Source organism: Salvelinus alpinus, chromosome 6, assembly GCF_045679555.1.
Source record: "Salvelinus alpinus chromosome 6, SLU_Salpinus.1, whole genome shotgun sequence".
Lineage (NCBI taxonomy): Eukaryota > Metazoa > Chordata > Actinopteri > Salmoniformes > Salmonidae > Salvelinus > Salvelinus alpinus.
In genome coordinates, this window is record NC_092091.1 from 36,961,185 (window position 1) to 38,037,499 (window position 1,076,315).

Here is a 1,076,315-nt window from a genome sequence, read left to right on the forward strand (position 1 = left end):
TAATATATTAGAATGTTATGAACCGATACTGAATTGTAGGAGCTAACTACTACAGTAGCTATGTAAAAGTTGGACGGAAGAACGCCCAGTGCTGCTTACCTGAGATGCCATCATCACACAGTCCTTCCTCTGGAAACCCAGAGGGTTTTTCATTTTTCATGGAATAGAACCATAATGTTAATCAAATTAATTAAGCAAGTACCAGTCAAAAGTTTGGACACACCTACTCATTCCAGGATTTTCCTTTATTTTTACTATTTTCAACATTGTACAATAATAGTGAAGACATCCCAACTATGAAATAACACCGGTCTCTCGCGTACCCAGCATTCTGTAGTACAGACATGGACTGCTCTCCCTTATGTAAGGAATTAGGCACTTTCCCATATTTACAACAGTATGTATTCTAGACTGCACAGTAGCCTAATAAACAAATAAACACATTTCGTTAATAAAAGAATGATCAAAAAATACTCTTTCAAAATGCAGATATTGATTTAGTTATGGATCCATAACCAATTACTATGGGAATAAATGTCACTGATACAGAAATATTGGAACAAAGTTGTCTAATGAAGGCAACCAATTTAGAATCTTCCAATCCTGTAGCCTACTCCCGACCGTCGCGTTGTACAGCGGAAACCCTGAGGGTTTCGTTGTTCTCTGAATAGAAACACCATAATATGAATCAAATTACTTCAGCCAAATTTCTTGAAATCAATCCCATATACTATGTTATTACAAAAAAGCTTTTAATTTCTCTGGTAATGCCAATACGGAATACAAATGCTTCTATCAAATGCTTCTCAAAGATGCCCTCTGGTGGTCAAACTAGCAGTAACAGAAAAAAATTCTGAAAATTAAATGACGTGCCACAGAATGCTGCAGCAGCACGCACGGTGTGCCACAGTGTGACACAACTTTTAAAGGAGGAACCAATATGTTTCAGGATTCATCAATAAGTGCAGCGACGACATCGTTCCCACAGTGACCGTACGTACATTTCCCAACCAGATGCCATGGATTAAACAGACCACCATAGTCCCTGTGCCCAAGAAAGTGAAGGTAACCTGCCTAAATGATGATTACCGCCCCGTAACAGTTGGTAGTGATGAAGTGCTTTGAAAGGCTGGCCATTGCTCACATCAGCACCATAATACCAGAAACCCTAGACCCACTCCAATTCGCTTACCGCTGCAACAGATCCACAGATGACGCAATCTCAATCACACTCCATACTTCCCTTACCCACCTGGACAAAAGGAACACCTATGTGAGAATGCTGTTCATTGACTACAGCTCAGAGTTCAACACCATAGTGCCCACAAAGCGCATCACTAAGCTAAGGACCCTGGGACTAAACCCCTCCCTTTGCAACTGGATCCTGGACTTCCTGAAGGGCCACCCCCAGGTGGTAAGGGTAGGCAACAACACATCTGCCACACTGATCCTCAATACTGGGGCCCCTCAGGGGTGTATGCTTAGTCTCCTCCTGTACTCCCTGTTCACCCACGACTGCGTGGCTTAGCATGACTCCAACACCATCATTAAGTTTGCTGACGACACAACGGTGGTAGGCCTGATCACCGACAATGATGAGACAGCCTATAGGTCAGATACCTGGCAGTGTGGTGCCAGGACAACAACCTCTCTATCAATGTGAAAACAAGACAAAGGATCTGATCGCAGACTATAGGAGAAGGAGGGCCGAACAGGCCCTCAGTAACTGAAGTGTAGCGGGTCGAGAGTTTCAAGTTTATTGGTGTCCACATCACCAACAAACTATCACGGTCCAAACACACCAAGATAGCTATGAAGAGGGCACGAAAACACCTTTTCCCCCTCAGAAGACTGAAAAGATTTGGTGAGGGTCCCCAGATCCTCAAAAACTTCTACAGCTACACCATCGAGAGCATCCTGACCGGTTCCATCACTCCTTGGCATGGCAACTGCTCGGCATCTGACCGTAAGGCACTACAGAGTGTAGTGTGTATGGCACTGTACATTACTGAGGCCAAGCTTCCGGACATCCAGGACCTATATAATAGGCGGTGTCAGAGACAGGCCCAAACAATTCTCGAAGACTCCAGTCACCCAAGTCATAGGCTGTTCTCTCTGCTACCGCACGGCAAGTGGTGCCGGAGCGCCAAGTCTAGGACCAAAAGGCTCCTTAACAGCTTCTACCCCCAAGCCTGCTGATAAAATAAATAATAAAATAAAATGGCCACCTGGACTATTTACATTGAACCCTCCTATTGTTTTACTCTGCTGCTACTCGCTGTTGATTATCTATGCATAGTCACTTTACAAATTACCTCAACTAAACTGTACGCCTGTGCATTGATTCGGTACCGGTACCTCCTGTATATAGCCTCATTGTTGTTGTAAATCTCCTGTTACTTTTGTTTGATATTTTTTTACATTAGTTTATTTAGTAAATATTTTATTAACTCTATATCTTGAACTGCATTGTTGGTTAAGGGCTTGTAAGTAAGCATTTCATGATAAGGTTGTATTTGGTGCATGTTGTATTCGGTGCATGTGACAAATAACATTTGATTTGAGGAGGAGGGATTTGCTTATTTTGCCAATGAGCATAATGACATGTTTGTCATGCAGATCCCGGACTGAGATTGGTGAGTGGTGAGAGAGATCTGTGCTCAACCACTCAACTGCTAAAAGCATAAAACTTTAATCATCAAACTAGTTCTTTTTGACAAACTTTACCAGAACTTTTCGTATAAAAAATATTTAGTTTTGCACAGTTCTTCCTCACGTTGATGTTCTGTAAAGAAAAATGGCTATAGATTTTTCATGACCTTGTAAACTGCTTGAAACAAAACTATGCTTTTGTGGAACTAGAGGTGCTTTGTCTAAACTCTAAATTCCTTATTCATTTACTGTATATTTACAATTAACGAAAGACATAAAAACAGAATGTTTTTTTTGTCAGCATTAGGTGTAGTAGAACATCATAACCATAACCATCATAATCTTTTTCTGATTAAGAAACACACTAATCCAATCAAGGTTTTGCCTATAGGATAGGATATGAACCATTGCATGTGGGTAAAACACAGAAGTTCAGAGGAAGAAATTCAAAGCCTTGGAATGGACAGCTACTGTATGTGGATCGATCACTTACACTAACATCCGTGTTAAGTGTTTAAGGTGTGGAGTGAGGAGATAAGCGAGAGCGTCTGAAGGACAAGGCCACTTACACACACACACACACACACACACACACACACACACACACACACACACACACACACACACACACACACACACACACACACACACACACACACACACACACACACACACACACACACACACACACACACTTTAAGTCCCTCAACATATCCCCTAGCACAGAAAACATTAAGACGACTGACAGAGATAATTTCAAAGTCACACAAAACAAGCTGTCGGCGTCTTTAGCAATTACTGCTTTTATCCTGAAAGTAGGGATAATGACGGTATGAGAAGTCTTTAAATGATTATGATACACAATTCCTTCCGGGGAGTCTACATTTCAGTGGCAACTTATTCTCTATATAGTGCCCCTGGTCAAACGTAGTGCACTATACAGGGAATAGGGTTCCATTTGGGATGTGGTGTTTTGAAGTGTTGTGAACAGTATGGCTTACTTTCCTTGGCGGAGAGAGAAAACAATATGAAGAGGTACATTTTTATCGGAGACATCCGAGGGAAATCAGAATGTCATGGAAGCTGGCAAAAAAAAACTTGCGGTCAAAGAAGAGGAGTTGAAATGTTCCACAAAGAAACCAATTGTCAGAGTGTACATTTAATGTGTTACCCTGCTGTTAAAAGTGTTTCTGCTGTTGGCAGTGGACAGGATGCTGGAGAGAGAGACAGTAAAACAGTACAAAAAAAAGAAACAAAAAAAGAAGGAACAACATTTCAGAAAACAGCTCAATGTGATTGGAGAATCACCTGGTCAGTCTATGTCATGGAAAGAGTAGGTGTTCTTGATGCTTTGTATACTCACACAGTGTTTATAAATGAATTGGCGAGGGCACTAGAACAATCTGCAGCACGCGGCCTCACCCTACTGAACTCAAAAATCAAATGTATACTGTTTGCAGATCATGTGGTGCTTCTATTCCCAACCACGGAGGGCCTACAGCAGCACCTTAATCTTCTGCACAGATTATGTCAGACTTGGGCGCTGACAGTGAAGCTCAGTAAGGCAAAAGTAATGGTGTTCCAAAAAAGGTCCAGTTGCCAGGACAACAAATGATATCAAGACACCGTTGCCCTAGAGCACACAATGAATTATACCTTGGCCTAAACATCAAGAATGAAATGTACGATCAAGGTGCCTAAAAATCTGAAAGCCATGCCCCTAAAATGTAAAGCCTTCAGTCTTCTGATCTGACCCACATATCTCAATAACCAAGCACCAATAACCCAGCACCCAGCATCAATAACCCAGCAGTTTGAAAGAAAACAACCCAACTAAGTGACCAAAATCCTCCAACATAGCAGTTGGGTCATCCAAACAACCCATTATTTTTCAGAGTGCACTAAGAATTGATACATTGATCAAATCAAATCTAATGTATTTGTCACAGGCGCCGAATACAACCTTACAGTGAAATGTACAAGCCCTTAACCAAAGATGCAGTTTTAAGAAAATACCAAAAACATGTAATAATAATTATATAATAATTAAAGAGCAGCAGTAAATAACAATAGCGGGGCTATATACAGGGGGTACCGGTACAGAGTCAATGAGTAAATGTGCTGGGGCACTGGTGTCGAGGTAATTAGATAATAACAGAGAATAGCAGCAGCGTAGGGGGGGCAATGCAAGTAGTCTGGGTAGCCATTTGATTAGCTGTTCAGGAGTATTATGGCTTGGGGGTAGAAGCTGTTAAGGAGCCTTTTGGTCCTAGACTTGGTGCTCCGGCACCACTTACCGTGCGGTAACAGAGAGAACAGTCTATGACTAGGGTGGCTGGTTAACAATTTTTAGGGCCTTCCTCTGACACCGCCTGGTATAGAGGTCCTGGATGGCAGGAAGCTTGGCACTGGTGATGTACTGGGCCGTATGCACGACCCTCTGTAGTGCCTTGCGGTCGGAGGCCAAGCAGTTGGAGGCTCTCACAAACACAATGGCATTCTATGTTTTGCACACAGGAATCGTCTGAAGTTGGTCCCACCGATGTGCCAACTTATGTCTGCAGCATCCAAACCGTTTGGGATACAAACTAAAATGACCCTACTAAGTGTCACTGGACTCATCTGAAGGTAACCTGGTACTGTTTTTAATAAATTATGGAATTATGGAGGTAGTTTTGTGCCAACAAGAAAAAGGGGTTAAATATGTGTCCAAAAAACAAAAATATTTCCTGAGTTTTCTTATATTCCTAGATCCCAGACCTTCAAAACCTTATTCCTTCAGATTTACTTTTGGACTGTCTGTTTTGCCATTTATGAATGTGTTATTAAATTTCTATGGGCTTTAGCAGTATTGGCCAAATTCAATATTATATCAAATATATTACTTTGGGGTGATACCTCCAGGGGTCTTAAAATTCCCCCCAAAGGCTTAGACTTTTAGAGGTTAGAAACAGATTGACATCCCATGGATGATGGGGGAGTCGATTCTATCCATTGTGAAATGATTGCCAACCTAATGACACCAGTAAGGATCCTTTAGTTGTAATCTTAGACTGCTAGCTAAACACTAAACAGCACTCAGTGTTGCCTGCCTGCCTGCAAGCCTCCAAATGGAAAGATTTCTTGATGACCTCAATTATCTATTGTTCCGGGAATCTTGGCAGGGGACTAATACATCTCTAGATTGGAGTGTCTGATTGGATTTCTCATACTGTGCCCTGGCCTCTTATTGTGTTCAAGTAGAGCTGTGTTCTGCACTGCATTTTGATGCTGTTGATTTTCTTCTTGAACTACTTTAGTTTTCTCAATATTCGTTGACGTCTTAACTTTGTGATTTTGTATTTCTGGTCATAAAAATCAACTGTTTACCACAGTATATCAATACAATGGCTGAATGAATCAGAATGTACTGTCCTGTTTTGGATAAAAATGTCTCTAACGTCCTGTTGAAAGTAAAGCAAACTGTAGTTATTTTGCTCTAGCCAGAATACCTTGAAACTAGAGAACTGCTGTATCCATGTTGCTGTAATAATTAAAAACTGTTTGGATCCAACTGAGGGACACAGGGAGATTACCTTATCAGTCAGAGGTTCAAGAGATGTGTGGATTATTGCAGAAAAGAGATAACAAGGTCTTTTTGACATTTTATGTGGGGAGCGTGGTGTGTGTGTGTGTGTGTGTGTGTGTGTGTGTGTGTGTGTGTGTGTGTGTGTGTGTGTGTGTGTGTGTGGCGTAACACACCTTGCACTGGAAGTCGCCCCCCCAACCCTTCCCCAGATAGAATATGAACACATAATAAGCTACGTCACAAAATGTGCTGTAAAACTGCAAAACTGAAACATTCTCTCATGGCAAAATGTATTGAATAGCAGGAAATTTGATTTAAAATGCACAATTATCTTAGCCCCATTGCAAAATGTTTAGAATAGCATACAATTAGTTATAAAAGTGCACATTTTTCTCTCTACCCCTTGGCAATATGTGTAGTATTGCAGTAAATTCATTTTTAAAAGAGGAAAATTGTCTCTCAGCTTCATGGCAAAATGTGTAAAATAGCACGAGATTAGCTCTAAATCTGAAAATATTTATCTTTGCTCCATGACAACGTGAAGAATTGTAGGATTGTTAGCTCTTTTCCCCATAAAAATTCACCTGCCAAAATTCGACCTTGTGGTATGCTGCAGTATGTTACTGGTGTGTGTGGATGAGTGTGTAAGTGGGTGGGTGGGGACCCTTAAATGCTTCAGAAGAGGGATCGGTGTCCCGTCCATGGGACAGTTGAGATAACGTAGGCTGATGTGATTAGCATGAGGTTGAAAGTAACAAGAAAATTTCCCAGGACATAAATATATCTGATATTGGCAGAAAGCTTAAATTCTTGTTAATCTAACTGCAAGTCCAATTTACAGTAGCTTTTACAGTGAAATAATACCATGCTATTGTTTGAGGAGATTGCACAATTTTGACCATGAAAAGTTATTAATAAACAAATTAGGCACATTTGGGCAGTCTTGATACCCAATTTTGAACAAATACAATGGTTCATTGGATCAGTCTAAAACTTTGCACATACACTGCTGCCATCTAGTGGCCAAAATCTAAATTGCACATGGGCTGGAATAATACATTTTGGCCTTTCTCTTGCATTTCAAAGATGATGGTACAAAAAAATACAAAAGAACCATTGTTTTTTTTCTTTGTATTATTTTTTACCACATCTGTGTTATATTCTCCTCCATTCCTTTCACATTTCCACAAACTTCAAAGTGTTTTCTTTCAAATGGTACTAAGAATATGCAAATCCTTGCTTCAGGGCCTAAGCTACAGGCATCTAGATTTGGGTATGTAATTTCAGGAAAAAATGTAAAAAAAGAGCGGATCCTTAAGAAGTTGTCACGATTACAAAGTTATACTTTTTTCTGTGGTCAAGACTGTTCTTCAAATTGACCTTCTCACCAATTTCTCATGCATAACACTGAGTATGAGAAGGAATAAGTGTTGGGATTAGTTACTTGAAAAAGTAACATGTTACTTTACAATATTTCTATGTGTGATAAGTAACATGTTATATTACTAGTTATATTACTTTGCATTACTTTAAAGACATTTTGTTTTTATCTCATAGTTTGTTTGACTGTCAGAGGGAGCAAGGCGAGCCGTACGTCTTCTACCAATGATAGGCTACTTACTAACTTAGGTGCTTTCTTGTGCTAGTCTACAAGCTGCTAAATTAGCCATATATACTGTCAGCCAAACATCTGTACAGATTTCCTATCTTTTCATTCAAAATCTTTCTCTCAAAGCCGCCAGTTCTGCTTATAGACCACACATACACGGACCCGTAGAGATGTATAAAGGGCACACTTGCCACTAGATGGGAAGGCCCTCTATGAGCTTTGCTATCACAGAAGCGATCAATGGCACGGATGAGAGGTGAGCCCTCATTTCTAGGGACAGAAGCTGTCATGACATTTCTCCAAACAGCCTTTCTCTGATTCGCTCGAGAACGAAACGAGGAAACAAATTAAGATTGCATCATGTAAACACTCGCCTGGAAGAGATATTATTCTGAAAGTAACGCATGCGTGGTTTGACAAAGTACCTGTAATAATATTACCAATTTGAAAAAGCATTACTTTACTCTGTTACTCATGAAAATAATGTGATTACGTAATACGTTACTTTTGTAACACAATACCCCCAGCACTGGAAGGAATATGAACAGGTGTGAACAAGTGCATTTTAGTCGGTGACGTTTCTCGTCTGTGAAGCTCTCTATTTATCTCAGTGGTGAATGAGGACAAAGAAAATGACATGGGCAGACTACACTGTACCAGTCGTGTACATCTGCGTCTGATCTACAATGTTTCCCACCACATGGTAGTAGAAATGAACACCTTCAGAATATAATAAAATACTACTGAAAACAAAGGATGTGTCACGCCCTGGCCTTAGTTCTCTTTGTTTTCTGTATTTTGGTTAGGTCAGGGTGTGACAGGGGGGATGTTTGTGTGTATTTGTCTCGTCTTGGGTGGTTGTAGTTTCTAGGGGGTTTTGGTAGAGTGTGTGGGGTTGTGTTGAGTGTAGGTGTCTAGGTGTGTCTATGGTTGCCTGAATGGTTCTCAATCAGAGACAGCTGTCATTCATTGTCTCTGATTGGGAGCCATATTTTAGGCAGCCATAGGCATTAGACTGGTGTGGGTAATTGTCTATGTTTAACGTTTGTAGCTTGTGTATGCACTAACGTTTGTAGCTTCACGGTCGTTTGTTGTTTTGTTTTGTAAAAGTGTTCGTTTTTCGTGTTTCGTCTTCTGAAAATAAAAGAAGATGTATTTCTCTCATGCTGCGCCTTGGTCCACTCTTCCTCAAAGTTACGACAATCGTGACAGGATGTGGCAAAGGAGAAAACCATTCATAAATTCTCATAAGCTTAGATTCAATCCTTTGATTTTGAGCCAGAGATAAACAACACACTGCATAGCATATAGTTGTTTTTGTTTAGGCAAGGTTAGAGGTGTAATGCTTTGGACCTGTCAAATCGGAATGCAGCTGCTCTTGTTATCATTGTCACAAAGCCACAGCTGGCCGACCAGCGTTAAAAGTTCAGAAAGAGAGTATAGGCTATATAAAAAGAATGATGCTCAACTTGAAAATCATGAAACAAAATAAAAAGGATTGATATCAAATCAAATCAAAGTTTATTTGTCATGTACACAGTTTACAGCAGGTATATGGTGCATTCAGGAAAGTATTCAGACCCCTTCCCTTTTTCCACATTTTGTTATGTTACAGCCTCATTCTAAAATAGGTTTTTAGAAATGTTTGCAAATTTATGACAAATAAAAAACATAAATAATGTATTTACATAAGTATTCAGACCCTTTACTATAAGACTCAAAATTGAACTTGGGTGCATCCCCTTTGCATTGATCATCCTTGAGCTGCTTCTACAACTTGATTGGAGTCCACCTGTGGAAAATTTAATTGATTGATTTGGAAAGGCAAACACCTGTCTATATAAGGTCCCACAGTTGACAGTGCATGTCAGAGCAAAAGCCAAGCCATGAGGTTGAAGGAACTGTCCGTAGAGCTCCGAGACAGGATTGTGTCGCGGCAGAGATCTCGGGAAGGGTACCAAAACATTTCTGCAGCAATGAAGATCCCCAAGAACACAGTGGCCTCCATCATTCTTAAATGGAAGAAGTTTGTAACTACCAAGACTCTTCCTAGAGCTGGCCGCCCGGCCAAACTGAGCAATCGGGGGAGAAGGGCCTTGGTCAGGGAGGTGACCAAAAACCCGATGGTCAGTCTGACAGAGCTCTAGAGTTCGTCTGTGGAGATGGGAGAATCTTCCAGAAGGACAACCGTCTCTTCAGCACTCCACCAATCAGGCTTTTATGGTAGAGTGGCCACGCAGAAGCCACTCCTCAGTAAAAGGCACGACAGCCCACTTTGAGTTTGCCAAAAGGCACCTAAAGACTCTCAGACCATTTTATTTCACCTTTATTTAACCAGGTAGACTTGTTGAGAACAAGTTCTCATTTGCAACTGCGACCTGGCCAAGATAAAGCAAAGCAGTTCGACACATACAACAACACAGAGTTACACATGGAATAAACAAACATTCAATCAATAATACAGTAGAAAAATCTATATACAGCATGTGCAAATGAGTTAGGATAAGAGAGGTAAGGCAATAAATTGGCCATGGTGGCGAAGGAATTACAATATAGCAATTAAACAGTGGAATGGTAGGATGTGCAGAAGATGAATGTGCAAGTAGAGATACTGGGGTGCAAAGGAGCAAGATAAATAAATAAATACAGTGTGGGGATGAGGTAGATTGTATGGGCTATGTACAGGTGCAGTGATCTGTGAGCTGCTCTGACAGCTGGTGCTTAAAGCTAGTGAGGGAGGTAAGAGTCTCCAGTTTCAAAGATTTTTGCAGTTCGTTCCAGTCATTGGCAGCAGAGAACTGGAAGGAGAGGCTTTTATTCTTCCAAAGGAAGAATTGGCTTTGGGGGTGACCAGTGAGATATACCTGCTGGAGCGCATGCTACGGGTGGGTGCTGCTATGGTGACCAGTGAGCTGAGAACGCGGAGGTTTACCTAGCAGAGACTTGTAGATGACCTGGAGCCAGTGGGTTTGGCGACGAGTATGAAGCGAGGGCCAGCCAACGAGAGCATACAGGTCGCAGTGGTGGGTAGCATATGGGGCTTTGGTGACAAAACGGATGGCACTGTGAAAGACTGCATCCAATTTGCTGAGTAGAGTGTTGGAGGCTATTTTGTAAATGACATCGCCGAAGTCGAGGATTGGTAAGATGGTCAGTTTTACGAGGGTATGTTTGGTAGCATGAGTGAAGGATGCTTTGTTGCAAAATAGGAAGCCAATTCTAGATTTAATTTTGGATTAGACATGTTTAATGTGAGTCTGGAAGGAGAGTTTACAGTCTAACCAGACACCTAGGTATTTGTAGTTGTCCACATATTCTAAGTCAGAACCGTCCAGAGTAGTGATGCTGTACGGGCGGACAGGTGTGGGCAGCGATCGGTTGAAGAGCATGCATTTAGTTTTACTTGCATTTAAGAGCAGTTGGAGGCCATGGAAGGAGAGTTGTATGGCATTGAAGCTCATCTGGAGGTTAGTTAACACAGTGTCCAAAGAAGGGCCAGAGGTATACAGAATGGTGTCGTCTGCGTAGAGGTGGATCAAAGAGTCACCAGCAGCGAGAGCGACATCCTTGATGTATACAGAGAAGAGAGTCGGCCCGAGAATTGAACCCTGTGGCACCCCCATAGAGACTGACAGAGGTCCGGACAACAGGCCCTCCTATTTGACATACTGAACTCTATCGGAGAAGTAGTTGGTGAACCAGGCGAGGCAAACCATGAGAAACAAGATTCTCCTGTCTGATGAAACAAAGATTGAAATCTTTGGCCTGAATGCCAAGCGTCATGTCTGGAGGAAACATGCTACCATCCCTACGGTGAAGCATGGTGGTGGCAGCATCATGCTGTGAGGATGTGTTTCAGCAGCAGGGACTGGGAGAGTAGTCAGGATCGAAGGAAAGATGAATGGAGCAAAGTACAGAGAGATCTTGATGAAAACGTGTTCCAGAGTGCTCAGGACTGTCACGATCGTCGTATTGTGGAAGAGAGGAGGACCAAGGCGCAGCGTGATAACAATACATCTTCTTTTATTAACTTTTACTGCCTCAGAAACCCGGATCCGGGAGCACCCCCCACCCCCCACACACTGATTAGCATAGATAGCATAGCTTCAGAAGTAGATAGTAGCATCTAAATATCATTAAATCACAAGTCCAAGACACCAGATGAAAGATACAGATCTTGTGAATAAAGCCACCATTTCAGATTTTTAAAATGTTTTACAGGGAAGACAAAATATGTAAATCTATTAGCTAAACACGTTAGCAAAATACACCACTATTCTAACTCCATCAGTTTCTTACTCCTTCAGGTGCTATCACCAATTCGGCTCAACTAAGATATTGATAGCCAATAACCTATAAAAAAAACCATCAGATGACAGTCTGATAACATATTCATGGTATAGGATAGTTTTTGTTAGAAAAAAGTGCATATTTCAGGTAGAAATCACAGTTTACAATTGCACCGACCATCACAAATCCACTAGAATTACTAGATAGAGCAACGTGTATGACCAATTTACTCATCATAAAACATTTCATAAAAATAGACAAAGCATAGCAATGGAAAGACCCAGTTCTTGTGATTTCAGACCATATTTCAGATTTTCTAAGCGTTTTTCAGCGAAAACACAATAAATCGATAAGTTAGCATACTACATGTTCCAACGTTACCAGAGCATCGATTCCAGCCAAAGAGCGCTATAACGTAACCACCGCCAAAAGATATTAATTTTTTCACTAACCTTCTCAGAATTCTTCCGATGACACTCCTGTAACATCATTTTACAACATACATATACAGTTTGTTCGAAAAGGTGCATATTTAGCCATACAAAACCGTGGTTACACAATGAAAATACTAGGAAATCAAGCCTCAATATGTCTGACGTCATCTATCAGAGTGATCTAGTTTAATTAAAAGCTAATCATATACTTGACTAAAAAATACAGGGTTGACAGGAATCGAAAGACAAATTAGTTCTTAATGCAACCGCTGATTTACATTTTTAAAATTATCCTTACTTTTCAATACAGGGTTGGCCAAGTGAAGCTATACCAAACAAAATGGCGATGTATGCGTTTAAAATATTTCGACAGAAACACGGTTTATCATATTAAATATTGCTTACTTTGAGCTGATCTTCCATCATATTCTTGGGCAATGTATCCTTTCTATGTTATAAACGTCTTTTGGTCGATAGATGTCCTCTGTCCTTCGAAATGTCCACTAACAACGACCGAGACCGCGAAACGTTCCCAAAGCTAGAAAGTGCACGACAAATAAATTCCTCAGAATCGCACTAAACGGATATAAATTGCTATAAAACGGTTAAAATTCACTACCTTATGATGTTTTTAACAACTATAACGACTGAAAACATGACCGGAGAAATACTGCTGGTTAGAAAACGATTTGGAACGAGGCAGGTCCGATGGCCTTCACGCTTGAGGCGCACGTTGAGAAAGAGGGGTCTCTGTACATTTTTGTCATTTATAATGGCTGTGAACGTCCCATAGAGTTCATTGAAAACGTGATGACGTACAGACACCCAGAGGAAGACGTAGGTAGTGTCGGTTTCTTCATAGCATTCACTGTGGCCTTATAAACAGACCCCAGATCAGAGGTAAAAATTTCTGAAATCTGAACCCTGTCATGAAAAGTGCTGTAGAAATTGTTCTGTACCACTCAGAGACAAAATTTCAACTCCTATAGAAACTATAGACTGTTTTCTATCCAATAATAACAATAATATGCATATTGTACGATCAAGAATTGAGTACGAGGCAGTTTAATTTGGAAATGTAAAAAAAAAAATAATGCTAACAGCTCCCCCTATTGACAAAAGGTTAACAAAGACGAACACAAAACGAACACTGACAAACTATACAAAAACAACAAACGACCGTGAAGCTATAAAACGAAAGTGCAGACACAAGCAACTAACGTAAAGACATAGACAATCACCCACAAACTACCTAATGACTATGGCTGCCTAAATATGGCTCCCAATCAGAGACAACGATAGACAGTTGTCTCTAATTGAGAACCAATCTAGGCAACCATAGACATACAAACACCTAGACCGAACACTGCCCCATAAACATCCAAAAACCCTAGACAATACAAAACACATACATCCCCCATGTCACACCCTGACCTAACTAAAATAAGAAAGAAAACAAAGATAACTAAGGCCAGGGAGTGACAGTACCCCCCCCCCCAAAAGGTGCGGACTCCGGCCGCAAAACCTGACACAGAAGGGGAGGGTCCGGGTGGGCCTTCTCACGGCGGCGGCTCGGGTGCGGGACGTGGACCCCACTCCACCATAGTCAATTGGTGGCGCCTCTGGAGCGAGGACCCTTACAGCGAGTCCCGGACTGAAGACTATCCTAGGGGGCAGCTCCGGACTGAGGGGTAGCTCCGGACTGAAGGGCAGCTCCGGACTGAGGGGACTGAGGGGCAGCTCCGGACTGAGGGGTAGCTCCGGACTGAGTGGCAGCTCCGGACTGAGGGGCAGTTCATGACTGGAGGGCAGCTCATGACTGGAGGGCAGCTCATGACTGGAAGGCAGCTCATGACTGGAAGGCAGCTCATGACTGGAAGGCAGCTCATGACTGGCGGGCAGCTCATGACTGGCAGGCAGCTCATGACTGGCGGGCAGCTCTGGCAGCTCCTGACTGGATGGCGGCACTGGCGGCTCTGGCAGCTCCTGGCTGACTGGCGACTCTGGCAGGTCCTGGCTGACTGACGACTCTGGCAGGTCCTGGCTGACTGACGACTCTGGCAGGTCCTGGCTGACTGATGACTCTGGCAGGTCCTGGCTGACTGGCGGCTCTGGCAGGTCCTGGCTGACTGGCGGCTCTGGCAGGTCCTGGCTGACTGGCGGCTCTGGCAGGTCCTGGCTGACTGGCGGCTCTGGCAGGTCCTGGCTGACTGGCGGCTCTGGCAGCTCCTGGCTGACTGGCGGCTCTGGCAGCTCCTGGCTGACTGGCGGCTCTGGCAGCTCCTGGCTGACTGGCGGCTCTGGCATGTCCTGACTGGCGGGCGGCACTGGCGGCTCCTGACTGGCGGGCGGCTCTGGCGGCTCCTGACTGACGGACGGCTCTAGCGGCTCCTGACTGACATACGGCTCTAGTGGCTCAGGACAGACGGGTGGCTTTGACGGCTCTGGACAGACGGTCGGTTCAGACGGCGCTGGGCAGACGGACAGCTCAGATGGCGCTTGGCAGACGGGCAGCGCAGGCGCTGGGCAGATGGGTAGCTCAGACGGCGCTGGGCAGGCGGACAGCGCAGACGGCGCTGGGCAGACGGGTAGCTCAGACGGCGCTGGGCAGACGGCAGACTCTGGCCGGCTGAGGCGCACAGTAGGCCCGGTGCGTGGTGCCGGAACTGGTGGTACCGGGCTGGGGACACGCATCTCAGGGCTAGTGCGGGGAGGCGGAACAGGGCGTACTGGACTGCCGAGGCGCATTATAGGCCTGGTACGTGGTTCCGGAACTGGTGGTACCGGGCTGGGGACGCGCACCTCAAGGCTAGTGCGGGGAGCAGGAACAGGGCGCACAGGACTCTGGAGACGCACAGGAGGATTGGTGCGTGGTGCCGGAACTGGTGGTACCGGGCTGGGGATACGCACCTCAAGGCTAGTGCGGGGAAGAGGAACAGGGCGTATTGGACTGCCGAGGTGCACTATAGGCCTGGTGCGTGGTACCGGAACCGGAGGACTGGTACGAGGGGGTGCCACAGGAGAGCTAGTACGTGGGGCTGTTACAGGAGGTGCAGGACTAGGGAGGCGCACAGGAGGCCTGGTTCGTGGGACTGGCACTGTCATTCCCAGCCGGTTAGCACGCACCTCAGGACGAGTATGGAGAGCTGACTCAGGTAACATCACATCCCGCACACGCTCTGTCGGGTGGATGTTGTGCCTCAAGCACCAACACAGCAGCTCCCTCATTTCACTCTCCTCCAAACTCCCCATTAAATCCTTTACAGTCTCTGTATCATTCCCATTGCTCACCTCCAATATCAGCCCGACTGGCTCTGGTTCCTTCTTCGGCTCCTCACGGTAAGCACGGGAAGTTGACGCAGGTCTCCTATCTGAACTCGCCACACTCCCCATGTGCCCCTCACCAATAAACTTTTGGCGTTTCCTCGAGGGCTTCCTACCGCACCGTCGTGCTCCTTTCTCCAACTCCATTATCCAGTAACCCTCCTCGCACTGCTCCAGCGAATCCCAGGTGGGCTCCGGCACTTTCTCTGGATCGATCGCCCACCTGTCTATCTCTTCCCACGTTGTTCTCCACTGATCCTTTTCCCGGGTCCATTCCTCCACAAAGCGCTGTTCCCTCCTTTCACGCTGCTGGTCCAATTTTGGTGGGTGATTCACTAGACCTGTCAAATATACATTTAATTGTTATGGAAATGCTACCACATACACTACATTACCAGAAGTATGTGGACACCTGCTTTTCCAACACTGAAACTAAGGGGCCTAGCCCAAACCATGAAAAACAGCCCCAGACCATTATTCCTCCGCCACCAAACTTTAGAGTTGGCACTATGCATTGGGGCAGGTAGTGTTCGCCTGGCATCCACCAAACCCAGATTCTTCCGTCGGACTGCCAGATGGGAAACGTGATTCATCACTCCAAAGACCACGTTTCCACTGCTCCAGAGTCCAATGGCGGCGACATTACACCACTCCAGACGTATTTTGGCATTGCGCATGGTGATCTTAGGCTTGCGTGCGGCTGCTCGGCCATGGAAACCTATTTCCTGAAACTCCTGACGAACAGTTATTATGCTGATGTTGCTTCCAGAGGCAGTTTGGAATTCAGTAGGGAGTGTTGCAACTGAGGACAGATGGTTTTTATACGCTGCAGCACTCTGCAGTACAGTTCTGTGAGTTTGTGTGACCTACCACTTCACGGCTGAGGCCTCGTTGCTCCTAGACGTTTCCACTTCACAATAAGAGCACTTACTGTTGAACGGGGCAGCTCTAGCAGGGCAGAAATGTGATGAACTGACTTGTTGGAAAGGGGGCATCCTATAACGGTGCCATGGTGAAAGTCACTGAGCTCTTCTTCTGCCAATGTTTGTATATGGAGATTGCATGCCTGTCAGCAACGGGTGGGGCTGAAATACAGTAGCTGAATCCACTAATTTGAAGGGGTGTCCACATACTTATATAGTGTATCACATAAATTGGTCCAGCACACTCACTAACAGCTGAAACAAATATAGCCTCTTAGAAGACACACCTCAAAATATGTTAATGAGTGAGAAACAACAATACACTGTTCAGAAGTTTTTGGGCACTCCAACAATGCGCTATTGGTACTTTGTTCTTTATTACAGTAAATTACTGGCAGTAATTGGCCAGTAAGTTACTGCAGAGTTTCAGGACAAGGTTTGTCAAATTCCTAAAATACAGTATATTACCGTATTCTGTGGGGGTACAGCATTCTCACGCACAGCCTCTTGAAAGGCACACCTTGAAGTGCAGGGGTATTCAACTCTTATCCTATGAGGTCCAGAGCTTTCTGGGTTTCTGTTCTACATGATAATTAATTGCACCCACCTGGTGTCCCAGATCTTAATCAGTTCCTGATTAGAGGGCAACTATGAAAAAATGCAGTGGAAGTGGCTTTGCGGTCCATAGTTGAGTTTGACAGGTCTAGTGTATCAACAGCTTACTGCTGGGAGCCGCTTGCTTGCCGATTTGACAGCTACAACAAAGTTACACTTCCGACATTGTGTCACGACTTCCACCGAAGTTGGCTCCTTTCCTTGTTCGGGCGGCGTTCGGCGGTCGACGTCACCGGCCTTCTAGCCATCGCCGCTCCATTTTTCATTGTTCCATTTGTTTTGTCTTGTTTCCCGCACACCTGGTTTACATTCCCTAATCACATTGTATGTTTATTTGGTAACTATAGCTCTGTTCCCCCCATGTCCTTGTGTTGAATTGTTTTGTGTTACGTGTTTTATGTGACGTGCCAGGCTGGTTTTCCATGTTCCGTGTTTTTTTCACGAAGTATGTTTATTTGGTAACTATAGCTTTTGTGACTGTTTTTCGCGCTTTGCACTTTTGCCATTTTTGCTGGAGGTTGACGCAGTTGCGTCCGTCTGCTGTTTGCTCCTGCCTAAATAAAGTGTGCGCCTGTTCACAACTCTCTTCTCTCCTGCACCTGACTTTGCTACCAGTACGCACACCCGTGACACATTGCCTGAACAAAAACAATTATATGCTATGCAGTTGAAGGTTACCGCGGTTTAAAACTTCTTAGGGCTGCAATCCCGTTAACGGGATCGATATGACAACAGCCAGTGAAAGTGCAGGGCGCCAAATTCAAACAACAGAAATCTCATAATTAAAATTCCTCAAGCATACAAGTATTTCAAACCATTTTAAAGATACACTTCTTGTTAATCCCACCACAGTGTCCGATTTCAAAAAGGCTTTACAGAGAAAGCACCACAAAGATTATGTTAGGTCACCGCCAAATCACAGAAAAACACAGCCATTTTCCCAGCCAAAGACAGGAGTCACAAAAAGCAGAAATAGAGATAAAATGAATCACTAACCTTTGATAATCTTCATCAGATGACACTCATAGGACTTCATGTTACACAATACATATATGTTTTGTTCGATAAAGTTCATATTTATATCCAAAAACATCAGTTTACATTGGCGTCATGTTCAGAAATGCCTCCAAAATATCGAGAGAAATTGCAGAGAGCCACATCAAATAACAGAAATACTCATCATAAACTTTGATGAAAGATACATGTTTTACATAGAATTAAAGATGCACTTGTTCTTAATGCAACCGCTGTGTCAGATTTAAAAAAAGCTTTACGGAAAAAGCAAACCATGCAATAATCTGAGGTCGGCACTCAGAGCCCAATCAAGACAAAAATGTATCCGCCATATTGTGCAGTCAACAGAAGTCAGAAATAACATTATAAATATTCACTTACCTTTGATGATCTTCATCAGAATGCACTCCCAGGAATCCCAGTTCCACAATAAATGTTTGATTTGTTTGGTAATGTCCATCATTTATGTCCAAATAGCTACTTTTGTTAGTGCGTTTGGTAAACAAATCCAAAGTCACGAAGCGCGTTCACTAAAAGCAGACGAATCGTCAAAAAGTTCCGTAACAGTCAGTAGAAACATGTCAAACGATGTATTGAATCAATGTTTAGGATGTTTTTAACATAAATTTTCAATAATGTTCCAACCGGAGAATTCCTTTGTCTTCAGAAGTGCGATGGAACAGAGCTTGCTCTCACATGAACGTGCATGTTCAGGTTATGGTAGACCTTACTCAATCCCCTCTCATTCGCCCCCCCTTCACAATAGAAGCATCAGACAAGGTCCTAAAGACTGTTGACATCTAGTGGAAGCCGTAGGGAGTGCAAAATGACCCATATCCCACTGTGTATTAGATAGGCGATGAGTTGAAAACCTACAAACCTCAGATTTCCCACTTCCTGGTTGGATTTTTTTCTCCGTTTTTTGCCTGCCATATGAGTGCTGTTATACTCACAGACATCATTCAAACAGTTTTAGAAACTTCAGAGTGTTTTCTATCCAATACTAATAATGATATGCATATATTAGCAACTGGGACTGAGGAGCAGGCAGTTTACTCTGGGCACCTCTGGGCACCTTTTCATCCAAGCTACTCAATACTGCCCATGCAGCCATAAGAAGTTAAAGAAAAAATAAGCAAACATGGTTGGTGTTCACCAACATGTATGTGGGAGACTCCTCAAACATATGGAAGAAGGTTCTCTGGTCAGATGAGAATTTTTTTTAGCTTTTTGGTCATCAAGGAAAACGCTATATCTGACGCAACCCCAACACCTCCAATCACCCCGAGAACATCATCCCCACAGTGAAGCATGGTGGTGGCAGTATCATGCTGTGGGGATGTTTATCATTGGAAGAGACTGGGAAACTGGTCAGAATTGAAGGAATGTTGGATGGCGCTAAGTACAGGGAAATTCTTGAGGGAAACCTGTTTGTCTTCCAGAGATATGAGACTAGCACGGAGGTTCACCTTCCAGCAGGACAATGACCCTAAGCATACTGCTAAAGCAACACCCGAGTGGTGTTGGGGGGGGGGGGGGGGGGGGAACATTTAAATGTTTTGGAATGGCCTAGTCAAAACCCAAATCTCAATCAAATTGTGAATCTGTGGTATGACTTAAAGATTGCTGTACACCAGCGGAACCCATCCAAATTGATGGAGCTGGAGCAGTTTTGCCTTGAAGAATGGGCAAGAATCTCAGTGGCTAGATGTGCCAAGATTATAGAGACATACCCCAAGAGACTTGAAGCTGTAGTTGCTGCAAAGGTGTCTCTACAAAGTGTTGACTTTGGGGGGGTGAATAGTTATGCACGCTCAAGTTTTCTGTTTTGTTTTGTCTTATTTCTTGTTTTTCTTCAAAGTGGTAGGCATGTTGTGTAAATCAAATGATACAAACCCCCCAAAAAATCAATTTTAATTCCAGGTTGTAAGGTAACAAAATAGGAAAAATGCCAAGGGGGTTGAATACTTTCGCAAGCCACTACGATAACTGTTTTACTATGCACAAGCTGGGACAGGAGCTCCTCAAGAAGAGGCTGAGGATGGTAGGAACAGTACGAAAAAACAAGACAGAGCTCCCGCCTCAGCTTTTGAATACACGGAACAGGCCTATCAATTCCTCTAAGAATTCCTCTAACAAAAATGTGGTACTGAGTACGCTGCATAGGGATGGGAGAATCTGTGGCCAGGAACATCAAAAAACAGAAATCATAATGGATTACAATGCCACAAAAGGAGGGTTGGACAATTTAGACAAGCTGGTGACTGGCTACAGCTGCAAAAGAAGAACCCTATGCTTGCCACTTGTGATTTTCTTCATCATCTTGGACAACTCGGCGTACAACGTGTTTGACATCTGGATGGTGTTAAACCCAGATTGGAACAGAGGGAAGCTCCAGAGGAGACGGCTCTTTCTCGAGGAGCTGGGCAAGGCATTAGTAAGACCTCAAATCCAGAGGAGGCAACATATCCCAAGGACCCCAGCTTCTGCAGTCATTGTGAGGAGAATACAGGAGGAGGATGCTGGTGCCCCATCATTCTGACCCACAGAACCAACAATTCCAATACCGAAGGTAAGTGTGAGTGATGTTGTTGCATATGTGTGTCTGACTATCCTACCTTGGCCTGCTGTAACTATATATGTGAGTAAGTGATTGAGATCTTAGTAAAATTCCTGAACTAAGTGTTTCTAGATCATTCTAGATTGCAGCCGGTAGCAACAAGAACAAGCGCTGCAATGTATGTGGACCCAAAAAAGGCAGGAAGACACAGTACACATGCATCAAGTGGAAGAAATACATTTGAAACACACACACAGTAAAACTCTCTCCCTCATGTGGTGTGTAGACCGGCCTTAATGTTCAGAGCTGTCCAGACAGAAGACAGACCAGTGACAGCTTTTGGATACTCACAGAAAAAAGACAATCTGAGATATTGATGGGCTTATTATAGAGAGGATGACATTCAATTAATATCTGGAAATGTCATGGAATTACCTGTGTCAGTCATTTTTATATGAGGCTCTTTCTTCAGTTGGTCACGCAGGTTGGTCACCCCCATGGCAATGAGCCACAACCTTGTCTGGGATTGCATCCCAAATGGCAACCTATTCCCGATATAGTGCACTACTTTTGACCAGAACCTTATGGGTCCTGGTCAAAAGTAATGTGTGCACCAGGGAATAGGGTGCAACTTGGGACACAACCTGAGTGACTTGATGGTTTCTGCCATCTTTCTCTCTGATTTAAAGACATCCTCCCACCTTCTATTGGATAAAAGTTCAGGGTTATTAAGGAGATAAAGAAAGCCAGAATTTTCACACACGTTAGTTATATCTTAAAATCATTGTTTTACGTCAGATAGCCTAACATCTGTCTGCACATTTGGAGTGAAGCTGTCTGACAAAAGACAATGACCCCAAAATGTCTTATGCTATTTATTGTGGAACTGGCACCATTTTAACTACTATGCAGAAATGAAATAAACAGATAATCATAATATCGTTGGAAAATATAACATTTGCATTGTATGCTTCAAAACCAAATATATAAAAGTTTCTAAAAATAGGTTACACTTGACTAAATTCCATTACTAAAGTACGGCATTGTTGGCTGAATGAAATCGATTCAGTCAATGCATGATTAATTAATACAATTCACCAATACATCTGTATATAGTTTAATAAATATTGCTATCAGGTTGTAGTTGTTTCAGATTCACTCACCTAATATTTTGGACAAAAACTGATGAAAAAGTCCTCTCAACACAATCAATCTAGCTATGCAATACGTAGCTAAGGCTATACCTTTTTATTTAGGCCTACTTATTTAGCAAGCTAGCTATATGGCTTGATAGCTAAGTAATTTAGCTATCTCTAACCTAAAATGACAGCGCTTATACTGTAGCTAGCTAGCTAGCTATCAGCGGTAAGGATGTCATGTCATCACCTGGACAAGTGGGTGAGTGGTAGACATTTTTCCCCCTATTGTATTCACAGTGCAATTTTGACTGTCAACTAAACGCTGAAAAAATGTGTGGGTTTATCTATGGTCCCTTGTGCTAGATTTTAGCTAATCTGGCTCAGGTTAACATTGTTGTTGTTGTTGTTCTGTGTAAACTGAAGGAGATATGGACCACCTGTTGATTGTTTGATCAATAGGACTGTAAAGTCCCCAAAAGTCAAACTCCTGTGGTATTTATTCTGTGACTTTTGCTACTGCTTTCTAAGCAAATAAGTAAAATATTGCCCTGCTGCTTGTAAAAACACAGTCCAGTGCAGTGCAACATCAAAGTGAGTGGCACATACCTGTATGGCATGGCCGATTCGTGCCACTTTTCAGGAAGCTAGGCATATGTCGCATGTCACTACTTCACAGAAGAGACATTTGAACTGAATTTTCCGTTTTTACCCGAATGTGTTTGTTTTTTCTCGCAGAAATGCCTTCTGGAACATGTGAACTTTCATGTGCCTCAATAACAAACTTCTATGCCATCTTTAACTACAAATAAAACATTTAAATTATGGCCCTAGTTGATTTAGCCACAGGAACCTTCCTGCTAGCTATGATTGCCTAGATAATGGATGGGTTGGACATGCTGAGAGATAGGTCTGCCATGTACTGTAGCATGCTTCTGTGTATAACATGAGCTGCTCAGTATGTGTAGATAATCCTTGCTACCATGGGTTTTTTGAAAGATATCATGGAGAACTGCAAAAGGGTTGCCACTGCTCTCAACATTGCTGCCCTGAATTTAACAGGCGCATTCGACAAAGATCAGTGGGAAAAAGTTGTGATGAACTACTTTCTGGATGACGATCGTTCCATGCTGACTCTGAAAATGAAAATGAATCAGACGATTGTAGAGTCTTCTGATGACAGTGAAGGGGAAGAAACAGAGATAAACAGTGTGGTTGTCACAGAAGAAGCTGACCCAGTTTTGAAATCAGTGGAATGCTTGGTTGAGGCAGTGTATGATTGCAAATTCAGAAGGAGTCAAAAAGAGTACTAAGGGCAACCATGGCATCCATGACAGAGAGGGAGAAGTGTTCATCCATGTATACGGGTAAGAAAGTCTAGCTACAATTTCAGCTACGTTTCTAATTTGTCAGAAAGTCATTTTCATTGCAAGTTAAAGGTCTAGCTCGCTAGCTAATGGTACATGTATGATCTGTGTAGTAATATTATTTGTATCTCAGATATCCATTTGCACTGCTAGTTATAGCCTAAAGATAGCTTGAACCAAATTGATTAGCTTTAGCCACCTGCAGATTCATGCATGGTGGCTAGCTATGACAATCAGTTTGTATTGCTAGTGGTATGGGTTGGGATTATGGTTCATTGGTTAGCTAGCTAGCTAGCTACATGTCTCAACAAAAGACTCCACTATGCAAGTAACCATTTCACTCTACTGTTTACACCTTCTGTATCCTGTGCATGTGACATAAATATAGATTTTATTTGATAGAGTTTGTGTTTACCAGAGAAGGTAATGTGAAGAACAACATGACTTGCACCAAAGTCAGATTCGGACATTTTCGTCCAAGGTGGCTTAGCAGTTCAGACGTCTTTTTCTGTTCCGTATTGTTCGTGTCCTGTATATATATATATTTACACCTTTCTTCGCATATCTTTTATCTATTTTATTATCCAAGAACTCAACTACAAAAGCTTTCCTGCAAAAGCTTTCCTGCAACCCGCTTCACCAATTACAAAAAGTATTACTTACCTCAATCTGAAAATCCATCGTGGAAGCTAGCCAGGGGCTAATTCAGAAGCTAGCCTGAAAGCTAACCAGAAGCTACTCCGATAGCTAGCCAGAAGCTAATCTGTAGCTGCCCCGAAATTAGCCGGTTTGCTGGCTAGCGTTGGTGTTTCAGCTGCCCACGTTTAGTGGTCATCAGCTATTCCTTTAGCTCGATAATCTACCGGCACTTTTGTGCAACGCGACTCGGACCGGAGCATTCCGGGACTCTTTTTCTCTCAGTTTCCCCGGATTCCAGCCGCAGGCTCTGGACACTTGTACCTTGATTTCGCAGCTAGCTAGCTGCAAACCGTGTGACTATTGGCTTACGTCGACCCCGGAGCAAACTCTAATCATTCTGGAGCTAGCCAGCTGAGGAGTTCCATCACCATCCGGACCCGTTTCTTTTGTTGCTGCTGCAGATACGGAACCCCACCGGGCCTTCACGACTGACTGCCGCGACTGACTGCCGACGTTATCTGCCCGAGGGATTTATCCAACTGGCACCTCCGTCCCGAAGTTACCTGAACGCTCATCTGAGGCCCGCTAATCGTTAGCTGTCTTATCGGCTGCTATTTGAACAAGTATATTGGACAACTATTATTATTATTATTATTTATTTATTTTATTTTTTCCTTGGGTCACTATATCTATTTTGCCAATTTGGATTTATCCCCTCTACCACACGGAACCCCACTACACGGAACCCCACTAACCTACCGACGGAAACGCACGAGGTATCTACAAACAGACCTCCATCCTATGCTGCTACCGATAGCCATATACCCGGCCAGCTGTCTGGATCGCCACGACCCCAACCAACCTCTACTCACTGGACCCTTATTGATCACTCGATTAGCATGCCTCTCCTTAATGTAAATATGCCTTGTCCATTGCTGTTCTGGTTAGTGTTTATTGGCTTATTTCACTGTAGAGATTCTAGCCCTGCTCTCTATACCATATCCAACCTCTCAGTTCCACCACCCACATATGCGATGACATCACCTGGTTTCAATGATGTTTCTAGAGACAATATCTCTCTCATCATCACTCAATACCTAGGTTTACCTCCACTGTATTCACATCCTACCATACCTTTGTCTGTACATTATTCCTTTAAACTATTTTATCGCCCCCAGAAACCTCCTTTTACTCTCTGCTCTAGTAGCTCTAGGCGACCAATTCTCATAGCTTTTAGCCGTACCCTTATCCTACTCCTCCTCTGTTCCTCTGGTGATGTAGAGGTGAATCCAGGCCCTGCAGTACCTGGCTCCACTCCTATTCCCCAGGCGCTCTCTTTTGATGACTTCTGTAACCGTAATAGCCTTGGCTTCATGCATGTTAACATTAGAAGCCTCCTCCCTAAGTTTGTTTTGTTCACTGCTTTAGCACACTCTGCCAACCCGGATGTTTTAGCCGTGTCTGAATCCTGGCTTAGAAAGACCACCAAAAATTCAGACATTTTCATCCCCAATTACAAGATTTTCAGACAAGATAGAACGGCCAAAGGGGGCGGTGTTGCAATCTACTGCAAAGACTGCCTGCAGAGTTCTGTTATACTATCCAGGTCTGTTCCCAAACAATTTGAACTTCTACTTTTAAAAATCCACCTCTCTAAAAACAAGTCTCTCACCGTTGCCGCCTGCTATAGACCACCCTCTGCCCCCAGCTGTGCTCTGGACACTATATGTGAACTGATTGCCCCCCATCTATCTTCAGAGCTCGTGCTGCTAGGCGACCTAAATTTGAACATGCTCAACACCCCAGCCACCCTACAATCTAAGCTTGATGCCCTCAATCTCACACAAATTATAAATGAACCTACCAGGTACCACCCCAATTCCGTAAACACGGGTACCCTCATAGATATCATCCTAACAAACTTGCCCTCCAAATACACCTCTGCTGTTTTCAACCAAGATCTCAGCGATCACTGCCTCATTGCCTGCATCCGTAATGGGTCAGCGGTCAAACGACCTCCACTCATCACTGTCAAACGCTCCCTGAAACACTTCAGCGAGCAGGCCTTTCTAATCGACCTGGCCGGGGTATCCTGGAAGGATATTGATCTCATCCCGTCAGTAGAGGATGCCTGGTCATTTTTTAAAAATGCCTTCCTCACCATCTTGAATAAGCATGCCCCATTCAAGAAATTTAGAACCAGGAACAGATATAGCCCTTGGTTCTCTCCTGACCTGACTGCCCTTAACCAACAGAAAAACATCCTATGGCGTTCTGCATTAGCATCGAACAGCCCCCGTGATATGCAACTTTTCAGGGAAGCCAGAAACCAATATACACAGGCAGTTAGAACAGCCAAGGCTAGCTTTTTCAAGCAGAAATTTGCTTCCTGCAACACAAATTCAAAAAAGTTCTGGGACACCGTAAAGTCCATGGAGAATAAGAACACCTCCTCCCAGCTTCCAACCGCTCTGAAGATAGGAAACACTGTCACCACCGACAAATCCACTATAATTGAGAATTTCAATAAGCATTTTTCTACGGCTGGCCATGCCTTCCACCTGGCTACCCCTACCCCGGACAACAGCACTGCCCTCCCCTCTGCTACTCGCCCAAGCCTTCCCCATTTCTCTTTCTCCCAAATACAGTCAGCTGATGTTCTAAATGAGCTGCAAAATCTGGACCCTTACAAATCAGCCGGGCTAGATAATCTGGACCCTTTCTTTCTAAAACTATCTGCTGAAATTGTTGCCACCCCTATTACTAGCCTCTTCAACCTCTCTTTCGTGTCGTCTGAGATCCCCAAAGATTGGAAAGCAGCTGCGGTTATCCCCCTCTTCAAAGGGGGGGACACCCTTGACCCTAACTGCTACAGACCTATATCTATCCTACCCTGCCTTTCTAAGGTCTTCGAAAGCCAAGTCAACAAACAGATTACCGACCATTTCGAATCCCACCACACCTTCTCCGCAATGCAATCTGGTTTCAGAGCTGGTCATGGGTGCACCTCAGCCACGCTCAAGGTCATAAACGATATCGTAACCGCCATCGATAGGAAACAATACTGTGCAGCCGTATTCATTGACCTGGCCAAGGCCTTTGACTCTGTCAATCACCACATCCTCATTGGCAGACTCGACAGCCTTGGTTTCTCTAATGATTGCCTCGCCTGGTTCACCAACTACTTCTCTGATCGAGTTCAGTGTGTCAAATCGGAGGGTCTGTTGTCCGGGCCTCTGGCAGTCTCTATGGGGGTGCCACAGGGTTCAATTCTTGGACCGACTCTCTTCTCTGTTTACATCAATGATGTCGCTCTTGCTGCTGGTGATTCTCTGATCCACCTCTACGCAGACGACACTATTCTGTATACTTCTGGCCCTTCTTTTGACACTGTGTTAACAACCCTCCAGGCGAGCTTCAATGCCATACAACTCTCCTTCCGTGGCCTCCAACTGCTCTTAAATACAAGTAAAACCAAATGCATGCTCTTCAACCGATCACTGCCTGCTCCTGCCCGCTTGTCCAACATCACTACTTTGGACGGCTCTGACTTAGAATATGTGAACACCTACAAATACCTAGGTGTCTGGTTAGACTGTAAACTCTCCTTCCAGACTCACATCAAACATCTCCAATCCAAAGTCAAATCTAGAATTGGCTTCCTATTCCGCAACAAAGCATCCTTTACTCATGCTGCCAAACATACCCTTGTAAAACTGACCATCCTACCAATCCTCGACTTCGGTGATGTCATTTACAAAATAGCCTCCAAAACCCTACTCAATAAATTGGATGCAGTCTATCACAGTGCCATCCGTTTTGTCACCAAAGCCCCATATACTACCCACCACTGCGACCTGTACACTCTCGTTGGCTGGCCCTCGCTTCATACTCGTCGCCAAACCCACTGGTTCCAGGTCATCTACAAGACCCTGCTAGGTAAAGTCCCCCCTTATCTCAGCTCGCTGGTCACCATAGCAGCACCTACCTGTAGCACGCGCTCCAGCAGGTATATCTCTCTAGTCACCCCCAAAACCAATTCTTCCTTTGGACGCCTCTCCTTCCAGTTCTCTGCTGCCAATGACTGGAACGAACTACAAAAATCTCTGAAACTGGAAACACCTATCTCCCTCACTAGCTTTAAGCACCAGCTGTCAGAGCAGCTCATAGATTACTGCACCTGTACATAACCCATCTACAATTTAGCCCAAACAACTACCTCTTTACCTACTGTATTTATTTATTAATTTATTTTGCTCCTTTGCACCCCATTATTTCTGTCTCTACTTTGCACTTTCTTCCACTGCAAACCAACCATTCCATTGTTTTATTTTTATTTATTTTTTATTTATTTTTTTTATTTTTTTTTTAGTTTTTATTTTACTTGCTGTGTTGTACTCACTTCGCCTCCATGGCCTTTTATATTTTTATTTATTTATACATATATTTGTTTGCCTTCACCTCCCTTATCTCACCTCACTTGCTCACATTGTATATAGACTTATTTATTTTTTTCACTGTATTATTGACTATATGTTTGTTTTACTCCATGTGTAACTATGTGTTGTTGTATGTGTCGAACTGCTTTGCTTTATCTTGGCCAGGTCGCAATTGTAAATGAGAACGTGTTCTCAATTTGCCTACCTGGTTAAATAAAGGTTAAATAAAAAAAATAAAAAATAAATATAGGCAGAGGAATACAGTGCCTTGCAGAAGTATTTACCCCCTTGGCATTTTTCCTATTTTGTTGCATTGCAACCTGTAATTTAAATAGATTTTTATTTGGACTTCATGTAATGGACATACACAAAATAGTCCAAATTGGTGAAGTGAAATTTAAAAAATATATATATATTTTATTAAATGTAAGAACGGAAAAGTGGTGGCTGCATATGTATTCACCCCCTTTGCTATGAAGTCCCTAAATAAGATCTGGTGCAACCAATTACCTTCAGACGTCACATAATTAGTTAAAGAAAGTCTACTTGTGTGCAATCTAAGTGTCACATGATCTCAGTATATATACACCTATTCTGAAAGTCCCCAGAGTCTGCAACACCACTAAGCATGTGGCACTATGAAGACCAAGGAGCTCTCCAAACAGGTCAGGACAAAGTTGTGGAGAAGTACAGATCAGGGTTGGGTTTTAAAAAACTATCAGAAACTTTGAACATCCCACGGAGCACCATTAAATCCATTATCAAAAAATGGAAAGAATATGGCACCACAACAAACCTGGAAAGAGAGGGCCGCCCACCAAAACTCACGGACCAGGCCAGGAGGGAATCAATATGAGGCAAAAAAGAGACCAAAGACAAACCTGAAGGAGCTGCAAAGCTCCACGGCGGAGATTGGAGTATCTGTCCATAGGACCACTTTAAGCCGTACACTCCAAAGAGCTGGGCTTTACAGAAGAGTGGCCAGAAAAAAGCCATTGCTTAACTAAAGAAAAAAATAAGCAAACACGTTTGGTGTTCACCAAAATGTATGTGGGAGACTCCCCAAACATATGGAAGAAGGTACTCTGGTCAGATGAGACTAAAATTGAGCTTTTTGGCCATCAAGGAAAACGCTATGTCTGGCGCAAACCGAACACCTCTCATCACCCCGAGAACACCATGTTTTTCATTGGCAGGGACTGGGAAACTGGTCAGAATTTAAGGAATGATGGATGGCACTAAATGCAGGGAAATTCTTGAGGGAAACCTGTTTCAGTCTTCCAGCGATATGAGACTGGGACAGAGGTTCACCTTCCAGCAGGACAATAACCCTAAGCATACTGCTAAAGCAACACTCGAGTGGTTTAAGGGGAAATGTCTTGGAATGGCCTAGTCAAAACCCAGATCTCAATCAAATTGAGAATCTGTGGTATTACTTAAAGATTGCTGTACACCAGCGGAACCCATCCAAGTTGAAGGAGCTGGAGCAGTTTTGCCTTGAAGAATGGGCAAAAATCCCAGTGGCTAGATGTGCCAAGATTATAGAGACATACCCCAAGAGACTTGAAGCTGTAATTGCTGCAAATGGTGGCTCTACAAAGTGTTGACTTTGGAGGGGTGAATAGTTATGCACGCTCAGGTTTTCAGTTTTTTGGTGTTATTTGGTGTTATTTGGTGTTTCACAATAAAAAATATTTTGCATCTTCAAAGTGGTAGGCATGTTGTGTAAATCAAATGATACAAACCCCCAAAAAATATATTTTCATTCCAGGTTGTAAGGCAAAAAAATTGAAAAAATGCCAAGGGGGATGAATACTTTCGCAAGCCACTGTAGAGGAAGAGGAAGGTGGGAGAGAACGCTGGTAAGACCTGACAAGACAAGACGAACTGGCAACATACAAAACGAGAATGCAGGTATAAATACACAGGGGATAATGGGACCATGGGCGACACCTGGAGAAGGGTGGAGACAAGCCCAAAGACAGATGAAACAGATCAGAGTGTGACACAATTATGTAGTACAATAGAGAAATCAGGCACAAAGTAGCCTACACAATCGCAAGCACGTGAAATATATTAACATGCGTGCCGTACACAGCCTAGTTTCAGCAGAATATCATCTTCAGACAGCAAGAGTGTGCAGCCTTCAAATGGTTTTTGCATGAAGCAGCTCACAGAAGAATGACATCGGTATCCGTTTGGGTAGGAAAGTCATTCAACTTATGATATCTATCAGTAAATGCTAACTAAGTCAACAATGGGTATGCAAACCAGGTATTGAAAAAGTTTAGTCCGAAGTGTTGGTTAGTAGGCTATTTGTGATGTGAAATTGTCATCATGATGCTGTTTACATCAGGTGTGTAGACATGGATGGGTCTGAGGGAGCCAGGCCCTGACAGGCCCACCCAATCAGATTGATGTGATTTAAGCATTGTTGTGGACAACAAAAGCTAGCTAGCTAGACTGTGGGAAAAATATTGCTTGCTGTTACACAGTGACCTGTTGACCTTCAAGAAGGCAGAAGTTTCTGATTGGATAATTTTTTCTCATCAGTGTTAACCCTTGCCTTTCCAACAAAAAACCGAAGAGATTAATTCAGAACATCATTGATAATAATAATATAATTCTTATTATTTTTATTATATTATAATCATTATTTTATAAATACTTCACTTCTCTGAAGGCGTAGAAGGCCCATTGTTCCCCAATCTGTTTGAGTTAGTAATAATTTGTATAATGGCTCTATTTTCCCTCAGCATGTATTTTTTCACCATTATGAATGTCTAAAGAATCCATATGATGTTCTGACATGAACACAGAAATACTGGACATTTTGAACTCTTAATATGGTGGTGATTTGCCAAAATTACAAGTGTGGTCTTGAATTGGACTCGCATTTTTCTACTCACATTTTTTTCTGGTCTCAGTCTCGAACCCCTTGTCCCCCTCCCTGTCTCGGTCGTGACTCAGTCCAGATTTGTTTTCCGGTCTTGGTCCTGAATCGGTCTTGCTATAGGTGGTCTCGAACAGAACACAGATTTTTACAACTACTTTTTACTACTTCTTTCACCACTTTTTGTCTTGAAATCTTTGGTTGTTTACTACACTACCTTACTCTCTCTGTTTGTCCCAGTGGTAATTTTAGCATGTAAATCTTGGTGGGAAACCCCCCCAAAAATGTTTTAGATGCATGCCAGCAAAGCCACTACACAACACATTAGTTGCACTATAACGGTAACAAACGGTGCCCACAAACTGTTAGGGCCTACATAAAGCTGTCCAATGAGCAATCCCAACACCTTACCACTGTTACACCTGGCTATCAGCGGAGCCTTGTCTGGCAGTAATACAGTTAATTCAGCCTCATTTACTGCCTTTGAAAAAAAGCATTGCTAATTTGGCTGACTTGCTAAAATAAATGTGGATTCTACTGATAAACAATGGCATAAGAGGATGACGAGTGGATAAGAGTCAATCCGTAATTTTGATTAAGACATTAATGAGCGAGCTAGGACGGATGTAGTCAATATAAATATTTGTTCAGCACTTTTGAAATGTACAGCGACAGAATTCAGAACATGAGCAGTTCTTACAGTATTCTCCCTGACACCAAGTCATAACCGTAGGATAAATAAAGGGTACATATAAGCAGACAATGAAAGCTCTTACAGTATTCAATGATTACATTTCTCTAAAACAGGCTATAATATAAGAACTCCAGATAAGACCCAGACGCAGACAGCTAGAGTCACAGACAGTTATTGACCTGTCTTTTGCCTGCCCCCTGTTTATGTCAAAGGCAGGCAGAGGTCCGTAATCCAGGGCAGAGTCAGGCAGGTACAGAACGGCAGACAGTCTCGGGTTCAGGGCAGGCAGAGGTTCGTTAACGGCTCAGAGTCAGGCAGGTACAGAAAGGCAGGCAGGCTCGGGGTCAGGGCAGGCAGAATGGTCAAAACTGGGGAAACTAGGAAACAGAACTTGAGAACGCAGGGAAAAGGGAAAACACGCTGGTAAGACCTGACAAGACAAGATGAACTGGCAACAGATAAACAGAGATCACAGGTATAAATACACTGGGGATAATGAGGAAGATGGGAAACACTTGGAGGGGGGTGGAGACAAGCACAAAGACATGTGAAACAGATCAGGGTGTGACATATAGGCTATGTGCACAACCAAGTCAGAACAGGTGAAATTAAGAGGGGAAAATGGAGCAAATTATTAGGGTGAGGCACATGGGCTACTAACAGCTTACTACACAACATACACTTCGTATTACTTTCTTAGCTACAGTCTACATATATCCTTGGCATTTTACACAATTTATGCAGCATCATACAATACATTTTGGGATTCACCTTGTTGTGCTCACTTGAACAGGAAGGGGGCGCCGCATTCCTTCGTGAGAAAATGTTGTCATCAAAGTCTGGCATTCTCTGGATTTATGGTGCTTTCAAGAGAATTGGGAACTCAAAAAAAACAAGGTCGACTCATGATGATGTCAGTGGTCTTCAGGTCGGAGGTCTAGAAAGATGGCCGAGTTCCCGACTTGCAATTCCGAGATGGATGACCGTTCAAAACGTATTCTCCCAGTCCGGGCTAATTTTTTCCCGAGTTCCCAGTTGTCTTGAGCTCACTGAAGTCAGATTTCCCAGTTCAGAGTTTTCAGTTGTTTTGAACTAAGAAAAAATAAGTGTTATGAAATTATTTACTACAATAAACTGAAGTAAAAAAGAAATGAATAAAGAAGAAAAATTTAAACAAGAAATAATTAAGGCGCAACTATAAAATATCAGTAGCAAGGCTATATACAGGGCGTACCGGTCAATGAGGTAATATGTACATGTAGGTAGAGGTAAAGTGACTATGCATGGATAATAAACAGAGTAGCAGCAGCATAAAAATGGGGGTGGGTAATGCAAATAGCGCAGGTAGCCATTTGATTAGCTGTTCAGGAGACTTATGGGTTGGGGGTAGAAGCTGTTCAGAAGCCTTTTGTGTAACTTGTTGTGTAATAAAATGCAAAACAGGCAAAAAATAAAATAATATATATATATTACCTAAAAAAGGCCATTTTGTGGGGTGTTACAAGTTTATCAACTTTCAAAGCAGAATTACTTTCCCATTGTTCCTCGACTGCAGTGTATGATATACTGTACCGTTTTCTAGCTCTAAGTCTCGACTTTTATCCAATGTAAAAAACACAATTTCATGAAACTCCCAACGAACAGTTCTTGTTCTGACGTTGCTTCCAGAGGCAGTTTGGAACTCAGTAGTGAGTGTTTCAACCGAGGACAGACAAGTTTTACTCGCTACGGGCTTCAACACTCGATGGGCGCATTCTATGCACTTGTGTGGTCTACTACTTCACGGCTGAGCCATTGTTGCTCCTAGACGTTTCCACATCACAATAACAGCACTTACAGTTGACCGGTTCAGCTCTAGCAGGGTGTAACGGTGTTCCTCCTCCCCTTCATACGAAGAGGAGGAGTAGTGATTCGACCAAAATGCAGCGGGTTTTGAATACATAATGATTTATTAAATCAATCGACGAGACACGAAAACAAACACTGGGAAGGATTACAAAATAACAAAAAACGAATGTAGACTGACCTACACCATGAGTACTTACATAAAACACGAAGCACGTAGGAACAGGTACAGACTAATAACAAACGAACAAACGCTACAGTCCCGTGTGGTACGCAGACACAGACACGGAAGACAATCACCCACAAACAAACAGTGAGAACAACCTACCTTAATATGACTCTCAATTAGAGGAAAACGCAAAACACCTGCCTCTAATTAAGAGCCATACCAGGCAACCCAAAACCAACATAGAAACAGCAAACATAGACTGCCCACCCAAAACTCACGCCCTGACCAACACACACATACAAAACAACAGAAAACAGGTCAGGAACGTGACACAGGGCAGAAATTTGACGAACTGACTTGTTAGAAAGTTGGAAACCCTATGACGGTGTCGTGTCTTTGGCATTATTAGAGTGAAGACTGTTATTTTATCAAATCAATTCTCTGTAATTTATATTACGTGATTAAACTAATCATGTAAATGTAATTAACCTGTTTGAGCTAGGGGGCAGAATTTTCACGTTCGGATGAAAAGCGTGCCCAGAGTAAACTTCCTGCTTCTCAGGCCCAGATGCTAATATATGCGTATTATTGGACAGAAAACACTCTGACGTTTCTAAAACTGTTTGAATGATGTCTGTGAGTATAACAGAACTTATTTGTCAGGCGAAACCCTGAGGACAAACCATCCAGGATTTTTTTTTGGAGGTCACTCTGTTTTCAATGGTATTTCAATGGGAATCTAGAATTCTAAGGCAGTTGCTTGCAGTTCCTATCGCTTCCACTAGTTGTCAACAGTCTTTAGAAATTGATTGATGTTTTTCCTTTGAGAAATGAAGAAGTAGCCCTGTTCAGAACGAGTGTACTGTTGTGGTTGGGGCGAGTGACCTGAAAGCTCGCTCCACTTTGTTTTCCTCCGGTATTGAACATAGTTTATTCCGTCTTAAATTTTATTGATTATTTACGTTTAAAAATACTTAAAGTTGGATTAGGAAAGTTGTTTGAAATATTTGGATCAAGTTTACAGGTAACTAATTAGATAATGTGTAGTCATGTTGCGCGAGTTGGAACCGGTGTATTTTCCTAATCATACGTGCCAAATCAATGAACATTTTGGATATATAACGACAGAATTTTTTGAACAAAAGGACCATTTGTGATGTTTAAATATTTTACACTTTCAAAATAGTTATTTTTACACCAGTTCAGTGGGACTCATATGTTCACAGAAAATAGTGTACATGTAACACTTTCAGAGTAAATGTGCACCATTGATTTAGCTGTTTAGGGTGAGTCAGAAGGGTTCAGTTGTGATAGTTTTTAAAACGTATAATGATAGAGTTCTATACATTTTTATCTTACCAACGGAATGGAAGCCTGGAATCTGTGTATACTGTGTATCTATTTTTTATTTTCAGTCTTATTTCTTATTCGCAGAGCTTCCTAATTTGTTGAGCCAGTGCACTCAATTATTCCATTTTGTCTGTCTTACCAGAGAGAATATTCATGCTTCTTATGTAATGGGTCTCATTTGTGAGTGATCAGTTAGTCATGGTTGCTGTGTGGATGAACAGGCAGGGCCTCCCCAGAGTCTTACTATTAATGACAGAGCAAGAATGAAACCTCTTGGGAAACAGCATATATTCATATTTAACATCGCTTATATAATTTATATGGTTAGGATGCTCTTAGTAAGAGATTTGTGACTTACACTATCTAAGAGAGGTTTAATACTAGCTCAATCCCTGGCTGGGTGATATACAGTACTTCTTGACACTTCTTGACATTGACTACACTTCTTGACACTGACTGCCACAAATGTTGGGATTTCAAGATAATCTCTCTGTCTATATCTGCTTTTCTGCTCTTTTGTTTTCCAGTTAGCTCTCCCCATAGGGCTGTCAGACTAAATATAAGTCTACAGACTATACAGCAGAGGACCCCAATGCTTCACCTCTTCTTGACTCCTCTAAAGCAGTAAGCCTCAGCCATGCTGTCACCAGACTCTCTTTGTGGGCTGACAGCCACACTCAAATTCTCTTTACAATAGCTGGAAGCAGGCCAGGTGAGCAGTGCCTCTGCTATGCTGCAGCCTCAGTCATACTGAGGATAGGTTACATGGCTTCAGCAATTTATCCCAGGTAGGTAGCATCAGTAACACACACACACACACACACACACACACACACACACACACACACACACACACACACACACACACACACACACACACACACACACAGGGAGGTGAATTTCCATCAGGCCATATTTGTATATCAGAACTCCATTTTTGCTGCACTTCTGAGAAGGGTCATTAAGCAAGCACACAACAAGCTTCTTGGCAATCAGTGTGTGACCATGGTAACATTTGTATTGGTCCACATCACAATCTATTAAACTTATTGATGCCATTTGATGATCGCATTTAACCCATGAAAAGTTGATGTGTAACACTTGTATGTTTTGTAGTGAGAAAAGTATTCAAATATACAGAAATGAACTAGGAGGGAGGTGGTCTCCCTTCCAAAATGTAATAGGCCTGAGACTGATAGGTTTAAAATCATATTTGAATGTAGGCTACTGTGGCATAATATATTCAGATATTATTACACTGATAAGGTATTACCATGTTCCTGTATTCAATTTTTTTTTACCCAATTGGTAGTTATATACAGTGGGGCAAAAAAGTATTTAGTCAGCCACCAATTGTGCAAGTTCTCCCACTTAAAAAGATGAGAGAGCCCTGTAATTTTCGTACACATAGGTACACTTCAACTATGACAGACAAAATGAGAAAAAAAAATCCAGAAAATCACATTGTAGGATTTTTTATGACTTTATTTGCAAATTATGGTGGAAAATAAGTATTTGGTCACCTACAAACAAGCAAGATTTCTGGCTCTCACAGACCTGTAACTTCTTCTTTAAGAGGCTCCTCTGTCCTCCACTCATTACCTGTATTAATGGCACCTGTTTGAACTTGTTATCAGTATAAAAGACACCTGTCCACAACCTCAAACAGTCACACTCCAAACTCCAATATGGCCAAAACCAAATAGCTGTCAAAGGACACCAGAAACAAAATTGTAGACCTGCACCAGGCTGGGAAGACTGAATCTGTAATAGGTAAGCAGCTTGGTTTGAAGAAATCAACTGTGGGAGCAATTATTAGGAAATGGAAAACATACAAGACCACTGATAATCTCCCTCGATCTGGGGCTCCACGCAAGATCTCACCCCGTGGGGTCAAAATGATCACACGAACGGTGAGCAAAAATCCCAGAACCACACGGGGGGACCTAGTGAATGACCTGCAGAGAGCTGGGACCAAAGTAACAAAGCCTACCATCAGTAACACACTACGCTGCCAGGGACTCAAATCCTGCAGTGCCAGACGTGTCCCCCTGCTTAAGCCAGTACATGTCCAGGCCCGTCTGAAGTTTGCTAGAGAGCATTTGGATGATCCAGAAGAAGATTGGGAGAATGTCATATGGTCAGATGAAACCAAAATAGACATTTTTGGTAAAAACTCAACTCGTCATGTTTGGAGGACAAAGAATGCTGAGTTGCATCCAAAGAACACCATACCTACTGTGAAGCATGGGGGTGGAAACATCATGCTTTGGGGCTGTTTTTCTGCAAAGGGACCAGGACGACTGATCCGTGTAAAGGAAAGAATGAATGGGGCCATGTATCATGAGATTTTGAGTGAAAACCTCCTTCCATCAGCAAGGGCATTGAAGATGAAACGTGGCTGGGTCTTTCAGCATGACAATGATCCCAAACACACCGCCCGGGCAACGAAGGAGTGGCTTCGTAAGAAGCATTTCAAGGTCCTGGAGTGGCCTAGCCAGTCTCCAGATCTCAACCCCATAGAAAATCTTTGGAGGGAGTTGAAAGTCCGTGATGCCCAGCAACAGCCCCAAAACATCACTGCTCTAGAGGAGATCTGCATGGAGGAATGGGCCAAAATACCAGCAACAGTGTGTGAAAACCTTGTGAAGACTTACAGAAAACGTTTGACCTCTGTCATTGCCAACAAAGGGTATATAACAAAGTATTGAGATAAACTTTTGTTATTGACCAAATACTTATTTTCCACCTTAATTTGCAAATAAATTCATAATTTTTTTTCTGGATTTCTTTTCTCATTTTGTCTGTCATAGTTGAAGTGTACCTATGATGAAAATTACAGGGCTCTCTCATCTTTTTAAGTGGGAGAACTTGCACAATTGGTGGCTGACTAAATACTTTTTTGCCCACTGTATATCCACTAGTTCCAATATATCCATGGAATTAGTGATTTCCTGTCACGTTTGTCATAATGATTGGACCAAGGCGCAGCGTGGTATGTTTCCATCCTTTTATTTGGAATAGAAAACTCAAAGGGAAAAAACAATAAAGCGAACAAACGAAACGTGACGCTCAAAATAGTGCTCACAGGCAACTATACCTAGACAAGATCCCACAAAGCGGAAATGGCTGCCTAAATATGATCCCCAATCAGAGACAACGATAAACAGCTGCCTCTGATTGGGAATCATACCAGGCCAACATAGATATATATTTGATGAAATCCGAGCACGGGTAGCATTCCAGAGAGACATCAGGGATTGCAACGTGCTCTGCTTCACGGAAACATGGCTAACTCAAGAGACGCTAACGGAGTCGGTGCAGCCAGCTGGTTTCTTCATGCATCGCGCCGACAGAAACAAACATCTTTCTGGTAAGAAGAGGGGCGGGGGGGTATGCCTTATGATTAACGAGACGTGGTGTGATCATCATAACAACACACAGGAACTCAAGTCATTCTGTTCACCTGATCTAGAACTCCTCACAATCAAATGTCGACCGCATTATCTACCAAGGGAATTCTCTTCGATCATAATCACAGCCGTATATATTCCCCCCCAAGCAGACACATCGATGGCCCTGAACGAACTTTATCTGACTCTTTGTAAACTGGAAACCACACACCCTGAGGCTGCATTCATCGTAGCTGGGGATTTTAACAAGGCTAATCTAAAAACAAAACTCCCTAAATTCTATCAGCATATCGATTGTGCTACCAGGGCTGGAAAAACCCTAGATCATTGTTATACTAATTTCCGCGACGCATATAAGGCCCTCCCCCGCCCCCCTTTCGGAAAAGCTGACCACGACTCCATTTTGTTGATTCCAGCCTACAAACAGAAACTAAAACAACAAGCTCCCGCGCTCAGGTCTGTTCAACGCTGGTCCGACCAATCTGATTCCACGCTTCAAGACTGCTTCGATCACGCGGATTGGAATATGTTCCGCATTGCGTCCAACAACAATATTGACGAATATGCTGATTCGGTGAGCGAGTTCATTAGGAAGTGCATTGACGATGTCGTACCCACAGCAACGATTAAAACATTCCCAAACCAGAAACCGTGGATTGACGGCAGCATTCGCGTGAAACTGAAAGCGCGAACCACTGCTTTTAACCAGGGCAAGGTGACCGGAAGCATGACCGAATACAAACAGTGTAGCTATTCTCTCCGCAAGGCAATCAAACAGGCTAAGTCCCAGTACAGAGACAAAATCGAGTCGCAATTCAACAGCTCAGACACAAGAGGTATGTGGCAGGGTCTACAGTCAATCACGGATTACAAAAAGAAAACCAGCCCCGTCGCGGACCAGGATGTCTTGCTCCCAGACAGGCTAAACAACTTTTTTGCCCGCTTTGAGGACAATACAGTGCCACTGACACGGCCCCCTACCAAAACCTGCGGGCTCTCCTTCACTGCAGCCGAGGTGAGTAAAACATTTAAACGTGTTAACCCTCGCAAGGCTGCAGGCCCAGACGGCATTCCCAGCCGCGTCCTCAGAGCATGCGCAGACCAGCTGGCTGGTGTGTTTACGGACATATTCAATCAATCCTTATCCCAGTCTGCTGTTCCCACATGCTTCAAGAGGGCCACCATTGTTCCTGTTCCCAAGAAAGCTAAGGTAACTGAGCTAAACGACTACCGCCCCGTAGCACTCACTTCCGTCATCATGAAGTGCTTTGAGAGACTAGTCAAGGACCATATCACCTCCACCCTACCAGACACCCTAGACCCACTCCAATTTGCTTACCGACCCAATAGGTCCACAGACGACGCAATCGCAACCACACTGCACACTGCCCTAACCCATCTGGACAAGAGGAATACCCATGTGAGAATGCTGTTCATCGATTACAGCTCAGCATTTAACACCATAGTACCCTCCAAACTCGTCATCAAGCTCGAGACCCTGGGTCTCGACCCCGCCCTGTGCAACTGGGTCCTGGACTTCCTGACGGGCCGCCCCCAGGTGGTGAGGGTAGGTAACAACATCTCCACCCCGCTGATCCTCAACACTGGGGCCCCACAAGGGTGCGTTCTGAGCCCTCTCCTGTACTCCCTGTTCACCCACGACTGCGTGGCCATGCACGCCTCCAACTCAATCATCAAGTTTGCGGATGACACTACAGTGGTAGGCTTGATTACCAACAACGACGAGACGGCCTACAGGGAGGAGGTGAGGGCCCTCGGAGTGTGGTGTCAGGAAAATAACCTCACACTCAACGTCAACAAAACAAAGGAAATGATTGTGGACTTCAGGAAACAGCAGAGGGAGCACCCCCCTATCCACATCGACGGGTCAGTAGTGGAGAAGGTGGAAAGTTTTAAGTTCCTCGGTGTACACATCACGGACAAACTGAATTGGTCCACCCACACAGACAGCGTCGTGAAGAAGGCGCAGCAGCGCCTCTTCAACCTCAGGAGGCTGAAGAAATTCGGCTTGTCACCAAAAGCACTCACAAACTTCTACAGATGCACAATCGAGAGCATCCTGTCGGGCTGTATCACCGCCTGGTACGGCAACTGCTCCGCCCACAACCGTAAGGCTCTCCAGAGGGTAGTGAGGTCTGCAGAACGCATCACCGGGGGAAAACTACCTGCCCTCCAGGACACCTACACCACCCGATGTCACAGGAAGGCCATAAAGATCATCAAGGACAACAACCACCCAAGCCACTGCCTGTTCACCCCGCTATCATCCAGAAGGCGAGGTCAGTACAGGTGCATCAAAGCAGGGACCGAGAGACTGAAAAACAGCTTCTATCTCAAGGCCATCAGACTGTTAAACAGCCACCACTAACATTTAGCGGCCGCTGCCAACATACTGACTCAACTCCAGCCACTTTAAAAATGGGAATTGATGGAAATTATGTAAAAATGTACCACTAGCCACTTTAAACAATGCCACTTAATATAATGTTTACATACCCTACATTACCCATCTCATATGTATATACTGTACTCTATATCATCTACTGCATCTTGCCATCTTTATGTAATACATGTACCACTAGCCACTTTAAACTATGCCACTTTATGTTTACATACCCTACAGTACTCATGTCATATGTATATACCGTACTCTATACCATCTACTGCATCTTGCCTATGCCGTTCTGTACCACCACTCATTCATATATCTTTATGTACATATTCTTTATCCCTTTACACTTGTGTGTGTATAAGGTAGTAGTTGTGGAATTGTTAGGTTAGATTACTTGTTGGTTATTACTGCATTGTCGGAACTAGAAGCACAAGCATTTCGCTACACTCGCATTAACATCTGCTAACCATGTGTATGTGACTAATAAAATTTGATTTGATTTGATTTGATATAATTACCTAGATGACCCACCCTAGTCACACCCCGAACTAACCAACATAGAGAATAACAGGCTCTCTATGGTCAGGGCATGACATTTCCGTGCATGAGGTTGATAGTTTGTATTGTGATTTCCTTTACGGTCCATTGAGGTATTTAAAACCATATTATAATCCCCCACCATATTAATAGAGTCTTTGATAAATTATTATATACTGTATATTTTCAAAGAAGCATGGGTCATCATTATTTGGACTGCATAGAATAATGATCCATATCTGTAAATGGTCCAGTACTTAAAATCATCCCTCTAACCTTGCGGATCTGTTTGGACAATTTGCACATTCCGATCAAAATTATTGTGAGTTAATATCATTACCCCTTTTGAGTTTCTTTGCCCATGGGAGAAGTATATTTCGCCCCCTCATTCCTTTTTTCCCACACAACTTCATCTAGAATTGTTGATTGAGTTTGCTCTAAACAATAGATATTATATTCCTTGTCTTTTCGCAGGTAAATACTGATCGTCTTTTCATATTGTCTACTAAGCCATTACAATTATAGCTGGCTATAATATACAAAATATATGTTTGTAAACTTACCATTACAAAGTGCAAATAGTAATTGAGTGTCCATATACTGTAGGTGTACCATGACATTTGCATTGCTACTAAGTAAACCTCCAACTGTTCTCCATTATTAGCAACCAAAAATGTGTTAAAAAAATCTAAATATACTATATATTTGTGATTCTTCAAAGTAGCCACCCTTTTCCTTGATGACAGCTTTGCACAGTCTTGGCATGCTCTCAACCAGCTTCATGAGTTAGTGGCCTGAAATGCAGTTCTCAACATCAACTGTTCAGAGGAGACTGCGTGAATCAGGCCTTCATGGTTGAATTTCTGCAAAGAAACCACTACTAAAGGACTCCAATAATAAGAAGAGACTTGCTTGGGCCAAGAAACACGAGCAATGGACATTAGACTGGTGGAAATCTGTCCTTTGGTCTGATGAATCCAAATTTGATATTTTTGGTTGTAGCCTCCGTGTCTTTGTGAGCTACAGAGTAGGTGAACGGGTGATCGCTGCATGTGTGGTTCCCATCATGAATCATGGAGAATGAGGTGTGATGGTGCTTTGCTGCTGACATTGTCAGTGATTTAATTAGAATTCAAGGCACACTTAACCAGCATGGCTACCACAGCATTCTGCAGCAATACGCCATCCCATCTGGTTTGCGCTTAGTGGGGCTGTAATTTGTTTTTCAACAGGCCAATGACCCAAAACACACCTCCAGGCTGTGGAAGGGCTATTTGACCAAGGAGAGTGATGGAGTGCTGCATCAGATGACCTGGCCTCCACAATCACCCGACCTCAACCCAATGAAGACGGATAGGGATGAGTTGGACTGCAGAGTGAAGGAATAGCAGCCAGCAAGTGCCCAGCATATGTGGGAACTCATTTAAGACTGTTGGAAAAGCATTCCTAATGAAGCTGTTTGAGAGAATGCCAAGAGTGTGCAAAGCTGAATCTCAAATATATTTTGAGATTTTTGTTTTGATTTTTGATTTGTTTAATTAACACTTTTTTGGTTACTACATGATTCCATATGTGTTATTTCATAGTTTTGATGTCTTCACTATTATTAAAAAATGTAGAAAATAGTAAAAAATTAAGAAAAAGCCTTGAATGAGTAGGTGGGTCCAAACTTTTGACTGGTACTATATACAGTATATATAAAGAATCTTGTGTATCTTAATTTTCACATTTGAAGAATTATATGCCTAATAATGTAGGCAATTAATGCAAAGGATTGTTACCTATAAACAGTATTGCCATTACAAAGATTACAGTTTTGGCAAGCAATAATTATTTTAGCAATCAATTATTTTGATTCGTCCTATATTGTCCCTAACATCATAACACCATAGCAATAGATGTGGGATACACACACACACACACACACACACACACACACACACACACACACACACACACACACACACACACACACACACACACACACACACACACACACACACACACACACACACACACACACACACGACCCCTTTCCCCCACGAGCTCAGACGTTGAACAGTTGTTCCATCACCGAGCCCAACTCAAGAAAGGACTTGATGTGCGAATGCATATACAGTTGCAGCTGTTTGAGAAGGCATGCAAAATGTAGCAAAAATGTAGACATTTGATTAACCAATGTCAAGTCCTAGCTGACAGAGATCAGGTACACCCCCATCCTCTGAAACACACACACGCTGGTTCCCCGTTGTGACAATTTCCCAAGCATGTCTGTGCAGTCAGACCTTTGATCATTCCGTGCCACCAGGGCCACAATAATTTGGCTCCTCTCTGATTGTCTTAGTGTGACCCCCTCCCCATGGGTTACTGCAGCTAGTGTTGCCATCACTGCCACTACCTGGGTGGGGACACCCCACCGGAATCCCCACCTGCTAGGTACAAGGTCGTCAAGGTTCTCATTAGCAGCTTTGAGAAATTACTTGTATATAATGCTCAGCCATCAGGGGGCTTTGGCTTTGTAGGACCAACCCTGCCAGGCAGGCTCACAATCTTGAGGGGGCGGTGCTGCTTAAGTGGGTCTCTGACCACATTTATCTTTCTGTTTTGGCTGCGTGTAGGCTACTTACAGTAGGCCCATGAAACATATAAGGACTTCTCCTTAGTGTATGGGTCACTCAGGTGGGTGTCTAGGGTATAGGGCTGGGGACTGTTCCATCATGATAGGACAATAAACTATAATTATGATTAATTATAAAATCTATATCCCATATCTGCACAAAATTGAAAGCTCTCTCTCATAACCCCTTCTCACAGACACACATTTCACTCACTTAACTCCACACTTATCCAAACACAAAAACACACACCCCATCTTCTATCACAATACACCCGCACATTTTTTATTTTTTTTATTTATTTTACCGTTATTTTACCAGGTAAGTTGACTGAGAACACGTTCTCATTTGCAGCAACGACCTGGGGAATAGTTACAGGGGAGAGGAGGGGGATGAATGAGCCAATTGTAAACCCACATACTGTGCCTTCTATATCCTCTGTTTGCTGTGTTTTTATCTCTACCATGTTGATTCTGAGTACTTTTGTGTTCTAGTTCCTTATATTTGAAGATGTATTATTTTGCTAATTATCCTTTCTTCTAATGCTGTCTTATCTATTTACGAGCGCTACATGTTTCTATTTTAATCTATTCTTCTTGAAGAGTGAGTACAGAACTTTGTGCCGTTCTGCAATTTCCTTCGGGAACTGATCATTCATGCCTATTTACGTGCCAGCGAGTCTTTTACCCAGGCTTTTAACCATTATTTTATCTTTGAAGAATGCAAATTTGGCAACGATTGGGTGCCCATATCTCTGTCATCTCTGTCTGATTTTTGTTGACAACATCGCCTGGGATCTGTAGCGCTGTAAGAAAGAATTCAGGGTTTTCGCATTCTTTTATTTTATACCAGTAAGTACCAGCTTTTCTCACATAGAGCTAGTCTGTATGTCAAGTAAGGCTTCTCTCAGAAACATGTCCTCCTTTTTAAGTTCATCAACGTGTGTTTCCATCTTATTGACTGTACCTTTTAGCTTTTTTGTTACTTACTCCGTCACTCATCTCGATGGCTCGCCTTCAACTCCTTTATATCTTTACTGACTAATTCAAGTATGCCCAGTTGATCATTTATCGACTTTAACAGATCGGTTTACACCCTTCCCATTCAAGGTGGTGAAAAGCATAAATCGTCTGTTGTGTCCGTCGAGGAGTTGCATTTTCTTTTGGTAATTGGTTCTCTGTGTTTGCTCTCCGTCATGTTTGGGTGTTCATTTTTTTGTAATATTTGTCGATACACTTCTCTAGCCTTGGGCCTCCCGAGTGGCAAAGTGGTCTAAGGGACTGCATCGTAGTGCTAGAGGGGTCACTTCAGACCCGGGTCGGATCCCGGGGGGTGTCACAACCGGCCATGATTGGGAATCACATTGGCTCATCGCACTCAAGCGTCTCATTGTGGCAGGCTGGGCACCTGCAGGCTGACCTCGGTTGTCAGTTGAACAATATTTCCTCCGACTCATTGGTGCAGATGGCTTTTGGGTTAAGCGGGCGGGTGTTAAGAGGCGCGGTTTGGTGGGTCATGTTTCGGAGGATGCATGACTTGACCATCACCTCCCAAGCGTGCTGGGGAGTTGTAGTGATGAGATCGAAATTGGGGAGAAAAAGAGGGGTAAAACACAAACAATGTAAAAATATTTTCTCTAGCCTTATTTGTTTTGTGTTGTTATCCAGATTGAAGGGTATTACCCACGAGTATGTGGAGTGAAATGCTAATATTAGGTCAAACTTACAGATATTGAATATTACATTTTTATCTTGAGGCGATCTGCACTGCTGTGTTCAGTCCTCCATCTTTACTTGTTCCTCTCACCACAAAGCATTACTCTTTCCATGACATTGACTCTGGAATTATTTTGGACTATTCCAAAACTTTAACCCTATCTGATCGTACCCCAGGCCAACTACCTGAGAGGACGGGAAACGACCACTCAACACACCCTGTAACTCTTCTGAATTCGTATCTCGTACCCCTAAGTACTTCTCTGCAGCTGCCACCACAACATTTATTTTCTGTGACTTACTTACTTACTTATTTATTTTCTGTGACTTTTCTGTGACTATGAATGCTAAGAAGCCAAACTTACTGAAACATACTGTATATTACTCATTGGCCTATCCCTTAGTTCTGTCACATTTATACAATTCACAGGGATCCTCTCAGGATCCCTCACCCTTGAACCACCCTCCTCTACTTCACTGCCTTAGCATATGACATCTTCTGCACTACTTTGACCCTGGCCATCTCAACCTGCCTCTCTCGCACCGGACACCTCCGATCCCCAGCAATATAAGCACCTTTACAGTTGACACACACAACCTTTTCCACAAATACGACACATCACTCTGCCCCATGTCCTCCTGCACACTTCCCACATCTTGGATTCTCCCTCCTACACACTGCTCCGACATGCCCATAAACGTGACACCTACAGTGGCTTGCGAAAGTATTCACCCCACTTGGCATTTTTTCTATTTTGTTGCCTTACAACCTGGAATTAAAATAGATTTTTGGGAGGTTTGCATAATTTCATTTACACAAGATGCTGAATATTTTTTATTGTGATACAAACAAGAAATAACACAAAAAACAGAACTTGAGCGTGCATAACTATTCACCCCCATGAAATCAATACTTTGTAGAGACACCTTTTGCAGCAATTACAGCTGCAAGTCTCTTGGGGTATGTCTCTATAAGCTTGGCACATCTAGCCACTGAGATTTTTGCCCATTCTTTAAGGCAAGCTCCTTCAAGTTGGATAGGTTCCGTTGGTGTACAGCAATCTTTAAGTCATACCACAGATTCTCAATTGGATTGAGGTCTGGGCTTTGACTAGGCCATTCCAAGACATTTAAATGTTTCCCCTTAAACCACTCGAGTGTTGCTTTAGCAGTATGCTTAGGGTCATTGTCCTGCTGGAAGGTGAACCTCCGTCCTATTCTCAAATCTCTGGAAGACTGAAACAGGTTTCCCTCAAGAATTTCCCTGTGTTTAGCGCCATCCATCATTCCTTCCATTCTGACCAGTTTCCCAGTCCCTGCCGATGAAAAACATCCCCACAGCATGATGCTGCCACCACCATGTTCTCGGGGTGATGGGAGGTGTTGGGTTTGCGGCAGACATAGCGTTTTCCTTGATGGCCAAAAAGCTACATTTTAGTCTCATATGACCAGAGTACCTTCTTCCATATGTTTGGGGAGTCTCCCACATGCCTTTTGGCGAACACCAAATATGTTTGCTTGTTTTCTTCTTAAAGCAATGGCTTTTTTTCTGTCGACTCTTCCGTAAAGCCCAGCTCTGTGGAGTATTCAGCTTAAAGTGGTCCTATAGACAGATACTCCAATCTCCGCTGTGGAGCTTTGCAGCTCCTTCAGGTTTATCTTTGGTCTCTTTGTTGCCTCGCTGATTAATTCCCTCCTTGCCTGGTCTATCAGTTTTGGTGGACGGCCCTCTCTTGGCAAGTTTGTTGTGGTGCCATATTCTTGCCATTTTTTAATAATGGATTTAATGGTGCTCAAAGGGTTTTTCAAAGTTTCAGATTTTTTTTTATAACCCAACCCTGATCTGTACTTCTCCACAACTTTGTCCCTGACCTGTTTGGAGAGCTCCTTGGTCTTCATAGTGCTACTTGCTTGGTGGTGCCCCTTGCTTAGTGATGTTGCAGACTCTGGGGACTTTCAGAACAGGTGTATATATACTGAGATCATGTGACAGATTATGTGACACTTAGATTGCACACAGGTGGACTAATTATGTGACTTCTGATGGTAATTGGTTGCACTAGATGTTATTTAGGGGCTTCATAGCGAAGGGGGTGAATACATATGCACACACCACTTTTCCGTTTGACATCTTTTTGAATTTTGTGAAATAAGTATTTTTTTTCCTTTCACTTCACCATCATGAAGTCCAAAAAAATATATATTTAAAGTACCGATTGTAACGCTACAAAATAGGAAAAAGGGGATGAATTATTTTGCAAGGCACTGTATAACACCACAGTGTATTCGGCAAAAAAGCTGTAACAGCATAACTCATATGTCCTTACACTACTTTGTAAAGTAAAGACTGAATCAAAGCTCCAAAGAACAGACTGTGTCACAGAATTTCTTAAAACACCTGATACTTTTACATAATCATTTGTACAATTTTAAAATGGCATAATTTAGATTAAAAACAGTATTGAACATTTACAAAATGTTAAAAGTATAAGTTGTTATTAATACAATAAAATAACCTAAGCTTGAAGTACCATAAAAAAAGCCATTTAAAATGTGCACATATGATTAAAACAAGAGTATACGTTAAAGTCACTTTGATAAAAAAGCTGTATTCTGTCCTTTGTGCAGGAGCAGGGTGAGTGAGTCCTTATCAAACTCTCCTCCTCCTGCTCTTCTGAATCAACTCTGTCCACATCCTTCGGGGCCCAGAGGAGATCACTCCCCTAGACGCCGCAGCACTGTAAGGCCATGGCCGCCGGGTGCGTAGACGTTGTGGGGGACACTTCGTCTGGGGTTGAGGCTCCCTTTTGTTTATATCACCCCAGGGCTTCCGTGGTTATCATGGCCACTGGCTGGGGGGTGGTCCCCACACGTTTCCCAACCATCAGGTTGCGGAAGGACCACAGTGCGTCCTTCAGACACATGAGGGTGAGCCAGAGCTTCGGCCCACCCCGTACAGCACAAACTGATGTGCCAATGGCGCAAAGCAAGATACAGGTCTTTCACAATTTGTTTATTTTCCTTGGAGTCTTCCTTACTTGCTTGGTCTGGTGGGGTTGTTGACAGAGTGTTTGTCTTTTTCTTGTGGGAGGGGAATGGGTGGGGTCTGGGCTGGTAGATACTGGATGGAGGTGGCAGTTGTGGTTGGTCGGTGCTGTTTCCAGGGTTGGTGCTGGTGTTGGGACCTGGGAAAATCTAGGGTTGGTGCTGGGTCTGGGGTTCTGGGAGAAATCACGAACCGGGGCTGGGTCAGGGTCTGTAGAAGGGTGGAAGGACAACCTGAGGAGCAAGAAAACACACTGGAACTGGTGTTGGATATGCAGAGGAAAGGAAGGACAACCTGAGGAGAGCACAGACATGCAACGCAGCCCAAGACCCGGAGGTCAATCATGGGACTGCCCCTGTGGACCTGTTATTACATTGATCTGTTTCCTATACTCATGTAATATGACTAACTACTACCACATATCATTTACATTGGTACAGAACTCTCACTAACGGGTGCAACAAATCTAACCACTTACAAAGCACGCCTTAAAATATGTTAATGAATCTGCAATTCTCTCTTTTCCCACAATATTTCTCCACAATGTGCCATAATTTACAGTGTGCTGCATTTAGAGATGCAGTAACTAGCTCACACCAGACACAGTTGAAATGGGAAATATATGTATTTTTATAGGGTAAACTTTTATATTTGCAGACAGCCAACATTCAAGTTTTGGCACCAGTAGAGTACCTAGCTAGCTATATATACCACACCCTTCTGCAAACACGCCTTATCCGATGTTGGTTACAAGGTGGTAGGTACTTATTTAAATTTGGTAAGAGTATATCATGTAACCATTGGTGCATTAAAATTAGAGTTAAGGTGATGTCACCTTGTCCACTTAATAATGGATCCAAGTGTTTGAAATGGGGGAGGGGACCAGTAACTTTATGATAAATTGCATCCCTGTAGAAGCAACAGTTAATTTTCATACTTTGGTCATCATACTTTGATCTGGTTTCCTTCAAGTATCATTTAATTGCATGATAACCATGATTTTCACTGTTTATGACCTTTATTAAAGGCTAATAAGGCTCGCAGAACTGTCATAGAGGGTTCCAGGAAGAACCCTTAATAGAGTGTTCTAGATAGAACCATATACAGGGGGTTCTTTGAAGATCCATACATAGAACCCTTCTAGATAGAACCCTCTGCAAAGGGTTCTACCCAGCACCTATCAGGGAAAACTGAAAAACCCTGTATGGTTCTACTTAGCACCTTTTTTTCTAAAAGTGTAATTACGGTGAGATAGCGAGCAGATGATTTCTGCCACTCTTTGATATTTCCGTCACTTGTAATAGTATTTCTGGGGCCTTATTAGGGAAGACAATGGTTCCATGAATAGATTGGAGGCTGCAGGTTGGAGAATGAGGAGAGAGGAGAGTGTCAGCGTAGTGTTAGCTGGCTGGTGGTAAAGGAAGCCTCCCAAATGGCACCTTATTCCCTATATAGTGCACTAATTTGATCAGAGCCCTTGGGCCCTGGTCAGAAGTAGTGCACTACTGTATAGTGAATAGGGTGAAATTTGAGATGAGTGATAAATCATGACAGTTAGCCAAACGCAGTTTTTCATTGTTTAATTTTCCTATCAGAGCATGCAGAGGACGATCTTGACGCACAGCAAGGCCCCTTACCTATACCCTGTGAATCACAAACAGAACATATCATGAACACTCTAGTCTAAAGGTCCTTTAGGCAGATGCTGGGAGGTATATGCTAATGCTAATAACAGATACACTCACATAATTGCAAGTGCATGATTTTTAAAGGAGGTACAACTGTTTGACTGTATTGACATTGATTGGATCTTTTGGTTGAGAGGGTATATGCATAAGAAATAGCAATAATGTCAAGATCCCCCAGGCGCTTACCACTATTGTGTAAGGCTGATGAGATGGTTGGATAATGGTTGGAAGATAATAATAATCATTAAATATATATATATTTAGCAAAAGCTTTTATCCAAATTGATTTACAGTCATGCATGCATAAATATGACGGTTTCCTCCAGTCAAATGGAACAGCCCTGAGTGAAAGAGAGCGACCGAGTATTTCTCTGTGATTGGAAAATTTGTAAAGAATATTGAAATTAATTTCGGAGGCTAGCTGATATAGGGTGACATTTACAGGGGAAAAAGGCGCATTGTATTCTAATTGTCTCTTTCCGATAAAGGAGAAAATGTCTCCTCTTCTCTCTCTCTCTCACCCTCCCTCCTCACCTGGCCCTCTCCATCTTTCTAACACACAGCAAATTCTCCAGTGTTAAAAAACAACACAGAAAGGGTTTTCTGTAGATCCATATAGACACCGGAACAGTGTTAAATTAACTACACACTGTTCAGTGTAAAGCCTTATTCAAATATTTCCCAGATTGCCTTGCCTTTCATGTAAATTGTTACCACCCATGATTGTATTTGTTAGTGACAGTTACATTGTTTGTTCCCTTTCATCTGTTTAGGTCCCAAGTACTTCACCAAGTATGATCCTAACAAATAAGTAATCTTAAAATGTTTTTATAATATAACACAATACCACATGTACAGTAATTCTTAAGGCCATATTTTGAGGGCCTAGTTTAACCTCTAAGTGAATAGGGGGCGCTGTTTTCACTTTGGGAAAAAATCGTGCCCAAATTAAACGGCCTCGTACTCTGTTCTAGATCATACGATATGCATATTATTATTACTATTGGATAGAAAACACTCTGAAGTTCCTAAAACTGTTTGAATTATATCTGTGAGTAAAACAGAACTCATTTGGCAGCAAACTTCCAAACAGGAAGTGAAAATTCTGAAAATGGGGCTCTGTGTAAGGCCTTGCCTATTCAATTACCTTTTATTTATGGATCTGTGTGCACTTCATACGCCTTCCACTAGATGTCAAAAGGCAGTAGAATGTTGAATGGGGTGTCTAGCTTGATGTGAGACCCGAATGAGAGCTTTTGGAGTGACAGGTCCGCCCTATTGGCAGTATTTAGCCGCGCACCAGGGAACCCCACATTGTCTTCTGAAATGCGTTAGGTATACACGACGAAATGCTCCGTCTTGGAATTTATTGGATACATATGAGAAAAACATCATAAAGATGGATTTTCAACTGTTTGACCAGTTTATTCGACGTTTATTGTGACTTTTGGAATTTTTCGTTCCATGCGCCAAGAGTTGATGGACATGTGCCCTCCACAATGCTAGACAAAGTTGCTAATTCGACAGAAGAAATGGACATTCTAAAACAAAACAACGATTTATTGTGGAACTAGGACTCCTTGCACTACATTCTGATGGAAGATCATCAAAGGTAAGAGAATATTTATGATGTTATTTTGTATTTCTGTGGAATATGTTGGCTCCAACATGGCGGAGAATTGCTGGGTGCTGTCTCAGAATATTGCATGCTGTACTTTGTACTAAAGTTATTTTTAAAAATCTAACACAGCGGTTGCATTAAGAACCAGTGTATCTTTCATTTGCTGTACAACATGTATTTTTTAGTAAAGTTTATGATGAGTTTTTTGGTTAGATTACGTGACTGTCCAAAATTTCTCCGGACAATTTGGTGCATTATGGCGCTGTATTCACAATGTAAAACCAGGATTTGTAGCTATAAATATGCACATTTTTAAACAAAACATAAATGTATTGTATAACATGATGTTATAAGACTGTCATCTGATGAAGTTGTTCAAAGGTTAGTGATTAATTGTATCTCTATTTGTGGGTTTTGTGAAAGCTATGTTAGCGGTGAATAAATGGCGTTGTGTGTTTGGCTATTGTGGTGAGCTAACATAAATATATATTGTCTTTTCGCTGTAAAACACTTAAAAAATCGGAAATATTGGCTGGATTCACAAGATGTTTATCTTTCATTTGGTGTACAACATGTATTTTTCATAAATGTTTTATGATGAGTATTTATGTATTTCACGTTGCTCTCAGTAATTATTCTGGCTGTTTTGGTGCTATTTGTGACGGTGGCTGCAATGTAAAACTACGATTTATACCTATAAATATGCACATTTTCGAACAAAACATGAGCTAACATAAATATATATTGTGTTTTCGCTGTAAAACATTTTAAAAATCGGACGTTGGCTGGATTCACAAGATGTTTATCTTTCATTTGCTGTATTGGACTTGTTAATGTGTGGATGTTAAATATAAAAAAAATATATATAATGAATTTCGCGGAATGTTTTGTGTGTTCAGCTAGCGGAACCCCGGGGCGAGAAAGGTTAACCCTAATGCAGGGGCCTGGTACTCATACACATGACTTGAACCAAAACCACACCCATCATTATCATATTTCCCAGCATGTACTACTGCAGGTTGTGTTTTAGAATTGTTTGTTTCAATATCTATGTGTTTGTATATACATTGGTTGATTGACTAATCTTATGCTACACAAAGACAAATAAAATATATTTTTTATAAACTAATCCAATCAGTTTTTGCGCCTATTACTAAAATGTTTACATTTCTTAGGCAGTCTACCCACCAGGTTGCTAACTTTGGCAGTAATTCTGAATGCAGGTGATTAAAAATGTCAATTTTTGTATAGCTTAACCAGAAGCAACTGGTTTCCAGACAGATAACAAATCGTCTTGCGACACCTCTCCAATAACCTGGTAAACCTCTACCTCCTCCAGGACTGTGGCATTCCATATAAGGAGATGGACCCTGGGGGATTTCTCTGCTATATTTGAGCCCAACCCCTACCTCCAACTGAAGTCTAGCAGGGTGGTCGAGAGTGGGCGTATCCTGGTCTTAGACCTTGAGAGTCAGGGTTTGCCACTGAGGGTCAACAATGTGTATGGCCCAACTAATGTGCCCGAGAGAACATCCCTCTTCAAACAGCTTCCTTCACTCCTGCTCACCACCACACTAGTCCTGGTGGGGGGAGATTTCAACTGTGCCCTCCAAGACAGAGACCGCAGCACACAGGAACTACAATCAATCATCGACAACTTCTCCCTAACAGACGCCTTGTCAACTCCCCTCCAACACCAAAGTGGGTGAGTTCCTCCGGAGCATCCTAGTCCAGGATTGACAGGTTCTTGCTCTCGCCAGGTCTGAAAATGTGCTCCCTGACAAGCCAGGCGGTGCACTTCTTAGATCACGGGAAGCTGACCGTGTCCGTAGATTGGGAAGGCCTAGTGAGAGTAGGTAGGGGGTCTTGGAGGATGAATACATCTATCCTTCAGGATTAAGCAGTCAAGTGCTCCTTCTCCAGACGCTACCTGGAGTGGAGAACATTGAAAGAGCTATTTGACTCCCCGATAGAGTGGTGGAAAATGGTCAAGGCCAGGACCAAGGGCTATTTCAGGGAAATTGGGTAGAGGATAGCTAAGGAAAAGAGAGACATTTTTGAACACCACAATAAGGCCCTCCAATGACTTAGCCTCCTCCAGCTAGAGGTGTGGGAGATGGCCAGAGAGCTCGCTGAAACCAAAGAACACCTTTCCACACTCTATCCGGAAGAACAGAAGAAGACCCAGCACAAGTAAAAGCTCCAGGGTCTGGAGGAGGAGGAGGAGAAATGCACCTGCTTGTTCTTTTGCAGGGCACAGTCAAAGCAGAAACTCAACCTGTCCCTTTCCAACAACCAAGGGGACTCTGTGACCAACAGTGAGGACATCCTGGCGCCTAAGCCTCAAGGAGCTCACTCGGGCCGTGTGCTCCCTGAACAAACATATAGCACCTGGACCGGACGGGATCCCAGGAGAGTTCTATCAGACTTTCTGGTAACTTCTCATGACAATGTGGTGGAGGTCTTCAGAGATGTAAACAGGGAAAAGAGGCTGGGTGGGTCCATGCGACAGAGTAAGGTCTCTCTTATCCCCAAGAATAGGGACCTCAAGGATCTCCGGAACTGGCGCCCAATAGGTTAGATTTGGGTTTGTCATTTTAGGTGAAAATTTTATAACAAGGGTTGGATCCTTTAACATCCACTCCGTCCACTACAAAATCATGACCAAGGCCCTCACCAAACAGTTCCAAAATACCTCCTCTCAGTAATAGCCCCCAGACCAGACCTGCAGCATCCCCGGTAGGTCCATCAATGACAATCTGCTCCTGGTGAGATATCTCATCTTGCACTCCCAGGAGCAGAGGTCACCTTTGGGACTTCTCAGCCTAGACCAGGAGAAGGCTTTTGACAGGGTTATCCATGGCTTTTTGCAGAGGGTGCTAACCAAGATGAACTTCCCCCAACATCTCATCCACTGGATGGAACCATGCAACCAGAACATCAAAAGCAGAGTTCTGGTAAACAAAACCCTCACAGACCCATTCCCTATCCGAGCCGACGTACGCCAAGGCTGTCCCTTAGCTCCTCTGCTGTACGTCATCTACCTAGAGCCTTTCCACCAGAAAAGCAGGTCAACACCAGGAATCCCTGGCTACCAGATGCCAGGGGCCCATGGGGAAAGGCGGCGTACATGGCGGCGTACATGGACAACGTCAGCATTGTCGGCACAGAGAGTCACTCCATCGCCACAGCAACAGAAGTGGTGGAAGATTACTGTGCAGCCACTGGCGCCCTCTTTCCCTGTCTAAACAGAGACCATCAAGCTGCTTGGGGTCACCTTCCAGAGGGATGGAGATGGCTCTGACAGCTGGGAGGAGACCATTCACCATCTTCAACAGAAGATCGGCGAATGGATGGCACGGTCTGGCACGGTCTGTCACAATGACGGGTAAGATCCTGGTCCTGAAGGCAAGTGTTCTCCCCATTGATGTCTCCCCCAGACAGAGCCACCAGATAGAACGCATGATGTAAGATTTTGTCTGGGGGAGCCAGATGGAGTGACTCAAGCGCAGCACTCTGTACAAAGCAGCTGAGAATGGGGGGAAGGAGCTCCGAGACATCCTTAACATCATAAGGGCATAGGGACTATCCAACTTGGTCACCAACATCCACAAGACAGACAGGAAAGCCAGTTACTTCGAACAGTACTTTGCCACCCCCATCCTCAGAACCCTCAGCCTCAGCTGAAAACAACCTAAGACAAAAGTACTTTAAAAAAAGATAATCTTTAAAGTCATTTTACATATGATTGAAAACAAGAGTAGACATTTTTAAGACATGAAAAACATGTTATGAATAGGGGTCAGCATTTTCACGTTTGGATGAAAAGCATGCCCAGAGTAAACTGCCTGCTACTCAGTCCCAGTTGCTAATATATACATATTATTAGTAGATTTGGATGGAAAACACTCTGAAGTTTCTAAAACTGTTTGAATGATGTCTGTGAGTATAACATAACTCATATGGCAGGCGAAAACCTGAGAAAAATCCAACCAAGAAGTGGGAAATCTGAGGTTTGTAGTGTCTATGGGGTCATTTTGCACCTCCTAAGACTTCCACTAGATGTCAACAGTCTGTAGAACCTTGTTTGATGCGTCTACTGTGAAGTGGGCCTGAATGAGAGGGGAATGAGTCAGAGGTCTCCCAGAATGCCTTGAGCTTGTGATGCTCGTTCACGTGAGCGAGCTCTGTTCCATTGCTTTTCTGAAGACAAAAGGAATTCTCCGGTTGGAACATTATTGAAGATTTATGTTAAAAACATCCTAAAGATTGATTCTATACTTAGTTTGACATGTTTCTACGGACTGTAATATGACTTTTCGTCTGAACTTTTGCCTGGACCTGCCCGCGCGTCGTGAGTTTAGAATGCGCGAACCAAAAGGAGGAATTTGGACATAAATGATGGACTTTATGGAACAAATCAAACATTTATTGTGGAACTAGGATTCCTGGCACTGCATTCTGATGAAAGATCATCAAAGGTAAGGGAATATTTATGATGTAATTTCGTATTTCTGTTGACTCCAACATGGCGGAGAATGGCTGAGCGCTGTCTCAGATTATTGCATGCTGTGCTTTTTACTAAAGTTATTTTTTAAATCTAACACAGCGGTTGCATTAAGAACCAGTGTATCTTTAATTATATGTTAAACATGTATCTTTCATCAAAGTTTATGATGAGTATTTCTGTATTTCACGTTGCTATCTGTAATTACTTTCGCTATTTTGGAGCCATTTCTGAACATGGCGCCAATGTAAAACCACGATTTGTGGCTATAAATATGCACATAATCGAACAAAACATAAATGTATTGTATAACATGATGTCATATGACTGTCATCTGATGAATTTGTTCAAAGGTTAGTGATAAATTTTATCTCTATTTGTGGGTTTTGTGAAAGCTATCTTTTCTGTGAAAAAATGGCAGTGTGTTTTTGGATATTGTGGTGAGCTAACATAAATATATGTTGTGTTTTCGCTGGAAAACATTTTAAAAATCGGACATGTTGGCTGGATTCAAAAGATGTTTATCTTTCATTTGCTGTATTGGACTTGTGATTTCATGAAATTATATTATATTATATCCCTGTGGCGCTAGGCTATGCTATGCTATGCTAGTCAGCGTTTCTGATGAGAATGATCCCGGATCCGGGATGGGTAGTCCAGAAAGGTTAATGATTAAAACCTTACCCTCAAAAGTCAGCTGTCATAGCCCCCAAAAGCCCAGTCTCTGTCTCACTGTCCCTAAAATCCCAGTCCAATTGCTTTTCCCTCCTCCCTCCCGGTCAAACATTACACCCAGTACCCTTATGTACATAATTTTAACTGTCAGTGGTAGTCTGGTCAAGTCTGTGTCTGCCCATGGTCCAAAACATTGGGTCTCTGTCTTGTCACTATTCAGTCTCGCCCCAGAGGTTCGTCCGTACCAGTCAGTCCTGTCCAGGGTCCTATCAATGGATACAAGGTTGGTGCATAGAATGTTGACGTCATCCATATAAAACATGCACTTGGCGGTCATCCCCCTACTCCTGGGATACCCACCCCACTGACCCGTTGGTCCTTTCTCAAGGCCTGTGCCAGTGCTTCAATACAGGCCACAAACAGAAGAGGAGATAATATACACCCCTGACAAACGCCGCAGTGTACTCCCACTGCTTTTGACAATTTCCCATTTAGAATGATTTTGCTGGTAATGTCTCCATACACCAATCCCACCCAAGCTGGAAACTATTCAGGGAACCCCATTTGTTGCCGCCTCTCCTTGAAGAGGTACTGATGCGAGACCCAATCAAAAGCTTTCTCAAAATCTACATTTAATACAACAAGCCGCATATTTCTGTATCTCGCATAACAGAAGGCATCTCTCATCCATCAGTACCAGGCTGTCTGTGATCTTCCTTCCAGGGATGGAAGGAATGGTCTATATACAATGTGAGCAAATGAGGTGAGATAAGGGAGGTTAAGGCAAAAAAAAGGCCATGGTGGCGAAGTAAATACAATATAGCAAGTAAAATACTGGAATGGTAGATTTGCAGTGGAAGAATGTGCAAAGTAGAAATATAAATAATGGGGTGCAAAGGAGCTAAATAAATAAATCAATCAATACAGTAGGGGAAGAGGTACTTGTTTGGGCTAAATTATAGATGGGTTATGTACAGGTGCAGTAATCTGTGAGCTGCTCTGACAGCTGGTGCTTAAAGCTAGTGAGGGAGATAAGTGTTTCCAGGTTCAGAGATTTTTGTAGTTCGTTCCAGTCATTGGCAGCAGAGAACTGGAAGGAGAGGCGGCCAAAGGAGGAATTGGTTTTGGGGGTGACCAGAGAGATATACCTGCTGGAGCACGTGCTACAGGTGGGCGCTGCTATGTTATGTAAACGATGTATGTTATGCTATGTATGTTAAAACCTCCCCCGTGGTTTCCTCACACACTTCTTTATCCCCAAACAGTTCCCCATAAAAATCTTCTACTACTTATTTTTTTAACTCCGTAATTGTCCTACCCTTAATCACAATTGTCTTTAAAAAGTACCTTGTACACTTCTTCTAGTACCCTCTCTTTGCATCTTAAAATAATCCACTTGCTCTTTTGTTCTGCTAGTAATGCCATCTCTTTCTTTACCTCTTTAATTTCATCATTAAAATCCAGGCCTTGTTGTACTAGATTAAAATACCTTTCCAGTCACCTCTGCAGTCCCACCATGCGTCTGTCCTTTTCTTTACTTTTTAAATTCCTATCTCTCTAAAGAAGGTCCTCGTCTTACCCTTCAACACTTCCCACCACTGTGCTTGTGTGTCACAGAAGTCCTGTAACGTCTGCCACTGGCTGAACTGCTCCCTGTACTGACTAACTACTCTATCATCTTCTAGAAGGGAGCAGTTCAGTTTCCAGGGACCTCTTCCCAGTCACACGACAGAGTTAGTGACAGGGTGCACGTCAGCATTACGTGATCTGAGAAGAAAGCAGGGGTTATTCTAGCATCAGTTGGGGGCCAGTGACGGGTAAAGAGATAGTCAATGCAAGAGGCTCTGGTGCCATCTGTTCTACTTAAAACACAGTTAAAATCCCCACCACAACTAGAGGATCCCTCCCTAGCATGTGGGACTGCAGGTCTTCTAAAAGTGCGCCCCAGTCATTTTTGTAATTAAAACCATAAACATTTAGCACATTAAAATCCCTCCCCATAAAGGTACAGTTGGCTAAAAGAGCACTCCCACCAAATACCACTGTGCGCCCCTTCACCACCAGCTGTGGGGTCTTGATTAAAATGTCAACGCCAGCGTTTTTGTTCAAATTGGATCCACTCCAAATGGAGGGCCCATGCTGTCATTTCTCCTCTCATTTCCTGTAAGAGGTTAAAAAGGGTAGACCACACTCCTGTAATAAAAATACATCTGAATTAAACCTTTCTAAAAGGTAGCACGTACAGAGAGCTGCCCCCACGCATGCACTGACACTGAAAACATCTACCAGCTGTTTGTTGAGTGCACCGTGGCCAGGCGGGTCTTGGCCCACTTTGTTCCCTCTGTCTCCCCCAAAAGGTTGCTGACACTAGCTCGCTTGATGACAGAGAACATCCTGGATGGTATGTCCTATGGAAGACAAGGACCATCAGGTTATACCAACAACAAACTGGGGAACAAACGACCCTGAGGAAGAGGATTACCACCCTTCTTAAGGATCACGCCATCAGAGATTTCCATAAAGACCCAGAAGATATGAAAGCGGTATGGGGGTGGCAAGATGGAAGGACATCAACATCTAAACCGCCACCCGAGCCTTCCAGACTAAGACAAACGCCAGACCTGTCCTCTGGTCTTCAGCAGCCAGCCTCGCCGCCGCATTGCTGCCATCCAGGACCTCTATACCAGGCGGTTTTTCAGTGGAATGCCCAGAAATGGTCAAAGTCTCCAGCCACCCAAGTCATAAAATGTTCTTTCTGCTACTGCACGGAAAGAGGTACCATTGTGTAAAGTCTGGGACCGAAAGGTTCCTGAGCACCTTCTACCCCCAAGCCATAACGGCTGAACAGTTAATAAAATGTCTACCCGGACTATATACATTGACCCCCTTTTCTTTGCACTGACTTTCATGCTCTGGGTCTATGCACACTCACTGGACTCTACACACACAAACTACACACACACACAAACTACACTCACACACAAACTACACACACACAGAGGCCACAGAAACACACTCATACATAAACACACTCTTCACATACGCTGCTGCTATTCTGTTTATTATTTATCCTGATTGTCTAGTCCCTTTTACCCCTACCTCATGTACATATTACCTCAATTACCTCGTACCCCATCAAATTGACTCAGTACCGGTACTCCTTGTATATAGCCTCATTATTGTTGTTTTATTGTGTTACTATTTCCTTTAGTTATTTAGCAAATCTTTCTTAATTTTAACTTTGGATTGTTGGGAAAGGGCTCGTAAGTATGCATTTCACGGTAGTCTACACCTGTTGTAGTCTGCATACAGTATGTGACAAATACACATTTATTTGATTTTAATTGCGGTACAATTATGCACTTATAACTTAAGGTACAAAGGATGACCTTACAGGGTATGACTAAAGTGACAAGTTATAGTACTCCTTTAAGAATAAATAAAAATAAAAACATCTGATAGTTTAATACAGTGGCCTGAAACTCATGGTTTACAGGCCACATCTAGTGATGGGAAACCAAGGCTTTCCGAATGCTTTGGAGCTTTCAGCAAATTGTGCCGAAAAAGTATTAATTACTCTGAGATGAAATATTGGTTCACGATGCACATTAGTAACATCTGCTGGTCAACAATAAATAGAAGCATGTGATTATGAGATGGAACATTTTTCTCCACTGTTTTCATCAAACCTCCATGGCGCAGCGCAAATTTGTTGGCTTTAGTAGCCTATAATCAGTTGGAATACCAGATTCAAATCATGCTTCCCTTTTTTTGCCTTCAAGTTTACTCTTTTTTTTAACGGAACCGATGACAATATTTAGGATGCAGTGCAGAAAGTATGGTTTTACGTAAAAATATTTTCAAAAGTGTGCCATCAACAGGATTCAACCTTGTACCCTCACCTCACCTCCCTGAATGTTCTATAGTTCCCTACTCTATCTGCAAGCTACCAGTCAGGTGAAACTACATGTAAAAAATCCTAATTATATTTATAAGTATGGTGTCCAGTAGAGGTCGGTATTTGAAAGCAGTTTAGAATCAAAGAAAGCACTGGAACCACGGCAAATTCAGTGGGATCTCGCTTTTTGCAACACACGGTTTGAAAAAGCACGTTATCAAACAAAGCTTTGGACGTCATTGATGACATTACTTCTGATACACGCATTGGCACATTACTTAGAATTTTTTTTCATGATATCCAATTGGTAGTTACAGTCTTGTCCCATCGCTGCAACTCCCCTACGGACTCAGGAGAGGCGAAGGTCGAGAGCCATGCATCCTCCGAAACACGACCTTACCAAGCCACACTTTCTTGACACACTGCTCGCTTAACCAGGAAGCCAGACGCACCAATGTGTTGGAGGAAGTCAGCTTACAGGCACCCGTCCGCCACAAGGAGTTGCTAGAGAGTGATTGTATGAGGAGAGAAGAAGTTGTGTTGAGTAGACTACAGTTTGGGAACTTAAGTTTGAATGCCATGTTGTAGATGATAGGGAAACATGAAACAGGTCTGGTGATGAGTGTTTAGTGGAGGAAACGGTGGAGCATGTGTTGATATTTTGTGAACTGTATGATGTAGATAGGGAGAGATTGTATGAAAAGGTTAGAGAGGCTGGGCAGGGTTGAGGTTTGCGTGGTGTAGTAGGGTGAGGAAAGCGAATGAAAGTGATGTCCAGGGCTCCATTTCACTTTCTTAGAGGAACAGGACTAAGGAAGAGAATTAGGTAGGTAGGCCGTGACTGGCCTCACACTCAAGTACAGTAGGTGGCGGTATTTCCACCTTAGAAGTTGGATGCGATCTGCCAACCCAATCCAAAAAAGAAGAAGAAGAAGATGCTTTAGGTAGGCTCATAACTTAGTCTTCCCAACTCTGGCAGTCATTCTGAATACAGGTTGAGTGTGATTAAAAATTACAAACGTTTTATATCCCCACACTGCCTCGATTCCAATAGGAATCCCGCCCGTCTAAAAACTCCCCTAGCCCGGACGACGCTGGGCCAATTGTGTGCCGCCTCATGGGTCTCCCGGTCCTGGGATCGAACCCAGGTCTGTAGTGACGCCTTAGACCGCTACGCCACTCGGGAGGCCCTCACATTGCTTAGAATTTAGCTGCTTAGCAATTTCTACGCACGCCTCGGAGCTCCGGAATCATCACTAGACACAGCAGGCCTGCAAGTCACATTGTGCTAGCTTGCAAGGTGATCTGTAATTCCTATTGGAATCAAGGCAGTGTGGGGATATACAACTGTAGTCTACTCCATACAGCTTCTTCTCTCCTACATACCATACTTCCCACCTCTTCCTTTACTGACTGATGTACACGATAAAATTGCCTCCCTTTGCCAAAGATCAATCCTTTTTGCCCAGATCAAAGACTTCCCTGCGGCCCAGCGGGATCTGAATATCTACCCCCTCTCTCACACCATTGTTAGCCACCACATCGTCCTTCTTATTACCCTCCACACCCACATAGGCAGGAACCCAGCAAAATCTTACCACCACTCCCATCCTCTACAATCCCATTAACAGCACCATTATCTCCACAAACAGGTCTCCCCTATCTGACCTGCCCATCTTCACACTACTCAACACTGCATCCGAATCAGATTAGATCGCCACTGAGTGGTTTCACCTCCTCCACCCATCTCAAATCTATAATCATGGCCATCAACTCGGCCACATACACTGACACATAATCAGTTAATCGCTTACATACTCCAACATTGAAATCTGGGATATACAGCCCTGCCCCCACCTTACCACCTTTACCCTGACCGTATGTTGCAGCCTAACATCTTTAAAATTCCTCCTAGAATACACCACGAAGCAGGACTTGGCCACAGATATCTTAAACCCACATGTTAGACACCAATCTTCCACAGCTTCTTGGCTCTTCCTCATCACATATTTCAAATTCCCATCTCTCTTCCATACAGCCCCATCATCGGCATACAAGACCACACCCACTCACTGTCCCACATCCTTAAATATGTAATCTATCATCAAGGTGAACGATACCACACTAAACACACTTCCCTGAGGAGTACTTTGCCCTTGGCGTTTTTCCTATTTTGTTGCATTACAACCTGTAATTTAAATGGATTTTTATTTGAATTTCATGTAATGGACATACACAAAATAGTCCAAATTGGTGAAGTGAAATTAAAAAAATGACTTGTTTATAACCTCTTAGGGATCCCTTCACCCCTATTCCCGCTCGAATCCCGGTAACGGGATTGATTTGACAACATCCAGTGAAATTGCAGCGTGCCAAATTCTAAAACAGAAATACTCATAATAAAAATTCACAAAACATACATGTGTAATGCATAAAAAAAAGCTTAACTTGTTGTTAATCCAGACGCCATGTCAGATTTCAAAAAGACTTTACGGCGAAAGCACACCATGCGATTATCTGAGGACAGCACCCCGCATACAAACACATACAAATCATATTGCAACCAGCCAGGTACGACACAAAAGTCAGAAATAACGATATAATTCATGCCTTACATTTGAAGATCTTCTTCTGTTTGCACTCAAAAATGTCCCAGAAACATCACAAATGTTCCTTTTGTTCGATAAATTCCTTCTTTATATCCCCAAAATGTCAATTTATTTGGCGCGTTTGATTCAGAAATACACCGGTTCCAACTCGCCCAACATGACTACAAAGTATCTAATAAGTTACCTGTAAACTTGGTCCAAACATTTCAAACAATGTTCCTAATCCAAACTTATGTATCCCAAAACGTAAATAATCGATACAATTTAAGACGGGATAAACCGCGTTCAATACCGACGAAAACAAAGTGAAGAGCGTTCCAGGTCGTGCGCTCCAAAAGACTTGAGTCCCTTTGTGTGACACATGGAAAGGAAAGGAATACTTCTTCATTTCTCAAAGGAAAAAGATAAACCAATTTCTAAAGACTGTTGACATCTAGTGGAAGCAATAGGAACTGCAAGCATATTTCTATTACAAAGGGATTACCATAGAAACCTAATGGAAAACATTGAGCTCAAAAAATGTTTTCCCTGGATGGATTGTGCTCGGGGATTTGCCTGACAAATAAGTTCTGTTATACTCACAGACATTATTCAAACAGTCTTAGAAACGTCAGAGTGTTTTCTATCCAAATCTACTAATAATATGCATATCCTAGCTTCTGGGCCTGAGTAGCAGGCAGTTTACTTTGGGCACACTTTTCATCTGGACGTGAAAATAATGCCCCCAAGCCCAAAGAGGTTTTAAGAAGTCACATAATTAGTTAAATAAAGTCCACCTGTGTGCATTTTAAGTGTCAAATAATCTGTCACACGATCTCAGTATATATATACACCTGTTCTGAAAGGCCCCAGAGTGTGCAACACCACTAAGCAAGGGGCACCACCAAGCAAGCGGCACCATGAAGACCAAGGAGCTCCCCAAACAGGTCAGGGACAAAGTTGTGGAGAAGTACAGATCAGGGTTGGGTTATAATTTTTTAAATTTTTTTTTTACTTTGAACATCCCACGGAGCACCATTAAATCCATTATTACAAATTTTTAAGAATATGGCACCACAACAAAACTGCCAAGAGAGGGCCTCCCACCAAAACTTATGGACCAGGCAAGGAGGGAATTAATGAGAGAGGCAACAAAGAGACCAAAGATAACAATGAAAGAGCTGCAAAGCTCCACAGAGATTGGAGTATATGTCCATAGGACCAATTTAAGCTGAATACTCCACAGAGCTGGGCTTTATGGTAGAGTGGCCAGAAAAAAGCCAATGCTTAAAGAAAAAAAGAAGCAAACACGTTTGGTGTTCGCTAAAAGGCAGGTGGGAGACTCCCCCAAACATATGGTAGAAGGTACTCTGGTCAGATGAGACTAAAATTGAGCTTTTTGGCCAGCAAGGAAACGCTATGTCTGCCCAAACCCAACACCTCTCATTACCCCGAGAACACCATCCCCACAGTGAAACATGGTGGTGGCAGCATCATGCTGTGGGGATGTTTTTCATCGGCAGGGACTGGGAAACTAGTCAGAATTGAAGGAATGATGGATGGTTCTAAATACAGGGAAAGTCTTGAGGGAAACCTGTTTCAGTCTTCCAGAGATTTGAGAATGGGACGGAGGTTCACCTTCCAGCAGGACAATGACCCTAAGTATACTGCTAAAGCAACCCTTGAGTGGTTTAAGGGGAAACATTTAAATGTCTTGGAATGGCCTAGTCAAAGCCCAGACCTCAATCCAATTGAGAATCTGTGGTATGACTTAAAGATTGCTGTACACCAGCGGAACCCATCCAACTTGAAGGAGCTGGAGCAGTTCTGCCTTGAAGAATGGGCAAAAATCCCAGTGGCTAGATGTGCCAAGCTTATAGAGACATACCCCAAGAAACTTGCAGCTGTAATTGCTGCAAATGGTGGCTCTACAAAGTATTGACTATTGTGTTTGTTTCACAATAAAATATATTTTGCCTCTTCAAAGTGGTAGGCATGTTGTGTAAATAAAATGAAACAAACCCCCCAAAAATCTATTTTAATTCCAGTCTGTAAGGCATCAAAATGGAAAAAATGCCACAGGGGTGAATACTTTCACAAGCCACTGTACCATTATCCACTTCGAACCACACTGAGAAATCGGACCCCACCCTCACCTGTATGACTCGATCAAAGAGGAATGGCCAACGCACTCAACTTGCGCAACAACTCTTCCCTCCAGTTGGTATTGGTATTGTATTGTATTGTAAGCTTTCTCAATATCAAAATACACAACACTCATCACCTCTTTTTAAAGGATCTGAATGGCAAGAACCATTTCAGTAATGGTTGCAATAAATACAAGTAACATATTGGATTATTTTAAATATATTTTTACATTTATATTTGATTATCATAAGATTAATTAAATACTCAATCAATCAACGTACATGCACAAACATAGATAGACAAAAATAATTATAAAAATCAACATGCAATAGAGAATGCTGGGAAATATGATAATATTGGGCATGGTTTTGGTTCAAAAATGTGTATGAGTTTCAGGCTCCTGTATTTAGTGATGTTATATTTGATACCGGAGCTCCATGGCATGCGTTGAAATCGCTAAGCAGTTTTCTTCAAAGCAGTGTGCCAATGCTTGTATCAATTTATCAGAAGCATGTGATCAATGATGTCCGAAGGTTTATTTTGTCAAACAACCACCTTGCCTTTGCGACGTCATATATAATAATTTGGCTGTTCTAAATGATTTTGACCAACAGGCGGCACTAGTTCATGTGTTGATCAAAGACTCAAATAATTACCTATTTTTGGCTGGAAATGTGTAATGCTTCCAGAAGCTTCATTTCACCAATACTACCTGTAAAACTAGGCCCTCAAAATAAGGCCTTATGAAATACATATGTTATTGTGTTAAAGTGGCACTCCAGTCTCCTTTTCACCTAATTTAACACCTGATTTACTTAAAAGGCACATCTCAAGTAGGTGTTCCACTGGAGGACACCTTTAAAGAATATATATATATATATTTATATATATATATACAAAAATTATGATTACATATTCGCTTCGCATCTCACTTGGTGAAGTCCATAGGACTAAAAATGGAGGAAAGCAACAACCATGTCTTTGTCATTAAGGTAATTGGCTGCACCATCTTATTTATGGCCTTCATAGCAAAGGGGGTGAATACATATGCATGCACCACTCTTTTTTTTTTTTTTTTTAAACAAATACAGTCATTGGTCATTGACTTGAAATATTTTAATATGGCATTACAGTAAGGAGTGTGTTAATTTAACACTGTTCTGGTGTCTATATGGGTCCACAGACTCAACACTCTGAGTTCATTTTGTTTTTTAACACTGGAGAATTTGCTGTGCACATTAATATTCAGAGTGCAGCTTCTTCCCTCCAAGTGAAAAAAAATGTTGGGAAGCAATTGGCTGTAATGACCAGCCAGGTCACCAGCGAATTCAGTTGTTAATGAAAGCTGATGTCTTCTATTCTGCCCATGGAACACAGGAATGGGCAATGCCTGGAAATGATATGGCCATAGACTATACACCTCCTAGCACTGATTGCATTGTTTACCACTGAAGCAGGTCCTAAGATGCATAATGATGTTACATCATACTGAGCAGTGAACACAGTATTTCTCCTCAGATGATGACTGATTAGACATATTTCTTGTGACACCTCCCAAACAGAGAGCAGAATACGGACCTGCATTGTCTCAAACTAACCTGGTCCCATAGCTGTTTGTTCCGTCTTGGCAAATCATATGGGTCATACTGTGATGTGTTTTATCCTGTTATGATTCGCAGTTCTAGGTGGTTCAACACTAGTACACATAATGCACTACTTTGACCAGAGCCGTATTAGTCCTGGTCAAAAACTAGTGCACTATTTAGGGAATATGGTGTCATTTGGGATGCACTTATCTGACTGGTGCCAGTGTTGCCAACTATTTTTCAGTGAGAATCACTATTGGCTCCTTGATTTGTTGCTAGAAATCACTAGATTACCCCTGAAAACTCGCTAAATTGACAACACTGGTGGCAGCAGGCAGAGTACACAGTTGCTATATCCAGCCAGATCGCTCAAAATTTGCTTAACAATTTGACATCTGTCCATGTCCTGAGGACGTCTGGAAATGCCTTCAAAACCGACTCTGGATCCGAAGGTTGCGTCTTCAATCCCAGTGCTAGACACTTGTTTTTTTTCTTAACCATTCAGAATGAATTCCAAAACTTTATGTTTTTACCCTATCCAAAACTTTAACTCTTCAGAACCATTCAGAACGATGCAAAACAGGACGAGCAACCCAGGGTGTCAAAGAACTTCTAAATTTGACATTTGGAGCAACTTTGAAATTTGATGTTTGGAAAAACGTGGATAAACGTCAGAATCTGAAGTCAAATTGGTAAAACTGAGATCTTGATGCTATACCTGCCCCTTTCCCTCCAATCAGATTGGTGTCAATTTTGTATTAATATATATTTCTTTTACTTTTAGTCTCTTTTTTATCCTGTTATTTTAATAGTAAAGAACTCCCCATAAAACGAGCTAGTTTCTTATTTTTGAATCTTGGAAAATGTCCCTTCCCCCACTCCTCCACATGTAAGCACACACTGCACTCATCCTGCAGCTGCACAAGCAGAGGATGCCAGTGCCGAGTGGTATTATGAGTAGAATGAGAGAATAGTCAGATTAATTGATAACTAAAATGGCAGTGCAGATGGCACTCTTGCTAAATGCAGAGAGGTATTATATGTAATGAATGTATATAGACCCCTTTCCAGTACACAGCACACTGATGTCACGTACGGATGCCCACGACTCTTGGCTGCAATAAGAAAGCTATTGACATTGACATCTGTGCCCGTTTAACATAGCCTAGATTTACGTTTTTATTACTTTAAACAAAATAACTTTTTGGGGTTCTCATGCTTACAATTATGTTTAGATTCTTACTTGAACAGTCAGTAAGATTATACAGTTGTAAGCACAACCCCCACCTGTGGACGTCGTGCCCTCATACCACCCTCATGGAATCTGTTTCTGAACGTTTGAGCAGACACATGCACATTTGTGGCCTGCTGGAGGTCATTTGCAGGGCTCTGGCAGGGCTCCTCCTGCTCCTCCTTGCACAAAGGCGGAGGTAGCGGTCCTGCTGCTGGGTTGTTGCCCTCCTACGGCCTCCTCCACGTCTCCTGATGTACTGGCCTGTCTCCTGGTAGCGCCTCCATGCTCTGGACACTACGCTGACAGACACAGCAAACCTTGCCACAGCTCGCATTGATGTGCCATCCTGGATGAGCTGCACTACCTGAGCCACTTGTGTGGGTTGTAGACTCCGTCTCATGCTACCACTAGAGTGAAAGCACCGCCAGCATTCAAAAGTGACCAAAACATCAGCCAGGAAGCATAGGAACTGAGAAGTGGTCTGTGGTCACCACCTGCAGAACCACTCCTTTATTGGGGGTGTCTTGCTAATTGCCTATAATTTCCACCTTTTGTCTATTCCATTTGCACAACAGCATGTGAAATTTATTGTCAATCAGTGTTGCTTCCTAAGTGGACAGTTTGATTTCACAGAAGTGTGATTGACTTGGAGTTACATTGTGTTGTTTATGTGTTCCCTTTATTTTTTTGAGCAGTGTATATTGAGACATTATCCGGTACAATGTGTTCCCTGGTTTACAAAAAGGTCATAGGTAGACAAAAAGTAACTTCAGAGGTACACATAGGAATTCACATGGTTCACATACCTTTTAGGGTACATGTGCGGATAATCTAGTATAATGGTACATTTTTCAACACAATATATTCAACAAAAGGTACAATCATTAATGGACTGGTGAAGGTGGTGTCAATGTGCTAGCTTGTGCTCATTAGCATATTTGGTGGCATGGTGTAATATATGTTGTATTTGTGCCAACCATCAGTGGAAATGTATGAGTTTGTGATTTATCATTATGTTCATGAAGGTTAAGCACCTCTTTTGATGCAGTCAGCACTGCAATTGTTTTACGACTCTGGTTTCACTTCACTGTGCACAACCCTGCATGGTTGGGAATTTGCTGGTGTTGTGTCCCTTGCTCTACCCTCTCTCTTTTATACTTTTCTTTGGAAGGCCATGGAGGCAGCAGTGGATTGACTAGGTCTGGCGCTGCTTTTCTGGTCCAGCGAGCCAGGCCGGAATAGCCTGAAGGACTGGGGAAGCCAGCAGGGTAACAGTGGCTTTACCGACGGACCACCCTGAACCTCCCCCCCAGCATCCAGAACCAGCACTGGACCAGCTGTCTGAGGAGGAGACAACGGACTGCAGGCCTTGAGGTAAGTAAAGTGCTGCCAAGGTGATCCTTACTCCCTCTAACCTTGGTCTGCATCCCTACTCCTTTGCCTTTTTTTTCTTCATCTGCCCTAAGGCTAGCACCGACCAGACCAGGACCAGGACCAGCGGACCGCAACCACCTGGATTAGACCAACAAAAGGATAGACAAGACCAGACAGCATCACCACCAGAACCAGAGGCATGGAGGAAGGTGCAAAGACACCAACCTACGCCTGGAGCGAGCAGACCACAGGGGAGTGCCTCCATTGGCCAGGACTGGAGCAGACAAACGATCAGACCAGACAACACCAAGCCGAAACCAGAACCAACACCCTCATCCAAATGTCTCCATCCATTCCCATCCCACCACCCTTCCACCCCCACAAGATGGCCGAGATGAATCCAAGAATTGTGCACCGCTACGAAGTGACGAGAAATCAGGACCCGCCTGGAATTCAGGAAGGCAGTTCTCCAGAGAGGTATAGGCTTTGTGCCTGGTGAAACTCCCAAGGCCACAGCAATCATTTGAAGCCAGTTTTAAGACCCCCAAGTTACTAGAACAGTTTTGGTTAAAATGCAGAAATTGTAAAGATAAGGTCCCAGTATTCAACTCAGACACAGAATCAAAAGTAGTTACAGTCCAATTCCACAACAAAAGCATCCAAGATACGACACAGAAGATGTCACCGCCCTCAAGTCAAAGGCTAGGAGGGTCCTGGAACAAGACAATGTTGGGACTGGGGCACGAAAATGCGTGGTTCAGTTAAGACCAGACTCAATAGGAGTGGGTGGAGTCCAACTCCTGCCCTGTACATTTTTACATGTTTTATTTTAATTTTAGTCATTTAGCAGACGTTCTTATCCAAAGCGACTTGAGTGCATACATTTTCGTACGTTTTTCACACTGGTCCCCTGTGGGAATCTAACCCACAACCCTGGGGTTGCAAGCGCTCTACCATTATGCTGGGGAACAATGGGGGCCCTGTCTACTTCCACACGAACCTGCAACCTGCGTGGGAAAGGGGGCCACTTCTTTAATACCTGCCACAATTCCGACGCAAGCAGGGCAAAGGCCAAGGCAAACAACACCAACCCCCCCACCCCCAGGCAACCACAATGACCAGACCCAGACCATTCCACAGGCACTGTCCAACCAACGATCCAAGATGTCCCAGAAATGGCCTCTGCCCCACCCACAATTTCCCAGAAACGGCCCGCACCCTTGCCACTCTCCAAGACGTCCCAGGAACGACCCCCTCCCCTGCCCTCACCCCAAAAATGTCCTGCACCACCACCCAAGATGCCCCAGAAATGAACCCCAACCCTGCCAGTCACATATGCTTTACTCCTTTGACACTCAAGAAGAAGAACCACAATAGCCAGAACACACAAAATCCAGACGATAGCCCCCCCCACCCCCCCAAAAAAACAGAAAAGCAAAGGAAGAATTAACAACTCCCCAGCAAGAGACCAGACAACAACAAAAAACATTATCAAAACCCCAAACCCAAACCCAGCATACAGGCCCACCGAAGTCCCCCACCTCCTCAGTAAAATCGTCTCCCCCTCAAAACCTTTCCCCATAATACTCTTTACTTCCCCTCCAATCTTTACCAGCCGTTGTCCCTACTGACCCAGATCTGTCCTCCATGGCCCTTACCGCCGCTGACTTCCTGGAGCCGCCCCTCCCCGGCCCCTGATCCCGCACAACAGCGAACCTGCCAGGCTCAGTCCAGACCCATTGGACCCTCTGAACCACATTCATCCCTTTCATCCCATCACCCAGTCAGTACAGGGGGCCACCAGGCAGTCAGTGGGGAAGCAGGTCAAGACCCATGGACAGCCAAGAACCCAACAACACTAATGACCCGATAGAGGCTCTCATCCACATCTGCAATGAAATAATTAACCCCAAACCTGGACGCCCCCTCAAAAACCCATTATCTTGACCCTGGAAATATCCCCAGAAGACAGACCACAGGAAGACGACACTTGGAGAATGGTCCGTGGCTGCCTCCCCTTCCCTCCTCTCTATAGATGGCACAAGGTACGTGCAAAGATCTGCCCCCACAGATGCACTCGCATGGAACACAGCTACCAACTGTTTCGTGAGTGCTCCATGGCCAGGCGTGTCTAGGCAGTGTTTGTTCCCTCTGTCTTTCAGCCTTGAGCGTCCAGCCTTGCAGCTGCATCGCTCCTCCAACACCAACACACTGTGAACTAAACTAAGGGAAAAAGACACTGAAAAGGCTATTTAAATTTTTACCTCAAGGATATTTTTTTAATTGTATTTTTCTGTTGATGTTGACAACATTTAATTTGCCTTCTGATTTGATCTGACCTAGGTTTTGCTCTGATTTATTGATTTAATTGTTTATTATTTATTCAACATTTTAAATGATTAATTTTTGTATTGAAATTTGAATTTGAAACTAATAAAATTACCCTTTTTAAGAATTTCTGATAATCAAGAGCTGCACTTGTTAAGATGTTACTCTGCATTTCCCAGTAACTTAACGGCAGCTTTTTCACAGAAAGTGAATGTTTTAATATTCAGTAACTTACTGTCAACTAGCTGCAAGTCTGCATTTAGGTGCATTTATTGTAGCTGGGGATTTTAACAAGGCTAATCTGAAAACAAGGCTCCCTAAAAAAAAATTGAATATCGAATGCGCGACCCAGCTGGTAAAATCTTGGATCATTGTTACTCTAACAGCCACAACGCATACAAAGCCCTCCCTCGCCCTCCTTTCGGCAAATCTGACCACGACTCCATTTTGTTGCTCCCAGCCTATAGACAGAAACTAAAACAGGAAACGCCCATGCTCAGGTCTGTTCAACGCTGGTCCGACCAATCTGATTCCACGCTTCAAGATTGCGTCGATCACGTGGACTGGGATATGTTCCGGATAGTGTCGAACAACAACATTGATGTATAAGCGGATTCGGTGAGCGAGTTTATTAGCAAGGAATATCTATGAAAGAATGCTGTACATCGACTATAGCTCAGCATTTAACACCATAGTACCCTCCAAACTCGTCATTAAGCTCGAGACCCTGGGTCTCGACCCCGCCCTGTGCAACTGGCTCCTGGACTTTCTGACGGGATGCGGGTAGGAAACAGGTGGTGAGGGTAGGGAACAACATCTCCACCCCGCTGATCCTCAACACTGGGGCCCCACAAGGGTGTGTTCTCAGCCCTCTCCTGTACTCCCTGTTAACCCATGACTGCGTGGCCAAGGCACACCTCCAACTCAATCATCAAGTTTGCAGACGACACTACAGTGGTAGGCTTGATTCCCAACAACAACGAGACGGCCTACAGGGAGGAGGTGAGGGCCCTCGGAGTGTGGTGTCAGGAAAATAACCTCACACTCAACGCCAACAAAACAAAGGAGATGATCGTGGACTTCAGGAAATAGCAAAGAGAGCACCCCCCTATCCACATTGACGGGACAGTAGTGGAGAAGGTGGAAAGTTAAGTTCCTTGGCGTACACATAACGGACAAACTGAAATGGTCCACCCACACAGACAGCGTGGTGACGAAGGTGCAGCAGAGCCTCTTCAACCTCAGGAGGCTGAAGGAATTTGGCTTGTCACCAAAAACACTCACAAACTTTTACAGATGCATAATCGAGAGCATCCTGTCGGGCTGTATCACCGCCTGGTACGGCATCAGCTCCGCCCTCAACCGCAGGGCTCTCCAGAGGGTAGTGAGGTCTGCACAACGCATCACCGGGGGCAAACTACCTGCCCTCCAGGACACCTACACAACCTGATGTCACAGGAAGGCCAAAAAGATCATCAAGGACAACAACCACCCGATCCACTGCCTGTTCACCCCGCTATCATCCAGAAGGTGAGGTCAGTACAGGTGCATCAAAGCTGGGACCGAGAGACTGAAAAACAGCTTCTATCTCAAGGCCATCAGACTGTTAAACAGCCATCACTAACATTGAGTGGCTGCTGCCAACATACTGACTCAAACCTCTAGCCACTTAATAATACAAAATTGGATGTAATAAATGTATCACTTGTCACTTTAAACAATGCCACTTTATATAATGTTTACATACCCTACATTACTCATCTCATATGTGTATACTGTACTCTATACCATCTACTGCATCTTGCCTATGGCATTCGGCCATCGCTCATCCATATATTTATATGTACATATTCTTATTCATTCCTTAACACTTGTGTGTATAAGGTTGTTGTTGTGAAATTGTTAGATTACTTGTTAGATATTACTGCATGGTCGGAACTAGAAGCACAAGCATTTCGCTACACTCTAAATAACATCTGCTAACCATGTGTATGTGATTTGAAGTCAGTTATTGCACATTTTCACAGTAGCTTACAGTAGCTCATACAGTATGTTACAGTCACTGACCTAACGGTGTTGCAGAGATGCGAGTATTACAATGACTTGTTAAACAGCTATGATTCTTGGTATCACACACACTTATGCCAGTTTTATCAAGGCTGGAGAAGTAATAGCATACAAGCTTCGTGTTTACAACCAGAATACAACAGACCATACTAACGTTCCCGCTCACGACAGACCAAAAATAGCTAACTGAAAGCCACACCTCCAATAAGCCACACCTGCAATATTCTGATAGGCTGTCACTGCTACAGTATGCTGCCAATTATTTGGCGACATATCGAATTCATTTGATTAATTCAAATGTGTGTTTTAGCTCAATGTTCCAAATGCCTGTATCGCAAGAATCAAGTTTTTTATTTTTTGTTTGTCTTTATGAACGTTCTATTCTGAACAAAAATATGAAACGCAACATGCAACAATTTCAATGATTTTACTGAGTTACAGTTCATAGGGAAATCAGTCAATTTAAATAAATAAATTAGACCCTAATCTATGGATTTCACATGACTGGGCAGGGGTGCAGCCATGGATGTGCCTGAGAGGGCATAGGCCCACCTATTTAGAAGATTAGCCCACCCACTGGAAGCAAGGCCCAGACAATCAGAATACGGTTTTCCCCACAAAAGCGCTTCATTACAGACAGAAATACTCCTCAGCTGTCCGGGTAGCTTGTTTCAGACGATCTCTCAGGTGAAGAAGTCGTATGTGGAGGTAATGGGCTGTCGTGGTAACACGGGGTCTGTGGTTGTGAGGCTGATTGGATGTACTACCAAATTCTCTAAAATGACAGTGGGGTGGCTTATCGTAGAGAAATGAACATGACATTTTATGGCAACAGCTGTTTTGGACGTTTTTGTGGTAGCATGCCAATTGCACCCTCCCTCAACATTTGAGTCATCTGGGGCATTGTGTTGTGTGACAAAACTACATAGAGTGGTTTTTTATTGTCCACAGCACAAAGTGCACCTGTGTAATGATCATGAATGATGATGGTAAATGTGTTCATGTTAATTAACAGTCAATTACCTTGAGACGGACAGTTATTTGCTTGACAATCACCGGCTGACAAAATTGTGTGACCGTCACAGCCCTACACCTAACCAATAAAACTATAAACGCTTATGGGATTTCCTCCAACCCGATACTACATTGTAAATCAAAATTCATGCCCTGTTCAATAGGACCAATGAATGTGGAACATGATTTTCTGTATTTATCTTGTTAGGTAGAGACTTGTTACCAAAACTTAATGCTACAATTTATTGTACCCCAGATGGAGTTTACATTGAAATCCCAAACAATGAGATATTAAACCAATGAGTAAGCAGGCAAATTGAACCACTACCCCAGGAAGAGTGGGGGTCTGACACTGCTTCCCAGTCTATCCTGTCTCAGGTGCCAGACTCATTATGGATGGAGCCCTCAAATGACAGTGGACTGAGAGGCAGTGCTAGCCCAGTTATAATAACTGTTGATCCCAGAAAGAAACTCTAGTCTCGAGAGCTACCTTAAACTTTGAAGGGAGCTTCCTTTTTATCTCTCCACTTCTGAATTGGCCAATGTATTTTCAAATTTTGGTGCATTACATATGAAAAACAAAATAATAGACATTTAATGAAGCGAAGCAGATTATTATTTTTTTAATGTTATTTCACCTTTATTTAACCAGGTAGGCTAGTTGAGAACAAGTTCTCATTTACAACTGCGACCTGACCAAGATAAAGCAAAGCAGTGCGACACAAACAACACAGAGTTACACATGGAATAAACAAGCATACAGTCAATAACACAATAGAAAAAAAGAAAGTCTATATACAGTGTGTGCAAATGGCGTGAGGAGGTAGGCAATAAATAGGCCATAGTAGCGAAGTAATTACAATTTAGCAGATTAACACTTTAGTGATAAATGAGCAGATGATGATGTGCAAGTAGAGATACTGGTGTGCAAAAGAGCAGAAAAGTAAATAAAAACAATATGGGGATGAGGTAGGTAGATTGGGTGGGTTATTTACAGATGGACTATGCACATGACTATGTACTATGTACAGCTGCAGCGATCGGTTAGCAGAATTAACAGAAATTTTTAATACATATTAAGAGTAACATTGTTAGGGTAGACTAAAAGGCAAACAATGCATCCAATAAGGAGAAAGTTATCATGATTGTTTTTATTTGTTTTTAAATCTTACAATGGGGTAAAAGCAGAACATAGTTTGCGAGTGATAATGTGCATTAGCAGTAGTGATTGAGAAGAGTTTTCTTATTGGGAAGAAAGGGAGTGTCCTAGTTGAAGGAAACAGATAGGGAGACTAGTGAAAGTAACAAAGTGAATGATAATATTAGTGGCTTTCAGATAGCACTCCAATAATGCAATATTTTAGTAATTTGAATTAAATGTTTCAATACATGGCCACATTACAAACAAGAGATTGAGCCTTGGGACTGATATAACATTAAAAGCTTCCATCTTGTGTTTGGTTTAAAGATAAGCTTCCTGTGGACCAATAGATAAGCCAACAGTGAAAGTGAGTGGTACTCAATTCAGACTGTAAGGGACACAGTGGGAAAATTTGTGACAGAGGTATGAATAATTGAATAACATACTTTTTTGACAATTTCCGATTCTTATTTCCAATAATTTCTTATTCAATAATTTGAACATACCAGTGATTTAAATAAGAAGGTAATGTCATCAAAAACAATAATCTGTTTCCATGACGTGGAACACTCTCCAGAATTGAAGTAGATCAAAGTAAATATTTTTAGTACAGAATATTGAGCTGATAAGTCAGCACCAACTTTTTGAAGGCCCTAGCGGATTTGTTAAACAACAGGTTGTATATTTTGACTAGTTGATGTCCCAGGGACAGTTAGTACAGAACAGGCCAATGCAACCCGATTGTGGTAAGAACTATGGAAACAATGGTTAAACATTGAGAGATTTATTTACCTCTGAGTCTATAGATCCCTTGTGTACATGTGTGTATTTTAGATTGCACAACCCTGAGTGAAGTGTTTGAATGGATAAAGTGTCTGGTTTTATGTGTTGATTTTTCTTACTCTAATATAAGTATTTTGATAGAACCTCCTTTGATAGAAATTATAATCTATTGCTTACCTTAAAATTTAAGGAAAACTATCACAGAGTGATAAAAGGAGGGAATGTGAGGGAAAATATTTGTGTGGATCAGATCATACACAGATTGTATGTTTAGCACACATACTACTTTTCTAATAACCAACTCTGTTGGGTTCATGCTTGTGACTGATTGATTGTACACATGGATTGATTGTACATGGGAAGAATCCTCATTATCACTGTTTAAGCAATTTGGAGGAAAGTACCCAGAACATTGCTTTGGGAAACAAGAGGAGTATCTCAGTTTCAATGGCTCAGCTTTGAGAGAAAAAGCCTCTTGAGGAATCGGTCAGTCACATGCAGGAGCCAACGTTAATAATGAAAATCATGCTTATATGTCTTGTTTGTGTAGCAGTATATAAGAACTGAGAGGGAACGCCCTTTTCATCAAGCTTGGATTGAGTTTGTGAAACTCTCCGGCCATGGTAAAAAAGATTGATTCATTTACATTGAGTTTGAGTCCTTAGTGGTGAATTTCCACAACACAGTCTTCCTGGAGGGGCAGATGAGTGAGGAGGATATTGTGCAGACTGACTCTTTCTCTGCATGCGTCACCAGACCAGAGATACTCTGAGAACCAGACACTGCTGTGGTCTGTCTGGTGTTTTTTTTTCTCACACAAGTCAACGAAGTCTGTTTTTTTAAACATCCATTTATTAATACCCCCTTGCATGGTCCATGAGTTTTGGTGGGCGGCCTTCTCTTGGCAGGTTTGTTGTGGTGCCATATTCTTTCCATTTTTTTAATAATGGATTTAATGGTGATCTGTGGGATGTTCAAAGTTTCTGATATTTTTTATAACCCAACCATGCTCTGTACCTCTCCACAACTTTGTCCCTGACCTGTTTGGAGAGCTCCTTGGTCTTCATAGTGCCGCTTGCTTGGTGGTGCCCCTTGCTTAGTGTTGTTGCAGACTCTGGGGCCTTTCAGAACAGGTGTATATATACTGAGATCATGTGACACTTAGTTAAATAAAGTCCACCTGTGTGCAATCTAATTATGTGACTTCTGAAGGTAATTGGTTGCACCAGATCTTATTTAGGTGCTTCATAGCAAAGGGGGGAATACATATGAACGCACCACCTTTCCATTTTTTACTATTTAGAATTTTTTGAAACAAGCAATTTTTTTCATTTCACTTCACCAATTTGGACTATTTTGTGTATGTCCATTACATGAAATCCAAATAAAAATCTATTTCAATTACAGGTTGTAATGAAACAAAATAGGAAAAGCGCTAAGGGGGTGAATACTTTTGCAAGGCACTGTAAGTACACACAGCAGTTGGATCCAAAAATCTCAAATTTGGACTCATCAAACCAAAGGAGAGATTTCCACCGGTCTAATGTCCATTGCTTGTGTTTCTTGGCCCAAGCAAGTCTCTTCTTATTATTTGTGTTCTTTAGTAATGGTTTCATTGCAGCAATTTGACCGTGAAGGCCTGATTCACACAGTCTCCTCTGAACAGTTGATGTTGAGATGTGTGTGTTACCTGAACTCTGTGAGGTGCAATTTGAGGTGCAGTTAATTACCGATTTCTGAGGCTGGTAACTCTAATAAACTTATCCTCTGCAACAGACTATAACTTTGGCATCTACCTTTCCTGTGGCGGTCCTCATGAGAGCCAGTCTCATCCTAGCGTTTGATGGTATTTATGAGTGCACTTGAAGAAACTTTCAAAGTTCTAAATTTTTTTTGTATTGACTGACCTTAATGTCTTCAAGTAATGTTGGACTGTTGTTTCTCTTTGCTTATTTGAGCTATTCTTGCCATAATATGGACTTGGTCTTTTACCAAATAGGGCTATCTTCTGTAAACCACCCCTATCTTGTTGCAACACAACTGATTGGCACAAACGCAATTAGAAGGAAAGAAATGTAACAAATTAACTTTTAACAAGGCACACCCATTAATTAAAATGCATTCCAGGTGACTACTTCATGTAGCTGGTTGAGAGAATGCCAAGAGTGTGCAAAGATGCCATCAAGGCAAAGGGTGGCTACTTTGATGAATCTCAAATATAAAAAATATTTAGATTTGTCTAACATGTTTTTGGTTACTATGTGATTCCATATGTGTTTTTTCATAGTTTTCATGTCATCACTATTATTCTACAATGTATAAAATAAAGAAAAACCCTTGTATGAGTAGGTGACTGGTACTGTCGGAGGTCCCCTGAAAAAAACGTGTCCGCCTATGGAAATCAAAGGCCTGTCCAAATGATTCGTTCTGGCGCCGGCCCTGATTATAGGGAATAGACTGCCATTTGGGATGTAGCCTTTGTCTGAGCTGTGCCAAAATCTGGTGGAGCTGATTAACTGAGTCCTGTAACTCTCCTAACAGAATGCTGTGCTGGTTGGGAGCAGGCAGATGACAAATAACATCCTGGGGAGTCTTGGCAGCGGTACGGCTTATATTTAGAGAGAGGTCACCTTTTTTGCGCCCCAAATGGAACCCTATTCCATTTACAGTGCTAGTTTTTACCAAAACCCTATGGGAAATAGGCTGCTATTTGGGACAAAGGCATAGTTACACTTCCTGTCTGGGTCTGGTCACAACAGAATGTTGTACAGTAGACTGCACAGTGTTGTGCAATTATTTCCAGGGTGGGTGCATTATATAACTATAAACAATTCTCTCCCGGGGTACGATTATAATACAATGTCAAGAAAGGTTTCTGAGCAGTGAGCACAAGCCTCTTTGGGACTCAAGTCCCTCTTCAAAGAAGCTAAGATGTATTCATTACTTTTTTCTGGGTCATACTTTTAAGAGACCGCTTGTATTACAAGCCAATCATCAAGCCAACATGTTCAACTATTTCCCCTCTTTTCAGGACCAAATGTATTATTGTTTTAAATCCAGTGCTGACACCAGGCTGGCCAAACCACAGTAAACACAGGCAGCCCAATAGAATGGTTCTCTGGAACTAGGATCAACCACCATGCCACCACAGGCAGTGTCTGTTCTGCTTGTCTGTCCATCTGAAAACAGACAGGACCGTCTGCTCTCCTGGTCCACCCTGACAGCCCTGTATATTGACCCCTACCCTGAGATGACATCTCCGGCGAGCTTCCAGGAGCTGACTGTGATGGACCCCCTCCCCACACCACCACAGGACAGCCTCCAGCATCATCATAATTACAGGGAAGGACTGAAGGATGGAAGCGCTCTGAATGGTAATAGGTTCAGGAGCATTTATAGAAGTCATGAGAACCTCTAGGCACACTTTGTTCAATTCTGTTAAATAACTATTGTTCAGTTCTAACATTGTTAAAATGTCAATTGCATGTTATCAGGATTATGAATATATACCCTAAAAAAGATTATGTGTAATATACAGGCATATAAAAGACACTTGAAAAACAATTGTTGCCCTTAAATTGTCTATATGACTTTAGGATGTAAAGCAGCATGTATTGTTCAGATGAAAGCATTACAAAGAATGCAAGGATAAAGACATCTCTGTAATGGTCCCGTGTGGCTCAGTTGGTAGAGCATGGCGCTTGCAACGCCAGGGTTGTGGGTTCATTCCCCACGGGGGGACCAGGATGAATATGTATGAACTTTCCAATTTGTAAGTCGCTCTGGATAAGAGCGTCTGCTAAATGACTTAAATGTAATGACAAAACTCTGCAAATACCTATAATTTTAAACGCCCGCAGTTCCAGTTTCTCATTCATTGCAAAATGACAACAACAGCCTGGGACTCTCTCCTCCCGTGGCTCCAGAAATATGCATTACCATTCCTAGCAGGGTCCATTGCATAGCAGACTCAACGGGGACATGAGATAGTTGTCTCTGCTAGTGGCGATCCCATGGAGATGAGTGTAGCAGTGTAGTAGTGAGATATGGCTGGCATGTTGCTAACAGCTGCCTCTCCCAGAGAGAAGGGTAGCGTCCCAAATGTTACACTATTTCCTATATAGTCTACTACTTTTGAGCAGAGACTTACGGTAGCAGTGTGTGGGTTAAAATCACTGGCTAAGACAGAAGAAAATCCATATTACAACCTATCTGTTGTGATAATTGCGCTGTTTGCTCTATAACCTGTTAGTTCATATGCCTTTCTAAATTCAACTGCAAGTTTGTTTCATCCAGTTTCGATTTAGACATGTAAATCTTGGTGGGGCAAGCAAAGCCACTACACAACACAACACAGCACTAAACAATACATTCACTGCACTGTAACTGTGCCCACAAACTGTTAGGGGCTACATAAAACTGTCCCAACAGCAGAGCTTTCTTTTCAGCACAATGGAGTGAATCCTTACCACCGCTACACCTGGCAATCAGCAGAGCCTTGTCTATCAGTGAAACAGTTCCATCGGCCTCCTTTACTGCCTTTTTAAAAGCCATAGCTGACTTGCTTAAACAAATGTGGTGTCTACTGACAATTGAGATGCACAAACTATGGCATAAGGGAACGACAGGCGAATAAGAGGCAATCCGTAATTTCGATTAAGACATTAATGAGCGAGCTAGGACGGACGTAGTCAATATATAACTATTCAGCATTTTTGAAAAGTACATCGACAGAATTCAGAACATGGGCCGTTCTTACAGTATTCTCCCTGTACACCATTTCAGAACCGTAGGATAAATAAAGGGGGCATATAAGCAGACAATGAAAGCTCTTACAATATTCAATAATTACATTTCTCTAAAACAGGATATAGGCTACATGTGCACCATCAAGTCAGAACAGTAGACTAAGTTATGAGGGAGGAAAGGGACCAAATCACTAGGGTGAGGCATATGGGATAATAACAGCTTACTACACAACATACACTTAGTATTACTTTATTGGCTACAGTATACATATCTCCCTGGCATATTTCGTCATTTATGCAATACATTTTTGGACTCACTGTTGTGCTGTGCTCACTTTAACAGTTAAATGGCGCGGTGATCCTTCTTGTGGGCACTAGAAAAGGCCTGAAATCCTGACTTGGAAATCTGAGTTTGATGACCGTTCTAAATTATTTCCGTATTTTCCAAGTCGGGGCTATTTTTTTCCTGAGTTCCCAGTTGTCTTGAACTCACTGAAGACAGAGATTTCCCAGTTCCGAGTTTCCAGCTGTTTTGAATGCTGCAGAAGTCATGCTGGATTGACAGCATTGCCAATGTATTCAAACTTTTCTGGCCCATTGCATTACCCCCTTTTTCGTGATATCCAATTGGTAGTTACGATCTTGTCTCATCACTGCAACTACCCTACGGAGACACGGCGAATGTCAAGAGCCACACTGCTTCTTGACACACTGCTCACTTAACCTGGAAGCCAGCCGCACCAACGTGTCAGAGGAAACACTGTCAAACTGACGACCGGGTCAGTTTGCAGTCACTCGGCCCGCCACAAGGAGTTGCTAGAGCACGATGAGACAAGGACATTCTGGCCGGTCAAACTCTCCCCTAACCCGGATGATATCTTCTGTATACCACCCCAACACAACTGATTGGCTCAAACTCATTAAGAAGGAAAGACAAATAAATTAACAATGCACACCTGTTAATTGAAATGCATTATAGGTGACTACCTCATGAAGCTGAATGCCAATAATTTTGCCAATAATTTGTTAAGCTGTCATCAAGGCAAAGGGTGGCTACTTTGAAGAATCTGTTTAACACTTTTTGGGATACTTCCATGTGTTATTTAATAGCTTTGATGTCTTCAGTATTATTCTACAGTGTACAGTAGAAAATAATAAAACTAAAGAAAAACCCTTGAATGAGTGGCTGTGTCCACATTTTTGACTGGTACTATATATATATACATAATAAGGGCACAAGGCGAGACCCAGATGCAGACATGGGAGGCAGATGGTTTGAGTCTTTGATATTTTTTACTTTTCCCAAAGGGGTAGGCAAGAGAATGGTCATGGACAGGTAGGCAGGCAGGCAGGTAGGCAGGCTCGAGGTCAGGGCAGGCAGGTACAGAGTCCAGAAACAGGCAAGGGTCAAAACCGGGAGGACTAGCAAAAGAGAATAGAAAAGGCAGGAGCACGGGAAAGCATGCTGGTTGACTTGGAACATATAAGACAAACTGGCACAGACAGACAACACAGGTTTAAATACCCAGGGTATAATGGGGAAGATGGGTGACACCTGGAGAGGGTGGAGAGAAGCACAAGGACAGGTGAAACAGATCAGGGTGTGACATAAATATATTCGTTTTTTTGCTAAACAGGTGGGGCTTGGTCCCACCTGCCCTGAATGATGCGTCACAACTGGTTTCATCGCAAAACTGGAGAGCAATCTCTGTCCGGTGAAGTCCACGAAGAATACTGTACGTAACAGTTTCATGACTTACAGCATGGTCAAGCAAGATAAAGTTTCTGACATTTTCGGAACACTAAACAAATATTGATTTAGAACCACGGAGCATGCGCAAATCGCAAAGAAAACAGGAGCTGTATCCACTATTCAAGCACCATTTCAATTTCAATATTATATATAAAAAATGATCAAGGGAGTACAAATGCTTGCTGGCTTCCCTTGCATTCAATGCTATGGAGTGCTTTCTCCAGTGAGATACATTCCTCCTTTTGCGAATTGAAGGAAAATTATTAAATAGAGAGAGACGGAAGATAAACTGTTTCATTTCTTTAAAATTTTTGGGGAAGGCTGGCAGGCTGGAAGGATTGACATCCATGCAAACACACCACTGGAGCATTATGGGCCCTGATGTCATTTGGGATGCATCTGTGGGCTCACCATGGTTCAGCCTTAGCAGATGAATACTAATCACTGCAGGTGTCCCGCTGCTCAAGACAATATCAAACACACTTTGATGTTTCAATACAACATGGTGAGCTATTTGTTTCTCCCTCCTCATTCCCGAAATAACAGAGGAGACCCAGGGATAATGTGATGGTAGTGTTACAGGAATGATAGAGGATTGTCATGCAAAGCGGTCCCACTGTGTGTATCAAATCACTGCTCTTTTGCTCTGTCAAACTTACATGTATAGAGAGCCTAAATGTATTCTGCCCACACAGCAAGGTGGTTTGAAAAATATTCCCAAACCATATAGAAACAGTAGACTCCTCTCTTGGCACTACCTTTTAATTAACTTCCTCTTTGTTCAGAAGCTGAACTACTGTTCAGAGATATTGTACAGTGGCTTGCGAAGGTATTCACCTCCCTTGGCATTTTTCCTATTTTGTTGACTTACAACCTGGAATTAAAATAGCTTTTTTGGGGGGCTTCATGATTTGATTGATACAACATGCCTACCACTTTGAAGATGCATCATCTTTTTTATTGTGAAACAAACAAGAATTAAGACAAAAAAACTGAAAAAACTATTCACCCCCCCAAAAAAACTATTCACCCCCAAAGTCCTTTGTAGAGGCACCTTTTGCAGCAATTACAGCTACAAGTCTCTTGGGGTATGTCTCTATAAGCTTGGCACATCTAGCTACTCGGATTTTGGACCATTATTCAATGCAAAACTGCTCCAGCTCGATCAACCTCTCTTATTGTCACTCAATGCCTCGGTTTACCTCCACTGTACCCGCACCCTACCATACTGTCTGTACATTACTCACTGCATCTATCCTACCACGCCCAGAAATCTGCTCCTTTTATTCTCTGTCCCCAATGCACTAGATGACCAGTTTTGATAGCCTTTAGCTGTACCCTCATCCTTTTCCTCCTCTGTTCCTCGGGTGATGTAGAGATTAACCCAGGCCCTGTGTGTCCCCAGGCGCTCCCATTTGTTGACTTCTGTAACCATAAAAGCCTTGGTTTCATGCATGTTAACATCATAAGCCTCCCTAAGTTTGTTTTACTCACTGCTTTAGCACACTCCGCCAACCCTGATCTGAATCCTGGCTTAGGAAGGCCACCAAAAATACTGAGATTTCCATCCCCAACTACAACATTTTCCGTCAAGATAGAACTGCCAAAGGGGGAGGAGTTGCAATCTACTGCAGAGATAGCATGCAAAGTTCTGTCAAACATTCCAGGTCTATGCACAAACAGTTCGAGCTTCTAATTTAAAAAATGTATCTCTCCAGAAATAAGTCTCTCACTGTTGCCGCCTGTTATAGACCCCCCTCAGCTCCCAGCTGTGCCCTGGACACCATATGTGAATTGATTGCCCCCCATCTATCTTCAGAGTTCGTTCTGTTAGGTGACGTAAACTGGGATATGCTTAACACCCCGGCAGTCCTACAATCTAAGCTAGATGCCCTCAATCTCACACAAATTATCAATGAACCCACCAGGTACAACCCTAAATCAGTAAACATGGGCACCCTCATAGATATTATCCTGACCGACTTGCCCTCCAAATACACCTCTGCTGTTTTCAATCAGGATCTCAGCGATCACTGCCTCATTGCCTGCATCCGCTATGGCATCCGCTATGACCACCCCTCATCACTGTCAAACGCTCCCTAAAACACTTCTGCGAGCAGGCCTTTCTAATCGACCTGGCCCGGGTATCCTGGAAGGATATTGACCTCATCCCGTCAGTAGAAGATGCCTAGTCGTTCTGTAAAAGTAATTTCCTCACCATCTTAAATTAGCATGCCCCTTTCAAAAAATGTAGAACTAAGAACAGATATAGCCTTGGTTCACTCCAGACCTGACTGCCCTCGACCAGCACAAAAACATCCTGTGGCGTTCTGCATTAGCATCGAATAGTCCCAGCGATATGCAACTTTTCAGGGATGTCAGGAACCAATAGACGCAGTCAGCTAGGAAAGCAAATGCTAGCTTTTTCAAACAGAAATTTGCATCTTGTAGCTCTAACTCCAAAAGGTTTTGGGGCACTGTAAAGTCCATGGAGAATAAGAGCACCTCCTCCCAGCTGCCCACTGCACTGAGGCTAGGAAACACTGTCACCACCGATAAATCCACAATAATTGAGAATTTCAATAAGCATTTCTCTACGGCTGGCCATGCTTTCCTCCTGGCTACTCCAACCTCGGCCTACAGCTCTGCACCCCCCACAGCTACTTGCCCAAGCCTCCCCAGCTTCTCCTTCACCCAAATCCAGATAGCAGATGTTCTGAAAGAGCTGCAAAACCTGGACCCGTACAAATCAGCTGGGTGATTACAAAGACAATCTGGAACCTCTCTTTCTAAATTTATCCGCCGCAATTGTTGCAACCCCTATTACCAGTCTGTTCAACCTCTCTTTCTTTTCATCTGAGATTCCTAAAGATTGGAAAGCTGCCGCGGTCATTCCCCTCTTCAAAGGCGGTGACACTCAAGACCCAAACTGTTAAGGACATATTTCCATCCTTTCCATCTTTTAATAATGTTCCGTGGGGTGTTCAAAGTTTCTGATATTTTTTTATAACCCAACCCTGATCTGTACTTCTCCACAACTTTGTCGCTGTCCTGTTTCGAGAGCTAATTCATCTTCAAAAATGTAAAGAATATGGCACCACAACAAACCTGCCAAGAGAGGGCTGTCCACCAAAACTCACGGACCAGTCAAGGAGGGCATTAAACAGAGAGTCAACAAAGAGACCAAAGAGAGTCAGTTTCTTTTAGTTGGTATTCATTTCTGCGTCAGTGTCTTTTTCTAACTGCCACCTCTATTCTCTTCAGCAAAGGCATCTTCATTACATCAGAAAATGTGGCTCGGCGAAGCTTCCCTTTTGAGTGGTAGCTTGTTATACTCTGTGCTGTCATAAAGAGCTATGTTTGTTCAAAAAAAACATTTTACTGAAAAGGGAAGGCATTGTGCTGAAATATTATATATATATTTGACATTACATTTTGTGAAATGTCACAATCAACATTACTGTTGTATTTAAATGGACTCGTAATAGAAGGTGGAAGACCATTTGGCGCCATGTTACTATCACATTATTATGGACTAATTACGTTTTCATATTACCTGGAAAAGGTCAGCCTATTTTGGTGTATGTTCCCCTGCTCGCTTAGCTTGACAAATGAATGTTATCACTGGCAGCAGGACAATATCGTTGTCGCCGTCATCTATTTCCTTCAGTGTTTTTTATGACTGATCACAAACCGACCTAACCATGGCAGATGGCACACTGCTTTTAGATTCTTCTCCAGTGACTTGGGTGACTGAGTGTGTGTCCAAAATGGAATCATACTCCCTATATAGTGCACTACTTTAGATCAGGGCCCACAGGGCTCTGGTCAAACATAGTGCACTACATAGGGAGAAGGGTGCTATTTGGGATACAGACTTGGTTACTGTTCCTCTTCATTCAATATGTCCTCCATAATACTACCCATCAGCAAGTGATAATTCACACACCGATGGTGCAAATCCATATTTTTTTTTACAGCCATGAGTACTGAGGCACATCAGAAGTCAACCCCCACGTCATAAGCTGTGACTTCGAAGTGACATTAACCCATTTGGCAAGCTGACTGTGAAGAAATTGAAGGACATACAATTCAGAGGGTGTTTCTGACTCTCTCCTACACTCTTAGAATGAGTGGTGACACAAGGAACCCTGGAGATCCTCAAGGAACCTCTGGAGTTTCTCAGGGAACCATTTCTAGTTATATTGTTCATATATACACCTTTGGTTAATTGACGGATTCTCAGAGGAACCTTTAAAGAGCGACTGTCTTTAAAAATCAATGAATCCCTTTTAAAACAGCCTATGTGTCATCGATATGAGTCAGAAACAGTTTTTCTAGTGTCAAAATTGTGTCGTCTAAAACGGAGTTTGGAATGTCCATGCGTCACAACGGGTAAATTAATGTTGGGTTTTGATTTGACAATGTCCATTTGCCCGCTAACATGGGTTGAACAGCTGTAGTGACTTCTCTCTATTCAATAGCATAGACAGTGTGACCGACCTGTTCAGCAGCTCTGACTGTTTACAGAAGACAACACGCCGCATATTTTTTTACTTGAGAAATACTGCACAAAACACCTGAGTAAGATGTAAAATTGTGCAACTAAAACATCCTCGGCAAAAACGTCTAAACTCAATAAATCTGTAATGAATTATCTTAGATTTCTTCTGGGGATCAGCTAGCGAGGATGACAATATGATATTTTGATGACTATATTCACTCTAGCCAAAGTGCTTTATCAATTTGGAAATGGGATGGTTGATTAACATGGTAAATATCGAAGGACTAATGATAAAATAATATTGCCATCTCTGACTCAGCCTGTTGACTCAACCAACAATTATTTTGCACTGTCAATATTTTGTTGAATTAAAAGGCTGAATTTACTATAATTGTGTTTGTCCATTAAAACAATATGGACCAAAAATATTCTTATTTTACATGTGCCATTGACATTCCTCTCATCTTGGACCTCATCTCCCTCCAAGGTTTTATGGACTGTTCCATTATGCTGTGACTGCATCAGAATCAGTTGCCAGGCTTTGTACCATCACGTGTGTGTGTGTGTGTGTGTGTGTGTGTGTGTGTGTGTGTGTGTGTGTGTGTGTGTGTGCGTGCGCACCATTGCTCCCCTCTCGTGTAGTGAGTCAGAGATGCCTTGGCCATCTGCCAGTGGAAGTACCTTGAGAGATGCTCTAATATGTCTAATATTAGCAATTTTTCCCAATGCACATCCCCTCTGAGGCTGTGTCCTGGGGGAAGACCATCTGTCTATGTAATTTCAGTATTGGATGAAGGTAGAGTCAATGCTACTTGACCGTATCATATAGGATAGTGTACTGGATGGACATTAGCATTTTCATTTTTCTTGACATGCACGTGCTCCACATTTATTAGGATGATGGGATGGGGTCATATAATACTGTACTGTGTGTACTTTAGATTTTCATGTCTTTATTGACTTGTACTCAGGCTACTGGCTCCACAATTTCAGATTTGTGTGGTGGGATGGTAGCTGCTCCTTGACCATATCATACTACGGTACTGAATGTACTATTTTTCCTTTTCTGTTATCATGTTTTTATTGATTTTCACTTTGGCTACTGGCTCCATATTTTCAATTTTGGATGATGAGACGTTGGTGCTCCTTGACCACATCATACTGTATTATATAAACATGTTTTATTGATAAAGGATATACAGTACCAGTCAAAAGTTTGGACACACACCTACTCATTAAATGTTTTTTTTTTTTGTTTGTTTCTACAATGTAGAATAATAGTGAAGATATCAAAACTTTGAAATAACACATGGAATCATGTAGTAACCAAAAAAGTGTTAAAAAATTGAATAATATTTTAGATTCTTCAAAGTAGCCACCCTTTGCCTTGATGACAGCTTTGCACACTCTTGGATTTATCTCAACCAGCTTCATGAGGTACTCCTGTGATCCTCCAGAGCCGGCCACATGATATCCTATCCTATCCGGGGGCCATTAGGACACTGCCCTGCCCACCAGAACTAAATAGCTTTGCATTAAAAGAAATACAACATTTGTCAGCTTGATATCTCTTTTCTGTCTACTCCAGAAGGAGGAAAGAGAAGATGGGAAGAGAAGATTCCCTCTGTGCAATGAGACAGAGAAGAGAGGGATGACATCAGGAACTCAATATTCAGGTTAAAAACAGTGACAGGAAGAAGGGAAGGGGTAAATAATGAAACATGCAACTAGTTATGATTATTAACAGAACTAGTGAGAAGGAAGACCAATCAAATCAAATCAAATTGTATTTGTCACGTGCGCCGGATACAACAGATACAACGGATACAACCTTACAGTGTAATGCTTACTTACAAGCCCTAACCAACACTGCAATTTTTAAGTAAAACATAGGTATTAGGTAAACAATAGATAGATAAGAGGACCACAATGGAAATAAGTCCCAGACTTTATTGTGTGTTATCCTCAATGATTTTATTCATGTACATGTATGGCTTTTAAGTTTTATGTGTGCTTGTTTTTTTTAAATGGTCGAATTAATAAACTAAACTAAACTAAAAGTAAAGAAATTAAAAAACAGTCAAATGACAGTGAAAATAACAGTAGCGAGGCTATATACAGGGGGTACCGGTACAGAGTCAATGTGTGGGAGCACCGGTTAGTCGGACTAATTGAGGTAATATGTACATGAATGTATAGTTAAAGTGACTATGCATAGATGATAAACAGAGAGTAGCAGTAGCATAAAATAGGGACTGTTGAGACACAATGAAAATAGTACAGGTAGCCATTTAATTATCTGTTCAGGAGTCTTATGGCGAGGGGGTAAAAGCTGTTGAGAAGCTTTTTGGTCCTAGACTTGGCGCTCCGGTACAGTTTGCCATGCGGTAGCAGAGAGAACAGTCTATGACTGGGGTGGCTGGGGTCTTTGACAATTTTTAGGGCCTTCCTCTGACACCTCCTGGTATAGAGGTCTTGGATGGCAGGAAGCTTGGCCTCAGTGATGTACTGGGCCGTACGCACTACCCTCTGTAGTGCTTTGCGGTCAGAGGCTGAGCAGTTGCCATACCAGGCAGTGATGCAACCAGTCAGGATGCTCTCGATGGTGCAGCTGAAGAAAGGTTTGAGGATCATGCCAAATCTCCTGAGGGGAAATAGGTTTGGTCGTGCCCTTTTCAAGACTGTCTTGGTGTTTTTGGACCGTCATAGTTTGTTGGTGATGTGGACACCAAGGAACCTGAAGCTCTCAACATGCTCCACTACAGCCCCGTCGATGAGAATGGGGGCGTGCTCTGTCCTCCTTTTCTTGTAGTCCACAACCATCTCCTTTGTTTTGATCACGTTGAGGGAGAGGTTGTTATCCTGGCAGCACACGGCCAGGTCTCTGACCTCCTCCCTATAGGCTGTCTCATCATTGTCGGTGATCAGGATTATCACCGTTGTGTCGTCGGCAAACTAAATTATGGTGTTGGAGTCATGCCTGGCCACGCAGTCATGGGTGAACAGGGAGGGAGTACAGGAAGGGACAGAGCATGCACCCCTGAGGGGCCCCAGTATTGAGGATCGGCGTGGCCGATGTGTTGTTACCTACCCTTACAAACTGGGGGTGGCCCGTCAGGAAGTCCAGGATCCAGTTGCAGAGGGAGGTGTTTAGACCCAGGGTCCTTAGCTTAGTGAATAGCTTTGAGGGCACTATGGTGTTGAACACTGAGCTGTAGTCAATGAATAGCATTCTCACGTAGGTGTTCCTTTTGTCCAGGTGGGAAAGGGCAGTGTGGAGTGCGTTTGAGATTGCACCATCTGTGGATCTGTTTGGGGGGGTATGCAAAATGGATTGCGTCTAGGGTTTCTGGGATAATGGTGTTGAGGTGAGCCATGACCAGCCCTTCAAAGCACTTCATGGCTACAGATGTGAGTGCTACGGGTCGGTAGTCATTTAGGCAGGTTACCTTAGTGTTCTTGGGCACAGGGACTATGGTGGTCTGCTTGAAACATGTAGGTATTGCAGATTCAGGGACAGGTTGAAAATGTCAGTGAAGACATTTGGCAGTTGGTCAGCGCATGCTCGGAGTACACGTCCTTGTAATCTGTCTACGTGATCACACAGTTGTCCAGAGCATTTGATGTTCTCATGCATGATTCAGTGTTTGTTTCCTCGACGCGAACATAAAAGTAATTTAGCTCCTCTGGTAGGCTCGTGTCACTGGGCAGCTCGCGACTGTGCTTCCTTTTGTAATCTGTAATAGTTTGCAAGCCCTGCCACATCCGATGAGCGTCGGAGCCAGTGTAGTACGATTCAATCTTAGTCCTGTTTTGAGGCTTTGCCTGTTTGATGGTTTGTCTGAGGGCATAGCGGGATTTTGTATTAGCGTCCAGGTTAGAGTCCCTGTCCTTGAAAGCGGCAACTCTACCTTTTATCTCAGTGCTGATGTTGCCTGTAATCAATGGCTTCTGGTTGGGGTATGTATGTCCGGTCACTGTGGGGACTATGACATCGATGCACTTTTTGATGAAGCCAGTGACTGATGTGGTGTACTCCTCAATGCCATTGGAAGAATACCGAAACATATTACAGTCTGTGCTAGCAAAACAGTCCTGTAGCTTAGCATCTGCGTCATCTGACTGAGTCACTGGTGCTTCCTGCTTTAGTTTTTGCTTGTAAGCAGGAATCAGGAGGATATAATTATGGTCAGATTTGCCAAATGCAGTTAGAGGGAGAGCTTTGTACGTGTCTCTGTGTGTGGAGTAAAGGTGGTCTAGAGTGTTTTTCCTCTGGTTGCACATTTAACATGCTGGTAGGAATTAGGTCAAGTGGATTTAAATTTTCCTGCATTAAAGTCCCCGTTTCCTGTTTCCTGTTTGCTTATGGTCTTTGTGGTGGTAAATAGACAGCAACGAAAAATATACAGTTGAAGTCGGAGGTTTACATACACCTTAGCCAACTACATTTAAACTCAGTTTCTCACAATTCCTGACATTTAATTCCAGTAAAAAATCCCTGTTTTAGGTCAGTTAGGATCACCACTTATTTTAAGAACGTGAAATGTCAAAATAATTGTAGAGAGCATGATTTATTTCAGTTTGTATTTCTTTCATCCCATTCCCAATGGGCCAGAAGTTTACGTACACTCAATTAGTATTTGGTAGCATTGCCTTTAAATTGTTTAACTTGGGTCAAACGTTTTGGGGAGCCTTCCACAAGATCCCCACAATAAGTTGGGTGAATTTTGGCCCATTCCTCTTGACAGAATAGGTGTAACTGAGTCAGGTTTGTAGGCCTCCTTGCTCGCACACGCTTTTTCAGTTCTACCCACAGATTTTCTATAGGATTGAGGTGAGGGCTTTGTGATGGCCACTCCAATACCTTGACTTTGTTGTACTTAATCCATTTTGCCACAACTTTGGAAGTATTCTTGGGGTCATTGTTCATTTGGAAGACCCATTTGTAACCAAGCTTTAACTCCCTGACTGATGTCTTGAGATGTTGCTTCCATATATCCACATAATTTTCCCGTCCTCATGATGCCATCTATTTTGTGAAGTGCACCAGTCCCTCCGGCAGCAAAGCACCCCCACAGCATGATGCTGCCACCCCCGTGCTTCACGGTTGGGATGGTGTTCTTCGGCTTGCAAGCTTCCCCCTTTTTCCTCCAAACATAACAATGGTCATTATGGCCAAACATTTATATTTTTGTTTCATCAGACCAGAGGACAAACCGTAGTCTGGCTTTTCATGGCGGTTTTTGAGCAGTGGCTTCTTCCTTGCTGAGCGACCTTTCAGGTTATGTCGATATAGGACTTATTTTACTGTGAATATAGCTACTTTTGTACCTGTTTCCTACAGTATCTTCACAAGGTCCTTTGCTGTTGTTCTGGGATTGATTTGCACTTTTCGCACCAAAGTACGTTCATCTCTAGGAGACAGAACACGACTCCTTCCTGAGCGGTATGACGGCTGTGTGGTCCCATGGTGTTTATACTTGCATACTATTGTTTGTACAGATGAACGTGGTACCTTCAGGCATTTGGAAATTGCTCCCAAGGATGAACCAGACTTGTGGAGGTCTACAATTTTTTTTCTGAGGTCTTGGCTGATTTCTTTTGATTGTCTCATGATGTCAAGCAAAGACGCACTGAGTTTGAAGGTAGGCCTTGAAATACATCCACAGGTACACCTCCAATTCACTCAAATTATGTCAATTAGCCTATCAGAAGCTTCTAAAGCCATGACATCATTTTCTGGAATTTTCCAAGCTGTTTAAAGGCACAGTCAACTTAGTGTATGTAAACTTCTGACCCACTGGAATTGTGATACAGATAATTATAGGTGAAATAATCTGTCTGTACACAATTATTGGAAAAATTACTTGTCTCATGCACAAAGTAGATGTCCTAACCAACTTGCCAAAACTATAGTTTGTTAACAAGAAATTTGTGGCGTGGTTGAAAAAAGAGTTTTAATGACTCCAACCGAAGTGTATGTAAACTTCCGAATTCAACTGTAGATGAAAACTCTCTTGGTAAATAGTGTGATCTACAGCTTATCATGGGATACTCCACCTCAGGCGAGCAAAACCTTGAGATTTCCTAAATATTAGATTTCGTGCACCAGCTGATGTTTACAAATATATACAGACCGCCACACCTTGTTTACCGGAGGCAGCTGTTCTATCTTGCTGATGTAGTGTAAACTCTGCCAGCTGTATTTTATCCATTTCATTGTTCAGCCACGACTCAGTGAAACATAAGATATTACAGTTTTTAATATCCCGTTGGTAGGATATTTGTGATCGTAGCTTGTCTGTTTTCTTATCCAATAATTGTACATTGGCTAACAGGACTGATGGTAGAGGCAGATTACCCACTCGCCGTCGGATCCTTACAAGGCACCCCGACCTGCGTCCCCGATATTTCCATCTCTTTCTCCTTGTCGCCTTGTCGGGTGTCTGAAGTAAATCCTTCATGTCCGACTCGTTAAACAAAAATCTACGAGGTTAGTAATCGCTGCCCTGATATCCAGAAGCTCTTTTCGATTATGAGACAGTGGCAGAATCATTATGTACAAAATAAATAATAAACGGCAGCCATCTCCTCCGGTGCCATTCAATTGTTCCAGAGTTGTTGAGGGCACACAGAAAAGTATTGGGGAAATAATATTGTGTTATATAAAATTAAGGGTTGCCACTAGAACTGTAGTTCTCTTTAACAGGAAAACACTGGTTTCAAGACCAAACCACACTGTAAGCTTCATGTGAACTGAGCCACTCTAAAATAAGTGTATTTTACTTTAACAACTGTATAAACAGGCAATTCACTGTAATTTTGTAACACAATGCAGGTCTCTTAAGGTCATCACAATCCAAGTCCTGAAACATACCCGTAGCTTTTTTGATTTTATTTGGCAATTTAAAATACATTAGAAAAATTACACCAGGCTACAGATACATTCACTCCCCAATAGGCTATCTCTGTATTCAATTACAGTAAGACTTGCTGATACCGACACCTGCTTGGCTACAGTGAGGGGGGTCTGTGTTTTGCAAACTGTGCTGAATCTGAAGAGATGACATCAGCATTGGTACCTCACTCAATAGCTTACTCATCGATTACTGCAAGGTTGAGTCACAATTGACTCACTTGTCTTCTCTGAAGTTACCACTACTGTATCAGCTCAAGGAAACATGGGTGTTATCCACAATGCATTGCAGCATGAGAGGACAGCTATTAGAGGGTTATTGGAGGTTACAGACAACGTCTCCCATGTGGGACTCATTTAATATTGAGATTTTCTTCCATCACGACTTCCACCGAAGGTGGCTCCTCTCCCTGTTCGGGCGGCACTCGGCGGTCGTCGTCGCCGGTCTACTAGCTGCCACCGATCCTTTTTCTTTTGGTTATGTCTGTTTTGTGTTTCACCTGGTTTCATTTTGGTTAATTAGGGGGGGTATTTATCTCGACATTTCCTTTGGGTTTCTGTGCGGGATTGTTTTCGTTTGACTGTCAGTTAGTTTGGGTTGCGTTTTCTTTAGTTCATGTTTAACAGGTGGTTTTTCCCTGGACTGTGTCTGAGTGGGGTTTTGTGGCTACTGCTGTAGTCCGGTTTCCTGTTATTTTTGAGCTGGTTTAATAAAACGCCCTTTTCCATCGGAACTTGTTTCTCCTGCGCCTGACTCCACACCCACATCTCCTTGGGGAGATCTGACAAGTGCCTTCAGAAAGTATTTATACCCCTTGACTTATTCCACATTGTGTTGTGTTACAGCCTGTATTCAAAATTGATTAAATAGAAGAAAAAAATCACCCATCAACACACCACCCCATAATGACAAAGTGAACATTTTTCAAATTCTTCTTCTTGATGAATGCTACAGCCATTTTCAAGTCTTGCCATAGATTTCCATTTAAGTCAAAACTCTAAGTAGGCCACTTAGGAACATTCAATGTCATCTTAGTAAGCAACTAATATGTGTTTTAGGTTATTGTCCTGCTGAAAGGTGAATTAATCCTGTGCTTAGCTCCATTCCGTTTATTTTTTGTCCTGAAAAACTCTACAGTCCCTAACGATTACAAGCATACCCATAACATGATGCAGCCACTCCTATACTTAAAAATATGCAGAATGATACTCAGTAATGTGTTGTATTGGATTTGCCCCAAGTATAACACTTTGTATTCAGGACAAAAAGTTAATTGCTTTGCCACATTTTTTGCAGTATTACTTTATTGACTAGTTCCAAACAGGATGCATGTTTTGCAATACTTTATTCTGTACAGGTTTCTTTCTTTTCACTCTGTCAATTAGGCTAGTGGAATGACTACATTGTTGTTGATCCATCCTCAGTTTTCTCTTATCACAGCCATTAAACTCTGTAACTGTTTTAAATTCACCATTGGCCTCATGGTGAAATCCCTGAGCGGTTTCCTCTCCAGCACTATCCAAAGTGTAATTAATAACTTCACCATGCTCAAAGGGATATTCAATGTCTTAATTTATTTTTATTTCATCTACCAATAGGTGCCCTTCTTTGCGAGGCATTGGAAAGCTTCCCTGGCCTTTGAGGTTGAATCTGTGTTTGAAATTCTAAACTCGACTGATGGACCTTACAGATAACTGTATGCATGGGGTACAGAGATGAGGTAGTCATCCAAAAATCATGTTAAACACTATTATAGCACACAGAGTGAGTCCGTGGAACTTATTATGTGAATTGTTAAGCACATTTTTTGCCCTGAACTTATTTAGGCTGGCCATAACAAAGGGTTGAATACTTATTGACTCAAGACATTTCAGCTTTTCATATTTTGTTAATTTGTTAAAATTTCTGAAAAAAAATATTTCACTTTGACATTATGGGGTATTGTCTGTAGGCTAGTGACACAAAGTCAAAAAATGTCAAATTCAGGATGTAACACAACAAAATGTTAGCAAAGTCAAGGGGTGTGAATACGTTCTGAAGGCACTGTATTACAAGGTCAAACTTTGATTAAAAACTGGGACATGCTGGCATAAGATTAACCTATCTTACTATGCGGAGGGCGGCACATAGTCCATCTGTTCCAGGACATAAGAGAGAGAAGTGTGAGTTACTCATCTTACCAGTCCAAGCCTTCGACACTGTGGATCACTCATTACTTATTCAGAGGCCTTCATCAATTGGCCTGGGCCAATGTAGCCGGTTTGAAAATGATTTAAAGGACAGAAAACAGTGTGTATTTACTGATGGTGCATGTTAAATTCTTGACAAAGTGTGTCCCACATGGATTGATTTTTGGTCCGGTTCTTGACACTATTTGCAATATTGGTTAATCTGTAAAAAAAAAAAAATTATGGTCACACTTTATTTAGATAGCCTAGATTTTTCATTTGTAGATGCTCTACAGATGGTCATATTATCAACAAACTATGGTTAGGGTTAGATTGAGAATAAGGGTTAGAGCTAGGGTTAAGGTTAGTATATAGTTAGTTGAAATGTTACTGATACTCTGTTGAACATTTACAGATGGACTATCCAAATAAAGTGTTAACAAAATGTTTTACTTTCTCCTGTATTTAGAGTACACTGTGGTGTATGCTATTGCCCCCACAGCTAACCAGTCTCTGTCAGAGCTTCAATCTGCCTTTATTGCCCTGCAGAAAGCCATTGATGGACTGAAATTGGCCTCTTAGCTGTAAAGTCCCCTGTTTTGGGGAACTGCGTGGTTCTGATACCGGTTCTGACCGACGTTTTTGATTATGAATCGATCGGTTTTCACCATAGATCGAAAAGGCTTGGCTTGAGCAGTAGCCCTGATTCTCACGGACACAGGAGATTGTGTGAAGCAGAATGTGAAATCTGACACCAATTGACGCTGGGATGTCCCTCCTACCATTTAATTCACTCTTCCAACTGTCCATTAACTCCTGGCTGAACCTTATGTCACAGCCACTAACAATCCTTACATCGTAGCTCAGCAGGAGAGAGTGGTTTCATTGCTATAGCACATTCAGAGATTGATTTATAGCCAGTTATCTAAAATAATTCATAGATAACAATTTTAAACATGTTCTGTTTTTTAAAGACAGACAAGATTAATATGAGATAAAAGGCACGTTCCTAACTGTAACGCTCGTCTTTATGTGGAAGAGAGGAGGACCAAGGCGCAGCGTGGTGAATGTTCATGATGTTGACTTTTAATGATTATTCAACTAAACAGTACAAAACAAAATAACAAAACGACGTGAACAGACCTGAACTTGAGAACATAAAACATGAACGCACGAACAGGAACGAACGAACGAACGAACCAGTACCGTGTGGCGAACAAACACAGACACAGCAACAATCACCCACAAACAAACAGTGAGAAACAGTCTACCTTAATATGGTTCCCAATCAGAGGAAACGTAAAACACCTGCCCCTGATTGAGAACCATATCAGGCTAGTTGACAACCCTAAACCAAACATAGAAACACATAACATAGAATGCCCACCCAGCTCACGTCCTGACCAACTAAACAAGACTAAACAAAGGAAATAAGGTCAGGAACGTGACACTAACCAGCTCAGAAAGCCAAGCTAGAGCGCTGTGAGACGTTCACAGCGATGTGGGCAGACATTTTGATCAAGAGATAATGCACATTTTCTTTAACACTAAAACAACACTAAGACAAAATGTCCACGCAGTGTGCAATTTTTTAGGTCGTAAACTATTGTCGGACGTCTTGGCTCGTTCAGTGTGCCAGGGTCTAGGTCTGCCGATTTAAATACCACTACGTGCATTCGTAGTCTCAGTCAAAGTTCTAGCAGTGTCAGATTTTTTTTTGCCTTTATAGTGTAGTGTGGCTTGTGTTACGAGCAGATCCTGGTGACTGACCAATAGTTCGATTTAAACATTTAACCTACATGCCGTGGAAGAATCTTGATTACATGGCAAATCTGATATCAGGCTACCTGATAAGATTTTGATAAATGCACAAAATCGCCAACCATTTTGGGGAAGCCTATTTAATTCTGAGTTCGAATATACAAAGTTTGTATGTGAAAACTATTTCTAAGATGTATACTTTCGGTTTTGACGAATTCACTTCACATAAGCATAGAATGAAGCTTGCGCTGCTTGGTGCTGGCACATGAACAGATCAAATACAACGCTGCAGTTGACGTTGCCTACGTTGGCTGATGTAGCCTCGCAAGCCAATCGCAGAATGTGACAACAGAACTGATGCAAACCGTACAATCTGGCCAGGTTGATATCAATATTTTAATTTGGTAACATCACACAGTGTGACGTGATAATCGTAAAAGACTGAATTCGACATACTGTCTGCAAAGGTCAAAATTGAGTTCAATTGTGGCCTGGGGTGGTTTAGTGGTTAGTGCCTCTGCTTTCAGTGTGCACATACTCTATATGTCTACCATTTTGGCGTGGGTTCAATTCTGTCCCACACTGGCACAAAGAACTCACTCCCCCCCGATTTACTTGATTTATTTATACATTTCAAATATGGACATTCCAAGGGAAATGAGCATACCAGACACTTTTGGATAACATAAATAGGAAACAAATAGAATAATAACAATAGGCTACACCAACATGTGTTTCCATTGATACAACGTGTTGGGTAAATTGCCACTGTAGATTTGCCTGACGAAATACTTTATTTCTATTGTACGGAAGGCTTATTTTATTTTTGATTTAACCTTTTGTTTAACTAGGCAAGTTAGTTAATTAAGAACAAATTCTTCTTTACAATGACGGCCTACCCCAGCCAAACCCTAACCCAGACGACACTGGGCCAATTGTGCCCCACCCTATGGGACTCCCAATCACGGCTGGTTATGATAACGCATTGAATCAAACCAGGGTCTGCAGTGATAACCTAGCACAGAGATGCAGTGCCTTAGACCACTGCGCCACTCGGGAGCCAAATAGATAAATCACTGTTAGTCTGTTCAAAAAGGACTAAGTTGTTTCGATTACAATACCAACAAGAGGGCGAACATATCTAAAAAGACTTTGGTTGCAAGCAGGACTAAGGTAACATTGACATAATCTTTTAGGGACCGGTAATGAGGTGACCAATAATGGTTGCAATTGAAATCAGCTGTGCAGGTGAATTTAGCAGGTATTGATGGTTTAACAAGACATCAGCTGGTGATAATCTAATGCCATTGATGTTTGCAATAGGCCCCTTGTTGTTTGATTATATTCCAATAAACGACATTCTGTAGGCTACCCGTTAGCCTATCCATAGGCCTACATGAAAACCAATAGGCTACTGTGTTTCCCTGGCTGAGTTGATGAGCTGATTTTGACCATCAATTGATTGACAGATGTACTGTAGGTCTACCATAGAACGTTAAACGTTGCTCCAGTGTGGATGCTCGTCCTTGTTTTATAGTTAGGCTATGTATCATTTGCCAATATAGTGCTGGTCTTTGGTGTGGATTGAAAGCCTGCAATGTGTGATTTTAATATTTCATTTCTAAAGCGGTCAAGATGTTTATGCATTTGAGCCTACCCAAAGACTATTTCTTTGAGCTGAGAAACTTTTCTTTAATGTGTAAATGATCAGCCTAACGTTTATAAAAATGCAGTTAACTTAGGGCTTAGGATGGTCACTGTATCACCCAGCACTGGGCAAGAAGATTGAGGCAGGAGCACACAGCTTAGACCACTGCGCTACGGCAGTTCACAATGCTCTAGCAAGCACTAACAATACAATGAATACTGATACATAGGCGCATCATTTTGTTTTAAAGTGGAACTGCCTCCTTGAACCCAACTTCTCTGGTAAAAAAAAGGTTGATGTAGCTGGCTAGCTAGCTATGATACTGTGATGTAACTGACTAAATACATAGCCTCTCCCTAATGTCTAATGTGATGTAATGTCATAGAGAGGAAGATTTGCAAAGCTAGCATTGCATCTGATGATAAGGTTTGATATGATGTTGTGTTAGCTAGCTTGCTATCGATAATGTCTCAACTCGAACTTGATAGCTAAGAAGATCGTTAACGTTAGCGAGGTAATTAATTAATTTCTACTCAGAAGATGATATTGATAACTAACCTGGATTTGCATGTTATTTAGCTAGCTACGTTTATAAGAACAGGCATGTTTTTTTGGGTTAGCACTTGCTCTAGATAACTCAGTCCCTGCCTTTACTGCAATGGAATTGGAGTCATGATCAAGGGCATGGATAATTAGCATTAGCTAGCTAGCATTAATGTATTTTCTAAGGCAAAAATAAATGAAGGATGGTACTTGTCTAGCCTGAGTACCAATCTTTTTAGCTAACATGCTACAAATACGTGTCAGCAAGAATTCAGCAACGTAACGTTATACAGATGGTTGCATATGGTGCAATCAAGACAACTGGAAACTCGGGAAAAAAACAAGTTCAAATCATGACGTCAGTGATCTTCAGGTCGGAAAGTCTGACGTGGAATTCTGAGTTGGATGACTGTTTAAAAAATAAATCCCTGCCGGAGTTCCCAGTTGTTTTGAATGCGGCAATGGTAATGGCGTCAGCCTGAATCTATTCTGTACTTACAGTTACTCTATTAGTATAATTACTTACAAACTAGAGAAAAGTAATGTTAATTGCTATATGTTTATTGAGTGATAATATTTTATTTTATTCTCAGGATACTTAAAATACCTGGTGGATTTGTTGTTCAGCAGTGTCGTGGGAATCCTCTACCATATCAGGAGCACCAGACAAAATGCTGATAGTATGTGGCCAGGCACCAGTCCCACTTCAGGTTGGTCACATTTGATATGGTCATAGCTCAAAATACTATCACTTGTCTGTCCTGAAATTCACCTAACAGCCATTAATAATGCAATCAGTGCTGTGTGTATGAACTCTACCTTGTTTTTCTACAGATGGAGGACAGGAGAGATGGTTTGTCATTGGTTGAGGCAAACTCTGTCATATCCAGGATGGAGTGTCATGCATTCCACCCCTCCTGCCGCCTGACTGTACCTGTCCATAATCTCCAATACATTACATAGATGGAAGGAACTTAATCACCCAATGGAGACTTGATGACAGAACCTCACGCAGAGAGTTGTGCATGTCAGTGTGTGGTTAGACAGCCAAATAGAATAGGTCGTTATCAATAAAACTACACAGTAGTGTTAGATGGGGGTGCAAGGAGACCCCCAACTCCGCTAAAACCATTGACAACTATGTGCCGCTTTCAAGGCATTATTAAATAAACGTTATACACCTTTGGTTTTATTATCACTGATTTGAAGTGCATAGTCAGAACTACACATTTCCGATTATTCCACATTTAGCTTTATCATCATATCTATACAGCAAGTCACTGCATGCTTTTCGAGATCAGTAAAAATCAATTGATCATGTATTTTCAGAAATGTGTGGGTAGCCAGATCCATTTGGCAAAAAGATAGTTAGCTAAGCAAACAACGTGTCATTTATCTTGCTTCATCAGAGATTACGCTTTTGGAAAAAGCTTGACATCGGCAAGTCCTTGCCCTGGTAAATTTGTAAGTCAGACTACTCCCAGTGGGCAAAACCTGTTTGAAAAGACCTCAGTATGACCTATTTTATAAAGTCTCATTCTGGTCGCAAACTGGTTAAAAAAATGAACTTCTTTACTGACCAGAATAGTGGGTCCTATCTGATCAGCTGGTCATAATTCTGACCACTCTATTATGTACTTTATTATGTAGTCTGCTGGTCATAGTTAAGACCTCATCATAACCTGGTAATGACCACCTGACCACAGCGCATTACCTACTGTAAAATGTATTGCAGACGATAAAGTTATATATTGAAAACATCGTTCATTGCATTTCTATTTGCTTCCATAGTAGCCAATTAAAGGTGCAATATGCAGAAATCACTCCGCGATTTCCTGGTTGCTAAAATTCTAACAGTTTGCCTAATTTCAGGTTATGTGACAAAACAAGCTTTTATAGTGTAGATCATCATTGTACCATCTAAACCATATTGAAATATATTTTCAATAACCAAAAATATTGTATTTGAGCTGTTTGAAGCTGGTGTACAAAACCGAAAGTAAAAGATGCAAAAACAAAACTTAAAAACGGGAAGCATAGAAATGACACACACAGAACATGTTTACTGTTTCTTAGACTTGCTTTCAATGAGAATGACATATCTATAACTATATTTCTATGTGAATTTGGTTGGGTCTCCCAAAACTATTGCAGCTCTAAAGTTTAAATCTGCAGCATATTCTTACATTCAAAATACGCAATGGCAAAAACAAATCTAAATCAAAATGTTTTACATTTCTGCATACAGTAATTATTTCATAATTCACCCGCAGACATGACATGCATTAGAAAGAATGGGACAAATAATAAAAAAATAAAGGTAAATGTAAAAATGTATGTGTACAGATGCAATAATGATAGTTTTCAAAAGTTATGTGTCTGTCATATCATTCCTGAAACAAACATTGTTAGAAGTTTGTGTAACTGTCTAATCTCTTGCTGTTCTCTGCAACTGTGCATGTTTGAGAGTGACAAAGGGAATGAGCAAGAGAGAAATGGGAGAAATGTTATATGACTCACCAAGGGAGGTGTCTGTTGCATGGATTTTGCACCTGGGAAAAAAGGTGAGTTAAAATATAATTTATTTGCTTTACAAACTTACATCATTAGAAGCGGTGCTATTTCAATTAGATCTACTTACACTACACTCTTAGAAAAAGCGTTCTGAAAGGGTTCTGCGGCTGTCCCCACAGTAGAACCGTTTTTTTGGTTTCAGGTATAATGTTTTTTGATTCCAGGTAGAACCCTCTGTGGAAAGGGTTCTACATGGAACCCAAAATAGTTTTACATGGAACCAAAAAGGGTTCTTCAAGGGGTTCTCCTATAGGGACAGCAGATGAACCTGTGATGGAAATGTTCTCTGTGTGTATCAGATCATATGTTTAGCACAATGCTTCTTTTCTAATAACCAACTTGGTTGGGTTCATGTGAGTGACTGATAGATTGTACATGGGGAGGATTCCACCATATCACTGATAAGCAATTTGGCAGAACGCACAGAATATTGTTCTGGGACTAAATAAGCGATACAAGGTCTCAGCTTTGAGAGAAGAGGCCTTGTGAGGTATCAGTAAGTCACATGCAGGAACCAACGTTAATAATAATAATATAAATCATGCTTATATGACTTGTTTGTGTAGTGGTATATAAGGACTGGAAGGGAACGCCCTTTTCAGAGTTTTCATCAAGCTTGTATTGAGTTTGTGAACCTCTCTAATAATAAAGATTGCTTATTTACCTTGAATTTGAGTCCTTAGTGGTACATTTCCAAGACAAACCCTTTTAGATTCTACATCGCATCTTTTTTTCTAATTGTAAGATCAGGCAATCATGGGCAGCTCAATAGCATGTCTCTTGGGGAATCCAGTCTCACTGAGACCTGATGCAGAGAAAAAACATTATTGATCATCAGCATAGCTAGTACAAACCTAGCTCATAAAAAGCTGGTTAGAAGGAATAAATACACATTGAAAATCAGAGTATCAAACAGAAAAAAAAACATTTTGCACACAAAACACACTGTCAATGACTATGGATTTAAGGAGAGGTGGTACTGCTCTCTCCTTTCCCTGGGATGGGGCATAATAGGACACTGGTAATTGAGTGGGTGGCCAGGTCATTGACATGTTTCAGGAACTGTAAAGACAGAGATGAATCAGTAAGTACATTGACTATGTTGCCCCTCAGCAATCTGCCAGTCAGGCTGACATACGGAGAGAGAGATAGAAAAAGAGAGAGCCTACCTGTGTTTTGCTGTCTATTTACATTTCTTAGTCAGCAGGCTGGATAACTTCTCTACTCCTTCCTTTCATTCTCTCCTCCGTCCTTCCATCCAAGGTGGAAAAAAAAGTGTCGTCGAGTGTCATACCTTGATCTGTTTCACTTGTTTTTGTGCCTGTCTCCACCCCCCTCCAGGTGTCGCCCATCTTCCCATTATCCTCTGTGTATTTATACCTGTGTTCTCTGTTTCTCCATTGCCAGTTCATCTTGTCAGGTTTTACCAGCGTTCTTTTCCGCCTTCCTGTTTCTCTAGTTCTGTTTCCTAGATCTTCCCGGTTCTGACCATTCTGCCTGCCCTGACCCTGAGACTGCCTGCCATCCTGTACTTGCCTGACTCTGACCTGATCACAAACCTCTGCCTGCCCTCGACCTGCCCTTGGCCTGCACCGTGTTTCTAAGAAATCATCTGAGAACTGTACTATCTGCTCCCGTGTCTGCATCTGAGTCGTATCCTGAGTCATGATATTATGAACTGGCCATGACTGACCCAGCAGATTCGGACCAGCTCCGCAACGCCGTCTCCTCCCAGGGAGCCACCATTGGAAGACACAAGGAGTTACTTCAAGGTCTTCTGGAAGGATTCCAGACCTTGGGGGGATTACCAGGACTGTGCCTTAAACACATTGTTGAAGCAATTCTGCGGATTGTCTGTGAGGCAGCCCGCCACTACAGTAACCCCTCAGACTGTCAGTTACCCCAATACCAGCGGCGTTTCTCCCCAATCTACCCCAGCTTCCCAAGAACCCCGGTTACCTCCTCCAGACTGCTACGCTGGAGATCCCGGATCCTGCCGGGGGTTTCTCTCCCAGTGTTCTCTCCTCTTTGATATTCAGCCCTCTTCATTTCCCTCGGATCACTCGAGGATAGCATACGTGATAACACTGATGTCCGGAAGGGCTCTTGCCTGAGCTACAGCTGTGTGGGAGCAACAATCCACCGCTTGCCTCAGATTGGAGGAGTTTGTGGCGGAGGTACGGAAAGTGTTCGATTATCCGTTGTCCAGGAGAGAGGCGGCTCGTAAGCTGCTCCAACTACGTCAGGATTCCCGTAGTGTGGCAGACTACGGGGTGGATTTTTGCATGTTGTCGGCTGTCCTCGATTTCCTCGCCTCTGAGGAATCCCGGAACTCCCCGAAGCCCACATTTCCAGAGTGTATCAGATGTCGGCCAAAGTCTCTTTGGGACATCTTTTGTCTACCTGCCCATTATAGAACCAGGCTCATCGAGGAGGTACTAGTACGAGTATGCTGGTGTGCCGTACGGGGAGTTTCCCATCTTCAATTGCTTGTACCCCTCTCCATGCTACCCTGTTATGGAGTGACTGGTCCAAATCTCTCCGGGGCTCATAGACTCTGGGGCCGACAAGAGCTTTATGGACACTACCCTGGGGTCGAAGCTGGGAATCCCCACACATCCCACACCACGTGTCCCATTAACTTGAGTGTTGGGTGATCACAGTGAGTTTATGCAGTTCCTGCCCATCAAATCCCCTCATGCACCTGTGGTTTTGGGGTTTTCTTGGCTCCAGAGGCACAATCCCCTGATCAACTGGGCTACTGGTAATATCCTAGGTAGGACCCTGTTTTGCCATGGGCATTGCCTGAAGGTTGCGCTGCCTGGCCCGGGACATCTTCCTGCGGGCTTGGGAAAAATCCATGCCACCATGCTTCCTCTGCATCGGCTCTATGACTGCGCCATCAACCATCAACCTTCTTTGTGGAGAAGAAGGACTAAACCCTGTGTCTGTGTATCGACTACCTGGGCCTAAATGACATCACGGTTAAAAAACGCTACCTGCTTCCTCTCATCGCGTTGGCTTTTGAGCCTCTCCAGGGAGCTACCATCTTCTCCAAGTTGGACCTCCGGAATGCCTACCATCTGGTACGGATCCGGGAAGGGGATGAGTGGAAAAACGCCTTTAACATGGCTAGCGGGCACAACGAATACCTGGTGATGCCGTTCGCACTGACCAACACTCCTGCTGTGTTGCAGGACCTAGTAAACAACGTTCTCCAGGACATGTTGAACCGGTTCGTATTTGTCTACCTTGATTACATCCTTGTGTTTTCCCACTTGGCTCAAGAACATGTACTCCATGTCAGACAACTCCTGCAGCATATTCTGGAGAACGATCTGTATGTCAAAGCAGAAAAATGCGAATTCCAACCCCTCCACCATCTCCTTCCACTCAGGAGACCACCATTCCTGCTGAAGTGGACTCGGCCCGAGTACCATTATGATTCTGCTGGACTCGGGAGGAGCTAAGCCCGCATGAAGTCCCACGAGTCTGAGTCCATGACCAGTCCCCCGAGTCTCAAATGGAATAGGTCCAAACCCAGCGTGTTGACTGGGTACAGTATGCTACGAGACCCTAACCCACTTTGGTGCGCTCTGCCAGCTGTTGTTTGCCAAGTGTGATAAGCTGATGGTTCTAGTGTCTTATATGCAATGGGTGCATGGCCCTCCAACACTATGCACATGTTTATATAGATAAGTGTCTATTAATTAAGTATCATTTAGAAAACTGGTCAGTAGTTCAGATATCCACCAAAATATGATGTATTTTTCATGAAGTCAAATATACTTCATTAAAAATATGTCTTCTTCTGGTTTTAATCTGGTTATTAAACGTCCCGACCAGAATTTGCAAGTTGTAATGGTAGTCTTCGTCCTCCTCATCTGAGGAGTAAGAAATGTCGGACCAAGATGCAGCGTGGTGAGTATTCATATTTATTACGAATACTTTTAAGAAAGAACAAAACAATAAACAAACGAAATAAACGAAGACGCTACAGTCCCAAAATAGTGAACACGAACATGAACGACATAACAGGAACAATCACCCACAAAACACACTACAAAACAGGCTACCTAAATATGGCTCCCAATTAGAGACAATGACAAACACCTGCCTCTGATGGAGAACCATATCAGGCCAAACGAAAACCCCACATAGAAACACAACACATAGAACCCACCCAACTCACGCCCTGACCAACTAAAACAAAGAAAATACAAAAGAACTAGGGTCAGAACGTGACACAAGTAAAATATGTATTTTTCACATCGAATGCCCACTGGGGTGTCATCACCACTATGGACGGCAAGCAAATCAAAAGTTTATCCCCTGAAAGTTAGCTTGTTAACTAGCCATATTGGCGTGATCTGTTATAAGCTAGTTAGTCAATTTGACATGGTCCATCAATCAATGTAGCCTATTAGGTCTGTCAGCAGCAATTGTAATTAAACACTATTTAAAAACAATGTTGATAAGGGGATAATGTTAGCTAACCAACAGGGAAACGGTTTGTCCCAACAGGGAAACCCTTTTTGGTGCTGGTAGAACCCTCTATGAAGGGTTCTACCAATAACCCCTTTTTCATCTATAGGTTCTTCCTAGTAGTGTCCATGGAGGGTTCAATCTATAACCCTTTTATCTTTGGAGGGTTATTCCTAGAACCCTCGATGAACTGTTTCACCAGCCATATTAGCCTTTAAAATGGTATTATGACAATACATTTATCATTTGAGGGTCTAGTTACACCCTGACTCCTGGTTTACAGGCCACATCAGGCCTGCAAGTCACATTATGCTGGCTTGCAAAGTGATGTGTAGTTCCTATTGGAATCCAGCCAGAGTTAGGATATCCAACAAGTGGCATTGTTATTCACCTGCAATCTGCATTCAGAATGCCTGGATAGGGAAGATTGAATATCTAAACTGTGCAATTGGATCCTGGACATCCTGACGGGCCATCCCCAGGTGGTGAAGGTAGGAAACAGCATCTCCACTTCGCTGATCCTCAACACTGGGGCCCCACAAGGGTGCGTGCTCAGCCCCCTCCTGTACTCCCTGTTCACCCATGACTGCGTGGCCATGCCAGCCTCCAACTCAATCATCAAGTTTGCAGATGACACCACAGCAGTGGAGAAGGTGGAAAGTTATAAGTTCCTCGGCGTACACATCACTGACAAACTGAAATAGTTTACCCAGACAGACAGTGTGGTGAAGAAGGCACAACAGTGCCTCTTCAACCTCAGGAGGCTGAAAAAAATTGGCTTGTCACCTAAAAACCTAAAACTTTTACCGATGCACTTGCATTACCGGGGTCAACTACCTGCCCTCCAGGACACCTACACCACCCGATGTCACAGGAAGGCCAAAACGATCATCAAGGACAACAACCACCTGAGACTCTGTCTGTTCACCCCGCTACCATCCCGAAGGCGAGGTCAGTACAGAGAGACTGAAAAACAGCTTCTGTCTCAAGGCCATCAGACTGGTAAACAGCAATCACTAGCACAGACAGGCTGCTGCCTACATATAAACTTGGAATCATTGGCCACTTTAATAAATGGAGCACTACTCACTTTAATAATGCCACATTAATAATGTTTACGTATCTTGTATTACTCATCTCATATGTACAGTCATGGCCAAACATTTTGAGAATGACACAAATATATATTTTCACAAAGTCTGCTGCCTCGGTTTGTATGTTGGCAAATTGCATATACTCCAGAATGTTATGAAGAGTGATCAGATGAATTGCAATTAATTGCAAAGTCCCTCTTTGCCATGCAAATTAACTGAATCCCCCCCAAAAAATGTCCACTGCATTTCAGCCCTGCCACAAAAGGACCAGCTGACATCACGTCAGTGATTCTCTCGTTAACACAGGTGTGAGTGTTGACGAGGACAAGGCTGGAGATCACTCTGTCATGTTGATTGAGTTCAAATAACAGACTGGAAGCTTCAAAAGGAGGGTGGGGCTTGGAATCATTGTTCTTCCTCTGTCAACAATGGTTACCTGCAAGAAAACACGTGCCGTCATCATTGCTTTGCACAAAAAGGGCTTCACAGGCAAGGATATTGCTGCCAGTAAGATTGCACCTAAATCAATCATTGATCGGATCATCAAGAACTTCAAGGAGAGTGGTTCAATTGTGGTGAAGTAGGCTTCAGGGCGCCCAAGAAAGTCCAGCAAGTGCCAGGACCATTTCCTAAAGTTGATTCAGCTGCGGGATCGGGGCACCACCAGTACAGAGCTTGCTCAGGAATGGCAGCAGGTATGTGTGAGTGCATCTGCACGCACAGTGAGGCGAAGACTTTTGGAGGATGGCCTGGAAGGGCAGCAACGAAGCCACTTCTCTCCAGGAAAAACATCAGGGACAGACTGATATTCTGCAAAAGGTACAGGGATTGGACTGCTGATGACTGAGGTAAAGTCATTTTCTCTGATGAATCCCCTTTCCGATTGCTTGTGGCATCCGGAAAAAAGCTTGTCCGGAGAAGACAAGGTGAGCGCTACCATCAGTTCTGTGTCATGCCAACAGTAAAGCATCCTGAGACCATTCATGTGTGGTGTTGCTTCTCAGCCAAGGGAGTGGGCTCACTCACAATTTTGCTTAAGAACACAGCCATGAATAAAGAATGGTACCAACACATCCTCCGAGAGCAACTTCTCCCAACCATCCAGGAACAGTTGGGTGACGAACAATGCCTTTTCCAGCATGGTGGAGCACCTTGCCATAAGGCAAAAGTGGTAACTAAGTGGCTTGGGGAACAAAACATTGATATTTTGGGTCCATGGCCAGGAAACTCCCCAGACCTTAATCCCATTGAGAACTTGTGGTCAATCCTCAAGAGGTGGGTGGACAAACAAAACCCCACAAATTCTGACAAACTCCAAGCATTGATTATGCAAGAATGGGCTGCCATCAGGATGTGGCCCAGAAGTTAACTGACAGCATGCCAGGGCGGATTGCAGAGGTCTTGAAAAAGAAGGGTCAACGCTGCAAATATTGACTCTTTGCATCAACTTCATGTAATTGTCAATAAAATCCAGTTTTCCATAGTACCATCTGACAAAAATATCTAAAAACACAGCAAACTTTGTGGAAATTAATATTTGTGTCATTCTCAAACCTTTTGGCCCCGACTGTATATACTGTATTCTATACTATCTATTTCATCTTAGGCCAAGCCGCTCTGTCATTGCTCATCCATATATTTATATTTATATGCTCTTATTTTATTCCATTCCTTATTCCATTAGGTATTTGTTGTGGAATTGTTAGATATTACTTGTTAGATATTGCTGCACTGTGAGAACTAGAAGCACAAGCATTTCGCTACACTTGCAATAACATCTGGTAACCATGTGTATGTGACCAATAACATTTGATTTGGAACAACCATCTCAGTAACGGGTGCAATAAATCCAACAGATTGGATTAGTTTAGAAAACTGTATGTTATTTATCCTTGTGTAGCATAAAATGCATTAACCAATCAATGTACATGCAAAAACACAGATATTACAATAAAACAGACAATTCTGAAAATCTCCCTGCAAAAGAATGTTCTGTGAAATATTATACTGTATATAGCTCTATGTAGAACCCTCCTTTCTTTACAAAGAATCCTTCTTGTCTTCCAAAGAATCTTTCAAAATTTTCAAAAATGGGTTCTCAGGATGTTAAAGGTTCTAGGTAGAACCGTTTGCCTTACAAAGAACGCTTGTCTTCCAAAAAGGCTTCTTCTGATCAAAACAGTTATTGGTAGAACTCTATCCCTCTGCAAAGAACCCTTTTCAAACCCTTTTTCTAAGAGTGTAGGTAGGCTTACGTTGGTTGGAGAAAAAAGTACATTAGGTCCAATACCACTATATTTAGCCAACTGCATAAAGTTTCTACCGGTAGCTTGCAAGGTGAACGTTATTAGCTAACAGTAACGTTACAATGCGCCCTACTGCTGCTTGATAGGCAGAGCTCACAAATGGGAAATTAACCTAAACCACTCATACTTGTCAGGCATAGTTCACTGTTATTTTATATCACTCAAATGAAATATCCAATTAATGGTGGCCAATATTGAGAGATATAGGCTACTCTCACGTATCTGTAATTACATGATCAATTGATATTTACTGACCATGAAAAGCAAGCAGTTACTTGCTGTAAGCCTATAACTCTGATGATAGAGGTACATGTGTGCAATTGTTTTGCATGGAATAATCATATATATATATATATAGCTCTGAATATGCTCTTCAAGAGGTGATGATATTAAAACCAAATAGCCTGTTTAACATCTATTTAACAATCCTTTGAAAACAGCACGCAGCTGTCAATGGTTTTAGCAGAGCTGGAGCGACAGGTCAACTTGCCCTCAGCAGGCAAAATGAACACTCTGCACCTTATTGTGACGTTTAACTGGCGACCTATAGTATGGCATGCTAGTTCTGGGACAGGAGAGACGAGACAATTGAATTGAAAAAAACAGAATGAGCCCCGGAAAAAAATACATTCAGAGTCAGTGAGTGCAGTTCAACTTTAAGCCTTTCCTAAACCATTGCCCTAACCTTAACCACTCAGAATGCCTAAACTGTTAAAGATGCACTAAGCAGAAATCCCTCTGCTATTTCCTGGTTGATAAAAGTCCAATAGTTCGCCTAATTTCAGTTAATATGACAAAACAAGCAAGTATAGTGCAGAGAATACTTGTACCATCTAAACCACTGTGAAATATATTTTCTATAACCAAAAATATAGAATTTTCAGCTGTTTAAAGCTGGTATACTAAACCCAAAGTAAAAGACTCATAAACTAAATTTAAGAATGGGAAGCATAGAATAGCGCACATAGAACAAATCTACCTCCTCTTAGACGGACTAATTTACACATTTCTATGTGAATTTGGTCGGGTTGCCCAAAAAGATACACATTGCAGCTTTATCCTGTTTCTGTTTTAACCCTGTAATCACACAGAATTAGTAGATGTTCTTCCATTAGTCAAAGGGCAGCATGCCAGATTTGAACCCATGCCAATGCTGGCATACTGTATGTGTGCCAGAGTCAAAGGCTGTAACCACCACACAGGTACTCATAAAACCAATAATGAATTCTGCCTATTGCTTGCCTTCAACATATGATAAAACAATTGATCTAAAATCAACAGATTTTTCCCTAACAAAAAAAACATATCTAGCCCCTACAAATATGTCCATTTATTATAATCCACATGAGAATTAACGAGACACACCGTAGCCTGCACACAGCCTACATAAGGTACAATGTAGGTATGGTGTACATTGTACACAAACAAACAAGAGGGCCACCATTGTTCCTGTTCCCAAGAAAGCTAAGGTAACTGAGCTAAACGACTACCGCCCCGTAGCACTCACTTCCGTCATCATGAAGTGCTTTGAGAGACTAGTCAAGGACCATATCACCTCCACCCTACCAGACACCCTAGACCCACTCCAATTTGCTTACCGACCCAATAGGTCCACAGACGACGCAATCGCAACCACACTGCACACTGCCCTAACCCATCTGGACAAGAGGAATACCCATGTGAGAATGCTGTTCATCGATTACAGCTCAGCATTTAACACCATAGTACCCTCCAAACTCGTCATCAAGCTCGAGACCCTGGGTCTCGACCCCGCCCTGTGCAACTGGGTCCTGGACTTCCTGACGGGCCGCCCCCAGGTGGTGAGGGTAGGTAACAACATCTCCACCCCGCTGATCCTCAACACTGGGGCCCCACAAGGGTGCGTTCTGAGCCCTCTCCTGTACTCCCTGTTCACCCACGACTGCGTGGCCATGCACGCCTCCAACTCAATCATCAAGTTTGCGGATCACCCTACAGTGGTAGGCTTGATTACCAACAACGACGAGACGGCCTACAGGGAGGAGGTGAGGGCCCTCGGAGTGTGGTGTCAGGAAAATAACCTCACACTCAACGTCAACAAAACAAAGGAGATGATTGTGGACTTCAGGAAACAGCAGAGGGAGCACCCCCCTATCCACATCGACGGGTCAGTAGTGGAGAAGGTGGAAAGTTTTAAGTTCCTCGGTGTACACATCACGGACAAACTGAACTGGTCCACCCACACAGACAGCGTTGTGAAGAAGGCGCAGCAGCGCCTCTTCAACCTCAGGAGGCTGAAGAAATTCGGCTTGTCACCAAAAGCACTCACAAACTTCTACAGATGCACAATCGAGAGCATCCTGTCGGGCTGTATCACCGCCTGGTACGGCAACTGCTCCGCCCACAACCGTAAGGCTCTCCAGAGGGTAGTGAGGTCTGCAGAACGCATCACCGGGGGCAAACTACCTGCCCTCCAGGACACCTACACCACCCGATGTCACAGGAAGGCCATAAAGATCATCAAGGACGACAACCACCCAAGCCACTGCCTGTTCACCCCGCTATCATCCAGAAGGCGAGGTCAGTACAGGTGCATCAAAGCAGGGACCGAGAGACTGAAAAACAGCTTCTATCTCAAGGCCATCAGACTGTTAAACAGCCACCACTAACATTTAGCGGCCGCTACCAACATACTGACTCAACTCCAGCCACTTTAAAAATGGGAATTGATGGAAATTATGTAAAAATGTACCACTAGCCACTTTAAACAATGCCACTTAATATAATGTTTACATACCCTACATTACCCATCTCATATGTATATACTGTACTCTATATCATCTACTGCATCTTGCCATCTTTATGTAATACATGTACCACTAGCCACTTTAAACTATGCCACTTTATGTTTACATACCCTACAGTACTCATCTCATATGTATATACCGTACTCTATACCATCTACTGCATCTTGCCATGCCGTTCTGTACCACCACTCATTCATATATCTTTATGTACATATTCTTTATCCCTTTACACGTGTGTGTGTGTATAAGGTAGTAGTTGTGGAATTGTTAGGTTAGATTACTTGTTGGTTATTACTGCATTGTCGGAACTAGAAGCACAAGCATTTCGCTACACTCGCATCAACATCTGCTAACCATGTGTATGTGACTAATAAAATTTGATTTGATTTGATTTGAACACAAACCATCGCTTCCAGCTTCCCCCTGGCAGCAATTCTAAATATTTCTTCAGATATTCAAATCCTCCTGCTGCAGGATGACTTTCCTCCTGCGATAACAAATTAAGATCCAATATCTGTATCATAGCACATTGCGCTTTATTAGAGGCGATAGGTTCAGTACACATCATTGCATTTTGTATCAGAATGTGGTTTGGCCCTGCTTGAAGTCTCGTAGATCGTTCCATTGCGCTCTTTTTGTCTATAAAGCCCTCTTGCATAAAAGTCTGCCATACCTTTCCTCATTGTTAACCTATAGATTTACGGGATACTGGACCCGGGCTCAGGGATGGCTAACTCTGGAGATCCCTTCAATTTCCACTGAATTGGGTAGATCTGCTTTTAGTTTTTTTTGCACCCTATGTGTGGAATGAGTTGCAATACACAACAAATTTGAGGAATTGGTGCCTCTAATAAAAAAGAGACACATTCTTCAGTAAAAAGGTCACCTAACAACTGTCTGAAATGCCCCATTGTGTTTTGCTTTTGGTGTAATGTGTATATGAATGTGTAGTTTAATGCGTTTATTGTATTTTGATGTGTATTGTGGTGCTATACAGGGCTCATCTGGAGAATAGAACCCGGTCTCAGCATTGACTCCCTGTCAAAATAAAGGTAAAATAAAAGAGGCAGGATTCTCCCCCTAGCAGCAACATTGTGTATGTCCCAATGGCACCCTATTAGTAGAGTACACTACTTTTATACCAGAGCCTTATGGGCCCTGGTCAAAAGTAGTGCACTATATAGAGAATATGGTGCCATTTGGGATGGAACCATTTAGAGACAACTTGATCTCTCTGACAAACAGAACAGTCTCATTTCTTGTTCTAGTTTTCTAGACCGCTGTCTCTCTCTCTCTACCCCCTATCTTTCTCTTCTAATGGGAAAACCATCTGATACAGGTGTTCTCTCTCGTTTCCTACCGCTTTCTTTCTCCTCCTCTCTCTGATCAAGATAAGAAAACACATCAGATGCAGGTGACTGACAGGCAGAATGATCCAAGCTCCTTTTTACCCAACAGATTAGCCTTTTTCGAGTCAATCTGCATTATTGACGGTGCTCTTTCTTGAGCTATCTCTCTTTGCTCATTTCAATCTTAACACAATCAAGAGGCTTTGATTGCCTTTGATTGTCATTTGGAACCATCTCACAGGATCGTCCAGCGACAACAAGGATCAGTGACAACAAGGACTATTTGAATGAATCTAATTAAAGCTGTAACGTAGCTTTTTGGGTGACCTGACCAAATTCACATAGAAAAGTCAGTTATAGATCTGTCATTATCAATGAACACAAGTATAAGAAGCAGTAGATCTGTTCTATGTGTGCTATTTCCATCTTAAGTTTAGTTTTTGCATCTTTTACTTTCAGTTTTGTACACCAGCTTCAAACAGCTGAAAACGCAATATTGTTGGTTATTTAAAAGATATTTCACAGCAGTTTAGATGGTACATTGATTCTCTACACTCTGAGGTCTTGTTTGTCACATAAACGGAAATTAGGCGAATTATTAGAATTTTAGCAACCAGGAAATGGGGAGTGATTTCTGCATATTGCACCTTTAAAGGCTATGGTTGTCATCCCATTGACATCGCCATGGAGAAAAGAAAGAGGCTGCGTCCCAAATTGCCCACTATTCCCTACTTTTGACCAGAGCCATATGGGCCAGATAGTGGTTTGTGTAGGTTAAGACATGGTGTGGACATCAATTTATTTAAAAATTCTTTATTGACATTTTCAAAAATATAACATACACATAAAACATGAATAGAGCCTTCCATTTTTAACATTACAATCTGTTGTGATATGAACTTCTACCTGGGTAAATAAACCAACAAATAATATAAATAATGCAATAATCTATTATCCATTCATCCAGTATATTGTGTCATCAACCCAATATATATATGTATTTTTTATTCTCACAATAGTATTTCACATTTGACTGGGCAGCCCTGATAAACAGAGAGATGGATACCCAACCTATACATTAATTGATTGATACATGATTGCCACATCATTATCATTCTCTCCCTTTGTCTTAAACTTTCCTTTGACGGACAATATTTGGCATTTCTCCCATAATCTTCCCTGTCAATCTCATTGCATTGTGATGGTTAGCTCAGTTGCATGGGCCATGTGTTATCATTCAGCATCTGACCATCGCTGTGCTTTTTATCTCTCTGAACCATCCAGGGTCTCCCATGCCCAGGAGCATTCATCTGACTGGCCTTTGTCTGTCTACCTGATATGCTGTATGTATCTCTCTTCATTCTATTGCCACATTGTGGTATGGATAGGCTGTTGGGGTGACTACAGTATCTTAACTTATTACGAGGACCTTCAAGGAGTATGTTCCCTTTGAACTATCACTTGTTAGAAAGAACTTTCATTTGGTCCACCATCATTTAAAAAATATCGAATCCAATTTAACTATCAAATCCAAAACTGTTATTGTACATTAGATCTACTTAATATTTCTGACTAGTTACTTGCATTGATCGTGTCTTAATGTTAAACATGGTATTGAGAATATCATCGCTTTACATCGCTCCACTTTAGCAGGAATTGTTAAGCACAGGGCTAATTCCACCAGAACCAACTGGAAGTAAAGCAGAAAGCATTGTAGATTGATGTATTTGCATTCGTCAAACGTGTATGCTCATATGCTCTTACTAATGGTGAGAATGGATGGTCTCATCATTGATATCCGTTCATCATGATCCATTACACCTCATAGCATAACAAACGGTTTGATACTAATACAGTTTCAAACATGCATATAACATTGTGTAAAAGTATTGTAAAGTAAAAAATATATATATTACCCACAATCCTCTGAATTGTTGTTGGAAGAACTTAAAATTCTTAAGTTGGAAGGAAATATTATAAACATTTATAAACACAGTTTTCCTTGTAGTTGTTTTTACACACAAATAGTTGTTTAGATTATGTTGTTTAGATTAGCTAAATGTGCACAATTGTTTTGCATGGAATAATCAGAAATGTGTAGCTCTGAATTTTCTCTTCAGGAGGTGATGATATTAAAACCAAATAGCCTGTTTAACATTTATTGAACAATCCCTTGAAAACGGCACGCAGCTGTCAATGGTTGAATTCATTTTTTGTTTTATTTCAAGTTGGTTGCACAAGTGAAGTAGTGTAAAGTACTAATTATATTCAAGTAAAGATGAATATAAAGAGCTGCTAACCTTGCTAACCTAACAAAGTTAGTCCCAGATTAGTTTTCCAATGGAGCCCACTGTCTGGAGAGGTAAATTAATGGTTCCAGCACTGTAGGAGTTGTATCTACTATGCTTTGTTTCGGAACAAACTGGATCATTCAGAGTTCCAATGCGGCAATTGTTCTTTGCCAAGGTTTATAGGTTTGAGGTGGCTTCCATGATCACGCAGGTAGCAAGTAGGAAACTGGGGAAACGCAGAATGGAATGTTTACCTTTTCTACGCTGGTGGCTGGACGGCGTTAGCGCATGTTGGATAAATCTCCGTCTTGTCGTTTGTTGTTAACCGACTGGGCGGTGTTGACCAAAGTTCATTCGCCAGAGTAGCCATATCCTGCCTCTCCTCCCCATCTGATAGCGGAGCCGAAAGAGCACAGCAAGAGCACAGCAAGAGGAACATGGAAATCACATGATGATCACATGTCACGAGCCGTGGAATCCGAAGTCAGCGGCCTTCCGCAAAGCAGCTTACACTCCCAATGGGAGGCCCGGAGTGGATACAAACAACGAATAGATTCGCCGCCCTGGAGCCTGATCTTCCTGCACCTTCATCGCTGGGGGCACTTGTGTCGGCAGCCATTGTTCCTACTCCTTCCCCTACGATTTCGGAGTCGATGTCGGCAACCTTCCATCCCTGCTCTGGATCGAGCGGGCCTTCTCCATCTGTCGGAGGCCTGTACCATCTTGTGAAGCGTGGGAGTGGGCGGATTTCCTCGTCCTTCTCACCAGCAGTGATTTTGTGCAGCTCCATGGTAAGAAATGTGACTGTTCCTGGTGCAAAAACAATGTCCTATCCCAGAGCTCGATTAAATTACATTACTAAGCTGCTCCCGAATGTACTACGCCAGGACATGGACATGTCCTGGCGTAGTCCATGTGGGTTTTAATGACATTATGAAGGGCAGCTCTGAACAGTTGAAACTGAATTTCAAAGAGCTGGTTGACTCTCTGCTAGATACTAATAAAAGACCCATCATATCTGGCCCTGTGCCCTCTCTGAATCATGGCATTGAACGTTTTAGCAGGATTCTTTCTCCTCACAACTAAACTCAGCAAAAAAAGAAACGTCCTCTCACTGTCAACTGCGTTTATTTTCAGCAAACTTAAAATGTGTAAATATTCGTATGAACATAACAAGATTCAACAACTGAGACATAAACTGAACAAGTTCCAAAGACATGTGACTAACAGAAATGGAATAATGTGTCCCTGAACAAAGGGGAGATCAAAATCAAATGTAACAGTCACTATCTGGTGTGGCCACCAGCTGCATTAAGTACTCCTCCTCATGGATTACACCAGATTTGCCAGTTCTTACTGTGAGATGTTACTCCACTCTTCCACCAAGGCACCTGCAAGTTCTTGGACATTTCTGGGGGGAATGGCCCTAGTCCTCACCATCCAATCCAACAGGTCCCATACGTGCTCAATGGGATTTAGATCCGGGCTCTTCGCTGGCCATGGCAGAACACTGACATTCCTGTCTTGCAGGAAATCACGCGCAGAACAATCAGTATGGCTGGTGGCATTGTCATGCTGGAGGGTCATGTCAGGATGAGCCTGCAGGAAGGGTACCACATGAGGGAGGAGGATGTCTTCCCTGTAACGCACAGCGTTGAGATTGCCTGGAATGACAACAAGCTCAGTGCGATGATGCTGTGACACACCGCCCCAGACCATGACCGACCCTCCAACTCCAAATCGATCTCGCTCCAAAGTACATGCCTCGGTGTAATGCTCATTCCTTCGACGATAAATGCGAATCTGACCATCACTCCTGGTGAGACAAAACCACAACTCATCAGTAAAGAGCACTTTTTATCAGTCATGTCTGGTCCAGCGGCGGTGGGTTTGTACCCATAGGCGACGTTGTTGCCGTTGATGTCTGGTGAGGACCTGCCTTACAACAGGCCTACAAGCCCTCAGTCCAGCCTCTCTCAGCCTACTGCGGACAGTCTGAGCACTGATGGAAGGAGTTTGCGTTCCTGGTGTAACTCGGGCAGTTGTTGTTGTCATCCTGTACCTGTCCCGCAGGTGTGATGTTCGGATGTACCGATCCTGTGCAGGTGTTGTTACATGTGGTCTGCCACTGTGAGGATGATCAGCTGTCTGTCCTGTCTCCCTGTTGCACTGTCTTAGGCATCTCACAATACGGACATTGCAATTTATTGCCCTGGCCACATCTGCAGTCCTCATGCCGCCTTGCAGCATGCCTAAGGCACGTTCTTTCTTTTGGTGTTTTTCAGAGTCAGTAGAAAGGCCTCTTTAGTGTCGTAAGTTTTCATAACTGTGACCTTAATTGCCAGTCTATAAGCTGTTAGTGTCTTATCGACCGTTCCACAGGTGCATGTTTATTCATTGTTTATGGTTCATTGAACAATAATGGGATACAGTGTTTAAACCCTCTACAATGAAGATATGTTAAGTTATTTGGATTTTTACGAATTATCTTTGAAAGACAGGGTCCTGAAAACGAGACGTTTCTTTTTTTGCTGAGTTTAGTTACGTGATTATTGCAGCTCAATGGGTGTAACTTTTGTTAACAATTTCGATACCTTTTGGAAACAAAACACGTTTTGTAATGAGGATGGGATCCACCCAAATCATTTGTGTTCCTGGATCCTATCACAGCATTATAAGGCTGCGTTGAGACAATGATTTATCAATGACCCAAGCCCAGCTCAGTTAATCCCTACCATTGTGTTACTGAGTCATCATAATGCTTTAGCAAATGTCCATTATACCAAGGGCATTGGTAGACACAATGTAAGAAACATAATTTATGTCTCTCTAACTGCCCTGAAAAACCTCTGCTGATGCTACAGCTATTGTATGCAGCAATCATGTGCCTTTGAACCAGATTTATGCTGTTAGCACTGAGACGGTGTGCCCTACTGTAGTATGAAGTCCACTGTGTGCAGCTCACCCTGCAGTAACATAAATAACATGATAATGATCTAATAAATAACATGATCTACTTCTGCTAAACTCCCAAGTAAAACGATGAAAACAAGCAAGCATCCCAGAAAAGTGTTCAAAATAGCACACGTTAACATATGCAGCTTAAGAAACAAGGTTCATGAAATTAATAACTTGCTAGAAACAGATGACAATCATATTCTGACTTTATCTGAAATTCACTTAGACAATAGATTTATTGATACAGTGGTAGCAATACAAGGTTATAACATTTACAGAAAATAGAGAAATGCCAGTGGTGGAGGTATTGCTGTTTATATTCAGAACCACATTTCTGTAAAGATTAGAGAGGATCTCATGTTAAATACTGTTGAAGTGATATGGCTACAGATTCATCTGCCTCACCTAAAGCCCATTCTGCTATAGACCACCAAGTGCTAACAGTCAGTATCTTGATAACATGTGTGAAATGCTTGATAATGTATGTGATATTCACAGATAGGTATCTTTTCTGGGTGATTTAAATATTGACTGGCCTTCATCAAGCTGCCTACTCAAGAAAAAGCTTCAAACTATAACCAGTGTCTGCAACCTGGTTATCAGTCAACCTACCAGGGTAGTTACAAACAGCACAGGAATGAAATCATCAACATGAATTGATCACATCTTTACTAATGCTGCAAAAATGTGCTTGAAAGCAGTATCCAGATCCATCGGATGTAGTGATCACAATATAGTACCCATATCTAGGAAAACCAAATTTCCAAAAGCTGTTGTAGTGATTCCGATGTTGTTGATGTAAAGAATATTTGTTGGTCCGTGGTGTGTAATGACGAGCAAACAGATGTTGCACTTGACACATTTATGAAAATGCTTATCCCAGTTACTAATAGGCATAAACCCATTAAGAAAATGACTGTAAAAAAAAAGGTAAATCCTCGTGGATTGATGAGGAATTGTATGGTTGAGAGGGATGAGGCAAAGGAATGGCAAATAAGTCTGGCTGCACAAGCGATTGGCAAACGTACTGAAAATTGAGAAATCATGTGACTAAACGGAATAAAATGAAGAAACTACACTATGAAACAAAGATAAATTACATAAAGAATGAGAATAAAAAGCTTTGGAGCACCTTATGTGAAATTTTCTGAAAAAACGACAAACTGAGCTCCGTCATTCATCGAATCAGATAGCTCATTCATTACAAAACCAACTGATATTTGTATTTGTGAGAGGTATTGACATGTTGAAAGCAACAAGCTGTCTGTTTAAACGACTAGCACACAGCACAGACACTCATGCATACCCCACAAGCCATGCCACCAGAGGTCTCTTCACAGTCCCCAATTCCAGAACAGACTATGGGAGGCGCACAGTACTACATAGAGCCATGACTACATGGAACTCTATTCCACATCAGGTAACAGATGCAAACAGTAGAATCAGATTAAAAAACAGATAAAAATACACTTTATGGAGCAGTGAGGACTGTGAAGCAACACAAACACAGGCACAGACATATGCACACACACACATGATAACATACGTACTATACACACACGTAAACATGGATTTTGTGTTGTAGATATGTGGCGGTGGAGTATGGGCCTGAGGGCACACACTTAGTGTGTCGTGAATTCTGTATTTAATGTATTGTAATTTTTTAAAATTGTATAACTGCCTTCATTTTGCTGGCACCAAGGAAGAGTAGCTGCTGCATTGGCTAATGGTGATCCATAATAAATACAAATACAATACAAGAAAACATTTTTGTCAAAATAATGATATTATCAAGTATAATTTAATAACCAGCTGAATAATTTTTTACAGTGTATATTCACTAGAACACACCCTACCCTACACTGTGAAAAAGGACTCTTTGGATCAATCTAAAAAAAACTGCTTCAAAAAAGGACATATGTTGAAACCAAATATATGATTCAATGCCAAATGTTATATTTAATTATTAACAAACCTATATCATAAGTTGCAGCCTATGTCTTTCAACGCTCAACTTACTTTTCCCCTTTGGTTAAACCAAATAAATAACATACAGTTGAAGTCTGAAGTTTACATACACCTTAGCCAAATACATTTAAACTCAGTTCCTCACAATTCCCTGTCTTAGGTCATTTAGGATCACCACTTTATTATAAGAATATGAAATGTCAGAATAAGAGTAGAGAGAATGATTTATTTCAGGTTTTATTTCTTTCATCACATTCCCAGTAGGTCAGAAGTTTACATACTCTCAATTAGTATTTGGTAGCATTGCCTTTAAATTGTTTAACTTGGGTCAAACGTTTTGGGGAGCCTTCCACAAGATTCCTACAATAAGTTTGGCCCATTCCTCCTGACAGAATAGGTGTAACTGAGTCAGGTTTGTACACCTCCTTGCTCGCACATGCTTTTTCAGTTCTGCCCACACATTTTCTATAGGATTGAGGTCAGGGATTTGTGATGGCCACTTAAATTCCTTGACTTTGTCCTTAAGCCATTTTGCCACAACTTTGGAAGTATTTTTTTTCACCTTTATTTAACCAGGTAGGCTAGTTGAGAACAAGTTCTCATTTACAACTGCGACCTGGCCAAGATAAAGCAAAGCAGTGCGACATAAACAAGAACACAGAGTTACACATGGAATAAACAAACATACTGTCAATAACACAATAGAAAAATGTATATGTAGTGTGTGTGCAAATGAGGTAAGATAAGGGAGGTAAGGCAATAAGTAGGCCATAGTGGCAAAATAATTACAATCTAGCAATTTAAACACTTGAGTGATAGATGTGCAGAAGATGAATGAGCAAGTAGAGATACTTGGGTGCAAAGGAGCAAAACAAATAAATAACAGTATGGGGATGAGGTAGTTGGATAGGCTATTTACAGATGAGCTATGTACAGGTGCAGTGATCTGTGAGCTGCACTGACAGCTGGTACTTAAAATTAGTGAGGTGGATATGAGTCTCCAGCTTCAGTGATTTTGCAATTCGTTCCAGTCATTGACAGCAGAGAACTGGAAGGAAAGGTGGCCAAAGGAGGAATTGGCTTTGAGTGTGACCAGTGAAATATACCTGCTGCAACGCGTGCTACAGGTGGGTGCTGCTATGGTGACCAGTGAGCTGAGATAAGGCGAGGCTTTACCTAGCAGAGACTTATAGATGACCTGGAGCCAGTGGGTTTGGCGACGAACATGAAGCGAGGGCCAGCCAACGAGAGCATACAGGTCGCAGTGGTGGGTAGTATATGGTGCTTTGGTGACAAAACGGATGGCACTGTGATAGACTGCATCCAGTTTGATGAGTAGAGTGTTGGAGGCTATTTTGTAAATTACATCGCCGAAGTCAAGGATCTGCAGGATGTTCAGTTTTACGAGGGTATGTTTGGCAGCATGAGTGAAGGATGCTTTGTTGCGAAATAGGAAGCCGATTCTAGATTTAATTTTGGATTGGAGATGCTTAATGTGAGTCTGGAAGGAGAGTTTACAGTCTAACCAGACACCTAGATATTTGTAGTTGTCCACATATTCTAAGTCAGAACCGTCCATAGTAGTGATGCTGAACGAGCGGGCAGGTGTGGGCAGCGATCGGTTGAAGAGTGTGCATTTAGTTTTACTTGCATTTAAGAGCAGTTGGAGGCCACGGAAGGAGAGTTGTAGGTCATTGAAGCTCGTCTAGAGGTTAGTTAACATAGTGTCCAAAGAAGGACCAGAAGTATACAGAATGGTGTTGTCTGCATAGAGGTGGATCAGAGAATCATCAGCAACAAGAGTGACATCATTGATGTATACAGAGAAAAGAGTCAGCCCGAGAATTGAAGCCTGTGGCACCCCCATAGAGACTGCCAGAGGTCCGGACAAAAGGCCCTCCGATTTGACACACTGAACTCTGTCTGAGAAGTAGTTGGAGAACCAGGCGAGGCAGTAATTTCAGAAACCAAGGCTGTTGAGTCTGCCGATAAGAATGTGGTGATTGACAGAGTCGAAGCCGTGGCCAGGTCGACGAATAGAGCTGCACAGTATTGTCTCTTATCGATGGCGGTTATTGTCTCTTATCGATGCTTGGTGTCATTGTCCATTTGGAAGACCCATTTGTGACCAAGCTTTAACTTCCCGACCAATGTCTTGAGATGTTGCTTCAATATATCCACATAATTTTCCTGCAGCAAAGCACCCCCACAACATGATGCTGCCACCCCTGTTCTTCACGGTTGGGATGGTGTACTACAGCTTGCACTTTTTCCTCCAAACATAACGATGGTCATTATGGCCAAACAGTTCTATTTTTGTTTCATCAGACCAGAGGTAATTTCTCCAAAAAGTCCAATCTTTGTCCCCATGTGCATTTGCAAACCGTAGTCTAGCTTTTTTTTGGTGGTTTTGGAGCAGTGGCTTCTTCCTTGCTGAGCGACCGTTCAGGTTACGTTGATATAGGACTCGTTTTACTGTGGATACTTTTGTAATCTTCACAAGGTCCTTTGCTGTTGTTCTGGGATTGATTTGCATTTTTCGCAACAAAGTACGTTCATCTCTAGGAGACAGTACGCGTCTCCCTCCTGAGCAGTATGAACCAAGGATGAACCAGACTTGGAGGTCTACATTTTTTTCTGAGGTCTTGGCTGATTTATTTTGATTTTCCCATAATGTCAAGCAAAGAGGCACTGAGTTTAAAGGTAGGCCTTGAAATACATCCACAGGTACACCTCCAATTGACTCAATTTATGTCAATTAGCCTATCAGAAGCTTCTGGAGCCAGGACATCATTTTCTGGAATTTTCCAAGCTTCTGATAGGCTGCCAATGCTAAATTGTACCCACCGCTTGGCAATGTGAATGTGCTGTGATGTGTTGAAAGAAATTCAGAAGCTTTCTTTCAATATATAAAATCACATTGAGAGGTCAAATTTTTTATTTGATTTTAGACAAACTAACCAAAGCCTAATTTTACAGTGTAGGTATGCTCATTGTGTTGTCAAGCACTCCATAAAGCAGTACAGATGCAGGTGAGATTTTTTGGGTGCATTATTTCATTGCAAAGGGTACTTGGTGGTGGGATATTTCCACATCCTGTAACAATTCTAAATGAGCATGCTCTGCCCACAAGGGTAATCCTTATTTCTTATTTGGTCACACAGGTTTTATGATGACAATGACCATTGTGTGACTTGCTATCACCAAGTACCTGGCAGCAAAACTACAGCACTTCGAAGTGAGCTTACTCTTTCCTAGAGCAGATTAATCCTTTATTCTGTATTCTTGATTCGGATCCCCGTTATCTGACACCTTAGCCACCGCTAATCTTAATCATATTTGGTCACACAGGTTTTGCCATGACAATAACAATTATGTAATAAAACAAATACAGGCTGCTGCCTCTGGCCATTACCAAGATCCGGGTAGCAAAACTACACTAAATGGTAGAGGAGAACAACAGAGACATCTTGCAGAAGAGAGAAATTATATCCGCCTGTTATAGTCCTATTACAAACATAATTATCCCATAATGTCCTCTCAGTGCTTCGCTGATGGCTGCTACACCCACTTATCCTGAGCCCTATCGATTCAACCTAAATAGCTCCCTATTTTCTATGTAGTGCACTACTTTTGAATTGGGCCATTTGGGCTCTGGTCAAAAGTAATGCACTGTGTAGGGATAGAGTGCCATTTCGGACGCAGCCTATGATTGCTGTTCTCCACATTCCTCAATGAATGCGTCCCAAGTCACACCCTATTCCCTATATTGTGCAAGGGCTCTGGTCAAAAGCTCTATGTAGGGAATATGGCTATTTGGGACGCAGCCTGTGTATCACTCTACCACTAGACCTGACTAGACCGCAGTGAATTACATGCTATAGATTTACTTCACAAACACAGAACCTGTCATTAGAAGTTAAATGCTATGTTGACACCAGTATATGAAACAGGCTTTTCATATAGATTCTCTTACTTGCATTCTGAAGGTGACTTTACACTCCACCGTTGGAAAATGAGATGAAGGGTTTTCTCCCTTTTCCGCATCCCAAATGGCACCCTAAACAAAAAATAGTCCACTATATGGCGATAGGGTGCCATTTGAGAAGCAGGCTCTATGTGTTGATGGGTTTTCCATCACGCTGCTGCAGTATGACATTTCAGAAGCAGTAACTATGACAGCGCCCACTGGAAAGGTCAGTAGCAGGTAAGCAGGTCTGTGTTTTTCTGTGACAACCTAGCAGGAAAGGGGTGTTCAGTGGACTTGCTGTTGAGGGAGAGCTCTCATTGTGTCAAGAATATAAGGAATATATGACCATATTATACTCTGCATATACTTGTCATACAGCACTTAGCACTTTAAAACTTCTTAGGGCTGAAATCCCGTTAACGAGATCGATATGACAACAGCCAGTGAAAGTGCAGGGCGCCAAATTCAAACAACAGAAATCTCATAATTAAAATTCCTCAAGCAAACAAGTATTTCACACCATTTAAAGATACATTTCTTGTTAATCCCACCACAGTGTCCGATTTCAAAAAGGCTTTACAGCGAAAGCACCACAAACGATTATGTTAGGTCACCGCCAAATCACAGAAAAACACAGCCATTTTTCCAGCCAAAGACAGGAGTCACAAAAAGCAGAAATAGAGATAAAATTAATCACTAACCTTTGATGATCTTCATCAGATGACACTCATAGGACTTCATGTTACTCAATGCATATATGTTTTGTTCGATAAAGTTCATATTTATATAAAAAAATCGGAGTTTACATTGGCACGTTACATTCACTAGTTCCAAAAACATCAAGTGATTTTGCACAGCCACATCGTTTCAACAGAAATACTCATCATAAATGTAGACGATAATACAAGTTATACACATGGAATTATAGTTATACCCCTCCTTAATGCAACCGCTGTGTCAGATTTCAAAAAAAGTTTATGGAAAAAGCAAACCATGCAATAATCTGAGACGGCGCTCAGAACAATAGCCAAATTAGCCGCCATGTTGGAGTCAACAGAAACCAGAAAATACATGATAAATGTTTCCTTACCTTTGATGAACTTCATCAGAATGCAGTCCTAGGAATCCCAGGTCCACAATAAATGCTTGATTTGTTCGATAATGTCCGTTATTTATGTCCAATTAGCTACTTTGGTTAGCGTGTTTGGTAAACAATTGTGTTGTTTGGTAAACAACACAAAGCGCGTCCACTATAACGTGACGAAATGTCCAAAAGTTCCGTAACAGTCAGTAGAAACATGTCAAACGATGTATTGAATCAATCTTAAGAATGTTGTTAACATACATCTTGAATAACGTTCCAACCGGAGAATTACATTGACTTCTGTTGAGCGATGGAACAGAGCTCCCTCTCACGTGAACGCACGTGTTCAATGCGTGGTCACCTCATGGCAGTGATTACTCATTCCTGTCTCCTTCGGCCGCCCTTCACATTAGAGTCATCAGACAAAGTTCTATTGACTGTTGACATCTAGTGGAAGCCGTAGGAAGTGAAAACTCATCCATATCTCGCTGTAATTTCATTGGGAGCTTGGTTGAAAATCTAGCAGCCTCAGAAAAAATCCAAACAGGAAGTGGAACTTCTCAGGTTTTTGCCTGCCATATGAGTTCTGTTATACTCACAGACATAATTGAAACAGTTTCAGTGTGTTGTCTATCCAATACTAATAATAATATGCATATATTAGCAACTATGACTGAGGAGCAGGCCGTTTACTCTGGGCACCTCTGTGCACCTTTCATCCAAGCTACTCAATACTGCCCCTGGAGCCATAAGAAGTGAATGGAATCAGCAGTCTGACATGTGGCAACAGAGAGAACATCTCTCATTAGCAGTGCCTTGTAGTTTCATGTTCCAATCTCACTGCTTTCTCTATTGAATTTTATTCAATTTCACACACTATGTATGAAGTGTAATATCTGATGGGAAAATTATTCTTATACCATCTAACAATCACTCGGTCTGTTTGTTGATGGTCTTTGACTGGAAAGTCACAGTATGTTTTTAATTCACAATAAACTATATTTTTTTAATTGGAGAGAGTGGTGTGCCTTACCTTCTAATGCATAATTTGATTATTTAATATAGAACCACTACTCCAGTTGTTTGAGCACTAAAGCTATGGGATTATAATAATGACGGAACAACTTGAGTTTATATTTAGAATTTTGTGGTCACACATTCAGATTCGTGGTGGCAAGTACGATTCGCAAATGTGTAATTTAATTTTGCAAGCTTGTATCATGATGTGTGAAAGATCGGTCGCAAACTTGAAATATCACATTTGAATACATTCAATAAGATTTACAAGTATACTTTATTTTCAGAATTCCATTTACTAGTATTAATATTCTGCCTAAAAAATACACTTGAAGATTTTGAATCTGCGTGCGCTCGGAGTTCTGTCACTGTTGTCACGTTATTAACAAGAGATTCGTAAGCTTGTAAAACATTTTGTACGTTTGGAAAGAGAGATTTGCAAGTGAAAACTTGATTTGCTCTCTGGGGGCAGGACCTTTATTCAGTTCACTCTGCCAAAACCACAACCGCCCCACCATTGGCTGGAATGTTTCATCGATCAAATCTCAGGAAGTAGCTCCCCACATGAGCAAGAGAGTATGAGCTCAATTAAACAAAAATGATCTACTTGAAAGTAATCATCTCTTTTATCTGTGTTAAAAAAAAATTGTGAAAAGGTATTACAGTAGTTTGCTTATCATGTGAAATATAATCGTATATTTCAGATGAACTCCAAACCAGCCATTGCATTGACAGCCGCTATTGCATTAGCTAGCTGGCCTCTGACATTCATCTTATCTTTACTATCACCATCATCACTGCAGTGTATCTAATGTTAGCTAAGTTTCTAGAAAAGGTCATATATACAGTACCAGTAAAAAGTTTGTACACAGCTACTCATGACAGGGTTTTTCTTTATTTTAACTATTTTCTTCATTGTATAATAATAGTGAAAACATCAAAACTATGAAATAACACACATGGAATCATGTAGTAACCAAAAAAGTGTTAAACAAATCCAAATATATTTAATGTTTGAGATTCTTCAAAGTAGCCACCCTTTGCCTTGATGACACCATTGCCCACTCTTGGCATTATCTCAACCAGCTTCATGAGGTAGTCACCTGGAATGCATTCAATTAACACGTGTGCCTTGTTAAAAGTACATTTGTGGAATTTGAGTTGTGTTGTGACAAGGTATATAGAAGATAGCTCTATTTGGTAAAAGACAAAGTCCATATTATGACAAGAACAGCTCAAATAAGCAAAGAGAAATGACAGTCCGTCATTACTTTAAGACATGAAGGTCAGTCAATCTGGAAAATTTCAAGAACTTTGAAAGTTTCTTCAAGCGCAGTCTCTAAAACCATTAAGCGCTATGATGAAACTGGATCTCATGAGAATCGCCACAGGAAAGGAAGACCATGAGTTACCTCTGCTACAGAGTATAAGTTCATTAGATTTAACTGCACTTCAGATTGCAGCCCAAATAAATGTTTCACAGAGTTCAAGTAACAGACACAAATCAAATCAAATGATATTTGTCACGAATACATGCTTACTTAGAAGCCAACAATGCAGTTCAATGAATAGAGTTAATAAAATATTTACTCAATAAACTAAAGTTTAAAAAATCCAATAAATCACAAGGTAACACAATAAACGTACATAACAATAACAAGGCTATATACAGGGGGTACCGGTACTGAGTCAATGTGCGGGGGTACAGGTTAATCAAGGTAATTTGTAAAGTGACTATGCATAGATAATAAACAGCGAGTAGCAGCAGTGTAAAAACAAAAAGGGGAGGTTAATGTAAATGGTCCGGGTGGCCATTTGATTAGTTTAGTTGTTCAGCAGTCTAATGGCTTGGAGGTAGAAGCTGTTAAGAAGCCGTTTGGTCCTAGACTTGGCGTTCCGGTACCTCTTGCCGTGCGGTAGGAACGAGAATATGACTTGTGTGAATGGAGTCTTGGAAATTTTGGGGCCCTCCTCTGACACCGTCTAGTATATACTGTAGGTCCTGGATGTCAGGATGCTTGGCCCCAGTGATGTACTGGGTCATAATCACTACCCTCTGTAGCGCCTTCTGGTCAAATGCTAAGCAGTTGCCGTACCGGGCAGTAATGCAAACGGTCAGGATGGTGCAGCTGTAGAACTTTTTGAGGATCTGTGGACCGATGCCAAATATTTTTTGTCTTCTGAGGGGGAAAAGGTGTTGTCGTGCCCTCTTCACAACTGTCTTGGTGTGTTCGGACAAAGATAGATTGTTGGTGATGTGAACACCAATGAACTTGAAACTCTTGACCCGCACCACTTCAGTGCCGTCTGCGTTAATGAGGGCCTGTTCGGCCCTCCTTTTCCTGTAGTCCACGATCAGCTCATTTTGTCTTGCTCACATTGAGAGATAGGTAGTTGTCCTGGCACCACACTGTCAGGTCTCTGACCTCCTCCCTACAGGCTCTCTCATCATTATCGGTGATCAGTCCTGCCACTGTTGTGTCGTCAGCAAACTTAATGTTGGTGTTGGAGTCGTGCTTGGCCGTGCAGTCATGGGTGAACAGGGAGTACAGGAGGGGAGAAGGCACGCACCCCTGAGGGGCCCCAGTGTTGAGGATCAGAGTGGCAGATGTGTTGTTGCCTACCCTTACCACCTGGGGGTGGCCTGTCAGGAACACCAGGATCCATTTGCAGAGGGAGGTGTTTAGTCCAAGGGTCCTTTGCTTAGTGATGAGCTTTGTGGGCACTATGGTGTTGAACGCTGAGCTGTAGTCAGTGAACCGCATTATCACATAGGTGTGCCTTTTGTCAAGGTGGGAAAGGGCAGTGTAGAGTAAAATTGAGAATGCGTCATCTGCGGCTCTGTTGGGGCCGTATGCAAATCGGAGTTGGTCTATCGTTTCTGGCATGATGGTGTTGACGTGAGCCGTGACCAGCCTTTCAAAGCACTTCATGGCTACCGACGTGAGTGCTACGGGGCAGTAATCATTTAGGCAGGTTTCCTTCGCTATCTTGGGTACAGAGACTATGGTCTGTTTGAAACATGTAGGTATTTCTGACTTGGCCAGGGAGAGGTTGCAATTTTCAGTGAAGACAATTGACATTTGGTCCGCGCATGTATTTGAGCGCACGTCCTGGTAATCCATCTGGCTATGTGGCTTTGTGGATGTTGACCTGTTTAACTTCTCTAGGATACGGGGCAGCATTTTCACGTTTGGATGAAAAGCATACCCACATTCAACTGCCAGCTACTCATCCCCAGAAGATAAGATATGCATATTATTAGTAGATTTGGATAGAAAACACTCTGAAGTTTCTAAAACTGTTTGAATCATGTCTGTGAGTATAACAGAACTTATTTAGCAGGCGAAACCCCGAGGACAAACCATTCAGATTTTCTTTTTTTGAGGTCACTTTCTTTTCAATGGACTTTCATTGGGAATACAGATTTCTAATTGACCTTCTTGCAGTTCCTACCGCTTCCACTGGATATCAACAGTCTTCAGAAATTAGTTGAGGGTTTTTCCTTTGTGTAAAGAAAAAGTACGGCCATTTTGAATCAGTCACTTGAAGTGTCCTGTTAGATAGAGGTGCATGACCAGAAAGCATGCTACAGATTGTTTTATTCCTGTATTGAACACAGATCATCCCGTCTTCAATTGTATCGATTATTTACGTAAAAAAATACCTAAAGTTGTATTACAAAAGAAGTTTGAAATGTTTTGGCAAAGTTTACAGGTAACTTTTGAGATATTTTGTAGTCATGTTTAACGATTTGGAACCGGTGTTTTTCTGGATCAAATGCGCCAAATAAATTGACATTTTGGATATATATCGACGGAATTAATCGAACAAAAGGACCATTTGTGATGTTTATGGGACATATTGGAGTGCCAACAACCGAAACTCGTCAAAGGTAAGGCATGAATTATATTTTTATTTCTACGTTTTGTGTCGCGCCTGCAGTGTTGAAATATGGTTATCTCTCTTTGTTTACAATGGTGCTAACTCAGATAATAGCATCGTTTGCTTTCGCCAAAAAGCTTATTTGAATTCTGACATGTTGGCTGGATTCACAACCAGTGTAGATCTGTGTCCACTGAGGTGGTATACTCCTCAATGCCATTGGATGAATCCCGGAACGTATTTCAGTCTGTGCTAGCAAAACAGTCCTGTAGCGTAGCATCCGTGTCATCTGACCACTTCTGTATCGAGCGAGTCACTGGTACTTCCTGCTTCAGTTTTTGCTTGTAAGCAGGAATCATGAGGATAAAATTATGGTCAGATTTGCCAAATGGAGGGCGAGGGAGAGCTTTGAATGCGTCTCTGTTTGTGGAGTAAAGGTGGTCTAGAGTTTTTTTCCTCCTGGATACACATGTGACATGCTGGTAGAAATTAGGTAAAAACTGATTTAAGTTTCCCTGCATTAAAGTCTCCGGCCACTAGGAGCGCCTCTTCTGGATGAGCATTTTCTTGTTTGCTTATGGCCTTATACAGCTCGTTGAGTGCAGTCTTATTGCCAGCATCGGTTTGTGGTGGTAAATAGATGGCTACAAATAATACAGATGTGAACTCTCTTGGTAGATAGTGTGGTCTACAGCTTATCATGAGCCATTCTATCTCAGGCGAGTAATACCTCTAAACTTCTTTAATGTTAGACATCGCCGACTAGCAGTTATTGACAAATAGACACACACCCCCTCCCCTCGTCTTACCAGACATAGCCGCTCTGTCCTGTCGAAAAACGGAGAAACCAGCTAGCTCTATATAATCTGTGTCATCGTTCAGCCAAGTCTCGGAGAAACATAAGATATTACAGTGTCCATTGGTCTGATGTGTCCAAATTTGATATTTTGGGTTCCAACCGCCGGGTCTTTGTGAGACGCAGAGTAGGTGAACGGATGATCTCCGCATGTGTGGTTCCCACCGTGAAGCATGGAGGAGGAGACATGATGGTGTGGGGGTGCTTTGCTGGTGACACTGTCTGTGATCTATTTAGAATTCAAGGCAAACTTAACCAGCATGGCTACAACAGCATTCTGCAGCGATACGCCGTCCCATCTGGTTTGCGCTTAGTGGGACTATTATTTGTTTTTCAACAGGACACTGACACAACCCACCTCCAGGCTGTGTAAGCACTATTTGACCAAGAAGGAGAGTGATGGACTGCTGCATCAGATGACTTGGCCTCCACAATCACCGACCTTAACCCAATTGAGATGGTTTGGGATGAGTTGGACCACAGAGTGAAAAGCAGCCAACAAGTGCTTAGCATATGTGGGAACTCCTTCAAGACTGTTGGAAAAGCATTCCAGGTGAAGCAGGATGAGAGAATGCCAAGAGTGTGCAAAGGTGTCATCAAGGCAAAGGGTGGCTAATTTGAAGATTTGTTTAACACTTTTCTGGTTACTACATGGTTCCATGTTTTATTTCATAGTTTTGATGTCTTCACTATTATTCTACAATGTAGAAAATAGTACAAATATATACCCTTGTGTCCAAACTTTTGACTGGTACTGTATATTTTAAAATATATTTTGAAGACTTGTTACTGACTTTTGAACAAACTACTTAAATTCCACTGCCTGTTAATTGATTAATTGGTGACTGAAAAAGTTGTCAAGAAAAATGCCACTCCCAATTTCACTGCAAATAGACTATTAGGGTGGTTGGGTATCTTTTGGCTGATGTGCACATTTACATGATTATTTAGTTAGCCTAGTTACTGACTGACTAGGATTATTGTTATTCATGTTTTAGTTGTTATTGCATTTCAGGTGGAGAGGGAGTAAGATCACTAGAAACAGCATGCTGCCAGGCCACCGAAGGACCCTGGAGGTATTATAGTCAATGCTAATGAACTGGATATTGTATTTGAATTGCCTATTTATATCAATGAAACTAACCTAACACAATGGTTGGAATGTCCAGCAACGTGCAGTAAATGCACTCTAAATGCACTCTAAAAAACACTCTAAAGTTTCCACACAACTTTAAATGTATTTGCATGCTGTGAAAGACATCTTGTTACTGGCTTTTGAACACTACATTCCACTGCCTGTTTACTGACTAATTAGTGACTGAAATAGTTGGCAAGAAAAATTACCCTTTCAATTTCACTGCAAATAGATTAGCTAGCTAAAAGTAAACTGATGACAACTTAATCAAGCTTATGAATATATAAAACTGTTTACAAAGTGATGGCACATTAAAGGTAGTTATGGTTTTCCTCAGGTTGAAGCACATCCTTAACACCCAGACAGATATAAAGAACTTGGCAACCTCCCAGCAACCAGGAAAATCATCTTGTTCTTCTTGGAGTTTATTCACAAGGTTAGATTGAAACAGATCCACACATGTTATTCTCTATCATGCAGAATTGTCGCTAAACTTGTAACTTGGGAGGCTCTTTCAATACAGACGTGGGTGATTTCTGTCATCGGGGACTGAACTTTGTGCAGGTTTTTGTTGAATTTAGACCACAGTTAGTTGAATGAGGTGTTTTTAAAGTGTTGGAACAAAAACCTGTACACTCCTGTGTAAAGAAACTATGGCTGTCATGAATTCAATTGACTAAATATAGTTACTATTTTCTTTTGTTAATCTATGCAGGTTTGTCATATGATTTCCAGGAGCCTAGTGGAGATGGACACAACCATAATCCAAGCAGTAATGGAAAAAGTACCCATTGTCAAACTTGAGTAAAAGTAAAGATAACTTAATAGAAAATGACTCAAGTAAAAGTGAGTCACCCAATAAAATACTACTTGAGTAAAAGTCTAAAAGTATTTTTTTTTTTTAAATATACTTAAGAATCAAAAGTAAATGTAATTGCTAAAATATACTTAACTAGGGTAGGGGGCAGCATTTGGAATTTTGGATGAAAAGCATGCCCAAATTAAACTGCCTGCTTCTCGGGCCCAGAAGATATGATATGCATATAACTAGTAGATTTGGATAGAAAACACTCTAAAGTTTCCAAAACTGTTAAAATAAAATATCTGTGAGTATAACAGAACTGATTTGGCAGGCGAAAACCTGAGAAGAATCCATTCGGGAAGTCGTTTTTTTGGGGTTTTGTAGTTTTCTATTCAATGCCATTACAGTATCCATTGACTTAGGACTCAAATTGCAGTTCCTATGCCTTCCACTAGATGTCAACAGTCTTTAGAAATAGTTTCAGGCTTGTTTTCTGAAAAATTTGGAAGTAAGAGCAGTCTGAATGAGTGGACCCTAAAGTATCACAGAGCTTTTTCATGCGCTAGACCGAGAGAGTGCCTTTCTTGTTTAAATTTTATATTGACAACGTTATTGTCCGGTTGAAATATTATCGATTATTTAGGCTAAAAACAACCTGATGATTGAATATAAACATCGTTTGACATGTTTCTATGAACTTTACGGATACAATTTGGATTTTTTGTCTGCCTGTTTTGACTGCGTTTGAACCTGTGGATTACTGAAGAAAACGCGCAAACAAAACGGAGGTTTTTGGATATAAAGAGACTTTATTGAACAAAATGAACATTTATTGAGTAAATTAATGTCTGCTGAGTGCAACCATATGAAGATCATCAAAGGTAAGGGATTAATTTTATCTCTATTTCTGAGTTGTGTAACTCTTCCTCTTGGCTGGTTACTGTTTGTAATGATTTGTCTGCTGGGCTATGTTCTCAAATAATCGTATGGTATGCTTTCGCCGTAAAGCATTTTAAAAATCTGACACCGTGGTTGGATTCACAAGAAGTTAATCTTTAAACCACATTGAGAGATAGGTAGTTGTCCTGGCACCACACTGTCAGGTCTCTGACCTCCTCCCTACAGGCTCTCTCATCATTATCGGTGATCAGTCCTGCCACTGTTGTGTCGTCAGCAAACTTAATGTTGGTGTTGGAGTCGTGCTTGGCCGTGCAGTCATGGGTGAACAGGGAGTACAGGAGGGGAGAAGGCACGCACCCCTGAGGGGCCCCAGTGTTGAGGATCAGAGTGGCAGATGTGTTGTTGCCTACCCTTACCACCTGGGGGTGGCCTGTCAGGAACACCAGGATCCATTTGCAGAGGGAGGTGTTTAGTCCAAGGGTCCTTTGCTTAGTGATGAGCTTTGTGGGCACTATGGTGTTGAACGCTGAGCTGTAGTCAGTGAACCACATTATCACATAGGTGTGCCTTTTGTCAAGGTGGGAAAGGGCAGTGTAGAGTAAAATTGAGAATGCGTCATCTGCGGCTCTGTTGGGGCCGTATGCAAATCGGAGTTGGTCTATTGTTTCTGGCATGATGGTGTTGACGTGAGCCGTGACCAGTCTTTCAAAGCACTTCATGGCTACCGACGTGAGTGCTACGGGGCAGTAATCATTTAGGCAGGTTTCCTTCGCTATCTTGGGTACAGAGACTATGGTCTGTTTGAAACATGTAGGTATTTCTGACTTGGCCAGGGAGAGGTTGCAATTTTCAGTGAAGACAATTGACATTTGGTCCGCGCATGTATTTGAGCGCACGTCCTGGTAATCCATCTGGCTATGTGGCTTTGTGGATGTTGACCTGTTTAACTTCTCTAGGATACGGGGCAGCATTTTCACGTTTGGATGAAAAGCATACCCACATTCAACTGCCAGCTACTCATCCCCAGAAGATAAGATATGCATATTATTAGTAGATTTGGATAGAAAACACTCTGAAGTTTCTAAAACTGTTTGAATCATGTCTGTGAGTATAACAGAACTTATTTAGCAGGCGAAACCCCGAGGACAAACCATTCAGATTTTCTTTTTTTGAGGTCACTTTCTTTTCAATGGACTTTCATTGGGAATACAGATTTCTAATTGACCTTCTTGCAGTTCCTACCGCTTCCACTGGATATCAACAGTCTTCAGAAATTAGTTGAGGGTTTTTCCTTTGTGTAAAGAAAAAGTACGGCCATTTTGAATCAGTCACTTGAAGTGTCCTGTTAGATAGAGGTGCATGACCAGAAAGCATGCTACAGATTGTTTTATTCCTGTATTGAACACAGATCATCCCGTCTTCAATTGTATCGATTATTTACGTTAAAAAATACCTAAAGTTGTATTACAAAAGAAGTTTGAAATGTTTTGGCAAAGTTTACAGGTAACTTTTGAGATATTTTGTAGTCATGTTTAACGATTTGGAACCGGTGTTTTTCTGGATCAAATGCGCCAAATAAATTGACATTTTGGATATATATCGACGGAATTAATCGAACAAAAGGACCATTTGTGATGTTTATGGGACATATTGGAGTGCCAACAACCGAAACTCGTCAAAGGTAAGGCATGAATTATATTTTTATTTCTGCGTTTTGTGTCGCGCCTGCAGTGTTGAAATATGGTTATCTCTCTTTGTTTACAATGGTGCTAACTCAGATAATAGCATCGTTTGCTTTCGCCAAAAAGCTTATTTGAATTCTGACATGTTGGCTGGATTCACAACCAGTGTAGATCTGTGTCCACTGAGGTGGTATACTCCTCAATGCCATTGGATGAATCCCGGAACGTATTTCAGTCTGTGCTAGCAAAACAGTCCTGTAGCGTAGCATCCGTGTCATCTGACCACTTCTGTATCGAGCGAGTCACTGGTACTTCCTGCTTCAGTTTTTGCTTGTAAGCAGGAATCATGAGGATAAAATTATGGTCAGATTTGCCAAATGGAGGGCGAGGGAGAGCTTTGAATGCGTCTCTGTTTGTGGAGTAAAGGTGGTCTAGAGTTTTTTTCCTCCTGGATACACATGTGACATGCTGGTAGAAATTAGGTAAAAACTGATTTAAGTTTCCCTGCATTAAAGTCTCCGGCCACTAGGAGCGCCTCTTCTGGATGAGCATTTTCTTGTTTGCTTATGGCCTTATACAGCTCGTTGAGTGCAGTCTTATTGCCAGCATCGGTTTGTGGTGGTAAATAGATGGCTACAAATAATACAGATGTGAACTCTCTTGGTAGATAGTGTGGTCTACAGCTTATCATGAGCCATTCTATCTCAGGCGAGCAATACCTCTAAACTTCTTTAATGTTAGACATCGCCGACTAGCAGTTATTGACAAATAGACACACACCCCCTCCCCTCGTCTTACCAGACATAGCCGCTCTGTCCTGTCGAAAAACTGAGAAACCAGCTAGCTCTATATAATCTGTGTCATCGTTCAGCCAAGTCTCGGAGAAACATAAGATATTACAGTGTCCATTGGTCTGATGTGGTGTGGGGTGTGGGGGTGCTTTGCTGGTGACACTGTCTGTGATCTATTTAGAATTCAAGGCAAACTTAACCAGCATGGCTACAACAGCATTCTGCAGCGATACGCCGTCCCATCTGGTTTGCGCTTAGTGGGACTATTATTTGTTTTTCAACAGGACACTGACACAACCCACCTCCAGGCTGTGTAAGCACTATTTGACCAAGAAAGAGAGTGATGGACTGCTGCATCAGATGACTTGGCCTCCACAATCACCGACCTTAACCCAATTGAGATGGTTTGGGATGAGTTGGACCACAGAGTGAAAAGCAGCCAACAAGTGCTTAGCATATGTGGGAACTCCTTCAAGACTGTTGGAAAAGCATTCCAGGTGAAGCAGGATGAGAGAATGCCAAGAGTGTGCAAAGGTGTCATCAAGGCAAAGGGTGGCTAATTTGAAGATTTGTTTAACACTTTTCTGGTTACTACATGGTTCCATGTTTTATTTCATAGTTTTGATGTCTTCACTATTATTCTACAATGTAGAAAATAGTACAAATATATACCCTTGTGTCCAAACTTTTGACTGGTACTGTATATTTTAAAATATATTTTGAAGACTTGTTACTGACTTTTGAACAAACTACTTAAATTCCACTGCCTGTTAATTGATTAATTGGTGACTGAAAAAGTTGTCAAGAAAAATGCCACTCCCAATTTCACTGCAAATAGACTATTAGGGTGGTTGGGTATCTTTTGGCTGATGTGCACATTTACATGATTATTTAGTTAGCCTAGTTACTGACTGACTAGGATTATTGTTATTCATGTTTTAGTTGTTATTGCATTTCAGGTGGAGAGGGAGTAAGATCACTAGAAACAGCATGCTGCCAGGCCACCGAAGGACCCTGGAGGTATTATAGTCAATGCTAATGAACTGGATATTGTATTTGAATTGCCTATTTATATCAATGAAACTAACCTAACACAATGGTTGGAATGTCCAGCAACGTGCAGTAAATGCACTCTAAATGCACTCTAAAAAACACTCTAAAGTTTCCACACAACTTTAAATGTATTTGCATGCTGTGAAAGACATCTTGTTACTGGCTTTTGAACACTACATTCCACTGCCTGTTTACTGACTAATTAGTGACTGAAATAGTTGGCAAGAAAAATTACCCTTTCAATTTCACTGCAAATAGATTAGCTAGCTAAAAGTAAACTGATGACAACTTAATCAAGCTTATGAATATATAAAACTGTTTACAAAGTGATGGCACATTAAAGGTAGTTATGGTTTTCCTCAGGTTGAAGCACATCCTTAACACCCAGACAGATATAAAGAACTTGGCAACCTCCCAGCAACCAGGAAAATCATCTTGTTCTTCTTGGAGTTTATTCACAAGGTTAGATTGAAACAGATCCACACATGTTATTCTCTATCATGCAGAATTGTCGCTAAACTTGTAACTTGGGAGGCTCTTTCAATACAGACGTGGGTGATTTCTGTCATCGGGGACTGAACTTTGTGCAGGTTTTTGTTGAATTTAGACCACAGTTAGTTGAATGAGGTGTTTTTAAAGTGTTGGAACAAAAACCTGTACACTCCTGTGTAAAGAAACTATGGCTGTCATGAATTCAATTGACTAAATATAGTTACTATTTTCTTTTGTTAATCTATGCAGGTTTGTCATATGATTTCCAGGAGCCTAGTGGAGATGGACACAACCATAATCCAAGCAGTAATGGAAAAAGTACCCATTGTCAAACTTGAGTAAAAGTAAAGATAACTTAATAGAAAATGACTCAAGTAAAAGTGAGTCACCCAATAAAATACTACTTGAGTAAAAGTCTAAAAGTATTTTTTTTTTTAAATATACTTAAGAATCAAAAGTAAATGTAATTGCTAAAATATACTTAACTAGGGTAGGGGGCAGCATTTGGAATTTTGGATGAAAAGCATGCCCAAATTAAACTGCCTGCTTCTCGGGCCCAGAAGATATGATATGCATATAACTAGTAGATTTGGATAGAAAACACTCTAAAGTTTCCAAAACTGTTAAAATAAAATATCTGTGAGTATAACAGAACTGATTTGGCAGGCGAAAACCTGAGAAGAATCCATTCGGGAAGTCGTTTTTTTGGGGTTTTGTAGTTTTCTATTCAATGCCATTACAGTATCCATTGACTTAGGACTCAAATTGCAGTTCCTATGCCTTCCACTAGATGTCAACAGTCTTTAGAAATAGTTTCAGGCTTGTTTTCTGAAAAATTTGGAAGTAAGAGCAGTCTGAATGAGTGGACCCTAAAGTATCACAGAGCTTTTTCATGCGCTAGACCGAGAGAGTGCCTTTCTTGTTTAAATTTTATATTGACAACGTTATTGTCCGGTTGAAATATTATCGATTATTTAGGCTAAAAACAACCTGATGATTGAATATAAACATCGTTTGACATGTTTCTATGAACTTTACGGATACAATTTGGATTTTTTGTCTGCCTGTTTTGACTGCGTTTGAACCTGTGGATTACTGAAGAAAACGCGCAAACAAAACGGAGGTTTTTGGATATAAAGAGACTTTATTGAACAAAATGAACATTTATTGAGTAAATTAATGTCTGCTGAGTGCAACCATATGAAGATCATCAAAGGTAAGGGATTAATTTTATCTCTATTTCTGAGTTGTGTAACTCTTCCTCTTGGCTGGTTACTGTTTGTAATGATTTGTCTGCTGGGCTATGTTCTCAAATAATCGTATGGTATGCTTTCGCCGTAAAGCATTTTAAAAATCTGACACCGTGGTTGGATTCACAAGAAGTTAATCTTTAAACCACATTGAGAGATAGGTAGTTGTCCTGGCACCACACTGTCAGGTCTCTGACCTCCTCCCTACAGGCTCTCTCATCATTATCGGTGATCAGTCCTGCCACTGTTGTGTCGTCAGCAAACTTAATGTTGGTGTTGGAGTCGTGCTTGGCCGTGCAGTCATGGGTGAACAGGGAGTACAGGAGGGGAGAAGGCACGCACCCCTGAGGGGCCCCAGTGTTGAGGATCAGAGTGGCAGATGTGTTGTTGCCTACCCTTACCACCTGGGGGTGGCCTGTCAGGAACACCAGGATCCATTTGCAGAGGGAGGTGTTTAGTCCAAGGGTCCTTTGCTTAGTGATGAGCTTTGTGGGCACTATGGTGTTGAACGCTGAGCTGTAGTCAGTGAACCACATTATCACATAGGTGTGCCTTTTGTCAAGGTGGGAAAGGGCAGTGTAGAGTAAAATTGAGAATGCGTCATCTGCGGCTCTGTTGGGGCCGTATGCAAATCGGAGTTGGTCTATTGTTTCTGGCATGATGGTGTTGACGTGAGCCGTGACCAGTCTTTCAAAGCACTTCATGGCTACCGACGTGAGTGCTACGGGGCAGTAATCATTTAGGCAGGTTTCCTTCGCTATCTTGGGTACAGAGACTATGGTCTGTTTGAAACATGTAGGTATTTCTGACTTGGCCAGGGAGAGGTTGCAATTTTCAGTGAAGACAATTGACATTTGGTCCGCGCATGTATTTGAGCGCACGTCCTGGTAATCCATCTGGCTATGTGGCTTTGTGGATGTTGACCTGTTTAACTTCTCTAGGATACGGGGCAGCATTTTCACGTTTGGATGAAAAGCATACCCACATTCAACTGCCAGCTACTCATCCCCAGAAGATAAGATATGCATATTATTAGTAGATTTGGATAGAAAACACTCTGAAGTTTCTAAAACTGTTTGAATCATGTCTGTGAGTATAACAGAACTTATTTAGCAGGCGAAACCCCGAGGACAAACCATTCAGATTTTCTTTTTTTGAGGTCACTTTCTTTTCAATGGACTTTCATTGGGAATACAGATTTCTAATTGACCTTCTTGCAGTTCCTACCGCTTCCACTGGATATCAACAGTCTTCAGAAATTAGTTGAGGGTTTTTCCTTTGTGTAAAGAAAAAGTACGGCCATTTTGAATCAGTCACTTGAAGTGTCCTGTTAGATAGAGGTGCATGACCAGAAAGCATGCTACAGATTGTTTTATTCCTGTATTGAACACAGATCATCCCGTCTTCAATTGTATCGATTATTTACGTTAAAAAATACCTAAAGTTGTATTACAAAAGAAGTTTGAAATGTTTTGGCAAAGTTTACAGGTAACTTTTGAGATATTTTGTAGTCATGTTTAACGATTTGGAACCGGTGTTTTTCTGGATCAAATGCGCCAAATAAATTGACATTTTGGATATATATCGACGGAATTAATCGAACAAAAGGACCATTTGTGATGTTTATGGGACATATTGGAGTGCCAACAACCGAAACTCGTCAAAGGTAAGGCATGAATTATATTTTTATTTCTGCGTTTTGTGTCGCGCCTGCAGTGTTGAAATATGGTTATCTCTCTTTGTTTACAATGGTGCTAACTCAGATAATAGCATCGTTTGCTTTCGCCAAAAAGCTTATTTGAATTCTGACATGTTGGCTGGATTCACAACCAGTGTAGATCTGTGTCCACTGAGGTGGTATACTCCTCAATGCCATTGGATGAATCCCGGAACGTATTTCAGTCTGTGCTAGCAAAACAGTCCTGTAGCGTAGCATCCGTGTCATCTGACCACTTCTGTATCGAGCGAGTCACTGGTACTTCCTGCTTCAGTTTTTGCTTGTAAGCAGGAATCATGAGGATAAAATTATGGTCAGATTTGCCAAATGGAGGGCGAGGGAGAGCTTTGAATGCGTCTCTGTTTGTGGAGTAAAGGTGGTCTAGAGTTTTTTTCCTCCTGGATACACATGTGACATGCTGGTAGAAATTAGGTAAAAACTGATTTAAGTTTCCCTGCATTAAAGTCTCCGGCCACTAGGAGCGCCTCTTCTGGATGAGCATTTTCTTGTTTGCTTATGGCCTTATACAGCTCGTTGAGTGCAGTCTTATTGCCAGCATCGGTTTGTGGTGGTAAATAGATGGCTACAAATAATACAGATGTGAACTCTCTTGGTAGATAGTGTGGTCTACAGCTTATCATGAGCCATTCTATCTCAGGCGAGCAATACCTCTAAACTTCTTTAATGTTAGACATCGCCGACTAGCAGTTATTGACAAATAGACACACACCCCCTCCCCTCGTCTTACCAGACATAGCCGCTCTGTCCTGTCGAAAAACTGAGAAACCAGCTAGCTCTATATAATCTGTGTCATCGTTCAGCCAAGTCTCGGAGAAACATAAGATATTACAGTGTCCATTGGTCTGATGTGGTGTGGGGTGTGGGGGTGCTTTGCTGGTGACACTGTCTGTGATCTATTTAGAATTCAAGGCAAACTTAACCAGCATGGCTACAACAGCATTCTGCAGCGATACGCCGTCCCATCTGGTTTGCGCTTAGTGGGACTATTATTTGTTTTTCAACAGGACACTGACACAACCCACCTCCAGGCTGTGTAAGCACTATTTGACCAAGAAAGAGAGTGATGGACTGCTGCATCAGATGACTTGGCCTCCACAATCACCGACCTTAACCCAATTGAGATGGTTTGGGATGAGTTGGACCACAGAGTGAAAAGCAGCCAACAAGTGCTTAGCATATGTGGGAACTCCTTCAAGACTGTTGGAAAAGCATTCCAGGTGAAGCAGGATGAGAGAATGCCAAGAGTGTGCAAAGGTGTCATCAAGGCAAAGGGTGGCTAATTTGAAGATTTGTTTAACACTTTTCTGGTTACTACATGGTTCCATGTTTTATTTCATAGTTTTGATGTCTTCACTATTATTCTACAATGTAGAAAATAGTACAAATATATACCCTTGTGTCCAAACTTTTGACTGGTACTGTATATTTTAAAATATATTTTGAAGACTTGTTACTGACTTTTGAACAAACTACTTAAATTCCACTGCCTGTTAATTGATTAATTGGTGACTGAAAAAGTTGTCAAGAAAAATGCCACTCCCAATTTCACTGCAAATAGACTATTAGGGTGGTTGGGTATCTTTTGGCTGATGTGCACATTTACATGAGTATTTAGTTAGCCTAGTTACTGACTGACTAAGATTATTGTTATTCATGTTTTAGTTGTTATTGCATTTCAGGTGGAGAGGGAGTAAGATCACTAGAAACAGCATGCTGCCAGGCCACCGAAGGACCCTGGAGGTATTATAGTCAATGCTAATGAACTGGATATTGTATTTGAATTGCCTATTTATATCAATGAAACTAACCTAACACAATGGTTGGAATGTCCAGCAACGTGCAGTAAATGCACTCTAAATGCACTCTAAAAAACACTCTAAAGTTTCCACACAACTTTAAATGTATTTGCATGCTGTGAAAGACATCTTGTTACTGGCTTTTGAACACTACATTCCACTGCCTGTTTACTGACTAATTAGTGACTGAAATAGTTGGCAAGAAAAATTACCCTTTCAATTTCACTGCAAATAGATTAGCTAGCTAAAAGTAAACTGATGACAACTTAATCAAGCTTATGAATATATAAAACTGTTTACAAAGTGATGGCACATTAAAGGTAGTTATGGTTTTCCTCAGGTTGAAGCACATCCTTAACACCCAGACAGATATAAAGAACTTGGCAACCTCCCAGCAACCAGGAAAATCATCTTGTTCTTCTTGGAGTTTATTCACAAGGTTAGATTGAAACAGATCCACACATGTTATTCTCTATCATGCAGAATTGTCGCTAAACTTGTAACTTGGGAGGCTCTTTCAATACAGACGTGGGTGATTTCTGTCATCGGGGACTGAACTTTGTGCAGGTTTTTGTTGAATTTAGACCACAGTTAGTTGAATGAGGTGTTTTTAAAGTGTTGGAACAAAAACCTGTACACTCCTGTGTAAAGAAGCTATGGCTGTCATGAATTCAAATGACTTCATGAATTGACTTCATGAATTCAAATGTATCAAATGTATTTATATAGCCCTACTTACATTAGCTGATATCTCAAAGTGCTGTACAGAAACCCAGCCTAAAACCCCAAACAGCAAGCAATGCAGGTGTAGAAGCACGGTGGCTAGGAAAAAGTCCCTAGAAAAGCCAAAACCTAGGAAGAAACCTAGAGAGGAACCAGGCTATGAGGGGTGGCCAGTCCTCTTCTGGCTGTGCTGGGTGGAGATTATAACAGAACATGGCCAAGATCTTCAAATGTTCATAAATGACCAGCATGGTCAAATAATAATAATCACAGTAGTTGTCGAGGGTGCAGCAAGTCAGCACCTCAGGAGTAAATGTCAGTTGGCTTTTCATAGCCGATCATTAAGAGTATCTCTACCGCTCCTGCTGTCTCTAGAGAGTTGAAAACAGCAGGTCTGGGACAGGTAGCACGTCCGGTGAACAGGTCAGGGTTCCATAGCCGCAGGCAGAACAGTTGAAACTGGAGCAGCAGCACGGCCAGGTGGACTGGGGACAGCAAGGAGTCATCATGCCAGGTAGTCCTGAGGCATGGTCCTAGGGCTCGGGTCCTCCGAGAGAGAAAGAAAGAAAGAGAGAAAGAGAGAGAATTAGAGAGCATACTTAAATTCACACAGGACACCGGATAAGACAGGAGAAGTACTCCAGATATAACAAACTGACCCTAGCCCTCCAACACATAAACTACTGCAGCATAAATACTGGAGGCTGAGACAGGAGGGGTCAGGAGACACTGTTGCCCCATCCGATGATACCCCCGGACAGGGCCAAACAGGAAGGATATAACCCCACCCACTTTGCCAAAGCACAGCCCCAACACCACTAGAGGGATACCTTCAACCACCAACTTACCATCCTGAGAAGAGGCCAAGTATAGCTCACAAAGATCTCCGCCACGGCACAACCCAAGGGGGTGCGCCAACCCACATCTCTGATTCAGAAGGGTTGGGTCAAATGCGGAAGACACATTTCAGTTGAATGCATTTAGTTGTACAACTGACTTTGTATCCCCCCTTTCCCTAATCCTATTGAAAACCATTGAGCTGCTGTGTCTTTTACACATCCATTTGAGTGAATGGAAGTCACCCTTATAGTCCTCTATAATCAACAATAAATGTTAACTCTCTTGCTCTCTCTCTTTCAAGAGCATTCAGTACCTCTATCCATCTCTCTACAGGTGCTAGAGACAGACTAATCCAAGGACCTCCAGACCCTTCGGACCAACTACCTGTGATCTCTCCAGAGCACAGAGAAGTAAGCTCTGCCTGTGGTAGTATACTTTATGCACTATGTAAACTTCCTTCACTGTGGCTGTTTGTCTGTGTAATGGCATATAGCATATTATCCAGGTGTAACGGTCGCCGTATGAAGAAGGTGTGGACCAAAGCGCAGCGTGGGAAGTGTTCATGATTATTTATTTAAAAAACTGAACACTGAGACAAAATAACAAAATGTAACAACACAAAACAGTTCTGTCTGGTGAAGACACAAAAACAGAAAACAACTACCCACAAAACACAGGTGGGAAAAGGCTACCTATGTATGGTTCTCAATCAGAGACAACGATAGACAGCTGACTCTGATTGAGAACCACACCTGGCCAAACACAAAAAAATTGAAAACATAGAAAAATTAACATAGAATGCCTACCCAAATCACACCCTGACCAAACCAAATTAGAGACATAAAAAGATCTCTACGGTCAGGGCGTGACACCAGGACCACTTGTTGGACTGGATTTACTGTACTCACTCTGAAACTCATGTGCTCTTCTCCCACTAAAAGTCTCCCAGACTTTTATAAAAACTAACGTGCCCATCCCTCCCACTCTGTCTGCCGTATTCTTTCTCTTTGCGCTTGTTTTCCTTATTAGGATGTCGGCGGGCGGAGCCGGGAGGGTCGTCAGCGAGATGGGACACACCTGGGCCCGGGATAAATACACCTCTTCCCCATTCATTGAGGAGACTCTCTCCATGCAGACACGCTGTTGGAGTTTGGTTGTGGCCGTTTGCTGGCTTTTGGATCTTTCAACACTCCTCATTATCACATCTATACATGCAACCACTCACTTACGCAACTGATTACACACACCATTGTTAATTGTATATAGGTTACCTCAGTTAACTTCTCTAGGATATGTGGGATGCTAACTTCCCACTTGGCCAAGATCCAGAAAAAATTGATACTATAAAAATCAATCTTTCATGAAATCACACATTATAGCTACACATGTTGTGAATCCAGCCAACATGTCTGATTTCAAAAAGGATTTACGGGGAAAGCACACCAAACAATTATGTTAGCTCAGTACATAGCCACATAGCCAAAACACAGCCATTTTCCCAGCAAAATATAGTAGTAACAAAAAGCAGAAATAGAGATAAAATTAATCACTAACCTTTGAACATCTTCATCAGATGACACTCATATGACATCATGTTACACAATACATTTATGTTTTGTTCAATAATGTGCATATTTATATCCACAAATCTCGGTTTACATTGGCGCCATGTTCAGAAATGCCTCCAAAATATCCGGAGTAATTACAGAGAGCCACGTCAAATAACAGAAATACTCATCATAAACTTTGATATAATTACATATAATTAAAGAAACACTTGTTCTTAATGCAACCGCTGTGTCAGATTTAAAAAAAACTTTACGTAAAAAGCACACCATGCAATAATCTGAGATGGCTCACAGATTTACCAACATTTCTCCGCCATGTTGGAATCAACAGAAATACGAAATTACATCATAAATGTTCCCTTACCTTTGATTATCTTCATCAGAATGCAGTGCCAGGAATCCTAGTTCCACAATAAATGATTGTTTTGTTCGATAATGTCCATTACTTATGTCCAATTAGCTAATTTTGCTAGCATGTGTAGTACACATGTCCAAACGCTTGCGCAGATGCAGGCAAACGTCGGACGAAAACTTCAAAAAGTTATATTACAAGTCGAATAAACTGGTCAAACTTAGTAGAGAATCAGTCTTCAGGATGTTGTTATCATATATATCCAATAACGTTCCAGCCGGAGCACTCTTTTCAGTCTCTATAAGTAATGGAACGCATGACGATATCATGAGGAAAGTGCGTGACCAAGAACTGGCACTCTGCCAGACCACTGACTCAAACACCTCCCATCCGGTCCCACAACACAGCATAAGCTTCATTCCACGTTCTACTGACTGTTGACATCTAGTGGAAGGCGTAGGAAGTGCAAACAGATCCATATATTACAGGGAATTGAATAGGCGATGACTTTAACATCGACCACTCTCAGAATTCTCACTTCCTGTTTGGATTTTTTCTCAGGTTTTTGCCTGCCATATGAGTTCTGTTATACTCACAGACATAATTCAAACAGTTTTAGAAATCTCAGAGTGTTCTATCCAATACTAATAATAATATGCATATATTAGCAACTATGACATAGGAGCAGGCCATTTACTCTGGGCACCTCTGTGCACCTTTCATCCAAGCTACTCAATACTGCCCCTTCAGCCATAAGAAGTTAATGCAACCGATGTGTCAGATTTCAAAAAAACTTTACGGAAAAAGCAAACCATGCAATAATCTGAGTACGGCTCTTAGACGACAAATCAACCCAAAGCGATATCCACCATGTTGGAGTCAACAGAAGTCAGAAATAGCATTATAAATATTCACTTACCTTCGATGATCTTCATCAGAATGCACTCCCAGGAATCCCAGTTCCACAATAAATGTTTGTTTTGTTCGATAATGTCCATAATTTATGTCCAAATTCCTCCTTGTTGTTCGCGCGTTCAGTACACAATCTAAACTCGTACACAATCTAAAACGCGCGGGCAGGTCAAGGCAAAAGTTCCGACGAAAGTCATATTACAGTCCGTAGAAAGATGTCAAACGAAGTATATAAACAATCTTTATGATGTTTTTAACATAAATCTTCAATAATATTCCAACCGAAGAATTCCTTTGTCTTCAGAAATGCAATGGAACTCAAGCTAACTCTCACATGAACGCGCATGGTCAGCTCATGGCAGACCTTACTCAATCCCCTTTCATTCACCCCCACTTTACAGTAGAAGCATCAAACAAGGTTCTAAAGACTGTTGACATCTAGTGGAAGCCTTAGGAAGTGCAACATGACCCCATTTCCACTGTATCTTTGATAGGCAAAGAGTTGAAAAACTAAAAACCTCAGATTTCCCACTTCCTGGTTGGATTTTTTCTCAGGTTTTTGCATGCCATATGAGTTCTGTTATACTCACAGATATCATTCAAACAGTTTTAGAAACTTCAAAGTGTTTTCTATCTAAATCTACAAATATTATGCAAATCCTAGCATCTGGGCCTGACTAGCAGGCAGTTTACTCTGGACACGCTTTTCATTCGGACGTGAAAATACTGCCCCCTACCCCAAAGAAGTTGAAACTGATTTCCTTATATGAACTGTAACTCAGTAAAATCTTTGAAATTGTTACATGTTGCGTTTACAGTTTTGTTCAGTATAAGTCAGTTCTTGTGTTCGTAGTAGTTTCTATGAATTTGAGTGGTTACATACAGTACATGTTAAATGTCTACGAGACAGAAGTAAGTAGACTCTTGCTGTAATCAAAGGGAAGGTACCACTGAAGGCCTCAGTATTCAGGCAGGCAGCTTGAAGCAGGTGTGTGTCACCATCCAGGCCCTTGTCACAGCATGCAGTGGCCTGATAGGGAGATGACAATAAATACAACATGTACGTTTCACCAGCAAAGCCGTGTTGGCAATCAATAAACAGGCAGTGGAATGAAGTAGTTTCACAAGTCAGTAACAAGTCTTCAAAATATTGCTTGCAATATCTAGAAACCTAGCTAACATAGTTACACTGCAATGATGATGTTGTGAGTTAGCTAGTTAGCAATCTTTCCGCCATCAGTTTCAATTTAGCTATCTAGCTAGATAATGGCATTTATAATCAACTTCATCAATCACATGTTTAACTAATTGACAAATATATACATTTCCCGCTGTCATTTAAACCTGCCTGTTAAAGCTAAACAGTTGATAGTAAAGCTAGTATGAATGTCAAAGGCCAGTTAGCTAACGCAATAGCGGCTGTCAATGTAATGGCTGTTCTGGAGTTAGTCTGTGTCACCCCTGCTCTCGCTCCCCCTCCCTGGTGATCGAAGGCGACAGGCTCCCCAGCATTATGTACTCCTGCCAACATCAGTACCCACACCTGCCTTCCCCCCGTCACTCGCATCAGCAATTATTGGACTCACCTGGACTCAATCAGCTGTTTATTACCTCCCCAATATTTGTCAGTTCCTCAGCTCTGTTCCCCGCTGTTGCATTAATGTTTGTATGTAATTGTTACCCGTGTGCTGACGCTGTTCTTGTCTTGTTACCTGTCTGTTCCGCATTAAATGTTCAACTTCCCGTACCTGTTTCTCATCTCCATCGTCACTTTTATCAGTCTGAAATAATTATATTTCACATGATAAGCGAACTACTGTAATGCCTTTTCACAACAAAATAATTTAACACAGACAAAAGAGACGATTACTTAAGTAGATCGTTTTAGTTTTAATTTACCTCATCCTGTCTTGCTCGTGGGGAGCTACTTCCTGAGATTTGATCGATGGAACAATCCAGCCAATGGTTAGGTGGTTGTGGTTTTGGCAGAGGGAACTGATTGGTCATGATTAAAAGGTCCTGCCCCCAGTGCGCAAATCACATTTTGACTTATAAATATCTTTCTACAAACGTACAAAACTTTTTACAAGCTTTCAAATTTCTTGTTAATGTGACAACAGTGACAGAACCCCCGAGTGAGCGCATATTTAAAATCTACAAGTGTATTTTTGTTTAATTGTTACCCAGTGAAATTAATAATGTAACAACTAACTCATTAGGAATTTGGGGCACCACAAAAGAGGTTGTTTAAAGAGTTACCATCTCCCGAATTAAACTCTATAAGATATATAGCAATTACGTCAATATATGTTATATCTCTGTCGGAACGAGCCCTCTTTAGGAAGGTTGTTGGCCTTTCAGCGACAAGCTGTATGGCTCTGATTGTCCGTAAGGGGTCTCCCCTTTCCCGTCTTCTACTGTTGTTCACTCTGGAAGATAGATAGCCAGCCATGTCGATGGTTCCCATTGGTGATGAGGGTAGAAGGATAATGTCACTTAGATGAGCTTTTTTAGATATTTGACTCAAGAAGGCTAATCAGCTGTCTCAGACATGGTCTGATAGGGGAGTTTGTTTTCCCCCTCGTGTTGTTATTCGGACATGAGCTGCAGCTCGCCGTCTCTCTGGTCCATAGGAAAGTGAGTTTATTTCTTCACCTCGTGTTGAGGTTCAAAGTTCCAAGCATGTAGCTCCTGCCTCATATTTCCTGGTCTAATGTTAATCTCTGTTGGCAATCCTTTTATACACTCTGGCCAAAGGGGACGGTTCCATCATTATGACATGCTCCCTGACCGCACTCGGGGCGTGACTACTTGCTTCTACAAAGTTATGTAAAACTATTATCTCTCATGGCACCTAAAATCACATTCCTATCTTAACAAAAAATACTTTAATAATTTTTCAGATTTCACACACAACATTAAGGATGGAGACCTCATACCTGTAGTGGAAATAATTTTGAAGTTGCAGTATTTTGTCAATACCATTTTAATGACAACACTAGAATAAAAACCAAGATGACATTAGTTTTCTATAGCTCTCAACTGATGTTCTTATGTTAGAAATATTGTTCCAGTATTCACTTATTGTAGCGTGTTACAGGCTGACTACACCGCTCGCATCGCGTGCGCGAGTGTTGCAAGATCAATTTTGAAATCTATATTATTCAATTATTGTACCCACACTGCTCACGCGTGCCAACGAGCGTCTGCTCGTAGAAGTCAGTTATATTTGTGATGCTGAACGCAGTGCAAGTCCTGTCTCTCCCATCTCCTCATTGGTTTATAGAAGCAGGTACCCACGTGCCATCTCCTCATTGGTTATACCCACGTGGGTGACTGAAAGACGAATGAAGTCAGTGGAGGTAATGCACGTAATTTATGAGAGTTGCCAATCGCAATATAAAGTCAAGAGAAGAAAAAGCCTAGAAGGAGGAGAGATGACTAGAAAAGATTCGGTAGACTGTTTTATGTGTGGATTAATTGTCGGAGTAGAGGACCTTGTGCATTTCAGGTAAAATAACAGCTCAATGTTTATATCCCAGGACAAATTAGCTAGCAACAGCAAGCTAGCTAAATAGGACAAATTAGCTAGCAATTGCAAGTGCAAAACTGTTAACATCGGACATTCCTTTCGCCAATACTGATTGGGAAAAGAGAATCCTCTTCTACTTAAATTTACAATACGGCGTGAGGTGTCAAATCCCCCACACCAGTTCCCTCCTCCCCTCTCCTGTGGGTGAGGGAAGGTCTGGTTACTGTCAGGAATTGCCAAGCTGATCTGACCCAACAGCAGCATATTCATACTCGTAAATGAACTTGTAATTATTCAGAAAATAAAATATTCTTGCAAATCTTATTGAATGTATTCAAATGGCAAGTTACAAGTTTGAGACCTGTAGTTAAGTATTTTACACATGCTGAATGGGAAAATGACTCATAGACCTAAAGAACTCCTAGACCATGAGAAAAGATTCTCTGGTCTGATGAAACCAAGATTGAACTCTTTGGCCTGGATACCAAGCGTCACATCTGGAGGAAATCAGGCACAGCTCATCACCTGACCAATACCATCCCTACGGTGATGCGTAGTTGTGGCAGCATCATGCTGTGGGGATGTTTTTCAGTGGCAGGGACTGGGAGACTAATCAGGATTGAGGGAGAGATGAACAGAGCAAAGTACAGAGAGATCCTTAATGAAAATCTGCTCCAGAGCGCTCAGGACTTCTGCCTAGGGTGAAGGTACACCTTCCAACAAGACAACAACCTTAAGCACACAGATAAAACAACGCAGAAGTGGCTTTGGGACAAGTCTCTGAATGTCCTTGAGTGGGCCAGACATAGCCCGGACTTGAACCTGATTGAACATCTCTGGAGAGACCTGAAAATAGCTGTGCAGCGACACTCCCCATCCAACCTGACAGAGCTTGAGAGGATCTGCAGAGAACAATGGGAGAAACTCCCCAAATAAAGGACGTGTCCAGTTTGTAGCATCATGCCCAAGAAGAATATAGGTTGTAAGCACTGCCAAAGGTGCTTCAACAAAGTACTGAGTAAAGGATCTGAATACTTAAGTAAATGTAATTTTTCAATTTTTTCTTTTTAAAACGTTATCAAAAATGTTTAAAAAACCAACAGTTTTTGCTTTGTCGTTATGGGCAATTGTGTATAGATTGACGAGGGAAAAAAACAATGTAATCAATTTTAGAACAAGGCTGTAATGTAACAAATTGTGGAAATGCATTATATTTATAGAAAAGTTTTGTAAAGCAGTAGGTATATAGGATGAGTCTTGACAATAATACAGTATACAAATATGAAGTGGGTAAAACAGATTTGTAAACATTATTAAAGTGACCAGTGTTCAATGACTATGTACATAGGGAAACAGTCTCTAAGGTGCAGGGTAGAGTACCGGGTGGTATCCGGCTAGTAACAGTGACCAAAGTTAAGGGCAGGGTTCTGGGCAGGGGCAGGCTGATGGCCTGGATAAAGATGCTATTTATCAGTCTCCCGGTCCCAGCTTTGATGCACCTGCATTCTTAGAAAAAAGGGTTTGAAAATAGTTATTTGCAGAGGGATAGGGTTCTACCAAGAACAGTTTTGATCAGAAGAACCCTTTTTTGAAGACAAGGGTTCTTTGTAAGGCAAAGGGTTCTACCTAGAACCTTTAACATTCTAAGAACCATTTTGAGAAGAAAGGGTTCTTTGATGATTCTTTGGAAGGCAAGAATGATTCTTTGGAAGGCAAGAAGGGTTCTTCATAGAACAATACATGTATAATATTTCCAAAATGCTCTATTGCAGGGAGATTTTCAGAATTGTTTGTTTTACTGTATTATCTACATTGATTGGTTAATATATTTGATGCTACACAAAGATAAATACAGATTTCTAAACAAAACCAATCTGATGGATTTATTGCACCCATTACGGTTGTTCCAGATTAGATGATTGAGGTAGTCTCAATATTCAATCTTTCCTAGCCTGGCAGTCATTTTGAATGCAAGTTGCGGGCGATTAACAATCCCACTTGTTGTATATACTCAAGCTGGATTCCAATAGGAATTACACATGACTTTGCAAGCCAGCATAATGTGACTTGCAGGCCTGTAAAAAAATTGATCCTAAAACCTTTAAAGAAAGGCTTTATTATATACACTACATGACCAAAAGTATATGGACACCTGCTCGTCAAACATCACATTCCAAAATCATGTGCATTAATATGGAGTTGGTCCAGCCTTTCTTAATATACAGAATCCACTCTTCTGGGAAGGCTTTCCAACTAGATTTTGGAACATTGCTGCGGGGATGTGCTTCCATTCAGCCACAAGAACATTAGTGAGGTCAGACACTGATGTTGGGAGATTAGGCCTGGCTCGCAGTCGGCGTTCCAATTCATACCAAAGGTGTTCAATGGAGTTGAGGTCAGGGCTCTGTGCAGGCCAGTCAAGTTCTTCCACACCGATCTAAAACTTCTATTAAAACGTATATAAATCCAAATTAAACAACAGTTGGACAGATCTTATAGCCTTCTTAGACTCAACAACCCAAGAATATATATTTGATACTGTTAAAACATTCACACGGAGAAAAGCACAAGGAATGGATTGCTTTCCCATAGAATTCTATTCAACATTTTGGGACAAAGTATTCCCCCTATTTACACAAATGACAACACACAGTCAATTGAGTACTTCCATGTATCAAACAGTTATTTCAGATATATTAAAACAAGGAAAATCTGATAAGTCCCCTGCTGATTATAGACCCATTATTTTAATAAATTGTGACAATAAAATAATAACCAAGTTTATAAGCAATAGAATGGCAAAAGTGTTACCAAGGGCTCCCAAGGGCCCCCGAGTGGTGCAGCGGTCTCAGGAACTGCCTCTCAGTGCTTGAGGCGTCACTACAGACTCCCTGGTTCGATTCCAGGCTGTATCACAACCGGCCGTGATTGTTAGTCTCATAGGGCGGCGCACAATTGGCCCAGCGTTGTCTGGGTTTGGCCGGTGTAGGCCGTCATTGTAAATAAGAATTTGTTCTAAACTGACTTGCCTAGCTAGCTTAATAAATAAAAATCAATCAAATAGGTTTTATTAAAAATAGACACTTACAAACAAATACAAGAACATGTTTCAGTTTTATACAATACGCATTAAACAAGATATGGATTTATCAATAACGGCTGTTGATGCCGAAAAGGCTTTTGATCGTCTTAAATGGCCTTTTCTCTTCAAAACTTTGGAATCATTCAACTTTCCAGTTGAAATAATATGTTTAATAAAAATGTTGTAAAGCAAAAATATACACAAATAATACATTATCTGATGAAATTGCTTTAGTAAAGGGCAAAAGAAAGGGATGTCCCCTTCCCCATCCTGTTTGCACTGGCCATTGACCCGCTTTCAGAAACAATTAGACAGGTATCAGTATTGCTAAACATGAATATAAACTAAACTCATTTGCAGATGATCTCCTGATACACCTGACCAATACTGAAAACTCAATGCCCCCTTTGCAAAAAATATTTTAAGAATACTCTAAAAACTCAGGATATAAAATTATTGTTGAAAAAAAAGAAATAATGTCAATAGGAAAAATAATAACTCACAATCTTCAGCAATCCTTTAAGTGGACCACAGATGGGCGATATTAAAGGCTAACAACAACGATAAAAACATCCTATGAAGAGAGACACACAAACTGACGATACCACTGGTTTCTCTTGTCTGATGTGATTTGTGGGCGTGTCAACAAGTGTAATTGCATTTCAGCTTGACCAAGCCTTTGTTCCTCTTCCATTAAGTGATTGGGGAGATAGCACTTAGGATCATCTGCCATGCAGTGAGCTGTAGGGCAGGCATTGTCCCTGTGGGACTGTGAAGGTAGGGATGGTACTGTCCCTCCATTGTTGTGCTGCCATATGCATACTTCTCTCAGTCCATTACAGGACCAGCCAGCTTAATCGACTGAATTAGAGTATGTGTGTGTGGAGGGGTCTGCGCGCGGGTGTTTGTGTGTCTGTGTGTATGTGCGTGTGATTAGAGTAGGGGGAGGATGGAGGATGGTGATGCTCTTGTACTACTTCTAAATTAGTCACATTCTTGCCGGTCTCTAAGGGATATACAAAGGAGAAACAAGCAACACTTTTAATAATTGGTTTAAATACTTAATTACAATGTTACACTAGGCACAGGCAATCATGCTATATGTTTTTCAAAGAAGGTTTTGGCATAGTTCCCTATCGAGTGCCCATTGATGTGTAGGTGTCTGATGTAAGCACCCACCGATGAGTCATACATAACTAAACATTCATAATCAAAAATGTTACGATATTAAATAGGATAGTAACAAAACATACAAGGACAATACCAGAAATAGAAGTATCAGTGTATTGGTTTCCACCTATAGTGCTATGAACAGTACTAGTCAAAAGTTTGGACACACCTACTCATTCCAGGAGTGTGCAAAGCTATAATCAAGGCGTGGCTTGATTGAAGAATCTCAAATATAAAATATATTTTGATTTGATTAACACTTTTTTGGTTACTACATGATTCCATATGTGTTATTTCAAAGTTTTGATGTCTTCATTATTATTCTACAATGTGCAATGAAAAACGTTTGAATGAGTAGGTGTGTCAAACATTTGACTGGTACTGTATATCGTGAGTTTTTTTATGCCTTTTGTGTTTTCATGTACAGTATCTCCTCAATTACTTTAACCAACAGCGTTTTGCTCTAAGAGGGGAAGCTTGGTGATGTAACAATCCTTGAGAGGCACCATACAATTTAAGCCATGGGGGAGGGGTTATTGTGCTTATTTACCAGCTAAACCCCATCAAAGCAATATGCTCTCTTCCTTGTCTCCTCTTATTTATCCTGAGCTTTTCTCCTTCAAAAACTGCAGGATCAGAAATAGCCCAGCTTGACAAAAACATTTTTACCAAGCAGCGCTGAATAATTTTGCACCGCCAGAGTAGGACAAGGTTATTAAAACTCCACACAGTGTGTAACAGATATTATATTCCCCAGCCAGCCCATTATCAGCATCAAAACCTAATCCTGTCAAGTTGTTTCGAAGAGTTAGGCTAACCCATTGATGCTTATGTCAATTGGTCATACTTCCAGCGAAATTAGCAGTGCCAATGGGAAAATATATGTGTCAACAGATTGACGTCTATATCAACATATGGAAGTCATTACAATCAATTGGAAAAGATAAGTGTCACAGGAATTATGTGTATGTCATTACATTGCATTCAATGGGAAAATATGAGTTTCAAAGGGTTGATTCCTATGTCAATGCATTGCAGTCAATGGAAAAAAATATGTGTCACAGTATTGATGCTTATTTCAATGCATTGTATTCAATGGTAAAAATGAGTGTCAACCAATTTACGCTTATGTCAATACATTGCATTCAATGGAAAAAGATGTGTTACAAGGTTGGTGCTTTATGTCAATACATTTGCAGTCAATGGGAAAGGAGGTCAACCAATTGACACTTATGTCAATACATTGCAGTCAATGGGAAAGATTAGCTTCCAACACTTGATGCTTCTGTCAATACATTGCATTCAATGGGAAAAGGAAAGTGTCACAGGATTCATTGCTAAATATACTAGGTGATACATTTGTTCCAGTCTATGAAAGACTACAGCTCATGTGGAGCGGTGCTTCGTGCTTTTGCTCCGTCTCTCCTCCAAGGTGGGCTTTTATTAAAGGGACCTGGACACTAACAACACAAAATCTTTTGGGAAAAACGGAAAGAACTGACCAGACTGTAATGGCTTCAAATGATTTCTTTCACCAACACGAATTTGATGATGGAGCATTTTTTGATGTTCTATTAGCTACATGGTGACATTCAACCATACATGTTTCAACTGGAATATAGTGAAGAGGATTCGAAACAAAGAGTTGGATTTTCCTAGAAGCTCAGCTACAGCCAATGCCAGCACCAAGTTGGCAGATCACAAATACATTGGATAGCTAAGTATAAGTTATTTTCATGCAAGCCACCTAGCTAGCTAGCTAACTTTAGTTTATCTACTGAAACCCATATTGTGTATCGCTGGCTAACATTCTACTGTGTTACATTTTTCTGTTTGCTAACTTCGATAGCTAACTAGTTAATTTAGCGAAACAACTAACGTAAACTCACTCACTTTTGTACATCGCCTTGGTCCGTACAATTTACCTTATTTTAGCGCCCCAAAAACGTAATACTTCTTGATCAAATGTAATGTCAATACCATTGTAAAGCACAATTTCTCCCCTTTCCAACAGAATCAATTACATGACCCCCACGCTGCCCGTTTCTGCATGATTCAAGAAGGCAATGAGCCCTGTCGGGTCTTTAAAAAAAATGGCGAGTGGGGAAGCGAAACTAATGCTAAACTAGTGAGAAGGAGAGATGTTTTGTGGGAAAATTGCTTTTTTTCACTCGATCTGTCCAACTTATCACCTTATCGCCTCTAAAATGTAAATAAAAAACTATAAAGAGTTTATATAATGTGTCATTACATACCTATTTGAAGGTTTGTGTCGAATTTGAATCGGGGTTTTAGAGCGGTGCTAAAGTGATCTTCAGAAGTAAACAGCGGCTTTGAGAATGATGATCGCTTGCAGTGAAGACGCAAAAAATTACTAGGTATCCCCCCTTACCCCCGTCACTGTTCATTTCTTGTTTTTAAACGATGATAGTTATGGCTACGTTACCGGTAGCCATAACTATGACTAAAAAGAGAAGAGGTTTTAAAATCAAAGATCTATTGTATCTCTTTTGTAAAACCTCTTCTCTTTTTAGTCGTAGATATGGCTACTAAACAGCATGCTACAAAGTTACAACCAGCCACCTAAAGCTAGGTTAACCAGCAAACATTAGCAAATGACTGGAGTTGGCTAGCTAGTTAGCCTTGCGCCTCCTAACTTGCTATGTGCCAGGTCTCACGTTTGTAACTTGCTGGCAAACATGTATAACATCAGCAACTGTAAATAATTTACTAGCTAGCTATGTAACATAATTGACAAGGGTTGACATTGGTTATGATTATGACAGTGAAATTGTTAGGTTAGATTACTTGTTAGATATTACTGCATGGTTGGAACTAGAAGCACAAGCATTTAGCTACACTCACATTAACCTCTCTGGGATAGCGGGACGCTAGCATCCCAACAGCCTGTTAAAATGTAGAGCGCCAGATTCAAAAAAAAATCTATAAAATCAAACTTTATTAAATTACACATATAAGATACCAAATTAAAGCTACACTCGTTGTGAATCCAGCCAACATGTCAGATTTCAAAAAGGCTTTTCGGCGAAAGCATAAGATGCTATTATCTGATGATAGTACAGAAGCTACACTCTCTTTTTTGACAATTTCAACCATGCCGGCGCTACTCAAAACGCAGAATTAAAATATAAAACATGCATTACCTTTGACGAGATTCTTTTGTTGGCACTCCAATATGTCCCATAAACATCACAAATGGTCCTTTAGTTCGATTAATTCCGTCCATATATATCCAAATTGTCCATTTATTTGGCGCCGTTGTACCAGGAAAAACAACGTTCAATTTGCGCAAAATCACGACAAAATATCTAAAAAATTACCTCTAAACTTTGCCAAAACATTTCAAAGTACTTTTGTAATACAACTTAAGTAATTTGTAAACGTTAATAATCGATCAAATTGAAGACTGGTCAATCTGTTTTCATTACAGGATATCAACAAACTCACGGTACTTTTCAAGTCTTGCTCAAATCTCAAACATAAACAAACGACGTCACTCCACTTCCGGGTCAATATCTTTCTCTGTTAACTAAGGAAAAACCTTAACCTTTTTCCATACAATGGCGACATCCAGTGGAAGCAGTAGGAACTACGTATATACTGATTAGAATTCTGGTTTGCCCATAACAAACCATTGAACATACAGGAACTTAAAAAGAAAAAAGTTAGTCCTCAGGGTTTTGACTGCTATATAAGTTCTGTTATACTTACAGATATGATTCAAACAGTTTTAGAAACTTCAGAGTGTTTCCTATCCAAATCTACTAATAATATGCATATCTTATATTCTGGGGATGAGTAGCACGAAGTTGAAATTGCGCACGCTATTTTTCCCTAAGTGAAAACTCTGCACCCTATCCTCAAGAAGTTTAACATCTGCTAAACATGTGTATGTGACAAATAACATTTGATTTGATTTGATTTGATTTCAATCTCATCAAGTTATAGGCATGACGCAACATACGATTCCAAACAGGTGTAAATAACAATACTTGGCTATCCAGCAAGCTAGCTAGCTAATTTTACACTGTAGAAAAACAATCCAACGATTTACTGTTGTAAATCTCTAAAACTGACAAACTGGTTTTATTAGAAAAATATTGGCCTAAGCATGCCTGATAGACATGGCTGTAGCTAGATACTGTCTTTGGGACAGAAACAAGCAAACCAGAAATCAGCAAGGGACACGGTCTGCTCACAATACAAAAGTTGAGGGTTATGCCATTTTTCTTTCTATTAGGCTAGATATTGTTCTAAATGAAATATCTGTGCCTGTGCACGTTCAGTTAGCCTACCCTAATGTTGATGTTATGATGGCACAGTTCAACTGTAGTTCAAACTGTATAATGGAGTATAATTTACTATCTGTTTTGTCGTGTAGACAGTACCGTGTGGTGCCTGGGCTTCTTCCTGGAGTGGATTCTAGATGGAGAGAAACATAATAATTTTACCTGCGTGTGTCATTGTAGCAGAACTGTATCCAGTGAACTGTATCCCTCTCGATGGATTGGACATCATGCTGGATTTCAAGCAGTAGATCTCTCAAGAGGAGCTGAATGACAGTTTGATCATGATAAAAACCCTCCCATAGTTTTCTGATCAACAGATGTTTTACACTTTACACTTCAGACACTCTCTAAATCACTCAGCTGTACAAGTATTCCCTGAACTTTACTACACTGACCACACTGTATTTATTACTGTGTCTCTAAGGTTAGTCGGAAATTCTCTGTGCTACACCAAACAGTACTTATCCTGTAACTCCCAGTAATGGATACCAAAATATTTGGTTTAATCACATTATGTGGTGTAAAAATAATTTGCTACTGTTCTCTGCACTTTACTACACCAGAGACACACAGACACACCGAACTGTACTACACTGTTCATACTGTATTTTGTTTGTATGCTATGTTTACCATATAAAGTTCCGGAGTTCCAAATTAAGCAGCAGCAGCTGAAAAGATGAGCTCCTACAAATATTGAAATTTAAATGTTTTTTTAGAGTAAAGTACATCGAAAAAAATCAAAAGAAAACTGCAAACTGAATAGGAGACCAAACAAGCAGCAAACAAAGAAGAAAGGCTTTTGAAAAAGTAACAATTTTTCATAAAATTATACCGTTTTCTTAGCTAGCTAAGTTGTTTACCTGTTGCTAGGCAGTTGCTAGGGACATTCCTGAAAGAAGCTAGCTAGCTAACAAGGAGTGTCTAGTTGGCAGAAGAGAAGAAGGGACAAAGAAGGGACAAAGTGGGACAAAATAAGGACAGAAGAAAAGGGAAAGGGGACATTAAGGTGAAGCAGTCCTCTAAAGACACAAAAGACAATAATACAAGAAACCTCACTTCTATTGCCTCTCCCTCTACGATACGCACTTCCGGTTTGGTTTGGAGCGAGTAGTTGCATTCCGCTTTGCTCCACAGGTAGTATTACAGGTAGTATTACATTTCATTTCATTACAGTACAACAGTTTGATTTGTTTGATCTTAGCTGGCTACATAGCCGTCTTTGTATCCAAGATAATTGTGTAGTCTAGAGTAATTGTCGAGGTTACCTAGCCAGTTAGAGGTTACCTAGCCAGCTACACTTTCAAACAAAGTCAACAACGCAGCCACTGCTAGCTAGCCTATTTCACCAGCCAGCAGTACTATATCATTTTAGTCAATAAGATTTTTTGCAACGTAAGCTTAACTTTCTGAACATTCGAGACGTGTAGTCCACTTGTCATTCCAATCTCCTTTGCATTAGCGTAGCCTCTTATGTAGCCTGTCAACTATGTGTCTGTCTATCCCTGTTCTCTCCTCTCTGCACAGACCATACAAACGCTTCACACCGCGTGGCCGCTGCTACTCTAACCTGGTGGTCCCAGCGCGCACGACCCACGTGGAGTTCCAGGACTCAGGCAGCCTCTGGAACTGCCGATCTGCGGCCAACAAGGCAGAGTTCATCTCAGCCTATGCTTCCCTCCAGTCCCTCGACTTCTTGGCACTGACGGAAACATGGATTACCACTGATAACACTGCTACTCCTACTGCTCTCTCCTCGTCTGCCCACGTGTTCTCGCACACCCCGAGAGCTTCTGGCCAGCGGGGTGGTGGCACTGGGATCCTCATCTCTCCCAAGTGGACATTCTCTCTTTCTCCCCTGACCCATCTGTCTATCGCCTCCTTTGAATTCCATGCTGTCACAGTTACCAGCCCTTTCAAGCTTAACATCCTTATCATTTATCGCCCTCCAGGTTCCCTTGGAGAGTTCATCAATGAGCTTGACGCCCTGATAAGTTCCTTTCCTGAGGATGGCTCACCTCTCACAGTTCTGGGTGACTTTAACCTCCCCACGTCTACCTTTGACTCATTCCTCTCTGCCTCCTTCTTTCCACTCCTCTCCTCTTTTGACCTCACCCTCTCACCTTTCCCCCCTACTCACAAGGCAGGCAATACGCTTGACCTCATCTTTACTAGATGCTGTTCTTCCACTAATCTCATTGCAACTCCCCTCCAAGTCTCCGACCACTACCTTGTATCCTTTTCCCTCTCGCTCTCATCCAACACTTCCCACACTGCCCCTACTCGGATGGTATCGCGCCGTCCCAACCTTCGCTCTCTCTCCCCCGCTACTCTCTCCTCTTCCATCCTATCATCTCTTCCCTCTGCTCAAACCTTCTCCAACCTATCTCCTGATTCTGCCTCCTCAACCCTCCTCTCCTCCCTTTCTGCATCCTTTGACTCTCTATGTCCCCTATCCTCCAGGCCGGCTCTGTCCTCCCCTCCTGCTCCGTGGCTCGACGACTCATTGCGAGCTCACAGAACAGGGCTCCGGGCAGCCGAGCGGAAATGGAGGAAAACTCGCCTCCCTGCGGACCTGGCATCCTTTCACTCCCTCCTCTCTACATTCTCCTCTTCTGTCTCTGCTGCTAAAGCCAATTTCTACCACTCTAAATTCCAAGCATCTGCCTCTAACCCTAGGAAGCTCTTTGCCACCTTCTCCTCCCTCCTGAATCCTCCTCCCCCTCCTCCCCCCTCCTCCCTCTCTGCTGATGACTTCGTCAACCATTTTGAAAAGAAGGTCGACGACATCCGATCCTCGTTTGCTAAGTCAAACGACACCGCTGGTTCTGCTCACACTGCCCTACCCTGTGCTTTGACCTCTTTCTCCCCTCTCTCTCCAGATGAAATCTCGCGTCTTGTGACGGCCGGCCGCCCAACAACCTGCCCGGCCGCCCAACAACCTGCCCTATCCCCTCCTCTCTTCTCCAGACCATTTCCGGAGACCTTCTCCCTTACCTCACCTCGCTCATCAACTCATCCTTGACCGCTGGCTACGTCCCTTCCGTCTTCAAGAGAGCGAGAGTTGCACCCCTTCTGAAAAAACCTACACTCGATCCCTCCGATGTCAACAACTACAGACCAGTATCCCTTCTTTCTTTTCTCTCCAAAACTCTTGAACGTGCCGTCCTTGGCCAGCTCTCCTGCTATCTCTCTCAGAATGACCTTCTTGATCCAAATCAGTCAGGTTTCAAGACTAGTCATTCAACTGAGACTGCTCTTCTCTGTGTCACGGAGGCGCTCCGCACTGCTAAAGCTAACTCTCTCTCCTCTGCTCTCATCCTTCTAGACCTATCGGCTGCCTTTGATACTGTGAACCATCAGATCCTCCTCTCCACCCTCTCCGAGCTGGGCATCTCCGGCGCGGCCCACGCTTGGATTGCGTCCTACCTGACAGGTCGCTCCTACCAGGTGGCGTGGCGAGAATCTGTCTCCGCACCACGTGCTCTCACCACTGGTGTCCCCCAGGGCTCTGTTCTAGGCCCTCTCCTATTCTCGCTATACACCAAGTCACTTGGCTCTGTCATATCCTCACATGGTCTCTCCTATCATTGCTATGCAGACGACACACAATTAATCTTCCCCTTTCCCCCCTCTGATAACCAGGTGGTGAATCGCATCTCTGCATGTCTGGCAGACATATCAGTGTGGATGACGGATCACCACCTCAAGCTGAACCTCGGCAAGACGGAGCTGCTCTTCCTCCCGGGGAAGGACTGCCCGTTCCATGATCTCGCCATCACGGTTGACAACTCCATTGTGTCCTCCTCCCAGAGTGCTAAGAACCTTGGCGTGATCCTGGACAACACCCTGTCGTTCTCAACTAACATCAAGGCGGTGACCCGTTCCTGTAGGTTCATGCTCTACAACATTCGCAGAGTACGACCCTGCCTCACGCAGGAAGCGGCGCAGGTCCTAATCCAGGCACTTGTCATCTCCCGTCTGGATTACTGCAACTCGCTGTTGGCTGGGCTCCCTGCCTGTGCCATTAAACCCCTACAACTCATCCAGAACGCCGCAGCCCGTCTGGTGTTCAACTTTCCCAAGTTCTCTCACGTCACCCCGCTCCTCCGCTCTCTCCACTGGCTTCCAGTTGAAGCTCGCATCCGCTACAAGACCATGGTGCTTGCCTACGGAGCTGTGAGGGGAACGGCACCTCCGTACCTTCAGGCTCTGATCAGGCCCTACACCCAAACAAGGGCACTGCGTTCATCCACCTCTGGCCTGCTCGCCTCCCTACCTCTGAGGAAGTACAGTTCCCGCTCAGCCCAGTCAAAACTGTTCGCTGCTCTGGCACCCCAATGGTGGAACAAACTCCCTCACGACGCCAGGTCAGCGGAGTCAATCACCACCTTCCGGAGACACCTGAAACCCCACCTCTTTAAGGAATACCTAGGATAGGATAAAGTAATCCTTCTAACCCCCCCCCCCCTTAAAAGAGTTAGATGCACTATTGTAAAGTGGTTGTTCCACTGGATATCATAAGGTGAATGCACCAATTTGTAAGTCGCTCTGGATAAGAGCGTCTGCTAAATGACTTAAATGTAAATGTAAATGTAATATAATATTCTTGTTGAATACTCTGCTTTTTTTTCAGTTAGCATGAAATAATGTACACTGCCTTGTATTTTCGATTTTGACAAATAAATATTCTTTGGATACAGTGGCAAGAAAAAGTATGTGAACCCTTTGGAAATACCTGTATGCATGCATACATTGGTCATCAAATTTGATCTGATCTCATCTAGGTCACAACAATAGACAAACACAGTCTGCTTAAATTAATGGAACATGCTAACATCTCTGTCAAATAATGAACAAAAAAAACATGTTTACTCTGCTGAAGGTAGCTATCAGATTAGCAGTGACTACCATGGTATAGGCAAAATTGATTGACAGTTTGTTTCCAAAAGATACAAAGACACTACATCCCCTGGTTCGATCCCGGGCTGTATCACAACCGACTATGATCGGGAGTCCCATAGGGCGGTGCACAATTGACAGCATTATTCGGGGTAAGGGAGGGTTTGGCTGGGGTAGGTCGTCATTGTAAAATAAGAATTTGTTCTTAACTCACTTGCCTAGTTAAATGAAGGTAAAATAAAATGTTGATTTAGCTGATGACTTTCAGAGTTCAATACAGGACTGTAATGTTAGCTAGCTAGATAACATACCTAGTCCAGCTAGGCTAGCAAGCTAGCTAATGTTATGTTAGGTTGTGAGTGACCCAGAGTTGATGCTTATGTCAATACCTTCCAGTTAATGGGAAAAGATGAGCTTCAATCTAGAAGAAAAATAAACGCACACCTATTAGGCGAGGTGCTGGCTAGCAGAGTGGAAAACTTGAAAATAAAGGAGAGCCGCACACTAGGAGCTCAGATGCAAAAATGTAATGTCCAATGTTTCGACAGCCAAGCTGTCTTCATCAGGGTATGATCAAACACTGCGGTATGACTCGTTTATATAGCGTCAAAAGACACAGGTGTCTGTAATCATGGCCAAGTGTGGCCTAATATCATTGGTTAATTGTAAAATATTAAAATGGCATACAAAGAACAGCATACAAAAAACATGGATAGCATACGATCATAGATTCCTTTTAGACTACACAAGCTTACAAACAATTACAATGGCAAAGTCACAATGATCACAAGAATGGCTTCAGATCAAAGTCTACATTGAGACCGAAGGGTGCAAGGGTTTTTAAATTAAAGATCCAGGCAGCCTCTCATTTTAACAATAAATTATCAAGGTCACCCCCTCTCCTAGGCAGGGTGACATGTTCGAAGCCAATATAACGCAGAGACAAAATCGAGTGGTTTGCTTCCAAAAAGTGGGCAGCAACTGGGTAAGTCAAGTTTTTGCACCTAATGGTGCTACGATGCTCTGAGATACGTACTTTTAATTCGCGCTTTGTTTTACCCACATCATTTTTACCACAAGGACAAGTTATAAGATAAATAACTGTCTTAGTGGAGCACGTGATAACACCTTTGATTTGGATCTGTTTCCCTGTTTGTGGGTGTTTGAAGGATCTACATTTATAAGTGCCATTGCATTGAGCACAGCCATTAAACTTGTAGTTTCCATCCAGTAGGGGCGCAAATAGAGGTTGATCAGGAATATCTTGGGGTGGTAAATCAGAGTGTACCAATTGGTCTCTGAGATTTCTGCCCCGCGAGAATACAACCAAGGGAAAGTGTCACGAATCCCGCTTCCTGAGTCTGTTTTTGCCTGTGTTCTGTCCTGGAGTGTTTTTCCGGTGTCCTGGAATGCACCCTGTCTGGTTGCCGGGCGACGTAGCTAGTTGGGAGATCTCTGATTACCCCCACCTGTATCCCATCAGCTATCTGCACACCTGGTCCTGATCATCACCCCTCCACTTCATAAGCTCTGACCTGACATCCAATCCCTGCCGGATCGTTAGCCATGAACAGTATGTTGTGCCAGCGTATCAGCCTCCAGTTTGATAGAGTTTGTTTTGTTGTTTTGTACGTCTTGCTTGCCTTGAACTTACCTCCGTTTGTTCTGTCTACAGTCATTCACCCGGAACACTCACCCCATCCCTGCCTGGTCGTCGGTGGCTTCTGTTACTCCCTTGGATCTGCCTATTCACTCCCATCAACTCACCTCCGCTGCCCGCTCCGCCACCTGGATCTTTCTACCTCTACGTTTAATCTTGTAAATAAATACTCACCTTCGTCCTACTCTCCTTGTCCTGGTCTGCTTCTGGGTTCTATTTTAGAAAACCGTGACAGAAGGTCAGAAAACACATTACCGAGACTATTATTGGATTTTAGAATGTGCCAATCTTTGAACAATTCCCTTAATTTGTTCAGAGCGCTTTGAATAGCGGGTAGTTAGAATACAAGAATGCGTCTTTTTGCGAGACTGACCTTGAAAAAGGTTATTTCTCTTTTTGTTTTGAATTTTCTCAATGGCAATATTAATCTGATCATTTTTGTACCCCTCTCCTTGAATTTACTTTGTGTCTCAGCCATATTTCTGTATAAATCTGAATGTTTTTTGCAAATTCTTTTGATTCGACAAAATTGGCTGTAGGGCAAACAATTTTTCAAGGGAAGGGGGGTACAACTGTCAGCCCTCAACAAACTGTTACGATCAGTAGGTTTCCTGTAAAGATCCGTGTATAGAACATTATTTTCACACAAGATCAGAAGATCAAGAAAACTGATTTGACGTGTATCAGATTGCATAGTAAATCTCAAAATGTTCAGAACAGGAGTTAAGAAAAGCATGGAACGCCTGGAGCTGTTTTGCATCACCCCTCCATAGAACAAAAATATCAATATCCCGTTTCTAAATAATGATGTTAGGCAAGAAAACATTTTTGAGAGGATTGAAAATAGACCGTTTTTCCATGTAACCCACTTACAAATTAGCATAGTTAGAAGCCATGGGGGATCCCATAGCAGTACCCTTCGTCTGAATAAAGAAATCATTTAGAAACATGAAATAGTTATGTGTGAGTACTATTTCAGCCAATGTTATAATGCATGCACTGGAAGGTAGTTCGTTAGGGGTCACGTTGCAGAAGAAAATGTTCCATAGCTTCAATACCGCCCTCGTGTGGAATATTTGTGTATAACGACTCAACATCAAAAGTAACTAACAAGATATTCTCAGGGAGAGGATCAAGAGATTCAATGATAGAGATCATATTGCTGGTGTCCTTTACAAGGGAGGGGAGCTGTTCTGCGAGTGGTCTAATAAAAAAGTCAACAAAAGTAGAGGGGCCGTTACTGCATCAATGCCCGCTACAATAGGGCGCTCTGTAGGTTTTGTAACATTCTTATGTAATTTCGGCAAAGTATAGAAAGAGGCAGCATCATTCGGGTTAGGGGAGGGTTTGGCTGGGGTAGGTCGTCATTGTAAAATAAGAATTTGTTCTTAACTCACTTGCCTAGTTAAATGAAGGTAAAATTAAAATGTTGATTTAGCTGATGACTTTCAGAGTTCAATACAGGACTGTAATGTTAGCTAGCTAGATAACATACCTAGTCCAGCTAGGCTAGCAAGCTAGCTAATGTTATGTTAGGTTGTGAGTGACCCAGAGCTGATGCTTATGTCAATACCTTCCAGTTAATGGGAAAAGATGAGCATCGTCAATACATTGCATTCAACTGGAGTGTGTTAAAGCAGATGGTTATACACCATAGAGTTGTGCTCGGGTGTGACTAAAGGATACATTTTAGGGCCCCTGTTGTTTATTGTTTATCAAATCAAATCACATTTTCTTGATCACATACACATGGTTAGCAGTTGTTATTGCGACTGTAGCGAAATGTTTATGCTTCTAGATCCGACAGTGCAGCAGTATCTAATAGGTCATATATAACATTTCCACAACAAAACCTAACACACAATCTAGTGAAGGAATGGGATGAGAATATACGTATAAGTATAGAATATATGGATGTGCGGTGACAGAGTGGCTAAGATGCAATAGATAGTAAAGAATAGATAGTGAAAGATATAGTATACAGTATATACATATCAGATGAGTAATGCGAGATATTCCAACATTCTTAAAGTGGCATTATTAAAGTGACTAGTGTTCCATTTATTACAGTGGCCAATGATATCAAGTCTGTAGTTAGGCAGCCGCCTCTCTGTGCTAGTGGTAGCTATTTAACAATCTGATGGCCTTGAGATAAAAGCTGTTTTTCAATCTCTCTGTCCCAGCTTTGATGCACCTGTACTGACCTCGCCTTCTCGATGGAAGCGGGGTGAACAGGTAGTGGCTCAGGTGGTTATTGTTCTTGACGATCTTTTTTGCCTTCCTGTGACATCGGGTGTTGTAGATGTCCTGGAGGGCAGGTAGTTTGCCCCTGGTGATGCGTTGTGCAGACCGCACCATCCTCTGGAGAGCTATGCGGTTGTGGGCAATGCAGTTACCGTACCAGGCGGTGATACAGCCTGACAGGATGCTCTCAATTGTGCACCTGTAAAAGTTAGTGAGGATTAGTGAGGGTTTTCCGTGACAAACCAAGTTTTCCTGGCACCACACTCCGAGGGCCCTCACCACTAATCAAACCTACCACTGCAGTGTCATCTGCAAACTTGATGATTGAGTTGGAGGTGTGCATGGCCATGCAGTCGTGGGTGAACAGGGAGTACACGAGAGGGCTGAGAACGCACCCTTGTGGGGCCCCAGTGTTGAGGATCAGCGAAGTGGAGATGTTGTTTCCTACCTTCACCACCTGGGGGCGGCGCGTCAGGAAGTCCAGGACCCAGTTGCACAGGGCGGGGTCGAGACCCAGGGTCTCAAGCTTGATGATGAGTTTGGTGTTGAATGCTGAGCTGTAGTCAATGAACAGTATTCTTATATAGGTATTCCTCTTGTCCAGATGGGATAGGGCAGTGTGTGCAGTGTGATGGCTATTGCATCGTCTGTGTACCTATTGGGGTGGTAAGCAAATTTAAGTGGGTCTAGGGTAACAGGTAGGGAGGAGGTGATATGATCCTTAACTAGTCTCTCAAAGCACTTCATGATTATTTCAACAACATTGGGAGACAGATTGAGACAGTGTAACGAAACGTCATCGGGAGAAGGAGATGAGGACCAAGGTGCAGCGTGGTAAGTATTCATAATACGTTATATTAATAAATATGACCACTCTTAACAAAACAACAAAACGACAAACGAACAGTTCTGTAAGGTGACGAAAAACACTAAACAGAAAATAATCACCCACAACTCAAAGTGGGAAAACAGGCTACCTAAATATGGTTCTCAATCAGAGACAACGGTAGATAGCTGCCTCTGATTGAGAACCACACACGGCCAAACACAAATAAATAGACAACATAGAACACCAGACATAGAATGCCCACCCAAACTCACGCCCTGACCAACCAAAATAGAGACATAAAAAGGATCTCTACGGTCAGGGCGTGATAGACAGCTGATGTACATATTTTATACGGATGACACTGTTCTCTATTCAAGTGGCAGCAGTCTGACTTTGGCTTTTGAAAAATCTCAAACAGCTTTCAACATCATTCAACAGAATCTGTACGATTTGAAGCTTGTTCTGAATTCCTGTAAAACAAATTGCATGGTATTTTCCAGTACTGAACACTAAAAAAACATGAAATTACTACCTTGGAAGGACATTATGAGCTTCACCCATGTAGAACATTTTGTCAGGAAACTCAAGCTGTGTATTGTTTGTTTTTTTACAAAGCTTCTTTTATTGGCTAGAAAATAGTTGATTTGTTGCACTTTTCTCTCAGTGTTATGTGTAAGCCTCAAGCTCTACACTGAAGGCTATTGACTCTGTGTATCATATAGCCCTTCAATTTGTCACTAATCAGAGACGTCTAAGTCACCATTGTAATCTCGACAGTGATGTCGAGGCTCAAACACGGGTACATTCTTATTTATAAAAACAGAAATGCTCAGATCTCAAACTTGTTTCATGCTAACAGTCCCAAAATTAGAACCGAACATGGAAAACGTTCCTTTAATTACTCAGCCCCCCTGGTGTTGAAGTTCACTCCAACCCAACCTAAAACTGGTGTCCCTGGAGGTGTCCCTGGTGTCCCTGGAACTGGTGTCCCTGGAGGATTTCAAAGGACAAATAGATGAACAGGTTGTTAAGAGATGTAGTTGTTTCTAGTTGTCACCCGATGTCACCTCCCACTGGGCACAGACATCAGTTCAACATCTAGTTTTTGATTTACATTTGGTTCACATGAATCCAAACATTTCACCCGGACATTGGATTTAGGTTAAAAGTCGGGTGAAATTCCCTTAATTTGATTATGTTTTGCAAATCAAATCAGTTTTGCACGTTGATTCAACATCATCACATTTCATTTTTTGTTTGAAATGACGTGGAAACAACGTTGATTCAACCAGTTTTGGTCCAGTGGGATGTTTCCGATGCCTTATGTAAGGAAGCATGTTGTTTTAGTTCACACACACCACACACATGCCTGCATGCACACATACACATCCACTGTTTGTTTGCTGTTGTATTTGTGCTGTTGCCGGTGTGTTCTGTCTGTGTTGTCCAATTTGTCTTACATTGTAGTTTTTGTTTTGTTTTATCCCAGCCCCCATGCACACAGTAGGCATTTTGCCTCTTTCCAGGCTGTCATTGCAAGTAAGAATTTGTTCTCACGTTTTATTTAGAATTTTACAGTTACGGCTAATAACTTCAAAAGTAGCTAGTATCAGAAATCCTTTAATATTTGAATTGTCATCAATCTTTATTAAGTAGGATATAGAGTTGAAGTCGGAAGTTTACATACACTTAGGTTGGAGTCACTAAAACTTGTTTTTCAACCACTCCACAATTTCTTGTTTACAAACTATAGTTTTGGCAAGACGGTTAGGACATCTACTTTGTGCATGACACAAGTCATTTTTCCAACAATTGTTTACAGACAGATTGTTTCACTTATAATTCACTGTATCACAATTCCAGTGGGTCAGAAGTTTACATACACTAAGTTGACTGTGCCTTTAAACAGCTTGGAAAATTCCAGAAAATTATGTCATGGCTTTAGAAGCTTCTGATAGGATAAATGACATAATTTGAGTCATTTGGAGGTGTACCTGTGGATGTATTTCAAAGTCTACCTTCAAACTCAGTGCCTCTTTGCTTGACATCATGGGAAAATCAAAATAAATCAGCCAAGACCTCAGAAAATAATTGAAGACCTCCACAAGTCTGGTTCTTCCTTGGGAGCAATTTCCAAACAACTGAAGGTACCACGTTCATCTGTACAAACAATAGTATGCAAGTATAAACACCATAGGACCACGCAGCCGTCATATCGCTCAGGAAGGAGACGCGTTCTGTCTCCTAGAGATGAACGTACTTTGGTGCGAAAAGTGCAAATCAATCCCAGAACAACAGCAAAGGACCTTGTAAAGATGCTGCAAGGAAACAGGTACAAAAGTATCTATATCCACAGTAAAACGAGTCCTATATTGACATAACCTGAAAAGCCGCTTAGCAAGGAAGAAGCCACTTCTCCAAAACCACCATAAAAAAGCCAGACTACGGTTTGCAACTGTATATGGGGATAAAGATCGTACTTTTTGGAGAAATGTCCTCTAGTCTGATGAAACAAAAATAGAACTGTTTGGCCATAATGACCATTGTTATGTTTGGAGGAAAAAGGGGGAGGTTTGCAAGCTGAAGTACACCATCCCAACCGTGAAGCGTGGGGGTGACAGCATCATTTTGTGGGGGTGCTTTGCTGCAGGAGGGACTGGTGCACTTCACAAAATAGATGGCTTCATGAGGCAGGAAAATTATGTGGATATATTGAAGCAACATCTCAAGACGTCAGTCAGGAAGTTAAAGCTTGGTCGCAAATGGGTCTTCCAAATGAACAATGACCCCAAGCATACTTCCAAAGTGGTGGCAAAATGGCTTAAGGACAACAAAGTCAAGGTATTGGAGTGGCCATCATAATGCCCTGACCTCAATTCTATTGAAAATTTGTGGGCAGAACTGAAAAAGTGTGTGTGAGGAAGGAGGCCTACAAACCTGACTCAGTTACACCAGCTCTGTAAGGAGGAATGGGCCAAAATTCACCCAACTTTTTGTGGGAAGCTTGTGGAAGGCTACCCAAAACGTTTGACCCAAGTTAAACAATTTAAAGGCAATGCTACCAAATACTAATTGAGTGTATGTTAACTTCTGACCCACTGGGAATGTTATGAAAGAAATAAAAGCTGAAATAAATAATTCTCTCTACTATTATTCGGACATTTCACATTCTTGAGATAAAGTGGTGATCCTAACTGACCTAAGACAGGGACTTTTTACTAGGATTAACTGTCAGGAATTGTAAAAAACAGATTTTAAATGTATTTGGCTAAGGTGTAACAGATTGACAAGGCAATGTGCAACTAGCAGACTATGGAGAAATAGTCAGTACTATGTAGAAATAATTAGGCTCAGGCTACACCTTGTTCTTTACAATAGTTGGACAGTAAACAAAAAAACATCAATCATTCAAGATCAGGTAGACAGCCTGATTGTGTACACAATAAGCAGCAAACACATCCACATCAATTCAATATTGCTTTCTGTAGTCGAGCACATCAAGGAACTGAATCCTATGTGCCTGTTTGGTTATAGTTCATCCTTTAATCTAATATAGACTATGTTTGCCATTTAAAAACACATTACAGGGGAGTAAAAGGTAATTAATCATGCGCTATCATGCAATGGACAAATCCATTTTGAAATGTCCAAAGAACAGAGAGAATCTAATCTGAATGAACATCTACATATACGTATATTGTCGAAAATAATGTTATATGGTTTATAACCCAGAAAGAAATGTCTTTCAGCTGTCTAAATTGTCTTTTAAACCTTTTACCCCTCAGGAGACCGAAAATATTTGGCATGGTTCCCCAGATCCTCAAAATGTTCTACAGCTGCACCATCGAGGGTATTCTGACCGGTGGCATCACCGCCTGGTATAGCAACTGCTCAGCATCTGACCATAAGGCGCTACAGAGGGTGGTGCGTATGGCCCAGTACATCACTGGGGCCAAGCTTCCTCCCATCCAGGACCTAAATAATAGGCGTTGTCAGAGGAAAGCCCATAAAATTGTCAAAGACTCCAGTCACCCAAGTTATAGACTGTTTTCTCTGCTACGGCAAGGCAAGCGCTACCAGAGCGCCAAGTCTAGGACCAAAAGGCTCCTCAACAGCTTCTACCCCCAAGCCATAAGACTGCTGAACAATAATTAAAATCCTGTACCCTCGCACACTGACTCGGTACCGGTACCCTCTGTATATAGCCTCATTATTGTTATTCTTATTGTGTTACTTTTTATTATAATTTTTTACTTTAGTCTCTTTGGTAAATATGTTCTTAACTTTTCTTGAACTACACTGTTGCTTAAGGGCTTGTAAGTAAGCATTTCACGATAAGGTCTAAACTTGTTGTATTCGGTGCATGAGACAAATAAAGTTTGATTTGATTTAAAATTCAGCGCAAATTTTTACCTGTCTGCCTGCCTCCATAGCTGCCTGTCTGTCTGTCTGCCTTTGTGTCTGCCTGCCTGCAGTCTGCCTGTCTGACGGCATCTGTCTGTCTGTATGTCTGTGAGTGGATATGTCTGGATGTCTGTCTGGCTGTCTGGCCCTCTGTCTGAGTTTTGGTTTGTCTGTCTGTCTGTGTCTGAGTATTTCACCAATTTACCCATTGCACCAACTTTTTTTTACCTTGAATGCAATGTATTGACATACGCATCAATGCCCTTGATGCATATCAATATGTCAATATCCTGTCTGTGGAGGTGGGAGAGAGATGAGAGGAGGGGTTGGGAAGGAAAGAAGGAGGGAGAGAGAATGGAGGGGATGGAGGGAGGGAAGGTTGTAGGGGGAGAGCGAGGAGGGATGGGAGAGAGAGAGTCAACAGACAGAGGTGGGACAGAGGAAGGAGAGGGAGAGATTATTAAAGAGGAAGAAGGAAGAAGGGGAATTATAGAATAGAGAGAGAGCAAGAGAGAGATATGTATTTATGTCTGTCTGTGAGTTTATAGGTATGTCTGTCTGTAAGTCTTTCATCAATTTACCCATTGCAGCCTTATCACCATATTTTCCCATTGACTGCAATGTATTGACATACAAATCGATTTGTTGATACTCATCTTTTCCCATTGACTTGAAATGTATTGAGATAAGCGTTAATTAGTTAACTTTTATCTTTTCCCATTGAATGCAATGTATTGACAAAAGCATCAATTGGTTGATACACCTCTTTTCTGATTGACTGCAAATGTACTGACATAAGCATCAAACCCTGTGACACTCATCTTTCCCCATTGACTACAATGTATTGGAATGTGTCAGTTGGTTGAAGCTCATCTATTCCCATTGACTGGAATGTATTGACATAACCATCAATTGGTTGACACTCATCTTTTCCAATCAACGCAATGTATTGACATACGCATCAACACTGTGACACATATGTTTTCCAATTGTCTGCAATGTATTGGCATACGTGTCAACACTGTGCCACTCATCTTTTCCCATTGAGTATAATGTAGTGACATTAGCTTCATTTCCAATTGACTGCCATGTGTTGACAGAAGCGTCAACGCTGTGATGTTCCTTTTTTCCCAATGAATGGAAGGTATTGATGTAAAAATAAACCAGTTGACGGTCATCTTTTCCCAATGAATGCAATGTATTGACATAAATGTCAATTGGTTGAATCTCATATTTTCCCATTGGCAGCTCAAAGCCTGCTTGGAGCAAGACCCATTGACATAAGCATCAATTGGTTGAAGCCATAGAGATAGATGGAGGATACATCTTTATATCTGTGCCATTGTAGCACCTGTGATAGCATAGGCAGTGCCATTGAGACAATCTCCAGTTTGAAGTAATAGATTGTATTCTTAACGACTGGCTGATCCCTCCTGATGACCTGGTTGGACATGACTCCAACAGGGTCACCAGGAAGGATCAGCCAATGAAGTTGGAAGTCCCACCCAGTAGACTACATTCAAATCGTGGAAGCCCTCAATGGCGCTGCCTGTGTTAACACAGCCTTTTGGCCACTAGATGCCTCTATCATTCTATATTAAACAAATCAACAAATTAAACAAATCAAAATATATATTATATTTGAGATTCTTCAAAGTAGCCAACCTTTGCCTTGATGACAGCTTTGCACACGCTTGGCAATCGCTCAACCAGGTTTTCCAACATCTTGAAGGAGTTCTCACATGCGCTGAGCACTTGTTGGCTGCTTTTCCTTCACTCTGCGGTCCAACTCATCCCAAACCATCTCAATTGAGTTGAGGTCAGGTGAATGTGGAGGACAGGTCATCTGATACAGCAATCCATCCCACTCTGTTTTGGCCAAATAGCCCTTACGCAGCCTGAAGGTGTGTTTTGGGTCATTGTCCTGTTGAAAAACAAATGATAGTCCTACTAAGCGCAAACCAGATGCGATGGCGTGTCGCTGAAGAATGCTGTGGTAGCCATGCTGGTTAAGTGTGCCTTGAATTCTAAATAAATCACAGACAGTGTCAACAGCAAAGCAACCCCACACCATCACAACTCCTCATGCTTCATGGTGGGAACCACACATGCAGAGATAATCCATTCACCTACTCTGTCTCTCACAAAGACACGGTGGTTGGAACCAAAAATCTGATATTTGGACTCATCAGACCAAAGGACAGATTTCCACCGGTCTAATGTACATTGCTCGTGTTTCTTGGCCCAAGCAAGTCTCTTCTTATTGGTGTCCTTTAGTAGTGGTTTCTTTGCAGCAATTCGACCATGAAGGCCTGATTCATGTAGTCTCCTCTGAACAATTGTTGTTGAGATGTGTCTGTTACTTGAACTCTGTGAAAAATTTATTTGGGCTGCATTCTGAGGTGCAGTTAACTCTAATGAACGTATCCTCTGCAGCAGAGGTAACTGTGGCTTTTCCTTTCTTGTGGCGGTCCTCATGACCAATTCCATCATAGCGTTTGATGGTTTTTGCGACTGCACTTGAAGAAACTTTCAAAGTTCTTGACATTTTCCGTATTGACTGACCTTCATGACTTAAATTAATGACGGATTGGCATTTCTCTTTGCTTATTTGAGCTGTTCTTGCCATAATATGGACTTGGCCTTTTACCAAATAGGGCTATCTTCTGTATACCAGCCCTACCTTGTCACAACACGACTGATTGGCTCAAACGCATTAGAAGGAAAGAAATTACACAAATAAACTTTTAACAAGACACACCTGTTAATTGAAATGCTTTCCAGGTGGCTACCTCTTGAAGATGGTTAAGATAATGCAAGAGTGTGCAAAGCTGTCATCAAGGCCAAGGTGGCTACTTTGAAGAATCTCAAATATAATATATATTTTGATTTGTTTAACACTTTTTTGGTTACTACACGATTCCATATGTATTGTTTCATAGTTTTGATGTCTTCACTATTATTCTACAATGTAGAAAATAGTAAAAATTAAGAAAAATCCTGGAATGAGTAGGTGTGTCCTACTCATTACTACACGATTCCTTATGTATTGTTTCATAGTTTTGATGTCTTCACTATTATTCTATAATGTAGAAAATAGTTTTTTTTTAAAGTTGTCCAAACTTTTGACTGGTACTGTATGTGTTGTATACAATACAACAAATATAAATGTGTCTTCTTTGACTTCTGTGACAATCTATCATTGATCATCAGAAACAGATTCCACATGTTCCCTCTAAACTGCACACACTCACATCCTCCAGGACTGCCACACAGATGAAATGCCAGGCCAGAGAACACACAGAGAACAAGAGACACAGAGAACAAGAGATTGAACTTCACTGAGTTCACCCCATTATCTTGTACTATACTGCATAGATCAAAGATTTTTCTGTGATTGAATCAACATTATACCAGCCCCTTTTCAATGCAACAAACCAAAAACAAATCTAACTTTGGAAGATTGAGTCTGTGATTTTGTTATAGGCAGAGCCAGAGCTCAATGGAGTAGAATATACTGGGTAGCCCATGGGCAGTCTTTCAATCACTTGCAAGTGAATGCGCTTTGCGCTTTTCAGATCAGTTCAGATCAGAGCACAAAGCCATGCATGTGCACATTGTTGATATTCTTTCCTAGTTAGCGAGTTATTAGCCCAGTTTTAGATAAGTATAGCTCAGCAATGGGGAGTTACTTCTTCCTACAAGAGCACAAAATGTTTAGGCCACATTTCAAGCTGTTTTTGAAAAGCCAGTCAGGTAAAAAGCTATGTCTTAATTAAAGGGGCAGTGTTGTATTTTGAGACAGGCTTGAAAATGCAGTGGGGTAGCCTACATTGTTGAATTCTCTATATGGTAATAATAATACATTTTATCTTGCAAAGTGGTTTCTTGCATCATACAACACAATGCAATTGACAGTCACCTATTTGGCCCATGGTGTTACAGACCAAGTAAAAAAATCATGAATTAATGTCAAACCCTTTGTGATGTAAAAACTTTTTTTAAAGTCTCATGCAATGTAGGCCTTCATTGAACACCACATATAGGCTACTGTAGGCTATATAATAGAAATCAAAGCTATGTCTGTGTGAAAATGTTATGGGATTTGCTCCATTGGTTTTGCTGGTAGGCCTAGATTATGCTCAAATAGCCACAATAACCTATTGGCTACTGTCTAAAACTGTAAGGGTACAGCCTGTGTTCACTGTAAATGTGAGCTGGAAGTTTCTGCTCACAAGACCTAAAATCTGCTCAGTGCCACCAAAAATTTGAGGGAATATTGCATGTAACTACTACATATTATTTTTTAGGTTTACCGTTGCATTGTGTAACCTAATGCTGAACATTCTAGAGATGTTTGCCCAGACTGAGTGCATGACTAATCTCTGGCATTTGATTCCTCACAAAATACAGGGGTTGCATCTCAAATGGCACCCTGGCCTGTTCCCTATATGATAAACTACTTTTGACCAGCGCCCTATATGCCTGTCTGTCTGTCTGCCTGTGTAAATCTTACACCAATTTACCCATTGCAGCTTTCTCACCATATTTTACCATAGACTGCAATGTATTGACATAAGCATTGATTGGTCTAAGCTCATCTTTTCCCATTAACTGGAATGTATTGACATAAGCGTCAATTGGTTGACACCCATCTTTTCCCCTTGAATACAATGTATTGACATAAGCGTCAACACTGACACATACTGTATTTTTTCCCTGTTGACTGCAATGTTGCCCCAGCATGGGTCAGTGATATATCCCACATGTTGTGAGCAATTGCCCTTAACTGTGGGGTTACATGCTTATCAAACCAGACGTGCGCGTGCGTCCGTGTGCGCCACCGCGCACGTTGATTTTGTTCACCCACACCAGAACCGATCAGGACACGCAGGTTGAAGTATCAAAACAATCTCTGAACCAATTATATTAATTTGGGGACAGGTCAAAAACCATTAAACATTTATGGCAATTTAGCTAGCTAGCTTTCTGTTGCTAGCTAATTTGTCCTGGGATATAAACATTGGGTTGTTATTTTACCTGAACTGCACAAGGTCCACTACTAATCCACAGATAAAACGGTAAATCTTCCTTCAGGCTTCTTTTTCTTCTTTGGACTTTATATGACGGTTGGCAACCAACTTTATGGTGCATTACTACAACTGACTGGAGTGAGGACCTCAGTTAATCTTTCAATCACCCATGGGGATATATGATCCTAAAAACAAATGAGGAGATGGGAGAGGCTGGACTTGCAGCTCTTTGAGCGTCACAAATAGAACCAATTTCTATTTTAGCGACCGGCCACGCAGACGCTTGCTGATGCGTGCGAGCAGTGTGGGTGCAACGATTGAATAACATGTATGTGTACATTCATTTTGCAACGCTCGCGCATGTGACGCTAGTGGTGTGGTCAGCATGTTTTTCTTATCATATTGCTACTAGGGGCGGTTTCCAAAGGGTTAAAAAGGTTGAATCTTCCCAAATTGTACATATTTTGGACCGGGGGACCGTATTGACCTCGCACATGTCATTTGAAGTCCATCAACTCCCCCAAAAAATGGACCTCCTTTGGATACAATGGTCTCGCAGTTTTATAAACTAAGAGCCTTGTTAGAATGAATTCTGAACAGGATATTGATTGCATTTTTTTAAATTATTGACTTGAAACAGTCTGTATCTGTCTGCCTGTGTGCCTGCCTGCCTGCCTGTCTGTCTGCTTGCCAGCCTGAGTCTGTCCGTCTGTCTGTCTGTGAGTGGATATGTCTATCTGCCAGACTGAATGCATGGCTAATCTCTGGCATTTGATTCCTCACAAAGACAGTCTCAAATGGCATCCCATGTACCATATAGGGAACAAGGAGCCATTTGGGCCCAGCAAGGTTCTTAGAGGGCTAAGGTGAGGTGTCTATTATACACATCAATCTGGTCCCTGTGCTCTGAGAATTTGAGTGGATTAAAGATTGATGTTCAATGAGAGCTGCACTCAGTGAACAAAATCCTTCATATTGTTTTTCCCCCTCTTCAACCATCAGTCATATTGGATGAGGTCTGCATTAAAAAGCTATCTCTGAGGTCCGCATTAAAAAGCTATCTCTGTCCACAACACTTTGTGGTTTCAAAATGCCCCCGGCCGCAATACTAGAGCATGTGAGGTGCAGCCAAGCTCACATGGAAAATCAAATAATGTTTTTGATAAATCAAATACATAAATAGATTCATCAAATGTATCTGCATCATCTTTTGTTTTTATCTCTACGGTCTAGTCAGCCAGCTCAAGTCAGAAAGCGGTCTCAGCTTGACCTCAGGCCATAGAGATAAAATAATTTCCGATTTTATTTTGTTCTGTACTATTTCTATTGTCCCTATTGTCTATTAAAGCGAGAGTTCACCCTAAAGTCTGTTGACTCAACTTGACCTTCGACCACCTCTTAGGTATTATGAAAACGTCTGATATTGTGGTAAACTGTCCCTTTAACTCCTCCTAGGGTCTCACACATTAGCTCTTAGCAGGGCCATCAATATACATGTACTGTAGTCCAAATGGCACATTAATTATTCACTGTGTTGTACACTACTTTTGACCAGGACTCCGGTCAAAAGTACTGCACTATACAGAGAATAGTGTGCCATGGGATGCAGACTACTGGTTCATAGATCTCATAGGACCTTCATCAGAGTATCAAAGCAGGGAGGGAAGACTTGGGGCTTGACTGTGGCAGAAGCACTAGTCCAGTCTACTTCTCACAAAAATGCATATGTGATCTGTCAAGGTATTTTTAGGCTGAGGAAAGAAAACAGACTAGCTGTAGGCTAAATTACCATAAACACATTGACTTTCATAAACTTATTCCAAATATCATTAGCAGATATAGTTATTCTAACACTTTATTGAATAAGCTAATTAGGTTTGGAAGACATGCTAAACTTGTTATCACATAAGTGTTTATAGAAAAAGGTCTGTTTTATCTAGTTTTTTTTAACATAGTTGGTCAGTGATTTAACACTATCTGACCCTTGCCTACCAATCTGTATTTGCCTGTAAAGCTGTAGCCTAACCACAAACTAATGCCACAGAAATCCATCAAAACGTAATGTATCAAAACTCTTTGTTGAGAAAATGCTTTGTAAATGCAGCAACGGTTCTCTGCTGGCATGTGGTCGAGCATGCCGATTCATTTCGTACCTATTTTGCGCCATACATTTTGCACGCCACACTAAAAGGCTCTGCATGGTCAATCTGACATCTGCGGTGTCCGTACAGCATTTACTGCAATGCGGCCTCTGCAGAAGTTAGAGCATTCATACTTATTGCGCTTCGCGGAACAGAGCTGTTGTGAAGGATGTTGTCAAGGAAGTGAGTTTGTGTTTATATAGGACCTCCCACCCACCCCCACCTACCGTCAACCAATCATGTCAATGCGGAGCTGTAAGGTCCCATCCATGTTGTTACAATATTTGTGAGGAGCACGGCGATGCGGTACATAGCTCAATTTGGCCTCTGCATGCCTCCGGAGGCCCCGCAATTGCGTCACACCCTCCATACCAAGCTTCTGACCACATTTTCAGATCAAGCATACATTGGCTTTAGTACTAATACTCTTTCCATTCATGCAATAGTTGATAAAAAATGACAACTACAAAGTAGACCTAAATATGCAGAAAGCTTAAATTCTCGTTAATCTAACTGCACTGTCCAATTTACAGAAGCTATTACAGTGAAAGCATACCATGCTATTGTTTGAGGAGAGTGCACAGTTTGGAACTTTAAAAGTGATTAATAAACAAATTAGGCACATTTAGGTAGTCTTGATACAACATTTTAAACATAAATGCAATGGTTCATTGGATCAGTCTAAAATTTTGCACATACACTGCTGCCATCTAGTGGCCAAAATCTAAATTGCACCTCGGCTGGAATAAGACATGATGGCCTTTCTCTTGCATTTCAAAGATGTTGGTACAAAAAAAATACCATTAACTTTTTTTCTTTGTATTATCTTTTACCCGATCTAATGTGTTATATTCTCCTGTATTCCTTTCACATTTCCACAAACTTCAAAGTGTTTTCTTTCAAATGGTATCAAGAATATGCATATCCTTGCTTCAGGGCCTGAGCTACAGGCAGTTAGATTTGGGTATGTCATTTTATGCGAAAATTGAAAAAAAGTGGCGGATGCTTTAAGGCCTTTAAAAGAGCAAGGGATATAAAACATGCTGTAATGTTTCTTAACACTCTACCTAGCAGCTAACCTGTTTGCACCATTTCTTTGTAATTACAGTAAAATACTGTGAAATACAAACCCCTCCCCTTCATTCATCCTTTCATTCATTAATTACGATTAAGATAGCGTTTACTTTTTTTACAGTATATATGTTTTTACAGTATAATACAATACATTTCAAGGTATCATACTGTGTGTCATTACACAGTACTTGCTTTGATACCATATTTATATTACAGTAGGTGTACTGTAATATGAAATACAGATTTTTACTTGCCACCAAGCTGCCTGTAAGCTGCTGTACAGTCAAATTCATGGTAGCCCCTTTACAGTGTAGCCTTCTATCCTTGTCTGCATCCTTACTGCTAGCCTACATTCGTCACATTGCCTACATTAGTTACACGCAACAACTCCACCCTGATTTTCAACCCTGGATAATAACTCCAAAGCCTAATGAAAGTGATATTAGGCGTACTCTGAAAACATATAATAAAAATAATAAAATGATACGCTACATGTTCATCTCTATTGCCTAATGCCGGAACCCTCAATATTTAAAATGAATTCATCATCACAGTTATCAGGCTATTTACTTTTAATATGGAGAAGAACTAAAAAGGAAAAATAAAACCATAACTAAAAAAAAAATAGGCATAGTTTTAAATCCTCATCATTCCGTAAATGATCGACCATATCCGACAAAGCCCGAGAATGCTGCGAACAATGTGTGAGAGCCGAGAAGGGATTATTGTGCATTCTTGAGCGCTACAGAGGAGAGAGAGAAAGAGCGCATTTCACTGTGCGATAAACAGCGGTTGAGCTACTGAGAGGAGAGGAGACGTTCGGACACATTGCTTCTGTACTTGGAAAATATATGGTCTAATTCAGCAGAACTGTCCATCAGGTCCTATACATCTCAAGGATTATACTTTAAATTCCTCCTTGTGTAGCCTATTACGGAGAGGACGCACGCCCGGAGGAGAGTAGAGGTGGACATCGGGACTGAGAAGGAAAGGAATTGTATTCTTTCTGAAGTGGATCGAGAGAACCAAGTGGTTGCTATTTTCGAAGACAGAAATGCCAATGACCAGGGGACCTAGAGAGAGTGAGTTTTTGCATTTCATATACTATTGACAATTCATGGTTGTGGTGTTTGTTTGACTGACATTTGAATCACATGTATTGTTCAGGAGTGGCCGCATCTTAGCCCACTGATAATGATGACCACTGATTTGGAATATAGCCTGGCTATTGGTAAGAATAATTTCGTCATGTTGAAAAGTTGTGTGCTGAGTATGAGAGGGATATTGTTTTTCTGGCTACTTCATGACAGAATACATCCAAATGTCAATCGATTTAGAGCTTGTTCGAGATCAATACGGCTGTGTACACGCCTCACGGGCAAATAACAGGCAGGAGCACCTGTCAAGCAGCTCTCTGCTCTGCCCTGTTCACCCGTGGAACCTGTTACATAGAGACAAACAGGTTGGGTGAATTACATGATGGAGAGGGTCAATTAACCAACCACTACCACTGGAAACATTGTATCCTTTGTCACAACACATTGGCATGTAAATTATTTGAACTATTCCGTTTTATAACAGCCTAGTTGTTTGCACAATACTTGACATGTATCGAATTTGCTATTGGATAGGCTACCAATAAGATACTAATTAACATTATTGTAATATCTTAGTGGACTATTTGTTAAGATGCTGGTGTAGGATCTTATTTTGATCACCCTGATGCAAGCGAACTTTCCTGCAATGCAGGGAAAAAATGTGTAGTGTATTTGAGTTTTAATAAGGCTTCTGAAGTTTGTAATTTCCGTTACAAAAATGTATCGACCCCTACAAATATGTCCATTATAATCCACATAATAATTCACATTTGCTGTTGCTGCAGGATTATTCTCCTGCTGTAGCAAACTAGCTCAAATTAAGATCCTACACCTGTCTAATACATAGGCTACTTGAAGGCCATTATTCAAGCCCACATATCTGCCGTCCACAAGAAGCAAATCAGGCTTTTGACCAAATGCATCAGATCTTTTCACCCCTAATCTTTTTCAGAGCTGATCTGTGAAAAAAAGATCAGAATTGGGCTTGCCTGTCTAAACGCAGCCTTAGTGGTCTGTGCAAACTGGTGTTTGTGATGGAACTCACCGTTACGCACGGATCTATTTCCGATTGTTTGCAAATAGGGAAACAGGCTATCATGGCTTTATTTGTCACATTATATGGAACATGTGAATATGACGATGTATGGGTCTATTGAGCTAAATAATTTATTTTCAGTTATTTCAGTTATTTCTCATCAATCCACATTATGCATTATTTCCAGAGCCCCTAAGTTATGTCATCAAGGTTGGAATCTATTTGCCGGACTAGGCATTTCTTTCCCACTGTCATTTGTGTAGAATAAAACCCTCTGGGCACACTACGTCATTTCAATGTGGATAATTGGCTAGTATTTGTCAAAAAGACAGCAAACATTTTGTTGAATTTCCAATGCGTTATCACCTATGCTTTCAACCATCTCAAAGCACAACCAAATTCCAATGGAAAACAATGTCTGACATTTGGTTCAGTTGTCACCCAAATGTCTATCACTGCGCGTTCAACTATTTTAAAGCACAGCAAAGTTTAAATGGGAATACAATGTCAGATATTTGTATTATTTCTACAACAGAATAATGTTTTATCACTCTTCTTCATCTAATAGCAGAACCAAATGACCTGGACTGCAGTTGAAATTACAATAAAAGTATATGGTGCAAGTGATCAATGCTGTTTGAGATTCTGCGCAGATTATTAAAGCAATTGTGAAGATCTCCACAGAACAGCGACACTCTATGCACGCCATCTTGAACATGAACACTCTATAAACTCAGCAAAAAAAGAAACGGCCCTTTTTCAGGACTCTGTCTTTCAAAGATAATTCGTAAAAATACAAATAACTTCACAGATCTTCATTGTAAAGGTTTAAACACTGTTTCCCATGCTTGTTCAATGAACAATAAACAATTAATGAACATGCACCTGTGGAATGGTCGTTAAGACACTAACAGCTTACAGACGGTTGACAATTAAGGTCACAGTTATGAAAACTTAGGACAGTAAAGAGGCCTTTCTACTGACTCTGAAAAACACCTAAAGAAAGATGCCCAGGGTCCCTGCTCACTTGCGTGAACGTGCCTTAGGCATGCTGCAAGGAGGCATGAGGACTGCAGATGTGGCCAGGGCAATAAATTGCAATGTCCGTACTGTGAGACGCCTAAGACAGTGCTACATGGAGACAGGACGGACAGCTGATCGTCCTCGCAGTGGCAGACCACGTGTAACAACACCTGCACAGGATCGGTACATCCGAACATCACACCTGCGGGACAGGTACAGGATGGCAACAACAACTGCCCGAGTTACACCAGGAACCCACAATCATACCATCAGTGCTCAGAGTGTCCACAATAGGCTGAGAGGCTGGACTGAGGGCTTGTAGGCCTGTTGTAAGGCAGGTCCTCACCAGACATCACCAGCAACAACGTCGCCTATGGGCACAAACCCACCGCCGCTGGACCAGACAGGACTGGCAAAAAGTGCTCTTCACTGACGAGTCGCGGTTTTGTCTCACCAGGGGTGATGGTCGGATTCGCGTTTATCGTCAAAAGAATGAGCGTTACACCGAGGCCTGTACTCTGGAGCGGGATCGATTTGGAGTTGGAGGGTCTGTCATGGTCTGGGGCGGTGTGTCACAGCATCATCGGACTGAGCTTTTTGTCATTGCAGGCAATCTCAACGCTGTGTCACACACGCTTGTCACATATCTGTGGAACTTGTTCAGTTTATGTCTCAGTTGTTGAATCTTGTTATGTTCATACAAATATTAACACAAGTTAAGTTTGCTGAAAATAAACGCAGTTGACAGTGAGAGGACAATTCTGTTTTTGCTGAGTTTACATAAGAAGAAATATATAGTTACAGTAACCTCAAAACATTTAAAGGAGATGTATCTACTGCTTGGAAAGTTCCTTCTGAGCCACCAGCTTAATTAATCACGTTCTTTAACATTTATTTTTGGTTGAGTTTCAGACCATATCATCATGAATACAACATATTATTTGTTAATTTGTTGACAAGATAATAGTCTATTTATTGTATTTCAAAAGTGATATTGAATTCTGTTTGGTTGTCAATGCAACCAAATATCAAAATTTGAAGGAGATGTATCTTCTGCTTGGATAGTTCCATCTGTGCCACTAGTTAGTCTGACTTTAATTAAAGTTTGTCCACAAATTAATAATTGATATGTTTGATTCACATCTCCATCTAAACCAAAAAATCTAAGTTAAAGAATAGCAATAAATCAAATCAAACTTTGAATGCACTTTATATGAAGTTTGATTTGATTTAGTCCTATTCGTTAACTTTGATATTTAGTTGAGATAAAGACGTGAATCCAACATATTAATTAGTCATTTGTAGCTAGTATTCCTGAAAGCTAAGACTCTCTGGAATATGGCTGTGCCTTCTGTTCCCCTCTATGATGATCTCAGGCCACATTAGAAAGGAGTGTCACAAAAAACACAATTTGAACCCCATAAAAACACCGTCCAACAAGCACTGTCAAAGCCCTTCTAAGGGTAGCCTTTCCACCCCCTATTTAATCTAGCTCTTGTGACTGACTGGGTTCAAACCAGGTCTCCTGTCACATGACTGTCAAGACTTTGTTAGCCCACTTAGATAAAGCCCATACGGATGAGTTCAGGAAGGTAACACAAGTCTTTTAGTCTCCAGCAAAGTTACTAATGAAAAAAAGTATGGTTCATCAAACCACCTCAGTTACATTTCACCTCCTTTGACCTCATACTCAGAGATCACGGCACCAATAAAACCGACTGGGTTTGAAATCAGGCCTACTGTACCACAACAACCCTTTCTGTGGCAAACAGATGCAAAATGACTTTATGCACCTCATTTAATAAGAGTGCAACAGAGGTGGTTTGGCGACTACATTTTAGTCATTCAGTAGACGTTCTTATTCAGAGCGTCTTACAGTAGTGAGTGCATACATTTCATACTTTTCTTTCTCTGTACTGATCAATGCATGTGATGAGCAACTTCGCCTGAGAACTGAAGATGTGTTAGTTTGACTGATGGGATTCTAACCCAGGTCTCCTGTATGCCTGACAATGCAACTTTTCAGGTCTCAGACAAGTTACTCATCACACGAGCGTGGTCCCTGAACCACCTGTGTTACATATTAGCCCCCTTTGACGTCCTCACCACTGTTTTGAACCCCACATTTTTTGCAACAAAGTATACAGGTGAAGTCGGAAGTTTACGTACACCTTATCCAACTAAATTTAAACTCAGTTTTTCACAATTCCTGACATTTAATCCTAGTAAAAAGCCCCTGTCTTAGGTCAGATAGGATCACCACTTTATTTTAAGAATGTGAAATGACAGAATAATAGTAGAGAATTATTTATTTCAGCTTGTATTTCCTTCATCACATTCTCAGTGGTTCAGAAGTTTACATACACTCAATTAGTATTTGGTAGCATTGCCTTTAAATTGTTTAACTTGGGTCAAACGTTTCAGGTAGCCTTCCACAAGCTTCCCACATTAAGTTGGGTGAATTTTGGCCCATTCCTGCTTACAGAGCTGGTGTAAATGAGTCAGGTTTGTAGGCCTCCCTGCTCGCACACACTTTTTCAGTTCTACCCACAAATGTTCTATAAGTTTGAGGTCAGGGCTTTGTGATGGCCACTCCAATTCCTTGACTTTGTTTTCCTTAATCCATTTTGCCACAACTTTGGAAGTATGCTTGGGGTCATTGTCCATTTGGAAGACCCATTTGCGACCAATCTTTAACTCCCTGACTGATGTCTTGAGATGTTGCTTCAATATATCCACATAATTTCCCGTCCTCATGATGCCATCTATTTTGTGAAGTGCACCAGTCCCTCCTGCAGCAAAGCACCCCCACAACATGATGCTGCCACCCCCATGCTTCACGGTTGGGATGGTGTACTTCAGCTTGCAAGCCTCCCCCTTTTTCCTCCAAACAAAACAATGGTCATTATGGCCAAACAGTTCTATTTTTGTTTCATCAGACCAGAGGACATTTCTCCAAAAAGTACAATCTTTGTCCCCATGTGCAGTTGCAAACCGTAGTCTGGCTTTCTTATGGCGGTTTTGGAACAGCGGCTTCTTCCTTGCTGAGCGACCTTTCAGGTTATGTCAAAATAGGACTCGTTTTACTGTGGATATAGATACTTTTGTACCTGTTACCTCCAGCATCTTCACAAGGGCCTTTGCTGTTGTCCTGGGATTGATTTGCACTTTTCGCACCAAAGTATGTTCATCTCTAGGAGACAGAACTCATCTCCTTCCTGAGCGGTATGATGGCCGCGTGGTCCCATGGTGTTTATACTTGCATACTATTGTTTGTACAGATGAACGTGATACCTTCAGGCGTTTGGAAATTGCTCCCAAGGAAGAACCAGACTTGTGGGGGTCTACACTTTATTTTCTGAGGTCTTGGCTGATTTCTTTTGATTTTCCCATGATGTCAAGTAAAGAGGCACTGAGTTTGAAGGTAGGCCTTGAAATACATCCACAGGTCCACCTCCAATTGACTCAAATGATGTCAATTAGCCTATCAGAAGCTTCTAAAGCCATGACATCATTTTCTGGATTTTTCCAAGCTGTTTAAAGGCACATTCAACTTAGTGTACGTAAACTTCTGACCCACTGGAATTGATATACAGTGAACTATAAGTTAAATAATCTGTCTGTAAACAATTGTTGGAAAAATTGCTTGTGTCATGCACGAAGTAGATGTCCTAACCGACTTGCCAAAATTATAGTTTGTTCACAAGAAATTTGTGGAGTGGTTGAAAAGCGAATTTTTATATCTCCAACCTAAGTGTATGTAAACTTCCGACTTCAACTGTATATACATATAAAAAAAAAAATTTTAGGCTTGCCTGTTATGCATGTTATTTTGGCGTTAATACATGTCACATATCAGTTTGCAAACAATGTAAAAAATTATATATATCATCGAGTTAATAAAGCCGCATACAAACACAGTCTCTTTTATGTTTTCTTGAGTAAGGCATCTCCATAATGCAGGTGTTTCAGCCTAGCTCAGTGCTTTCAGTTGTGGTGGGGGAAACCAGCAGAAAATATGTTGCATTGCGTTCTGTCACTCATGAGGACTTTACGTCACTGCCAAGTGTAAGAGGAGACATTGAAAATTCTAGGCCTTTGTTTGCTGCCGTAGAAGTGCCCATCCAAGAAGGCTCAAGGTCATTGGCCACAGATAAAATTATGTCATATCACGTTATACACTAACGGTTAGAAGTTTTAGAACACCTACTCATTCAAGGGGTTTTCTTTATTATTACATTGTAGAATAATAGTGAAGACATCAAAACGATGAAATAACACAGAAGGAATCATGTAGTAACCAAAAAATTGTTAAACAAATCAAAATATATTTTATATTTGAGATTTTTCAAACAGCCACCCTTTTCCTTGATGACAACTTGCACACTCTTGGCATTCTCTCAACCAGTTTCACCTGGAATGCTTTTCCAACACTCTTGAAGGAGTTCCCACATGTGCTGAGCACTTGTTGGCTGCTTTTCCTTCACTCTGCGGTCCGACTCATCTCAAAGCAACTCAATTTGGTTGAGGTCGGGGGATTGTGGAGGCCAGGTCATCTGATGCAGCACTCCATCACTCTCCTTCTTGGTCAAATAGACCTTACACAGCCTGGAGGTATGTTTTGGGTCATTGTCCTGTTGAAAAACAAATGATAGTCCCACTAAGCCCAAACCAGATGGGATGGCGTATCGATGCTGTCACGTTCCTGACCTGTTTTCTGTTGTTTTGTATGTGTGTGATGGTCAGGGCGTGAGTTTTGGGTGGGCATTCTATGTTGTGTGTTTCTATGTTGGTTTAGGGTTGCCTGGTATGGCTCTTAATTAGAGGCAGGTGTTTTGCGTTCCTCTAATTAAGAGTCATATTTAGGTAGGTTGTTTCACTGTGTTCGTTGTGGGTGGTTGTTACCTGTCTCTGTGTTTGTGGTCTGCACCAGATAGGTCTGTATCGGTTTTGCACGTTTGTTATTTTGTAAGTTGTTTGTAGTGTTCACTTGTTCTTATAATTAAACATGTTGAGCACTGGCTACGCTGCATTTTGGTCCTCTCCTTCACCCCAGGAAGAAAACCTTTACAGATGCAGAATGCTGTGGTAGCCATGCTGGTCAACTCTGCCTTGAATTCCCAAAAAATCACAAATAAAAATTTGATTTGACCAGCAAAGCACCCCCACACCATAACACCTCCCCCTCCATGCTTTATGGTGGGAAATTCACATCCGTTCACCCACACATCGTATCACAAAGACACGATGATTGGACCCAAAAATCTCAAATTTGGACTCATCAGACCAAAGGACAGATTTCCACCGCTCTAATGTACATTGCTCGTGTTTCTTGGCCCAAGCAAGTCTCTTCTTATTGGTGTCCTTTAGTAGTGGTTTCTTTGCAGCAATTCGACCATGAAGTCCTGATTCACACAGTATCCTCTGAGCAGTTGATGTTGAGATGTGTCTGTTACTTGAACTCTGTGATGCATTTATTTGGGCTGCAATTTCTGAGGCTGGTAACTCCAATGAACTTGTCCTCTGCAGCAGAGGTAACTCTGAATGTTTTCCATTCCTGTGGCAGTCCTCATGAGCGGCAGTTTCTTCATAGCTCTTGATGGTTTCTGCTACTGCACTTGAGGAAACTTTCAAAGTTCTTGAACATTTCTGTATTGACTGACCTTCATGTCTTAAAGTAATGATGGACTTTCGTTTCTCTTTGCTTATTTGAGCTGTTCTTGCCATAATATGGACTTGGTCTTTTACCAAATAGGGCTATCTTCTGTATATCCCGCCTACCTTGTCACAACACAACTGATTGGCTCAAACGCATTACGAAGGAAAGACATTTCACAAATGAACTTTTAAGAAGGCAGACCTGTTAATTGAAACGCATTGCTGGTGACTACCTCATGAAGCTGGTTGAGAGAATGCCAAGAGTGTGCAAAGCTGTCATCAAGGCAAAGGGTGGCTATTTGAAGATTCTCAAATATAAAATATATTTTGATTTGTTTAACACTTTTTTGGTTACTACACAATTCAATATGTGTTATTTATTGGTTTGGATGTCTTCACTGTTATTCTACAATGTAGAAAATTGTAAAAATAAAGAAAACCCTTGAATGAGTAGGTGTTCTAAAACTGTTGACCGGTAGTGTATGTACAGTAGCTTTGATTGGACTGATCATGTAGACATCATACTTTCACAATCTTAGCTAGCAATCATCATCATAAATCAAGTTGACCATCTACTGGCCGCGATCTCAAGATAATTGGTTCCGTGATCTCAAGATTTACATGCTAAAATCGCCACTGTTCCTTGAAGAGACCCATCCAAGTCACAGGACCATTGCCTAGGCTGTAGCTCAACAGGCTAACACAGTCTTTACCCAGTCAGTCACATGTTAACATTATAATAACTACCCTTGCCAGAAACTTTACATTTACACACTAAGAGTATTGTATTTGGTACAAATCATTCCCTAAATTCTAGACCTCAGCTGAATCTGATAATGATTGATAATGATCTGATAAATATTGATTCTACATCTGCATTGCTTGCTGTTTGTGGTTTTAGGCTTTAGAGTTTCTGCATAGCACTTTGTGACATCGGCTGATGTAAAAAGGACTTCATAATACATTTGAATAAATTTGATTGATAATGAATGGTGTGCCTGTTGACTAAGTTGAGGAGACGAAATGACTTGGTGTTTTGGATTGTAAACTGTCATGGTCAAAACATATTGATTCAATGGTTCTGAAGATGGGGAGAGGTCTGTCCATGATAAAGAGATGTTCTTCTTTTTTGACACCACACTCCACAAAGCAAGTTCTTTAAGCTCTAGTTTTATCTTATCTTGATTATTGCCCAGTCATATGGTCAGGCGCTGCAAAGAAGGACCTAGAAAAACTGCAGCTGGCCTAGAACAGAGGCATGTTTTGCTCTTCACTTTAATCAGAGGGCTAATATCAATACTATGCATGCCAGTCTCAGAGATTGACTGTATCACTTCTTGTTTTTATTGGATACATTCATGTGTTAAAAATTCCAAATTGTTTGCATAATCAACTTACACACAGCACTGACACACACACTCACCCCACCAGGAATAGGATCATAATAGACTATAGCCAAAACAGTTTGAACGCTAGAGCCAAATTCATACAAAGATTGGCTTCAGAAACTGCCAGAAGCTTCTGTTTACCACAGTAAGCATTTCATTCTATCTGTTCTCCTCTATTTTTGCTGGCTGGCAAAGTACCAGGATGTTGTGTCTGGTTTTGAATCTGAATTTATAGAACTGAATTTGAAAACTGAATCTGAATGCATCTGAGAAGTTAAATATATGAAACGTTGATGACCTTGAAATTATAGTTTGTAAACTTAATAAACAGATAATGAACACTATCTACCATATTGCAACGGAATATATAAACATTGCATTTGACTCTTCAATTAAATTGAAATGAAATGTTAAAATTGAATGCAATATTCACTATATTCAGATTGAAATCATGAATTATATGGTCCATTTATGAGTTCAATGATTACATTTGTGCATAAAAAATGTGATAAAAATATATGATTTGGTATTGACATACAAACGGCTGCATTGGACTTTTAAAATTATATTATTGTCGCATTATTATGACACCTATGATCATGATACACTATACTGTTTATACAAAAGTATGTCCAACTTGTAATTCGCTCTGGATAAGAGCGTCTGCTAAATGACTTAAATGTATATGTAATGTGAACACCCCTTCAAATTAGTGGATTCGGGTATATTTTAGCCACACCCGTTGCTGATGTGTATAAAATTGAGCACACAGCCATGCAATCTCCATAGACAAACATTGGCAGTAGAATGGCCTTACTGAAGAGCTCAGTCCCTTTCAACGTGGCACCGTCATAGGATGCCTCCTTTCCAACAAGTCAGTTTGTCACATTTCTGCCCTGCTAGAGAAACCCCGGTCAACTGTAAATGCTGTTATTGTGAAGTGGAAACGTCTAGGAGCAACAATGGCTCAGCCGCGAAGTGGTAGGCCTAAAAGCTCACAGAATGGGACTGCCGAGTACTGAAGCACATAGCGCGTAAAAATTGTTGTTCTCGGTTGCAACACTCACTACCGAGTTCCAAACTACCTCTGGAAACAACGTCAGCACAATAACTGTTCATCGGGAGCTTCATGAAAGGGGTTTCCATGGCCGAGTAGCCGCACACAAGCCTAAGATCACCATGTGCAATGCAAAGCATCGGCTGGAGGTGTGTAAAGCTCGCTGCCATTGGACTCTGGAGCAGTGGAAACACGTTCTTTGGAGTGATGAATCACGCTTCACCATCTGGCAGTCCAACAGACTAATCTGGGTTTGGTGGATGCCAGGAAAATGCTATCTGCCCCAATGCTGTATGTATATTGTTTTAAAAAGTATTATCTGTGTGGCATATTTGGGAGCACTTCAGTAAATTGTTAGCTCTTAGTGAATTACCCTTCATTTTCAATTGCTCATGATCATTAGTCACCAACTATACTTTAAGCATACTTTTTGACTACTAGTTTAGTATACATCCCATGGCAAAACTAGTTGTTTGTTTGCCTGATGCCTCAATGGTTCACAGTCTGCATGAGTTTTTTAGTCATGTTGATATTCACTGTGTGTGAATGTTTTTGCTTTGAAGCTCAACAGAAAGCAACTGATCTGCTTTGACATTTAAAAACGATAGTCAGCATATGTTTCATATATGCAGTACATACATACCACGCTTTACAAGTCAAATGATATTTCAGTCGAGGGCATGTTATATCTTTAAAATATGTTATACTGTCCATTCTTACACCTGATAATGTAAAACATATTTCACTGCACCTATCAGCCATAGTAGTACGGCACCTCTGGAGCAAATTAGGGTTAAGTGCCTTGCTCAAGGGCACATCAGATATTTCACCTTGTTGGCTCGGGTATTTCGAATTAGCAACCTTTCGGTTCCTGGCCCGTCTAACCGCTAGGCTACTTGTGTAACGATGTGCGCTGCGAGTCGGGAAGCAGGATCAGGGAGTGAGTGTTCTAATAGAATAAAACGGAACATAATACAAAACAAGAAACACAAACAGCACCCAGACATGAAACTGAAACAGAAACAATGACGCCTGGGGAAGGAACTACAGGGAGTGGCATATATAGGGAAGGTAATCAAGGAAGTGATGGAGTCCAGGTGAGTCTGATGATGCGCAAGTACGCGTAATGATGGTGACAGGTGTGCGCCATAACGAGCAGCCTGGTTGGAGAGGTCGGAGAGGGAGCAAACGTGTCAGTACCCCCTCCCCGCAGGACACCAACCAAAATGACGATCCCGGGGATCAGGAGCAGACCGGTCACCTCTGCTGAGGCGCGGAAAACCTGTCAGTCCGGCTGAGACGCAGGAGCATGGCAACCTAGAGCACCGGAGAGAGCATACGTGACGGTACCCCCTCCCTGGTGCGTTTGGCTCCTGCCGCAGGATGCCAACCAAAGAGACGATCCCGGGGATCAGGAGCGGACCAGTCACCCCGGCTGATGCGCTGGAACTTGTCGCCAGCTGGGGCGCGGGAACATGGCGACCTAGAGCGCTGGAGAGAGAGCATACGTGACAGTACCCCCTCCCCGGCGCGTTCGGCTCCTGCAGCAGGACGCCAACCACATGGACGATCCCAGGGATCAGGAGCGGACCGGTCGCCTCCGCTGAGGCGCAGAAACCTGTTCACCGGTGAACATGGCTGAACTGGAAAGAGACATTTACACTGTGTGCATTCCAAATGGCAACCTATTCCCTAGAAAGTGCACTACTTTTGACCTGAGCCCTATAGGCCCTAGTCAAAAGTAGTGCACTATAATGAGAATAGAGTGCCGTTTGGGAAGCAGACACTGTGTGGGGTGGACTGGGATGGATGGATGGATGGATGGATGAATGAAACGATCTGAATTAAACCACAATAACAACAGAGCCCAAGCTGTAGGGTTCTCTGTGTCTGTCCCCAAGAAGGGACAGGAACATGCAGTGTGTCACTTGGTTGTCAATGTATTGTCCGTCTGCTGATTGACCTATCTGCAGAAAAGTCCAGGTTCTCTCCTTCCTTTCATTTCCCAACAATTGAACAGCAACATAGTGGCTCTGGGATTTCAATTACACCGGCCCATTGTTCGACCAGCATACAGGGTCTGGTTGGCAATGTTTTTGGGTAAGATCCTATCAGCCACAGACCTGAGTACCAAATAGTACCCTACCTAACTATATAACACACTACTTTTCCCTGATCAAAAGTAGTGCACTACATAGGGAATAGGGTGCCCTCCGGGACTCATACCTAAATGCTATGATTTCCTCACTGTGTTATCAAGGCAATTGGCACTGTATCTAGTAATTCTACAACTGTGTCGTTGTGTATGTGGTGGTCTGCCACTGTGTTTTCTGTCTGTGATGGCTGCGATGTCAGAATAGATATTAGTGGATTGATTTGAATAATGGCAACTTCATTAATTAGACTAAACTTCATTATAAGCGCTCTCTTTGTCACAGAAGGCCGGGGGGTAATAGGTGGAAATATTTAGAACTACATTGTAATCACTGTAACGCAACAACATACAATAGTGTTTTCTATTCAATTCAACAGAAATTGATGAACAAATACAACATTTTTGGTAGCCTGTCCCAGATCTGTTTGTGCTTTTAACTTCAATACTGTCATTGGCATGACAATGAGTACCAAGAATTTGGCACTCAGGTTGGCAGACTGGCATTCAGGCAGTGATGTAAATTCTACCTAAGTCGTTTTTGGGGGTATCTGTACACTACTTCACTATTTATATTTGCAACAACTTTTATTTTTACTTCCCTACATTCCTAAATAAAATCATGTACTTTCTACTCCACATATTTTCTCTGACACCTAAAAGTACTATTTTTGAATGCTTAGCAGGACAGGAAAATGGTCCAATTCACGTAATTATCAAGAGAACTTCCCTGGTCATCCCTACTGCCTTTTTTTCTGGCGGACTCACACATCTTTCTGGTGGACACATGCTTCATTTGTAAATGATGTCTGAGTGTTGGAGTGTGTCCCTGGCTATCCGTACATTAAAATGACAACAAAACGGTGCCGTGTGGTTTGCTTATTATAAGGAACTTGACATTATTTGTACTTTTACTTTCGATACTTAAGTATATTTTAGCAATTACATTTACATTTGATACTTAAGTATATTTAAAACCAAATACTTTTAGACTTTTACTCAAGTAGTATTTTACTGGGTGACTTTCACTTTTGCTTGAGTCATTTTCTATTAAGGGGTATTTACTTTTACTCAAGTATGACAATTGGATACTTATTCCACCACTGCACTCAGGGTACAATTTTGGCTGTGTATAGCAGGATTTTGCTGCATCGTTCTCTGGCTCCGTTTCACCTGTTGAGAAGACAATTTCTGCACTTTGAAGTGAAACACTGTCAGTACAAGGAGGAGGAGGAGGAGGAGGAGGAGGAGGGGGACACTTACACTTTGTAGTTGTAGCTATGCATTTTAAATGTTATAACAGCAACGACTTTTGCATTGTCGAAATGTTGGGATTTCTTTTGATCATGGAGCCAAAAGGTGTTGCTATACTTTCATTGCTCAACCTGCAGGATTGTCTTAGTTAGAGGGATGTAGACCATAGAGAAGGATGATTGGCATGTTGTTGATTCAGATTGTCCTGCCATTCTCCCATATTACTTTGTAAAAGTTGCCACAGCGGAGTCTCTTAACTAGGCAGCTCTGTCATTCTATTATCTTATTCCCCAACCCTCCTGTCTGTCTTTCATCAAATAGGCAGTAATTACCTAATTGAGAGAGAGAAAGAGTGAATGGGTGAGAGAGAAACACACACACACACACACACACACACACACACACACACACACACACACCATTAATTAATACAAAGTCAGAGGATGACTGGTTTTCTGAAAACCTGTCAGGCCCCAAAAGAAGCATTTACCAAATGCCTTAGCTTACAGGGTGGTATACTTATTCTTCTTGTTTGCTTGAAGATAGAACACATTTTCTTCTTTGCATACTTTAGGTGTAAATTGTGCAGTGGGAAAGTGAATGAGAGCATTCTCTTTTTGCTGAATAGCTTACAACATACTGTACATAACAAGTAACGCATCAGATTAGCAAATGATAAACTGATCAAATTATCAACAGCTGTAGAAGCTGATCAGATAACTTGGGTTGGCCTATAATCTTTCATGTACAATGAAACACATCAACTTTGAATATGACATTTAGAATACATCTGTCATAAAGTGGGTTGAATTGCAACATAACCCTTTACCATCTGTGAATACAGAACTGTGAGTTTCGTTGTTGTTGTCAACACTGAAGATGGTGAGCATTTCTTTACAGGGTGAGATCAAATGAGTAACTAAGCGTTGTCCTTCCTGGGAGACCACCGTGTGTAATTAACATCTGAGAGGAAACAGATAAAAGCATACTGCTGTCTAACGCTTCATTTCACATTGATGTTTATTCAAAAGGGCACTTATCTAGAGTCCTATCCATCTCCCATTAGAATAATCTAGTCTAGGAGCATCAACACCTAACACTTTACCTCCACTTTATAAGAAGAAAACACTGAAAACACTACCTTTGCTTTATAAGAAGGACAAAATAAAGGCAGGTGTCTTGTGTTCATAGGTTTTGGGTAAAAGCATTCGCTAAATGACATATATATAGTGTGGTTTGGCTTGTGTCAACGTCACTTGGGTTGAATGTTTTTACACTTTTTTTTACATCTGACAGTGGATCTTATTATTTTCCATTTTTGAACACTGTCAAATATCAAGTGCCCTTTATCTGTTACATACTGCATGGCTCTAATGTAGAAACAATGTGAACGTGTCATGGGCTTTAGACTAAAAGCTAGCTGCACTTAGCCCTGTACTGTATTGTATGTGAGTATGGGCCTGTTGTGTAAGCCACTTCACAACTACCTTGGACATCATCCCATTTAGCTTACTAAATACTACCCTATTCCTTATATAATGCACTACTCCTAAATAGTTGTGCGCTAAATAGGAAAATAGGGTATTATTTTTAGAAGTACTGCACTATTTTGGGAATAAGGTGCCATTTGTGTCGCAATCATCATCCAATTTACTCCCGAGCCATTAGATTCCACTGGGATGGTTTAACAGTTTATCAAAAATAGATGTTTTCTTCTTCTTCGCGAAGATCTTTATATTTTCCTTGCCAGAGATCTGTGCTACTTACTATACCATGTGGTACTTTACACTACCAATATGGGATGGACTCCAGAAACAGAGCGAGCCAAATGAGCTGGCTGTACAGAATGCTACATTCTAAGAAAACCCTTTGGAGAACCTTTTTTGGTTCCAGGTAGAACCCTTTTGGTTCCAGGTAGAACCCTTTTGGTTCTAGGTAGAACTCTTTCAGGTTCCATGTAGAACCTTTTCCACAGATGGTTCTGCATAGAACCCAAAATGGTTCTATCTGGAACCGAAAAATGGTTCTACCTGGAACCTAAAAGGGTTCTGCTATGGGGACAGCCAAAGGACCCTTTTGGAACCCTTTTTTTCTAGGGTGTAGGAGTCACACAGGAGGGGATTGGTAGAACAGAATCTCCTATTTTTGACAGTTGAACATGGCAGCTGTGGCTACTTAATGGATGTAGCAGAGCAACGTATTGTAGCTGCTTCAGCGCAGTTACATCTAGTGAAAAAACACCCAAAAGGTTTTCTTCACCACAACAGAGATGGAGAAATGTCAATATTTGATTCGTGAAAATGTGCATTCTGCTATTATGCTGGATTAGTATTGTTAATAATGAATTATGTCAATTGTAAAGCAAATGTTTGTAAATTTGACATTCACTTCAACTATTCACCTCTTACAATATATACATTTTATAATTCCAGTATGTTGCCACTGACAAGAGTCAGTATATTTCATTTTAGAAGACATTACTTAAATTCCATGTGTATGTTGTTTCCATTTAGAAAGGTACGGTCCAGAAAGCCATGATCCTGATTAGATTGTCTGACATACAAATGAGAGTCTGACTCTCCCATTTGTTTAGAATCTGAAAGGTCCTCTCTCTCTGTAATCTAGCCACAATGACAGACTCAGCTTGCTTCCCAAATGACACCTAATTTCCTTCTATCGTGCACTACAAAAGTTGTGTGCTATATAGGGAATAGGGTGCCATCTCTCAATCCATCTTCTACAGCTAAATGTGATGGTGGGTTTGATATTTGTCATTTATCAGTGTCCTGCTGGATAGATACACCGCCTGTGGCCATCAGTTTAAAGGGCAATTGTGGATATATACAGACAGGCGAACCCAACGATGGCGATGGTTTGTCTGGTTATACGAGGGGTTTTATGGTAGGTACTCTCCTCTGACAAGACGTAGATAGGGGTTGGAGTGTGACCAATATGTTTAGTTCCAAATGGCAACCTATTCCCTATATAGTTCTCTACTTTGGACTAGAGCCATGTGAGCTTCCCTATGGGCCCTGGACCAAAGTAGTGCACCATACAGGGAATAGGGGGCCATTTTTGATGTGGCCTTTGGTTCGGACTGCGTTCTCACCTGCAGCAAACTGCACCAAAGGACAAATTGAATCAGACCAAGACCACTCTTTTTGCGAGAACCACGGTGTGTTGTTTAGTGTGCTCCCGAGTGCAGATAGAGAGTTCACACCAGTCCAAACAAACCGACCTAAGGGGGTAAACGCGCCAGAGTTTGGAAAAAATTATTTGATTGGAAAGCTCCCCATTCCTCCATACAGAATCCTTCCAGATCCTTGATATCCATCGTGTGCACCTCGTCAATTCAAACCACAGGTTTGCAATGGGTTTCAAGTCTGGAGACGGAGATGGCCATTGCAAAATGTTGATTTTGTGGCCAATTAACAATTTCTTTGTGGATTTTGGATATTGTTTGGTTATTGTCTTGCTGGAAGATCCACTCCCGCACAAGTTCCAGCCTCCTGACAGAGTCAACACGTTTTTGGCCAAAATATCCTGGTAGTGTGTATAGTTCATAATGCTGTTGACCTTAATAACAAGGCCCCCAGGACCAGTGGAAGCAAAATAGCCCTGTAACATCAAAGATCCACCACCATATTTTACAGTAGGTATGGGGTTCTTTTCTGCTTATGCATTCTCATTTCAACGCCAAACCCACCACTGGTGTGTGGCCAACAAGCTCTATTTTAATGTCATCCAACAAATGTAAACGCCTTGAGTTTTCTAAACAATAATCTGACCAGTGCTTTGGTCAAATGACATGAAAATAGAGCTCTTTGCTATGCAATGGCCATCTCAAACTTAGAACCCATTGAAAACCTGTTGTTTGAATTGAAGAGGCCAGGCCATAAGAGCAGACTAAGGATATCGAGGATCAGGTAGGATTGTGTGTGGAGGAATGGTCTAAGGTCCCTTTCAATGTGTTCTCCAACACATAAAACATTTTAGAAAAAGGCTCAGTGCCATTATCCTCGCAAGGTGAGGTATGGAAAACCCCTATTTTTTTTGGGGGGGGGATTACTTGTTAAACAAAATCTCTTTCTCTGAGTAATTGTATTATTATTCGAAAAGCATGCAATATAGCTTATTTTATACAGTCATTTTTGCTCATCTTTATCAAGGGGGTCAATAATGACCACACTGTACATCAAAGAACCACAGCTACTTCATCAAATATTCCATCATATCTTAATGTGGCACAATAGGAAACTCTTTACAACTGACACTATGTGTGTGTGTGTTTCATGTTTCAAGTTTTATTAGTCGTATGTATGGGATACACATGGCACACACCGTCCAACGAAATGCTTACTTGCAGGTTCCATTTCGAGAACGCAACAACAACAAGAAATAATAAAATATGAAAGAAACTTCCCCTCTCTTGAGCACCTTTATGAACTCAGCAAAGAAAAAGAAACGTCCCTTTTTAAGGACCCTGGCTTCAACACTGTTTCCCATGCTTGTTCAATGAACCATAAACAATTAATGAACATGCACCTGTGGAACGGTAGTTACGACACTAACAGCTTACAGAAGGTAGGCAATTAAGGTCACAGTTATGAAAACTTAGGACACTAAAGAGGCCTTTCTACTGACTCTGAAAAACACCAAAAGAAAGATGCCCAGGGTCCCTGCTCATCTGCGTGAACGTGCCTTAGGCATGCTGCAAGGAGGCATGAGGACTGCAGATGTGGCAAGGGCAATAAACTGCAATGTCCGTACTGTCAGACGCCTAAGACAGCGCTACAGGGAGACAGGACAGACAGCTGATCATCCTCGCAGTGGCAGACCACGTGTAACAACACCTGCACAGGATCGGTACATCCGAACATCACACCTGCGGGACAGGTACAGGATGGCAACAACAACTGCCCGAGTTACACCAGGAATGCACAATCCCTCCATCAGTGCTCAGACTGTCCGCAATATGCTGAGAGAGGATGGACTGAGGGCTTGTAGGCCTGTTGTAAGGCAGGTCCTATGGGCACAAACCCATCATCGCAAAAAGAGCTCTTCACTGACAAGTCACGGTTTTGTCTCACTATGGGTGATGGTCGGATTTGCGTTTATCGTCGAAGGAATGAGCGTTACACCGAGGCCTGTACTCTGGAGCGGGATCGATTTGGAGGTGGAGGGTCCATCATGGTCTGGGGCGGTGTGTCACAGCGTCATCGGACTGAGCTTTAGATCATTGCAGGCAATCTCAATGCTGTGCGTTACAGGGGCGACATCCTCCTCCCTCAGTTGATACCCTTCCTGCAGGCTCATCCTGACATGACCCTCCAGCATGACAATGTCACCAGCCATACTGCTCGTTCTGTGCGTGATTTCTTGCAAGACAGGAATGTCAGTGTTCTGCCATGGCCAGTGAACCAGTGGTTCAATCCCATTGAACACGTCTGGGACCTGTTGGATCGGAGGGTGAAGACAAGGGCCATTCCCCCCAGAAATGTCCGGGAACTTGCAGGTGCCTTGGTGGAAGAGTGTGGTAACATCTCACAGCAAGAACTGACACATCTGGTGCAGTCCATGAGGAAGAGATGCACTGCAGTACTTAATGCAGCTGGTGGCCACACTAGATACCGACTGTTACTTTTGATCCCCCCCCCCTTTGTTCAGGGACACATTATTCAAATTCTGTTAGTTACATGTCTGTGGAACTTGTTCAGTTTATTTCTCAGTTGTTGAATCTTGTTATGTTCATACAAATATTTACACATGTTGAGTTTGCTGAAAATAAACGCAGTTGACGATGAGAGGACGTTTCTTTTTTTGCTGAGTTTATAAAGCTGCTTATGAAGATACATTTACATTTAAGTCATTTAGCAGACGCTCTTATCCAGAGCGACTTACAAATTGGAAAGTTCATACATATTCATCCTGGTCCCCCCGTGGGGAATGAACCCACAACCCTGGCGTTGCAAGCGCCATGCTCTACCAACTGAGCCACACGGGACCACAAGATAATTACATGACATGGCCTAAAGTATGTGGACAACCCTTCAAATGAGTGGATTTGGCTATTTCAGCAACACCCGTTGCTGACCGGTGTAGAGAATTGAGTACATAGCCATGCAATCTCCATAGACAAATATTGGCATTAGAATGGCCAGTACTGAAGAGCTCAGTGACTTTCAACGGGGCACCGTCATAGGAAGCCACCTTTTCAACTAGTCAGTTGGTCATATTTATGCCCTCTTCTAGCTGCCCCAGTCAACTATAAGTGCTGTATTGTGAAGTGGAAACGTCTAGGAGAAACAACGGCTCAGCCGCAAGTGGTAGGCCACACAAGCTCACAGAACGTACCACTGAGTGTCCTTGGTTGCAACACTCACTACCGAGTTCCAAACTGCCTCTGGAAGCATCATCAGCACAATAACTGTGTTTCAGGAGCTTCATGATCTGGGTTTCCATGGCTGAGCAGCCGCACCAAGCCTAAGATCACCATGCGAAATGCCAAGCGTTGGCTGTAGGGGTGTAAAACTTTGTGGAGGAGGAATAATGGTCTGGGACTGTTTTTCATGGTTCGGGCTAGGCCCATTAGTTCCAGTGAAGTGAAATCTTAAAGCTACAGCATACAATGACATTCTAGACCATTCTGTGCTTCCAACTTTGTGGCAACAGTTTGGGGAAGGCCCATTCCTGTTTTAGCATAACCATGTCCCTGTGCACAAAGCGAGGTCCGTACAGAAATGGTTTATCGAGATCGGTGTGGAAGAACTTGACTGGCCTGAACAGAGCTCTAACCTCAACCCCATCGAACACCTTTGGGATGAATTGGAACACCGACAGCGAGCCAGACATAATCGCCCAACATCAGTGCCCGACCTCACTAATGCTCTTGTGGCTGAATGGAAGAAATTCCCTGTAGCAATGTTCCAACATCTAGTGGAAAGCCTTCCCAGAAGAGTGGAGGCTGTTATAGAAGCAAAGGGGGGACCAACTGCATATTAATGCCCATGATTTTTTTATGAGGTGTTCGAGAGCCAATGTCCACATACTTTTGGTCATGTAGTGAATATTACGTAAAAGTCCCTTCAGATATATCTGATGTGTCTAGTTTTGTTTAGGTAAATGATGCTGTCTCATTCTCTTTGATTGGTTCCCAGTATTTGGCCTGATAGTGACAACCAATTTGATTGGACCAGATAAGTAAGGTGTGACCCTGCAGTCCAACAACACCTCTGTTTAAAGTCAGATTTAAATCCTGACCAAAGTGAAGCTGGAGAGGAAAACCCAATCAGGAGGTACATTTATGCAGACATTAAATATTTTCTGAGAAATACTCAGAATAGTTTTTTTTCTCACAAAATTAAGCTTTTGAAAAGTTTCGAAATAATAAAGTTGTCAGTACAAATGTAGCTATACACCTCCGTTAGGAGGATCCTTCTTCAAGATTGCCAAAGCTGTAGCAAGGTCACAGTGTTGCCATTATGGTTAGACTCCACTCTGTTCTTATGTCACTCTGGCCATCTGGGTCGGTCTGTCTACAGCACAGTCTCAAGCCAAGCTACCTGTGAATACCTGGCCCTGCTGCAGTGACCCTGTGGAGAGAAAGACCTGAGTCACCTGGGACAGAGATAAAGGTCAAATGAGTCTATGTTGTAGGAAGGAACTTGAATTACTAGGCTTCTTCGGCAACCTTTGCTCTATTTATTGGCCTTGCGTGATGGACTTTATTGGCTTAGGTACAGTACATCCTGATTGTATGGTGTTAGCTACATGACCAATTGAGTGGTTGAATGCAATGCACTCAGAGTACCTAATAAACACACACACACACACACACACACACACACACACACACACACACACACACACACACACACACACACACACACACACACACACACACACACACACACACACACACCACACACACACACACACACACAGTGAGACTGGAATGTGAGGGATGATAGAAGAGGATGCGGATGTAATGGATGTGTTGAGGCCTAAATTAGTCAACAGGATTATTAAAGGATCTTACCTCACCAGCAGAGAGCACAGAATCATTTATTATAGATTTATAACATATAGGAGCTCAGGGAGGGACAGAAATAAATACCCTCCATAACTTTTAACCCCCTCCTCAACCACTCTGTCATCATCCCTCATCATCCCTCTTCTTAACCTCTTAACCCTTGTTCACCCTCTCTGCCCCCCACTCCCACCTCTTCACCCCTCCCCAGGGCTCTGTGTGGTTGTGACCTTCTGCCTGAGCAATGTCAGCAGCAGGGGAGTAGAGGGAGAGGGATGCGTGCGTGTGCGTATGTGTGTGTGTGTGTGTGCGTAGAGAGAGACGCTGGCTAGGAGGTAGAGGGCCTGGAAGGTGGTGATTCATGACTGGCCCTAGCTGCGGCCCACAGGGGCCTGTGGGAAACGGCAGGCATTATCAGTGTTAAATGGGTCTGAAAACATACTTCTCTCTCCTCTGGCCACCGGGCTCCGGTACAGACTTTCCGGTGGTGTGATTTATGGGCCGCGAAGCAGCGAATAGTTAGCAACGACAGTGTTACTGGCTGTGCCGCACCGAGCTGGCAGGTGATATAAGCATTTCCATGGCCACATTTCAAGTTTATTTCAGTTATACATTTTTAAAGGCGTGAAACAAAAAGAGCGAGTGGATTTATGACGGTGTGGATGTTGTTTGCAAGCTGCCAGAAGGAAGGGAGCCTGTGTTTTAATGTGTTCAGGACAAGGATGAACTGTTGTTTTGTTCTCTTATCTCTTGCTTTTCCATCAACCCATGAGTATATTATTAAAGATATTTTTCCTTAAGACAGAAAGCTACTGTACATACACAGTTGCCAAAAAGAAAAGTATGGGAGTTATTTCATACACTTATTACCATACATTATTACCATACATTTTGTATTTGGTTGTTTTCGTTGATCAAAGTTTGCCTTCACAGCTGAGTTACTCAGAACTGAATCCTCCTCAACTGTTTAGTTCAATTGTATAATTGGATTTCATTGAATAAACATAAACAAGAATGCAGGAAACTGTTGAAAAGTTGATGTATTTCTAGAACATCATATTTTGCCTTCCCATCTGGTGCAGTATGAACAATGACTGGTTACCCAGATCCAGATTAAGCATACTCCTGGACAAAAAAAGAGATTCTTAATTGAAAGTGTTTTTAAGTATAGGCTTAGTCTAGGTCCAGAAAACTGATCCCAATAGATCAATGAGATGGATTAACCTGAGGATGAACCAGTAACACATATTGGGGGTATAGCAGGAAGATAACGGGCCGTCTCTTCAGTGTGATTGTCAGACTGCGTCCCAAATGGCACCTTATTCCCTATTTATTGCACTACTTTTGACCATGGCCCATAGAGTACCTAGTTCATACGGCTCTATAGGCCTCTGTCCAAAAGTGATGCATTATGTACAGACTAGGGTGCCATTTGGGATGCAGACTGTCAGACCGGAGCGCCCGGCTGCTGTCAGTCTGTCTCTCACTCTCTCTCCCCCCAGAGAGAATAAACTGTGTAGTGCTAGAGCAAAAACCTAAACCAACAGGGGAGCCAGGACCGAGTTTGGGAAACAAACCTTGCATTAAGGGACAGAAACAATAATCAATGGTTTGGATCAGGGACAGGCAACTCCAGTCCTCGGGGGCCTTGCCCCATCTAACACACCTGACTCCAATAATCAACTAATCATGATCTTCAGTTTAGAATGCAATAGTTTAATCAGCTGTGTTTGCTAGGAATGGGAATAAATTGTGGCCACCACTCTGACCCCCGGAGTTGCACATCCCTGGTCTGGAACGACCGGTTACCGCACAGTCGGCTGGACAAAATCACATTTCTGTCTCACTTCCCAACATCCACGAGGGAGAGATGGAGGCAGGAAAGGGAGAAAGAGGGAGGAGGATGCTTTTACTCCGCATTAGTGGCTCTGGCAGCTCATGACTGGAGGGCGGCTCTGGCAGCTCCTGACTGGCTGGCGGCTCTGGCGGCTCCTGACTGGCTGGCGGCTCTGGCGGCTCCTGACTGGCTGGCGGCTCTGGCGGCTCCTGACTGGCTGGCGGCTCTGGCGGCTCCTGACTGGCTGGCGGCTCTGGCGGCTCCTGACTGGCTGGCGGCTCTGGCGGCTCCTGACTGGCTGGAGGCTCTGGCGGCTCCTGACTGGCTGGCGGCTCTGGCGGCTCCTGAATGGCTGGCGGCTCTGGCGGCTCCTGACTGGCTGGCGGCTCTGGCGGCTCCTGACTGGCTGGCGGTTCTGGCGGCTCCTGACTGGCTGGCGGCTCTGGCGGCTCCTGACTGGCTGGCGGCTCTGGCGGCTCCTGACTGGCTGGCGGTTCTGGCGGCTCCTGACTGGCTGGCGGCTCTGGCGGCTCCTGACTGACGGACGGCTCAGATGGCGCTGGGCAGACGGACGGCTCAGACGGCGCTGGGCAGACGGACGGCTCAGACGGCGCTGGGCAGGCGGACGGCTCAGACGGCGCTGGGCAGGCGGATGGCTCAGACGGCGCTGGGCAGGCAAGCAGTGCAGGCGGCGTTGAGCAGACGAGTAGTGCAGGTGGCGTTGGGCAGGCAGCCGACTCTGACCTGCTGAGGCGCATAGTAGGCCTGGTGCGTGGTGCCAGAACTGGTGGTACTGGGCTGGAGACATGCACCTCAAAGCTAGTGCGGGGAGCAGGAACAGGGCACACTGGACTCTCGAGGCGCACAGTAGGCTTGGTGCGTGGTACCGGCACTGGTGGTACCGGGCTGAGGGCACGCACCTCAGGGCGAGTGCGGGGAGAAAGAACAGTGCTTACAGGGCTCTGGAGACGCACAGGAGGCTTGGTGCGTGGTGCCGGAACTGGTGGTACCTGGCTGGAGACACGCACCATAGGGCTAGTGCGTGGAGGAGGAACAGGGCTCTGGAGACGCACAGGAAGCCTGGTGCGTGGTGTTGGCACTGGTGGTACTGGGCTGGGGAGGTGGCGCCGGATATACCGGACCGTGCAGGCGTACTGGCTCCCTTGAGCACCGAGCCTGCCCAACCTTACCTGGTTGTATGCTCCCCGTAGCCCGACCAGTGCGGGGAGGTGGAATAACCCGCACTGGGCTGTGTTGGCGAACCAGGGACACCATGCGTAAGGCTGGTGCCATGTATGCCGGCCCGAGGAGACGCACTGGAGACCAGACGCGTTGAGCCGGCTTCTTGGCACCTGGCTCAATGCCCAATCTAGCCCTACCAGTGCGGGGAGGTGGAATAACCCGCACCGGGCTATGCACACGTACAGGAGACACCGTGCGATCTTCCGCATAACACGGTGTCTGCCCGTACTCCCGCTCTCCACGGTAATCACACACCTCAGGGCGAGTACCGTGTATACTACGCCAAACCAACATCTCTCTCTCTTCGCTCTCCTCCAATATCACCAACAACTCATCAAATATCTCATAATCTCCCATCCTTTCACTTTCCTCCAATCTGTCCAATAACTCCTCCACATTCTCTGACTCGTACCTCAATTTAGCCAACTGCTCCTTATGGTAAGCACGTGGAACGGGAGCCACACTCCCCGTGTGCCCCCCCCAAGACATTTTTGGGGGAGCCTCTCGGGCTTCCAGCCACTCTGCCTTGCTAGCTCCTGCTGCTGCTGCCGCTGCTTCCCGTAGCCACGCTGCTTGGTCCGAGTTTGGTGGGTGGTTCTGTAACGTTTTTCTTCCTGGGATGAAGGAGAGGACCAAAACGCAGCGCGGCTAGTGTTCAACATAATTTAATAAAGAATATGTGAACACTACAAACAACAAAACAATAAATGTGAAAACCGATAACAGTCCTATCTGGTGCAGAACACAAAGACAGAAGACAACCACCCACAATCCCCAACACAAAACAAGCCACCTATATATGATTCTCAATCAGGGACAACGATTGACAGCTGCCTCTGATTGAGAACCATATTAGGCTGAACACAGAAACAGACAAACTAGACACACAACATAGAATGCCCACCCAGCTCATGTCCTGACCAACACTCAAACAAGCAACACACATAAGAACTATGGTCAGGACGTGACAATTAGACAGGGAAATTATTTGTTTACCGATTGAATGAAGCTTCAATTACTTGTCACACCTTATGCATTGATTGGGAATCAGTGTGTCAATAAAAAAAATTGTCTTGTGAAACAATTGTACATTATATTAAAAACTTTGACCTTGAGGCACCTTTACTCCCTCAACACATTGCAAACATCAACAGATGTTCCTGTGTAAACTGTTTTCATATCCATATCCATATAGCTCTTATTATATAGAAAATATATGGTATTGGAATCTGCAGGATGGGACTGGTTATATTACAAATAATGGCAGATAAAAGTTTGCTTCGTGTGACTATTTTCCCTTTGTGAAAAAACCCTCTCTTAGTGAACTGTGACAAGCAGGAGACTGTGACAAGCAGGAGGCTGAGCGTTAACAAAGGCGTCTACTCTAGAGGATTGTCTTTAAGAGGAAGACGACAGTTGCCGCGAGTCTGTGCACGACCGAGATGGCACAAGCACTAGTGGCAGGCAGGCAGGCTCCACTGCTGCTGCTCTGCTGTGAAATATGTCCCCCTTCTCTGTGCTCCTGCCAAACATGTTCCTGCAAAGTGACAGCTCCCCCTGAATACACCTTCCTTCCTCCTCGAAGAAAGATACAGCTTGGCTTGGCTTCCGCCTCAAAAGAACAATCTCTTCTCACAGATACTGATGGGAGAGTTTTATTTTAGCATATCATTATCCAGGACTAATACTGTACCTCCAGCAGTCAGTGAAAGATATAGAGAGGAGGAATAGAGGAGAATTATAAATTGCTTTAATATTGTCATTATTACCACGCATTTGTGTCTCACAATCATCAAGCCAGAATATTCTATTTTCAATTGAGTTACAATTGGTATGTGCATCATTAAATCACACTTAGATTAGTAGGGTCATTACGTCTGTTCTCGATGCATCATTACGTTTGAATCAGTCGTGCCATTAGAGTGAAATTACTCTCCTTACACTGTTTTAATTGTGTGTCTTGTCAACCCTGCCGCATGATCAATCAAGTCAAAGTGGATGGAGTCATGATTATTAAGGTAAAATGTCTTCCTCCTGAAAGAGGTACTGCCTCAGCGACCCCCACTGATTACCACTACAGGGTCCTGTAATGCGTCTCAGAGTAGGAGTGCTGTTCAGGTTGGCCTTTTCTGAGCATAATGGAATGAGATTACATGGACGGGGTGGGGGGCTGATCCTAGATCAGCCCACCTGCTCTGATATGCTTTATGAATACAAACCCAGATTCCTTCCAGTGAAAGAAGAACCACTGCGGCTTCTAAGCAGGAATTCATCTCACATACGATATATGACCGACTCTGGAAAAGACAGAATGGCCTGCACACAGTGGCTGTGCCCCACATTTGTATTTTATTTAACTAGGCAAGTCAGTGAAGAACAAATTCTTATTTTACAATGACGGCCTACTCCAGCCAAATCCTCCCTTAACCGGGACGACGCTGGGCAAATTGTGAGGGAAGGATATAGGGAAGGAGCGAACTATATAGGGAATAGGGTGCCATTTGGGATGCAGCCTAGGCTATATTCTCCTTAAATCAGTTTTAATAGTGAATGTTTCAATTTGCATCAGATATTTTCCTGTTGTTGTATTTGCTTAAGGTAGGATGCTTTTTCAAAGGCTGCTTGCTTGTAAGACAGATCTGAATCGTGAAACGTGGGATAAATCACTTGGAAGTGTTTTGGTGGCAATTGTTGAATACTGATGATCTTCCTCCCTTGTTACAGATTTGTTGTCAATTAAAGTTTAGTGCCGCTGCAGTGATTTTTGTGAAGAGGCTTTAACAGCTCACTTTTAAATATGCCGATCTGTGTCACAATGAAAGCAATTACAATAATTCACAATTACGGAATTGGTAATTTGTGAATACTTTTCTTATTTATGAATTTCCTTTCTTCGAAAGCTAGTGCTGTGGGTAAAACATCACTGTGCTGCACAAATACATACTTGGTAATACAATTCATATCGGAACAAATAGTACAACAAATATTGTGGTTAAATTCAAATATAGTAATTGATAAAAAAACTGTATTTATCGAAGAAATGTTTAAAAAAGGTATAATTTTTGTGAACAATATCATAAATAGGACTGGTGGAGTTATGTCACACATGCAGCTAACACAGACATATGGAAATGTCTGCTCTACCCAAAATTACAACCAATTAATTGCAGCATTACCACAAAAATGGAAGAGGCAAGTAGAAGGGGAAAAAAGTAAGGAACTTGTATGTCGGCCCTGTATTAAAGAACATAAATGGTTAAAGAAAAGTGTGATAAATAAAAACATATACCAATTTCATTTAAGGACCAAAAAACTGACAGCTGTGCCATATAAATTGCAAAATAGTTGGGAAGAGATTTTCGATATACCCATTCCATGGCACATGGTTTATGAATTGATACGCAAAACAACGCCGGATTCAAAACTTCGAATTTTTCAATTTAAATTACTGTACAAAATTCTTGCAACTAATAGAATGTTATATATATGGGGTATACAATCTTCCCAGCTCTGCAGATTCTGTTGTGAGGAGGCAGAGTCATTAGATCATTTATTTTGGTATTGTCCATATGTAGCTCGTTTTTGGTCACAGGTCCAGGAATGGCTGAAGAATTGCAACATTTGCCTAGAACTAACGCTACAGATAGCAATACTGGGGGATTTGAAAAGCCATAGTCAATCAATCAATAATATAATAATTATTTTAGCAAAAATGTTTATTTTTAATTTACAATCTGTAGAAGCTATGAGAATAGGAAGGTTCAAATCTTTTGTGAAGCATCACAGCACAGTTGAAAAATATATGGCAAATAAAAATCCGAAATGGATGATGTTGGAAGATAGATGGGAAGGGTTGAGTGGAACTGAAGGGTGGGACTAATAACAAGATAAACAATGTAGGGCATACGGGATCTGTGAAATGTGTATAGGTGCGGAGCTTTTGTGAAATAGCACAGTTACAAGTGGAAATAAAATTGGATGGACAACAGAAATAGAGGAAGGACTAAGAACAAACAAGAGAGAACTATTATAAAGTAGACTGTGTCTGTAAAATAGGTATAAGATGTATAAATTGAAGGTAAAAGCAGAAGTGTTTATTAGTTTACTCCAATTGGGGGAGCGGTGGTAGGGTTGCGGGGAATAATAATAAAGGTATATTCTTTAAAAAAGTATGTATGTCTATATAGGTATGTGTATGTATATATGTATATATGTATGCATGCGTGTATGGATATATATATTTACCCAAAAAATATGGGGGATTGGAAATGATGCAGACAATTACATTGGAAGTAACATTCTTTCCGCAATATTAAGCTGATCCACCCCAAAAAAAAAAAAAAAAAAAAAAAAAAAAATTAATTAAAATTTAAAAAAAAAAAACTAAAAAAAGTACAATTCATATCACTGTATTTATGAATACGCTATGAGGCCCGAAAATCAAACTGTACACTATTAATACATGAATACATACTGTATGCATTTTAGACAATACCATGTTGTCTCTATGGCTATGATGGCTGGATCACCATGATGGCATGATCATTGTTTCAAAGGATACCTACACCGTTAGAAAAAAGGGTTTCAAAAGGCTTCTCTGCAGAAGGATAGGGTTCTTCCAAGAACGGTTTTGATCAAAAGAACCCTTTTTGGAAGACAAGGGTTCTTTGTAAGGCAAAGTGTTCTATCTTGAACCTTTAACATCCTAAAAAATGTTTTTTGGAAGACAGGGTTCTTTGATGATTCTTTGGAAGGCAAGGAGGGTTCTACATGGAACCATATATAATATTTCCCAGCATGCTCTATTGCAGGGAGATTTAAAAAAATTGTTTGTTTTACTGTAATACCTGTGTTTTTAAATCTACGTTGATTGGTTGATTGCTTTTATACTACACAAAAAAATATAAATAACATTCAGTTTTCTAAACGAATTAAATCTGTTAGTAATGGGATTTATTGCACCTGTTACTGAGATGGTTGTTCCTGTTAAGATGATTGAGGTAGTCTCTGTATACATTTTTTCCTGCCCTGGCAGTCATTCTGAATACAGGTTGCGGGTATTTAACAATTCCACTTGTTGGATATCCAAACTCTGTCTGGATTCCAATATGAATTACACATCACTTTGCAAGCCAGCATAAGATGACTTGCAGGCCTGATGTGGCCTGTAAACCAGTTTATTCTTAACACCACTGTGTTAGGGTATAACTAGGCCCTCAAAGAAAGGCCTAATGATATACAGTATGTATTGTCATAAATAATTATGTTTTAAAGGCTAATAAGGCTGGTGGAACTGTTTATAAAGGGTTCTAAGAACCCTCCAAAGATAAAAGGGATATCTGTAGAACCCTTCAGAGGGTTCTAGGCAGAACCCTTCATAGAGGGTTCTAGGTAGAACCATATACAGGGGGTTCTTTGAAGAACCCTACATAGAGTTTGGATAGAACCCTCTTACGAAGGGTTCTACCCAGCATCAAAAAGGGTTCCCCTATGGGGGGACAAACTGAAGAACCCTGTATGGTTCTACTTAGCACCTTTTTCTCTTAGAGTGTACATGTATGGTTGGCCAAGACCCCTTTGTAGTCCTTTACACAGCTTGCAGAGGGCCAGATAAAGGCATGTTTGTAGACAGAGTGCTTCTTGAACAGATATATTGGGTGGGTTGTACCTTGGAGGGTCCATCTGAAGAAGTCAAAATAGTCTGGTTGAGGGACACAAGAAGGCATGTATAGACAGATCTCTTCTTCACCAGAGAAGGTGGGTGGGTTGCACCCTTTGAAGTGAAGCCCCTCTGTAGTAAATCTAGATGGCACGTTGACGACAAGATGGCATGTCTGGCTACAGACAGAGCTTTTCTATGCCGATGTTGGGTGGTTTGTACCATGGATGGTAGTGATGGAAGTAGGAGCCTATTCACTGTAGTACCATAATATATGTCACAACAGGTGTAAAAATATGGGTCATGACAGTGTTATGACCATATTATGACAAGTTATGACAAGTTATGTCAGCTGCTATGACATATGACATGGTTATGCCCATGTCATAACATGTTATGATGCTGGGTGTCAAGTGATGTGCTACCGTATTTGTTTCTTGGGCTGCAAGAATGTGACTGATCAAAGTGCCTCAGGACTTGGATTTTTATTTTTTTACTGATTAAAAGTAAAAGGATATTGGTGAACAAATGTCATGGTCAAGGCTACGAAGGCACCACTGCAATGAGTTGAGCTTACTCAGGTGTTTAAAATTGCATATTAGACCAAGCGCCTAATGCTTCTTAGGCAGTTCTTTATGCGTTTTAGTTAGAAAACAATCTCTCCGCAGAAGCAACAGATAAAGGGCTGGTTAAAAACAGCTTGATTGCCGTAGCAACATCAGGGAAACTGGGCAGAAGGGAGTCATGCTTCAAATACAGCAGTTCTGCAACATCTTTCATTCAGCCTCTCATTCTCCTTAATTGCCGGCCTCAACACGTTACGGAAAGAGATGAACTGTATAGGAAGCTCTGGGACAGGTCGTCTGGATACTGGACAGCCAATGAATTGGCAGATGCAAACAGAATATCGTCTTTAGCGGACAACAGTTCTTGAGGTCTCAAACAAAAACAACAGTTTGTGATTTTGTTCATACTGGTGAACCGCCGTTTGAGTTGTGTGGTTGCAATAGCAACAGAACCATATCTCTAGTCTATCTTGGCATGCAGCGCAATGGACATATGATGCATAATGTCTCAGGAAAGACTGTCTGGGTTGTCAATACTCAGTATATAGAAATTAGTTGGGCCTGCAATATGGACCTACAGTACAGGCCATGGTGAAAACATTTGCACACAAAAATTCAAGTGGACGCAGTCGCATACTGTACCTACTATAGGCCTCTACTGTACATAGAAAAAAAGAACGAGACAAGCAGAGAGACTTTTTTCTAAGAGAAAGAAAGAGAAAAAGAGAAACAGAGATATACAGCAAGGAGGACTTCAGAAGAAGCTGGATTTAATTACATTTCTGTAGGTTATTAGCCAGATAAAATCTGCTGAGTTCATTAATACATAGTGGCAAAATGTATCCTCAAGCCGAATACATTTTTCCTCATTGTTAGGATATTTGATGTCATTTCTATAAAAAGTTATAAATAGCAGTTAAATATTAGCTAAATAATATACAGTTGAAGTCGGAAGTTTACGTACACTTAGGTTGGAGTCACTAAAACTCGTTTTTCAACCACTCCACAAATTTCTTGTTAACAAACTATAGTTTTGGCAAGTCAGTTAGGATATCTACTCTGTGCATGACACAAACATTTTTCCAACAATTGTTTACAGACAGATTATTTCACTTATAATTCACTGTATCACAATTCCAGTGGGTCTGAAGTTTACATACATTAAGTTGACTGTGCCTTTAAACAGCTTGGAAAATTCCAGAAAGTTATGTCATGGCTTTAGAAGCTTCTGATAGGCCAATTGACATCATTTGAGCCAATTGGAGGTGTACCTGTGGAGGTGTTTCAAGGCTTACCTTCAAACTCAGTCTCTTTGCTTGACATCATGAGAAAATCGAAAGAAATCAGCCAAGACCTCAGAAAAACAATTGTAGACCTCCACAAGTCTGGTTCATCCTTGGGAGCAATTTCCAAATGCCTGAAGATACCACGTTCATCTGTACAAACAATAGTACGCAAGAATAAACACCTTGGGACCACGCAGCCATCATACGGCTCAGGAAGGAGACGCGTTCTGTCTCCTAGAGATGAACATACTTTGGTGTGAAAAGTGCAAATCAATCCCAGATCAACAGCAAAGGACCTTGTGAAGATGCTGTAGGAAACAGGTACAAAAGTATCTAAATCCACAGTAAAACGAGTCCTATATCGACATAACCTGAAAGGCCGCTCAACAAGGAAGAAGCCACTGCTCCAAAACTGCCATAAAAAAAGCCAGACTACGGTTTGCAACTGCACATGAGGATAAAGATTGTACTTTTTGGAGAAATGTCCTCTAGTCTGATGAAACAAAAATAGAAATGTTTGGCCATAATGACCATTGTTATGTTTGGAGGAAAAAGGGGGAGTCTTGCAAGCCGAAGAACAACATCCCAACCGTGAAGCATGGGGGTGGCAGCATCATGTTGCGGGGGTGCTTTGCTGCAGGAGGGACTGGTGCACTTCACAAAATAGATGGTATCATGAGGACGGGAAAATTATGTGGATATATTGAAGCAACATCTCAAGATATCAGTCAGGAAGTTAAAGCTTGGTTGCAAAGTTCCGAATGGACAATGACCCCAAGCATACTTCCAAAGTTGTGGCAAAATGGCTTAACTGACCTAAGACGGAATTTTTACTTGGATTAAATGTCAGGAATTGTGAGAAACTGAGTTTAAATGTATTTGGCTAAGATGTATGTAAACCTCAGACTTCAACTGTATATAGCTTTAGAATGTAGGCTACACTTCATAATGAAACACTCCCTAGTAAGCTAGTGTTTTGAAGGTGGACGGACTGTATTATATGCCATTCATAGACAACTTTCTATGCAAGCTGGGAGAGAGCGCGAGGACGGCTCATGTCATGCAGGTTCAGGTAGGCTTTACAGGACAAAGAAAAACCTGGAATGAGTAGTTGTGTCCAAACTTTTGAATGTGTCACGCCCTGACCTGAGAAATCTCTGTTTTCTTTATATTTTGGTTAGGTCAGGGTGTGACTAGGGTGGGTACATTAATTTTTGTATTGTCTAGGGTTTTTTGTATGTCTAGGGGTTTGTAGATCTAGGTGATTTGTATGTCTATGGTGGCCTGATATGGTTCCCAATCAGAGGCAGCTGTTTATCGTTGTCTCTGATTGGGGATCATATTTAGGTAGCCATTTTCCCTTTGGTGTTGGTGGGTCCTTGTCTATGTGTAGTTGCCTGTCAGCACTCATTTGTATAGCTTCACTTGTCATTTTGTTATTTTGGTTAGTTTGTTCAGTGTTCATTCTTTAAATAATAAAGAACGTACGGATACCACGCTGCGCCTTGGTCCGATTCATACGACGAACGTGACAGAATGGTACAGTACCAGTCAAAAGTTTAGACACACCTACTCATTCCAGGGTTTTTCTATATTTTTACTATTTTCTTCATTGTAGAATAATAGTGAAGACATCAAAACTATGAAATAACACATATGGAATCATGTAGTAAAGTATATTTTATATTTGAGATTCTTCAAAGTAGCCACCCGTTGCCTTGGCATTCTCTCAACCAGCTTCATGACGTAGTCACCTGGAATGCATTTCAATTAACAGGTGTGCCTTGTTAAAAGTTAATTCATGGAATGTATTTCCTTCTTAATGCGTTTGAACCAATCAGTTGTGTTGTAACAAGGTAGGGGGGTATACAGAATATAGCCCTATTTGGTAAAAGACCACGTCCATATTATGGCAAGAACAGCTCAAATAGCAAAGAGAAATGACAGTCCATGATTACTTTAACACCTTTCAAGAACTTTGAAATTTTCAACTTTAATTACTGAGCAATTAATTACATTATTGCCGCCAGCCAGCAGTCTAAATGGCAGCCTCGCGACACTGTGCATTGCTTTGTGAAATGTTAGGCTTAACATGAGAAAATGATGACCAAATAGGCCTACTAATAAACATGTATCCATTAGCTAAAGCAAAGCTATGGACTACATGCCCTGGCACCACAGAAAGCCTATCATCGATTTGATAGGCAGCCTTATCGACATTTTCAGCATCATGGACAGCGATTGGTGGTCTGTACTTTGTGAGTGGCTGTCTGGCTGACGCATTCCTTTCTTTTAAGTGTGGGAGGGACAGTGAGCCTATTCTCTGTACGTCTCCAGTCTGGGGCCGGGGCCTGAATCTGCCCTGTGATGAATTTTAACACTCTCCTCTGGTGACTGTTGCCTCCGGGGGCTGCTCGCTCTCTCGCTTTCTCGTTTGCTCGGCAGCGTCTTTAGCTCAAATTAATCTGCAGTGTGGCACGGATGATTGTGTGTGTCATCCCCCCGGCTCCCTGCATCCCAGTCCCGCCACACGCCAAGGCCTAATTTGGACGAGCCGTTGCCATTTTGTGCCCTGTCATGCTGAACCCACTAAACTGTTTCCCCCCTCTGTCTTTGCTCGGCGCATCGAGATGGAGATCAAACAACGAGCATGGAGAAAGAGTGACTGTGTGCACGTGGACAGAGGACCGAAGGAGATGCAAAATGCAATTTGTCTGCCACCCAGTTAATGAAAACAACCAATTATGTTAACATTGTGTGTTTATTGTGCGCTAACAAAATGACCAGAAATGGAACTAAAATACTGTGGATGTGCTGCAGAAGAAGCCAATTGAGTGATGCGGATTGTGGTGGTTTTGACATGTTGTGCTGTATGAGTTTAAGGGTGCATCGACCAGTACACTGTTTGTAATTTGGATGATGGCCAATGGGGATCGACTGCTATGTTTTGATCATAATATTCAAGGTCAATGATATCGCACCAAATGAAAAGTCAGTTTAGTGTTTTCGTATTTTAAAGAACTAAATTCCATACAAAACACAGCATTTTCCAGTTTCACATACTGAAGGCCTAAGTGGAATTATACTTGAATAATTTGAGTCAGACTTTGATCATCACTCACTCTGTCTTTTAAAATAGAAGCATGTTCGTTGTATTAAATTGGAAATGAATGGGGTCGATTTGTTCACTGTCAAACATAGTTTATTGTTGTCATCAGTGTATTTCTCTCTGCTAAAGTGAAGTCTACTGAGTAAATGTACACTGAGTGTACAAAACATTAAGAACACCTGCTCTTTCCATAACATAGACTGGTTAAAGTTATGATCCCTTATCAATGTCACTGGTTAAATCCTAGTCAATGTAGATGAAGGGGAAGAGACAGGCTACAGAAGGATTTTTAAGAACATGGATTGTGTATGTGTGCCATTGAGGGTGAACGGGCAAGACAAAATATTTAAGTGCCGTTTATACGGGGTATGGTAGTAGGTGCCAGGCATACCGATTTGAGTGTGTCAAGAACTGCAATGCTTCTGGGTTTGTCACGTTCAACAATTTCCCATGTGTATCAAGAATGGTCCACCACCCAAAGGACATCCAACCAACTTGACACAACTGTCAAGGATTGGGTCATTGGAGTCAACATGGGCCAGCATTCCTGTGGAGCACGCTTTCGACACCTTGCAAAGCATGTCCCGACGAATTGAGGCAGTTCTGAGGGCAAAAGTGGGTGCAGCTCAATATTAGGAAGGTGCTCCTAATGTTTTGTACACTCAGTTTACTTTATATACTGTATTATATATGCAATGTGCATTATATGTGTGCCTTTGCAATTCTACATTGACACAATAAAGGTTCCTCTGCCGTAAGGTTCGGAAGGTTCCTTTGAGAACTCTTGCCCAATAAAGAACCTTGGAGTTACGTGTGTGGTTCATGACGATTCTTCAGAATTCGGAAAGGTTCTTGAAATGTATGGAAGCCTGCAGATGTGTCCCTTTCATAGCACACAGCAAATTGGCCAGTGTTAACTAGTGTTGATTTTTCAGTGTAACATTTCTAGAGTTGATTCAAGATTTACAAAACACTGTAAAGAGTTACATTAACACTCAGTGGTGTAAAAGAACCCCAGTGTTAGCGTTAATAGCCACATTTGAACCTTAACCACACCCATCATTAACATTTTCCCCAGCGTGCTCTATTGCAGGTTTTAGAATAGTTTTGTCAATATCCATGTTTTTGCATGAACATTGATTGATTGATTAATTAATCTTATGCTACGCAAATATAAACATACATTTTTCTAAACTATTCCCATCTGTTACTTGGACTTATTGAACCCATTACTGATATGGTTGTTCCAGTTTAGATGTTTAAGGTAGTCTCCTAATCCTTGCAATCATTCTGAATGCAGGTTGTGTGTGAATAAACCTTTCAAATATTGAATATCCCCACTCTGGATTCCAATAGGATCACTTTGCAAAACAGCATATTGTGACTTGCAGGCCTAAACTAGTGATGGGAAGTTCGGCTCTTTTTACTGACTCTGATCTTTTCTACTCGTTCAGTCAAAAGAACAAGTCTTTTGCCTAATTTTGTTCATTTGAGTCAGTAATACCTAACACGGAAGACCCCCTACTTGCGACCGAATGAAATGAAAACTCAGAGTCATAGTCATAAGTCGTTCACCATAGGGGGCTTATTGGAGACATCATTTGTTACTGAGACTTGTAAAGGTGTGCTTTAAACAATGTAATTTTATTGATTGCTAGGCATACAAATATGATTATTTCTTGATACATTTGAAACAAGGTCTAGTTGTGGCCGCAACTGGACTAGATTATGAACAACTCTTGGCGGAATGCATTGCTTGACTGCTTTGAAGGTGATTAGCACAAGCAGCTATCGTTCGCGAACTGCAGCCCCACAAACAATTAGTTCTCAATTTCGAGTTTGTTGGTTCTACATAGCTGTGTCTATCATCACTGTGTCTATCATAACATTCAATAATCAATTAATTGCATTCAATCTTGCACCATGCTATCAATTGTCAGTTCTAAACATGTCTTTTCCTTCTTTATTTTAGTGTGTGCTTAAAACAGACAGTTGGTGGTTGGAGCACGTCTCTGGAGCCACTGTCTGAGCCAGAGGAGCGTGTATTAATCTTGCTGTATGACTCATTGCTGCCAGCCCAACTGTTCAAACAAAAGACGAAAATGAACGAGTCACTCTGAAAAATGAATCATGACTTTTGAGTCAGTAAATAGATTGGTTAAAAAATAACAACTCGTTCACGAACTGCACATCACTGCTGTAAACTATGAGTTTCAGGCCACTGTATTACGGTAACACTAGGGCCTCAAAAGAAGGCATTAAAGGGAAATCTGCACATTTTGCATCATCGTGATGATGTGGCTGGTAACATTTTGCTTCTTGAAGTTCAATGTCTAAAAAAGTTCACCACTGACATGCAAAACATTTTGGGACTGTATAAAGTGAACTGCTGAAAACAATACCAGAATATATATTTTTTAGGGGATTTTCCCTTTAAGAAAAATGCATTGTATTACAGTTTTTTACAATCGCTAGGACCCATTTCTCAATACTTAGGTCACTTTTTCAAAACTCTTCACACAGTTCTCCTAACCAACTTTAACTTGACACAGCAGTTCATTTCACATCCAAAATGCACTAAAATGACCAAAACACTTCATACATTTCTCAAATCAACTCATTCTTCCATTACACAAGCAAAGGTTGACACCCAACAAGCACACATTGTCACTCATAAAACAATGACCTAAAAAACACACAACGTTTTATTTTGTAAAATGTCTTTACTAAACAAGAATGACACCTCTCTACTGTTCAGAATTCACTGCAGTATATGTTACAGGAATGAATCAGACATGATGCAATATGCCTCAATATGTTTTATGTAATTTTTTGGCATTGCGTGATTCCAAAATACAAGAATTTGTATATACACCATCTACCGATACAGATACAGTAGCAATGCTAGTCAACCCTGTCTTCTGCATTTGGCCACAGGTTCTCATCGACATCACATCTTATGTCATCTTGGACAATACACCTAGGAAAGAATCTTTTGGCATGCCTGGTCCATCCCTGGCGATCTTCTGCAGATACGTACTGTATGTCTAGGCATCCAGCATTCATTGTGTCCAGGAGGGACATTTGATCATGTGGATGATGGTCATAAACCTTCCACCTCCATGAGGAAAATAATTCCTCTATAGGGTTGAGGAATGGAGAGTAAGGTGGGAGGAAAAGTGACACCATCCTGGGATGGGCTGCAAACCACTCTGTGACTGCACGGGAGTGGTGAAATGACACATTGTCCCATAAAATTACAAACGTTGGCCAATTTCGCCTCACTGCAACCCTTTCCTCACCTGGGACACCCCCTCCATAGAGGTCATCCAGGATAAAATGAGACCCTCGGTGTTGTATGGCCCAATTAGCAGTTTGTGTAACAGAAATCCATCAGAGGATATTGCTGCACACATTGTGATGTTGGCACCCCTCTAGCCCGGGACATCCACTGTGGCTCTTTTCCCGATCACATTCCTTCCTCGCCGCTGTGTTTTGGCCAAGGTGAAAACAGCCTCATCCACAACGATGAATATGTGGGGTGTTTGCCTGGCTTCAATCTCCATTACTCTCTAAAATAAATCCACATTGCATCATAAGAGTTAGGCTATTACGGTAGTTTACATTATACCTAAAAACATGCCATTGTGTGCCTCTGCCTCGTTTGGTTTTGTTCAAAACCAGTTTTGTATTTTATCGTCATCTTACCTGGACATATTGGTTCCTGAGTTGCTTGACTCGTTCAGGGTTCCTCTCAAAGGGGACAGTGTACCTAGCAAAGACTTGTAGATGACCTGGAGCCAGTGGGTTTGGCGACGAGTATGAAGCGAGGGCCAGTCAACGAGAGCATACAGGTCGCAGTGGTGGGTAGTAAATGGCGACCAAACGGATGGCACTGTGATAGACTGCATCAAATTTGTTGAGTAGAGTGTTGGATGCTATTTTGTAAATGACATCACCGAAGTCGAGGATCGGTAAGATGGTCAGTTTTACGAGGGTATGTTTGCAGCATGATTGAAGGATGCTTTGTTGCGAAATAGGAAGCCAATTCTAGATTTACTTTTGGATTGGAGATGCTTAATGTGAGTCTGGAAGGAGAGTTTACAGTCTAACCAGACACCTAGGTATTTGTAGTTGTCCACATATTCTAAGTCAGAACCGTCCAGAGAAGTGATGCTGGACGGGCAGGCAGGTGCAGGCAGCGATCGGTTGAAGAGCATGCATTTAGTTTTACTTGCATTTAAGAGCAGTTGGAGGCCACGGAAGGAGAGTTGTATGGCATTGAAGCTCGTCTGGAGGTCAGTTAACACAGTGTCCAAAGAAGGGCCAGAAGTATACAGAATGGTGTCGTCTGCATAGAGAGGTGGATCAGAGAATCACCAGCAGCAAGAGCAACATCATTGATGTATACAGAGAAGAGAGTCGGCCCGAGAATTGAACCCTGTAGCACCCCCATAGAGAATGCCAGAGGTCCGGACAATCGGCCCTCCGATTTGACACACTGAACTCTATCAGAGAAGTAGTTGGTGAAACAGGCGAGGCAATCATTTGAGAAACCAAGGCTGTTGAGTCTGCCGATAAGAATGTGGTGATTGACAGAGTCGAAAGCCTTGGCCAGGTCGATGAATATGGCTGCACAGTAATGTCGCTTATCGATGGCCGAGGTGCACCCCTGACCAGCTCTGAAACCAGATTGCATAGCGGAGAAGGTACGGTTGGATTCGAAATGGTCGGTAATCTGTTTGTTAACTTGGCTTCGAAGACCTTAGAGAGGCAGGGTAGGATAGATATAGGTCTGTAGCAGTTTGGGCCTAGAGTGTTTCCCCCTTTGAAGAGGGGGATGACCGTGGCAGCTTTCCAATCTTTGGGAATCTCAGACGATACGAAAGAGAGGTTGAAGAGGCTAGTAATAGGGGTTGCAACAATTTCGGCAGATAATTTTAGAAAGAGAGGGTCCAGATTGTCTAGCCCGGCTGATTTGTAGGGGTCCAGATTTTGCAGCTCTTTCAGAACATCAGCTATCTGGATTTGAGTGAAGGAGAAGTGGGGGAGGCTTGGGCGAGTTGATGTGGGGGGTGCAGGGCTGTTGACCGGGGTAGGGGTAGCCAGGTGGAAAGCATGGCCAGCCGTAGAAAAATGCTTATTGAAATTCTCAATTATAGTGGATTTATCAGTGGTGACAGTGTTTCCTAGCCTCAGTGCAGTGGGCAGCTGAGAGGAGGTGCTCTTATTCTCCATGGACTTAACAGTGTCCCAGAACTTTTTTGCGTTTGTGCTACAGGATGCACATTTCTGCTTGAAAAAGCTAGCCTTAGCTTTCCTTACTGCCTGTTGATATTGGTTCCTATCTTTCCTGAAAAGTTGCGTATCACGGGGGCAATTCGATGCTAATGCAGAATGCCACAGGATGTTTTTGAGCTGGTCAAGGGCAGTCAGGTCTGGAGAGAACCAAGGGCTATATCTGTTCCTGTTAGAATGCACATCTTACCTGTTGTTTTGCCGGAAATTTCTCACAGTAGAAGCCACTGTTGAGCATTGCAGATTTGGGTGCACTCTCAGACCAGCCTCTCTCATTGATAGATCATGATTTATTAATTGATCAATTATAGTAGCCCTAATCTCATCTGAGACTACAGCTCTTGATCTTCATCTCAGTCTTCTTCCACCACGCATCCGTACTCCTATAATTCTCCCTATCTCTCTCTCTCTCTCTCAGCCACTCTTCTTCCTCTGTCAGCCACTTCTCTATCTCTGGCTGGGTCCATGTTTACATTACAGTACGGCATTATTCCTAAGATGTCCCCTTTTGTATAGATGGTAATGAAATTGAAAGAATAACAACTGTGTAGGTGTTCAGCTACAATGGGAATCAGCTGTGGTTGGTCTAATTGTTTTGATAGTATTTCATTTTTTAGATTTGGAATATGGTATTACTGTAGAAATGTAGCTGTCTTATTCAATTTTGTGTTCTGTTAGGTTTTAAACTTAAGTTTAACAGTTTTGAAAAGAGTATGTAAAAATTTGCAAATTGGCCTGTAAGTACATAGAGTTTTGGTGGTGGTTGTGTCTGAGTGAGAAAATAATAAATGACATTTGAAAGATATAGTCATTGAACGCATTTTGTGCCAAAGCAATGGAAAACGATCCACAGTTTAGTCCACATAGACTGCTGTTGTGCTCACTGTGTGATGAGTTTTGAAAAAGTGATGTATGTATTGAGAAATGGGTCCTAGCGAATGTAAGAAAAACTGTAAATGTTAATGACAATATATTACCTTCAAATCTCACTTGATAAAGGCCACTGGTCAAGAAAATAATGAATGCAACAACTATGTCTCTGTCACTAGCAAAAATAATGCAAATAAGGCTTAAAACCCTACAGCAGGGATATTCAATACCGGTCCTGGACAGCCAAAACATTTCTGGTTTGGGATTTTTGTATGGTTCTTCAGAGACCCTAAAATAGTTCCTCTATGACATCGCTCTCAAGGACCTTATTTAGTTCCAACTTGCACATTTATTTTTAAGAGTGTTTATTAAAATCAATTCAACAGCAGATAAAGCTGAACAAATTATTGTAATTAACAACATTAGACTCCCTGTCTCTCCTTGGTGTCTCTGGCTGTTTCTGAAATGGCATCCTATTCTCTACATAGTGCACTACTTTTTACCAGAGCCCTTTGATCTACAGTGCCTTTGGAAAATATTCAGACCCCTTGAATTTTTCCACATTTTGTTATGTAACAGCCTTATTCTAAAGTTGATTAAATAACTTAAGGACATTGAGACTTGTCCCGAAGCCTCTCCTGCATTGGCTGTGTGCTTAGGGTCGTTGTCCTTTCGGAAGGTAAACCTTCGCCCCAGTTTGAGGTCCAGAGCACTCCGGAGCAGGTTCTCATCAAGGATCTCTCTGTACTTTGCTCCGTTCATTTTTGCGTCAATCCTGACTAGTCTCCCAGTCCCTGCCGCTGAAAAACATCCCCACAGCATGATGCCACCACCATGCTTCACTGTAGGGATGGTGCCAGGTTTCATCCAGACGTAAAGCTTGGCAGTCAGGCCAAGATTATCTTATTTCTCATGGTCTGAGAGTCCTTTAGGTGACTTTTGACAAACTCCAAGTGGGCTGTCATGTGCCTTTTACTGAGGAGTGGCTTCCGTCTGGCCACTCTACCATAAAGGCCTGATTGGTGGAGTGCTGCAGAGATGGTTGTCCTTATGGAAGGTTCTCCCATCTACTGATAGGAACCCTAGAGCTCTGTCAGAGTGACCATCAGGTTCTTGGTCACCTCCCTGACCTAGGCCCTTCTCCCCCGATTGCTCAGTTTGGCCGGATGGCCAGCTCTAGGAAAAGTCTTGGGGGTTCCAAACATCTCCATTTAAGAATGATGGAGACCACTGTGTTCTTGGGGACCTTCAATGCTACATCATTTTTTGGGTAAACTTCCCCAGATCTGTGCCTTAACATAATCCTGTCTCTGATCTCTACGGACAATTCCTTCAACCTCATGGCTTGGTTTTTGCTCTGACATGCTCTGCCAACTGTAGGACCTTATATAGACAGGTGTGTGACTTTCCAAATCATGTCCAATCAATTGAATTTACCACAGGTGGACTCAAGTTGTAGAAACAGCTCGAGGATGATCAATGGAAACAGGATGCACCTGAGCTCAAATTCGAGTCTCATAGCAAAGGGGCTGAATTATTATCTAAATAAGGTATTTCAGTTGTTTTGCTTGTTATAAATTTGCAAATAATTTTAAAAACCTGTTTTCACTTCGTTATTATGGGGTATTGTGTGTAGATTGCTGAGGGAAAGCATTTATTTAATCAATTTTAGAATAAGGCTGTTACGTAACAAAATGTGAAAAAGTCAGGTGGTCTGAATACTTTCCAAAGGCACTGTAGGGGATACAAAAAAAATGTGTTAAAAACAACCCAATTTCTGTAAATATTGGACAGAACACACATTTGGTTATTACTTCCTGGGTCACCAACAACCCATTGTTTTCTTTAAGTTGGGTTGTTGATGCTGGGTTACGTAGCTATGATTCACCATGTCAGATAAAATATGGGAGGAGTGGCTTAGTAGGGGCATGGATTTTCAACACTGATTTTTGGCAACCCGTGACAGTAGGTGTCATTCCGGTTAATCTGTTCTGTTGTATTGTCAACACATATCAAGAATGAGCACTGACACTTTTTTTTTTAATTGATAAGGACTACTCAAGTTTATGAGTTCCAATGTTGGGGTAGATAGTGTAACCGATGTGAAATGGCTAGCTAGTTAGCGGTGGTGCGCGCTAATAGTGTTTCAATCGGTGACATCACTCGCTTTGAGACCTTGAAGTAGTGGTTCCCCTTGCTCTGCAAGGGCTGCGGCTTTTGTGGAGCGATGGGTAACGATGCTTCGTGAGTGACTGTTGTTGATGTGTGCAGAGGGTCCCTGGTTCGCGCGAGGGGACGGACAAAATTTATACTGTTACATTTCCAATGTTGTGGTAGATAGCATTTTGTTATATTAGTCATTTAACAATGTTAAACATTTTATATTAATATACTGTATCTAATGTGTAAAAATATTGTCAGGATGTTTCATTGACGGTGTACAAATTTAACATGAGTGACATTTACTCTCACGTGTGGACAAAATAACTAGCTGAGAGCCACGTCCTCAATAGGCCACACCTCCTGAAAATAACCTATGCGTTTCATTAGAGAAGACATCTTTTTGCACATTACGTTACTTAATATACAATTAATAATATTATCATAACAAAGTGCTAACTATCCCAACATTGAGATAGACTCTTGAGGAAATACATTTGTGGAAGCATCAAAAGTGTTAGCACACAACCATAACATGTGTAGGCAATACAACAAATCAAATGAACAGGAATGACATTTACTCTCACGGGTAGCCAAAAACAATAATCTGAAAGCCACACCACTACTAAGCCACACCTCTAGTCTTCAAAGCTCACCCGGTGAATCATAGCGCAATAACACAACTAAGTGACCCAACTGGCTGGGTCAAAAATAACCCAAAGTGTGCTCTTTCCACTATTTACCCAGCGCTGGGTTGTTTTCAAACCAGCATTTTTAGAGTGTAGGGTGCCATTTCAGATGCAGCCATTGCATGTTTGTCCTGTTTATCCTGCTTTGCTGTATTAGCTCTTATCACCCCAGATAGATTCCCTATGTGGGGGTAATGTATGTGGAGAAGGTAAGTGTAGTGTTCTGGCTATTCTCTGGAAATTCGTAAACCATGGATATGGGACTCACTATTCGGATAGCAGGAAATTACACTGTAGGCACATTTCATCCTTTTTAAACAGTGTGAAACCGGTTGACAGTGGTTGATGATGGCATATCATCCAAAAGCCTTGACAATGTCTTGACATGACCTTATTGCATGACCGGCATGCAATAAGAGATGCGCGTGTGTGTTGGAAGCAGTCGGGACTAAAGAGGCTTGTAAATCCCCGGCAAATTCTAGGGGTTTCTGAATATTGGTGTCTCATGCCTTTAATTGAGAGATCAAGCAAAGACACTCACACCCACCACTCATTGCTTTATTAAATCAATACATTGACAACTAAGCTGATAACCCAGAGCCTCCTTTCCTATGTAGCTATATTGCCAGCTGAAATCTCTTGTCTCGTTCTACAAATAACGTGGAAGGCATCCTGCTTGTATCGACCAGTGCTAGGCTACAGCTAAATTCTACTGTCACATTGTTAAACTAAGGTTGAAGGCATTTGTGATGTTTCAATCTGTGATAGCTGAATGCCAGAGAAGATGGGTGTTGTCTTAATGACAAGCACAACCATGCCCTGTATATGAACACACAATGAAAGCCAGATAGGCCCTGATAACAGCAATATCACTTTAGCCCTCTAGTTCAGGAGGACTGCATACTAAATGGCACCCTATTCCCTTTTTAGTGCACTACTTTTGACCAGGGCCCATTTGGGAAGCAAACTAGCTCTTCACGCCCTTGCTCTTATAGTGTTCCTGTCACATGCAGTTGTGCTACCAATCTTAAGTGGCCACCCCCACCAACCCCTGTCTACATTCACAATTGCTTCTCTCATACCCCCATCAAATAGACGGTATTGCTCATTTCCTAAGCTTTTTTATACTTTGGAATACAGATCAGCTGGTAGTAAACTCAGGACCCTTTTTCAGGACCCTGTCTTTCAAAGACAATTTGTAAAACTCCAAATAACTTCAAAGATCTTCATTGTAAAGGGTTTAAACACTGTTTCCCATGCTTGTTCAATGAACCATAAACAATTAATGAACATGCACCTGTGGAACGGTCGCTGTTACTAACAGCTTACAGACAGCAGGTAATTAAGGTCACAGTTATGACAACTTAGTACACTAAAGAGGCCTTTCTAGGGCCTTCCTTTCGGAAAACACCAAAAGATAGATGCCCAGGGTCCCTGCTCATCTGCGTGAACGTGCCTTAGGCATGCTGCAAGGAGGCATGAGGAATGCAGATGTGGCCAGGGCAATAAATTGCAATCTCCGTACTGTGAGAAGCCTAAGACAGCGCTACAGGGAGACAGGACAGACAGCTGATCGTCCTTGCAGTGGCAGACCACGTGTAACAACACCTGCACAGAATCGGTACATCCGAACATCACACCTGCGGGACAGGTACAGGATGGCAATAACAACTGCCCGAGTTACACCAGGAACGCACAATCCCTCCATCAGTGCTCAGACTGTCCACAATATGCTGAGAGAGGCAGGACTGAGGGCTTGTAGGCCTGTTGTAAGGCAGGTCCTCACCAGACATCACCGGCAACAACGTCGCCTATGGGCGCAAACCCACCGTCGCTGCACCAGACAGGACTGGCAAAAAGTGTTCTTCACTGACGAGTCGTGGTTTTGTCTCACCAGGGGTGATGGTCGGATTCGCGTTTATCGTCGAAGGAATGAGCGTTACACCGAGGCCTGTACTCTGGAGCTGGATCGATTTGGAGGTGGAGGGTCCGTCATGGTCTGGGTCGGTGTGTCACAGCGTCATCGGACTGAGCTTGTTGTCCGTGCAGGCAATGCTGTGCATTACAGGGAAGACATCCTCCTCCCTCATGTGGTACCCTTCCTGAAGGGACAATGTCACCAGCCATACTGCTTGTTCTGTGTGTGATTTCCTGCAAGACAGGAATGTCACTATTCTGCCATGGCCAGCGAAGAGCCCGGATCTCAATCCCATTGAGCACGTCTGGGAACAGTTGGATCGGAGGGCGAGGCCAAGGGCCATTCCCCTCAGAAATGTCCAGGAACTTGCAGGTGCCTTGGTGGAAAAGTGTGGTAACATCTTACAACAAGAACTGGCAAATCTGGTGCAGTCCATGAGGAGGAGATGCACTGCAGTACTTTAAAAAAAGAATCATGTATTTTCTATTTATTTATTGCACTGCAGTACTTAATGCAGCTGTTGGCCACACCAGATACTGAGTGTTACTTTTGATTTTGATCCCCCCCTTCATTCAGGGACACATTATTCCATGTCTGTTAGTTACATGTCTGTGGAACTTGTTCAGTTTATGTCTCAGTTGTTGAGTCTTATGCTCATACAAATATTAACACATTAAGTTTGCTGAAAATAAATGCAGTTGACAGTGAGAGAACGTTTCTTTTTTTTGCTGAGTTTATTTAAAATAACAATCATTACTCTATGCAGCAGCCAACCCCCACATGACCATTATTGAGAAATATGAATTACACATAATTGAGGATATAAGGCCAAAAGGCCATATTTCTTTAAGACATTCTGATGAAGGCCATTGACGGATGAAGCGTCACATTTATCATTTGAAAATAGCTAATAAAACATTGTTGTGAGTGAGAGTACTGCGTTTTCCCTTCAAATGCTGTTTTGATTGCTAGTTACACTTTGACTCGTGTTGTTTGAAAGCCTTCTACTCCGCTTCATATTTCTCTGACAATCAGTAGCCGTGCCCGACTGTGACGTCCTTTTATGCCAGCTGTTTGGCCCCTGCTTAGATGGCAGACTGGAATAAGTTCTGGCCGGCCTCCATTCTGCAGGCTGGTATAAGTTCAGGGCCTGAATCCAGAAAGCATCTGAGAGTAGGAGTGCCGATCTAGGATCAGTTTAGCCTCATATATCATAAGGAATAAGGGGAAAGGGGGCCTGTACCTAGATCAGCGCTCCTCCTTTTAGACACTTTGTGTATACAGGCCCTGGACAGGCTGGGGGTAGGTTCTGGCCGGTCTCTATTGTGCAGGCTGTGGGTCTGTGGCTCTGAGGGGATGTGACCCACTGTTTTGGGCAGGGCCGAGTGGACCAGCAATCTGCTCCTCTTGTGTGTAGTGTGTGTGTTTACGACAACCCATGGACACAGGCACATATAGCTGCGCAGAGGGAGAAGATTTGGAGAGAGAGCAAGAGATAGAGAGAAAGAATTCTACTGCACTAATGACAATTACTCACACACCCTGTTTCTGATCATGCACACGCACGATACAGTATGTCCCCCTAGCCAATTGCCACACTGATCCTCACCTCACCACACACACACACAATGTGGTGAGAAAGCCGTCCACTGGCTGTCCAAACTACTCTTCCATAATACTATGCATGACTGCCCCATTGACAGGATGCATGACTGCCACATTGACAGGATGCATGGCTGCCCCATTGACAGGATGCATGACTGCCACATTGACAGGATGCATGACTGCCACATTGACAGAATGCATGACTGCCCCATTGACAGGATGCATGACTGCCCCATTGCCAGGATGCATGACTGCCCTATTGACAGGATGCATGACTGCCCCATTGACAGGATGCATGACTGCCCCATTGACAGGATGCATGACTGCCCTATTGACAGGATGCATGACTGCCCCATTGCTACAGGTTCATGCTTATGTTTGAGGCGTTCTGAGGGACTAGTATGTTTCACTTTCATACTTTTTTTCTGCATGAAAACAGTAACTGGTTTTGTGTGCAATACTGCAAACAAGAAATGCCTGTACTTAATCATTGATGTCCACTGCCAAGTGCATATTTGTGTGTGTGTGTGTGCGTGTGCGTGTGCGTGTGCTTGTGGGCGTGCATTCGAGAGAGAGAGAGAAAGTATGAGAGCGAAAGTGACAGAAAGCAACAGAAAGTGAGAGATAACGTGAGGTGTGGTTTGAGGGAAGTCTGGTAGGGCAGTGTTACATTATGCAGTGCATTGCTACAGTATAACGGAATACTCCACACATATAAAGAACCAGAACCGAATCTCAATGTGAATCCACAAGCATAGAAAATGAATGGCAACCACACAATGTGTTTATTGAATAGGGACTTAACATTTTTTTTGCTTAGTTTAGCCTTTAGTCCGAAGCCTGAACTTTCCTGATGTTAGATTTCTATGTTCTATGCCTCATGTGAATTGGTTAACTTAATGTGCTCTACTGGTGAGACTTGACCTTCACTTATTATACAAGCTTTCATGGCAGGAATATGCCTTAAGAAGTCAAGTACCTCTGTCCAAGTAGTTGACAAACTAACAACCTTGGCTTGGCTGAAATAACTTTATTTAATCTGTGAGCACTGACCTCCTCATTCCACAACCATAGAGCAGAGCAAGGCCTTGAACTTCTGTCTACTCGTTTAGCCACTGACCTGGTTCAGGTTGGAGCTACCATTATGATACGGCACCCTGCACTCATTAGAGTTAATTAAGTGGGTACAAATCACGGTGGTATGCTGCCTGACTAGCGAGCTTGGCAAGGCATCAGTGGGGCACCCATTTCAGAGGCTGGCTGGCGCTGGAGTTGGTTAACATGTATCCCGTGAACCTCTGAGCATGAACTCTGGCGCGGCTAATTCAGTGCAATTAGAAAATAGTTTTCTTATTAAAGCCCAGATCCACAAATAACACAGTGTTTGTTTCCCTCCTGGAGCCTTTGAAGTCCTGATGACAGGTTTTGTGGACCCCATGACGAGTGGCTGTTGCTTTAGCAGAGGCTAATGGGGATCCCAATAAAATACTAAAATAATAATGAGTTCTGGTACCTTGTAGTCGTCCCCCCCCTCTCTCTCTCGTAAGTTTCATATTGTATTTGACACAGGTCCCTTCTCAGTGCTTAAGACATGCATTGTAGTTTCATGGTCTAATATCAAGCTGGCCAGACAGCTAGTAGATGACTGCCGTTTCTCCTGTTGGTTGGGCTTTATTAAAGCTTCATGTTGTTGGTCTTAAATCATCATATACTTTTGTTACCCAACAGGGTGAGTGGAGTGAACACGAAAACAAAAGAAATCTCTAGAATGGACTACCTATTCAAGTCAACCTTCATTTTATTTCTATGGTAAACACCTCTTGGTATTCCTTGTTGACAGACAGGGTTGGGAAGGTTACTTTCTGAATGTAATCTGTTACAGTTACTCGGTACAGTACCTGTCCAAAATCGTAATCAGTAACATAACTTTTGGATTACCCAAACTCAGTAATGTAATCAAATGACTTTTAGATTACTTTTCCATTAGAAGAATACAAAAAGATCCATCAAACGCATTTGGTGTGTCATCATAGTGGTCCCTGACTTGTGCTCAGACTCATTCAGGTGGAGCAAGCTTAACCCTTGTGTGGTGTTTGGGTCTGTGGGACCCATTATCAATGTTTACTAAAAGAAAAATGATACTATTAATTATTTTCTCAACCTGAGACTCATTGGCCTTAGCTCTTTTTCTGTGAACAACATGTAAAATAACACATTTTCATTGAGTGCACACTGTGCACCACCCTACACATTTATTTGACATATGTGGTGTTCGGGTCCAATGGATCAGAAGGTAATACAAGTGTGGTAAAGGGTGTGTGTAGGTGAAACAAGTAAAAAATTAATTAAAAAGGTTTGCTGTGTGCCCTCACTCTGTCTTCCTCCTCCCTGGGCCTGCTGTTTCAACATAGCACCAAGAACCTGTCTGTCCCTCTGCCTGTCTCCCACTTTCCTTGCACTCTTTACCCTTTGTAGTGTGTGAAACTAAACCATGTCTTGCGGAGACCTGCACAATGTTATTAAAATACATTATTTCTATACATTTTTCGATTCATTGTACAAAAGTCAATATTTTCCCACACTCTACCCCAGCCAGGTGCAAATTGGGGGAGGGACACAACAAATAAATAGCTTTGCATGTGTGGATTCTTACCCCTTACCACAATCAATCAGTATGGCAAAATTATCTCTGCTCAGAGGTCCTTTAAAATCATTTTTGCAGAGAGAGAAGCTAGTGTGGAAGGTGTGTCTTCCACTTTGGAGGATCATGTCTCTGTCAATTCGCAGCCAGCACCAGCACCAGCACCAGCCCGTCAGCAACCAGCTCATCAGCAGCCTGCAGGAGGAGAAATATGGATGTCAAGAAATTGAATGGTCTTCTTGCCCAAGGAATGAGCCACCCCGCATGGCTGCCAATGTGATAAGGATGCAACCAGGGCCAATGCGGATGGCGGTTACTCATGTGCCGGACATAAAGTCTTCTTTTGGACTGTTCATCCCAGACACCATCCAGAAAATCATTCTGGACTGCACTAATTTGAAGGGAAGGCTTGTTTTTGGAGAGAGATGGAAGGAGATGGACCAAAGTAATTTACATGCATTCTTTAGGGTTCTTAACCTTGCTGGTGTTTTCAGATCCAATGGGGAATCCACAGAATCCCCGTGGGATGCAGAAACTGGCAGAGAACTTTTCCGTGCAACAATGTCTCTGGAAAACATTTACATTATTTCCAGGATTCTCCGCTTCGTAACTGAGACACCAAACCAAGCTACCCGCAATCAGGTCAGTGTGAGACAAGTGGGTGGACCGCCTTCCCCTGTTTTACAACCCTGGGCCAATGTTACTGTTGATGAGCAGCTTATGCCATTTAGGGGCCGCCGCCCCTTCAGGCAGTAAATACCGGTCTAATATGGAATCAAGTTCTGGGCTGCCTGTGATGCCGCTTCATCATATGCGTGGAACTTGCAAGTGTAGACGGGGGAAGCCAGATGGAGGAGCCCCTGAAAAGAACCAAGGGATGCGGGTTGTCCTGGATGTGACAAAGGGACTCCATGGCCCAACATCACATGCGATAAGTATGAAAAAATAAGCCAGAGCTCCCATCTGAGCTGTTGAATACACGGAACAGACCTATCAATTCCTCTAAGTTTGTGTTCATGGCCAACACGTCCCTAGTGTCCTACGTGCCAAAGAAAGGCAAAAATGTGGTACTCATGAGTACGCTGCACAGGGATGGGAGAAATCCAGAAATCATAATGGATTACAATGCCACAAAAGGAGGGTTGGACAATTTAGACAAGCTGGTGACTGGCTACAGCTGCAAAAGAAGAACCCTACGCTGGCCACTTGTGATATTCTTCAACATCTTGGACATCTCGGCATACAACGCGTTTGTCATCTGGATGGCGTTGAACCTAGATTGGAACAGAGGGAAGCTCCAGAGGAGACGGCTCTTTCTCGGGGAGCTAGGCAAGTTATTGGTAAGACCTCAAATCCAGAGGAGGCAACATATCCCAAGTACCCCAGCTTCTGCAGCCATTGTGAGGAGGATTCAGGAGGAGGATGCTGGTGCCCCATCCGCCCAACCCACAGAACGGATAACTCCAATACCAGAAGTAAGTGTGAGTGATGTTGTTGCAAAACTCTGTCCCTCATCTGGTGTGTAGACCGGCCTTAATTTGTGTTCAATGGGGCTCATTTATCATTTCCATAAAATACTGTATGTAAAATGTGTCCTTCCAATTTGTTCAGGTCAAAGCAATAAACGTCAATAGTAATGAAAACCTTGTTTCATTTATATTTGTTCTAGATAAACATAATTCATTCCACCCATGTCTTGATTATAATTGAAAAACATTTAATGAAAAAATAATAAATAGCGCTTTTATTGATAAATGGTAAATGGCAAATATTAACCATGTGTGCTGTCTATATTGCTTGTAATTGATATAAGTCAGAATCTAAGTAGTAAGTATTGAGTATTTTTACTTACATTTTTATGGCTGTATTGTTTAAAAATCCAATAATGTTGTGGGTCCAACGGGACTGTGAACATTGGGTGAATAACAAAGACATGAACACCACACAAGGGTTAAACTTGCACCTTTTTTCAATGGTGAATTGAATTGCATTGAGAAAACAGATAGGGGTCATTGTGTATTCTTTCTGAATTTAAAATGAATCCAAGAAGTAATCAGCTAGTTTTTCAAAAGTATCTGTAATCTGATTACATTATTTTTTGCTTACTTTGTTTACTGTGCTTTGTCTATCCACACTCTCTCTCCTTTTCATGATATCTGTAGGAAGGAATGCAAAGGACCAGAATCCTCCCTTTCTCTCTCCCACACTATTGGGGAATGTGTGAGCTAATTGATTTGTTTTGCATGCCATTCTCGACCAGCGACACTAGCGAGCCTCTTCCCATGCCAAACAGGCAATTATACATTATCCTGCTTGACTTTTTCTCCATACAGTCTTGTGTGTGTGTCTCAGCAGAATACATTGCAGGCACCAGTGCCATCCTGTAACCCAAACCAATGTGTTACACATTGACGTAATACATCACGTTACACATCGCATAATAAATCACATACTGTATGTATAGACACAGATAGGGGTGTTCAGAGTTCCAGTTAGTCAACCTTCCTGTATCTCAAACCCTCACGGGCATTGATCAACCCACTCATGCATACCAAAAAAGCATGATCACACTGAAATGTAAGGGATGTGCATTAGACTTTCTCAATGCTCTCATCTCTCTCGGAGCTCTCAGAGAGTACTTTCATTGATCTCCTCATCCGTGCACCTCAGCCTGAGGTATTGTTGACAGAGAAGAAGAAAGCATCGAGCCTACAGCATCCTAGTTTTGCAATTTATGAATTATGTTTATTTTGGGCTGATATGCATTCATCAGATTCAGGGAGAGATTCAGCAAGAGAGAGCGGGATTCAGAGAGAGAGATTCAGAGAGAGAGAGAGAGAGGAAAATTCAGAGAGAGAGAGAGAGATTCAGAGAGAGAGAGAGAGATTCAGAGAGAGAAGGAAAGAGAGCCTATGTTGGTTGTTGTGGAGAAAATCATAACCTCAGCCACATGGAGGGTCCCTGACTCACCATACCTCCCTACACCAGGGTTTCTTATTGGTCAGGACACAACATCAGCCCTGGGCATGTGAGGTGAGTTGTGAGTTATCTATAATCACACACTATTTCTTCATTTGAGTCGTTGGAGGACGATTTGGGTCATGGGACGGTACATTTCTAATTTGGGTCAAGTGCAGAAAAAGTGAATAGAAAAATGCCCTACACTATTACATCCATGCAGGGTCCCATATAGGCAGAATAGTCAAGAGAGAATAGTACTGAAATTGTGTACTTTACATAAACAAATAGATCATATGTAGACATATCATCTTACTGTGGTTGTCTTACCTTAGTTGAATAACAAAAAAGTAAATGTACACCTACTGTACGCCGTTACAAAGACTTGCTTGCTTCTATGTTAACCGTCCAGTCCTGCTGTATATTGCCAGTTGTATAAGTTATGACCTGCTGCCTTGTGGAGTGTTGTAATGACCTGTACAATATTGAAATCATAGTGGTTGCGGCCGTTCGGCTACGGCCGGCTAAGGTTAACCTGCCAGCTCCCTACCATGCCAACTGCCTGTCAATCAACTGCCTGTCAATCTGAGTGGCATGATGCCGGGGTCCGTCAAGCCCTAATCACCACATACGGGACTGCCTGTGAGCCTGGTGCAATTCACAGCACAGAGAAACACACAGGCAGGCAGGCAGGCAGCCAGTCCAAAACCCCATGTATATTTTTGCCTAAGCCGAGGGCTGAGACTTGAGGCTACCCACAGCGCCTGTGTGCTCGGCAGCCATCTGTTTCAATGGGCATCACGTGGCACTGAACACACCAGCTACCGACCTGGTACAGGGTACAGCTAAGCCCCAATATGGACACCAAGGACAGTGTTTAAAGGGGTAGAGGGAAACGAAGAGCAGGAATTTTGGCTTTGTTCGCTTTGCAGGTGGAGGGACAGAGGGATCCAGGCCACCTCCTGTTCCGTGAAGGATTTGAGCTCCTCTGCTCCGAAATGTATTCAACAAAACCAAAATTGATTTTATTCTTCTCTCTAACTGGCTGCGAAGGTTTAGCTGGAATCATTCCCCTGTGGGAATCCTGTGCACTGACTGAAATGCCTGTAACTGTGCTCTCTCTCTCTCTCTCTCTCTCATAAAAGCTTTGCTTATATCCCTCCTCCTCTCAGAAGCCATCATGTGCTGCTGACAAAAGGAATATTTTGGGATTATTTTCACAACCTATTCCTGAAAACAGATTAGACAAGAGTTTGGGCTTTGCTCCTTAATCTGCAATGACCATCGCAGGCAATACATTCCGTCCTGTTAATTAATACTATTGACAGAATCCAACCAAAAGAAGGTGAATAGTGTTGCATCTAGCTTTAAAATCCCGCCAAACATAATGTCTTAGATTTTTCTGGATTACCCAGAAGTCCTTTTGAAACCAATACTTTCTCCCAATGAAATAGGCTTCTAATGAAGCTATAGGACTACACCACCAATCCCATCACTGAATTATTCAATTTCCATGTTCCATGTTCTAGGTAGCTGCCCTTGACATTACCCTTTTGATGTCAGACGAGACGAGACCACTGTAAACATAAATTACTTCGACTTCAGACTATGTCCGAAATTGCACCCTATTCCCTTACAGTGCACTACTTTGGACCAGGGCCCATAGCATAGGTCACTACATAGGTGACATTTGGGACTTTAGAGTAGATTTGTATTAATGTGCAGGGACGGATATAGGACAGGCTATAGGAGGAAAGCGACTCATTTGTTGTGTGGGGGGGTATAGGTCCCTTTAGGCCTAGAGCAGGAACCTTTCACCCACTGCAGAAACACCCTCTTATTAAGAACTGAAAAATCACTGTGTTTTGGTCTCTGGGTTAGACAATGGACACATGGTCTTGTTTTGAGTGGTGTTGAAGGTTGTAATGACTTTTATCTTTGTCTGGTTTCAGTTCTACAGCCAGTATTTTCTAATGGACGTTTCGATCATGCAACTGAATATATAGGACCTTCTCTTAAAAACAACATACATGATACCAAGCACTCCTTTTGTGCCGTCTTGTGAATCAAGAGAAGCTTAAACATTGTTATTGGGATCGAAGCACTTATATGGCTGGTCGTTTTTATCATAGGGCCTGTAGTGGGTAAAATGCAAGATTAAGTGGTCTGTTGACCTAAGCAACTTAGTATTTTTTGTGCTGAGGGGAATGGAATGGTGTAGTGACCTTGACTCCTTTAAAAAGATGATAGAGCAAGAATGCACCTCAAATAGAGTAGGTAAACATCTAACTAACCTCTGCATATGGGCTTTTTCAGGTGAAGGAAAAGTATTTTGTTATTCTCTATGGACCCTGGTCAAAATTAGTGCACTATATAGGGAATAGGGTACCGTTTGGGACACAACCACAGTGAGAGCCGTGGCCCCAGGGCCACTGTATGGTGAAACAGGTGTAGTTAGTCAGATGATTCAGGGGACAGGTTTGCTTGGGCAGTTATGGAACTAAAGGTGAGTGGATTTAGTGATAAGCATGGACCTGTGCTGTTATTATAGCTAATTACTTTCTTCAGGGATCAGTGGAGTTACAATGCAGATAGATCTCTTCTACCTAGCCTTGGAGAGGACTCAGGCTCATTCTCAATTTGTCTTTCCTCAATATCTTGCGTCCTCTCTCCACCTTTTTCTCAAAATGCGTTGGAGGTGGAGATCAAAGGGGAGGAACCTAAAATATTTTCAAGGTGAGGAGAGAGGACGTAAAGAATTGCGAAAGATCCACAGAACACAACCTCCCAAGCTGTGTCATTTTCTTCAAAATCTCATTCTGACGTTGTTTCTCTTTGTGCTTAATGATGGACCATTGTTATTGTTGGAGAGAGAGGCCTGTTATTAACATGGAGGCTGCTGATTGCATGGCCATTAGTCAGATGTGATGCATGATGGCTGTGCGGAGTTCACATCACTTTCCGTCACCACCCTACAAAGCAGGGTGGGCCTGATGATGTATATCTATGGTTGGACCACCCTCACATCACTGTAAATCTCTACCAGGCACCGAAAGACACTTGAGAAAACAGTCCATTTACCTGTATCCAGATTCAGGTATCTTTTAGATACTCTTCCTTGTATACTCCACCATTGGTTCACGTGAAGACCTCAGGTGGTTTATAGTTTGTGACCCTGCTCTATCCTAACAGGTGGCCAACTATTCACCTCTCTAATGGTAGCTTAGTCTACACGTCCACACACCTGGAAAGTAGTATCTACCACTTTAGAGGTCGACCGATTAATCGGAATGGCCGATTAATTAGGGCCGATTTCAAGTTTTCATAACAATCGGAAATTGGTATTTTTGGACACCAATTTCTTTTTTTACACCTTTATTTAACTAGGCAAGTCAGTTAAGAACACATTTTCATTTTCAATGACGGCCTAGGAACAGTGGGTTAACTGCCTTGTTCAGGGGCAGAACGACAGATTTTTACCTTGTCAGCTCGGGGATTCAATCTTGCAACCTTACGGTTAACTAGTCCAACGCTCTAACCACATGCCTTACATTGCACTCCACGAGGAGCCTGCCTGTTACGCGAATGCAGTAAGAAGCCAAGGTAAGTTGCTAGCAAGCATTAAACTTATCTTATAAAAAACAATCAATCAATCATAATCACTAGTTAACTACACATGGTTGATGATATTACTAGTTTATCTAGCGTGTCCTGGTTGCATATAATCGATGCAGTGCACATTCGCGAAAAAGGACTGTCGTTGCTCCAACGTGTACCTAACCATAAACATCAATGCCTTTCTTAAAATCAATACACAAGTATATATTTTTAAACCTGCATATTTAGTTAATATTGCCTGCTAACATGAATTTCTTTTAAATAGGGAAATTGTGTCACTCCTCTTGCAACAGAGTCAGGGTATATGCAGCAGTTTGGGCGGCCTGGCTCGTTGTGAACTGTGTGAAGACTATTTCTTCCTAACAAAGACAGCCAACTTCGCCAAACGGGGGATGATTTAACAAAAGCGCATTGGCGAGAAAAGCACAATCTTTGCACAATCGTTGGACATCTATAAGTACCTAGGTGTCTGGCTAGACTGCAAACTCTCCTTCCAGACTCATATCAAACATCTCCAATCCAAAATCAAAGCAAGAATCGGCTTTCTATTCCGCAACAAAGCCTCCTTCACTCACGCCGCCAAACTTACCCTAGTAAAACTGAAAACTCGCTACATGTTCGTCGTCAGACCCACTGGCTCCAGGTCATCTACAAGGCTATGCTAGGTAAAGTGCCGCTTTATCTCAGTTCACTGGTCACGATGGCTACACCCACCCGCAACACGCGCTCCAGCAGGTGTATCTCACTGATCATCCCTAAAGCCAAAACCTCATTTGGACGCCTTTCCTTCCAGTTCTCTGCTGCCTGCGACTGGAACGAATTGCAAAAATCTCTGAAGTTGGAGACTTTTATCTCCCTCAACAACTTTAAAAATCTGCTATCCGAGCAGCTAACCGATCGCTGCAGCTGTACATAGTCCATCTGTAAACTACCCACCCAATTTACCTACCTCACCCCCCATACTGCTTTTATTTATTTACTTTTCTGCTCTTTTGCACACCAGTATCTCTTCTTGCACATGATCATCTGATGATTTATCACTCCAGTGTTAATCTGCTAAATTGTAATTATTCGATTTATTGCCTACCTCATGCCTTTTGCACACATTGTATATAGATTCTCTTTTTTTTCTACCATGTTATTGACTTGTTTATTGTTTACTCCATGTGTAACTCTGTGTTGTCTGTTCACACTGCTATGCTTTATCTTGGCCAGGTCGCAGTTGCAAATGAGAACTTGTTCTCAACTAGCCTACCTGGTTAAATAAAGGTGAAATAAAATAAATAAATAAATAAAAAACAACTGTACCTAACCATAAACATCGATGCCTTTCTTAAAATCAATACACAGAAGTATATATTTTTAAACCTGCATATTTAGTTAAAAGAAATCCAGGTTAGCAGGCAATATTAACCAGGTGAAATTGTGTCACTTCTCTTGCGTTCATTGCACGCAGAGTCAGGGTATATGCAACAGTTTGGGCCGCCTGGCTCGTTGCGAACTAATTTGCCAGAATTTTACGTAGTTATGACATAACATTGAAGGTTGTGCAATGTAACAGGAATATTTAGACTTATAGATGCCACCCGCTAGATAAAATACGGAACGGTTCCGTATTTCACTGAAAGAATAAACGTTTTGTTTTTTCGAAATGATGTTTCCGGATTCGACCATATTAATGACCAAAGGCTCATATTTCTGTGTGTTATTATGTTATAATTAAGTCTATGATTTGATATTTGATAGAGCAGTCTGACTGAGCGATGGTAGGCAGCAGCAGGCTCGTACGCATTCATTCAAACAGTACTTTCGTGCGTTTTGCCAGCAGCTCTTCGCAATGCTTCAAGCATTGAGCTGTTTATGACTTCAAGCCTATCAACTCCCGAGATTAGGCTGGTGTAACCGATGTGAAATGGCTAGCTAGTTAACGGGGTGCGCGCTAATAGCGTTTCAATCGGTGACGTCACTCGCTCTGAGTCTTGGAGTAGTTGGTCCCCTTGCTCTGCAAGGGCCGCGGCTTTTGTGGAGCGATGGGTAACGATGCTTCGAGGGTGGCTGTTGTCGATGTGTTCCTGGTTCGAGCCCAGTTAGGTGCGAGGAGAGGGACGGAAGCTATACTGTTACACTGGCAATACTAAAGTGCCTATAAGAACATCCACTAGCAAAGGTATATGAAATACAAATGGTATAGAGAGAAATAGTCCTATAATTCCTATAATAACTACAACCTAAAACTTCTTACCTGGGAATATTGAAGACTCATGTTAAAAGGAACCACCAGCTTTCATATGTTCTCATGTTCTGAGCAAGGAACTTAAACGTTAGCTTTTTTACATGGCACATATTGCACTTTTACTTTCTTCTCCAACACTTTGTTTTTGCATTATTTAAACCAAATTGAACATGTTTCATTATTTATTTGAGGCTAAATTGATTTGATTGATGTATTATATTAAGTTAAAATAAAAGTGTTCATTCAGTATTGTTGTAATTGTCATTATTACAAATAAATAAATAATAAATTAAAATCGGCCGATTAATCGGTATTGGCTTTTTTTGGTCCTCCAATAATCGGTATTGGCATTGAAAAATCATAATCGGTCGACCTCTAATAGCCAGCTGTCAATACTTTGACAGACCGTCTGGAAGTTATGGTGGGGCCATTAACACAGCTGTATCTGTGTGAGGATCACATCCTCTCCTTCACAATATGTACTGACCAGTCTTCAGTCTTCTTTATTACAGAATAAGGAAATGGAGTAGCATGTAGGGAAATAGACTTCAATTAATATTTTAATGAAGGTGCATTAATTGCTGCACAATCTATCTTAGAATGTGATAGATGTTGTAATCCAAGGACATAAGAGAATGAATGACCATTTCTAATTGCCTGTGAAAGATATGCTATATTCCACCCGTATCTTCTAAATGTGAAAACGTACCATGCTCAAAGACAGAAGAGGCTGCATCCAAAATGGCACCCTATCCCCTATTTAGTGAACTATTTTTGGCCCTGGTCAAACGGGTGCCAAAAATCTAACTAACTGATTGGATTAGTTTAGAAAATATGTACAGTGCCTACAGAAAGTAGCCACACCACTTGACTTTTTCAAAATGTTGTGTTAAAAAGTGAGATGAAAATAGATTTATTTGTATTTTTTGCTCAACAATCTACATAAAACACTCTGTAATGTCAAAGTGCAACAAAAATCCCAACATGTTTTTAAATTATGGAAAATAAAACACTAACATATCTTGATTAGATAAGTATTCAACCTCTTGAGTCAATACGTGTTAGAATCACATTTGGCATTGATTAGTTCTTCTGTGTAAGTCTCTAAAAGCTTTGCACACATTATTCTTAAAAAAATTATTCAAACTCTGTCAAGTTGGTTGTTGGTCATTGCTAGACAGCCATTTTCAAGTTTTGCCATAGATTTTCAAGCCGATTTAAGTCCAAACTGTAACTAGGCCACTCAGGAACATTCAATGTCATTTTGGTAAGCTACTCCTGTGTATATTTGGCCTTGTGTTTTAGGTAATTGTCCTGCTGAAAGGTGAATTTGTCTCCCAGTGTCTGTTGGAAAGCAGACTGAACCAAGTTCTCCTCTAGGATTTTGCCTGTATTTAGCTCTATTCTATTTATTTGTATGCACATTTTTTTGCAGTATTTCTTTAGTGCTGCAAACAGGATGCATGTTTTGGAGTATTTTTTATTCTGTACAGGCTTCCTTCTTTTCACTCTGTCATTTATGTTAGTATTGTGGAGTAACTACAACAATGTTGATCCATCCTCAGTTGTCTCCTATCGCAGCAATTAAACTGTAACTGTTTTAAAATCACCATTGGCCTCCTGATGAAATCCCTGAGCGATTTCTGTTCTCTCCGGCAACTGAGTTAGGAAGGGTGCCTGTGTCTTTGTAGCGACTGGGTGTATTTATACACCATCCAAAGTGTAATTAATAACTGCACCATGCTCAAAGGGATATTCAATGTCTGTTTTTATATATATTTTCCAATCAATCCTTCTTTGCGAACCACTGGAAAACCTCCCTGGTCTTTGTGGTTGAATCTGTGCTTGAAATGTACTGCTCGACTGAGGGACCTTACAGATAATTGTATGTGTGGGGTACAGAGATGTGGTAGTCATTTACAAATCATCTTAACCCATAAGAGTCTAAGCCCTGTCTAAGCCAGGGTCCGGGAAGACCTCTATTCCACAGATTCCGCACTTGGTGTTGATTTAACACTCTCAGTGTAATTTCTTTTTAACACAAGATCATTTCCTGTGTAAACATAGCGTTAGAAAACTCACGGGGCCTCATTTTTCAAAGTTACATACACACACAAAATACTTTATTCCTTGTGTGCTCCACTTTTCCTGCAAACGTTGGTATCAATCAAATTTGCACTTGACAGGAAAGTGTGTGTATCTCCACGCGAATCTCAGCCCATGCATATGCACAACTTGTAGTGGTTGAAGAATTGTATTACAAGAAAATATTGTCATTTTGGGGGAAATGGAGGTGTTTGACGCACAGGAATTATAATAAAGGTAGGCTAATAAAACTTGAAAACGTAGGCTAATGATAAAACAGATGCATTTGCTAAGGAGATTGCGTAGCAGCATGTAGCATAATATGTTCCTTTGAGTTGTATTATATGGGCCTAAATCATAATCATATTTGTTGACATGACTGGTTTATTCCTACTACACAACACATATTAGGCTACCATTTTCCCATCGCTCATTCAATAGCATGCTCAAAAGTAAATACACAAGTAGCCTAGACAGTATGGGTATGCTGAAGTATTGATGTGACATAGGAACGCAACATCATAGCCTATTTAGTCTCAGAGCCTATACCAAGACAGGAGATGGAAACACAATCATCTATTGACAAACAAAATATTCAACAACAATTCATCTTTTGCATAGTGTGAGGGGTAGTATTTACTTTAACAGTCATACTGATGTTTTAGTCACCCTTTGAGTGTCTAAAACATCACCCATAACTTTTTTTTCCCAGATAAAAATGCTCCACTTTTTTTTTTTTTTGCTTATTCTCTCATGTCAAACTACCAGAAAGTCTGAAAAGACAGGCTGAGGGGGCGGTTAGCTCACCTTGACTGACAGTTCTTTGAAAATGTCTATGTGAAGCAACATGGATGCATGAGCAGTGTTGCAGTGAGATTATGTCAAGCATATTTGCTGATACACAAAGCAACTCAAACAACATTGAATTTACATGCAACATCAAATCCTGTCATTCACCACATCATGGTTACACAAAAAACATTTTTACCATACTGTTTGGTTATTGTAACGGCACCAATATAGGCAAAATGTTGGTTGTATAACTTCACGAGCTCAAATGGAATTGTCAGTACTTTATCAAGCTAGCTAGCTAGTTCATACTTGACAATTTCAGTTAAAACTTCACAAGGTGAAGTCTGGGTGTGTTTCATTAAATATATATACACTACCGTTACAAAGTGCTAACATAATTGCAAAAAGGTTTTCTAATGATCAATTAGCCTTTTAAAATTATAAACTTGGATTAGCTAACACAACGTGCCATTGGAACACAGGAGTGATGGTTGGTGATAATGGGCCTCCGTACACCTACAGCATGCAGATATTCCATTAAAGCATCTGCCGTTTCCAGCTACAATAGTAATTTACAACATTAACAATGTCTACACTGTATTTCTGATGAATTTGATGTTATTTTAATAGACCAATTTTTTTTCTCATCTTTCAAAAACAAGGACATTTCTAAGTGACCCCAAACTTTTGAACGGTGGTGTATATATGTAGAGAAGGGGTAGAGAGAAGGAGTGAGATGGAAAGAGAGAGAGAGGCAGAGATGGGGAGAGAAAGAGAGATAGAGTGAAAGGGGCAGGGGGGATGAGAGAGAATGAAGGAGAATAAGGGAGCAAGTAAAATAGAGATAGAAAGAGAAAAGGGGAGAGATAGTGTGGCAGCTTTCCTCCCAGAGGGGGGTGTAGCCAGCAGTATCTGTGAGGTAGCGATACAACAGCGCTATAGAGCTGACACTGCACTCTTGTCACAGCACCCAGGGACAACATCCTCCTCTATACAGTCTGCATCCCAATTGGCACCCTATTCCCTAGATAGTGCACTACTTTTGACCAGGGCCCATAAGGGTCAAATGTAGTGCACTATGTAGGGAATAGGGTGCCAAGTGGGAGGCAAAAACACTCAGTCACTCCAGCATGGTGCTGACTGCCTCCAGCAACAAACTGACAAGGTGTGAGCACATACAGTGGCTTGCGAAAGTATTCACACCCCTTGGCATTTTTCCTGTTGTGTTGCCTTACAACCTGGAATTAAAATAGATTTTTGGGAGGTTTGTATCATTTTATTTACACAACATGCCTACACCTTTAAAGACGCAAAATATGTTTTTTTTGTGAAACAAACAAGAAATAGGACCAAATAAATGGTGACTTGAGAGTGCATAACTATTCACCTCCCCAAAGTCAATACTTTGTAGAGCCACCTTTTGTAGCAATTACAGCTGCAAGTCTCTTGGGGTATGTCTCTATAAGCTTGGCACATCTAGCCACTGGGATTTTTGCCCATTCTTCAAGGAAAAACTGCTCCAGCTCCTTCAAGTTGGATGGGTTCCGCTGATGTACAGCAATCTTTAAGTCATACCACAGATTCTCAATTGGATAGAGGTCTGGGCTTTGACTAGACCATTCCAAGACATGTAAATGTTTCCCCTTAAACCACTTGAGTGTTGCTTTAGCAGTATGCTTAGGGTTATTGTCCTGCTGGAAGGTGAACCTCCGTCCTAGTCTCAAATCTCTGGAAGACTGAAACTAAGAATTTCTCTGTATTTAGTGCCATCCATCATTCCTTCAATTCTGACCAGCTTCCCAGTCCCTGCCGATGAAAATCATGCCCATAGCATGATGCTGCCACCACCGTGCTTCACTGTGGGGATGATGTTCTCGGGTGATGAGAGGTGTTGGGTTTGCGCCAGACATAGCGTTTTCCTTGATGGCCAATAAGCTCAATTTTAGTCTCATCTGACCAGAGTACCTTCTTCCATATGTTTGGGGAGTCTCCCACATGCCTTCTGGTGAACACCAAACGTGTTTGCTTATTTTTTTCTTCAAGCAATGTTTTCTTTCCTGGCCACTCTTCCCTAAAGCCCAGCTCTGTGGAGTGTACGACTTAAAGTGGTCCTATGGACAGATACGCCAATCTCCGCTGTGGAGCTTTGCAGCTCCATCAGGGTTATCTTTGGTCTCTTTGTTGCCTCTCTGATTAATTGCATGGTCCGTGAGTTTTGGTGGGCAGCCCTCTCTTGGCAGGTTTGTTGTGGTGCCATATTCTTTCAATTTTTTATAATGGATTTAACGGTGCTGTGTGGGATGTTCAAAGTTTCTGATATTTTTTATAATCTGTACTTCTCCACAACTTTGTCCCTGACCTGTTTGGAGAGCTGATTGGTCTTGATGGTGCCACTTGCTTAGTGGTTTTGCAGACTCTGGTGCCTTTCAGAACAGGTGTATATATACTGAGATCTTATGACAGATCATGTGACACTTAGATTGTGCACAGATTGACTTTATTTAACTAATTATGTGACTTCTGAAGGCAATTGGTTGCACCAGATCTTATTTAGGGGGTTCATAGCAAGGGAGGTGAATACAAATGCACACACTACTTTTGTCACGTTCTGACCTTAGTTCCTTTTTTATGTCTTATTTTAGTTTGGTAAGGGGGTGAGTTGGGGTGGGCATTCTATGTTGTTTTTCTATGTTTTGTTCTGTATTTATATTTCTATGTGTTTGGCCTAGTATGGTTCTCAATCAGAGGCAGGTGTCAGTCGTTGTCTCTAATTGGGAGCCATATTTAGGTAGCCTGTTTTCTATTGTGTTTTGTGGGTGATTGTTTCCTGTGTTAGTGTTTGCACCATACAGGACTGTTTCGGTTGTTTGTTTGTACTTTTGTTATTTTGTTCAGTGTTCTGTTGATTTATTAAATATCTCATCATGGACACTTACCACGCTGCACATTGGTCTGATCCTTGCTACTCCTCAGACGAAGAGGAAATCCGTTACAACTTTTCCGTTATTTATTTTTTTGAATTTTTTGAAACAAGTAATTTAAAAAATGTCACTTCACCAAATTGGACTATTTTGTGTATGTCCATTACATGAAATCAAAATAAAAATCAAGTTCAATTACAGGTTATAATGAAACAAAATAGGAAAAACGCCAAAGGGGGGTGAATACATTTGCAAGGCACTGTAGACATATACACACACAAGCACATACAGTATGTATGTATACTTATACACACAACATATTGCATGGCTCTGTACATACAGTGAAATATGAAAAGGCATGCGTGACAAAAAGAGTACACACAGTCTCTCTCCCACACATGAACAAACAGACACGACAAACACACACACAAGCACATACAAGCATACACAGACAAGCAGTCGTTGATGCTTGTGCACACACACACACATCTTTAAAGACTTTACTTGGCCTGCTCAGGCTAATCCTGTCAACAAAGCAGGGGTCAATCGCAGACACACACACACATACCTCCAAAACAAATGTATATATTGGAGCGAAAACTCCCTTGATGTAAAACTCGATTTATGATTCATTCAGTTCCACGGGGGCCCAACAAACAGTGACACATTACAGTAATAAAATCAATTTTGCATGCATGCTGGAGATCAATACACTGAGCATGAATACATCTTTCATCAGACGCTGCTGCAAGGGTTTATTGACCATGACTGCGTCCTAAATGGCACCCTATTCCTTATATAGTGCACTACTGACCAGAGCCCTATGGGCCCTGGCAAAAAAAAGTGCACTACATTGGAAATAGGGTGGCATTTAGGGACGCAAACCAGCTGTGATAAGATACATTCATTTGACAGGCCCACCCTACTGGCCGGGTGGTTTATCCTCATACCTGTCTGCTTTCACACAGGCACCTTGTTAGACACATCCAGCCAATGACAGCCCTGGGATCTATCTCACACCAGTGTGAGGACAATGCTCCTTGATCTGGGCTGTTCAGGCTCAGACACAGGGCTATGCTAATGTTATAAAAGGTGTGCATAGAGGTAGATATAACCAGAGTCATAGATAGCTAGTCTTGAGATGTTGTTCTTGCACCTCTGGTTATGGTTTAATGTCGTGTTGTTCTTTGTTGAAGCTATACTGGGCCGGGTTAAGCCTCTTTGGGCCCATGTTATTCACAAGTTTTATCATTAATAATCAGGTGTTTCTATGTAAAACGGTTTTGTTATAGTTTAGTCTTCTGTAATGTGTATAAAGTGTAATATTGGGATGCAAACTCAAAATTGAATACATTTCAACTCTATATCTGACATGGTACATGTGTCTTCTTTTTTTAAGCCCACAACCATATGTGTGAGGCGTATACTTTTGTCTCAAAGTAGATTTTCTTAAGACTACCAAGAATCACTCTGTGTTACCCTGATTTAGCCCACTACAGTAAAAGGTTAAGGGCTTTCTAGATGGATACATTTGTTGATCGCCAGCTTAGTTGCGATTCTACGACCGACACTTGACTAATTTCAAACAGAAGATTTGAATTAAGGGCTTTTCTATAGCCACAGTGCTCTGTGGTCCTTAGACGTATTACAAAGACGTACAAACTGTCTCCCTGTAGTGTAACATTGTATTCCTAATGGACCGTCAGAAGTTGAGTGAATAAAAGCTAATTGAGTAGAAGTTTTTAAAACAAAGTCAATGTTAACATCATTACATCATAATTGTGAGCTGCAGCCCGGGAAGTTCCAATAACTGAACTGGCCACAACAATACTCTGTCCTTCAAGCACACTTTTAGATTAGATTAAACTGGAAATGTAACTGGAACTAGGAGTCTAAAACGTACATGGCTTGGTGAAAATGTTTCCGTAGGCTTGATGAACAGTGATCATTACATTTTTTGGGGAGGTCTTAATAGAAAATTCCATGCCCTACAATGTCCGAACTACTGCTGGTTTACCAGATAATGAATTGCACCCACCTGGTGTCTAAATCAGTCCCTGATTTGAAAGGGAATAATGAAAAAAAACAACAGTGGTACTGGTTTCGAGGTCCAAATTTGAATTGGAGTGCTGTAGAGAGAAAAGCTCAGTCCCATGGTCATTTCTCCAACCACACATTTTTTTATTTTACCTTTATTTAACTAGGCAAGTCAAAGCACAAGGAACAGTAGGTTAACTGCCTTGTTCATAGCTTCCTACTGTAGGTCTCTTGTCTTTCTTCACACACTTCATTGGTGTGGAATAAAACAGAAAACCCCTATCCTCTCTTCCCCTCTATTCTGCCTTGGGGAGTGTTTCTCTCGCTCTCTTCCCCCACACTTCCACACACTCATAAAGAGAAAAATGTCAAGGTCCCGTCTTGTGTGCCGTGGCCACACAGAAACTGTTATTCATCTCTCTTCCTCTGAAGAATCCCTGTGACATTCTGTGTGATCCGTAGGGCTGGAAGTCAGAGATTCAGCGACCCTCTTCCTCAATTCCTTACATGTTTAATGTCATCAGCCTGCAGCGCCAGGTCAAAGGTGACTTCCTGTAGGAATCACACGGCTTTGTTATGCCTGTAATGCTTCTTACTACTAGGAGCCCTTTTAAGAGAGAGAACACACAGGACGAGGACGTGACTACTCGAGTGTGTTCCAATTGGCACCCTATCCCTTTCTAGTGCCCATAGGGCTCTGGTCAAAAGTCGTGCACTGTATAGGGAATAGGGTGACATTTGGAACACATAACTTGTCCTCCCTTCCAGCCCTGATGTAGGGTTGTGCTGATGCTGTGAGCTTTTCTGCTAACGCTTTCCACCCTGGTTGACAATGTACCCTCGTCTCTCCCTACTAGCTTTAAAAAAAGGTGCTAAGTAGAACCATACAGGGTTCTTTGGTTTTTCCCCATAGGGGAACCCTGTTTGGTGCTGGGTAGAACCCTTTGTAGCGGTTTCTATCTATACCTCTCTACATAGGGTTCTTCAAAGAACCCCCTGCATATGATTCTACCATTTTATAATCTAAAGGTTCTTCCCAGAACAGTCTATGAATGGTTCTACAGAGAACCCTTTTATATTTGGAGGGTTCATCCTAGATCCATCTATGAACAGTTCCACCAGCCTTAAAAATGTTATGATTTATGACAATACATTACATCTATAAGGCATTTCTTTGAGGGCCTAGTTATACCCTAACACGGGGGTGTTAGGAATCTCCTGGTTTACAGGCCTGCAAGTTACATTATACTGGCTTGCAAAGTGATGTGTAATTCCTATTGGAATCCAGCCAGAGTTAGGATATCCAACAAGTATAATTGTTATTCACTCATAACCTCCATTCAGAATGACTACCAGGGTAGGGAAGATTAACCACTGAGACTACGTCACCTCAATCATTTCAACTGGAACTGTCACATTGGTATTAATTAAGGATCGGGAGACAGGCGCAGGGATGCGTAATAGGGTTTTTTATTGACGTAAAGGCACAGGGACGAAGATCAAACAAACACGTATACAATACACAGGGGGGAAACCCAAACAAAAGAGCAAGGGTAAATACAAATAAATAACCTCGAATAAATACACAATTGCACAAAGATACCACACGGGACAAGACCCGTAATCATCTGCGCAATACACGCGGCACGAAAGCCAAAACAACACAGCACAGGTACTCACGCAACCAATGGCCATTGGAACAATAATCGACAGGACAATGGTGAACAAAGGGCACACTTATACAATTACTAATCAAATGGGAATAAGGACCAGGTGTGAGTATTGACAGTTCCGGAGGGATCCGTGACAGGAACAACCATCTCAGTAACAGGTGCAAAACCTACTAACAGATTGGATTAGTTTATAAAATGGTATGTTATTTATTTTTGTGTAGCATGAAATTGATCAACCAATCAATGCAAAAACATCAGATATAACAGTCAAACAATTCTAAAAATATCCCTGAAATAGAGCATTCTGGGAAATATTATATATGATTTTTTTAATAATCCTTCTTGCCTTCCTGTAACGCTCGTCGTTGGAATGAGGTGAGGACCAAAGCGCAGCGTGGTAAGTGTTCATCATTATATTTATTAAACATAGAACACTGAACAAAATAACAAAGGAGAACGAAACGCAACAGTCCTGTAAGGTGGCATCCACTACACAGAAAATATAATCACCCACAAAACACAATGAAAAACAGGCTACCTAAATATGGCTCCCAATCAGAGACAACGATAGACAGCTGCCTCTGATTGGGAACCACACCAGGCCAAACACAGAAATAGTTAACCTAGACATACAACATAGAATGCCCACCCACATCACACCCTGACCAAACAAAACATAGACACATACAAAGCAATCTATGGTCAGGGCGTGACACTTCCAAATAATCATCAAATAACATTTTCTTCCAAGTACAGTTCTTAGGATGTTAAAGGTTCTAGATAGAACCCTTTGCCTTACAAAGAACCCTTGTCTACCAAAAGGGGTTCTTCTGATCAAAACATTTATTGGTAGAACCCTATCCCTATCCCAAGCTCCCCTTCAGTGCATCTTATAGGGGTGACTGACAGGCCCAGGCCAGAACTTGACTGTTATACTGTAAAAACCAATGAAAACATGTGGCAGTGTTGAGATTGTAAACACCAGAACATGTTTATTCACTAGAATAAACATTTTAAACATATTTGTATTTGTATTTATTATGCGTTTTTCCCTCCACTTTTCTGAACAAATCGCAAAACGCTTACCAACGCTGTTGCGGTCGTTTTCTGTGGCAATATGTAGAGAGGATGCAGTAATGAGAAAAAAAATATATATATATTGGAAAAATAATATGTTAATGAAAATATTAGGATGAAGGCTATGCATCCTATAGGATGACTCGTTGCTATGTTTCAATCAACTGCATCCTCTCTAGTCACTTTGAACAACATATTGCCACAGAAAACGACCGCAGCAGCGTTGGTAAGCGTTTTGCGAATTGTTCAGAAAAGTGGAGGGAAAAACGCATTGGACTTGGTGTGAATTACTTAGTGCGTCAAAATTTCTCACAAATCTCACATTTCTTAAACGATATACCAGACTAATATTTACGTAATAATTAGATAATAACTTCCAAAATTATAATGAAATGCTACTGATAATAACGAAATGTAATGATACTTGTGAAGTTGCAGAGAAAAGCCACGTGATACTGCACAACAGGCACCTGTCGTCATTCCTCACACATTATGCTGACCCTGCAACAAGACACGGTTCTTATTTTCGATCTGATCAAAGAGACGAAATCCAGGCGGGCTATAACTATTTTAGGATACTTTATTTAATGGGCATAGAGAATTAGTTAACTCATACACGCACACCCATCCACCTAAACGGAACCATCAATCAAAACCGCCTGCAGCGCATCACACTCAGGCACATAAGCAAATCACATTTGTCCTTTCCAAAAAACGTATTAAAAACCGTGCCTTAACTTCAAATCCTTTGTGTAGGCTCTAACAAAATTGTCTACATTATAGGATAACGCTAAATCAATGTAGCCAATCATATATATTGATGAGGAACGTTTTAAGGGGGATATATAGAGACAGATGAGATAAGCATGAAGATGAAATTGACAACAATTAGAACATAGAAACACATGCACGCAACCTGTCCAAGCCTAATGATCAGCTGTTGTTTCATTCAAATTGATCAATGGTTGGTTATGTTTCACTGCATTGTAATTTGAGTGCTTTATCTAATTATGTGCAACCACTTGTTGATATGGGTATAAACTCCGGCGGATATTTTTTCCTCTATCGTTTAGGGATGCCAATAGCACAGCTGGTCGCCTAGATTCACTTTAGCAGGCCTGTATATAGCTATACGAATGATGTATTACTATATTAATTAACTTCTAATTTACACATCCCTCTGTCTGCTCAATTCACGCATCTCCGCTGACAGCTCCACTGCCATATCTCGTTCCCGTCTCTCTAGCTCTTGAACGAGTAGCCCGTCAATCGACAATGAACAGCAATATCGTTTGAATCTTATTTCAAGCCTTTTTTAAACTAATTGGCCTAGGTCTATTAGAGTAGAGAAGCATCGATCGATCATTTTGCTTGTTGAATGGCTATGAAAGAGGCTACAGCTTTGTCAATGAACTGGCAGAGGAGTTTGAATGGCGAGAGCGACGTGTAGACTAGCTCTGATGTGACGTGATCACATTGGGTAAATTGACACCTTGTTGCACTGATGCATTGCAAACATAAAAAACAGGCAGAGAGAAATTAATTAATTAATTCACACAACGAACCCATAGACCTGGCAGTGGCAGTGCACGGTCTGTCAGCGGCGGTGTCCCAGATAACAATTTATATTGGGCAACAGCTTATTTTTCCAAGCAGGCTACTTTAGGAAACGTTCTGATTGGACACATAGGCCTATAGATAGAAGCAGCGAACTCACACACGCACACACCCCCGTAAACATATCTGTCATTCAAAGCCACCAGCGTATGTCAGGTACAAGAGCAAATATTTATTATTTATTTAAAACGTATAAAGAAACATAGGCCTACCTTAGGTTTTCCGAAAGTAGGATATAAGATAATCAATTGGCAAGGAAGGTATGAAGGGGAAAGAGCTACGTGATAGTGTGAAGAGTAAATTGACAGTCATTAAAATAGAAACAAATACATGCAACATATCCATAGCCTATTTATCAGTGTTGTTTAGTCGATAAATTAAAGAAAGATTCCTTATCAAATTATACCATGCCAGGTTGGATATAATTGATGCATTGTCCATTTGACACGACATTCGCGTATTATAGCCTCAGAGCCAGAACAACCTTGTCGACTGCTGTTCAATTATTAATTAATAGTCAGACACATCCAACCTGTTTTTAAAAAAGACAGATTTATTTACTTACTAGCAAGCAATGAAAACGTGCATTGTATAAGTATACACATCAAACTATTTTTTTTACTGAAGTGCCATAGCCTAGGCTTCTACACCCCGCAAATTACGAAGATTAGCTGGTGATCATCAAATGACAGTTGAAAAGAGGAGGAGATGTGGACAGATGAAGTTTCAAAACAATTGCTTAAAATCATTAGTAAACACTTCCGCTATTAGGACAAGTTTATCTGCATGAAGGTAAAGTTAATAGAATGAATGTAGGCGTATTTAAATGATTTGAACAGTTATTTCATTTCATCGCGTTCTTCATCCATAATGGTAAATTACACGGTTATTCGATTAGCTTCACTGCCTTAACTAATCCTAAAACATCTGGTTTTCAATAAAGTTACTCTTTAAATTTAACACTCTTCCAATGTCTAAATGGGTCCACACTTTTCTGTAATAAATTAACACACTGCTCAGTGGGAAGTCTTATTTGCATATTTCCCAGACTGCCTTGCCTTTCAAGAGCATTGTAGATTTACCACCCATGACACAATTTGTTAGGGACAGAGACATCATTGTTGTATTAATTATTTGTCCAAAATGTGGTTTTCATCAAACACTGAATTTTGGTTTTCATGAAGTTTTTCCTGAATATGACCTCATTCTAAATTATTTGATGAATACAATATGTATTTAATTAGGTGATATTAAGGCCCTAGTTTTATCATCTTACAGCATCCTGAATCGAGTAGATTTTAGGACTGCAACTTAAATTATGATGTCTTGCAAAGTGATGTGTAATTCATATTGGAATCAAATCAAAGTGTATTGGTCACCTACACACATTTGCAGATGTTATCACAGGTGCAGTGGAATGCTTGTGTTTCTAGCTCCAAACAGTCCAGTAATACCTAGAAATACAAAACAACATACACATAATCCAGAAAGTAAAAAGAAAGAAATATCAGAACGAGCAATGTCAGAGCCCGGAATATAAATATAGTACAATGACTCTATGTACATAAGACAGCAGTCTATAAAGTGCAGGGTAGAGTACCCGGTGGTAGCCGGTTAGTAACAGTGACTAAGGTTCAAGGCAGGGTACTGTGCAGAGGCTGGCTAGTGGTGACTGTTTAATAACAGTTAGATGGCCTGGAGATATAAGCTGTTTATCAGTCTCTCGGCCCCTGTACTGTTTTCACCATCTAGATGGTAGTGGGGAGAACAGGTCGTAGCTCAGGTGGCTGAGGGTCTTCCTGTGACACCGAGTGCTGTAGATGTCCTGGAGGGCAGGCAGTGTGCCCCTGGTGATGCACTGGGAGGACCGCACCACTCTCTGGAGAGCCTTGCGGTTACAGACGGAATTGCCATTCCAGGCGGTGATGCAGCCCGACAGGATGCTACCAATGGTGCATCTGTAGAAGTTTGTGAGGATCTGACGGGCCAAACTCAATTTCGTAAGCCTCTCTTCATCACACTGTCTCATCATTGTTGGTAATCAGGCCTACCACTGTTGTGTCGTCAACAAACTTGATGAATGAGTTGGAGACCTACGTGGCCATGCAGTCATGGGTGAACGGGGAGTACAGGAGGGGGCTAAGCACACACCCCAGTGGGACCCCCATGTTGACGGTCAGCATGGCGGGGATGTTGTTGCCTACCTTCACCAATTGGGCTCGGCCCCTCAGGAAGTCCAGATAGGGCATTGTGCAGTACAATGACGATTGCGTCGTCCGTGGATCTGTTTGGGCGGTATGTGAATTGTAGTGGGTCTAGGGCCCTCAATCTCAACTCTGGGCATCAAAGCCAGTTCTACTGCGTTTTTTTCATTCTTCCCCTCTAATCAGGGACTGATTTAGACCTGGGAAACCAGGTGTGTGCAATTAATTGTCAGGTAGAACAGAAAACCAGCAGGCTCCAGACTTCATAGGGTAAGAGTTGAATACCCTTGGTCTAGGGTGTTGGTGGAGGTGATATGGTCCTTAACTAGCCTCACAAAGCACTTCATGATAACGGAAGTGAGTGCTATGGGACGATAGTAATTTATTTCAGTTACCTTCGCTTTCTTGGGTACAGGAACAATTGTAGAAATCTTGAAGCAAGTGGGGATAACAGACTGGGATATGAAGAGATTGGATATGTCCGTGAGCACTCCATCCAGCTGGTCTGCACATGCTCTGAGGACGGATCTTGGGATGCCGTCTGGGCCTGCAGCCTTGCAAGGTTTAACACACTTAAATTACTTACTCCTCAATCAGACCGTCCGTGTCATTACATCAATGCTGCATAATAAATTATGCAGTCAAACTTAAAATGTTTTGTATTCCAACATTTTTACTGGATATGTGTGCAACAAAAGAGAATGAGAGCACACAGTCCTCGTAAACGGCTGGGGCTCGTGTCGGTGGCTCGATGTTGTTTTCCTCAAATAGAGCAAAGAAGGTGTTTAGCTTGCCTGGGAGCAAGGTGGCATTCCCTTTGTAATACTTGATTGTCTGTGGTCCCTGCCACATACGTCACGTGTCTGAGCCGTTGAGTTACGACTCCACTTCAGTTTTGTGGGAATGCTGCTATATATCCACGATTTTTGGTTTGGATAAATTCTAATCTTTACAGTGGGAACAACATCCTCTATGCACTTCCTGATGAACCCAGTCACTGAGTCAGTGTATATGTCGATAATATTCTCAGAGGCGACCCGGAACATTTCCCAGTCCACGTGATCAAAACAATCTTGAAGCATAGATTTCGATTGGTCAGACCAACATTGAATATTCCTTACCATGGGTGCTTCCTGCTTAAGTTTCTGCCCATAGGTGGGGAGGAGCAGAATGGAGGCGTGATCTAGTTTGCCAAAGTGAGCGAGAAGGAGGGCTTTTTAGCCATCCCAGAAGGGAGAGTAGCAATGATCCAGGTAGACTGGGGACATCAAACATTTGGAATTTATTTTTATCCGGAACCTGCATTCAGAATGACTGCCGGAATTAGTTTAGGTAAATGTACATTGTTTTTATTTGAGTAGCATGAGATGAATTAATCAGTACATGTACATGTAAAAACATAGATATTGTATCAAACAATCTACCTGCAATAGAGTATGCTGGGAAATATGATAAAGATGCCCGTGGATTTTGTTTAACACTAGTTATTAACACCAACACTGGGGTTCTTTTACACCAATGAGTGTTAATTTAACACTTGAATCAATACTAGAAATGGTACACTGAAAACACCAGCTAACATTGGCCATTGTGTTGGGCACTAACTCTACACTCTAGCGGGCTGGCTGATGGTTTTGAAGGTTATAGATAGCAATGTTGATACTTGCGCAACACAGGTTTCAAGGCTATTTTCCTCTTCAAACTACTGAAGAATATCAATATTCTTTACAAGCTTTACATTTAAGAAGCATCTTCTGTTGAAAAATAGTAAAACAACAACAGAACCCAAGTGAAGTGGTGATATGAGACAAAGGTCAGCAACAGGCTTGGGTGAGAAGCCTGTGGTGGTGTGCGCTGTGCTGTGCTGGGACTGGGTTGTGAGGGAATTGGGTTTAGGTTTGGGGTTGGGTTTGGGTCCGGGGGTGGTGCAGGGGCTAGGGGTGGGGCTACAATTGGGCTGCGTTGAGCTGGACTAGGCTAGTCTGGTCTAGGTAATTGTGACGGATGTGTGAGTCTGTGCAACCATTGTGCATCTAATTTGTGACAGAGAGCCAACAGGAAGCCTTGAGACAGCTCTCTAATGATTCCCCAGTGTAGTGGAAGAGGCCGCATCTGTAATTAGAACAACAAAAAGAGAATCCATTCTGTGTATGATAATGACACCTCCGTGCGTCATACAGTATCACAGTAGCATCACACAGCGTCACACTACAGGATCACACAGCCCGGGCATAAATCTCCCAAATCCCCTGTTTCCTCTCTAACCTTATAAAGCGACAAGAGCCAAAGCTGCTCCCTACTTACCTTCCTTCCCTCCTCCTCTCCAGAGAGGAGAGAGAGAACGAAAACCAAAAGGTTCCCTGGTTGTTAGACTGGGTGAATGTCATCTTCTGACAGCCAGGCGCCCAGGGAAGTGTGTGTGCGTGCGAGCGTGCGTGCGTCCATCCGCGTGCATGCAATGTGTGTCACGTGCATGCGTGATGAGTAGGCCATGGGGCACATGTGTGTTACTCTGCACCACCCCTGCCCTTTGAAGTCAGTCAGTGTGCTGAGAAGTGCTGGAGGAGAGAGAGAGGAGAGCGGATGTTATGGCTTTGCCCTTCACATTGACTAATTTCCTCTTTTAATTCAGCTTATTTAAATGCATCTCCAGTTTGTCAATACCTCTTGGGATAACTGATGAAAAAGTATTTGTTGTCTGTATTCTGCTCTATGCACAATGGTACCTGGGAGTGGGTGGAGAACAAATGTTATTAACTCTCTCTCTTCCTCTTTCTCTCTCACTCCCTATCCATGTCTCTATCTCACTCCTTCTCCCATCCCTTTCGCTCTTTCTAGCTCTCCCGCTCTTTCTCCCCATCTAACTGTAAGTCGCTCTCGATAAGACCTTCAGCTAAATGACTAAAATGTTAAATGTAAATATTTCCCATTCTCTCTCTCTCTGTCTCTCCGCAGCATTCTCATCAGAAAAGAAGGCGTTTACTATTTCTCTAGTATCCTACAGCATTTGCACAGCCCTTTGTGTGGTACGGTCCCATTGTGCTGTAGTATTTATTTACCAGTTCTCACCACCCTGATGCTGCATTTCCATGGAGACTTACCCACACACCAGTGTGTCGCCAGAGTTTTATGTTCATGAAAACTAGTGTAATTGTGTTTCCAGTAAGATTGTCACACTGAGGACTTGTGAAGAGCAGAATCAAAAACCTCTGCATAATCAAAACAGATGCTTTGTGAGAGATGTTAACGTTCGCAGTTAGCAATCTGAAAAAGTACCAGTGGCCTGGCTTTGGCCCCAGGTGAGAGCAGGTCCACCAGAGCCATGGGCCAGTGAGAAATGTAGATGGAAACAGAAGTATCTGAACCTTTTTGGGATGAAACACGGGTAAATCTTGTGTAGAAATGCGCCATGACAGTGTTCTCTCTAAGCTGAGGTGGTTTGACATGGGCCCTTCAGCACAGGCTTAATGGCAGGGGTAATACTGGATCTTTAAATAGCACAATTTCCTGCCATTCAAGGGCTGTCTTTAAACATAGCCCCCCAGTAATAAAACGTATCTGTGAAAAGTCGTCTTTTAGTGGCTCATAGAGAGTGAATATGCACTCAACATAATGTAGAGAATTAATAACTCTACAGTAGTCTACCTTGTATGTGTGCCTATTTACATTTCTCCAAATATTGTATTGTGTGTGTGTGTGTGTGTGTGTTATCTTTTAATTCGATTCAATTGTTTTATTTCTGCATCCTGGCTTTAGTTGCTTAAAACCTCTTAAATGTAACTAAATGTAATCTATATAATCCCCAAAAGCAATTATTTATCATAAGAGGGCTATAAACAGTAACTAGTAATGTTAAAATCTCACCTTTCTGTTAAAAAATAGTTATACATTGTTGTGGTGTATTCACCTTTAAGGACACAAGCTCAAGTACACAGTACAAATATGATACAAATATAAAATATTTGATATGATGTGTTTCCTATTCAACAAAACTGCATGAATAAAGCTTTAAATTACTTATATTTTTTCTAAACAGAAAAGATTTGGCATGGGTCCCCAGATCCTCAAAAAGTTCCACAGCTGCACCATCGAGAGCATCCTGACCGGTTGCATCACCGCCTGGTATGGCAACTACTTGGCATCTGACCGCAAGGCGCTACAGAGGGTACTACGTACGGCCCAGTACATCACTGGGGTCAAGCTTCCTGCAATCCAGGACCTATATAATAGGCGGTGTCAGAGGAAAGCCCATAAAATTGTCAGAGACTCCAGTCACCCAAGTCATAGACTGTTTTCTCTGCTACCTCACGGTAAGCGGTACCGGAGCACCAAGTCTAGGACCAAAAGGCTCCTTAACAGCATCTACCCCCAAGCCATAAGACTGCTGAACAATTAATCAAATGGCCACCGGACTATTACATTGACACCCCCCTCCCTCCATTTGTTTTGTACAATGCTGCTACTCACTGTTTATTATCTATGCATTGTCACTTCACCCAGTATGTGTACAAACTATCTCAACTAATCTGTACCCCCGCACACTGACTCGGTACCGGTACCCCCTGTATATAGCCTTGTTATTGTTCTTTCATTGTGTTACTCTATTTTTTACTTTAGTTTTCTTGGTAAATATTTTCTTAACTCTTCTTGAACTGCACTGTTGGTTATGGGCTTGTAATTAAGCATTTCATTGTAAGGTCTACACTTGTTGTATTCGGCGCATGTGACAAAAACAGTTTGATTTGAATTCAAGTCAATTTATAAAACAACTAACTATAAGATGTCACTATTCCTTATAACTGTAAAATATATATTTTTATGTTTAGTGCTAGAGAAAATGTGTACATTTTCTGAAGGTCTCTTGATCAATACGTCTGCCCCCATCGCTGTGAATGTGTCACAGCGCTGTAGCTTGGCTTCCTGAACTTGTTAGGAACTCGCCTTTCATCTCATGTTACTACTGTCCATCTATGACAATCAGAACGTTTTTTTTTGTTAAAATCTATAAATAATTTGACTATACAGTTGAAGTCGGAAGTTTACATACATCTTAGCCAAATACATTTAAACTCAGTTTTTTTTACAATTCCTGACATTTAATCCTAGTAAAGATTCCCTGTCTTAGGTCAGTTAGGATCACCACTTTATTTTAAGAATGTGAAATGTCAGAATAATAGTAGAAAGAATGATTTATTTCAGCTTTAATTTATTTCATCACATTCCCAGTGGGTCAGAAGTTTACATACACTCAATTAGTATTTGGTAGCATTGCCTTTAAATTGTTTCAAACGTTTTGGGTAGCCTTCCACAAGCTTCCCACAATAAGTTGGGTGAATTTTGGCCCATTCCTTCTGACAGAGCTGATGTAACTGTGTCAGGTTTGTAGGCCTCCTTGCTCGCACACGCTTTTTCAGTTCTGCCCACACATTTTCAATAGGATGGAGGTCAGGGCTTTGTGATGGCCACTCCAATACCTTGACTTTGTTGTCCTTAGGCCATTTTGACACAACTTTGGAAGTATGCTTGGGGTCATTGTCCATTTGGAAGACCCATTTGCGACCAAGCAATTAACTTCCTGACTGATGTCTTGAGATGTTGCTTCAATATATCCACATAATTTTCCTCCCTCATGATGCCATCTATTTTGTGAAGTGCACCAGTCCCTCCTGCAGCAAAGCACCCCCACAAAATGATGCTGTCACCCCTGTGCTTCATGGTTGGGATGGTGTTCTTCGGCTTGCAAGCCTCCCCCTTTTTCCTCCAAACATAATGATGGTCATTATGGCCAAACAGTTCTATTTTTGTTTTATCAGATTAGATGACATTTCTCCAAAAAGTACAATCTTTGTACTGTAATGTGAAATTGCAAACCGTAGTCAGCTTTTTATGGCGGTTTTGGAGCATTGGCCTCTTCCTTGCTGAGCGGCCTTTCAGATTATGTCGCTATAGAACTCGTTTTACTGTGGATATACTGTAGATACTTTTATACCTGTGTCCTCCAGCATCTTCACAAGGTCCTTTGCTGTTGTTCTGTGATTGATTTGCACTTTTCTCACCAAAGTACGTTCATCTCTAGGAGACAGAACGCCTCTCCTTCCTGAGCGGTATGAAGGCTGCGTGGTCCCATGGTGTTTATACTTGCATGCTATTGTTTCTACAGATGAACGTGGTACCTTCAGGCATTTGGAAATTGCTCCTAAGGATGAACCAGACTTGTGGAAGTCTACAATTTTTTTCTGAGGTCTTGGCTGATTTCTTTTAATTTACGATGATGTCAAAGAGGCACTGAGTTTGAAGGTAGGGCTTGAAATACATCCACAGGTCCACCTCCAATTGACTCAAATTATGTCAATTAGCCTATCAGAAGCTTCTATAGCCATGATATAATTTTCTGGTTTTCCAAGCTGTTTAAAAGCACAGTCAACTTAGTGTATGTGAACTTCTGACCCACTGGGATTGTGAAACAGTGAATTATAAGTGAAATAAACTGTCTGTAAACAATTGTTGGAAAAATGACTTGTGTCATGCACAAAGTAGATGTCCTAACCGACTTGCCAATGCTATAGTTTGTTTACAAGAAATTTGTGGAGTGGTTGAAAAATGAGTTTTAATGACTCCAACCTAAGTGTATATAAACTTCTGACTTCAACTGTAAATCAATCTCTGAATATGCTGGGTTCAGCCAGGAATTGATGGTTAGTCGGAAGAGCGAATTAAATGGTAGGAGTGACATCCCAGCTTCAAGTGGTATCGGAGACATACTCCTGTGTCCGTGAGAATCAGGGTTCCCGCTCAATTACAAGCCATTTCGATCTATGGTGTCCACATATCGATTTATAAGCGAAAACGTCGTTTGGAACTTGTACCAGAACCACGCAGGTCCTCAAAACAGGGGACTTCACATCTAAGAGGTTTTTTAAGATCTGGGATGAGAATTCTCTCTCCTTTAGTAACAAGGCTACAGTACACCCTAGTATGGGTGCATAAGAGTTATAATTTTTACTCGCCAAATGTGTTCAAAACACAGATTGTGTTACCATTCAATTTATTAGTTGTATCTCGTACCCTGACTAGTTCCAGAAGCAGCATAACTGTAGGCATGGGAAATAATGTTCCTGTTCACAGATGATTGGATTTCCTTCTGACATTGTTTATGAAGAATGATTATGAGACGGTCATTAACCAACACTTCATGCTACTAATCATGCAGACCTGTGTGCGTGTTTGTTTGTGTGCATGCGTGCGTGTGTTTGTGTCCATGTAATTGGAATGGGGGAAGAAATCCAATCAGCCTCATCTGCCAGGTGGTCATTCTCTCTCACACACACACACACACACACACACACACACACACACACACACACACACACACACACACACACACACACACACACACACACACACACACACACACACATACACATTCACATACACGTGAGCGCACAAACACACACACGCGCGCCCACAAACACACACACACTTTCATGTTTCTTTCGACCCCATGAAATTGTATGGGGCTCATTTGTCTGGCATCGTAAATCTGTCTGTGAGTAACATGAGAATGTTTCTTTTGAAAAGGTGTGCTGTGATATTCATTTGAAATGGGTCCTTCTCTCAAAGCAGCCGCGGCAGTATGAGTATGACGGTCTCAGGGGTATTACAGTTGTGCTTTGTTTTAGTTCAGCATGAGCGTGAGCTGGGTTGTAGATTCACTGTACATGCTGCTGTTACCAGACATAGGTTCAAATAATATTTGATTTCTTTCAAGAGCTGCACACTAAGACTTTTCTGTAATTTCAACACTAAAACACTGTAGAATGCACAGTAAAATACCTTGAATTTGTTGTACAGAATTAATTATGGTGCATTGTGTGGGCAGGGATAGTCTCTGTGTCATTAACATACAGTATTTTAAGGCATGCCTTGTAAAATGTGATATTTGTTGCACCTGTAGGTGAGAATGCTGTACCCCCACAGAATACAGTAATATACTGTATTTTAGGAATTATACAAACCTTGACCTGAAAATCTACAGTAATTCACTGGCCAATTACTGCCACTAATTTACTGTATTTCAGAACACAGTACCATGCCACATGTTTGGAGCGGTGTCTTGTAAAAGGCTATATTCGTTCCCCCCGTTAGTGAGAATGCTGTACGCATTTAAGTGATATGTGGTAGTAGTTCCCTAATAATTAAATGTCTATTGGGGATAGATTAGAGGGTCAGTGGTTCTTAAACCTTGAATGGTTGAATATGAAACCATTTGTGTTTGATCTGTTTTGCCCTGTAATCACAACCAGTTTGGAATACTTTTTTTTAGGCCTCCAGCAATGCAAGCAAAATTAAAGACCTAGTATTCATTAATATGCTGTAATATACAAATGCCTAGCATCCAACCTGCTTGCTCTAGTCCCTTGTAATTAGTGTTACATTTTGTACAAATAAGTTTCTTACAGTTTATTAGTCACTTTTACGGTATTGTACTGTGTTTCCTTGCTTTGATATTTTAATAATTTACAGGAAGCTGTTATCAAGTTACCGTGAACATCTCAGTAAAGTATTGGCACTATCCAGAGATGGTCAGAGATCATAAGATATCTTGTTGTAATCACAATTATTTTGAAGACCAGTGTATCCTTAAATACAACATTTTCAGGAACTTAACTTGCGATCACTGTGAAATGCTTTTTTTTCAACCTTGGTTGAATTCATCGACTGTATTTATATTTATTATGGATCCTCCATTAGCTGCTGCCAAGGCACAGTCTGTGCTGTTCCATAAGGCGCAGATTTTATCTGTTATTTTAATCAGATTTTACTGCTTGCATGAGTTACTTGATGTGTAATAGAGTTCCATGTAGTCATGGCTCTATGTAGTACTGTGTGTTTCCCATAGTCTGTTCTGGCTTTCGTGACTGTGAAGAGACCTCTGGTGGCATGTCTTGTGGGGTATGCATGGGTTTCTGAGCTGTGGCTTGTCGTTTAAACAGGCAACTCGGTGCAAAAATTGTCAAAGACTCCAGTCACCAAAGTCATAGACTGTTCTCTCTGCTACCTCATGGTAATTGTTATTTTATTGTGTTACTTTAGTTTATTTAGTAAATATTGTCTTTCTTGAACTGCACTGTTGGTTAAGGGCTTGTAAATAAGTATTTCATGGTAAGGTCTAAACCTGTTGTATTCGGCACATGTGTAACGGCAGCCTTCCTCCTCTTCACGTGAAGAGAAGGTGTAGCAAGGATCGGACCAACACGCAGCGTAGCCAGTGCTCAACATGTTTAATACGAAACCGTGAACACTTACAAATAACAAAATAATAAATGTGGCAAACCGATACAGTCCTAGCTGGTGCAGAAAAAACACAGAGACAGGAAACAACCACCCACAAACCCCAACACAAAACAAGCCACCTATATATGATTCCCAATCAGAGACAACACAAAACACCTGCCTCTGATTGAGAACCATATTAGGCCAAACATAGTAACAGACAAACTAGACACACAACATAGAATGCCCACCCAGCTCACGTCCTGACCAACACTAAAACAAGCAAAACACACAAGAACTATGGTCAGAACGTGACAACATGAGACAAATAAAATGTGATTTTATTCAACATGTCAATACTTCTCACAAATACATGTAGTGATGAAGCTAATCTGTCATCTACTTTAAACCAGGAGAGATTGACATGCATAGTATTAATGTTAGCTCTCCATGTACATTTAAGGGCCAGCCGTGCTGCTCTGTTCTGGGACAATTGTAATTTGCCTATGTCCCTCTTTGTGGCACTTGACCATATGACTGGAATATAGTCCAGGTTTGGCACAACTAGGGCCTGTAGGACTTGTTTTCTTGATAGCATTGTCAAGAAAGCAGAGCAGCACTTTATTACGGACAGACCTCTCCCCATTTTAGCTACCGTTGCATCAATATGCTTTGCCCATGACAGTTTACAATCCAGGGTTACAACAAGCAGTATAGTCTCCTCAACTTGCTCAATTTCCACATTATTCAAAAAAATATTTAGTTGAGGTTTAGAGTTTGTCCCAAATACAATGCTTTAAGTTTTTTTTTTATATTAGGAGCTGCCCTGGGGAATGCCTGACTCTACCTGGATTATGTTGTAGAGTCTTCTATTAAATAACAGTCTTTGTGTTCTGTTAGACAGGTAACTCTCTATCCACAATATAGCAGAGGATGTAAAGCCATAACACATATGTTTTTCCAGCAGCAGGGTTATGACCGATAATGTCAAAAGCTGCACTGAAGTCTAACAGCTCCCATAATCTTCTTATTGTCAATATCGCTCAGCCAATTATCATTTGTGTAAGTGTTTTAAATGTTGAATGCCCTTCCCTATAAACTTGCTGAAATTCGGTTGTTAATTTATTTACTGTTGAAATAGCATTGTATCTGATCAAACTATTTTCCCCAAACGTTTACTAAGAGTTGGTAGCAGGCTGATTGGTGAGCTGTTTGATTGCTTTGCAATCATTGCTTTGGGTAGTGGAATTACTTTCGCTTCCCTCCAGGCCTGAGGGCTCACACTTTCCTGTAAGCTTAGATTGAAGAGATGGCAGATAGTAGTGGCAATATAGTCCGCTATCATCCTCAGTCATTTTTCATCCAAGTTGTCAGATCCAGGTGGTTTGTCATTAATGATAGAAAACAATAATGTTTTTCACCTTTTTCACGCTAGGTCTGGATGATATTTATTGAATAAATTTGATTCATTTGAATGTATGTTTGTGCGCAATATTCCAAATGCGTTTATTGCAAGAACCAAGGTTTTTTGTATCTTTTTTTTTCAGCGTTTATGTCTACTTGTTCTCATGTTGTTTTTTTGGTCTCGTCTCATTCGTTCCTTCTGTGCTGTGTGCACCTCTCCATTTACAACATAGATCTGAATATAATGACGAGATGTTCATGTCTCTGCCCTAACAATCAAAGTTGTTGTCCCAAAGGCACGAAGGCAGGTAACAAGCTTCCCAGCTAGGACAGTGGATCTGGGCCGATTCCCACTGAGAGTCTGGGTACACGGCTGAGATTCAGACTCGGCCGACGTCATGTGGACCGAGTCTTGGCCGCCTTCAGCAGTATTACTTATGGCTAGCATGCAGAGGTTGAGCTTGAGCCGATTCCGGTGTGAAGTATCTGGCCCAAATGTATTACTTGGGGCTTGGGCCGATTCCTGTGTGAGTTATCTGGCCCAAATGTACAGTGGCTTGCAAAAGTATTCACCCCCCTTGGCATTTTTCCTATTTTGTTGCCTTACAACCTGGAATAAAAATTGATTTTTAAGGGGGTTGTATCATTTGATTTACACAACATGCCTACCACTTTGAAGATGCAAGAACATTTTTGGGGTGAAACAAACAAGAAATTAAACAAAAAAACAGAACTTGAGCGTGCATAGCTATTCACCCCCCCAAAGTCAATACTTTGTAGAGCCACATTTGCAGCATTTACAGCTGCAAGTTTCTTGAGGTATGTCTCTATAAGCTTGGCACATCTAGCCACTCGGATTTTTGCCCATTCTTCAAGGCAAAACTGCTCCAGCTCATTCAAAATGGATGAGTTCCGCTGGTGTACAGCAATCTTTAAGCGTCATATCACATATTCTCAATTCTCAATTGGGTCATTGTCCTGCTGGAAGGTGAACCCCCATCCCAGTCTCATATCTCTGGAAGACTGAAACAGGTTTCCCTCAAGAATTTCCCTGTATTTAGTGCCATCCATCATTCTTTCAATTCTGACCATTTTCCCAGTCCCTGCCGATGAAAAACATCCCCGACAGCATGATGCTGCCACCACCATGCTTCACTGTGGGGATGTTGTTCTCGGGGTGATGAGAAGTGTTGGGTTTGCGCCAGACATAGGATTTTCCTTGATGGCCAAATAGATACACTTTTGTCTCATCGGACCGGAATATCTTCTTCCATATGTTTGGGTAGTCTCCCACATGCCTTTGGCGAACACCAAACGTGTTTGCTTATTTTTTTCTTTAAGCAATGTTTTTTTTCTGGCCACTCTTCCCTAAAGCCCAGCTCTGTGGAGTGTACGACTTAAAGTGGTCCTATGGACAGATACTCCAATCTCCGCTGTGGAGCTTTGCAGCTCCTTCAGTGTTATCTTTGGTCTCTTTGATGCCTCTCTGATTAATGCCCCTCTTGCGTGGTCCGTGAGTTTTGGTGGGCAGCCCTCTCCTGGCAGGTTTGTTGTGGTGCAATGTTCTTTCCATTTTTTAATAATGGATTTCATGGTGCTCCGTGGGATGTTCAAAGTTTCAGATATTTTTTATAACCCAACCTTGATCTGTACTTCTCCATAACTTTGTCCTTGACCTGTTTGGAGAGCTCCTTGGTCTTCATAGTGCCGCTTGTTTGGTGGTGCCCCTTGCTTAGTGGTGTTGCAGACTCAGGGGCCTTTCAGAACAGGTGTATATATACTGAAATCTTATGACAGATCATGTGACACTTAGATTGCACACAGATGGACTTTATTTAACTTATTATGTGACTTCTGAAGGTAATTGGTTGCACAATATCTTATTTAGGGGCTTCATAGAAAATGGGGTGAATACATATGCACGCACCACTCTTCCGTTATTAATTTTTTAGAAATTTTTTAAACAATTACTTTTTTAATTTCCCTTCACCAATTTGGACTATTTTGTGTATGTCTTTTACAATAAATTCAAATAAAAATCAATTTAAATTACAGGTTGTAATGCAACAAAACAGGAAAAACACCAAGGGCGGTGAATACTTTTGCAAGGCACTCTATTACATGGGGCTCGGTGCGATTCCTTGGGGCTCGGGCCCATTGGGGCTACTCTCTAGCAGATGATTACATGGGCTGCTTTATATAATTAACATTTCATTATTTATTTTTCGATATTTTCTCATTGTTTCTTTGATAAAAAATACAATTAACATTTACATGAAATTCTTTAAGAATCCTGTGTAGTATTTTAGTATTTTGATACTTTGTGCAAGGCAATTGATAAGCTGCGCCTCCCGAGTGTGTCAGCGGTCTAAGACACTGCATCGCAGTGCAAATTGCCTTGCTACAGATGCTGGTTTGAGACCCGTGCCGGCCGTGACGCACAATTGTCCCAGCATAGTTCGAGATAGTGGAGGGTTTGGCTGGCCGGGATGTCATCGCGCTGTAGCGAGTCCTGTGGCGGGCCATGCACATGTTTGAGGATGGGTATAATTTGTATGTATAAAATGTATAATAGTAATATAAAAAATTACTAAATTGGGTAGTTTGGTATACATTTATTTAAATTTGCATCGGACCGCATCTGGGGGGATTCTGGTAAAAAAGTTGGCTGAATTCCGGGAGACAGAAACGGCCAGATGTACTTGGGCCGATTCTGGGCAGTCATTCATTTTGAGTCCGACATCCGATTGTGGGCCGATTCAATCAGTTCCGGTCCCCCAGAAGATGGCCGCGTCTTGGCCGATTCCGCATTGCGAGCTGGGTTAGGTCTAAAATATGCCCATAGATACGCGTTGGGCTTATTTTGAACACATTTTGGCGAGAGTGAAACCTATCGCTTCACCTCTTCCTCTCTGTTTACACACAAGCAGACCAAGTACCTCTCCCTGTCACGCACACTAGCTAAGTTGAGAGATCACTTCTTCCTCTCTGACAAGCGGTTTCAACTCACTATTTGCATTTGAGGATTCGTCCAACAGCATCGGTCATGTGGACACCGTAACACATTGAGACATTATTTTGCTGTAAGAGGAGAAGTTAACCTCTCGAACTGTACTTTTTTATTTCTCAACTATTCAAATTTCGCGCAGAGCAGACACTACTGACTATCAATGAACATTGATTCTGGAAAATGAATGCTCAGTTTTGCGGTACCACCTACTGCTAGCAGCATTTTAGCCAAAGACTGTTACACTAGCTGTATAGTCTGTGTTTTATAAATGTGCAATAGGCATAAAACACAATTATATAAGGAAACTGCCAACTGGTTCTCATTCTGAGAAATAAGGTAGGCCACTTGATTTCCACATCTGAACAAAGTGGACAGGCTATCATGCTGTTCAAACAGTTGGAGACAGAAAGAAGTGTGTGTTCATAACAATACATCTGTTCTGCCTTATTAGCTAGCAAGTAGATCCAATTGAAATAAAGATCAGCTGGCTACTTATTAGCATGTGGGCTTTTGCTTGAGAGATTGTTTATGAGACCTTTGGTAATTTTCTATAATGCCTGCTACAATAAGTTATTATTAGTGAATGTGCTTTATGCATGGCTCTGGTCAAATTTGTAACAAAAAGGCTCTTTTCACATTCAGATGTGAAAGCCAGATCAGTTATTATTGCGAAAAAGCAGGTTAAACTATTTTGACAAAATATTGAAATTATTATTGTGGCTTATATTTAGCCTAATTTCACACACCCAGAATTCATTATATTATTGCTGACTGTTTGAAATGCATTGTAACTTAAATTGTTCAACATCTTATTTTGAGATATATATATTGTGAATAGCCCATAAATGCGAAAGAAATCGAGATATGATTTTAGGCCATATCGCCCAGCCCTATTCCACACTTACTTTACGGTAATCAAAATTACAATAACATTTCATAATTTTGTCTGATACTCATGGAGGTGTAGGGTCAGAATATAATGTTGGCATGTCATGTCAACGTTTGCTACTCTTCTCAATGAAAAAATAGTTAAAGTAGTTGGCAATATCAGTAGGTTTTGTGATGAATGAGCCATCTGATTTAATGAACGATGGAGCTGAGTTTGCCTTTTTGCCCAAAATGTAATTTAAAGTGCTCCAAAGCTTTTGTCTTTTTGTTCAGTTTAGTCACCCGATTTCTCAATATACAGTACTTTGCCAATCGGCTGTGCAGCCAGACTTATTTGCCATTCCTTTTGACTCATCCCTCTCAACCATAAAATGTTTAAATTCCTAATCAATCCAAGGGGATTTAACAGTTTTATATTTTCTTAATGTGTGCATGCTTATTAATAACTGGAATAAGCAATTTCATAAATGTGTCAAGTGCAGCGTCTGGTTGTTCCTCATTGCTCACCCCAGACCAGCAAATATTCTTTACCATAGGAATTACTACAAAACCTCTTGTATGACCTGATATACACTATATTAGGCCCATACTTTGGAACTTTGGTTTTCCTAGATATGGCTACTTTATTATGATCACTACATCCTCTCACAGGTAGACATGACAGTGATATTTATGTTCGAGCTGATAGTGCAGGGTGAACTGCACACAGTGGGCTTCCTACTAGGGCAAATCTTCTCAGTGCTAACAGCACAACTCAGGTTCATAAGCGTATGATTACTGCTGACAATCGCTGTAGGATTGACAGAGGTATTTAGGGGAGTTAGAGGGACATACATTAGGTTACTTACATTATGACTGCCAACACCCCTGGGACAATGTACATTAGCAGCAGCAATACGACAATTCAGCGACACAATGGCAGGGATTATCTGAGCATGGCTTGGGTCACTGATAAGTCATTGTCTCAATGCAGCCTTGAAATGCACGGACAGGGTCCAGGAACCAAGATGATTTGGATGGAATCCTTCCAGGACAAGAGCATTGGACAAGAGCCGCTGCTAAATGACCAAAATGTTCATGTAAAAATTAAAACTTGCAAAGAACACGGGGTAATATGTCACTGGGTAATTACAGTAATATGATGTAATTAGATTTGGTACTGTAATTAGATTACAGTATCTGGCTTGGTAAAATGTTGGTACCATAAATGGATTACAGTAGCTGTACTGTAACAGAAATTACAGTAACTTACTGACCAATTGCTGCCAGTAAGTTACTGTAACATTTTAAGGAAATGTTTTACAGTGCAGTATAAGGTTTTTTCTGTGCTCAGTTGAGGCACTATTTATAAGTAATCACTACCAATCTCAAGTAAACAAATGAATGCATTCTGTTTTAGTTTGGCTTGACTGAGACACATACGTGGACTCTACAGGCTGCTGTAAACAGGTTGTAAGTGGACGGCCAGAGAGGTTGATTCTGTGTTAAGTTGAAGCACCGCTCAGTCATAAGTAATCAGTACCATGCTCAAGAAAACACTCTCACTAGCTCCTTCAACTCAAGACAATACGCTTTGGATAAAAGTTTGCAGCATTAACTCACTTTTTCATTATTTTTCATATACATTTTGTTTCATGCTTTGTTCTTGGTGACTTGCCATTTAAGGGGCATTAGATTGCTCCCCCTGAAGAACCGGTTAAGGGTCAGACTTACCAATAAATCTGACTGCCGATAGGTACTTAGCACCTCTGCCAGAGTGTCGGTAGTTAACTTTTTGTTGTTCACGTAAAACTGTTCTACCGCCGATTTAGTTAATTTAAATCCTACAGGCACCAGGTGGGAGTAGCTTGTTCGGCTTGTGCCTGCTGTAGCTAATGTAAGCTAACTAGCAAGATGACGGTAATGTTGTTGCTAGTTAGCTAGAATTTGAAGTAATCCCTTGTTGATACTAACCAGATGGCCACAACTACATAACTAGCTTAATTAAATCACAATGGATTCATTTTTTTAACGAAGCAGCTGCCGGTTAGCTGTCAAGTAGCTAGCAAGCTCTGTCATGCTAATTGACGATGCTAACCATTTTGCTAACATTAGCTTGCAAGCGAACTGGCACTGGCGACATGGGATAATGGAGAGTGAATTGCATTATTGCTTCATCATCTTGCTAGATAGCTAGCTTGGTAAAGCATTTAGTGTTCTGTGCATTGTGCTGCATTTACCACCCCATTCTTTTCATATGAAGTGTACACTACATGACCAAAGGTATGTGGACACCTGCTCGTCAAACATCTCGTTCCAAAGTCATGGGCATTAGTATGGAGTTCGTCTCTCCTTTGCTGCTATAATAGCCTCCTGTCACACCCTTAGTTATCTTTGTTTTCTTTATTATTTTGGTTAGGTCAGGGTGTGACGAGGGTGGCATGGGTGTTTTTTGTCTTGTCTATGGGTTTTATATATCTATGGGGTTTTGGTATTGTATAGGGTTTATGTATGTCTAGGTGTGTGTAGTTAGTCTAGGCATATGTAGGTCTATGGTGGCCTGGATTGGTTCCCAATCAGAGGCAGCTGTTGATCGTTGTCTCTGATTGGGGATCCTATTTAGGTTGCCATTTTCCAGTTTAGTTTGTGGGTTATTGTCTATGGTTAGTTACCTGTGTCTGCACTTTATATATATATATATATATATATATATATATATATATATATATATATATATATATATATATATATATATACAGTGGGGAGAACAAGTATTTGATACACTGCCGATTTTGCAGGTTTTCCTACTTACAAAGCATGTAGAGGTCTGTAATTTTTATCATAGGTACACTTCAACTGTGAGAGACGGAATCTAAAACAAAAATCCAGAAAATCACATTGTATGATTTTTAAGTAATTAATTTGCATTTTATTGCAAGACATAAGTATTTGATCACCTTCCAACCAGTAAGAATTCCGGCTCTCACAAACCTGTTAGTTTTTCTTTAAGAAGCCCTCCTGTTCTCCACTCATTACCTGTATTAACTGCACCTGTTTGAACTCGTTACCTGTATAAAAGACACCTGTCCACACGCTCAATCAAACAGACTCCAACCTCTCCACAATGGCCAAGACCAGAGAGCTGTGTAAGGACATCAGGGATAAAATTGTAGACCTGCACAAGGCTGGGATGGGCTACAGGACAATAGGCAAGCAGCTTGGTGAGAAGGCAACAACTGTTGGCGCAATTATTAGAAAATGGAAGAAGTTCAAGATGACGGTCAATCATCCTCGGTCTGGGGCTCCATGCAAGATCTCACCTCGTGGGGCATCAATGATCATGAGGAAGGTGAGGGATCAGCCCAGAACTACACGGCAGGACCTGGTCAATGACCTGAAGAGAGCTGGGACCACAGTCTCAAAGAAAACCATTAGTAACACACTATGCCGTCATGGATTAAAATACTGCAGCGCACGCAAGGTCCCCCTGCTCAAGCCAGGGCATGTCCAGGCCCGTCTGAAGTTTGCCAATGACCATCTGGATGATCCAGAGGAAGAATGGGAGAAGGTCATGTGGTCTGATGAGACAAAAATTGAGCTTTTTGGTCTAAACTCCACTCGACGTGTTTGGAGGAAGAAGAAGGATGAGTACAACCCCAAGAACACCATCCCAACCGTGAAGCGTGGAGGTGGAAACATCATTCTTTGGGGATGCTTTTCTGCAAAGGGGACAGGACGACTGCACCGTATTGAGGGGAGGATGGATGGGGCCATGTATCGCGAGATCTTGGCCAACGACCTCCTTCCCTCAGTAAGAGCATTGAAGATGGGTCGTGGCTGGGTCTTCCAGCATGACAACGACCCGAAACACACAGCCAGGGAAACTAAGGAGTGGCTCCGTAAGAAGCATCTGAAGTTCCTGGAGTGGCCTAGCCAGTCTCCAGACCTGAACCCAATAGAAAATCTTTGGAGGGCGCTGAAAGTCCGTATTGCCCAGCGACAGCCCCGAAACCTGAAGGATCTGGAGAAGGTCTGTATGGAGGAGTGGGACAAAATCCCTGCTGCAGTGTGTGCAAACCTGGTCAAGAACTCCAGGAAACGTATGATCTCTGTAATTGCAAACAAAGGTTTCTGTACCAAATATTAAGTTCTGCTTTTCTGATGTATCAAATACTTATGTCATGCAATAAAATGCAAATTAATTACTTAAAAATCATACAATGTGATTTTCTGGATTTTTGTTTTAGATTCCGTGTCTCACAGTTGAAGTGTACCTATGATAAAAATTACAGACCTCTACATGCTTTGTAAGTAGGAAAACCTGCAAAATCGGCAGTGTATCAAATACTTGTTCTCCCCACTGTATATATATATAGCGTGTTTGTTCGTTAATAAATAGAAGAATGTATTCACATCACGCTGCGCCTTGGTCTCCTCCATTCAACGAACGTGACACCTCCACTCTTCTGGAAAGGATTTCCACAAGAGCATTAGTGAGGTTGGGCACTGATGTTGGGCAGTTAGGCCTGGCTCGCAGTCGGCGTTCCAATTCATCCCAAAGGTGTTCGATGGGTTTGAGGTCAGGGCTCTATGTAGGCCAGTCAAGTTCTTCCACACCGATCTCGACAAACCATTTCTGTATGGACCTCGCTTTGTGCACAGGGGCATTTTCATGCAGGAAAGGGCCTTCCCCAAACTGTTTGCTCAAAGTTGGATGCACAGAATCGTCTAGAATGCCACTGTATGCTGCAGCGTTAAGATTTCATTTCACTGGAACTAAGGAGCTTAGCCCGAACCATGAAAAACAGCCACAGACCATTATTCCTCCTCCACCAAACTTTACAGTTGGCACTATGCATATGGGCAGGTAGCATCCGTCGAGCTGCCAGATGATTAAGCGTGATTTATCACTCCAGAGCATGTGTTTCCACTGCTACAGAGTCAAATGGAGGTGAGTTTACACCACTCCAGCCGACTTTTGGCATTGCACATTGGTAATTTTAAGCTTGTGTATGGCTGCTCGGTCATGGAAACCCATTTCATGAAGCTCCTGACAAACAGCCTGCGTTGCCTTGCTTCCAGAGGCAGTTTTGAACTCAGTATTGAGTGTTGCGGTCACATTCATTGAGCTTGTGTGGCCTACTACTTCATCACTGAGCCGTTGTTGCTGCTAGATGTTTCCACTTCACAAAAACAGCACTTACAGTTGACCGGGGCAGTTCTAGCAGGGCAGAAATTTGACGAACTTACTTGTTGGAAAGGTGGCATCCTATGACAGTGCCACGTTGAAAGTCACTGAGCTTTCAGTAAGGCCATTCTATTGCCAATGTTTGTCTATGGAGATTGCATGGCTGTGTGCTCGATTTTATACACCTGTCAGCAACGGGTGTGGCAGAAATAGCCACATCCACTAATTTGAATGGGTTTCCACATACTTGTGTATATAGTGTATGTGACTGCCTACAGTAGCTAGCTAACTTATGACCAGGTGTAGATTATCAAACAGAAACCTAATAAAACAAAAACGTATTCAAGCACAAAACGCCTTAGCTAGATGTAAAAGATGTAAAGACTTGTTCTAGAAAATAAAGCTCTATTCTGCACATAGTTGGCAGGTCTAGCTACATTTTCCAGTTAAATTAACACTCAAAACTCACCCACAAGTCCTTAAAACTAACCCAACATTTGTTGGTTGCAACAATTACATGTATCCAATAGGAGTCTCCATAATGGCAATCTAAATACACTGGTACAATTGCTTTACCTTGTTCTCTGCATTCTTTGTTATTGGTTTATGACACCAAATGATTTAATCTGAACTATAGAACGATTAATTGTTAATGGCTAAGATTATTATTTTTTGTTCAGAAAACATTATTGTGAAATGGTGTTAACACAATGTTAAACATTGAAATAGTGTTAATACAAGTCACATTGCTATTTCTTTTTTGTACTTTCAACTGGAGTATAAAAATCAAAATGCCCCAACAGTTTGCTTTATTGGGTTCTTTAATTTAATAAAATATGTAAATTCATGTATTGCTCCAGCTGGATATCCCAGTCTTCCATCCCTTGGAGCAAGATGGAAAGGAAAGAGAGAGAGGAGATCCATCATGAGTCCAGTACATCAATAGTTTTATTCTAATAGTAGGGGGTGGATTACACCAGGAAAAGGAACCTCTTTTTCCATTTTTCTTGTCACTTCTGTAGGCTCCCCCACGTGGAGGTTCGTGCTCTCTGATTGGCTCAAAGTCAAGACCTCAACCACTGAAGAGCATTGCGATTCTACAAGTAGACACGGAAGATTTGTCTGTACCAGGTTGGTACACTGTAGGGAAGTATTTTGTTCTAGCAAGAGGGAATGGCCTCCTGCTGTGCCAAGTACCTACGATAGTCAGATTTCTCGGTGTGTCTGTACCATTATTTGAATGGTCTTTACTGTAGCTCTATTCTATTTTTTCAGACAGGTTGAGTTTAAACTGACAATCAATGAGTGTTCTTTTTAAACTCCTTCACCTCACAAACAGGATTAGCGTTCCAGCTGGTTAGAGAGAGTCAGTCTGCATGTTTTCAGGCAAATAACGACTTCTACATACTCAAGACATGCTTTGCTAAACCCCCACCCAACCCAACCCCACCCCACCCAACCCCTCTGTCTCTCTGTCTTCTCGGCCGCTCAGTGCCAGGTTAGGTGGGAGAGAGGTGGAGGAGTCTCGTTCTACCTGTGTAAAATCAAACCTGCAACAAACTCTCCCATTGGCTCAGACCCCTGAAAACGCCTCCCTCAAACCCTGGCTTGAAACTCAACACCTGTGACGTCACAGTATAGCATTGGCGGTGGCTTTGCTGGCCTGTTCAGAACTCTGTGGGTATTCATTGGAGAGTGTCCCAGGAGAGATCGAGCTCCAGTGACCCCGGCAAGGCTCCCACACTGTTGGTAGGATTCAGTGGAATCTTTACAGACGGTGGCCATTTCACACAGCACAGTAAGGAGAGGGCCAGGCAGCTCGAGGCAAAGGAGTAAAGACACAACCAGAGACTACTTAGCAGCCAACCTGAAATGCTGCAACCTTCCTTCTTTCCCAGTTTCTTTCCCTCCACCTGTAGTGGCTAGTCCCCACCACCCTGGGCTCTCTCTCTCTCTCTCTCTCTCTGACTTCAAACTGTCTGAGGTTTTGTGCTAAAGGACTAAAGGATATTGAGTAGAATCTTGTATGTATTTTTGAGGAATGACAGCAGTTTCAAAGACAAGTTTTATTTCCTGAGGAGTTTCCTTTATTGTGTATTTTTCATTTGGACCTTGACATGGGTAAGTGTGGCTCTTTACTGCATTTCGTTTTGTTGTTCTGAAAATGTGTTATATAGCAGAAGTGGTCAAGTGCAAAGAATTTGAAGGAAAGTTGGTATTGGATGAATTTATATTTTGGTGATTAAAGCGATTCTCAGTTTTCTAGGTGTCATTTTATCTAGAGCCAGATTTGTCTGTCTGGTCTTGTTAGAATTGCAAATTCTGACTTCAACTGTTTCTGTCTGTTAACAAAGTAACCCCACCTGGTCAAAGTAAACGCACGTACAAACACACAAAGCAGTCACAGAGCGTTAACTAAAGACTAGCACCTCTAATAGTTGTCCTCTGGCCAATCTTTGCCCTGAGATACCTTGTACTAAGGTGAGACTAAGTTGCCAAGTTGAGAGTTTGTGTGTGAGCATGTAGATTCAAGGGGCCTGTGTGTGTTCTCCACAAGTCCCCATCTTCCATGGTAATATTAGGATACTTCACCCAAACCAGTATCTATACTATCCCTGTAGTTTTTAAAATAACAACCTCAGTTTTAGAGAGAAAGCTCTATTTGTTTCGCAACTTGGCGTTAATGCAGTAGATACAGATTCAAGAGGTTAAATAAAGCAATTGTAATTCAACTTTTTATTGTGCCTGCCTGCTTGGGGAAATCAAAATATATTATTCTGAAGATAAGGAATAAAAGCATAATTTTTTGGTGAATGTTCCGCATGAAAGATAGTATACAGTGTGTGGCTTAATGAGAACATTCATTTTTTTTTTCAAAAGGGATATACACTACCGTTCAGAAGTTTGGGGTCACTTAGAAATAGGAGCTAGCAAGAGGACAAGTACATTAGAGTGTCTAGTTCGAGAAACAGATGCCTCACAAGTCCTCAACTGACAGCTTCATTAAATAGTACCCGCAAAACACCAGTCTCAACGTCAACAGTAAAGAGGCGACTCCGGGATGCTGGCCTTCTAGGCAGAGTTCCTCTGTCCAGTGTCTGTGTTGTTTTGCCCATCTTAATCTTTTATTTTTATTGGCCAGTCTGAGATGTGTCTTTTTCTTTGCAACTCTGCCTAGAAGGCCAGCATCCCAGAGTCGCCTCTTCACTGTTGACGTTGAAGACACTCTAATGTACTTGTCCTCTTGCTCAGTTGTGCACCGAGGCCTCCCACACCTCTTTCTATTCTGGTTAGAGCCAGTTTGCGCTCTTCTGTGAAGGGTGTAGTACACAGCGTTGTATGAGATCTTTAGTTTCTTGGCAATTTTACGCATGGAATAGCCTTCATTTCTCGGAACAAGAATAGACTGACGAGTTTCAGAAGAAAGTTCTTTGTTTCTGGCCATTTTGAGCCTGTAATGGAACCCACAAATGCTGATGCTCCAGATACTCAACTAGTCCAAAGAAGGCCAGTTTTATTGCTTCTTTAAATCAGCACAAATGTTTTAAGCTGTGCTAACATAATTGTAAAAGGGTTTTCTAATGATCAATTTGCCTTTTTAAATGATGAACTTAGATTAGCTAACACAACGTGCCATTTCTTTCAAAACAAGAACATTTCTAAGTGACCCCAAACTTTTTAAAGGTAGTGTAAGTAGTCAAATGAAACAAAGAAAATAGGCTAGTTTCTATAAACTGGTCAACCCGTTCTTCTTTCATTGATAATACACTCCATCAGATAGACATGTATTTGGGTGAAAAGGTCGTTTCCTTGAACAAGCTGTATCTTACTTTGTTCACCAGAGAACTGGTAGCTTCTCAAGGGAGAGATTACATTTCAGCAGCTAGGCATACGGCTGTGTCCCAAATGGCACCCTATTTCCTATGTAGTGCACATATTTTGACAAGGGCCCATATGCCATTTGGGGCACAGCCTACGTCCTTCAACCAGCCTATTGTAAGCAGGCTAATTCAACAGTCCCTCTCTACAGTCTGTTAGTCTTTTATTTAGAGATGTCACCATTTACCTCTCGGTGGCCTATATGTTGCTATACCTCACTTTGGGGCCGCGTCACAGCCAGCTAGCTCCTATTCATAATGACACAGTCTGTGTGTTTGTGCAGGTGACCCCTAGCTAACAGAGGAAAGATCTCTACGGGTCCATACAGGCAGTGAACAAATTCCAGTAGTGAGCAGTTCTGGACACAAATTGGTGCGCCTGGCCCCTACTACTATACTCTGTTCAGCCCCTGAGCCCCCCGTCTGCCTGTGTCATCCACCCTGGCCCCCAGCCCGGTGCCATACAGCAGGAATCTGAGAGCAGGCTTTGCTGTGCTCAGGGCAGGTTAATTGCGTTGCAGATTCCTCCACTAATGGAGCTAATCCCTGTAAAACAACACATTTCACATTTGAGGAGGCTATGTTTGTGTTCTAGTATGCAGGTTAGGATTTTTCATCATGAATCTTGGTTCTGAATGCAGCTCTGCACAGTGGTCATTAAATCTGATTTTAACCCTAACACTAACCTTAACAATAATTTTAACCTCATGCTAACCCTAGTGCCTAACCCTTTCCTTTCTTTAGGATTGGGGGGTCCCCTGCGGGACGGTTGAGCTAACATAGGCTAAAGCGATTAGCATGAGGATGTAAGTAACAAGAACATTTCCCAGGACATAGACATATCTGATATTGTCAGAAAGCTTACATTCGTGTTAATCTAACTGCACTGTCCAATTTTCAGTAGCTATTACAGTGAAATAATGCCATACTATTGTTTGAGGAGTGCACAATTTTGAACATGAAAAGTTATAAATAAACAAATTAGGCACATTTGGGCTGTCTTGATACAACATTTTTAACATAAATATAATGGTTCATTGGATCAGATTAAAACTTTGCCCATACACTGCTGCCATCTAGTGGCCAATATCTACATTTCACCTGGGCTGGAATAATACATTATGACCTTTCTCTTGCATTTCAAAGATGATGGTACAAAAAAAATACAAAGAAATTCTCTTTTACCAGATCTAATATGTTATATTCTCCTACATGTCACGTAGAGAGCGACACATTTATGGAAAGACACTCGTGACTTACACACAAAGAATATACATGCACACAAAGACATACAAGCAAGAACGTACATGCACGCACAGACACAGGTTGTAGCCTGGGGTTTAAGTGTAACGGTTTACCATAGTTTGATGTGGATCAACCAAAGTTTCTCTGTGACACTAGTAATTTGGTTTTCTTATGAAGGCAGTCTTTCTGTTTATGTCTCTGCTCTTTGAAGTGGGGATTCAAAGGCCTCTCCCTCCAACCATAAGCTTTTGAAGAAGATTTCAAAATAGATTGAATTTAATCACCATTTGATTATCAAGCCTTCGCTATTTATGATAGTGACTGTCTGTGGATGAGTCCCAAATAACATCCAACACAAAAATTGTGTAGTATTTCAAAAATAGTGCACTATGCAGGGAATGCCATTTTCAAAAAGTGAATCTATTGCTCGTCTTGTCTGAAATGGGAGCCGCCCATCTGGCAGTTGGACACACCAATTAGGCTTGATCCGGCTCATGCTTGTCAAAGTGTTTCATAAACCAGTGTTCATCCCCATTCTGAACCACAAAGTAACCTACAAGGCAATGAACACGTGAGGCTATAGAGTGCCTGTATGAGCAGGGGCTCTTTTGTGGTCGAGGCTCTCTAAACTTTCTCAACTCATTTACCTAAAACAATATTTTTTCTCTCCCATGTCTTGACACTGTTATTGATATGGAGGTTTGTGTCAGTGTACCGGGAAGCCTCTCCATCAAGTCTCCCTTCTTCTTCATTTTCTATTGGCCAGCTCAGGTAGCTCAGCAACGGGAGAAACCATGAAGTGTCTTTGAAATGGTATAAGGAGATGTGAAGGCCCAACCTGGGGGTGGCCCATCCTGGGGGTGTCCCCCCCAAATGGCACCCCATTCCCTTTATAGTACACTACTTTTGACCAGAGCCCTATGGGCCCTGGTCAAAAGTAGTGCACTAAAAAGAGAGTAGGGGGCCATTTGGGACAAATTATAGGCTCCATCCAGAGAGCAACAGACAGGCTGAGGATTCCTGTCCAGACACGCCATGTGAATGCAGAGAGAGAGAGCTGGCTGTGATGACTGTGTCCTAAGAGAAAACAGCCATACTCCATGTTATATGTTCACTTCACAAGCCTAGCAGTTTGCACAATGTAACAATAAAATTGAGGTATTGTAAGGGGGATGGGTTCTTTAAGTATGTTTCATCATTCATGTACAGTACAGTGGTTCTTCCTTTAAAAGTTTTCAGCTTATGCTGCAACCATTTGTGGTAGATGGTGGCAGATTGTGGTAAATTGTGTCATTCTGGCAACAATGGCTTACACTTAAATAATGTACCATAGAATTCTGCGGCACCCCGCAAGCTGTGCTGCAGTACCCCGCAACTTTTAAAGGAAGAACCACTGTATTTGTGTGATTCATCTATGATTCTTGTATGAGACATGCATGACACATGTGTCGTGAAAACCTTCTCTGCCTTTTCTCACAGTTTATCAAATTATACATTTAGGCAATGCATGAAGGCTAATTAGGCTACATTTTACTATTATTGATAGCTAGCTAGCTACATTGAAGCAGAGCAGAATCACAGTGATATGCAGTGCCTTCAGGAAATATTCATACCCCTTGACTTATTCCACATTTAGTTGTGTTACAGCCTGAATTCAAAAATGGATGACATTTTTGTCTCACCCATCTACACAAAATACCCCATAATGACAAAGTGAGAACATATTTTTTGACATTTTTGCAAACTTATTGAAAATGAAATACAGAAATATATACAGTGGGGAGAACAAGTATTTGATACACTGACAATTTTGCAGGTTTTCCTACTTACAAAGCATGTAGAGGTCTGTAATTTTTATCATAGGTACACTTCAACTGTGAGAGACGGAATCTAAAACAAAAATCCAGAAAATCACATTGTATGATTTTTAAGTAATTAATTTGCATTTTATTGCATGACATAAGTATTTGATACATCAGAAAAGCAGAACTGAATATTTGGTACAGAAACCTTAGTTTGCAATTACAGAGATCATACGTTTCCTGTAGTTCTTGACCAGGTTTGCACACACTGCAGCAGGGATTTTGGCCCACTCCTCCATACAGACCTTCTCCAGATCCTTCAGGTTTCGGGGCTGTCGCTGGGCAATACGGACTTTCGGCTCCCTCCAAAGATTTTCTATTGGGTTCAGGTCTGGAGACTGGCTAGGCCACTCCAGGACCTTGAGATGCTTCTTACGGAGCCACTCCTTAGTTGCCCTGGCTGTGTGTTTCGGGTCGTTGTCATGCTGGAAGACCCAGCCACGACCCATCTTCAATGCTCTTACTGAGGGAAGGAGGTTGTTGGTCAAGATCTCGCGATACATGGCCCCATCCATCCTCCCTTCAATACGGTGCAGTCGTCCTGTCCCCTTTGCAGAAAAGCATCCCCAAAGAATGATGTTTCCACCTCCATGCTTCACGGTTGGGATGGTGTTCTTGGGGTTGTACTCATCCTTCTATTCCTCCAAACACGGCGAGTGGAGTTTAGAGCAAAAAGCTCTATTTTTGTCTCATCAGACCACATGACCTTCTCCCATTCCTCCTCTGGATCATCCAGATGGTCATTGGCAAACTTCAGACGGGCCTGGACATGCGCTGGCTTGAGCAGGGGGACCTTGCGTGCGCTGCAGGATTTTAATCCATGACGGCGTAGTGTGTTACTAATGGTTTTCTTTGAGACTGTGGTCCCAGCTCTCTTCAGGTCATTGACCAGGTCCTGCCGTGTAGTTCTGGGCTGATCCCTCACATTCCTCATGATCATTGATGCCCCACGAGGTGAGATCTTGCATGGAGCCCCAGACCGAGGGTGATTGACCGTCATCTTGAACTTCTTCCATTTTCTAATAATTGTGCCAACAGTTGTTGCCTTCTCACCAAGCTGCTTGGCTATTGTCCTGTAGCCCATCCCAGCCTTGTACAGGTCTACAATTTATCCCTGATGTCCTTACACAGCTCTCTGGTCTTGGCCATTGTGGAGAGGTTGGAGTCTGTTTGATTGAGTGTGTGGACAGGTGCCTTTTATACAGGTAACGAGTTCAAACAGGTGCAGTTAATACAGGTAATGAGTGGAGAACAGGAGGGCTTCTTAAAGAAAAACTAACAGGTCTGTGAGAGCCGGAATTCTTACTGGTTGGTAGGTGATCAAATACTTATGTCATGCAATAAAATGCAAATTAATTACTTAAAAATCATACAATGTGATTTTCTGGATTTTTGTTTTAGATTCCGTCTCTCACAGTTGAAGTGTACCTATGATAAAAATGACAGACCTCTACATGCTTTGTAAGTAGGAAAACCTGCAAAATCGGCAGTGTATCAAATACTTGTTCTCCCCATTGTAATTTACGTCAGTGGAGGCCCCTGAGGGCAGGACGGCTCATAATAATGGCCGGAATGTAGTGAATGAAATGGTATCAAACCATTTTTTTTGGTGCGGGGGTGGTTATGTGTTTGATACCATTTAATTTATTCCATTCCAGCAATCTAAGAGCTTTGAACACCTGGAATGTACAATATTTGTGACTCACCACCTGGATTTGGTCGTATGTAGCAACATTTGAAATTGTGTTTTTTACATTGGATAAAAGTAGACACTACAAAATAGTATATCATACACTAAATATGAGGAACAATGGAAAAGTAATTCTGCTTTGAAAGTTGATAAACTTGTAAACTAACTTTTGAGAAAATGGCCTTTGAATGTTTTGGTATCTAATGAAGAGCTCTTCTACACCCATTCAGCATCGCTCACCCCCTCTTAAGCTTTTGCCCCACCCATCTCGTTTCACTGTCGGAGCGTTCAGAGCGCACAGTTGACGCTCTGGCCGATGATTTGTTTACCTCTCGATAACAATAAAACAGCCTAACCAGCTCTGCTGGCAACAATTTCATTACGCTTTTTTGCCAATGTTTACTGACACCGACATATTCAATGAGTGTTGTACACTTTAGCTTAAGACATGTAGCTAGCTAGCTACATAAACAATGAACCTAGCTAGGTAAACAACGTGTAAGATTACACACTATGTAACATTAGCTAGCGAGCCAGCCAGCTAACATTAGCTAGTTAAACAACAATGAACATAGTGCCAAATCATGTCGTTTCTACCCTGCATGAATCTGCTGGGAGCTAACCAACCAGGTTCAATGTTAGCTAGCTAATATTAGGCTCTAACTAGCAAAGCAAAGCAAATGGCTCTGGGATATAAATAATATCTTCATACACGTAACATTAGCAAGGGAGCCAGCCAGCTAACGTTAGCTAGCTACCTAACAGTACACTTTAGCTTGAAATGAGACCACTTTCCGTCAAAATTAGACATGTGTAATATCTGAAAATATTTCTAGCTAGAACAGCTTGACGGACGTGTTTCTCTGACATGGATGCCATGCCACTGTTGCCCTTAGTTTGAAAATGTAATCCGGAGACAGGTGTTTTCTCCATCTCTTTAGCTAGCTTACTCTAATTCCACTGATTCCAAAACTCAATCCTCCAGAAAGTGGAGAACAACACACAGAAAGTGGAGAATAACACTTATGCAGCTCCACTACATGATACATAAAAAAAAAAGCTGAGTTCGACAGGATTACCAACACAGACTGACCAGCTCAAATAGACAGAAACCTGCTATATTGCAAACCAATCCAAACTCCTCTCTCTGCATGTCCAGCCCACTCATTATCTTTGCCAAGCATTGCTAGTGGGAAGGTTACTGACTTTTTCTGTGGCTTAACAAGGCTTGTTATTTAACAATTGTATTCGTATTTAGAGATGGCATACACATAGGTTATAAAGGCACATGAAAGTTCAAATGTTACAGAAAACATTTCTGACCAAAAAACACATTTTGATTTAAAAAAATACATTCAAATAGCTCATCTGTGAAGTCGTTAATTGTGACATATGCCTAGTTTCCTGAAATGGGGATCAGTGTCGTCGTTGTCCACCCCCCCCCCCCCCCCCCGCGGGACAGTTGAGCTAACGTAGGCTAATGTGATTAGCATGAGGTTGTAAGTAACAAGAACATTTCCCAGGATATAGACATACCTGATACAGTGGCTTGCGAAAGTATTCACCCCCCTTGGCATTTTTCCTATTTTGTTGCCTTACAACCTGGAATTAAAATAGGTTTTTTGGGGTTTGTTTCATTTGATTTACACAACATGCCAACCAATTTGAAGATGCAAAATATATTTTATTGTGAAACAAACAAGAAATACAAGAAAAAACAGAACACTTGAGTGTGCATAACTATTCACCCACCCCAAAGTCAATACTTTTTAGAGCACCCTTTTGCAGCAATTACAGCTGCAAGTCTCTTGGGGTATGTCTCCAAAAACTGGGTACATCTAGCCACTGGGATTTTTCCCCATTTTTCAAGGCAAAACTGCTCCAGCTCCTTCAAGTTGGAATGGGTTCCGCTGGTGTACAGCAATCTTTAAGTCTTACCACAGATTCTTAATTGGATTGAGGTCTGAGCTTTGACTAGGCCATTCCAATACATTTAAATGTTTCCCCTTAAACCACTCAAGTGTTGCTTTAGCAGTATGCTTAGGGTCATTGTCCTGTTGGAAGGTCAACCTCCATCCCAGTCTCAAATCTCTTGAAGACTGAAACAGAATTTCCCTGTATTTAGCACCATCCATCATTCCTTCAATTCTGACCAGCTTCCCAGTCCCTGCAGATGAAAAATGATGGTGTTCTCGGGGTGATGGGAGGTGTTGGGTTTGCGCCAGACATAGCATTTTCCTTGATGGCCAAAAAGCGCAAATTTAGTCTCATCTGACCAGTCTACCTTCTTCTATATGTTTGGGGAGTTTCCCACATGCCTTTTGGTGAACACCAAATGCATTTGCTTATTTTTTTCTTCAAGCAATGTTTTTTTTGTTCAAACAATGTTTTTTTTCTGACCACTCTTCCGTAAAGCCCAGCTCTGTGGAGTCTATGGCTTAAAGTGGTCCTATTGACAGATACTCCAATCTCCGCTGTGGAGCTTTGCAGCTCCTTCAGGGTTATATTTTGTCTCTTTGTTGCCTCTCTGATTAATGCCCTCCTTGCCTGGTCCGTGAGTTTTGGTGGGTTGCCCTCTCTTGGTAGGTTTGTTGTGGTGCCATATTCTTTCCCTTTTTTAATAATGGATTTAATGGTGCTCCGTGGGATGTTCAAAGTTTCGGATATTTTTTTGTAACCCAACCCTGATCTGTACTTCTCCACAACTTTGTTTCTGACCTGTTTGGAGAACACCTTGGTCTTCATGGTGCCACTTGTTTGGTGGTGCCCCTTGCTTAGTGGTGTTGCAGACTCTGGGGCCTTTTAGAACAGGTGTATATATACTGAGATCATGTGGCAGGTCATGTGACACTTAGATTGCACACAGGTGGACTTTATTTAACTAATTATGTGACTTCTGAAGATGATTGGTTCCACGAGATCTTATTTCGGGGCTTCATAGCAAAGGTGGTGAATTCATATGCACGCGTCACTTTTCTGTTTAGATTCTTTTGAACCAAGTTATTTTTTTTATTTCACTTCACCAATCTGGACTATTTTCTTTGTGTCAATTACATGATATCCAAATAAAAATCTATTTAAATTACAGGTTGTAATATAACAAAATAGGAAAAATGCAAAGGGGGTGAATTATTTTCCAAGCCACAGTGTGCTTGACAATCTCTGCCTCAGTATAGCATGATCAACTGTATCAAAAGCCTTCGAGAGATCAATAAAAAGTGAGACACAGTGCTGTTTTTTGTCAAGGGCTTCAGTGATGTCATTTAAAAGCTTCATGGCTGCTGCAATTGTGCTATGCTTCTTCCTGAAATACGATTGGAACATGGATAAAGTACAGTTAGTACATAGAAACTATTTTAGCTGTTCACTAGGGTTTCAAGTTTTTCCCCCAGGGGTGACAGCTTTGAGATTGGCCTAGAATTATTTAAAAGAGTTGGATCTCCCCCTTTTAAATGTGGTAGGACAAATGCTGATTTCCAGATCCTTGGAATTTCATTACATTCCAGGGTTAGATTGAATAGATATGTAAGTGGTTCAGCTATGAAATCAGCTGCCAGTTTTACAAATCAGGGATCATGAAGTTCAGGACCTGCAGGTTTTCTCTGATCTAAGGATTTCAGGGCTTTATGTACCTCCTGCAGAATGGCAAAAAGCTAAAAGTTTGACCAGCTCTCACCGGTTTATCCACACAGGGTTGTACAGAGACAGTGACTACTCAAACAGCCTACCAGATGATACAAAGTGCTCATTGAAACAATTCAGCATTTCAGTTTTGTCATATACAGCAATAGTCCTTCAATACACATGACGGTAATTCATTAACATTACTGTTACCAGACATAGACTTAATAGCCTTCCAAAACTTTCTAGGGTCATTCAGGTTATCAGCAGGTATATCTCTCTGGTCACCCCCAAAACCAATTCTTCCTTTGGCCGCCTCTCCTTCAAGTTCTCTGCTGCCAATGACTGGAACGAACTACAAAAATCTCTGAAACTGGAAACACTTATCTCCCTCACTAGCTTTAAGCACCAGCTGTCAGAGCAGCTCACAGATTACTACACCTGTACATAGCCTATCTATAATTTAGCCCAAACAACTACCTCTCCTCCTACTGTATTTATTTAGTTATTTATTTTGCTCCTTTGCACCCCATTATTTCTATCTCTACTTTGCACATTCTTCCACTGCAAATCTACCATTCCAGTGTTTTACTTGCTATAATGTATTTACTTCACCACCATGGCCTTTTTTTTGCCTTTACCTCCCTTCTCTCACCTCACTTGCTCACATTGTATATAGACTTATTTTTCTACTGTATTATTGACTGTATGTTTGTTTTACTCCATGTGTAACGCTGTGTTGTTGTACGTGTCGAACTGCTTTGCTTTATCTTGGCCAGGTCGCAATTGTAAATGAGAACTTGCTCTCAACTTGCCTACCTGGTTAAATAAAGGTGAAATAAATCAATCAGTGGTAACATACATCAAATATTCCTGATAAGAATACTTGTTTCGTAGCTGCCTAAAAAGAAGCAAATCAGCATTAGAACAGGATTTCCTTGCCTTAGCTCAGGCTAGATTATGTTTGTGAATAATACAAGACAGCTTGTAACTCTGAACCTGCGGAATGGGGCGTGTTTGTTTACTATTTGGAATTTCCAGGCAGTTTCCAAATAGGAATAAACTCAATCTTTCTCCAGTCAAAATAAAACTAATCTTGAAAGAAAGCCTGCTCATTAACACTATTACAATTTCTCTTATGAATAAAGTGTGGGATTGTCTTAGGGACCTTTGTGTTTCTAACAGCAACAACAGCACAATGGTCACTTAAATCATAACAGAAAACACCAACCGCAGAATATTTATGTGGAACATTTGTCAATATCAAATCAATCAGGGTAGATTTCTCTGGACATTTGAGATTTGGACCGGTGGTTGAGTTAACAACTGGGTAAGATTCATAAATGACAATACATTTTAAAATCATCAGACACCGACTTTAACCAACACCTACTGAGATCACCAATCAAGATAATTTCACTATAAAGAAGTTTAGACATAAGGTGCATCAGAGAAGAAAATGCATTATGAGAGCAGAGGGGGGTCTATAACAGCCAATCACAGTTATAGAGAGACCCTTTGAAACCTCAAGATTCAAAGCAAGAAATTCCAACTGTTTACAAATAGTTTCAGACTTGCCACACTTACAAAGAATTTAGTCTTTACATATATAGCCACACCCCCACCTTTCTATATACACCCCCACCCCCACTCGGTCAGTGCGATACACATTGTAACCATTTATACAAATATCCTTATCAAGAACAGACTGGCTGAGGTTTCAGAAAACACAATTGCATCAGTTGATTTAGGCTGCGTACATTTAAATGAAAAATACCAAGACCAGGTTTTAAATCAAAGGGGGTTTGGAGACACTGCATATCAGGGCCAGAGTTACAGTAGGTTTCACGTTACCTGATATCAACAAAAGAAGAATAACTTGGCGCCTCTGTTTAATAACCTTGAGCAGCTTCTCTTTTTTAATAAGAGACCTACTGCAAGCAAATTCTACAAGTGAGTTATCCAGACAATACAAGACAGTCATTTAAAACCATAAAACTTTGGTAGTGACACAAATTCTTACTGTTCACATCATGACACAAATGCAGTGAGTTACTGATAAAATTACAAAGTACCTAACAGTGTAGCATAGGAAGACAGATTGTGTCTTTGATCGGGAGAAGATGAGTGGTATATCAAGATCGGGGTCTCTCTGGTCTGTCGGTAAAATGGAGAGTGGAGTGACGACTTGCACCCCACTCGACCCCCCTTGATTCCAGAGCCAGAGGTGACAGGGGCCAGTCACCAGGCCGACACGACCCAGAAGCCACCTCTTCACAGCCTGACATTGGGCCGAGGATGTTGTGTCAAAGCTGGCAACAAACAAATAGTCACAGCCAATACTGTCATCTGGTACCAACATATTCATGTGTGTGTGAAGAAGTGGAGGCTCGTGGGAGGAGCTATAGGAGGACAGGCTCATTGTAATGGCTGGAATGGAATTAATGGCACCGAGTCAAGCATGTGGTTTCCATATGATTGATGCGTTTGATACCTTTCTATTTATTCCATTCCAGCCGTTACAATGACTGTCCTCCTATAGCTCCTCCCATCAGCCTCCTCTGGTGTGAAGGCAGAAAAGACAGGATGATAATCCATGATAATAGGGTAGGGAAGAGCCTGACAAAAGCAGCACTTTGAGTCTTAAAAAGCTCCCGGTCATGTGGGGTTCTTGACACGGCATTTACAAATATTCCTAATCCTTCAAAGACTATAAATGAATGAATGCAAAAATCATGTCTCTGTCAATAGCAAACACAGTCATCGTGGGTGGTACTGGTAACTCTAAAATTCACTGGAAAGACACCCTGGGAATTATGCAAATAAGGCTTAAAATCCTACAGTAGGGCTATTCAATTATGGTCCTGTAGGGCCGAAACAATTCTCATTTGGGATTTTGTTAATGGTTCTTCAAAGAACAATCCCATTTATGGATCTTCAGAGACCCTAAAATGGTTCCCTATGGCAGGGGTGTCAAACTCATTCCATGGAGAGCCTAGTGTCTGCAGGTTTTTTCCCCTTTTCAATTAAGACCTAGACAGCCAGGTGAAGAGAGTTCTTTACTAATTAGTGACCTTAATTTATCAATCAAGTACAAGTGTGGAGCAAAAACCTGCAGACACTCAGCCCTCTGTGGCATGAGTATGACACTTGCCCTATAGCATCGCTCTCAAGAACCTGATTTGGTTCCAACTTGCACCTTTATGTTTAAGACTGTGGGAAAGTCCTAAATGTAGTGAGAGGTTGGCAGTTAAGGGAAGGCTTCCTCTTTCTTCTCCTTTGACTCCTCTTTCAACCGTGTCTCTTTCTCTCTCCCTCTTTCCTTGCCTAGTTAAATAAAGGTTAAATAAAAAATAAATCCCTGCAGTGTGAGAGGAACAGCAGCAGTGATATCGTGACAGACATCTTAACCTGGCCAGCCTGACTGCCTGGCAGGGAGGCAGGGATGATACCGACCTATCTCCCCCACCACTCTCCAGCAGATACATTATACTTTTAACACAGCCAGTCAGGCAGGCAGGAAGGGAAGCAGGCAGAATACAGACCCCCACACTGTACCGCAGAAACAATATCCTTACAGTCAGAGATGTCTGTTGTCTGGATCTCTCTGGCCCTGAATGTGGCATGAAGGATAATTATGCTATAGCTTGTGGTTACAGTAGAGGCTCTTCAAAGACATAGAGCAGCTAATTGCTGACTGTTGTCACCAGACATTTTAATAGAAACCATCTTGAGGGTCCTCCTCTTTCTGTAATTAAGTCATATCTGTGTCCCAAATCACACCCTGTTTTTCTATATAGTGCAATACTTTTCACCAGAGGCCTTTGGGCCCTGGTCAAAAGTAGTGAACTAAATAGGGAATAGGTTGCAGATATGACTTAATTACAGAGCGGAGAGGACCCTCAAGATGGTTTCTATTAAAATGTCTGTTGACAACAATCAGCAATTAGCAGCTCAATGTCTTTGAAGAGCCTGCATTATAATCTCAAGCTATAACATAATTCTCCTTCATGCCATGGTGGAAAGGCTTCCCAATAACAATATAGAGGTCCTCATCATGAGCAAATCAAACAAACTGCATAATTACAATCCAAGCAGAGGAATTGGTCTTGATGCACATAGTTTGAAGATATTGGTTTTTGAGATTTACCTCGTTTAGGAAAATCATTAAAGCAAATTCGATGCGGATGTGATTTTACCCAGGAAAGCCATGCAAACTGTTGGAGATCTACGCCAGCCTCACTACTACTCCCTGCACATACTATAGGGCAGCCACCCAGTGTCAGGATGGATTAACCAAGAGAGAGAGGAGAGAGAAAGAGAGCAGGGAGGGGTATGGGTCTCAAATCCACTCCTGTAGAGCTTAATAGTAGTGCTCTCTCTCTGTGCTACAGTATGCTGATGAGCTCCTCAATACTAGCCCCTGCCATCACTATGAGCAGGGTTGGGGAGTAACGGATTACATGTAATCTGTTATATGTAAGGGATTACAAAAAAACTAACTAATCCGTTTCGTTACCAGCAAAAATATTGTAATCATAATAGAGATACTTTCGAAAAACTAGATGATTACTTCCAGGATTACTTTGAAATTCAGAAAGGATGTTAGCGAAAACAGATCTTTGAAGCTTCTTTGTTTAATCAATGACATTCAAATCAGCATTGGAAAAGGCGCAAGTTTAAATTTGTTCAACGAAGCGAGTCTGACCAAAATTCAGAGACCACTATGATGACACTCCAAATGTGTTTGATGGTTCGCGGGAAAAAAGCAGGAATAGGCTTTTGTAGGCTACAGTCCAAGCTATGTCTTCCAATGGTGCGACTGCATCCAAAGATAATGTAGTGAGGTGCGTACTGGCGGCAGAGAAGTCAGGCGCAGGAGAGCAGAAACTGATTTACAACGGTGTCGTTCAATATCCATAAACCACCGTCAACAGAACAATACAATAAATGGGTCAAACAAAACCCGGTAAATACCAGCATACCGTGCATAAGCACTACAAGAAACAATTACCGACAAGGACATGGGGGGAGAACAGAGTGTTAAATACACAACATGTAATTGATGGAATTGGAACCGGGTGTGATGGAAGACAAGACAAAACCAATGGAAAATGAAAAGTGGATCAGCGATGGCTAAAAGGTCAGTGACTTCAACCGCCGAGCGCCACCCGAACAAGGAGAGGGACCAACTTCGGCGGAAGTCGTGACAGATAATCCAATTTAGAAATGCTTGGAGGTAAGTATGACAGCAGTGGTGTAGTCTACGGCGATACAGATATCACTTATTATTGATATCTACAGTGCCTTGCAAAATAATTCATCCCCCTTTGCGTTTTTCCTATTTTGCCGCATTACAACCTATAATTTTAATATATTTTATTTGGATTTCATGTAATGGACATACACAAAGTAGTCCAAATTGGTGAAGTGAAATAAAAAAAATAACTTGTTTCAAAAAAATATAAAAAATGGAAAGGTGGTGCATGCATATGTATTCACCTCCTTTGCTATGAAGCCCCTAAGTAAGATCTGGTGCAACCAATTACCTTCAGAAGTCACATAATTAGTGAAATAAAGTATACATGTGTTGCAATCTAAGTGTCACATGATCTGTCACATGATCTCAGTATTTATACACCTGTTCTGAAAGACCCCAGAGTCTGCAACACCACTAAGCAAGGGGTACCACCAAGAAAGCGGCACCATGAAGACCAATGCGCTCTCCAAACAGGTCAGAAACAAAGTTGTGGAGAAGTACAGAACAGGGTTGGGTTATTAAAAAAATATCTGAAACTTTGAACATCCCACGGAGCACCAATAAATCCATTACTAAAAAATTGAAAGAATATGGCACCACAACAAATCTGCCAAGAGAGGGTCTCCCACCAAAACTCACAGAACAGGCAAGGAGGGCATTAATCAGAGAGGCAACAAAGAGACCAAATATAACCCTGAAGGAGCTGCAAAGCTCCACAGTGGAGATTGGAGTATCTGTCCATTGGGCCACTTTTTAAGCCATACACTCCACAGAGCTGGGCTTTACGAAAGAGTGGCCAGAAAAAAAGCCATTGCTTTAAGAAAAAAAACAAGCAAACACGTTTGGTGTTTGCCAAAAGGTATGTGGAAGACTCCCCAAACATATGGAAGAAGGTACTCTGGTCAGATGAGACTAGAATTGCGCTTTTGGCCATCAAGGAAAACGCTATGTCTGGCGCAAACCCACACCCTCCCATCACCCCCAAGAACACCATCCCCACACAGAAGCATGGTGGTGGCAGCATCATGTTGTGGGGATGTTTTTCATCTGCAGGGACTAGGAAACTGGTCAGAATTGAAGGAATGATGGATGGTGCTAAATACAGGGAAATTCTGTTTCAGTCTTCCAGAGATTTGAAACTGGGACGGAGGTTGACCTTCCAGCAGGACAATGACCCTTAGCATACTGCTAAAGCAACACTCGAGTGGTTTAAGGGGAAACATTTAAATGTCTTGGAATGGCTTAATCAAAGCTCAGACCTCAATCCAATTGAGAATCTGTGGTATGACTTAAAGATTGCTGTACACCAGCGGAACCCATCCAACTTGAAGGAGCTGGAGCAGTTTTGCCTTGAAGAATGGGCAAAAATCCCAGTGGCTAGATGTGCCAAGCTTATAGTGACATACCCCAAGAGCTTTGCAGCTGTAATTGCTGCAAAAGGTGTCTCTACAAAGTATTGACTTTGGGGTGTGAATAGTAATGCACGCTCAAGTGTTCTGTTTTTTGGTCTTATTTCTTGTTTGTTTCACAATAAAATATATTTTGCGTCTTCAAAGTGGTAGGCATGTTGTGTACATCAAATGATACAACCCCCCAAAAATATATTTTAATTCCAGGTTGTAAGGCAATAAAATAGGAAAAATACCAAGGGGGTTGAATACTTTCGCAAGCCACTGTACATAACCAACCCATGAAGTAAAATGTAAAATCCATAAACAGTTGAAGTCAGAAGTTTACATACACTTAGGTTGGAGTCATTAAAACTCGTTTTTCAACCACTCCACAAATTTCTTGTTCTTGGCAAGTCGGTTAGGACATCTACTTTGTGCATGACACAAGTCGTTTTTCCAACAATTGCTTACAGACAGATTATTTCACTTATAGTTCACTGTATCACAATTCCAGTGGGTCAGAAGTTTACATACACTAAGTTGACTGTGCCTTTAAACATGTTGGAAAGTTCCAGAAAATGATGTAATGGCTTTAGAAGCTTCTGATAGGCTAATTGACATAATTTGAGTCAATTGGAGGCGTACCTGTATTTCAAACCCTACCATCAAATTCACTGCCTCTTTGATTGACATCATGGCAAAATCAAAAGAAATTATATAAAACCTATACAAAAGTTGTAGAACTCCACCAGTCGGGTTCATCCTTGTGAGCAATTTCCAAACGCATGAAGGTACCACATTCATCTGTACAAACAATAGTACGCAAGTATAAACACCATGGGACCACGCAGCCGTCATACTGCTCAGGAAGGAGATGCGTTCTATCTCCTAGAGATGAACATACACTGGTGCGAAAAGTGCAAAGCAATCCCAGAACAACAGCAAAGGACCTTGTGAAGATGCTGGAGGAAACAGGTACAGTATCTAAAGGATCTATATCCACAGTAAAACGAGTCCTATATCGACATAACCTGAAAGGCCGCTCAAGATGGAAGAAGCCACAAAGATCATACTTTTTGTAGGAAGGTTCTCTGGTCTGACAAACAAAAATAGAACTGTTTGGCCATAATGACCATCATTATGTTTGGAGGAAAAAGGGGGAAGCTTGCAAGCTGAGGAACATCATCCCAACCGTGAAGCACGGGGGTGGCAGCATCATGTTGTGGGGGTGCTTTGCTGCAGGAGGGACTGGTGCACTTCACAAAATAGATGGCTTCATGAGGGAGAAAAATTATGTGGATATATTGAAGCAACATCTCTAGACATCAGTCAGAGAGTTAAAGCTTGGTTGCAAATGGGTCTGCCAAATGGACAATGACCCCAAGCATACTTCCAAAGTTGTGGCAAATGGCTTAAGGACAACAAAGTCAAGGTATTGGAGTGGCCATTACAAAGCCCTGACCTCAATCCTATGGAAGATTTGTGGGCAGAACTGAAAAAGCATGTGCGAGCAAGGAGGCCTACAAACCTGACTCATTTACACCAGCTCTGTCAGGAGGAATGGCCCAAAATTCACCCAACACACTGGCCATGTGGTGCCAGTGTGTGGAAGTGTGTGGAAGGCTACCCAAAATGTTTGACCCAAGTTAAACAATTTAAAGGCAATGCTACCAAATACTAATTGAGTGTATGTAAACTTCTGACCCACTGGGAATGTGATGAAATAAATAAAACCTGAAGTAAGTCATTCTCTCTACTATTATTCTGATATTTCACATTCTTAAAATAAAGTGGTGATCCTCACTGACCTAAGACAGGGAACTTTTACTAGGATTAAATGTCAGGAATATTGTGAAAAACTGAGTTTAAATGTATTTGGCTAAGGTGTATGTAAACTTCCGACTTCAACTGTATGGCCAACTATGTAAACTTTAACATTGATTTTATCCTGCAATAGATGTTGTTCAATTGGTAACATACATTTTTGTCTTCTTCTAATTCCTCTTAAAGGGAAAGTAATCTAAAAGTAACTGAACGTATTCAGATTACGTTACTAAATTAGGGTAATCCAAAAGTTACCTTACTGATTACAATTTTGCAGAGGTAACTATTAACTGTAACGGATTACATTTAGAAAGTAACATACCCAACCCTGCATATAAAAGTCCATTTAGTGGCTTCCTGTGCCCGTGTCAGAGCCAAAATCCCACAACCTTAGTGTCCTGTTAAGAGCTCTGATTTATTAGATCTTAGCCTGCATTTTCACCACTCTGCTTCAAAGTCCAGAGAGATAAAAGTAGAACAGAGGGTGAAGCCATTAAAAATGCATCAAAGATGATGTGGGCCAGTACTGTCTGAGGCTTTGAGTAGTACACCATGCTAGTAGCTGGATAATGAAACATATGTTACTATGTTACTGCACTGCAGTGTAGAGCTGCTGCTGCATTGGGCAGATCTTAAATTTGCCATTCACTCTAACTGAGCCTGAGAGGTTGGCTAACGTTTTACATGCTCCGAACCAACTGTGTTCTTTTTTTATTTATTTTTTACATTGTTTGTAACTTATTTTGTACATAATGTTGCTGCTACCGTCTCTTATGACCGAAAATAACTTCTGGACCTCAGAACAGCGATTACTCACCACGAGCTGGAAGAAGATTTTTCCTTTAACGAGTCCGACGAGAAGGATATACTGCTTTCCCGGGAACAGGCTTAGGACCCTGGGACTTCCCTCTACAAATGAATCCTGGACTTCCTGACGAGCCACACCCAGCTGGTAAAGTTAGGTAACAACACATCCACCACGCTGATCCTCAACACGGGGGCACTTCAGGGGTGCTTGCTTGGTCCCCTCCTGTACTCCCTGTTCACTCATGACTGCACAGCCAGTCACGACTCCAACACCATCATTAAGTTTGCCGATGACACAACAGTGGTAGGCCTGATCACTGACAAGGATGAGACAGCCTATAGGGAGGAGGTCAGATACCTGGCCATGTGGTGCCAGGACAACAACCTTTCCCTCAACATGATCAAGACAAAGGAGATGTTTGTGGACTACAGGAAAATGAGGACCGAGCACGCCCCCATTCTCATCGACAGGGCTGTAGTGGAGCAGGTTGAAAGCTTCAAGTTCCTTGGTGTCCACATCAACAATAAACTAACATGGTCCAAGCACACCAAGACCGTCGTGAAGAGGGCACGACAAAACCTATTCCCCCTCAGGAGACTGAAAAGATTTGGCATGGGTCTTCAGATCCTTAACAGGTTCTACAGCTGGACCATCGGGAGACTCCTGGCTGGTTGCGTCACTGCCTGGTATGGCAACTGCTCAGCCTCTGATCGCAAGGCACTACAGAGAGTAGTGCGTACGGCCCAGTACATCACTGTGGCCAAGCTTCCTGCCATCCAGGAACTCTATACCAGGCGATGTCAGAGGAAGGCCCTAAAAATTGTCAAAGACTCCAGCCACCCCAGTCATAGACTGTTCTCTCTGCTACCACATGGCAAGCGGTACCGGAGCGCCAGGTCTAGGTCCAAGAGGCTTCTAAACAGCTTTAACCCCCAAGCCATAAGACTGCTGAACATCTAATCAAATGGCTACCCAGACTATTTGCACCCCCCCCCCCCCTTTTACGTTGATGCTACTCTCTGTTATTATCTATGCATAGTCACTAAATAACTATACCTACATGTACATATTACCTCGACCAACCGGTTTCCCCACACATTGACTCTGTACCAGTACCCCCTGTGAATACTCTCGCCATTGTTATTTTACTGCTGCTCTTTAATTATTTGTTACTTCTATTTCTTATTCTTATTATTCTAATTCAAAAACATTTATGCATTGTTGGTCAGGGCTTGTAAGTAAGCATTTCACTGTAAGGTCTACATCTGTTGTATTCGGCGCATGTGACAAATAACATTTAATTTGATGTGTACTCCTGGAGGCCTGTCCTGCCTCTCGCTCGCTCTCTAACATTGAAAATGTCTGACTCTTAAACAGCCTTATCAGACGGGATGGTTAAAGGCTGTTGAACACATGTACGTTGACGGCTGATTGGCACCAGAACAGCTCAGGGAGACCGACAGACACACGCTGTTGGACAGGTTTATAGTAGTTGGGTTCCAATTGCTGGAGGGGCTGCTGAGTAGAAAAGAACACTAGTCTGTTTGACTTTGTCCCAAATGGCACCCTATTTCCTGCATAGTGCACTACTTTTGATGAGAGGGAATGATGTACCATTTGGGACAAACACTAGAACACAAGTCATCAGCTAATCAGCTGCCTGCTGGAGCACAGAAACAGGAAGTGCCCTTCAGAAAGCATTGATACATTAACGGAATGCTATTAAAGTCTGTAGTGATCAATCACAAATCATATCAATCATTAGATTAATTCCACAGGTCTGAGATCATGACGTCCTAATCAATTACAGCGAATAATGAGCCATTTCTGCCTAATTTATTCCAAGCACTTGCATTGCTCTCTAGCTCTGAAATTAAGGCAAATTTAGATCAACACGAAAACCTCCAAAACATGGATTTTGCAGCTATGAGATAAGGTACAAATGAAACGCTAGCAAATGAAACGCTAACACATGAAGTACAATTTGGAAGCATTCAAGTTCTTGACCAAGACAGAGTAGACATTCTTCACTTGTTAAATACAATTCTGGATATCTGAACAAGGAAGAAGTTAATTTGAAGACTAGTTTGGAAATAAGTAATGTATAAAACATTCATGTGTTATCCTCTGAGCTTTGTTATACTTTGAAACAAAATCAAATCAAAGTCAGAATCCAATAATCAAGTCTGCAGATTGTGAAGAATTGACTGAAACTGTGTTATTACAATGACATCAGAAAAGCAGAAAGCCTAGTAGTCTGTGTTTTGTCTTTGTCCTGTTTACACATAATACAGAACAATAACCCATTTAACCTCAGGCCATGGATGGGTTTGAACTGGCACTCTATTCCCGACATAGTCCAAAGGGTTCTGGTCAAAAGTAGTGCACTACATAGATTATGGAGTGCCTTTTGGGATGCACCCTGAGTCAACAATGCTTTGTGGAGCTACAGAGCAGCACAGCAAGGCCTGGGACCAAATCAAGGAACATCAATGTCGTGTTGGGGCCAACTAAATTAGTGTGGTAAATTTATATTTCCAAAGGGAAGCAATTATAATGTACCAGGATTCAACAGTGCTAGTGTCGCAGTTGCGAGCCACTCCAAAGAGAGAGATGGGTTTTAATCTGCAGTGTACCGCTGAGCAGGGAGACTGGGATAGAGATGCAGGACCTAGCAGTGGCTAGGAGGACCACATCTCAGACAGGGCAGAGAGAGACTATAAAGGCTTCTGTTACATATGGCAACGGTCTGGCAGCATGAGATGGTTGAGTCAGAAAACACAGATTGTTTAGACAGAGTTGTTGGTGTGTGTTGTGAAATAAGCCTACAATATGTGAAAACAGGTTCGTACTGGGAAACAAGTTAGGAGTAGTATGTTTCTGGTGTGTATTGCAACACATGTACATATAAAGACATGTCCCTACTGTACTGCAGTGCATGTGAAAATGAGATCGCCACAAAGATAACATGGAATGTATTCAAATTTAGTTTCACGCCAAGTGTCAAAATGTAAACCTATTCTGTCTCCTATGGTGATGTTGTAATTGGCAACAAAGGCTTTCAAAAACACATGGAATCTTCATTTCCCCCCCCAAAAAATCATTTTCATGCTGAATGTGTCACATCTTAATCTGTCCCCTATAAAGTGATACGCCTTATATTTGGACCTAGTAAGGTGCATTGGCAACAAACAAAGTGCCAAACCCACATTTTTGACTGGCCAGCTGTTAGTTCCATGGGCCAGGTAACGTGGCCTTTTAGGTGACATATCCTTCAACGACAGCTGGGCACTTGACTGGGTTAATAAACACTGTTAAATACAAACTCTGCTAATTCCCCTTGTCACTCAGGCTGTGGTTGGGTTTAGCAGGGACATATCGGGGAGACGTGAAGGGTCACAGCACACAGCACACACACATACATGGACATACACACAGACAGATGCACACACACACACAGGATCAATATAGTGTAATTGCAAAAACCGCAATTCGGAGCATTTCTTGAGCTTTGCGTTCCTTGATATCAGGAAACGCCCATTGGTGCCTCCTATTGGTCAGTCCATTGATACTTGCCATTGTCAGTTCCGGTGTTATGAGACTGATGGGTTCTCGACACATATTACTTCTTTACATAGCAGGTTAGGATAACTAAAGTGGCAGGTTAGAATAATTAACATGGCAGGTTAGGTGAATTAGCGTGGCAGGTTAGGAGAATGAGATTAAGGTAACGAAAGGTGTTAGGGTTAGCCACAATGCTACAGTTGTCAAAACTAGAAAGAAACAGATAAGGACCAATGGCGAGCATCAATGGGCTTAACTTGACATCAAGAAACACTGATATTAGAAAACACCTTCATTTAATCCTTCTTGCCTGTCGAACACTTAGGGCTTGTTCGACATTGCAGCTGACAGTGCATGCCACTACCAACTGACTGATCTATAAATCACCTTGCATCATAAATAACTGCTCGTTATTATTTGTAGATCAGTCAGTCAATCACCGTTTTCCCACAATGCATTTTGGATTTGATGCTCTCGAATACGGCCATTCTCTCACTGTTTAGCTCTCTAGGAGTCAAGTGACACATCCCAGAGACAGGTCCCTCTCAGCCGGGCTCAGCCATGGCACTCTGTCCCTCAACATGTCCAATGGTGCCAGGATCACATTATATCTGCATTCTATACACAGCAAATTGGCCAGTGTTTTTCAGTGTAAAATTTCTAGCGTTGATTCAGGAGTTAAATTCACTCTGTAAAGTCCTTAAGAGTCAATTGATGCACCAGTGCGTCAATATAATGAACATAATAGAAATATATCTGTTTTTTTGCATGGGCTGCGTGTCAATCCACCGATCCCTTCCCTTCCGCATCTGCGGTGGAAAGTGGCAGAACTACAGTGTTGTTTGTCAGACCAGAAGACATCCTGAAAATCTGTCTTCTCACGGAAACGTCTGTAGCTTCCGAACGGTTTGGCCTTCCACTCTATGGAAGGATGAGACTCTCACGAACAGGATGGTGTTCTCCATTTTGCTCTACGACCCCCACATGTCATGGGACTCAAATAAGGGGTGATATGTGTAAAAAAAATTATGTTTTTCATCATTAATCTACACACAATACTCCATAACGACAAAGCAAAAACAGGTTTTTAGACATGTTTGCAAATGTATTAAAAATAAAAAATAAAAATATGTTATTTACATAAGTATTCAGACCATTTGCTATGAGACTCGATAATTGAGCTCAGGTGTATCCTGTTTCTACAACTTGATTGGAGTCCACCTGTGGTAAATTCAATTGATTTGACATTGTTTGGAAAGGCACACAACCGTCTATATAAGGTGCCAGAGTTGACAGTGCATGTCAGAGCAAAAACCAAGCCATGAGGTTGAAGGAATTGTCTGTAGAGCTCCAAGACAGGACTGTGTTGAGGCACAGATCTGAGGAAGGGTACAAAGAATGTCTGCAACATTAAAGGTCCTCAAGAACACAGTGGCCTCCATCATTATGAAATGGAATGAGTTTGTAACCCCCAATACTCTTGCTAGAACTGGCTGCCTGGCCAAACTGAGCAATTGGGGGAGAAGGGCCTTGGTCAGGGAGGTGACCAAGAATGCGATGGTCACTCTGACAGAGTTCCAAAGTACCTCTGTGGAGATGGGAGAACCTTCCAGAAGGACAACCGTCTCTGCAGCACTCCACCAATCAGGCCTTTATGGTAGAGTGGCCAGACGGAAGCCACTCCTCAGTAAAAGGCACATCACAGCCCTCTTGGAGTTTTCCAAAAGGCACCTAAAGGACTCTCAGACCATGAGAAACAACATTCTCTGGTCTGATGAAACCAAGATTGAACTCTTTGGCCTGAATACCAAGCATCACGTCTGGACGAATCCTGGCACCATCCCTACGGTGAAGCTTGGTGGTGGCATAATCATGCTGTGGGGATGTTTTTCAGCGGCAGGGACTGGGAGACTAGTCAGGATCGAGGGAAACATGAACAGAGAAAAGTACAGAGAGATCCTTGATGAAAACCTGCTCCAGAGTGCTCAGGACTTCAGACTGGGGTGAAGGTTCACCTTTTAACAGGACAATAAACCTAAGCACACAGCCAGGACAACACAGGAGTGGCTTCGGGACAAGTCTCTGAAAGTCCTTGAGTGGCCCAAGGACGTTCAGAAAAATAGCTGTGCAGCAACGCTCCCCATCCAACATGACAGAGCTTGAGAGGATCTGCAGGGAAGAATGGGAGAAACTCCCCAAATACAGGTGTGCCAAGCTTGTAGCGTCATACCCAAGAAGACTAAAGGATTTAATCACTGCCAAAGGTGCTTCAAAGTACTAAGTAAAGGGTCTGAATATTTTTGTAAATGCGATATTTCTGTTTTTCTTAACCTACTTTTGCTTTGCCATTATGGGGTATTGTGTGTAGATTGATGACAAGAAAACATAATTTTTATCAATTTTAGAATTAGGCTGTAACGTAACAAAATGTAGAAAAAGACAAGGGGTCAGAACACTTTCCGAATGCACTGTATCTATATAGAAATGTCTTGAGTCAATAAATATATATATATATATACACTGCACAAAAAAATAAAGGGAACACTTAAACAACACAATGTAACTCCAAGTCAATCACACTTCTGTGAAATCAAACTGTCCACTTAGGAAGCAACACTGATTGACAATAAATGTCACATGCTGTTGTGGAAATGGAATAGACAACAGGTGGAAATTATAGGCAATTAGCAAGACACCCCCAATAAAGGAGTGGTTCTGCAGGTGGTGACCACAGACCACTTCTCAGTTCCTATGCTTCCTGGCTGATGTTTTGGTCACTTTTGAATGCTGGCGGTGCTTTCACTCTAGTGGTAGCATGAGACGGAGTCTACAACCCACACAAGTGGCTCAGGTAGTGCAGCTCATCCAGGATGGCACATCAATGCGAGCTGTGGCAAGGTTTGCTGTGTCTGTCAGCGTAGTGTCCAGAGCATGGAGGCGCTACCAGGAGACAGGCCAGTACATCAGGAGACGTGGAGGAGGCCGTAGGAGGGCAACAACCCAGCAGCAGGACCGCTACCTCCACCTTTGTGCAAGGAGGAGCAGGAGGATCCCTGCCAGAGCCCTGCAAAATGACCTCCAGCAGGCCACAAATGTGCATGTGTCTGCTCAAACGGTCAGAAACAGACTCCATGATGGTGGTATGAGGGCCCGACGTCCACAGGTGGGGGTTGTGCTTACAGCCCAACACCGTGCAGGATGTTTGGCATTTGCCAGAGAACACCAAGATTGGCAAATTCGCCACTGGCGCCCTGTGCTCTTCAAAGATGAAAGCAGGTTCACATTGAGCACATGTGACAGACGTGACAGTCTGGAGACGCCGTGGAGAACGTTCTGCTGCCTGCAACATCCTCCAGCATGACCGGTTTGGCGATGGGTCAGTCATGGTGTGGGGTGGGGTGGGGTGGCATTTCTTTGGGGGGGCGTACAGCCCTCCATGGGCTCGCCAGAGGTAGCCTGACTGCCATTAGGTACCGAGATGAGATCCTCAGACCCCTTGTGAGACCATATGCTGGTGCGGTTGGCCCTGGGTTCCTCCTAATGCAAGACAATGCTAGACCTCATGTGGCTGGAGTGTGTCAGAAGTTCCTGCAAGAGGAAGGCATTGATGCTATGGACTGGCCCGCCTGTTCCCCAGACCTGAATCCAATTGAGCACATCTGGGACATCATGTCTCGCTCCATCCACCAACGCCACGTTGCACCACAGACTGTCCAGGAGTTGGCGGATGCTTTAGTCCAGGTCTGGGAGGAGATCCCTCAGGAGACCATCCGCCACCTCATCAGGAGCATGCCCAGGCGTTGTAGGGAGGTCATACAGGCACATGGAGGCCACACACACTACTGAGCCGCATTTTGACTTGTTTTAAGGACATTACATCAACGTTGGATCAGCCTGTTGTGTGGTTTTCCACTTTAATTTTGAGTGTGACTCCAAATCCAGACCTCCATGGGTTGATAAATTTGATTTCCATTGATAATTTTTGTGTGATTTTGTTGTCAGCACATTCAACTATGTAAAGAAAAAAGTATTTAATAAGAATATTTCATTCATTCAGATCTAGGATGTGTTATTTTAGTGTTCCCTTTATTTTTTTGAGCAGTGTATATATCTAGATATATATATTAGTATTTCCTGAGCTTTCTATGATCTCCTATGAATAGGACAAACACTTCAAAACCGTAGTCCTCATGATTCATTTTTTGACTGTCTTTTTTGCCATTTATGAATGTGTTATTCTATAAGCTATACAGGCCAAATTCAATATTTTAACAAATAATTTTTAAGAATACCTAAAGCAGTCCTTAAGCTCAAAATCAAAGCGCTAAATGATCAATGGTATGACCATCTTAAAACAATTCCATATGTTTTTAATATCTGTGTTTTTGCATGTACATAGATTGATTGATTAATCTTATGCTACGCAAAGATAAATAACAAACTTTTCGAAACTAATCCAATTGGTTGTTTAGATTTATTGCACCCATTACTGAAATGGTTGTTCCAGTTTAAATGGTTTAGGTAGTCTCCCTTATCAATTTCCCCCACCCAGGCAGTCATTCTGAATGCAGGTTGTAGATTAATAAAAATTCTGACACTTGGCTGGATTCCAATAGGAATTACACATCACTTTACATTATAATGTGACTTGCAGGCCTGATGTGGCCTGTAAACAATGAGTTTCTTAACACAGCTGTGTTGGGGTAAAATTAGAACATCAGTAACACGGAACCCAAACCGGCTGTGCGCGTGCGCCATTGTGCATAAATGTATTTTGTCCCCCCACACCATTTTGTACCCCCACATGCTGGTTAAAATATCAAAACAAACTCTGAACTAATTACATTAATTTGTGGACAGGTCGAAAAGCATTACAGATGTATGGCAATTTAGCTAGCTAGCTTGCACCTGCTAGCTAATTTATCCTATTTAGCTAGCTTTCTGTTGCGAGCTAATTTGTCCTGTGATATAAACATTGAGTTGTTATTTTACCTGAAATGCACAAGGACCTCTACTCCGACAATTAATCCACACATAAAACGGTCAACCGAATCGTTTCTAGTCATCTCTCCTTCTTCCAGGTTTTTTCTTCTTTGAACTTATATGGTGAATGGCATCTAAACTTTCATAGTATTACCACGACGACCGACAACACAGTTCGTCTTTCAGTCACCCACGTGGGTATAACCAATGAGGAGATGGCACGTGGGTATCTGCTTCTATAAACCAATAAGGAGATGGGAGAGGCAGGACTTGCGGCGCGATCTGCATCACAAATAGAACTGACTTCTATTTTAGCCCTTGGCATCGCAAACGCTCATTGATGCAGTGTGAGTGCAACAATTGAATAATATAGATTTCAAAACTTATTTTGCAACATTCACGCTCACATTGTGTGCGGTGCAGTCAGGGTGTAAGGCCTTATGATATATGCAATGTATAGTGTTTCATTTTAATAATGACATTTACCTAGGAACTCCCTTGGTGAAACCCAAGTCCTAGAAAGGAAAGAATTCATCAACCATGTCTCTGTCACTAACAAATACAGTCACGGGCCGTAACTCTACAATTCACAACAACAACAAAAAATGCACCTAAGGGAAATATGCAAATTATGCTATATATTGTACACAATTTCAATATATTTAATTCCACTGTAGAGTTAAATTGTGATTGATCACCAAACAGTAGAGTGAATGTATTTTATATTTCATTCCAGAATAGATTGAAATATTAATTCATTAATTCCAGTGTAGAGTGAAATGCCTATTAGTAACCTTCAGTGTAGAGTGAATGCTTATTAGTTCACTCCAGAGTATTGTGAATTAATATAATATATGCCATTTAGCAGTCGCTTTTATCTAACGTGAGTCACAGTCACGCATGCAAACATTTTACGTACAGTACGGGGGTTCCCCGGAATCAAACCCACTGCCCTGGCATTACAAGCACCATGCTCTACCAACTGAGTGACAATGGGCCACAGCAACTTCACACAGTCAGTGTTAATTTTCTACTCTGTATTGGTTTACAGAAACAATGTCTAAATGTTAACATTTGAACACTTTGCAGACTGTGAAATTCACTCTGTTGAGAGTGGTTTGCATATACGCACCGCAAAAGTATTCAAATTAACTCTACAGCGAATTAGTTTAACACTTTCAATTTTGCTGTGCATTCATTATGTTCTTCTGGTTATAGCTATCATCAATAAGTAAATACAGTGCCTTCAGAAAGTATTCACACCAATTGATTTTTTCCACATTGTGTTATGTTACAGCCTGAGACATTGTGCTACTGGCCTACACACAATACCCCATGATGTCAAAGTGGAAATATGTTTTTAGAAATGAGAAAAGCTGAAATGTCTTGAGTCAATAAGTATTCATTCCCTTTCTTATGGCAAGCCTAAATAAGTTCAGGAGTAAAAATGTGCTTAACAAGTCACATAATAAGTTTCATGTACTCTGTGTGCAATAATAGTGTTTAACATGACTACCACATCTCTGTACCCCACACACAATTATCTGTAAGGTACCCTCAGTCAAGCAGTGAATTTAAAACAAACTTTCAACCACAAAGACCAGGGAGGTTTTCTATTGCCTCGCAAAGAAGGGCACCTATTGGTAGATTGGTAAAAAAAATACGAAATAAAAGACATTGAATATCCCTTTTGAGCATGGTTAAGTTATTAATTACACGTTGGATGGTGTATCAATACACCCAGTCACAACAAAGGCATCCTTGCTAACTCAGTTGCCGGAGAGGGAGGAAAACACTTTAAACTTTAAAACAGTTAGAGTTTCATAGCCGTGATAGGAGAAAACTGAGGATGGATCAACAACATTGTAGTTATTCCACAATACTAACCTAAATGAGAGAGTGAAAAGAAGGAAGCCTATAGGGAATAAAAATATGACAAAACATGCATCCTGTTTGCAATAAGGCACTAAAGTAGAAATGCAAAAGAATTGTCATATCCTGAATATGAAGCATTATGTTTGGGGAAAATCCAACACAACATATCACTGAGTACCGCTCTTCCTATTTTCAAGCATGGTGGTGGCTGCATCATGTTATGGGTATGTTTGTCATCGGCAAGGAAGAGGGAGTTTTTTTAGGATAAAAATAAATGGAATAGAGCTAAGCACAGGCAAAATCCCAGAGGAAAACCTGGTTCAGTCTACTTTCCAACAGACACTGGGAGACAAATTCCCCTTTCAGCAGGACAACATAAAACACAAGGCTAAATATACAAAGGAGTTGCTTACCAAGATGAAATCAAATCAAAGTTTATTTGTCACGTGCGCCGAATACAACAGGTGTAGACCTTACAGTGAAACACTTACTTACAAGCCCTAACCAACAGTGCAATTTTTAAGTAAAACATTTGTATTATGTAAACAAAAGATAAGTAAAGAAATACAAAATAAAAAGAAAACAGTAAAATTACAGTGAAAATTACAGGCTATATACATGTGGTACCGGTACAGAGTCAATGTGAGGAGGCACCGGTTCGTCGGGCTGATTGAGGAAATATGTACATGTAGGTATAGTTAAAGTGACACAATGCAAATAGTCCAGGGAGCCATTTGATTACCTGTTCAGGAGTATGTCTTGGGGGTAAAAGTTGTTTAGAAGCCTCTTGGACCTAGACTTGGAGCTCCAGTACTGCTTGCCATGTGGTAAGCAGAGAAAACAGTCCATGACTGGGGTGGCTGGGTTCTTTGAGAATTTTTAGGGCCTTCCTCTGACACCGCCTGGTATAGAGGTCCTGGATGTCAAGCAGCTTAGCCCCAGTGATGTACTGGGCCGTACGCACTATCCTCTGTAGTGCCTTGCGGTCGGAGGCCGAGCAGTTGCCATACCAGGCAGTGATTCATTTGATACCATTGAATGTTCCGTAGTGGCCTAGTTATAGTTTTGACATAAATCAGTTAGAAAATCTATGCCAAGACTTGGAAATGACTGCCTAGCCATGATGAACAACCAACTTGACAGAGGTTGAATACTTTGAAAAATAAGGATCGGACCCTTTTTTTTAAATTTTCGCCTAAAATGACATACCCAAATCTAACTGCCTGTAGCTCAGGAGCTGAGGCAAGGATATGCATAATTTTGATGCCATTTGAAAGGAAACACTTTGATGTTTGTGTAAATGTGAAATGAATGTAGGAGAATATAACACATTAGATCTGGTTAAAGATAATACAAATAAATAATCATGCATTTTTTTGGTCCCATCTTTGAAATGCAAGAGAAAGGCCATAACGTACTATTACAGGTTTGGCGCAATTTAGATGTTGGCCAATAGATGGCAGCGGTGTATGTGCAAAGTTTTAGACTGATTCAATGAACCATTGTATTTCTGTTCAAGATGTTGTATCAAGACGATCCAAATGTGCCTAATTGGTTTAATAATAAATTTTCAAGTTCATAACTATGCATTCTCCTCAAACAATAGCATGGTATTATTTCACTGTAATAGCTACTGTAAATTAGACAGTGCAGTCAGATTAACAAGAATTTAAGCTTACTGCCCATACAGTGCCTTGCAAAATAATTTTGTTGCAATACAACCTGTAATTTAAATAGATTTTTATTTATATTTCATAATCGACATACACAAAATAGTCCAAATTGTTGAAGAGAAATGAAAAAAAAACTTGTTTCAAAAAATTCTAAAAAGTTAAATATCGAAAAGTGGTACATGCATGTGTATTCACCCCCTTTGCTATGAAGCCCCTAAATAAGATCTGGTGCAACCAATTACCTTCAGATGTCACATAATTAGTTAAATAAAATCCACCTGTGTGCAATCTAAGTGTCATATGATCTGTCACATGATCTCAGTATATATACACCTGTTCTGAAAGGCCCTAGAGTCTATAACACCACTAAGCAAGTGGCACCACGAAGACCAATGTGCTCTCCAAACAGGGCAGGAACAAAATTGTGGAGAAGTACAGATCAGGGTTGGGTTATAAAAAAATATCTGAAACTTTGAACATCCCATTGAGCACCATTAAATCCCAAAAAGGGAAAGAATATGGCACCACAACAAACCTGCCAAGAGAGGGCCACCCACCAAAACTCACGGACCAGGCAAGGAGGGCATTAATCAGAGAGGCAACAAAGAGACCAAAGATAACCCTGAAGGAGCTGCAAAGCTCCACAGCGAAGATTGGAGTATCTGTCCATAGGACCACTTTAAGCCATACACTCCACAGAGCTGGGCTTTACGGAAGAGCGTCCAGAAAAAAACCATTGCTTAAAGAAAGAAATAAGCAAACATGTTTGGTGTTCACCAAAAGGCATGTGGGAGACTCCCCAAACATATGGAAGAAGGTACTCTATTCAGATGAGACTAAAATTTAGCTTTTTGGCCATCAAGGAAAACGCTATGTCTGGCACAAACCCAACACCTCTCATCACCCCGAGAACACCATCCTCACAGTGAAGCATGGTGGTGGCAGCATCATGCTGTGGAATGTTTTTCATCAGCAGGGACTGGGAAACTGGTCAGAATTGAAAGAATGATGGATGGTGCTTAATACAGGGAAATTCTGTTTCAGTCTTCCAGAGATTTGAGACTGGGAGGAGGTTCACCTTCCAGCAGAACAATGACCCTTAGCATACTGCTAAAGCAACACTCGAGTGGTTTAAGGGGAAACATTTAAATGTCTTGGAGCCCAGACCTCAAACCAACTGAGAATCCGTGTTATGACTTAATGATTGCTGTACACCAGCGGAACCCATCCAACTTGAAAGAGCTGGAGCAGTTTTGCCTTGAAGAATGGGCAAAAATCGCAGTGGCTAGATGTGCCAAGCTTATTGAGACATACCCCAAGAGACTTGCAGCTGTAATTGCTGCAAATGGTGGCTCTACAAAGTATTGACTTTGGGGGGTGAATAGTTATGCACGCTCAAGTGTTCTGTTTTTTGGTCTTATTTCTTGTTTGTTTCACAATAAAACATATTTTGCATCTTCAAAGTGGGATGCATGCTGTTTAAATCAAATGATACAAACAAACCCCCCAAAAAACAATTTTAATTCCAGGTTGTAAGGCAACAAAATAGGAAAAATGCCAAGGGGGTGAATACTTTCACAAGCCACTGTATAATCTCTGGCTCATTAACATATTTTAAGGCGTGCCTTATAAGAAGCTATATTTGTTGCACCCGTGAGTGAGAACGCTGTACTCCCACAGTATGCAGTACCATACTGTAATTCATTAATATTACAAACTTTGTCCTGAAACTCTAAAATATTTTACTTGCATACTGCTGCCAGTAATGTTCTGAAATTCAGAGTACAGTAGCAATACTGCATTTTTCTACCACCAAAAACTTTTGAACACTAGTGGCTGTTGAGGAGAGAATGGCTCATAATACTGGCTGAAAAAGAGCAAATGGAATTGCATCAAACACAGATGGAAACCATGTGTTTGAGACAATTGCCCATCCACTCCAGCCATTACTACGAGCCCGTTCTCCCCAATTAAGGTGCCACCAACGCGTGGTGTGGTCTTGAAGTTTTTCACTGTGGTGTGTATCTATTTTTTGTTGCACCCTTCGCTGAGAGTCCTGTAACAATTAAAGTGATATGTGGTAATGGCTCCCCAACAATTACATTTATATTGAGGGCAGATCAGAGTGGCTGCAATTTGCAAACCTTTAACAGTTGAGTGGCTAACCATGTCCTTTAGATCTGTTTTGCCCTATTCTCTAGGCAGGTTACCATTAACCCAGGTTTATTTGACAAAAGCAATGTCACAAAAATTATTCATTGTGACATGTAGAATGAAAATGGCAGATATAGGAGACATTTTCTAAAGATCAAAATTTTTATCCATTCGACAGGGCTGGATTTTTTTGTCTTTATTTCAAAAGATGATGGAAACTGTGTTTTTTGAATAAATGATGATTGCCGAATCGTTTTGATGGTATGCGGGGCACATGATGTCACCGAGTTACTATAAAGCTCCACTTCACGTTTGATTTTAAACGCCTACTGCTTGCAAAATCAACTATAAAAATCATGTTTCTTTGCAGGACAAGGATTGTCCTGACTTTCAAAGATGCCTGAATTGCTTCGCCTTGCTTTTCTGGTCGGCTGGCAAGTTTCACCATCCAGTTATTTCAGATCTCCAGGAGAGCAAGTTTCACCGTGGCACGGACCGTGATGGGGAAATGAAGCTTCTTGAAGCATTGAGGCTTTCCAGCTAATGGTGTCAAAAATAAGTGAATTACTCTGCACTTCATTATCTGTTCACAATACACATTAGTGACATCTGTTGGTCAGCAATAAATATCAATGTGTGATTATCAACATTCTTTTTTCCACTACTGATTTCATCAAAACTCTGTGGTACAGCGGTAATTCATTGGCTTTACAGTTTTTTACAATCGCTAGGACCCATTTCTCAATACTTAGGTCACTTTTTCAAAACTCTTCACACAGTGAACACAACAGCAGTCTATGTGGGCTAAACTGTGGATCATTTTCCATTGCTTTGGCATATAATATGTTTATTGACTACATCTTTCAAATGTCATTCATTATTTTCTCACTCAGACACGACCATCACCAAAACTCTATGTACCTCCAGGCCAATTAGCACATCTTTACATACTCTTTTCAAAACTGTTCAACTTAAGTTCAAAACCTAAGATAACACAAAATTGAATAAGACAGCAATTTGCTACATTTCTACAGCAATACATCATTTAAAATAAAAAAAATGAAATACTATAAAAACAATTAGACCAGCCACAGCGGATTCCCATTGTAGCTGAACACCTACCCAGGTGTTAGTCTTTCAATTTCATTACCATCTATACAAAAGGGGACATTTTAGGACTAATGCTATACTGTAATGTAAACATGGACCCAGCCAGAGGAACTCTGAACGAGTCATGCAACTCAGGAACCAATATGTCCAGGTAAGATGACTATAAAATGCAGAACTGGTTTTGAACCTAACCAAACAGGGCAGGGGCACACAATGGCATGTTTTTAGGAATAATGTAAGCTACCATAATAGCTCTTATGTTGCCTTATTTTAGAGAATCATAGAGATTGAAGCCAGGCAAACACCCCACATATTCATCTTTGTGGATGAGGCTGGTTTCAACTTGGCCAAAACACGGCGGCGAGGAAGGAATGTGATTGGGAAAAGAGCCATAGTGGATGTCCTGGGCTAGAGGGGTGCCAACATCACAAGGTGTGCAGCAATATCCTCTGATGGATTGCTGTTCCACAAACCGCTAATTGGGCCATACAACACCGAGCGTCTCATTTCATTCCTGGATGACCTCTATGGAAGGGTTGTGCCAGGTGAGGAAAGGGTTGCAATGAGGCGAAATCAGCCAACGTTTGTAATTGTATGGGACAATGTGGCATTTCACCATTCCCGTCCAGTCACAGAGTGGTTTGCAGCCGATACCAGGATGATGTCACTTTTCCTCCTTCCTTACTCTCTATTCCTCAACCCCATAGAGGAATTATTTTGCTCATGGAGGTGGAAGGTTTATGACCACCATCCACTTGATCAAATGTCCCTCCTGGACGCAATGAATGCTGGATGCCTGGACATACAGTACGTATCTGCAGAAGATCGCCGGGGATGGACCAGGCATGCCAAAAGATTCTTTCCTAGGTGTATTGTCCAAGATGACATAAGATGTGATGTCGATGAGAACCTGTGGCCAAATGCAGAAGACAGGGTTGACTAGCATTGCTACTATAACTGTATTGGTAGGTGGTGTATATCCAAATTCTTGATATTGGAATCACGCAATGCCAAAAAATGACATAAAACATATTGAAGCATATTGCATCATGTCTGATTAATTCCTGTAACATATACTGCAGTGAATTCTAAACAGTAGAGAGGTGTCATTCTTGTTTAGTAAATACATTTTACAAAAGAGAAACATTATGTAATGCTACCTGTTAGTGTTTTTGAGTTGATTTGAGACATGTATGGAGTGTTTTGGTAGTTTTAGTGCATTTTGGATGTGAAATTAACTGCTGTGCCAAGCTGAAATTTGTTTAAGGGGGACTGTGTGAAGAGTTTTGAAAAAGTGGCCTAAGTATTGAGAAATGGGTCCTAGGGACAAAAACACTGTAATAACTGGATTGCCAGGTTTGCATCTTACATCATACAAGTTTACTATTTTTGTCAAATTAAATCTATGGCATTATTTAGGAAGCTTAAGACAGAAGCTTATACTATACTAAATAAAAATGACATTTTTGAGTAACATTGCAGAAATTATGGTTTCAATATTTTCAAAATAGTGTGCCTTCAACAGGATTTGACGTCACACCCTCACAATCCTGATTGTTCCAAAGTTGCCTAATCTACTTGCTAAACTACTGGTCAGGTGTAAATACATGTACATAATCCTAACTAGATGTGTAAGTACGGTATCCAGTAGAGGTTAGCGTTTGAAAGTAGATTAATCCAAGAAAGCACCAGAACCGCAGCGAAATCAGTGGGATAAAAAAAAAAGTTTGAAAAAGCACGTGATCAAACGAAGCTTCGTACGTCATTGACGACATCCTTCTGATAAAGTGATACATGCATCGGAACACTGCTTCGAAGTTAGCTGCTTAGAGATTTCAACTCATGCCTCGGCGCTCCAGTATCAAACATAACATCACTACTAGTGATATGATGACAGGAGAATTATTAGAATATGGCAAATATTTGTAAATTATTGCATTCTATACATGCTGGGGTTCGTTGGCTACCTGAGACATGAAACAAATAGGTGGGAGGGTATACAGGCTGTCGCCAGTTTATTAATGCTCAATTTGCACTTCAAGCACTAGCTTTTTGCAACAACAAAAGAAGTTGTACGTGTGACGTCATTTAAGTGCAGCTGTTTTTATCGACTCAATTTAGTTAAATGGAAACGCACCCTAGCAGGCAACTGTCACATCTATTTTCTATGCAAACTTTCTAAATGTCAGCAGAAAATCACTGGACAAGCTTTTGGAACCAGCTAATGTCAGTTTAGAAGCCTTTGTTATGGCCGAACGTGCAAGTGATATAAAACACCAAAAATAGGTTGGGATGCTGTAATATATAATACTTTTGACCAATTAGCAATTTTTGATTTGTATTTTGAATACAATTCAACAATAATGTATCTGTATTGCGGTTTTGCTATACATTTACTACAGGGCACTGTAAAATATGGTGCATTGTGGAGAAATATTGTGGGAGGAGAAAGAATCGCTGGCTCGTATTTTAAGGCATGCCTTGTAAATGGCTATATTTGTTGCACCCATTAGTGAGAGTCCTGTACCAATTAAATATGTGTTAGTAGTTCCCAAACAAATTAAATCTATATAAGAATCTGACCATTTCATGACAAATTTGATCTGTTTTTTCCCCCAGTAATCATGGACAGGTTTGAAACCTTTGATCAGGTCTCTAGAAATGTATGTGATATAGAACAACTATAATTAATTAATATGCAAATGCCTACACATAACCTGCTTGCTCTAATCCCTTGTAATTACAGTAAAATACGGTCAAAATGTTCTTTCTATTTAATAGTTACTGTATTGTACTGTAGTTCTTTGCTCTGGCATCAAGTTACCGTGGATATCTCAGTATTATATTGGCACTATCCAGAGATGGTCAGAGATATATCATATGATATCTTGTTTTAATGACAATTATTTTGAAGACCAGTGTATCCTTAACTACAGCAACACTTTCAGTAACAGTTACAGAAACATTTTGCTTGCAATGACTGTAATATGTGTTTGTTTTATCAACCGTGGTTGAATGCACTGACTGTAAGTTGCTAAGGACAAGAGCGCCCGCTAAATGACCAAAATGTCAATGTAAAAATGAAAACTTGCAAACAACACTTGGTGTTATGTCACTTCATGGGTAATTCCAGTAATAAACTGTATATTAGATTACAGAAATATTTTTGGTAATGTAAAATGGATTACAGTAACTGTACTGTAGAATAAATTACTGGGGAATTGGTGCCAGTTACTGTCAATTTTACAGGAAATGTTTTACAGTGTATATGTGGCAGACAGACAGGTTGCATTCCAAATGACACCCTATTTCCTATAATGCACTAGGCTCTGGTCAAAAGTAGTGCACTATGGTTCCATTTGGGACTCGGCACAGACAGGGCCACCGCTAGCGGCTAACCTTTAGTCTAGAGTGTGATTGAGGGGAGACCTGCCGAGCCGAAGCCGAGCCCCTCCCCGGGGCGCCCATTGAGACAGCATGGCTCTCTAAACAAATGAGTGACAGGTTGGCGCGAAGCACACACACTAACATGCACATAGCAAACACACGCACACACACACATGCACATAATCATACGCAACTCTCTTTCTTTATACTGTCTCTTTAGTAAGTGGAAGGCTGGTATTACTGTCACTTTGTTTTTCTCTTGCTGTTAGAATGAAATGGAATGGCAATTCCATTTGTGGGGATTCGTGGACACTAGAATCTGATGGTGATGCGGTACCGCTGTTAATTGTCCTTTTTTAACGACCATTCAGCACAGCATAGCAATGTGACATGTGTGCCTGTGTGTGTACATACTGTACATGTGCCTGGGAAAGATTATGCCCATCTGTGCCCATATCTATATACAGTGCCTTCAGGAGGTATTCACACCCTTTGACTTTTTCCACATTTTGTTGTGTTACAGCCTGAATTAAAATGTATTACAATTAGATTTGTTTTGTCACTGGCCTACATTCAATACCCTATAATGTCAAAGTGGAATTATGTTTTTAGAAATTATTACACATTAAAAAGGAAAAGCTGAAATGACTTGAGTCAATAAGTATGCAACCCCTCTATTGGTAGATGGGTAAAAAAATATATGAATATCCCTTTGAGCATGGTGAAGTTTTTAATTACACTTTGGATGGTGTATCAATACACCCAGTCACTACAAAGATACAGGTGTCTTTCTTAACTCAGTTGCCAGAGAGAAGGGAAATCGCCCCGGGATTTCACCAGGAGAGCAATGATGACTTTAAAACAGTTACAGAGTTTAATGGCTGTGATAGGAGAAAACTGAGGATGGATCAACAACAGTGTAGTTACTCCACAACACTAACATAATTGGCAGAGGGAAAGGAAGGAAGCTTGTACAGAATCAAATTAATCTGAAACATGCATCCTGTTTGAAACGAGGCACTAAAGCAATACTGCAAGAAATGTACCAAAGCAATTCACTTTTCGTCCTGAATACAAAGTATTATGTTTGGGGCAAATCCAATACAACACATTACTGAGCACCACTCTCCATATTTTCAAGCACAGTGGTGGCTACATCATGTTATGGGCATGCTTGTAATCGTTACGGACTGGGGAGTTTTTCAGGATATAAAAAAAATTGAATGGTGCTAAGCACAGGCAAAATCCTAGAGGAAAACCTGGTTTAGTCTGCTTTCCATCCGTCACTGGGAGTTGAATTCACATTTCAGCAGGACAATAACCTAAAACACAAGGCCACATCTACACTGGAGTTGCTTACCGAGAATACAGTGAATGTTCCTAAGTGGCCGAGTTACAGTTTTTACTTAAATCTACATGAAAATCTATTGCAATACCTTTTTATTGGTTGTCTTGCATTGATCCACAAACAATATGACAAAGCTTGAAGAATTTTGAAAAGAATAATAGGAAAATGTTGCACAATCCAGGTGTGGAAAGCCCTTATAGACTTACCCAGAAAGACTCACAGCTGTAATCGCTGCCAAAGCTGCTTCCTCAAAATATTGACTCAGGGGTGTGAATAGTTATGTAAATGAGATGTTTCTGTATTTAATTATCAATACATTTGCTAAAATGTCTAAACATATTTTCCCTTTCTCATTATGGGGTATTGTGTGCAGATGTGTGAGATACATTTTTTTGAATTCAGGCTGTAACAGAAAAATATGGAATAAGTCAAGGGGTATGAATACTTTCTGAAGGCACTGTATTGGCCATGGCACCCTAGTAGCAGCCTAAAGCAGAGAGACCCTGTAAATATGTACATATTTAGTTATTTTAAGTGTTATTTTTTGTTTTTTAAATCTTATTATTATTTTGCTAACATTTGCGTATTTCTGGTGGTTTTGAGCCACAGATTTGCAGGTAGACTGACAGGTCAACACTTTTTGGCTTAGCTGTAAAATATTTTTGGTTTCACCTGGATACTGGTTCCTGATCTTTTGAAAGCATCAATTGATGAGTCACCTTAAGCTTGAGAGGAATGGGAGATTGCAGACCAAAATTGCAGACCAAAAAAATGTTGTCTCGATTTTCAATGTCAAAGCTTCAAAACCTTGAAATTAAATATTCAAAAGCATATTAGCTGACCGTGCAGCCTTTTGTTTTGGCGTTAGAGGTTTTAATCTAAGAATGGCATGTCGGTCGTCTTGATTGCATCGACACTGTCCATGCAGAAAATTGATCTGTGCCTGTCCTTAATGAATGGGATTTTCAGATGCACCTGATGAAGCTGTAGCTTTATGTGATTTTTAAGCTTCAAGTGCAGCCAGTAAATGGAAGTAAATATCGCAGTCAGTCGTTCAATAATCAATGCAGTGACCTTTACCTTTGTAAAGCAAACGTGTGTGAAAGTATTTATTGCTTCATCAATCAATCACATTTATTTATAAAGCCCTTTTTACATCAGCAGATGTCACGAAGTGCTTGTACAGAAACCCAGCCTGAAACCCCAAACAGCAAGCAGTGCAGATGTAGAAGCAGGAGTAAGGAGTATTGTAAAGAAATTACAATGTACAGATAACACAGCCATTTTTGATATCCTTCACATACACCATATTTGTGTTTGGGGCTCCTGAACTGATAAAGTGACTAGGACAGAGACATAATAAGCAGCCAAACGAAACAATAGCGTTTAATTTAGAGCTGATTGTTTTCACAATTTGCTCTTAATACCCTCCATTGTGTTTTAACATCATTCATTCACCCAACAGTAGAAATTGTTTGAGTTGCATAATGCATTCATTTGGAGCAGAAGTAGTACTCCATATGTGGATGATTTCCCGTTATCTTAGAGCCTTATACCATTTTATTGCATACGGTCAGTAGAAACTGATGTAATGTGAGGATAGAGAGTGTGTGTGTGTGTGTGTGTGCGTACGTCACAAATGAGTACGACTTGTCCCAGTATCCCTAACTCAGCACAACTGCCAAGTATTTACAATGAATACATAATGAAATGAAAGATGTGTTGCACTCTAGGCACTCTTTGCCAAACATTTCTGCTAATATTGTGTCACTGTCGATTTTTAGTCATCACTTGATTTGCAGCAACTAATAGCGTGAATGTCCAGAGTAAAGCTTCAGCTCTAGCAGATGACTTTACATTTTGGTCTGTGTCTCAAATGGCACCTTATTCCCTTTATAGTGCACTACTTTTGACCAGGGCCCATGGGGCTCTAGTTAAATCTCGTGCACTATACAGATGTAGGATCTTAATTTGAGCCAGTTTGCTACAGCAGGAAAATTACCCTGCATCAACAGGAAATGTGGATTATAATTAATTTACATTTTTGTAGGGGTTGATACATTTTTTGTAAGGGAAAATCTATCTGAAATTTGTAAGTCACAAACTTAATCCTAAAAATAAACTACTAAAATAACTAGGAACGTTCTCCTGCAACAGGATGATTCAATTAAGATACTACATCTGTATAGGGACTAGGGTGCCATTTGGAATGCAGAAATATTGGCAGGTAATTTATGCTATTTCTGGTAGTTTAGATCATTCAAAGAGTGTGGAAGAAGTATATAACTACTCAGCAATGCTGCCTGCAACTATCAAAATGAAAATTATGTAGCGTTTTGAGGCTGCTGGAAGCGATGGGTCACTCATTTGTTCATTTACTTAGTCTGTGGTTGCTTCCCAAATGGCACTCTATTCCCTATATACTGTAGTGGACTACTTTTGACCAGGACCAATATGTCTCTGGTCAAAAGTAGTGCACTATAAAGGGAATAGGGTCCCATTTGGGATGTAGCCTATGTCACACTATAAATCATGCTTCACTTGTGGAGTGCTCAGACAACTTCACAAGCTTTTTGTACATGTTCAAGGGAAAGAAACCCGCTTGCTTCAGCATCTGTGGTTAAGAGGTGTGGAAATGTGTGTGAATTGTTACCAGCCATCACGTCTTAATGTCGTTTTTCTGTAGTCTTGGCTTAAAGTATTCAACATACTGTACATATATTTCTCACCATTGTGTAGTGATTTGAAAGAATTCAAGCTTTGCAAGCTTGCTCTATGTGCATTTCTCAGTGTATAATTTGTCTGAGATGACTCACCCAAGACCTACTTTACTCAGTCTTTAACCCCATTGTCTCCAATCTTTTTTATATATATATCTGACTTTAAGGAATTATTCTCCACCCACCGAATGTTTAGGGGTTATTAAGGCATACAAAAAGAACATCTGAAATGTCTATTAAAATGTAGACTATCCTCCCTTACAGCAGCTCACAGAGAAGCTGCATCAACATTAGCATGTAAAAAAATACATGGAGGCAACTTCATCTTTCATACCCATACTGTCCTGCTTAATTTGCATAGAAGTGTATACAATTTACATTTTCAGTAGATTTGTAGACCTACATAATGCTCTGAGATTGCAACACAACAGAAGTGACCCGATTAATTACTTTCACCTGACCACACACATTGAGCTCCATTGAAACACATTAGATTCACAGTCAGGCCTACATTAGTGTGACCGCTGCTGAATCTATTACCTCAAAATACCACGAGACCACAAAGCCTGGCCCTAGTATATGCAGACTTGGCCTGGCTCTCTCCCCCTCTCCCTGTTGATACACCAACCAGGGCTGGGATCTCAAAAGAGATACTGACTCTATCCCCCACCCCTCTGTCTGTCCAGACTCTTAGTCCTGTTTTTTTTAAGACCGGGGCAGTGTGAAAGCGATCAGAAGACACTGTTAAGGCAGATAGTGATCCACTTTTGCACTGCTCAGTTGGACAGTATGAGAGGAAGAGATCAAAACGGCCATGCAACTGGCCGTGACAGTCGTCGTAATGAGACCAGCCAGAGGATCTCAGACATGGACCCAGGCTACAGCCCAAATGCCACCCTATACCTTATATAGTGATAGGCAATAGGGTGGCATTTGGGGCATAGACTAAGACTGCTTTCCTGAAGCTATGGCATGTAGCCTGGATCACGTTAATGAATCCCCACTGAGCCTCCCTCTTTCCCTCCCTTCATCCCTCTCTCCCTCCAGCCCTCCTTCCTATGACTAGTTCACACTCTCTTATGTCCCTCTCTCCTTCCCTCCCTCCCTTCCTCCCTTCTTCCTTACCTCTCTCTTGCCACTCTCTCATTCCCACTTCTCTCTCTGCCACTCCATCCTGCAACATTCCAGATCCCCTCCATCCCTCCTTCCCTTTCTCCCTCCCATGACTCTCTCATTACCACTCTCCCTGTCACTGTCCCTCTCTCCCCTCCCTCCATCCTCCTCCCTGCTTCAGCCTTATTAGTGTAATCACACCATTAACTTGTGTGTCAATACTTTGTACTGGGGGCAAAGTTATTTCATAAATATTTTATGACAGCTGAGGCTCAGTCTCAGGCTGGGCTTGGCAGTGCAATGTGTTGTGATAGCATGTCCTCCAAGACTCGTCTGCTCGCTCCCATAATATTTCAAGGGAACTCAGGGGCATGCTCTTTCAGTGTGAGTCCCAAATGGATCCATATTCCCTACATAGTGCACTACTTTTGACAAGGGCCAATGGAGCTCTGATCAAAAGCATTGCACTACATATGGAAATAGGGTGCCATTTGGGATACATTCCCACTGTCTCTCTGCTCTCCGTGTCTCTATGCTCTAGTAATTAGCCACTGTGGTGTAGAGAAGAAGTGCTTAACTGGGCCTGATTCCTACTGGTCCCTCTGCAAAGCAAGGCAGCAACAGTCACACCACAGTGGCCCCAGCTCCCTGCTCCATACTTTACTGAAAGTAAACTTCTTTATCCTCACACTTTATCTGTGGTGTGAAAAGCGATGTAGATTATTGCACTATTCTATTTCCAGAGATCTCTCTGTATCTTTGAGAATGAGGGCTTAGGGCTGTAATTAGTGTAAGAAATATTATTGCTACCTTCACAAACCAAAATGATGGGCACAGTAGCAGGCGGTGGCACCTTAAGGCTGGGTTTTGATGAATATACAAGTTGTGGGTGTGTCGAGGCCTGGCACCTTACTGGTCAATCAGAACGTGCTCCATTGCTAAATATTTGTGGTTGCTTTATTTTGTGTACTTACGGTCTTTTACAGTGGCTTGCAAAAGTATTCATCCCCTTTGTGTTTTTCCTATTGTGTTGCATTACAATCTGTAAATAAAAATATTTTTATTTGGATTTCATGTAATGGACATACACAAAATATTCCAAATTGGTGAAGTGAAATGAAAAAAATAACATGATTCAAAAAATTCTAAAAAGGTGGTGCATGCATATGTATTCAGCCCCTTTGCTATGAAGCCCCTAAATAATATCTGGTGCAGCCAATTACCTTCAGAAGTCACATAATTAGTTGAATAAAGCCCACCTGTGTGCAATCTAAGTGTCACATGATCTGACACATGATCTCGGTATATTTACACCTGTTTTGAAAGGTCCCAGAGTCTGCAACATCACTAAGCAAGGGGCACCACCAAGCAAGTGGCGCCATGAAGACCAAGGAGCTGTCCAAACAGGTCAGGAATAAAGTTGTGGAGAAGTACAGATCAGGGTTGGGTTATAAAAAAATATCAGAAACTTTGAACATCCCACGGAGCACAATTAAATCCATTATTAAAAAATAGAAAGAATATGGCACCACAACAAACCTGCCAAGAGAGGGCCGCCCTGAAGGAGCTGCAAAGCTCCACAGCGGAGATTGGAGTATCTGTCGATAGGACCACTTAAAGCCGTACACTCCACAGAGCTGGGAAGAGTGGCCAGAAAAAAAACATTGCTTAAAAACTTCTTACGGCTGAAATCCCGTTAACGGGATCGATTTGACAACAGCCAGTGAAAGTGCAGGGCGCCAAATTCAAACAACAGAAATCTCATAATTAAAATTCCTCAAACATACAAGTATTATACACCATTTTAACGATAAACTTGTTGTTAATCCCACCACAGTGTCCAATTTCAAAAAGGCTTTACGACGAAAGCATACCATGGCATGATTATGTTAGGTCAGCACCTAGTTACAGAAAAACACAGCCATTTTTCCAGCCAAAGAGAGGAGTCACAAAAAGCAGAAATACAGAGTTAGAGATCAAATGAATCACTAACCTTTGATGATCTTCATCAGATGACACTCATAGGACTTCATGTTACACAATACATGTATGTTTTGTTCGATAAAGTTCAAATTTGTAGCCCAAAATCTCAGTTTACATTGACGCGTTACGTTCAGTAATGTTTTGCTTCCAAAACATCTGGTGATTTTGCAGAGAGCCACATCAATTTACAGAAATACTCATAATAAACATTAATAAAAGATACAAGTGTTATGCATGGAATTATAGATAAACTTCTCATTAATGCAACCCCTGTGTCAGATTTCAAAAAAGCTTTACGGAAAAAGCACACCATGCAATAATCTGAGTACAGCGCTCAGAGACCAAAACAAGCCATACAGATACCTGCCATGTTGTGGAGTCAACAGAAGTCAGAAATAGCATTATAAATATTCACTTACCTTTGATGATCTTCATCAGAATGCACTCCCAGGAATCCCAGTTCCACAATAAATGTTTGTTTTGCTCGATAAAGTCCATAATTTATGTCCTAATACCTCCTTTTTGTTCGCGCATTTAGTTCACAAATCCAAATTCACGAGGCCCAGGCCAGACGAAATGTCAAAAAGTTCCATTACAGTTCGTAGAAACATGTCAAACGATGTATAGAATCAATCTTTAGGATGTTTTTATCATTTACATTTGACATTTTAGTAATTTAGCAGACGCTCTTATCCAGAGCGACTTACAGTAGAGTGCATACATTTTATTACATTTTTATTTTTTATTTTTTTTACATACTGAGACAAGGATATCCCTACCGGCCAAGAGCAGACGCTCTTATCCAGAGCGACTTACAGTAGAGTGCATACATTTTATTACATACTGAGACAAGGATATCCCTACCGGCCAAACCCTCCCTACCGGCCAAACCCTCCCTAACCCGGACGACGCTATGCCAATTGTGCGTCGCCCCACGGATCTCCCGGTTGCGGCCGGCTGCGACAGAGCCTGGGCGCGAACCCAGCCCAGCCTGGGCGCGAACCCAGAGACTCTGGTGGCGCAGCTAGCACTGCGATGCAGTGCCCTAGACCACTGCGCCACCCGGGAGACATAAATCTTCAATAATGTTTCAACCGGAGAATTACTTTGTCTTTAGAAATTAAAAGGAACGCAGCTATCTTTCAGGGGCGCGTGCCTGACTGAGCTCATGGCCTTCTGCCAGACCCCTTTGTCGATCAGCTCTTATTCTCACCCCCTTCACAGTAGAAGCCTGAAACAAGGTTCTAAAGACTGTTGACATCTAGTGGAAGCCTTAGGAAGTGCGATATGACCGCATAGACACTGTATATTGGATAGGCAAAGACTTGAAAACCTACAAACCTCAGATTTCCCACTTCCTGGTTGGATTTTTTCTCAGGTTTTTGCCTGCCATATGAGTTCTGTTATACTCACAGACATCATTCAAACAGTTTTGGAAACTTGTGTTTTCTATCCAAATCTACTAATAATAGCTTCTGGGACTGAGTAGCAGGCAGTTTACTCTAGGCACCTTATTCATCACCTTATTCATATCGCACTCCGTAATCTCCGGCAGTTGAATAGTCTAAGTGAAGAGCTCAGTGACTTTCAACCTGGAACCATCATAGGATAACACCTTTGAAACAAGTCAATTCGTCACATTTCTGCCCTGCTAGAGCTGCCCCGGTCAACTGTAAGTGCTGTTATTATGAAGTGGCAACGCCTAGGAGCAACAACGGCTCAGCCACGAAGTAGTAGGCCACACAAGCACACAGAACGGACCGCCGAGTGCTGAAGTGCGTAGAACTTAAACATTGTGTGTCCTCGGTTGCAACGCTCACCACCGAGTTCCAAACTGTCTCTGGAAGCAATGTCAGCAAAACAACTGTTTGTCAGGATCTTTATGAAATGGGTTTCCATGGGTGAGCAGCCGCACACAAGCCTCACCATCTGGCAGTCTAAAGGACAAATCTGTGTTTGGGGGATGCCAGGGGAACGCTACCTGCCCGACTGCATAGTGCCAACTGTAAAGTTTGGTGGAGGAGGAATAATGGTCTGGGGCTGTTTTTCAGGGTTCTGGCAGGGCCCATTAGTTCCATTGAAGGGAAATCTTAACGCTGCAGCATACAATGACATTCTAGACCATTCTGTGCTTCTGACATTGAGGTATCAGTTTGGGGAAAGCCCTTTCCTGTTTCAGCATAACAATGTCTCTGTGCACAAAGCAAGATCCATACAGAAATGGTTTGTCGAGATCGATGTGGAAGAACATGACTGGCCTGCACAGAGCCCTGACCTCAACCCCATTGAATACCTTTGGGATGAATTGGAATACTGGCTGCAAGCCAGGCCTAATCGCCCAACAGCAGTGCCTGGCCTCACTAATGCTCTTGCGGCTGAATGGAAACAAGTCCCTGCAGCAATGTCCGACGTGTATGACAGCTTGTTCCAGTTCCCGCCAAAATCCAGCAACTTTGCACTTCCATTAAAGAGGAGTTGGACAACATTCCACTGGGCACAATCAACAAACTGATCAACTCTATGCGACGGTATCTGTGACCAACAGATGTATATCTGTATTTCCAGTCATGTGAAATCCATAGCTTAGGGCCTAATTAATTGAATTCAATTGACTGATTTCCTTATATGAACTGTAACTCAGTAAAAGCTTTGAAATTGTTGCATGTTGCCTTTATATTTTGGTTTCAGTGTAGTTGCTGACACCCTACAGTCAAATTTTGGCACCAGTAGAGTAGCTTTTTCGCAATATAAACGACACCGCTCTGCAAACGCGCCTTCTCCGATGTTGGTTACAAGGCGGTACTTATTTTAAATAAGGGTTGCTGGAAGGACCCCTACTTTTTCATGACACCCCACATCATATCCCTCCATATTTCTCTTAAGTATGGGAGCACTCTTATGCTGTCTGGTCCTCCCGCCTGTCTTTTCAGCAACGGTCTCCTTCCAAGAGACTGTTGGATGTATGAAGAGAGTACATCCCTCCCTCTTATAAAACTCCAACAACCCTTTCACAACTCATTAGCACACCTGTACGAGAGCAGAAGGGTTTGTTTTGTGAAGGGAATGTGTTCATATTCTGCATTAATTCTGTGTTTAGGTTCCCATGTGTGTCTGTAGGACTTTCAGATGCTCACCAACCTTTTCTCAGAGGGTTGGTTACACACTCATGATCTAGTAGTAGAAGGTCATACTTGTTATGCATTACAGACTGGACTGGACATTAGGGAGACTTAGGCGTCCAACTCATACTTGTGTATCAGAGAAAGTGTGTCTTATCGGCGTGTGAAACTCAGTGGGCACAGCAAACTCAATGGTGTACATCTAACTCGGGAAAGTGTTAAATGTACACTATTTTCAGTGAACATATAATTCCCACTGAACTGGTGGAAAAACACTTGACAATGTGGAAGATTTAACTCTGTTGCAGTGTTTCCCATTCAACTCTTCAAGTGTTCAAATTAACTTGATTGTGGTGTTTGCATAGCTCTACTGTAGAGTAATACACTGAGTGTACAAAACATTAAGAATACCTTCCTAATATTGAGTTGCACCCTTAGAACAGCATCAATTCGTCAGGGCATGGACTCTACAAGGTGTCGAAAACATTCCACAGGGATGCTGGCTAATGTTGACTGCAATGCTTCCCACAGTTGTGTCAAGTTGGCTGGATGTCCTTTGGGTGATATCATAGCAGTCGCCTGGTCAGTCTGTCATGGAAAGAGCAGGTGTTCATAATATTTTGTACACTCAGTGTATCCAACACCTACAGTGTAAAACATAACACTTGGTTAAGAGTAAAACAGACTCAATCTGCTCAGTGCTGATGCTGTTACACCCTCTCAGTGTACAAAATTACACCTGTAGTGTTACAGTAAATCATTTGTGGGTGTTGTTTTAGAACTATATGGTGTAAAGTCTTATTTGCATATTTTCCAGGTGAACGCTATCGTTAAAATTAAACTAAGACAATTCAATACTTGAATAATTAAGCCTTACTTGGATGGCCTAGGTTTAAACTCCTTGTTTACAGGCCACATCAGGACCGCAGGTCGCATTATGCTGGCTTGCAAAGTGTGGTGTAATTCCTATTGGAATCCAGCCAGAGTTAAGATATCCAACAGTTGAAATTTTATTCACCCGCAACCTGCATTCAAAATTACTATCAGGCTTAGGAATATTGATGAGAAGACTACCGAAACCATTTAAACTGGAACAACCATTTCAGTAACAGGTGGAATAAATCTAACTAACTAAAATGTATGTTATTTATCTTTGTGTAGCATAATGTACATGCAAAAACACATATTAAAACAATCCTAAAAAACAGTAACTCTTGTTATTAACACCAACACTGGGGGTTATTTTACACCACAGAGTGTTAATTTCACTCTTACAGAGTGAATATCACTCTTTAATAAACACTAGAAATGTTACACAGAAATCAACACTGGCCAATTTGCTGTGTGTTTTTGCCACACTGTCATTCATTAAAGTTAAGCCTACATATGTCTCTCTATAATCTCTATAAAACAAAACATTCCAATTAGCACAATGTAAATGACACCAGACTGAGATGTGGGTGACTAATCACAATAAAAAGAACCCTCCCACACCTGCTTAGAACTCTCCACTGCTAAATGGGGTTTCACTGGAGTAGACAGCCAGTAGACCATGTAGGAGCACCCCGCTAAATGTATTAGTACCCCCTGTAACTATTCCCCAGGTCGTTGCTGTAAATGAGAATGTTTTCTGTCAACTTACCTGGTAAAGTAAGGCTTAAAATAAATAAATGAAATCTGAGATACTGCCCAGTAAGCAAAATTACCCTTATAGGGATGTTGAAAATACATATTTTCCAGACATAAAAAATACATAATTTCCAGACTTTAAAAATATGTGTTTTTTTGGTCATTGAATCTATGGACACATTTCAACTGCACATACATTCTCAATGAAGTTTGCAATAGATAACAACAATAAAAGGGAAGAAGAGCCAATTGAAGAATACAACAGAATATTTATTAGTCCTCCCATCTGTCTTTTTAAAAAGCTTTAAAACTGAGAGAAATTATGTTAAAATTAATCAAATCTACAGAATAAACAAACTGACCACTTCAACTACAACAACATTCTCAGTAACGGTTACACATTTTTTAATTTTCTTGCTATGACTGTGATATGTTGTTGTTTATCTACCTTAGTTGAATGCACCGACTGTCAGTCAATCTGGATAACAGCGTCTGCTGAATGATCAAAATGTAAACACAAACACTTTCAAAGCATGCTGGGTATTATTCTAATGAGCTCTGGCCCCAAACAAGCATACGTTTTTATTTAACTTTTATTTAACTAGGCAAGCCAGTTAAGAACAAATTCTTATTTACTATGACGGTCTACCAAAAGGCAAAAGGCCTCCTGCGGGGACGGGGGCTGGAATTTAAAATAAATAAAACATTTAATTAAAATATAGAACAAAACACATCACGACAAGAGAGACAACGCAACACTACATAAAGTGATACCTAAGACAACAACATAGCATGGCAGCAACACATGACAACACAGCATGGTAGCAACACGGTACAAACATTATTGGGCACAGACAACGGCACAAAGGACAAGAAGGTAGAGACAACAATACATCACGCAAAGCAGCTACAACTGTCAGTAAGACTGTCCAGTCTTTGAATGAAGAGGTTGAGATAAGAGTGTTTGTTGTAGCTCATTCCAGTCGCTAGTTGCAGCGAACTGAAAAGACGAGAGACCCAGGGATGTGTGTGCATTGGGGACCTTTAACAGAATGTGACTGGCAGAACTGATATTGTATGTGGAGGATGAGGGTTGCAGTAGGTATCTCAGATGGGGGGAGTGAGGCCTAAAAGGGTTTTATAAATAAGCATCAACCAGTGGGTCTTGCGACGGGTATACAGAGTTGACCAGTTTACAGAAGAGTATAGAGTGCAGTGATGTGTCCTATAAGGAGCATTGGTGGCAAATCTGATGGCCGAATGGTAAAGGACATCTAGCCGCTCGAGAGCACCCTTACTTGCCGATCTATAAACATCCCTGGGACTAAATCTGAACCAAACATAGACATGTATGTTTGGGCCAAATAGACATTATGATTGGTTCAGATTGGGTCCGGACCGGACCAAGAATCAACATCCTTGGACTACACACAAAAAGACAGCTGGTCCGGTGAGGACCAAAAAAAGACGTCCAAAAGACGTCGCAGGACTGTAACTGCTTAGTGGGTGAAGTTCTTCACTGAATCATCCTCCTTTCTCTGTGCTGTGGGGAATTAGACTCCCTACCCCCCCTGATTTGTCTTTCACCTCCCACAGTGTCTCTGACGTTATTACTGTTGATATGTTCACTGCTAAATGGGGTTCAATGACGTAAGTAAGTGGAGTATCAGTAGACTGTACAGGAATGTAAGATGTACCATGTTAATCGAGCTACTGTGGGATCTCAGATAGCCTAGCATTTCACTAAATCATCCTCCTTTCTCTGTGCTGTGGAGGATGAGACTTTAACCTCTTTAGAGATGGTTTGTCCTCCAGAGAGAAAGAGCGAGAGAGAGAGAGAGATTCTCCCTAGGGGAGTCACATCCTCCCAACCCTGTACCATCTGCTGGGAAAAGATATCAGTCCCCCCCCAAAGAGCATTCAGCTGTAAACACGCTTGACTTTGGGCTCTCTCGAACCACCAGTCGTCACAGGGTGTCATTGAGACAAAACAACAAAGCAGGCAGAAAACTCACAAGAGTTAGTTTAGCTTCAGTCTCTAGTAGTGTTTGACTGATACTGTGTGTGATCCTCTAAGTAGTAGTTATGGGGTGTTTTAAGGAATAGGGAAACTCAGTGATCTGACATAGAAGCAGGGTATTTGTAGTCTTCAGTTGTGTTTACTATTTTTGGGCACTGTGTGTGATGCTCTAAGTAGTTGCAGGGTGTTGCAAATTTGAAGCTCATTATTTTGACTTCATTTGACCTCTTATTTGACCTAATTGAATATGATAGATACACAGATCAGCGATCTGAAATAGACACAGGGCATTTGTGTAGAGTACCTTTCTGTGGGGGGGTTGTTTTATAATGGTCAAACCAAGGATAATTTTGCTATTTGGGGTTCTACTAAGCTAACATATAGAATCGGTTTAACCCTTATGTAGTCTTAACATTCTGTATACTCCCTTTGTCCTAAGGGTAAAAAAGACCCGCCTTCACTAAACCCCTAAAATAAAGCAGCTTAATTGAATTTTAAACCCACAATCTATTTTGCATCAAGAAACAACCTGTCATTCATCACAAACTTTTAATATCTGGGTTTTCCCTCTTCACAATGCAGAAAGACTGCATTTAATCAGTGGACACCACTCATTTTTATTATAACACACCTGTCATAATTGATTATTATTATTCATATTATTGCTACAGGTACTGCATAGGTGTAAACATATTTTTTTTTAGGAAGAGATCACACTTGTATAGCGTAAGAAAGTAGCAGAAATGTGCAGAAAGTAGTTTTGAATGCATTTTATGAAGGGAATCAATAACAGTCTTGAACTTTTTTGGCAACATAGTGATATATTCTTATATACTGTACAATGAGGAATTCAACTACCAAATACGAGTCTTCTCCCATTTTTTTAAACCATTGCCCACACCCACAAGGTGTATAAACAACAACAATAAATGATAATAAAATAAGATAATAGATACAAAACAAAAACGTGAAGAACATAAAACAATCAACTCTAATTAGCACATATAGGACAGTAAGCAAGTGTGTGTGCATGGACTTTGCAGATGTATTTCTCACATGTGCAGCACATAGTATTTGTTTTACAGTCCTTCTTTGGGGGGGCAGAATTGGCATGTCCTTCTCTTGCCTGCCCCAGCTGCAGCCTCAGGTGGATCAAGATTAGATTCAGCCCCCTGAACAGCTTTCACAAGCGCTATAGAGGCTGCTGTGCAGGGGAGGCGCTCCCTTCTTTGAATGTGTGGGGTTACAAGTGCCTTTCCCAGCTGCTCCAGGAATACCTTCCTTTTGTTCCGCTTATCAGGCATCCAGGTAGGGTTGATCTTGTTCCATATCACGAAGGCATTGTATGAGGACACATCAATGACGTTATGGAAGATGACCAGGGGCCAGCGGGCAGTCATCCTCCTGCAGCTGTAAGTTCCAATCACCTTGTTCAGGTTGTCTACGCCTCCTTTGTTGTGTTTGTAGTCCAGGATGATGGCTGGCTTCCTGTCCTCCCGACCACTGGTCTCAGCTGTTTTGTGCAGTGTGCTCAGGAGGTCCAGATTCTTGTTCCTCTTTGGGAGGTAAGAAACTAGAGTGGTGGTGGGGTGAAGGCAAACTTTGATGAGAAGGTCTCTCTCCCCCTTGTTGCGAAGAGTGCAGGGGGGAGCTCAGGCTTGTTCTTTCTAACTGTGCCAACCACGGTGACCTTCCTCTTCAGGAGCTGCTGGCTGAGTTCAATCAGTAGCACACATCATCTCAATTTCTCTGTGTGTCTTTGTGTGTGTGTGTGTGTGTGTCTTTTTGTGTGTGTGTCTGTGTGTTTGTGGTTTACAAATGATTTTATAACATTTTATAAGACAATCTTTGTACCCTGCTGGTGTACAGCTTTCATGGAAATATGAACATAAAGGACCACTTCTCCAGATATCACCCAACCTGTGTTATCTCTGAGGTATTTCATTTACATAAATGAATGGCCCAGATATATACTGTATTTAAGTTAAGGCTATGAAATGGCAACGCTGTCATAATCAGATATAGTGTGTATCAAAGTGCTGGCTTAAGTATGATGTATTGAAATATAAAGCACTGATACATTTATAGAGTACTAGGCTACTTTTCCTTTCAGCATTTGAGCAGTAGACAGATCCACTCTATGGGCCTACAGTAGAGATTTCTAATTAACAAACGGTTTGAAATGGTAACACTATCAGATATGAAGCAGTCAATTTGCAATATGGGGATTAAACAAGATTACAGATCAAACTAGCAACAATAAAACAAGTTGCTGGTGAATGGATGAGTGGGTTTTAGAGCAGTCCAGTCTGGTTGAGGCTCTCTCTCTGTCTGTGTGTGTGTGTGTGTGTACGCGCGTTTCTGTGTGTGTGTGTGTGTGTGTGTGTGTGTGTGTGTGTGCGTGTGGCTATCATTTCCCTGAAATCCTTTAATGCACTCAAACAACATGTTGTCTGGAATTAGCGTACACGCACCATATGATCTAAGAATACATAATGTAGATGCATCACTTCATAGTTCACAGGTCAGCCTGCCTGTCACATTAGTGATTTTTTAAAAGTAGCCTCCTACACACGATGCTATACCATGGCCTTACTGATGGTACTGTATAGAACAGAGAAGGACTTATTTTTCACAGTTTTATACACTTTACACAAACACCAAACCAACAACTCATCACCCAGTCATTTACAATTAGAGTTTATGGCTTGTATGTGTGGGTGAGTGTGCTTGTTTCTCTCTAATTGTCACTGACGAACATCACTACTTTGTTTCAACACCATAAAGATGGTTCTCTAAACCTGGGATGTGTTCATTAGGGCGCAACAATCCTGATCTTCATGTCATATGTTTTTAAATGTGTTTGTTGAAGCCTCAAGGGAGGCTGATAATCTCCCAATAAGGCACAGTCAGGCAAATGTATGTTTCATGAGTTTGTTTGTTATTGAATCAATGAAGTTAGAAGTCTCAGATGTGAAAGCTCTGATGAAAGTGATGACTCTCTAGCTAGCTGTCTCAGCGAGGAGGTCTCATGCAGTGGCACCATCTTGTTTCGAGAGAGAGAGAGATGATTTTGGACAGCGAGTGCTGCAGATGCCGTTGATGCCGTGAGATGCTTTCAACCAATCTCTTTGAGATGAAGGCACAGGAAGACAGAGCAACTGAGCAAACGGCACGTCACAATTCTTGAAAACCGTCTCGTTTTTAAGTTTGAAAGATTTGTTTGTTCTGTAATTGAAGTTTTTGCCTGCATGCTAAGAGGAGAGCGAGAGACGCTCACATGCAAGTCAACATCTAGTTTTTTTGCCTTTTCGTCTTTTCATTAACATGTTCATTGTGAAGTTAAGAGGTCAAATGATGTGCAGTTAGTCAGGTTGCAAGTGGATGATGTAGGTCTACGCAATGTCAACCTCCTCAATTAAATTATACGTCTTCCGCAAAGATGCGGAAGACGTATTTTCTTCAAAATAATGGCTTGGGAGTGACATCACTTTCACCTCCCACTGGCTGTATCTCCATGAATGGCAGCATTCATCCAAAGCACACACCCACTTTTGAGGACAACATGTTTTCATTCTGTATTCACACTAAACATAAATATAAATGTAACATGCAACAATTTCAAATATTTGACTGAGTAATGAAATCAGTCAATTGAAGGACCGAATCTATGGATTTCACATTTCTGGGAATACAGATATGCATCTGTTGGTCACAGATGCCTTAAAAAAAAAAGAGTAGGGGCGTGGATCAGAAAACCAGTCAGTATCTGGTGTGACCACCATTTGCCTCACGCAGCGCGACACATCTCATTCGCATGGAGTTGATCAGGCTGTTGATTGTGGCCTGTGGAATGTTGTCCCACTCTTCAGTGGCTGTGCGATGTTGCTAGATATTGGCATAAACTGGAACACGCTGTCGTACAAAATCGATTAAGAGCATCCCAAACATGCTCAATGGGTGACATGTCTGGTGAGCATGCAGGCCATGGAAGAAATGGGAAATAGTACACAGTTCTAGCTTCCAGGAATTGTGTACAGATCCTTGCGACATGGTGCCGTGCATTATCATGCTGAAACATGAGGTGATGATGGCAGATGAATTGCACGACAATGGGCCTCAGGATCTCGTCACCGTATATTGATAAAATGTAATTGTGTTCGTTGTCCGTAGCTTATGCCTGCCTATACCATAACCCCATCGCCACCATGTGGCACTCTGTTCACAAAGTTGACATCAGCATACTGCCAAATTCTCTGAAACAACATTGGCGGCAGGCTTATGGTAGATATATTAACATTCAATTATCTGGCAACAGCTCTGCTGGACATTCCTACAGTCAGCATGCCAATTGCATGCTCCCTAAAAACTTGAGGCATCTGTGGCATTGTGTTGTGTGACAAACTGCACATTTTAGAGTGGTTTTTTTATTGTCCCCAGCTCCTGTGTAATGATCATGCTGTTCAATCAGCTTCTTGATATGCCACACCTGTCAGGAGGATGGATTATCTTGGCAAAGGAGAAATGCTCACTAACAGGGATGTAAACAAATTTGTGCACTACTTTTGAGAGAAATACAGGCTTGTAATGAGCCTGGAATAACCCTTGATACTACCGAGGCGGTAGTCCTTTCCGTTCACCACTGTTTTAATGTGGAGACATTAAGAACTGCTGTATGGGACTGGCATAGCAGTGGCACCAAAACGATTAAGTGAAGATCTCAATTGCATACTCCTCGCACCTTCTCTCCTCCCTTCAGCTCCTCCTCAAAACCCATTGGAGGAGGTCAGAGGGCCCTCTCCTCTGATCTTCTCCTCCAATGGGTTTTGAGAAGGAGACAAGGAGAGAGGACACCAGAAGTTTGCAATTGAGATCTTCCCATAGATTACGTTCCAAATGGCATCGTATTCCCTATTAAGTGCACTACTAGTAGTGCCCTATATAGGGAATAGGGTGCCATTGCCATGGTGTTTGACACCAAGGAGACTTAGATTGGAGGAACGGGGTGTGGGGGGGAAAAAGTCCACTAAACCAACGTTTATAAGTTTGAGCAAAGCTAGCTCATTGAAATGACACAGTGGATTTGCTATTCAATATTCAGCTAATTCAGTTATTCAAGTTGAATGTAAAGGATTACGTTCTGTCAAATCCCTTTTTGTCACTCTCCTCTATTTCTATTATTGTATTATTAATCCAATCATTCAGACTATTGTGTGAATGAAAGAACAACATTACCAAGTCATTGTTAAGGGTTAAACCTTCCCGACCGCCTCTGCCTTGGACAGGTTTCAAACAGAGATTGACTGTACCTATGGCAGTCTTGGCAGTGCAGCAGCCTTGTACTTAATGTTTGGCTCTGTCTATCTGAGAGAAATGTGAAGAAAATGACATAAATGGCTTGCATAAGCGTGGTTCCTTTTTGTGATTTGCAGTCCATTTGTGAGAGGCAGGTGCTCAACAGTAATTATGCTGAAGATGACTAGCGAATGTGTGTGTGTTTGTGTGTGGGTGGGTGTGTGACGATTTCTGGCGGACCCAACAACCATGTGTTCCTCCAATGTGTTAATGTTTTGGAAAACACACACACACACAAAGTCTCTCCCTTACGGGCCTGTCACCGGTGGTCCCCAGAGTGTATCTGCTGTGTGGGTGTTTGTATCTAGGTTCCCCGGGGCCCCATTCTACATATTGTAGGAACCATTTTATGTCTGTGTTGTCTACATTGTGTTTACCTATCTACGTATGTAGTCCTATTTTAGTCTGCTCTATTGGATAATTTTGAACCAACGGTAAGACTGAGATCTGTGTAGCACAAGTAGTGGCCATTTTGACTATTTTACAGTGATATATTTTACTTGCAATGACTGTGATTGATTTGACTTGCAATGGCTGTGCTATGTGGTTGGTTGTGCTACGTATTTAGTTGAATGCACAGATTGTAACTCTCTATGGATAAGACTTTCTGCTAAATAACAAAATGAACATGCAATACTAACCCCATCTCTCTTCTGTCTCCTTTCCCAGCTGTCACTATGATTGTGTGAGCTCCTAGCCATCGAGCGGAGTGGGAGTGTCGGTAGGAGAACAGAGGTGAGAGGAGTGCCAAAACCTGGACTATGGCGCCGCACCACCGGCGGGCAGAATATCCCCTCGCCAGGGGGGCCGTGCTTATCCTGCTCCTGGGCTGTCTGGCCCTGCCATCACCATCCCATGCAGACAGTGAGTAACACAATCATATCTATGATACCTCCATAGATATATGCTGTATATGCATAGTATTCTTATACTATTTCTGTGTACACCCAGGGGCAGACTGGGACCAGAAATCAGTTCTGGCATTTCTAACACACTGGCCCATTTTTTTTCCTTGAGGCCCCCATAATTAGCCAGATAGTGATAATTTTACACAAAAAACCCAAGTTAGACAGACCCACTAGGCTAAAAATGGACCAGCCCTTCTAGCATTTGCCCGAAATGCAGATGGTCAGTCTGACCTTGGGTACACCAGAGACAAGTGTGCAGAGAGAAGTGTGCAGTGCTGTTTCACTAAAGATGTACCAGCTATGAGTACAATGTAACTAGCCAATGGAAATCATCCCAGTGGGGAAAGATGGTTGAAATTACATCATCCCACGCAGACAGTCAGAAGCACCATGATATTACCTCCACAGAGAACATTCTGCCTGTTTTTGTATAGCTTGGGGAGGTATTTTTCATAGACTATAGGGACTGGTTTCCTAGACTATAGGGGCTGGTTTCCTAGGTCCAGATTAAGCCTGGTCCTGGACTAAAAAGCTTGCTCAATGAAGATTCGCCATAGAGATACAGTATATTGTAGATGATTCTCTAAGTCTCTTTCTGTGGATACCTTCACCTGAGATGCACCAGAGAGAAAAGTGCTGTTTTGTATGACCAGAGATTAACCAGTTATCCTTACCATTTCCTCCAACTAGCCGCAGCTCAAAAGGTCATCGGGCAAAGTTGAAATGACACTAGAACTGGCTGTAAACTGTTTGTAATCACATCATTTCAACCAGTTTTGCTTTCTGGTATTGCTCCTAAATCGTCCTGTAGTAGTATAGCTTTGCAGAGGTATTTTCCAGAGACAAGTCCTGTAGGCAATAGGCCTACATTATCAATTTGTAAACTGAGGATGTTAAGGAAACAATGCTGTGACACATTCAATTAATTAAATCCCTGCTTGAACTAAGTGTTCCGTTTGTTCACTCTTATATCTATCGCCTCCTAACCTAAACAGATTTTAGCTAGGTAATGATCCATCCTGTTGTGATCCATCAGCAGTGCCAGACTCTGTGACATATCTGATCTCTCTCTGCTGTTTACTCACATTGTTATCATGAGATGTTGTCTTGTTGAATCTTTTCAACCTCTCACTGCTTGTGATATCTTGACTTTAGACCGTGTGGAAACAGTGAGTCTTGAGAGCATCCCAGAACCCTTTCAGGTTTTCTTTTGTGTTCTGAGTAACGTTGTTTGTGCTCTGAAGGAAGACTCGCTAACTCTTTGTTCGTTCTGAGCCTTCTTCATTAATGAATGAATGAATTCCAGTGATTCTATGAGAGTTTCTCTCAGACAGCCTTCGTAGCATTCTTGTTTTTCTAACCCCTCCTCAACCATCCAATGTTATTCTAATAGCACACAAGGCAGACAATGGTAGGGACTTTGCAAATAGAGACGATGCTTGAGACTGCGTTTAGAACTCTCAAGTGCCAGACATAAAGAGGAATATGACTGTAATGTAACCCTGTCCTCTCTAGCCTAGTAACCTATCTAGCAGTTGAAACATTACAGCTCAACCTGTCCTCTCTAGCCTGTCAGCTTCTACATTACAGTATTCAGTAGGCTGAAGTGTAATGATGCAACAATGCATGAAACCCAGGCACTTATACTACCACACATTACAGTGACTAAAGATCAGGCTACTGTTCCCCCAACCCCCCTGCCCATGGCATTGTTAGCCTTGGGATATCAACTGTTTCTCTCTCCAACAAACATTGTTGGTGTCCCCAGGGTGACTAAAGCATGGGTTGTCTTATTTTACTGACTCCTGAGCAGCATATTGCTCTACCGTGCATGTCTTACACTTACAAATTGAAATAGAAGATTGCATTATCGTAACCAACAATTGCATTAAGCAATAACTTGTCACATTTGTTAGGATTCTTGATTGATATATGTGAAGGTCATGTCTGGGGTAAGGTAAAGTAGCTAGACGGCAAAGAGGGTGAACCCATGAACCAGACGAGCTAATGCAATCATGTTGTTTGGGTGTTTCCCATGAGAGTCCCATTTTAGTATTGCACACAAGCACACACACACCCACCCACACCTTCACCCGCAGATGCACACACACACGCACACACAGGCACGCACACACAGGCACGCACATACAGGCACGCACATCCAGGCACACACACACACACACACACACACACACACACACACACACACACACACACACACACACACACACACACACACACACACACACACACACACACACACACACACACACACACACACACACACACACACACACACACACACACACCACAGTAATCTCATTACTGCACAGCATCCTAGGGGGGAGCAGTACTCTCTTTAATCGACGTGACATGCTTCACGTCAAATTTATGATGATTTTTAATAGAAGGAATTAATGAGACAGAAAATGTAATATTCCTGGCCACTGTGTGTGTGTCTGTGTGTGTGTGTCAGGGAGGATGAGTGTCTGGGGGTAAATCCACTCACTGACAGTTCAGTTAGATACTCTGTTTGGTTGCACATCGAGGAGTAGAAAAAATGTTTTGCCGGCACAAAAATTGTTTATAGTTTTAAGGGAGGACAGCTAGCAATGCGAGAAGGAGCTGAAGCTTAAAAATAGCTGGGGCTGCCAGAAAGAATGCATGGTTCTGTAGAGTGAAACCCTCTTATTGTACCTGAGATTAGGTTAGATTTACTGACACACACAGTAGCCTACCCCATGATCTTGCCAGTTACTGGACCAGCTAAACCTTGCCATAGCTGCAATATTGTTTGCACATTTCTTAGCTTGATAAAAGTACTAGTGATTGAGATTATCTTAAATTGATGATTAATTATGTGATTAGATACACTTCTAATGTCAACTTGAACTAAAATCCCACTAGACAACTGCTATCTTCCCAATTCCATAAAATGGATTCCATGACTTTACGCCAACACAAGCAAAGACACAACAGGATAGTTTGTTAAATAGCCTGCCCCATATTTGCTACATATGTTGAGCATGTTTGCAGTCAACATTGTTCTAGTGCCGAGGTGTCAACGCAATCAGCCCACTCTAGTGTAGCCCTGAGAACGATTTCTACGTAAAACATCCTCCTATCAGGCTGAAAACGCCTTAACTCGATTCAATGGGTGGCCGCCGAACAAAAACGGGAAGATACGCTTACTGTCGTTAATAAAATGCTGTGCGAAACCAACTGTATATTGCAGTCTGGACATGGACATGCCAAACGTAGTCAATATGCAAGATTAAATTCACCAGGTTATTAATAAGCCCTAAAAAGACTATCATTCTAATAAAAACAAAACAACAACTTGTTTTAAATAGGCAATGTTTAAATACAGTTACAGACACCGTAATTGGTTCCCATTGGTGTGTAATACAAACAAAGCAACTTAGACTATGGAGGGTTTTAAGCAAATCCAAACTTTTCACAGGGGCTGGATAAATATCTAATATGAAGAGGAAGAGAGGAAGGGGGAATGTCCATTCACTGTGATACTGCTCGCAAATGTTTTGTTTTACAATGATCAAGGAACCATCTCACAGATCATATTTGCACTTCTCCAGAAATAGCAGACAAAAATGTATTGCATTCGAGCCATGTACGTTCTCACCGTGAACGGTGAATCTATCTAATTCATTTTTTGTTGTTGTTGTTCAAGTTGATTAAAAAGCAATCAATCTATTTTTTAAACCAATATTTCTAAGTACGATCAGGTCAGAACCATGATATCATAAATCTCTTCTCTCATTGCATGGCACTGTGTGCACACATAGGCCTAATTATCTTTACATATAACAGTTGCATGTTTATACAAAATAATAGGCTCCTGTTAATTGTATTGTTGCCTATGTGCGAGGCAGATAAAAAAAATAGCTGCTGTTGATATGGCATTATAGGAGGACTGAATAGTTTGGAGGAGCTTGTCTTTGGTAATTGGACAAGGGGCGCTCTTTGAATATGGGGATGGATAGCCTACTTGTGAATAATGAAAAAGCATGAGTGCTAAACCCTTTAAAAGCATTCTCAGTAGACCATTTAAACCCCCTTTATTCATAGGCTACTTTTGGTCTTAATTAATGGGAGGGTAGGCTATGCTTGGTTTTTAATCAAATTAAACTTAATGGGGGGGAAACCAATAAATGTTATGTTTCTAAATATGAGATTCCCCGGCACAGAAGGCACATCTCTCCTTCCATAGGCACTGTGCTTCATGGCTGGATAGGCTGCACTTTCGCTCTCACAATCCATGCCATTATCAACTGCTAAATATGTGTATATGATCAATAAAATGTGATTTGATTTTGATTTGATGTTACGAATTCTAGATTTTTGTCTTGGTGGTTAACGTTTCTTACCTGACTAACGTTAGCCAGCTAGCCACGTAGGTAGAATTCATAACATATCATTGGTTTTGTAAATTCGTAACATACTGTACGTATTGTACATTTTGCAAATTTGTAGCATATAATATGAATTGTAATTCATAACATAAGTTTAGACAAATTGGTGATGGACATCCACAAATGAATACACACCATACGAAAGGTAACATATCCTACTAAATGGAGTATCTCAGATTTACTTACAGAATAATATGAAATGGTCTGAGAGCAGGTTGCGGTTTGATGTAATCCACTTTCCTATCAGGTGAAATTACACAACAATGTGTTTATTGGTGCCATATATCTAGGTGATATTCGACTTGTAGATCAGGTACATTGCCCTGTGCGTCCCAAATGGCACCATATCCCATATATAGTGTCCTACTTTTGACCAGTGCCATGAGGGTATAAAAGAAATCGGGTGCCATTTGGAATGCAGGCATTTGGCTCAGATCAGTGAGATAGAAAATGTTGTGGTTCGCATTCGAAAACACTTCTGAAATGGAACCATTCAAATTTAAATTAATGTGATGACACCTATTCATTGAAATCTTTGTAATGCAATCTCTCGATCTGTCTCTTTGTATTGGCATATTGCACAACATTAACATGGTCAACAAGAACAGGAAAAAAGTAAAAGATATTGGGGTCATGTAAAAAATGCCGCACTGACATTTTCCAGCACCATGGCCAGGTTTGGAAATTGAATTGTCTAACATCAGCTCAATTGTGTTGAGGTGGGAGGGGTGGCAAAATGTGAGGTTTGTCCTTAAAAACAAGCGCAAAAGTGTCAGTTTCATGCAGCGCTAATGGGACGTCTTAAAACCCACAAAAAGCAGTTTCTAATGGTAACGTAGTTGATAATGGCATGGATTTTGAGAGAATAAGTGTAGCCTATCCAGCCATGAAGCACAGTGCCTATGGACGGAGAGATGTGCCTTCTGTGCCGGGGAATCTCATATTTAGAAACATGAAAAAATGATTGGTTTCCCCCCCATTTTATTTCATTTAATTAAAAACCAAGCATAGCCTACCTTCCCCTTAATCAAGCCACAAGTAGCCTATGAATAAAGGGGTTTACATGGTCTACTGAGAATGCTTTTAAAGGGTTTAGCACTCATGCTTTTTCATTATTCACAAGTAGGCTATCCATCCCCATTTTGAAAGAGCGCCCCTTGTCCAATTACCAAAGACAAGCTCCTCCAAACTATTCAGTCCTCCTATAATGCCATATCAACAGCAGATGTTATTTTTTATCTGCCTCGCACATAGGCAACAATACAATTAACAGGAGCCTATTATTTTGTATAGACGTGCGAATGTTATGCATAAAGATAATTAGGCCTAAGTGTGCACTCAATGCCATGTAATGAGAGAAATTTCTGATATCATGGTTTTGACTCGATCCTATTTAGAAATATTGTTGTTTAAAAAAAATAATAAGATCGTTTTTTGGTTTAATTTGATTAAAAACCAAATGTATTGCCTCCCGAGTGGTGCAGTTGGTCTAAGGCACTGCATCGCAGTGCTAGAGGCGTCACTACAGATCCGGGTTCGATCCCAAGCTCTGTCTCAGCCGGCCGCAACCAGGATACCCATATGGCCCAGCATCGTCCGGGTTAGGGGAGATTTTGGCCGGCTGGAAAGTCCTTGTCCCATCGCGCTCTAGTGACTATTTGTGGTGGCCGGGCGCATGCACGTTGACTTCGGTCACCAGCTGTACGGTGTTTCCTCCAACACATTGGGGTGCAGCTGGCTACCGGGTTAAGCGAGCAGTGTGTCAAGAAGCGGTGTGGCTTGGCGGGGTTGTGTTTTGGAGGACGGATGGCTCTCGACCTTTGACTCTCCCGAGTCCATACGGGAGTTGCAGCAATGGGACAAGACTGTAACTACCAATTGGATATCATGAAAATGGGGTAAAAAAATATATATTTCTGGATAAGTGCAAATATTATCTGTAAGATGGTTCCATGATGTTAATAAAACATTTGCGAGCAGTATAACAGAAAATGGACAATCCCCCTTTCTCTTTATATTGGATATTTATCCAGCTCCTTTGAAAAGTTTGGACTTGCGTAAAACCCTCCATAGTGTAAGTTGCTTTGTTTGTATTATACGTCCATGGGGACCAATTATCGTGTCTGTAACTGCAGTTAGACATAGGCTATTTAAAACATGTTGATGTTTTGTTTTGATTAGAACTTGATTAGAATTATACACAGTCTATTAGGGCTTGTTAATAGCCTAGTGAATTTAAGCTTGCTTATTGACTACATTTGTTATGTCCATGTCCACCGCAATATACATTAGGTCTAGGGTAGCATTTTATTAAGCCAGTAAGCATATCTTCCAATTTTTTTCTTGCAGCCCCCATTAAATCGAGTAAAGGAGGAATTCTATGCCTTTGCAGCCTGATAGGAGGATGTTTTATGTAGAAACAGGTCTCTGTGGGACACTCAAGCATATTACCGGCTGGGCTGATTGCATCAACGCCTTGGCACTAGAACAATGTGGACTGCAAACATGTTCAACATATGTAGCAAATATGGGACAGCCTATTTAACGAACTACCCGTTGTGTCTTTGCTTGTGTTGGCGTAAAGTCATGGAATCTATTTAATGGCATTGGGAAGATAACAGTTGTCTAGTGGGATTGGAGTTCAAGTTGACATTAGAAGGTGATAGAACTGTATCTAATCACATAATTAATCACAAACTTAAGATAATCTCAATCACTAGTACTTTTATCAAGCCAAGAAATGTACAAACAATATTGCAGCTATGGCAAGGTTTAGCTGGTCCAGTAACTGGCAACATCATGGTGTAGGCTACTGTGTGTCAGTAAATCTAACCAAATCAAATTTGATTGGTCACATACACATGGTTAGCAGATGTTAATTCGAGTGTCGCGAAATACTTGTGCTTCTAGTACCGACTATGCAGTAAAATCTAACAAGTAACCTACAAATTCACAACAACTACCTTATTCACACAAATACACACTAATGTAAAGGGATGAATAAGAATATATACATATAAATATATGGATGAGTGATGGCGTGCGGCATAGGCAAGATGCTGTAGATGGTGTAGAATACAGTATATACATATGAGATGAGTAATGTAGGATATGTAAACATTATTAAAGTGGCCTTATTTAAAGTGACTAGTGATACTTTTATTAAGTCTGTTTATTTAAGTGGCCAGTGATTTGAGTCTGTATGTTGGCAGCAGCCTTTCTATGTTAGTGATGGCTGTTTAACATTCTGATGGCCTAGAGATAGAACCCAATCTCAGGTACAGTAAGAGGGTTTCTCTCAACGGAACCATGCATTCTTTCTGGCAGCCCCAGCTATTTTCAAGCTTCAGCCTCTTCAATCTATGTGCCGAAATGTTTTTTTGACTCTTCGATGTGCATTCACACAGAGTACCGAACTGTGAACTGTATGTGAGTGGATTTACTTCCAGACACTCATCCTCCCTAACAACGCACACATGCACACTCACAATGCACACTCACAACATACACACGCCGCAGCCAGGAATATTACATTTTCTGTTTAACTTATTCCTTCCATTAAAAATCATCCTACATTTCACATGAAGCATGACGTGGATTGTTACTACATTAAGATATGTGACTGACCGCCTCGATTCGGTCTTATGCAGCAACATTTGAAATGTTTTTTTGTTTTTTTTACATTGGATAAAAATAGAGACTCAGAGCTGGAAAATGGTATATCATACACTGCAGTTGAGGAACAACGGGAAAGTAATTGTTACCCCACTTTTGAGAAAATGGCCCTTGAATGTTTTGGTATACCTACTGGAGAGCTCTTCCTTGTCTACACCCATTCAGCATCATTCACATCATCCTAAACCTTAGCCCCAGCCATCTCTTTAAAGATTTAAATGTGAGGCCATGTGGTAAACACGTGCTATATCAAATAAAATGTATGTTTATTTGTCAGATGCACTTGATACAGAAGGTGTAAATGGTACAGTGAAGTAGTTACTTGCATAGTAGTAATATCAAAAACAGAACTTGTCCAGATAAAAATTGTATTATTATTAGATGATGCTAGGAAACACTGTCACCACCGAAAATACCACTATAATTGAGAATTTCAATAAGCAACTCTCCTTCCGTGGCCTCCAATTGCTCTTAAATACAAGTAAAACTAAATGCATGCTCTTCAACCGATCGCTGCCTGCACGTGCCCGCCCGTCCAACATCACTACTCTGGACGGTTCTGACTTAGAATGTGTGGACAACTACAAATACCTAGGTGTCTGGTTAGACTGTAAACTCTCCTTCCAGACTCACATCAAACATCCCCAATCCAAAGTTAAATCTAGAATTGGCTTCCTATTTCGCAACAAAACATATTTCACTCATGCTGCCAAACATACCCTTGTAAAACTGACCATCCTACCGATCCTCGACTTCGGTGATGTCATTTACAATACCCTACTCAATATATTGGATGCTGTCTATCACAGTGCCATCCATTTTGTCACCAAAGCACCATATACTACCCACCACTGCGACCTGTACGCTCTCGTTGGCTGGCCCTCGCTTCATACTCGTCGCCAAACCCACTGGCTCCAGGTCATCTACAAGACCCTGCTAGGTAAAGTCCCCCCTTATCTCACCTCGCTGGTCACCATAGCAGCACCCACCTGTAGCACGCGCTCCAGCAGGTATATCTCTCTGGTCACCCCCAAAACCAATTCCTCCTTTGGCCGCCTCTCCTTCCAGTTCTCTGCTGCCAATGACTGGAACGAACTACAAAACTCTCTGAAACTGGAAACACATCTCCCTCACTAGCTTTATGCACCAGCTGTCAGAGCAGCTCACAGATTACTGCACCTGTACATAGCCCATCTATAATTTAGCCCAAACACCTACCTCTCCCCCTACTGTATTTATTTATTCATTTATTTTGCTCCTTTGCACCCCATTATTTCTATCTCTACTTTGCACATTCTTCCACTGCAAATCAACCATTCCAGTGTTTTACTTTCTATATTGTATTTACTTCGCCACCATGGCTTTTTTTTTGCCTTCACCTCCCTTATCTCACCTCACATGCTCACATTGTATATAGACTTATTTTTCTACTGTATTATTGACTGTATGTTTGTTTTACTCCATGTGTAACTCTGTGTTGTTGTATGTGTCGAACTGCTTTGCTTTATCTTGGCCAGGTCGCAATTGTAAATGAGAACGTGTTCTCAACTTGCCTACCTGGTTAAATAAAGGTGAAATAAAATAAAATAAATAAAATGCTTATCAGACACACTTGTCTAAATTGATGGTTCATATTAAGGAAATAACCACCCCCCAGCCATATCTAGCTAAGTGGATGGGTCACTATTGTCTAGACATGTACACGTGTTCATGAAATACAATAGATGGCCTTAATCACCCCCAGACTAATTTGATGGGTCATGTAGTAATCTGGCGGAAGTGGAGTCTTTTGTTTAGACATGAAGCTAGCTAGATAGCTAAACAATGAACAGGCATAATTCCAACTCATACTACTACCAATACAGACATTGTCATCGCTGAAGTATGAATTTGCAGGTAGCTAAAGCTAACAAACTAGGTTCAAAGTTAGCTAGCTAACATTAGGCTATAACTAGCAATGTAAATGTTTTTCTTATTTTAATAATATTAATACACAGATCATACAGTTGAAGTCAGAAGTTTACATACACCTAGGTTGGAGTCATTAAAACTAATTTTTCAACCACTCCACACATTTCTTGTTAACAAACTATAGTTTTGGCAAGTCGGTTAGGACATCTACTTTGTGCGTGACACAAGTCATTTTTCAAGCAATTGTTTACAGGCAGATTATTTCATGTATAATTCCCTATATCACAATACCAGTGGGTCAGAAGTTTACAAACGCTAAGTTGACTGTGCCTTTAAACAGCTTGGAAAATTCCAGAAAATTATATCATGGCTTTAGAAGCTTCTGATAGGATAATTGACATCATTTGAGTCAATTGGAGGTGCACCTGTGGATGCATTTCAAGGCCTACCTTCAAACTCAGTACCACTTTGCTTGACATCATGGGAAAATCTAAAGAAATCAGCAAAGACCTCAGAAAATAAATGTAGACCTTCACAAGTCTGGTTCATCCTTGGGAGCATATTCCAATTTTTGGAGAAATGTTCTCTGGTCTGATGAAACAAAAATATAACTGTTTGACCATAATGACCATCGTTATGTTTGGAGTAAAATGGGGGCGGCTTGCAAGCCGAAGAACACCATCCCAACCGTGAAGCATAGAGGTGGCAGCATCATGTTGTGGGGGTGCTTTGCTGCAGGAGGAACTGGTGCACTTCACAAAATAGATGGCATCATGAGGGAGGAAAATTATGTGGATATATTGAAGCAACATCTCAAGACATCAGTCACAAAGTTAAAGCTTGGTCGCAAATGGGTCTTCCAAATGGACAATGACCCCAAACATACTTCCAAAGTTGTGGCAAAATGGCTTAAGGACAACAAAGTCAATGTATTGGAGTGGCCATCACAAAGCCTTGACCTCAATCCTATAGAAAATGTGTGGGCAGAACTGAAAAAGCGTGTGCGAGCAAGGAGGCCTACCAACCTGACTCAGTTACACCAGCTCTGTCAGGAGGAATGGGCCAAAATTCACCCAATTAACGTGGGAAGCTTGTGGAAGGCTACCCAAAATGTTTGACCCAAGTTAATCAATGTAAAGGCAATGCTACCAAATACTAATTTATGTGTATGTAAACTTCTGACACACTGCGAATGTGATGAAAGAAATAAAAGCTGAAATAATGAAACGGGGGTAAATTATGGTTGAACTTGCTCTGGAACACAGACACCCAGACACTGTTAAGAACTAGCTAGCGAAGTAGATCTGATAACATAATTAATTAGTTATCTAACTAGCTAGCGAGCATAGACTAACAACACTACCTGCACCCATAAGAGGAGATCTGCAATTGATACTAACAATCTATTAGCCCTATAATGAATTACATTCCATGGGTTATTTGAATCAGTAATGTTACACCAGACATGATCTCTAGCCAGCTGAGAGTCAGTTAGACCTGCACCCCTTACTGAATTGTCAAAAGCCCCACACCCTCGTTTTCCAGCTGAGCACACACTCAGCATTGCTACCTAATTAATAATAGATCTACTCACATGTCCAGGGCTTCTGGTTATCTTTTATATTCCAGTATTGGAAAGGTCTTTGTTGGTGGCATATGTAATTAGCACAACAAGCTTTGGCATGCCAAATGTGTGCTCAATGTGTCTGCTTCGGTGCCATCATTACATGAATGCGGGACTCAACTGTTTTGCCAAAATGACTTCCACCAATCCCTGTGGCCTAGATGATTATAGTATCTATCAGGCTGCACACAGGGGCCTGAGAGCGATGCTGTTTTGTTATGTCAACAAGGTTAATATCTTTCACATGCGGATATTGTAATGATGTGATGGAGACTGGAGAAGGCCTGGATTCAAAAAGTATTTGATTTCTTTCAAATAATTTGAGCAATTTATTGAGACTGCTTAGATGGTCTGGTTTCCTCATGTGAACTTTTGTAAACTATTCTATTAGTTTCATTACACCAGACAAGGTCAATCAAACATAGCTGAATTATTTGAAAGAATAAAAACACTAATATAGCTGTGAAAAGCAATGAACGGGGTTCACAGGATGAAAGAAAAGAAACATCGGTTGGATAACAAAGCTTTATGTGCAATCAGTGAAAGCATTACCATGTTCATCTCTCAGTACCACAAGGATGACGCAAGTGAAGTTTAGTCTAATGCTGTAGGTTGGTTATCTTTGAATGCAGCAGGTACTCATTCTTAAAGTCATTACTTAATGTATCAAGTTTATGTATAAATATTTGTAAATGTACAGTATATGCTAACTGCACAAGTGACAGGACTTCCGGTTTCACATTTTCCTGAATAAAATATCCACTTTTCACTACATTCAGACCACAATAGGGCAACAATATGTAATTATACAGATATACTAATCACGACATTTCAACATTGCTCATCTGCATAATTTAAATCTAACATAAATGTTTCATGAGATGAAGTCCACTTGATCAATAGTTATTGCTCTAGTATCCTATGGTGTAACTGGTACCAACGACATCTATCAATGACATCTTAGCATTAACAAACAAATTAACACTGAGAGACATGGTTGTTGCATTCATCAATTTTCAGTCCAATGGACTTCCCCAAGTGAGAGCCTAAGCGAAAATGTTAACATCATTTTTTAAATATATTTAACACAATACCATATGTATTTCATAACTCATTATTTTGAGGGAACATTTGCAGAAGCAGCAGCTACTCTTCCTAGGGTCCACAAAAAACACAAAACAAAGCAACAAAACACTGATAGACTGATAGACAAGGACAGTCACATACATTTAAAATACAAAGATATGCAGTGCATTCCGGAACTTTTCAGACTCCTTGACTTTTTCCACTTTTTGTTACGTTATAGCGTTACTATAAAATATATTAATTGTTAATTTTCCCTCCTCAGTCTACACACAATACCCCATAATGACAAAGCAAAAAAGGTTTTTACATTTACATGAGTAGTCACACCCTTTACTCAGTACTTTGTTGAAGCACCGTTGGGATCGATTTCAGCCTTGAGTTTTCTTGGGTATGACGCTACAAGCTTGGCACACCTGTATTTGGGAAGTATCTCCCATTCTACTCTGCAGATCCTCTCAAGCTCTGTTAGGTTGGATGGGGAGTGTCGCCGCACAGCTATTTTCACGTTTTTCCAGAGATTTTAAATTGGGTTCAAGTCCAGGCTTTGGCTGGGCCACTCAAGGACATTTAGAGACTTTTCCCAAAGCCACTCCTGCGTTGTCTTGGCTGTGTGCTTAGGGTCATTGTCCAGTTGGAAGGTAAACCTTCGCCCCAGACTGAGGTCCTGAGCGCCCTGGAGCAGGTTTTCATCAAGGATCTCTCTGTACTTTGCTCCGTTCATCGTTCCCTCAATCCTGACTAGTCTTCCAGTCCCTGAAAAACACCCCCACAGCATGATGCTGCCACCACCATGTTTCACCGTATGAACAGTGCCAGGTTTCCTCCAGATGTGATGCTTCCTCCTGTCGTGACGCTTGGTATTCAGGCGAAAGAGTTCAATCTTGGACCAGAGAATCTTGCTTCACATGGTCTGAGAGTCCTTTAGGTGCCTTTTTAAAAACTCCAAGTGGGCTGTCATGTGCCTTTTTACTGAGGAGTGTCTTCCATCTGGCCACTCTACCACAAAGGCCTGATTGGTGGAGTGCTGCAGAGATGGTTGTCCTTCTGGAATGTTCTCCCATCTCCACAGAGGAACTTTGGAGCTCTGTCAGAGTGACCATCGGGTTCTTGGTCCCCTCCCTGACCATGGACCTTCTCCACTGATTGCTCAGTTTGGCCAGGTGGCCAGCTCTAGGAAGAGTCTTGGTGGTTCCAAACTTCTTCCATTTAAGAACGATGGAGGCCACTGTTCTTGGGGACCTTCAATGCTGCAGAAATCTTTTGGTACGACACAATCCTGTCTCGGCGCTCCACGGACAATTCCTTTTTTTTATTTATTTTTATTTGATCCCCTTTTCTCCCCAATTTTCGTGGTATCCAATCGCTAGTAATTACTATCTTGTCTCATCGCTACAACTCCCGTACGGGCTCGGGAGAGACGAAGGTCGAAAGCCACGCGTCCTCCGAAGCACAACCCAGCCAAGCCGCACTGCTTCTTAACACAGCGCGCCTCCAACCCGGAAGCCCGCCGCACCAATGTGTCGGAGGAAACACCGTGCACCTGGCTCCCTTGGTTAGAGCGCACTGCGCCCGGCCCACCACAGGAGTCGCTGGAGCGCGATGAGACAAGGATATCCCTACCGGCCAAACCCTCCCTAACCCGGACAACGCTAGCCCAATTATGCGTCGCCCCACGGACCTCCCGGTCGCGGCCGGCTGCGACAGAGCCTGGGTGCAAACCCAGAGACTCTGGTGGCGCAGCTAGCACTGCGATGCAGTGCCCTAGACCACTGCGCCACCCGGGAGGTCCCCGGACAATTCCTTTTATATCATGGCTTGATGGCTTTACCTTATACTGTATAGACAAATCATATCCAATCAATTGAAATTACCACAGGTGGACTCCAATCAAGTTGTAGAAATATCTCAAGGATAATCAATGGAAACCGGAATACACCTGAGCTCAATTTTGAATCTCATAGCAAAGGGTCTGAATACTTATATAAATAAGGTATTTCTGATATTTATTTTTAATATGTTTGCTAAAAAATGTAAATGCCTGTATTCTCTTTGTCATTATGGGGTATTGTGTGCAGATGGATGAGGGGAAAAAATTATTTAATCTATTTTAGAATTGTAACCTAACAAAATGTGGAAAAGGTCAAGGGGTCTAAATACTTTCAGAATGCACTGTACAAACAATACAACAACAAAAATTATACAAATAATATAAACCAAAAATAATGTGTGTTTAAAATAAATTACAAACATTTTCTAAATTAGTCCAATATGTTACTTGGACTTATTCTACCCGTTACTGAAATGGTTGCTCCAGTTTAGATGCTTTAGGTAGTCTGATAGGTCAGTTATCCTAACCTTGGCAGTTATTTTGGATACAGGTTTCAGGTGATTAGAAATTCTACAAATTGGCTGTATTCCAAAAGGAATTGCACATCACCTTGCAAGCATACTGTGATTTGAAGGCCTGTTTCAGGCCATTGTACTACAGTGTCTGAAAAGAATGTTTAGATTCACTCCTGAAGGTTGTACACCAGCATTCAGAATGAGTGCCAGAGTTATGAACATTGTGAGGAAACTACCTAAAGCAGGGCTCTCCAACCCTGTTCCTGAAGAGCAACAGTCGTGTAGTTTTTCCGCTCCAACCCTAATCTAGCGCACCTGATTCTAATAACTAGCTGGTCGATAGGATGAATCAGGTAAATTACAAATGGGGTTGGAGTAAAAACCTACAGGATGGTAGCTCTCCAGGAACAGAGTTTGAGAATCCTTACCTAAAGCATTTAAACAGGAACAAATATTTCAGTAACTGGTGCAATAAATATAAATAAATGATTGGATTAGTTTAGAAACATGTATGTTATTTATCAAATCAAAGCATGTTTATGTTTGTGTAGCATAAGATCAATCAATCAATGAACATGCACAAACATAGATATTGAAACAAACAATTTTTTAAAATCAGCCTGCAGTAGAGCATGCTGGGAAATATGATAATGATGGGCATGGTTTGGGTCAAATGTATGTGTAACAGTTTCAGGTCCCTTTATTACGGTAAAACAAGGCCCTCAAAATAAGGCCTAATGAAATGTGACTTGTTTCAGGAAAATGGGCGTATGTCGCGTGTCACTACTTCACAGGAGAGCCATTTGAACGTAAACTTTTTTTGAAAATCAAAATGCGTTTCTTGGCAGAAATGCCATCTTGAACATGTGAACTTTCATGTGCCTTAATAACAAACATGTGTGTCATCTGTAAATACGAATACAACTGTTAAATTACGAGCCTAGTTGGTTTAGCCACAGAAAAGGCCAGCAACCTTCCCGCTAGCCATGATTGGTTGAGCTAATGAGTGGGCTGGACATGCCGAAAGATAAGTTCGGATTGGTCTGCCGCGTAGCCCGGCTCTGTCTATTTGAGCTGGTCAGTATATGTAGGTAAACCTGTTAAACGCAGCTTTTTTTTGATATTGCGTATTAGAATTGCATATGTGTTGCTCTCCACTTTCTGGAGGACCGTGACAGAGAGGAGTCTAACTAGCTACATTTTTTGTATAGCAACCTGGTTGGTTAGCTACCTGCAGATTCATGCAGGGTAGTAAGGTTATGAGTTGGGATTATGGTTAATTGTTTATTTAGCTAGCTACATGTCTTAACAAAATATTCCACTGTGCAAGTATCCATTTCAATAGAATGTTCACGTAGCTGGTAAATTCACTCTGGCTATCTACTCTGATTTCAGAGCACTCTCGTCTGAGTGTGCTAGATCGTAGAATAACAGACACATTTACAAACGCTCAACACACATTTAATATGACCTGTGTCAGTAAACTTTGGCAAAAAATAGTAAATTGTTGCCAGCAGCAGATTTGCAGTCACCAATGCTCTGGATAACATAAAACAGCCTAACCAGCTCTGCTATGGTGAGTAAAATGATCAGAATGAGCTGGAAGTAGATCGCAAGCTAGCCAACGTTAGCCAGTTAGTTTGGGTGCTTGACTGTTGTTGATAGGACAGAACGCTCGCATCAACCCTTAAAGAGATGGGTGGGGCTAAAGCTTAAAGCTGAACGATGCTGAATTGGGTGAAGACAATGAAGAGCTCTCCGGTAGGTGTACCAAAAAATTCAAAGGCCATTTTCTCAAAAGTGAGGTTACAAGTTTATCAACTTTCAAAGCAGAATTACTTTCCCATTGTTCCTCAACTGTAGTGTATGATCATGGTTGGGTAGATTACAAGACACAAATGTATGTTACCAATTGAATGACATCTATTGCAGGATAAGTCAATGTTAAAGTTTACATATATGGATGTTAAATTTCACTTTATGGGTTGGTTAAGTAGGCTTCTTCTAACCCATCACTTTCTACTACATATAATAATACTATGAAATTATATCTTTACATTAAAATCCAAAGTCTATCAGAATTCCAGTCATTCCAATTTTTTTATTTTACCTTTATTTAACCAGGTAGGCAAGTTGAGAACAAGTTCTCATTTACAATTGCGACCTGGCCAAGATAAAGCAAAGCAGTTCGACACATACAACAACACAGAGTTACACATGGAGTAAAACAAACATAAAGTCAATAATACAGTAGAAAAATAAGTCTATATAAAATGTGAGCAAATGAGGTGAGATAAGGGAGGTGAAGGCAAAAAAAGGCCATGGTGACGAAGTAAATACAATATAGCAAGTATAACACTGGAATGGTAGATTTGCAGTGGAAGAATGTGCAAAGTAGAAATATAATTAATGGGGTGCAAAGGAGCAAAATAAATAAATAAATACAGTAGGGGAAGAGGTAGTTGTTTGGGCTAAATTATAGATGGGCTATGTACAGGTGCAGTAATCTGTGAGCTGCTCTGACCGCTGGTGCTTAAAGCTAGTGAGGGAGATAAGTGTTTCCAGTTTCAGAGATTTTGGTAGTTTGTTCCAGTCATTGGCAGCAGAGAACTGGAAGGAGAGGCGGCCAAAGGAGGAATTGGCTGTAACGCTTGTTGGGAGAAAGAGAGGAGGACCAAGATGCAGCGTGGTGAGTATTCATAATGCCTTTTAATGAAAACGAATACTCGAACAAAACAACAAAACTAACGATAAACGAGAATGACACGAAACGAAACAGTCATGTCTGGTGAATTACACAAAGACAGAAAATAAACACCCATGAAACACAGGTGGAAAAAGGCTACCTAAGTATGATTCTCATAACGACACCTGCCTCTAATTGAGAATCATACCAGGCCAAACGCAAAAACCAACATAGAAAAATGAACATAGATAACCCACCCAACTCACGCCCTGACCATACTAAAACAAAGAAATAACAAAAAAACTAAGGTCAGAACGTGACATTGGCTTTGGGGGTGACCAGAGAGATATACCTGCTGGAGGGTTCTGCTATTGTGACCAGCGAGCTGAGATAAGGGGGGACTTTACCTAGCAGGGTCTTGTAGATGACCTGGAGCCAGTGGGTTTGGCGACGAGTATGAAGCGAGGGCCAGCCAACGAGAGCGTACTGGTTGCAGTGGTGGGTAGTATATGGGGCTTTGTTGACAAAACGGATGGCACTGTGATAGACTGCATCCAATTTATTGAGTAGGGTATTGGAGGCTATTTTGTAAATGACATCGCCGAAGTCAAGAATTGGTAGGATGGTCAGTTTTACGAGGGTATGTTTGGCAGCATGAGTGAAGGATGCTTTGTTGCGAAATAGGAAACCAATTCTAGATGTAATTTACGATTGGAAATGTTGGTTGTCAGTTTGGAAGGAAAGTTTACAGTCTAACCAGACACCTAGGTATTTGTAGTTGTCCACATATTCTAAGTCAGAACCGTCCAGAGTAGTGATGCTGGACGGGCGGGCAGGTGCAGGCAGCGATCGGTTGAAGAGCATGCATTTAGTTTTACTTGTACTTACGAGCAGTTGGAGGCCACGGAAGGAGAGTTGTATGGCATTGAAGCTCGTCTGGAGGGTTGTTAACACAGTGTCCAAAGAAGGGCCAGAAGTATACAGAATGGTGTCGTCTGCGTAGAGGTGGATCAGAGACTCACCAGCAGCAAGAGCGACATCATTGATGTATACAGAGAAGAGAGTCGGTCCAAGAATTGAACCCTGTGGCACCCCCATAGAGACTGCCAGAGGCCCGGACAACAGACCCTCTGATTTGACACACTGAACTCTATCAGAGAAGTAGTTGGTGAACCAGGCGAGGCAATCATTTGAGAAACCAAGGCTATTGAGTCTGCCGATGAGGATGTGGTGATTGACAGAGTCGAAAGCCTTGGCCAGGTCAATGAATATGGCTGCACAGTATTGTTTCTTATCGATGGCGGTTAAGATATCGTTTAGGACCTTGAGTGTGGCTGAGGTGCACCCATGACCAGCTCTGAAACCAGATTGCATAGCGGAGAAGGTGCGGTGGGATTCGAAATGGTCGGTGATCTGTTTGTTGACTTGGCTTTCGAAGACCTTAGAATGGCAGGGTAGGATAGATATAGGTCTGTAGCAGTTTGGGTCAAGAGTGTTCCCCCCTTTGAAGAGGGGGATTACCGCAGCTGCTTTCCAATCTTTGGGAATCTCAGACGACACGAAAGAGAGGTTGAACAGGCTAGTAATAAGGGTTGCAACAATTCCGGCAAATAATTTTAGAAAGAAAGGGTCCAGATTGTCTAGCCCTGCTGATTTGTAGGGGTCCAGATTTTGCAGCTCTTTCAGAACATCAGCTGACTGGATTTGGGAGAAGGAGAAATGGGTAAGGCTTGGGCGAAGTTGCTGTGGGGTGTGCAGTGCTGTTGACCGGGGTAGGGGTAGCCAGGTGGAAAGCATGGCCAGCCGTGGAAAAATGCTTATTGAAATTCTCAATTATAGTGGATTTATCGGTGGTGACAGTGTTTCCTATCCTCAGTGCAGTGGGCAGCTGGGAGGAGGTCTTCTTATTCTCCATGGACTTTACAGTGTCCCAGAACTTTTTTGAGTTTGTGTTGCAGGAAGCAAATTTCTGCTTGAAAAAGCTAGCCTTGGCTTTTCTAACTGCCTGTGTATATTGGTTTCTAACTACCCTGAAAAGTTACATATGGGGGCTGTTCGATGCTAATGCAGAACGCCACAGGCTGTTTTTGTGGTTAAGGGCAGACAGGTCTGGAGAGAATTCGGCTATATCTGTTCCCGGTTCTAAATTTCTTGAATGGGGCATGCTTATTTAAGATGGTGAGGAAGGCATTTTTTTTTTTAAATAACCAGTCGTCCTCTACTGACGGGATGAGGTCAATATCCTTCCAAGAAATGTTACACCCCTTGATCTTTAAAAATAGGACTTGGAAATATGGAAGTATAGATTTAAACAAATTGTTATACATGAGCATAACCCCAAAACAAAATACTTATTGGCCAGCCCTACTCTGTTGTTTATGATTTTGTTGTCATGGGAACTGATTCGGCTCATTGTTTTGAGTTGAGAAAGTGCTATATACATGTGAAAAATTAATGATATTTACTATAGACCTATTGTTTACCTTTGATAAAGACAATTTGGTATCTTGATAATATGCAGCTGTTTAAAGGGCAAATACACAGATTAAACGATAACAAAACGGTCGCCCTCCTCTGTTTTGGTAAAAAGCTGAGGGATCAGCCTGTGGAAATGTAACCACTTTCAGATTAATAGACAGAGCTATAGATGCAAGGACTGACCATCCATGATATCCAAATTATTGTTTTAATCATGTTATGAGGCTATAGAGTGTTTGTTTACATTTACAATGTTGACAGACATTGGAGAAAAACAAGCTAATATTTTGAGTTCTCATGGAGTGTGACAGTTGAACTATGCTCATGAGGCATTTATAAGTAACATTCTTCAAGAATCAATGGTCAATGGTTATATATATATATATATATATATATATATATATAGATGTATGGTTATAATTTATATACTCTACTGTTCAAAAGTTTGGGGTCACTTAGGAAAGTCCTTGTTTTTTAAAGAAAAGCACATTTTTTGTCTGTTAAAATAACATCAAATTGATCAGAAATACAGTGTAGACAATGTTAATGTGGTAAATGACTATCATAGCTGGAAACGGCAGATTTTTTATGATATATCTACATAGGCGTACAGAGGCACATTATCAGCAACCTGTCACGCCCTGACCATAGTTTGCTTTGTATGTTTCTATGTTTTGTTTGGTCAGGGTGTGATCTGAGTGGGCATTCTATGTTGTCTAGTTTGTCTATTTCTATGTGTTTGGCCTGATATGGTTCTCAATCAGAGGCAGGTGTTAGTCGTTGTCTCTGATTGGGGACCATATTTAGGTAGCCTGTTTTGTCATTGTGGGTTGTGGGTGATTGTCTATGTGTAGTGTTTTGTGTCAGCACTATTATTCGGTAGCTTCACGTTGGTTATTTTTGTATAGTTCATTCAGCGTTCTCTTTTCTAAATAAATTCAAGATGAACACTTACCATGCTGCATATTGGTCCTCCGATCCTTCCAACTACTCCTCCTCAGAAGAGGAGGAAGACGAACGTGACACAACCATTTCTCCTGTGTTCCAATGGCATGTTGTGTTAGCTAATCCAAGTTGATCATTTTAAAGGGCTAATTGATAATTAGAAAACCCTTTTGCAATTATGTTATCAAAGCTGAAAACTGTTGTGACGTTTAAAGAAGCAATATAACTGTCCATCTTTAGACTAGTTGAGTATCTGGAGCATCAGCATTTGTGGGTTCGATTAAACTCGTCAGTCTATTTTCGTTCTGAGAAATTAAGGCTATTCCATATGAGAAATTGCCAAGAAACTGAAGCTCTCATACAACGCTGTGTACTACTCCCTTCACAGAACAACGCAAACTGGCTCTAATCAGAATAGAAAGAGGAGTGGGAAGACACGGTGCACAACTGAGCAAGAGGACAAGTACATTAGGGTGTCTAGTTTGAAAAAGACTCCTCACAAGTCCTCAACTGGCAGCTTCATTAAATAGTACCCACAAACACCAGTCTCAACATCAACAGTTAAGAGGCGACTCCGGGATGCTGGCCTTCTAGGCAGAGTTGCAAAAAAAAGCCATATCTCAAAAAGCTATATCTGCAAACTGACTCAAAATAAGATCCTACATCTGTACTTTTGGCCAAAGACTTTCAAACATTTGAAGGGCTTATTGCTCACTAACACTGTCCCTGTACCAGTGAATTTTAGCAGTGCAAACATTAAAACTGGTCCTTGCCTGGTCCTCAGTTCGGAAGCCAGCGGTTGGAAGCCAGCGGTTGGAGAAACGATTGGATTTTCTCTTCTACAGTACAGTGCTGCTGCAACCCCTAGACACAGTGTCATAGAGACACAGTCTCTTCTCGACCTCTTCTGCGCCATCGCGCAACAGACAAATTGTATGAAGTCTTTGTGCTTGCTGCTCCCACGGGTCATGTTTGCTTGATTATCTGCAAAATATCATCTCTTTTTTTCTCTTTCTCTTGTCTCCTTTTCCCTTCACCTTTCAAGTCATTGTGTGGTACTTATCCCCGACTTGTGTGGATGGGAGGTAGTTTTGAGGGCCGCAAACAGAGAACAGAGCAGAGAAGAATAATGTATTATTTATCAGGACAAACATGAATGCCTGTGTTGCTGTTGCATTCAGGCTCTTTCCAAATGTAGGTTTATGAAATTATTGAATTTCTCACACACAGACTGATACTGTTCTGCATTCAGACAGTCTTTTATCAAGGACTGGAGGAGAAGGTTCTACTATTGAAGCTACAATTGAGCCGATTGATAGCTAGCTGTTAGCTGTGTCATTGCTCAACAAGTGAGAGGCATTACACAGACACTACGACAGCTCTCTTGTCATTCCTAGCTCTGCTAGCCCAACACAGACATAGAAAACCTGTTCAATAAATCAAAATATATCTAATGAATGATAGGATCTCCTCTCCCTTCCCTTCCTCCCCTCCTTCCTCTCCCTCCCCTAATTCTCCTCCCACCTCTCCATTCTCTGCCCATGCCTGACTGAGCATGTTTGGTTGAGAAAAGGTCCCCCTGTAGCCATGGGGAGGAGGTGATGGAACAGAATCGACTGTGGTTGCAGGGATCAAACTGCAGAGAGAAAATCTGCTGGCCTTTCTGACACTCTGGAGGAGACAAGACTAAAGGCTTAGAGTAGCAGACGTGCGGAGCGAGGAGAGGAAGAGGGAGGAGGAGAGGTGGGGAGGGAGGAGGAGAGGGGGCGGAGAAAAGGAGGAGAAGGAGGTGGTGGACGAGGTATAGAGCGAGATCCCAGAAGATTACTATTACATTTGGTGTCTACTGTTGATACAGAGGCTAATTGACGAAGAATGTGAATTGATTAGCTCTGTATTGAAATATAACTGTATCTATATCAGTCTTAGCACTTCCAGTCTAAAGCTGCTGTGGCTATGTCCCACATGGCACCCTATTCCCTATGCCCTACTACTTTTGACCAGGGAAAATGGTACCATTTGGGATGCACTCTGTGGCTCTGATGCTATTAAAAGGCTACATGGAACAGTGTGACACAGGAAGGAAAAGACCGGTACTGCATCCTAAATGACACTCTATTAACTAGTGCCCTACATTTGTCCAGGGCCTATAGTGCTCTGGTTAAAATAGTGTACTATATATGGAATATGGTGCCATTTGGGACTCAACCGGAGAGGGAATGAGCGATGAGTAAAACTATTTAATGTGTCTGACTCTTGCTTGTTTCCTCTTTTGGTCCTTCGGTTGTTTGGATTGCATATCAAAGATCCATTAAAGATGGGATTGATTTCAGATCAAAAGCATCATTTGAACATGTTGAAGGCATTATCGGATGGATACATAATGCATATTTGCGTATTTGTTTGTTTTTGCGTGTGTGAGAGTGTGTTTGAGCCTTGGTGTGAGTGTGTTTGTTTGTTTATTTGTGTGTGTGTGGTGTGTGTGTGTGTCTTCAAGTATATAATCCAGTTTAAATTATGCTAGTGTTTATCAGTTGTTCATCTCCCAAACCAACAAAGCATGGCAGCTAATATGCCAGGGATAAACAAACACACAGTGCTGCCAGAGCAGTCAAGAGATAGCCAAGCAGTAATACACCACTAATTGGAGAGTGTACACAGCAAACATGACCCGATTGGCCCCATGTGGGTATTCTGTGAGCAAGGTGGGGACAGGCTAGCAAGCCAACACGGGCAAGCCTACACCAGCCCATCACGGGCTAGCCCACACCAGCCCAACGCGGGCTAGCCCACACCAGACCAACGCGGGCTAGCCCACACCAGACCAACGCGGGCTAGCCCACACCAGACCAACGCGGGCTAGCCCACACCAGCCCAACGCGGGCTAGCCCACACCAGCCAAATGCGGACTAGCCCACACCAACCCCAACCTGAGCTAGCCTACACCAAGCCCACACCAGCCCAACATGGGTGAGACTACAACAGCTCATCTGCATGCTTGTTCATCCTCACCAGGGTCTTGACCTGACTGCAGATTGGCATCATAACCAACTTCAGTGGGCAAATGCTCACCTTCGATGGCTACGGGAACGCTGGAGAAGTGTGCTGTTCACGGATGAATCACGGTTCTAACTATACCGGGAAGATGGCAGACAGCGTGTATGGCGTCGTGTGGGTGAGTGGTTTGCTGATGTCAACATTGTGAAAAGAGTGCCCCATGGTAGTGGTTGGGTTATGGTATGGGCAGGCATAAGCTACAGACAAAAAACACAATTGCATTTATCGATGGCAATTTAAATGCACAGAGATACCATGACGAGATCCTGAGGCCTGTTGTCATGCCGTTCATCCGCCGCAATCACCTCATGTTTCAGAATGATAATGCACTGCCCCATCTCGCAAGGATCTGTACACAATTCCTGGAAGCTGAAAACATCCCAGTTCTTCCATGGCCTGCATACTCACCAGACATGTCACCCATTGCTCTGGATCGATGTGTACGACAGCGTGTTCCAGTTCCCGCCAATATCCAGCAACTTCGCACAGCCATTGAAGAGGAGTGGAACAACATTCCACAGGCCACAATCAACAACCTGATCAACTCTATGCGAAGGAGATGTGTCGCACTGCATGAGCCAAATGGTGGTCATACCAGATACAGACTGGTTTACTGATCCACGCCCCTACCTTTTAAAAAAAAGTTATCTGTGACCAGTCTGTGACCAGTAATGTGAAATCCATAGATTAGGGCCTTATTAATTGATCTCAATTGACTGATTTCTAAATATGAACTGTAACTCAGTAAAATCTTTGAAATTAATGAATGTTGCATTTTATATATTTGTTCAGTGTATATTTGTAAGTACAGTGTCCATTAGAGTTTGGTGATTGAAAGCTGCTTCGAATCGGAGAAAGCACTGGAACTACGGCGAAATCAGTGGGATCTCGCATTTTGCAACGTATGGTTTGAAAAAGCACGTGATCAAACAAAGCTTTGGACGTCATTGATGACGCACTTCTGATAAAGTGATACACGCATCGGCACACTGCTTCACAGTTAGCTGCTTAGCGATGTTGATGTAAGCCTCAGAGTTCCGTTATGAAACGTAACATGACTACCTTTAAGTATTTTTAAAGACTTCATCATTGGCAGTGTAAAAAAATCAGGCATCACACAACAGAACCCTTAAAGGTCCCGAACAGTCATTCTGATTCCCATGTAAAATAGCCTTTTAAGGGACTAAAATATCACCCTTAATATTTGTTTCAGATAGAAATGACAATGAATTGAGAACATACTTTTCTCTTTTACCTTTATTTAACTAGGCAAGTCAGTTAAGAACAAATTCTTATTTTCAATGACAGCCTAGGAACATTGGGTTAATTGCCTTGTTCAGGGGCAGAACGACAGATTATTATCTTGTCAGCTCAGGGATTCGATTTTGCAACCTTTTGATTACTTGTCCAACACTCTAACCACTAGGCTACTTGCCTCTCTCATGGCTAACTACCAGGAAGTTTAAAAAGACAGGCTAAGTGGGCAGGGATCTTATATTCATGAGCTCGCCTTGACTGCCATCTCTCTGAAGTGCCTATGTCAAGAAACTTGGATGCGTTGAGTAGTGCAAATCATGTCAAGCTAATTTGGTGATACACAAAGCAACTTAAACAACATTGAAATTGCATCAATTGTATAATTTCTTATTTGTTTTATCTCGTGTTTGGCATGTTTCACAGCAGCATTGACGGATGTGTTGACTTGACAGTTTTGTGAAAAAAATATATACAGTACCAGTCAAACGTTTGGACAAACCTACTCATTCAAGTGTTTTTCTTTATTTGACTATTTTCTACATTGTAGAATAATAGTGAAGACATCAAAACTATGAAATAACACATATGGAGTCATGTAGTAACCAAACAAGTGTTAATGATATTTGAGATAATTCAAAGTAGCCAGCCTTTGCCTTGATGACAGCTTTGCACATTATTGGCATTCTCTCATCCAGGTTCATGAGGTAGTCACCTGGAATGCATTTCAATTAACAGGTGTGCCTTGTTAAAAGTTAGTTTGGATGTGTTTAATGCGTTTGAGCCAATCCGTTGTGTTGTGACAAGGTAGGGGTGGTATACAGAAGATGGCCCTATTTGGTAAAAGACCAAATCCATATTATGGCAAGAACAGCTCAAATAAGCAAAGAGAAACAACAGTCCATCATTACTTTAAGACATGAAGGTCAGTCAATCTGGAAAGTTTCAAGTACTTTGAAAGTTTTTTCAAGTGCAGTGGCAAAAACCATCAAGCGTTATGATGAAACTGGCTCTCATGAGGACAGCCACAGGAACGGAAGACCCAGAGTTACCTCTGCTGCATAGGATAAGTTCATTAGAGTTACCAGCCTCAGAAATCGGCAGTTAACTGCACCTCAGATTGCAGCACAAATAAATGCTTCACAGAGTTCAAGTACTATATATGGTACTCCTCTCAACATCAACTGTTCAGAGGAGACTGCGTGAATCAGGCCTTCATGGTCAATTGCTGCAAAGAAACCACTACTAAAGGACACCAATAAGAAGAAAATACTTGCTTGGGCCAAGAAACACAAGCAATGGACATTGAAGCGTTGGAAATCTGTCCTTTCGTCTGATGAGTCCAAATTTGAGATTTTTTGGTTCCAACCGCCATATCTTTTGTGAGACGCAGAGTAGGTTAATGGATGATCTCCGTATGTGTGGTTCTCACTGTGAAGCATGGAGGAGGAGGTGTGATGGTGTGGGGGTGCTTTTCTGGTGACACTGTCTGTGATTGATTTAGAATTCAAGGCACACATAACCAGCATGGCTACCACATTATTCTGCAGTGAATTGCCATCACATCTGGTTTGTGCTTAGTGGGACTATCATTTGTTTTACAACAGGACAATGACCCAACACACCTCCAGACTGTGTAAGGGCAATTTGACCAAGAAGGAGAGTGACGGAGAGCTGCATCAGATGACCTGGCCTCCACAATCACCGGACATCAACCCAGTTGAGATGGTTTGGGATGAGGTGGACCACAGAGTGAAGGAAAAGCAGCCAACATGTGCTCATCATATGTGGGAACTCATTCAAGACTGTTGGAAAAGCATTCCTTGTGACTCCCTCATGTGGCTGATTGAGAGAATGCCGAGACTGCAAAGCTGTCATCAAGGCAAAGGGTGGCTACTTTGAAGAATATAAAATATAAAATACATTTGGATTTGTTTAGCACTTTTTTGGTTGCTACATGATTCCATATGTGTTATTTCATAGTTTTGATGTCTTCGCCATTATTTTTACAATGTAGAAAATAGTAAAAATAAAGAAAAATCCATGAATGAGTAGGTGTGTCCAAAATGTTGACTGGTACTGTATATCTATTTACTATATATATGATAGTACCATAGTAACAACTTGGTTGTCTTTCTGATAAAATGCATCATATTCACTAAATACATTTAAGTCTTTAAAATTAATCAATTTGTGCATTTAAATGAATGTCATAAATAAATTATACATTTAAAAAAAATCTGATTAAATAGCAAAGATGCAACGGCTCAATGTGGGCAGCGTACATGGGGCCAATATATTTGCCCGCATTGGGCGGACGTTTTCTGGGAATGTTTGGGTTTATTTCAGGCAAAGTGAGGGCTGCCTTCACCAGATATGGGCTGCCCACACTGGTCCACTCTGGGCAAATGCCAGTGACATTTAATCCTAGTAAAAATTCCCTGTCTTTGGTCAGTTAGGATCACCACTTTATTTTAAGAATGTGAAATGTCCGAATAATAGTAGAGAGAATGATTTATTTCAGCTTTTATTTATTTCATCACATTCCCAGTGGGTCAGAAGTTCACATACACTCAATTAGTATTTGGTAGCATTGCCTTTACATTGCTTTGGGTAACCTTCGACAAGCTTCCCACAGTAAGTTGGGTGCATTTTGGTCCATTCCTCCTGACGTAACTGGTGTAACTGAGGCAGGTTTCTTGGCCTCCTTGCTCGCACACACTTTTTTAGTTCTGCCCACAAATGTTCAATAGGATTGAGGTCAGGGCTTTGTGAGGGCTTTTCCCACAACTTTGGAATCATGCTTGAGGTCATTGTCCATTTGGAAGACCCATTTGCAACCAAGCTTTAACTTCGTGACTGATGTCTTGAGATGTTGCTTCAATAAATCCACATAATTTCCCTCCCTCATGACGTCATCCATTTTGTGAGGTGCACCAGTCCCTCCTGCAGCAAAGCAGCCCACAACATGATGCTGCCATCCCCGTGCTTTACGGTTGGGATGGTGTTCTTCGGCTTGCAAGCCTCCCCCTTTTTCCTCCAAACATAACAATGGCCATTATGGCCAAACAGTTCTATTTTTGTTTCATCAGACCAGAGGACATTTCTCCGATCTTTGTTCCCATGTGCTGTTGCAAACCGTAGTCTGGCTTATTTTTATGGCAGTTTTGGAGTGGTGGCAACTTCCTTGCTGAGCGGCTTTCAGGTTATGTCGATATAGGACTAGGACTGTGGATATAGATACTTTTGTACCTGTTTTCTCCAGCATCTTCACAAGGTCCTTTGCTGTTGTTATGGGATTGATTTGCACTTTTCGCACCACAGTACGTTCATCTCTAGGAGACAGAACACGTCTCCTTCCTGAGCAGTATGACGGCTGCGTGGTCCCATTGTGTTTATACTTGCATACTATTGTTTGTACAGATGAACGTGGTACTTTCAGGCGTTTGGAAATTGCTTCCAAGGATGAACCAGACTTGTGAAGGTCTACAAAAACAATTCTGAAGTCTTAGATGATTTCTTTAGATTTTCCCATGATGTCAAGCAAAGAGGCACTGAGTTTGAATGTAGGCCTTGAAATACATCCACAGGTACACCTCCAATTGACTCAAATGATGTCAATTAGCCTATCAGAAGCTTCTAAAGCCATGACATAATTTTCTGGAATTTTCCAAGCTGTTTAAAGGCACAGTCAACTTAGTGTTTGTAAACTTCTGACCCACTGGAATTGTGATACAGTGAATTATACGTGAAATAATCTGTCTGTAAACAATTGTTGGAAAAATTATCTGTGTCTTGCACAAAGTAGATGTCCTAACCGATTTGCCAATGCTATCGTTTGTTATCAAGAAATGTGTGGAGTGGTTGAATAACGAGTTTTAATGACTCCAAACTAAGTGTATGTAAACTTCCGAATTCAACTGTAGGTACCTGCTCCCTCCTACGTTGTATTACTTCCTGCTGAGCTAGGCTAGTAACCAATATGAAAACACATCATGACCCTGGCCCTATTCTCTACTGCACCCTCGAGCCGAAGGGAGTTACTGAGGTACACGCCTGACAATTCATGCTGTCAGCCACTTCAGTGAGTAACACTGGAGAACTGGCAGGTTTTAAAGGATTAAAAAAGAAGGCAGGGAGGAGTGGGTTGTGCTGTGAAACTAAATGAGCCAGGTTGGCTTTTACTCCCCATATCCCTGTTAAATTTCTCTTGTTCACATACATATGTCAAACGCACACAGGCATGCATGCAGGCATGCACACACACACACACACACACACACACATGCTCGTTTTACTATCCTTGTGGTGACCAAACAATTGATTTTTATTTTAAAAAACGACTTTTACTTACCCCTAAACCTAACCCTTAACACTAACCCTTAACTCTAAACCTAATTCCTATCCCTAAACCTAACCCCAACACTAATTATAATTCTAACCCTAATATAAACCTAATCCCTAACCCTAAAATAGCCTTTTTCCTTTTGGGGAACTGCAAAATGTCCCCCACTTGGCCGACTTTTACTTGTTTTACTATGCTAATGAAGACTTCTTGTCCCCACAAGGATAGTAAAATCAAACACACACACACACACACACACACACAGATGCACATCAAAATAATGATATACAGTGGCAAGAAAAAGTATGTAAACCCTTTGGAATTATCTGGACTTCTGTATAAATTGGTCATAACATTTGATCTGATCATCTGAGTCACAACAATAGACAAACACAGTCTGCTTAAGCTAATAACACACAAACAATTATATGTTTTCATGTCTTTATTGAACACACCATGTAAACATTGACAGTGCAGGGTGGAAAAAGTATGTGAACCCTTGGTTTTAATAACTGGTTGACCCTACTTTGGCAGCAATAACCTCAACCAAACGTTTTGCAGATCAGACCTGCACAATGGTCAGGAGGAATTTTGAACCATTGTCTTTACAAAACTGTTTCAGTTCAGCAATATTCTTGTGATGTCTGGTGTGAACCACTCTCAAGGTCATGCCTCAGCATCTCAATCGGGTTGATGTCAGGACTCTGACTGGGCCGCCCCAGAAGGTTTCTTCTGTTGAAGCCATTCTATTGTTGATTTACTTCTGTGGTTTGGGTTGTTGTTGCATCACCCAACTTCTGTTAAGCTTCAATTGGCGGACAGATAGCTTTAGATTCTCGTGCAAAATGCATTTTTATGTTGATGATAGCAAGCTGTCAGGATAAAAAAAAATAATGGAATGGAGCTAAGCATAGGCAAAATGCTAGACCAAAACCTTATTCACACTAGGAGACAAATTCACCCTTCAGCAGGACAATAACCCAAATCACAAGGCCAAATGGAGTTGCTTACCAAGGCGACATTGAATGTTCCTGAGTGACCTAGTTACAGTTTTGACTTAAATCGGCTTGAAAATCTATGGCAAGACTTGAAAATGGCTGTCTAGCAATGATCAACAACCATCTTGATTGATTAATTGATTAATATCCTGCTTCACAAAGACAAATAACATACATTTTTGTATGTACAGTATGTCATTTACCTTACCTCTCTTTCTCTTGATAAGGATCTCAATATCTCTCGCTATCTTTCTCTCTCTCTTGATCTGGATCTCTTTCTCTCTCTTTGCTTCTCACACACACACACGCACACCAGCGAAGGCTTGTGACTTGAAAAATTTAGGAGGATGGGAGACCCACGGTATAGGCGTGGACCGCATGGAGATGAAAAAGCGTATTTCAAAAATCGCCAAAGATGAATTATTTGAACCTAAAGCATTTTATAAAGACATTTATAGTACAATATTATGGGGAATGGGAATGAGAGGGAAACTTACAGAATTGGGAAGGGATTACAGCAGTGATTAAATGAGGGTATAAGGTAGAGGTCGATAGATTATGATTTTTCAACGCCGATACTGATACCGATTATTGGAGGACCAAAAAAGCCGATACCGATTAATCGGACGTTTTTTTATTTGTAATAATGACAATTACAACAATACTGAATGAACACTTATTTTAACTTAATATAATACATCAATAAAATCTATTTAGCCTCAAATAAATAATGAAACATGTTCAATTTGGTTTAAATAATGCAAAAACAAAGTGTTGGAGAAGAAAGTAAAAGTGCAATATGTGCCATGTAAAAAAGCTAACGTTTAAGTTCCTTGCTCAGAACATGAGAACATATGAAAGCTGGTGGTTCCTTTTAACATGAGTCTTCAATATTCCCAGGTAAGAAGTTTTAGGTTGTAGTTATTATAGGAATTATAGGACTATTTCTCTCTATACGATTTGTATTTCATATACCTTTGACTATTGGATGTTCTTATAAGCACTTTAGTATTGCCAGTGTAATAGTATAGCTTCCGTCCCTCTTCTCGCTCCTACCTGGGCTCGAACCAGGAACACATCGACAATAGCCACCCTCGTAGCAGCGTTACCCATGCAGAGCAAGGGGAACAACTACTCCAAGTCTCAGAGCGAGTGACGTTTGAAACGCTATTAGCGCGCACCCTGCTAACTAGCTACCCATTTCACATCGGTTACACCAGCTTAATCTCGGGAGTTGATAGGCTTGAAGTCATAAACAGCGCAATAGCTGCTGGCAAACGCACGAAAGTGCTGTTTGAATGAATGCTTACGAGCCTGCTGCTGCCTACCATCGCTCAGTCAGACTGCTCTATCAAATCATAGACTTAATTATAACATAATAACACACAGAAATATGAGCCTTTGGTCATTAATATGGTCGAATCCGGAAACTATCATTTCGAAAACAAAACGTTTATTCTTTCAGTGAAATACGGAACCGTTACGTATTTTATCTAACGGATGGCATCCCAAAGTCTAAATATTGCTGTTACATTGTACAACCTTCAATGTTATGTCATAATTATGTACAATTCTGGCAAATTAATTACGGCCTTTGTTAGGAATAAATGGACTTCACACAGTTCGCAATGAGCCAGGCGGCCCAAACTGCTGCATATACCCTGACTGCTTGCACGGAACGCAAGAGAAGTGACACAATTTCCCTAACTATAAGAAATTCATGTTGGCAGGCAATATTAACTAAATATGCAGGTTTAAAAATATATACTTGTGTATTGATTTTAAAGAAAGGCATTGATGTTTATGGTTAGGTACATTGGTGCAACGACAGTGCTTTTTTCGCAAATGCACTTGTTAAATCATCACCGTTTGTCGAAGTAGGCGCATCGATAATATGCAACGCAGGACATGCTAGATAAACTAGTAATATCATCAACCATGTGTAGTTAACTAGTGATTATGTTAAGATTGATTGTTTTTTATAAGATAAGTTTAATGCTAGCTAGCAACTTACCTTGGCTTCTTGCTGCCCTCGCGTAACAGGTAGTCAGCCTGCCACGCAGGCTCCTCGTGGAGTGCAATGTAAGGCAGGTGGTTAGAGCGTTGGACTAGTAACCGGAAGATTTCAAAAATGAATCCCTGAGCTGACAAGGTAAAAATCTGTCATTCTGCCCCTGAACAAGGCAGTTAACCCACCGTTCCTAGGCCGCCATTCAAAATAAGAATGTGTTCTTAACTGACTTGCCTAGTTAAATAAAGGTGTAAAAAAAACAAAATGTTTTAAATCGGCAAATCGGTGTCCAAAAATACCGATTACCGATTGTTATGAAAACTTGAAATCGGCCCTAATTAATCGGCCATTCCGATTAATCGGTCGACCTCTAGTATATGGCATGAGTTGAGATGTTCAGAGACTTGACTTCAGTGCAGGACTGGGGTTGAGGTGTCCATAGGCTTCAGTGCAGGACAGGCTCATCATGGATGAACGGTGTTGAAGAAGAGCTCAACTCTTCCACTGAGGGCAGGACAGGATTTGATCTGAGAAGACAAACAACAATAACACAACACCATACACAGTTATACAAAATAGCTGAGAATCAGTTAGTCCAACAAGGAGTAAAATCATTGATGTGTGGCAATGTGATTGTGTTTGTGTATTTGATTGACTCTACATACAGTCATCAGAGAAAATTGGCAGAAACACTCACAGTGCTTGGAGAAGAAACATTCAATGTGCCAGTGGATGAGCGGGCACATGAGACGTGGCTTCAGTTCATGTCAGGAGAGGGTTGACAATGGTAGTGGAGTGGTCATCACCTCTTAATCAGGGGACAGGAGGGGACTAAGCTATAAATACAAATATCAAGTACATTTCATTACAGCAGCGCTATTACAAGTTTCTCCATGAAGTTAAACTCAGCAGACTGGTTGCACAGTCGGTCCTAGAGGTGTGGGGCCATGTTTTACCCCTGGGGGCCTGAGGTTTTTTCTAATATGATGACCTAACCAGGAAAACTCTGGACCCTATAGGGTATGACAGTTATAAAAAGGTTTAAATATGGTCTATGATGGGACCAGTTTTTTCTAATCAGGTCACATGGTTTTTAAACAAACTTGTGGGGAGTATGAAAACCTGTCAAAATGCAGCAACCTTATACTTGTTCATATGAGGGGGGGGGTGTCCCTCTACCCAGACACAGAAACAACAACTGATAAATGGAACTCACAGGGCTGAGCTGGCTTTATGCATGTTTCCATCATGCAGGCCTATGCAACCGTAGGCCTAATAAGAAAAAAATACTCAGTCTATGTCAACGCTGTAATGTAGATTGATTAATTCCAGTGAATCATTTTGGATTGAAGAGGTAGGCAGCCCAGCCAGCCCAAATTTGAATATAAACCAAATTTGATCACTTTCACATTTTCTCCTGACAAACAAATGGACTATAAAAACATAACCTTACCAATTTGTTTACCCTGACCAGTTGGACAGGGCACATAGGCTGCATGCAGCTGCTATTATTAGTAGCCTACAGTTGATCAGGCTGAAAAATCATCTCGTTTTCATCCCATAGAGCATGTCAGATCTCTAATGTTTAGGTGTAGCTATGTAATGAGTTTCTGCTTGTGTCTCTGGAGTGGTTATGTGTTAACACTTTTGCAAAATAAATACCGGAGGAAAGTGGAAAGCTTACTTCAGTGCACGGGGGGAAATGCGCTGCGGGAAAAATTGCGCTGCGTCAACCTCTCTTTTTAATCTCACTTGTAATGGATGAAGCGATGGAAGAGATCAAATCATTCAGAATTGATTTTCGACATTCCAGAGAAGACAGTATAAACTTCCATATGCTCAGCAAGTAAAGTATCGTAATGTGCAATTACCTCTACAAGCTCCTTATAGTTGCCCTTCTTAGCTGAACTTTCCATTTCATAAATAAAAGCAAACTCTTGCCGATAAGCTGCTTGTGACTCTGTTTCTTCTTACCTTCTCGTGTTGCGCAGTTTGAATACGCAGACGTTCGTCCATTACATGATCGATGCAGCTTTTTCCAATAAGCTTGAATCTAATGTGAGCAATGAAAGGGGTTCTTCAACAAAAAATCCACTACATTGTTGTTAGCATTAGCTAGCCATTCTGGCAGACAACACTGTTTTCTGGTAGCTAGTTAACATTAGTACTTGCTACCAAAGTTAGCAAGGCAAATTTAAATATATTGCACTAAAGTTATAAAACCAAGAAAACAATATATAATCTACCTCCCTCTCCTGTAGTTTGAAGAATATACACTGAACAAAAATATAAATGCAACATGTAAAGTGTTGGTTTCATGAGCTGGAATAAAAGACCCCAGAAGTTTTCCATATGCAATGAAAACTTATTTTGCTCAAATTCTGCTCACAAATGTATTTACATTCATGTTAGTGAGCATTTCTCCTTTGCTAAAATAATCTATCCACCTGACAAGTGTGTCATATCAAGAAACTGATTAAACGGCATGATCATTACACAGGTGCACCTTGTGCTGGGGGCTATAAAAGGCTATTCTAAAACGTGCAGTTTTGTCCAACAACATCCAGGGCTAGTTGCAAGTCATTAGTAAAGCATCCAATCCAAAAAAACGGATATCTGATTTTTGTGTTGAGATTTTTGCTATTTTTGTATTATGCTAATTACATTTCCTGGAATTCACTGAATAGGATGGTCCTTCCCTTCCTCCTCTGAAGAGCCTCCATTGACACACACTATCATTAGGGCTAACATACTGAACAGCAACAGGCAACCTACTCTTAAACCAGTAAGCCATCTCCTTGTGTTCCAGGCCAATGTAAATACAACAGTCAATGGATAAATATGTGTGTGCCTTAAACAAGCCTCTAATGGCACTTTCCTGTCAGGCTAAGAGCACTCTCATGCCGGTCTTCCACTTAAAGCTGCACTTAATTGTGATTCTGTCCATGCAGCATTTCTTAAAAGCTGAAGACCGAGGGAGAGAGGATATATTTCTGTTGTTGATGACTTGGACCACAGCTGAGTGCAGAGACAAAAGGTGTCCCAGATGGCATCTTATTCCCTATATAGTGCAGTAATTTTGAAGTGCCCTGGTTAAATGTAGTGCACTATAAAGGGAATAGGGTGCCATTTGCGACGCTTAGACAGCTTAACACATAATAGCAGTTATTTATATTTGTATTTATTATGGATCCATCCTCTTCATGGGTTTCAGAAAAAAGGCAGTAATATACATTTATAATAAAAAATGTAAACATTAAAATACATTTTACAACCGATTTCGCAATACATTATCTGTGTTCCCTCTGGCCACAACACACAATCCAGGTGTACATGTGTGTATGGTGTGTATGTTATGTGTGTTTGTACCTGTGTGTAGTTTAAACAGACTCCTCACAGTCCTGAATTACTTGATGTGGAATAGAGTTCCACGTAGCCATGGATCCATGCAGTACTGTGCACCTCGCATTGTCTGTTCTGGACTTGGGGACCGTGAAGAGACCTATGGTGGCAAGTCTTTTGGGTGGTATGCATGGGTGTCCGAGTTTTTTGCTAATAGTTTAAACAGACAGTTCAGTGCATTTAACATGTTAATACTTCTTACAAAAACAAGTAGTGATGAAGTCAATCTCTCTTCTACTTTGAGCCATGAGAGACAGACATGCATATTAGTAATGTTAGCTCTACGTGTACATTTAAGGGGCAGCTGTGCTGCCCTGTTCTGGGCCAGTTGTAATTTTCCCTAGTCCCTCTTTGTGGCACCTGACTGGGCAATAGTCCAGGTGCGACAAAACGAGGGCCTATAGGCCATTGTTGATATTGTTGTTAAAAAGGCAGAGCAGCGCTTTATTATGGACATACCTCTCCCCATCTTAGCTACTGCTGCATCAATATGTTTTGACCATAACAGTTTACAATCCAGGGTTACTCCAATCAGTTTAATCTCCTCAACCAGTTCAATTTCCACATTATTCATGGCAATATTTAGTTGAGGTTTATGATTTAGTGAATGATTTGTCCCAAATACAATGCTTTTTGTTTTTGAAATATGTAGGACTAACTTATTTCTTGCCACCTGTTCTGAAACTGACTGCAGCTCTTTGTTAAGTGATTTCACTAGCTATAGTACAGTAGCTGGCGTGTATAGTGTTGCGTCATCCGCATACATAGACACACACAGGCTTTACTCAGAGCTACTGGCAAGTCATTCGTAAAGATTTGAAAAAGTAAGGGGCCAAGACAGCTGCCCTGGAAATGCCTGATTCTACCTGGATTATGTTGGAGAGGCTACCAGTAAAGAACACCCTCTGTGTTCTGTTATACAGCTAACTCTCAATCCTCGGTATAGCAGGGGATGTTAAACCATAACTTATTATTTTATTCCAGCAGCATTCTATGATTGATTTTGTCAAAAGTCACAAAATAGCTCACACAATATATTTATTATCAATTTCTCTCAGCCAATCATCAGTCATTTGTATAATTGCCTTTCGTGTTGAATGCCCTTCCCTATAAGCGTGCTGAAAGTCTGTTGTTCATTTATTTACTGTAAAATAGCATTGTATCTGGTCAAACATTTTTTTTTTCAAAAGTTTACCAAGGGTTGGTAACAGGCTGATTGGTCAGCTATCTGAGCCAATAAAGGGTGCTTTACTATTCTTGGGTAGCGGAATGACTTTTGCTTCCTTCCAGGCCTGAGGGCGCACACTTTTTTGTAAAATTGAAGAGATGGCATATATGAGTGGCAATGTTGTCCGCTATCATCCTCAGTAATTTTCTATCCCAGTCAGACACAGGTGGCTTGTCATTGTTGATAGACAACAATATTTTTTTTCACCTCTTCCTCAATTTATGGAAGTCAAAATTACAATGTTTGTTTTTCATAATTTGGTCAGTTATACTTGGATGTGCAGGTTTAGCATTTTTTCCTGGCATGTCATGCCTAAGTTTGCTAATCTTGCCAATTAATTTTTTTTGAAAGTAGTTGGCAATACCAAATAAGCCTTTTAGTAGATAGGGGTCATCTTGTGAGTCCTGCCCTTAATAATACAATAATACTAGGTGGTAGTTTCCTGACTTCTCAAGTGCCAGTAGAAATTACGCCTTGAGGCAATATACACTGTGTGAGTTACCCTTTTAGTACTGAAATAAGAGCCCTTGTAATTTTTCATTGTTTAACTGTCTATTGTTCTGAGTCTTAGATATAATCCTGATAGGCTGCTGCTTTTATAAGAGCAATTACACTGAAAGCGTAAACCATACATTATGATTCATATCTCTGAGAACAATGATACAATAGCAATAGGATATCATCAGAATTATGATACAAGTTAATTTTCACAATATTTTTTAGTCATAGTATTTCATGTAATAAGGTTTGTGTCTGTTCGCTGGCTGGCTAAGTGTTTTTTCTACTTGCCCAAACATTATCGACGCGCTTTCACCTGACAATCATCACTGCAGTCATCCACACGAGAGAACATTTCACAATTAATATAATGTTGCCAGCCAGCAATATCGATAACATTTCTATAATGTCTATTCATGTCGATGTGGAAAGTAGCCAGCATGAATAGCTGGGGAATTGGAAACCCTGGTGAAGTGTGTCACAAATGGCACTCTATTCCAATTTTAGTGCACTCCTTTTGACCACTGCCCCATAGGGCTCTGGTAAAAAGTAGTGCACTGTAAAGGGAATAGGGTGCCATTTGGGATGAGAGTCAGTTGGGAGAGGACCATTACTTTAATGCACTTCACAACGGGGAATAAAGGAAAGGTAATTTCACATGGGGTTTATCTCAGGAAGGACTCTCTCCTTGTGTTGAATTATTTATTTTCTCTGAAAGAAAGAGAAAGAGATGAGCACTGTTTTGTTCTGGGCAATGGGAAGTGGACAAATTGTAGTGTGTTGTTGTAACGTGCTGAAGGATCCAAACCCATCTAGTTATCCTCTATATGTCCTTGAAAACATGTAGCAGAACTTTGAGTCATGCTTGGGATTAGGAAAATATTTTTAAAAAGAAAAACATAAAGTAGATGATGTCATCTTACTCTAGGCCCAGGTTTAGTCCCACCCACCTAAAATTGCGGTGCTCACTTGATGTGATCGTGAAGTTTCCTGTCCGGTTTTAATTGGGTCCTGACTGTGCATTGGATAGCATTTTTCACTAGGTCTCAGAGCATTGCACTGCAAAGGAATTAACTGATGCCTGCACAACCACCAATTTGTAGCACACACGGGGTAATTCAGAGCAGCCAATTTGTACTCGGGCATTCCTCATCAAACATACTGTCATATATACAGTATGTTTGGTGGAGAGATAGAGTCACGTTGGACCAGGGGATTTCTCTTCATGCCTTCTGTCAATCAATGGCTCAACAACAACGGCTGTGGTTTGGCATAGCTGGTTTTCTATAGGAGTTATTTGCTTTATAGAACCTAACCTTTACGTACCCATGTTTCCTCTTATGTCTCTGAGTCATGTCAGAGCATCACCATTGTGTACATAGAAGAGCAGACCAGAGTAGAACAGAGCTGCAGAGATGGCCTGCTGAAGGCCACTGTCCCCAAAACAGAAGAGCACTTTCCTGTCCACAGCTTTTCTATTTTCCTCTTATATGCCTGGGTCAATTGAGAACGCCACCATTTCTGTTAAGAGCAGGACAGACTCCGAGCTGCAGCCATCCCCTGAAGGCCAATGTCCTGTTCTGTCCCTACTGTTCATTATGCCATCTTCTACAACAGGTTGGTCAAAACAACAATTGTGATTGGTTGAGCCGTGTTTTAAGCCGTACAAAAAAACCTGTTTAGCATGGGTAAGCCTGTAACATAAAAATGGGCATTGTTTAGCATGCCCTCTCGTGTACAATTGCTTCAATTTACGGAAGTAATTTTATGAAGAAAACACTCTGCTCATTCTAGCTAAACCACCCATGAAGCAATGAACTCATAACCAATACGCTTTATTCTAGCAATTATTCACTATAGCCAGGGGAGGTTTAGATGGAAGGCGACAGAGATATGTAGTTGGTGTTTTGGTGAGATGCCAAATTTGAAATTGTTTCTTGGTTATTGTAAGGGTCAATACTTTTAATGGGCACATTTTAAATGTTGCAGAATTCGATGGGTTTTCCCATTAAAAGTATTGCCCCTTACAATAACCAAGAAACTATTTCAAATTTGTCTAAATAAATCAACTGGAAGTAAAGAACGATATTAACAGTACTGTACTGCAAGGTTATTGTAGTTTTGAGTTTTTTATAACTTTTTATTTCTATTCGATTTTAATTTGTAATCCAGTTTAGTTTCAGTTACTTTTAAAACCTGATCGGCTAGCTTTTTAAAGTTTTATTTGTATAAAAGTATTTCCATTTCATTTGTACATTATTTTGTTTCAGTTTTAGTTTTAGTGTTAAAGCAAGTTTTTTGGGGATGTCACTTCTTGCAACTGGGGGGCAGTAATACATACGATGATGGGTCAGGTCATAGGTTAGGTCAAATTTAAATTATGACCTATGTTGAAAGGAAACTCTCGCCCATGTTTAAACCAATCCAATGTGTTTTACTTTAGTGGAACATGTAAGAAGAATCAAGTTAGCTACATAGCAATTTTTTCCCTGTTAGCTAGTGATCCACAAGTTAGGAATATTTGAAACATTGCCATCTCCTGGGCACATTTACCCACCAGATTCAGTAGCTAAGAAAAAGCTTGAGTGTGTATGTAAAAAATATTTTTTACTAAATATATGTTTCATAATTTGTTTTCGCTGTACAGTATAATAATATGTGTTGCTAATAGTGGAACAAACCACATTAACACAATGTATTGCCCCACTCCAATCACCTACAATCCTACTCGACAAATACATATTACAGTAAGGGTCTAAATGAGAGTCTACATGTAAGTGAAGAATTGGTAGCTGGGTCTGACTTCTTGATTGCTGTCCGGTCTGCTGCAGTTTTGCCTCCACTCGCTTATTCAGCAAATGGCTCCCTAATGCTGGGTTAAAGGCGCTGGGTAAATATTGGACAGAACACACACTGAGTTATTTTGAAACAGCCAGTTGGGAAGAATGAATAACCCAACATGTTGGGATTTCCCAAACATGGGTTAGTTTAACCATCAGTTGGGTGTTTTATTATTTTCATGCTGGGTTGACCTAGCAGCTGGGTCTTTTTTTATGTAATCCTTAGTGTTATTTTCAGGAGGCGTGGCTTATTAGGCATGTGGCTTTCAGATGGAACGTATTGGCTGCCCGTTAGATTAAATGCCATTCCTTTTCATCATGTTAATTTCACATACTGACAATGTAATGGTTCCTTAATTTTTGCATTGTACACATTCTTCTGGAATGTTAGGATTATTTATTACATATTATAATGAGATGATATCTATCCCAAAAATTGGATTTGCATTGAGTTTCAGGAAACTCATACAATCCTATAAGCCTCACTGAAACTACATGTGTTCAACCTTGACATGTCATAACTATACAACAGAACAGATGTACAGGAATGACATTTACTCTCACGGGTGGTTAAAAAGAACTACCTGAAAGCCACGCCCCAACTGATGCCACGCCTCCAGTATTCTAATCTGGCCTGGTGATAGCTAAATAACCCAGCAACCCAACTAAGTGATCCAACTGGCTGGGTAAAATAACCCAACATTGTGATCTTTCCAATAATTACCCAAATTGGGTTGTTTTTAACCCAGCATTTTTTAGAGTGTAGGGTACCATTTGGATGCAGGTCATGTTAACTTAGCTCTCTGTAAATGCAGAGTAATGGCTGTTCGGGTGTATTCAGTATTCACTCTGTTCTGGAAAGCTCTCTGTGGGTGTTGTGTTATTTTTGATGCAGAGGTATTTTCTGGTGATGCGCTGCAGGGAAGCAGGCAGCCCTCATCCTTTCTCTACCCCCCCCCTCTCTCTCTCTTGTTCCAAGGCTGTAGGGACAGAGAGCTAATGGCTCCAGATGTAAGGAAAGCCTCCCAGCTGCACTCAAACTCCCAGCTGTCCTTCTCTTTCTCTCCCTTCTGCTTCCACTCCACCACTGCTACGTGTAATCAAAGGTAGTGCTTTATAGGGAGCCATTTGGGACACAACCTGTGTGTGTTGACTGTGGTGTGAAGAGATCTGTCTGCTATCACACCCAATCCCTAAGGTACCTCTACAAGGTGTGTGTGTGTGTGTGTGTGTGTGTGTGTGTGTGTGTGTGTGTGTGTGTGTGTGTGTGTGTGTGTGTGTGTGTGTGTGTGTGTGTGTGTGTGTGTGTGTGTGTGTGTGTGTGTGTGTGTGTGTGTGTGTGTGTGTGTGTGTGTGTGTGTGTGTGTGTGTGTGTGTGTGTGTGTGACTCCAACACAGTGAGTACAGTAGCTACACCTCTTTCCCACTGCATAATGATACTACACTAGACTGAGCAGAGCTACCATTGTCCTAGATAATGTCCTAAGATGCGTCCTCTCCGCAGGGAGCACAAAACACAATGTTTCCTTGCCTCATTTGGTTTTATTGCCTGGCTCTTGCTATAACAACTTCTCTAGATGCACTGCATGCCAATGGAACAGTCTGTCTGCCTCCTGGCTCCTGTAGAAGATACAGTAAGCCATTTAACAGATGGTTCTATCCAAAGTGACTTACAGTATAGTTAGTGCATACTGTACATTGTTAGAACCATAAAGCTTTCTAAACATTAATAATTTTTAGTACATGTGACTGTGATCCCTGCGGGAATTGAACCCATACCATTGGCGTTGTTTGTGCTACAGGCTTACCAACTGAGCAATACAGGATTGTGAACGCATGCAGCTTGGGCTATTGTACTGTCTGTTTATACTACACCCCCATGAGTTCAGGTTCAAAGGTCATTGGCTGTGTGTACTCTGGAACAAGAAGTGTACAACTCTGCCCAGGCCAACCCTGAGGGGTCCTCAGACAGCAGTGTGTGTTTTAGGCTGGCAGTCATATTGGGGAGCTTTTATGTTGATCCATTCCGTTTGGTCGTTGTGGATGTGCTAGAGATCCGCCTGATCTTTACAAAATCCAGATTATCTCTCGACTTTTCCATCTGTCTGATTTATATATTCTAAAGAAGGGATTATTATGTTGGGTGCCACTGTACTTTGGAATAGTTTGTGTGTAGCTAGCAATTAAAATGTGGAGAGGGAGTTGAATTGTATTCTATTCCTAATATGTGGAATTGACACCAAATCCTCCAAATCTGGCTGCCATTTTAACAAACATATGCCTTGCACCAAGCATCTGCCACTAATGCAATCAGTTAGACAGCTTAACTCTGACTTCTGATAAAGGCTACACTACTGACTGAATCCAGACAGATACTCCCCAGAAATACAGGATCGATAAATGGCGTTTTACTGAGAAGGTGAATCGTGTTTAAGCTCAAATTGAATCTATTTATGATTAAATGGTGATCATATGATTAGGTATTTATTACTTTGGAGACAGCGGCCCGTGTGCACTCAATATGCATGGCGAGCTCACAAACCCCTTACACAGATCTGAACACATAATGTGTTATGAAACATTGTAGGCATGGTCAATTGTTTACCTTCAATATGTACACAGTATTCTTCTCCCCTTTAACTGGACGTGGCACATCCTTGAAGAATGTATATAGGAGGCAAAACGTTCCTATCCCACCTCTCTCTCTCTCTATCTCCTCTCTCAGCTCTCTCTATCTCATCTCTCTCTCTATCTCTCTCAATTTCAATTAAATTTGCTTTATTGGCATGACGTAACAATGTACATATTGCCAAAGCTTACTTTGGATATTTACAATATGAAAATAATCAGAATCAAAATTGTCAACGGGACAACAGTAACAACAATAACCAAGGGTCAAAATAACCATACATTGAACAATAACATTAAGCATACTGTAGAGGACATGTGCAGGTTGATTGGTCTGTCAGACACTTATGGCAGGCAGCAATGTAGTGCGCTGCCAACCCACAGCTCTCTGAGTCCTCCCTCAACAGGACGGGTAGCCTACTCTCATCAGAGAAGTCTTTGAAACCTTGAATAAGGGTCTCTAATTGTTTTATATTTTTGACATTTTTTCAGGAAATGCAGCTCTGTCTCAGGTTCTGCTGTTGTGCGGTGGTTGCACAGCCTTTCCTCTACTGGGAGCCAGGTTTTCCTGTGTCTACCCTTCTCAATGGCAAGGCTGTGCTCACTGAGCCTGTACTTTGTCAAGGTTTTTCTAAGGTTTTCAGTAACTATGGTCAAATAGTTTGCCATGGTGTACTGTCGATTGAGGGCCAGATACCATTGCATTTTGCTTTGTGCTTGTGCTTGTGTTTCCCAATAAGCAATGTAGTTTTGTTTTGATTGTGTTGTAATTTGTTTTATTATGATTGATTGGATGTTCTGGTCCTGAGGCTTCAGTGTGTCAGTAGAACAGGTTAGTGAACTCAGCCCCAGGACCAGCTGGATGAGGTGACTCTTTTCTTTGCTCAGCTCTTGGCATTGCAGAGCTTGGTAATGATATGAGGGGGTCACTGTATTTAGATGTTTCCAAAGCTTAATTGCTCTTTTTTAAGTTTTTATTATTAGTGGATATTGGACTAATTCTGCCCTGCATGCATTGTTTGTGGACATGTAGGAGAATCTTACAGAACTCTGCATGCAGGGTTTCAATGTGGTGTTTGTCCCATTTGGTGAAATCTTGTTTTGCAAGTGGACCCCACACCTCGTTGTCATGAATTGCAATTGGTTCAATGATACATTTAATTAGTTTTAGCCAAATTGTAATAGGTATTTCAATTTGAATTTGTTTTTTAATGGCGTAGAATGCCCTGTGTGCGTTCTCTCTCAGTTCATTCGCTGCCTCATTAAGGTGTCCAGTTGATCTTTTTTTTAAACCTAAGTAATTGTAGTGTGTGCAGTACTCTATATATTTTGTACCAATTGATAACTTTGGTCTAATTCCCTGAGATCTGGATCTTCTCTGGAAAGTAATTATTTTAGTATTTTTGGGGTTTACTGCCAGGGCCCAGGTCTGGCAGTACTGCTCTAGCAGGTCCAGGCTCTGCTGTAGGCCATGTGCTGTGGGTGACAGCAGGCATAGGTCATCTGCGAAGAGTAAGGATTTAACCTCTGAATTGTGGAGACTAACACTAGGGCCTGAGGACGTTTCTAGAATAGTGGCCAATTCGTTGATGTAAATATTGAAGAGTGCAGGGCTCAGATTGCAACCCTGGCGAAGGCCCCGCCCCTTCTTAAAGAATTCTGTTATTATCTTGCCAATTTTAATGCTGCACGCATTGCCAGTATACATTGATTTAATTATATCATATGTTTTACCACCTACACCACTTTCAATAACGTTGTAAAACAGTCCTGTATGCTTTTTGGAAGTCGATAAAGCACACGTATATTTTGGTATTATTTTGTTGGACATGTTTATCTATCAGGGTGTAAATATGATCTGTCGTGTGATGTTTTGGTATAAATACAATTTGGCTTTTACTCAAGACATTGTGTTTATTAAGGAAGTTTAGAACTCTTACATTTATAATACTACAGAAAACCTTCCCCAGGTTACTGTTCACACAAATTCCTCTGTAATTGTTAGGGTCAAATTTGTCTTCGTTCTTAAAAATTGGGGTTATGAGTCCTTGAGTCCAGATGTCAGGGAAATAACTTCTACTGCCTCAGAAACCCGGATCCGGGAGCACCCCCCACCCCCCCACCAGTAAAAAAAATGAATAGCATAGCTAGCATAGCGTCACAAGTAAATAGTAGCATCTAAATATCATTCAATCACAAGTCCAAGATACCAGATGAAAGATCCACTTCTTGTGAATCCAGCAATAATTTCTGATTTGTAAAATGTTTTACAGGGAAGACACAATATGTAAATCTATTAGCTAACCACGTTAGCAAAAGACACCATTTTTCTTTGTCCACCATTTTTTCTCTCCACCAGTAGCTATCACCAATTCGGCCAAATAAAGATATTGATAGCCACTAACCAAGAAAAAACCTCATCAGATGACAGTCTGATAACATATTTATTGTATAGGATAGGTTTTGTTAGAAAAATGTGCATATTTCAGGTAGAACTCATAGTTTACAATTGCACCCACCATCACAACTCGACTAGAATAAATACAGAGAGCAACGTGTATTACCAATTTACTCATCATAAAACATTTCATAAAAATAGACAAAGCATAGCAATGGAAAGACACAGATCTTGTGAATTCAGACAATATTTCAGATTTTCTAAGCGTTTTACAGCGAAAACACAATAAATCGTTATATTAGCATACCAAATGTGCAAACGTTACCCCAGCATGAATTCAAGGCAACGGGAGCGATAACGTTATCATCACCAAAATATATTAATTTTTTCACTAACCTTCTCAGAATTCTTCCGATGACACTCCTGTAACATCATATTACAACATACATATAGAGTTTGTTCGAAAATGTGCATATTTAGCCACAAAAAAACGTGGTTATACAATGAGAATAGTAGCAAAACTGGCCTGAAAATGTCGGGCGCCATCTTTGAGAGTGATCTAGTCTAATCGATAACTAATCATAAACTTGACTCAAAAATACAGGGTTGACAGGAATCGAAAGACAAATTAGTTCTTAATGCAATCGCTGAATTACATTTCTAAAATTATCCTTACTGTGCAATACCGGGTCCGCCAAAGCGAAGCTACACAAAACAAAATGGCGATATATGCGTTTAACATTTTTCAACAGAACAGCGATTTATCATCATAAATAGTTCTTACTATAAGCTGTTCTTCCATCAGAATCTTGGGCAATGTATCCTTTCTCCGGTCTAATCGTCTTTTGGTCGAAAGATGTCCTCTTGTCCCGTCGAAATGGCCACTAACGTTCGGTATGTACAGGAAACGTGCCCAGCTCATGGAAGGGCGTCACAAATAAATGCCTCAAAATCGCACTAAACGGATATAAATTGCTATAAAACGGTTTAAATTAACTACCTTATGATGTTTTTAACACCTATAACGAGTAAAAACATGACCGGCAATATATTACTGGCTAAACCAAGGCTTGGAAAGAGGCCAGTCCAACGTCCATCGCGCGTCGAGCGCAGGGTCCAAAAGAAAGCTACTTCCGGTCTTTGGTGTTTTATACAGGCCCTGATTGCGCAATCGACTCCATTCAAATTGTCACCACTTACTGACATCTAGAGGAAGGCGTAGGCAGTGTTTGTATCCTCATAGCATTCACAGGGACATTAAAACTGACCTGGGACCAGAGGCCAAGATTTCTGAAATCTCACTCCCTGTCAGGAAAAGTGCTGTAGATAGAGTTCTGTTCCACTCAGAGACATAATTCCAATGTTTATAGAAACTAGAGAGTGTTTTCTATCCAATAATAACAATAATATGCATATTGTACGAGCAAGAATTGAGTACTAGGCAGTTTAATTTGGCAATGTCAACAAACAAAAAAAGTGCTAACAGCTCCCCCTATTGACAAAAGGATAACCTACACTCAGGATCAAATTAAACCGTTTTAATATAGCCAATTGAAATGTTGCACTAGTGAGTTTGAGCATCTCATTTAGGATGCCATCAGGTCTGCATGCTTTTTTAAATTTGAGGGCCTGAAGTTTCTTATAGAGCTCCTGGTCAGTACTTGGGGAGTCCAATGGATTTTGATTGTCCTTTATAGCTTTTTCTAATCCATTCAACTTCTCATGAATTTGGCATTGCTCTGCGTTTGTGTCAATTTGAAAGGTGTTGTAGAGTGTTTTAAAATGGGTTGTCCATATGTCACCACTTTGTATCGCTAATTCCTATTGTTTAATTTATTTATTTTTGTCCAATTTTGCCAGACGTTGTTTGTGTTTATGGACTCCTCAAATAGTGTCAGCTTTCTTGCTGTTGTACTGTGCTTTTTTGGTTCTGAGTGTATGTTTATAGAGTTTTAAAGTCTCACAGTAATGAAGGGGTAATTCATCATTATTTGTGCCTCCGTGCTTTTGGTTGGATAGTGTTCTAACTTTTTTCCTTACAATTTTACAATCTGCATCAAACCAGTTGTCATCTGTGGTCTTTTTTTTGTTTTGTTTTTTTATCAATTTCAGTTGTGCTTCTTTTGCCGTTTGCCTGAATATATAGTTGATGTTTTTACTGCTAGATGGATGCCTTCTTTACTATAAGTGAATGTGGTATCGAAAGTTATCTAAGTTGTTTGGATATTTTGGTTCCAGGTTGCTTTTTGGTATTCTTCTGTGCTGTTTTGGCCCATCTGTATGAATTGCTGATGTTGTACAGCTTACTGGGCTGTGAATGTGTGGTTGTTTCCATGTCTGTTCTTTTGAGGAACAACGTAATTTGGCTCTTTCTCTCTCTTTCTATCTCCTCTCTCAGCTCTCTCTATCTCCTCTTTCTCCTCTCTCTTGCTCTCTCTCTCAGCTTTCTCTCTCTCTCTCTCCTCCCTCTCTCGATCTCCTCTCTCTGTCACTCTCTCTCTCTTTCTCTCAAATCTTTCTCACCTACCTTTCTCTCTCTCTCTCTCAGCTCTCTGTATCTCCTCTCTCTCTCTCTCTCATCTACTCTCTCTCTATCTCTCTCTCACACCTCTTTCCCTCTCTCTCTCTCTCTCTCTCTCTCTAGAATTGTTAATCACCCCCCACCTGCATTCAGAATGACTGCCGGTTAGGGAAGATTGAATACCGACACTACCTCAATCATCAAAACAGGAACAACCAACTACTAACAGATTGGATTAGTTTAGAAAACGGTATGTTATTTATCTTTGCGTAGCATAAAATGTATCAACCAAACAATGCAAAAACAACAGATATAACAGTAAAACAAACAATTCAGAAAATATCCCTGCAATAAAAACGTTATTGGTAGAACCCTATCCCTACACGAAGAACCTCTTTGGAACCCTTTTTTGTAAGAGTGTATCTCTTCTCTCACCTCTCTCTCTCGTTCTCCCTCTTTCTAAAAAAAGAAGACATTCAGCATAGTCACAGGGTCACATGTGAATGTGGTGGAGAGAGAATGCACAGCTGTCAGTCATATAAGCGTGGGGCTGAAGGAGAGGGAAAGCAGAGCACGTTTTACAAGCTAAGCACGTTTTACATTTAGAATGTCATGACCTAGGGTCAGGCTGTTGTGACCATACGAAATAAATAGCTAAATAATGGTGTGAACTCAACCTCTGTCCCCCACCGCATCCCTCAGATTGAGAACCTACGTCACCACCGCTGTGACTCTCTCTTCTCTCCCTCTGTCCCTCTCTCTCTCTTGCTTGCTCACACTCTTTCTCTCTCTCGCTCTTCATGTCTTTCTCTGCTCCTCTTTTCCTCTTACATTGTATTTTAAAGGGAAACCTTGTCCTCCTGAATACTGCCCCCTCCCATCCCCGGTCACATCACCTTCCTTCTCTTTCTATACAACCTAAACGGACCACTCCTAGACAGCCATTTTGAAGTTGTTGTTGTTGTTGTGACACTGTGCCAGTCGAAAAATATTGATTCAACCCTGCAGATGTTTTTATTTGAGGACAGATATAAGAGTGGAGGTAGCTGGCAGACCGACAGACAGTGGTATATCTATCCTGTCCCTTAGTCTGCAACTCTCCCCCAGAGACTGGGCTGTGTTCTTGTTTCTTTTAGCCATGGAGGCGGACGTGTAAAACTCGGTTCCCCAGCGGAATTACACACTTTTGCCCATGGTGGTGGACAAGCAAATGAGCAAATCAAATTTTATTGGTCACATACACATGGTTAGCAGATGTTAATGCGAGTGTAGCGAAATGCTTGTGCTTCTAGTTCCGACCGTGCAGTAATATATAAATATATGGATGAGCGATGGCCGAACAGCATAGGCAAGATGCAGTAGATGATAAAGAGCACAGTATATACATATGAGATGAGTAATGTAGGGTATGTAAACATTATATAAAGTGGCATTGTTTAAAGTGACTAGTGATACATTTATTACATCCCATTTTTAATTACCACCATAGAGCATGCTTAAGTCATGGTATTACTGTAGTTCTCTCAGTTTATCCAAAGAGATTGTCACTTTCTCAATTAGATTAAGATGAAACAATTCACAGTCGAACAGAAGGCATATATCTCTCATTATATGAGCCTCGAGAAGGCAAGAGAGAGAGCGCTGTGGCTGCGTTATCAGCATGGCTGTGTCTAAGGAGGGTGTAATTCTTTCTTCCACTGTATTGTCTGTGTGTGTGTTGTGCAATAGCATATCCCTCCTTATGGATACCACTCACTGTGCTGTATACACACAGCACCCTATTAGAGACAACGGTTAGATATGGAGTGTTGTCTATGATGATGATGATGGCGGGGATATGAATTATATTTAACTTCATGGGATTTGTCATAGCTCTAGCATGGTGGGTTTAGGGCTTAGCATAGTTCCAATGGACAGTATGACATAAAGTATATGTGTGCCTCTTGGTTAAACAATGTGAGTTAAACTAGTATTGACAGCCATTGTTAATGGAGCCAATTTACCCACAATAAATAGTTTACAAACTTGCCGTGTCTGAATACCCATACTTGCGCGCTAAATAATAGGCTGTTTGAGTGTGCGAAAAAATAATGGTTAATAGTATGCACCATTTCAAAAATATTGTATACCTTAAATTCATGGATGTCATAATCTTTTTTGGCTTTGACAACGGCTGTTCAATTAGATATGGGGATGCGCTATCGAAAATAAAAAATAAAAATACGGGAAAGAACACATGCATGACGCATTGTCAGTATGCGAAAATGTAGTATTTTAATTTTTGAAAATCGAGTATGGTTTAAATGCCTGGATGTTATACTAATTTCAGCTCTTCAGATGAAGTAGAATTCAATGCACACTTTTCCACAATGCTTTGGAAGAGGTGGGCTGTGAGTGATAAGGCCTAGTTCTCCCCAAGCAGCCAAACAACAAAGCCAGGCTATATAATTGGGAAGATGCCGAATAGCGAATCTTCTATATGCAACCGATGTGAAATAGCTAGCTCGTTAGCGGGGTGCGCGCTAATAGCGTTTCAATCGGTGACGTCACTCGCTCTGAGACTTTGAAGTAGTTGTTCCCCTTGCTCTGGAAGGGCCGCGGCTTTTGTGGAGTGATAGGTAACGATGCTTCAGGGGTGGCTATTGTCGATGTGTGCAGAGGGTCCCTGGCTCGAGCCCAGGTAGGGGCGAGAAGCTATACTGTTACATATGGTGGTGTACAAATGTAGGCTAAGTTAGTTTTGTTCTCCTTAAAATGATCCCAAGTATTGCATCGTAGGCTACATCTTTGAAAAAACAAGTATTTTTCTATCCAAAGTGGATTTCTGTTTTCTCATGGCAGAGTGTTTCTAGTTCTCTTAGCCTTCGTCAGAGCTTTTCAAGAAAATACTAAACCATATTTTATTTCTGAATGTATCGGCACTGGGGATTCGGGATGTGGCTGCGTTATTGATGTCATGTTAATCAGGCCTTTTGATTTGAACATATGGAATGTTTTAGTTTTGCAGTCTAGGCTACCTATTTAGTTATCTAATTTATGGATCAAGCAGCAGTCATTTTGATGTCATTATGGTCCAGCGGTTCTGAATTTGCGATGCACCCGACTGTCCACGTTTTTCTGTGCAATAGCCTTTTGATTTGAACATTTGAAAAGTTTTGGTGTATGTCCTAGGCTATTTGATTGAATTTATATATGTTACAGCTCTTTGGTTTCACTAATAAGTACAGTGGCTTCGGAAAGTATTCAGACCCCTTGACTTTTTACACATTTTGTTACGTTACAGCCTTATTCTCAAATTGATTTTTTTTTTAATCCGCTGCAATCTACACACAGTACCCCATAATGACAAAGCAAATGTATTAAATATAAAAACAGAAATACCTTAAGTATTCAGACCCTTTGCTATGAGACTCGAAATTGAGCTCAGGTGCATCCTGTTTCCATTGATCATCCTTGAGATGTTTCTACAACTTGATTGTAGTCCACCTGTGGTAAAGTCAATTGATTGGACAAGAAAAACAATGACTTTTCTAAGTGACCCCAAACTTTTTAACTGTAGTGTATATATAATTTATAAATCCAAAAATTGATGTAGCATCTACAGATAGCCCCTTTAAGTCTATCAAAACTGTGTGAGTTTAAGCATGTGTCCATTAGGCCTATGGATTTTTTTTATCATTATGATTTAGATTGAGCAATAAAAAATCCACTTTCATTCCCTAGGCTTGGATCTGCACTATGCAGCTGTTGCAAGAGTGCATTTTTCACTGGCTGTCCACTGGTTTCAAAAACAATGATTGATAGGCAGCTTAAACTTGTTGAATTGAACCATCATTGGGTTCAAATACACATGTAGATTTGTAAACAGCCACCAACAACAACCTCAATCCGTGAGGCGCAAATAGCTTAATGAGAGAGCAGCAGTGTGATTCACATCAATGCGCTAAGTAGATATCAATAATAAGTGATATCTGTATTGCCGCCGTAGGCTACACCACTGCTGTCATCCTTACCTCCAAGCGTTTATTCAAGTTGGATAATATTTGGATGCCAACAGCAGTCGCACAATTGGAAGAAATAGCTTGGACTGTAGCCTACAAAAGCCTACTCCTGCTCTTTTCCCGTGATCCATCAAACACATTCGGTGTGTCATCATAGTGGTCTCTGACTTGGAACAAACTTAAACTTGCACCTTTTTTCAATGCTGATTTGAATGTCCTTGAGTAAACAGAGAAGTATCAAAGATTTTGTTGCTCGCAAACATCCTTTCTGAATGTAAAAGTAATACTCAAAGTAATCATCTAGTTTTTCAAAAGTATCTGTAATCTAATTACAATATTTTAGCTGGTAATATAGCGGATTACAGTTACTGTTTTTTTGGAATCCGTTACTCCCCAACCGTGCTCCATTCCTATTCTATTCAGAGTTTAGAAAAATGTATCAAATTGGACATGTATGAATTTGGAAGAATCCACCCACACTCGGCCCCGTCCAACCTACTCAGCCTGTCAGGAGCCGCTACTGTGTTGCGGTTGTGGTACACTGCATACTTTTTACTAAACGGTACGTGCTAAATAGAATGCGACGATGAGTACATAATATGTAGTTTAAGTATGTAGTATGCTATTATGGGTTTCGGATATTGCCACTGTTTTCAGCTGTATCCACTTAAAGTGAGAACATGTGCTATGTGCTTTGAATGACTCAACTCACAATATTGTTTCACGTGTGTGTGTGTGTGTGTGTGTGTGTGTGTGTGTGTGTGTGTGTGTGTGTGTGTGTGTGTGTGTGTGTGTGTGTGTGTGTGTGTGTGTGTGTGTGTGTGTGTGTGTGTGTGTGTGTGTGTGTGTGTGTGTGTGTGTGTGTGTGTGTGTGTGTGTGTGTGTGTGTGTGTGTGTGTGCTCCTAGCAGTAGATGCATTATGCAGAGCTATGCCTGCCCTTGGCCTGTTTTCAGAGAGCAGGAGGGCTGTGTACTGTATGTCAGTGTCTCTGTGTTAGGGTGCATTTACAGAAAGCGTCCCAAATGGCACCATATTCCCTTAATAGTGCACTACTTTGATCAGAGCCCATTGGGGTCTCGTCAAAAGTACTGAATTATTAAGGGAATAGGGTTACACTTATGACACAGCCACAGTATTTGTAGGATGAGGAAGGGGCACAGAGGGTAAATAAAATGTGATGTGTGGGCGCTAGATGTAGGGAGTAGTGAGACATAGCCGACAGCAGTGTAATTACCACCCTTCTTTCTCTCTTTTTCCCCTCCCGCCATCCCTCCCTTTTATCCTGCCCCAAAAGATCCTCCTGGCGTCAGCGTTTCTCCTAAACTGAGCGCTTATGTCACCGCTGTAACTCTGACAGAGACCCTAAGTGAGCGTTGAGCTCTCCTCACCGCTCTGTGCTGTCCTGTGATGATGTAATGGCGACCATGTTCCGCTCTGTAGACTTTACGTTCCAAATGCCACCCCTTTCCCTACTTAGTGCAAAACCTTTGACCAGGGCCTATAGGGCACCCTATCTCCTATGTGTGGCGCAAAGGTAATGCACTATAAAGGGAATAGGCTGCCATTTGGGACACACCCTGAGATGATACCATAGCAGGCTCCTGTCCCTGCCATTATTGTTCCTCTCCTGTGGTTTGTGGTCTGTGGCTGCTCTTCATACAACACATCCCACAAGGTATTATGTGAGAGACCCAGCTGGGCCACCCAGAGGCATTCACACACACACACACACACACACACACACACACACACACACACACACACACACACACACACACACACACACACACACACACACACACACACACACACACACACACACACACACACACACACACACACACACACACACACACACACACACACACACGCTAGAGAACAACAAGCAGAATACTACACACTCATTCAAAAAAAAAATAACTAAATAAGGTTCTTGAGAGTGATGTCATTTGGGAACCATTTTAGGGTCTCTAAAGAACCATGAATGGGATGGTTCTTTGAATAACCATACAAAAATCCCAAACCAGAAATGTTTTAAGACAATACAAGACATACATTATTTCAAAAGGCCTTCTTTTGAGGGTCTAGATTTACCCTAATATAGTGGCCTGAAACTCATAGTTTACAGGCCCCATCCGGCCTGCAAGTCACATTAGGAACACCTTTCTAGTATTGAGTCGCATCCTCTTTTGCCCTCAGATCAGCCTCAATTTGTCGGAGCATGGAATCTACAAGATGTCGAGCATGAAAAACCCAGTAGCGTTGCAGTTCTTGACACACTCCAACTTGTGTGCTTGCACCTACTGCCATACCCTGTTCAAAGGCCCTTAAATATTTTGTCTTGCCCATTCACCCTCTGAATGGCACATACACAATCCATGTCTCAATTGTCTCAAGGCTTTAAAAATATTTTATTTACCTGTATCCTCCCCTTCATCTACACTGATTGAAGTGGATTTAACTGGTGACATTAATAAGGGATCATTGCATTCATCTGGTCAATTTTTGTCATGGAAAGAGCAGATGTTCCAAATAATTTGTACATTCAGTGTAGCTGGCAAGCAAATCAAACAATATTTGGATGTAGCCATTTAGCTTATCCCCTGAAAGTTAGCTTGTTAACTAGCCATATTGACGTGATCTGTTATTAGCTAGCTAGCTAATTTGACGAGGTCCATCAATCAATGTAGCGTAGCTATCATGTCTGTCAGCTGCAATTGTGATTGTTTAACACTCTTAAAAACAATGTTGAAAAGGGGACAATGTAAGCTAACTTCTCTAGGTAGGCCTACGAAAAAAGCACATTTGGTCTACTTGCTACTATGTTTAGTCAACTGTACAACATTTCTACAAGTAGCTTGCGAAGTTAACATTATCAGTTAACAGTACATCGGCAAATGTGCCCTTCTGCTGCTTGACAGGCAGAGCCCACAAAGGATGGGAAATTAACTTTAACCAATCATACTTTTCAGGTATAGTTCACTTTTATTTTACATCACTCAAATATCCAATTAATGGTGGCCAATATTGAGATATTGTCAGGCTACCCTTATCTATCTGAAATTACATGATCAATTGATGTTTACTGATCATGAAAAGCATGCAGTTACGTGCTGTATAACTCTGATGATAGCACTAAATATGTGATATTTCTTGTCCATGGAATAATCAGAAATGTGTAGTTCTGATTACGCTCTTTAAAATGTGATTATATTACAATCAAATTACGCAGTTGTCAATGGTTTTAGCAGAGCTGGGGGTATCCCTGCCCCCCAGCAGGCAAATTGAACGCTCAACCTCCGCTTTGAATGACTCCCAGGGTTGGGAACAGTACTATATGAGACTACCTTAAACATCTAAACTTGAACAACCATTTCAGTAACGGGTGAAAAAAGTCCAATTAACAGATGGCATTGTTTTGAAAAATGTATGTAATTTATATCTGAGTAGCATGAGAGTAATCAATCAATCAATGGATGTATATGCAAAAACATAGATATTGAAACAACAATACTAAAAATCAACCTGCAATAGATCATGCTGGGAAATATGATAATGACAGGCATGGTTTTGGTTCAACTCTGGTTATTAACACCAGCACTGGGATTATTTTACACCAATAGGGTTCATTTAATGCTTTACAGTGTTAATTTAACTCTTGACACTAGAATTTGTTGCCATAACACTGCACAGCTGATTCAAATAACCAACTCCATTATCAAGCATTGATTATTTGAATCAGCTGTGTAGTGCTAAGGCAAAAACCAAAACGTGAAACCAGAGGGAGGCCAAGAACAGCGTTTGAGAAATCCTGTCCTAAATGACAATCTATTCCATATTTAGTGCAATACTTTTGACCAGGGCACATAGGGCTGGTTTGTTCAGGCATGAAAAGGGAGAGAAGTATCTGCTAGTTTTGTATGACTATTAATGAGACTGAGACTTACAGGCACTGGAATTACGGCAACACACAATACAAGACAGGAAGGACAGTACAGCACTGGACTGTTTTATGCTCAGACTTTTTTTGACTTGATTTGGCTGCAGGCAGTTTGGTATCAGATTTTGAAAACACATTGTTACTGCCTGAACATCAACTGGTAGGGGAATCTGAATGCCCTGTAACCTGCCCAGAGCTGTATGCTCCTGTGTTGTTGTTGTCTTTCTCTTGGTTTTGGTCTGGTCTTCATGGTCCTACTGTATGTGAAGACCTACTGTACGTATTCCTAACTTCTACCTGGTTCAGTCAGCAGAGTATCGGCCTCCTCCCTGAGGTTTCATCCTCCTAGGGAGTTTTTTGATTGATTGACATTGGATGTCCTCTTTCTCTCTCCCAGGCATGCCCAGTTTCATCAAGTCTCCAGATGACCAGACAGGTATTTCGGGAGGCGTGGCATCCTTCGTATGCCAGGCGGTGGGCGATCCCAAGCCACGCATCACTTGGATGAAGAAGGGCAAGAAAGTCAGCTCTCAGCGCTTTGAGGTACATGGTCTACTAATGTATTTTATTTCTTTAATTTGACAAATACGATGTACAACAGATTTTTCACCAGATTTTAGCTACATAGCTAATCCTCACCCATAAATGAGAATGCATTAGCTTGCCCGTACAGAGAAGGTTGAGAAAAACTGTAGGAACCCCAAGCAGACATAGTATACCTTTCCTAATTACATTACCAGATTCATTTTTATTCTATGGGCATACCCACATCCTTGTTTCAAAGCAGCACTCAACCACATGGAGTATGTCTGTCTGTTTCAGTTGTCAGTTGAGTGACCACCTCCCTCTCTCGCTCTGTCTGCCTTTTATTCCACCAAAGAAGCACCGGAAGCAATGCGGAGGTACGCCACCCTGCTCAGACAAGATAGGTACACAGACAGGCAGGTACACAGCCAGGCAGGCAGACTGGCAGTGAGACAGACAGACCAGCAGGAATGTGCACAGATCGGGCTCAACCAGTGCTCGAGTACCTGCCCGTTTGCCTTCTTATGAGAAAGGAGGGCAAAAAGGGGACTATCAGCTAGTTGGAATACTTTATTTTATTTATTGTTTCTTAAAAAATATATATATAAAAAAGAATGAATTAGACCTCAAACAAGCTCATTTAATTTCTCTTGAATCTTAAATTCCCCCTCCCTCCCGTCTCAAGCACGCACTCACCTGACTTCTGCATGCAGTGCTCTGTGCTGTCTACGGTTTTGAACACTAGTAAACTACTTTTAAGTTGGACCTGTGATGTGTGTCTCTCGCTGTTATGGACAGGGAATGGGGCAAGTGTTTGCTAGTAAGAGGCAGATGTCCGCAACAACAAATTCAAATCAAGCGAAAATAGAAAATAGTTTTTGACAGCATAGCTAACATAATTTCCTATGATCAGCTGATAGCCACACGTTTCCCGATTTCACTCATCTCGTCTCTAGTTAGTAGCCTACTAGGAGTCACTGGCACTAGCTTGCTTACAATAAGTGATGAGTGTGCTGTGGCAGAAATTAAATAGGCCAATTCAACAAAATACAAATCTAAATGTTCTGATACAGAGACAGTTTACACTACCGTTCAACATTTTGGGGTCATTTAGAAATGTACTTGTTTTTGAAAGAAAAGCATTTTTTTGCGAAAAAAATTTGCGACATATGCACATCTTCCTGAAACAAGATGCCAGTCGAGGGCTTGTGAGGCGTCTGTTTCATAAACTAGACACTCTAATGTACTTGTCCTCTTGCTCAGTTGTGCCCCGGGGCCTCCCACTCCTCTTTCTAGCCTGTAATCAAACCCACAAATGCTGATGCCCCAGATTCTCAACTAGTCTAAAGATGGCCAGTTTTATTGCTTCTTTAATCAGCACAACAGTTTTCAGCTGTGCTAACATAATTGCAAAAGGGTTTTCTAATGATCAATTAGCCTTTTAAAATGATAAACTTAGATTAGCTAACACAACGTACAGAAGAGTTATGGTTGCTGATAATGGGCCTTTGTACGCCTATGTAGATATTCCATAAAAAATCAGCCGTTTCTAGCTACAATAGTCATTTACAACACTACCAATGCCTACACTGTATTTCTGGTAAATTTGATGTTATTTTAATGATATATATTTAATTTTTTTCAAAAACAAGGACATTTCTAAGTGACCCCAAACTTTTGAGTGGTAGTGTATATATTATGAATTTGGAGTTATGAATATGAATAATGGGACAGTGAAAACCCAGCCTATCTGGCACTCTAGGCAGGCTCAAGTGAACGCTCAAAGTGATTGAAAAATGTCAGATATTATTTGAACCAAGGTGTGCTCGACTGATACAAATCCAGTCATTGGAGTAAAGAATGTTCTGGAATGTTCTTTTCCTCTCATGTGGATGTTTGGGTCAGACACTTCCCACTGCAGTGGAAGGAAGTTTAGGAGATCCCCTCCCTTGACCTGTCCTCTAAGTCTTTACCACCCTAAAGGCTGGCTTCCTGAAAGGCCTTCCTGAAATACCTGCTGTCCACTCAGGGTCATCATTTCATAAAACATATTTCTCTCTAATCGGGTGATTGTATCAGATCATACTTACCTACTCCTCTTAGCTCCCTGCCTGTGGAGCATAGGGCAGCAACAAAGTCATGCAATATCGGAGGGTCCTTTGCAATTGAGATCAGAATAGAGTAGTCTCTATTTGAGATGGCTTAATAGAGTTTGAGTTTGGTCAGGTATGCCTTTTCTGTATGCTTGTGCAGACTGGGTAGAATTGGAGCATAGTCTGTACTCTTGCTATAAACCCAGTTCCTCAGTCCCGCCTAGCTAGTAAGTAGAAGTTCTTACCCCTATATTAGTCCCCCTGCCAGTGATCCAACAAGGAGTGTTCCCTTGGCTCAGTGGGCTCTACAGTGCTCTGGTGGTCCTGTACGTATTGATGAAATAGCGATCAAAGCGAAGCCCGTGCTAAGATGACTGTTTAAATCAGTTTAGAATTTAATCTTAGTCACAGAACGACCATAGGTCTGATTGTAATGGATTTTATCTCCTCTCCCCATCCGTGTGTTCAGGTGATAGAGTTTGATGACGGCTCAGGGTCCGTCCTGCGTATCCAGCCCCTGAGGACCCACAGGGACGAGGCCATCTATGAGTGCACTGCCATCAACAGTGTGGGAGAGATCAACACCAGCGCCAAACTCACCGTCCTGGAAGGTACGATACACCTCTCTCACTCCTTTTCTCTGTCTCTCTCTCGATCATTCTTTCTTTAGCTTTTCTTTTCTCTCCTCTCTCTCTCTCTCTCGCTCTCGCTCTCGCTCTCGCTCTCACTCTCACTCTCACTCTCACTCTCACTCTCACTCTCACTCTCACTCTCACTCATATGCACAGGGACAAACACACTCACTCTTTCCCTCTCTCTCTCTGTCTGTCTCTCTCATCTCTCTTATTCTCCTCATCTATTCCCGCCACAATGGGTTTCTCTGTCTTGATCAGCGTGGCTCAATATGTCCACACAGATTCCAACCATGTCGGGATGTCTGCACCACTGATCAGAGTGGAGAGGGCATTTTATGTCCTGCTAGTTTTGGTAGCCTGCTTGGTTGATGAAATAGAAACAATACATCAGTTTGTGATTTGCCCGTAGCTGTTAGATGTACTGATTGGAGATGTGTCTTGACATCTCTATTTTATTACACTCTCCGACCATGAATCTACAATCTGACTGCAGGAATTGTTTTTGTTCTGAAGCTTATAGCTACTGTAGATGGGTCTGTGTGAAATTCGTTTTTTCTCTCCTGCCAGTGGAAACAACAATTATTTTATCCACACTCAAATTGATAGAGAAAGATTTGCAAACATATGACCGGCTGGCAGGGTTTTTCCAAATCACCTAGGAACACATTATCTGGACTAGGAGACGATATTGCAGATACCGTCAGGCTGACCGGCTTCCTTCCTGGCTTGCTCAGCAAACATAGCCGGAAAACCCCCAAGACTTCAGTCTATGTCCCAAATGGCACCCTATTTCCTGTGTAGTGCTCTGCTTTTGGCCAGTACCCATAGGGCTCTTGTCAAAAGTAGTGCACTATGGAATAGGGTGTCATTTGGGACGCATTCTCAAAACTACCAAAGGTCTTGTTAGGCGTGTGGCTGGGTGCTGAGGTAATTGGTGTTAACCGAGATCGGTATAAGCTGATCTAGGATCAGGTTAATGGCAGAATTACCATCAGTCGGATGTAAATGTATACAGATAGATAGAGAGAGGAGCCAGATAGGGGGGCTTTGTAGCATGTACTAGACTGGTGTCTGATCAGTCTTAATCTGTGTTTCAATTGGCACCATATCCCCTATATAGTGCACTACTTTTGACTGGGGCTCAGGACTCTGATCAAAAGTAGTGCACCCTACCCTACATAGGGTAGGGCACCATTTGGGACAGATACATTGGGCAGCCATAGGGCTCTGGACAAAAGTAAGGCACTATGTACAGAGTAGGGTGTCATTTGGGAAGCAACCCTAGTCTGTCTGTGTTGAACAATAGTGCTGCTCCGGCCACTATGATTGGCAGACATGCTGTCTGAGTAGTGTGAAGACATCCTCCTGGTGTATCGAGTGTGATGTGTTCGGGAGAAGGACATAGCTGATGGTTGACTGTAAGCTGACTCATGGAAAAAAGGATTGTGTTTGGGTCACGTTGCTCCCACTCACACGTTACTGTACATCAACATGTGAAGGATTGGGATCAGGAGGATGCCGGAAAGAAAGCAGTGATGTTTTAGACAGAACTCCTGTTTGTTCCCTGAGGTTGAGCCGAGACAGGGAGTGGAGATGGTGGAGGAGAGAAGGAGAGCGGTGAGAGTAAAGGATGGTGAGAGGAGGAGAGGACAGGAGGAGAGAAGATAGGTGAGCGTAATGGATGAGTGGAGGAGATGAGACAGATGGCATGGCCTATTGGGGGCGTGGCTTTCAGATAGATATTTTTGGCCACCCATGAGTTCTTATTCATTCTTATTCATCATGTTAAGTTTGTACACTGCAAATTTCATTGTTCCTTCAATATTTGTGCACATTAGATTTGTCTTTACAGATATTATTTAAATATTACGACAAATTGGTAACTCTCCCAATATTGGGACATGCATAGGGGTAAAGGTCAATTTATTTGGTTTTTCCAAAATTCATGAAGTTTTAAATGTTCAACAAGTTCAAATTAAAGCCATCATTAAGTTAAAATTTCAAATAATAAACAATTCAAACAATAAGTACTCAATTCAAATCAGGGAAACCAAATGGTAGTACTCTCCTGTGGCCTGTTCGCTCCGTGTGAAGGTCTGATCTGGTCCCTCCTCCGTGCCTCTTCTGGTGGTCTGGTGCTAGGGGTGGTGCTGGAATCTGGTATCTGAATTGGTGCTGGATCTGCAGAAGGGATGAAAGACAACCTGAGGAGCAAGCAGACCCACAAGGGAGCGCCAGACCCGAAGGTCAGTGATGGCACTCCCATGTGGTCCGCTCGCTCCAGGTTAATATCTGTTGGTCCATCCTCTGCACCTCTTCTGGTGCTGTGACTGGGTCTGGTGCTGGAACTGGGACTGATGTTGGATCTGTAGAGCGAAGGAAGGATAACCTGAGGAGTGAACAGACACACCTGGAAACACAAGACCTGGAGATCAGTGATGGTACTCCCCTGTGACCTGCTTGCAGTGGGAGGGCTGCAGGCCAGTGGTAGAGGGGAGTAAGGCTCGCCTCTGCAGAACGACTCGCCTCAAGGTCTGCAGTGCGTCCCCTCCTCCTCAAGCAGCTGGTCCGGTTCTGGATGCTGAGGGGTTCTGGGTGGTCCGTGGAATAGGGAGTCAGGTCGGCCGCGGTCTAGCCCCTGTTACCCTTCCATCTTCCCCAGTCCTTCAGCCATTCCTGACCTTTTCCACTGGACCAGAAAGGCAGCACCAGCTGCGGTCAAGCCACTGTTACTGCATCCTGGTCCGTGTGTATGTGTGTGTGTGTATTTGTGTGTACCACAGAGCCGCAGACTTAGAAAAAGTCTTCACAGCCTCCTCAGTCTCCCTCCACAGAATGGAGAGGCAATGTTTTCATCTGGAGAGAAGAGGATTCAGAGAGGGGGAGAGAGTAAGAGAAGAAGACAGAGTAAGCAGAGAGCCTGAGAGGGAAAGAGAGGTAGAGAGAGAGAGAGAGAGAGAGAGAGAGAGAGAGAGAGAGAGAGAGAGAGAGAGAGAGAGAGAGAGAGAGAGAGAGAGAGAGAGAGAGAGAGAGAGAGAGAGAGAGAGAGAGAGAGAGAGAGAGAGAGAGAGAGAGAGAGAGAGAGAGAGAGAGAGAGAGAGAGAGAGAGAGAGAGAGAGAGAGAGAGAGAGAGAGAGAGAGAGAGAGAGAGAGAGAGAGAGAGAGAGAGAGAGAGAGAGAGAGAGACTGCATATAGCCAGACACTGTGGGTAATGAGAGCCAGGCATTCGTCATGAAGTGCACACTGGGAGAAAGGCTGAAGCCTGAAGGAGAGACAGAAACCGAGAGATAGTCAACACTAAGATATGGTGAGAGGGTTAAACAGAGAGGAGGAAGAGTTTCCTCATTTGTGGCGTATTTATGGCATTCCTCAGTCCTCATCCGCATTCCCCAGCACACCACTATTGCTAATGTTCTGAAATAGATCATTATTGTTAATTGACATTGATGCCTAAGGGATATTGTATAATGATGATGATGCCCTAGGGATATTGTATATTGCATATTGATGGGGATGCCTGAGGGATATTGGATATCGTATATTGATGGTGATGCCTAAGTAATTACATTCCAGTCCATAGCACAAAAAAATGCTGCACTATACTGTCGCTGTCTGTGTGTTATGTGGTTGGTGTTGCTGCTACTGATTCTGGTGTTGCGTTCTTTGTCACTGTCTCATCTTGTCCCATGTTGGTGTTAATTTGGTATCTGGCACTCCAGGCTGACTCAAGCAAACTCGCAAAGTATTTGAGAGATTCAAATATCCAGTTTTCCTGAGCAGGTGTGGGTTGTTGCTGTGTTCAGTGGTGTGAACATCAGATTATTAGCTGACTCAACAGGCCAGAGTGATCTCCGTCCCTCTAGTAACACAGCCTCGGCCTCTCTAACACATGTCAGATTAAGCCAAAGAGTGGAGGAATGATATTACTGTGGCAGGCCAGCGCGTGTCACCGCTGCCCTCACACTATCATGGAGATGAGACTGGGACCCCACACAGTCGAATTCCCGTGGTCAGGCCTGGCTTTATCACTCTGTGCAGGAACATCATAGTACAGAGCAGCTGGAATAAGGACGTCACTGACTGCTGATGGCTAGCTGTGATCATAGCTATGCTGGTCTGAGTCCCAAATCAAGTTTTCAAGTATAAAATGGCACCCGATTCACTATATAGTGTACTACTTTTGACCAGGGCACACTGTGCTCATAGAGCTCATAAGCCCAAAAGGGTTCTGGTCAAATGTAATGCGCTGAATAGGGGAAGGGGTGCCATTTGGGATGATGCGCTGGTCTCTGCTGTTAACTGGTGTTCCTCGACCATCAACAAACAGTCCCCACATCAGGGACAGCAGGGCTGTGTTGTGCCAAGAGGCTTCCTTTACTCTGGTTAGTAAAGAGTGAATCTGGAAGGTCCCAATCACAATGATACTGTTTGTCTGCTGGTTGAAGTAAGCTGCATTAGAGATACAGTGGTACCTCCATTTTGGGAAGTAGTGACGCTGCTGGGAACTCTATCGTGCTGTTATTTTTCATCATTGACTGTATGAAAAAGTTCACACGAGAGAGTTTTCTACTGTACGTTGTAACTCCAGCATCCTCCCAATCATTTTTCATACAGTCCTACAAACAAGCTGACCGTGATTCTGTTTTAAACCATGTACTGTATGGTTATACTGTTATAACTAACACTCTGATGCTACAATATCTTACACACACACAAGGGTTCGTTTATTTCAAGATCAGGATCAAACTTGATCTTGGACTCATAATTCCAGCATGTAATTGTCTGGGCCAGACTGGGGTGTCATGGACAGCCCAGACCAGGCCTGATTGGTTCCTATTAAATGGTTCCTGGTTCCTGCAGTGAAAACTGGTCCAGATGAGGAATTAAAACAGTTTTTAAAAGGGCCTGATTACACAGAGTTAGAACTCAGACTCCTCTTCTCCCTCTCCACTCATACTGCTGTTAGAGAGACTGGCTAGGGTGCCCATACGGAAAAGTAGTATATGGCCTTATATATCAAAGAACATTACCTACTTGTATATTTTAAAACATACGATCATATATTTAAAACCCATACTGTATATAAACGTGAAATACATTTTTAAATATATGATCATATATTTCAATAACATACAGTACCAGTCAAAAGTTGGGACACAACTACTCATTCAAGGGTTTTTCTTTGTTTTGTATTATTTTCTACATTGTAGAATAATAGTGAAGACATCACAACTATGAAATAACACATGGAATCATGTATTAACCAAAAGAAGTGTTAAACAAATCAAAATATATTATATTTGAGATTCTTCAAAGTATCCACCCTTTTCCTTGATGATAGCTTTGCACACTCTTGGCATTCTCTCAACCAGCATCACCTGGAATGCTTTTCCAACAGTCCTGAAGGAGTTCCCACATATGCAGAGCACTTGTAGACTGCTTTTCCCTCACTCTGCGGTCCCACTCATCCCAAACCATCTCAATTGGGTTGAGGTTGGGTGATTGTGGAGGCCAGGTCATCTGATGCAGCACTCCATCACTCTCCTTCTTGGTCAAATAGCCCTTACACAGCCTGGAGGTGTGTTGATGTCATTGTCCTGTTGAAAAACAAATGATAATCCCACTAAGCGCAAACCAGATGGGATGGCGTATCGCTGCAGAATCCATGCTGATTAAATGTGCCTTGAATTCTACATAAATCACTGACAGTGGCACCAGAAAAGTACCCCCACACCATCTCACCTCCTCCATCATGCTTCACGGTGGGAACCACACATGCAGAGATCATCCATTCACCTACTCTGCGTCTCACAAAGACACAGCGGTTAGAACCGAAAATGTGGACTCATCAGGCAGATTTCCACCTGTTTAATGTCCACCTGTTTAATGTTTCTTGGCCCAAGCAAGTCTCTTCTTCTTATTGCTGTCCTTTAGTAGTGGTTTCTTTGCAGCAATTCGACCATGAAGGCCTGATTCAAGCAGTCTCCTCTGAACAGTTGATGTTGAGATGTTTCTGTTACTTGAACTTTGTGAAGCATTCATTTGTGCTGCAATTTCTGAGGCTGGGGACTCTAATGAACTTATCCTCTGCAGCAGAGATAACGCTGGGTCTTCCTTGTCCTGTGGCGGTCCCCATGAGAGCCAGTTTCATCATAGCGCTTGATGGTTTTTGCGACTGCACTTGAAGAAACTTTCAAACTTCTTGATATTTTCCAGATTGATTGACCTTCATGTCTTAAAGTAATGATGGACTGTCATTTCTCTTATCTTATTTGAGCTGTTCTTGCCATAATATGGACTATCTTCTGTATACACCTCTACCTTGTCACAACACAGCTGATTGGCTCAAAATTCCACAAATTAACGTTTGACAAACTTTTAAAATGCATTCCAGGAAGCTGGTTGAGAAAATGCCAAGAGTGTGCAAAGCTGTGATTAAGGCCAAGGGTGGCTAGTTTGAACAATCTCAAATATGAAATATATTTTGATTTGTTTGAGACTTAATACATGATTCCACATGTGTCATTTCATAATTTGATGTCTTCACTATTTTTCTAAAATGTAGAAAATAGTAAAAATAAAGAAAAACCCTTAAATGAGTAGGTGTTATAAAACTTTTGACTGGTACTGTACTTTAAATGAAGATTCTACATTACTATTGAAATTATTGCATGACAATACAAGTCAGCCATTGCGAGTGTACCCATGAGTTTACAAGTCAAATTACCAGGGTTAGAGGTTCCTAGCCCATTATGTTAATTATTTGATACAACACCTTGCTTGTTTCAGCAATGGGCAACAAAGTTTAGTCATGTTGTTAAGAGTCCATGTTATCACAAAAACGGACTCAACCGCACGAATGCCTGGCCGTCCCGTCTTCAGTCAGCTTTTTGTTCTCCCCTTCCCAGAAAATATGACGGTTCTTTTATTTTCTTGACATTCTTCATCCATAACCGTCAGTTACACAGTTATACGGTAATTGTGCCAGTCCTACAATCACAGTAAGGTAATTCATTGTTACCCAGAAATGATTTGATATTGAGGTAAGAACGGCTACATTGTACCTTTAAAGACGGTTGATGCAGTTTTGGTGCCATTACTAGGAATTATTATTTCAACACTGAATACTGCTTCCTCAAATAACTTACCCCATGGGACTGAATCTATTTATCAAATGTTTTTCATAAAAATTGGCTCTTTGATAAAGGAGAGAATATTGAATATAAATTGAATCCGAAATAGAATTTGAAATTCTTTTTGCGGGGGTTATGTATAATGTCAGTTAATGAATGACACATCTGAGTCACTGAATTAGAACCAAGCTCACCAGTTTCCAGGTCCTTCTTGTGGAAGACAGTCTTTGTAAAACAGAGAAGCTTGGGTGGGTGGATTGGTCCATCAACTATAGGGGTGGGCATGGTACATAGACATCCAAGTAGGGCTGCTCCCCTATATGATATAATTGGAATCGCCCATATTTTAGGAGAGGCCAGAGGTTATACAAATGAAAAAGTGAGTCGAACACTCATCTCTCTTTGTTGTGGGTCTATTTGACAAACATTTAATCTAAAGAGACATCTTCCATCATGCAGGCTTTATTTCTTTACTTGGTACATAGATCATAGGTTACCCAGACCAAATGTTGAACCAATCAAAACTCAGTGTTTGACTGATCTCTGTAGTTATTATCATGGGCTTTGTCCTAAATGGCAGCCTATTCCCTATGTAGTACACTACCGTATAAAGCACACTAATGAGGGAATAGGGTGCCATTTGAGACGCAGGATATGATCTGTATTATTAATATTGTTATTTTTTAACACTATTTATGATTTGTAGTACACTGAACTAAAATATAAACACAACGTGCAGCAGTTTTAAAGATTTTACTGCATTACAGTTCATATAAGGAAATCAGTCAATTTAAATAAATGCAATAGGCCCTAATTTATGGATTTCATATGACTGGGAATACAGATATGCATCTGTTGGTCACAGATACCTTAAAAAAGGTAGGCGTGTGGATCAGCAAACCAGTCAGTATCTGGTGTGTCCACCATTTGCCTCATGCAGCGTGACACATCTCCTTCACATAGAGTTGATCAGGCTGTTGATTGTGGCCTGTGGAATATTCTCCCACTCCTCTTCAATGGCTGGCCAAAGTTGCTGCATATTGTCGGGAACTGGAATACGCTGTCGGACATATCAATCCAGAGCATACCAAACAGGCTCAATGGGTGACATGTCTGGTGCATATGCAGGACGTGGAAGAACAGGGACATTTTCAGCTTCCAGGAATTGTGTACAGATCTTTGCAACATGGGGCTCGTGCGTTATCATGCTGAAACATGAGGTGATGAATGACAAGACAATGGGCCTTAGGATCTTGTCACGGTATCTCTGTGCATTCATATTGCCATCATTGTCTGTAGCTTACGCCTGCCCATACCATAACCATGGGGCACTCTGTTCACAACGTTGACATCAGCAAACCGCTCGCCCACACAACGCTATGCACACTGTCTGCAATCTGCCCGGTACAGTTAAAACCGGGATTCATTCGTAAAGAGCACACTTCTCCAGCGTGCCAGATGCCATCGAAGGTGAGCATTTACCCACTGAAGTTGGTTACAGTCAGATCAAGACCCTGGTGAGGACGAAAAACACGCAGATGAGCTTCCCTGAGACGATTTCTAACAGTTTGTGCAGAAATTAGAGGAAAAATTACAACTTCACTATTTCATAAAATAAATCATCCCTGTTGTGTGATTGTAATTAAATTAGATTTCGCACACCAGCTGTTATTGACAAATAGACACAGACCACTACCCCTTGTCTTACCAGAGGTAGCAGTTCTGTCTTGCCGGTGCACGGAAACGCAGACAACTCTATATTATCCATGTCGTCGTTAAGCCACGACTCGGTGAAACATAAGATATTACAGTTTTTATTGTGCCGTTGGTAGGATAGTCTCGAACGTAGCTCATGCAGTTTATTCTCCAATGATTGCACGTTGGCCAGTAGGATGGATGGTAGAGGCGTGTTAACCTCTAACGAGCCTCTACCCCGGGTCCGGGATCACCCCCCACCCCCCCACACACTGATTAGCATAGCTAGCATAGCTTCACAAGTAGATAGTAGCATCTAAATATCATTAAATCACAAGTCCAAGACACCAGATGAAAGATACAGATCTTGTGAATAAAGCCACCATTTCAGATTTTTAAAATGTTTTACAGGGAAGACAAAATATGTAAATCTATTAGCTAAACACGTTAGCAAAATACACCACTTTTCTAACTCCATCAGTTTCTTACTACTTCAGGTGCTATCACCAATTCGGCTAAACTAAGATATTGATAGCCACTAACCAGGAAAAAACCTCTTCAGATGACAGTCTGATAACATATTCATGGTATAGGATAGTTTTTGTTAGAAAAAAGTGCATATTTCAGGTAGAAATCACAGTTCTACATTGCAGCTGCAATCTGAAATAGCGTTGGAAGCAGCCGGAATAATTAAAGAGACCGACGTCAATTACCAAAAGAATCATCCTAAAACACTTCAGAAACATAGACAGCCTACAGCAATCGAAAGACACAGATCTTGTGAATCCAGAGAATATTTCAGATTTTCTAAGTGTTTTACAGCGAAAACACAATATAGCATTATATGAGCGTACCACAATAGCCAGAATCACAACCGCATTTACCAGCTGTAAATGTTAGCGATCGTAACAACCCAACAAAAGATATATAATTTGACTAACCTTGATATACTTCATCAGATGACAGACCTGTAACATCATATTACACAATGCATATAGCTTTTGTTCGAAAATGTGCATATTTAGCAGCACAAATCGTGGTTATACTATGTAATCACTACAAACATTGCATGTATTCTGGCCGGCGCCATTTTGGATTAGCGCCTATTCTTATAAAAATACTATTCATAAACTTGACTAAAAAATATAAGTTGGACAACAATCGAAAGATAAATTAGTTCTTAATGCAATCGCTATGTTAGATTTTTAAAATTAACGTTACTAGACATATAGTGTGCGTTGCAGCCAGACCAGTGCCTGCAAAAGTGGCGCGCAAACACTATGACGTTTTTCCACATAAATACGTAATAACATCATAAATAGTTCCTACTTTTGGACGAGCTTCCATCAGTATCTTGGGCAATGTGTCTTTTCTTCAAAAGAATAGTTGCTTTGTTGTAAAACGTCCTCTTCACCTTTGGAACTAGCTGCTACCATTAGCTATGTCGCACACACATGTCCAAATCCTCAAACTAGATACAAAGGAAATTCAGAAAAATAGCACTATACTCGCATAAACTGATATAAATCGGTTTCAAATAACATCGTTATGATGTTTCTAACACCTATATTTAATTAAATTACAGACGGATACATCTCTGGTCGATAACTGAGCGTTCCAAAATTTCATCCTGACTTCTTGCCAGGCGCCATGACGAACGAGACAAAGAAAGGTACTCTCGTTCCATCCGGCTTTATAACCTCGGACAGCTACGTAGACAGATCATTCCACTTCTCATTGGTTACTGACATCCAGGGGAAGGCGGGTGCAGTTCAATTCCAGCCATAGGATATACACAGGCTTTAAAACTGAACCCAGATCAGAGGATAATTCTCAGACCTTCGCAAGTCATGTCAGGATTTTTGCTGTAGAGGGAGTTCTGGGTCACCCACAGACATAATTCAAACGGTTTTAGAAACTAGACAGTGTTTTCTATCCAATATTAGTAAGGATATGCATATTGTACGATCAAGAATTGAGCAATAGGCCGTTTAATTTGGAGACCAAAATATGCTAATGCGGAACAGCACCCCCTATAGTTGCAAGAAGTTAACCACTCGTCAACAAATTCTCACAAGGCACCGGGAACTGCGTCCCCTGTATTGGCGTCTCTTCTTCACGCGAATGACGGGGATTTGGGCCTGATGCTGTATTTTTTTGTAACATTGTTCCCTGGGGTTATTCCGAATATGGAGGTGCATGGATTGGGGTCAATTGTTTGAACGCAGACACTGGATAAAGTATTGAAAATGTCAGACCAAAAACTGGTATCCTGCTTCTTGAAAGATGCAGATGGTGTGATCTGTATTATTTATGAAGCAAAGCCCAGTGGTTTGTCCTCGGCCCATATGGCTAAGCACTGATCCAAAATTACTTCTGTCGTCTTCACTTTGTTTTCTCTCTGTCTTCGCTATTACCTGGAGACGTGCCCAGTGAGAGGATAGGAGGAGGAGTGGGAAGGGAGGGAGGTGAGAGGAAGGGGGGGTTATCGACAGAGGTTGTCGGGAGAAAAAAAAGATGGGGAACGATGGAGGAGGGGATGGGGGAAAGAGTCTGAGGAAAGAAGCAAGGGCAGAGAGGGAGCGAGAGAGATCCAGGTAGGAGGGAGGGAGGAGAGGGAGATAGAGAGACCGAGGGAGTGGCAGTGGAGGGTCCCTCAGGACTGTCAAGCGCTGGAGGTAATAAATTACTACAGCATACACACACAAAAATGAGGGTTCCTCAAGAGTTCTTTGTAGTGGAACTACAATGAGTTAAATAACCATTTGGGGTCTTCAATGGTTATTTACAGTTCACAAAAGGGTTCTTTGCTCTTTTGGTCATAACTAAAATGTAGGGGAGGCGGCTCATTAAAATATTTTGGGGCGTCGTTTACGCACAGCTCTTTTTGTGCAAACATGAATGGGAGTGTCATTCCAGTTTTATTTTATATCTAATGTTTTATGCTACAATGAATGAAATATGAATGGCAAATACTGGTGTCTTGCAGTGATGGGATATTTGGCTCTTTTTACTGACTCTGCTCTTTTCTACTTGCCCAGTCAAAATAATAAATCATTCTACTCATTTACAATAGAGTTGGAAGTTTACATAAACCTTAGCCAAATACATTTAAACTGATTTAATCCGAGTAAAAATTGCCTGTTTTATATCAGATAGGATCACCACTTTATTTTAAGAATGTGAAAGGTCAAAATAATAATAGAGAGAATAATTTATTTCAGCTTTTATTTCTTTCATCACATTCCCAGTGGGTCAGAAGTTTACATACACTCAATTTGTATTTGGTAGTGTAACGGATGTGAAATGGCTAGCTAGTTAGCGGTGGTGCGCGCTAATAGCGTTTCAATCGGTTACGTCACTCGCTTTGAGACTTTGAAGTAGTGGTTCCCCTTGCTCTGCAAGGGCCGTGGCTTTTGTGGAGCGATGGGTAACGACGCTTCGTGGGTGACTGATGTTGATGTGTGCAGAGGGTCCCTGGTTCGCACCCGTGTCGGGGCGAGGGGACGGACTAAAGTTATACTGTTACATTGATGCTGTTGACCCGGATCACTGGTTGCTGCGGAAAAGGAGGAGGTCGAAAGGGTGTGAGTGTAACGGATGTGAAATGGCTAGCTAGTTAGCAGTGGTGCGCGCTAATAGCATTTCAATCGGTTACGTCACTCGCTTTGAGACCTTGAAGTAGTGGTACCGCGACCTTTGTGGAGCGATGGGTAATGATGCTTCGTGGGTGACCGTTGTTGATGTGTGCAGAGGGTCCCTGGTTCGCGCCCGGGTCGGGGCAAGGGGACGCCATAAAGTTAAACTGTTACAGTAGCATTGCCTTTAAATTGTTTAACTTCGGTCAAACGTTTCGGGTAGCCTTCCACAACCTTCCCACAATAGGTTGGGTGAATTTTGGCCCATTCCTCCTGACAGAGCTGGTGTAACTGAGACAGGTTTGTAGGCCTCATTGCTCGCACACGCTTTTTCAGTTCTGCCCGCACATTTTCTATAGGATTGAGGTCAGGGCGTTGTGATGGCCACTCCAATACCTTAACTTTTTTGTCCTTAAGCCATTTTGCCACAACTTTGGAAGTATGCTTGGGGTCATTGTCAAGTTGGAAGACCCATTTGCGACCAAGCTTTAACTTCCTGACTGATGTCTTGAGAATTTGCTTCAATATTTCCACATAATTTTCCTCCCTCATGATGCCATCTATTTTGTGATGTGCACCAGTCCCTCCTGCAGCAAAGCACCGCTACACATGATGCTGCCACCCCCGATGGGGGTGGGATGGTGTTCTTCAGCTTGCAAGCTTCCCCCTTTTTCCTCCAAACATAACAATGGTCATTATGACCAAACAGTTCTATTTTTGTTTCATCAGACCAGAGGACATTTCTCCAAAAAGTACAATCTTTGTCCCCATGTGCAGTTGCAAACCGTAGTCTGGATTTTTTATGAAAGATGCCAATCGCTATATAAATTCAAGAGAAGAAAAAGCCTGGAAGGAGGAGAGATGACTAGAAACGATTCGGTTGACCGTTTAATGTGTGGATTAATTGGCGGAGTAGAGGACCTTGTGCATTTCAGGTAAAATAACAACTCAATTTTATCCCATGACAAATTAGCTAGCAAGTGCAAGCTAGCTAGCTAAATTGCCATAAATGTTTAATGCTTTTCAACCTGTCCCCAAATTAATATAATTGGTTCAGCGTTTGTTTTGATATTTTACCTGCGTGTCGTGATCGTGTTTGGTGTGGAGGGACAAAATATATTTGAAAGATGTCATGGCTTTAGAAGCTTTAGAAGCTTCTGATAGGCTAATTGACATAATTTGAGTCAATTTGAGGTGTACCTGTGGATGTATTTCAAGGCCTACCTTAAAACTCAGTGCCTCTTTGCTTGACATCATGGAAAAATCAAAAGAAATCAACCAAAAAATGTCGACCTCCACAAGTCTGGTTCATCCTCGGGAGCAATTTCTAAATGCCTGAAGGTACCACGTTCATTTGTACAAACAATAGTACGAGAGTACAAACACCATGGGACCACGCAGCTGTCATACCGCTCAGGAAGGAGACGCGTTCTGTCTCCTAGAGATAAACGTACTTTGGTGTGAAAAGTGCAAATTAATCCCAGAACAACAGCAAAGGACCTTGTGAAGATGCTGGAAGAAACAGGTACAAAAGTATCTATATCCACAGTAAAACGAGTCCTGTATCGACATAACCTGAAAAGCCGCTCAGCAAGGAAGAAGCCACTGCTCCAAAACCGCCATAAATTAGGTGCATTACTGCCACCGACCTCGTTTGTCTTTCAGTCACCCATGTGGGTATAACCAATGAGGAGATGGCACGTGGGTACCTGCTTCTATAATCCAATGAGGAGATGGGAGAGACGTCACTAATAGAACTGACTTCTATTTTAGCCCTTGGCAACGCAGACGCTCGTTGGCGTGGGCGAGCAGTGTGGGTGCATTAATTGAAAAACATGTATGTCTAAATGTATTTTGCAATGCTCGCACACGTGACGCGAGCGGTGTAGTCAGCCTGTAAGGGTGTTAACCCCGGGGTCCTTGCTAAATTCCCAATCTGGCTCTCATACCATCAAGGTCACCTAATCATCCCCAGTTTACAATTGGCTCATTGGCCCTCCTCTCCCCTGTAACTTTTCCCCAGGTCATTGCTATATTTGAGAATGTTTCTCAGTCAACTTACCTGGTAAAATAAGGGTTAAAAATATATATATATTAAGGGCTTATTGGAGCTGTCATTTGTGACTGAGACTTGTTAGCGTGTGCTTTAAACAATGTACATTTGTTGATTGCTAGGCATACAAATAAGAGTATTTATTGCTACATTTTAAATGAGGACCAGTTGTGGCCACAACCAGGCTAGATTGTGAACGACTCTTGGCAGAATGCATTTCTTGACTGCTGTGATGGTGATAATTAACCTGATGACACTAAATTATTCCGCTGCTCTGCCGTTTGCTACATACTTCTCATTGCTGAGGAGAAACTAACGTCCGTGGCATGGCTTAGCGTTTGGCCAGAGCAAGGTGTCTGGGCAAGGTGATAAGCACAGTTGTTCGAGAACTGCAGTGCCCAAACGATTTGTTCTCAAGTTCGAGTTTGTTAAGCAGCTGTTGTGTATGTTTTGGTTCTAAAGCTGTGTCCATAACATTCAATGATCAAGTATTTGCTGTCATTCTTGCAACATGCGATCAATTATCAATTCTAAACATGTATGTTTCTTCTCTATTCTCATGATCTATTTTCCTGCGTGCATATGACAGAGCAGGTCTATTGGGCCGCTGTCTGAGCCGGATGGGCATTTATTAATTACTGCTGTATGACTTATTGCAACCAGCACTACGAGGTCAAACGAATGACAAAAATAAACGAGTCACTCAGAAAAATCAATCATGCCTCCCGAGCCAGGAAAAATACTTGTTCAAAAGTAACGAATCGTTCGCAAACTGCACATCACTATTGTCTTGTGAAAGACTCACATATGGCCTTGTGTCAATTGAGAATGGTTGACTAAATCAGTCAGTGGTTCTCAATTCTCTCTTCAAAACCCCCATCTCTTCTAGGTAGCTCACTTGACTCAACTTGGCAATTAACACAATTAGACCTATGGAATTTTAACTATATAATATGGCTGACCAGAATAAAAAAAAAAACAGTGTGATTCTTCAAAAGGATCTACAAAGTACCTTTCAGATTGAGAAAGTATATTTATAGAACCATTCTCCATAAAGGTTCTATAAAGAACCATAAAAAAGGGTTCTATAGTATATAACTCTTTTTTGGTGCTATATAGAACCTTTTTTTAATGGTACTTTATAAACCTTAGGAAAGTAAAATTTTATAGAACCATACAGGTTCCATTTAGAACCTTATGAGCATGGTTCTTATTGAACCTTTAAAAATCAACCCAAGCTATCTCAGCTTTTCCCAAACTCAGTCCCTGAGACGCAAAGGGGTGCACGTGTAGTTTTTTCTCTCTAGCACTACACAGCTGATTCAAATGTTCAAAGCTTTGTGATTAGTTGATTATTTGAATCAGCTCTGTAGTGCTAGGGCAAAAACCAAAACATGCAATAAACTTTCCTCGTAATATTTAGAAAAAACATGTGTGTGTCTAATTAAATATGAATGATGAGCAGCGTTTAACAGTCACGTCACTCCCTACCACTCTACTCCAGGAAGTTTATGATCCCACAGCAAATCACCTGGATAGTCTCCACTGCAGTGACCGGCACACTGAGACAGGTGACGGCCACACTGAGACAGGTGACGGGCACACTGAGACAGGTGACGGGCACACTGAGACAGGATTCCCTTTATAGTGCACTACATTTTACCAAGGACCATAGGGTGCTATTGGTCCTGGTCAAAAGTAGTGCACTATATAGGGAATAGTGTGCCATTTGAGCTGCAAGCTGAGATGGGGTTCTGGTAAGGTGCTCGCTACTCACTCCTCCAACAGACACATCAATTACACCCATCATATTTCAATATGAAGATTAGAATTGTATTGCTCTTATCGTGAATTATTTGAATGGCTGAAAAATAATTGGCCTGCTGTAGATGTAGTGCCATTTAAATGGCTTTTGGTTAATGGATTGAACATTCCAAACCTGTCCTGTACTCACATTACAATGCCTCAGGGACAATATGGCAACGATTTTGTTAACCGTTGCTTTGGACAAAATCAAGATGTCAATATTTGTGTAATGCTTTTTTGTATAAAAGATAATAAATTACAGCTCAATTTGAATCAATTCTGAATTTGCGATTAATCACAGCAAATCCTGTGATTAACTATATATATTTTTTTACATTTTGTTTGACAGACCTAATCAAAATGTCTCACAAATGGGCCTGTCCTCAGATTTTTAGCTGGTGGAGTTTATTTTTGTTTTTGTGTAGGGTCTTATATAAGCACAGAGGCAGACAATGAGGAAAGAGGGTGGGAGAGAGGGATGTGAGCAGGACATAAGGAGTGGGGGATAAAGAGGACATACAGAGAGGGGGAGAGAGCGAAAGAGGTAGTGAGGGAGAGAGAGAAGGGATAATAGAGGTAGAGCGACCCGGGGAAGGTGTGTGTTTGTGTATTAACCCAATGTTAGCGGGTCTGATGGGCTTTTTATTTCCTATTTTAAAACAACAACACAGCCATAACAATTCACGGCAAAAAAAATTTATACCTAGATGTTGACTTATATCAATTACAAGCAATATAGGCAGCATACATGGTTAATATTTGCCATTTACCTCTGCTAGATCACATTTATCAATAAAAGCGCTATTTGTTTTTGAAAATTAGAATCAAGACATGGGTGGAATAAATCATGTTTATCTTGAACAAATATAAATGAAACAAGGTTTTCATTACTATTGACGTTTATTGCTTTGACCTGAACAAATTGGAAGGACACATTTTACATACAGTATTTTATGGAAATGATAAATGAGCCCCATTGAACACAAATTAATACCGGTCTACACACCAGATGAGGGACAGAGTTTTACTGCGTGTGTGTTACAAATGTATTTCTTGCACTTGATGCATCTGTACTGTATCTTCCTGTCCTTGGGTCGACACACATTGCAGCTCTTCTCCTTGTTGCCTCCGGCTGCAATCTAGAATGATGAAAACACTTAGTTCAGCAATTTTACTAACATATCACTCATTCATATATATATAGTCACAGCAGGCCAAGGTAGGAGAGTCAGACACACACATGCAACAACATCACTCACACTTACTTATGATATTGGAGTTGTTGGTTCTGTGGTTCGGGCAGATGGGGCACTAGCATCTTCCTCCTGAATCCTCCTCACGATGGCTGCAGAAGCTGGAGTCCTTGACATATGTTGAAGCCCAGATCTTCATTCCATATTTATATTTTTAGACGGGATGTACTGCCTGAAGGGGCAGAGGCCCCTAAATGGCATGAGCTGCTCATCAACAGTAATGTTGGGGCCAGGGTTATAAAACAGGTGAAGGTGGTCCACCCACTTGTCCCACACTGACCTGATTGCAGCTAGCTTGTCTCTCTGCCGCCGAGCTGGTCGAAATCTTCCAGAAACATTGTTGCACGGAAAAGTTCTCTGCCAGTTTCTGCATCCCACAGGGATTCTGTGGATTCCCCATTGGATCTGAAAACACCAGCAAGGTTAAGAACTCCAAATAATGCATGTAACTGAGTTTGGTCCATCTCCTTCCATCTCTCTCCAAAAACACGCCTTCCCTCCAAATTAGCGCAGTCCAGAATGATTTTCTGGATGGTGTCTGGGATGTTGAAAAGAAGACATGTCCTGCACATGAGTAACCGTCGTCCGCGTCGGCCCTGGTTGCATCCTTATCACATTGGCAGCCATGCAGGGTGGCTCATTCCTTTGGCAAGAAGACCATTCCATTTTCTTTTTTTATACATCCATATCTCTTTTCCTGCAGGCTGCTGTTGAGCTGGTTGCTGACGGCTGGTCCTGGGGCTGGCTGCTGACGGGCTGGTCCTGGGTCTGGCTGAGGGTCAATCTCATCCTCTTCTTCCAACTCACTGTCAGACTCCGCATTGACAGAGACATGATCCTCATTTTTCTTTTAGTAAACATTGAAAATGGGTCCCACAGTCCCGAACACCACACAAGGGGAAAACAGGTTTCTCCAGCATAGCTACCCATAACATCAACACGCTAATGATGGAGGAGAGTGAGGCCGGCACTATGCCGTTATACGCTAGCTAGCATCCAGGACCTCATCTGCATGCTCAAACAAACACCAGATAGCTAACCAGTCCAAACCGGCTGATTTGAGATTTGTCCTCTCTTTCACACGCACGCGCACACACACGCGCACACACACACACACACACACACACACACACACACACACACACACACACACACACACACACACACACACACACACACACACACACACACACACACACACACACACACACACACACACACACACACACACACACACACACACACACACACACACACACACACACCAGGCTGAACTTGGCAGAGTTAGTCTCTATCCATCAGCAGCACGTCAAGAGTCGACACAAGTGATTGTCCCGTCCATGTCTCTAAGGGTTCAGGAGAGCTCTGTACATGCAAACACTGCAAACTCTCTTTTTAAAGGTGAAGTGTTGCTCTGGGAGACACTTTAAACTCAATATGCATATGCTCTTGTACTTGAGACCAGACACTTATGTTATTTACACTACATAAACTTCCATCATTGGTGTGTGTCCCATATGGCACCGTATCTGGTCAAAAGTAGTGCTCTATAAAGGGAATTGGCTGCTATTTGAGACGCAGATTGTTTTTGCTGTTGATGTCCTTCTGAAAAATCTCTTCTCTGTGTATTCTGAAATGCCACTTTGCAGGACTGCACTTGAATGTATTGGATATATAGTTTGTCAATTTGGCTCTAAGAGAATATCTAAAATAACACCAGCAAAATGTCTGTTTGCCTTGGCCATGATATTGTGTGCGGATGGCTTTTGATGTCACTGTGACCTTGATCAGTGTGTATGATGGTTACTATCGGGGTGGCAGGGAAGGGGAACAGCTATGAGAGTAGGAAACATTACTCCAGCTGTGCGTGGGGGGGGTTTTCTCGAAGAGTTCAAAACACACTATTGCGCAAGCAGTCAAATTGTAAACATATTTGTTATTCCAATGCCTCTGGCAGAATATGACATTGGATCACATAATGATTTGCAGGGAAATGAGTGTGTAAGAAAACATCAGAAATGATGAACTAACAGTGTTAGGGCTCTATTCAATCAGAACTGCTTCAGTCAGCATCTGCATAGCCGTTGTTTTGGTGGTGTCAGGAGTGGAACCGCGATAGAGCGGTCAAATCTACAAGCGACTCCTGGCATTATACCTAAAGCGGACTTTGCTGCACAGAGTCACATTAAGAGAAATCCCATGCAGCCTTGTTTACAAGTTTGAACACTGGAACGTGAGATGCAATCTACAGTCCGGTTAGGCTGATAGAAATCCTCATTATTTTGTTTAATGATTTTCAATTCGAGCGTCATTATTTTTTATTTAGCCTACACGTTCTCATTCTGAACTTCTATCGAGTGTGGGACCGGTGTGGCTTTGTGAAAATGATCAAGAACAGCTGCTCACAGATTTGACAGCTCCAATGTAGTTATACCTCTGACACCGCCAAAACATCATGCGGGTGTCAGCTATTGCCGGTTAGCGCTTGATCTGATTGAATCCAGGCCTTTGTATCATACTTCAGTGTATGGCTCACCTATGATGTAATATTTATGCTGTGGGATCGGAAATAATATGTGAGAATTTGATCTTCAGGAGAATGTCCAGGTCTGTATCATAGACTTATAACCAGACTCAGTAGACATATTAAATGCATCGTTGTATGCTGTCAGTCACCCCCTCTGTGTGTTTTAAATTCAGTATAATACATACATATCACTGATTATTCTTGCCATTAAGAATCATGTCTTACTGACAACGTTCAGGAATGACTGTTGTGTCCTTATGATTGATAGGAAAAGAAAAAACAAACTACAATGATTTACTCTAATCAGTCTGGCTAATATTATACTGTAATGGAGAAAAATAGATGTGGGAGATTCCCCAAACATATGGAAGAAGATACTCTGGTCAGATGAGACTAGAATTTAGCTTTTTGGCCATCAAGGAAAACGCTATGTCTGGCGCAAACCCAACACCTCTCATCACCCCGAGAATACCATCTCCACAGTGAAGCATGGTGGTGGCAACATCATGCTGTGGGGATGTTTTTCATCGGCAGGGACTGGGAAACTGGTCAGAATTTAAGGAATGATGGATGGCGCTAAATACAGGGAAATTCTTGAGGGAAACCTGTTTCAGTGTTCCAGAGATTTGAGATTGGGACGGAGGTTCACCCTGCAGCAGGACAATTACCCTGAGCGTACTGGTAAAGCAACACTCGACTGGTTTAAGGGGAAACATTTACATGTCTTGGAATGGCCTAGTCAAAGCCCAGACCTCAATCCAATTGAGAATCTATGGTATGACTTAAAGATTGCTGTACACCAGCATAACCCATCCAACTTGAAGGAGCTGGAGCAGTTCTGCATTGAAGAATGGGCAAAAGTCCCAGTGGCTGGATGTTGCCAAGCTTTTGAGACATACCCCAGGAAACGTGCAGCTGTAATTGCTGCAAAAGGTGGCTCTACAAAGTATTGACTCTGTGGGAGCGGGGGTGATTAATTATGCACGCTCAAGTTTTCTGTTTTTTTTGTCTTATTTCTTTGTTTCACAATAAAAAATATTTTGCATCTTCAAAGTGGTAGGCATGTTGTGTACATCAAATGATACAATCCCCCCCCAAAATCAATTTTAATTCCAGGTTGTAAGGCAGCAAAATAGGAAAAATGCCAAGGGGGTGAATACTTTCACAAGCCACTGTAAACTTTTGCTTGATAAATAATATTTCAGTTAAGTGTGATGTTTTTGGTGTGGCATCTACGGTTCGTCAGAATTCTAAAAGGTTCTTGAAATATATGGAAGTCTGCAGATGTGTCCCTTCATAGAACACATCAAATTGGCCAGTGTTAACTAGTATTCATTTTTCAGGGTAACATTTCAAGTGTTGATTCAAGCGTTAAATTAATACTTAGCGATGTAAAAGAACCCCAGTGTTGGCGTTAACAACCAGAGTTGAACCAAAACCACGCCCATCATTATCATATTTCCCAGCATGCTCTCTTGCAGGTTAAATAAAAAAATTGTTTGTTTCAATATCTATGTTTTTGCATGTACATTGATTGATTAATTATGCTACTCAAATATATATATATAATATACATTTTCCTAAACTATTACAATCTGCTACTTGGACTTAATTGCACCCGGTACAGAAATTGTTGTTCCAGTTTAGATGTTTGAGCTAGTCTCATCTCTTCATCTCCATAACCCGGTAGCTATTCTGAATGCTTGTTGTGTGTTAAAAAAAAAAAACATATTTATTTATTTATCTGTACTCTTGCTGGATCGCAGTAGATATTACACATCACTTTGCAAGCCAGCATAATGTGATTTACAGACTGGATGTGGCCTCTAAACTATGAGTTTCATGCCACTGTATTAGGATAAAACAAGGCCCTCAAAAGAAGGCTCTATCAAGTGTGTATTGTGTTAAAGGGATACTTCAGGATTTTGACAATGATGTCCTTTATCTGCTTCCTCAGAGTCCGATGAACTCGTGGATACTATTTTTATGTTTCTGCGTGCAGTTTGAAGGAAGTTGCTAACTACCGCTAGTGATGAGAAACCAAGGCTTTCTGAAGGCTTTGCTCGCTTTCACCAAATTGTGCCGAAAACATTTTCATTACTTGGAGCTGTTCACAATGCACATTTAGTGATATCTGCTGGTCAGCAATAAATAGCAATTTTTGACAGTGTTCCTCCAACGGGATTCAACCGCATACCCTCACATCACTGAATGTTCCATAGTTCCCTACTCTACCTGCTGAGCTGAAACTTTTTGAACAAAATCCTAACTATACAGTGCCTTCGGAAAGTATTCAGACCACTTTACTTTTTCCACATTTTGTTAGGTTACAGCCTTATTCTAAAACTGATTAAATTGTTTTCCCCTCTCATCAATTTACACACAATACCCCATAATGAAAAAAGCTGATTAAATTTGTCCCGAAGCCACTCCTGCATTGTCTTGGCAGTGTGCTTAGGGTCGTTGTTCTGTTGGAAGATGAACCTTCACCCCAGTCTGAGGTCCTGAGCATTCTGGAGCAGGTTTTCATCAAGGATCTCTCAGTTCTTTGCTCCGTTCATCTTTGCCTCAATCCCGACTTATCTCCCAGTCCCTGCCGCTGAAAAACATCCCCACAGCATGATGCTGCCACCACCATGCTTAACCGTAGGGATGGTGCCATGTTTCCCCCAGATTTGACACTTGGCATTGAGGCCAAAGAGTTCAATCTTAGTTTCATCAGACCAGATAATCTTATTTCTCATGGTCTGAGAGTCCTTTTGGCCAATTACAAGTAACTGTTAGGAGTCTTTTACTGAGGATTGACGTCTGTCTGGCCATTCTACCATAAAGGCCTGATTGGTGGAGTGCTGCAGAGATTGTTGTCCTTCTGGAAGGTTTTCCCATCTCCACAGAGGAATTCTGGAGCTCTGTCAGAGTGACCATTGGGTTCTTGGTCACCTCTCTGACCAAGGCCCTTCCACCCCGACTGCTCAGTTTGGCCGGACGGCTAGCTGTAGGAAGAGTCTTGGTGGTTCCAAACTTCTTCCATTTAAGAATGATGGAGGCCACTGTGTTCTTGGGGATCTTCAATGCTGCAGAAATGTTTTGGTGCCCTTCCCCAGATCTGTGCCTCGACACAAACCTGTCTCGGCGCTCTGCGGACAATTCCTTTGACCTCATGGCTTGGTTTTTGCTCTGACATGCAATGTGAACTGTGGGACTTTGTATAGAACTGTTTGTGCCTTTCCAAATCATGTCCAATCAATTGAATTTAGCACAGATGGACTCTAATCTGTTGTAGAAACATCTTAAGGATGATAAATGGAAACAGGATGCACCTGAGCTCAATTTCATGTCTCATAGAAAAGGGTCTGAATACTTATATAAAAAAGGTATTTCTGTTTAATAAGCAAACATTTCTAAGAACCTGATTTTGCTTTGTCATTATGGGGTATTGTGAGTAGATTGCTGAGGAAATGTTTTTATTTATTCCATTTTAGAATAAGGGGTCTGAATACTTTCTGAATATTTTCCAAATGCACTGTATTTGTAAGTACAGTGTCCATTAGAGTGAAGTGTTTAAAAGCAGCTTGGATTCGGAAAAAACACTGGAACCAGAGCGAAATCAGTGGGATATCTTATTTTGCATCACACAGTTTAAAAAAGCACGTGATCAAACAAAGCTTCGAACATCACTGATGATGTACTTCTAATAAAGTGAAACACACATCGGCACACTGCTTCGAAGTTAGCTGCTTAGTGATTTCAACGCATGCCTGGAAGCTCCAGTATTGAACGTAACAGCACTAACTTGCACAATTGCAAAATAGCGTTAGCACTATGACTATAAGTCTATGGGTAACAGATACCCATATTCATCCAGTTATTGTGCTAATGATAGTTTGCATCGGCCCTTTAAACTATTGTCCGTCTACTACTTAACACAGAGAGGCAAAAAAAAAAATCACAAGTTCATTTGACTCTGGAGTAGTAGATGAAGGGCTTCATTAACAAAAACACCAAAGTATTCCTTTAATTTGAATTGTAAAACTTTATTTTATCTCATTTGGTGAAGGCCACAGGACAGAAAATTAATGCATGCCACAACCATGTCTATGTAACTAGCAAACACAGTAATTGGTAGTACTGGTAAGTCTACAATTCACTCCAAAGGCACCCTGGAAAATGTGCAAATAGGGCTTAAAACCTTACAGCAGGGCTATTCAATTCCGATCCTGTCGGACCGAAATATTTCTGGTTTTAAATTTTTGTATGGTTCTTCAAAGAACCATCCCATGTATGGGCCATCCCATAGGGCTCTGGTCAAAGGTAGTGCACTATATAGGGAATAGGGTGCCATTTGGTATCAAGCCTGTACATCTCTAGCCTGTACGTCTCTAGCCTGTACGTCTCTAGCATGTACGTCTCTAGCCTGTACGTCTCTAGCCTGTACGTTTCTAGCCTGTACGTCTCTAGCCTGTAAGTCTCTAAACTACAGCTAACCTTGAATGTATCCCAAAAGGCTTCCTATTCCCTACATTTGACCAGAGATTGTTAAAGTAGTGCACTATGTAAAGAATATGGTGCCATTTGGGACACTGGCAAGGTTAGCTGTAGCTGTTTTCACCCGACGACTGAATACAGCATGAGTAAGCGTGTACTACACCATGACTAAACATTATCCCAGGTGATGCATGGGTGCCATTTTGTGTCAGAAAACTAACAACATCACAGTTCTCCCACACCTCAAAATGATGTGCTAGTCTCTTCTCCCCAGTCAAATATTTTCTTTCTCGCTCTCTCTCCACCTCTCTCTCTGGGCTTGTTCGACATTGCAGCCGACATTGCAGGAGACCGCCGACTGACTGATCTACAAATCACCTTGCATCATAAATAATTACTTGTTATTATTTGTAGATCAGTCACTCAGTCACAATTGACCCATGATACATTACGGTTTTGATGCGCTCGAACACAGCCATTGTCTCCTTCTCTCTCTCTGTTAAGGCTACATCACGGTGCCTGACCTGTGTCTGTTTGCCTGTCAGTCTCTTGGGTAGATAGATCTCTGTCTCACCTGACCGTAAGACAGAGGTTACGTCCCAAATGGCACCATATTTCGTATATAGTGCACTACTTTTGACCAGGGCCCATACTGGTCAAAAGTAGTGCACTATACAGGGAATAGGGTGCCATTTAGGATGTAGCCACTGACTTAGACTTAGACGCCTATACACCCTTTCAGCCCTTCAGCCTTTGTTTCCTTCAAAAGCTCTGTGAGGGGGAAAAAGAATAGAAAATAAAAATCTAAAATGAGGGATAGAGGAGGAGGAAGAGGAGACAGGAGGAAAGGAGAGGGAAGGCTAAGGACACATTTACATGTCCACCATACCTCTCCTGTGCTGTGTTGTCATTCATGCCTTCCTTAGCTACATGACCTGTTGTGAGGTAGATGCAACAACATTAGGGTCATTCATCTGCTGTAATGTTGTTTTTTCAGTTACTAACATCAACATTAACTATCTAACCGCGCTGAATATATCACCCAGCCAGGGCTATAGGATGTGTCAGATTGGGATCCAGACAGATTAAAGTCAGGCTTCAGAACAGATTAACAGCAAGCGTATGAATTACAGACTAAAACCCAGGGAGTTAAATCAGTCTTCAGTGAAGCATAGCCCTCTATAAAACTAGCCCTATATCCCAGGCTGACCCTGTGTAGCTGATGTTGGGTAGTCAGCAGTGGTGTAAAGAGCTCAAGTAAAAATACTTAAAGTACTACTTAAGTACTTTTTTGGGGTATCTTTACTTTACTTTACTATTTATATTTTTACTACTTTTACTTTATCACTACGTTCCTAAAGACAATATTGTACTTTTTACTCCATACATTTTCCCTGACAACCAAAAGTACTCATTACATTTTAAATGCTTAGCAGGACAGGAAAACTGTACAAATTCACACACTTATCAAGGTAACACATGATCATCCCTACTGCCTCTGTCCTGGCGGACTCACTAAACATAAACACATCTTTTGTAAATAATGTTGGAGTGTTGGAGGGTGCCCCTGGCTCTCCGTAAATGTTTAAAACAAGAAAATAGTTTTGCTTAATTTTGCTTAATATACAGAATTTTTATTATTTATACCTTTGCTTTTGATGGCCTAGTGGTTAGAGCATTGGGCCAGTAACCGAAAGGTTGCTGACGGTGGGGAGTCAAATACTGCAACATATTTGTTGAAACCGAGGACTGTAACAGCATTGTAATGACAGTAGCAGCAGGTGGGGATTGGGGGATCTAGAGGTGGCCTTCTGACCTGGTAGTTGGCTAATTGTCGGAGAGAGACCACGGAAGGACCAGGCTGGGTAGAGGCTATGGGAGGTCAGGAATACCAGAGGAGAGGTAGGGGGTCAAGGGAGGCTGTTGTTGGGGGTTTAATGGGGTTGGAGGCCTCCTGAGCTTCCCCAGCGTGAGGGGTCAGAGTGTGGGTCATGTGGTGTTCCTCACTCACCTGTTTCCTGCCAGAGCATGACCTCAACTGCCATAGCTGCCAGCTCCACTGCTAGGAGGGAGAGGGAGAAGGAGAAGGAGAGAGAGACTTTTTAAAAATTATATGAGCAAAGAAATATACAATTTAAAGCGTAAGACCTCTCACTAAAGGCATCAGTCATACAAAAGTTATACTTCAATCAGAACTGGTTCTCTAGCAGATTAGTAAGAATGTATCACCACATGTTCAATAATGGCCTTCTTCCCTTTATTCAGATTACAACCGCTCACTTTCGGCTATATGAAAAGGATATGATCTCAAAAATATTGTCATTTTTTAAACAAGCCATAGAAAGTTGGTTGGATTTTCAGTTTAATCGACCAGAAAAGACATGACAAATATTATAACAAATATTATGGTTAAACTCAAATATACAAATGTATTTTTTTAAAGTATATATTTTTTTACAGCTTTATTCTGAAATGGATTAAATACTTTTTTTCCCTCATCAATCTACACACAATATGTCAATGACAAAGCGAAAACATGCTTGTAGAAATGTTTTCAATTGTACATTAAAAAAAATGTAATACCTTTATGTGGACTTCAATCAAGTTGTAGAAATATCTCAATGATGATTAATGGAAACAGGATGCACCTGAGCTCAATTTCGAGTCTCATGGCAAAGGGTCTGAATACTTGTACATAAAGGTATTACATTTTTTGTATATACAAGTATTCAGACCCTTTGCCATGAGACTCGAAATTGAGCTCAGGTGCATCCTGTTTCCATTAATCATCATTGAGATATTTCTACAACTTGATTGAAGTCCACCCGTGGTAAATTCAATTGATTGAACATTATTTGGAAAGGCGCACACCTTTCTATATAAGGTCCCACAGTTGACAATGCATGTCAGAGCAAAAACCAAGCCATGAGTTCAAAGGAACTGTCTTGTAGAGCTCCGAGACAGTATTTATTCTAAAATGTATTACATTGTTTTTTCCCCTCTCATCAGTCTACACAGAAAACCCCATAATGACAAAGCAAAAACAGGTTTTAAGACATTTTTGTAAATTTGTAAAAATAAATAAATTAAATATGACATTTACATAAGTATTCAGACCCTTTACTCAGTACTTTGTTGAAGCACCTTTGTCAGTGATTACAGCCTTGAGTCCTCTTGGGTATGACGCTATAAGCTTGGCACACTTGTATTTGGGGAGTTTTAACAATTTTTCTATTGTTAAAATGAGCTTGGCACACTTGTATTTGGGGAGTTTTAACAATTTTTCTATTGTTATTGGTCACCTCCCTGACCAAGGCCCTTCTCCCCCGTTTGCTCAGTTTGGCTGAGTGGACAGCTTTAAGAATGATGGAGGCCACTGTGCTCTTGGGGACCTTCAGTGCTGCAGACATTTTTTGGTACCATTCCCCAGATCTGTGCCTCGACACAATCCTGTCTCGCAGTTCTGCGGACAACATTTATTTTAATCCATTTTAGAATAAGTCTGTGACGTAACAAAATGTGGAAAAAGTCAAGGGGTCTGAATACTTTCCGAATGCACCGTATATATGTATATATATGGGGAATTGGAAATGATGCAGATAATTACATTGATGGAAGCCACAATCTATCTGCAATATATAAGCTGATCTACCCCCCTAAATTTAAAGGACCAGTTTGTCTGAGTTTGTCTTTAGATGTTTTCACTGCAGTACACTCTAATATCTATCGGTATTGGAAGCAAGAGACCGTTAACATTCCCAACTGAGAGCATTTGAACATCACAGATGATGGATTCAGAAACACAGTTTTTCATGTGTTTAAATTACTTTTCATTGTGTGTTGTTGCTGTTTATGTTTTCTAGAAATACTGTAAGCTATTTCATTACAGATGGGATTACAGAAATGGACCAACATAATACACCTGGGCCTCATGTTCACTAACACAATATATATGAAACTCTCTACCACTCTATACAAGTCCCACAGAGACTCTTCCTTTCTCACAGTGTCGCCTGAAAGTTTAAGGCACTTAGAGGGGTGCTTAGTGAGGAGTGGTGAAAGGGAAAAAGAGAGAGAGAGAGAATAGAACCCGAAATACACAGAAGGAGCTCCTGGGCATGTTGTGTTGAGTATGTCTTGGCACACATAGAAACGAATTCATTAACAACTATTATATGTGTTATAGAAAGCAGGCACGGAGGAGCCCTCACATCACTAGCATGGGGAGACCTGTCTCCACACCCCACATTCCTCACCTCACCCATTGGCCTTTTCTCAATTGGATTTGCTCAACTCCAGCATCCTCTCTCCTCTGTCCTCGCTGGCCTCCTTTTGAAAAAGGTCAAAGGTAATCGAGGAGAGGGAAAGGGGACGGAAATGCACTTGAAATGAGACTCTTCGTCAATCGCGTGTCATCAGGCAAATTACGTTTACAGGGTGGAATCCCAAAATAAATGTATAAAGTGATAAAAAAAATCGAATTTAGCTAGTTGTGCAAGACATTTTATAGATAAATGCATAAGTAACACATTATTTCTAAAAATCTGTACGCTTTTCTCCTTCTAGAAAACAATAGCTGATTCAAAAGGGGTGTGGCAGATATCAAAACTCTTCTGGGAAGGACTCGGGTAGGATACACTTGTGCTTCCTCGCCAGAAGGAGGTTATCGAGGAGGAGAGGACTGTCTTCCATTTGCCTACTAAGGAACTGGCACTCTCCTTGACCACTTATCTGTTTCTGGGTCATGGAGGAGAGAGTATGGAGGAGTTGAGGAGAGGACTGTCTTTTGTCCAAATTAGAATCTCCCGATGGGTTGCATGGGGAGGGGAGGGGAGAGAAGTGGTGGGAAGGAGGCCTGAAAGGGTAAGAACGCTGTTACATGACAGATTTAAGGTTGACAGAGTTCATGACTTTGTCTCTTTCCTAAAGAAGGGTATTGAATGAAGTACAGTATATTCATCTCATGGGATTTGTAATTTATAATTTTGTATTGCACAAATCAAAACAATTAATAATTGATTTCTCATTAAAGTGTCTATCTTGTTCTATACCCCATAGTTGTGTTTTGCCTAAAAAACATCCCAAGTCCCATTTCCCTTTGTCTGCTAGTAACCGTCCCAGAGTGTCATCTCCTAAAATGGTGCCAATAGAGAGTGCAGCCAAGCTTCTAGACCCTAGGCAACTTTGCAGTATTTTTTTTTTTATGTGTTATTTCTTACATTATTAGAACATAATTATTTTTGTGTTATTACATACAGCCGGGAATAACTTTTTGATAGCAGAGTGGCGGTATCTCACCAGCATTACCAGCATTACGACCAAGAATACGGCTTTCCCAAATAAGTTCCTTTGTTCGAACCCCCCAGGGCAATTGAACTGATTCCAGAGGCTGACCCAAAACATCGCTGGAGGAGAAGAGGTACTCGGAGTGGACTTCTAGTCCGACTCAGGAGGCGTGCACACCACCCACCGCTTCGGAGTATATTACTCGCTAATGTTCAGTCTCTGGATAATAAAGTTGACGAGCAGAGGGCGAGTACTTCCTTACAGAGAGACATCAGGGATTGTAACATACTCTGTTTCTTGCAAACATGGCTCTCTTGGGATATACTGTCTGAGTCTATACAGCCAGTTGTGTTCACAGTTCATCGTGCAGACAGGAATAATTATCTCTCCGGGAAGAAGGGCGGGGTGTATTTTTCATTATTAAATAGTCATGATGTGATTGTGATAACATACAGGAACTCAAGTCCTTTTGTTCACCGGACGTAGAATACCTTACAATCAAATGCCGACCGTATTACCTCCCAAGACAATTCTCTGTGGTTATAGTCACAGCTGTGTATATTCCCCCTCAAGCCGATACCACGACGGCCCTCAAAGAACTTCACTGGACTCTATGCAAACTGGAAACCACATATTCTGAGGCTGCATTTATTGTAGATGGGGATTTTAACAAAGCATATTTGAGGAAAATGCTACCAAAGCTCAAATTGACTGCAGTACTCGCGCTGCTAAAACACTCGACCACTGCTACTCCAACTTCCGGGATGCCTACAAGGCCCTCCCCCGTCCTCCCTTCAGCAAACCTGATCACGAGTGATCAGATTTGCTCCTCTCCTTTCTATAGGCAAACACTCAAACAGGAAGTACCCGTGCCAAGGTCTATTCATCGCTGGTCTGACCAATTGGAATCCACGCTTCAAGATTGTTTTGATCACTCGGACTGGGATACAGTGTGGCAAAAAGTATTTAGTCAGCCACCAATTGTGCAAGTTCTCCCACTTAAAAAGATGAGAGAGGCCTGTAATTTTCATCATAGGTACACTTCAACTATGACAGACAAAATGAGAAAAAAAAATCCAGAAAATCACATTGTAGGATTTTTAATGAATTTATTTGCAAATTATGGTGGAAAATAAGTATTTGGTCAATAACAAAAGTTTAACTCAATACTTTGTTATATACCCTTTGTTGGCAATGACAGAGGTCAAACGTTTTCTGTAAGTCTTCACAAGGTTTTCACACACTGTTGCTGGTATTTTGGCCCATTCCTCCATGCAGATCTCCTCTAGAGCAGTGATGTTTTGGGGCTGTTGCTGGGCAACACGGACTTTCAACTCGCTCCAAAGATTTTCTATGGGGTTGAGATCTGGAGACTGGCTAGGCCACTCCAGGACCTTGGAATGCTTCTTACGAAGCCACTCCTTCGTTGCCCGGGCGGTGTGTTTGGGATCATTGTCATGCTGAAAGACCCAGCCACGTTTCATCTTCAATGCCCTTGCTGATGGAAGGAGGTTTTCACTCAAAATCTCACAATACATGGCCCCATTCATTCTTTCCTTTACACGGATCGTCCTGGTCCCTTTGCAGAAAAACAGACCCAAAGCATGATGTTTCCACCCCCATGCTTCACAGTAGGTATGGTGTTCTTTGGATGCAACTCAGCATTCTTTGTCCTCCAAACACGACGAGTTGAGTTTTTACCAAAAAGTTATATTTTGGTTTCATCTGACCATATGACATTCTCCCAATCTTCTTCTGGATCATCCAAATGCTCTCTAGCAAACTTCAGACGGGCCTGGACATGTACTGGCTTAAGCAGGGGGACAAGTCTGGCACTGCAGGATTTGAGTCCCTGGCGGCGTAGTGTGTTACTGATGGTAGGCTTTGTTACTTTGGTCCTAGCTCTCTGCAGGTCATTCACTAGGTCTCCCCGTGTGGTTCTGGGATTTTTGCTCACCGTTCTTGTGATCATTTTGACCCCACGGGGTGAGACCTTGTGTGGAGCCCCAGATTGAGGGAGATTATCAGTGGTCTTGTATGTCTTCCATTTCCTAATAATTGCTCCCACAGTTGATTTCTTCAAACCAAGCTGCTTACCTATTGCAGATTCAGTCTTCCCAGCCTGGTGCAGGTCTACAATTTTGTTTCTGGTGTCCTTTGACAGCTCTTTGGTCTTGGCCATAGTGGAGTTTGGAGTGTGACTGTTTGAGGTTGTGGACAGGTGTCTTTTATACTGATAACAAGTTCAAACAGGTGCCATTAATACAGGTAATGAGTGGAGGACAGAGGAGCCTCTTAAAGAAGAAGTTACAGGTTTGTGAGAGACAGAAATCTTGCTTGTTTGTTGGTGACCAAATACTTATTTTCCACCATCATTTGCAAATAAATTCATAAAAAATCCTACAATGTGATTTTCGGGATTTTATTCCCTCATTTTGTCTGTCATAGTTGAAGTGTACCTATGATGAAAATTACAGGCCTCTCTCATCTTTTTAAGTGGGAGAACTTGCACAATTGGTGGCTGACTAAATACTTTTTTGCCCCACTGTATGTTCCGGGTAGCCTCCGAGAATAACATTAACGAATATACTGATACGGTTACTGAGTTAATCAGGAAGTGTATAGGAGATGTAGTACCCGCTGTGACTATTAAAACCTACCCTAACCAGAAACCGTGGATAGATGCCAGCATTCGCGCAAAACTGAAAGTGCGAACCACCACATTTAACCATGGCAATGTGACCGGTAATATGGCAGAATACAAACAGTGTAGTTATTCTCTTCGTAAGGCAATCAAACAGGCAAAACATCAGTATAGAGACAAAGTGGAGTCACAATTTAATGGCTCAGACACGAGACGTATATGGCAGGGTCTACAGACAATCACGGACTACAAAAAGTCGCGAACACCTACATTTTGCTTCCGGACAAGCTAAACACCTTCGCCTGCTTTGAGGAAACAGTGCCACCGACGTGGCCCGCTACCAAGGACTGTGGTCTCTCTTTCTCCGTAGCCGACATGAGTGAGACGTTTAAGCGCGTTAACCCTCGCAAGGCTTCAGGCCCAGACTGCGTCCCTAGCCGCGTCCTCAGAGCATTCGCAGACCAGCTGGCTGGTGTGTTTACGGACATATTCAATCTCTCCCTATCCCAGTCTGCTGTCCCCACATGCTTCAAGATGGCCACCATTAATCCTGTACTCAAGAAGGCAAAAGTAACTGAACTGAATGACTATCGCCCCGTAGCACTCACTTCTGTCATCATGAAGTGCTTTGAGAGACTAGCTAAGGATCATATCACCTTTACCTTATCTGACACCCTAGACCCACTTCAACTGACACCCTAGACTGCACTGCACACTGCCCTATCCCAATCCAACCTAAGGTATCCTAAAACGTAAATAATCGATACAATTTTAAACAGAATACCGGTTCAATAAAAACACACAGATAAAAACAACATGAAGCGCGTTCCAGTTCACGCGCACCAAACAGTAGAATCCATCTGGAGTGACACTTCCAAAGAACAGCCGTACTTCTTCATTTCTCAAAAGAAAAACATCAACTAATTTCTAAAGACTGTTGACATCTAGTGGAAGCCATGGGAACTGCAACCAGGTTCCTATTAAATAGTGCTTTCAATAGAAACCAATGGGAAAATAGTATGACCTTTTTTTCCCCTGGATGGTTTGTTCTCAGGGTTTCGCCTGCCAAATCAGTTATGTTATACGCACAGACATTATTTTAACAGATTTAGAAACTTTAGAGTGTTTCCATCCAAATCTACCAATTATATGCATATCCTAGCTTCTGGGCCTGAGTAACAGGCAGTTTACTTTGGGCACGCTTTTCAACCGGACATGAAAATACTGACCCCTATCCCTAAGAAGTTTTAAGACAATTATAAATACTATCAGACATCCCCAAATGGGCACATTTATAGGCCTACATTTGTGCACAGGCCAGGTAGACTAGTCTTACTTCTATATGAGTAATCAGGCGCATCCTTACTCAACATTGACAGGAGAGTTTCAAACAAAAGATGATGAATAAATTGACAACTTGTTTATCACAAGTGTAGCATAGGTTGTGCGTTTTCCAAAACACATGTCCACTCTGACAATGACAACGGTAAAGAACAGCAATAATGATATATTGAATGCATTAACAGGAAATAATGTAAAAAAATAAACATTGCAGATTATAAATTATGGAAATTAACGGTAAATGTACGCTTCCACTATGTAATGTTTTCAATACAGACCGCTTTTGTCATACAGTATTCCATATAAGGCTCCCAGACCTTTTGAAAGATGCACAGTATACCCTTAATCTTGTAATAAATCAAATCTAGTCACACAACATTTCTGCCATCCGTTGTGACATTGTCAGAGGATAACCAACCTCCAAATGAATGGTAATGCATTTCTTAGCTGCTATAAATGCTATGCTTACACAGTTTCTTCTGATAACAGTCTCCAGTATCAACATTTCCAAACAAAAACAGGGAGAAGGGAGAATCTGTAGACATGCTGAGATAAAAGAACATACTCTTTGCCAGAATTTAGCCAGCCTTCACATGATCATAACAAATTCAAACATGTCCCCTTTTGTGTTGTACAACTCCACCAGAGGAATTACATTTCTGAGTGTTTGATATTCAGTTTAACTGGCATATAGTATGTTCTATGGATGGTCTTAATAAACTGCAGTAATTTATGTCTGAGTTTATATGAGCATGACTGGGCATTCAAACCTATCTGTATATATTCATCATAGAGTCTCCCAGGTCTTCCTTACATTTTTGTTTGACATGTTTTGTGTCATCAGGAAAATATTACAACTTTAGAGGTTTGTCAGACTGCCATAAAATAGCTGAAATCTTTGAAGTTTCTGGGTTGTCCAGTGTTTGCAGCACAGAGAATAAAGTGTTGCATCTGAAAAAGTTCACCTCAGCGGTCACAGACTGTTCTTCGCTGGCTTCCTGACCGTGCTGAGACCCCTGTCACCATCTGATCCTGCTCAGATGAGGCATGACAAAGAATTACCTTGGTTTGCATTTATAAATTATATAATCCATGAATAGAATCAATGGTACAATAATTGAAATGGCCATTATTCCCAGATCCCAGACTGTAGCCTCCCATCAACTCAAGATGGAACTTTGTATCCATTCACTGATTGTTATAATATACTGCAAAATTCTACTGAGCTCCGTAGACTGGTCTTCCCTGGCTGTCTGCCCCTGCTAAGACATGATGAGCATAATGTTGTGTACTGACTGTGCACCATGACAGTGAAGCCTGTAGAGCTGTTTATACCGTGTCAGTGTAAAACGTAGGGAATTACATACAGAAACTGACAATCAATAATGTTACATCGCTATACTGACTCTAATAAAAACTGTCAGAATATCAGGCTTCAATGGTTTGGCCGCTAGATTCATCGTTTGATTCAGGTCTAGTGTTATTGAGACAAAAATACTAGCTAAAGTTTGCCAACTTTTGGCTAGGTCTAATGGTAGCTACATCAACAGGTGAACATTAGCCAAGATAATTTACTTCTGTTGAAACGGGACAAACAAAACACTACAAAACATTTCCATACACACAACAGCTTTTAGATACTGCTACCTTACAGAATGTGGGAGGGTCATGTCCCCCTCCCCATCCCCAGTGAAAGTTGCGTGTCTGGATGTGTACTTTTGTCGAAATCTGAAGGTCTGTGCAGATTAGTTCATACCTCCATTGCCTAAAATGGTTCGACACTAAACGATTTAACTTCATATGGAGGAATGGACCTCATTATTTAAGAAAAGCAGTAATTTGTAGCATCCAAAGTGAAGTAGGGTTGAATGCTCTGGATTATAAAACCTATAATATAATCTTTAAGATCAAATGGATACAAAATTATTTAATTGCATTTGGAATATAATCCCTAATTTAATATTCCAACACGGTGATGGTCTCGTGTTCTTACTGGGAGAAGGGAATTATAATTATTATATTCAGCCCAAGGGCGCAAAGGCCACTTTGGCCGCAAAAGGCATGTGTTTTTTAGGGGGCATTACGGCCACACAAGGGGTATGCCGCCGGGAAATTCGAGGCCTAGTGAGAATATTATTAAGTGCTTGTCAAATTGTGAATGAGAGAATGATGAAGTGTGTGCAGCTTGCAACTTTTTTCAAATCATCATTAGAGTCCCACCATGCAGCCATAGAATGTATTAAAAATCAAAACATATAGCCCAAAGTTTGTATCACAACTAAAGTTGCTTAAATAACTTGTGTTTTACAGCGAAAACACAATTTAGCATTATATTAGCTTACCACAATAGCCGGAAACACAAGCCGTTTACCAGTAGCAAAGGTTAGCGATCGTAACAATCCAGCGAAAGATATATAATTTTTGACTAACCTTGATATACTTCATCAGATGACAGTCCTATAACATAATATTACACAATGCATATAGGTTTTGTTCGAAAATGTGCATATTTAGCAGCACAAATCGTGGTTATACAATGTGATTAGTAGCAACATTTCAGGCAATCTGGCCGGCGCCATCTTGGAGAGGCACCTAATCTAATCGATAACTAATCGTAAACTTTACTTTAAATTAACGTTACTCGACATTCAGCGTGCGTTACAGCGAGACCATGCCTAAATCAATGGCGGACTAATAATTTTACATCTTTCCACAGATATACGAATTAACATCATAAATAGCTCTTACTTTTGGATGATCTTCCATCAGAATCTTGGGCAAGTGGTCCTTTGTCCAGAACAATCGTCTTTTGGTTGAAAGATGTCCTCTACTCCTGTAGAAATTAGCTGCTAACGCCGATGTACCGGAGAGGTGCCCAACTCGTGATAACGCCTGACAAAGAAACTCCAGAAAATCGCAATAAACTGCTATAAACTGCTATAAGTCGGTTTAAGTTAACTACCTTATGAAGTTTTTAAGACAAAAAACAAATTAAATCAGAGCCGGAGATATAGAACTGCTAAACCGAAAGCTTTCCAGGACGCCATGCTTGGTGTCCCTCCTTCGTCAGGCACCTCGTCGAAAAGGTCGGTACTTCCGTTCCAAGAGGTTTTATACTCCCCCAGATGGTGCTATCCGCTCCATTCAAAGTCTCACCGCTTACTGACATCTAGGGGAAGGCGTATGCAGTGCATGTAGCCCCATAGCTTATAAGGGAATTTATAAACCGACCCTGGAACAGAGACCTCAATTTCAGAATCTCACTTCTTGACAGGAAGTGTGCTGTAGAATGAGTTCTGTCACTCAGAGAAATAATTCAAACGGTTTTAGAAACTAGAGAGTGTTTTCTATCCAATAGTAATAATAATATGCATATTGTACGAGCAAGAATTGAGTACGAGGCAGTTTAATCTGGGAACGAAAAATCTTCAAAGTGTAAACAGCACCCCCTATTGAGAAAAGGTTTTAATATCATGTTTCTTTAGACCTGTCTAAAATAAATACTGTATTTATTGTGATGGTGTAGGCCAGTGGATGCTCTTCAGAGGAGGAAGGGGAGGACCATCCTCCTCAGTGAATTTCATATATTTTTTTTAAACATTGAAAAAGTTATCCTCTTTAAATAAAACTATACTAAATATATTCACGTCACCAAATAATTTACTAAAACACTGTTTTGCAATGGAGGTCTACAGTAGCCTCAACAGCACTCTGTAGGGTAGCACCATGGTGTAGGTGAAGGACAGCTAGCTTCTGTCCTCTTCTGGGTACATTGACTTCAATACAACACCTAGGAGGCTCATGGTTCTCAACCCCTTCCATAGACATAATTATGGAGCTCTTGCAGCATGAACTGCAGCATGAACTGCAGCATGAACTGACATGTTGTCCACCCAATAAAAGGATCAGAGAATGAATCTAGTACTGAAAGCATAAGCTACATCTAGCTAGCAATGCAGTGCATACAATGTTGTGAGTAGGTAACTCAAAGAGAGAGAGATACGATAGCTGAACAGTTTTGAACAAATTAATTTATTCAAAAATGAAGAGAGAGGGAGAGAGGGAGAGAGAGAGATTTCGTAATGTCTTTCCCCTGTCAGTTTCACTTACTTAGCAAGTGCAGCTAGCTAATCTTGACCTGTGTGCACCTACGTTGTACATTTTCATTCATAAGCTAGGTTGTAGCAACCTCATGATGGGTATAGCAAACCTTTTTGTATCATGTAGTAGCCTAAACCTATCACTGTTACATTGAACTGGGTGAATGGAATATGAATGACTGTCATCCACTGTCATCCAGTAATAGAAATATGGCCATGCTCATGAAAAAAATGTGTCCTCCCTCATCATAAAGGGCACTGACCGCCACTGCTGTAGAATCTATTAAATTGATTTATTTGACTTTTTAAATGTAGATGTTCCAAAGGTCTACATCAGTGGCTTGTAGGCTATGCGTGGAAGCCAAGAGATTAGTTAGTTAACAGTCAATTACCCTGAGACTGGCAGTTATTTGCTTGACCGCCACAGCCCTAGTTAGGACCAGTAGAGACATACCTCTCTCTCTTGTATATATATATATATATATATATATATATATATATATATATACACATATATCTCTATATCTCTATATCTAGAAAGTATTCACACCCCTTTACTTTTTCCACATTTTATTGTGTTACAGCCTGAATTTAAAATTGATTAAATTGAGATTGTTTGTCACTATCCTACACACAATACCCCATAATGTTAAAGTGGAAATGTGTTTTTTGACATTTTTACAAATTAATAAAAAAGAAAAAGCTGAAATGTCTTGAGTCAATTTGTGTTCAACCCATTTGTTATGGTAAGCCTAAAGTTTATGAGTAAAAATGTGTGTGCAATAATAGTGTTTAATATGATTTTGGAATGACTACCTCATCTCTGTACCCCACACGAACAATTATCTGTAAGGTCCCTCAGTCGAGCAGTGAATTTCACAACACAGGTTCAACCACAAAGACCAGGGAGGTTTTCCAATGCCTAGCGAAGAAGTGCACCTATTGGTAGATGGGTAAAAAAAAAAGCAGACATTGAATATCCCTTTGAGGGAAGTTATTAATTACACTTTAGATGGTGTATTAAAACACCCAGTAACTAGAAAGATACAGGCGTCCTTCCTAACTCAGTTGCCAGAGAGGAAGGAAACCACTCAGGGATTTCACCATTGGTGACTTTAAAATAGTTACAGAGTTTAATGGCTGTGATAGGAGATACCTGAGGAAGGATCAACAACATTGTAGTTACTCCACAATACTAACCTAAATGGCAGAGTGAAAATATTCCAAAACATGCATCCTGTTTGCAACAAGGCACTAAAGTAATGCTGCTTTTTGTCCTGATTACAAAGTGTTATGTTTGGGACAAATCCAATACAACACATTACTGAGTACCACTCCACATTTTCAAGCATAGTGGTGACAGCATCATGTTATGGACATGCTTTTAATCGTCCAGGACTGGGGAGTTTTTCAGGATAAAAAATAAATGGAATGAAGCTAAGCACAGGCAAAATCCGAGAGGACAACCTGGTTCAGTCTGCTTTCCGCCAGACACTGGGAGATGAATTCACATTTCATCAGGACACTAACCTAAACAACAGTTCAAATCTACACTGGAGTTGCTGACCAAGAAGACAGTGAATGTTACAGTTTTAACTTAAATCTACTTGAAAATCTATGGCAAGACCTGGGCAAATGAATAATGGGCAAATGTTTCACAATCCAAAAGTGGAAAGCTCTTAGAGACTTACTCAGAAAGGCTCACAGCTGTAATAACTGCCAAAGGTGCTTCTACAAAGTATTGACTCAGGGGAGTGAATACTTATGTAAATTAGATATTTCTGTATTCCATTTTCAAAAAATATGCTAAAATATCAGAAAACATGTTTTCACATTGTCATTATGGGGTATTGTGTGTAGTTGTGTGAGAAAAACAATCAATTAAAATAAATTGAATTCATCTCTCTCTCTCTCTCTCTCTCTCTCTCTCTCTCTCTCTCTCTCTCTCTCTCTCTCTCTCTCTCTCTCTCTCTCTCTCTCTCTCTCTCTCTCTCTGCTATTAACATTGTTGCATAAGTTAAAACAACAACATTCCAGGCTAATGCTTTAAAAAGCTTGATTTTCTCTCATGTACTTTGTCAACACCTTTCAAACAAATCTGTTTTGACAGGCTGACTAGTACAAGGAGATTTTTCAGTGGAGTGGGTCAGTAATATCTGAGTAGTAAACAAAACTGTCAGAAAATGTAGCCCTTCAAATCCAAAATGAGTGGGATCAGTTCAACAACTGCAGCTATTGAAAATAACAAAAACATCCCATGATATTATATAATTGACAAATCACTGTTATTATCATGAACCCTCTTGTCATTCATTCGGCACATTGCAACCACTTGTAGGCAAACAGTTGTTGTTCTCACTGTCAATTTCACACCAGTAAGTTAAGCACCTCAATTTCCTTTGAAACATGGACAAATTGATAACTATTCTATTATATCCAGTACGATTCTAAGTACTATTCTCTCGCTGCTAATCTTGGACCAGTGAGTAACACTTTTCTCTCGCTGTCTCTCGGCTATTATGCTCACTTGAGAAAGTTAGTCCCTGCTAGATAGGTTGTTGTTATTGTGGCCTCCTGCAACTTTCCCCTCCTGTGTTGTTCCCTAGAGCTAGCCAGTTTGTTTGTGTATGTTTACGTCCCAAATGGTACCCTATTCCTTATATAGTGCACTATTTTTACCAGGACCCGATGGGCCAATAAGTAGTGCGCTATATAGGGAAAAGGTTACCATTTAGGATCCAGTCTCTGTGTCTAAAGCCAGTCCTTGGTTCAGGGCAGCCATCTCTCTGAGAGACGGATGGTGTGATGGAGTGCCCAGGGGCCTGGCAGTGAATAAGCATGCTTTACTGTTATAATATCATATGAGCAGGAGTCCACCCCTGGTGCTGGCCTCTCCCTGGCGCACGCTGTGCAAGCGGACATTCCGCGTAATTATTCTCATCCATCACCCGATACAACACAGACGCACATACACACCGCGCCTGGCCGAGGCTGACCAACCAGACAGACAGACGTAGCTGGCGCTCAGACTCGTCTCACAGCGCTCTAGGAATTGTTCTTTATTCATTCATGTGCTACTCAGAAGTCTGTCTCTCTTTTGTTCTCTCTGTCTTTTGCTCTCTCTGTCTTTCTCTTATCTGTGTGGTAACACAATCCCATGTTGTAGCAGGAACACTTGGTTCCATGTATAGTGTTCCTCAAAGCCTATCCCTTTCAGATGTGATTCATACATGTTAGGGGTTCAGATTTAGCCAACATAATGTAGTAATAATAATAAATAAATATATATATATATTAATATATATATATATATATATATATATATATATATATATATATATATATATATATATATATATATATATATATTCACACTGAGTGTACAAAACATTAGGATCACCTGCTCTTTTCATGACATAGACTGACCAGGTGAATCCAGGTGAAAGCTATGATCCCTTATTGATGTCACTTGTTAAATCCACTTCAATCAGTGTAGATGAAGGGGAGGAGACAGGTTAAAGAAGTAATTTTTTAGACAATTGAGACATGGGTTGTGTATGGTATTAGATGCCAGGCGCACCGGTTTGTGTCAAGAACTGCAACGCTGCGGAGATTTTCAAGCGCAACAGTTTCCTGTGTGTATCAAGAATGGTCCACCACTCAAAGGACATCCAGGCAACTTGACACAACTGTGGGAAGCGTTGGAGTCAACATGGGCCAGCATTCCTGTGGAACGGTTTCGACACCTTGTAGAGTCCATGGAAGATGTTCTTAATGTTTTCTACACTCACCAGCTAGAGGCAGTGGAATGGTTGTTTTACAGTGTCAGCCATACTAGCACAGCACTCCTGGAGCATATTAGGGTTAAGTGCCATGCTCAGGGACACATCAGTAGATTTCTCATCTTGTCAGCTCGGGTATACGAACCAGTGACCTTTCAGTTACTAGCCCAACACACTACCCGCAAGGCTACCTGCCACATGCAGTGGCAATGTACTAATTGTATACGTCTTGGCATGGACATGCTTCTTATTTAAGCTTGGTAAATTACAGTACGATGCCAGCACATTTTTTGCACACCATATCATACCATAACACATACGTTTATAAATGAGAATGTGTCAATAAGATGTTATTATAAAATATGTAAATCTGACGACTTGCTCCTTTATCGGGCCTAAACGTGTGTGTGTGTGTGTGTGTGTGTGTGTGTGTGTGTGTGTGTGTGTGTGTGTGTGTGTGTGTGTGTGTGTGTGTGTGTGTGTGTGTGTGTGTGTGTGTGTGTGTGTGTGTGTGTGTGTGTGTGTGTGTGTGTGTGTGTGTGTGTGCAGGTGTGTGTGTGTGTGCAGGTGTGTGTGAGTGTATTGGAAGCCTGGTGTGTTTGTAGACAGCTGGGTTGTGATATGACCTTCTCTCCCTGGTCATTAGAGGAGCCAAGACGCTGGCACACACACACATACACTGACTCTATCTGCCCTTATGCCAAGGCCACAAACAAGCAGTGATGTGGGCTTAGCTGTGGACATATAAACGGGTGGTTAAAGTGGGATTTTATGGAGCTGATTTTCGATGAGAATTCTAAACGGGAATCTATTCAATGCTTTCACAAGGAGGTTGAACCTCTGTTCCACACACACATATCTCCCCCTTTACAAATCGATAAACAGATATCCTAATCCATGTTAGAGTGCACTTAAGAATGCTCTTTCCACCTTACCGTCTCTGTCTTTCTTTATGCCTCTGTCTGTCCTGAAGTCAACTGACCATCATCAATAGAGGTAGAGAAAACAACAAGGCCTGAGTGGCGGCTGAGTGGGAAGTTCAGGCCTTGCTGCAAGCCACCCTCTGTGGTCCTCTCCACTCCCATGCTGTGTTGAACTGGTGGTGTCAGACCCCACAGTACTGAGCCCTGTATACCTGGGCTGGATTAAAGGAGATATCCCGTTAAAAGTGTCAGCAACACCTCGCTGCCTGGGATGATGGATGGCGGCTTCGCCGGGTGCATAATGCGCTCTAAAGAGGAAAAATCCGCCCCACCCTTTAAAGCAGCGTTGACGCCAATTACAGCTAGGTCTGCCTCTCTGCACACGGACCAGGGTTCTGGAACATTGAGCAGTGAGCCTGCAATGAGGAATGGAATAAGGTTGTGTGTAACATTCCAAACACATATCATAATGTGACAGTATATTTTAACCAGAACCGGCGCCTCCACTTGACAATGCTTCGCTCCAAAAGATTGTCCACTTTGTGGGTGTAGGTGTGGAACCTATTCAGGTAAGTAAATACATTTTGAAAATGTCAAAAAAAAACGGTGTATTATAAGCTAGCTACAGCAGGCCGCTATGTGTAGGCTAATCACCTGGTAGCCAGCTAGCCAACTTGATATACTATTGCTAAGTGAAATATCATCAGCAAGCTAACTTAATATTAGCTTTTTATCTTGATGTAGGCCTATTTATCATTGTAAATTAAAAACACATGCTCCAAATGCATTTGAAAGAGATGAAATTATTTGCTGCTCCAGCTGTCAGAAAAGGGAGACATTATTATAGTACATTATCAAAGTATTCTCCAGTTCTAGTCCCTAGAGTGGAAAACTATGAAGACAAACAGAGAGATGATAATAGTCAGGACTATCTATATGTAATATAATGACGCCTGTTTCTTTGTCATGTTGTCTGTCCTCAGATATGGAGAGCTGTGAAAGCCTGTCTGCAGTTGAAGAGGTCCCAGTGAATGTCCCAAGAGACATCCCTGTATGCCATGGGTTGTATGTGTACTTATGATAGAAAATGTTGTATACAATAATACATTTAAAAGTCACAGACAATGTAGGCTACAAACGTATTGCAACTGGAGCAGGCCAATCCTGCTCTTGGAGGTATGATGGGTGTGCACGCTTCTGTTCCAGCCCAGCACTAACATGCCCGAATCAACTTGTCAAACCTAATGAGTTGATAATAATGTGTATTATTGCTGGGCTGGAATAGAAGTCTGCTTACCCAGTAGATCAGGGAATAGAGCAAGGTTGGCCACTTCTGGTATGGAGTATTTTTTGTTCACCCGAAATTATTGCTTTAGTAATAGTAACCTACATGCTAAGATGTCGAACATTTACAAACAAGTTAGCTTATTTATACAGTTTGAAATTATGTGTCGATTCATTCAATGTTGATTCATTGAAGTGAAGTGTTTAAAGATGTTTCAAGATGGACTAGTGTCAACGTTCATTAATCACAGATCACAATTCTGCAATATAAGGGGTAAAGAGGATTTTTTGGGGGGTCCAGTTAGCTCTCCAATCTGTTCCATTTGATTGTCGTTCTGTCTCAGGATATCAGTCATGTGAACCCATTCTGCAGCTTATCATAATGACATGCATCACCAATATGCAGTGGCAATTTTAGCATGTAAATCTTGGTGGGACAAACTCAAACTATTTCTTTTTTAGACGCATGCGAAGCCACTGCACTTCACAACACAACACTAAACAGTACATTAAATGCACTATAACAGTGACAAACGGTGCCCACAAACTGTTAGGGCCTACACAAAGCTGTCCTGACAGAGGAGCCTTCCTTTCAGCACCATGTAGTGAAACCTTACCACCAATATATTTGGCTACCAGTAGAGCCTCATCTGGCAGTGAAACAGTTCATTCAGCCACCTTTACATGGCTGACTTGCTTAATGCATGCTGTAATTCTGGCAAGCACGTACCTATTCTCCTCTGTCTGTTGGTTGTGAAGGTCATGGCTCGTCTATATGCAGTGTCTAGCTGAGCCACAATGTTAGATTTTTTAAATCCTTAAACCCAGACTTGGACTACAGAAAATAAGGATTGCTTTGCAATGCTCGCAGTTAGCCACTGCTTAATTCCAAACCACTCATTCTTGACTTTGCAATTTCCGACTTATGTAATGTTTATGTAATGGCCGTTGAGCACTGAGACATTTTAACCTCAAATTTCTATTCATATGTCAAGGATTTAAAAGTATTTGCCAATAGATCGTCAATGTGATTCATGATGATGAACGCTTCTCTAGCTAGCTAGCTTACTAGCTATGATTTTGAAAGTATGTTCACGTGATCAGTCCAATCAAAGCTACGGGAGATATAATGTGATTCGATGCAATTTTATCTGTGGCTAATGATCTTGAGCCTTCTTGGACAGGCACTTCTACTGAACTGCCTAGCTCTCCCGTCGATTCTGCGGTGACATAAGACCCTTATGAGTAACAGAACCCTGAGCCAATCACGGTGCAACCAGAGAAGATTAACAACGCTTACGCTCTGTGCTTTCACTGGCTGCCCCACAGAAAGCACTGAGCTAGGCTGAAACAGCTGCATTGGAGCTAGAAAGAGACCAAGTTGGTATGCTGCTTTATTAATTCAAGGAAGAAAATGTCTTACATTGTTTGCTAAACTGATATGTGACAAGAATTAATAACAAAATGACATGCAAAACAGGGCAATTGTTATTTTTGTATCATACTTTTTTTTAAACAGGTGGGGGTCTAAACAGGCGGGGGTCAAAACAGGCGGGGGTCAAAACAGGTGGGGGTCAAAACAGGCGGGGGTCAAAACAGGCGGGGGTCAAAACAGGTGGGGGTCAAAACAGGCGGGGGTCAAAACAGGTGGGGGTCAAAACAGGTGGGGCTCAAAACAGGCGGGGCTCAAAACAGGCGGGGCTCTGCCATGAATGTCTGAGGTCACCACTGACAGTATGATGTCATTACTGGTCTTATGGACATGTGCAAAGCGTCGCTTGTCATTGTACATCTGAAGCAGAGAATTGTTAAACTCACACATAATGTGCATATTGTTGAGCTAGCTATACGTTCTCAATATAAAATGATACCAGTGGATAATGTATAGGAGGTTAAGCATAAACCATATTTTCCACATGATTTTTCTGACACGAAATAGTTTAGTGCAAATCCAACCTTTGTATTCTAGGTAATGTACTGTACATGAAAACAAGGAGCTGACAATTTGTAGGGTAATTAAGTAAAAAAGGATAATAATGGGGCATGTGGAGCGTTGTAATTCTACCTTGTTTATTTTCGGAGAAATCAGAAGGTCAATGTCGGAGGAGGATTGCAAAGATTGTTGGTGTTGATAATGGGTGAAGAGAGATTTGCATAGCCAAAAGTCAAATCCATAATGTCCTTTACCCAAAGTACCCATTCATGTGCATTTTACATGTAGGCCTATGTATTTGACAGGAAGTAAGCTATAATCATTAATGTTATGAAACAGGTATAATGAAAAGCCATAAACTATAATGTTAATCATAATGTTAAATTACCATAATCCAATTGGTAGCATATTACATGGGAAATTCATGCTTAGTGTTTCATTTCCAATGTTATGTGTGTTACTGGTGATTTCTATCATTTGGTGGGCTAATTTCACAATTTAATTTAATCAACACGTTCAGAAATAGTGGCTTTGATCACAGTTTTGAGGTTAAGATTGATTGAAATTCATAGCTAGCTAGCTAGCAGCACAAGAAAACATTGTTTTGAAAATCTCTCTTCACCCACCATCAACACCAACAATCTCTGCAATCCTTCTCACCTGATTGGTTAACGGCAGCGGTGGCCACATGCTATTTGCATAAAGTAGAGCAGAGATTAACTTTTTCTATCGCTCCACTAGTAGGGTTCTCCACCAACAGGGTTTGTGATGGCAGTCTAAATGTCTTAGACTTCACTCTCTTCAATCAGATATCAAAGGTCAACTGGATTAAAATGTATATAAAAAATCCTCATAGTTTCTGGAATATTACACCTCATTTTGTTTTTCAGAAGTTCGGAGGGCTTCATTTTTTACTACAATGTCCATGTATTGTGGGTAAACTTCCTGTGAAACTGGCGGCTTTTCACAAGCAGGTTTTAATGTGCTGGGCTTTGCTGTATAAACACAAATGTTCACCTCATAAATGTTTTATAGGGAACAATGGGTCGATATTACATAGAAACAAGATGTTATTTTACCATAAATGGTTCTCGAAAAACATTGTCCTTGTCAGCCAATTAGTTAATATTAGTGGATATCTATTTACACGGAGAGAATTTATGGAAAGATACAACTTTGAGGTTTCAAGCAAGGAATATGACACTGTTATTCAGCTATACCTAGTGGGATAAAAACTTTACTTCAGAATAATGCATATTTTGGAATATCTCCGATTGTAAGCGAAACAAAGTGTCAAAAAAATGTATTCGCTACATTTTTTCTGTATTTGAATTGATATAATGTGGATTCTTTATTTTTTTCTTATTTTTTTTTCCTTCCTCATTTCTTTGTGGAATCCCTCTGGCTGTTATGTTTATGTTTTGCATGTTACTGTTAATGAAAAAAACATTGACATGTAGTAGGGTTCTCGTCGCTCACCTTCCCACAATCCTCATTTTCTAATTTCTTTGTGGAATCCCTCTAGCTGTTATGTTTATGTTTTGCATGTTACTGTTAATGAAAAAAACATTGACATGTAGTAGGGTTCTCGTCGCTCACCTTCCCACAATCCTCTGCGCATTGCTTCACGTGCCGCCGTTGAACATTTATGGGGGCGGAATTTCGTCTGAGGAATTCGGAATTGGTGAAAACGATACGTAAGGTATATAAGGGATTGAGTGTTTTGTCACAAACGAACAAAGCGAAAATGCACAAAAGCTCATGTGCACGCAGGCAGGTACACAAATTGCAGGCACACACACACACAGTTGTCGTGTGTCTAGTAGGATGAGATTGTGTTGTAAACCTTAAAACAAACTGTGCATAATAACACTTGTGCCTTCGAGAGCTTTTATATCCATTCAAGATTCACCTATTAAGAAAAAATCTTATGCTACACGAAGATAAATATCATACATTTTTCTAAACAAATCCAATCAGTTACTTAGATTTATTGCACCCATTACTGAAATAGCTGTTCCAGTTTCAATGGTTTAGGTAGTCTCCTTTACCAGAGTTCCTAACCCTGATAGTCATTTTGAATGCAGGTTGCGGTTGAACCATTGTGTTAGGGTAAAACTAGGCCATCAAAGTAAGGCCTTATGATACATGTGCTGTAACATTAAAGGAACATTTGTAATGTTTTACGTTTGCCTTGGTATCCATTAAGTGAATGTCATAGTCTTCTAAATTAAAATAATTCAACAACCATCTCTCTGTCACTAACAAATAGAGTCATGGGTGGCAACTCTCCAATTCACTCGAAAAGACACCTTGGGAAATATGCAAATTAGGGTTTACAACATATAGTGTTGATACACCCAAAATCACTTTCTGTAAGTGTTTTTGCATAACACTAATAGGAGTTAACTCAAAATGAACACTAGTGTTGAATAGAAATAACACTGTGAGTGTTAATTACCCCATAGTGTTCAATTTGAGTAAGACTGGCAAGTGTAATACAGTGTTAATGTTTTACACTATGAAGTGTTACATTAACACTGCAATCAGAGTTGTTTTTACACTCTCTAGAGTGGCACCATATGTTATCTGAGGTAGTGTTCTCTAAGTGTTAATTTAACACTGCAAAATGTACTGTGTACAGTGTGTCCTTTCTGGGGGCTTCTGCAGCGGTGAGATTTCATGCTTAGCTATCTGCCATCTTAGTTTGCTGTTTATCTCTCACCAGACAGGCCCTATACACATAGGCCTTCCAGGCTCCAGACACACACACACACACACACATGGATGCCTTCTGGATGTTGCGACCAGATAAAGAAGTAATTAAACCGTCAGATTTATGTCATTAATAATAACATCTTATTTACACTTTTCCTTTTCCCTCCTCTCTCCTCTTTTCCCTCTCCTCCGAACAGCCTTGGTGTGACATTAACAACTATTTATTATTTATCAAATTCAGTTATTTATAAGTCTGCATCCCAATGGCACCATATTCCTATAGTGTACTACTCAAATGTAGTGCTCAATATATAGGGAATAGGTTGCCAGTGGGAAGCAGCCCTAAATTAATCTCAGTGCTTTCCCCACAAATAAAGTTAGATTTTTCTTCTGTTGGTAATTTAAATCATGTTATTTGGAGAGTTTATTGTGATATCCCTGCCATCTATTGCTCTCTGATCGTGTCCCCTGTTGGGATGTGAAGCGGGTAGCTGTCTGGTGGGCTGCTGTCAGGGAGCAGTGGAATGGCTTTGGAATGTTAAATGGACATGGTCATTACTGCCACATTGTTGGATGAATGGATGAATGGATGGATGGACAGAGGTATGGACCTCTCTTTGTGCACGGGGGCATTGTCATGCTGAAACAGGAAAGAGCATTTCCCAAACTGTTGCCACAAAGTTGGAAGCACAGAATCGTCTAAAATGTCATTGTATGCTGTAGCATTAAGATTTCCCTTCACTGGAACTAAGGGGCCTAGCCCAAACCATGAAAAACAGCCCCAGACCATTGTTCCTCTTCCACCAAACTTTACATTTGGCACTATGCATTCGGGAACATAGCGTTCTCCTGGCATTCGCCAAACCCAGATTCATCAGTTGGACTGCCAAAAGGTGAAGTGTGATTTATCACTCCAGAGAAAGCGTTTCCACTGCTCCAGAGTCTAATGGCGGTGAGCTTTACACCACTCCAGTCAACGTCAGGCATTGCACATGGTGAATCGTAGGCTTGTGTGTGGCTGCTTGGTCATGGAAACCCATTTCATGAAGCTCCCGATGAACAGTTTGTAAAGCTGACGTTGCTTCCGGAGGCAGTTTGGAACTCGGTACTGAGTATTGTAACCGAGGACAGATGATGTTTACGCAGTACGCGCTTCAAGACTATGCAGTTCCGTTCTGTGAGCTTGTGTGGCCTACCACTTTACGGCTGAGCCATTGTTGCTCCTAGACGTTTCCACTCCACAATAAAAGCACTTATAGTTGACAGAGGCAGCTTTAGCAGGGCATAAATTTTACAAACTGACTTTGAAAAGGTGGCATCATATGATGGTGCCACATTGAAAGTCACTGAGCTCTTCAGTAAGGCCATTCTACTGCCAATGTTTATATGGAGATTGCATACACCTGTCAGCAACGGGTGTGGCTGAAATAGCCGAATCCACTAATTTGAAGGTGTGTCCACATACTTTTGTATATATAGTGTAGATGGATGGATGGACGATTGAACAAATCCTATTTCTGAATTGCTATCACGATTTGTTTAGGTCCAAGGTGACACACAATACACTATAACATAATTAGTATACAATACACACATTATTAAACACACACCCAGGTGATGAGTGATTATGCAGATTTGTCCAGGGTGTAAAGTGTTAAGTGCTAGCCTATTTGTAAACTCAGCTGACTTATGTAAACCTGAGGGGAGGCCTCTTCAAAGGCTTCAGTTCCAACAGCAGCTATTAAAGGCTTGTTAGGAGCCATGTTGCTATTAAGTGTGTGTGTGTGTGTTTGTGTGTGTGTGTGTGTGTGTGTAGACACAATCTCCTTCTCTCCTCTTCTCTACCTCTCCCTAATGTTCCCTCCATCTCTAATCCTTGGAGAGATTACCAATGCAAATAAATTCATCCAACTAATTATGCTTGATGAAAACAAGTGAAGGTCGGAAGCCTGGTTGTGGCTTTGGAAGACAGCGGCAAATTATTTTCCTCTCAGTAGCTATACCTATGTGAGGCCCTAATCTTCACAGTGCCTGACAAAAATACTGTTTGTGTTCCAAATGGCACCCTATGGGCCCTGGTTGAAAGAAGTGCACTAAATAGGTAATTGTGTGCCTTTTGAGACGTATTCAGTGTCGCCATGGTACCTATTGCTGTGTCAACAGTCATGGTGTTACCATGGTATTACAGTCACCGTGTCATGCCCCCTGTCACAAGTCCCAATTATGCCCTGACGGTGTAGAGATATGAGGGACAGGGCCGGCCCGGTTTCCCAAAAGCATTTTAAGGCTAAGTTTTTTGTTAGATCCTTCGCAGAAGCATCGTTAGATCTCAGAGTTGTTTCCCAAAACCATCGTTATTAATGTTGCACTTTAAAAAAAAGCTCGTAATCTAATGCCTGCCTGCCTCCAACCGTAGAACTGCTAAGTGCGTTGTAAGATGCTTTTTTTGCCCTCCCGCGTCACTTTATACACAGAAGATCTCCGCTAAACATAGAATCACATTGTTTATCCGTCTCTCTGTGACCGCTGATAACATCAGAACAAAGTTGACTAGAAAAACAAAGTTGACAATGTCTTTGCAATTGATACAGACAAGTGACATAAAAAGATGCTTGAAATGAAAATCGAGATGACTACATTAAAATATAAAGAGTAGGCTATAGGCTTATTTCAATCGTATTGAAATACATTTAACGTTCAACCAATTTTTTGTTATGTTTTGTTACTTGTATGCCACTGTCTGTAATTTGTCTTAATATTTTGCACGATGTGTAGCCTAAAGTGCACAATGATGTGCCAAATCAGTGATTTTGTGAATTTTTATTGGGTAAGCATTAGAATAAGCCGCCTCAATATTTGCAGCCGTAGGTGGTAATATTTCTCTATGAGCTGATCTGTCATCAGTATTGTGAAATAATGGTTATATAAGGTTAACGTAAGATTTGAATGGTTAAGCTGATCCGAGAGCAGTGCTCCCTTTCTTTCGATCCTATCAGTATGCTCCAACGATGAACTTAGCGACCATTGTCTCTGCGGGGTGTTTTGGGAAACGCATGTTACATCTTCGTCCATTGTAGGAACGATGCATTGTTAAAACACTCTTAGGCCTAAATTCTATCCCCCAGGTTAAGTGACGGTGTGTCAGTGTGTGTCAGAGTTGGACTGATCTCAGGGAGTGGTTACATAACTCCTGTCTGCATCCCAAATTGCATCCTTTTCCCCCACTTCCGGCGCCGAAAAGAGATGGCCGCCTCGCTTCGCGTTCCTTGGAAAATATGCAGTTTTTTGTTTTTTTATGTGTTATTTCTTACATCGGTACCCCAGGTAATCTTAGGTTTCATTACATACAGTCGGGAGGAACTACTGAATATACGATTAACGTCAACTCATCATCGTTCCTACCAGGAATATGACTTTCCCGAAACGGATCCAGTGTTTTGCCTTCCACCCAATACAATGGATCTGATCCCAGCCGGCGACCCTGTGCGACGCCGAAAAAGGGGCAAACGAGGCGGTCTCGTGGTCAGGCTTCGGAGACGGGCACATCGCGCTCCACTCCCTAGCATACTACTCGCCAATGTCCAGTCTCTTGACAATAAGGTTGATGAAATCCGAGCACGGGTAGCATTCCAGAGAGACATCAGGGATTGCAACGTGCTCTGCTTCACGGAAACATGGCTAACTCAAGGGACGCTAACGAGTCGGTGCAGCCAGCTGGTTTCTTCATGCATCGCGCCGACAGAAACAAACATCTTTCCGGTAAGAAGAGGGGCGGGGGGGTATGCCTTATGATTAACGAGAAGTGGTGTGATCATCATAACAACACACAGGAACTCAAGTCATTCTGTTCACCTGATCTAGAACTCCTCACAATCAAATGTCGACCGCATTATCTACCAAGGGAATTCTCTTCAATCATAATCACAGCCGTATATATTCCCCCCCAAGCAGACACATCGATGGCCCTGAACGAACTTTATCTGACTCTTTGTAAACTGGAAACCACACACCCTGAGGCTGCATTCATCGTAGCTGGGGATTTTAACAAGGCTAATCTAAAAACAAAACTCCCTAAATTCTATCAGCATATCGATTGTGCTACCAGGGCTGGAAAAACCCTAGATCATTGTTATACTAATTTCCGCGACGCATATAAGGCCCTCCCCCGCCCCCCTTTCGGAAAAGCTGACCACGACTCCATTTTGTTGATTCCAGCCTACAAACAGAAACTCAAACAACAAGCTCCCGCGCTCAGGTCTGTTCAACGCTGGTCCGACCAATCTGAATCCACGCTTCAAGACTGCTTCGATCACGCGGATTGGAATATGTTCCGCATCGCGTCCAACAACAATATTGACGAATATGCTGATTCGGTGAGCGAGTTCATTAGGAAGTGCATTGACGATGTCGTACCCACAGCAACGATAAAAACATTCCCAAACCAGAAACCGTGGATTGACGGCAGCATTCGCGTGAAACTGAAAGCGCGAACCACTGCTTTTAACCAGGGCAAGGTGACCGGAAGCATGACCGAATACAAACAGTGTAGCTATTCTCTCCGCAAGGCAATCAAACAGGCTAAGTCCCAGTACAGAGACAAAATCGAGTCGCAATTCAACAGCTCAGACACAAGAGGTATGTGGCAGGGTCTACAGTCAATCACGGATTACAAAAAGAAAACCAGCCCCGTCGCGGACCAGGATGTCTTGCTCCCAGACAGGCTAAACAACTTTTTTGCCCGCTTTGAGGACAATACAGTGCCACTGACACGGCCCCCTACCAAAACCTGCGGGCTCTCCTTCACTGCAGCCGAGGTGAGTAAAACATTTAAACGTGTTAACCCTCGCAAGGCTGCAGGCCCAGACGACATTCCCAGCCGCGTCCTCAGAGCATGCGCAGACCAGCTGGCTGGTGTGTTTACGGACATATTCAATCAATCCTTATCCCAGTCTGCTGTTCCCACATGCTTCAAGAGGGCCACCATTGTTCCTGTTCCCAAGAAAGCTAAGGTAACTGAGCTAAACGACTACCGCCCCGTAGCACTCACTTCCGTCATCATGAAGTGCTTTGAGAGACTAGTCAAGGACCATATCACCTCCACCCTACCGGACACCCTAGACCCACTCCAATTTGCTTACCGACCCAATAGGTCCACAGACGACGCAATCGCAACCACACTGCACACTGCCCTAACCCATCTGGACAAGAGGAATACCCATGTGAGAATGCTGTTCATCGATTACAGCTCAGCATTTAACACCATAGTACCCTCCAAACTCGTCATCAAGCTCGAGACCCTGGGTCTCGACCCCGCCCTGTGCAACTGGGTCCTGGACTTCCTGACGGGCCGCCCCCAGGTGGTGAGGGTAGGTAACAACATCTCCACCCCGCTGATCCTCAGCAGCAACGCCTCTTCAACCTCAGGAGGCTGAAGAAATTCGGCTTGTCACCAAAAGCACTCACAAACTTCTACAGATGCACAATCGAGAGCATCCTGTCGGGCTGTATCACCGCCTGGTACGGCAACTGCTCCGCCCACAACCGTAAGGCTCTCCAGAGGGTAGTGAGGTCTGCAGAACGCATCACCAGGGGCAAACTACCTGCCCTCCAGGACACCTACACCACCCGATGTCACAGGAAGGCCATAAAGATCATCAAGGACAACAACCACCCAAGCCACTGCCTGTTCACCCCGCTATCATCCAGAAGGCGAGGTCAGTACAGGTGCATCAAAGCAGGGACCGAGAGACTGAAAAACAGCTTCTATCTCAAGGCCATCAGACTGTTAAACAGCCACCACTAACATTTAGCGGCCGCTGCCAACATACTGACTCAACTCCAGCCACTTTAAAAATGGGAATTGATGGAAATTATGTAAAAATGTACCACTAGCCACTTTAAACAATGCCACTTAATATAATGTTTACATACCCTACATTACCCATCTCATATGTATATACTGTACTCTATATCATCTACTGCATCTTGCCATCTTTATGTAATACATGTACCACTAGCCACTTTAAACTATGCCACTTTATGTTTACATACCCTACAGTACTCATCTCATATGTATATACCGTACTCTATACCATCTACTGCATCTTGCCATGCCGTTCTGTACCACCACTCATTCATATATCTTTATGTACATATTCTTCATCCCTTTACACTTGTGTGTGTGTATAAGGTAGTAGTTGTGGAATTGTTAGGTTAGATTACTTGTTGGTTATTACTGCATTGTCGGAACTAGAAGCACAAGCATTTCGCTACACTCGCATTAACATCTGCTAACCATGTGTATGTGACTAATAAAATTTGATTTGATTTGATTTGATTATATAGGGAATAGGCCCTGGTTAAAGAGGTGCTCTATATAGGAAATAGGGTGCCATTAGAGATAGAACCGGTGAGAGGAGGACCAGGAGGTCCTATTGGTCATGTATGCTGATGTGATAGAGATTGGAGGCCTCTCTATAACGCGTTCTTCTGTTGTGTTGACCTGTTTTCTATCAGCACCATCAATTACAGCTCAGAGAAGCTTGTACCGCTGTGTTTCCTAGAGTGGCTTTCGAAAGAAAATACCCCAGTCACTCAGTCGTGGTGAGGACACGCACATACACACATGCACACACACACGCATGCACGCACACACACTCACGCATGCGCCACCCAGTCGGTGAGGACATAACACAATGACAGAAAGTTCAAGGGCATTCAGGGACATTCGTCCATTACCTCCTCTAACCCTCCTGGAGAATTGGTCACTTTCCATTGAGAGTGAAGGAAACACAACAAAGGTAATTTCGGTGTTAGGGAAAAAGATATCCACTCCATGTGCCGCGGTAGTCATTCAGGTACTATTGTAGTATAAAAAAGGCAGAGGATGCATCCCAAATGGCTCCCTATTCCCTAGATAGTGCGTTACTATTGAGCCTGTGAGTCCTTGGTCGCTGGTCAAAAGTGGTGCACTATAAAAAAAAAAATAGGGTGTTATTTGGGACTCAAACAGAGAGAGCACACTGTAACAGCCGTGGTTCTCTCTCTCTCAGCGCAGCTATTAGACCTGTAGCAGTGGGTGGCCTGATCTCTCACAAGCCTTTTCCTTACTGCTGGAATCAATCTCTTCCCATTAGAGAAAGGTACACAGCCCATGTGGGAACTGCTTGTTGCTTTTAATTTGTGAACCGCTGAGTGAATGTTTTCCCTTCCCCGCCAAGGTCTTTGTCAACCTCCTTTCTCATCTGAGTTCTGTGGCTGTAAGCCTGTTACCTCTTGGCTGTCTGCGATGACACACGCACACGCACACGCGCACACGCACACGCGCACGCACGCACGCACGCACGCACGCACGCACGCACGCACACACACACACACACACACACACACACACACACACACACACACACACACACACCCTCTTGTCCCCTTCTCTCTGCCCCTGACAATATGACTTGGTGCTCTTTTCATTTGCCAGGGAGGGAGATCTTATTAAGAGCATATAATTCCCCCTGGGGTTCTCTGGCATCTCCTTGATTAAGGGGTAGGAAGCATTCGTTTTTTCTCACCAAAATAACAACACAGTGTGGTCAAAGACTTAGTTGTAGTCACGATCTGGTTACCTATAACTACATACATAGTTATGTTTTAGCGTTTTTAGATATCAACTTATTTCCGGGTATCTTCGGAACTACCCACAATGCACTATTTCTCAACGTCATATGAAGAACAGGTTCTACCTAGCTGGTTCCAGCTGGCTAAAGTTAGCTCCCAGCCATCCTAGCATGTAACTACATTCCAAATGAATTGTTGGCGCTGGTGAGCTATTATGTACACCCACAAAGAAAAAAAAACATATAAATCCATGCAAAACACTCTATCTCCTCTTCTCCTGTGCGTTTGGTAGTAGTGGTAGTCGAGCGAGTAACTGAGTGTTGCAGTAGTAGTTTTCCGTCATTTGTAACTAGTGTAGTAATACCCACATAGTGTAGTAATACCCACATAGTGTAGTAATACCCTCATAGTGTAGTAATACCCACATAGTGTAGTAATACCCTCATAGTGTAGTAATACCCTCATAGTGTAGTAATACCCTCATAGTGTAGTAATACCCGCATAGTGTAGTAATACCCACATAGTGTAGTAATACCCACATAGTGTAGTAATACCCGCATAGTGTAGTAATACCCACATAGTGTAGTAATACCCTCATAGTGTAGTAATACCCACATAGTGTAGTAATACCCACATAGTGTAGTAATACTCTCATAGTGTAGTAATACCCATATAGTGTAGTAATACCCGCATAGTGTAGTAATACCCACATAGTGTAGTAATACCCACATAGTGTCGTAATACCCACATAGTGTAGTAATACCCACATCGTGTAGTAATACCCTCATAGTGTAGTAATACCCATATAGTGTAGTAATACCCGCATAGTGTAGTAATACCCACATAGTGTAGTAATACCCTCATAGTGTAGTAATACCCACATAGTGTAGTAATACCAGCATAGTGTAGTAATACCCATATAGTGTAGTAATACCCGCATAGTGTAGTAATACCCACATAGTGTAGTAATACCCACATAGTGTAGTAATACCAACATAGTGTAGTAATACCCACATAGTGTAGTAAAACCCTCATAGTGTAGTAATACCCTCATAGTGTAGTAATACCCATAAGGCGGCACCCAATTGGCCCAGCGTTGTCCGGGTTTGACCGGTGTAGGCCTTCATTGTAAATAAGAATTTGTTCTTAACTGGCTTGCCTGGTTATATAAAGGTTAAATGAAATAGTAGTAATACCCACATTTATTTTTGTATTTATTTTATTTCACCTTTATTTAACCAGGTAGGCTAGTTGAGAACAAGTTCTCATTTACAATTGCGACCTGGCCAAGATAAAGCAAAGCAGTTCGACACATACAACAACACAGAGTTACACATGGAATAAATAAACATAGTCAATAATACAGTAGGAAATGCAAATGAGGAAAGATAAGGGAGGTAAGGCAATAAATAGGCCATGGTGGCGAAGTAATTACAATATAGCAATTAAACACTGGAATGGTAGATGAGCAGAAGATGAATGTGCAAGTAGAGACACTGGGGTGCAAAGAGCAAGATAAATAAATAAATACAGTATGGGGATGAGGTAGTTGGATGGGCTATTTACAGATGGGCTATGTACAGGTGCAGTGATATGTGAGCTGCTCTTACAGCCGGTGCCTAAAGCTAGTGAGGGAGATATGTGTCTCCAGGTTCAGTGATTTTTGCAGTTTGCCAACGAGAGCGTACAGTTCACAGTGGTGGGTAGTATATGGAGCTTTGGTGACAAAACGGATGGCACTGTGATAGACTGCATCCAATTTGTTGAGTAGAGTGTTGGAGGCTATTTTCTAAATGACATCACCGAAGTCGAGGATCGGTAGGATGGTCAGTTTTACGAGGGTGGTCAGTTTTACGAGGGTATGTTTGGCATCATGAGTGAAGGATGCTTTGTTGCGAAATAGGAAGCCGATTCTATATTTAATTTTGGATTGGAGATGTTTAATGTGAGTCTGGAAGGAGAGTTTACAGTCTAACCAGAAACGTAGGTATTTGTAGTTTCCCACATATTCTGAGTCAGAACCGTCCATAGTAGTGATGCTGGACGGGCGAGCAGTTGCAGGCAGCGATCAGTTGAAGAGCATGCATTTAGTTTTACTTGCATTTAAGAGCAGTTGGAGGCCACGGCAGGAGAGTTGTATGGCATTGAAGCTCGTCTGTAGGTTAGTTAACAGTGTCCAAAGAAGGGCCAGAAGTATACAGAATGGTGTCGTCTGCGTAGAGGTGGATCAGAGAATCACCAGCAGCAAGAGGGACATCATTAATGTATACAGAGAAAAGAGTCGGCCAGAGAATTGAACCCTGTGGCACACCCATAGAGACTGCCAGAGGCCCTCTGATTTGACACACTGAACTCTATCAGAGAAGTAGTTGGTGAACCAGGCGTGGCAATCATATTGAGAAACCAAGGCTGTTGAGTCTGCCGATAAGAATGTGGTGATTGACAGAGTCGAAAGCCTTGGCCAGGTCGATGAATACGTCTGCACAGTATTGTTTCTTATCGATGGCGGTTAGGATATCGTTTAGGACCTTGAGCGTGGCTAAGGAGCACCCATGACCAGCTCTGAAACCTGACTGCATAGCGGAGACGGTACGGTGGGATTCGAAATGGTCGGTAATCTGTTTGTTAATAACTTGGCTTTCGAAGACCTTAGAATGGCAGGGTAGCATAGATATAGGTTTGTAGCAGTTTGGGTCTAGAGTGTCTCCCCCTTTGAAGAGGGGGATGACCGCAGCTGCTTTCCAATCTTTGGGAATCTCAGACGACACGAAAGAGAGGTTGAACAGGCTAGTAATAGGGGTTGCAACAATTTCGGCAGATAATTTTAGAAAGAGAGGGTCCAGATTGTCTAGCCTGGCTGATTTGTAGGGGTCCAGATTTTGCAGCTCTTTCAGAACATCAGCTATCTGGATTTGGGTGAAGGAGAAATGGGGGAGGCTTGGGCGAGTTCCTGCACCCCGCAGCGCTGTTGACTGGGGTAGGGGTAGCCAGGTGGAAAGCATTGCCAGCCGTAGAAAAATGTTTATTGAAATTCTCAATTATAGTGGATTTATCGGTGGTGACAGTGTTTCTCAGCCTCAGTGCAGTGGGCAACTTCGAGGAGGTGCTCTTATTCTCCATGGACTTTACAGTGTCCCAGAACTTTTTTGAGTTTGTGCTACAAGATGCACATTTCTGCTTGAAAAAGCTAGCCTTGGCTTTCTTAACTGCCTGTGTATTGATTCCAAACGTCTCCGAAAAGTTGCATATCACGGGGGCTATTCGATGCTAATGAAGAACGCCACAGGATATTTTTGTCCTGGTCAAGGGCAGTCAGGTCTGGAGAGAACCAAGGGCTATGTGTGTTCCTTGTTCTACATTTTTTGAATGGGGCATGCTTATTTAAGATGGTGAGGAAGGCACTCTTAAAGAATAACAGTCATCCTCTACTGACGGGATGAGGTCAATATCCTTCCAGGATACCCAGGCCAGGTCAATTAGAAAGGCCTGCTTGCTGAAGTGTTTTAGGGAGCGTTTGACAGTGATGAGGGGTGGTCGTTTGACCACAGACCCATTACGGATGCAGGCAATGAGGTAGTTATCGCTGAGATCTTGGTTGAAAACAGCAGAGGTGTATTTGGGGGGCAAGTTGGTTAGGATGATATCTATGAGGGTGCCCGTGTTTACAGTTTTGAGGTTGTACCTGGTAGGTTCATTGATAATTTGTGTGAGATTGAGGGCATCAACCTTAGATTGTAGGATGGCCGGGGTGTTAAGCATGTCCCAGTTTAGGTCACCTAGCAGCATGAGCTCTGAAGATAGATGGGGGGCAATCAACTAACTTTAGCTGGCTGGCTTGCTGGCTAAGATAACTGGTTAGATGGTGTTATATATTTCCAAACGTTTGGTTTACTTTAATGTAGGCTTAAGCTAGGTGTTGATAGCAACTGGCTGACTCACACAGTGCTAACATAACGTTAGCAGGATGGTAAGGCTAGTGTTAGCAGACTAGTAGGGCTAATGTTAGTAGCAACCTGGCAAAGCTGATTTGTAACAATCCATTCATAACACAGGAGGTTGGTGGCACCTTAATTGGAGAGGACGGGCTCGTGGTAATGCCTGGAGTGGAATCAGTGGAATGGTATCAAGTACATCAAACACATGGTTTCCATTCCATTGCTCCGTTCCGTCCATTATTATGAGCCGTCCTCCCCTCAGCAGCCTCCACTGATTCATCAGTATTTGCTTGTAAGTTGGCAGAACATTTAATTGAAACCACCAGTCATGAGTGCAAACGATTTGGTTTAATTTGACGTTTATTTCTGTTGGAATTAACACTATAGGGAAAAGGCTGGTCCTCCATATTATGCCACAACCACAAATATTTTTTTACGACATGACTTCGGCATTCTTCGTTTTATGTAATAACTCAAAAAATAGAAAAGTGAGGTGTAACTTTGCATTGGGACTTTTGATACGTGTTTGGGAACCCTGGTCTGAGGGACCTGTCAGCCCTAAGAGAAATTCAGGAGAGAGGTCACATCTGCTTGCAGTAACACAGAGAGCAGTAGACATAGAAATATAATTATAGAATGTCAATTCGCATTCAGTCAATGTTCTCTGATTCCATAAATCTATATTCATTATCAGGGGAATTCTGTCTGTCAGGATGGAGCATTGCTGGGCTGGCTCATGGTGCACTTTACATGTAAACAGCACCATGAGAGCTGCTGCTTAAAGATGGGGCAATGTGGTGGCAGGTGCATTTCCCTGCCAGACTTCTCTCTCTCTCTCTCTCTCTCTCTCTCTCTCTCTCTCTCTCTCACTCACTCACTCACTCACTCACTCACTCACTCACTCACTCACTCACTCACTCACTCACTCACTCACTCACTCACTCACTCTCTCACTCTCTCACACACACACACACACACACACACACACACACACACACACACACACACACACACACACACACACACACACACACACACATATATATATATATATATATATATATATATATATATCTCACCGGTGCAGGGGCCCGCCCTTTCAGGGCACTCCAGCAATTCAGGGGAGATGTTGCCGACTGTGCTGACTTGTAGTCCTGCATGTTCCTTTGTCAGACAGTCAGAGTGAGCTAGAGAGGGTAGCAGAATAGGTCATTAAGTGGTAGACATCAGGGAGGGTGAGAGATACACACAGTCATCACTATGTCTGCCCCCGAGGTCTAACAAAGAACATAAAATCTTCTTTATACATGTTCCACACCTGTACAAATACCTACTTACTGCCTATGTCCCTCAATGCCTAGTTACACTGTAAAAAACGTGTTTTTACGGTAACTTACTGGCAGCCAGTTACCTGTAAATTACTGTAAAAAAGGTACAGTACAGTATGTACTGTTAAACTTTGGTTTATCAGTACATTAGTGGAAATAAAGCATTAGAGCCGTAGACGTTCATTTTCCAACGGTGAAAAGTTTAATTGGTATATGGGTTAACACTGTAAGAATGTACATTTTTAACACTAGGAGTGTTAAGGGCACAACACTGCTTAGTGTTTTTTTCAAATCTGAACAATGCTAAAATGTTATCTGTCTAAACTGTGCAGTGTAAAATAAATCTACACTTTAAAAACTGTTGATTTAACACTTTTTAAGTGGGACCTATATATACAGGGCCTTCGGAAAGAATTCAGACCCCTTGACCTTTTCCACATTTTGTTACCTTACAGCCTTATTCTAAAATGGATTAAATATATACAAATGCTCAGCAATCTACACACAACACCCCATATTTACAAAGTGAATACAGGTTTTTGGAAGCTTAGAAAAAAAAAAGAAATGTATTCAGATCATTTGCTATGAGACTCGAAATTGAGCTCAGGTGCATCTTGTTTCCATTGATCATCCTTTAGATGATTCTACAACCTGAGTCCACCTGTGATAAATTCAGTTGATTTGACATGATTTGGAAATGCACACCTGTCTACATGAGGTCAAAGGAATTGACCGTAAAGCTCTGAGACAGGATTGTGTAGTGGCAGAGATCTGGGGAAGGGTACCAAAAAGAACACAAAGAACACAGTGGCCTCCATTCTTAAATGGAAGAAGTTTGGAACCACCAAGACTCTTCCTACAGCTGGCCGTACGGCCAAACTGAGCAATCGGTGGGGAGAAGGGCCTTGGTCAGAGCTCTAGAGTTCCTCTGTGGAGACGGGAGAACCTTCCAGAAGGACAACAATCTCTGCAGCACTCCACCAATCAGGCCCGATGGAAGCCACTCCTCAGTAAAAGGAACATGACAGCCCGCTTGGAGTTTGACAAAAGGCACCTAAAGACTCTCAGACAATGAAAAACAAGATTCTCAGGTCTGATGAAACCAAGATTGAACTCTTTGGCATGAATGCCAAGCGTCATGTCTGGAGAAAACCTGGCACCATCCCTACGGTGAAGCATGGTGGTGACAGCATCATGCTGTGGGGATGTTTTTCAGAGGCAGGGACTGGGAGACTAGTCAGGATCCAGGCAAAGATGAACGGTGCAAAGTACAGAGAGATCCTTGAAGAAAACCTGCTCCAGAGCGCTTAGGACCTCAGACAGAGGCAACGGTTCACCTTCCAACAGGACAACGACCCTAAGCACACACAACGCAGGAGTGGCTTCAGGACAAGTCTCTGAATGTCTTTGAGTTGCCCAGTCAGTGCCTGGACTTGAACCTGATCAAACATCTCTGGAGAGACCTGAAAATAGCTGTGCTGCAACTCTCCCCATCCAACCTGACAGAGCTTGAGAGGATCTGCAGAGAAGAATTGGAGAAACTCCCCAAATACAGGTGTGCCAAGCTTGTAGCGTCATACCCAAGAAGAATTGATGCTGTAATTGCTGCCAAAGATGTTTCAACAAAGTACTGAGTAAAGTGTCTGAATACTTATGTAAATGTGACATTTCAGCAAACATTTCTAAAAACCTGTTTTTGCTTTGTCATTATGGGGTATTGTGTGTAGATTGACGAGGGGGAAAAAACTATTTAATCAATTTTAGAATAAGGATTTTAACTCGCCGTGTGCTGAATCCCAATAATTATTTTGTACTGTGTACCTTTAGCTCTGTGTGTCTCTACCACTCTCCACCTCAAACATCCATCCACATCCCTTCTACCTCCCCATCCTCTTGTCCCCCCCGGGCCTGTCTTCATCTGGGCTGATCGTGTTTCTGTGTGCTCTTGACGAAACAGGCTGGTGCATTACAAGAGGAATCTGTGGCTGTAACCTGTGCCAAACACCTTGTCACAGAAGCATTGTAGAGAACAATAGTCTCAGTGTGGAGAGGCCCTCTCTGCTCCTCTCTCGCAGCATGCCCTGAGCATCACACGTCTCAACCACCAGCCATTACACTGAGGTCAGACTCTGGCTGTGTCTGAAATGGCATCCTTTTCCCTTATAGTGCATTAGGTTTGGTCAGAAAAAGTAGTACACAATCTAGTGAATAGGGTACCATTTCAAACGAAGCTTCTCTCTCTCTCAGAGAGACCAATCAACCAGGCCTCACCTGACTATGGGTCAAGGTGCAGTGACAAGGGTGGAATTGTCTGGTAGTTTGGGAAGTGTCGCCGACGTGTCATGTTCGGGATTGCAAAGTAATATCTGGATGACAATGATCGATCACTGTAGCTAAGTTATGTGTAGTCACAGACAGTAGAAGTGGACTGGGTGTTCTATTGCAGTCCATGACTGTTCTACACTATACATTTATGCTGCTCTTATACTAACGTTAACCCCTTCCATGAAATATTGTTTACCACATTAGCGAGGAAGTAGCAAACCTTCACAAGCTACTGGGGACACGCCTACTTCACATACGCCTACTTTTTATTTTTCTTCCACCCCAATAGCCGGACGCCGCTCTGGTCTGGTGGAAGTGTCGCGGCCGTGTCGGCTCTCCACAGCCGACTGGCCGGTGCTCGGCAGGGTACCATCCCCGACGGGGTCTCCCCCTTCCCTGGAGAACGAAGCTGTTCTCGACCCAACCAACCAACCATGGAGATGCGTCACTCGCCGTGGAAGTTGAAGTAAGCGTCCTCTGGCAACGGGGGTCTCCTTGGAGATGTTGAGCCCGACCTGACACAGACCAGAAACGGCTTCGCCGCTCTGGATCCAGAGGTTCCAGAGCCTTCTTCCTTTGGGGCTTCCCATTCAAGATCGGATCCGGAAGTACCTGCGTCTTCGTCCTCTGTCCTGTCTCCCTCTCCAGTGGCTTCTACCTCGGGTTCAGATCCCCGGAGCTCCCACCCTCATCAGACCGTGAGGCTGCCATTTAACATCGCCAGCTGTCATCATAGGCAGCTCTATGGTGAGAAACATCTCGGTTCACAAGGCAGAAACCCTGTGCTACCCACGAGCACGAGTACAGGATATCACAAGGCTGCTCCTGACTGTTCTATGACAGATGCCGGGACCTGACACTGTTGTCGTCCATGTGGGGTCAAACGACATCAGGAGGGCTAGCTCAGAACATCTGAAAGTGGATTTTAAAGAACTAATTTTAGCATTAAAATACTCCAAAAAACAGCCAATCATTTCAGGTCCAGTACCATCGTTGGGACGCGGGTGTGAAAGATTCAGCAGGCTACTGGCAATACACATCTGGCTAAAATATTATTGTAGCTCTGCTGGAGTCACTTGTATAGATAACTTTGACACCTTCTGGAAACAGAAGATACTCTACAGGAATGACAGAGTCCATCCAAATCATCTTGTCCCCTAGACTCTTCCAAGGCTGCGTTGAAACAATGACTTATCAATGACCCAAGACCAGCTCAGTTAATCCCTACCATTGTGACAATGAGTCGGCATAATGCTGCATTCAATATACATTATTCTAGGGGTGTTGGCAGACACAATGTAAGTATCTTAATTTATGTCCCCCTAATTTCCCTGAATACCTCTGTTGTATGCAGTAATCATGAGCCCATGAACCAGAGTTACACTGTTAGCACTGAGGCGGTGTGCCATAGTAGGTAGACCTCTCAGCTCCAATACAAATAACATGAGCAAGTCTACTTCTGATAAGCTTCCCAGTAAAGCATTAAAAACAATCAAGCATCCCAGAAAAGTGCTACAAATAGCCATATTAACATATGCAGCATATGCAGTCCATGATGTCAATAACTTGCTTGTAGCAGATGACATTCATAATCTGAGTATCTCTGAAACTCACTAAGATAATACCTTTGATGATACAGTGGTAGCAATACATGGTTAGAACATTTACAGAAAAGACAGAAATGCCAACGGGGGTGGTGTTGCGGTCTGTAGAAAGAACCACGTTCATATAAAGCTTAGCGACGATCTAATGTTAAATACTGTTGAAGTAATATGACTACAGGTTCATCTGCCTCACCTAAAGCCCGTTCTGGTGGGAAGCTCCTATAGACCACCAACTGCTAACAGTCAGTATCTGGATAATATGTGTGAAATGCTTGATCATGTATGTGACATCAACAGAGAAGTATATTTTCTGGGTGATTTAAATATTGACTGGCTGTCCACTCAAGAAAAATCTTCAAACTGTAACCAGTGCCTGCAGCCTGGTTCAGGTTGTCAGTCAATCTACCAGGGTATTTACAAACAGCACAGGAATGAAATCATCAACACGTATTGATCACATCTTTACTAATCCTGCAGACATTTGATTTAAAGCAGTATCCAAATCCATAGGATGTAATGATCACAATATAATAGTCATATCTAGGAAAACTAAAGTTCCAAAGGCCGGGCCTAATATTGTGTATAAGAGGTCATACAATACGTTTTGTAGTGATTCATATGTTGACTATGTAAACAATATTTGCTGGTCTGTGGTGTGTAATGAGGAGCAACCAGACGCTGCACTTGACACATTTCTGAAATTGCTTATTCCAGTTAATAATAAGCATGCACTCATTAAGAAAATGACTGTTAAAAACTGTTAACTCCCCTTGGATTGATGAGGAATTGAAGAATTTTATGGTTGAGAGGGATGAGGCAAAAGGTATAGCAAATAAATCTGGCAGCTCAACTGATTGGCAAGCGTACTGCAAATTAAGAAATCATGTGACTAAGCTAAATAAAATGTAAATAAACTATACTATGAAACAAAGATAAACTAGATAAAGAATGATAGTAAAAAGCTTTGGAGCACCTTAAATGACATTTTGGGGAGAAAAGCCAACTCGGCTCCATCATTCATTGAATCAGATGGCTCATTTATCACAAAACTCACTGATATTGCCAACTACTTTAATGACTTTTTCATTGGCAAGATAAGCAAACTTAGAGATGGCATGCCAGCAACAAATGCTGACACTACACATCCAAGTATATCAGACCAAATTATAAAAGACAAGAATTGTACTTTTGAATTCCGTAAAGTCAGTGTGGAAGAGGTGAAAAAATTATTGTTGTCCATCAACAATGACAAGCCACCGGGGTCTGACAATCTGGATGGAAAATAACTGAGGATAATAGCGGACGATATTGCCACTCCTATTTCCCACTTCTTCAAGTTAAGCCTACTAGAAAGTGTGTGCCCTCAGGCCTGGAGGGAAGCTAAAGTAATTCCGCTACCCAAGAATAGTAAAGCCCCCTTTGCTGGCTCAAATAGCCGACCAATCAGCCTGTTACCAACCCTTAGTAAACTTCTGGAAAAAATTGTGTTTGACCAGATACAATGCAATTTCACAGGAAACAAATTGACAACAGACTTTCAGCACGCTTATAGGCAAGGACACTCAACAAGCACAGCACTTGCACAAATGACTGATGATTGACAGAGAAATTGATGATACAATTATTGTGGGGGCTGTCTTGTTAGACTTCAGTACAACTTTTGACATTAACGATCATAGTCTGCTGCTGGAATAACGTACACTACCGTTCAAAAGTTTGGGGTCACTTAGAAATGTCCTTGTTTTTGAAAGAAAAGCACATTTTTTGTCCATTAAAATCACATTAAATTGATCAGAAATACAGTGTAGACATTGTTAGTGTTGTAAATTACTATTGTAGCTGGAAATGGCAGATTTCTTGCTCCCTCTGCTGTTGCCTGAAGTCCACGATCATCTCCTTTGTTTTGTTGACGTTGAGTGAGAGGTTGTTTTCCTGACACCACACTCCGAGAGCCCTCCGAGAGCCCTCACCCTGTAGTCTGTCTCGTCGTTGTTGGTAATCAAGCCCACTACTGTTGTGTCGTCTGCAAACTTTATGATTGAGTTGGAGGCATGCATGGCCACGCAGTGATGGGTGAACAGGGAGTACGGGAGGGGGCTGAGCACGCACCCTTGTGGGTCCTCAGTGTTGAGGATCAGCGAAGTGTAGATGTTGTTTCCTACAGACCGCAAAGCCGACAGTCAGTATTCCCTTAAGACCGCGACAGTAAAGGAACCTATGGGATTAGTTGCTGAAGCATGCGGGGCATGTGAATTACTTTTTTCTCTCCCAGGTATGGTATGGGAGCAGAGACAGAGATGGTCAGACAGCAAGAATGGGACTTGACACAGTTTAAATAATTTGCAATGGCATTCTAAGAAGGCTGCGTTACCCTCTTTCCTCCCTCTCCTCCATATTGATAATGACCAGGGCACATCCCCAGCTCCCCTTGGGGTACTATTACAGTATGTCATCTCTTAGTGAGACACTGAAAAGACAAAGGCTTCCTCGGGGCAAATGGTTCCTCACAGAACTTCAAGGCATCCTTGCCAGTCGACAATTAACTTCTTTCAAAGTGGGTATAGAGACGACAACTCATGGAGCTCCAGCTCTTATTGTGTGAGGGGGGAGAGAACAGGCAGTTCTTACCTAAGTCAGAGCCTAAGAGCCCAGGAAGGAGCAACACTGATAGGCTACAGTAGATGTTTCCCAGTGACAATCAGCAAGACAGTCTGCCAACCTGCCAGCCAGCCAGCTAACCCCTTTCTTCAGTCCCCTGATTCATATGACAGTTGTTTCCCATAGCCAGCCAGCCCCTCCTCAGAGTCCTCAGGGTTCATGTGTCTCTTTCTCTCCATGGGATCCCACCTCCCTTTCACAGCCAGTCTCTTTATTAGAGGGTTTCCCAGTGTCTCTCTGAACTGTCCTTTACTCTTCTGAGCCAGACGTTTGTATCATTGTGTGCATCCCAAATTAACCAAAAATGACCCATAGGTTTCTGGCCAAAGGTAGGGCACTATAAAGGAAATAGGGTGCCATTGGGGAAACAATTATTGTCCTTTCACTCTTGAGGTTTTCTTCTCTGATTCAGAGGGGTTGGGTTAAATGCAGAAGACACATTAAATGCATCCAGTTGTCCAACTGACTAGGTATCCCCTTTCCCTTCCCTTTCCCATTCTGTTTCTTTACAGGACTAATAGACACCCTCATCCTAATAAATTACCCCCTCTTTACACTACCTGCTATTGACTTTCCCCTCTGTAGTACCTGGTATTGACAGAATCACAGCGTCACCATTGTTCACACTGCCTCAGGTTACTGTCATACAAGGGTAACGACAGGTAGTGGTATGCGTCCCCAAATGGTACCCCATTCCCTTTATAGTGCACTACTTTTGACCAGGTACCACACAGTTCTGGCCAAAAGTACTGCACTACATAGGAGATAGGGTGTGATTTGGGACGCATATACTGTTGTCACATCACCTTGCTCATCAATACGGGCTTGGCTGCTGTCTGTCACGGTTGCCGATGTCTTTTGCATTTTCACTTATCCATCAAGCGTTCAAGTTACTGTACTCTAGCTTGTCCCATTGAAGCCTGTTAATTACTGTAACTGCAACAAACTTGGCAAAGGGGCAGGATTCGATTAAAGTTGAGTTTTTATTTAAACAGAAAAACACGGCGAATTAAACAGGTTTCAATAAAAACATGAAGCTTGAGCTTCCCGAGTGGCACAGCAGTCTAAGGCACTGCATCACAGTGCTAGAGCCATCACTCAGATCCGGGTTTGATCCCGGGCTGTGTCGCAGCTAGCCGCGACCAGGAGACCCGTGAGGTGGCGCACAATTGGCCCAGGGTCATCTGGGTTAGGGGAGGGTTTGGCCGGATAGGATGTCCTTATCCCATCGCGCTCTAGTGACTCCTTGTGGTGGGCCGGGCACATGCACGCTGATTTCGGTTGCCAGTTGTACGGTGTTTCCTCCGACACGTTGGTGCGGCTGACTTCCGGGTTAAGCGAGCAGTGTGTCAAGAAGCACTGTGGCTTGGCGGGGTCGTGTTTCGGAGGACGCATTGCTCTCAACCTTCGTCTCTCCCAAGTCCGTACGGGAGTTGCAGCGATGGGACAAGACTGTAACTACCAATTGGATATCATGAAAAAGGGGTAAAAAGTACAACAACAAAGTTTATGCCTGGTACCGATCCTTGTCCTGGTCCAGTCTACACCAGTTTACTTACAGTATATACTGTAGATATCCTAAGCTTCTGCATCAGTTATTTCAAGGTCCTTCCAATTTATTTCCTTCAGCACTTTCCTTTTCTAGAGTACCTGGAGATGGGGTGTATTTCCTCCTTTCACACACAAGGGAGAAGAAGGGAAGCATGGAAAGGGATTTCAGGCATTGATTGTATTACGTTTTTATGCAGAATTTGACAGAGGCTGGCATTTGACCACACTTATCCTTCCAGATGATCATACCTGGGAAAGCAGGGGACCCTCTCTATCTGAATGCAATTTATCCAGAGTGAAATTGCGTCTCGCACTCCGGCCTCACTCTCCACAGATCCATGACGAGAAATTCCATAGGTGGATTAGTCACGCCTTGGCCTAGCGATATTTACATTGGGGATGTATTTCACAGTGTTTTAAAGGCAACCACCTCACTGCAGCTCAAGGCTGTGGGATGAACAGGCCAATCACAGAGGAGAGCACAGACCATGACTGATGGGGTGGTCTCACATATCAAGATGTGAAGGAAAGAAGTCACAGGCTTGTGTGTGTGCGTGTGTGTGTGTGTGTGAGAGAGAGAATGCATTTAATGGATGACTGGTGCCTTCGTTCAGTGTTTCTCAACTTTTTTATACCAGGGACTACCAGCAAGCTATGTTCACTCGTGTCAGGGTCCACTTACATTAAAACTATCATTGTACTATATACAGTATATCATATACACTAACCACCACTCTCTCTCTCTCTGTGTCTCCAGAGGACCAGATTCCCCATGGGTTCCCCACCATAGATATGGGACCCCAGCTGAAGGTAGTAGAGCGGACCCGTACAGCCACCATGCTGTGTGCTGCCAGTGGCAACCCCGACCCAGAGATCTCCTGGTTCAAGGACTTCCTCCCTGTAGATATCAACAGCAGCAACGGAAGAATCAAACAGCTCCGCTCAGGTACAGAGTCTCCGCACGGTCCCCACATACTGTACATGGTTATTTCTGAGAAACACAGTATTTTGCACCATGCCATGTCAAACACACCCAATAAAATCACTGAAATTCAATATATATTCCAATGCTGTGTTGAACAATGATGAGAATATGCATCTATTTGGGTAGAATGTATTTTTTTAAATTAAAATGTAATTGCCAAATCACTCCTTAAAGTTGTGAATAAATGTTTCTCTACTTTAATTTAACTGCATACAGCTCTGTAATTCCCTCAGTGGCTCCTGAAAGGGATTGCTGCTGCTGTTCTGTGCCTGTGGTGCCTTCAGTACCAGATGCAGGCAGCCATTCGTCTTAACATTATAACTAACCACAAGGCTCAGTACAACTCAGAAAGGTGGCCTGTTTCCAAGCACTTATTTAGTTAGTAAGGCAGGCGCAGCAAAGCTGTCCGGCTGTGGACTTCATACCTTTGTACTACAGGCCTATACCCTCCCTACAGTCAGTTTTGAGGGGGAAACAGTTCATGAAAATGTTGGAGTCTGGCTCCCTACTCCCTAAACCCTTAGCATCAATGCAACCTCCAAAAGCATTCCAGATAGGCATCAACTATTGAACCCCAGCCCTGGCAGCATAGAATATAATATAGAAACAGAGGTATAATTGCAGTGTTTCACCTCTGGCTCCTATCCACAGACACAGAGAGAGGAAAGGCTGAGAGAAGCTGTAGGATGTCTCTGGTCTGCATTGTAAATGGCACCATATCCCCTGTATAGAGCTCTATAGGGCTCTGGTCAAAAGCAGTGCACTATAAAGGGATATAAAGAGAATAGGATGCCATTTGGGACACAGGCTATGTGTAGCTTTGAAGCCTGTGGAAGCTGGAGGATTTCCCCAGGCAGGCTTCAGCTGCAGAGGCCTCAGGTGAAGACAGATCCTCCCGCCATGATGTATTATTAACATGACAGCACTGCAATTTTCTTCAATTTGGTTCATAGCGCTGGCTTGCCTTCCTCGTCACACATCGGCTGCATCCTAACTGTAACCTTATTCCCATCATAGTGCACTACTTTTGATCAGAGCCCTGGGTTCTGGTCGAAAGTAGGGCACTATGTAGGGGAAAGTGTACCATTTGGGATGCATTATAATCCGACTGCAGTCAAGCACAAATGGGCATGTCTCTTTTTTTCTCTTCTTTTTTAAGTGCTGCCCGTTCGCTAAATGTCTGTCAGAGGTCAACTTGACATTCAAGCAATTTATTTGTTCCAATACAATTCATTACGCGCTCGTGAGATTACATTTGCTCATAAATTAGTATCCCTATTATAGGACCTTTTATCCATCAAGGAATGCTAATAGCCAAAATTTTCCATTTGAGACCTTTGCACTCTGGTAGCAAATGAAAGACAAGTCAGTATGTGTCCTTTGCGTCAAATGAAGCTCAGAGCTCTGTCCCACCTCTACTAAGGTTGCATCCCAAATGGCATGCTATTCCCTACATAGGGTGACATTTGGGATGCAGTCTTAAACATGTCATTGTCTCCCGGTAATTACCGATAGGCTTGTCCAAACCAGGAAGTCTGGCCCCTGACATCGATCAACACTGTTTACAATGCAGGCCACACAAAAAGCAAACAGACACTCATCCTGACACTCCTCCTCTGCTGTCCTGGGGATCTGATAGGGAGGAAGAGAGGTGTGGGGGAGGAGTAGGAGTGGAAGAGGAGGAGGATTAGTGTCTCTAGAAGTGGCTAAACCTCTATCCTTTCCGGTAAATACTCCTGGAGTAGCAGGTGTACCAGGCCACGGCTCTGTGTGTGGAGTAGTCACTCAAACTCTTCTGGGTCCTCCTGACTCACCAGGGTTGGATCCCAAATGTCACCTTTTCCTCTTTATAGTGCACCTCATTCCCTTTATAGTGCAATATTTTTGAAAGGGGCTTTATTCAAATGTAGTACACTATATAGGAAATAGAGGGTCATTTGGGACACAGCCTAGGTGATTGGTGATTCTCTCCACTGCAGCCTGCTAGTAACATAATTAGCTGAGTTTTATTATGCCATCCTTGAATTATTATGAATATGTATATGGTTAATGATGACATGATAAAATGTGTTAAATATATACGGTCATAATGTTATGTCCTTGTGAAGGCAGAGCATGGACTAATTAATTCCAAGGTAATAGGTTATTGTTGTGCATTAACCCCAATGTATTTCTTCACCATATAGGAAAATGAATACCTGCCTACTGTATCCAGGATATTGCGAAAACATAATAAAGTACCATTATTTTTCACAATTTACCTAGTACCTGCTACACTGAAATCTGTCATGGACAAAGCATGTGATATTCATACTGAACTAAAACCAACCTCAGCTCAGTACATGGAGGCTGTATGTCTGTCCTGGCAGGTCTCAGCGTAGACCCAGTCCTCTTTAAGCTGCTGATGACCTCATCAACATGGGACACACAGCTTTTAGGGGGCTCTCCGTCCTCTTCTCTCAACCCCTCACCTCCACCTCTATGCTCCTGTTTAATGAGTGGATACTGGTTTGGATTTATTATCCAGATCGTGTGTATCTGTATAGTAACCAAACCGACTCCTCCAACGTTTGTCGCATATGACTAAATATGCCCAAATGACCCCGTACTAACAACTACAGGAATAATCAATGAAATCAAACAATATATTATTTGTGAAGACAAAATATGCAGCTAATTAGTTAGAGGGTGGTCCACAAAAAAAGGATAATTAATAAAAATGTATTTTATATGGCCTGTTCAATACACATGTTTAAACATGTGATTTTAACGGCTATAACTTAGTCATATTGAGATGTTTCAGTATGCGAATAACACTGCACCCACCTAAGACTTTCTCTCACAATGCAGCAGCAATATCACAACTTAGGCTACTGTATTCCAGGGCACAGGTTTCTTAGTATTACATCAGATACTGTTGTAGCCTGTGTTTGTGTTAACCTCATTACGACAGGAAGCTGAACAGCCCAGATTAGTTAACCTGTCTAGAGTTAGTCTGTAGACATTATCAGAATGTCTTAGGTAACAGCCAGAAACAGGCCTGTTTTGGGTGGACGGCGGATCACTATTCAAGGTTGATGTTGATGGCCAGGTGTTAACACAAACAAGCAGGTGGGGAGAATAAGTAGCTTTGAAATCATAGCAGACTGACAGCTCAGTAGCACAAATAGCCAGGTGTATAGCATAAACAATTATGGGGAGAAAACAAATATCCAGGTGTACACAACAGAAAGAGTCAGGATTATAGCACACAGCAGGCAAGTGCAGAGCAGAAGTAGTCGGGTATTCAGAAAATAGGCAGTCAGTACTAGGATATTACGAAATAAGTACTGGTTACAGATAACCGGCTTAGTCAGAGTTACCACTCTGTTACCACTCTGGTACGCTCACCCAACACAACAAAACACAAACTTGTGTTATATCCAGAAATGTAAAAAGCAAGTTTTTTATAAACATGTTGAGGGAGAAATAGCTTCTGGAATTCAATACTCAAGTTCTTCTTCACTCTGCCGTTTCTTCTCTTTTTTCTTTCTTTCTTTCTGTCTTTCTTTCTTTCTTTCTTTCTCTCATCTTTGTACTAATGCTTCTCTCTAATCTTATTTGCATTCAAATTACCTCTCCAGGTGGTACACCAATCAGAGGTAAGAATGCTGGGTACACAGAAAACTGTCCACTCACGTCATCCTTCCTGTCCTCCTCCTCATTCTCCTCCTCCATTCCCTCCTCCTTTCACCTCACAATGTCCTCATCACCAGTTGTCTCACTCTCTCTCTGGGCCCTGACTCCTTCTCCACATCAGTACATGACCCTTTGTAAGTCTGTCTGGTCAATGGCACCTCTAAAAACACAAACGTCAAAGAACGAATCTACAAAATCCTTACTAGACATCCCACTCAAATTAAACCGTCTTAACGTTCACCTAAGAAAACTGTAACTTCATAGAAAGATGGACCTGCTTAAACTGTAGATTAACAAAACATATGATTCATATTTTGAATGGCAGCTCTATCCTGAGCGTAGATCGTGATCTCTTGACCACTCTTTCAGTTTTTATATTCCTAGACTCCTCGCGATGAGCCTGACATTACTGTATTTCCATTCCCAACGTATGGCGGGATTGACACCTGCTATGATTAGTAGTCTGTGATGTGTTTTAGAGGTGGTCAACGCTGACCCCTGTCTGAGCACTGTCCTGAGAGGCTGTAGTCAGAGGCAGGAAGGAGGAAGAGGTACTAGATTGCATTATTAAAGGTTCAACTTCGTTGGGCAGAGTGAGAGTGGAGCATCTGGCAGCTAGCTACACTCTTTATTGAGGGTCCTAGAATCTCCATGGCTGCGCCTCAAATGGCACCCTATTCCCTACATAGTGCCCTAGTCAAAAGTAGTGCACTATGAATAGGGTGCCATTGGGGAAGCAGGCCATCTCTCTGTCTCTCTAAGTTGTCTTGTACCTCTGGCTTATTTTATACAAGAGAGAAAAGCGAGAGCAGGCTTCGGTGATTGGGTCAGAATGAACTTCCCCATTTGCCTGCTGCTCATCTCGTCGTCTCTCTCCAGAGATAAAGAACATCTCATCTCATCAAGGGGTCTCACTGCCATGAAGACGTGCGGAAAGGAAACATGTTCCAAATGGCACCATTATTCGCTATATTGCGTTACTTTTGACCGGAGCCCAATGGGCCCTTGACAAAAGTAGTGCACGGTATAGGTAATAGGTTGTCGTTTGGGATACATTTAAAATGGGTTCCACAAGATCCAATCAAAGAGGAATGGAAAGGGTAATACATATTATCCATTTCCAGATTTAACTATGTGGCAATAACCAGCCACTGCTGCGTTCCTCTGCTCTCCGCACATCGGAGACAGGATTTCCCTAGCCTACACCAAGCGTTGATCACTAGAAGTTAAGGCTAGAGGGAGAAAGCTAAGACCTTGGAAAGAGAACTGTACATCAAACACGTCTCTCATTGTCATTCTGACACAATTGCATTGTGATATGGAAAGGAAATGTCTTGGAGGGAAGAAAGTCTTGCCTGAGTTGGGCTCTGTGTGTGTGTGTGTGTGGGGGGGGGGGGGGTATGAATGAGCCAATCGGAAGCTTGTCTGCGTATATGTGACGTTTGTAGCAGCAGGATAAACATCTCAGGCAGAATCCTCTAGATGATTGACGTAACATGGTGGCTGCTGGATGAAGATATCTCTGGGCGCCCATCCATCTCACCTAACTCCAGATTCACATGGATGTCACCACACACTTTTATTTCTATGTCCAAATTTTATCAGCAGTTGTGTGACAAACTCATCCCATATGATGCATTTCAGATTCATTTCTGAAATATATTCTCACATTTATTTTCGATTAATATTCCGTCACTGATCTCAAACTGCATGACGTGTGTAACATCACGATCAAGAGCATCCCTGTACATGAACACCTGACACACAATCATGTTGTCTGTCAAAACCGATCCAGAGTCTACTGTATATGAATAATTGTTCATTGTATAAAGGAAAATGCACTGGGATGTATGCTTTGGTAAATGGTAAAAGAAAATGATAAACCACGTGATCACTCAGAGTGAGCCGGAACAGGTAAGTGTTACGTTCCTGATCCAGTCTTCATGTGTCATCCGTTTTAGACAGGGACGGCCAAAGAGGACTGTCGACAAGAGTAGGAATAAAAGAGTCTTTCACTCCCCTAGTCTGTTTTTTCTCATTTGTTTCCTCACTGTTTGAAAAATGGTTCCCGTCCTCACTGTCACTAACAGTAGAGCAGGTGATAAGAACTAATCAGTGGTGAACAAAGCAGAATTGATTAGTGATTTGTGGCTAGTTCATCTGTGAGGCTGAAGGCTGAAGCTTTGGCGGAGTGATGGGGAGATCGTTAAAGTACAGCAGAACTCTTAGGGATTCCCATCTCTCTGTACTAACATTGTCATTACTCACATAATGGCTTAGGCCTGTATTGGACTTTAGTATTGAAAAGTGAGAAGATAAAGATATGTTTTCTTGTTTATGAGACAGCAGGTTTAGAATTCCTCACTTTTAAATTACTGTATGTATTTTTCTTACTTGATTTGCTTTTCTCCTCTGTCCAGTCTTACTGTAACATCAGGATGAGCTATAGTTCCTGTTAAATACCACATATGAGTACTTCATGGAAATTGCTATTGCGTCGTTTCTGCAGTATTTAGGTCCCTAATAAGAAGCGTAATGTCCTCTTACCTGTCCGAAAAGTCGGCTTGGTTATTTGCATTTTTGTTTAGGCAAATGTGTGTGTGTGTGTGTGTGTGTGTGTGTGTGTGTGTGTGTGTGTGTGTGTGTGTGTGTGTGTGTGTGTGTGTGTGTGTGTGTGTGTGTGTGTGTGTGTGTGTGTGTGTGTGTGTGTGTGTGTGTGTGTGTGTGTGTGTGTGTGTGTGTGTGTGTGTGTGTGTGTGTGAGTTTGAAGTAGTGTAAGTCTGAACACGCATTTCAGTGTGCATTAACTGCATTTTGTCCTAAATGTCACCCTGCACCCTATATAGTGCACTACATTTGACCAGGGTGAATACGGCTCAAACAGTCAAAAATAGTACACTATGTAGGGAATAGGGTGCCATTTGATATGCAAACCATGTATCCATCTGAGTGGACTCTGAGGCTTGACAATGTGCCCTCTCCCTTCAGGAGCTCTCCAAATAGAAAACAGCGAGGAGTCGGACCAGGGCAAGTACGAGTGTGTGGCGGTCAACAGCGCCGGGACCCGCTACTCGGCTCCGGCCAACCTATACGTGAGAGGTAAGAGCCCTCCCTGCCTGGCGAGCGAGTCAGTGCTAACAGTGGGGGCCATCCACCTCTCCATAAAGTATCTATTCTATTCTATCACTTCCCTCACTGCTCTCTGGTCAAGCGCGAAAGACTAGTGTAAGCTAACCCACTCCACAGCTACACAACCAGGTCTGCTCTCTGGTCAAGTTAACCCACTCCTCTCCACAGCGAGCCTGGTCTGGCTATACAAATACTCCACATGGATCTATTCACTGGCTGGAAACTGACAAATGCCAACCAACTACTTCCTCACTGGAATAATAGAGCACCTACCCAGCCAAGCAGTCAGTGAAAGGCTCAGACTAACCTGTTGATGCCTGTTCTTGTCATGTCAATGTTTTGTCTATTCTCTGTGGGGGGTGTTTATTTTTCTTGATCTTTTATTTTCTCCTGGGTGATTCTATACTCCCTATAGGCCCCTGGTAAAAAGCAATGCACTATATAGGGATTAGGGTGCTATTTGGGATGCTGGCTTGGTGAAGTGGAGAGAGTTGTTATATGCTGGTGGTACATATGCAGTCTTGTAGACATACTGTGCATACAGGAAATAGACACCTCGTTGGTTACTGTCATCCTGAGTGTAGGAAATTCCCCTATCAACAGGATGCTATGCATTCTATGGCTGCGTCTCAAATGGCACTCTATCTCCTATTTAGTGCACTGCCTATTTGTTCTACTACTACAAAGCAAACAGGGCTGATGTCATATCAAACTCACCCCCCATGGTCTTTTAGAGAATAATGTTCGGCAGCAAACAATTCAATTAGCCTCTATTCCGCCAGCCAATATCAGGTTCTCAAAGGCAATTTCCATGCTTCAACTCAAGTTGGTTCCTTATGTCCCTGTTTTATGCACACCCACAGGTTTTTACCGTGCTCATTGCAAACACATTGGAAAAGTTCACCAAGGGCAAAGAATTAAGTTATTCACACCTTTTTATGTTACTGATGTCACTTCTCCCCCACTCCCCCTCTCTGGCGCTCAAGGGCACCAGGCAACCCATCATTACGCACACCCTTCGCCATCATTACGCGCATGAGCACTTCATAGGACTCACCTGGATTCTATGACTTTATTGATTGTCTCTCCTATATCTGTCACTTCCTCAGTTTCTTCCCCATGTCTGCATTAATGTCATTTTGTTACCCCTGTCCAGATGCTGTTCTATGTTTTGTTATACAGTTGGAAGTTTACATACACCTTCGCCAAATACATTTCAACTCAGTTTTTCACAATTCCTGACATTTGATCCTAGTAAAAATTCCCTGTCTTAGGTCAGTTAGGATCACCACTTTATTTTAAGAATGTGAAATGTCAGAATGATAGTAGAGAGAATGATTTATTTCAGCTTTTATTTCTTTCATCACATTCCCAGTGGGTCAGAAGCTTACATACACTCAATTAGTATTTGGTAGCATTGCCTTTAAATTGTTTAACTTGGGTCAAACGTTTCGGGTAGCCTTCCAGAAGCTTCCCACAATAAGTGTATGTAAACGTCTGACTTCAACTGTATGTCCGTTTATCCATTAATCTTCACTCCCTGTACTTGCTTCTCGTCTCCCAGCGTCTGTCCTTACAGAATGGAGACACCAATATTGGAAGCATCAGGGAGTTTTTTTGTTTTTTGTTGGGGTTGGTGACGTCAGGCCCGGGTACCGGGGGTTCCTCAGCTGGCTTGTCGGGCTCCCACGCCTCAGCCGGCTCATCAGGCTCCCATCCCACATCATGTCTCAGCCGGCTCGTCAGACTCCCACGCCTCAGCCGGCTCGTCAGACTCCCACGCCTCAGCCGGCTCATCAGGCTCCCATCCCACGTCATGTCTCAGCCGGCCTGTCAGACTCCCACGTCTCGGGCCGGCACGTCGAGCTAACACATCTCGGGCCGGCACGTCGGGCTCCCACACCTCGGGCCGTCACGTCAGGCTCCCATGCCTCGGGCCGGCACCCCACACCTCAGGCCGGCACGCCGGGGTCCCACGCCTCAGCTGGCTGGTCGGGCTCCCATCCCACGTTATGTCTCAGGTGGCTTGTCAGACTCCCATGCCTCAGCCGGCTCATCAGGCTCCCATCCCACGTCATGTCTCAGTCGGCTCGTCAGACTCCCACGTCTCGGGCCGGCACATCGAGCTAACACATCTCGAGCCGGCACGTCGGGCTCCCACGCCTCGGGCCGGCACGTCGGGCTCTCACGCCTCGGGCCGGCACACCACACCTCGGGCTGGCACGTCGGGCTCCCACGCCTCGGGCCGGCTGGTCGGGCTCCCACGCCTCGGGCCTGCTAGTCGGGCTCGCACGCCTCGGCCGGCTCGTCCGGCTCCCACGCCTCCCTCGACCAGCCCGTCAGGCTTGCCCAGGTGGGTCGCTAAGTGGTGCCCCTTGAGGGGTGGTCCTGTCGCGCCTGATCCCCTCCCCCTCTCTGGCCCTCGAAGGCGCCAGGCAGCCCATAATTTCGCACACATGTCACCATCGTTACGTGCATCAGCACTTCATGGGACTCACCTGGACTCTTATACTTTATTGATTGCCTCCCCTATATCTGTCACTTCCTCAGTTTCTTCCCCGTGTCTGCATTAATGTCGTTTTGATCCCCCTGTCCAGACGCTGTTCTTGTTTTGTTATGTCAGTTTATCCATTAAATCTTCACTCCTTGTACTTGCTTCTCGTCTCCTAGCGTCTGTCCTTACAACTGAGACCATTCTAATATATCTACATTGATCGTAGATTCCCATTTATCAATTTCCATAGAAACAATATTTATTAATTAGTGTCTTTTTTTTTACATACATACATACAGTGCCTTGCAAAAGTCTTCACCCCCTTGGCGTTTTTCCTATTTTCTTTCATTACAATCTGTAATTTAAATAGATTTTTATTTGGATTTCATGTAATGGACATAAACGAAATAGTCCGAATTGGTGAAGTGAAATGAAAAAAATTACTTGTTTCAGAAAATTCAAAAAAATGTATTACCAGAAAGTGGTGCGCGCATGTGTATTCATCCCCTCTGCTATTAAGCCCCTAAATAAGATCTGGTGCAACCAATTACCTACAGAAGTCACATAATTAGTTAAATAAAGTCCACCTGTGCGCAATCTAAGTGTCACGTGATCTGTCACATGATCTCAATATATATACACCTGTTCTGAAAGGCCCCAGAGTCTGCAACACCACTAAGCAAGGGGCACCACCAAGCAAACGACACTATGAAGACCAAAGAGCTCCCCAAACTGGTCAGGGACAAAGTTGTGGAGAAGTTTGACCGCTGGCTACGTCCCTTCCGTCTTCAAGAGAGCGAGAGTTGCACCCCTTCTGAAAAAACCTACACTCGATCCCTCCGATGTCAACAACTACAGACCAGTATCCCTTCTTTCTTTTCTCTCCAAAACTCTTGAACGTGCCGTCCTTGGCCAGCTCTCCTGCTATCTCTCTCAGAATGACCTTCTTGATCCAAATCAGTCAGGTTTCAAGACTAGTCATTCAACTGAGACTGCTCTTCTCTGTGTCACGGAGGCGCTCCGCACTGCTAAAGCTAACTCTCTCTCCTCTGCTCTCATCCTTCTAGACCTATCGGCTGCCTTTGATACTGTGAACCATCAGATCCTCCTCTCCACCCTCTCCGAGCTGGGCATCTCCGGCGCGGCCCACGCTTGGATTGCGTCCTACCTGACAGGTCGCTCCTACCAGGTGGCGTGGCGAGAATCTGTCTCCGCACCACGTGCTCTCACCACTGGTGTCCCCCAGGGCTCTGTTCTAGGCCCTCTCCTATTCTCGCTATACACCAAGTCACTTGGCTCTGTCATATCCTCACATGGTCTCTCCTATCATTGCTATGCAGACGACACACAATTAATCTTCTCCTTTCCCCCCTCTGATAACCAGGTGGTGAATCGCATCTCTGCATGTCTGGCAGACATATCAGTGTGGATGACGGATCACCACCTCAAGCTGAACCTCGGCAAGACGGAGCTGCTCTTCCTCCCGGGGAAGGACTGCCCGTTCCATGATCTCGCCATCACGGTTGACAACTCCATTGTGTCCTCCTCCCAGAGTGCTAAGAACCTTGGCGTGATCCTGGACAACACCCTGTCGTTCTCAACTAACATCAAGGCGGTGACCCGTTCCTGTAGGTTCATGCTCTACAACATTCGCAGAGTACGACCCTGCCTCACGCAGGAAGCGGCGCAGGTCCTAATCCAGGCACTTGTCATCTCCCGTCTGGATTACTGCAACTCGCTGTTGGCTGGGCTCCCTGCCTGTGCCATTAAACCCCTACAACTCATCCAGAACGCCGCAGCCCGTCTGGTGTTCAACTTTCCCAAGTTCTCTCACGTCACCCCGCTCCTCCGCTCTCTCCACTGGCTTCCAGTTGAAGCTCGCATCCGCTACAAGACCATGGTGCTTGCCTACGGAGCTGTGAGGGGAACGGCACCTCCGTACCTTCAGGCTCTGATCAGGCCCTACACCCAAACAAGGGCACTGCGTTCATCCACCTCTGGCCTGCTCGCCTCCCTACCTCTGAGGAAGTACAGTTCCCGCTCAGCCCAGTCAAAACTGTTCGCTGCTCTGGCACCCCAATGGTGGAACAAACTCCCTCACGACGCCAGGTCAGCGGAGTCAATCACCACCTTCCGGAGACACCTGAAACCCCACCTCTTTAAGGAATACCTAGGATAGGATAAAGTAATCCTTCTAACCCCCCCCCCCTTAAAAGAGTTAGATGCACTATTGTAAAGTGGTTGTTCCACTGGATATCATAAGGTGAATGCACCAATTTGTAAGTCGCTCTGGATAAGAGCGTCTGCTAAATGACTTAAATGTAAATGTAAATGTAAGTACAGATCAGGGTTGGGTTATAAACATATCCGAAACTTTGAACATCCCGCGGAACACCATTAAATCCATTATTACAAATTTTTAAGAATATGGCACTACAACGAACCTGCCAAGAGAGGGCCGTCCACCAAAACTCACGGACCAGACAAGGAGGGCATTAATCAGACAGGCAACAAAGAGACCAAAGATAACCCTGAAGGAGCAGCAAAGTTCCGCAGCGGAGATTGGAGTATCTGTCCATAGGGCCACTTTAAGACGTACACTCCACAGAGTGCCATCTCTGGCGCAAATCCAACACCTCTCATCACCCCGAGGACACCATCATGCTGTGGCGATGTTTTTCATCGGCAGGGACTGGGAAACTGGTCAGAATTGAAGGAATGATGGATGGCGCTAAATACAGGGAAATTCTTGAGGGAAACCTGTTTCAGTCGTCCAGAGATTTGAGACTGGGACCGAGGTTCACCTTCTAGCAGGACAATGATCCTAAGCATACTGCTAAAGCAACACTCCAGTTGTTTTAAGGGGAAACATTTAAATGTCTTGGAATGGCCGAGTCAAAGCCCAGACCTCAATCCAATTGAAAATCTGTGGTATGACTTAAAGATTGCTGTACACCAGCATAACCCATCCAACTTGAAGGAGCTGGAGCAGTTCCGCCTTGAAGAATGGGCAAAAATCCCAGTGGCTAGATGTGCCAAGCTTATAGAGACATACCCCAAAAGACTTGCAGCTGTAATTTCTGCAAAAGGCGGCTCTACAAAGTATTGACTTTGGGGGGGTGAATAGTTATGCGCGCTCAAGTTGTAATTTTTTTTGTCTTATTTCTTGTTTGTTTCACAATAAAAAAATATGTTATATCTTCAATGGTAAGCATGTTGTGTAAATCAAATTATACCAACCCCCCCAAAAAAAAATATTTTCATTCCAGATTGTAAGGCAACAAAATAGGAAAAATGCCAAGTGGGGTGAATACTTTCGCAAGCCACTGTACATATAAATACATGTACATACTGTACATATATACAGTACCAGTCAAAAGTTTGGACACAACTACTCATTCAAGGGTTTTTCTTTATTTTCACTATTTTCTAAATTGTAGAGTAATAGTGAAGTCATCAAAACTATGAAATAACACATATGGAATCATGTAGTAACCAACAAAATGTTTAACAAATCAAAATATATTTTAGATTCTTCAAAGTAGCCACCCTTTGCCTTGATGATAGCTTGGCACACTCTTGGCATTCTCTCAACCAGCTTCACCTGGAATGCTTTTTCAACAGTCTTGATGGAGTTCCCACGTATGCTGAGCAGTTGTTGGCTGCTTTTCCTTCACTCTGCGGTCCAACTCATACCAAACCATCTCAAATGGGTTGAGGTCGGGTGATTGTGGAGGCCAGGTCATCTGATGCAGCACTCCATCACTCTCCTTCTTGGTCAGATAGCCCTTACACAGCCTGGAGGTTTGTTGGATCATGTCCTGTTGAAAAACAGCTATTGGTCCAACTCAGCGCAAACCAGATGGGATGGCATAATGCTGCAGAATGCTGTGGTAGCCATGCTGGTTAAGTGTGCCTTGAATTCTAAATAAATCACAGAGAGTGTCAGCAGCAAAGCACCCCCACACAATCACACCTCCTCCTCCATGCTTCACGGTGGGAACCACACATGCAGGGATCATCCGTTCACCTACTCTGCGTCTCACAAAGACACGGCGGTTGGAAACAAAAATCTCAAATTTGGACTCAAGATTTCCACCGGTCTAATGCTCATTGCTCGTGTTTCTTGGCCCAATCAAGTCTCTTCTTACTATTGGTGTCCTTTAGTAGTGGTTTCTTTGCAGCAATTCGACCATGAAGGTGGCTACTTTGAGGAATATCAAATATATTTTGATTTGTTTAACACTTTTTTACTTCATGATAATAAAATAAAATTGCTTCATGATATGTGTTATTTCATAGTTTTGATGTCTTTACTATTCTTCTACAATGTAGAAAATGAATGACCTTGAATGAGTAGGTGTGTCCAAGCTTTTGACTGGTACTGTATATACACATCTTTTTAAAAATAGATTTTCCTTTATTACTTTCTAACCTTACCACCCCTCCCCTAATTGGAGTAAACTAGTGAACAACAACACTTATGCTTCTACTTCCAACTTATATATACTGTATACATTTCATAGGCACAGTCTATTTTACAATAGTTACATTTTGTTTGTTTTTACTCCTGTCGTTCCTCTAACCTCAACCTCTTCAATCTATTTCTTTCACAAAAGTTCTGAACCTATATGCGTTTTACAGGCACAGTATGTTTTACATTAGTTATCTTGTTATTAGTTTGTATTCTTCCCAACCTTCAGCTCCGTTCAACCCCTCCCATCTATCTCTGAACACCATCCATATTGGATATCTATTTGCCATATATTTTTCAACTGTGCTGTGGTGTTTCACAAAAGTTCTAAACCTTTCTATTCTCATGATTTCTACATATGGTAAATTTAAAATATTCCATTATTGATCGATTGACTATGACTTTTCAGATCACCCAGTAGTGCTATTTGTAGAGTTTGCTTCAGCCATTCCTGGACTTGTGACCAAAAACCAGCTACATATGGACAGTACCAAAACAAATTATCTAATGATTCTGTCTCTTCGCAGCTAAATCTGCAGAGCTGGGAATGTTCTATCCCCCATATATATAACATTCTATTGGTTGTAAGAATTTTGTATACTGTATACATTTTGAATCCGGCGTCATTTTGCAGATTAGTTCATAAACCATGTGCCATGGAATCGGTACGTTGAAAATCCCAACTATTTTGCAATATGTATGGCACAGCTGTCAATTTTTGTCAAACAGCTGTCAAACTGGTATACTTTTTAATAGATCACAATTTTCTTTAACCAATGTTGGTCTTTAATGCATGGCCGACAGACAAGTTCCCTACTTTTTCCCCCTTCCCCTTTCCTCTTAGTGTCATAATCAAGTCTTAATTTCTGTCATCACATCAATTACTTTGATCTTCAAATTATATGTTAACTTGCTTCCGGTAGGATAATATGTCTTTCTTGCAGATCTATAATTCTAAAGTTCATTTTATATTCCCTCCAGCTAACTTCTTTAGATAACTTCAGCATCAAAGGCTTTTAATTAATTATTCAGGTATCTGACAGACCTATACCACAGTATAAAAGCAATGTCCTAACCTGCACGGTTGTTACTATTTACCACAGCCACATAGTCAGAATTGTCAGAATTGTAAAAATTCATTAAATAAAAAATGTGCCTTTTGGTCTTAATTTCATGTTAGGGTTAGGCATTAATTCAGAAGTATGGTTAAGGTTAGGGTTGAGGTTAGGGTTAGGTTTTCAATCAGATTTTAAGAAAATAAATTGTATAAATAAGAGGGATTTAGCCATAATTATTACTTTGTTGTAACTAGTGATGACCAACCTGCACTATAGTGCAGGCCTTCTGGGTAAATTGTCCCATGGTTGAACTCTGACTTACAGAGAGGAAACATCCTCTGGAGGTGTAAACCTGTTAACTGCCTCTGTCAGCCCAGGTCGTAAATTCTCCCAGATTAATACATACATGACCCATTCAGTGATAAAAATGAATGTGAGGAAAAACTCTTAGAAAAGATACATAGAAGAGATATCTGTCATTCTCCTTGGTGCTGGGCTCCCCTTTGATCTTAGTTGCATCCCAAATGGCACCATGTTATCTACACCCTATTCTCTATGTAGTGCACTACTTTTGACCAGAGCCCTGGTTAAAATGTGTGCACTGTATAGGGAATGGGGTGTCATTTGGGACGCACACCTTGACTCGGACCAAGTGGCAGAGGGAATTCAGTTTTATAATTGGTCCGGTTGATGAATGGCATTTAATATATATATGTATAAGTGTTCTGTAATCAGCCTGCACCTGCCCAGTGACAGAGTAAGATATTGTGTACTTGTTTGCTTCAGTGTGGACTATTTTTATTTTTTATTTTTTATTTTACCTTTATTTAACCAGGTAGGCAAGTTGAGAACAAGTTCTCATTTACAATTGCGACCTGGCCAAGATAAAGCAAAGCAGTTCGACACGTACAACAACACAGAGTTACACATGGAGTAAAACAAACATACAGTCAATAATACAGTAGAAAAATAAGTCTATATACAATGTGAGCAAATGAGGTGAGATAAGGGAGGTAAAGGCAAAAAAAGGCCATGGTGGCGAAGTAAATACAATATAGCAAGTAAAAACACTGGAATGGTAGATTTGCAGTGGAAGAATGTGCAAAGTAAAGAGAGAAATAATGTGGTGCAAAGGAGCAAAATAAATAAATACAGTAGGGGGAGAGGTAGTTGTTTGAGCTAAATTATAGATGGGCTATGTACAGGTGCAGTAATCTGTGAGCTGCTCTGACAGCTGGTGCTTAAAGCTAGTGAGGGAGATAAGTGTTTCTAGTTTCAGAGATTTTTGTAGTCCGTTCCAGTCATTGGCAGCAGAGAACTGGAAGGAGAGGCGGCCAAAGGAGGAATTGGTTTTGGGGGTGACCAGAGAGATATACCTGCTGGAGCACGTGCTACAGGTGGGTGCTGCTATGATGCCCAGCGAGGTGAGATAAGGGGGGACTTTACCTAGCAGGGTCTTGTAGATGACCTGGAGCCAGTGGGTTTGGCGACGAGTATGAAGCGAGGGCCAGCCAACGAGAGCGTACAGGTCGCAGTGGTGGGTAGCATATGGGGCTTTGGTGACAAAATGGATGGCACTGTGATAGACAGCATCCAATTTATTGAGTAGGGTATTGTAAATGACATCGCCGAAGTTGAGGATCAGTGGTCAGTTTTGGTCAGTTTTGGTCAGTTTTACAAGGGTATGTTTGGCAGCATGAGTGAAGGATGCTTTGTTGCGAAATAGGAAGCCAATTCTAGATTTAACTTTGGATTGGGGATGTTTGATGTGAGTCTGGAAGGAGAGTTTACAGTCTAACTAGACACCTAGGTATTTGTAGTTGTCCACATATTCTAAGTCAGAACCGTCCAGAGTAGTGATGTTGGACGGGCGGGCAGGTGCAGGCAGGAATCGGTTGAAGAGCATGCATTTAGTTTTACTTGTATTTAAGAGCAATTGGAGGCCACGGAAGGAGAGTTGTATGGCATTGAAGCTCGTCTGGAGGGTTGTTAACACAGTGTCCAAAGAAGGGCCAGAAGTATACAGAATGGTGTCTTCTGCGTAGAGGTGGATCCGAGACTCACCAGCAGCAAGAGTGACATCATTGATGTATACAGAGAAGAGAGTCGGTCCAAGAATTGAACCCTGTGACACCCCCATAGAGACTGCCAGAGGCTCGGACAACAGGCCCTCCGATTTGACACACTGAACTCTATCAGAGAAGTAGTTGGTGAACCAGGCGTGGCAATCATATTGAGAAACCAAGGCTATCGAGTCTGCCGATTAGGATGTGGTGATTGACAGAGTCAAAAGCCTTGGCCAGGTCAATGAATACGGCTGCACAGTATTGTTTCTTATCGATGGCGGTTATGATATCGTTTAGGACCTTGAGTGTGGCTGAAGTGCACCCATGACCAGCTCTGAAACCAGATTGCATAGCGTCGAAGGTACGGTGGGATTCGAAATGGTCGGTAATCTGTTTGTTGACTTGGCTTTCGAAGACCTTAGAAAGGCAGGGTAGGATAGATATAGGGCTGTAGCAGTTTGGGTCTAGAGTGTCTCCCCCTTTGAAGAGGGGGATGACCGCAGCTGCTTTCCAATCTTTGGGAATCTCAGACGACACGAAAGAGAGGTTGAACAGGCTAGTAATAGGGGTTGCAACAATTTCGGCAGATATTTTTTAGAAAGAAAGGGTCCAGATTGTCTAGCCCGGCTGATTTGTAGGGGTCCAGATTTTGCAGCTCTTTCAGAACATCAGCTGACTGGATTTGGGAGAAGGAGAAATGGGGAAGGCTTGGGCGAGTTGCTGTGGGGTGTGCAGTGCTGTTGACCGGGGTAGGGGTAGCCAGGTGGAAAACACTGCCAGCCGTAGAAAAATGCTTATTGAAATTCTCAATTATAGTGGATTTATCGGTGGTGACAGTGTTTCCTATCCTCAGTGCAGTGGGCAGCTGGGAGGAGGTGTTCTTATTCTCCATGGACTTTACAGTGTCCCAGAACTTTTTTGAGTTTGTGTTGCAGGAAGCAAATTTCTGCTTGAAAAAGCTAGCCTTGGCTTTTCTATCTGCCTGTGTATATTCGTTTCTAGCTTCCCTGAAAAGTTGCATATCACGGGGGCTGTTCGATGCTAATGCAGAACGCCATAGGATGTTTTTGTGTTGCTCAAGGGCAGTCAGGTCTGGAGAGAATCAAGGGCTATATATGTTCCTGGTTCTACATTTCTTGAATGGGTCATGCTTATTTAAGATGGTGAGCAAGGCATTTAAAAAAAAAAATAACCAGGCATTCTCTACTGATGGGATGAGGTCAATTTTCTTCCAGGATACCCGGGCCAGGTCGATTAGAAAGGCTTGCTCGCTGAAGTGTTTTAGGGAGCGTTTGACAGTGATGAGTGGAGGTCGTTTGACCGCTGACCCATTACGGATGCAGGCAATGAAGCAGTGATCGCTGAGATCTTGGTTGAAAACAGCAGAGGTGTATTTAGAGGGCAAGTTGGTTAGGATGATATCTATGAGGGTGCCCGTGTTTACGGCTTTGGGGTGGTACCTGGTAGGTTCATTGATAATTTGTGTGAGATTGAGGGCATCAAGCTTAGATTGTAGGATGGCTGGGTGTTAAGCATGTTCCAGTTTAGGTCGCCTAGCAGCACGAGCTTTGAAGATAGATGGGGGGCAATCAGTTCACATATGGTGTCCAGAGCACAACTGGGGGCAGAGGGTGGTCTATAGCAGGCAGCAACGGTGAGAGACTTGTTTTTAGAGCGGTGGATTTTTAAAAGTAGAAGTTCAATCTGTTTGGGTACAGACCTGGATAGTAGGACAGAACTCTGCAGGCTATCTCTGCAGTAGATTGCAACACCTCCCCCTTTGGCCGTTCTATCTTGTCTGAAAATGTTGTAGTTAGGGATGGAGATTTCAGAATTTTTGGTGGTCTATAAGTGTGTGTGAGTGTTTGTGTGTGTGTGCACATGTGCATGTTACCATCCTGCAGTATGTGTGTAGGTGTATACATATGTGTTAAAATCCTGCAGTATTTCTCACCACGCATGCCTGCATCAATTTCTCACAAATAGAGTACATTACATCTCACTCCGGAGAGGAATTGCCTTTGAGAACTGAAAGAGTATTTTCAAGTGTTTTCTACACTGTGAAATATTCTTTATGATTATTTTTCACTGAAAACTCTCAGTCCATAATGCGTTGCCATGGAGTTTTACTATACTGGTGAACATCATTTGAAAAAGAAAAACCCTTTTATGCACTGTGCTGAAATATCACTCTACTAAACCTACAACTGAAGTCATCAAGGTCAAGACTACCAGCTTCTTTCCTATGTGTTTTCTTACAAATGTCTGTTTCTGTATAATGTAACACTGGGTTGTTCTGTTTCTGTATAATGTAACACTGGGTTGTTCTGTTTCTGTACAATGTGTTCTTGTCTGAATGGGTCTAACCTCTATCTCTCCAGGTATTACACCACTCTACCAGTGGTGTAATTTCCTTAGCAAATTATGGTGCCTGAAAGCGCTCTCTCTGTTGCTAGAGAGAGAGAGTGAGAGAGATTTCTTCTCTCTCTTCTTTTCCTATATTTGTACTTCTTCCTTTTCTCATGTCTGTCTATCTCAGCTTTTGCTTTCTGATCCTCACTCTGTGTGTGGCGTGTCCTTGGCACTGGCTCCATGTCCCTTGCTGTGTTATATCATATACACAGACTGTATATGGGAGTGTCCATTACACAAATGCTTATCCTGCTATAAAAAAAATAATTCTACCATTGTCTGTGTGCTTTCCCATGTCTTTCCCAAGTGTCACCCAAGGTTTCATGTGTCTTGGGGTTTTCTGAGTTTCTCTGAAACTTGTGTACGTATGTGTGTCTGCTTTTATTTGTCTTTGTGTAGTGTGTGTGAGTGTGTGTGCGTGCGTGTGTGCGCATGCAGAGATCAAGATTAGAAACAAGCTTTAATACAAAGGAACCACATCTAGAATGCATAGACTCTTTAGATGCACTATACTCTGCTCATGTAGGTATAGGACTGTGCCCATGGGACATAATGTGTAGGACATCATGAATGCCACAATCACTCATACTGGTTAAAGACTTCACCACCATGACCCATTTGATTAATTCTGTCAGCACACAACAGTGGTATAAGGCCATTGCCTCAACATTGAGTGAGTGATGCATAGAGCTCTCTCTGTTGTCGGTGTACAACTCCGTGGTCAGGCCATTTTGTGTGCGAGTCAATAACTCTGAGTGTATGACTAGTCCAGAGCCAGTGACGGCCATGTTTGATGTTTGTATTCACATCCAGCCTCTCTGTCTCTGCTATCCTCAGTGGCTCTGCTAAGAAGGTGTCAATGGACAGAATAAATGTGGCTGCCTTAGCTAACAGCAGAACAGTATCTGCTTTGTGTGCATAATGAAGTCCGCTTGTCAGCCAGGGAGACTGGTTGCGACCCAAATGGCACCCTATTCCTTTTATAGTGCACTACTTTTGACCAGGGCCCATAGGGGTGCGATATACAGTGGGGAGAACAAGTATTTGATACACTGCCGATTTTGCAAGTTTTCCTACTTACAAAGCATGTAGAGGTCTGTAATTTTTATCATAGGTACACTTCAACTGTGGGAGACGGAATCTAAAACAAAAATCCAGAAAATCACATTGTATGATTTTTAAGTAATTAATTTGCATTTTATTGCATGACATAAGTATTTGATCACCTACCAACCAGTAAGAATTCCGGCTCTCACAGACCTGTTAGTTTTTCTTTAAGAAGCCCTCCTGTTCTTCACTCATTACCTGTATTAACTGCACCTGTTTGAACTCGTTACCTGTATAAAAGACACCTGTCCACACACTCAATCAAACAGACTCCAACCTCTCCACAATGGCCAAGACCAGAGAGCTGTGTAAGGACATCAGGGATACAATTGTAGACCTGCACAAGGCTGGGATGGGCTACAGGACAATAGGCAAGCAGCTTGGTGAGAAGGCAACAACTGTTGGCGCAATTATTAGAAAATGGAAGAAGTTCAAGATGACGGTCAATCATCCATGCAAGATCTCTCCATGCAAGATCTCACCTCGTGGGGCATCAATGATCATGAGGAAGGTGAGGGATCAGCCCAGAACTACACGGCAGGACCTGGTCAATGACCTGAAGAGAGCTGGGACCACAGTCTCAAAGAAAACCATTAGTAACACACCATGCCGTCATGGATTAAAATCCTGCAGCGCACGCAAGATCCCCCTGCTCAAGCCAGCGCATGTCCAGGCCCGTCTGAAGTTTGCCAATGACCATCTGGATGATCCAGAGGAGGAATGGGAGAAGGTCATGTGGTCTGATGAGACAAAAATAGAGCTTTTTGGTCTAAACTCCACTCGCCGTGTTTGGAGGAAGAAGAAGGATGAGTACAACCCCAAGAACACCATCCCAACCGTGAAGCATGGAGGTGGAAACATCATTCTTTGGGGATGCTTTTCTGCAAAGGGGACAGGACGACTGCACCGTATTGAGGGGAGGATGGATGGGGCCATGTATCGCGAGATCTTGGCCAACAACCTCCTTCCCTCAGTAAGAGCATTGAAGATGGGTCGTGGCTGGTTCTTCCAGCATGACAACGACCCGAAACACACAGCCAGGGCAACTAAGGAGTGGCTCCGTAAGAAGCATCTCAAGGTCCTGGAGTGGCCTAGCCAGTCTCCAGACCTGAACCCAATAGAAAATCTTTGGAGGGAGCTGAAAGTCCGTATTGCCCAGCGACAGCCCCGAAACCTGAAGGATCTGGAGAAGGTCTGTATGGAGGAGTGGGCCAAAATCCCTGCTGCAGTGTGTGCAAACCTGGTCAAGAACTACAGGAAACGTATGATCTCTGTAATTGCACACAAAGGTTTCTGTACCAAATATTAAGTTCTGCTTTTCTGATGTATCAAATACTTATGTCATGCAATAAAATGCAAATTATTTACTTAAAAATCATACAATGTGATTTTCTGGATTTTTGTTTTAGATTCCGTCTCTCACAGTTGAAGTGTACCTATGATAAAAATTACAGACCTCTACATGCTTTGTAAGTAGGAAAACCTGCAAAATCGGCAGTGTATCAAATACTTGTTCTCCCCACTGTATAGGAAATAGGGTGCCATTTGGGACGTAGATTCTCTGACTGTCTAATGGCATCTTAATACACAGGCAGCAGCCGATGGGTCTGAAGGGAAGGGCTTAGAGAACATGAGAGTAGTCAGGAACAGAGAGGAGTAGGTGTGTGTGTGGGGGGGGGGGGGGGGGGGTGTATGTTTATATTTATGTCTGTACTGTATGATTGGTTGCTATGTGTGTGTTTATATTTATGTCTGTACTGTATGAGATGTTGCTATGTGTGTGTTTTTGGCGTGTGGCCATCAGTGCACTGGCCTTTGTCTCCATAGTGTTTTCCTCACTCTCTCTATTATGGATAAGTGGAAAATGTTCCTGTTTTACTCTCTCTGTTTTTCCTTGTCTTCTTCCTCCTCTACCTTTTTCTCTCTTGTTGGTTTTTCTCTTTTCTCTTTACTCCCCCATCATCATCGCACTTCGCCATCCATAAAACAATCCAAACCTCACCAAATCCTCTCAGATCAACGAGAAGGTTGGTTTTTTTCACTCTTTACCTTCCTGCTCCTCCTTTGATACCCCACGGTATGCCAAGGCCCGGTGAGCTGGAGCCTGGCAGCGCCCCCAGCATCACGCTGGGTGCCACGGGCCCGTCCCGGCCTGATGGGCCTCCCAGGAACCTTCCTGCCTCTACCAAACTGAACCTCCACTGTGCATCTCCTACCCTATCTCTACTGCTACCCTCTCTACCACTGCTATGCTGCTTGCCTCCACCCTAAACCCTCCACCATCTACATCGTTATAGGTCTTTGAATATGTCTGGCATGGATGGGTCTTCCCTGTCAGCTTCAGTCTGTTATGTATCATCCTTGCCCACTTCCTTAGGTGATCCTCACATCACCTAGGGCGTGTCTATTCCATCCCATCATCCTCTATGTTCACACTGTGTCCGTCCAACCATGGCTGTGTCCAATTGGCACCCTATTCCTTATAAAATGCAATACTTTTGGTCAGCGCCTCAAGGGCTCTGGTCAAAAGTGTGGCACTATATAGGGACTAGGGTGTCATTTCATTGTGAGCCTGAGCCCTCGCATCTGTGTTGCCACATGGACTCGCCATGGTCCCAGTCTAGCTGACTGCACAACTCTCATCTTACCTTACCTTGACTCGACTCTCACACAGTATATCAACATCAGCTGGTAGCATAGCTCTCCACCATACAATCTTAGAGAAAACAGAGGTATTGTGATCAATTAATCATGAATAGTAGTTGGATCTAGATGTCTTTGTCATCTTGGGAGTAACAATAAGCTACCATTAGAATGAATTGCAGCCTTGGTTATTCCCATGGTTTATGAAAATGAGAAGCGTATTTTCTTCACTGAGATTTCTCTGATGCAATGCATTATCATTGTTCTTCAGCAACAGTGGTTTCTCATTGTCTTTTAGGTATTTTACGTCTGGGTTCAGGGAACAGATATAGGAATGTTGCATGAAGCTTAAGAGATCAGTACTATTTACATACAAGTTCAAATTTCAGTGCCTTTTTCCCACCACCCTGGAACGATTATCCTATTTAGTAGAAGATGTTGTGTTATCCTGGTTAACAGTGAAAAGCCTTTTGAGTTTTCAATATTTAATCAGGCTAAAGCAGCTTTGATTGTTTATTTTCGATTCAACATTCAGTGCAGGATTCCAGATTTAGTTCATAGAACAATGAGAGCAGTGAACAGAGAGGGAGAGACTGCGGAGAAGAGGATGAGAATAAAACAAACAAATCTGTTTAAAGACCCAGTGTGTTTTTCAGTAGTTTTTTCCATTCCATCTTTTCAAGCGTAACCCCAAACAACAGGGGTCGATTCTGAGACAAAGGAGTCAAAAATGTAATAATTTCTAAACTTTTTTTTTCATCCTTCACAAATGTAGGACTTTGTCAAGCAAACAATTTACCATGTTTTCTCTGTTTTTAATGGAGGAATGAAATACAATCTTTCTTTTACTAGTGGTGCGAAGCTGAACGTTTTGATTCAATAGTGCACACAATTTGGCACAGAGGTACAGTACTAGTCAAAGGTTTGGACAAACTTACTCATTCAAGGGTTTTTCTTTATTTTTACTATTTTCTACATTGTAGAATAATAGTGAAGACATGAAAACTATGAAATAATACATATGGAATCATGTAGTAACCAAAAAAGTGTTAAACAAATCCAAATATATTTAGATTTTAGATTGTTCAAGGTAGTGTCACGAACCGGCTCAAAGTTCGTAACAAAAAGGGAGACAACGTGGAGATAAGGAATAACAAATTATATTTATTAACTAAAGTAAACTAAATATAATTAACAACGGTGTGTGTAGTCAGTAGTGTAAGTAATCAGTAGTGTAAGTGAGTGTTTGCGTGCATGAATGTGATAATGAGGGGTGTTGAAAGGTGCCAACGCAAACAACCCAAAACAGCCACAAAAATGCCACAACCAAAATTTGTGTCTGCATGGAGAGAGTCTCCCCAATGAATGGGGAAGAGGTATATTCATCCTGGGACACACCCGAGCCCAGGTGTGTCCCATTTCACTAACGACGCTCCCGGCTCCGCCCACTGGCATCCTATTAAGCAAAACAAGAGCAAAGAGACAGAATACGGCAGACAGAGTGGGAGGGTCATCACAGTAGTCACCCTTTGCCTTGAGGACAGCTTTGCAACCTCTTTGCATTCTCTCAACCAGCTTCACCTGGAATGCTTTTCCAACAGTCTTGAAGGAGTTCCAACATATGCTGAGCACTTGTTGGCTGCTTTTCTCATCCCAAACCATCTCAATTGGGTTGAGGTTGGGTGATTGGGGAGGCCATGTCATCTGTTGCAGCACTCCATCACTCTCCTTCTTCGTCAAATAGCCGTTACACAGCCTGGAGATGTGTTGGGTCATTGTCCTATTGAAAAACAACTGATAGTCCCACTAAGCGCAAACCAGATGGGATGGCGTGGCGTATCGCTGCAGAATGCTGTGTTAGCCATGCCGATCTAGTGTGCCTTGATAAAAATAAAAAATAAACTGAGACAGTGTAACCAGCAAAGCACCCTCACACCATCACACCTTCTCTTCCATACTTCACGGTGGGAACCACACATGCAGTTCACCTACTCTGCATCTCACAAAGTCCTGGCGGTTGGAACCATAAATCTCAAATTTGGACTCTTCAGACCAAAAGAGAGATTTCCACTGCTTGTGTTTCTTGGCCCAAGCAACTCTCTTCTTATTGTTGGTGTCCTTTAGTAATGGTTTCTTTGCAGCAATTCGACCACGAAGGCCTGATTCACGCAGTCTCCTCTGAACAGTTGATTTTGAGATGTCTGATACTTGAACTCTGTAAAGCATTTATTTGGGCTGCAATTTGAGGTGCAGTTAACTCTAATGAACTTATCTTCTGTGGCAGAGGTAACTCTGGGTCTTCCTTTCCTGTGGCGGTCCTCATGAGAGCCAGTTTCATCATAGCGCTTGATGATTTTTTCGACTACACTTGAAAAAACGTTCAAAGTTCTTGAACTTTTCCGTATTGACTGACCTTCATGTCTTAACCCTCCTGTTGTGTTTTAATTGTGGAAGTTATTTCCTTCTTAATGTGTTTAAGCCAATCAGTTGTGTTGTGACAAGGTAGGGGTGGTATACAGAAATAGCCTTATTTGGTAAAAGACCAAGTCCATATTATGGCAAGGACAGCTCAAATAAGCAAAGAGAAATGACAGTCCATCATTACTTTAAGACATGAAGGTCAGTCAATAAACCATCCAGCGCTATGATGAAACTGGCTCTCATGAGGACCGCCACAGGAAAGGAAGACCCAGAGTTACCTCTGCTGCAGAGGATAAATTCATTAAAAGAATCAAATTTTTTGAAGAATCTCAAATGTAAAGTATATTTAGATTTTTTAAAACATTTTTTTGGTTACTACATGATTCCATATTAGTTATTTTATTGTTTTGATGTCTCCAGTATTATTCTACAATGTAGAAAATAGTAAAAATAAAGAAAATCCCTTGAACTAGTAGGTGTGTCCAAACTTTTGAATGGTATTGTAGATATGGAGCCACCCCAGATTTGGCCCCTGGGGTGTGTGGCAGTGGCAGTGTTCTACCTGTTTAATAAATATATGCTTATTTTGGGGAATTTCAACCATTTACTTGTGTAACAAAAGGTTTATTAAAGTGGTACTTTGCAATCATTACCAATTTGTCACTTTTAAGCAAAAATATGTTGGCGCCTCTAGGGTTAAATTGCTGAGCTGAGAAGGTGTCTCTCTGTGGGAGAGACGGATAAAAACCGTCTCAGCTACCCAAACTTCCAGCCAACTCACACATCAGCAAGGCACTTTCTAAAATGGAGGTCTGTGCCCTCTGACAATTAACCTCCCATTAATCCCAGACAGTCTCATGTCTTTTCTCTAAAAAAACGGACTACGTTTAAGATAGTTAACTGATTCCTTTCCTCTCTGTGAGAAATGTGAGAAATATTAACTTACATTGCCTTCAGAAAGTATTCACACCCCTTTACTGTTTCCACATTCTGTTGTGTGACAGCCTGAATATAACATGGATTATATTGAGATTTTGTGTCACTGACCTACAAATAATACCCAATAATGTCAAAGTGGAATTTTGTATTTAGAAATGTCTTGAGTCAAAAAGTATTCAGCCCATTTGTCATGGCAAGCCTTAATAAGTTCAGGAGGGAAAATGTTGCAGTCATTTTGTATCAATATCAAATAATTTATTGATAACAATTAAGTACCTTAATATAATAGATTTCCATTAAAATGGGCAAAAATAGCTTTTTAGCAAAAAAAATGTATTTTGCTAGGACTGTCTGGGAGTCATCTGAGTGGTGAGGGGAAAACTGAAAACTAGCTGTTATTGGCAGAGAGGTTTTGAACTCTCTTTGTTATTGGTCTATTAACCAATATACCTCACGGAGATGTCCCCATGGGAAAGTCGAAACTCCCGCCCATGCAAACCTGCTGATTAGAAGGTCCTGCTTGTATTTTCAACCAGCAACTATCAGGAAATGTTTTCACACTTTTACAGTGTTAGTTTCATCAGCCGTGTTACAATATGGTAGAAAACACAGGCAAAACAGAATTCTGACAGCACTGGGCCTTTAGCAAATCACATGATAATATGCATGGACTCAGTCTGAGTGCAATAATAGTGGTTAACTTGATTTTTGAATGACTACCCAATCTCTGTACCCCACACATACAATTATCTGTAAGGTCCCTTAGTCGAATACTGAATTTCAAGCACAGATTCTATCACAAAGACCAGGGAGATTTTCCACAGCCTCATCATGACCAGAGCTGCACTGTAGCTAGCTAGTAATTTGCTTGATGCTTTGCTTACCTTGTGCCTGGGCTGCTGCATGCCTTGCTAGACAATATTTGTGTGCCTAAAATCTGTGTGCAACCACGATTGTGCTTCCACCCCCTCCCCTCCACCCCTACCCCCCTCAGCTCCAAATCCCTACCTTTTCTTTTTCCAATCCCAAATCCTTTCTCTTCCCCCTCTTTCTCTGTGGCATGCCAATGAAGATAAGTGTGTGTCTGCATTATAACTGCCAGCTTCTCATGTTGCTACTGCTGATACTACTTCCTCTGATACTAAAACTGTTCACTTGAAACCAGTGACTATACCCCACAGTATCACTCGCTTCTACGACGATGACGAGTTCTCCCTCCTCCACCACTTCCTGGTGATCTTTAACCTTTAACATTTGTCCTCCATAGCCAATAATAACTCAGATAACCCCTTGTTATAACCTCACTCAGTCAGCCAATCAACAACAACCATCATGTCACGCTGTGACCATTTTCCATATCCATGGGTAACATCCAACCTCCTCATCCTTCTAATAATGTACACGGTGACTAACGTTGGTTTGTTATGATTCCTCCTGCCCTGCATTGCGCTGTCCAGCATGTCACGTTGACAGCTCACAGACTCCAATCTAACACATTGGTTAATTCCCTCTGAAAAGCTCAGAGTTAGTAGACCATTGGCCTCAATTTGATTACAGAGGAACAGATATATACATCTCAAAATCTCAGCATTTACTTGACTTGAATGAATCACACGCAGACTTTTGTAAGGGTTAGTGCATACAGAGATGGTACACATGGAACACATACAGTATGCATACAATACACAAAACATGCAAAAGAAATGCAAAATATAAGTCTCTGCTTAGGTAAGGTAAGGTGAACACTGCAGTAGAGAAAGATTGCAAATGCCCATGTTCAGGACACAGGCTAAATGAAAATGTGATTTTGTTAGATAACCCCCAACTGTGGTTCATTATGGGTATCTTGAAGTCCCTCAGTTCTTGTTGCCCTCCTGTAGACTACAGTACTGCAGGGGGGGGGGGGGGGGGGGGGGGGGTGAAAGGATGGAGGAAGAGAGAGAAGGGAGGAGAGGGTAGCAACCTCACCTCACACCCCATACACCATTCAAGTCACATAAAAACGGAGATGTTTGTATTAGAAGCAGAAGAAAAAACTATTTTGGTGCCATGCTTGCTTCAAAACCAGTTTGGAGATATTTACAGTATTTCGATGTAACTGCTGGTCAGCCAGGCAGGGCCGGTGGGCCCTAGAATACTGTAAGTACTACATTACTACTCTGCCTGCATCGTTTTGCTGTGGTAAAGAAATAAGCAGGTGATTTCTTAGTCATGATGATAAACACAGTATTTTAAGAGTTGTGATGTGAATAATGTTGCCTCTATTTTATCTTCAAGCACAAAACAGAGGTCTGCTACAGAGTTCTCCCCTTGCATCCCAAATGAAATCCTGCTCCATCCCAAATGGCACCCTATTCCCTACATGGTGTATTACTTTTGACCAGAACCCATAGGGTGCCATTTGGGACGCAACCTCTTTCTCAGCGAGCATTTTTCCTGGGCAAAGAGAGAAAAATGGGAACGTTAGTTATCTTACTGATGACTAAGAGTCTCAGCGTTGTCGGAAAGGGGATCATTTTGCGGGTGGCTTAATGTGAGATCCTGCAGACCATCTGTGTGTGTTGGGAGATCAACTGGGAATTGAAACGTCAAGGCCTGGTTTTTGCTGCTTGCTATGCCTCACCTGCACAACGATTTGCAACCTCCGCTCTGTGAGGTTATAGTCACAGAAATACAGTCATATAGTATCAGATTGGCAGTAGTGGTACCCTGATATATCTAAAAGTTTGGCAACTACGACTTTTAAAAACTTTCCTCTTTCTTAGTTTTTGACCTGAGATCACCCTAAACTGGAATCACGGAATGGCACATAACTGTGGCCTATACCCAGCCTCGAACAGCCAGCCCCCTCCCCTCGTCTCACCACTCTCGCTCTCTCTCTCGCCCTCCCTCTCTCTCTCTGTCTCTTACCCTCCTCTCCTCCTTCCCTCCCTCTGTTTTTCCCTCTGTTGGCCATGTCACGTGCTCAGGCGATGTCCGTCTCCGTGGCAACCGATGTTAATGCCAGCCATCTGTATCACAGAGCGTGCAGGTAGCCTAGCGGTTAAGAGCGTTGGGCCAGTAACCCAAAGGTTGCTGGTTTGATTCCCCGAGCTGGCTAGGTGAACACTCTCTGTGCCCTTGAGCAAGGCAGGTAACCCTAAATGCTCTGGATAAGAGTGTCTGCTAAAATGTAAATGATGGTTCTCTCTTTCCCTCCGGTCCCAGCAGACAGACAATGCAGCCCTTGTCTTTGCAGAAACAACAGCCAACATGACTATCTATCACCTCTCCTCACTGACTGACTGAGCCCATGCAAATACACATTCATTTATCACAGTGATTCCTCACTTGGTTGGAGCTAATTAACTTACTGCTGTGCTTGAGTGAGCCAAATGAAGACATTATGTGCGCATACATCCTCTTTCAGTTTATTTTTTCAAAGTAGTACCGCTCTCAAATTATACAACATTAGCTATACCCTGCTGTGTTTCCGACCTGTTTGTCAGGAAGTCTACAACAGCTCAATACATCTATCTCACTTGGTACACTGGTTGAGTCTACGTTGTTTCCACATAATTTCAATGAAATGACATTGAACTAACGTGGAGTAGACGTTGAACTGACTGACGTCTCTGCCAGGCAAAAATTATACATTGGAGGTGTCGAATAGCAATTTATTTTGGTTGCTTGTACATTTCTATTGATACCTTTTTTGGAAGTACATACCGTCCGTAACGGGAGTAAATGAAGATAGTTGCTCAGCGAAACGTAGCGAACGTACTTTGACATTATAACGCTTGCATAGCGGTCTAATGGGAGTTTGAATCTGAGCTTCCTGGGCGTTAGAGGGGAGACATGTCATAGTCATCGGCAACATCTCTAGCGCACAGATACTGCGGCAGGTCTCCACTAGCTTCCACAGCCACAAAGTCAAGTTAATTTAAGGTTAGCGTAAGGCATACGGTTAGCAGTGTGATTAAGGTTAGGGTGAATGTTAGAATTAGGTTTAAAATCAGATTATAAGAAGATGAATTGCCAAAATTGGCAGGGTTTATGACTTTATGGCTGTGTTAACTAGTGACAACCCTCTCCCGCCTCAATTTAGAGCCACGCCTCAAAGTTGTGTTTCGCTCAGAATTTGAATTGATTAGCATGTCACTCAGTAAATCCACACAACCTAAATTCCAAACAGTGCCACTGTTACCAGGCTTTATGTGAAATTTGAGCCTGGGGACAAGGTCAGATCTGTCATAAACCTCTGCGTCTCTCCCTGTTTGACTCACACGGCACGTAGATCTCCCCTCCCCTTCTATTTAGTTAGACCAAGAAGAAACATGGTCAAAACCCTGTAAGACACAATCTACGCCCCTCACGGCCAGAATATTCAGACTCTAAACTTAAATTATACTACAGTGGAACACGTTTTGTGACCATTCTCAGCCTTCCTAGTCAAGGGGTGTGTGTGAGCACTTTTGCTGCCATGCCATTGAGCTATGTATATTTAATGCATGCAAAGTGAGTAGCATTGCAGCATTAATTCAGACGTAATGAGCAGTACTTCCCAGCACTTAAGGGGATTTCTAATGGTGTATGGTAGATAACAAGGGAGAAGAAACCTCTTCTATTCACTCACACTTAGACACAAAACGAGTGTTAGATAGCTAGCTTACTCTGAATATGGTAGGGAGGCTATAGACTAACAGCAGTAATACGCTCCAGGTGTGTCTTAATCCACATACCAAAGAAGGAAATCCAAAGGCACTCGTGAGAAATCCAGCCTTATAGGCCACCTTAGGCATTTTTTTGAAAATGTAACATGAAAGGGGAGGAAAGTCCTTTTTCACTGTTGAGTAATAGATACATAACATGTGGTCCCACCCTAACTAACTATAGCAGAGTTGCCATAGGCCTCTATTGTCCCAGAGAACAGCGGTATACCCTGCAGCAACAGCCAGGCCTGACCATTGAGGTATTGAGCTAACCCAGCCACCCATGCAGTGTCTCCCATCATACCTCCACTTCTTCTGCCTCTCACACCCCTATGCTCTCCCCCTGCAGTGAGGCGTGTGCCACCCCGGTTCTCCATCCCTCCCAACAACCACGAGGTGATGCCGGGTGGCAGCGTGAACCTGACGTGCGTGGCGGTGGGAGCACCCATGCCCTACGTCAAGTGGATGATGGGGGTGGTAGAGCTGACTAAGGAAGAAGAGATGCCCATTGGGAGGAATGTTTTGGAGGTCACCAACATTCGCCAGTCTGCCAACTACACCTGCGTGGCGATATCGTCGCTTGGTATGATCGAGACCACTGCACAGATCACCGTCAAAGGTGAGAGGGCTGGGAGAAGTGTGAGAGAGGGGGTGTGGGAGTTTGAGTGTTTGTTTTGCCTGGTATTTGGTATTTTATTAGGATCCCCAGTAGCTGTTGCGAAGGTGGGAGCTGCTCTTCCTGGGGTCCACACAAAACATGAAACATGACATAATACAGAATATTAATAGACAAGAACAGCTCAAGGACAGAACTACATCAATTTTAAAATGGCACACGTAGCCTGGGATGCAGTGAATTAGCTATGTGTGGTATCTAGCAAAGTAGCCCTCATTCAAGATCAACATGTCAACATCCAAAATCAATAGATGGATCTGGATCAAGATCAACATCCAAGGGAGATATTTTAGATAAATATTAGATAGACATGTTAAAAATTTCTCACTATGTCTTGGACTGCACTATAAGAGCATGGTATTCATTAACATTAATCATGATCCATTACACCTAATGGCACAACAAGCTTAATACTAATATAGAAATATACTTTTCTTTCTTTAAACATGTATACAGCATTGTGTGAAAGAATCAAAAAGTCTTAAAATTAATTACACACAATCCTCTAAAAGCAGAGTCATATGGGAAGATATGAAATGCAAGGTGATAAAAATGAAAGACTTCCAATGAATCATTTAATCACTCGATTTTCTCTCTCTTTGGTTATCCTTATAAAATATATTTTGAGCAACATATTACATTGGATTTATTAGTAGATTATTTTGGTAAAATGAAATTAACAAATCACTGAAACGACTTGCATACGTTTTTTACAATACTGTATATTTTGGGGGTTATTTTAACAGAGGGGATACAGATAGGTGGGAGAAACAGATAGAAGGGTTGGAGAGGGGAATTTAACCCATGTCTTTGGTGGGGAGAGGGGTGATGGGTCTAAGCCGGGTGCGTTACCACCAGACCATGGGCTCTGCATGACTTACATTCATTTTTTTTAACACTAGAACCGCTGGGCCTTGATGGACCCCTCTTCAAGCTAATCAGCATTCCTGCTGACTGCAACATTCTAACAGTGTAATTGATATATTTCAAATGCTATCGCAAAAAATATATAATTTGGTTGTGTTTATGAAGGCCTTGGGCAACATTAGAATACGATTTTTATTTAATTTAAAATAACACATTAGTTTATGTTACTGTAGACTATATGTAAAAACAAAACAAATGTGCCAAAATTCAAGTGTTCAATCAATTTTATTCGTGGAGTGCCTTTGTTACAACTATAAAACAGAAAACATATGTGTTGGAACACGGTAACAGCATATTTTTATAATGACAAAAAATTATAGTAATACCCCAATCACCAAGACCAACGATCAAATGAGGCGCGGTCAAATGATGAAAACATCAGTAGCCTAAACATCATTACCAGCGCCAAGTGCCTTGATAAATAGTCAAACTCGGCACAAAAGTAATAATGGCATTACAATGAATATAAGTGTCGATATAACAGCAGTCAAAAATTGTCCATTATTGTCAGCTCATGCTTACATGGTGTCAGCTAGGTTTTATTTAGCCATTATTCCTTGTCCTAACAGTTTTCGTAACTTTCACTTGCTTGACCCACTTTGACATACGTTTGCTTGCTTGTAGCACGTAATAGTCTCCGGGTTTCTTTTTGTGTTCCCATTGTCTTGTCATTCTTCATCACCATTGTGGAGTACAACTGCTGTGCAGGTGCCTTATTTTGCACAGAGGGAGGGAGCTCCTGTCTCACGTTGTTCATCGTGCCGGCCAGACTTGTTTTCTTTGCAAGCAAATTGTTCACCAATGACAGTGAAGTTAAGAAATTGTCCATGGTGACATTTCCAATGTAAGGTTCCACAAGCCCCATCACCACATTCTCTGACAGATATTGAAAGCCGTTCAGCATGTACAATTACGCACACTCTCATTGTGTAACCTACTCCAAGTAGGCCAGAGTAGACTGATAAGACTGCTTTGGTTTGGTGGACTGATATAGGGTACAAATCATTTAAAGATTTTAATTAGACTGGATCAATGCAATAGAATGGCCTGCCTTGTTCTTCATTCACAATTGATGAATACATAATTATGCATTGTTCGCTTCCCCTCGTTCATTAACTCACCCCATCATACTTGACTTAATTTATTTAATCTGGTGTCATATGTGTGAAATTCGTTTCGGTATAGTTTAGGTTCAGTTTCGTGGCAATTATCGGGGTGATTATCAGATGAGCACTGCACTTTCAACTGTGGGAAGAAGGAGTGGAGCAGGCTCTACTGTTTGGAGAAGGAGGGGGAATGTGGGAAAACCATTTAAAAAAATGACATTCCCTCCTTAAACTGGTTATAACTCCAGTTCTGTTTGTGATATTAAGATTCTAACAGCAACAGTGTGTTATATGGATGTATTTAGGAAAAGTCAAGGATGGAGGGGGGTATGACTTAAAAAAAGGCAGAGTAATAACACATTATAATTAATGAGGAATTACTGCTTTTGCGGTTCTAGCAGTATATGTTTTATTTTAAATTATTATTATAAATTCACCCCAAAATTATTTCTAACAGTGTGGCTGTGTGGTTGAGTAGATACAATTCCAACAAAATGCATCATCTTACTGCCCCTCCTGTTTCTAATCTGTCTAAATAAAGCATTGAAAAAATAAAGGTGGAATTCCACAAAAACTATTTTCCATAGGCCCTTATCATCAGTCAATGTTTAGGCTGTAAACAGTTTGCATTTCAATACCATTGATTGTATGATAAACATGGTGTTTGTGTTTTGATGCTAACTTTTACATGCATGCACTGAAACCCAATGAAGTGTTTTCACAACACTCTCTTAAACCCCCAATTTTCAGGTTAAAGAACTACTTTGGGTGTTTCAGACGACTTCATTTCTGTTTTAAAGCACTTACATTGGATTTACATTGAAGCACCCTCCAAAAAATTTCAGCTTAGGTGCTCTACTTTTCATGGTTTCATTACACAGTCATGGTGTTATGAGACTTTCTATTTTTACAGTGCAGATGACAGTGTGTTCATTAATATTGTCATCAATAATTCAATATGGCTGAAACTTTACCTTCCTGAAAACCTAACTATGACAAACTAGCGAGCAAAGCGTTTTGTGTTTACTTTCCAATTACAATGGGATCCTGCTTTCAGGAAATACAGTAGGCTTTCTCACTGCTTCTAATATGAACATCACAAAGTATTATTATTTTATTTTTTAAGGAAGGGTCTTAGCTACAGGCTAATGGTTCCAAATCGAATTGGCCAAAAGACTCAGTTGAACATTTAATTCACTACTTTGTTCATTGCATTTGAAATGCTTGAAACCCAAATCAGTTCTCATATCATCTCTACATCCTCTGAGTTTAGTGAGTTGAGTACATGGAAAGAACATTAAATCAGTTCCTTCTCCTAGGGATTATTATTTTCACTGGCTGAAACAACACATAATATTAGAGCATTTGTGACGCTCAAATACCTATCAGTCTAATCAATCATTAATTCACTAGAGTTATTAAAGAGAATCTCAGTTATTTCAAAGATTTTTGAAGAGGAAAGCACTACTACTTCTAGTAATGTAGACATATTTTCTGAATGAATGGGGCCCGATGGTAATATTAACAAAACACAATATGACTATCAAAAAACAAATAATAAAGTACACTGTCATCCGTTTTTGTAATTTTATCAGTAACTTACTGTATTAATCAACAATATGATGCTGTATAAACTGAATACAGTAGATTACCGTAGAATGTACAGTAAACTATTTGTTTTACAGCACACTGTAAGCCCTTTCTGTAATTTCAACAGTAAAACACTGTAGAGTGCAGAGTAAAATACTGTAAATGTGTTTTACAATATTAATTATGGTGCATTTTGTGGAAAATGTTTTGGGCGAGGAAAAGTTTCTGGCTCATTAACATATTTAAGGCGTGCCTTGTAAGAGGCTATATTTGTTGCACCCGTGAGTGAGAATGCTGTACCCCCACAGAATACAGTAATATACTATTTTTTCTAAATTCTACCAACCTTGTCCTGAAACTTTACAGTGTCTTATTGGCACTGCTGCCAATAATTTACTGTCATTCAGAATTCGGGACCAATTTTGCTTTTTTGGAGCATCAAAAACCTTTTGACCACATGTGGGTGTGTGGTAATGTTTCTCATTCATTAACATATTTTGAGGCATGTCTTGTATAAGGCTATATTTGTTGCACCCATTGAGAGTGCTGTACCAATTTAAGTGATATGTGGTTCCCTAACAATTGCACTTATATATGGAACAGATCAGAGTGACAGCAAGTCTCAAATCTTTAACGGTTGAGCGGCTAGCAATTTCATTTTGATCTGTTTTGCCCTGTAGTCACTGTCAGTTTAGAAGCCGTTCTTAAGGCCTAAAGTGCAAGTGATATAAAACACCAAATATCAGTTGGTATCCTGTAATAAATAATTAAATATTCACCATTAGCAAATGCTGAATGGATTTTCAGTTTAATTCAACAATAAAATACTGTATTGATGTTTTGCTTTTAATTTAGTGCAGCATACTGTAAATGATGGTGCATTGAGAAATATTGTGGGAAGAGAAAGAATTGCTGGCTCGGTAACATTCTGTATTTTAAGGTGTGCCTTGTCAGTGGCTATATTTGTTTCGCCTGTTAGTGAGAGTCCTGTACCAATTGAAGTGATATATGGTAGTAGTTCCCTAACAATTAAATGTATATAGGGAACAGGTCAGAGTAGTAGCGGGTCTTAAACCTTTTAATGGTTGACTATTTATCCATGTCCATTTGATCTGTTTAGCCCTGTAATAATGGCCAGATTGGCAGCCTTTGTTCAGGCCTCTAGAAGTACAAGTGATATTAAACACCCAGTATTCATTAGTATGCTATAATATGCAAATGCATACAGCCAACCTGCTTGCTCTAATCCCTTGTAATTACTGTAGGATTTTTTTTTTTTTTTTTACAGTTTAATAGTCACTTGTGCTTTGTTTCATTGCTCTGGCATCATGTTTAGGCCTCTAGAAGTACAAGTGATATAAAACACCCAGTATTCATTAGTATGCTATAATATGCAAATGCATACAGCCAACCTGCTTGTTCTAATCCCTTGTGATTACTGTAGGATTTTTTTTCTTCTTCAGTTTAATAGTCACTTGTACTTTGTTTCATCGCTCTGGCATTAAGTTAACGTGAATATCTCACTATTGTATTGGCACTTTCCATAGATAGTTAGAATTATATCATAAGATGTATTGTTGTAATTACAATTATTTTGAAGACGAATGCATCCTTAAATACAACAACATGTTCAGTAGCGGTTATAGAAACGTTTTACTTGCTATGACTGTGATGTGTTTCTTTAATCAACCGTGATTCAATGCACTGACTGTAAGTTGTTAAGGACAAGAGCACCTGCTAAATGACCAAAATGTCCATTTAAAAATGAAAACTTTCAAAGAACTCTGGGTAATATGTCGCTGCATGCGTAATTCCAATAATATACTGTAAATTAGATGACAGTGCCATTTTTGGTACTATAAAATGCATTACCATGAAATGGATTACGGTAGCTGTACGTTAATATAAATCAACGTAACTTACTGACCAATTGCTGCAGGAAATGTTTTAAGGTGTAAGCAAAATTCAACTCCCCAATTAACTCATGATATCACTCACAGTGTTGACAGATGGTGGGATATTTTCAAGTCCTGGGAGAGGCTCTCTCTTCTCTACAGACTCACACCTACTGATGAATAAGTATTCCGCAACTTTGTATATGTGATGCATGCATAATAGGCCCTAAAATAGTCTAACTTCTAACTTAACATCACTCAAAACTCAGAGCAATACAGTCAGGGTTTCAAAAGTTTTTCAAGCTTCTTTTGCCTTTTTTGGATATGACGCATAATTCTATGTCCCAAATGCCACCCTTTTTCCTACATAGTGCACTACTTTTGACCAGAGCACCATGGGCCCTGGTCAAAAGTAATCACTATATAGGGAATAGCGTGCCATTTGGGATGCAGGCAATAATAGCAGATGTCAATAGCAGATGTCAACCAAGGCGTCGGGAATTGGGGGGGGGGGGGGCGGGGGCTGCGGCTGTAGGGTTGATCTCTTTCTCTAAAACCTCTTGGTTGCAGTGTCTCATCCCTAATGACCATCTGACGTCTGGAGGCGAGCGGTTCTCCCTGTTTTACACCTCTTACTTTAGCAGATCCATTTGGACTCTGACAGTAGTACAATAATGCACAACACAAAAGTGATTTAGCAGACATTTTCAGCCACAATGTTATTACAATGCAGCCTCTTTCCATTTACGATGGAAACAAGAAAACCTGGGAGAGTGTGTACATTACCATTACCATGAGGTAACGGGACAGATAATCACTTTCTTTGCAGAATGGACCTACATCTTGAGTGTTTCAAACTCAAATGCTCTGCGAGTGCAGAAAAAAATACATTCATATTATACTCTTATATGTTATATTCTGTATTATAAACTGGGTGGTTTGAGCCCTGAATGCTGATTGGCTGAAAGCTGTGGTATATCAGACCGTATACCACGGGTATGACAAAAATAAATATTTTTACAGTTCGAATTACATTTGTAAGCAGTTTATAATAGCAATAAGGCACTTATGGGGTTTGTGGTATATGGCCAATATGCCATGGCTAAGGGTTGTATCCAGGCATTCTCTGTTGCGTCATGCATAAGAACAGCCCTTAGCTGCTGTATATTGGCCATATACCACACCACTCACCTTGCAAGTCAACAGAATGTTAAATAATTGCAAAATATGAAAATAAAACCATATCAAGAAATCCTAGCACAAAACCAGCTAGATAACTTACATTCAGTTCACTCCATTTTACATGTCTTACATAGATTTTGAGTCGGTCTGCTTAAGTCTGCTTTCTATGCTGGTTATTTATTCAAGACTAACAAAAACTCTTCTTCAGTATCTTTACACTCCCTAAATATTATAGTTTTGTATTGATACTCATTTACCTCACATTGAACACATTTGTCTTTTTGCCAAAGGCGAGCTCCAAGCCCTGAACTAGTTTTTCTGGATCAATATGTAAATAAAACGAAAATAGAAAAGACTCATTACTCTATTCATCTCTCTATTCAAGACTCTGACTCTCAACTTAATTGAAGGAGAACGTTTTGCCCTAGATAGCAAAGAAGGAAATAATGGGCTTTCTATATATGTATATATATAGCGAGTGAGAGAAAAAGAAAGAGAGAGCAACAAAGAGAGAGAGAGAGAGAGAGCGCTGAATGGTCACACTGGTTGAGAGACACTTTGCTTTGAGAGATAATGAACATGGCTGGCTTGGCCCCTCTAGTGACAGGTGAGGGACTGAAAGAGACAGGCTCTGAACAGTGATTGACTGATAGGATGTGAGTGCTGTCCTTCTCGCTCTTTTCGCTCTTGTTGCTGCTCACAGCTCTGGGGCCTGCATTAGTGAGATAGAGCACTTTCAGCCTTTTTTACGTCTTTATTTGTAGTATTATGTTAGCAGGACTGGACGAAGGATGAGAGAATATAATGGAATAGAACAAAATAGAATAGAATGGAATAGTATACTTTATTGTCCGTTAAAACAGAAATGTATCGTTTTGCTGTTGTGAGCTTCAATGACCTGTGTATTTCTCTCCCTCCCCAATGGTCTATCTGACAGCCCTGCCCAAGTCCCCCACCTCCCTGATTGTGACTGAGACCACAGCCACCAGCGTCACTCTGACCTGGGACTCTGGGAACCCTGAGCCTGTGTCCTACTACGTCATCCAGTACCGGGCCAAGGTCTCTGACAACGGCTTCCAGGAGGTACGTTCCAATGGTTTGAATGACTCAGTGGGTGCTAGCAACACCAAGGCTGTGGGTTCCATTCTCACATGGTTGTGGGTTCTATTCCTGCATGGGCCACATATGCTGAATGTACAGTATGTGTCATGGTCAATGTTGACAGTTCTGTAAGTCACTTTGGATAAAAGAGTCTGCTAAATGACCATATTATTATGATGTCATTATATTTTAGGTCGACGGAGTAGCCACCACACGCTACAGCATCGGAGGGCTCAGCCCCTACTCTGAGTACGAGTTCCACGTCATGGCGGTGAACAACATTGGGCGTGGCCCTCCCAGCAGCCTCGTGGACACCAGGACCAGTGAGCAGGCTCCCTCCTCTCCACCGCTGGCTGTACAGGCTCGCATGCTCAGCGCATCCACTATGCTGGTCCAATGGGAGCCTCCCGAGGAGCCTAATGGACAGATCAGAGGGTAGGATATTCTATTAATATATATTTTTAAGGCTTAATGAAGCCTTTGTAAACTCTTTATATGGCCTACATGCTTTATAAAGCCTGAATATGCAAACGTCACACAGCTAAAGGTTGATTTAACAGGTCTCTTCGTCTGATGATTGTTCCATTTTGTAAACTTGGCTAATTGATTGATTTTCTAACCCACTCCTCAGTTACCGGGTGTACTATAGCTCTGACCTCGGAGCCCCGCTGAGTGCGTGGCACAAGCATAACACCGATGACAGCAGACTGACCACCATCTCAGGGTTGACCACAGATATCACCTACAGCCTCAGGGTGCTGGGGTTCACCTCTGTAGGGGACGGACCTCCGTCTGATGTACTGCAGGTCAAGACCCAGCAGGGAGGTGAGTGGACACTGAAGGAGGGACAGTACCTAGTGCACTACCTAGGTGGTAAGTGTACAACTTGTGTAGCAGGGGAGTGGTGAGCGGGCACTGCTACCAATGAAGAAGGGACACTACCTAGGTGGTAAGTAGACACTGTATGAAACAGGAGGCACTTTGTGTGTTCGGTCTGTTTCAGCTCCTTAACCACCCTCTGCTGTAGGACAATCTTCAAGCTCAAGTCTCCCAAGTAGAGGTTTCACTTTTCACTAAGTGACAATCCATATCCACAAGGGCATATTATCTCCTGTGCTGTATCCTCCGAGAAACAAAGTAGGTGTCTACTCGGCAGTTTCCTCCTCTTCTGACACATTTGAGAAGAAAGGTGATAAAGTGATGCAGTGCCACTGGATTATTTTGCCGTGCAGCAACAGTCTTCTGAATTGGTTTCTTTGTACTGTGGATGTACTCTAGCTTTTCAAGCTATAAAGGAGCCACTTGCGAAGGTGTTCTGTATATTGCTGGTACTTGTGAAACAGTAGTCTCAGCGCTATTACAGAGTGATTCATGCGAAAGTGCAGCGCATCTCCTGTGTCTCACGGCGCGTCCACAGACTCTACAGCAGTCTATATGATTCCACACTGAGTAATTCACTTTGTCCCAGTCCAAGTCATCAACCCCTCTGTCCAAAGCGTGTGCTTCCCTTTGTGGTTAAAAGAAATAACTGGTGTAAGACATTCCAATGCTTTTAGATGGATGGGAAGGAGTGCACAAGGGCATGCTGCGGCAGAATTAAGACGTAACCCCTATGTATCCTGAGAGGTAAAGTCTCTCTCTCTCTCTTTCTCTCTGCCTGTAGTACCAGCCCAGCCATCTAGCTTCGAGGCAGAGGCAGAGTTGGACACCCGCATCATGTTGTCGTGGCTGTGGCCTGTCCAGGACCAGATCACCAAGTACGAGCTCATGTACTGGGAGGCTAACTCTGGCAATAAGGTAAATTACAACTTTAAACCTGTCGCCAGCACATCCTACCCTTACTGATAATGCAATCCCCCTACTCCAGGAATAGTGTAATCCGTCTCGTAGGACCATGAAACATTTCATGTTTCTGTTATGTTTTACTCTGTCAGTGGACTTTCTATAAGATATTTCAGATGTTGCAAATGCAATATAGGATCCGAAATGTAATTCCTACTTTGTGTACCTTTTATGTGGAAGTGTTACATATTACCTTTGAGGATTACAACATCTACAGTTCTCATTGTGCTTTTTGAACAACCTCTAGTGACAGACATACACATAAATAGAGTAGCGATCTTGCTAGTGCCGACAACATTTGTTTCTGGGGCCTTTTTTCTCTCGACTCTTCTGAGACTTTTACTAATGTCTATTGTGCCTGTTTTCTTCCTCAGCTCCATGTGACCTTCCCTCCAGCGGGGTCCTATGCTGTGGAGGGTCTGAAGCCAGACACCCTCTACATGTTCTCCCTGGCTGCTCGCTCTGAGATGGGTCTTGGCGTCTACACCCAACTTATTGAGGCCAGGACTGCCCAGTCCAGTAAGTACTGTACCTCAACTCCCAGACCCAAACCTATAGCTTTTTACCTCTCTTTACCTGGAGCTGACTAGTTTTTGGTCCACACCCCGACGCCCAGGCACAAACAGAGGCTTTTTACCTCTCTTTACCTGGAGCTGACTAGTTTTTGGTCCACACCCCGACGCCCAGACACAAACAGAGGCTTTTTACCTCTCTTTACTTGGAGCTGACTAGTTTTTGGTCCACACCCCGACGCCCAGACACAAACAGAGGCTTTTTACCTCTCTTTACCTGGAGCTGACTAGTTTTTGGTCCACACCCCGACGCCCAGACACAAACAGAGGCTTTTTCTTCTTCTACGTGCAACCCTTTCGCTCGAACAAGCTTTACTCTAGGACTTTAATGAATTCCTCTGCCTCTTACAAGAATGTGGAGTCAACACCTCATTGAGGTGGACAAAAGGTAGGTCATATTTTGCTCCTCAAACCCATCTGATCTTGAGGGGAAAACGCTATGTGTGTACTATGAATGGACCAAACCATCGATCAGGTGACACCACTCATTCCTATGTGAAGACTCAAAAGTGCATTGAAACAAAACGATGTCGGTTAAGAAGACATCTCATTGAGACACATAACATGCGCAGTTTGAGCTACTCCAGGAAGTGTGACGTTGCAGGCTAGCTCAGTGCTGCCCCCTCTCATTGAGTAACTCAAGTTGAAGGCCGACCAGGGTACTGCAGGCTTATCCTTATAACTTCTGTTTGCAATTTGAAAATATTAGGTTCAAGAACATACATCTGGTGTATTAGAATGAATTTATTTGTACCATGATTGTCTTCGAAAAAAATGTTTTATTCACACAAAGATAGACCGTGAAGATTGCCATTTTTCTATTCACTATAACGGGGAAACAATGCCTGCAGTATAGCGGTTGGCCTTGAACTTCAGCGGCTTCAATGAGAGGGGGCAGTCGTTCTCCCCTGACAGGTACAGTACATGCCAGCACTGTGAGGAACATTCCTTCTCCCTATTTGCAGTCAGTCGATAACAAATCACTACCAGTAGACCCTTGCACATTTTGACAAATAGTATGATAAACCCAGTGCGCCACATTCGACTGAGTCCATACACAGAACATGCTCATTTCCAGTATGATGCAGAACCCAGCAACCCCAAACAGGCTGCTGCACAGAAGACAAGGCAGCATCATAAATGTCACCATCATTTGTTATTATGGTTTTATAGTTTATCATGAAACACGTCACCGCACTGTACTATACGTCTTTATGTATGGCCTTGGCATCCACCAACACAATCACTGTCGCCTACCCGACACTAATAGCATCGAACAGCTCCCCTTAATTGAGTTTTTAGCACATAACCAGCCCCCTCTGCTGCACCTCTGCTGTTGTCACTGCCTCAGGCTCCGCTCACATCACCGAGAAGGCTCTACAGGAAATCTAGGGGTTGGAAGCTGAAATATTTATGATGGGTTCCCTAAAACAAATCAGAGCTTATTCTGAGCCATTTGTTTTACTTGTCAGCTGTCAAAACCTTCATGTATGGAAAGGGGGAGCCAGGGTGCGTCCCAAATGGATCCCTATTCTCTATTTAGTGCACTACTTTTGAGGGACCAGGCAGGCCTTTGATTCCCATAGGAACAGAGGTCTCGAAATGGAGCTCTCTCTCTCTCTCTCTCTCTCTCTCTCTCTCTCTCTCTCTCTCTCTCTCTCTCTCTCTCTCTCTCTCTCTCTCTCTCTCTCTCTCTCTCTCTCTCTCTCTCTCTCTCTCTCTCTCTCTCTCTCTCTCTCTCTCTCTCTCTCTCTCTCTCTCTCTCTCTCTCTCTCTCTCTCTCTCTCTCTCTCTCTCTCTCTCTAGTCAGTCTCTTATCTGCCTGCCCACTGACACACAGAGTCACTGAGTCACCATTTCAAGAAGGGTTCTAACACAGCAAAGTGTCTCTCTCTCTATCTGTCTTTGTCTCAATAACTTCCACCTCCTTTCACTGCATTTCAATCTTTCTGCTCTATTCCCCGTGCTTCTCAGAATCACAATTCTATTACTATCTCTGTCCTCAATATTCTTACCCATTCACCATTTCATGCTCTTGCTCTCTTTATCTGTCCCTGTCTTTATTTCCTTCTTCTATATCTATATCTCCCTCTCCTCTATCTCTTTGTATTTCTTACAACCCTGCTCCTATTTGAAACGTAGCTGTTGCAATTTGTCTCCCACACATAGTCTCTTCCTCTCATCTACTCCCACATGAATATACCCAAAAAGGTTCAGCCACGTAGTGCACTATATAGGGAATAGGGTGCCATTTGGGTTGTAGACTGTTTTTACTCTGTTTCAATCTGGATTTGTTCATCACTTGGGCATCTGTATTCTGAAAGGAAATAATGGGCTGTCAAGGATTAGCTCTTTCACACCAACCAACCAGACATGACTCATTATTGAAAGCATATTGTGTCCTGCTGCCTCACTGCTCTGGCTGCCAGAACCACAAGCAGGCATGTTAAAGTTCCTCTTGTGCTCCCTCAGTATCCCTCACCCACCCACCACCTTTCCATCGTTCATATTCACTGTGTCGTGATATTCTGAAACATTTATTTTGCTCATTTATATTATGTGCCTGTTTACATTTTAAGTATTTGTTTTACTGTGTAAGATTGTGGGCTTAGCCAACAGACTAGAAAATAAAATAAGCACACCTTCTGAGGAAAAACACTTGATAACAAATGATTCATATGTATTTATATATACACCTACTATACCTCCTTTAAAAACAAATTTCAGGCTGCCTTACACACACGATTACTCTAACACACATTGGTAAAGAGTTATAGGCTACAGTATATGGAGCTCCCCCTCCCAGTCCAGAAGGCCTAGGCTGTGTCCCAAATGGCACCCTATTCCCTTTACAGTAGTGCACTATTTTTGACCAGAGCCCTGGTCAAAAGTAGTGCGCTTAAAGGGAATTGGGTGGTATTTGGGATGCACTCCTCTTCCATCCCTCTCCAATCCCTCCTGCTTGACCCCCCTTCCTCCCTGTGTCCCCCCCCCCCAGCCCCCTCAGCCCCGCCCCAGGAGGTAGTCCTGCTGAGCCTCAGCTCCACCAGCATCAAGGTGAGTTGGAGAGCGCCCCCTGCAGCCAGCCGCCATGGGGACATCGTCCGCTACACACTGGCCTACAAGGCCGCAACTGGAGAGGACCTGGAGCGCCACGAGGTGTCGGACATCGGGGCAGACGTTTCTAGTTACATACTGGAGGGCCTGGAGAAGTGGACAGAATACCAGGTGTGGGTCAGGGCTCACACGGACGTAGGCCCAGGCCCAGAGAGCCCTGCAGCCCGGATCAGGACCAAGGAGGATGGTATGTCCATGGTTGGGCCCAGGATAGGGCCTCCTTTCCCGGAGAAGCACTTCTGGCACTAACCCAGCCTGATACTGGGTCTCTACTGCTACTAATACTACTGCTGCTGCTTTCCCCTGACCTGTCTCTGCCTCTGTCCGGCATCTGTGCTCCTTTCTGCCATGGTCAGGCTGGGGACTTTCCTGGCGAAGCACTACTGGCACTAACCCAGCCCTGCTGTTGTAGTAGTACTACTACTGCCACTACTGTTACTACTACTGCTCTCAACTGGGCCTTCCCCAGTGGCCTATCTTTGCCTCTCTCTAGCCAGGCAAGGCCCTCTTTCTCTGGGCACACTACTGACACTAACCCAGCGCTGGGACTCTTCTACTACCGCTGCTCTACTCTTTATAACGACCTGTCTGCTTTTCTTTGACCACTCTCTTCTTCCTGTCTTTGAGCATGCTGTCATTTCTCTAACCTGGTAGCTGGCTAGGCGGTCTGTGTTGTCTGGTGATGAGCCTGAGTCTGAGTGGGGATCTGACAGGCTCCATCTCCTCACATAGATAAAGCTTTAGTTTGAATTGCTGTGGTGAGTGGATAAATGGGCTGTCGGAGGCTAGCCCACAAGGATGGTCAGCTTTGCTTCACCCAGCGAGCACACTCTGTGTGTTTATTACTGACAGAGGGCACATCCGGAAATTGCAGCCTATTCCCTATGGGTCTCGTGTCAAAAGTAGTGCACTATATAGGGAATTGGGTGCCATTTTGGACGCACACAGAGCATACCTCCTCGCATCACAGCAGCACAGTCCAGCATCTGTGTCCACGAAGTCTAAGATGCCATTACACAACATTCTTACAAGGGGCTCCATCGTAACCAGGAATACAATAGGCTCTTTTCCTGAACCAATGGAGAAAGTATCAGCGGATTTGACAGTGCAGTGTTGAGGGTACTTCCTCTTCTCTTCACTGTGTTTCTTCTTTCTCCAGCTGTCCGTCCGTCAGCACAGTGTGGGGACTGGAGCCGTTCCTCCTTTTTTTCTCCATCTGATAAAACAGGGGTTTTCTGCATCTTTCTCCAGCCGCCTGTCTGTCTGTGGTGACCACAGCTAACAAATGAAGACAGCATGTGCTCTTGACATCTTCCTGACTCCCTCTCTTCCCCCATGTCATCTTTCCTGCCTCTCGCTTTTCTCCTTGCCTTTTAATTATGTTAGGCTTTCCATTGTGTGTGTGGGGGGGGGGGATTGATGTGTGGGTGGTGGCTAGGGCAGAGAGAATTGTAATGGCTACTCATCTACTCTCTCTACGGTGTAAAGCAGCTGCTTTCCTTTCTCTTCGTTGTTCCCATGTTTTTGCATTCTGGTAGAGGCAGGTCTTTTACGGTCCTGTTTCAGGTCAGAGCGCTACAGGGACTGGTGTAATGGCTATAGCAGGGTCTCTTTATCGCATTATCTGTCCCTCCCCCTCTCTCTCTCTCGCTCTGATTTTATCCATCTCTTCCCCTCTCTTTGTTTTTCTTTGTCTTCACAGTGGCAGCAGGGCTTTAACCTTTCTAGAACCTCAACCCCGGATCCGGGATCACCCCCCACCCCCCACACACTGATTAGCATAGATAGCATAGCTTCAGAAGTAGATAGTAGCATCTAAATATCATTAAATCACAAGTCCAAGACACCAGATGAAAGATACAGATCTTGTGAATAAAGCCACCATTTCAGATTTTTAAAATGTTTTACAGGGAAGACAAAATATGTAAATCTATTAGCTAAACACGTTAGCAAAATACACCACTATTCTAACTCCATCAGTTTCTTACTCCTTCAGGTGCTATCACCAATTCGGCTCAACTAAGATATTGATATCCACTAACCAAGAAAAAACCTCTTCAGATGACAGTCTGATAACATATTCATGGTATAGGATAGTTTTTGTTAGAAAAAAGTGCATATTTCAGGTAGAAATCACAGTTTACAATTGCACCGACCATCGCAAATCGACTAGAATTACTAGATAGAGCAACGTGTATGACCAATTTACTCATCATAAAACATTTCATAAGAATAGACAAAGCATAGCAATGGAAAGACCCAGATCTTGTGATTCCAGACAATATTTCAGATTTTCTAAGCGTTTTACAGCGAAAACACAATAAATCGATAAGTTAGCATACTACATGTGAAAACGTTACCAGAGCATCGATTCCAGCCAAAGAGCGCTATAACGTAATCACCGCCAAAAGATATTAATTTTTTCACTAACCTTCTCAGAATTCTTCCGATGACACTCCTGTAACATCATTTTACAACATACATATACAGTTTGTTCGAAAAGGTGCATATTTAGCCATACAAAACCGTGGTTACACAATAAAAATACTAGGAAATCAAGCCTCAATATGTCTGACGTCATCTATCAGAGTGATCTAGTTTAATTAAAAGCTAATCATATACTTGACTAAAAAATACAGGGTTGACAGGAATCGAAAGACAAATTAGTTCTTAATGCAACCGCTGATTTACATTTTTAAAATTATCCTTACTTTTCAATACAGGGTTGGCCAAGTGAAGCTACACCAAACAAAATGGCGATGTATGCGTTTAAAATATTTCGACAGAAACACGGTTTATCATATTAAATATTGCTTACTTTGAGCTGATCTTCCATCATATTCTTGGGCAATGTATCCTTTCTATGTTATAAACGTCTTTTGGTCGATAGATGTCCTCTGTCCTTCGAAATGTCCACTAACAACGACCGAGACCGCGAAACGTTCCCAAAGCTAGAAAGTGCACGACAAATAAATTCCTCAGAATCGCACTAAACGGATATAAATTGCTATAAAACGGTTAAAATTAACTACATTCTGATGTTTTTAACAACTATAACGACTGAAAACATGACCGGAGAAATATAGCTGGTTAGAAAACGATTTGGAACGAGACAGGTCCGATGGCCTTCACGCTTGAGGCGCACGTTGAGAAAGGGCGGTCTCTGTACATTTTGGTCATTTATAATGGCTGTGAACGTCCCATCGATTTCATTGAAAACGTGATGACGTACAGACACCCAGAGGAAGACGTAGGCAGTGTCGGTTTCTTCATAGCATTCACTGTGGCCTTATAAACAGACCCCAGATCAGAGGTAAAAATTTCTGAAATCTGAACCCTGTCATGAAAAGTGCTGTAAAAATTGTTCTGTACCACTCAGAGACAAAATTTCAACTCCTATAGAAACTATAGACTGTTTTCTATCCAATAATAACAATAATATGCATATTGTACGATCAAGAATTTAGCACGAGGCAGTTTAATTTGGAGACCCAAATATGCTAATGCGGAACAGCACCCCCTATAGTTGCAAGAAGTTAAAGACTAGAAACAGCCAATAATGCCTTCACAAGAGACGAGCAGAAGCATCGTTTTAGTTCGGCATACTGTTCCTCTCCCACTCACTCACATCCACTAACCTTCACTGTGTCACCTCTCTCTCCATCTCCATCTCTCTCTCCCTCCCTCTCTCTCCCCATCTCGCTCCATCACCCCCCCTCCTTCCCTCCCTCTCTTAATCTCTCTCGCTCTCTCCCTCCCTCTATCTCCACCTCTCGCTCCATCTCCGCTCTCTCTCTCCCTCCCTCTCTCTCCTTCTCTTAATATCTCTTCCAACCTCTCTCTCTCTCTGTCTCTCTCTCCCCCTCTCTTTCTCCCATGCCCCCTCTCTCTCTGCTACATTTTTCCTCTGCACACCCACTGCATTCTAATCTCACACTCTTTTCATCTCTTTCCGTCTCTCTGCCCCCGTTTGACTTTGAGCTCTCGTCTCTCCCTGGATTGTTCCAGCATCTGTCCATTTCTCAGTGCAGTGGCATCCTCTGTTCTATCCCTTCCTGTCCGATCTCTCTTCTTTGTCTTTCTTTCATCTCTCTACATCCTCTCTCTCTCTCTCTCTCTGTCTCTCCCACCAATAATCCTCCCACCCCCACAGTACAGCAGAACCCACAGAGTTGCCTGCCTGGCACCCTGTCCAATCACAGTGAAGTCTAATTTGTTCTGTGGTCAGGGTGCACTGGGCCTTGATGGCTGGGCCTCTGACTCACAATTAATTTGTTTTAATAAAATGAAGCCAATCTCACAGCCTATAGTTATTGAGATCTAGCAGCAATTGTCTGGCTGTTCTTGATGGTGGGGGATATATGTCAAGCAGTGTGCTGGGATTTCTGTCATGTCAGATGGACCGGGACCTGCAGTAGTCTGCTTTACCTACCGTGACTTCAGAAAGTATTCACACCCCTTGACTTATCCTACATTTTGTTTTGTTACAAAGTGGGATTAAAATGGATTTACAGTAATTGTCATTTTTTGATCTACACAAAATACTCTGTAATGTCACTAATATATATTGATTATATAAGTATTCAACTCCCTGAGTCAATACATGTTAGATACATGTTACTTTTGTCAGCGAACACAGCTGTGAGTCTTTCTGGGTAAATCTCTAACAGCTTCCCACACCTGGATTGTGCAACATTCGTGTCACGTCCTGACCATAGTTCTTATGTGTGTTGCTTGTTTTAGTGTTGGTCAGGACGTGAGCTGGGTGGGCATTCTATGTTGTGTGTCTAGTTTGTCTGTTTCTGTGTTCAGCCTAATATGGTTCTCAATCAGAGGCAGCTGTCAATCGTTGTCCCTGATTGAGAATCATATATAGGTGGCTTGTTTTGTGTTGGGGATTGTGGGTGGTTGTCTTCTGTCTTTGTGTTCTGCACCAGATAGGACTGTATCGGTTTTCACGTTTGTTATTTTGTATTTTGTATAGTGTTCACGTTATCGTCTCTTTGTTTATTAAACATGTTGAACACTAGCCGCGCTGCATTTTGGTCCTCTCCTTCATCAACGGAAGAAAACCGTTACAATTTGCCCATTTATTATTTTCAAAATTCTCCACGCTCTGTCAAATTGGTGGTTGATCATTGCTAGACGACCATTTAAGTGAAACATGTAACTCGGCCACTGAGGAACATCAACTGTCTTCTTAGTATGACTCCAGTGTAGAATTTGCCTTGTGTTTTAGGTTATTGTCCAGCTGAAAGGAGAATTAATTTCACAGTGTCAGGTAGAAAGCAGACTGAACCAGGTATTCATCTAGGATTTTGCCTGTTTTTAGATTCATTATTTTGTTATCCTGAAAAACTCCCCAGTCTTTAACAATTACTGTACAAGCATATCCATAACATGAGGCAGCCACCACTACGCTTGAAAATATGGAGAGTGGTACTCAGTAATCTGTTGTGTTGGATTTGCCCCAAACATAATGCTTTGTATTCAGGTCAAAATGTTAATTCATTTGCTACATTTCTTGCAGTAATAATTTAGTGCCTTGTTGAAAACAGAATGCATGTTTTGGGAACATTTTATTCTGTACAGCCTAACTTCTTTTCACTCTGTCAAGTAGGTTAGTATTGCGGAGTAACTACAATGTTGTTGATCCATCCTCCGTTTTCTCCCATCACAGCCATTAAACTCTGTAACTGTTTTAAAGTCATTGGCCTCATGGTGAAATCCTTGAGCGGTTTCCTTCCTCTCCGGCAACTGAGTTAGGAAGAATGCCTGTATCTTTGTAGTGACAGCCTCAGGAATGTTGATACACGATCCAAAGTGTAATTAATAACTTCACCATGTTCAAAGGGATATTCATTGTCTGCTTTTTTTTTTTTTTAACCCATCTACTAATAGGTGCCCTTCTTTGTGAGGCATTGGAAAACCTCCCTGGTCTTTGTGGTTGAATCTGTGTTTGAAATTCACTGGGGTACAGAGATGAAGTAGTCATTCAAAAATCATTTGAATCACTATTATTGCACACGGAATGAGTCCATGCAACTTATGTGATACATTTTTACTCCAGAACTTATTTAGGCTTGCTTTAAGAAAGGGGTTGAATACTTTTTGGGAGACCCAACCAAGTTCACATACTGTAGAAATGTCAGTTATAGATTTATCTTGACATTAAAAGCAAGTCTAAGAAGCATTAGATCTGTTCTATGTGCTCTATTTCTATTCTTCCTGTTCTTAAGTTTCATGTTTGTGTCTTTTACTTTTGGTTTTGTACACCAGTTTCAAACAGCTATATTTTAGATTTGAGATTCTTCAAAGTAGCCACCCTTTGCCTTGATGACAGCTTTGCACACTCTTGGCATTCTCTCAACCAGCTTCATGGGGTAGTCACCTGGGATGCATTTTAATTAACAGGTGTGCCTTGTTAAAAGTTCATTTGTGTAACTTATTTCCTTCTTAATGCGATTGAGCCAATCAGTTGTGTTGTGACAAGGCAGGGGTGGTATACAGAAGATAGCCCTCTTTGGTAAAAGACCAAGTCCATATTATGTCAAGAAAAGCTCAAATAAGCAAAGAGAAATGACAATGCATCATTACTTTAAGACATGAAGATCAGTCAATAAGGAAAATATCAAGAACTTCGAAAGTTTCTTCAAGTGCAGTCGCAAAAACCATCAAGCGTTATGATGAAACTGGCTCTCATGAGGACCGCCACAAGACAGGAAGAACCAGAGTTACTACTGTTGCAGAGGATAAGTTCATTCGAGTTACCAGCCTCAGGAATTGCAGCCCAAATAAATGCTTCACAGATTTCAAGTAACAGACACACCTCAACATCAGTTGTTCGAAGGAGAATACGTGAATCAGGCATTCATTGTCAAATTGTTGCAAAGAAACCAGTACTAAAGGACAACAATAAGAAGAGACTTGCTTGGGCCAAGAAACACGAGCAATGGACATTAGACTGGTGGAAATCTGTTCTTTGGTCTGATGAGTCTAAATTTGCGATTTTGGGTTCAAACCGCCATTTCTTTTTGAGAGGCAGAGTAGGTGAAGGGATGATCTCCACATGTGTGGTTCCCACTGTGAAGCATGGAGGAGGTGGTGTGATGGTGTGGGGGTGCTTTGCTGGTGACACTCTGTGATTTATTTAGAAGTCAAGGCACACTTAACCAGCATGGCTACCACAGCATTCTGAAGCGATACGCCATCCCATCTGATTTGTGTTTAGTGGGACTATCATTTCTTTTTCAACAGGACAATGACCCAACACACCTCCAGGCTGTGTAAGGGCTATTTGACCAAGAAGGAGAGTGATGGAGTTCTGCATCAGATGACCTGGCCTCCAGAATCACCCGACTTCAACACAATTGAGATGGTTTGGGATGAGTCGGACCGCAGAGTGAAGGAAAACAAGTGCTCAGCATATGTGGGAACTCCTTCAAGACTGTTGGAAAAGCATTCCAGGTGAAGCTGGAACACAACAAAATTTGGAAAAAGTCAAGGGTTCTGAAAACTTACTGACAGCATGGCCACTGTCAGATCCTTCTCTCTTCTCCTCTCTATCTCCTCTGCCACACTGGGATGAGTGACCCCCTAACTGACTTTGCCTATACATTCCCAATCTGTCCAAGATCTTTATCGAATTACTGGCTGAATCACTTTCCCGCTGCCCTGAGCTGACAAGCACATGATGTGCGCTTGATTGCATTCACGCAGTGGGATTCTGGGAAAAAGTGCATTAGCAACTTCATTCATGTGAACCTGAGTAGAGGGGACATTCTAGAAACAAGAGAACACGGCATGAACCTACTCTGTCTCTGCACCTCGGTTTCCATGGAGACTCCATGGGAGTGAGTGGGAGCTCTCTGTCTCTCTGATGAGTAGCAGACAGCCAGGGAAGGATTGAGAAAGAAAGAGAGCTGGGTGGCAGAGAGAGGGAGCAATAGATGGAGAGAGATGGAGACAAACTATCACTGCTGCCCTCAGTTTGAGTCCAACATCCCAGTGCAGCCCCAACACTGAGAGATGACAGTATGTTGTTTGAAAACAATAGGGTTTATTGTTACACTCTAAAAAGAATGATAGGTAAAAAATAACCCAATTTGGGTTATTAGGAAACCCAGCGCTGGGTAAATATTTGACAGAACACACGCTGGGTTATTTTGACCCAGCCAGTTGGGTTGCATGAATAACCCAACATGTTGGGATATTGGGATTACCCAAACATGAGTTAATTTAACCATCAGTTGGGTTTTATTCATTTTCATGCTGGATCGACCCAGCAGCTGGGTCTTTTTTTAAGTAATCCTTAGGTTGTTTTCAGGAGGTGTGGCTAATTGGGGGTGTGGCTTTCAGATAGTTATTTTTGGCCACCTATGAGAGTAAATGTAATTCATCTTTAACATCTTTAGCATTTTTGCACTTTAAATATCGAATATAATATTAATAATATTGTTATTTGCATACTATAACAAAGTGGTAATCATCACAACATTGATTTTTCCAAAGGCTCTTAAGAAACTAGTACGCTTTCTCAAAGCTACAAAAAATTGAGTGTTCAACCTCAATATGTGATCACAACATAGCAGAACAGATCAATCGGAATTACATTTACTGTCACGGGTATCCAAAAATAACTATCTGAAAGCCCCACCCCTACTAAGCCACGCCTCCAGTTTTCTCATCAGACCAGCTGGGTCATATCTCAATAACCCAGCATCAACTTCCCAACCTTGCTCTTTTTAAAGAAAACAACCCAACTAAAACCTATTCCCCCTCAGGAGACTGACAAGATTTGGCATGGGTCTTCAGATCCTAAAAAGGTTTTACAACTGCACCATCGAGAGCATCTTGACGGGTTGCATCACGGCCTGGTATGGCAACTCCTCGGCCTCCGACTGCAAGGCACTATAGAGGGTAGTGCGTACGGCCCAGTACATCACCGGGGCCAAGCTTCCTGCCATCCAGGACCTCTATACCAGGCGGTGTCAGAGGAAGGCTCTAAAAATTGTCAAAGACTCCATCCACCCTAGTCATAGACTGTTCTCTCTGCTACCGCACGGCAAGCGGTACCGGATCGCCAAGTCTAGGTCGAAGAAGCTTCTAAACAGCTTCTACCCCCAAGCCATAAGACTCCTGAACATCTAATCAAATGGCTACCCAGACTATTTGCATTGCCCCCCCATCCCCCTTCTACGCTGCTGCTACTCTCTGTTATTATCTATGCATAGTCACTTTAATAAGTCTATATACATGTACATATTACCTCAATTACCTCGACACCGGTGCCCCTGCACATTGACTCTGTACCGGTACCCCCTGTATATAGCCCCACTATTGTTATTTACTGCTGCTCTTTAATTCATTATTTGTTATTCTTATCTCATACTTTTTTTTTGGTATTTTCTTAAAACTGCATTGTTGGTTAAGGGCTTGTAAGTAAGCATTTCACTGTAAGGTCCTACACCTGTTGTTATTCAGCGCATGTGACAAATAACATTTGATTTGATTTTGATTTGATAAGTGACCCAATGCCTGCAACCCAGCAGTTGGGTCATCCAAACAACTCGGCATTCTTTTCAGTGTACGCACCCTTTGGACAAGTCTGAAGACAGGATGAACAATTTACACCCAGCAGTACTCTGGATTGAAATCCTTGAAGACCGAACTTCAAAGACTTCAACAGCATCATGAGTATGTCTGTGTGTACGTGCTGGGGTTCTCTACATCTGTTCCTCTTCCATTTTACACAGGCATGGTGTGTGTTCTAAATGGGACCCTGTTGCCTACATAGTGCACTACTTTTGACAAGTAGGGCACTGTTTAGGGAATAGGGTGCAATTTGGGATGTAGACTTGGGCTTTGTATTTATCTGTTAATACAAGAGCCATATTGACTTTTGTTCTTCTGAAGGTCGACCGAGGCGGCAGGATTCTGCAGGATTCTGGAAGCTTGCAGATGTATTATGAGGTTAAATGGTTCCAATTAGCAGAGCTGCTGTGCATAGTGCTGACTGGCAGATACTGAGCTTTTCCTTTCCGTTAGGATATGTAGTGTTGCGTTGGGTAGAATACTACCCTAACAGTCTGCTTATATCTATGTATTAATCTCTTAATACAGGCCTTTTCCTTTACCGCTTCCTGTCCTTCCCTCCTCACTCTCCGCTGCTTCCTATGTGACTATCATTATCAAGCCAATCTATCTCCGCTCATTTCTATTGAAGTCATAGTTGTATTAATTTAAAACCTCCCCTGGTAGCTGATCATGCATCCTGCTCATAATAAGGCTGTTTAAATAGCAGCTCTGCTCTTCCTCTGCCATGAAACATTAAGTCTGGCCACTCAACCCAGCCGCTGATGTCCCCCCCAAGAAACCACGAGACGCTTTGATTTATCTAACCTTCAAAGGGATCTATGCTACCTTCATATTACCTTTGAACCTCCACAGACCTTTCAATGTTTCTCAATAGGTCTGTTTCTTTGATGAAGCTTTGATGCCATTCCGATAGAGATCTAGCTAGCTACGGAGTACAGTGTTTGAAACAGGCTTGGTTGGTCATCTTAAATTATTCTCTGGGTACATCTGAAATACGGTGCCATTTTGGACACAGGTTTAAGCCTAGCTGTAACCCTCAGTCAGAGTTGAAGCTTGACTTGTAACCTCTGTTACCTTTTATCCTTTTCCCCCAGTGCCCGGAGCCCCTCCCAGGAAGGTGGAGGCTGATGCCCTGAACTCTACAGCCCTGAGGGTGATGTGGAAGCCCCCCCTTCAGGTGAAACAGCACGGGCAGATCAGGGGGTACCAGGTGGTCTTCTCACGACTGGAGAACGGAGCGCCACGAGGCCAGCCCAATATCATGGACGTCTCCCTACCCGAGGCACAGGTACTGTCCCACTGCCACTGCCACAGTGTCCCAGTCAGACCTGGGTTTCGAATGGTATTTGAAATATTTCTAAAACTTTAACTGCAAAACAATGAATACGTAAGATGTGCTAAGCTTGCCCGGCCATTTGGCACTCCAGGAAGGCTCAAGCAAACTCTCAAACAGCCCTTCCATTCACCTCACACAGTTCTTAGTCACTCATAATGGAGAACTGGGGGAGATTTAGTTCAGTAAGGAATGATCGTTACTCTCTGTCAGTGGCAGAGAATGGTGGTCAGGTAATCACTAGGATTAATTCATTATTCAGTCCTCTTAACGTGATTGAAAAGGACCTGTGGATTTCCTGTGTATTTGCCTTTAAAAAACACAGTGAACAAATCCCCCTTTTCAATTTCCTCTTCAGTGGAATAAGGGATGGAAATAACAAAATAACTCTGTTCTCTAGCTACTATGCTGATGATGAAAATGCATTGGGTGATTTTCTATGTAGATATGAATGTGGGGTGGTCTGCCTTTTATGTAGATGAGAATGTCAACTCACTGCCTTGTTATTCTAGGAAAAATTATTGTATTTCATATTGTTGCTGGGTTTAGTATTACTCGTAAATGAGGAATATGAAAAAGCATAGATTTAATCCTGATTAGGGCTGCTCACACACACAGACACACACACACCTCTCTCTCTCTCTCTCTCTCGCTCTCTCTCTCTCTCTCTCTCTCTCTCTCTCTCTCTCTCTCTCGTTGTATTTGGAATGCTTATAAGAGGATCTCTAGTCATATTAGGAGCTTGTGAGAGCATGCCTTCCTTCTCTCTGAAGCACACAGTGTCAAGCACACAGTGTCAAGCCCTCCTCCAGTTCCCAGCTCATCAGTGCTAGCACCCTATGCCATTCTCCTCAGATAACTGCAGACAAGCCTAGCTGACATGGTAGGTATAGAGGTGTGATGAGACGTACAATGAGACAATTCACAATTCACTGCCATGTGTGATTCTGAGGCTGAGTCACAGCGGTTTGTTCAGGCAGAGTTATTATCCACATCACTGATATTTCTATTGACGTGCCGTGAATGTATTTTGTCTCTGAACCTTACACCTTAGCATGTATTTTTCCATAAAGCTGTAAAGCTTGACCAAAATGTCACCCAATTCCCTACATAGTGCACTACGTTTGACCAGAGCCCTTTGACCCTTACACATGTCTTAATTAGAATTGATCAACTCTCGCATCCCTAGCATGTTGACCTGACGATTCCTTTTACTTCACAGTAAAACAAAATGGGAGCTTTAGGGAGATCAGGCTGGTTCCACCAACCTACTGTTTTTGCCGTGACCAACCATTTTGCCGTGACCTTGCTATCAGACTGCCACCCAAAGACTACTTCTTAAATCCCTGTTCCTTGATGGCTGCTGCATCTCGTCTCTGCGATGCACCACTCCTTCGCCACACACACACACACACACACACACACACACACACACACACACACACACACACACACACACACACACACACACACACACACACACACACACACCGCACCACTTCTTGGCCAAGCTGAAAGGTCAAGTAGACATACAGTGTGAGGGCCAATCGTTCATGTCATTTCACATTGTGTTTTTTTTCTCTCTCCCAGAGATAAGTCTCACCTCTGATTTCCTTCATGAGGTACATTCCTGTCTTATCTGGGCAAGGAGCAGCTATGCTTCTGCATCCCCCTTACACATCTGTGACACCCAGATACAGGCAATGACGCACACACACACACATACACATATATACATACACACACATATATACACACACATGCACACACACTCATGAGCACTTACACATGCGTGCACGCACACAAGCATGTACGCAAGCACACACGGATATGAACACAAACACAAACACACACACATACGCACACATATATCTCACCCTGTGAGTGAATGTGCTTTTCAGGAAACTGTCTTTTATTTTTTATTTAACCTTTATTTAACTAGGCAAGCCAGTAAAGAACTAATTCTTATTTACAATGACGGCCTACCCCGTCCAAACCCTGCCCAAACCCGGACGACGCTAGGCCAATTGTGTGCCGCCCTATGGGACTCCCGATCACGGCCAGTTGCCCTAAAAGGGCTTGAAGGCTCATATTTTTTGTGGGGGACACCACACTCTACAAAGAAAGTCCTGCATGCTCTAGTTTTATCTTATCTTGATTATTATATGGCCAAGTGCTGCAAAGAAGGACTTAGTTAAGCTTCAGCTGGCCAAGAACTGAGAGGCAGGTTTTGCGCTTCATTGTATTCAAAGGGCTAATATCAATACAATGCATGTCAGTCTCTCGAGGGCTAAGAGATAAGGAAAGACTTACTGCTGCCACGTGTGCTCCCTCTCCGGCCTCTATGTCACCAGGCTGCTCGTTATGGCGCACACCTGTCACCATCGTTACTCGCATCAGCGCATTATAACACTCACCTGGACTCCATCACCTCCCTGATTACCTTCCCTATATATGTCACTCCCTTTGGTTCCTTCCCCAGGCGTCATTGTTTCTGTTTCTCGTCTGGGTGCTGTTAGTGTTTCTGCTTTATATTATGTTCCGTTTTATTTCATTAAAACACTCACTCCCTGAACTTGCTTCCCGACTCTCAGCGCTCTTGTTACAACTGCATCATTTCTTGTTTTTATGAGAAACATTCATGTGAAGGAAATTCCTAATTATTTGCATAGTCAACTTACACACAGCACTACACACACACTTACCCCACCAGACATGCCACCAGGGGTCTTTTCACAGTCCCCAGGTTCAGAACAAATGTAAGAAAGCGTACAGTAGTTTACAGACCCGCGTTTGCATGGAACTCCTTTCCATCTCATATAGTTCAAGTGAACAGCAAACCTGGTTTCAAAAAACAAATAAAGCAACACCTCACGGCACAACGCCTCGCCCCCATGGGACCTATTTTTTGTGTGTATGTCATGTGTTACCGATAGATGCACACGCACGCACACACACAACACGCAAAATGTTTTAAATGTGTGTACAGTATCAGTCAAAAGTTTGGATACACCTACTCATTCCAGACTTTAAAAAAATATTTTTATATGAAGACATCAAAACTATGAAATAACACATGGAATCATGAAGTAAATCAAAATATATTTTATATTTGAGATTATTCAAAGTAGTCACCCTTTGCCTTGAAGACAGTTTTGCACACTTGGCATATACAGTAAGTATAAGTCACTGAATAGACATATCTCTACACGTACAGTGTGGAGCAATACACACACACACACACACACACACACACACACACACACACACACACACACACACACACACACACACACACATACTCAAACATCCACGATACAGACTCACACACGTTTTTTTCCTACTACCTTCATTCATAGAGTTTTGTCTGTTTTCATTTGTAATGTATCTTATTAATTGTATCTTGCCAAGCCAGTGGAGTGTTTTCATTTTAGAATACTGCAGTAGTTTCCTTAGTCCTCTTCATTGGAATCTGTTCTGCCATGCATGCATATGGCCTTATTTGGCTGACTCTTTCCACGGTGTGTTGTTTGGATCTCTGTCATATACAACACACACACACACACACACACACACACACACACACACACACTCACTCACTCACTCACTCACTCACTCACTCACTCACTCACTCACTCACTCACTCACTCACTCACTCACTCACTCACTCACTCACTCACTCACTCTGTGTTGTTGGATCTCTCTCGGTCTGTCGTATACACATCACACGATTTTCTGTGATGGATTGATTCCGTCCCTGGTGCGGTGCTGAATCACTTTAAGTGGGCTGTTTTGCCAGGCTCAGATCTTTATGCCAGTGGAGAGCTCCTCATACCATGGCGGCTGGCTGTGCTGTGTCCATATTTATGGTGCCTGCGTCCTTGTCAGCTCCATGAAAAACAGGCTCTCTGGCCACTGCTACTGATGAAGTCTGGGGACTAGATCTGTTCGAAAGAGGCCATAAACATTCCCCTCGGTTGCTTATACAGTGTTACACACCCGAGGACAGAGAGAAGCTCATTGCAGAGAAACATATTAGCAAGACTAGAAGCTGTGATCACTATAGACCTACCAACCAAGGGCATAGAGAGAGAACAGCATTTTAGTGAAATGAACACATTAGCTAGACTATAAGCTGTCATCACTCTACACTCTCACTGTCTTGAACATAAAAGGGTTCTTCAGGCTGTCCCTATAGGATAACTCTTTGAAGAAACCTTTTTGGTTCTGAAACCGAAAAGGGTTCTACCTGGAACCAAAAAGGGATCTCCCATGGGGACAGCCGAAGAACCCTTTTGTAACCCTTTTTTTCTAGTGTAAGCCTAGTAGTGTGTTGTTTTTGAGTTGAAGGAAGCTTTCAAAATCCCTTCGCCATTTTACTGTGGCTGTGGATGGTCTCTATAGAACAGCAATCAGGCTTGGACTACCGCTCTCTTCGTCACGCTTATGACAAAACCCTTAATGACAGAGTAAATTCCACCATATCAAATTATTGGCCGTGGGGGTTAGAGACACTGGGGAACATAAAGGCTTAATTGCCAACTCCCTGCCCTGTGCTTTACGACGCTTATACCATTTTTGTTTATACCTGACTCTTTCCTTCTCTCTCTCTCTCTCTCTCTCTCTCTCTCTCTCTCTCTCTCTCTCTCTCTCTCTCTCTCTCTCTCTCTCTCTCTCTCTCTCTCTCTCTCTCTCTCTCTCTCTCTCTCTCTCTCTCTCTCTCTCTCTCTCTCTCTCTCTCTCTCTGCTCGTGAACAAACAGAGTGTTGTTTTTCTACACGCTGGTTGTTTTGAGGTTTGAAGTCAGGCTTATTTTTGGACACCTGGAGCGGAAGGCTTGATGGCTGTGAAGCGGGAAGGCTTGTCTGATCAGATAAGACGGTCCTAATCTATCAATCTATCCTGGAGCTCGGGGAAAAAACGGATGCTTCAGCAGAGACTGGTCACTGAGAGAGGCAGGGGGAGAAGGAGAAGGAGATGGGGAGAGAGAGAGAGAGAGAGAGAGAGAGAGAGAGAGAGAGAGAGAGAGAGAGAGAGAGAGAGAGAGAGAGAGAGAGAGGAGGGAGAAAGGGTGAGATAGTTGAAGAGAGAGTGGAGGAAAAAGATTGAGAGAAAGAGGAAGGGAAATAGGGCAGACGAGAAAGGAGAGAGAGAAAGATAGGAGAGAAAAAGAGAGGGAGGGAGAGTGTCGTTGTGTGTGGGTGGTAAGGAGTGATTACCTATAAACAAGGGCAGCATTGGTGCTTGAAGCCCACACTCTGGCATATATTTACTGCACAGAGAAAAGAGGAGAGAAAAGAGGAGAGAAGGGCTCTCTCTCTCTTTCTGATTGCCTTCACAGTGCGTAGTGTAACTTCACAAATGGCAATACACACATTCTCTTTGACAAATAGCTACCACTTGAAGGTCCCAGTTGTGTACGTTTTTAGTTGTTAGTGTCTTCTACACAAGTGTAGCCAGCAGATACTTTCCAAACACTTCAGTTGAAAGCTATAGTGCTGCTTATTAACAGTGGTACAGTTGCTTCTAACAACTAGATAGTCTTCTCTCCTACCATGTAACATATATCCCTTAGGTATTTCCTTCATGTTCAAGGAGAGCTGCCAGGCATGCTTAAATATGTTTCAGGCAGGCAGCTGTGTGTGAAACTAACTGCACCGATACATATACTGCCTACTGCCGTGCATGACCATAGAGATGTATGAAAGCTCACTGAACGGCCAGCCGCCACAAAACTAAATGTTCCGAAAAGGATTGTAGTCGCTACGCTGCTAAAGGACAGGTAATGGGACACACTTCATTAAAAGAGAGATGGACAGATGGAGAGGGAGTGAGAGAGCGAGAGAGCGAGAGAGCGAGAGAGCGAGAGAGTGCGAGAGAGAGCGAGAGAGTGCGAGAGAGAGCGAAAGAGTGCGAGAGAGAGTGAGTGCTGTCACAGTCAAGTGCCAGGAAGAAAGTAATTTGATCACAGGAAATTATGAGATACATTGCACACAGGAACATTGTATTATCAACTATAGATATAGCAATTTTATAATGAGACGAGGTTGTGTCACTGTGGGTGTTGCACTAACTGTGTTAGAAGTGTCTGCTACTTAAAAAGATGTTTTCAGCTGAGGTCTTTAGTTCTAAGTTGGAAAAGCAGGCACTAAACAGTCTACAGTCTACTGTTGTTTCTATTATAAAATAGAAAGGGTTTGTTATTCTACAGCTGTTATCACATACGTTTATTCTTATTCAGTGTCAGAGGAATGATGAAATAAAGAAAATTACAACATATTCTGGTAGACCTTTGCACCCTAATGCTTGTCTCTGTGTTGCTGTGCTGAAAGTTTCCCTCTGTTCCTGCGTTCTGTGAATGATTGGATCCTTTAGCAACATCTGCCCGGATAATTCATCCTGACAGAGCATCTCTGAGGCTTTCTTTTTAAAGTTGCAGTTCCATTATGATATTCTGAGAGAGCAACTTAGCATTCTGAGAGAGACCTTTGCACCCGAATGCTTTTCTCTGGGTTGCTATTCGGAAAGTTTCCCTCTGTTGCTGCGGTCTGTGAATTATTGGCTCCTTTAGCAACATCTGCCCAGATAATTCATCCTGACAGAGCATCTCTGAGGCTTTTTCTTTCAAAGTTGCAGGTCCATTATTATATTCTGAGAGAGCAACTTGGCAATTAGAAATGCCAGATGGGCTAATTTTCCCAATTTGATCACTAATAATCAGAATAATTTGAGAGTGCTCTTCTCGACCATTGATGTCCTGATAAATCCTACCCCCGCAAACCTATGTGAACTTTCCTCCACATCTGAATGTGATGCATTTGCAGCATATTTCAGAGATAAGATAACAAACATTAGGCTGGGTATCAGTCAAGCAAAACCTGATGAGAAGTTTGATGATTTGTGCCCCAGTCTACCAGGCAAAGGATCTATGGATTGATTTTCCCTGTGGTTGACACAGACGTGCTCAGGAAAGTGATATCACAACTTAAGCCTTCCACCTGCCTTCTCGATCCTATCCCCTCCACCTTCTGCAAAACAGTTTCTAATTGCATATCAGAAGAAGTACACGCTATTGGTAATCACTCCCTGTTAACAGGCATTTTCCCCCTGGAATAAAAACTGCCATTGTGAAATCCCTTCTGAAGAAAAGTCATCTAGATTCTTCAGATCTTTGCAATTTTTGGCCAATCTCCAACCTTCCATTCTTGAGAGATATTGGTTTTCAAACAGCAAAAAAAAAAAATGTAAGTGCCAACTGTATTATTGAAAAATTCCAATCTGTTTTTTGGGTCCAGTACTGTTCAGTTTATTGTTTAGTAGCATTACTATCTAGAACTAAAGCGCAGGCAGACCAGTGGCTCCTTATAGGTTTACAGTACTTATAGTCACTCCAAGAGGAATAAGGTACTATATGCCACTTAGTTTATGCGATCCTTGCGGGAATTGAACCCATGACCTTGGAGTTAGAGGACCTCTGGTAACAGCAAATTGAAAGGTCTAGTTTCCTATTCATGGAACTGTGCAGCAGGGCAGAGTTGATTATCGCTGTAGTGTTGTCCAGAGTCCTGCAGTCCAGTAGAATTGACCTTTCTGGTGTCAGTGAGTGTGTGGCTCAAGCAGTGGAATACCTTTTGACCTGCACTGTGTGACACATACTGCATGAACAGTGCCCAGTCAGAGGGTGCATCCCAAATAGCACCCTATTCCTTATTTCACACAGGGTCAAACAGGCTAAAGTGACTTTGACGTGTTCAGTTTGGCCCTCAGGGACCACCGTCACACAGCCGTGACCTCACACACAGAAGGCTGCTGTGACTGGCAGCTATTCCAAGGCTACAGGGTCATGTAGAGTTCAGTCCCACCTACACTCTTCACCTCCCCACCTCCTCCATTAAAAACTATAGTCAATACTCACAAAATGTTCTATCAAAGTGCTTTTCCACTCAATTCCACTCAACTTAAGCGAAATGCACTCTCTTTTCTCATGGTTCACTGTGTAAGGACAATGTGTCAATCTTTTACCTGACCCTTTCCCTTCCCTCATCTTCGGGTTATTGACTTTGTTGTCAAGTGTTTTTATGGGTTCTGGAGATAAACATTTGTGTTGTGTGACGGAATAGCCTCCGGCTAAGTCATTTCTGTTTCGGGAGTACTCTCAACTCCGAAGTTTTTCACATCACATACAGTATAATGCCACAGAATGTCTGTAGCTCTATCTGAGGATGTTGCCAAAGGTGTTTTTAAAATGTCACTTCAGTTTCTGGAATAAGCTTATCCCATTCAATAACTTTTCTTCCAAGCAACTGAGACTGCTACGAAGGAAATAGTGTATGATCAAAAGTTATAAATGGGAGATATTACGATTTCGGCTAGATATGAACACACACAATTCCAGACAGAATCCTTCCTAGTGAAAGGAACACAGCGGTTACTTCATGAAACAGAGAGACAGTTCCTCAGACTATTTTTATTCTGCCTAGTGTTTGCTGTGCTATGATGATGCATCTTTCCTTGATTTAGTGCAGAACGTGCACTTCCAATAGGGGACTAGGCTATATTGCTGATTCTCAGCTCACTGTCCCCAGCCCTGCAGGCCCAGTACACCCTCCCTGCAGCCCTTGTTTATGATAAGGTAATTTTTTAAGCAGCTAGAAAAAGAAGCGTGCCGCTGTGCCCCTTTATCTTTTATTTTCCTTTAGTCAGCAAGGTCGTGGAGTGGAATACAAATCCCAAGTGTCTCTGAATCAATTCTGCTGTGGCACCTGCTACGTGTCGTGGGTTTCAGTTAGAGCGGGCGAGAGAGAGTCAGAGAGAGAGGCAGAGAGAGAGATAGAGGCAGAGGGAGGCCGAGTGAGAGAGAGTGAGCGAGAGAGACAGACTAAGTTGAATCTCTATCAACCATTACTGCCTTTACTTAGAGGATGAATAGCCTCTACTGGCTAGGTCTGGCTTGGGAAGTATGGGGAGGGAGGGATGGACAGGGCAAGCTTATTGGGGGGCTGGGAGGGGGCTGGAGCCTGAATGTAGAGTTTAAGGGGCTCTGTCCAGCTTTATTTGAAAGGGAAGTGTGAATGAAGGGAATAGGTGGTGCAGGTACCTCACAGCGAAGGAGAACAATTTAATCCCCAGACTGGCTGCTGAATAGGCAAAAGGGCTCTAACCTCTGAAGGTGAAATGTAATCTCAACTCAATGACAGACACATTACAGCAGCACAGGAGAGGATCTTAAGCTCTCTACTTCTCTCTCTCTCTCAGTGAGACTCGTCCGCTCATGCACGCGCGCACACACATGACTGGGAAAGGGGGATACCTAGTCAGTTGTCCAACTGAATGTATTCAACTGAAATGTGTCTTCCGCATTTAAAGCCCCCCCTCTGGAAGCTGCATGGTGGAAGTCTTCTGTAATGTACGAGGCAGGAAGCTGAGCGGTTGAGTATATGTTGTGTTGTGCGATGGAGTATTGAGTATGAAAGGAATAAACAGGAAGAAGAAGCACAGATCAGACAAAGAACGCAACAAATCTCCTTCTCTAACTCGCTCTATTGTCTTTGTAATCTCCCTCCCTCTAGTTCTCATACCATCTCTGCTAGTATTTTCGAGATCTGAAGTGTAATATCATGGGAGTTGCATCCTTAGAAGTCTACTCTCTCTCTCTCTCTCTCTCTCTCTCTCTCTCTCTCTCTCTCTCTCTCTCTCTCTCTCTCTCTCTCTCTCTCTCTCTCTCTCTCTCTCTCTCTCTCTCTCTCTCTCTCTCTCTCTCTCTCTCTCTCTCTCTCTCTCTCTCTCTCTCTCTCTCTCGTTATAGTCAGCCATTTGAAGACCCAGTTAGACTCTAATAATGCATGCATTCTATTTCCATACCCTATTTAAGAATTAGCAGCGTGCTCAGCTCAGAGGCAGTGTTTTATATCTTCCTTTTTGTTTTAGCTCTTATCGTATCATCCTGGCTTTGATGTCAACCTTCTTTAATATTGGCCATCTGAAATATAAAAAAGGCTTCAATTATACCAATGGAAAAACAAGGTAGTTGATTTGTGTCTCAAAACCAGGCCGTTTTCTCTTAGGGTTGGATACATATTGACATGTTTTCAGACACAGTAAATGTTTGCAGGAGGTTGGAAGGACGTTGCAGGTAAGTTGGCAGTGTTCTCTCGGCTAAAGCAGAAGACTAACATTGTGTTTAGATAATTGCCTTACCCTGATCGATGAACCCACACAGTAGGTGTAGCAGCATGGTACTCCCACCAACAGATTCCCCCTCAGGACATGGTGCAGTGCTCACTAGGTGACGCTGTGGAGAGCAACCACCCTCCTTCCACCCATCTACCTGTATTCATTACTGCATGTTAACCCTTTCCCTCCCCCATCTAGCTTCTTCTCCCTCTCTACCAGTCACTAATTACCTGAACAGACACATTGAGCATGCCACTATTGTAGTGCCTGTAGTATAGCCTATGGCCCTTTTCCTAACTACAGATTTAAAAAAAAGTCACATCTTTTTTTTAGTTCTGTCTGTGCTGTTCTGTGTTTGACCTCCTCTCTCCCTCCCTTCTGTCTGCTCCCTATCATTAGTGGAACGTTGAGGATTCGACGGACTATGTGAGTAGGAGAAATGTGTAGTGTGTGCTGGGTGCGGTGCTGTCAGTGAGGGCCGTTGGGAGTGCTCTCTGTTCTCTATCTCTATCCCAATCCCTCTCTCTCCATCTCACTGTCTATCTGGGGACTAACACTCTCTCCTTCCCTTTCCCTCAAGCAGTTAGACTAGGAGCGGTTAACTGTAGAATTGAAAGAGATAGACAGGGAAGTATCTCTTGCCAGACTCAAGACATACCGTCTGTGGTAGCGGTAAGTCTTGTGAAACGGCATGAAATTGACCATTTCCACCCTGTTATGTCCTTTATATAACTGGATGAAGTAGCTCTTCTTCCTGAAAACGCCTTGTAATACTGTGATATTAGAGGCATAACCTACACATGACCTTAACGGAGCATATTTACAATGCCATAGCCGAGTCCAATTCCCTCCGCTCCATTCTCCATACCTCTTTTTTCCCTAGGCCATTTTCACCCCTTATTTCTACTCTCTATTTTCACTATCTATCTCTCTGCATCCTCTTTCTATCTAGACCTTCATATACACATAGATAGTCATGCTTCTCCACCTTTACTCTCCGTTCTTCATTCAGTCAGCAACCTTCTCACAGCAGGTCCCTGTCCAGAGTTCAACTGAACTTTTCATCTCCTGTTGTGAAGTTCTCATGTAGACCCCCCCCCCTCTCCTTTCCTCCCAATCAGCTTGGACTCCTTACTTACCAAGTGTGTTGTGTGAGATTGGCTGGTGGTGCTGGGAGTGTGTAGGTGTTGGGCTCGGAGTGGGCAAGTGTAGAGGGTGTAGGTAGGGGAGTGTGTGGGGAGTGTTGGGGGAGTGTGTGAGGATTCTGGTTGGGAGGCGTGGAGCCCCGGGGGTGCTGAGGCAGAACTGTGAGCTCTAGTCCGTGTCCCAGATGGCCCTGTGTTGTCTTTATTTGTTTCTGAGGCTGGTGAGAAAGTGCTGCTGAAGACATGATGCACACTGCATAATGTGCACTCACGCACATGTGCACTCACACACTTTGTACATGGTGAGTGCGTGTGTGCATACCTGCTTGTGTTTGGGGGGAGGTGTGAGTGCGTGTGTCCAGACTTGTGCGCAGGTGTGTGTGTCTTGGCAGCACTCTCTCCATGGCTCAGTAGTGTCGTCGTGTTGCGTGAGAACCAGCAGCACCTCTCGTCTCTGAGGCATTACTGCTGTAAATCTTCTTTTGTTTTGGTTCCCAAGAAAAAAAAAGGTGTTTTATTTGTGTGTAATTTTCGGGCCAGACTGAGTAATGTGTCTCCCACTACTTTCAAGCTAAAGTCAGATTAATACCTGTCTAGCTCTCTGTCTACCTGCCAGGTAAGGTATGGTTGTGCAAACACGCACGCACGCACACACACACACACACACATACAAGCAGGCCTGCGTGTTGTGTTATAATAGTCCTGAACCTTGCTGTGCTCTGTCAAACAGAAAACAGAAACACAACTTTAGCTAACACAACTTTAGCTTGAATCACCTCAACCACATTTAGCTTTTAGTAAGACGTGGATTTACAGTTGTGGTAGCCACTTGGACTGTGTGAGGGCTGCTGAACTTAATGTTATGTTGTGTTGTTGAATACACTCTGTCTCCCGCAAATTGACTGTCCTGTGAACTCCTTTTCCTGTATGTGTATATGCTGTAATGGAAGTTGCACATGGCTCAGTGATGCATACTGTTATGATGTGTTTGTTTGTTTTTCTTATGTTATGTATTGTTGTTGTTGGCAAATTGAGAGAGAGAGAGAGTGTGTGTGCGTGCGTGCGTGTGTGCGTGCGTGCTCCAGCATATGTGCGTGCTCCAGCATATGTGCGTGCTCCTGTGCGTGTGTATCTCACTTCATATTCTGATACCGTCCTAGTAGAGACAGAGGTCCCTGACTCACCTTACAGTGTCAAAGGGAAATCCAGCTCTAACAGCACAGAAAGTCCCCCTGGGGCTGGGAATGTCTGCTCCGGAGCTTTTTACATTGTCTGTGAGGGGAAAGAAAAAGGTATCAGACTGACTGGAGCATCTGTTCCTAATGCCAAACAGGTAGTGACAACTCCAGATTGTCAGTTCAGAGTCTGCAGACTAAGCACAGGGTTTTAGGAGCAGGAGCTAGGGCTTTTCTTGGCCTCTTTTCTGTGGCTACTAATGGAACCACAGCCACAGCTCCAAATTAATTTATCTTCAGTTTCCCAGAACCCATCAATACTGGGCCGCTAATGGAACATTGATGCATCACTCATTACGTCAAGGTAGTTTCAGAATTTAAGATACTGTATTAGGCTATGGAGATTCTACGCATTCTAGTTTAGAATGTATCTTACTTTGGGTGCGTTCGTAAATTCACTCCGGCTCTCTAATCTGATTTCTGAGCACTCTCGTATGAGTGTGCCAGAGCGCAAAATAACTGATGAATTTACGAACGCTCAAAACCTGATGAATGTGGCCGGTGTCAGTAAACGTCAGTAAGAAAGCGTCATTAAATTGTTGCCAGCAGCACAGTCACCAACTCTCTGGATAACATGAAAACAGCCTAACCAGCTCTGCTAGGGTGAGTGAAATGGTCAGAGTGAGTTGTTCTCTTATTTGTGTCTGGAAGTAGCTAGCAAGCCAGCCAATGTTAGCCAGTTAGCTTGGGTGCTGGACTTCCGTTGTGAGGTCAGAACACTCAGATCAAGCCTACTCCTCGCCAGAGCGTCCAGTGTGCGCTCTGAACCCCCCCGAGAGCGAAACACTCTGAATTTACAAAGGACAACTTGACAAAGCTCTGAATTTAGGAACGCCCAGAGCGCACTCTGAGCACACACTGGCACTCCAGATTGAATTTACGAACACACCCGTTATGTTCGCCACTTTGTCATCATAGAGCTATTCTCAGGCAGTTACTAAAAATTAATAAAACACCAAAGTGACTGTTCAGAGCTCCCGTGTGAACACCAACTCAGCAGTATAGTTGCTAATTAGGCCTGATAGTCGTGTAACTGTAAGACAGCGACGTACACTGTAAAAACATAATACATGTGACACATTTATAACCTAAACGTCAGTGTTTAAAACTGAAATATTAGAGATTTAGATGTGCCGATAGGTGTTCTCATCTTAAACACAGGCGTTTAGAATGCAAGATTAAAACATGATAGTCAGCTTTTTCCAGTCAGTTTCCAACCAGAAGAACACCTACACTGTATAGCCTAAGTGTTCAGATTTTAAACACTAGTGTTTACTTTCCCATCGTCCTTTTTAGAGTGCATTTAGTCATTGATGTAACTTTCTATGTCTTTTATTCAGATTAGTGTTAGGAATGTCAGTCACCTTACCTACATTTCAGCACAATGAAACAGGACATTTGATTCAAGAAATATTTTGAATCTCGTGGTGTTATTGTTACTCGACTGTGTGAGTAACTCTCTGAGTGAAAAAGACGTGGGTGGGGCCTCCTTATCATATTTCCCAGCATGTTTTGTTGCAGGTCGATTTTTGTGTGTGTGGGGGAGGTGTGTGTGCGTGTGTGAATACTTGCGCACATGTGTGTGTGTCTTGGCAGCACTCTCTCCATGGCTCAGTAGTGTCGTCGTGTTGCGTGAGAACCAGCAGCACCTCTCGTCTCTGAGGCATTACTGCTGTAAATCTTCTTTTGTTTTGGTTCCCAAGAACAAAAAGGTGTCAATATGGTTTATTTGTGTGTACATTTCTGGCCAGACCTAGTAATGTGTCTCCCACTACTTTCAATCAAATGTCCTGTTCAGTTGTGAACACCTATACTGTATATCCTAAGCGTTCAGAACTTTCTTCTGAAACTCGTCAGCCTATTCTTGTTCTGAGAAATGAAGGCTATTCCATGTGAGAAATTGCCTAGAAACTGAAGATCTCGTACAACGCTGACTGACGAGTTTCAGAAGAAAGTTCTTTGTGTGTGGCCATTCTGAGCCTGTAATCGAAACCACAAATGCTGATGCTCCAGATACTCAACTAGGCTAAAGAAGGGCAGTTTATTGCTTCTTTAATCAGGACAACAGTTTTCAGCTGTGCTAACACAATTGCAAAAGGGTTTTCTAATGATCAATTAGCTTTTAAAATGTTAAACTTAGGTTAGCTAACACAACGTGCAAAAACATGGACATTTCTAAGTGACCTTATGTACAGTTGAAGTCGGAAGTTTACATACACTTAGGTTGGAGTCATTAAAACTCGTTTTTCAACCACTCCACAAATTTCTTGTTAACAAACTATAGTCGGTTAGGACATCTACCTTCTGCATGACACAAATCATTTTTCAAACATTTGTTTACAGACAGATTATTTCACTTATAATTCACTGTATCACAATTCCAGTGGGTCAGAAGTTTACATACACTAAGTTGACTGTGCCTTTAAACAGTTTGGAAAATTCCAGAAAATTATGTCATGGCTTTAGAAGCTTCTGATTGGCTAATTGATATCATTTGAGTCAATTGGAAGTGTACCTGTGTATGTAATTCAAGGCCTACCTTCAAACTCAGTGCCGCTTTGCTTGACAACATGGGAAAATCAAAAGGAATCAGCCAAGAGCTCAAAAAATTGTAGAACTCCACAAGTCTGGTTCATCCTTGGGAGCAATTTCCAAATGCCTGAAGGTAACACGTTCATCTGTACAAACAATAGTACGCAAGTATAAACACCATGGGACCACACAGCCGTCATACCGCTCAGGAAGGAGACGCGTTCTGTCTCCTAGAGATGAACGTACTTTGGTGTGAAAAGTGCAAATCAATTCCAGAACAACAGCAAAGGACCTTGTGAAGATGCTGGAGGAAACCGGTACAAAAGTACCTATATCCACAGTCCCATATCGACATAACCTGAAAGGCCGCTCAGCAAGGAAGAAGCCACTGCTCCAAAACCGCCATAAAAAAGCCAGACTACGGTTTGCAACTGCACATGGGGACAAGGATCGTACTTTTTGAAGAAATGTCCTCTGGCCTGATGAAACAAAATTATAACTGTTTGGCCAAAATGATCATTGTTATGATTGGAGGAAAAAGGGGAGGCTTGCAAGCCAGAAGAACACCATCCCAACCGTGAAGCACTGTTGGCAGCATCATGTTGCCAATGTTGTGGGGGTGCTTTGCTGCAGGAGGGACTGGTGCACTTCACAAAATAGATGGCATCATGAGGGAGGAAAATCATGTGGATATATTGAAGCAACATCTCAAGACATCAGTCAGGAAGTTAAAGCTCGGTCGCAAATGGGTCTTCCAAATGGACAACAACCCCAAGCATACTTCCAAAGTTGTGGCAAAATGGCTTAAGGACAACAAAGTCAAGGTATTGGAGTGGCCATCACAAAGCCCTGACCTCAGTCCTATAGAAAATTTGTGGGCCGAACTGAAAAAGTGTGTGCGAGCAAGGAGGCCAACAAACCTGACTCAGTTACACCAGCTCTGTCAGAAGGAATGGACCAAACTTCACCCAACTTTTTGTGGGAAGCTTGTGGAAGGCTACCCGAAATGTTTGACTCAAGTTAAGCAATTTAAAGGCAATGCTCCTAAATTCTAATTGAGTGTATGTAAACTTCTGACCCACTGGGAATGTGATGAAAGAAATAAAAGCTGAAATAAATCATTCTCTCTACCATTATTCTGACATTTCACATTTTTAAAATGAAGTGGTGATCCTAACTGACCCAAGACAGGGAATTTTTAATAGGATTTAATGTCAAGAATTGTCAAACTGAGTTTAAATCTATTTGGCGAATGTGTATGTAAACTTTCGACTTCAACTGTATATACAGTACCAGTCGCAAGTTTGGACACACCTAATAATTCAAGGGTTTTTCTTTAATTTGACTATTTTCTAAATTGTAGAATAATAGTGAAGACATCAAAACTATGAAATAACACATATGGAATCATGTAGTAACCAAAAAAGTGTTAAACAAATCAAAATATATTTTATATTCTTAAAACGTGTCCACCCCTTGCCTTGATTACAGCTTTGGACTACCAGCTTCACTTCGAAAACTTTTCCAACAGTCTTGAAGGAGTTCCCACATATGCTGAGTACTTGTTGGCTGCTTTCCTTCACTTTGTGGGTCAACTCATCTGAAACCATCACAATTGGGTTAAGGTCCGGTGATTGTGAGGCCAGGTCATCTGATGCAGCCCTCCGTCACTCTCCTTCTTGGTCAAATAGCACTCACACAGCCTGGAGGTGTGTTGGGTCATTGTTCTGTTGAAAAATGTAAACAAAATGGGATGGCATATCACCACAGAATGCTGTGGTAGCCATGCTGGTTAAGTGTGCCTTGAATTCTTAATAAATCACTGACAGTGTCACCAGCAAAGCACCGCACAACATCACAGCTCCTCCTCCATGCTTCACGGTGGGAACTACACATCTGGAGATTATCTGTTCACTTACTCTGTGTTTGGAATCCAAAATCTCTCATTTGCACTCATCATACCAAAGGACAGTTTTTCTAATGTCCATTGGTCATGTTTCTTGGCCCAAGCAAGTCTCTTCTTCTCATTGGTGTCCTTTAGTAGTGGTTTCTTTTCAGCAATTTGACCATGAAGGCCGGATTCATGCAGTCTTCTCTGAACATTTGATGTTGACATGTGTCTGTTACTTGTACTCTGTGAAGCATTTATTTGGGCTGCAATCTGAGGTGCAGTTAACTCTAATGAACTTATCCTCTGGAGCAGAGGTAACTCTGGGTCTTCCATTCCTGTGGCGGTCCTCATGAGAGCCAGTTTCATTATAGCACTTGATGGTTTTTGCTATCGCACTTGAAGAAACTTTCAAAGTTCTTGAAATGTTCTGGATTGACTGACCTTCATGTCTTAAAGTAATGATGGACTGTTGTTTCTCTTTGCTTATTTGAGTTGTTCTTGCCATAATATGGACTTGAGCTTTTACCAAATAGGGCTATCTCTTTATACCACCCCTACCTTGTCACAACACAACTGATTGGCTCAAACACATTAAGAAGGAAAGAAATTCCACAAATTAACAAGTCACACCTGTTAATTGAAATGCATTCCAGGTGACTACCTCATGAAGCTGGTTGAGAGAATGCCAAGAGTGTGCAAAGCTGTCATCAAGGCAAAGGGCGGCTACTTTGAAGAATGTCAAATATAACATTTGTTTTGTTTAACACTTTTTGGTCATTACATGACTACTTTGATGTCTTCACCATTATTCTACAATGTAGAAAAATAGTAAAAATAAAGAAAAACCCTTAGGTGTGTCCAAACTTTTGACTGGTAGGGTTGCCTTTTTTTGCATGTTATTTTGGGATATAACATATCAGTTTTCAAACAATGTATAATAATAATCATTGAGTTAAAGCCGCATACAAACATGTTTTTTTTTTTTTTTCTTAAGGCAGCTCCAAAATGTAGGTCTTTCAGCCTAGCTTAGTGCTTTCTGTGGTAGTGTGGGGGCAGCCGGTGGAAAATACAGAGCGTAGGGGTTGGTAATGTTCTCTTGTTGCGCCGTGATTGGCTTAGTGTTCTGTCACTCATGTGGACACTACGTTACTGCCAAAATCTATGGGTAGAGCTTGAAAATTCAAGCCCCTTGGGTGCTAACATAGGGTTACATTAGAAGTGCCCATCTAAGAACGCTCAAGGTCATTGATAAAATGACGTCAAATCACGTTATATCTACAGTAGCTTTGATTGAACTGATCATGTGAACATCATACTTTCAAAATCTTAGTTAGCAGTTATCATCATGAATCAAGTCGACAATATACTGGCAAATCCTTTTTAATCCGTGTCCTATGAACAGAAATAATGAAGAGAAATTATAGATAAAATGTATCGGTGCTCTTCGGCCATTGGACATAAACATAAGACAACAAGTTGGAAATCGCAAATTCAACATTGAGTGGTTTGGAAGGAATCAGTGGCTAACTGCAAGCATTGCAAAGCAATCACTACCCTGCTATTCAATGGAGTGGGTGTGTGGTCCCATTTCTGGCATTAAGGGTGGTCTCTATTCCAAGCTTAAAATGACAAATATTCAACATTGGCCATGTTGTCAATCTAGCATAATTTGTGCCGTGCTCAAAACAACTGTTTAACTTGGAACTGGGAAATCTGACTTCAGTGAGTTCAAGACAACTGGGATTTTGGGAATAAACGAGCTCCGACTGGGAAAATACATTTTGAAGGTCATCCAACTCGGAATTCCAAGCCGGGAACTCTGGCCTCTTACTAGAGCTGTGACCTGGAGGCCACTGACGTCATCATGATTCAACCTTGTTTTTTCCGAGTTCCCAGTTGTCTTGAAAGCACCATAAATCCAGAAAATGCTAGACTTTGATGACAAAGTTTGATGACAAAATTTGCCCACGAAGAACTCCCGCGCCACCTTCCTGTTCAAATGAGCACAGGACAACAAGGTGAGTCCAAAAATGTATTGTACACAACTACATAAATTATGTAATATTCCAGTGAGATACCTATACTGTAGCTAAGAAGTAATACGAAGTGTATGTTGTGTATTAAACTGTTAGTAGCCCATGTGCCTCACCCTAATCATTTGCTCCCTTTTCCCCTCATAATTTTGCCTACTGTTCTGACTTGGTGGTGCACATGTAACCTATAACCTGTTTAGATAAATGTCATCTTTGAATATTGTAAGAGCTTTCATTGTCTGCTTTTATGCCCACTTTATTTTTCCTATGGTTCTGACTTGGTGTACAGGGAGATCACTGTAAGAATGGCCCATGTTCTGAATTCTGTCGCTGTACATTTAAACAGTGCTTAACAAATATTTACATTGACTACGGCCGTCCTAGCTCACTCATTAATGTCTTAATCAAAATTACGGATTGCCTCTTATCTGCTTGTCGTCCTCTTATGCCATAGTTTGTTCATCTCAATTGTCAGTAAAAACCACATTTGTTTAAGCAAGTCAGCCATTTCAGCTATGCTTTTTTTAAAGGCAGTAAATGAGCCTGAATTAGCTGTTTTGCTGCCAGACGAGGCTCTGCTGATAGCCAGGTGTAGCAGTGGTAAGGTTTTGGGACTGCTGTTATGACTCTGCTGTTGGGACAGCTTTATGTAGGCCCTAACATTTTGTGGGCACAGTTTGTCACCGTTATAGTGCAATTAATGAATTGTTTAGCATTGTGTTGTGTAGTGGCTTTGCTGGCATGCGTTCCCAAATGTTAGTTTTTTTGCCACCAAGATTTACGTGCTAAAATCGCCACTGGCAACGAATAAACATGTTTTGGTGTTTACAATCCAAACACTGTGACGTGTTTTTATTGAAATTATAAATGCCTTGACGTGTTTAAAAAGTGTTGCAGAAAAGTGTTTAGGTATGTGTTCAGATCCTAAACACTTGGATTTCACAGTGTAGGAACCCCTGGTGATTTAGGATGGAGGTTTAGAAGAAGGAGGACGGTGGAATAGGTAAGTGGAAGGAGGAGGTGGAATAGAGGGGTGGAAGAAGTAGGTGGAGTGGACCAGAGCGTTTGATCTGGAGTCTACTGGAACTGGAAGTCATGATAACTTGATTGGCTTCAGTTAAACAAGCCAGGACAGAGTTCCCTTGGATGCAGAATGGAATCTTTCATCATGTCTTGGTCTGCGTCCCAAATGGCACCATATTCCCTTTATAGTGCACTACTTTTGACCAGAGCCCTATAGGCTCTGGTCAAAAGGGGAATCGGGTGCCATTTGGGATGCAGTCTGTCTTAATGTTAAATGTTTTATCTATTCCCTCCTTGGGAATCCATCCCTACATTCCCAGAGAACCCGATATTCCTCCCTCCCCTCTTCCTCCCCCCATCCCTCTGCATTTGAATAAGAGAGAAGAGCCTGATTAGATTTTTTATTCCAAATGAAAGAGAGAAACCACTCCAGCGCCAAAACTAAAAAAGGAATCCTGTACGATAAAAATAATGAGGCCTTTAAAAGAAAATTAATAGCTTCAGATGACTTGTATTCCCTCTCATCTTGAACCCCCCCCCCCGGAAGATGAGATGGCTGCTTCTTAAACCCTAAGTGGGCGATCTTTGCTCAAAATAGCCTACTACGCCAGCCTGCTCTGCTCAGTAGCATGTCTGTGATTACATGGCTGCATCATAATTATCAGAAAGGGAAGAGCCTTCTTTTTTATGATTATCATGCAATAAAGATGTGAGAGGCTATAGCCATGAAATCATAATTAAAGATTTGTTTGGGCTCTGGGAAGCGGAGCTGGCCATGTCATTCCTGTGGTTGCTAGCTGCAGTTTCTTGGTCTGTTATCTCATCTGCTCTCGGAGGGCTGTGCTGAGCTCCATGCCCCAGGCACTTACAAGCTGGCGCCATGGGTGGTAGGCTGATGGGCGAATGAGATGGAGGGATAGAGGGATGGGTGGATGAGTCTCTCTGGGTGTTCTCAGTTGGAAGCCCAGCTCCTGTCTCTGACTTTCACTCTTCCGTCTGAAGCTCATTCATCACAAATGACACACTATTCCCTTGATATTGCACTACTTGCATGCCTGTGTCACTATGGGCCTGGGTCAAAAGCATGCCTGTGTCCCGATGGGCCCTGGTCAAAAGTACACTCTAATAAAAAAAAAGGTGCTGTGTAGAAACATATAGGATTCTTCAGTTTGTCCCCATAGGGGAATCCTTTTTTGTGCTGGGTATAACCCTTTGCAGAGGGTTCTGACTAGAACTCTTTATTTAGGGTTCTTCAAAGAATCCCCTCTATATGGTTCTACCTAGAACTCTCTATGGAGGGTTCTGCCAAGAACCCCTTTGAAGGGTTCTACAGTGAACCCTTTTACCTTTGGAGGGTTCTTCGAACCTTTTATGAATGGTTCCACCAGCCTTATTAGCCTTTAAAATATACATATTTATGACAATACATACTGTAAATAATAAAGCCTTTCTTTGAGGACCTAGTTATACCCTAACACAGTGATGTTAGGAATCTCCTGGTTTACAGGCCACATCAGGCCTGCAAGTCACATTATGCTGGCTTGCAAAGTGATGTGTGATTCCTATTGGAATCCAGCCAGAGATATCCAACAAGTGTAATTGTTAGTTACCCATAACCTGCATTCAGAATGACTGCCAGAGTAGAGGAGATTGAATACTGAGACTACCTCAAGAACAACTATCTCAGTAACAAGCGCAAAAAATTCTAACAGATTGAATTAGTTTAGAAAACTGTATGTTATTTATATTTTTTGTGTAGCATGAAATGAATCAACCAATCAGTGTACATGCAAAAATATATTACAGTAAATCAAACAATTACAGTACCAGTCAAAGGTTTTTGCACCTACACATTCAAGGGTTTTTCTTTATTTTTACTGTCATCTACGTTGTAGAATAATAGAGAAGACATCAACATTGTGATATAACACATATGGAATCATGTAGTAACCAAAAAAGAGTTAAAGAAATCAAAATATATTTTATATTGAGATTCTTAAAAGTATCCAATCCTTTGCCTTGATTACAGCTTTGGAAAACCAGCTTCACTTGGACAACTTTTCAAACAGCCTTGAAGGAGTTCCCACATATGCTGAGCACTTGTTAGCTGCTTTTCCTTCACTCTGCAGTCCAACTCATCCCAAACCATCTCAATTGGATTGAGGTCGGGTAGTTGTGGAGGCCAGGTCATCTGATGCAGCACTCCATCACTCTCCTTCTTGGTCAAATAGCGCTTACACAGCCTGGAGGTGTGTTGGGTCATTGTCCTGTTGAAAAACAAATTATAGTACCACTAAGTGCCAACCAGAAGGGATGGAATATCGCTGCACAATGCCATGGTAGCCATGCTGGTAAAGAGTGCCTTGAATTCTAAATAAATCACTGACAGTGTCACCAGCAAAGCACCCCCACACCATCGCACCTCCTACTCCATGGTTCATGTTGGAAACCACACGTGGAGACATTTTATTTGTCACATGCACCGAATACAACAGGTGTAGTAGGCCTTAAAGTGAAATGCTTACTTACAAGCCCTTAACCAACAATGCAGTTAAGAAAATACCTACAAAAAAAAGTAAGAGATAAGAATAACAAATCATGAAAGAGCAGCAGTAAATAACAATAGCAGGGCTATATACAGGTGGTACCGGTACAGAGTCAATGTGCGGGGGCACCGGTATCCTACTCTGTGTCTCACAAAGACACAACGGTTGGAACCAAATATCTCAAATTTGGACTCATCCGACCAAAGGACAAACTTCCACCAGTATAATGTCCATTGCTTGTGTTTCTTGGCCCAAGAAATATCTTTGCAGAAATTTGACCATGAAGGCTTTATTCACACAGTCTCCTCTGAACAGTTGATGTTGAGATGTGTTTGTTACTTGAACTCTGTGAAGCATTTATTTGGGCTGCAATTTCTGAGGCTGGTAACTAATGAACTTATCCTCTGCATCAGAGGTAACTCTGGGTCTTCCTTTCCTGTGGCGGTCCTCACGAGAGCTAGTTTCATCATCGCGCTTGATGGTTTTTGCGACTGCACTTGCAAAAACTTTCAAAGTTCTTGACATTTTCCAGATTAACTGACCTGGTCTCAAAGTTTTTATTTTATTTATTTTTTATTTCACCAGGTAGGCTAGTTGAGAACAAGTTCTCATTTGCAACTGCGACCTGGCCAAGATAAAGCATAGCAATTCGACACATACAACAACACAGATTTACACATAGAAGAAACAAAACATAGTCAATAATACAGTAGAACAAAAGAAAACAAAAAGTCTATATACCGTGAGTGCAAATGAGGTTAAGATAAGGGAGTTAAGGCAATAAATAGGCCATGGTGGCGAAGTAATTACAATATAGCAATTACACACTGGAATGGTAGATGTGCAGAAGATGAATGTGCAAGTAGAGATACTGGGGTGCAAAGGAGCAAGATAAATAAATAAATACTGTATGGGGATGAGGTAGGTAGATAGATGGGCTGTTTACAGATGGGCTATGTACAGGTGCAGTGATCTGTGAGCTGCTCTGACAGCTGGCGCTTAAAGCTAGTGAGGGAGATATGAGTCTCCAGCTTCAGAGAATTTTGCAGTTCGTTCCAGTCATTGGCAGCAGAGAACTGGAAGGAAAGACGACCAAAGGAGGAATTGGCTTTGGGGGTGACCAATGAGATATACCTTCTGGAGCATGTGCTACGAGTGGGTGCTGCTATGGTGACCAGTGAGCTGAGATAATGCGGGGCTTTACCTAGCAGAGACTTGTAGATAACCTGTAGCCAGTGGGTTTGGCGACGAGTATGAAGCAAAGGCCAACCAACGAGAGCGTACAGATCGCAATGGTGTGTAGTGTATGGGGCTTTGGTGACAAAACGGATGGCACTGTGATAGACTGCATCCAGTTTGTTGAGTAGAGTGTTGGAGGCAATTTATAGATGACATCACCGAAGTCGAGGATCAGTAGGATGGTCAGTTTTACTAGGGTATGTTTGGCAGCATGAGTGAAGGATGCTTTGTTGCGATATAGTAAGCCGATTCTAGATTTAATTTTGGATTGGAGATGCTTAATGTGAGTCTGGGAGAGTTTACAGTCTAACCAGACACCTAGGTATTTGTAGTTGTCCACGTATTCTAAGTCAGAGCCGTCCAGAGTAGTGATGCTGGACGGGCGAGCAGGTGCAGGCAGTGATCGGTTGAATAGCATGCATTTAGTTTTACTTGCATTTAAGAGCAGTTGGAGGCCACGGAAGGACAGTTGTATGGCATTGAAGCTCGTCTGGAGGTTAGTTAACACAGTGTCCAAAGAGGGGCCAGAAGTATACAGAATGGTGTCGTCTGCGTAGAGGTGTATCAGAGAATCACCGGCAGCAAGAGCAACATCATTGATGTATACAGAGAAGAGAGTTGGCCCGAGGATTGAACCCTGTGGCACCCCCTTAGAGACTGCCAGAGGTCCGGACAACAGGCCCTCCGATTTGACACACTGAACTCTGTCTGAGAAGTAGTTGGTAAACCAGGCGAGGCAATCATTTGAGAAACCAAGGCTGTCGAGTCTGCCAATAAGAATGTGTTGATTGACAGAGTTGAAAGCCTTGGCCAGGTCGATGAATACGGCTGCACAGTAATGTCTCTTATCGAATTTGAAACAGTGCTATACAGCTACCCAGCCTAAAACCCCAAAGATCAAGCAATGCAGATGTAGATGCAAAGTGGCTAGGAAAAACTACCAAGAAAGGCAGGAACCTAGGCAGTAACCTATTACATACCTCTGATCTTAACTGACTCCCCTCCTCCCCACCGCTCTCTCGCTCATCTCATGGATCCCTGCTCAGTCAGAGGAGAAAAAACCTCTCCAAGTCTTTTATGGGCTTATGTGTCAACGATTTAATGAGTTCCTTTTGAAATGGAGAAAGAACATGTGCACTTAGATGTAGATGTGTGTGTGTGAGTGGGGGGGTCTGAGAGAGAGAGAGAGATCTACATTTTTTATTTGTGTCGTGTACTGTATGTTTGTGTGGTTTGTGTATGTGTGCTTGGGTTTTATGTATGATGTGCTCAGTGTTGACTTTTTATTGGTTTGCTTGTTATAGCCTACAATTTACAGTTAGATACAAACTGCTTTAAAGCCTTTGGTTCTGCCCAGTCAGAGAGAGAGAGAGAGGGAAAACCTTGGAACAATTTGACTTACCTTCAAGAGTGTCTGACTAGTTCTGTGTCCCAAATGGCTCCCTGTTCCCTAGTGCACTACTTTTGACCAGAGCCATATGGGTACCTGGTCAAAAGTAGTGCACTGTATAGGCAATAGGGTGCCATTTGCAAGACGCTGTGATCAAAGCTGTGACAACTGTATTTGTTTTTCGGTTGTGTAATTCCACACTGGTCAATGGGTTTTTATTTCTGGATTGTATACCTAAAAATCATGAAGAATGAGGAGATATTTAGAAAATTACTCAGACACAGTACTGAGACACAGTAACCGCATGAGTGATGAGTACTATCCAACTCTAAAATGTCTGTTATGGCAACAGTACTTTTTCCTTCACACAGACAATATCTCTTTCAGCAACCTTGTTTGGGGTAAGTTGTAAAATACAGCAATGACCCTACCATCAGACAATACAACCAAATGTTAATGTTTCTGCACCTGAGGGACAGACACATAGTAACTAAAGTGAAACATATTGAATATGCATCTCTTCATCACGTAGAACAAGTAGAGGCGGCATCTTGAGTACAGCCAATCTTGAGGACAGATATCGATGAGGACAGATCAATTTTAGATTTCTTCCCAAGCAGTTTATGAGTACCAAGCTGACCCCTCTTACAATCATCCAATGAACACAGTTAGTATATACACTCAGTGGCCAGTATATAGGTACACCCATCTTGTACCGGGTCGGAACCCCCTTAGCCTCCAGAACAGGCTGAATTATTTGGGGCATGGAGACATTGCTCAATTGGTATCAACGGACCTAACATATGCCAGGAAAACATTTCCCACACCATTGCCACCAGCCTGTACTGTTGACACCAGGCAGGATGGGGCCATGCTGCTTACGCCAAATCTTCACTCTGCCATCAGCATGACGTAACAGTAACCAGGATTCGTCGGACAATTCATGTTTTTCCACTCCTCAATTGTCCAGTGTTGGTGATTGCGTGCCAACTGAAGCCACTTCTTCTTGTTTTTAGCTGATAGGAGTGGAACCCGGTGTGGTCGTCTGCTGCAATATCCCATCCGTGACAAGGACAGACGAGTTCCGAGTGTTCCGAGATGCCGTTCTACACACCACCATTGTACTGGGCCACTATTTTCCTGTTTGTGGCCAGCCTTTTAGCTTGCATGATTCTTGCAATTCTCCTTCGACCTCTTATGAACGAGCTGTTTTCGCCCACAGGACTGCCGCTGAATGTATGTTTTTTGTTTGTCGCACCGTTCTCGGTAAACCCTAGACACTGTCATGCGTGAAAAGCCCAGGAAGCTGGCCATATCTGAGATACCGGAAACGGCGTGCCTGGCATTGCCGATCATACCATGCTCAAAGTTGCTTAGGTCACTCTTTTGGCCCATTCTAACGTTCAATCGAACAGTAACTGAATGCCTCAATGCCTGTCTGCCTGCTTTATATAGCAAGCCTCAGCCACGTGACTCACTTCTAGGAGCTAACCATGTGGTGGTGTACCTTATAAACTGGCCACTGAGTGTACATGGTTTAATCTCAGTTCTTATATCACCACAGCAACATGGGAGTACCAAAATTGTTCTCTATTTATTTTCAATCCATTTGAGCTTTGTTCGTACCTTTACCTTCTCTGCAACCATTTCTCAGAAAGAAATGCAATGCTTTGGGAGTATTTCAAATGCTACACTGACGTATTGTGTGTGTGCGTGTGCGCTTGACTGCCTAACCCTACCAGAGTGCACTGAACACAGTACAGTGGATGAAGGCTGGGCCATTGTGTTAGGCATCATCTCATCATAGCATTAGTCTAACATGGGCTGTTTGTGCATTTCTCTCCACCAGGAGACTGTCATAACAGGCCTGCTCCCTGAGACCACCTACTCTGTCACTGTGGCAGCCTATACCACCAAGGGGGATGGGGCACGCAGTAAGGCCAAGGTGGTCACCACAACAGGAGCAGGTGTGTAGAGCTGCACACAAACACAAACACACACACGCAGGAGCAAGTGTGTACAGCTAAATCATTGCTCCTTCTTGATCAGGTGATTATTGTGAAAGAGAATGTTTTCTTCCAAAATGGCACGGCAGTACAAATATCAATGTCAATATAATGAAAAATCTAATCTAAAATAACAAGTAGAAGAAAGTAGTATGCAGTGCATTCGGAAAGTATTCAGACCCCTTCCCTTTTTCCACATTTTGTTACAGCCTTATTATAAAATTGATGAAATTAATTATTTTCCTCATCAATCTACACACAATACCCCATAATGACAAAGCGAAAACAGGTTTATGTACATTTTTGCAAATTTTTTTTTTTTAATTGCTCAGGTGTATCCTCTTTCCATTGATCATCCTTGAGCTGTTTCTAGAACTTTTTTGGAGTCCAGCTGTGGTAAATTCAATTGATTGGGCATGATTTGGAAAGGCACATACCTGTCTGTATAAGGTCCCACAGTTGACAGTGCATGTCAAAGCAAAAAAACAAGCCATGAGGTCAAAGGAATTGTTCGTAGAACTCAGAGACAGGATTGTGTCGAGGCACAGATCTGGGGAAGGGAAACCAAACATTTCTGCAGCATTGAAGGTCCCCAAGGACACAGTGGCCTCCATCACTCTTAAATGGAAGAGGTTTGGAACCACCAAGACTCTTCCTACAGCTGTCCGTCCGGCCTAACTGAGCAATCTGGGGACAAGGGCCTTGGTCAAGGAGGTGACCAAGAACCCGATGGTCACTCTGACAGAGCTCCAGAGTTCCTCTGTGGAGATGGTAGAACCTTCCAGAAGGACAACCATCTCTGCAACACTCCACCGATCAGGGCTTTATGTTAGAGTGGTCAGACGGAAGCCACAACTCAGTAAAAGGCACATGACAGCCCCTTGGAGGTGGCCAAAAGGCACGAGAGAAACAAGATTCTCTGGCCTGATGAAACCAAAATTGAACTATTTGGCCTGAATGCCAGGTGCCACATCTGGAGAAAACCTGGCAACATCCCTATGGTGAAGCATGATGGTGGCAGTATCATGCTATGGGGATGTTTTTCAGCGGTAGGGACTGGGACACTAGTCAGGATCGAGGCAAAGATGAACAGAGCAAAGTACATAGAGATCCTTTATGAAAACCGGCTCCAGAGCGCTCAGGACCTCAGAATTGGGCGAAAGTTCACCTTTCAACAGGACAATTACCCTAAGCATATAGCCAAGACAACACAGGAGTGGCTTCGGGACAAGTCCTTGAATGTCCTTGAGTGGCCCAGCTAGACTCCGGATTTGATCCGATTGAAAATCTCTGGAGAGACCTCCCCATCCAACCTGACAGAGCTTGAGAGGATCTGCAGAGAAGGATGGGAGAAACTCCCCAAATACAGGTGTGCCAAGCTTGTAGTGTCATGCCCAAGAAGACTCAAGGCTGTAATCGCTGCCAAAGGTGCTTCAACAAAGTACTGAGTAAAGGGTCTGAATACTTATGCAATTTCAGTTTATTTTTTATACATATAAACTAGCAAAACAATCTAAAAACCTGTTTTTGCTTTGTCATTATGGGGTATTGTGTGTAGATTGATGGGGGGGAACATATTTTTATTCCATTTTAGAATAAGGCTGCAACGTAACAAAATGGGGAAAAGGTCAAGGTGTCTGAATCTTTCCAAATGCACTGTATGTACACAATAGGATGTACAGTATAAATGGTGAATGTGCAGTAGTACTCACTCTGACTGGCTTGACCTGAAACTGCCCTTTTACTCTGACTGCTCACAATGGTTGCCTCCCAAATGGCCCCATGTTCCCCATATAGTGCACTACTTTCGACCAGGGCCCATTAGATGTGTTCTATGTCATTTTTAAGTGTTTTTTTTATGTCATTATCCTAATGATCCCAATCCCTCTCTTTACCCATTAGTCCCAGGCAAGCCCACTATGATGATCAGCACCACCATCGGTAACACAGCCCTCATCCAGTGGCAACCTCCGAAGGAGATGGTGGGAGAGCACATGGGCTACCAGCTGCAGTACAAACGTATGGAGGAGTCGTCATTCACCGTAAAAGACTTCAAGAAGATAGAAGACCACTTTACCGTCACCGGCCTGCACAAGGGCGCCACCTACGTCTTCAAGCTCTGTGCCAAAAACCGGGTGGGCAACGGGGAGGAGTACGCGAAGGAGATTACCACGCCGGACGATGTGCCCAGTAGCTATCCCCAGAATCTGAGCGTTGTGGGCCTGACCACCACCACCACCAAGCTGGCCTGGGAGCCTCCGGTGCTGGCTGAGAGGAACGGGAAGATTGTCCAGTACGTTGTGGTGTATAGAGATATCAACAGCCAGCAGAACCACACCAACAGGTATTACTCAATACCAATGTAAATAATGTTTTTTAAACACCTTCTGAGACATTGATAAAACACTTAACACAGAAAGTCTTCACTTTATCTCAATGAAGTCAATCTTGGATAGTCCATTGTCCTAAAACAGAGGTATCTTATCTTCTCTTCTCTTATCTGCCTCAACAGCACGACAGAGTCCCAGATGACCATCATGGGGCTGCAGCCTGATACCACCTATGATATCAGGATCAGTGCATTCACCAGCAAGGGAGGGGGACCAATCAGTCCTAGTATACAGAGCAGGACCATGTCTACCGCCATGCCAGGTGAGAATGTGGTGGACAAACGCAATGCAGGTGTACACACAAACCCGAGTGTGCGCATGTGAACACACACGCTCGCACACACACACACACACACTGAGAGCATGATCGTGTTGACCTCCATGCCTTATGAGCTCTACTGATCTGTATAAATAGTCTCACACAGATGCAGACAACACCAGACCCACATGCGCACAGGCATGCAAGCAAGCATACACACACACACACACACACACAACCCCCACACCCCTCCCCCCACACACACAGATATACATCCACAGTCTCTCTGGCACAGACAGAGCAGATGGTATGGGAGAGGAACAGATGCGTAGCTGTGTGTGTGGAAGCTGGTGGCAACTGGACTAGAGTTGCAGAACCAGTCCAGCGTAACCAGTACAGCAGCACCATGGAACACTCCTTTCATGTTCATATTAGGGCACATATGGCTCATGTGGAAATATATGCTAAGCTTCCTGCTACTAGCTATTCATAGTCAAATCTAATGCACAGAGGCCTAGGAGGCAGCTACCAGATACTGGGATTCAGATCCCACCGTTTTACACCCCACCAGTTACAGTAAAGTTTAATGTAGAAGAAAGCTCATGTGAGTAGTTCCCCTGATGTTTTATCATGCATATATTTATGTTAAAGTGTAAATGCAATAACATCACTTAATGTTACCATTAAAAAGTATGGGTCACTGAACATTAGTGAACTATTATGAATTAGATATCTCTTCAGAGACTCGTTTCATAATCTGTTTATCTGCTCTCTATCTGCTTTGTGTCCCTTTCTATTTTATCTCCCAAGATGCTCTATGGTTCTATCATGTTACAGCAAGTACAGATGACAGTGCTCTTGTATAATTTACCCTCTGTGTGGTTCCTCTGTCTCCGTCACCTCTGTTTCACCCCTCTCTCCCCCACCTAACCTCTGTCTCTTCACTCTCTCCCCACCTCACCCTCTGTCTCCCCCAACTCACCCTCTGTCTCACCCCTCTCTCACCAACTCCTCCTCTGTCTCACCCCTCTCTCCTCCACCTCACCCTGTCTGCCCCACCTCACCCTCTGTCTCCCTCGTCTCTCCCTTAATCTCACCCCTCTCTCTTCCGTCTCACCCTCTTTCTCCCCCAACCCCCCCAGAGTTCACCAAAAACTTTGGTGTGAAAGCCGTGATGAAGACGTCAGTGCTGCTGACTTGGGAAGTGCCAGAAACATACAAGTCTCAAGTGCCTTTCAAAGTAAGTAAAGACAACTCCATCCTGATAGCGTGCCTTTCGCCTGCACAGATTGAGGGAATTGCATTGTGTGTGAGTGACGCCACTTTTGTCAGTGGACAATGGAAAGAAGGCTCACACAACACAATGGAGGGGATAGGATTGAAATATGTACTGAAATATCATGGGAATGAGGAAAGATATGGCCAAGCTTGAAATAATTGGTTACGCTTTGTATTCCATCACACGTGGTCCATAACTGTCCTGAGGTTCATATAGAAAACAAAACAAGGAAGAAGGGAGAATATAATCATAGTGCACTCTAAAAAATGCTGGGTTGTTTGGTTGACCCAACTGCTTTGTTGCAGGTGTTGTGTCAGTTACTTGGGTTGTTTTCTTAAAAACTGCTGGGTTATTGAGATATGACCCAGCGGGTCAGAGCAGGAAGACTGGAGGCGTAGTTAAGTAGGGGCGTGGCTTTCAGATCTTTTTTCATTTGACACCCATGAGAGTAAATGTCATTTCTGTTCACTGGTTCTGTTGTATAGTTATCACATGACAAGGGTAAACTTTGACATTTTTGTAGGTGTAATGATACGTACAGAAGTGTATGAGTTTCCTTAAAGCCTTTGTAAATCCAGTGTTTGGATTTACAAATATTTAATAAGTTATAATGTTACTTTTTAATGTTTTCTTCTTTGTTGGGGTTTTATGGTGGTGTGCCAACCAATGTTAGACGCAATACCCCCACCTAGTGATTGGGAAACTAAACTAAGCTTTCTGAAGCATTGAGCATTGCCAGCTAATTGTGTCAAAAATAGGTTCATGAGGCTTTGATCAACATAGTGTACAGTAGTGGCACCTGCTGGTCAAAATAATTTAAAACAGACAAATTATTATAGATGACGTCCTACACGTCGTAGCAGGTGCGCAGGGTAGCCTTTTTATCTTCTACCGAAACCAATACCAAACCAATCAGGTGGTTGTTTGACAAAATGAAGCTTTGCACATCATTGATCACGTGCTTCTAATAAAGTAATACAAGCATCGGCACACTGCTTCAAAGTAAACTGCTTCACGATTTCGGCGTATGCCTCGGAGCTCCGGTATCATCATTGTAACATCACTACCTCGTCCTCCACCTCTGATCATCTTGAAAATCCTTTGTGGCTATTGAGGATTGAAACCAGTGGGTGGAGTATAAATGCCTTCCTTTTCCCCCTTCAGTAACTTGGTTCCAATGTCAAAATCTGAAATTATGTCGATGTAGTGCTCCTTTGGTCACTGCCATCTCGTTCTCAGCCACCCCCACATTAGGGATGGGCATTTTACCTTTTTTGACTGTTCAAGTACTGGAATTACTTTTTTTGAGTACTGGAGTACAAAAAATTGTACAAGGGCAGCACTGGCAAAAACATGTGTGTGTATATATATATATAAGGTGTATGTAAACTTAAACTGTATATACAGTTACATTTAAACTCAGTTTTTCACAATTCCTGACATTGTTTCACATACCTTGACTTTGTTGTCCGTAAGCCATTTTGCCACAACTTTGGAAGTATGCTTGGGGTCATTGTCCATTTGGAAGACTCATTTGCAACCAAGCTTTAACTTCCTGACTGATGTCTTGAGATGTTGCTTCAACATATCCACATCATTTTCCTCCCTCGTGATGCCATCTATTTTGTGAAGTGCACCTGTAGCAAAGCACCGCCCCAACATGATGCTGCCACCCCTGTGCTTCACGATTGGGATGGTGTTCTTCAGCTTGCAAGCATCCCCCTTTTTACTCCAAACACAATAATGGTCATTATGGCCAAACAGTTCTAATTTTGTTTCATCAGACCAGAGAACATTTCTCCAAAAAGAACGAACTTTGTCCCCATGTGCAGTTGCAAACTGTAGTCTGGCTTTTTTATGGCGGCTTTGGAGCAGTGGCTTCTTCCTTGCTGAGCGGCCTTTCAGGTTATGTCGATATAGGACTCGTTTTACTGTGGATATAGGTACTTTTGTACCGGTTTCCTCCAGCATCTTCACAAGGTCCTTCGCTGTTGTTCTGGAATTGATTTGCACTTTTCGCACCAAAGTACATTAATCTCTAGGAGACAGAACGCGTCTCTTTCCTGAGCGGTATGACGGCTGCGTGGTCCCATGATGTTTATACTTACGTATTATTGTTTGGACAGATGAACATGGTACCTTCAGGCATTTGGAAATTGCTCCCAAGGATGAACCAGACTTGAGTAGGTCTACATTTTTTTTTCTGACGTCTTGGCTGATTTCTTTTGATTGTCCCATGATGTCAAGCAAAGAGGCACTGAGTTTGAAGGTAGGCCTTGAAATACATCCACAGGTACACCTCCAATTGACTCAAATGATGTCAATTAGCCTATCAGAAGCTTCTAAAGCCATGACGTAATTTTCTGGAATTTTCCAAGCTGTTTAAAGGCACAGTCAACTTAGTGTATGTAAACTTCTGACCCACTGGAATTGTGACACAGTGAATTATATGTGAAATAATCTGTCTGTAAACAATTGTTGGAAAAAGTACTTGTGTCATGCAAAAAGTAGATGTCCTAACCGACTTTCCAAAACTATAGTTTGTTAACCTCTCTAGGGTATGTGGGACGGTAGCGTCTCACCTCTTCAACAGCCAGTGAAAGTTCAGGGCGCCAAATTCAAAACAACAGAAATCCCATAATTAAAATTCCTTAAACATACAAGTATTTTACACCATTTTAAAGATACACTTGTTGTAAATCCAGCCACAGTGTCCGATTTCAAAAAGGCTTTACAACGACAGCACACCAAACGATTATATTAGGTCAGAACCAAGTCACAGAAAAACACAGCCATTTTTCCAGCCAAAGACAGGAGTCACAAAAGGCAGAAATAGAGATATAATGAATCACTAACCTTTGATGATCTTCATGAGATGACACTCATAGGACTTCATGTTACACAATACATGTATGTTTTGTTCGGTAAAGTTCATATTTATATCCAAAAATCTGAGTTTACATTGACGCGTTATGTTCAGTAATTCCAAAACATCTGGTGATTTTGCAGAGAGCCACATCAATTTACAGAAATACTCATAATAAACAATGCTAAAAGATACAACTGTTATGCATGGAATTTTAGATCCACTTCTCCTTAATCAACCGCTGTGTCAGATTTCAAAAAACTTTACGGAAAAACCACAGTGCTCAGAGACCAACACAACCCAAACAGATATCCGCCATGTTGTGTAGTCAACAGAAGTCAGAAATAGCATTATAAATAGTCACTTACCTTTGATGATCTTCATCAGAATGCACTCCCAAGAATCCCAGTTCCACAATAAATGTTTGTTTTGTTCGATGAAGTCCATCATTTATGTCCAAATACCTCCTTTTTGTTTGCGCGATTAGCCCAGTAATCAAAATTCATGACGCGCGATCACTAGGTGCAGACGAAAAGTCTAAAAGTTCCGTTACAGTCCGTAGAAACATGTCAAACAATGTATAGAATCAATCTTTAGGATGTTTTTAACATAAATCTTCAATAATGTTCCAACCGGAGAATTCCTTTGTCTTCAGAAATGCAATGGAACGCAAGACTGTTGACATCTAGTGGAAGCCTTAGGAAGTGCAATATGACCACATTTCCACTGTATCTTGGATAAGCAAAGAGTTGAAAAACTACAAACCTCAGATTTCCCACTTCCTGGTTGGATTTTTTCTCAGGTTTTTGCCTGCCGTATGAGTTCTGTTATACTCACAGACATCATTCAAACAGTTTTAGAAACTTCAGAGTGTTTTCTATCCAAATCTACTAATAATATGCATATCCTAGCATCTGGGCCTGAGTAGCAGGCAGTTTACTCTGGGCGCGCTTTTCATCTGGACGTGAAAATACTGCCCCCTACCCAAGAGAGGTTAAAAATAAATTTTTGGAGTGGTTGAAAAATGAGTTTTAATTAATGACTCCAACCTAAGTGTATGTAAACTTCCGACTTCAACTACATATATATATATATATATATATATATATATTCAGTCAATAAAAAAACTAATGCCATTTAAGATTAATGTATTAAAACTCTAATATCAACTGGTTATATTATATCGTGGAACATACTCTTCAAAAAGGGAGTAACCTCAGCCGTATGGCGCTTGCTTGTAGAAGCCTATGGCTGTGCAATGGCATAGCATTGTTTTGTACATTTAGCAGACGAGATGCACTTATTTCCCGAGCACTTATCACAGTCAAGACACCTATTTTATAATAAAATATAACAGAATAGTGAGAAGTGATTCGCATCTCACGTCCGCAACAGTTATTCTTAAAGAGTGATCCTTTGAAACAAGGCTCGATTCGGTAAGTTGAATGGCACATTTTTCAGGTTCCAAATCAAAATCTGTGTTCTTTTCAATATAGTTTATTATGCCTGAGGGGAGGACGGCTCACAATAATGGCTGGAACAGAACGAATGCCATGGCATTAAACCATGTGTTTGATGTGTTTGATACCATTCCACTGATTCAGGTCCAGCCATTACCACAAGCCTGTCCTCCCCAATTAAGGTGCCACCAACCTCCTGTGACATGTACAAATGGAACACTAGGGTCAAAGCAAATGAACATTGTCTTCAAGACAACATTTTGACCAAATCGTTTTACAGTATTTGAAAAAAGAAGAAGAAGAAGTTTTGATGTCAGTTCATGTACTTGAGTACACGATTTACTCATGCTAATCCCTAACCCACGTGAGCAGGGACCCAAAGAAAATGAACTGTTGGTATTGAATCAAATATAAAATATATTTAGGTTTTTTAAACACTTTTTTGGTTACTACATGATTCCATATGTGTTATTTCATAGTTTTGATGTCTTCACTATTATTCTACAATGTAGAAAACAGTCAAATAAAGACAAACCCCGGAATAAGTAGCGGTGTACAAACATTTGACTGTATGTGTGTTTGTGTACGTGTGTGTGTTTGTGTACGTGTGTGCGTGTGCGTGTGTATATATATATATATATATATATATTATATATATATATATATTTAACTAAGCACTCCTCCCTGTGTCTCTATCTAGATACTGTATAACCAGCAGAGTGTGGAGGTGCAGGGGAACCTGAAGAGGAAGCTGATCACGAGGCTGCAGCCAGACACAGACTACAGCTTTGTGTTGATGTCTAGAGGGAACAGTGCTGGGGGTCTACAGCAGCAGGTCTCCATCAGAACCGCCCCGGACCTGCTCAAGACCAAACCCATCCAATACCAACACGACCCAGAGGAGGGGGGCAAGCTCACCATCACCCTACCCAAAGTCCCCACCACCGCCCCTGTCAGGTCTGTCCCGTAAACACTGTGGCTGTTACTGTCACTATCACCATCACCCTCACTGCTAAAACTAGGGCTATAACCAACTTCCGTCCTGTTCAGTGCTGGTGTGTCTGCATTGTGGCATGGTTATAAATCTGTTACTCCTGTTGTGTCACTATACCTCTAACTGGGGACCTGGGGGCGATTGTTCCTAAGTCGGGGATCTCTATCTGAGCCCACTCTATACAAGATGGCATTCTAAATCCCTATACCTATTAGTAATATGTATTATTGCCACTACTTGTATTATCCACCGCATCCTGTGCTTACTATAGTTGTATGCGACAAGTCAACATGAATCCTCCAACATCAAATGTCCCAACTATGTCCGTAAGAAGATAGGGGCGGCAGGTAGCCTAGTGGTTAGAGCGTTGGACTAGTAACCAAAAGGTTGCAAGAATCCCCGAGCTGACAAGGTAAAAATCTGTTGTTCTGCCCCTGAACAAGGCAGTTAACCCACTGTTCCTAGGCCGTGTGGTGGTTCATTTCTTTACTATCAAATGAGGAGAGACAAACTTATCACACAAGTTATACATAAACAAAATCTTTAATAGTGAGAGCTTTGCAATAGCAATGGCTGGTCAACCCATCACCATCTCTGATGATCCGTTGAGAGCGGCGAGACAAAAGTACAAAGATCTTTTCTAGCCAAGATACACCCATTTCAACCTACATGACGAACAACAGATATATAGAATGGGTCACAAGGTTAAGATTTGTATGAAAGATACCTATAATACATAGCAGACAGTATCTGCTGTGTCAACAGTTTTCGTTTTATAGACCAGTGTCAGTCCCTCCGACTCCAAGCTGGAACCATCTCTCCCTGGTACGGTATAGAACAGAAACATTAACTCATGCTCTGGAATGCTCTTTAGGTTTTATCACCCAAAAGGCATCGTAAATCTCCTGTCAGTGTTATCTCCCAGAGGCCCATCCTCAGTAGAACACACACACACACACACACACAATAGTTAACAATACTCTATTCTGTTGAAATAAAACAACCATTTGATGCAATTAAAGTATTATAACATAATCTTGCAATTTTGCCACCCATAGCCGTCATTGAAAATAAGAATTTGTTCTTCACTGACTTGCCTAGTTAAAAACAGGTAAAAAAAAAAGAACAGGAGAGGATAGAGAATGAGAATGGTTAGAGGATAAAGAATGAGTTGTCAAGTGTTGCAACTGTATGTTGTCTGGGTGCTACTTCATCTGCTCATCTATTTGGCTGGAGGCCAGAGCTATACTGTTAAAAGTAACACCCAGCACTTAAAGGAGCTGAGAGATGATTTGGACAGAGAGAAGATGACGCACAAGAGAGGCTAAAGAGGCTGAGCTCGCTGTAATTTAGGTCCAGAAGGCCTTCCTCACCAGACACACAGGAAAAAAAACATGGCTTTCCATGCTAATGCTAAATCAATAGGCTCAGATGAGCACGAGGACGGTGAAAGATTTATGGAGGATGAGGATCTGCACGCACGCACGCATACACACAAGCTGTGTCCTCCAGGGCCGCCTGGTTGGAGAACAACTCCAGTGCCTTTATATACGTCCCGCTATTCTACACACCAACATGAATAAATACTATAGTATTCTACACTACGGCATAAATACCATAGTGTTTTTGTATTGTAGTGTTTTTGCAGACTTTACTGTAGTATTTACTGTAGTTTTTTTTGCAGACTTCACTGTAGTATTAACTATAGTGTTTTTGACTACATTAATGCAGTATTTACTATAGTGTTTCTTCTTCAAGAAACCTACTGGAGAAATACTAAGATCACATTTTCAATAACCGGTCAGTCTGAACAGATAGTTCAAAGTTGATGCTATTTTCTATAACCTGTAGGGAACACAATATACTGCATGTTCTATACCTGGCATTTAGGTGTTTCAGTTATGGGTGGCAGAAATTGCGATATGGGGAATGGAATGGGCAGGGTATATGCATATTGAATACTGTAGAATTTACTAGTTAAAAGTGTGGTGTTTTTGCAGACTTTACTGTAGTACTGTACTACAGTGTTTTTTTGTGAATAATACTGTAGTATTCACTATAATATTCTACAGGATACTACAACATTCTATAGTAAGTACTACACATGATCGAGGGATAATACAGTGTGTAGTATTTGTATTCTACAGTATATTACATTTGACTACTTAATTCTATAGGAAGTACTGTAGTTTTCTATAGTCAACTGTAGTATTGTTTTGTGTGAGCAGTTCATAACCGCCTTGGTATTTTCACATTTATTTTCAGTGGTAGAGCAGTAGAGCGAGCACTATTAGGGATAAGTCTGCTGTCCTGCAATCATTACTAGTAAAAACCTTAAAAAATACGCTCTATCTAAAAACTCTGTGCTAGCAAGACATATTACTAGTAAAAACGCTATAGGAGAGGGCTGCCGTTTTATCGGCTCTTAACCAACCATGCTATTTTGTTAGTTTTTTTGCGTTGTTCATAACTTGTTTTGTACATATTGTTGCTGCTACCGTCTCTTATGACCGAAAAAAGCTTCTGGACATCAAAACTGGGATTACTCACCTCAAATTGGACGAAGAGTTCTTCTTCAATGAGTCGGACAGGAGGGATATACTACTACAGACACCCGACCAAGCCCAGATCCCCGTGATTCGCTGGAAAAGGAAACGGAGGTTTCGCAGAAAGAGATCAGGGTGCCTTGTGAGGATCAGGCGACCAGTGGCTAATCTGCACTTGCCTTCCATCCTGCTAGCTAACGTTCAATCGCTGGAAAATAAATGGGAAGAATTGAAAGCACGCATATTCTACCAACAGGACATTAAAAACTGTAATATCTTATGTTTCAACGAGTCGTGGCTGAACGACGACATTAAGAACATACAGCTGGCGGGTTATACACTCTATCGGCAGGACAGAACAGCAGCCTCTGGTAAGACATGGGGCGGGGGCCTATGCATAATTTGTAAACAATAGTGGGTGCACGATATCTAAGGAAATCTCAAGGTTTTCCTCGCCTGAGGTAGAGTATCTCATGATAAGCTGTAGACCACACAATCGACCTAGAGTTTTCAACTGTATTTTTCATAGCTGTCTACATACCACCACAGACCGATGCTGGCACTAAAACCGCACTCAATGAGCTGTATTCCGACATAAGCAAACAGGAAAACACTCATCCAGAGGTGGCGCTCCTAGTGGCCGGGGACTTTAATGCAGGGAAACTTAAATCAGTTTTACCTCATTTCTATCAGCATGTTAAATGTGCAACCAGAGGGAAAAAAATTCTAGACCACCTTTACTCCACACACAAAGCTCTCCCTCGCCATCCATTTGGCAAATCTGACCATAACTCTATCCTCCTGATTCCTGCTTACAAGCTACATTTAAAGAAAGAAGCACCAGTGATTTGGTCTATCAAAAAGTGATCAGATAAAGCTGATGCTAAAATACATGACTGTTTTGCTAGCACAGACTGGAATATGTTCCGGGATTCATCAGATGGCACACCACATCAGTCACTGGCTTTATCAATAAGTGAATCAAAGACGTCATCCCCACAGTGACTATACGTACATACCCCAACCAGAAGCCATGGATTACAGGCAACATTCGCACTGAGCTAAAGGGTAGAGCTGCCGCTTTCAAGGAGAAGGACTCTAACCCGGAAGCTTATAAGAAATCCCGGTATGCCCTCCGGTGAACCATCAAACAGGCAAAGTGTCAATACAGGACTAAGATCGAATCATACTACACCGGCTCCGATGCTCGAAGGACGTGGCAGGGCTTGCAAACTATTACAGAATACAAAGGGATGCACAGCCGAGAGCTGGCCAGTGACACGAGCCTCCCAGACGAGCTAAATCACTTCTATTCCCGCTTCGAGGCAAATAACACTGAAACATGAATGAGAGCATTAGCTGTTCCGGACGACTGTGTGATCACGCTCTCCGCAGCCGATGTAAGTAAGACCTTAAAACAGGTCAACATTCACAAGGCCGCTGGGCCAGAAGGATTACCTGGATGTTTACGCCGAGCATGCGCTGACCAACTGGCAAGTGTCTTCACTGACATTTTCAACCTCTCCCTGTCTGTCTGTAATACCTACATGTTTCAAGCAGACGATCATAGTCCCTGTGCCCAAGAACACTAAAGTAACCTGCCTAAATGACAAACGACCCATAACACTCACGTCTGTAGCCATGAAGGGCTTTGAAAAGCTGGTCATGGTTCACATCAACACCATCATCCCAGAAACCCTAGACCCAACCCAATTTACATACCGCACCAACAGATCCACATATGATGCAATCTCTATTGCTCTCCACACTGCCCTTTCCCACCTGGACAAAAGGAACACCTATGTGAGAATGCTATTCATTGACTACAGCTCAGCGTTCAACACCATAGTGCCCTCAAAGCTCATCACTAAGCTAAGGACCCTGGGACTAAACACCTCCCTATTCAACTGGATCCTGGACTTCCTGACGGGCCGCCCCCAGGTGGTAAGGGTAGGTAACAACACATCCGCCACTCTGATCCTCAACACGTGGGCCCCGCAAGGGTGCGTGTTCAGTCCCCTCCTGTACTCCCTGTTCACTCATGACTGCAAGGCCAGGCACGACTCCAACACCATCATTAAGTTTGCAGACGGCACAACATGGTAGGCCTGATCACCGACAACGATGAGACAGCCTATAGGGAGGACGTCAGAGACCTGACCGTGTGGTGCAAGGACAACAACCTCTCCCTCAACGTGATCAAGAAAAAGGAGATGATTGTGGACTACAGGAAAAGGAGGACCGAACATGCCCCCATTCTCATCGATGGGGCTTTAGTGGAGCAGGTTGAGAGCTTCAAGTTCCTTAGCGTCCACATCACCAACACACTAACATGGTGCAAGCACACAAAGACAGTCGTGAAGGGGGCACAACTAAACCTATTCCCCCTCAGGAGACTGAAAAGACTTGGCATTGGTCCTCAGATCCTCAAAAGGTTCTACAGCTGCACCATAGAGAGCATCCTGACTGGTTGCATCAGTGCCTGGTATGGCAACTGCTCGGCCTCCGACCACAAGGCAATACAGAGGGTAGTGAGTACGGTAGTGGGTACGGCCCAGTACATCACCGGGGCCAAGCTTCCTGCCATCCTGGACCTCTATACCAGGCAGTGTCAGAGGAAGGCCCTAAAAATTGTCAAAGACTCTAGCCACCCTAGTCATAGACTGTTCTCTCTGCTACCACATGGCAATCGGTACCGGAGCGCCTAGTCTAGGTCCAAGAGGCCCCCGCACATTGACTCTGTACCGGTACCCTCTGTCTATAGCCCCGCTATTGTTATTTACTGCTGCTCTTTAATTATTTGTTATTCTTATCTCTTACTTTTTGGGGGGGGTATTTTCTTAAAACTGTGTTGTTGGTTAAGGGCTTGTGAGTAAGCATTTCACTGTAAGGTCTACACCTGTTGTATTCGGCACATGTGACAAATACAATTGGATTGGATTGATTGGATTTACTGTAGCTCTATGCTACTCTCCCATTAGAGCAGAAAGCAATTTCTTCAAGAGTTCACTTCAAATGTTAACTCATAAAAAAAGCTGGGGCCCAATGCAGAACCTGCAATTTCAGAAAAGGTACCTTTTTTTTACCCCTACTACTCAGGCAGACTTGTGAATTACTTGGACTCAAGTGTTTGTTTCTAAAAAAGAAACTGTGAACATCTAAGCCGTAATAAGCAGCGCCAGCATGAGTGGTAAAAAAACACACAAAAAAACGAATTTAGCAATACAATCAGTATCTTAATGCCCTGGCCAGACCTTTTCATCACACTCTGGATTAGAGACACACACACACACACACACACACACACACACACACACACACACACACACACACACACACACACACACACACACACACACACACACACACACACACACACACACACACACACACACACACACACACACACACACACACACACACACACACACACAAGAGCCAGAGTAAACATCAGAGCCAAAGCCAAACTTATCCTAGTATTCCTCTGGTGACAGAAGTAACTACATAGGTTTAACAGGGTAAAGATGTTGACGCATAAGAGGGGGGATGTGTGTGCATAGCATACGTGTGTTTGTCCATCAGGGGATTAATTATTTGGTATGAGAGACTACATATCTATGTTTGAGTATGGATGGATTGAGGCCTTAGCAGAGCCTGAATGTTATGACAATACAGATATCTGAGATATGCTCAGGCTTACCCAAAGGGACAGCGTGTTACACTCACATGCATGCACCCATGCACGCACACACACTAATGCTCACTCCATCGCACACACACATTGGTTTTACTATCCAAGTGGGGACCAAAACATCTATTCTCATTCTAAATCTTATTTTCCCTAAACCTAACCTTAACCAAGCCCTAACCTTAACCCCTAACCCCTAGCCCCTAGCTCCTCAGCCTAATTCTAACCCTAATTGTAATCTTAACCCTAAACATAACACCTAAACCTAAAATAGCATTTTTCTTTTGGGGGACCGGTTGAAATGTCCCCACTATTCAAATGTTCCTTGTTTTACAATCCGATGTAAGGACTTTTGGAACCCAAAAGGATAGTAAAGTTAGACCACACGCACACACACATACACACACACATACACACACACACACACACACACACACACACACACCCTGGTCGTGCTCAACCTGCCTGTCTCTCTCTCTACAGATATTACTACATAGTGGTGGTTCCTGTCACACCAGCCACACTACGCAGGTGGGAGAACCCTGAAGATATGGACTTGGATGAGGTGAGTGCGTGTGTGTGTGTTAACAGCACCTTCTCTGTGCGCAGACCAAAAAATCTCTTTCTTCCATAGCACCAAGCCCATTAAATATGAAGCATCTTTAAATCTCCTCATATATTTTGTCTCTAACCCCCCCCCCCCCCCAAAAAAAGAACAAGACGATATCGACAGATCATGCTGTGAATTGCTGATTACAGAATTCTCAGCTTTCACTACACGTGTAAATTGCCCTTTTTGCCCTTAACAGTTTGTCTTTGCTGTGCAAGATGGTGATTTCCATTTAAAAAAATAAGCTTTTTATTTTTCATTTCAAGTTTTGCTTCTCCTGAGTGTTTGAGGCACTTAAAACACTCCTAAATAGCTGCTCTTAGCATTTCTGTTGCTTTGTTTTATTAATGTGGACCTTTTGGGCTTCAATATCTTTCTCGTGAGTTTGCTTTCTCTCAATCTACTGTCGTCTGCAGAAAAAGTGCAGCCTCTTGAATATCAAAGAAAACCATAGAGCGCGTTAAGTAAATATGCCTGCATCCAAAGCATCTTTGAGACAGCAAGATCTGCTTTCTCATTGTCAAAGCCTTTTCTTTCTCTGCAATCTAAATCATTGCTATTGCTGCAGTTTTATAGACTAGAGAAACTGTATTTTCTGCATGAAATGGGTTGGTTAAAGTTGTATTGAAGAGCGGAGAAGAGGAACAAGGTTATAGGGGTGGTTCACATAAAAATGTAATGTTGACTTTCTAGGAACCAGTAGAACTGTAGAATACTTCAGACATTCTCTTTGAATACTGTTTGTCTGGTTATTGTACTACCTTGACCGGTAAGTGCTTGCAATGCAGTAGACCCTGCTAGAGTTGAGATAGAAGCAGACCAACAGATACAGACAGATAGACAGAGTAAGATGCTCACTGAAGAGGCAGGTGGAGAAGAAATTAGTCAAACAATCTACAAAGACACAAATCTACCTACCCCCTCTTTCCATCAGAGGGAGTGAATTAATGATACCTCATACACACAGACAGGAACACACACACACACACGCACACAGGAACAATCTCACACACACACACACACACACACACACACACACACACACACACACACACACACACACACACACACACACACACACACACACACACACACACACACACACACACACACACACACACACACACACACACACACACACACACACACACACACACACACACACACACACACAGGGACACACTCCTGAGACTGTCTAATAAAGCTATGACCTCTCACCACAGCTGTAGGTCAGAAAGAGGTGCGAGTGGCGAGAGAGACAAGAGAGGAGCAGCCCACTGTGGACAAGTGTGACACCTCGCTGCAGGACCAAGATGTTATAAAACTTGAATTACTCTATGCATCATTTGCAGTATAAGATTTTAACCCACCTGTGAGCCTAGAAGCACAATTCATTGTAGGCTATGAGCGCAGTTTATGAACACATATTTATTTGATGTGAACAGTATGTGTGTTCTATATTACTGACTATGTAGTTTCTACACAATAAAAACAAAACCCCAAACTGGACAGATAGATAATAAAGTTAAGTGCCTTGCTCAAAGCCACAATGGTAGGAGATTGTGTATCTTTGAGCCTTCGCTCCAATTGGCACCCTATTTCCGATATAGTGCACATACAGAATGGCGCTGTTTGGGATGCAGATAAGTATTTCTCTCTGATGTCATGTCAGCTCCTGGAGGCTAGTTCTGACCAGAGCCTGAAGAGGAGACAGACCCAAGAGTTCCTCAGACCCTACATCGCTGCCAAGATGGACGCTCTGCCAGACACCTTCCCTCTAGGCGACGAGAAGCAGTACAACGGCTTCTACAACAAGCCTCTACCGGGCCAGCAGCAGTACCTCTGTTTCGTACTAGCTGCCCTCAAAGACCACGGATCTGTAAGTGAAACAACCACTTCTCCCTATCCATAGATACTGTAGTCCTGTCACATAACACAACTTCCATACAGTATTACCATCCCCGAGATACATGTACATCCAATGTAGATGCACTGTTAATACAACAGTAAGGATATGTCATATACTGTAAATGCACCTTGAGTCTACCATGCATATTCTACACAGTGCAGCCTGCCAATTATTATATTTTAGTACAATCTTTTTTTTGTGTGTGTGATATTCCTCCCGTCTCGCAGTGACATAGCTATGTAACTGATGAGCCAAGACTTACGCTGGTGTCGCCATGCCACAAGCTGCACGAAGCAGCAGCACTGTATGTCTCACGTCTGTGTAGTGAGTCATGGTTACGTGTGCTGCACGTGTCACAGGGAAACTGTGAACCCATGTCGTCAGAGTTCACTCAGTGTGACCGTAATTGGTTTCCTCTTTAGAAGATGCACTCGCTGGTGTCCTTGGTCTTCACTGCAGAAGTTCAGACAGCTCCTGAGCCTCAAAACATGTCTCCCCTATCTATTTACTGTACATACAGTGCACTTGGAAAGTATTCAGACCCCTTGACTTTTTCCACGTTTTGTTACATTCCAGACTTATTCTAAAAATTGATTTAATTGTTGTTTTTTTCTCATCAATCTACACACAATATCCCATAATGACAAAGCAAAAAAAAATGTTTTTTAATGTTTGCAAAAAATTATAATTTTGAAATATCACCTACAGAAGTATTCAGACCCTTTACTCAGTACTTTGTTGAAGCACCGTTGGCAGTGTTTACAGCCTCGAGTCTTCTTGAGTATGACTCTTCAAGCTTGGCTCACCTGTATTTGGGGAGTTTCTCCCATTTTTCTCTGCAGATCCTCTCAAGCTCTGTCAGATTGAATGGGGAGTGTCGCTACACGCTGCCTTTCCAAATCATGTCCAATCAATTGAATTTACCACAGGTGGACTCCAATTAAGTTGTAGGAACATCTCAAGGATGATCCATGGAAACAGGATGCACCTGAGCCCAATTTCGAGTCTCGTAGCAAAGGGTCTGAATACTTATGTCAATAAGTTTTTTTTTTTTATTATGTATATGCAAAAATGTCTAAAAACCTGTTTTCGCTTTGTCATTATGGGGTATTGTGTGTAGATTGATGAGGAACAAAAATGTATGTAATCAATTTTCGAATTAGAGTATAACATAACAAAATGTGGAAAACGTCAAGGGGTCCGAATACTTTCTGAATGCACTGTATACTGCATGAGGAAATGATGGCATGGTTGATAAATATAAAAAACATAAATTGATTTTACAACCATTGGACCACCAACTCTCGACAGTGCCAGCCCATTGCTATGTCTTTCTTCATCTTCTGGTTAGCAATACATTGTGGAGAGAAAGTGGAGTTGTGTATTGTGTTTTTGTTAAGCTAGAACACAGTTATTTCTCTTTAGCAGAGTGACAGACAGACACATAACAGATCTGTGACCCAGTAAAGTGAATTATTATTGAATCTAAGTCATGCCTGGCCAGAAAAAAATAGCAGGCTAATCACATTCATGGGAAAACAGGGAAGTGAGCTCAGCTTTATAGTTATGGCAGGGTTGATGGCAGGATGGAGGAAGGAGGAGGAGAGAGGAGGAGGAGGGAGGCGGGAGACTGGAGCAAAAGGGCACTGCAGCTTTATGTGGCTCCCTTGGCTGGTAAATATGCCTGGAAGTGTGAAATTGGATAAAAGAAACAAGCCATATAAACAGTGTGATCACTTACAGCAGGGAAGAGAGGGAGATATGGAGAGAGGGAGGAGAGGAGGGAGCATTAGAGAGAAAAGGTGTCAGTTTCATCTGAGGGGACTGGAGAGAACTGAATGGGAGTGATGGAGGGGTGAAAAGAGTGAGGGGTACAGAGAGAGAGATAAGTCTGATGGAGGAATGGAGCATGGTAGAGGGAGCCTTGGGGAAATAATATACAGTACTAAGAGAAGAGGAATGCAGTAAAGGTTTTATGGATGAGATTTCCTTTTTTTATGGGAGATTTTATGGATGAAAAAGAGAGTTGTTTAAATGACACAGAGGGAGGCAGAGAGACAGAGACAGAGTGAAAATAGGGAGATGGACAGAGACAAATAGAGGAAGAGACAGATTGAAAGAACGAGACAGAGACAGGACGAAAGAGAGAGACCGAGACACAGACAGAGAGAGGTCGTAGCCTGGGGATTAAGGGAAGGGGGAGTGGGGGGTCCTGGAGCTCTGCCCTCACCTCAGACACACCCAGAGGGGATCGTTGTCAATATGTTCAAATATCATCTTAGTGTTTAATGTTGCACTGATCTCCACTCATTGCCAATGACTTTTTAGGATCTATCTGCAAAATTATGATTCTGAGATAAATGGCTTCAAAGTTCCAAACCCTCAATTATTGAATCTAAGAATTTATCAACATGAACTGGGGTATTTAGAGTACTTTATACCGCAGAGTTGGTGAATACTCGTTTCTGATTGGCCAGAAGGGCGTTCTAAAATAGCGATCATGACGCAATAAGCGCCTACACACACAGACCATACTTGCTACAGAGTTACATAAAGCTCAACCAACAACCGCACAAACCCGAAATTGGAGACATTCTAAACGCAGATCCAAAGAGGAAGAACGTAGCTAGCTAGCATTGATTTGTTGTTGCAGAGACATATTTTAGTGGAGCATCTGATGACCTAACGTGGTGAGTGATGAACATGAATGTCTTTGGTCCGTACTGATGCAGTCATGACGCAAGTGGTGCTATGTCAATAACAAGGCTGTGTCAATAAATACATTTTGACAAAAATGCAGATAGAAACTTATAGTCCCAAGCTCTTGAAAATGTGTCACTTGTTACTTCCAATGGGCTGTCGTGAAAATGATTATTGAGAGACCTCTTAACCTTTTACTGCATGGTGCTGAATCAGGGTCACAATGAGTGTTTCTTGGTAGTCTTAAACAAATCTACTTTGAAACAAAAGTATACGCATCACACACATTTAGGTGACGACTAAACCAAAAAGCAGACCTGATTCTTCCATTGGAATTTGGTGGTGCTTTTAGGTGGTTGAAAGCACAGTGATTGCATGTTGGGAATTCAACAAACCTCTGGCTGTCTTTTTGAGTGGGTGAATATACATACTGTAGGTTGAAATCTCATTGATCCACATCTCAACCAAATATTACCCAAATGCTCATGTTTCAATGATGTGTTGTGCCCAGAGGGAAGCCTGATTGTGGGAGAAACAATGGAAAAAATAAGACTATTCGCCCTATGCACTCCTCAGTCTTCTCTCCTTCCCTTCCCTTCCCCGCATCAGCTCTGCTTTTCACTCACTTTATTATCTCTCCAATACACAGCATTCCCATGCTGCATTTGTAAATGTAGAGGCGCTGGCAGTACATTATTCACTCACTCTATGGGCTGCGTTTCTATCAGATAGTGCTTCTCAAATTGATCACTCCCAATGTTTCCCCCCTCTCTGAGAATATCTAAATGTCCTCTTTTGTTTGGGCTTCCATCCACTCTGTCTAAGAGGCGTGACTGCTGCCATTTTTCAAATAAAGTTTTGTGCTGCACTTTGCCAAAAGTATAAGAATGAGCTACGGAGAAGAGAGAGAGAAGAGGAGCCTGGGAGAGAGAGAATAGAGAGACCGAGACAGAAGAGGGAGAGACGAGCCTGGAAGCGATGGAGAGAGAAAGAGGAAGCAGAGAAATGAGCAGAGAAATGAACATGAACAGTTCTCAGAGATGTCAGGCTATTCATGGCTGTTTCTGTCATTGAGTCGATCAAGATCCCAGGTCTTTCTCAGCAGGTATCAGAATATGGGATGCACCATGACCTTTTGACCTTGAACCTTTGTGCAAAGGCTTTTGGCCCATATGAGTCCTTCATTTATGCAGGATATGACTGCAACCATCTGCATCAATATCAGATGCCAATTTATGCTGTGGTGAAACATTCAGAAGACTCGACAGTAACTCTTGTTTTGAGTACTCCTCAACTGGGCCTGACAAGTGCTAGCCACATGTAAACCTGGTGGCATGGCCTCAGTGAAAGTTGTTGGGATTTCCACTGCCAGTTATTAAACAATCATTTTAGCAACACGTCTTAGACAGCGAAGGGGTTGCAAATGGGACAGAGAGAGCGGTAAGAGCGAGAGGTAGAGAGACGGGTAGAGAGAGATCTTGATGGAGGATTAGACTCGGTCATTGTGTGTCGTCCCTGCTGTGTCCGGGGAGGGTGACTAGTGCATGGGAGGATGCGCATCAGCGGCCTCTGAGGACAAATCCAATAAAGGTGACAACTTTTATCACGCCCTCTGGAAGCCAGCAGAGAACCCGTGGCCAACCCTGTCTCACTGGCATCATTACGCTACAGTATATCACAGTCTCACTAATTGACATGGCAGGGTTAGAGGAGGGGAAGAGCAGGAGAAGAGAGCAACAGAGGCTGAAAATAACTCAGGGTCAGGGGCAGAGAGGAGCGAGGGGAAGGGGACAGACTTAACTACCAGGGAGCAGTTGTGAGTGGGCGATTGCTGATACAGGGGCAGGATCTGGAGTTTGTTTATCTGCTCGCAGCATATGTGTACTACTCCCTGAGTGTATTTAGTAGTAGCTTCATCTGCATCAGCACTTAGGCTACAATAAGCCTATACCTCTCTCCCGGCTTGCGTCTGTGCCACCACAGTAAGCAGGCATATGTAGTGACTGCAGTGCTCTGTGTGTTTCTACGGCAACTGGAATGAACTTCTTTGTCAGCACCAGTTAATGTTTTTATCAGTTAAAAAGGCTATTAAAACCTCATTAAAAAGGGAGTTCTGTCATAAATTTCCAAAGTAGGCAACAACTACTTTCCTCTCTCTTTCTCTCTCTCTCTCTCTCTGTGTGTGTATGTGTGTGTGTGTGTGTGTGTGTGTGTGTGTGTGTGTGTGTGTGTGTGTGTGTGTGTGTGTGTGTGTGTGTGTGTGTGTGTGTGTGTGTGTGTGTGTGTGTGTGTGTGTGTGTCTACCACAGATCCCCTTTTCATCTTCAAGTTTTTTGCAGAGAGGCTGGGTACAATGGATATGGCTTGGCATGATGCTGGCGTCACATAATAAAGTTAAATGGATCAATTTGCAAGGCGTAATTCGCTTAAAGTAACTGCGCTTGTTGTCACTTTGTGTTCTGGCTGACAGGTCGGGGAAGTTTCACTCTATTAAAGAGTGGAGCTAGCTACAAATACACCTCTCTCTCCTTCAACAGATGCCTGGCTGATGTTAGTCTCCATCAGACACAGCGTTAGATATGGGCTAAGGCAGCGCTATAAAGAACTCTGTATAGGGCTAAGGTGGCATCACGTTGAGTAAGCACCGTGTTTCCAGACGCCTAACTGATGTCAGCCACTGACTTTCAATCAGGCACTGGGTTAGACAAGGGATAAGACATAAGAGCATAGAGCTCTGAAGTACTCCAACACACTTGAGACTACACAGGTCTCAAGGTTAATAGAGCAGTGTTCAGCCTCAACCAAATGATAAAGCCTCTCCATTCTGAACAGGGGTTGCTGTGTGGTGTCCTCCTCCTTCTTTCCTCCTGCAGCAGAAGACGTTTGCGGCCAGCCCGTACTCGGACCCCATCACAGTGAAGCTCCACAGCGGTATGGCTCGCCATGCTGAGGACCCAGAGATGCTGTGGGTCATGGGCCCTGTCCTGGCTGTCGTACTCATCATCATCATCGTCATCGCCATCCTGCTCTTCAAGAGGTAAATACACCGCCACGTCAACTATTTCTGATCTGCTAATAGGCGGGAATTGTGGGCTAAAATGTTAGGTAGTGACATGGCATTGGCAGAACATTTGCTGCAATGAATGTGCATCACGGCACTCTAGTGTTTGATGTGGATCGTTTTTCACAAGTGCCCGCAACTGTACATGTATGCTTGTGTTCTCAAAAAAGTGGCATTACTGCTAAAGGCAGTTAGGACATAACTGATAACTACAAACTTTGGTAGTATGTGAAATTTCGAAAATCGAGTGTGCTTTAAATGCCAGGATGACTTACTCATTTTGGCTTTTCATCTAGTAGAATTCGCTACACAATTGTGAGGAGGAGAATTGTCTCTCCAGACTCACGTGTGTAGAGCAGACAGTGTCAAAAGAGGTGGTTAACTTGCATCAGCATGACAGTTGGCACAAATGCACATATACACAACAAGACCAAAAGTATGTGGACACCTGCTCGTCGAACATCTCATTCCAAAATCCTGGGTGTTAATATGGAGTTTGCTGCTATAAAAGCCTCCATTCTTCTGGGAAGGCTTTCCACTAGATGTTGGAACATTGCTGCTGGGACTTGCTTCCACTAGACCGTTAGTGAGGTCGGGCACTGATGTTGGGCGATTAGGCCTGGCTCACGGTCTGCATTCCAGTTCATCCCAAAGGTGTTCGATGGGATTGTGGTCAGGGCTCTGAGCAGGCCAGTCAAGTTCTTCCACATCGATCTTTACAAACCATTTCTGTGCATGGGGGCATTGTCATGCAGAAACAGGAAACTGTTGCCACAAAGTTGGAAGCACCGAATCATCTAGAATGTAATTGTATGATATAGCATTAAGATTTCCCTTCACTGGAACTAAGGGGCCTAGCCTGAACAATGAAAAACAGCGCCAGACCATTATTCCTCCTCCCCCAAAGTTTACAGTGGGGTAGGTAACATTCTCCTGGCATCCACCAAACCCAGATTTGTCTGTCAGACTGGAAGATGGTGATGTGTGAAGCGTGATTCAACACTCCATAGAACACCTTTCAACTGCTCCAGAGTCCAATGGCCGCGAGCTTTACACCACTCCAGCCGATGCTTGGCATTGCACATGGTGATCTTAGGCTTGTGTGCGGCTGCTCGGCCATGGAAACCCATTTCATGAAGATCCCGACTAACAGTTTATGCACTGACGTTGCTTCCACAGGCAGTTTGGAACTCGTATTGAGTGTTGCAACAGGGGACAACCAATTTTTATGTGCTACACGCTTCAGCCCTCGACGGTCCCGTTCTTTGAGCTTGTGTGGCATTCCCGTTCTTTAAGCTTGTGTGGCCTATCACTTCGCGGCTGAGGCATTGTTGTGCCGAGACGTTTCCACTTCACAATAACAGCACTTACAGTTGACCGGGGCAGCTCTAGCAGGGCAGAAATTTGGCGAACTGACTTCTTGGAACAGTTGCATCTTATGATAGTGCCACATTGAAAGGCTCTGCTCGATTTTATACACCTGTCAGCAACAGCTGTGGCTGAAATAGCCTAATCCCCTCATTTGAAGCGGTGTCCACATACTTTTGTATAGTGTATTTGTCCACATCCCAAAATATGCTAATGAGCCCCACCAGTACATTGCCCCCACCTATGAATGATGATCGTACTTCATATTCTAAATGTTGGGTAGAAACATGTCTGATTATACTTACAAGGTACCGAACTGTACCTTTTTTGCACCCCAGGGAACAACACTGTATCCTAACCATACCCCATTTCTTCAGTGTGTTAATACATGTTCCAAGCGATAATCATGAACCTGATGGCACTGCAGAAATATTGACGCACTCAACCAAGTGTGGTCACGGTACAAAATATTAAACTAATTGAAATCAGAAAACAGCAGTATACTGTCATTTTATAGAAATAACACCTTCAAGTTGTTGTATGTACTTAAAGCAAAGTGCAAACATGTATTCTTGGCACTATACACCATACAGTGCATTCTGAAAGTATTCAGACCCCTTGAATTTTTTCACATTTTGTTATGTTACAGCCTTATTATAAAACAACCTTATTGTTTTTTTCCCCTCATCAATCTACACACATCACCCCATAATGGCACAGCAAAGACAGGATTTTAGAAATGTTTGATAATTTATAAAAAATAAGAAACTGAAATATAACATTTACATAAGTATTCAGACCCATTACTTAGTACTTTGTTGAAGCACTTTTGGCAGCGATTACGGGCTCACATTCGCTTCGGTATAACGCTACAAGCTTGGCACACCTGTATTTGGGGAGTTTCTCCCATTGTTCTTTGTCAGGTTGGATGGGGAGTGTCGCTGCACAGCTATTTTTAGGTCTCTCCACAGATGTTTGATCGGTTTCAAGTCTGGGCTCTGGCTGGGCCATTCAAGGACATTCAGAGTCTTGTCCCGAAGCCACTCCTGCTTTGTCTTGGCTGTGTGCTTAGGGTCGTTTTCCTGTTGGAGGTGAACCTTCACCCCAGTCTGAGGTCCTGAGCGCTCTGGAGCAGGTTTTCATCAAGGATCTGTCTGTACTTTGGCCTGTTTATCTTTCCCTCGATCCTGACCAGTCTCCCATTACCTGCCACTGAAAAACATCCCCCCAGCATGATGCTGTCACCACCATGCTTCACAGTATGGATGTTGCCAGCTTTCCTCCAGACGTGACTCTTGGCATTCAGGCCAAAGAGTTCAGTCTTAGTTTCATCATGCCAGAGAATCTTGTTTATCATGGTCTGAGAGTCTTTAGGTGCCTTTTGGCAAACTCCAAGCAGGCTGTCATGTGCCTTTTACCTGAGGAGTGGCTTCAGTCTGGCCACTCTACCATAAAAGCCTGATTGGTGGAGTGCTGCAGAGATGGTTGCCCTTCTGGAAGGTTCTCCCATGTCCAAAGAGGAACTCTAGAGCTCTGTCAGAGTGACTATCGGGTTCTTGGCCACCTCCCTGACCAAGGCCCTTCTCCCCCGATTGCTCAGTTTGGCTGAGCGGCCAACTCTAGGAAGAGTCTTGGTGGTTCAAAACTATTTCCATTTTAGAATGATGGAGTCCACTCTGTTTTTGGGGACCTTCAATGCTGCAGACATTTTTTGGTACCGTTCCCCAGATCTGTGCCTCAAAACAATCCTGTCTCTGAGCTCTACGGACTATTCCTTCAACTTCATGGCTTGGTTTTTGCACTGACATGCCCTGTCAAATGTGGGACCTTATATAGACAGGTGTGTGCCTTTCCAAATCATGACCAATCAATTGAATTGACCACAGGTGGACTCCAATGAAGCTGTAGAAACATCTCAATGATGATCAATAGAAGCAGGATGCGCCTGAGATTAATTTCGAGTCTCATTGCAAAGGGTCTGAATAAATAAGTTTTTTTTTTCATGTGTTAAAATTTCTAAAAACCTGTTTTCGCTTTGACATTAAGGGGTATTGTGTGTAGATTGATGAGGGAAATAGTTTATTAATCCATTTTAGAAAAAGGCTGTAACTCAACAAAATGTGTCTGAATACTTTCCGAATGCTTGGTATATACATAAGTAAGTGGTCACCCCTACAAATGAGTGGATTCGACAATATCAGCCACACCCATTGCTGACAGGTGTATAAAATCAAGCACACAGCCATGCAAACTCCATAGATGAATGGCAGTAGAATGGCCTTACTGAAGAGCTCAGTGACTTTCAATGTGGCACCATGATAGGATGCCACCTTTCAAACAAGCCAGCTTGTCAAGTTTCTGCCCTGCTAGAGCTGCCCTGGTCAACTGTAAGTGCTGTTATTGTGAAGTGGAAATGTCTAGGAGCAACAACATCTCAGCCGCGAAGTGATAGCTCACACAAGCCCACAGAACGGGACCGCCGAATGCTGATACGCGAAGCACGTAAAAATCTTCTGTCCTCGGTTGCAACAATAATGAGTTCCAAACTGCCTCTGGAAGCAAAGTCAGCACAAGTACTGTTTGTCGGGAGCTTCATGAAATGGGTTTCCATGGCCGAGCGGCCGCACACAAGCCTAAGATCACCATGCACAATGCCAAGCGTCAGCTGGAGTGATGTAAAGCTCACCACCAATGGACTCTGAAGCAGTGGGAATGTGTTCGCTGGAATGTTGAATCACGTTTCACCATCTTCCAGTCCGATGGATGAACCTGGGTTTGGCGGATGCCAGGAGAATGCTACCTGCCCAAATGCATAGTGCCAACTGTAAAGTTTGGTGGAGGAAGAATAATGGTCTGGGGCTGTTTTTCATGGTTCAGGCTAGGACCCTTAGTTCCAGTGAAGGGAAATCTTAATGCTATATCATACAATTACATTCTAGATGTTTCTGTGCTTCCAACTTTGTGGCAACAGTTTGGGGAAGACCCTTTCCTATGACAATACCCCCATGCACAAAGCGAGGTCCATACAGAAATGGTTTGTTGAGATTGGTGTGGAAGAACTTGACTGGCCTGCATTCGTTAGATTTCAGTGGTTGCTCCATCAAGACAGATAGACATTCATCTAGCCTCAGCCTGAAGTCCTATAGGCTCTGTGAGACTCTCTCCTTGGAGTGGGCATTGATATGGGAGGTCTCTCAGTCAGGTAGCCTGTGGCCCTGCTCACCCAGAGTTGCCCCAGCCATGTTTTCTCTGCTCTCTTTGAATGTAGCTGTCCTTAGAGCTTCTAACTGAGCTAGCGTAAGAGAGAGAGGGAAGAACAGGGGATCCATATGCTTCTTCCGCTAATAATGACATCTCAGCTAGATAGCACACTGCTGGGATGGGACGAGCTGGTCCTCCTTTCTGTCTTCTTCTATCTGTTCAACTTTCTTCTCCTCTTTTGTCACCCTTCTCTCTTACTGTTTGTTCAGTCTTTGAGTTGCTGGGGTTGTGGTAGTGTAGCTCTCCTTACTTCTCAGACGCTTCAGCCCTGCTTGAACAAAAAAGGGAATCAGGTGCTTGACTTGATAATTAAAAAGGACTTAATCATTTAAAAAAGCATTCCAAAATGCTTGGTCTCACCTTAATTCTCCTCACTCTGGCAATCAGAAGGAGCCAGGCCTCAACTCGCTCTTACACAACAACCCAGGAAAGTAATGAGCTGAACTCAGCTGAACTAGTAATTCAAAGTATTTCTCTGTGGATAAGTCCAGACAAGGCTGACTTAGATGGAAGGAGGGTGGAGAATTTCTTCACAGCAAATGAGAAGAAATATTTTGAAGTGTCCCAATTTAACATGCCTATTTGACTGCATAGGCCTATAGCTCTCTGATGTCCATGCCAGGACACATAGCAACTTTTTATGACTTGGAAGTCATTTTGCTGGAATGGATTGTATTCAAATATAAATGAATGTAAACGCTACACAACACAATACAAGAGGCAGATCTATAGACATTTCAACAGTTGTAAAAGTATATGAGGTGAAACAGCTTATTATATAATAACCCCATCCTCATCTGTCCACACAATGATAACATAGTTGATACCGGGACGTTAGTTGCAGGATGCAGCCTACTGTATTTCCACTGAGCTAGTATAATATCTACCTCAAGTAACCTGAAGGAGCAGAGTGCACCATCATCAAGCCTGTCCAACTGCAGAGAATATAATTATCTCCTGAATGCCCCACATAGCAGATTTGTAGATCCTCCTCTTTTTAGTTTTCCAGCATATGTATCTTAAGAGAATGGGTTGTAAAGAAAAGAAACGGATATTTAAACACTTGTTGAAGATGATCACAGTGACAGGGATTGAGATCTGGGCCCCTGGAGGAAAAACTCATTTTCGAAAATGTCAGCGTTATTATCTGAATAAAACCGCAGGGCTGAGAGGTTGGAGGAGAGGGGGAGAGAGAGGGTGGGAGGGATGGATGGAAGGAAGGAGGGAGGGAGGTGTGAAGTAAAGAGCTTGTATTAGCCAGGTGCTGTTCCCCATCCACTGCTTCTATGCTTTAACCCTGTAATTTAATCCTCCTCCCTCTCTCTCACTCTCTGTTTTCTCCCTCGCTCACTTTCCCCCTGCTTTCTGTGGACGCAGCAAACAAGAAAGGTTAGTACTTCTCTCCTGTTTTACACCCTTACACCACTTTCCCCCCTCTCAACCCTGGCTTGGCTGTCAATCTGCAGCACACACTTCCTCTCCCATCCCCCTAAGGCATCAGCATGCTTCAGTTCAGCTGGCTGAACGAGTGTGCTTGCATAGTCCCTTAAAAAAGACCTTCGTTTGAAAAATAATACGTTTTTTCATCAAATTAAGACGTTTGGTGCAGTATTTCTAAAGTGAAAAAATGTGCATGAAACTGATTCGTCTCTCGTTGAATGACAAAAAAACACTTCATTGAAGAACCCCTGCTGTTGACCAATCACCGACTAATGGGAGTAGACTTCGGCTACTGACTTCGGCTTGCCTCAAACTTTTTGCTGTTGTGCCCGAACAACCGATAAAACCCTCACTGAGACACAAACTAACAAAAACGGCACAAAATGTAGTCACAATATAGGCTCAAACTGTTCCAAACTGTTACGGCTCGGAAGCATGTGGACGGATGCCTTTACTCCTCTATAAGATGTGCATTCTGGGTCAGGCTGCTCCACTCTGTTCTGTTCTGACTGATGCCTGATGTAGAGAGTCAGAGTGACAGACTGACATGCTCTTTGTTTCTCCTACACTGTCAAGATCACACATAGCGAGGTCCAGTACGCGATCGATTCTTTTTTACTACTCTTTCTACTGACTCGAAAGTCATGATTCGTTTTTCTGAGTTGACTCGTTCATTTTAGTCGTTCTTTTGACCTGCGAGCAGCAGGATTGATACACGCTCCTCCTCCTCCTCCGACTCAACGGCTCCGGAGTTGTGCTCTGACCAACAACTGTCTGTCATAATTACGCAAAAGAAAATGGATCATGCTGCAGGCAGCATAGAGAAGATAAATATATGTTAACTGATAATTGATCTCATGGTGCAAGAATGAATGCAATTCATTAATTATTGAATGTTATGATGGAATCGGCTTTGTAGAATCAAAACATGCACAGCCTCTGCTCAACAAACTTGAACTCGAGAACAAATCGTTTGGGGGGCTGCATTTCGCGAACCATATCGTGCTTATCACCCTCACGGCAGTCGAGCAATGCATTCCTCCAACAGTCGTTCACAATCTAGTCCAGATGTGGCCACAACTAGACCTTGTTTCAAATGTATAAAAACATAATCTTATTTGTATACCTAGCAATCAACAAATGTAGGCATACATTGTTTAAACAACAAGTCTCAGTCACAAATGACAGGTTCAATAAGCACACCACGGTGACTCTCAAGTTTTCAGTTCATCGTTCGCTTGTATGGGGTCCTGCGTCTTCTGGCCATTACTGACTCAAATTAACAAAATTAGTCTAAAGAATCGGTCTTTTGACTGAACTTCCCATCACTATCACACATCACACCTCTGTCTTGTTTCTTTGACTGGTGTGTTGTGTTTTTTCACAGGAGACAAGTCTGGCTCTTGACTGTTTGTGTGTCTGTGTGCATGTGTGTGTGTGTGTGTCCAAAACACACTTTGACTGGTGTGTTTGCGCGTGTGAGCATGCAAATGTGTGCATGCGTGTGTGGGCAATGTTTACAGGCAGCTTTGAGAAATTTCTTTGTGATCTCGTTGATCTGTTGAGCTACGTCTCTCTGAGAAATCATAGTCTGTGGTTTCTCCTTCGCCCCGTTCCCTCCACCACCACCCACTCACACCTGCAGCCCTGGCGCCTTGTAAGCTAAATGCAAAAGTTGGAGTTCAAATTACATGTTGTTTCCTAGGCAATAGTCAGAATAACAAAGCACCCTTTCCCACACTTCCTTATTTCATGCCTCCATGCTTTATTACGATCTCCATTACATTCCTCATCTCGCCGTCCATCTCCATGGCTGTGTCCCAAATGGCATCTTATTTTCTATATAGTGCAGCTCTATTGACCCGAGCCTTAAGGGCTTTCATCAAAGTAGTGCACTGCAGTTACAGTTGAAGTCGGAAGTTTAAAACTAGTTTTTCAACCTCTCCACACATTTCTTGTTTACAAACTATAGTTTTGGCAAGTCGGTTAGTACATCTACTTGGTGCATGACACAAGTAATCTTTCCAACAATTGTTTACAGACAGATTATTTCACTTATAATTCACTGTATCACAATTCCAGTGGGTCAGAAGTTTACATACACTAAGTTGACTGTGCCTTTAAACAGCTTGGGAAATTCCAGAAAATTATGGCTTTAGATGCTTCTGATAGGCTAATTAATATCATTTGAGTCAATTGGAGGTGTACCTGTGGATGTAATTCAAGGCCTACCTTCAAACTCAGTGCCTCTTTGCTTGACATCATGGGAAAATCTAAAGAAATCATCCAAGACCTCAGAAAAAAATTGTAGACCTCCACAAGTCTGGTTCATCCTTGGGAGCAATTTCCAAACGCCTGAAGGTACCACGTTCATCTGTTCAAACAATAGTACGCAAGTATAAACACCATGGGACCACGCAGCCGTCATACCGCTCAGGAAGGAGACGCGTTCTGTCTCCTAGAGATGAACGTACTTTGGTGCAAAAATCAATCGCCGAACAGCAAAGGACCTTGTGAAGATGCTGGAGGAAACAGGTACAAAAGTATCTATATCCACAGTAAAATGAGTCCTATATCGACATAACCTGAAAGGCCGCTCAGCAAGGAAGAAGCCACTGCTCCAGACCCGCCATCAATAAGCCTGACTACGGTTTTCAACTACACATGGGGACAAAGATTGTACTTTTTGGAGATATGTCCTCTGGTCTGATGAAACAAAAATAGAACTGTTTGGCCATAATGACCATCGTTATGTTTGGAGGAAAAAGGGGGATGCTTGCAAGCCGAAGAACACCATTCCAACCGTGAAACACGGGGGTGGCAGCATCATGTTGTGGGGGTGCTTTGCTGCAGGAGGGACTGGTCCACTTAAAAAAAAAAAAGGCATATATATTGAATGTGGATATATTGAGGCAACATCTCAAGACATCAGTCAGGAAGTTAAAGCTTGGTCGCAAATGGGTCTTCCAATTGGACAATGACCCCAAGCATACTTCCAAAGTTGTGGCAAAATGGCTTAAGGACAACAAAGTCAAGGTATTGGAGTGGCCATCACAAAGCCCTGACCTCAATCCTATAGAACATTTGTGGGCAGAACTGAAAAAGCGTGTGCGAGCAAGGAGGCCTACAAACCTGACTCAGTTACACCAGCTCTGTCAGGAGGAATGGGCCAAAATTCACCCAACTTGTTGTGGGAAGCTTTTGGAAGGCTACCCGAAACGTTTGACCCAAGTTAAAAAAATTAAAGGCAATGCTACCAAATACTAATTGAGTGTATGTAAACTTCTGACACACTGGGAATGTGATGAAAGAAATAAAAGCTTAAATAAATAATTCTCTCTACTATTATTCTGACATTTCACATTCTTAAAATGAAATGGTGATACTAACTGACCTAAGACAGGGAATTTTGTATAGGATTAAATGTCAGGAATTGTGAAAAACTGAGTATAAATGTATCTGGCTAAGGTGTATATAAACTTCCGACTTCAACTGTAAGTTTAGGGCTAGTAACATGACTGACACCTCTCATAGACAGCTTTGATAGCATGGCATCACTAATAGCTGCCCCTGAGAGAGAGTTAGGTGAGCGCAGCAGCACTCAGCGATGGAGGCTGCTGCACATGACATGTTAGTGTAATGTTAGCGCTACCCAGAGAAACGAACGCAGGCTTTAATGCATTTGCTTGGCAGCAGCTGTAACATGTCAACACTTAAGACCTCAGTTATCATGCTAGCGCTAGGAGACGTGTGTGGTGCATTGGGAATGGAGGAGATGTGCTCTCTCTGTTTCTCTCTCTCCCCTCTTCCTCCTCTCCTTCTCTTTCTTTCTCTCCTCTCTCTACTCCATCCCCCTTTCCCCTTCCCCAAGTCCCTCCCTCTCCCACTCCCCCCCTCCCTCTCTCCTTCCTTCCTTCCTTCCTTCCCTCCCTCCTTCTCTCTTTCTCTCCATCTCTGTAATTAGCCAGCCTTGCTAGTCTGTCACTGCAACTGATCCGTTAATTGCTCAGCCTGTTTGTTTTCACACATTCATATGGGGGAAATTAGAGGTTTTAATGAGCGTAAACCTAAAACTGTGTCACCACTTCCCCCCCAGCTGTGTAGACAGTAAATTGGGCCCTCCACACATAAACGGCCTCATCTGGGGAACCAACGAACACAGCCCGGCAGACAGTGTTATTTAACAGCAGCATACTCAAATTGCACCCTATTCCCTATATAGTGCATTACTTTTGACCAGAGCTGAGGGCTGTGGCTATGGTCAAAAGTAGTGCATTATATAGCGGGGATGGTGCAGTTTGGGACATAAAACAAATGTACTTATTTATGTGTACTGTATTTATATTTTGTATTCTGTATGTTGACTTTGTGTCTTGTCTGTCTTGTACATTTTCTATTACTGGAAGCACCTATTCATTAAGTCAATTTCCGGGTATGTGTAAATGTGATTCTGCGATTCTGATCTGACTCTGAAGAGTAGATGTGTGCCTCTGCTTCAGGAGGTTACAAATCTCAACAGAACTTTTAACTACCTGCAAATTGAGCATCGTCTTGGTATCCGGTATCTTCCACATCATTTCAGAAATAAACAGATGTCAGTCTTTGGGTTGGGTTCTGATGGGTAATCTGTATATGGGGTTGACCATCCCAAGGCAGCTGTATGGTTACATTCCAATGTCTAAAGGCCTTTTAGCATGCCACTTAGAATACATGCCAAATACATTACATTCTAAATAGTAGTGTGAATTTTGGAACAGAGTATATACTGTGTTTACAGCTCCTCTCATGGCCTCTCCTCCCTGCCTCTCTCCCCAGGAAACGAGCATCTCCCTCTGCCAAGGATGAACACTCTGCTGGGGTGAAGGACTCTCTGCTGGCCCACTCCTCTGACCCTGTGGAGATGAGACGACTTAACTACCAGACACAAGGTATAGACACACACAAACTCACCCACCCAGACACACTAGCAGACCAGACTGATCACTAAGACAAACACTGTGAATTCGGACGTTTGAAAAGGTCCTAAGAACGTCGATAGGCCTTTCTCGGCACTCACCCATAAAACACCGGGAGCAAACTCATGATTCTTGGAGTCGGAGCACACTGCTTAGACCACTGCGCTACCGCAGTTCACAATGTTCTAGCAAGCCGCGAGAATACTGTGAATACTGATAATACCTGATGGTAATAGTGCGTTGTTTTTCATTATTTTTGTTTTAAGCCTTCCTTAATAAAACATAGTCCTAACCTTAACCACTCGGAATTAACACAAAGTTAACCCTTTGAGTTGTTTCTGTTTTACCCCTGTAACCACACGGAATTAACCCTGTGACCATGCAGAATGAATGGGTCAAAAATAGACGTTCATCCATAATACGTTCAATTTCGAAGGGAAACTTTGAGATCTCGTTGAGCAGACAAACAACCCACACAGACGCACTTAAATTTAGCAACCATGGCCATACTTTCCACTTTGCCTACAGACAAATCTCTAACGAGGTTGCTTATAAAACCTGGCCTCTAGCCACCTCCACTGGTCACACTCCTACGCTTTGATAAATTCTGGTAAATGTGTAGATTTTTGTAACCACTTGGATAGGAGAAGCAATGTAGTGCAGCTCACAGGACAGCTTTGGAAGATGTAGTAGGAAAACCATCTGAATTCTCAGTTTATATGCAGCTAAATTAGATTCAGCTAAATTAGAACAATATCAGATGCTGGTTATCTCAAATTAAAGATAGTCAGCAAATAATTGAATGTCGACAATCATCGGTGGAATGTACCTGCTTTACTGTACAGCACATTCTCCAGTGTAATTTTTTTTTTTTAAATAAACACAGTGTTAAATCAACACTGAAAGTATTGAGTTTGTGGACCCATATAGACATCGGGAACAGTGTTAAATTAACACTGCTTAGTTTAAACCCTTATTGAAATATTTCCCAGAGTGCCTTATCTTTCAAATAAAAAAACACCCATGACTGTGTTTGTTAGTGACAGAGATATGCTTGTTGCATTCATCCATTTTCAGCCCTCCTGACTTCACCAAGTGATAAAAAATGTGTATTATATAACACAATACCGTACATATTTCATAAGGCCTTATTTTGAGGGCCTAGTATTACCCTAATAGAGTGACCTGAAACTCATATACATCGCTTTGAACCAAAACCACACCCATCATTATTATATTTCCCAACATGCTCTATTGCAGGTTGGTTTTTGGAATTGTTTGTTTCAGTATCTATGTTTGTGCATGTGCATTGATGCATTGTGGGGTCCCGAATGGTGCCGTGGTCTAAGACACTGCATCTCAGTGCTAGAGGTGTCACTACAGAGCCTGGTTCGATACAAGGCTGTATCACAACCGGTCATGACTGGGAGTCCCATAGGGCGGGGCACAATTGGCCCAGCGTTGTCCGGGTTAGGGTTTGGCCGGGGTAAGCCGTCATTGTAAATAAGATTTTGTTCTTAACTGACTTGCCTAGAAAAATAAAGATGGCATTTTTGGGGGGGGTTAGTTACATTTTTTGCACCCGTTACTGAAAAGTTTGGTCCAGTTTAAATGTCTTAGGTAGTCACCGCACAATGTTCCTAATCCTGGAAGTCATTCCGAATGCAGATGAATACAAATGCCAGATGTTGGATATCCTAAATCTGTCTCCTTCCAAAGGAATTACACATCACTTTGCAAACTGGCATAAAGTGACTTGCAGGTAGAATTGGAAAATAATGATACATTTCCCAGGTTTTCCAGAAATCCTGGTTGGAAGTTTCCTGGAAATGGAAGAAGGAAATCTGAAACCATTCAACCAGTCAATTTTGATAACCCTACTTCCTTCCTGGCCTGAGGTATGAACTGGGGTACAATGATGCACTTAAAAAGGTACAAAGGATGACCTTACAGAGTAACACTACAGTTACAGGTGTTTGTACCCCTTTAGGCACAAATCTAAACCTTTTGTTGTGTGTAATACAATGGGCTGAAACTTGTGGTTTACAGGCCACATAGGGCCTGCATGTCACATTTTGGTAACTTACAAGGTGATATGTATGTTCTATTGGAATCCAGCCAGTGTAGGGATATACAACTTTTGGAACCTGTTTTCAGAATGGGTTGGGAAGACTACGCTATGAGACTACCTAAAGCAGGGCTTTCCAACCCAGTTCCTGGAAAGCTACCATCCTATAGGTTTCCACACCAACCCTAATCTAGCATACCTGATTCTAATAATTAGCTGGTTGATAAACTAAACCAGGTTAGTTACAACTGGGGTTGGTTCGAAAACATACAGGAGGGTAGCTCTCCAGAAATGAGGTGGGCGAGACCTGAGCTAAAGCATCTAAACTGGAACAGCCATTTCAGTAACAGGTGCAATAATTCGAAGTAACATGTTGAATCAGTTTAGAAAATATTTGTAATTTTTATTTGAGTGGCATAATATTAATTAATTAATCCATGTACATGCACAAACAGATAATGAAACAAACCATTTTGAAAAATCAAACTGCAATAGAGCATACTGGGAAACATGTTAATGATTGTCATGGTTTTGGTTCGAAGTGATGTGTATGAGTTCCAGGCTCCTGTATTAGGGTAAAACCCGGCACTCAAAATAAAGCCTTATAAAATATGTATGGCATTGTGCTAAAGTGGCACTCCAGTCTCCTTTTCACATGATTTAACATCTGATTTACTTAACAAAAGGCACGTCTCAATAGGTGGTACAGGTAAGTCATGACATAGCACAAATGGGGTGGGTGGGCGCTTTCTCTTTTGTTCTCTATTGCTCTCTATTGTTCCTCACGCAAGGGGGGAGGCCGATGACATCACAATCCCATCAGACCAACTCCTTGAATGTGCTACTCCTTGAAGTTTTCAGTTGTGTCTAAAAAAAACTATTTTGCCTAAAACATAATTGTTGTACCCTTTCGTGTGTGGACATTACAGTATTTTATACTTGGGATATCTCTTTTCAACAGGAGAAGTTCAAAAATCACTGGAGGATGTCTTTAAAGATTTTCTTTAATAACGTATTCAATTAGGATCTCACTTGGTGAAGTCCATGGGACCAAAAATGGATAAATGCAGCAGTGATGTCTCTGTCAAAAACAAACACAGTCATGGGCGGTAACTACAATTTACTCGAAAGCTAAGGTATTCTGGGAAATACACTAAGCAGTGTGTTAATTTCACACTTTCTCTGTGTCATTTGCTTTTGTTTTTAACACTGGAGAATTTTCTGTGTGGATGTCATCATCTTGTCTTTGTTATATTGAAGGGTTGAGGATGAGAAGGATTGTAAGTTAACAAGGCCTAATGTATAGGATCATATCAATCTTGTAGTATTTGTAGTACTTGGGTTGAGGTGAAGTTGGTATACTCTATGCAAAGAGAGATACTGTAGTTGAGGATTGAAGGTACTATCTGTCGATCAACAACTCAAAGCGCTGGTTTTAGTCTGAGAGTCGAGATGTCCTCTCCCTCTAAACCTCAATTTATGACCTTGAGAAGCCTAAATGGTCTCTTATCATGCAGTAAAACTTCAATTAAACGCTGTCTCAAATAGCCGCTGTCCTTTTTAATAGCCGGGCAAATAAACGTATGTTTTAAATAAATGCTGGGTCTAAATTAATTGTTTGAGGTTGCCATTAAATAATAAAGTAATGACTCGAAGAAAGGATGGCAGTTTTTATCTCCAGTAAGAAATAGCTAGCCACTGGCTGCTAAAAGCGGAGAACTGCTAGATAACTGGCAAGCAGGGTCCTGGTCAAATGTCGTGCACTATATAGGGAATAAGGTGCCATTTGGGACACAGCCTCTGTGTCTCTTCTAATGGGCTGCAATGACCCAGCTTGCTAATTAACCGTTGGAAGCAGCGTTGAACTCGAATTAAGCCCACATAATCACTCTCCCTTTCTTTCTGTGTTTCCTCCTCTCCTCTCTCTCCAGCACTTTCTTCCTGTGCGCTCTCTCGCCCTCTGTCTCGCTTTCTCACTCTGTCTTTTGCTGTCGCTCTTTCTTACTCTATGCCATTGCTCCCTCTCTCTCTCTCTAACCCTTCATCTCATCTCTCCCCCCCCCCCCCCATTCCTCTTTTCATCTCTTTCAAACCATCCCTCTACCCTCCATCCCTCCACGCTGGGGTGTTTTGAAGCTAGATCCTTCACAGGGATCGTCTTTAGTATTTGTTCTAGTAATGTGCTATTAGATGGCAGCTTGTGGGTCTCTAGCAGTGGGGGACCTGTCTGATGTTGTTTACACAAATAGAGGCAGGTATGTTGTTGACTAGGTTGCCTCGTACCTTGTGTGTCCTTCGTGAGCAACAATGAAGAACAGTGCTAGACAGCAGGCTTGTCCTAATAGCTCAGTTCTTTACTATCGATGCCTCTGTTGCATACTTAAGCACTCTATGATACTTTAATATAGGGTGGTAGTACATACAGTATAGTCTAAGTCGTATGTCTAAGACAGTTATGTGTCAGGGTACGTTTGGACTGTCATGGTAGCCCGGAACCAATATCATGAGGTGAAATCGAACAGTTCAATTTGGATCCAGGCTATTGTCATGGATGGAGACCGCCTGGAATTCTATCATTCCTCTCAGTTTCAGTTTCAGCCTAACAAACTGACTCTCTTCAGATGTACAGACATTTACACAACCAGGCTTTCTGAAAACCTTGGTGCTCTTTCTCTATCCCCCTTTATCTCTCTCCTAATCCTTCTTTACCCTCTTCTCCCCTCCTTTTCCTCTCTTCCCCCTTTAACATGAATGATCCCTCTGGTATTGGCTGTTGAGTATGACACACCGACCTCCCCCATCTTCTCCCCACAGGTTCCAGTGCCCTCAGTTGTCCGAACACTCCAAGTTAGTTTTCATTCCTCCTGTGTTTTCTACCTATTTAAGCATATCCTCTTTCTTTCTCTCTCTCTCTCTCTCTCTCTCTCTCTCTCTCTCTCTCTCTCTCTCTCTCTCTCTCTCTCTCTCTCTCTCTCTCTCTCTCTCTGATCTCTCTCTCTCTCTCTCTGATCTCTCTCTCTCTCTCTGATCTCTCTCTCTGTGATCTCGCTCTCTCTCTGATCTCTCTCTCTCTCTCTCTCTCTGATCTCTGAGTCACTCTGCATCAGTTCTCTCAGTAGCACAATCACAGCTCAGACTGTGCTTCAGGGGGAGTTGGGATATGCAAAAAAAACACATTTCCAATTCACACATGTACATGTGTGGATTATATGTATGTGTAAATTGGATTTTTTTTTTTTTTTTTTTGCATATCTCAACTCCCCCCGAGGCACAGTTTGAGCTGTAATAGGACAAATATAACTACCCATCAATGACTTATTAGTGTTAGAACTGATCCTGATCTGTATATACAGTAGTTAGTTTATGTAGTCAGTGACTGTTGCACCAAAACTGACAGCAAGTGTTGTGATGGTGCTACTTTGGGAGCTGAGGTGGAACACCCCCCTCCCCCTCCTCCAAGAACACCCTCTCTATTCATCCTCCACCACTGATTTCTGTATGTCACCCACTAAGGCCATCTCATCTCGGCTCCATGCTAGCTGCACCTTCTCTGTGAACGTCTGATTTGTAGCTCAGTCGGCAGGATCCTCCCGCCCCCTTTCCACTGCACTCCCACCCCCCTCATCCCCACTAGCTGTGTCACTTCCTTTCCACAGGCTGGCCTCAGAACTGCTACCTGTCACCGCTGGCTGAGAACTATTCACAGTGTTTGATTGGATGATTGGATGGCTGTTTGTGGGAGGTCAGGGGTTATAGGAGAGAGTCAGGGTTTAGAGGTCAGAGCTTAGGGTCTTTAATAATAAGCCAATGAGATAAAAATGCAGTTATATACATAGAGCCTCTATTGACAATGATATCATTCATTTATTATTTGAATCAATATTATATGTTTGAGACATATGTGTCTGTGTTTGTTGTTTATTGGTGTCTATGTCTCGGTCTTTCCTGTCATTTTGGAGGATAATCCATTCGGTATTGCTTTGAGGACAAGCCGAGATGAAAGATTGTTCCTGCATCAATAGCTATATCACCTGGTAGCAAATGTATATGGTATATTTTCTAAAGTATTGTTTTGCTTTGTGACAATATCATTACTAATGTATTACGATGTTGGTCTTATGTAGCTATAGCAAGGGATAGGTTTCACCTACCACTTCATGGAAAAATGGAGTGACCTGTTGTTAAAGCATGATGCTCTGAACATCCTCCTGATCTCTCTCTCTCTCTCTCTCTCTCTCTCTCTCTCTCTCTCTCTCTCTCTCTCTCTCTCTCTCTCTCTCTCTCTCTCTCTCTCTCTCTCTCTCTCTCTCTCTCTCTCTCTCTCTCTCTCTCTCTCTCTCTCTCTCTCTCTCTCTCTACACTTCTTTCCATATCACCACTCTCAATGAGCTCTGTGCTTTGTCATCACACTTGCATCAGTTCACTGGTTGCATATCTCACATTCAGTGTGTGTATGTCTGTTGTGTGCATGAATGTGTGCAGGTTAGCTTTTTCGTCATGAATCTTGTTCTGGAGGCAGCTCTGCAGAACGGTCACTAGCTTGCACAGCCACAAAGTCATAACATCTGATTTTAAACATAACACTAACCTTAACCACACTGCTAACCCTAACCTTAAATTAAGAACAAAAAGCACATTTTGTTTTCATAAATGTTTACAATATAGCCAATTTTGACATTACAGCTGGCACATCTAGCAGAAATCGCTCAGTTCTGCCTCCAGGACCACTCTCATCCCAATAAACGGCAACCTGCTGCAAGTGTGTGTGCGTCCATCACAGTGTGTTTTACGTTTCATCCATAGCTGAAGGAAAGTTGTATGTACTGCTGTAAATAGGTAACATTCTTCCTCTCTCCTTCAGGGATGATGGAGCACCCTCTCATCTCCACAGCTGATCTGTCTGACCACATCGAGCGACTCAAGGCCAACGACGGACTCCGCTTCTCACAGGAGTATGAGGTAACTACCCCTGCTCTGCTCTGCCCTGCTGACCACCACTGGCTGTCTACAACTCAGTTCGCTCATATACTGTAGTCTCTAGATCTATAGTCTCTCTCAAAAGATTAGCTTGACACTTTGATTAGGGCTCACACACTGCCCTGCAACCACTGGCTGTCTTTATCACTACACTCTTAGAAAAAAAAGGTGCTATTTAGAAACTAAAAGGGTTCTTTGGCTGTCCCCATAACCCTTTGAAGAAGATTTTTTGCAGGTAGAACCCTTTCGTGGTCAATGACACAGTCGATGACGTGGCACGCAACCATTGGTTGATGCATAGAATGTCTCGGCAGGGGAACGCAACGCAACCATTGGGTGGATTCTATTATGCTGAGCCAGTGAGATGTTTTGCTCAACAAGCAGACCTGAGTGGGCCTTCCCCAATCAGAAAATATTTAGGGGTGTCTCTATGGTGTCTTTATGTCTCTGCCTCGAATTTCTTCACTCTTGTTAGCTAGTGATAGCTAAGATTATCTATTATATTGACAAGATGTTCAAGTAACCACTCTAACAATGAAAATACATGTCCTCAAACATGGAAGGCAGGCAGCAGGAGACGAGATCAGGTGGGACCATTCTAGCCAGTGAGAGAGCAGATACGTGTGTGAACAACAGGCACAACTAAGTTGCAGAATGGCACGTGTGTCCACTTATAAGAGTGCATTTGTAACAACCTAGACATTATGCTATTTGATCAAATAAGCGTCATGTAATTTGACACTCTCATAGACTTCCATGCAAAAAGATCTGCTTATCTGGCAGGGGCAGATTGTGGACAGAGGTTATCCTCTCGCTTCACCTCTTCCTCTCTGGTGATAGCTAGGGATAGTGATGCACAAGCTAGGTCTATTTGAAACATTGCTCATCTACACACACACACTTTGTTCTGCCATTTGGAATAGAGCGTGAGTCTGTGATTGGCCTCTAACACACACATTTGTATAATTCTAATACAGTCATGACCACTCAAAGTGTAGTAGTCGTCAGAGTACCGTGAGTGTCTTTAATAGGTTATGCATACTGTTTAAATGATGTTTCAGTGGTGAGGGTTGGGATAGAAGCCCAGACTATGTCAACTGTTGTCATTTTAAAGGGTGAACTAAGCAATTAGGTAGAATTATGCAAATAGCTAATAAAAAGTCTGAGCTAAAATTCTCACTCTGGTTTGTATGGGCAACACATACACCTTTCTTCTTAATTGCCTACGATTAGTGATTCATGATCACTGCCAGCTACTGAGTGGTGAGTGCTGCCTTGCGCCAGTCCAAGTCTCTCCCTGCCTGCGCTGTATTCAGACAGGTGAAAACAATGGCAGTTGTTAGTTGATTGTGCCTTACTCTGTTTGGCACATGCTGTCCAACTCAAACGTTTCCTCAGTAGTGGGGACTGATGCCTTTTGCTGACACAGAGGAAGGAAGCAACACCATATGTTCAGGGAGCGTCGATTCACGCAGAGATGACACATTTAGGATTGGGAATTTGCAAACAATTTATGAGAGGGCTTGGCTGGTAATGTACGCTGGGGAGTGACAACAGGTATTAATCAGGCTGTTCACCAGACACAATCACCTCCTAATGTGCCTCGCTAGATTAGGATATCATCGAGAAAAGAATGGGAGACGCTTTTTGAATACCACTGCTGCTGCATCATTCAGTTATAGCAAATGATAGGTCTGTTTAACATGTCTTGTGCGTTCGATTCACTGCATTGCCTGTGTGGCTGTTTTTCCCTCGGTGGATCTGTAGACAGGTTCCATAAACAACAACAAGCGCACACAACCATGCACACAGTAAGACTTTTCTGTAATTTCAACAGTAAAAGACTGTAGAACGCACAATAAAATACCTTAAATGTATTTTACAGATTTAATGATTGTGCATTGTAGGAAAATGTTGTGGGCTGGGAAAGAGTCTATGGCTTATTAACATATTTAAGACTTGCATTTGAGGATATATTTGTTGCACCCTTGAGTGAGAATGCTGCATCCACACAAAATACAGAAATATTCTGTACTTTAGGAAGCTTGAACCCCCCTTCTCCCACTTTGTTATTATGTAGAATTAAGTAGAATTATGCAAATAGCTAGTAAAAAGTCTGAGCTAAAATTCTCACTCTGGTTAATATGGGCAACACATACACACACGCGCGCGCACACACACACACACACACACACACACACACACACACACACACACACACACACACACACACACACACACACACACACACACACACACACACACACACACACACACACACACACACACACACACACACACACACACACACACACACACACACACACACACCTTTCTTCATATGCCTACAATGAGTGATTAATGATCACTGCCTGCTACTGAGTGGTGAGTGCTGCCTTGCACTAGTCCAAGACTCTCACTAAGGAATCCTTCATTCTCCTTGCCTGAGCTGTATTCAGACAGGTGAAAACAATTACAGTTGTTAGTTGATTGTGCCTTACTCTGTTTGGCACATGCTGTCCAACTCAAACATTTCCTCAGTAGTGGGGACTGATGCCTTTTGCTGACACAGAGGAAGGAAGCAACACCATATGTTCAGGGAGCGTCGATTCACGCAGAGATGACACATTTAGGATTGGGACTTTGCAAACAATTTATGAGAGGGCTTGGCTGGTAATGTACGCTGGGGAGTGACAACAGGTATTAATCAGGCTGTTCACCAGACACAATCACCTCCTAATGTGCCTCGCTAGATTAGGATATCATCTGAAAAAGAATGGGAAATGCTTTTTTTCAGTTATAGCAAACGATAGGTCTGTTTAACATGTCTAGTGCGTTCGATCTACTGCATAGCCCATGTGTCTGTTTTTCCCTCGGTGGATGTGTAGACAGCTGACATAAATTACAATACGCTTACGCGCTGACACACACACACACACACACACACACTATGGCTGACAGTGTCTGGCCCAGTGGTTGAAAGACATTGTTTGCTGTATTTAGCAGACTTATGTAATTTCAACAGTAAATTACTGTAGAATGCACAGTAAAATACTTTTTTTTTTTACAGCACACTAAGACTTTTCTTTCATTTCAACAGTAAAACACTGTAGAATGCACAGTAAAATACCTTAAACGTGTATTACAGAATTAATGATGGTGTATTGTGGGAAAATGTTGTGGGCTGCGAAAGAGTCTCTGGGACATTAACATATTTTAAGGCGTGCCTTGTAAGAGGCTATATTTGGTGCACCCGTGAGTGAGAATGCTGTAACCGCACAGAATACACCTAATATATACAGTATTTTAAGAATTTTAGAAACCTTGTCCTGAAAATCTACAGTATATTACTGGCCAAATGTTGCCAGAAATTTTACTGTAATTCAGAGTACAGTACCATACTGCATTTTTGGAGCGCCAAAAGCGTTTTAAACATGAGTGGGAGTATGATATTGTTTCTGACTCATTAACATATTTTGAGGTTTGTCTTGTAAGAGACTATATATGTGTTTCACCCTTTAGTGAGAATGCTGTACAAAATTAACTGATATGTGGTAGTAGTTCTGTAAGAACTTAATTTATCTAGGGAACAGATCAGAGTGGGAGCAAGTCTCAAACCCTTAATGGTTGAGTGGCTAGCCATGTCATTTTCATCTGTTTTGCCATGTAATCACTATGAGTTTAGTAGTGATGGGAAACCAAGGCTTTCTGATGGCTTCGGTGCTTTCATCAAATTGTGCAAAAAACGGTTAAATACTCTGAGATTCATTATCTGTTCACATTGCACATTAGTGACATCTGCTGGTCAGAAATAAATAGCAGCGTGCGTAAGTCGTTGGCTTTAGTAGCCTATAATCAGTTGGAATACCAGGTTTGCATCTTACATCATGCTTCCATTTTTTTGCCTTCAAGTTGCCTCTTTTTCAAAAACTGAATCTATTGCATTATTTAGGATGCTTAATACAGAAGCTTATACTAAATAATGCAAATTATTTTAACAGAAATGCAGAAAGAACAATTTTCTAAATAGTGTGCCTTCAACAGGACTCAAACGCATACCCCCACATCAGTGAATGTTCCATTGTTCCCTACTCTACCTGCTAAGCTACCGGTCAGGTAAAAATAATTGTACAAAATCATAACTATATGTAAGTATAGTGTCCAGTCAGTGTTTGAAAGTAGCTTGGAATCGAAAAAACCACCGGAACCAGGGTGAAATCAGTGGGATCTCGCATTTTGCAACACATGGTTTGAAAAAGTACGTGATCAAACTAAGCTTCGTACGTCATTGATGACGCACTTCTGATAAAATGATACACGCATCGGCACACTGCTTCGAAGTTAGCTTCTTAGCGATTTCAACTCATGCCTCAGAGCTCTGGTATCAAGCATAACATCACTACAGGTTGGAATCCTTTGTTAACAGTTACAGAAACATTTTTACTTGCTGTAATGACAAGAGCACCCGCTAAATGACCAAAATGTACATGTTTAAATGAAAACTTGCAAAGAACACTGGGTAATATGGCACTGGGTATTTACAGTAATATGCTGTAATTGTAATTGGTACTGTTAATTAAATTACAGTAACATTTTTGGTTCCATAAAAAGGTTTACAGTAGCTGTACTGTAAAATTAATTACAGTAACTTACTGGCCAATTGCTGCCAGTAAGTTTCTGTACATTTTACAATAAATGTTTGACAAAAATAACATCACATCCAGGCCCTCAGGGAATCAGAGGCGTATTCTGGAGTCGGGAGACAGGTGCATCTCTCTCAGGTTGCGTCTCAAATGGTACCTTATTGTGGGCCATGGTCCAAAAATGTGCACTGAATATGGAATAGGGTCCCATTTGTGGTGCATGCTCTGTTGTGTCTATGATAAATACAGCGAACAATGTCTTTCAGCCACTCGGCCAAACACTGTCAGCCATAGTGTGTGTGTGTGTGTGTGTGTGTGTGTGTGTGTGTGTGTGTGTGTGTGTGTGTGTGTGTGTGTGTGTGTGTGTGTGTGTGTGTGTGTGTGTGTGTGTGTGTGTGTGTGTGTGTGTGTGTGTGTGTGCGCCACGACTTCCGCCGAAGTCGTCTCCTCTCCTTGTTCGGGCGGCGTTCAGCGGTCGACGTCACCGGCTTTCTAGCCACCGCCGCTCCATTTTTCATGTATCCATTTGTTTTGTCTTGTTCCCTGCACACCTGGTTTTCATTCCCCAATCAAATCATACGTATTTATTCCTCTGTTCACCATCATGTCTGTGTGTAGGATTGTTTGTGTTATGTGTATTTTGATATTGTGGATATTGTTATGCGCATTACTTTATGTCTATGTTCCCTGTTTTGGGCACATTTTATGTTACTTTGTGCTGTTATATGACCGGAATAAAAAGTGCGCCTGTAAACTACACTCTGCTCTCCTGCACCTGACTTCGCCTCCAATACACACTCCTAACAGTGTGTGTGTGTGTGTGTTTGTGTAAGCATGTTTGTACTGTATCGGTGCACGTGTGGGTGGTGTGTTTGTGCATGTTAGCAGGGAAATAGCTAATTATGATCCTGCAATATATTATCACCCTCCTTAGAGAAGCTGTTAAAATAAAACATGTATTTGTTATGTACACAGAATAGTACACCTTGCTACCTGTGTAGCTAACTGAAGCAGCAATATAGAAGTATGTTAAGCATCACAAAAGACACCATATAAGTAGTACCCTATTCATTATGTAGTGCACTACTTTTGACCAGGGTCCGTAGTGCTCTAGTCAAAGCTAGTGCACTATAAATGGAATAATATTGTGCCATTTGGGCCACAGTCAGTTACTGTATGAAGTGTCTTGACAGGATTTGATATCAGCTGAAATACAGGAGCTATTCTTGAAGCATCACCGTGCAGCTTGTGGAACACACACACACACACACACACACACACACACACACACACACACACACACACACACACACACACACACACACACACACACACACACACACACACACACACACACACATACACACACATACACACACACACACAGCTAGTGGAAAACAAGCTAAGGGCTCTTCAAATGTCAAAGTCAATTTTCCCCGCCTATGTAAATTCAGCCTCTTGTGCCAAACGTTAGCATGGTATCTCTGCCTCACGGAGGTACACATGGTGGCGGCCCTCTGGGCTTTTGTCTTTTTATCGTTCTGTTTTGTGGGTGCCTGTTTTTGTTTCTGAGAGGGATGGAAATGCGGCGGTGTCGGCAAGAGAGCGTGATTGCAGTGGCATCCACGGTAACTGATATTCACATCCACTGGGCGCATTAGCAATAATGTGTGTTGTTTGTCAGAGCAACGCAGCAAAAGCTTTACCTAACAGGCTGTTAAATAAGATGTGCGCTCAACCTCTCTCACAATTGTCATTGATATGAGCAGACAGACGGGGCCCACATGCCTTCTCAGCCAGCCAATCAGTCAAGAGGAAACAACCAGAATGTGCAGCCTTTTTCTTTGTGTGTGTGTGTGTGTGTGTGTGTGTGTGTGTGTGTGTGTGTGTGTGTGTGTGTGTGTGTGTGTGTGTGTGTGTGTGTGTGTGTGTGTGTGTGTGTGTGTGTGTGTGTGTGTGTGTGTGTGTGGAAGAGAGAGACAGAGAGAGGGAGCGGGAGAGGAGGGAGAGTAGAGGGAGAAAGAGGGCAAGACAGAGAGGGAAAAATAGAGAGACAGAGAGAGAGAGGCGAGACAGTGAAGTGGTTGGGGGAGAGAGTACGTATTTGTTTTTCAGTATGATGTGAGATCAGTGATCAGAACAGAATGGTCAATAATGAATAACAATGTAGTGTCTGTCATTATTTAGTTGGACCAGAGCCTTTGTCCAGTGCCAGGGATCGATACAGGGCTCAGATGAATCATCAACCTGCGCCGCCGTGGCTAACCTATGCCCTGCCTGCCATATGTTCCGCTCTCCCTCACTGTGTCACATACTGTAGTATAGACTATTTGTACTGTACTCTATACTACATTGTTCCACCAGTAAACATTGTTTCAACTTCTTTCAATGGTCTCTGGACAGCCTCCTCGTTTTTCTTCCTTATTTGAGGATACAGTAGTAATATCTGATTTGTACTAGCTTGTTATAGCGTATATATTTCCTATTTCCTAGGTTTGGGGTTCGGCCACAGTATTTTAATTCATCCTGAGTGTTCTCCCCTCTCTGTGGAAGGGCTTGGAGGTCGTGACCTCAGGTTGGGTAGATTCAGGAACGCTGACAGAGGTTGTTTCTGCTCTGTTCACCTCCATGACTTCTTGATTTCATCAGCACAGCTCTCCTTGGCCATTAGGTGGCCCAGAGATGGTAAAGCCACGACCGAGAGGTGATTTTATGACTACAAACAGCCCGGGGGGGAAGGCAGAGTGCTGTGGGATCACATAGGGCTGCTTTTATTACAGAACAGACATTGAAAAGGATGGGGAATGAGTTCTGGTGCCTCCATCATCTTTTAGAATTAAACATACTTTCCTCACAAAACACTGCAAGGCTATTGAGTTTTGAGAAATATGACAGGAGAAATTACAATACGTCTCTTCTTCCTCCTCAATTTCTCTCTCCTTCCCCCTATCCTTCTTTCTCCCCTTCTCTCTCTCTCCCTTCTTCTCTCTCCCACTCCACCCCCCCTCCCCTCATCAGTCTGTAGACCCTGGCCAGCAGTTCACGTGGGAAAACTCTAACCTGGAAGTTAACAAGCCAAAGAACCGCTATGCAAATGTCATCGCCTACGACCACTCCAGGGTCATCCTCACCTCCATCGACGGTATGTTTGGTGGATTTGTTGTTGTTGTGAAGTGTTTTCGAGATTTATTTCGCTTTTTAATAACTGGATGTGGGGAGGTAATGTGTTATGAAATAAGTGAGCACCTCTCAATAAAGTTTTTTTTAGGTCATGTTTTGCTTTTTAGGGAGGGGTGGTGGGAGGTATTGTGATGGTATTAACTAAGTGAGGCTGTCTCAAAGAATATCCAAAGCCAAGTATGTAGACAGTAAGCTCCTACCCACTGCAAAGACATGTCACAACAATATATCTCTCAACCCAATCCCCAGGTGTGACAATGCTTCTCCCTCACTTACTGTCCGTCTGTCTCAGTTTGGAGTCAGTCAGTGATATAAATGTCATTGCATCCTACGGGTTGTGGATGTGTCTTTCTTCTCTAATGTGTCGTGCTGTGTGGGGCTGTTTCAAGCTGTGGAGGGTCAAAATAAGTGCACTTTATAGGGAGCCATTTGGGACGCAGACCGAATGTTTCCTAACACTGCCTTCCTTCACCGTGCTACAGGAGTGCCAGGTAGCGACTACATCAACGCTAACTACATAGACGGCTACAGGAAGCAGAACGACTACATCGCTACACAGGGCCCACTTCCTGAAACCCTGAGTGACTTCTGGAGGATGGTGTGGGAGCAGAGGACCAACACTATCGTCATGATGACCAGACTGGAGGAGAAGTCACGGGTGAGTGACTGAACACGCACACACTGTCTCAGCATTACATTTTAGTCATTTAGGAGACGCTTTTATACCGAGCAATTAGGGTGAAGTGCCTTGCTCAAGGGTATATCAACAGATTTTTCACCTTGTCGTCTCTGGGAATCGAACCAGCGACCTACCGGTTACTGGCCCAACATTCTGAAACGCCAGGCTACCTGCTGACACACGCGCGCACACACACACACACACAATGTCTCAGGACACACACACACAATCCCTCCCCCCCACACATGTCCTGACCATTGATTCACCCTCTGCTGTCATTGACCCTGCACTCACAGACTGTAACAGTCCCAGTAGTCTCACCCTGGCTCTCTAATGGACAGAAGGTGTGAGCGTCGACTGTTAGGTGGCAAAACCCTAATCGAGGTATTTGAATAGACTCTGTAAATAACTGACACTTTGACTGCATGATGGCAGCAAGACAGATGGAAGGGTGTCACGCACACACACACTCACACACTCACACCAACACACACCTACTTTCTCTAGCAGGATTAATAACTCTGTACCTAAAGGTCATCCCATAGTGTCACAGCTTCCTGCCAAACTTAACATCACACCTGTCTCTCTGGCCCCATGAAGGGTCAACTCATCATTCAATTACCTTTCACCTTTGAATCTTGGCCCCTGTGTGTCATCATCATCACAGCAAGGTGTCTGCTGGTAATATCCCAACCCCACCGCTGTGTCCTCTGATAACCTCCATTTTCACCGGTTTTGTCTAGAATGAATACAGCTTTTGTCAGAATTGACTTTCGTAGCAGATTTAGGAGAATTTATGCAGCAGGTTAGGAGAATTAACATAGCAGGTTAGGAGAATTAGGTTAAGATTAGGAAAAGGTTTAGGCTTACCTATAATGCTAAATAATTAAACGTTTTACGTCAATTTAACAAAAGCTGTAGCCATCTAGACATGATAATGTTCACCCCTTACTATCAGTCTCACTAGATAGGAAATGAACGGGAGGGGAGGACCTGAAAGAGAACACACCACAGGAATTTATGTGACTGTCCGTAGCGACTGACATGGGGATGGCCGGGACACAGTGACACCCCCTTCACTATGAACAACCAGAGCACAGTACCAACCTCCAGTAATTTTAGGGACAGCAGCCATTTCCAACTGGCACTAGTCTGGGTGGATGTTGGGAAATGTTCCTGTAAAACAGATCAACATAAAACACCAGTAAAATGGAAAAAAAAATATATATTATCTGTGTACATGGTCTGTGTTTGTAAGAAATGTACCAGTTAGCTCTTGACTGTGTGTGTTTGGGATGTTCATTGGAATGTATCCAGGTGGTGACCCTACTGGCCACCAGACTGTCCAATCAAAATGCCCCCTCACAATGCTCTGACCAATGACCCTGGAGCACCAGGCTGCTGTACAATCACAAAGCCCTGACCAATGGCCCTTTGGCATAGAGGTCTGGAGGAGAAGAGAGGCACCAGTCATGCTGGCTAGGGTCCTTGGGCCTAGATTCCCCTAGAGATGAGCCCCTGAACCCCAGCTGGCAATCTCTTTCTGCTTTCACTCTCTCCCCTTTTTCTCTCTCCTCTCCCTCTATCCCTCTCTCTCCCTCCAGGACATGGATGACACAGTGGAGCAGAAGCAGTTCAAGCTGTCATCCTTCGCTTAGCCTCAGTCCCTCTCCCATAACACTAACCCTCTCAGTCCCTGTCCTATAACACTGACCCTCTCAGTCCCTGTCCCATTTCACCAAAACACTAGGCCCCTTAGGCAGCTTTAGTCCCTGTCCTATCAACCTACTGTAACTCTGTGACAATGCTCTTAGGCTAAAGCTATGCTTAGAGATATTCATTGTTCAGTGTGTGCGAGTGGAAGTCTCTCCTCTCTTCCTCCATCCCTCTCATCCTCCAGGACAGGGGAAATTAAACAGTGGAGCAGAAGCAGCTCAAGCTGTTCTCTTTAGATCATCCCCAGTCCCTTACTGTCCCATTTCCCGAACACTAGCCCCTTCTCTCACCCCTAGTCCTTAACACTGTCCCTTTACTGTAACCACAGTGGCAGTAACACTATTCTACACTAAGGCTGAACTTCATTGTTCTTTGCCTGTGTGTGTATAGGTGAAGTGTGACCAGTACTGGCCCAGTCGGGGTACAGAGACCTATGGGATGATCCAGGTGACCATGTTGGACACTGTGGAGCTGGCTACCTATAGCGTACGCACCTTCACCCTCTATAAGGTAAGAGCCATACATGTAGAGGTATAGAGTGACCAGCTCTTGACCAGCTGGAGGGCAATGATCCCGGAATGTTTTCTCGAGCTTTTATCAAAGCTCTTGCTAGCTAACTCGGTGTTGTAAATATAAATGTTTGTCATAGAGACTACCCAGAATGTGGCCACCAGTGTGCGTTTGTGGTGTTCTGATACGTTGCTCTACCAGAATGGCTCCAGTGAGAAGAGAGAGGTTCGTCAGTTCCAGTTCATGGCCTGGCCGGACCATGGAGTGCCTGAGTACCCCACCCCCACCCTGGCCTTTCTGCGCAGGGTCAAGGCCTGCAACCCCACAGATGCAGGGCCCATGGTGGTCCACTGCAGGTAACCCCCATCTCAGACACATCTCCTTCACTGCAAACATCTGGAATGATGCAATAAAACTGCCCGGAACAGGGTACACTGAAGTTGCGCTGTTGAGGCTCTTTCCACTGGTGGAAATAAGCCTAAGCCAGAACCATCTCACAGATATGTGACTTTTCCCACACAAAAGCCACACACATTCACATGCACACACACACACGCACGCACGCACGCACGCACGCACGCACGCACGCACACACACACACACACACACACACACACACACACACACACACACACACACACACACACACACACACACACACACACACACACACACACACACACACACACACACACACACACACACACACGCATACCGACACAACACAAACATACACATTACACACACACACACTTTTACACACATAATTTGCTGCTGTTATTTATTTGACTCTTATTGTTATCTATCCTGATGCCTAGTCACTTTACCCTTCCTTCATTTACATATCTACCTCAAATACCTTGTACCTCTGCACGTTGATCTGGTACTGGCACTCCCTGTATACTGCATTAGCTCCATTCTTGTGTATTTATTTCGTTCCTCGTGTTACTATTTGATTTGTATTATTATTTTCATTATTTTGAAACTCTGCATCGTTGGGAAGGGATCATAAGCGAGCAGTTCACCGTAAAGTCTACACCAGTTGTATTCGGCGAATGTGACACATTCTTTTTCATTTCATCTGTTCCTGTCAGTGTACTGTACATGGCTCTGTAGTTACAGTTTCCTGTCTGTGTACCATACATGGCTCTATAGTTACAGTGCTCTGTCCGTCCCCACAGTGCTGGTGTAGGGCGGACCGGTTGCTTCATCGTGATCGAAGCCATGCTGGAGCGTATGAAGCATGAGAAGTCTGTGGATATCTACGGCCATGTGACGTGTATGAGAGCTCAGCGGAACTACATGGTGCAGACGGAGGACCAGTACATCTTCATCCACGAGGCCCTGCTAGAGGCAGCCACCTGCGGTAACACAGAGGTCCCTGCACGCAACCTGTACGCGCACATCCAGAAACTCACCCAGGTCACGCCCGGAGGCACCGTTTCCACCATGGAGCTAGAGTTCAAGGTAGAGTAACAAGACATGGAGTTTGAGAATAAGGTAACAGCCCTGCTTTGTAGCCTGGTCCCAGATGGAAACAAGGACCATAGCAGTTGGAAGGACAGCGCAAACAGTGTGGTAACAGCCTGTCTCCTTGTACATTACAGTTCAGTTCTATGTTATGGACTTAACTTGAAGATTGTTGGAGTGCAACCTTGAAATCAGACTCGAATGCTAGGGACTTGGGAATTGACTGGTTATGCTTGAGTTTAAGTGACATGACTACAAAATTGGTACAGTTACTAACTGGGGCATTTAGTTAGGAAACAACAGCAGAGTTGTTGTTGTTTCACTGTGTACGATGCAGTGGGGGCAGGAAGTTAATGTCTTAGTGTGTTTGGAACAAGGAGTAGGAGAAGAAAAGGAGGAGGCGGATGAGGAGGAGGAATTTTCCTCACCCTCACACTAACTCTTAGGGGGGGTGTTCTGTTTCAGAGGCTAATCTTCTGGACTGGGGATGACAGACTGAGAATGAGGAAGGGAGGAAGAGAAGAGAGAGGCTCGGGGGATGGAGAGACAGAGAGAAAGAGAGTGATCTAGTCAGGGAGGAGTGTTGGGGCAGGCTGACCGGCTGACAGCCTGTAGATAAAGCCTCAGTGGGTTGGAGAGCTGATGCATCCTGGGATTGGGCTGGGGCCTATACCACTGGGCTCCAACGACTGTATTGGTCCCCCTTAGATACTCACTGTCTGCATCCCAAATGGTACCCTATTCCCTATATAGTGCACTACTTTTGACCAGGGCCCATAGGGCTCTGAGTAGTGCGCTATGTAGGGATTAGGGTGCCATTTGGGGTGCATCCACTCACAGCCTCCCGCCGTAGGAAAACAAAACTGCTCTAACCAGCCTCCTTCTGGGGGACTCACCACCACAACCGAAATTATGTGGGTCAAACTTGTTCAGCAAGCAGGATGATTGTAAATCCGCAGCGAGTATAATTAGGTTTTAATGCTCAGTACCACTCGCAAATTTGTTTCGCAAGCAAGGTCTGAAATTTACACTTAGCTTTTTAACTACTGACAGAGAATCACATTAAGAGGACCCTGTCAGCAAAGCCAGCAAAAATATAAAAACTCTATCCCCCTCTCATCTGGGAGAACATGCTTTTACATTTTAAAAGTTTGGTTTGGTTTTGGATTGCTATTCCATATCTTTGACAAGGATATACTGTAGGCCTGTGCATCTCTCTTAACAGCCGTCTCAAATGTTGTGTGAGTATTTGTTTTCGACTCCCTGGCGTCTCCGTATGTGGCTGTGGCGTCAACACTTAGGATGAGTTTAAAGGAGAGAGAGAGCTCGGCGTTGCCAGTGTCAGCAGGCAGTTATTTGAAGATGGAGAACAAAGGGGCTTGACTCAAAGCTCATCATTTTCATGCATCAATAATAGTGTTAGCCCCTATGCCCTCCAAAATCCCCACCCATACACAGCAGCGCTAGGCTGGCTGGGATCCCCGGCTTTACAACTTTGAAGGAAGGAAAGTGAGCGTCAGGGAAAAGCTGTGGCAAGAGTCGTCGTCGGGTTAGAGGCAATTTGACTGCACCCCATGGGTGCACTCCATTCCAGTAATTATAAGGGTAAGGGTTGGTGATTCTCTACAGTAGCACACAGTTCTTTAATCTGAGCAATGTTTTTAATCCATGCATCCATCCATGCATCCCTCAACAGTATACCAAAACAAGTGGCGGGGCTGCCATTTTGCCAAAAAACATCCCAGATTGTATCTTAAATCTGCCCATTCCTCTTCCCTTCCTTCTCCAGAAACTGTCTAACTCTAAAGCACATACCTCAAGATTCATCAGTGCCAACCTCCCCTGCAACAAGTTCAAGAACCGGCTGGTGAATATCATGCCTTTTGAGTCCACCCGCGTGTATCTGCAGCCTATCAGAGGTGTGGAGGGCTCCGACTACATTAACGCCAGCTTCATCGATGGATACAGGTGAGAGAGAGGGAGATGAGGAGAGAAGGAGGGACGAGAAGAGAGGAGAGGAGGAGAGGGGGGAGAGCAGAGGAGGGGGGGAGGGCAGAGAAAGAGAGGAGATTCAAACTGTGAAAATGAGACATGAAATATTCTGAAGACTAGAATAAGTGAGATGGGGGACGGTGAGAATAGAGGAGATGAAATAGAAATGGAGAAGACCGAATCCATCCTGCAGACACAGCTCCTCTAATGAGCAAGGAGGTGGACCTTTCCTGCAGCGGCTGACAGCAGTGGATTACGGTGTGACATGGAGACCAGTGTTTTCCTGTCTCTCTTCCTTGTTGTGTCAGTTGTCAGGGCAAATTGGTCATAGTGGCAGTACTGTCCATTCCTTGCCACATTTCTCCTGTGGTAAATAAATAGTCTGTTTGTGACAGGTGACAAACTACTCCTGGAAGAGGAATAAAGTTATTACTTATTGTGGTGACTATGTTCTTGTCTGCTGATTCCCACATCCCTTTACTGTATGGGAAACACTCTTTTAAAGACATTTGTTGATATTTGGAAAAAGAACATTGAAATGAAGCACCTGTTGTTCTTACTGAGATGGATGGGAAGGTTTTGAGAATTCTGTAATATACAGCTGGGTGTGTGCGTGCAAGTGAGCATTAATGTGTGTGCAGAGATGGGTAGTATTTCTGTGGAATGTATTTGAAATACGTATTTTGTATTTACAATTTTATTTGCCTGAACTACAATCCAATGTTTTTTGTAACGAGATACTTTCGAGAGCTGTAATTGGTATTTTCAAAATACAAAAATACTTTTCAATACCATTCTTTTTTATAACGGTTCACAACTTTGTGGCCCCCTTTCAGCTTGCATTGGTATCAGAAGTCTGATGGCACTATGGTGTGATAAGCGTGTCTGTTAAATGACCAAATTGTAAATGTAGATATAAAAATGAACACTTGCAAAGCATGCTGAGTATTATTCTAATGAGCTCTGCCCCTGAAAGGAGTCCAATAAAAAATCCAGTGTGCTTTGCAGTTGTTCATTTCACATTTACATATTCAGTTTGGTCATTTAACACAGGGTTTCCCAAACTTGGTCCTAGACCCCCCCCCGCCCTCCCCCCGCTAGGGCAAAAACCATAACGCGCAAACAGGGGGACCCTAGGAGACGCTCTTATGTAGAGAGTCTTACAGGCAGTGCATTCAACTAAGGTAAATTAAAAACACATATCGCAGTCACAGCAAGTAAAAAGTCTCTGTAACCATTACTAAGAGTGATGTTGTTTTTAAGGGGTCGACTTGCTAATGTATTTTTGTATTTTAAAAGAAATACAATGCTTTGCAAACGTATGTTGTAATTTCTTTTGATATGTTGGTCTTTAGGGTATTTTGTAATTGTTCTTTGTGATTTTTGCCAATTCCTGTGTGTGCGTGTGTGTATGCTTGAGTGTGAAAGTGTGTGTGAGGTGCTTGGGGGCTTCTGTTCAGGTATTGTCCCATATCAAATTAATACCTAATCAGAGTGGTCCCATAGAGAGTCTCCTTTATGGAAGTGTAAACACTGTAATTGGCAATAATCCACAATGCTACGACACACTAATGAGTGAATGTCTGAATTAATAGGAGCTTTCCTCCTTTTTGGAGGATTTGTTGAGGGTTTTCTGTTTGGATTTCCTCATCCACACCTCTCATCACACACACACACACACACACACACACACACACACACACACACACACACACACACACACACACACACACACACACACACACACACATTAGCAAGCAAGCAAACACACACACACACACACCTCCTCTGTGCCTAATAAAGTCCCTGGGGCTGCCTCACCTGAGGGAGAGAAGGGAAAGAAGAGAGGAGGAGGGAGAGAAGGAAGGTGGATGTAATTCCTCTTTAATTCATGTAGCGGTAATTAAGAGTAAATTAAGACATAGAGAGGTGTTAGCTTGCGTTCCAAATGGCACCCTATTCCCTATATAGTGCACTTTTGATCAAAAGTAGAGCACTATATAGGAAATCGGGTGCCATTTGGGACTCATTCGAGGTGTTAGTATTCTATTTCGCGGGAGGCAGGCAGGCATCACATCTTTAAAGTGCCAGAGGGGATTAGAATGACTTAGGTGAAGAAGGGGAGGATAATGATGATGATGCAATGATGATGATGTCATTCTGGTTAAGTTTCTGATATCCTGAGGTGGTAATTCAAACTATCTAGTCTCTTGCCAGCTATGCCACTGACATAATGATGTAAGTCACTGAAGTTGTGCACACCAGACATTACATACATAACAAGCACTGTCTTGGTAGAGCAAGGATCTCTATGCATGCCTGTTAATTTCTTTATTGCTATTGCTATGTCAGAACACTCAGAATCCAATAATTCAGCTGAAGAAACTGAATATCCATGTGTCAGTCAAACCTATCAGACGTTAGAGACCCTTTGAACATTGTGCTGAGGCTGGTGTTAGTTATTACTCAGAAAAGTAAGGGCAAAGATAGGTAGAACTCACAATTCCAGCAGCACCTTAGCTAGATAGAACACACAATTCCAGCAGCACCTTAGATAGATAGAACTCACAATTCCAGCAGCACCTTATACTGTACTTCATGCCTCATATAGAATGCACTGTCTGTCTCTGTATGGTTGTATAAGCAATGATGTATGGCTATACTGTATCCTGCTGTAGCTTATAACATGGAGGAGCAGACCATATAGCTGCTTTAATCTCACGGTCACTCATTTCCTGCAGTGTGTGTGTGTGTGTCTGGCCGTACGAATGTATGAGTCTTGGGCTGACTCTCACATGTTTGTCGGGATTCCTGACAGAAACCTAATCACATTAACACCACTACTCCCACAGCTTCACACTGCCCTCTACTGTTGATCTAGTGGAACTGGACCCCAGCTGCAACGCTGCGGGTCTCACTGCCTTGAAGAGAATAGGAACTTAATTTGTCAGCAACATAACATAATGAAAATACACTGAGCCCAGACCCCATTATCAGCACAAGGGCCTCTCAGATCACAGTAGGACCACACAGGGCTCAGCGTGGATACTCTAGGTCTATGGGGATGTATTGAAGTGTACCTTATATCCTTTGTAGTTATGATGTTATCCTGACTCCCGGTGTCATGGCCTTTGCTGTATCCTGACGTAACTCGTGTCTCGTGTCTCTCAGGCAACAGAAGGCCTACATAGCCACCCAGGGCCCGCTAGCAGAGACCACAGAGGACTTCTGGAGGATGCTGTGGGAACACAACTCTACCATCGTCGTCATGCTCACCAAACTCAGAGAGATGGGACGGGTGAGTGGCATAGATACTGTACATACACTGGTAATACACGCACACACAAACACGCGCATGCATGGACACACACACACACACTAATGGATGGTATTGTTGATATGACAGTTCTGTCATTGTTGTCTGTTTCTTAGGAAAAGTGCCATCAGTACTGGCCTGCTGAACGCTCTGCTAGGTACCAGTACTTTGTAGTGGACCCCATGGCTGAGTACAACATGCCCCAGTACATCCTCCGAGAGTTCAAGGTCACAGACGCCAGGGTAAGTCCATCTCTCCATCCATCCTCCCTCTTCTCTCTAGTGACGTACATCACTCTCTGCTCTATGCATAGGGCTAATTATTGTACATAGCTGTACGCTAAGCATATTTTCCCAGTGAATTGTTTGAACACATGTAATTATCTCTGCACTGTGGTTATGTTCTGATGTTCTGTGTATAGAAATAGATTCTGCACGTTACAGCAAAGACATTAGTAGCTTGAGAACACACTAAAACAATACTGGTAACATTACTCAAAGTCTGTGGGTATAATGCTTTATGTAGTGGTATAAGCATGTATGAGCCTTTATAATGTCTAATAATAAGGCTTAAAGAAAATACTCACTTTATGCCCATCATCCATTCCTCACCACCTCTAAGGATGGCCAGTCTAGGACCATTCGGCAGTTCCAGTTCACTGATTGGCCAGAACAAGGGGTGCCAAAAACTGGAGAGGGCTTTATCGACTTCATTGGCCAAGTGCATAAAACCAAGGAACAGTTCGGACAGGATGGACCCATCTCTGTGCACTGCAGGTAAGGGAAACCAATGACAATTACCATTGTGTGTGTGTGTTTATGCGTGTGTGCGCTAGTGTGCCTGCCTGCTTATGTGTATGTGTGTGTGTGTGTGTGTGTGCGCATGTGCGCACATATCTACTGTGTATAACCCTCTCTTTGCTCCCCCACAGTGCTGGTGTTGGGCGGACTGGCGTGTTCATCACCCTGAGTATCGTGCTGGAGAGGATGAGGTACGAGGGGGTGGTGGACATCTTCCATACCGCCAAAACACTGAGGACCCAGAGACCTGCCATGGTGCAGACAGAGGTACAATGCAGTCACAACGCTACAGTATATTGGGATAGACTGGTTAGAGAGGGGGTAGTACTATATAGAAGCTCTTGGATAGAGGCAGGTGACTAAGCAAACAAGGATTCAGTTGAAACAATAGTTTTCTTTTACAAATCAGATTTATATTGTGTGATGTCCTGTCGTGATACTGTGCCATAATGTTAGAGGAAGGTAGGCGGATATCGGGAGGAAACTGGGATGTGGGGTTAGATTAATAAAGTGTAGTTATTTCAACATATTGTTACAAATACTCTCCTAGGCAAATGCAGAACTATTAAATGAATTCAAATGTTATTTGTCACATGCGCCGAATACAACAGGTCCTTAACCAAGAATGCAGTTCAAGAAATAGAGTTAAGAAAATATTTACTAAATAAACTAATATAAAAAGTAACACAATAAAATAACAATAACGAGGCTATATACAGGGGGTACTGGTACCGAGTCAATGTGCGGTGGTACAGGTTAGTCGAGGTAATTTGTACATGTAGGTCGGGGTAAAGTGGCTCTATTCGTTATTGTAGATCACTCTCTTGACCGACACTGCTCTGCCCTTCTTTGTTTCCCTCCCAGGACCAGTACCAGTTGTGCTACAGGGCAGCTCTGGAGTACCTTGGCAGCTTTGACCACTATGCAACATAATCACTCTCAGAATGCACTGGGACTCCTGGGGTTCCGGAGCGCCGCCAGTGTCCCTTCTGAGTCATATACACCCTGCTGACAAAGTCCAGAAACTGCCTGAGGGGAGAAGGGAGAGGGGGAGGGGTGAGGAGGAGAGGGAGAGAGCACAAGTCTGACTGGGCGACCTTCAATCAGGTGGAGCAGTACTCCTGGACTGACTGGCATAATAAACCTGCTTTAAAACCCTCCACTACTAAAATCTACCCCCCAAGAAATTATCTAAATGCTTCAGTGTGCTTCATTCTGACGTCTCTATACGTAATGCACACACCATAAAATCACTATTTCTGCCTCCTACTACTGCTGATATAGAAACGGTTATTTTTCTGCTTTTATTATGCATCAACATCAATATTATTACCCATTATAAGTATGTGATTATTATTATTTTGAATTTATTTTCTAATCATTTATACTCTGGTTATTTTCTGTCTAACGTGTCTTATTTTAAATTAATTACTTGTCTTTTTTTGCACAAGGGACATTAATTTTTAACATGCTCCGAGTTATTCTTAATACTGGAGACATATGCACACTCAGAGCTGCTAATAATAATTTAATTTTTTACCATAATTATAATATTCTAAAGTTCGCTATTCTCTGGTCGTATTCAGTGGTATATGGGGGACAATCTTTTATACGCCTTTCCACTTCCTGGTACTTTACAAAATGACTAGCCATCTCCACAAAAAGAGATAAAACACATACACCAGAGTTAGTGGACTACTATAAAATAAACCTATATACAGTGCATTTGGAAAGTTCACACCCCTTGACTTTTTTCACATTTTGTTACGTTACAGCCTTATTCTAGAATGGAATAAATTGTCCCCCCATCAGTCTACACACGATACCCCATAATGACAAAGCAAAAACAGGTTTGTGGAAATGTTTGCAAATGTATATAAAAAAAACAGAAACAGACCATTTAAATAAGTATTCAGACCCTTTACTAAGTACTTTGTTATAGCACCTTTGGCAGAAATTACAGCCTTGAGTCTTCTTGGGTATGACGCTACAAGCTTGGCACACCTGTATTTGGGGTGTTTCTCCCATTCTTCTCTGCAGATTCAAGGACATTCAGAGACTTGTTCCGAAGCCACTCCTGCGTTGTCTTGACTGTTTGCTGAAAGTCGTTGTCCTGTTGGAAGGTGAAGCTTCGCCCCAGTCTCAGGTCTTCATCAAGGATCTCTCTGTACTTTGCTCCGTTCATCTTTCCCTCGATCCTGACAAGTCTCCCAGTCCCTGCCGCTGAAAAATATCTCCACAGCATGATGCTGCCACCACGCATCACCGTAGGGATGGTACCAGGTTTCCTCCAGATGTGACACTTGGCATTCAGGCCAAAGAGTTCAATCTTGGTTTCATCAGACAAGAGAATCTTGTTTCTTATGGTCTGAGAGTCCCTTAGGTGTCTTTTGGCAAACTCCAAGCAGGCTGTCATGTGCCTTTTACTGAGGAGTAGCTTCCGTCCGACCACCTTACCATAAAGGTCTGATTGGCGGAATCCTGTAGAGATGATTTTCCTTCTGAAAGGTTCTCCCATCTCCACAGAGGAACTCTGGAGCTCTGTCAGGGTGACCATTGGCTTCTTGGTCACCTCCCTGACTAAGGCCCTTCTCTGAAACAGAGCGGTGCGGGGGAGGGGGGCCATAATCAACATCAAGGTCTTCAGAGCCCGGGGAACAGTGTGCTAACTGCCTTGTTCAGGGGCAGAACGACAGATTTTTCCTTGTCAGCTCGGGGATTCAATCCAGCAACCTTTTGGTTACCGGCCCAACACTCTAACCACTAGGCTACTTGCCAAATGATGGAGGCCACTGTGTTCTTGGGAACCTTCAATGCTGCAGATATTTGTTGGTACCCTTCCCCAGATCTGTGCCTCAACACAATCCTGTCTCGGAGCTCTATGGACAATTTCTTCGACCTCATGTCTTGGTTTTTGCTCTGACATGCACTTTCAACTGTGGGACCTTATATGGACAGGTGTGCGCCTTTCCAAATCATGTCCAATCAATTGAATTTACCACAGGTGGAGTCCAATCAAGTTGTAGAAATATCTCAAGGATGATCAATGGAAACAGGATGCAGCTGAGCTCAATGTTGGTCTCAGACTGTAGGAAAGGGTCTGAATACTTATGTAAATAAGGTATTTCTGTTTTTTAAACAGAATACATTTGCAAAAAAATCTAAAAATCTGTTTTCGCTTTGTTATTATGGGGTATTGTGTGTAGATTGATTAAATTATTTATTTATTTATTTAATTGATTTGAGAATAAGGCTGTAACGTAACAAAATGTGAAAAAATCTGAATACTCTCTGAGTCTGAATACTTTCCAAATGCACTGTATGGTTAAAAAACTGAATAGGCTAATCTTGATGACGTTTGAAAAATCTGCCATGTACAGATTCCCAATAACTGTTTACTGTGATTTTCTCAATGCCTGTCGCTCAAAGAGCTCCGGTTCAAACTCTAGACACAGCGAAAGAAATACAGAAAACTACCGGTACATGGAAAAGTTGTTTGTTCTGTAACAGCACCCTTAGCTGTTACATCCAGGTAGGTCGAGCCTGGCCTGAGGTCGACTGAACCAAACCATCACTCCCGAAAGTCACAGAGGAACTGGGACCCTGGCTCTGGTCTGATCTGACAAGCTATACCTAGTTTGGAGAAGCAGACATACAGAGCTCCACATCACAGACTAATGTACAGCCCCAACAATAACCATCCTATGAGAAGTGTTGAAGTGTCCAGACAGACAGTTATTCATCCATGTATTTCTGATTACCCTTCTGATTCTGATTCTGAACTATGAACTGCACATGTCCATCTGCAAATGACTGGTCCTTCTCCCAATGACTGGCCAGCTCTGTAGATACAGTAACTGACAACAACCCAGATGAACAGTCTCTTCTGACTGTCACTGACTTTACATCCATGGTATAACTGCTGTACTATACTGTATTATCTCCTCACTGTGGTACAGAAGGAAATTCTCCTGTAACACAAAGAAGCAGCATCAATGTACAGTGGAGGATCTCTACCTTATAGTCAAGCTTTTCTTTCTTAAGTGGTACTATAGAATTGCAAAATGAGGTGAATTTGGATTTAGTGGGCCCGGAAGAATGGACTACAAAACAGTATTCATTTCACTTTGTCTTCGAATAGTGTCGTAGGGGTTCAATCTTTTTTCTATTTGTTAATAAAAAGGAGAGGAAAAAAATGTTGCAAAAACCTTGATGTTAATAAAGTTGAATAATTTGGTTTTTTATAATGTGGTGGTTGTATGGCTCTTTTTTGTCTATGTTGTGGATTTTCCATGTACTGTCCTGTGTTGAGATTTGCCCGTACCCTGCACACACATGCACTCACGCGTACAAACATGCAGTCACAACACACACACACACACACACACACACACACACACACACACACACACACACACACACACACACACACACACACACACACACACACACACACACACACACACACACACAGTACCCCTCTCTTCCCACCCCCATCCGTCCATGGACCTGCTCCCCCTTTATCCATCCCCTTGCCAGTACAACAGATTGTGGTGGATACCCCTCCAGCCACTGCCTGTGCTGTGTCCATGGATTGCCTGGACACTGCTATACAGCCACTCTGTCCTGACAGAACCCCTGGAATATTATGGTCACAAAATGGCATAAACAATGAATTGTGGTTTACAGTAGTCAGTAGGTACCAGCATTGTGACTAGGAGGATGTTGAGAATTGTTCAGATCTACAGTAACAGTTCGACATGTCAAATCATGTCGCCAAATACAACAGGTGTAGACCTTACAGTGAAATGCTTACTTACAGACTCCAACCAACAGTGCAATTTCTAAAAAAAATATTTAAAAAAAGGTATTAGGTGAACAATGTTAGGTGACATGTTAGGTAAACTCCAGGTTCCAAAGAGGAATACTCACTGTGTTGAACATAAAGATAATACAATTTACATGATTGATTCTTCAGCACTCATAAACCAGATTCAGTTGCTAAATCATATTTTAAATTGTGGAAAAAACAGATCACGGAAAGACTACAGTTTTAGGATTTGGTATTTTTACAGAGAAATGAGATGTCCTAAAATGACTGAGACTTAATCATTTTTCTTTACATCATCCAACTTTTTAATGATTTATACCATATTAATAGGCTACGATTTGCAGGGCCAGAGTAATATAACAAGGCGGAGTCATAGCGAAATAGTGCATTTTGATTAGTCTCGGTTGAGCGTTGGATACGCCCTCATTAATCTTTGTGCACAAACACGCACTGAGCATGCGTGCGACACTGGGTAACTTAATGGAGGACAATCTTTCCTGCCCATGGTGAATTGTGAACAAATAATCTTCTGCTTTTGGAGATTTTGAAGTAGCAATCACTCATTACTTGGTCGTCAAGCGTAAGTTAGTATTTTAAACAAAAAAATGTGTTTGCTTTTAAGTAGCTAACTACTGATAAGTAATGCTGCTGAAAATGGTCTGCGCTCTTAGTCAAAGCTACGTTAGCGTAACGTACTAACTAACTAACGTTACTTGCTTTTCAAAGTTGTAACGTTATCAGTTGTTGCGTTATCCTTAACATGTTTGTCAGTATGACTTGATACAACTAGTATTACTTTGTCTTTGCTATAGTTGAAATACATTATTAAGTAAACAATTATTAATTTGGCTAGGTTTGTAAGGGATCTTGCTAACGTTCTTTTCTGGGGGTTAGGTGACAACACTGGGCCCGTCGTTAAATGACTTGGCATTCAACCAATCACAAATTTAGGAATTCATTTCATCAGGATTTCGTCCAATCTAAAAGGGGCCAAGAACTTCGCAATGCCCTGACGTTAGCTGTCTTGAGGAATATTAGCATGCTAGCTTTCTTATGTTGTAGGAAGGAAAAGTTAAGACAACAACACAACAACGTTAGCATCATACGAAGCTAGCCACTATCTCACGGAGGAGATCAGCATTTAGTAAAAGACTGGCTTACTGCGAGGTAACGTTAACTAGCTAATTTTAGCTAACTGTCTCGTTTAAATTTGAGTTTTGTTGTTGATATTAACGTTAGGCATTTGTCAGTACCTAGTTACTACAGCCACAAAGTCAAAATGACTGTATCGTAACTAGTCATTAAAACAAACATTTGCTTTTTGGTCTTAATTGAAGGTTAGGCATAAGGTTCACAGTTGGTAAGGTTCGCTTTAAAATAAAATGTTTAGAAGATACATTTTAGAAATAGGCGGGGTTCATGACTTTGGCTGTGGTAACTAGTGACGACCGGCATCTAGCTAGTTAACTAGCTAGTATGCCAAGAGCTAACTTTAACTAGCTAACGTGTCGTTAGCATTCTGAACTGAAGTAATTTCACGACATTATCTACCTGGCCCCACAATATGTATATTTCTTCTGTGTTTTTGTGTGATGATAGTATACACTTCTGTAGTTGCCATAGTAGTAATGTTAGCCTAAGCAGAGAGCTCCTGTAAATATGTACATGTACGTTTTTTTAATCAGCAGTTTTGTTTTTGATAACATTGAGTTTTTTTGCATATTTCTGGTAGTTTTGACCCACAGATGTGCAGATGGACTGGCAGGTAAAGTCATTATGGCTCAGCTAGCTACTTTACCTGGCTAATTGTTTCTGTTCAATGATGCATCTGGACACTGTAGCAGCTTCTTTTGTTTCACCTGTCTGCTGGTTCCTGATCTTTTGAAAATATCAATTGAAGAGTCACCTGAAGCTTGAGAGGAACGGAAGCTGCAGCAAAGCAGTGGTCACCAAACTTTTCTGAGTCAATATCACTTTCTTAGTCAAAGTGCAAGCTGAGATCCACCGCTTATATTTTTGTGGAACATTACATAAAAGTAATCCTATGCAACATTAAGCTATTTTAAAACAGTACTGTAGCAATGAGGTTTGTGTAGTTGGCTATAGGCCCAATATGTTATCACTGCATATTGGCTTTGCTCGAATTGTCCTGCCAATGCATTTTTCGTTTATATTAAAACATTTAAGGTAGGATATATGATCTCAGTTGTTGTTGCATTATGAGGCACAGCGGAGTGAGCACAGTTAAATAATTTGCTTTATTTTACTGGGCTGATGGTGCCTGCATCTGATGGTCAGTCTCAGCTGAGGGAGAGAGCAGCAGACAGATGAGGGTCCGCCGCTCAACGTCCCTCCGCTCTCCCTTTCCTCTTCTGACACTTACCAAAAATGGACACTGTGTTCCAGCTGATGGCGAAACTTAGTTCCACTGCGTTATTTCTGCCTCATGAACAAATTCATGCTGTTACTCCTATGAACAGAGAAATTGAAATGTTCCTTGATCTTAAAAAAGTTGCTAATAATAAAAATGAAATCCTATTGATGCACATTTCTACTCATTCATTAGATGCAATGCTGGTTGTAGCATGATGAATGTACATTTTATGGCTTATAAAATTATTGACAGTGCTGACTAAGAACTTAAACATGAACTCACTCAAAAACAGCTGTTCTTTGCGTCTCTCCCTAGTCTAGGGCTGACCCCATTTAGTCAACTGGCCGGTCGATGGGCTGTATTTAAAAAATATATTTTTGCCATTATTTAACTAGGCAAGTCAGTTAAGAACAAATAATTTTTTACAATGATGGCCTAGGAACAGTGGGTTAACTGCTTTGTTCAGGGACAGAACAACAGATTTTTACCTTGTCTGCTCAGGGATTTGATCTTGCATCCTTTCGGTTACAAGTCCAATGCTCTAACCACTAGGCTACCTGCTGCCCTAGGTTGATGGGCTGTTGGTCGACCAATATTTACTGCCTTGTTCAGGGACAGAACAACAGATTTTTACCTTGTCTGCTCAGGGATTTGATCTTGCAACCTTTCGGTTACAAGTCCAACGCTCTAACCACTAGGCTACCTGCTGCCCCAGGTTGATGGGCTGTTGGTCGACCAATATTTTTTTGTTGAGCAGTTGCAAAAAATATTTATTTTATGGCACCTCTTGATTGATGACTGTCCCAGTGGACTAATCCATTGCGGAGGCCGCGGGATGGCACATGAATATCAACAGTAGTACATATACCGTTAATTCCCATTTGCAGAGTTGTCAATTTTATTAATTGTGTTTGGTTTGGAGCGCTTCTTTCAATGTTGAGTAAGGACGCGGACCTGTTTACGCATAGAAGTAGGCCTAGGCTACCTGGCCTGCGCGCAAATGTAGGCTTATAAATGTGCCCTTTTGGAGATCTGAACTAACCACCACTAATGAGCTTCTCCAAGTAATCTTTTCTTCACCTCAAACGGCAAGTAAACAGTCTGTTTTTACATCCATTGAGAATGACAGTAGTTCTTCAATGTCGCCTATTTTAATAATCTTTCCAGCTAGCTTCCTTTCCTATCAGTGTGAAAAGTGAAGAAAAAAAACGTCATCCTCTGATCCGGTGGAGACATCATAATAGGCCTACCTGATTGACTTTTTATCCCTTGTGCAAATAGCCTACAGCTGTGTCTGTTTGGAGCTCACTGGCATGGGAAACTCTGAGGGCCCAGGATATACAATGTTGCAAGTTTGTTAGCACATTTTAGGCTGATACAATGTTTAAAGTTCCTTGCAGACAGGCCATGATATTTATTTGTATTAGTATATTTTCTACCTGCAGGCTGCTATGTTTTTATTTGTTGGCATTATGTAGCCAATTTTCTTTACATAGTTGGCAATAGAAGTTAGAAGTTTTTTTTTCTTGATTTTTCTTAATCTCTGGCTCGAGTCATTTGTGTGTCTTAAGCTCAATAGTTGATTTTATTTAAACGTGGAAAAATACACATTTATAAATTGACAAGTAGGTTGGTCGAAACAACAGACAACTTTAAATTTGTCGGGGACAGCCCCTACTCTAATCATGGTTTTGAAATCTCTTTGCTGTAGCTTTCTTTTACACCTGCTTCATTATTGTAGACGCGGTAATCTGAGCTATCCGATTGGCAGAGTTTGTACCTTCAGACACACGAAATGGTTCAAAATCGGAACACTTCCCCTACTCGGCGCTCAGGGCAGCAGATTGGGTGCACCTACCACCAACTACGATAATTATTTTTATAAAAAAAAAAAGCTTTATTGTTTTTTTGTGTTTTTTTTACAGAAATGTTTGGCGATCGATTAGAAATGCCTTGGAGATAGACCAGTCGATTGCGATCGACCAGTTGGTGACCAATGGAGGAAAGGAATGCAGTACTGAGACAGAAGGTTCGTAGTGAGAACAACTGACTACTACTCTGAACTGTATGTGGTGAGCTTTCCGGTGCCCAGAGCTGCTGAGGCATCACCTAAGTGGGTGCCATACATTGTGAAGGAGGAGGTCCAGTAGCTACACGACTCAGGCTGGTTCCCAGAGTAGCCCTCTACATCAGTGTTTCCCAACCGGGGTACGTGGGCAGTCCCCAGTGGGTACGTGGGAAGATAAAAAATTAAATATGTTTTTTAAAAATGTAGCAAAAAAAAAAAAGTTACATTTACTTAAATCTTAATTGGTAGGAAAACATTTACTGAGGTGTGAAATTAATGGGTATTTTATATTTATAGGCCTACTTTTTTACTTAAGTTTCGCTGCGTGTGCATTGCGCCAAGTGCAGGTGATCCTTTGTTCCATGCGCTAGAGTGTCTGCTGCTGTTTATCCTCACAGAAACTATGATTTGATAAAACAGCAGCTGATGCACTGAAGACTGTACCATTGTCAAATAACACAGTGTGCCGTAGGATCGATTACATGGGCGTTGATATTGTTGATCAAGTGGTAGAAAAAATAATTCCGGTCCATTTTCTCTGCAGTTGGACGAATCGACTTATGTCAGTGGAAGCTCAGTTGATTGCGTTTGTGCGATACAGAAACATTTTGGAAATGAATGAGCACATTCTGTTCTGCAAGACCGGGAGAACTGCAGGTGTGGATGGTTTTCACGTTGTTGATGTTTTGAGTGACGCAGTGAAAGTGATTAACTTTATCCAGTCCAGGCCTCTGAATTACAGACTGTTTGAAAGGCTCTGTGATGACAGTGGGAATGAGCACCAGCAGCTACTGCTTCACACTGACGTCCGTTAACTATCCAGAGGGAAAATGCTAGAGGCTTTTTGAGCTGCGCGCCAAAGGAAGTGATTTGTCTGAGCACTCACACCCCATTGTGGCTGTGTTCGAGGACACCCGCCTTGCCTATCTTGCTGATGTGTTCAGCACACTGAACAACCTGAGTCTTATTCTGCAAGGTAAAGACGCACACATTCTAAACATGTATGACAGTGTGTGGATTCATGAAGAAAATTAAACTCTAGGAAAGGAAATGTGAAGATGGGGATGTAAGTTGTTTCCAGCAGCTTGACCCCTACCTTTCTACAGGTGATGTTGACAGAGCTCCTATGGTGCAAATGGTAGGCTCACATTTATCCAAACTCAGTGAGTTCAACTCTTACTTCCCTGACATTGAAAACAAGTCTCCCAAACCTGACCCTTTTTTTTTTTTTGTAAAACGTACGCCTACTCTATGAATCACGTCGGTCGCATGGGCGTGAGCGGGTACTTCAGGCAGGTCAGTGTTTTTATGATGTACCTGTATTGCTTGTTTGTTTTTTGCGTTTGAAGTGATTTGAGGTTATCAAACGCGCTATAGATTTCAATTTCATTATTATATAACGTTAGGGGGTGAAGCTATTGCAAGTGCTAATAAAGTGTAACTGTTAAATGCTGAGATTGCATTATTAGATCATTAGCTAGTTAGTTTCCTTGGTAGGATGAACTTTGTGGGTGTGTGTGAAACCTTACTCCTCAGCCTGAAGTGTCCCCACTTGCACCGCCGAATTGCTAGCTTTTCGTGTGGCACCATCTGGTAAGAGCACATCAGGAGGGCAGTGATGTGTGCTTGCAAGGCAGAGGTCCTGAGTTCGCGCTAGGTATGGGCCAAATCGGAAGGAAGTGGTACTCGCTAAGCAAGCAGTGTTACGTCGTTTACACAAACAGTAGGGGGCGACAGGTGGTCGAGACTGTATATGTTATCAACGATGCAATTCCACAGTAGCTACAGTCCATTAATTATTCCTGATATAATTTATACAGAGGCAAAATTCACAAATGCTATAGCACAACGGCAGAGTCATGTCTTAAGTGTAAAACTAACAGTGACTTAATGATGCATGCCTTCTGGGAATGCTATGAAGTCAAAGTTATGGGCAGAATTAGAAAGTTGGTAGACAGAAGTTTTACAATATAAATATACTTTTTAATCTATCGGCATATTTCAAGACATGGGTGAGGGTGTGGTGAGATGCACAATGGGTTGGACTATACTTTTCTCGTCGCTCATTTTGAAAACTTTTGTTTAAAAACTCAATCAAATGACCCTCAATTGTTAAGACAATGCACTATTTAAAAAATGTGCTACAGAGAGAAACAGAATAGAGAAATTTGAGGTCATATGGCATAGTCTTACAAGCACTAGAAGTTGAAACGGTGGGGACGTGGGTCTGAGCAAGAGTTGTCAGCAATGTTTGTCTATTGTCTTGTCTCTATGGTTTCTATTGTTAAAAAAAAAAATATTACCAAAATAAATGCAAATTATTCCTGATAACTAGACCCATGTGAGAAGACCTCAAACTTAAAGTAAAAAAATCAGACCAAAAACACTAAATATGTGAACAATGTTTTTGTTTAATTTTGGCGTTTAAAATAAGGTTGGTAGCAACATAGAAAATCTCTTGTGGAAATCTGTTGCAGCTCAAATTGACTACAAAATCTGCAATGCAATGCCCTCTATGGTTGGGCTGGCTAGCAAGCAAACATAGCTACACACAATAATACCAAGGACGAGATCAGCATGTAACGTAGCTAGTTAGTGCAGTTTAGGCGATTTTACAGCTATAAAGCTAGGAGTCTACAATCTCACCATGGTCAATCTGCAAATCGATGTGCCTCACAGGATGGACTCTGACATTCGCAACGGCAGATATACTTTTGAAGAGATGGGGAAATGTTGCCCATGCTACGTCAAAGGGTCGCGCGGTACATTCTGGGCGATTCTGGTAAAAGAAACGCGCTCCTTGTGACAATTCAAATTTTCTCACAAGCGCCAAATACAACAGGTGTGAAATGCTAACTTACACGTCCTTAACCAACCATTGCAGTTCACATAACAATAATGATGCTATATACAGGGGGGTACCAGTACCGAGTAAATGTACAGGTAGTCGAGGTAATTTGTACATGTAGGTAGGAGTAAAGTAACTATGCATAGATAAACAGTGAGTAGCAGAAGTGTAAAAACAAAGGGGGGTGGTGTCAATGTAAATAGTCCGGGTGGCCATTTGATTAATTGTTCAGCAGTCTTATGGCTTAGTGGTAGAATCTGTTAAGGAGCCTTTGACAATTTTTGGGGGCCTTCCTCTAACACCGTCTAGTATATAGGTCCAGGATGGCAGGAAAGCCTGGCCCCAATGACGTACTGGGCAGTACGCACTACCCTCTGTAGTGCCTCACGGTTGGATGCCGAGCAGCCGCCATACCAGGCGGTGAAGCAAATGGTCAGGATACTCTCGATGGTGCTCTCGATGATGTAGAACTTGAGAATCCGGGGACCCATGACAAATCTTTTCAGTCTCCTGAGGGGAGAAAGGTGTTGTCGTGCTTGTCTTGGTGTGTTTGGACCATGATAGCTTGTTGGTGATGTGGACACCAAGGAACTTAACTCTCGACCCGCTCTACTGCAGCACCGTCGATGTTAATGGGGGCCTGTTTGACCCTCCTTTTCCTGTAGTCCATAATCAGATCCTTTGTCTTGCTCACGTTGAGGGAGAGGTTGTTGTCCTGGAACCACACTGCCAGGTCTCTGACCTCCCTATAGGCTGTCTTGTCGGTGATCAGGCCTACCACTGTGGTGTCAGCAAACTTAATGATGGTGTTGGAGTCGTGCCTGGCCATACAGTCATGGGTGAACAGGGAGTACAGGAGGGAACTAAGCACATACCCCTGAGGGGCCACAGCGTTGAGAATCAGCATGGCAGATGTGTTGTTGCCTACCCTTACCACCTGGGGGTGGCCCTTCAGGAAGTCCAGGATCCAGTTGCAGAAGGTGTTTAGTCCCAGGGTCCTTAGCTTAGTGATGAACTTTGTGGGAACTATGGTGTTGAACGCTGCACTTTAGTCAGTGAACAGCACTCTCACACAGGTGTTCCTTTTGTCTAGGTGGGAAAGGGCAGTTTGGAGTGCAATTGAGATTCCTTCATCTGTGGATCTGTTGGGGCGGTATGCGAATTGGATTGGGTCAAGTGTTTCTGGGATGATGGTGTTGATGTGAGCCATGACCAGCCTTTCATAGCACTTCATCGCTACCAACGTGAGTGCTACGGGGCAGAAGTAATTTAGACAGATTATCTTTGCTTTCTTGGGCACAGGGACTATGGTGGTCTGCTTGAAACATGTAGGTATTACAGACTCAGTCAGGGAGAGGTTAAAAGTGTCAGTGAAGACACTTGCCAATTGGTCCACTCATGCTCTGAGTACACGTCTTGGTAATCCGTCTGGTCTCGCGGCCTTGTGAATCAAATAAAAATGTACTGGTCACATACACATGGTTTGTAGATAATGCGAGTGTAGCGAGATGCTTGTGCTTCTAGTTCTGACCGTGCAGTAATATCTAACAAGAAATCAAACAATTCCTAACAATTTCACAACTACCTTATACACACAAGTGTAAATGATTTGAATAAGAATATGGTCATATAAATATATGGATGAGCGATGGCCGTGCAGCATAAACAAGATGCAGTAGATGGTATAGAGTACAGTATATACATATGAGATGAGTAATGTAGGGTATGTAAACGTTATATTGTGGCATTGTTTAAAGTGACTAGTGACACATTTATTACATCCAATTTTTAATTATTAAAGTGGCTAGAGATTTGAGTCAGTATGTTGGCAGCAGCCACTCAATGTTAGGGATGGCTGTTTAACAGTCTGATGGCCTTGAGATAGAAGCTGTTTTGTGGTCTCTCAGTCCCAGCTTTGATGCACCTATACTGACCTCACCTTCTGGATGATAGCAGGGTGAACAGGCAGTGGCTCGAGTGGTTGGCCTTGATGATCTTTTTGGCCTTCCTGTGACATCGGATGATGTAGGTGTCCTGGAGGGCAGGTAGTTTGCCCCCGGTGATGCGTTGTGCAGACCTTACTACCCTCTGGAGAGCCTTACGGTTGTGGGCGGAGCAGTTGCCGTACCAGGCGATGATACAGCCCGACAGGAATGCTCTCGATTGTTTTAGATGACAAGACAAATTTCTTCAGCCTCCTGAGGTTGAAGAGGCGCTGTTGCGCCTTCTTCACCACGCTGTCTGTGAGGGTGGACCATTTCAGTTTGTCTGTGATGTGTATGCCGAGGAACGTAAAACTCTCCACCGTCTCCACTACTGTCCCGTTGATGTGGATAGGGGGGTGCTCCCTCTGCTGTTTCCTGAAGTCCACGATCATCTCCTTTTTGTTTTGTTGAGTGTGAGGTTATTTTCCTGGCACCACACTCCGAGGGCCCTCGCCTCCTCCCTGTAGGCCGTCTCGTCGTTGTAGTAATCAAGCCTACCACTGTAGTGTCGTCTGCTAACTTGATGATTGAGTTGGATGCGTGCATGGTCACGCAGTCATGAGTGAACAGGGAGTACAGGAGAGTGCTGAGAATGCACCCTTGTGGGGCCCCGGTGTTGAGGATCAGCGGGGTGGAGATGTTGTTTCCTACCTTCACCACCTAGGGACGGCCATTCAGAAAGTCCAGGACCCAGTTGCACAGGGCGGGTTCGAGACCCAGGGTATCAAGCTTAATGACGAGTTTGGAGGGTACTATGGTGTTAAATGCTGAGCTGTAGTCAATGAACAGCATTCTTTCATAGTTATTCCTCTTGTTCAGATGGGTTAGGGCAGTGTGATTGCGTCGTCTGTGGACCTAATGTGGCGGTAAGCAAATTGGAGTGGGTCTTGGGAGTCTGGTAGGGTGGAGGTGATATGATCCTTGACTAGTCTCTCAAAGCACTTCATGATGACGGAAGTGAGTGCTACGAGGCGATAGTCGTTTCGCTCAGTTACCTTAGCTTTCTTGGGAACAGGAACAATGGTGGCCATCTTGAAGCATGTGGGGACAACAGACTGGGATAGGGATTCGTTGAATATGTCCGTAAACACACCAGCCAGGTGGTGTGTTCTGAGAACGCGGCTAGGGATGCCGTCTTGGCCGGCAGCCTTGCGAGGGTTAACACGTTTACATGTTTTACTCACGTTGGCTGCGGTGAAGGAGAGCCTGCAGGTTTTGGTAGCGGGCCGTGTCAGTGCGAGCAAAGAAGTTGTTTAGTTGTCTGGGAGCAAGACGTCAGTGTCTACGACAGGGCTGGTTTTCTTTTTGTAATCCGTGATTGACTGTAGACCCTGCCACATACGTCTCCTGTCTGAGCCGTTGAATTGTGACTCTACACGGACTCTTAGATTGTTTGATTGCCTTGCGGAGGGAAATAGCTACACTGTTTGTATTCGGTCATGTTTCCGGTCACCTTGCCATGATTAAAAACAGTGGTTCACGCTTTCAGTTTTGCGCGAAAGCTGCCATCAATCCACGGTTTCTGGTTGGTGAAGGTTTTAATAGTCACCGTGGGTACAACATCACCGATGCACTTGCTAATAAACTCGCTCACCGAATCAGCGTATACATCAATGTTGTTGTCTGAGGCTATCCGGAACACATCCCAGTCCACGTGATTGATGCAATCTCGAAGCGTGGAATCGATTGGTCGGACCAGCGTTGAAGGGACCTGAGCACGGGTGCTTCCTTTTTTAGTTTCTGTCTATAGGTTGGGAGCAAGAAAATTGAGTTGTGGTCGGATTTGCCGAAAGGAGTTGTGGAAGTTAGAGTAGCAATGATCCAGAGTGCTGCCAGCCCAGGTCGTGCATTCGATACGCTGATAAAATTTAGGGTGCCTTGTTTTTAGATTAGCTTTGTTAAAATCTCCAGCTACAATGAATGCAGCCTCAGGATATATGGTTTCCAGTTTACATAGAGTCCAATGAAGTTCTTTCAAGGCCGTCGGTGTCTGCTTGGGAGGGATATACACGGCTGTGGTTATAATTGAAGAGAATTATCTTGGTACATAATGCGGTCGGCATTTGATTAAGGAATTCTAGGTCAGGTGAACAAAAGGACTTGAGTTCCTGTATGTTGTGATGATCACACCATGACTCGTTAATCATAAGGCATACACCCCCGCCATTCTTCTTACCAGAGCGATCTTTGTTTCTTTCGGCGCGATGCGTGAAGATACCGGGTGGCTGTACCGACTCTGATAACATATCCCGAGTGAGCCATGTTTCCGTGAAACAGAGAATGTTACAATCTCTGAAAGGCAACCCTTGCTTGAATTTCTTCTACCAAGTTGTCAAGAGACTGGACATTGGCGAGTAGTATACTCGGGAGCGTCTAGCGACGTACCCGTCTACGGAGCCCGACTAGAAGACCGCTCCGTCTGCCCCTTCTGCGACGCTGTTGTTTTGGGTCGTCTAATGGGATCCGATCCATTGTCCTGGGTGGTGGTCCAAACAGAGGAACCGCTTCGTAGTCGTATTTCTGGTCGTAGTGTTGGTAAGTTGACGTTGCTCTTATAGCCAATAGTTCTTCCCGGCTGTATGTAATAAGACTTAAGATTTCCTGGGGTAACAGTAACAAATAATACATAAAAAAAACTAAATACTGCATAGTTTCCTAAGATAACGAAGCGACCATCTCTGTTGGCGCCTTATTGATGCAATCTTGACCTGTTTAAAGGTCTTGCTCATTTTGGCTACGGAGAGCGTGATCAGTCATCCGGAACAGCTGGTGCTCTCATGCATACTTCAGTGTTGCTTGCCCTCGAAGCGAGCGTAAAAGGCATTAAGCTCGTCTGGTATCTCACGTCACTGGGAAGCTGTTGTTTGGGTTTCATTTGTAGTCCGTAATAGTTTGCAAACCCTGCCACGTCCGACCAGCTTCAGAGCCGGTGTAGTAGGATTCAATCTTAGTTCTGTATTGACGCTTTGCCTGTTTGATGGTTCGTCCGAGGGCATAGCGGCATTTATTATAAGCATCTGGATTAGTGTCCCTCTCCTTGAAAGCGGCAGCTCTAGCCTTTAGCTCTATGCGGATGTGCCTGTAATCCACGGCTTCTGGTTGGGGTATGTACGTACGGTCACTGGGGATGACGTTGTCGATGCTCTTATTGATCAACCCGCTGACTGAGGTGGTATACTCCTCAATGCCATTGGATAAATCCAGGAACATATTCCAGTTTGTGCTAGCAAAACCGTAGCGTAGCATCCGCATCATCTGACCACTTCCGTATTGAGCGAGTCACTGGTACTTTCTGTTTTAGCTTGTAAGCTGGAATCAGGAGGATAGAATTATGGTCAGATTTGACAAATCGAGGGAGCGCTTTGAATTCATCTATGTGTGTGGAGTAAAGGTGGTCTAGAGGTTTTTTAGTTTTCCTTTGGTTGCACATGCTGGTAGAAATGAGGTAAAACCGATTTGTTTGTCTGCATTAACGTCCATGGCCACTTGGAGCACTGCTTCTGGATGAGCATTTTCTTGTTTGTTTATTGGCTTATACAGCTCGTTATGTGCGGTCTTAGTGCCAGCATCGGTTTGTGGTGGTAAATAGACGGCTATGAATAACTGAAAAACTCTCTTGGTAGATTGTGTGGTCTACAGCTTATCATGAGGTACTCTACCTCAGGCAAGCAATACCTCGGTGTTTCTTTAATATTAGACATCGGTCACCAGCTGTTACTGACAAATAGACACACACCCCCACCCCTCGTCTTACCAGACGTAGCTGCTCTGTCCTGCCAATGCATGGAAAACACAGCCAGCTCTGTTTTCCGTGTTGTCGTTCAGCCATGACTCTGTGAAACATAATGTCGTTTTTAATGTCCCGTTGGTAGGACTAGTCTCGATCGTAGATCATCCAGTTTAATTTCCAGTGATTGCACGTTGGCTAATAGAACGGATGGTAAAGGCGGTTTACCAACTCGACGACAAATTCTCACAGGGCACCCAGCCCTCCGCCCCCTGTATTTCCGTATTTTCTTCTCAGAGAAGCAGTATATCCTTCGCGTCGGACTCATTAAAGAAAAAAATATTCATCCAGTTCGAAGTCAGCAATCGCCTTTAATATTTTTTGTAATATTTTTTTTTTTAGCTTTTATTTAACTAGGCAAGTCAGTTAAGAAGAAATTCTTATTTACAATGACGGCCTAGGAACAGTGGGTTACCTTGTCAGCTCGGGGATTCGATCATGCAACCTTTCGGTTACTAGTCCAAAGCTCTAACCACTAGGCTACCTGCCGCTGTTGTGATGTTCAGAAGTTATTTTCGGTCATAAGAGACAGTAGTAGCAGCAACATTATGTACAAAATAAGTTAGGCAATTTTGTCATTGTTTTCCTCATTGTTTATTTCGTTTGGAGCCCATAAAACAGCATTCATCCTCTCCGGCGCCATTCTTTTGACATCAAGAAGTGAATGTGAGACTATAGGGCGCATGAATTTCGTCAGCAAGAAGTATGACATTACAAATCTTTTCCGTGATGTGAGAATTTAACTTGCTATCTGTAGAGTCGTATAGCTTTGGAATCGTGACATTACGTACTTTCGAGGAAAATAGGCAAATTTTCGACACTGACTTTGAGAAGGGATTGCGTGAAGATTAGCTTAGCAACCGCGTGACGCAGCATGACAAGGTGAACGCGATTGGTTGACAGTCTGCTGGGTGGGTTGTTAGGAATCCAATGAATGAAGGAATGTATATCTCCTTTCTATAATATCGCTGACTGCGGCACCATGCAATGCACCCTGGACTAAGGAGGCAGGCAAATAGGAAAAATGTGCTAGACCCTCTGTTAAATTACACATTTCTTGAGGTAGGAATATCGCAAAAATATCAATGGCCCTTTCGAGAGAAGACGCCCTCCCGAGTTTTGACATCGGCCAATATTGAAATGTAAAATGTATGATGATTTCGCGATATAAGTCTTATTCCTATTAACTTTTATTTTAGTGAGAGCGACTGTTATGCATACCGGCTGGATTTCTGCCTGCTTGAACGCCAATATCTAAGATAAACATGAAATGACCCAGGGAATCGGTAGGACATCACTCAGAGATACACAAAAACAATATAACATTCAAGTCAGAGGTGAAGCATTGGCTATCAAAATGTGATGCAATTAACACAGACATTAGATCAACACTGAAAACACATGTTCTCTCTTGCTCTGATCTACAGACACTGGACAACTCCAGGATGGCATCAGACACTGCATCCCTGCAGACTCCTGGCTCCAAGATCATGACCTTTCACCCTTCCATGGAGGAGTTTAAGGACTTCAGCCGTTACATCGCCTACATGGAGTCACAAGGAGCTCACCGAGCTGGAATGGCTAAGGTTAGTGTGTGTTAGTGTGTGTTTCTGAAGATCATATACATAAGCATTCATCATTCTATATCCCATTCTATAAAGAATACACTCTGCATAAATTAAGACAATGCTGTTTTGTGTGTGTGTTGCAGGTTATTTCACCCAAAGACTGGAAGCCCAGACGTACCTATGATGACATAGATGACCTGGTGATCCCTGCTCCTATACAGCAAGTGGTGACTGGCCAGTCCGGTCTCTTCACACAGTACAACATCCAAAAGAAACCCATGACCGTCCGAGAGTTCCGCAAGACTGCCAACACAGACAAGTGAGCTTTCACACTGTTAAACACAGTACTCATTTAACATAGTTATACACATGGTTGTAATATAGTACATACACATTTTTAACATAGTTCTACACATGGTACATGTTATAGGACACATGATGCATAGTTATAGAGTACACATGGTTGTAATATTGGTTTTATTTCTCAAAACACTGTTGAAGCCATGGATCACAGGCAACAGCCACACTGAGCTAAAGGCTAGAGCGGTACACTAATCCGTATGCTTATAAGAAATCCCGCTGAACCGTCAATACAGGACTGAGATTGAATCCTAATATACTGGCTCTGACGCTCGTCGGCTGTGGCATGGCTTGCAAACTATTACGGACTACAAAGGAAAACCCAACCGCGAGCTGCCTAGTGACGTGAGCCTACCAGACGGGCTGAATGCCTTATCCTTGCTTCGAGGCAAGCACCACTGAAGCATGCATGAGAGCACCAGCTGTTCCGGATGACTGTGTGATCACGCTCTCCGTAGCCTATGTGAGCAAGACCTTTTAAACAGGTCAACATTCAAAAGGCTGCGGGGCCAGAAGTGTACTCCAAGCATTCGTGGACCAACTGGCAAGTGTCTTCACTGACATTTTCAACCTCTCCCTGACTGAGTCTGTAATACCTACATGTTTCAAGCAGACCAACATAGTCCCTGTGCCCAAGAAAGTGAAGGTAGCCTGCCTAAATGACGACTACCCCGTAGTACTCGCGTTGGTAGCCATGAGGTGCTTTGAAAGGCTGGTCATGGCTCACATCTACACCATCATCCCAGAAACCCTTGACCCGCTCCAATTCGCATACCGCCCCAACAGATCCACAGATGATGCAATCTCAATCCTACTCCACACTGCCTTTTCCCACCTGGACCAAGGAACGCCTACGGAAAGTATTCAGACCCTGGACTTTTTCTACATTTTGTTACATTACAGCCTTATTCTAAAATGTATTCAATAGTTTTTTCCCCCCTTAATCTACACAATTTTTTGCTAACTGATATTGCATTTACATAGGAATTCAGACCCTTTACTCAGTACTTTGTTGAAGCACCTTTGTCAGTGATTACAGCATTGAGTCTTCTTGGGTATGACGGTATTGTGTTATTGACTGTACGTTTGTTTATGTGTAAATCTGTTGTTTTGTTGCACTGCTTTGCTTTATCTTGGCCAGGTCAGTTATAAATGAGAACTTGTTCTCAACTGGCCTACCTGGTTAAATAAAGGTGAAATAAAGAAAAAACATGCTGGCCCAACTATATTTGGGGAGTTTCTCCCAATCCTCTCAAGCTCGGTCAGGTTGGATGGGGAGCGTTGCTGCACAGCTATTTTAAAGGTTTCTCCAGAGATGTTTGATTGGGTTCAAGTCCGGGCTCTGGCAGGGCCACTCGATGACATTCAGAGACTTGTCCCGAAGATTCTCCTGCATTGTCTTGGCTGTGTGCTTAGGGTCGTTGTCCTGTTGGAAGGTGAACCTTCGCCCCAGTCTGAGGTCCTGAGCGCTCTGGAGCAGATTTTCATCAAGGATCTCTCTGTACTTTGCTCCGTTCATCTTTCATTCGATCCTGACCAGTCTCCCAGTCCCTGCCACTGAAAAACATCCCCACAGCATGATGCTGCCACCCATGCTTCAGCATAGGGATGGTGCCAAGTTTCCTCCAGACGTGACGCTTGGCATTCATGCCAAAGAGTTCAGTCTTGGTTTCATCAGACCAGAGAATCTTGTTTCTCGTGTCCTGTAGGTGCCTTTTGTCAAACTCCAAGCAGGCTGTCATTTGCCTTTTACTGAGGAGTGGCTTCCGTCTGGCCACTCTACCGTACAGGCCTGATTTGGTGGAGTACTGCAGAGATGGTTGTCCTTCTGGAAGGTTCTCCCATATCCACAGAAGTCTGGAGCTCTGTCAGTGACCATCAGGTTCTTGGTCACATCCCTGACCATGGCCCTTCTCCCCAAATTGCTCAGTTTGGCTGTGCGGCCAGCTCTAGCAAGAGTCTTGGTGGTTCCAAATGTCTTCCGTTTAAGAATGATGGAGGCCACTGTGTTCTTGGGGACCTTCAATGCTGCAGACATTTGTTTTGGTACCTTCACTAGATTTGTGCTGACACAATCCTGTCTCGGAGCTCTACGGACAATTCCTTCGACCTCATGGCTTGGTTTTTGCTCCAACATGCAATTGTGGGACAATATGTAGACGGGCGTGTGCCTTTCCAAATCATGTCCAATCAATTGGATTTACCACCGGTGGACTCCGATCAAATTGATCATCCATGAGATGTTTCTACAATGGAAACAGTATGCACCTGAGCTCAATTTCGAGTCGCATAGCAAAGGGTCTGAATACTTACGTAAATAAGGTATGTTTTTAGTAAATTAGGAAATATATTGACTTGTTCTCGCTTTATCAATATGGGGTGTTGTGTTTGAGGACTTTTTCTTCTATCCATTTTAGAAAAAAGATTTAACGTAACAAAATGTGGAAAAGTCTAGGGGTATGAATACTTTCTGAATGCAGTGTGTATTTTTATTTTATTTGTAAATTATAAATATTGATACATTGCAGATTGTGTTTGAGCTAGTAAAGATGAGTTAATTGCATATCAGTTAATGGCTCAGCACTGCTACATAGTACATACGCCAAAGTAGGCTTGGGCCATATCCAGATTTTCATATCGTCATACCGTCCTCCTCATCCCTGGATTTACGGTATTACCGGCATGGACCACAAGGGGCGTCAAAGTTAGAGCATCCCACTGGGCCTCTATTACCAGAATGCTAACAAAATTAGCACAAACTAATAGTAACATTACATAGACAGCGTTTAGCTAAACGGTAACGAGCGAAAGCGAACATAACTAATTGCAAAGCCAGCTCAAAGTTATGCAAGCATAGCTAGTAGCTACTGAATGTCATGTTTGGTGAGTTAGGACATTTCCAAGCAAAAGTGAGCGAGGGAAAAAAAATTGCAAATCAACAAAGTTGTGATGAATGCTCTTCTGTGTACACAGAGCAGAGGGTGAGAATGGAGGAGGAAAAACCGCTAGTAGGTAGCAAAGGGGGGGGGGGAAATGGCAACTGTACGCATCTCCTCCAGAGCTTTTTTTAACTTCTGGCAGAAATCCATTATCTTATGGCAAACATTTAGCTATTGAATTTCATACAAGTGTAACTTCATCACCTCCTGTGCGTCGCACAACAGAGACTTGCCGATAGTTATAGAACGCTATGGACTCACCAGCTCCTGCTTTCTCCCGTTATGCTATTTACAAACAAACACGTGACTGGCTCAACTGCTCTGGGGAACTTCGTAATGTGATAGGTGAAATTAAGAACACAATCTGCTTTTTCTCTGTTGGGTTCTGAGAATATGAAATAAAAGTATTCATGTCACTGAGGGAGAGAGGGTAATGTTTACTTTGTCAGGATTTGTTGTTAGCCATCAGGGATTTTCTGGGAGAAGAGACAGTCTGGTACCAGTCACCATGACAGCCGTGAGTTGGAGGAGTGAGCACTTGGGGGCAGAGGTCAGGTCAAATGAAGTGAGGAAGAACAGGTATCACTAAAGTTCCCTCTAGCAACAGAGATGGCTGTTCAGATGTGTAGGAGGAGACTCCGCATTGGAGAAAGGGTTAAATATCAGTGCTTGTGTGAATATGTCGTCTGTTCAGCTGTTTGATCCTTTGAGGAGAATAAACTTGGTTTGAGCTTTCATAGTGTCTTGAGTTCTTACTGATAATTAGAACCTAACATCTAAGTATTGCAGAAGTTGACTGCAGGTATTAACTTAAAGTAGCTACAAATATTAAAATGTATTGGAAAAACTTCCAAGAAATGGTGTTGACAATATTGAAAAACCATCCTACACCGTTTTATGATATACCACCCAAGTTTACACCATAGACCTACAGTCACACAAGCTCAATCAGCAGATTTGAATTTAAAATGGAAAATGAATGTTTATGCAGCAAATGTTAGTGCATCGAACCGAATTGTGTCGATTCGTTCTTTAATCAAACCGAGTCGCACCAAATCGTTCCTGTATTGGAGCCCATGGCATGTATCTAGATCAGTATCGAATCGTCTTGAAAAGGAAATATATACAGCCCTACTTGTTTAGTTATCTTCTGTTACCTTTGTTGTAGGTTCTGTAACCCCCGATATGTGGATTTTGATGAGCTGGAGAGAAAGTTTTGGAAGAACCTGACTTTTAACCCCCCTCTCTATGGAGCGGATGTCAACGGAACACTCTATGATCCAGTGAGTGATTCCATCTCATTCCATGACCATTTCATGTTCTAATTCTATTTCAATAGACCATTCACTGTCATTAAACAAGCTTTTACTTTACCAATGTATTCTCCAAACATCAGCCCTCCATTTGGCTCCACTTCGGATTTGAACCCACAGCCTTCTGTTTAAATGTCAATGTCCTCACCCTTAAAGTTCCAAAACGGCCGTTTTTGTCTCAATATCAAATCATTTCTGGGTAACAATTAAGTATCTTGTGACTGTACAACTGATTGTTTTCTTGTGACCATTTTAATTGAAAACAAATTTGCTTCTCAGCAAAGAGCAATTTCTCAAGCAAGAATTCTTCTAGGATTGTCTGGGAGTGGTCTGAGTGGGGAGCGAAACTGAAAACTGCTGTTATTGGATTTGAACTCTTATTGGTCTATTAACAAATTTAACGCCAGGTGATGTCACCAGCAGGCCAAAACTCCATCCCACCACAACAGGCTTACATTTCAGGCTGCCTTTTCAAACAGCTCTTACACAAACAGCTCTTATCATCATTTTCACAGTATTTTTCCAACCTCAACCGCGCTGGGCCTTTAACAACATCGTCTCTGCTCTATCTCCCCTAGGACGTGACAGAGTGGAACATTGGTCATCTGAACACTATCCTGGACACTGTTGAGAGGGAGAGTGGGATCAAGATCAAAGGGGTAAACACTCCTTACCTGTATTTTGGCATGTGGAAGAGTACCTTCGCCTGGCACACTGAAGACATGGATCTCTACAGCATCAACTACCTTCACTTTGGAGAGCCCAAGTCCTGGTAAAGTTTAGTTTTATTTATTTTGCATAGGTAGAAAAACAAACAGAAGGTTCAGTGCAGTGAAGTTATACCAGTAGATATGTACTGGATGTCGATTTTACAGTTTACAAATGAAACGTGTGTGGGTTGTTATTATTATACGTAACACCCAACACTAGCGTCCTGTCCAGGAGGTGTATTTGTACATCAAGCTGCTTCATACTACAGCAAAAGGAGATCGGCTCCTACCCTATGGGCCGCTCTGGCTAGGACAAAGCTTATTATTTACTTACCTAACACATAGCATCTTGACTACCACTTACATCGTTGCTCTTATCTCTCTACAGGTATGTTGTTCCCCCTGAACATGGCAAGAGACTGGAGCGTCTCGCTAAAGGTACTTGAAAAGGAATTTCCTTATTGTGTATCAATATGTTCTATGTCCAGAGAGTAGTCAGCAGAATTCTTAACATAATTGACTTCTTCTCATGTAGGGTTTTTCCCTGGGAGTGCTCAGAGCTGTGAAGCTTTCCTGCGGCACAAGATGACTCTAATCTCACCCTCCATCCTGAAGAAATACGGCATACCATTTGAGAAGGTGACCTCTCTTTCAATGGCATAATACAATCAGCTTTACTGACCTAAAATTTTTTGGGTATACTGTAGGTTGTTACAGTGGGATGATTTGACTGTTTTGGCAGTAGGAGTAAAAGTAATATTGTTTTCAATAGTAGTATTGTATGTGTGTCCACTTGGGCTGGGCGATTATTACGATAGTATTGGATATCGAAGATGCTTGACAGCCGTTGTCGTTGGTGATGACATTGTGACGTGACAGACAGCGTATAGCCTATTTCAACTTGATTGGCGCCACGCAGTAAAGCGCTGACTGAGCAGCCCACAGCAGGACCATGCCGTGGCCTATTCCTTTGCTGTAGGCTGCGTAACCTGCGTAACCTATTTCAATAAATGTTATAAAAAATGTACAGAATGCAAGAGAATGTAGACAGAGCGATTTTCACCAAAGCAGCGCTGGTTAGGATTTTTTTTTTTTCTCTCAATGTTTGATTATCTGGTCCGTATAGCCTGACACTCCGGTGTCTAAGTCAAATTTTGCATTTTCTCTCCATTTTATATGAATATTACTTTTTATGCATGCTTGCTTTCTCCTGCCGCACTACTTCATGATCAATGAATTAATCTAACAGAGTTCTAGGCTCAAAGTTTTATGATGTTTTTTAATCTAAAAACAAGATGGGCCTAAGGTAATAATGAGAGAGGTAAAACGAACAATAGCAAAATCAAACAAGTAGTTTTAAATTAGCCTTACAGTTGAGCCAAGCTTAGTCTATTATACAATAAATGATGCATGCATCACTCCTCCTTGCCATTGTGAACAAATCCTAGTAATTAAAATAGCCTATCAAAATCATTAAGACAAGTTAAACTTCAGGGTTTCCCAAATAAGCTATTATAATTATGTTTACATGTGCTAAAGCTGCAGTTTTAAAAGGGGAACAATTGTGAAAGTCAGATAATCGCCTATAGACTATCACAGCTTTATTTTGAATGACAGTGTCTTCAGAAAGTTTTCATACCCCTTGACTTATTCCAATTTTTTTTGCATTACAGCCTGAATTCAAAATTGATTAAGTAGATTCTCATCCATCTACACACAATAGCCCATATTGACAAAGAGAACATGAACATTTTTGCTAATGTATTGAAAATGAAATGCAGAAATCTAATTTACATAAGTATTCACCCCCTGAGTCAATACTTTGTAGAAGCACCTTTGGCGGCGATTACAGCTTTGAGTCCTCTTAAGTATGCCTGTATCAGCTTTGCACATCTGTGTTTAAGTCTTTCGGCAGATTTTCAATGAGATTCAAGTCTGGGCTATGGTTGGGCCACTCAAGGACATTCACATTCCATTTCAGCATGGCTTAGGGTCATTGTCCTGTTGGAATGTAAATCTTTGCCCCAGTCTAAGGTTGTTTGTACTCTGAAGCAGGTTCTCATTAAAGATTTGGCTCCATTCATTGTTCCCTCTATCTTTACCAGTCACCCAGTCCCTCTCGCTGAAAAGCATCTCCATAGCATGATGCTGCCATCACCATGCTTCACGGTAGGGATGGTGTTAGATTTGTGATGAGCTATGCCTGGTTTTCACCAGCCATAGCGATTTGCATTCAGGCCAAAGAGTAATCTTTGTCTCACCAGACTACAAAATATTTTGCCATATGCTCCGTCTTTCACGTGTCTTTTTACAAACTCCAGGCGTGCTATCATGTTCCATTTTCTCAGGAGTGGCTTCTGTCTGACCACTCTCCAATAAAGCTCAGATTGGTGAAGTGCTATAGAGACTGTTGTCCTTCTGGCAGTTTCTCCAGTCTTGGCCAATAAACTCTCTAATTCTGTCAGTGGTTATTGGGTTCTTGGTCACCTACCTGACCAATGTCCTTACCCGGTTTCTCAGTTTGGTCGGACGGCCAGCTCTATAGGTAGTTCCATATTTTTTTTCATTTCCCAAACTTTCATCACTCTAGAAATGTTTTCTACCCGTCGCCAGATATATGCCTCATCACAATTCTATCTCAGATGTACGGACAGTTCTTTGGACTTTGCACTGTCGACTATGGGACCTTAAATAGACAGGTGTGTTTCTTTCAAAATCATGTCCAAACAATTGAATTGTCCACAGGTGTACTCCAATCAAACTGTAGAAACATCTCAAGAATGATCAAAGGAAATTGGATGCACCTGAGCTCAATTTGGAGTGTCATAGCAAAGGGGTGTGAATACTTAAGTAAATGGATCTTCATGTGCTTCATGTGAACACTAGCGGTTCTTTTTGGGGGGGTTGGCCAATAGGGGCCGATACCATCGTATATCCCTGTTTGTGTGCACTTAATCACTATAGGACAAAGATTGACATCACCCAACCCTAGTGTCCACCTCTTTAGATCAGTGGTCTGACTTGTTGTGTGTGTTTAGATCACCCAGGAGGCAGGCCAGTTCATAGTGACCTTCCCTTTTGGCTACCATGCTGGTTTCAACCACGGCTTCAACTGTGCAGAGTCCACTAACTTTGCCACACAGCGATGGATCGATTATGGCAAAATAGCCACACTGGTATGTACAGCTAAATGAATTAACACTTTGAATGAGTGATTCCAGGTCATATGGTTGTGTGTGTGTGTGTGTGATGTGTGGTTGGTAAAAGCATGGCACTAGCAAAGGCAAGGTTATGGGTTTAACTCCAGCAAGGATCACATACAAAAAAATCCATGCATTCACTCACTTACTGTAAGTTGCCTTGGCTAAGAGTCTGGTAAGTGGCATTTATTGTATTATATTCTCATGGCCAATCCCTGTCCTATCTCTCCCAGTGCTCATGCCGTAAAGACATGGTGAAGATCTCCATGGATGTGTTTGTGAGGAAGTTCCAACCAGATCGCTACAAGGCATGGAAGGCAGGGAAGGACAACATTCCTATTGACCACTCCAAGCCCACGCCAGAGGCTGCTGAGTTCCTGACGGGAGAGAAGACAGGGGAGCCTGGAAAGGAGGGTCCAAGCCCCAGCGAGGCCCCTGACCAGGAGGAGGATACCACAGGCACCACTGCTCAGGAGGAGACGAGGTCTGTACTTTACTGTTCTCACTTACCCTGTCATGTTTGTTATTTCCAGATGGTATAGCTTAAACCCCTGGAGTTGATATCCGCGCCCAGCGAAAATACAATGTGCATTTAAAAAAATAAAATAAAAAAATTGTGGGGGAAGGGTGTGTGTCCCATAACTTGCTAGGTAGTAAAGATGTTAGGGACAATATAGGATGATTCACAATAATTGTTCGCTAAAATAATAATTGCTTGCCAAAATGTAAATGTTGTAATGGCAATACAGGTAAGAGGTAGCAATCCTTTGCATGAACTACCTACATTATTACAAATATTAATTGTTAATTATGGAAATTAAAGTGAGAAGGATTTTTTTATACATCTTTTTTTAATAGTTATATAATACAAATCGAGGTGAGAGCGATGGAAATGCTTTTGGCGACTGATCTGCTTCTGTTCTGTGGGTGGCACTGTGTGTTCTTTTCGAAGGATGGGTCCTGGTCTCTCGGGGGCGATGGGATCTGGGGGGTCGGGGTTGGTGTGCCAGTCACTGGGATGACAACCCAGTTACTTAGTAGCAATGCACATATCATGGTATAGCTATATGGACACTCAAGCACTATGGTACTTTTTAATGATGAGTTTACAAATATATATATGATGATAAATAGATTTGAAACTTGTATTTCATTATGGTAAATGGTGAAATAAGTATTAGCCAGTTATAATTGTAATGGCTTAGCAGATAAGAAAAGACGATCAGTATTTACCTGGCTAAAAGAGAAGGAATATAATTTATATTGTTTACAGGAAACTCATTCAACAATTTTAGGTGAAGTTGTGTGGAAAAAGGACTGGGGGATGAAATATTTTTTCCGTGGGCAAAGAAATTCAAAAGGTGTGATAATATTAATAAACAGTCATTTTGATCCAAATGTACAAATTGTCTAAACAGATCCTCAAGGTAGATGGATGATTTTAAAATGTCATTGGACCATAAACAGATATGGCCTATTAACCTATACGTTTCAAATAATAATGATGATGATCCACGCTTCTTTGAAAATATAGTATTACTATATACAAGTATACTTTTTTCCCTTAAAGGTAGGGGTCAATATTATTTGCACCTAAAGATACTTATAAATAAAGTAGTCAAAAGCTTAGTATTTGGTCCCATATTCCTAGCACGCAATGACTATATCAAGCTTGTGATCCTACACACTTGTTGGATGCATTGGCAGTTCGTTTCAGTTGTTTTGATAATTTTGTTCCCAGTAGAAATGAATGGTAAATAATGCTTTGTCATTTTGGAGTCACTTTTATTGTAAAAAATGATTACGAATAATCCTGAATGATTTGGGAGAAAGTTAGAAGGTCAAAGATAACACATGTTAACAGCGTGGTAATCATTTTTTGGTCCACCAGCCACTGTGGGATGTAGATTTTTAAAAAAATGTACCAGCCACTCCAATTTTTTAACAAGTATTTTTTTTCTCCATAATTACACCCCAAAATCACAAAAACAGATGAGCATGCTTTCTATTGTTTCAAAAACAAAAAACGTATTACTAATAAGTAAAGGGGTATATTGCTTAATTTCATTTTATTTTTGTGAACCGCGTCTGTTAAGACAATTTACACTGAACAAAAATATAAACGCATCATGTGAGAAGAGATCCCAGAAATGTTCCATACACAAAGTTTATTTCTTTCAAATTGTAAGCACCAATTTGTTTACATCCCTGTTAGGGAGCATTTTTCCTTTGCCAAGATAATCCTTCCACCTGCCAGGTTTGGCATATCAAGAAGCTGATTAAACATTATGATAATTACACAGCTGCACCTTGTGCTGGGTACAAAAGGCCACTAAGATGTGCAGCTTTGTCACACAACACAATGCCACATGCAATTGGAATGCTCACCACAGCATTGCATATTCATTTTGTTACCATAAGCCGCCTCCAACGTTGTTTTCAAGAATTTAGCAGTACGTCCAACCAGCTTCACAACCGCAGACCACGTGTAACTAAGCCAGCCCAGTACCTCCACATCCGTCTTCTTCAAGTGTTGGATCGTCTGAGACCAGACACCTGGACAGCTGATGAAACTGAGGAGTATTTCTGTCTGTAATAAAGCCCTTTTGTGGGGAAAAACTAATTCTGATTGGCTGGGCCTGGCACCACAGTGGGTGGGCCTGGCTCCCAAGATTAGGGGCCTCATTTATTTATTTCAATTGACTGATTTCCTTATGAATTGTAACTCAGTAAAATTGTTGCATGTTGCTTTTATATTTTTGTTCGGTATAGATCCAATAATACAAACGGATGAACATCAAGAATCAAGAAAGTGCCTTCCCTGCCACAAAATGCTGAGTGATACGGCCTATTTATTATTATAGTTCAGGGCTCTACGCTAACATTTTTTACAAGGAGTACATGATGTGCTTCTAAGTAGAAATGTAGAAGCACACAAATAAATTTAGGAGAGACGGTGACTAAAAGTTAATGAATACAATTTTTGGAGAGTGTGCTTGATTGACTATGCAGCAATCATTAGATGAGACAGAGGTTCAGCTGGCCCGGGATGTGCCGTTTCAGTGGTAACTTGGGCACTTAGCAGCAGAATGTTGCAGCAAACTCAAATTACCATTGAAAACCAAAATAGCATGTGAACGAAATATTTAAATGGCCAAGAAACATGAGGAGAAAGTCATACTTAAGTTTCCTTTCTTGTCAATTTGACAGGTGGGCTTTGGATAATAAAAAAAAAACTGTTCCCAAATACTGTGTGGCCACCTGCCAATGTGGCTGGTGAAATATACATTATTACCCACCAATGACAAAATCTACCCTCATTTGGCAGGTGTTAATCACCAACCCTGCATGCTAACCTCCTCTGTTATTGGTACTGGTGAGAGGTTAGCATGTCTTGGGGGTATGCCCTTTGACCCTCTAACTTTTTCTAACTTTTTCAGTCATTATTCACAAGTCATTTAGGATTCTCTGTGATCAGGGTAGCATCCACATTAATGTAGAAGTGAGCCAGATGTCTCGCCGGATGTATATACAGTGCCTTTGGAAAGTATTCCGATGCCTTGACTTTTTCTACATTTTGTTACTTTGCAGCCTGATTCTAAACTAGATTAAATAAAACAATTTCCTCATCAATCTACACACAATACCCCATAATGACAAAGCTAAAAGTAAAAATAAAAACAGCAATACCTTATTTACGTAAGTATTCATACTCTTCGCAATGAGACTCGATTGAGCTCAGATGCATCCTGTTTCCATTGATCATCCTTGATGTTTCTACAACTAGAGTACACTTGTGGTAAATTCAATTGATTGGACATGATTTGGAAAGACACAGACCTGTCTATAAGGTCCCACAGTTGACAGTGCATGTCAGAGCGAAAACCAAGCCATGAGGTCGAAGGAATTGTCCGTAGAGCTCCGAGACAAGATTGTATCGAGGCACAAGATTCTCTGGTCTGATGAAACCAAGATTGAACTCTTTGGCCTTAATGCCAAGCGTCACGTCTGGAGGAAACCTGGCACCATCCCTACGATGAAGCATGGTGGTGGCAGCATCATGCTATGGTAATGTTTTTCAGTGGCAGGGACTGGGAGACTAGTCAGGATCGAGGAAAAGATGAACATAACAAAGTACAGTGCCTTGCAAAAGTATTCATCCCCCTTGCTGTTTTTCCTATTTTGCTGCATTACAACCTGTAATTTAACTGGATTTTAATTTGGATGTCATGTAATCGACATATATAAAATAGTCCAAATTGGTGAAATGAAAAAATAACTTGTTTAAAAAAAAAATATAAAACGGAAAGTGGTGTGGACATCAATCAAATGTATTTATAAAGCTTTTCTTACATCAGCTGATATCACAAAGTGCTGTACAGAAACCCAGCCTAAAACAGCAAGCAATGCAGGTGTAGAAGCACGGTGGCTAGGAAAAACTCCCTAGAAAGGCCAGAACCTCGGAAGAAACCTAGAGAGGAACCAGGCTATGAGGGGTGGCCAGTCCTCTTCTAGCTGTGCCGGGTGGAGATTTGAACATCTTGGCCATGTTCTGTTATAATGTTCATAGATGACCAGCAGGGTCAAATAATAATAATGACCGTGGTTGTCGAGGGTGCAACAGGTCATCACCTCAGGAGGAAATGTCAGTTGGCTTTTCATAGCCGATCATTCAGAGTATCTCTATTGCTCCTGCTGTCTTTAGAGAGTTGAAAACAGCAGGTCTGGGACAGGTAGCACGTCCGGTGAACAGGTCAGGGTTCCATAGCCGCAGGCAGAACAGTTGGAACTGGAGCAGCAGCACGGCCAGGTGAACTGGGGAAACGAGTCGTCAGGCCAGGTAGTCCTGAGGCATGGTCCTACGGCTCAGATCCTCCGAGAGAGAGAGAAGGAGCATACTTACATTCACACAGGACACCGGATAAGACAGGAGAAATAAGCCAGATATAAGACTGACCCTAGCCCCCCGGCACATAAATTACTGCAGTATAAATACTGGAGGCTTAGACAGGAGGGGTCGGGAGACACTGTGGCCCCGTTCGACAATACCCCCGGACAGGGCCAAACAGGCAGGATATAACCCCACCCACTTTGCCAAAGCACAGCCCCCACACCACTAGAGGGATATCTTCAACCACCAACTTACCATCCTGAGACAAGGCCGAGTATAGCCCATAAAGATCTCCGCCACGGCACAACCCAAGGGGGGGGCGCCAACCCGGACAGGAAGATCACGTCAGTGACTCAACCCACTCAAGTGACGCACCCCTCCTAGGAAGGCATGGAAGAGCACCAGTAAGCCAGTGACTCAGCCCCTGTAATAGGGTTAGAGGCAGAGAATCCCAGTGAAGAGGGGGGAACCGGCCAGGCAGGGACAGCAAGGGTGGTTCGTTGCTCCATTGCCTTTCTGTTCACCTTCACACTCCTGGGCCAGACTACACGCAATCATAGGACCTACGGAAGAGATGAGTCTTCAATAAAGACTTAAAGGTTGAGACCGAGTTTGCGTCTCTCACATGGGTAGGCAGACCATTCCATAAAAATGGAGCTCTATAAGAGAAAGCCCTGCCTCCAGCTGTTTGCTTAGAAATGCTAGGGACAGTAAGGAGGCCTGCGTCTTGTGACCGTAGCGTACATGTAGGTATGTACGGCAGGACCAAATCGTAAAGATGGGTAAGAGCAAGCCCATGTAATGCTTTGTAGGTTAGCAGCAAAACCAGCCCTTGCCTTAACAGGAAGCCAGTGGAGAGAGGCTAGCACTGGAGTAATATGATAAAATTGTTTGGTTCTAGTCAAGATTCTAGCAGCCGTGTTTAGCACTAACTGAAGTTTATTTAGTGATTTATCCGGGTAGCCGGAAAGTAGAGCATTGCAGTAGTCTAACCTAGAAGTGACAAAAGCATGGATAACTGTTTCTGCATAATTTTTGGACAAAGTTAATGATTTTTGCAATGTTACGTAGATGGAAAAAAGCTGTCCTTGAAACAGTCTTGATGTGTTTGTTAAAAAAGAGATCAGGGTCCAGAGTAACGCTGAGGTCCTTCAGTTTTTATTTGAGATGACAGTACAACCATCAAGATTAATTGTCAGATTCAACAGAAGATCTCTTTGTTTCTTGGGACCTAGAACAAGCATCTCTGTTTTGTCCGAGTTTAAAAGTAGAACATTTGCAGCCATCCACTTCCTTATGTCTGAAAGACAGGCTTCCAAGGATGATTCGTTTTAAGTCTAATACTGCGGGTAATGGAGTCGCCAATGACTAGGGTTTTCAATTTGTCAGAGCTAATGGTGGGAGGCTTCAGCGTCTTAGACCTTGTAACGGCAGGAGTAGAGACCAGAGAAGGCTCGGCCTCTGACTCCGACTCGCTGCTTAATGAGGAGAACCGGTTGAAAGTTTCTGTCGGCTGAATGAGCGACACCGGTTGAGCATTCCTACAGCATTTCCTTCCAGAAGCCATGAGAAAGTTGTCCGGCTGCGGGGACTGTGCGAGGGGATTTATACTACTATCTGTACTTACTGGTGGCACAGACGCTGTTTCATTCTTTCCTACACTTAAATTACCCTTGCCTAACGATTGCATCTGAAGCTGGGCTAGCAGCACAGCTATCCTCGCTGTAAGGTGATCGTTCTCCTGTATATTATGAGTACAGCGACTGCAATTAGAAGGCATCATGTTAATGTTATTACTTAGCTTCGGCTGGTGGAGGTCCTGACGATCCACGTCCAGATAAAGTGTCCGGGGTGAAAAAGTTGAAAGAAAAAAGTCGAGCGAGGGGGAAAACAACTAAAAATATAAATGGTAATTAAAAAGTAAAAACCGAAAAGTTGGCAGGTAGCAAAGTAAGGTTGGAAACAAAACGCACAGCAGCACGTAAACAAGTCTACCAGTCTAAATATGTATTCACCCCCTTTGCTATGAAGCCTCTAAATAATATATGGTGCAACCAATTACCTCCAGAAGTCACATAATTAGTTAGATTGCACACAGGTTGACTTTATTTAAGTGTCACATGATCTGTTCTGAAAGGCCCCAGAGTCTGCAACACCACTAAGCAAGGGGCACGACAAATCAAGCAGCACCATGAAGACCAAGGAGCTCTCCAAACAGGTCAGCGACAAAGTTGTGAAGTACAGATCAGGGTTGGGTTCTAAAAAAATATCAGAAACTTTGAACATCCCACGGAGCACCATTAAATCCATTATTACAAAATTTTAAGAATATGGCACCACAACAAACCTGCCAAGAGAGGGCCGCCCACCAAAACGTACGGACCAGGCAAGGAGGGCATTTAATCAGAGAGGCAACAAAGAGACAAAAGATAACCCTGAATGAGCTGCAAAGCTCCACAGTGGAGATTGGAGTATCTGTCCTAGGGACCACTAAGCCGTACACTCCAGAGCTGGGCTTTATGGAAGAGTGGCCAGAAAAAAAGCCATTGCTTAAAGAAAAAATAAACAAACACGTTTGGTGTTCACCAAAAGGCATGTGGGAGAGACCCCCAAACATATCGAAGAACGTACTCTGGTCAGATGAGACTAAAATTGAGCCTTTTGGCCATTGAAGAAAACGCTATGTCTGGCGCAAACCCAACACCTCTCATCACCCTGAGAACACCATCCCCAGTGAAGCATGGGGTGGCAGCATCATGCTGTGGGTATGTTTTTCATCTGTAGGAACTGGGAAACTGGTCAGTATTGAAGGAATGATGGATGGCGCTAAATACAGGGAAATTCTTGAGGGAAACCTGTTTGTCTTCCAGAGATTTGAGACTGGGACGGAGGTTCACCTTCCAGCAGGACAATGACCCTAAACATACTGCTAAAGCAACACTCGAGTGGTTGAAGGGGAAACATTTAAATGTCTTGGAATGGCCTAGTCAAATTCCAGATCTCAATCCAAATGAGAATCTGTGGTATGACTTAAAGATTGCTGTAAACCAGTGTAACCCATCCGACTTGAAGGAGCTGGATCAGTTTTGCCTTGAAGAATGGGAAAAAATCCCAATACCTAGATGTGCCAAGCTTATAGAGACATACCACAAGAGACTTGTAGTTGTAATTGCTGCAAAAGGTGACTCTACAAAGTATTGACTTTGGGGGGTGAATAGTTAGGCACACTCAAGTGTTTTTTTTCTCTTATTCTTCACAATAAAAAACCAAAAATATTTTGCATCTTAAAAGTGGTAGGCATGTTGTGTAAATCAAATGATACGAACCCCCCAAAAATCTTGTGGCTTCGGGACAAGTCTCTGAATGTCCTTGTGGCCGAGCCAAATCCCGGACTTAAACCTGATCGAACATCTCTGGAGAGACCTGAAAGTAGCTGTGCAGCAACGCTCCTCATCCAACCTGACAGAGTTTGAGAGGATCTGTAGAAAATAATGTGAGAAACTCCCCAAATACTGGTGTGCCAAGCTTATAGCGTCATACCCAAGAAGAGTCGAGGCTGTAATCGCTGCCAAAGGTGCTTCAACAAAGTACTGAGTAAAGGGTCTGAATACTTATGTGGATGTAATATTTCAGTCTTTTTATTTTAAATAATTAGCAAACATTTATTTAAAAAAATGTTGCTTTGTTATTATGGGGTATTGTGTGTAGATTGATGAGGGGAAAAACACTATAATACATTTTTAATAAGGCTGTAATCTAACAAAATGTGGAAAAAGTCCAGGGGTCTGATTGCTTTCTGAAGGCACTGTATCTGAAGCATCCGTTTAGAACTTCCAACCACCATGAGAGGATGTCCAGTGGCGGGAAATGGGTGACGATGGCGGTAGATGAAACTTGGCTGACTTTCTGCAAATTTTCTCATTGTTGAAAGAGTCGATCTCGATACAGTTTTCTGTACCCAAAACTAGAATCCGTTACGAACAGAGGGCACTACGTTTTGTGGACTTGACCCTTTTCTAAAAATTGCAGTGTTTAGAAGGGTTGAATTTAGTTATTGCACACTTCGGAGTAGTGTGCAATAACTAGTGTCTTGTATCTACTGTGCATACTTTGCATGTGCAGCAAATACATGCTAGAACGCCCCCTTTTCCCACGTCCTTGCTTGTTCTACCCACTATGCTTCATTTGCTCCCACTGGAAACAACACCAGGGGTGTATCTTGGGTTAGTTACCAGCATCTTGGATTATAATGTGGGGAGGTCATAATAATGAAAAACTTTCTACTAAATCCATTTTAAAATGTTGATTACACTGGGCAAGAAAAGGTTAAACTTCTGATTTTAAACTATACTTGTGATATCATGGATGGTCAGTCCTTGCATCCAAAGCTCTGTCTGAATTTGTTACATTTCCCCAACACTTTTTGTTGTTTCTACTGCAGATTGCCCCTTTTTTTTTAAATGATCAAATAGAATAATTTATTCATTCTTTGGTCACCACTTTGAGCTAGTGTCTCAAGAGACATATAAAAAAAACATTCACAGTTCCCCTCTCTGTCCTGTGCCACAGCAAGCTGAAGGTTGGGAAAAAGCGCCAGCGGGAAGCAGTTGTGGAGGCAGAGGAGGATGAAGACACTGAGCAAGCTAAGGAGGAAGGAGAGGTAGCGCAAAAGAAAGTCAAGCTGGATCAGTGGAGTGGAGGACACACCCCAGCACACAAAGGTACCTCAATTAGGTGACCCCGCGATGAACGGGCTATGCAAGAATTCTACAAAAAAAATTACAATAAAACAAATCCAATTAATTTTCTCGTAATGTAAATGTGGGCATCAAAATACATCAATTATTTTGAAACATGAATATGGAAGTTGTTAACCATGTCTAAAAAATCAAATATGTATGTTGTGATATTTATGTGATATGAGCCCAAATTTAAAGCACATGCTGTGCTTAGAACATTTATTTCTGTGGGACAGCCCTTCTGAAATCCAGTGTGTTCATATTGGCTCTTTGCGAAATGGTATTCCTCACTCTACCAGAGTAAGATCGATGTGACATTGTATTGCCAACAAGTATTGGAAAGTCCCAAGGGTGTTTTACGGTCATCAGATGTTCTCGTTGATACAAAAATAGTATAGCAGGTTACAAAGTTAAGCTTCGTAGCTACGTTTTTGTATGAGTTGTCAGGGATTGGTCCAAATTCGCCAATCCCATTTCCATGCTTGCTAGCTGTTTGGGAGTGCCTGATGCTGTTCGCTAAGGCAACGAGCCGGGCGAGAGGCCGCGATGCTGTATTGTGCCAACAGTGATTTTTATTTTTTTGTTGTGATTGATGATTTTAAAACAACAATTTATTGGCTGCAGTCCTACATTCGATCAAATGTAAAATGTGTCCCATCTTGGTGTGCCGCTGGCTAGCAGGCAGCTCTCTGTCTTTTCTGAGACTAGGCTAATTATTTCCTGGAAACGGTGCAGTTTATTCTCAACACCAAAAATAACATTACAATGTAACCCAACTCCGATGTAGGCCTACCTTTAGAATTCAGCTATGTTATTAGACTAGTAGCCTTCTGAGTTACAGTTCAGACTTAGTGAGGTGTGTGTGTGTGTGGGGATGCAGGTGGCACAGGGTTGGGTGTATTATTTGGCGCACTAGGTCTAATCAGTTGGCCTACTAAATACAACATAACTGTGATTGTACACTGAGTATAACAAACATTAGGAACACCTTTCTAATATTGAGTTGCACCCCCCGTTTTTGCCCTCAGAACAGCCTCAATTCGTTGGGGCATGGACTCTACAAGGTGTCGAAAGCATTCCATAGGGATGCTGGCCTATGTTGACTTCAATGCTTCCCACAGTTGACATGTTGGCTGGATATCCTTTGGGTGGTGGACCATTCTTGATACACACTGGAAACTTTTGAGTGTCATCTACACTGATTTGAAGTGGATGTAACAAGTGACATCAATAAGGGATCATAGCGTGCACAATTTTGAACATGAAAAGTTATTAATAAACATATTAGGCACATTTGGGCAGTCGTGAAACAACATTTTGAACAGAAATGCAATGGTTCATTGGATCAGTCAAAAACTTTGCACATACACTGCTGCCATCTAGTGGCCAAAATCTAAATTGCACATGGGCTGGAATAATACATTATGGCCTTTCTCTTGCATTTCAAAGATTATGGTAAAAAAAAAACTGTATTTTGGCTGTGAATATTGGGTCTAGACAGACTACCTGATTATAATTTGTGTCCCGAGGCAAAACTAGTTGAGAACCACTGAGTTAGACATTGCCTTGTGCCTCCAGCTTTTCATGTTGTTTGTTGTTTATTTCAGAGCCAAAGCCAGAGGACGTTAAAAATGAGCTAACAAAGCTACCACCCAACGCAAAGACCAACCGAAACACAAACGCCAGCCGAAAGCTAGCACTTCAGATGAAAGCCAATAACTCTATTAAATCCACTCTAATTAAGTCTCAGCCACAGACTAACAGTCAGTCAACCCAACCAGCAGTACCAGGCCCCTCCTCCCACAGCTCAGAGAAGGCCGGCCCCAGTGAGGATGTGAAGCCTCCAGCACCAGCCAACAGCCCCAGCCCTGCTCACCGACTCTTCCAGAGGACCCTGAGCCCGGCAGACGTGCTGCACGTCCACAGCTACGCCAAGGGAGACTACAGCGAGGGCGAGAGCAAGGAAATGAGGAGCGATAGTAGTGATAGTGAAGGAGAGGAACAGGACGACAGCAAGGTGAGAGGGTTGGAGGAGCAGAGACGCAGGAGAAGAGGAGTAGTGTCCAAACATCACGTCACTTAACCTCTGTCTGTAGGATTGGCTTTATAATGTTTTTTTCTGAGGTCAGCTATATACTGTACATGTTCAATGAATCAGCGCTATAATGATTCTGTTGTTAACCCCTTTTATTCCACCAGGGGGCAGAAGAGGGAGCGGAGGATGAAGGTGTGCAAAGCAAACTGGGGAAGCTGCCTCGCCATCACCCTCTGATGAAGGACAGCATGAGTGACGAGGGTGAATATAAATATTACTTTTTCATTCACATAGTTCAGCCCCAGTTAGGCTTCCTTTTCCTAAATATTGGATAAGACCTAAGGAAAAGCAGTGTCAGGCATGTTCTGGCATTGTATAGAAAAGAACATCATTCACTCATATCGATGTTTGCATACTCGATGAGAGGATAGTAGTTTGTCTGTGTTTTTAGAACTGTCTGTGGTTCCAATAACTCAGGGGATTAGAGCATATAGCATGGTGGATTTGATTTCCTTCATGGGACCACTGTCAATGTCAACAGTTCTGTAAGTCGCTTTGGATATGGCTTGTGCTAACGCTAAACAATCTTTGTTTTGTTGTTTTTAGAGCTGCCAGAGCAGCCCCCAGTAGAGGAGGATGGGTTCGAGGGAGAGCTGTGGGCCAAGCCCTTCGTCCACCTGTGGCAGAACAGACCCCCCAGCCTGAAGAGAGAGAAGGAGTACAACCGTCGCATGGGCCTCCAGGCCCCATACTGCTCCGTATGCTCATTGTTCCAGACCTATCAGCGGGTGAGGAAGGAGGAAAGGAGAGTAGAGGAGAGTGCTCACCACCCCACTAAGTACTCTTGAACAGCGAATTTGGTATTTCATGTTTTCTATGCCTAGTCTGAGTTTAGCTCTATTGCTGTGTCTCTCTCCATGGCCATACCGAGTGCACAGATGAAAGCATACACAAACTTTACTTTTTGAATTATACCCTTTTTATTATCGCTTTGGTACTATTTTAGTATAGTATGTGGTGAATTATCTAAACTCTTGTCACAAAACGCAAATGGTAAAGCTTGTAACGCAGCCAGTCTTACATTCAGAACCTTTAATTTCACATTTAATTTGACTGTAAACTTCTTTCACCACACAACCATTGATCCAAAATATGTTAACTGTGAAATATACTGAAAGAAATATATAAAATGCAACATACAACTTTTAAAGATTTTACTGAGTTCATATAAGGAAATCAGTCAACTGAAACTAATTAAATAGACCCTAATCTATGGATTTCACATAACTTACCAAGGGGTGCAGCCATGGGTGGGCCTGGGAGGGCAGCCAATCAGAATGAGTTTTTCCCCAGAAAAAGGCTTTATTACAGACAGAAGTACTCCTTAGCCCCCCACCACCCCTCAGATGATCTCACAGGTGACGAAGCTGGATGTGGAGGTCCTGGGCTGGCGTGGTTACACATGATCTGTGGTTGTGAGGCAGGTTTGACGTACTGCCAAATGATCTGAAACGACGTTGGAGGCAGTTTATGGAGATATTAACATTTCTCTGGCAACAATTCTGGTGGACATTCCTACAGTCAGCGTGCCAATTGCTCGCTCCCTCAACTTGAGGCATCTGTGGCATTCTGTGGCATTGTGTTCTGTGACAAAACTGCACATCTTTAAAGTGGCCTTTTATTGTTGGGGCGGCAGGTAGCCTAGTGGTTAGGCTTGTAACCAAAAGGTTGCAAGATCGAATCCCAAAGCTGACAAGGTAAAAATCTGTCGTTCTGCCCCTGAACAAGGCAGTTAACCCACTGTTCCTAGGCCGTCATTGAAAATAAGAATTTGTTCTTAACTGACTTGCCTAGTAAAATAATCGTCCAGCACAAGGTAATGATCAAGCTGTTTAATTAGCTTCTTGATATGCCACATCTGCAGGTGGATAGATTATCTTGGCAAAGGAGAAATGCTCAGTAACAGGGATCTAAACAAGTTTGTGCACACAATTTGAGAAAAATACGTTTTTTGTGCGTATGGAAAATGTCTGGGATTTTTTTTATTTCAGCTCATGAAATATTGGACCAACACTTTACATGTTTATGTTTTTGTTCAGTGTTTAATGAGTGCATTGGTTTAATCAGCAAAATACAACATATCTTCTGATATATTCTAAATGATTTTAAAAATCACTTAATCCAATAGCAAAACATGTAAGATGCTACATTAAATGACAATACTGTTTTCACATTAGGCAATACTCTTGCGCTACCCATTTAAAATTGACTGAACATCAAATGTGCGATAATTGGGGACATCTTTCACAATGTAATCAAAGAAATTCAAGAAACAATGTTTAGTAGGCACTAGTTTGCATCAAGCCTGTATAGCAACACCAGAGTTGAGGATTGGTCACATACCAAAATGTGTGGACTCTTGTCACTTTGGATAAGTGTCTGCTACGTAAATGGCATATATTACGGTATTACAGTACTGTATTGGCCAATGCAATTTTAGTAATGCAGTGTGAACTCTATCCCCCCTCCATCAAAAAGACCCCAGTAACTGATTTTGGATACATGTTTACTGTATAGGGGATGCATTTATTTTTTGCTTTGGAATTTCTGGATTATTTGCGTGTTGTATTGATATATTTTACATTTTTTTAACCTTTATTTTATCAGGGAGTCATACTTAGACAAATGTCTATTTTACAGATGAGCTCTGAATTACAGAAAATACACACCAACATATAAATACAAAATGCAAGCAGAAAGAAAAACACGGGCATAAAAAAAACACATTCATCAGTAATAAGGACCTCAATCAGCTTTCTGAATTGCCCTAGAGGCATCAGAACATCACATTTTAAGAAAATGTTGGAAGATTGTTCCACAAATAAGGTGCAAGAAAACTAAAAGCTGAATTACCTAACTCTGTAGAGACCTAATTAATTTCCAGAGTTAGCCATCCCTGATACCGGGTGTGGTAACTCCTATGTCTAAAGTTTAGTAATGATGTTAGGTACAGTGGGACTTTTTGTTCTAGAGAACAACATATACTTAGTTTTACCTGCATTCAGTGCTAATTTCAGGTGAATTAAGCTACGTAGTACATTGAAAGTAGACTGTAGTTCAGAGAGCCTGGTCAACCGTGGGGGCAATAGCATACACAAGTCTCATCGGTAGATTATATATTTTTTACAGACAAGTCAATATTGTTAATGTAAACAATCTAAATACACAACCCAGAATCGACCCCTGCGGGACACCTTTCGTAATATCCAGGAAACCTGATTCAACACCATCAGCAGATATACATTCAGTTCTATCTCCTGAGTGGCGCAATTGGTCCAGCGTCATGTGGATTTGGCTGGGGTAGGCCATCATTGTAAATAAGAATTTGTTCTTAACTGACTTGCCTAGTTAAATAAAATAAATCTGTCATTTAGTTTCTAAACCAGTTACATGCAGTCTGGTCTAGGCCAATTGAGGAAAGCCTCTCAATTAGCAGTGAGTGATCAACAGTATCGGAAGACTTTGGCAGGTCAATGAAGAGGGCAGCACAATGCTGCCTTTTATCCATACAGTTAACCACGTCATTTATAACTAGAGATGCAGCAGAGATTCAAGGCTGTAATGTCTGCCAAATGTCCTTGAACAAAGTACTGAGTAAAGTGTCTGAATACATATTTAAATATGATTTCGGGTAGTTTATTTGTTTTTATACATTAGCAAACATTTCTAAACCTGTTTTTGCTTTGTCATTATGGGGTATTGTGTGTAGATTGAGGAACAACAATTTAATCAATTTCAGAATAAAGCTGTAACGTAACAACGTGGGAAAGTCGAGGGGTCTGAATACTTAATGAATGCACTGTATCTTTGACTCTTAATTGTTTAATAGGGGTGTGTTTATCTGCCAGGAGAAGAAATATGGAGGAGGGATTTTCTAAAGCCAACTCTTGGTCAGGAATACAGGAGACAGAGTAGAATATGTCATGTAAAAACCCTTAGGCAGAAACATTTTGAAAAGTTATCTTAAATTAACAAGGATTTGTATTTTGCTGTTTCGTATCTCTAATACATACTATGGGACAATGATCACTGAGATCATATGCAAATACTCCACTATATTAATATATATATATATATTACTGCACTGTAGGAGCTAGGAACACAAGCATTTCACTGCACCTGCTTTAACGTGTACGTGACCAATTAGCTTTGATTTGTTACATACAGTAACAATTCCTGATCTTGTCAATATCAGTTTTTTTTTTTTTACTTACTGTGAACTAAACTCTTAAGTCATAATTGTGGTACATTCGAGTATACACTACCGGTCAAAAGTTTTAGAACACCTCATTCAAGGGTTTTTCTTTAGTTTTACTATTTTCTACATTGTACAATAATAGTGAAGACATCAAAACTATGAAATAACACATAAGTAATCAAGTAGTAACCAAAAAAGTGTTAAACAAATTCAAATATAAAATATTTTTGAGATTCTTCAAATAGCCAACCTTTGCCTTGATGACAGCTTTGCACACTCTTGGCAGTCTCAACTAGCTTCACCTGGAATGTTTTTCCAACAGTCTTGAAGGAGTTCCCACATATGCTGAGCACTTGTTGGCTGCTTTTCCTTCACTCTGTGGTCCAACTCATCCCAAACCATCTCAATTTGGTAGAGGTCAGGGGATTGTGGATGCCAGGTCAACTGATGCAGCACTCCATCACTCTCCTTCTTGGTCAAATACCCGTTACACAGCCTGGAAGTGTGTTTGGTCATTGTCTTGTTGAAAAACAAATTATAGTCCCACTAAGCCCAAATCAGATGGGATGGCATATCGCTGCAGAATGCTGTGGTAGCCATGCTAGTTAAGTATGCCTTCAATTCTACATTTCCTGGCCCAAGCAAGTCTCCTCCTTATTGGTGTCCTTTTATTAGTGTTTTTTTTTGCAGCAATTTGACTATGAAGGCCTGATTCGCACAGTCTCCTCTGAACAGTTGATGTTGAGATGTGTCTGTTACTTGAACTCTGAAGCATTTATTTGGGCTACAATTTCTGAGGCTGTTAACTCTAATGAACGTATCATCTGCAGCAGAGGTAACTCTGGGTCTTCCGTTCCTGTGGCGGTCCTCATGAGAGCCAGTTTCATCATAGCTCTTGATGGTTTTTGCGACTGCACTTGAAGAAACTTTCAAAAGTAATGGAAACCTTTTGAAATTTCCGTATTGACTGATCTTCATGCCTTAAAGTAATGGACTGTCGTTTCTCTTTGCTTATTTGAGCTGTTATTGCCATTTTTAATATGGACTTGGTCTTTTACCAAATAATGCTATCTTCTGTATACCCCCCTACCTAGTCACAAAACATCTAATTGGCTTAAACGCATTAAGAAGGAAATAATTCCACAAATTAACTTTAATGAAGGCACACCTGTTATTTGAAATGCATTCCAGGTGACTACCTCATGAAGCTGGTTGAGACAATTCCAATAGTGTGCAAAGCTCTCATCAAGGGAAAATGTGTCTATTTTAAGAATCTCAAATATATTTAGATTTACTTAACACTTTTTTGGTTACTACATGATTCCATATGTGTTTTTTCATAGTTTTGATGTCTTCACTATTATTCTACAATGTAGAAAATAGTAAAACTAAAGAAAAACCCTTGAATGAGGTGTTCTAAAACTTTTGACCGGTAGTGTATATCATACTTTTTATGTTTCTACTTTACAGACAATGTACATTTTCATGATGTAGTTCTCAATCTGTAGTAGACAAACCAGTTTACATGTAAAATCTATAGGTTTACCAAACATTTAAGTTATCATCAATTAACAGTTGGATTAAGTAAGTGAAATGTATTTTTGCAGAAGAGAATCATATCAAAAGTAATGTGAGCAGTGCATTGTGACAGGCGATTACTTTATATGAACATGTATTGCAATGCGAAATATGTATTTCTAGATGACACTGATTACGTTTGGTGAAAAAAGGACTGATAATGTGTTGTACTTGGTCAATTGAAAATGTGGTTTTGAAACGACTGCCTTTTTGATGATGTTTTGAGTTTAGTACTAAGAGCTGTGAAAATTGCACCAAAGCGATAAAAAAAAAAGAAAAGTACAAATATGTTTTTTAAATGATCCTCCATTGTCCTTCCAAGTGGTGCTAAATATGATTATTTTTTTAAATCTCCAGATGGAGTGTGCTGATGACTGTAAGAACACTCCAGTGGTGTTGCCTGGAGGCAGACTGAGGACTAAGCCTCTGATTGCTGAGATGTGTTTCACTACCACCACCGAGCCAGAGGAGGGTGCTGAGGAGCAGGCGCTTGGAGCCCTGGCGCCCACCACCCCTCACCTGGAGCCAGACGGCACCAGCCTGCTCATCAGCTGCTCCCACTGCAGTGTCCGCATACACACCAGTCAGTACTACTTACTAACTAACTACACACCAGTCAGTACTCGCAACATAACATACTCTCATTATTTTTTTGCAGACCCTCAAACCTTGTTTATACCCTACGTATGTATGCATGGATGAACTACAAGTAGCAATGCAAAATGGCTGTTGCGTAGCAAAACTATGCAGAGGTGTGCAACTGCGTTGTGTACGTAGGGTAATAACTAGCCTTCAGAAAGCTTCTGGTCAGCAGGTTTACCTACAGCTATAGTTGGAGAGATTGTAGGCTGTACTGTACCCTTAATTGTAATACCAGGGTTAACATCTATACTCTACTCTAGCAAGCTGTTTGGACAGACTTGATTTAGAGGAGTTAACTACAGGCTGTTTCAGGCCTAGATTTTTTATTTTTTTTTACTCTGACACATTTGATATACACCAGAAAGGAAGAGGCAATGTGAGCGTTTTTGAAAATTAGCCCAGTGCGTTTCTATGGGCTTATTTTGGACTTTGGACTCAAATCACATTTTATTTGTCACATACTTCGTGACTAACAGTGAAATGCTTACTGTCTGGTCCTTTTCCAACAATTTGACATACTGACACGAGGAATAAATAGTGAATAACAATGAGTAAAAATAACATGGCTCTATACAGGGAGTACCAGTACTGGGTCGATTTTCAGGGGTACGAGGTAGCTATGAACATGTAGGTAGGTAAATTGACTAGGCAACAGGATAGATAAGACATTAGCTGTGTGTGTATCAGTATGCATGTGTGGATGTGCTTTGTTGGTGTGAAAGTGAGTGTGTGGGTAGAGTCCAGTGTGTGCATAGTCATTGCAAAAAAGGATCAACATAGGTAGAATGGCTAGCCATTTATTAGCTTTTTACCAGTATCATGGCTTGAGGGTAGAAGCTTCAGGGTGCTGTTGGTTCCAGACTTGGTGTACTGGTACCGCTTGAGGTGCGGTAATAGTGAACAGTCTATGGCTTGGGTGGCTAGAGTCTTTGACAATGCCGTACTCAACCCCCTTGTGTAGCGCCTTGCAGTTGCCATACCAAGTGGTGATGCAGCCAGTCAATATGTTCTCAATGGTGCAGCTTTAGAACTTTGAGGGTCTGAGGGCCCATGCCGAATCTTTTCAGCCTCCTGGATGGGGAGTAAGCCCTGTCATGCACTCTTTACAGCTGTATGTGTGGACCATGTTAATTCTTTAGTGATGTGGACACGGAGGAACTTGAAGCTCTCGACCTGCTGCACTACAGTCCCATCGATGTGGATGGGGCCGTGCCCACCCCTCCGTTTTCTCTAGTCCACAATCAGCTCTTTTGTCTTGCTGACTTTGAGTGCGAGGTTGTTGTCCTGGCACCAGACTGCCAGGTCTCTAAACTCCTCCCTATAGGCTGCATCATCGTTGTCGGTGATAAGTACTACCACCATTGTGTGAGACCACGCAGTCGTAGGTGAACAGGGAGTACAGGAGGGGACTAAGCACACACCCCTGTGGGACCCCCGCGTTGATTGTCTGGGTGGTGGATGTGTTGTTGCTTATCCTTAGCGCCTGGCGGCGGCCTGTCAGGAAGTCCAGCATCCAGTTGCAGAGAGAGTTGTTCAGTCCCAGGGTCCTGTGCTTGGTGATAAGCTTGGAGGGGGCTATGGTGTTGAATGCTGAGCTATACTCAAGGAACAGCATTCTTATAGGTATTCCTTTTGTCCAGTGAGGGCAATAGAAATTGCCTCTGTATCTGTTGGGGCAGGAGCGAATTGGAGTGGGTCTAGGGTGTCTGGGATGATGGTATTGATGTGAGCCATGACCAGCATTTCAAAGCATTTCATGGCTATGGACGTGTGTTACAGGGAAATAGTCATTTAGTTAGGTTACCTTGGCATTATTGGGCAAGGGGACTATGGTGGTCTGCTTGAAACAAGTTGGTATTACAGAGCGCGTCAGGGATATGTTGAAAATGTCAGTGAAGACACTTGCCAGCTGGTCAGCCCATGCTCAAGAGTAAATGTCCTGGTATTCCATCTGGCCCTGCGGTTTTGTGAATGTTAACCTGTTTAAAAGTCCTACTCACATTGGCTATTGAGAGCAAGATCACACAGTCGCCCGGAACAGCTGGTGCTTTCATGCATGGTTCCGTGTGGTCTGCCTCGACGTGTTTAGCTAGTCTGGTAGGCTCGCGTCGCTAGGCAGCTCGCGGCTGAGTTTCCCTCTGTGATCTGTAATAGTTTGTGAGCCCTGCCACATCTGTTGCGCGTCAGAGCCGGCGTAGTAGGATTCAATCTTAGTCCTGTATTGACGCTTTGCCTGTTTCGAAGTCATAGTAGGTCGTAACAGGATTTCTTATAAGCGTCCGGATTAGTGTCCCGCTCCTTGAAAGAGGCAGCTTTAGCCTTTAGTTTAATGTGGATGTTACATTTAATCCATGGCTTCTGGTTGGGGTATGTTCGTATGGTCACTGTGGGGACGATGTCATCGATGCACTTGGAATGGAAACACTTTAGGAAGTAAAGCTAAGCAAAGAGATCAATTAATAGTAAACGTGCAAATAACATAAAAATCCTAAAAATAGAGATGTTTCTATCTTTAACCTTTGATTATTAGAGGTATTATTATAGGCCATAGTAATGGCTGATGCCAATGCGTCATTGGCAGGCTTGAGCGAATTGTGTGTTTTGGCTCGGGGACTGAAAGTGATTGCTGCCACCGAGAGGGAACTTGAAGGTTCCTCACATCTTTTCCACTGCTCTGTTATTGAGATCAGGACAACAAAATTAAGGTAAGAAACTCTATACAATTAGTTTTTATGTTGGTATGTTGTAATAAGTGACCTTTTGATAACAAGCCGAGTAGACGGTCATCAAATCGAGGCAAGGTAGCCTACTTAATTTAGCGATGTTCTTGACTTTTTTATGTTAATGTTTTCTTTTGATAGCTGTACGACCCAACATGCTCATTTTGAAGAGCATTTGTCATTAGGTATTATTCAGAGCTAAAACGAACTGGCTAGTGATTCGATATGTGACTAGCCAGCCAGAAACCTGCTGCAGTCATGCTTTTTGATTGGAAGGTAACTGTCAAGGTAACCCCCCCCATTGCCCTCAGAACTGCCTCAATTCGTCAGGGCATGGACTCTATAAGGTGTCGAAAGTATTCCACAGGGATGCTGGCCCATGATGTCATCTATGCCACAGTTGTCAAGCTGGCTGTATGTCCTTTGGGTAGTCGACCATTTTTGATACACATGGGAAACTGTTGAGCGTGAAAAACCCAGCAGCGTTACAGTTCTTGACTCAAACCAGTGCACCTTGCACCTACTACCATACCCCGTTCAAAGTCTTGCCCATTCACCCTCTGAATGGCACACATACACAATCCATGTCTCAATTGTCTAAAGGCTTAACAATCATTCATTAACTTGTCTCCTCCCCTTCATCTTCACTGATTTGAAGTGCATTTAAAACTTCTTATGGCTTGGGGGCAGTATTTCGATGTCTGGATGAGAAGCGTGCACAAAGTAAACTGCCTGTTACTCAGGCCCAGAAGCTAGGATATGCAAATAATTGGTAGATTTGGATAGAAAACACTCTAAAGTTTGCAAAACTGTTAAAATGTCTGAGTATAACAGAACTGATATGGCAGGCGAAAACCTGAGGAAAATCCATCCAGGAAGTGGGATTTTTTTTGATGTGGGTATTTTCAATTGAATGCCTTTACAGTATCTAATGGGTTAGGACCCAGATTGCAGTTCCTATGGCTTCCACTAGATGTCAAGTCTTTAGACATTGTTTCAGGCTTGTTTTCTGATAAATGAAGAAGAATGAGACCTTTTTGTCAGTGGATTGAGGAAGAATGCAGAGCTGGTTTGCGCACGTGACCGATTGTGCGCCCTTCGTTGTTTTTCCTTTCTATTGAATACGCTACTGTCCGGTTTAAATATGATCAATTATTTAGACAATTGAATACCTAAGGATTAATTCTATACATCGTTTGACATGTTTCGACGAACTTTACCGGTACTATTAAGATGTATTCGTTTGCATGTTTTGACAACCTTGGACCCAGTGGATTACTGAACAAAACGCGCCAACAAAACTGAGTTTTTGGGATATAAAGAGGGACTTTATCGAACAAAACAAACATTTATTTTGTAGCTGGGACTCTTGTGACTGCACCATATGAAGATCTTCAAAAGTAAGTGATTAATAAGTGATTAATTTTATTGCTATTTCTGACTTTTGTAATTCCTTTACTTGGTTGTAAAATGTTTGTATGCTTTTGTAAGCGGGGCGCTGTCCTCAGATAATCGCATGGTATGCTTTCGCCGTAAAGCCTTTTTGAAATCTGACAAAGCGGCTGGATTAACAAGAAGTTCATCTTTAAGCCCATGTATAACACTTGTATTTTTTATGAATGTTTATTATGACTATTTCTGTATTTGGAATTTGTCGCTCTGCAATTTCACTGGATGTTGTCGAGGTGGGTCGCTAGCGGAACGCCTGCGCCAGAAAGGTTAACAAGTGACATCAATAAGGGATCATAGCTTTCACATGGATTCACCTGGTCAGTCTGTCATGGAGCAGGTGTTCTTGCATAAACATGACAGGGTGTCGGAAATGTTCCATAGGGATGTTGGTTCATGCTGATGCGATGGCATCACGCAGTTGCTGCAAATTAGACGGTGGTACATTGATACTGTTCAGGGCCCAAAATTGACACCGGCCAAATGCAGGTAGATTTTGGTATTGGTGGGTAAGATGTCTATTTCACCAGCCACGTTGGCGGGTGGTCAGGGCTTCACAGTGTGAGCATTTCACTCGCATTTGTGAATAGAAATAGTAAAGTATGATCACATTTTGTTTAATATTTCATAGCTGGTAAATTAGTCACACTAAGTCAAAGCACTACGAATTCTACAGTCGTGGCCAAAAGATTTGAGAATGACACAAATATTAATTTTCACAAAGTCTGCTGCCTCAGTTTGTATGTTGGCAATTTGCATATAATCTAGAATGTTATGAAGAGTGATCAGATGAATTGCAATTAATTGCAAAGTCCCTCTTTGCCATGCAAATTAACTGAATCCCCCCCAAAAACATTTCCACTGCATTTCAGCCCTGCCACAAAAGGACCAGCTGACATGTCAGTGATTCTCTCGTTAACACAGGTGTTAGTGTTGACGAGGACAAGGCTGGAGATCACTCTGTCATGCTGATTGAGTTCGAATACCAGACTGGAAGCTTCAAAAGGAGGGTGGTGCTTGGAATCATTGTTCTTCCTATGTCAACCACGGTTATCTGCAAGGAAACACGTGCCGTCATCATTGCTTTGTACAAAAAGGGCTTCACAGGCAAGGATATTGCTGCCAGTAAGATTGCACCTAAATCAACCATTTATCGGATCATCAAGAACTTCAAGGAGAGCGGTTCAATTGTTGTGAAGAAGGCTTCAGGGTGCCCAAGAAAGTCCAGCAAGCGCCAGGACCGTCTCCTAAAGTTGATTCAGCTGCGGGATTGGTGCACCACCAGTACAGAGCTTGCTCAGGAATGGCAGCAGGCAGGTGTGAGTGCATTTGCACGCACAGTGAGGCAAAGACTTTTGGAGGATGGCCTGGTGACAAGAAGGGCAGCAAAGAAGCCACTTCTCTCCAGGAAAAACATATCAGACTGCTATTCTGCAAAAGGTACAGGGATTGGACTGCTGAGGACTGGGGTAAAGTAATTTTCTCTGAATCCCCTTTCCAATTGTTTGGGGCATCTGGAAAAAAGCTTGTCCAGAGAAGACAAGGTGAGCGCTACCATCAGTCCTGTGTCATGCCAACAGTAAAGCATCCTGAGACCATTCATGTGTGGGGTTGCTTCTCAGCCAAGGGAGTGGGCTCACTCACAATTTTGCCTAAGAACATCCTCCGAGAGCAACTTCTCCCAACCATCCAGGAACAGTTTGGTGACGAACACTGCCTTTTCCAGCATGATGGAGCACCTTGCCATGAGGCAAAAGTGATAACTAAGTGGCTCGGGGAACAAAACATAGATATTTTGGGTCCATGGCCAGGAAACTCCCCAGACCTTAATCCCATTAAACTTGTGGTCAATCCTTAAGATGCAGGTGGACAAAAAAAAATAAAAATCTGACAAACTCCAAGCATTGATTATGCAAGAATGGGCTGCCATCAGTCAGGATGTGGCCCAGAAGTTAATTGACAGCATGCCAGGGCGGATTGCAGAGGTCTTGAAAAAGAAGGGTCAACACTGCAATTATTGACTCTTTGCATCAACTTCATGTAATTGTCAATAAAAGTCTTTGACACATGAAATGCTTGTATTTATACTTCAGTATTCCATAGTAACATCTGACAAAAATATCTAAAGACACTGAGGCTGCAGACTTCGTTAAAATTAATATTTGTGTAATTCTCAAAACTTTTGGCCAGGACTGTATATAGCCTATTCCAACTCACACTGCAACACTGCCTGGCTGTGCGCACCTGAAGAGCTTAGTGAAAGAGATTTTTAGAAGCGCTGCACACAGGCATAAAATTTGGTCTAATTTACTTTAAATGAAAGTCTATTGAGGTCACATTTTGTCCTTGGCTATTTACATTGTTAGGTTCACAAGCAAGGTGGTTTTTCTATGTTTGAGTTTCAACACCTAGGGACAAGAAGACCGCTTTTACTAGTCAGACTCAATCTCAAAAACATGACTTGAGTCACGCTACCACAGTAAACCTCCTGCCCTTAAAGGGGCAGATTAACATTTTTGTCTCATCTGTGATGTTCTAAAAAGACTCTGGTCACAAACAATCTAATTTAAACAATATGTAATTTTAGTTACTTATACTAGTAATACATGTATTGTTTTAGAAACATTACAAAGCATTCTCATCAGTTATTTAGGGTTTTGTTGGTGTAATTTTAGCGGGCCAAAAAATATTTGGGCTGGTAAAATTTCTTATCTACCTGCCACAGTGGCTGGTGGACCAAAAAGTTTGTGAATTTTATGCCCTTAGCACGTTCCATCTCATCCCAAAGATGCTCTTTTGGGTTGAGGCTTGGGAACTACGCATGCCACTCAAGTAAACTGGACTTGTTCAGACAATGTTTTTCCACTCGTCAATTGTCCAGTGTTGGTGATTATGTGCCCACTGGAGCCACTTCTTCTTGTTTTTAGCTGCAATAACCCATCCTTGACAAGGATCAATGAGTTGTGAGTTCTGAGATACCGTTAAGCACACCACTGTTGTACTGTGCTGTTATGTCTTTTTGTGGGCCGCCTGTTACCTTGCAGTAAGACCTTTAAACAGGTCAACATTCACAAGGCCGTGGGGCTAGAGGGATTACCAGGACGTGTGCTCCGGGCATGTGCTGACCAACTGGCAGGTGTCTTCACTGACATTTTCAACAGGATGTTTTTTTGTTTGTCGCACCATTCTCAGTAAACCCTAGACACTGTTGTGCGGGAAAAGCCCAGGGCATCCATTTCTGAGATACTGGATCCTGTGCGCCTGGCACAGGATCCAGTAGTCGCTTAGGTCACTACTTTTTTGGTTACTACATGATTCCATGTGTGTTATTTCATAGTTTTGATGTCTTCACTATTATTCTACAGTGTAGAAAAGAGTCAAAATAAAGAAAACCTTTTACTCTGACTTTTGTGAGGACAGGCAAGAGCTGGAGACAAGTTGCAGCCTCAGCAACAAGGGCTGAGGGACAATCACACCTTCACAGGACACGCCTTCACAGCCTAGGTGAACGTCAATGTACTGGAGGACTACTCTAGAAATGGTTTGCTTTGTTACAGGAAATATGGAAAGGAGAATATGGCGCAGTTTGTTTGTGTAGCACCTGAATCGGCAAGCAGTTATGCATCGTAGGGGAACAAAGTAGTTTTAGGTTGTGACACTCCAGTGAGTGTGACTCATTGCAGACATAGGCACTAGTAAAGGGACTCCTAGTCTTCACCCAGGAGCTCAATTGTCACTGTTCATTTTGCCTCTCTTGAATGCTTTTAATTCAAGGCCTAGTGGAATGTATTACATAATACATTGAAGTTGTAAAAGCCAATTATTGTTATATGCGCCTTTATTATATTTTGTAAATCCAGTTAAATTTTGATGACAATATCCCTGTGTTACTGTGTTGGTTATGATAGCGATGTAACTTGCACTTTGTTTTCAGTTTTGAATGACAATGTATTCCCCTAACCTTATTATTTCAATAAAGTACTTTTTTTGTTAATATTATAACTTGTATGTCTTTCCTTATATGTAAGACTAAATGCCATTTGTAATATGTTTTGGTGCAATATATGTGTTGAATATACTTGTCACGATCGTGTGGAGGAGAGACGGACCAAAACGCAGCATGTGAAAAATAAGCCATCTTCTTTTATTTTTTCTACGAAGATGAACATGAAACGAAACACTATTACAAACTATACAAAAACAACAAACGACCGTGAAGCTATAAACGTAGTGCACACACAGGCTACAAACGTTCAACATAGACAATTCCCCACAAACAGCTAAAGCCTATGGTTGCCTTAAATATGGCTCCCAATCAGAGACAACAATAACCAGCTGTCTCTAATTGAGACCCAATTCAGGCAACCATAGACTTTCCTAGATACCTACACTCAACCATAGACACAGCTAGACTACTATACTAAACATAAACCCAACTACTCTAATAAACCCCCTAAACCTTACAACCACCCTAGACACTACAAAAACCCACATACATTCCCCATGTCACACCCTGACCTAACCAAAATAATTAAGAAAACAAAGAATACTAAGGCCAGGGCGTGACATAACCCCCCCCTTAAGGTGCGAACTCCGGGCGCACCAGCACATAGTCTAGGGGAGGGTCTGGGTGGGCGTCCGTCCACGGCGGCGGCTCCGGCACTGGTCGTGGTCCCCACCCCACCATAGTCACTACCCGCTTTCTTAACCCCACTGGAATAAGGGGCAGCACCGGACTAAGGGGCAGCACCGGACTAAGGGGCAGCACCGGACTAAGGGGCAGCACCGGACTAAGGGGCAGCACCGGACTAAGGGGCAGCACCGGACTAAGGGGCAGCACCGGACTAAGGGGCAGCACCGGACTAAGGGGCAGCACCGGACTAAGGGGCAGTACCGGACTAAGGGGCAGCACCAGGATAAGGGACAGCACCAGGATAAGTACCAGGATAAGGGGCAGCACCAGGATAAGGGGCAGCACCAGGATAAGGGGCAGCCCCAGGATAAGGGGCAGCACCGGACTGAAGGGCAGATCCTGGCTGGCTGGCTCTGGCGGATCCTGGCTGGACGGCTCTGGCGGATCCTGGCTGGACGGCTCTGGCGGATCCTGGCTGGACGGCTCTGGCGGATCCTGGCTGGACGGCTCTGGGGGATCCTGGCTGGACGGCTCTGGGGGATCCTGGCTGCTCATGGCTGGCTGACGGATCTGGCTGCTCATGGCTGGCTGACGGATCTGGCTGCTCATGGCTGGCTGACGGATCTGGCTGCTCATGGCTGGCTGACGGATCTGGCTGCTCATGGCTGGCTGACGGATCTGGCTGCTCATGGCTGGCTGACGGATCTGGCTGCTCATGGCTGGCTGACGGATCTGGCTGCTCATGGCTGGCTGACGGATCTGGCTGCTCATGGCTGGCTGACGGATCTGGCTGCTCATGGCTGGCTGACGGATCTGGCTGCTCATGGCTGGCTGACGGATCTGGCTGCTCCTGGCTGGCTGACGGATCTGGCTGCTCATGGCTGGCTGGCGGCTCTGGCAGATCCTGTCTGGCTGGCGGCTCTGGCAGATCCTGTCTGGTTGGCGGCTCTGGCAGATCCTGTCTGGTTGGCGGCTCTGGCAGATCCTGTCTGGTTGGCGGCTCTGGCAGATCCTGTCTGGTTGGCGGCTCTGGCAGATCCTGTCTGGTTGGCGGCTCTGGCAGATCCTGTCTGACTATCGGCTCTGACGGCTCGGGACAGACGGGCGGCTCTAATGGCTCGGGACAGACGGATGGCTCAGACGGCGCTGGGCAGACGGATGGCTCAGATGGCGCTGGAGAGACGGATGGCTCAGATGGCGCTGGAGAGACGGATGGCTCAGATGGCGCTGGGGAGACGGATGGCTCAGATGGCGCTGGGGAGACGGATGGCTCAGATGGCGCTGGGGAGACGGATGGCTCAGATGGCGCTGGGGAGACGGATGGCTCTGGCCGGTCCGGTCTGGCGGAAGGCTCTGGCCGATCCGGTCTGGCGGAAGGCTCTGGCCGATCCGGTCTGGCGGAAGGCTCTGGCCGATCCGGTCTGGCGGAAGGCTCTGGCCGATCCGGTCTGGCGGAAGGCTCTGGCCGATCCGGTCTGGCGGAAGGCTCTGGCCGATCCGGTCTGGCGGAAGGCTCTGGCCGATCCGGTCTGGCGGAAGGCTCTGTCCGGTCTGGCGGAAGGCTCTGGCTGATCCGGTCTGGCGGAAGGCTCTAGCTGCTCCGGTCTGGCGGAAGGCTCTAGCTGCTCCTGTCTGGCGGAAGGCTCTAGCGGCTCCTGTCTGGCGGAAGGCTCTAGCGGCTCCTGTCTGGCGGACGGCTCTCTAGGCTCATGGCAGACGGGCGACTTTGCAGGCTCACGGCAGACGGGCGGCTTTGAAGGCTCAATACAGACGGGCAGTTCATGCGGCGCTTGGCAGACGGACAGTTCAGACGCCGTTGGGCAGACGGGCAGTTCAGGCGCCGCTTGGCAGACGGGCAGTTCAGGCGCCGCTTGGCAGACGGGCAGTTCAGGCGCCGCTTGGCAGACGGGCAGTTCAGGCGCCGCTTGGCAGACGGCAGACTCTGACCGGCTGAGACGCACTGTAGGCCTGGTGCGTGGTGCCGGAACTGGAGGTACCGGGCTAAGGACACGCACCTTCAGGCTAGTACGGGGAACAACAACAGGGCACACTGGACTCTCAAGGCGTACTATAGGCCTGATGTGTGGTACCGGCACTGGTGGTACCGGGCTGAGGACACGCACAACAGGGCGAGTACGGGGAGAAGGAACAGTGCGTACAGGGCTCTGGAGACGCACATGAGGCTTGGTGCGTGGTACCGGAACTGGTGGTACCGGACTGGAGACACGCACCTCAAGGCTAGTGCGGGGAGTGGGAACAGGACACACTGAGTTCTCAAAGCGCACTGTAGGACTGGTGCGTGGTACCGGAACTGGTGGTACCGGGCTGAGGGCACGCACCTCAGGACGAGTGCGGGGAGAAGGATCAGTGCGTACAGGGCTCTGGAGACGCACAGGAGGCTTGGTGCGTGGTGTAGGCACTGTCTTAACCAGACGGCTAGCACGCTCCTCAGGACGAGTATGGAGAGCTGTTCCCGGTGACATTAACTCACCAACACGTTCATTCGGACGAATGCCGTGCCTCATGCACCAAACCAGTACATCCCTCATAACTCTCTCCTCCAATTTCTCCATTAACTCCTTTACTGTCTCTGCATCACTCTCCTCCAAATCCGCCCTCACCGGCTCCTTACGGTAAGCAGGAGGAGTTGGCTCACGTCTCCCGAATGACCCAACTAAACTACCCGAGAGCCCCCCCCCTAAGAAATTTTTGGGTTTGACTTACGGGCTTCCAGCCTTGTTTCCTTGCTGCCTCCTCATATCTCCGCCTCTCTGCTTTCGCTGCCTCCAGCTCAGCTTTGGGGCGGTTATATTCTCCTGGTACTTCGCGGTCCAGAATTTCCTCCCAATTCCAATAGTCACTGTGTAGGTGGGTCCTGTTGTTGTTGCACACGCTGCTTGATCCGATGATGGTGGGGAATTCTGTCACGATCGTGTGGAGGAGAGACGGACCAAAACGCAGCATGTGAAAAATAAGCCATCTTCTTTTATTTTTTCTACGAAGATGAACATGAAACGAAACACTATTACAAACTATACAAAAACAACAAACGACCGTGAAGCTATAAACGTAGTGCACAGGCTACAAACGTTCAACATAGACAATTCCCCACAAACAGCTAAAGCCTATGGTTGGCTTAAATATGGCTCCCAATCAGAGACAACAATAACCAGCTGTCTCTAATTGAGACCCAATTCAGGCAACCATAGACTTTCCTAGATACCTACACTCAACCATAGACACAGCTAGACTACTATACTAAACATAAACCCAACTACTCTAATAAACCCCCTAAACCTTACAACCACCCTAGACACTACAAAAAACACATACATTCCCCATGTCACACCCTGACCTAACTAAAATAATTAAGAAAACAAAGAATACTAAGGCCAGGGCGTGACAATACTATCCAGATAAGTGTTTGATCACGGAACATCCTTAGAATTATAGAAAAATACCAATGATAACTAAAACAGCTGTAACTCATTCACAGTAGAAGTTACTGTAGGCTATTACTATTCTGATTTCAGATTTTCATCCGTTACAAAATAAGGAAGACTCAATATGCTCAAAGTTTTTCCTCTATCTTCATTAGGAAGTTTTGTAAATGGCAGTTTGGGGGGGGGGGGAAAGGGTTGATTTTTAATGTTTATGATTTTCACAGGTGTTTTTTATTGACTGAATGATGTGGCGCTATTGTATTTCATATAATTTGAAAGGGCTATTTCTCAGCTTTCAAAATAAACTCAGCAAAAAAGAAACGCCCTCACTGTCAACTGCGTTTATATTCAGCAAACTTAACGTGTAAATATTTGTATGAACATAAGATTCAACAACTGAGACAAACTGAACAAGTTCCACAGACATGTGACTAACAGAAATGGAATAATGTGTCCCTGAACAAGGGGGGGGTCAAAATCAAAAGTAGTCAGTATTTGGTGTGGCCACGAGCGGCATTAAGTACTGCAGTGCATCTCCTCATGGACTGCACCAGATTTGCCAGTTCTTGCTGTGAGATGTTACCCCACTCTTCCACCAAGGCACTTGCAAGTTCCCGGACATTTCTGGGGGGAATGGCCCTAGCCCTCACGCTCCGATCCAACAGGTCCCAGACGTGCTCAATGGGATTGAGATCGGGGCTCTTCGCTGGCCATGGCAGAACACTGACATTCCTGTCTTGCAGGAAATCACGCACAGAACGAGCAGTATGGCTGGTGGCATTGTCATGCTGGAGGGTTATGTCAGGATGAGCCTGCAGGAAGGGTACCACATGAGGAGGAGGATGTCTTCCCTGTAACGCACAGCATTGAGATTGCCTGCAAGGACAACAAGTTCAGTCCGATGACGCTGTGACACACCGACCATGACGGACCCTCCACCTCGATCCCGCTCCAGAGTACAGGCCTCGGTGTAACGCTCATTGCTTCGATGATAAACGCAAATCCGACCATCACCCCTGGTGTAGACAAAACCGCGACTTGTTAGTGAAGAGCACTTTTTGCCAGTCCTGTCTGGTCCAGCGACGGGTTTGTGCCCATAGGCGACATTGTTGCCGGTGATGTCTGGTGAGGACCGGCCTTACAACAGGCCTACAAGCCCTCAGTCCAGTGTTTCTCAGCCTATTGTCGACAGTCTGAGCATTGATGGAGGGATTGTGCGTTCCTGGTGTAACTTGGGCAGTTGTTGTTGCCATCCTGTACCTGTCCCGCAGGTGTGATGTTCGGATGTACCGATCCTGTGCTGGTGTTATACGTGGTCTGCCACGGCAAGGACGTTCAGCTGTCTGTCGTGTCTCCCTGTAACGCTGTCTTAGGCGTCTCACAGTACGGACATTGCAATTTATTGCCCTGGCCACATCTGCAGTCCTCATGCCTCATTGCAGCATGCCTAAGGCACGTTCATGCAGATGGGCAGGGACCCTGGGCATCTTTCTTTTTGGTGTTTTTCAGAGTCAGCATAAAGGCCTCTTTTTAGTGTCCAAACTGTGACCTTAATTGCCTACTGTCTGTAAGCTGTTAGTAACAGCGACCGTTCCACAGGTGCATGTTCATTAATTGTTTATGTTTCATTGAACAAGCATGGGAAACAGTGTTTAAACCCTTTACAATGAAGATCTGTGAAGTTATTTGGATTTTTACAAATTATCTTTGAAAGACAGGGTCCTGAAAGGGGGATGTTTTTTTTTTTCTGAGTTTACTTATATGGTTTGAAACCAGGAAATGATGCTCAATAATGCACGCAGAGGTCATGGTCTCAGTAAATTCACTAATTCCAAAACTCTCCTGCCAGTGATGCAACAATACCAATATGGCGATAGTCCCAGTCGGTATTAGATAGAATGCCGCCTGTGGGGTAAACAACCGGTGTTATCTAGGTTACCCCATTGGCTCACAGCAAAAACTTGACCTTTTTCAAAATGCTATTTTCTTGTCTGCTTGTTTTTAGTCAATTATAAATCTACATTCAAGAAAAGTACAACATGTCTAAAGATTTCTCTTCAACATTGCCTGCTTCAGAGCTTTCTCGCTTGTTAGAAAAACATGATATTGTAGGGTTTCCCTCTTGCCTCTTTTCATGACTGTGCTAGCAGCCACTTGAGTGCTAGCTAGCTACTGACCGGAACATTAAGCTAGCCAAGACCAACAACACAAACAAATGGACTATACAGCTACAAGTAGTGAGTGGAGTTACAAATGGACTATACTAATCAAGTTAAATATCTTACCTGTGATGAAATGTTTTCCATACACATAGCTACACTACCAGTCTTAAGGTTTAGAACACCTACTCATTCAATTGTAGAGTAATAGTGAAGACATCAAAACTATGATATAACAGATATAGAATCATGTAATAACCAAAAAGTGTTAAACAAATCAAAATATTTTATATATGAGATTCTTCAAATAACCACCATTTGCCTTGCAGACAGCGTTGCACACTCTTGGCATTCTCTCAACCAGCTTCACCTGGAATGCTTTTCCAACAGTCTTGGAAGGAATTCACGCAATATGCTGAGCACTTGTTGGCTTCTTTTGCTTCACTATGCGGTCTGACTCATCCCAAGCCATCTCAGTTTGGTTGAGGTCGGGGGATTGTGGAGGCCAGGTCATCTGATGCAGCACTCCATCACGCTCCTTCTTGGTTAAATAGCCCTTACACAGCTTGGAGGTGTGTTGGGTCATTGTCCTGTTAAAAAACAAATGATAGTCCCACTAAGCCCAAACCAGATGAGATGGCGTGTATCTGCAGAATGCTGTGGTAGCCATGCTGGTTAAGTGTGACTTGAATTCTAAATAAATCACAGAGTGTGTCACTAGCAAAGTACCCCCACGCCATAACATCTCCTCCATGCTTTACGGTGGGAAATACACATGCAGAGATCATCTGTTCACCCACAACACGTATCACAAAGACACGGCAGTTGGAAGCAAAAATCTCCAAATTGGAGTCTAGAGGACATATTTCCACTGGTCTAATGTCCATTGCTCGTGTTTCTTGGCCCAAGCAAGTCTGTTCTTATTGGTCCTTTACTAGTGGTTTCTTTGCAGCAATTAGACTATGATGGCCTGATTCACAGTCTCCCCCGATCAGTTGATGTTGAGATGTCTGTTAGTTGAACTCTGAAGCATTTATTTGGGCTGCAATCTGAGGTGCAGTTAACTCCTAATGAACTTATCCTCTAGCAGAGAGAACTCTGGGTCTTCCATTCCTGTGGCGGTCCTCATGAGAGCCAGTTTCATCATAGCGCTTGATGGTTTTTGCAACTGCACTTGAAGAAACGTTCAAAGTTGTTGAAGTTTTCTGTATTGACTGACCTTCATGTCTTAAAGTAATGGACTGTCATTTCTCTTTGCTTATTTGAGCTGTTCTTGCCATTAATATGGACTTGGTCATTTAACAAATAGGGCTATCTTCTGTATACCACCCCTACCTTGTCACAACACAACTGATTGGCTCAAACGCATTAAGAAGGAAAGACTTAAGACTTCATCAATGCCTGTCTGCCAATCGTCCTCCCAAACTAGCTCTTGGTGTATGCTCTGTTAATTTTGTCCCCTGACCTGGTGTTTGTTTGGTTGTGTGTTACCAGGCTGTTATGGCGTGGATCCAAAGATTGTTACTAAGGACTGGAAGTGTGCTCGCTGTAAGGCCAACGCCATGACTGAGGTTAGTGTCTCTACAACAGCTCAGAGTGGCCCTTCTCTATGTATGGCTCACCTCACCTAGTTGGCCCAAGTCTCTGTTGCTGTCACTGTCAATAGTGTTTGCAAACTTTGCAGTACTCTAAACAGTCATTAGATCTGGCAGTAGTGTTTGCAGTAGTCTCCTAATGATATGTGACTAACTGTTACTGGTCATCAGGTAGCAGGTACCACATCTATGTTTAGATGACTTGGATGATGATGGTTGACAATTTGCTCTCCTGTTTGCAGAGTTGCTGTTTGTGTTCGCTGAGGGGTGGAGCCTTGCAGAAAGCCAACAACAACAAGTACGTTTGTGTGCCAGTCAAATTTCCTTAGATTAGGGAGGGGTCTAGTCTAACAATCAGTAATCACACATTGAACATTTACTCTGCAACTCTAATCAACAGTATATTGATTGATGTACACTTATGTTCACATATTTAGACGTTCTATTGAAAGATATCTACTAGGGTTTAGTTTATAAGCTACTAACGATGGTGTGTGTGTATTGACATGTTTTTGTGTGTGTTGTAGGTGGGTCCATGTGCTGTGTGCAGTAGCAGTGTTGGAGGCTCGCTTTGTGAACATCACTGAGAGAAGCCCTGTGGATCTGAGTGGGATTCCTCTACAGAGGTTTAAACTGGTGAGTTATACACAGTAAATGTCAATCAATCAAATATCTTTATAAAGCCCTTTTTACATCATCCGATGTCACAAAGTGCTATACAGAAACCCAGCCTAAAACAGCAAGTAATACAGATGTAGAAGCATGGTGGCTAGGAAAAACTCCCTAGAAAGGCAGGAACCTAGGAAGAAACCTAGAGAGGAACCAGGCTCTGAGGGGTGGCCAGTCCTCTTCTGGCTGTGCCGGGTGGAGATTATAACGGTACATGGCCAAGATGTTCAAACGTTCATAGATGACCAGCAGGGTCAAATAATAATAATCACAGTGGTTGTAGAGGGTGCAACAGGTCATCACCTCAGGAGGAAATGTCAGTTGGCTTTTCATAGCCGATCATCCAGCGTTAGACAGCAGGTGCGGTAGAGAGAGTCAAAAACAGCAGGTCTGGGACAGGTAGCACGTCCGGTGAACAGGTCAGGGTTCCATAGCCGCAGGCAGAACAGTTGGAACTGGAGCAGCAGCACGACCAGGTGTACTGGGGACAGCAAGGAATCATCAGGCCAGGTAGTCCTGAGGCATGGTCCTAGGTCTCAGGTCCTCTGAGAGAGAGACAGAATTCGAGGGAGCATACTTACATTCACACAGGACACCGGAAAAGACAGGAGAAATACCCCAGATATAACAGACTGACCCTAGCTCCCCGACAAAAACTATTGCAGCATAATTACGGGAGGCTGAGACAGGAGGGGTCGGGAGACACTGTGGCCCCGTTCGACTATATCCCGGGACAGGGCCAACCAGGCAGGATATAACCCCACCCACTTTGCCAAAGCACAGCCCCCACACCACTTGAGGGATAACTTCAACCACCAACGTACTACCCTGAGACAAGGCCGAGTATAGCCCACGAAGATCTCCCTCACGGCACAAACCCGAGGGGGGTGCCAACCTGGACAGGATGACCACGTCACAGACTCAACCCACTCAAGTGACGCACCCCTCCTAGGGACGGCATGGAAGAGCACCAGTAAGCCAGTGACTCAGCCCCCGTAATGGGGTTAGAGGCAGAGAATCCCAGTGGAGAGAGGGGAACCGGCCAGGCAGAGACAGCAAGGGTGATTCGTCACTCAAGTGCCTTTCCGTTCACCTTCACTCTCCTGGGCCAGACTACACTCAATCATAGGACCTACTGAAGAGATGAGTCTTCAATAAAGACTTAAAGGTTGAGACCGAGTCTGCTTCTCTCACATGGATAGGCAGACCATTCCATAAAATGTAGCTCTATTGGAGAAAGCCCTGCCTCCAGCTGTTTGCTTAGAAATTCTAAGGACAGTAAGGAGACCTGCGTCTTGTGACCAGGGTCAGTCTGTTATATCTGGGGTATTTCTCCTGTCTTTTCCGGTGTCCTGTGTGAATGTAAGTATGCTCCCTCGAATTCTGTCTCTCTAGTTGAAGATATCCCTCAAGTGGTGTGTGACCATAGCGTATGTGTAGGTATGTACGGCAGGACCAAATCGGAAAGATAGATCGGAGCAAGCCCATGTAATGCTTTGTAGGTTAGCAGTAAAACCTTGATATCAGCCCTAGCCTTTAACAGGAAGCCAGTATAGAGAGGCTAGCACTGGGGTAATGTGATCAAATTGTTTGGTTCTAGTCAAGATTCTAGCAGCCGTGTTTAGCACTAACTGAAGTTTATTTTGTGATTTAGCCGGAAAGTAAAGCATTGCAGTAGTCTAATCTAGAAGTGACAAAAGAAGGGATGTATTTTTACAAATTTACGTAGATGGAAAAAAATCTGTCCTTGAAACAGTCTTGATAGTTCGTCAAAAGAGAGATCAGGTCCTTTACAGTTTTATTTGAGATGACTGTACAAACATCAAGATTAATTGTCAGATCCAACAGCAGATTTCTTTGTTTCTTGGGATCTAGAACTAGCATCTCTGTTTTGTCAGAGTTTAAATGTAAAACATTTGCCGCCATCCACTTCCTTATGTCTGAAAGACAGGCTTCCAGGGAGGGCAATTTTGGGGTTTCATCGAAATGTACAGCTGTGTATCGTCCGCATAGCAGTGAAAGTTAACATTATGTTTTCGAATGACATCACCAAGAGGTAAAATATATATACAGTATATAGTGAAAACAGAGGTCTTAAAAAGGAGCCTTGAGGAACACCGAAATTTACAGTTGATTTGTCAGAGGACAAACCATCATGTTATTACGTGCTAAGGGATAGGAACTCTCACAACCTCACTCTCCAACCAAGGTGCATGAAGAGGAGCAAACTGAAAAGAGTGGAGTGGCGGAATATCTTCTCTTCAGCATATTATGTCAAAGTAATATGTTATTTGCATTACAAAACCTGAGAATGTTTGGCACATCCGCCTCTATACTAGTCACTCAATTATCCCATGTCAGCAGGTTAGAGTGCAAAGTTATTTTAGCGGCCAGCTATCTAAACTGACCGGGGGACCTCACTGAGATATCATATTCAAATCTGTAATAATTTCTCTCCACCCTATCGCAAAATGTGTAGAAGTGCAGGAAATTAGCCGTGGCCCCCACCCCCATCAAAGTTGCCCATCCTTGGACTAGAGATTAGGCTATTTAGAGGATGTCATGTGAGTTTGGGATTTAAGACCAGTCAGTCAGAACTTCTGACATGTCATATCAGGGGGGATATGAAATGACATCTCTTTCTGCAAAGCCTTATTTCCGAATTTAGCCCTTTCACAGGAATCATGACAGCCATTGTATTTCTAGAGAATGTAGCATGCTACTGTATACTGTTTGACCGGACATACAGGCCTAGTTTTCCCTGTCAGACTTCCCTTTCCTGTCCCTCTGAGCATTTTCTTATGCTTATCTGTGCTCTGCAGAAATGTTACTACTGTAAGAAGCGGATGAAGAAGACGTCCGGGTGCTGTGTGCAGTGTTCCCATGGCCGCTGTTCTACGGCCTACCACCCTACCTGTGCCCAGGCCGCTGGGGTCCTCATGCAGCCAGACGAGTGGCCTTTCGTGGTCTACGTCACCTGCTGCCGGCACAAGGGCCCTATTCAGACAGAGGTATACATCAGTTGTACTTTACTTGGTGTTTAGGATTGTCTTTCAGAAAGAGGAAGCTATACACCAGACAGGGAACTCTGAAGGCCTCTGTTTTGGGACTTAGTTGGGAATGTTCTTCTGATACTTTGCCTTATAGTTTCTAAACCTTCTATATACACTGAGTATAGCAAACATTAGGAACACCTTCCTAATATTGAGTTGCACTCCCCTTTGGCCTCAGAACAGTCTCAATTCGTCGGGGCATGGACTCTACAAGGTGTCGAAAGTGTTCGACAGGGATGTTGACTCCAATGCTTCCAACAGTTGTGTCAAGTTGGCTGGATGTCCTTTGGGTGGTGGACCATTCTTGATACACACGGGAAACTGTTGTGTGGAAAAAACAGAAGCGTTGCAGTTCTTGGCACAAACCGCTCCACCTGGCACCTACTGCCATACCCCGTTCAAAGAAACTTAAATCTTTTGTCTTGCCCATTTACCCTCTGAATGGGACACATACCCAGTCCATGTTTCAATTGTCTCGAGGCTTAAAAATCCTTCTTTAACCTGTCTCCTCCCTTTCATCTACACTGATTGAACTGGATTTATCTGGATGTTTTGTATACTCAGTGTATTCAGGACTGTGCTCACCACATTGTATTGCATAAACATGACTAGGTTTTAGATTTTGAGTGAACTCCCACAAGTATGCCCATGTGCTTCCAGTCCAAAGAGGTTGATAGTTCTTATTTGATGCTAATCCTGTTGATGACCGTTTAATCATCACTGATCTCTCTCTCTCTCCTCTCTCAGCGTAACAAAGCAGCAATGCATGAGCTCACCGTGGGACAGAGGGTGATCTGTAAGCACAAAAATGGCCGCTACTATCAGTGTGACGTGGTGCAGCTTTCCAAGGAGACGTTCTATGAGGTCAACTTTGATGACGGTTCCTTCAGCGACAACCTCTTTCCCGAGGACATCGTGGTAAGGAGACTTACGGTTCAGTAGTTCATATGCTGTTCATTATTAGTTTATAGATTGCTTCGAGAGCTAGGCGAAATGGGCTAGAAGTCCATAGCGTGATGAATGTACCCGTTTTTTTGTTTTTGCGATAACGATAAATCAGCGATAAATAATGGTCAATTTTTTGGGGGTGGAGGTGCTAGAGCTGGGCGATATGGACAAACAGTAATATTGTGATGAATGTAACTATTTTGCTTGATAACAATAATTAATTCATTAATGGACAGTTACTTTAAATTAGCGGCAAAAAAAGTAAGCTATTTCATGTAACATATCCAGTTGTAAAGGGGTGCCATGAACTCAATATTAAGAGGTGAGAAATATAGTAGTGGCTTTGAAAAACAGTAGTCTTTTTCTCTGCAATTGCATTTTGAGCAACGCTAATATGCTTGTGCTTCTCAGAATGCATCTTTCCCTCCTCCGTGCGCACAGTGGGGAGAGGGAGTGAGAGTGGCTCGCTCACACAGCAGCCGACAGTGAAACGGACAGGCAGATACTTTCATAGCAGGAATCAACATGATGCATAGGCTATTACTGTTGACCAAATAATGGTTTTAGAACAATCTACAGGAATGTTGTCTACCACATTTGTTTATTACAGACGTACACAAAATGCTTCGGTAAGAGGAAGGCCATGTCAATGTCGGTAACTTTTGGTTTATCATCCCAGCTCTATACCACACAGTGGTTGAAATTGTGTGATGGCTTTTTGGTGCTTGCTAAATAGTATGTTCGTAGGATTGTATCTAATGTTGTTTTCTGTTGTCAGAGCCGGAATTGTGCCCAGCTAGGCCCCCCACCGCAGGGGGAGGTGGTGCAGGTCCGGTGGACAGATGGTCTAGTCTACGGGGCCAAGTTTGTGGCTGCTCACGTCATCCAAATGTACCAGGTACTGCAACAGTATTCATAGTCACCCTTAGCAACAATATACCTTATGCAGAAAGAGATTACAGTGTTTTATATGAAAGACTGCTTTGCTGTCTAATTGATCAGCTCCATTTTCCCAGATTGTTTAAAACTCATAGCAAGCAATACATTAAAAATCTGTGATGAAATCATTGTTTTGTTTGCTATGAGAGACGTCAAATGTGGTTATTTTGGCATTGATGGTGTTGTTTGATGTAGGTGGAGTTTGAAGACGGGTCACAACTAACAGCCAAGAGAGATGATGTCTATACCCTGGATGAGGAGCTGCCCAAGAGAGTCAAGTCAAGACTGGTGAGTGTACTGTGAGCTATCCAATATCCTGAATCCAAAGTTGATAACCTTTGTACATTGTATATCAACACCGAACTTTTTCACTCTACTGTAGTAGTCTACTGTATCTTATTCTCCAGCATGTTTGTTAATGAGTCTTCTCCCTGTGACAATGGACCATGAAGTAATCCTCATCTTCTGTGTGTACCCTGCCCCCTGTCTCCCCAGTCCAAGGCGTCAGACATGCGTTTCGATGGTATATTTGAGGACAAGGAGGCCATCCAGCAGTCGAAGAGGCAGAGAGTGATCAACTCACGGTACAGAGGAGACTACATTGAACCTGTGATCTACAGAGCCATCATGGAGTAGCCTACTCTACCAACAAATCACCAGCACTGATATTGCTTATCCAGACTTCTGCTCACTTTACCTTAATTTATCCACTGAGTGAGTAAGTGTAGCTCTGACTAAAGGACTTCCTCTGAAAATAACTGTCCAACCCCTAGTTTAGACTGTTTGTCTTTTTCTTCAATTCATCCCTTCATCATTCCAGCATTAGGCACTGGTTTCCCAGACACTGTTTAAGCCTTGTCCTGGACCAAAAATATCTTTCCAGAACTAGGCTTGATCTGTGTCTAGGAAACCTGTCCCTATGGTTATTACCATCCATGTCACGTTTTATGCTACTCTGCCAGTGCCCAGTAGCAGTAATTTGTGTATTGAATGAAGTGATATTGGCCCTTGATTTTTGCTCCCAAACAAGATTTAACTTTCTAACAATAATAATAACAATTCACTCAATATAATTCATTGGTAGGAAGGATTTCCTCAAGGGTGAAGCAGACACAAAAGTTATTCCCACTCATCCTCATAAACACTGACTCAATATTTGACAGAATGTTGCTAGTTGTTATTTTAAGTACATATGTATATATTTTCCTATGTATACTGAACAAAAATATTAACACAACATGCAACAAGTCCAATGAGTTACAGTTCATATAAGGAAATCAGTCAATTTAAATAAATAAATTAGGCCCTAATCTATGGATTTCACATGACTAGGCAGGGGTGCAGCCATGGGTGGGCCTGGGAGGACATAAGCTCACCCACTTAGGAGCTAGGCCCAGCCAATCAGAATGAAATTTTCCCCCAAAAGGGGCTTTATTACAGACAGAAATACTCCTCAGTTTCATCAGCTGTCCGGGTGTCTGGTCTCAGACGATCCTGCAGGTGAAGAAGCCGGATGTGGAGGTCCTGGACTGGCGTGGTTACACGTGGTCTGCGGTTGTGAGGCCAGTTGGATGTACTGCCAAATTCTCTAAAATGACGGAAGCGGCTTATGGTAGAGAAATGAACATTACATTTTCTGGCAACAGCTCTGGTGGATATTCCTGCAGTCAGCATGCCAATTGCATGCTCCCTCAAAACTTGATACATCTGTGGCATTGTGTTGTGTGACAAAACTGCACATTCTATAGTGGCCTTTTATTATCCCCAGCACAAGGTACACCTGTGTAATGATAGTGGCGTTTAATCAGCTTCTTGATATGCCACACCTGTAAGGTGGATGGATTATCTTAGCAAATGAGAAATGCTCACTAACAGGGATGTAAACTAATTTGTGCATAAATTGAGAGAAATAAGCTTTTTGTGCGTATTGAACATTTCTGGGAATCTTTTATTTCAGCTCATGAAACATGGGACTAACACTTTACATGTTGCGTTTTATATTTTTGTTCAGTATAGTTTTTATGGTGCTACTTGCACCTATGTTTGATTTCAAGGAGGTGCAATGCCATTTTAGTAACTAATACTGTCTCCTCTTAGCAGATTCACACTGTTGACTGCATTCCTATACATTGTATTTTGTAGGAATGCGTTGAATATAGCTTTTTCCATTTTGAGTTGTTTTTTTTACCAGCATATTTATTATATGGTGCTTGGAGAAAGTAAAAGTAACCTCTGCAATACAGACAGTTTGTCAGTTGCAATGCTGGAGATGTTTCAAACCGATTATGATGTATGTTCTATTTTTGCTATAGCGATGAATTGGAAATAGCCTGTTCAGAATTGCTGTGGGCTCTCCATTTATTTCCAAGTTGGTTCTTTACTCATTTAATGAAAGTTGTGCATTGCACTTTTATTTAAGTCCAGTTTGAGAGGACATTTTAATAGTTGTGTGCTGTCATTTGCTATTTTTGTGAGGGGGGGACATGTTTGAAAATATTATTGTTAATTCTACATCTATAAGATGTTCTTACGGAGTGTGTCTACTACTACCCATCTCCACTCGGCCAAGATCATCAACCATGATGCACTTATTAGGATAGGATATAGGATAAGGTGGCTTTCAGATTGTCTTCATTGTTTGTCTGTAAACTGCTGTTGACTTGAGTGTAGGGTTGGAACATTTTCCCACGTTTTCCAGAAACCCCGGTCGGAATATGCCTGGAATCAGGAGGGAATAAGCAGGAAATCTAGGTATACCTAATCTGGGATTTCTGGAAAATTTGGGAATTTTGAGAAAGTGCCCATCATTTTGCGACCCTAATTGAGTGTGTGAGTCACAGAACTGACGGTATGGGTTACAGTTAGTTATAGAGGCCCACATTCACAGCAGTACCACTGAGCAAAAGATTTATATCATCATCATTCAATAGTATGGAAAGACTTATGACTTATAATACATGGAAGAAAATTACTTTTCTATCAAAAATAACTGTATTGCTTTGTTTTATAATGATACATGTTCTATATTCACAGCCAGGAAGACACTGAGATGTAATTATTATAATAAGTAGTTTATTGAAAGATGTAAACTGTTGACTCTAGGGATCTTGGTAGCATCCCAAATGGAACCCTATTCCCTAATAGGGAGTAGGGCAGCATTGGGACCGTTCCCTGGCCTGTTCATGTTTGACCTTATGAACGTTGACCTCTTTCCTGTGTCTGTGATAAATGAACGCTGGACTTCTTCCATATTATCATTCATGCATTTTGTAAACAATTTTTGTTTCAGTAAACTTTTGGCTTGCTTATGTCCTGTATTGGTGTTATTTGTTGGTGGTTCCATAACTATTTAATTACACTGGTTAACGATGTTTGACATGCTTATGACAATTATGACTACAATTTGCAGTATATGTAATCACACTTTCGGATACCTTGAAGATAATACTTCATACCATTAAATCACAGTAGTGATACATTTACCTCCCATATGGAGTAAAACGGTCAACTGAATTATTCCTGTCCTAGGAGAAGACTCTCCCAGTGTTTGTACCAGCAAACCTCACAGGTTAGCCCAAAACAGGATTTACACAGAACGTTTGAGATTAAGTTCAAAGAACCTGTCATTGCTTGAATTCATAAGACAATTTTTACAGAACTGTATACGATTTTGAAGGTCATACAGTGCATTTGAAAAATTCAGACCCTTTGACTTTTTGTCACATTTTGTTACGTTACAGCTTTATTCTAAAATGGATTAAATTGTTTTTTCCCCCCCTCATCACACCATTGCAGCAGCGCAAAAGATTCGGGGCTGACCCAAACAGTCAGCTCCTGGTAACGTCCATGCTGTACACCACCATGGTCGCCAATACCCCATAATGACAAAGCTAAAACAGGTTTCTAGATTTTTTCATCTAATTTATAAAAAATAAAACAACTACCTTATATACATGTATTTAAGACCCTTTGCTATGAGACTCAAAATTGAGCTCAGGTGCATCCTGTTTCTACAATTTTATTGGAGTCCACCTGTGGTAAATTCAATTGATTGGACATGATTTGGAAAGGCACACAGCTGTCTATATAAGGTCCCACAGTTGACAGAGCAAAAACCAAGCCATAAGTATAGCTCTGCGACAGGATTGTGTCGAGGCACAGATCTGGGGAAGGATACCAAAACATTTCTGCAGCATTGAAGGTCCCCAAGAACACAGTGGGCTCCATGGAGTTTGCCAAAGGGCACCTAAAGGACTCTCAGACCATGAGAAACAAGATTCTCTGGTTTGATGAAACCAAGATTCAATGATTTGGCCTGAATGCCTAGCGTCATGTCTGGAGGAAACCTGGCACCATCCCTACAGTGAAGCATGGTGGTGGCAACATCATGCGGTGGGGATGTTTTTCAGCGGCAGGGACTGGGAGACTAGTCAGGATCGAGGGAAAGATGAACGGAGAAAAGTATAGAGAGATCCTTGATGAAAACCTGCTCCAGAGCGCTCAGGACCTCAGACTGGGGTGAACGTTCCCCTTCCAACAGGACAGCAACCCTAAGCTCACAGCCAAGACAACGCAGGAGTGGCTTTTTTTTCTCAATGTTCTTGAGTGGCCCAGCCAGAGCCCGGACTTGAACCCGATTGAACATCTCTGGAGAGACCTGAAAATAGCTGTGCAGCAACGCTTCACACCCAACATGACAGATCTGCAGAGAAGAATAGGTGAAACTCCCTAAATACAGGTTTGCCAAGCTTGTAGCGTCATACCTAAGATGACTTGAGGATGTAATCACTGCCAAAGGTGCTTCAACAAAGTACCCAGTAAAGGGTCTGAATACTTATGTAAATGTGATACTTTTTTTTTTTTTTTTTACGTGTTTTGCCTTTGTCATTATGTGATATTGTGTGTAGATTGATGAGGGGGGAAAAACAATTTAGAATAAGGCTGTAATGTAACAAAATGTGGGGAAAGTCAAGGGGTCTGAATACTTTACAGTACAGTAGCCCAGCCTTTACAAAAATAACAGTTGTATATTGTTCTGTTTATGGTTTGCACCAGCTCTCACACAGGTTGAATGTCATTTGTGTTTAGCCAGCATTGCTCATTGTTTTTGAATGTAGACAAGAAAATGAGAAGTGCTGAACAGCCTTATGAATGTATGATTATCTTTCCTATTTCTGCTTTTCTATTTGAATCCAATGCACTGACATTCACGTCGCAACAACGTGACTTCTTTCCACCCACACAACTAGCGACATTGTAGCAGTGTGCCACAGATTTGGCGTTTCAGAGATGTTCCCTCCCACTGTCAATGTTGGGTCTACTGTGTTGTGTGTGCTGATGGTGCAACTGTACAGTGACCGCTATTTACCTTTTGAGGAGGGTTACACATACACTCGCTGTTGGATATCAATTTGAAATTGACGCCGGAGATGGACAGCTAGCTCGCATATAAAGACGAAATGTTTATCTTAGCTATCAGTCACTTCTGGGACACGCATCATCAAAGAAACGGTAAGGACACAAAAGGTGACAGTTAGCATAGCGCTAGCTAGCTTCTGCACTGTGACCAGCCATGCTTCATTGCTTAAATAGTAACGTTAGAATGTGATAGAATGTAAAGTAGATACAGGTATTTAACATATCGACAAGCCTGTGCAATACATTTTTGGTCTTGCGCTTTGTTTCTGTTCACTGTAAGCAATGCTGTTCGTTTAGCTAGCTAGCTGGCTTAGCTGTCCCTCCATGTCCAGATATACCTGACAGCTACCTAGCTCACTGAGCTATAATAAGAACGACCTAGCTGGGCTGGCGACCATGGTGGTGCACAGCATGGACGTCACCAGGACCTTGCTTTCTGGGCTGATTTTGGGTCAGCCCCGAATCTTTTGCGCTGCTGCAATGGTGTAAAAAAAAATGTAGTCAACTGAATGCGCCACTTACCACATAGAGCTGTGGTTACGTGAAATTCCCGAAGTCATCCAACTGTTATAATCAGGGGTATAGTGCTGCTGGTGCGCAGTAGAGCGACGCTTCGCCAAGATCACTTAATTATTAATTAGTATTTTACATAAACGTAATATAATAGCATGATAATATCAGACTACTATTATACCAAAAACACCATGTAATTTAGGATGAAATGTTGAATTGTTTTTCTCATTCGATGCCAGAGTTTAACTCCATCGGCTCTAAAATTCGATTAGTTCGGCCGGTTAGCCACACTTACATCAACATTATTCAAGATCACCTGTAAAACGTGAAGAATTATCATTCACGATTGACAGTGATGATGGCGTAATTTATAATAAAGTAGGCCTAATTTGGGGTTTTAGGATTAAAAAAACTACTTTTTCCTTTAGCCACTTACAGTATGTGTCGGCATAGGCAATCATGCAATTAGGCTGGTACATTGTATGCATATTCTAAAATGATTTTATACATAGGCTCCATGTCGGTACCAACTTTCATTCAGAAATGATGGCTAATAACGTTTTTTTGAATGGTTATATCTATATAAAAAATAGCACTGCACCACTGGTTATAATAAATGTAAAGCAATTGCCATGTGTGGTCAACTGATAATTCCAGCACCATTTTGATTGGGAGAGCGTCATTGCACTTATTTGAGACAATCATGGGAACTCATCTCGATAAATAAAAAAATAGATATGGATAAATCAATCAATGTCCGATTTTTGTTTAAACTAAATCTCCGTTTGGATATTTGGTCACAATTAGGATGGGAAATGTTAGCTAAATCGAGGTGAGTGCTGATGATCATTAGTCTAGCAATTGAAAGCGATTTTGTCCACACACACACACATTACCTGATGAGCATCCCTGATGTTTTCCTGAACTTTCCAATACTTTTGTGATGCATTTCAGTCGCTTAGCCTACTGATGCGAATACACATTTGTACACTTTTCACATAGGCTATTCAAGTCATTTGACATATGTTTGTATTGTTTAAAATGTTAATGAGGCCTACATCGTTTCCATAACAATGTAGCTGAAAACACTATCGGCTTCATTGACTTACTGAATTTATTCTCTTGTAATTGTAAGCGAGGCTACTTGCTGATATATTATTTTAAATATTATTGTAACAGTAAGCCAACCTACACAGTAACCCATGTTATGTGGTTACTGACCACAATCGATTGAATTAATAATACGTGTTGATTATTTGGCATTGGGGAGAGCATCGCTCATGGAAGAAAACAACGATGAAGGAAGGGGTGCTGGATTTGCCAAATTATAATTACTCCTGACTCTATAAAAAAATAAATGAATTGAAAATACTACTCCAGCATAATTTAGCTACAGAGGATCGATATATATATATATATTTAAATAGCTGTAAATTATGTTTTGTCACATTATGAGCGCATAGGTGTAACCGATGTGAAATGGCTATGTTACATAAGCCTAGTCTACTGTCGGGAATGCATCAATTGGGCAGCCCGCACAGCAAATATAAAACAGTTGATTGTTGATGTGTGGCTTTCAATGAACAGCAGGCAGGCAGCAGCTAGAAGGTATTTCGCAATATTTCAAAATACATTTGCGGGGGGGAAAATCTGTTTGAATAGGTTAGTGCCACTGGAAAGTTGGTGGACTATAATTTCCTCCTCATATTATAGGCCTAAAATCTGTGTAGGCCTATCCACTATTTTCATTGGCCTATGCTATTGGTTGCATTTAAGACATTTGTTTTATTGATCTCAGTATGTACATGTCAGAGTAGCTTGTCATTTGATCATTTGTGTGGTATAAAAAAAACATATTATTGTAATGTCTCCATTCATGTAAAATTACAGGAAATTATTTTAGAAACGTCACTTTTTTTCCTAGGACCCACCAGCCCCTTAGCCCTGGTCTTTATGATTGAGCCCCGATTGTTATGACATTCTTGTGACGGCCCTGGCGCACAGGCCAGGTGGTGCCAAGGCAGGGGGTGCGGTAGCGGAGGAACGCTCAACTCCGTTCTCTTAAATCGAGTGGTCGAGCGATTTGCTAGCAACAACATTAAGTCATCAGTCGATACTTTTAAAAATGCCTATTCAGAAAACGCTTACCTGCAACTGCGGCCCATCATACTTTTAATAAAATATTTTATGGAATACAACCAGCGACTTTTTCCTAATTTGTGTTGCTCAACTGGAGATGTCTTGACTTGTCTTGACTTTTGCGCTGAGTTGAAAACACAAATTATGAAAAAGTCGGTGTTTGTAATTTATTCGATAAAAAAAAAAGTAAAGTATGAATATGATCACTATGTGGAAGGATCATTGTTGTACAGGATAAACATAGGTACAGATAAGAGTCTTCAGAATTGACATTTTTACAAGTATCAACTGATTGTTGTTGTTAGCACATCCGCAACCAGTTATCAAAACTCAAACCCCGCCTCGATATTAGAGAACAGAATGTTCCTCAATTAGGGGTGCAGTTGAAGTTCTGCGCAATCAATGAACCAAACCTGCTGCTATTCTATCCTGTTATATTATTTTGACACTATTCTATAAAAAGTGCATTTTAATTCCATATATTGGATTGTATCATATTCTATGCTATTATATTCTCTTTCCTATTCAAAAAAAATATCTATGCATTTTGAAATTGAATTTATCCTGATAACAATCAATCCCCTTCACCTACAATGTGGATGGTGCCATGTACAGTAGGAGGTGATGAGAATCATGAAGCCAACCCGTCACCTGCTCCTGGTGCTTTGTCCCATGGTGGTCCTGGGCTTCCTCTACTACTCCTCTGGGAGACTGCACCCCTGGGGCTGGGGACATAAATCACGTAAGTACAGTATAGCAACTACCCATGTCCTAGACTGAGTGCCAGTCTGTTTGTGCTATCATGCCAAATCATTGTTACTCATTGTCATGCCAAACATGTTTATAATGAGTATGATGCGCCAAGCTTTGCCCCCACCCCCACTCAGCATAATGTTTCCTGTCATTGTAGCAGCATGTTTTGTGTATACTACTTCTTACCAGAAGGGGGAGCTAAGAGACTAAGGCAACTAAGGAAACATGGAACTGAAAGATGTACTGTATATTCAGTAAATTCAGAAATCACGTAACTAAACTAAACAAAATAAACTACACTATAGAACAAAGAAATTATATAAAACAAGATAGTAAAAAGCTTAAAGTACCTTAAATTAAATTCTAGGCAAAAAAAGCGAAAAAGCTTCATCCTTCATTGAGGTAGATGGCTTGTTCGTAACAAAACCCTTTGATATTGCCAACCACCTGAATATAATTTTTTTTGACAAGATTTGCAAACTAAGGCATGACATGTGAGCAACAAATGCTGAGCCTTTTTATTCATGCATAACGGACCAAATAATGAAAGACAACGACTGTAGTTTTGAGTTCTGCAAAGTTGGTGTGGGAGAGGTGAAAATATTGTTGCTATCTCTAAATAAGGATACACCACCTGGTACCGACAACCTGGATGGTAAATTTCTGAAGTTGGTAGCGGGATACATTGTGACTCCTGTTTGCCACATCTTCAATTTAGGCCTAGAAGATAGTGTGTGTCATCAGACATGGAGGGAGGAAAAGGTCTTTCCACTATCCAAGAATACCAAAGCACCCGTAATGGTTCAGACAGCCGACCAATCAGCCTGTTACCAATGCTTAGCAAACTTTTGGAAAAAATCGTGTTTGACCAAATACAGTGATATTTTACAGAAAACAAATAAAAAACAGACTTTCAGCATGCTTATAGGGAAGGGCACTCAACATGCTCGGCACTGACACAAATTCCTGATGATTGGCTGAAAGAAAATGATAAGAAGATTGTGGGAGCTGTTTTGTTAGTATTCAGTGCAGCTTTTGATGTCATCGATCATAACCTCTTGGTGAAAAAACGTAGGCGTTATGGATTTACATCCTCTGCCTTATCATGGATTGACAGTTACCCGAGTGTGGTGAACCACAAGGCCAGCTGGCTTGGGTAATTATTGTTTTCTGTTTTTACTAATGACCTTTCACTGACCTTGAATAAAGCCTGTGTGTCTATGTACTCTGACAATTCAACCGTATACACGTAAGCTAAGACAGTAAAATAAGTAACTGACACCCTTAACATAGAGCTCCAGTCAGTTTTAGAATGGGTAACTAGCAATAGGCTGGTGCTAAATATCAAAAAAACTAAAAGCATAGTTTTCGGGACAAATCACTCACTCAACCCTAAACCTCATCTAGATCTATTACTTAATAATGTGACGATTGAGCAAGTTGAGGAGAATAAACTGCTAGGTGTAACCCTAGATAGCAAGCTGTCATGGTCAAAACATATAGACTCAATGGTTGCTAAAATGGGAAGAGGTCTGTCCATGATAAGGCATTGTTCTGCTTTCTTGGCATCTAAATCAACCAGGCAGGTCCTACAGGCTTTAGTTTTATCGCACCTAGACTACTGCCCAGTTGTCTGGTCATGTGCGGCAAGGAAGGACATAGGAAAATTGCAGTTGGTCCAGAACAGAGCAGCACGTATTGCGCTTAGATGTACACGGAGGGCGAATGTCAGTGGTATGCATGTCAATCTCTCCTCAGAGTTGAGGCGAGATTGACTGCATCACTATTGGTCTTTGTGCAAGGTGTTGATGGGTTAACGGTACTGAATTGTCTGTTCAAGCAGTTGTCACACAGTTCGGACACTCATCGGTACGACACAAGACATGCAGCCAGAGTCTCTTCACAGTCCCCAGGTCCAGAACAGAGGCTGGGAGACGCACAGTATTAAATAGAGCCATGAATACATGGAACTCTCTGCCACCCCAGGTAACTCTAGCAATAAAACCAGATTAAAAAACCAGATAAAAGAACACATTACGGCACAATGGGGACTGTGAAGAGACACAGACATTTTTATACATTTTGTATTGTATTTTGCATTGTATTGTCTTATGTTGTTATGTACACTGAGTGTACAAAACATTAGGAACACCTTCCTAATATTGAGTTGCACCCCCTTTGCCCTCAGAACAGCCTCAGTTCATTGGGGCATGGACTCTACAAGGTGTCAAAAGTGTTCCACAGGGATGCTGGCCCATGTTGACTACAATGCTTCCCACAATTGTGTCAAGTTGGCTAGATGTCCTTTGGGTGGTGAACCTTTCTTGATACACACTAGAAACTGTTGAGCATGAAAAACCCAGAAGCGTTGCAGTTCTTGACACAAACCGGTGCGTCTGGCACCGACTACCATACCCCGCTCAAAGGCACTTACATTGCGTTCGGAAAGTAATCAGACCCCTTTACTTTTTCCACATTTTGTTTTGTTACAGCCTTTTTCCTCATCAATCTACACACAAAACCCCATAATGACATAGCAAAAACAAGTTTTTAGAAAATTTAACAAATGTATTAAAAATACAAAACAGAAATATCACATTTACATAAGTATTCAGACCCTTTACTCAGTAATTTGTTGAAGCACCATTGGCAGCGGTTACAGCCTCGAGTCTTCTTGGGTATAATGCTTCAAGCTTGGCACACCTGTATTTGAGGAGTTTCTCCCATTCTTCTCTGCAGATCCTCTCAAGCTCTGTCAGGTTGGAGGGGGAGCGTCGCTGCACAGCTATTCTGAGGTCTCTCCAAAGATGTTCCATTGGGTTCAAGTCCATTAGCTGGGCAACTAAAGGACAATGAGACTTGTCCCAAAGTCACTCCTGCATTGTCTTGACTGTGTGCTTAGAGTCATTGTCCTGTTGGAAGGTGAACCTTCACCCCAGTCTGAGGTCCTGAGCCCTCTGTAGCAGGTTTTCATCAAGGATCTCTCTGTACTTTGCTCCATTCATTTTTCCCTCGATCCTGACTAGTCTCCCAGTCCCTGCCGCTGAAAAACATCCCCACGGGGCCTCCCGGGTGGCGCAGTGGTCTAGGGCACTGCATCGCAGTGCTAGCTGCGCCACCAGAGTCTCTGGGTTCGCGCCCAGGCTCTGTCGCAGCCGGCCGCGACCGGGAGGTCCGTGGGGCGACGCACAATTGGGCTAGCGTCGTCCGGGTTAGGGAGGGTTTGGCCGGTAGGGATATCCTTGTCTCATCGCGCTCCAGCGACTCCTGTGGCGGGCCGGGCGCAGTGCGCGCTAACCAAGGGGGCCAGGTGCACGGTGTTTCCTCCGACAGATTGGTGCGGCTGGCTTCCGGGTTGGAGGCGCGCTGTGTTAAGAAGCAGTGCGACTTGGTTGGGTTGTGCTTCGGAGGACGCGTGGCTTTCGACCTTCGTCTCTCCCGAGCCCGTACGGGAGTTGTAGCGATGAGACAAGATAGTAATTATTAGCGATTGGATACCACAAAAAAATTGGGGAGAAAAGGGGATAATTTAAATAAATAAATAAATTAAATAAATAAAAAATTAAAAAAGAAGAAAAAAAAAAAGAAGAAAAACATCCCCACAACATGATGCTGCCACCACCATGCTTCACCGTAGGGATGGTGCTAAGTCTCCTCCAGACGTGATGCTTGGCATTCATGCCAAAGAGTTGAATTTTGGTTTCATCAGACCAGATAATCTTGTTTCTCATGGTCTGAGAGTCCTTTAGGTGCCTTTTGGCAAACTCCAAGCGGGCTGTCATGTGCTTTTTACTGAGGACTGGCTTCCGTCTGGCCACTCTACTATAAAGGCCTGATTGGTAGAGTGCTGCAGAGATTGTTGTCCGTCTGGAAGGTTTTCCCATCTCCACAGAGGAACTCTGGAGCTCTGTCAGAGTGACCATCGGGTTCTTGGTCACCTCCCTGACCAAGGCCCTTCTCCCTGATTGCTCAGTTTGGCCGGAGTCTTGGTGGTTCAAAAATCCTTCCATTTAAGAATCTTGGAGACCTTCAATGCTGCAGACATTTTTTGTACTCTTCCCCAGATCTGTGCCTCGACACAATCCTGTCTCGGAGCTCTACGAGCAAATCCTTTGACCTCATGGCTTGGTTTTTGCTCTGACATTCACTGTCAACTGTTGGACCTTATATAGACAGGTGTGTGCCTTTCCAAATCATGTCCAATCAATTGAATTTACCACAGGTGGACTCCAATAAAGTTGTAGAAACATCTCAAGGATGATCAATGGAAACAGAATTTACCTGAGCTCAATTTCGAGTCTCATAGGAAAGGGTCTGAATACTTGTGCAAATAAGGTATCTGTTTTTTATTTTTAATATATTTGCAAACATTTCTAAACACCTGTTTTCACTTTGTCATTATGGGGTTTTGTCTGTAGATTGATGAGGAAAAACATGTATTTATTCCATTTTAGAATAAGGCTGTAATGTAACAAAATGTGGAAAAAGTCAAGGGGTCTGAATGCTTTCTGAATCTTTTGCCTTGCCCATTCACTCTCTGAATGGAACACATACACAATCCATGTCTCAATTGTCTCCAGGCTTAAAAATCCATCATTAACCTTTCTGCTCCGCTTCATCTACACTGATTGAAGTGGACTTAACAAGTGAGGTCAATAAGGGATTATAGCTTTCACCTGGATTCACCTGCTCAGTCTGTCATGGAAAGAGCTGTTCCTAATGTTTTGTACACTCAGTGTATGATGTATTTTATGTGTTTTATTTGTTGTGTATTTTTTCCTGTTTTGACCCCAGGAAGAGTAGCTAATTGGGCATCCCAATAAAATATTAAATACTAATACTACATCAGGCATGTGCATATGTAAATAGGCTGCATCGCAGATTGAGATTGCAGTGGTGGGCTCATCTGAAACACCGTGAAACCAAAAACCGGACTAGGCTACTTAATAAGTTGGAGTTGCAAAACTGCAGTGTATTTTAACAAATGCTGTGACATGATACTAATGGATTATCAATCAATTTATTTGATGCGACTATACTCTATATACTCTGTCCTTTTCAGTTGTGTATTTTGTCCCCAGAATGATTTTGAATCTCCAAAGGCTGTTTGTTTATTGTCATTAGCAATAAACGGACATGTTTTATCACACCATGTAGTAATGTTGGAACCAGCTAGAGCTGGTGCCTCTACTTCTCTATCTATTATTTGCACAACCATTATTTTGTGTCTTTAATTTGTGATGGAAAGCTTGAATATCTTTTTCATGCGATATTGCGTCTGCCCTACTCTTTCATAGCATAAAGACAAGCACTTTTGTATACAAGCATTAGCCATCTAGCGTCTCACAGATTCAACTTGATTCACTAAAGCATTCAATTGCATGTTTTGCCGTTTTTTTTTAAACGATTGCAAAATAATTTGGTATGGTGTGCTCCACTGAACACAACTTGGGTGTCTTTCTTGTACAGTAATCTTGTTCCCAGACACTTCTGCCCAAATGTGGGAAGAGTCTGGTGGACCAACGCGTCAAACTTGGCCTTCATTAGCCAATACAGAAAGACCGGGAGTTACTACCGGCGCATAGGCATTGGCTTAAATCGGGTTAAGGCCAACTTTGAATCGTTGATTTCCCAGGCGTACATGTGCTGTGCACAATCGCCTGTGGACGAGGTTACTTGTAAAGTAACTAGTTGATACTTTTAGTGGTAGAGGGCAATGTTTCCTCTTTGCCGTCTTTCACATGTTTATTTATTTATTTTTATTTCACCTTTATTTAACCAGGTAGGCTAGTTGAGACCAAGTTCTCATTTACAACTGCGTGCCCTGGCCAAGATAAAACAAAGCAGTGAGGTAGGATACGGGAGGTAAGGAAATAAATAGGCCATAGTGGCGAAATAATTACAATATAGCAATTAAACATTGGAGTGATAGATGTGCAGAAGATGAATGGGCAAGTAGAGATACTGGGGTGCAAAGGAACAAAATAAATAAATAACAGTATGGGGATGAGGTAGTTGGATGGGCTATTTACAGATGGTCTACGTACAGATGCAGTGATCTGTGAGCTGCTCTGACAGCTGGTGCTTAAAGTTAGTGAGGGAGATATGAGTCTCCAGCTTCAGTGATTTTTGCAGTTTGTTCCAGTCATTGGCAGCAGAGAACTGGAAAAGAAAGGCGGTCAAAAGGGCGAATTGGCTTTGGGGGTGACCAGTGAAATATACCTGCTGGAGCGCGTGCTCCGGGTGGGTGCTGCTATGGTGACCAGTGAGCTGAGATAAGGCAGGGCTTTACCTAGCAAAGACTTATAGATGACCTGGAGCCAGTGGGTTTGGCGACGAATATGAAGGATCGGTAGGATAGTCAGTTTTACGAGGGTTTGTTTGGCAGCATGAGTGAAGGATGCTTTGTTGCGAAATAGGAAGCTGATTCTAGATTACATTTTGGATTGGAGCTGCTTAATGTGAGTCTGGAAAGAGAGTTTTCAGTCTAACCAGACACCTAGGTATTTGTAGTTGTCCACATATTCTAAGTCAGAACCGTCCAGAGTTGTGATGCTGGACGGGCAGGCAGGTGCGGGCAGCGATCGGATGAAGAGCATGCATTTAGTTTTACTTGCATTTAAGATCCGTTCGGAGGCCACGAAAGGACAGTTGCATGGCATTGAAGCTCGTCTGGTGGTTAGTTAACACAGTGTCCAAAGAAGGGCCAGAAGTATACCGAATGGTGTCATCTGCGTAGAGGTGGATCAGAGAATCACCAGCAGCAAGAGCGACATCATTGATGTATACAGGGAAAAGAGTCGGCCCGAGGATTGAACCCTGTGGCACCCCCATAGAGATTGGCAGAGGTCCGGACAAAAGGCCCTCCGATTTGACACACTAAACTCTGTCTGAGAAGTAGTTGGTGAACCAGGCGAGGCAGTCATTTGAGAAACCAAGGCTGTTGAGTTCGCCTGATAAGAATGTGGGGATTGACAGAGTCGAACGCCTTGGCCAGGTCGATGAATACAGCTGCACAGTATTGTGTCTTATCGATGGTGGTTGCGATATCGTTTAGGACCTTGAGCGTGGCTGAGGTGCACCCATGACCAGCTTGGAAACCAGATTGCATAGCGGAGAAGGTACGATGGGATTCGAAATGGTCGGTGATCTGTTTGTTAACTTGGCTTTCGAAGACCTTAGAAAGTTAGGTTAGGATAGATATAGATCTGTAGCAGTTTGGGTCTAGAGTGTCTCTCCCTTTGAAGGGGGGGATGACCGCGGCAGCTGTCCAATCTTTGGGAATCTCAGACGATACGAAAGATAGGTTGAACAGGCTAGTAATAGGAGTTGCAACAATTTTGGCGGATCATTATAGAAAGAGAGGGTCCAGATTGTCTAGCCCGGCTGATTTGTAGGGGTCCAGATTTTGCAGCTCTTTCAGAACATCAGCTATCTGGATTTGGGTGAAGGAGAAATGGGGGAGGCTTGGGCAAGTTGCTGTGGGGGGTGCAGGGCTGTTGACCGGGGTAGGGGTAGCCAGGTGGAAAGCATGGCCAGCTGTAGTGAAATGCTTATTGAAATTCTCAATTATCTTGGATTTATCGGTGGTGACAGTGTTTCCTAGCCTCAGTGCAGTTGGCAGCTGGGAGGAGGTGCTCTTATTCTCCATGGACTTTACAGTGTCCCATAACTTTGGGACACTGTGCTACAAGATGCACATTTCTGTTTGAAAAAGCTAGCCTTTGCTTTCCTAACTGCCTGTATCGCGGGGGCTACTCGATGCTAATGCAGTACACCACAGGATGTTTTTGTGCTGGTCAAGGATAGTCAGGTCTGGAGTGAACCAAGGGCTATATCTGTTCCTGGTTCAACATTTTTTGAAGGGAGCATGCTTATTTAAGATGGTGAGGAAAGCACTTTTAAAGAATGACCAGGCATCCTCTGCTAACGGAATGAGGTCAATATCCTTCCAGGATATCCGGGCCAGGTCGGTAAGAAAGGCCTGCTAGCTGAAGTGTTTTGGGGAGCGTTTGACAGTGTTGAGGGGTGGTCGTTTGATTGCAGACCCATTACGGATGCAGGCAATGAGGCAGTGATTGCTGAGATCCTGGTTGAAGACAGTATTTGGAGGGCAGGTTGGTTCGGATGATATCTATGAGGGTGCCCGTGTTTACGGATTTGGGGTTGTACCTGGTAGGTTCATTGATAATTTGTGTGAGATTGAGGGCATCAAGCTTAGATTGTAGGATGGCCGGGGTGTTAAGCATGTCCCAGTTTAGGTCACCTAACAGCACGAGCACTGAAGATAGATGGGGGCAATCAATTCACATATGGTGTCCAGGGCACAGCTGGGGCCAGAAGGTGGTCTATAGCAAGCGGCAACAGTGAGAGACTTGCTTCTGGAAAGGTTGATTTTCGGCAACAGTGAGAGACTTACTTCTGGAAAGGTTGATTTTTAAAAGTAGAATCTCAAATTGTTTGTGAACAGTCCTGGATATTAAGACATAACTCTGCAGGCCATCTCTGCAGTAGATTGCAACTCCGCCCCCTTTGGCAGTTCTGTCTTGTCGGAAAACATTATAGTTAGGGATGAAATTTCAGGGGTTTTGGTGGTCTTCCTAAGCCAGGATTCAGACACGGCTAGGACATCCGGGCTTGCAGAGTGTGCTAAAGAAGTGAATAAAACAAACTTAGGGAGGAGGCTTCTAATGTTAACTTGCATGAAACCTAGGCTTTTACGGTTACAGAAGTCAACAAATGAGAGCGCCTGGGGAATGGGAGTGGAGCTAAGCACTGCAGGGCCTGGATCTACATCACCAGAGGAACAGAGGATGAGTAGGATAAGGGTACGGCTAAAGGCTATAAGAACTGGTCGTCTAGTACATTCGGAACAGAGAGTTAAAGGAGCAGGTTTCTTGGCACGGTAGAATATATTCAAGGCATAATGTACAGACAAAGGTATGGTAGGATGTGAATACAGTGGAGAAAACCTAGGCATTGAGTGACGATGAGAGAGATATTGTCTCTAGAAACATCATTTAAACCAGGTGAGGTCACCGCATGTGTGGGAGATGGAACTAAAGGGTTAGCTAAGGCATATTGAGCAGGGCTAGAGGCTCTACGGCGAGATAAGACAATAACCACTAACCAAAACAGCAATGGACAAGGCATATTGACATTAGGAGAGGCATGCGTAGCCGAGTCATCATAGGGGTCCAGTGAGTAGCTAGGCGGGCTGGAGACACGGCAATTCAGACAGCTAGCGGGCCAGGGCTAGCAAGCTAGCAGAGGGGCCTTAGAGGGATGTTGCGATGGAAGAAGTCTGTTGTAGCCCCCTCGTGCAGTTATGTTGGCAGACCAGTCGTGATGGATCAGCAAGGCTCCGTATAGTAAAAGGGTCCAGGCCAATTGGCAAAATAGGTATAGTGTCCAAAGAAATTGGCCGATGTACCTCTTCAGCTAACAGTCCGATATGCTCTAGACAGCTAGCGGGCCGCGGCTAGTAGGCTAGCAGATGGGCATTCAGGGGACGTCGCGATGGAGGAGCATATTGAAAAAAAACTTGGGCAGATTACGTCAGTAGTCCAGTCGTGATGGATTGGCAGGGCTCCGTATCGGCAGTAAAAGGGGTCCAGGCCAATTGGCAAGATGGGTATTTTAGCCCAAGGAGTGGCTGATGGACCTCTTCAGCTAGCCGGAAGATGGGCCTAGCATAGGCTAGCTCCAGGCTAATTGGTGCTTGCTTCAGGACAGAGACGTTAGCCAGTAGTGGCCACTCAGCTAGATAGCTACGTAGATCCAGCTGAAAAGGTTCAGAGTTTGCGGTAGGAATCCGAAGCTATAGAGAAAAATAAGTCCGATATGCTCTGGTTTGAATCGCGCTATGCAGACTGGCAAGAGTTGTCTGGGCTAAATGTTAGCTGATGGCCGCTCTGACTACTAGCTAGTAGCTAGTTAGCTGGCTAGCTTCTGTTGGGGGTTCCGGTTGTAAAGTAAAGAAAATAGCAGATCCATACCACATTGGGTGAGGCGGATTGCAGGAGAGTATGTTGAAGTTGAGGTTAAGAAAAATATAAAAAAATATATGCGAAGAAAAAATATATTAAAAGATATATACACGGGTCACGACAAGACAAAGACAGAGACGTCTGACTGCTATGTCATCTTGGATTTTTGTTTTGCAGTTAATCTGTAGTTCATTTGTACCATCACATTCTCCAGTAAAAACATTCTGGGGGGTTATTGTACACAAACCTGTTGATGCATCACCTGTCTCAGTAAACACACAAATGACAGTGCATCCCAAATGGCACCCTATTTCCTATGTAATGCTATATAGTGCACTACTTTTGCCCAGGGTCCTGGTCAAAAGTAGTTCACTATGTAGGGAATAAGTTACCATTTTGGTCATCAACGAGATGTTATGAGATATTAGTGCTAACTGACATAGACAGCAGAGGCGGTTGGGCTTTTATCTAACAGCTTGTTGTAATGGACTAGATATTTGTGTCGAATAACACCAAGGTGTCTGGGATTTATTAGAATCATGTCTTTGGCAAGGAGACTTTTGTTTTCGAAATCTCCTTGGCAAGGCTCTTTTTCAAATAATTATTATACTGTTAAATAATGTTATTCCAGCCTGAGCTTTTCTCTGCATCATAACAAAATGGTTTAACTTTATTCCTATGCAATTACCGGAATAGGCTAACTAAAGTTATATGTAACAACGTACAGTAGGCCTACAACGTAACTACACAGCTATAGAGCATTACACGACTTTGTCGTGTTTATTTTGTAAAGTTATACATCCATGATGGTTTTTAAAGTTACATGTTTAGGTTGAATGTCTAACTCAGGAGAAACAACAACACTACTCTTCTCTTTCATTCTCTTATGTCCTTCCTCTCACTCTGTCAACTAGCACCCAGGGTCTGTGAAAATACACGTATTTCAAAGCAGAAAATGATTCCTGTACCTCAGGCATATCAGCATTTGTTAGCAATTTGGGAGAGATGTTTGTTCACCGCTCTCCACAGATGCAGGTTGAGTTCCAAGTTCAGAAAAGGGATGGAGGAGCGAGCCAAGCATGATGCCGTAGGGCTTCTTGTTCTCTGACAACCTGAGTCCAGGCTTGATTTGAAAATAGCCCATTATGTAAAAACCAAGTAAACGTTTGGAGATTAGTACATTTAACTTTACTCTGAGTGTTTAAGCTTTTTGGCAGATGAGCCAAAGAAAGAAAGTTGAGCAGGCTAAACAGGTGTCCTCAAACAATAGATCTTATTAGAGCAACTCAACAACCTCACACTCCCTGTCCTGATTTTACGGTACATTTACGCCAACTGCTGTGTCACTGTGGGGTGTGTTGAACTTTCTTTTATGTGGTTTGTAAGGTGTATCTCTTTAAATGGTCCTCATCCCTGATTTGAGGCTGCATCCCTATTCTCTACATAATTCACTACATTTGACCAGAGCGCTATGGGCCCTGGTCCAAAGTAGTACACTACATAGGGAATAGGGTGCCATTTGGGACACAACCCTTATCTAACAGCTTGTTCTACAACAATAGCTTGTTCTCCTATGAACCCACTATCAAGCAATGCACCTCTCAGGAAGTTGTTTGGACTAGGCAGACTGTGTATTATTCACTTGTTTGGACTCCTGAATGTTCAATGACGTGCAAACCAAACCCTTCAACTGTGTAATCTTGATTGAATGACTTCTCTTTTTAATCATCCTGTCATCTGCTTCTCCTACTCTGGACAACAAACAGTGTCGATCTAAGCCCTTTTACAGCTTTAATTTGTTTATTTTCAATAGGGTTATTGCTTGATTTCATGATTTGCAATATCGTCCAACACTTTGTTAAAATGGCAGGCTGAGACGTTTTGAGTTTTGACCCAGTTTTGCCGACAGTGAACGATGATGTTGGTGGTAGAGCCTAGCTGCCTAGGAGCAACAGAACGGGAGATGGATGTGCTCTTCTGAGAGAGGGTGCTAGTAGTGTTAGTGGAAATGATGAGGGTAGTGGTTAATATGGCTTCTTGTTTATGTCACACCCTATGACTAACACCACTCAATCAACCACCTGTTTTCACACTGTGTTTTCCACATAGAAATAACATTTCTACAGCGAACATTCCCATTCAAGTCATTGTTCTGTGATGGATAGGCCCATGGCAAGTAATTATATTTCTGCGGTTTTCCCTTGGATAGGAGGGCGTTTCCAGCGATATCTAACGGAACACTTACTACCCTGGGGCTTAACTCGTTACTTAACTCTTGTGTTTCAGAGAAAGACCTGGATAGTTTTGTCTCCGTGGGACAATTATTTCACTCAGGTAGTATAGATTAAGGTTTAGAGTTAGAGTTAAGCCAACCCTGCCACATATAAACCAGGCATCCATGTTGGGAGGTTTTGTAGATCTTAGGAACTCATATGCATTTTAAAAAGCCTGGCTTTCTCATAGTACTCACTTAGGTGTGCTTACATTTGATTAACAAACATCTAGAATTGAGTGCAACTGCTGTAAATAGTGTATCTGGCATATCAGATGATAATAGTGGTCATTCGCTTTATTATTGAAACTATGTATTTCATTTATTGAAATCCATCACCTCCCAACATTGTAAAACATTTCCTTCCAAACTGGTCAGTCTTCTATGGTATGTCCACATGTTGAAATACAGTATATCTTTCAAAGACAATTATCTTCTATGTAGATGTGTTAATTTTATAGGAAAAGAATGTCTGGAAATGTACAATTTCATTCAGTGTTTCTATTTTGGATGCGTATATAAGACTTCACCTTTAACGTTTTAATGATTCACTGTACATTGAGAACCAGCCTTCTTTAGAATTTCATAACCAAATGTGGATCATTCAACCTCATTAATGACCTTGACATAGGAAATGAAAACCTGCCATCGAAACCCCCATAGTTGACCAAAATCCACCCTGCAGTGAAGAGATATATCTTTGTAAGAGCAGGACCCATGGGCTCCCCTGATTTCCAGACCCCGGAATCTAGAGCCCAGAGGTAGCTGGCTAGAGGCTTGCTGCTTTCCATCAGGAAACTGCTGCTAGAACAAATCTCACTCTCTGCCCAGCAATAATAAGAAACACCTATTTATCTCCTCCCCAACTAACCCACCACGTTTCACAACAAACCTCTCAATCCCATCAGCCCTCCATGAACCTGTCACCACAGCACTCCTCACACACACACACACACACACACACACACACACACACACACACACACACACACACACACACACACACACACACTCCACCACACACTGTGGTCTAGTCTCACACAGCCAGATGGTATTAGATCAACTTACAGCTTTATCTTCATCTTGTTCTTGAAGATCTCCAACTGACTGTCTTCTCTTTTTATTTGTACTTCATTTCCTTTTAAGAAGCAGGGTGCACGGCGTCATTTGCTTTAGCAGACAGATAGCAGCACCATGAAAGAGCTGGATAACTTGAGTAACTAATGAGAGGCCACAGATCTGGCTACTCCAGTGTCAATTTAATTGAACTCTGCCGGGCAAATGTTAAAGATCTGTACTTTCTTGTTGTTGTTGACTGAATGTACTGTTTTGAAAGTGGGTGAACAGTGCTCTGCTGCTTTTTCAAATGCAAGTGTGACCTCTGTTTACTTTTGTTTTAACAGGAAATGTTGGATTCAAAACTATCATTTGTTTTTCTTGTTTTAAACATGGTATTTTGAATGAAGGAAGCTGAGATGAAGTTGTCCTGACCTCAGTAAATCAGTTAAATTAAACCGCATCATTTATCTAGACACATTTGTGTTGCTGTTCCATTCCCATAAGGACATGAGGTCATGTACCAGGCCTGCAAATAAAGGGCAGAGAGGACACAGTCATTACCAGTTTAAAGAACAGCTCCAGTGACCTCTGATATGATGAATATAATATAATGATTGCAGACAGACATGTTTTTATGAAGTTGAAAATGTACCCGTGTCGTAAGAGATTCATATATGTCCATGTCGTAAGTAGAAATAGCTACTGCCTCATGATCCATGACGTTTCCTATGAACCAGGCTCCAACAGAAACTTACCAAAAAATGTAATTTTCTCTCATTGCTTTCCACTAGTTGTTCTTTTAAGCTTCATGGTACCTATGGATCTTAGACCTTGTCTATAGATGATCTACAGCTAAATGAATATGAAAGAAAGTAAACATTGATTACTACACTTTTTGATTTAGTTTGTATTCATCAGTTTTGCAATGTTTCGTTTTGTTCCTTGTTCTCCAGCCATCAACATTATACTTAATCTCGCTCTGTCTCTCTCTTTCTGGCTCTCGTTCTAGTGTATGACAAACAGGGATTCTTGCTGAAGTTGGATGGTAATCTGTAAGTATTCCCTTAATACATTCTCTTTTCCAGTGTGTTGTGTTTTACCCCTTCACCTTGCTTTGTGTGTTTTGGCTACATGACGTTCATGTATGTTTTCGCTAGCCTCGACAGTCATCAAACTCTTAAGACTGTTACTGCTTCGGCTCCTTATCGCAAGTATTCCTAGTTATTTCACAAGATCATTATTTTTGTGTGTTAGTGTGTGTTTGTTAATGATTAAATCGATTAGTTATACGTACGAGCATGATACTAGCAACGTCAAGGTTGTGGGTTCCCTTCTCACAGGGGGGGTCGTTCATTTCATTTCAGCAAGTCATGACACCCAGATTGTTCTGAAATCGTTTCTGTAGTTAGAAAAAAATAAGCGTTCCGGAATCATTATTTTGTGGAAATATTATTTGATCTCTGAGAAGTTAAGCTAATTGATTTCACCCATATTAGCCATTTTAATTTATAGGATTCATTTAATATTCAATAATTATAGTACCTAGCATCTTATTTGAACCAAACTTTTTTCTAACAATGAGTTAGACATGAGGAATCCAAAGAAATGGTCCAGAGACTTGCATTGATTTGTGACACAGGTGCAAATAAAGTTAGCATTTGAAACAGTGGCCAGGTAAACAAAACCAAAGCATGGGTTGCTGTCATACCAGCTCCCCAGCGGACTGCCGTGCAGAAGAAATATCAGCCTGCGCAGAGAAGTACGAGATTGAACTCAACTTTCTAGAGTTTTCTCATTTAGTTAACACTATCAACGTTTTGCTTTACCTTGGGAATTGTGCTCAAATCAGCACAATATTAGCCACTTTCAATGTAACATACCGAAACAAAACAACTATGCAAGACTTAGTATGCAGAACTAACTGCAATAGATTTTATTGTAGGCAGAGTGCATTGGAGTAGGATTCAATTGCATTGACAGGCACGACTCAGCCCGCACTCTACATAGACCGGTATGCCATAACCAGTCAGAGCTAAAGTAGGCCTATATGCAAATATCCATTGCCATATATGGATCTGTGCCATTCACTTTGAACTGTTTTGTGTTTACAGCATGAGCGGTCACGAGTAGACGTGCTTGTTTTGAGATCAAAGCGAGAGCTGCATGTAGCCACCTGTGCACATTTGATCATATTCTTTGCTAGTTAATGAGTTATTAGCCTTGTTGTAGCTAATTTATAGTCAAGAATGTGGGAGTGGTTGCTTCCTACAAGAACACAAAATGTGTGCATTTCTAGACAACTTTGAAAAGCAATTCAGGTAAAGAGCTTTTTTTATGTGTCAAAAAAGGGCAGTGTTGTATTTTGAGACGGTCTTGAATAAGCTAAGTAGCCAATAGGCATAATTTGTCTGGTTCTCTGTAATAATGGTATGGGAATAATAATGCATTTTATTTTGTAAAGTGATTTTCAGTCACCTCCTTGTCTGAAGGACAAGTGGATAAACAGGTTAATGTCAAGCCCGGCATGTTTTTTTCAAAAGTCTCACGGAATGTAGACCTACATTTAACGCCACCCATTTGCTGCTACTGTGGGCTGAATGATAGAACAGCTGTTTCCATGTTAATGTTATGGGATGCATTTTTCTCCATTCTTTTTTTATGGTAGGCCATTCTGATCAAATAGCCACGGTTACTTACTTGGCCACTGTTTAAAACGAACTTAAAGCAGGTACAGCCTCAGTGTTCACAGTAAACGCGCGCCGGAAGTTTGCGTTCAGAAGACGTGAAGTTTGCTCAGTGCTGAAAAATAAGAGGGAACATTGCCAACGAAGCAAGCTAGATCTACTCAGGGTTTTCTAAACGCTAACCAGCTTCAGTTAGCTTCACATTTCAGCTCAGTCTTCATCCGTACTACGGCGGTGGATATTGCTTGTCCCCCTGCCACTAACTCTAGCAGGCATGCAACTGTGCGTGCATGTCACACATGGCTAGTCGAGTGCCAAACTCTTCATTGAGACAATGCTGAAACATCAATCCATGGGCGAGTCAGTGTCACATTTTAATTTGTGCCAAAGTCTAAATGAAAGACAAGTTCTTGCAAATGCAGCAGGCTATGGTGTGAAATAGGCTTTTAGTAGTGCTGTCTTTTATTTGATTACTTATCGTTAATGCCGACTTTGATGTGCTTTTGTGTGCTTATGAATGCACACCTTTTTCCCCCACTCCTATCGATAAAATCATGTTATTAAGTCATACAAAAGTGTTACTGTGCTTGAAGTCTAAAATGCATTCTGTCATTGCTAAATGTTCAATGCAGGGATGGGCAACTTTGATGGGGGTGTGGGGGGTCAACAACAAAAAAACAGTCATCAAGGGGGGCCGCAGTGGCTCGTGGGTCTGCGTACCCACATCCATACCACATGCAGTCAGAGTCTTTTGGGGGCCCCAAGCAACATATTTTTTGTTAATTTCCTGCAATTCTACACGTTTTACCATGGGGTGGAGAGAAATGTTTGCCGTTTTTATTATGCTATCTGACTGAGAGTGACTAACAAAATCAATGGGGGCCGCCCGGTCGGAAATTAGACCATGATTACTGCAAGTTTAGATTGCTGACCGCAAGACTAACTTACAATCTAAAATATTTTAGCTGATGGCTTATTGAGTGACTTTCAGTGATGAACGGTTATCCCAATTTGAGCCCAGAGTTGACAAAAGTTACCTCACTAACTCCTCTAACATGCTTCGTAGGATACCCCTCTGGTCGATAGACTGCTTACAGTTTTTCTGCTTAAGAAAACCAATGTAATTTGAGTGAACTCTCCCTTTAACAATGGGGGGGGCGGATTCAGGTTGTAGGATGGGACAAACCCAACAACTTCAATGACAAATGTCTCTGAACAGGGGGGAAAAAACATCACCAATTCACTGAGAATACTGTACATTACATAGGATGATGAAACAATACTCAGAGCCGCCGCTCCATACTACTTGTTAAATATAGAAAACTGATATTATATACACATTGTTAGTTTAGTTAGGTACTATATTTATTCAATATTATATGGATCTTATGAATTAAAATGGCCAATTTGGGTGCAATCAATTAGGTTAATTAAATTATATTTCAACAAAATAATGTTGCAAGAATGCTAATCTTATCTGTTTCTAACAACATAAACTATTTCAGAACAATCTGAGATGGTGGAACGACCCAGGGATCACATTCATAAAATGCATGCACTCAAACGTGTCTGCTAAGTGGAATAGATTAGTATTACAATGCTATGGTGTTGTGCCCTACTTTTCCCCAACTGATAGTAGTTCCTCTGGCTTGTCTGTTTATTAGACTAAGCTATGGACTGAACAGGTTATTCACAATGAGGTTAAAAGCTGCTGTTCAGAGCAGTAATTAATATCAATGTGTGTGGTTTTCAGAATATGGGCCTGGCGCTCTGGCTTGCGTCCCAAATGGGACCCTATGCCCTTCATAATGTCTACTTTTGACAAGGGCCTATAGGGCTCTGGTCACAAGTAGTGCACTATGAAGGGAATAGGTTTGACTGTCTGTGAGGGCAACCGTTTTTTCTTTACTTCACCAACGACCAGCCCCAACTCGACTAGAAACCATTTTCCTAATAATTTTAGGGGCCTCTTGGGGATATATTTAGCTTGCTGGAAACAGAGGGACACTGTAATTCCCGGGGTACTTCCTGATTTAGTTCCTCGTTTTAGATTTGGTTCATTAAGAAATGATAGCAGCCGTGACTGAATTCAAACGTGAGTTGGTTTAGGGGTGTGGTTTGATGTGGGTGTCTCGTGTGTTCGTAGGTGGTAAGAGTTAAACAAATGATTTAGCCAATTAGCTTCAGCCGGCTGGTGCGTGACCTTGGCAAAGTTGGTTTGACTTTGGATAAACTCGTCCCAAGGCTTGAATTGCTGGCGCATTGAGCCTGGTAACAGTGTGGGACTGTTTGGAATTCAGAGGTTGTGGATTTACTGAGTGACATGTTAATCAATTCAAATTCTGTTAAGAGGTGCGGCTCTAAATCGAGGCGGGAGAGGGTTGTCACTAATTAACACAGCCACAAAGTCATAAACCTTGCCTATTTCTAAAATGCCTCTTCTTAAAATCAGATTTTAAAGCTAACACTAACCACACTGCTAACCTTATGCCTAACCCTAACCTTAAATTATGACCAAAAAGCACATTTTTGTAGTCCATTTTTACTTTGTGGCTGTGGAAGCTAGTGGAAAACAAGATGTTCTATCACATGAACCATATTATTTTGGGGAAGCACAATTTGAGTTGGGCATATAAAGTTTATATGTAAAAACTATTTCTAAGATGCGTACTTTCAGATTTTCGAACTCACTTCCTTAAATCACTTGCGCTGCTTGAACTTTGAAGTCCACAATGTAGGGGGGAGGTTCTAAGGGTTGCACTAGATGGTGATGGACAGAGATTAGCCAATTAAAACTGGCGGCTGTTTGACGCTCCTGCCGTAAGTGCTCATTTGAGTGGATGAAAATAGACTAAGTCGAGGAGTGAAGTTGGGGGAGGTGCATCTGACAGCCAAGTCTGACACGGGTCTGGTTTTCTAACAGCAAGGCTAAGTGCAACATGGCAGCGTTGCCATTCTTTATAAAAGGTTGTTCTCCAGCCACCATATCACACACTTAAACTGAGAATGTATGTGTGTACATTGTACAATAAATTGGTGAAAGAGAACCTAAAATATCACGTTCATTTGTACATTTCTATTGAATACATGAATTGTGGCAAAGTTGGTTCCTGTTTCAGTCACGTCTTTGGTCACGTTCGCGTGGGTCAAAAAAAAGCACCCTAATGATTGGTTGACAAAAGAGCCTCCCACAATGCAGGCGATGACTGCAGGATAAAGTTGGTGAAGAGCCTGACAACTGCAGAGTCGGAACTTGTATCCCCATAATGCAACACACCAACGATGGTCACCAATTTGACAAAAGGGATCCGCTCCGAACGCACCCATAGACTCCCATTCAAGTTCCATTCTGAGGCGCTGTAAAACCAGACGTGCAACTTGTTACGTTCCCCAGCAAGAAAAACTAAAATGATGCCCAAACACAAGGGGGAACGGACGGTCACTGACCAACAACCAAAACAGGTGGGGTTTTAGGAGGCGTTCTGAAAGACACTCATGGGGTTGTCTACTGAAAGTTGACTAGCAACAACAACTGGAACCTTAAAGACACCCACCATGAGCATCCAGTAAATTTGCCCAAGAAGAGACAAACAAAATAAAATCCCACACCAAACTTAAAGACAGGAAGCAATCAAAAAAAGGTGGAGCTAAACAAAATTAGACAAAGGAACCTTTTTCTAGAAATCAAATAGGGAGCGCCAACTAAAGGTCTCTCAAAACAACTGGAGCCCTGAACTAGCCACTTTCAGTATCTCAGCAAAAAGAGGGACGAGGGAAACATCTTTACTCTGTTCTGCAATCAGCTGCTTCAAGTGTCAACTGTAGGGACCCTCTATTCCTTCAGCGGTCCTAGAAGATACTTGCTCACCTTTGGGGTTTTCAAAGGAGAGGTCAACTCAGGGGGTTTAGCAAAATCCAGATCACCCATAAATGTCTCGGACAGATCGACCAGGGTGGAATCGCTCCTCAACACTAGACTTGGTCCCGGCGACTTTCTTAGACATAGTATGTGTAACGGCAGACACTAGGAACACTCTAGGGCACTTTTCTGATAACCCATCAGCTTTCTCTACTCTGGGTTCCTTACAAACGACAGGATTTGGAACGACCTTCCCTCCCGCCAAATTGTTTCCCAAAATGAATGAGACCCCCTTCACGGTAGGCTAGGCCTCACTCCAATGATAACGTAACTTGTTCAGACTTAAGTTCAGACTTGAGTTCCATATTATACAAAGAAACTTCCATGCAACCCATCTCCCATGTCTTGTACTAACACACTGTAACCAGTTGCTGAAGTGTCAGACAAAGGCAAAACACCCTCCAAAATGAAGGCCTGGGATGCCCCAATTAGAGGTCGACCGATTATGATTTTTCAACGCCAATACCGATTATTGGAGGACCAAAAAAAGCCGATACCGATTAATCGGCCGATTCTCTCTTTTTTTTTGGTAATAATGACAATTACAACAATACTAAATGAACACTTATTTTAACTTAATATAATAAATCAATAAAATCAATTTAGCCTCAAATAAATGAAACATGTTCAATTTGGTTTAAATAATGCAAAAACTAAGTGTTGGAGAAGAAAGTAAAAGTGCAATATGTGCAATGTAAGAAAGCTAACGTTTAAGTTCCTTGCTCAGAACATGAGAACATATGAAAGCTGGTGATTCCTTTTAACATGAGTCTTCAATATTCCCAGGTAAGAAGTTTTAGGTTGTAGTTATTATAGGAATTATAGGACTATTTCTCTCTATACGATTTGTATTTCATATACCTTTGACTATTGGATGTTCTTATAGGCACTTTAGTATTGCCAGTGTAACAGTATAGCTTCCATGCGTCTCCTCGCCGCTACCTGGGCTCGAACCAGGAACACATTGACAACAGCCACCCTCGAAGCAGCGTTACCCATGCAGAGAAAGGGGAACAACTACTCCAAGTCTCAGAGTGAGTGACGTTTGAAACGCTATTAGCGCGCACCCCGCTAACTAGCTAGCCATTTCACATCGGTTACACCAGCCTAATCTCGGGAGTTGATAGGCTTGAATTCATAAACAGCAGAGCTGCTGGCAAAACGCACAAAAGTGCTGTTTGAATGAATGCTTACGAGCTTGCTGGTGCCCACCATCGCTCAGTCAGACTGCTCTATCAAATCATAGACTTAATTATAACATAATAACACACAGAAATACGAGCCTTAGGTCATTAATATGGTCGAATCCGGAAACTATCATCTCGAAAACAAAACATGTATTCTTTCAGTGAAATACGGAACCATTCCGTATTTTATCTAACGGGTGGCATCCATCAGTCTAAATATTCATGTTACATTGCACAACCTTCAATGTTATGTCATAATTACGTAAAATTCTGGCAAATGAGTTCGCAATGAGCCAGGCGGCCCAAACTGTTGCATATACCCTGACTCTGCGTGCAATGAACGCAAGAGAAGTGACACAATTTCACCTGGTTAATATTGCCTGCTAACCTGGATTTATTTTAGCTAAATATGCAGGTTTAAAAATATATACTTCTGTGTATTGATTTTAAGGAAGGCATTTATGTTTATGGTTAGGTACACATTGGAGCAACGACAGTCCTTTTTCGTGAATGCGCACTGCATTGATTATATGCAACACAGGACACGCTAGATAAACTAGTAATATCATCAACCATGTGTAGTTATAACTAGTGATTATGATTGATTGATTGATTGTTTTTTATAAGATAAGTTTAATGCTAGCTAGCAACTTACCTTGGCTTCTTACTGCATTCGCGTAACAGGCAGGCTCCTCGTGAGGCAGGTGGTTAGAGTGTTGGACTAGTTAACCGTAAGGTTGCAAGATTGAATCCCTGAGCTGACAAGGTAAAAATCTGTCATTCTGCCCCTGAACAAGGCAGTTAACGCACCGTTCCTAGGCCATCATTGAAAATAATAATGTGTTCTTAACTGACTTGCCTAGTTAAATAAAGGTGTTAAAAAATAATAATAATAATAAAAATCGGCAAAATCGGTGTCCAAAATTACCGATTTCCGATTGTTATGAAAACTTGAAATCGGCCCTAATTAATCGGCCATTCCGATTAATCGGTCGACCTCTAGCCCCAATATCTCGCAGTATCTTCACCGGCTGCTTAAAAGCATCGCCACTCTGCAGAGATATGAACCCTGCGGTACAAGCCGACTGTAAGGCAGCCGGTGAAGATTCTGCGAGACATTGGAGCAGCCCAGTCCTTCATTTTGGAGGTACAATCCAGCTGCGCCCTACATGCTAATGTGCTATATGTGCTAAAGTCCAATCTCAAAACATAAATGTAAAAAAACAAAACCTGTAACATGCTGCACTCTGAATTGATGATTACTTGGGTACTGCCAGCTGTGGGCATGTTGACAGGATCCAAATAAACCCAACCCAAGGAAAACTGTTACGGTACCCTTCATTCCGTGACATACAATTTCTTCCTATCATCTCGCAAATCTTAGTTTTGAACGAGACTGACTTTATGACCAAAATTACACATTGTTGTCAATTTTGACACTAGAATAAATGTTTTGATGCCTCATAGGTCATTTTCAAAACAAGAAGTTGCATTTTAGGGGCAGTCGTGTTTCCAAATTTAGGAAATGTATTTACAGTACCAGTCAAAAGTTTGGACACACCTACTCATTATTTTTGCCAGTCCTGTCTGGTCCAGCGACGGTGGGTTGTTGTTGTTGCCGGTGATGTCTGGTGAAGACCTACAAGGCCTACAAGCCCTGTCCAGCCTCTCTCAGACTATTGCGAACAGTCTGAGCACTGATGGAGGGATTGTGCATTCTTGGTTTAACTCGGGCGGTGTGATGTTCAGATGTACCAATCCTGTGCAGGTGTTGTTACACGTGGTCTGCCACTGCGAGGACGTTCAGCTGTCTGTCGTGTCTCCCTGTAGCGCTGTCTTAGGAGTCTCACAGGAAGGACATTGCAATTTATTCCCCTGGCCACATCTGCAGTCCTTATGCCTCCTTGCAGCATGCCTATAGCACGTTCACGCAGATGAGCAGGGACACTGGGCATCTTTCTTTTGGTGTTTTTCAGAGTCAGTAGAAAGGCCTCTTTTTAGTGTCCTAAGTTTTCATAACTGTGACCTTAATTGTCTACTGTCTGTAAGCTGTTAGTGTCTTAAGAACCGTTCCACAGGTGCATGTTCATTAATTGTTTATGGTTAATTGAACAAGCATGGGAAACAGTGTTTATTAAACCCTTTACAATGAAGATCTGTGAAGTTATTTGGATTTTTACGAATTATCTTTGAAAGACAGGGTGCTGAAAAAGGGGCGTTTCTTTTTTGATGGAGTTTATTTGTTTAACACTTTTTTGGTTACTTCATGATTCCATATGTGTTATTTCATAGTTTGGATGTCTTCACTATGAGTCTACAATGAATAAAATAGTAAAAATAAAGAAAAACCCTTGAATGAGTAGGTGTGTCCAAACTTTTGACTGGTACTGTATATTTAATCCGTTTTAGAATAAGGCTGTAACGTACCAAAATGTGGAAAAAATCAAGGGGTCTGAAAACTTTCCGAAGGCACTGTATATATATATATACTGTCGTGTCTCTGACTGATTAAATTATATGACATGCAATTTTATCAAATCGATTACCTAACGTTTAATTGATTACGTGATTGAATTAAACCATGCAACAATTAATCCATTAATAACCTGGGGCACCACGGAAGCATTAATTTATATAGAGCGGATATCTCCCGAATCCACTCTCTTAAAGATCTGAAGATCTTTTATATCAATTACAGTCAATTATTAATTGTCACCTCAATCGGTCTCATTCTGATTGTCGTAAGTACTTGGTTATCTGCACGAACCCTAGCTAATAAGTTGAATCAGCAATACACAAATTGACTTAATTATTTATTTAATAAATACCTAAATAATCACACAGAATGACATATATACACAGGATAGATCACACATCGATTACTAATCATGTCATGAAAAGCCCCTAGTGGGCTAACCCGATATGACGGCTGGTTAGACAAAGGAAGGGGGTTGGATTTGAATGAAAAAGCGGGACGACTGAGGGACAAAGCCATTGAATCTATATCGGACCTTGGAAATCTATGCTACAGTAAATACAGAATCTAATGCATTCTAATGCATTCTAACCACCCATTCGGAAGAGAAAAATGAAAGATATATATATTTACTCTGAGCTGCGCTTCGATAGATGGGTCAAAGATGGAAGACTGGTTTATCCAGCAGAGATCGCCATTGTCCTTTGAATAATCTTTCTGGTCGTAGTGTTGTAGAGCTGATACGTTAAAGTACCCTGTCGTTCTTCCGAGATTGTCTATCCTTTCCTAGGCCACGTACGTTTACAGCTGCTGCTGATAACTCGACGTCTAGGAGGTCTCACTTCTTCTTTAGTGAATAATTGTTCAAAGTTCATACCAAGTTGCCATAATCAGCTCGTGCTGTATTCTGGCTGGACTAGTCGAAATTCACCATTCCATGGTGATCGTCACCTCCACGTTGAAATTTGCCCTTTTAAACGTTAGGCAGCAGTCCTAACATTTCTGGAACTAAATGTTAATTTGTTAGGTTGTAGTTGAGATTAGCCCTTTTAAACGTATGGACACCAGTCCTCACCACATCGGGAACTAAGATTGACTTCCGTCAACGGGATTTTGTAGTGGGGAAGAGAAGGGCGTGTTTCATAGTTCTCAACCAATGTCTGTTCACTTGGGCGTGACCACTGAGTAGTCCTACGTTTTACTGTGAAACAATTCTCTTATTTAGGAGGCTAACATTACATTTAATATTTTCACAAATAGTTTCATATTTAAACATTTCAATTACATAACAATTCCATGTGAATCTGATAACTAGAATGTGTAGACTTTCCTAGATACAATTTATGCCGTCCTATCATCAGATATAATGTCCCAGACAACAACTGATATGACATCATATTCTTTAAGTACCAACAGACACTTTCAACTGGTTGAGAAAGGGAAATATTGTTCCATTCCCCAACCTTTTGATGGTACCATACTTTCTCTGTGGTAACACAGGGCTTTCCAAGAGTCCATTCTGTAGAGTGTAGAGAAAAGGGGGTAAGGTATTTATGGGATGGGGGGGTAATAAACCTCACCCAACAGAGCAACGTCATGACAATACAGTAGCAAGAAAAAGTATGTGAACCCTTTGGAATTACCTGGATTTTCATCTAATTCACAACAATAGACAAACATAGTGTGCTTAAACAAATAACACACAAATTATTGTATTTTTATTTTCTATGTTGAATACATCATTTAAACATTCACAGTGTAGGTTGGAAAAAGTATGTGAATCCCTAGGATAATGACTTATATGAAGCTAATTTGAGTCAGGAGTCAGCTTAACTGGAGTCCAATCAAGGAGACGAGATTGGAGATGTTTGTTAGAGCTGCCTTGCCCTATAAAAAACACGGACAAAATGTGAGTTTGCTATTCACAAGAGGCATTGCCTGATATGAACCATGCCTCGAAACAGAAGAGATCTCAGAAGACCTAAGATGAAGAATTGTTGACTTGCATAAATATGGAAAGTGTTACAAAATTATCTCTAAAAGCCTTGATGTTCATCAGTCCATGGTAAGACAAATTGTCTATAAATGGAGAAAGTTCAGCACTGTTGCTACTCTCCCTAGGTGTGGCCATCCTGCAAAGATGACTGCAAGAGCACGGCGCAGAATGCTCAATGAGGTTAAGAAGAATCCTAGTGTCAGCTAAAGACTTACAGAAATCTCTGGAACATGCTAACATCTCTGGTGACGAGTCTACGATGCGTAAAACACGAAACAAGAATGGTGTTCATGGGAGGACACCACGGAAGAAGCCACTGCTGTCCAAAAAAAACATTAATGCACGTCTGAAGTTTGCAAAAGTGCACCTGTTCCACAGCGCTACTGGCAAAATATTCTGTGGACATATGAAACTACAGTTGAGTTGTTTGGAAGGAACACACAACACTATGTGTGGAGAAAAAAAGGCACATCACACTAACATCAAAACCTCATCACATCTGTAAAGTATGGTGGAGGGAGCATCATGGTTTGGGGCTGCTTTGCTGCCTCAGGGCCTGGACAGCTTGCTATCAGCGATGGAAAAATGAATTCCCAAGTTTATCAAGACATTTTGCAGGTTAGGCTATCTATTCGCCAATTGAAGCTCAACAGAAGTCGGGTGATGTAACAGGACAATGACCCAAAACACAGAAGTAAATCAACAATAGAATAGTTTCAACAGAAGAAAATACGCCTTCTGGAGTGGCCCAGTCAGAGTCCTGACCTCAACCCGATTTGAGATGCTGTGGCTAGACCTCAAGAGAGCAGTTTACACCAGACATCCCAAGGATATTGATGAACTGAAACAGTTTTGAAAAGAGGAATGGTCCAAAATTCCTCCTGACCATTGTGCAACTCTGATCCACCACTACAGAACACTTTTGGTTGAGGTTATTGCTGCCAAAGGAGGGTCACCCAGTTTTTAAATCCAAGGGTTCACATACTTTCCCCACCCTCACTGTGAATATTTACACGGTGTGTTCAATAAAGACATGAAAACGTTTAATTGTTTGTGTTATTAGTTTAAGCAGACTGTGTTTGTCTATTGTTGTGACCTAGATGAAGATCAGATCAAATTTTATGACAAATCTATGCAGAAATTCAGGTATTTCCAAAGGGTTCACATACTTTGAGTTTCTTACAATTGAAGTAAGGGCCCATGGACTCTTGATCTAATGGTATGGAAGACTACATAAATTTGGTCTTTAACTTGTCATGGTCTCAACTCCTGACCATTGTGCAACTCTGATCCACCACTACAGAACACTTTTGGTTGAGGTTATTGCTGCCAAAGGAGGGTCACCCAGTTTTTAAATCCAAGGGTTCACATACTTTCCCCACCCTCACTGTGAATATTTACACGGTGTGTTCAATAAAGACATGAAAACGTTTAATTGTTTGTGTTATTAGTTTAAGCAGACTGTGTTTGTCTATTGTTGTGACCTAGATGAAGATCAGATCAAATTTTATGACAAATCTATGCAGAAATTCAGGTATTTCCAAAGGGTTCACATACTTTGAGTTTCTTACAATTGAAGTAAGGGCCCATGGACTCTTGATCTAATGGTATGGAAGACTACATAAATTTGGTCTTTAACTTGTCATGGTCTCAACTCCTGACCATTGTGCAACTCTGATCCACCACTACAGAACACTTTTGGTTGAGGTTATTGCTGCCAAAGGAGGGTCACCCAGTTTTTAAATCCAAAGGTTCACATACTTTCCCCACCCTCACTGTGAATATTTACACGGTGTGTTCAATAAAGACATGAAAACGTTTAATTGTTTGTGTTATTAGTTTAAGCAGACTGTGTTTGTCTATTGTTGTGACCTAGATGAAGATCAGATCAAATTTTATGACAAATCTATGCAGAAATTCAGGTATTTCCAAAGGGTTCACATACTTTGAGTTTCTTACAATTGAAGTAAGGGCCCATGGACTCTTGATCTAATGGTATGGAAGACTACATAAATTTGGTCTTTAACTTGTCATGGTCTCAACTCCTGACCATTGTGCAACTCTGATCCACCACTACAGAACACTTTTGGTTGAGGTTATTGCTGCCAAAGGAGGGTCACCCAGTTTTTAAATCCAAGGGTTCACATACTTTCCCCACCCTGCACTGTGAATATTTACACGGTGTGTTCAATAAAGACATGAACACGTTTAATTGTTTGTGTTATTAGTTTAAGCAGACTGTGTTAGTCTATTGTTGTGACCTAGATGAAGATCAGATCAAATTTTATGACAAATTTATGCAGAAATTCAGGTATTTCCAAAGGGTTCACATACTTTGAGTTTCTTACAATTGAAGTAAGGGCCCATGGACTCTTGATCTAATGGTATGGAAGACTACATAAATTTGGTCTTTAACTTGTCATGGTCTCAACTCACTGGGTCTGGATCTTGGGGCCAATGTCCTGGTATAAATCTTGGTCTTTGCTCCTGGATATTACCTTAATCTTTTGTTTACAAATCAGAAGACAATGCTCTCTGATCATCGGCTGATCACTCCCAGCCCATAGGAAACTCACCCAGTTGACTACTTTTAAATGGCAATGTCAATACTAAAACAAGTTAAATGCCAAAACAAGTTAATGGCAAAGTAAAGATATGTAAAGTGATATTTTAAACATCTAACATAATTAATTAGATGCATAAGTAATTCAATCAGATTCATATAATTAACCTTTTACTGAGTAAAATAGAGATTTTCTCAATTCAATTTAAAGGTTTTGAAAATGAGGTAAAACATGAATGTTTTTACTATTTTAATTTGATATATAAATAAAATGTCAACAATTCATCTTTAATGGAAGTTTAATCAAAATGATCACTACTGTGCATGATTCATCCTTTATCACTGAATCATTGGATAGAGGTGAGAGTTAAATAAACGACGTCGCGGAGAGGCTGCCCTCCCTTTTCGGTGAAAAGATTTTCAGAGTTTTTACCAATTAGCCCCTTACTAAAGCTGCTACACTACAGCTGCTCCAGTCAGAACGTTTTCCGGGTATGTGAGGCTAAACCGTTTTAGGAGGGTATAATGCTCTTATGCATTATTAAAGAAATGAAAATCTATGTTTACAGTATAATTTGAGGATCTTTAAAGTAGAGCCATCAAATTTTCATCAAAATCTATTCTTTGCAATCTTATTAGGGATTCAAAGGTTCAATTATCTGGTTGTTTGTTCTTAACAGTTACACTTATACAGTGTACTCCTGGTTCTTTTTTAAGGCTTTTAGATTCAGTTTTTTCAAGTTTTATTAGTCGTATGTACAGGATACACAAGGGGTACTCAAGTACTATTTGGGCTCACGAATGGCGCAGCGGTCTAAGGCACTGCATCTCAGTGCTAGAGGCGTCACTACAGACCCTGGTTTGATTCCAGGCTGTATCACAACCGGCCGGGTTTGGGAGTCCCATAGAGCGACGCACAATTGGCACAGCATCGTCTGGGTTAGGGTTTGGCTGGGGTAGGCCGTCATTGTAAATAACTGACTTGCCTAGTTAAATAAAGGTTAAATAAATAAAAAAAGGTCCTGTCACACAAATTTCCTAGGTTGCAAAGGTCCAGATGGATATTGTCATTTATCGGCGTAGTAACAAACCTCCACCCCACAAACCATGCGACCCCAAACTGTTCACACCCCTCTTGTTAGTGGAGAGAACATTTTGTAATTTTAATGCGAAATTCCTGCAATTCTACACATTTGTCCATGTCTAATTTGTGTTTATATGACACCAGGGGTTGAAACCCGACCAAGTTCCCCAAATAAAACATTTAATAAAAAATTGTAGTCGGGACCCACAGTCCATATTGACCCTGTTCTGGGTCCATATCCGGACCACAGTCCGCCAATTGAGTATGGGGGGTATACACTGTCCAACGAAATGCTTACTTGCATGTTCTTAATTGACAATTGTTGATGGAATTTATATGTTTAAATGAATGATTAGAATATTCCACCCTGAAACTATATAATTGTATGCAATTGATTAGAATCATCAATGAAATACATTAGAATCATGAAATTATTATTAATGATGTGTGTAGTCTTAGTCAGTAAAATTATAATAAATGATATGTGTAGTTTTATTCAGAATTAGGGTAAAACAATATATCTGTACAATATGTCTCTATAGTATCTTAAACACAGACTGTCTGAGCAAGATTCGGTGCCGACCTTGGCTAGGGGCCACTGAGAGATTTTGGAAAGGACAGGGAGTGCTTCTCACGGTCCCTAATCTTTGTCGGCTGGGTATTGATACAGTATGTGCGTAGGATACCTACTGTTTGTGTGCAAATGTATGTGCGTATGAATTCTGTTTGTGTGCAAAAGTATGTGCGTAAGGAGCTAGTATAAAATGAATGGTTTTGTACAGCGAACTAGCTCTCTCGTAAATAAACTTTCTGAATATCGTAGCTGGGCCTCCGTCTGTTTCATTCAACCAGTATCTTACAGATTCTGGGTTGCAGACTGAGTAGTTTAATTGAATTGGGTTATGAACACTGAGAACATAATTCTCGTGACAATTTGGTCCTTCGAGAGCCGGATTCCAATACCTGTCCCTGCCGTCCGAAGGTACCACGCCGAAAACCGTGCACGGACGCATCATTGACCCGTAAATTAAAGACCTGTCCCCTGACATTGGGGTTCTATAACAGGCTGGTATATATCTAAGGTCGGCAGAGACGGTGACGGAATCTAAACCACATTGCTTTTCCCAGTCTTCAAGACGAAGGTCAGTAATCTTTATTCACGAATGGGGGGGAATGATTTAAGATATCTTTAATTTGATGTTCTAAAATATTTAGAATTTAGCAACAATAGAAGCTTAATCATTCTAAATTCAGATTCACCAAGCGTTACTTTGTGTACGTCAATAGTTAAGTAATTGTGCAGGTCCGAAATGACCTGAGGTAAGGTGCTCTACCATAAATAAAGATAGCTTAATAGATCTGGCTGACTTTGTGACGGCATGCAGGGTTTGTTAAAGCCGGGATTTAAATAGGTGTTGTGAGATAGGACGGGGATTTTGTACAAAAAGGACAACTTAAATGGTTAATTAACATGTAGTAAATTAGCCATAGATCAAATTCAAAAGACATACCTAAATAAAGTCCTCATGAAACTGGTTGATATACAGCGAGGATATAAACTGGGTTTTGTCTTTGTGAAATAGACGGTAATTCTATGTGAACAGGATAACCCAACCAATTCAAAAGACAATACTGAAATAGGTTCCAGAAAGAAGGGAAGCCTAATATAGCGGAGTAAGATACGAGATATTATCTTTAAAAGTCCTTTGACACAACAGAAAAGAGGTTGTTAACTGGGACTTTACGACCCCTGGGAAATAGCTTATAGTTGTACGGGTAAGATTTCATGTCCAATAATGCACCTCTATAGATAAGGATTCCAGAAAGGAAAAACACACATAGATTAAGAGATTTAAAGAGACCAAACACATAGTCAGGCAGGAGAGCAACTATAGTAATTGGATAACGGTAAAAAGCACATACATAGATCATAGAAATACATACACATTGATTTTGAGAATAAGCATAGTAACTACAAGGTTTACTAACAATGGGGGGTAAATCCTCAAAGGAGGTTCCGGAATTAACCGGAGATAAGCCGTATATGCATTTAAAAGATAAAAGTTTGAAATGTCTACTTCTGTTTAAAGTGGAGGAAGGAGTATGAATTTGATGGATGTTTAGACGTAGAAAAGTTGGAACTAATGATAAGACAGATACACAAGGCATGTGGGGACAAGACAGATAAACAACAAGCTGGGAGATAGGGATAGACAGAAAATGAAATGTAGGCGAATGAGAGACAACGAGAGACTGGGAGTGAGGAGCAGGAGACCTGGAGCATTACGAAGGTTAGAATCTCATAATAAGCCAGGATGGAGAGAAGATAGAAGTGACACGGAATGGGTAGATAACAGTTACTGGGTGGAGACAAAAGGGGAATGAAAGCTTAGTTGGTTTCAAGAACTAAGGTGTTAGACACTGAACCATTGCCTAGCAACAACAATAAGAAATATTAAAAGATAAGAATATGAGCATGAAGTAAATGGCCTTTCCTCTAGCCTAGCGGTTAAGAGCGTTGGACCAGTAACTGAAAAGTTACTGGTTCAAATCTCAGAGCTGGCAAGGTGGAAAAAACCTGCCGTTCTGCCCTTGATCAAGACAGTTAACCCCCAACAACTGCTCCCCATGCGCCAATAATGTTGATTAAGGCAGCCCCCTGCACCTCTCTGATTCAGTGGGGTTGTGGTAAATGTGGAAGACACATTTCAGTTGTGTGCATTCAGTTTTTACTAGGTATCCCCTTCCCTTTCTTCTCCTTGCGTGACCTCCTCTGTCTCTGACTTTCCTCTTTGTTCCACAGGCCTTTGGAGCTGATGTACAAGTATGGCAATCTCAGCGAGGGAGTCTGCAAACCTGGCTATGCAGCTGCCAAGATGACTGCCATTTATCCAAAGTAAGCGAAAGCTTTTAATGTGCATGTGTTATCATCTGATCTGTTTTTCAGTTTTTATAATTTGGTTTCTGATGCATCGTTATGATTCAGCACTCCTTAAATATTTCCTCTCCCATTTAAGTAAAGTGTTTTACTTCCGGGATGAGATGATGATGGCGCTAATTTGACGGCCTTATTGAAAGGTTTTATTTCACTCTCTGACCACACCTTTCCATCTCATTAACATTCAGTTGTACTTTCTAATCATCAGTGTCCTACTGTATTGTATATGCCACTTCATGGATTCTCAGCATGATCACAATAAACCCACAGATTATCGTCAGCTCCATCTCAGATACTATATGAGTCACTTCCTCCATCCAGAAAAAAACCTTACTCATAGAACCATTTCCTTGTCTGCTGGCAGGCTACTGGCACATTGTCCGGCCCTCCGCAGCTAGCTAGAGACAGCCATGGAGAGTCATAGGTGACGTGACTCAGATGATCCTCTCATTGGACAGCTCATGGGTTAATGGTCAGGGCACCCTCAGTGACTCCCAGTGAAGATGATGACCTTCCTGTGGATTCATCTCAATGAATCTTTCATTTGTAATGACCCAGTATGAACATGTTTCCCTAGCGTTGTGGATGGTAGGATATCAGTGACCTTTCACCAGGCAGAGGCAAAGCGTCTATCTCAATTGTTATTTCCTTGATTCCTTGTGTCCTCTCTCTTTGCCATCTCAAAAAATATTGGTGTAGAAGATCTGAGAGAGACGACCTCGGATGTTCTCCTCCAATGTGTTTTCAGAAGGAGGCGAGGAGAGAGGGCAGAAGGAATCAAGGAAATAAAAATTGAGATAGACCCTTAGCTAGCAATCTAGCCAACGTTAGCCAGTTAGCTTGGGTGCTTGACTGCCGAGGTCAGAATGCTCGGATCAACCCTACTCCTCGGCCAGAGCATCCAGTGTGTGCTCTGAACGTACCGAGAGCGAAACACATTGAATTTAAGAATGGACACTCTTGATTTTGGAACGCCCAGAGCGCACTCTGGCACTCCAGATTGAATTTACGAATACACCCGAAATCGTAAAATGTCTAGCTAGTAATTTGTTATGCTAACAAGCTAGCGAGAGGTTGCATTGCAACAGCAGCAACTTCCGTTAGACAGGCAAAGCCCTAGTACGCTCAACTGAAACGATACCGTTTGTTTACATGATACTAAAATGAACTAATAGTATGTAGTATATACTCATTAGGTATGTAGTATACAGTATGTTAGTATGGGTATTCGAACACAGCTCAGGTCTTTTATTCTCTGCACCACCAGGGAAGCGCTCTTCCATATAATGTTTTCAGTTTATAGCCATGTCAGTATGGTTAATCAGGAATACCACGCTTTCTTTCAAACCTTCTTAAACATAACTAACCCAGGGAAATACTGGTATCACTTCACCCATCCTATTTACATTTTAGTCATTTAGCAGACACTCTTATCCAGAGCGATTTACAGTTAGTTTACAGGACAACCACATATCACAGTCATAGTAAGCTACTTTGAAGAAACATGTACTATCAGCAAAGTCAGAGCTAGTAAGGCAGAAAAAGTAAAGTGTGAGTGTTAGTTCGGGGGGTGATGTGGGATTATTTAAGATACTCTTGGAAGAAGTAGGGTTTGAAATGTTTTCTGAAGATGGGCATGGACTCTGCTGTTCTAACTTCAGGGGGAAGCTGGTTCCACCATTGGGAGCTGCACACCCATAGGTGTGGGAGGGCCAAGAGACCAGATGTGGCAGAACGGAGTGCTCAGTTTGGGGTGTAGGATTTTAGCATATTCTGAAGGTAGGGAGGGGCAGTTCCTCTTGCTGCTCCGTAGGCAAGTACCATGGTTTTGTAGTGTGTGCGAGCTTCGACTAGAAGCCAGTGGAGTGTGCGGAGGAGCGGGGTTACATGGGAGAAATTGGGAAGGTTGAACACCAGGCGGGCTGCAGCGTCTCAGCAAAGCTCATCTGCGTGCTCGTCATCTGCGTCCTCACCAGGGTCTTGACCTGACTGCAGTTCGGCATCGTAACTGACTTCAGTGGGTAAATGCTCACCGTGAAGAGATCATGAGGCCCATTTTTGTACCATTCATCCGCCACCATCACCCCATGTTTCAGAAGCATGATAGTGCATGGCCCCATGTCACAAGGATCTGTAAACAATTACTGGAAGCTCGAAAATGTCCTAGTCCTTTTTTTAAGGTACTGTATCTATGACCAACATATTCATATACGTATTCCCAGTTGTGTGAAATCCATAGATTAGGACCTAATGAATGTATTTAAATTGACTGATTTCCTTATATGAACTGTAACTCAGTAAAACCTTTGGAATTCTTGCATGTTGCATTTATATTTTTGTTCAATGTTCAATGTATCCAAGACTGAGTGCTGATCTAGGATCACTTTGCAAATCATGAAAAATAAGACAGGGGGGAACATATAATTTTCTAGTCTAAATTATGCATTTCTGTGCATTTCTGACTGGATTTATAAATGTAATCTAAATCTAATATGAGTAGAGGGACTTTTGTCAGAGGTTGCTTGTTGTGAGGGCTGAGGGAACTTTATGCACTTGGCCAGATGATTCTGTATCTTTGTTGCATTCTTCACATATGATTTGGCACAGTATTTGCAAATGTACACAGCTTTTCCTTCTACATTAGCGGCAGTGAAATGTGTCCACACATCAGATAGTGCCCGTGGCATTTTCCTGAAAAGATGAGAAAAAAACTAGTAGAAAAAAAACAAATACAATTCCATGAACAGATAAATAGTTAAATAGTTAGATTAAACAACTCTGTTGAAAGATAAATGTTTTAAAATGAAACATATATGGAAACAGGTGAATTAACACTGTTAGCAGGCTCAAGCAAGCTAAAACCCAAAAACTAACTGACAGAAATTGTTAACAAGTTAGAAATGATTTAAACACACTTTGCTGTAGGCTACTATTTACTAGTAAACAAAGAATCATGTATGTCATATAAAATATATTCACCCCACCCAGTATTGTAATCAAAGCTTACCAGAAAGAATGTAGTCCTTGGCTCAGACAGTGTAGTAGTGTGGTGTCAATAGCATCTCATTAGTGTGCAAGATCTTGAGAATCAGCTGTACATGTGATGGAAGAGTGCGCTGTGCATGCAGAGGGTTGCAATTCCATTGAATTGAGGATAGTTTAACCAAAATATGCCACAAGACCTAGAATTGCCTTAAGTGTATCCCACAAAAAAGGTTCACAGTTATAAGCTAACTTTTTTGATGAATTTAAGCAAAATTCCCAGGCTTAACTTCCAATGGAAAACTTCCGGAAAAATCCCGGAAATTTACCAGAACGTTTCCGACCCTTTGTAACCCTACCTTAGATATTGATTATCAAAGCTGTTCACTTCATGCGTCGATAATTCTGCGAGCCACAATGCACACTCTTTTTGCTCTTTAGATACACACGATATCAACACCATACCACTCCTGGTTACTTTGACTGCATCCACTTTTCCCAATGCCTTCTTCACTATCGCCGTGACTTCAAAAGGGTTTCCCAAATAAACATCATTATCCAAAAAAACGTAGTCCAACAAGAAGATCTATTTATAAAACCGTTTTTTACATCAGCAGATGTCACAAAGTGCTGTACAGAAACACAGCCTAAAACCCCAAACAATGCAGATGTTGAAGCATGGTGGTTAGGAAAAACTCCCTAGAATAGCAGACACCTAGGAAGAAACCTAGAGAGAAACCAGGCTCTGAGGGGTGGCTAGTCAGGTGGATATTATAAGAGTACATCGCCATTTAAGTCCAGATTGTTCATCAGGCTCATTTTGAGTCATCGGACTCATTTTCCACAGCAATTTTCCACAACAATTTTAGCTCTTTTTGTTCCATTCTTGGACTTCACTGTTGTCCACACATTTTTCTCGCTAACTGTACTCGACATGCTTTCAGCCTCAAACGACACTTCTGCTTCCGCCATGTTCCACTTCCTACCAGCATCCGCCTCCTCGTTCAAGCTCTTCAATGGATTCTGAATCATCTAGCATGTTTGCAGGCAGAGTAAAACAAAAATAACAAAACAAAGGATGTATGTTTCCGGACCTATACATGCAGTCGGTAGATACACCCAATACAAAAATGTAATTAAATGATTGTGTACTCACTCCTTCCTGCCTGTTATATGGAAATATTTGCTGCAAACAATTCACTGAACCCAGGTAACCAGTCTGTCAATTTCGATTTGTTCCTTAATTTAAGGTTAGGCTAAGGTTAGCAGTGTGATTTTTAAGAAGAGAAAATTTAGAAATCAACAGTGTTTATGACTTTGTGGCTGTGTTAACTAATGATGACCCTACACTTGGACACCTTGCCATGGAGCAAATTAAAATATGGGGTGCAAACTTTTTTACCAGCAAATTATCACAATTCATTGGATAATTTGTAAAGGTTTACTTATTTTTTAGCTAGTCTGCATAAAAAAAAGATTACCATTTTATAAATAGTAAAATTGCGTGATATGATTGCATTTTAGAACCCGGCTCCCCCAGTCGCCCCAAGATGAATGGTCTTGACCACTAACGTTTTAGGCAAATTTGTGTTGCATGGCCGGGTGGGCAGGGTTTGCTCATGTTTGACCGTTCCATTGATCCCTAAAGAGAAATCTCCATCCACCCGGGACATCAGGGCATGCAAAACGATCTCACTCATTGCTTCAATACATGCTCCAAACTTCAATATTTAGGTTATCCATATTACCTGAGCTCATATTCTTTCTATTTCTATGGCGGATTCAAGGTCACAATTTAGATAGTCATTGATATACAGCTTGCTAGCTTGCTGAAATAAGACAGGAACAAAGAATATCGCTATTTGATAATGTCCGTGTGCATGTCCAAAAATTAACACGGTTTCACTGGAATTATCAAACGGCAAGAGTAAAATGTCAACCGTTAACATGTCAACAGATTGTATAGGCACGGTTTAGCTGAGACAGGTACACTCTTAGAAAAAAAGATGCTAAGTAGAACCATACAGGCTTTTTCAGTTTGTCCCCATAGGGGAACCCTGTTTGGTGCTGGTTAAAAACCTTTGCAGAGGTTCCAGCTAGAACCCTCTGTGTAGGGTTCTTCAAAGAACCCCCTGTATATGGTTCTACCTAGAAACCTCTATGAAGGGTTCTACCAAGAACCATTTTATGATCTAAATGTTCTTCCTAGAACTGTCTATGAACTGTTCTACCCAGAAACCTTTTGTCTTTGGAGGGTTCTTCCTAGAACCCCCTATGAAAGGTTCCACCAGCCTCATTATCCTTATATTTTGTATTATTTATGTCAATACACTACATTTTATAAGGCTTTTATTTGAGGGCCTTGTTATACCCTAACACAGTGGTGTTAGGAATCTCCTGGTTTGGCCTGCAAGTCACATTATGCTGGCTTGCAAAGTGATGTGTAATTCCTATTGGAATCCAGCCAGAGTTAGGATATCCAATAAGTGGAATTGTTAATCATCCGCAACCTGCATTCAGAATGACTGCCAGGATAGGAATGATTGAATACTGAGACTACCTCAACCATCTAAACTGGAACAACCATCTCAGTAACAGGTCCAATAAATCCAACAGACTGGATTGGTTTAGAAAACTGTATGTTATTTATCTTTGTGTAGCATAAAATGTATTAACCAATCAATGTTCATACAAAAACACATATATTACAGTAAAACAAACCATTCTGAAAATCTCCATGCAATAGAGCATGCTGGGAAATATTGGTTCTATGTAGAACTGGTAGTCTTTTTCTGAAATAATGATGTTCACCTGTCTTAACTGAAATGGTGCTCTCATAGCTTTCATTAGCTGGCTAAGGTTAGCATGCTAGCTAGTTACACTGACAGCTGTCAGTCTGTGCCCTATTTGTTGTTATTTCTCTGCTACACATGGAAATCACCACAATGTTCCCACCCCAATTCCTGAATATGTATTAGCGGATTGCTTCAGTCTTTGATGTGGAACTTGAGCTGGGCCTTTAACGATCTGCCCCACCCTGATACAAACATTATCTTAATGTCAGCACAACTGGACAGTTTTAGTGTTTTAGGAATTTCTTGTCATATCCCCACAATGTTTCCACAACCGAAATAAACATTCTGGGAACCTTTATAAAGAGACTAAATGTTTTCTGGGAACGTTCTTGTAACATCAAGTGAATGTTTTTGCAGCCTAAAAGACACATTTAAAAAAATATATATATATATTTAACTAGGCAAGTCAGTTAAGAATAAATTCTTATTTATAACATGGCCTTGGAACAGTGGGTTAACTGCTTTGTTCAGAACAACAGATTTTGACCTTGTTCAGAACAACAGATTTTGACCTACAATGTTAGTTGAAACACTAAATCAACAAAGACTTGTTAACTATGTAATATGCATTTTACATGCATTGTTGAACATGCACCCTGAAACTCAATCTGACTTCAGATGTATGGGGAAAACTCTATAAAAAGGGAGAATCATCAATTGGAAATGTTGTTTGTCGGAGTCTTACAGTTACTATAAGTCCTGTGGTAGAATGATCCGCTTACTGTGATGATACCCTTACTGTGGAAGATACCCTCATCAGATGTATCTGACATATCAGGTGACATGTTGAGGACAGTAGCATCTACACTGAGGTCATGCAGAATTTATTTTCATTGGTGCAGGTGGCAGGGCATTATGAAGGAGGTTTTCCGGCCTCTGGGTGAACTGTTGTTGCTCCCTCTCACTGTAAAGACCAATGAGATACAATGCTGTGCAGAATGATAGCTCTTTATCTCACCCTCGCCACCACCATCATATGCCCCTGAATCAGTCAACTACCTGCAATGAGGGGTAGAACATTTGAATGTCACAAAGTATCTGATTTCAATGGATGATGGAACCATTGCTTTTGTGTACAGTAGCCTGTCACATACATTCATCACAGGTTTTTCATATTCAATAGGTTTTACCTTTGTGTGGTCTGTCAAGACGATGTGGCTAATCATTCACAGACAGAAGATAGACAGCAGTAAGGTTTGTTTGTCAAAACAACATAGTGGTGATGCTAAAAACTAGTCTTTCTGTCCGTGCATTGGCAACTGTTTGAGACAGACCGGAGAGCAGGAGATTCCCGTTGAGGCATAACCCCTTGTAGTTATTGTAGTGTTCCCATGCATTCCTGACAGTTGTCCAGACAGCGTTCACTCAGCTAAGCCTATGTCTTGATCTGTTTTTAGATGCATCTCTGCATTTCCTCTCACGCTATGTTGGATGAAGGATGCTGTCACCTCTCGCTCGCTCTCTCTTTCTCTCTGCCCATCCCTCCCTCCCTCGCTGTACTCTGGGTGCTGATAAAGACAGGGACAGCCAGTAGATGACTTGAAACACAACTCCTGTAATCCTGTAAAGCATGCTGCCTCACATTAATCAGAGCATCTCCTGCCTTACGTCCACATGGGGGTTCTATGTCTGTCTAGTTGGTGTCTGGACTTACAGTGCATTCGGAAAGTGTTTGGACCCCTTCCCTTTTTCCACATTTTGTTACGTCACAGCCTTATTCTAAAATGTATATATAAAAAAAAGTCCTCACACAATAACTCATAACGACAAAGTGAAACAGCGTATTTGAAATGTTTGCAAACCTATTAAAAATAAAAAACTGAAATACCTTATTTAAATAAGTATTCAGACCCTTTGCTATGAGACTCGAAATTAAGCTCAGGTGCATCCTGTTTCCATTGATCATCATTGAGATGTTTCTACAACTTGATTTCAGTCCACCTGATTTGACATGATTTGGAATGGCACACACCTGTCTATATAAGGTCCCACAGTTGACAGTATATGTCAGAGTAAACACCAAGCAATGAGGTCGAAGGAATTGTCCATAGAGCTCCGAGACAGGATTGCGTCGAGGCACAGATCTGGGGAAGGGTGCAAAAACATTTCTGCAGCATTGAACACGGTGGCCTCCATCATTCTTAAATGGAAGAAGTTTGGAACCACCAAGTTTGAAACCTCTTCCTAGAGCTGGTCGCCCAGCCAAACTGAGCAGTCAGGGGACAAGGGCCTTGGTCAGGGAGGTGACCAAGAACCCGATGGTCATTCTGACACAGCTCCAGAGTTCCTCTGTGGAGATGGGAGAACCTTCCAGAAGGACAACCATCTCTGCAGCACTCCACCATTCAGGGCTTTATGGTAAAGCGGCCAGACAGAAGCCATTCCTCAGTAAAAGGAACATGACAGCCGGCTTGGAGTTTGCCAAAAGGCACCTAAAGATCTCTCAGACCATGAAAAACAAGATTCTCTGCTCTGATGAAACCATGATTAAACTCTTTGGCCTGAATGTGAAGCGTCACGTCTGGGGAAACCCTGGCACCATCCTTATGGTGAAGCATGGTGGTGGGAGCATCATGCTGTGGGGATGTTTTTCAGCAGCAGGGACTGAGAGACTAGTCAGGAACGAGGGAAAGATGAACGATGCAAAGTACAGAGAAATCCTTGATGAAAACCTGCTAGACTGCTCAGGACCTCAGACTGGGGCGAAGGTTCACCTTCCAACAGGACAACGACCATAAGCACTGTTGGATTCTGTGTTAAACTTGAAACGTTGCTTTCCTAGAGACTGGTTAATGGTTATCTGTAGGAGCCAGTTGGCTTTGGAATGTGTTGGGTGGACAGGAGGAAGTCACAGGATTGCTATATTGGATATGGATGGACATCTGTGGATTAGGCAAATGAGGGGTTGAGGTCAACCGCTCTGAAGATAGGAAACACTGTCACCACCGACAAATCCACTATAATTGAGAATTTCAATAAGCATTTTTCTACGGCTGGCCATGCTTTCCACCTGGCTAACCCTACCCCGGACAACAGCACTGCCCTCCCCTCTGCTACTCGCCCAAGCCTTCCCCATTTCTCTTTCTCCCAAATACAGTCAGCTGATGTTCTAAATGAGCTGCAAAATCTGGACCCTTACAAATCAGCCGGGCTAGATAATCTGGACCCTTTCTTTCTAAAACTATCTGCTGAAATTGTTGCCACCCCTATTACTAGCCTCTTCAACCTCTCTTTCGTGTCGTCTGAGATCCCCAAAGATTGGAAAGCAGCTGCGGTTATCCCCCTCTTCAAAGGGGGGGACACCCTTGACCCTAACTGCTACAGACCTATATCTATCCTACCCTGCCTTTCTAAGGTCTTCGAAAGCCAAGTCAACAAACAGATTACCGACCATTTCGAATCACACACTATCTGCTGAAATTGTTGCCACCCCTATTACTAGCCTCTTCAACCTCTCTTTCGTGTCGTCTGAGATCCCCAAAGATTGGAAAGCAGCTGCGGTTATCCCCCTCTTCAAAGGGGGGGACACCCTTGACCCTAACTGCTACAGACCTATATCTATCCTACCCTGCCTTTCTAAGGTCTTCGAAAGCCAAGTCAACAAACAGATTACCGACCATTTCGAATCACACCACACCTTCTCCGCTATGCAATCTGGTTTCAGAGCTGGTCATGGGTGCACCTCAGCCACGCTCAAGGTCATAAACGATATCGTAACCGCCATCGATAGGAAACAATACTGTGCAGCCGTATTCATTGACCTGGCCAAGGCTTTTGACTCTGTCAATCACCACATCCTCATTGGCAGACTCGACAGCCTTGGTTTCTCTAATGATTGCCTCGCCTGGTTCACCAACTACTTCTCTGATCGAGTTCAGTGTGTCAAATCGGAGGGTCTGTTGTCCGGGCCTCTGGCAGTCTCTATGGGGGTGCCACAGGGTTCAATTCTTGGACCGACTCTCTTCTCTGTTTACATCAATGATGTCGCTCTTGCTGCTGGTGATTCTCTGATCCACCTCTACGCAGACGACACTATTCTGTATACTTCTGGCCCTTCTTTTGACACTGTGTTAACAACCCTCCAGGCGAGCTTCAATGCCATACAACTCTCCTTCCGTGGCCTCCAACTGCTCTTAAATACAAGTAAAACCAAATGCATGCTCTTCAACCGATCGCTGCCTGCTCCTGCCCGCCTGTCCAACATCACTACTTTGGACGGCTCTGACTTAGAATATGTGGACAACTACAAATACCTAGGTGTCTGGTTAGACTGTAAACTCTCCTTCCAGACCCACATCAAACATCTCCAATCCAAAGTCAAATCTAGAATTGGCTTCCTATTCCGCAACAAAGCATCCTTTACTCATGCTGCCAAACATACCCTTGTAAAACTGACCATCCTACCAATCCTCGACTTCGGTGATGTCATTTACAAAATAGCCTCCAAAACCCTACTCAATAAATTGGATGCAGTCTATCACAGTGCCATCCGTTTTGTCACCAAAGCCCCATATACTACCCACCACTGCGACCTGTACACTCTCGTTGGCTGGCCCTCGCTTCATACTCGTCGCCAAACCCACTGGTTCCAGGTCATCTACAAGACCCTGCTAGGTAAAGTCCCCCCTTATCTCAGCTCGCTGGTCACCATAGCAGCACCTACCTGTAGCACGCGCTCCAGCAGGTATATCTCTCTAGTCACCCCCAAAACCAATTCTTCCTTTGGACGCCTCTCCTTCCAGTTCTCAGCTGCCAATGACTGGAACGAACTACAAAAATCTCTGAAACTGGAAACACCTATCTCCCTCACTAGCTTTAAGCACCAGCTGTCAGAGCAGCTCATAGATTACTGCACCTGTACATAACCCATCTACAATTTAGCCCAAACAACTACCTCTTTACCTACTGTATTATTTATTAATTTATTTTGCTCCTTTGCACCCCATTATTTCTGTCTCTACTTTGCACTTTCTTCCACTGCAAACCAACCATTCCAGTGTTTTTTAGTTTTTATTTTACTTGCTGTGTTGTACTCACTTCGCCTCCATGGCCTTTTTATATTTTTATTTATTTATACATATATTTGTTTGCCTTCACCTCCCTTATCTCACCTCACTTGCTCACATTGTATATAGACTTATTTTTTTTCACTGTATTATTGACTATATGTTTGTTTTACTCCATGTGTAACTATGTGTTGTTGTATGTGTCGAACTGCTTTGCTTTATCTTGGCCAGGTCGCAATTGTAAATGAGAACGTGTTCTCAATTTGCCTACCTGGTTAAATAAAGGTTAAATAAAAATAAAATAAATAAAAAAGGTCAGGTCCCCTTAAGGGCGAAATTATGGTTTATTACCCTATTACTTCATCTTCCTGTCGAACCATAATAGATGTTTATTTTTTTACCTTTATTTAACTAGTCAGTTAAGAAAAAAATCTTATTTTCATTTAACGGCCTAGGAACAGTGATGAACTGCCTTGTTCAGGGGCAGAACGACAGATTTGTACCTTGTCAGCTCGGGGATTCAAACTTGCAACCTTTCGGTTACTAGCCCAACGCTCTAACCACTAGGCTACCCTGCCGCCCCAATGTAAGGATTGGAGAGAAGGAGGAGTGCCTAAACTGGAGTATTTATACTTGTGGTGGTGGAAACATGTTTTGTCTAATGCAGCTGTATTGATCCTCTGGGAAGAATTAAACGTAGTTAAGCTTTCATAGTGTCCTTTGAGTTATTTACTCTGAGAATTAGAACCTCGGAGAATTAGAATTAGAACAGTTGGCGCTGCAGGTAAGACCCGGGTGGGGTTTGTTCCCTGCTAAACCTGTAACAAGCGGGTGAAAGTCTCAGTCGCAGTGGCCGTGAGAGCGCAGCGTGTGAGTGTGTGTGGGGGTGTGTGTGAAGGTTTGAACAAGCTCTATTATAAGGGTTTGAGTCCGCTATTAAAAGGTTTGAGGCCTCTGTTTTTGTGCTAGAAGAGGTTTGTGTCCTCAAAATGGGTTATATAGCAATGAAGAGAGGTTGGTTTTATGCCCTGTTGGGGTGGTGAACCATGAAAGATTATGTGGAAATAGGAAGAGAAGTGTGAATAATTTTGGTGATGTGGGTTATCAACAACAGTGATATTTGAGGCGCAACACTGGAATAAGACATTAAGTCATCCATATTCTCCAGTAATACATTTTCAGATGCTATAGTATAGGTTCTAATACAAGGTATTAAGGGCCGTAACCAATTAATAACTATTGATATGGCGACAAGCGACCCCGATTCTCCCTGTAATAAGGAGCTAGAGGATTTTAATAAAGCAATGGAGGCTCTGAAAGAAGCGCACAAGCATTCTACCAATTCGGCTCGAATATGGGAACATTTTTGCAAACTGGATAAAATTGGGCAACATTTCCCTGCTGACAGAGAATTCAAATCAAATAAAGAATTCAGGGAGGCAATTATGACTTGGCACAATGACATAAACTAGAATAATCAAAAGCTCAATATACCAGCATTTTGATGTCAGCATTCTATCAACAAAAAATACAAACTGATAAAACTGGAATTAATATTAGTACTAAGCCACAGAAAGACTGGGTACGGTAGTGCATTGATAGAATTTGCACTTCTGCTTTGATGGCAGGTTTGAACCCTGCGATCAAAACGGTAACTGTGAGGGTCCTTTTTTTGTCCTTTTTTGAGGTTATCATGGAAGGGTATATTAGATCGTGTCTTAATGCATGGTAGGAATAATTTGACCACAAACAGTGTGTGTGAACATCAAAAACCTCCGTAACCGGCTGAAGAAAGCACGACAAAGGCGCTCAATGCGACAGTGACTTTTAACACTTCTATCTGAGTCCGAGCCATTCACCTGGGTAAAGGCGGCAGGTGTGCACCAGAGTCCTGAGTCCGCGCATGTTGAGTGAGCGTGGAGAGAGATAAAGGGTCAGGTGATAGACTTGTGTACGTGGGAGAAACGGATGTACAGTTGAAGTCGGAAGTTTACATACACCTTAGCCAAATACATTTAAACTCAGTTTTTTCACAATTCCTGACATTTAATCAGAGTAAAAATTCCCTGTTTTAGGTCAGTTAGGAACACCACTTTATTTTAAGAATGTGAAATGTCAGAATAATAGTGGAGAGAATTATTTATTTCAGCTTTTACTTCTTTCATCACATTCCCAGTGGGTCAGAAGTACACTCAATTAGTATTTGTTAGCATTGCCTTTAAATTGTTTAACTTGGGGCAAACGTTTCGGGTAGCCTTCCACAAGCTTCCCACAATAAGTTGGGTGAATTTTGGCCCATTTCCTCCTGGAAATTGCTCCTAAGGATGAACCAGACTTGTGGAGGTCTACAATTTTTTTCTGAGGTCTTGGCTGATTTCTTTTGATTTTCCCATGATGTCAAGCAAAGAGGCACTGAGTTTGAAGGTAGGCCTTGAAAAACATCCACAGGTACACCTCCAATTGACTCAAATGATGTCAATTAGCCTATCAGAAGCTTCTAAAGACATGACATCATATTCTGGAATTTTCCAAGCTGTTTAAAGGCACAGTCAACTTAGTGTATGTTAACTTCTGACCCACTGGAATTGTGATACAGTGAATTACAAGTGAAATAATCTGTCTGTAAACAATTGTTGGGAAAATTACTTGTGTCATGCACAAAGTAGATGTCCTAACCGACTTGCCAAAACTATAGTTTGTTAACAAGAAATTTGTGGAATGGTTGAAAAATAAGTTTTAATGACTCCAATCTAAGTGTATGTAAACTTCCAACTTCAACTGTATCTATTTGGATATTGAAATCGGGACATTATCAAGGGTATTAAATGGGACAGGCAAGAGTTACATGTGCTGCTGGGAAGATGAACTGTAAACGATATCTGAAAAAGACACGCTAGAATGATAAGGGGGGGGGGGGGGGGGGGGTCTACACAGTGCAAACAATTTAGACTAAGTATGATTTGAGATACTTATCTTTCATTACCAGGTCACTTGCAACAGGAAACCAGGGACAAAGGGGGGCTGTAATGAGAAGAGTTATTACCGGCACTAAAAGGTTCCATTTATAAATGTACATTCTAACCGGGATGATGTGTGCTAAGTTGAGAAGCTTGAATTTGAGTCATAGAATCAAAGTAAGCACTAAGGACTGTCATTCTGAATTCGGGTACAGCGAGAGATAGTTACTTTCGAACGGTGAGGGGTGGGGGCGCTGCTCAAATTTATTAGGCCTAGGGAGGCTCCAGAAACCTTATCTCTAAGTATCCTCCGACAGTGAGGCTGTTCGAGAACTCACTGGATGATAGCTTGGGTCAACCATGAAGTTTTTTTTTTGTTCTCTTTTGTTTTACCATGTCATCAGAATTGTAATGTTAAATCGCATGGATACGTAGAGATGGCTGGATGATACGGTACAATGAATTGCATACAAGGCTCATAGTCTGTGTTTTGCGATAACGCCCAAGGATGAAAATTTAGGAGAGGGCATGGGACCAGCATAACATGGGCAGAGAACGTAACAGATGGACGATTCTTTCCCCAGTTTTAGTCGCATCAAGGGTGGTGTGAAGGTATTAAACATGTATTTTTTCTCTCTTTCCTTTTCAAGTCAATATGTTTTTAGGTTTCATGAAACATAAGGGTGTTCATTGTTCCTGTGGAGGGACTGATGTATATTGACAGCGGTAAAGATCGTCATGTCTCTCCTTGGTGGGTGCATGGTTCTTATGTGAAGTGAGGTCCAGCTGCATAATGGGTGAGCTTGAAGACACCATGACAGAGGAAGCAGAGCTAGAGAGAGAGCTAGAGAGAGAGAGAGAGCTAGAGAGAGAGAGAGAGAGAGAGAGAGAGAGACTTGATTCCACTGTAGACATGCAGATGGGTTGGGTTTGGGAGCTACTTTAAACATCCTAGTTGGGTTGGGGTTAGCTGCTTTATTGGTTAATGCATCATATGAAAGAGGATAGATGTTGGGGTAATTGTACTCTAAACAACATTTTGAAGGCATTGATGTTAAAGCATGTACAGTGCTGAGTTACCTCAAGAGGATGTAGCGTTGATTACGGATACGCACGTGTCTATCAGGTGGCAATGAAGGAGATGGGAAACAAAGTGAAAATGACATGGCTTGGGAACACCTCTCGGAGTCTGGGCGAAAGCATGAGGAGGCTTTTTAGAGCTTTCATTTTTGTGGAATCCAGCAGAAAAGTATCCTGGAGGCATAGAGACAGGTAAAGAGAGAGTGGGAGTTGTCATGGTCTCAGACTTTGGTTTTCATGCATGTATAGTTATGGTCAGCTTACCACCAAATTTTATTGGTCACATACACATGGTTAGCAGATGTTAATGTGAGAGTAGCGAAATGCTTGTGCGTCTAGTTTCGACTATGCAGTAATATCTAACAAGTAATCTAACAAATTCACAACAACTACCTTATACAAACAAATACACACAAATGTAAAGGGATGAAAAGAATATGTACATATAAATATATGGATGAGCGATGGCGTGCGGCATAGGCAAGATGCAGTAGATGGTATAGAATACACATATGAGATGAGTAATGTAGGATATGTAAACATTATTAAAGTGCTGTTATTTAAAGTGACTAGTGATACCTTTATTAAGTCCATTTATTTAAGTGGCCAGAGATTTGAGTCTGTATGTTGGCAGCAGCCTCTCTATGTTAGTGATGGCTGTTTAACAGTCTGATGGCCTTGAGATAGAAGCTGTTTTGTGGTCTCTCGGTCCCAGCTTTGATGCACCTGTACTGACCTCGCCTTCTGGATGATAGGGGGGTGAACAGGCAGTGGCTCGAGTGGTTGTTGTCCTTGATGATCTTATAAGCCTTCCTGTGACATCGGGTGAAGTAGGTGTCCTGGAGGGCAAGTAGTTTGCCACTGGTGATGCGTTGTGCAGGCCGCACCACCCTCTGGAGAGCCTTGCGGTTGAGGGCGATGTAATTGCTGTACCAGGTGGTGAAACAGCCCGACAGGATGCACTCTATTGTGCATCTGTAAAAGTTAGTGAGTGTTTTAGATGACAAGCCAAATTTCTTCAGCCTCCTGAGGTTGAAGAGGTGCTGTTGCGCCTTCTTCACCACGCCGTCTGTGTGGGTGGACCATTTCAGTTTGTCTGTGATGTGTATGCCGAGGAACTTAAAACTTTCCACCTTCTCCACTACTGTCCCGTCGATGTGGATGGGGGGGCGCTTCCTCTGCTGTTTCCTGTAGTCCACGATCATCTCTTTTGTTTTGTTGACATTGAGTGAGAGGTTATTTTCCTGACACCACACTCCGAGGGCCCTCACCTCCTCCCTGTAGGCCGTCTCGTCATCGTTGGTAATCAGGCCTGCCACTGTAGTGTTGTCTGCAAACTGGATGATTGAGTTGTGCATTGCCACGCAGTCATGGGTGAACAGGGAGTACAGGAGAGGGCTAAGAACGCACCCTTGTCGGGCCCCAGTGTTGAGGATCAGCTGGGTGGAGAAGTTGTTTCCACCACCTGGGGGCACCCCGTCAGGAAGTCCAGGACCCAGTTGCACAGGGCGGGGTTGAGATCCAGGGTACTATGGAGGGTACTATGGGGTTAAATGCTGAGCTGTAGTCAATGAACAGCATTCTTACATAGGTATTCCTCTTGTCCAGATGGGATAGGGCAGTGTGATGGCGATTGCATCATCAGTGGACCTATTGGAGCGTTAAGCAAATTGGAGTGGGTCTAGGGTATCAGGTAGGGTGGAGGTGATATGATCCTTGACTAGTCTCTCAAAGCACTTCCTGATGACAGAAGTGAGTGCAATGGGGTGATAGTCATGTAGTTCAGTTACCTTAGCTTTCTTGGGAACAGGAACAATGGTGGCCATCTTGAAGCATGTGGGGACAACAGACTGGGATAGGGATTCGTTGAATATGTCTGTAAACACACCAGCCAGCTGGTCTGCGCATGCTCTGAGGACGCGGCTAGGGATGCTGTCTGGGCAGACTTGCGAGGGTTAACACGTTTAAATGTTTTACTCACGTTGGCAGAGGAGAGCCCACAGGCTTTGGTAGCGTGCCTTACCAGTGGCACTGTATTGTTCTTAAAGCGAGCAAAGAAGTAGTTTAATTTGTCTGGGAGCAAAACGTCGATGTCCGCAACGGGGCTGGTTTTCTTTTTGTAATCCGTGATTGACTGTAGACCCTGCCACATACGTCTCGTGTTTGAGCCGTTTAATTGTTTAACTTTGTCTCTATACTGATGCTTTGCTTGTTTGATTGCCTTGCGGCGGGAATAGCTGCACTGTTTGTATTCGGTCCTGTTTCCGGTCATCTTGCCATGATTAAAAGTGGTGGTTCACGCTTTCAGTTTTGCGCGAATGCAGCCATTAATCCACGGTTTCTGATTAGGGAAGATTTTAATAGTCACAGCGGGTACGACATCTCTGATGCACTTGCTAATAAACTTGCTCACCGAGTCAGCGTATACATCAATGTTGTCTGAGGCTATCTGGAACATATTCCAGTCCACGTGATTGAAGCAATCTTAAAGCATGGAATCCGATTGGTCAGACCAGCGTTGTATTGACCTGAGCATGGGCGTTTCCTGTTTTAGTTTCTGTCTATAGGCTGGGAGCAACAAAATGGATTCATGGTCAGATTTGCCGAAGGCGGAGCGTGGGAGGACTTTGTATGCATTGCAGAAGTTCGAGTAGCAATGATGAATTCTGCCAGCTCGTGTCGCGCATTCGATATGCTGATAGAATTTAGGGAGTATTGATCTTAGGTTAGCTTTGTTAAAATCCCCATCTACAATAAATGCAGCCTCCGGATGTATGGTTTCCAGTTTACATAGAGGCCAGTGAAGTTCTTTGAGGGCCGACGAGGTATCTGCTTGGGGGGATATACACGGCTGTGACTATAATCGAAGAGAATTCTCTTGAGAGTTAGATTCTCTAAGAGTTAGATGCACTATTGTAAAGTGGTTGTTCCACTGGATATCATAAGGTGAATGCACCAATTTGTAAGTCGCTCTGGATAAGAGCGTCTGCTAAATGACTTAAATGTAAAATGTAAATGTCTTGGAAGATAATGCGGTCGGCATTTGATTGTAAGGAATTCTAGGTCAGGTGAACAAAAGGAATTGAGTTTCTGTATGTTGTTGTGATTACGCCATCAGTCGTAAATCATAAGGCATACACCCCCGCCCTTCTTCTTACCAGAGAGATGTTTGTTTCTGTCGGCACGTTGCGTGAAGAAACCGGGTGTCTGTACTGACTCTAACAACGTATCCCAAGTGAGCCATGTTTCCGTGAAACAGAGAATGTTACAATCTCTGATGTCTCTCTGGAAGGCAACTCGTGCCCACCTTGTTATCTAGAGATTGGACATTGGAGAGTAATATGCTAGGAAGCAGTGGATGGTGTGCTCGCCTTCTGAGTCTGACCAGTAGGCCACTCCGTCCGTCTCTCCTGAGGCGACCGCGTTGTTTTGGGTCGGCCTCTGGGATAAGATTGCATGTCCAGGGTGGAGGATCACATGTCCAGGGTGGAGGATCCGCTTCGGGTAAGACGTATTCCTGGTCGTAATGATGGTAAGTCGACTTCGCTTTTATATCCAATAGTTCTTCCCGGCTGTATGTAATAACACCTGAGATTGTTTGGGCTAACAATGTAAGAAATAATACATAAAATAACAAATATCTGCATAGTTTTCTAAGGACCTGAAGCAAGGCGACCATCTCTGTCAGCGCCATCAAGTCTTATGCTATCACTCTCTTAGGAACCAGAAGGAGAAAGTGGAGAAGCTAAAAGCAGCTCCAGCTGAAGTGGAGGAAACCACCAGCTTCAGCTGGAATGTCATTCTGTTTGATGAGAGATGGAAATATGATTGTGCATGGTGTGATCATAGAACAGAGGACATAACTCTCTGAGTTTGTAAACCTCACAGTGAATGTTTTGTTATCATTGTTTGTTCATTTATATGTCATTTCCAAGTGTATGTAATGTTGAACAGTATGGAATTAAAATGTTCAAAACGGGGGACTGTTGGATTCTGTGTTAAACTTGGAACATTGCTATCCTAGAGACTGGTTTTTACTTCAGACGTTAATGGTTATCTGTAGGAGCCAGATAGCTTTGGAATGTTCTAGGAGGATGGGAGGAAGTCACAGAATTGCTATAGGGGATACGGATGGACATCTGTGGATTAGGCAAATGAGGGGTTGAGGTCAGGTCAGATCCCGTTAAGGGAGAAATTGTGGTTTATTACCCTCTTCCTGTCGAACCATAATAGATTGGAGAGAAGGAGTGCCTAAATTGGAGTATATATACTTGTGGTGGTGGAAACATGTTTTGTCTAATGCAGCTGTATTGATCCTCTGGGAAGAATTAAACTTGGTTACGCTTTCATAGTGTCCGTTGAGTTATTTACTCTGAGATTTAGAACCTAACAGCACACCAAGACAACGCAGGAGTGGCCTTGGGTACAAGTTTCTGAATGTCCTTGACTCGCCCAGCCAGAGTCCGGACTTGAACTTGATCGAACATCTCTGGAGAGCCCTGAAAAAAAATGGGCAGCTACCCTCCATATCCGACTTGGCAGAGCTTGAGAGGATCTGCAGAGTAGAATGGGAGAAACTCCCCAAATACAGTGTGCCAAGCTTGTAGTGTCATTCCCAAGAAGACTTCAGGCTGTAATCACTGTCAAAGATGCTTTTTTAATACATTTGCAATGTGTTTCCTTTGTCATTATGGGATATTGTGTGTAGATTGATGAGGGAAAAAGCAATTTGATCAATTTTAGAATAAGGCTGTAACATAACAAAATTTGGAAAAAGTCAAGGGGTCTGAATGCTTTCCGAATGCACTGTATTTATGGCCTGTTAATTCTCACTAGTCTCACTCTCACTTGTCATATCTTGTGCTCTCTCTGTTTTTCTCTATCTCCAGGTTCACTAAACCAGCCCCCATGTTCCTTGATCCGAATTTTAGACGATTCAACAAAATCAGCAAATTCTTCCCACCTTTTGGAATAAAAATGCAAGGTATGGACCTCCATTTTAGATCTATTTAATTTTGGATGACCATGAGGATTGGGGAGCCCCTGGGAGTGGACACTGTTGACCACTAGCTCAACTACAGGGAGGGAGGAGGGTGTCTATGCTCTGGGTCACTGCTCAGATGAGGGACAGTACACCATGTCCAAATACTGGCCTTATTGAGAAGAACATCATTGTTTCTCCTAGCTATGCAGGGATCACAGCAAAGCAAAACATTTCTTGCTGCCCCTCGCTTATCCTTTTTAAAACAATGTGATCACCAATTTAACTTGTGTTTAATCTCATCAAATCCCTTGTAAAGCTGATGTTACAGTTCATTTGGTTCATTTGACATAAATATCAATGTTATAGCTGTTTATATATATATCTGTCTTAATGTAATGATGATAATGATGGTGTCAGTGCGCTCAAATTGTGCTAAATGTATAAATATCCCTGGAAAGGTATCAGGAGGATGACTTTGTAGTCTAGCTCTCCATGTTGCATGTGCAGAAAATGCCTTTATGTTCTCGGTATCAGAGGAAGAGTGTTTGCTAACTAGTGTTCTCATAGAAATCTGTCTGAATCTGATACCTGACTCCATCCATGCCCTGCCCTTTCTCTGTAACACTGAACAGTAACATTGAGCAGCACCAACACACTACAGGACCACTGTCAGATCCTTCTGCCTACCAGTCTCAGGCCCTGATTGGAAAGCCCAGTCTCGGCCCCACACCCAAATACATGTTAGTTGTGGAATGATTAGCTACAGTATGTAACCAGCCACTACCCTGTCTTCAACACAGCATCATCTAATCAGTTTTATTTCATTTAACCTTTATTTATACAGGTTATTGAAATAATCTATTCTGTAAGAGAGACATATTAATCAGTAATAATCAGTGAGCTATTTGTGGCCTGACTGCCTGCCCTCATCATCATGGCTGATCAGAACCAGGAAGCCCAACCAACACCCTCTACTCTCCCAACTAACCAACACATTCTGGGCGTTTTCTGTTCTGTGACTCGGTAGTAGGGCAGTTTGAGGGATCACACTAAATATATGGTTTCCACTTCTGCCTGAACATAGATTATTAAGGTCATACTGTAAGCCTTTGTCTTGTTATTGATTGGTTGGCAGAACTGGAGTCCTTCATTGTCAGTCATTGGGCTGTTTCAGGGGTGTGCCTAGCCTAGGTGCCTCACCCTTGCAGATGGTGCTATGGTAGCCTAGCCCTCATCTGATATCAGCTGTGTGGTTTGGCTGGAAGGAGAGACCATCCTTTCAAATGATTCCCATCCAGCCTGATTGATCTTGTCTGTTTATATCTAGGATATCACCACAGTAGTCAACAACTCTTCTCCCTGGTTGCATCCCAAATTGCAACCTATTGCCTATATAATGCACTACTTTTAATCAGACCCCTATAGGCCCTGGTCAAAAGTAGTGCACTATATAGGGAGAAGGGTACCATTTATTATGCAGCCCTCTCGCTCCCCATCTCTCCAGTGTTAGTCACAATGCAGATATGCAAGTCATTTTGGACAGAGCTGAGCCTGTCTCTACATCAATGCTTTTCACTGCCTCTGAGTGATCCTTAATTATACTATAGTAAGTTGTGTCACTGGATGTGTCATTTTTTCAAAATCATCTGTCATACTGTAGGTCAATGTTTCCTAATCCAGGGTCTGGGGACCCAAAAGGGTGCACATTTTTGTTTTTGCACTGTTCCACTTATCAACTCATCATCAAACTTTTGACTAGTGAAATTGTGGGTTTAGTGCTAGGGCAAAAACTAAAATGTGCACCCGTTGTGTCCCCAGGACCAGCATTAAGAAACACTGCTATAGGCTATATTGTTTTCACAATGGGCTGATTCAAAAAAAAAAAATGCCTCATGACAAAATTACAGTAATAATTATGTTCAAAAAGTATGGTAACTGAAAAACATATTTTGCTATCTTTGGGTCATGTTTTTTATGATCTCCATTGCATCTGAGAATTGAACACAAGTGCCTAATAGCAATTTAATGCTCTGGCAATTTAGTTAATCAATAATCATGAATAGCACGCAAGTAGCCTACTTGGCATAGGCCTACAGTTTACAGTCAAATCATGTGGACTTTCATCTCGTGACAAATGGTCCAGCGATTCAGCTCTCACAATTGTTTAGGCAATTACTGTTAATTTAAACTTGATCTCCTGAATTATAGGCCAAGTGTATTTACCCTTGTCAATTGTATAGAAAACATCCGGATTGCAGTCATTCCTTTCTCTACACTTTATATCTTCCTAGAATAACTGTCTATATAAATAGGCCTAGCTAGTATTGTTGTGCAGACAGGAGCATCTCAGTCTAAAGACTATAGGAAATTGTACTTCATAGTTACTCCCTAGGCCTTGCTAGAATAACTGGCTATGTAAATAGTGGAAATACAGTGGGGAGAACAAGTATTTGATACACTGCCGATTTTGAAGGTTTTCCTACTTACAAAGCATGTAGAGGTCTGTAATTTTTATCATAGGTACACTTCAACTGTGAGAGACGGAATCTAAAACAAAAATCCAGAAAATCACATTGTATGATTTTTAAGTAATTAATTTGCATTTTATTGCGTGACATAAGTATTTGATGACCTACCAACCAGTAAGAATTCCGGCTCTCACAGACCTGTTAGTTTTTCTTTTAGAAGCCCTCCTGTTCTCCACTCATTACCTGTATTAACTGCACCTGTTTGAACTTGTTACCTGTATAAAAGACACCTGTACACACACTCAATCAAACAGACTCCAATCTCTCCACAATGGCCAAGACCAGAGAGCTGTGTAAGGACATCAGGGATAAAATTGTAGACCTGCACAAGGCTGGGATGGGCTACAGGACAATAGGCAAGCAGCTTGGTGAGAAGGCAACAACTGTTGGCGCAATTATTAGAAAATGGAAGAAGTTCAAGATGACGGTCAATCACCCTCGGTCTGGGGCTCCATGCAAGATCTCACCTCGTGGGGCATCAATGATCATAAGGAAGGTGAGGGATCAGCCCAGAACTACACGGCAGGACCTGGTCAATGACCTGAAGAGAGCTGGGACCACAGTCTCAAAGAAAACCATTAGTAACACACTACGCCGTCATGGATTAAAATCCTGCAGCGCACGCAAGGTCCCCCTGCTTAAGCCAGTGCATGTCCAGGCCCGTCTGAAGTTTGCCAATGACCATCTGGATGATCCAGAGGAGGAATGGGAGAAGGTCATGTGGTCTGATGAGACAAAAATAGAGCTTTTTGGTCTAAACTCCACTCGCTGTGTTTGGAGGAAGAAGAAGGTTGAGTACAACCCCAAGAACACCATCCCAACCGTGAAGCATGGAGGTGGAAACATCATTCTTTGGGGATGCTTTTCTGCAAAGGGGACAGGACGACTGCACCGTATTGAGGGGAGGATGGATGGGGCCATGTATCGCGAGATCTTGGCCAAAAACCTCCTTCCCTCAGTAAGAGCATTGAAGATGGGTCGTGGCTGGATCTTCCAGCATGACAACGACCCGAAACACACAGCCAGGGCAACTAAGGAGTGGCTCCGTAAGAAGCATCTCAAGGTCCTGGAGTGGCCTAGCCAGTCTCCAGACCTGAACCCAATAGAAAATCTTTGGAGGGAGCTGAATGTCCGTATTGCCCAGCGACAGCCCCGAAACCTGAAGGATCTGGAGATGGTATGTTTGGAGGAGTGGGCCAAAATCCCTGCTGCAGTGTGTGCAAACCTGGTCAATAACTACAGGAAACGTATGATCTTTGTAATTGCAAACAAAGGTTTCTGTACCAAATATTAAGTTCTGCTTTTCTGATGTATCAAATACTTATGTCATGCAATAAAATGCAAATTAATTACTTAAAAATCATACAATGTGATTTTCTGGATTTTTGTTTTAGATTCCGTCTCTCACAGTTGAAGTGTACCTATGATAAAAATTACAGACCTCTACATGCTTTGTAAGTAGGAAAACCTTCAAAATCGGCAGTGTATCAAATACTTGTTCTCCCCACTGTACAAGGGGAAAGTAAGGACTTGGAAAAAGTACTTAAGTTTTTCCTTCCTATAAAATAATGTATTCCTACTATAACTGACTAGATAAATAGCAAGAGTTGTTGAACATGCAGACGATGGGCATCTCAGTTTAAGGGAAGCATACTTCAAAGATGCATAAAGGCCAGCAGTGTGTAAGGACAAGAAACAAAGTGAGGTAGTGAGAGCATTTGTTTACTGTAGAGTTTACAGAAAGATTTAGGGCCTCTCAGTGCCCATATCAAAAAAAATACTATGCTCTACATACTGAAGCATTAATATATTTATATAATATAGTATTCACTGTAATGTTTTTGCTGGAGTATACTATAGTATTCACTGTAGTGTTTTTATGGGCTTTACTGTAGTATTCACTGTTGTGTTTTTGTGGACATGACTGTAGTATACTGTAGTAAAGTTTTACTATAGGTGACCGACCGGCTCAATTCGGTCTTATGTTGCAAAATTTGAAATTGTGTTTTTAACCTTGGATAAAAGTTGAGACTCAGAGCTAGAAAATGGTATATCATACACTGCAGTTGAGGAACAATGAGAAAGTTATTATGCTTTGAAAGTTGATGGCCCTTGAATGTTTTGGTACACCTACTGGAGAGCTCTTTGTCTGCACCCATTCAGCATCGTTCACACCCTGTTAAGTCCTAGCCCCACGCATCTCTTTAAGGATTCACATGTAAGGCCATGTACTAAACAACCCAAGATTTCAAGACTTAAGGCTGGTTTATACTACGGGTGTGTTCGTAAATTCAATCTGGTGTGCCAGAGTGCGCTCTGGGCATTCGTAAACTCAGAGCGTTGTCAGATTGTCCGTTCGCATATTCAGAGCTTTTCGCTCTCGGGGCGTTTAGAGCGCACACTGAACGCTCTGGCCGAGGAGTAGGGTTGAGCCGAGCATTCTGACCTAACAACAGCAGTCAAGGAACCAAGGTAACTGGCTATCGTTGGCTAGCTTGCTAGCTACCTCCAGACACAAATGAGAGAAGAGCTCACTCTGACCATTTTACTCCCCCTAGCAGGGCTGGTAAGGCTGTTTTTATGTTATCCAGAGTGTTGGTGACTGTAACTGTGCTGCTGGCAACAATTTAATGAAACTTTTTTGCCTACGTTTACTGACACCGGCCATATTCAACGGGGGTTGAGCGTTCGAAAATTCATCAGTTATTCTGCACTCTGGCACACTCAGACAAGAGTGCTCTGAAATCAGAGTAGATAGCAAGAGTGAATTTACCAGCTACGTCTATCGACAGTTGTCGCAGTGACATCATTAAGATTCTATTGAAATGGTTACTTGCATAGTGGAGTCTTTTGTTTAGACATGTAGCTAGCTAAACAATGAACCATAATCTCAACTCATATCGTTACTACCCTGCATGAATATGCAGGTAGCTAACCAACCAGTTTCAATGTTAGCTAGCTAGCCAGATTATTTCACTTATAATTCACTGTATCACAATTCCAGTGGGTCAGAAGTTTACATTCACTAAGTTGACTGTGACTTTAACAGCTTGGAAAATTCCAGAATATGATGTCATGGCTTTAGAAGCTTCTGATAGGCTAATTGACATCATTTGAGTCAATTGGAGGTGTACCTGTGGATGTATTTCAAAGCCTACCTTGAAACTCAGTGCCTCTTTGCTTGACATCATGAGAAAATCAAAATAAATCAGCCAAGACCTCAGAAAAAATTTGTAGACCTCCACAAGTCTGGTTTATCCTTGGGAGCAATTTCCAAATGCCTGAAGGTACCACGTTCATCTGTACAAACAATAGCATGCAAGTATTAACACCATGGGACCACGCAGCCGTTATACCGCTCAGGAAGGAGACGCGTTCTGTCTCCTGGAGATGAATGTACTTTGGTGCGAAAAGTGCAAATCAATCCCAGAACAACATCAAAGGACCGTGTGAAGATGCTGGAGGAAATAGGTACAAAAGTATCTATATCCACAGTAAAACAAGTCCTATATCGACATAACCTGAATGGCCGCTCAGCAAGGAAGAAGCCACTGCTCCAAAACCGCAATAAAAAAGCCAGACTACGGTTTGCAACTGCACATGGGGACAAAGATCGTACATTTTGGAGAAATGTTCTCTGGTCTGATGAAACAAAAATAGAACTGTTTGGCCATAATGACCATCGTTATGTTTGGAGGAAAAAGGGGGAGGCTTGCAAGCCAAAGAACACCATCCCAACCGTGAAGCACGGGGGTGGCAGTATCATGTTGTGGGGGTGCTTTGCTGCAGGAGGGCCTGGTGCACTTCACAAAATAGATGGCATCATGAGGGAGGAAAATTATGTGGATATATTGAGGCAGCATCTCAAGACATCAGTCAGGAAGTTAAAGCTCGGTCGCAAATGGGTCTGTATGGACAATGACCCCAAGCATACTTCCAAAGTTGTGGCAAAATGGCTTAAGGACAACAAAGTCAAGGTAATGGAGTGGCCATCACAAAGCCCTGACCTCAATCCTATAGAGAATTTGTGGGCAGAACTGAAAAAGCGTGTGCGAGCAAGGAGGCCTACAAACCTGACTCAGTTACACCAGAATGGCACAAAATTCACCCAAATTATTGTGGGAAGCTTGGGGAAGGCTACCTGAAACATTTGACTCAAGTTAAACAATTGAAAGGCAATTTTACCAAATACTAAATGACTGTATGTAAACCTTTTTTTGTAAAAAACTGAGTTTAAATGTTTTTGTCTAAGGTGTATGTTAACTTCTGACTTCAACTGTAGCTAGCTAGACTATCTTACCTGTATACATGGATAGACACTTCTCCCTTTCTGTCACAGATGCCATGGTTGCCCTATATTTGAAGTAGTCCGGAGACAGGTGTTTTATATAATAGCCTTCTGTGTGTGCTCTTTTCGACTCCCTCTGCATATTTCCAATCAAACGGCAGAATTTTCTCAGTCTCCTTAGCTATCATACTCTAGTTCCACCTGAGAGCAACACTTTTGCTTTTTACAGTTTTACTACGTGATATTGTTAAAAAAAGATGTGCTAGAAAGGATTATCTACACATACTGACCAGCTCATGTTATAGACAGAAGCTTGCTACATGGCAGACAAATTCAAACTCATCTCTCGGCATGTCCAGCCCGCTCATTATCTCAGCCAATCTTGACTAGTGGAAAGGTTCCTGCATTTTTCGGTGGCTGAACAAACTAGGCTCGTAATTTAATAATTGTATTCGTATTTACAGATGGCATACAAGTTTGTTATTAAGGCACATGAAATTTCACATGTTCCAGAAGGTATTTCTGCCCCAAAAAATCATTTTGATAAAACAAAAGTTTACATTCAAATGGCTCTCCTGTGAAGTGATGCGCGACATACGCCTAGTTTCCTGAAACGAGTCACAGTATAAATACTGTAGTATTACTTTAGTAAAAACTGTTGTAAATACAATCGTAATTACTGTAGTGTTTTTGCAGATATTACTGTAGTATTTACTATAGTGTTTTTTGTTTTATTATCTTTGACATAGTGGGGGCATTTTCCTTGGGGAAACCTGATGTAACCTCATTCCCTGGGGTCCAAGAATTGCTGCCTGGAGAATGTGCTTGTTTAAAAATCTTCTCTTCTCTCCTCAGAAAAGATCATAGATAACATTCTGACAGCCACAAAGAGCTATGGTCTGGAAGATGAGCTGGACAGGTATTTCACACCTCTACCACAACAACATCAGGGGGCATCTTGGGGTATTTAAAGGGTCATGCCTGCTTCTCAAAGACATTCAGAAACTAACCTCCAGTATGCAAACTCTCGGCTTACTCAGAAATATTCTAGCCTGGTCCCAAATCTGTTTGTGCTGATTTGCCAATTTCTGGTCATTGTCATGCGAAAATGACCATATAAGTTGGCTAGACAGCACAAACATATCTGGGACCAGGCAAGAAATATGTTCTACCAATCCCGAAAACATTGCTGATTTACCAGTGTTCTGTCTTGTTAAGGGCTTGGATCTTTCCGCAACCATTATTTGCCGACCTGATATCATCAACTAAGGAAATTGGGAATGTGTTTAATTTTTCACCTGGAATGTAGAACTCAGACTAAACAGAGGTCACATTCTCTACTACATAATGCTGTCAGGGTACCTGATAGCAATTGCACAACTACACATAATATCAGAATAAATCACTGTGCAGTACTTGTCATTTTCCTCTCTTCACAAACCTCACAGACATTGTGTTTTTCTGCTGTTCTTTTCCTGCTCTTTTAGTCTGAGTTGTAAAAAGTGCATCATCTTGGGAAATGGTGCTATTCTTACCAACAAGTCTATGGGTGCATGGATTGACGAGTACAACGTGATTGCAAGGTCAGTTTTAAAAGGCACATCAACTCCAGGGTTCTTAAATAATCTTTCCTGGATTCCTTACATCCTCTATCCTCGCCTCTTTCTCAAAAGCACTAGAGGAGAAGATCCGAAGTTCTCTGACCTTCTCCAATATGTTTTGAGAAGGAGGCGAAGAGAGAGGATGCGAGGAATTGAGGAAAGACAAATTGAGTAAGAGCCAATGATTGTGAGAACCCTATGTTTCTAGATTCCTAATCCCAGTTGACCTGTGTGTGTTGCAGGTTGAACGAGGCTCCAGTGAGTGGCTATGAGAAAGATGTGGGCTCCCGGACCACTATGCGTATCACCTACCCAGAGGGAGCCATCCAGAAGACTGAACGCTACGAACAGGACTCCCTCTTCGTTCTCTCTGCCTTCAAAGCTCTCGACTTCAAATGGCTGCGGTCCATGATCTTTAAAGATAGGCTGGTAAGTGGTAATCCAGCAAAGAGTGACCGTTCCTACCACGTTAGGTAAAGTTCCAATTGAGTCCCAATTCATGGAGAAAACGTTAAAGCCATGCCATGAGAACATCAGGGTTGGGGTCAATTCCAATTTCATTTCAAATTCAATTCTGGAATTCAAGCAGGAAGTGGAGAATTTACTTGGAATTCAATTGGAATTGCAGCAATCATATTTTTTTATTGGAATTGAATTGGATTTAAATTGTCTGAATTTGAATTGTAAAAGAAAATCAACCCTGGAATGGATTTGGAATTGAATTGGAATTCAGACTGTCAGAATTGGAATTGAATTGGAAATTAAAAACATAATTGGAATGGAATTGGACTTTAGAATTTAAAAACTTGAGTTGCATTATAATTGGGCAAATTCCTGTTACTGGAGTTAATGCATTTAGCATTGTAATTGAATGCAAACTTCCTTTTAAATCAGTTTTCATTGTGAAAATTATCTTCCCCAAACTTGAAACTCAGGCAGTGTTTCTTATGGGTGTAGAGCCTAACTGGCTTACCTGTTTATACCCATCTTTACCACACTGTTTACCTCAATTGGATAATACTAGATAATAGTAGCCTTATAATCTGACTTTGGAACTCCGCACTTGTTGTGACTGGAGAATTCATATTTATGTCATTATACCATTTGTACCATTATACCATACTGAATTGTATGAAGAATATGTATGTATTTTTTTGGGCCGCCTCAGTCCAAACAATGTAAAAAACGAAATACATTATTAGGATGGTAAACCGTTTTCAGTGTAAACTTAAACGACCAAAACAGATATACAACATGTAGAAAAGATAATGTATCTAGATATTTTTATCACCAAAATAAAAGCTAAACAGTCTGGGAGAAAAAAAAATTCCCAAAATAATTAATTTAGCAGTATGTATTTTGTTATTATGTTTGAGCAAAAGAACACAGCCTTAGCCATGGCAAATGCATAAAATTGCAGGAAATTAGTGTTAAAACTGCAACATTTTCTCTCAGCTCCGAGGCAGAATATGTAGCAACGCAGGAAATTTGCTTTAAACCTGTAACATTTTCTCTACACCACCAAGATGGGAGCCTCTAAAACGTTCTCTAAAATTCTGCCACGCCAATCGGCCGACCACATCCATTGCCATGCCCCCTTCCACACCCACTAGCTAAGCCACTTTTTGATCCAGAAGAAACCCTGGAATACACTTTCAAGTTTGAGGGAGAGTTTATTTTCCTTGTACCACTCCACCAGGGCCCTCACCTCCTCCCTGTAGGCTGTCTCATCATTGTGGTAATCAAGCCTACCACTGTTGTGTCATCTGCAAACTTGATGATTGAGTTGGAGATGTGTGTAGCCATGCAGTCATGGGTGAACAGGGAGTACAGGAGGGGGCTGAGCACGCACCTATGTTGGACTCCCTGTTGAGCAGCATTCCAATGTTGCTTTTTAGTATAGAGGGCTATGACTTTTTAAGGTTGCTTTGTAGGGGGCTGTGACTGACATGGTTTTGGTCTAGCTCTGGTTACAGTCACTGTGGTCATTCCTTCATGGTTGAATGGCAATAGAACACATACAACACATTCCTACTTTCAAAATAACAGCATACCTTATTCTCCCTTCCTCTCTTCATTCTCCAATCTTTACAGAAGGATGGGTCAGAGTCAAATCGTATAGTATTGTATCTGATGTGGGCATAAATTGCATGGATATGAACATCTATAGGGGCTCCACAGACAGACTCCCTCCTGTCCTTGTCGATGCTCTGATCACTTAGAGCAGGAGGTGGGTCAGGGTGTGTGGGGTTCAGAGGGTTTGGGGGGCCAGGGCTGGAGGCTGACAGGCTATGGGATTCAGGGGTCTGATGCACATCAGAGAGCAACAGTATCTCAGATCTGGGCTCACCTGGCCTGCCCAATGCCCATAGACAGACAGTGGATGGATGGATGATAGGCATATCACCGGGGTGGTCCTGTGAGTCTGGATCACTATTCACACAGTGACAGACAGGTGGGTATTTCTATTTATTGTTGGATCCCCTACTCTTCCTGGGTGCAGACACATTAGGCATATCATACAATAAAATAAAACAGTATATCATATAACATCATTACACCAATACATACAGTGCATTCGGAAAGTATTCAAACCCATTGACTTTTTCAACATTTTGTTACATTACATCCTTATTGTAAAATGTATTAAATTGTTTTTCCCCCTCATCAAACTACACACAATATCCCATAATGACAAAGTGAAAACAGGTTTTTAGAAATGTTTGCAAATTTAATAAAAAATAAAAAAACAAATACCTTATTTACATAAGTATTCAGACCCTTTGCTATGCGACTCGAAATTTAGCTCAGGTGCATCCTGTTTCCATTGATCATCCTTGAGAAGTTTCTACAACTTGATTGGAGTCGAATCAAACTTTATTTGCGCCGAATATAACATGTGTAGACCTTACAGTGAAATGCCTAATCCAACACTGGAGTTCAAGAAAGAGTTAGAAAAATATTTACCAAATAAACTAAAGTAAAAAAGAACAAAAAGTAACAATAAAATAACAATAACGAGGCTACATACAGGGGGTACCGGTACCGAGTCAATGTGTGTGGGTACAGGTTAGTTGAGGTAATTTGAACATATAGGTAGGGGTGAAGTGACTATGCATAGATAATAAACAGTGAGTAGCAGCAGTGTAAAATACAAATGGGGGTGGTGTCAATGTAAATAGTACAGTGGCCATTTTATTTATTTAGTCTTGTGGTTTGGGGGTAGAAGCTGTTAAGGAGCCTTTTGGTCCTAGACTTGGCGTTCCGATACCGCTTGCTGTGTGGTAGCATGGAAAACAGTCTATGACTTGGGTGACTGGAGTCTTTGCCAATTTTTTGGGCTTTCCTCTGACACCACTTAGTGTAAAGGCCCTGGATGGCAGGAAGCTTGGCCCCAGTGATGTACTGGGCCGTACGCACTACCCTCTGTAGTGCCTTACGGTCAGATGCAGAGCAGTTGCCATACCAGGCGGTGATGCAACCAGTCAGGATGCTCTCGATGTTGCAGCTGTAGAACCTTTTGAGGATCTCAGGAACCATGCCAAATCTTTTTAGTTTCCTGAGGGGGAATAGGCTTTGTCGTGCCCTCTTCACGACTGTCTTGGTGTGTTTGGACCATTCTAGTTTGTTGTTGATGTGGACACCAAGGAACTTGAAGCTCTCAACCTGCTCCACTACAGTCCCGTCGATGAGAATGGGGACGTGCTCGGTGCTCCTTTTCCTGTAGTCCACAATCATCTCCTTAGTCTTGGTTACGTTGAGGGATAGGTTGTTATTCTGGCACCACCTGGCCAGGTCTCTGACCTCCTCCCTATAGACTGTCTCGTCGTTGTCGGTGATCAGGCCTACCACTGTTGTGTCGTCTGCAAACTTAATGATGGTGTTGGAGTCGTGCCTGGCCATGCAGTCGTGGGTGAACAGGGAGTACAGGAGGGGACAGAGCATGCACCACTGGGGAGCTCCAGTGTTGAGGATCAGCATGGCAGATGTGTTGCTACCTACCCTCACCACCTGGGGGCGGCTCATCAGGAAGTCCAGGATCCAGTTGCAGAGGGAGGTGTTTAGTCCCAGGTTCCTTAGCTTAGTGATGAGCTTTGAGGGTACTATGGTGTTGAACGCTGAGCTGTAGTCAATGAATAGCATTCTCACATAGGTGTTCCTTTTGTCCAGGTGGGAAAGGGCAGTGTGGAGTGCAATAGAGATTGCATCATCTGTGGATCTGTTTGGGCGGTATGTAAATTGGAGCGGGTCTAGGGTTTCTGGGATAATGGTGTTGATGTGAGCCATTACCAGCCTTTCAAAGCACCTCATGTCTAAGGACATGAGTGCTATGGGTCTGTAGTCATTTAGGCAGGTTGCCTTTGTGTTCTTGGGCACAGGGACTATGGTGGTCTGCTGAAAGCATGTTGGTATTACAGACTCAATCAGGGACATGTTGAAAATGTAATTGAAGACACCTGCCAGTTGGTCAGCACATGCCCGGAGCACACGTCCTGGTAATCCGTCTGGCCATGCAGCCTTGTGTATGTTGACCTGTTTAAAGGTCTTACTCACATCGGCTACGGAGAGCGTGATCACACAGTTGTCCGGAACAGCTGATGCTCTCGTGCATGCCTCAGTGTTGCTTGCCTCGAAGCGAGCGTAGAAGTGATTTAGCTCATCTGGTAGGCTCGTGTCACTGGGCAGCTCGCGGCTGTGCTTCCCTTTGTAGTCTGTAATAGTTTGCAAGCCCTGCCACATCCGAAGAGCGTCGGAGCTGGTGTAGTATGATTCAATCTTAGCCCTGTATTGACGCTTTGCCTGTTTGATGGTTCGTTGCAGGGCATAGCGGGATTTCTTGTAAGCTTCCGGGTTAGAGTCCCGCACCTTGAAAGCGGCAGCTCTACACTTTTGCTCAGTGCGAATGTTGCCTGTAATCCATGGCTTCTGGTTGGGGTATGTACGTACAGTCACTGTGGGGACGATGTCCTCAATGCACTTATTGATAAAGCCAGTGACTGATGTGGTATATTCCTCAATGTCATCAGAAGAATCCCGGAACATGTTCCAGTCTGTGATAGCAAAACAGTCCTGTAGTTTTGCATCTACTTCATCTGACAATTTTTTTATAGACCGAGTCACTGGTGCTTCCTGCTTTCATTTTTGCTTGTAAGCAGAAATCAGGAGGATAGAGTTGTGGTCGGATTTACCAAATGGAGGGCGAGGGAGAGCTTTGTACGCGTCTCTGTGCGTGGAGTACAGGTGATCTAGAATTGTTTTCCCTCTGGTTGCACATTTAACATGTTGATAGAGAATTTGTAGAACTGATTTAAGTTTCCCTGCATTAAAGTCTCCAGCCAATAGGAGCGCCGCCTCTGGGTGAGTGGTTTCCTGTTTGCTTGTTTCCTTATACAGCTGACTGAGTGCGGTCTTAGTGCCAGCATCTGTTCTTGGTGGTAAATAAACAGCCACGAAAAGTATAGCTGAGAACTCTCTAGGCAAGTAGTGTGGCCTGCAATTTATCACAATATACTCTACTTCAGGCGAGGAAAATCTAGAGACTTCCTTAGATTTTGTGCACCAGCTGTTGTTTACAAATATGCACAGACCGCCCCCCCTCGTCTTACCGGAGTGTGCTGTTCTATCCTGCCGGTGCAGCGTATATCCCGCTAGCTGAATATCCATGTCGTCATTCAGCCACGATTTCATGAAACATAGGATATTACAGTTTTTGATGTCCCGTTGGTAGGATATTCGTGATCGTACTTCGTCTAGTTTATTGTTCAATGATTGCACGTTGGCGAGTAATATTGATGGTAACGGCAGCTTTCCTACTCGCCTTCTGCGGGTCCGGACGAGGCATCCGGCTCTTCGTCCTCTGCGTCGCTTCCTTTTGCGAATAATTGGGATGTCTGCCCTGCGGTGTGTTTGGAGAACATCGTGTGAGTCCTGCTTGTTGTTGTTGAAAAAATATGAGTCTAATCCGAGGTGAGTGATCGCTGTCCTGATATCCAGAAGCTCTTTTCTGCCGTAAGATACGGTTGCAGAAATATTATGTACAAAATAATTTACAAATATCGCGAAAAAAAACACAATAGCACAATTGGTTAGGAGACCGTAAAACGGGGGCCATCTCCTCCGGCGCCATCTTGTGTAATAGATGGCAATAGTAGGTGTCATCTTCCATCAGTTTTCACCCTCCGAACAACCAGGTGAAACCTGAGACCATATGTTTTTGGTTTCCCTAGGGTGAGGGGGGGACTGTGTCCCTGGACCTGGCTTTATGTGTCCCTTTCTGTGATGTTGTTGCCCCATCAGAATCAGAAAGGCCCTTTATTCAGAACCGGTCTGACAGAGAGGTGGGTTGTGTCTGGGCTTGTCCTGGGCACACAGCCAAACCACCTCAAAGCCACTTGGCCATATTTTAGTCACTCTTCATTTGGAAATATCAAAGGAATCACTGTGGTTTATTTGTACAGGTGACGTGTGTTAAAATTCACTGACCAACTGCTAAGCATCAGCTCTCACTTTGCCATTTTCTCAGCTGAAGAGAAGAATGAATGACTAATGAGGCAGAAGAACATGAGAAGCAGACCTTGGTTCAAATATGAAACTGAAATAATTTCAAATACATCATCTGTGTTTGATTATGCTTGGCTGACTTAATGAACCAATAGAATAGTCCCCAAATGTAAAATCCTGCCCATCTGGCATTCCAAGCAGGCTAAAACAAAAGCTTAAAGTATTTGAAATGATTTAAATTAGTATTTGAACCCAGGTCTGATGAGAAGAGATGTTGAGGTGCTCTGGGCTGGCTGAGCTCCCTTGTAATTGATGGTCAGGTCTGAAAGCTGGATGACTTGTGCTGTTGGAGACCACCAACAGAGAGACATCACATTGTTATAGCAAGTGGTAAATGTATTACTGATGTCTTAATTTGTTATTACCATTTGTAATGCTATTATTCAAATGAACCTTTCTTCCACTTTCTCTCTCTCTCTCTCTCTCTCTCTCTCTCTCTCTCTCTCTCTCTCTCTCTCTCTCTCTCTCTCTCTCTCTCTCACTCTCACTCTCCCTCTCTCTCACGTAGCATAGTACAGATGGGTTCTGGAAGTCTGTGGCCCGTCATGTCCCCAGGGAGCCCAGTGAGATGAGGATCCTCAACCCTTACTTCATCCAGGAGGCTGCCTTCAGGTTCATTGGCCTGCCACACAACAAAGGACAGATGGGGAGAGGGGTGAGAGACTGGGAAACTAACTGATCGAAACACAATGCCATCAACCGCAAGAATCAGGCTCTGGTTTTATACAGCTAACAACTAGTCATTTACATAAATAGCCTACAGAATATGTGTTATCAGGATACTCAAGGTAGTTTAATTACATTCTAAGAAATTAAATATAAAGAAAAAAAAGCTCAGCTGTTTCACACATAAGCATGCGTTAATGGCTGGGCTGGGCTGCACTGGTTCATGTGCTCTCCTTGTCTGTGTGCCTGCTCCTATCAGGACAGGTCAGCCCTGACACACAGCAGACCAGGTCAGCCCTAACATACTACCCTAACACACTGTAGACACACAGCAGACCCTCCAGGTGCCCGATAGTAGTAGCTTTTAGTAACATCCTCGGAACATCAACACCTAGTAGAGAGATGTGGTTGAGAGCCACGGAGGGAGCAAGGACTTGGGAAGCATGGACCTGGGCTGGAGATGTGGAGGCTGGAGTTGGTTGGCCCTTTTTATCAATCAGTAGCTTTGCCGTAGCTGCTAAAGAAGATGTGCTTCCCTGTTGCAACATCCACACCTATAGAGGCATGGCTCCGAGCCATGGAGGGAGCAAGGACAGTAGGCTGGAGATAGGTGGTTGGCTCTGTCAGAGAGAGCAGACACCTTCAGCACCACAGATAAACCTACAGCAACTGCTCCCTCAGACACCAGAAGCCAGCTGATAAATCCACTTTGTCCTACCTGGGCGTCCAGCTATCTTTAATAGGATTTCAGGCCGAACAGAGAGAGAGCAAAAAAGGGGGAGAGGGAGATGGCGGGGGGGGGGGGGACACACTGTTTCCCACCACCAGTTAACAAAATAAATTGACATTGTTTCCTGAATCAAATCAAGTTTTATTGGTCACATACACATATTTTGCAGATGTTATCGCGTGTTTAGTGAAATGCTTATGTTCCTAGCTCCAACAGTTCAATAATACCTAACAATACAAAACAATACACGCAAATTCCAAAAATGAAAAGAAAGGAATTAAGAACGGACAATACTCAATATAAATATACACTGAGTGTACAAAACATTAGGAACACCTTCCTAATATTGTGTTGCACCCCATTTTACCCTCAGAACAGCCTCGATTCCTCAAAGGCATGGACTACAAGGCATCAAAATCGTTCCACAGGGATGCTGGCCGATGTTGACTCCAATGCCTCCAACAGTTGTGTCTAGTTTGGCTGGATGTCCTTTGGGTGGTGGACCATTCTTGATTCACACGGGAAACTGTTGAGCGTGAAAAACTCAGCAGCATTGCAGTTCTTGACACACTCAAACTGGTGCCCCTGGTACCTACTACCATACCCCGTTCAAAGGCACTTAAATATTTTGTCTTGCCCATTCACCCTCTGAATGGCACACATGCAAAATCCATGTCTCAATTGTCTCAAGGCTTAAAAAATCCTTCTTTAACCTTTCCCCCCCTTCATCTACACTGAAATGGATTTAACAGGTGACATCAATAAGCTTTCACCTAGATTCAACGCTTAAATGTGTTACTCACATCGTAACACATCGTGTTACTTACATCGTAGAACAAGCACTCAGTCTCCACTTGCGAATCCACTTTGTCTCTGTAGTGACGATTTGCCGACGGGAGGGAGGGGGCGGGCCTTGTAGCTGTCCCGGAAGGGGGAGTAGCAATGGTCAAGCTACATTAAATGCGGCCTCGGGATATGCGGTTTCCAGTTTGCACAAAGTCCAGTGTAGTTCCTTGAGTGCAGTCGCGGTGTTGGCTTAAGGGGGAATATAGATGGCCGTGATGATGACCGAAAAGTATTCTCTCGGTGGGTAATGTGGTCACCATTTAATAGTGAGGTATTCCAGATCGGGAGAACAAAAGGACTTGAATTCCTGTACATTACCACAATCACACGAGTAGTTAATCATGAAACATACACCTCCGACTTTCTTTTTCACAGAGAGTTCTTTCTTACTGTTCAAGGGATGTTACGGAGAACCCAGATGGCTGTATGGATGGGGACAGTATATCTGGAGAGAGCCATGTTTCCGTGAAACAGATTATGTTACTGCCCCTGATGTCTCTCTGGAAGGAGATCCTCGTCTTGAGCTTGTCTACTTTATTGTCCATGGACTAAACATTAGTGAGTAGTATTCTTGGAGGCGGTGGATGGTATGCAAATTAAAGCCCACTCCGTATTCCTCTTCTGCTTCGAGGGCGTCTTGGAGCAGCCACTGTGATGAGTGGAAATGTCTTGGGAGGTACGAACAAAGGAGCCAATTCAGGAAAGTCTAATTCATGGTTGAAATTATGGTGACCGGGCAATCTAATATCCAAAAGTTATTTTCGGCTGTAGGTAATAATGCAAGAAATGTTCTGAGCAAATGATGTAAGAAATAACACGCAAAAAAAAAATACTGCAAAGTTGGCTCGGAGCTAGGAACTGGACGACCATGTCGGCGCCATCTTTTCGAGTCTTGACTCTGTGACTAAAGTCTTTCAAATAGTTCCATTACTTCTGGTTTGGTAACCTTTTTTAAACTTTTTTTTTATTTTTACATTTCTTCTTTGTTACCCCATGTGCTATTAACCTCCAGTAGTTCTAGTAGTCTACTTTACTCACTGTCCTGTTTCAGGGAACATTTGTCTTCTCTTCTGTGTTTTCCAGAATATTCCGACACTGGGGACTGTTGCCATTACAATGGCCCTCCATAACTGTGATGAGGTAGCCGTGGCTGGATTTGGTTATGACATGAGTACCCCCCACGCCCCCCTACACTACTACGAGAAGATCAGGATGGCAGCCATCAAACAGGTACAAGTGACCTGACACTGACAACAGCCATTTGCCCCGTCTACGTATTCTCTGTCGACCCCTTAAAGGGTCACAGTGGGGCCTTGACACACACACATGAACACATGCACATGCACATCATGGAAACATGAAAATAAATATGTCATCTATTTTGTATACAATGCATTCATCTGACCATGAGGTCACACTGACCTACTGTATAGCAGAAGGTTTGTTAAGATTTCTAGCAGTCCTGTTGAAATAATGGAAGCTGAAAGAGGGGCATGTGTAATATATGTTGTCAGTCTGATAGTTAACTATGGATGATGGTTGTGTCATCCTTACCCAGCAACTCACCTCTCAACTACATGTTCACACACACACACGCACACAGTCCACACAGCATCAAAGTGAGAAGAACTGATGGCTTAGTTTGGTGCCAACGTTAAAATAGCTTCATTAGGAAAAACATTTATAAATGTCTTGTTAAACAAGTGGGAAATTAACAGACAAACTGACCTGAATATTTGAACCATAATTGGCACAGTAATTGTAAACTATTTCCAATTAAACCTGAGTCATTCTTTCTAGAGACTTTACTGTGTAGTGAACAGGTGTCTGGTGTATGTTTGGCTATATCTAGAAAGCCTCAGATCTGCTTTTCATGCACTCACTCACCCTGCGTAACAAATGGCACCCTATTCCCTATAGTGCCTATATAGTGCACTACTTTTGACCAGGGTCCATTGGGAATTGGCTGCCATTGAGGACGCAGGTGTTAGTCTCTTAAGTTAGGTTGTGAAAGCCAGGGTTAGGTTAGCCTTGTCGCAAACCAGGCTTTGCTAGTACGGGAAGCCTGGGGAAGTTTCATGTAAGAAATCAGCTAAAGATGGGTGGGAATCCAGTGTAAATCAGTGACGCCTCACAACAAGTCAAACCCATCAAATGCCTTGCTTGGCGGAACTCGAAAGGTGCTCACCAGATTAGTGCTGTAGGAGCAAAAGTGCATGTGGACAAAATGTTTTTAACAAACAAGCATTGGTGACAAACATTCTAGAACATTTGCAGCATGCTGGTTTTCACAGCATTTCACTGTTATTCAAGATGAGCTAAAGCTGCAGCAAGAGGGGAGAAATGGTCTCAAATGCTGGCCATATAAATGCCATTTGGACATTTCTGGAGTGAAATTTGGCTGTGCAGGCTAGCATGAGGGACAAGATGTAGCTAGCTACAATGAGTTTTGTTTTGAGAAAAGTCAGCTAACCTTGTAAGGTATAACTAGCTAGCTACCATTAGCTACTAGCTAGTTTCATTTCTCTCACCATTATAACAACATTTTAATAAAAACAGCATATTATTGACCTAAAAGCTTAGCTGTGATTAGTATCTAGCTTATACAGGGTGATAGGCCACATAGAGCAACCCTGTACTGTACATCTCCTGCAAACTCAACTCTGGTCCTTTTTTTCATTGTTCCCCTCTAATGAGGGACTGATTTAGACCTGGGACACCAGGTGGATGCAATTAATTACAAGGTAGAACAGAAAACCAGCAGGCTCCGGACCTCGTAGGGTAAGAGTTGAATACCCTTGGTCTTTCTGCTATGGAAACAACTACTTCCTTTTTGCAAGCAACATTGCTGAAATTAATCAAATGAACCTCATAATATGTTACCTGTAATGCTCATCTCCTGTAGCCTAATTGTTGTCATCTTCTTTTCATAGTGTACCTAAATTACAAGGGTTGAATTTCACTAGACAATTTCATATGTCAGGACTTAACAGGAATGTACCAAATCTGGTATATGGTTTGCCTCATATACATTGTCTACTGGTATCATTTTAAATTGAGAACATATAGCTCAACATGTTAACAATGTGTGAGTTTAGCTGTTCTCTGAGTGCTACAGGCCTATGGCTGCATTGGCGATGCATGCCATATGATAAACGACTAAATAGATTCAGATATGCCGAGACAGATTGACAATCAAATAAAACAGATCTTACAACTAGACAAAAAGGAAATGTTCATTTGTGAATACAACACAGAAACCGACACATTAGAGACAGAACCCCTCTTTATTACAGGATTGTGATATGTGATTAACCAACATTGACACTAGTTCATTTTGAATAATAGTAATAAAAAACAAAAAAATAGAAGTTTAAAGGTGCAATATGCAGAAATCGCTCCCCCATTTTCTGGATGCTAAAATTCTAATTTCAGTTTGTGACAAAACAAGCAATATATAGTGAAGAGAATTGTACCACATAAACCGCTGTGAAATATCCTTTCAATAACCAAAAATATTGTATTTTCAGCTGTTTGAAGCTGGTGTACACAACCGAAAGTAAAAGACTCAAATACAAAAACCAATGAACGGGAAGCATTGAAATTGTGCACATAGAATACATCTACCGCTTCTATAAGTCACATTTCTATGTGAATTTGGTTGGGTCGCCCAAAAAGTTACATATTTCAGCTTTAAACGCTTCTCTTCAAAGAATCAACTCTTCATCACTACAAAATGTACAAATAAATTAACTAATATTTAAAGATTAGACATCTAGGTATAAACAACAATAAATAATTGAGTTGTAACAAGTAGGCTATTATTACTAAAGCATAATTTCAGGAGAACAAAAAAGATATATACACCAAAGGTGGCAAACCTTGCTCCACTGGTCCCTGATCTACTGGGTGAGCAGACTTCTGTTTCAGCCCAGCAATAGCACACTTGACTATCACCTCATTAGGGTTGATAAGTTGAATCCGGTGTGTTATTGCTGAGCTGATGCACACCAAGCAGACCTCCAGCAGGGTTGACCTGCTCCAGTTGTAATAGGTTGATACATTGTGAGTAATATAACGTATATAACGTGTATAACGTGCTAATATAGGTACTGTGGGCCTACACCTATAACTCATGGCATATAGGTAGGCCTATCTACAGTATATTAGCACATGTTGCATACAAAAATAATGCTGGTATACACACTTGCTTTATGAGAAGGTGTTAAAGTTCATAGTTAGCCATTGTTCTGTAAACGCAAGATGAAAAGTACCAGCGGCTTAGTTTTGGCCCCAAGGGAGAGCAGGTCTGCCGGACCCATGGCCCAGTGAGACACGGGTGCCGGCCTGCGTAGATGGAAACAGAAAAGTCTGAGCCTTTTGGGTAAAACACTGGGGTAAATCCTGGATGAAAATCTGTCTCTTGGGACATTCATTGGTACCCCTCTCCATCTGCAAACACAGGTTTTCATTGATTTACATATCTGAGGACAGAAAACATCACAAAGAAACAGGCTTCATTATACTCAAATTAGACAGCACTGAATATTATGTTGCTAATATCTCTCTGTCTTTCCCTCTAGAGACTGGAACATGAGAATCTTTTCATAATGTCCTCCCAGAAAGTTTCCTACCCTATCCAGTAGTCTACACTCTCCCTTTACTGACAGCTGGAAGTACATCCTCTTCCTAATCAAAAAGAATGTTATTGGTCACGTACATATATTTCCCCGATGTTATCGTGGGTGTAGCGAAATGCTTATGTTCATAGCTAACAATACAATACACGCAAATCCAGTTCTTTTATATAAAGGAATTAAGAAATGTAGTAATATTAGAATGAGCAATGTCAGAGTCAGGAATGGAAATATATATCTATATAATTGTGTCTATAGACATCATGGACAGTATATGAATAGAAAAGGTGTGTACAGCAGTAGTTATATAGGATGAGCCTTGACTAGAATACAGTATATACATATGAAGTGGGTAAAACAGTATGTAAACATTATTAAAGTGACCAGTGTTCAATGACTACAGTATGTACATAGGGCAGCAGTCTCTAAGGTGCAGGGTTAAGTACCGGGTGGTAGCAGGCTAGTAAAAATGACCAAAGTTCAGGGCAGGCTACTGGGCGGAGGCCAGCTAGTGGTGACTAGCTGGCTCGTACCACGGCCTGTAGATGTTCTGGAGGGCAGACAGTGTGCCCCCAGTGATGCGTTGGGCTGACCGCACCACCCTCTGGAGAGCCCTACTGTTGCGGATAGTGCAGTTGCCGTACCAGGCGTTGATACAGTCCGACAGAATGCATTCAGTGGTGCATCTGTAGAAGGGGCCAAGACAAATTTCTTCAGCCTCCTGAGGTTAAAGAGTGAGGTTGAACATGGATGGACCATTTCAGGTTGTCATTGATGTACACGGCGAGGTACTGGAAGCTTTTAACCCTCTCCATTGTGGACCCGCCGATGTGGATGGAGGCTTGCTCCCTCTGCTGCCTCCTGAATTCCACGATCAGCTCCTTCGTTTTGTTGACGTTGAGGGAGAGATTATTTTCCTGGGCCCCCTTATTTTCCACTAGGGTCCTCACCTCCTCTCTGTAGGCGGTCTCGTCGTTGTTGGTAATCAGGACTACCACTGATGTGTCGTCTGCAAACTTGATGCATGACTTGGAGACGTGCGTGGCCATGCGGTCATGGATGAACAGGGAGTACAGGGCGGAGCTGATCACGCACCTTTGTGGGGTCCCTGTGTTGAGGATCAACGTAGTGGAGATGTTGTTTTCTACCTTCCCCACCTGGGGTCGGCCCGTCAGGAAGTCCAGGACCCAGTTGCACAGGGTGGGGTTCAGACCCAGGGTCCTGAGCTTAGTGATCAGCTTGGAGGGCACTATGGTGTTGAAGGCTGAGCTGTAGTCGATTAACAGTAATCTTACATACTGTATGTATTCCTCTTTTCCAGATGTGATAGGGCAGTGCCATGGCGATTGCGTCATACATGGATCTGTTGGTGTGGTATGCAAATTGTTGTAGGTCTAGTGTGTCCAGTAAGGTGGAGGTGATATGATCCTTAACTACCCTCTCAAAGCACTTCATGATGACAGATGTGAGTGTTACGGGGCGATAGTCATTTAGTTCAGTTACCTTTGCTTTCTTGGGTACAGGAACAATGGTGAAGCAAGTGGGGACAACACAAAACATCTTGAAGCAAGGATAGGGAGAGCTTCAATATGTCTTTAAACACTCCAGCCAGCTGGTCTGCACATGCTCTGAGGACACAGCTATGGATGCCGTCTGGGCTGGCAGCCTTGCGAGGGTTAACAAGCTTAAATGTCTTTCTCATGTCGGCCACGTAGAACGAGAGCTCACAGTCCTCATGACCGGTGTTGGCCCGTGCCGGCAGCACGTTGTTTTCCTCAAAGCGGGTGAAGAAGATGTTTAGCTTGTCCGGGAGCAAGGCGTCGGTGTCAGCGACGTGGCTGGTTTTCCATTTATAATCCGTGATTGTCTGGACTTCCTGCCATATACATCTCGTGTCTGAGCCATTGAATTGTGACTGTTTTATTGCCTTACGGAGGGCATAGCTGGACTGTTTGTACTCGTCCATGTTCCCAGTCACCTTGCCGTGGTTAATTGCGATGGTTTACACTTTTAGTTTTGTCCAAACGCTGCCAATTATCCAATTTTGGGGGGTTTGGATAAGTTTTATTCGTCACAGCGGGAACAACATCCTCTATGCACTTCCTCTATGAACACCGGCTCCCTGTGAGTTTTAGAATATGTTTTAAGATTCTTTTATTGTTTTTTAAACCAATCCATGATTGTGCACCCAAATACGTATCAGACATGCTTTTATTTTATGCAACCAGTAGGTCCCTCAGGTCCTCTGTCACTGGCCTTTTAACTATCCCAAAGCCTAGGACCAAGAGGCATGGAGAGGCAGCCTTTAGTTATTATGCCTCCAGCTTCTGGAATAGCCTGCTAGAGAACCTGAGGGAGGCCGAAACTCTGGACATATGTGGACTGTGGACACATCTTTTTAGCTTTGATTTTAGGGTGCTTTTTAGTTGTTATGTTTGTGTCATTCTGTTACGCCTGCTCCCGCTCCTCCTCTCTGGTGCCAGGCTTCCTATCATTACGCATACCTGTCTCCATCATTACGCGCATCGGCACTCATTGGACGCACCTGGACCCTCTATATCTGTCTGTTCCTCAGTTGGTTCCCTGTGTCAGCATTATTGTCGTTTTGTTTTCCCCTGTCCAGACGCTCTCCGTATTCTGTTCCTGTCCGTGTTTCATTAAATGTTCTCTCCCTGTACTTGCTTCTCGTCTCCAGCGTCTGTCCTTACAGAATGCTGACACCAATATTTGAAGCATCAGGGAGGTTTTTGTTTGTCGGGCCCGGGTGCCGCTGCCGTAGGAACCAGGGGTGCCTCAGCTGGCTCGTCGGGCTTCCACGCCTTAGCTGGTTCGAGAGGTTTCCTTGCCTCGGTTGGCAAAAATATAAAGCTTGATTTGATGTGATAAACTCAGTCACCGAGTCAGTGTATACGTCAATATTATTCTCAAAGGCAACTCAGAACATATCAACATACAATCTTGAAGCACAGATTCTGATTGGTCAGACCAACGTTGAACAGTCCTTACCATGGATACTTCCTGTTTAAGTTTCTGCCTATAGGAAGGGAGGAGCAGAGTGGAGGCGTGATCTGATTTGCCTATGGAATGGCGCTGGGGAGTCAATAATTCTTAACACTTGTCAATAATTCCATGGCTGTTTTCTCTACATGCATTTGGAGACTGTCTTTTTAATTTACAATGATTACATCAAGATAGCTAGTGAAAAGAAAGTTAGCTAGCTGATTACATTTAATTAACTTAGCTAAACAGTGTGCAAAGTTAGCTAGCTAGCAGCTCAGTTGAGTTAGCCTACAAAGTGGCCTACTACTATTACTGTTTTTAAAAAAAATTCAAAATGTATTTACTTACTTAAATAGGTTCTCCCACTGTATCTGTTTTTTTTGTGTCCTTACAAAAACAAAAACAAACATTTCCGGTGGTAGCAGTGCGCAGCCAGCAACCATGTGGATGAATGGAAACAAGCCAAAAAGTGTATTTGTCACCACAGCGGGTTAGATGGTGTAGCACTTGAAACTAGAATACACAACCATCAAAATCTTGCTGCTTGGAGCCAGCGGACCATTCAAACCAGGCAGGAATAGGGATATGTTTCCCCACCTGATAGGGTCTGTGATTGGCTGACTAGTTTAATTGACTGAGTACCCTAGCAACCTGGTAACTAACACAGAGGTGTGAAGTGGTCTCTGCTACTGGACAATGGGGTCAAGCTGAGGCGGGGGATGGTAGCCTCAGTATCTCTCTCCAGATGAAATCTCGCGTCTTGTGACGGCCGGCCGCCCAACAACCTGCCCGCTTGACCCTATCCCCTCCTCTCTTCTCCAGATCATTTCCGGAGACCTTCTCCCTTACCTCACCTCGCTCATCAACTCATCCTTGACCGCTGGCTACGTCCCTTCCGTCTTCAAGAGAGCGAGAGTTGCACCCCTTCTGAAAAAACCTACACTCGATCCCTCCGATGTCAACAACTACAGACCAGTATCCCTTCTTTCTTTTCTCTCCAAAACTCTTGAACGTGCCGTCCTTGGCCAGCTCTCCTGCTATCTCTCTCAGAATGACCTTCTTGATCCAAATCAGTCAGGTTTCAAGACTAGTCATTCAACTGAGACTGCTCTTCTCTGTGTCACGGAGGCGCTCCGCACTGCTAAAGCTAACTCTCTCTCCTCTGCTCTCATCCTTCTAGACCTATCGGCTGCCTTTGATACTGTGAACCATCAGATCCTCCTCTCCACCCTCTCCGAGCTGGGCATCTCCGGCGCGGCCCACGCTTGGATTGCGTCCTACCTGACAGGTCGCTCCTACCAGGTGGCGTGGCGAGAATCTGTCTCCGCACCACGTGCTCTCACCACTGGTGTCCCCCAGGGCTCTGTTCTAGGCCCTCTCCTATTCTCGCTATACACCAAGTCACTTGGCTCTGTCATATCCTCACATGGTCTCTCCTATCATTGCTATGCAGACGACACACAATTAATCTTCTCCTTTCCCCCCTCTGATAACCAGGTGGTGAATCGCATCTCTGCATGTCTGGCAGACATATCAGTGTGGATGACGGATCACCACCTCAAGCTGAACCTCGGCAAGACGGAGCTGCTCTTCCTCCCGGGGAAGGACTGCCCGTTCCATGATCTCGCCATCACGGTTGACAACTCCATTGTGTCCTCCTCCCAGAGTGCTAAGAACCTTGGCGTGATCCTGGACAACACCCTGTCGTTCTCAACTAACATCAAGGCGGTGACCCGTTCCTGTAGGTTCATGCTCTACAACATTCGCAGAGTACGACCCTGCCTCACGCAGGAAGCGGCGCAGGTCCTAATCCAGGCACTTGTCATCTCCCATCTGGATTACTGCAACTCGCTGTTGGCTGGGCTCCCTGCCTGTGCCATTAAACCCCTACAACTCATCCAGAACGCCGCAGCCCGTCTGGTGTTCAACTTTCCCAAGTTCTCTCACGTCACCCCGCTCCTCCGCTCTCTCCACTGGCTTCCAGTTGAAGCTCGCATCCGCTACAAGACCATGGTGCTTGCCTACGGAGCTGTGAGGGGAACGGCACCTCCGTACCTTCAGGCTCTGATCAGGCCCTAAACCCAAACAAGGGCACTGCGTTCATCCACCTCTGGCCTGCTCGCCTCCCTACCTCTGAGGAAGTACAGTTCCCGCTCAGCCCAGTCAAAACTGTTCGCTGCTCTGGCACCCCAATGGTGGAACAAACTCCCTCACGACGCCAGGTCAGCGGAGTCAATCACCACCTTCCGGAGACACCTGAAACCCCACCTCTTTAAGGAATACCTAGGATAGGATAAAGTAATCCTTCTAACCCCCCCTCCCTTAAAAGAGTTAGATGCACTATTGTAAAGTGGTTGTTCCACTGGATATCATAAGGTGAATGCACCAATTTGTAAGTCGCTCTGGATAAGAGCGTCTGCTAAATGACTTAAATGTAAATGTAAATGTAGCCTACCTCAGCAGTAAATCTACAAAGGTTAACTGCCTTGCTCACGGGCAGAACAACACATTGTCGGCTCGGGGACTCGATCCAGCAACCTTTCGGGAACCTACCCAATGCTCCTACCCGCCAGGCTACCTACCGCCCCATTTATAGAAGACTATACAGATCATTGTCTCATCCTAGGTTCCAGTGATTCATTCATGAAGTGCACCATTTATACCTGCAGCCTTTATGTACAAAACCCTCTAACCTTTATCATTAAATCCTCAGACATGAACCATTCAAACCTTCTCCCTATCTCTGATACTGAAAAGACAAACTTTGTAGCCTTTTACTGCTGGGGTGCAGAGAGACAACAGGTCAGAAGAACTTTGCACCACCTCAACAAAACTCACCACTGGATCCTTCCTACGAGGACAAGCCTCCACCCTGGACTGTGCAACCGTGTGTTAGTGTGTCACTGACCATGTAAGTGGACTTTATTAGGGCTCATGTGTATATTCTACCTCTCTATATAATAGGCCCTTGGGACTGTGTAACTACTGTGTAATTACTACCGTGTGCGTATTCATTTGAGGGTTAAATGTTACTATCTCAGGCCTGTGTACTAGCGACACTAGTCCTGCTTATCTGGCCCTTATGGCATAGTTCAGGGGTATTTTACATGTTCAGGCTATGAGGTAAAATATTTCCCCATTATACTCTATGAGCCAAGATGGCTGCCAGCCTATTGTGTCTCACACTCACCCAAGATGGCCGGCCTATAACATCACGTCCTGGCCTCTCCCAAGATGCCTGCCCCCATGGCCTTGTTATTGTCTACATGTTAACATCCTTGCATGCTAATGCTATCTATTATCCTTGCGCATGCGCTAACTGTATATCTTTTACGTTGTCTGCCATGGCCCAAAGCCTGTGGTCTACTAGCCTAGCATGCTATCCTGCCTCTGTATATTTTTTATTTTTATTTATTTAACCTTTATTTAACCAGGTAGGCAAATTGAGAACACGTTCTCATTTACAATTGCGACCTGGCCAAGATAAAGCAAAGCAGTTCGACACATACAACAACACATAGTTACACATGGAGTAAAACAAACATATAGTCAATAATACAGTGAAAAAAATAAGTCTATATACAATGTGAGCAAGTGAGGTGAGATAAGGGAGGTGAAGGCAAACAAATATATGTGTAAATAAATAAAAATATAAAAAGGCCATGGAGGCGAAGTGAATACAACACAGCAAGTAAAATAAAAACAAAAAAAAACACTGGAATGGTTGGTTTGCAGTGGAAGAAAGCGCAAAGTAGAGACAGAAATAATGGGGTGCAAAGGAGCAAAATAAATAAATAAATAAATACAGTAGGTAAAGAGGTAGTTGTTTGGGCTAAATTATAGATGGGCTATGTACAGGTGCAGTAATCTATGAGCTGCTCTGACAGCTGGTGCTTAAAGCTAGTGAGGGAGATAAGTGTTTCCAGTTTCAGAGATTTTTGTAGTTCGTTCCAGTCATTGGCAGCAGAGAACTGGAAGGAGAGGCGTCCAAAGGAAGAATTGGTTTTGGGGGTGACTAGAGAGATATACCTGCTGGAGCGCGTGCTACAGGTAGGTGCTGCTATGGTGACCAGCGAGCTGAGATAAGGGGGGACTTTACCTAGCAGGGTCTTGTAGATGACCTGGAACCAGTGGGTTTGGCGACGAGTATGAAGCGAGGGCCAGCCAACGAGAGTGTACAGGTCGCAGTGGTGGGTAGTATATGGGGCTTTGGTGACAAAACGGATGGCACTGTGATAGACTGCATCCAATTTATTGAGTAGGGTTTTGGAGGCTATTTTGTAAATGACATCACCGAAGTCGAGGATTGGTAGGATGGTCAGTTTTACAAGGGTATGTTTGGCAGCATGAGTAAAGGATGCTTTGTTGCGGAATAGGAAGCCAATTCTAGATTTGACTTTGGATTGGAGATGTTTGATGTGAGTCTGGAAGGAGAGTTTACAGTCTAACCAGACACCTAGGTATTTGTAGTTGTCCACATATTCTAAGTCAGAGCCGTCCAGAGTAGTGATGTTGGACAGGCGGGCAGGTGCAGGCAGCGATCGGTTGAAGAGCATGCATTTAGTTTTACTTGTATTTAAGAGCAATTGGAGGCCACGGAAGGAGAGTTGTATGGCATTGAAGCTCGCCTGGAGGGTTGTTAACACAGTGTCAAAAGAAGGGCCAGAAGTATACAGAATAGTGTCGTCTGCGTAGAGGTGGATCAGAGAATCACCAGCAGCAAGAGCGACATCATTGATGTATACAGAGAAGAGAGTCGGTCCAAGAATTGAACCCTGTGGCACCCCCATAGAGACTGCCAGAGGCCCGGACAACAGACCCTCCGATTTGACACACTGAACTCGATCAGAGAAGTAGTTGGTGAACCAGGCGAGGCAATCATTAGAGAAACCAAGGCTGTCGAGTCTGCCGATGAGGATGTGGTGATTGACAGAGTCAAAAGCATTGGCCAGGTCAATGAATACGGCTGCACAGTATTGTTTCCTATCGATGGCGGTTAAGATATCGTTTATGACCTTGAGCGTGGCTGAGGTGCACCCATGACCAGCTCTGAAACCAGATTGCATAGCGGAGAAGGTATGGTGGGATTCGAAATGGTCGGTAATCTGTTTGTTGACTTGGCTTTCGAAGACCTTAGAAAGGCAGGGTAGGATAGATATAGGTCTGTAGCTGTTAGGGTCAAGAGTGTCCCCCCCTTTGAAGAGGGGGATAACCGCAGCTGCTTTCCAATCTTTGGGAATCTCAGACGACACGAAAGAGAGGTTGAAGAGGCTAGTAATAGGGGTGGCTACAATTTCAGCAGATAGTTTTAGAAAGAAAGGGTCCAGATTATCTAGCCCGGCTGATTTGTAAGGGTCCAGATTTTGCAGCTCTTTTAGAACATCAGCTGACTGTATTTGGGAGAAAGAGAAATGGGGAAGGCTTGGGCGAGTAGCAGAGGGGAGGGCAGTGCTGTTGTCCGGGGTAGGGGCAGTCAGGTGGAAAGCATGGCCAGCCGTAGAAAAATGCTTATTGAAATTCTCAATTATAGTGGGTTTGTCGGTGGTGACAGTGTTTCCTATCTTCAGAGCGGTTGGAAGCTGGGAGGAGGTGTTCTTATTCTCCATGGACTTTACGGTGTCCCAGAACTTTTTTGAATTTGTGTTGCAGGAAGCAAATTTCTGCTTGAAAAAGCTAGCCTTGGCTATTCTAACTGCCTGTGTATATTGGTTTCTGGCTTCCCTGAAAAGTTGCATATCACGGGGGCTGTTCGATGCTAATGCAGAACGCCATAGGATGTTTTTCTGTTGGTTAAGGGCAGTCAGGTCAGGAGAGAACCAAGGGCTATATCTGTTCCTGGTTCTAAATTTCTTGAATGGGGCATGCTTATTCAAGATGGTGAGGAAGGCATTTTTAAAAAATGTCCAGGCATCCTCTACTGACGGGATGAGATCAATATCCTTCCAGGATACCCCGGCCAGGTCGATTAGAAAGGCCTGCTCGCTGAAGTGTTTCAGGGAGCGTTTGACAGTGATGAGTGGAGGTCGTTTGACCGCTGACCCATTACGGATGCAGGCAATGAGGCAGTGATCGCTGAGATCTTGGTTGAAAACAGCAGAGGTGTATTTGGAGGGCAAGTTTGTTAGGATGATATCTATGAGGGTACCCGTGTTTACGGAATTGGGGTGGTACCTGGTAGGTTCATTGATGATTTGTGTGAGATTGAGGGCATCAAGCTTAGATTGTAGGGTGGCTGGGGTGTTGAGCATGTTCAAATTTAGGTCGCCTAGCAGCACGAGCTCTGAAGATAGATGGGGGGCAATCAGTTCACATATAGTGTCCAGAGCACAGCTGGGGGCAGAGGGTGGTCTATAGCAGGCGGCAACGGTGAGAGACTTGTTTTTAGAGAGGTGGATTTTTAAAAGTAGAAGTTCAAATTGTTTGGGAACAGACCTGGATAGTAAAACAGAACTCTGCAGGCAATCTTTGCAGTAGATTGCAACACCGCCCCCTTTGGCCGTTCTATCTTGTCTGAAAATCTTGTAATTGGGGATGAAAATGTCTGAATTTTTGGTGGTCTTTCTAAGCCAGGATTCAGACACGGCTAAAACATCCGGGTTGGCAGAGTGTGCTAAAGCAGTGAACAAAACAAACTTAGGGAGGAGGCTTCTAATGTTAACATGCATGAAGCCAAGGCTATTACGGTTACAGAAGTCATCAAAAGAGAGCGCCTGGGGAATAGGAGTGGAGCTAGGTACTGCAGGGCCTGGATTCACCTCTACATCACCAGAGGAACAGAGGAGGAGTAGGATAAGGGTACGGCTAAAAGCTATGAGAATTGGTCGTCTAGAGCTACTAGAGCAGAGAGTAAAAGGAAGTTTCTGGGGGCGATAAAATAGCTTAAAGGAATAATGTACAGACAAAGGTATGGTAGGATGTGAATACAGTGGAGGTAAACCTAGGTATTGAGTGATGATGAGAGAGATATTGTCTCTAGAAACATCATTGAAACCAGGTGATGTCATCGCATATGTGGGTGGTGGAACTGAGAGGTTGGATATGGTATAGTGAGCAGGGCTCGAGTCTCTACAGTGAAATAAGCCAATAAACACTAACCAGAACAACAATGGACAAGGCATATTTACATTAAGGAGAGGCATGCTTAATCGAGTGATCAATAAGGGTCCAGTGAGTAGAGGTTGGTTGGGGTCACGGCGATCCAGACAGTAGGCCGGGTAGAGGCTATCGGTAGCAAGATAGCATAGGATGGAGGTCTAATTGTAGATACCTCGTGCGTTTCCGTCGGTAGGTTAGTGGGGTTCCGTGTGGTAGAGGGGATCAATCCAAATTGGCAAAATAGATATAGTGGCCCAAGAAAAAAATAATAATAATAATAATAATAATAATAATTGTCCGATATATACTGTATATACTGTCCCGTACTACTAGCCTAGTATTGCCTAACCTAGTGTGCTAAATGTATACTGTCATATTGTGTGCTACATTAGCTGGGTCCTACTAGCCTCTGTGTAGCCAATATTGCTAACGTACTAGTACTGCTCATGCTACTGCTATTAGCCAATATATTGCTTGCCACTTTACAATTATGTAGTTATTAGCACTGCTATTACTACGGTAGCATTACAATTACATTGTTATTACTGCCTTTGTAGCTATAACAGTTGTACATTGTCTGATTCTTTCTCTCTTGTCTTTTCCTAGACAACCACTATCCCTTTCACTACTACCAATCAGTCCAATTCCTATCGCTGTGTGTGCCCCTGTCTGTCTTGAATGTGGAATAAAGTGTGTTCTGTACATCTGTCTCCTACTTGTCATTATCTGCCTTCTAACAGAGGACAGTTGTACCAACATGTTAAACCAGCACCTCTATTGGAGTCCACCGCCAGTTAGTGCCACTCTTTTTCACTTTAGAATCCCTCAGTCCCGAAGGGTTCCAAAAAGGGTTCCAAAATGCTTCTTTGGCTGTCCCCATAGGAGAACCCTTTTGTGGAAAATGTCCTACCTGAAACCAAAAATGGTTCTTTAAATGGTTCTCCTATGGGGACAGCAGAAGTACCCTTTTAAGTTATAGATAGTACCTTTATTTCTAAGAGTGTTGACAGGGTTAGGTTGTGAAAGGGTTAGTTTATAAAGGGTTAGTTTATGAAAGAGTTGTGAAAGGGTTAGCTTATGAAAGAGTTAGGTTGTTCTGAAAGAGACAAAAAGACAACGTTGCGGGGGATCCCTTTGATGATGAGTCATACAGGTCACTTGACTGTGTTGCTGTGGTATCGGCTGTTCTCTGAACCCTTAGTTACTGGAACATACCAGTAACATCCACCCATCCATCTGCCCACTCATAGTCCACAGCTATGAACCTTACAGCCAGCCGGTGATTCTATGTTAGCATTCCCTGCTAAGCGTGTGTCCCTGTCTCCCCTGCCCACCAACATCCTGTCTGTTTAGCTTTGATAGTTTACTTCTCCCCAGTGGAAGTTTACACAAACCTTTGTCATTATTTAATACCCTTCTCCAAGAGTCTCGTGGTTACTCTCTTATATTCATCATGTTACTTCCCAGTTCCCACCACCACACGAGAGGCGAGATGTGGAGTAGGATATGAAGTAGGATGTGTAAAGAAAGTCAAGTGTGGGTGCTGAGTTCTAAAGAAGGGACACTACCACAAGCACCACAGCGTATGTGTCCCAAATGGCACCCGATTCCCTTAATAGTGCACAACTTTAGACCATAGCCCTAAAAAAAGTAGTGCACTATAGGGAATAGGGACACAGACAGCCACTAAGGACACAGACAGACACAAGTCCCTGTGTCTACAGGGGCCGTCTGATCTGCTGGTTAAGTACACAGCACTCTGCCTGGTCATAAATCACTCTTTACTGAGGGATGTCAGAGCCCAGAGTGGCTGCTCTGGTCCCTCCATGGCTGACATGCAATCACCTCCAGCACACAAACACACACACAACTCCGCAACTACTAATCCGAACACTTAAAAGAAATGCCGCTACGCCCTCGGACAATCCATCAAACAGGCAAATGATCAATTCAGGACTAAGATCGAATCCTTCTACACTGGCTCTGATTCTCGTCGGATGTGGCAGGGCTTGCAAACTATCACAGACTACAAAGGGAAACCCATCTGAGAGCTGCCCAGTGATGGGAGGCTACCAGATGAGCCTAATGCATTCTATGCTCGCTTCGAAGCAAACAATACTAAAGCATGTGTGAGAGCCCCAGCTGTTCAGGATGACTGTATGATCATGCTCTCCGTAACCGTTGTGAGTAAGGCCTTTAAACAGGTTAACAATCACAAGGCCACAGGACCAGATGGATTACCAGGACACGTACTCGGAGCATGCGCTAACCAGCTGGCATGTGGTGCATGCATCTCGCCTCTCGTGTGGTGGTGGGAACTGGGAAGTAACATGATGAATATAAGAGAGTAATGACATTTTCAACCTCTCTCTGACCCAGTCTGTAATACACTATATATACAAAAGTATGTGGACATCCCTTTGAATTAGTGGATTCGGCTATTTCAGCCACACCTGTTGCTGACAAGTGTATAAAACCAAGCACATGGTCATGCAATCACCATAGACAAACATTGGCAGTAGAATGGCATTACTGAATAGCTCAGTTAATTTCAATGTGGCACCGTCATAGGATGCCACCTATCCAACAAGTCAGTTCGTCAAATGTCTGCCCTGCTAGAGCTGCCCCAGTCAACTGTAAGTGCTGTTCTTGTGAAGTGGAAATGTCTAGGAGCAACAACGGCTCAGCTGTGAAGTGGTATGCCATACAAGCTCACAGAACAGGACCACCGAGTGCTGAAGCGTGTAGCACGTAAATTTGTCTGTCCTCGGTTGCAACACTCACTACCGAGTTCCAAACTTCCTCTGGAAGCAAGTCACCACAATAACTGTTCATCGTGAGCGTAATAAAATGGGTTTCCATGCCCGAGCAGCCACACACAAGCCTAAGATCACCATGTGCAATGCCAAGCGTCAGCTGGAGTGGTGTAAAGCTAGCCGCCATTGAACTCTGGAGTAGGGGAAACAGAGCGCACTGCGAACGACCCAGTGTATCACTGAGGCCCGAACTCCCTGCCACCCAGGACCTCTATACCAGGCAGTGTCAGAGCAAGGCCCTAAAAATTGTCAAAGACTCCAGCCACTCAAGTAATAGACTGTTCTCTCTGCTACCGCATGGCAAGCGGTACCAGAGTGCTAAGTCTGGGACCAAAAGGTACCTGAACAGCTTCTAACCCCAAGCCATAAGACTGCTGAACAGTTGATCAAATGGCTACCTGGACTATTTACATTGACCCCCTTTATTATGTAATTCTTTATCTTAATTGTTTTGCACTGACACCCCTGCACTGGCTCTATTCACACTCACTAGACTCTGCCCGCACATTCCCACTACACTAACACTCCACACACACACACACACACTACATACTCTCACACACACACACACACACTTGCATATTGATGCCACGCATAGACCCACTTTCCCAATCTTCACATATACTGCTGCTACTCTGTTTATTATATATCCTGATTGCCTAGTCACTTTTAACCCTACCTACATGTACATTACCGTTCAAAAGTTTGGGGTCACTTTGAAATGTCCTTGTTTTTGAAAGAAAAGCACATTTTTAGTCCATTAAAATAATATCAAATTGATCAGAAATACAGTGTAGACATTGTTAATGTTGTAAATGACTATTGTAGCTGGAAACGGCTGATTTTTTAAAATGGAATATCTACATAGGCGGACAGAGGCCCATTATCAGCAACCATCACTCCTGTGTTCCAATGGCACGTTGTGTTAGCTAATCCAAGTTCATCATTTTAAAAGGCTAATTGATCATTAGAAAACCCTTTTGTAATTATGTTAGCACAGCTGAAAACTGTTGTACTGATTAAAGAAGCAATAAAACTGGCCTTCTTTAGACTAGTTGAGTATCTGGAGCATCAGCATTTGTGGGTTCGATTACAGGCTCAAAATGGCTAGAAACAAATAACTTTTTTCTGAAACTCATCAGTCTATTCTTGTTCTGAGAAATGAAGGATATTCCAATGCGTGAAATTGCCAAGAAACTGAAGATCTTGTACAACGCTGTGTACTACTTCCTTCACAGAACAGCGCAAACTGGCTCAAACCAGAATAGAAAGAAGAGTGGGAGGCCCCGGTGCACAACTGAGCAAGAGGACAAGTACATTAGAGTGTCTAGTTCGAGAAACAGATGCCTCACAAGTCCTCAACTGGCAGCTTCATTAAATAGTCCCCGCAAAACACCAGTCTCAACGTCAGCAGTGAAGAGGCGACTCCGGGATGCTGGCCTTCTAGACAGAGTTCCTCTGTCCAGTGTCTGTGTTCTTTTGCTCGTCTTAATCTTTTCTTTTCATTGGCCAGTCTGAGATATGGCTTTTTCTTTGCAACTCAGCGTTGTACAAGATCTTCAGTTTCTTGGCAATTTCTTGATATTACCTCAACTCAACTACCTAGTACCCCTGCACATTGACTCGATACTGGTACTTCTTGTATATTACCTCGTTATTATATTCTGCATTTCCATGTAAAGTCTACACCAGTTAAATTTGGTGAATGTAACCAATACAATTTCATCTGTTTTGAACCAGATGTCAGTGTGCACTCTCCTTGTGTCAACTTGTGTTTTAGTTTGCAGCGGCACAAACCCGTCTCAGCACCACTCCCACCCCCCTGCCATGTATAATTGAGAGCTGTGGTAGTAAAGTATTCTCTCTGTGGGTGACCCAGGGCCCGTGTGGAGCTGTCATTCCAAGATGAACGCTGGGCCTCACACTCAAAGACCTTTGGGTCTGTGCCAGTAGAACCGCTCGGTCCAACAGGCTATCCTGCCTCTGAATGGAGCAAACACACACAGCTATGTACTGAATGCCTAAGACTGTTCAAACACTTATCATATGCTCTTTCTAATGGTACCTAAAGGATTCACTGCACTATTAGAAAAAAGGTAATATCTTGAACCGAAAGGGATTCTTAGGCTGCCCCCATTTTTTGGTTCCCAGTAGATCCCTTTTGGGTTCCATGTAAAACCCTTTCTACAGAGAGTTCTACACAGAACCCAAAAGGGTTGTACCTGGAACCCAAAAGGGTTGTACCTGAAACCAACAAGGGTTATCCTATGGGAACAGCCAAATAACCGTTTTGGAAAAAAGTGTGAGACGAAATGAGCAAGACAACAAATATCACTTCCTCAGAGTACAAAACTTTATGAACACCTGCTCTTTCCATGACAGACTGACCAGGTGAATCCAGGTGGAAGATATGATCCTTTATTGATGTCACTTCAATCAGATGAAAGAGAAGAGACGAGAGCTTGTGTGGCCTACCACTTCACGGCTGAGCCGTTGTTGCTCCTAGACGTTTCCACTTCACAATAACAGTTCTAGCAGGGCAGACATTTGACAAACTGGCTTGTTGGGAATGTCGCATCCTATGACGGTGCCACGTTGAAAGTCACTGAGCTTTTCAGTAAGGCCATTCTGCTGCCAATGTTTGTCTATGGAGATTGTGTGGCTGTGTACTCGAATTTATACACCTGTTAGCAACGGGTGTGGCTGATATTGCAGAATTTGTAGCGGTGTCCACATACTTCTGTATATTTAGAGTATGATCCCTTATTGATGTCACCTGTTAAATCTACTTCAATCGGTGTAGATGAAGGGGAGGAAACAGGTTAAAGAAGGATTTTTAAGCCTTCTTGAGACATGGATTGTGTATGTGAACCAACTCTACCTGAGATTACCAGTCTAGCCAACCGTACACACTCTTTTAAACCTGGTTCTGCAGATAGCTTGTTATAATCAAGCTATCTAAAAACTCCCACACACCCAATGTTTACTGCTCCACATTGTTTATTAAGTCTAATTTTTGATCAGAGACCTGCAGACATCTTCTCCTAAGGAAAATGAAACACTTTTTTGGCAGTTATATAGGATAGTTATGTAAAGGGTGATGTTTTAGACCAGACACACGATGGCTATTGCCTTTCAACTGTTTGATAACAGCTATTGGTTTCAGTAGAGGCAAGTATGGGATAGGTTGTTCCTGTAAAGGATGTGGTTGATACTAATAAAAGGTTTTGAACATGCCTGCAATGACACTAGTTTTCCCATCATCATTTACCGTCATGTACCGGCATCACCAACGTCAGATATTTCACTATGGACGTTTGTTACGAATCCCTTTGGCCCGACAGTCTAGGGGGGGGTGGTAATGGGATCCGTAACATAACTCATGCAAATTATAGTAGTGACAAAGTAAGAGTGAGAACAAAATAACACAGACAACTTAATTACCGTCAAACACTCAGGGTTTATTTCTAAACACACGGTAAAGGGGGGCAGGAAAAAGGGCTGAGCTGGACCCAAGGAAATAAATAATAAGTATCCAAAAATACCCCTAAGTTAGACTAGCCTACTTCACCAACAGCTAACCAAAAATACAGTGGGTGGTCCGCCCAGTTCTAACTAGTGTATTTAACAAAGTTTACCTACGGGTAGTGTATGCCCATGGGCGAACTGTCTGGTTACCCCCTTTTCCCACTATCAACCAAACACTCAAACACCATAACAAACACAATACTCACAGGTGGGAACAAAGTGACATGTAGATGCTAAACCACACAAGCGATCTACAGACATATGGCATTACAGAGAGATTGCTCTAGAGAACACAACTGACAGGGTTTTTAAACCAATGGAAAGGTACTGTGATTGGGTAAGGGAAAAGGAGCAGATGTCTTCCGATTAGCGACTGATTGATGACTGATTGGGGAATGATGATAGTCACCTGTGAGTAGGGGAGAAGGAGAGAACAGAAATACACACAGGATACACACAGAATACTTTTATCCGTAACAACGTTGCTGTTTTGTGCAGTGAAGTTTTCACGTTTCGCTCGTGAAGCCATAATAATACATCAGTTATCTCTTTCTCTCTCTTATCTTTTGCATCCAACAGCCCACGTTAAAATGATTCAGCCACAAAGTTTAGTGAACCACATTGTACAGTCATGTGGTATTGTCTCTCTCTCATCCGCTGTATTTAAGGGGCAGCTCCGTAAGTGTAGAAAGCTCCTTTTTAAAAAGACACAATAGTGTCCCTGTCAACCTCAATGGTCTGTTTACTTTCGGTCTTCTATTGTGCCTCTCGCCTTTGCCTCCACTGAGAAAATCTCTGTGATCAAAAGTTGAAAGTAATGTAATAGTATGTGGACGCAACAGCTTTGTCATCCTCCCTGCCTCCATTTTCAAAGAATGTTACTTTTTACCTCCATCTCCTGTAAAGTACCTAATTGTTTCCTCTGCATCTCCTGTCCTCTACCCCTCTGTCCTTTCTATCTCTCCATCCTCCCTCTCTCCCCACCTATCCTCTCCTCCCTCCCTGTCTCCTGTTCGCAGTCCTGGACTCATAACATTTCTAAAGAGAAGGAGTTCCTGATTAAGCTGGTGAAGGCCGGGGTTATACAGGACTTGACCCGTGGGATCTGTGGCTCAGGGTGCTGATGACAACATCCAGCCAATCCCAGATCACAGAGAGATATGGAGGAGAAACACAGGGGCAGCATTGTGAAGTCCTGCTCTGTTCCCCTCAACCTAACCTTCACCGCTGGCTGAGGCATACTGTTGTCAGGACAGAAGTCTGGTGAAGGGTTCCGAAGCGTTCCTATCTCTGACAGAAAATAACTGTGGTAGATGGCATCTTCACTGGACTTCCTTGGAGAGATAAAACTATACACAACACTTTAGAATACTCTAGAACGCAGAGAGCTTGAACTCTGTAGAACACGGAGTTATACTGTTCTATTTTATGATTTGCTGCAGTGTGACAATAGTTTAAAGTTTTATTAGTCATATGTATGGGATACACATGGTATACACCGTCGAACTAAATGCTTACTTGCAAGTTCCTTCTCGACAATGCAACAACAATAAGAAATAATAAATGATAAGAATATGAACATAAAGTAAATGGCTCAGTTGAATAGAATATATTTATTTGTATAAGTATAGTACAGGAAGGCACAATTTATAGTCCAGTATTTACCTGTGTGTTTTGGGGATTTGGGGGCAAGTGTTTATATTGTGCAGTATTTAGCAATCGTAATAAGAGTCTGGTAGCAGCATTTGTGGTGTGTTTGTGCGTGAGCGAGTGCGCTAAGGTGACGAGAATCGGAGCAGGTGGTCAGTCAAGTTCAAGTGTTAAGCAGTCTGATGGTTGGTAGATACAAATTGTCACTGAGCCTATTGGTATCAGACATCATGCTCCGATACCGTCTGCCTGACGGTAAGGGAGTAAACAACTTGTGGCTGGGGTGTGTGGGGTCCTTAATGATGCTTGGAGCTTTCCTCAGGCACCGTTTCTAGTAGATGTCCTAGATGGGTCGGAGCACGGTCCCAGTGATGTGGTGGGCCGTCTTCACCACTCGCTGGAGGGCCTTGTGGTCGTGAATGGAGCGATTCCTGTACCAGTCCGTAATGCAACCGGTCAGGGCACTCTCGATGGTGCATCGGTAGTATTTGGAGAGGACCCGGAGTGACATGCCAAATTTCTTCAGTCGCCTTAGGAATTACAGACGCTGACGAGTGGTGGTGTTGTTGGTCCATGACAAGTCCTCTGTGATGTGGACACCGAGGAACTTAAAACTGCTGACTCAATACAGTATCATGAAAAGATGGACTGAGAATATCTTTGGAGGAGGAAGAAGTGCATACCTCTGCTCATGCAGTATACTTGAATATATTCAGTCACCACATACGCATCTTAGAAACTGTTGTTACTGTTCTTAAACTGTTCTTTTCAGATCTCGTAATGGCTGCGGTGCCCTATTTATCTGGGCTTCGTCATTATGGGATGGTTGACGTCGGGGTAGCAAATAATGCGCATACATATTCTGCTTTTACTGTATCAGGAAGCAGAGATGCTCATGGCTGTTAGAAGCCCTCCACAACTTCCTTCCTCCCCCCTTTTAAGATGTATTACAATTATTTACCTTTAGAGATTACTTTGTTCTACTGTCGTTTTTTTCAATGCAAAGAGGAGGACTGAACAATCAATCCCCTCACTGGATAAACATATATTATTTGTAAGAGCCTATATTTTATTTTACTGTTCTCTGTGAGAAACACTGGGCTTTGTGTGATCTTAAGTCCATCAGTGTGGTTCCCAAACACTGAACTGTCCTGGATCACGTTTCACACTGTTACTCTGGTCTTAATGCTGTTATCTTTGCCTGAGTCCCAAATGACACCCTATTACAGGGCTCTCCAACTCTGTTCCTGGGGAGCTACCATTCTGTAGGTTTTCGCTCTAACACTAATCTAGTACACCTGATTCTAATAATTAGCTGGCTGATAAACTGAATCAGGTTAGTTGGAGAGAAAAAACAAACAGGAGGGTGGCTCTCCAGGAACAGGGTTGGAGAGCCCTGTCCTATTGCCTATGTACTGTACTACTTTTGGCCAGGAGCCTATACGTCATTAAACAGACAATCTTATCCAGTCCGACTTACAGGAGCAATTAGGGTTAAGTGCCTTGCTCAAAGGCACAATTTGATCTAGTTGGCTAGGGGATTTGAATCAGCGACTTTAACACTCTTAACTGCTAGGCTACCTGCAGCCCTATAGGGAATAGGGTGTCATTTGGGATGCTTCCTTTATGTCAGGCCTCTGCATGGCCTGCAAACATACTCAGTGTTACTACTGACTACTGTCAGTTGTTGTATAAATGTTATAATTTTCTTTGTTTTTGCCCAAAATAATAGAAATGTTTTAAGTAATAATATGTGTTGTCTTAACCGCCATTCTCTGTTCAACTACATAATGTCTTATTTTCTACATTTTTGGTAGCGTAAAATGCATTACTGTAAAATGGATTACAGTAACTTACTGGAAGAAAGTGGCCAATCATTTGCTGTAATTAATTTTACAGTACTGCTGCTGTAATCCATTTTACGGTAATGCATTTTACCCTACCAAAATTGTTACTGTAATCTAATTTACAGTATATTACTGGAATTACCCATGCAGCAACATATTATGCAGTGTTCTTTGCAAGGTCTCCTTTTGATATTTACCTTTTGGTCATTTAGCGGGTGCTCTTGTCCTTAGCAATTTTCAGTCAAATCAAATGTTATTTGTCACATACTTACAAGCCCTTAACCAACAATGCAGTTCAAGAAATGGAGTTTAAAAAAATATTTACTAAATCAACTTAAGTAAAAAATTATATAAAATGTTACACAATAAAATAACAATAACGAGGTTATATACAGGGGGTACCGGTATGTGCGGAGGTACAGGTTAGTCGAAGTAATTTGTACATGTAGGGGTAAAGTGACTATGCATAGATAATAAACAGCGAGTAGCAGCAGTTTAAAAACAGTCCGTGTGGCCATTTGATTAATTGTTCAGCAGTCTTATGGCTTGGGGGTAGAAGCTGTTAAGGAGCCTTTTGGACCTAGACTTGGCGCTCCGGTACCGCTTCCCATGCAGTAGCAGAAAGAACAGTCTATGACATGGGTGGCTGGAGTCTTTGACACTTTTTCTCTGACACTGCCTAGTATATAGGTATTGGATGTCAGGAAGCTTGGCCCCAGATGCACTGGGCCGTACGCACTGCCCTCTGTAGCGCCTTTTGGTCGGAGCAGTTGCCATACCAGGCGGTGATGCAACCGGTCAGGATGCTCTCAATGGTTCAGCTGTAGAACTTTTTAGGGATCAGGGGACCCATGCCAAATCTTTTCAGTATCCCGAGGGGGAAAAGGTGTTGGCCAGGAACTGACTGAAACAATAATTCAGGCCGGGAATTTGACTCCATCCCAGGCCACCCTGTTCACGCAAACCATCAGACCGCAAATTTTTAGGCTAACCCTTTTTGTTGAAGTAACGGGTTCCAAACTAGTTATAAATTTGGTCACTATGTTCATCTGGGAAGAAAGTTATCCACATTACAAAATACAAACATTTGGGACTGACCAACAAGTAGCCTGTCTGAACACTGAGTTTTCAAGGTATGCTATGGCTATGGGTGCACCCTCAAAAACTCACTAGGAATACACCAATCATAGCACATACAAATGTACAAGGCTAGACACACAAAACAATTAACCTACACTTTTTAAAAAGAGAATGAGATATACAGAGTTGTTCAAATGGTTATCTTTATATTCAAGCATCAAGCATATCAAAAGTATCAAAAACCATAAGCTACAACAATGTAAGTAAGTATAATACAAAAGTTGAAAAAGCACTCCTCTACAAAAAAATGTAGACTACAATGTCACTCACTGGTGTCCATAAAGCAAACAGCACAAAAATAAACATATCTATACACTGAGTCAATGAAATTGAACATTAGCTACATAACTGCAAGTATAATACGAAAGTCCAAAAAACAAGCCTCTATACAAAAGCTTTAACTCACAGCAAATTTTCTTTCACCCTTGTCAGCCTGTTAAGGAAGAGTCATATCATAGCTACTTCAGAGTAACCAGTGAGTAATTACAACTAGTAAACCAGTAGGCGGTGCAGTAACTCACTGCTCTCTGCCATCTTGTCAATAATGTCATCTTTGTCAAGTCCCATAAGAATCTCCTTCTCTGTTGCCATCAAAAGGAACACTTTAAGGTTCTCTTGAGTGAGGGAGGTTCTCATCACTAAGCTAAGGATCCTGGGACTAAACACCTCCCTCTGCAACTGGATCCTGGACTTCCTGATGGGCCGCCCCCAGGTGGTGAGGGTAGGTAACAACACATCTGCCACGCTGATCCTCAACACTGGAGCTCCCCAGGGGTGTGTGCTCAGTCCCCTTATGTACTCCCTGTTCACTCACGACTGCATGGCCAGGCACGACTCCAACACCATAATTTGCAGACGACACAACAGTGGTAGGCCGGATCACCGACAATGACGAGACAGCCTATAGGGAGGAGGTCAGAGACCTGGCTGGGTGGTAACAGAATAACAACCTATCCCTCAACGTAACCAAGACTAAGGAGATGATTGTGGACTACAGGAAAAGGAGGACCGAGCAAGCCCCCATTCTCATCGACGGGGCTGTAGTGGAGCAGGTTGAGAGCTTCAAGTTCCTTGGTGTCCACATCAACAACAAACTGGAATGGTCCAAACACACCAAGACTGTCGTGAAGAGGGCACGACAAAGCCTATTCCCCCTCAGGAAACAAAAAAGATTTGGCATGGGTCCTGAGATACTCAAAAGGTTCTACAGCTGCAACATCAGAGCATCCTGACTGGTTGCATCACTGCCTGGTACGGCAATTGCTCGGCTTCCGACCGCAAGGCACTACAAAGGGTAGTGGGTACGGCCCAGTACATCACTGGGGCTAAGCTGCCTGCCATCCAGGACCTCTACACCAGGCGGTGTCAGAGGAAGAACCCTAAAAATTGTCAAAGACCCCAGTCATAGACTGTTCTCTCTACTACCGCATGGCAAGCGGTACCGGAGTGCCAAGTCTAGGACAAAAAGGCTTCTCAACAGTTTTTACCCCCAAGCCATAAGACTTCTGAACAGGTAATCAAATGGCTCCCTGGACTATTTGCGTTGTGTTCCCCCCCCCCCCCCCCCCTCCCCTCTTTTACGCTGCTGCTACTCTCTGTTTATCATATATGCATAGTCACTTTAACTATACATTCATGTACATACTACCTCAATTGGGCCGACCAACCAGTGCTCCCGCACATTGGCTAACCGGGCTATCTGTATTGTGTCCCACCCACCACCTGCCAACCCCCTCTTTTACGCTACTGCTACTCTCTTTTCATCATATATGCATAGTCACTTTAACCATATCTACATGTACATAATACCTCAATCAGCCTGACTAACCGGTGTCTGTATGTAGCCGCGCTACTTTTATAACCTCGCTACTGTATATAGCCTCTCTACTGTTATTTTTCACTGTCTTTTTACTGTTGTTTTATTTCTTTACTTACCTGTTGTTCACCTAATAGCTGTTTTGCACTATTGGTTAGAGCCTGTAAGTAAAGTCTACTACACCTGTTGTATTCGGCGCACGTGACAAATAAACTTTGATTTGATTTGATATGTGTACTTGGTTAGGAGACTCTCCTGTGAGCGATGCAGAGAAGCCCCTGTGTTGTCCCTGCATGTTAGCTGCTCCGTCTGTTGCATTACCAACACACTGTTTGATATCTATGTCCATCTTCTCAAGGGTCTGTTTCACAAGGTCCACAAATTACTGTCCAGTTGATGACTCACAGTCAATGACCGCAATGAGTCTCTGGTGGACAACGTCAGTGACATATCGCAAAACTACTGCACTCTGGTCTTTGGATGTTAAATCCTGTGTTGTGTCCATTTGTATTGAGAACATCCCTGCCTTTCTCACTTCAACAGCAAGTGTCTGCTGAATCAACATTCTGATGACTTCAATTACTTTATTTGCTGTTGTTTTGGACGTCATAGTTACCAAGGACCCTCTTCCTTTACTTCCCATCTGCTTCTTGCTCTTCTCAATGCAACCACTAACATGCTCTTGTAGGCAGACATCATATTTGCTTAGCGTCAATATAAGCTCAAGAAACTTGCCATGATTGACGGCTATGTTTTCCAAGTTATATGCAGCTTCGTGTCTGTGTCGTCTGTAGCTAAGCCCACATTTACCAATAACTATAACGACATCAATCACACGTTCCATGACCTGCCTCCTCTTTCTGACCTGGTCTCATTGAACTGACATTTGCTTATCACTCAGAAGGGTACGGATGTCTGCTCTGCTGGCTCTGAGGATAAAGGCTTCTGCACTTTCTCTATGGGTCTTGCTTCGCTCATGTTCCTGTACTCTCTGATGGGCATGTTTCCATGTTTCCTGCATGCCTCCTTTGACAAAGGACTATCACTGGCTGAAGGTTTTGAGAATGCAAGACATGCTGAGCAGAACAAGGAGTGAGTTACTTCATTGTATGTCAGCCATTTTCTGTTTGTGCCATCTTTGGAGTGGAATACATTGGGAATGATTGAGGGGTTTGTTATGGGTGGTAATGAAAAAAAATGTCAAAATCCTTGGACTGAGGACGGGCAATATAATCAAATGGATTTTCAGTGCTTTCGATGTCCCTTTCTATTTTCCCTGTACTGGGCTCTGAACCTCTCTCTCTCTCTCTGCACATCTGGTTGCTCTGCAGAATGAGATTGACATTGTAAATAACCTAAACTTAAACTTGTATTACTTGTGCAGTCATCGATTGTATGCCCCCCGATTACAGTCCTACTGATAATCTCATAAATAAAGCACATATTCATCTAAAATCATAGCCTACGTGTTTAGGTTTGTGCTCTTAAATCGTACATTAAGGTTCCTGCTCTGAGTCTGACTCTGAAATGACCACCATCTCCAGTTTTGCAGGAGCACCTGAAGCCCTAGTGCTGCTGCTGCTTCCTTCCTTATTACGGTTAAGTTACTGTAGCCTGTTTCGCTGTACAGTGTATGTGCACTTTCCCTAGCTTATGTGGCATGAGTCATGACCGAATGCTGGCATGTCCACAGTCTAGGTTTACTATTTTTTACTAGTTGCCTTCAATGTCATATTATGATCGCTATGTTGCACTCATTGCTATGATATAATTCCTCCACGAAGACGTAAGACGTGCAAACTGTTTAGCCTACCGGCCGTTGTGTCACTATTATTAGCTAGGCAACTTAGCTAGCCATGCTGGGTGTCATGTGGGTGTGTCAGTGTGTGTGTTTAAGCTAGTGTTTTTGACTGACCTGGTCCCTTACTGACGAACATGTCGCTTATTTTGCAGCATTTAGTTGGGTCTGTGGCAAGGACCTTCTTCTTTTGTATTCTCTCCCTCTCTGCTCCACCTTTCCTTTTCTGACAGTCCTTTTCGCTGTGCGTATTGTCTAAAATGTTATCGGTAGAGAAGCAGGTAGACGGTTGCTATGTGCGTCGCGGAGAGACCTGATGTCATTTTTGGGTCCGCACATTCGCGCGGGGACACTGCAGCGAGAGAGTGAGAGTCGCGCCTGATGCGTGGATTCTCCGTCAACTCATTCCTGCTTGCAATATTATCGCTGGTCAAGTTCCCAGCAGGCCAAAACAACCCTCAAGGCACCAGGAAATGTCCAGGTGCTCCCGACGGCCAGTCTGTCGTTGGTGTTGGCGTGCCCTCTTCAGGACTGTCTCGGTGTGTTTGGACCATGATAGTTTGGTGGTGATGTGGACAGAAAGAACTTAAAACTCTTGACCCGCTCCACTACAGCCCTGTCGATGGTAATGGGGGAATTTTTGTCCCTCCTTTTCCTGTAGTTCACGATCAACTCCTTTGTCTTGCTCACGTTGAGGGAGATGTTGTTTCCTGGCACCACACTGCCAAGTCTCTGACCTCCTCCCTATAGGCTGTCTCATCGTTGCCGTGCTTGGCCACGCAGTCATGGGTGAACAGGGAGTACAGGAGGGGACAGCGTGGCAGATGTGTTGTTGCTGACACTTACTACCTGGGAATGGCCCGTCAGGAAGTCCAGGATCCAGTTGCAGAGGGAAGTATTTAGTCCCAGGGTCCTTAGCTTAGTGATGAGCTTTCTGGGCACTATGGTGTTGAACTCTGAGCTGTAATCAATGAACAGCATTCTCACATAGGTGTTCCTTTTGTCCAGGTGGGAAAGGGCACTGTGGAGTGCGATTGAGATTGCATCATCTGTGGATCTGTTGGAGTGGTATGCGAATTGTAATGGGTCTAAGGTTTCTGGCATAATGGTGTTGATGTGAGCCATGCCCAGCCTTTCAAAGCACTTCATGGCTACCGATGTGAGTGCTATGGGGCGGTAGTCATTTAGGCAGGTTACCTGCTCATTTTTGGGCACAGGGACTATGGTGGTTTGCTTGAAACATGTAGGTATTATAGAGTCGGTCAGGGAGAGGTTGAAACTGTCAGTGAAGACACTTGCCAGTTTATCCGCGCATGCTCGCAGTACACGTCCTGGTCATCCGTCTGGCCCAACGGCCTTGTGAATTTTGCCCTGTTTAAAGTTCTTGCTCATATCGGCTACAGAGAGTGTAATCACACAGTCGTCCGGAACAGCTGGTGCTCTCATGCATGCTTCAGTGTTGCTTGCCTCAAAGCGAGCATAAAAGGCATTTAGCTCGTCTGGTAGGCTCGCGTCACTGGGCAGCTCGCAGCTGGGTTTCCCAGCTGGGTTGTAGTCCGTAATAGTTTGCAAGCCCTGCCACATCTGACGAGCGTCAGAGCCAATGTAGTAGGATTGACGCTTTGTCTGTTTGATGGTTCATCTGAGGGCATAGAGGGATTCTTATAAGCGTCCAGATTAGTGTCCCGCTCCTTGAAAGCGGCTCTAGCCTTTAGCTTGGTGCAGAATCCATGGCTTCTGGTTGAGATATGTACGTACAGTCACTGTGGGGACAACGTCATCAATGCTCTTATTGATGACCACTGAGAGGGTATACTCCTCAATGCCATTGGATGAATGAATGGCACCCCGATCTCCGCCCCCTGTATTTACGTCTTTTCTTCACACGAATGACGGGGATTTGGGCCTGTTCTCGGAGAAGCAGTATATCCTTTGCGTCGGACTCATTAAAGAAAAAATCTTTGTCCAATTCGAGGTGATTAACCACTGTTCTGATATCCAGAAGCTATTTTCGGTCATAAGAGATGGTAGCAGCAACATTATGTACAAAATATGTTACAAACAATGCGAAAAAACACACAAAATAGCACAAAATAGCCCGTAAAACGGCAGCCATCCCCTCCAGAGCGATTATTCAGTCAGTGCATTCAACCAAGGCTGTTGTAGTTAAGGATACATTGGTCTTCAAAATAATTGTAATTACAAAAATATATTTCTGACTATCTCTGGATAGTGCCAATACAATACTGAGATTTTCACAGTAACTTGATGCCAGAGCAATGAAACAGTACAATACAGTAAAAGTGCATATTACAGCGTATTAATGAACCCCAGGTGTTTTAGATCGCGTACACTTCTAGAGGCTTAAACAAAGGCTTCCAAACAGGCTGTGATTAAAGGGCAAAACAGAGCAAATGGACATGGTTAAACAATTAAAAAACGATTAAAAAGTTTAAGACCCACTACCACTCCAATCTCTTTCCTATATGCATTTAATTGTTAAGGAATTACTACCAAATATAACTTAAATTGGTACAGGACTCTAACGGGTGCAGCAAATATAGGCACTTAAAATGTGTCAATGAGCCAGCGATTCTTTCCTCCCACAATATTTCTCCACAATGCACCATAAGTTATAGTATGCTGCAGTAAATATATAGCAAAACAGAAATACAGTACTTTATTGTTGAATTATATTGAAAAGAAACTCAGCAATTGCTAATAGTGAAAATTGAATGATATATTACAGCATACTAACTGATATTTGGTGTTTTTATATAACTTCCAATTCTGAAGCCTTAACAAAGGTTCTAAACTGACAGTGACTAAAGGACAAAACAGATCAAAATGGATCGCCACTCAACCATTAAAGGTTTGAGACTTGCTGCCACTCTGATCTGTCCCCTACGTACATTTAATTGTTAGGGAACCACTACTTCATATCACTTACATTGGTACATCACTCTCACTGACAGGTGCAACAAATATAGGCTCTTACAAGACATGCCTCAAAATGTTAGTGAGTGAGAAACAACAATACCACACACCCACTAGTGTTCAAAAGGTTTTTGGCGCTCCAAAGATGCAGTATTGGTACTGTGTTCTGAATTACAGTTAATTACTGGCAGCAATTAGCTAGTAAGGTACTGTAGAGTTTCAGGACAAGGGTTGTAGAATTCCTAAAATACAGTAAATTAACGCATTCTGTGGGGGTACAGCATTCCAACTCACGGGTGCAACAAATACAGTATAGCCTCTTACAAGGCACACCTTCAAATATGTTAAAGAGCCTGAGACTCTTTCCCACCCACAACATTTTCTTCAGTGCGCCATAATTAATACTATAAAACATATTTTTCAGCATTTTACTGTGCATTGTACAGTGTTTTACTGTTGAAATGACAGAAAGGTCTTACAGTGTGGTGTAACACAAATGTATGCTATTTTACGGTGCATTCTATGATAATCTACTGTATTCAGTTTATACAGTATTATACTGTTGATTAATACAGTAAGTTACTGATAAAATTACAAAAACAGCTAACAGTGTATGCGGAAGCCAAAGCACTTACAGTATGTATTATGTATTTCTCATCGCTCATACACAGTCACTACACTATGGATCGTCATGCGTCATGGTTTGACAAACGAAATAAAACAGATTCTAATAAACTGTATCGCCTGACTCTGTCCCTTGTAATTACATGAAATGCATACAACTGGAGAGAGATAATGAAATATGTTTTTTTTATTGTTTAATTTAATATACAATCTACTGTCTTCCCTAGAAAACTTGTTGGGGGCATTTACAAAGCATCTATTTGATATTGCAAAACAGCAAAGTCTAACAGTGTTGTTTTCTAATGCCATGTTGTTTAGATATAGTATGTTTGTATTTATATGTTCTCCACCCACCCATCCATGTGTTCCAGTAGTGGATACACCTTATCAGAAAGATCATCTCAGCTTTTTCTTGTCCCACTTTTGAGAGCTGTAAACTATTCCCCTTCTCATAGGTGGCATCAACAAACAGTAGATGTTTATCGGAGTGTGCAGGTAAACATGTTCAATGTAACTGATGGATCTGAGTCATCTTCGTGCTTTGAGCTGGGTTCAACTAGTATTCGAAACCGTTCAAAGTCTTTCAGAGTTTGCTCTATCCTGCCTGGAATGCCAGGTAGGTGGCTGTTGCAGTTTTGTCTCTTATATTCATCCATTAAGCCAGGCAAGCTCAATCAAGCACAGATAAAGTGTTTGGAATGATTTTGAATAGTGTTTGAACCCAGGTCTGGTGCTTTCCTGGGTGGATTCTAGCAGGATATTTGTGTGGAAAAGGTCAAGAACAAGAAATGTTGGCAGACTGCCAACAACAGAAAAGTATTCTTGGAACAGATTGCTGACCATCATAACTCTATCAGACTGATCACTTGTACGTGCGTGGTTTGTGTTTGTGCATGGACGGAAATAGGTTTTGCCATGGTTACTATTGCATTGTAACTATACCTTTTTTGTAATGAGCCAGAAGTGTTGGTGAGCTACCAAAGCTTTTATTGCCTTCAACCAGGAGGGAGAGTCCAACCCAACCATTCCGTCTACAAGTTAGATCAGATCTGTTGCTCAGACAAGTTAGAAAGCTGTGGCGTTGGCTCAGACTGCATAACACCAGTCCAACCGATATTCTATCTAACCTCTGTAGAGAGAAACAGGAGAAGCCAGGAGAGGCTGGAGTCTAATATGAATGTTTTGCTCTTCCACAGGGAATTCATGTTTATTTCTGTTGAATTTAGGAGTGCTGCCTGAACGGCTAGAATAATTAACAAAGGCCACCCTTACACCCTTATACAATAGGGTTGCATCACCAAATGGCGCCCTAATCCCTATAAAGTGCATAACTTTTTTTGCTCTGCTGAAAAGTAGCACACTACGTAGGGAATAGGGTGCCATTTGGGATGCAGACAACTTCAGATTATTACCCAGCCTCATGTGATTTTACCTAATGAAGTCACTAATGAAAGTGACTTATCTTCAAAGCTTTTACATGAATAGACACAGCAAATTCTCCAGAGTAATTTATTTTATTTTATGAATCACGACGGATAGTGTGGAGTCTGTGGACCCATATACACACCAGAACAGTGTTAATGGTCCTGAACAGTCATACTGAAAAGTACATTTTCTCTCCTGGCTAACTACCAGAAAGCTTGAAAAGACAGACTGAGTGGGCAGGGAGCTAATATTCATGAGCTCGCCTTGACTGGCAGCTCTTTGAAACGCCTATGTCAAGCAACGTGGATGCAGTGTTGCAGTAAAATCATCTCAAGCTAATTCGGTGATACACAAAGCAACTCAAACAACATTGAAATTGCATCAGTGATATCAATTTATTTCTATTCATCTCCTGTCTGTCACGTCTCTTGTGATGCGATTCAAAGCAATACTGACAGATGTTTTGACTTGATAACTGCATCAGAGTTTTGAACGACCCTTTCCCCTCTTTTGTTCCATGCTGGCTGAAGACCTAGCCAGTAACTAGCTAACACCAGACACAGATGAAATGGGAAACATATAAGTGGATGTGATAGATGAATAGGGTAAACTTTTAAATATATTTTCTGACACACTACAGTAAATATTTGGCACCAGCAGAGTAGCTATCTAGCTATATAAACCACGCCACTCTGCAAACATGCCTTCTCTGATGTTGGTTACAAGGCGGTACTTATTTAAATTAGGTAAGAGAATATCATGTTACCATTGGTGTATTAAAATGAGAGTTAAGGTGATGTCACGTTGTTCCCTTAATAATGAATCCAAGTTATTTGACACAGGTGAGGGGACCAGTCATTTTATGATCAAACTTTATCAATGTAGAAGCAACAGTTATTGTTCATACTTTGATCTGGTCTCATTCAAATATCATCCAATTTTGAAAAACATGATTTTAACTGTTCATGATAATTTTCCTCTTTTTTTTTACACAATACCATACATATTTCATAAGGCCTTATTTTGAGGGCCTAGTTTTACCATGATACAGAGTCCTGAAACTCATACACATAACTTTGAACAAAAGTATCATATTTCCCATCATGCTCTATAGCAGGTTGATTTTTAGAATTGTTTATTTCAACATCTATGTTTGTGCATGGTCATTGATTGATTAATTGATTCATTAATTCATCTTATGCTACTCAAATATAAATGACTAAACTAATCCAATATGTTACTTGACTTATTGCACACGTTACTGAAATGGTTGATCCATTTTAGATGCCTTAAGTCAGTCAGGGGTCTCCAATAGTGATGGGAAGTTAGGCGTTTTCCCACATTTGACTCAGTAATGCCCAGCGCACGCAGGGCCCCCTACCAGCGAACGATGAACTGAAAACTTAAAATAGTCATAATTCAACAAGCCTCTGGTTCACATGTCGTTCACTGTAAGGAGCTTATTGGAGCTGTCGTTTGTGACTGACACTTGTAAAAGCGTGCATGTGTTGTTTGCTAGGCATACAAATACGTTTATCTATTGGTGCATTTAAAAGGAAGTCTAGTTGTTGCTGCAGGAATGCATTGCTTGAATGCCGTGAGGTTGATAAGCACAATATCGTTCGCGAACTGTAGCCCCCCAAACGATTCATGTTTGAGTTTGTTGAGCAGAGGCTGTGTATATTTTGGTTCTACAATGCTGTGTCCATCATAACATTCAATAATCAATGATATGCATTCATTCTTGCTCCATCAATTATCAGTTCTAAACATATAACAGACAGTTGTTGGTCGGAGCACGTCTCCAGAGTCACCAGCGGAGTAATCCTGCTATAGAATTAATTGCGGCCAGCAACGAATCATGACTCTCAAGTCAGTAAAAGAAGTAGTTAAAAAAGAGCTGAGCAATAAGAAATGTAGAGTCATTCCTTAGTCTTCCCAACCCTGGCAGTCATTCTGAATACATGTTGCAGGTGATTAAAAATTTAAAAAGTTGGAGATCCCCACACTGCTTGGATTCCAATAGGAATTACTCAACACCTTGCAAGCCAGCATAATGTGACATACGGGCCTGATGTGGCCTGTAAACCATGAGTTTAAGGCCAAAATATTACACTCAGGAAAAAAAAGGTTTTGATTTGTTCTTAAAGGGATATAAACACTTGCAGTGCAGTGGTACCCTGTAAGGCCATCCTTTGTACCTTTAGTTATAAGTGCATAATTGTACACCAGTTCATACTTCAGGCCACATCAGGCCTGCAAGTAGGGTTGCAAAATGCTGGTGACTTCCTGGTTGAAGGATTTCGGATTTTCTGCATCCGTTTCCAGGAAAAGTCTAACCAGGATTTCTGGAATACCTGAGAATTTTGGGAAAGTTACTAAGCTAACATATGGAATTGATTGAAATAGTCAAACCATGAATAATTTAGCTATTTTGATTTGGAATTTTAGGACCGATTTAGGTATCCCCCCCCCCCCCCAAAAAAATAACATGTATTTGGCCTTTACTACTATAGCCCATATAAATGTATTGAATAACACATTCATAAACGGAAAAATAAGAAACCTCAGGAAATATTTTTGTTATGTTGTCACAAAACTACCTCCATACTTCAGTTCGTTTGTATGTGTTACCTTCAGATGAGTCTCGTGACACTTGTGGTGGTTTTTGAGAAAAACGGAGAGTCTCCTCTTTCCATAGAGTGGTCATAATAGTTTGTAGGCCGCTACAGATGTTTTCCTGAGAAGACCAATTTTCGTTACTCAAAATGTTCAAGTTGATACAACTCTAATCTGGACCCTTTACAGCAGGGTTATTGTTGCTGTTGTTGCTGTTAGAAATACTAAGGTTCCCAAGACAAACCCATGCTTTATTCGTAAGAGAAATTGTAAGTTTTATTGAGCAGGCTTTCTTTCATGATTTGTTTTATTTTGACTGGAGCAAGATTGAGTTTATTACTGATGTGGAAACTGCCTGGAAATTATTTAATGATGTTTTTTTTTGTTTTATTTTATTTTAGGGGTGGATCAGCTTAATATTGCGGAAAGAATGTTGCTTCCAATGTAATTGTCTGCATTTAAAACATTTAATGATGTTTTTTTCCAAATAGTAAACAAACATGCCCCATTCTGCAGGTTCAGAGTTAATGGGTGGGAATGTCCATGGTTTTCTTCTGAGCTGTCTTGTATTATTCAAAAACGTAATCTAGCCTGGGCTCAAGCAAGGAAATCATATTCTGATGCTGATTGGCTTAATTTTAGGCAGCTACGAAAGATGTGTTATTTTCTTCTCAGGATGGCCAAGTGCGAATATTTTATGTCTGTTATCACCTATAACCTGAATGACCCTAGAAAGTTTTGGAAGGCTATTAAGTCTATGTCTGGTAACAGTAATGTTAATGAATTACCGTCATGTGTATTGAAGGACTCTGTTGCTTTATATGACAAAACTCTAATGCTGAATTGTTTCAATGAGCACTTTGTATCATCGTGTAGGCTGTTTGAGTATCCTCTGTCTCTGTACAACCCTGTGTGGATGAACCAGTGAGAGCTGGTCAAACTTTTAGCTTTTTGCCATTCTGCAGGAGGTTCATAAAGCCCTGAAATCCTTAGATCAGAGAAAACCTGCAGGTCCTGAACTTCATGATCCCTGATTTGTAAAACTGGCAGCTGATTTCATAGCTGAACCACTTACATATCTATTCAATCTAACCCTGGAATGTAATGAAATTCCAAGGATCTGGAAATCAGCATTTGTCCTACCACTTTTTTAAGGAGGAGATCCAACACTTGTGAAAATACTTGAAAGCCTTGTTAGAGAACAGCTAAAATTGTTTTTATATACTAACTATTTTATCAATGTACCAATCGGGCTTCAGGAAGAAGCATAGCACAGGTACAGCAGCCATGAAGGTTTTAAATTATATCACTGAAGCCCTTGACAAAAACAGCATTGTGTCTCACTTTTTATTGATCTCTCTAAGGCTTTTGATACAGTTGATCATGCTATACTGAGACAGAGATTATTGAGCGTAGGTCTTTCGGAGCATGCAGTTGCATGGCTTGCTATCTGTCTATCTGATAGAACTCAGTGCACTCAATTTGATGGGCTCATGTCTGTTAAATTGTTTGTCTGTAATGGTGTGCCCCAGGGCTCTGTACTTGGTCCCCTCTTATTCACTATTTGTATAAATAATTTAGACAAAAATGTGCAAAATGCACAACTTTTATGCCGATGATACTGTTATTTATTGTTGTCCCTCGTCTCTCACAAAAGCTTTCCAAAATGTGCGAACTGCTTTTTATACTGTTCAACATACCTCAATTGAGGCTTATCCTCAATACTGACAAAACTAAACTAATGGTGTTTTCTAAAGCAAGAAATAGACCTCTTGTTACGTCCGTCGTTTGAAGGAGACCAAGGTGCAGCGTGGTAGGCGTACATTTCCTTTAATATAAATGTTCCACCAAAAAACAATAAACAACTCAACGAACATCAAGCTAGGAGTGCAAACACATGCAACACAAAAAGACAAGATCCCACAACAGAAGGTGGGAAAAAGGGCTGCCTAAGTATGATCCCCAATCAGTGACAACGATAGACAGCTGCCTCTGATTGGGAACCATACTCGGCCAACAAAGAAATATAAACATAGATTTCCCACCCTAGTCACACCCTGACCTACCAAATAGAGAATTTAAAGGATCTCTAAGGTCAGGGCGTGACACCTCTGAACCTTTCACATATGACTACCTGTCAGGGTAATGAGATTGAGACTGTAACCTCTTATAAATATTTTGGAATTTGAATTGATGATGGCCTCTCTTTTCAATTGCATATTCAACAACTTACAAAAAAATGTAAACTGAAGTTGGGATTTTATTTTAGGAATAAGGCCTGTTTTTCTTTTGAAGCCGGAAGGAGGCTAGTATCAGCTACCTTGATGTCTATACTGGACTATGGGGGTATTTTAGATATGAATGCTTCCGCTCAGTGTTTGAGATCAATTGACACCCTTTACCATGGAGCATTGAGATTTATTTTAAACTGCAAAATCCTTACACACCCCTGCACTTTATATATCATGTTTGGCTGGCCTTCTCTAGTCAATCGTAGGCTCAGCCATTGGTATACTTTTATTTACAAAGCCATTTTGGGTTTACCACCATTTTTTGGGGGGCATTTTTATTGATTAGAAATGTGGTGGGTACTCTCTTCTTTCACAGGACTTCATCCTGCTAACTGTTCCAAATGTCTGAACAGAATTTGGTAAAAGGGCTTTTATGTACTCGACGCCATCGGCTTGGAACGCCTTACATAATGCTTTTCATCTGGAAGAATTTGTTCCGATTGGTGTTTTTAAATCATTGATGCAGGATTTCGAGGCAGATTCTTTGACCTGTCAATCTTTTTAATTTGCTGTTTTATGATTTTGTTATACTCTTGTGAATTCTTTGTTTTTTACTTGATTACCTGTAGTTTTTCATGTTGTCTGTCTGTAATTGTGTAATGACTTGGTGCTGCCTATGTTGGCCAGGATGTTCTTGAAAAAGAGATTTCAAATCTCAAATTGCCCTTCCTGGTTAAATAAAGGTTAAATAAATTAAAATCAAATCAAATCAAGTTTATTTTATATAGCCCTTCGTACATCAGCTAATATCTCGAAGTGCTGTACAGAAACCCAGCCTAAAACCCCAAACAGCAAGCAATGCATGTGTAGAAGCACGGTGGCTAGGAACAACTCCCTAGAAAGGCCAAAACCTAGGAAGAAACCTAGAGAGGAACCAGGCTATGAGGGGTGGCCAGTCCTCTTCTGGCTGTGCCGGGTGGAGATTATAACAGAACTATGCCAAGATGTTCAAAATGTTCATAAGTGACAAGCATGGTCAAATAATAATCATGAATAATTTTCAGTTGGCTTTTCCTAGCCGATCATTAAGAGTTGAAAATAGCAGGTCTGGGACAGGTGGCGGTTCCATAACCGCAGGCAGAACAGTTGAAACTGGAATAGCAGCAAGGCCAGGTGGACTGGGGACAGCAAGGAGTCATCATGCCCGGTAGTCCTGACGTATGGTCCTAGGGCTAAAAAAATTAAAAAATAAATTCAACTCTTACCCTATGAAGTCCGGAGCCTGCTGGTTTTCTATTCTACCTGATAATGAATAGTACCCATCTGGTGTCCCGGGTCTAAATCAGTCCCTGATTAGAGGGGAACAATGAAAAAAATGCAGTGTAACTGGCTATGAGGTCCATAGTTGAGTTTGAGGGAACTACAGGGTCACAGTGACTCTATCGGTTTGAGCAATGACTACAAAATCACTTTAGGTAAGTGTACTCGGATATTTTACAGCACCTTCAGAAAGTTTTCATGCCCTTGACTTATTCCACATTTTGTTGTGTTACAGCCTGAATTCAAAATGGATGAAATGTATTGTATTTCTTTCACCCATCTACACACAATACCCGATAATGACAAAGTGAAACATGTTTTTTGAAATGTTTGATTATTTATTGAAAATGAAATACAGAAATATCTGATTTACATACAGTACCAGTCAAAAGTTTTGACACACCTGCTCATTCAAGGGTTTTTCTTTATTTTTACTATTTTCTACATTGTAGAATAATAGTAAAGACATCAAAACTATGAAATAACACATTTGGAATCAATATATATTTTATTTTTGACATTCTTCAAAGTATACCACCCCTACCTTGTCACAACACAACTGATTGGCTCAAATACATTAAGAAGGAAATACATTTTAACAAGGCACACCTGTTAATTGAAATGCATTCCAGGTGACTACCTCATGAAGCTGGTTGAGAGAATGCCAAGAGTGTGCAAAGCTGTAATCAAGGCAAAGGGTGGCTACTTTGAAGAATCTCAAACATAAAATACATTTTGATTTGTTTAACACTTTTTAGGTTACTACATTCCGTATGTGTTATTTCATAGTTTTGATGTCTTCACTATTATTCTACAATGTAGAAAATAGTAAAAATAAAGAAAAACCCTTGAATGAATTGGTTTGTCCAAACTTTTGACTGGTACTGTATGTAAATTAGATACGTTTCTATTTCATTTTCAATACATTTCTTTTTTTTAAAGCTAAAAACATGTTTTCACTTCGTCATTATTGGGTATTGTGTGTCAATGGGTGATATTCATTATCAATTTAATCCATTTTGGAATTCAGGCTGTAACACAACAAAATGTGGAATAAGTTGATGGGTATGCATACTTTCTGAAGGCACTGTAAGTGCAATGGGTTTCCTCAAACTTTTGAGTAATGACCACATTGACATTTATAGTATTGGCTAATACCTAAGGTGATTGAAATAGTAGGAAACAGAGAAAGTCGGGACATATAACTACAACTTTCACGACTGCCCAAAGGTTCAATTTGGTGTGACTGTCATTGTGCAATGCTTTGCATGGTCATCAGTTAGCCTACCCATTTGTCTTGAGTCTCCAAGTTTCATCACTGCAAGTTAAAAGGCAATACAATTTATATTATGCACAAGGTCACAGCATTTTATACTTCACTGTGGGAAAGGGCAGAAATACCTGTCATGTTGATATTCTTTTCTGTTTGCTTACATGACTGGTTTCACATTCGTCCACTGGCGACCCGTCATTCAAGGCAGGTGGAGCAGAACCCACCTGTTTCTAACCCCACCTGTTTAGCTGTTTTGCATGTTATTTTGGCATTAATATGTGTCACATATCAGTTTGCAAGCAATGAAATAGTTCATCTGAGTTAATGAAGCCCCATACAAACATGGTCTCTTTTTGCTTTCTTGAGTAAGGCAGCTCCAAAATGCAGGTGTTTCTGCCTAGCTCCATGCTTACTGGTCGGGCAGCCAGCGGGGAAAAATACGGAGTGTAGGGGTTGGTAATGTTCTCTAGTTGCGCCGTGATTGGCTCAGTGTTCTGTCACTCATGGGGACACTACTTCACCGACAATTCTAGCCCCTTGGGTGCTGCCATAGAGTTACATTAGAAGTAGCCATCCAAGAAGGCTCAACATCATTGGCCACAGATAAAATGACGTCAAATCATGTTATATTCAGTTCTCTGCTGCCAATGACTGGAACGAACTGCAAAAATCACTGAAGCTGGAGACTCATATCTCCCTCACTAGCTTTAAGCACTAGCTGTCAGAGCAGCTCACAGATCACTGCACCTGTACATAGCCCATCTGTAAATAGCCCATCCAATTACCTTATCCCCATACTGTTATTTATTTCATTTATTTTGCTCCTTTGCACCCCAGTATCTCTACTTGCACACGCATCTTCTGCACATCTATCACTACAGTGTTTAATTGCTATATTGTAAATATTTCACCACTATGGCCTATTTATTGCCTTACCTCCCTTATCCTACCTCATTTGCACACACTGTATATAGACTTTTTATATTGTATTATTGACTGTATGTTTGTTTATTCCATGTGTAACTTTGTGTTGTTGTTTGTGTCACACTGCTTTGCTTTATCTTGGCCAGGTCGCAGTTGTAAATGAGAACTTGTTCTCAACTAGCCTACCTGGTTAAATAAAGGTGAAAAAAAATAAAAAAAATATTGATTGGACTGATCATGTCAACATCATTCTTTCAAAATCTTAGCTCGCAAGCTAGCATTCATCATCATGAATCAAGTCAACAATCTACTGGCAACGCCTTTGCAATCCTTGTCAGAATTGATGAAGAGAAATTATAGATAAAGCGTATCGGTGTTCATCGGCCTTTAGACATAAACATCACACAACAAGTTGGAAATCGCAAATTCAACAATGAGTGGTTTGGAAGCAACCACTACTCTGCTATTCCATGGAGTGGGAATAGCCTGATTGCCTGATTCAAAACAAATAGAAACTCGGAACTGAGAAATCTCAGACTTCAGTGAGTTCAAGACAACTGGGAACTCTGAAAAATGTTTTGCTCCGACTGGGAAAATAACTTTTGAAAGGTCATCCAACTTGGAATTCCAAGCCTCTTTTTAAAGCTCCGACCTGAAGATCACTGACTTCATGTTTCAACCTTGTTTTTTTTCAGAGTTTCCAATTGTCTTGATAGCACCATAAAACCAGAAAATTCCAGATTTTGATGACAAAATTTAATGACAAAATTTGTCCACGAAGGACCGCCGCGCCTCCTTCCTGTTAAAGTGAGCACAGCACAACAAGTTGAGTCCAAAAATGTATTGTATGCTGCTGCATAAATTATATAACAGGGAGATATGTATACTGTAGCTAAGAAAGTAATACTAAGTGTATGTTGTGTAGTAAGCTGTTAGCTGTTAGTTGGTGGTGTTAGAGAATTGTCATCATCGAATATTGTAAGAGCTTTCATTGTCTGCTTATATGTCCCCTTTATTTATCCTACGGATCTGACTTTGTGTACAGGGAGAATACTGTAAGAAGGCTCATGTTCTGAATTCTGTCAGTGTACATTTCAAAAGTGCTGAACAAATAGTTATATTGACTATGTCTGTCCTACAGTAGCTCGCTCATTAATGTCTTAATCAAAATGACGGATTGCCTCTTATCCGCACGTCATCCCCTTATGCCATAGTTTCAACATCTCAATTGTCTGTAGAAACCACATTTGTTTAAGCAAGTCAGCCATATCAGCTATGTTTTTTTTAAAAGGCAGTAAATGAGGCTCAATTAACTGTTTCGCTGTCAGACATGGATCCGCTGATAGCCAGGTGTATCAATGGTAAGGATTCACTCATGGTGCTGAAAAGAAAGCTCTGCTGTTGGGACAGCTTTATGTAGGCCGTAACAGTTTGTGGGCAGTGTTTGTCACGTTATAGTGCAATTCATATATTGTTTAGTGTTTTGTAGTGGCTTTGTGGGCATGCATGTAAAATATTTTGGGAGACTTTGCCCCACTGAGATGTATATGCAAAAATCTCCACTGCATTCATCTCCAGCAATCAGAATGAAACAAAATCTAAAACAATTGCTCTTTGAATTACTCATTTAATTTGATTACTCATTTACCTAGATAGCTCCTATCAATTTATAAATACAGTGCAGGGAGAATGGTATTATTTCTATCAGAAAAAATAAAGTAGGCCTAGTTTTTCCACTTGGAATAGACAGGTTCGCTCAACCTTATTCATGGTTTCCTCGCACATAAAGGTAGTGGAAATATGAGGGAATTAAGTCAAGGTCAGAATATGGCATATCTGTAGACACATCTCTGCCACACCTCCATTTCTGTGATTTCCACCCTAACTGAATACCTGGCTGGCACATGCATTTACCCATGCTTAAGTTCATGGTTAGAATACTTGTAGAGAGAGAAGTGCATAAAAAGGGAATTAAGCTCAATCTATCCATGTGTAACTGAGAGGGCTGGCAGTCCGACCCTCTGTTGGTTTTAATACGCTTGTAGCATCTGCAGTAGTGTGTGAGATCAGAGACAGCTCTGCTATGGACACAACATGCAGGTGAAAACTATTTAAAGAGCTGGGTCGTTGACCTGGACATGTTTTGTGTGTGTTTGGTTGCACTATCCTTGTGGGGACCAGATGTCCTCACAAGGATAGTAATACACAGAAAATTCAGACAAGTGGGGACATTTTGCTGGTTCACACAAGGAAAAAGGCTATTTTAGGCTCAGGGGTGAGGTTTAGGGTTCTAATTAGGATTAGGAGTTAGGTTTAAGGTTAAGGTTAGGGTTGGGGGGGGGGGGGGGGGGCTTGGTAGAGTGCACACAGACAGGTGGTCTGGTCTTCTCTACTCTATCTAGGTGGCCTCAGATCTGAGTGACAACATGGATATGGCTGGGAAGGGGACACCAGGGGACAGCTCTCACATACCACCACCAGCAGAAAAGGCCAGACTGGATTCAGTTGCTGCTCCCAAGTCTTTTGATCTTATTTTTCTTCATCTTCTGTCTGACCTGAAATACGAGCCCTGGTTCTTGTTGGTGGGTCACATCATTTAGTTTTAATTAAACCCTGAGTGAGACAGGGTTTTGGTCCACCCATGCACTGTTCTCCAGCAGAGTGTGTCTGTGCAATCTCAGGTTCCACAACCTATTTCTACTGACTCTGCATCATGGCTGCTACAACGCTGACCTATAAAAATATTTACTCGAAAACGGAAGATACTTGCAGATGAAAATCCTTTTGCGGTAACACTTGACATCCAGTGTCATAACATGTTAATCAACATGTCCTAATATGTCATAACAGCTGACATAACGTGTCATAACCTGTCATAATATGGTGATAACACTGTCATGACACATATATTTACATCTGTTGTGACATATATTGCGTTATTCTATAGCTGGTCATGACACCTACATAGGAGTGTCAAAACCAACATTTATTCAAATGACTTTTTCCCTGCCAATAAGTTTTCTTTCGTTTGAAAGTTTGTTTCTTAAATCCTTTGCTGTTGTAATGAATTCTTTGCAGTCATGTTCTTCTCATCATATTTTTAAATAACTTGTAGAAAATACACTTTATGGCACTGTCATGAAGCATAATGGTCATCCTGTGTCATTTTTTTATACATTTTTTTTTTATCCCCATCACCCTCTTCGGGGGACACATATCTTATTTGTTTTTACAGCTTTTCAGCTACATATACTGAACATACAGCACCAGTCAAAACTTTGGACACATCTACTCAGTCAAGGGTTTTTCTTTATTTGTACTATTTTCTACATTGTAGAATAATAGTGAAGACAAAACTATGAAATAACACATATGGAATCATGTATTAACCAAAAAAGTGTTAAACATATCAAAATATATGTTATATTTGAGATTCTTCAAAGTAGGCATCCTTTGCCTTGTTGACAGCTTTGCACACTCTTGTATGCCATTTACAGATGCCATACAAGTTTGTTATCAAGTCACATGAAAGTTAATGTGTTCGAGAAGGCATTTCTGCAACAACAAAAAAAACATTCATACTCAATTCTTGCTCGTACAATATGCATATTATTATTACTATTGGATAGAAAACAATCTCTAGTTTCTAAAACCGTTTGAATTATGTCTGTGGGTGAACCAGAACTCTTTCTACAGCGAAACTCATGACAGGACATGCGAAGCTCTGAAAAATAGTCTCTGATCTCGGATCAGTTTTAAGCTCTGTGTATGCCCTATGGATCGAAATGAACTGCACCCGCCTTCCCCTGGATGTCAGTAACCAATGAGAAGTGGAATGGTGTCTCTAGGTGGTTCTCAGAGTTTATAAAAGGGAATGGAGTGAGATGACCCTTCTTTTTGACGCTCGCCAGGACGCAAGGGAGGACATCAGAATCGCATGCTCAAAAGCTCTCGTTATTGATCAAAGATATATCCGTCTGTGATTTAATTCGATATAGGTGTTAGAAACATCATAACGAAGTTATTTGAAACCGATTTATATCAGTTTATGCGAGTATATTGCTATTTTTCTGAATTTCCTTAGTATTGCGTTTGACGATTTGGGCATGTGTGTGCCGTGTAGCTATCGTTAGCTGCTAGTTCTGAAGTTGAGGAGGTCGTTTTACAACAAAGCAACGATACTTTTGGACAAAGGACACATTGCCCAAGATACTGATGGAAGCTCGTCCAAAAGTAAGAGTTATTTATGATTTTATTCCGTATTTATGTGGAAAAATGTAAACGCAGTTGTCAGCCATTTTTTACGGCACTAGTCTGGCTGTAACTCACAATGTATGTCTAGTAACGTAAATTTTTAAAATCTAAATCAGCGGTTGCATTAATAACCAATGCATCTTTCATTAGCTGTCCAACCTGTATTTTTTTAGTCAATCTAATCGATAAATAATCGTAAATATAGGTGCCTTTCCAAGATGGCGCAGGCCCGAATGCATGCCTTGTTTTGACAGTTTACATTGCATAACCACGATTTGTGATGCTAAATATGCACATTTTCGAACAAACTCTATATGCATTGTGTAATATGATGTTACAGGACTGTCATCTGAAGAATTCTGAGAAGGTTAGTGAAAAAATTAATATATTTTGGTGGCGATAACGTTATCGCCCCCTTTGCCTTGATTTAATGCTGGTGTGATGTTAGCTCATGTGGTATGCTAATATAACGATATATTGTGTTTTCGCTGTAAAACACTTAGAAAATCTGAAATATTGTCTGGATTCACAAGATCTGTGTCTTTCGATTGCTGTAGGCTGTGTATTTTTCAGAAATGTTTTAGGATGAGTATTTTGGTAATTGACGTCGGTCTCTGTAATTATTCCGGCTGCTTCCAACGCTATTTCAGATTGCAGCTGCAATGTACAACTGTGATTTATACCTGAAAAATGCACATTTTCCAAAAAAACATATCCTATACCATAAATATGTTATCAGACTGTCATCTTATGAAGTTGTTTCTTGGTTAGTGGCTATATATATCTTTTTTTAGTCGAATTAGTGATAGCTACTGATGCAGGAAAAAAATGGTGGAGAAAAAAAGTTGTGTCTTTTGCTATCGTGGTTAGCTAATAGATTTACATATTGTGTCTTCCCTGTAAAACACTTAGAAAATCTGAAATATTGTCTGGATTCACAAGATCTTTGTCTTTCAATTGCTGTAGGCTGTGTATTTTTCAGAAATGTTTTAGGATGAGTATTTTGGTAATTGACGTCGGTCTCTGTAATTATTCCGGCTGCTTCCAACGCTATTTCAGATTGCAGCTGCAATGTACAACTGTGATTTATACCTGAAAAATGCACATTTTTCTAAAAAAACATATCCTATACCATAAATATGTTATCAGACTGTCATCTTATGAAGTTGTTTCTTGGTTAGTGGCTATATATATCTTTATTTAGTCGAATTAGTGATAGCTACTGATGGAGTAAATAACTGGTGGAGTAAAAAAAGTGGTGTCTTTTGCTAACGTGGTTAGCTAATAGATTTACATATTGTGTCTTCCCTGTAAAACATTTTAAAAATCAGAAATGATGGCTGGATTCACAAGATCTGTATCTTTCATCTGGTGTCTTGGACTTGTGATTTAATGATATTTAGATGCTTGTATTTACTTGTGACGCTATGCTAGGCTATGCTAGTCAGCTTTTTTACTGTGGGGGGTGCTCCCGGATCCGGGTTTGGTAGCAAGTAGAAGTTGATTAAAAACAAAAGTTTACATTCAAACATATCTCCTGTGAAGTAGTGACCCACGACGTACGCATAGTTTCCTGAAATGGATCACATTTGATATGCATAGTACTTTTATATACAGCAATCGCATAACAATAATACATTACCAAACATAAACTCTTTAATCCCGCCCCTCAGCCACTCTCAGCCCATCCCAACTATCACCATAGACCACCCTCATTTGGTTTCCAAGTACCATATATTTTTCATTTGTGCTGTGATCTTTTACATACATTCATTATGAATCTTTCTATTCGCATAGTATCCACAGATTGTGAGCTAAAGATGAAAAACTCTCCTACAAGTATTATTATATTATTGATTGATTGACTATGGCTTTCCAAATCGCCCAACACTGCTATTTGTAAGGAGAATTTAAAGTAAATGATGTGATTTTCTTTTTCAATTTCTGAACCTGTGACCAGAAACAATCTATATAGGGGCAATAACAAAATAAATGATCAAGTGATTCTGTCTCTTCACAGCAAAATCTACAGAGCTGAGAACCTGTGTCACTTTACTTGGACTAAGGAAATACACTTTATGACACCGTCAAGATGCATTATAACAATCATAATCATATAAGAAAAGATAAGCATATCATGTACATGCCCTTATATCAGTCCTCAGTCAAAAAGAGGGTGTCTTGTCCTGCTCCTGAAATCTGCTCCTGCATTCATCCCAGTCAGCAGCAACAGAGCACTGGGGTAGGTGCATATCTGATGTGAATGTGTGCACGATTACAATGATAATTGAATATGGTCAATATTTTGTTATTTTTTTAAAACATACTGTTGACATGCAGGCTATGGTGTAATGGAATGTTTTACCATGTGTGGTAGGTTATGTGGGCTTTGAAACTCTTATGTAGGTGTCATAACCAGCCATAAAATAACTACCATGGTGGGTTTTGTGTTTTTTTAACACTTTTATGTAGATGTCATAACCAGCCATAAAATAACGCAATATATGTCACAACAGGTCATGACAGGGACCATATTATATATAACAGGTTATGACAAATTACGTTAGCTGTTATGACACGGTTATGACCGTGTCATAGGGTGTTATGACACTGGGTGTCAAGTAAAGTGTTACCAATGTCGCTCCTTTCTTCTCTCTTTTTCTCCTTTTTTTAGTCCCCCTCTCTATGACGTATCGTTTCACAGCTGGAGGTTTTCATGTCATCTTGGGTCATCTTGTCTCCAGCTCAGCCTAAGAGGATTTGGGCTACTTCTCACTCCCCAGGTATAATGTTAATTGAATAAATGTTATTACACATTTTACTCTGTGAAACAGCATCACCAAAGTCAGCACTCACTCAGCTGTGGTCCAGAGAAGGGTGTGATGTTAGCAAACCTCAGGGGGATTTTAAGAGACCCATAAGCATAGACACACAAACACATACAAGGGGTGCGTCAACTAGGTTTGGCCTCAGGCCCAATTGTTTCTGAGCTAATAGCCGGCGGGCCAGAACATAATTAGCAAATAATATTAGCACAATTAATAGGCCTACACTACAAATTGAACAACATTTTGAACACATCTGATTAGTACCACTGGTCATCACAGTGAGCCAGTCTCCCAGCCTACCCAGCCATCTGCCCAGGTCAGCGATGCCCTACTGTCCCTTCCAGAGAAGTTTGACGGTACTTCATCGAAATGATGTGGCTTCCTACTCCAGTGCTCCCTCTATTTCGCCCATCAGACGGGAGCCCCCACCACCGAGAGGTCCAAGGTTGCCACTGTCATTTCCCTGCTAACCGGGCGGCCGTTGGAGTGGGCTACGGCTGTCTGGGAGAGAGGAGAGGAGGAGGTGGGTTCCTATAAGAGGTTCATGGCTCTGTTCAGAGCGGTCTTCAACCATCCTCCAGAGGCCAGAGAGGGAGGTGAGCGACTTCTCCAACTCCAGCAGGGTGCCCAGACTGCTGCAAAGTACGCCCTCACCTTTTGTACTGTGGCAGCCTCCAGCGGATGGAATGAGCCTGCGATCCGCACTCTCTTCCAGAGAGAAATGGCGTGTCGGGACAGAGGTGGCGTGTCGGGATGACAACCTATCCACTCACCACGATGGCCATCCGTCTGGATATCCTTCTTCGGGAGCCACGGTGCCCACCTCACCACTCGTCTCCCTTCTTTGGCTGTCCTGAGGCAGAGCCTGAACCCGTGGAGATAGGAGCCACATACCTCTCCCAGGCAGAGCGGCGTCGCCGGAGACTGCTGGGGCTCTATCCCTATTGCGGTCACGAGGGGCACCAGCTTAAGTGGTGTCCGGTGCGTCCCTGGAATTTCATCCACCAGGCCCTCGCCTCCTCCCTGAACATAACTTCGTACCTCTCCTTTCCTTTTCCGGTGCAAGCCCTGGATAAGCGACCATTGGGATCCGGCACAATCACGCACATCACAGCACCACTCACCCTCACTGTGGTACCCATGCACCAGGAAAACCTTCCCTTCCTCATCATCACTGCACCCGTATACAAAGTCATCCTCGGCTTCCCTTGGCTCCAACGTCATAACCCTACCATCTCCTGGTCGAGGATTAAAATCACCTCCTGAGGTCCATGATGCCGGAAGACCAGCACAACGAAGAAACAACAGGCAGAAGGACCAGGCCGTAGCATTGTCACAGAGGTGATGGAAGATTTCATCAAGCAGCTGAGGGACAACTTCTCCACCAGATTTGAAGACTACAGCATGCCAAGGATATCATTGTCTTTGTACGTGATCCTCTCACAGTCTGCCCAGGTGGAGAACTCGATACCCTCCCTGGATAAGGCCGCAATTCAAACTGAGCTGATTGAGTTCCAGACATTGAGCCAAATCAGGGATGCGCTCAGGAGTGCTGAGTTCTCGTGTGCGTTTTGGGTGGCATGCTCAGCGGAATACAGCACAAATAGGGAAACTTGCATTTTATGTGCTAACAATGTTTGGATCGACTTGTGATACTTACAATACTGCGAGTCCTCCTTTTCCTCTATGAATGCAATCAAGACTCATGACAGGAACTGTCTTTCACATAACTCAATTGAGGACTGCCTGCACATCAAAATTACATCCTTCTCATCCGACATCCACAAGATCGTGAACGAAGGGAAATGCAACTTTTCCCATTAAGTAAGTAACTTATTATTAAATACTAACATTATTGTGAGTGCTTATCCAGAGATATTTAGGTGTCATGCTGACAGTATTTTCTGTTTATTCTGTCATTACAGGAGCAGGCTATTCCGAGACTACTGATACAGACATTCAGACACACATCACCTTTTTTTCTTTAAATCATTGTTCATGTCGGTTGTTACATTTTTGACCAGTTGCAATTGTGAGTAGGCCTAATTAAAAAAAATCCCACTTCTATTAGACCATATTTTTTTATTGTGAAAGATACTGCTAAGACACATAGCCTATCTCAGTGTAACGCTCAAAGAGTGAATGGGTGTGGAGTCAGGCGCAGGGAGCAGAGGATACGGGAAAAAACCTGCTTTAATGTCCAACCGAAAACGTACAAGAGGTGACGCCGAACACAGGCGTAATACACTCCAACTAAGTACACACTGGTATCTAACCGGACAGCGGAAAACCCACAATAATAAAGAACACCTCTTACATAACAGAAACAAGCCCGCACAAACACAAGCGGGCTAATCGAACTTAAATAACACCAACCCAACAACCCCAGGTGAACAGGTGAAAACAATTAGACAAAACCAAACGAAAAGGGAAAAAGGGATCGGTGGCAGCTAGTAGACCGGTGACGACGACCGCTGAGCGCCACCCGAACGGGAAGGGGAGCCACCTTCGGTGATATTCGTGACACTCAGCCAGTTAAGTTATATAGGCTCGTAAAAAATATACTCCAATTAAGCCCTCTTTTTGTTTGTAAAGACAAATTAAAATGAAGATTATTGTTAAAATGAGTCACTCATCTGGTGTAGTTTTTCTCCATCTGTTGCTGTGCGCCACTTGCATAAGAGGTTAGCTATATTTGCATCACCAGCTGCTGTTCACCTCCTATGGATTGCGCTGCGTTTGTAGCTTTACGTTTCAGCACCACATAATGGTCCGCTGCCTGCTTTATTAGTTGACTGTCTCCTGCATTCTTTCTCCTCTTGAATTAAGATCAAATGTAACGTTTGCATTATTTAGGCAGGCTAACATCTTGGTTCCGAGATGTTTTTATAATGAATTTTGTTTTTATGCAAAAAATATTGATAATTCATTTGGTGGGCTATGGGGGGCCAAACAATATTGCTGGCAGGCCAGATTTGGCCCTTGGGCTGCCAGTTGGGGAACCCTGACATACACAGTTCACATCTGCAGTAGGGACAGAAGACAGAGAAACAGGTGGTCTGGTCACTACAAGTTCTCTTTTCCAATTACAATGTTTAATGTATGGCAGACACTGACGGAATAGATTATAGAACGTGATGTGCTCTGGAACAAGTTGTAATGTAACGTGGACCAGGTTTCTTCAGCAATCCTCTTTTACAACGCTGATCAACTGCTTGTTTTCTCAGGTCGCCTGGTGCTTTAGAGATATCGTCACGTTTAGTATGCTCTCCAGAAATAGCCTGAGTGGTTCACTGTGTTCCTAGCTCAGTGGAGTGGAATCACTACATCTAGTAGTTCCTTACAGGTCCCTCTGGGCCACAGGTGAGTTAGAAAAGAGAAAGAGAGAGGTGCTGACTACAGAACCAGGAGCCTATCCACTGAGACTTTTCTCACTCTCCTCAATCTCTCTCCCTCAATACAGCAATGTAATAGGCATATATTTGTGTATGCTTGCTGTGTTCTGTACTCTACCCCACAGTGTTTTACAAGGGCATTCTGTTATAGTAGAATCAGTGCAGAAACCAGTCTATAATTAACAGGTTCTCAACTAGAGATGGCATCAGAATATAAGTCTCCAGTCTGGGTAACAGAGGGCTGTAACGATACCCTGTGCAGACCAGACCAGACCAGTGTTCCCCGGATATAGGCAACCTAAGCCTGGGAGGAATCCTCTGCCACCAACTCATTCACAATATCTGAATGCTGTGAATCAACAGGAGAGCTGAGGAACCTGGTAGCTTTGAACAGCAGGAGATCCAGGGGGACCATGCCGGGCCATGCAGAAACTGTCTGACCCTTGACCTCTAACCCTACCTCACCACAGGACCAGTAGACCCCAGGTCGAAAGAGATATCAGATAAATCAACCTTTATCTAGTTCTCGAAATCTAGTCCTCCAGTGCCATTGTGAGCCTTACTCAGATGCCAAGATTACGAGTTTCCTCATAGACAGAAACCCCATTGGAATAGGTGGGTGGGTGGATGGGTTCACAGGCCAACTACATGTTATAAGTAATACACCATTATTTCCTCTTGCTTCTAGCCTAGCATTTTATTTCCAATTTCCTTTCTGCCTGTCCGACCTCGGAAACAATGTTTCACTTTTGAAATGTGATGTCGCCCATGTACAGAGAATGCTGTGCACAGACAACACATCAACTTTTCTGATCCAGGCAAAATCATGCAAAAATATGATTATTATGGATAGCTATATCCAATTCAATGTAAATAAAAAAGCTATGAAAACAGATGAAAATGGATCATTTGCTACCCTTCCAGCTGTAGAGTTTGTGGCTTCAGTTGGCTAGCTAAGTCAGTAAGTGAGAAGACATTACCCAGCCTGCATAACAACCGTTGTTGTTAGCCACAGCAACCAATACTTGAGCACAGATGAAAGTATTTGTTTTTTTTGTCAGGTTTTTGTTCTCAGATAGATGGATGAAATAGTATAAATGTACTTATTAAAATATTGTGCAGATTGCATCACAACCATCACAAGCATATGCAAATTAAGTGAAAGTGCAGCTTTTGTGATTGGACAGTGAAAATTCTATGAGTTGTTCTTGACCCCGTTTCACACTGGCTATTTTGGCACCGTGTTTCTGGGGCTAGCCCCAAAATGTCGGTGCTAACCCTGCTCCGTCTCATGGCCAGCTAGCCCTGGGCTAAGGTTTGTGCTAGCCCACTTTAGAATGTGCAAGTGTGAACACTCGCTTAGCCCCAGGCTAAACTCTCCCCTTAGCCCAGGGCTAAGGAGGCTCTTAGGTACAGTGTGAGCATTCCTTATCAGAACGTACATGTGTGGTTTGGCAATGTGGAACGGATTGTATTTCACTTTGCTCTAAACAAACAGTTTCTGCTTCGTGAGAAATATAGCCTACATCTCTGCTGTGTTGCAATACTGTAATTCACTTAAAGGCATAAAAAAGCACTCTGGATCAAGACCGGGAATAAAGTTTTTTTTTAAATAGAAAACTACATCAAATAACTCTCTCCCCATTTAAATACATACCCAGGTTTCGGTTTGTGCACATACTGCTAGCCCGGGATCCGATTTCCCTTCTATTATCCATCCTAACAGTCAATGGCGGTGTCCCAAATGGCAACCTATTCCCTAAATATAGAGAACAGGGTGACATTTGGTACACAGTCAATGAGCTCTCTGTTGTTCCAGCTGAATTCTATATACGACTGAAAATACATCACTCTGACAGAGGCCAAATTGAGTTTAAATGGCTATTTGAAATACAATTATTTCAGTCATCAATTCCTTTCGAAGGGTTCAGCCATCATTCCTGTAGAGAGGGAAGGGAAGTTAATTCTATCCATAGGGAAGTCCACTTGTGCAGCCTGGAAAGCACTGAGAACATTAAGTCATGGTCATTGGTCCGTGGTAGAAATACATGTGAATTTAATCAGGCGGTTGCGCTTACAGTAGGAGGCTATAGCAGAGAGAGGCTTGGGGAATATGGTGAGGGAGATCTGAACTTCTGAAAGAGGTGGATGGGAGATGGGCTTGTGGCGGTGGGCTAGCCAAGTGTCTGGAGCTCCAGAGACAGAGCATGTGGGCCCGTGTTTGCTTAGCGTCTACGCCAGGCCAGAGCAGGGAGGGCCTGTGTGGGCTGGGCAGGACAAGGCTTTCTGCTATGAGTCAGGGACTGCCAGTGTGGTCTCCTGGGTGCCTGTCTGGCTGTGAGGAGTTTGTCATCCCTGCTGGAGGACCTCATTAATATTCTCCCTATGAGCAGAGGTCAACAAGGTCCTCATACAGTACCTCTAAACCACTACACAAGAACAGTCCAGGAGGCAACTATGTCCTGATGCTTTTGGACCACAACAGTCTGCTGCCAGGACCTCATACCTGTAGACCACAACACTACTCACAGCCACTGGTCACAGTCCAGGGGTCAACTAGCTCGTCATGGCTCTATAGACTACAAAACTAGTCAAAGACTCAAAGTCCAGGGATGCCTGCTGCCCCTGTCTAACCCCTCCACAGTCACCTGTGACTCGTAACCCAAAACACAGTGAGGATACTGAATCAAATTCAGGTTTTATACATTTTTGGTTGTGGTTGTTTTGGTCCTGCTGATGCTGATGCTGTTCACTGAGCAGTCATGAATAACGACCTGGCCCCAGAGTCAACAGTGTGACCTGGAGTCACTCCTCAGTGCCCCTGTGAGCCCTTCTATCTCCTGCCCCGGTGCCCCAGTCAAGCCCCAGTCAGCCTCCTGTCCTGTCTCCCAGCCCTAGCTTCAGGTAGGCTGGCACAGCGGCTGGTCTCTCACCGTCAGACAGCCTCCCAGGCTAGGCACTGCTTGATCAGCGGAGGGTGGCAGGGTCAAGCACCAGCAGCATCTATTGAGCCAGTCAGCCTTCCACCGCTGCCCAAAGAAGGCAACCCTCTGGGCTTTAATCTGCTGTTTGGCGATGCTATGGCTTCGTGCTAGGGGTGGAGAAGAGATCCACAATCTGGAAAAGTTTGCGTTCCAAATGGCTCCCTATTCCCTATATAGCGCACTACTTCTGACCAGAGTTCTATGATTCCTGGTCAAAAGCAGTGCACAACATAGGAAATAGAGTGCCATTTGGGAAGGACATTTAGAGTTTCGAGCTGGCTGACCCTGTAGTCAGTCGGGTGGGTTTGATTACAGGCCAATCTTGATAACTCCTCTAAAGCTTGAGATGTAGATTGCACCCCTAGTCGCTTTCGGTCATGAAAGCTTGCGTCCCAAATGGCACACTACACTGTTAGAAAAAAAGGTGCTAAATAGAACCATATAGGGTTCTTCGGTTTCTCCCCATAGGACAACCCTTTTTGCTGCTAGTTAGAACCCTTTGCAAAGTGTTCTACCTAGAACCCTCTATGTAGAGTTATTTATAGAATCCCCAGTATATTGTTATTCTTAGAACCCTATATGAAGGGTTCTGCCTAAAATGCACTATGTAGGGTTCTACCAATAACCATTTTATCATCTAAAGGTTCTTTCTGGAATCTAATATGAAGGGTTCTACTGAGAACCATTTAATATTTGGAAGGTTCTTCCTATACCCTCACATCCCTGAATGTTCCACAGTTCCACTCTACCAATCAAAAAAAGCGTTTGGTACAAAATCCGAACTATATTTGTAAGTACGGTGTCCAGTAGAGGTCGGTGTTTGAAAGCAGCTTGGAATCTGAGAAAAAGCACGTGATCAAATGAAGTTTCGGACGTCATTGATGACGCACTTCTGATAAAGTGATACACACATCGGCACACTGCTTCAAAGTTAGCTGCTTAGAGATTTCAATGCATGCCTATGAGCTCCGGTATCAAACGTAACATCACTACTGTAAACCAGGCGTTTCCTAACACCACTGTGTTAGGAGTGAAAGGCCTTATGATATATGTTATTATTGTCATAAAGAATTTTATTTGAAATGCTAATAAGGCTGGTGGAACCGTTCATAGACGGTTCTAGGAAGAACCCTCCAAAGATGAAATGGTTCTCGGTAGAACCCTTCATAGAGGATTCTAGCAAGAACCTTTAGATGATAAAATAGTTCTTGGTAGAACCCCTGGGCTGCCGGCCCAGACGGCATCCCTAGCCGCGTCTTCAGAGCATGCGCATACCAGCTGGCTGGTGTGTTTATGGACATATTCAATCTCTCCCTATCCCAGTCTGCTGTCCCCACATGCTTCAAGATGGCCCCCATTGTTCCTGTACCCAAGAAGGCAAAAGTAACTGAACTGAATGACTATCGCCCCGTAGCACTCACTTCTGTCATCATGAAGTGCTTTGAGGGACTAGTCAATGGTCATATCACCTCCACCTCCACCTGTCACCCTAGACCCACTGCAATTTGCACACCGCCCCAATAGGTCCACAGACGATCTAATCGCCATCACACCGCACATTGCCCTATCCCATCTGGACAAGAGGAATACCTATGTAAGATTGCTGTTCATTGACTACAGCTCAGCATTCAATACCGTAGTACCCTCCAGCTCATCATTAAGCTTGAGGCCCTGGGTCTCAACCCTGCACTGTGCGATTGGGTCCTGGACTTCATGGGGGCCGCCCCCAAGGTGGTGAAGGTAGGAAAGAACATCTCCACTTCGCTGATCCTCAACACTGAGGCCCCACAAGGGTGCGTGCTCAGCCCCCTCCTGTACTCCCTGTTCACCCATGACTGCATGGACATGCACGCCTCCAACTCAATCATCAAGTTTGCAGACGACACAACAGTGGTAGGCTTGATCACCAACAACGACGAGACAGCCTATAGGGAGGAGGTGAGGGCACTTTCTGTACTGTTGTTAAAATGATTCTCTCTTAAGCTTGCTAAATAATGCCATATATTCCGTTTTGAAATGTTTTAAACTTGAAGGCAAAAAAGGGAAGCATGATGTGATTCTGGTATTATATCTGATTATAGGCTATTAAATGCCAATGAGTTACCCCTGTACCACTGAGTTGTGATGAAAAGAGTAGAGAAAATTGTTTTAGATCTGATAATCACACAATGCTATTTATTGCTGACCAGCAGATGTCACTAATTTGTATTGTGAACAGATAATGAAGCGCAGAGTAATGAACCGTTTATCGGCACAATTTGGTGAAAGTGCCCAAGCCTCCTTCAGAAAGCCTCGGTTTTCCATAACTAGTCTACAGGCCACATCAGGCCTGCAAGTCACATTATGCTGGCTTGCAAAGTGATGTGTAATTCCTATTGGAATCCAGCCAGAGTTAGGATATCCAACAAGTGGAATATTTTTGTCACCTGCAACCTACATTCAGAATGACTGCCAGGGTAGAAAATATTGAATATTCAGACTACCTCAATCCTCTAAACTGGAACAGCCATCCCAAGGGGTGCAATAAATTGTATAATTACTAACACATGGGATTAGTTTAAAAAAAAAAAAAGTTATTTATCTTTGTGTAGCATAGAATGTATCAATCAATTTGCATGCAAAAACACAGATATTAAAACAAACAATTATGAAAATCAGTCTGCAATAGAGCATGCCGGAAAATATGGCTCCATGTAGAACCCTTCTTCCCTCCCAAAGAACCCTTCTTCCCTCCCAAAGAACCCTTCTTGCCTCCCAAAGAACCCTTCTTCCCTCCCAAAGAACCCTTCTTGCCTCCCAAAGAACCCTTCTTGCCTCCCAAAGAACCCTTCTTCCCTCCCAAAGAACCCTTCTTACCTCCCAAAGAACCCTTCTTGCCTCCCAAAGAACCCTTCTTCCCTCCCAAAGAACCCTTCTTCCCTCCCAAAGAACCCTTCTTGCCTTCCAAAGAACCCTTCTTCCCTCCCAAAGAACCCTTCTTGCCTCCCAAAGAATCCTTCTTGCCTTCCAAAGAATCATCAAAAACCCTTTCTTCCAAAAATGGTCTGTATGTCAAAGGTTATAGGTAGAACCCTTTGCCTTACAAAGAACCCTTGTGCTGCAAACAGGGTTATTCAGATCAAAGAACCCTTTTGGAACCATTTTTTTCAGGAGTGTTTTTCTCTATTTAGTGCACTACATTTGACCAGGGCCCATAGTGCACTGCCATTTGGGAAGTAACCAGGCTCATTACAGAGGTTTGTTTTATCAAGTGTGTGACAGCTGGTTTGAATGGCCTTATCTCAGAAACAACAAGCTTTGGGTCAATTGTGGTCAAATAGAAAAATCGGGGTATTGATTACACATCAAGCAAGTAATTGCCCTGAAAACCACTTGAAATACAACCTCTTTCAATAGAAAGTCCCTTTCTTAAAGCTTTGGGTCAATTGTTGTCAGATAGAAGTCTGGGTATTGATAAGTACTTGCCCTGAAAACCACTTGAAATACAACCTCTTTCAAATCAATCAAGTACTGATATGTCGAAATATCACAAAGGTCATTCAACAGGCAAAACGAGAAGACAATATAACAATTACACATTTTTATGGGTGGCAAATTATGATTGTTAGAGGTAATTTGGTTCTATAGTTTTTTTTCATGAGATGACACATTATACAAGTACTGCAGTGCAGTGTGTAAAGTTAATGCCCTAGGGCTGAGCTCAGCAGTAGTGTGAAAGCATTTAGCGCTAATAAAAGGGGTGTAACTCCTATCTGTTGCCTTGAAGCGCTCATTTAACATGCGCAGTTAATAGACACCGCCAGTCGGGCGCGAGCCTTTGGAGACCTACTAATGGAACGCGCCAGACGTTCTAACTGAACCGGGTCAAATTTCGGGTCAAAGAACGACATAAGGAATCAAGTTAATGTTAATGAAGTTACATTAAAAGAAGGAACAAAAATCAGTAAGTAGGCCTTATTATAAGCTTTTCTAGATTGAGTGTCATGTCACAGAAAGCAACCTGTGTATTGTGTGTGGGAACATGTGATAGATGGTGGAATTTGACACCCCAGGCTTTAAAAAAGCTGAGCCAACTCACATCTGTATTTGGAGCTACAATTTAACACTAACATCTGCAGTTTGCAGTGAAGACCGAGGGAGACGTTTTCTATTCAATGAGAACGATACCCGTGACGCGTTCGGTCCATAACGCATCTCGTGCGCATTTTTGCCCATTGTGGAACATACAGAATCCCAGGTCAAGTGAAGTTTAGAACTCTTATAGCCTGGCTATGTGGACGTTTTTGAGAAAAATGTGGACGCATATTTTTGGATTGAAACTGTGATTGTGCTACTATGCCATGTTTAGAAGAGAGGTATCCAGAGAGGGCTTTCTAGGGGGTAAAGTGCCATTGCATTTAGATTTTTTTTATTTTTATAACGTTTAGATTTTTCTGCTCACACACACGTCCATGATTGGGGAGCTTGTCGGTAAAGGTAAGAATAAAGAAAACACTGTTGTTTTGTGGGATAGTTGTATAATAATCCATGTTTATTCAAATGTATTGTTTGTTTTTGCTTACAACAAAGGTTCATGTTGTAGGTTATATAATGGGCCTACACAAGCAAACAAAGTTAATATCGCCTATACTATATAGAATATGTCAGTAAGTGCAGCTTAGTTATTGCAGTCATGTTCAAACTCCAGCGCGGCTTGAATTGGACTCCTTTCTACCGTGCTCTGTAATGATCCGTTGACTTTATGCCAAATGTGCATGTAATTACATGTAATTCAATGTAACCTATATTCGTTTGTATTGCTATCAGACTTACTCTGAGAAAACCAATGATAGCAGAAATACTAATCCTACTTCTTCTACTTATCATAATAATTGTTATTGATTATATCTTACTATTACTACATCGAATGATTAAGGTGGTCATAATAATGACAATATTAGTAATAGTCTAATAATAATAATAGCAATAATGATAATAAAGTTATTGATAACAAACAATCAAACTTTAATTCCATTCAATACAAATGTTAGCTGTGCCTTTTCTGTCTGCATATTTGTGTTTTTAAAGCATGTATTCACTTGAGAGCATACAATGAATTAAATATATTTATCTTCTAATTTGAAATGCAGAGAATGTATAACAAGAAAGCAATGTAAAAGAAAGATATGTGAAATACCTGGAAAGTCAAACGTTTTATTTGATTACGCAGTTGGATAGTAAAATGTACATCTCAGCCACACTGTGCGTAAATGCGGATCATGGAGTGATATTTCTTAGAGCGCGAGCGGGACCTACTGGCGCACAGATAAATTGTGATTTCAGGCTGTTTGTTTTTTCCACCATCGGGTGACTGGTCACTTTATTTTCCTGATCACACATATGTCAGTCTGTGTGGTAATATTGAAGTCAACGCCTCTTAAGCCCTCTCCAATGAGGTCGACAATGCACCTGCTACTTGTGTGATTAAATTGTTTAGCTCCGGACAGTAGCGGTTCATGGATAAAATCACTGGGGAAGCCAAGCAAAACCAGTAAGAAAAATCCGTACTACAACCTCCATTATGTTGTAATAATTGCATTGTTTAGTCTATAACCCATTCGTTAATACACCACTGTGATTTACAATAAGGCGGTGACAACAAAAAGACAACAGGCACACAGTGGCTGAAAAATTCAACTACACATATAGCACAAAACATGAGAGCAACATCTTTCCAATGAAGTCCACAAAGCCAATATTGCATGTAACAAGCAGTTATATCACCTGCAGCATGGTCAAGCAAGTTAATGTTTTCAATAGTTTAATAAACAGCTACTGATTTAAAACCACGGAGCTACTGCAAGTCAGCACAAAGACAACAGGAGCACTGCCTCCGCTATTTCAGCACCATTTCAACTAAAACATTTAAACATCATCAAATCAACAAGACAATATATGCTTAGTGTAATACACTGAAAACAAACTTAAAGACTCCAACAACGATTTAGTCCAATCAGTGTTGCTAAATATCATGTGGCTGTCCATGTTACTGATTTCTGTGTGTGTGTGTGCCAAGTAAAACAAATCCCACTAGACTAGCTTAAGTTCCTCACATGGGCAACAATGAACCAGCTAAGTTAGCTAGCTAGCTAGCTTGCTAACGTGAGCCTACAGTCGTGGCCAAAAGCTTTGAGAATGACACAAATATTAATTTTCACAAAGTCTGCTGCCTCAGTTTTTATGATGGCAATTTGCATATACTCCAGAATGTTATGAAGAGTGATCAGATGAATTACAATTAATTGCAAAGTCCCTCTTTGCCATGCAAATGAACTGAATCCCCCAAAAACATTTCCACTGCATTTCAGCCCTGCCACAAAAGGACCAGCTGACATCATGTCAGTGATTCTCTCATTAACACAGGTGTGAGTGTTGACGAGGACAAGGCTGGAGATCACTCTGTCATGCTGATTGAGTTTGAATAACAGAATGGAAGCTTCAAAAGGAGGGTGGTGCTTGGAATCATTGTTCTTCCTCTGTCAACCATGGTTAACTTCAAATGAAACACGTGCTGTCATCATTGCTTTGTACAAAAGGGCTTCACAGGCAGGGATTTTGCTGCCAGTAAGATTGCACCTAAATCAACCATTTATCGGATCATCAAGAACTTCAAGGAGAGCGGTTCAATTGTTGTGAATAAGGCTTCAGGGCGCCCAAGAAAGTCCAGCAAGTGCCAGGACCATCTCCTAAAGTTGATTCAGCTGCGGGATCGGGGCACCACCAGTACAGAGCTTGCTCAGGAATGGCAGCAGGCAGGTGTGAGTGCATCTGCATGCACAGTGAGGCGAATACTTTTGGAGGATGGCCTGGTGTCAAGAAGGGCAGCAAAGAAGCCACTTCTCTCCAGGAAAAACATCAGAGACAGACTGATATTCTGCAAAAGGTACAGGGATTGGACTGCTGAGGACTGGGGTAAAGTCATTTTCTCTGATGAATCCCCTTTCCGATTGTTTGGGGCATCCGGAAAAAAGCTTGTCCAGAGAAGACAAGGTGAGCGCTACCATCAGTCCTGTGTCATGCCAACAGTAAAGCATCCTGAGACCATTCATGTGTGGGGTTGCTTCTCAGCCAAGGTAGTGGGCTCACTCACAATTTTGCTTAAGAACACAGCCACGAATAAAGAATGGTACCAACACATCCTCCGAGAGCAACTTCTCCCAACCATTCAGGAACAGTTTGGTGACGAACAATGCCTTTTCCAGCATGATGGAGCAACTTGCCATAATGCAAAAGTGATAACTAAGTGGATCGGGGAACAAAACATTGATATTTTGGGGTCATGGCCAGGAAACTCCCCAGACCTTAATCCCATTGAGAACTTGTGGTCAATCCTCAAGAGGCGGGTGGACAAACAAAAACCCACAAATTCTGCAAACTCCAAGCATTGATTATGCAAGAATGTACTGCCGTCAGTCAGGAGGTGGCCCAGAAGTTAATTGACCGCATGCCAGGGCGGATTGCAGAGGTCTTGAAAAAGAAGGGTCAACACTGCAAATATTGACTCTTTGCATCAACTTCATGTAATTGTCAATAAAAGCCTTTGACACTTATGAAATGCTTGTAATTATACTTCAGTGTTCCATAGTAACATCTGACAAAAATATCTAAAGACACTGAAGCAGCAAACTTTGTGAAAATTAATATTTGTGTCATTCTCAAAACTTTTGGTCACGACTGTACTAGGCTACATCTAGGCTACATATTGAACATCAATCGTCTCAGGCCAGTGGCACAAGATATTAATTTATGGTTAGGTCAGAATCGGTGTAATAATCATTGGACTGTACAGAGAATTAAGTCAAAACCACAAGTCCAAATCCCCATTTCCATCTGTGGCTTAAGAAAGGGCCGATTTAGCAAGCTAGCTACTGCAGGACATTACACAAGTTGACCAGAAACAGACAAGTTTTTCTGAAAATTACATTTTGCATAGGAAGTGATTTAAATGGTCTGAACTCGAATCCAAATTGGCTTCCCTTGGGGGGCGTTTTGCTGCACCAGGACAACCCACAGTTCAGCTCAGCTCAACGCTGATTGGCAAATTATTTGATAATTTCTTAATCAAGGGAGGCCAAATTCTGCAGACATCAATCAATCAAATTCTACGGCTGAAACATGTTATACTATTTTGTTCCAGACAGCATCAGATACAGTGGGGAGAACAAGTATTTGATACACTGCCGATTTTGCAGGTTTTCCTACTTACAAAGCATGTAGAGGTCTGTCATTTTTATCATAGGTACACTTCAACTGTGAGAGACGGAATCTAAAACAAAAATCCAGAAAATCACATTGTATGATTTTTAAGTAATTCATTTGCATTTTATTGCATGACATAAGTATTTGATACATCAGAAAAGCAGAACTTAATATTTGGTACAGAAACCTTTGCTTGCAATTACAGAGATCATACGTTTCCTGTAGTTCTTGACCAGGTTTGCACACACTGCAGCAGGGATTTTGGCCCACTCCTCCATACAGACCAGCTGTCGCTGGGCAATACGGACTTTCAGCTCCCTCCAAAGATTTTCTATTGGGTTCGGGTCTGGAGACTGGCTAGGCCACTCCAGGACCTTGAGATGCTTCTTACGGAGCCACTCCTTAGTTGCCCTGGCTGTGTGCTTCGGGTCGTTGTCATGCTGGAAGACCCAGCCACGACCCATCTTCAATGCTCTTACTGAGGGAAGGAGGTTGTTGGCCAAGATCTCGCGATACATGGTCCCATCCATCCTCCCCTCAATACGGTGCAGTCGTCCTGTCCCCTTTGCAGAAAAGCATCCCCAAAGAATGATGTTTCCACCTCCATGCTTCACGGTTGGGATGGTGTTCTTGGGGTTGTACTCATCCTTCTTCTTCCTCCAAACACGGCGAGTGGAGTTTAGACCAAAAAGCTCTATTTTTGTCTCATCAGACCACATGACCTTCTCCCATTCCTCCTCTGGATCATACAGATGGTCATTGGCAAACTTCAGACGGGCCTGGACATGCGCTGGCTTGAGCAGGGGGACCTTGCGTGCGCTGCAGGATTTTAATCCATGACGGCGTAGTGTGTTACTAATGGTTTTCTTTGAGACTGTGGTCCCAGCTCTCGTCAGGTCATTGACCAGGTCCTGCCGTGTAGTTCTGGGCTGATCCCTCACCTTCCTCATGATCATTGATGCCCCACGAAGTGAGATCTTGCATGGAGCCCCAGACCGAGGGTGATTGACCGTCATCTTGAACTTCTTCCATTTTCTAATAACGGCGCCAACAGTTGTTGCCTTCTCACCAAGTTGCTTGCCTATTGTCCTGTAGCCCATCCCAGCCTTGTGCAGGTCTACAATTTAACCCTGATGTCCTTACACAGCTCTCTGGTCTTGGCCATTGTGGAGAGGTTGGAGTCTGTTTGATTGAGTGTGTGGACAGGTATCTTTTATACAGGTAACGAGTTCAAACAGGTGCAGTTAATACAGGTAATGAGTGGAGAACAGGAGGGCTTCTTAAAGAAAAACTAACAGGTCTGTGAGAGCCAGAATTCTTACTGGTTGGTAGGTGATCAAATACTTATGTCATGCAATAAAATGCAAATTAATTACTTAAAAATCATACAATGTGATTTTCTGGATTTTTGTTTTAGATTCCGTCTCTCACAGTTGAAGTGTGCCTATGATAAAAATTGCAGACCTCTACATGCTTTGTAAGTAGGAAAACCTGCAAAATTGTCAGTGTATCAAATACTTGTTCTCCCCACTGTACATGGGCTACGCATACTGAAACAGAGGGGAGCTGTTATCCTCGCTCAGATTATTTGTCCGGTGAGATTCAGCCATTTGTGAATTGACGGAAAATTATGAAAACACAGAGAGACGAAAGATAAATGATTTTATCATTCTCATTGGTCAAATATTTGGGGAAGCCTGCCTTCCCTTGGCATCCATGAATACACGCCACTGGCTCCGGGCAGTATTTTACTTCTAAAGAGACAGTTTCATTGGTATGGATGTTCATTGGTGCACCGTTGCAATTTTCATGTTAATCATGTACTACGGTATGGTACTGAAATTGCATTTTTGTCCTCCCCCCAGTTTTATCATTGGAATGTGATACAAAACGAGCGCCCGGGTAGGCTGCATGGAGTGTTTATCTGACTGGATAAATAAAAAAATATATAATCATGTCCGCCCCATTTCTTAAACCAAAGTTTCGCCCCTGATTTTAATGTTCACTTGACATGTGTACCAAGTTGACAAGTTTGTTTTTCTTCTAACGTGTGTTTAAATATGTGGCTGATAATTGTTTTTTTTACTTATTAGTGAAACCAGGCTGAAAATTGCATTAGAAATAATGAAAAGTAACATAAAATAGATGCAGACAGTGAATGTTATCTACAGTTACTTGAGGCTGGAGCAAATTATCTTGCAGTGCTGTAAAGATCAATGCATTATGGGGGCTCAATGGCATTCGGCTACACTACTGTAAAATGTTACAATACAATTTTACAGTAGTGTACTGTATTACTGTGAATTATGGTTCATTGTGGGAAATTGTCGTGGGCGGGAGAAAAACATCTCTGACTCATTGACATATTTCGAAGCATGCCTTGTATTATTCTATATTTATTGCACACTCTAGTGATAATGCAATAACCCACAGAATACCGTATCATACCTTGTGTTTGGACTCTTAAAACCTTTTCCTGTAAATCTACAGTAATTTAGTGGCTACTGTGCTGCCAGTTTTACTGTTATTTAGTACCACTCCACAGAATACAGTACTTTACCGTATTTTTGGAATGCCAAAAACCTTTTGAACACTAGTGGGTGCATGGTATTGTTTCACTAACATATTTTAAGGCATGCCTTGTAAGAGGCTATATTTGTTGCACCCCTTAGTGAGAGTGCTGTACCAATTTAACTGAAACGTGGTAGTAGTTTCCTAAAAATATAATGTGTGTAGGAGACAGATCAGAGTGGTAGCAAGTCTCAAACCTTTAAGGGTTTAGCCATGTCCCTTTGATCGGTTTTGCCCTGTAGTCACTGCCAATTTAGAAGCCTTTTTTAAGGCCTCTGCAAGTGATAGAAAACACCAAATATTGATGAATATGCTTTAATATACAAATACCTAGCAGCCAACCTGCTTGCACCAATCCATTGTTAAAATAGTGCACTTGTCACTAACCCGAGATGGGCAAATATACATCAAGAGGTATCTTGTTACCAATACAAAATACCTTGAAGAACAATGTATCCTTAACTACAACAACATTCTCAGTAATGGTTACAGAAACGTTTTACTTGCTATGATTGATGTGTATTTTTTTTAATCAACCTTAGTTTCACTCACTGAATGTAAGTCACGCTGGACAAGAGCTTCTGCTAAATGACCAAAACGTAAATGTAAAAATGAACTCTTTCAATCATACTGCCGGGTACTATTCTAATGAACTTGGCCCTCAAATTATTCACTTTTTGACTTACAGTCAGTGCATTAACCTAAGGTAGATAAACAAAAACAAATCACAGTCATACCGTTACCGAGAATGTTGTTGTAGTTCAGCGGGTACTATCAAGTTTATTTTTGTATTAGAGAATACAAAATACATGCATTCTAATTCAACTGTAACAAAATACTGTACATGAATTGTAGTTCATGGCAGTGAAATACAAATGACAAAATAAGCATTGAAACTATTGAAATACCTATATCAGAAACATGTAACAGAAATACTGCCCGTCTTTAGCACTAGTTGCTAGAAATAAAGCATGTTGCTGTAGTCAGGTGTTCCACAAATATGCTGTAAATATGTGTTTCAGTACAGGTCCTGTAAATCTACAGTAATTTACTGGCTTCTGAGCTGCTAGTAATTTACTGTAAGAATGATAGGATTTTTTTTTACGCTGTAGACTCATAGCGCAGTTGCAGCCTCACAGCCTCACTATTAGCCCAGCTGAACATCTGCTCCACACAAGTCACGCTCACACGGAAGGAGCATGCTGGGAATGCAAACAGCCTCCACTTAATTTGTAAAAGCCAAATTTATAAAATATCTTTCAGACAGGGACTCATCCATCAAGAGGCTCGGAGTGGGTCCGCCAGGCCGCTGGGTTGTGTGGGCGGGCATTGGCTCTGTTTGCTGCTCCACACACACACACACACACACACACACACACACACACACACACACACACACACACACACACACACACACACACACACACACACACACACACACACACACACACACGTATGCACCCACGCACGCGCACACATACAACTCTTTAAGATATCATAGTAGACCAGGTAGCCTAGCGGTTAAAAGCATTGAATCCCAGGGTAAAAACCTGCCGATGTGCCCTTGAGCAAGGCACTTAACCATATTTGCTCCTGTAAGTCGCTCTGGATAAGAGTGTCTGCTAATTGACTTAAATGTAATACACACCTAAACATACATTTAATCCAAAAATAGTGTTGTTTCGGTAGTGTACTGTTAAAGGGGCCAATCTGCAGTTGAAAAAAAAAAAAAGTGTTTCCCCGCCCCTGTTTCAGTAAAAAGCTGAGTGATGGGGCTGGAGAAATGTAACCACTCTCAAATTCGTAGACAGAGCTAATGGCTGCAAGGACTGCCCATCCATGATATCAAATTATAGTTGTAACCATGTTTTGAGGCTAAATAGTATTTGATTACATTTACTTTGTGTAGAAACATTGGAGTAAAACAAGCTTATATTTTGGATTCTGAAGGGGGTACGACAGTTGAACTAAGGTCATGAGGCATTTATAAGTGAAATTCTTCAAGAATCAATGGGTACATATCATTAATTTATAAGTCCAAATTGAGCCTTTAAGGAAGTGGAATAGTGTTTTGTTTGAACGGTTGGTGGTCTGAATTCCATATTAGGCCTAAATTCAATCAGACCAGCGATAGCAGACACCCGCATTGCTGATGTTTTGGAAGTGTCGGCGCTGGAACTGCGTTGGAGCCGTCAAAATTGGTGAGCAGCTGCTCTTGCCATCATTGTCATCAAGCCACACCTGCACCACTCGAGTTGGAAGTTCAGAACGAGAAAGTGTAGGCTATATAAAAATAATGATGGTCAAATTGAAAAGTCAATAAACGACATAATGAAGATTTCTATCATGCTAATGAAGGTTTAGATTACATCTCACATTTCAGGATTCGAACGTGTAAACAAGGCTGCAAGGGATTTCTGTTTATGTGACTCTGTGCAGCCAATGCCAATGTCTGCTTTAGGTATAATGCCAGGAGCCACTTGTGGATTTGACAGCTCTAACGCAGTTCCACCTCCGACACCTTCAAAACAACCGCTATATCACTAAAGCGGATCTGATTGAATAGAGCCCTAGCCACAGTAGCTTTGGCTTTCACCTCAGTGGAGAGTTATTTAGATTGTAACCTGCTGTGTATTACTGTATTCTCACGCTGGATAATTGGATGAAGGTGATTACTCTCTGAAGGGTAAAGGGGATCTGGCTAAAGGCTCTTTTAGTAATAATTTTCCTTCTTTATTACATACTTATATACTGTAGTGTTGATATTAAACTTATTCTCGTGAAACAAGTCACTGTAACCAGGGATATAGGCATCCATCTGTGAACACTTGCTGCATGCTAATTAAATGCCTTAATGAATGCAGGGCTGTCACGCTGAATAAGGCATGATATGCCACCATACCTTCACGTCCTACTATGACACTTGTTTTGCCATAGCTCAAGTAGTGTTGACATGAAAGGGTGGTTTCTGGAACCTTCAGTAACTTCCAGAACCTTCCATCTTGTAGCTTTAGTACAGGAATTAACTGCATGGGTGACTTCTGTATATTGTTCAAAGGTAATGATGCTTATTATGTTAATGTAACTAAATGTGCTTCATTTGAAGTAGAAGGGTTTCAGATTTCTAGGATTGTAAATGTATAGTGTAAATACAGCGGTGCCCATGGTAGAATAGTGTGCTTAATATGCTTTAAATCCCGATTGAGCTGTAAGCCACTTTAGTTGTTTGGGTGTGTAAAGTATTTGTTGCAGATCTGGTCAACAGGAGTTCTGTCAAACATCATTAGTGTTAGTCAGACTTCCGTTTAGGTTATAGATGACGTGACTGAGTACCCATTGCCTAATGAAGGATTTCACCGTATTTCAAGACTTATTTTAGACAGATTGTAACATGCAAAACAAGTGTTACTGTTTGTGACCATGGCACGTAAACTGAACAGCACCTCATATGGTCAAAAGTAACATCACCTGTCAGCTCTTGGAGGAAAAATCAGGTATGTTTAGTGGTTCTATTTTTCACAGTCTGAAAGGAAACTGGACCTCCATGACGGCTCAGTCCAGGCAGCCAGGCTGTGTTCCTCTCTGGTTGAGTCCCAGGAACCAGGCCTGTTTTGTCACGTCCCCGGGGATCCTGAGTGGCACAGCAGTCTAAGGCACTGCACCGGTGTCACTACAGATCCGAGTTTGGTCCCGGGCTGTATCACAACCGGCTGTGATGGGGAGTCCCATAAGGGCAGCGAACAATTGGCCCAGCATCGTTCGGGTTAGGGGAGAGTTTGGCCGGGGTAGGCCGTCATTCTTAAATTCCGGCGCCGAAAAGAGATGGCCGCCTCGCTTCGCGTTCCTTGGAAAATATGCAGTATTTTGTTTTTTTATGTGTTATTTCTTACATCGGTACCCCAGGTAATCTTAGGTTTCATTACATACAGTCGGGAGGAACTACTGAATATACGATTAACGTCAACTCATCATCGTTCCTACCAGGAATATGACTTTCCCGAAACGGATCCAGTGTTTTGCCTTCCACCCAATACAATGGATCTGATCCCAACCGGCGACCCTGTGCGACGCCGTAAAAGGGGCAAACGAGGCGGTCTCGTGGTCAGGCTTCGGAGACGGGCACATCGCGCTCCACTCCCTAGCATACTACTCGCCAATGTCCAGTCTCTTGACAATAAGGTTGATGAAATCCGAGCACGGGTAGCATTCCAGAGAGACATCAGGGATTGCAACGTGCTCTGCTTCACGGAAACATGGCTAACTCAAGAGACGCTAACGGAGTCGGTGCAGCCAGCTGGTTTCTTCATGCATCGCGCCGACAGAAACAAACATCTTTCTGGTAAGAAGAGGGGCGGGGGGGTATACCTTATGATTAACGAGACGTGGTGTGATCATCATAACAACACACAGGAACTCAAGTCATTCTGTTCACCTGATCTAGAACTCCTCACAATCAAATGTCGACCGCATTATCTACCAAGGGAATTCTCTTCAATCATAATCACAGCCGTATATATTCCCCCCCAAGCAGACACATCGATGGCCCTGAACGAACTTTATCTGACTCTTTGTAAACTGGAAACCACACACCCTGAGGCTGCATTCATCGTAGCTGGGGATTTTAACAAGGCTAATCTAAAAACAAAACTCCCTAAATTCTATCAGCATATCGATTGTGCTACCAGGGCTGGAAAAACCCTAGATCATTGTTATACTAATTTCCGCGACGCATATAAGGCCCTCCCCCGCCCCCCTTTCGGAAAAGCTGACCACGACTCCATTTTGTTGATTCCAGCCTACAAACAGAAACTAAAACAACAAGCTCCCGCGCTCAGGTCTGTTCAACGCTGGTCCGACCAATCTGAATCCACGCTTCAAGACTGCTTCGATCACGCGGATTGGAATATGTTCCGCATTGCGTCCAACAACAATATTGACGAATATGCTGATTCGGTGAGCGAGTTCATTAGGAAGTGCATTGACGATGTCGTACCCACAGCAACGATTAAAACATTCCCAAACCAGAAACCGTGGATTGACGGCAGCATTCGCGTGAAACTGAAAGCGCGAACCACTGCTTTTAACCAGGGCAAGGTGACCGGAAGCATGACCGAATACAAACAGTGTAGCTATTCTCTCCGCAAGGCAATCAAACAGGCTAAGTCCCAGTACAGAGACAAAATCGAGTCGCAATTCAACAGCTCAGACACAAGAGGTATGTGGCAGGGTCTACAGTCAATCACGGATTACAAAAAGAAAACCAGCCCCGTCGCGGACCAGGATGTCTTGCTCCCAGACAGGCTAAACAACTTTTTTGCCCGCTTTGAGGACAATACAGTGCCACTGACACGGCCCCCTACCAAAACCTGCGGGCTCTCCTTCACTGCAGCCGAGGTGAGTAAAACATTTAAACGTGTTAACCCTCGCAAGGCTGCAGGCCCAGACGGCATTCCCAGCCGCGTCCTCAGAGCATGCGCAGACCAGCTGGCTGGTGTGTTTACGGACATATTCAATCAATCCTTATCCCAGTCTGCTGTTCCCACATGCTTCAAGAGGGCCACCATTGTTCCTGTTCCCAAGAAAGCTAAGGTAACTGAGCTAAACGACTACCGCCCCGTAGCACTCACTTCCGTCATCATGAAGTGCTTTGAGAGACTAGTCAAGGACCATATCACCTCCACCCTACCGGACACCCTAGACCCACTCCAATTTGCTTACCGACCCAATAGGTCCACAGACGACGCAATCGCAATCGCAACCACACTGCACACTGCCCTAACCCATCTGGACAAGAGGAATACCCATGTGAGAATGCTGTTCATCGATTACAGCTCAGCATTTAACACCATAGTACCCTCCAAACTCGTCATCAAGCTCGAGACCCTGGGTCTCGACCCCGCCCTGTGCAACTGGGTCCTGGACTTCCTGACGGGCCGCCCCCAGGTGGTGAGGGTAGGTAACAACATCTCCACCCCGCTGATCCTCAACACTGGGGCCCCACAAGGGTGCGTTCTGAGCCCTCTCCTGTACTCCCTGTTCACCCACGACTGCGTGGCCATGCACGCCTCCAACTCAATCATCAAGTTTGCGGATGACACTACAGTGGTAGGCTTGATTACCAACAACGACGAGACGGCCTACAGGGAGGAGGTGAGGGCCCTCGGAGTGTGGTGTCAGGAAAATAACCTCACACTCAACGTCAACAAAACAAAGGAGATGATTGTGGACTTCAGGAAACAGCAGAGGGAGCACCCCCCTATCCACATCGACGGGTCAGTAGTGGAGAAGGTGGAAAGTTTTAAGTTCCTCGGTGTACACATCACGGACAAACTGAATTGGTCCACCCACACAGACAGCGTTGTGAAGAAGGCGCAGCAGCGCCTCTTCAACCTCAGGAGGCTGAAGAAATTCGGCTTGTCACCAAAAGCACTCACAAACTTCTACAGATGCACAATCGAGAGCATCCTGTCGGGCTGTATCACCGCCTGGTACGGCAACTGCTCCGCCCACAACCGTAAGGCTCTCCAGAGGGTAGTGAGGTCTGCAGAACGCACCACCGGGGGCAAACTACCTGCCCTCCAGGACACCTACACCACCCGATGTCACAGGAAGGCCATAAAGATCATCAAGGACAACAACCACCCAAGCCACTGCCTGTTCACCCCGCTATCATCCAGAAGGCGAGGTCAGTACAGGTGCATCAAAGCAGGGACCGAGAGACTGAAAAACAGCTTCTATCTCAAGGCCATCAGACTGTTAAACAGCCACCACTAACATTTAGCGGCCGCTGCCAACATACTGACTCAACTCCAGCCACTTTAAAAATGGGAATTGATGGAAATTATGTAAAAATGTACCACTAGCCACTTTAAACAATGCCACTTAATATAATGTTTACATACCCTACATTACCCATCTCATATGTATATACTGTACTCTATATCATCTACTGCATCTTGCCATCTTTATGTAATACATGTACCACTAGCCACTTTAAACTATGCCACTTTATGTTTACATACCCTACAGTACTCATCTCATATGTATATACCGTACTCTATACCATCTACTGCATCTTGCCATGCCGTTCTGTACCACCACTCATTCATATATCTTTATGTACATATTCTTTATCCCTTTACACTTGTGTGTGTGTATAAGGTAGTAGTTGTGGAATTGTTAGGTTAGATTACTTGTTGGTTATTACTGCATTGTCGGAACTAGAAGCACAAGCATTTCGCTACACTCGCATTAACATCTGCTAACCATGTGTATGTGACTAATAAAATTTGATTTGATTTGATTTGATTTAAATAATATTTTTTTCTTAACTGACATGCCTAGTTAAATAAAAAATTAAATAAGAATCATCTTTAAATCATGTGCTGCCTGATAGAGTTACCATTTTCCTATTCTGAAAAGTGCGTAATATGCGTATACTGCAGGCCTATGCATTCTAGTGACATTTCTAGATATCATTTAACATAGCCCCAAACTGGGGAAGGCAACATGCAAAGTGTTGGTACCATGTTTCATGAGCTGAAATAAAAGATCCCAGACATAAGAAAGCTTATTTCTCTCAAATTTTGCACACAGATGTGTTTATATCCCTGTTAGTGAGCATTTCTCCTTTTCCAAGATAATCCATTCAACTGACAGGTGTGGAATATCAAGAACCTGATTAGACAGTATGATCATTATACAGGTCCACCTTGTGCTGGGCCCCTCTAAAAGGCCCCTCTAAAATGTGCAGTTTTGTCACACAACACAATGCCACATATATCTCAAGTTTTGAAGGAGCGTGCTATTGGCATGCTGACTGCACGAATGTCCACCAGAGTTGTTGTCAGAGAATTTAATATTCACTTCTCTACTATAAGCCACCTCCAAAGTAGTTTTTGAGAATTTTTCAATACGCCTAACTGGCCTTACAAGCGACCACAGGTAACCATGCCAGCCAGAACCGCCACATTCGGCTTCTTCAACTGCTGGATCATCTGAGACCAGCCACCTGGACAGGTGATGAAACTGTGGATTTTCAAAACCAAATAATTTCTGCACAAACTGTCAGGAACTGTCTCAGGGAAGCTCATCTGCATGCTCGTCGTCCTCACCAGGATCTAGACCTGACTGCAGTTTGGCATCGTAACTGACTTCAGTGGGCAAATGCTCACCTTCGACGGCCACTGGCATGCCGGAGAAGTGCGCTCTTCACGGATGAATCCCGGTTTCAACTGTACCAGGCAGACGGCATTATGTGGTGAGCAGTTTGCTGATGTCAATGTTGTGAACAGAGTGCCCCATGGTGGTGGTTGGGTTATGGTATGGGCAGGCATAAGCTATGGACAATGAACACAATAGCATTGTATTTTGTGGGATATTGTTTGTGTTTAATTGCCTGTGTGCACTTCACGTTTCTTTGTTTCTTTATTGTTTTGTTTGTTTCACGGAGATTAAAAATATGTGTAACTATACTCACGCTGCGCCCTGGTCCGCTCATTACGACGATCGTGACAGAATATCCCACCACGCAAGGACCAAGCAGCGTGCCATGGAGGAGAAGGTGTTTTGGACATGGGAGGAAATCATGGGAGGACACGAGACCCTTCCTTGGCGGGAGTCACCAAAAAGCATGGAAGGACAGCGACGACGCCGGGGACCACGGCTACAGAAACTCCAAGATCTTTTTTTTGGGGGGGGGGGGCCACGAGGGGTGGCCGGTCGAGCCGAGGAGAGTGTCAGAGCCCGCCTGGGAGTCAATGGAACAATGTGAGGAAGGATACCGGAGAGAGGGGTTAGCAAGGAGTAGGCTGCAGCGCAGGCGAGCTAAAGAGCGGGTCATCAGTCCGGTGCCATCTGTGCCAGCTCCATGCACCAGATCTCCAGTGCGCCTCCCCAGTCCGGTATGCCCTGTGCCGGTTCCTCGCACTCGCCATGAGGAGCGTGTCGTCAGTCCGCTGCCAAATAAACCCCAAGATTATTTTGGGGGGCGGCACATGGAGCTGGCGGCTGAGCTGCGGGAAGAGCCAGAGACCGTCAGGGAGGTGATGGAGAAGTTGGGAGAGAGAGATGAGAGAAATGTTATGTAGGTGTTTTCTGCATGGCATCTGACCTGAAGAGCCTGTCAGCAGTCTGGTGAGTCCTGTGCCAGCTCTCCGTACCCTTCCTGAAGTGCGTGTCACCAGTCCGGTGTAACCTGTGCCGGCTCCACGCTCAGGCCTCCAGTGTGTCTTCCCAGTCCGGTACGTCCTGTGTCAACTCCCCGCACTCTCCCTGAAGTGATTGTCACCAGTTCGGTACCACCTGTGCCGGCTACACGCACCAGGTCTCAAGTGCGCCTCCCCAGTCCGGTACGTCCTGTGCCAGCTCCCCGCACTCGCCCTGAAGTGTGTGTCACCAGTCCGGTACCACCTGTGCAGGCTCCACGCACTAGGCCTCCAGTGCGTCTCCTCAGTCTGGTACATCCTGTGCCAGCTCCCTGCACTCGCCCTGAAGTGCGTGTCATCAGTCCGGTGCCACCTGTACCGGCTCCACGCACTAGGCCTCCCGTGCGCATTCACAGTCCAGAGCTTCCGGTGACGGTTCCCAGTCCAGAGCTTCCGGCGACGGTTCCCAGTTCAGAGCTTCCGGCGACGGTTCCCAGTCCAGAGCATCCGGCGACGGTTCCCAGTCCAGAGCTTCGGCGACGGTTCCCAGTCCAGAGCTTCCGGCGATAGTTCCCAGTCCAGAGCTTCCGGCGACATTTCACAGTCCGGAACCTCCAGCGATGGTCCACAGTCCGGAACCTCCAGCGACGGTCCACGTTCCGGAACCTCCAGCGACGGTCCACGGTCCGGAACCTCCAGCGACGGTCAACGGTCCGGAACCTGAAAATATCCCAGTTCTTCCATGGCCTGCATACACACCAGACATGTCCCCCATTGAGCATGTTTGGGATGCTCTTGATCGACGTGTACGACAGCGTGTTCCAGTTCCCGCCAATATCCAGCATCTTCGTACAGCCATTGAAGATGAGTGGCACAACATTCCACAGACCACAATCAACAGCCTGATCAACTCTATGCAAAGGAGATGTCACACTGCATGAGGCAAATGGTGGTCACACCAGATACCGAATGGGTTTCTGATCCACAGCCCCACCTTTTTTTAAAGGTATCTGTGACCAACAGATGAATATCTGTATTCCCAGTCATGTGAAATCCAATGATTAGGGCCTAATGAATTTCTTTCAATTGACTGATTTCCTACCTGCCATACCATATCAGAAGCATATATTAGTGATGTTTCACTCCCCACACAGGAGAGAGTTCAATTCTATGTGATGTGTATCTGTGGTTGAAACCCATGATGATTAGTCACTAGTCACTCATCATTATAGTCGTGATGATAAATAGTGGAGGATGAGTAAAAAAAAACTTCCTAGCAGCCTGGTCACAGATCTGTTGGTGCTGTATAGCCACATCCTTCATGTTTGACATGACAATGAACATAGTAATTGACAAGACAGCACAAACAGATCTCGGTTCCACATTCCCCAGTGCTGTTGTAAGCATACTTCACATTGTCTCTCTCTAAACTGTAAACACATGGACATACACTACATGCTCGTCTCATTCCAAAATCATGGCATTTATATGGAGTTGGTTCCCCTTTGCTGCTATAACAGCCGCCACTATTCTGGGAAGTCTTTCGACTAGATGTTGGAACATTGCTGCAGAGACTTGCTTCCATTCAGCCACCATAGCATTAGTGAAGTCGGACACTGATGTTGGGCGATTAGGCCTGGCTCACATTTGGCATTCCAATTCATCCCAACAGTGTTCGATGGGGTTGAGGTCAGGGTTCTGTGCAGGCCAGCCAAGTTCTTCCACACCAATCTCAACAAACCATTTTTGTATGGACCTCGCTTTGTGCACGGGGCAAACAGGAAAGGGCCTTTCCCAAACTGTTGCCACAAAGTTGGAAGCACAGAATTGTCTAGATAGAATGTCATTGTATGCTGTAGTGTTAAGATTTCCCTTCACTGGAACAAAGGGGCCTAGCCCCAGACCATTATTCCTCCACCAGCAAACTTTACAGTTGGCACTATGCATTGGGGCAGGTAACGTTCTTCTGGCCAAAATCAGATTTGTCTGTCGGACTGCCAGATGGTGAAGCATGATACATCACTCCAGAGAACACGTTTCCACTGCTCCAGTCCAATGGCGGCGAGCTTTACACCACTCCAGCCAACGCTTGGCGTTGCGCCTGGTGATCTTAGGCTTGTGTGCGGCTGCTCGGCCATGGAAACCCATTTCATGAAGATCCCGATGAACAGTTATTGTGCTGACGTTGCTTCCGGAGGCAGTTTGGAATTCGGTAGTGTTGCAACCGAGGACAGACGATTTTTTGTGCTTCAGCACTTGGCGGTCCAGTTCTGTGAGCTTATGTGGCCTAACATTTCACGGCTGAGCCGTGGTTGCTCCTAGACATTTCCACTTCACAATAACAGGACCTACAGTTGATCGGTGCAGCTATAGCACGGCAGAAGTTTGATGAACTGAATTGTTGGAAAGGTGGCATTCCATGACGGTGCCGCGAGGTCTTCAGTAAGGCCATTCTACTGCCAATGTTTGTCTATGTGTGCTCGATTTTTATACACCTGTCAGCAACGGATGTGGCTGAAATAGCAAAATCCACTAATTTGAAGGGATGTCCACATCAACTCAGCAAAAAAAGAAATGTCATCTTACTGTCAACTGCGTTTATTTTCAGCAAACTTAACATGTGTAAATATTTGTATGAACATACCAAGACTCAACAACTGAGACATAAACTGAACAAGTTCCACAGACATGTGACTAACAGAAATTGAATAATGTGTTCCTGAACAAAGGGGGGTTAAAATCAAAAGTAACAGTCAGTATCTGGTGTGGCCACCAGCTGCATTAAGTACTGCAGTGCATCTCCTCCTCATGGACTGCACCAGATTTGCCAGTTCTTGCTGTGAGATGTTACCCCACTCTTCCCCCAAGGCACCTGCAAGTTCCCAGACATTTCTGGGGGGAATGGCCTTAGCCCTCACCCTCCGATCCAACAGGTCCCAGATGTGCTCAATGGGATTGAGATCCGGGCTCTTCGCTGGCCCTGGCAGAACACTGACATTCCTGTCTTGCAGGAAATCACGCACAGAATGAGCAGTATGGTTGGTGGCATTGTCATGCTGGAGGGTCATGTCAGGATGAGCCTGCAGGAAGGGTACCACATGAGGGAGGAGGATGTCTTCCCTGTAACGCACAGCATTGAGATTGCCTGCAATGACAACAAGCTCAGTTTGATGATGCTGTGATACACCGCCCCAGACCATGACGGCCCCTCCACCTCCAAATCGATCCGGAGTACAGAACTCGGTGTAACGCTCATTCCTTCGACGATAAACGCGAATCCAACCATCACCCCTGGTGAGACAGTGAAGAGCACTTTTTGCCAGTCCTGTCTGGTCTATCGACGGTGGGTTTGTGCCCATAGGCGACGTTGTTGCCGGTGATGTCTGATGAGGAGGACCTGCCTTACAACAGGCCTACAAGCCCTCTGTCCAGCCTTTCTCAGCCTATTGTGGATAGTCTGAGCACTGATGGAGGGATTGTGCGTTCCTGGTGTAACTCGGGCAGTTGTTGTTGCTATCCTGTACCTGTCCCGCAGGTGTGATGTTTGGATGTACCGATCCTGTGCAGGTGTTTTTACACGTGGCCTGCCACTGCGAGGACGATCAGTTGTCCGTCCTGTCTCCCTGTAGCGCTGTCTTAGGCATCCCATGGTACGGACATGGCCACATCTGCAGTCCTCATGCCTCCTTGCAGCATGCCTAAGGCACGTTCACGCAGATTAGCAGGGACCCTGGGCATCCAATCTTTTGGTGTTTTTCAGAGTCAGTAGAAAGACCTCTTTAGTGTCCTAAGTTTTCATAACTGTGACCTTAATTGCCTACCGTCTGTAAGCTGTTAGTGTCTTAATGACCGTTCCACAGGTGCATGTTCATTAATTGTTTATGGTTCATTGAACAAGCATGGGAAACAGTGTTTAAACCCTTTACAATGAATATCTGTGAAGTTATTTGGATTTTTACAAATTATCTTTGAAAGACAGGGTCTTTTGTTTATATAGTGTATTTTGTCAGTGAAACAATACAAGTTAATTAAGTTAGCTACCTTGTACCTTCAGTAGGGTAAAATATTTTAGCTCTGATTTGAGTCATTTTTATTAATTCATTCGATAAATCATTCAGTCAATCATTAATTCCACCATAGTGTGAAGACGTTTGGAGATCCAAGCATTCTCTCTCCCAGTTCCTCTTAGACAGTGTTTTTCAGGTGGTTGCTAAATTTGTATAATTTGAGCAAAGTCATTTGTATAATTTCACTTTGCCTGTGAGAACTATTAGCACAGGCAAGTGATGGGGTTTAGCCTCTGCCATAGAAACAAACGGAGCATGGCTTTGTGTCCGTGGTTACACATTTGCAATGCAGAAAACGACTATCTCCCCAAAACATTATAGCATGGATTTGCGGGAAGCTCTTAAAGGGGTACACACACTTTTATCATCATGAGTAAGGAACTATGAAAATAGTTCAAATAAAAGGTATCTCTACAAAATATTGACTTTGTTATGAATGTGAATAGTTATGCACGCTCAAGTTTTCAGTTTTTTTGTCTTATTTCTTGTTCGTTTCACAATACAATTGTTTTGCATCTTAAAAGTGGTAGGCATGTTGTGTAAATCAAATGATACAAACCCCCCAAAAATCTATTTTAATTCCAGGTTGCAAGGCAACAAAATAGGAAAAATGCCAAGGGGGTGAATACTTTCGCAAGCCATTGTATACGAACAAATGGACAGATTTTGGAATCATTTAATTTATCAAGAGGGACAAGACAGGATGCCCATTGTCTAGTTATTTATTTTCTTTAGCCACAGAACCCCTAGCATCAATAATTGGAACTCATGGCTCAATCCAGTATATAGAGATTGGTGGAGATCAACGTGTGATTTCATTGTATGCAGATTAGATTTAACTTCAAACAATGGGTGGGTCTAATCCTGAATGCTGATTGGTTAAAACCGTATTCCAGCCTGTGTCTTTTTCATAAGTTAACACCAGCTAAATCTATGACATTGAAATGCCTATTTACTCTGTTCCATCTCACTGAGCAATCCACTGTCTCATCAACCCTGCCAGGAAATGTATAAACTTGACCATCTAGACATTATCTCCCATTTCTTTTAGACTAGCATTTGGTTTTCAACAGTAGAGATTTGTATAAACCTTGCTGTCTGTCTGTCTCTCTGACCTTTTCCTTTTTGTTTCAACATTGAATTGCGATCTCTGCCGTCCCATATAAAGTGAATGTGTCCGAACGAGACAGACAGCAAATTGAGCTCGACTTCGTCTCGGGCCTAACAACACCTGTGCCAATATATCCAACAAACACCGGCTTCTCTGGCATTATCACTTAATTATTTATCTGAACCAGAACATTCTGTCATTTTTTAAAACTACAATACACATAAAGTATGGTGTTGTATCAGGATTCAAAGTGAATTGGAAGAACTCTTAAATAAAGCCCATTTCTAATCATGACTTCTCAAGCTTAGAAAGTATATTTACTGTAAGTGGAAATGGACAAAGACACATACCTGGGTGTACTGATACCATGCAATCTGGAGGAGGCATGCAAAATCAATTACTCTTTAATAGATAGTATTGAATCTGATGTTCAGAGATGGAGATCTCTCCCTATTTCTATGTTAGGTATGGTCAACATGTCAAAATGAATATATTACCAAGGCTGATGTATTTATTCTAGGTCTTACCAGTTTCAATTCAATCCAACTTAATCAAATAAATGGCCTGATCTCAAACTTTATTTGGAATGGAAATACTTCAAGGGTCAAAATGACTGCTTTACACTTACCCTATAAATCAAGTAAAATCAAATAAAATGTTATTTGTCACATGCTTCGTAAACAAAAGTTTTGGACTAACAGTGAAGTGCTTACTTACTGGCCTTCCCAACAATGCAGATAGAAAGAAAATAGAGAATAATAGAAAAGTAAAACACCTAATAATAAAAGTAGTAATAGATACACAATGTGTAGCAATAACCTGGATATACTCTATACAAGGGTAGTACCGAGTCGATGTGCAGGGGTACAATGTATTTGAGGTGGAGGTCTTGGACTACCTCATACGAAGATCTATTACTGGGCTACACAACTATGTTCACTTAAACAATGGATAGCAGACTGTCATTGTGCATGGAGGGGTATTGAAGCCACAAGTGTAATATCGTATGATCTAAAATAGATCCACTATTTAGGGTCCAAAGCATTGAAGAAAAAAACAGACAATCAATGATTCTCAATTCCATTCATATTTGGGAAAATGTACATACATTCATGAGGTGGAAAGAACCAATATCGCCAGGCACCCCTTTTTGGAATAACCCCACTTTACCTCCAACGTTTAATGATAACACCTTTAAGTTCTGGTTTTAAAGTGGCATCATGAATTTTGAACATGTGTACTACAGTATGATGTATCTCTACTATCATTCAATCAATTACAAGAAAGATTTGGAATATCCAAGGCCAATTTCTTTAAATTTGTACAACTCAGAAATGTTATTAAATCGCTTCAACAGAATCTGGATTAATTTAAGGCATAGAAAAAATACTCAAAGAAGCTGCTACGCTAAAGAAGTTGATTACCAAGTCATATCAAGGGTTGACTGAAACACTACCTGATTATTCAGAAACTACAAGAAAAAATATGGAAACAGATCTAAAGGAAGGCATCGAGGAGAACCATTGGTCACAGATATGTGAAAATGTTCATACCTGCTCCTACAACCTAAAACATAAACTACTGCAATTTAAGATAATTCATAGGACTTACTACACTCTTACCAGAATGCATATAATGCACCCAGAAATGTCACATATCTGTTAGAGATGCAAAAAGCACAAAGGAACCCTATTACATACGCTGTGATCTTGTGACAAACTGACACCATTTTGGGATAATGTACGTGCCATCATTTCATTGTGCCTAGGAATGTATATTTATCCATCTCCACGATTAAGGATGAACTGTATACTGACACTGTGTGAGATTAAATTTGACTGAGTTCTGTAGAAAAACAATATTAAAAACGAATTATGATAAAAAGAAGTAAAAAACGATTGTGAATCAAGAGGTACTCTAAGAGGTAATATCTGTCTGGACGGATTTGAGGTAGACTATACCAAGTGACAGAGTGATGGGCGGATGAGCTACGGATGTGTAAGCAGTAGCAGCTGTAAGTGGAACATTAAAGCCAATCAAATGTGGGTTGTTAAGCATCCCCTTTTGCAGGTGTGTTTTCTTTGTGTGTGTGTGTGTCTGTGTACATTTGTGTGCGTGCATATGTGTATGTGTGTATGCGTGCAAGTCTGCCTGAGTGTGTGCCAGGTTGCATGACTCCCTGCACGCTGGCAAACCTTGACTCTGCGAGATCTCACTGTGTCATGGTTTAGTTTGCCTCTCTCCTTTAACCTCGTGAATTACTGTGATGGATCTGAGGGTGTGAAGCTTTGTTGGGCCACGCTGCAACATTCCAACCCTATCTTGACCTCCGTACAGGGTTATTATTCTCTACTCTTAATGCACGTGGCCAGCCAATCAAAGCTCAAGCTGATGAAGGAGCTGGGTCTGCATCCCAAAAGGCTCCCTATTCCCTTTATAGTGCACTAAATTTTATAATAATTTATTACATTTGTAAAGTGCTTTTCATTCCAAGCTCATCTCATTCCAAGCTCATCTCAACATTAACAATGTTGTATTGTTACAACATTTGGGAGGCGCACTGCATCGCTGTATGAGGCTCGAGTTGGCCTCCGCAAGCACCGCAATTGCGTCACCCTCTGTACGGAGCCCCCGGACCACATTGCCGGATCAAGCATAAATCGACATTAAGAGTGTCTGCTAAATGACTAAAATGTAAATAGGGCTCATAGGGCTCTGGTCAAAAGTAGTGCACTCTAAAGGGAATAAGGTGCCATTTAGGATGCACACTGGCTTTGGGATGGCTGACTTTGCTCACGGTGCCCATATGTGGTTGAAGAGCTCTTCTCTCTCTGCTCTCATCAAAGCCTGTGTACATTTTCTTTGGTGTGGAATGCTACAAGCATGTCCTGACGTTGGTACTGTTTGTGGGCAAAGACAATTCACAATTGTCAGGTTTTGGCCAGGACTGTTTAGGTTTTGTTCACTCGATGTCCCCCTTGCACCTTTTTTGTACCTTTTGTTTTTCTTGCTCCAATTATTGTTTGCACCTGTAAGTCATTCCCTTGTTAGTATTTAAACCCTGTGTGTTCCTTAGTTCCTTGCTCAGTGTTTGTAAGTTAGCACCCAGCCCCAGCCCAAGCCTTGTTTTATATAGACTTTTCTCTTGTTGGATTTTCCAGAGGTTCTCTGGTTTTGTTCTTGTTTATTATTTGAGTAGTCTTTTGAGGTTTGTTTTTCCCTGCTGTTTTTTACCACTTTGTGGATTTTTGTTGTATTTTGGAGGATATCCATTTTTCATTAAACCACCATCTCTAGTACTGCTGTGTCTGCCTCATCTTCTGGGTTCTGCCAATTATTAAGTGACTGTTTCTCGCACCGGGTCCTGACAACAATGACCTCGTGGCTCGTGCATAGACTCAGACGGAGACTCAAAGACATACAAACACAGACACAGACAAACACATGCATACGCGCACACACACACATGCACCCACACACGTGTAATGCGTGCGTACCTTAAGCTCAATTCAAAGCGAGCATGAAATGTTGCGGATGAAGCCATCCAATTGTTACCTTTTCGGTGGCTCAACCCGTTGGAATGTTGTCAAGGAGGACGGTCACGTGTGTTGCGAAGCAGAGGATCACTAGTTTAAGCCCAGTATGGGGCAGTCAGTAAGTGGAGGAAGCTAAGCTGTTAGCAGCACAATTACCCCAGTTACACACACACATACACACTTGACTGGTAACCTTCTACCGTTATTAGGCTCACTTTTTAGGCCAGGGTGTTCCAGTCCAACACTTAACCACCATGATTAAGTATACACAGTGTTACGATGTCTGAAAAGCTTGGCTTTACTCTTAAATAGTGCACTACTTTTGAACAGGGTCCACAGGGTTCTGGTCAAAAGTAGTGCACTATGTAGGGAATATGGTGCTATTTGGGACAGATACTTCCTCTTGTTTGTCCCAGGGCTCTATTCAATCAGATCCGCTTTAGCCGACATCCGTATAGCGGTTGTTTTGGTGGTGTCGGGGGTGGAACTGCGTTAGAGCTGTCAAATCCACAAGCGGCTCCTGGCATTATACCTAAAGCAGTCATTGCTATTCGAGTCACATTAAGATAAATCCCATGTAGCCTTGTTTACAAGTTTGAACACTGGAATGTGAGATGTAATCTACACCTCCATTAGGATGATAGAAATCCTAATTGTTTATTTTAATGCTTTTTAAATTTGAATGTAATTATTTCTATGTGGCCTAAACTTTATCGTTCTGAACTTCTAACACGAGATGGTGACAATGATCACAAGATCAGCTGCTCAACGATGTGATGGCTCCAACACAGTTCCACCTCCAACACCGCCAAAACATTCACTATTGCACCTGTCTGGTGTCACCGGTTAACGCTTGGTCTGATTGAATCTAGGCCCTAGTCATGGTTTCCTTCCTCTAGAGCAGGTTTCCCAAACTTGGTCCTTGCGGCACGTTCTGGTTTTTGCCCAAGCACTACACAGCTGATTCAAATACCTCATCATCAAACTGTGATTATTTGAATCAGCTGTGTAGCGCTAAGGGGAAAAACAAAACGTGTACCCAGGAGGGCCGCCCCAGGACCGAGTTTGAGAAACCCTGCTCTAGAGAGTCCTTTTCTACTCCATGCTAGTTGGTTGTATCTTGTGGTTGTAATCATGTGGTACATTATTTGTTACTTTTATTTCTTATTCTTATTTTTTATTTATTTTATAGGTATTTTTTTAAACTGCATTGTTGGTTAAGGCTTGTAAGTAAGCATTTCACTGTAAGGTCTACAGCTGTTATATTCGGCGCATGTGACAAATAAAGTTTGATTTGATTTGAATAATAGTATACCAGTTTACTGGGTATAATAGGCCATTGATTACCAGATTCCCTGGGTAAGGTTTGTGGTGGACTGGCTGTCGAGGCTAACTGGTGTTGTGTAATGGGAGCCGGGTCTTCTCCTAACCTTTGTACTACTTCTCATGTCATTCCTGTCATCCAACCTGCAAGCAGGAAGCACTGTGTCAAGGCTTTGTCTGCCAGGGAAGGCCAGCCAGGGATATTTTTAGAAACTTACAGTCATAAAACAGGAATATTAAAAGACTGAGATAAAGCCGATTGGACATTATTGTTGACTTATTTGGTTATTTATATCATCTTTGGAGGAAGAAAGGAGCTCGTTAAGATTCTTTATGGTTGTTACCTTTGTATCCGCCTTTCTGGGATATCACATATAAATGATGTGTTAAGTGTGAACTTTGAGTCTTCATGGTCCAAGTACTGTCTGCAATGTAATGTACAGTACCATATTCTGTTATCAGATTAAAGGACATAAAGTGAGATTGAAATTCAAGTCGGGCCTCACCAGTTGTTTGATTGATAAAACACATTGACATTTAAATCAAGGACCCTTTTAAGCCATTATATGGTAAAGCAAGTATTCCTATTTTACAAGGTCTGTTGCATTGAGATATAAAGGTAGACTCAACGAAATAACGTTGCCACGAGCAGCACCGCAGATATTGAGATTAGCGACATGCAAGACTTCGCTCTTACATAGTCACACATAATATCTGCACATGTGCACGGGTTCGCTTCACGCTGTTAGAGCATTGTAGCCACGGGACCAAAACAGCAGAGAAGTTGAGCCTCGCACTTCAACGCTTTTAGTTGTTGTGGAAATTGACACGCTATGCTGTTTACTTTCTGCATCTACGTCATATTGCTGAGTCTACCTGTAAGAATATTTTTTTGAGTGAGTCCTATCCAGGACCTCATTGTTTTGAACAGAGAGGCTATATGCAGGAATGACTGTCTGCTCAGAACTTGCTCCAGACATATCTTGTTCTGAGCAAAGCTAAACAATTAACAAGAGCTCTCTCCCAGACAATACGAGTTGAGAGAGATGAGAGAGTTGAGAGAGATGACATTGGACTCGAATGCAGGGTTTATCTGAACCATTTCAAATCAAATCAAATGTTATTAGTCACATGCGCCGAATACAACAGGTTAGACTTTACCGTGAAATCCTTACTTACGAGCCCTTTCCCAACAATGCAGAGTTAAAGGAAAAATCCACCCAAAACCTCACATTACTATAATATGTGAGAACAATATTTTTGGTTGTGGAAATCTTTTGTAGCTCAAGTCAACTACAAAATCCACAATGCAATGCTCTTTCTATGGACTGGCTGGCTATCTAGCTAGCTAGCAAACGTAACTACTCACAATAATACCAGAGTCAATATCACCTGAAGAGTGTTACCACCTGAAGAGCCACCTGAATATCACCTGAAAAGTTACCTGATGCTTGAGAGGAATGGGAGATGCACTAAAGGAATGCAGTACTGAGACAGAAGGTTTGTAGTGAGGACGACTGACTACTACTCTGAACTGTATGTGGTGAGCTTTCTGGCGCCCAGAGCTGCTGAGGCATCACATAAGTGGGTGCCATACATTGTGAAGGAGGAGGTCCAGTAGCTACACGACTCAGGCTGGTTCCCAGAGTAGACCTTTACATGATTGTCACCAGACTCTTCATCAACCATCTCCCTGACCATCTTCCCCTGATCAAGCCATGAACTGTCCTTCTCCATCTTTGGAGGATCCATACACTCAAAGACTTGGCCTCTTTTTTTGGGGGGGGGGGGGGGAGTCTAATCATGATGATGTACCTGTATTGCTTGTTTGTTGTTTGCTTTTGAAATGCTTTGAGATTGTTATGAAAAGCTCTAAAAGATTGTTATATCGGCATGTGAAGTCGCTAGTTAGCTGTAAAATTGGCTAAACAAACTGCACTATCAAGTTAGGTGTCTACAATCCCACCATGTTCAACCTGCAGATCGTTGTGCCGCACGGAGTGGAGTCTGACATTCGCAATGGCACCGTGCAATGCACCCTGGAAAGGCAGACAAATAGGAGAAATGTGTTAGACCCTCTGTTGAATTACATATTTCTTGAGGTAGGAATACCGCGAAAATATTATAGAGAGAAGATAACTTCCCATGTTAAGTCATCGGGCAGTATTTAAATCTGACATATATGATAGATGTTTTTGCGGTCTAAAAGTCATATTCCTATTAAGCGGCTTTATCGTAATGCTATGTCATACCGGACGAATGGCAATAGCTCAGATGAAATTACCCAGGGAATCGATAGAACATTGCTCAAAGATGCACAAAAATAATATAACATTTAAAATGGGTGAATCTTTACTTTCAAAAAGTAAGAACAATTTGGAAAAATAGTAACACAATAAAATAACAATAACGAGGCTATATACAATATAAGGAGTACTGGTACCAAGTCAATGTGCAGGGGTACAAGGTAATTGAGGTAATTGAGGTAATATGTACATGTAGGTAGGGGTAAAAGTGACTAGGCAATCAGGATAGATAGTAAACAGAGCAGCAGCAGCAGCATATGTGAAGAGAGTGAAAGAGTGTTAAAGTGTGTGTGTGTGTGTGTGTGTGTGTGTGTGTGTGTGTGTGTGTGTGTGTGTGTGTGTGTGTGTGTGTGTGTGTGTGTGTGTGTGTGTGTGTGTGTGTGTGTGTGTGTGTGTTTGGCGTCAATCTGCATGTGTGTGTGTGTATGTGTGTGTGTGTGTGTGTGTTGGAGTGTCAACGTAGCATATGTGAGTGTGTGGGTAGAGCCAGTGCAAGAGAGCCAGTAAAAAAATAAAAAGGGGGTCAATGCAAATAGTCTGGGTAGAAATTGTATTAACTGTTCAGCATCTTATGGCTTGGGGGTGGAAGCTGTTCAGGAGACTTTTGGTCCCAGACTTGGTGCTCTGATACCGCTTGCCCTGCGGTAGCAGAGACAACAGTCTGACTTGGGTGGCTGTAGTCTTTGACAATTTTTAGGGCCTTCCTCTGACACTGTCTGGTATGGAGGCCCTGGATGGCAGGCAGATCGGTCCCAGGGATGTTCTAGGCCGTACGCATTACCCTCTGTAGCGTCAGGATGCTCTCAATGGTGCAGCTGTATAACTTTTTGAGGATCGGAGAGAAGAAGCATTATCGTGCCCTCTTCACGACTGTGTTGGTGTGTTTGGACCATGATAGGTCCTTAGTGATGTGGACACTGAGGAACTTAAATATCTCGACACGCTCCTCTACAGCTCCATCGATGTGAATGGTGGCGTGCTCGGCCCTCTGTTTCCTATTGTCCACTATCAGCTCCTTTGTCTTTACTGACGTTGAAGGAGAGGTTGTTGTCCTGGCAGGTCTCTGACCTCCTCCCTATAGGCTGTCTCGTCATTGTCGGTGATCAGGCCTACCACTGTTATGTCATCGGCAAACTTAATGATGGTGTTGGAGTCATGCCTGGCCGTGCAGTCATGAGTGAACAGGGAGTACAGGAGGGGACTGAGCATGCACACCTGAGGGGCCCCTGTGTTGAGGATCAGCGTGGCGGATGTGTTGTTACCTACCCTTACTACCGTCAGGAAGTCCAGGATCCAGTTGCAGAGGGAGGTGTTCAGTTCCTTAGTGATGAGCTTGGAGGGAGCTATGGTGTTGAATGCTGAGCTGTAAATGAACAACATTCTCATGTAGGTGTTTATTTTATCCAGGTGGTAAAGGGCAGTATGGAGTGCAATAGAGATTGCATCGTCTGTGGATCTGAATTGGAGTGGGTCCAGGGTCTGGAATGATGGTGCTGATATGAGCCATGACCAACCTTTCAAAGCATTTCATTGCTACAGATGTGAGTGCTATTGGGCAATAGTCATTTAGACAGGTTACCTTGGCGTTCTTGGGCACATGGACTATGGTGGTCTGCTTAAAACATGTAGGTATTAGACTGGATCAGGGAAAGGTAGAAAATGTTAGTAAATGTACTTGCAAGCTGGTCAGCGCATGCTCTGAGTATGCGTCCTGGTAATCCGTCTGGCCCTGCGGCCTTGTGAATGTTTACCTCTTTATAGGTCTTACATCGGCTACAGAGAGTATGATCACACAGTCGTCTAGGACAGCTGGTGTTCTCATGAATGGTTCAGTGTTGCTTTCCTCAAAGCGAGCATAGAAGGCATTTAGCTCATCTGGTAGGCTTGCATCGCTTGACAGTTTGAGGCTGGGTTTCCCTTTGTAAACTGTGATAATTTGCAACCCCTGCCACATCGGACGAGTGTCAGAGCCAGTGTAGTAGGATTTGATCTTAGTCCTGTATTGACAGATTGCCTGTTTGATGGTTTAGCGGAGGGCTTAGCGCGATTTCTTAGAAAGTCCGGATTAGTGTCCCACTCGTTGTTTACATCGGCTACAGAGAGTATGATCACACAGTCGTCTAGGACAGCTGGTGTTCTCATGAATGGTTCAGTGTTGCTTTCCTCAAAGCGAGCATAGAAGGCATTTAGCTCATCTGGTAGGCTTGCATCACTTGACAGTTTGAGGCTGGGTTTCCCTTTGTAAACTGTGATAATTTGCAACCCCTGCCACATCGGACGAGTGTCAGAGCCGGTGTAGTAGGATTCGATCTTAGTCCTGTATTGACACATTGCCTGTTTGATGGCTGAGTGCTGATGTTGCCTGTAATCCATGGTTTCTGGTTGGGATATGTACATTTGAAGTCGGAAGTTTACATACACTTAGGTTGGAGTCATTAAAACTCGTTTTTCAACCACTCCACAAATTTCTTGTTAACAAACTATAGTTTTGGCAAGTCGGTTGGGACATCTACTTTGTGCATGACACAAGACATTTTTCCAACAATTCCAGTGGGTCAGAAGTTTACCTAGACTAAGTTGACTGTGCCTTTAAACAGCTTGGAAAATTCCAGAAAATTATGTCATGGCTTTAGACGCTTCTGATAGGCTAATTGACGTAATTTGAGTCAATTGGAGGTGTACCTGTGGATGTATTTCAAGGCCTACCTTCAAACTCAGTGCCTCTTTGCTTGACATCATGGGAAAATCAAAAGAAATCAGCATAGATCTCAGAAAAACCACAAATCTGGTTCATCTTTGGGAGTGATTTCCAAATGCCTGAAGGTACCACGTTCATCTGTACAAACAATAGTACGCAAGTATAAACACCATGGGACCACGTAGCCCTCATACCACTCAGGAAGGAGACGCGTTCTGTCTCCTAGAGATTAACATACTTTGGTGCGAAAAGTGCAAATCAATCCCAATCCCAACAGCAAAGGACCTGGTGAAGATGCTGGAAGAAACAGGTACAAAAGTATCTATATCCACAGTAAAACGAGACCTATATCAACATTACCTGAAAGGCCGCTCAGCAAGGAAGAAGCCACTGCTCCAAAACCGCAATAAAAAAGCCAGACTACGGTTTGCAACTGCACATGGGGACAAAGATCGTACTTTTTGGAGAAATGTTCTCTGGTCTGATGAAACAAAAATAGAACTGTTTGGCCATAATGACCATCGTTATGTTTGGAGGAAAAATGGGGAGGCTTGCAAGCCGAAGAACACCATCCCAACCATGAAGAACGGGGGTGGCAGCATCATGTTGTGGGGGTGCTTTGCTGCAGGAGGGTCTGATGCACTCAAGACATCAGTCAGGAAGTTAAAGCTTGGTCACAAATGGGTCTTCCAAATGGACAATGACCCCAAGCATACTTCTAAAGTTGTGGCAAAATGGCTTACGGACAACAAAGTCAAGGTATTGGATTGGCCATAACAAAGCCCTGACCTCACTCCTATAGAAAATTTGTAGGCAGAACTGAAAAAGTGTGTGTGAGCAAGGAGGCCTACAAACCTGACTCAGTTACACCAGCTCTGCCATGAGGAATGGGCCAAAATTCACCCAACTTATTGTGGGAAGCTTGTGGAAGGCTACCTGAAACGTTTGACCCAAGTTAAACAATTTAAAGGCAATGCTACCAAATACTAATTGAGTGTATGTTAACTTCTGACCCACTGGGAATGTGATGAATGAAATAAAAGCTGAAATAAATCATTCTCTCTACAATTATTCTGACATTTCACATTCATAAAATAAAGTGGTGATCCTAACTGAACTAAGACAGGGAATTTTTACGAGGATTAAATGTCAGGAATTGTGAAAAACTGAGTTTAAATGTATTTGGCTAAGGTGTATGTAAACATCAGACTTCAACTGTACGTATGGTCACTGTGGGGACGTCGATGCACTTATTAATGAATCCTGTGACTGATGTGGTTATCTCCACAATGCCATCGGATATTTTAGTTGGTGCTAGCGAGACAGTTCTCTAGCTTAGCATCCGCTTCATTGGGCCACTTCTGTATTAAGCATGTCACTGGTACTCCTTGTTTGAGTTTTTGCTTGTATGCAGGAATCAGGAGGATAGAGTTATGGTCAGATTTGCCAAATGGAGGGTGAGGGAGAGATTTGTATATGTTTCTGTGTGGAGTAAAGGTGGTCTAGAGTTTTTTCGCCTCTGTTTGCACAGGTAAGATGCTGGTAGAAATTAGGTAAAACGGATTTCAGTTTTCCTGCATTAAAATCACCGGCCACAAGGAGCGTCACCTCAGGCTAAGCATTTTCTTGTTTGCTTATGACCCTCTACAGCTCGTTGAGTGCGGTCTTAGTGCCAGGTGATATTTGTGGTGGAAAATAGATGGCTACAAAAAATATAGATTGGTAAATAGTATGGTCTACAGCTTATCGTGAGCTATTCTAACTCAGGTAAGCAGAACCTCGAAACTTTCTTAATATTAGAGATCGCGCACCAGCTGTTGTTAAGAAAGAGACACACACCACCCCCCTTGAGTTTACCTGATGCTGCAGTTCTGTCCTGCTGGTGTATAGAAAAAACAGCTAGATTTATATTTTCCTTGTTCAGCCGCGGCTCGTTTTCACTGTCTCAAGCCTCAACCCTCAGTGAGGCGCATCATGTACTGTCTTTATGGTCTAGTTGGATGAGATAGAAACCAGTCCAGCCCAGCCCCATGGCATGGTTCCTGCTCCTCTCCTTGACAGACTGTCACAAGTGTGTTGAGGTTGACAGCCGGCCTCTTTTTCACATCTCATCTGGCAACTCCACCTGACACCTCCTCTCTATCTCTGGCTATGAACCTTGATGCTGTAAAGTGCCTGCAGCATGGGATGAGGTGCTCCTACTAAGGGAAACAAGGAATCCATTAATTCACCACTCTTCACTTCCACACCAATAACCGCTGTTCTTGTTTGCTTCCCAAACAGCAATCTATTCCTTATGTAGTGCACTACTTTTGACCAGAGCCAATAGGGCGCTAGTCAAAAGTAGTCCACTATATAGGGAATAGGGAGTCATTTGGGACACAGCCCACTTGATGTCATTAAAAGAGGAATTAGAGTTATTGAAAGCAAAGCAAGGGGAAAGCTAGCTTATCAACATGCTACTTTAATATGTTGTTTCCCCGTTCATTCTGGATTAAAATCAATACCTGTGAAGTATTTTAAAATATGTTGTAGTTAGTCTCACGACAGTAACCCTACAGTACAATGAGGGAGAGGAATGTAGAGAGAAGTATGTAGCGATTGTTCAACAGACACAGTTTCTTTTTTTTACAGATGGAAAGATGTGGAGGAGGCAGGAACTGTCAACTGCCCAATACCACCAGAAGAGGAAGGTGAGTTTACCATTATAACAACAACAACAAAAACAAACAAACAACAACACGACACCTTAAAATCTCAACATTAATTAACGTGTCTAAAACCTCCTCAATTAAATAATGAAAAGCGGGGCAGAGGGTTTGCTTGCTGGCTGGCAGCCGGTTTAGAGTATGGCTGTAAAGGTATATGTTTCAGCCTTGTCAGTTTCCACTACACTGATCTGGGCCTTTGGCTGGCCTAGCAGACATATGCTGCTGCCTCCAGTGAAACTCATTTTATAAGTGCCTCTGAAACATTACCCCCGCTTGGCCCTGGAGGGGTGTCGGCTGTCAATTAAGTAATTAAAGAGGCAATGTGTTGGCCACAGCCGGCCCACAGGCCTGTCAGTGGGTTGTCCAGCAGACCTGGGTTCAAATACTATTTTAAATATTTTTGAGCTGTTGGTTTAGCCTTCCTGGAGTGCCAGGTAGGCGGGGTTTTCACTTTTGGGACATTACAATATGTACCATTGCAACAGGTATGTTCAATCAAGCACAGCTAAATTATTTGAAATGGTTTAAAATAGTATTTGAACCCAGGTCTGTTCCAGGGGGCCCTGGGCCTGGTTAGAGAGGCCTGACCAGGGAGGGAGTGTCTCTATGTCAGACTAGGGTGCTGGGGGCTGGGGGCTGATGGTGATGGGACAGTAAGGATAGGGATCTGGATCACCTTACCTACAACAGCTTGGAGTCCCACAACCTCACAGGGATTATGTAACATACAATAACCAAATCAAATGCAAATCGACCATAGGCAGGGCAGGCCTACAGAGATGTATTCTCTAACCAACTCAATTCAATTCAATAAACTGTATTCATCCCCGAAGGGACAAATATTGATGGGCATACAAGGAGTCAAGTAAACAACAATATGATAACAGGAGAGATGTGTTCCGTAACCAACCAAGCGCAACACTGTTGTGGTTGTTGCCTGCTGTCATAGAGATAACATTACATTTACATTTGAGTAATTTAGCAGACGCTCTTATCCAGAGCGACTTACAGTTAGTGCATTCACCTAAGATAGCTAGGTGAGACAGCCACATATCACAGTCGTAGTAAGTACATTTTCCCCTAATAAAGAAGTTATCAGCAGTCACTGCTAGTAGGAAAAGACAAGTGCTGTTATTTTATTTTTGGGGTGGGGGGGGGGGGGGGGGGGTGTAGGGGCTCATTAAAAAGTATTTGCATGTCTTCTGTGACTTGCAAGCCAGATAAATCAATATACAAGGTATCTATTTCTCGAAATGAGTCTTGCTCTTGCTGTTAGTTGTTTTGCTTATGGTGACATTGCAATTTCACCAGCGGTGGTTGCTATGTCTGTGTCCTATTTTATGTTTTGTAGCCACAGTTTTATGTCTGTTACGACTGTGTTTATGTTTGTACGTTTACTTGTGCTACATTTAATTTGTCTGCTCTATGTTGTTTATTTTACAATGTTTATTTGTTCAACATAGTTTCTGTGTCATTTCTATATTTTTCTGCCTTTTCTGTGCTTATCAATTCAGTTGTGTTGAGTATGTTGAAATGGCTGCAGTAACTGTAGTAATTGCAGTAGTGACATACTGTATCCCTGTCTGTCCTATATTATGCTTCGGATGAATGTTTTGTAATAGGTCTAGTAACTAACTGACTTTAATGGTGTAGTGATATGTACTCTCCACCTGGCCCTCCCAGATGATGCTCTGTGTTGTAATGGGTGTAGTAAACTCTAATGGTGTGGTGACATGTACTCTCCATCTGGTCCTCCCAGAGGATGCTCTGTGTTGTAATGGGTGTAGTAAACTCTAATGGTGTTGTGACATGTACTCTTTTTCCCACTCCCTCCCAGATAGTGCTGTGGGTAGTGGCCTTTCTGCTAACCCTGGTGGAGGGGGTGTTCTCTGAGGAGGACCTCAAGGAGGCCCACACTGAGCGTCTCCGAGCCCAGGAGAGGACCACCGCTGCTGGGGCCTGGCTCCCAGACCACTACCCAGAGGTCCACGAGCTGGGAGAGAACAGGGATGGCCATGGCCAGGCCTCCTGGCCCAGTCTGTTTGGTTAGTACTTCCTCAGAACCTTTCATGACCTCTATACTGGATGCTGTCACATAAACCACATCACATAAAGGCAATGGGTCCTGCTCAAAATAAGTGCACTGTATGGGAATAGTGTGTTATTTGTCATGCAGCCAAAGTATCCCCCAGTTCACCATGGGAAAGCATGTATCGTTACAGTATATCAAGGTTTCTGGCTGCTGCGTGGGAGCCATCTAACAGTACATACCCAGCCTTGCCCTGCATGGTCCGCTGGGTTTTTATTAGATTGGGAAGGGCGTTCTTGCTCTTATTCCTCATCCTTCCTAATCAGTTTTGGAGCAGTCAAGCTGTCTCTTTGAGAACAATGATTCATAAATCATAAGATAAAACCCTGATTTGTAATGGCCATAAAATAAGAGACTGTCTGTGTCCCACAGAGTCACCTCTTCTGATACGCAGACTACGTGCTGCTCTTAGGGCCCCGTGGCCGCTAGGGGGCCCCCAACCTCCCTCAAAAATGGAACTCAGTCGGTGTCTCAACTTACAGTTGAGAGTTAGAAAAGTAGAAGGTGCCATTTCAAAATGTGGAAGTGCATCAGCAGTTTTCCACTTCTTATGTGTCAGTCAGTTAATTAGCCCATGTCAGCTAAAATGTTTTTGATTACTAGGTAAGGTAGTCTAGCCAGCTATCTAAACCTTGTAGTCGGCCTAATCATCCCCAAATTACCGACAGGGGGCCCCGATTGATTTTGTTAGTCACTCTCAGACAGATACAGTATAAAATGAACATGGCATGACAAAATGTGTAGAATTGAAGGACTGAATTGTAGAATTAAAACTGCAACATTTTCTCCGCCCCATGTCAAAATGTGAAAAATTGCACTAGAACATTTTGACTGCGATGTGGGCGGGGCCCCCGACCAAATCTCACTTAGGGCACCCAAAACTCTAAAGGCGGCGCTGGTGTCCCATATGGCAGGAGTTCCCAAAGTGGGGTCCATGGAGGTACTGCATGGGGTCTGCAGCCAGATCTCAAAATGAAAAACTGTTTTAAAAATCTATTTCTTTATTTTTACATCATTTTTTTATGACCATTGCTAGCAACAACAGATTAAACGGATTTTGGACAAGGGATTTGTGTAAAAGGTTGAGAGGATGCAATATGTAATATTACTCATCCACAATTGACGTTCTTAACTCTTAAAGGCTCTTCATGGTAAATCAGACTTCTACAGTGGCTGTACAGCATTTACTGCGATACAGCCTTAGCAGAAGTTAGGCATTTAAACTTCTTGCGCTTCGCTTCGCAGAGCTGTTGTGAAGGAAGTTGTCAAGGAAGTGAGTTTGTGTTATACTGGATCTCCAATCATGTCAATGGGGAGCTATACAGTACGGCGCCCTCCGCATTGTTACAACATTTGGGAGGCGCACAGAGATTTTCTCGCAGCCCCATGGCAAAATATGTAGAATTGTATGAAATTAGCAATAAAACTGCAAAACTTTCTCTCTGCCCCAAAATGTGTAGAATTGCAGAAAAATAGCTTTAAAAATGCTAAATGTTCCCTCTGATGCCAAGAGTGGGGCCTTTAAAATGTAACTTTTCCCAGGGCCCGAGACTTGATTAGTCCGGCCATGCACTGCAGAAGTCATAGTAAAACTGATTGTATGCTATTTTTATTGCACTCTAAAGTAGGTGTTGTGTTCTGATATGAGGGGGTCCCTGATGAATTTTCTATCACAAAAGGGGTCTCTGAAACAAAAAAGTTTGGGAATCTCTTCCATATGGCACCCTATTACCTATATAGTGCACTACTTTTGACCAGAGCCCTATGGGACTTGCTATGGACCCTGGTCAAAAATAGTGCACTACACAAGGAATAGGGTGCACTACTCTTATGACTCATAGAACTTCTGGAAGTATGCCTGGTAGTTTTCATCGCAACAGCAGGACACGGCCTTGGTCAGTGGAGCAATAGAGCGTGCTCTCCCACATACTACAGGGATAAAAATAATCACTCTTACGTACTCCGTGTCATGCTGTCATGTTGCTGTATATATTATGTCCTGGGGCTGGGTGGGTGGATCTCCACTGACCTCTGTTGAGAACATACAGGAGTAACTCAGACACCAAGATAGTTTCAAGATATATGTGTACATATCTTTTGTTTACATTGTTCTTACCTCTTTACTGACTGCACAATTACAATAATTGTATCTTTCCCCCCCTAAAAAAAAATGTACTAGTGAAGATTATTTTTTTTGTCTTTGCAGCAACACTGTGTCAGAAGTGATTCCCTAAACCTTGTGGAATACTTCTATAATTGTATGACATTTTAAAAAACACTTGTAGCATGTTTTAACATGGCTAGATGTGGAATGATTTGACTACCATCTCCCTTGTTCTTGTTTTGCCTGAGGAACATTTTTGTTTTCTTAAACAACAAGACATAAACTGACCATGGCCGGTGTTATGAGCGGGCCTTAGGGGGCCTGGCCCGCCCTACCGTATCTCCTATCCCGTCCAAATAAAATATAGAAATATTGATAATTTATTTGCCCGATGCACGCTAACAGAAAGACGCATCAATCTCAGATAAAGCAAGAGAAACAGTGCCCCTCTGTCTCTGTATGTATAGACCATGAATCTGATTCTCTCTGGACAAAAAGAGTATGGCATGTCATACTATGTCTGTCCAGACAGCATCAGATACATGGGCTTCATATAGTAAGACAGAGGGGTGTTGTTCTGCTTTTTCCAGTGAGAGAGTTTTAGCAGTGAGGAAGAGGCGAAGCGAGAGGGCTAACTCTCACCAAAAATCTGTCCAGAATAAGCCCAATGCATTTCTATGGGCATAATATGCAGACCTAAACTTATCTATTTTCTTCCCGCCTTTGGGACACTGACTCCCATTGTAAGGGCGGAGACATGAGCATCTCGTCATTATATACAAATCTCTGGTTTCAACCTCTTGCAAATTGGAAAGCAAAGTTGGCTGGTGCACAGTGCACTGTTAGGATGCTGGCTTCCCCTACAGTAAATGTATGATTTGTTCAAAATTATATAATTACTCCTGTTTAAAAAAAAAAAAACTTTCAAAATACATTACCGGAGGATGACTTGCCACAGAGGATCATCAGCCTTTTTAATATGTTTTGCTGTGGATTTTTTTTTTTTTTTACCTTTATTTAACTAGGCAAGTCAGTTAAGAACAACTTCTTATTTACAATGACAGCCTAGGAATAGTGGGTTAACTGCCTTGTTCAGGGGCAGAAGGACAGATTTACACCTTGTCAGCTCAGGGATTCGATCTAGCAACCTTTTGGTTAGTGGCCAAACTCCCTAACCACTAGGCTACCTCCCGCCATTTCTAATCACAAATTTGTAGGATTATGCAAATTTGGGAATCCCGCAATTTGGGCAGCACGCGTGGCTGTCTAGCTGATTGAGTTGCATCTGTCAGTGAAAAGCATCTAAAATATGTGTGAAGATAATGTGTCTTGGGTATAATTTAAAATGTTTTAACAAGAAGAATTAGGTGTGTGTGGCGAAGATATGAGTGTCCCTCTCCAGAATGCATGCACTCAGCTCTCCAGAATGTGCTCAGCTGTCTCCTGACAATTCTTTCCCATTCATTGTATGACTTGTTTTCCCTTTGATGGTTTATTTTTTGTATCAATTCCCCATTACATATGTCACCAGTAGGCCTAGTAAATGTACCGATAATCCCTCTTCATTTGGTTACATACATTTCTGTTAAAACTACTGCATTTATTAATTACAGTCATTTACATTGTTTGCCGGGTTCACAATGTGCTACACTTGTGAGAAACAAATTTGGGATTATTTCATAACCATTAAGAGTTTTGTAAAGATTTCAATTGACTTTTGTTTGGAGTGCTCTGTGAGCAATGAGCTTGTGTCTGGTTTCTCTGTCCTGATAACGTTGAGGGAGCACGCGTGCCTGAGCACGCATAGAACTAGGCCTACCTGGCCCGCTGCATGCAAATGTGGGAAAGTACCTATTTGGCAATGTCTGATTGTCTTAACTACCACATGAGCTGAGCTTCTCAGTAATTTTTGGCTGTTTTGTTTTTACATCCATTGCAAATTATACTTCCTCAGGATTTGAGTAGTCTTTCCAACACCTCCGGCCTCGATAATCACCAAGCCTCGGTGTGAAAGAACAAAATATCATGATCTGATGATCCCATATATCCAGTGGAAATGGCATAAAAAACATCTCTCTGTCCCGAGCTCACTAAATAGGCTAGTTGATACTATGTTGCACGTTTTCTAGCACCAGCTTTGGCCAGATCCAGTTGATGATTTGATACGTTGCACTTTCCTAGCAATAGCTCAAGTCAAGACAGATAGAAAGGGAGGCAAACATTCGGAGTAGAGAGATTAATGTGATTGAAAGAACCAGAATATTCATCAGGATATGTTCTACGGTTTTTATTTTTGTCGGCTTTAGGCTTTTCTCTCAAATTCCTATTAAAAATAGAAACACAACATGTAAAGTGTTGGTCTTATGTTTCATGAGCTGAAAAAATAAAATCGCATACAGTTTCATACGCACAAAAAGCTTATTTCCCCCCCCAACATTGCACACATTTGTTTACATCCCTGTTAGTGAGCATTTCTCCTTTGCCAAGATAATCCATCCACCTGACAGGTGTGGCATATCAAGAAGCTAATTAAACAGCATGATCATTACACCGGGGACAATAAAAGGTCACTCTAAAATGTGCAGTTTTGTCACACAACACAATGCCACAGATGTCTCAAGTTGAGTGAGCGTGGTATTGACATGCTGACTTCAGGAATATCCACCAGAGCTGTTGCCAGATAATTAAATGTTCATTTCTCTACCATAAGTCGCCTCTCACGTCATTTTAGAGAATTTGGCAGTACGTCCAACTGGCCTCACAACCGCAGACCACTTGTAACCACGCCAGCCCAGGACCTCCACATATCCGGCTTCTTCACCTGAGGGATTGTCGGAGACCAGCCACCCGGACAGCTGATGAAACTGAGGAGTATTTCTGTCTGTAATAAAGCCCTTTTGTAGGGAAAAACTCATTCTGATTGGCTGGGTCTGGCTTCCCAGTGAGTAGGCCTGGCCCCCACGTGGGTGGGCCTATGCCTTGCCAGGCACACCCATGGCTACGACCCTGCCCAGTCATTTGAAATCCATAGAAGGCCTAATGAATTGATTTAAATTGACTGATTTCCTTATATGAACTGTAACTCAGTAAAATCTTAGAAATTGTTGCATGTTGCGTTTATATTTTTGTTCAGTATGCTTTACTTTAGTTGATGATTTAAGTTATAGGCCAACTGCTGCATTTGTCTATAGGTTCTCTGAGTTCTCTGCGCTCATTTCTTTAGCCACCAATAGTCCACAGTGTATCACTGCCTCCATATGGCTGGTGCTCTATCCTTAGTTGAATTTTTACTTTTAGATTTGTATAATTTTACTTCAGATTTTTATGAGTAACATGTGACACTGATTTTGAGAAACGAAAACGCAATTATTGAAATGTAAACTGTTCCACGAAAGTGCACATATATAAATAATCATAATTTTCCTGCAGATTAGTTGAAATGATAGGATAAATTGGAAGCTTCCCCAAACTTGAAACTCACAAGCTGCGTATGGTCTTCACAATAACACCCATAAAAAATAAATAATAATCACACAAGTGTGTGCAAACATAGGAGGTTCTGTGAAAAAACATGCCCTATGAATATCAAAGGCCCGTCCAACTGATTCGTTCTGGCGCCGGCATAGGAACTAACAAGTGGGTTGCTGTAACTCTCCATCCATCAACTCATTTACTGAAAGACATCATTCTCCCCTTAAAGAAACCCATTACCCAAAACATATGAGCATATTAAGGAGTTGACCTACTGTACAAAACTTCAATAGTGCCGTGCAAAACTATTTTCAGCTCAGATGAATGTTGAAACAACAATGCCTGTGCTATGTTACACCTGTAAAGTAAAAACCTTCAATGTGTTCATGCATCATACATACTGATGGGCTTCAGGAAGTTTATGGAACGAATTAGAGCTGAAATATTTCCAATAACTCACACAGAGCAACATTAATTATCCTCCTTTTGGAGACCAGCCTGCCAGCCGTTCCCACTCTCCCACAGGTAATCACCCTACATAGTGACAGTACACTTTGCACCATTCAGTTGATAACAAAAGTAATTTCACTCCCAGATTCAACACCAGCACCTATCTGCTTTCAATTTAGCCACACATGCTCTGCTCTAGCTACCCCACTAGACTAGTCCACACACACATGAGCATGTACACACACACACACACACACACACACACACACACACACACACACACACACACACACACACACACACACACACACACACACACACACACACACACACACACACACACACACACACACACACACACACACACACACACACACACCACAGGCAGTCCCTACACTACACTGGCCCTCACCCAGCAAGACTGTGAGAAGTTCAATTTACATTCTAAAGGTCCAAGGAGACATCTGGCATATCTGAAATCTGTATTTAATTTGATGTTATGGTTGCTTTAACCACCCTTATGGAAAAAAACACATTCATTTTACGATCTTGTGACGTTAACGTGATAAAATGTGAGCATGTGAAAACACGATCCCGTGAATTAAATGTGACAACATGGGGATGCAAAATATCAACATGTGATACCATAAAACTACATGTGACAACATGTGAGCACGTGAAAACATGATCTCATGTGAAATAAATGTAACATGGGGATGCAAAATTTTGACATGTGATACCATGAAACGTTAATATTTTACAATGCATAATTTACATTAATTCCATTTAAACATTCACGCTGCAGGTTTTGTCTCATTCCCAGTTTGTCCTCAATAACATTTTTAGAACTTGTGTCATAGTCCCCTGGATTGCTTGGAACTCAACCTCACTTGGGATTTGAAAACACCACCTCTTGGTTGTTAGGTATCCTGATGATCCTGCTGTGCCACCAGGTCTGCAGACAAATTGGAGATTGGCTATACATACACTGAATGTATAAAACATTAGGAACACTTTCCTAATATTGAGATGCACCCCCTTTTGCCCACAGAACAGCCTCAATTCGTCGGAGCTTGGACTCCGACAAGATGTCGAAAGCGTTCCACAGGGATGCTGGCCCATGTTGACTCCAATGCTTCCCACAGTTGTGTGAAGTTGGGTGATGTCATTTGGATGGTGGACCATTCTTGATACACACTGAAAACTGTTGAGTGTGAAAAACACAGCAGCATTGCAGTTCCTGACACACTGAAACTGGTGCATCTGGCACCTTCTACCATACCCTCTGTCTTGCCCATTCACCCTTTGAATGGCACACATACACAATCCACGTCTTTGCTAAAAGCTGCCCAGAATCAAGTTAAAAAACATTTTTTTTAGCGCCACCAACGTTACATCAACGAAAACTAGCAGTGCTCAAGTGACACTTGACATAGATGAATGCTTCAGGGATTTAAAAAATGGCAACCTCTTGGTTAAGTGCATCAATGTTTCTGCAGTGCCACCAGGTTCATACTTATTGCTTGGAATGTATGAACACACTCTTAAAAAATATCTAATAAAATAAAATCACGTTTTATTGGTCACATACACATTGTTAGCAGATGTTAATGCGAAATACATGATGAGCTTTGAGGGTGTTGTTGAATGCTGAGCTGTAGTCAATGAACAGCATTCTTACATAGGTATTCCTCTTGTCCAGATGGGATAGGGCAGTGTGCAGTGTGATGGCGATTGCATAGTCTGTGGACCTGTTGGGGTGGAATGCAAATTGAAGTGGGTCTAGGCTGGCAGGTAAGGTGGAGGTGATATGATCCTTGACTTGTCTCTCAAAGCACTTCATAATGACAGAAGTGAGTGCTTCGGGGTGATAGTCATCTTTGCCTTCTTGGGTACAGGAACAATGGTGGTCATCTTGAAGCATGTGGGGACAGCAGACTGGGATAGGGAGTGATTGAATATGTCCGTAAAAACACCAGCCTGCTGGTCTGCGCATGCTTTGAGGACGCGGCTAGGGATGCCGTCTGGGCCAGCAGCCTTGTAAGGGTTAACATGTTTAAATGTCTTACTCATGTCGGCCATGGAGAAGGAAAGGGGGGGGGGGGGGGGGGGGGCACCACGGTCCTTGGTAGCGGGCCGCGTCGGTGGCACTGTGTTATCCTCAAAGCGGGCAAAGGTGTTTTGTTTGTCTGGGAGCAAGAAGTCGGTGTCTGTGACGTGGCTGGTTTTCTTTTTGTAATCCGTAATTGTCTGTAGACCCTGCCACATACATCTTGTGTCTGAGCCGTATAATTGCATTTCCACTTTGTCCCTATACCAACATTTTGCTTGTTTGATTGCCTTGCAGAGGGAATAACTACACTGTTTATATTCGGACATATTCCCAGTCATCTTTCCATGGTTAAATGCGGTGGTTCGTGCTTTCAGTTTTGTGCGAATGCAGCCATCTACCCACAATTTCTGGTTAGGGTATGCTTTAATAGTCACAGTGGGTACAACATCTCCAATGCACTTCCTTATAAACTCACTCACGAAGTCAGCGTATAAATCAATGTTATTCTTTGAGGCTGCCTGGAACATTTTTGGTATCCATTATTGTGAGTTACAGGATAGGTACTGTTGTAGCATAGAGAATTTTGAACCAACCTTAGCGATGCCGTCTTCGTCCTCGATTCGGGGAAAGGTCTCATAAAATGTCAGTGTTCAGTTGCAGAGGGTCAGTTTGAATTTAGCAGAGGTAACTCTGGGTCTTCCTTTCCATCGCTGATAGTTTTTGAGACTGCACTTGAAGAAACTTTCGAAGTTCTTGAAATGTTCTGGATTGACTGACCTTCATGTCTTAAAGAAATTATGGACTGTCGATTCTCTTTGCTTATTTGAGCTGTTCTTGCCAAATGGGGAATTGGCTTTTACCAAATAGGGCTGTCTACCAGTTGAAAACACTATATGTTAAAAGCACAGTGTGTATCATAATGATTCATTTGTTTTCATATACAGTTGGAAGATTACATACACTTAGGTTGGAGTCATTAAAACTCGTTTTTCAAACACTCCATAAATGTCTTGTTAACAAACTATAGTTTTGGCAAGTTGGTTAGGACATCTACATTGTGCATGACACAAGTAAATTGTTTACAGCCAGATTATTTCACTTATAATTCATTGTATCACAATTCCAGTGGGTCAGAAGTTTACATACACTAATTTGAATGTGCCTTCAAACAGCTTGGAAAATTTCAGACAACGATGTCATGGCTATAGAAGCTTCTGATAGACTAATTGACATCATTTGAATCAATTAGAGGTGTACCTGTGGATGTATTTCAAGGCCTACCTTCAAACTCAGTGCCTCTTTGCTTTACATCATGGGAAAATCAAAAGAAATCAGCCAAGACCTCAGAAAAAAAATTGTAGATCTCCACAAGTCTGGTTCATCCTTGGGAGCAATTTCCAAACGCATGAAGGTACTACGTTCATCTGTACAAACAATAGTACGCAAGTATAAACACCATGGGACCACGCAGCCCTCATACCGCTCAGGAAGGAGACGCGTTCTGTCTCCTAGAGATGACCGTACTTTGGTGCGAAAAGTGCAAATCAATCCCAGAACAACAGCAAAGGACATTGTGAAGATGCTGGAGGAAACAGGTACAAAAGTATCTATATCCACAGTAAAACGAGAAAGGCCGCTCAGCAAGGAAGAAGCCACAGCTCCAAAACCGCCATAAAAAAATCCAGACTACAGTTAGCAACTGCACATGGGGACAAAGATCATACTTTTTGGAGAAATGTCCTCTGGTCTGATGAAACAAAAATAGAACTGTTTGGTCATAATGACCATCGTTATGTTTGGAGGAAAAAGGGGGAGGCTTGTAGGCCGAAGAACACCATCCCAAACGTGAAGCACGGGGGTAGCAGCATCATGTTGTGGGGGTGCTTTGCTGCAGGAGGGTCGGTGCACTTCACAAAATAGATGGCATCATGAGGCGGGAAACATATATGGATATATTCACGCAACATCTCAAGACATCAGCCTGTAAGTTAAAGCTTGGTCGCAAATGGGTCTTCCAAATGGACAGACCCCAAGAATACTTCCAAAGTTGTGGCAAAATGGCTTACAGACAACAAAGTCAAGGTATTGGAGTGGCCATCACAAAGCCCTGACCTCAATCCCATAGAAAATTTGTGGGCAGAACTGAAAAAGTGTGTGCGAGCAAGGAGGCCTACAATCCTGACTCAGTTACACCAGCTCTATCAGGAGGAATGGGCCAAAATTCACCCAACTTATTGTGGGAAGTTTGTGGAAGGCTACCCGAAACATTTGACCCTAGTTAAACAATTTAATGGCAATGCTACCAAATACACTCAATTAGTATGTAAACTTCCGAAATAAAAGCTTAAATAAATAATTCTCTCTACTATTATTCGGACATTTCACATTCTTAAAATAAAGTGGTGATCCTAACTGACCTAAGACAGGGGAATTTTTACGAGGATTAAATGTCAGGAATTGTGAAAAACTGAGTTTAAATATATTTGGCTAAGGCGTATGTAAACTTCCGACTTCAACTGTATGTCCTTTCTCCTGTAGAGAACCGCAGTCTGGTGAATGATGGAGAGAGCTACCCGGGCAGGTGGCAACGTTCGCCCCCAGACCTCGACCCCTCCCGAAGAGGCTCCCGCAAGAAGCCCAAGAACAGCAGCCGGGACTGCCGCATGGAGAAGAAGGAGATGCGTGTCAGAGACCTGGGCCTGGGCTTTGACTCGGACGAGATCGTCCTGTTTAAGTACTGTATGGGGACGTGTTCGAGCTCCCGTAAGAACTACGACTTGGCCCTCAAGGCCCTGACAGAGAACGGAAGTATCTCCAGCAGGAAAGTGAGTGCCTACCCATGCTGCCGGCCCACCCGCTACGAGACTGTCTCCTTCATGGATGCCAAGACTATATGGCAAACCATCAAGTGGCTGTCCGCAGCTAACTGTAGCTGTGTGGGGTGATGGGCAGAGAGTAAGAAGAAGACTACCTGCAGAACACACATGCATAAAGAAGCTTTAGGGTGAAGAGAAGAAGAGTCTGAGATGCCTTCACTGTGGGCATGTTGGGTAAAAAGGCTGGATCAGAGCCTGAATCGAAGCCTTGGCCCAAAAGTTGGGTCTCCTCCAGACGTGGAACTACTTGGATTAACACGGATTCTCGGGTCGGGAAACAGCACGGATGCAAAATGGAAATACACCCTGCCCTTGAGCATGGCAGTTAGCCCTCAACAACAACTGCTCCCCAGACGCCGATGACATGGATATCAATTTAAGGCAGCCCCCTGCACCTCTCTGATTCAGAGGGGTTGGGTTAATTGCGGAAGACACATTTCAGTTGAATGCATTCAGTTGTATAACTGACTAGGTATCCTCCTTTCCCTTCCCCTTTCCTGTCAATCCCTATGTCCAACAGAGGAGCTGCATCCTCAGTGAGAGCCCAGGAGTCGCAGCTCTGGAGACGGGAGAGGACTGGAGCTCCTTGGCAGGGAGTGGTTAGGATTAGTCAGAGCCATATGTTTAGAGAGTTAGGCCAACTTTTAGAATTTTGAATATTGTTATAATTCTAGACATTAAGTTACATAGCAATGTTTAAATATTCCCCATGTAATGTTAATGTGGCGCTAACATGGCTGCCAAATAATGTTGAAGTGTCATGTAAATGCATCAAAATGCAGAAACCGCATTGGCCCAACTCTCTAAATACATGACTTGCTCCCTGTGCTGACAGCAAGATGCCCCATAAGAAGGTGGACTTCACTTGGTGTCTGCCCTCATCTGCATTTTGTTACATATTAAAAGAGGAGAGGATGAAGCAAAAGTATTGGACCATTGGACCATAACTCTAAACCAGAAGAGAAGCATTGTGGGCAACTGACTGTATAAGAAGTGAGAAGTGAAGTTGTTTGGTTTCGAAGGCTCTCTAATAAGACCAAAATAACTTCTATGCATTTTTATGTTAATTTCTTCATTGGCTGCTCATCCACATAGGGTTTGGTAATGTCATAGCAAGGTAGATTTGAGCAATTTGTCAACAACAACAAAATATATATATATATAATCCCATCTCCCACTGTCTCTATACACAGGCTATGGGAATGAAATTACATAGACATACCCCATGGTATTCAGTTGATTCCAGTCACTAAGCACAAATCTACTCTCACTTTACTAACTCAGAACTCATGCATGCCTTGAGAACAATACCAAAACTGTATCAACTGTACCTACCTAGATTAAGACTTGCAGAAACGGAGGCACTTGTTTGTAGCTTGGCCCAACTTGTTTACTGTACAGGTCTATAAACAGTGTGTTGTAGGATGCCATCACAGGGCCAAGGTCAGTCATGGCCCAGCCATACCTCATGCTGCCTGACACACATGGTTTATTTTCAGCTCTGAATGTGCACATCACCGAAGTCAACTAAAGGTTTTGGATTACAACGATAATTGAGCCTATTGCCAACTGTTATTCTGAATGTGCTTATAATACTTTTTATCGTGATATATATCCTATCGCATATCATATTGTTTATCTATGTGATGGACAAATATAACTCTTCATTTACACCACTCTGTTGCAGCTGTGTTAAAGGAACATTTGACTTGACTACATAAATACATATTGTCTTCTGATTGGCTGCCTCTCCACACCTGACCAATGAAATGGAGACATACGGTAGAGAGAATAAAACACCATGTAGATACGGTATAAACAAACAAGGCGAAGGTTTGCGTAGTAATGTATCACACATATTGCATTATAGTGTTGATTTATATCAAGTGGTGTTACATTTTTTTTAAGTGAAGCATTTCTGTTCAACTGTTGGAGCTCCTCAATCTCTTTGTAGTTGGATATCATCTGGAGGACTATCGTTCATTATAGCAATGTTATGATCAGTCTTTCAAGACTTGTTTGCATTCACAGTAACAAACAATCAAGAGTCTATTGAAAGATGTATCCATACACTGCTATTGCTCTTTTCATTGTCTCAATCTTTGTGTTTTTTACCCGGATCCCATCACCAACTGTACTACAGTATAACCAAAGCATGTACTGAGAGAGATTTACATCCTATTTTAACTATGTGCTTCAACCATAACACGTGCAGAGATTTTGTGTTTTTTCTCATTGTTCACAGCATTATATTTAGGGACTGGCAAAGTGTGAACAAAGAAGATTACCCGTCTCTATTCTGCCTTCAGTTCATGTCTGGTTTGTGGTTATATGAAGCTGCAGCATCTGGTGTGTGTTTGATCTGCAAATATGTCAAATCAAATGAAATTGTATTAGTCACATGAGCCGAATACAACAGGTGTAGTAGACCTTACACTGAAATGCTTACTTACAAGCCCCTAACCAACAATGCAGTTAAAAAAATAAGAATAAGAAATAAAAGTAACAAGTAATTAAAGATCAGCAGTAAAATAACAATAGCGAGACTATATACAGGGGGGTACCGGTACAAAGTCAATGTCCGGGGGCACTGGTTTGTCGAGGTAATTGAGGTAATATGTACATGTAGGTAGAGTTATTAAAGTGACTATGCATAGATGATAACAACAGAGAGTAGCAGCGGTGTAAAAGAGGGGCAATGCAAATAGTCTGGGTAGCCATTTGATTAGATGTTCAGGAGTCTTATGGCTTGGGGTAGAAGCTGTTTAGAAGCCTCTTGGACCTAGACTTGATGCTCCGGTACCGCTTGCCGTAGCAGAGAGAACAGTCTATGACGAGGGTGGCTGGAGTCTTTGACAATTTCTAGGGCCTTCCACTTTTTTATTGGTCACTAGTGCTTCCTGCTTTCATTTTTGCTTGTAAGCAGGAATCAGGAGGATAGAATTTTGGTCAGATTTGCCAAATAGAGGGTGAGGGAGAGCTTTGTATGCGTCTCTGTTAGTGGAGTAAAGGTGGCCCAGAGTTTTTTTCCCTCTGGTTGCACATGCCGACAGAAATTTGGTAAGACCAATTTAAGTTTCTCTGCATTAATCTTTTCACTCATACCAACACACGGGTGTGATCATTCTACTGTGGTCCCTGTAGCATACGATCAAACCGGTGTGATTAGAACTATTATTTAGAACGCTTATTTAGAACGGCCAGTTTCGAATGACGCAACAATCAGCATTTGAGCTGGCCACACTTTTTTCAGAAACATTTTGCACATCCACAATCCTTACAAAGTTATGTCCAGAATGTGAGCAGTTTATTTTTGTATGCAATGTTCAGACATTCACAGAAGTATCTACAGCATAACACAATCATCCAAACCGGAAAAATGTAGGCTACATTTGTCCTAGCGCTAACTGAGGATAGATTGACATAACACAAGCGGTCATATTTGTATAACTCTCGCTGACAATATATTTGTATAACTACAATATGAATTAGCCAAAGATAATACGAGGAGACAAGATGAGTTTGGTCTGTTTATAGTATGCATGTTCAAGGGGGGGTGTCGTCCACCATTGTACACATCCTACCATTCATTTCCGGAAGTCCTCAAAAAATGAGTGAGCCCTTACTCACCTCATTTTGTTATAACATCTTTGGTCCAACAGACGATTACGTGAAACCCAGAATGCATTGTTTGTCAACAAACATGGCTACACACAGCTGGAATTAGCTTAGCTCATCATAATCAGTACAACCTTCAAAAAACTATTTTACACACATAATATGTGTCCATTACAATCTATGCAAGAATCAGAATGCATAAAAACAATTGGGAAGTGCTTGGGGAATTTTGTCTGGGTCAGAAATGTCCCAAAAATCAATTGTCCGCAAAAGTAAAAATGACTATTTTTATGTGAATGAATGAGGAGGCGGAACACACCTCAATTCAAACTGTTCTTAGAAAATAAAAACTTGTTAGAACATCATTTGAAATTGAAGTTGAAACAGCCTATAAATAAAAACAGGCTAAGTGCCTTGGTTTGATGGCAGCATGGATTAAATGTACTGTTGCGTAACAATCATAATCTGGAATGGAGAGAACGTTCTAACATCACGTGCATAAAAAAATTCACGCTGGGGGCGACCGTTAGAGATATTTGGAACTCACGCATGAAAGGGTTAATGTCCCCGGCCACTAGGAGCGCCGCCTCTGGGTGAGCATTTTCCTGTTTGCTTATGGCGGAATACAGCTCATTGAGTGCAGTCTTAGTGCCAGCATCAGGCTGTGGTTGTATGTAGACAGCTACGAAAAATACAGATGAAAACTCTTTAGGTAGATAGTGTGGTCTACAGCTTATCATGAGATACTCTACCTCAGGCGAGCAAAACCTCGAGACTTCCTTAGATATCGTGCACCAGCTGTTATTACAAAAATACATAGTCAGCCGCCCCTTGTCTTACCAGACGCTGCTGTTCTATCCTGCCGATAAAGCGTGTAACCAGCCAGCTGTATGTTGATAATGTCATCATTCAGCCACGACTCTGTGAAGCATAAGATATTACAGTTTTGAATGTTCCGTTGGAAGTTTAATCTTCCACGTAGGTCATTGATAAAAAATTTCAAAGTGTGCACGTTTGCTAGTAGAATGGAAGGCAGTGGTGGTTTATTCAATCACCTACGAATTCTCAGAAGGTAGCCCGCCCTCCGGCCCCTTTTTCTCAACCTTCTCTTCACACAAATGATGGGGATCTGGGCATGTCCCTGGGAAAGCAGTATGTCATTCACGTCGGGCTCATCGGACTCGTTAAAGGAAAAAAAGGATTCTGACAGTTCGTGTTGAGTAATCGCAGTTCTGATGTCCAGAAGTTATTTTCGGTCATAAGAGACGGTAGTACAAATGTATTATTATGTACAAAATAAGTAAAAAAATAAGTTACAAACATCGAAAAGAAACGAACAAAAAAACTAAATTGGATAGGAACACGTAAAACGTCAGCCTTCTTCTCCGGCGCCATCTTGGCTTTCTTGGCTTTCACTCACTGACTAAGTACAAACTGAACTTCCCTGTTAGATGCTATGCATCTCAATATCGCATTACTGTACATTAGGGAAATTATTTATTTTATAAAAATGATTTATTTATTGTATTTCATGTTATACACTTGTTCTTACAAATATCAGAAATGTATTATTTATGAAATGGTCATGTATGCTTTTTTAAATGTTACCTTTGTTTTCTCTGTGAAAGAGCAAGAATGTTTCCAAGCAAGTCACACACGCACACGCATGGACAAACATGCATACACACGCATACACACACAGAGAGGTATATCCACTAACTTTTTATATGAGACATGAGTGCCAGTCCCTGGCACAGTATCAGAGACCAAACACATCTGTTCCCTTTAGATGTAGCTCTAAACCCTCATTTATACCCTATACAAGTACACAATGCAAGAGCTACGATTAGCTATGCCAAATGGCGATCCTGCGTGGTTGTGTAGAAAAAATATGCAAACGTGTGCAGCCCCACAACTCAAAGTGAATATATATGATTGCCTCCTGCATAGCAAATTGCATTCTTGCGTTTCATACTTGTGTCGGGTTTATGTTGTTTTTATGTTGTTTTTATTGATGTTACTGTTATGTCTAAAAGGTCGTATGGACACTATTTTTGTACCTCTTTAAGGAATAAAGTTTTTTTAACCTCAATGAAAATGTATTGCCTATCCTGATATGTATTTCTTTACATCCACCTCACCATTTTCCTGACAAAATTGAGCATTAAGATTGAAATACAGAAAGGGGCATATATTGTACATTTGCAATGGGCCTAGTTTAATTAAGGAAGGTTTGTGACTGTATATGTATAACTAGTTCTTACTATAGGAAAAGAAGGCTTAAAAGTAAATACTGAATGCAGATCTGGGTTCATCATAAAAACATATTTGGCTACTTTGTTTCTCCCATGTATTTGGGTTATTCCACCAATTCTGTGCCTTTTGAGAATTGTTACTTGGTCACTTTCGATTTCACCTAATTTTAACATTATATCATGAAGACCACATGTTCAGCTTTAAAAAAATCACTATAGTAAGTGCCTATTAAGTGGCAAATAAAGTCAGAAGAGGACTGACCAACCCTCAGACCCTGGTTGCTCTCCAGGTTTCTTCCTAGGTTCCTGCCTTTCTAGGGAGTTTTTCCTAGCTACTGTGCTTCTACATTTTCATTGCTTGCTTTTTAGGCTGAGTTTCTGTATTAGCACTTTGTGACATCTGCTGATGTAAAAATAGCTTTATAAATACATTTGATTTGAACAGGGTTGATCGTAACAGCACGAGTCTATAGCGAAGTCCAGCCAACCTTTTGATACAGGATGCAGTGATGAGTATTATATTGTCCCCTGTAACAAAATGAAGGGCACTATGGTAGATGGCATCCAAAGGTTAAAGAGTAGCAGCTGCATTTTGATAAATAATATCGCCATAATCAAGAACAGATAAAAATGTTGACTGAATAATCTGCTTTCTACTGTTTAGAGAACGGCACAATCTGTTTCTGTAGAAAAAGGCAACTTTACATTTCTGCTTCTTAATGAGATCATCTATACAGTGACTTGCGAAAGTATTCACGTCCCTTGGCATTTTTTCTATTTTGTTATACCTTACAACCTGGAATTAAATAGATTTTTGGGGGGTTTGTATCGTTTGATTTACACAACATGCCTACCACTTTGAAGATGCAAAACGTTTTTTGTGAAACAAACAAGAAATAAGACAAAAAAGCTGAAAACTTGAGTGTGCATAACTACCGTATTCACCCCCCTAAGTCAATACTTTGTAGAGCCACCTTTTGCAACAATTACAGCTGCAAGTCTCTTGGGGTATGTCTCTATAAGGTTGGCACATCTAGCTACGGGATTTTTGCCCATTCTTCAAGGAATAACTGCTCCAGCTCCTTCAAGTTGGATGGGTTCCGCTGGTGTACAGCAATCTTTAAGTCATACCACTGATTCTCATTTGGATTGAGGTCTGGTCTTTGACTAGGCCATTCCAAGACATTTAACTGTTTCCACATAAACCACTCGAGTGTTACTTTAGCAGTATGTTTAGGATCATTGTCCTGTTGGAAGGTGAACCTCCATCCCAGTCTCAAATCTCTTGAAGACTGAAACAGGTTTCCCTCAAGAATATCCCTGTATTTAGCACCATCCATCATTCCTTCAATTCTGACAAGTTCCCCAGTCCCTGCCGATAAAAAACATTCACACAGCATGATGCTGCCACCACCATGCGGATGGTTTTCTCGGATGGTGTTCTCGATGGTGTTCTCGATGGTGTTCTCGGGGTGATGAGAGGTGTTGGGTTTGCGCCAGACATAGCGTTTTCCTTGATGGCCAAAAAGCTAAATTTTAGTCTCATCTAACCAGAGTACCTTCTTCCATATGTTTGGGGAGTCTCCCACATGCCTTTTGGTGAACACCAAATGTGTTTGCTTATTTTTTTTCTTTAAGCAATGGCTTTCTTCTGGCCACTCTTCCGTAAAGCCCAACTCTATGGAGTGTACGGCTTAAAGTAGTCCTATGGACAGATACTCCAATCTCCGCTGTGGAGCTTCACAGCTCCTTCAGGGTTATCTTTGGTCTCTTTGTTGCCTCTCTGACTAATGCCCTCCTTGTCTGGTCTGTGAGTTTTGGTGGATGGCTCTCTCTTGGCAGGTTTGCTGTGGTGCCATGTTCTTTCCATTTTCTAATAATGGATTTAATGGTGCTCCTTGGAATGTTCAAAGTTTCTGATATTTTTTTATAACCCAACACTGATCTGTACTTCTCCACAACTTTGTCCCTGACCTGTTTGGAAAGCTCCTTGGTCTTCATGGTGCCGCTTGATTGGTGGTGCCCCTTGCTTAGTGGTGTTGTAGATCTTGGGGCCTTTCAGAACAGGTGTATACATATACTGAGATCATGTGACAGACCATGTGACACTTAGATTACACACAGGTGGACTTTATTTAACTAATTATGTGACTTCTGAAGGTAATTGGTTGCACCAGATCTTATTTAGGGGCTTCATAGCAAAGGGGTGAATACATTTGAACGCACCACTTTTCCGTTTGACATTTTTTGAATTTTTTGAAACAAATAGTTTTTTCATTTCACTTCACCAATTTGGACTATTTTGTGTATGTCCATTACATGAAATCCAATTAATAATCAATTTAAATTACAGGTTGTAATGCAACAAAATAGGAAAAACGCCAAAGGGATGCATACTTTTGCAAGGCACTGTATACAGTACAGAATCCATGTGTACATGTACGTCTGTGTATAGTGTGTATGCTATCGTGTGTGTGTGTGTGTGTGTGTCTGTGCCTATGTTTATGTTGCTTCACAGTCCCCGTTGTTCCATAAGGTGTTTTTTTTATCTGTTTTTTAAATCTAATTTTACTGCTTGCATGAGTTACTTGATGTGGAATAGAGTTCAATGTAGTCATGGCTTTATTTAGTACTGTGCGCCTTCCATAGTCTGTTCTGGACTTGGGGACTGTGAAGAGACCTCTTTTGTCATGTCTTGTGGGGTATGCATGGTTGTCCGAGCTGTGCACCAGTAGTTCAAACAGACAGCTCGGTGCATTCAACATGTCAATACCTCTCATAAATACGAGCAGTGATGAAGTCAATCTCTCCTCCACTTTGAGCCAGGAGAGATTGACATGCATATTATTAATATTAGCTCTCTGTGCACATCCAAGGGCCAGCCGTGCTGTCCTGTGCTGAACTTATTGCAATTTTCCTAAGTCCTTTTTTGTGGCACCTGACCACACGACTGAACAGTAGTCCAGGTGCGACAAAACTAATGGCTTGTAGGACCTGCCTTGTTGACAGTGCTGTCAAGAAGGCAGAGCAGCGCCTTATTATGGACATACTTCTCCCCATCTTAGCTACTGTTGTATCAATATGTTTTTACCATGACAGTTTACGATCAAGGGTAACTCCAAGCAGTTTAGTCACCTCAACTTTCTCAAAAACAAATAATACTTGATCTGAGGGCCGGCCTGCGGCCCGCCAGTTGCCAATCCATGGCCTAGCTAGTGCATTTAACTATAAGGAATTTATCTAGCCAACTAGCGATTAGCATTAAAGATTAGCTATCATTATTTTAGGCACATGCCAGCTTTAGACTAACTAACTCGCATTTTGCAGAGAGCAATATATGCAACTGAATAGTATAATAGAGAACATGTGGATTCATATTTAGAAGCAACGTGAAAAGTAGCATCGTTCTTTTGGAAGAATATTGTGAGTGCATGAATTGACAGCATGCTGAGAGAATGAACAGCGTGAAGGAACTGTGTGGTGCCTGCTTGAGTGACAGGGGGCGGGACATGGTGTGTGTGGCCCGGGAACTGGAACCAAGCTGCCGCGGGAGGCAGCAGTGTAGATAACTATTGCGGCTAAATATTGTTACGAATTGAATTATTTATTGTATTGTCTTTTAGTCGCACTGGTGCTCCAAAAATAAAACTCCAGGTCGCACATCAAAATATTCCTTCACACTTTAGAGCCCTGCTTGGTACACCCACATGCAGAGTTAGGATCTCAACAGAAGCAGTTGGCAGAACCCTTCTGAACTCTTTTAAAAGTTAGTTGGGAAGTTGCTGTTGCACTTTTCTACTTTGTGGGAAAATAAAACATCTGTCTTGTCTGTAGGGACTAACGTCAATCATAACAGTTTTATTTGGCCACTGAAGTGAACTATTGTCTCTCTGTGCTCCTGCCAGGTACCATTGTAGGAACAGGCGTCAGGTGCGTACCCCTCCTGAGGACTCTGACTGTGCCTGTGACCTGTCCCAGTGGCAACACCACCCTGATAAGAGAGGCCTGAGAGACCCGGTGCTGCAGGCCTCCTGGGATGCAGGTGTCTCCTTCGTCTTCCATCAGCGCTCCCACAAGGACCAGCCAGGCAGCCTGAGAGCACCAGGAGTGATTGGACAAGAGGGCCTAGCGTTGAACCAAAGACGGCCAACTAGCACACAGGAGCAACGTTACTGGACGAGAGGGCCTAGGGATACACAAAAAAATAGAAATTCTCTCATGATGGAATTATTCAGTAGCGACCTGTCATTCAGGGCAGGTGTGGCAGAGGCCCAAATGTTTTGAGCCCCACACTTGTGTGTGTGTGGGGGGGGGGTAACCTGTTTTGCTTGTAATTTTGGCTTAATACGTGTCACATATCAGTTTGCAAACAATGTAGAAAAAATGTAATTGAGTTAATTAAGCTGCATACAAACATGGTCTTCTCTTCTTGAATAAGTGTCTCCAAAATGCAGGTGTTTCAGCCTAGCTCAGTGCTTTCTGTGGTGGTGGGGCTAGCCAGCAGAAAATACAGAGCGTTTTGCCTGTTTGGCTCAGTTTTCTGTCATGATTGGCACAGTTTTCTGTCACTCATGGGACAGTACGACATCCACAATTCTAAGGTTAGAGCTCGATAATGTTAGCCCCTTGGGTTCTGCCATAGAGTTATGTTAATAGTGCCCATCCAAGAAGGCTCAAGGTCATTGGTCACAGATAGAATGACATCAAATCACGTTATATCTACAGTAGCTTTGATTGGACTGATCATGTCAACATCTTACTTTCAAAGTCTTAGCTAGCAGTCATCATCAGTTGTCATCAAGTCAACAATCTACTGGCAAATCCTTTTTAATCCTTGTCATATGAAGAGAAATAATGAAGAGAAATTATAGATAAAACGTTTCAGTGCTCATCGGCCATTGTACATTAAGATTACACAACATGTTGGAAATCGCAAATACAACAATGAGTCTTTGAGAAGGAATCAGTGGCTAACTGCAAGCGTTGCAAAGAAACCACTAACGTTAGCCTGCTATTCAATGGAGTGGCTGGGTTCCCCCCCCCCCGAGTTCCCACCATAAATCCAGAGAATGCCAGACTTTGATGACAAAGTTTGTTGACAAAATTTGCCCACAAAAAGGACCGCTGCGCCAACTTCACAAGGTGAGTCCAAAAATGCCTTGTATGCTGCTGCATAATTTATGTAATATGCAAGGGAGAAATGTATACTGTAGCTAGGGAAGGTAATACTAAGTGTATGTTGTCAGTAGCCCATGTGCCTCCCCCTAATACTTTGGTCTATTTTCACCAACGCGGTATTGTAAACACATAACATTAGTAGTTGTGGTGCTTGGCTTGCGCGTGCAAATTCAGCACACAACATTCTATAATATAATTGTGTTATTTGGCATGTCAAATTAAAAGCTTATTTAACGCGTCAAATAGTGTTATATGACGCCAAACGGCGTTCGTCGTTCAATGTGCCTCACCCTAATAATTTGGTCTATTTTCACCTCTTAATTTCGCCTACTGTTCTAACTTGGTGGGGCACAAATAGTCTATAACCTATTTTAGAGAAATGTAATCATTGATTATTGTAAGAGCTTTCATTGTCTGTTTATATGCCCCATTTATTTATCCTACGGTTCTGACTGGCCCATGTCCTGAATTCTGTCACTGTACATTTCAAAAGTGCTGAACAAAAGGATTGGTGTCCCGCTAGTGGGACAACTTCTGGTGGTACTGGAGGGCGGGCAATGCAAATAAATAATCATAAATATTATGGATTTTAAACATTTAAGTACATATAAGTATCTTGTATCGGCTGAAAGCTTAAATTCTTGTTAATCTACCTGCACTGTCCGATTTACAGTAGCTATTAAAGCGAAAACATGCCATGTGATTGTTTGAGGACGGTGCACCACATCAAAATATTTTTCCACCGGCACAGGTTTCATACATTCACATATAACAATGAAATATTCACTTACTTTTTGAAAATCTTCCTCTGATTTGTCATCCAAAGGGTCCCAGCTATAACATGTAGGGTCGTTTTGTTAGATAAAATCCTTCTTTATATCCCAAAAAGTTTGTTTAGTTGGTGCCATCGATTTGAGTACTCCACTCGTTCAACTTGCAGAGAAAGGAATCTGAAAATCTACCCCTAAACTTTGTTTCAACAAGTCAAAATACGTTTCTACTTACTCCTCAGATACCCTAAAATGTAAACAAACTATAATATTTCTTACGGAAAGATGTTCAATTGGAAACTGGATTTGGATTTTAGCAGGTGCATAATGTCTTCATGGAGCGCGCAAACACGAATTTCCAAGACTGTGTCCTTCTGCTAAAATTGATATTACAAGCCTGAAACCTTGAACATAGACTGCTGACAGCCTGTGGAATTCTTAATATTAACTTTCTCTTGCATTTCCAAGAGGATGGTCTCTCAAAAAAATTTATTTCAGGTTGGTTTTTCTTTGGATTTTCTCCTACAATATCTATTGTGTTACATTCTCCTACATTATTTTAACATTTCTACAAACTTCAACGTGTTTTCTTTCCAATGGTCCCAATTATATGCATATCCTGGCTCCAGGGCCTGAGCTACAGGCAGTTTACTTTGGGCATGTCATTCAGTCAGGAAGTGGAGAAAAAAGGGGCCTAGCCCATAGACTACATCTGTTGTCGCTTGCTCATTAATGTCTAAATCTAAATTATGGATTGCCTCTTATCAGCTTGTCGTCCCCTTATGCTATAACTTGTACAGTTGAATTCGGAAGTTTACATACACCTTAGCCAAATACATTTCAACTCAGTTTTTCACAATTCCTGACATTTAATCCTAGTAAGAATTCCCTGTCTTAGGTCAGTTAGGATCAACACTTTTTTTTAAGAATGTGAAATGTTCGAATAATAATAGAGAGAAGGATTTATTTAAGCTTTTATTTCTTTCATCACATTCCCAGTGGGTCAGAAGTTTACATACACTCAATTAGTATTTGGTAGCATTGCCTTTAAATTGTTTAACTTGGGTCAAACATTTCAGGTAGCCTTCCACAAGCTTCCCACAATAAATTGGGTGAATTTTGGCCCATTCCTCCTGACAGAGCTGCTGTAACTGAGTCAGGTTTGTAGGCCTCCTTGCTCGCACATGCTTTTTCAGTTCTGCCCACAAATGTTCTACAGGATTGAGGTCAGGGCTTTGTGATGGCCACTCCAATACCTTGACTTTGTTGTCTGTAAGCCATTTTGCCACAACTTTGGAAGTATGCTTGGGGTCATTGTCCATTTGGAAGACCCATTTGCGACCAAGCTTTAACTTCCTGACTGATGTCTTGAGATGTCGCTTCAATATATCCACATCATTTTTGTTCCTCATGATGATCTATTTTGTGAAGTGCACCAGACCCTCCTGCAGCAAAGCACCCCCACAACATGATGCTGCCACCCCCGTGCTTCACGGTTGGGATGGTGTTCTTCGGCTTGCAAGCCTCCCCCTTTTTCCTCCAAACATAACAATGGTCATTATGGCCAAACAGTTCTATTTTTGTTTCATCAGACCAGAGGGCATTTCTCCAAAAACTACGATCTTTGTCCCCATGTGCAGTTGCAAACCGTAGTCTGGCTTTTTCGTGGCGGTTCTAGAGCAGTGGCTTCTTCCTTGCTGTGTGGCCTTTCAGGTTATGTCGATATAGGACTTTTACTGTGGATATAAATACTTTTGTACCTGTTTCCTCCTCACAAGGTCCTTTGCTGTTGTTCTGGGATTGATTTGCACTTTTTGCACCAAAGTACATTCATCTCCAGGAGACAAAACGCGTCTCCTTCCTGAGCGGTATGACGGCTGCCTGGTCCCATGGTGTTTATACTTGCGTACTATTGTTTGTACAGATGAACGTGGTCCCTTCAGGCATTTGGAAATTGCTCCCAAGGATGAAACAGACTTGTGGAGGTCTACAATTTTTTTCTGAGGTCTTGGAGGTGGGCCTTGAAATACATCCACAGGTACACCTCTTTTTTTTTACCCCCTTTTTCGTGGTCTAATTGTTAGTAGTTACTGTCTTGTCTCATCGCTACAACTCCCGTACGGGCTCGGGAAAGACGAAGGTCGAGAGCCATGCGTCCTCTGAAACACAACCCAACCAAGCCGCACTGCTTCTTAACACAGCACGCATCCAACCCGGAAGCCAGCCGCACCAATGTGTCGGAGGAAACACCATACACCTAGCGACCTGGTCAGCATGCACTGCGCCCGGCCCGCCACAGGAGTCGCTAGTGCGCGATGAGACAAGGATTTCCCTACCGGCCAAACCCTCCCTAACCTGGACGACGCTAGGCCAATTGTGCGTCGCCCCATGGACCTCCCGGTCGCGGCCGGCTGCGACAGAGCCTGGGCTCGAACCCAGAGTCTCTGGTGGCACAGCTAGACCACTGCACCACCTTAGACCACTGTGCCACCCGGGAGGCCTGGTACACCTCCTTTTGACTCAGATGATGTCAATTGGCCTATCAGAAGCTTCTAAAGCCATGACATCATCTTCTGGAATTTTCCAAGCTGTTTAAAGGCACTGTCAACTTAGTGTATGTAAACCTCTGACCCACTGTAATTGTGATACAGTGAATTATAAGTGAAATAATCTGTCTGTAAACAATTGTTGGACAAATGACTTGTGTCATGCACAAAGTAGATGTCCTAACCGACTTGCCACAACTATAGTTTGTTAACAAGAAATTTGTGGAGTGGTTGAAAAACAAGTTTTAATGACTCCAACCTAAGCGTATGTAAACTTCCGACTTCAACTGTACATCTCAATTGTCAGTAGAAACCACATTTGTTGAAGCAAGTCTGCAATATCCGCTATGTTTTTTTTTTTAAGGCAGTAAATGAGGCTGAAGGAACTGTTTCGCTGCCAGACAAGGCTCCGCTGAAAGCCAGGTTTAGCAGTGGTAACGTGTTGGGACAGTTTTATGTAGGCCCAAACAGTTTGTGGGCACCATTTGTCACTGTTATAGTGCAATTCATGTGTAGTGGCTTTGCTGGCATGCATCCCACTTTTTTTTTTTGCCCCACCAAGATTTACACGCTAAAATCGGCACTGCTACCTGTCAAGGTTCAATCCACCGTACTCTTTTTATAAGGGTGTGTAACAAAGTAATAACCATATTGAAGACTATTATATTTTCATGAAAAGGCAATTCCTATATGTAATTGTCCCCACATCTTTCTTTCCATTCCGTTTTGGGTTCTATTCACTGTGTAAATATTCATGTATATTGTCTAAATGTACTTATATTTGTTTTCTATTGATCCATATACTTTTTTGCCTTGATAACAAAAGTATTTTGTTAAGACGTTAGACATTTTCACTCATGTCAGGATTTATTGAACCAAGACAACTAGCAATTCAACAAACAAGATATTCTAGGTCATGGATGGGCAACTTTGATGAGGGTGGGGGCTACAAAAAATGTAGGGTCCGCAGTGGCTTGCAGATCTGCGTACCCACATTCAAACCCACACATGCAGTCAAAGCCTTTTGGGGGCCCTAAGTCAAATTGTTGCCCACCCTCCCCCAATTTGATCAGCCCCCAATATTGAAGGTTTAGAGCAGAGAAAATGTGGCAGTTTTAAAGCAAGTTTGCTGCAATTCTACACATTTTGCCATGGAGAAATGTGTCATGGAAATTCTACATAGGGACACTCGAAGTTAATCATAAATGAATCATTGTTTACTAACAGGAAGCTGGAGAGGTCACAGTCAAATGTAGATGCATAAAGTACCGGTCTTAAGTGAGCTCTATCGGGGCAGTCCCGTTAGATCTCTTCTATCCCACTCACAGACAAATTATATTTGCATGATTTAGCTTATTCATAATAAATTCATTATTAATGTTTGGTTCATGCATGTGACAGACCAATACCTTACAAGGCTTCTTCTCTCCAAGCTCAGACCTTGAAAATGAGATATCCCTTTCTCAAAACAAGGTTCTGGGCGTACTGCCAAATTGCAGATACTGATAGTGAGGATTCATTCAGTCACTTACTTGCATGAACACAGAAATTGGTTATTAGAAAAGCACAAACAATACAATTTTACATCACAAATGTTTGCAGTTTTAATATAATATCAGACTGAAAGTTACCAAATCAAATGGGGTCAAAATACATTTCTACTTAAATACATCAAATGCTGCATTATGAACATGACAATATCAACAATAAAGATGCAGAATGAACAGCTGAACAAGATAAAGGAAACGGTGCATTTGTTGATCTTTGAAAAAACAATTAGGATACTAAACTCTTATGCCATTATTTCACAATTTAAAATGCCAAATGTAAGGCCACTTGTATTTATGTAACACATTGTTTTTGGCTTATTAGGCCTGCAACAGCCTTGACATACAAAACAGCAACATATATATGAGTGTTGTAAACTGGAAAATATTGTTCCTTACAAAAGACTTAAAACTGAAGCAATTTTGAAGTCCAGTAACTTCTCTTGGGTAGCAGCAAATGTTCGTTCACTTCAGGTTAAGGAACAACATTTTATCCAGGGTCATGTTCAGTTGGTCCGAACTGGAGTGAAACAGGGAAGTACTATCTGTACTTGTCTAATAAACAATGCTCATATTTTTTTCCCATTGCAAAACGTTTCAGTGTTACTAATGAACACAACCCAGAATTCGCAGGGTTACGAGGTGAAGTGTCGCCTATTTAGAGGTCTAGGACCAGCCTCCCCTTCCTCAGAAAACTGTCCCAAGATCAGCACCGAGAGGCAACATGACACTACTCCATTCGCATGACCTAAGACCTAGTTCACATCATGCTGATGTGGTCAGCCATGGTGTCTCTGGAGTTCCAGTGGTCGGTGATGAGGTCACAAAGGTGACTGAGCGTGCCCAGAGCCGTGTCCCTCAGCTCCATGTCTCTGTCCAGTGGGTTGCTCTTCAGGGTGAGGAGTAGTTTCTGGGGAGGACGGTGGGTCTCCAACAACTTCCCTAACTCTAGCAGCTCAGGAGGCTGGATGAAGTTGGAGCTATCAACGACAAAGACAGGAAATACAAGAAACAGAATGGCTACGTTCCAATTTGCCACCCTTCTCTCAAAGTCTGCAGTTGTACACTCTACATCATGGATTTAACATTGGTGGAACTTGAAACTCCCCACAGCCAATGCTTACACCAATCCATGACGGGGAGTTTGCAAGCGCAAACTTTGGGGGAAGTGTGGAGAATAGGGACAGAGTCCAACTCTCATAAGACAAATTAGGCCTCTTCACAAAATGCCAAAATAGCCTACTGAAATGCTTATAGCAGCTACTTGCCTGATGTCCAGCTCTTTCACTGTGCTTGGTGAGGGTCCTTTGAAGAGTTCCCCCAAAACTGTCACAGTCTTGGCTAAAAGGACAAAATAAAAATAGTTGTTTCAATTCATGCATTCTATTTCAAAAATCGAATTCATACTATCCAGAGGTGTAGTAGCTTTGCGTGATGTATTGTTGTCTCTACCTTCTTGCCTTTGTGCGGTTGTCTGTCCCCAATAATGTGTGTACCATGTTTTGTGCTGCTATCATGTTGTTGACATGTGTTGCTGCCATGCTAGGTTGTTGTCTTAGGTCTCTCTTTATGTAGTGTTCTGGTGTCTCTCTTGTCGTGATGTGTGTTTTGTTCTATATTTTTTATTTTAATCCCAGCCCCAGGTCCCCGCAGGAGGCCTGCCTTTTGGTAGGCCGTCATTGTAAATAAGAATTTGTTCATAACTAACTTGCCTAGTTAAATAAAGGTTAAATAAAAAGGTGGCAGGGGCGGGGGACGTAGCAAGAAAAGTCTGAACGAAACCTGTGAAACATAGCTAAGTTGGCCTCTTACCGAGGCGGTTTTGAGCCAAGTTGAGAGACTGGAGAGATGGAACCTTTTTGAGAGAATTAACCAGCTGTCGGACGACATCTTCCTTGTCACTGCATTTCTCCAGAAGCCGACAGTCCTTCAATGACAACGCTGTCATTATGGAGCAGACAGGAGAATACAATTAGGATGCATCCCAAATGGCACCGTTTCCCCTTTAGGCCCTTGTCAAAAGTAGTGCACTACATAAGGAATAGGGTGCCATTTGAGACACACATAGAATAAACTGATCAAATGCAAGAGGCTTTGCTTGTTTGTGATATCCATGCTGCATACCACTTTTTAGAGCTGCATACATGTTAGATAAAAAAAAACAGAATTAATATGAATTTTAATACATAATTTGATACAAAAACTACTTCATGGAAATCATTCCTTACCTTCCAACATACAGTAGTTATCCAGTAGCTGGAAGATTGCACAGTGACAGTCAGACAGGTTGATATCCTCCAAGGTGAGGTCCTTCAGGTGGCGATTGGACTCTGTAACAGCAGGAACACAAAAACAATTTTACCATATGGGAGAAAATATACCAAAATATCTCCTACGGCTAGGAAGAGTTCCACATGCATTGTACATGAAGTTATTGCTGAAACAATTGGAAGCACACTAATAAAAAACAAAACAGATAATGGGCTAGAATATGCATTATGTGAGGACAGCAGCATCAACTTACACATACAAAACTGCTAGAAAATAGCACTTGGATGCACTGACTAAGTCGCTCTTGATAAGAGCATCTGCTTAATCTAAATGACAAAACTGTTAAATGAAAAGTAGTGCTTGTACTCTACGTTGACAGTGGTTTTAAATGACTCCATGTTACCTGCCACTGTGTTGAGGAGGTGGCTGGGTGAGAAGCCAGTTGAGCTGTTGATTCCTGAGACGTGAAGTGAGGTGAGGCGAGGAGAGCGTAGCAACACACACATCAGACTCTCCACACTGGTCCTCAATTTGGGTACTTTCACACACAGCTTCTCCAGTGAGAGTTCTAGCAATGGAAAGTTGGGACAAGTCTCAAATACAACACAAAAAGAAATGCTCTTTGTATCCAATTCTTTGTATCCAATTCTCTGCGACTCAATTTTAAAAAGTAAACATTTATATACCATTGTTTTATAAATGCGCATATGCAATCCTCATGTCTTAATATGTTAAACCTTTCTTATGTTGAGATTTCACTTTTCTTGTTAAATTAATCTCACCTAACCCGACAACTCACTAAAACTTGATTTTAGTTCAAATCTGCATTTAATCTAAGACGAGGATTACTCTATGTCTGGTAAACCGGCCCCACAAACTACAATAAAACAAAAACATTTTGTACAGGTTGGATATAAATAACTTTGGGTGGTCTATATACTAGATTGTCGGCCACCTGCATGGTGTGCTGGCTGGGGAATGCTTCTCAGTGGGGCTCTGTGGTACTCTGCTACAGGGTGGATCTCCATGGAGAATGACCTGAGGGTGGGGCATGCATTCAGCAGAGACTCCATGAGAGCAGGATGGGTCAGGGACCCCACACTCAGCTCAATCAGGGAGCAGCCTGGTGTAGCAGACAGCTGCTGGAGAGACTCTGCCAGGCTCAACGCATCACCCTCCTCAAAGGTCCCTGCAGACAGAGGCATCAACAACAGAAACACTAGGCCTGCGTCTGAAATGGCACCCTATAGCCTTTATAGTACCCTATTCCCCTTATCCTGGTAGTGCACAATAAAGTGAATAGGGTGCCATTTGGGAGGCAACCAACGAGTGCATTCCACTTTCATAACTGTCCTTTTTAGCATACCCTTGTTTTGTAATAAACACATAAAGCACAATAGATTGTATAGATTATACACTTACAAGCACTTTGCAGGCTTAGAGAGTGGAGGCACAGCCAAGAAGGCAGGAGAGGAAGCAGTACAGGGAAGACTCCAACCCTGAAGTCATTGATCTTTAGTGAATGGATTTGCCCCTTGTGGCAAATCTCTGTCGAGTGACCAGCCGAGGGAATAAACATCTGGCACAATGGCTTGGGGACCATACACTGGCATGGGGAGCTGGTCAAGTCAAGCTCTCCCTTCGCGGAGGCAATACTCAACCTTGGACGCTTGCATGGGGTCCCACCATTATGATCTTCTTCATCAGGCTCCTCTTCCTCTGGGACCTGGGACCTGGCTGCCTCAGCATCTCCAGCGCTGCTTCCTGCAGTGTTTGGCGCCTGGCAACATTTGACCATCTCACCTTGCATGGACTCCATTGGACATTGGTGGATTTTACTCTGAGGTCCCCTGCCGTGAAGAATCCAAGCCAGCAGACGAGGATCTGGGCTCTGGTTCATGATGACATCACGGGCTGCCCCGTGGTCCAGTAAACGGTGCAGGGTGTATAAGACATCACTGGGCCACTCTCTGAGCTGAGTGCTCTCTCCCAGTTGAATGCGCCTTACACCCTTCTCCAGAACGCTCAGAACAGACCTCCTCGCGAAGAAGTAGCCGTGTGGTCGTGATGTTCGAAGAACCAGGTGCTGGATGTATTTGGCCATGACTAAGAGAAGAGAGTTAAAGTTGACATTCAGGAGGTATTTTGTATCACCTCCGAACCTGAAGCCATAGAAGGCCAAGTTAAAGAGCTTATGCATGCTTGTCTCCCTCCATTCATCTTCGGTGAGTATGGTCTGGAAAAGAAACAAGAATGACATAATAATTAGGGCAAAGGAACACATTCTCTAGAAGGTTAAGTTCAGAACTAGTGTTAGAGGGTTCAGAACTAGTGTTTCAGGCTATAGATCACACACATAGCCACCCTTGGAACTAAAACGAGTAAGACCTAGTTATCCGGCTTTTGTTTTGTACTTTTCAACATTCTCAATGGATTGCCTCACCTGAGTATGTGGTGGAGAGTGAAGTCAACTGCATGATGGAATTTAAATATTGAAAAAGCCAGATGTTATAAAAGGGATTATTATGTGGAGAAGATACTTACACTCCCTTTGCGAGGCCCAGAGATTCTTCTCAATATTCCTGCCCACACAAAGGAGGTGGAGATTCCTGAAAGACAGACAAATAAAATGTTTAATAGAATAGCAGTAGTTAGCTACCCTCAATGAGCTACACCCGGTCTGAAAAATGGTGTGCCTGCCTGCAACATCAGCAGTGTGATTTGAGGCCTGTTGGTTTTATATAGTGCTGGTCCAGTAAGTAATTTGGCTGCACTGATCTCTCCACTGACAGTCGTAGTGAGAGCGTAGCTGACAACACCATGGACCAAAGCTAGGCTTTACAGTACTTACCTTTCCGGTTCACTGCAGGCTGAATTCTATCCAGATCAACAATGTTTAAATGCTGCAGGAGCTCCTTGATCAGTGAGATTGGTAGGTCTAAATGGGTAATATTAAAAACTGTTAATTTTCAGGATATTCAGACTGCATTTTATCTTGTTTATCCTCTTTAGGAATACAGTCAATAAGGAACATTCTAACTGGTCATTACACATAAGAGTCATTGGACAAAGGAGTCTTCTGCACGGGGGAGTTTTGTTAAGAGCCCCGACGCTCAATCTGAACATTAACAAACGTCGCTTGAGGTACAGTTTTGGAAGCATTAGGACCTTATCTTTCATATCTGCGAGAAATCATTTTCAAAAAACAAAAAAAGGTTAAATTGATACACACCGTGATAGGATTAGTGTGCCCACACGGCCATATCTCCATGTTACAGCTCTTGTTTGACAACAGACAACCACCTGTGCTAATTGCCTATCTATACTGAGTTACAGTTCATATAAGGAAATCAGTCAATTGAAATACATTCATTAGGCCCTAATATATGGATTTCACATGACTGGGTATACAGATATGCATACCTTTAAAAAAAAAAAAAGGTAGGGGTGTGGATCAGAGAACCAGTCAGTATCTGATGTGACCACCATTTGCCTCATGCAGTGAGACGCATAGAGTTGATCAGGCTGTTGATTGTGGCCTGTGGAATGTTGTCCCACTCCTCTTCAATGGCTGTGCGAAGTTGCTGGATATTGGCGGGAACTGGAACACGCTGTCTACAAGTCAATCCAGAACATCCCAAACATGCTCAATAGGTGACATGTTTGGTGAGTATGCAGGCCATGGAAGAACTGGGACATTTTCAGCTTCCAGGAATTGTGTACAGATCCTTGTGACATGGAGCTGTATATTATCATGCTGAAACATGAGGTGATGGCAGCAGATGAATGGCACGACAATGGGCCTCAGGATCTCGTCACGGTATCTCTGTGCATTGAAATTGACATCGATAAAATGCAATTGTGTTTGTTGTCCGTAGTTTATGCCTGGCCATACCCTAACCCCACCACGGGGCACTCTGTTCACAATGTTGACATCGTTGGAGACGGCTTATGGTAGAGACATTAACATGACATTATATGGCAACAGCGCTGGTGAACATTCCTGCAGTCAGCATGACAATTGCACACTCTTTCATTTCAGCTCATGAAACATGGGAGCAACACTTTACATGTTGCATATTTATTTTTGTTAAGTGTAGCATGCTCCGAACACCTGTGTGTAAGTGTAATTCAAGAAGTGTAGTTTCGTTGGATGGAGGCACCCATAGCTGTATGTATCTTCGCAAAACTCCTACAATATAGTTTATTTTTTATTTGAAGGATTCTTTATTGATGAAAGATATGGGCCATATGTTTCAAAAGCCGTATCGCAAGCTATGATTATTGACGTTTCTAAAAAGTTAAAACTGCGTCGGGATTGTAGTTCACATGAATCAGTCGTGGGCGAAGTTAATAATGGCTGAAAACTGTAGGGAGAAGGCAGAATGCCACCTAGCGTTTTCGAGGGCTAGGTTGGGTACCAGCTCATTCATGTATTGTACATGCATTAGCTAAAATAGCTGAGTAACACTTAGCTTTGATGCAACCAAGATCGTCTTTCGTCCAGCACAATGTAAAAACTCCCTTGGTTGCATCGAAGATGTGACACTTACCAAGAGCTTTCTTGTCTAGTACATCCATGTGACGACTCACTGTTTTGATGCATATCTTCTTCAAGGTGGGTGTAATGGTGGAAGTAACTTTGGCATCCTGCCACTCCTTGGCTCTTCTAATTTGTTCAAGGTAAGGAGCAGGCATGCTCAGTCTCAGATGAAAAACGAGGCAGATTAAATAAACATGCAGCAGATCAACTCCACATATTTCAGTCAGAGAATATTTGCTAATAATCAAGAGTTCAGCTGCGCTATTTCATCATTTAGGCATAACACCTAAAAAAGATAGCAAAAAAACGAGCTAACTAACCAGCGAATGGTTTTAAAAAAATGTATTAATTAAAAAAACTCCAGATATCTCTTCAAATTGATACAGGTCGTAGTTTGGTTCCTGTAGACTTCCGGTTAGTCATTTTCTATCAAGACGTCATAGTACGCAAGGATAAAGAAGTACTTCCGGATCACGTATTTTTGGAATCATTCAGAATAATAGTCCTGTCCTGTATACATTGTGAATGAATAATTAGGGAGAAAATTATGGAAAATATGCACAATTGTCGATATATTTCATACTCGTTATCATACAAATAATAATTAAACGTACTCTATAAGATATGTCATTATTTTATCAAATAAAATAAATGTCAAGCCTAAATGGTCAACAATGTTTTTTGTGTGTACTTCGATCATTTATTGCACCATACAAATCTATCTGTAAATTGTGTCGCAGTAAAAAGCTGGTCCATTCTACTCAGGAGAAGTTCAGCTGTCCAACTACACAGAGTTTACACCGAGAGGAGCGTCACTGCTCATTTGGCGGCCCGTATAGAGTGGCCCATCAACTTAAATCCAATCGTTTTTCATATTGGACATGCATATTGCCCATGTTTCTACTAATACATACTAACAAATCACAAACTGCTGGGAAACACCAATAAAAAGATGAGTCATTAGACAAGTAGAAAAGCACAACAACCCAAAAAATAATTACACAAAATAAATGTTTAAGAATTACAAGTTGTACATTGAAAGCTGGCCTAAAATCTATGTATTCAAACTTTGCTAATATAAACATTATAACTAATGCATATGAATTTAAACAATATATTTACAAGAATATCAACACAACTTCCATTTGGTTCTTTTGTGATTTCAGCAAATGCCCTTGGCGAGGAACATCACATCTCAAAGGTCCCAGGCTTTCAGTTCCTGAAAGACAAAATTACATTTCTGAGAATCATGCACCATATAACATTCAACAGATGATTATTCTTTCACATCCAGTCTTGGAAAAGTACATCAAATAATTATTTTCCAGTAAGATCACACTAACTATAGAGACCCAAAACCTCAAATTATGTCCATGAAGATTGTCTTTCAATAAACCCTCCAGTACAATTGATAAGATCACTTAATTCATTGTATGAGTCATTCATTACACAACAGGCGTTTCAAAAAATTATATTTTCCTCAAATTCATGACTTCCTTGATCTCATTAGTCATTTAAATAAAAAAGATCTAATTTATTAAATAATTTATATAAATAAGAATAATTCAGAAGATAACTTGTTATTTCATGCAAGTCATTCAAAAATGAATACGTTATCTTAAATCCATATGAAAGTATAGAGCTTTAATTCATTATTCAGCTCCAACGTTCTAAGTAAATACTTCATTTCTGTCAACACATACAACAGACACTCTCTCATACCCTTGTGACAAAATCGATTAATGCTTCCTCCAAAAAGAACTGCTTTGGAAAACAAACATATAGATACCACAACTTCTGCTATCTGTATGTTTTATAAATGTAGGGCATTGATGACTGAATTCATAGTCGAGACTACTATCCACCAGAACTCCATGACATGCCAAGTATTGCACGGCCAGGTATTTTTGCAGTTGGTACATAATGCCCTCAAGCTCCATTTCATATAGCTGTAAGGAGTCCATTATTCTACAACTTAATGATATGTTTGTACCGTTTGTCACTCTCTGATTCTTGTCAATTGCTATGGATACCCAATGTGAGGATCTCACATTTACAGCTATTATCACTACCTCAAAACACCACCAATTGAACACTGCTTCTGGGACCTTTGGCAGAGCATCTATGTTTTGCCAGTAGACGTTATGAAATTCTTGGCTAACAAAAGAAGCAGGAGCCATTAATACATTATTTTATTTCTTGTGAGATTTCACCTGACTGTTGTAAACATCTATAATCCCACCAATAAGCAACTTTCCATTTCTTATTGTATCATAATCCTCTCTACTTAGTGGACATGGTAGGCACTTAGATGGACTGGGAATTTCACCAGGTGAATGCTTGTCATTCCATTGGTCAGTGCACAAGTTAGTGGTCTGTTTCTGATGTGTTCTTCTATTTGCTACCAAAACAAATGAAGCTTCAGAAAATACATCTTAGACTAATTCAAAGATATAGGCTAGTGGAGATTTTGATCTTTGAGTACAGTTAATGTACCAAAGTTGATCCTAAGATTTGGTGTACTTTTTCAAAAATGTATATTTATCTGAAAATGTCATTACACTAGACAATTCATATGTGTGCTTGCTATGTATGCTGGACAGAGTACAATGTGTAGGTAAATTGCTTTTTGTTGTCGTAACCATTTTTATTAGTAGTGTCTGTGGTGCATGGAGTACATAGCTTTGATGAATATTGCAAGAAGTATTGCGCATGCTAGAAGTCCCGCTCTGTTGGGCTAATTGCTGTTCAAGATAACCTTTGATCCCGTCATCTGAAGTGTATCTTACTTTAAGGATAAGATCTTTCCCATTCTTGCCATCAACCACTGCCATATTATCACACTGGCTGCAAATTCGAAAATCTAGACTGTGAATATAGAGTAGATCAATTGTTAAGAAATGTTCCAGAAGTACCTGTTTAGGGAAGTCCTCAATGTTTCTCACATCATTGTAGTTCACTTGTTGGTCTACCATCAACTGTGAAACCTTTAACAATTCAATCTATTCCACTGTTTGATGGCTTGAGTGAAAGGTGGACAACAAGGCCTATGTTCCTGGATAGCACTTTATAATCTAGAATGACATTCTGTTAAAGCTGACGTCTGACTAAGAAAGGCTAAAATAGGTAAAATGCAACCCTTAGCATAACAGAGGTTTTCTCCATCAATTTGTCAACGAGGGCAAATTTGAAAATAAATCACTCCGTCTACGTTTTCATTATGCTTGGAAAAGTATGATATATGCAGGTCATCTGCCTTCAATTCAAAACCATCAAAAATCAACTGTGACCAGTAGTGCCTCTTTTTTGCTGTTTTGCCTGAGTGGCATATTACTGAGCTCAATCTGTATACCTGCCTGTTGTCGCCAGCTGGAATGTCAATACTACGAGATGGGGATATTGGATCTCGCCTTACTGATATACCATCTGAAGTAACACATTTAACATGAAGGATAAGAATATCTGGAGTGGCAGTCCATACTGTTTGTCTGACTAGCACTAAATCCCATGTTCTACATGTACAATTCCTTAAGAAAGTATGCACACCTGTCACGCCCTGACCTTAGAGATCCTTTTTATGTCTCTATTTTGGTTGGTCAGGGCGTGAGTTGGGGTGGGCATTCTATGTTGTGTTCTATGTTGTCTAGTTCTATGTGTTTGGCCGGGTGTGGTTCTCAATCAGAGGCAGCTGTCTATCGTTGTCTCTGATTGGGAATCATATTTAGGCAGTCCTTTTTCCCTCTTTCATTTGTGGGTTCTTATTTTTGCATTGGTTGTTATTTTGCCCTGCAGAACGTCACGTTCGTATTTTGTTTTGTTGTTGTCGGTGTTCTTTAAATAAATATATAGAATGAACACGTACCACGCTGCGCTTTGGTCCACTTCTTCCCATGACGATCGTGACAGCTCTGTCCCACTAAAATTAGCATATTTTGTTAAAACATGTAGCTAGCTAGCTAGGTAAACAATAAACCATAATCCCAACTCATGATGTTACTACCCTGCATGAATCTACAGGTAGACTAACCAACCAGGTTCAATGTTAGCTAGCTAACATTAGGCTATAACTAGTGGCTCTGAGATACGAATTATAAGATCATACACATAACGTTAGTTAGCGAGTCAGCCAGCTAACGTTAGCTAGCTAGCTAACAGTACACTTTAACTTGAAATTAAAAGACCTTATGTCAAAATGATAATATCTGAAAATGTTACCCGTGGTCTGAAATCGGAGTAGATAGCCAGAACAAATTTACCAGCGAGTACGTCTATCAACAGCAGCTTCATTAAATAGTATCCGCAACACACCAGTCTCAACGTCAACAGTGAAGAGGCGACTCCGGGATGCTGGCCTTCTAGGCAGAGTTCCTCTGTCCAGTGTCTGTGTTCTTTTGCCCATCTTAATCTTTTATTTTTATTGGCCAGTCCGAGATATGGCTTTTTCTTTGCAACTCTGCCTAGAAGGCAGATAATCATTTGATAATACAGAAATGAACCACCACAGCACACAGCCAAGTCAACGCAGGAGTGGCTTCGGGACAAGTATCTGAATGTCCTTGAGTTGCCCAGCCAGAGCCCAGACTTGAACCCGATCGAACATCTCTGGAGAGACCTGAAAATAGCTGTGCAGCAACGCTCCCCATGCAACCTTACAGTTTGAGAGGATCTGCAGAGAAGAATGGGAGAAACTCCCCAAATACAGGTGTGCCAAGATTGTAGCGTTATACCCAAGAAGACTTAAGGCTGTCATCGCTGCCAAAGGTGCTTCAACAAAGTACTGAGTAAAGGGTCTGAATGCTTATGTAAGTGTGACATTTCCATTTTTTTGTTTTATAAATTAGCAAACATTTCTAAAAATGTGTTTTTGCTTTGTCATTATGGGGTATATTGCATATAAATTGATGAGGGGAAAAAACGATTTAATCTATTTTAGAATAAGGCTCTAACGTAACAAAATTTAGAAAAAGTCAATGGGTCTGAATACTTTCAGAATGCACTGTATGTCTGTTATAAAAAGATGTTCTGTTTTTTGACACAAAGATTAACTGTACTAGTTGCTCAGGCTTCGATCTTGTCCCATCTTGATTACTGTCCGGTTAGCTTTAAAAAACAGATCAAAAACATATTGTATCACAGCGTCTCTCCTCTTTCTAAAGATCTAATTTAACTGTACTGTTTCTAAGAATACATTATGAATATTCATATATGAATAGTCTGTAAATAGTATTTTAGTTGTCTCTTCGTGTCTCCTATATTTAACTCTTATTTTATGTTGTTCTTGTCTATTTGTCATGTGTTTGTACTCTATGTTTTATGTTGACCCCAGGAAGAGTAGCTAATGGGGATCCTAAATAACTAAACTGAACTAAACCCAACTGACTGTCCACTCCTGTCCTTGAGCCAACCCTGTCCTTACCCCACTGACTGTCCCCTTCTGTCCTTTACTAATTATTCATATTTTTATGGCTGTTTCCCAGCAGTTTGTGATTTGTTAGTATCTTGTATTCTACAAATTAGCTTAGAAACATGTATGGTTGAACTTGACTATATGTATGTCCAATATTTAAAAATATATTGGATTTAGTTGATGGGGCACCCTATAAGGGCCGCCAAATGAGCAGCGATGCTCCTCTGTTTGTAAACTCTGGGTTTGGAAACTAGAAGTGCTCCTGAGTAGAACGGACCCCCCTTTTACTACAACACAATGCACAGGAAATTGTGTACTACGGTGAAGTATGTCCAATATGAAAAATGTACTGAACATTATGCAATACGAATATGGGCTAATTAACAATGGGATTTTAAAGTGTTTTTCTAAAGTGTATTATTATAATTATAACAACAATATTATTACTCAAATCAAATCAAATTTTATTGGTCACATACACATATTTAGCAGATGTTATTGTGGGTGTAGCAAAATGCTTGTGTTCCTAGCTCCAACAGTGCAGTAGTATTTAACTATTCACAACATTACACACAAATCTAAAAGTAAAAAAATGGAATTAAAGAAATAAATAAATATTAGGATGAGCAATGTCGGATTGGCATTGACTAAAATACAGTAGAATACAGTATATACATAGGAAATTAGTAAAGCAGTATGTAAACATCATTAAAGTGACTAGTGTTCCTTTATTAAAGTGACTAGTGTTCCATTATTAAAGTGACCAGTGATTCTCTGTCTACAGTATGTACATAGGGCAGCAGCCTCTAAGGTGCAGGGTTGAGTAACCGGGTGCTAGCTGGCTAGTGATGGCTATGTAACAGTCTGATGGCCTTGAGTTAGAAGCTGTTTTTCAGTCTCTCGGTCCGAGCTTTGATGCCCCTATACTGACCTCGCATTCTGGATGATAGCGGGGTGAACAGGCCGTGGCTCGGATGGTTGATGTCCTTGATGATCTTTTTGGCCTTCCTGTGACATCGGGTGCTGTAGGTGTCCTGGAGGGCAGGCAGTGTGCCCCTGGTGATGCGTTGGGCAGAATGCACCACCCTCCCGAGAGCCCTGCGGTTGCAGGCGGTGTAGTTGCTGTACCAGGCGGTGATACAGCCCAACAGGATGCTTTCAATTGTGCATCTGTAAAAGTTTGTGAGGGTCTTAGGGGCCAAGACAAATTTCTTCAGCCTCCTGAGGTTGAAGAGGTGCTGTTGCGCCTTCTTCACCACACTGTCTGTGTGGGTGGACCATTTCAGATTGCAGTGGTGTAAAGTACTTATGTAAAAATAGTTTAAAATACTACTTAAGTCATTTTTTAAAGTATCTGTCCTTTACTTTACTATTTATATTTTTTACAACTTGTACTTTTACTCCACTACATTCCCAAAGAAAAAATGTACTTTCTAATCCATACATTTTCCCTGACACCCAAAAGTACTTGTTACATTTTGAATGCTTAGCAGGACAGGAAAATTGACCAATTCACACAATTAAAGAGAAAATCTCTGGTCATCCCTACTGCATCTGATCTGACAGACTCACTAAACACAAATGCTTTGTTTGTAAATTATGTCTAAGTGTTGGAGTGTGCCCCAGGCTATCCGTACATTAAAAAAACTATAAAATCATGTGCTCTGGTTTGCTTAATATAAGGAATTCGAAATGATTCATACTTTTACTTTTAATACTTAAGTATATTTAAAACCAAATACTTTTTGACTTTTATTCAAGTAGTATTTTACTGGGTGACTTTCACTTTTACTTTAGTCATTTTCTATTAAGGTATCTTTACTTTACTCAAGTATGACAATTGGGTACTTTATCCACCACTGTCAGATTGTCAGTGATGTGTACTCCGAGGAACTTTACTGTCCAGTCGATGTGGATAGGGGCGTGCTCCCTCTGCTGTCTCCTGAAGTACACAAGATTGTTACTATTATTATTACTATTATTATATTGTTATATTATAACTGTTGTTAGCATGACAACTATCTAGTAACCATTACTTTTAATGCTGTCAACAATAAGGTCAATGCTATAATATAATTTGAGCTATAAAGGCAGTTCAATTAATACATTTTTTCATATTGTTAAACTAAGTCTGCTAACATTTCATCATAAAAATATTACGAATTTCGACCACTTGTATTATTTTTCGCGATCTTAATTCCAGACTTTTAGTTTGAAGGAAAATCACAGAGGTCACAGATTTATGCCTGTTTAGTCTTGCTTGTTCTTGCTGGTGGAACGGACGTGATGGGATCAAACGCACCGCCCTTTCAGCGTTTCCCTACAAGCACATGCGCAAATTGGTACCATTCCAAAGCTGTCATTGGTCCAAAGCCTAAACGGGTTGTTTAGCTAACAGGTCAACCCTTCGTATTTTTTATTTATATAACTTTTCTTAGTGGTTAGAGATGGCCGCTAGATACGATAGAGCTATAACAGTATTTTCCCCTGATGGACACCTGTTTCAAGTGGAATATGCGCAAGAGGCTGTGAAAAAAGGCTCCACTGCGGTGAGTGTTATTAGCTAGTTAGCTTAACTAGCCACGCTAGTTGGCTAACGTTAGTTAGCTACTTGAAGTTGCGTTTGGTTTCCAGTCTTAACTAAGGTACTTCGGTTGCTTTGTGAAGTCGAACTGACAGTGGATTGTAGTTTTAGCTGCGGAGAAGTATCTTACATAGCTACTTACATAGCTAGCAAATAGCTAACGTTACTTACACATCGGGGCCAGCATGACTTGCATGTTGTTGCTAACCTGCCAACTATCCCAGTTAGCTAAAGTTGGCGAACAGGTCGTCTTTATGCTCATCTCAGAAAAATGATATATCTGCATAACCTCATATGAAGCTATGCAGACTAAGCATTCTTCTTAATGTGTGCAGGTTGGCATCCGTGGTAAAGACATTGTCGTTCTGGGTGTTGAGAAAAAGTCTGTCGCTAAACTCCAAGAGGAGAGGACTGTACGCAAGATCTGTGCACTGGATGATCATGTGTGCATGGCATTTGCAGGTAATGTGAATAGTTATCGTTATCATTAAGCATGTGCTGTGTATTTCAGATGCAAGGCCTGCTTTTTAGTGTGTGGAAGAGTAGTTGTTTTGAGTAACAGGCCGGAAATGTATGACGTGTCTAATATTGTCTCTCTCCTGTCCTTCCAGGTCTGACGGCAGATGCTCGTATAGTTATCAACAGAGCCAGGGTGGAGTGTCAGAGCCACAGGCTCACTGTAGAGGACCCTGTTACGGTGGAGTACATCACACGCCACATCGCTACACTCAAACAGGTAGGCTGCATCGACACACTGGTATGAAAATGCGTCATTGCCACACTCCACTCTAGTGTTCAATCGGGCACGCTGTAGTGAAACACTTTGCAACAGAAAATAAAAGTGAGTTTCTTATTGGTAGTGGTAGTTATCGCTGTTTCAGTTCTCTTCCATTTGGTGCCTAATGAACATGACTCTGGCATTTTCTCACACAAACACCTTGAGTAAGAATGTATTTCTCTCTTAACCCCCCTCCTCCTCCAGCGCTACACACAGAGTAATGGACGAAGACCCTTCGGTATCTCTGCTCTAATCGTGGGCTTCGACTGTGATGGAACCCCACGGCTGTACCAAACCGACCCGTCTGGAACATACCATGCCTGGAAGGTGTGTGGCAGACAGTGGCCTCATGTCTGGCTTTATGGATAGAAAGCAGAACACACATGCCCACACTAGTACTGGCTTTATTTAACCTATTTGGGGTTTTGAAGAAATGGTGTAGTATATTTCCTTGGATGTGTGGTTTAATCAGTCAAACTATTTTGTAAGGTTACTTGCTTAGCTTTTTTGTTGGTAACCTCTCCATCTACTCTTCTGCAGGCTAATGCCATCGGTCGCAGTGCAAAGACTGTCCGGGAGTTTCTGGAGAAGAACTACACAGAGGAGTCCATCGCCACTGACAACGATGCTATAAAGCTGGCCATCAAAGCCCTGTTGGAGGTAGGCTAGTGCAAGCACCAGCACTTGCCTGATCCACACTATATGGCCAAGGCGAGCTGTACTAGGCTGGCCTGATTACGTGTCCACTATAGTTGCTGGAAAGGACTGTGAAAGGAGAATATCTGCGCCGGCGCTCTATGGTTTGGGTCGGTCCTATAGTGTGAAACGGGCAACTAAGTCACTCATGGTGGTTGATGGTAATGAACAACATAATGCTAACCTCCTGACCCTATCCTCACAGGTCGTCCAGTCAGGAGGAAAGAACATTGAGCTGGCTGTGATCAGGAGAAATCAGTCATTGAAGGTACACACACTAATAGCTCAAAAGCAGTTAACTGATTTATTCTCTGGATGTATGTATTTTGTAATCATTACTAATTCCCGGTTTTGTACATCTTTCTCAGCTTTTGGAGTCTAAAGAAATTGAAACCCTTGTGACTGAAATCGAGAAGGAGAAAGAAGAGGAGGCAGAGAAGAAGAAGCAGAAGAAATCAACATAAATCAAATTGGTCTTTCACATCACCTGTTTTCACTTTGTGTGAGGATAGGATACGTTTCAATTCAGGGTGACTGCATTCAATACCCCCTGTATCCAACAACACACACTCCTGTCTCCATTTCTTTTGTTTTGTAGTGTGGTTACATTAGCTATGACCATTTTGTTCACTTATGTTAGCACATTACCCTGATCTGAAGCATTTGACTCCAAAAAATGTGGTTTATTAATGTAATATTGAACAATAAAATATTCACCTTTTGTATTTTCAACTGACCAAATGTCTCATTTACATGTTATCAAAAATTGAGTACAAACAAAAAAAACTTTCCCCCTCAGGAATTGATCTGTATGCAAGTGCTTACCCTAAATAGCAAATAGAATAGAACCAAGAGATGAGAATTTTTCATTACGAATTTGTTGCAAAAGGGATAGCATTGGCCAATTTAGTTGTGTAGTGTACCTTTATGTGCAAATAATAGGTACCAGTCTTTCCAGAATTTCTGTAGTGAAACTGAAAATGGTTCAAGTGCTCACCTTTGGGGATGCTTGGCTTGCAGGCAGCATCAATTCTGGGAATAGTTTTTAAAAATTGTTGAAAAGACAGGCAAGAACGCATTACAAAACCACTGTACACGTCTAAACAATATAAGATGACAGATCACATTTCATCATCAAAATATTCTACAGTCAGGTTCACCACCTGTTTAAAAGAGGTGTGGCAATTTGTATGTCTTCTGGGGCTTGGGAGTTTTTCCTTATCCCATGACCCGGTCAGGTAAAACTCGGGGTCCCATATTTGTAGGCTACAGTGTGACAAAATATTATTATACACTGAACAAAAATATAAATATGTAAAGTTTTGGTCCCATGTTTCATGAGCTGAAATAAAAGATCCCAGAAATATTCCATACATAGAAAAAGCTTATAAAAAATGTTGTGTAAAAATTTGATTACATGCCTGTTGGTGAGCATTTCTCCATTGCCAAGATAATCCATCCACCAGACAAGTGTGGGATATCCTGACTGCAGGAATGTTCACCAGAGCTGAAAATTACATTTTTATTTCTCTTCCATAACAGGCTGACCACCGGTTGCGTCGCAAAATAAATTAAGAAATCTGTTATTCAATTATTGCAGACAACGCTGCTCGCGCGCGCCATCAAGCGTCTGCGTTGCCAAGGGCTAAAATAGAAAGCAGTTCTATTTATGACTCAGATCTCGCTGCAAGACCTGCCTCTCCCATCTCATTGGTTTATAGAAGCAGGTACCCACGTGTCATTTCCTCATTGGTTATACCCACGTGGGTGACTGAAAGAGAAACGAGGTCGGTGGCGGTAATGCACCTAATTTATAAAAGTTGCCAATCGCAATATAAAGTCCAGAGAAGAAAAAGCCTGGAAGGAGGAGAGATGACTAGGAACGATTCGGTTGACCGTTTAATGTGTGGATTAATTGTCGGAGTAGAGGACCTTGTGCATTTCAGGTAAAATAACAACTCAATGTTTATATCCCAGGACAAATTAGCTAGCAACAGCAAGCTATCTTAATAGGACAAATTAGCTAGCAAGTGCAAGCTAGCTAGCTAAATTGCCATACATGTTTAATGCTTTTCAACCTGTCCCGAAATTAATGTAATTGGTTCAGAGTTTGTTTTGATATTTTAACCTGCGTGTCATGATCGTGTTTGGTGTGGGGGGACAAAATGAATTTATGCACGATGGCTCACGCACGCAGCCGGTTTGGGTTCCGTGTAAGCCACCTCCGTTTTAGAGAATTTGAGAGTATGTCCAACCGGCCTCACAACCGCAGACCACGTGCAACTATGCCAGCCCAGGACCTCCACATCCAGCTTCATCACCTGCGGGATGGTCTGAGACCAGCCTACCAGACAGCTGATTAAACTGGGTTTGCACAACTGAAGAATTTCTGCACAAACTGTCAGAAACCATCTCAGGGAAGCTCATCTGCATCCTCATCGTCAGTCGCCTTCGTAACCGACTTCAGTGGGAAAATGCTTACCTTCGATCGACACTGGCACACTTGCTCTTCATGGTTGAATTCCGGTTTCAACTGTACCGGGCAGATGGTAGACTGTGTTTGGCGTCGTGTGGGCGAGGGGTTTGCTGATGTCAACGTTGTGAACAGGCATAAGCTACGGACAATGTATACAATTGCATTTTATCAATGGCAATTTGAATGCATAGAGATACCGTGATGAGATCTTGAGGCCCATTGCCGTGCCATTCATCTGCCGCCATCATCTCATTTTTCAGCACGATAATGCATGGCGCCATGTCGCAAGGATCTGTACACAATTCCTGGAAGCTGAAAATGTTCCAGTTCCACCATGGCCTGCATACTAACCAGACATGTCACCCACTGAGCATGTTTGGGATGCTCTGGACCGAAGTGTACGACAGCGTGTTCCAGTTCCCGCCAATATCAAGCAACTTCGCACAGCCATTGAAGAGGAGTGGGACAACATTCCACAGGCCACAGTCAACAGCCTGATCAACTCTATGCAATGGAGATGTGTTGATGGTGGTCACAACATATAGTGACTGGTTTTCTGATCAACGCACCTACCACAGATGCATATCTGTATTCCCAGCCATAATCCATAGATTAGGGCCTAATTCATTTATTTCAATTGACTGATTTCATTATTCCGACTCTTAAGATGTCAGATACTGTAGAACCAAAGGACATTTAACCTCTGATGTAATATAAGCATTATATTGTTGTATATTTTGATTATACAGTGCATTCGGAAAGTATTCAGACCCCTTGACTTTTTCCACATTTTGTTATGTGACAGCCTTTTGATTAAATTGTTATTTTTTCCTCATCAAACTACACACAATACCCCATAACGACAAATTGAAAACTGTTTTTAGAAATGTTTGCAAATACCTTATTTACATAACTATTCAGACCTTTAGCTATGAGACTCGAAATTGAGCTCAGTTGCATCCTGTTTCCATTGATCATCATTGAGATGTTTCTACAACTTGATTGGAGTCCACCTGTGGTAAATTCAATTGATTGGACATGATTTGGAAAGACACACAGTTGACAGTGCATGTCAGAGCAAAAACCAAGCCATGAGGTCAAAGGAATTGTCCGTAGAGCTCCGAGACAGAATTGTGTCGAGGCACAGATCTGGGGAAGGGTACCAAAACATTTCTGCAATATTGAAGGTTCCCAAGAACACAGTGGCCTCCATCATTCTTAAATGGAAAGTGTTTTGAACCACCAATACTCTTCCTAGAGCTGGCCGCCCGACCAAGCAATCTGGGGAGAAGGGCCTTAGTCAGGGAGGTGACCAACAACCCGATGGTCACTCTCACAGAGCTCCAGATTCCTCTGTGGAGATGGGATAACCTTCCAGAAGGACAACCATCTCTGCAGCACTCCACCAATCAGGCCTTTATGGTAGAGGGGTCAGATGGAAGCCACTCCTCAGTAAAAGGCACATGACAGCCTGCTTGGAGTTTGCCAAAAGGAACCTAAAGGACTCTCAGATCATGAAAAACAAGATTCTCTGGTCTGATGAAACCAAGATTGAACTCTTTGACCTGAATGCCAAGCGTCACGTCTGGAGGAAACCTGGCACCATCCCTATGGTGAAGTATGGTTGTAGCATCATGCTGTGGGGATGTTTTTCAGCGGCAGGGACTGGGAGACTAGTCAGGATCAAGGGAAAGATGAACAGAACAAAGTACAGAGAGATCCTTAATGAGAACCTGCTCCAGAGCAGTACCTCAGACTGGGGCAAAGGTTCACCTACCAACTAGACAACGACCCTAAGCACACAGCCAAGACAACGGCGGAGTGGCTTCGGTCGATGTCTCTGAATGTCCTTGAGTGGCCCAGCCAGAGCCTGGACTTGAACCCGACTTGAGGCTGTAATTGCTGCCAAAGATGCTTCAACAAAGTACTGAGTAAAGTGTCTGAATACTTATGTAAATGTGATTTATCTGTTATGGGGTATTGGGTGTAGATGAATGAGGGGGAATAAAAAAAAATCTGTTTTAGAATAAGGCTGTAACGTAACAAAATGTTGAAAAAAAGTCAGGTGGTCTGAATACTTTCCGAATGCATTGTATATATTTTCATAGTGTGTTATATTGTAGCATTGTATTAATGTTGATTGTTATCCGCCCGGAGACTACAGATGGAAACTAGCTGTCTAGCTAAGTCTGATGCAATGGCATGTTGTACATGGTCCCTGACAAATAAACAAATAAAATATGAACTGTAACTCAGTAAAATCTTTGAAATTGTTACGTTTATATTTTTGTTAAGCATAGATAGCTTCCATTTTAATCTGTGCTATGACTGTAGGCCAGTTTTTTTATTGTCGTGTCATGTGATTCAGAAACTCTGGCATAAGGTGGATCAAAACCTTTCAAACTACCACAAACCTTGTCATTAGTTCTGAATCTGATATCAAAAGAGCCAGAGACAACTTCAATGGACAATTGACTCTGTAGTTTTGTGTACCACTATAGCAGGGCAGCGTGTTATGCAAAGAATGGCTCCAATAGCTAGGTTTCCATCCAATTGGCGACCGATTTGAATGTGAGCATTCTAAAATCCGCATCAAGAAAATATGTGCATTTTTCTACCAGTGGTGTGTTTTCACCGAAATGACTTGTTGCAAATATGCATTCATGTACAAATAAAAATCTAATGTTCAATATGTTTCCATTGCATTTTCAACACTACTGATAGTTTTGTCACCAAAACGATTGCGTTAAATAGCAAATTTGTCTACTCTGGTCTTGGTACGTGGGCTCTAGCCATCAGCTTGCAGATACTGTACCATGCGAGTTGGCTAATCTACAAAATGTGATTATTATAGATAAGAGCGAGAATATTTGTATTGTCAAAAAGGCAGTCAAAGCATCGATCATCATGTCACCAGAATACGACCCTCGATATTTATTGGAAAGGAGCATCAAGCTCATATCTATGGGGGAAAACTACAAACTTTGTTTTGCACATGCGCTGTATGAGCCTTAAACCTGTACATTTACCGCTTGCTGATCGTTCCCAGGGAGACCGAGGTTAACTGTGCACAGGGGCTACAATAGGTGTGGCTCAGGGAGCCCACACACCAATCAAAGGAGCAGAAGGGACCCGACTCGGATTCAGCAGGGAGCGTCAGTGGACGGATTCACCATCCCGAATAAACAAATTAAATTAAGGCTGAGACTGATTTTCTTTCAAACATCATGTTCTGGGAACAGGTTGTGCACATTAGGTCTTTGTTGACGCAAAGACACCCCTAGTTAGAAACTTGACAACAAATCCGTTTTTGACAACTACAATATGGGTAATATAGCTAAGTTTGACCATATTGTCAATGTTAAAGGGATACTTCGGGATTTTGGCAATGAAGCAATGGCATTGAGGAGTATACCACCTCAGTCATCAGCTTCATCAATAAGTGCGTCGATGATGTCGTCCCCACAGTGACTGTACGTAGATATCCAAACCAGAAGCCATGGATTACAGGCAACATCCGCATCGAGCTAAAGGCTAGATGCCGCTTTCAAGGAGTGGGACACTAATCTGGACGCTTATAAGAAATCCCGCAATGCCCTCAGACGAACCATCAAGCATGCAAAGCGTCAATACAGGATTAAGATTGAATCCTAAGGCTACACCGGCTCTGACGCTCGTCGGATGTGGCAGGGCTTGAAAACTATTACGGACTACAAAGGGAAACCCAGCCGAGAGCTGCCCAGTGACAAGAGCCTACCAGACGAGCTAAATGCCATTAATGCTCGCTTCTCGGCAAGCAACACTGAAGCATGCATGAGAGCACCAGCTGTTCTGGACAACTGTGTGATAACGCTCTCGATAGCACATGTGAGCACGACCTTTAAACAGGTCAACATTCACAAAGCCGCGGGACCAGATGGATAACCAGGACGGGTACTCAAAGCATGCTCGGACCAACTGGTAAGTGTCTTCACTGATATTTTCGACTTCTCCCTGACCGAGTCTGTAGTTTCAAGAAGACCACCATAGTCCCTACATGTTTCAAGAAGACCACCATAGTCCCTGTGCCCAAGGAAGAGAAGGTAACCTGCCTAAATGATTACCGCCTCGTAGCACTCACGTCGGTAGCCATGAAGTGCTTTGAAAGGCTGGTCATTCCTAACATCAACAGCATCCTCCCGGACACCCTAGACCCACTCCAATCCTCATAGCGCCCCAACAAATACACAGATGACGCAATCTCAATCGCACTCCACACTGCCCTTTTCCACCTGGACAAAAGGAACACCTATGTGAGAATGCTGTTCATTGACTACAGCTCAGCATTCAACACCATAGTGGCCACAAAGCTCATCACTAAGCTAAGAAACCTGGGACTAAACACCTCCCTCTGCAGCTGGATTCTGGACTTCCTGACGGGCCGCCCCAGGTGGTAAGGATAGGCAACAACACGTCTGCTACACTGATCCTCAACACTGGGGCCCCTCAGGCATGTGTGCTTAGTCCCCTCCTGTACTGCCTGTTCACCCATGTCTGCATGGCCAAACACAACTCCAACACCATCATTAAGTTTGCTGATGAAACAACAGTGATCACCAACAACGATGTGACAGCCTATAGGGAGGGGGTCAGAGACCTCTCCCTCAATGTGAGAAGACAAAGGAGCTGATCGTGGACTACAGGAAAAGGCGGGCCGAATAGGCCCCCGTTAACATCGAAGGGGCTGAAGTGGAGCTGGTCGAGAGTTTTAAGTTCCTTGGTGTCCACATCACATACAAACTATCATGGTCCAAACACACCAAGACACTCGTGAAGAGGGCACGACAACACTTCTTTCCCCCTCAGGACACTGAACGATTTGGCATGGGTCCCCAGATCCTCAAAAAGTTCTACAGCTGCACCAACGAGAGCATCCTGACCGGTTGCATTCCCGCCTGGTATTACAACTTCTCGGCATCTGACCATAAAGCGCTACAGAGGGTAGTGCGTATTGCCCACTACATCACTGGGGCCAAGCTTCATGCCACCCAGGACCTATATAATAGGTTGTGTCAGAGGAAAGCCCAAGAAATTGTCAAGACTCCAGTCACCCAAATACCAAAAAGCACATGAATGAAACCAGAGAGGAAAGGTAAAAAAAAAAAAAAAAGTTTTTGTATGGCGGTCAATGAGAGAGTGTGGAAAAAATGTAATGGCTTATTTGCTATGTAAGGCTTATTGGATCAAATATACGTTTTGTGATGCTTACATGCTGACTACACCAGGCGTGCACCATCGCACACATGTTGATTCTGTCCATCCACACAGGATCAGGACACACAGATTGAAATAAACAAAACAACTCTTTCCCAACATTGCAGTATTCAATATCAGTAGTAAATACTATAAAATAAAGTAAAGTAGAACAAAAACACACAAGAAATAGAAATAAGAAGAACACAAGAAAGTATGTAAGCTACACTGATCAAAAATATAAACACAACATGTAAAGTGTTGGTCTCATGTTTCATGAACTGGAATAAACGATCCCAGAAATTTTCCACACACACAAATAGCTTATTTCTCTATTTTTTTGGGCACAAATTTGTTTACATCCCTTTTAGTGAGCATTTCTCCTTTGCCAAAATAACCCATCCACCTGAGAGGTGTGGAATATCACAAATCTGATTAAATAGCATGATCATTACACAGGTACACCTTGTGCTAGAGACTGTAAAAAGCAACTCTAAAATGGCCAGTTTTGTCACGCAACACAATGCCACAGCAGTGGCGGTCAGTGCCGTTTAAGATGAGGTAGGATAAATGTTTTTTTCATGAACATGGCCTTATTTCTATTACATCATATTGGATGACTGTCATTCATATTCAATTCACCCAGTTCAATGTAACAGCGATAGGTTTTGGCTACCACATGATACTCCAATTTCCCCTATACTCTTGAGGTTGCTACAACCTAGCCTATGAATGAAAGTTTACAACGTAAGTGCACACAAGAGACACATTTGAGATGACAGACAGTGACACATGGACAGACAGTGACATTCAAAACCGCCTTGCACACTCTTGCCTGCTTCTAGCTGATACAGGGTGTAGTCATTAGTCCAACAGTTGCAAATGAGAGTTTCTATTACACAGCCCACAATCAACAGCCTGATCAACTCTATGTGAAGATGTGTCGTGCTGCATGAGGCAAATGGTGATCACACCAGATACTGATTGGTTTTCTGATCTACATCCCTACTTTTTTCTAAGGCATCTGTGATCAACAGATGCATATCTGTATTCCCAGTCATGTGAAATCCACAGAATAGGGGCTCATTTATTTATTTAAATTGACTGATTTCCTTACATAAACTGTAACAGTAAAAGCGTTGAAATTGTTGCATGTTGCGTTTATATTTTTGCTTAGTATATATACAGGGTCAGTTCCAGGGTCAGTGCCAATAACATATTTGCAATGTGCAGCGATACTCGAGTGGTATGGTAGACATGTACAGTCGTGGCCAAAAGTTTTGAGAATGACACAAATATACATTTTCACAAAGTTTGCTGCTTCAGTGTCTTTAAATATTTTTGTCAGGTGTTACTATGGAATACTGAAGTATAATTACAAGCATTTCATCAGTGTCAAAGGCTTTTATTGACAATTACATGAAGTTGTTGCAAAGAGTCAATATTTGCAGTGTTGACCCTTCTTTTTCAAGACCTCTGCAATCCGTCCTGGCACGCTGTCAATTAACTTCTGGGCCACATCCGGACTAATGGCAGCCCATTTTTGCATAATCAATACTTGGAGTTTGTCAGAATTTATGGGTTTTTGTTTGTCCAACCACAAGTTCTCAATGGGATTAAGGTCTGGGGAGTTTCCTGGCCATGGACCCAAAATATCTATGTTTTGTTCCCTGTGCCACTTAGTTATCACTTTTGCCTTATGGCAAGGTGCTCCATCATGCTGGAAAAGGCATTGTTCATCACCAAACTTTTCCTGGATGGTTGGGAGAAGTTGCTCTCGGAGGATGTGTTGGTACCATTCTTTATTCATGGCTGTGTTCTTAGGCACAATTGTGAGTGAGCCCACTACCTTGGCTGAGAAGCAACCCCACACATGAATGGTCTCAGGATGCTTTACTGTTGGCATGACACAGGACTGATGGTGTATTGATACACCATCCGAAGTGTAATTAATAACTTCACCATGCTCAAAGGGATATTTAATGTATGTATGTTTTTTTGTTTTTTTTGCCCATCTATCAATAGATGCCCTTCTTTGCGATGAACTTTCAGTTTTAACAGTCAGTAAACTTATGGCTTCATTCCTAGAACCAATGGGAAACTAAAAGCCTTCGTTCCACTCCATGGCTGTCAGTCCTGATTTAAATGGCCACTTTCGTTCTATGGATTCTATTTCTATGGATTCTATTTCTCTTAGCGCTGTCAGTAAATAGCTAAAGAACTTTCGCAAATTTCTAAATATAATTGTAGGAAATACATTTGGTAAGCAAATGCCTACTGCTGAAAAGAGAAGACTAATTTGTCAGTAGAAGCTACACTTTTTTCCAAGTTTTTCAAAGTAGCTCAGGCCTATCTTGAGATCATCACCAGTACAGTGAGAAGCCCAGGCTACTCATATTCATGTAATCTTCATCATTGGGTGAGTCAGTGGCACTGGAAAGTTGATTTAGTAGCCTACTGTAGCCTATAATATTTATACATTTCCTCCTAATATTGTACAATCTGTGTCTCCCTCCTTTTATTGGCCCTGGGCCAGGTCAAAACCAAGACCAGTTTCCCAAAAACGAAGTTAATCTAAGAACCATATATGGTTATTTTTATTTATCTGTTTGACAGTGTCAGAGTAGCCACTCATTTGTGTATTATTAAAAAAGATTGCTGTTTAATCAGCTTCTAGATATGCCAAACCTGTCAGGTGGATGGGTTTTCTTGGCAAAGGAGAAATGGTCACTAAAAGGAATGTAACAAATGTGTGCACAAAATGTGAGAGAAATATGCATATTGAAACTTTCTGCGATCTTTTATTTCAGCTCATGAAACATGGGACACTTTACATGTCGCGTTGATATTTTTTTTCAGTGTACTTTCTTATTTAACCCCCTCTTCTTTTCCCTTGCATGCTGTCTTCTGTTCTCCAGGATGGGAGATTTGAACCTGAGTAGTTCACTAACCAACTCTACCGTGAGCACAAGTCTTCTCCCCAGCCCTACCTGGTGCATTTTCTCAAGGTGATGTGATCGGAGAGAAAAAACAACATTTTCAGACCACAGACTGAAACCAGCTCATTACGGACCGGATAATGTCCTGTGAGCAGATTCTGCGTGTAGACCGAGAAAATCTGCCAGGACTGAATGGGATAAATGAGATATAGTACAAGCAGAATTCGTTCCAGTTTTGAGGTTTTCCTCACTGGTTATTTGGACGTATCAGGATTGACTGAGAGTTTTCTTTTGTGAGGGTGTAGACTTTATTTTTGCCGGAACTCTCAATTTCTTACACTTATGAACACAGAAGTTAATAGAGATTACAGACTGGACATTCTCTTCCTTATTCATCTCTATCTACTCTCATTCTCTTCCTCCTTTCCTTTCCTCACCTCTCCACTCCTCACCTCTTCTCCCTCTCTGTCTCTGTTCTCCTCTCTCTCTCCTTACTCCATGCCTCCAGAAAAGTCGCCCAGCTCACCCCCAACTCACAGCTCTTCATCCAGGAGGTAGACCAACTCAAGCCACAGGCTCCAGCAGCCTTCAAGGCTCCAGCCCCCACTCCAGGCCCTACCCTTCTATCCACCAATGCCAGGCCTGCCCATCTCATCACTGCCAGTGGCTAGCCAATCAAGTTTACTCAGCTGGTAAGCTACACCCCTCAACGATGACCCTTTTTCACCCAAGATTCAGGCAGATGATTCTGTCAGGATGTAAGGTATCCATTTTTATTCAACAAAACACAACCACCCAAGCATGACAACCAGGGACTTGGTTAAGGCTCCTATATTCTCAGGAATATATCCACTCAAATGATCTGGTCCTGTAGAGTCCAAACCTGTATGAAGTACCTCAGATCTTCTCCACAGGTTTACATAGTAATCCACTTTAAAGTGTATTGGATTTATACCGTCCCTGTTGTGTTGCAGGCAGCTCACGTCTTAGGTTTTTCTCTGCACGTTGTCTTCTTTCTCTCTCTCCCATAACATGCAGAGGCCTCAGGTAAGTCCCAATTCAGTTAGAGGTTGAGGACTAACTAGGTTACAGCTACTGCTCCCAAAATTAGGATTCTCATCAGTTATCCTCTGCAGACATACAGCTCTCTCACCTTCAGAGGGAAAACTCATAATGTGGAGAGCAGTCACAACATTATTCTGATTTTCTGTAATGCTATTTACTTTATTAACAGCTCTGTGTGAATGCCCCTCTCCTACTGTGAACACAGATAACCCACTCTCTGAAAAGCTCTGTATGAGTGACTGTAGTTCTGTTTGAATTTGACTTTTAGAAGTGTCAAACTTGTGTGTCTGTGTGTGTGCCTCTGCCCACAGGTCATAGACTGTTTTCTCTTGTGTATATAGCCAAGTTATTTTTACTCATTGTTTATTCATCGTGTTATTATTTTTCTATATTTTCTCTCTGCATTGTTAGGATGGGCCCGTAAGTAAGCCTTTCACTGTTAGTCTACACCTGTTTACGAAGGATGTGACAATTAAAAGTAATTTTATCTGATCCAACAGCCTGGAGGTGTGATCTATAAGCCTGCCGTGACATCCTCAAGCCCATACATACCTGTCAGATCAGAACAGGAGCCTGACCTAGCCAATGATGTATATAAACCCTGGATTGCTGATGTAATGTATTGGCCAATGACAGGCTTCAAAGCCACTGGTCAGCCATATTGGCGCTCCTCAGAAAAGCAGTCCTCCATAGGAATGAAGGGAATTCTACAGTATTTCAATTAAATCTTTCAAAAGGCAAATTACATGTGTTTAAGTATTTTGTTGTTCTAGTGGGGACAGTAACATTAGTACTTCCAAGAAATAATACTTTAAGGAAAATGTTTTAATATACAATACATTCAGAAAGTATTCAGACCTCTTGACTTTTTCCACATTTTGTTACGTTATAGCCTTATTCGAAAATGTATATAAAAAAAGATTTTCTGATCAATCTACAAACAATCCCCCATAATAACAAAGCGAAAACAGGTTTTAGAAATGTTTGCAAATGTATTAAATACAAAAAACAGAAATTCCTTATTCAGACCCTTTGCTATGAGACTCGAAATTGAGCTCAGGTGCATCCTGTTTCCATTGCTCATCCTTGACATGTTTCTACAACTTGATTGGAGTCCACCTGTGGTAAATTTAATTGATTGGACATGATATGGAAAGGCACACACCTGTGTATATAAGGTCCCACAGTTGACAATGCATGTCAGAGCAAAAACCAAGCCATGAGGTCGAAGGAATTGTCCGTAGAGCTCCGATACAGGATTGTGTTGAGGCACAGATCTGGAGAATGGTACCAAAACATTTCTGCAGCATTAAAGGTCCCCAAGAACACAGTGGCCTCCATCATTCTTAAATGGAATGAGTTTAGAACCACCAAGACTCTTCCTAGAGATGCCCGCCCGGCCAAGCTGAGCAATCTGGGGAGCAGGGCCTTGGTCAGGGAGGTGACCAAGAACCTGATGGTCACTCTGACAGAGCTCCAGAGTTCATCTGTGGAGATGAGAGAAACTTCCAGAAGGACAACCATCTCTGCAGCACTTCACCAATCAGGCCTTTATGATAGAGGTTCCTGTATAAGCACAGCCTTTGCTGCGAAAAATATCAGCACTCCTTTTTAATCTTAGACAGGTGTCATTCATTTGGTCACCACTAGGGAGCAATGTTGAATAGAAATGGACCTTAACCTCAGAGAGATTAGCCAATCAATCTTGCTCTCTTTCCCTTCCACTCTCTTTCTCTTTTCTTTATTTTTTCTATCTATAGTTATTTCTCTTTCCTATTCTTTCTCTCTCTCTCTTTTTCTTTTTCTTATTCTTGTTCTCTCTCTCCCTCTCTCAAGGCGTTTGGAGTGTCTGAGGTGGGATCAGATGTGGTCAGTCAATGTTTCAGGCCACACAGGAGCATCTCAGAGACCTGCTGGAGAAAGTCACTATGGTGGCACAACATCGCAAGATGGCCTTCAAGGTGTCCTATCGTCCTACCCTGGCATCGCTATACTATACACCCCTACCCTGGCATCATTACATATACTAACAATACAACAGGGGTCTCCAACTCCACTTCTGGAGAGCTACTGGCAGTACTGGCTTTCGATTCAGCCCTGCATCACACACCTGATTAAAATATTCAACTAATCAAGCTCTTCTCTCTGCTTCACCATGATTAGCTGAATCTGGTGGGAATTTTAGTTGTACTATTATGTACAGTGCCTTGCAAAAGTATTCATCCCCCTTGGCATTTTTCCTATTTTGTTGTATTACAACCTGTAATATAAATAGATTTTTATTTGGATTTCATGTAATGGACATACACAAAATAGTCCAAATTGGTGAAGTGAAAAAAAAAAAAAGTGACTTGTTTCAAAAAATTCGAAATAAAAAAATATTCTAAAAAAAGTGGTGCGTGCATATGTATTTACCCCCTTTGCTATGAGCTCCTAAATAAGATCTGGTGCAACCAATTACCTTCAGAAATCACTTAATTAGTTAAATAGTCCACTTGTGTGCAATCTAAGTGTCACATGATCTGTCACATGATCTCAGTATATATACACCTGTTCTGAAAGGCCACAGAGTCTGCAACACCACTAAGTAAGCAAGACCAAGGAGCTCTCCAAACAGGTCAGGGTTATAGAAAAATATCTGAAACTTTGAACATCCCACGGAGCACCATTAAATCCATTATAGAAAAATTGAAAGAATATGGCACCACAGCAAACCTGCCAAAAGCCCACCAAAACTCACAGACCAGGCAAGGAGGGAATTAATCAGAGATGCAACAAAGAGACCAAAGATAACCCTGAAGGAGCTGCAAAGCTCCACAGCAGAGATTGGAGTATCTGTCCTTAGGACCTTTAAGCCTTACACTCCACAGAGCTGGGCTTTACGGAAGAGTGGCCAGAAAAAAGCCATTGCTTAAAGAAAGAAATAAGCAAACATGTTTGGTGTTCACCGAAAGCCATGTGGGAGACTCCCCAAACATATGGAAGAAGGTACTCTGGTCAGAGACTTAAATTGAGCTTTTTGGCCATCAAGAAAAACGCTATGTCTGGCGCAAACACCTCTCATCACCCCGAGAACACCATCCACACAGTGAAGCATGGTGGCAGCATCATGCAGTGGTGATATTTTTTATCAGCAGGGACTGGGAAACTGGTCAGAATTGAAGGAATGATGGATGGTGCTAAATACAGGGAAATTCTTGAGGGAAACCTTTTTCAGTCTTCCAGAGATTTGAGACTGGGACGGAGGTTCACCTTCCAGCAGGACAATGACCCTAAGCATACTGCTAAAGCAACACTCGAGTGGTTTAAGGGGAAGCATTTAAATGTCTTGGAATGGCCTAGTCAAAGCCCAGACCTCAATCCAATTGAGAATATGTGGTATGACTTAAAGATTGCTGTACACCAGCAGAAACCCATCCAACTTGAAGGAGCTGGAGCAGTTTTGCCTTGAAGAATGGGCAGAAATCCCAGTGGCTAGATGTATCAAACTTATAGAGACATACCCCAAGAGACTTGCAGCTGTAATTGCTGAAAAAGGTGGCTCTACAAAGTATTGACTTTGGGGGGGTGAATAGTAATGCACGCTCAAGTTTCTGTTTTTTTTGGTCTTATTTCTTGTTCGTTTCACAATAAAAAATATTTTGCATCTTCAAAGTGGTAGGCATGCTGTGTACATCAAATGATACAAACCCCCCAAAAGTCAATTTAAATTCCAGGTTGTAAGGCAACAAAGTAGGAAAAATGCCTAGGGGGGTGGGGGGGTGGGGGGGGGGGGGTGAAGACTATCGGAAGCCACTGTATATTACGTTATATCACGTATTTTATTTGTTGTGCTTTATTTCCTTTTTGTACCCCAGGAAGAGTAGCCGCTGCCTTGGCAACGTTGAATTGGGGATCCCAATAAATACTACCGAAGATCTGGGGCGAAAGCCTGCACACCAAGTTAAGAAACCCTTCACCACAACATTATTACCAACATGATGCCCTCATAATACATCTACTACAACCATGGCACTATTTAACTACAGCTTTTATAGAATCTTCATGGTCTCCGTGTGTAGGAGGACTACTGTCACGTGCAGACCAGTGACGTGCGTTCCCAGCTCGGCTTTCTGGAAGAGCTGGAGCGTCTGGAGAGGAGAGAAAACAAGGAGAGGGAGACACTGCTCCGCAACGCCAAGGTACATGTTGCAGAGTTAGAGGTCACTAAGAAGATACTAACATGCTGACTAGACCGGCCACGCTGCATGCACGAGTCTGTGTGTGTGTATCTGGAGAGCTACTGGGTGTGCAGGAGCTCTTCCATGAGTCAGCTTTTACTCTTCAATCAAACTGATTTCCAAACAGTTTGAGGTAGGGATTGTCCCAGGCAAGAATGAGTAGAACACAAACACACACACACAAAGACACAGTTCAATAAGGCTCTATGCTTTTACTGCTTTTTCTGCTGAGTGAGCTCCATTTTTTCTGCTGAGTGAGCTCCATCCGAACATCACCTGCGGGACAGGTACAGGATGGCAACAACAACAACTGCCCGAGTTACACCAGGAACGCACAATCCCTCCATCAGTGCTCAGAATGTACGAAATAGGCTGAGAGAGGCTGGACTGAGTGCTTGTAGGCCTGTTGTAAGGCAGGTCCTCACCAGACATCACCGGCAACAACGTCACCTATGGGCGCAAACCCACCGTCGCTGGACCAGACAGGAGTGGCAAAAAGTGCTCTTCACTGACGAGTCGCGGTTTTGTCTCACCAGGGGTGATGGTCGGATTCGAGTTCATCGTCGAAGGAATGAGCGTTACACCGAGGCCTGTACTCTGGAGCGGGATCGAGGTGGAGGGTCCGTCATGGTCTGGGGCGGTGTGTCACAGCGTCATCGGACTGAGCTTGTCATTGCAGGCAATCTCAACGCTGTGTGTTACAGGGAAGACATCCTCCTTCCTCATGTGGTACCCTTCCTGCAGGCTCATCCTGACATGACTCTCCAGCATGACAATGCCACCAGCCATACTGCTCGTTCTGTGCGTGATTTCCTGCAAGACAGGAATGTCAGTGTTCTGCCATGGCCAGCGAAGAGCCCGGATCTCAATCCCATTTAGCACGTCTGGAACCTGTTGGATCGGAGGGTGAGGGTTAGGGCCATTCCCCCTAGAAATGTCCGGGAACTTGCATGTGCCTTGGTGGAAGAGTGGGGTAACATCTCACAGCAAGAACTGGCAAATCTGGTGCAGTCCATGAGGAGGAGATGCACTGCAGTACTTAATGCAGCTGGTGGCCACACCAGATACTGACTGTTACTTTTGATTTTGACCCCCCTTTGTTCAGGGACACATTTTTCCATTTCTGTTAGTCACATGTCTGTGGAACTTGTTCAGTTTGTCTCAGTTGTTGAATCTTGTTATGTTCATACAAATATTTACACATGTTAAGTTTGCTGAAAATCAACACAGTTGACAGTGAGAGGACGTTTCTTTTTTTGCTGAGTTTATACACTTCAGAATTAATGTTTGGGAATTCTATAAAGCCTGCCATTTTTCAGAGTAATTGTTCATTTAGTACATCAGTGTGAATGTTTGGCTGGGGGGTTATAGGGGATGGATCTCTAGCTTGATGAGACCGAGGAAGATGTATGTAGTGTAGTTATATAGATCGAGAAGAGGAGATACTGTTTGAGAGGTTGTTTTTTTTCTCTGGTTGGTGGATCGCTCACAGCAACAATGTTCCCAGCGGTCTCTCCACGGCAACAGCAGAAATCAACAAAATCTGTTCATTTCCATGCCCAGCCAATGTGTGTTCATTTGTGTGTGTGTGTCTGTCTCCCCACATCACCCTGTCAGACTCACCCTACACACACACACACACACACACACACACACACACACACACACACACACACACACACACACACACACACACACACACACACACACACACACACACACACACACACACACACACACACACACACACACACACACACACACACACACACACACACACATCCAAATCCCAGAGAAGGTGCAGCTCTAATTGGAGCTCATTTTAATGGAGTCTGTTTTTGAGGTTGGAGTTGAGGCCTGCGGCAGACACAAAGCTGAATCAAATTAAAGCACCTATAGAGTGTGTGTGTGTGTGTGTCTGTGTGTGTGTGTGTGTGTCAGCGTGTGAGGTCTCTATGAGACCTTGATAACATTTACATATTCATTTGTTGAGATTTAGCTAGTGTGATACTTTATTGACCCAACTGTATATCGTTTTATAGAAATTACCCTAGCTTCACACTGTTTCAGTTATTCCTTTATGACCATTCAACTACCCGTCCTTTAGAGGGTTTTACAACCCTCTCTTTCCTGCAGCTGCAACACAGAGAAGCCAACCTCACTGCCCTGGTTGCCATTGGACCTCGCAGGACATGACCTCTTGACTCCCCTGGAAACCAGGTACAGGTACACCACTCGCCTGTCTGTGTGTGATTATTCTGAGAGAGTGGATGGAGGTCCTTGGTTATCAGTGGTTTTATGGTGGGTAGGGATGCTTCTATGGGGAACACCTACGTTAATGTCACTTCTGAGAAACAACTTCAGGGGAGACAAGATCTGTACAGTATTATAGCAGACATGCGCAGGACTGTTAGTTTAGGTTAACGAGTCTCTAATTGTACTCAGTTTGTTTAATTCCCTGGCCCTGCAGGCGATCTGTTTAGAGATGAAGCTCTGTTAATTGAACACATTAACCATTGCCTTTGAACTCCTTTACCTAGAGAACCCGGCTGCCTGAGGAGCTTTTCCTCTCTTGCCTCCTCTCTCTTTCCTCTGTAGAGCTACAGGGCCTTCCTTTCTGCTCTCTCAGGCATTGCCTCAGTCTGTTAAAATGTGAAGAAGAAACAGGGGAGAAGGGAAACTGTCTGGCATAGTGGTGTTGCCATTTCTTTTTATGAACGTTTTATCTCTTGGTGGTTTCGTCTGTCTGTCTGTCTGTCTGTCTGTCTGTCTGTCTGTCTGTCTGTCTGTCTGTCTGTCTGTCTGTCTGTCTGTCTGTCTGTCTGTCTGTCTGTCTGTCTGTCTGTCTGTCTGTCTGTCTGTCTGTCTGTCTGTCTGTCTGTCTGTCTGTCTGTCTGTCTGTCTGCCTGCCTGCCTGCCTGCCTGCCTGCCTGCCTGCCTGCCTGCCTGCCTGCCTGCCTGCCTGCCTGCCTGCCTGCCTGCCTGCCTGCCTGCCTGCCTGCCTGCCTGCCTGCCTGCTCGCTCAGGTGGGGCCAGCAGACAGTATGTCAGTACTACAGAGGGCTGGGGTTCAGAGGATGACTTGGGTCTCTCTGCCTGGAACAGGACCCTCCTCTACGACACTCTCTCAAGTCTCTGCTTTAGTGAGAACAGTGTGATTAAACAGCATAATACAATCCATCTCTCTTCCACCTTTTGTTTTTGATATTTGTTTGTGTTATTATGGTTATTTAATTTTCTAACAATTTGTAGCACTGTCAACAATGTCACGTAGCTCTGCTGGTACATGCTGAGAAATATTACAGTCATGTTGGCAGGACCAAAAAATGAAATATTGCACTTATTGAACAGGGCAATTCTGTGTGTGAGAGAAGAGGTCAGAGCAGTATAAGTCAGCTCTGTGTGTTACAGCCCAAAGCAGTGGCACTTTGCCCTTAGTGTGATTCAGAGAAGGGTCTGCGGTGAGGTCACTGTCTTTTTCCTTGTTTTTCAGTTCAGTTTCATGCTAATATTATCACAGACTGATTGATGTCTGTGACAGCCATTCCTTACTCTGATGTTTACATGGGTCACCTGATGATTGTAAACCTGTGACATGGAGGGAGGGATTCCATACAAAACCAGGACAAAAAAATACAAGGATTTTAGGTATTTTCACAAAAATGTATCCTTACAATGGTCCATTGAAAGAAGGAGTATTAAGATATATTTGACATTTGTATCTAAAAGCATAATTGAGAAATAATTCATCAAAGTTGGCATTTTGACCTTACCCAGGCCTCCTTCAAAGAGCAACTGCACTTCCTGATTTGACCTCATTTTAGATTTGGTTCATTAAGAAATGTTAGCAGCCATGACTAAATTGATACGCAAGTTGGTTTCTTGGTATGGTTTGATGTGGGGGTCTCATGTGTGTGTTGGTTAGAAGGAGGTTAGAATCACTCTATAGCCAACCAAGTTGATTGACTGTATTGTGTACTTTTATAGTATATCAGTGATTCTTTGTTTATTGCCTCATTACTCACATATTGTCATTTAAATTTGATGTTGACACCTTTAGGTGGTCGCTTGGAGGAAAAATAGTGACCCTTTGGGGCGTGTGCGTGTGGAAATGTGTGTCGGGGAGAGTTGTGGATGTGGGATGTGTTTGAGATTCATTATTCCATTACCTTTAAATATGGCAGAGAGGAGCTCAAGGCGCAGCTCTACCCCGGGTTATGAAATACGGAGAGAGGGAGGAGAGAATAAAATGGATCAGAATGATTTCAGCTGAAATGACTGCTGACCTCTAATGTAACAGTAAGCTAGGCAAATCGACAGTATGCCAGTTAAAGCAGGATCTGATAGCAGAAATGAATGTTGGCCCTTAATCGAGGTCAGCTATGCAGACTGTTTCATATAACTGCCGGTTACAGCAGGGGCAAATAGTGTGAGGGTATTTTCATTTGTGTGATTACTGTTTTATTAAGGTGATTGTTAAATTATTGATTGTTGTCGTCGGTAATGTTAACAAGCGCATCATCATGTGTCCCCCCCGCTTCCTGTTGCTGTTCCAGATCAAAGACAACCCCCTCCCTCCTCTGACAGCTCGTCAAATCCAGGAAGACAAAAGCAATTCTGAATAATTGAGATTCATAAAGAGAGATGCATATTCATGAACTACTTCCTCTTAAAATCTGAAGCAAGTGAGATATTTACCATGGTGGTATCTAAAGTTAATGCAAACCTCCCCCTCAACTTTCCGGTTTCAATTCTACCGTCAGTCTGCAGTGATGGAAGGTTTAGATTACAAGTGTCCTCTGATCAGTGATTGGAGTGTTCCTCTCACCTGATTGCTAGAGTAGAACTGGCCTAATTAAAATAAACATTTGAGTCAATATTCTCATCATTTAGTTTCCAGAATAACAGTTGACACACACACACATTTTGTATGAAACATTTATTAACATTTTTGTGGTACATTCATCCATACAGGTTTTCCTCTAGTGAAACAGAGGGAGACGGTTTTCGATACAGACCTCAAATCCTCTCTGCTGCTCTGTAATAATCAGAATAAAACATGCATCAATTGAATCTCTGACAAGACACATCTCTTCTATCAATGTGATGAATATAAAATGTTGAAGTCTCATGAAGAACCTCCTCAGAATTCCCTTTTCATGACAAGTTAAAGACTTAAAACTGGGAAAACCATATTTTTGGTTTACAACATTTCCTAGAAGAAAAACTTCCATAAGTGCCTCATAATAATAACTGTAGCTTCACAGAACCACATATGACCTTTTATCTATTTAGTTTAGGCTGGGTTAGATTTCCCAGACAAGGATGGCTGTGCTTGTTTGCACTTGTGCTTTTTAACGTTCAACTGCATATCTTCCATATTCATCAGTGCCGTTTCTCAATTTTTGAGTTTCAGTCATGACTGCATCCCATTTCTATGACTACGAAACTACAATCCTACGTGAAAACATGAATAGTACTATGACAGTGCTGATGTTGCTGCTCTCTGTGTGCTCTAGGTCCCTGCTTGAAGGGAGAGAGGTGTCAGTCACTAGGCAAGTTTCCATTGATCCAGGTTTATTCAACAAAAGCAACGTTGGCTAAAAAAATTGCGACATTTGTAATGGAAACGGCAGTCGTAGGATACATTTTCGAAAGATCTAATACATTTATTCCATTCAAGGGGTGGATTTATTGTGACAAATGATGATGGAATAAATTAAGATTGCAAAAAGAATCAGAAGGTACGCTGGGCATGTGACGTTATCACGTAACTATAAAGCTCCACTCCACATTTATTTCTAAATGCCTACTGCTTGCAACATCAATTTTTCCAACGAAAAAAATACTGTGTTTCTTCGCAAGTAGAGTATTGTTTTGACTTTCAACAATGCCTGAATTGCTTTACATTGGAACTTGAAGTTTCACCATGAAATTGTTTCAAATCTTAATAACTAGTGCAAGTTACACCATGACACAGACCACGGCGATAAGTAGGCACATGAGAATGATAAAAATATGGCAAATATTAGTAAATTCTTGCAATCTATCCATTCTGGCTTTTGCGAGCTACCTGAGACATGAAACAGATAGGTGGGCACTTTATTAATGCACAAATTGCCAAAATTGATAATTTAAAACCCTTCAACAACCTCATTACATCTAGCTGTTTTTATCAACACAAGACAGTTCAATGTAAACGCACCGGGACGGACAATTGTTGCATCTACTTCCTATGCAATCTTTCTAAATGTCAACAAAAAATGACTGTACAAGCTAATGGAAACCTAGCTAGTGTCTAGCTGCGTACCGCCAGGTTAGTGACTTCCATGGTTCATGGCGGAGAGGTCATAGTTCTACTGCGCTCCTATTGGTGTAGGTAAGATCACCATCACCGACATAGCACCGACTATGTAAACAAATGACATAATTTAAGAGAAATTGTAGAATTAGGCGGGGTTTATGAATTTGTGGCTGTCGTAACTAGCGACGACCCTACAAATCTAAAACAAACTTCAGGTCAGACTCTCTTGGTGTTCCTTTGGAGATGGAGGCGTGGCTTTCAGCTCCTCTCCTGACCAATCATCCACTGTTACCCCTGACCCGGGCAGGGCTTAGTCCAGTGCTTCCTGTTTGATGCAGATGAGGGTGGGGCCACGCTCTCCGTTGCTCCTCCCCTCCCTGCGTAGGACGTACTCGCTGAAATGGGAGGAGTCTACTCCTCCACCACATGCCCCTGCTATCTCGAACCCTCTCTGCTGCAACCTCTCCAATACCTGTCAATCAAACAGACATGCATTACAGACACCGCACACAAAAACACACACCATTGTGGTCAGAAGTCATTTCAGAGAGGGGCTGATTCAGGGTTGATAGTACCACACAGTCATATAGTCTGTGGAAGAAAACCAACATGTGTGTAAATGTGCAAATGTGTTACTAACAATAGCACAAACAGTGCCCAAAATTATAAACACAACATGTAAAGTGTTATACTCACAAAAAGCTTATTTTTCTCAAATTGTGTGCATTCATTTGTTTACATCCCTGGTAGAAGGCACTTCTCCTTTCCAAGTTAATCCACCACCTGACAGGTGTGGAATATTAAGAAGCTGATTAAACAGCATGATCATTACAAAGGTGCACCTTGTGCTGGGGTCCACTCTAAAGTCCACTCTAAAATGTGCAGTTTTGTCATACAACACAATGCCACAGATGTCTCAAGTTTTGAGGGAGCGTACAATTGGCATGCTGACTGCAGGTATGTCCAACAGAACTGTTGCTAGAGAATGATGATTTCTCTACTATATGCCACCTCTATTGTCATTTTAGAGAATTTGGCAGTACATCCAACCGGCCTTACAACCACAGACCATGTGTAACCACGCCTGCCCAGGACCTCCACATCCGGCCTCTTCACCTGCAGGATTGTCTGAGACCAGCCACCCGGAAGCTGAAACCGTGGGTTTGCAAAACCGAAGAATTTATACACAAACTGTCAGAAAACATCTCAGGGAAGCTCAACTGCGTGGTCGTCCTACTCACCAGAGGAGCACCTATACAAAAGTATGTGGACACCCCTTCAAATGAGTGGATTCGGCTATTTCAGCCACACCCATTGCTGACAGGTGTGTAAAATCGAGCACACAGCCATGCAATCTCCATAGACAAACATTGGCAGTAGAATGGTCTTACTGAAGAGCTCAGTGACTTTCAATGTGGCACCGTCATAGGATGCCACCTTTCCAACAAGTCAGTTAATCAAGTTTCTGCCCTGCTAGAGCTGCCCTGGTCAACTGTAAGTGCCTTTATTGTGAAGTGGAAATGTCTAGGAGAAACAACGGCTCAGCCGTGAAGTGGTAGGCCACACAAGCTCACAGAACGGTACCACCGAGTGCTGAAGCATGTAGCGTGTAAAAATCCTCTGTCCTCGGTTGCGACACTCACTATCGAGTTCCAAACTGCCTCTGGAAGCAACGTTAACACAACTGTTAGTCGGGAACTTCATGAAATGGGTTTCCATGGCCGAGCAGCAGCACACAAGCCTAAGATCACCATGTGCAACGCCAAGCATCAGCTGGAGTGGTGTAAAGCTCACTGCCATTGGACTCTGAAGTAGTGTTAAAGCGTTAACTGGAGTGATGAATCACGCTTCACCACCTGGCAGTCCGATGGACGAATCTGGGTTTGGCAGATGCCAGGAGAACGCTACCTGCCCCAATGCATAGTGCCAACTGTAAAGTTTGGTGGAGGAGAAATAATGGTCTGGGGCTGTGTTTCATGGTTCGGGCTAGGCCCTTTAGTTCCAGTGAAGATAAATCTTTACGCTACAGCATACAATGACATTCTAGACAAATCTGTGCTTCCAACTTTGTGGACACAGTTTGGGGAAGGCCCTTTCCTGTTAGAGCATGACAATGCACCTTTGCACAAAGCGAGGTCCATACAGAAATGGTTTGTCGAGATCGGTGTGGAAGAACTTGACTGGCGTGCACAGAGCCCTGCCCTCAACCCCATCAAACACCATTGGGATGAATTGGAACACCGACTGCGAGCCAGGCCTAATCGCCCAACATCAGTGCCAGACCTCACTAATGCTCTTATGGATGAATGGAAGCAAGTCCCTGCAACAATATTCCAACATCTAGTGGAAAGCCTTCCCAGAAGAGTGGAGGCTATTAGCGGCAAAGGGGGACAAACTCCATATATTAATGCCTATGATTTTGGAAGGAGATGTTCTACGAGCAGTTTTCCATATACCTTTGATCATGTAGTGTGTTTATTCCCAGTCATGTGTAACCTATAGATGAAGGCCTAATTATTTAAATCGACTGATTTCCTTATATGAACTGTAACTCAGTAAAATCTTTGACATTGTTGCATATTGCATTTATATTTTTGTTCAGTGTATATTCAAAAATATATTTTAAAATATATGTTTCCATGTATTTTAATGAATGGAAAATGTATCTTTTTACCTTACATACTGTAGCTTGGCTACATACAAATTAAATGCATAAAACTACAAAGTGCAGCACTAAATTACAACAGCATGCTGTGGTGTAGTTTTAATGAATGACTCATGACTGAGAGAAATTGATGATAAAAATAGTGTGGGGGCTGTTTTGTTAGACTTCAGTGCGGCTTTTGACAATATCGATCAGTCTGCTGCTGGAAAAACGTATGTGTTATGGCTTTACACCCCCTGCTATATTGTGGATAAAGAGTTACCTGTCTAACAGAACACAGAGGGTGTTCTTTCATGGAAGCCTCTCCAACATAATCCAGGTAGATTCAGGAATTCCCCAAGGCAGCTGTTTAGGTTCCTTACATTTTAAAATCTTTACTAACGACATGCCACTGGCTTTGAGTAAAGCCAGTGTGTTTATGTATGCAGATGACTCAACACTATACGTGTCAGCTACTACAGCAACTGAAATGACTGCAACACTTAAAGACCTGCAGTTAGTTTCAGAACGGGTGGCAAGGAATAAGTTAGTCCTGAATATTTCAAAAACTAAAAGCATTGTATTTGGGACAAATCATTCACTAAACCCTAAACCTCAACTAAATCATGTAATGAATAATGTGGAAATTGAGCACGTTGAGGTGACTAAACTGCTTGTAATAACCCTGGATTGTAAACTGTCATGGTCAAAACATATTGATACAACAGTAGCTAAGACGGGGAGAAGTCTGTCCATAATAAAGCATTACAGTGCCTTCTTTACAACACTCAACAAGACAGGACCAACAATCCTTAGTTTTGTCGCACCTGGACTACTGTTCAGTAGAGTGGTCAGGTCCCACAAAGATGGACTTTACAATTGGCTCAGAACAGGGCAGCACGGATGGCCCTTAAAAGTACACAGGGAGCTAACTTTAATTATATGCATGTCAATCTCTCATGGCTCAAAGTGGAAGCGAGATTGACTTCATCACTCCTTGTTTTTGTAAGAAGTGTTGACAAGCTGAATGTCCCGAGCTGTCTGTTTAACCTACTAGCACACAGCTCGGACACCCATGCATACCCCACAAGACATGCCACCAGAGGTTTCTTCACAATCTCCAAGTCCAGAACAGACTATGGGAGGCGCACAGTACTACATAGATCCATGACTACATGGAACTCTATTTCACATCAGGTAACTGATGCAAGCAGTAGAATCAGATTAAAAATCAGATTAAAAAACTGGTAAACATACACCTTATGGAACAGAAGAGGCACACACAAAGGTACAGACACACGCATACGCACTCTACACACACGTACATTGTAATATTGTTGTATGGTGGTATTATACATTTTGTATTATAGATATGTAGTGGTGTAATAATGTTATAATGTTTAATCTTTTGTTTTAGATGCAATGTAAGTACCTTAATGTGTTTGGACCCCAGGAAGAGTAGCTGCTGCCTTAGCAGCAGCTAATGGAAATCCCTAATAAATACAAATACAAATGACTGACAAATAAAAGTGTGCTTTCAATAATCTTTATTTTTTTGCTCAAATAACTTGGTCCATTGTTGAATTGTGTCATGTTAGTCACTGGGAGGTGGAATCTGAAACACAAATTATAATGTACAAATTACCTCTGTGCAGTTAACATCTGTATTTGAACATCAAATTGATACAATGCAGATTCCTTCACCTCCAGTTTATATTTTCAGACTCACATGTTGAGAGTTACCCCGTGGATAACGCAGAGACAGAGTCAGTGAAACGCTTCCACATAAGATGAAGAATTAGGGGTTAATGTTCATGAACATCAAATTGATACTTACAATGCAGATTCCTTTACCTTCAGTGTCCATTGCAGACTCAATAGCCGAAAGTTACCCTGTGGATAATTTAGAGACAGAGAGTCAGTGAAACACTTCTACACAAGATGAAGAATAAATAAGGGGTTAATGTTCATGAACAAATTTAAATTTCATTGGGAACTAGCTAGCTAAATGATACAAAAGACTACTTACATTGGCTGTCCATAGGCAGCTGAGGCTCCAGACTAGAAGGATAATGGATAATGTTTTGCTAGAGATAATCTAGCAAGTATCAGAGACACCCAACCCTCACTAAAGCCAGCTAAGCTAGCTAGGTAGCAAGCAACACAATGCTTGGTTGGCCAATAACATTTAATAATAACTTTGGAAAATAAAATTTAAAAAAATACATACGGTGCATTCGGAAAGTATTCAGACCCCTTGACTTTTTCAAAATTTTGTTAAGTTACAACCTTATTCTAAAATAGATTTTTTTTTAACTCAGCAATCTACACACAATACCCCATAATGACAAAGTGAAAACAGTTTTTTTGATTTTTTTGCAAATGTTTTACAAAAAAAAAACAGAAATACCTTATTTACATAAATATTCAGACCCTTTGATATGAGACTCGAAATTGAGCTCAGGTGCATTCTGTTTCCATTGATCATCATTCAGATGTTTCTACAACTTGATGGAGTCCACCTATGGTAAATTCAATTAATTGGACATGATTTGGAAAGGCACACACCTGTCTATATAAGGTCCCACAGTTGACAGGACTGTGTCGAAGCACAGATCTGGGGAAGGGTACAAAAAAATATCTGCAGGATTGAAGGTCACCAAGAACACAGTGGCCTCCATCATTCTTAAATGGAAGAAGTTTGGAACCACCAAGGCTCTTCCTAGAACTGTCTGCCCGGCCAAACTGAGCAATCGGCGGAGAAAAGCCTTGGTCAAGGAGGTGACCAAGAACCAGACAGTCACTCTGACAGAGCTCCAGAGTACCTCTGTGGAAATGGGAGAACCTTCCAGAAGGACAACCATCTCTGCAGCACGCCACCATTCAGGCCATTATGGTAGAGTGGCCAAACGGAAACCACTCCTCAGTAAAAGGCACATGACAGCCCACTTGGAGTTTGCCAAAAAGCACCTAGCACCTCTCTGACCATGATAAAAAATAATCTCTGGTCTGATGAAACCAAAAGTGAACTCTTTGGCCTGAATGCCAAGCATCACGCCTGGAGGAAACCTGGCACCATCCCTACGGTGAAGCATGGTGGTGGCAGCATCATGCTGTGGGGATGTTTTTCAGCAGCAGGGACTGGGAGACTAGTCAGGATCGAGGCAAAGATGAACGGAACAAAGTACAGCAATTTTTTATTTAACCAGGCAAGTCAGTTAAGAACAAATTCTTATTTACAATGATGGCCTACCTCAGCCAAACCCGGACAACGCTGGGCCAATTGTGTGCCACCCTATGAGACTCCCAATCACGGCCAGATGTGATGCAGCCTGGATTCAAACCAGGTACTGCAGTGAAGCCTCCTGCACTGAGATGCAGTGTCTTAGACCACTGCGCCACTCGGGAGCCTCAGAAGCAAGATCCTTGATGAAAACCTGCTCCAGAGCGCTCAGGACCTCAGACTGGGGTGGAGATTCACCTTCCAACAGGAGAACGACACTAAGCACACAGCCAAGACAATGCAGGAGTGGCCTCGGGACAAGTCTCTGAATGTCTTTGAGTGGCCCAGCCAGAGCCCGGATTTGAACCCGATCAAACATCTCTGGAGAGACCTGAAAATAGCTGTGCAGCAAAGCTCCCCATCCAACCTGACAGAGCGTGAGAGGATCTGCAGACAAGAATGGTAGAAACTCCCCAAATATGCAAAAATGTCTAATAACCTATTTTTGCTTTGTCATTATGGGGTATTGTGTGTAGATCGATGAGGAAGAAAGACAATTTTATCAATTTTAGAATAAAGCTGTAACGTAACAAAATGTGGAAGAAGTCAAGGGGTCTGAATACTTTCTGAAGGCACTGTACATGACATGAACTCTACTTGGCTCTATTCCAGGACAACTCTTATCAACTTTAATTTTCAAAACAATTCTTACCTTGGACAGTCACACTGCATGTTGGTGGCAAGCTAAAGAAGGAGCTAGGTAGCTTTGTTAGCAAATTGATGAAAACTCTTGCTTGCAGTTGAAGAAGTGATCTTCTTCCTCTGTTACCCACCCGGTTAAAAACATATTTTAATTCAATGTTATGAACGTATAATCAAATAAAATGCCATTATCCACGGAAAGCTTTCTGATGGTGACACCTGCTCTTCTCCTTCTTCTAGAGAAAATTCTAAATTGCAATGGCTGCTCTGTCAGTTGGAGGCGGGGCTTGGGAACGTTTCAAATTGTGATTGACAGCTCAGGAAATCAGCTAATATATCTTAAAATATATTTACAGATATGTTCTACGTTCAAGTGACTTTTCGAAATAAACACCTTATTTAAGGTACAGTGCCTTGCAAAAGTATTCACCCCCTTGGCATTTTTCCTATTTTGTTGCATTACAACCTGTAATTTAAATTGATTTTTAATTGGATTTCATGTAATGGACATACACAAAATAGTTCAAATTGGTGAAGTGAAATGAAAAAGAATAAATATATAAAATAAAAAAATGGAAAAGTGGTGCGTGCACATGTATTCACCCCCTTTGCTATCAAGCACCTAAATAAGATCTGGTGCAACCAATTATCTTCAGAAGTAACATAATTAGTTAAATAAAGTCCCTCTGTGTGCAATCTAAGTGTCACATGATCTGTCACATGATCTCAGTATATATACACCTGTTCTGAAAGGCCCCAGAGTTGGCAAAACACCACTAAGCAAGGGTTACCAGCAAGCAAGCCGCACTATGAAGACCAAGGAGCTCTCCAAACAGGTCAGGGACAAAGTTGTGGAGAAGTACAGATCAGGGTTGGGTTATAAAAAAATATCCGCAACTTTTAACATCCCACAGAGCACCATTAAATCCATTATAGAAAAATTGAAAGAATATGGCACCACAACAAACCTGCCAAGAGAGGGCCGCCCACCAAAACTCACAGACCAGGCAAGGAGGGCATTAATCAGAGAGGCAACAAAGAGACCAAAGATAACCCTGAAGGAGCTGCAAAGCTCCACAGTGGAGATTGGAGTATCCGTCCATAGGACCACTTTAAGCCTTACACTCCACAGAGCTGGGCTTTACGGAAGAGTGTCAAGAAAAAAGCCATTGCTTAAAGAAAAAAATATACAAAGACGTTTGGTGTTTGCCAAAAGGCATATGGGAGATTCCCCAAACATATGGAAGAAGGTACTCTGGTTAGATGAGATTAAAATCGAGCTTTTTGGCCATCAAGGAAAATGCTATGTCTGGCGCAAACCCAACACCTCTCATCACCCGAGAACACCTTCCACACAGTGAAGCATGGTGGTGGCAGCATCATGCTGTGGGTATGTTTTTCATCGGCAGTGACTGGGAAACTGGTCAGAATTGAAAGAATGATGGATGGCACTAAATACAGGGAAATTCTTGAGGGAAACCTGTTTCAGTCTTCCAGAGATTTGAGACTGGGCCGGAGGTTCACCTTCCTGCAGGACAATGACCCTAAGCATACTGCTAAAGCAACACTCGAGTGGTTTAAGGGGAAACAATGAAATGTCTTGGAATGGCCTAGTCAAAGCCCAGACCTCAATCCATTTGAGAATCTGTGGTATGACTTAAAGATTGCTGTACACCAGTGGAACCCATCCAGCTTGAAGGAGCTGGAGCAGTTTTTCCTTGAAGAATGGGCAAGAATCCAAGTGGCTAGATGTGCCACGTTTATAGAAACATACCCCACGAGACTTGCAGCTGTAATTGCTGCAAAGGTGGCTCTACAAAGTATTGACCTAGGGTTATGCACGCTCAAGTTCAGTTTTTTTTTCTTATTTCTTGCTTGTTTCACAAGAGAAACTATTTTGAATCATCAATGTGGTCGGCATGTTGTGTAAATAACATTATACAAACCACCCAAAAATCTATTTTAATTCCAGGTTGTAAGGCAACAAAACAGGAAAAATGCCAAGGGGGGTGTCACGCCCGTGGAAATGAGTAGACCAAGGCGGAGCGTGCATAGAGTTCCACATGTTTTATTCCGATGAAACTCACAAACAAAAATAACAAAGTGCAACGAAACGTGAAGCTATGTAGTGCTCGCAAGCAATTAGACATAGACAAGATCCTACAATCTAAGGTGGGAAAAAGGGCTGCCTAAGTATGATCCCCAATCAGAGACAACGATAAACAGCTGCCTCTGATTGTGAACCATACTATGCCAACAAAGAAATAGAAACATAGATTTGCCCACCCAAGTCACACCCTGACCTAACCAAATAGAGAATAAAAAAGGCTCTCTCATGTCAGGGCGTGACAGGGGGTGAATACTTTCTCAAGCCTCTAGACTCAACATTATCATCGGGGGTAGAGAATGCTGTGAGGTGTGAGTGTGTATTTTACACATATTTTACAAATACGTACATACTGTATATTTTATTTAGTTATATAATTGCTAAATACATTTTCCCAATATATTTAAATATTTAATTGAAATATAGTTCAATATATTATTTTTCCCTATGGGGTCACAGTTTGTTTCTGAGTAGGCAGAAGCCAGCCATCTCACTGTGTCCTTCCCTGATCTAAAAACACACATCCCCTCTCTCATGACAACTCACACATACAACACAGACAAACAGATGCAGACACAGATGCAAAAATATATATATAATAATATTGTCTGTGTCCCAAATGGCACCCTATGTAGTGCACTATAGGCCCTTGTCAAAAGTTGTGTACTAAATAGGTAATAATGTGCCATTTGGTAGGCAGACATTCTCTCTATAGCTGCAAGATGACATTCCATTAGCATGCCCTGAAGGAGCAGCTGTTACTCTATCCTCTCTGTCTGCCTCCATCCCTGGCTCTCTCTCTCTCTGTCTCTCTTACTCTGTCGCTCTCTCCTTCTCTTTCTGTGTGACTGTCACAGGCAGTACAATAGAAACCTTTGTTTGCCTCCATCTCTCTCTCTCTCTCTGCCTCCTTCTGTCTGTCTCTTTCTCACTCTCCCTCCCTCTCTCTGTGACAGTTGCTCTTTCCTACCATTCCAGCAGATCCGGAAGCCGATGGCTACATTTTTCATATCTAAACAGGATTAATCTCTCTTTCCCCTGGCTGGTCTGGCCCTGTATGAGGTTATTTAAGGTTATACTATGCTTATGCCATGGGTACTGGTTAGTGTGATGTTACGTGTATGGAGTTAAAGAGATTTTGTTTACTTTTTAGCCAGTAGTTCTGAAAGTAACACTCACAAGCCAAAAGGTTTCCCCGAACATTGCGTACTACGTCACATACCGTATGTGCAGATATGTACACCGCGTCATTGTGCTCCCTCTCGTTCTGCTGTGTGTGCATGATGTGCCTCTTGCTAGCTGTCACTCAAATGGCGAGGGGCTGAAGCTCATTGGTTGAACTCAAATTGCTAGGGGGCTGGCCCACGTGGGAGAAAATGTAGGGAAAATGGCGCAGCACAGCTTCCAGAAAAACAGTTGTTTTCAAACTAGGGATTTCATGGCTAATTGAGGTAAAACAGTAATTCTGCTCATAGATTATGCATGTATGAACTACACATTGACACATCCAGCGCAAAGATAAAAAATACTTTGTAGTCGCCAAAGTTCTGGAGCATGTCTTTAAGGCTACCTACGCAGAGTTGAGGTGGGTTAATGTGATATGAGTTGAGGTGACCTTATTCGTTGTGAGTTGAGGTGAGTTGAGGTGTTATTTTAGGATGTTGGGTAGTTGTTTTCATGGTAAGCAGTGGTATTGAAAGGGTAGTGTCTGCCATGTTACCTGTACAGAGTTGAGGTGACAGTATCCATTGAGTGGAAAGCGTATGACGTGAGTAGAGTCATGATTCCAGCCTGCGTTCATGGAGTTACACATGACGTCCCCGACCTCTGGAAACACGTCCTCGATCAAAGCCCTGTCTCCACTCAGAGTGATCCTCTCCCCCAGCTCTGGAGCTACACGCACCACCACACACTCACACACACGCCACACACTCCTGGCCTCGCGCTCACTCCTCCAGCGTTCTAATTCTGCTTGTAGTGGGGATAGCTGGAAGAACCTGGCCTCCTCACAGAGTAGAGAGTACTCCTGGAACAAATACGCACACACGCACACACGCACACACACACACACACACACACACACACACACACACACACACACACACACACACACACACACACACACACACACACACACACACTATGCTATCAGAAAGGAATTATGGACGAGGTTTTCCAGTATCTCTCACTCAGTGTCAGAGATACTCACTTTGAAGTCGTCAGGGAGGAGCAGTTTGGCCGTCCGCAGGAAGTTGAGGATGTAGCGGAATATATGGCCGTCTCGGTCTATGAAGTAGTGCTGCTTCAGACTATCTAACACTATGGGCTCTGTCCCGTTGAATAGACGACCAATCCTGGTGGGAGGTGATATCATCATTGTGATTGTCATCAGAGTGTGCATGTTCATGTTTGAGGGGATCAGTTTGAGCAAGGCAAGGCGCAGAATCGCTAATCTTGATCACATAATGAGTAGTTATTTGGAACGCAATGTCATTTGTAGATCAGTGACTGTGCAATCCACTTCAATGTAGTTGATCTCAAACACCTTATGTGTGTGTGTGTCTTACCGTGACTCGGGGTACTTGGTGAGTGTAGCCAGGCTGCTGGTGTACATGTGTCCTCCTACATCTATGTGTACAGGGGCGTTGGTCTTTGTGAGCTGGGCGGGGGTGGGGATGCCCCCGATACCCCCAGAGCCCAGTGGAGAGGCAGGGGACTGGGAGACCAGCGGCCTACTGGCCATGCTGCTATTACGGCTATCCTGGGAGACAAGAAGAAAAATAAGAATACTTTATTGTCCAATGTACACAAATGTCAAACAAAAATTTGTCACACATACTGTAAACCGTTAAACACATGAGGCATTACAGAGTTCTTCCATGAGCGACCAAGTAGAGACAGGACACTAGTAAGGAGCAGTAGACTGAGACTTCATTCATACTGCGTCAAATCTTTGAGCACAGAACTCATGATGCACTGCACTGCATGACGAAGAGTGTGTTTGCCCTTTTCAGAGTCTGTGTGTATATCAGGGGTAGCTTTGGGTTGCGAAGAGAGATCTGAGTGTAGTTAAAGGAGCTCAGAGACAGATAGGAGTCTGCCTCCTTCTATACAGGTGAGGTTTTGAGACAGGTGAGGACATTACCTTATCGAGGAGGGTTTAAAAACCCTTGTAAATGCTTCACGAAAATCTGCACTTCAGAAAAACTAACAAGCTATAAAGTCTACTGGTCAGCATTTACTGTGGTAAGTGCAGTGAGGGAGAAAGACAGCCATGGCCGCAGGTCAGAGTCTGCCTCTTAAAGCTGAGAACACAGTAAATAGTAAGATACTGTAGATATACAGAGATAGAGGGAGATAAAGGGGGAGAGAGATGTAGCTGATAAAGCAGAAATCAGATGAGCAGAGCTGTTGGTAATGCAGCAGACATGTCCATCTCCCCGGGGCCACATAACAGGCAGGCTCATTAGAGGAATGGCTCAAAAACAGGAAACTCGTAAGAGACTGGACACGCACACACACACACACACACACACACTCATTTTGTCATTGGAGGAAAGATACTTACTTGAGACAGCCTGCCATACTTTTTTTTTTTCATTATAGTGCCTGTGTCTCAGAAGAAATGTGAGCTTTAGGCGAATGGGTATAAGAGATGTGTGCTGTGTGTGTGTGTGTGCGTGTGTGTGTGTGTGTGTGTGTGTGAGATGTGTGCTGTGTGTGTGTGTGTGTGTGTGTGTGTGTGTGTGTGTGTGTGTGTGTGTGTGTGTGTGTGTGTGTGTCCGTGAGAGCTTGCACGCTCTGGCTCTACCCCTGCTGGCTCCACTGTGGTGCATGGTTAATAACTGTGGGCCTGGGGTGCCCGTAACCCATAGCAACAGACAGAGTCCCAAAGAAAACTCACTACTGTCCTCTCCTCTGCACTCACAGGGTGCATCCCAAATGGCACCCTAATCCCTATTTTTATTGAGCTTTTATTTAATCATGGGAGCCCATTGAGACCAGGGTCTCATTGTCAATGGTGCTCTGAGGACAAACAATTTCAACATGGACATTCCAATAAAAAAGAAATCAACAACTACAGGTTACAATTTCAAAAACTACAATTTCAACACCACAATACATGTGTACATTTAATCAAAACAAATGCAATTCCCCGTTTAACAAATTCAACATTAGATTCCTAAACTGAATCAAGATGCAGTTGCACTACATCCGGAATACGGTGCCATTTGGAATGCAAGCACAATGTTCATGACCTCTTTACTAAAGCACCTAGAACACCCAAAGAGAATACAAAACTCACTCCTACACAATACAAACCCACACACATCCTACAGGTCAATACTTTCACAGTAAATGGGAAATTACGGTAGTCTCTATACACTTAAACACTTCATTAACACAGAAAATGGTGCGTGACCAAATGGCGACATAACCTATTACGCACTCATTTCATTTCCGCATTAAATCCGAGGACGTTTTTGAGAGGCTGTCTACAAGTAAGGTTATCCTGCATTACATTTAAAAGTGCAAAAGCATAATCTCTGTCCGTGCACTGTATGAAACTCTATTACCTGCGCGGATACCACGTCAGTCAGTAAAGGAGCGGATTGCTGACCGTGGGGCTCCTGGGGTTGGATGTCCACGGGCTCTGTACCGTCCACTATGACCACAGGGGACATTGCGCGTTCTCCGGGACGCACACAGAGCTTCTTAGGAGAAGGAGGTCCCGAAAAACCGCAGAGAGCACGAGCTTTCCTTGTTGTTCTCTGCGGCTTCAGTTCCACTGTGTCTGTGACCTGTTGGATGTACGGGATCACGAGCTGGAGATGAGACTGCCCGCCACCATTAACTGTTTCGGAGGAAATCTGAAGCGACACCAACTTTGACCCTATACCGGCAATGCTGTTGAGCGTTGCTATGGAGACGGCGCCGATGCAGTGGTTGGTGTAGGTCTTTGACAGTTTGGCTGCACGCGACAGCATCTGCATCCTCGTGCCAAGCAGGTTTTTACCAATGGCTTTGTTCTCATACCATGTTATGTCGCTTGCGCAGCAGTGGTCTCGTGGTCGTTGGAAGAATGCTTTGCACAATGGGTTCCGTTTCGAGACATACCTTACAAAGCTGGCATATGGACACAACTCAGTTCCAGTCTCATACATGCGCGGCAAAGTATCTTCATCTGGGTCTGGTCTCTTTTTATTCCAACACGCGGAGCGAGACTTGTGATACGGCCCCAGTGATTTGAAATAGATAAACTTTCTCCCATTCTCGTCTATGGCCAGGCCGAATGAATCCTCCTCCAGCTCGCGCTGATTCTCTCGCCCCCTCGTACAGAAATACATGCATGTCTCAAACCACACTTTGTTGAGCAGCCCGAACGGCGTATCGATGTTAAACACACTGGAGGTGTAGAGTTTTCTCAGGTCCGCCCGCGTGATTGCCTGTTTCTGCACCACGGGACCAGCACCCTGCTCCTCCAGCTTTCTGATGACCGCGGCCAGGGTCAGGTTGGCGCTGCGTAGCTCCGGGTCTTTGGTGAGATCCAGGGTGCGACAGTACGGTGGCTCATTCAGGTAGCGGTTCAGAGAACTCCGAATGCTAATGAGGGAAGACTTGCTGTAGAGCTGGCCGCTCTTAGAGCGTGCCTCCGCGTAGAAGGACTGCAGGACCGCGCACAGCGCCTCCTTGTCCAGAGTTTCAAAGTCAGGACTTTGGGATTTCTCGCTCAGGTACTCCCGGAAGATCCGTACCGCATACCTGGTAGCCAGGCGGGTGTTCTCGCTCAGTCTGGAGCGGTCAGACGGCTGCAGGTCTCCCTCCGGATCCGAGTCCAGTCCGGGGATGTGAAACAGTCCAGGGTCTGCTCCCGGTCCCAACCCGCTGCACTGGTCCGTACTACGCATAAGGACCGCTTCTGTCTCCATAGCGGAGCAGCTGCTGGGGTCTGCGCACTCTGCCTCCCACTCCAGTTCATCCTCCCCGTACTCCTCCCCGGTGATCTGTACCTCCTGGATCTCATCATCCTCCTCATCTCCGCTCCTCTCAGTCTCCGGGCAACTCATGTGCTCCTCCCGCTCTGTCCCCGCTGTGTCACTAGAGCAGTCTGCGCTGCCAGGCATTCTCGCCATATTGCAGTCTGTGTAGCAGTCCTCAGGCAGAGCGCATGCGCTATATTGGACCACAGAGATGTGAGAGCTTTGTGTTTAGTGACCTTCAGCTAGGCACGCACTCTTAAAGGTGCAGGGAGCGAGCGCTGCTAGTGGGTAAAGGGAGCGCGCTCCCAAAAAAGGCTGCAGTATTGGACTGCATATTGGACCACTCACAAGCAGCATGGGATTTATCTAACAGGGTTTCAGATCCTGCTTTATTGGAAGTAACTACTGCAATATCTGACTAACACACACACACACACACACACACACACACACACACACACACACACACACACACACACACACACACACACACACACACACACACACACACACACACACACACACACACACCTGCCTATTAGAACAGTGTTGCCAGCTCCAACAGCTTGATTTGAGAGGATGCAGCTTTAAAGATCCACAGCTTCTATCTCAATGCCATCAGACTGTTAAACAGCCATCACTAACAATGAGTGGCTGCTGCCAACATACTGACTCAACTCTAGCCACTTTAATAATGGAAAAATGTATGTCATAAATTTATCACTAGCCACTTTATATAATGCTTACAAACCCTACATTATTCATCTCATATGTATATACTGTACGCTATGCCATCTTGATGTAATTTAATGTATCACTAGCCACTTTAAACAATGCCACTTTATATAATGTTTTCATACCCTACATTACTCATCTCATATGTATACACTGTACTCTATACCATCTACTGCATCTTGCCATCTTGATGTAATGTATCACTAGCCACTTTAAACAATGCCACTTTATATAATGTTTTCATACCCTACATTACTCATCTCATATGTATATACTGTACTCTATACCATCTACTGCATCTTGCCATCTTGATGTTATGTATCACTAGCCACTTTAAACAATTACACTTTATATAATGTTTTCATACCCTACATTACTCATCTCATATGTATATACTGTACTCTATACCATCTACTTGCATCTTGCCTATGTCGTTCGGGCATCACTCATTCATTTATTTTTATGTACATATTCGTATTCATTCCTTTACACTTGTGTGTATAAGGTAGTTGTTGTGAAATTGTTAGGTTATATTACTTGTTAGATATTACTGCATGGTCGGAACTAGAAGCACAAGCATTTCGCTACACTCGCATTAACATCTGCTAAACATGTGTATGTGACAAATAAATTGGATTTGATTTGATTTTGTGTAACTGCAGTGATATGTGTTCTCTCTCATCTCCCATAAGATAATAACCATGCAGCATGTTCACATAATTCTTGCTGCACAGGGACATGAGAGATGCGCAGACAAATACTGGAGAAAATATAAATCAACTCTTTATTGGACATACTTTCCTGGTAGTCGTATACAGTACTCCATCTGAGTGCTGTACCTCCAGGCTAAGAGCACTGCTTCTCCCCTGGGCACCCATGACCTTAATACAGCCTCATACATGGTGTTCTCCATACGATGCTCCTTTTACAACTTATAAAGGCTTTATGTGCTCTTATAAAGGCTCATAGGTTAGCTCCGTTGCCCTTGTGAAGGTACAGTTGAAGTCGGAACTTTACATACACCTTAGTCAAATACATTTAAACTCAGTTTTTCACAATTCCTGAAATGTAAATCTTGTGAAGATTCCCTGCCTTAAGTCAGTTAGGATCAACACTTTATTTTAAGAATGTGAAATGTAAGAATAATAGTAGAGAGAATGATTTATTTCAGCTTTTATTTCTTTCATCACATTCCCAGTGGGTCAGAAGTTTACATACACTCAATTAGTATTTGGTAGCATTGCCTTTAAATTGTTTAACTTGGGTCAAACGTTTCAGGTAGCCTTCCACAAGCTTTACACAATAAGTTGGGTAAATTTTGGCCCATTCCTCCTGACAGAGCTGGTGTAACTGAGTCAGGTTTGTAGGCCTCCTTGCTCACACACGCTTTTTCAGTTCTACCCACACATTTTCTATGGGATCGAGGTCGGGACTTTGTGATGGCCACTCAAATACCTTGACTTTATTGTCCTTAAGCCATTTTGCCACAACTTGGAAGTTTGCTTGAGGTCATTGTCCATTTGGAAGACCCATTTGCGACCAAGCTTTAACTTCCTGACTGATGTCTTGAGATGTTGCTTCAATATATCCACAAAATGTTCCTTCCTTATGATGCCATCTATTTTGAAGTGGACCAGTCCCTCCTGCAGAAAAGCACCCCCACAACATGATGCTGCCACTCCTGTGCTTCACGGTTGGGATGGTGTTCTTTGGCTTGCAAGCCTCCCCCTTTCCCTCCAAACATAATGATGGTCGTTATGGCCAAACAGTTCTATCAGACCAGAGGACATTTTTCCAAAAAGTACGATCTTTGTCGCCATGTGCAGTTGCAAACTGTAGTCTGGCTTTTTTATGGCGGATTTGGAGCAGTGGCTTCTTCCTTGCTGAGCGGCCTTTCAGGTTATGTCGATATAGGACTCGTTTTATTGTGGATATAGATACTTTTGTACCCGTTTCCTCCAGCATCTTCATGAGGTCCTTTGCTGTTGTTCTGGGATCGATTTGCACTTTTCACACTAAAGTACGTTCATCTCTAGGAGACAGAATGTGTCTCCTTCCTGAGCGGTATGACGGCTGCGTGGTCCCATGGTGTTTATACTTGCGTACTATTGTTTGTACAGATGAACGTGGTACCTTCAGGCATTTGGAAATTGCTCCCAAGGATGAACCAGACTTGTGGAGGTCTACAATTTCTTTTCTGAGGTCTTGGCTGATTTCTTTTGATTTTCTCATGATGTCAAGCAAAGAGGCACTGAGTTTGAAGGTAGGCATTGAAATACATCCACAGGTACACCTCAAATTGACTCAAATGATGTCAATTAGCCTATCAAAAGCTTCTAAAGCCAGGCCATAATTTTCTTGAATTTTCCAAGCTGTATAAAGGCACAGTCAACTTAGTGTATGTAAACTTCTGACCCACTGGAATTGTGATACAGTGAATTAATGTCTGTAATCAATTGTTGGAAAAATTACTTGTGTCATGCACAAAGTAGATGTCCTAACCGACTTGGCAAAACTATAGTTTGTTCACAAGAAATTTGTGGAGTGTTTGAAAAACGAGTTTTAATGACTCCAACCTAAGTGTATGTAAACTTCCGACTTCAACTGTACATACTTCTGATGCTGCTCTTGTGTAGGTTCATTGTTATGCTGCTACCTTAGGTTCATATGTCCTCCATACGCTGCTGCTATTACAGCCTATGAGGACAGTATGAGCTGTTCCTACTAAGGTCAATAGGTTAACTCTTTTACCCTTGTGAAGGTTCATAGACTTCTTATGCTGCCCACTTAGGGTTCATATAGACATACACTAAAAGTTTCCCTAATGAGATGGTGTAAAGAGTTGTTAATGACCCTCTTTACCAACTATACCCAGAGTAATAACACAGGAAGACCTGTGAGAAGCCAAGTACCTAACAAAGCTGTTAGTTAAATTCAAGTATAATATGACAGTTAACAAATCTCAGACTATCTCTGCTGCTACATGACAGTGCTGGATGTCGTGGGGGATTTGGTGTTATGTGTGAGAGGTGGCAGTAATGGATATCGTCAGGCAGACAGCCTCGACAGTGTGTATCTACGGGGAGTGTGTTAATGGCATTTATTACAATTGAAAAAGCAGCGTGATCCACTTCAATCCGTCACAGTAGTGCAGAGAATAGAACAGAGCAATATAAACATATTTCCTGAGTGAGTGTGTTGTGATGGGATTGTGTCAAAATGTTATGTACAGTATGTGAGGAAATTAATATGAGCACACATTGAGGGCCCTTTCCCAACCCACATGAAGCCTGGTCCTGGACTGAAAATCACTTTTAATGGACATTTGTCATGTGGAATGCTTTTTTGTCCAGGATTAATATTAATCTGGGTCCATCAAGGGAAGGGTTCAGGTATGGGAAGAAGCAACCAACAAGCAAACACTGCCCTACAGAAACAGTCGTTATGAATCCTTCCTTCCTGAAACCTCTTTTCTCGCTGACTGTGTTCCAGCTCCCAGGCATGTCACCAGGAAGGACGGCTGAGACAAAAATAAGAAAAAATACCCACGTTTTAATTCTTGTTAGCAGCACCTCGTTTCGCAACTCCATACCCAATTAGCAATTAGCTAGCTCTTTAAGTTGAGACCTTTCCCGTGGTGTCTGATCCCAACCTGATTTGTATGCCGCTTGTGCAGTTGATGATAAGAAGAGGCCCCCAGAATATGGAGTTTACATTTCATTTTATGATGATTTGCATGCCAGGAGAGCCTTCGGGGTTTGAGGAAATAACATGGCCGCTCTTCAAAAGGAGATCTATGCGCCGCGTGGCAGCAAAGTGTGTAGGATTGCGCTTTTTTGTGTGCAGGCAGGTAATTTACTCCCTGACTAATCTGCAGAGATAGGGAGAAGCTGTAGAAGAAAAAGCACTTACACAAAGAACAAGGCTCTCTCTCGCTCTGAGGCTCCTTGTCAAAAACCTTGGGAAATTAACACCAAGGTGTGATAGCTAGAGCTGCTCCCGTAGCCTAGGGCTGGCATGAAAGAGTAGAGGGATGTGTTAGTTTGTGGGGGTATGTTTGTGGGTGTGTGGAAGAGTGTGTGAGCATATCAATTTCTTCGGTGTGTGCATATGTGTGTGTGTGTGTGTGTGCACTCTCTTATAAACAAAAAGCCCTCACTCTACACCTGCCCTTTACACACTGCCCAAATCGGACGTGTTGCGTGCGCGAGCGTTGCAAAATATATTTACACATACATGTTATTCAGTCATTGCACACACACTGCTCGCACGCGCCAACGAGCGTCTGCGTTGCCAGGCACTAAAATAGAAGTTACTTCTATTTGTGACGCCGAAAGCTATGCAAGTCCTGCCTCTCCCATCTCCTCATTGGCTTTTAGAAGCATATACCCACGTGCCATCTCCTCATTGGTTATACCCACGTGGGTGATTGAAAGATGAACTGAGGTTGGTTGTGGTAATACACCTTATTATGAAAGTTCAATCGCCATATAAAGTCCAAAGAAGAAAAAGCCTGGAAGAAGGAGAGATGACTAGACATGATTCGGTTGACCATTTTATGTGTGTATTAATTGTCAGAGTAGAGGACCTTGTGCATTTCAGGTAAAATAACAACTTAATGTTTATATCCCAGGACAAATTTGCTAGCAACTGCAAGCTAGCTAGCTAAATTTCCATAAATGTTTAATGCTTTTCGACCTGTCCCCAAATTAATATAATTGGTTCAGAGTTTGTTTTGATATTTCAACCTGCGTGTCATGATTGTGTTTGGTGTGGGGGGACAAAATCTATTTGCGCACTTTTTTATTTTTTTAAATATTTTTTCTTTCACCTTTATTTAACCAGGTAGGCTAGTTGAGAACAAGTTCTCATTTCCAACTGCGACCTGGCCAAGATAAAGCAGAGCAGTGTGACACAGACAACAACACAGAGATACACATGGAGTAAACAATAAACAAGCCAATAACACAATAAACAAGTCAATGACACAGTGGAAAAATGAAAGTCTATATACAGTGTGTGCAAAAGGCATGAGGAGGTAGGAAATAAATAGGCCATAGGAGTGAATAATTACAATTTAGCAGATTAACACTAGAGTGATAAATGAGCAGATGATGATGTGCAAGTAGAGATACTGGTGTGCAAAAGAGCAGAAAAGTAAATAAAATAAAAACAGTATAGGGGTGAGGTAGGTAGATTGGGTCTGCTATTTACAGATGGACTATGTACAGCTGCAGCGATCGGTTAGCTGCTCAGATAGTTGATCTTTAAAGTTGGTGAGGGAAATAAAAGTCTCAAACTTCAGCGATTTTTGCAATTCGTTCCAGTCACTGGCAGCAGAGAACTGGAAGGAAAGGCGGCCAAATGAGGTGTTGGCTTTGGGGATGATCAGTGAGATATACCTGCTGGAACGTGTGCTATGGGTGGGTGTTGTTATCGTGATCAGTGAACTGAGATAAGGCCGAGCTTTACCTAGCATAGACTTATAGTTGACCTGGAGCCAGTGGGTCTGGCGACGAATATGTAGCGAGGGCCAGCCGACTAGAGCATACAGGTCGCAGTGGTGGGTGGTATAAGGTGATTTGGTAACAAAACGGATGGCACTGTGATAGACTGCATCCAGTTTGCTGAGTAGAGTGTTGGAAGCTATTTTGTAGATGAGATCGCTGAAGTCGAGGATTGGTAGGATAGTCAGTTTTACTAGGGTAAGTTTGGCGGCGTGAGTGAAGGAGGCTTTGTTGCGAAATAGAAAGCCGATTCTAGATTTGATTTTGGATTGGAGATGTTTAATATGAGTCTGGAAGGAGAGTTTACAGTCTAGCCAGACACCTAGGTATTTATAGTTGTCCACATATTCTAGGTCGGAACCGTCCAGGGTGGTGATGCTAGTCGGGCGGGCGGGTGCGGGCAGTGAACGGTTGAAAAGCATGCATTTGGTTTTACTAGCGTTTAAGAGCAGTTGGAGGTTAGTTAGCACAGTGTCCAAGGAAGGGCCAGAAGTATACAGAATGGTGTCGTCTGCGTAGAAGTGGATCAGGAAATCGCCCGCAGCAAGAGCGACATCATTGATATATACAGAGAATAGAGTCGGCCCGAGAATTGAACCCTGTGCTACCCCCATAGAGACTGCCAGAGGTCCGGATAACAGGCCCTCCGATTTGACACACTGAACTCTGTCTGCAAAGTAGTTGGTGAACCAGGCGAGGCAGTCATTAGAAAAACCAAGGCTATTGAGTCTGCCGATAAGAATGTGTTGATTGACAGAGTCGAAAGCCTTGGCCAGGTCGATGAAGACGGCTGCACAGTACTGTCTTTTATCGATGGCGGTTATGATATAGTTAAGTACCTTGAGCGTGGCTGAGGTGCACCCGTGACCGGCTCGGAAGCTGGATTGCACAGCGGAGAAGGTACGGTGGGATTCGAAATGGTCAGTGATCTGTTTATTAACTTGGCTTTCGAAGACTTTAGATAGGCAGGGCAGGATGGATATAGGTCTGTAACAGTTTGGGTCTAGGGTGTCACCCCCTTTGAAGAGGGGGATGACCGCGGCAGCTTTCCAATCTTTAGGGATCTCGGACGATACGAGAGGTTGAATAGGCTGGTAATAGGGGTTGCAACAATGGCGGCGGATATTTTTGAAAGAGAGGGTCAAGATTGTCTAGCTTAGCTGATTTGTACGGTTCCAGGTTTTGCAGCTCTTTCAGAACATCTGCTGTCTGAATTTGGGTGAAGGAGAAGCTGGGGAGGCTTGGGCAAGTAGCTGTGGGAGGGGGGGGGGGGGGCGGAGCTGTTGGCCGGGGTTGGAGTAGCCAGGAGGAAGGCATGGCCAGCCGTTGAGAAATGCTTATTGAAATTTTCGATTATCATGGATTTATCAGTGGTGACCGTATTACCTAGCCTCAGTGCAGTGGGCAGCTGGGAGGAGGTGCTCTTATTCTCCATGGACTTTACAGTGTCCCAAAACTTTTTGGAGTTAGAGCTACAGGATGCGAATTTCTGCTTGAAAAAGCTAGCCTTTGCTTTCCTGACTGACTGCGTGTATTGGTTCCTGACTTCCCTGAACAGTTGCATATCGCGGGGACTATTCGATGCTATTGCAGTCCGCCACAGGATGTTTTTGTGCTGGTCAAGGGCAGTCAGGTCTGAAGTGAACCAAGGGCTATATCTGTTCTTAGTTCTGCATTTTTTGAATGGGGTATGCTTATCTAAGATGGTGAGGAAATTACTTTTAAAGAATGACCAGGCATCCTCGACTGACGGGATGAGGTCAATATCCTTCCAGGATACCCGGGCCAGGTCAATTAGAAAGGCCTGCTCGCAGAAGTGTTTTAGGGAGCGTTTGACAGTGATGAGGGGTGGTCATTTGACCGCGGACCCATAGCGGATACACGACGGCAGACGCACGCGCACGTCTGGTTTGGGCATGTTATTACACTCATTATTGACTACAACAGCCAATCTTCCCAGTAGTAGTTTTGTAACGAGAACACAGTCAGGAACAAACACTCTGTTTATCTGTCTGTCCCATAGGGGAGACCTGCAACACTATGTACACATACACTAAATCAAACAACAGGTGTGCACACACTAATTCGGAAACTATTTGCACACATACAAAGCCTATTAAAGCAATACTTGTCACAACAAAGAATGAAGGGAAAACCTTGAAGACTAGATTACACAGCCAGTAGGACACCATCCCTTACATACACAATATAATTAAGCAATATGGTGCGAGGGGGTGCGGTATATGGCCAATATACCACGGCAAAGGGCTGTATCCAGGCACTCCACGTTGCGTCGTGGGTAAGAACAGCCCTTAACCGTTGTATATTGGCCACATACCACAAATCTCCAAGGTGAGATGTTTACAAATTACATTTGTAAACATAATAGCAATAATAGCAATAATAGCAATAAGGTATTGCTATTATAAACTGTTTACAAATGTAATTTGAGCAGTAAAAATAAATGTTTTGTCATACCAGTGGTATACGGTCTGATATACCCCCGCCTTCAGCCAATCAGCATTCAGGGCTCGACCCACCAAGTTTATAATGAACATTAATACACAAAATACCTACACAACTGCACAATCATTGTTAGTGCAAAGACTTTACAACAGTGTAATAACCATATGTGAAGTAATTCTACACATCAATATAACATAACACCTTTAATACCTTACCTACTCTCTATCAAATATACTTTCTGATCATATATTTGGTATTTTATCGTCCTGAAACATGTCATTATCCTGAAGAGGTCTAAACAGCTGGAGTACAGAATGTTTTCGGAATGTGCATCTATAAGCATATTTCTCTCCCTGCCAGCCGGTGTAAATAGCAAGCTGTCACTTCAGCTTTAATGAGTTCTAGGATCCATTATTAATGACATGCCAAACAACTGGATGGCTCAGGGGTGACTGCATATCCTATACAGTACACATTGTCTGCTCCACTACCTCTACACACACACACACACAAATGTGCATGCACTCACACACGCACACATGCACGAGTGCAAGGAACCACACATACACACAAATACACCACAAGCACCTACACACACACACACACCAGGGTTGGGCTCAATTTGAAATGAAGGCAATAATTTCAGGAAGAAAACTAAAACTACAATTCAATAATTTAACATTTATTTGGGCATTTATATACAATGACTTCTCAATAAATGGAAAAGACAAAGTTATTTATTTCCAAAAACATAATTTCTGAATATTTTATTGAAATCACTCCCTGAATTCACACACACACACACACACACACACACACACACACACACACACACACACACACACACACACACACACACACACACACACACACACACACACACACACACACACACACACACACACACACAGTCCCAGAGTGTGGGGAAATATGAAACAAAGTATGATGAGATGCTAACTGGAACAATACAACTGCAGTATAACAACAAAATATTGTCATTATTCTATTTCCATATTTAACTTTACATTTGAATAAAGTATAGTGCCAAGATAAGGCATTCCCACATGGGACACACCAGGGAGCTGTCCTTTCAGCATAAAATTTACCTGGACAGCAACCCTAGACAAGCCATCAGCACCCTCTACATGTGCAGGACCATGGACAGCGACACATAACAAGGCTACAGAGCTTAGAATTTCCTCACCACAAGTGATGAATCATTTTGGCAGCAAATTGTAGCGCTTCTCCACTACCCTAGCACATGTGTAAAACACCACTGCTCGCCTAACCAACTCCACAACCTGTACGAGGAAATGAAAAACTAACCCAATCTCAGACAGTTCTTACCTGAAACATCCAACATCAATCCTTGGCTTCCTGATCTGAATCCAGGCGATATGCTGCTTCCCCGGCGCGCCAGAGAGAAAAGGCTAGCGAGGGAGGGAAGACAACCACATACAGTGAACAGGCGCTCCAAGGCTCCGCTAGCCCCTCAGGCTAAGATCAGAAAACAAATGTAGGCTGTTCCTCCATTCTCTGTACACACACACAAGAGAGACAACAACCTCTATCAAATCAATATTATTCTGGCTTCCATTTATAGCTTTCATAATAATCCACCCTATACAATAATAGTTATACTACAGTGCATCTGGGAAGTATTCAGACCCCTTCCCTTTTCCACATTTTGTTGAGTTTCAGCCTAATTCTAAAATTGCTAAAATATTTTTTTCCCCTCATCAATCAACCCATAATGACAAAATGAAAACGTGCTTTTTACCAATTTTTGCAAATGTATTAAAAACAAAAAACATAATTCAGAATTCAGAACCATTGCTATGAAACTCGAAATTGAGCTCAGGTGCATCCTGTTTCCATTGATCATCCTTCAGATGTTTCTACAACTTGATAGGAGTCCACCAGTGGTAAATTCAATTGATTGGGTATGATTTGGAAAGGCAGACACCTGTCTATATAATGTCCCTGAGTTGACAGTGCATGTCAGCACAAAAACCAAGCCATGAGGTCAAAGGAATTATTCGTAGAGCTCCGAGACAGGATTGTGTCGAGGCACAGATCTGGGGAAGGGTACCAAAAGATTTCTGCAGCATTGAAGGTCCCCAAGAACACAGTGGCCTCCATCATTCTTAAATGGAAAAAGTTTAGAACCACCAATACTCTTCCTAGAGCTGGCCGCCTGGCCAAACTGAGCAATCAGGGGAGAAGGGCCTTAGTCAGGGAGTTGACCAAGAACCAGATGGTCACTCTGTCAGAGCTCCAGAGTTACTCTGTGGAGATGGGATAACTATCTCTAAAGCACTCCACCAATCAGTCCTTTATGGTAGAGTGGCCAGACGGAAGCCACTCCTCAGTAAAAGGCACATGACAGCCCGCTTGGAGTTTGCCAAAAGTCCTCTCAGACCAGAGAAACAAGATTCTCTGATCTGATGAAACAAAGATTGAACTCTTTGGCCTGAATGCCAATCATCACATCTGGAGGAAACCAGGCACCATCCCTACAGTAAAGCAAGGTACTGGCAGCATCATGCTCTGTGGATGTTTTTCAGCGGCAGGGACTGGGAGACTAGTCAGGATCAAGGGAAAGATGAACGGAGCAAAGTACAGAGAGATTCTTGATGAAAACCTGCTCCATATTGCTCAGGAACGTACTGGGGCGAAGGTTCACCCTCCAACAGGACAACAACCCTAACCACACAGCCAAAACAATGCAGAAGTGGCTTCGGGACAAGTCTCTGAATTTCCTTGAGTGGCCCAGTCAGAGCCCGGACTTGAACCCGATCGAACATCTCTGGAGAGACCTGAAAATAGCTGTGCAGCGACGCTCCCCATCCAACCTGACAGAGCTTGAGAGGATCTGCAGAGAGGAATGGGAGAAACTCCCCAAATACAGTTGTGCCAATATTGTAGCATCATACTCAAGAAGACTACCAAAGGTGCTTCAACAAAGTACTGAGTAAATAGTCTGAATACTTAAGTAAATTGAATATTTCAGTATTTTTATTTATTTTTAATTTGAAATAATGTATAAAAACCTGTTTTTGTTTTGTCATTTTGGGGTATTGTGTGTAGATGAATGAAGAAAAACATCAATTTAATCCGTTTTATGAATAAAGCTGTAACGTAACATAATCTGGAAAAAGTCAAGGGGTTTGTTTGGATAGGTTCCCCACCATAGAGTCCTGTCTCTTTCAGGCTCCTGCCTTTTAGCTCGCCTCTCGTGCTCTCCATATCGCGGGAGAGGCTACGAATTAAAAGGATCTCGGCCTTGATGTTAATCGTGCTGTGTGGTTTTGACGGAGACACTCAGCAGGCGGTTTTCTTCTAATGGATGGAGAGCTACTGCTGTCGGTGGTTATGTAAACTGTAGCTTGTGTCAACCGCAAGTATTTATCCAAAGCGCTTGATTCGAGCAAATGTGTAGGCCTACTGTACATTAGAGAAAAGAGACCTCTTGGACACTATTTGACCAATCAACAGTGTGCATCTCAATCAAGAGGAAGGGATAGGAGTCAGACTGTGTTGACTATTCAGGAAGGAATGGATAAAGTATGTATCAACATCTCTAATTTCATTATTGTGTATGCTGACCTGTATCTATAGAGAAGAGATGATGCTGACCTGACTCATGTTTGCCCTGTGGGCAGCTGCACTGTAAACCCAAATGTTTGCACATTATGCTGGCTCGAAACATTTGAGGAAAACCTTTGCCCTTAATATACAGTTTACTTAAAGTGATTTTGTAGTTATTACTCAAACCCATAGAGTAACTGTGACCCTGTAGGGCACATGTGTCAAACTCATTCCATGGAGGGCTTAGTGTCTGCGGGTTTTCACTCCTCCCTTCTACTTAATTAATCAATTAAGGTCACTAATTAGTAAATAACGCTTCTTATTTGGTTGTCTAGGTCTTAATTGAAAGGACAAACAGAAAACCTGCAGACACTAGGCCCTCCATGGAATGAGTTTGTGTCACCACTGCTGTAGGGGGTCCAGATTTGAGTTGCATCAGCTTGAAAATGTTGAGTAACGCCTCCAGTAAGCCACGCCTCCAATATAATTTCCCAGTGTGCCTTGCATTTTCGAGTGAATTGTAGAGTTACCACCCATGACTGTATTTGTAAGTGATATAGATATGGTTGTTGAATTTATTCATTTTCAGTCCTGTGGCCTTCACCAAGTGAGTTCCTTGGTAAATATTATCGTTATAATTAAACTCTTTATGTCAATACCTTACATATCTCATAAGGCCTTGTTCTGAGGACTAGCTTAATTCTAATACAGTGGCCTGAAACTCATGGTTTACAGGCCACATCAGGCTTACAAGTAGAGTTACTAAATCCTGCCAACTTTCCCAAAATTCTGATTGGAGCATTACTTGGAATCTTCCAACTGGTGTTTCTGGAAAACCTGTGAACTTTACCAGAATTTCTCAACCCTACCTGCAAGTAACATTATGCTGGCTTGCAAAGTGATGTGTAATTACTATTGGAATCCATCCAGAGTTAGGATATCCAGTTGGCATCCTCTCCTGATCCTTTTGGAGGTTGCCTTGTTCACTCTAGTGTTCACTCGTCTGCGTCCCTACAGGTTACCATGCCGACGATGTACCGCAGGTGGTCCACTTGCTGTTTTTTCCCACCCAGAAGGATATGGTCCCTATTGACCAAATGGATAGTGTTGACTTTGTGATACCATAGCAGTCTTGTGGTGATGTGTTGAATATTGTGCCACAGACAGTCAGGGAGACAGATGGCATGTGGGCAGAGCCACCCTTCAGGCATGTCTCCTTTGATTGGTCTCCTGTGATATCCACCATGGTGGTTAATATTAAACACCAGTCAGTCAGTCAGACATCTTTTAATATTTAAATTGTATACTTCCTCAGTGGAAGAACAATGGCTGCACATGGCTGTTTGTGTGCGTGCGTGTGTGTGTGTGTGTGTGTGTGTGTGTGTGTGTGTGTGTGTGTGTGTGTGTGTGTGTGTGTGCGCGTGTGTGCGTGCGTGCGTGCGTGCGTGCGTGCGTGTGTGCGCGCGCGCTCAGTGTTTTGTTTAGCCTGTAACTAAGTGAGTTTTAAGCTCACATTTTTTGGTAATCATCCTCCTGCCCTCTTTCGTTCTCCTTCAGTCTTGTCATCTGGTGCCTCCCATTCACTGTACAAGGAGGCTGTATGATTTCAGACACAACAACTCCCAACATCTCCATTGCCAGAATTTCCAGCAAAAGAACAAGGTATTGACATAGCCCTTTCTGTGTGTCCCTGTCTCTATGTCTTTGTGGCATTTATGTGCAACTACAGTATGTCTGTGTCTTGCTTCTCTGGTCATTTAACTTTTAATGAGAATGTGTTTTTTCTCCCTCCAATTAATTTAAACGGAGCAATTATATAAACACATTTAATAAATAGAAATTGCCACATGATAGAACACAGCTCTGTGAGGAGAGAGGGGCTTCACTGTACCAACAGCACAGTTTACTAAGCACTTTCCTGGGAATGGCCTACTGTACACACACACACACACACACACATGCACATGCACGCACAACACATGCTCTAACCCCTTAAAGATCTTTTTTATTTTTTTTTCACATGTGATCACATATGATTTAGGTGGGGGGAAAATACAGGTGGGCTCATGATAAGGTCTAATATATATGTAAATTAATCATGTAACAATTAACCCATTAGTAACTTGGGGCACCATGGAAAAAGTTTCTTTAAAGAGTTAACGTTTCCCGAATTAACTCAAGAATATATCAGAATATATCGTTATCATACGAGTCATCCATTAATAATTTCCTCATATCAGTCTCCTTCTGAACGTCACTGACCTCGTAAATCGCACAAACCCTAGCCTAAAAATGATGATCCAGCGATACACAAATTGTCTTAATCATTGGGGGGCTATCTGTTTGCCCTGTGCCAAGCTGATCTGGTGCCTATGATCCTCACCCAAGAGAGAGAGTCATGACAATGGTTATGCTGATGCAAGTTGGGCACATTCTTCAACACTGTCTGTTCTGCAAACTTTGTAAAAACAAGTGTCACTAATGAGCTACTCTGTAAAAAGGTTATGGTGCATTCTCCAGTAATTTAACTGGAAACCATTTGTCAGTAAATGAGTGTAAAACTCACAATAACACACACCAGTAACCTACTGTGCCTTAACTGACTCTTCTGTTGATAAACATTACTTGCTAATTGGCAGCATACTGTAGCAGTGGCAGCCTCTCAGAATAGTGCAGGTGTGGCGTATTGGAGGCGCCTTGCAATTAGCTCTTTTTGTTCTCCCATGAGAGGTAATGTCATCCCAATTAATTAGCTCTGTTGAATTCTGTAGTGAGACAATAAGCTTGAAAATTGTATGTTTTCCAGCCTTGTGAATACCTGGCATAAGTGCACGTGATACAGGTCATTGTAATGCTAACTTTCCTGCCATACCATCAGGTCAGTGAGTGTGGCACATAAGCTACACTAAGTTCCTTTGATATGTACAGTAACTGACTTGCAGCTAGTTGTCAGTGACTCATTGAAAGTTTAAAATTAACTTTATGAAACAGCTGTCATTAAACTGCTGGAAAATGGTGGTTTTAAAGTTAGTGGTACACAGTTCAGCATACGTGTAAGCATAAGTGTAAGTATAAGCCACCTGTGGTTTGAACTCACAACCTCTGGATTTGAGGTGCACTACCACAAAATCTAGTGTTCTTACACACATTCATTACCTATAATACATCTCTGCACTCAGCGAAAGAGAGCCATCTCCACTGCTATTTTAGTCGTCAGTTAATCTGACTATTCTCTTATCATTGATTTAATTGACTTAGTTCAGCAATTTGAGGGTTTTCTGTATAGTTGTCTAATGTTGGTGGGGCATATATTATTCTGTTTTAATGTTACTCCTGAATCACTATGATATGAGTATATTTTCAACAAAGCTGAGGTTCACTGTGTAAGTGTAAAAATACAGGTGGAATCAGTTATTAACACAGGTGTGGTGGAGTAGCAGAAAGATTGGAATACTGTGAACCAAGAGATTGTGAGTTCAATAGTCCTGAATGATAAATTATTTTTGAAGTCAGTTCCGTTTCGGTTCGATTATAAAAACGTTACGTTTTTTTCTATTTTATTATATTTTTCTATTATTATATATATATATATATATATTTTTTTACATCAAATCAAATTGTATTTGTCACAGACGCCGAATACAACAGGTGTAGGTAGACCTTACCGTGAAATACTTACTTACAAGCCCTTAACCAACAAAGCAGTTTTAAGAAAACAGAGTTAAGAAAATATTTACTAAATAAACTGAAGTAAAAAAGTAACACAATAAAATAAAATGCACTATGCATTATGCAGATCGAATGCTATAACAACACAGAATAAAATCATGAATAAAAGTCCCATGATGGTAGTGACTGCCCATTACTGCTTATCAGTCATTAACCATAATTTTTAACAGTCATTAACCATCATTTATTCACATGACTTTACTTTAATAAAATACTTAATTTGTGTATATTACATTTGTTTTATTTGATAACTATTATTTAATTCAAAGTCATCATCTCATCTATAGAGAGCTACTTCCTATGCTGCCTGACAAAATCCCTATTTTATTAGTTGTTCAAAGTAAATAAGGTATACTTTTATGACTGCTGAATATCAACTATCAATCAATATTTTCAGGCAGAGATACCTCACGACTGCTCTCTATCCCTCTAGAGATCATGCATTCTCCTCTCTCCTCTCTCTCCGTGTCTGCCCCACACTAACCTGAGGTGGCATATAAAAAACACACAGACCGTACAAGTAGGTGTGTAATGGATTATGGTCATTGTAATTAAATACAATGTTTTCTGCGCTGAACTATGTAGCATATTGTTGGAAACTAAATCTCCCTTCTACATCGCACCGTTCTGACTTGATCTGCTATATCTCTAGAGAAAATGTTCAATGTGTGCATTGAGTTCACAAAAAAAATTAACTAATAATAAACGGAATTCAAATAAATTCACCAAAGTCGGTCAATTAGTTGTCACAAAAAAATACACACTTTTTGGTTAATGGCTCAGCACTAGAGTTCAAATCCCATGCGCTTTTCTACATGTGAAATCATGTGGTTTTTCGGTAGGGGCACATTCTCATGTGCTCAGAAACGAACATCACACACATACTGTACTTACATGCCTGTGCTTTCCCTAAAACTAAAACTTCCAACTCAAGCCTTTCCTGACGTCGTTAGTGCCCTCTGCTGTTAGACAGCGGTAAGTACACCAGTTTAACTTTGGGGAAAGTGGAATACAAGTAATTTGTACAACTGAATGCATTCAACTGAAATGTGTCTTCCGCATTTAACCCAGCCCCTCTGAATCAGAGAGGTGCGGGGGGCTGCCATAACCGACATCCACGTCTTCGGCGCCCAGGGAACTGTGGGTTAACTGCCTTGCTCAGGGGCAGAACAACAGAGTTTTACATTCTCAGCTCAGGGGTTTAATACAGCATCCTTTCGGTTACTGGCCCAACGCTTTAAGCATTTCTAGCCTCAAACATGCAGGGGATTTGTTTTGGAAAACATTGTATCCCATAGTGCTGGGATATGGAAAAAATTCTCTACATCATAAATCATGTTGCTAAATCAACCAATCAATGAATCAATCAATTTATCAACCAATCCATCAGCCAGTTAACTTGATTAGTTATGAGGTACCTCAGTATACTGCAGCACAGCTCGGGGGAGAGGCAATTGATATTCAATTCAAGAAATAGGTCCAACATAATAACAGTAGAAAAACAACACGAAACAGCTCCATTATCTGCTTTTTATACAATCACTCTATAGATTATAGTACTTACCTAAAACAGAGGAAGATCCGTCTGTGAGTGTGTCTGTGATTAAGGGCTTAAATTCTTCATATCGCTGAAGCTATAGCGTGATTGCAATTTAAAGGTAATTTCCGATCGAGCTCAGATATGCAGTCTCCACTAACGTGGGGAAATTGCCTTTAAATTCCTATGCCCTGTAGCGCAGCTCTTTGCGCTACGGATTGAATCGAGCCCAAAATATGAGAGGGATAGGAAGGGAGGACATATTAACAAAAGCAAAAATCGTAAGGAAGGGAGACAATAAAAGAGTTCAAATTAATAAAGTAAAAGTAGAATAAATCTCTCCATCCCACCTCCATTTAATCTTTATTCATGAACATTGTTCATCCCTGCCACATCTTATATACACATGTAAGCAGTGTGTATTGGCTAGCTAGTTAGCGGTGCACGCTAGTGGCATTTCAATCGATGACATCACTTGCTCTGAGACCTTGAAGTAGTTGTTCCCCTTGCTCTGCAAAGACTGTGGCTTTTGTGGAGTGATACAGTTAAAGTCGGAAGTTTACATACACCTTAGCCAAATACATTTAAACTCAGTTTTTCACATTTCCTGACATTTAATCCTAGTAAAAAGTCCCTGTCTTAGGTCAGTTAGGATCACCATTTTATTTTAAGAATGTGAAATGTAAGAATAATAGTAGAGAGAATGATTTATTTCAGCTTTTATTTCTTTCATCACATTCCCAGTGGGTCAGAAGTTTACATACACTCAATTAGTATTTGGTAGCATTGCCTTTAAATTGTTTAACTTGGGTCAAACGTTTCAGGTAGCCTTCAACAAGCTTCCCACAATAAGTTGGGTGAATTTTGGCCCATTCCTCATGGCAGAGCTGGTGTAACTGAGTCAGGTTTGTAGGCCTCATTACACGCACACGCTTTTTCAGTTCTGCCCACAAGTTTTCTATAGGAGTGAGGTCAGGGCTTTGTGATGGCCACTCCAATACCTTGACTTTGTTGTCCTTAGGCCATTTTGCCACAACTTTAGAAGTATGCTTGGGGTCATTTTCCATTTGGAAGACCCATTTGCGACCAAGCTTTAACTTCCTGACTGATGTCTTGAGATGTTGCTTCAATATATCCACATAATTTTCCACCCTCATGATGCCATCTATTTTGTGAAGTGCACCAGACCCTCCTGCATCAAAGCACCCCCACAACATGATGCTGCCACCGTGCTTCACGGTTGGGGTGGTGTTCTTCGGCTTGCAAGCCTCTCCCTTTTTCCTCCAAACATAACGATGATCATTATGGCCAAACAGTTATATTTTTGTTTCATCAGACCAGAAGGTATTTCTCCAAAAAGTACGATCTTTGTCCCCATGTGCAGTTGCAAACCGTAGTCTGGCTTTTTTTATGGCGGGTTTGGAGCAGTGGCTTCTTCCTTGCTGAGCAGCCTTTCAGGTTATGTCAATATAGGACTCGTCTTACTGTGGATAAAGATACTTTTGTACCTGTTTCCTCCAGCATCTTCCCAAGGTCCTTTGCTGTTGTTCTGTGATAGATTTGCACTTTTTGCACCAAAGTACGTTCATCTCTAGGAGACAGAACGTGTCTCGTTCCTGAGCGGTACGAGGGCTGAGTGGTTCCATGGTGTTTATACTTGCGTACTATTGCTTGTACAGATGAACGTGGTACCTTCAGGCTTTTGGAAATTGCTCCCAAGGATGAACCAGTCTTCTGGAGGTCTAAAATCTTTTTTCTGAGGTCTTGGCTGATTTCTTTTGATTTTTCCATGATGTCAAGCAAAGAGGCATCGAGCTTGAAGTTAGGCCTTGGGGAAATACATCCACAGGTACACCTCCAATTGACTCAAATGATGTCAATTAGCCTAACAGAAGCTTCTAAAGCCATGACAACATTTCCTGGAATTTTCGAAGCTGTTTAAAGGCACAGTCAATTTAGTGTATGTAAACTTCTGACCCACTGGAATTGTGATACAATGAATTATAAGTGAAATAATCTGACTGTAAACAATTGTTGGAAAAATGACTTGTGTCATGCACAAAGTAGATGTCATAACCGACTTGGCTTAACAAGAAATTTGTGGAGTGGTTGAAAAACGAGATCTAATGACTCCATCCAAAGTGTATGTAAACTTCCGACTTCAACTGTAGGTAGTGATGCTTCTAAGGTGACTGTCATCAATGTGTTCAGAGAGTCCCTGGTTCAAGCCCAGGTTGGGGTGAGGAGAGGGATGAAAGCAACACTGTTACATACATATAAACTCACAAATTAGTAAATCAATATCTTTTAGCTATTGGAGTAACATCTCATATTGATCATTCAGGCCATAAAGGGTAAGAAGAGAAAGAGAGGAGCACCCAGTAGAAAGGGTGGAGATTTGAACACGTACACTGAGAAAGGAGGACCGCTACTCTATGTTATCCAGGGGTTGGTCTGTGTTTGTGTCTATATTGCAAGTGTCTACATACAAAGTATGCTGTATGTGTTAACTTCTTATGGCTGGGGCAGTATTGAGTAGCTTGGATGAATAAGGTGCCCAGAGTAAACTGCCTGCTACTCAGGCCCAGAAGCTAAGATATGCATATTATTAGTAGATTTGGATAGAAAACACTCTGAAGTTTCTAAAACGGTTTGAATGATGTCTGTGATTATAACAGAACTCATATGGCAGGCAAAAACCTGAGAAAAAATCCAACCAGGAAGTGGGAAATCTGAGGTTTGTAGGTTTGCCTATCCAATATACAGTGTCTATGGGGTCCTATTGCACTTCCTAAGGCTTCCACTAGATGTCAACAGTCTTTAGAACCTTGTTTCAGGCTTCTACTGTGAAGGATGAGGGAATGAGAGCTGTTTCAACCAGGTGTCTGGCAGAGTGCCATGAGCTCACTCAGGCACACCCCCGTGAAAGGTAGCTGCGTTCCTTTTTGTTTCTAAAGACAAAGGAATTCTCAGGTTGAAACATTATTGAAGATGTATGTTAAAAACATCCTAGAGATTGATTCTATACATCGTTTGACATGTTTCTACGAACTGTAATGGAATTTTTTGACTCTTCGTCTGGCCTGGGCGTCATGAATTAAGATTTTTGAAATAAACGCGCAAACAAAAAGGAGGTATCTGGACATAAATTATGGACTTTATCGAACAAAACAGACATTTATTGTGGAACTGGGATTCCTGGGAGTGCATTCTGATGAAGATCATCAAAGGTAAATGAATATTTATAATGCTATCTCTGACTTCTGTTGACTCCACAACATGGCGGTTACCTGTATGGCTTGTTTTTGTGTCTGAGCGCCGTACTCAGATTATTGCATGGTGTGCTTTTTCCGTAAAAACATACATGTATTGTTTAACATGAAGTCCTATGAGTGTCATCTGATGAAGATCATCAAAGGTTAGTCATTCATTTTATCTCTATTTCTGCTTTTTGTGACTCCTCTCTTTGGCTGGAAAAATGGCTGTGTTTTTCTGTGACAAGGTACTGACCTAACATAATCAGATGGTGTGCTTTCGTCGTAAAGCCTTTTTGAAATCGGACACTGTGGTGGGATTAACAACAAGTTTATCTTTAAAATGGTGTAAAATACTTGTATGTTTGAGGAATTTTAATTATGAGATTTCTGTTGTTTGAATTTGGCGCCCTGCACTCTCACTGGCTGTTGTCAAGTCGTTCCCATTAACGGGATCTCAGCCGATCTCAGCCGTAAGAAGTTAAGTCTGTCTGTTTCTCTACAGAAGGCAAGTCTATTGTTGTGTCTATAGTCCGTCTACAGTATTTGACTGTCAGTTTGCATAGCAAGTCAGTCTCTGTAAGAGGTCAAGTCAGTCATAAGAGAAAGTCTTTAGGTCGGTCAGTATTTAAGATGTCAGTCCATCAGAGATCAGTCTCTATAAGAGGTCAGTTTCTTTGAGGGGAGGGTATAGGTTAGGGGACTGTACAGTGGTCTGGTCTTCTCTCCCAGTGCACCTCACTAGTCATACAGAGGAGAGCACCTCCCCTGACGTCTCCCTCTCCCTCTCCTTCTGTTCAGCTCTCTCCACATCCATCACGGTGAAGGGGTGTTCTTTGGCCAGTTGGTCACGGTCTACCCTTAAAAGCTGCTCTGGACCTCGCGATATTTGGTGGAGGTGAAGCCAGTCTTGGAAAGGACCTCAGTATAACGTCTCTTCAGCTCAGGGTCGGGACAGAACAAGTACTCATACATAGTTGCAGCTGTCACACCACCCAGCACTGGGCTTACCCAGTACACCTGAGATGAGACAGAGGGAGAACTATTAGTATACTGTATTTACCCGTGTGGGTATGTATGTGTCGGTGTGTGTGTCTATGGGTGCATCAGTATGAGAGCATAGAGAGTGTGTAGTTTGTATATGGTTGTATGTGATTGTATGTGCATTGTGTATCATTTGTTCTCTCTTACCCAGTGGTTCTCCCAGCTCCAGGTGACCATGGCAGGTCCAAATGATCAAGCAGGGTTCATACTGGCACCAGTGAAGGGGATCTAAACAGAAGAGTATAGAGATATTACACAAATATACTAATTGAGACATTCCAACCCGAGGACTTGTGTAGTGTAGTTTCCCTGGTTCATTTGGCCCCATGTTGCAACATGGCCAGTTTGGCAACTGGCTATGGCTAGGGTTGCAATGGAACATTCAGTAATGTTGGTAATTAACTGGTAATCTATGGCAATCTATGGTAACTTTCAGAATTTATACTTGAACAACTTGTGTTATTCAAAATGTTTTCATATATACAGTAGTATTCCAGTTTTATATCTGTGTCCATATTGTCCATGAGTTTCTAGTGGATGGATAGACCATATGGTTCAAGAGGAAATCGCCATAGCATGGCTCTGCGACGAAATATTTTGATGTGCGACCAGAGGTTTTATTTTGGGAGCACTGGGACTATGAAAAAAGAACCAAGATAATAATTATTGTAATCATCAGGCTACCCTGTACCGTTGTTTCCGAGTGCTTTAGAGAAACAAGCGAGTGCCGATTTGTTTGTGTGAAGGTTGAATCCTTACTACAGCGAAAACGGCTTGCTTCTAGCCCAACAAGGTCAAAAGTTCTGACCCATTTAACAGGTGTTGTTTCGAAAATCTCCCCCCTGCCAGAATCCCCCCTTCTAATTTTCTTAATTTTGTAGCTAGAGTCAAATACTTTCTGTGACACACATCAGAATCAAATACTTTCTATAGAACAAACTTCACGTCAGGATAGGCGCAAAAATCTCCCCCCTGACAGAATTCTCCCTCCCTTCGTGTTCTTCATTGCTGTGACTTGCTTGCAAGTTGAGATTTCTGCTCTTCACTCCGTTGTCAGTTTAGCCTACATTTCACTGATCTTAGTAGCAGAAAGCATTTTTGTTTCAAAAATCTAACACGCAAAAACACCGGCGCGCGCAACATTTCTATCTTCCTATTGCAGGGACCACATTTTACGTTCAAAAACCATGTCCCGGTCTGTTCTAAAACTACTCGCGCTTCGATGTTGTTAACCATTTGCTTATACTTTGTTCAGTCATGTTACCTCATTGGCTAGCTAGCTCGCAACCTGGTAACTTTAACCAGTATATCTAAACATTTGGGGGCACAGAAAGAAAGGAAAAGGAGATCAAAAAAGGGGTCGTCACTAGTTAACACAGCCACAAAGTCATAATTATACCTAAACCCTGCCTATTTCTACTTTTTCTCTTCTTAAGATCCGGTGTTAAATTTAACCATCAATGTAACCACACTGCTAACCGTATACCTAACCCTAACCTTAAATGAAGACCAAAAAGCGTTTGTTTTCATGCATTTTCATAATATAGCAATATTTTAATTTGTGGCTGTGGTAACTAGTGACAACAATATAGAAACCTAATATTCCACAAATTACTTTGTAATTTCAATAAAAAATATTCCTATCAACATTTTAGCTTTTATAATTTACAGTGTTACATATTAGTTTCTATGACACAACACGTGCTTCAAAAATAGCTAGAAACTCCTGGTGCTCCTGAATATCATGTGGTACTCATAACATTTAGAATTTGGGAGCTCCAATGCTACCAATTACATTTTTTTCATTTAGAGCCCTGGCCATACATCAGACCTACCTCATCAAAGAGTATCTTTAATAATCCTAGAGCACCCACTGTCACATCTGCTCTTGCCACACCCCCTAGTGGACATCCGATGTCTCCTTCACCTGCAGCCATTCCCCTAGTTCTCTCTCCCTCTCTCTCGCTGTGTGATTGTGTGGTTGGAGACAGGTGTGCTGGAGTCAGAGCAGTTCCCCACCAGCTGCAACCCGTTCCATAATCAAGACCTCTACAAATACTCAGTCCTGCCACTTCCACTCTGCCATATTGTAATCTCCGTTCAGTCAGTCATGCTGCTAGCTATATGTTATTTAAGATCCTGTATCCTGCTGTGCCTTTTTCCTTGCCTGACGCTGTTTCTCCTCTCACTACAGTTTTGCCGCTCTGACTCTGGTTCCTGTCTCCTGTTCCACATCTCACCACCCTGCTACCCTGTTCTGGATTCAACTCACCTTCTCTTCCTTGGATTCCCCTACGGACCTGTTTACCCTGTCCCAACCCAGCTCACTCCAACCTCAGCCTCCACATCTGGTTTCCTACAACTCATCCGAGCTTCCCTGGATCTGCACTTCATCTCTCCCCGTTACAATAAATATCTTGGTTCATTCATCCCTGTGTTCTGGTCTGAGTCTGATCTTGGGATCCCCTGTGCTGCTCCGCCTAACACCCACACCCTGCAAAAAAATACAAATAACTCCCTTGCCATTCGTGAACTAACACTCACACTTGACTTTTTCCTACTAGCACTGCCTTTGCTGATAGCTAATATATTTTGGAAAAATGTATAACAGAGATGTCTCACCTAGGCATCTTAAAATGAACGCACTAACTGTAAGTCACTCAGGATAAGAGTGTCTGCTAAATTACAAAAAATGTAATTTAAAATGTAGCCTAATGAGAAAACACTCCAACTACTGTCAGTTTTGGTGCTAAAACATTTACGACAAAGACAAATTGACATAGTAAAATATATACAAGAGTGTAAAAGAATTTATAACATATTTCAAGCTGAAACACTCATGAATGGTATTCATTAAGTTGATGTTTTATATTTATGATTTACAGCTTTAGCATTACATGTTTTAATCATACCTGATTATTTTATATATTTTACATGTAATAAGGCCACACAGAGGGCCAGAGATAGACGCTTGTGATAATCTGAAGTAGCTACCAAAATGGCCACTAGATGTCATGCGATAAAATTCCCCTAAACCTTGAAAATTACCCAAATTCTGATAGTTTACAGGTAAACTTGAAATGTTATCAGTAATATACCCTCCCTTTGCAACCCTAGCTATGGCTGAAAACAGGTTAGGGTTGAGGGTAGGGCTAGAGTTAGGTTTAGAGGTAGGTGTAGTGTTAGGGTTAGTGTTCATTGTTAACTGATGAAGTGTTGCTAACTATTTTGGCTACCTGAGGTACTCCTCACAGCAAACAGGTGTCCAATGCAGACAGAGAAGCCGATGGCCAGGGCAGCCGGGCCCTTCAGGTCGCTGCGTTTGGAGTCACAGGTGGCGAACACGGTGAAGACGAGCTCAAAGGTGATGAAGAATTCTATCACTAGAGCGTGACCCACGGAGATACTGGTGTTCACCTGGGGAGAGTCACATGACCTTGGTTAGCCAACAGGACAGGATGTAAGGCCCATGCAGAAGACATGAGGACAAGGTCAGAGTCCTAAATGGCACCCTATTTCTACATGGAACCAAAAAGGGTTCAAGGATTCCCACTGGGCACACACTAGTTGAATCAACGTTGTGTCCAGGTAATTTCAATGAAACTACATTGAACCAACGTGAAATAGACGTTGAATTGACGTCTGTGCCAACTGGATTAGTTTATGGGGCCAGCCAAATAACATATTTAAGCTCTAGATATAGCACCTTTTTTTCTAAGTGTGTAGTTTCTCTTCAATGATGATGAAAACAGCTAACATACCCTATAATCAGTTTAAATAGGTCAACAGAATTGGATTTCAGACAAAAGACTCTACACACTCAACTTATATTCATTCTACACTTAAGACAACTATTTCAGTCACATCCAGATTATCAATGTTAAAGTCCAGAGTCAGTCTCCCCCCTCCTCCTTACTGATATGACGCCCATCTCGCCCCTGACGGAGCCTGGAGTAACCCAGTAGAGCACAGCCGCCCCCACCACTGCCCCCAGACACTGGGCCAGCAGGTAAAACACAGCCTTTGCCAGGCTGAGTCTCCGGGTCACCACCATGGCAGTGTGAGTGAGTTTGGAAGTTTGGAAGTGACCTTGAAGGCAGTGGTGGAAAAAGTACCCAATTGTCATACTTGAGTAAAAGTAAATGTATCTTAATAGAAAATGATTCAATTGAAAGGGAAAGAGTAAAATTCTACTTGAGTAAAAGTCTAAAAATATTTGGTTTACAAGTAAATGTAATTGCACAAATATACTTAAGTATCAAAAGAAAAAAGTAAAAGTGTAAATCATTTCAAATTCCTTATATTAATCAAACCAGATGTCACACATTTTATTTATTGTATTTACTGTTAGCCAGGGGCACACTCCAACACTCAGACATAATTTACAATGAAGCATTTGTGTTTAGTGAGTCAGCCAGATCAGAGGGAGTAGGGATGACCAGGGATGTTCTCTTGATAAGTGTGCAAATTTGGCAAATGTCCTGTCCTGTTAAGCATTCAAAATGTAACACGTACTTTTGGGTGTCCGAGAAAATGTATGGAGTAAAAAGTACATTATTTTCTTTTGTAATGTAGCGGAGTAAAAGTAAAAGTAATTAAAAATATATAAATAAAAAAGTAAAGTACAGATACCCACAAAAACGACTTAAATAGTATTTTTACTTAAGTATTTTACACCACTGCTTTAAGGATATTAATAAAGGTCTAACCACACATTTCCAACCCAGTCAGCCCTCGAGGTAGCCTTTGGTCATGACTCTGTTCCATTACATTACACACGAAGGCATCTTCTATACAGGGGAGTTATGTTAAGTTACAACCCCCTAGAGTCGATTGATGCACTTATACATCATAAGGTAAATTCATTTTAATATTGAATAGCTCCCTGTGTGTTTACGCTAGAGACTTACCGTTTCTTGTAGTGGCTGCAGCTCAATGCCCTCTTTCCGCTGATATAACGTTTGCTCCTATTCCATATCATGGGGCTTGTGAAAGCAGCCTTTTTCTACACGAGAGCATCCGGACAAGACAATTATAACGAAATAGTCTGTAAGTTGTTCTGCGTTACAATGCACACAAGCTTCTGAAGGTAACCTAGTACCAGGCTGTAACATTTGCTAAAAGTGCATAGAGGGTCAAATGTGTCATAAATAAGGTGACCAGACATGGGTCTAAAAATATATATATTTCTCCTGTTTTCTTATATCTCTCAGATATAGGACAGACACTTAAAATCCTTGTTCCTTATGATTTATTTTTTGACTGTCTGTGTACAAATGTGTTATTCAATGCATTTCTATGGGCTATAGCATTTGATGCCAAATTCAATGTTTCATCAAATAATTATTACATTTTTTTTTATATACCTTACTAAAATTATGCAAATGTTTTAGTTTTAGAGTTAATTTCGTGCAATTATATTAATTTTGGCATGGGGCAGAGAGGAAAATTAGCAGTTTTACAGCTAATTTCCTGCAGTTCTACACATTTTGCCATAGGGTGGAAAGAAATGTTTGCAGTTTTTTGTATGATATCTGAGTGAGACTGACTAACAAAATCAATGGCCTTGATTACTACAAGTTTAGATAGCTGGCTGGTAGACTAACTTACCAACCTAAAACATTTTAGCTGGTATGGGCTAATTGTGTGACTATCAGTGAATTGACATAACAAGAGAAAAACTGTTGATGCACTCTACTATTTGACCTCGTAAGTTGAGACCCCGACAAAACAAAGTATTTTAAATTGGTCCGAGGGCCATTAGGACTTTGTCTTTCATATCAGCGAGAAACCATTTTCAAAAAACAAAACGTTAAATTGATACACACCTTTATGGGGTCAGGGTAAGTGTTACCACATGGCCATACCTCCATGTTAAAGCACGTTTTTACGGAAGACAGAGGGAAGACAGAGGGACCACCTGTGCTATTAGCTATCTAGCATGCTCCCAACACCTGTGTGTAATGACAGAATGCCCCCAGAAATGTGTTGTCGCAGAAAAATACTGTTGGCTGCAATTGTGATAAAACACATCTATGCACAGTATGTGCAAATGAGGTAGGATAAGGGAGGTAAGGCAATACATAGGCCATGGTGGCGAAGTAATTACAATATAGCAATTAAACACTGGAATGGTAGATGTGCAGAAGATGAATGTGCAAGTAGAGATACTGGGTTGCAAAGGAGCAAGATAAATAAATACAGAATGGGGATGATGTAGTTGGATGGGATATTTACAGATGAGCTATGTACAGGTGCAGTGATCTGTGAGCTGCTCTGACAGCTGGTGCTTAAAGCTAGTGAGGGAGATATGAGTCTCCTGCTTCAGTGATTTTTGCAGTTCGTTCCAGTCATTGGCAGCAGAGAACTGGAAGGAAAGGCGGCCAAAGGAAGAATTGGCTTTGGGGGTGACCAGTGAGATATACCTGCTGGAGCGCGTGCTACGGGTTGGTGCTGCTATGGTGACCAGTGAGCTGAGATAATGCGGGTCTTTACCTAGCAGAGACTTGTAGATGACCTGGAGCAAGTGGGTTTGGCGACGAGTATGAAGCGAGGGCCAGCCAACGAGAGCATACAGGTCGCAGTGGTGGGTAGTATATGGGGCTTTGGTGACAAAACGGATGGCACTGTGATAGACTGCATCCAATTTTTTGAGTAGAGTGTTGGAGGCTATTTTATAAATGACATCGCCCAAGTCGAGGATTGGTAGGATGGTCAGTTTTACGAGGGTATGTTTGGCAGCATGAGTGAAGGATGCTTTGTTGTGAAATAGGAAGCCGATTCTAGATTTAATTTTGGATTGGAGATGCTTAATGTGAGTTTGGAAGGAGAGTTTACAGTCTAACCAGACACCTAGGTATTTATAGTTGTCCACATTTTCTAAGTCAGAACTGTCCAGAATAGTGATGCTGGACAGGCGGGCAGGTGCGTGCAGCGATCGGTTGAAGAGCATTCATTTAGTTTTACTTGCATTTAAGAGCAGTTGGAGGCCACGGAAGGAGAGTTGTATGGCATTGAAGCTCGTCTGGAGGTTAGTTAACAAAGTGTCCAAGAAGGGCCAGAAGTATACAGAATGGTGTCGTCTGCGTAGAGGTGGATCAGAGAATCACCAGCAGCAAGAGCGACATCATTGATGAATACAGAGAAGAGAGTCGGCCCGAGAATTGAACCCTGTGGCACCCCCATAGAGACTGCCAGAGGTCCGGACAACAGGCCCTCCGATTTGACACACTGAACTCTATCAGAGAAGTAGTTAGTGAACCAGGCGAGGCAATATTTTGAAAAATCAAGGCTATTGAGTCTGCCGATAAGAATGTGGTGATTGACAGAGTCGAAAGCCTTTGCCAGGTCGATGAATACGGCTGCACAGTATTGGCTCTTATCGATGGCGGTTATGATATCATTTAGGACCTCGAGCGTGGCTGAGGTGCACCCATGACCAGCTCTGAAACCAGATTGCATAGCAGAGAAGGTAGGGTGGGATTCGAAATGGTTGGTAATCTGTTTGTTAACTTGGCTTTCGAAGACCTTAGAAAGGCAGGGTAGGATAGATATAGGTCTGTAGCAGTTTGGGTCTAGAGTGTCTCCCCCTTTGAAGAGGGGGATGACTGCGGCAGCTTTCCAATCTTTGGGAATCTCAGATGATACGAAAGAGAGGCTGAACAGGCTAGTAATAGAGGTTGCAATAATTTCGGCAGATAATTTTAGAAAGAGAGGGTCCAGATTGTCTAGCCCAGCTGATTTGTAGGGGTCCAGATTTTGCAGCTCTTTCAGAACATCAGCTGACTAGATTTTGGTGAAGGAGAAATGGGAAGGCTTGGGCGAGTTGCTGTGGGGAAAGCATGCTGCCAGGTGGAAAGCATGGCCAGCCGTAGTGAAATGCTTATTGAAATTCTCAATTATCTTGGATTTATCGGTGGTGACAGTGTTTCCTAGCCTCAGTGCAGTGGGCAGCTGGGAGGAGGTGCTCTTATTCTCCATGGACTTTAAAGTGTCCCAGAACTTTTTTGAGTTTGTGCTACAGGATGAACATTTCTGCTTGAAAAAGCTAGCCTTAGCTTTCCTTACTGCCTGTGTATATTGGTTCCTAACTTCCCTGAAAAGTTGCATATCACGGGGGCTATTCGATGCTAATGCAGAACACCACAGGATGTTTTTGTGCTGGTTAAGGGCAGTCAGGTCTGGAGAGAGCCAAGGGCTATATCTGTTCCTGGTTCTACATTTTTTGAACGGGGCATGCTTATTTTTAAGATGGTGAGGTAGGCACTTTTAAAGAATGACCAGGCATCCTCTACTGACGGGATGAGGTCAATATCCTTCAAGGATACCCGGGCTAGGTCGATTAGAAATGCCTGCTTGCTGAAGTGTTTTAGGGAGCGTTTGACAGTGATGAGGGGTGGTTGTTTGACCGCAGACCCATTACGGATGCAGGCAATGAGGCAGTGATCGCTGAGATCTTGGCTGAAAACAGCAGAGGTGTATTTGGAGGGCTAAATACATTAATTAATACATCTAAATACATTAAATAAAAATATAGGACAAAACACACATCATGACAAGAGAGACAGCACAACACTACATAAAGAGAGACCTAAGACAACAACATAGCATGGCAGCAACACAGAATGGTAGCAACACAACATGACAACAACATGGTTGCAACACAACATGGCAGCAGCACAACATGGTCGCAGCACAAAACAGGGTACGAACATTATTGGGCACAGACAACAGCACAAAGGGCAAGAAGGCAGAGACAACAATACAACACGCGAAGCAGACACAACTGTCAGTAAGAGTGTCCATGATTGAGTCTTTGAATTAAGACATTGAGATAAAACTGTCCAGTTTGAGTGTTTGTTGCAGCTCGTTCCAGTCGCTAGCTGCAGTGAACTGAAAAGACGAGCGACCCAGGGATGTGTGTGCTTTGAGGACCTTAAACAGAATGTGACTGGCAGAACGGTGTTATATGTGGAGGATGAGGGCTGCAGTAGATATCTCATATAGGGGGGAATGAGGCCTAAGAGGGTTTTATAAATAAGCATCAATCAGTGGGTCTTGCGACGGGTATACAGAGATAACCAGTTTACAGGGGAGTATAGAGTGCAGTGATGTGTCCTATAAGGAGCATTGGTGGCTAATCTGATGGTCGAATGGCAAAGAACATCTAGACGCTCGAGAGCACCCTTACCTGCCGATCTATAAATTCCGTCTCTGTAATCTAGCATGGGTAGGATGGTCATCTGACTCAGTATTAGTTGGCAGCTGGGGTGAAAGAGGAGCGATTACGATAGAGGAAACCAAGTCTAGATGTAACTTTAGCCTGCAGCTTTGATATGTGCTGAGAGAAGGACAGTGCACAGTACAGTCTAGTCATACTCCCAAGGACTTGTATGAGGTGACTACTTCAAGCTCTAAACCCTCAGAGGTAGTAATCAAACCTGTGGGGAGAGGGGCATTCTTCTTACCAAACCACATGACCTTTGTTTTGGAGGTGTTCAGAACAAGGTTAAGGGCAGAGAAAGCTTTGTTGTAGAGCATTTAACACCAAATCTGGGGAGGGGCCACCTGAGTATAAGACTGTATCATCTGCATATAAATGGATGAGAGAGCTTCCTACTGCCTGAGCTATGTTGTTGATGTAAATTGAGAAGAATGTAGGGCCTAGGATCGAGCCTTGGGGTACACCCTTGGTGACAGTCAGTGGCTGAGACAGCAGATGTTCTGACTTTATACACTGCACTCTATGAGAGAGGTAGTTAGCAAACCAGGCCAAAGACCCCTTATAGACACTGTTACTCCTTAGCCGGCCCACAAGAATGGAATGGTCTACCATATCAAAAGCTTTGGCCAAAGTAATAAAAATAGCAGCACAACATTGCTTAGATTCAAGGGCAAGGATGACATCATTGAGGACCTTTAAGGTTGCAGTGACACAGCCATAACCTGAGCGGAAACCAGATTGCATACCAGAGAGAATACTATAGACATCAAGAAAGCCAGTCAGTTTATTATTGACAAGTTTTTCCAACACTTTTGATAAACAGGGCAAAATCGAAATAGGCCTATAACAGTTAGGATCAGCTTGATCTCCCCCTTGCAAGAAAGGACGAACCGTGGCTGCCTTCCAAGCAATAGGAGCCTCCCCAGAGAGGAGAGACAGGTTAAAAATGTCTGAGATAGGCTTGGCAATGATAGAGGCAGCAACTTTGAAGAAGGAAAGGTCTAAACCATCTGATCCAGATGTTTTTTGGGGGTCAAGTTTAAGGAGCTCCTTTAGCACCTCGGAATCAGTGACTGCAGGGAAAAACTTTGTAGCGGGGCAGGGGAAAAAGAGGGAGAAGCATTGGGGATAGTCGCATTAGAAGGGGTGGGAGATGAGGAAATGTTGGACGGGCAAGCAGGCATGGCTGAGTCAAATAGGAATCCTGACTTTATGAAGTGGTGATTAAAGAGCTCAGCCATGTGCTTCTTGTCAGTCACAACCACATCATCAACTTTAAAGGACATGTGCAGCTGTGAGGAGGAGGGTTTATTCTCCAGGTCTTTAACCATTTTCCAGAACTTTTTGGGGTTAGACCCACAGAGAGAGAGCTGCTCCTTAAAGTAACTAACTTTGGCCTTCCGGATAGCCTGAATGCACTTATTTCTCATTTGCCTGAACGAGAGCCAGCCAGACTGAGTATGCGTGTGCCGAGCCTTTCGCCGAATGCAATTCTTGAGGTGGAGTAACTCTGCAAGATCACGGTCGAACCTGTGGCTGAACCGGTTTTAATTCTCATTTTCTTTATGGGGCGTGTTTGTTAACAATATTATTGAAAATATAAAAAAGAAGCTCCAAGCGTCTTCGACAGAGGGATCAAGCTGATTCTATACCAATTTACAGAGGCCAGGTCATGAAGGAAGGCTTGCTCATGAAAGTGTTTTCCCAAGCGTCAATGACAAATCAGGACAGGTAATTTCACTGAACAGCCATTACGAACACAGGCTGTAAAACAGGGATCACTAAGGTCATTACAGAAAACACCCGACTGATACCTATGAGGATTATTTGTGAGGATAACATTTCCTGGGTGTTTGGAGTCATACCTTGTGGGATTGGGAATAATCTGAGAAAGATTTAGGGAGTCCCAATGCTTTATGACGTTTGACCAATCAAATTAGCTCTATAAAAAAGCTGACGTGAAAAGATTTGATGTGATTGGTCAAAAAACCAATTAGTGGAACCAATGTTAGAATTGGGCTGCCTGTGTAAACGCAGCCAATGGGTTGCCATTTGTGATGCAAGGTATCAACCTAAAACCACCACAATAAGCCTAATGAAACAACAAATAAAGATGACAATTATAGGGTAGGCTAATTAGGGTTGCCATTGCTATGGCAGCAGGATGACAGCAGGTAAAACATAACTCGAAGTGATAGGCCTACATTAGGCTACATGTCATAAAGATTGCAACAAGTGGGATATTTGTCCATATTCAACATGTACTCATATATAGACTTTTTAAATAATTAACCCTAACCATAAATCCTTCAATCAAATTAATATAATTCATGTTTATTTGTAATTGCAAGACACTATTTCGATTGAGGGACACATAGGCTTCTTCTCAAGAAATTCACATTGTACCAAGAGATCAGAATTGTACATCATTGTCTAACATTGAGCAACCATACATTGTCCTTCAAATGTATAACAAAATTATATTTTCACCAAAAGCAAATAACATTTTCATTGGAATGTAGCCTATTCTAACGGGTGTAAATATAAATACAAATAAAAACAGTCCAAAGAACACACTGTCAAATTCCTCTGACTCGTGATACAAAGTTGCAATCAAAGCTTCACAAACACTGTATAGGCCTTTATCCCAGACAGACCAATCGTCAAAACACACCAGACAAGCCCACTTAAATCATTATATCAATTTTTTTAATCTGAAATGCACCATATCAAAAAAGTATCCAGATAATCAACCCAAGGCAATGCATGGAAGCATCATATAATAACATGTTAACCTGTAAAAACCCGTTCCCAAACACTAGCATTCCCAAGACGCACCCATCCGCCCTACTCACCTCAGGCGTTCTGCTGCCCCGCTCTCAGTTGTCGTACCTTGCGATGCAGCCAACCCCGATTGTGTGTGTATGTATGTGACTTTATAGGTTGGTCTATGTTGTGTGTTCTCCCCATCCCTTTGGCTCCTCTCATCTTTCTCACCTCCCTCATCTCTCCCCTCCCCCTGCTCCCGTCATCGTGCAGCTGCACCCCTCTAGAGGAGCCGTGGACACAAACAAAGTAAGTTTGAGCAGAACCAACTTTGACAGGACAGAAGGAGGGTGAGAAGGGAGAGTGATGGAGGGAGAGAGATACAAGGGGTGTAAAGAGGGAGAAATAGAGATAGCAATAAAGAAAGAGAGAGGTGGAGAACGGGACAGAGAGAGTGTGAGGGAGAAATCGGTAGGGGGAGAGAGAAGGAGGGAGAGAGACCAATAAAGAACAGTACTGTAGCGGGAAGAGGGAAGAGATTTTCCAGGTTTAGTCTGCTTTTCTCTTCTCTAATACACATAGATGCTGTCCTTTATGACAGAAGAGTTTATCTTATTCTCTACTTATCCATTTTTCTAGTTTCAGGGCAATCTTTGTGTGTTTGAGGAGTTCAATATGTGTTAGAGTGTGTGTTTTAGGAGTATTTTCAGTTCAAAGTGGGGTCCACAGTGTACATGGCTTGCTGAGTGTGTGTCTGATTGGTGTGTGTATGAAGACAGGCAGCAAAGACACATTACTCATTCATGCCTGCTGCAGATTCCTGAAAGAGTGAAACCCCACAGAATGAAACACTGGCTGATCCAGTCAGCCAAATCAATAGTTCTGAATAGAGGAGAGAGAAGAGAGAGGAGAGGACTGAAAAGGGTTCTCTCACACCCCTCTCTAGTCCCATCAAACCCCTTACCTCCTCCCTCTTTCCCTCCCCTTCACTCCCAACCCCTTACAGAGCCCCACTGTTTCATACTGCAGAGAAGCTTGGCAATATCAGTTGCCCTAGTGTACACCTCAGATAGCGAGAGAGGGAAAAGAGGGAGAGAGAAGACATAAGAAAAAGATTTAGTGATAATTCATCACACCTTTTTCTTGTTCAAGAAATCAAGAAAGTCAAAATCTTTCAGCCTTTATCTGAATTGACAGCCTGGTCTCATAGACTAGACGTAACATAGTAAATGTAAATCCGGGACACTCAAATTAGGGAAAGGGGGATATCTAGTCAATTGTACAACTGAATGCCTTCATCTGAAATGTGTCTTCCGCATTTCGTCTTCTCATCCACCCCAGACAACCACCCTACTTTCGTTTTTTGTCCTAAATAACCATCTGTCTTATGTTACCCTACAAAATGTAACCTTGTCAGCACGGGGATTCGATCCAGCAACCTTTCGGTTAAGTATGATAAGTTACGTTTTGTAGGGTTACATAAGACAGATGGTTACTCTCTAGGCTAGGGGGCAGTATTTTCACGTCCGGATGAAAAGTGTGCCCAAAGTAAACTGCCTGCTACTCAGCCCAGAAGCTAGGATATGCATAGTATTAGTCGATTTGGATAGGAAACACTCTGAAGTTTCTAAAACTGTTTGAATGATGTCTGTGAGTATAACAGAACTTATTTGGCAGGCGAAACCCCGAGGACAAACCATCCAGGATTTTGTTTTGAGGTCACTCTTTTCAATGGGTTTCTATGGGGATCTAGATTTCTAAGGCACTTGCTTGCTGTTCCTATCGCTTCCACTGGATGTCAACAGTCTTTAGAAATTGGTTGATGTTTTTCCTTTGTGTAATGAAGAAGTAGGGCTGTTCAGAACGAGGCTCGAGTCTGTCAGTTTGTCAGAGGTGCGTGACCTGAAAGCACGCTCCACTTTGTTTTCGTCCAGTATTGAACGAAATTTATCCCGTCTTAAATTTGATCGATTATTTACGTTAAAAAAATACCTAAAGTTGTATTAGGAAAGTTGTTTGAAATGTTTGGATAAAGATTACAGGTAACTTATTAGATATTTTGTAGTCATGTTGCGTGAGTTGGAACTGGTGTTTTTCTGGATCAAACGCGCCAAATAAATTGACATTTTGTATATATAACGACAGAATTATTCAAAGAAAAGGACCATGTTTATGGGACATATTGGAGTGCCAACAGAAGAAGCTCTTCAAAGGTAAGGCATGAATTATATCGTTATTTCAGAGTTTTCTGTCGCGCCTGGCGGGATGAAATATGATTGTCTGTGTTTGTTTGATGGGGTGCTGTCCTCAGATAATCGCATGGTTTGCTTTCGCCGTAAAGCCTTTTTGAAATCTGACACCGTGGCCGGATTAACAAGAAGTCAAGCTTTAATTTGACATATTGCATGTGTATTTTCAAGAATGTTAAATATTTACAATTCTGTAGTTTGAATTTGGCGCCCTGCACTTTCACTGGATGTTGGTCAGGTGGGACGGTAGCATCCCATCTAGCCTAGAGAGGTTTTAAGACAAAAAACGAAAGTAGGGTGGTTGGACGGGGTGGATGGGTAGGCATATAATGTGGACGTCTAGCAACCCAAAGGTTATGAGTTCGAATTTCATCACAGACAACTTTAGTATTTTCAACTACTAACTAGTTTTTAGCTACTTTGCAACTACTTAGCATGTTAGCTAAACCTTCCCCTAACCCTAACCTTAACCCTTTTAGCTACAATTCCCCTAACCTTATCCCTTTAAACTAACTCCTAAACTTAACCCTAACCCTAACCTTATCCCTAACCGATAACCCCTTGCCTAGCTAATGTTAGCCAGCTAGATAACATTAGCCACCTAGTCACCTAGCTACAATTTGTAACATACTGTATCGTACGTTTGGCAAATTTGTAACATATTGCAAGTTTTGTAAATTCATAACATATTGTAGGTTCTGCAAATTTGTAACATGTAATACGAATTGTAATTCGTAAAATATCACATGTAATGGGTGATGGCCATCCACAAATTAATACATTCCATACGAAGCGTAACATACTAAATTGAGTGTCTCGGATTGCGTACAGAATAATATGAAATGCTCTGAGGTTGTTGGAGTCCACCTTGACCCGACAAAGAATCATATAGCCACAGAGAGCCATAGCGAGAAAGAGTCCTATGAGTTCACTGCCTTTGACCCTGCAGTTAGGTAGTCTATGCCTGTTCAGACATCATCAATGGCCTTTCATCATTACATAGATTATGGTCTTCAAATACTCAGTGATTGCAGGAATCCACCATGCTGAGTTTGATTTATCTTTCCTGATGGTGTAGGAAGTGTATGAGCGTTAACTCATTATCAAACCACACACGGTCTCTCTCCCTGCACCCCTACAGAGAAGCTAATCTGGGGCTGGCTCTGGGCCAGAACACACATACACATGCAAAAACATACACACACACAGAAACAGGCACAAAGAAACGCATGCACACAGACATGTACACACATTACTGGTAAGTGTTTAAACAGTTGGGTTGGCTGAGAGAAGGGTGAGGGTTGGAGGAGAGGAGTTGGAGGTACATTGGTTCCAAGCAAACACAATGGAGTGTAAGATTTTGCACACACACAACAACAACAAAAACATTCATACACGCACCATAATGGGGACATTGTTGGGTCATATCCCCACTTTCCTGATGTGCGCAGAGATGTCCACGTTATTAGTGTGAAGAGTTTTACATTTATGTGAATAGTATTCCCATGGTGTTGTGGTTGAATTTCAAGGGATATATGGCTCTCTATGGCATTCTGTATTTATCAGTATAAAAGGACACTAGCGACAGACGATCACATTACATCAGGGATCATCAACTAGATTCAGCCGCGGGCAGATATTTTCTGTGGATGGTCGGGGGGATGGAAGATAATTGCAAATAATTTGTAGACTGTAAACTGACCACAAGCCTCCCAAAGAGATATAATATTTGACTAAAACATAATCATTTCAAACCTTGCTTACTTTTGTATATACTGAACAAAAATATGAACACAACGTGCAACAATTTCCTTTATTTTACTGTGCTACAGTTCATATAAGGAAATCGGTCAATTTAAATAAATTCATTAGGCCCTAATCTATGGACTTCACATGACTGGGCAGGGGAGCAGCCATGGGTGGGCCTGGGAGGGCATAGGCACACCCACTGGGGTGCAAGGTCCAGTCCAATCAGAATCAGTTTTTCCCCACAAAAGGGCTTTATTACAGACAGAAATACTCCTCAGTTTCATCAGCTGTCCGGGTGGCTGGTCTCAGATGATCCCACAAGTGAAGAAGCCGGATGTGGAGGTCCTGGGCTGGCGTGGTGACATGAGGTCTGCGGTTGTTCGGTTGGAAGTACTGCCAAATTCTCTAAAACAACATTGGAGGTGGCTTATGGTAGAGAAATGAACATTCAATTCTCTGGCAACAGCTCTGGTGGACATTCCTGGAGCAAGCATGCAAATTGCTGACTCCCTCAAAAGTTGAGACATCTGTGTTATTGTGTTGTGTGAAAAACTGCACATTTTTGAATGACCATTTCTGGGATCTTTTATTTTGACATGTTGCGTTTAAATTTTTTGTTCAGTGAATATGACCTCTATGTCTCCAAAATGAAAATCAATTGGAGTTGATTTCCTGGTGTTTTTACAACAATTGAAGCTATTTTTTAGCTCAGAAAACTTGGGGGGCCAAATAAAACCATTTGGCCCACGGGTCGCCAGTTGGGGACCTCTACATTACATGAAAGAGTTTGACCAAGAGCTATACCTATAGAGGGCAGCAGAGTTCTTTAGAAAGTACATTCACCGAACAAACTCATTGTGGCGTAAAGTGATTACAATCTCTCTCGCTCTCTTTCTCTCTCTCATTCTCTCTCGCCACTCCCTCCTCTCCCTTATCCCTCTCTCTCTGGCTATAAAGAATGTTCTACTCGTCAGGGACTGGCTAATTGATCCTGACATTTCCACAGCCTGATCATTGATAATTTCCTCCTGTCCTGAATATAAATGTGTGTAAATGTCTTTCTGAGTTTGCATGTGACTGAGTAGGAGTGTGGTGCATAGTGTGCGCCAGCGGAGGCTGCTGAGGGGAGAACGGCTCATAATAATGGCTGGAACGGAGCGAATGAAACGGTGTTTGATACCATTCCACCTATTCCGCTCAGAATTTAATTGAGAATGACACATACATTCCAATTCAACACTTGAATTTGAATTTAAGTAGTAAACAGGATACATAATTGCAATTCAAATTTGAAGTGGAATTCAATGAAATTCAAACGCCTCTCCTGTTCTATATTAGGTTCATCTCATACATAAAACATCAAACATGTCGTTATATACTGGCTGGGATTAAAAACAAAAATATAGGACAAAGCACACATCCAGACAAGAGAGACACCACAACACGACATAAAGAGAGACCTAACAACATAGCATGGCAGCAACACATGTCAACACAGCATGGTAGCAACACCACATAACAACATGGTAGCAACACAACATGGCAGCAGCACAACATGGTAGCAGCACAAAACATGGTACAAACATTATTGGGCACAGACAACAGCACAAAGGGCAGGAAGGTAGAAACAACAATACATCACGAGATGCAGCCCCAACTGTCAGTAAGAGTGTCAATGATTGAGTCTGAATGAAGAGATGGAAATAAAACTGTCCAGTTTGAGTGTGTTGCAGCGAACTGAAAAGAGGAGTGACCAGGGATGCGTGTGCTTTGGGGACTTTTAACAGAATGTGACTGGCAGAATGGGTGTTGTATGTGGAGGATGAGGGCTGCAGTAGGTAATACTTAATGGTAATAGTGAGTCGTTTTTTATTATTTTCTTTTAAGACTTAAGACTTGTTTCAAACTGTTAACCTTTGAATTGTTTCTGTAACCACGCAAAATGAATGGGTCAAAAATAAACGTTCATCCATAATATGTAGAATTTTGAAGATCTTGTTGTGATCTTGTTGCCGCTGGGAACTGGGACTGAGTCAGTGCTTTGAGTTGGTTGTTTATACAATGTTGGATAGGCAGAATAGCGTAAAATCAAGATTACAACTTCAGCACTGTGATTGGCATAAATGCAGTTTAATAATAATAATAATCAAAGTAAAATCATTGGGTTATGAATTAGTGACGAAGATGTTTGAGAGTGTGTGTGTGTGTGTGTGTGTGTGTGTGTGTGTGTGTGTGTGTGTGTGTGTGTGTGTGTGTGTGTGTGTGTGTGTGTGTGTGTGTGTGTACTGGTGTATATGGACTACTTTAACTGCTATAGTATGGACTACTTTACTCTCTTTGTAGTTGAAAGTGGTATGGACTACTTAGCCATTCAGATTCCTCAGCAACATTAGTCGCCTGATGATTGACTGAGAACGTCTGCTTCAGTAAGACATCTATTCCCTCATACAGTAGGTGCAGGGACATCAAATCTATAATATTCACAACCACATGAAATTTGGCTGATCTCTGGGGGCACTGAAAAGAGGGCAATCTCAGCCGCTCAGAATGACCTTTTATGTCATCCATTTTCTTAATTGCGATGGGACTTCAGCTTTAAAAGCATTGGCTTATACTGTATTTCATGAAAAGCATGAGCTGGTGCACACACAGAGACAATTATTTTGAGTACAGGTGCTGACTAACGGCAAATAAACTGTAAGCTATGAAAATAAATAAATAGAGTCGCACATGGTGCATTCGGAAAGTATTCAGAACCCTTGACTTTTCCACATTTTGTTACGTAATTTTGTCATTGCAAATTAGACACACCGCAGAACCTGCTCTCTCCACAAAGGCGAATTCTTCGGTCCATTCGTCCTGAAATGTACGATACTCGTCATCTTTTTTTCTTTTTGCCATCTTCTTCGTCGAAGGGTTAGCTTTGAGCTAATGACCGAGCAGACTGATTCAAAAGGAGGCGTTTACCTGTTTTACCTAGCAACGGCCAACGTAGGCCAGTATAATTTAATTAAAATAATGGACAATTGCTCCTGCAGCCCTGAACAGGACATGAGCAGTGAAAAATCGATGGATGGATTAAAACAAGGAGTTGTAGCGATGAGACAAGATAGTAATTACTAGCGATTGGATACCACGAAAATTGGGGAGAAAAGGGGATAAAATCACAATACCACATAATGACAATGCAAAAACACTTTTTATTTTTGCACATTTATTAAAAATAAAATACGGAAATATCAAAGGATCTCGATGTTACCTCCTCTCCTTAGTAGAGTAACATGCTGAATGCCTGTGTATTTGAGGAAGGAGATTTAAACACATTTTATTTCACCTTTATTTAACCACGTAGGCTAGTTGAGAACAAGTTCTCATTTACAACTGCGACCTGGCCAAGATAAAGCACAGCAGTTCGACACATACAACAACGCAGAGTTACACATGGAATAAACAAACATACAGTCAATAATACAGCAGAAAAAATAAAAATCTATATACAGTGAGTGCAAATGAGGTAAGATAAGGGAGGTAAGGCAATAAATAGGCCATGGTGGCGAAGCAATTACAGTATAGCAATTAGACAATGGAATGGTAGATGTGCAGAAGATTAATGTGCAAGTAGAGATACTGGGCTGCAAAGGAGCAAGATAAATAAATAAATACAGTATGGGGATGAGGTAGTTGGATGGGCTGTTTACAGATGGGATATGTACTGATATGTACAGCTGGTGCTTAAAGCTAGTGAGGGAGATATAAGACTCCAGCTTCATTGATTTTTGCAGTTCGTTCCAGTCATTGGCAGCAGAGAACTGGAAGGAAAGGCGGCCAAAGGAGGAATTGGTTTTGGGGGTGACCAGTGAGATATTCCTGTTGGAGCGCGTGCTACGGGTGGGTGCTGCTATGGTGACCAGTGAGCTGAGATAAGGCGGGGCTTTACCTAGCAGAGACTTGTAGATGACCTGGAGCCAGTGGGTTTGGCGACGAGTATGTAGCGATGGCCAGCCAAAGAGAGCGTACAGGTCGCAGTGGTGGGTAATATATGGGGTTTTGGCACTGTGATAAACTGCATCCAATTTGTTGAGTAGTGTTGGAGGCTGTTTTATAGATGACATCGCTGAAGTCGAGGATCGGTAGGATAGTCAGTTTTACGAGGGTATGTTTGGCAGCATGAGTGAAGGATGCTTTGTTGCGAAATAGGAAGCCGATTCTAGATTTCATTTTGGATTGGAGATGCTTAATGTGAGTTTGGAAGGAGAGTTTACAGTCTAGCCAGACACCTAGGTATTTGTAGTTGTCCACATATTCTAAGTCAGAACAGTACAGAGTAGTGATGCTGGACAGGCGGGCAGGTGCGGGCAGTGATCGGTTGAAGAGCATGCACTTAGTTTTACTTGCATTTAAGAGCAGTTGGAGGCCACGGAAGGAGAGTTGTATGGCATTGAAGCTTGTGTGGAAGTTAGTTAAAGCTAGGGGCAGAATTTTTATGTTTGGAAAAATAACATTCCCAATGTAAGCTGCCTATTTCTCAGGTCCAGATGCTAGAATATGCATATAATTGACAGAGTAGGATAGAAAACACTCTAAAGTTTCCAAAACTCTCAAAATATTGTCTGTGAGTATAACAGAACTGATTTTGCAGGCGAAAACCTGAGGAAATCCAACCCGGAAGTGACTCTTATTTTGAAAAATCACTGTTCCATTGCCTGCCTTTCGTCCATTTAAAGGGATATCAACCAGATTCATTTTCCAATGGCTTCCTCAGGGTGTGAACAGTCTTTAGACATAGTTTCAAGCTTTTATTCTGAAAAATGAGCGAGATTTATCAAATCGCGTCAGTGGATAGACGAATGTCCTTCCATTAGTTCATGCGCACGACACTGTTAGCTCGACATTTTCTTTCTCTCCTGTATTGAATAGTTTACAGTCCGGTTGAAATATTATCGATTATTTATGTTAAAAACAACCGGAGGATTGATTATTAAAAACGTTTGACATGTTTCTACGGACTTTACGGATACTATTTGGAATTTTCGTCAACCCTTGATGACCTGCCTAAGGCTGTGGAATACTGAACATAATGCGCCAAACAAATGGAGTTTTTTTAATATAAAAATACTCTTTATCGAACAAAAGGAACATTTATTGTGTAACTGGGAGTCTCGTGAGTGCAAACATCCGAAGATCAACAAAGGTAAGCGATTAATTTTATTGCTTTTCTGACTTTCGTGACCAATCTACATTGCTGCTAGGTGTTTGTAATGTTTTGTCTAGTGATCGATAAACTCAAACAAACGCTTGAATTGCTTTCGCTGTAAAGCATATTTTCAAAATCTGACACGACAGGTGGATTAACGACAAGCTAAGCTGTGTTTTGTTATATTGCACTTGTGATTTCATGAATAGAAATATTTTAGCAAAAAAAAATTGAATTTGGTGCTCTGCAATTAAGCGGTTGTTGATGAAAATGATCCCGCTAAAGGGATCCGTGCGTCAAGAAGTTAACACAGTGTCCAAAGAAGGGCCAGAAGTATACAGAATGGTGTCGTCTGCGTAGAGGTGGATCAGAGAATCACTAGCAGCGAGAGCAACATCATTGATGTATACAGAGAAGAGAGTCGGCTGAGAATTGAACCCTGTGGCACCCCCATATAGACTGCAAGAGGTCCGGACAACAGGCCCCCCGATTTGACACACTGAACTCTATCAGAGAAGTAGTTGGTGAACCAGGCGAGGCAATATTTGAGAAACCAAGGCTGTTGAGTCTGCCAATAAGAATGTGGTGATTGACAGAGTCGAAAGCCTTGGCCAGGTCGATGAATACGGCTGCACAGTAATGTCTCTTATCGATGGCGGTTATGATATCATTTAGGACCTTGAGCGTGGCTGAGGTGCACCCACGACCAGCTCGGAAACCAGATTGCATAGTGGAGAAGGTACTGTGGGATTCGAAATGGTCGGTAATCTGTTTGTTGACTTGGCTTTCAAAGACCTTAGAACGGCCGGGGCTAGCAAGCTAACAGAAGGGCCTAGGAGGGACGTCGCAACGGAAGAAAGTCTGTTGTGGCCCCCTCGTGCTATTACATTGGCAGACGGATCAGCAGGGCTCCGTGTGGTAAACCAGGCCAATCGGCAGGACAGGTATAGTGGCCAAAGAATTTGTCCGGTGGGCCTCTTAAGCTAACAGTCCGATGTGCTCTGGACAGCTAGCAGGCTGCGGCTAGCATGCTAGCCAATGGGATTTCAGGGGACAAAGCGACGGTGGAGCCAGATGAGAAAAACCCCATCGGGCGAATCACGTCGGTGGTCCAGTCATGATGAGTCGGCAGGGGTCCAAGCCAGTTGGCAAAAAGAGGTATTGTAGCCCAAGTAGTGGCTGATGGACCTCTTTGGCTAGCCGGGAGATGGGACTGGCTAGGCTAGCTCCAGGCTAATTGGTTATTGCTTCGGGACAGTGACGTTAGCCAGAAGTGGCCACTCGAGTAGCAGCTAGCTAGCTGCGGTGATCCAGGTGAAGAAAAAAAAAGTTCAGAGCCTGCGGTAGGAATCCGGAGATATGGAGAAAACTAAGTCCGATTTGCTCTGGTTTGAGTCGCGCTGTGCAGACTGGCGAGAGTTGTCCATGCTAGAGGTGGCTGATGACCGCTAGCAGTGGCTAGCTGACTACTAGCTTGTTAGCTGGCTAGCATCTGTTGGGGTTCTGGTTCAGGCAACGGTTCAGACGTTGTACCCTAAAAATTATGTTTACAAGGGAAAGGAAGGGACAAGACAAAAACACACGACTGCTACGCCATCTTGGGAAAGAAAAATAGGATGGTTAGCTTCAACAAAGTGAGCTGCTACTGGATAGTCAATGTTCTTACACCTGATTGAGCTGCGGTGTTCAGCTATGTGTTGTTTTAATTGTCTTCTCGTTTGTCCTACATAGGCTTTTCCACATGAACAGGTGATGAGGTAGATTACTCCCTTTGTGTTGCATGAGATGATACCGCTAACAGGGATTTTTCAACCTGTATGTGAGTGTCTGAAGGATGTTTTTGTAGTGCTATTGCACTGTGCGCATGAGCCACATTTGTAGATCCCATTTGGAATGGGTGTCAAGAGTGTCTGAGTGGGCTCAGGGGGCAGGTCAGATCTCGCTAAGCTATCGCCAATTCTGCGACCACACTTATAGACCACCAGTGTTTTTTTTTGTCTGATTGCATAATAGGCCAGTGCTTCTTCAGGATTGCTTTCATTTTCTCTGAACACTTGGTGTACTTAGTGAAAATGACTGTTGCATTTTTTTCTTCTTTGGTTTAGTTTTTAGCAATTCCTCTCTTGGTTTTTGAGATATTTTCATCATTGCAGCATCAAGAGTTTTGTCCTTATAGCCTCTCATTTATGAATGTGTCTGTCATTTTCTTAGCATTGCTGTCAATATCTGACAGGTGGCCACAGATTCGTTTAACCCTGCATAACTGGCTATATGGTAAACCCTTCTTGAGGGGAAGGGGATACATACTATCCGCACGTAGCAGGCTATTGAGGTCTTTGGGCTTTGTGTATAAGTCTGTGTGTAATACACCATTCTCTTTGATGAACCAAAAGTCCAGGTAGTTTATTTTTCTCTCATCAGTCTGCATGGTGAATTTGAATTTAGTTCCTGCTGACTTCCTTCCCAGAGAACAAAGACATACTGTATCTCCACCATGTAAAATGTTAAAAAACTGTTGGATTTGGAAATGAAAACAAAGAAGTGAAACTACCTAGGGTCACTGTTCTGATGTTATTTGGAAAATTGCCACAGTGTTTTACTGGTATTGCTGGAAAAATATCCTTTTCTAATTCTTTTGTAATTTGTATTTTTGCTAAACACAGCACAATGCTAAAATAAAAGTTCAAATAAAAGTGTGTGCGTTTATGTATGTATGTGCATGACTGTTCATACATGTGTTTTTGTGTGTGTGGCATGCTTAACCGTGTGTACTGATGTGTGTGTAGGCCCTGTAAGGCTCTGCTATACAAATGTTACTGAAAAGATGAATGAGATCAAATAGGCAGTTGGTCAAGTGAGTGCTAACAGTGGAATGACCTTTTGTAGGTGCATAAGCTCTCCCTCCGCTCGGTGCAACATGAAACACCAACCTCTTCACAGCAGGATCTCTTCATAGAAACAAGGTGGCCCTGTGACGGTGACTGTGTCAACTACAAACCTCAAGTGAAACATAATTTCATTAGCACAGCATGGAGGAGAATAATAAAGAGATGAACAGTTAATACAAATTATATCAATTGATATGTGAAATAAGGGTGAAATAATATTTGTTTTTTTGTCACCCGTAGTAATTATTTCTCTCTGTAGCTAGGTTTCTATCAAATTGACTTGATAAAAGGCTGTGAGTGATGACATAGTGTACATAAAAATACCTTCTGCAGGTAAATTCCCATGTCCCAAATAAACCATAGAAGTTAAGTGGGTTTCCATCACATTTTCAAAAAAAATGACGTTATATAGTGAGTGTACCCTTATGGCGTTATATAGCGAGTGTACCCTTGGAACGTGCGCTCTAGCCAACAGCACTATTTGCTCGCTGTTGGCTAGAGAGCATGTATAGCCTACATGAGATTATTATGGACAAAAAAGCAAGATTAGACACCAGACTAAGACCCTCAAAATATTTATTGGAAAGGAGAATCAAGATCATCACCTTGCACTTTCACCACCCTGTGAAGTTCATCGTAACTTTTTTCATCTGTAGTCTAATAAACTGCATGCTTTCCCGACATATCATTGCTTGACTCCAAGTTTACTTTGATATAATTAAGCAATAAGACCAGAGGAGATGTGCTATATGGCCAATATACCATGGCTAACGGCTGTTCTTATGCACGACTGCCTGGACACAGCCCTTAGCCGTGGTATATTGGCCGTATATTACAAACCCCAAACCCCTTAACCGCCTTATTGCTATTATAAACTGGTTAACAACGTAATTAGAGCAGAAGAAATAAACATTTTGTCATACCAGTCTGATATACCACGGCTGTCAGTCAATCAGCATTCAGGGCACGAACCACCCAGTTTATAATGGTTATAATATCAATATTTGCACATAAAGATGTTTCCACCACCATTTCTTGCACACAAAATTTTACTGACACAAAAAGATCCCACGATGTCAAATTAACAAATTATCTGCCGGCATTTAAAAAATTGTACTGAAACATCCTGTTTCCATCACAGCTGTCAAGATTTGTTTTTGTTTTATATGGTATGACTTTACTCGCATAACTGTGGATGGAAACGTGGTTTGTGACTGATTCACTGTTTGTGACTGATGTCTGACTATATGGATGATTCTACAGAGGTGGTGTAAATTGCTGTCCCACCCCACAAAAAAACAATTTTAAAAACCAGTTATGTCTCCATACCTAAGATATTTATTTACTTCATGATATGTTCTTATACATTCCAAGGCAATGACAAACACATTGTTAAATTAATATAGTACAAATTCATTGTTTATACACCTATTTCTAATGAGAGGTGGCTGTCCCATTACCTGACTCCTAAACTTCATGTTTGAAAATAAAGCAAATCATGATTTTAGTTAAAAAAAAATTGCACTGTTATATCAACTGAACATCTTGACTTGAAAGATACTGATCTAATTAGTAGTTTTGTTTATTTAAAAACATATATTTCTCAAAAATTTCTGTCCCACCTTCTGATGTCACTACAAAAACACACACATTAAAAGACTGTAGAATGAATGTTCCCTAAGCCACAACCCTACAAATACCACCAGGTGATGGGATTAAACCTCTCTCCAGCATGGCCACATGTTGAGTAGATTGTCTGCAAGCATTTTGGAGAACATTTGTGAGTTTTTGGTAAACCTGCATGTATTTTTAAGAAGTGTCACTACCGAACATCTAATATTTCAAGAAATATGTAAAGTACAGTTTTTGAACTCAAATATATGTTCGCTAGGATGTACATTGTCCGAATGAAAGCTAGCCAGCTATATGCTAACTATATGGATTCATTCAAGTAAGTCTATAAGTCTAAACTATTTCAACCGAAACGGTCACAACCGAAACAATTGACACCATATAGATAGACGGAAGTCTCATCTTTTGTATCTGTGCCATTATGGCATCTCCAATAGTTGCAATTGGCATGCTCTACCAACTGAGCTACAGAGGATCACCACCAACAACATAGTGCCCTCAAAGCTCATCACTAAGCTAAGGACCCTGGGACTAAACACCCCCCTCTGCAACTGGATCCTGGACTTTCTGACGGGGTCCCCCCAGGTGGTAAAGGTAGGTAACAACACATACGCCACGCTGATTATCAACACGGGGGCCCTTCAGGGGTGCATGCTCAGTCCCCTCCTGTACTCCCTGTTCACTCATGACTGCATGGCCAGGCATGACTCCAACACTATCATTACGTTTGGAGATGACACAACAGTGGTAGGCCTGATCACTGACAAAAATGAGACAGCCTATAGGGAGGAGGTCAGAAACCTGGCCGTGTGGTGCCAGGACAACAATCTCTCCCTCAACGTGATCAAGACAAAGGAGATGATTGTGGACTACAGGAAAAGGAGGACCGAGCACTCTCATCGACGGGGCTGTAGTGGAGCAGGTTGAGAGCTTCAAGGTCCTTGGTCCACATCACTAACAAACTAACATGGTCCATACACCCCAAGACAGTCGTGAAGAGGGCACACCAAAATATATTTCCCCTCAGGAGACTGAAAAGATTTGGAATGGGTCCTCAGATCCTCAAAAGGTTCTACAGCTGCACCATTGAGAGCATCCTGACTGGTTGCATCACTGCCTGGTATGGCAACTGCTCGGCATCCGACACAGAGGGTAGTACGTACTGCCCAGTACATCACTGGGGTCAAGCGTCCTGCCATCCAGGACCTCTATACCAGGTGGCGTCAGAGGAAGGCCCTAAAAATTGTCAAAGACTCCAGCCACCCTAGTACTGGAGCACCAAGTCTAGGTTCAAGAGGCTTCTAAACAGCTTCTACCCCCATCTAATCAAATGGCTACCAATATCACGTTTCAGGTAAGACCCAAATGCAGCCTGTGTTGAAGTAACAATGTTTATTACAGCAACAGGGGCAGGCAAACAACATATCAAGGCAGGCAGGCCATCAGAGGATGGAGGAGGGCGAGAAAAAGAGAGACTATAAAAAGCAGGAGCTGAGCTGGTTGACTTGACAAACAAGACGAACTGGCAACAGACAAACAGAGAACACAGGTATACAGTAAGTAACCAAGGGAAATGGAGAAACAGGAGACAAGGGGCAGTAAGACATGGTTTTAACTCTAGACACAGAAAAGGTTGGAAAAATGCGGAAGGTACGGGGCAACAGAGGACGAACAGCGGGGCTAATGATCTTGGAGCGGGAGGGAAAGGTCTCTATATCGGCATCCCAGCGCCTCAGGCTTGACCTTCTTGGATACCAGTCGGTGCTGCGGAAGCGAAGTGGCCCGGGCCTTACTTAACCCCTCCCGGAGGTCCTGGTACTCTGCGGGGCTGGCGGAGAGGTCCGAGGCAATTTTCAAGCCCCCAGGAAGTTGTCCCGGGGCAGGCAGAGCTGACTTCAGGCAATGAGTGTGGCAGGATGGGCTCCAACCCACGATAAAACCAGTAGCCCAGTCAATGGAGGGATTGTGTCACTGAGCCAAGAGAATCCCAAATCCACAGGAACCTGCGGAGACTCAAATATCAGGAATTGGATCGTCTCGCTATGGTTCCCTGACACTCGTAGGTTGATGGGGGTGGTATGGTGGGTGAACCGGCCTAGAGAGCGCCCGACCAGTGCTCTAATATCCATAGGAATGGAGAGGGGTTGAGTGGGGATGCCCAGCTTGGACGCCAGGGTAACGTCCATAAGACTCACATCTGCCCTGGAGTCGATGAGTACCTGGAGAGACTTGGACTGGTCGCCCCACAGCAGGGAGGCATGGAGAGGGGGGTGAGTAAGCGGAGAGGAACAATTATCTTTAAGACCCACCAGTGTACTCACTCCAATGAATGAGCTAGGTCTCTTGAAGGGACATTACCAACAATACCGCAATACAGACAACTCTGGGTTTCAAGTCTGCGTACGCATTCGACAGGAGACAGCCTAGTCCTGCCAAGCTGCATCGGCTCGGGAAGAGGTGAATCTGCAATCTTCGGAGGATCTTGGAGGAACTCGGGTAAACTCGGGTCCTCTCGGGGACGTAGACGCCGGGAACTTCCGGAGTTCCTCAGATGCAAGGTGGGATCCTTGAGTGAGAGATTGGGACTGCAATCAGACCTCTTCTCCTTCCTACGTTCCAGTAGCCGACCATCGATCCAGATGGTTAAAGCGTTGAATGAGTTGAGATCCGGCTGTAGCTCTCGAGCTGCAAGCTCGTCCTTTACTTCCTCCGATAATCCATGCAGGAACGTGTCGAACAGCGCTTCCGGGTTCCAGGCACCCTCCGCTGCTAGCGTGCGGAAATCCACCGCATAGTCTGCTACACTGAGGGAGTCCTGCCGAATCTGGAGTAACTTCCGGGCAGCTTCTCTCCCAGATACCGGAGCCTCAAAAACTTTTTTCACCTCCGCTACGAATTCCTCCAGACTGGAGCAAACGACCGACTGTTGTTCCCAAACGGCCATAGCCCAGGCAAGGGCCCTCCCATACATCAGTGTGATGAGGTACGCTATCTTAGAGTGGTTAAAGGGGAAGTAGGAAGGCTGCAGCTCCATGACGAGGGAACACTGAATGAGAAACGCCCGACAGGTGCCAGATTCTCCATCGAAACGCTCCGGGGGAGGTAAGTGGGGTTCCCGGGAAACCAGGCTGACGGCTCTGTTACCAGCCGGGTTACTGAGGGGTTGAGAGGTTACCGTCGTGGTAGGCTGCCTAGTAGGCAACCCACGGACTTGCTCCCGCAAAATTACCAATGCTTGGTCGTGACGTTCGACCGTGACCTGGAACCCCTCCATCAGACTGCAAAGCAACTCCTCGTGCCTACCAATTGTGTCTCCTTGGGAGGAGATGGCATAGTGGAGCTGGTTCTAGTCTACTGGGCCAGTCATGGCCAGTTCGTACTATCACGTTTCAGGTAAGACCCAAATGCAGACTGTGTTGAAGTAACAATGTTTATTACAGCAACAGGGGCAGGCAAACGACTGGTCAGGGTAGGCAGAGGTCAAATAATCCAGAGGTGGGGCAAAGGTACAGGTCGGCAGGCAGGCTCAGGGGCAGGCAGAGTGGTCAGATAGGCTGGCTCAGAGTCAGTACAGGCAAGGGTCAAAACAAGGAGGGCGAAAAAAAGAGAGACTGGAAAAAGCAGGAGCTGAGACACAAAACGCTGGTTGACTTGACAAACAAGACGAACTTGCAACAGACAAACAGAGAACATAGGTATAAGTACCCAGGGGATAACGGGGGAAATGGGCGACACCTGGAGGGGGGTGGAGACAAGCACAAGGACTGGTGAAACAGATCAAGGCGTGACAACCAAGACTATTTGCATTGCCCCCCTCTTTTACGCGACTAACCAGTGCCCCCACACATTGACTCTGTAACGGTCCCCCCTGTATATAGCCTCGCTATTGTTATTTTACAGCTGCTCTTTATTTATTTGTTACTTTTATTTCTACTTTTTTTGTGGTATTTTTCTTTAAACTGCATTGTTGGGTAAGGGCTTGTAAGTAACCATTTCAATGTAAGGTCTACACTTGTTGTATTCGGCGCATGTGACAAAGTAAATTTGATTTGATGTGGGTAGTGGACAAATGCACACTTCAGAAGAAAAGTGAAGAGTATTGCGATGCATAGCCAGCACGGGGCTCCAACCGTCCAAGAGCCCAAACATTGAAGTCTATAATGTGCTGCACTTTACTGTGCTGCGCTGATATAAATGTGTTTCCCACCCCCAATTACCCATATAGAGAAGATTTAACCCTTGTGTTGTCTTATGGGTCAAAAATGACCCGCCACTACGTTTAACAGCAGAGGAAACCCCCTAAATTATATTTTTTCAACTTGAAATTTGATGAGTTTTCCTAGAGTGACCCCAACATTAGAAAAAGTGAAACATCGCCTTTGTTCATATTTCCATGAAAGCTGTACACCACCAGGGTACAGAGATTGTCTTAGGGTCATTTTTGTCCCATCATGTATTGAAATCATTACACACCACAAAAACCACAAAGACACACACACACAATGAGAAATTGAGATTGTGTGCTACTGATTGAACTCATACAAAACTAAAACTTTCTTGTGCATGTGCAGCATCTTCTTCAAGTTCACAGACAAAATAAACAAAGTTTCAGACAAAATAAACAAAATTTCAGACAAAATAAACATTTCTTGAAAGCATTGTTTATTAATAGGGAATGCAGTCAGAGGCTATAAAGGTGCTGCAGATGACAGTCCCCTCAGTTTTCTCTTTGCTGAAGCCCTGAGTGCACATTTCAAAGCCCAACAGGTCATAGATCTGATTTTGTCAGATGTCCAGGAGGAACAAGAGAACAATGATTTAGAAGAGGAGGGGGATCTGAAGAAGAAGGTGGGGAAGTATACAACCCAGAGCACGATGCAACATCTTCAGATGAAGAAAAAATCCCCCAAGCTGAAAGATACATTTTTGTCAAAGAACAGCAAAATAACATGGTCCCTGTCACCATATGACAACCAGGAAAGGATGTGTGCACAAAATCTCATAAGGATGACCCCAGGGCCCACAAGATATGCAGTTGCCCATGTCCAAGACATCGCCTCAACATTCTACATGTTCATCACACCAGCCATTGAAAAAATAATCCTGGCGAGGTCAAATTTGGAGGGTTTCAAAAAATATGGAGACAACTGGAAAAGGATGGATGAGATTGACCTGCGTGCCTACATAGGGCTGTATATATCGGGTGTGTATAGGTCCCGAGGCGAGGCTACATGTAGTCTCTGGGATGCAGAGAGTGGAAGGGTGATTTTCCGTGCCACGATGCCACTGAGAGTCTTTCACACTTTCTCAAGCATGCTACGATTCGATAACCGTGAGTCAAGACCTGCAAGACGTGTGAGAGACAAACTGGTGGCCATAAGAGAGGTCTGGGAGAAGTGGGTGAAGCGTCTGCCATACCTCTACAGCCCTGGGCCTGAAGTAACAGTGGATGAGCAACTGGTTCCATTCAGAGGTACATTTTTATTTTCATATCTGTAATGTAAGTGATTTTCACTGTTCATTTTATTATGTATTGCTGTAATATCATTGATTTATGTGATTGTTTTCTGTGACACTGATACTGATTACTGATAGTAATCTCTTTTGTCAAAAGGTCACTGTCCTTTCCGGGGGTATATGCCCAGCAAGTATGGCATCAAGATATGGGTGGCCTGTGATGCACAATCCAGCTACGCTTGGAAGATGCAAGTATACACAGTGAAGCCGACCAGTGGAGTCCCCGGAGAAGAACCAGGGGACGCGGGTTGTGCTTGATGTGACAGATGAACTAAGGGGGCACAATGTCAAGTGTGACAAATTCTTCACCTCTTATGAACTCAGCCAGCAGCTCCTGAAGAGGAAGATCACCATGGTTGGCACAGTTAGAAAGAACAAGCATGAGTTCCCCCCTGCACTCCTCGCAACAAGGGGAAGAGAGGCCTTCTCATCAATGTTTGCTTTCACCCCCACTACCACTCTAGTTTCTTCCCTTCCAAAGAGGAACAAGAATGTGGTCCTCCTGAGCACAGTGCACAAAATGGCTGAGATCAGTGATCGTGAGGACAGGAAGCCAGCCATCATCCTGGACTACAACCACAACAAAGGAAGCGTGGACAACCTGAACAAGGTGATTGGAACTTACAGCTGCAGGAGGATGACTGCCCGCTGCCCCCTGGTCATCTTCCATAACATCATTGATGTCTCATACAATGCCTTCGTGATATGGAACAAGATCAACCCTACCTGGATGCCTGATAAGCGGGACAAGTGGAGGGTGTTCCTGGAGCAGCTGGGAAAGGCACTTGTAACCCCATACATTCAAAGAAGGGAGCACCTCCCCCGCAAAGCAGCCTCTGCAGCGCTTGTCAAAGCTGCTCAGGGGGCTGAATATTATCCTGATCCACCTGAGGCTGCAGCTGGGGCAGGCAAGAGGAGGAGATGCCAATTCTGCCCCCCCCAAAGGACTGTAAAACAAATACTATGTGCTGCACATGTGAGAAATACATCTGCAAAGTCCATGCTCACACACTTGCATACTGTCGTACACCTGCTAATTAGAGTTGGTTGATTTATGTTCTTCACTTTTTTGTTTTGTATCTATTATCTTATTTTATTAATATTTATTGTTGTAGTTTATACACCTTGTGGGGGGGGGCAATGGTTAAAAAAAATGGGAGAAGGCTTGTATTTATATCATGAATTCCACATTGTACAGTATATAAATATACTGCCAAAAAAGTTCAAGACTGTTTCTGTTTCCATTCAAGAAAATGCATTCAAAACTACTTTCTGCACATTTCTGTCATGTTTTGTCTTTGATCATCATGTCTTGTCCCTGTGCTTCCCTCTGCTGGTCTTATTAGGTTCTTTCCCTCTTTCTATCCCTCTCTCTCCTCCTCCCTCTCTCCCTCTCCCGCTCTCTCTCTCTATCGTTCCGTTCCTGCTCCCAGCTGTTTCTCATTCTCCTAACGACCTCATTTACTCTTTCACACCTGTCCCCTATTTTGCCCACTGATTAGAGACCCTATTTCTCCCTCTGTTTTCCGCTTCTGTCCTTGTCGGATTCTTGTTTGATGTTTGCTGTTCTGTGTCCTTGTTCCGCCCTGTCGTGTTTTTGCCTTCTTCAGATGCTGCGTGTGAGCAGGTGTCTATGTCAGCTACGGCCTGTGCCTTCCTGAAGCGACCTGCAGTCTGTGGTCGCGTCTCCAGTCGTTCCTCTCTACTGGCGAGAGGATTTCAGTTTCCTGTTTTGGATTTACCTTTAATAATATCCAGGAGAATTATTGTTTGTTTAAGACTGGAATAAAGACTCTGTTTCTATTACGTCGCTTTTGGGTCCTCATTCACCAGCATAACAGAAGAATCCGACCAAGAATGGACCCAGCGACTACGGATTCTCGCAACACTGCCGTCGAGTTCCAGGGAGCAATGCTCGGCAGACACGAGCAGGAATTGTTTGCTGCTCGTCATGCCGTTGAGACCCTGGCCGCTCAGGTCTCCGATCTCTCAGGACAGTTTCAGAGTCTTCGTCTCGTGCCACCAGCTACTTCCTGGTCTTCCGAGTCTCCGGAACCTAGGGTTAATAACCCACCATGTTACTCTGGGCAGCCCACTGAGTGTCGCTCCTTTCTCATCCAGTGTGATATTGTGTTCTCTCTCCAGCCCAACACATACTCAAGAGAGAGAGCTCGGATCGCTTACGTCATATCACTCCTTACTGGTCGGGCTCGGGAGTGGGGCACAGCTATCTGGGAGGCAAGGGCTGAGTGTTCTAACGTTTATCAGAACTTTAAAGAGGAGATGATACGGGTTTTTGATCGTTCAGTTTTTGGGAAGGAGGCTTCCAGGGCCCTGGCTTCCCTATGTCAAGGTGATCGATCCATAACGGATTACTCTATAGAGTTTCGCACTCTTGCTGCATCCAGTGACTGGAACGAGCCGGCGTTGCTCGCTCGTTTTCTGGAGGGACTCCACGCTGAGGTTAAGGATGAGATTCTCTCCCGGGAGGTTCCTTCCAGCGTGGACTCTTTGATTGCACTCGCCATCCGCATAGAACGACGGGTTGATCTTCGTCACCGAGCTCGTGGAAGAGAGCTCGCGTTAACGGTGTTTCCCCTCTCCGCATCTCAACCATCTCCTCCCACCGGCTCAGAGACTGAGCCCATGCAGCTGGGAGGTATTCGCATCTCGACTAAGGAGAGGGAACGGAGAATCACCAACCGCCTTTGCCTCTATTGCGGTTCTGCTGGACATTTTGTCATGTCATGTCCAGTAAAAGCCAGAGCTCACCAGTAAGCGGAGGGCTACTGGTGAGCGCTACTACTCAGGTCTCTCCATCAAGATCCTGTACTACCTTGTCGGTCCATCTACGCTGGACCGGTTCGGCTGCTTCCTGCAGTGCCTTGATAGACTCAGGGGCTGAGGGTTGTTTTATGGACGAAGCATGGGCTCGGAAACATGACATTCCTCTCAGACAGTTAGGGAAGCCCACGCCCATGTTCGCCTTAGATGGTAGTCTTCTCCCCAGTATCAGATGTGAGACACTACCTTTAACCCTCACAGTATCTGGTAACCACAGTGAGACCATTTCCTTTTTGATTTTTCGTTCACCTTTTACACCTGTTGTTTTGGGTCATCCCTGGCTAGTATGTCATAATCCTTCTATTAATTGGTCTAGTAATTCTATCCTATCCTGGAACGTTTCTTGTCATGTGAAGTGTTTAATGTCTGCTATCCCTCCTGTTTCTTCTGTCCCCTCTACTCAGGAGGAACCTGGTGATTTGACAGGAGTGCCGGAGGAATATCATGATCTGCGCACGGTCTTCAGTCGGTCCAGAGCCAACTCTCTTCCTCCTCACCGGTCGTATGATTGTTGTATTGATCTCCTTCCGGGGACCACTCCTCCTCGGGGTAGACTATACTCTCTGTCGGCTCCCGAACGTAAGGCTCTCGAGGATTATCTGTCTGTTTCTCTCGACGCCGGTACCGTGGTGCCTTCTTCCTCTCCCGCCGGAGCGGGGTTTTTTTTTGTTAAGAAGAAGAACGGTACTCTGCGCCCCTGCGTGGATTATCGAGGGCTGAATGACATAACGGTTAAGAATCGTTATCCGCTTCCCCTTATGTCGTCAGCCTTCGAGATTCTGCAGGGAGCCAGGTTTTTTACTAAGTTGGACCTTCGTAACGCTTACCATCTCGTGCGCATCAGAGAGGGGGACGAGTGGAAAACGGCGTTTAACACTCCGTTAGGGCATTTTGAATACCGGGTTCTGCCGTTCGGTCTCGCTAATGCTCCAGCTGTCTTTCAGGCATTAGTTAATGATGTACTGAGAGACATGCTGAACATCTTTGTTTTCGTTTACCTTGACGATATCCTGATTTTTTCACCGTCACTCGAGATTCATGTTCAGCACGTTCGACGTGTACTCCAGCGCCTTTTAGAGAATTGTCTCTACGTGAAGGCTGAGAAGTGCGCCTTTCATGTCTCCTCTGTCACATTTCTCGGTTCTGTGATTTCCGCTGAAGGCATTCAGATGGATCCCGCTAAGGTCCAGGCTGTCAGCGATTGGCCCGTTCCTAAGTCACGTGTCGAGTTGCAGCGCTTTCTCGGTTTCGCTAATTTCTATCGGCGTTTCATTCGTAATTTCGGTCAAGTGGCTGCCCCTCTCACAGCTCTGACTTCTGTCAAGACTTGCTTTAAGTGGTCCGGTTCCGCCCAGGGAGCTTTTGATCTCCTCAAGAAGCGTTTTACATCCGCTCCTATCCTTGTTACTCCTGACGTCACTAAACAATTCATTGTCGAGGTTGACGCTTCAGAGGTGGGCGTGGGAGCCATTCTGTCCCAGCGCTTCCATTCTGACGATAAGGTTCATCCTTGCGCTTACTTTTCTCATCGCCTGTCGCCATCGGAACGCAACTATGATGTGGGTAACCGCGAACTGCTCGCCATCCGCTTAGCCATAGGCGAATGGCGACAGTGGTTGGAGGGGGCGACCGTCCCTTTTGTCGTTTGGACTGACCATAAGAACCTTGAGTACATCCGTTCTGCCAAACGACTTAATGCACGTCAAGCTCGTTGGGCGTTGTTTTTCGCTCGTTTCGAGTTCGTGATTTCCTATCGCCCGGGAAATAAGAACACCAAGCCTGATGCCTTATCCCGTCTCTTTAGTTCTTCTGTGGCTTCTACCGACCCCGAGGGGATTCTCCCTGAAGGGCGTGTTGTCGGGTTGACTGTCTGGGGAATTGAGAGACAGGTAAAGCAAGCACTCACTCACACTGCGTCGCCGCGCGCTTGTCCTAGTAACCTTCTGTTCGTTCCTGTCTCTACTCGTCTGGCTGTTCTTCAGTGGGCTCACTCTGCCAAGTTAGCTGGCCACCCCGGCGTTCGGGGTACGCTTGCTTCTATTTGCCAGCGGTTTTGGTGGCCTACTCAGGAGCGTGACACGCGCCGTTTCGTGGCTGCTTGTTCAGACTGCGCGCAGACTAAGTCAGGTAACTCTCCTCCTGCCGGTCGTCTCAGACCGCTTCCCATTCCTTCTCGACCATGGTCTCACATCGCCTTAGACTTTATTACCGGTCTGCCTTCGTCTGCGGGGAAGACTGTGATTCTTACGGTTATCGATAGGTTCTCTAAGGCGGCACATTTCATTCCCCTCGCTAAGCTTCCTTCCGCTAAGGAGACGGCACAAATCATCATTGAGAATGTGTTCAGAATTCATGGCCTCCCGTTAGACGCCGTTTCAGACAGAGGCCCGCAATTCACGTCACAGTTTTGGAGGGAGTTCTGTCGTTTGATTGGTGCTTCCGTCAGTCTCTCTTCCGGGTTTCATCCCCAGTCTAACGGTCAAGCAGAAAGGGCCAATCAGTCGATTGGTCGCATATTACGCAGCCTTTCGTTTCGAAACCCTGCGTCTTGGGCAGAACAGCTCCCCTGGGCTGAGTACGCTCACAACTCGCTTCCTTCGTCTGCTACCGGGCTATCTCCGTTTCAGAGTAGTCTTGGGTACCAGCCTCCTCTGTTCTCGTCCCAGCTCGCCGAGTCCAGCGTTCCCTCCGCTCAGGCTTTTGTCCAACGTTGTGAGCGCACCTGGAGGAGGGTCAGGTCTGCACTTTGCCGTTACAGGGCGCAGACTGTGAGAGCCGCCAATAAACGTAGGATTAAGAGTCCTAGGTATTGTCGCGGTCAGAGAGTGTGGCTTTCCACTCGTAACCTTCCCCTTACGACAGCTTCTCGCAAGTTGACTCCGCGGTTCATTGGTCCGTTCCGTGTCTCTCAGGTCGTCAATCCTGTCGCTGTGCGACTGCTTCTTCCGCGACATCTTCGTCGCGTCCACCCTGTCTTCCATGTCTCCTGTGTCAAGCCTTTTCTTCGCGCCCCCGTTCGTCTTCCCTCCCCCCCCCCCGTCCTTGTCGAGGGCGCACCTATTTACAAGGTACGGAAGATCATGGACATGCGTTCTCGGGGACGTGGTCACCAGTACTTAGTGGATTGGGAGGGTTACGGTCCTGAGGAGAGGAGTTGGGTTCCATCTCGGGACGTGCTGGACCGTTCGTTGATTGATGATTTCCTTCGTTGCCGCCAGGGTTCCTCCTCGAGTGCGCCAGGAGGCGCTCGGTGAGTGGGGGGGTACTGTCATGTTTTGTCTTTGATCATCATGTCTTGTCCCTGTGCTTCCCTTCTATTCGTTTCCCTCTGCTGGTCTTATTAGGTTCTTTCCCTCTTTCTATCCCTCTCTCTCCTCCTCCCTCTCTCCCTCTCCCGCTCTCTCTCTCTATCGTTCCGTTCCTGCTCCCAGCTGTTTCTCATTCTCCTAACGACCTCATTTACTCTTTCACACCTGTCCCCTATTTTGCCCTCTGATTAGAGTCCCTATTTCTCCCTCTGTTTTCCGCTTCTGTCCTTGTCGGATTCTTGTTTGATGTTTGCTGTTCTGTGTCCTTGTTCCGCCCTGTCGTGTTTTTGCCTTCTTCAGATGCTGCGTGTGAGCAGGTGTCTATGTCAGCTACGGCCTGTGCCTTCCTGAAGCGACCTGCAGTCTGTGGTCGCGTCTCCAGTCGTTCCTCTCTACTGACGAGAGGATTTCAGTTTCCTGTTTTGGATTTACCTTTAATAATATCCAGGAGAATTATTGTTTGTTTAAGACTGGAATAAAGACTCTGTTTCTATTACGTCGCTTTTGGGTCCTCATTCACCAGCATAACAATTTCTGCTACTTTCTTAGGCTATAGAAGTGCTATCTCTTGCTAAAAAAATGTATGTTTACACCTATGCAGTACCTTTAGCAATAATAATAATAATAATAACCTTTGCTTTAGTAGAGAAAACAATTATGACAGGTGTGTTGTAATAAAAAATGAGTGGTGTCCACTGATTAAATGCAGTCTTTCTGCATTGTGAAGAGGGAAAACCCAGATATTCACAAAGTTTGTGATGAATGACAGGTTGTTTCTTCATGCAAAATAGATTTGGGATTTAAAATTAAATTAAGCTGCTTCATTTTAGAGGGTTTAGTGAAGGCGGGTAATTTTTTACCCTTAGGACAAAGGGAGTATACAGAATGTTAAGACTACAAAAGGGTTAAGCTACCAGTTCCCAACAGACAACCAGATAGACACTCAAGAAAAACCAGAGAACTTGGCTGCTTTAGATAATGATAAAGGGTAAAAGGAAAAAGAACAGAGAGCGAGAGAGAGACATAGAGAGAGAGCGAGAGAGAGAATAAATAAATATATTTATGTTGATTTATTTTCCCTTTTGTACTTTAACTATTTGCTCATCGTTACAACACTGTATATAAACTAATATTTTTATTATTTTGGAACTTTTGGGAGTGTAATGTTTACTGTTCATTTTTTAAATTGTTTATTTCACTTTTGTTTATTATCTATTTCACTTGCTTTGGCAATGTAAACATATGTTTCCCAGGCCAATAAAGCCCTTTGAATTGAATTGATAGAGGGAGGGGGGAAAGAAGAGAGAGGGGGAGAGAGTGAGAGCGAGATGTCCGTGGTGATCTGGCCAGTATAGTCTATGTTCAGACGTTTGTAATCCAGTATTCATACACCGGGCTGTGAAGGTAAGCTGGATTCTGAAAGAATTTTCAGTTTTCATTTGTAATGGGTTAAAGGGTTAGACTGGAGGGGAAATAGAAAAATACATGTTTATTGATAACTCTATGTCTCTCTGTGTGAGACAGTCATGACTGAATGTTGTGTGAGGTTTGTCATGTTTTTTGTTGGTTTGTGTATATGTGCCTGTTAGTTTAGTTAAGCATTTCCATTATAAAAATTATATATAACATGCTATCTCAGAAAAAGATAGGGAGAAAGAGAGAGTACCGTAGAGAAAGACATTGAGGAAGGGTACAAGGGCGGAACTAAGAGTGATGAATAAAAATAGAAAGGGATAAATATAGCGAAATAAAGAAATGGGAAAAAAGAGGGTGAGAGTGATGGATAAAGAACAGAGAGAGACCTGACTGTTGTGTCCATTCAAATTAAAAAGGGCTTGCTCTGCTGCAATTTGGTAATTGATTTTCACTGAATGAATACAGCAATCTAAGCAATGTCTCTCACCTTTAACGCTCCACATTTCTCATCAAGTTAATCATCTCCTTCCACATTGACACATTGTCTGAATCTCATATGACACCCGAATTGCATTATAATGCACTACTTTTGAACAGAGCCCGTAGTATATAGGGAATAGCGGGTGCCTTCTGAGATGCACTGCACATTTGGGACGCACACAATTGTTCAACATTGAAACATAATCTCCCAATAAGCGGTTGCTGTTCTAACCCCCAATAGAGAAACTTCCACATACATTCATCCTATTTCTGTATATATTAGAGTAATTTATATCTAAGAGGAGAGCTCACCTCCAAACCTCTCTCTCTCCCTCTCTCTCTCTCTGTCTCTCTATCTGTCTCTCTCTCTGTCTCTCTCTCGGTCTCTCTCTCTGTCTCTCTCTCTCTCCCTCTCTCGCTCTCTCTGTCTCTCTCTCTGTCTCTCTCTGTCTGTCTGCCTGTCTCACCTTAGAGTGATTTATATAGTACCCAAGAGATCATCCCCTCCCTTTAGTAGATCACATTTGAAACAGTAACACAACATTCTGAAAACATTAACGTGTAACAGGTGTCATGGAGTCCTGACAGGGTGTTGAGTTAATTGGGTCTCCAGTCCTACCGTGAGGTAATTAGTACTTACTGTAATGTAATTTATCGTTTTTTTTCTGAGGTGGATGGCTGTAATTGGCTGACAGCTCTTTGATTTCCTAACGTCAACCTCCTGCTATGCGTCTCCTTGGAGAACAGTCAGGAAACATGTCAGAAGTTTCTTCTATTTAATTCAAATCATCTTTAAAATTATAATTGGGAAAGGAAAGAAAAATACACATGCACACACACACACACACACACACCGATTTTGTTCACTCAACTTTCTCTTTCTCTCTCCTTTTTCTCAGTCTCTTTCTTGTCTTTCTTCTCTCTGTTGCTCTATCTGCACCCCTCCCATATTCTTTGATGTTAGGTATTATTCATAATGTCCCAAATCCGAACCATCAACTTATTCATTTTAAGTTGTTCACAGACTGTATTGAAAACCAAAGAAACATTTTACCATGAAATTGGTTCCAACTCCCAACTGTTTACTGTGTCCTTTAAAATCAGGTAGGCATGTTTCTTCATATGATGTGGGAGTGCCTCCCAGTTAAATGCTACTGGGACAAAGTTACAAAATTTACATTAAAGAGCATGAATGCAAATATTCAATGCTTCGCATTTACATGTAACTTAACAATGATTGCTCCTTGAATATCTCAATCAATTGTATTTATTCATTTTATTTCGAAAGGGAGTCATGCTGAGACCAAAGTCTATTTTACAGATGAGCCCTGAATACACATCAATACACATACAAAACACATGAATACACACATCAATACACAAAAAGCAAAATATAATCATAGAAAACAAACACATTATTCAGTAAAAAGGTCCTCAATCAGCATTTGGAATTGTCCTACAGGCACCAATTCATTCAATTTTACTGTAGTAGTAGTATAGAAAACAGTATATACATACGAGATGAGTAATGCCAGATATGTAAACATTAAGTGGCTAAGATACTGTAGAATAGTATAGAATACAGCAGAGGTTCCCAAAGGGTTTATAGTCCTGTACCCCTTCAAACATTCAACCTCCAGCTGCGTACCCCCTCTAGCTCCAGGTTCAGCGCACTCTCAAATGTTTTTTTTGCCGTCATTGTAAGCCTGCGACACACACACTATACGATACATTTATTAAACATAAGAATGAGTGTGAGTTTTTGCCACAACCCGGCTCGTGGTAAGTGACAAAGAGCTCTTATAGGACCAGGGCACAAATAATAATATAATAATAATAATCAATAATTTTGCTCTTTATTTAGCCATCTTACATTTAAAACCTTATTTGTTCATAAAAAATTGTGAATAACTCACCACAGGTTAATGAAAATGGTGTGCTTGGAAGGATGCACATAACTCTGCAATGTTGGGTTGTATTGGAGAGAGTCTCAGTCTAAATACAGTCTATGCCTGTATTTAGTTTTCATGCTAGTGAGGGCCGAGAATCCACTCTCACATAGGTACGTGGTTGCAAAGGGCATCAGTGCCTTAACTTCTTTATGATAGGGGGCAGCATTTTCACTTTTGGATGAATTGCGTGCCCATAGTGAACTGCCTCCTACTCTGTCACAGATGCTAATATATGCATAGTATTATTACTATTGGATATAAAACACTCTGAAGTTTCTAAAACTGTTTGAATGATGTCTGTGAGTATAACAGAACTCATATGGCAGGCAAAAACCTGAGAAAAAATCCAAACAGGAAGTGAGAATTCTGAGACTGGTCAAATCAAATCAAATCAAATCAAATGTTATTTGTCACATACACATGGTTAGCAGATGTTAATGGGAGTGTAGTGAAATGCTTGTGCTTCTAGTTCCGACAATGCAGTAATAACCAACAAGTAATCTAACCTAACAATTCCACAACTACTACCTTATACACGCAAGTGTAAAGGGAAGTGAGAATTCTGAGACTGGTCAATGTTCAACTCATCGCCTATTCAATTCCCTGTAAGATATGGATATGTTTGCACTTCCTACGCCTTCCACTAGATGTCAACAGTCTGTAGAACGTGGAATGAAGCCTCTAGTGTGATGTGGGGCCGGATGGGAGGTGTTTCAGTCATTGGTCTGCCAGAATTACAGTTCCTGTTCACGCGCATTCCAAACAATATCGTCTTGCTTACCATAACTTTTAGAGACACAAAGGAATTCTCCGGTTGGAACGTTATTGGATAGTTATGATAACAACATCCTAAAGACTGATTCTCTACTTAGTTTGACCAGTTTATTCGACCTGTAATATAACTTTTTGAACTTTCCGTCCGAGTTCGCCTGCATTTGCGCGAGCGTTTGGACATGTGCACTAAACATGCTAGCAAAAGTAGCTACTTAGACATAAGTAATGGACATTATCGAACAAAACAACAATTTATTGTGGAACTAGGATTCCTGGGAGTGCATTCTGATGAAGATGATCAAAGGTAAGGGAATATTTATGATGTAATTTCGTATTTCTGTTGACTCCAACATGGTGGAGAAATGTTGATATTTTTGAGCGCCGTCTCAGATTATTGCATGGTGTGCTTTTTACGTAAAGTTTTTTTGAAATCTGACACAGCGGTTGCATTAAGAACAAGTGTATCTTTAATTCTAAGTAAAACATGTATCTTTCATCAAAGTTTATGATGAGTATTTCTGTTATTTGACGTGGCTCTCTGCAATTTCTCAGGATATTTTGGAGGCATTTCTGAACATGGCACCAATGTAAACCGAGATTTGTGGATATAAATATGCACATTATCGAACAAAACATAAATGTATTGTGTAACATGATGTCCTATGAGTGTCATCTGATGAAGATCATCAAAGGTTAGTGATTAATTTTATCTCTATTTCTGCTTTTTGTGACTACTATCTTTTGCTGGGAAAATGGCTGTATTTTTCTGTGGCTATGTACTGAGCTAACATAATCGTTTGGTGTGCTTTCGCCGTAAATCCTTTTTGAAATCAGACATGTTGGCTGTATTCACAACATGTGTAGCTTTAATTTGGTGTCTTTCATGTGTGATTTCATGAAAGATTGATTTTTATATATTTGAATTTGGCGCGCTACATTTTTTTCTGGCTTTTGGCCAAGTGGGATGCTACCGTCCCACATATCCCAGAGAAGTTAACAGCGCGATTTGCCAAGGCAAGAAACTCTGAGTGCAGCCATATCCAGAAATCTGGCAGTGGCTTCTGATTAAATTAAATTTTCACAGATCCGCATGTTGCAATTTTGATGAGGCTCGCTTGTTCAGATATCGGTAAGTGGACTGGAGGCAGGGCATGAAAGGGATAATGAATCCAGTTGCTTGTGTTGTCCGTTTCAGGAAAGTACCTGAGTAATTGCGTACCCAGCTCTCTCAGGTGCTTTGCTATATCACATTTGACATTGTCTGTAAGCTTGAGTTCATTTGCACACAAAAAAATCTAACATTGATTGAAAGACCTGTGTGTTGTCCTTGTTAATGCAGACAGAAAAGAGCTCCAACTTCTAAATCTAGGTTTACAGGGACTCTCTGCAACTATATACAATGTGCGGGACAAAATTGAGACTATAATTAATAGCCTATATACAATGTGCTATAATTAAGCCTCAATTTTGTCCCGCACATTGTATATAGTTGCAGAGAGTCCCTGTAAACCTAGATTTAGATCATTCAGGCGAGAAAAAACATCACCCAGATAGGCCAGTCGTGTGAGAAACAAGAAAAGTGAAAATGATGGTCAGTAAAGAAAGCTTTAAGCTCATCTCTCAATTTAAAAAAACGTGACAATACTTTCCCCCTTGATAACCAGTGCACTTCTGTATGTTGTAAAAGCGTTACATAATGCAAAAAATACATGAGAGTTCAGGGGCCTTGCTTTAATTTATGGGCAGATGGGACGGTAGCGTCGCACCTGGCCAACATCTGGTGAAAGTGCAGAGCGCGAAATTCAAACTACATAATTATAAATATTTAACTTTCATAAAATCACAAGTGTAATACATCAAAATAAAGCTTAACTTCTTGTTAATCCAGCCGCTGGGTCAGATTTCAAAAAGCCTTTACGGCAAAAGCACACCATGCGGTTATCTGAGGACAGCGCCCCGCATACAAAAGCATGAAAAACATATTTCAACCAGGCAGGTGCGCCACGAAAGTCAGAAATAGCGATATAAAAAATTCCTTACCTTTGATGATCTTCTTCTGTTGGCACTCCAAAAGGTCCCAGATACATCAAAAATGGTCCTTTTGTTCGATAATGTCCTTTTTTATATCCATAAAAACTCAGCTTAGCTAGCGCGCTTCAGTCAATAATCCACCCAGTTTCCCTCCATCAAACTGCATACAAAATGAATCCCAAACGTTACTAATAAACTTTTCCAAACAAGTCAAACAACGTTTATAATCAAACCTTATGTACCCTAATACGTAAATAAACGATACAATTTAAGACGGAGAATCGTTATTGTCTTTACCGGAGAAAAATACCAAAGAACGCTCTCTCTTCCACGTGCTTGGAAACACTACAGCCAAAATGGGAGCCACATAGAAAATGTATAATTTATGGCTCATTTTTCCAAAAACCAGCATGAAACTTGTTCTAAAGACTGTTGACATCTAGTGGAACCCCTAGGAACTGCAATTTTGGAGGATTTCGCATTATAATAAACGTGACAGCCATTGAAAACAGTGGTAGGCTGAATTTTTTTTGGGGGGGGATGGTTTGTCCTCGGGGTTTCGCCTGCCATATCAGTTCTGTTATACTCACAGACATAATCTTAACAGTTTTAGAAACTTTAGAGTGTTTTCTATTAAAATCTACCCAGACCCACCACGTCTGTTGACTCATCCAGCTGTAATGCATGTTATTCACTGGCTTGTATGCAAAGCAGTAATTGTTTCAAAACATCTCCTGCCACGTCACTGATGCATCGTGAAACAGTGTTGTTTGATGAAGGCATTGTATGTATAGTTTTTTGGGACTTTTTCCCCAGCCTTGTCCAAGCCATATCCGCAGAAATAATGAAGTCCTCCACAATAGTATGGGGCTTGCCTGTCCTAGCCACTTGGTAGCTCACCATATAAGACACTTCTAGACCCTTCTTATTAATGGTATCTGTTGCTTTTATACATGTCTTACTACTCGAAAGTCGTCTTTATTCTCGCTCAAAAAAACTCCCATGGCTTATTTTCAAATGGTCATGTTTCGTTTCTAAATGTCTGCACAAGAGTGAAGGTTTCCCCTGAGAGAGTAACGGTTAATGTGATTGGATGTTTATTATTTGACTAGGCTACCTGTATTTGACATTATGTTGTTATTTCGCTGAACACTAGATGGTTTAATTGTTTTGGCAGTGAAACAAGGCTACTCAGGGCGAGAAAAAAATCTCACCCAAATGTAAAATATAAATGTACTGTTTGAAAATGTGAAGATTTTTGTATTTTTTGTTATTATATATTTTTTTAATGTGAATCATATTTTTATTTGGTGTACCCCCAACGGCATTGCGCGACCCCTGGGGGTACGCGTATCCATGTTTGGGAATACCTGGAATACAGTATATGCATATGAGATGAGTAAAGCCAGATACAGTATGTAAACATTATTAATGTGACTAGTGTTACACTTATTAAAGTGGCCAGTGATTTCAAGTCCATGTCCATGCTGTTGCGCCTTCACCACACTCTCTGTGTGGGTGGACCATTTCAGTTTGTCAGTGATGTGTACGCAGAGGAACTTGAAGCTTTCCACCTTCTGCACTGCGGTCCCGTCGATGTGGATAGGGGGGTGCTCCCTCTGCTGTTTCCTGAAGTGGCCAGTGATTTCTAGCCTATGCCTATAGGCAGGAGCCTAATGTGCTAGAGATGGCTGTTTAACCTCACTAGGGTAGGGGGCATTATTTTCACCTCCGGATGAAAAGCGTGTCCAAAGTAAACTGCCTGTTTCTCAGGCCCAGAAGCTAGGATATGCATATAATAGATTTGGATAGAAAACCCTAAAGTTTCCAAAACTGTTAAAATAATGTCTGTGAGTATAACAGAACTGATATGGCAGGCGAAAACATGAGAAAAATCCATCCAGGAAGTGGGATTTTTTTATGTTTGTAGTTATCCATTGACTGCCTATACATATTCCAATGACTTAGGACTCAAATTGCACTTCCTATGGCTTCCACTAGATGTCAACAGTCTTTAGAAATAGTTTCAGGCTTGTATTCTGAAAAATAAGGGAGTAAGACCACTGAATGAGTGATCTGGGAAAGTCCCCAGAGCTGTTTCCTGCGCACGACCGAGAGCGCGCCTTTCTTGTTTTCCTTTTATATTGACGAAGCTATTGTCCGGTTGGAATATGATTTATTATTATGACTAAAAACAGAGAATTTATTATAAACATCGTTTGACATGTTTCTACGAACTTTACTGATACTTTTCGGATTTTTCGTCTGCATATTGTGACTGGCTTTGAGCCTGTGGATTACTGAACAAAACGCGTCAACAAAACTGAGGTTTTTGGATATAAAGAGGGACTTTATCGAACAAAACAAACATTTATTGAGTAAATGGGAGTCTTGTGAGTGCAACCATATGAAGATCATCAAAGGTAAGTGATTAATTCTATCGCTATTTCTGACTTTTGTAACTCCTCTACTTGGCTGGTAACTGTTTGTAATGATTTGTCTGCTGGGCGCTGTTCTCAGATAATCGCATGGTATGCTTTCGCCGTAAAGCCTTTTTGAAATCTGACACAGCGGTTGGATTAACAAGAAGTTAATCTTTAAGCCAATGTATATCACTTGTATGTTTTATGAATTTATATAATGAGTATTTCTGTTTTTGGCGCTCTGCAATTTCACTGGATGTTGGCCAGGTGGGACGCTACCGTCCCACGTACCCTAGAGAAGTTAACAGTCTGATGGCCTTGAGATTGAAGCTGTTTTTCAGTCTCTCGGTCCCAGCTTTGATGCACCTGTACTGACGTCGCCTTCTGGATGATAGCGGGGTGAGCAGGCAGTGGCTCGGGCGGTTGATGTCCTTCATTATCTTTTTGGCCTACCTGTGACATCGGGTGCTGTAGGTGTCCTGGAGAGTGGGTAGTTTGCCCCCAGTAATGCGTTGGGCAACCCACATTACCCTCTGGAGAGCCTTGCGGTTGCGGCCGGTCCAGTTGCCGTACCAGGCGGTGATACAGCCCGACAGGATGTTTTCAATTGTGCATCTGTAAAAGTTTGTGAGGGTTTTAGGTGACAAGGCAAATTTCTTTAGCCTCCTAAGGTTGAAGAGGTGCTGTTGAGCCTTCACCACACTGTCTGTGTGGGTGGTTAATTTCAGTTTGATTGGGTTAAACGCATTAAGAAGGAAAGAAATTCCACAAATTAACTTTTAACAAAGCACACCTGTTGATTGAAATGCATTCCAGGTGACTACCTCATGAAGCTGGTTGAGAGAATGCCAAGAGTGTGGAAATCTGCCATCAAGACAAAGGATGGCTACTTTGAACAATCTCAAATATAACATATATTTTGATTGGTTTAACAGTTTGTTGGTTACTACATAACTCCATGTGTTATATCATAGTTAAGATGTCTTCACTATTAATCCACAATGTAGATAATAGTAAAAATAAATAAAAACCCTTGAATGAGTAGGTGTGTACAAACTTATGACAGGTACTGTGTGTGTGTGTGTTTTCTTTTCAGTCTCCTCTTCAATGGGTCCAGAGCTGACAGCCAGACAGGCAGAGGGGTCAAAGTACACCGTGAGGGAACTGTCAAGGTTCCTGAATGAGACTAAAGGGAAAAAGGTTAATCATTAAGCTTTTTTTTAAATGAGGGGCATGGTGTCCTCTCACCCAGGGAATGTTTTAGGTTGAGGAAATGGGTCACAACTGTGCGTAAGGGTCTAACTTCAGAGGCTGTTTAGATGAATAGTTATTTTGGGCACTGGGGCTTTTTGAGCTTTGATATTGGTATCTTTCTATGCTGGGCTTTCTCCCACTTCTTATGGACCAGCTGGCTGGTGTGTTTACAGACATAGTCAATCTCTCCCTATCCCAGTCTGTTGTCCCCACATGCTTCAAGATGGCCACCATTATTCCTGTACCCAAGAAAGCAAAGGTAACTTAACCAAATGACTATCGCCCTGTAGCACTCACTTCTGTCATCATGAAGTGCTTTGAGAGACTAGTCAAGGATCATATCACCTCTACCTTACCTGTCACCCTAGATCCACTTCAATTTTCTTACCGCGCCAATAGGTCCACAGACGATGCAATCGCCATCACACTGCACACCGCCCTTTCCCATCTGGACAAGAGGAATACCTACAGTTGAAGTCTGAAGTTTACATACACCATAGCCAAATACGTTTAAACTCAGTTTTTCACAATTCCTGACATTTAATCCTTGTAAAAATTCCCTGTCTTAGGTCAGTTAGGATCACCACTTTATTTTAAGAATGTGAAATGTCAGAATAATAGTAGAGAGAATGATTTATTTCAGCTTTTATTTCTTTCATCACATTCCCAGTGGGTCAGAAGTTTACATACACTCAATTAGTATTTGGTATAATTGCCTTTAAATTGTTTAACTTGGGTAAAGCGTTTCGGGTAGCCTTCCACAACCTTAACGCAATAAATTGGGTGAATTTTGGCCCATTCCTCCTGACAGAGCTGGTGTAACTGAGTCAGGTGTGTAGGCCTCCTTCCTCGCACACACTTTTTCAGTTCTGCCCACAAATGTTATATCGGATTGAGGTCCGGGCTTTGTGATGGCCACTCCAATACCTTGACTTTGTTGTCCTTAAGCCATTTTGCCACAACTTGGAAGTTTGCTTGGGGTCATTGTCCATTTGGAAGACCCATTTGCGACCAAGCTTTAACTTCCTGACTGATGTCTTGAGATGTTGCTTCAATATATCCACATAATTTTCCATCCTCATGATGCCATCTATTTTGTGGAGTGCACCAGTCCCTCCTGCAGCAAAGCACCCCCACAACATGATGCTGCCACCCCCGTGCTTCACGGTTGGGATGGTGTTCTTCGGCTTGAAAGCATCCCCCTTTTTCCTCCAAACATAATGATGGTCATTACGGCCAAACAGTTATATTTTTGTTTCATCAGACCAGAGGACATTTCTCCAAAAAGTACGATCTTTGTCCCCATGTGCAGTTGCAAACCGTAGTCTGGCTTTTTTAGGGCAGTTTTGGAGCAATGGCTTCTTCCTTGCTGAGCAGCCTTTCGGGTTATGTTGATATAGGACTCGTTTTACTGTGGATATAGATACTTTTGTACATGTTTCCTCCAGCATCTTCACAGGGTCCTTTGCTGTTGTTCTGGGATTGATTTGCACTTTTCGCACCAAAGCACGTTCATTTCTAGGAGACAAAACGCGTCTCCTTCCTGAGCGGTATGATGGCTGTGTGGTCCCATGGTGTTTATACTTGCGTACTATTGTTTGTACAGATGAACGTGGTACCTTCAGGCGTTTGGAAATTACTCCCAAGGATGAACAAGACTTGCGGAGGCCTACAATTTTCTGAGGTCTTGGCTGATTTCTTTGGATTTTCCCATGATGTCAAGCAAAGAGGCACTGAGTTTGAAGGTAGGCCATGAAATACATCCACAGGTACACGTCCAATTGACTCAAATTATGTCAATTAGCCTATCAGAAGCTTCTAAATCCATGACGTCATTTTCTGGAATTTTCCAAGCTGTTTAAAGGCACAGTCAACTTAGTGTATGTAAACTTCTGACCCACTGGAATTGTGATACAGTGAATTATAAGTGAAATAATCTGTCAGTTAACAATTGTTGGAGAAATGACTTGTGTCATGCACACAGTAGATGTCCTAACCGACTTGCCAAAACTATAGTTTGTTATCCTCTACCGCTTCTCTCTCCCGGATCCGGGATCCTCCTCATCAATAAAGCTGACTAGCATAGCCTAGCCTAACGCGACAGGGATATCATATAATATAATTTTCATGAAATCACAAGTCCAATACAGCAAATGAAAGATAAACATCTTGTGAATCCAGCCATCATTTCCGATTTTTAAAATGTTTTACAGCGAAAACACAATATGTATTTCTATTAGCTAACCACAATAGCAAAAGACTCAACCGCATATTTTCACAATTTTTCTACCGCATAGGTAGCTTTCACAAAACCGACCAAATAGAGATATAATTAGTCACTAACCAAGAAACAACTTCATCAGATGACAGTCTTATAACATGTTATACAATAAATTTATGTTTTGTTCGAAAATTTGCATATTTGAGGTATAAATCATAGTTTTACATTGCAGCTACCATCAAAAATATCACCAAAGCAGCAAGAATAATTACAGAGAGCAACGTGAAATACCTAAATACTCATCATAAAACATTTATGAAAAATACATGGTGTACAGCAAATGAAAGATAAACATCTTGTGAATCCAGCCAATGTTTCAGATTTTTTTAAGTGTTTTACAGCGAAAACACAATATAGCATTATATTAGCTTACCACAATAGCCAAACACACAAATGCATTTATCAGCAGCAAAAGGTAGTGATCGCAAAAACCAGCAAAAGATATAAAATTAATCACTAACCTTGACCAACTTCATCAGATGACAGTCTTATAACATCAGGTTATACAATACACTTATGTTTTGTTCGAGAATGTGCATATTTTGAGCTGCAAACCGTGGTTATACATTGTGAATATGTAGCATCGATTCACCAAATTGTCCGGAGCTAGTTTGGACACTCACCTAATCTGACCAAAGAACTCATCATAAACTTGACTAAAAAATACATGTTGGACAGCAAATGAAAGATACACTAGTTCTTAATGCAACCGCCATGTTAGATTTAAAAAAATAACTTTACCATAACAAACAGCTTACGTTATAGCGAGACAGCGCCCGCAAAAAGGGCGGAAAATAGGACTCAACATTTTCCACAGAAATACGAAATAACATCATAAATTGTTCCTACTTTTGCTGAGCTTCCATCAGAATCTTGTACAAGGAGTCCTTTGTCCAGAATAAATCGTTGTTTGGTTTTAGAATGTCCTTCTCTCCTGTCGAATTAGCAACCTTAGCTAGCCATGTGGCGCGAACATGCCCATCTTCTCCTGACGCAAAGACAGGAAAATTCCAAAAGTCGCAATAAATGTTGAATAAACTGATACAACTCGGTTGAAAAAAACTACTTTATGATGTTTTTATCACATCTATCAAATAAAATCAGAGCCGGAGATATCCACCGTGTATACCGAACGCTTTTCAGAAGCCAATGTTGATGTCCTTCCCGCGCCTAGGTAGAGAAAGGAAATTCTGGTCACGTCATTCCAAGAGCTCTTGTTCGACCTCAGATCAAGCTAGACACCCCATTCCACCTTCCACTGCCTGTTGACATCTAGTGGAAGGTGTATGCAGTGCATGCAAATCCATAAATATTAAGCAATTGAATAGGCAGGCCCTGGAACAGAGCATCGTTTTCAGATTTTTCACTTCCTGTCTGGAAGTTTGCTGCCAAATGAGTTCTGTTTTACTCACAGATATAATTCAAACAGTTTTAGAAACTTGAGAGTGTTTTCTATCCAATAGTAATAATAATATGCATATTGTACGATCTAGAATAGTGTACGAGGCCGTTTAAATTGGGCACGATTTTTTCCCAAAGTGAAAACAGCGCCCCCTATTCACAAGAAGTTTAACAAGAAATTTGTGGAGTGGTTGAAAAACAAGTTTTAATGACTCCAATCTAAGTGTATGTAAACTTCCGACTTCAACTGTATATAAGAATGCTGTTCATTGACTACAGTATTGGTCAGCATTTAACACCACAGTACCCTCCAAGCTCATCATTAATCTCTAGACTCTGGGTCTGAACCCCGCCCTGTGCAACTGGGTCCTGGACTTCCTGACGTGCCGCCCCCAGGTAGTGATGGTAGGAAACAACACCTCCACTTTGCTGATCCTAAACACTGGGGCCCCACAAGGGTGTATTCTCAGCCGCCTTCTGTACTCCCTGTACACTCGTGACTGCGTGGCCAAGCACGCCTCCAACTCAATCATCAAGTTTGCAGACGACACAACAGTAGTAGGCTTGATTACCAACAATGACGAGAAAGCCTACAGGGAGGAGGTGAGGGCTCTGGGAGTTTGGTGCCAAGAAAATAACCTCTCACTCAACGTCAACAAAACAAAGGAGATGATCGTGGACTTCAGGAAACAGCAGAGGGAGCACCCCCCTATCCACATCGACGGGACCGCAGTGGAGAAAGTGCTAAACACGTGTATGTGACCAATAATATTTGATTGTATTTTATTTTATTTGTACTATCAGTGAAGTGGAGATAGAGCTGCCGGGCCAAGGCAATGTAGGCTTCCATGCTAATTTAGCTGAATTACGTAGGGACCTGGGCAGTTTTCCAGGTTAAAGCGAAGGGAGAAATTGTAAGAGCTAGGTTCTACATGCTCAAGGAGATGGATGCTCCCAGCTCCTCCTTCTTTGGTTTGGAAAGACAGAGCAGTGAAGCCAAGTGTAGGCATTGTCTGCGGCTGTCGAATGGGCGGGTGACCTCTGTGGTGGGGGAGATGCGGAAGCGGACTGTGAAGTTTTTTACTGAGTGGTATAGGGCAGAACTGTGTGATCCTATGTGTGCTCAGGTTTTGTTTGCAGAACTCCCTAAGCTCTCTCTGGCACAGAGGGATGAAATGGAAATTCCCCTGTTGTCCCATGAACTGGCAGAGGCCAGTTCTATGGACTGGGACTGGCATGGGGCATGGAGGTATAGGGCCTCTCCTCTGCTTCCAGGGGGTTTGCAGTTGGGTTGCGAAGTGCTGAACATTTTGGGAGTGTACCTGGGCTGGGAGAGGTGGGTCAGGAAGAACTGGGAGGGTTGTCACAGGCAGTGTTGTCAAGACTGGCCAGGTGGAGGTGGCTCTGATCCCAAGTGTCATATAGAGGCAGGATGCCTCCCTGTGGCATAAACTGGCTACACTCAACCCCCGTCGGTCTGCTCGCAGACTGTAGCTGTACCATACTGATGTCGGCTGGAGGGAACCAGCATGCACGCTGCTGAGGAGAGCTGGTTGATTAGGGTTGGACCGGCAGCTGTTCCTCATGAGGCTGGAGAGGTTGAGTACAGCAGGTCTCTCTGATTTTTACTCTGTGGTGCTGAGGGCCTGGCAGCTGCTAAGGCCCACACGAGAAGGGGGTGTGGAGCCTGGGCTGTGGGTGTGGGAGGAGCCTATCTTCCACAATCCAGCCGTCCATTTGAGATCGGTTCAATCTACCAGCCTGCAGAAGCGACTGATGGCAGCGGGTTTACTAAGGCTGGTTGACCTGCAGCTGCTGCGGGAGGAGGCGTGGAAAACCTCGAAAGTCCTGGCACAACAAACAGGACTAACATATCTTAGGCTGCTGGAAAAATTCCTGGGGGAGGTCCAAGAAGCACTGTCTGAGCTGGTTAGGGGGGTGTTTGAGTGGCCAAAGGGGGAGGGACCACCAATGTTTCCACCACTGCAGGTGACGGCAGAGACTGGGGACTGGCAAGGGGGTATGGAGGACTTGTTGGAGTTTAACACTCCGAGCCTGGGGGAGTTTGAGGGGGTGGGAGGTAAAGCCCTCTACAACCTCTGCATTAAAGTGAGAAACATTAGGAACATAACAGGAGTGAAGGCACATCAGTGGCAGGGGGTATGTGGGGTGGAGAGTATGGTGGGTTTTAGATGGAGGGGGCTCTACAAACTTCCAGTACCAAAGAGGTCAAGGGACCTCCAGTGGGGGGTTCTACATGGAGCCCTGGCCACTAATAGCTGGTTGGCACAGGTAGACCCGGGAGTCGGACAGGGGTGTCCTTTCTGTGTCATGAGTGAAACTGTGCATCATGTGTTTTCTGTGTGTGCCAGGTTAATGCCATTAATGTCTCTTTTGGAATGTCTGTGTGAGAGGTTGGGGGTGGAGTTTACTGTCGGGATGTTTATAATGAGGTACTGGTATTCGAATAAGGAAAATGCCAAATGTGTGTTGTTTAATTTTCTGTTTGCTCAGGCAAAGTTGGCTATTTGGCTAACAAGTAGGAACAGGGTCAAAGGTGGGGGGGATAATAGACCCTTTACTATTAAAACAATTCCCTGAATTTCCTCACAAATGAAAACAACATATTTCAAACACACATTCAGACAGATAGAGAGAGAGAGCGAGAGAGCAGGAGTGAGAGAGAGACACACACCTCAGTGCAAGACAACGTGTATGTGGGAGATAAACAGATCAATATCACTGCTGAGTTCCATCCATGAAAACATCAACAAAATATACTGAGTCTAAAGAGGTCATTCGGACCGACAACCTCTCTCTGTCCTTGAGCTAGCCCACACTATTCTCTCTCATGTCTCCAGACTGTGTGTGTGCATGTGTGTGTGTGTGTGTGTGTGTGTGTGTGTGTGTGTGTGTGTGTGTGTGTGTGTGTGTGTGTGTGTGTGTGTGTGTGTGTGTGTGTGTGTGTGTGTGTGTGTGTGTGTGTGTGTGTGTGTGTGTGTGTGTGTGTGTGTGTGTGTGTTTGTCAGAAGATGATACTACGAGCGTGCGGTGTGTGTGTAATGTGCATGTGTCTGACTGTGAGTGGCGTGCGGCACATTATGGTGTGATGGCCATGCCCTTTGTTCCACCAGCTGTCAGACACTCAAACACACACACACACCACACACACACACACACACCTTTGAGTTCTCCCTCCACAAACGCTCCTTCCCGTCTCTAGCTGACAGAACAAAAACCCAGGGTAGCCCTCGGAATTCTGCCCTTCACACTGCTCTGGTTTTCAACCGTCATTTGTTGGTGAACAAGCAATTCCCCAGAATTGATTTGAGAGAAAGGGCTCCGACTGGGAAAAGAGGAAAATCGATGGAGTCGAAAGAACCTGCGGCAAGTACACAGGTAGGCCACACCTCCCAACAACAAATGGCCAAAACAGGAGCTACGTCCAAAATGGCACCCAATTCCCTAAGTGGTGCACTAATTTAGACCAGGTCAAAAGTAATGCACCACATAGGGAATAGGGTGCCATTTGAGACACAGCCCAAAACAGGGAGAGATGCCTCTGAATGAGACGACTCTGAACATCCCACTTCAGTCTGCAGAATGTGACAAAACAACACAAACACAGCCAACTGAGAGTAAGGCCTCTATTCAATATGTATCGCTGACGCGTTACAGATTGCGCAATTGAAATGTAAAGTACATTTTCCGATTGAGCAGACATATGCAGCATTTACCGTGAATGCATTCTCCACTAGTGTGGGAATATTGCCTATACATTTTTATTACGCTGTCAGGCTGAACTTCCGCAATACGAATTGAATAGAGCCTTTAATCATCTGGGTGTTTATTTCTGTGGGGGCTCTGTTTGCCTCTGTATTGAAGGAATAGTCAAACGGCCAGACTCACACACCTATGTCAGCACGTATGCCAATACGTGCACAAGCACACACTAGCACGCAAAGACACTCACACACACGTATGCACACACACACACAAAATGACATTTCATATTTTAGTCAGACACACTCGTAAAAAAATTGGTCAAAGACTCCAGCCACTCAAGCAAGCAGTACCGATGCACCAAGCCTGGAACCAACAGGACCCTGAACAACTTCTGCCCTAAACAGAAAGACTGCTAAAATATATTGAACAAAAATATAAACGCAACATGTACATTTTTGGTTCCATGTTTTATGAGCTGAAATAAAAGATCCCAGAAAAGTTCCATACGTACAAAAAAGCTTATTTCTCTCAAATTGTGTGCATACATTTGTTTACATCCCTGCTAGTGAGCATTTCTAATTTTCTAAGACAATAAAGAATTTGGCATTACGTCCAACCGGCCTCACAACCACAGACCACAAGTAACCATGCCAGCCCAGGACCTCCACATCTGACTTCTTCACCTGCAGGATCGTCTGAGACCAGCCACCCGGACAGCTGATGAAACTGAGTAGTATTTCTGTCTGTAATAAAGCCCCTTTGTGGGGAAAAACGTATTCTGATTGGCTGGGCATGGCACCCCAGTGGGTGGGCCTGGCTCCCAAATAGGTGGGCCTATGTCCTCCCAGGCCCACCCATGGCTGCGCCCCTCCCCAGTCATGTGAAATCCATAGATTGGGGCCTTTTATCTATTTCAATTGACTGATTTCCTTTTATGAACTGTAACTCAGTAAAATCGTTGAAATTGTCACAGTTGCGTTTATATTTATGTTCAAGTAGTTACCCTGACAATCTGCACTGACCCCCTTTTCCAATAACTCTTTTGACTCATCACATACGCTGCTGCTACTGTATATTATCTATCCTGTTGCCTAGTCGCTTTACCACCTACCTATATATACACATAAAGTATCTACCTCAATTACCTCGTACCCCTGCATATCAACTTTGTACTCGTAACCTGTATATTTAGCCAAGTTATCGTTAGTCATTGTGTATTTATTCGTTATGTTATACTATTTGTCTCTCTGCATTGTTGGGAAGGGCCCATAAGTAAGCATTTCACTCTTAGTCTACACCTCTTGTTTACGAAGCATGTGACAAATAAAATTTGATTCGATTTTACACACCACTTCAAGAATGCACTTCAAAAATCAAGTCATACACACACACACACACACACGATGCACCATGAAGGCACTTCACACAGCCAGCCAGACACATGCATTATATCAGCTCTCTGCAGACACCTATGCAGACCTACACACCATGAGACCACATCACACACTTTACATGAAGCGTATTGTATTATTGCCTCTGCTCCAACAGGTTGGCTGGATCACGTCTTACTTGAAAATAATCAACGTTAGTCAGAGAATCCCAAAGCCAGTATGTGATATCATCCTGATCACATTAGTAATTTAGGACATCTTTTAGAAGGCCCCACAAACCCAGAATTAGACATCTATTCATCTAATTTTCATGCAGCTCCCAGCAATACGTGGATAAAGACTGTCTATTTAGAGGTTAAAGTATTTAGCAATGACTGCTCTAATGAGTTGGTCTAATGGTGTATTCCCTGCGAAGAGAAACTACTTCTCAAGGATGTTTCCCTCATTTTCTCTGAGTTTTACAGAATTCTGAAAGTAATCTTTCTTATTTTACTGATAAGGAAAATGTAGTGGCGGCAGCTAATTCTAATATTTTTGTGCAACCATGAGTGAGAGGGTCATTCCAGTTTAACTAATTTAATGTTTTATGTTTTTGTATATTACAGGTGATTGACCAGTGACACTGTCTTGTGAAAGACTCATACATGGTCTTGTGTCAATTGAGAATAGTTGATAAAGTCAGTAGTTCCCAATTCCATTCTCAGAGACTCATAGCTGGTCCAGTATTGATTGGGAAATTAAGCTTCCTGAAGCATTGAAGCTTTCCAGCCAATTGTGTTGAAAATAGGTTAATTACTTGAGTCTTTGATCTATGCAGTGTACACTAGTGTCATCTGCTGGTCAAAATAATTTAGAGGTGACACACTCCGGAGCAGGTGCGCAGCATATCATTTTTGTCTTCCACTGAAACCAATACCAAACCAATCAGGTGGTTGTTCGACGATATGAAGCTTCGGACACCATTCATCACGTGACGCTATATACTGTAGAAGCTTTTTTTAATGGTTCTTTATAGAACCTTAGGAAATGTTTCTTTATAGCACTACACTACCGGTCAAATGTTTTAGAACAACTACTCATTCAAGGGTTTTTCTTTATGTTTTCTATTTTCTACATTGTAGAATAATAGTGAAGACATCAAAGCTATGAAATAACACATTTGGAATCATGTAGTAACCCAAAAAGTGTTAAATAAATCTAAATAAATTGTATATTTGAGATTCTTAAAATAGCCACCCTTTGCCTTGATGACAGATTTTCCCACATATGCTGAGCACATGTTGACTGCTTTTCCTTCACTCTGCGGTCCGACTGCGGTCCGACTCATCCCAAACCATCTCAAGTTGGTTGAGGTCGGGGGATTGTGGAGGCCAGGTTATCTGATGCAGCACTCCACACTTTTTCTTCAACTGTATTATTTACTGTATGTTTTGTTTATTCCATGTGTAACTCTGTGTTGTTGTATGTGTCAAACTGCTTTGCTTTATTCTTGGCCAGGTCACAGTTGTAAATGAGAACTTGTTCTCAACTTGCCTACCTGGTCAAATATCCCTTACACAGCCTGGAGGTGTGTTGGGTCATTGTCCTGTTGAAAAACAAATGATAGTCCCATTAAGTACAAATCAGATGGGATGGCATATCTCTGCAGAATGCTGTGGTAGCCATGCTGTTAAAGTGTGCCTTGAATTCTAAATAAATCACAGACAGTGTCACCAGCAAAGCACCCCCACACAATAACACATCCTCCTCCATGCTTTTACGGTGGGAAATACACATGTGGAGATCATCCGTTCACCCACACCGCGTCTCAAAAAGACACGGCGGTTGGAACGAAAAATCTCAAATTTGGACTCCAGACCAAATGACAAATTTCCACTGGTCTAATGTCCATTGCTAATTTTTCTTGGCCCAAGCAAGTCTCTTCTTCTTGTTGGTGTCCTTTAGTAGTGGTTTCTTTGCAGCAATTCGACCATGAAGGCCTGATTCACACAGTATCCTCTGAACAGTTGATGTTGAGATGTGTCTCTTACTTGAACTCTGAAGCATTAATTTGGGCTGCAATTTCTGAGGCTGGTCACTCTAATGAACTTATCCTCTGCAGCAGAGGTAACTCTGTGTCTTCCATTCCTGTGGCGGTCCTCATGAGAGCCAGTTTCCTCATATCACTTGATGGTTTTTGCGACTGCACTTGAAGAAACTTTCAATTTGAAATTTGAAATTTTCCTTGAAATTTTCCGAATTGACTGACCTTCATGTCTTAAAGTAATGATGGACTGTCATGTCTCTTTGCTTATTTGAGTTGTTCTTGCCATAATATGGACTTGGTCTTTTACAAAATCGGCATATCTTCTGTATACCAACTGATTGGCTCAAACGCATTAGAAGGAACGAAATTCCACAAACTAACTTTTAAGAAGTTAATGCATTCCAGGTGACTACCTCATGAAGCTGGTTGAGAAAATGCCAAGAGTGTGCAAATCTGTCATCAAGGCAAAGGGTGGCTATTTGAAGAATCTCAAATATAAAACATATTTTGATTTGTTTAAAACTTTTTGGGTTACTACATGATTCCATGTGTGTTATTTCATAGTTTTGATGTCTTCACTATTATTCTACAATGTAGAAAATAGAAAAAATAAAGAAAAAAATGTATGTTCTAAAATATTTGACCGATAGTGTATACTGGTTCCATTTAGTTCCTTATGCTCATGGTTATTTATAGAACCTTCAAAAAAAGGTTCCGCTATGGTTATAAGCCAAAATACCCTTATTTGGCACTGTATAGAACAGTTTGTTTTTAGAGAGCAAGATATGGTCACTATGCCAGGGTTCTCCCCAAATAAGAGGTGCGCTGTGCCACCTTGTCAGCTTGGCTGAGCCAATATGTAAAGATTTCAGAGCAAATTAAACTGATATTTAATAATAGAGTAAGTATCTTTGACCGCCCATGACATTTTTGTGGCTGTTAATAAATTCAGAGCGTTATCATGTTCCTCAATTAATTCAGCGCATTTCAGCGGTAGGCTAGCTCGACACAGAACGTGTTCAGGACGCACATAGTGCACCCCCAGTATCATAGGAGGTTGCTGGGGGGAGGATGGCCAATAATAATGGCTGGAATGGAGTGAATGGAATGGAATCTAACACATAGTAACCATGTGTTTGATACCATTCCACTTATTCCGCTCTTGCCATTACCACGAGCCCGTCCTCCACAATTAAGGTGCCAACAACCTCCTCTGCTGAGTATAGCGTTGTCAAATCATACAAACTTTGTAACGGCAGTCAAACAAAAGTGAAAAGACCAAAGTTGCTAAGCTTGCTAAATAACCTCCTTTAACGAATGACAGAATAGCTCCTATGTTTTGCAAAATCGAGTTGATGATTATACAGACAGCTCATGAATAATGGGGAGATGAAGAGTGGAAATAGTTTAAATATATCAAGGTATGCTTATCGTAATGGGGACCAACTCTGTTTGTTGATCACACATTCTCTACCGAAACTCTCATATGAACGCCAAGGTAACCTGTCTAAATACTATCGCCCAGTAGCACTGAAATCTGTAGCCATGAAATGCTTTGAAAGACTGGTCATGGCTCACATCAACACCATCATCCCAGACACCCTGGACCCACTCCAATTCGCATAGCGCCCCAACAGATCCACAGATGATGCGATCTCTATTGCACTCCACACTGCCCTTTCCCACTTGGACAAAAGGAACACCTACATGAGAATGTTGTTCATTGACTATAGCTCGACATTCAACACCAAAGTGCCCTCCAAGCCAAACACTAAGCTAAGGAACCTGGGAATGAAAACCTCCCTCTACAACTGGATCCTGGACTTCCTGGCGGGACACCCCCAGGTGGTGAGGGTAGGCAACAACACATCTGCCACACTGACCCTCAACACGGGGGGGCCTCAGGGGTGTGTGCTTAGTCCCCTCCAGTAGTGGCCGCGCACTACTCCAACACCGTCATTAAGTTTGCCGATGACACAATGGTGGTAGGCCTGATCACCGACGACGATGAGACAGCCTATAGGGAGGAGGTCAGAGACCTGGCAGGCAGTGTGGTGCTAATACAACAACCTTTCCCTCAATAGCGGCAGGTAGCCTAGTGGTTAGAGTGTTGGGCCAGTAACCGAAAGGTTACTAGATTGAATCCCCGAGCTGACAATGTAAAAATATTTTGTTCTGCCCCTGAACAAGGCAGTTAATCCACTGTTCCTAGGCCATCATTGTAAATAAGAATTTGTTCTTAACTGACTTGCCAAGTTAAATAAAAAAAAAAACATCAGCAAGACAAAGAAGCTGATTGTGGACTACAGGAAACAGAGGGCCAAGCGCACCCCTATTCACATCAACCGGGACTGTAACGGAGTGGGTCGAGAACTTCAGTTTCCTCGGTGTCCACATCACTAAGGCTCTATCATGGTCCAAACACACCAACACAGTTGTGAAGAGGGCACAACAACGCCTCTTCCCCCTCAGGAGGCTGAAAATATTTGGCATGGGCCCTCAGATCCTCAAAAAGTTGTTCTACAGCTGCACCATTGAAAACATCTTGACTGGCTGCATCACCGTTTGCCATGGCAATTGCTTGGCATTCGACCAATAGAAGATTACAGAGGCTACTGGGTACGGGCCAGTACATCACTGGGGCCGAGCTCCCGGCCATCCAGGACCACTATGCCAGGCAGTGTCAGAGGAAGGCCCTATAAATTGTCAAAGACTCCAGCCACCCAAGTCAGACTGTTTGAGTTTATTTGTATTTTTACCGGGATAGTGCACATTAATCAACGTTTCAGTGTAAGTGCCAGTTTTAGTCAGTCGGCTAATTTTCAACCGCAGACCCTGGGCAGGTTATTAAAAACAATGACAATAACAATACTGACAATCAATGAGCAAAGAGCACATGCACAGCAACATAGGACAAGCAACACGCAGCATGCAGACAGAGAAATAGCACAAAAAGCAACTAAACAAAAGACATGAAAGCAACAAAGTCTTTCCACACCTCACAAGCTACAGACATGGAAAGCAGCAATACACATCTAGGGAGTATGTTCACAAGTCTGATTGGCCTTTAGCCATGTCTTCATGTTTTTGTGAAGGTGCGATAGGTGGTGCAGTTGTGTGTGTCTGATGGCAGTGTGTTCCAGACATGGGAAGCTCTCACAGAGAAATGAGATTGACTAAAGGTGCTTTTCCTTAAGGGACAGTCACCTCTCATGGCAGATCTTATGTATCTGCTACCATGGGTTTGGGTTTTCTGTTGAACAAAAGTACTAAGTGGAGGAGGAGCCAGGCCATTTAGGATCTTGACTACATTGCACAAGATTTCTCCAATTCAGGAGTTCATGCTTTCTGAGGATGTAACAGTGATGATGGCTATTGGGCTTTCAATCAAGCACTTTGAGAGCCTTTTTGTATACAGACTGAATGGGTTTTAATGTTGTACGCCAAGCTTGGGCCCAACTAGTAAATCAGTATGTTAAGTGAGGGAGTATCATAGATTTGAAGTACAGTTTTTCTACCTCTGTAGTCAAATGAATCGGAAATTAGCTCGGTTGAATTTAGTTGATTTCTTCTATCTCAATGTATCGGGGGAAAAGTTGAGCTTGGACAGTTTTGTGATGAGAAACTCATGGTTAACAGTATCAAAAGCTTTCATTGGGTCTAGAAATACAGCTCCAACAATGCCCCATTTGTCCATTTACCAGAAGAAAGCAGTTGGCCGTTTATGTGGAGTGTTTTGCTCTGAAGCCCAACTGAATGGAGTGTAATGTGAAGGGGATGTTGTTGAGGTGAGCAATTAGTTGCTTTGCCACACACTTTTCAGCAACCTTCGACAACACAGGTAGTGGGTCTGTAGTACTAATGGGTCTGTAGTTACTCACGTCAGCAGCGTCACGACTTCCACATCCGTGGAAACACCTGACCAATATATGTGTTGGTGACCTTTGTAAATGGGGCCAATGAGTGACTCTTTGTAGTTTTTAAGAAAGCTAGAGTCCAGCCCAAACACATCTTTGGCTTTATAGTTCTTTAGTGAGCTAATCACCTTGTTCACCTCTCACTCAGAAACCTCCTGTGTGATGAAGACAAGTTGAGTGTTATTCACTAGCGCTGACAGAGTCAACAAAGTATGAATTGAAGGCTGTTGCTATTTCCACTGCATCCTGTGTTAGACTGTCATTCACATTGATTTCTAGTCTTTTTGCAGGGTTACTATGGTCTCTCCCAGATCAATTTAGAATTTCGCTTTGCTTCACCAATTATGTTAATAAAAAAGTTTCCCTTGGCCTGTCTGATTTCTTTCATCACCTTATTTCTCAACATGGTAAACTTACGTCTGTCATGCTCTAATTTGGACTTTAGAGCTGTTTTTAGAGCATGATCTTGTTCTTTCATCATATTCCAAATTTCTCTATTTAGCCAAGGAAGAGTGCTCTTTTGGCCAGGTTTGGATTTGATTTTCTTTAGGAAGCCATTTACAGTAGTCTGGATTGTGGATAGAAAAACCTGACTATCAGCATCCACATCTGTATAGGACAGAGATCATTCCAGTTAATTCCCTTAATTGTGTTTTTAAAATAATTGATTTCTCTCTTAGGTATTCTGAGCTGATCAGGCTTTCTAACGGTAGAGAGGTTAAACCTGCTCTTGGACAGCTTTCTGGCTATAAGTGTCAAATTATGATCAGACAGCCCAGTAACCATATTGAATGATTTAGTCACTCTCTCTGGTTTATTACTGAACAAAAGATCCGTTTGTGTTTAAGAACAACAAGTCACCCAAGTTGGCCCTTTAACTAGCTGTATAAGTTCAAAGGTGTTAAGTGATCCATTTGAGGGTTTTCCTATAAGACTTGTCTTCATAATTAATGTTAAAGTATCCCATTAAGATGACCTCTTTCCCAAAATCACATTCCATAAGCATGTTATTAAACTGATCAAAAAACACACTTTTGGTGGAAGGTGGTCTACACATTCCAATAAGGGTCAAATACATTTTGGGAGACAGTGTAACGTTCAGGCCAATACATTCTAGTTCATTATCACCTGACCACTCAATTTGTTTACACTGGATATGTTATTTAATGTAATTCTTCAGACCCCCTCCTCCTCTTCTTTCAATCCTGTCTCTCCTGAAAACATTGTAGCCAGGTACATTTTGTTATCGTTTTTTTCTCTCAATCAAAGCAGCAGATTTTTATGGAGCCATGCCTCTGAAAGGCAGCGGAATTCAAGATGGGAGTCTGTGAGAAGATGTTGAATTGGATCACTTTTTGGAATGACACTGCAAATGTTCAAGTGTCCCTGCCCCCTGGTAGTCACTTGGGCTTAGTGGGTCCCAGATGACTCAAGAGTGATTGACACATTCAAAAAAGTACAAATGTATGTGTTTTCTGATGGCTGGGTTTAGGCCATTTTGTTTAGTTTTGATTAGGTGCAGTTTGGCAGTGCAATTAACTATCCCTTCTGCTTACACTGGATGTGGGGAACTAATTTAAACAGCTTGTGTGCCAGAAGCAGAGTTGCGGATCGCCTATAGCGACTTGGATATGTTTGGAGAGTCAAATTTAATCTTAGAGCCAGGTGACTCGAGAGAAATCATGGGACCATAGCACTCACCCACTTCCGCGGCGGTGATAATTAGAGGATGAGGCCATGCACTGCTTTCCAATCCGGTGAGAATCGCTGTTGCACATCCCTGAAGAGCTGCAGGGTAGTGAACATGTAGTTTAGCAGTTTCCGGCAGATTTTGGACTTGTGCTTGTTACTTTCAAGCGATTCATTCGAATAGGGAGCGAGGTAGACTTGGCCGTTATTCAGAACATTATCGTATGCTGTGTACTGTCCTCTCCCATGGAAAGGTGAACCAATGTGTTTGTCTGGGGTGTTGACATTCCCCGACAGTAGATTGATTGTGTCATCCCAGCAAGGATGCACTGAGATGAGCAGTAGAGCAGCTACATAACTGACAATCGTGGCAATGTACTGGAGATAAAACGCATAATTGCGCTGGGGTCGGCGTACACCTGATGTTTTAGATAAAATAACAGCATCTGGAGGAGAAGCCACACCACCCTCTCTTCCGTCTGCCATTGATCTGTTCTATGTGCATTATTTCTTTGCTTCCTGTTCTCAAGATCCTCTCTCTCGCTCTCTGCTACCACACAGCAAGCGGTACCAATGCAGCAGGACCCTGAACAGCTTCTACCCCCAAACCATAAGACTGCTATATAGTTAGTTTAATAGTTAGCCAAATAGCTGCCCAGACTAATTGCATTGACCATTTTTGCCAGTGTTGTGTGAGACCGACTCAAGTGAGACCGATTCAAGACCAAGACCGGAGCAAATCGAGTCCGAGTCAAGACCAAGACTGGAGGGGGGAGAAACTGAGTCAAGACTGAGACCAGGAGGGGGACAATGGGTCTGAGTCAAGACCAAGACTGGAGGGGAGGAGAAACCGAGTCAAGCCCGAGACCAGAAAAATGTGAGTCCAATTCAAGACCATGATTGTAATTTTGTCAAATCACCACCATAATGAGTTCAAAATGTCCAGAATTTCTGTATTCATATTTCAGAACAACATATGGATTCCTTAGACATTCAGAATAGTGATAAAAATGCATGCTGAGTGAAAATAGAGCCACTCTACAAATTATCACTAACCCAAACACAGTGGGGAACAATGGGCCTTCTACGCCTTCAGAGAAGGGCTAAGGATTTATACAATAATAATAATAATAATAATCATTATTATTATTTTCTATGATGATCTGATTCAATCTCTTGAGTTTTTGATGGAAAGGAAAAGACTAACACTGAAGAGAAAAAAGATTCAATCAGGATTTTTCTTTGCTGGTGTATGTAGAGATACATCTAGCTAGCTATGTCAGCCATTGTCTAGGCCATCAAAAGCTAGATAAAGGCATTCTACTGTATAAGGGTAACATTTTGGAGCGACAATGGAATCAACCAATCACATTTTGACTTAATGGGTGGGACCGTTTTCACAAAAACCTATGGAAACGTCTGCCTGCTTGAAGGCTGACAGGTCACTGCACAATAGCGAGCAGTAGTTTTCTCACGGTCTAGCTAGCTATCTTTTGTCGTCGGCTATTTTGTCAGCTGCTGCAGCAGGCGTTATCAAAGAGGATGTTGTTGCTAATTTGTTTGCTTCTCCCTTTTCAAGAATAACTTTAAACAAGAAGTTCATTTTCAAACGATCATCATCTGGTGAGTGGAACTGTGTTTTTATTGCAGAGCTTTTGCTGTTGTTAGCCATCTCTTTGAAAATAACTTATGAGTGTGAAATGTTGCATTTAAAGTGGAACTGACAGCATTTGAACAATGTGAAATAGTTAAAATCTGTTCATATACACCCACAGGAAGAATATGACACTTAAAAAAAAAAAAAAATCGGACAAGCGACTACTTAGATATGGTCATTTTCACGTTTTCATCAAATCTTAGTATGTTTGGGAATTATGTCTACTAAGGCATTTGTGAAAATTCTATATCAATATAGAGTGGGAAAGTGGCCGTGCGTTTGGACAACTAATAGACACTGCAGTAAATAAAACCAAATAAAAACATCCTGTCTTGTCCAGGACCAGAGTCTACACAGACCAGTGCGCTACATTATAGCCAATCAGAGATACAGTGGGCCTTTATACAAACAAGCCATTTGCCACACGGGCCTGCCACATTCACTTTGAACTGGACGGGTTGTTTACAAGCAGTTGCAACAACTCGACTTTATATCATTAGAAGGCATTTGCCAAAAGACACAAAATACACCCGAATGGATTTCTGCAAATATGTAAACACCACGGTAAAAACCATGAAAAGGTAGAATGTCTCTCCCTTAATTTTGCACATCAATAACAACAAGATCAACAACTAATGCTAGCCAGAGCAGGATGAGCTAAAATCTAACGAAGGAACATTAGATAAACTCTCTCAAACTTTTTCAGCTAGATGGCTGTCAAAATTGCACTAATTAAACAATGGGGAATTGTAGCCTCCTCGTCAGTGGCGATTTTAGCATGTAAATCTTGGTGGGGCAAACTCCCGCCAAAATGTTTGATCCATGCCACACAACACTAAACAATACATTAATTGCACCATAATGGTGACAAATGGTGCCCACAAACTGTTAGGGCATACATAAAGCTATCACACAGCAGAACTTTCTTTTCACCACCATGGAGTGAATCCTTCCCACTGCTACACCTGGCTATCAGGGGAGCCTTGTCTGGCAGCGTCCATTTAGCCTCATTTACTGCCTTTAAAAAAATATGGCTGACTTGCTTATACAAATGTGGTTTCTACTGACATTTGAGGTGTACAAACTATGGCATAAGGAGATCATGAGCAGATAAGAGGCAATCTGTAATTTCAATTAAGACATTAATGAGCGAGTTAGGATGGACATAGTCAATATAACTGTTCAGCACTTTCGATATGTACAGCGACATAATTCAGAACATGGTCCGTTCTTACAGTATTCTCCCTGGACACTAAGTCAGAACCGTAGGATAAATAAAGGGGGCATATAAGCAGACAATGAAAGCTCTTACAAAATTTTATTATTACATTTCTCTAAAACAGGCTATAGGCTACATGTGCACCACCAAGTCAGAACAGTAGGTTAAGTTATGAGGGGGGTAAAAGGGACCAAATTATTAGGGTGAGGCACATGGGCTACTAACAGCTTACTACACAACATACACTTAGTACAACTTTCTTAGCTACAGTATACATATCTCCTTGGCATATTACATAATTTATGCAGGGGCATACAATACATTTTTGGACTCACCTTGTTGTGCTGTGCTCACTTGAACAGGAAGGGGGTCCTTTGTGAGGCAAATTTTGTCATCAAACTTTGTCATCAAAGTCTGGCATTCTCTGGATTTATGGTAATTTCAAGACAACTGGGAACTCTGAAAAAAACAAGGTCGAATCATGACGTCAGTGACCTTCAGGTCGGAGCTGTAGAAAGAGGCCCGAGTTCCCGACTTGCAATTCCGAGTTAGATGAGCGTTCAAAACATATTGTTGTCAGAGTTCCCAGTTGTCTTGAACTCACTGAAGTCAGATTTCCCAGTTCCGAGTTTCCAGTTGTTTTGAGCACAGCAGAAGTCATGCTGGATTGACAGCATGGCCATTGTTGAACGTTTATCCTTTTAAGCTTGGAAAATATACCCTTAAACCCATACTTGGACCACACACCCACTCCACTGAATAGCAGACTGGTGATTGCTTTGCAATGCTTGCAGTTAGGCACTGACTTCTAATGCACCCAAGGCGCTTGAATTGTTTAGCTCTACCCGTAGATTTTGCTGTGAGCTTAAAAGCTTAAAAGGCATAAACATTCAACAATGGCCATGTTGCCAATCCAGCATGACTTCTGCCCCACTCAAAACAGCTGAAAACTTGGAATTGGGAGATCTCAGACTTCAGTGAGTAGTGTCCCCATGAGTGACAGAACACTGAGCCAATCATGGAGCAACTAGAGAACATTACCAACCCCTATTTTCCGCTGGCTGCCCCACCACCACAGAAAGCGTTGAGCTAGGCTGAAACACCTGCATTTTGGAGCTGTCTTACTCAAGAAAGCAAAAAAGAGACAAAGTTTGTATGCGTCTTCATTAACTCAATAAAACATTTTTTTACATTGTTTGCAAACTGATATGTGACATGTATTAATGCCAAAATTACATGCAATACAGGCAATAACAAACAATAAAGTAAACCTTACAAAGTTGGTTTTGTAGCATCAATTGAAAATTTGATATTTCTTACTGATATTATGATTGTTTGTTTCATATCTGCAAAGTAGTTAAAACACCGTCAGTTCCACTTTAAACTTTAGGTCACCGATTACTTTGTGGGCTAAACGTGAAATGTTTTTTGCAATGGGTATTAGTTGTACATTTCGATTGGGAAATGCTTCATGGTTGTGTTTTTGTATTCTTATGACTGGAACCTACTGACTTATTATGTCCGAGTTTATGGACTGCTTATCCTTTAACATCATGCTGTGTGTGACTGCTGTCTTTCCATTGGCCCTATACAGTGGTGTAGCGGTGCTTTACCATCATGCTGTGTGTGACTGCTGTCTTTCCATTGGCCCTATACAGTGGTGTAGAGGTGCCTGGAGAAGTGGGTATACTCTAATTTTGCCAAAAAGTTTTCCTATAGATTTTTCTGATTTTCACTCTCAAAAATGACACTTTTTATATGGAAACAATGGAGAAATGTGATGGTCTAAGTCCACAACAATGCTTTAAACAACATCAATCTGTTTGAGTGGGCCTGTCAGGGCCTGGCTCCCCAGTGGGTGGGTCTGTGTCTACCCAGGCCAATCCATGTCTACGTCCCTGATGCAAACAGAATATGATGACAATTGCGCATCACAACTAGCCTACTAACTAACCAACACTTCGGACTAAATGTTTTCAATACCTTGTTTGCATCCCCCTTATTGCCTTAGTTAGCATTTACTGGTAGATATTTTAAGATTAAATATCTTTCCTACCCTACCGGCTACCAATGTCATTCATCCGTGAGCTGCTTCATGGCAAAACCAATTGAGAGCTGCACACTCTTGCTGCCTGCAGATGATATTCCGCTGAAACTAGGCTGTGTGTGCAGGCTTGTGAATATATTTCACGTGCTTTTACGATTGTGTAGGCTCCTTAGCGCATGACTTCTCTATTGTACTACTTAATTGATAAATCATATACCTCCACTACGCTACTTTGATACGCGTCGATAGGGATTAAGAAGTGAGTATAGGCAATGCCCACTGAAAAAAAAGTGCTAGTGTGTGTGCTAGTATTAGTGTTGCTGTCCTTTCAGACCGAGTCAAGACCAGTACAAATGTATCCAACACCAAGACAACACTAAGACACTCAATATGTGTTCTCGAGACCGGACACGAGACCAGTACTACAACACTGCTTACTACATCACATAGGACAGTAGCACCAGATTAGCTGTAACTTTATTCCTAGTTATATTGAAATAAAAAATATATGTTTTAAGTGAAATACAGGGCCTTCAGAAAGTATTCATATCCCTTGACCCTTACGTAAAAATGTATTAAAATAAAAAATTGAGATTGCATTCATTCAGAGTGCAGTATAACTGCAGTACCCTGCAGTTATTCTGCAATTACTGCATCCAAAATACCACAGTCGACTGCAGTCACTGCACTTTTACTGCAGTTTCAAAACTGCAATCTTTTTTTGTAAGGGGACTTATTCCACATTTTGATGAAGAGGGGGAGGGCCGGAGGTGTGTGTTTAGACTGAGAGCAGCAGCAGGCAATTGAGTCTCATGAGTGTGAAGAGACAGAGCAGCATAAATGCACATTATGACAAATTCTTACCAGTTGTAGGTAGTCTATTTAGATGGTCATTATGAGGACACCTATTTCCAACCTTTTTTCCATTAAACAGAAACGCGCTAGAACTGATGCGCTAGCACGACACATCTCCTTCGCATAGAGTCTAGCACGACACATCTCCTTCGCATAGAGTCGATCAGGCTGTTGATTGTGGCTTGTGGAATGTTGGCCGCCTCCTCTTCAATGGCTTTTGGAAGATACTGCATTTTTACTTAAGTACTTCACACCACTGTTAATAAGGGGGCTGCAGGCAGTTAGTTTCTCATCCCTGACCTAAATCTTTTAAACTGGAACAACCATTGCAGTAATGGGTGTAATAAATCCAAACAACATATTGGATTAGTTTAGAAAATGTATGACATGTATATTTGCGTAACCACAACAGTAATTAATCAATGTACATGCACAAACATAGATATTGAAACAAACATTTCAAATAATTCAGCCTGCAATAGAGCATGCTGGGAAATATGATAATGATGGATGTGCTTTTGGTTTAGGCTGCACTTTGTTAGGGAAGGAGAGGTGCCTAGTAGAGAGTATGTGGTTAAAAACCTACTGATCGAATCCCAGTGGATCACTGCTGAAGACGTTTATTCCTACATAGCCCTCCCAAATCAGCGAGAATATGAAATATGCTTTTTCTCAGCCCCCTACGCCAGTTTCTTGAACGCCACAACGCAAATACACATCAGCAAAAATGGAGTGACTGGGAAGTGGAGTCCCCATTTAATGTGGATGAGACGACCATAATGGTCAAGTCCCGGACAGGAAGAGTTTCTGACTGTATCAAAGTGTTGGAGGTGCAGTGAGTTTGGCCAACAGTCCAGAGAGTGCATGAGTGAAAGCAAGTGCACACTCTGCAATCTACTTCAACTGTCCACAAGCCTACAGCAACAGAACAAAGAACAGTGGAAAGGGAGCAGAACCTGAGGCGCAGCAACCAACACAGCCAGCAGATGAGCCTGAAGAACCCCAGATTCCACAGCACGTCCCCAAACAAGAGGAGCAGTAGAGATGAGAGGAAGAGAAGGAACTGAAGCAGAGAGAGGTGAAGAGGAGAAACAACACGAACCCGAGAGCAAAAGCCATTCCTACAGGCAGTCTAGCCGTCAATCTGACAGCACACCAGAGAGCAAGAGTGATGAGGAGAACGATGACAGCTTTGAGCCCACCAGTGAAGAGCCATCCCAAGATACTTCCATCCCTGATGACACAGGTCCTGCAGCAGACTGCTCCACTCAAATGGAGGCTCAAGATGACGACCCACCAAACCTTACCAGTACTCTGGTCGCCTCCCACCTCTCTAGTGGCTACACTCCTCTGCCCCTAGACACTCCCAGCTTCATCGAAGCTACCCGTCCATCAAAAAGTGGTAAGAAATGTCCGGTCTCTTCCCTTCAGGAAGAGGGGCCCACAAAAATGACAAAGAAAATATATTATAAAAACAGCCCTAAATGAGTCTCATTAAATAGAAAGGTAACTAATAATTGTATACAAACAACATTTTATCAAGGGAAATTATTACAGGTCTTTTCTAATTAGTCTTGGTCTGCCATCTAATTTTCTAAATGTATGAAATGTTCAAGTGATTATTTCAATTGACCAACAAATGTGAGTATTTAGGTTTGGAATGTGTGCCTTTGGAATGTGTGCCTATTATTAAATCTGTATTTCAAAAATATTGTCAAGTTATGAATTTAATGAATTATTGAAAGATTATATTAAAACTAAATCAAACAACAACAAAAAAGCTATAAGATTTGATTCAAAACAACTTGTCTATTTCTCAAACAAGATAAACAGAAAGGAATCTAAAAAAGAACAAAATGTTTTATTTTTAAAGGTAAGGGATACATTACCTTGGAAATAATGGACGATGCAGCGGGGTGAGGTGGAGCCAAGTCCCTTTGCAGAGTTCCTTTTTCCAAAGTAATGTACAGAATGTAGGTGTTTATCCCACTTATACCACAAATGCCAAAGAATACAAAACGAAAGCACACATTTACCGGTAGAAATACTTTTTTTCGTTGACATTTTCATTTTTATCAGCAAATTCATACTTTCTCATATTTTGGTTGCTAGAGACGCGACCTAGTCGTTAGTTTGATTAGTTCGATATTTAAAGACGTGACCCAGTCATTCCTTCTTTATGTTCCATTGCCATGCTCACTGGCAATGTTCTTTATTCATGGAGAGTCTTTGTTCTTTATGTTCTGTTGCCATGTTCGTTGGCAACGTTTTTATCCCTTACTTGCTGCTAGCTAACCAACTAGCTACGGCTAACACAGTCAAGACAGATTTAAAGCAAAGTAGCTGTTTTCTATTGGTTTTCATTTTGATACATCCATAACAATGAGCTAACAATGCCCAATTTTGCTTGGCATAGCTAGAAATGTTTGCCTTCTCGTCAGGACACTTGTCAACACTGACTTTTAATTACGAGGAGATCGCATTGCATATCAAACACTACACTAGAAGCAAGCTAAATAGTTTGTTACTTGCAAACCTGCCAGTATGACAAGCCGAATTCAAAAATATCAGTTGCTGAAAACAACTGGTTAAACATGACATATGTGGGAGGATTTGGATGATAAAAGGTGTATCTGTTGGTAATAGTAGTCGTGTAGTTGTCTCTGCTTATGCCGACAACGTAAGTCTTTATTCATTCGCAAATTTTTTTTGTAAATTCGATTTAGTAAATTATCATTTTGGATCACATGAGAAAGTGTCTGGTTAAACAAAAAACAAAACAGAAGAAGTTTGGATGGTGCTTTCTAAGCCTCCCATCCATATAGAAATTAAAGATGAAATGAAATAACTCTGGATATATATAAGTGGAACAAATTGTGCTCAGAGAAACTGGGATCGAAAATAAGCTGCAGTTCATGAGGAGGTTGAGAAATGGTCTGACAAGAACACTAGCTACAAATCTATACCGAAGAAAAATATAAACACAACAAGCAACAATTTCAAAGATTTTCCTCAGTTACAGTTCAAATAAGGAAAGCAGTCAATTGAAATAAATAAATGAAGCCTAATCTATTGAGGTCACATGACTGGGAATACAGACAAGCATCTGTTGGTCAAAGATACCATGAAAGAAGTATGGGCATGGATCAGAAAACCACCTCATGCAGTGTGTCACATCTCTGTCACATAGATTGATCAGGCTGTTGATTGTGGCATGTGAAATGTTGTCCCACTCCTCTTCAATGGCTGTGCGAAATTGTTGGATATTCACGGGAACTGGAACACGCTGTCGTACACGTTGATGTAGAGCATCCCAAACATGCTCAATGGGTGACATGTCTGGTGAGTATGCAGGCCTTGGAAGAACTGGGATATTTTCAGCTTGCAGGAATTGTGTACAGATCCTTGCGACATGGGGCTGTGCTTATCATGTTGAAACATGAGGTGATGGAGGGCGGATGAATGGCACAACAATGGGCCTCATAATCTCGTTATGGTATCTCTGTGCATTCAAATTTCCCTCAATAAAATAAAATTGTGTTCATTGTCCGTAGTTTATGCCAGCCCATACCATAACCCCACCGCCACCATGGGACACTCTATTTACAACGTTGACATCAGCAAACCGTTCGCCCACACAATGCCATGCACTTGGTCTGCGGTAGTGAGGCCGGTCGGACGTACTGCCAAATTCTCTAAAACAACGTAGGAGGCGGCATATGGTAGAGAAATCCCGCTCTGTTGGACATTCCTGTAGTCAGCATGCCAATTGCACGCTCCCTGTGGCATTGTGTTTTGTGACAAAACTGTTGATTTTAGAGTGGCCTTTTATTGTACCCAGCACAAGGTTCACCTCTGTAATGATCATGCTGTTTAATCAACTTCTTGATATGCCACACCTGTCAGGTGGATGGATTATCTTGGTAAAGGAGAAATGCTCACAAACAGGGATTCATGCACACAAATTCATGCACACAATTTGAAATAAATAAGCTTTTTGTGCATATCGAACATTTCTGGGATCTTTTATGTCTGCTCATGAAACATGAGACCCCACCCCGCTGATGACTGCATCCTAAGGATCAATAAGGCATGTGTTTGGTTAATATAGGATTCCAATAGGGAGGTTACAAAGAGAGAGATCATTTTTTAAAGTAAAGATTTTGGAAGCCTCGGAGCAGTGAAATTGGGTATGAAGTTAAACATTTTATTTTGTAAAATTGTCGCAAGTGCCATAGTTAGAAATTGTATTTGGTTGGGTGACCTGCAGGTGTGGGAAAAGCTATGTAGGAAATCAAGAAAAAAACGTACCTCATCACAGGTTGTGCTACAGCGACTCACTTACAATTTAGACATTTTAATATGAACTGGAACAGTGACATGAACAAAACTATTTATAAAGTCATATCCAATTAAATGTATGGTGGTGAAGTCGCATACCTGACCCCTGCATAAACTAAAGAAAAACAAGTAGGTCTAAAAAAAACTTCCATGGTCACATTTAAAACTTTTAACCATCTTATGTAATAATGAACCCATGTATTGATGTGAAAGCTGAATTTGATTTATATTAACTGCTATGGTTGTAAAATGTGAAACACTTCAATAAAGATTATTAAACAAAAATATTAAAACTCGGCCCTCAAAATAAGACCTTATATATGAAATACGTATGGTATTTTTTTATATTAAAAAAAAAGAGAACATATTTCCTTAGGATCTCACTTGGTGAGGTCCGTAGGACTAGAAACGGATGAATGGCAACAGCCATATCTCTGTCACTAACAAATATAGTCATGGGTGGTAACTTTATAATTCATAATAAAATAAAATGAGTCAACACACAGACAAGCATGCGCACACACACACACACCTTTATATATACTAGTACTGTATATACAACAACTTCAACGTGTTATTTCTATAAAATGACATTATACTGCTGTATTCTGATTTAATTTAGAGTAAAACAAACATTGTATTATTTTGTACTGTGATCAAACTTGGGACTTAGCCTTAACTGGGATTTGAACTTAAAACCTCATGTTCACTAGCAACCTGAAATGTTCTGTTTCATGTCCTGCTACACCACCAGGTCTGTGAGCATGAAAGAGATATGGCTACAGACTTATTGGCAAGAATACATTCTCAAGCTGCCCAGAATCAAGTAAATAATTGCAACCAACAACATTACATCAACGTAAAACTAGCAGTGCTCAAGGACACTTGACATAGAGTATACATGAATGCTTCGGGGATTTGAACTTGCAACATATTGGTGCCACCAGGTTCATACTTATTGCTTGGAACATGTATTAACAAACTCTTTTAAAAAATAAGGATATGGTTAGGGTACAGTATTTTTCCCTGGGGTACAAAAAAGTGTAAGGTACACATATGAACTCATATGGTACAGTTCCATACCTTGTACGTATGATGGAAAAATAATTATACCAATATTTTGAATATAATGTACAATCATCATTGATAGGTGAGTGCAATGTACTGTTGGGGCTCATTAGCATATTTATGGACAAGATCCCACCTTGTCTAGCGTATTTTGTTTTGTCAACATTTGGAAAGTTTACGGAAACATTTTCTGTTTCCATCAGGCCTGTCATGACATTTTTTATTTTACTTTACTTGCAGAAAAGGTTGGATGGAAACCTGTTAGGAGTGTGTATCGGAGGCGAAGTCAGGTGCAGGAGAGCAGAGTGTAGTGAACAGGTGCACTTTTTATTCCGGTGAAAATGACAGCACAAAATAACAATAAATGTGCCCAAAACACGGAACATAGACATAACGTACAATATCCACAATATCAAAATACACGTAACACAAACAATCCTACACAAAGACATGATGGGGAACAGAGGAATACATACATATGAATTGATTGGGGAATGAAAACCAGGTGTGCAGGGAACAAGACAAAACAAATGGATACATGAAAAATGGAGCGGCGATGGCTAGAAAGCCGGTGAAGTCGACCGCCGAAAGCCACCCGAACAAGGAGAGGAGCCGACTTCATTAGTTGCCCAACCAACATCAGACAACTATACAGAAAACCCTCAAATTGCTGAAATAAATTAATGAAATCAATGATGAGAGAATTGTCAGATTAATTGAATAATAATTACTGTATAAATAAACATACACAATGTAGTCAAATATGTAAATTGACGCACTATGTTAAAAGCACTGTGTATCATAATTTAAAAAATATATTTCACGTGTAGTGTATCAAACTATGTTTTTACATATGAAATGTCACGTGAAGTGTTCCAAAAGCACAAATGATATCACATGGGATTTCATGGGATTTTCCACAAGTGAAATCATGTTTGTTTTTTTCCGTTAGGGAGTAACCTATGTAATTGCCTTGTAAAATAATTAATTTCCCCAGTGTAATTAGGGACTGAGGTGTGCTCTACAAATGGCTGCACAACAAATATTATTACACCTAACTAAGCCACTCAGCACCAATCTAAAGGAGAGGGAGGAAAGAGGATGTGTAAATTCTCTGAATAACTATGTAAAAGACAAAAATTACTCTGTCGAACCTGGAAGTTCAGGAATCACTGGTAATACCTTGTATGGATGGTGGTTATGTACATATCAGAACCAAATAGCAAATAGCCATGTTATAAACTACATTACATCACATCATACAGTGGAGTACAATCGCTACCCACAGCTGCCAAAGGGGGCACACTTGCTGCATGAATGAATGTGAGTGTGTGCTCTAATCCAGTGGTTCTCAATTTTTGGGGGGGTTACTGTTCCACCAACTGAATTTTGTTCTGCCTGGAGTACCCCTGAAGTACCCCCTATCATGTGCATTTTACCATTAGGCCTAATGTCTTATGGGTCTTCTCAAGTACCCGCTGTGGATAGGCCACGTTAACCATGGTTGGGAACCTAATCTAATGTCCATTACAACCACCTGGGTTGGGGGCAATTCCTTTCAATTTCAGTCAATTTAGGAAGTAAACTGGCAGGCCAAACAATTCAAATTCTTCTCATTGCTTTGGAGTTGGAATTGGCATTTATGTTTGCTTCCTTTACAGACTCTCTCTTATCCTAGGAATTCACCACTTCCAAAATACACTACTCCTATCACCATTTGACCAATCCCAATAAGCTTGGTAACATCCATGGGCTAATCATGTTAGAACACAGATGACTGTTTAGAGTTTATTCACCTGGGGCTCCTCAAAGTAAAAAAAGTAACAACTCACAGAAAATCTAGCAAAGATCCACACATCCATCCACCCACCCCTTACACACAGTAAAAGGAAAGGTCGCCTCATTGAATCAGTTCAGACTATCTTCCGGTCTTTGACCTTTCAGAGTGCTCCACTGACGGAACGAAAGGTGGTGAAATACCTGGAATGCAGCAGCACATCTCTGGATACATTTTTGTAATTAGAGCTTAGCACTGAGAAAGGTTACAGGCCATATCACACAGGAGAGACAGAAAGCGAGAGAGTGAGAGAGACGGACACTCTACTTTCATGCTGTGTTCCGTCAGTAGGACAGGCGTCTCTGTCTTTCACGCTCTCTCTCTCTGCTGAAACAAGCCCTCTCTGTAGCTATGCCAACCAGTCGGATTGGCCTGACTGAATATGCAAGATAAAGCTGACTTGAAAGAGTGAGAAAATCTGTTTCCTCTCTCTATTTCTCCTTTCTCTCTCCTCGCTCTCCCCTCCCTTCTCTCCCTCTTTTTGCTCTCTCTCTCTCCCTCTTTTTCTCTCCTCTCACTCTCATGCTCCTTTTCCATCTGCCTCTTTCTTCCCCTTTTTTCCTTCTCTCTCTTTCTTTCTTCTTTCTCCCTGCTTGGAATTATACTGGCATAAGCACACATTGAGATATGAGGCTTGGCATGGTTATAACATTCTCCGTCTGTCTTTGAGACACAGCGACTCAGAAAGGGGAAGAGACTTCAGAAACACTGCCACAAGGAGAATACAACGCTCTGTTTATTTTTACTGTGCGTTGGTTTATGTACATTTGTGTGTGCGTGCAGCGCTTCAAGGCTAAATCGGATCTTCCACTTGAACAGAACAAATGCTCCAATTCTGATTGAATGATTCTCAGCTCTCCTCTCAGCTCTCACACCGCTGTCTCCATGGAAATTAAATTGGGTTTGGGTTTCTTTGCAGGGCTGTTAGACTATTTAACAAGAGTATGGACTGATCAGACTTATGTGAGTAAGTGTGTGTGTGTGTGTGTGTGTGTCAGAGTGAGCCAGTGTGTGTGTTATATAAAAGGTAATGAACAGTTAATCATGTTTTTCATGAAATTGGATGATATTTGGATGAAACCAGACCAAAGTATGATGACCAAAGCATGAAAAATTACGGTAGCTTCTATACAGAACAAAAAATAAAATCGCAGCATGCAACAATTTCAAAGATGTTAATGAGTTACAGTTCAAATATGGAAATCAATCAATTGAAATAAATACATTAGACCCTAATCTATGGATTTCACATGACTGGGCAGGGGCAGTGCCACCCACTGAGGAGCCAGGCCCAGCCATTCAGAATGAGTTTTTCCCCACAAAAGGGCTTTATTACAGACAGAAATACTCCTCAGTTTCATCAGCTTTCCGGGTGGATAATCTCAGACGATCCCGCAGGTGAAGAAGCCAGATGTGGAGGTCCTGGGCTGGCATGGTTACACGTGATCTGCGGTTGTGAGGCCGGTTGGATGTACTGCCAAATTCTCTAAAATTACGTTGGAAGTGGCTTATGGTCAACATACAATCACTGGATAATAAAGTGGATGAACTAAAAGCACGTATATCCTACCAATGGGATATTAAAAACTGTAATGTTTTACTGAGCCGTGACTGAACGATGACATGAATAACAAGCAGCTGGTGGGTTATACATTGTATCGGCAGGATAGAACAGCAGCCTCTGGTAAGACAAGGGGAGGCGGTCTATGTATATTTGTAAACAACAGCTGGTGCATGATATCTAAGGAAGTCTCAAGGTTTTGCTCGCCCGAGGTAGAGAATTTCATGATAAGCTGTAGACCACACTATCTACCAAGAGAGTTTTCATCTATATTCTTCGCAGCTGTCTATTTACCACCACAAACCGATGCTGGCACTATGACCGCACTCAACGAGCTGTATATGGCCATTAGCAAACAGGAAAATGCTCATCCATAGACAGCGCTCCTAGTGGCCGGGGACTTTAATATAGGGAAACTTAAATCCGTTTTACCTCATTTCTACCAGCATTTAAATGTGCAATTAGAGGGGAAAAACCTCTAGACCACGTTTACTCCACACACAGAGATGCGTACAAAGCTCTTCCTCGCCCTCCATTTGGCAAATCTGACCATAATTCTATCCTCCTGATTCCAGCTTACAAGTGTCAGGTTTTGGCCAGGACTGTTTGGTTTTGTTCACTCATCTTCTGGGTTCTGCCAATTATTAGTGACTGTTTCTCGCACCGGGTCCTGACAACAAGCTAAAATTAAAGCAGGAAACACCAGTGAATCGGTCAATAAAAAAATGGTCAGATGAAGCAGTCGCTAAGCTACAGAACTGTTTTGCTAGCACAGACTGGAATATGTTCCGGGCTTCTTCCGATGGCATTGAGGAGTACACCACATCAGTCAATGGCTTCATCAATAAGTTAATCGGTGACGTTGTCCCCAAAGTGACGATATGTTCAGTGGCTTGCGAAAGTATTCACCCCCTTGGCATTTTTCATATTTTATTGCCTTACAACCTGGAATTAAAATGGAGTTTTGGGGGGTTCTATCATTAGATTTACACAACATTCCTACCACTTTGAAGATGCTAAATCTTTTTTATTGTGAAACAAACAAGATATAAGACAAACTGAAAACTTGAGAGTGCATAACTATTCAACCCCACAAAGTCAATACTTTGTAGAGACACCTTTTGCAGCAATTACAGCTGCAAGTCTCTTGGGGTATGTCTCTATAAGCTTGGCATATCTAGCCACTGGGATTTTTGCCCATTCTTCAAGGCAAAACTTCTACAGCTCTTTCCAAGACATTTAAATCTTGCCCCTTAAACCACTTGAGTGTTGCTTTAGCAGTAACCTTACGGTCATTGTCCTGTTTGGATGGTGAACCTCTGTCCCAGTCTCAAATCTCTTAGAAACAAACAGATTTCCCTCAAGAATTTCCCTGTATTTAGCGCCATCCATCATTCCTTCAATTCTGACCAGTTTCCCAGTCCTTGCCGATGAAACACATCACCATGCTTCACTGTGGGGATGTTGTTCTCTGGTGATGAGAGGTGTTGGGTTTGCGCCAGACATAGCGTTTTTGTTGATGGCGTAAAAGCTACATTTTTGTCTCATCTGACCAGAGTACCTTCTTCCAAATGTTTGGGGAGTCTCCCACATGCCTTTTGGCAAACACCAAACGTACTTGTTTATTTTTTTCTTTAATTAAGCGATGGCTTTTTTCTGGCCACTCTTACGTAAAGACCAGCTCTGTGGAATGAACAGCTTAAAGTGGTCATATGGACATATACTCCAAATCTCTGTGGTGTAGCTTTGCAGCTCCTTCAGGGTTATCTTTGGTCTCTCTGTTGCCTCTCTGATTAATGCCCTCCTTGACTGGTCTGTGAGTTTTGGTTAGCGCCCCTCTTTTGTCAGGTTTGTTGTGGTGCCATATTCGTTCCATTTTTTTTATAATGGATTTAATTGTGCCCCGTGGGATGTTCAAAGTTTCTGATATTTTTTTATATCAAGTTTGGAGAGCTCCTTGGTCTTCATAGTGCCACTTGCTTGGTGGTGCCCCTTGTTTAGTGGTGCTGCAGACTCTGGGGCCTTTCAGAACAGGTGTATATACTGTATATATTCCAACCGCCAGTGGGTGAGCGGAGTTTGCCATTCAAGATTATATTTACATCTCTGGTGGGTAGCCCCCACTCATAGGAACGTTATAAGCCATTGGCAGGCCGCTTTTGCATCTGGCATGTAGACTCAACTCAGAGGACAGCTATAAGCCTTCGGCAAGCCATCTAGCCATGAGTTAATTTGAAAGACAAAAGCAAGGAATTTCTCGTATCTCAAATTCGGCCTGTCACCTTCCAGCTAACCACAGCAAACCTTACATTTGTTGTAATTTTAATTTGATTCAATTTGTGGACATAGTGCATTTAAAATCATTGAGGGTGACACAAAAAGTGATACACCTAATAATTTACAGTTTAAGTAGATTGATGATATATTTTGTTTATGCCCCTACGTTTTTGCCATTGATTTAATATACTATAGTTTTGAGGCAACACAAACTGTTCCTTTCTAGCAATAAAGGGGCTTGCTTTGTTAATTAAGATATGCCACTCCCTAAACCATCTCACCCACATGAAGAAAAGTGTTGATCACTGTCATTAAGGGTGAAATTGTCTATGGTCATGAAACCAATTCCAATCCTATGTTGCAACTTGCAATACAAATAATTTACATTGCAATTATTTCAATGAAGCCTGCATTTCTATACTGTTGGAATCCATGGCCATTTCATTGGGAGGATGTTAGCTTTTTGAACTGTGACCGATTATAGTGGAGCATAAACTTGATATGTCTTTTTACCCTCCTTTGCCAAAGTAATGTTACTTGCATTAAAGTTTTTGATATAGGCTACAGTCTATGATTCATACTCTCAATCCTGTGAATAGAGAAATGCACACTACGTAGAGCAGTCCTAGGTGGTGGAACCTCTTAAACCCCACAGAAGAAGCCAAAAAGCCCAACTTCAATGCAGAATCGCATCAGTAGATAAACCAAGACTGTTCTCAGGGCAGGCCTGGTTGTAGATATATATTTTTGAGTCACGTCAGGGACAATTTTTGCATTTTAGCTAACCCTAATCCTTTTCCTCACCTTAACCTAATTCTCCTAAACTGCCACGTTAATTCTCCTAGCCTGCTGTGTAAGTTCTCCGAACCTGCTACAAAAAAATCACTTCTGCTAGTCAAAACCATTTAAATGTCTATGATCAAAAGCAGCAGATCTGTCCTGAGAGCAGTCTGATAGGGTATATCAGTTATCCCATGAGAGGTTTTGTCCAGAACCGACTAAGGTGTTTCAGATGTACAGTAAAGCTTATGGTCATGTTGCAACAGTGTGTAGATGGGAGATTCCGAGACATGAGAAGTGTGCAGGAGGGCATGGGACAAAGGAATGTGTAGTTTTGGTGGAAAGAACTGTGTGTGTCAATTGTGGGGGTGCCCATATTTCTGGGGATCAGATGTGCCCGGTGTGAGATAGACCGGTTGAGGTTGCCAGGGTCCTAGTACAAGAGAAGGTGTCGTATGCTGAGACAGTAAAGAGAGTAGAGCAGGGGCGTCAAACTCATTCAATGGAGGGCCTAGGGTCTGCTGGTTTTAGTTTTTTCCTTTCAATTAAGACCTGGACAAGCATGTGAGGGGAATTCCTTACTGGTCAGTGATCTTAATTCATCAATCAAGTACAAGGCAGGGGCGAAAACAAGCAGTCACTCTGCCCTCCGTGGGGTTTGTAGAGGATGATGGGTCAAGGGTGAGTAGTAGGCCTAGGCCAATACAGAGTAATACGAATGTGTGCTTCAGTAAGGTTGGCTTCTTAGCATTCATTGCCATGGTTATCAACTGTACTGCAGAAATGGAATGTAATACAATCAGATGTTGTGGTGACAGCTGCAGAGCGGTACTTGGGTGTACACTGGTCTAACTGCAGACGAGTTACAAGATGTGTTGAAAGAGTACTGTCCTCCCAGGCCATTCGCCTGGTGTAGGATCAGTTAGGGACTGTACGTTATTTATAATGAGGTATACCTGGAGAAATTCGGATCTCTCTGAAATGAAAATGGATGGCCCCCCTTCAGTAAATATATTTTTACCCGACTGTAACGGTTGTCAATGTCGTTCTCCTCCTCAGACGAGGAGGAGCATGGATCGGACCAAGATGCGGAGTAGGAGGTATTCATGATTTTAATGGCAAACCAACAAACACTACAAATAAACAAAACAACAAACGTGACTAACCTGCAACAGTCCTGTGTGGCCCAAACGCTAACACAGGAAACAAACACCCACAAAACACCAGTGAAACCCTGGCTGCCTTAGTATGACTCTCAATCAGAGACAAACGATACACACCTGTCTCTAATTGAGAATCATACCAGGCCGAACACAAAACCCAACATAGAAATACAAAACATAGACTGCCCACCCAACACTCACGCCCTGACCAATAAAGACATACAAAACAAGAGAAAACAGGTCAGGAACGTGACATAACCCCCCCCTAAAGGTGAGAACTCCGGGCGCACCAGCACAAAGTCTAGGGGAGGGTCTGGGTGGGCATCTGACCACGGTGGTGGCTCAGGCTCTGGGCGAGGTCCCCACCCCACCATAGTCACTCCCCGCTTCCGTATCCCCCTCCCAATGACCACCCTCCAACTCAACCCACCTAAATGAAGGGGCAGCTCCGGGATAAGGGGCAGCAGCTCCGGGATAAGGGGCAGCAGCTCCGGGATAAGGGGCAGCAGCTCCGGGATAAGGGGCAGCAGCTCCGGGATAAGGGGCAGCAGCTCCGGGATAAGGGGCAGCAGCTCCGGGATAAGGGGCAGCTCATGACTGAGTGGCAGCTCATGACTGAGTGGCAGCTCATGACTGAGTGGCAGCTCATGACTGGAGGGCGGCTCATGACTGGAGGGCGGCTCATGACTGGAGGGCGGCTCATGACTGGAGGGCGGCTCATGACTGGAGGGCGGCTCATGACTGGAGGGCGGCTCATGACTGGAGGGCGGCTCATGACTGGAGGGCGGCTCCTGACTGGCTGGCGTCTCTGGCGGCTCCTGACTGGCTGGCGTCTCTGGCGGCTCCTGACTGGCTGGCGTCTCTGGCGGCTCCTGACTGGCTGGCGTCTCTGGCGGCTCCTGACTGGCTGGCGGCTCTGGCGGCTCCTGACTGGCTGGCGGCTCTGGCGGCTCCTGACTGGCTGGCGGCTCTGGCGGCTCCTGACTGGCTGGCGGCTCTGGCGGCTCCTGACTGGCTGGCGGCTCTGGCGGCTCCTGACTGGCTGGCGGCTCTGGCGGCTCCTGACTGGCTGGCGGCTCTAGCGGCTCCTGACTGACGGACGGCTCTAACGGCTCGGGACAGACGGGCGGCTCTGATGGCTCGTGGCAGACGGATGGCTCAGATGGCGCTTGGCAGACGGATGGCTCAGACGGCGCTGGGCAGACGGATGGCTCAGACGGCGCTGGGCAGACGGATGGCTCAGACGGCGTTGGGCAGACGGATGGCTCAGACGGCGTTGGGCAGACGGATGGCTCAGACGGCGTTGGGCAGACGGATGGCTCAGACGGCGTTGGGCAGACGGATGGCTCAGACGGCGTTGGGCAGACGGATGGCTCAGACGGCGTTGGGCAGACGGATGGCTCAGACGGCGTTGGGCAGACGGATGGCTCAGACGGCGTTGGGCAGACGGATGGCTCAGACGGCGCTGGGCAGACAGATGGCTCAGACGGCGTTGGGCAGCCGTGCAGTTCAGGCACCGCTGGGCAGACGGGCAGTTCAGGCACTGCTGGGCAGACGGCAGACTCTGGCCGGCTGAGACGCACAATAGGCCTGATGCGTGGTGCCGGAACTGGAGGTACCGGGCTGAGGGCACGCACCTCAGGGCGAGTGCGGGGAGGAGGAACAGGGCTCTGGAGATGCACTGGAAGCCTGGTGCGTGGTGTAGGCACTGGTGGTACTGGGCTGGGGCGGGAAGGTGGCGCCGGATATGCCGGACCGTGAAGGAGGACACGCGCTCTTGAGCACCGAGCCTCTCCAACCTTACCAGGTTGAATGGTCCCCGTAGCCCTGCCAGTGCGGCGAGGTGGAATAGCCCGCACTGGGCTATGCAGGCGAACCGGGGACACCACCTGTAAGGCTGGTGCCATGTACGCCGGCCCGAGGAGACGTACTGGAGGCCAGATACGTTGGGCCGGCTTCATGACATCCGGCTCGATGCCCAACCTAGCCCTCCCAGTGCGGCAAGGTGGAATAGCCCGCACTGGGCTAAGCACGCGTACTGGGGACACCGTGCGCTTTACCGCATAACACGGTGTCTGACCAGTACGACGCCCTCTCACTCCACGGTAAGCCCGGGGAGTTGGCTCAGGTATCAAACCCGGCTTCGCCACACTCCCCTTTAGCCCCCCCCCCAACAAATTTTTGGGTGAGCCTCTCGGGTTTCCAGCCACTCTGCCTTGCAAGCGCCTCATAATGCCGCCTCTCCGCTTTCGCTGCCTCCAGCTCCGCTTTGGGGCGGCGACACTCCACTGGCTGTGCCCAGGGTCCTTTACCGTCTAGGATCTCTTCCCAAGTCCATTCCTCTTCTCTCCATTGCTTTGGTTCTTGCCGTCCTTCTCCAATCCGCTTGGTCCTGGTTTGGTGGGTGTTTCTGTAACGGCTGTCAATGTCGTTCTCCTCCTCAGACGAGGAGGAGCATGGATCGGACCAAGATGCGGAGTAGGAGGTATTCATGATTTTAATGGCAAACCAACAAACACTACAAATAAACAAAACAACAAACGTGACTAACCTGCAACAGTCCTGTGTGGCCCAAACGCTAACACAGGAAACAAACACCCACAAAACACCAGTGAAACCCTGGCTGCCTTAGTATGACTCTCAATCAGAGACAAACGATACACACCTGTCTCTAATTGAGAATCATACCAGGCCGAACACAAAACCCAACATAGAAATACAAAACATAGACTGCCCACCCAACACTCACGCCCTGACCAATAAAGACATACAAAACAAGAGAAAACAGGTCAGGAACGTAACACCGACCCTCCCTGAACACTTGAAAAAAATTAAGTGACCCTCCACCATACCCAAAATAATAAATAAAACAAAGTGGTTAGCAGGGGCGAAAATATATCTATCATTTTAAAAGCACCGCATGAATCAATCATCTTATTTGGCCTTTTATAAACACATTTCATGCCATTCTACATAATTGTACATGACTGGAGACAAGCAGAATCTTTTTTAATACCACAGCAGAGCATGACAATGAATGAGCGCACGCTGCAGCACCAGAGATGTTTTGATTTCTGTACAGGCTATTGTTAGAAAAGGGGATTGTCTAAGTTTGGAACAGTGCCAAAGTGGTCGATCAACTGTAAACGTTGAGTGCAACAGAACCAGAAGTATCTGATCATCAAGGAATTAGAGAAAAAGTCGTCAGATAGGCCTATATCCATTGTAAAGAAAAATCACTTGGGAAACTACAATTTTCTCATTTATTCTATTTTATTCCATGATATTGTTGTTACAAAATAGATTTGTTTTGACTGTGATTATTGCATGGGAATACAAGAGCATTGGCTAGGCTAAATTCACAAACTAGGCATGCATAGGTCACCGCATGATCCTCAAACCAAAGACTGGCCAAACAAATATTTCTAAAAGTGAATTCAAAGGCACAGTAGAAAGACTGTATAGGCTAATAATCAAAAAACATTACATTTCATTTTATACAGCCTAAATGCAGAATGTATAGGCGGGTTGTTGAAGTGCTGTTGTTGATGTGTTGTTGGAATGCTGAGCGATCCTGCCAGCCTGTAGCATGTCAAAAATGCTTAACAACTGATTTCTTAAATGGCAGGCTGTAACCTTGAAATAATAATAATATAGCCTAAACAATTCATTTTCATTCCTTCATAGGCTACCTGGCTTGATCCTGACTGATTTACAACTAGTACTGTATATTGTTTAATAGCCTGTATATAGGCGTAGGGCAGTGGAGGCTCCCCAGAGGAGAAAGGGGAGGGAAATCTGTAACGGTAGTCGTCATATTCCTCCTCCTCGGACGAGGAGAGGCGAGAAGGATCGGACCAATACGCGGAGTGGTTAGTGTTCATGATGAATGATTTATTATAACGGAAAAACTGAACACTGAAAATACAAAACAAATAAACGAAGTGCAGAAAACAGATACAGTACCGTGTGGTGAAAAACACAAACACGGAAACAAACACCCACAAAACACACGTGAAACCCAGGCTGCCTAAGTATGATTCTCAATCAGGGACAACGATTGACAGCTGCCTCTGATTGAGAATCATACCAGGCCGAACACAAAAATCCCAACATAGAAAATCAACCATAGACAAACCCACCCAACTCACGCCCTGACCAACTAAAATAAATACAAGACAAAGGAAAACAGGTCAGGAACGTGACACAATCCTACTCAGTAAAAAAAATATATATATATGGTGAAACTTTTTTTAAAGTATCCTTTTTAGATAAAACTGCTAAATATGTTCACATCACCAAATAATGACTTAAAACACACTGTTTTGTAATGAAGGTCTACAGTAGCCTCAACAGCACTCTCTGGGGTAGCACCATGGTGTAGCCAGCGGACCTAAGAGGCTCATGGTTCTCACACCCCCTTCCATAGACATACACAGTAATTATGACAAGTTCCGGAGGACGTCCTCCAACCTATCACAGCTCTTGCAGCTCGAACTGACATGTTCTCCTCCAAATCAAAGTATCGGAGAATTAATCTAGTAGTGAAAGCGTAAGCTACAGTGAGCTAGCACTGCATAAAATGCGGTGAGTAGTTGACTCAAAGAGAAAGACAAAAGTTTGACAGTTTTGAACAAATAAATTTCTATAAAAATGAAGAAGCAAGTGAGAGAGAGAGAGATGAAGTTATATTTTGTTGTATTTTTTCACTTTCACATAGTTTAGCCTACTCAAACACTAAACTCAAACAGAGAGGGATGCTATGTTACTGTAGCTAATTGACTATGGCTATCCAACACTGGAACTATTCCAAGTCAAGGTAAGCTTTTGGTTTTATTAATTTATTGCCACTGGGGCCCACCGGTGTAACTGCTAAACATATTGATTGTAGCGAGTTTACTAATGCGTTAGTTCTAGTAGCTTTGCTGACTATGACGTTAGCTAATATGTTGACAACAATGTAGGCTGTGTGTAGTGGTTAGTGGTTATGGTATGAAGGTTTGGCTTGGAAAGGTTTTTTGCTGTTGTGTTGTGCAATGAAGTCCACAAGCGAAGGGTCATGCTGTTTGTATGTGGCTGCTATGTAAGTGAACCCTTGTTTGCGGATGATTATGGGTGTATTCAACCTCATGATGGGTATAGGGTAAATTTGAGTATTATGTAGCAGCCTAAACCTATCAATGTCACATTAAGCTGGGTAAATGGAATTTGAATGACAGTCATCCAATATGCTGTAATAGAAATAAGGCCATGCTCAACAACAAAAAAACAGTCCGCCCTCATCTTAAAACTTCTCTAGCGTCCCACCTAACCAACAGCCAGTGAAATTGCAGGGCGCCAAATTCAAAACAACAGACATCTCATAATTAAAATTCCTCAAACATACAAGTATTATACACCATTTTAAAGATAAACTTCTCGTTAATCCAGCGACAGTGTCTGATTTCAAAAAGGATTTACGGCGAAAGCACACCTTGTGATTATGTTGGGTCAGTACATAGCCACAGAAAAACACAGACATTTTTCCAGCCAAAGAGAGGAGTAACAAAAAGCAGAAATAGAGTTAAAATTAATCACTAACCTTTGATGATCTTCATCAGATGACACTCATAGGATTTGAATGTTACACAATACATGTATGTTTAGTTCGGTAAAGTTCATATTTATATCCAAAAATCTGAATTTAGGCGGGACGCTACTGTCTCACTCGGCCAAAAGCCAGAGAAAATGCAGAGCGCCAAATTCAAATGAATTACTATAAAAATCTAACTTTCATTAAATCACACATGAAAGATACCAAATTAAAGCTACACTGGTTGTGAATCCAGCCAACATGTCAGAATTCAAATAGGCTTTCCAGCGAAAGCAAACGATGCTATTACCTGAGGATAGCACCATAGTAAACAAAGAGAGAGAAGCATATTTCAACCCTGCAGGCGCGACACAAAACGCAGAAATAAAAATATAATTCATGCCTTACCTTTGACGAGCTTCTGTTTTTGGCACTCCAATATGTCCCATAAACATAACAAATGGTCCTTTTGTTCGATTAATTCCGTCGATATATATCCAAAATGTCAATTTATTTGGCGCGTTTGATCCAGAAAAACACCGGTTCCAACTTGAGCAACGTAACTACAAAATATCTCAAAGGTTACCTGTAAACTTTGCCAAAACACTTACTTTTGTAATACAACTTTAGGTATTTTTTTATGTAAATAATCGATAAAATTGAAGACGGGATGATCTGTGTTCAATACAGGATTAAAACAAACTGTAGCTAGCTTTCTGGTCACGCGCCTCTAACAGTACACTTCCAGTGACCCTCGTTCAAGATGGCCGTACTTCTTCATTACACAAAGGAAAAAACCTCAACCAATTTCTAAAGACTGTTGACATCCAGTGGAAGCGGTAGGAACTGTAAGAAGGTCAATTAGAAATCTGTATTCCCAATGAAACCTATTGAAAAGAGTGACCTCAAAAAAAAGAAGAAAAAAAAATCTGAATGGTTTGTCCTCGGGTTTTCACCTGCTAAATACGTTCTGTTATACTCACAGACATGATTCAAACAGTTTTAGAAACTTCAGAGTGTTTTCTATCCAAATCTACTAATAATATGCATATCTTATCTCCTGGGGATGAGTAACTGGCAGTTGAATTTGGGTATGCTTTTCATCCAAACATGAAAATGCTGCCCACTATCCTACAGAAGTTAAACGGCACCGACCGCCACTGGTGTAGGGTTAGTTGGTGGTGCTTTTTTATTTTGTATCACAAAATGTACCTGATCAACCACACACTATGGCACGGTAGGTGGCGTCATGCACCTAAGAAGAAGAAGAAGCAAGCAGTTTGAGTATACGCTAATAAGATACAGCAAATGTGAATTTTGGAAAGGAAACGCACCTGGCTTTTGGTACTATAGAACAGTTTAATTGTTTATTTTTCACCACTAAACGTTTTGAAATACCAAAACAATAATACTCTAGCAGCACCGATTCAGTCGATATACAGTGGCTTCACCCCCCTTGGCATTTTTCCTATTTTGTTGCCTTACAACCTGGAATTAAAAAAGATTTTTGGGGGGTTTGTATATTTTGATTTACACAACATGCCTACCACTTTGAAGATGCGAAATATTTTTTATTGTGAAACAAACCAGAAATAAGACAAAAAACTTAAAACTTGAGAGTGCATAACTATTTACCCCTCCAAAGTCAATACTTTGTAGAGGCACATTTTGCTGCAATTACAGCTGCAAGTCTCTTGGGGTATGTCTCTATAAGCTTGGCACATCTAGCCACTCGGATTTTTGCCCATTCTTCAAGGCAAAACTGCTCCAGCTGTACAGTAATCTTAAGCCATACCACAGATCCTCAATTGGATTGAGGTCTGGGCTTTGACTAGGCCATTCCAAGACATTTAAATGTTTCCCCTTAAACCACTTGAGTGTTGCTTTAGCAGTATGCTTAGGGTCATTGTCCTGCTGGAAGGTGAACCTCTGTCCCAGTCTCAAATCTCTGGAAGATTGAAACAGGTTTCCCTCAAGAATTTCCCTATATTTAGCGCCATCCATCATTCCTTCAATTCTGACCAGTTTCCCAGTCCCTGCCGATGAAACACATCCCCACAGCATGATGCTGCCACCACCATGCTTCAATGTGGGTTCTGGGGGTGATGGGAGGTGTTGGGTTTGCGCCAGACAAATAGCGCTTTCCTTGATGGCCAAAAAGCTAAATTTTAGTCTCATCTGACCAGAGTATCTTCTTCCATGTGTTTGGGGAGTCTCCCACATGCCTTTTGGCAAACACCAAACGTACTTGCTTATTTTTTTCATTAAGCAATGGCTTTTTTCTGGCCACTCTTCCATAAAGCCCAGCTCTGTGGAGTGTACGACTTAAAGTGGACTTATGGAATGATACTCCAATCTCCGCTGTGGAGCTTTGCAGCTCCTTCAGGGTTATATTTGGTCTCTTTGTTGCCTCTCTGATTAATGCCCCCCTTGCATGGTCTGTGAGTTTTGATGGGCAGCCCTCTCTTGGCAGGTTTGTTGTGGTGCCATATTCTTTCCATTTTTTTATAATGGATTTAATGGTGCTCCGTGGGATGTTCAAAGTTTCTGATATGTTTTATAACCCAACCCTGATCTGTACTTCTCCACAACTTTTTCCCTGACCTATTTGGAGAGCTCCTTGGTCTTCATAGTGCCGCTTGCTTAGTGGTGCACCTTGCTTAGTGGTGTTGCAGACTCTGGGGCCTTTCAGAACAGGTGTATATATACTGAGATCATGTGACAGGTCATGTGACACTTAGATTGCACACAGGTGGACTTTATTTAACTAATTATGTGACTTCTGAAGGTAATTGGTTGTACCAGATCTTTTTTAGTAGCTTCATAGCAAAAGGGGTGAATACATATGCACACACCACTTTTCCGAATACATTTTTTAAAACATTTTTTGCTATAAGTAATTTTTTTTAAATTTCACTTCACCAATTTGGACTATTTTGTGTATGTCCATTACATGAAGTTCAAATAAAAATCTATTTAAATTACAGGTGGAAATGCAACAACATAGGAAAAATACAGTGGGGGAACTATACTTTTGCAAGGCACTGTATGTATCTATGTGTGTATGTGTGTGTGGGGGAGAGGAGCCCATCTGTTTTGTTCATGAGAGACTCCTGTTGACAAGCTCACACACAGATACTGTGCTTAAATTTAACAGCATGGAGAGGCAGAGCTATAGCTAGAGATCCCAATGATATCTCACTCAGACCTGGGATATGATCTCATCAATCTAGCTATATAATGTACAACTTGAATGTCTTACACAGGTACAGTGGTTCTTCCTTTCAAAGTTTCGAGCTTATGCCACGACCGTTAGTGGTAGATGGTGGCATTCTGTCATTTCACCACACTATCACAAGGGGGAGTTAGAACGCTGATCTATCGGTGGTCTGACCTGTGGCACAAATTGACAATCTTTTCATAAATTAATGGAGATGTTTTCAGTCTGAGAGTCTCTCTTCTCTGGCACTAGAGTCCTTATCAGGCAACAACAACAAAACACTGTCGGGTGTTCCTGGAGTTAAGAGAGAACTTGGGCAAATACAATAGGGGAATTATACTTGACAAGTGGACTGACAATTTTCAAAAAAATAGGCACGGTGGGCTTTTGGTTTCTCTCCCTCTAAAAACAGAAATAAATAATTCTAAACAACAAACTGTCTTTATTTACAAATTAGTAATATTGTCTCACCCCATGTCACAACTTCCGCCGAAGTCGGATATTGTTACGCGCATTACTTTTTGTCTATGTTCCGTGTTTGGGCACATTTTATGCTACTTTGTGCTGTCATTTTGGACCGGAATAAAAAGTGCGCCTGTTCACTACACTCTGCTCTCCTGCACCTGACTTCGCCTCCAATACACACTCCTAACAGAATCTTACACCAAACCATGGAGTCAGCAGGAGTAGGAACACATTCCTAACACCCCATGTACAAGGGCCTTTTTCCCTTTATTCAGATTACAACCACTCATTTTCGGATATTTGAAAACGAAATTCTCAAATATTGTAATTTTTTTAACAAGCCATGGAAATTTGGTTGCAATTTCAGTTTAATCCACCAGAAAAGACAGAACAAATAATACAACAAATATTGTGGTTAAACTTAAATATACAAAAAAAAAAATATCAATTGGAACCTTTATCAAGTGGAAGGGGGAAAAAAGTAAGGCACTTGTCTGTTGGCCCTGCATTAAAGACCAAGATTGGTTAAAGAAAATAGTGATAAATAAAAATATATACCAGTTTAATTTAAGGAACAAAAAAATTTGACAGCTGTGTCATATAAATTGCAAAATAGTTGGGAAGAGATATCCGATGTACGGATTCCTTGGCACATGGTTTATGAATTGACACGACAATTTTGAGTTTATTATAACCTACTGCAGGCCTAAAACCTATGGGTTTAACCTTTTTAATGAATTGTTATATTGAAGATAGAAGCCGCTCTGTTATTCAACAATTATTATTATTATTAACCCTGCATTATAATTATATAAAAGCCCCATAGACATTCTCTGTAAAGTTTTACATTTCTAAGTCAATATCAGAGACCAGATTTGCCCTAACGGAAAATGCCCAATAGATGTTAACTTAGAATACTCCAATCTTCTCAATTTAATTAAATCTACAGGGACATTTTATTGATCTGCAATTATTTTCATTTAGAAGCTGCCTCTTAATGAGTTCCGAGAGCTGTGTCATACCAATTATTATTGGATTATTCACCATGGCAACCACTTGTTAGCATAATATTGAACATTATGTGCATTTGTATTTTTTTTATTGAATTTAACTCATATATTTCTACCACTGTAGATGCTGTGTTTCTATTTACAGTAGTGATGGACAGCTGGAGGCATTTTGAAAACACGTTTTCAAACAATAGCCCTTTCACAAGGGCTATTAGCAGTACAATAGACACGATGTGGTCCCAAAAACAACTCTTTGACATAGGGTCCAGCATATCTCTTGATGACGTCATTGAATGTCTCGCCAGCTTTGATCCGTTCTTGGGCCTGCAGCATGCAAAGTTCTTTGTCAGAGGAATCATTGGGTCGAAACTACAGAACAGTACAAAAAAAAGAATATATATATAATCTTTCTTACAGAGCCTTTCCATAAGTCCACTCAAGTTTCTTCAACTGTCTTCTGACTCGAAATGAACTTAACCTAACCACACACATACATGCAGGGGTGTAAGTAACAAAGCAGGGGTGTAAGTAAGTAATTATGAATACTCTCGTTACTGTAATTGAGTAACTTTTCCGAGTACTTTTACTTAAGTATGTTTTGAATGAAAGTCCTTTTAGTTTTACTTTAAGTATGTTTTGAATGAAGTATTTTACTTCTACCTTTTTAAAACCATCCGTTACAGAGTACAATTTTGTAGGCTATCATAATAGTAGATCATGAGGGCACTGAAAGTTTGTGAGAGCCCATCGCAGCCAGAAAAAAAAACTGCACATTGTAGTTTAGATAGTGACCAATAAAATCACATTTCACGCATTGCGCTAATCAAATCAAGCTGTGCATACAAACTGAACGATGATGGTTGAAAGATTTTTTTTATACAAAATAACTTAGCTGTGAGACTGTGACAAGTTCTCCTTCAAATACAGGAGAGGTGATGAAATGCAAGCTTTGCTTACCCAGGATGGTGGAGGTGGCAGCCAACAAAAACTCTGCCTCGAACTCGAGGAAACATTGCAGATGTAAGAAAATTAGCTAGCTATGAATAATCCAACATTTCGTAATGGATGGCTTTAGCAGCTAGTATAGCTAATAGTCTAACTTACATAAGTTAGTGTTAACCTTGTTGTCTAGCATTAGGCAGGTAGCCTAGTGGGTAAGAGCGTTGGGTGATATGATGAACTAAGTTGCCACATAACACAGAATTCAATATGTGTATTTTTGAATTTTTATTTAACCTTTATTTGATCAGGGAGTCATACTGAGACCAAGGTCTCTTACAGTTGAGCCCTGAATTACATAAATTACATAAAATACACAGATCAAAATATAAATACAAAATGCAAGCAGAAAGAAAAACACGGTCATAAAAAACAAACACATTCATCGGTAATAAGGTCCTCAATCAGATTTTTGAATTGACTTAGAGGAACCTGAACCTCAAATTTAAGAACATTTTGAAGATTGTTCACAAATAAGTTGGAAGAAAACTAAAAGCTAATTTACCTAGCTCAGTAGAGACCAAAGCATTTTCCAGAGTTAGCCATACCTGAGACTGGGTGTGGTAAATCGGGTGTCTAACGTTTAGTAAATATGTTAGGTACAGTGGGACTTTTTGTAAAAAGGCTTTATAAATTAAAACATAGCAATGTATCAACCTGTGTGACATTAAAGAGGGCCAACCAACTTTCTGGTAGTGAATGCAGTGATGTGTACTAACATTGTCATGTGTAATAAACCATAGTGCACTATGTTAAACTACATCTAACGGCTTTAATGAAGTGGCAGGTGCATTCATATAGACGATGTCGCCATAGTCTAGGACCAATAGGAACGTTGACTGAATTATCTGCTTTCTACTATTTAGCGAGAGGCAGGACCTATTTCTATAGAAGAAGCCCATTTTTATTCTCAACTTCTTAACTAACTCATTAATATGCTTTTTAAAAAGACAGATTTTCATCTATCCAGATGCCCAGATATTTGTAAGCACAAACACAATCATTATGGACACCATCCAAAGTGCATATGTTTAAATCCTCAGACTTATTTTTATGCGCACTAGAGAACAAGTTTTACCTGCATTCAGTACTAATTTCAGGTCAACAAAGTTTTTCTGTAATACAATAAAGGCAGACTGTAGTTCAGATAGAGCCTGGTCAACCGTGGGGGCAATAGCACATACAACAGTATCATCGGCATACAAGCGCAGGTTACAATTTTTCATAAAACAGGTCGATATTGTTAATTTAGACATAAAAAAATACAGGACCCAGAATTGACCACTGCGGGACACCATTCGTAATATCCAGGAAACCTGATTTAACCACATCATGTATACTGTAACTAGGGATGCAGTAGAGATAGCACTATGACCTGGTCTAAAACCTGACTGATTTCAAAGATAAGAAAGATCTTAGCTGAGAGTTTATCAAGACTTTTAATATTTTAGCTAAGCAAGAAAGTTTAGAAATAGGCAAACAATGATTTAGTTCACAAGGGTCACCGCCATTGTGAAGGGGGAGTACATGGGCCGCCTTCCAAACCTTGGGGATTCTACCAGGTATAGTCAGGTTAAAAATATGGGTTAATGATTCAGCAATCAGGGGGGCAGAGAGCTACAGAAAAAATGGATCACGTATATCAGTTCCAGTGTTTGTTTTTGCATCAATCTTAAGCAAGGCATCTAGCACATCACAGATAGTAAGTTGTTGAAATGAAAACAAAGATTCACTAGAAGTTGACGGGTTAACTGTCGAGTCAGCTAGAGGCTGGCAGAGGGAAGAGCAATCGATTGACTCAACTATACACCACCGGTTCTCTCAAATTAAAAGCCTGACGAGATAAAATTATGATTTAATGCATCACTTATCTCATTCTTATCAGTTATGATACCAGAGTCAGACGGAACTTGCTTAGGCAGGAAAGAAGAGGAATTTGTATACTTCACTGCATTTACTTTTTTACAAAATGTAGAAGGATCACCAGCAGTCAGAGCTTAATTAAAAAGTAGCTTGATTTAGCTTTCTTAATCAAAATAGTACATCTGTTTCTCAATTGTCTGAAAGATTGCCAGTCCACTACAAAGTCAGTTTTCCTTGCTTTGGCCCAGACCTGATTTTTCCTCTGAATGAGCTCAGATAATTCTGAAGAAAACCAAGGATTCTATCTCTATTTGACTCTGAATTGTTTAAAAAGGGCGTGTTTGGGCTGTATCACAACCGGCCATAACCAGGAGTCTCATAGGACGGCTCACAATTCGCCCAGTGTCATCCGGGTTAGGGGAGGGTATGGCCGGGGGAGGATTTACTTGGCTCATCGCGCTCTAGTGATTCCTTGTGGTGGCCCGGGTGCCTGCAGGCTGACCTCGGTCGTTAGATGAACAGTGTTTACTCTGACACATTGGTGCGGGCGGGTGTTAAGAAGCGCGGTTAGGCGGTTCATGTTTCAGAGGATGCATAACTTCACCTTCGCCTCTCCCGAGCACGTTGGGGAGTTGCAGCGATGAGACAAGATCGGAATTGGGGAGAAAAAGGGGGTAAAAAAATAAAATAATGGGAGTGTTTATCTACCAGAGGAATACATATGGAGGATACATTTTCTAGAGCCAACTCAGGGTCAGGAATACAGGAGATACTGGCTAAGTCAGAGTATAACATCTCATATAAAAACCCTTGAGCAGAAAATATTTTGAGAAACAAAACATTTCTCTATTTAAACAAGAATTTGTAGTTTCGTATCTCCAATACATACTATGGGACAATGATCACTAACATCATAGGCAAATACTCCACTAGAGAAATATTTATGGGGTTATTAGTTAGAAATAGATCAATCAATGAAGAGTTAATAGGGTTTTTCACATTTAGCCGTGTGGGTTTTGAGGTAAATTGAGACAGATTAAAATCAATGCATATACTCTTAAATTGATCTGAGGCCGAGGATGGCCAATCCAGATTCAAATCCCCTAAAATGACCGACTCTGAGGACAGAAAAGGTGTTAAACACTCAGATATAGCACCAATATCATCCGCCATGGAAGCATGGGGGCGGTAAATCAAATTGTACACAGGCTTTCCTGCCTCTGTGAGAGTATTTTTAGCTGTGTTGGACTGGATAGACTCGATTCACTTTGAAATCAGCGCTTTCTGAAAAGCAAGTGAAGAGAGAAGTGAAGGCGTTCGAGCAGAAATCGTTTGTTTTTGCTCAAGGAACATTACATAACCTAATGTACTCTGTGCATGTAGGCTGTAAACAATCCGTTTATTAGGTACACGACCCCGTTCACGAAAATGGTTCACTCCTAAAGACAGTGGGTCATGTGGCAAGGTGAAAGGTGAGACTCTCATGAACACATACATGGTTGTTTTGCTCTAGGATGGCCAAAAGCCTCACAAGACTCGTCTGAGTATACACTGAGTGTACAAAACATTAGGAACACCTACCTAATATTGAGTTGCAACCCCTTTTGCCCTCAGAACAGCCTCAATTCATTGGAGCATTGACTACAAGGTGGCAAATGAGTTCCACAGGGATGTTGGCCCATGTTGACTCCAATGCAGTCATGTCAAGTTGGCTAGATGTCATTTAGGTGGCAGACCAGTCTTGACACACACAGGAAAGCATGAAAAACCCAGCAGCGTTGTAGTTCTTGACACACTCAAACCAGTGCGCCTGGCACTTACAATACCCAGTTCAAAGGCACTTACAATTGTCTTGCCCATTCACCCTCTGAATGGCACACACACAATCCGTCTCAATTGTCTCAAGGCTTAAAAATCTTTCTTTAACCTGTCTCCTCCCCTTCATCTACACTGACTTGAAGTGGATTTAACAGGTGACGTCAATAAATTATCATAGGTTTCACCTGGTCAGTTTGTCATGTAAGAGTTGTTGTTCTGTACAGTTAGTGTATATGGAAGTAGTGTAGTGCCTCAAAAACTGGTTAAATATGTGTAAAAATGTAATACAAAGTATTTCCTGATCTTTCTTATATATCTCAGAAATAGGACAGAAACTAAAACAAACTTCGTTTTGATTTCTTTTTTGAGATTTCTGTTTGAATTTGGTGCTCTGCACGTTCACTGGCTGTTGTCAAGTCGATCCCGTTAACGGGATCTCAGCCGTAAGAAGTTTAAACTAATAACACACAAACAATTATACGTTTTCATGTCTTTATTGAACACACCGTGTAAACATTCACAGTGTAGGCTGGAAAAAGTATGTAAACCCTTCGATTTAATAACTGGTCGACCCTGCATTGGCAGCAATGAACTCAACCAAATGTTTTCTGTAGAATTTTGAACCATTCAACTTTACAAAACTGTTTCAGTTCAGCAATGTTCTTAGGATGTCTGGTGTGAACCGCTCTCGAGGTCATGCCACAGCATTTTAAATAGGGTTGAGGTCAGGAATCTGACTGGGCCACTCCAGAAGGCGTATTTTCTGTTGAAGCCATTCTGTTGATTTACGTCTGTGTTTTGGGTTGTTGTCCTGTTGCGTCACCCAACTGCTGCTGAGCTTCAATTGGCGGACAGAGCCTTACATTCTCCTGCAAAATGCATTGATTTTTCCATTGATGATAGCAAGCTGTCCAGGCCCTGAGGCAGCAAATCAGCCCCAAACCATGATGCTCCCACCATACTTTACAGTTGGGATGAGGTTTTGATGTTGGTGTGCTGCGCCTTTTTTTCTTCAGTGTTGTGTTCCTTCCAAACAACTCAAATTTTGGTTAATCTGTCCACAATATTTTGCCAGAAGTGCTGTGGAACATCCAGGTGCTCTTTCGTGAACTTCAGACATACAGCAATGTTTTTTTTGGACAGCAGTGGCTTCTTCCGTGGTGTCCTCCCATGAACACCATTCTTGTTTAGTGTTTTACTTATCATAGACTCATCAGAGATGTTAGCATGTTCCAGAGATTTGGGTCTTTAGCTGACAGTCTAGGATTCTTCTTAACCTCATTGAGCATTCTGCAGTGTACTCTTGCAGTCATCTTTGCAGGATGGCCACTCCTATGGAGTTGCAACAGTGCTGAACTTTCTCCAAGACAACTAGTCTTAACGTGGACTGATGAACATCAAGGCTTTTAGAGATACTTCTGTAACCTGTTCCAGCTTTATGGAACTTCTAGGGAACAATGATCTATGTTTTGAACGTCCTTTAACCCTTCGTTACCCTTGTGCTCTGACACTTTGCGTGGGTTGGGTGCAGGAACGTAGCGAACAGGTCGATTGTAGCAGTAGTCATTTCGATGGTGACGTACTTTACAGCTATTTAGACCGCGGTGGTTCTTGGAATCGTGGTTTTGTGGTAGAAACCGTTGTTATGCGTCATCTCTCAATGCTCCAATACCTGATAATCAAATCAAATTGATTTATATAGCCCTTCTTACATCAGCTGATATCTCAAAGTGCTGTACAGAAACCCAGCCTAAAACCTCAAACAGCAAGCAATGCAGGTGTAGAAGCATGGTGGCTAGGAAAAACTCCCTAGAATGGCCAAAACCTAGGAAGAAACCTAGAGAGGAACCAGGCTATGAGGGGTGGCCAGTCCTCTTCTGGCTGTGCCAGGTGGAGATTATAACAGAACATGGCCAAGATGTTCAAATGTTCAAAAATGACCAGAATGGTCAAATAATAATAATCACAGTAGTTGTCGAGGGTGCAACAAGTCAGCATCTCAGGAGTAAATGTCAGTTGGCTTTACATAGCCGATCATTAAGAGTATCTCTACCGCTCCTGCTGTCTCTAGATAGTTGAAAACAGCAGGTCTGGGACAGGTAGCACGTCCAGTGAACAGGTCAGGGTTCCATAGCCGCAGGCAGAACAGTTGAAACTGGAGCAGCAGCGTGGCCTGATGGACTGGGGACAGCAAGGAGTCATCATGCCAGGTAGTCCTGAGGCATGGTCCTAGGGCACCCTCTAAGTGGAGTGAGTGCTCCTGGTCAAACTTCAAAACCGAGTGGTCAGGGCCTTTAGCGGTGCGAGCTTTTGATGCTTCAAAAGCTGTGCTTGCAGGCTCTTTGAGGCAAGCCAACAGGGGCTGTAGGGCCCAAGTAGGTAATGAAGGTGGGATACATGTTCAACAGAAACATTTGTTAGAATAGGTTGAATAGGCAAAAAGGTTGATTTTGGAGAGCGTTTGTCGCGATTTCTACTGTTTTTCCGCTAAAGGCATAGTTAGGGTTGGTATCGCTGCTTATGTCAGAGATCAATCCTTTTATGGGTGAGGGTTCACTAATTAACGTGGGAGGGGGGACCATTCCCTTTGATAGCTTGCACATTATTAGAACATTTGAGAGGATAATTTATTTTCCCCTATTTTTCCAAAGTGGTTTTGGAATGCGTTGGAAGCTGCAATGATGATTTTAATCTATTTATAGAGGTTAACGAACCATCAGTACCGTATCTGTAATGTGGGAGTTGGATGTGAATGAATTTGCAAAAGCAAATTGACTTGATTAATCAATGATAATGATTAATCATACCTGTATAGGCAACTGGGAATTAAACTTTAATTAACCTGAGCAGTTGGTTCATCTAGGTTAATATGGGAAAGTTTAAAATGTCTCTTTTAATTGGAAGAACCTGAAAAGGTATGTTCGACAATTTAACTTATTAAATTGAATGAGACAATGATATCCAATCAATTGAGATTGTCTGGATTATCATAAGTGTAACCAGTAGAGCAGATGTCATGGTATATTCACCAATAGGTTCACTTATCCCTAAGGCCGAAGCCACATGGCAGGTGGGACTTCCTTCAGTACTGGGTAGTCCTGAATGAGCTTTGCAAAAGCAAATTTTTATGATTATTCAATGTTAATGATAACTCAAACCTGTATTGGCTATTTGGGAAATAAACTTGAATTAACCTGAGAGCGTAGCTATATCAAGGTTAATGTGGAAAAGTTTAAATTGTCTAATTTCTAGAAACCAATCAATTTGGATATTATTTAACGTTTTCACATTTGAGTTCCAAATATCTCTAACGGTTGACCCAGCGGAAGATGTTTTATGCACGTGATGTAAGAATGCACTCACTGTTCCAAAATGTGATTATTAAGCAACAGGACAGTTAACACGCGCTGCCTGCTAATTATCTATAGGCTATGTTTCAACTTGTCAATTTCAAATTATTTTCTAACAAGTTGTATTTTCTAACAACAGTTTGAATTGAGGTGTGTTCCGCCTCCTCATTAATTCACATAGAAGTGGCCCATTTCAGCGTTGTGGACAATTTATGTTTGAGCCAGATAAATTTCTCTCTTCGAGGAGATCCAACCGCACTTCACTCATGTTTGCGCAGATCAAGTATGCATATATTTGCGCAGTCTTGCAAGAATTGGAACATTTTCTTGCTGGCGCTTGCTTTGCCTTCCTTGTTGTTTTTCTTACACATAATCATTTTGGACATATGTGCATTCCTATGAAAGTAAGTTCCTTATTTTCTGTATATCATGTTGTCATTTCTACTGTAGGCGCATACAGTATGTATGTATATATTTATGGAGCATAATGTATTTACAGTTTTATTCACATGTTTTCAATTACTGGTGACAAATAATGCATTCCGATTATTGCATATATTGTAATGGACACCTATGATGTGTCTAAAATACATTTTTGAATGTTGTACTAATTATAATGAGCTAAACGATTTGCCAGCGATGTGTGGCGCAATGTTAGTTGACATTATACAATGCATTCTGGGTTTCACGTAATCTGTCAGACCAAAGATGTTATAATGAGGTGAAGGAATGGTTCACACATCTTTCGGCTAAACTTCTGGAAGTGAATGAAGGGAAGTGGATGATCGTAGACGACACACCCTCTTCAACATGCATGCTATAAACAGACCAAACTCATCTTGTCTCCTCTTATTATCTTTGGTTGATGCGAAAAAAACAAGCATGGTGGCTCGCAGACACTACCCATCTTGGATTACTTTCGATTTCTAGAAAGTGTTTTACTCAGTTATTTCGATCAATGGGGAGCTCACCCGTGATGTGATTAATTATAAATAGTAATTGCTATTAGCTAATTCAAATTGTAGTTTCTGTCAGCCGAGACTTGTAAAAATATGACCGCTTGTGTTATGTAAATCTTTCCTCAGTTAGTGCTAGGACAAATGTAGCCTACATTTTTCCAGTTTGGATGATTGTGTTATGCTGTAGCTACTTCTGTAAATGTTTGAAGATTCCACCCAAAAATAAACTGCTCACATTCTGGACATAACTTTGTAAGGACTGTGTGAAAATGTTTCTGAAAGAACAGTGTGGCCAGCTCAAATGCTGATTGATTTATCATACCGAAACTGGATGAGCATTCTAGTCACACCGGTTTGAGCGTACGCTACAGGGACCACTGTAGAATGATCACACCCGTATGTTGGTACGCGTGAAAAGGTTAAAATGTCCATTTGAAAAAGTTAAGCAATTTAAATGTCTTAGTTATTGAATGAGACCAATATCCAATCCGTGTAGATTAGTTGGATATCAGAAGAGTAACACTTGTTAGCACCGTGGGACAACGGTGGACCCCAATGGAATATTATTATAAAAAAATATATATATTCTGTACCACCAGGGGTCACTTATCCCTGAGGGCTGAAACCACATGGGATTCCCGCAAAGGTGGGAATCCCATGTGTGGGTGTTGGCTTAAGCTTGCAAATGCAAATTTAATTGAGTAATCAATGGTAATGATAAATCAAACCTGTATAGGCTATTTGGGAATTAAACTTTAATTAATCTGACAACATTGTTGATCTAGGTTAATGTGGAAAAGTTTAAATTGTCTTATTTGTAGAAATCAATCACTTTGGATATTATCTAAAAGATCCACCTGAAAAGATTTGTTATGCAATTTTAACCTCTTAGTTAAATTCAATGAGACATCAATATCCAATCAGTTGTGTCACACCCTGGCCTTAGTTATCTTTGTGTTCATTATTATTTTAGTCAGGTCAGGGTGTGACATCATGAAGTATGTGTTTTTGTATTGTCTAGGGGGTTGTATGGTTTAGAGGGTTAAGGAGTATAGATGGTTTAGTGTTGTGTGTAGTTGTCTAGGAAAGTCTATGGTTGCCTGAATGGGTTCCCAATTAGAGACAGCTGGTTACTGTTGTCTCTGATTGGGAGCCATATTTAAGACAGCCATAGGCTTTAGCTGTTGTGGGTCATTGTATATGTCTAGTCTATGTCGAACGTAAGTAGTTTGTGTGTGCACTTGCGTTTGTAGTTTCACGGGCGTTTGTTGTTTTGTTAGTTTGAATAAGTGTTTCGTGTTCCGTCTTCTATATAATAAAAAGAAGATGTATTCATATCATGCTGCGCCTTGGTCCTCTCACTCATATCAAGACGATCGTGACAAGTTGAGATTGGCTGGATATCATAAGTAACCACTTGTTAAACGTGATACATGTTTGGGTGTCACCAAAATAAAAACATTTTTTAAATGTACTAGCGATTCCTCACCCCCAAGGGTCACTGATTGCAGAAAGCTGAAATCAAACGGAAGAACAAAGGGTGGGATTTCCATCAAGGGGGAATTTCAATCTGACACAGAAAAAAATGGCTGCTTTTCCTTTGTTAGCTTAGCATATCGTGCAAGCTAATCCTACTTTGTACACTTTCAAACATAACATAGGATCCCCTGAAACAAGGGAACGGTTTTACTAATAACATCTTACGTTCAAACCCTTTTCGGCGCTCTTCTTTGCTAGCCCTAAGTTACCGTAACTCACAGTAATTTTAGGAAAAATATACGCCTGTGCCCTACCCACGCTACTGAGAACGCTACTGAGATTTATTGCTTGGTCAGCTAATATCTCCTCAAATTTCAATCGGCTAGCTCTGTGTCCTCGCTCTAGAAATGAATAATGACCGAGCCTACCCGGTTCTGAAACATGAAATAGAAAAAAGAAATAGCACGTTTGGCCCAACGCATCTATTTGTCAAATTTCTATAAGTAGCTGGATCGTGTCCTAGAACTAGAACTGTAATCACTAACTTTACCAATTCATAAGACACCCTGACGTCAACAGATACGCGACACAGGAACAACTTCTATGGGCAAACACACACAACCAATAATTCCTGTCTACAACTCACATGGTGTATCACATAATCTGGGTGTATAATGCAATCTGCTTTTCAATTCTATATATATATATAGTTAATTCAATCATGAAGACCTCATTCTATTTTAGATTCCTCGCACGGGGCGTCAATATGTCGTATCTGGACCATTAAAGGCGATTTATATAAAATCAATTCTCTAGGATTAATTATTACGTGATTAAACTAATCATGTAAACATTAATTAACTAGGAAGTCAAGGCACTATGGAAAATGTTGAGATTTACAGAGTTCTAACTCTTCAGATATTTTAATATCTGATCGATTGGTCATCTCATTAATGTATTATTATTATTATTATCTCATCAGTTCTCATTAGTGTACGTCGCAAACCCTTGGAAATCTGCACGAACCCTAGCCTAAAATATGAATCAGCGATATATAAATTGGCTTAATTATTTATTTACTAAGTAACTAAATAATCACACAGAATTACATAACAAGCAAACAGTAGATATTTGGGTTACTACATGATACAAAGAAAAAGTCCCTAGCGAATGAAGTCGATATGACGGCTTGCTAGCTTTTGGAAAGGGGTGGGGACTGAGAAAGAGCGGGAAAGACTAAATGGATTCATTACACACAGTGAAAAATTGCAGCCATGGACATGCTAATACTTTGCACATGAATGGCCGCTCATTCTGAAATAAATTGCAATGTACATATTTGCGCATGTATGTCGTTGTTGTCTCTCCGTTGAAAACACTCGATCGTCCTGTAGAGTTGATCAGAGTCTGATTAACTTTCCCAGAAGTCACAATGTCTTGGGTGGTTGTAGGTTAGGATGGATACTTCAGAGTACCACTCAGAAATGTTCTCATAGACTAGATGCTTCGGCAGTTGTCGGTATTCTTGTTCTAGACTTATGTAATTTCTAGCTGCAGACTAGTAATTATACGTCTCAGATTTGCTCTTATTCTGTAGTGATCAATAGTCTCAGAGTTTAACAATTTACAGCCGTGTAGCCAAAACTACAGTTGTATGGTCTAATGGGCTATAGAATTGTAGCCATTCCAACGTGGGGACTCTGTCCCGGCGTTCTCTGACTTAATATACATTTTGTATGAAGTGGGCTTTATACTCTGTGAAAAAAGGGGCGGTTCTATGACGCCTAATGTGACGCCTGGACTCATGGGGGTGTGGCCACTGACTAGTTAATCTTTATATGAAAACCCATACTCTCATTTAGAAGGTTAACATCACATTACTTATCTTCACAAATAGTTTCATGTTTAGTCACATACGTTTCACAATATTTAGATGTAAACCTGACAGATGGGAAATGTACACTTTAAGAGATACAGTCATGTGTGTTTCCTGACCATTCACGAGATCACCAAATGAAACACACTCGTCATGACTGTCCCTTAAGTATCCACGGACCATTCCCACATTCTCAAAAGTAGAAATATTGTTTCATTCTCCCATTTTGGGGATTAGGAGTTTAGCCAAGTCTCTCTCTGTGCCACAGTCACACATTCCAATCTTAATAGAACAGACCCAGAAGCAGTATTTACGACTGTCATAAACTGTGGAGAGAGAGAGAGAGAGAGAGGGAGAGAGGGGGGGTGTATGACATCACTTGGCACGTCATGACACAAGGCACAACTCAAAATATGTTAATGAGCTATAGATTCTTTCGTCAGCCAACAATATTTTCTCACAATGCACCATAATTCACATGATGCTCATTGTAAAATTGTAAAATGTTACAGCAGTGTAGCGCAATGGCATTGAGCCCCCATAATGCATTTCTCTTTACAGTACTATACTGTAATATATCATAGCTACAGTAGCTAACTGTGAATGTTTTGCTGTAAATATACAGCAATTTGTTACAGTGAGTTTGTGTCTACTATGCATGCTTGTGTATTTGTATGTGAGTATAGGCGTGACTGTGTGTGTGGAGGTGTGAGAAAATGTGTATTTATATGTATGCATGTATGCACAATGTGTCTATCCACAACTGTGTATTAGCTGGTGAAGCATGATGAATGACTTAAATGTTAAGTAACGTCAGAACCAAACCAGACCCTGAAACGCTGCATTTTTCAATTATCCCACAACAATACAGAATGTGTCAGTGACCCTGAGAATCATGGAGACTTTTCAACACATCTGAAACCGTCACAGATTGTTAACCTAATGTTTGGGAGTCACTGGGTTTTATTGTGTGTGTGTATTGGGTTGTGTGTCTTACGTGATCCAATGCCTTTGTGTGTGTATATTCCCACAACTGTGTGTTAGTGTGTGTGAGAATGCATATTGTGCGTGTCCATTGACAGTGTCTAAAGTGGTGAGATCACTGGGATCAAATTTTCGAAGGGTCATGAGCTATCCAGCACCCCCCCCCCACTTCTTCCTAGCACCCCTTCTCCCTACTGAGTACAGTACCTACCCCTGTCCCCCTGCCAAAACTGACCCGGAGAGAGAGATGGAGAGAGAGAGAGATTCTGAGAATGAGAGAAAGAACACCCTTAATCTGACAAAAAACCACGAGAAGAAACGCTGAGCACATAAAGAGAAAACCAAAAAAAGAGAAAAAAAGAGAGGGTGTGAAACAGATGGCAAGTAGGAGAAGAGGGAGACATGTAGCAGCAACCTTTATGACAGTTCTAAGCTGTGGATGGGGAGGGAGTTGGTTAATTACTGGCCTTTAACACAGCTGAGACAGAAGCATGCTATAATGAGCAACCTTTTACAGAACTAAGTGTTATGGGATGGTTGTGTCCCAATTTGGAACCCTATTTCCATGTAGTGTACTACTTTTGACCAGAGCACAAAGGGTAGTGCGCCATGAAGGGTAAAGGGTGACATTTTGGAAACAGACATAGTGTTGTGAAGACTGTGGAGTGAGCGTGAACAGGAAGAGACAGCTCACCAGTTTAGCCTGTTCTGTACCAGAAGACAGACTGACTCATAAGGTCATCTTAGAAGTAAAACTTTTATGGCAGGCAACAGAAAAGTGCAGGTGAGTTATGAGAAAGCTCTAACTTTGCAGATAGCTACTTTATTGAGGAAAAGTACTTACTATGCCTGTGATATGTGGTTGTCCCACCAGCTATCTTAAGATGAATGCACACTCCAACTGTAATAAGGATAAGAGCATCTACTAAATGACTAAAATGTAAAATGAAGGTGAATTAGCTAGTGAATTCTTTAATAACACTAATGCTAAACCCTTTATTAAAGCCCAAGATGCAGTGAGAATCTATTTACCTTAATTAGACATACAGATGATCTTCTTAAGATATATTAATGAGATGCAAAGCTGCTCAGTAGAGAGTTCAGTCTTTTAGCGAGTGGCGTGTGTGCAGTGTGTGTGCAGTGCGTGTGCGTGTGCGTGTGCGTGTGCGTGTGCGTGTGCGTGTGTGTGTGTGTGTGTGTGTGTGTGTGTGTGTGTGTGTGTGTGTGTGTGTGTGTGTGTGTGTGTGTGTGTGTGTGTGTGTGTGTGTGTGTGTGTGTGTGTGTGTGTGTGTGTGTGTGTGTGTGTGTGTGTGTGTGTGTGTGTGTGTGTGTGTGTGTGTGTGTGTGTGTGTGTGTGTGTGTGTGTGTGTGTGTGTGTGTGTGTGTGTGTGTGTGTGTGTGTGTGTGTGTGTGTGTGTGTGTGTGTGTGTGTGTGTGTGTGTGTGTGTGTGTGTGTGTGTGTGTGTGTGTGTGTGTGTGTGTGTGTGTGTGTGTGTGTGTGTGTGTGTGTGTGTGTGTGTGTGTGTGTGTGTGTGTGTGTGTGTGTGTGTGTGTGTGTGTGTGTGTGTGTGTGTGTGTGTGTGTGTGTGTGTGTGTGTGTGTGTGTGTGTGTGTGTGTGTGTGTGTGTGTGTGTGTGTGTGTGTGTGTGTGTGTGTGTGTGTGTGTGTGTGTGTGTGTGTGTGTGTGTGTGTGTGTGTGTGTGTGTGTGTGTGTGTGTGTGTGTGTGTGTGTGTGTGTGTGTGTGTGTGTGTGTGTGTGTGTGTGTGTGTGTGTGTGTGTGTGTGTGTGTGTGTGTGTGTGTGTGTGTGTGTGTGTGTGTGTGTGTGTGTGTGTGTGTGTGTGTGTGTGTGTGTGTGTGTGTGTGTGTGTGTGTGTGTGTGTGTGTGTGTGTGTGTGTGTGTGTGTGTGTGTGTGTGTGTGTGTGTGTGTGTGTGTGTGTGTGTGTGTGTGTGTGTGTGTGTGTGTGTGTGTGTGTGTGTGTGTGTGTGTGTGTGTGTGTGTGTGTGTGTGTGTGTGTGTGTGTGTGTGTGTGTGTGTGTGTGTGTGTGTGTGTGTGTGTGTGTGTGTGTGTGTGTGTGTGTGTGTGTGTGTGTGTGTGTGTGTGTGTGTATGCTAGCAGATCGCACCAGCAGTAGAAAATTAAGCTCTGCATCACAGAACATCTTGGAGGTCAGCAGATTTCTGTGTTTGATCCTGTTTTCACACCACTGGCTCTTCTTCTTTGGGATTAGGTTGGCAGATCGCATCCAACTTTTAAGGTGCATACACCACCACATACTGTACTGGATTGTGAGGCCAGTCACGACCTACCTACATTAAATTCTCTTAATTATTCCTGTTCTTCTAAGAAAGTAAAATAGAGCCCTAGACTCCCCTTCCCGACCCTTTTCCTCCCCCCACTACACCACCCAAACCCCAACCCTGTCCAGCCTATCTAACCCTTTCACACAATCTCTCCCTATCTAAGTCATACAGTTCACAAAATATCAACACATGTTCCACCGTTTCCTCCACTAAGCACTCATCACACAGACCTATTTCATATCTCCCTATCATCCACAACCTGCCATTCAAACCTGTGTGCCCAAACCATAGTCTGCTCCACACCACTTCCTCTCTCTTACATCCCATACTCCCCCACCTCTTCATTTACTGACCAGTGCACGTGATAAAATTGTCTACACTTAAAATTGCCTCCCATCCTCTCCAATCCCATTAGCAGCTGCCCATCTGCACACTACTGAACACTGCAGCCGAATCAAAGCAGATCACCACTCTGAGTGGTTTTATCTCCTCCATCCATCTCAAACCTATAATCATGGCAATCAACTCAGCCGCATACACTGAAACATAATCAGTTAAGCGCTTACATACTCTAACATTGAAATTTGGGATATAGACCCCTGCAACCACCCTACCACTGAATGGATCATTTGAACCATCTGTATATATCCTTAAAAACAAATAAAACGGATTATATATATATCTCTCCACACACCGTCTCATGTCCTCACCCCATTCTCTCCTGCCCTCAAACATGTCCACATCTACACTTGGTTTCGGAAACAGCCACGCAAGAACGTTCCCCAATGCAATTGCCGGCCCTATCTCTCTCTCCCCCAGTCCATATTCTACTACATTCTGCCCGATTGTCCACCCGCACGCTCTCTGCTTACCCACTCTTAACTCCCAGCATTCCCCAGTTGCCGTGACCGCAGGATGTCCTTCTGAACTCCCTTTCAACCTCGCTCAGTACTCTAATGCAAGTTTGTCCCACCTTACCCTCTGTGGCAGTTCCCCACTTTCCACCTGCAATGCCTTAAAAGGTGTCGTCCTGAAAGAACCCACACACAATCTCAGGGCCCTTGACTGTATCTTGTCCAGGCACTGTTTTACCGTTTTGGCTGCCGATCCATATACAAAGCACCCATAATCCAAATATGACCTGATCAATGCCTGATACATATACAGTGTTTGTTTATCTGACCTCCAATCATATCCTGCCACTGCCCTCATGAGGTTCAGCACCTTCCTACACTTAATTTCAATATATTCAACATGTCTCTTCCAGGTATGCCTGTCATCAAACCACATACCTAAATACTTAAACTAGGACTCCCTACCTATATATATTTGCAGCATAACATCTTTAACCTTCCTCCTAGAATACACCATAAATAAAGCAGGACTTGGCCACAGACATCCTAAACCCCCATGTTAGAGACCAATCTTCCACAACTCCCACAGCTCCTTGCATCTTCCTCATCACATATTTCCCACCTCTCTTCCATACAGCCCCATCATCAGCATACAAGACCACACCCCCTGCCTGTCCCACCTCCTTAAATACTGTATGTAATCTATCAACAGGGTGAACAACACTGGACTAACCACACTTCCCTGAGGAGTACCATTGTCCATTTCAAACCCCATTGACAATTCTGACCCCACCCTCACCTGTATGACTCATATAGTTGGGTTGGCGCCCCCCCTTGGGTTGTGCCGTGGCGGAGATCTTTGTGGGCTTTACTCTGCCTTGTCTCAGGATGGTAAGTTGGTGGTTGAAGATATCCCTCTAGTGGTGTGGGGGCTGTGCTTTGGCAAAGTGGGTGGGGTTATATCCTGCCTGTTTGGCCCTGTCCGGGGGTATCATCGGATGGGGCCACAGTGTCTCCTGACCCCTCCTGTCTCAGCCTCCAGTATTTATGCTGCAGTAGTTTGTGTCGGGGGGCTAGGGTCAGTCTGTTATATCTGGAGTATTTCTCCTCTCTTATCCGGTGTCCTGTGTGAATTTAAGTATGCACTCTCTAATTCTTTCTTTCTTTTTCTCTCTCGGAGGACCTGAGCCCTAGGACCATGCCTCAGGACTACCTGGCATGATGACTCCTTGCTGTCCCCAATCCATCTGGCCACGCTGCTGCTCCAGATTCAACTGTTCTGCCTGCGGCTATGGAACCCTATGGAACCCAGGAACCCTGTTCACCGGACGTGCTACCTGTCCCAGACCTGCTGTTTTCAACTCTCTAGAGACAGCAGGAGCGGTAGAGATACTCTCAATGATTGGCTATGAAAAGCCGACTGACATTTACTCCTGAGTTGCTGATTTGTTGCACCCTCGACAACTACTGTGATTATTATTATTTCACAATGCTGGTCATTTATGAACATTTGAACATCTTGGCCATGTTCTGTTATAATCTCCACCCAGCACAGCCAGAAGAGGACTGGCCACCCCTCATAGCCTGGTTCCTCTCTAGGTTTCTTTCTAGGTTTTGGCCATTCTAGGGAGTTTTTCCTAGCCACTGTGCTTCTACACCTGCATTGCTTGCTGTTTGGGGTTTTAGGCTGGGTTTCTGTACAGCACTTTGATATATCAGCTGATGTAAGAAGGGCTATATAAATAAATTTGATTTTGTCCATGATCCAGTTAAACAGACGTCCCACAATGCTAAATGCACTCAACTTGATCATCAACCCTTCCTTCCACATGGCATTGTAAGCTTTCTCAATGTCAAAATACACAATAATCATCACCTCTTTTATTGTCAGGGCCTTGGCTATCTCTGTACTAACTGTCACCATGGCATCCATGGCAAACCTCCCTCTCCTGAACCCACTCTGTGCTACACTCATCAAACCCCAAACTTCCAAGAGATACATCATCCTTCTCACTATCATCTTTTCTATGAATTTACACATGTCGGATGCCAGCGCGATAGGCCTATAACTGCCCGCCCTAGTGGGATCTTTACCTGGTTTACCAAACGGCAGCACCACCGCACGTTTCCACCCAGCAGGTATCACCCCAGTCATCCATAACTTATTATACAACCCAAAAACTGCTTCCAACACACTCTCCGGTGCATGCTTAAACATCACATAACACACCCTATCTTCTCCAGGAGCAGTCCACCCGCAGCCTCCAACACCCTTGTCATCTCAAACATAGAGAACTCTGCATCCATAGCATCTCCTGACTCCCCTTTTCTCTTTAAAATATCTCTATGCTCCTTTAACTTTTCCCTATGTCTCCTCTTCGCTCTCATCACACAGGTACTCACATCTATGAACCGCTGCTCCATGAGATTCCTTTCTGTTCCTGCACCACCTTTGACCACGGACCACTCCATTGATAACTTTTGTCTCGCCTGCTCACACAGGTACATGAACATCTTCCAGTTAGCTTTTAGGTGCCCTTACACATATGGATGCTACACACACACACGCACGCGCACACACACGCACATACACACAGTTAGAACACACGCACACACACTTATATGGCTCACACTAAAATAGACTGGTCTTTGATAACCCTTAAGACATGAACTTCTCCATTCAGCTTCACACTGCTCCTGCAGTATCTCATCTCAGTGTGTTGTTCCTCACAGTGCTGCTGTCTAGGGACCATCAACAGGCTAGCACAGAAGTAGGGAATAGAGTTATTATACGCTTATTATACCACTTTACATGAATCTCCCAACCAGGGTCCATAGGGTGCCATTTGGGAAACATAATTGAGCCTAGATTCAATCAGATCGAGCATTAACCAGTGTTAGCTGACACCAGCATAGCTGATGTTATGGCGGTGTATGATGTGTAACTACGTTGGACCTGTCAAATCATTGTCACAAAGCCAGACCCGTCCCACTTGCGTTAGAAGATCTAACTCATTTTTTTCTTTTTTGAGCAATTGCCTCTTCCATTCTTGTGGCAGAGCTGCGATGAGTTCGTTATACATTTTTATTGAGCATATATCTCCATACACCTTTGATAATTGCTTGTTTGACATCATTTTACTGTCATTATTTACAATGTCATTCACAAACATAATACCTTCCTTATAAAAAAAATCCACAAAATGGTGTATTTCCTCTATCAGTACATTGGAGTTTAGCCATATTATTTGCTGTAATATTTGTTCTGCCTCTCTTGGAGGATGAAATTGGAATTGTAACCAACTCTGTGTGGCTTCATTTAAAAAGGACCATACTTTAAACAGGGATCCATAGTCAATCTACCGGAAATTGTTGACTTTCATCTGTATAACAGCAAAAATACCCCTTTTGAACATTGGATATTCCTGCTGGAAAACCAGCTTGAATTTAGACATCATTTCAGTTTAATGGAGGCTTTAAGAGAGAGATTGAATGCCTTAATATTGAATAGTTTTAGCCCTCCAAACATATGGTTATTAAATAAATATGCCCATTTGACTTTATCTGGTTTGCCATTTAAAAACATTTTAAATAATTGATTCTTCCATGATTTGAAAAAGGATTATCCTGGAGTCGGTAGAGCAAATGCAATATCACTGGAGAATTAATCAGGGTAATTTTCCCATAGATGGACAAGTGTTTCTGTCTCCACGGTTTCAAGACCCCATCTATTTTGCTAAGTTTTCAATCAAAGTTAAAACTTTTCCAGAATATGAACACCAAACACATCCACTCATTTAATCGGGAGACCACATGGCAATTTCAAGTTTATCTTTTAGAGTACAGTACACATATTATAGTTGGATTTTGTCTCTTGAAGGTTGAATATTAAGGACTCAAGAGAAAACATGAATCATCAGCGTTCCTTGATACTTTTGTCTCTAATCCATTCATTTTTAGGCCATTAATCTAGAAATGTTCACATTTTATCATTAGATATGATTTTTATAGCTAACTGTTCAATAGACATAATACATAATACATCACATAAGTATGGTGACAGAGGGCAACCATGTTTTAAGCCTCTTAACAATTCAAAGTTCTCAGAGACGTAACGGTTATTTCTTATTTTACATAAATTATTGTTGTACATTACTTTTACCCATCTTGTGACAGATTCCACAATGTAAAAATAAACAGGCACTTGCTCAGTAAAAGAGATTTTGATTAGCAAGTTTTTTTTTTATTCTCAAAAAGAAAGTGGTCAATGACACTGAGCCTTTTTCAAAAAGGTTTTATGAGATTCGGAGAACACATTGTGACTGATCTTAGATCATTCCTCCATTCAAAAATCTTTACAGATCCTTGATATCCTCCGCTGCACTTATCGACTGCCTCTTCAAGTCCAGAGACTGAAATCGCCATTGACATTTTTTGATTTTGTTGTCAATTAACCATTTCTTTATGGATTTTGATGTGTGCTTGGGGTTATTGTATTACTGGAAGATCCACTTGCGGCCAAGTTTCAGAGGCAACCAGGTTTTGGGATAAAATGTTCTGGTACTGGGTAAAGTGACCATGTGCCAAAACTTTGGTGACTAGTAAGTATTTTTTAAGCCTTCTGTTTTGGGCTGGGTGTGTCAATGTGTAGTTCATACGTGCATAATCTATGAGCATAATTACTGTTTTACCACAATCAGCCACAGAAGCGCAGTTTTCCCTACATTTTCCCCCAGCAATTTGAGTTTCAGTCAATGAGATTCAGCCCCTCACCATTTGAGTGACAGCTATGCACAAAGAGCAGAGCAAGAGAGAGAGCAATGACGTGTTGCACATATCTGCACATATGTGATATGGTCCCAAAAAATTGCAGACTACTTTTGGCTCGTGAGTGTTACTTTCAGAACAACTGACTAAAAAGTAAACAGAAGCACAGAAGAATCCCTTTAACAAGGGCCCCAGGAGCAGTGGAAGCAAAATAGCCCTATAACATCAACGATCCACCACCATAACTTTCTGCATTTTTATTTCTACACAAAACCCAGCACTGTAGCACTGATTCCAATCCAAGTTCCAATGCCGGAAATGTTGGATGACATGAAAATATAATTCTTTGGCCATGCATGCCAGTGGTGGGTTTTGTGTCGAAAGAAAGACTTATAGGCAGAAAAGTAAAATATTCTGGTGGAGCTTTGATGTTATGGGGATATTTTGCTTCCACTTGTCCTGGGGCAATTGTTAAGGTCAACAGCATCATGAACTTTACCCAGTACCAGGAAATTTTTTGCCAAAAACCTGGCTGCCTCTGCCAGGAGGCTGAAACTTGGCCACAAGTGTATCTTCCAGCAAGACAATAACCCCAAGCAAACATCAAAATCAACAAAGAAATTGTTAATTGACGACAAAATCCACATTTTACAATGGTCATCTCAGTCTCCAGATTCTGTATGGAGGAATGGTCTATGATCCCCCCCCCCCAATGTGTTCTCCGATCTCACAGAAAGTTTTTGAATAAAGCTCAGTGCCATTATCCTCACAAATTGAGGTATTGAAAACAGGGATGCCAATCATTTTGACCCCTATCTTTTTGAGAGAAAAAATATTACAGGTGAAACAAAATCTCTTCTCTGAGCAAGTGCCTGTTTATTTTTACATTGTAGAATCTGTCACAAGATGGGTAAAAGTAATGTACAACAATCATTTATGTAAAATAAGAAATAACCGTTACGTCTCTGAGAACTTTGAATTGTTAAGAGGCGTAAAACATGGTTGCCCTCTGTCACCATACTTATGTATTATGGCCATTGAACAGTTAGGTACAATTATTTTCGAGCATACAATAAGGCTCACTATTTATGTTATTTATTTTATACAGTCTTTTTGCCCATTTTATCAAGCGTGCCAATAATTTTGGACCTGACTGTACATGCTTGTGTGTGCGTGGGAAAGGGGGATACCTAGTCAGATGTACAAATTAGTTAAGAACATATTCTGATTTACAATGACGGCCTACCAAAAGGCAGGACAAAACACACATCACGACAAGAGAGACAACACAACACTACATAAAGAGAGACCTAAGACAACATCATAGCATGGCAGCAACACATGACAACACAAGCATGGTAACAACACAACATAACATGACATCCACATTGTAGCAACACAACATGGCAGCAGCACAACATGGTAGCAGCACAAAACAGGGTACAAACATTATTGGGCACAGACAACAATACATCACGCAAAGCAGCCACAACTGTCAATGATTGAGTCTTTGAATGAAGAGATTGAGATAAAACTGTCTAGTTTGAGTGTTTGTTGCAGCTCGTTCCAGTCGCTAACTGGAGCGAACTGAAAAGACGAGCGACCCAAGGATGTGTGTGCTTTGGGGATCTTTAACAGAATGTGACTGGCAGAACGGGTGTTGTATGTGAAAAATGATGGCTGCAGTAGATATCTCAGATAGGGGGAGTGAGGCCTAAGAGGGGGGAGTGAGGCCTAAGAGGGTTGAATCAGAGAGGTGCGGAGGGCTGCTTTAATGCGCATCTACGTTTTCGGCGCCCGGGGAACAGTGGTTTAACTGCCTTGCTCAGGGGCAGAACGACATTTTTTACCTTGTCAGCTCAAGGATTCGATCCAGCAACCTTTCCATTACTGGCTCAACGCTACTACCCGCCAGCATACCTGCCGCGTGTGTTTGTGTGTTTGTGCGTGTGCCTTCCAGTAATGTACACATACGCTGTGAGGGAGCAAGGGATGTGGCATGGGTCAAATATTCATCCTAGGGACATGCACGCTTACACACAAACACTTACACAGAAGTAGGCACACACAACCACACTCACACATACAGTAGGCCTTCCATCCCTGAGGGCTGCTTGAGTACACTTTATGCATATACATGTACTAAGTGTCATATTCACACCCTTTGGCTTTTTCCACATTTAGTTATTTTACAGTCTGAATTTAAAATGTATTAAATTGTGATTTTTGGTCACTGACCTACACACACAATTCCCCATAATATAAAAGTGGAATTGTGTTTTTCAAAATTTGTACAAATTAATAAAAATTGAAAAGCTGAAAGGTCTTGAGTCAATACGTTTTCAACCCTCTTTATTATGGCAAGCCTTATTATGTTCAGGAGTAAACATTTGCGTAACAAGTCACAGAATAAGTTGCATGGACTTAGTGTGCAAAAATAGTGTTTAACATGATTTTGAATTACTACCTCATCTCTGTAGCCCGCACTTACAATTATCCTCAGTCGAGCAGTGAATTTCATACACAGATTCAACCACAAAGACCATGGAGGTTTTCCAAAGCCTCGCAAAGAAGGGCACCTATTGGTAGATGAGTAAAAATAGAAATGCAGACAGTGGCTGCGTTTCAAACACATAAAAAGACACACCCTCGTCAATTCCCTCACCTTATGCCCTTGGCATAATGGCTGTGATAGGCGAAAACTGAGGATGGATCAACAACATTGTAGTTACTCCACAGTACTAACCTAATTGACAGAGGGAAAAGAAGGAAGCCGGTACATAAACATATTCCAAAACATTAATCTTGTTCGCAACAAGGCACTAAAGTAATGCTGTAAAAAAAAATGTGGCAAAGCAATTAACTTTTTCTACCAAATCCAAAATGTTATGTTTGGGGATGACTCGGATCCATCCGGAACTTTCATTATGCACACCTGTCCCCTATTCCCACTGATTAGTACTTGTATAAGTGTGCCGTTTGGTATCCATTGGGCTGTTGATTATTTTTACAATGTCCATTGGTGCGTGTGAGTACCTATACTGTGTGTTTTGGCTTTCGTGCCATTGTGGATTGCGCAGATTATTACATGTCTCCTCCCGTGTGTTAATCATTGTGCCTTGTGTGTTATTTATTCATGGTACTCCTCGCTCTTTTGTTTTGGGTTTCTACCCTGTGTTTTGTTACGTGTTTGTTTGGTCTTCGTCTCCGTGCCTTTACACGGCACGCCGTAATTTGGGTTTAATAAAAAAACATATTACGCATTCATACCAGCGTGAAAGAATAATCAACCATTAAAGGAGACAGCAGGAATGGCCCGTCCGACAATGCTGCGACTGGTCCGTCCGGCGCAGCCACAACTTCGGAAGCTGCAACTGGGTTGTCCACCTTCGCCACAACGGGTCCATCCGACGACGCATCCAGGTCGCAATTGTAAATGAGAACTTGTTCTCAACTTGCCTACCTGGTTAAATAAAGGTTAAATAAATAAAAATCTTCAGCAGCTACAACTGGCCCATCCGACGCTGCCACAACCGGTCCATTCGACACCACCCCAACTTTGGCAGTACGCACACCTGTCCCCTATTCCCACTGATTAGTACTTGTATAAGTGTGCCCTTTGGTTTCCATTGGGCTGTCCATTATTGTTACAATGTTCATTGGTGCGTGTACCTGTGCTCTGTGTTTTGGCTTTCGTGTCATTGTGGATTGCGCAAATGATCACGGGTCTTGTCCCGTGTGTTAATCATTGTGCGGTGTGTTATTTATTCAAGGTACTCCTCGCTCTTTTGTTTTGGGTTTTTACTCTGTATTTTGTTACGTGTTTGTTTGGTCTTCGTCCCCATTCCTTTACATGGCACACCGTAATTTGGGTTTAATAAACACCATATTACGCATTCCTACGCCTGTCTCCCGAATCATTCATACCAGCGTGACAGGGGAAAATCCAATGCAACACATTACTGAGTACCTCTCCATATTTTCAAGCGTAGTGGTGGCTGCATCATGTTATGGGTATGCTTGTAATTGTCAAGGGCTGGGGAGTTTTTCAGGATAAAAAATAAATGGAATGGTGCTAAGCAGGATAGAGGAAAACCTGGTTCAGTCTGCTTTCCGCCAGACACTGGAAGATGAATTCCCCTTTCAGCAGGACAATAACCTTAAACACAAGGCCAAATCTACACTGGAGTTGTTTACCAAGAAGACAGTGAAATATCACAGCACAGTTGAAAAATATGTGGCAAATAGAAATTAATGCTGTTCAGAGATAGATGGGAGGGGTTGAGTGGAGTTGAAGGATGGGACTAAAAACAAACAAAATATGACTATTGTAAAATATACTCTGTCTGTAAAACATATATAGTTTGTAAGCTGGAGGTAAAGGCCTAAGAGTTGTTTTCCATTAGTTTACTCCAATTAGGGGAGGGATGGTAGGGTTAGGGGAAAATAATACATATACTGTATATATTTGATGTATATATATTTATAAAATAAATATATGGGGGATGGGAAATGATTCAGACAATTACATTGATGGAAGCCACAATATATCTGCAATATTAAAGCTGATGTACCCCTACTAAAAATAAATAAAGAAGACAGTGAATGTTC

General features: G+C 42.3%; 6 protein-coding genes and 2 pseudogenes across 30 annotated transcripts; 4 read left to right on the plus strand and 4 right to left on the minus strand.

The window, feature by feature from the left end:
• Positions 1–59,040: 59,040 nt before the first annotated feature.
• LOC139579686 (uncharacterized) lies at positions 59,041–78,979 on the minus strand (annotated as a pseudogene).
• A 106,739-nt stretch (positions 78,980–185,718) lies between these two features.
• On the plus strand, positions 185,719–617,850 carry LOC139578647 (receptor-type tyrosine-protein phosphatase F-like). Of its 18 annotated transcripts, none has more exons than XM_071406531.1 (39): positions 185,719–186,071; positions 339,802–339,996; positions 396,742–396,887; positions 399,432–399,573; positions 469,972–470,160; positions 473,823–473,840; positions 476,866–476,976; positions 501,661–501,930; positions 509,625–509,770; positions 509,982–510,223; positions 510,420–510,613; positions 511,452–511,585; positions 512,005–512,149; positions 515,201–515,506; positions 526,011–526,204; positions 536,822–536,848; positions 553,306–553,423; positions 555,365–555,806; positions 555,975–556,114; positions 557,254–557,351; positions 562,417–562,673; positions 569,428–569,509; positions 571,227–571,433; positions 577,037–577,200; positions 583,231–583,242; positions 588,109–588,221; positions 593,131–593,163; positions 595,178–595,275; positions 602,955–603,078; positions 603,599–603,774; positions 605,902–606,021; positions 606,223–606,377; positions 607,203–607,488; positions 609,281–609,459; positions 612,655–612,781; positions 612,916–613,041; positions 613,421–613,575; positions 613,731–613,866; positions 614,464–617,850. In XM_071406531.1, exons 2-39 carry the CDS (start codon positions 339,894–339,896, stop codon positions 614,530–614,532), a joined length of 5,784 nt encoding a protein of 1,927 aa, XP_071262632.1. In that variant the 5' UTR covers positions 185,719–186,071; positions 339,802–339,893; the 3' UTR covers positions 614,533–617,850. The 18 variants fall into 18 exon arrangements, with proteins under 18 accessions (XP_071262632.1, XP_071262634.1, XP_071262635.1 ...); XM_071406532.1 differs by lacking the exon at positions 185,719–186,071 and adding an exon at positions 281,193–281,641; XM_071406533.1 differs by lacking the exon at positions 583,231–583,242.
• Positions 617,851–618,876: 1,026 nt separating this feature from the next.
• Positions 618,877–684,641, plus strand: LOC139578655 (lysine-specific demethylase 4A-like). Of its 4 annotated transcripts, none has more exons than XM_071406562.1 (23): positions 618,877–619,010; positions 622,730–622,833; positions 632,920–633,078; positions 633,204–633,379; positions 637,528–637,642; positions 638,251–638,444; positions 638,771–638,820; positions 638,918–639,021; positions 641,421–641,558; positions 641,816–642,066; positions 651,043–651,194; positions 652,820–653,229; positions 653,412–653,508; positions 653,854–654,035; positions 659,441–659,666; positions 675,624–675,700; positions 675,967–676,022; positions 676,252–676,360; positions 679,216–679,404; positions 680,194–680,364; positions 681,173–681,292; positions 681,529–681,621; positions 681,829–684,641. In XM_071406562.1, exons 2-23 carry the CDS (start codon positions 622,801–622,803, stop codon positions 681,967–681,969), a joined length of 3,243 nt encoding a protein of 1,080 aa, XP_071262663.1. In that variant the 5' UTR covers positions 618,877–619,010; positions 622,730–622,800; the 3' UTR covers positions 681,970–684,641. The 4 variants fall into 4 exon arrangements, with proteins under 4 accessions (XP_071262663.1, XP_071262665.1, XP_071262664.1 ...); XM_071406563.1 differs by lacking the exon at positions 618,877–619,010 and adding an exon at positions 619,443–619,597; XM_071406564.1 differs by lacking the exon at positions 622,730–622,833.
• A 1,970-nt stretch (positions 684,642–686,611) lies between these two features.
• LOC139578657 (CMP-N-acetylneuraminate-beta-1,4-galactoside alpha-2,3-sialyltransferase-like) lies at positions 686,612–787,165 on the plus strand. Of its 4 annotated transcripts, XR_011675590.1 has the most exons (12): positions 686,612–686,844; positions 690,019–690,145; positions 704,486–704,528; positions 722,189–722,281; positions 742,093–742,187; positions 749,859–749,922; positions 750,491–750,586; positions 750,847–751,033; positions 757,674–757,820; positions 760,491–760,637; positions 769,758–769,955; positions 774,746–774,841. XR_011675590.1 is itself a non-coding variant. In XM_071406566.1 (11 exons), the coding sequence occupies exons 2-11, from the start codon at positions 690,028–690,030 to the stop codon at positions 781,605–781,607; spliced, it is 1,095 nt and encodes a 364-aa protein (XP_071262667.1). In that variant the 5' UTR covers positions 686,612–686,844; positions 690,019–690,027; the 3' UTR covers positions 781,608–787,165. The 4 variants fall into 4 exon arrangements, 3 of the variants coding, with proteins under 3 accessions (XP_071262667.1, XP_071262668.1, XP_071262669.1); XM_071406566.1 differs by lacking the exons at positions 769,758–769,955; positions 774,746–774,841 and adding an exon at positions 781,503–787,165; XM_071406567.1 differs by lacking the exons at positions 769,758–769,955; positions 774,746–774,841 and adding an exon at positions 781,503–787,165 and having other exon boundaries at positions 690,022–690,145.
• Positions 787,166–882,244: 95,079 nt separating this feature from the next.
• Positions 882,245–889,465, minus strand: lrrc41 (leucine rich repeat containing 41). The gene is made up of 10 exons (XM_071406551.1): positions 889,037–889,465; positions 887,335–887,421; positions 887,028–887,092; positions 885,906–886,719; positions 885,439–885,672; positions 884,887–885,051; positions 884,441–884,542; positions 884,025–884,153; positions 883,481–883,553; positions 882,245–883,192 (listed from the first exon to the last, which is right to left on the minus strand). Exons 1-10 carry the CDS (start codon positions 889,179–889,181, stop codon positions 882,973–882,975), a joined length of 2,034 nt encoding a protein of 677 aa, XP_071262652.1. The 5' UTR covers positions 889,182–889,465; the 3' UTR covers positions 882,245–882,972.
• A 7,230-nt stretch (positions 889,466–896,695) lies between these two features.
• LOC139578649 (proteasome subunit alpha type-7-like) lies at positions 896,696–899,223 on the plus strand. Its single transcript, XM_071406552.1, has 7 exons — positions 896,696–896,982; positions 897,353–897,479; positions 897,629–897,753; positions 898,000–898,122; positions 898,336–898,455; positions 898,697–898,759; positions 898,860–899,223. Exons 1-7 carry the CDS (start codon positions 896,881–896,883, stop codon positions 898,953–898,955), a joined length of 756 nt encoding a protein of 251 aa, XP_071262653.1. The 5' UTR covers positions 896,696–896,880; the 3' UTR covers positions 898,956–899,223.
• A 20,574-nt stretch (positions 899,224–919,797) lies between these two features.
• On the minus strand, positions 919,798–945,534 carry LOC139578650 (BTB/POZ domain-containing protein KCTD1-like). 2 transcript variants are annotated; one of them, XM_071406554.1, is made up of 5 exons: positions 945,440–945,534; positions 931,971–932,164; positions 931,613–931,757; positions 931,124–931,429; positions 919,798–921,199 (listed from the first exon to the last, which is right to left on the minus strand). In XM_071406554.1, exons 1-5 carry the CDS (start codon positions 945,446–945,448, stop codon positions 921,038–921,040), a joined length of 816 nt encoding a protein of 271 aa, XP_071262655.1. In that variant the 5' UTR covers positions 945,449–945,534; the 3' UTR covers positions 919,798–921,037. The 2 variants fall into 2 exon arrangements, with proteins under 2 accessions (XP_071262655.1, XP_071262654.1); XM_071406553.1 differs by lacking the exon at positions 945,440–945,534 and adding an exon at positions 933,981–935,609.
• A 10,852-nt stretch (positions 945,535–956,386) lies between these two features.
• LOC139577910 (aquaporin-4-like) lies at positions 956,387–961,301 on the minus strand (annotated as a pseudogene).
• Between the last annotated feature and the right edge of the window lie 115,014 nt (positions 961,302–1,076,315).

Excerpts from the sequence above, each read along its gene's own strand:
- LOC139578650 (XM_071406553.1), bottom strand. The coding sequence starts at position 935,537 with ATGGCGAGAATGCCTGGCAGCGCAGACTGCTCTAGTGACACAGCGGGG. Across the intron at positions 932,165-933,980 it reads CTGACGTGGTATCCGCGCAG|GATAGCCGTAATAGCAGCAT; the intron begins GTAATAGAGTTT and ends CTTGTCTCCCAG. Across the intron at positions 931,430-931,612 it reads TCCTCCCTGACGACTTCAAA|GAGTACTCTCTACTCTGTGA; the intron begins GTGAGTATCTCT and ends TATTTGTTCCAG.
- LOC139578657 (XM_071406566.1), top strand. The coding sequence starts at position 690,028 with ATGAGAATCATGAAGCCAACCCGTCACCTGCTCCTGGTGCTTTGTCCC. Across the intron at positions 750,587-750,846 it reads GAGTACAACGTGATTGCAAG|GTTGAACGAGGCTCCAGTGA; the intron begins GTCAGTTTTAAA and ends TGTGTGTTGCAG. Across the intron at positions 757,821-760,490 it reads AAGGACAGATGGGGAGAGGG|AATATTCCGACACTGGGGAC; the intron begins GTGAGAGACTGG and ends TGTGTTTTCCAG.
- LOC139578655 (XM_071406562.1), top strand. The coding sequence starts at position 622,801 with ATGGAGGAAAGGAATGCAGTACTGAGACAGAAG. Across the intron at positions 675,701-675,966 it reads AGGCCAACGCCATGACTGAG|AGTTGCTGTTTGTGTTCGCT; the intron begins GTTAGTGTCTCT and ends TCCTGTTTGCAG. Across the intron at positions 676,361-679,215 it reads CTCTACAGAGGTTTAAACTG|AAATGTTACTACTGTAAGAA; the intron begins GTGAGTTATACA and ends TGTGCTCTGCAG.
- lrrc41 (XM_071406551.1), bottom strand. The coding sequence starts at position 889,181 with ATGCCTGCTCCTTACCTTGAACAAATTAGAAGAGCCAAGGAGTGGCAG. Across the intron at positions 885,673-885,905 it reads TCTAAGCCTGCAAAGTGCTT|GGACCTTTGAGGAGGGTGAT; the intron begins GTAAGTGTATAA and ends CTCTGTCTGCAG. Across the intron at positions 883,193-883,480 it reads GTGAAAGAGCTGGACATCAG|CTCCAACTTCATCCAGCCTC; the intron begins GCAAGTAGCTGC and ends TGTCGTTGATAG.
- LOC139578649 (XM_071406552.1), top strand. The coding sequence starts at position 896,881 with ATGGCCGCTAGATACGATAGAGCTATAACAGTATTTTCCCCTGATGGA. Across the intron at positions 897,754-897,999 it reads ACATCGCTACACTCAAACAG|CGCTACACACAGAGTAATGG; the intron begins GTAGGCTGCATC and ends CTCCTCCTCCAG. Across the intron at positions 898,123-898,335 it reads GAACATACCATGCCTGGAAG|GCTAATGCCATCGGTCGCAG; the intron begins GTGTGTGGCAGA and ends ACTCTTCTGCAG.
- LOC139578647 (XM_071406531.1), top strand. The coding sequence starts at position 339,894 with ATGGCGCCGCACCACCGGCGGGCAGAATATCCCCTCGCCAGGGGGGCC. Across the intron at positions 476,977-501,660 it reads GGCCAACCTATACGTGAGAG|TGAGGCGTGTGCCACCCCGG; the intron begins GTAAGAGCCCTC and ends CTCCCCCTGCAG. Across the intron at positions 607,489-609,280 it reads CCATGGAGCTAGAGTTCAAG|AAACTGTCTAACTCTAAAGC; the intron begins GTAGAGTAACAA and ends TTCCTTCTCCAG.